At 40.7% G+C, this 1153433-nt stretch overlaps 15 protein-coding genes, 1 long non-coding RNA gene, 3 other non-coding genes and 1 pseudogene across 47 annotated transcripts in view; 7 read left to right on the forward strand and 13 right to left on the reverse strand.

Annotated features, from left to right (window-relative positions):
* The window catches only part of ORC2 (origin recognition complex subunit 2), a 61709-nt gene extending 55488 nt beyond the window's left edge, over positions 1 to 6221 (forward strand). For 2 of the 3 annotated variants that reach the window (XM_058439782.1, XM_058439785.1), the window contains exon 18: positions 5892 to 6221. In XM_058439782.1, the coding sequence (XP_058295765.1) occupies positions 5892 to 6002 (111 nt within the window). In that variant the 3' untranslated portion in view covers positions 6003 to 6221. Of the gene's footprint in view, positions 186 to 5891 lie in introns of those variants that run through there. The other variant, XM_032755002.2, reaches the window with a different exon arrangement.
* Positions 6090 to 22148, reverse strand: NIF3L1 (NGG1 interacting factor 3 like 1). 7 transcript variants are annotated; one of them, XM_032755006.2, is made up of 7 exons: positions 22084 to 22148; positions 19114 to 19575; positions 18077 to 18239; positions 14586 to 14712; positions 12807 to 12945; positions 10563 to 10646; positions 6090 to 6529 (listed from the first exon to the last, which is right to left on the reverse strand). In XM_032755006.2, the coding sequence occupies exons 2-7, from the start codon at positions 19547 to 19549 to the stop codon at positions 6345 to 6347; spliced, it is 1134 nt and encodes a 377-aa protein (XP_032610897.1). In that variant the 5' UTR covers positions 19550 to 19575; positions 22084 to 22148; the 3' UTR covers positions 6090 to 6344. The 7 variants fall into 7 exon arrangements, with proteins under 7 accessions (XP_032610897.1, XP_032610898.1, XP_032610899.1 ...); XM_032755007.2 differs by having other exon boundaries at positions 21825 to 22104; XM_032755008.2 differs by having other exon boundaries at positions 20894 to 22090.
* A 39-nt stretch (positions 22149 to 22187) lies between these two features.
* On the forward strand, positions 22188 to 42457 carry PPIL3 (peptidylprolyl isomerase like 3). 3 transcript variants are annotated; one of them, XM_032755013.2, is made up of 7 exons: positions 22188 to 22231; positions 23788 to 23860; positions 26456 to 26530; positions 30372 to 30465; positions 31317 to 31384; positions 35688 to 35806; positions 41845 to 42363. In XM_032755013.2, exons 2-7 carry the CDS (start codon positions 23858 to 23860, stop codon positions 41969 to 41971), a joined length of 486 nt encoding a protein of 161 aa, XP_032610904.1. In that variant the 5' UTR covers positions 22188 to 22231; positions 23788 to 23857; the 3' UTR covers positions 41972 to 42363. The 3 variants fall into 3 exon arrangements, with proteins under 3 accessions (XP_032610904.1, XP_032610903.1, XP_032610905.1); XM_032755012.2 differs by lacking the exon at positions 22188 to 22231 and adding an exon at positions 22397 to 22518 and having other exon boundaries at positions 23786 to 23860; positions 41845 to 42457; XM_032755014.2 differs by lacking the exon at positions 22188 to 22231 and adding an exon at positions 23018 to 23173 and having other exon boundaries at positions 23786 to 23860.
* Positions 30983 to 31089, forward strand: LOC116809776 (U6 spliceosomal RNA). The gene has a single exon (XR_004369962.1). It is a non-coding gene; the product is annotated as a U6 spliceosomal RNA (small nuclear RNA).
* Positions 42458 to 48999: 6542 nt separating the features above from the next.
* CLK1 (CDC like kinase 1) lies at positions 49000 to 61913 on the forward strand. Its single transcript, XM_032755004.2, has 13 exons — positions 49000 to 49099; positions 51820 to 51980; positions 52374 to 52602; positions 53645 to 53735; positions 54115 to 54181; positions 55766 to 55882; positions 55971 to 56137; positions 56870 to 56964; positions 57048 to 57177; positions 58995 to 59077; positions 59387 to 59466; positions 60154 to 60244; positions 60723 to 61913. The coding sequence occupies exons 2-13, from the start codon at positions 51820 to 51822 to the stop codon at positions 60864 to 60866; spliced, it is 1455 nt and encodes a 484-aa protein (XP_032610895.1). The 5' UTR covers positions 49000 to 49099; the 3' UTR covers positions 60867 to 61913.
* Positions 61914 to 67741: 5828 nt separating this feature from the next.
* On the reverse strand, positions 67742 to 70062 carry LOC116814113 (protein bicaudal D homolog 2-like; annotated as a pseudogene).
* Positions 70063 to 77504: 7442 nt separating this feature from the next.
* Positions 77505 to 77612, reverse strand: LOC116809758 (U6 spliceosomal RNA). The gene has a single exon (XR_004369943.1). It is a non-coding gene; the product is annotated as a U6 spliceosomal RNA (small nuclear RNA).
* A 5858-nt stretch (positions 77613 to 83470) lies between these two features.
* BZW1 (basic leucine zipper and W2 domains 1) lies at positions 83471 to 95978 on the reverse strand. Of its 4 annotated transcripts, XM_032755016.2 has the most exons (13): positions 95795 to 95978; positions 95509 to 95587; positions 94228 to 94301; positions 91997 to 92173; positions 91753 to 91847; positions 91167 to 91232; positions 90315 to 90450; positions 89478 to 89587; positions 89168 to 89338; positions 88664 to 88810; positions 87143 to 87281; positions 85965 to 86087; positions 83471 to 85155 (listed from the first exon to the last, which is right to left on the reverse strand). In XM_032755016.2, the coding sequence occupies exons 3-13, from the start codon at positions 94289 to 94291 to the stop codon at positions 85124 to 85126; spliced, it is 1260 nt and encodes a 419-aa protein (XP_032610907.1). In that variant the 5' UTR covers positions 94292 to 94301; positions 95509 to 95587; positions 95795 to 95978; the 3' UTR covers positions 83471 to 85123. The 4 variants fall into 4 exon arrangements, with proteins under 4 accessions (XP_032610907.1, XP_032610908.1, XP_058295773.1 ...); XM_032755017.2 differs by lacking the exon at positions 95509 to 95587; XM_058439790.1 differs by lacking the exons at positions 95509 to 95587; positions 95795 to 95978 and adding an exon at positions 95010 to 95152.
* Positions 95979 to 113197: 17219 nt separating this feature from the next.
* Positions 113198 to 192641, reverse strand: LOC116810475 (aldehyde oxidase 2-like). Its single transcript, XM_032755015.2, is given in 40 exon segments — positions 113198 to 113303; positions 115846 to 115921; positions 126295 to 126462; positions 129010 to 129198; positions 129311 to 129376; positions 131143 to 131257; positions 133170 to 133222; positions 134030 to 134104; positions 136420 to 136547; position 138488; positions 138556 to 138651; positions 142539 to 142766; positions 144976 to 145167; positions 145345 to 145431; positions 148500 to 148587; positions 150916 to 151049; positions 151775 to 151899; positions 152669 to 152729; positions 152731 to 152766; positions 155931 to 156053; positions 156994 to 157108; positions 158333 to 158500; positions 159523 to 159623; positions 161689 to 161872; positions 163181 to 163232; positions 163235 to 163364; positions 165143 to 165252; positions 166724 to 166817; positions 168762 to 168913; positions 173352 to 173444; positions 175272 to 175414; positions 175777 to 175778; positions 177551 to 177631; positions 179950 to 180039; positions 182323 to 182384; positions 185119 to 185250; positions 186651 to 186754; positions 188037 to 188133; positions 189599 to 189679; positions 192584 to 192641. Coding segments are annotated over 39 exon segments (4068 nt in total). The 3' UTR covers positions 113198 to 113303; positions 115846 to 115867.
* On the reverse strand, positions 131362 to 131528 carry LOC116809981 (U1 spliceosomal RNA). The gene has a single exon (XR_004370134.1). It is a non-coding gene; the product is annotated as a U1 spliceosomal RNA (small nuclear RNA).
* A 13955-nt stretch (positions 192642 to 206596) lies between the features above and the next one.
* On the reverse strand, positions 206597 to 329925 carry LOC116810478 (aldehyde oxidase 4-like). Its single transcript, XM_058427571.1, has 13 exons — positions 329857 to 329925; positions 327037 to 327163; positions 323144 to 323227; positions 321787 to 321848; positions 290802 to 290992; positions 288801 to 288888; positions 275038 to 275112; positions 214183 to 214235; positions 213548 to 213662; positions 213297 to 213362; positions 209915 to 210100; positions 208102 to 208269; positions 206597 to 206686 (listed from the first exon to the last, which is right to left on the reverse strand). Exons 1-13 carry the CDS (start codon positions 329923 to 329925, stop codon positions 206597 to 206599), a joined length of 1374 nt encoding a protein of 457 aa, XP_058283554.1.
* LOC116810477 (anaphase-promoting complex subunit 15) lies at positions 253027 to 253717 on the reverse strand. Its single transcript, XM_032755022.2, has one exon. It carries the CDS (start codon positions 253688 to 253690, stop codon positions 253325 to 253327), a length of 366 nt encoding a protein of 121 aa, XP_032610913.1. The 5' UTR covers positions 253691 to 253717; the 3' UTR covers positions 253027 to 253324.
* Positions 329926 to 337258: 7333 nt separating the features above from the next.
* Positions 337259 to 422418, reverse strand: LOC116810476 (aldehyde oxidase). Its single transcript, XM_032755020.2, has 35 exons — positions 422343 to 422418; positions 415238 to 415295; positions 413086 to 413182; positions 410959 to 411067; positions 408408 to 408534; positions 405845 to 405906; positions 404834 to 404923; positions 403788 to 403868; positions 403045 to 403189; positions 402263 to 402355; positions 398761 to 398912; positions 398477 to 398570; positions 396400 to 396509; positions 395099 to 395283; positions 393936 to 394098; positions 391802 to 391894; positions 386742 to 386911; positions 386315 to 386441; positions 383569 to 383691; positions 380111 to 380207; positions 372726 to 372850; positions 370616 to 370749; positions 369361 to 369448; positions 366450 to 366536; positions 364808 to 364999; positions 357456 to 357683; positions 351722 to 351817; positions 349431 to 349559; positions 348660 to 348734; positions 347089 to 347141; positions 345756 to 345870; positions 342006 to 342071; positions 339939 to 340127; positions 339005 to 339172; positions 337259 to 338116 (listed from the first exon to the last, which is right to left on the reverse strand). Exons 1-35 carry the CDS (start codon positions 422385 to 422387, stop codon positions 338066 to 338068), a joined length of 4017 nt encoding a protein of 1338 aa, XP_032610911.1. The 5' UTR covers positions 422388 to 422418; the 3' UTR covers positions 337259 to 338065.
* Positions 422419 to 429834: 7416 nt separating this feature from the next.
* Positions 429835 to 495643, reverse strand: SGO2 (shugoshin 2). Of its 4 annotated transcripts, none has more exons than XM_032755023.2 (9): positions 487875 to 487982; positions 481063 to 481197; positions 479006 to 479181; positions 478039 to 478116; positions 471495 to 471580; positions 444191 to 444420; positions 440144 to 443056; positions 438586 to 438736; positions 429835 to 430484 (listed from the first exon to the last, which is right to left on the reverse strand). In XM_032755023.2, exons 2-9 carry the CDS (start codon positions 481193 to 481195, stop codon positions 430469 to 430471), a joined length of 3783 nt encoding a protein of 1260 aa, XP_032610914.1. In that variant the 5' UTR covers positions 481196 to 481197; positions 487875 to 487982; the 3' UTR covers positions 429835 to 430468. The 4 variants fall into 4 exon arrangements, with proteins under 4 accessions (XP_032610914.1, XP_058295820.1, XP_058295810.1 ...); XM_058439837.1 differs by lacking the exon at positions 487875 to 487982 and adding an exon at positions 495629 to 495643 and having other exon boundaries at positions 430036 to 430484; XM_058439827.1 differs by lacking the exon at positions 487875 to 487982 and adding an exon at positions 482249 to 482343 and having other exon boundaries at positions 430036 to 430484.
* Positions 495644 to 495791: 148 nt separating this feature from the next.
* KCTD18 (potassium channel tetramerization domain containing 18) lies at positions 495792 to 513584 on the forward strand. 3 transcript variants are annotated; one of them, XM_032755024.2, is made up of 7 exons: positions 495792 to 495899; positions 498805 to 499039; positions 500950 to 501161; positions 503630 to 503823; positions 504871 to 504965; positions 509273 to 509375; positions 511928 to 513584. In XM_032755024.2, the coding sequence occupies exons 2-7, from the start codon at positions 498880 to 498882 to the stop codon at positions 512442 to 512444; spliced, it is 1281 nt and encodes a 426-aa protein (XP_032610915.1). In that variant the 5' UTR covers positions 495792 to 495899; positions 498805 to 498879; the 3' UTR covers positions 512445 to 513584. The 3 variants fall into 3 exon arrangements, with proteins under 3 accessions (XP_032610915.1, XP_032610916.1, XP_058295827.1); XM_032755025.2 differs by having other exon boundaries at positions 495841 to 496281; XM_058439844.1 differs by lacking the exon at positions 495792 to 495899 and having other exon boundaries at positions 498944 to 499039; positions 500950 to 501075; positions 511928 to 513571.
* Positions 513585 to 523696: 10112 nt separating this feature from the next.
* SPATS2L (spermatogenesis associated serine rich 2 like) lies at positions 523697 to 698188 on the reverse strand. 7 transcript variants are annotated; one of them, XM_032755034.2, is made up of 13 exons: positions 698173 to 698188; positions 674907 to 674956; positions 615716 to 615776; positions 592367 to 592475; positions 588335 to 588384; positions 585268 to 585514; positions 563121 to 563327; positions 561661 to 561796; positions 542346 to 542404; positions 534806 to 534915; positions 532185 to 532287; positions 529159 to 529379; positions 523697 to 524591 (listed from the first exon to the last, which is right to left on the reverse strand). In XM_032755034.2, the coding sequence occupies exons 3-13, from the start codon at positions 615752 to 615754 to the stop codon at positions 524196 to 524198; spliced, it is 1677 nt and encodes a 558-aa protein (XP_032610925.1). In that variant the 5' UTR covers positions 615755 to 615776; positions 674907 to 674956; positions 698173 to 698188; the 3' UTR covers positions 523697 to 524195. The 7 variants fall into 7 exon arrangements, with proteins under 7 accessions (XP_032610925.1, XP_032610923.1, XP_032610924.1 ...); XM_032755032.2 differs by lacking the exon at positions 698173 to 698188 and adding an exon at positions 697734 to 697813; XM_032755033.2 differs by lacking the exon at positions 698173 to 698188 and adding an exon at positions 697413 to 697618.
* Positions 524594 to 546542, forward strand: LOC131383621 (uncharacterized). The gene is made up of 3 exons (XR_009213785.1): positions 524594 to 524682; positions 525977 to 526116; positions 545118 to 546542. It is a non-coding gene; the product is annotated as an uncharacterized LOC131383621 (long non-coding RNA).
* A 96479-nt stretch (positions 698189 to 794667) lies between the features above and the next one.
* Positions 794668 to 1068148, forward strand: TYW5 (tRNA-yW synthesizing protein 5). Of its 4 annotated transcripts, none has more exons than XM_058439881.1 (10): positions 794668 to 794707; positions 988896 to 989099; positions 1029245 to 1029402; positions 1052776 to 1052930; positions 1057404 to 1057473; positions 1060960 to 1061004; positions 1062012 to 1062149; positions 1064597 to 1064684; positions 1065044 to 1065160; positions 1067716 to 1068148. In XM_058439881.1, the coding sequence occupies exons 3-10, from the start codon at positions 1029394 to 1029396 to the stop codon at positions 1067970 to 1067972; spliced, it is 879 nt and encodes a 292-aa protein (XP_058295864.1). In that variant the 5' UTR covers positions 794668 to 794707; positions 988896 to 989099; positions 1029245 to 1029393; the 3' UTR covers positions 1067973 to 1068148. The 4 variants fall into 4 exon arrangements, with proteins under 4 accessions (XP_058295864.1, XP_058295863.1, XP_032610929.1 ...); XM_058439880.1 differs by lacking the exon at positions 794668 to 794707 and adding an exon at positions 822754 to 822826; XM_032755038.2 differs by lacking the exons at positions 794668 to 794707; positions 988896 to 989099; positions 1029245 to 1029402 and adding an exon at positions 1045457 to 1045573.
* MAIP1 (matrix AAA peptidase interacting protein 1) lies at positions 1037208 to 1045643 on the reverse strand. 2 transcript variants are annotated; one of them, XM_032755041.2, is made up of 5 exons: positions 1045003 to 1045643; positions 1041887 to 1041958; positions 1041346 to 1041472; positions 1039295 to 1039442; positions 1037208 to 1037510 (listed from the first exon to the last, which is right to left on the reverse strand). In XM_032755041.2, exons 1-5 carry the CDS (start codon positions 1045450 to 1045452, stop codon positions 1037432 to 1037434), a joined length of 876 nt encoding a protein of 291 aa, XP_032610932.1. In that variant the 5' UTR covers positions 1045453 to 1045643; the 3' UTR covers positions 1037208 to 1037431. The 2 variants fall into 2 exon arrangements, with proteins under 2 accessions (XP_032610932.1, XP_032610933.1); XM_032755042.2 differs by lacking the exon at positions 1039295 to 1039442.
* A 5536-nt stretch (positions 1068149 to 1073684) lies between the features above and the next one.
* On the reverse strand, positions 1073685 to 1089320 carry CUNH2orf69 (chromosome unknown C2orf69 homolog). The gene is made up of 2 exons (XM_032755043.2): positions 1088851 to 1089320; positions 1073685 to 1075991 (listed from the first exon to the last, which is right to left on the reverse strand). Exons 1-2 carry the CDS (start codon positions 1089181 to 1089183, stop codon positions 1075167 to 1075169), a joined length of 1158 nt encoding a protein of 385 aa, XP_032610934.1. The 5' UTR covers positions 1089184 to 1089320; the 3' UTR covers positions 1073685 to 1075166.
* Positions 1089321 to 1153433: the final 64113 nt, after the last annotated feature.

Below are 1153433 nucleotides of genomic sequence, written 5' to 3' on the forward strand. Positions count from 1 at the left end.
TTCCTTAAAGTGATGATTTCAAGCCTCCTAAATATTTGCACGAGACTTTTTTCTTAGGAAAGAAAAAAGGCTCACCTTGGCTACTGTTGTCAGCTTACAGTCATCACATACCCCCTGAAATATTTGACACTTGGAAATGAAATTCTTCCTGAAAATATCACTGCAATAAAATATGTACTACATCAGCATTTCTCACTCATTTCTTATCTTGTAAACCTCTTTGATGAAAATATTTCCAAAAATCCTTGGAATTTTTAAATAATTTTTCTTGTGGCATATAATTAAGTAATTTTGGCCAGGCATAATGGCTTATGCCTGTAATCACAACACTTTGGGAGGCCAAGGCAGGAGGATCTCTGGAGCACAGGAGTTTAAGAACAGCCTGGGCAACATAGTGAGACCTTGTCTCTACAAAAAATTTAAAAAATCATCCGGGCATGGTGGCCCATGCCTACAGTCCTAGCTGCTGTGGAGGCTGAGGCAGGAGGATCGCTTGAGCCCAGGGGTTCAAGATTACAGTGAGCTATGACTGTGCCACTGCACTCCAGTCTGGATGCAGAGCAAGACCTTGTCTTCTTTTTTTTTAACACACTTTTTTTAAAAGTAATTTTATGTTAAGTCCATGGGCTTAGTCTTTTTTTTTTTTTTTTTTTTTTTAAGATGGAATTGCACTGTCATCCAGTCTAGAGTGCAGTGGCGTGATCTAAGCTCACAGCAGCCTCCGCCCTCCTGGGTTCAAGTGATTCTCGTGCCTCAGCCTCCTAAGCTGGGACTACAGGCACACGCCACCACGCCTGGCTAGTTTTTGTATTTTTAGCAGAGATGGGGTTTCACCATGTTGGCCAGGCTTCGAATTCCTGACCTCAAGTGATCCTGCCTCGGCCTCCCAAAGTGCTGGGATCAGGGGTGAGCCACTGTGCCTGGCCATGGGCTTAGTCTTAAATATAACCTCTAGTCAAAATGTTTAAACAAATTTGTACATGAATGTGATTTTAAAAAATTTTTTAATAGTACCAAAGGATATTCAGTGAAAGTGAGTTTCCTGCCTACTCCCTGATCCACCCAGTTCTTTAGGCAACCACTGATAGCATTTTCTTAAGTATTCTTCCAGATATCATCTATGCATATGTAAAAGTATCTGTCTTTCTCCTTTTAAAAACACAATTGGTAATATATCATACTTGCTGGTTTGCACCTTGCTTTTTTTGCTTAATATATCTAGTTTATAATGACCTAATGTGCAAATTTTTGCATCTGCCCTAAATATCTACTGGTTTATTTTTATAATTTTTGTGTCTATACTATTTGCAAGCAGTATGTGTCAGTAGACTTTATTATTAATAAATAAAAAGCCAATTTGGATAGAATCACTTTGTAAATCTGTAGTGCTGGTTTTTTACTAAAAATATTTTTAAGTTCTTCAAAAGAAGTTTTATGAGTGCATCTTACAGATCTGGTGAAGATCTTGGCACATTATTGTATGCTGTTTGTTGACTTGTGTCCGCATCGGTGTCCCTGAGGCTCTAGCAGTTATGTCTTGACTGCTAAGGCTCTAATTTCTTCTACTGTGTTAACTTGCTTCTGGCAAGATTGAACAGACCTACTGAAACCTTGAAAGGTTTTCTGGGTATTCTTAATAAAATTGCAAAAAAAAAAAAAAAAAGGCACAGGAGATGTCAAACATTTATTGTTTATAAATTTGTCACAGTGCTGAATTTATTGTGCAAGGACTGCTAAATTAGTTCTCACAGTAGTCCAGAAACTGGACTTTCTTAGCATCATTTGTTATTTTAATACATGATCACTTCACTCATATAAAAGATCAGTGGAAACAGGTGCGGTAGCTCACACCTGTAATCCCAGCATTTTGGGAGGCCAAGGCAGGCCAATCTCTTGAGGCCAAGAGTTCAAGACCAGCCTGGCCAACATGGCGAAACCCTGTCTCTACTAAAAATACAAAAAATTAGCTGGGCATGGTGGCACGCACCATGTAGTCCCAGCTACTCAGAAGGCTTAGGTGGATCGATCATTTGAGCCCAGGAAAGCCGAGGCTGCAGTGAGCTGTGATCATGCCACTGCACTCCAGCCTGGTGGCTAACAGAGTGAGACCCTGTCTCAAAATAAAAGATCAGTTGGTTTGGGGGCTGATAAATAGATTTTGCCTAACTTAAACAAAATAGAAGTTTACTCTTCTTGTTCCAGCTAATTCAAATGTGAAGGCAGTGGCATTGTTCAGAATGCACTTTTTATATTCTATGAAGTCAAATTACTCTTCCAGCATAATCCTGAATAGCCTAAATTTGAACACTTACTACACAAAAGGCAGTAGTTGTGAGGATATGAAGGTGAAATATGAAATGTCTATAAGTGTTTGTTTTTGAGACAGGGTCTCTGTCACCCAGGTTAGAGTGCAGTGGTGCCATCTCAGCTCACTGCAGCCTTGACCTCCTGGGCTCAAGTGATCCACCCACCTCATCCTCCTGAGTAGCTGGTACTACAGGAGGCACGCACCACCACACTTGGCTTTTTTTTTTTTTTCTGTAGAGATGGGGTTTCACCATGTTGCCTAGGCTAGTCTTGAACTCCTGGGCTCAAGTGATCCACCCACCTGGGTCTCCCAAAGTGCTGGGATTAACAGGTGTGAGCCACCTCACCCAGCCTATGAGGTTTTAATAGCATAAGTTATAGCATCCTTAATGTGTTGAATAAGGCAAATTTGAAAAGATTGATGCTATGGAAAATATAACTTTAAGCATGAGTACAATACAAAGCTCATTACTAAATTTTCATACCAATTTTTATATTTATCACTGGCCCCAGGCTTCCCAAGTATTTAGGGTCAACATCTTTACCTTTGCTACCCAAAATGTAGGTCTTAAAATGGCAGCATTTGCCTGGCACAGTGGCTCACGCCTGTAATCCGAGCACTTTGGGAGGCTGATACGGGTGGATCACTTGAGGTCAGGAGTTCTAGACTACCCTGGCCAACAAGGTGAAACCCCATCTCTACTAAAAATACAAAATTAGTTGGGCATTGTGGCGAACGCCTGTAATCCCAGCTATCTGGGAGGCTGAGGCAGAATTGCTTCAACCTGGGAGGCGGAGGTTGTAGTGAGCTGAGATCGTGCCACTGGCACTCTAGCCTGGGTGACAGAGTGAGACTCTGTCTCACAAAAAATAAAAAATAAAAAAATAAGGCCAGGTGTGGTGGCTCACGCCTGTAATCCCAGCACTTAGGGAGGCCAAGGCGGGTGGATCACCTGAGGTCAGGAGTTCGAAACCAGCCTGACCAACATGGAGAAACCCTATCTCCACTAAAAATGCAAAATTACCTGGGCCTGGTGGCACATTCCTGTAATCCCAGCTACTCAGGAGGCTGAGGCATGAAAATCACTTGAACCCGGGAGACGGAGGTTGTGGTGAGCCAAGATCACGCCGTTGCCCTCCAGTCTGGGCAACAAGAGTGAAACTCTGTCTCAAAAAAAAAAAAGGCCAGGCTCAGTGGCTCACGCCTGTAATCCCAGCACTTTGAGAGGCCAAGGCAGGATTCCCTGATCTCAGGAGCTCAAGAGCAGCCTAGGCAGTGTAGCAAAACCTGGTCTTTACAAAAGTAAACATTTTTTTAATTTGAAAAAATTAGTCAGTAGGGGGTGGGTGGTAGCAGGTGCCTGTAGGCCCAGCTACCCAGGAGACTGAGGAGGGAGGGTCACTTGAGCCTAGGAGTTTGAAGCTGCAGTGAGCTATGATCGCACCACTGCACTGCAGCCTAGGTGACAGAGCAAGACCTTGTCTCTAAATAAAAAAGAAAGAAAAGGGAGGGAGAAGATTAGGATTTTGCTTTCGGACTGGTTAAAGGAGGGCGGGAGAACTCAGATTCTTTCCTGAGGCCTGCCCCTGAGGCTTAGCACATCTAAAAGACTGTAACAAGGGCTAGAGAAGTTATAAGCCAGGAACTGTGCAGAAACACGTATATATGTATGTTTTATATATGATAATATATGTATATTTTAACACCCCACATATTAAAAATCCAGATTTCCTTTGCCCCTGAAAGATCAGGAAGACTTGGCCACGCTGGACCTTCATTCTGCCCAGCAGCAGTTGCCTTGGGCTGAACTGTTGCTGCCACCTCCTGGCCAGCTTCACTTCTTTCTTGCACTCGTGTCTGATTTGGATCCTAATCTAGATTGGTATGGAGCACCCTCTAATACATGTGCACAAGAGACTATATAAGGTGTCATGGATGCACAACAAAGGTGGTGATACTATTCCCTACAATCTGCAACCTTACACCCGGAATGTACTGTCCATGTGGGCATCCAAGGCGACCTTGTAAGTCCTACAGGATAGGGAAGATTTTTCATGTGACACCTGTGAGGGAATGTGCATGTCCTTCCTCAGCCTTCAGCTTTCTGGAGTAGACAAGGGATTACTAAACCACTATTTCATGTCAGTATGTGGCCTTATTTATTAAATCAGCAAAACAACACAAAACATGTCATTAGACACTAAGCTTAAAAATGACATTTCAGGCCAGGCATGGTGGCTCACACCTGTAATCCCAGCACTTTGGGAGGCTGAGGTGGGCGGATCCCCTGAGCCCAGGAGTTGGAGACCAGCCTGACCAACATGGTGAAACCTTGTCTCTACTAAAAATACAAAAATTAGCTGGGAATGGTGACGTGTGCCTGTAATCCCAGCTACTTGGAATGTTAAGGCAGGAGAATTGCTTGAACCCGGGAGGCAGAGGTTGCAGGGAGCTGTAATCATGCCACTGCTCTCCAGCCTGGGCAACACAGTGAGACTCCGTCTCCAAAAAAAAAATGACATTTTTAAAAAATGACATTTCTTTTGAGCAGTGTTCCTTTGTATTTTAATAATCCTGTATTTAATATAGATTAAGTAAATATTTAAGTTATAACGGATGTCACATAAAATTTCCTTTAAAGATCGGTAAGAAGATAAAATAGATACTTAAAAGGAAATAAGGGAGTCAAAATACTAGAAAAAAAATCAAACACAAAAGGCGGCAGTAATGGAGAAAACATAAGTGAAAGATGCCGGACACAAAGGACCACATGTTTATGATTCCACTTATAGAAAATATCCAGAATAGACAAATCCATAGAAATAGGATCCAGGGGATGGGAGGAGGGAATTATTACTTAATGGGGGCTTCCCTCTGTGGTGATGAAAAATGCTTTGGAACTGTAGTGGTAACAGTACCACAACACTGTAAATGTACTAAAAGCTACAGAATTATATACTTTAAAATGGTGAATTTTGGAACGGGGGGGCAGGAAAAAAAATGGTGCATTTTATGTTATGTGAATTTTACCACAATAAAAAATAAAAAGAGAAAAAGTTGCTTTACACAAAAGCATGAAGTAAAAATTACATGTGGTATGGTAAAATAGCACAAATCATAAAAGCAATCCAAGAATGCCTAAAATGTAAGGAATATTGCTTTATCCAGATTACCTGAGAATGGCAGTCCTCAGGTGGAGAAAGGTGTATCTGCCCTGCCCAACCAGCAGCAGGCAGGCAGGGGCCTCACAGCCCAGTGCAGGCGCTGTTTAGAAAGGGGCATCCATGTGGATAAAAGGCCCAGATTAAATGGGGCAGGATGATATTTTGAGATATCTGACTTTGTTCTTTCTGCTCTGGAATTTCACTCCCTGGCCCTGCCCCCTGCCTGCGGCAGCCAAGTTCATTGCCAGGAGAGGGAAGTGACAGAGCAGAAATCGGGAACAAAGGACTGTGGAAGAAAAAAAAAAATTACAGGTAAGTCATCTAAAAAGCAATAAAGTAACAGTAATATGAATAATGATTGTGTATATATATTTTCAAAACAACATCCTGATAAATCTCATTCTGATTCTGAAATTTAGGTGAAAGACTGGAATGCAGGCAGAACTAGGAACAGGGACAAACAGACCTTATCACTGCAAAGAGGCTACTACCTAGAAAGAAGTGTTCAAGCCCAAGTTTTTCAAGCATAATGTTAACTAACCAAGGGCAGAGATAACCCAAATGGATCCATCCCATCTACAATTAAACTAAGGACAGAATCACTTGAGCTCCTTCCAAAGAATGTTAAGTAAACAGATTTTATTCAATCTTTCCTAGAGTTTATAATGAATATTTGTTATTTAATATGGTAGTTACATTACAGTTTTACCTTACGAGCGATAGAACATTTGGTGAATAAGATTAACAAACCGGAAATGATGATACCCTCGAAGACACTCTTCTGGAAGCACACCAGTCCCACTGACTCATGTTACAAATTTAAGTTGGCATCCAGCTGATTTGTAGAATGTGTTATCCTGATGTTTCTGCAATTATACCACCTGAAGAGGGTCCCTGTCAGTCTCTGATAGGATAATATTTATCTTATTCTCCAAGTGAGAACCCAGCATATCTCGAAGGTCAGAAAGAAAGCCTCGTTCAGTGTTGCTGTGTTCACAGAGGATGACATTTATTCCTTGGGAAGCAGCATCCAAAATATCATGATGGGACATCTCACCTACCAAAAAGGGAAGAGCAAATTCTTAAATGCTAGATATGGAATCTGTGGAATGAGGAAACACAAAAGCAGAAATACCAAGTGTGTATTCTATATGAAGTGAATGTAATAAAGCAGAACTGTTTTACATATAAATCTAGAAAGTAGTGTACAGTTTTCTTTTATGTCCTCCAACTTAAAAAGAGAGAAAAGTCTGGGCGCAGTGGCTCACGCCTGTAATCCCAGCACTTTGGGAGGCCTAGGCAGGCAGATCACCTGAGCTAAGGAGTTCCAGACTAGCCTGGCCAACATGGTGAAACTTCATCTCTACTAAAGACACAAAAATTAGCTGGGCGTGGTGGCGTGCGCCTGTAATCCCAGCTACTCAGGAGGCTGAGACAGGTGAATCGCTTCAGTCCAGGGCCTGGAGGTTGCAGTGAGCCGAGATTGCACCACTGCACTTCAGCCTGGGTGACAGGGCAAGACTATCTCGAAAATATAAAAATAAAAGCCATCCCATTGAGAATTCCAACTTCTTTTTCCTTAGCAGACCCCAAGGCAATTATGCAATCCAACACATCTGGCCAGAACCAGATCTGTAAACACCCATTCAGTGTTTCCACAGTAAAATGAATGACCACTGCCAAGAAAAATGAGGCCTTCAGAAAATTTGCCTCTTATGTAAGTAATAAATACCTCTGGAGGAAATTATATGTATACTGCCCAGCAGACTTATGCTTTGTAAGCACCAGTATTTCTGTCGTCAACTTAGTCTAATATATAAGGATGAAATGAATTTAAGATTACTTCCAGGTTAAAAACAAAGTATTTTTCTTTGACTTAAGCAAAATCCCTAGAAACTCTGCAGGGAATCTCATCTGTTGTGAAAAGATTTGGGGAAAATTCATATTCTGAATTTTTAATTTATTTATATTTTATTTTTTTAGACGGAGTTTTGCTCTGTCACCCAGGCTGGAGTGCAGTAGCATGATCTCGGCTCACTGCAACCTCTGCCTCCTGGGTTCAAGTGATTCTCCTGCCTCAGCCTCTCGACTAGCTGGAATGACAGGCACCCACCACCATGCCTGGCTAATTTTTGTATTTTTAGTAGAGATGGGGTTTCACCACATTGGCCAGGCTGGTCTCAAACTCCTGGGCTCAAGTGATCTGCCCGCCTCAGCCTCCCAAAGTGCTGGGATTACAGGCGTGAGCCACCATGTCCAGCCTAATATTCTGAATTTTTTAAAATGCAGTTTGTGAATTTGATGACTTCTAATTTAAGAGCAAAACTGCACTGTGTACAATTTGGTTTGTTCTTTACAAAGTACAATTTTAAACTGTATTTAGAGACAGAAGGGCATATAAATTTAAGAAAAAAGGGTTCTCAGGAAAAAATGAGTTTTTTCTCTTTTAATTTTCCCACAAGAAAACATCTATAAATAAAAAAATGAGTTTTCTTAATTCCAGAATTTTTCAGTTCCCCACAATCTTCTCCCCCACTCCTAATAAGTGTCATCTCATTATAAGGAATAGTTTTTATTCAAGCACCTTTTAAAACATCTTAATCTATAATAGTAAAAGTAAAAAGCAAGAAAAAGACACTAAGATGGCCCAGTTGGAAGCCTTGTTTTAGGAAAGGTAAGTCTGGCTGCCTGTACTATGACAAATTCACTGGCTGGAGAAGGCATGAAAGGGGGGAAATCAGTGAAGACCCTGCAATAATAGCTGAAGCCAATGGAAAGAAAAGCTTGGCCCAGGATGGCAGCTTGGGAAAGAATAAGCAAATGGAGAATGAAAAGACAAATGAGAGAACTTAATTTGCAAGGAGCAGGCTCCCCATCTGCTGGTCTTATGGGGTATTACCCTTAACAACCTAATACAATGAGAACACGGCCTCAGGCTCACAGGAAGCGTGATGAAGTTCAGCAGAAGTCCTTTAGGTGGGGCTTCACATCTCTGAAGTTATACTCAAAAGTGATGCCTTACAGTCCAGAGACATCTAATGGTAGCTGGATAATATATTTTCTATTTCTCCCCACAGCCAGATAGGAAGGACAGTTTAACATTTTGGAACTGCTTGAATTTATCTTATGCACATATCATTATACTTTATCATTGTTTTAAAAAACTAGTTTTTAAAAAAGTATGTATAAGGAAACAGATATCCCAAATTGAGAGAGAAGCACAAAACAAAGAGCCTATACTCTTTAAAAATGTCAATGCTATGAAGACAAAGCTGAGGAACTATTCCAGACTGAAGGAGACTAATAACAACTAAATGCAATGTGAGATCACTGGCTGGACATGGATCAGAAAAAGAAATGCTATAAGCTTTTATCAATTGGGAAAATGTGAATATGGACTGTATATCAAGTGTTTTAACAATACTAAATTCCCACGTTTGATAATTGTTCCATGGACTTAGAATGTCTTTGTTCTTAGAAGACTATACACTGAAGTATTGAGAGGTAAAGAAATTGTCATGTCTGCAATTGATTACAAAATGGTCCTGGGGAAATACATCAATATATATATAAAACATATTTTAACTTGTATATGTTATGTATCTATACATGCAAACACAAATGTATATAGACACATATATAATATGTACATAGAGAATGTATAAATATGGCAGAATATAACCATTAGTAACCAAGGTGAAGAGCATATAGGAGTTCAGTGTACTATTGCAACTTTTGCATAGTTCTGAAATTCCTAAGTAAAATGCTAAAATGAATTTTAAAATAGCCAGACACAGCATTGTAAGATATTCATATTGAAATTTCACTTTAATCTGGTAGAAATTTAAGGGCTTATAAAAATCTTTTATCTCCAGAAAATAGAAAATAAGTAATAGTCACATACATGTTTTGTTTTTTTAAATCAATTTATTGGTTTAGAGCAATTCCATCAGGCTTGCTCAGATGCCGCTCCTCGGTACTTCGGGACGTGACAATGCTTTGAGTGCAGCAGCCTTTGTAAGAGAGTGTGCTATATAACAAACTGTGGGTGTGGGAGGCAAGGGAAGCATGGAAGTAGCCAAAGGAATAGCCAGAGGGCTAAGAGCCTAGAGCCTGGTCCTCGAAGTGGGAAAAGTAATTCTTTAACTCATTGTCTCCTAACCCTGAGAAGGAGGACGTAAACAAAGTGGCAACCCCTTAAAATGCCTCCAAATCCTTTGGAGGTGTAAGGTGCCATGTTTGGCCATATTCCTGAGTAGTAACTACATAAAGTAATTCTTTCAATAAAAATTAGCCAGGACCTATTAAGTAGTATCCTCAATGAGAGAGTATAAGGCCCAGCAGCCAGACAATTACTATCCAACAGAAGTGCACATTGGAGGTCAAGGACAAAGTGATAGGGACCCACAAGAGGCAGAAGCAGGACAGTGTCAGAGAAGGCTTCTCAGAGGGGGTGTTCACTTATCACTAGAAGTACAAGGAAAAGGCATTCTAGCCAGAGAAAACAGCATAAGCAAAGGGTACAGGAAAGGGGATGCAATGTTCAGGCTCCACCAGACAGATGAAGGAAATCACTGAAGTCTTTTTAATCAAGACCATCAAATTTGCACTTTGAAAAGTTAATTTCAGGAGAGTATATGGAAGATACCATTACAGGGTTGATGCTGTACTTCAAGTAAGAGATGGTGCCTGTATAGAGATAAGGGGGAAGATTCTGGAAAGATTTGGGAGCTTGAATTGATAGGAATTGATGATTGGCTTTAGGCTGAGTAAGAGGAACCATTTCCTAGCTAAGGTGACAGGGTAGAAAGTATCCCACTGATGTGAAATCTGAGAGGTTTGGGACAGTTTAGGAAGATGTAGGTAAAATAAATGCTGACCATTAATTTTTGAGATAATGTAATAAATTGTTCAATGATTTCATCCCTCCACAAAGAATGCAGTATGTCCCCAGTTCTGTTGTAGTTTCTGTTTAGTTCAGGTTCAGAAAACATTAATTGGGTATCATCTATGTGCCAGGTACTGTCCTAAAATCTGCCATTTTTGATTTTGCAAAAAATAAACCAAGAGAGATCCAAAGTCTGTCCTACCTGTGAGGTAAAGGTCAGCCTCAACACCCTGCAGAACGCTGCTCCCAGAACCAGCACACAGGGCCACGACTTTGACTTGAGACTCTTAAAAACAAAGGAAACAAGAGACCAATACTTTACAATTCCCTTTCATTTTACTATTATAATTTGTACCAAGAATCCTAAACGTAATATAGATTTCACACTCCTGGTCTCATCACCAGTATATGAACTGTTCTTACTGCATTTTAAAAAAACATGTTTTAATATAGGCAAACAGGTCATTCTTTGATATTGCATAGCTAACCCAAGGCACAGTTATTATTCCTTTGTTGTGGTTTTTTCCCCAACAACCTTTGTGAATTGCACAAAATACGGAACGCACAAATTTGCATGTAATCTTTGTGTAGGCGCCATGCTAATCTATATCATCCAATTTTTAGTATATGTGCCGCTGAAGGGGGTACCATTATTCCTTTGGACATGGCTGCACAAACTCACAAACCACTGAATAGTACTAATGGTGCAGCTCTAGGCTGTACTGCAACATTGCTAGGTAAAGTAATCTCACCTGGGTCTTCAGACAATAGTGAGAGGTAGGCAAGTACTATCTCTGTTCTCAGGTGAGGAAGCTAAGGAACTAAAAGGACTGAGAAAGAGGAATGCTACAAATGGATTTGGCACTATTTTTAAATATACTATTTATTCTCAAAAAGCATCCTCTGAAAAGTGAAATAATAGCAACTTTCGAGCTAAAATCCAAGTATTTAGCACTTGGGTTTTTAAAATGAACACTTCTTTAGTGGTCACTCCAGTTCAGCAGCATGGTATCTCAAAGAGGGGGCTTTGAAGTTATTTTGGAAGTCAAATCCCACCTCTGCTATCCATTTTCTTTAGACACTAACTCCCTTGGGTTGTTTGATCTAACTGGACTTTTGGGTAAGTTACTGATATGATTTGGCTCTGTGTCCCCATCCAAATCTCACCTTGAATTGTAATCCCCATAATTCCCACGGGTCAAGGGCGGGACCAGGTGGAGGTAACTGGATCATGGGGGCAGTTCCCCCATGCTGTTCTCGTGATAATGCTTGAGTCTCACGAGATCTGATGGTTTCATAAGCGTCTGGCATTTCTCTTGCTTGCACTCATTCTCTCTCCTGCCACCCTGAGAAGAGGTGCCTTCCACCATGATTGTAAGTTTCCTGTGGCCTCCCCAGCCATGCACAACTGTGAGTCAATTAAACCTCTTTTCTTTATAAATTATCCAGTCTCAGGTATTTCTTCATAGCAGCATGAGAATGAACTAATAAAGTTACTTATCTCTCAGGACCACAACTGTTCACCTATAAAATGGGAGAAATAGTACCAACCATAAAGCTAACAACAGCTAGCACTTTAACTATACTTAATGTGAGCCAATCACTGTGCCATGTCACATGGATTATACTACCACCCTCTGAGTTAGGTTTTATTATTAATGCAGTTTTTACAGATGAGGCTACTGTGACACAGAGGGCATAAACAACTTGTCAAAGACATGCAGCAAACAAGACAGACAAATCCGAAGCCAGATTGTCTAAGCTCAGAATCCACACCTATAACCGCTGTGCCCCACTGCTTTTGCCAGCAGGAGCTCACATACTTAGGACAGACAATCAGTACAGTGCTAGGCTCACTGAAGGTGTTGAACAAATGTCTGTTCACTCTTTTTGTTCTCAAAAGTACCAGGAAAGGCCAGAAGAAAAAACTACAAGACTTAGAAACTGCAATGGATCAGATCACTCAGTAGCACCTCACTAAAAAATATTACCAGTCTTGTAAGTGCAAAATTTATGTTGTAATTGTAGCAATCATGATTCCAGCTCTCTTCCTGACACATGGTAAGACTGCACTTTATGCAACATGACTAACTCTGGAAAACGAGTTGAGCAGAAATTAACATGTTTCCTGGAATTTTAAACTGATGGTTTAAGACCCTGCAAAACTCCCACCCTCTGCAACAGCAACCAGTCTACAATGGTCAGACTTCCTACAATCACCAACTTGAAATGAACACATAGCATGACAGAGAAATAAATCTCATTGATTAAGTCAATGAGATGTATTCCACATCAGAACCCAGCCCACTCTAATCAATAAAGTAAACCAATTATCTCCTATGAGCTGCTAACACATTCTCTATCACATATTAATACAACCAAGAGTTTCAACCTTTGTCCAATGTTAACAGTAGGCATACTGGATAAATGAAGGAGCTATAGTTACCTAAAGTTCTCCCCACCCCAAGGGCTAAGCGAATATGAGATAGTTTTAGGTGTCTTTTTATTCGATCAATCATGGTTGCCAGGGAGACAGATTCATCCAGTGTGCATAACCGTCCCATTCCAGTATGCAGAAGCAAAGGCTGAAGAGAAACAGAAGTTAGAAATGGTGTCCATTGTCAGTCCTAAAACAACAAATGCTAAAATCATCAACATGCACACTGTGAGGTTACTATAGCAAGCTCTAGGCTAAATGTGGGGACACAAGCCTGACAATATCATTCTTCTAGGAGCTCACAGTTTTCTAGGAAGGCAGATGTTTAAATCAATAATCAGGCCAGGCACGATGGCTCACACCTATAATCCTAGCACTTTGGGAGGCTGCGGTGGGTGGATTGTTTGAGCTCAGGAGTTTGAGACCAGCCTGGGCAACATAGTGAGACCTCATCTCCACAAAAAAATCCAAAACTTAGCCAGGCACGGTGGTGTGCGCCTGCAGTCCCAGCTACTTGGGAGACTGAATGGGAGGTGGGCTTGAGCTACCCAGGAGGCAGAGGTTGTGTTGAGCTGAGATTATACCACTGCACTCTAGCCTGGGGACAGAGCCAGACCCTGTCTCAAATAAACAAAATAATAAAACCGTTTAAATACAAGGTAGGTGCTACAGTTGCAGCAGCACAAGGAGTGACAAACTAAATGAGCTGTGACTTGGGAGGCTTGGGGAGTACTTGAAGGAAGGACCTAGGTCTTAGAGAAAACCCTAAAAGAGTTAAAAAGGGGGAAATAAAGAGTTTAAAAGGGGGTGTGTCAAGTGCAGTGTGGCAGGACAGAGGTACGATGAGATGGAGAAAGGCATTCTAAACAGACAGAACATGGACAAAGGTGCCAAAGACTTGAGAGAACACACTGTGGGGGCAGATCCAAAAGAAGACAGCATGGCTACTGTGCAGAGCACGTGCTGTGGAAGGAGAGGAGGCAGGAGGCCCAGGCTGTAGCAGATCATTAAGGGCTTCCAACAGCATGCTAAAGAGCCTGGACTGCCTCCTAGGTGCTCAGTGAGACTACTCTCATCACAGAAAATGAGAATTTCAATTACTGTGGTGGCAGAGCCAATACAGAGGAGAAACACTGTATAGATATGAGGCCAGACTCAGCAGGGCTTGGAGTCAAACAGGAATGTGAAAACTTGGAAACTAAAGTAGATAATGATACTGAAATATGAAATACAAAAAAAAAAAGGGGGGGGGAGTGGCACAGGGATAAAGTATTTGGATATATTGAATTTGAAATACTTGTGGGCTCTGTAAGTGCAAAACATCCAGAAAGTAGTTGAAAATATGGGTTCTTGTCATTTTTTCCCTTAAGAAAGCATTCTAAGCCAAAAAGTAAAGATACGAATCATCATACAAATGGCTATCAACTTAAAGAAGTGAATGACATGGTCCAGGCAGAGGGTGTAAAATAAGGAGAGAGCAAACCTGTAACCAAATCTGTAACCCTCAAGAAGTACCAATATTTTCCTATTCCTGGAATGTCTCCCTTTCTCAATTACTTCCTGGAGAATATTATGCTCTGATTGCCATTTTGTACTTTAGGTAACAGTGAATGGCCTGTTGATCTAATAATTTACAAATGAATTTGCTGAAAAAAAATGCAAAGTAATGATACTTATCAAATTGTACACATCAAATATGTACAATTCTTAGTATATCAGTTATACCTCAATAAAGCTGTTAGAAAATGCGTGCACAGTATTTTAAGATCAAATACAAAATATTATTACCTTCTCCAGTGACAGAATTTCCGTCTTCTGATAAAGTTGTTTGTTCTGGGAAAGAAAATCTACCACCTGAATCAAAGCCTTCTGAGTACAATTCAGACTAATCCGTGTTTGTTCCTCATTACCAGTCCTAGGGGGGAAAAAAATCACTCCATTTAGGACAAATATAGCCAAAATGTATTTTAGATAATCCACAGTTTACAAACCTACTATAATAGATTAGATTTGTGTGGAACTAAGGATTTAACCAACAGAACCCATTTAATCTGAAACTAATCCATTTTCTAGAATAGCATTTCTCTAACTCTACTAGGCATCAGAATCACCTGGAGGATTATTAAAACACAGAATGCTGGGCCTCACCCCTGGAGTTTCTGATTCATTATATCTGGGTGGGGGCCTGAGAGTTTACCTTTCTAACAAGTTCCAGGTGATGCTGATGTTGCTGGTCCAGGGACCTCACTTTGAAACCACTGTTCAAGAACTGTTCTCAATCCCGATTGTGCATCAGAAACTTCCTGGCCAGAGGCAGTGGCTCACATCTGTAATCTCAGCATTTTGGGATGCCAAGGTGGGCGGATCACTTGAGCCCAGGAGTTCGAGACCAGCCTGGGCAACATAACAGGACCCTATCTATTATTTTTTTAATTATTAAAAAATTAAAGTTAAAAAAAAAAAAAAAGAAGGCCAGGCACAGTGGCTCACACCTGTAATCCCAGCACTTTGGGAGGCCGAGGTAGGTGGATTACCTGAGATCAGGAGTTCAAGACCAGCCTAGCCAACATGGCAAAACCCCATCTCCACCAAAAATACAAAAAAAATTAGCCGGGTGTGGTGGGGGGTGCCTGTAGTCCCAGCTACTGGGGAGGCTGAGGCAGGAGAATCACTTGGACCTGGGAGGCGGAGGGTACAGTGAGCCGAGATCACACCACTGCACTCCAACCTGGGCGACAGAGTGAGACTCTCTCAAAAAAAAAAAAAAAATTCCTTCTAGCTTCTTAAAATAACAGCTGCTGGATCCTTCCACAGAACCAGTGAACAGAACATCTACAAATGGGGCTGGGGCAAACTGAATTTTTTTAAAGCCTTAGAGATGATAATTTTAAAACATCATTGAAGTTGAGAATGTCCTGGACAGATTCTCAGGCAAACTCCATTCTAATTACAAGGTCTGAGGTGAATACAAAAATCTGCAATTTTTTTTTTTTTTTTTTTGAGACAGAGTCTTGCTCTGTCGCTCAGGCTGGAGTGCAGTGGTGCGATCTCGGCTCACTGCAAGCTCCGCCTCCTGGGTTCACGCCTTTCTCCTGCCTCAGCCTCCCCAGTAGCTGGGACTACAGGCGCCCGCCACCACACCCGGCTAATTTTTTGTATTTTTAGTAGAGATGGGGTTTCACAGTGTTAGCCAGGATGGTCTCGATCTCCTGCCCTTGTGATCCACCCGCCTCAGCCTCCCAAAGTGCTGGTATTACAGGCATGAGCCACCACGCCTGGCCAAATATCTGCATTTTTAAATAAGCACCTCATTAACAATCACGCAGGGGGCCCTTGGATCACCCTCTAGAGCCTCTCCAAAATTACTGGCATCAAGAAAATTTCACATTTAACCATAAACTCTAAATATAATCATAAAATTCTAGAACTAAAGGACACCTTTAAAGATAATCTGGAAGCATTAATTATAAACTCTGCAATCACCTGTGACATTTTTAAAAAGAAAACCAATGCCTTGTTCCCTATCTAATGGTAAAACTCAGATATTATCTACAATATGGAAAAACTGGAATCGAACTAAAAAGTCCATCAGTAGGAAGAGGAATGCTTAAAGAAACTACCGTTCATCCATAATAAGAAACACTACAAGCAATTAAAAATAATGAGAGGTTAGGCTGGGGGCAGTGGCTCATGCTTGTAATCCCAGCACTCTGGGACGTCAAGGTGGACACATGGCTTGAGCCCAGGAGTTTGACACCAGCCTAGGCAACGAGTCAAAACCCCATCTCTACAAAAGATAGAACAATTAGCCAGGCATGGTGGCAAGTTATACCTATAGTCCCAGCTATTAGGGAGGCTGCGGTGGGAGATAGCTTGAGCCTGTGAGGTCAAGGCTGCAATGGGCTGTGATCATGCCACTGCACTGCAGCCTTGGTGACAAAGTGAGACCTTGTCTCTCAAAAATAAAAAATAAAAAACCAGCTGGGCACGGTGGCTCACGCCTATAATCCCAGCACTTTGGGAGGCTGAGGCAGGTGGATCATGAGGTCAGGAGTTCAAGACCAGCCCGCCCAACATGATGAAACCCCATCTCTATTAAAAATACAAAAACAAAATTAGCCAGGCATGATGGCAGGCACCTGTAGTCCCAGCTACTTGGGAGGCTAAGGCAGAAGAATTGCTTGAATCAGGGAGACGGAGGTTGCAGTGAGTCAAGATCGTGCCACTGTACTCCAGCCTGGGTGACAGACCTAGACTTCGTCTCAAAAATAATAATAGTAATAATAATAAATAAATAAAATAAACCAAAAAAACTCCTATCTCTGCCCTAAATAATGATTGACCTTATAAAGAGGCACTTAATTTATTTTTCCCTTGAAGTGCTTGGCACCTATAGTCCCAGCTAACTGAGAGGCTGAGGTAGGAGGACTGCTTGAGGCCAGCAGTTTAAAGCCACTGCAAACTACGATCATACCACTGCACTCCAGCATGGGAGTCGCTTTTTTTTTTTGAGACCGAGTCTCGCTCTTGTTGCCCAGGCTGGAGTGCAATGGAGCAATCTCGGCTCATTGCAACCTCCGCCTCCCGGGTTCAAGTGATTCTCCTGCCTCAGCCTCCCAAGTAGCTGGGATTACAGGCATGCGCCACCACGCCCAGCTAATTTTGTATTTTTAGTAGAGACGGGCTTTCTCCATGTTGGTCAGGCTGGTCTTGAACTCCTGACATTAGGTGATCCACCAGCCTTGGCCTCCCAAAGTGCTGGGATTACAGGTGTGAGCCACCACACCCAGCCTGGAAGTCTCTTAAAACAAACAAAAAAGGACTATTCAGAAAAGTATTTCCCAGGATGTTAAATAAAAAGACTGATTTATGAAAATATATACTTAAAATGTAAAGATAAATATAAAAAAGAAAGCACTTGGGAATCACTGATTCGCTGGGAACCAATAAAAGCCTTATCACCACATCACTAGGATCTATCTGTATTCTCTAAAGTAAAAACAACTATCTTTCAACATTACCAGGGTTAGAAATACTGTATGTAAAATGCATAGTATAGTCCCCTGTCACAGAAAATACTTAGTAAGTGTTACCGTTTTCATTGTTTTGAAAAAATTCCATAGTTCTCCAGGACCCACAAACAAATGAGGAGTATGCTGCTTTGTAAACCAACTCCAGAGAAAATAATTTGTTTCAAGCCTAAATACCAGGGTTATAGACTTTGTAAAGAAGATGCTTACAAATAAATACACACAAAAAAAGAGAAAAATAAATTGTACCTAGCAGAAAAAGAAGTGACAGAAACATTGTCAATTCCTTTCACTGCAGACATGACTTTGTCCAGGTCTTGGGTGTGGTTAACGTTGAATTCTACTCGGTGGTTTCCCTCTGTAGGGTAGTTGGGAGCTTTGGAAGGATGTATGGGCCTGGAGGTACAAGCTCCTAGAGAAAATATTGTGGGAAAATGGGAGTTTTGGGGGGTGAGAGATTAAAAGTAAGATAAACTATTATAGGCAAAATTTCTAAGAAATGACTTTTTTAAAAGATTCATTCTCATGCTTATATAACATACACACACACATACATATCCTTTAGATATACATCACCAGTCCCCATAATCTAAGGCTTTGGTATGGACATACAAAATCAAATTATTTTCAAAATTATTTTCCAAAAGATTCTTAAATCTCTGAAAAACTTGGACAAGAAAGACTGATTCATACATTTTCAGATAATACACAGAATGGTCTACTGCTTGGTAAATCTAGCCATGTAAACCATCATTCAGGTTGCAAATGCTCATACTTTATTTGACCACATTAATCCAGATATCATCATAAAAGCTTTAGCCCAAAATGAGTAAACTAAAGACTTACTAAAATAAAGCTAAAATCAATCCATCATTCCCTCATTGTGCTAGGCATAAGTAAACATTCACTAAAAACATTCATTAAAACCCTGATGTCTATTTACCTGACTTATCAATCAAGGGTATTCTGGAGAGGCCTGAGCTTTCAATTCAACAAGCATTTTCCAAGTGCCTCGGTGACAGGCATTGTGCCACAAAAGTAAGGAATCATGAAGCTCAGTCCAGTAAGGAAGACTTCTGCTCTCCTTACTCCATAAGAATAAAAAATGTTTCCTTTTTCAAATGCAATTTAACTGCCAAATTTCAGCAATATTATTTTAAAATTATTATATAAAAATGGAATCATGCCCTCCCCAACCCTAAAGCAGTTAAAACTTTACTGGAAAGACATTCTAAAGTTTCAAAGTATTTGCAGAGAAAATATCAAATATGAAAGAGGCTTCTCACCAAGCCCTTTAGCCAACCAGTTGTTGACGCCCTGGGGTGCAGCATCATAGGCTGTGTGAGGAGAGTAGATAGCGACTCTGTTCTCCAGAGCCCGGATCACCAGGCGCTCCTTCCAGGTGTTCCAGGTTATGCGTTTCATGGGTCGGAAGATAGGCGGATGGTAGGAGAGAATGAGGTCTGCCTTCTTTTGCAGCACCTCCTCCATCACTTCCTCAGTCAGGTCATTGGTCAGGAAGAGTGTATTTACAGTATGTGGTGGGCTTGGTTCCACCAGTAATCCAACATTGTCCCAACTCTCAGCAAAGGAGAGAGATGCAAAGTCATTCAAGGAAGAAAGGAGCACCTTCAAATCCATGAAGGAACGGGAAGAATTGCAGATCAGAGAATCTACAAACCGGACTGTCGTGGGGACCGGGCGTATGCAAGATGACAACATACAGAAATCAGGTAAAGTTCAAGTTTCTGAAGTCAAAACAAAGAAAATGGTACACAAGTACACTTTAGGCCTGGATCTTTGAGGCATCAAAGCATATGGGCAAAAGACCTGTCATCACAGAGATCTGGGTTCAAATAGTGGCTCTGCCACTTACCAGCACACTGTAGCTTAGGTAAGCCATTTAACCTCTCCAATCTTGTTTTCTCACCTACGAAACAGAGATACTATAACCCACTTCACAGGCCATCCAGAGGAGCAAATGAATTATGTAACCTAGCAAAGCCTGGTACATAATACACAAACGTCCATCCCGTCTCCTGCCTCGCACACCCTTGTTCTTATTCTCCCTACCCTTGCTTCAACCAACTTCCTCCCTAATCCATTTCTCTAAATATTACCCTTCCTTTTCCCAAGCCCTCTCCAACTTCTTAAATAAAACTTTTCTCGACCTCCCTTTTCAGCATCCTTCCCAAGGCTCCCCACCCCTCAGTATTCTCATAATTCTGTGTGTGCCCATTATGCTAAAGCTACTATGTAATAGGAACTAACTTTAATAAATCTCAGTATCGCTAATATAAGCCAGCACTAAATGCTTACTGCATAGAATGACACTGCCCGCCTCCCCTGACTGCAACAGAATTTGGAGTTGGGGTGGTATATACTGGCATTACAATGTGCTTCACCAAAAAACAGAGTAATGTGGCGGGGCGCCTGTAATCTCAGCACTTTGGGAGGCCGAGGTGGGAGGATCACGAAGTCAAGAGATAAAGACCATCCTGGCCAACATGGTGAAACCCCGTCTCTACTAAAAATACAAAAATTAGCTGGGCGTGCTGACATGCACCTGTAGTCACAGCTACTCGGGAGGCTGAGGCAAGAGAATCGCTTGAACCCGGGAGGCGGAGGTTGCAGTGAGCCACGATCATGCCACAGCACTCTAGTCTGGCGAGGGAGCAACACTCCGTCTCAAAAAAAAAAAAAGTTTAAAATGTCAAGTGCTTTATCAGAATCAAGAATCAAGGAATACATAGGCAGGTCACTCTACAAATGGGCAGGGTCAAGGCAGAAGGGAGAAGCCACTGCCCCTTAAGCAACATTTGCTACACAAAGGCCAGGCTCAGGAGGTGGGAGGGGATAAGGTATAGGGTACTTTTCCCAGACAGCCTGTAAGCCTTCTAAGTATCTACATCCAACAAGGAACTGAAAAGGTTGGCAACAGAGGGAAGGTGGGAGGGCAATGTAAAGGTAGAAAAAAACTGCTGGCTCCAAAATATGCACAATTAGTAAATGTTTAATCAAATAACCACAAAAGATAATGTTGTCAACCCCATTCTTATAACTTACCACTTATAAACACTTTTTGAAGAAAAGCATTTCCTAGTATGCACAATAAGAAAGCATAGCCAATTGTAAATTTGATGAAATATCCATAAGCCAATTATTCCAAAGGCAATTTTTCAACATTTCTATTTAATGAGATGAGGATGCTTATTTAACACATTATTTGAAGTGATACAGGGTCTCCAAAAACCACTCGAGGTCTTGGAAGTTTGTTTTTGTTTTTTTCTTTTTGACACAGGGTTTCACTAGTCACCTAGGCTGGAGTGCAGTGGCGTGATCTCAGCTCACTGCAGCCTCGACTTCCCGAGCTCAAGCAGATCCTCCCACCTCAGCCTCCTGAGCAGCTCGGACTACAGGCACGGAACACCACACCTGGCCAATTTTTGTATTTTTAGTAGAGATGGGGATTCGCCATGTTGCCCAGGCTGGTCTCAAACTCCTGCGTTCAAGTGATCCACCTGCCTCGGCCTCCAAGAGTGCTGGGATTACAGGGGTGAGCCACTGCGTCCGGCCTTGAAAGATCTTCTAATGGTCCTCATAGTACTCTGTTCTCCAGCATTTTCTACATCTGGCAAGCTCGAAAGTGAAACCCTAGTGGGCCACCATGCAGGTTTTGAGTTATTTACTGTTACAGATGAGGAAACTGCGAGGCTACATGGCCACAGTCAACAACGACAACAGAAGGCAACATAGTATGGTGGTTAAGAGCACCGACTCTGAAGCCAGCCTGAATCCGAGAGCCAGAGCTGTGCAACAGCAGGTAAATGACTTAATCCTGTGCAGTTTCCTCCTTAACGGAAATAATGCCCAGGCCACAATATCGCGAGATTTACACGTAAAGCTGGAAACAACTGTCCTAGAGTAAGCACTGTTTACTATTAAGCAGCATCAGTAGGGCCCCTTTGCATCCTGCAAACCGCTCCCTCGACGTTACCTCATCTATGCCTCATTTCAGTGCCACTTCGGGCCTTTTCCAGGACAGTGAAAAACCACGAGACACAGCCAGTAAGTCTGAGTCAGGACCCCGTCCCACTAGTGCGCTGTACTCTGGTGCGGCAGGGCAGTTTTCTGACCCAATCTCCTCTTCTGCTGTCCTCTGCAGCACCAACATAACAATCACAGCCGAAACCAACCGGCACCTACGGCGAAGGTCACAACTACACTCGCGGGTTTTTAAATCGCCCACTACTCACCAGTCCCGGAAACTTCTCTGCGTCACTTCCGGTCCTGCGTCGGCGCTCCAGGTGCTGTGGCAATTGGCTCCCCGTAGCGGGAGAGCTGGGCGGAAGTGGTCTTTTCCGTTTGGCAGCCGAGTGTAAAGCATTGCTTGAAGTTGCCCAGGTAGTTTCGCCTTACACTTCTTGTACCAGTGCAATTATTAGTAGAGCTCCCTTTTACTATCAAATTTCCGGTTGGGGATAAATTGCATTGTCGTTTTGGTTTGAGATAGGAAGATGAGGGGAGGAAGGAGGTGAGGCGGTAGGGGCGTTTTCTCTCTTGGGTCCCGCGCCCAACTTCCGCTGGCCCAAAGAAACTATAATTTTGAACCAACAGACCTCTGCTGGCATCTGCGATTGCATTTTTCCTGTTTTAACAACGGCTGTGCTAAACCAAGTGGTGAAGCCCAAGTATGGAGTAACGTCATTAATTCTTTCATTCACTTATTCGAATGCTTGCTGAGTTCTGTGTTACTACTGGTTTAGTTCTTGGGATACTGCGAGTGAACAGTGGGCGGCGAGGCTGTTGTTGCAATGTCAGAGTAAAAGAAGGACCCTGCACGGTGGCTCACGCCTGTAATCCCAGCACTTCGGGAGGCCGAGGCGGGCGGATCACCTGAAGTCAGGAGTTCGAAACCAGCCTGGCCAACACGGCGAAACCCCGTCTCTACTAAAAATACAAAAATTAGTCGTGCATGGTAGCGCGCGCCTGTAGTCCCACCTACTCGGGAGGCTGAGGCACGACAATCACTTGAACCCGGGACAGTCACTTGAACCCGGGAGGCGGAGGCGGAGGTTGCAGTGAGCCGAGATCGTGCCACACTGCACTCCAGCCTGGCGACAGGGCAAGACTCCATCTCAAAATCAAAAAAAAAAAAAAAAGAGAAGTTCATAGTATATTAGTCATAAGTGCTGTGGTGAAAAAAAAAAAAGAGAAGTTCATAGTATATTAGTGATAAGTTCTGTGGGAGAAGGAAATAGGAATGTTCTAAGGCTGAAGGGCTAAAACAGTTTTATATAGGATTGTCGGGTCAGTTAAACTTGACATTTAAGCAGAAATTTGGAGGTGAGGAAATTAGCCGTAGAGATGTCTGAGTGTAAGAATTCCAGGCAAAAGGGACACCCAATGCCTGGACCCTAAGGGAAGGTATCTGGGTTATTGGGGGACTTGCAAGGAGGCTCTTGAAGAAGAGCAAGCCGGGCAAGTAGGAGATTGGGAGGCTTGAATCGGGTAGGATCTCTCGTCATTACTTCTATAGCTGGGTTTTTATTACCTAGGGGATGCCATTAGAGGATTTTTTTTTTTAATGGAGTCTCGCGCTGTCACCCAAGGCTGGAGTGCAGTGGCCTGATCTCGGCCCACTGCAGCCTCCGCCTCCTGGGTTCAAGTGATTCTCCTGCCACAGCCTCCTGAGTAGCTGGGACTACAGGTGCCCGCCACCACACCCCCGGCTAATTTTTGTGTTGTTAGCAGAGACGGGGTTTCGCCATGTTGGTCAGGCTGGTCTCGAACTCCTGACCTCAAGTGATCCACCTGCCTCGGCCTCCAAAAGTGTTAAGATCATAGGCGTGAGCCACCACGCCCGGCGAGAATTTTTATTTAAAATGTGCAGTAAAGATGAGCGTGTGTGAGTTAAGACAGAAAAATAGCCTAATTCTTTTTTTCTTTTGGGACTAGAGACTTACTTTTGAACTCGCTGTAAGACTCTGAGAAATTACGTAGTCCTTCCTGAAACCACTAAGAGGAAAAATGGTAAGTTTTGAGCAATTTTTATCTAATGTCTTTCATTATAAGTAATTTTTAGAAATTCAGTCAAGGGCAGTAAAAGTGCATGGAAATTGCAGTGGCAAGATGGAGAAATTGTATAACATAGAAGCACTTAATATGGAATAATTCTTTTAAAAAACACAAAATTACTTTAAAATTCTTTAATGTTGTCACTTAAAATGCACAGAACGGTCATGCAGCCTCTGCCCCTGTTCAAGGTTCCTCTGCCTACCTCCCCAGTAGTGATTACAGGGCCTGCCACCAGCCAGTTTTTTCGAGATGGAGTCTCGCTCTTTCACCCAGGCTGGAGTGCAGTGGCACGATCTCTGCTCACTGTAGGCTCCGCCCCCCGGGGTCCACGCCATTCTCCTGCCTCAGCCTCCCGCGTAGCTGGGACTACGGGCACCCGCCACCTCGCCCGGCTAATTTTTTTGTATTTTTAGTGGAGATGGGGTTTCACCGTATTAGCCAGGATGGTCTCGATCTCCTGACCTCGTGATCCGCCCACCTCGGCCTCCCAAAGTGCTGGGATTACAGGCGTGAGCCACCGCGCCCAGCCAATTTTTTGTATTTTTAGTAGAGATGGGGTTTCGCCATGTTGGGCAGGCTGGTCTTGAACTCCTCACCTCAGGTGATCTGCCTGCCTTGGCCTCCCAAAGTGTTGGAATTACAGGCATGAGCCAACACGCCCAGCCAGAATTTACCTTTTATGGAGAAAGGTTGATTACAAGATAGATAGAAATGGAAAGGGAGAGTTGAAGGAGCAGAAGAGAATAGACAGGTCTGACAATTTTAATTGGATTATTTTGCTCTAGATCTAAAGTGGGCAACTAGGCTGGGCACAGTGGCTGACACCTGTGATCCCAGCACTTTGGGAGGCGGAGGTGAGAGGATTGCGTGATCCCAGGAGTTCAACACCAGCTTGGGCAACACAGTGAGGCCCCCGTCTCTGCTTTTAAAAAAACGATTAAATAGGCCGAGCGCGGTGGCTCACGCCTGTAATCCCAGCACTTTGGGAGGCCGAGGCAGGCGGATCACGAGGTCAGGAGATCGAGACCATCCTGGCCAACACAGTGAAACCCCGTCTCTACTAAAAATACAAAAAAAAAAATTAGCCGGGCGTGGTGGTGGGCGCCTGTAGTCCCAGGTACTCGGGAGGCTGAGGCAGGAGAATGGCTTGAACCCGGGAGGCGGAGCTTGCAGTGAGCCGAGATTGCGCCACTGCACTCCAGCCTGGGCGACAGCAAGGCTCCATCTCAAAAAAAAACAAAAAAACAAAAAAACAAAAAAAAAAACGATTAAATAAAGTGGGCAACTAGAACCTGAAGTAGAAAAAGGCAATGAGAATAGTGCCCTGCTTCTCCCACACACATCTTTAACCTGCTCATACTCTCTAACTGCTAGGCCAGGCGCGGTGGCTCACGCCTGTAATCTCAGCACTTTGGGAGGCAGAGGTGGACCAATCACTTGAGGTCAGGAGTTCGAGACCAGCCTGGCCAACATGGTGAAACCCTGTCTCTACTAAAAATACAAAAATTATCTGGGTGTTGTGGCATAAGCCAGTAATCCCAGCTACTTGGGAGGCTGAGGCAGGAGAATTGCTTGAACCCAGGAGGTGGAGATTGTAGTGAGCTGAGATCGCGCCACTGCACTCCAGCGTGGGCGACAGAGCAAGACTCCATCTCGAAAAAAAAAAAGGAGAAATGAAAAAGGAACCCTCCAAATTTGTTTTCTCCCTCTCTGGAATACAGTGTCATAGCAAGGGGTATACAGGTTACAGAAAAACAGGTACAACAAAAACAAAAAGCAAGCAAGAAAGCACTGTGGTTGTCTCTGCACATTTAAGATTTAGAAACACTGAGACTTGTTATATTTTTGTTAGTTGAGAAAGGAATTATTTTTTAACCCTATTTCTCAGAATTAAATTACCTAAGGAAAATGGTGGAAATTGTTTTGAAAAATCATTTTCTCATCATTTTTCTATAAATAAGGATGTTGATGAATTGCCATGTACATCAATAATACATAACAATTGTTTTTATTTTTCTTGATAAAAAATTTCAAAGTTAAAATAATTCTTTCCATCAAAATATTTACTTCCAAAGTTTTATCATGGATACTACTTAACCCTAACATTTATATTCTGGAGTTTTTTCTTTACTGTTGAGATCAATTTTGAGGAAAAAGTACAACTTACCTCTAAAAGCTGCTTTGTGGGCCGGGCGCGGTGGCTCAAGCCTGTAATCCCAGCACTTTGGGAGGTCGAGGCGGGCGGATCACGAGGTCAGGAGATCGAGACACCATCCTGGCTAACACGGTGAAACCCCGTCTCTACTAAAAATACAAAAAAAAAAATTAGCCGGGCGTGTTGGCGGGCGCCTGTAGTCCCAGCTACTCGGGAGGCTGAGGCAGGAGAATGGCGTGAACCTGGGAGGCGGAGCTTGCAGTGAGCCAAAAAAAAAAAAGCTGCTTTGTGGATGGGTCATCTCTGAAGCAGTTTTCTTTTTTTTCAGTTATCATTTGAATATCCCACAGGATAAACAGTGTTTCATTTGTTCTCACATTTTCTCTCCTTTTTAGTCTGTGACACTGCATACAGATGTAGGTGATATTAAAATTGAAGTCTTCTGTGAGAGGACACCCAAAACATGTGAGGTAAGTACCATTATTTACTTATTCAACATCAGTTAATACAAGATAATCACTTTGGAATTGAATAATCTAACCTAAATAACAACAACAAAACTTTCTGTAAAACCATTGTTAGGGAAAACTAACCATCCTAACTTCTGGCCTGATTTCCACTTGTTTGTCCAATGTCAAAGGTGGATCAAAGAGAACGTAGATAATTTTTCGGTAACAATAGAGTAGCCAGTATCTTTTTCTCTTGAACTAATTTTCTTCAGGAAACGTAATCATTAGGACATTATATTACTTTTTTTCTTTCTTTATTTTTTTTACTTATTTTTTTTTTTTTGAGACGGAGTCTCGCTGTGTCCCCGAGGCTGGAGTACAATGGCACGATCTCGGCTCACTGCAACCTCTGCCTCCTGGGTTCAAGCAATTCTTCTGCCTCAGCCTCCCGAGTAAGTGGGATTACAGGTGTGCGCCACCATGCCTGGCTAATTTTTGTATTTTTAGTAGACAGGGTTTCACCATGTTGGCCAGGCTGGTCTCGACCTTCTAACCTCAGGTGATCCATGCACCTCAGCCTCCCAAAGTGCTGGGATTACAGGCATGAGCCACTGCACCTAGCCTTTTTTCTTTTTTTTTAAGACGGAGTCTTGCTCTGTGACCTAGGCTGGAGTGCAGTGGCATGATCTTGGCTCACTGCAACCTCCACCTCTGGGATTCAAACGATTCTCCTGCCTCAGCCTCCCAAGTACCTGGGATTACAGGCACCCACCACCATGCCCAGCTAATTTTTGTATTTTTTTAGTAGAGACGGGGTTTCACCATGTTGACCAGGCTGGTCTCAAACTTCTGACCGCAGGTAATCCACCTGCTTCAGCCTCCCAAAGTGTTGGGATTATAGGCATGAGCCTCTGTGCCCGGCAGGATATTATATTAAAGAATTGTTGTATACTTTTTTTTGTTTTTGTTGCTTTGTTGCCCAGACTGGAGTGCAGTGGTGCAATCACAGTTCATTGCAGCCTCAACCTCCTGGGCTCAAACAATCCTCCCACCTTGGCCTCCCAAGTAGATAGGACTACAGGCGTGTGCCACCATGCCAGGCTAATTTTTTTTAAAATTTTTTATAGAGATGAGATCTCACTATGTTGCCCAACTTGGTCTCGAACTCCTGGTCTCTAGCCATCCTCCCATCTCAGTTTCCTGAAGTGTTGGAATTACAGGCGTGAGCTACCATGTCTGGCCTGTTCTATACATTATTTCGCCTGTATTTATTTATTTATTTGAGACAGAGTTTTGCTCTTGTTGCCCAGGCTGGAGGGCAGTGGCCCAATCTTGGGTCACTGCAACCTCCGCCTCCCAGGTCCAAGGGATTCTCCTGCCTCAGCCTCCCAAGTAGCTGGCACTATAGGCGCCAGCCACCATGCCCAGCTAATTTTGTATTTTTAGTAGAGATGGGGTTTCACCATGTTGATCAGGCTGGTCTTGAACTCCTGACCTCAGGTGATCCACCCGTCTTGGCTGCCCAAAGTGCTGGGATTACAGGCATGAGCCACCGTGCCCGGCCTGTTTCACCTGTTTAAATGACAAGGATGGAAGGAAGAAGAGTCACCTGTATATATTCATTTATTCAACAATTGTTTATGGCTGGGCATGGTGGCTCACATCTATAATTCCAGCACTTTGGGAGGCTAAGGTGAGCTCAGAAGTTCTAGGCCTACCTAGGGAATATAGTGAGACCCCCATCTCTACAAAAAAATACAAAAATTAGCCAGGTGTTAATGGTGTGAGCCTGTTGTCCCAGCTACAAGGGAGGCCAAGGTGGGAGAATTGCTTGAGCCTAGGAGGTCAAGGCTGTAGTGAGCTCTGATCACACTGTTGCACTCCAGCCTAGGTGACAGAGCAAGACCCTGCCTCAAAACAAAACAAAAAACCCATTATTCGTGAAAGGCTATCTTGCCCCAGAGTCTGGAGACACAGTGATGAGCAGCAGACATTCCTTACCCTCATGGAGCCAATATTTTAGTTGTAAAAATAAGCAGGGCAGGAAAATTAAGTAATTATATATATATATTTTTTTTTTTTTTTTTTTTTTTTTTTTAGAGAGTCTAGCTCTGTTGCCCAGGCTGGAGTGCAGTGGCGCGACCTCGGCTCACTGCAAGCTCCTCATCCCGGGTTCATGCCATTCTCCTGCCTCAGCCTCCTGAGTAGCTGGGACTACAGGCGCCTGCCACTGCGCCCGGCTAATTTTTTGTATTTTTAGTAGAGATGGGGTTTCACCGTGTTAGCCAGGATGGTCTCGATCTCCTGACCTCGTGATCCGCCCGTCTCGGCCTCCCAAAGTGCTGGGATTACAGGCGTGAGCCACCGTGCCTGGCCAAGTAATTATATTTTTAAGAAAAAAAATTTTTTTTTTTTTTTTAAGATAGAGATGAGGTCTTACTATGTTGCCCAGGCTGGTCTTGAACTCCTGGACTCAAGTGATCTTCCTGCCTCCCAAAGTGCTGAGATTACAGGTGTGAGCTGCTGTGCCTGGCCTAAAATTAAGTAATTCTAAAAGATGATAATGCCTTGAAAAAAATTAAGTGTTGAGATAGAGAATAATGGGAAAGGAAGAAGGTGAGGGCAGGCGTAGCCAATAAACTAATACTTAAACTAAATACAAAGGTATGAGGGCATCTCCATGGAAAGAGGTATAAAAAGAATATTCCAGGTATTCAGATTCAGAAAAGGTTGTGAAATAAAATTTTAAAAAATTCCAAGGCCAGGCACGTTGGCTCACACCTGTAATTCCAGCACTTTGGGTGGCTGAGGCAGGAGGATCATTTGAGCTCAGGAGTTCAAGACCAGCCTGGGCAACATAAGGAGACACTGTCTCTACAAAAAAAAAAGAACATTCCAGATATAGAAATCTCAGGTACAAAGTCCCCCAGGTAAGAAAAGCTGCCCCTTTTGGATTGTCAGAATGCTGATGGAGTTTAGGTAGTAAGCAACAAGAAAGCAGTTCTTAGTATATGTGATGAGGAGGTAAGCCAGGTACTGCAGGGCTTGTTAGCCTCTGCTGAAGATTTTCTTTTTGTTTTGTTTTGTTTTGAGACGGAGTCTTGCTCTGTCGCCCAGGCTGGAGTGCAGTGGTGCAATCTCGGCTCACTGCAAGCTCCGCCTCCCCGGTTCACGCCATTCTCCTGCCTCAGCCTCTCCGAGTAGCTGGGACTACAGGCGCCCGCCACCACACCCGGCTAATTTTTTGTATTTTTAGCAGAGATGGGGTTTCACAGTGGTCTCGATCTCCTGACCTCGTGACCCGCCCACCTCGGCCTCCCAAAGTGCTGGGATTACAAGCGTGAGCCACTGCGCCCAGCCTTGTTTTGTTTTGTTTTGTTTTGTTTTGTTTTTGAGATGGAGTCTCTGTCACCCAGGCTGGAGTGCAGTGGTGCGATCTCGGCTCACTGCAACCTCCACCTCCCGAGGTCACGCCATTCTCCTGCCTCAGCCTCCAGAGTAGCTGGGACTACAGGTGCCTGCCACCACACCCAGCTAATTTTTTGTATTTTTGGTAGAGATGGGGTTTCACCGTAGCCAGGATGGTCTCGATCTTCTGACCTCGTGATCCACCCACCTCAGCCTCCCAAAGTGCTGGGATTACAGGCATTAGCCACCGTGCCTGGCTGAAGATTTTGTATTTTATTCCAAGAGGAGAAGGAAGCTATTGAAGTGTTGTAGGCAGGGAAATGACATCCAAAGTAATGCCAAAAGTCATAGTTTAAATATGCTGCTATCACGTTTTCAGTAAATATGATTGGTTCTTTGTCTTAACTGGGTTTCTGCTGCATCATTTCTCAATCATTATTTTTACTCCCTTCAGAATTTCTTGGCTCTTTGTGCCAGTAATTACTACAATGGCTGTATATTTCATAGGAATATCAAGGGTTTCATGGTTCAAACAGGAGATCCAACAGGTAAGTTATTCCATTAACTAAGATCTAAGGAACTGAATGTATAGTATGAAAAAGTGGGTAAAAGAAGAGGAATTAAAAACGTGGAGTTTTCATTTTGTTTTGTTTAGTAAGTTCTGTTCTACAAGTGCAGAACATGTAGGTTTGTTACATAGGTATATGTGTGCCATGGTGGTTTGCTGCACCAATCAGCCCGTCATCTAGGTTTTAAGCCCAGCATGCATTAGCTATTCATCCTAATGCTCTCCCTCCCCTTGCCCCCCACCCCCCAACTAGCCCTGCTGTGGTTGTTCCCTCCTTGTGTCCATGTGATCTCATTGTTCAACTCCCACTTATGAGTGAGAATATGCGGTGTTTGGTTTTCTGTTCCTGTGTTAGTTTGCTGAGAATGATGGCTTCCAGCTGCATCCACGTCCCTGCAAAGGACATGATCTCATCCTTTTTATGGCCGCATAGTGTTACATGGTGTAATTTTAAAGCAGAAATTATTAGCACCTACCCCTAAAATGTGAACAATATTGTGCTCACTTTGGCAGCACATATACTAAAATTTGAACAATACAGAGAAGATTAGCGTGGCCCCTGCACAAGGACGAGACACAAATCTGTGAAGCTTTTCATACTTAAATATATATGAACAATATTTATAAGGAGGGTTATTCTTTTTTGTTTTTTGTAGGTCTGTTTTAATCTTCAGGTCTGTAAAGTTAAATTTGGGGAATTAGGAGAGGCCATATCAAATTTTGTCTATATTTAAACAGTCGAACTATAAAGTATTCCTTAAGTTTTGGGAAATGATCTTGTTTTCAATTTTAATTAAACACTTCTTTTGATTTGCTTCACTCGTAATAAAGGAACTGGAAGAGGAGGCAACAGTATCTGGGGCAAGAAGTTTGAGGATGAATACAGTGAATATCTTAAGGTAAATCCTCAGTGCTTTAAAAATCTATTTTCTCATGCCTTGGTTATGCATGGAAGCTTTGATACATGAGTCATAATGACACAAGTTAACATCGTTGCAAAATGAATATACTTTTTTATAGTTTTTGTACATTTGACAAATGATGTCGGGGAGACTTGATAAATGATGGTCCTAGCCTGACATGTGTACTGGAATCCCACCACCATGTGGCTCTTAAGTGAGTTCATCTTTGAATCTAACCTGAAATGTTTAACTGGTAGTGTACCAAAGAGGCTTAATATCTCACCATAAAATTCATGTTGAATGACATGAAACTGGCCTTTTTTGAGAGCGGGGAGGAAAGACTATCAAACTTCCTGGTTGCAATGTTGCCCATTATCAGCGCCCAGCTTTTATCATCTTCTGTTAGATGTTTGAACATCCCTGTATTAATTTGACTTAATACTTGTGGTAGATCGCAACTAGGTTAAAGAGTAGTGCATATAAATAGTCTTTAGCATGGTAAAATTAGGGATTTTTAATTTTCTTTGTTATATTTTTCTGTGTTTTTCAAACCTCTGTGGAGTCATTTTTTTTTTTGTCTAAAATTAAAAACTAGTGCATGCCTAGTTTTAAAAATCAATTCCACTTCCCAGAGATAACTTCAGTTGATGACTTATTATGTGGTCTTTCAAACTTTGTATCTCCATAGAATGATAACTTTATGATTAGTAAAAGAGCAATGAAGTATCCTCAATCAGGGCTGGGTACAGTAATCCCAGCACTTTGAGAAGCCCAGTAAGGAGGATTGCTTGAGGCCAAGAGTTTGAAACCAGCCTGGGCAACATAGTGAGACCCCCATCTCTACAAAAAAATACAAATATTAGCCTGTTGTAGTGGCGTGTGCCTGTAGTCCCAGCAACTCAAGAGGCTGAAGTAGAAGGATTGCTTGAGCCCAGGAGATCAAGGCTGCAGTGAGCCAAGATCATGCACAGAATGAGACCCCACTCAAAAAAAAAAAGTCTACTCAATCAAAATATGCAGTTTAAGTGTATTATTATATTTCCATTACATTAAAATGTACCCACAAAAATTCTGAAAAAAATTCATTGCAGTGTTTATCTCTGGATGATGAGACTAGGAGTAATTTCTTTTCTTTTTGCTTTTTTTAAAACCTTTGTTTAGAGACAGGGTCTTGCTCTGTCCCCCAGGCTGGAGTGCAGTGATGCAGTCTTGGCTCACTGCAGCCTAAATTTTCTGGGCTCAAGTGATCCTTCCACCTCAGCCTCCAGAGTAAGTGGGACTACAGGTGCATGTCACCATGCCTGACTAATGTTTGTATTTTTTGTACAGATGGTGTCTCACTATGTTGCCCAAGCTGGTTCATTTTACTTTTCTGTTGTATTAGTTTTGTTACAGGAGTTGTGGCTGGGAGGTGATAAACTTTTTGAAAAGTCAACTTTTTCCTGAATGAATAAACAATTTTTTAGGTATTAATTATTACATTAATGACTGCTTCCGTATACCAGTTGAAAACCAGAGACTGGCTATGACAGAATCACCTGTGGAACTTTGTTGTTTGTTTTTGAGACTGGGTCTCACTCTGTTGCCTAAGCTGAGTGCAATGGCCTGATCATGGTTCACTGCAGCCTTGACCTGAGCTCAAGCAGTTTCTCCTGCCTCAGCCTCTCAAGTAGCTGGACCACAGGAGTGCACCACCGTGCCCAGCTAATTTTTGATTTTTTGTAGAGACGAGGTCTTGCTCTGTTGCCCAGTCTGGTCTGAAACTCCTGAACTCAGATGATCCTCCTGTCTTGGCCTCCCAAAGTGTTGGGATTATAGGAGTGAGCCACTGCACTTGGCTGGAAGTTTTAAAACTATAACAGATCATGGCCTTGCCCTCCTAAAAATAAAGTCAGTAGGGCTGGTTAGGACTTAGACTGTATTTTAAGGTTCCTAGATGATTCTTTTGCAGGCAGAGTTAAGAACCATTATATAGGCGGGGCGCAGTGGCTCACGCCTGTAATCCCAGCACTTTGGGAGGCCGAGGCAGGTGGATCACGAGGTCAGGAGATCGAGACCATCCTGGCTAACACAGTGAAACCCCGTCTCTACCAAAAAATACAAAAAAGTAGCCGGGTGTGGTGGTGGGTGCCTGTAGTCCCAGCTACTCAGGAGGCTGAGGCAGGAGAATGGCCTGAACCCAGGAGGCAGTGCTTGCAGTGAGCCGAGATGTATATATTATACACCTTATACACCAAGGTTATGGATATGTATTGACTCTTCATATATTCTGGCCCAGGAATTCCATTCCCGAATGTTTACTCAAGAGAAACTTGTAAGTTTGCACCAAGAGACATGTACAGGAGTGTTCTGATGTACTGTTTGTAACAGCAAAAGTCTAGAAACAACCCAAATGTCCACTGATTGTAGATAAATCACTATGTAGATTGTGGATAAATTGTAGTATATTCAGTAGTGAAATATCACATAGTAGTAAAAAAATAGTAATAAACTATGGCTATATGTACATGTATGACCTTAGAAATGTAACGTTACTTGTAGAAAGCATTTCCCAGAAGACTAAAATGTTAAAATGTTACAACGTAATTACATTCATAAGGAAAAGGAAAGAATGTGTTGTTTAGAAATGCGTAAATGTGTTAGGGCTGGGCACAGTGGCTCACTCTTATAATCCCAGCACTTTAGGGGGCCGAGGTGAGAGGAACAAGTACTTGAGGCCAGGAGTTTGAGATCAGCCTGAGCAACATATTGAGCCCTCATCTCTACTAAAAGTTAAAAAATTAGCCAGGTATGGTGGTGTACATCTGTAGTCTCAGCTACTCAGGAGGCCAAGGTGGAAAGATTGCTCGAGCCTAGGAGGTCAAGGCTACAGTGAGCTATGACTGCACCACTGCACTCTAACCTGGGTGACAGAGCAAGACCCTGTCTCTAAAACAAAAAAAAAATGAAAAAATGAAAAAAAAAAAAGTATTAGAATAGTGGTTACCTCTTGTAGAGGCTGAGGTAATAGATGGAGAGGAGCACATAGATATATGTAATTAATTGGTAACGTTTATTTTTTCTTGAGCTCCCATTATTCAATGAATTGGCAAATTTTAACTCTGAAAGCTGGGAAATATGTTAATGGGTGATTATTTTATTAACTTACATTTTTATTAACTATATTTTTGTGTATGTATTAAATATTGTGTATGTATTAAATATATGTGTATGTATTTAATATTACATTTGATCGGTGAACACCTTTTAGGGAGACAAGCATTAATATTTTGATATAGGTGCATCTCTATGACTTACTAGCGTCACCCAATGAATAGCTAAAACTAGAGTAATTGGTGGAGTCGTAGTGTATTACAGGCACCTCCCTGTAACATAGTTCACAGTTATATCTTCATTCTTATCAATAAGGTCCTTTTAATTTCTATACACTGTCTCTTGTAAACAAATACTATCATGATAATAGAGCTAGGTGAGACCTTTCTTAGATCGTTCAGTCCTGGGGTTATAAACTGACTGCCCATGAGTGGAACACCCACAGATGCATTATCTGTGGCCATTAGTTAAAAAAAAAATATTTAATGCCATTAATCAAGAGATAGCCTATTCATTTTGCCAGACTTCATCTCTCTTTAATGTTTACATTCTGCCCAATTGTCAGTTTATCTACCTGACTCTTGTGAGCATCTGAGTTATGAATAGACCCTTAAACTAGTCCAACCTCCCTTGTTTTACAGATAAAGAAACTAGCAAGAGTCCATTGTATGTGAGAAGAGATTGTGGGCATTTTGGTTTTGTTGCCTGCCTGATCGTTTCATTCCAGCACACTATTCCTTAATATAAATGTAAGGATTATTTCTATTATTTGTTGATATTGCAAAAAGTGTCCATGGCTGTATTTCTTCAAAGTGAAAATGAAATTAATTGAGAAATATGATTTGATATATTAACCTTTTACATACAAGTTTTCAAGGATACAGAAAAGGTAGAAACTGAACATTTGGATTACCCCTAATAGAGAGAAGTTGGTTAAATGTTTACTTGCCCCTTAAGTATTGTGAAGGTAAAGAGTGAATGTCTTGGCTGGGTGTGGTGATTCACACCTGTAATCCCAACACTTTGGAGGCTAAGGCAGGAGGATCACTTGAGCCTAGGAGTTAGAGACCAGCCTGAGCAACATAGTAAGACACCCGTCTCAAAATATTTTTAAAAAAGAAAACAAAGGTGTGCCTGTCTTGTTTCAATACTATATTTGGGATGGTTATATAAAAACACAGTTAATACTTTGATGTGTCTTTTTCAGCACAGTGTTAGAGGTGTTGTATCTATGGCTAATAATGGCCCGAACACCAATGGATCTCAGTTCTTCATCACCTATGGCAAACAGCCACATTTGGACATGAAATACACCGTATTTGGGAAGTGAGTATTCTGGTTATGGTTTTCTTTTAGCATTTCAATGCAAGTGGTGCATATGCTTAGCTGTGACAGTAGCATAACTAATATTGAAAAGAGTGACGCTGAGCACAGTGCCTCACACCTGTAATCCCAGCACTTTGGGAGGCCAAGATGGGCAGATTGTCTGAGGTCAGGGGTTCAAGACCAGCCTGGCCAATGTGGCAGAACCCCATCTCTACTAAAAATATATATATATATTTTTTTTTTTTTTGAGACAGAGTCTCGCTCTTTCCCCCAGGCTGGAGTGCAGTGGCGCGATCTCGGCTCACTGCAAGCTCCGCCTCCCGGGTTCACGCCATTCTCCTGCCTCAGCCTCTCCGGGTAGCTGGGACTACAGGCGCCCGCCACCACGCCCGGCTAATTTTTTTGTATTTTTAGTAGGGAGGGGGTTTCACCGTGGTCTCGAGCTCCTGACCTTGTGATCCGCCGGCCTTGGCCTCCCAAAGTGCTGGGATTACAAGCGTGAGCCACCGCGCCCGGCCTCTACTAAAAATATTTAAAAAAATTAGTTGGATGTGGTGGCACACACCTATAGTCCAAGCTACTTAGGAGGCTGAAGCAGGAGAATTACTTGAACCTGGGAGGCGGAAGTTACAGTGAGCCGTGATCATGCCATTGCACTCCAGCCTGGGTGACAGAGTGAGACTCTGCCTCAAAAAAAAAAAAAAAAAGAAAAGAAAAGAAAGAAGAGTGGTGTGAGAGCTAAATGTACCTGCAGTTTAAGTCTATCACTTTGGCCGGGCGCGGTGGCTCACGCCTGTAATCCTAGCACTTTGGGAGGCCAAGGCGGGCAGATCACGAGGTCAGGAGATCGAGATCATCCTGGTTAACACGGTGAAACCCCGTCTCTACTAAAAATACAAAAAATTAGCCGGGCGCGGTGGTGGGCGCCTGTAGTCCCAGCTACTCCGGAGGCTGAGGCAGGAGAATGGCATGAACCCGGGAGGCGGAGCTTGCAGTGAGCCGAGATCACGCCACCGCACAAAAAAAAAAAAAAAAAAAGTCTACCACTTAGCTACCCTGTGACCTTGGGAAAGTTATAATCTCCCTGAGCTTTATTTTCCTTATTTTGTAAAAGAGGCCAATAATTTTTCAATATTGTTATGCAAATTAACATAGTATATCTATTTCCTTTTTCTTTTTCTTTTTCTTTTTTTGAGATGAAAGGCTCTGTCACCAGGCTGGAGTGTGGTGCAGTAGCACAGTCATGGATCATTGCAGCCTCAACCTCCTGGTCTCAAGTGATCCTCTCACCTCAGCCTCCTGAGTAACTGGAACCACAAATGTGTACCATTATGCGCAGCTACTTTAAAAAAAAAAAAAATAACACTCTTTTTTTAGAGACAGGGTCTCACTATGTTGCCCAGGCTGGTCCATTTTCATTAATGATAGCATTTCACAGCAACTAACAGATCTGAAAAATAGTGGCTTAAACAAGATGGACTGGCATGGTGGTTCCATTTTGTTACCAGTGTTCTAGGCACCTCTGTCATAATACTGGCAGCACAGCTCTTATCAAAACTTCTGTGTATCAGGCAGGAAAGAGGAGGAAAGATAAAAGGTGCTTGCCAGCTGATTCACGTTTTTTAATTAACAGAACTTTCCCAGGCCTGTAATCCCAGTGCTTTGGGAGGCTGAGACAGGAGGATCACTTGAGGCCAGGAGTTCAAGATCAGCCTGTGCAACATAGCGAGAACCCGTCTCTATAAAAAAATTTTAAAAATTAGCCAGGTGTGGTGACACACACCTGTAATCCCAACTACTCAGGAGGCTGAGGTAGGAGAATCACTTGAGCCCAGGAGTTCCAGGCTGCATGAGCTGAGATCACACCACTGTACTCCAGCCTGGGCAGCAGAATGATACTCTATCTCTTAAAAAAAAAAAAAAAAAGAAAAGAAAAGCCAGGTGCAGTGGCTCACACCTGTAATCCCAGCACTTTGGGAGGCCAAGGAGGGCAGATCATGAGGTCAGGAGATCAAGACCATCCTGGCCAACATGGTGAAACCCCGTCTCTACTAAAAAATACAAAAATTAGCTGGGTGCGGTGGTGCGTGCCTGTAATCCCAGCTACTCAGGAAGCTGAGGCAGGAGAATGGCTTGAACCCTGGAGGTGGAGATTGCAGTGAGCCAAGATTGCGCCACTGCACTCCAGCCTGGTGACAAAGTGAGACTCCGTCTCAAAAAAAAAACTTTCCCAGAAGACCCAGAACTTAGTAATGTAACCACTCCTTACCTACAATGGAGGGTAGAAAATGTATTTCAGCCACATTGCCACCCTTACTAAAATTAGATTTCTCTGAGTAAGAAGAATGGCTCCTAGGAAGGTGTTTCACAATTTCTGCCAGGGTATCTATTAAAAGTACTATGTCTGGGAGTTGCTTTTATAAATCAGTGGGAAGTCAATTTGTCTGTTCATTCAACAAATAATTATCATGCTTAATAAACCAAGGCACAATTCCAGAGTTTGTTCTATTTAATAGTTTGGATGCCAAATTAGCTTAATTAAAAATAGAGGACTCCCAGCCTAGGTAACATAGTGAAACCCCGTCTCTACAAAAAAATTTAAAAATTATCCAGGTGTGGTGGCTCACACCTATGGTCCCAGCTACTTGGGAGGCTGAAGTGGGAGGATTGCTGGGCTCAGGGCGTCAAGGTTGCAATGAGATCTAGACAGATCTTTTCTTTTTCATTCCATATACATGTATCTAATTTACACATTAATAATAATCAAGGAAAAAAGAAATATTACAACATCTAGTAGTTTTTTTGTGTTTGTAAATAACCCAGTTTCCCTCTTATTTTCTCCCTTAACCCATCACTCAAAATTATTGTTCAGTTATTACCAGGACTCATTTTACTGGATTTGCGACAAAACTGTAGAGTTTAGAACAAAGATTAACCTTAGGTTCATTAATTCCTTGTTTGTCGTATATAGATGCACACACATTTTTCTGGGAAGATGATCCAGTAAATTCCTCTAGTTCTCCAAGGGGTCCGTTTCCCAGATACTCGACTCTACTTAACTGCCTTAGTTCTACCTGCTGGGTTTTTTTAACTTTTTACCTGAGACCTATTTTCTACCTCCTCTGTTTCTCTTACTGACCTAGAAGGTGGGATAGCTTTTAAGACTTATAATTTAAAGACTTAAATGTCTATATTTAGGGGTAAAATAAAAATGTTTTGGTTGAAGTACCCATTCTGTGAAAATGCAAAATAAAATGCAAATCTGTTAATTTTTTTTTTTTTTTTTTTTTTTGAGACAGAGTCTCACTCTCTTGCCCAGGCTGGAGTGCAGTGGCGCCATCTCGGCTCCCTGCAAGCTCCCCCTCCCGGGTTCACGCCATTCTCTTGCCTCAGCCTCGCAAGTAGCTGGGACTACAGGCACCTGCCACCATGCCCGGCTAATTTTTTGTATTTTTAGTAGAGATGGGGTTTCACCGTGTTAGCCAGGATGGTCTCGATCTCCTGACCTCGTGATCCGCCCACCTTGGCCTCCCAACGTGCTGAGATTACAGGCATGAGCCACCGCACCAGGCCTACAAATCTGTTAATTTTTTAAAGTACATACCACTGGTTGAGAATCCCTAATCTGAAAATTCAAAATTAGGAACTTTCTGAACACCAACATGATGCCACAAGTAGAAAATTCCACATCTGACCTCATGTGACGGGTTGCAGTCAAAATGCAGTCAGATGGCCAGGTGCAGCGGCTCACGCTTGTAATCCTAGCACTTTGGGAGGCCAAGGCCGGCAGATCATGAGGTCAGGAGATCGAAAGCCACTCTTTTTTAGCAAATGTTTTAGACTGAAATTTCCAAAACTTGTATTTGAAGAATAGCTCTCAATATATTTTTTCTTGGTGGTAACATGAAGTGGGATTGCTGGAGGCTGAGTTAACTGTCAGTCTTCTCTTCTCCTATTTTTATTACTTCTTGTTGTTATCCAGAAGCAAAAAGTAGAAATGCCATAATTAGGCCAGACGCGGTGGCTCATGCCTATAACTCCAGCACTTTGGGAGGCTGAGGTGGGCAGATCACTTGAGGTCAAGAGTTTGAGACCAGCCTGGCCAACGTGGTGAAATCCCATCTCTACTAAAAACCCAAAAATTAGCTGGGCGTGGGGGCATGTGCCTGTAGTCCCAGCTGCTTGGGAGGCTGATGCAGAATTGCTTGAACCTGGAGGAAGAGGCTACAATGAGTCAAGATAGTGCTACTGCACTCCAACCTGGGGAATGGGAGTGAGACTCCATCTCAAAAAAAAAAAAAAAAAAAGAAATACTATAATTAAACAATTAACTGCCGGGCTTGGTGGCTCATGCCTGAATCCCAACACTTTGGGAGGCCAAGGCGGGCGGATCACCTGAGGTCAGGCCAGACCAGCCTGGCCAACATGCTGAAACCCCATCTCTACTAAAAATACAAAAATTAGCCAGGCGTGGTGGTAGGCTCCTATAATCCCAGCTACTCGGGAGGCTGAGGCAGGAGAATCGCTTGAACCCGGGAGGCGGAGGTTGCAGTGAGCCGAGATCACGCCATTGCACTCCAGCCTGGGGGACCAGAGCGAGACTTCATCTCAAAAAAAAAAAAAAAAAAGTGGCCGGGCGCAGTGGTTCACGCTTGTAATCCCAGCACTTTGGGAGGCTGAGGCGGGCGGATCACAAGGTCAGGAGATCGAGACCACAGTGAAACCCCGTCTCTACTAAAAATACAAAAAATTGGCTGGGCGTGGTGGCAGGCGCCTGTAGTCCCAGCTACCCGGAGAGGCTGAGGCAGGAGAATGGCGTGAACCGGGGAGGCGGAGCTTGCAGTGAGCGGCGATTGCGCCACTGCACTCCAGCCTGGGCGACAGAGCGAGATTCCGTCTCAAAAACAAAAACAAACAAACAAAAAAACAAGTACAAAGTGGAGTGGTCGTCTACTTTAGGATTCTCATTGTAGGGCAATATTGCTAATAGTGTCATCTACATACTTTCTCCATGTATTTCCTGTAGCAAAGAAATCTTTATGACTAGTGTGTTGTAATAATACATATTTGGACTTCATCCCTGGTTTCCAGCATAGTTCTTTTAAAAACTTTGCAATTTCCTGAGTGACAGGAGTGAAAGGAATATTTTATTGTTCATAATAAGCCCCATTCAACCATACCTGAGTTTATGCTAATGAGGTGACTCTTGGTGGGGTTCTAGATAGCTTTCGGTATGGAGGGCTGGTTGCCAGAGGAATCAGTTGTGTATTTTTAGAGGGCTGGAACATTCAGTGACCTCCTATTCTTGACCTCTGGGAAGGAGAGAAGGGCTGGAGATTGAGTTCCAGTCACCAGTGGCCAGTGATTTAATTAATCGTGCCTACCTAATGTGCCCTCCGTAAAAACTCTAAACAGGGTTTGAGAGCTTCCAGGTTGGTGAACACAAGTAGATACTAAGAGGGTAACACACCCCAAGAAGAGCATGGAAGCACTGTGCCCCTCTCTCAGACTTTGCCCTATGCATCTCCTCCATTTGGTGGTTCCTGAATTGTAATATGTTCCTAAATTATTCCTTTATAATAGCCCATAATAATAAATAAAGTGCTTTCCTAAGTTCTATGAGCCATTTTTGAAAATTATTGAACAGAGCTGGGGGGGGCATGAAAAATCCCAAATTATATCATGGTTAGTCAGATAGTACAGATCACAACCGGGACTTGGAACTGGCATCCGAAGTAGTAGGGGCTGTCTTGTGGGATTAACCGGGGTCTCTGTTCACTCCTTGTAGTTAGTGTCACAATTAAATTGTAGGGCCAGGTGTGGGGGCATACCCTTGTAGTCCCAGTGAGACCCTGTCTTTAAAAAAATAAATAAAATTTCGAAAAAATAATTAAGTTGTGGGATACCCAGAGAATTGGAGAACTGGGAAAACCCACACATTTGGTGTTGGAAGTACGAAAGTGTAGAAAAACAGTTTGAAACATGAACATCATGTTTCAATTTAAGGAAATTTTCATGTTATATTGTTTCTCTTTCAGGGTAATAGATGGTCTGGAAACTCTAGATGAGTTGGAGAAGTTGCCAGTAAATGAGAAGACATACCGACCTCTTAATGATGTACACATTAAGGACATAACTATTCATGCCAACCCATTTGCTCAGTAGCTATGACAGACCTGGACAAATAACTTGACAAATTGCTGGAACACACTTACTGTGGTTTACCCGGTTTTAATTATGCCAGAGATTGCATCATCCTTCTGCTTGTTTACAACTATGATCTTCTATGAAATGGTGGTACCAAGGGGTACCCAACAGCTTTTATCCCCATTCTTAGAGCATATTCTTTATTATAACGATTATCCAACATGTTTCTTTAATTTTAATACAAAAAATACATCATTTAATTTTTGTTACATATAAACATTCATTTTTAAATGCTGAGCCTCAAGTGCAGGCATTTTTGAGTGGCCTGATTACATATTCCTACCACAGCAAGTCTGTATCCTGGAAGTGTTATTTTATAATAAAATTAAAAATGTTTTAAAGAATTAAATCATAGGACAAATTAATTAAAATATTGTGTAAAATTACCTTCAGACTGTGTATAAGGTATATATGAAACGTAAATGAACTTCATGTTTAAATTTGGGTCTCATCTCCAAGATATCTTATTATGTATATGCAAGTATTCCAAATCTGAAAACTTGGGTATTCCTGAAACTGATACTAATGGTAAGAGCTCTACCATTAATTATTCACTTTATACAGTTAGAAAGAGGAGGGGCAGGATAAAAAGTTAGTCTGGAAAGGCCAGCCAATCCATTTGCTATTTTCTCTGATTTTTTTTTTCTTTTTGAGACGGAGTCTTGCTCTTTTACCCGGGCTGGAGTGCAGCGGGTCACTGCATCCTCCGCCTCCCAGGTTCAAGCGATTCTCCTGCCTCAGCCTCCCGAGTAGCTGGGACTACAGGTGCACACCACCATGCCCAGCTACTTTTTGTATTTTTTTTTTTTTCACTAGAGACGGGGTTTACAGAGACCATGTTGGCCAGGATGGTCTTGATCTCTTGACCTCATGATCTGCCCACCTCGGCCTCCCAAAGTGCTGGGATTACAGGTGTGATCTTTAGGTTTACAGTAAAGGCTCTAAGAGGTCCTGGAGGCCGAGTGTGGTGGCTGACTCCTATAATCCCAGCATTTTGGGAGGCCAAGATGGGCGGATCACGAGGTCAGGAGATCAAGACCATCCTGGCTAACATGGTGAAACCCTGTCTCTACTAAAGATATAAAAAATTAGCTGGGCATGGTGGCGGGCGCCTGTAGTCCCAGCTACTTGGGAGGCTGAGGCAGGAGAATCACTTGAACCTGGGAGGCAGAGGTTGCAGTGAGCCAAGATCGAGCTATTGCACTCCAGCCTGGGCGACAGTGTGAGACTCCATCTCAAAAAAAAAAAAAAAAAAGATGTCTTGGAATACAGTAAACACTCAACATTTCCCAACTGATTTGCTCATGGACGTTTTTTTTTTTTTGAGACATAGTCTCACTCTTGTCACTCAGGCTGGAGTACAATGGCACAATCTCGTCTCACTGCAACCTCCGCCTCCCAGGCTCAAGTGATTCTCCTGCCTCAGCCTCCTGAGTAGCTGGGATTACAGGCATCTGCCACCATGCCTAGCTATTGTTTTTCTGTGTTTTTAGTAGAGACAGGGTTTCACCATGTTGGCCAGGCTGGTCGCGAGCTCCTGACCTCAGGTGATCTGTCCACCTTGGCCTCCCAAGGTGCTGGGATTACAGGCATGAGCCACCACACCCGGCCTGCTCATGGACATTTTTTAAGGCATATCTTTTTTTAAATTTTAGATTCAGGAGGTACATGTGCAGGTTTGTTACAAGTGTATAATGCATGGTGCTGAGGTTTGGGCTTCTACTGATCCTGTCACCCAGATAGTGAACACAGTGCCCAAAAGGAAGCTTTTCAGCCTTTGCCCCTGCCCCTTCCTCCTCCTTTTTGGAGTCCCCAGTGTCCACTGTTCCCATCTTTTTGTCCATGTGAATCCAAGATTTAGCTCCCATTTATTGTAACTGAATGCAGGCTGGGCTGCACACCACTTGCAAAGTCAATAACAAGGAGGAGATGTAGTAAAAGGAAAGTGACTTTATTCCAGAGATAGCAGTGGGGAAATGGCCAAAGCTAGTGCCTTAAAGAAATCATTTTGAACTTCAGGCTGGGGAGAGGGGCTTAAAAAAGGAACTGAGAATGGGAGGCATGCGGGAGTGGTGCAGGGTTTCAGATCTCTGTGGCTTGCTCTGGTGGCTATCTTGAGTTGTGGTCCACCTGGAGCAGGGGCTGGCATCATCTCAACAATGGCTGGGTTGTTGACTAACCACCTTAAGGTAATCTCTGGAATTTTGCAGCTGGGTCTCCAAGCCTGGTATATGTCACGATTAGCCCTTGATGGGCCAGGCACAGTGGCTCACACCTATAATTGCAGCACTTTGGGAGGCCAAGGTGGGAGGATCACCTGAGCCCAGGAGTTTTAGACTGGCCTGGGCAACATAGTGAGACCTTGAATCTACTAAAAATTGAAAAAAAAAAAATAGCCAGATGTGGTGGCACACACCTGTAGCCCCAGCTACTTAAGAAGGCTGAGGTGGGAGGATTGCTTGAGCTAGGGAAGTAGAGACTGCAGTGATCCATGGTCGTGCCACTGGACTCCAGCCTGAGCAACAGTTAAGACCCTATAGATGAGTGTATAGTGTAAGTTTAACAAGCGTACAGTTAGATAAATGTGCATAGTATAAAGGAGTGTGAGGCGGGAAAGGGAGGGAAACGGTTTTAACAAGACTACATTCTGAAATTAAGAAAGAAAGGGCCAGGCACGGTGGCTCAACGCCTGTAATCCCAGCACTTTGGGAGGCCAAGGCAGGCGGATCATGAGGTCAAGAGATTGAGACCATCCTGGCCAACCTGGTGAAACCCCGTCTCTACTAAAAATACAAAAATTAGCTGGGCGTGGTGGCACGCGCCTGTAGTCCCAGCTACTTGGGAGGCTGAGGCAGGAGAATTGCTTGAACCTGGGAGGCGGAGGTCGCAGTGAGCTGAGATTGCACCACTGCACTCCAGCGTGGAAACAGAGAGACTGTCTCAAAAAAAAAACTTTAAAATGCATTTCAAGGCTAGGATACTTGGTTATATTACAAGTGCGAACATAAGGCATATCTTTGAAAATATTGAAGAGTGGAGCTTTACAGAATATCCATTTGAAAAATGCAATGAACTAGTTAAAGGCACCAGTTTGTGGAGTTCTGGTCTGTGTTTGAATCACAGCTGTGTCCCTTACAGTGTAACTTTAGGCAAGTTAACATCTCCGAGCTTTAGTATTCTCATCCATAAATAATACCTCAGAAGACAATTGTGAGGGTTAAATGTGTGTAAAGCTTTTGGCATGTAGTAATTAAGTGGAAGCTGCTCTCCTAACATTCATGTCCACCACAGGGCTCTCACCTCATCAAGCCATTCATTGGGTTCTACCATTGATTTCATCAAGACCATATTCTGCTCACTGCCTAGATCACAGTGGTTGGATTTGGATGTTCCTAAAACTTATACCAGCCGAGCGCAGTGGCTCACACCTGTAATTCCAGCCCTTTGGGAGGCCAAGGCGGGCAGATCACCTGAGGTTGGGAGTTCGAGACCAGCCTGACCAACATGCAGAAAACCCGTCTCTATTAAAAATACAAAATTAGCTGGGCGTGGTGGCATATGCCTGTAATCCCAGCTACTCAGGAGGCTGAGGCAGGAGAATTGCTTGAACCCGGGAGGCGGAGGTTGCGGTGAGCTGAGATCGTGCCAATGGACTCCAGCCTGGGCGACAAGAGCAAAACTCCGTCTCAAAATGTTTTTGTCTTGGCGTCAGTTCTTGGTTTGTCTCATTTCTTCCAATGGCTGGTCTAATGTTTTGATTCTTTCTTGACTAGTTTGGAGTTAGCTTACTGCTATCCTCTTGTCACCATTTATATCTTCCACTAAACTGAGATGCTTTTTACTAGCAGCGAATCTGTATCTGTACAGATCTGCAGCAACCTCAATTCTTGCCTCCTCAGAAGAAAGAATTCGACTGAGGGGCAGAAGGAGAGAGTGAGGCACGTTTTAGAGCAGGAGTGAAAGTTTATTAAAAAGCTTTAGGGGAGGAATGAAAGGAAGGAAAGTATGCTTGGAAGAGGACCAAGCGGGCGACTTGAAAAATAAGTGTGTGGCTTGAGCTTTTAACTTGGGGGTTTATATACATTGGCATACTTCCAGGGTCTTGCATTACTTCTCCCCGCTCGCCCAACTCCTGAGATCTTATTGGGAAGCTGCTGCTCACCAGTTTCAGGTGTTTTCTATTAGGAGACTGCCGTTCCCTGGTGCCAGCTGTGACCAATTACTACTTCAGCAAGACAGTTAATAACCGCCTGACCATCTCACCTGATGGTTGCCCGACACTCCTAGTGTGTGTTTGGGGGGAGCTATCTCCTGCTTTGTTCATACCTGACTAGGTAACAGTGCCAGTTATACTAGTGACTTTTTTTTTTTTTTGAGACGGAGTCTCACTCTGTCGTCTGGGCTGGAATGCAGTGGTGCAATCTCGGCTGACTGCAACCTCTGTCTCCAGGGTTCAAGCAATTTTTTTTTTTTTTGAGATGGAATCTCACTCTATTGCCCAGGGTGGTGTGCAATGTTGCGATCTTGACTCACTGCAACCTCCGTCTCCCGAGTTCAAGCAATTCTCCTGCCTCAGCCTCCCAAGTAGCTGGAATTACAGGTGAGCACCACCACGCCTTGCTAATTTTTGTATTTTTACTAAAGACAGTTTCAGCATGTTGGCCAGGATGGTCTCAAACTCCTGACCTCATGATCCACCCACCTCGGCCTCCCAAAGTGCTGGGATTACAGGCGTGAGCCACCGCGCCCGGCATACTAATGACTTTACATTTTGTTTCACTTTTAAAATTTTAATCATTTAGGCTTCTAGACTTAGTATTAAGGCCCTTCTTTGGCCAGACCTTGTTTTGCCACTTTTTTTTTTTTTTTGAGACGGAGTCTTGCTCTGTTGCCCAGGCAGGAGTGCAATGGTGGATCTCGGCTCACTGCAACCTCTACCTCCCAGGTTCAAGCAATTCTCCTGCCTCAGCCTCCCAAGTAGCTGGGATTACAGATGCCTGCCACCACACCTAGCTAATTTTTTGTATTTTTAATAGAGACGGGGTTTCACCATCTTGGCCAGGCTGGTCTTGAACTCCTGACCTTGTGATCCACTCGCCTTGGCCTCCCATAGTGCTGGGATTACAGGCGTGAGCCACCGCGTCTGGCCTCCTCCAAGTTTTATTCTAAACTCTGCCACTTTTAATTAGTGGTGCAAATATGTTTTTTTGTTTTTAGGAGTGTTAGTCCAAACTGCACCATTTTGTAAATCCTTGCCCCCCGCCCTGCCCCGTCTCCCCCACCCACTATTTTGCAGACCTTGGTCAAAGTGAAACATTCCACGGGGGTTCGGGCTATGAGAAACATCCTGCCTAACCACCTGACCACAAAACGGACAAAGGCGCAACTAAAGAAACACCCCATCATATTCTGCCGGGAGAAAGTGCAAAGAACACCACATTCCCCGGGCGGCGTGGTGGCTCACGCCTGTAATCCCAGCACTTTGGGAGGCCGAGGCGGGTGAATCACCTGAGGTCAGGAGTTTCTACTAAAAATACAAAAAGTAGCGGGGGGTGGTGGCGCGCACCTGCAGTCCCAGCTACTGGGGAAGCCGAGACAGGAGAATCGCTTGAACTCACGAGGCAGAGGTTACAGTGAGCGGAGATCGCGCCACTGCACTCCAGCCTGGGCCACAGAGCAAGACTCCGTCTCAAAAAAAAAAAAAAAAAAAAAAAACTACCACCACATTCCGTGGGAACAACGGCCAGAACCGCCTCATTATGGGAACATCTTAACATCCTGCAGGGCAGCAAGCCAGCAAGCCATATGGCCCAGGCCCCTCCCGCCCATACCTAAAAGTACCCCACTGGTGGGCACTGGCATTAGGCTGATTCCCTACTTCTGTAGGTCTTAGGCTGGACATAAAGCCCGCATTTGCTGTAGAGCTGCCACTCTGTATCTTTGACTCTGGCCTTCCCTTCAAAACTTATCAAGGAGCTTATTTTTAGAATGTGTGCTCAGTTACAGCCATAGAAGTATCATAGACAGGGAGGTATGCTGGCTGCCCACGTTGGGCCTAATGCAGGCACCATGAGGATCAAGGTGCAGAACATTGATTTCTGTTGGCTCACACTGATCCCATTAGTAATTTGAAGCCATCTGACGCTAGTGGTATATTTTTATTTATTTATTTTTTAGAGACAGGAGTCCCGCTATGCTGCCCAGACTGGTCTCGAAATCCTGGGCTCAAGCGATCTGCTCGCCTCGGCCTCCCAAAGTGCTAGGGTTACAGGCGTGACCCACCGCGCCGTGAAGTATTAGTTTTTTTGTTGTTGTTTGTTTTTTGAGACGGAGTCTTGCTCTGTCGCCCAGGCTGGAGTGCAGTGGCGCGATCTCGGCTCACTGCAAGCTCCGCCTCCCGGGTTCACGCCATTCTCCTGCCTCAGCCTCTCCGAGCAGCTGGGACTACAGGCGCCCGCCACAACGCCCGGCTAATTTTTTGTATTTTTAGTAGAGACGGGGTTTCACCGTGGTCTCGATCTCCTGACCTCGTGATCCGCCCGCCTCGGCCTCCCAAAGTGCTAGGATTACAAGCGTGAGCCACCGCGCCTGGCCGAAGTATTAGTTTTAAAGCAATTGTTATAGTGGTCGCCAACAGGGTACATGCTATTGTGTATACTGATTCCCTCATTTTTCCTTGTTCACAAGTTGTTCCTTGTTCTAGCGCTCAAAAACAATTGTCAGTGAGTGGGGAAAACGCGCCGACGGCTTCCTTTCATCCGCCACAGCCGGCTCTGGTTCCCGCCCTGGCGCCTGAGCCCATGGTGGTCACGCGCGCGCCACGCCCGCCACGCCCGCCCTTTCCGCCTGCTCGCCCCGTGCAAGCCCCGCCCCGCGCATGCCCCGCCCCGCGCATGCCCCGCCCCGTGCATGCCCCGCCCCGCGGCGGAGACGCCCTCGCTGCGTCATCAGTGTTTTCGAGACGAGTCCTGACGCAGCAGCTGTCAGCTCCATTTTGTTGTTGGTGCGCTACGCAGTCAGCTGCGTGATTCCTGTTATTGCGTTACAAGCTTTGTCTCCTTCGACTTGGAGTCTTTCTCCAGGACGGTAAGACGCAGGAGGGAGGGGACTAGGTGACAGGGCCGTTCCTGTGAGCCTCGCGGGCGCCTGGCGATGCCCCCTCTTCCCGCTTGTTTGCTGCCCGCCGTCCCCGGCGCGACGACTGCCTGCTCCCTTCCCTCCCAGGCTGCACAATGGCGGCGCGCCCCTTTTTCCTGCGCGGCCGAGCCCGTCGCCGCCGGATCCGGCCTGCGGGGGTAGTTACGGTGTTTGCTAGGCCGGCCGCCCTTTTGGAGCGTCCGCCCTCTGCTGAGGGAGCGGCGCCGCCTGACGCGGGAGGCTCGGGCGGGCGCCATGTTGTGGACCGCCTCGGCGGAGCTGTAAGATGGCGGTTGGGCGGAGGCCGGCTTCGGCCCTGTGGCCGGAAAGGCGAGGCTCCCTGTTGTGGGTGGGGTTTGCTGGGGTTCCAGAATGTGCGTGAGCCACGCAGCTTTGGGGAAATGTCTGGAGCAAGTGGAGAAAGAGACGGAACCGGTAGGGGTTACAGTTAATGTCTAATCATTAAAGGGTCGGCGTAAACATCGCGAGTGGCTTTGTCCTCAGTGGTGTTAACAAAAACCAGATTTAGGAACCAAGGAAAGAGAAATGCCGAGGTGTATTTGAAGGAGCGTTGTGACAGAAGTCAGGTGACCGGGAATTTTATGCGATGGCGTTTCAGCCCACTCCTCTTGGGTTAGCAGTTGGAGCTTTTTTGTTTTGTTTTCCTTTCTTGGAGTCTCGCTCTGTCGCCCAGGCTAGAGTGTAGTGGCGCGATCTCGAGTCGCTGCAGTCTCCTTCTCCTGGGTTCAAGCGATTCTCCTGACTCAGCCTCCGGAGTAGCTGGGATTACAGGGGCCCGCCACCACGCCGGGCTAATGTTTGTATTTTTAGTAGAGACAGAGTTTCACCATATTAAGCTGGCCTAAAACTGTTGACCTCAGGTGATCCATCCGCCTCGGCCTCCCAAAGTGCTGGGATTACAGGTGTGAGCCACCGCGCCCAGCTTCCTTTTTTTTTTTTTTTTGAGACAAGGTCTCGCCCCTGTCGCCCAGGCAGGAGTGCAAGTGGCGCAATGATGGCTCACTGCAGCCTCGACATCCGGGCTCAGGTGATCTTCCCACCTCAGCCTCCTGAGTAGTTGAGACTACAGGCGCGCCACCAGCCGGTTAATTTTTTATTTTTTATAGAGGCGGGGTCTGGCAATGTTGCCCTGGCTGGTCTCGAATTCCTGGGCTCAAGCAACCCTCCTGCTTCGGCCTCCCAAAGTGCTGGGATTACAGGCATAAGCCACGGCCCCCGACCCAATTGGAGGGCTTTAAAAATTATACTCAGGCCGGTCCAATGGTAGTGCGTTATCAGAACTTAATAGTTACTAGTGTCACGAAAATTAGTATACAACCCCTACCGCTAAATTTGACTGGCGTTAAAAAAAAAAAAAAAAAGAATCGTAGCGGAAGACAGAGTGGTCCCGCCGGTAAGAAAGAACGGCAGTTGATGAAGTAATTTCTATATAATGTCTTTTTCAAGTTGTTAGGTTAGAGATTTTCGATTTTGCTCGAAGCGTTTCTGAAAAGAAGGTGGCTCCTACCATTCCCAGATTGATTGTGTTAACATTGCGTTTAGGATAAACTATGTCGTGTGTGCTTGGGAGTGGTACTGGAAAGACAATGTTTTGTTGTTTTTATATTCTCATGCCACCGTTGCCTTCGTGTGTGATTAAAGTCTTTGGTAGTTTCATTTGTCCGTTTACGGAAATACTCAATAATGATGATTCTGTGTGATGATTCAGCAACTCAAATACAACTCTGGTTACTACGTTTGCAGTAATCAGTAATACGGTGTTGGTGGGGAACATGTATGATTGCATTTGAGTTGGAGACTAGTTTCTGGTACACGTTTAAACGGGGAGAATGACGTGTGTTTCACGTGTCTGTGAAGAGACCACTAAACAGGCTTTGTGTGAGCAACATGGCTGTTTATTTCACCCGGGTGCAGGTGGGCTGAGTCCGAAAAAGTCAGCAAAGGGTGGTGGGATTATCGTTAGTTCTTACAGGTTTTGGGATAGGCGGTGGAGTTAAGAGCAGTGTTTTGGGGGCAGGGGGTGGATCTCACAAAGTACATTCTCAAGGGTGGGAAGAATTACAAAGAACCTTCTTAAGGGTAGGGGAGATTATAAAGAACCTTCCTAAGGGAGGGGGAGATTACAAAGTACATTGATCAGTTAGGTTGGGGCAGAAATAAATCACAGTGGTAGAATGTCATCAGTTAAGGCTATTTTTACTTTTTTTGTGGATCTTCAGTTGCTTCAGGCCATCTGGATGTATACGTGCAGGTCACTGGGGATATGATGGCTTAGCTTGGGCTCAGAGGCCTGACAACCTGGACTTCTATAGTGCTATATTTGTGCAGGGGTAAAATTTACCAAAATTAGTAAATTGTGATTCTTCCCTCTACTTTTCTCATTTTTTTTTTTTTTTTGCATTCTTCCAATAAATCTGGGTATGATATGACTACGGCAGAGTGCCTGTGAATAAAGTTCAAACTGCAGATCAAACTGCTGAATATGGGACAACACAGTCATTGGATTTATCAGTGATTTCAGATTGGGTGACAATGATTCTTGAATTTTGGTTTTAAAACGAGGTCAGGAGGGGACCTTTGTAAATAAGAATTTTAAACAGCTCAGCGTGGGATACAATTTAACTAGGAAAAACTTGCCTTTTATGTAGATGAGACACTCAAAGAGAACTTACTGTCCTGACTGGGATGACAAGGATTGGGATTATGGAAAATGGAGGAGCAGCAGCAGTCATAAAAGAAGGAAGAGATCACATAGCAGTGCCCGGGAGAACAAGCGCTGCAAATACAATCACTCTAAAATGTGTGACAGGTAAGGAGGATACTTAAAATATCTGAATATAACAATACATTACTAGACAAAACTAGTATCACTTAAAATAAGTACCTGATTACTACCATTCCTTTGTGTTTCCAGTGAGAGATTTTTTTTTTTTTTTTTGTATTTTTGGTAGAGACGGGGTTTCTCCATGTTGGTCAGGCCTGTCTTGAATTCCTGACCTCAGGTGATCCACCCGCCTTGGCCTCCCAAAGTACTAGGATTACAGGCGTGAGGCACCGCGCTTGGCCTCCAGTGAGAGATTTTGATGGTTTGTAATGTTTGTAAAATTAAGCTGGTTGTGGGGGAGTCTAGGTGCTGTCTTGAGAGAATGTGAGGATATTTGGTCTTAGCATAAAATATTGAAAATAATTTTTATTTCTCTAGCCATTATTTGGAAAGTAGGTCTATAAATGAGAAAGATTATCATAGTCGACGCTACATTGATGAGTACAGAAATGACTACACTCAAGGATGTGAACCTGGACATCGCCAAAGAGACCATGAAAGCTGGTATCAGAACCATAGTAGCAAGTCTTCTGGTAGAAGTGGAAGAAGTAGTTATAAAAGCAAACACAGGATTCACCACAGTACTTCACATCGTCGTTCACATGGGGTATGAACGTTTTTAAAACATTTTGGAAACTTTATATCCCATGTGGAATAGGGAAACTTGAATTATTGTGTTTGATTATTTGAGAAAGTTTTAAGATGAAATTATCTCAGTTTTAACCTGCAGGATTTTTTGTGTTTGTGCATTGGATAGGAAGTTCCGGAAATAAAGTACACATTTAGTTCTATAATTTAATTATTGGTTGGCTCCTAATTGACATTCCAGTGACATGATGGAGTTAATTGATTTAATTTAGACTAGTTGAAAATGATTACAAAATATTCTAAAATAAACAAAATATTCAAAATATTCTAATTTTTTGTGGTACTTCAAGAAACCTGACTAGTTTTGATCTATTGAAATCACAAAAGTAGAACAGGCATTTTATTTTTGTATAATTTAGGATTAGGTATGCTGCTTTGTTCTAACAAGTCATGTTTTCTAACCCTTCTTTCACTAAACAAACCAGAACAGATTTGAACTGTTTTGGGTTATATATTAGTTTGGAGATCAGCTCAGATGACATTAAAAATGCTGTAGTGTTATTCTTGTATGCCAAATCTTTTTTTCCCCAAAATTAGCACTTTAATTTTATTTACTGTTATAATACTTGTTTTCTTAGATTAGCTAGGAAATCTTAATTTGGCCACCATCTACTTTGACAAGTAAATATTAAATCCTACGATTTTGCAACATTAAATTAGAACACTAGAAACTAAAAAATTATGTTTCAGTGAATGCTACAACTAAGCATTTTTTTTTTTTTAAGAAAAACAATTGTATTATGTTTTGTTGCCTTGCCACTTTGAGTATCTTATCTGAAAATCTGTTCCTTGCCATGTTTTTCTCCTGTTAACATAAACTATGTGCCCTGTGAATTTCTGGGGACTGAATTTGAAATTGCTCCTGCCAACCGTTTGTGGCCTGGCGTGTATCTGAATGCCTGAATATCTCCCCGCTGAATGAATTTCGTATTCTGCCCTGAATTCACTCGGGTATATTGATTGGCTGGATGATCTTGGTGCCGCCCACTTGACGTTTCCAGAAGAGTCACCGAAGGAAAAGAACCAGGAGTGTAGAGGATGATGAGGAGGGTCACCTGATCTGTCAGAGTGGAGACGTACTAAGTGCAAGATGTATAGAATATTTTTCAACACTTATTAACTTTTCAGATAACATAATCTATATATAGATTAAGCTTTCAGGGATTTGGAAATCTTTTTTTTCTTTCTCTTTTTTTTTTTTTTTTGTTTTATTTTTCCATTTCTTTTGGTGGGGGGGATTGTATTTTTGCTTTCTTTAGAAATGTAATGTTATACAGAACTTCCAGAACAGTAATCAAATTAATGAAATTAGACCTAATAATTATGTTTTTTGATGGTGTTGACCAATAAAATACCTAGTGATAAGGAAATTTGTAGCATCAACTAGAATAATCTACATTGATAGCATTTATTGTGATAAGTACATTGTTTCCACTTCTTGATATGACTGAGATTTATTTCTCTCTTTTAGATGAAATTCTTGATACTTTAGGTGAAGGGGCTTTTGGAAAAGTTGTGGAGTGCATCGATCATAAAGCGTAAGTTTCCCATGTTGGGATTACATTTAGGGAAGTTGGCAATATGGGTAATTGATTTAGCTTTAGAAAGTGGTCTGACCATGAGTTAGATACATATCTTTGTACTCTTTTTTACTTGGATGTAAGAAACTTCCAGTTAGAGGTACTTGCCCCTTCATATTTTTTAAACAGCTACTAATAGTATGTATAGTTTCTAATTTTAGGCTGAGAACACACTATATTGTTTTGAAAGTATTGTTTTGTTGTTCAACTGGACACTGTTGTTAGGCCATATTTTTTTCCTCACCATATTAGTGGTTCTCAGCCTTGGTTTTATGTTAAGATCCTCCTCCAGAGATTTGCCTACCCCAGACCTTTTCAGTAGTTACCCAGGAATCTATATTTTTAGAAAGTGCCATAATTCATTCTGATAACATAGCCGGAGATAACTTGGTGTCCCAAGTTTAATTATGTATGTTTATCAAACTACTGACTGAAAATTTTTTTTTTTTTTTTTTTTCTCGAGATGGAGTCTCGCTCTGTCACCCAGGGTGGAGTGCAGTGGCGCAATCTCAGCTCACTGCACCCTCTCACTCCCGGGTTCAGGTGATTCTCCTGCCTCAGCCTCCTGAGTAGCTGGAACTACAGACACGCGCCACCATGCCCAGCTATTTTTTGTATTAGTAGAGACAGAGTTTGACTGTCGGCCAGGCTGGTCTCGAACTCCTGACCTCAGGTGATCTGCCCACCTCAGCCTCCCAAAGTGCTGGGATTACAGGCATGAGTGCCCGGCTCCAGCCATGAAATTTCTTAAGATAGTATAGAATTTTTTCCGTTACCTTTTTTTTTTTTTTTTTTAGTTTCCCTGTTTGTTGTTGTTGTTGTTATTGTTTTTCCTCTTCCTGAATGGCAAAGCATTTTTGAGGAGGCTTCCTACTATTGATTGGTAAGGACATGAGAGCTAGAGCTCATTTTTTGTTTATTTTTCTTTTCCCTGAGATGGAGTCTTTGTCTGTCACCCAGGCTGGAGTGCAGTGGTGCAATCTTGGCTCACTGCAACCTCCACCTTCCGAGTTCAAGTAATTCTCCTGCCTCAGCCTCCCAGGAAGCTGGGATTACAGGCACACACCACTGTGCCTGGCTGATTTTCATATTTTTGGTAGAGATAGGGTTTCACCATGTTGGCCAGGCTGGTCTCAAACCTCTGACCTCAAGTGATTTGCTACCCTCGGCCTCCCAAAGTGCTGGGATTACGGGCATGACAGCCACTGCTCCCGGCCCTAGAGCTCTTTACTCTGTCCCCACTGTATCCTAACTCTTCTGGCAACCTGGACTAAAAGAACATTTGAGATAATGTTTGACAGTGACAGGTACGATATAGGAAGAAGTTGTTTAGCTGAAATACCAAAAAACTCATGTGAGTGGTGGTTTGATGAAAAAAATTTGTGTCATTCAGCATGTAATAGAACCAGAACTGAATACTAAACCATAAATTAAAAAAAAATACAGTGGGTCAGAGTAGAAGTAGTACAGTTTGAAGACAGTAATACCTGGAATTGAGCATCATGTCTGTCATTCTTAAATTTGCATGCATCTTTCTAACAGGGGAGGTAGACACGTAGCAGTAAAAATAGTTAAAAATGTGGATAGATACTGTGAAGCTGCTCGCTCGGAAATACAAGTTCTGGAACACTTGAATACAACAGACCCCAACAGTACTTTGTAAGTATCAGATTAGAATTTGGGAAGTAGTGTCAGGTATATTTAAATTAGGAGCAACTATACTTGGCTATTTTTCATGTGTTTGTAGCCGCTGTGTCCAGATGTTGGAATGGTTTGAGCATCATGGTCACATTTGCATTGTTTTTGAACTACTGGGACTTAGTACTTACGACTTCATTAAAGAAAATGGTTTTCTACCATTTCGACTGGATCATATCAGAAAGATGGCGTATCAGATATGCAAGTCTGTGAATTGTAAGTTCTTGGTGTATCTTCGGTAATTTGCTGGTTTTATTCATTCCACAGAATATATCAAAATGTGCATCCTAAGTGTGTACAATTTTTATTTGATTAAAAATAAAGGGGGAGGAAGAGTAGGTATGAAGAGATTTGATTACAGGCTGTTGATCCAGCAGTGTACATTTCATTTAGTAAGTAGGATACCCATCATATAACAACATACTGTGTTGCAGACTATGATTTAGACTTTTCTGATGCAAAAAAATAGTAACTTCGAATGCTGGGTAAAAATTAAGGCGTGGTATATCTCATAAAAGAAAGCTTCATAAGAGGTAGTGAGTTATAGTTACTGGTGATTTTCTAGCAGACTGGAATGTTGACCATTCTTCTTTGGGAAGGGAATCAGGTTTTTTGTTGGGTTTTTTTGTTTTTTGAGACGGAGTCTCGCTTTGCTGCTGAGGCCGAAGTGCAGTGGCGCAGTCTTCACTCACGGCAAACTCTGCCTCCCCGGTTCAAGTGATTCTCCTACCTCAGCCTCCCAAGTAGCTACAGGCGCACGCCACCACACCTGGCCAATTTTTGTAATTTTAGTAGAGACAGGGTTTTACCATATTGGTCAGGCTGGTCTCGAACTCCTGACCTCAGGTGATTACAGGCGTGAGCCACTGCACCCGGCCTGTTGTGGGGTTTTGTGGTTTGGTTTGGTTTGGTGGTTTCTGATTACAGCAACTTTCTCTTTATTCTCAGTTTTGCACAGTAATAAGTTGACTCACACAGACTTAAAGCCTGAAAACATCTTATTTGTGCAGTCTGACTACACAGAGGCATATAATCCCAAAATAGTAAGTCTTCCAAAATATTCATAAAGTGAATATCTTATGCCTTAATAGCTTATGCCTTCTTAACCATCATTTATGATTTTCAGAAACGTGATGAACGCACCTTAATAAATCCAGATATTAAAGTTGTAGATTTTGGTAGTGCAACATATGATGATGAACATCACAGTACATTGGTATCTACAAGACATTATAGAGCACCTGAAGTTATTTTAGGTGAGTATTAATTGTCCTTTGAGAACCTTTGTATTTCCTTATTGAGACTTAAAATTATTTTACAGTTTTAGGTCTTACTTGTGGGGCTTTATCATTTTCTCTTTAAGGGATTAGTATCATGAAGTGCATTAAGGATTTTAAGCTCTCAATTGTACCAGATAATTAGCTCTGGGAATTTGAGCAAGTGGCTTACCCTTTCTGGAATTGTTTTCACATTTATAATACGTGGTAGGGTTTTTAATGTAATTGTTTAATGCCAGATGGGGCGCGGTGGCTCACATCTGTAATCCCAGCACTTTGGGAGGCCAAGGCGGGCAGACCACATGGTCAGGAAATCGAGACCATCCTGGCTAACATGGTGAAACCCCATCTCTACTAATTGTTTTATTTCGAATAACCAATGGGCAGAAATTGCTTGGAACAGGAGGTGGTAGAATACCAAGTGGCCATGCACCCAGCTGGGGCAAAGACCGGGACCATCTCAGAAAATTGTTTATTCCTATATTTCCAGACAATTAAATATATAATTTATTTTTTTATCTTTTTTTTTCGGAGACTTCTCATCCAGCTGGAAATTGTCAGTCACCGGTGCCTTTCGTTCAAAAATTTCACCTCTGACACCACCACACCTGGTTAATTTTCATATTTTTGGTAGAGATGGGGTTTCACCATGTTGGCAGACTGGTCTCAAACTGCTGACCTGGAGCAATCTGGCTGCCTTGGCTTTGCAAAGTGCTGGGATTACACGCATGAGCCACTGCGCCCGGCCATATATGTTGTATTTAACCTTGGATTAAGTGATTGCTTTAGGATCTTACAGCTCAAACATCACGTTGCATATATATATGTGTGTGTGTGTGTATGTGTGTGTGGACACATACATGTGTATATATACATGTATGTATATACGTGTGTATGTATATACGTGTATGTATATGCGTGTGTGTGTGTATATACATATATAAATATATATATATATTTTTGAGACGGAGTCTCACTCTGTCGCCCAGGCTGGAGTGCAGTGGCGCGATCATGGCTCACTGCAAGCTCTGTCTCCCGGGTTCACGCCATTCTCCTGTCTCAGCCTCCCGAGTAGCTGGAACTACTGACGTGTACCACCACACCCAGCTAATTTTTTGTATTTTTAATAGAGACGGGGTTTCACCGTGGTCTCGATCTCCTGACCTCGTGATCCACCCGCCTCGGCCTCCCAAAGTGCTAGGATTACAGGCGTGAGCCACCGCGCCCGGCCTTTTTTTTTTTTTTTTTTTTTTGACATGGAGTCTCGCTCTGTCACCCAGGCTGGAGTGCGGTGGCGTGATCTCGGCTCACTGCAAGCTCCGCCTCCCGGGTTCATGCCATTCTCTCACCTCAGCCTCCTGAGTAGCTGGGACTAACCAGGTGCCTGCCACCACACCTGGCTAATTTTGTTTCTGTATTTTTAGTAGAGACAGGGTTTCACCATGTAGTCAGGATGGTCTCGATCCCCTGACCTCGTGTTCTACCCGCCTCGGCCTCCCAAAGGGCTGGGATTATGCCTGTGGCGTGAGCCACCGTGCCCAGCCAATTCAGATATATATATATTTTTTAATAGAGATGGGATCTCACTGTGTTGTCCAGGCTGGTCTTGAACTCCTGAGCTCAAGCAGTTCTCCCATCTTGGCCTCCCAAAGTGCTGGGATTACAGGTGTGAGCCACTGTGCCCAGCCTACATTACATATGTTTTTTTAAAAAAGTATTACTGTTAACTAACTTTTTAATTTCCTTAACAAACATTGAGTATTTTTTTTTTCCTTACATTTTGCTTTGCTTTGCAGCCCTAGGGTGGTCCCAACCATGTGATGTCTGGAGTATAGGATGCATTCTTATTGAATACTATCTTGGGTTTACCGTATTTCCAGTAAGTGACAATGATCTATTTCAACCTTGCTTTGCACAAGAAAGGTGCCTGTTTATTTGAATAAATGCTTTTGCTTCCCCCATTATAGACTATTAATTGTAGATAAGCATAAATAAAAACGAAACTGATTCATGTTTCTTTCATAATTGTTTTATTTAAAACCTTTAAGTATATAAGCAATTATCTGTGTCCATGTAGGAAATCATTGGCGAGTGTGTTCTGCAAGCCTTAATGTTTTTTTGCTGTCAGCTTTAACTATGTCTGTTTTGGTGGTCATCTTCCCCAAGTCTGTTTTTATTTTATTTCTAGACACATGATAGTAAGGAGCATTTAGCAATGATGGAAAGGATTCTTGGACCTCTACCAAAACATATGATACAGAAAACCAGGTACGTTTTAACAGTTAGTGACATCCTTAGTATCATTTGATCACATCTGCTGATTAGAACTTAATTTTTTTTTCTTTTTTTTAGGTGGTCTCGAATCTCCCCCTGATCCCCGCCTCGGCCTCCAAAGTGTGGTTACAAGCGAAGCCCCGGCCTTTTTTTTTTTTTTTGCCCAGGCTGGAGTGCAGTGGCGTGACCTCATCTCACTGCAAGCTCCGCCTCCCGGGTTCACGCCATTCTCCTGTCTCAGCCTCTCAAGTAGCTGGGACTACAGGCACTCGCCACCACGCCCAGCTAATTTTTTCGTATTTTTAGTAGAGACGAGGTTTCATCATGTTAGCCAGGATGGTCTTGATCTCCTGACCTTGTGATCCGCCCACCTTGGCCTCCCAAAGTGCTGGGATTACAGGCATGAGCCACCGCGCCCAGCCAGAACTTAATTTTTTTTTTTAATTTTCACTCTGCCAAGTCTCAGGCGCTGATTAGGACTTTATAAATGATGAAGTAAAACTAATATTTTTTCGGTTAAATAGTATACTACCTTGGTGCAAAGCAGGTAACATTTCTATCCCATGGCTGCCATTTAAATCTCTAGAAAAGTGATCTGGGAAAGCATAGTAATTGATACCTTTGCTAGCTGTTTTAAGTTTTCAGAGTCACAAACATGAATGGATATTGACTTATTTTTAGGAAACGTAAGTATTTTCACCACGATCGATTAGACTGGGATGAACACAGTTCTGCCGGCAGATATGTTTCAAGGCGTTGTAAACCTCTGAAGGTAAGCCTTTCAGACATTGCTCAAATAGTCAAAACTTTGAGTTTCTTCTGTTTTGTCTTTTGAGACCGAGCCTCGCTTTGTTGCCCAGGCTGGAGTAGAGTAGCACGATCTTGGCCCAGCTCACTGCAACCTCTGCATCCTGGGCTCAAGCGAGTCTCTGCCTCCCAAGTAGCTGGGATCACAGATGCACGCCACCACGCTTTTTTTTTTTTTTTATTTAAGTAAAGACAAGTTTTACTATGTTGGCCCGGCTGGTCTTGAACTCCTGGCCTCAAGTGATCCACCTGCCTTGGCCTCCCAGAGTGCTGGGATTATAGGCATGAGCGACCGTGCCTGTCCTCTTTTCTGTTTTTATGGTGGTTTTATATATATATATATATATATATATATATATATATATATATATGGTTTACTATACTGTTATATAGTATAGTAAATGGTAGTGGAAAAGGCTGTTGAATGAATTTTTTTCTTCCAGGAATTTATGCTTTCTCAAGATGTTGAACATGAGCGTCTCTTTGACCTCATTCAGAAAATGTTGGAGTATGATCCAGCCAAAAGAATTACTCTCAAAGAAGCCTTAAAGCATCCTTTCTTTGACCTTCTGAAGAAAAGTGTATAGATCTATAATTGGACAGCTCTCTCGAAGAGATCTTATAGACTGTATCAGTCTAATTTTTAAATTTTAAGTTAATTTGTACAGCTTTGTAAATTCCTAACATTTTTATATTGCCATGTTTATTTTGTTTGGGTAATTTGATTCGTTAAGTACATAGCTAAGGTAATGAACATCTTTTTCAGTAATTGTAAAGTGATTTATTTAGAATAAATTTTTTGTGCTTATGAAGTTGATATGTATCTGTACAGTTTGTTCTAAGTACCATTCTTCTTTCTACGTCTATTAAAGAATGGACATAGATTTCTGTTTTTGGAGACTTCCTCAAGTCTTTGGGAAAATTTAGCTTCATTTCCATTTTAGGGATTGTCAAGATTGAGACTTACTGCCCCCTAAGTTAAATGTAATGAAAACAGATTATGGGACACACAAAACTTAAGATTAGCCGAGAAGAGTTCCGTCTTATTCCTACTCAAATTTAGTATTGCGGTTTGTTGTTAATTGTTGCACAGGATCTGAAGTCGTTTGCAGAATCACACTGTGGTGGAGCTTTCATTCCTTTGCAGCCTAGTCTGTGAATTTATCAAGTGTGAGTGTGTGTAATACAGCAAATTTTTGTCTGGTTTCATCTATGTTTGATCCATTTGGGATCCTGAGGCTTAGATCTTTCCACAGTTGTTTTTTGGGTTTGGGGGGCTTTCTTCTCTCTCTCTCTCTTTTCTCTCTCTGTCTCTTTCTTTTTCTCTCAGCGGATTCTTTCTGTCTGTCTCTCTCTCCTTCCTACCTTTCCTTTCTTTCAGAAATTTTTAAATGCTGGCCAGGTGCGATGGCTCACGACTATAATTCTAGCACTTCGGTAGGCTGAGGTGGGCAGATCGTTTGAGGCCAGGAGTTCAAGACCAACATGGTGAAGCCCCATCTCTACTAAAAAAAAAATTAGCCGGGCGTGGTGGCAAGCACCTGTAATGCCAGCTACTTGGGGATGCTGAAGCTCGAGAATAGCGTGAACCCGGGAGGCGGAGTTTGCAGTGAGTCCAGATGGCACCACTGCACTCCAGCCTGGGTAATAGAATGAGACTGTCTCGAAACAAAAAAAAAAATGCAATTAGACCTCAGAGATTGTAAGCAGATGGAGTCTCGCTCTACTGCTCAGGCTGGAGTGCAGTGTCGTGATCACTGTAACATCTGCCTCCCGGATTCAAGCAATTCTTGAGCCTCAGCCTCCTGAGTAGCCAGGATTACAGGTGTCAGCCACCATGACTGGCTGGTTTTTGTGTTTTTTTAGTAGAGACCGGATTTCACCATGTTGGCCAGGCCAGTCTCGAACTCCTGGTCTAAGTGATCCACCCGCTTCGTCTTCCCAGATGCTGGGATTACAAGCCTCAGCCATGGCACCTGGCTTGAATCCTAAATTTTGTGTTATGTAAATTGCCATTGTAAGTGGTGGTGTGGGTAATCATTTGTACCAATGAGAATCAAAAGTACATTAGTTACGTGTATGACTAAAATGTGTTAGATTGGATTGACAAACCAAACCTTAAGGGCCTGTATTTTCTTAGGTTTAAAAGGTAGGCAGTTAGTTCCAGGCTTTGAGGCTTGTTCCTCAGGAATGGTGTCCAGAGCAAATTTGCTGACATCCCATTTGTTAGAGAAGTCACAGCTCCATCCAGAATCATGATACTGCAAGATTGTAGGGCAAAAGAGGTGGAGAATTTGGGCCATCAAGGCAATCAGTTCACCCACCCTACCCCCAATCTATTAACATATAGCAGCCAGAGTAAGCCTATTAAAACTATTTTATCATTCATGTCAAAATCTCCAGTCATTTCATCCAGCAATCTGACTACTGGGTATCTACCCAGAGGAAGTCATTATATGAAAAAGATGTGTACAGCAGCATGATTTGCAATTGCAAAAATACGGAACCAGCCTAAATGCCCATCAACCAATGAGTGGATAAAGAAAATGTGGTATATCAGGCACATGTTCTCAGGACCTGAGGGCTGTGTCACAAAAAAAGGTATGTATACACCAGGGAATGCTACTCAGCCATAAAAAGGAACAAAATATGGTATTCACAGTAACCTGGATGGAGCTGCAGACCATTAATTCTAAGTAAAGTAACTCAGGAATGGAGAACCAAATATTGTATGTTTTCATTTGTAAGTGGGAGCTAAGCTATGAGGACGGAAAGGCATAAGAATAATATAATGGACTTGGGGAAGGGTGGGAGGGAGGTGAGGGATAAAAGACTACACACTGGGTACAGTGTACACTGCTTGAATGACGGGGTGCACCAAAATTTCAGAAATTACCACTAAATAACACCTATGTAACCAAAAACTACCTGTTCCCCCAAAACTATTGAAAGAAAAACAGAAGGGGAAGAAAAATCTTCAATGGCTTCAGATCCTGCTTTTGGGGAGAAAATGGAAAAAAAAAAAATCCTCCGATGACTTCCATGTCAGTTTTACCAAAGCATTTACAGTCACCTTTAAAAAGGTCTACAATATCACCTGTGCCACTCCACTTTCCTGACCACGTGACTACTTTTCCCCCACATGCAGCGCTGTAGCCTCACCAAGTATAGTCCATCCTCTTAGATACCTACATTCCCCTCCCGTCATTCAAGAGTTCATTTATTTCAGTGAAGTATCCTCTGACTGCATTACTTAAAATTGCAATACCTTCCGTTGTCAACTCTACATCCTTTGCTTCCCCCGACCCCTACTTGTAAGAGTTTTTACTGGGGTGGGGTGCAGTGGCTCTTTCCTGTAATTCCAGCGCTTTGGGAGGCCAAGGCAGACTGATTGCTTAAGTCCAGGAGTTCAAGACCAGCCTGGGCAACATGGCGAAACCCCGTCTCTACTAAAACTACAAAAAATACTAGCCAGGCGTGGTGGCGCATGCCTGTAATCCCAGCTACTCGGCAGGCTGAGGCAGGAGAATTGCTTGAACCTAGGTGGTGGAGGTTGCAGTGAGCTGAGATCGTGCCGTTGCACTCCAGCCTGGGCAACGAGCAAAACTCCGTCTCAAAAAAAAAAAAAAGAAAAAAGAAAAATTAGCTGGGTGTGGTGGCATGCACTTCTAGTCTCAGCTACTTGGTGGCGCTGAGGTGGGACGATCGCTTGAGCCTGGGAGGCGGAGGTTGCAGTGAGCTGGGACCATGCTACTGCATTCCAGCCTGGGTGACACAGTGAGACCCCATCTCCAAAAAAAAGTTCACTGCCCAGATGCAGTGGCTCATGCCTGTAATCCCAACACTTTGGGAACCCAAAACATTGCTTGAGCCCAGGAGTTCGAAACCAGATTGGGCAATATAGGAAGATCTTGTCTGCAAAAAGTTAAAAAATAGTCAAGTGTGGTGGCATGCTTCTGTAGTCCCAGCTACTTGGGACTTGAATTCATGGGCTCAAGCAATTCACCTGCGGGTAGTGGCTCACACCTGTAATCTCAATACTTTGGGATGCCAAGGCAGGCAGATTGCTTGAGTCCAGGAGTTCAAGACCTGACTGGGCAACATGGTGAAATCTGGAGTTGGCCTGGAAGCCCATGCACCTCCCTTGTACCTTGCCCTAGGCAGCTCTTCCACCTGGCTGTTCTTGAGTTGTATCCTTTATAATAAGCAGAAGTAAACTGCTTTCCTGAGTCCTGTGAGCTTTTCTACCAAATTACTGAACCCAAAGAGGAAGTCATGGGAACTGCAAACCTCCAATTTATTGCCAGTCAGCTCTCAGCTGTCATTTGTAAATTCTCCCAATACTTTGAAGAGTTGACCCCTTTGGACCGCCCTTTTCCTTTCTCAGGGATCTTAGCCCGTCAAGTCATCACTGCCTTGGTAACTGCTTGGGGTTTTTTAAGTATTTTACATTTTGTCCAGGTTTTCTAGTTATTTTTAGTGAGAGGGTTTGTTGGAATAAGTGATCCTGCCATAGCTAGAAGCAGAATTCCCAGGCATACAATACTGAAGGAAGAAAAGTGAGCATAAAAAGGGTCCCTTGGGCTTTGTTAACAAAGACCAACCAAATCAAAACCAGTCTACAGCCCTACCACCCTGAATGCACCTGAACTCAGAAGCTAAGCAAGCTCAGGCCTGGTTAGTCCTTGGGTGGGATTCCTACCGGGTGCTGTAAGCTTTTGACCCCAGACTCACTCTTGCCGAGTACAGTGACTTGCACCTATAGTCCTAGCTACTCAGGAGGATCGCGTGAGCCCAAGAATTGGAGTCCAGCTTAGGTAACATAGTGGGAACCCATCTCTAAAAACAAAAACTTGGTGGTCTATCCTAAATAGCAAGACTCTGGTTTTTCCTTTTGTATGTCAATTGGCAACTAAGACATTCGTAAATCTACATCCCACCATAAGCTTTATTTTCTTGAATCTTGTGAATCTTCTTCACTCTACTTGCTAGGTTTATAAATTTGGCAAATGCCAACCATGGAATAACTTCCACTACATCGCCTTCATAGAGCATTTTTTTTTCCAAGCTCACCCACCCCCGGCCATAAGCACTTTGGATTTTAGTTTCTAGAAGATTTCTCCTTGTGTGTCTCACATCTCTCTGAAAACCCCTGTGTTCCTTTTTTTTTTTTTCCTCCCTAACTCACCACCTCCCTGGGTCAAACCCCTGTGTTTCTAATCCCTGGACCTTAATTAATGGCATTGTGTAGATTCATACTTATATACATGTTGCCTTAAATTTTTCTTTTCTTGGGAATTTGAAAGTATCCGTAGCTTATATTATTTCTTGAGAACTGATGTTTTCAACGTTGATATTTTGATAATTTTAAAATCAGCCTTCTTTAGGTGTAATTTACATACATTAAGTTTACCCATCTTAAGCGCATGGTACAATATTTTGACAGATGAACATGTAGCCACCACCGCAAATAATATTCAGTTACAACATTTTCTTAGCATATGGCTGATTAAAAAGAAGAAAGAACATCTCCACAATGCCCATACGTTTCCTCACTCCTTTTCCTTTCCTTTCTTTTCTGTTTTCTTTTCTCTTCTTTCTTTCCCTTTTTCTTTCTTTCTTTCTTTCTTTCTTTCTTTCTTTCTTTCTTTCTTTCTTTCTTTCTTTCTTTTCTTTCTTTCTTTCTTTTCTTTCTCTTTCATCTCCTCCCTTTCTTTTTTCCTTCCTTCCTTCCTTCTCTCCCTCCCTCCTTCTCTTTCTTTCTTCCCTTGCTTGAACCCAGGAGGCAGAGGTTGCAGTGAGCTGAGATCGCACCATTGCACTCTAGCCTGGGCAACAAGAGCAAAACTCGGTCTCAAAAAAGAAAAAAGAAAATCCCATTACTTTCTGGTTCTCTCTCTATGCATTTGCACCTGCCCATATGTACACATTGTAAAACTCTGTGAATGAGACTGCTGTAATTATTGTTCTGCCTCCCTTTTTACACTTAACAAATACAAGTATTTGTGTAAAAAGTCTGACAGATTGTATTTTCCAGAAACGTCCACAACAATATCTCCCACTTCACATGCTCTTTGGAACTAGTAACTGCTTCAAATAATGGACTATGGGAGACATCATTCTAGGTCATAAAAGGTCATGCAACTTCCATCTGGTCTTCACAGAACACCTGCTCTCTGGCAACTCCCTGTTGGAGGGCTACCTTTTGGAATCCAGTCACCATGCTGTGAGAAGCCTGTCACACAGAAAGACTACATGTAAGTAACCTTTGGAAAGCCCTGATCTTCAAGTCATCTCAAGTCAGATGCTAATGACTCCAAGCCTCTGTCATTTGAGTTACTTCCCTTATTGAACCACAGAATCTGTGAGCATAATAACATGGTTATTGTTTTGTGCCACTGAACTTTAGCATATAGCAACATATAACTGAAATAAGTTCTTGGGATTGGAACTGCTGAATCAAAAAATATGTTCATCGTGGCCAGGCACGGTGGCTCACACCTATAATCCTAGCACTTTGGGAGACTGAGGTGGATGGAATGCCTGAGCTCAGGAGTTCAAGACCAGCCTGGGCAACATGGTGAAACCCTATTAGCCGGGCGTGGTGGCAGGCGCCTATAGTCCCAGCTCCTTGCGAGGCTGAGGCACGAGAATAGCTTGAACCCAGGAGGCGGAGGCTGCAGTGAGCTGAGATCGTCCCACTATACTCCAGCCTGGGCAACAGAGCAAGAGTCTGTCTCCAAAAAAAAAAAAATTTTTTTTTCATTTATAATTCTGACCCAGTGCCAGTTGCTTCTCATCAATCATTGATTCAAAAATAAATAAGAAATCTGGCTGGGCATGGTGGCTTACATCTGTAATCCCACCTTTGGGAGGCTGAGGTGGGCTGATCACATGAGGTCAGGAATTTGAGACCAGCCTGGCCAACATGGCGAAACCCCGTCTTTACTAAAAATACAACAAATTAGTCAGGCGTGGTGGCACACACCTGTAATTCCAGCTACGCGGGAGGCTGAGACACAAGAATTGCTTGAACCCGGGAGGTGTAAGTTGCAGTGAGCCAAGATTGCACTACTGCACTCCAGCCTGGGTGACAGAGTGAGACTTTGTCTCAAAATAAATAAATAAATAAATAAAGGCTGGGTGCGGTGGCTCACGCCTGTAGTTCCAGCACTTTGGGAGGCCGAGGCAGGTGGATCACCTGAGGTCAAGAGTTCAAGACCAGCCAGTCTCTACTAAAAATACAAAAATTAGAATGGTGTTATTGCACATGCCTGTAATCCCAGCTAGTTGGGAGGCTGAGGCAGGAGAATTGCTTGAACCTGGGAGGTGGAGGTTGCAGTGAGCCAAGACTGCGCCATTGCACTCCATCCTGGGCAGCAGAGTGAGACGCCACCTCGAAATAATAATAAGTAAAATTAAAAATAAAAAATAAATAGAAAATCTGAATAGACCTATAACAAGAAATTGAATTTGTAATACAAAAATTTTGCACAAAGAAAAACTCAGGCCTAGATGCCTTCTCTGGTGAATTCTCTGGTCAAAGCCCTAATCTCCACAGTCTAGAGCTACATGCTACAGAGCACACAGCTCTGCCTAGTGCTGACACCAGACCAACACAGAGGGAGCTGGGCAGGCAGCAACAGGCCCATGAGCATGGACCACAGCATCTGAGACTGTCAGTGCATGAGGAATTAAGGAAGCAAATATAGTATCAAAATACCAAAAGTGCACAGGTTGATCAGATAAAAAAAGAACATTATAATGAAGAGCCCCGTGGTGGGCATTTCTAGAGGGCTTTTCGCAAGCCTGGCAGCCAGGGAAGGATCTTTAGCCTGTACAGAGGCCTTTCCACGCAGCAGCTTTCGACATGCTCAACATTAAAGCTTTTTTTTTACTCTATTGCCCAGGCTGAGTGCAGTGGCATGATGATGACTCACTGCAATCTTGATTTTCAGGGCTCAAGTGATCCTCCCACCTCAGCCTCTCAAAAAGCTGGGACCACAGGACCAAGAAGCCTCCCAAGAAGCATGCCACCATGTCCTGCTACTTTTTTGTAGAGATATGGTCTCAGTCTCGCTATGTTGCCCAGGCTGTTCTCCAACTCCTGAGCTCAAGCCATCCACCTGCCTCGGCCTTACAAAGTGTTGGGATTACAGGCGTGAGCCATCACTCTGGCCAACATTAAAGCTTTTTTTCCCTCCCATTAGAAACTCGGGGAATGGGCCAGGCACGGTGGCTTACACCTATAATGTGGAACACCTGGTTGGTCAGCCCAGTGCCCTTGGCCCTGTCACTGGCGCAGGCGCAGGCATAACATAAGCTTGGGGTGGCCAGCTTGGCCTTGGGGGCAGCTTTGGTGGGGTCACACCAGGTCTGTGTGGTCCAGCTTGAGCAGCTCCAGCCACTGGGTCAGTGCCAGCTTCTGCAGGATGACCATGCGCAGCAGTGAGTTCAGTGCCTTCTCATCCTCTGCAGCTGACAGCTGCTGCTGCATCTCCTCCAGCTGTGATGTACTCATTTCACCTGGTGGCAAACTGGCGCACAGTGAGGAGAAGGTGGCTGCGTCCTCCTCAGAGGTGAGCACCTGGAGCTCATTGCAGAGCTTCATCCTGGTCTTGGTAACCATGGTCTTCTCCTTCTCATACTTGCCCTTCAGCTTGGAGAGGGCCATCTTGGCTGCCTGCTGGCTGGCCTGCAGCACAGTGCGCAGCGTGGTGAGCTGCTCTCACTTGGTGCTGAGCAGCGACTTCAACTTGAGGATCTCTTCCATGAGGGCCTCCTTGAACTTGTCCGTGGTTGAGCCCAGCTCTTGCAAGGTGATGCGCCGCCACAACAGCTCCATTATGTGGTTCACAGCTGCCTGCAGGTGCTTGATCTGGTGGCAGATGATACGAATCAGGTGGTAGATATTCATGGGTTCCCAGCATGGGTCACCCAGGGGCGATGGCAGCGAGGAGCTACATGAAGGGCTGATGTCCCTGGTCTCGCTGTGTGCTTGGCCTGCCTCTGCAGCCAGCAGCGCCTTGGGTAGGAGGAAGGAGGAGTTGCCCGTGGGGCTGGTGCAGCTGGCCCCGCCCTGGCCCTCAGGTAGTAGTCCCCCATGACAGAGCTGGGCCTCCAGTTGTTTCACATGCATATGTGATGGTAGGGGTTGGCCAGCTCCTCACTGAAGATCACCAGCTCATCCTGGGCCACACTCAGGCTGACCCTGCGTCTCACCGGCAATGTTGCTCACTTTCAGCAACTTCTCCAGCTGGGCCAGCGCTGGCAGCTGGCCTTCTCTATCAGGGAGACCTCCGCAGTGAGTGCCTGGACTTTGGCCTTGTATAGGCCCTCTCCTCAGCGTGCTGGGTCTCGCGGGCCTCATGCCTGCTGCGCAGTGCCCTGAGCTGCTCTTGGAGCTCGCCAGCCTTGGCAATGGTACAGCCACATGGTACCTGCAGGCCAGGATCTTGCCCGTTGATTTCCACCTCGTGGTAGTCACCATCCGTGATGTCGCAGTCCCTCTCGTTGTCCTGGGCTATCTGCGACACCTTGCAGGTTCAAAATGGGTTATAAAGCAGTGGAGACAACTTGTAACATCAACAACGCATTTGGCCCAGGAACTGCTAATGAACATACAGTGCAGTAGTGGTTCAAGAAGTTTTTCAAAGGAGATGAGAGTCCTGAACATGAGGAGCATAGTGGCCAGCCATGGAGAGTTAACAACGACCAGTTGAGAGCAATCATCGAAGCTGATCCTCTTACAACTACACGAGAAGTTGCTGAAGAATTCGACATCGACCATTCTTTGGTCACTTGGTATTTGAAGCCAATTGGAAAGGTGAAAAAACTCAGTAAGTGGGTGCCTCATGAGCTGACCACAAATCTAAAAAATCACTGTTTTGAAGTGTTGTCTTTTCTTATTCTACGCAACAACAATGAATCATTTCTCAATTGGATTGTGATGTGTGATTAAAAGTGGATTTTATATGACAACTGGCAACAACCAGCTCAGTGGTTGGACTGACAAGAAGCTCCAAAGCACTTCCTAAAGCCAAACTTGCACCAAAAAAAAAGGTCATGGTCACTGTTTGGTGGTCTACTGCTGGTCTGATCCACTACAGCTTTTTGAATCCCAGCAAAACCATTACATCTGAGAAGAATGCTTAGCAAATCAATGAGTTGCTCTGAGAATGCAATGCCTGCAGTTGGCATTGGTCAACAGAAAGGACGCAATTCTCCATGACAATGCCTCACTGCACGTCTCACCCCACCACTTCAAAATTTGAATGAACTGGGCTACGAAGTTTTGCCTCATCTGCCATATTCACCTGGCCTCTCGCCAACTGACTATCACTTCTGCAAGCATCTCAACAACTTTTTGCAGGGAAAATACTTCCACAACCAGTAGGACACAGAAAATGGTTTCCACGAGTTTGTCAAATACCAAAACATGGATTTTTACACTACGGGAATAAACAAACTTATTTCTCATTGGCAAAATGTGTTGATTGTAATGGTTCCTATTTTGATTAATAAAGATGTATTTGAGCCTAGTTACAATGATTTAAAATTCAGGGTCTAAAACTGCAATTACTTTTGCACCAACTTAATAGAATGAGTTTGGAAATATTCCCTCTGACTTTATTTGTTGGAATAGTTTGAGTAGGATTGGTATTAGTTCTTCTGTAAATGTTTGGTAAAATTCATAAATAAAGCCATTGGGTCCTGGACTTTTCTTTGTAGGGAGACTTTTTTATTATGGCTTTGATCTCATTACTTGTTATTGGTCTGTTCAGATTTTGTATTTCTTCATGGTTCAGTCTTGGTAGGTTGGATGTGTCTAGAAATTTATCCATTTCTTCTAGGTTTTCCAATTTACTGGCATGTAGTTGCTCATGGTAGCCCCTAATCATCCTTTGAATTTCTGCACTATTAATTCTAATTTCTCCTTTTTCATGTCTGATTTTATTTATTTGGATTTTCCTTCTTTTTTCTTAGTCTGGCTAAAGGTTTGTCAATTTTTTTTTTAACTTTCCCAAACAACTTTTGTTTCCATTGATCTTTGGTATTGTTTTCTTCATTTCAATTTCATTTATTTCTGCTCTGGTCTTTATTTTTTTTTCTTCTACTAATTTTGGGTTTGGTTTGGCCTCGCTTTTGTAATCTTTTTTTTTTGTTTGTTTGTTTTGAGAAAGTCTATCACCCAGGCTGGAGTGCAGTGGCACCATCTTGGCTCACTGCAACCTCCACTTCCTAGGCTCAAGTGATCCTCTCACCTCAGCCTCCCAAGGAGCTGGGACAAAAGGCATGTGCCACCACGCTGGGCTCATATTTGTAGTTTTTGTAGAGATAGGGTTTCACCATGTTGGCCAGGCTGGTCTCAAACTACCGGCCTCAAGTGATCTGCCCGTGTCGGCCTCCCAAAGTGCTCGGATTACGGGCATGAACCACTGCACCTAATTCTTTTTTTCTTTTTTTTTTTTTTTTCTGAGACAGAGTCTCACTCTGTCACCCAGGCTGGCATGCAGTGGTGCGATCTCGGCTCACTGCAAGCTCCGCCTCCCGGGTTCACGCTATTCCCCTTCTCAGTCTCCTGAATAGCTGGGACTACAGGCGCCTGCCACCAAGCCCGGCTAATTTTTTGTGTTTTTTAGTAGAGACAGGGCTTCACCGTGTTAGCCAGGATGGTCTTGATCTCTTGACCTCATGATCCACCTGCCTCGGCCTCCCAAAGTGCGGGGATTACAGGCATAAGCCACTGTGCCTGGCCCTTTTTTTTTTTTTCTTTTGAGACGGAGTCTTGCTGTTACCCAGGCTGGAGTACAGTGGCGCAATCATAAGTGACTGCAGCCTCAAACTCCTGAGATCAAGCAATCTTACAGCCTTGTCCTCCTGAGTAGCTGGGACCACAGGTGCATACCACCATACCTGGCTATTTTTTTAAGAAATGGGGTCTTGCTGTGTTGTCCAGTCTGGTCTTGAACTCCTGAGCTCAAGCAATTTTCCCGCCCTAGCTTCCCAAGTACCCGGGATTACAAGAGTGCACCATTTGTCCTAAAGATGGAATTTGTAATAAAAAAGGAAGCAGAAGTTAAAGATTTGGGAAATTCTCAGCCTGGCCAAGTTATAAAAATGAAAAAGTATGTTTAGGAGACAACACCAAGGATATGGCCAAAGCAACCATGTGATAAGAAAATTAGTATGACTTAGAGGAAGCCAGGTGCCATTCATCAAAACAGTGGACGATTGATCCTAGACATTTCAGTGGTCTTCAGGTACCCTGCCTATCACAGGCCCAGAATGCCAGGGCCTTGAGGGCAGAACAATTTCAAATGATGGTTTCCCCAAAGTTGTATGTTGAAATCTTAACTGCCCATCACTAAATTGTGGGGCCTTTTGGGAAGTGATTAAGTCATGAGGATTTCACCCTCATGAATGGGATTAATGCCCTTAGAAGAGTCATAAGTGACCATTTTTGCCACTTCCACTAAGTGAGAACACACAGGAAGTACGTCCATGACAATGGGCTCTCAGCAGAGACTAGATCTGCTGGCTGGCATCTTGATCGTGGAATTCCTAGCCTCCAGAACTGCAAGCAACAAATTTCTGCTGTGTATTAAGTTACTAAGTCTAAGGCATTTCATTATAGCAGCAGGAATGGACTAAGACAGTATCTGTTAGTGACAAATTTAGTTTTTGTTTGTTTGAGTAGGAATGTCTTTATTATTTTCATGTTTGAAATACAGGTTTGCAGGATATAGAATTCTTTTCTTTTTTTTTTTTTTTTTTTTGAGATGGAGTCTTTCTTTGTCACCCAGGCTATAGTGCAGTGGCGGGATCTCGGCTCACTGCAAGCTCCGCCTCCCGGGTTCACGCCATTCTCCTGCCTCAGCCTCCCAAGTAGCTGGGACTACAGGCGCCCGCCACTACGCCTGGCTAATTTTTGTATTTTTTTTTAGTAGAGACGGGGTTTCACTGTGTTAGCCAGGATGGTCTCAATCTCCTGACCTCGTGATCAGCCCGCCTCGGCCTCCCAAAGTGCTGGGATTACAGGCGTGAGCCGCTGCGCTCGGCCTTGCAGGATATAGAATTCTTGTTTGGCATTCTGTTTCTTTCAGCATTTTGAATACATCATCCCATTCATTGCTTTCTGGCCTCCATCATTTCTGATGATAAACCAGCTTTAAATATTATTGAGGATCCCTTGTACATGATGAGTCACTTCTTTATTGCTGCTTTCATGAGTTTCCCTTTGTGTTTGGTTTTTGACTTTTTGATTATAATGGAATATAGGTGTGGACCTCTTTGAATGTATCCTGCTTGAGTTGGTTTATCTTCTTAGGTGTGCACGTTAATGTTTTTCATCAAATTTAGGAAGTTTTAACTATTATTTCTTCTAGTATTCTTTCTGCCCATTTCTCTCTCTCCTTCCGAGACTTCAAATGTGAATGTTTGTATCCTTAATGGTGTTCCACAGGTCTCTGAGACTCTCATCTTTCTTCATTCTTTTATCTTTCTATTCATCAGACTGGATAATCTCAATTGATATAGCTTCTCATTAACCAATTCTCTCTTCTGCCAGCTTAAAATCTGATGTTGAGCCCCTCCAGTGAATTATTTTAGTTATTGCAATTTTCAACCTGGAAATTTCTTTTCTTTTTTTTTTTGAAATAGAATCTCGCTCTTGTCACCCAAGCTGGAGTGCACTGGCGCGATCTTGGCTCATTGCAACCTCTGCGTCCCAGGTTCGATTCTCTTACCTCAGCTTCCTAAGTAACTGAGATTATAGGTGCCTGCCACCATACCTGGCTAATTTTTGTATTTTTAGTAGAGATGGGGTTTTGCCATGTTGGCCAGGCTGGTCTTGAACTCCTGACCTCAGATGATCTGCCCACCTCGGCCTCCCAAAGTGCTGGAATTACAGGCGTGAGCCACCACACCCAGCCTCAACCTGGAAATTTCTATTTGGTTCTTTTTGCAATTTCTCTTTAATGCTTATTCTATGTTTGGTGAAACATCATTATCTTTCTTTCAGTTCTTTAGACTGTTTCTTTTAGTTCTTGGAACACATTTGGAATAGCTGATGTAAAATTTTGTCTGGCTGGGCATGGTTAAATTTTCTGTCAGTTGGTCCTGAGGCTATACAAAATAAGATTGTTTTAGGGCAATCAGATAAGCTCTCTGGTCTTATGAGCACGTCTTGAGTTGAAAGTTTAGAGACCTGAACTTGTTATCTTCATTCCATAGGTGCTCTTGTGTACTTCGCTGCAACCATTCCAAGTCCTTGTAGTCATCATTACTGCAATAATGGCCAAGTGCAGCAGCCACTTGATCCCCCAAAGCACTTACTTCATTAAGTGTGTCATTGATAATTTGATTAATTATGTGGTATTTCACACCATGAATTCCTAGCATGCCACTTCCCACTGGCAAAAAACTCAGCAGTGCATTTAAATTCAAACCAAACCACAAATACCCTCTTTGAGAGTCTTTTTTATGGACCAGTCCTGGTACCAATTCTTTCTAGTCAGGAGACAGGAGAAACCTACTTATAACAAGGAGATCTAATAGAAAGTATTTAAAAACACGTACCGGATAACTGGAAGGGCAAAGAGGGGATACTGACATATTACAGAGGTAGTAACTGCAAGCTGCAGCGACCATCTCTATGGCTGGTGGTGAAAAAGGGAAAGCATTAGGATTATTCAAATTTTAAGCTTGGAGAGAGTCCAAAGATGTGGAATTTAACTTAGGGAGGAGCCCTTTCTTGGCTGATACTGGAGCCTTGAACTCAGAATGAACCTCACAGAGCTGGGAATAGACTTTTTGGTTTCTTTGAGACGGAGTCTCGCTCTGTCACCAGGCTGGAGTGCAGTGGCACGATCTCAGCTCACTGCAACCTCCGCCTCCAGGTTCAAGCAATTCTCCTGCCTCAGCCTCTTGAGTAGCTGGGATTACAGGTGCCCGCCAACATGACTGGCTAATTTTTGTATTTTTAGTAGAGACGGGGTTTCGCCATGTTGGCCAGGCTGCTCTCGATCTCTTGACCTCATGATTAGCCCTCCTCGGCCTCCCAAAGTGCTGGGATTACAGGCATGAGCCACCGTGCCTGGCCAGGAATAGATTTTTCAGAGAGAAATTCTGGCTGACTGGTGCTGGTATTTGAGTGACAATGAGATTGACTGTGGTAGTGTGGACAAACTGCAAACTGGAACCAAGTGCCACTGCCAGGGTGAAGAACCATTGCTGTAGTGACACTGACAGGAAAAAGAAGCAAAAAGGAGCAAGCCCTTCTTCCTCTTTCATCATTCTAGTCTTCCTCTAGAATCCCCTGTAGGAAGTCTAATTGGTAACCAGATGGCATAAGAAATCCAGTCTGCAGAGTTTCAGCCCCAGCATCGCAGAAGACAAAATGGTGTGTTTGAAGCTGAGAGATAATAGCTTAATAATCGATGGCTTAATAATACTTGCTTTTATTCCCTCTATGATGATACATTCAGGTTTTCTCCTTCTTAAGTCTACTTTGGCTGTTTGTTTTGCTATTTTTCTCCATATTTCTAAATGACCATTTAGAATTGAACCCAGCAATCAGTAAAAATAAACAGGTTTTTATATTACCTGAAAAAAGTCTAGGGATGTAGGTTGTCCAGGGATGGAATGCTGAACTTTAATGCCAGGAACTCAGGCTCTATTTTGTTGCACTGCAGTTCTCAGCAAATGATTCTTCATCATGTCTACTTCCCAGCTAGCAGGAAGAGGGAAGGGAAAAGACATACCTCTCCATTTTTTTTTTTTTTTTTTTTTTTTTTTGAGACAGAGTCTTGCTCTGTCTCCAGGCTGGAGCGCAGTGGCACGATCTCGGCTCACTGCAACCTCCAACTCCCTGGTTCAAGTGATTCTCCTGTGTCAGCCTCTTGAGTAGCTGGGATTACAGGCATGTGCCACCATGCTCAGCTAATTTTTGTATTTTTAGTAGAGATGGGTTTTCACCATGTTGGCCTGGATGGTCGCTATCTCCTGACCTCGTGTTCCACCAGCCTTGGCCTCCCAAAGTGCTGAGATTACAGGCGTGAGCCACCATGCCCGGTCTACATGACCTCTCCTTTTAAGGGCACTAGATGTGGCCCATCCCAGTCTATTTTTTTTTTTTTTTTTTGAGACAGAGTCTTGCTCTGTCACCCAGGCTGGAGTGCAATGGCACGATCTTGGCTCACTGTAATCTCTGCCTCCCGGGTTCAAGCGATTCTCCTGCCTCAGCCTCCCGAGTAGCTGGGATTACAGGTGCCAGCCACCCCAGCCACCATGCCCGGCTAATTTTTGTACTTTTAGTTTCGCCATGTTGGCCAGGCTGGTCTCAAACTTCTGACCTCAGGTGATCTACCTGCCTCGGCCTCCCAAAGTGCTGGGCATGAGCCACCATGCCCAGCCTTTTTTTTTAAGAGACAAGGTCTTTCTCTGTCACTCAGGCTGGAGTTCAGTAGTGTGATCATAGCTCACTGCAGCCTTGAATTCCTGGGCTCAAGCAATCCTCCCTCCTCAGCCTCCCAAGTAGCTCACTTGACTTTATTACTTTTTTTGTAGAGATGGGGGTCTCTGTTGCCCAGGCTGGTCTTGAACTCCTGGCTTCAGGCAATTCTTGCCTTGGCCTCCGAAAGTGCTGGGGTTGCACGTGTGAGACACTGTGCCTGGCTTTATTTTAATTTTAATTTTTATTATTTATTTATTTTTTGAGACAATGTTTCGCTTTTGTTGCCCAGGCTGGAGTGCAATGGCGCGATCTCGGCTCACTGCAACCTCCGCCTCCCGGGTTCAAGCGATTCTCCTGCCTCAGCCTCCTGAGTAGCTGAGATTACAGGCATGTGCCACCACGCCCGGCTAATTTTGTGTTTTTAGTAGAGACGGGGTTTCTCCGTATTAGTCAGGCTGGTCTGGAACTCCCGACCTCAGGTGATCCTCCCGCCTCGGCCTCCCAAAGTGCTGGGATTACAGGCATGAGCCACTGCGCCCGACCATTATTTTTATATTTTTTATTAAATTTTTATTATACTTTAAGTTCTAGGGTACATGTGCACTGCATGTTTGTTACATATGTATACATGTGCCATGTTGGTGTGCTGCACCCATTAACTCGTCATTTATGTTGGGTATATCTCCTAATGCTTTCCCTCCCCACTCCCCCCACCCCACAACAGGCCCCAGTGTGTGATGTTCCCCTTCCTGTGTCCAAGTGTTCTCATAAAAATATGGAACGCTTCACGAATTTGCGTGTCATCCTTGTGCAGGGGCCATGCTAATCTTCTCTGTATCGTTCCAATTTTTAGTATATGTGCTGCCGAAGCGAGCACTTTTTTATTATTATTTATATATATTTTTTGAGACACAGTCTCGCCGTCGCCCAGGCTGGAGTGCACTGGTGCGACCTCAGCCCACTGCAAGCTCCGCCTGCCGGGTTCACGCCATTCTCCTGCCTCAGCCTCCCGAGTAGCTGGGACTACAGGCGCCCACTACCACACCTGGCTAATTTTTTTTTTTTGTATTTTTAGTGGAGACAGGGTTTCACCGTGTTAGCCAGGATGGTCTCGATCTCCTGACCTCGTGATCTGCCCGCCTCTGCCTCCCAGAGTGTTGGGATTACAGGCGTGAGCCACTGCGCCTGGCTGTTATTTTTAATACGGTGCTTTTTTACTCTTACCTGTCTGGTATCCCCCAGCCCATTATCACCCTCTCCTCACCTTTTTCCAACTTTTGCAGATGGTGAAACTTCTGTTGTCTGCTGAATTTGTGCAGGGGCACTCACCTGCCAGCACAAGGGGAAGGGATGGCCTAAGACATTCAATAAACTTGTTTTCAGCTCCACCATACACCCACTCTCAGAAGAAACTAGCATCCCTGACTCCCAAGACCTTGCGGAGTTTGGCAGTTCCAATCAACTTTTTTGGGTTGTTGTTAGCAACCTGCGACACCACAGGGGCTTAGCAGAACAGAGAAAGCTAAAAGCAAGCTGGTTGTTGATCATATCTGCTTGCCTTCTTCCAACAACAGTTGGATATTTTTCATCTGCCATTAACTCTTCTCTCTTGTTCTTAGAAGTTGATAATATTTATACTATTACAAAGAATTTTGTGAGATTCACTGAATACTTGACCAGTCACACAAAGCATGATTATCATTCACTACTGGGCTATGAGGATTTCAGCTACTATCTTGCTTCTCCTTTTTTATAGTTGCTAAAGCAGGCATCATAATGATGGCTGCTGGCACTTAAATTACCTTCCACCAGTTCCTATCAAACACAAAAACCTGTATTTAGGGCTGGGCACGGTGGCTCACACTTGTAATCCCAGCCCTTTGGGAGGCTGAGGCGGGTGGATCACCTGAGCTTGGGAGTTCGAGACCAGCCTGAACAACATGGAGAAACCCCGTCTCTACTAAAAATACAAACAAAATTAGCTGAGCGTGGTGGCATACGCCTGTAATCCTAGCTACTTTAAGTAGAACTTCTCAACTGCCCCATGTAGTTGAGACTGTCATTTGATCACTGGCTAAAATGATACCATTTTTCCCCCCCCCCGAGATGGAGTCTCGCTACATTGCCCAGGCTGGAAGGCAGTGGCTATTCTCACATATGATCATAGCTCACTATATCCTCGAACTCCTGGACTCAAGCAATCCTTTATCTCAGCCTCCCCAGTAGCTGAGATTATAGGTGTGTGCCACTGTGCCCAGCAATGATATCATTTAATCAAATTAGATTGCCATTCTCATTTTACAGGTTCAGGAAACAAGATTCAGACGCTAAATTATCTGCCCAGTCACACAGCTAATAGTTGGAGACAGAGCTTTCTCCATTAGACTGTAGGTATGCACTGTTTTGTTCAGATATTAGGGGCTTGCAAACCGTATTTTATAAGCAAGTGCAATTTGTCTTTCATGGTATCCTAATAATTTACAGATTATATCCTTGAGACTGGACTCTCCAATTTGCCAGTCCCTCCCACATCCTTTTGTTTTGCATTCGGCCTACTCTTCCTTTCCTATCTCCTCCTATGGGCTTGAATCTTGGGGTCCAGTGCTGTTCATTACCATAGTCTTAAAGCTCAGGAGAAGGCCTGACAGTGTATGTTTCACATTTGCTGACTGCCAGCTTCTCATCCTGTCTTGGTCACGTCAAGCAATACTAACCACAGGACACAAATAGCTTGCATCTAATCTTGTCTAAGAAAAGCTGCTTCCTAATACTTGGAATTCACCTAACAACAGTTTTCATTCTACAAGCAAACGTCCCTCCTAGTTGTCTTTTTAATAACAGTATTAAGCGTGACACCTACAGTCCCAGCCACTGAGGTGCGAGGATTGCTTGAGCCCAGGAATTTGAGGCTGCACTCAGCTATAATCATGTCAGCCTGGGTGACAGGGCAAGACCATCTCAAAAAACACAAATGGTATTAACTGATGGGCTTTATAATTTCCTTTTTCCTATCTTCACTATTCCCTGGATACTAATCCTGTTAGTAACCAGCTTGTTCAATTACCTGCAGGTTTGGATGTGACAAGCTCTGCCAACTACACAGCACATAGTGATGAAGAGGAAAAGGCAGATGAAGCTGAATAGTTCATGAAAGACCACCTAGGCAAAGACAAAGATTTTAAACTGGTAAACGACATCCAAAGACCACTGTTGCTGTTAAAACATAAGATGCACAAAAGTGGATGCAAAAATCACTTAGTAACCAGATGAGATGCTGGTGGCCTGAATTGCCGTGGCATTTGAGATTACTTTGGAGTTAAAGTGGACAGGACTTGAAGCATTCTGGAGTAGATCACATTCATCTCTTTTGAATTAAACACTGGCATTTTTGGAACATGTACAGTTTGAAGTACATGTGAGCCATACAAATGCAAAAATGAGTCTGGAGAAAAAAACATCTGGAAGCACAGGCCTTTATGTCATATTTAAAACACTGAACAAAATGGGAAAGGTCAAGGACTGAGGCCTTAGTGTACAACCAACTGAACAGTCATTGCTTTTCTCTGTATTAACAAGGAGTCTCATGAAATTTTATTCCATTTCAAGGGTACAGACAAGAAGCAAGTTTCACAGTTAAACACAGAAATAATGCAGCAATAGAATTACTGGCTTGGATGGCTGTATTTGAGGTTGTTCAGAATGCCAAGAGCTAAATGAGTTACCAGCTATCCAGTTTTCTCCATTCTATGTGCCGTGCTGGGCGCCATTACTCCTAACTAGAATGGAAATGAGGTGTATTTACAGAGAAAATATTTTGTTCTTCAAATGCCAGAGACTGTAGAGTATCTTTTTGAAGTCATAGAGGCTTCAGTCTATAAACGAAATCACTTATTTCCAACAGGTTTATCTCTAACTTTTAAGCACAGCCTTCAGGATTTCAGATTAAAAAAAAAAAAAGCTGTAAACTATTTTTGTCCTTAAGAATATTAGCATGAACTAGCTCCTAGCTTGTTTTGCCAAGGTATTTTTAAATGGTTACACTGACTGGAAACAGAACAGCTCAATTATATCTGATTAATGTTGTGGCACCCCAAATGCACTACACAACCACAAACATTCTAATCATACCACAGTTTAACAAGGTATCAGTCCTTCTGGATAAAGATGACAAAACAAGGGATTCTGCAGATTTTAACCACTGTCCCCACTAGGGCACTATAGCAGTTGCCACAAGCAGTTAAGCCTTTAACAACTGAGGTTCTGATTCAAAGTTACTAAAATGACAGTGACTGAGTACATTTAAAAATATCTTAGCCAGGCGTGGTTGGTGGGCCCCTATAATCCTAGCTAGGAGGCTGAGGCAGCGGAATGGCGTGAATCCTCAAGGCGGAGCTTGCAGTGAGCCGAGATTGTGCTACTGCACTCCAGCCTGGGCGACAGAGCGAGACTGTCTCAAAAAAAAAAAAAAAAAAAAATTATATATATATACATATATATCTTCACCCCATCAACTCACTAAGAACCGAGACTACACTCCTAGCATAAAGATGAAAGGATAACAAATACACTGGAAAATAAAAATAATTAGATTTGAAATGATGGTTAATTGCCTATAGTTAAGTTGCGAGAAAAAAGTGAAGAGAAAGGAGTCAGAAAACCTTTCTGATCCAGTTTCATATAATTATGTCTAAGATTGTTCAGATATGAATCCACTTAAAAGTTCTTGGACAAAAGCCAATTATAAACTCATTACTCTGAAGACAAAGGTACTTATCACATCATCCAGATTCCACTTAAATCAAATTAAGCCCACTGAAAACCTTCTTATTCCTGGTATTTTAACCTTTAGGCCTTAGTAGGCTGGGGAATAGAAAAACTTCGTATTGATACTAGAGGACTAATACTGAGCATGAAAAATTATAGCAAGGCAATTTACCAGAATTTGCAAATACCTATTAACCTATTTTACACAGCACCTGTAGACAGCATCTGAGGAATATTTGTACAAAGGTAATTTGGTAATTTAAGTAACACCGTACACTAAAACTTTGGCATCTACATTACGTTTAAAGCCAACCAATAGTTGTCAGTTCCTGCAAGCAGCCTACTTATGAGAGCAGAGATTATCAGTGTTATGCCTACAACTTTAATTCATTCAGCTAGAGGATTTTCACTCATTTTTATAGAAAGAACCCAAATGATTCCACTTAGTAATACATTTACGATCAAGTAAGAATCTGTTAAGACCTTGAAAGACAGCAGGAAACGCTTTGTTGCCTGTGGTGGGGTAAGGTACAAAGCACAAATGGTGAAAGATTGGCTGAAAATGAATTTCATCTACTTTCTATTGACCCTGACAGAAAAAATACTACTTCACAGTATAAACATAAAGACATGCCTGCCAATGCAAAGGTCTATCACTAGGTCTTCTTCCCTTTTAAAAAAGATTAGAGCATGCATTCTCAATGGGGGTCAATCACTACCAAGAAGGATTAAAAAAAAAATTGGTTGGGCGTGGTGGCTCACGCCTGTAATCCCAGCACTTTGGGAGGCCGAGGCGGGCAGACCACCAGGTCAGGAGTTTGAGACCAGCCTGACCAACATGGTGAAACCTCTACTAAAAATACAAAAATTAGCCAGGTGTGGTGGTGGCCGCCTGTAATCCCAGCTACTCAGGAGGCTGAGGCAGGAGACTCGCTTGAACCCAGGAGGCAGAGATTGCAGCGAGCTGAGATCATGCCATTGCACTCCAGCCTGGGCCACAGAGTGAGACTCAGTCTCAAAAAAAAAAAAAAAAAAATTTCACTCTTTTCATGTATAAAGCACAGATACAGTACATATACAGCTAATCTATGGTAATAAAATTTATGGGGGACTATTAGAAAAAAAGTCTAAAAAGGCTGGGGGTATGATAATGGAAAAAAAGCTTTTGAAAAACTGAATTAGAAGTCCAACCTCTTGGTCACATGCACTTCCCCTAACTAAAATTCATTAAGCTATTTCAAAATATCCTGTAGCATTTTTGGTATATGGAGGCTTTTTTTTTTTTTTAAATAAGAATGGAATAAACATCTATATATAGAATGAAATAACATCTATAACTCACAGAGTAAGGCTAAGAAACGTACGACCAGCTCTAAAAACTCATTTAGTTTCCAAGGAGACATCCTTAGAAACTGACAGTTAGAAAAATCAACATTTATCCAATCATAATTAAAAGTACAACTTAACATCTATATTAAGAATTACATACTTGAGGCCATAGGCTGGCACTGGCACCTGAATTCTAAAATCACCACTTAAGATTCAGAATGGAATCTTTTTATATGGAATGGACTCTGCAGTCCTTTTATAAAGCATTCCCTTTCTTTACACTATTACTGTCACAAGTGATATCCACTTACTATAATATTGTACTAAGTAAACACTACTGTGTCATTATGAAGAAACAAACTACGCTCAAAGATTATAATGTAGTTCTGGAAGATGACACACTTTTTCACTATACACAGCATAAAATGGCACACTTTGTATGGAAGAAACATGCATTGAATTGGTTGTAGAAATATTAATGTAGTTTTAGCTACATCAGAATTCTGTGTAGGTGGTTTACAGTTTGGGAGTCTAATTATTACTTAATGGTATACAGATATAGTAAAGACATCTGAACACACAACATACAATACCACGAGGTATTAACATGGAATTAAAAAAAAAAGACTGATGTATAAAGCCTAAGTGTAAGTATGGACTTTATTTTTTTAAAAAAAAGTCTTTTGAGAACTACAAATTACAAAGTAAAAGCAGATCACTACGTAGAAATCTAGTGAATACATTTTGCCTGTGCATGAAAAACTTTATCAAAGTTACTCATTTAACAAATTCACCCCATTCACAACAATCAGTTATAATGTTCTTTTTAAGGTTACTATACCTTTATTTCAAATTATATTACATGTTATTCCCTCAAAATGAACTTTTAAATGACAAACTTTTGGCTCGTAAGAATGGCACCTTCAAAAGGGGCGATTTCCACTCAGTCTCTGGTGGCATTATTCCAGGCTAGTTGCACCAGTTAAAAACCTTCAAATTGTTCACTTTTAAGACAAAGTCTTCCCATAAAAAATGTGGCTACATTTTCCCCCCAATGACTACATACATAGATGGGTAGCAGCAAGAAAAGATGAAAATGAAAAGGCAGCCATTAAAATAAATGGATCAATTGTATACCAAGTATTTGGCTCATGGCAATTAAAAAACGGCAACTAGGGTATGTTAATAGCCAGAGGCTTGAGTCATTACTGAGTATGTTAAGAGAACGAAGCCAGTCCAGTATGACCGAGTAGGAATATATAATTGTCATTGCACTTCATTTGTTATAGCAAATACTCTAAGCCAACAGGAAATCTAAGCTATATCTAGATTCCCAATTAGAACATGCTGACCTTTAAGATTTTCAACAATTTTTACTGGGTTTAGTACATCAGTCATTTTCTTTACTCAAACTCCATTATGAGTTCTTTCCTAACAATCTAAGTGTATTCTGTGCATAAAACACCTTAAACGTTAAGACTTTTTCTAAGGTTCATTTGAAAATGGTTGTATGAAAAGAATACCCATTTGTTTTGCCTGGAAAGATATAAACTAAACGCAGAAGTTTCTCAAGGGGAAAAAGCTCAACTTTCTTCTTCCCACCACCTCTGCCACATTATGATCTCCTAAACTTTTCAAGTCTGTTCTCCATGGCTTCTCTACGGATGAAAACCAGAGACCAAACAATTGAGCTTTAGGACATCTGGAGTTAAAAACGCAAAAAAAAAAAAAAAAAAAAAAAAAAAGTTAACATGCAAGCAATGGTCCACGTACTCAAGATTCATGTTAAATGAATTCGATTATTACATATGGGTTTTTCACTGATGAGCAGGGCTCCGGGCATGCCATATTATCACACAAATCATTGCCTTTTGAGACTTTGGATACTTTTCCAGTTTAATTTGCAAACAGAATTTTTGTAACAAATTATTTTTTAACCAAATCATATCTTGAAAACTGTTTATAGAAAACCCAGGGAATAAAGTGAACTGTTCATTGTGGGAGGCCTTAAATTACATTATTACAGTAGAAAATACAGGAGGTAGAAGATAACTGAAAAGACTAATGCAACATTAGATTCAAATCTATAGCTCCTGTAGCTACTTAAAACATGGTTTTAGAAACTAAACCCAACATTTCCAGCAACCATAGAAACAGTTAAAATAAAATTTGCCATGAAAGCCCTTATATCATGCTTGATACAGGGAGGTAGGAAGATGTAAGAACCAGGACACATGAGACATGACATTTTATCTACAACTCTTGTTTGCTTTACTGAGGGTGTAGTTTCAAAATTCAGTCACCTTCTTCAGCTTCAGATTCAGATTCTAGAAAAGGGGAAAAAAGCAGTCAAACATTATACATCGGAAGGCAAAAGTTCCCATTTATAACTTTGAAGCTTCTTTAAGATAGAGTCTCCCTCTGTCCCACAGGCTGGAATGCAGTGGCACCCTCTTGGCTCACTGCAACCTCTGCCTCCCGGGTTCAAGTGATCCTCCCACTTCAGTTTCCTGAGTAGCTGGGACTACAGGCGCCCACCACCAAAACTGGCTAATTTTTTTATTTTTAGTAGAGACAGGGTTTCCCATGTTGTCCAGGCTGGCCTCCAACTCCTGGCCTCAAGTGACCTGACTGCCTCAGCCTCCCAAAGTGCTAGGATTACAGGCGTGAGCCACCACACCCAGCCTCCATATAACTTTGAAGCTATTAAGGAATTTTATTAATAACCTATTTACATGAGGCAGATATTCAAAAGCATTCACTTGGAAATCCCAACATTTGGCTGGGTGCAGTCACATTTGCAATCCCTGTACTTTGTGAGGCTGAGGCAGGAGGGCTGCTTGAGCCCAGGAGTTCAGGACCAGCGTCGGCAACATAGTGAGACCGTCTCTACATTTTTAATTTAAAAAAAAAGTAAAAAATTTTCCATTTCACTAAGAACATTTACTATTATGGCTGAGCCATAAATATACTATAATAATTAAACTCTAGCTTTCGCCACCTGCCTTGTAAGTTAACAAAAATCTCTACTCCAGGTACAAAGTGGAATCAGAAAGAAGGAAGCATGTGTGAAGATATATTATGGCCATATTAAAATTAGCTTTACCAAACAAACCACACAGAGGAAAATCCTTACCTTCTTCAGCATTTTTGAGCCATTCTACAAACTTTTTCATTTGCTCAAGGAAAACACTCTTCCCCTTCGCAACATGTGCATCTTTATACCACTTCAAAATGGGCTCTTCACTCAGGACTTCAGCTGGAAAGAAAACTCATTGCATTAGGGGAGTTTTAATATACTCTACTGAGAGTTAGAACCACCATCTAATGTGCAAATGCCTGCTTAACAAACTGCTCAAAAGTTAAAAACATCCATGAGAACTGGAGGAGAGAATAACGCACGTGCGCGTATCAACTACACTCAACAGGATCAAGGCTGGTCTGATTAGTGCAGAATTTCAAAGTGTTATGACCAACTGCAATGGATTTTCTCCCAACAGAGATCTTGTCTTTACTAGCCACTTTAGACCAGGTTTCTAAAATTGGGATCAAGAGAAAAGGGAACAATATAACTGAAATTGGGGTTGCTATAGAAGCACTCTGAACTGGTCTTGAAGGACTACGGAAAGTCAACACTGGGTCGGGGAGTAAGATGAACAGAAGCAGGATTCACACAGGCTGAAGACTCTAGAGCTATGACTACACAGCTAACACTGCAGACTGTCTGGAAAAGGGACCTGGGGATTTTTTTTTTTTTAAACAGGGTCTCACTTGTTGCCTAGGCTGCTGGAGTACAGTGGCACAATCATGGTTCACTGCAGCCTTGACCTCCTAGGCTCAAGTGATCCTCCTACCTCAGCCTTCTGAGTTGCTGGGGCCACAGGCTTACGCCACTATTCCCTGCCTAATTTTTTAATTTTTTTGTAGAGATGAGGTCTCCTTATGTAGTCCAGGCCGGTCTTGAACTCCTGGGCTCAAGCGATCCTCCCGCCTCAGGTTCCCACAGTGTTGGGGTCACAAGTATGAGCCACCACACCTAGCTGAACTTTGGGAATGTATACCTGGTTAGAGTATAGGAGGCAAAGTTTGAGGATGTGTAATCATGGCTTTAGATTTCATACTTGTGAATTGGGTTTAGAGATGTTTTAAACAGTATCGGTGCAATAAAAAGCACCCAATTTAATCAGAGGTGACTCATAACTAGAAGTAAAATATTTCAGGGAGCTGAAGTCCAGATAACTCATCATTTGGATCATTTTGTGTTTACAAGGATTTTTATTAAGTGTTATTTACAAAATTCAAAATCTAAATTACCTTTATAAAAAAGCACCACTATTTTCTGGAAGGCTTTCATGAAATGAATGTTGTCATAGCAATACTCCTGAATCTTCAGTAACAGAGTCAGCTCAGACTGACCTTGAGTAGTAAAGGCAGCAAGTAGAGGGCTGTATTGCTTTCAAAGGAACAGAGAAAAGATTTAGTCATTCATTACAAATAACCATCCGTTGCAAAACTCCTACAATACAGACAATACAGAACTCATCTTTTATAATCACTGCAAACTGTAACTTATTTACCAGAAATTTAAAAAATAGGCTGGGCACAGTGGCTCACGTCTGTAATCCCAGCACTTTGGGAGGCCAAGGTGGGTGGATCACTTGAGGTCAGGAGTTCGAGACCAGCCTGGCCAACATGGTAAAACCTCATCTCTACTAAAAATACAAAAATTAGCCAGGCACTACTTGGGAGGCCGAGGAGGCAGAATTGCTTGAACCCAGGAGATGGAGGCTGCAGTGAGCTGAGATCACATCACTGCACTCTAGCCTGGGTGACAGAGTGAGACTATCTCAAAAAAAAAAAAGCAGAAAATCTAAGTAAAATAAACAATACTATACCAAGTAGTCCAAGTAAATGTCAAACAATATTAGTCTTTTAGAGAGGGGAAAAAAATTTCCAATACCCCCTTCAAAAGCAAACATCTAATTACAAGCTTAAGTTCCTTTTCATCATGTTCTTTTTTTTTTGGAGGCAGGATCTCACCCTGTCACCCAGGCTTTGTCTGACAAAGCCATCATAAGCTCACTATAGTCTTGATCTCCAGGGCTCAAGCGATCCTCCGCCTCAGCCTCCTGAGTAGTTGGGACTACAGGCATGCGCCACCATGACTGGCTATTTTTTGTGATTTTTTTTTTTTTTTTCTTTTTTTTGAGACAGAGTCTCGCTGTCGCCCCGGCTGGAGTGCAGTGGCGCGATCTCGGCTCACTGCAGTCTCCGCCCCCCGGGGTTCACGCCATTCTCCTGCCTCAGCCTCCCGAGTAGCTGGGACTACAGGCGCCCGCCATCTCCCCCGGCTAATTTTTTGTATTTTTAGTAGAGACGGGGTTTCACTGTGTTAGCCAGGATGGTCTCGATCTCTTGACCTTGTGATCCGCCCGCCTCGGCCTCCCAAAGTGCTGGGATTACAGGCGTGAGCCACCGCGCTCGGCTATTTTTTGTGATTTTTAGTAGAGATGAGGTCTCACTATGTTGCCCAGGCACGTCTTAAACTGAGCTCAAGCAATCCTCAATCCTCCTGCCCCGGCCTCCCAAAGTGCTGGGTTTACAGGCATGAGCCATTGTGCCTGGCCAGGCCATATTCTTGTTTTTAACCTGTGAACCACAGCCCAATTCAGAGCATTATCATCAATAGTTAATGTTACTATTTGTCTATTTACTGGTGGGCCATCCCCAGGAACCACAGGATGTGATAAATCCTCTTAGAAAAGTATAGTCACAATTCACTTATCACCACGTAAAAGTAGAATAGTTTGTTTTGTCAAGGCATAGTTCTAATACCTTCAAGTGCTTGATGGCTTGCTCTGCTACAAGCTCCTCTTTTTTGTTCCATTCCACAGTGCTCATTACACTTGACCAGACTATTCCAATGACAACTGGTTCTGGGATGTTGTTTTTTTTCATCTCCTCCTTGACATATAAAATTATCTGCAAAAGAATCCAAATTTAGTAACAGAAGTCAGTTTTGATTATGTACATACTTCACACATCAAGTTTAGACCTTTAACAAAAACGTAACAACTCCCTTTCCATGCAACTGGCAACCACATGTGTACTACATATAAAAAGAGACCTTTAGAACTGAAAGGTGCCCTGAGCTCCAGTCTCTTGTATTTCTGGGCCTCAGTCAGGCACTGAAGAAGCATATGCAAAAGAATGAGGCAAAGTTCCAGTATAACATCCTGTTACTATTAATCTCATCCTGGTGAAGTAAGTTCCTCAAATTAGTGAAAATCTCTATGCCAGAAGCTTAGCCATAAAAAGATGGTTTAAACAAAAACTTACATCCTTAAACGGATCACCACGGGACATCTGTTCTTGAAGTTCTTTCTGGAGCTCCTTACGAGCTCCGATGGTTTGCTGATTCCGAACATATTCTGAAAGCTCTTTCAAGCCTGCCTCAGTAAAATACTTTGTGAAGTGTTCAACACTTTGCTTATTGGCAGGAAAGAGTTCCTAAAAGAAGAATTTATCTGGTTAAACTTTCTTTAAATAAGATTAAGAAAAACACTTTCTTTTCACAGTCTTAAAAATGAGAAATTTCTCTCATTTACATCTGTTGGCAAGAATGGGAAGAAAGAAAAAAGTTACCAACCATCAGTCTGTTATCCATGCTGACTTTCCGAAGACTTGCAGCTACTGCATTGATATCTTTTTCATTTATCCATGATTTAAAGAGCTTCACAGCAAAAGCTGCTGAAACTCCTGTAAAAGAAAATAGCTTACTTAACAGAAGTACCTTCCCTGGTTTCAATCACTGTACCCCCTATATCCTTCCCTTCATAGTTGAATCACATGGGATTACTGACTTTCCTCACAAACTTAACCCTGAACTTTCCTGGGCCACAGTTTATCACTTCTCCAATTTCCCTAGTCTACCACTTGCAAATTGTATATTCTTGGCCAAGTTACTTAAAGTGTTTTCCAAAGTATAAATTGAGGGCAACAGTCTCTACATTTGACAAGGCTGTTGTGAGAATTACAGTAAGGCAACTTAAATACTCACTACTGTAAGCAGTTTTTTAAAAAAAGCTTCAAAAAAAATTACTGTAGAGAATAATCTGACAATTGGAGCCAAACAGGGAATTGATTTTCCCTTCCAGCTTGACATTTTCCCCAAACGTCATCTTCTCCAAGTCTCCCAATTGGTATTTATCTCTTCTGGGGTTCCCACAGCATTTCTCATTTTATTTTCATTACATATAACAATATTTTGTCTAAATCTGGGTACCTGTTGTATGCCTAAAGAAAGCCATTAAACCTGGATGCCAAAGGTACTCATTAAATGTCTAGTGAATTAGACTGAACTTATTAAATTTATGGCTGGTTAATAAACGAAGACTTTCACAGAAGTCACATCTATGAACAGTAAACCATGCTCTTATCCACCCCACTCTGAGTCAACTAAAGACCATCCTTTAAGGCTGATTACCTTCTTTAACCAAATTCTCATTATAAAGGCTATTAAGAATGGATGCATTAAGTGTTCCATTAGCCAGAAGAACACCAGTCAACATAGCCAGCTTGTTCCTCTCCGACTCTGAAAAACCCTTTAAGAACAGCAGCAGCTGTAAAAAGTAAAACAGTTAAGGGTTAAAATAGCAACTGCATTACAATAAGAGAAGCAGTAAGGCATGTTATACTGGCTACTGGTTCAATACATGAGCTCTGGGATCTAACCATCCAAGTTTATATCTAAGTTATAATACTCATTAGCTGAATGATCTTGGGCAAGTTACTCAACCTCTGCACCTCACATGTAAAATGTGGATAATAAAAACTTGCCTCACAGGGTTTTTATAAATATTAAGTGAATTAGTATCATTAGAACAGTGCCTGGTGCTTGATAAACATATCAGGTTTTCTGGGCATCTATATGCAATATTGGGCCAGGCGTGTTGGCTCACACCTATAACCCCAGCACTTTGGGAGGCCGAGGGAAGATCACTTGAGGCCAGGAGTTCAAGGCCAGCCTAGCCAACATGGTGAAACCCTGTCTCTACTAAAAATAGAAAATTAGCCGGGCATGGTGGCACATGCTTGTAATCCCAGCTACTCGGGAGGCTGAGGCACGAGAATCGCTTGAACCCGGGAGGCAAAGGCTGCAGTGAGCTGAGACTGAGCCACTGCACTCCCAGCCTGGGACACAGAGTGAGGCTCTGTCTCAAAAAACAATCCAAACAAACAAGCAAAATTACTCCAAATCTGTGGCAGAATTAGGATTTAACATTCCTCTTTCTAACCCTATTTTTTTCTTTTCCACAAAGTACATTATCACTCATACCTTTTTTACTTCATCTTCAAAACCTTTCTCCAGGTATTTGTAGCGCCTGATTAACTTGTTAAAAACCTACGAAGAACATTAAATGAATTCAGTAACTTTATATATTTCTAGAATAGCAAAGCAGTAAACCTTTCACTGGATATAAGTTTACGAGCTGCTTAAACCAGCTTGAGAAGAATTCCTAGTGACACATAACAATGTCCAGGTTAGATGTACTTTAATTCTTTGCTTACAGTAATACAAACATAACTACATATGAAACTTTCCAATGAGCTAATCAGCTCACAACTCAAATAAATAAGAAATCACAATACGAAACTGACTTTTTCAGCTTGACATTTTTCTTAAAAATTGAGTAATTTCAGGACAAATAGGAACAGAAGAGTTAATTTCATTTTTCCCTATTTTGTTCGCCTTAATACACCTGAAGTTTCTAATTCATCCCGTTGCACCAAGAACAGTATCCCTAAAATTTAAAATCAAATTCCTTCAACTTTCTAACCACAACTCTTAAAAGTAGAATATTCCTCAAATATACCACATGGATAGTAGCTAACTGAAAACAATTATGTAAAGTCTCATTTACCTGAGCAAATGCCTGCATGGTTTCTAGATCTTCTTGGGCTGCAAACACGCAGACATCTGTACGCATCATGTCATCTGCCAGTGTACCACCTGGGGCTACAGTTGGATAAAACCAAAATACAACACAACCAAAAAAATCACTCCATTTTAACAAGTTTGCCAAATAGTTCATATTCTAGATTCTCCATAATCTCCATATATTGTACCTTTCTAAATTATTAAGCCCACAAACCGCAGACACTTACCCAGCATTCCACCAGCCACCAGAATGTCAAAGAGTGTTTCTGCATATCGACGGTAATCAAGTTTTGCTCCAGAAGCATCAAGAAACTTAGCTACTGCTTCCAAATCAGTACCGGTTTCAGTTAAGCCTTGGATAATACAGTCTTGAAACTGAGTAGGGTCAAACCTCTCTTTTTCATCTGGGGGGGACAGGGGACCCAAAACATTTAGTTTTAAAAGATTTACCAAAATGCCACAAAACTATCACCTTATGAAGATGTTAAATAAGTTAGATTAAATTCACATACTTTGCACGTTTCCCCTCTGCAAGTGCAAGACAAGATGGCACACTCACAAGAATTGTGCAACTTTTCAAATAATTTCACAAGTGATCTAAATGTGCTAGTGTCTTGTGTTCCTACTGCCATGAGGCAATTTCTACTAGGAACACCCTCCTACTGCCTCTTGGCTTTTCCAAAATTTAGGCCATCCGCTAACAGGTAAATTTTATTCCTTTGGGTTTTGTCCAGACACTGGAGCTATTGATCCTTTTCCTTAAATGTCCATAATATTAAACAAACAAAAAAATTGAACCAATCCTTTGGCATTTATGAAGGTGAGCTTTAGAAAGTACATTTAATGAGCACCCAATATGACAGAAACTATATTAAGCATTTGCTTTAATCCTGTTAACCTTGTGAGGCAGATTTTTTCCCCCCATTATTCAGAAGGAAAACTGAGAGTCAGAGAAATGAAATAATCAAGAGACTATATTGTGTAGTAGTTCAGAGCATGGGCTCTGGAGTTAAACTGCCTGATTCAAATCCTCATCACCATTTAACCATCTGAATTCGAGCAAATAGTCTCATTCGCCATGCCAGAATTCCCTTACTGTAAAATGGGGATAACAATAGTACCTATCCCATAAAGTTGTTGTAAATACTAAATGACATTAATAAAATAGAAAGCTCCCAGACCACAGCCTTGTGCACATACCTGACCTCTACTGAGTTGCTTTCACACACTCCGTAGTAAGGTTTTGCTTTCCCAGTCTAGGCTAGATGACATCTTAATTTTTCACACAGTACTAGGGTGACAAACACCTCTATGTGCCCAGCACTTTCCTGGTATTAGCACTGAAAGTCTTGTGTCTGGCAACTCCCTCAGTCCCAGACAGGGATTGTTGTATACCCTACCCAGTACCCTAACCATCAACAGCCAGGCCATGAATTATCTCTATCTGGAACTAGGGAAGTTACATCTCTCCCTGATGCTAATTAATAATAAGAATGATAAAGCTACTTGCTATTATTTGTATCAAGGTAACATCAGTAACCCACATATTCAAGAGATACACTTTCTCATTTTATTGCCAAACTGTTCTAGTTTACAACTACTGCTCCTTAAGAAAATTTACCAGCTAAATCTAAACGAATCTGCAAAGATTAGAATCAAATCACACTTTGGTCTCCCCACCACTACAAGGGGACAGACAGCCTATGATTAGTGATTTTAAAATTCTACAATATATATCTCAAAATGTCTGCTACTTAAGGTAGAAAAAGAAAAACACAACTTATAACTAGTAGCTGACCCAGTTCTTCATTTCCTCAAAACCACCTGTACAACAAGGTTAATATGCTTTTGACCAAAAACAGTAAAAATATATGAGACTACATCTTATTTAGCTTTATATCACTAGCACAGCTCTTTGCTACAGAATTCAATATTCACCTACGTACACACTAATGCAAAAAAAAATAGTAATATAATTCTAATACTTTTCCTACTAAGTATTTCAAAAGACATTACAATGTGAATCCTGTTCCACAATTAACTTCCATGGGTGAAGTCTGAGTTTTCTCTCACAAAGCTTCACAAAATCTGGGTGACTACATTAGGAGTTCTCCTTTTATAAATTAACATTTTTGCTCATTTAAGTTTGCTTAAATCAGACTGCTTGCTAGTGAAAACAGAGCCCTTATTTTTATTTTTAGAAAGTATTTTACCTTCACACTAAAAAGAAGATTCACTAACCGGCTTAGAGATATATTGATACTAAAAATTAAGGCTTGAGCAGTAAAGCAGTAGAAATATTAAAGGTGTATATGAAATGGCAGTCAACGAGAAATTCAAGTTTCTTTCTGGTGTCTTCGCTTGAGGCTTTAGTACTATGCAAGTGCCTGTCAGAGGAGGCAAGATACACAAGATATTCTGGAGGTTTGAACAGAGACATTAAAACATAAATATTTACCTCTTTTTCTAGTTTTAAAACGCTGGCCTGATAGCGTTGGCTTTTGCTGCTTTTGATTATTCATAAAAGACACCCTAGGAAAGGAAAAATAAAGCCTTAATATCAGTGCCATAATATTAATTTTTAAAACAAAACATCAAACCTTAGTCTAGTCACATATGAATCAAATGGAACACGCACTCTCAGCTTGGCAATTATACCCGGTGCAGGCACAAAGAATTACCTTCGCTTGAATCAAATGTACGTCAAAATCTGCATTTCTCTCTACAAGAAACCCTTCAAATTAGTGCTGTGAACTACACTTTTAAGCGACATTGTAGTGCTACAGTGATCACCCATCATAAACCTAATTGTTCAGTTTCCTCCACATTCCTCTTTACATTCACTTACCTCTTCCACGACCACTAAGCATCGCAGAACGCAAAGAGAGATTACCACCACAGTCAGGAGGCATCCAAAATGTGTATGCCAATTCTAAAACACTGTCAAAAGGTGAACCCCTTCTTCTGACAGGCCTGGTTACGGGCAGCACCATCCTACCCTAGGTCATGCCTGTGACCGCAACAGCGGCCGCCTTGCACCACTCAGGCCTGCAAAACTAACAGCCAGCTCAGTCTCCTTCGCCCATATCCCACAGTCCCAGCCTCCTCCCCGAGAACGTGTCTCCCAATCCACACCCTTCCCATGCCTCCCGCCCGAGCCACAGATCACCCGCTTCCCGCCCAGGACCGCATTGGCCACAGCGGGGCGCCGTAGGGTCCCGCGGCTCCTTCTCCACTGACCCTGTTGCCTGCGGTGGCGGCCGCCGCAACGAGCGGACCACAGGCACTGAGGCGCTTTGCGCTGGGGTCCCAGCCGCTCCGTACATCCGCCCGCCCTCCAGCGAAAGCAGCGGCGGAGGCGGCGGCCGCAGTGGTGGTGGCAGCCCCTCCGCCCCGCCCGCCGGAAGCCCCCACGCGTACATCACACAACAGAGGCCGCGGCGGCTTTGTTAGCCAGGCCGGGCACGACCCAGAGGGAGCCCGCCTCGGCCACTGCCTTCGCTGCCAGCGCCGCGGCGCGCACCCGGACCCCACTTCCCGACCCGGGCCGCCGCCGCCCCTCGGCCTCCCTGCCGAAGCGGCGGCCTTTCAGGCCCTGGATCCGGCCCGGCCTCAAGAGGCGACCTCCGTTCGGGCCCATCCAAGCCGGGCCGCATCCAGCCCGCCGCCTCCCTCTCCCTCTGCCCAGCGTCCACGACCCGCAGCGTCTGCCCAGGGTGAGCGGGGCGCCGCATCTCACCGAATTTAATGCGAAGAGGAAAGAGCCAGAAATCCCCGATGTAGCGGCAACTGCGGCGGTGTCTCCTCTGCGACCGGAACTAACGCCAGGAGGAGGAGGGAGAGGTGCCACCCCCGCCCGGACCGCTCTCATATCGCGAGATTTCTTCCCCTTGCCCCCCCCCCCCCCACCGCGCCCCGCCCTGATCGTGGACTGGCGCTTCCGCCTTTTCTATTCCGCGCGGATTAGGGTGAGGGACCGGGATAGGGGAGGGGAGAGATGTTTCAAGGCTTCTTTATTCCCTTACTGGGTTCCACGTCGCCGGGACACTTGTCCTAGACTAGCTTATTTTTCTTCTCCCGCTGCGTTGTCCGCCCTCTTAACACACGGAGGGGTTGGAAGAGCGGAGCCGGCCCCCGCCGGTCTCGAAGTTGGACGCGTCCTCCGGGAGTTCCTCCCCGCCGGCCCCCTCCTCCAGCACCGGAAGTCGAGGCCCGAGGGCGGGGTGCTTGGGTCGTGCGGGGGCGAAGGCCGGGGGCGGGTATGGGGGCGTGGCTTGGGGAAGGAAGCCACACCTCGCCTCCGCCCTGGCCGGGATGGGCGGAGCTCGCTCCAGCTGTGTCCCCTGCGGGGCGACTTTGCTCTGAGGGGCTGTCTCATTGTTCACTGCCTCCCTTAAGAGCGAAGAGGACACAGGCCGAAGATTGAGAAGGGGAAATTCTGTCCTCCAACCGCTGTCCCCGCGCCCTGCAGCGGTTGTCTCCCGAGTGTGGTGGCTATGGGGGCTTGGAGAGCACCAGAATCCCTTGGAGGACTTGTTATAACAGACTGCTGGGCCCCACCCGTAGTTTCTCATTCTGTAGGCCTGGTGTGGAACCCATGAATGTGCATTTCCAACAAGTTCTCGGTGCTGCTGCTGGTCCACACCTTGAGAACCCCTCAGTTAGAGGCTGTATCATCAGGGAGCTGGGGTACGATCAGATTAGATAGTGCGTGTGAAAAGCACTGTGGACGTGACAAAACTCTGTGCAGATAGAGATGCGCAGCGCCTCTAGGGTGTAGCCCCATGTTTTTATTCACTGTACCGTAGTTTACTTCTCTCCGGTTGCTTCCTCACACTGGCAGGAGGAGAGTGGCTTCTCTTCCCTAAACCTTTTGATAAAATAATTTGTTGACTTCTTTTCCTTAATTAACTATCTGACCTCTACCCCCCCACCCCCCGCAACTTCATGGAAAATTACTTTCTCAGCGTTCGTTCCTGAAATTGTTGCCAAACCCAGTGATTCTTTCATTCTTCACCCTCTTTACCTCCTCTGAGCTTTGAATGTTACCTACCTCTCTCCTTGAATCCTGGCTCCAGCTATCCTGGTTACGTTCTGAATGTGCCTTTGCACGGTATTTGCTGACTCTTCTTTAATGTACTGACACCTTTTCTTTCTGAATACTTTCTTCCATGGCAGTCTCATACATTCTCAAGGATTTAACATTTACTCCACTTAAAAGAGTTCCAAGATCATCTACTGAATCATTAAGCAAATACTTGTTAAATCCAGGCTGTATGCCCTTCCAAGTTGAGGCAACAGCAGTGGGAAGGAGGCAGGAAACTGATCTGTTGGAGGAACTGCAAGAAGCTAGTGTGACTGGGAGGGCTGTGGGGAGCAGAGGGAAGTGGCCAGAGTCAGATCTCTAAGTGTCTAGCCCCATCCTTTCTCCCAAGGCCCCAGTCCACACTATCTGGCATCTTCACTTCATGGCTAATTTAACACTGTCAGTGCTGTCGATTGCTCTTCCCCTAGAACTGTATTTTTCACATCTGAAGTTCTGTTAAAGGACAACGTTTCACAAATAAAAATGATAACTAATATGTCCCTATATGTATCAGGCCCTTTTCTATGCACTTTATGTAGTAACCCCATTTGATCCTGAAAACTACCCTGTAATCTAGACACTATTATTAGTCCCATTTTACAGATGGAAAAGCCGAGGCATCGAGGTCAGGTAACTTGTCTAAGATCATAGAGCTAGTACGTGGAAGAGCTCCAGTTGAACCCAAGCAGTCTGGCTTCACCATTATAATGCACCGCCTTACCGCCAAGATCTTATTTATTTATTCATTCAACAAATATTTATTCGGCTAGAGACCAGTAGAGATAGTGACATGTTAGGCCTATGGCCTCACAGAGCTTATCTTCTATTTTTGCCACGTTTTAAAATTGTATCATCTTTCCCCAGTACCATCTTGATTTAGGCATCTATTACCCCTAACTAAATGGGACTTCTGCAATAACTTCCTAACTGTACTATCCCCTTTCTCAACATTTCCAGAGCACTCTTCTCAACTGCGACCTGAATCATTTCTCTTCACTGTTTAAATGCCTCTGTTTATACTCAGGGATAGCTCTGACCAATGTTTTTCACCTTTACTTCCCATCACATTTGTGGTTCTTTTTTTTTTTTTTGAGACGGAGTCTCGCTCTGTCGCCCAGGCTGGAGTGCAGTGGCGCAATCTCGGCTCACTGCAAGCTCCGCCTCCCGGGTTCACGCCATTCTCCTGCCTCAGCCTCTCCGAGTAGCTGGGACTACAGGCGCCCGCCACCACGCCCGGCTAATTTTTTGTATTTTTAGTAGAGACCGGGTTTCACCGTGGTCTCGATCTCCTGACCTCGTGATCCACCCGCCTCGGCCTCCCAAAGTGCTGGGATTACAAGCGTGAGCCACCGCGCCCGGCCACATTTGTGGTTCTTAACCTGTTATTACCATCATTGTGGGGTATGTAGCAAACGATTTTTGACTAAAAATGATATTAAAGTAAGCAGATTATTTTCTTTAAAATGTAAAGTGGATTAAAGGTTTTCCTGAACTCCTGGCCTCAAATAATCCTCCCACTTTGGCCTCCTGAAGTGTTGGGATTACAGACCACGCCTTGCCACTTATCTTTTCTCTGCTTTTGAGTGCACTCATGGGAATAGGCACCGTGCAGCTAGCAGGGGAAATGTTTGTGAATTGTATTATGGTAGGAAAAGGTTCCAAACAATTGAACTCTATGCTTTGGTCAGACAGGACACATCTTGTCTTGACCTTTCTTGAGATGTCCTTCCCTCATTTTCCACTGTCAAAATCCCACTTATTGTTTCGAGCCTCATCTCAACTACTGCTTTTTTCCCATAGGCCTTAGTCATGGATGTGAACATATTCCTTCTTTGTAATTGGGACTACAGGCATGAGCCACTGAGTCTGCTAAATGTTTTTTTTTTTTTTTTGGTAATGGTGGGGTTTTGCTTTGTTGCCCACTCTGGTCTCAAACGCCTGGCCTTAGGTGAGCCTCCTGCCTCAGCCTCCCAAAGTGCTAAGATTATAGGTGTGAATCACCACGCCTAGCTTTGCCCAGTTTTATGGTGGTTTTGGGAAAAAGGATATGCTGATCTCTTCACTCTGCCATTGCTGTGAATCCCCCTTAGTACTTTTGGATTTAAAAATTTTGAACTACTTAAAAAGGTGCTAAGTGCAACATGTGAATGTGATACTGCTTTTAACTTCATTGATAGAAATGGATACCTAAGTGTTTCTTTTTCAAAAGCAAGTAACAATAGGTTTTTATTCCTAACAACCAGAAGAATGTCAAGGGCCTGTTTTGAAAAGCACATTGTTACCCTTGGAAAATGAGCTGGGGGAAGTGTGTATTCCTATGCTTTGAGTCTTGTAGAAGCTTATAGAACATCCTATGAACCTGACTTAAATATTGTAGCATATGTATATGAAATACTTCTAGATACACACACCTATATATGTATGCATATATTTATGTATGTATGTGTGGCCAGAAGTATTTTCATAGGCTCCACCAAATTTTTACAATGAAAAAGCTTTGAGGTACAATGAGCTTTTAAATAATTTCATTTTAGGTAAAAAATGTGTTAAATATCATTCACTTGCTACATATCTCATAATACCATTTCTTTTACTTCCTCACAGAATTATTTTAATAGTTATAATTATTAGTAATATTTGACATGATCAAGATAAAAATAAGCATTGCTTAGTTACATTAACATTTTAGTAGTATTTGTTAAATAAATACCCTCTTTTAGCAAACACACTCTATTATTTAGATTTTAGTTTTTTGTTTTTTTTTTTTTAAATAGAGACAGGATCTGGTTATGTTGCCCAGACTGACCTCCAACTCATGGGCTTAAGCAATCCTCCCACCTCTGCCTCTCAAAATGTTGGGATTATAGGCGTGAGCCACCACACCTGGCCTCGATTTTTGAATAGGCTGAAATAATTGGGAGGCTTAGGGATTCAAGAAATTTGGCATACATGCATTTTCTGTTTCTCTCTCTCCCCTCTCAACATAAGAATAATGACAGGTTAAGGTGAAAACTCTTTGCTGCTGTAAAGTGCTTATTCAGAATATAGTTTGAAGTGAGTTGCCAATTAAGTGATATTTGGGGTGATTTAAATATGTGCATTCTAAGTTATATAGCATTCAAGACATTCATTAAAACAACGCAAAATAAAAACCAACAAGAGAACAGTGTGACGGCATGTGGTATGTTAGCTATAGGATTGTTTAGAAAAAGCTGTTTATTGCTTATTATTAATAGTTCATATCTCATAGAATATTACTGCAGAACTGAAGATTAAGAAATGTTACTAAGAGGCCGGACGCAGTGGCTCACGCCTGTAATCCCAGCACTTTGGGAGGCCGAGGCAGGCAGATCACGAGGTCAGGAGATCGAGACCATCCTGGCTAACACGGTGAAACCCCGTCTCTACTAAAAAATACAAATTAGCCAGGCGTGGTGGCGGGTGCCTGTAGTCCCAACTACTCGGGAGGCTGAGGCAGGAGAATGGCGTGAACCCAGGAGGCAGAGCTTGCAGTGAGCCGAGATTGTGGCACTGCACTCCAGCCTGGGCGACAGAGCGAGACTCTGTCTCAAGTTATAAGGAACCATCCAAACATCTCTGTGTTGGAAAATTACCTCAATAATAATTTCTGTGGTATATTGACCATTTCTTTGATGTCTTTTTAAAACTACACTTTTGTTTTGGAGTTCGTGTGATGGAATTTTTTTTTTTTTTTTTTGAGACATCTTCGCAGTGGTGTGATCTCCACTCACTGCAACCTCCGCCTCCCGGGTGCAAGTGATTCTCCTGCCTCAGCCTCCCGAGTAGCTAGGATTACAGGTGCGTGCCACCACCCCTGGCTAATTTTTGTATTTTTAGTAGAGACGGGGTTTCACCATGTTGGCCAGGCTGGTCTCAAACTCCTGACCTCAAGTGATCCGCCTGCCTCAGCCTCCCAAAGTGCTGGGATTACAGGTGTGAGCTGCCATGCCCAGCTGATGGAAAGTTTTTATCTAAGATGGAAAAGCAACTAAACTAAATAGAACTTAATCACTGCCTTATTGCTATTATTAGTAGTACTACTGCTATTACTTGGTATGTACTACTATTAGTAGTAATAGAGTGGTCACAGTAGACCTTAAATTTATAGAGTATGTTACTGTTTACAAAATATTTTCACATGCATTTTATAATTCTTCACAGAAACTTTGTGAAAAAGTAAGGCTGCCTTGCTTTCAAAGTAAGCTAACTATAGATAGAATTGATGATTATTAGTCTTCCAGAACAAGGCCATGGACTACCATTAAGTAAACTTAATGTCAATTTATCTGATAAGAAAAAGTGGAACCTTTTTTCTAATGATACATTTCAGGTCCTACTCTTAAAAAGCAGTCTTGGAGGATTTCCCAGATCTTTCTGGGATAAAATTAGTTTTCTTTAAAAAAGCAGTTTCATTTTCCAGAACTTAACCGTATAGATGGCTTTAGCATCAGAGAACATTGTGCAATAAGGCTTGCCCAGCACAGAGATTCTTAGCACTAGGTGACTAGTTATAGTAAGTGCTAAACTGAAATTCTGTGTTAGTTCTCTATACCTGTGCTTTGAATTCAACTCACATTTTTCAATACCTAAATTCCACAAAGAACTTTCAGAACCTAAGCATGTTAGACTTTTCTTGTGTTTCTATAAAGAAATACCTGAGGTCGGGCGTGGTGGCTCACGCCTGTAATCCCAGCACTTTGGGAGGCAAAGGCAGGCGGATCACGAGGTCAGGAGATGGAGACCATCCTGGCTAACACGGTGAAACCCCGTCTCTATTGAAAATACAAAAAATTAGCCAGGCATGGTGGCACGCACCTGTAGTTCCAGCTACTGGGGAGGCTGAGGTAGAAGAATCGCTTGAATCCAGGAGGTAGAGGTTGCAGTGAGCTGAGATCACGCCACTGCACTCCAGCCTGGCCAACAGAGCGAGACTCTGTTTCAGAAAAACAAAGAAGAAGAAGAAGAAATACCTGAGGCTGTGTAATTTATAAAGAAAAGAGGTTTAATTGGCTTATGGTTCTGCAGGCTGTGCCAGTGTGGCCCCAGCATTTGCTTTCGGGTGAGGGCTTTGGGAAATTTACAATCATGGCAGAAAGTGAAGTGGGAGCAGGGACATCACATAGAGTGGGAGCAAGTGTGAGTGAGGTGGGAGATGCCACACACTTTTAAACAACCAGATCTCACGGGAATTCAGAGTGAGAACTTACTTATTACCAAAGGGATGGTGCTAAAGCACTCATGAGGGATCTGCCTCCATGATCCAATCACCTCCCACCAGCCCCCACCTCCAACATTGAGAAATACATTCAACATGAGATTTGGGAGGTGAGAAACCTCCAAACCATATTACCAGGTAAAATGGGCTATAAAATAACATTAAGAACATTGGGGTTTCATGACTTCAGAAATTTTAAGAATTTCTTGCCTAGGAAGACCAATGTACAAGCAACAGATTTAATTGCCTTTGAGAAATGCTTTTGGTGAGAACTCTTTAGGAAAGACTGTGCTTTTCCTTATGTGCCTGGTGTGCTGTAATGGAGGCCCAAAGACAGTCATGGTGCTTGTGACATGAACTGTCCAGTGAGGGACATGGTAATACCATCACGAATGTATTATATAAGGTGCTATTAGAATATGGAAAAGGGAGTGACCAACTCCACAGCGTTGAGAAGGAAGGGGTTCCCAAAAGATTTTGAATAGGAAGCATTTGAAGTAGGTCTTGGCAGAAGAGAAGAGGTTGGTCAGATGGGGAAGAGGGAGGTAGGAGCAGCATGTGGAGCAGGCTGAAATGTAGCTGTCACATTCTAGAGCAGGGAGCCGCTTGCCGTGTGTGGTGTAGGGTGTTTCTGTATCTGTGTATGTGTATGTTGGTACAGGGATGGCAAAGATGAAGAGGGGGTTAGCTTGAGAAGCGCTAAAAGCCCATCCTAAGGAGTTTGGTCTTCACCTATGTTCTGCTTTCTATGTGATAATTCACTTTAAAATGCTTAAGAAATTTAGTGTAAACTATATGATGTATTTAAATATAAGTTAACTTTTTTCTATACCCTAGGTAGCGTCAACTTGCACTCTAGGTGTAGTTAATTAGCATTTGATGAATCCAAATCATGAATCCACACTTCAAAATTGGTTACCTACACATTTCAAGTAATTTTCCAAGAGTCCATTTAAAGGTTTTGTTCCTTGGTATAGTGGATGTTAGAAATAAGATACGTGGTTGGTTAGAACGTTTACACTTGCTCTATGAACTTCACCCGAGGAAGGTGGAGGAATCCAGCAAGCGATGCTGGCAGCAGCCTCCAGGTGTGGATTGCTATTGGTTCTCAGTACTCTCCTCCCAGAAGGGTAGATGATTCTGCTGTCAGGCTGTTGTGTCCACTCAGAGTGAATCTGTCATTTGAGATGTTTGACCTACCTCTAACTTTTAGTGGGGGCTGTGGATATTTATGAAGAGGACCTGCCAATTGCTCTGTTCATCAATTGCCTAATTGCCTGAGATCACTGTGTGACAATCTGGTCAGTAGTGGAGACCATTAGAGATTATCTATATGATACCAGCAGACTGTCAATATTATAGAAAAATTACTCTGGGGAAGGGAAGCATTTGGTGAGCTGGAGGATAAGACCCTGTTGGATTCCATTTCAACTAAGTCAATGTAACCCTCCAACAATCTGCTTTTTGTATACTTGCTTTTCTTTCTCTTCCCTCTATGGATCCTTAAGCTACCCAGATTAGGCCAGGTGCAGTGGCTCACACCTGTAATCCCAGAGCTTTGGGAGGCCAAGGCAGGAGGATCACTTGAGGTCAAGAGTTCAAGACCAGCATGGGCAACATGGTGAGACTCCATCTCTACTAAAAATAAAAAAATCAGCTGGGCATGGTGGTGTGCACCTGTAATCCTAGTTACACAGGAGGCTGAGGCAGAAGGGTTGCTTGAGCCCAGGAGTTTGAGGCTGCAGTGAGCTATGGTGGTGCCAGTGCATTCCAGCCTGGGTGACAAACTAAGACCCTGTTCCAAAAAAACCCCAAAACAAAAAAGTACCCAGATTCTGGCGTTGCCCCTTTGGGTGGTATATCAGGATAGGGTAGGGGTGGGCAGCAGGATGTGGGAATTTTGAAAAAGCTCCTTAAGTGGTTCTCATAGATCTACTCTTGCTTCTTCCAGGGATAGATAATTTAGGACTGGGAAGAAGAGCATTAGGGCCAAGGAGAAGAGGATTGGACTGTGTGTCGGTGTGTGTATGTGTGTGTGTGTGTATTTCCTCAATTTTTATGGATTATGAGCAACTTGTGGAGATTGAAAAATGAGCTCCCAAACTTTGATTTATTTACTTTTTGGATAAAAATATAAATTAACTATTGGTAACAATGGTGTTTCAGAGGCCTTGGGAGGAATATATTTTCATGATACTTATCTGGATAAGCTTGGAGGACATTTACATTCCAACAAGTTCTTGAGCACAAGGAACAAAGAAACCAAAGAAATGGAAAAAAGTCTTAACTAAATCGGTACAGGCTCTGTTCTTGTTATATTTACTAAAAGGAAAAGAAAGTTTATCATTTTTTTTTCAATTTTTTTATTGTGGTAAACATACATAACCTAAACTTTACCATTTTAACCATTTTTAAATGTACAGTTCAGTGTTATTAAATATATCTATAATGTACAACTATCACCACCATCTATCTCTGTAGCTCTTTTCATCTTGCAAAACAAGTTTTATACCCGTTAAACAATAACTCTGATTCTCCTTCCCCACATGCTTGGCAACCACTATTCCATTTTCTGTCTCTCTGATTTTACTACTTTAAGGTTTTCATATAAGTGGAATCATACAGTATTTGTCTTTTTGTGACTGGCTTATTTCATTTAGCAAGGTTCCTCAAGGTTCATCTATGTTGTAGCTTGTGTCAGAATTTCCTTCCTTTGGAAGGCTATTATTTGTATAATATATACCACATTTTCCTTATCCATTCCTTCACTGATGGACACTTGGGTTGCTTCCACGTTTTAGCTATTGTGAAAAATGCTGCTGTGAACATGGGTATATAAATATCTTATTGAGACCTTGCTTTCCATTCTTTTGCCATAAACATAAAAGAGATGGAATTGCTGGCCAGGCACAGTGGCTCATGCCTGTAATCCCAGCACTTTGGGGGGCTGAGGCAGGCAGATCAAGAGGTTAGGAGTTCGAGACCAGCCTGGCCAACATGATGAAATCCTGTTTTTACTAAAAATACAAAAATTAGCCAGGCGTGGTGGCGTGTGCTTGTAATTCCAGGTACTTGGGAGGCTGAGGTAGGAGAATTGCTTGAACCTAGGAGCTGGAGGTTGCAGTGAGCCAAGATTGTGCCATTGCACTCCAGCCTGGGCCACAGAACAAGACTTCATCCCGGGGCAAAAAAAGAAAAAAAGAAAAAAAAAGAAAAAAGAAATGGAGTTGCTGAATCATTGGGCAATTTAATTTTTGATTTTTGAGGAACTACCATACTGTTTTCCACTGCAGCTGTACCATTTTACATTCCCATCAGCAGTACACAAGTGTTCCAATTTCTCCATGTCTTGGCCAACACTTTTTATTTTGTGGTCTTTGTTGTTTGTATGTTTTTAAACTTTTATTTTAGGTTGAGGGGGCCCATGTGCAGGTTTGTTATATAGGTAAACGCATATCATAGGGCTTTGTTGTACAGGTTATTTTGTCATCCGGGTGCTACGCCTAGTACCTAATAGTTATTTTTTCCGATTCTCTCCCTCTTCCAACCCTCCACCCTCAAGTAGGCCCCAGTGTCTATTGTTCCCCTATTTGTGTCCATGAGTTCTCATCATTTAGCTCCCACTTATAAGTGAGAACATGCAGTATTTGGTTTTCTCTTCCTGCATTAGTTTGCTAAGGATAATGGCCTCCAGCTCCCTTCATGTTCCTGCAAAAGACATGATCTTGTTCTTTTTTTATTGCTGCATAGTATTCCATGGTGTATATATACCACAGTTTCTCATTCAGTCTCTCATTGATGGGAATTGTATTAGTCTGTTCTCACACTACTATAAAGAACTACCTGAGATTGGGTAATTTATGAAGAAAAGAGGTTTAATTGACTCACAGTGCTGTAGGCTGTATAATAGGAAGCATGGCTAGGAGGCCACAGGAAATTTACAATCATGGCAGAAGGCAAAGGGGAAGCAAGGCACATCTTACATGGCAGCAGGAGAGAGAGAGCACAAAGGGGGAGGTGCTACACACTTTCAAACAACCAGATCTCATGAGAATTCACTATCAACAGAACAGCAAGAGGGAAATCTACCCCATGATCCAATTACCTCCTACCAGGCCCCTCTTCCAACACGTGGGGATTACAATTTGAGATGAGATGTGGGTGGGGACACAAAGCCAGACCATATCAGGTATTAGGTTGATTCCATGTCTTTGCTATTGTGAATAGTGCTGCAGTGAACATTTGTGTGCATGCATCTTTATGGTGGAATGATTTATATTCCTTTGGGAATGTAATGGGTTTGCTGGGTCAAATGGTAGTTCTGTTTTTAGCTCTTTGAGGAATCACCACACTGCTTTCCACAATGGTTGACTAATTTACACTCCCACCAAGAGTGTGTAAGCATTCCCTTTTTTCTGCAACCTTGCCAGCATCTGTTATTTTTTGAGTTTTTAATAATAGCTATTCTGACTGGTGTGAGATGGTATCTCATTGTGGTTTCGATTTGCATTTCTCTAATCAGTGATATTGAGCTGTTTTTCATATGCTTTTTGGCCACTTGTATGTCTTTTGAAAAGTGTCTATGTCCTTTGCCCACTTTTTAGAGGGGTTGTTTGTATGGAGGTTCATCATTAGTTACATTTAGTCAATAGATTATATGTGTTGTAGAATATGAAATTTATTAGTTTAAATTGTAAATAAACTATATTCATCAGGTTAATCTTTGTATAAATTATGTAGGCTCTTCTTACATACGGAAGAACCTTAGAGTCCTGTGTGTGTTTGTTTTTCCTTTGTTGGCCGCGTGTCAGCATCTAACTTTAAGCATATAAACCAAGGAGGGAGAGTGGGAGAGGGGTGAGGGATGAAAAACTACCTATTAGGTACAATGTACACTGTTTGGGTGATGGGTACACTAAAGTCCCAGACTTCACCACTGTACGATTCATTCATGGAACCAAAAACCACTTGTGACCTTAAAGCTGTACAATATATAGTGACTCCTATACACTATGTAGTGAGCAGATTTCAAAGATACAGTCAATGAGGGAGCAAGTGTAATAAAGCAAGTTCAAAGGAAGATGTGAGAAACCAATATGGAAAAAAACATCAGAATAAGGTTGCAGATTAGGGGAAAAAACCCCAAATAAACAACAAAACAAAACTGGTTAATGTCCTGAGGGCAATAAAACTGAAACCTTGGGGGATTTCTTTCCAACTATACAGCAATTCTTTGTAATTTATCAATGTTTTGCAAGTTAACACCTGTATTATTTCCTATTACAGCTACAACAACTTATCCTAAACCTGTGGCATAAAACAACACGAATTTATTATCTTACAGTTCTGAAGGTCAGAATTCCAAAATGGGTCTCACTGGGCTAAAATCAAGGTGTCGGCAGGGCTGCATTCTACTCGGAGACTCTAGGTGAGAATGTGTTTCATCACCTTTGCCAGCTTCCAGAGACTGCCAGCGTTCCTTGGCTTGTGGCCCCTGACATCTTTAAAGCCAGCTACTCTAATACCAACTCTCCTGCCTCCCTTTTCCACATTTAAGGATTCTTTTTTATTTGAGATGGAGTCTCGCTCTGTTGCCCAGGCTGGAGTGCAGTGGCACAGTCTCAGCTCACTGCAAGCTCCGCCTCCCGGGTTCATGCCATTCTCTTGCCTCAGCCTCCCAAGTAGCTGGGACTACAGGCACCCGCCCCCATTCCCGGCTAATTTTTTGTATTTTTAGTAGAGACGGGGTTTCACCATGTTAGCCAGGATGGTCTCGATCTCCTGACCTCGTGATCTGCCCACCTCGGCCTCCCAAAGTGTTGGGATTACAGGCGTGAGCCACTGCCCCCAGCCACATTTAAGGATTCTTGTGATTACATAGGGCCTATTGAAATAAGCCAGAATAATCTCTTTATTCTAAGGATACCTGATTAGCAAACCTAATTCCATCTGCAATATTCATTTCCCTTTGCCATATAACCTAACGTAGTCACAGGTTCCAGGGATTAGGACATGGATGTCTTTGGCATACTGTCATTCTACATACCACATGATCTAATGTGGTCTGGGCCCCAATAAATGGCAGATATATAAAGTTACATTTCCCTAGAGCAAACCCATCTATATAACTTTCTGGAGTGATGGATACTGGTCTTTTCTGTGCTGTTTAATAGGGTACCCAGTAGCTGCATGTGGTTACTGAATACAGTACTTGAAACGTAGCTAAGGAAACTAGGGCTGAATTTTTTATTTAAATTATTAAAAATTAAATGTACATAGCCACATGTGGCTGGTGGCTACCATATAGACAGGGCAGCCCTAGAGTGTCAAATTACTCTGTAATGGGTTTATTAGACAGTGCTGGAGGATAACATTGACAAGTTATCTGAGTGGGGAGGTTCGCTTGAGGCCAGGAGTTTGAAATCAGCCTGGGCAATATTGGGAGATCCCGTCTCTACAAAACATTAAAAAGTTAGCCAGGCCTGGTGGCACACTCCTGTAGTCCTAGCTACCCTGGAGGCCAAGATGGGATGATTGCTTGAGCCCAGAAGTTTGAGGCTGCAGTGAGCCATGATTGTACTAGGGCACTCCAGCCTGGATGACAGAGTGAGACCCTGTTTCTAAAAGAAAAGAAACGTCTCACAGTATTTTTGTTTCTTTTTGCATTGTTTCCAAGTTTTGGAAAATTTTGCTTAATACATGCAAGTAAAATAAATAGTGGCTCCAGCAGATTTATATCCAAAAAAAGTGAAGCCTGGTTTCTTTGTCAAATAACTGTAGGTTCTTTCTTTTTACCTTCCTTAGATCTCCTGGCTCATGGGTATCTGAGTTACACAGTGTAGGTTTCATCTGTACTTTTGTTGTCATAGAGCACATTCATTGGCTCTTCCTTAATCAAACATATGTAAGTATCAGTTTGAGATAGACTCTGTGGTAAGAGATGAGTAAAACACAATCCCTGCCATCAGTCAGTGGCTCATCTAGAAAGAAAGGATGCACATGCAGACAAATCGATTGTGTGTTATGTAAGAACTAGACACAATAGGGGCATAAAGGAGAGAGGGTCACTTCTACCCCAAAACTACCCATTAGCCTCAGCAAGGTGTATTGGTAGAGTGGGTTGAATAGCGTCTCCCCAAATTCATGTCTACCTGGAACCTCAGAAGCGGCCTTATTTGAAAATAAAGTCTTTGCAAGTATAATTAATTAAGCTAAGATGAGGTCTTACTGGATTAAGGTGGGCCCTAAATCCAATGACTGGTGTTTTTTTTTGTTTGTTTGTTTGTTTTTGTTTGTTTGTTTTTTTTTGAGACAGGCCTCGCTCTTGTCGCCCAGGCTGGAGTGCAATGGCACGATCTCGGCTCACTGCAACCTCCACCTCCCAGGTTCAAGCAATTCTCCTGCCTCAGCCTCCTGAGTACCTGGGACTACAGGTGCCCACCACCACGCCTGGCTAATTTTTGTATTTTTAGTAGAGACAGGGTTTCACCATGTTGGCTAGGCTGGTCTCAAACTTCTGACCTCGTGATCTGCCCACCTCGGCCTCCCAAAGTGCTGAGATTACAGGCATGAGCCACCACGTCCGGCCCAATGACTGGTGTTTTTATGAGAAAGGAGAGGATTTGGATACAGATACACTGGGAAGAAGGCAATGAGATGATGGAGGCAGAGGTTGGGGTGATGCAGCCATAAGGAACAGCAGGAGCTGCCCGAAGAGGCGAGAAAGGATTCTTCCTGAGAACCCATGGCCCTGCCAGCACCTTGACTTTGGACTTCTAGCCTCCAGAACTGTGAGAGAATACATACTGAAGCCACCCAGCTTGTGATAATGTGTTGCAGCAACCCTAGGAAACTGACTACTGGAAAGGTGCCGGGTAGGTCACAGGATTGAGGGCAGAGCTGAAGAACGAGGGCACTTCTGAGGAGCTCAGCAGCAGAAGCTTGTGGACTCACTGTGGCCATCCAGGCGACCTGCTACAGTGGCCCTTTAGCTTGTTAACCTTGCGCAAGAGCCTATCTCTCAGGAGAGACTCTAACCCAGCTTATTTCATTCCTTTCCCAGCAGCTTGTTTGGAACACATGGAGTGGAGGATGGATAATTTCCCAAAGGAAGAGACAGCAGTCAGATAAAAACAACAGGTGACCACTTTACAGATGACAGTAAAGTCCCTTTTGGAAGAATAAACTGTCCTATTGAATGCAACTCTTTTACCCAGTGACAGTGGGTGGTTACAGATGTTGAGAAAGATTATCTTGGCAGTTAAGTGCGGAATGGTTTGGAACAAGACCAATAGCTAGCCAGTAAAATCATCTAAATGTGAAGTTACAGGAGCACAGGGGAGCCTGTCCTGCTGTGGCTCGGCAAAGGAAAGAACACTATTGCTTTGTACTCGGTGACGTCTTAACACTGACTTTCAGGGTTGTGTGGCGGGACTGAGAAAATTCCATTATTTTCTGTCTCCAACTATTTCTGACTAATTTTTTTGACTTCCTTTTGACATCTTACAAATTAGAAAGCTTATCTTTTTGCTATTTGCCTACTCAAATCTATGAGACAGATAAAATGTTAATTTTCACTGTTCTGGGATGGAACTGGAAGCAGTCTGTTTTTCTTTACAAAAGAGAAAACCTACTCAGAGAACTCAGGCTCAGAAGGCAAGAGTACAAACGTCTCCTGTGCTCCAAGGCCCAGGGAGTAAGAAATAGGAGGTTCCATGAAGCCCACGATGAGCATTAGGGGTTATGCTTCCTCACCCTTACAGGCAATCAGGCTGCTGCTGATGTTGGGAAGCTGGTAGAATGGAATTGTTTAGACAGAGAGAAGGGGCACAGCAGGTGTGAAAATAAGGGCAGGAACCAGCTACTTGTCCTGTTGCCCTAGACTTCCTCAAACATTCTGACATTTGGCCATTGTGTCCTGTCCGTTTGTAGGGCCAGCTGAGTAGCTCTGATTTTGCCAAGAGTGGCTGGGCATTCTGGGACAGGTTACGTGCTAGGCTTTCTGGGAAAGCAGAAGTTATACTCTGTGCATGTGTGAGAATTGGATGGATGGGGGTGGTATGTGTCTTAGTTGGTTTGGGCTGTTATAACACAAATACCATAAACTGGGTGGCTTATAAACAGAAATGTTTTGCTCACAGACAGAAATGTTTTGCTCAGAACCCAGTTCTGGAGGCTGAGAAGTCCAAGATCCAGCTGCTAGCAGATTCAGTATTTGATAAGGGCCTCCGCTCTGGTTCACAGATGGTGTCTTCTTGCAGTGTTCTCACATAGTGGAGCAGGTTAACTCGCTCTAGGGGGTCTTTTTTTTATAAGGTCACTAATCCCATTCATGAAGGTGGAGTCCTCATGACCTAAGCAGTTCCCAATGGCCCCACCTCTTAATACCACCACCTTTTAGGTTTAGGTTTGAATGTATGAATTCTGGGGTGACATAAATATTCAGGCCATAGCAGTATGAGAGTAAGTCTTTGCTTTACCTTTTTTTAAAACATTCGAGCCATGTTAATGTATTACTTATTTAAACATTTTAGTCTGTTTCATATTTTAATGATGTTTATTGAGCCCAAAGAACTGGTTTCAAATATATGGCTTCAACTGTATCTTTTTAAAAAAGTGTTTTATTAACATCCATGCCATCCAGATTTTAGTGCATCAACTCACAGAAATAATTTTTATTCAAGCCCCTCTGTTTTTAGTGCTTTGTAGTTTTGAACCATGACAAATGGAAAATAAATGCCCAGTAACCATCCTTAGCTCTGACAAGATTCTAAAAAAAAAAACCAATTATATTTGCCATCATTTAAAATGATACACATGGTAAGACAAACTTCTCACATTCTTATTAGATTAAGGGTTTTATTTTCAAAAGAGCTAAAAAAAAATAAAATATGCTTTCAACTTATTTCACCCCAGCCACTCCCACTAACGTTCTCAGCTCTTAATGTTCCTGTGTCTTGCGTAATTTTTGTCCTGCCCATGACCCTTCTGCTCCTGCCTCCCTTCTCTTTGTGCTCCTGTCCTGCTTTATCCCTTGGGCTCTTGTGGTGTAGGGAAGCCTCTGATGTCTGCAGATGGGCCTGTGGACAGCTATGCCCCAGCCTCTCGTGACAACGTGCCCATGGCTTTAAGGACCTTCAGCCTCCTCCAGGCTGTATTGCATGCCTTATTGCCTACCTTCTCTCACCCATCACCCAGCGTTCTCAGCTCTGCCTCCCCTCCTTCAGCCACTGCAGGGGTCACTGCAGACCATGGCTTAGGGAGTCTGATCGTGTGAAATCTGGCTAGTAGAAAATCAGCTTACCCTTGACTTTCTGGTCAAATAGGGCCTAATTTATATGCTGGTTCCCCTCTCTGAAGGCCTCTAAACTCAGATGAATGTAATTTGGTGGATCCAATATATCTCATTTCTTTTTTTCTTTTGTTTTTCCTTCTCAAAGTTATTGGTAGAGAGGATCTTGCATATTTTAAATCACAACGTAGGGGGTAATTACAATTTATAATTCTTTTGCACTATGTTCTCACTTCAATCTATGGGAAACTGAAATATGCAATATTTATTAAACTCTGATACCAGATTTGATGTTTTTCAACAACAACAACAACACAGAGGGGTTGGGGGCAAGATATTGAAAATGTTTTTATATTGCTTTTTTCCCTCCTCCAAATCCAAAAGAATGTTGATCAGTTGAATAGTAGATATGCATGAAGGAAGTACCACTCCTTTGCTGTCAAATGCACATACACAGACCTATGGTCAATATATGGCAAAACAAAACTTGCAGAACTCTCTTGTGGCTACTGAATCAAATACACCACTGGGAAAATTCATCATATATTTATCTACCAAGAAGTGTCTTTCATTCTATAATCATAACCTGTATTACCAGTCCATCTAGATTGGATGGACACAGAAAGGAAATGTTTGCTTTTACAGCAACATTTACGTGATCTTTTCAGAAACAAATCTTTTCAGAAACAAAAAAAACTAAACTTGCTTACTGTGGTTACAGCAGTGCTTTTCCGGTGGCCTCTAGGCTGGAAAGTCTAAGTGAAATGCTTTGCAAATAATGATTCACTGGGTTAACATAATCAAAGTTGGAAATGTTTCTAAATTTTGTGTCTATTTTTTTCTACAACAGTATAAGAATATCAGTTTGGAACCCAGTTAGGATTAGCAAGCCATCTTTTTACTTGTGAAAAACTGAAACACCTGGAAAAAAAAAGACAAGACAATAATTATGAAACAAAGTGCAAATCTCTCAACTTTATATATAGGGAGAAGAACAATAAATGATTGACAAATGGGTTGATAAGATTTACAGCTATGAATAAGTACATTTGGGTAGTTACTATTCTCCTCTGGCCTCCGTGTCTTCATTTATAAAATAAGCTGGATGACATCGGAAGTTTTTGAATATTTTTAGCAGAGGTTTAAAATGTTATGGGGAACATACTCACATGTATATGTTTTTAGTGTGGTATAAATTTGATTTATAAGATCAATGTTGAACACTTCCTTATAAAGCAAATATATAAGAGCTAATTATGTTACTTTGAAGAATGTAAAAATTTGAAATTGCAGGTAAAGGATGACAGTTACAGACTCAGAATGTAATTTATATCTGCATCTTGTGTTGATTGCATGGCATGGATGATATTCTGACACACAGAAGTAATTATAAATGGTAAAGTGACAAGAGGTTTCTTTGTTTTTTAAATTTGTCTTGCAATTTGAGGATGGTCTTTTAAAAAATTCTTTAATTTTTTATTTTAATTAAAAAAAATAGAGACAGGGTCTTGCTATGTTGCCCAGGCTGGTCTTGAACTCCTGGGCTCAAGTGATCCTCCCATTCTGGCCTCCTGAAGTGCTGGGATTACAGGTATGAGCCACCATGCATAGCAGAGGATGGTCTTTATTTTAACGTCTGTACAGACTGGGCACTTGTAATCCCAGCACTTTGGGAGGCCGAGGCGGTCCAATTACTTGAGGTCAGGAGTTTGAGACCAGGCTGGCCAACATGGCAAAACTCTGTCTCTACAAAAAAATAAGCTGGGTATGGTGGCGCGTGCCTGTAGTCCCAGCTACTTGGGAGGCTGAGACACGAGAATCGCTTGAACCTGGGAGGCGAAGGTTGCAGTGAGCCGAGATTGGACCACTGCACTCTAGCCTGGGTGATAGAGCGAGACCATGTCCCTCCCCCAACCCAAAAAAATAAGGCTGTACAAAAACTTGACAACCCCATTCATTCACTGGTGGTGTCTATTAGTTAAAATTTGGCATTTTATCTGAATGTGTGTGTGTCTTTGTGTGTGTGTAACTATATTGAGTACTATGTGTGAGGCACGATGCCATGTACTTTATATGCCTTGTTTTACATAAGAATTAGAGTGGATTTGCCATCATGTTCACATTTAACTTCAGTACTAAAATACCATGTACTTTATATGCCTTGTTGTACATAAGAATTAGAGTGGATTTGCCATCATGTTCACGTTTAACTTTAATACTTGGAAGGAGAAAGGATAGAAAGAGAATAATTAAAGAGCTTAGATAATTCTGCTGTACATTTGTGTGTGTGTGTGTGTGTGTGTGTGTGTTTCTGAGATAGGGTTTCACTCCATTGCCCAGGCTGGAGTCCAGTGGTACAATTTTGGCTCATTGCAACCTCCATGTCCTGGACTCAAGCAATCCTCCTACCTCAGCCTCCAAGTAGCTGGGACTACAGGCATGTGCCACCATGCCAGGTGGTGTACAGACGGGGTTTCACCATGTTGCTCAGGCTGGTCTTGAACTCTTGAACTCAAGCCATCCACCTGCCTTGGCCTCCCAAAGTGCTGGGATTACAGGCGTGAGCCACCATGCCTGGCTTGTTGGTGTGTGTTAAAATGACTATCTTACAGTAACGTAAGATGTAATTTTAAGTGTTGTTTATTTTGATTTGTGTTGTTGTAAAGGAGAAGCAAATTCTCATCGGTTATTTAGTCTGATTTAGTAAAAACATCAATACAAGTTGTTCTCATATGACAAAGCACAATGGAATTAAATATATATTATATGTGTTAATACTTGTGGGTATTTTTAGACAATTACATTGGAAAATTAGATTTTAATGAAAAAAATTTATTTTATTTTTATCTGAGTTTATGCCATAGTTCTCTCTCTTCCCCAGTGTTTTCAGTTATTGCCCAGTAAGTGTGCAGAAAGTAGAAGTTGAATTTTATAACAAAAAAACCATGTTTCTTTTTATCAGCATATATTTCCCAAGGAGTTTCTGTGGCCACTCTCCAAAGCCTTCAGTGCTCTGTGTGTAGTGTTAAGCAGCAGCACAAAATTGTAGCAGTTGAACTCAATGGATACAAAGAGATAACTCTTCCAAATAGTGCTAGTTAATTATAAATGGAGTAATCAGTGGATTTCAATTTGTTTTTTTGCATTCCAGTTGTGATTCTTAAAAGAATCAGGGAGTAGGCTTTTTAAATATTTTAATCCAGTGTATTTTCATATTTTATTTTAAAATTTAAAAAACTACCATGTTGGTTAAAACACCCTGGCCTTCCTTTGTCAGTTCCCAGAACCATGCATATTTAGTGTTAAAGGACTTAAATATTGGATAAGATATATTGACTTTAAAATGAAGCAAGATTTAAGCACTTGTGCAATTCTTGATTTCCATAGAACAAAGTTGGAAAGCCTGGGTTGGCTGATTTTTTTCCCCACTTTGAACAATTATCTTTTAGCTTGTTGATCTTACCTTTTAGGGAATGATAGCAGTGTTATGCTATAGGGATAGACCAAGGTTTAAATGTCTCAGGGTCATCTCTTGGGATCTAAGAAAGAAAGCAAATTAAACACTTAATATACCATAACACTATTTGTTTCAACAGGAGCATTACATCAAGTCTTTGGGTTTAAACAAATTTTTGGATGAGAGGAGGCTGGATGTTCCTGGCTCCTGGGGCATGGGACTGTGCATTCCCTTCAACTGACAACTGTGAAAAGAAGGTGGGTTTGTGTTGCCCTCTCTGTTATATCTAATGTTGCTAAATAAGAGGGCACTTTAGTTTTTTTTTTTTTTTTTTTTTAGAGACGGAGACTTGCTCTGTCACCCAGGCTGGAGCGCAGTGGCGCGATCTCAGCTCACTGCAACCTCCTCTTCCCAGGTTCAAGTGATTCTCGTGCCTCAGTCTCCTGAGTAGCTGGGATTACAGTTGTGTGCCTCCACGCCTGGCTCATTTTTGTATTTAGTAGTTACAGGGTTTCACCATGTTGGCCAGGTTGGTCTGGAACTCCTGGCCTCAAGTGATCCACCTGCCTTGGCTTCCCACAGTGCTGAGATTACAGGCATGAGCCACTGTGCCTGGCTTAGTAAGAGGGCACTTCGGTGAGTTACCTATCTTCTTTGCTTCCCAGATATGAATCCCAAGGAGAATTACACATCCCATGAATTCATTTGGGAGTAGGGATGTGGCTAGGCTGGGAGGTGTGTACACTGGAGCCCACACACCTGGACTTCTTTACAGCGATGTGATAACAGGCCTGTGTGCACCTTTAGTCAAATGGTTTGTGTGATATTGTGTTCTTGCTGGTCAAACCCAAGCCTCTTTTCACTCTCTTGGGCTACAAGCTCCAAGAATTATTCATCCTTTCTCGTGATCCTCAATGCCTGTCTCCTCTTTGGGGAATTCTTCCCCTTAGGTTCAAGCCCAAAGCAGAACACACATCTCTCCTTTCCCCTGTTACGTTTTTGTTTGAAGGGTTGGCTTTTAGTTACAAATGTGTTAAAAAGCAAAGCAAGCTTTTCCCCGATGATGGAAAGCTATGAAGTTTCCAAAAGGCTTTCTCCCCCCTCCTGATATGTATTTATTTCACAAAAATACAAAAAGAAGTCAAATAATTCACCCATCTTCTGCCATTCAGGACATTTTCCTAAATTCTATTCTTACTTTTTGCCCTCTGTATTGAAATGTAAACAAAGGGTTTACCTTCCCAAAGGGCCTTCCCTATTCTCTTTTTTTTTTTTTATTATACTTTAGGTTTTAGGGTACATGTGCACAATGTGCAGGTTTGTTACATATGTATCCATGTGCCATGTTGATTTCCTGCACCCATTAACTCGTCATTTAGCATTAGGTATATCTCCTAATGCTGTCCCTCCCCCCTCCCCCAACCCCACAACAGTCCCCGGAGTGTGATGTTCCCCTTCCTGTGTCCATGAGTTCTTATTGTTCAATTCCCACCTATGAGTGAGAACATGCAGTGTTTGGTTTTTTGTCCTTGCGATAGTTTACTGAGAATGATGTTTTCCAGTTTCATCCATGTCCCTACAAAGGACATGAACTCATCATTTTTTATGGCTGCATAGTATTCCACGGTGTATATGTGCCACATTTTCTTAATCCAGTCTATCGTTGTTGGACTACAATGAACTCAAACAAATTTACAAGAAAAAAACAAACAACTCCATCAAAAAGTGGGCAAAGGACATGAACAGACACTTCTCAAAAGAAGACATTTATGCAGCCAAAAAACACATGAAGAAATGCTCATCATCACTGGCCATCAGAGAAATGCAAATCAAAACCACAGTGAGATACCATCTCACACCAGTTAGAATGGCCATCATTAAAAAATCAGGAAACAACAGGTGCTGGAGAGGATGTGGAGAAATAGGAACACTTTTACACTGTTGGTGGGACTGTAAACTAGTTCAACCATTGTGGAAGTCAGTGTGGCGATTCCTCAGGGATCTAGAACTAGAAATACCATTTGACCCAGCCATCCCATTACTGGGTATATACCCAAAGGACCATAAATCATGCTGCTATAAAGACACATGCACACGTATGTTTATTGCGGCACTATTCACAATAGCAAAGAGTTGGAACCAACCCAAATGTCCAACAACGATAGACTGGATTAAGAAAATGTGGCACCTATTCTCTTCTTAGCTGTTCCTGTGGGAGCTGCTTGGCTCTCTTCTTTAGAATGAGCCTGTTCTGCAAGGTCTGGGCTGAACACAAGGCAAAATTCCTCAGTTTAGCTGTGGCAGATTTGGGTCTACTCTTCTGCTAAAGTTATGGAATTTTTAGTCTCTGTCTCTCTCTCTCTCTTTTTTTTTTAAAGACAGGGTCCTGCTCTATCACCCAGGCTGGAGTGCAGTGGCACAATCAAGCTCACTGCAGCCTCAAACTCCTGGGCTCAGGCAATCCTCCAACCTTAGCCTCCTGAGTAGCTGGGACTATAGGCATGCGCTACCATGCGTGGCTAATTTTTTTGGGTTTTGGTAGAGACACAAATATACATTCAATAACAGTATCAGAGACTCTCTCTTCAGGAGTAAGAATGGCTACTCTGTGAAATGTCATCAAGCCTTGCAGGGAAATGATTCAGTTCCTGCATCCTGGGACAAATGTATTCAATGTGGAACCAGTTTCACAGCCAATAAAACCTCTTCCAAGACAGCATGAGAGGCTAGAAGAATGTGGTTAAGAATGAGTACATGCCTGTCTGAGTGTGTGCGTGCATGTGTGTCTGTGTGCGTACATGCATGCATGTATGCATGTGTGTCTCATGGGAACAGGTCAATAGGTTGAGCATTCTGAGGAAGACACCGTGGGAGACTCTGTTCTCAGTCTGTCCTGAGCCGTGCAGTCTGCTCTGTGTTCCATCTCAAGGAATCCAGGTGACTGAAGCATGTCCGTGCTGGTCTAAGGCCCTGCCAATTATCTGTAGCTGAGATTATAGCTGAACAGGCTAGAGATTTCATGTTTTCACATGTTGTGGTATATGAGCCCCAAGAAATAGAATACAGTCTTGTAGGGCTGGTAGATGTCTCCCCCAGCTCATAGAAATCCAGGGCTGTGTATAGAGTATGGGGTTGAGCAGGCTTCATCTTGAACGGCTAGTGTTTGGGAGTGAACTGCCTGAGAGGAGTGGGTAAACCAGGCTGCTGGCAGCATGCAAAATGTTCACGTGCCTCTCCTCCTTCAGCAGGGAGGAAGGGCTCCAGATACTGAACTAAACAGGTGGCGCTTTTAATGCTGCCAGTTCTCACTGAGTCTGGGCATCTAGAAATGCAAAAGAAGCAAGGAGGGAAAATGAGACGTGGGGATGTGAGAGACGCAGTGCTGTAAAGGGAGGGGAGTCCGTGGATGGAGACTGTATTAGGGTTTGCGGCGTAGGAAGAAGGTGAAGGCCATTAGAAACTAGCCATTGGTTAATCTCATAGAATAGCAGATTCTATGAAGGACAGGCATGGCCATCTGGAATCGAGGACTGATCTAAGAATGAAGGGCTTTTCCCCACTAGGGTACGATAAGATCATGCGTCAGCCTAACGCAGGACATGAGCCATTTGTTATGATTGCAAGGATTTCTTATGAGTCAGCGTGTTCCAGGCTGCCCCTTCAGAAGTGGGGTAAGCTGAAACCTGCTTATAAACCTGTTTCTAAGCTGAGGTGTCTGATTTTAACTTCCAGGAGATGGAAACTGAAGCGGTTAATTGGCTCTACATGGCCTCCCACTATGGCAGCCCACATGGACCACATTTGGTGATTACTCAATAAATACATTTTGCTGCTGGTGATATTAAGATAACATGATTTTTTAAAAAAGTCTGCCTATTCCACATTCTCCAAGGCAGTATTTTTTCTAATTTTTGAGGGTATGGAACCCTTCATGTCTCTGAATCCTAAAGATTTTTTTTAAATGAAATCACTGTTTCTAAGGAGAAGTCCTCATTTGAAAGTGTTAAATATGTATATCTTTAAAGGAAGTTTACTTTTTTTCCCCTTGTGGAATTTAAGATGACTGTACAAAACACATTTTCCAGGAAATACATATTTTTCTTTCTCCCATCACCGAAAAGGAAATTACATAGAGATGATGTTTCTGGCCACGCCTAGTTGAGCCGGACTGCCCTGCTGGGCTCAGAGGAGAAACCATCACCAGCAACACTGTCCTCACCAGAAATTAACCACCTGAGAAAGAGCCATGCAAAAATGGCAGCCAGCATTAGGTTGTGATTAAGGTTAAACAAACCCAAACATGTTAAAAAAAAAAAAAAACCTTTTGACATAGTAAATGCTCATTCATACAGTATGATATTTTTGGTAATAAACATGCCTTAGGCTTCTTACCAATGCCTGCCTTTTTTTGAAGCTAATTTACCCATGAAAATGAGGCTGCTAGTTAGAAGAGTTGTTGTTTATTCTGGCCTCAGCAGGTCAACTTGATTTAATGTAGAAACACTTTTCAAGCCTGTTGGGAGAGGCATATTTTGAAGCAGGTCATTAACAGTTTATGGGTTTTTGGTGATGACCTTAACGCTAATATTTACAGAGTGACTCATATTTACACAGTATTTTTACATGCATTATTTTATTTAATTCCGAGGGAAAAGTATTGAGTGTTTTACCATCATTTCTGTTTAAGAAATAGATCTAGTCAGGCTGTTATTTACTTTATGGCTATAAGGAGGTTATTAAAAGAGGAGGTCTTGAACTTTTCAATACTCATGCTCTAGTACACAGACATTCTCACTCCCTGAACTTCTTATTCATTAGAACAAATTGTGTTTTGACAAGGGCATTCAAAGGCCCAATACAAAGACTGTTAATATTTATGTTTCTTATTCTTTCTCTCTTTCTATATATACATTTGCATAGTACAGCATTGTGTACCAGTGTGAATCATTATATATTTCAATTAAAAACCATGTTGTAATTTGATCAAACGTATTAAAAATGTAAATTCTGGCTGGCACGGTGGTTCATGCCTGTAATCTCAGCACTTTGGAAAGCCGAGGCAGGTGGATCACGAAGTCAAGAGTTTGAGACATGACCAACATGGTGAAACCCTGTCTCTACTAAAAATACAAAGATTACCTGGGCGTGGTGGCGTGCACCTGTGATCCCAGCTACTCAGGAGGCTGACGCAGGAGAATCGCTTGAATCCTGGAGGCGGAGGTTGCAGTGAGCCGAGATTGCACCACTGCACTCCAGCCTGGGCAACAGAGAGAGACTCTGTCTCAAAAAAAAAAAAGAGTAAATTCTGATATGGGGTCAGATTTGTTCCAAGATGCTTTAGAAATTGGTCTGTGTGAGCAGCCAGGCTATAAGAACTTCAGGAGGCCTGCTGTGGCTTCTAAGGGGATGAATGAATTATAGTCACTAAAGATCTAAAGAAGTAGGTCTGAAGTGTGATAAAGTGTATGATAAAGACTAGGAAAGTTGCTGATTGGAAGAAGGACTATCCAGGTTTCACTCGTTGTTGTGAAAATAAATGGTGTGGCCACAAATTCTATTTTATCTCTCAGCCATGGAGAACAACAATTGTAAGATTTTTCTACCAGAGAGGCAAATCAGACACTTTTCTACCAGAGGGGCAAATCAGACACAGAAGGGCCACTTTTGAGGGCTGCTTAGTCCCAAGCAGCTTTGATTCTTCTGAAGCTGCCACAGGGCCTTTGCATGAGCTGTTCTTGGCCTGGACTGTATCATTGCCAGCTTTATACTTGGTCCCTTGCTTCATTCAGGCTTTGGCTCAAATGTGAACACTCTCAGAGGGAACTTCCCCAAGAAACTATAATCAAATAATCTCTCCATCACATTCTAGCTCCCTTCTCTTCAATTTTCCTTCACAGTATTCAATACTGCTTGCAATTATATTGTGCGTTTGTTTACTTGCTTACTGTCTGGCTTCCCCCACAGAATGTAAGCTCTATGCTGGCAGAGATTGCCTTGCTCACCACTATTTTTTTAGTTCCCCAGCAGTGCCTGGCACATGAAAGGTGCTCAATAAATATGTTAGATGAATGAACAATTGCATGATGAGTAACCAAAGTGGGATCCCATCTATGACCCCTCTGACTTCAAGAAAACAGCGAGGCTAAGTCAGAAAGGTTATATTCTTTGGGATGTATTAGTATACCCCAGGGTCAGCCAAGCACTTATAATTCACAGTCACTGTCTTCCTTCCCTGTTAGACTATAAATGGCTTGAGAGCAGGGACCTTATATTTCTGGGACCTCAAACTATGCAGAAAGGAAGGGATCAAATGAATTTGTTGAATTTGATTAAAGCTGAGTAGGAGTTAACAAGTTGAACAGAAGAAGATGGTTCCAAGGAGAAGGAAGAGCATGGCAGAGGCCCTAAAGCAGGAGTGAGTATCTCTGTCCTTAACATGAGGAATGACAGAAGAAGGCAAGTGTGGCTGGGTGAGGTCATGGGTGGCTGGAGAGGTGGGTGAGGTTGGCCATGCTGGACTCTGAAGGTTTGTAGGCTCAGGAAGGCAAGTTAAGAAGTTTTCTGTCTCCTATGAGCAAAGGGAAGTTTTTTGCCAATGTGTGTGCTGGTGTGGCATGGTCTGCTTTGCCACACCACAAGCTTCTGGCTGCAGGGGGTGTAGGGAGATCAGCCAGGAGGCAGCTTTGATCCAGGATGGAGAGATGGTAGGTAGCTTCAGGGTCACCAGAAACTAAACTCCACCAAGGTGGGGGTCTCTGCTTCATTCACTACTGTAGCCCCAGAATTGTTCTGCAGAACAATGCCTGGCACACATTAGATGCTCAACATCTGTTTGTGGGATGAATGAATAATACAGTGGTTAAGGATGGAGAAAATGGACTGGGTGAAGAAATTGTTGAGGGTGAAAATGAACAGGACATGGTGAAGGACTAACTACTGAGTATGAGGGAGAGAAATGCCAGGATGGCTCCTGGGTTTCTTGTTTATGTTTCTATATGGATAGAGGAGTATCGCCATTTCCTGCAACAGATAATAGTAGAAGAATCTAAATTTTGTGTGTTTCTTGGCCTCTGTTAAACCAAGACTCAGGACTTCCTCCTCTCTGCACTCCTTGGGAGGTCCCAATCAAGGCTGGCCTCTAACCAGCCCCTTCTCTCTGTTGGTGAACAGTTGAGGAGACAGGGTCTGGAGGCTCGAACAAATTAACTGAAGTCTTCTCAAGTATTTGGAGAGGGCTTTCTTTTCACTGTTTCAAATACATGTGAGGTCAGTGCAATGGTTAGGAATATTGTAGGTCACTATAAGTATGAAGGATAAATGATTATGGCCAGGCATGGTGGCTCATGCCTGTAATCCCAGCACTGTGGAAGGCTGAGGTGGGCTGATCATCTGAGGCCAGGAGTTTGAGGCCAGCCTGGCCAACGTGTTGAAGCCCCATCTCTACTAAAAATACCAAAATTAGCTGGGCATGGTGGTACACACCTGTAATCCTAGCTACTCGGGAGGCTGAGGCAGGAAAATCACTTGAACCTGGGAGGTAGAGGGTGCAGTGAGCTGAGATTGCAACACTGCACTCCAGCCTGGGCAACAGAGCAAGACCCTGTCTCCGAAAGAAAAAAAAAGCATAAATGATCATTCTCCATATGGTCTAAGTAGCCTTAATAACAAGGGACTTATTATTGAAAAGTTAAACATTCTGTCCTTCCCTAACCCCTCAAATTTATTCCAGTAGCTATAGACAAAGATTAAGAGTTGTAGGATAAACGAGTTTGGCCAGGTATTTTCTTTTTGTGTTTAAGCAAGTATTTTTTGAGTGATGCTTCATGGGATGCTTTTCCCATGAAATTCCCAATCCAGATTTTTCTGTGACTGAGGCTCAGCAGAGTCATTCCCAATTATACTGTTCAAATCTTTTCAAAAACTTATGTCAGGGATATCCTGATTTTATTAAATGAGTTTACAAATAAGATATATTGTACATATATATAAATTAAAGCATGGTTAAAAGTGTACACACACACACACACACACACACTCACACTCCAAAACATGGTTATAGTTAGTTCTGGTTGGTGGGATTATGGCTGATTTTAACTTCACCTTATACTTTTCAGCATTTTCTAATTTTTCCATAATGGACATGTGTTACTTTTACAAAGACAAAATGCAATGTATGTTATTAAAAGGAGGTCTAAAATAGCAAACATAGGTTATAACATGAAGTGATATTTATAAACCATGTATCTACAAGTATTTTAGAAAATGCTAGATTATTCTAACATTGAGCATTTGATTGATGGGCACAAATTAGTAGATGATTTATATCTGCAAAGATATGTTAGTTTTATCAAGGAACCATCAGACTTGAGAGAAAATATGGTTTCATCATATGGACCAGGTAGCTAAGAAGCTAAGTCCCAAATGGTAAATGAAATCAAAGTGTTTCACTTCTTACCATTGTGTGTGACATAGCTACTTTGCCAGACAACTGGACTATTCAAAACAGCCTGAAATCTTAGACATGAAGGAATTCACTTTTTAGGAGCCAGGCCATTGGAAGAGTGAAAACATTAACCTCAGGCAAGAAAGGAAGATTAGAAGTATATTTTTGTTTGCTGTGTTTTTAGTTTTCTTAATCTGCCCCATTCCAGACAAGGGTATTTATTATTGCAAAATGCGAATGAGAACATTTTTTAAAGGTCAGAAGTGCTTATGCTTTTGGGGTATGAGATGACACCATTCCACAGTGACCATGTCACTAGCAGAGTCAGGAACGGGCAGATGACTGATCTTTAGGCCAAGATCCGCACAGAGGAGTTCCTGGAGTGGGTGGAGGGTGCTGGTTTCCTAGCCCTGCCCATCTGAGGAGGGCATCTGGCCAGAGGCAGGTAATTGTAATCATTGCTGTAGACAATGGAATGAGATGAGGGTCAGATCCGTAGACTGGGAGAAGACTTGGAGGGAAATTACAGGGTGACTGGTATTATTGGAGTATAAGAAATATTGTTGAGTTAGATTCGAAGATGGAAATAGGAAGAGGTTATGTAGGGGAAGGAAATTAATAATTATGACACTTCCTTTTAAGCAATATTTCTATAAGATCTTTTCACTCTATGGTTAGCTATAGAGGTCAGTTAAGTATTTGGGCTTCTTTTAATATAGATTTGAAAATAGAAACTTCCTTTTAAGAAGTAGAGAATCAACTCTTTTCTCTCTGAGAGGCCATATATTATAGTGAAGCCAGGCAGCCTGGGTTTGAATCTTAGCCCCCAAATGCTTAGCCTGGGTTTGAATCTTAGCCTCCAGAGTGTGTGACCTTGGGAAAGTTATTGCACCTATTTCCTTAATAGTAAAATGAAGAAAATACCAGTAGTTACCTGACAGAGTTGCAGTAATGACTAATGTGCATAAAATGTTCAGCGTGGTGCTCAGTCAGGTAATGCTACCTGGTATTACTTAAATTAGGGTGCTTAGGACATTGGCAAAGGCGAGGCTCAATGACCTCTGGAAAGTTGCTTATCTGTAACCTTCAGCAGGTGGGATTTGCCATGTGTGCATCCACATGGATAACCCCCTAGTCCTCCCTCTCCCGGGCTGGGAGGCATTGGTATGAAACAGAAGGAAGGAGAAAGGCAGTAGCTCGCAATGGGATCACCCTACTTCTAAATGACAGGCAGTCTGTGTGTACTCTCTGTGTAGGGAACACAGAAAGTGACATTATCAAATATGGCTATATGACACATGGATTTCTGTGTGTGTGTGTTTGTTTTTGTTGAAGGGCAGGATGGAGTTGGTAGGGTAGAGGGAGGGAATACTTAACCACTGTTTGGAGAAATCAGTCAGTTGCTTTCCATTTAGCTATTAGTTTTTGCAGCATTACATATATATATATATATATATATATATATACTCTTTTTATTTTTATATTTATTTTTTTGAGATGGAGTCTCACTCTTCGTCAGGCTGGAGTGCAGTGGCGTGATCTTGGCTCACTGCAACCTTTGCCTCCTGGGTTCAAGAGATTCTCCTGCCTCAGCCTCCTGAGTAGCTGGGACTACAGGCGCGTGCCACCACGCCTGGCTAATTTTTTGCATTTTTAGTAGAGAGGGGGTTTCACCGAGTTAGCCAGATGGTCTCGATCTCCTGACCTCGTGATCCGCCCACCTCGGCCTCCCAAAGTGCTGGGATTACTTGCGTGAGCCACCGCGCCCGGCTGCAGCATGATATTAATAAATTATCCTACATCAGGGTTGCTAAGATGATCAAATTAACCCTTGGGAAATACTTTTTTAAAAGTTAAAATTACTACATGTATACAAGGTGTATTTGTGTGATTTGCTTTTTTCATTTCATAATTTGATTAGCTAGACACAGATTAGGTTATACATTTACCCAAGAGGTCTAAGAAGCAGGAAATAGACAAATCATCTTTTAGGAAAATAAACAATTCCCTACCATTTCTGTGAATTGATCTGCACAGGCCATTTGAACCTGTTCTGGCATTGCTGGTCTCTGTACCGTGAAGTCCTCAGCTATGTCTCTTTCTCTTCGCACTATGGCCACAGCGTCAGCAATGGCAAAGAACACAGATGACCCCAGGAACATCCCAGACTCCCCAAGGCCCTGTAAGAAGGCACATTGGTTTAAGAAACTTCTATACTACACTACAAGTTTCTAGAGGGTAGGGGCCAGGTCTTGTTCACCATTGTATCCCCAACCCCTGCACGGTGTTTTGTACACAAAATCTTCTCAATAAATGTTTGTTGGCTGACCTACTGACTGAATCAGAAGCTTGAGTCGTCTTAAAAATCCCAGCATAGGCCGGGCTCGGTGGCTCACGCCTGTAATCCTAGCATTTTGGGAGGCTGAGGTTGATGGATCATGAGGTCAAGAGATCAAGACCATCCTGCCCAACATGGCGAAACCCCGTCTCTACTAAAAATACAAAAATTAGCTGGGCCTGGTGGCGCGTGCCTGTAGTCCTAGCTATTTGAGAGGCTGAGGCAGAAGAATTGCTTGAACCTGGAAGTCGGAGGTTGCAGTGAGCCGAGATCATGCCATTGCACTCCAGTTGGGCGACAGAGCAAGATTACATCTCAAAAAAAACAAAAACAAAACCAAAACCAAAAACAAAACAGAAAAAGAAAAAAGTCCCAGCATAATCTGAGTTTCCCAGATCTTGAATCCCATCTGGGTTAAATTTTGTTCCCTAGGAAAGGTATGTATGTGTGTATGTGTGTGTGTATGAGTGTCTTTGTGTGGTAATGGGAAAGTACCCTATTTAGTAAAACACATTCAATGGATTGAACTAGCCAGCTTTATCAGCAGAGAGAAAAATGCCTTTTTAAACTCCAGGGTCAGGATAGGCAGGGTACTCTAGAAGAAAGAGTAGACTTTGATACCAGATGAAAGGTTGTAAACCCATCATCTGCAAGGAACAGGCAGGTATTGTCAATGAATGATGCAGGCAGATGAAAGACAGTAAGAAGCAGTGGAAAGTAAGGTGAGGAAGAGCACCCCCATGTCCTATCTATAAGGGGCAGCTGTTCTTTGGTTGTAGTTAGTTGTTGCCTTTCCAAGAATGCAGCCAAAATTACCAGATCATCCATTTTTTCAAGAGAATTTAGATATCTGTATTTTAATGTAAAATTCCCTGACTTGTAAAAACAGTGTGTAGGCCAAAGAAAAGTACATCTTCAGGCTAGATTTAGCCAGTAGACCACCAATTTGCGACCCTTGAGTTAGTGAGACTGAGTCTGAATCCTGGCCCTTACTCCCCGTGTTTCTCGGGCTAAGTGAGATAATCTCCTCTGTTCCTTTGTCAGTGAAGTGTGGGCAGTGATGCCAACTTTATAGGGTGTTGCAAGGATCAGGAAACGCAAAAGCACCTAGCACAGCTCCCGGTACCTGGTAGCTCTCTGTTGTTTTTACATAGTACCTTCCATGTGGGACCTGCAAACCCATGATTTTCCTAAGTGTCGGCTTGTGAGTTGCTGTCTGCAACTACAAGGACTCAAGGGTCCTTTCTGCCCTGTGTTACTCTTAGTGGCTTAAAAGCTGCTCTCTGTGGGCTCTTAGCCCCCTTTTGCCTTTTCCCCTTAGAGTGATTTCCAGTCCAATGAGAATCCAAAGGCTCTAGTGATTGTCCTTCCTTTCAGGTTTGCCCTGACCTCATCACCATAGGTCTAGAGGAATTTCCTGGCGTTCCTGGGCTGACAGTGGGATCCAGTTTGGACATGATGAAATTTCTACAGATGTAGTTGGATACTTTTTTTTTTTTTGGAGGATGGGTACTAGCAAGACATCTCCCAAAAGATCTTATTTATTGATTACCCAGGCTGGTCTTGAATTCCTGGGCTCAAGCAATCCCCTGCTTCAGCCTCCTAAGTAGCTGGAGCTATAGGTGTGCAGCACCATGGCCAGGAAAGATTTTAAAGTCTTAAGAGGAGTCAAGAAACTTTAACAATACATCTCAAACCTAGATGAAGTTTTTACTCTGAGGGTGTTTTTCACGTAATCTGCATAGAGCAAGGCAAACAAATAATGATCTTTATTTTAATTTGCAGTTTCATTACTTTAGCAATTATTAAGGTTGATGTCTTTGCTTTCTGATGCTATTAACATTTTGAGCCAGATAATTCTCTGTAGTGGGGTTGGGGGCTGCCTTGTACAAAATCACCTTCCCGACTCCCCCCACCCCCAATCGAGAACCACTATTCTAGATGCATTTCTGGGTATGGTGAGGACCCTGAGCCCCTCAGAGGTGAGTGATTTGCCTAAGACCACAGGGAGGGGATAGGGCTGTGGCAGGAACCCAGGTCTTCTGCGACCTCAGTCCAGGGTTCTGTCCATGCTGCCACTGCTAGGATTTCAGTCGCATTGTGCCTCCAATCCTGTTTAATATTGTAGTCTTCAGGGTCTTAAGTAAAAGTGTTATTCTATTAAGAAGTCAAAGCTTTTTGGTGAGTTTTAGAGTTTCCAGTGAAAGAGGAAATTATTAAAATCCTCGGCCCACGATTGCAATGGGTGATTCATCTCCAAATTCTAGCAGTCTATAGTGATTTGTTCTTGATAACAGTTAACATTGACTTACTATTTTGTCCACTTGCTTTCATTTGCCGTGTGCTACCCGATCCATGACACCGTGCAGTGGTAGGTTTGGGTGTTTACCTTAGATGAATAGATGGTTAGTGGGGTTTGTGACGAGGGCAGCAAGGAGACATTGAACTCCTGTGGGACATCAGTGATGGTTGGAATTTTGTACTCACCTGGGCTCTGAGAGTGCAGGACACCTTCTGGGGAATATTTCAGTTCTTCAGTGGTATAAAGCCCCATTCCTTGAATAAAGGAAACTTCAATCTGGAGGGGGACAATTTCAAGCTTTGTGACATTGTGTCATTTTTAGAAGGCCTTTACCTATCTTGAAATGACTCCCAGGAAGGGGCATCCGCCCAGGTGGGCCAGCACCTACCTGCCCAATATCAATGGCCGGATTTAGGCTGCAACATGCATCCATGATGATGTGCGTTCTGATTTTCTGCCCAAAATAAAAATTACCTCGCCAAAAAACTTGAATTAAAAGTATCATTTTCAGGTATACTCAAACGGTCTCCAGTTTTTCCAGAACTCCTGCTGGCTAATTAACACTGCATTGAACCCTGTCAACATTAGAGCTGCTAAGATGCCTGCTGAACTCTTCAAATTGAGTGCCAGGACTGTCCATGACCCTGGAAGATCTTGTACATTCATGGTTTTGACTCCTCTTAAGTGACTCCAAAGTCCATGACATGCTAGTGTGTCTGAGTGAGTCACTTGGTAAATAATTGTTGTGCCTCGTTGTTCATCTGATTCTCAATCTGAATCTGTTGTTGGAATATAATTTATGAGCTCATGTAGTCCTCATGATAATCTGTGGCAGGTGGTACTATTGCCATTTTACTGTGAAAATCCTAGAGCCATACTGGAATGTATGAGTTTGTGGATTTGCAAGATCTTGGAAGGTATTCATGGCAAATGTTGAGAGCACCTTTGATTTGCTAATCTACTTCCTTCTCTGAGAAGCATCACATGAATCTGGCGCTTGTTTTGGCACTGGGCATGGGCCTGCAGGTTATTAAGGAGCCACTAAAAGCCCCTAAGTGCCTGTGGCCTATCTCCGGAGTGTCTCAGGGCTTCCCTTCTGCCCCCATTTCCCGGTGCTTGTTCTGACAAGATCATCGTTCTCTGAGCTCAGTACCTGGGCTCCTACTTTCTATCTAGCCCTTTGGACTTGGCAATTCTCTTTTGACTCAAACCTTGGCCTCTTGGAAAACCTACTCTGGGCATTGGGACCAGCCTTCATCTATCCTCAACCTGGATAGGGAGGGAGATTGGACACACTTCAGAGTGGGCCTTCAGTTTACTTTTACCTTGAAACCTGGTGTGTTTTGCACTGTAAGTGCTGGGCAGTGGAAAGAGATGGCTGTGCACTAACACTGAGTTGATGGATGATTTAGTTCACCAACCACAAATGGCCAGCTGCAACAGGCCTGTCACTAAATTTCTCTGATTTCTCTTTAGTTAAAAGAAGTTTTGCCTCTTTAAGAAATAAACTATTTTAAGGGATCAAAGTGATACTGAAATTATTGAACCTTAAACTGTAAATGTAAACTGAAAGGCACAGAAAAGACCAAATTTTGACTTTTCTAGCATTATAAATTCTGGAAGATCCTCAAGTTTCATATCTTTAGGGATTTATACCAAGGCCCTTGGGTAAAATTGCATCCTTTATAATGCAAGTTGTTAATTTTGGATTAAGTATGATTCCCTGTCTCCAATGGGTGGTTTCTTGGCTGTTCAATTAAATAGAAATTATAACAATTATTTTAATACCTCTCTTCCCCCAAAATCTGTTTCAGTACTACTTTTTGGATAATTGACTTTGGAGAAACAGCACATTGCTATGTGCTTTCAAAATGTTTGCTCAAGACTATTTACTAAGTTAGTTATTCCTTCAGATTAGAAAATGTGTCCTTATAAATAGAAGCTTTTTTTTCGGAGAAATCTTGGAAAGTGATTTTGTTGTCTAAATGAAATAAAAAATTTAATACATTTTAGACTGTCATCAGCAATTCATTTTTGACTACTAGATTGTCTTTTTAAGTGGAAATTCAGGATAAGGCTAGATCTCTGGACCCTCCCATGGAATTGAAAGAATCTTGTTCTTGTTATAAGAGAATTACATAATGGAATTGGGCTATTTACTATATAACACACTTTTATTGTTGTTTTGATTTGCCAAGAGGAAAGTTAGACTTGACTTACCTTGTGAGCACCTGTCAGGCAGTCAATTTCAACCACAGAACAGGCAGCTCCGTAGACATAGTAAGGAAATGGGTCCCCCGACCCCTTCTCCCAGTCCATGAAGGCCTCGTGGCCCCTGAGGGAAGAAATAAAGCCTTTTAGCCTGAGTGGGGGAGAAACAATGTTGATTTATTTTAAAAGTTACCAAAGTTTTATGGTGACGTTTCATTTTATTTTCCCAGGGAGGGTACAAATACAGTCTCCCACTACCATAAATTATGCAGTTGAGTTTCCTACATTTGGAGAAGTCACAGGGGTCAGCATTTCTGGAGTAAAATAGGTAAGATAAGCCTCACTCTAGGAAAACCACCTTCGGAATCATGGTATCTCCCCTGCCAGGTAAGTATAGCATTTCATTTGATTTATATTCATTTCAATTGCCTTTTAAACTCACTTAAAGAGGACATTCCTTGTGCCACAGTTAGGATGTCAAAAAGAGGGAGGAGCCAATAGATTGTTTGGGACCGGACCTCACAGTGTGCCTGTATCTTGACCACAAAGGATTTGAGCTTTAGCCTGCCTGCCCACTGAGAACCTCAGATGAATTTTATCAGTGGTCCCTCTGGGACCACTGTTCCCAAAGGGACCCCATGGATAGTGCTAACCAAACTCACAGGGAGCTGATGGTAATTAAGGGTTGGTAAAAAATGACTGGTAATTCAATGCATTAATTTATAATAGAAGCTGTATTCAGATAGAGGGCTGGTTTGCTCTCTTCTTGGGTAACTGAACTTAGGAATTTAGAACTCATTATGTACAAGGCTCTAGGCTGGGCTGTTATCTCCTTATTTCCTCATTCTTCATGAGGATTTGCTTTACTGTTCTCTGTGTGTGTGTGTGTGTGTGTGTCTATTGTTTGGTGATTTGTTTCATTAGACTGTAAAACTAATGTCACATGCTTTTTGAATTTGACAATGACTGGTGATTATCATCCACCCATTCTCCCTTGTCTAGTAAGGAGCTTCCAAATAGACAGGTTTTATGGTAAAGGGAGGGAGATTTGTTAAATTGAGATGCAAGTCATTTCTAATGATAATATATTTTTACTACTCACAATAAAGAATAGTAAATAATGATTAGATATTGTAAATAATGATTAAATAAATAGTAAATAATGATTATAATGATTAGTTGTCGTAAGTCAAGCATCTAATTTTTTTTTCCCCAATAAGGATGTTTTATTGTTTAATTTTTTTTTTGGACATAACTGAAAGGCCTATGTGAAATCATAGAATTTTGGGCCTAGAAGGGACCTCAGTAATCACATAATAAAAATGTATTTTACAAATGAGGGACCTGCGGCCCAGAGTTGAGGCAGCATAGGTAGTCAAGAAAGTGATCATGTTCTCTGGACGCAGCACCAGCACTGTAGTGACGGCACAATCAACATGAAAGTCTCAGCATTTCCATTGTAATCACACTCATTCAAGCAAAGCTATCTTCGGTAGGGAATTTCCGTTGTAGAGAGCATATCTGTCCTCAGGTAAAATCAAATTATTTTAATAGTGAAAAACACACCTCTGGGTGGAGATTTAAGATACTAATGAGACATGTGATGTATGAACACGCATGTACAGCTACACATGTGCACTCACAAGAGCACTCAGAACGTGCTTACTAGTAACATCTCTTCCCACCTCTTTATGAATAATCATGTAAGACCCCCATAAAGGGAGCATCTGCAATACCAGTTTTTGCTGTCTCACCTTACAGACAGCCTGACCTGAATTCTCTCTCAGGGTGTACTGTCTACTCTGCACCTCATTTTCAAAATATTCTTTTTTTTTGCAATAAATTACTCTGTGCTGCACATCTTTTGCTGTGTGTCTGTTTTTGTTGTTGTTGTTGTTTTTTTTGCTTTGCTGTGTCTTTTGTTTAAATTCTTTTAAACTAAGAAGACAAGAACCAAAGTGTCACAACAGCCATCAACAGTGATTGAGTTACCTCGTATTTTCTCAGCTATGTCAAGATATTATTTTGATGTTTACCTGAAGTATCCAGTGGCTGAGAGACTGATTCTTTGTTCAAATGCAGCTTCTATCTGCAGAATGGGCATATTTAGTTAAAGCGAAACAAATATACCATCTACTAGGTGAAAACAGAAATGTCCAATCTAAAATTGACATCTCATAATTGTTGCTGGTGCTTTGCTACCAATAATAGAACTTATCATCATATTATTTTTCCTTAACTGGCACACTGACAATTTCCTTCTGATTGAGTTTAGAAGTCTGGGTTGAACAAACATAAAATAGAATCCTGCTGCACATCCATGAGATAGGGGCTCAGTGCACAAGGTATTTGGACTTCATTTCTAAATGTTAGAACTTTATAGTAAGCGTGTGTGTAAATGTGAAGTAATTGTTCTAATGAAAAAAGTCATAGGATATTGTAAAGTGGGAGTAAGTTAGTCATCTCCTTTGAGCCATATTCAACAGCAAATGGGCCTTTTAGTTTTCCTCTTAACCTACCCAAAACATCATGCTCGCACGTGTGTGTGTGTATGTGTGTGTGGCTTAGGAAGGCTCATTCTTTTCCTCTTATTTCTTACTTAAGCAGAGTGTATTCTTCATACACTTCTATTTCTCCTTCCAGTGACTGCTGTTTCCTGTGTGCTTTCTCCATACACACCTGGTATACATCCTGGAGTAGCCTTCGCAACCTTTAGAGATCCTGCCTGTTTGCAGAAATCCACTCAACTGGGGAAGAAATAGGGGGCATGCTCTATCACTGTGACACTCAGAGGAACTGTCTCTGTGTGTGATAGCTGTGCACTGCTGTGGTGCTGTCTCAGTACTGGTTTACATTGTTTTCTCGTTTGTAGTAACAAAGGGAGTGGAACACTTACCCAGTCTTCCCATGTACCTTTCGGATGTTTCTTAATGATGGGCTCAAGGCGTTTCAGAAGGATCTGACAAGCATTCTTGAAGTAGTAAAGAATGGAATCCACATTAGAGAAGAGCCCAGTGGTTCTGGTGGTTACGATTTGTGTGAACAAATTTTCATTGATTAGGTCAGCAAGTGCTATGGAGTGCGTGATCCTGAAAAATCGGTAACACAACTCCTGCCCTTGATAACAGTATCAGTTACTGCAGGTTATTTTTTCCCCTTCTTGGCTCACTTCCTGTGAAAATATGGGTTCAGCTGAATTTATACTCTCAGATCCTCTTTCTTAGAATATTCAGGTTCTTAACTTCTCTCTCTCTCTCTCTCTTTTTTGGTTTGTTTTTTTGAGACAGGGTCTCACTCTGTCAACCAGGCTGAAGTGCAGTGGCACCATCTTGGCTCACTGCAACTTTGACATCTGGGCTCAAGCAATCCTCCCACCTCAGTCTCTTGAGTAACTGGGACTCCAGGCACTCACCACCAAGCCTGGCTGATTTTTGTCTTCTTTGTAGAGATGGAGTTTCACCATGTTGACCAGGCTGGTCTTGAACTCCTGAGCTCGAGCCATCTGCCCACTTCAGCCTCCCGAAGTGCTGGGATTACAGGCATGAGCCACTGTGCCTGGACCTTAGCATTTTTTTCCTACTTCTTTTGTATTTTTGTATCTTTTCTTTTTCTTTTTTTTTTTTGAGATGGAGTCTTGCTCTGTCGCCAGGCTGGAGTGCAGTGGCACGATCTCGGCTCATTGCAACCTGGGTTCAAGCGATTCCCCTGTCTCAGCCTTCCAAGTAGCTGGGATTACAGGCACGCACCACCATGCCTGGCTAATTTTTTGTATTTTAGTAGAGACGAGGTTTCACCACGTTGGGCAGGATGGTCTCGATTTCCTGACCTCGTGATCTGCTTGCCTCGACCTCCCAAAGTGCTGGGATTACAGGCGTGAGCCACTGCACCCAGCCATTTCTTTTGTATTTTATGGCTATTAAAATAAATGGAATAAACATCCTATTTTCATTCAAATTTGTGCTTTCCAGTCTGTAACAATGACATGCCAGAATCCCCCTGTGTCTGAGCTCTCCCTCCATCTGTTCATTCGACCACCATCAAACTACTACAATAAAGGCCTTGGCTTTGGGTATGAAATGAGAAAACAATTAAATTTACTTTATAATGGCCCAGATCCAAAAATTTTCTGATCTTTAACAGAAACCTAAAACTTAATACTCTAGAAGATAGATTGACACTTATTTTGGGCTGACAACTCCCATACACTCTGAGCTGTTCCTCTCTTGTGTTTGACCCTACTCCAAATTAGATCTCATGCATTTGAGGTTTCTTACACATTTGTTCCGAGCAAAAAAGAGTCTTTGCTTTTTGAATCCTTAAGAGGTATCACCACAAAATTAGGACTGATTTGAAAGGGGTTCCTGTTGGTGGTATCATTGCGGCATTCTGGGAAAATATGGCTCACCACAATATCCCAGTGGAAAAGCGAACAGTTTGCAACAGAAACATGACAAATAGATATATTTCAAAAGTACATGCAATTGGATATTTGAATTAAGGAATATGAAGTCATGATTCTATTCTGAGATAGTGAAAATTTAGCACTTTTAAAAAATTCAGTTAAAAAAATAAGTACAAAGAAAAGCTGTAAGTACTCGGTAGAATACCACTGAAGACAATGCTTCTATTGCACCCTGTCTCCTTGGCTGGGGTCTGCCTGCCTATCTGCCTGCAAGAACTTGTTTATGCTGGAGGAAACTTGCACAGCTCTGCATTACTTGGTAGCCAAATTTCTTCTTGCTGTGTCTCCTAGGAACAGAGACTAGGCCTGTTCACCAAAATCCATTCTCCCCTTCTTCCATAGCAGCTGGACATATGGTTTCCCACTACACTACATTTCCCAGCCTCCGTTGCAGTTAGACATAGCCCAAAACTGGATCTACTAATGGACTGTGAGTGGAAGTGACTTGCATCACTTCCAGATCTGGCTCAGAGTCTTCCACACCGGCTCCTCCATGCTCATTGGAATGATGACACCCAGGGCGACTTGGCACACCACATGTTGAAGATGGTGGAGCCTCCATCAATTTGGGTGCTCGAATGACCAAACAATGCTCGGGACTGATATGTGTACAAGAAAGGGACTTTTACTGTGTTTGAGCCTTTACATTTTGGGTCTATCATCTCAATCTAGCCTACTCCAAATACACTCTCCCAACATTTTAGTTACCCCAGACCATGTTTAGTGACACAGATGACTTCTCTGAAGTCAACTATTATACTGTATCTAGCCATAAAAACCAGAGATGTGGGAGAGGCACACCAAGGAGAGACAGGAAGACTCACCTGCGCAGCTCTGCCATTGACATCTGCACCGATAGACGCTGCCATAGCAATTGTATTGGGCACAGTTGCTGTGCTCGTTTCACAGATGTGCATATAGGACATGGGTATTTTTAACTCACGGCTGGCCACTTATGAGAAACATAAATATTTTCAAGTCCAGCAAGGACTTTTATGAAGATTTGAATCATTATTTTTCTTAATAAAAATTATTTGTTATTACATCCATGGTACCCTTTTAAGACTAAAATAATGTATTTATAAGCATCAAAACTGCTTTTTTTGTAAGGCCTCATGCTGATTTTTACAGTCTTTTCTTGGTAATATTCCACAGTGGTTCTTTTCAAATTGAGTCCATTTAGAATGTTAAGAATTTCCTTTTTTCTAAGTTTTAGATGTGTAGGAAGTAGGCCAAATTGAGATTTTCAGGCACTTATTTGGTTCAGTGGCAGGAAGAAAAAGAGGGATGGAGGGAGAGAGAGAGAGAGGAAGAGAGAGAGAGAGGGAAAGGGGAGACTGAGATGAGACTGACTCAGAATTTGGTCTGAAATCTTTCGATATCAGTATCAGATGAACTTGGAATGACCCTGAGGACCTTTTTCTTGCTCTTATCCTCCCCTGCTTTTTTCTATTTGTTCTCCCTTGCTTATATTCCTCCGGTATTTGCTGTTCATTTTTTCTGTTTTTTAAAAATAATTTTTAAAAGATTATTATTATCATTTTAGAGATGGGATCTCACTGTGTTGCCCAGGCTGATCTTGAACTCCTGGACTCAAGTGATCCTCCTGCTTCAGCCTCCTGAGTAGCTGGGACTACAGGTGCATGCCACTGCACCTGGCTTCTTTTCTGCTCTTTTCCTTCCAGTTTCTCTAGCAAACCCATGTGGAGATGAAGATATTTAATCAAGAAATGACAAGGAAAGAGATGAAAGAGAAGAAAGGGAAAGGAAAAAACATTATTTTGGCTTCTCTTGTCTTTTTGTGTTTGCAAAAAACATCTTCTCAGGATATCCTGCTCTCAAATGCTAATCTTCTGACTAATGTCATTCAATATGAAGTTTCTCCAGAAAGATGCAAAATGAAAAAAAGGGACGACTTTGTTGTTTCTTGGTGGTGAAAATCCAAAGGGAATTTGTTGGTTCAAATAACCGGGCAGGATAGATGGAGCTAGTGTGAAGTACATGTGTATCTAGGGGCTTTGTGGTCTCATCGGGGTCTCCTCTCAGCCTCTCACATTTGCTTTTCTTTCTATGATGGCCGGTTCCATCCATGGCACAGAATTGCCTGTGGCAGCCCCTGCCCTATAGTATAGTACCTAAACAGCCACAAGGGAAAGATGGCTCCTTTCTCCCAGCATCTACACGTCAATCCCAGGAAAGGCTCTGAGTGGCCTTGCTTGAATCATGTGTCCTTTCCCAGAGTCAGTGGGATTCTGGAACCCTGACTGACCAGAGGCAGGTCTTGTGCCTATATCTGCAGCAGGTGTGGGAGTAAGGATGGGGATGGAGATGAAAGGTACCCAAATTGAGGAGTCTTTCAGAAACATATGGCATGTGAGAGGTACAGTACTTCAAATGAGCTAAGGGGCTGGATGATCAAAAGCTACAGATGTGCACTATAAAAATCTAATACATTTGTCACAAGGTTATTTAAAGAATTATTCTTGTTTTTCTCCTGAGATTATATTCTTACTAATTGGTGTGTATGTATGTGTGTTAAATATCTTATAAAAATTGTAGGATGATGGCAGTTGATGAAATACTTGTCCTTACTTGTCAAAATAAAACATTAGCAACCTAATATTGTTGCCTAAAATGTAAACATTAAAACTACAAAAGCTAAGAAACTCCTGCTCCTGGTTGCCTGCTTGGAGCGCCCACCACAGGGCTCCATGGGTTTCTTAGTGGCGTTTTCACTAATGATCACCCCATCCATGAACCCTGGCCAAGCTCCAGGACTGCCTGCATACACGTGAGATTTCTGCCATCTCAGCCATTCTATTTGATATGTAAGAAGCCTTCCAACTAAATAGTCAAGATCTCAGTGTTTGAATAGGGGGAGTCAACATTTACCCTAATAGATGAATCCTAACTTTCAACAATGTATATAGAGAATAACGGTTTAATTTTATTTATTTTACCTGTAGCATTTTGGTGTGAATACCTTGTCCCAGTTCATTGCCTCCATGTGTGACCAACACAGACCCATCTGTGTAGACATGAACCAGTGCAGCTGCCTAGTAAAAGAATCCGGAAGGCATAGCTCAGTGCAAGTTAGCATTTGGTGAGGTTCAATATAAAACACAAGGTAGTGAAACACCAGTCTTAGGGAGTGGAGGGGGTCAGAGAAGCAAACTTTCCTGGTGGGATGCTGAAGCTTAGTTCTGTTTTGTGCAAAAAGTCACCTGTAAAGAACATTCCTCCTGGTTTTCATAGGAGCCCCTTTGGATACCTCAGGAGTTGAGGGTGTTGGTTCCAGTTGTTTGAAAGTCACTCTCATGCTTAAAATCACTGGCTGACCATTAAGCTAGTTATTTAAATGTTTTAGGTACTTGCACATAGTGTGTACCAAGTGTGCTCAGCTCCAGATACATAAAGATGAACAAGACATGGCTCTTCTTCAAGCTGCTCACAATGTGGTGGAAAGGCAGGCTGGAGATCAAGTCACTGTAGTGTAGGATGATCAGTGAGATAATGAGAGTGGCATAGGGGGCCCTGGGAGACCTGGGAGGACAGGTGCAACTCCTGTGCTGCTCAGGGATGACAAGTGACAACAGAACAGAATCACAGATCGAAGAAGGCTTTGCCATGGGCAAGGTGGGCAAACCCCGCACAGCCTGTAAGGGAAAGCTCGGCTCCTTATTCCACTAGGAGGCCCCGTGGGATCTGGTCTCTTGTACAGTCCCTGTTGCCCCCTGCCTTGCCTCTGATTCTGGCCCCACTGCAGCTCCTTTCTGACCTGTGCTCCTTGCTTCTGTCCGATCTCTTGTCCTGGCCGGCTTCTCCTCCTGTTCCTTACCTGTCTGCTCAGCCTGCAGGGCCACGCCCTGCAGTCTATGTTCTGTTAAAACTTCCTCACTTGGCTGGACATGGCGGCTCATGCCTGTACTCATCCCAGCACTTTGGGAGGCCCAGGAGCGCGGATCACGAGGTCAGGAGTTCGAGACCAGCCTGGCCAAGACGGTGAAACCCCATCTCTATTAAAAATACAAAAATTAGCCAGGCGTGGTGGCGGGTGCCTGTGATCCCAGCTACTTGGGAGGCCGAGGCAGAGAATTGCTTGAACCTGGGAGGCGGAGGTTGCAGTGAGCTGAGATCGCGCCACTGCACCCCAGCCTGGGTGACAGAGCGAGACTCCATCTCAAAAAAACAAAACAAAACAATACAACCCCAAAACTTCCTCACATGTGTCTCATCCCCATCTAGGAAGGATCAGTCACCTCTTTCTTTGTACTTCTCCTTACAGGAATACTGGGTTGAAGACTGTCCCTCCTCTGCCCCCTAAAATTCATGTCTGTCTGAAACCTCAACATGGAACTTTATGTAGTCTTTGTAGATGCAACTACTTAAGATAAAATCATACTGGATTGTGGGGGCCCTAAACTCAATGACTGGTGTCCTTGTAAGAGGGCCATGGAAGATGGAGGCAGCAGCGACTGGAGTTATGTCGCCACAAGCCAGGTAATACCAGGAGCTACCAGAAGCTGGAAAAGCAAGGGAAGATTCTTCCCTGAAGCCTTCAGAGGCAGCACGGCCCTGCTGACCCCTTGAGTTTGAACTTCAGGCCTCCAGAATTGTGAGAGAATAAATTTGTTGTTTTTGAGTCACCCAGTTTGTGGTACTTTGTTAGAGCAGCCACAGGTAAGGAATCCTGGAGGTAAGAGGCTCTTCTCTGAGTCTTGCCATGGAGGGGCACCTGGTCTTAACTCATCTTTGTGTCCCGTAAATACCTCTGAGCAGGTCCTGGCCTTGCGTGGTGGCTCATGCCTGTAATCCCAGCACTTTGGGAGGCCAAGGTGGGTGGATCACCTGGGATCAGGAGTTCGAGACCAGCCTGACCAACATGGTGAAACTCCGACTCTACTAAAAATACAAAAATTAGCCAGGCGTGGTGGCAGGCGCCTGTAATCCCAGCTACTTGGGAGCCTGAGGCAGGAGAATCGCTTGAACCTGGGAGGCGGAGGTTACAGTGAGCAGAAATTGTGCCATTGTACTCCAGCCTCCAGCCTGGGTGACAAGAGCAAAACTCTGTCTTAAAAAAAAAAAAAAATCACAGGGACACTACATCAATGTTTGATAAATTGGACAAAGGGAAAGGTGGTATTTTTTTCCTTCCAGGAGGAGGAGGAATGAAGGCTTCAGCCCATTTGTGTCTCAAGATGCCTAGAGGCCCAGGGTTCACTCAGAGGGGCTTGGGAGCATCGAGGCTTGTAGCTGCTAATAATAGGATTTACTCACCGTGGGCCTTTTGACTCCCACTGAGGACAGAGCTCTCACTGCCAGTTTAGAGGGCAGGTGTTCCAGCTTTGTGAGTCATCAGCTGACCTGGAATAACCAGGTGATTCTAGGGTGCCTCAATTTAGAACTCTGTGGGGCAGCTGGAGAATATTCAAATGGAGACTTAAAGTCATTGCTTGATTTGAAGGTTTTCTTTGTGATGAGGTGAGATGTTGGTTCCCATGGATGATGGTAGAGTGTAGGCTGTGGTTTAGATGCTGTGTGGCCATACAGGTGAAGGGAAATGTGTTATAATAAAAAGTAAATATTTGATCTTTCCCCTGGTTCTTGGTTCAGAGTTCATAAAGCCTTGGAATTTACTGTTTTATTCTGCTAATGAGATGACTCATGAGAAGGGCTTAGGTAGCTTTAGGATGGGGGCTTGGAGGCAGTGCGCATTGGTCTTTCAGTCCTCCTCCCCATCTTCTTGGGAGGGGGGCTAGAGATTGAGTTCAATCATTAATGGCCAATGCTGTAATCAATCATGCCTGTGTAGCGGAACCTCCATAAAAACCAGAAACGATGCAGTCTGGGTGCTCCTGGGTTGGTGAATATGTGGAAGTGCTGGGAGGGTGTGTGCCTGGAGAGGTCAGGGAAGCTCTGCCGCCTTCCCATCCCTTGCCCCAGGCAGCTCTTCCATCTGGCTGTTCCTGAGTCGTATCCTTCATAGTAAACTGGTAATGATCACAAGTAAAGTGCTTTCCTGAGTTCCATGGGTCATTCTAGCAAATTATCAAACCTGAATAGGGGTAGTGAAAACCTCCAAATTAGTAGTCGGCCAGGCAGGAGTGTGAGTAGCTAGGGCCCTCCATTTGAAGGTGGTGTCTGAAATAGGGACGGTCTTGTGGGACTCAGCCGTTGATCTGTGGAGTCTGCACTAACTCTGGTAGTTAGTGTGAGAACAGAATGGTTGGACACCCACTTGGTGTTGGAGTTGGTTTGGCAAGGACAATATTTGGTGTCAGAGAGGAAACCACACAGGCAGCTCTCAAGTTTCTCTGATGTCACAGCCTTTGATTCCATCTAGCTTGCAGACATGACAGTTAACCTTCTTGTGCCTGTTTATAGAAGGGGCATGCTGGGCCTGAACATGTGACCCAGAGGTTCAGGGGGTCTCATCCTACCCAACAGAGGAGGAGGAGCCCTGAGAGGTGTGTTTGAGCTCTCCTGGGAGGGTCTTAGTGATGCTCTGGATGACATCCACAGTGTTCCAGGAACCCAGCTAAGTGCTGCTCTACATTCACTATCTCACTGAGTCCTCATCAATCTTAAGACAGAGTTATTGTTATTATTATTATTGTTATTATCACTGGGAAAGCTGAGGCTCAGAGATGTTGAATAACTTAATGTCACACAGCTAGTCAATACAAAGCCGAGGATTTCTCAGGTCTTCCTGACTTCAGTTGATTAGGGATTTGTTTCCCAAGAAGGAAACAAATACTGCACTGTATTAAAAATGCTTGCAGATGGGGGTGCCACTCTGGACAGTTCTGTACATTTCTCTTGGGTGTTGGCAGGGAGGAGCTCAATGATCTAAGAAATGAGATATTTTTCAAAGTCCACAGAAGCTGATTGGGCCAGGAGTGTGTCTAGCATGAAGGTTATTTATCCTATATACAAGTCTTACCTGATGATAGCTTGTTGCAGCAAAGCCAACTGAAAACTTCATGGGAATAATAGCAATGCCTTTCTTCTTCCAATAATTCTTCTTATTGAACTCTTTGACTTGCATTCTTCTGCTGTGAAAGGAAGACTTGTCCAGACATTCGTCCCAACATCTTATCAGGGTCTCAGGGTTGAATGCTTGTTTGTAGATGGTTTTATCAACTGTTTTGTACATATTTTTCTTTCTAATCTGAAACAGGTGGGAAATTCAGTCAATAGTTATGGTAAGGCAGAAACTGATGGCCAAATGGAGACTTGAAAAGCCTCTCCACTAAAGCACAAGCTGTAGATAAGGGAAGACAGGGTCTGTTTTTTCTTTGAATGGCACATGCTTTTGCAAAAATAGTAGAGGTTTTTTTTTTTTACCTCTTCATCAATGCACCAGTTGGGGTCTCTCCCCACTAGAAGTGGAGGGTAGCAGGTGGAGACTAGTCCACGAAAGGCAGTGGGATGTAGGGGCCTAGGGAGGTAGATTTTTCTTTTCTTTTTATTCTACAAGGTTCAGAGGGTGGAGCAGAGCTGGTAGGCAGTACACTAAGGCAAGGATTCATTGTCATAACTGAAGATTTGTTCTGCCAGGGAGGAATAGCATTGCAAATAATAGCAGATCCCCTCTAAGTCTTTTAATTGCCTTTGGAATATATGGGTAAATCTTTTAAACAGTTTCTTTGGGCCTGGTGTGGTGGCTTACACCTGTAATCCTAGCACTTTGGGAGACCGAGGCAGGAGGATCACTTAAGCTCAGGAGTTCAAGACCAGCCTCGGCAACGTAGTGAGACCTCATCTCTAAAAGAAAGAAAGAAAAAAAAGAAAAATGGTTTATTTGAATAAGGTGTGTTTTATGTTATATGTCCTGGAAACTTGCAACACTTGACAAAGAAGGAGAGCCTGCTGAGCTATGCCTAGAAGTTTTTTTTTAAAAATCATCTCCATTTTATTCTAATCACAGTAAAAGAATTATTATTATTGGCAATGACGTTGGAATAATACTATCCAGTTTATAAAACAAATATTGTAATGAATGTTAAATTACTTGATTCTTGCAGGAATTCTGTGAGGTGAGTCATTTATAGATAAGGAAACTGAACCACACAGAAATTGACGCTCTTGCTCATGCTGTTCTACTTGCCTAGATCACCTTTCCAACATCTGTGCCGATTATTCTTCAAGGCCTATCTCAAGTGCCATCTTCTCCAGAAAGTTATTCCTGGTTCCCCTCTCCCCATGCCAATGTGATGCCTTCCTTCTCTGGTACCCGTGGAACATTGTACGTGACTTCTTTTAGGATAACTACTGCCTTCCTTGTACAAAATATTAGGTGTTCTCTTGTTTGTAGGAAGTACCCCGACAATCACAAACCTGGAATTCCTGTTGAATTTAGGGACAAAGCAGTTCTAGGGACAATACACAGGAGAGTTCTTGCTGGAGTAGGGGGTTTATATTGGGGAAACAGGGGACAGAAATGGAAAAGGTAGGGTGGGCTCTGATTGGAATGTGTGGGGAGCAAAAGCAAGTTATTGACCATGATCTCAATTCCAGAAGCTGCCTCTCTCTAGTCCAGCATACTGTACATCCTGTGCACCTTCTGGTCTATTGTGAAAAATAGTATTTTCAGAGGGTGTTCTTCTGGCAGTATTTCTCAGAAGTTTTCAAGTGCACCAGTAATTCCACTTCTGTAAATTTATCCTAAAGATATACAATAAGGCAAACACATACCTGGGTACATATGTACCAAGATGTTTACTGCAACATCATTTTAATGGCCAAAAATGGCAACAGCCAGAATGTATATTAATAATGGAGTGGCTAAATAAGTTATGGTACGTGCATATTACATAGTACTATTCAGTCATGAAAAAGAATGAAGCAGACCATTCTACTGACATAGAAAGATGGCCATGGCATATTGTCCTGTAGGAGAAGGAAGGGGCAGAGTAATATGTATGCTATGGTCTCATTCTGGTAAATAACCATACATGTGCACATATATGTTATATGTCAATGTTTAGGTATGTGTGTATGAATACAAATGGGTGGCCAAAGATAGAAAAAGGGGTAGAACGATAAACATGGAATTGTTAACAATGATTATCCTTGACCAAGAGGGATGGGGGTGGAAAAAGGGGCATTCCCTTTTTTTGAGTACTTCGGTGTGGTTTGAATTTTAAATAGAGTAATTATTTTGGTATAAATTAAAAAAAAGAGATGTTTGCATAAGTAAGGAAGGAGTAAGACAGGGTGAGGTGAGTTTTTTTAGGTAGCTTTTAATTTACTTTGAACTCTGAGCCAGGGCTAATTCATGTGGTTCTTCTAGTGTGTTTCCTTGGGTCAAAGAAGCTGGGTTTCCCACTGGTCTGGTTCATCAGCAACTTTGGTTATGGCCTTGGTTACAACCTTACCTTTTCTGGTGGAAGGCCACATTTGGCTGCCACAGCTGTGATACAAGATTCTGTTACTAGGGCTCCTTGTGGGAAGCCAAATCCATGAAATGTCGTATTGGATGGTAAATTTGTCATGCATGCACAGCCCTGGAACCTGAGGTTGCGAATTTTACATGCATTTTCCAGCTTTAGTATTAGAAATTCTGTTACCTAAAAAGGGATATTCACATTTATCATCACTTTTGTTTCTTTTCTCTGAAAGTCAAGTACAGAGTCAAACGGCGTGTGGACTTTAGCTACATTAGGAAATAAACTTCATAAAGAGTCATCTAGAAATTTGGCATTCTACTCATGGTCAAGCACGTTGCTGCTTTCTGGTGTACGTACCAGCTCAGAGTCGTCCAGCGTGCATCCTCTGTTAATGTAGCACTCAATGTCTAGAGCTTTGATCCGCCCGTTGTTCATGAATCCTACCTGTCACCAAATGTTGGTTATTTACTGAGATGTTCAAAATTTGCATGCCAATTGTGAGACATAGCCCTCAGTTCCCCCATAGGGCAGGACAGAGGCCAGACTCAGCTCCCTGTTTGCTTTATGGTGTACCATGCCTTGCTTGACTGATGGAGACCTCTTCTGAGCTGAATTTTGCTGAGCTCTTGCCTTCCAACGTGATTTTCTGGCTTCACAGTCAGCATGGAATTCTAAAGACTTTGCTTGTCTCCTGGACTATAATTGCCACCCTCTTCATCCTTATTCTTGGAAGAGTCCCCTTCATTTTTTTACTGACTTTGTTTCTAATTTAGTCTGTGTTTTCCTCCCTGGTGAAAAAGTCTCTGGAATTCTAGAATGTGTTGGAATGAATCACAGTGTATCCTGTTATGGGAAAGCCTCTGAAGCTGAGGTCCTTGAATGGATGCATGGGGACTGCTCTCATTTCACTAGGTGGTGAAGATGTTTGTACGTGCTTACTCGACCTAACAAACCTGAGCTCGTGCTGTTGTTACTGTTTGGGAAGAGCTTAAGGAAGCTTGCATTCTTTCAATGTTGCTACTCCCCTCCACCCACCCAGACCATTTTGTCTATACAGTCCACATTAAAAAGAAAAGAAAAATCCCCACTCCCTACTGCAGTTCTACCAAACGAGGATTGACCCAGGTCCCTTTGCCTTTCTGAAAGCAGGGATAAATACAACTGAAGGATCCACATGACTATATATATATCTATAGGGTTAACATTAGACTTTGACTGAAGTTTACCTTTGACTTTCATGAAGAAAGGACTGCTAAGCAAAATAGTACTATAAATAAGGTAGCAGAATCCTTAAACTATTTCATATAAACTTTTCTTTTTTCTTTTTTTTTTTTTTGAGATGGAGTCTCGCTCTGTCGCCCAGGCTGGAGTGCAGTGGCGCAATCTCGGCTCACTGCAAGCTCCGCCTCCGGGTTCACGCCATTCTCCTGTCTCAGCGTCTCCTAGTAGCTGGGACTACAGGCGCCCGCCACCACGCCGGGCTAATTTTTTTTTTTGTATTTTTAGTAGAGACAGGCTTTCACCATGGTCTCGATCTCCTGACCTCGTGATCCGCCCGCCTCGGCCTCCCAAAATGCTGGGATTACAAGCGTGAGCCACTGTGCCCGGCCTCATATAAACTTTTCAAAAATTTAGAAGAAACTACACATAAACACGTTATCCTAATTTACAAATAGTTCTGAATAACCAAGCAAAACTTTGTTAGCTGTGTCTGAAGGATTATATATATATATATATGAAGTGAAATTGTTTATATATATTATATTGGAATTGAAATTGTTTCTTAAAAAATAAAATAAAACTTGGACTTTTGAGACAGATTCTTGCTCTCTCGCCCAGGCTATAGTGCAGTGGTACAATCTTGGCTCATTGCAACCTCCACCTCCTGGATTCAAGCCATTCTCCTGCCTCAGCCTCCCAAGTAGCTGAGACTACAGGTGCATGCCACCACGCCCAGTTATTTTTTTGTATTTTTAATAGAGATGGGGTTTCACTATGTTGGCCAGGCTGGTCTTGAACTCCTGACCTTAGGGGATCCACCCGCCTCAGCTTCCCAAAGTGCTGGGATTACAGGTGTGAGCCACCACACCCAGCCAAAATAAAAAATGAAACTTGGATTTTTCAAAAAATCTATTTCCCTCTTTTATACTTTATAGTACTATAATTACCAAAATATTAAGTCTAGAATCTTCTTAACAAGTATTAGTACTAAAAGAATTTCATAACTTTGATAAGAGCACAACCATCACCACAACAGCAACTGCTCCAATCTTAGCAGTGTGTCTCTACATTGCTCTTGGTCCTAGAAGACAATAATAGCTGTGACTATTAATATCTGTGCATTTGAAAGCAAATAAACAGTTTAATTGGCCAACTATTAGAGAGGATCTTCCTCTCTAATTATAAAAATTATTAATGCCAATGGAAGAAATAAAATTGTTCTGTGCTGTAGAAAACTGTGGCTTTAGTAATACAGGGAAGATAATCTAAGACAATGACAAAATCAGATAGGAAATCTAACTATGTATATGCTACAAGCAATTCTCACGTAAAGCATGTTTGATACGACTTAGATTACATTAGAATGATCATAACAGCTCAATGACAAATTTGAAAAGTAGTATTGTAAGCTCGAGGCCAGCAAGTATTTTTAAGATGTTTATATTATAGTTACATAAAAATGCAGTAAATGCAGTTTGAAACAATTTTAAATTCACTACTTACTGTATTATTTTTTCCTGCATGCAAAGAGCTTTTGTGACAGTATCATAGCCACTTGGTAAAAACACTTGTAAAAAATGATTTGGCAGTTAAAATGGTCAATGGCCAAATTGTCTCCAAACATTTCTACTGAGAAATATTTGTATAGTCAAGAAGGTTTGGCACAGCAATGTTTGTACCTTCTATCAGGGTTCGTTTGTTTGTTTTTGAGGAACCACTAATGTAAATCCTTATTCCTTCAAGGAGTGTTTTGATCATTATTTGAAATTGTATTTTTATCATTAAACTTCTTCACAACTATTTACTAGAATTATTAAAAGTTCCTCATAAAATGTTATGAATATTCAAATTCACAGCATCCTCATTTAATATTTTAGATGCTAAGTTTGTTTTTAGAATTTAGCAAAATCAAAATGATGGGAAAGAACAAAGCCATTCAGATAAAATCAGATTATTTATTTATTTATGTCTGAGACAGGGTCTCACTCTGTAGCCCAGGCTGGAGTGCAGTGGTGCAATCTTGGCTCACTGTAGCCTCCACCTCCTGGGCTCAAGGGATCCACCCACCTCAGCCTCCCAAGTAGCTGGGAGTACAGGCATGTGGCTCCATACCCAGCTAATTTTTGTATTTTTTTAGAGATAGGGTCTCCCCATGTTGCCCAGGCTGGTTTTGGAACTCCTGGGCTCAAGCGATTTGCCCGCCTTGGCCTCCCAAAGTGGAAGGATTACAGGTGTGAGCCACAGTGCCTGGCCAAAACGAGATATTTTAATAATTCATCTTTAATACTCACTTTATATTTTCCAAATAATGGGTGCCTTCCTCCAGTTATTAATATATCATCTTCACGATCAAGGATGAGATGAATGGGATGACCAGTTCTAAAGAAAATAAATCTTAGGTTCTCCACCCATCCCATCAATCCATCCATCCATCCATCCATCCATCCATCCATCCATCCATCCATTTTCTCACTCACCTATCTACTCATATTTATCCATCCCCTCATTTAACTATCTGCCCACCCATCAGTGTATCTGCCTATTATCCATCCATCAACCATCCATTCTCCCACTCTTTATTCAACCATCCATCCATTCATTTATCCCATATAAATGTATTAATATCATATAATATGCTAGACACTAATGTGAATTAATATATGACCAAATCATCATTGTCTCCGTGGTCTATAACTCAATGGTTGGAGATCTCGTTAAAAGTATTAATGTCACATGCGGTTAAGTTGAATTCTATAGCTTCAAGTTTGACCTTCACCCAGATCCAGACATTTGCATTATCTCTACCACTATTTACAAAAGAGAAAGAATGTGAACAGATAAATGCAAACTTAACAACACTACTGGGAAAACAAGGCCAAACACTCATCCTAGGATGTCTGGGTTAGCGTCTCCATTCTCACCCATGGAGGCTATGCTGGCCAAGTTGGGCTCTCATGCAGGGAGGAGCCTCAGCTTTTCTCCATCTCCAGAGCAGAGGCTTCTAGACTTTGGAATGCTGAAGAATCCTCTGGTGCGCTGGTGAAAATGCATATTCCTGGGCCTTCGTACTAGGATTTCGATTCAGTGGGTCAGGGAGGGGCTTTAGAATGCATTTTTCTCAGTGATGTTGATTCAGGTGTCTTCAGGCAAATATTGAAAATCACTATCCTAGTGCAGGGTTTCCTGGTGTTCCCTAATTGTGAGGACAATCTGGAACATCAAGGAAACACAGTTTCCAGGTCCATCCCCTGCTAATTCTGATTCAGTGGTGCGGGGATGGGGAGGCAAAACTTTCTTTTTTGAGACAGGGTCTTGCTCTGCCACTCAGGCTGGAGTGCAGTGGTATGAACATGGCTCACTGCAGCCTGACCTCCTGGGCTCAAGCAATCCTCCTGCCTTAGCCTCCTGAGTAGCTGGGACCACAGGCACGTGCTACTGTGCTCAGCTATTTTTATTTTATTTTATTTTAAATCTTTGTAGAGACGAGGATTTCACCATGTTTCCCAGGCTCGTCTTGAACTCCTGGGCTCAAGTGATTTTCCTGCCTCAGCCTCCCAAAGTGCTGGGATTATAGGCATGAGCCACCATGCCCAGCTGAGGCAGGAATTTCTATGACATCAGGCAACTCTTACTTACTATTAGGTTTGGGAACATTACTCTGGGGATCATTTAATGCATGGCCCTTGTGTACCAAAGTAGAGTTGTATCTTAAGGCACTGGTTGCCACACTTGGCTGCACAGTGGAACCTCTGGGGAAGTTTTAAAATATACGGATGCCTGGGTCAGTATGGGGCAGCCTAGGCACTGGTATTTAAATGCTGCCCAGATGATTCTAACGTGCAGTCGTGTTTGAGAAGTCTTAAAGCCACAATGCCTGGGGGGAATTCAATGAACTGATTATCTTGTGCTGAATCCCCAGTGGGTGTGAGTGGAGTGGAGTTAATCATGGAAAGAACTGGAGATGGGATTCAGATCCGGCTTTTTCTCGCTTCTCATTGAGGACTGAGACATATGTCTGAGTGTTTCAGGACCTAGCTCTGAACTACAAGAGTTGTCAAATGAAGCAGGACCTGTGAACTTTGCATACCCTTTGGGACTCTGACAGAATACTTAGCCACAGAAAATGAACCATTAACAGAAAAAGCAGCACCAACTAAACACAAATCTGAGGCATGAACAGCAAAGGAGTGAGCCTTCCGCTGAGGTCAGCCTGGGAGCTGTCTTTGAGGATGAGTCACCTGTCCATTGAGCAGACTCTGAGGACGCAGCCCTTCGCAGGTGCAGGGAGGCAGAGGATGAAGAGCCTTTCTTTCCTTACCTCGCCCTGTTCTCAGTCTGAGAGCAGGAAAGAAGAGTCAGGGAGCAGCTTCCCCCTAGCACTCCACTTGGGCAGGGTGACTTGCCCCACCCCTCAACGGCTCACTTTCCCTGAAGCTCAGGAGGTATTCAGCTAATAGTACCACTGCTCCTTTCAATAGCATGTTAGCTATTCAAAGTCCTGTGTACATTTGACTTCTGCAGTAACTCTAAAAGCCTGGGAGGGTAGGTATGATTATTCACATTTTTTAAAGAAACAGGAGGCTGAATTGCCCAAGGAGACACACATGGTTATGACGGCAGCCCAGATGACTGTAAGCCACTGATTTGCTCTCAGCTCTGTGCATTTGATGCCATTCTGTATCCCCAAGTATCCCCAACCATACTTACTTGATAGCACCCACAGCTGCAATCGCCCCGAATACAGCTGGCTTTCCTACCTTCCCTCCAAAACCTCCACCCACTCGTTTTACATGACAGTTGATCCTGTTGATGGGGATGTTTAAGGTAGAGGACACTGTTTTCTTTAAAAGTGAGATAACAAGAAGGTTTATAAGAGTGAAATGGCAAAGAAGCTTTTTGTTTCTTGAAACAACATCGCAGCAGAATTCATTCACGTCTACCATTGGTAAAAAAAATGGAGATAGTCTGAATCTGTCTGGTGGGGCTCTGTTTAGCTTGTAAACACCGTTGGTCTGCACAGAGCAGCCCTTCTAGCAGAAAAATGGTATTTTCCAGAAGGAAAACTGTTAGAGCTTTGGATTCCTGTGAGAAGCTGGGTTCCTAGTCTAAAGTCCCAAGGAGGTGAAAGCCGGCGAACTCCTGACAACCTACCAAGGAGATGATGTGTTTGCAGCTAAACCTAGAGCACTTTGTGACTGGGGAAATGAAAATGTACCATAAAGTGATGTATTGACCCCAAAGGTTAACTGTGATGATTATTTTAGAGAAAAATCAAGTACAGAAATAGTTTAGTGGTGTCATCTCATCACAGAGTTCATCTAAGCATGATGCAAACGAACGTACTCTTGAAACCTAAAGTTACTGTGACTATTTTTTTATTTACTTGAAAAGACCAAAAAAAGAAAAAAAAAGGTTCTGAGGTCTTGGCTGCATTATTGATGTCTGATATCTAATGTTTGGATTCCAGGTTTCTGCAGGTAAAATGGCCAGCAATTGTGAGGCCGTAGGATTGACTGCCATCATGGAATTAGGAAGGTGGGGATGTGGGCGTTATTCTGGACCTCACCTGCACATGGGCTGGGTCCTGTGTGGACACATAAATGTCCAGTTCTTTGTCCTCTGTCTTTGGAATAACAAGCACTCTTTGTGTTTCCGTGTAAAAATGTTCCTGTCCTCCAACATGGACCTCTCCTGTTAAGCATAAACACAGAAGAACTCCTAAGGTGTGTGCTGGTGGGAAGCCACCGTCTTGGAGAATTCAAAAGCCAGTAAGATGTGGACTGGCTGGCCTGGATTTTTTTTTTTTTTTTTCGAGATGGAGTCTCGCTCTGTCACCCATGCTGGAGTGTAGTGGCGTGATGTCAGCTCACTGCAACCTCTGCCCCCCAGGCTCAAGTGATTCTCCTGCCTTAGCCTCCCAAGTAGCTGGGATTACAGCGCCTGCCACCATGCCTGGCTAATTTTTGTATTTTTAGTAGAGATGGGGTTTCACCATGTTGGCCAAGTTGGTCTCGAACCCCTGACCTCAGATGATTCACCTGCCTCGGCCTCCCAAAGTGCTGGGATTACAGGTGTGAGCCACTGTGCCCTGCCTGGCTGGCCTGGATTTATCCTGATGAAAGAACTAGGCATTTGTCCTGTGGCAATCTGTTTCAGAGAGAATAGTTCTGGATCACAAATTAAAAGTGCCAAGTTTTGTTCCTTACTCTGCCCAAACGAAAATCTTAGAGATTTTCTTTTATTTATTCTATTTCTCCCTACCCCCCAACCCCAAAACCACACACACACACACACACACACACACACACACACACACACTTTGAAAGGAAGACGTGTAAGAGAAATTTGGCAAAGCACCAAGACTTTACAGGCTGGACTTTCTGAGGGGGAATCATACACTTTTGATGGTTGCTTCTGAATAGAATCAGGCAGAGTCTATTAAGTATCCCTGGAAGCTCACCTTCAAAAATTTGGTCGACTTTTTCAAAGGCCTCCTCAACGTTTCCTTGTTCAAGTTTTTTTTTCACGGCACAGGAATGATTTGTGTTTTATGGCATCCTAAATGGCAGAAAAAAAAAGCATAAAAGCCAGTCCTTCCGACTTTTCCTTCCACTGGTAGTTTTTTCTTAAAAGCCAGTATGCTCTGGAAAATCACTGTTTCCTGGGACAGATGAAAGGTGTCAAACAAGCAAGGGAGAATTAGAGCAGTAGGCTGGCTGCAGAGATGAGAAGTCCGAGGAAAGGTCTTCTAGATTTGCAGAGAAAAGCAGCAAGAAGGATTAGCGAAACCTTCAGAAGGAAACTACGTTCAGAACCGAGGGCTGGGGACACTATGATGATACCAGATGATGAATACTAATTTCTCATTTAAATGTGACTCTCCAGGGAACATGAGATAAATCAAATGCATGATGGGTGAGGTTCGGGAATCTGCCTTTTTTTTTTTTTTTCTTTTACCTTTTCCTTGAAGAAAAACGCTTGCATTAGACTACTTAGGTAGCTCAGGTACAAGAACCTCTCACTCAGGGATCTGAAAAATACTGAGGCTGTCTTGAGAGGGGAGACACAAGTTATTACACATCTCTGGGGCAGGAAAGCCCAGTACACATTGTATTAGGTTGGTGCAAAAGCAATTGCAGTTTTTGCTATAAAAGTTTGCAATTGCTTTTGCACCAACCTAATAGGAAGTTTGTTCCTTTCTTTGAGTATTTGGCGTCATCTCATAAGGGCTTTTCTAGCTCTTTGTTCTATGTTTTTTTTTCTCCTGACAATAACATGAACGTACTTACAAATAAAGACTGGTTCTGTGGACTGACCTCTGACAGCGGATCCTTGTTTAGCCTTTAGAACCAAGGTATTTTTTCATACTTCTGAATGACACCTGTCTCCTGCCTTCCTAGGCTCTGATGGCCTCAGATGCCATAGCCTTTCTTGCTGCTGATGCTCCTGGGAGCAGCTAATATCGATGGAGAGCTTGCTTTGTGCTAAGCACTGTGCAATAACAGTGTATGTACATGTATCCTTATGTTCATTCTGTTACGATCTCTGTTTCCTAGATGAGGAAACTGGGCTTAGAGAGGTTAAAAGAACTTTCTCAAAGTCACACTGTAAATAAGTGATAAAGGAAGTGTTCAAGTCCAGGCTAAGTTTTTAAAAACATCTTATCTAATGATGAACACTTGATTTTTTCAAAGCAGCAGACAATGAACAATATAGCTGAATTTTTTCATTTTCTGTTATACTAAGATCTCAGAAGCCATCCTGGTACGTGTGAAAGTATGTTTATTGCCATACTGTAAATGTGTCATAAGACAGTAAAATCTCTTTTTTTTTTTTGAGACGGAGTCTTGCTCTTTCACCCAGGCTGGAGTGCAGTGGCGTGATCTCGGCTCACAGCAACTCCGCCTCCTGGGCTCAAGCGGTTCGCCTGCCTCGGCCTCCTAAGAAGCTGGGATTACAGGCATGCATCACCACACCTGGCTAATTTCTGTATTTTTAGTAGAGACGGGGTTTCACCATGTTGGCCAGGCTGATCTCGAACTCCTGACCTCAAGTGATTCACCTGCCTCGGCCTCCCAAGGTGCTGGGATTACAGGCATGAACCACCATGCCCAACCAAGACAGTATACTCTTGTTATAACATAGGCTATATTGGGTGAGTGCTAACCATGTGCCAGGTACTGTTGTAAGTGCTTTACACCTGTTAACTCATTTAATTTTATGACAAACTAATGAGATACGTATCATTACTACCTCCATTTTACAGATGAGGAAACCATGGCACAGAGAGGTTAAATAACTTGCCTAAGGTCACACAGCTAGTCAGTGGTACAGCCACTATTCAAATCTGGCAGCCTGGTTCTAGGACCTGTGTTTGTAACCATGACCCTATGTTGCCTCTGATCTATAAAGTCATATAAATAAATGAATAGATGGATGAAGCACTATTGGTATTATATATATGACAATTTTATTGACTTGTGGAGGATTTTTTTTGCTGACTCTGGACAGTCTTGTTCCGAGGGAACTCTAAATCCCTACCCATTCCGAATTCTAGAATAGTTCATGGGTATGTCCTCTGGGTGCCATTTCCCCCTTGAAGAAAGTGGGGTTAGAAGGGAAATTTGGAAAACCTTTATTAGGATCCTAGTTCAACCCAAGGAAGAGGAACGAGCCAAGAAAAATGGCCTGGATTTCTTGCAAACTTGGCAAATGCGAATTTGGAACAAAGTTGATTTGGTTTAGGAAGATCAAGAAACTTTTTTTTAAAAAAACACTTTAAATATTGAGCAATTTGTACCATTTAGTTACATTTTAAAATGTCCCAATGGTTCACGCTTCACGAAAGCCTCTGGACACATTTGATGTTTTGTCACAAGCACACAAGTAACAAAAAACAAGTAAGCTTTTCTCAAGTCAATGACTCTGAACCTGTCTCTCAATGAATCAGAGCCTGCAAACCCCAGTCCACGCCTGAATTGTCTGTCCTCACTCCGTTATCTTCCCCGAAATACCATTTGAATATCATTATCTAGACTCAGAAACGAGAGTGAAGCTTCTGTGGAATTCCACCGTGAAAGTTCCACTGCATTTGGGCTCCACCTTGAAAACATTACTGTTCCCAGTATGCATCCTCACCTTTCTCCTCAAGTCACAGAGTCTCCCATCTGTAGTGGTTATCTGGCCACCTGGAATAAAATCCACATTTCCCAGCTCCCCTTGCAGTTAGGTGTGGCACGCGACCAGGTTCCAAACACAGAGATGGAGGAAGGCATGTGCAATGTACATGCCTCCTTTTAAGGACTGGGAAGTGTCCTTAAAGGGAGGGGACACACCCTTCTTCATCACCTTATTTTCTCGGCTGTCTGGAATGTGGATGTAACGGCTAGAGTTTCTGTGGCCATTGTGGACCAAATGTGCCCTCCAGGAAGCAATGCATGATGGAGTGATTAGATATAAGAAGGCTGGATCCTAAACACACAGAATGCTGTAGAAGCCCTGGACTGCCCACTTCTAGACTTTTTCAATATGGGAAACTTCTGTCTTCTCCACTCCTTGGAACCAAAGATAATTTCAACTCATACAAGTAATGTTTTCCAAAGAAAGTTGATTTTTCCAGAGCAAAGCAGTGGCAAGAAAAAAAATTAGATCCTTCATTAAGATTTTTACAAAGGTACTTTTAATTCTACAACCTTAGGGAGAGACTGGCCAGCCCTGTTTACCTTGACGGTGAAGATTACAGGTTCCAGATCTTCACAGGTGATCTTTATCTTTTCAGTTGCTCGTTTTGCCTGTACGTCTGTTTCTGCAACCACAGCACAGATGATCTGGCCCACACAGATTACCTGTGGAAAGTACACACATGAAGCAGATACAAAATTCTGGGTGGGAATAGGCTTAGTTCAATCTTAGCAGTGACTGGTGTCTTAGATGTCGCTGTTTAGCAATAGTAACCACATTGGAGTCACATTTGACTACATCTGCTTGGCTAAAAGTTAAAAAAAATATATATTTTTTGAGACAGAGTCTCGTTCTGTTGCCCAGGCTGGAGTGCAGTGGTGCCATCTTGGCTCACTGCAGCCTCTGCCTCCCAGGTTCAAATGATTTTCTTGCCTCATCTTCCTGAGTAGCTGGGATTACAGGTGCATGCCACCACGCCCGGCTAATTTTTGTATTTTTAGTAGAGATGGAGTTTCATCATGTTGGCCAGGCTAGTCTCAAACTCCTGGACTCAACTGATCCATCCACCTCAGCCTCCCAAAGTGCTGGGATTACAGGCGTGAGCCACCATGCTTGGCTAAAAAATATGTTTAATGAAAAAATAATTTAAATAATACAGACAGTTCCATTGGCCATGTAACTCAGTGGACGTAAGGCTCAGAGTGGATGTGAGGTTGGCCGTAACCTGAATCTAGCATGTCTTCTGTCCAGCTTGGTTGACACGTGTAGCCTTCATCATATTTTACAGTTTAAAGATAAACAAAGTTTTTGTATAATGTGGCTCCTGTTGTGGACTGACTTGTGTTCCTAAAAATTCATATGGACTCAAGAGCACACAGCGGCAGAACTAGGACTTGTTGCTTTACTGTATTACATTTCCTTTTACTATGTTATTTCCTGACTCCGGACTAGTAGGGCTGAATAAAGACAGGGTAGAGAGGTGCCAGAAGGCTTGGCGCTTCCACCTCCCAAAGGCAGGAAGAGCTGGGAGCTGGACAGCTGGCAGGAGGGGTACCTTGGTGATTGTCTACACAGAATCATCTAGGAGAGCATGTCCCGACGTACCTTATCTACAGCCAGCAATTTGTCACCTTCAGCACCATTGGTGCCTGGAATGTCTTCAGCTGTTATCACATCAACCACTTTGGGTAGTTCAAGGGCCTTGGACACATGAATTGATCTAAACAAAGAGATATTTAAGAAGTAGAAATCACTCTGGGCAGGGTGGTGGATGCCTGTAACCTCAGCACTTTGGGTGGTCAAGAAGGGAGAGATTGCTTGATGCCAGGAATTTGAGACCAGCCTGGGCAAAATAGCAAGACTCTGTCTCAACAAAAAAATTGTTAAAAATTAGTCAGGTGTGGTGGTGGTGCATGCCTGTAGTCCCAGCTACTCAGGATGCTGAGATGGGAGGATGGCTTGAGCCCAGGAGTTCAAGGCTGCAGTGAGCTATGATGGTGCCTCTGCCCCCAGCCTGGATGACAGAGCCAGACTCTGTCTCTAAATTAAAAAAAGAGGAAGTAGAAATCAGCAAGCTTTGAGGGCCCCAAATTTCAGGGAGGGATAGAACATGGTTGAAAATTGGAATATATGACAACAAATCCAGCTTAGGTTCTGACCAATCAGAACAGAACTGCCAAGGAGTAGGGTCCAAGAGACTCCCGCTGGGCCAGGAGACAACACTTTAGCTGTTGGGGGTTGGGAAGTGGAGAAGGGATAGTGTGGCCTTGGCAAGGGACGTTCTTGAAGGTTGGGACAGGGGCCATTCATTCTTGGGCATGAAGTGGGTATTTCACCACCACCTCAATACCAGCTCTCTATCAGGATTATGCCTTTGAGTCATGTCTGAGGCTGTAGCAGGGAGCTGAGGTTTTGTGAGGTTAGGAGGGAAACAAAGGGCTTGTAACTGTCATTTTGTTTTTTTTTTTTGAGACAGAGTCTTACTTTGCCACCCAGGCTGGAGTGCAGTAGTTCGATCTTGGCTCACTGCAACCTCCACCTCCCGAGCTCAAGTGATTCTCCTGCCTCAGCCTCCTGAGTAGCTGGGATTGCAGGCGTGTGCCACCACGCCGAGCTAATTTTTGTATTTTTAGTAGAGATGGGGTTTCACCATGTTGGCCAGGCTGGTCTTGAACTTCTGACCCCAGGTGATCTGCCTGCCTTGGCCTCCCAAAGTGTTGGGATTACAGGCGTGAGCCACTGAGCCTGGCCAGTGATTTTTATTCTCTCTCCATGATGCTCATTTCTAGATGCTCTCCCTTCCTCCTGGAGCTGGCAACCTTTTCTTTATTCTTTCCATTTTAGGTTCTTTAGGTTCAGGACATGGCAGGAGCATGGATGCATTCCTCTAAGGGGTCCCCAGGTGTGCTTTTAAAAGGCTCTTGAAAGCTCTTCGTTTACTAACATGATTTTTGCATGAGCCCTGCTACTGGTCACCAAAGCCATGAAAAGTTCTTTATCCACCATGTGAATGTCATCACAAAACATGGCTTCCCCAGTGGCATGTTTAAGAGCTGACAGGTGCATGATAGGGCGTCCAACTGGGTCTTGGAGAGGCTGATGAGGATCCACACTCAACAGAGGAAGACAAGAGTTGCCTCAGAAGCTTTTAATTTTCAGAAGTGGCCTGGCCTATCACCAACACTCCTGAGCTGGGATTGAGAAATTGGACAGTCACCCTTGGGTGACAAACACTGGAGCGGGCCAGATGATGAGTGTGACACATTAATGATGCCACTAGAACAGTGAATTGTCATTTCAGTTATATGGCAATAAATGGCGAAGTAGGTGAAGGGGCACCCCAGCTTCTTCTTCTGGCATCTTCTTTTCCCTGGTGGTGCTCTCAGGGGTCTCGCTGTCCTGCCTCCTCACCTTTCCAATGATCAATCTGTCCACAGGTACTGTTGTCATGATGATGGGGCATAAAGTGATACAGTTCCTAAGGTGGGATGCCAAAATCCAAGCCAGAAGCCCAAGTATGGACTTGATTGGGGCCTCTGGCACGGGGTTTGGGGGATGGCAACAGAGTCCCCCCAGATCCAGAATAAGGTGTCCTGGCTGCCCTTGGGAATGGCACAAAAACATCACTAGGCTGTAAGGAGGTGGAGATAGTGTTTATTCTGGAGCTCTTCTCAGGGAAGCTCTGTGTGTGTGTGTGTGTGTGTGTGTGCATGTATGTGGAGGTGGGGTGGGAGAGGGGTTGTGCTATAGCAAGAATGCATAATTTCTAAACTGTCCTGCTAGAAGGGTGAGTTCAGTTACTTGCAGGGCATTTGTTTGCTGACTGGAGATTAAACATTTGCAATCAGAGCTGGGGGCTGAACCTTCCAGCTCGGTTGCTCTTCTGACTAACTATCAAACAAATGCCCAAAGAATATCACTTTGAAGAGACTATAATGATTAGACTGTAGATTAGCTAGATGGTTCAGCCTTGAGCTCATCCAGCAGCAGCTTGGGCCTGACCTCAGATTCCAGCGTCTCCGTGACGCGGACTAAGCAAAGAGCCACCACTAGAACGTCAGACGTGAAACCGCAGCTCTGAAAAGCTTGCTCGTTCAGCACAGCTCGAGTTTGCAGGTTTCAGTTAAATCAAACTCACTGACCTGGTACTTTTGGACTCCCTGGGGTATTGTGACTGGGAAATCTTCGAGAGCACTTAGGAATCGGTCTGAAATTTCAGAATGATGACGGCTGTCCTGAAAGATGATTCAAAACAATAAAAATAAGCTGGTTAGCTACGGTTAAACTGGGCTTTGGTTTACGTGAAACTGACTTGGCTAATGTATCCAGCATAGCGTGCATAACCACGATCCATACTACCTGCCCCGGCTTCATGTTTTATGAATGTTTCTTGTTCCCCTCCTCCCTCCACATAATGAGGACCTGGACTGACTGCTTGGAATCTGATCCTCAAGCCACCCTGAGGAGGGAGAGGCTTGCCAGAGAGCGGGGGCAGAGGCAGGAGGAGAAGCAAGGAAAATGGGCTAGATAAGCCACCCCAGAATAAGCAAGTATCCATTGCACACAAAAGGACTCAAAGCCAGATTGCTTTTCTCAGGAACTCAACTCTCCTGGGAGAGCGGTAGAGGTGGGGAGGCTGCTCTGGGTGTCACTGAAACTTGTCAAGTGTCTTGATTCAGAAATTAAATGGCAGCCAGGATTATCCTGGTGAGTGTGGTTGATGAGGGTCTTCATCTGAGTCTGTGAAAATCAGATACCTTAGAAGAGTGGGCTCTTGGGGTGAGCTGTGGTTGGGGAACAGGGAATACAAGGTAGGGTGAGTTGTAATCATGGTCGGGGAGGGGTGGAGAGAGAGAGAGAAGGAGAGAGAGAAAGAAAGAGGGAGAGAGAGTATGTTTTGCTTTGCTTAGCTTATTCCAAAAGTTTACAATCAGAAAAATCTAGAAAGCTATTTAAACATTAGCATACACACCGGTTTTTGGTGTGTGTGTGTGTGTGTGTGTGTGTGTGTGTGTGTGTGTGTTTTCATATAGGCTCTTGCTCTGTCTCCCAGGCTAGAGTGCAGTGTTACAAACATGGCTCGCTGCGGCCTCGACCTCCCAGGCTTAAGAGATCCTTCCACCTCAGCCTCTAAGTAGCTGAGTCTACAGACATGTGCCACCACGGCCAGCTAATTTTTCTATTTCTTATAAAGGTGGGGTTTCCCGATGTTCCCCAGACTGGTCTCCAACTACTGGGCCCAAGCCTGCCTTGGCCTCCCAAAGTGCTGGGATTACAGGTGTGAGCCACCATGCCTGGGCAGTTTTGGTTGTTCTGAAAAATAAAATTTTATTTTATCTTTTAGAATGATCATAAAATTACAGGAGAGGCAAAATGAATCTCTAGTGCCAGCAAAGTGATTGGTGGTTGCCTGGGCCGGGGCAAGATGGTGACACAAGGGGGCATAGGATACTTTTTGGGATAATGGAAAATTTGAGGTGGTAGCTACACAGATATACACATTTGTCAACGTGCGCTGAATTTAAATAGGTGCATTTTATGATGTGTAAATTACACTTCAATAAAGTTGCTTTTAAAAGAAAAAACTGCACAGTGGCAGCAGGGACACCACAATGTTTCAGTATTCAGGGCACACAGTCAACATTTGCGGATCGCAGACAGTCTGGCGTCATGAGCCTCATGTAGCCCCTCAGGGCTGGATTCCAGGAGGAGGGCCGACTGGGAAATAATAAGGCCTGACTCAGAGCAGGTGACAGGTAACAGCACAGGCTGTGCACAAGACAATTTGCCAAAGTGATGGGAAAGCTGTGAGCTTATGGGTGCAAGGAACACATAAGAGCCAGATGCTATGGGTCAAATTGTGTCTGTTCTAAATATCTGTGTTGAAGTCCCAGCACTCCAGCCCCAGTTCTTCAGAATGTGGCCTTATCCAAATAAGGCAGGGCCTTTACTGCAGAGGTAATCAAGTTAAAATGAGGTACTTAAGACAGGCCCTAATGCCATATGACTGATGTCCTTGTGAGAAGGGGAAATTTGGACACAGATGTACCCACAGAACTTCATGTGAAGACAGAGATCAGGGTGACGCTTCTAGAAGCCAAGGAGTGCCCAAGATTGCCAGCAAACCAGCAGGAGCTAGAGGAGAGGCAGGGAGCAGAGTCCCCGGCACAGCCCTCACAGGGAACCAGGCCTGCTGACGCCTCTAGAACTGTGAGGGAACTTGTTTCTATTGTTCAGGCCAGGCAGGCTGTGCTACTTTGTTTCAGCAGCCCCAGCCAGCAAATACACCAGAGCACCCACACGCACAGAGAATAGCTTCACCAGCTTCTTCAGTTCCTGCAGAACCTCTAGGTAGAATTTGAAGAGGAAGCTGACGACTAGGGTCCTCTTGAATTCCACCCGGCCACCCGGGGCTGAGCCTGGGAGCGAGACTTCATCCAGAAGCAGCCTGCAAGCCCCATCCAGCATCAGCTCATTCCAGCGCCTGGGAGGGTCGAAGGCAGGAAGGAATTGGTTAGAGGGCAGTTTTTAGCATGGCATGATATGGGATAGTGACCTTTTAGAGACCCCAGAGTTTCCTCTGGAAACTCAGAAATCACCTAATCAAGCTGCTTAGGGAAACCAAGGCCTGGGGAGGCTGCATTGAGTGGCCCAAGGGTCATGGCAGGGTGAGAATGGGACCCGTTCTATTGCAACTTGAACATGAACACGTTCCACAGCCAGACATGCTAGAATCAAGTATTAAACAAGCAGAGCAGGCCAGGCATGATGGCTCACACCTGTAATCCCAGCACTTTGGGAGGCTGAGGCAGCTGGATCGTTTGAGCCCAGTAGTTTGAGACCAGACTGAGCAACATGGTGAAACCCCATCTCTACTAAAAACACAAAAATTAGCTGGGTGTGGTGGCGCACACTTGTAATTCCAGCTACTCGGGAGGCTGAGCACGAAAATCACTTGAACCCAGGAGGCGGAGGTTGCAGTGAAGCCGAGATTGCACCACTGCACTCCAGCCTGGGTGCCAGAGTGAGACTTCATCTCAAAAACAACAACAACAAAACAGACCGCTAGGGCCAATTCCATTGTGAACGGAACAGGACTCAGACTTGGAGACTGACTTCACTGAGGAAGAAATAGAGTGCACTTAACGGTGGGAGTGTTAGGTGTCACTTGGACACTGCCCAGGGTGGGTTTGCTAGACTTTTTTTTGAAACACAGTCTTGCTCTGTCACCTAGGTTGGAGTGTAGTGGCATGATCGCTACTCACTGCAGCCTCAACCTCCAGGGCTCAAGTGATCCTCTTGTCTCAGCCTCCTGAGGAGCTGGGACTACAGGTGCATGCCACCATGCCCAGCTAATTAAAAAAAAAAAAAACATATATATATAGTAGAGACGGGGTCTCGTTTTGTTGCCCAAGCTCATTTTGAATTCCTAAGCTCAAGCAATCCTCCTGCCTTGGCCTCCCACATTGCTGGGATTATAGGCATAAGCCATGGCACCAGGATGGCTAGGCTGTTGATCTGTGTAAGAGAACGAGGGCAGATGGGAAAAAATCACCTGCTGGCTGAACTCAGGCCAGGTCATTTTTGTTGTATACCTCCTCCAAAGAGTGGCATCCAATTAATCAAAGTCAAATAAGGTTTAATTCATTTAGCAAAATGACAGAAAGAACAAGCAGTGATTTTCATGTAAGAGTTTCCATCTTCCCAGGGCTTTACTGACGCTTGCCAGAGACAGAGCACTTGTTTTATTTAACAGCAAGCTTCCCCCTCAGGGTACGGGCTCTTGGCTTACCTCCCGAGGAGCTGCTGGCAGGATCTGTGTGCACTGATGGTGGCAGCCCCCACCCTCCATAGGCGATGCTCAGGTCCTCAATGCTGTCTGTGCCTTCTTTGAGAAGGACTCGCATGCCGGCATTCACGTGGGGCAAGGCGTTCTGCTGGCACTGAGCCTGTCGGAAGGCTGACACAAATTCCCACTGTGGAGACAAAAACCATTTGGGGTTATCTGATATGTCAAAACTAAGAACGTGGTTTATGCTTCTTGTTGCCACTAATTAATCATTTAGACACAATCTAACAAGACACCAAAGACAGTTGGCACAATTAGAGGACAACTTGGCTGATTTCTCGTTCAAAGTGAGAACAGCGTCCTCCCCAAGGCCCACTCTCAAGGCCTTGGACACCCTCAAGGAACGGGGACCACCACTCACTCTCCCTCGGAGGCCAGGATGCCTCTGCATGGGATGCTGTGGGAACTCACGCCTGGACACCCGTCCATGTGCTGGCATTGCCAGGGGCCATTCCCTCCAGTCTTCAGACGCCTTTTCCCCATGAGGGTGGAGGAGCCCTCCTAATGCAGGGGCTTTTAAAGGTGATTTGCTAAAAGTACAAAGGAGACCCACCACATTGCTTGGCTTGTAGAAATGATCGCTTTTCCACTTGGCAAAGCACAAAAGGGAGCCGAGCAAAGCTTTCCAACAGTGGCTAGGGAATCTTGTGTCAGGAGGAAGAGTCAAAGGTGATGGCTGCCCCAGCTGACCCCTTGGCGCCATGACCTTTGGTGAGCCGAGGTGGGGTCCACGAAGACGGCCTGTGCCCCTTTGTGCATTTCCATCTGTGCGGCCACCAAGGGTGCACATGTTTGAGTGGGCTTGTTTTTCCTTCTGCTGCCTTTTCATGGATTTAAATGGGAACACATTTCAAAGTTTCCATTCCAAAGGAAAAACTAATGAAGATCACACATGGCTGAAAGCATAACTTACGACTCCCTCCGTAACCAGGCTGCCCCCCGGCTTTTGGTGCTACTAATTAATCACATAGACACAATCTAACAAGACACCTGGCACAGTGAGAGCTGTGCTGGTTGGAATGTAGGCATGGTTGTAGGAGGCAGGGGTGCCCCAAAGGAGCCCCCCACTGTTGATCTCTGCCTGGTCCCTCCCTGCTGCTGGGCTGGTGAGCTGATCTATTGCCTTGGCTGGGGCCGGGGCTGTGCTCCAGGTGGAGATGGCTGTGACTGAGCTGGGAAAGCAGAGACCTTCAGCCAATGGTAACGACCGATGCCCCTGTAGAAGAACACTACTGCTACTGTAGCAGAAGGCCCCGGATGGGGAGTGGGCCATCCTCATCCTGGTGCCCCAGAGTCTTGGCTGTTCCTCTCCGGGACTTTGGGGGCTGAGCTAGGGTGTGTGTGTGTGTGTGCGTGGGTGTGTGTTGCATTGCCTCTCTCTGGGAAGACTATCCTCTTGGATTCAGGTACAGCTTTGGCAGAGGCACAGGGAACAGGCAGTGAGGACAGAAGGTCAACTCCATAGCTGGCTGGGTGGCCACATCAGCCGCAGGGATTCTGAGTTAGCAAACAACTAGAGGCCCTCCTGTGCCCATGAACTATTGGCTAGAGTGGGGTGTGGGACAGCTGAGCCCTAGCCCCCATCTCCTTGTGGGTCAGTTAGAGACACTCCATTTGACAGTCTGAGAGCTTGAACTCGTGGCCATGAGGGGCGTGGTGGTGTGACCACAGGCCCTCAGCAGGCTCCACCCTGCAGCTAGAACAACAGCCCCACATCCACACCCGGAGCTGCCTGCTCTTGGCTGTCGGAGGGCCTTGGTGCTGGCCCAATCTGCAGTTGGACAGGAAACAGGTTTGCAGGGCAGAGTTATTTTCTTTCTATCTGTTTTTAGATTTCTAAAGATGACTGGACTCAGTTATGAAAAAGGAAAAACCACCCTCAAAAGCAACCAGTGGAATTCTGACCTTTTGAGAGTGCGGGATATGCACAGATTCCAAAATTTCCTCTGGCTTAAGGTCTGCACTTGCCAACCCAGCAAGAAAATGTTCATTTAGAGGAATCTGCCGCATACCTTCTGTGGAAGAGAATGATATTTCTGCATAGTCACAACAAGGAGAGCAAGATTATTCTGTTCTTTTAAATGTCAGCAGTGGAGAAGGAAAGGCCAGCTTCCTCTACACAGAGCAAGGCTGAGGTCTGAGTCCGCAGCAAAGTCACAGGGTCCCATCATGGGGTCCCAGGTGGTGGCACCGTCATGACATTACTATTCTCTCATCAGCATATTTGCTATGTGAACTGGGGTCTCTTCTGCCTTGAAGGCTCACTGGGCCTGTGGTTAACTACACAGAACCTGTTCAGTGCTTATGATCACTTGTTAAGCCAACAACTTGAAGCCAACACACGGTTTGTTTGCACTTTTAACTATTCAATTCAGTTCCAGCCACTGACTTTGCCTTTTGTTCTTCCTGCTGTTGTCAGCTCTTGAGACAGGCACTTACACCTTTAAAATGAAGTGAAAAATTCTGAAACCTCCTTCTAGCCCAGTTGTCCCCTCTTGGTGACCACAACTGTGCCCTCTGGCCCACAGGAGTGCAGCGAGGAGATCAAACTACGGCCTGGGGACTGTGACATGCGTTTGATTCCTGGCACAGTGAGCGCTGTGCTGGTTGGAATGTAGGTATGCTTGTGAGGAGGCAGGGTGCCCCAAAGGAGGCTCCCACGGTTGATCTCTGCCTGGCCCCTCCCTGATGCTGGGCCAGTGAGCTGATCTACTGCCTTTGCTGGAGCCGGGGCTGTGCTCTGGGTGGAGATGGCTCTAGCTGAGCTGGGAAAGCAGACCTTCAGCCAATGGTAACGACCAACGCCCCAGCACAGCCTGGCATGTAGTTGCATCCAGTCAAGGGGGTATTAGTATCTGGGGGGCAGCTGGGGGCAGTGTGAGTGTGCTGGGTGCTTGGGGAGATGAAAGGGAGGTTTAGTGGGCAGCCACCCCAAGGGAACGTTTCTCTCAGCTAGCAGTTAAAATCAATCACTGCCTACCCCTTCCCAGGGGCCCACCACGACCTGTGTGGATGTCCACTGTGTGTCCTCACCAGCCTTGTAGCTTCTTACACAGCAACTAGGGGGCAGGGATGCAACTTTGAGGGCACTGTGTGGGGGCCTCGGACTGTGTGTTGGTGGAGGCAGCCCATGATGAGAATGGGGGAGCAGGGAGCAGTCCCTTGGCCCACAGGGAGGGTGTGCACTGCAACCTCGCCCTCAGCTTAGCCTCTGCACGTCACCTCTGGTGTTTACTGGTCAAGCAAGACACGTGGGCGAACATGTGAGCTAACTGAGTGTGTGGTCCCAGGTTGTGTGCGTGTGTGGTGTCAGAAGGAAACACCAGCTGCCTTTTGGATCAGTGCACCTTCCCTCATGAGCTGGGCTCCCCATGGTGAATTGAGAACCAGAGACTTGGGCTCTGACTTAAAGCAATTCCTTAAAAGAATAAATAAAAAAGACAAAAGATCTCTAGGTGCTGTTCAGAGTGTTTGGAGGCAGCTTACCTGCTGAAATCAGATTGAGGGTAGCATTGCCCACAGCAAGAATTGGATTCAGGTCCCAATAGCAATGCCGGCTTATCACATGCCCCCCTAAGGACTAAGGAGAGAGAGTTATAGCTCAGTCATTCTATCTCTCAGCTTCTCTACCCCGAAGCCACCTGCTGATGGTCCTCTTAGTGGCCATGAAAGGGTCAAAGGGAATCTCAGTCAGTTCAGTCTTTCTCTCTTTTGCAGAGGGCGTGAGTTCAGCTTGTCAGGGAGGGCCCGTCCCACTGGCTTCTTTGGATGGGAAGAGGACTCGAGGGTGCCTAGCACTTACCTAACACCAGTGTGTTCCACGCGCTGTCTAACCCCTGACACAACAACCCAGTGAGGTGGGTGTCGTTATCCCTATTTTACAGATGAAGACACTGAAGCACAGAGAAATTATGAAACTTGACCAATATCCCCAGCTAGGAAGGGGCAGGCCTGGGATTCAGATTCAAGCAGGGAGGCTCAGCGGGAGTGAGCCACCCCACTCAGCTCTGGCCACAGTGAAGATGGCCATGGTGTTGGCTACAGAGGTGCCATCTTGCCTTGGTGCGCAGGGTCTCAGCCTCATCTCTTGTGGGCTTCTGAAATGGCCAGACTTCACATGGGCTGTGTCAGTGTTCTGAGGCATCCACACAGTTGGACAGAGAATTGCCTTTTCACTCTTTTTTGGGAGCCCTTACTCAGATCTTACGGAGCCTGTAGCATTTCAGAACTTGGGAGGGAAAGGACTGGCCACTGAACTCAAGATTCTCCTCCCAGCATAGGGAAGGAATCTACGGTGACCTCCTGGTTGCTGCGGTCTGGACTGGAACACAGGTGAGGACAGGGAATCTCCATTCCTTTATGAGCAGCTCCATTTTACATTTTTTTTTTTTGTTTGTTTCCCCTGAGCTGAAATCTGGCTCCCTGGACCCTCATCTGTCAGTTATTCTTCTACTCTCTACTCATATGTAATAACACGTCAGACCTCAGGAGTCTAGACATAGTCCAAGGCGGCTCTCATGTTCCCTTTGCCTGTCCTCCCACCCCTAGTCCTCTTTTTGGGGTGGTTTCCAACCCCTCACTCTCCTGCCACCTTCTCCTCATGAGAGTTCCTGACTGGGGAGAGAACATTTGGAATCACTTGAGAGCTGTTTTAAAGGAAACATGCCCTCCCTGGTTTTCCATATCCCAAAGATTTCTGCTATACAATTGAGGGTATGCAGGGGAAGGAGCATATGTGTTTCAAAAACCTAACTGTCTCTTTTCCTTTCTTTTGAGATCAAAATCAACCAGATCTTCAAGTATGCCTCCCAGATCTGACCTTCTTTCTCCAGCTGTGTTTTGAACAGTCCAGAGTAGAGAAGGCTACCCTCCTTGTTTCAGATACTCTATTTTGTTAATGCAGCCTAAGACTAAACTAAGTTCTTGGACAAGCTTATCATGAAACTAGCAAAACCATAACATCCTTTTCTCACCTGTGATGCTGCTTAGCCACTCTTTTGAGCTTGATTTATAGTTCTTCTTCTTCTTCTTCTTCTCTTTTTTTTTTTTTTTTTTTTTTTTGAGATAAAGTCTTGCTTTGTTGCCCAGACTGGAGTGCAGTGCCATGATCTCCGCTCACTGCAACCTGTACCTCCTGGGTTCAAGCAATCCTCCCACCTCAGCCTCCCGAGTAGCTGGAATTACAGTCGTGCACCACCATGCCCAGCTATTTTTTGTATTTTTAGTAGAGACAGGTTTCACCATATTGGCCAGGCTGGTCTTGAATTCCTGACCTCAAGAGATCCACCCGCCTTGGTCTCCCAAAGTGCTGGGATTACAGGCGTGAGCCACTTCTCCCGGCCTATAGTTGTTTCTTAAATATTTTTATTACATAATGCTTATTAATTTTAAACATTTACTGTGCCTGTTGCTTCAATCTGCTGAGACCTTTTTGCATACTGATTCTGCCAATGCATATCTCAACATTTCAGTGAGGTTCAGAAATAGGTGCGGTGTGCCCAGTGGTTGAAACCAGGGAACATACCGCCATATTCCGGATCTGCTGGCCTGCCAGACTCCTCAGGTGCTTCAGGAGGGCTCGGTACGTCTGTGTTTTCTCCTCTGAGAGCTCAGCTATCCTCTCAGCCAAGATGTCCTGCATCTGGGCCAGGCTGCAGCCAGCACCTATTGTCAGTCCTGGAAAGCAACTTGTTTTTACTGGTGACATAAGAGGAGCAGCTGAATTGTAATCATGGCACCAGGACCTCAGTGTTTGGCCAGTGCAGTGAGTATCCACATTGGCTCACAGAGAATCGCTGGGAACTCAAAATCAGCACAGATGCCCCACTCCCAGACAAATTCAATTACAATCTCTGCTGCTTTTTTTTTTTTTTTTGAGACAGAGTCTTAGTCTATTGCCCAGGTTGGAGTGCAGTGGTGCAATCTTGGCTCACTGCAACCTCCACCTCCCAGGTTCAAGCAATTCTCATGCCTCAGCCTCCCAAGTAGCTGGGATTACAGGCACCTGCCACAGCCCTGGCTAATTTTTTTTTTTTTGATAGAGTTTCGCTCTTGTTGCCCAGACTGGAGTGCAATGGCGTGATCTTGGCTCACCTCAACCTCCGCCTCCCAGGTTCAAGTGATTCTCCTGCCTCAGCCTCCTAAGTAGCTGGGATTAAAGGCATGCACCACTATGTCTGGCTAATTTTGTATTTTTAGTAGAGACGGGGTTTCTCCATATTGGTCAGGCTGATCTTGAACTCCTGACCTCAGGTGATCCTCCCACCTTGGCCTCCCAAAGTGCTGGGATTACAGGTGTGAGCCACCTGCCCGGCCTAATTCTGTATTTTTAATAGAGATGGTGTTTCACCATGTTGGCTAGGCTGGTCTCGAACTCTTGACCTCAAGTGATCTTCCCGCCTAGGCCTCCCAAAGTGCTGAGATTACAGGCGTGAGCCACTGCTCCCAGCCTGGATCTCTGCAGATTTTTAAAAGGCTTCAAGGTGTTTTTACGCAGCCAGAGTGAGATCCCCTGGGCTGGTCCACATTCTTCTTTTGATAGACACAAGGAAATAGAGGCTAGAGAGAAGGAATGACAGCAGAAACTTGCAGGTGGCAGAGCTTACTAGAATTTTCCATGAACTCCTCCTGACTGATTGTGGTGAAGCTATGCAAAGTTGCTTTGTGATTAAGGGGGATAAATCGAATGGTATTAAAATAAGTCAAAGGTCATTCAATTCCCCAGGTCGTTGTCTAAAATCTATAATGCTTGGATTTCAGGTTTTGCACCCGATACTCAAAATCTTCAACAATCAGTTTTGTGAGGGGCACTGGTCAATTCGCCCATGCAAGGAGCTGCCCCAGCCATTTATATTGGGCGTTACTGGGTATGAGGAAGTTGGGGGCTCCTGGGAAGGGTCCAGGGAAGTAATGGGAGAGCATCTAGCAGGATCGAAGTAATGTTATTTGCTAACTGGCAAGGAAACAATTCAAAATTTCAACCAACTTTGGAGCCATAAGTTGTGAGGATTGGCAGGATATTAGCATGAGCTTCAGGGTTTTTCTTCAGTAAGGATGAAAGGGTTCAAATTAGTCTTCAAAAGTGAAGTAGTCACCCAAACCCCCAGGAGATGAGTTAGGCAGCCTTTTAAAATTAATCCTTCACACCCTGGGGTTTGCAGAATGAAACGCTAACGGAGAGTGATTTGACATTACTGGCTGGGCTGGTTCTAATTGCAGTTAGTCTGTTTTCATCAGGTTGGGCTTTGATTTATCTCTTGTTGACTAATTTTTGAGAATATTTCACCCTTCTACATAGCTGTATTTTATCAATATTAAGAATGTACTTGGCATGACACCTCCCCCACCTTGCCAGCATACTCATGCAACACCCCACTGCCTCAGTAATCTCAGCTAATTTAGTTGATGAGGGAACCATGAGCTGCTCCTTGTTATCCTTATGCTAAACAAATCTAAACTATCCCTCCCCGCTGGAATGTCTCAGCCTGGAGTTCTCACCCTGTTTCTGTTTTAGCATCTCCTAAAATGTACTCTGTAACAGGGGATCTAATTTCATCCCAGACCCATCAGTGATGGTCTGTTGCTTCCTTATCACAGATTTCAATGGAGCCTGTTCTTTAACTTCTGGAAGGTCCTGGCCTGCCTTATCTTTGCAGGAGTGCTAGGAAAACCAAGCTTTTTTTTTTTTTTGGTTATACAATTCCTTCTCCCTAAGGAGAAGACCCAGACCCTTATTAGTGGAGGAGAAACCAGAAACAAAAAGACATAATTATTATTAAGGTCAGAAGCATCACATAGACCAGCATCACCACTTCTTATTTGACATAGATGGAAAAGGGCAGTTCAACCCCAGTGGGGATTGAAGTATCCCTGTCTGCTCTATTGCCTGAATCCTCATAAGCGTTCACACACAGTTTGAAGCCAAATAATTCCATTTCCATTGCACACATCACCACCTCACTTCATGCTAGGCACAACACATCTTCTGCCAGGCTATACTGAGAACATTCTACTTACTGTGGTTCTATTCATATTTTATTCCATCTCTGGTCACAAAATCTAGCTTTCTTCCAATGCAAGCGAAAAGAACTTCAACTTTGATTCTCAGAAAGGGCATTTCAGTGGAACTCTATGCTTTTCAGAGTTCATGGGTCTATGGGGTAAACATGCAATGACTTTCTGGAGCACTCACTATACTAAAGATTTTGAGAAAACAAATGTATACTGAGCCAAACATGTAGGTGATATGGTTGAGCATGCAGACCTTAAATGTTTAAGTCAAAATTACAGCTGTGCAAAAATGTATTTCCTGGGTGTGCTGGTGGGGAACACATCTGGCTCCAGTGCATCCCACCCCCGCCAGTGTCCTTCTCTCATCTGGGACTTAGGAAAAGTTCGAGAATCGTGGAAACTTTCCTGCAAGCCACTAGAGGGTACTCATGCTTTAATTTTAAGAGCCCTAAAGGACGGTGCATTGTTTGTTTTAGCTCTTCTTTGCAGAGACCAAACTGAGCAGTCAACTCACATAGCTAATTGGACAGGCTGTGGGGTGGACCTGAGGGGTGGAATGGCAGTAACAAAAAGAGTGTTGGCCAGGCACAGTGGCTCACGCCTGTAATCCCAGCACTTTGGGAGGCTGAGGTAGGAGGATCACCCGAGGTCAGGGGTCCGAGGCCAGCCTGGCCAACATGGTGAAACCCCATGTCTATTAAAAATACAAAAATTAGCTGGGTGTGATGGCAGGCGCCTGTAATCCCAGCTACTTGGGAGGCTGAGACAGGAGAGTCGCGTGAACCCGGGAGGTAGAGGTTGCAGTGAGCTGAGATGGCGCCACTGCACCCCAGCCTGGGCAACAGAGTGAGACTCCATCTCAAAAACAAAAAACAAAAAACAAAACAAAACAAAATAAAAGAGTGCTGAATTGGGAGTGGGAGACCTTGTAACCTCACCTCCAGCCAGACTAGGGACCTTAGGCTAGTCTACTTTCCTTTTGCATCTTGGCTTCCTCATTTGTAAGATGAGAGACTTGGATTATATTGGGAATTAAATTAGGCTCTGAAGGGCCTTCTCAGGGACAGATAAGGGTGGCTCAGAGACAGGGAGGGATGGTGAAAAACCTTTCTCCTCCTTCAAACAGATCAGTTTATTTTCATCTTCTTATTTAATATTTGTGTGAGGACAGGGTTGTGGCGCTAAAGAGAAGTTTGCAGATGCGGCTAAATGATGCCTGGGGTAGGGTTGGGCCAGGGCCTCCTGCCATCACCTCTGCTTAGTTAGACAGGTGGTCTATGTGTCCAGCTGTCCATTCTGCCATTCCCTCTCCCTCTCCTTTCACTTCTGCCCACACCAAGATTTCAGGTAAATCTAAGCACATTCCTGTTTTTCTAAATGGCATTAAGTTTTGCTACCTGAATTGTCCCGAGGCTGAAGCTATGAAACCTTGGTGCTGAGCAAAACCAGGAAGGATCCTTTCCCTTGCAAACAGGTGGGGTCAGGCCAGGGAAGATCCGGCTTGCTGATGTGTGGTGCAATCAAGTTTGGCTGGTGATAATTAGCGGCCTAGAAGGTGGGACTTCTGGATGGCAGTGATGCCACCATGGCGGATCCCCTCTCCTGTCCCCCACTGGCCCTCACTGAGCAACCACAAACACATGGTGACCTACAGTTCAATCTTGACAAAAGCTTTCAGTTCAGTTGCTCTGCCTGTTTCCTACGTTAAGGAAGTCATCATTACACTGCGTCCCATTGCATTCAAGTTCCTGTCCTGCTCATTCATTTTTTTTCTGTTAATTCATTGATCAGCCACTGACTGAGTGCTTATATTGCATGCACAGGACTAGGAGCTCGGGGGATGAAGAAAGGAGTAAAATAAGGTTCGTTTTACTAAAGGGTTTGCCATGCATCTCAAATGCCAAGTCTTGTGTGTTTACTTCCTCCTTTGTGAGTTCCGCCTTGCCTGATATAGTACTCCGCACTACTCATTTAGAAAATGAAGAATAACTGGAAATATACAGGAGAAGACAAACAGATGAGGAGGTTCTGAGTTGTTTGGCAAGTGTTAGTTTAGTGCAGGGATCGCCTTGTTGACATCCTACTGAAAACACCAGGAACTCACCATCACTTGTTTTTGTCAGCATACTCAGCTCAGAGATCCTTGCACGAGAGAGGAGAACTGGATGAAAATGTCCTTGAGATTTCATTGCAGGTCCTGAAGAGTAGATACAGTTAGGAAAGGGACAGTTATTTTAGAGACAATTAGGAAAGAGAAAATGCCTTTTTTCGTGCATTGATATTTTCTTTTCTTCTTTTTTTTTCAAGTGGAGACAGGGTTTTGCCATGTTGGCCAGGCTGGTCTCAAACTCCTGACCTCAGGTGATCTGCCCACCTCGGGCTCCCAAAGTGTTGGGATTACAGGTGTGAGCCACTGCTCCAGGCCTTGAAATTTTCTTACAGGAGAGTCAGATACATTAGAGATTGACAGTAAATGTGTACGGATGTGAAAGCAGTGGTTGTATATCCCTGCCAATTAAATTTATATATGTATGTATCTATTTATGCACTATGTCCATATAAAAATTGGAAATAGGATAAGATGCTTTTTTTTTTTTTTTTTTGAGACAGAGTCTCTGTCGCCCAGGCTGGAGTGCAATGGTGCGATCTTGGCTCACTGCAACCTCTGCCTGCCAGGCTCAAGCGATTCTCCTGCCTCAGCCTCCTGAGTAACTGGGATTACAGGCACATGCCACTGCACCCGGCTAATTTTGTAGTTTTAGTAGAGATGAGGTTTCTCCATGTTGGTCAGGCTGGTCTTGAACTCCTGACTTCAGGTGATCCACCCACCTTGGCCTCCCAAAGTGCTGGGATTACAGATGTGAACCACCATGCCTGGCCAAGATGCTCTTAAAACACTCCTGCATATAGTTACCAGGAGACATATAGAAGAATATTTGTAATGCCAAAATAAGCTGTTCTCCAGCAATATAATGAATGTCAAATTGTTCCATGTTCATATGATGGAAAACAGCGCAGCTACATGCAACAATACGGATGCATCTCAGGTCAAGTATGTTGAACAAAAAGCAAATTGCAGAGGAATAATACCCTGGGATTCTTCTTCTTATTATTGGGAGTGGGAGATGTTGCAACCTGACCAGAGGTCAGGACTCTCCCTCCAGTCCATTTATGTGAAGTTCAGAAATATGCAAAGCTAAACAACATATTGTTTAAGGATTCAAATATATGTGGTAAAATTATAAAAATAAGGAAGAGAATGACCAACACAATATTCAGGCTAATGAGTACCTTTGAGGAGGAAGGGAAGGAAAGGGGATGTGGCTTGAGAGGGCCCACAGTGGTCTTCAAAATTCTTGGTAAAGTTTGTGTTCTTAAAGCGGATGTGGGGGGTAACTGAGTGTGCACTGTATTGTTAATATCCCTATACATATTTTATAAAATTCTTACTATATTCATTCAATATTTAACAAAAACAAAAACGAATAAGACAAAGTAAATGATAAAAAACCCTCTAGGCCGGGCGTGGTGGCTCACGCTTGCAATCCCAGCACTTCGGGAGGCCAAAGTGGGCGGATCACAAGGTCAAGAGATCGAGACCATCCTGGCCAAAATGGTGAAACCCATCTCTACTAAAATTACAAAAATTAGCTGGATGTGGTGGCGTGCACCTGTAGTCCCAGCTACTTCGGAGGCTGAGGCAGGAGATTTGCTTGAACTTGGGAGGTGGAGGTTGCAGTGAGCTGAGATCGCGCCACTGCACTCCAGCCTGGGTGACAAGAGCGAAACTCCATCTCAAATAAATAAATAAATAAATAAATAAACCAAAAAACCCTCTAATACTTTCCTCCCACATCTCTGGGGTCCAGGATATATGCACATCCAACTTTGGAGACCACTGGCTTTATTATAAAGGATGAAGTTTTCATCCCTAAAAAGTAGTTTCTGTAGACTGAGAACAGAGTAAGGGACAGGAAGTTCAGCCCAGCATTAAGGGTGGAATGAGAACTGGGTAATCACTTACCCAGTGAGGTGTTGCCCAGAATGAGAGGGGCTTCAGGGTGTTTCACTTTCAGCTCCAGGAGCTCCTTGAGGGTCCCAGGGGAGATCCAGGTAACTCTCTCTCCATAGAAGGTCAGCGTTTGTTTTTCTGGATTCTCTGCCATCCTTTAAGGGCAAATGACAAGTATGTGTGCACGCGTGTCCTTCTGGCTTATCCAAGGCCCCAGGTGGAGACGTGTTCCTCTACAGAGATGTCAGGGGTTCTGGGATGCATGTGCCCAAAAAAGATAGATACTCACTATACCCGTTGGCTAATGCCTGAATTTTCATAATTGGATGGCTTTCTGGGGACAAGTAACAATATAAGCTGGCACCTGTTATTGGCCATTCAGTGTGGATTAATTTAGCATAATTTAGTCTTATGGCTTTAAAAATCATAATTACACTAATGCTCCTAAATTAATATCTTCAGCCTGGCTTTTTCCTCTGAAATCCAAGCTCATATCTGAATGAGTACTTGATGTTACCTCTTAGATGTGTAATAGGCATCTCAAATTTAATATGTCTCTTGGACTGGCTTAGAGCTATAAAGGTAAAAAATTAATATGTCAAAAACTGAGCTCCTCATATCCAATCCCCTTCCAAGCCCCCAAAGAGAAACCCCCAAAAGGAAAACTCCCCTGTTCCTCCAGAGGTCTTCCCCATCTCTGTAAATGGCCGTTCCATGCTCCCAGCTGTCCAAAGCCCTGGAGTCAGCCTTGACGCCTCTCTCTCTTCCACCCTCACAGCTTATCCATCAGCAAATCTTACTGGCTTTTCTTCCAAAATACATCCCGAGTCTACTCGCTTCTCACTCCTTCCACCCGAGCAGACTGGTGCAGCCACCACCGTCTCTCAGGATGGCGTTAGTCCCCTGACAAGGTTCATGCTCCTTCCTTTCCCCTCTGCAGGCCATTCTCAATAGAGCAGCCAGAATGATCCTGTTACCACTTCAACTGGAGCACGCCCCTCCTCTATCCAGCCTGTTAGCTTCTCAGCCCACACAGAGTAAAAGCCGAGCAGGATGAAGTCCAGCATGGTCTGCCCCTGACAGCTCCCTGGCCTTCCCCTCGCTCACTCTGCCCCAGCCAGGCTGGAACACGCTCTGCCTCTGATCAGGCCTGGTGTTCTCCTGCCCTTGGGGCCTTTGCATTTGCTGTTCCAACGGCCTCGATTGCTCGTCTCCCTCTTCGGCTGGGAGGGCTAGCTCCCTCACTTCCTTCCAGACTTTCTTCAAATGTTATACTCTCAGAGTTTTCTTTGGGTAGGATATCTAAAATTGCAACTCCATGCATCCTATACTTCTCTGCTTTATTTTTTTTTCTCCTTAATACTTCTCAATCACTAACAGATTATATCCTTTCAAAAATTATTTATTTTTTTTTGGGAGGACAGGGCCTCACTCTGCTGCCCAGGCTGGAGTACAGTGGCACGATCTCGGCTCACTGCAGCCTTGACCTCCCAGGCTCAAGCAATCCTCCCACCTCAGCCTCCCAAGTAGCTGGGATGACAGGTGAGTGCCACCACAGCTGGCTAATTTTTTGTAGAGACTGGGTTTCGCCATGTCTGGCTGGTCTCTAACTCTTAGGCCCAGACCATCTGCCTGCCTCGGCCTCCCTGGGATTACAGGCATGAGCCACCGCACCTGGCCACACTATATCTTTTATCTATTATTTTGCTTATTATCTGCCTCTCTCACCAGATTACAAGCTCCTTGAGGGCAGGTGTTTTGTTAGTTTTGTTCCCTGCTGTATATTCAGTACCTAGAACAGCGTCTGGCATGTTGCTGGATGGATAAATACTGGTGGAATGAATAAACAAACACATTAGAACCCCTTCAGAAATAGGTGTTTGATAGAATAGGACTGCTGGATTTCTGCAAAGAAAGATGCTGATGGGAGGAAGGTTGAAAGGTAGAGGCGTCTCCTGGAAGTGTTCCTTGGGGTCAATGTGCTGGAATGGGCCAGAAGACCAAGGAGAAGCTTAGCAGTTCTGTGTCTCCTGGACAGCCACTAGTGACGCATTCCAAATGACAATGATGAGAGTAATGAAGAAATCATTTACAAAATCGCCACAGCGGAGTATTCAGAGAATGTGCCAGGGGTCAGGCAGGGCGTGGCGGGGAGGGAAGCAGTCATCTTCATCTGATTGAACATTTCCACAATTTGACAATTTCACAGGAAGGAAAATGGAGGCTTTATAAAACTGAGTTTATAACCAATGATATTTAAACGAGTACGTAAAATATCCAGCTCATCTTACCAAGAGTTCTGGGGGAAATATGAGCTCCTGGGTTGGGTCCAAGGAATGAAACTCCTCTTTCGCAAATAACTTCGTGCAAGTCTTTATAAAAGGAAGAAACAGATGGCTCTGTCAGCCCAGCTCAATTGGAAACAGCCTTGTAATTCTTTATCGGAATTAGGCAACAGGAACGTAGTGATAACTCTCCTAGTCTCCCTGGACAGGGAAATAGTTCAAACCAAATAATTTAAAATAAGAATCTTGTTTTAAGAGAAATACTGATTTGCCACTAAGGCAACACTAAAGAAAAGAGTATTCTATGAAATACTACAAAGAGTATTCTGGAAAACACCAAGACAGTCTATGAAAAACTATGAGAGGTTAAATAAATTAGGGAAATCCTCTCCATTGTGCCCCCATGCCCACGCATAAACACACATACACACACACACACACACACACACACACTGTGACTTTAATAACATTAGTTAACATTTATTAAGTGCTTGCATTCCAAATGCTTTTACATGTAATTTATTTAATCTTCACAATAATTGAATAAAGAAAGTAAATTATCTCCATTTTGCCCTGTAGGAAACCAAAGCACAGTGAAAAGTTACCCAAACTGTAATCGTGTCTGAATCAGATCTGTTTTAGCTTTGGAAAACACTTCTTGCCAGAAGAACATTCCTGAAGAGGTAAGGAAAACTGGGAGAGAACTGTGGAGCACAGAGGTGGATGTGGGTGTGCTGGAGAAGAGAATATATTGACACGAAAGGTAGACAGATCCGGGTTCACTCACTCTGAGGTCAGCACTCTAACCTTTCCAATGGAAAGGTCCTTAACCTCTCTAAGGATTAAATGAAAATAACCCATATTTTGAAGGGTAATTGTGATAATAGGTAAAATGACCTGATATTTGTCCAACACTTCCCCTCTTTTTCTATCTCTCTGAGGTTTTCCCAGGCTCCAGAAAAAAATAAAAACACTTGTAATTCTTCCTTGATAAGGTTCTCAGTAGGGCCACAGGTTAGGCATTTCAGGACCACATCTGAATGATCTGTTTTTTGCGTTAGCTGGCATTAGAAGCATAGGCAGTGCCTGAGGGCAATAATGTGGTATATATCTAAAACCTAGAAATAAGTTTGTGCTGGGGAATTAAAATATAAAACAAACATAATAAATGAACGCTGAGAAATGAAAAATTTTCTTAAACAGATCCCAGGCCAAGACTTAACGACTACCCAAGTGGGAGATCTTAACACCGCTTAAAGAGAAGGGGGAGCTGTCAGGCAGACACCAGGCCTCACGCGGGTCCAGTCTGGTGGAAGAGAAGGGTCTTCCATGACGCAGCCCATTAAGGCTATGCAATTGCTCTGTGGCCATGCTCACCAAGCAACCTTCTCATTGTAATTTGGCTTCCTAGTGTGTTTTCCTATAGGGAAAGGATCTGTGGCTCAGTGATGGCAAGATCCACTTTATAATTGTGTTTCTCTTCATAAATGAGTATGGGGCTCATTCCAGTTTAAATGTCATGGTCTTTTGAGTTTGGTTAAAGTGAGTCAGGTGGTCCCTAGAGCCCAGTCATTGCCCAAATAGAATTCCCGAGACCACAAAACTGAGAATTGACTTTAGGATATATTGACCCCAGCAAGGCACTGATCCTCTGTGAAGTGGTTGTGAGGGGTGAAGCCCCCTCCCTTGGGCAGCATTCCTCTGTGTCATGGCACACTTTCTTTAGACCCAATTAAGGTGACGGTGGGAGCCAAGAATGGGAAAAAGATATGTGTGAAGGATAGAAACACGCTGGTTTGTCTCTGGTCGCTCTCAGATTTCCTCGCTTACTGGGAGCTGATTCTGTATTTTATCCTGTATTTCAAGTTCTCTAAGTAATATCTTTAAGAATTTGGCAGTGCCGTTTTTTTCCTGGAAAGGAGCGTCTCTCAGGGAACAAAGCCACAGACCGGAATGTTTAAGGCTGGACTTCCTGGCTGGGGGGCCACTGACTCTGTGTGAGTCACTGTGTGACTGTGGACGGCTCCTCAGCCCTCTGGGACTGCAGCGCCTTCTGTCTACAAAGGAGGAGACATGACAGAAGACGGCTCTGCAGGGGCAAGTACAGAATCCACTTCCACCTGAGAATGCGACTCATCCAGAGTGGGCGGAAGTGCTTTGTTTCTGGTCTGAGTGTTTTTGTCTTCCTGTTGTTCCAGCCTTTCTGACTACGAAGGGGAAAATCGGAGTGTGGGCTTTGATCACCACTTTCCGCAGCTCCCAGAGGAAAAGAGCTTTGTTTGCACACGCGCTTCGGACAGCTGTAAGCAGAGAGTGACCATGAAAATAAGCAAGCACAGTTTCAACACTGGGTCTGCATTAAGCAAGACTCACAGTGAGCAGACAAAACAAACAAAAGGACTCACTTCATTTTTCTTGCCAAGTGGGGAAGAGTCATTTTCTCCCCAATCCAAGCAGCATTTTCCCGTGCCTTTCTGTTGACAGCTATTTGACTCCTAAGAAGGTGAAATGCCTTAGATGAAAAACTTTTGAGTAGGTAAATAGGAATGTGCCCTGAAAGGTTGGCAATTTAAATGAGACTTCAGACTTTTTAAGCCACTGTTGGTGGTTTCTTTTGGAACACGGATAATCACAAGGTCTTTCTTCTTTGCTTATTTTTAAGAATAATACATATAAAGTATATACGATACATAATTTGATAGGTAATATACAAAATATATAATATAAAATGATAATATAGAATATAGAGAGGTGTAAAAGAAATCAACTATCATTACCCTATTCCACTGATAATGTTTCACATTTGGGATTGTATTAGTACATTTATATAGTACATAGTATGTGAACATTTTTGTTCATTACACGTACAGCTTTGTGTACATATATGAATTTTTAGGTTAATTCCTAGTGGAAAATTAATTGATAGATGCTTTACAGGGCAATATAATTTATAAGAAGAAAAAAGAAAACAATTTTAGAAACCAGGTCTCCCAGACATTTGGGATGTGGATGGAGCTGTCTGGGGGTGAGCTGACAATGAGTTTTAAAGCAGGTTTCCATTTGCCGGCTCTTCCACTTCCCATTTCTTCCAAACTTACCTCTTGTGTCTTCTTCCTTGAGTAAGTTCTCCTAAGTTCCTAACATAATACTTTCTTCCAGACTCTTCAGTTCTTTGTCTCTACTTAAATGTCTTGAGCTGCCATCTTTCCGATTTTATCCAAGAAGCAAAAACAGCTGGGCCAAGCAAGCAGCACCTGTCTTACTCAAAGCTCTGAGAGCTTCCACGGTGCACCATGAACCAATAACGGAAAAAGCCAGTCATCTCTTGGCCCACTCGATATTAGCCTTGTGTGTTCCCTCTGAGACTGGGTTGCTTCACCCACTAAAGTCCTGTAAGACATGCTGGCTACCAGGTTGGGTGGCTGACCACATTTTGGCCTTTATCCCCAGAGTCTGTGTGCCTGGAAAGGTAGATAATAACATCTGTATCCACAGGCAAAGAGGCTTCCTTTAGCTTTTTTCGTTTGTGTTTCACAAGTGCTTTTTCACTCTACACCAGCCATTTGCTGGGCTTACAAGCTATCTCATTTACTTCTCAGCGTGTTAACTTTGGCTGCCTCAGGTGGCAGTAGACGTCTGGGAAATGCATGCACAGGTGACCTGCCTGGTTCTAGGACACAGGACATACCTCCTGGTCTACTTCTGGGCCCACCTCTACGATTGTGGGCCTCAGCAAACAGTGCAAACAAAGGCCCCCAGCCTGGTGCCTGCTGGCCTTCTCCTCTACCCTGGCTCTGTTCTGTGCTGTGAGGAGCCTGAGCACTGCAGCCTGAAAAGCCAAGCTCAGTCTACTCCCTCCACAAACAGCTGCTCCTTGGCCACCCTCTGACCTAGGGGTGCAGACACTGCTGTTATGATCTGCCCTAGACGGACTCAGATTAGAGGCTTATGTGTGGTCTAACAGTGGGGTCAAGGCCATCCATGGAGAATGACCTAGAAAAGGGGTGAGGTTTCAGGTGGGGAAGTCATCCTGGTGCCATGAACTCCCGAGAATCACTGGAGGAGGACCAGAGAGGGGCCCTCTAAAGTATGGGTCCCCCTTTTTTGGGCCTAAGGCCTGTACTGCCCACATTCATCCTGCCCTCAGCAGAGAACCACCAGATGTGCCTGTCTGGTCTCCCTGTCAAACACTATTCACATGTCAATGGCATCCTCAATGACAGCAGTAACTGTTTATGGAACTCTTACTAAGTGCCAAGCAAGACTTATGTGATTTTCTCAAGAGCCCAGTGAAGAATCCCCATTTTGTAGGGGAAACTCCCTGTGCTCTTGTACTTGGAGGGAATTTTGGGTTGCACTCTATGTATTCAGCTTCTTGTCTGCTCACACCTTCTCAGCTGGTTGGATTCTGGAACTGACCTTGCCTCACCAAAGCAAACTCCAACCCCTTGCATCCTTTGTCCCTTTGGGTTTGCCGATGCCCTCTGACTTGCCTGTCCAGATGCTTTGCTGAACTAGTTACAGAAAATGTCTGGACAACTGGTTGGATACCTGACTTCCCTCTGTGGTTTTGATTGGACAACATCAAAGGTGTCGCAACATTCCCCCAGTCCTCAACAAAAAGCTAAAACTCCAGTGAGTTGGTTGGAGCTAACTCAGTAGGTCTCTTGACAGTCTGTTGAGATGGTCTAAAAAATTTTAATTTCTCTGTTCCTTGCCTTGATCAGCTGTCATTGTCATTCTTGCTGCATAAGGTGTCCCCACAGTCACCTACTCACCATGCAGAAAGTCTTTCCACTCTCAAGTATTGGCCGATACCCAGTGCAGCGGCATAGATTACCTAATCAATCAGAGAAGAAGCATGGTTGTTAGTAGGCTTTGTATTTACTGGCCTCTTTTGTCTTTTGAAAGTTAAATAGATGTAGCTTTTTTTTTTTTTTTTTTAAAGGGGTCTGGCAATGTTTCCCAGGCTGTATTCAAACTCCTGGTCTCCTACCTCAGCCTCCTGAGTAGCTTGGGCTACAGGTGTGCAGCACTGAGCATGGTTCCCAGCTTTTTTAAAAGGATATTTTAACATCTGCCAAGTGGTTTAATGCTTTATTCCTCTACTTGGAATATTATCCTGCCCACTACCTCAATTCCAGTTTTATTCTTTGTCTTAAAGATGATAGCCGAGTTGGCGAGCTCACTTTCTTCATCTATTAATTCATTAATTCGATGTAGGTCTATTGACAACTATATTTCAGATACTAGGTAAGATAGCGGGGATCCTCACAGAGAAAACCTAGGCAGTTTCTAAGGCCATCATGCCTTGGATGGTTTGTCAGTGATGCTCCTCGGTTGCTTTTAGATTATTACATCAGAATCTCCTGGGAGCATTTTTAAAAAATGCAGATTCCTAACCCTGCTCCAATTCTCCTGAATCAGCCATTTAGGGGTGGGCCCAGGAATCTGCATTCCAGAGGTCTGCAGGTAATTCTACTGCATGGACTTTCCATTCTATTGCTGTTTCATGTAATAACATTTGAGAACCTCAGGTTTCCAAAGATGAAGGCCTAGGGGGTGGGAGTGAAAGAGAGTCAGTGTGGAATAGAGTTCATCTGGGAAGGCTTCACAGAGAAGCCTGGGCTTGAAGGATGAGCAAGCTGTGGATTGGTAGAGAGCTGGAGAGAGGCATTCTGGGTTCTCGGAGCAGCAGGCACAGGTGCAAAGGAGATGGGGTTGGGAGGGGACTGGCCTGCATGGAGCCATGGAGAGTAGGAGGAAGCATGAGTTAGGGAGGTCAAGTAGTTGGACTTCTCTGAATGCCTGGTGAAGGAGGTTAGGCTTGGCCATGCTTTAGGCATAAGGAGCTGCTGAGGGATCTCAAATAGGAGAGGGACCTAAGGAGGGTGGGGAAGTCCACCAGCAGCTGGCAGATTAGGGGAGTGTGTCTGTGCTCCCGATCAGCTCTCAACCTAAGAATTTGTGTATTTAACAGATAACTTGTTTAGGGATTATTAACACCTGAAATGGGTGTTTATTGATTCTTCAAAAGGGATATGATTATGGACTCCTCTTCAATAACTTAAACCCATTGCAGATTTTAAATAATTCTTTTTTTTTTTTTTTTTGAGATGGAGTCTTGCTCTGTTGCCCAGGCTGGAGTGCAGTGGTGCGATCTCGGCTCACTGCAACCTCTACCTCCAAGGTTCAAGCAATTCTCCTGCCTCAGCCTCCCAAGTAGTTGGATTACAGGTGCACGCTGCCATGCCCCGCTAATTTTCGTATTTTTAGTAGAGATGGGGTTTCACCATGTTGGCCAGGCTGGTCTTGAACTCCTGACTTCAAGTGATCCGCCCGCCTTGGCCTCCCAAAGTGCTGGGATTACAGGCATGAACCACCGCGCTCGGCCTAAAGGATTCTTTTGGTATGTGAAGGGCCATGTTAGGGGTTGAGTTATGTCCCCCCAAAAGACATGTTCAAGTGCTAAACCCTGGAACCTGTGAATATGAACTTATTTGGAAATAGGGTCTCTGCAGATGTAATCAAGTTAAAATGAAGTGATACTGGGTTAAGGTAGGCCCAATTTGATGACTGGTGTCCTATAAGAACAGGGAAATTGGGACACAGACACACGGGGGAGAAGACCATATGAGGATGGAAACACAGATTGGAGTGACACATCTACAAGCCAAGAAATGTCAAGGAAGGAAATGCCATTGTTAAGCAGCAGAAGCTAGGCAGGGGTGAGGAAGGCAGGGGTGAGGAAGGCAGGGGTGAGGAAGGCAGGGGTGAGGAAGGAAGGGGTGAGGAGGGATCTTCCCAAAGACCCTCCACAGAGAACATGGCCCTGTGGACGCCTTGCTATCAGACTTAAAGCCTCTAGCGCTGGGGGAGAATACATTACTGCTATTTTTTTTTTTTTTTTTTTGAGACGGCACCTTGCTTTGTTGCCCAAGCTGGAGTTCAGTGGCACCATCTCAGCTCACTGCAACCTCCGCCTCCCAGATTCGAGCAATTCTCCTGCCTCAGCTTCCTGAATAGCTGGAATTACAGGCAAGCGTCACCATGCCTGGCTTATTTTTGTTTCCCCATGTTGGCCAGGCTGACGGGTTTCCCCATATTGGCCAGGCTGGTCTCGAACTCCTGATCTCAGGTGATCCGCCTGCCTTGGCCTCCCAAAGTGCTGGGATTACAGGTGTGAGCCACTGCGCCCGGCCCATTTCTGCTATTTTAAGACCAGCAGTTTGTGGTACTGAGTTAGGGCAGCCCTGCAAAATGAATACAGGCCCTTAACAAAGGAAGCCAAATAAGTCACTGGATAGAAAATGGGGTGTTAAGTGGGTGGTGTGGAGTGTACTCATTGTGCTAGTTCTGTGCAGCCCGTTCCAAGCGCATGCTCTGATAAGCAGGGAGCAGCTTGACATTCTCTGCTCCTGGGTGCTGTAGCTACTTTAGAACCAACTGAAGCAGAGGCCTGAGAGGGGCTAGGATGACATTGGGGGTGGTGTGGAGCAGTTTCTGGATCTATCCAGAAACACACTTCCCACCTGGCCCTGGGTGGGTGGTGGGTTTTCTCTGTTTAGACTTACCCCCCAGGGCTTCCATGAGCTGCTCCTCCAAGGGCTGCGGGTGGTTCCTGAGCAGCGCGTACGTGGACATCACTATCCCAGGGGTGCAGAATCCACACTGGGTGCCATGGCTGTTGGCAATCCGCTCCTGGAAAGACACATGAATGGTTTCGGCTGTGCCTTCTCTCTGCCAACAACTCTCACCACACTCCACAGCCTGCAGTTCCCTGGCAATGATAGAACCCACTCCCTTCCCTTTGATCAGACTCTGCCTGTGTTCCTTTCCCTAGGCTGCTCCTGGAGGAAGTGGCTCAGAAGCAATGTTCTATGATAATCATTTTCCAAGGTCAAGTGCTCAAATCCTTCTAATTGGGAATTGGTAGCATGCATCCTTACTATCAGAGTGCAAAGAATCCTCTGGAAATCATAAGTATAAACAGTGTGTGGGAGTTTCAAAAATCGTTTTCTCCAACACCTCCGCATCTTGCACAGCTTAGTTCTATGAGGCTACCTCTTTCTGATTAACTTGGAGACTGTTGATCTCACTTTGCTTTCTTCCTTAAATTCTTCTGTATTGGCACAAAGGGAGCTCTCCTTTCAAAGGTCTGAGATTTTGGTCCATGTCCTGGGTCGCTGCCATTTAAAGTGTCGTCCATGGACTAGCAGTATTGACTCCGCTTACAGGAAATGAGGAACCTGAGGCTCCTGCTTCAAATCTCTTTACTCAGAATCTGCGTCTTTAACAAGCTCCTGGGTGAGTCTTAGGCACATTAAAGTTTGTGTCTAAATCTGGAAGCCCTGTTCTAGATTGCAGAATGTAATGTAATCCTAGGATTTGGGTTTATCAACCTTGCCATGAGCATCCTCTCTGCCCTCCTACTAGACTCTGCTACACTCTGCTGGATCATTTGTCTTTGCTCATCTCCTTGGAGTTCGTTCTCCAATGAGATCATGTAGTTAAACCCAGAGGCCCTCTGGGCTCCCCCTGTCTAGAAAGACTCAGTGTTGGTTAATCCGGTCCTGTGACTCCTAAGCTCCTGTAACAATGTCAGAGGAATCGTTGTGCTCTCTGTCACCACATGCCACATTGCTCTTAAATCCTTACCTCTTTGTTCCAGCTTCAGGTTAAGATTCAGAGAAATAATTGTTCTCATGTTCTGGTGAAGTTTTAGATTCCTCTTACCCCCAATTCTGATTTTACTCCTAAGACCTCTGTGCCACAGGGAATAATTGTAAATTTTATTCTGTTAGCCTCAGAGACATTTTATTCTATGTGAAATATTCTTTGTATGATACCTATTCCAGACCACTAATCAATACTTCAATAATTCTGCTTTTAATTCAAGCAGAAAAAGTGAAAAAAAAAGATTAATCAAATGTGGATGGTGTTTTCAGTTTTCTTTTAAATAACTTTACAAATGTTATTACCCTGGTCGATAGGCATCCAAAGCTTCTACTTACCTGATCACAACCTAGAAGCCTCAGGCAGTATAGCCAGCACAGCATTTGGCAAAAAGATAAAGTTAAGAAGTGAGAAAATTAGGATAGCTGTACAGGGTGAAGCCCGGTTTTGATGCTTCCAACACCTTCCACGGTGGTGACAGCAACTCCATACAGAGAGCAGATGGGCATCAGGCATGCGGTGACGGAGAAGTGTCTTCATATAAGAAACACAAGGAAAATCAAGGGGAGTAACACAGTCCTGCCTCATGGGGAAGTCTGGCACCAGGAAGAACAGAGGAAAACCTCCAAAGCCCATCATTGAGCTGAGGGGATGGGGAACTGGAGAGGTGACAGGGAAAGGAAGAATTTACAGTCCTCTCTGCTGACTCCGTGCTGTCTGTAGTAATAGGGATCCTTAAGGTGAACCTGGGCATTCTGAACTTCAGAAACACTTTCCAAGCCCAAAACAGACCCACCCGGGAGTAATGGGAATGAACTTGGGTGTGGTTCATTGTGTGTGGTTCATTGAAGTGTGGTTGGACTTCAGTAGTATTCATTGGGGCATTGACTTCATAACAAGCAAAAGGTTTTATCCATATGGACACATTTGGGAATTTTTTTGCTTCCTAATTTAAAACTCTTTGGATAAGGTCATTCAACAGTGTTGGATGACCTGTGTTCTGAAGCCATCTCTTGATTTGTTGGGCCAATGGACTTGGGGGAACCCCAACTTCTAGAATCTGGTCCTTAACCAAAAGATGAAATCTTGGCCCAGGTCCTTGCTCTGTAGGGCTGCTCCAGCCCTACTTTAGAAAGGGCATTAGCTGCTGGTGGTGGTGGCTCACACCTGTAATCCCAACATTTTGGGAAGCTGAGCAGGCAGATTGCTTGAGATCAGGAGTTTGAGACCAGCCTGGGCAATATGGTGAAACCCTATCTCTACCAAAAATACAAAAAATGTAGCTGGATGTGGTGGCAGGCATCTGTGATCCCAGCTACTGGGAGGCTGAGGTGTGAGGATCACTTGACCCTGGGAGGCAGAGGTTAGAGTGAGCTGAGATAGCAACACTGCACTTCAGCCTGGATGACAGAGTGAGACTCTGCCTCAAAAAAAAGGGAAAGAAAAAGCATTAGCTTAAGAGCCAGAAAATGTGGGGTTCTAGTCCTTGTTCTATAGCTTACTAGTTGTATGACTTTGAACAAGTCACTTCATCTCTTTGAGCCTCAGTTTCTTCATCTGTAAAATCAATGGATAACCTACATTGGGGTTTCTTAACCTGGGGTGCATAGATGGGCCTTGGGGGATCTCCCTGAAATGGTGTGTGAAATGTAGTTAGTTTATGTGTTACCTGAGTAGATGGCTCACAGCTTTTATTGGATTTTTCAGAGCCATCTAAGATCCGTATACAGCAAGAATCTAAGAACCTTTCTTAAAGTTGTGAGCTAGGAACACCAGCAAGAAACAAAGTGCTGTCCTGGCTTCTGGGCTGGGATACCTTATCCTCCTGGACACGGGGTCATGCTTGGACACCATCACGGTGCAGGCGCCGCAGCCTCCTCTTCCTCAGGCGTACTTGGTTCCTGTGAGACGTACTGGAAGGGGCGCAGTCAAGGAAAAGATGCCAAGGAGAACATTTGCTTTCAGTATAGCTGCCTCCCTAGGAGGTCACTTCTGAGGAAGGTCTTTTGGGGGGTGAGTGCAGGTCTGAGAAGCCATTCACTTGCCTTCAGGTCTTAGTGTGACACTGGGCATATTAACCTCTCCCTGCCTATTTTCTCACAAAGAGGGAGAAGCAATAACTATTTTATCTTCACAGGCTTATTGTAGGCGTCTTGTAGGATAATGGGTGTAAAGCCTTTTGAAAAATCCTATTTTATTATAGGGTATTCTTATATGTCTTCTTCTGAGTTTCAATCATGTAATTGGAAGAGAGGAAGGTTATTTTTAGCAACTCAATTTGTGTTGCATTTGAAAGCAAATTGGTGAATTTTTGGAGGAATTTTCTATCCCTATTTACAGATCCCACCAAGTGTCTCTCTGCTGTGGCTTGGCCCAGGTCCAACCCCAAACCTAGGCTCAGCCCCAGGCCCTTCTCTTTATTCATCCTTCTCCCTAACTGTGGTTTATTTCCATGCAATTTATAGAATTGGAGGTAATTAACTATACTGGCCAGAAAGATTTCAGAATGCCCAACTGTTTACTGCTATTGCTTGTTTTTTTTTTTTTTTTTTAAACCCTAAGGCTTATTCATCAAAATTGAGTCAAAATTTAAAATGCTTATCAGACTGGTGATGTAAACGAAGGGGGCGCTGCACGTGACTGGTGAGCTCAAGCCCCTTAGGAAAGGGCTGGGAACAGTCCTGCTCAGCTCTAAGCAAGACTGTTGCCATGTGGGGATGGCTTTCTCCCCATTTTTCAAGAGAAGCTGAAAAATGTTGATTTTAAAAGATATGAAATTTTCTAATTTCTAAACATCAACAGCCAATTAAAAACCATGGGCTTTTAAACAAAACTTGTCCAGAAGCCGATTTCATCAATTAGTAATTTCTGTCATTTATTTATTTTTGGTTTTCAGAGAACTGAGAGATCCATATTTTAATTTACCAATTAAAATATGTTTGCTATTAAGAGGATCTATATTCCAGAATATGAAATGGCAGGGAAAACCTAGGGTAAGAAGACACATGTAGGGAAAGGAAATCTTTCCCTGTGATACAGGTTCTCACTGAATCTGGGGAATTTGGTTTCGAAAAAGGGCAGGGCAGATGCAACACAAGCCTCTATTACATAACAACCCTGGTGGGGCTCCGGAAAGCCCGTAAGGGAATTATTAGTGCTGAAATAAAGAGCTTAGCTTCTATTTCACTACATTATCAGATATAGGAAACTCTGGGGAAACTTCATCCTCTCCAAAATAGCCTGATTAACCTAATAGCCTTAAAACCATGGCCAAAAGCAAACAGAGAGGAAGAGCCAAGGGGGCTGACTATTTGAATGGAGACATTTGGTTCATTCTCATAATTCTCAGCTGGCCTAAGTGTTAAGGCAAACACAGACACAGCCAGGACTTTGACAAAAGGGTCCAGTTCTTTCGTAGGAAGGTCAGCAGAGTCCCTTCTGGGTCCACATTCCTATTACCTGTGTTGGGAACAGAAGAGAGATGATTACGGGGCTTGAATCTGTGACCCTGTGGAACATCTGTCAAAATCTGTTTGATTTAGGGATTGAGGTATAATAGGCCTGATTTCATCTGCACCTGTTTTTTTAATGCTCTGAGGGCACATGATGTTCACACATGTTAACAGGACAGAAGACTCACAGGGCAAGTGTGGCAACAATGCTGTGATATATGAGTACAGCTGGGACCACTGCTGTGTAAAGATGCCTCTGGGAGCGTATTATTCATATTTGCTCCACTATCTATTTTTGTGGAATCTTCCAATTCAGCCTTGAAATATTTCAAATCTGGGAGGGACTTGGATTGTGTGCATATGTGTGTGTGTGTGTCTGTGTGTATGTGTGTGCATGTGTGCGTGTGTGTGCATTATGTGTTTGTGTGCACATGTGTGTGCATGTGTGCAATGAAGGGTCCTGTAGGGAGGCAAGCTGGGTAGGCAGAGATTCTGGCCCCCCGAGATCCTTCTGGTTGGGAATGCATTTGCCACAGTGGGAGTCTGAAGAGTGGTAGGAAGAGGAGATGGAGAATTGCTGCTGTCCTGGGGAGGCCCTGGAGCCTACCACTCCCCTCAATAGCAGTGGGGCCAGTGGTGAGACTTGATGACCCAGGTGGCCCTGGTGGACACTAGCATCCCCCCTGCCCTTGAAAAGTGGAGGTTTGGCTGGGTGCGGTGGCTCATGCCTGTAATCCCAGCACTTTGGGAGGCTGAGGCAGGTGGATTACTGGAGGCCAGGAGTTCAAGACCAGCCTAACCAACATGGCGAAAACTTGTCTTACTAAACACACACACACACACACACACACACACACACACACACACACACACAAAAAAGAGCCGGACATGGTGGTGCATGTCTGTAATCCCAGCTACTTGGGAGACTGAGGCATGAAAATCACTTGAACCCAGGAGGCGGAGGTTGCAGTGAGCCGAGATTGCACCACTGCACTCTAGCCTGGGAGACAGAGCAAGACTCTGTCTCAAAAACAAAACAAAACAAAACAAAACAAAACAAAACAAAACAAAACAGAAAAGTGGAGGTTTTAGCAACAAGGAGCCTTCTTTGGTGCCTCTTTCCCATTTGCTTATTTTGGGATAGTTCCTTTGACTTTGTCTCAGGGTGTCCTGCAAACACATTTAGCCATTCTGTTGCATTGGAGGAAAGGAAGATACAGTGAACTATCCATGTTAGGGTCTTCCTTTCTCTCTAGAAGTAAGATATAAACTTTTGTAGATCTCAAAGAATTAAAAAAACAAGGAAGATGCATCCAAGCTGGGATGTTAAAATTCAGCTGCTTTCTGGATCTCCAGGGGATCCGAATCAATGGAAGAAGAGGCTATTCTCTGCCTGCCTGTACCCCCACTGCTGGTCCTTTAAACACATGGATTGACAGTGTGGTTGGATGATTTTTTTTTTTTTTTGAGATGAAGTCTCACTCTTGTCCCCTAGGCTGGAGTGTGATGGCATGATCTCAGCTCATTGCAACCTCCATCTCCTGGGTTCAAGCCATTCTCTCACCTCAGCCTCCTGAGTAGCTGGGATTACAGAGGACTGCCACCATGCCCGGCTAATTTTTGTATTTTTAGTAGAGATGGGTTTTCACCATGTTGGCCAGGCTGGTCTCGAACTCCTGACCTCAGGTGATCTGCCCACCTCGGCCTCCCAAAGTGCTGGGATTACAGGCATGAGCCACCGCGCCTGGCCGGATATTTTTGTTGTGTGACTGACTCCCACCCCTACCACACCCTCCTTGCATTTCTTCTAACCCTTGACTTATTCCCTGTTCTGACTGCAGCTACTTCACTCTGGGCTCAAGGCGTAGAGGGGATGTGGAGTGGAAAGTAGAGGAAGGAGCCTCCTCTGGCATTTGAGTCTCCAAAACCTAGGCCAGTGGGTCAGGCAAGTAAGGATACAGACCCTTGAATGACAGTTTTGGAAGAACATATGGCAGTTGCTGGTTATGGAGTCTGCATACAGGAGAGTGGGTCAGAATGGCAATGATGAGAACTTTAAGGCTCCTTTCTTGAACTAAGCTCTGGGGTTGGGGGTAGACAATGACCAAGCCCTGGGGCTGAGTGTCCTTAGGGGAGAGGTGACAAGACCCTAGAAAAGCCGTGTGCCTTAGGAGCTGCAGAATGGTTCATTTGAGAGACAGACAGGGACTCAGGAAGGGAAGGACCTGCAGAGGGCACTAGGGTTAACTAGGGGCCTGCATGAGTGGATGGTCAGGACTGGAGGGAGGATGCTGGGACAACTGGCAATGGAGAGTCCCTGCCCTTGTTATGCAGGCTCCAAAATGGAGCTTAGCTACAACCCAGGGAAAGCAGGGTACTCCAATCTACTGTGAGGACATTTTAGCCAATTCTGTATGATGAGGACTCAACAGAAAAATTAAGTTGATAAACAAACAAAAAAAAAGGTCCCATTTCTTGTCCTCCTAATTTTGAGGATCAAGATGTGTCACCAGATAAAGTGTGTCCATGGATCAGGCCTGGCACCAGGTGCTTTGCAAGGTGGGTTCCTAAGCAAGGAAAGATGCAGCTTTCTTTTCATCTTTACGATAGTCCTAGAAGTGGATTCCAAAGGTGAGGACTCCAAGACTCAGGGAGGGGAAGTGGCGTGCACAACATTATATAGTAAATGGCGAAGCCAGATTCATCCGACACCAAGGCTTTACTGCATCCTCCCCACATTTCCAGGAGCTGAGCTCTGGCTGAGTGGGAAACAGGTCACATTAGGATGGCTTTCTAGTACCTGGCTTCTTGCTCCTGACTACAGGGGCTCAGCCCAAATGGGCCACAAGAGCTCCCCTCCAGCTCGTGGTTTCCTGCTGCCTCCGCAAACCGCGGCAGGAATGCCCATCACTTACCTTCCTCCTATTCATGAAGAAAACCAGCTCGTCTGATCATGATGCGCAAGGCATTGCACCTGTAAATAGGCTCTGCTTTACAAGACAAGGTGGGAATGCAGTTTGCCCCAGCCACAGAATTGAGTGGTGAGGATTTAGGTCTAAGCAACTAGAATCTCTCCCTGTGTAGAAGCAGGTGGCCTGGAGCCTCAGGAGCACAAGAGGTGGAGACTTCCTTGTTTCACAGCTTAAGTCTAGGGCCCCTGTCTAGTCCAGCCTCTTAACTTGAGCCTCACTCTGCCTCCCACCAATCCTGACTTTGAAGCGGACTCAGTACACAGCCCACACCTCTTCATGCTTTTTCTGAAGTTTGAGGGCGTCAGCACGAAAACCATAAACAACAATCTAAGCTTAAGCCTGCTCTGCACACTGCCTCAGCCCTGGGAACAGACCCTGGATGGATTTCACTTTTTTCGAAGACAGAAGTGGGCTTTCTGAGACCTCCCACTTTGCCCAACATTTTTTTTTTTTTCTAATTTTAGCTTCAGAAATGTCTCCTCATAGGAGGTCATATGATCAAATCCAGTCTGTGCCATAATTGAAGTGGAGCTGTGGGGTGCCTTCCTACTTCCTCCCCACCCCCAGAATTGTTCCACTGGAAAATAGTGATCTAGTTAAGGCAACCACTGTACAGATAAATAAACTGAGGCCTAGAGAGGTGAGATTGGTAGCTCAGAGTCACTCAGAAGTAAGTGGCAAAGCAGGAACTAAAACTGAGAAATTTGGCTTGTAACACCTGTAGAGTGTATAAACAGAATCCTTGATTTAAAAAAAAAGAAAACCCACCCAGGTGTGGTGTGGCTCACACCTGTAATCCCAGCACTTTGGGAGGATTGCTTGATCCAAGGGAGACCACCCTGGGCAACGTGGCAAAACCCTGTCTCTACTAAAAAATACAAAAATTAGCCAGGTGTGGTGGCACATGCCTGTAGTCCCAACTGCTCGGGAGGCTGAGGCAGGAGGATGACTTGAGCTTGGGAGGTCGAGGCTGCAGTGAGCTGTGAACACACCACTGTACTCCAGCCTGGGTGAAAGAGTGAGACCCTGTCTCAAAAAATAAAAAAGAAAAATATCATGTTTGTTCTTTATGAACATCTCCAATTAGATATCTGTAGATAAAATCAAGCAGTTCTTATTCTTTCAGCTGAAGTAATGCCTAGTACTTGTCCTCATGTATGGGTGAAGCAAGTAGCTACTTACGTGCCTGGCTTCAGGAGAGCTGGCAAGACCACTCTGTTCCCCAACACTTCCTTGACCAGTTCTTGGAGCCCTGGCACCAACATTAGAGTCAACCTTTTGTCTTCAGATGAGCATTCACTGTGTGGCAGTGTATCTTTCAGGCCAGAATGGCAAACACCTGGCATCCTCTTGCTCTAGCTAATTGAGGACGGTCTTCTCATTTTCCCCTGGTCCTGATGTGGCTTCAGAATCCTTCCTAGAGCTACTCCTCAATGAATAGAGTTGGCAGCTTCCAAATTTCTTGACAATTCTAATGCCTAGGTGCTCAGGCATTCCAGTTTTCATGCACCCGTGGCGATGAGTGTTTACACACATGCCTGTGTGTTGGTTTGAGTATGTATATGGGTGTTTTACGTGTATTAAACAGTTGCCAAATACATCTGCAACAGTCCTGTGAGAGAAGTTAGAGATCATGCTGTGAATTAGGAACGACCTTCAGGTCACACTTTGATGATACCGCTCCTGGTGCTATCAGGAGCTTTTTGACCATGTTACTCCTGTTCAAAACCCCCAAATAGCTCTCTGCTTGGAACATAGGTTTAAACTCCTTAGCCCAGTGTGCCAAGCCTTCCACAACCTGTCCCTGTCTCTGGCCTCTGACTCTCTTGCTCTTAAAAAAAAAAAAAAAACTCACGTGGTGACTCTCACCTGTAATTCCAGCACTTTGGGAGGCCAAAATGGGCGGATCATCTGAGGTTGGGAGTTTAAGACCAGCTTGACCAACATGGAGAAACCCCATCTCTACTAAAAATACAAAAATTAGTCGGACACGGTGGTGCATGCCTGTAATCCCAGCTACTCGGGAGGCTGAGGCAGGAGAATTGCTTGAACCCAGGAGGTGGAGGTTGCGGTGAGCTGAGATCACAGCACTGCACTCCAGCCTGGGCAAAAATGTGAAACTCTGTCTCAAAAAAAAAAAAAAAGAAAAAAATCTCCTGCTCCAGCCAAACTACTCTTCTCATGTCCTTCTTCTGCTTAAACCTGGCATTTCTCAACTTACAACCCTCCAAGGGCCTCCCAGTGCACTGAGTAAACCCCACACGCCTGCCACAAGGGCCTCATGGGAACAAGCACCGCCCCGCTTGGTGAGTGTACCTTCAGCCACACTGGCCTTTTCTCTGCTTCTCCAATATACTAACTTCTTTCACGTCTCAGGCCTTGGGCCATGTTGTTGGCTGGTGTCCTCTTGTTATTTGGGTCTGAGCTCTTCCCTGATCACGTGGTCTGAAGTAGCACTCCCGTCACTATTTTCTTTTTCTTTCTTTTTTGAGACGGGATCTTGCTCTGTTGCCCCAGCTGGAGTGCAGTGGTGCAATCATGGCTCATTGCTGCCTCAATCTCCCAGGCTCAAGTGATCCTTCTGCCCCCAAGTGATCTTCCCACCTCAGCCTCCCAAGTTGCTGGGACAACAGGCATGCACCACCACATCTGGTTAATCTTTCATTTTTTGTAGAGATGGGGCCGTCCCTCTATTTTCTACCACCCTGTTTCATTTTCTCCATAGCACTCATTACTACCTGACACGGACACTTGGTATCTTTTTATTTGCTTTCTCCACTAGAATATGAGCTCTGTGAGGGCACAGATGTTACTTTCAATTCGCCCCTATATCCCGGGGCCTAGAATGGTGCCTACCAGAGAATACTGTTTGTTGAATGACTGGAGAAACTTCTCCCATGACTGCAATGATGAGGACCCTGTCCCTGCCCCATAGTAATTTCACTCCCTTCCTTTTTAGCTACCATCAGAAAGCAGCTCCAAACCTCCCTCCTTGTCTTTCTCTGGAATCCAAAAGCACCTGCAGATCCAACCCATTGCTTCTTTACTTTTTCATTTATTAAACCAGGAACCAAGAAACCTGTCTCGAATGTGCCACTGATTAGTTGATTATCTTTGCAGTGTTTGTGTGTCATGTTCCCAAATAGGCAATTAGCTTCTGGAGTTTCCAATAGCTGGTCGTATCTCCCGCCATGCGCAGCATAAATGGCAACTCATTCATGGGAGGGGCTTGACTGATTACCCAAAGTACTTTAAATGAAGCAGACATTAGCAATTCGTTCATTCTTCATTCATTCAACCGGTAGTAATTGAGCCTCTGCCTTGCACCAGGCACTATGCTAAGTGGTAGAGTATGTCGGAAAACAAGAGCTACAAGTTTTCGTCCTCTGAGGCCCTTAAGGTTTTTTTTTTTTGAGACAGAGTTTCGCTCTTGTTGCCCAGGCTGGAGTGCAATGGCACAATCTTGGCTCACCACAACCTCTGCCTCCCGGGTTCAAGCTCCCGGGATTCTCCTGCCTCAGCCTCCCAAGTAGCTGGGATTACAGGCTTGTGCCACCAAGCCCGGCTAATTTTTGTATTTTCAGTAGAGACAGGGTTTCTCCATGTTGGTCAGGCTGGTCTCAAACACCTGACCTCAGGTGACCCACCTGCCTCGGCCTCCCAAAGTGCTGGGATTACAGGCATGAGCCACTGCGCCTGGATGGCCCTTAAGTTTTAGTAAGACAGTAACATGCGATTAAAGATTTATGCTTGGGACACGCACAGATAAATCAGCTGTTTTTTCAGGGACAGGGATCAGAAAAGGCCTCCCTAAGGAAGGGAAATTTAGGCTTGAAAGATGAGTAGAGTTGATTCTGTGAGGATCGGGGATGAAGGGGGAGGTGGGCAAGCCGGGAAGGGAGCGTGCAGAGACACAGACTTCTTATGGCTGCTTCCATTTAAGGGAGAACAACACAGGGGCTGGGTTTTAAGGGTCCACAATCTGTTCCCCCTCTGACTCTTCCCTTTAAAAGAGGGCCCCTGCTAAACCCAAAAAGCACACGGTTCCCGTTGACAGGAGCATGTGCTGGTAACGACTGTGAGAGCATGAATTACGGTACCTCAAAATATTTATCAGAATAAATCTGTCAATGTCAACATAAAATTCAAGCATGTCAGGTAGAACAGTTTTAGAGTACTAAAGCTGGATTACGGTATTAGATTTGGAAGATATAAAAGTAGTTTGGATTAGGGAACATAATACTTCAATTGCTGGGAAACTGAAAACTGACCGTGAATGGCTATAGAGAAGGGTTTCTAAACTCCTTAGAGCCAGGAAAACCTTTGTTTGAATGACATCTTGTGAAGTGTAAACAAATTAAACAAAAAGTTTACTGCCCTAGCTGAGGGGCCTGGGGTAAAGGCCTGAAGTCTTCTGGCTTTCTTTCCTTCAAGAAACCCCCAGAACTCTCGGGAGCTCAGTTTGAAAACCACCTACTTCAGAGTGAATGAAAGGTTGCCCACAGTAAGGGGGCGTGGATGCAGTCTCTGCCAAGTTTTTCTGACCCTCAATTCTTATTCAGGACAATGGAAGAATGCAACGACTACATTTTTTGTTTCTCCTCCTCTTCTTCTTCTTCCTCTTCTTCTTCTTCTTCTTCTTCTTCTTCTTCTTCTTCTTCTTCTTCTTCTTCTTCTTCTTCTTCTTCTTCTTCTTCTTTTCTTCTTCTTCTTCTTTTCTCCTTCTTCTTCTTCTTCTTCTTCTTCTTCTTCTTCTTCTTCTTCTTCTTCTTCTTCTTTCTTCTTCTTCTTCTTCTCCTTCTCCTTCTCCTTCTCCTTCTCCTTCTCCTTCTCCTTCTTCTTCTTCAGACAGAGTCTCATTCTGTCATCCAGGCTGGAGTGCACTGGCGTGATCTTGGCTCACTGCAACTTCCACCTCCTGGGTTCAAGCGATTGTCGTGCCTCAGCCTCCTGAGTAGCTGGGATTACAGGTGTGCACCACCACACCTGGCTAATTTTAGTATTTTTGGTAGAGACAGGATTTCACCATGTTGGCCAGGCTGGTCTCAAACTCCTGGCCTCAAGTGATCTGCCTGCCTCGACCTCCCGAAGTGCTAGGATTACAGGCGTGAGCCACTGAACCTGGCCTCTTCTTTTCTTCTTTAACGAAAAGGGAAGACTGAATTTATTCACTTTGAAATGCATTTTTTTCTGGTAGGTGAGAGAAATCCCATATATATTGACCCAGGTGCTTGTACGTTTGTTATAAAAAAGGTCTGATGATTTACATCGAAGAATCCCTGGTACTCAGTGAAAGAATTAATATCGGAAATGACACTGCCTTTTCCCAAAAGTCAAACAAACTTTATTTCTGGAAAAAAAAAAACCCAAAAAAGCCCTGTAACACATCCTCTTGCTGATGTAAATGGAAAAGTACCGGCCGCTGCTGTGGTGTCTCTGGGCTACTACCTTCTGTTGTGAGCTCTGAAAACCCAAAGATGGAACACACAGGTAATAGACTGACAGTGGGGGCTTTATAGGACCGTGAGAGCTTGGGCTGATCATTAACTATCTGTGTTCCAGATCTTTTGTTCTCAGCCTTTTTGACTTCAAGCCTCCTTCTCTTTCTCCCCCAGCTCCCGTCTTCCTGCCTCTGCTGAGCCAGGCACAGCTGGACCTAGGGAAAGTTGAGTGCCAGCGAGGCCTTGGGCTCTGTAGGAGAGGGGTTCTTTCCTCCTCAGGCTGGAAGTGGTGGTGCTTAGAGATCAGCACCCCCAAAGTTGTAAATCTGGAGGAGAGCTTGGTCATGGGGGTGGGAGTGGGGCACATGGAGAGAAAGCCATTGGTGTGAATAGGAGGTCAAGACTGCCAGATGGGTGGGCCGAACCCTTCCTGCCCCAGAGGCTCGGCAAGGATTAGTATGAGGAGCAGGAGGGCTGTGAGGCTGAGGAGATTCAACCACTTGCCTCAACAGTGCCCCGGCAGCCTTCCTGCTTCTGCCCTGCCAGGAGAGTGAATTAGGGTCATTTCTATAGCCTTGGCCAGTGCCTCTTAGGGTACTCTATTAACTAAGCTGGAGCCCATTGAGCTGACAAATAAAAAAAATTTAAGGCGGCCTGTTGTGGGTTGAACTTTGTTTCCAATGTGATCTTATTTGGAAACTGGGTCTTTGTAAATGTAATCAAGTTAAGATGAGGTCATACTGGATTAGGGTAGACCTTAAATTTGATGACTAGTGTCCTTACAAGGAGAGGGAGGTTTGGAGACACACGTGGAGGAGACAAGCCTGTGAAGATGCAGGCAGGGGTTGGAGTGATGCGTCTATAAGGCAAGGGACACCAAGGATGGCTGGTAACTACCACACTCGAGGAGAAGGCGAGGAAGTACTCTTTCCTAGACAGCCAGAAGAGCATGACCCCACTGATGCTTTATTTTGGGCATTTAGTCCCCAGAACGGTGACAGAACAACTTTCTGTTGTTTTAAACCAGCCAGTGTGTGCTACGTTGCGAGGGCAGCCCTGGGGAACTAATACAGGCCCAAGGGCATGAGAGAAGATTATTCAAAATAGAATAATCTTCACCCCTAGCAAAAGAGAGCTGTTGGAGGGGACAACTGTCAATTTGAATATTAACAAGAACATTAAACTTCATCTTCCAAAAATACTTTCTGAAGAAAACGTAAACCAACTAATAAACAGTCTGGCAGATGAGGATGCTCATGGTTGAAACCCAAATTAGGGACCTGGAAGACAAAGTGCAGTGAATGTATCTCAACACAGGGCAAAGACGTACAGCAGTAGAACCATGAAGAGCAGGATAAGAGGTCTCTAAATGCAAGAGACCTCATGCATAAATAGGATAGCTGAAGTAGAAAGAGGGATAGATAAAGGAGAAATAATTATTAAACATGAACCATTTTCTCTAAGCTGAAGAGCAATCTGAGTCTACAGATTGGAATGCTCTTCAAGTTCATGGCTGGATTGAAGAGAAAGGACACCCACCTGATATCACCTGATACCACATTTAAACTCCAAGGATAATAGACTCTTACAAGGTACTAGGCTGAAAGATCAAGTTTTCTATGAAGGAGAATCACTTGGCGTGGAGTGCTCATCTGCCACAGTGAACACTAGAGGGCAGTAGACTAGCTCCTGCTGGTTGCGGAGAAGCAACAAGGGCATTGGAGACCCAGCAAGTGGAGCAAACTTCCCGCCCAGGGGAAGACCACCTCATCTCAGGAAAAAAAATCAAACAAAACCCGGCTCAGATAAGAAGGTGAAGGGGAGAGAAAGTCTAAATGGATAAGGGCAGGCTATCTGGGAATGTGTCATATAAATGCTAAAAAGAGTCATATGGCGAGGGAAATTCAATTAACAATCTAGAACGAACACACACACACAACTGCAGCAACTTAAGGCTTGGGGACAGCTGTGGGGAGGAGGAAAAGTAAAAGAGTTACCAAAGTATTAGCTTACTGGGGGAAGGGGTGGAAATACGGGACAGATGGAGCAGGAGGCCAGGAAAGAGTAATTTTTTGCAGGGGAAATATTCGATATCTTGTTTTCAAATAGAGGTGGAGAAATACACAGCTGTCAGAGCAGGTAAATGGAAGTGAACAACTTATGGTTCAGTTGAACTTCCAAAGTAACAAGAGAAGAAATGGAATTGCTCATAGCTTGAGTACACCAGCAAGAAACAAAAAGGAAAAAATGGAAACCACAGTGTAAAACATATAATATACATTATATACATGTAACTTAAATGATATATAATATGTATAAAATAAATATAATGAGTGTGAAGTAAATAATTAAAATTTTTAACCATCATGGGAAATCTAAATGAAATTAATCTTACCACTTAAAAATAATGATTAGCAGATTTAATGATAAGAAATCCTCAAATCTAGGTATCCTGTATACTATTTATAAGAAAATCATTTAAAGTGATAAAAGGGAGGATAAAAATATAGACTGGCCAAAGAGGTAAACACACTAATGTAAACAATAAGACAACTTGTTATGGAATAAAATGGAAAAGATTAAAAATGTCATTGAACAACGAACCAGAAACAAATGGACTTACAGATGAATCTCATGTAATCATTAAGATAATGGCAATATTACTTAAATGCTCCCTAGCATATATAAATGGAAATTCTCCCTAATTTGTTTTATACACATAGTAAAATTTAAATGCCATAACCCAACACAGATAGTAAAAAATTTGCAGAAGAACCTTGTTTATGAATATAGATAGAAAAATTCTAAGTAAAATATTAGTGATTAAAATCCGTCAGTGTGTCAAGGGATAATATATCAAGTAAGGATTATTTCTGGGATACAAGGGTGGTTCATCAGAAATCTATCAAGTAACTTAGTCCATTACATAAAAAAAGGTGGAAAACTGTGATTAAATCAATAGATGCTGTTAAGTTACTTGACAAATTCAGCAGCCATTCCTAAGAAAAACTCTAAAGAAAACAGGAAGAAACTAATGTAATAAAGCTGTTTACAAAAACCAATAACCAATATTATTGTTAAAGTTAAAAAAATTCAATTAAAATAAGAAATTAGATATGGATTCTCTTTCTTGCCATTGTTGTATAAGATTGCCTTGGGCCGGGCGCGGTGGCTCAAGCCTGTAATCCCAGCACTTTGGGAGGCCGAGCCGGGCGGATCACGAGGTCAGGAGATCGAGAACATCCTGGCTAACACGGTGAAACCCCGTCTCTACTAAAAATACAAAAAATTAGCTGGGCGTGTTGGCGGGCGCCTGTAGTCCCAGCTACTCGGGAGGCTGAGGCAGGAGAATGGCGTGAACCGGGGAGGCGGAGCTTGCAGTGAGCCGAGATCGCGCCACTGCACTGTAGCATGGGCGACAGAGAAAGACTCCGTCTCAAACAACAACAAAAAAAGATTGCCTTGGAGGTTGTAATGTAATAGATGTAGTAAAATAATGACAAAGTGAAATAACTGCTGGTAAACATTAATATAAACATTGACAGAGAAGAAAACTTGAACTGATGACTGGATATAATGTAAATATTTAAAAATTAATAGCTTTTGCTACTGTATAAATAAGCACTTAAGAATGGAAGTAGAAAAAATTCCATTCACAGTAGCTCCCAAATGTAGAATACGCAGGAATAAAATTAACCTCCTCCCTCCAAAAGTATAGGATCTACTTATGAAACAAAATCTGCACAAATGGAAAGACTTATAATGTTCTTAGATGCAAAGTTAATAAAAAAAGTGAGTTCAATTAAAATTAATATATAAATTTAATTTATGCATTACAATTTATAAATGTAAATATAAATATATTCACAATTTGAATTAGAATCCCACCTAAGTTTTTAGGGGAAATTGGATAAAATGACTTTTTTTTTAGTGTGAAACCAAATAGCTAACAAGAATGTAAAAAAATAAGGGGAGTGGCCGTGTGCGGTGGCTCATGCCTGTAATCCCAGCGCTTTGGGAGGCCAAGGCAGGCAGATCACGAGGTCAGGAGATTGAGACCATCCTGGATAACAGGGAGAAACCCCGTCACTACTAAAAAGACAAAAAATTAGCCGGGTGTGGTGGCACGTGCCTGTAGTCGCAGCTGCTCGGGAGGCTGAGGCAGGGAAATTGCTTGAACCTGGCAGGTGGAGGTTGTAGTGAGCTGAGATCGCACCACTGCACTCCAGCCTGGGTGACAGGGCGAGACTCTGTCTCAAAAAAAAAAAAAGAACATGCCCTGCAGTCCATATTAATAGGGTATTAGCATAAGGATAGACAACTAGATAATTGGAACTAATGAAAGACTCTAAAAATAAATCACTATATATAGATATGAATTTAGTAAATGACAAAGAGAAAGTGTCTCATAGTATATTCTCTAGCAGGTGAATTAAATGACTGACTTGGTGACCAGAGTTCTTTGACTGTAAGTTTTGGGAAATACTAGATATTAAATAGCTATTAACACTACAATTAACACCTAGGCATTCCTATGACATTTTGGGATAAACTTATGTTTTCTCATACTGTTACTTTACAGATAGATTCAGCTTCTGTCAGCTCAGGGCTCAGGGCTTTAGAACCCTGCAGAAAGTCATCTTCTTGACTATTTCTACATGATCATTTATTTGTGTACATTATATATTTATGTACATTATCATATTTCTACATGATCATTTATTTATTAAGTCAATTTTTTTGACTAGTGTCAATTCCAGATAATGAAACTTAGGTAACAGACTTTTCTTGGAGGTTTTGTTTGTAATTAATAGCAGCATCTGCAGACAGTATGCTGATAAATGAATTTAATCATATGTGTTTGAGGAAGTAAAAAAAACCCTGAAAATATAACATGGAATTTCTGAGGCAAGTGCTGACTTAAAATACAGAAATGTTACACACATGTAAATTGTGTATTTCTTTGAATGTAAAATTATTCTTTTCTATAAAGGTAATCCATCCCATGTATAGCTAAACGTGACTGTTATGTATACCTATGTAAGATTTGCATATTAATAAACTCACAAATCAGAAAGAATAAGTCTGATAGATCTGTGTGGTAGGCCAGGAAGTGAGCCACCCAGATCCCTCATGAGGAAAGACTGGTGCCCATTTGGGAGAGGGGTCAGCACCTGACCTCAGCTGCCAGATCCTTCAGGGGCTGCCTCAGGGCAGACAGCTGCTTCCTGAAGGTCACATCCTTCCCAGGGCAGTCCCATCCGCTGATGGCACATTTCATCCTAGGTAGGGCAACTCTGTGGGGCAGTGTTTGCTCCCAGAAGTCCTTGCTGGTTTATTGATGCCTCTCAGGCTGCATTGCAGTTCAATTTCTGCCTTTGCCCAGCTCTGCTTCTTCAACCTTCCTCTCCCAGGTGTTGATCCCTAAGAAACATCCTACTCTCCAAACTCTGTCTCAGCCTCTGGAGAACTCCACCTATGGTACTCTGTGTTCTAGAGTGTGAAAAATATGGCCAGTTTATATCACTGAAAGTATCAAGTGCAGAGAAATTATTTTTCCTGAAAAGAAACAACATATTTGGTCTACCATTGATGGAGATTTAGGTTGATTCTATGTCTTTGCTATTGCACATAGTGCTGCAATGAACATATGTGTACATGCAAATGTGGTACATATACACAGTAGAATACTGTATAGCCATAAAAAAGAACGAGGTCATGTTCTTTTCAGGAACATTGAGGGAGCTGGAGGCTATTATCCTCAGCAAACTAAGGAAGAATAACTACCAGGAAGAGTAACTCTGATAGATCTGTGTGTGGGCCAGGAAGTGATCCACCGATCTGTGTGATTCACTTCCACTCAAATCCTCCACGAGGAAGGACTTGTGCCCTGCCTGGGAGTGGGGTCAGCACATACCCTCAGCTACCAGTTCCTTCAGGGGCTGCCTCAAGGCAGACAGCCTCTTCCTCAAGGTCATGGCCTTCCCAGGGCAGTTTCATTGGGGCACATTTCAGAAAGGCTGAGATAGAGTTTGGGGAGTAGGATGTTTCTTAGGGATCAACACCTAGGAGAGGAAGATGGGAGAGGCAGAGCTGGTTAAAGGCAGAAATTGAACTGCAGTGTGACCCTGAGAGGAACAGAAAACCAATATGGCATGTTCTCACTTATACACGGGAGCTAAATGATGAGAACACATGGACCCACAGAGGGGAACAACACACGCTGGGGCTACTGAGAGGGTGGAGTGTGGGAGGAGGGAGAGGATCAGAAAAAATAACTATTGGGTACTAGGCTTGGTACCTGGTGACAAAATAATCTGTACAACAAGCCTCCATGATACAAGTTTACCTATATAACCAACCTGCACATGTACCCTGAACTTAAATATTAAAAAAAAAAAAAGTGAGAGAAGCAACATAGATCTCTAAGACCCTGTCCCAGACATTGTTGAAGTTTTCCAAAACCTGAGTGCATGTGAGTGTTGGCAGTTTCAAGATACTCAAAGGAAATCAACTCCATCCCTACTACTATTCACTCAGCTTCATTTTCCCAGTTTTTGTAAGGTGATGCAAAACAGCTCCATCATAAACTTTTGGCTCAGAAGAATTAGGATATCTTTGGCCACCCAGGCACTTTAACCTGACAGGAGAAGCACAGCAAGTGTGGTAACTGCCACACATCATTTCTCTTCTGATAAACTTTTATTAAATCCACAATGAAGCATCAGTAATTATAAGCAGTAACAGGCACTAGCAGTTTTGCCCAGTGTTAATGATCAAAGGCTTTTATCATTAAAAGGGTGCTTGATCATTTACAGAATCTACTGGTTAAAAAGATGGCATCTTATACTTTTGACCCAACTCTCACTGTAATAACATTTTAGAATTGGACACACAATGATAGATATTTATCTAAATTAGTGATATGAATTAAGTGTGTAATAGAACAGACCCTCTAAATTGTCAACCTAATTTTTAAAGGCATTAGGATATTAATCCTATGTTTGAAACCTGCTATTCTTTAACACGTACTATTTTTGTGAATACTTTCCCATCCTAATTCTTCAAATTAATAAAATACTGCTGAAATGATGAGACTTATTTTGTAAAAATGCGATTTCTGTGATATCAGAGGCCTTGCCCTTACAGTCTATGAAGTATAACAATTTTGTAATTAATTTATATTTGTGGTAAATGTGTCTTCCTATTTTACTGTTAGAAAAATATACCAGTGACCCTATTTTTGCTGTTCTGTCTGGCACAGTGAGTTTTTGTGGGTTAGGTTCTGGGCAATCTAGATTATTGAATGAATTCAAACACTTAAAGACTCTCTCTCTCTCTCTCTCCTCTCAGAATAAGAGACATTGAAAAAAACAGAATAAGAGACATGGCTTGTTGAGCCTTTTTCTTTGGAAAGAAGTCTTTCCTTTCTACCACCCGACTTCTCTTCTAACCTGGTCTGACACACATCTAAACTTAAACTTCTGTCACAAAATTGCTATTAATAGATGCAGAGCTTTAATATCTAGCACACAGATCCCTGACAAATGCTTATTTATTTATCTATTTATTTGTGTTTTCAGTACAAAAGTTTATTTTCTTATTTGAGTTTCCAAACCTCACATGAGACTGAACATTGTCTCTGGTATAAGACTGCATTTCTGCAGGAAAATGCAATGTAAAATAGCTAAGAAATAACCAAAAAATAACCCTGAGGATTTTGTGCCCCTTTGATGGCAAAAGGAAGATAGTGCTGATGTCACCTTTTGGACACTAAGCCCGAGCAAGGGACTCAAAAGTGATTTGAGATCATTGTTTTACTCATCATAAACAATGATCCCCTGGCCTCCCAGGTGAGGAAGAAGTTGTACCATGGACGTGGCTCATGGCAGATGAGGACCAGTTGGAGGCTTTGGATGGTTGCTTCCCAAAGCCTCTTCTAAATGGACCATGTGGGAGTGGCAGGAACCCGAGGACTGTGGTGCGTTGGTAGTGCTGGAGATAGTTCTTACCCACTCCCAAGAGCTGACGGCAAGCTTTCAACTTCACATTCAGAGACCTCACATCAGTGGCTTAGAATTGGCCAAGGTAGGGGTATTTATACCATGGAAATGGTCAAATACCATAAATCAGGGATTTTTCCATTACTAGCACACCTTTGGCTTTGGGGGAATCCAATCCTCAGAGTTTTGCGGGTGGACAATTTTACTGAACTTTGGGCAGATTTCTGAAGAACAAAGCATGAATAGTCTCTCTTAAGTTGTTCCAGATTAATAAAAACTCTATCGTGCTTTCAAATCATGCTGATGTAGATTTTCAGGATAATGCAAACGAAAATGAGAATTTTTGAGTTTTTGGTTTTAAGCCTCATTATACCTTTTGGTGAAAATTTGCATCCTAAAATGTAATCATGTAGTGATCTAAACCACAGAGAATACCTAAACGATGCTAAAATTATCATTGACAATTGGGGGCGAACCTGTATTTTGTTCTGATTTGAGACTTTTAAGGTCAATCATATATTCTTTCATTTTGTAGGAAATATAGGCATAAGACACAGATGGACCAAGGTGTAAATGTCGAAGGGTCATCTCTGGGAATCTAAAAAAGATCAAAAGAGGAAAGATAGTTGTTAATAAGACTTTATTATATTAAAAATGCTGTACTTCAGAAGACAAATTATTATTATTATTTTTTGATACGGAATCTCGCTGTTGCCCAGGCTGGAGTGCAGTGGCACGATCTCGACTGACTGCAACCTCCACCTCTTGGGTTTAAGCAATTCTCGTGCCTCAGCAACCTGAGTACCTGGGATTACAGGCATGCACTACCATGCCCAGATAATTTTTGTATTTTTAGTAGAGATGGAGTTTCACCATGATGGCCAGGCTGGCCTCAAACTCCTGGCCTCAAGTGATCCGCCCGCCTCAGCAACCCCAATTGCTGGGATTACAGGCGTGAGCCATCATGCCTGGCCAGAAGACAAATTATGTTTTTGAAAAATGAACAAGTCAATGTCCATTTTATTCATATCAAAATTATATAATTCTCATATTTGTTTCAGTCCTTGAGTCATAAACCTCCTTATCCTCATAAACTTCTGTTTGGTATAAGATGCAACTTACTCAGAAGCCCTGTAATTTCCAAGTAATAAAGTGCAATCTAATTTTAAACCAAAGCCTCACTTAGGGCTAAAGTAAGCAGTTCAATAGAGGACTAGGCTCTAATGCTAGCTCTGGGTATATTTTTAGCCGCTGGAAAATGGAAGTGTACTCTGTGATTACAAGGCATATCAAGGTGTGCTCAGTGACTTGATATTTTCATTTAAGTTATTTTTATTTGTTTGCTTAACAAATACTTTCTGCATGATTGACCAGATCAGATATCTAGTTAATGCAATTTGGTTAGTGAGGTAATCAAAATACCACATCAGCTACATTTTGATAAAATGTTTAAAGAAGCAACCTACCATGTCCATTTGCTGTTAACACCGGCTCAAATAAGTGTGTTTTTCTTTGGGGTCTGAAAGAATCAAATCATAATTTGAAGAGGCTTGCTCACTTTGCAGTTGTTAAGAAGCGCACATGGAGGCCTGGTGCAGTGGCTCATGCCTGTAACCCCAGCACTTTGGGAGGCCGAGGTGGGTGGATCGCGAGGTCAGGAGATCGAGACCAGCCTGACGAAACCCTGTCTCTACTAAAACTACAAAAATTAGCCAGGCGTGGTAGTACACACCCGTAATCCCAGCTACTTGGGAGGCTGAGGCAGGAGAATTGCTTGAACCCGGGAGGCAGAGGTTACAGTGAGCTAAGATCGTGCCACTGCACTCCAGCTTGGGTGACAGAGCAAGACTCCATCTCAAAAAAAAAAGAAGAAAAAGCGCATATGAAGTGGCAGGTGAAGGCAAAGTGAGAATTTTCACTGAAAAAGATGAACCTGCCCTGTAATATTGTCATGGTTGTCAGATCCATAGCAACAACCTGAAAGTCCATGACTACAACAGGGGCCTCCCTTACCACGTTGGTGAACTGATCCACACAGGTCATCCGAATCATCTCAGGGGTTGCCGGGCTACTCAGGACGAAGATCTTGGTGAGCCCCCTCTCTCTGCCGGCAGCAGCCACTGCATTGTATATGGCAAACAACACGGAGGACCCCAAGAACGTTCCAGCCTCACTCAATCCCTGAGAGAAGAAAAGGCTGTCAGGAATGCACGGTTCTTTTAGGACTAATTTGTGTACACAAACACACACACACACACACACACACACACACACACACACACACACACACACATTCTCCTCTGGCTTTATTAGTGTTTCAAAATTGCCAGAATCAAATTCCCCCACATGGTGATTTGGGTGTCCACCTCAGAGTAGCTGGTGAAAATGCAATTTGGTTACCGAGTTAATCAAAATACCACATCAGCTGATGTGAGGGGAGGGGCTACAAACTCCTGTTGCCTTTGGTGCCCTGTAGGATGCTCCAACTCCGGCTCCTAAACATTTGTGTCTAACTCAAGGCCAAAATGAAACAATCACAATCTTTGCAGTTGAACTTGAAAGACAGTGAGGTGGTTGCCTCTTTTCATGTGTGTTAACTTCCCTGGCATAGATTGGATGCTTTCGAGTTACCATTATGATGACATTTTATTTCAAAAGATTCACCAATGCTTTTTTGTACTGATTTTTCTTCCTGCTTTCTTGCAGGTAGTCTGGTCTATGATCTGTGTCCAGGGTCCTGGTGGAGGGATGAGACAAAGGCTGGAAGCAGTTAAAGGCTTCCCCAGGCTTTGGTTGTTGTCAAAATTCCAGGTTTCTCTGAGGCAAATATGGAGGGAAAAAGGGGGCCGGTAGGCAGAGGGGTTCCTCTGAGGCCGGGAGAAGGGGTGACAGTCGAGGGGTCTGGCTCCTTAGCAGAACTGGCAGGGAGACAGCTAGACCCCAAGTGGCAGGATTGTGTGCTGTGTTGGGCCAGCTTAGAAATGCCCATGGCCAAAGTCTGGTGTAGAAGTGGAGGCAGAGCCCATTCAGATAGGAAGTCTTGCCTTCCTAGCAATCGTGAGCTACTCCCAGGAAAGAGGGAATCCTCTGGAAACCTGAGGTTAAAGTTACCACCTGTCTGTCCAGATGAGGGCTCAGACCAGAACATAAGTTGGGGAAGTTGTGTTTTTTCTCACACTTGTATGTGAGAGCCCTTTCTTGCCAAGGTCTTTATGGGCCAGTTGAAGGTCTCTTGACCTTTGTTTGATTTAGATTTGTTTCATGATCTCTAGCAAAATATGAAGATCCGGCTTGGGCTTCTGGAGTCAGTGTCACTCTGCCACAAGCATGCTTTTCTTTTCTTTTTCTCCTTTTGGGATTTGCAGTTCAAAGGACATAGTAAATTCAGGGGATAGTTTCATAATTTCTCGCAAGAGGAAGTTGTTATGGGGTGAGTTGTGTCCTCCTCAAATTCATCTGGTGAAGTCCCAATCCCCAGCATTGCAGAATGGGACTGTATTTGGAGAAGAGGGCTTTACAGAGATGATTAAGTTAAAATGAGGCCATTCAGGCAGGCCCCAATCCAACATGACAGGTGTCCTTATAGGAAGAGGAAATTTGGACACAGACACACACAGAGGGAGGATCATGTGAAGAAGTGGGAAGAAGATGGCTGACTACAAGCCAAGAAAAAAGGCCATGGAGAAAACCAGCTTGCCAACACCTTGGTAGCGGACTTCCAGTCTCCAGAACTGTGAGAAAATAATCTTTGTTGTTTAAACCACCTGGTCTGTGGTATTTTGTTATGGCAGCCACAGCCAACTAACACAGAGGTTTAAGTTCTTACTTTGGATGAGTAGATGGCTATGGGATTTTGGGAACGCACCAAAGTGACATAGAACTCTTCTGGTATCTCAGTGACAGTGGGGATTTTGTAATCATCTGGACTCCGAGAATAAAGCACACCTTCTAGGGAGTACTTCGGTTCTTCTATGGTATAGAATCCCATGCCTTGAATAAATCCTCCCTCAATCTACAGCCAAAAATTTCACAGGTTATAAGAATTTGATATTGGTTGAATAAATATTACAGTGTGAATAAATGTGGAGCTCTGGATCATAATCTGTTCTTTTTTGTTTGTTTGTTTTGTGACGGAGTCTTGCTCTGTTGCCTAGGCTGGAGTGCAGTGACATGATCTCGGCTCACTGCAACCTCCGCCTTCTGGATTCAGGCAATTCTCTTGCCTCAGCCTCCTGAGTAGCTGAGATTACAGGCGCCCGCCACCACACACTGCTAATTTTTGTATTTTTAGTAGAGACGGGGTTTCACCATGTTGGTCAGACTGGTCTCGAACTCCTGACCTTGTAATCTGCCCTCCTTACCCTCCCAAAGGGCTGGGATTACAGACGTGAGCCACCGTGCCCAGCCAATAAGCCATTCTTGAAAGCACTGCAGTGGATTTTGCAACGGGTCCTTTAGAACTGGTGCCTGCCACCTTGCCTGGCCTCATCCTTGGGTACCCCACACTCCAGGTGCCTGACATTGGCTACATTCCTGCTAATTCTCCAAACCCACTAGCTTCTTTCTCATCTCCGAGTCTTGGTAAATGCAGTTTCTCCTGACTGTCTTCACCCCTTCCTACCCCAACTTGTCCACCTGGCACACTCCTATTCCTCCTCCACATTTCAGCTGAAGGATTAGGGCCCCTCTTGCATCTTAAGATCCTTCCAGCACTCCCTGGTTGGATTTAGGAACGGCTTCCTCCAGGCTCGCTGCACCTGGAACACACTCCTGCCCGTGGTGGAGCTTGGAGGGCATTTCATTGTTCACCTCTCACTCTCACTCTCCTCCTCTCTCTCACTAGCTTATGAGCATCTCAGGCCTGGCTTTCTTATATTCTGTTCTTGGCATGGTGCCTGGCACATAGGTTCTCCATAAATGTCTATTGAAGTAGATGAAAAAGAAGTTAACATTGAGGGAATATGAAGTAGAATAAATAGAATTAGGATACTGTAATTCATTATACTATCTGGATTTCTTGACTTTTATTTTCTTTCTTTCTTTCCTTCCTTCTTCTTCTTCTTCTTCTTCTTCTTCTTCTTCTTCTTCTTCTTCTTCTTCTTCTTCTTCTTCTTCTTCTTCTTCTTCTTCTTCCTCTTCCTCTTCCTCTTTTCTTCTTCTTCTTCTTCTTTCTTTCTTCTTTTTTTTGAGAGATGGAGCCTTGTTCTGTCACCCAGGCTGGAGTGCAGTGGTGCGATCTTGGCTCATTGCATCCGCCGCCTCCCAGGTTCAAGTGATTCTCCTGCTCAGCTTCCCAAGTAGCTGAGACTACAGGTGTGTGCCACCACACCCAGCTACTTTTTGTGTTTTTTTAAGTAGAGATGGGGTTTCACTATGTGTTGGCTAGGCTGGTCTCAAACTCCTGACCTCAGGTGATCCACCCACATTGGCCTCCCAAAGTGCTGGGATTATAGGCGTGAGCCACCGCACCCGGCTGACTTTCCTTCATGTTACTAGGGAGAGTAGATCAATGCTAAACAGCGTAGATTGGAAGAAATAATTATATTTATTAAAAGCCATGATGAGCTCTATTTACATACATTTATGCTCCAGGAAAAAGGTTGCTTTTAAAGCGATGTTTTAAAAAAAATTGGAGAGTTAACAAATTGGCGAGTTACAGTTTCCATTTTATTAAAACACAAAATGTAGGAATAAGGTAAGTAAATTTAAATGCTAAATTTGGAAATAACAATGTGTGTCTCTAAAGGAAAAGATCAAAGCCCAAGAGATTCAGCCTAACACACTTCTGGTTTTCTTTCCTTTTCTGATGGGGTAAACGTAGGGTTTTCCTGATCATCTTCCTTTTTGCATTTGCTTAAGCAATAACAAGGCAGGAATTAGCTGGGAGGAGGGGAAAAGAAATGGGCAGAGGAGGTAGGGCCTGGGGCTAGCAGTAGTTCTCTCACTTACAGGCTTAAGAGCAATTTTCGCCTAACAAAATTGTGCTAGGCCATAACAGCCTGGCACAGTTATGATGGAGTACGTCTGGGCCTGGGGTGGGCCCAGGAATTCGTGTTTCCAATAAGCACTACAGGAGCTTCTGTTGCAGTGTCTAAGGGCCATATTTTGAGAAACACTGGGGGACCAATCAAATTGTTCCTTGTAAAGCCCATCAGCCCAGCTAGCAAGGTAAACCAGTCTCTTAGGACCCAGGATGGTGAGAAGTTGCTGGCAGACGAAAGCACCATATGTCAGAGTTTGATGCCAGGCTACTCAAGCGCTCCCAGTTGCTACTCAGGTGCAGACTGTGGACCAGCTGTCTTGGCCTCACCTGGGAGCTGGTTAGCAGGTCTAGGGCAAGCCAATGTGGCTGGTCTGTTGGCCCCACTTTGAGTAACAGGGCTAGAAAAAAGCAAGACTGTGCCAACAGCTGGGAAGGTTTCAACGCCAAGTTTAAAAAGACTTTGGGTGAGTTAATTTTATTTATTTGCAAGACAAAAATCAGAATTAAATTCAGCAAGTGAGGGGAAATTGTGTTTAAACATTTCTTTTTTTCTTAAATTTCTGTAAATTGTGTAGTCTGTTTAAACTCAATATTAATACGAACACTAATGTAACTTTATTATATTGACGTAATGTTCTAATTATGAACATATCAATGCTAATTGAAGAAAAATTAGAAAACACAGATAATCATAAAGCAGAATAAATCATATATATTCCTGCCATGTAGATAAACCATTAACTTTTTCTTGAATTTACTTTCAGTATTTTTTCTACGTGTTGTATGCATGTGCATAGTAGACAGTATGTATTACAGAATACTTGCACTAATATGAACAAGGTTTGGAGCATGGCCGGACGCGGTGGCTCATGCCTGTAATCCCAGCACTTTGGGAGGCCGAGGCAGAAGGACTGCTTGAGGCCAGGAGTTCAAGACCAGCCTGGCCAACATGGTGAGACCCCCGTCTCTACTAAATATACAAAAATTAGCCAGGTGGGGTGGTGGGCATCTGCAATCCTAGCTACTCAGGAAACTGAGGCAGGAAACTGGGAGGCTGAGGTTGCAGTGAGCTGAGTTTGCGCCACTGCACTCCAGCCTGGGTGACAGAGTAAGACTCCAACCCCCCAAAAAGGTTTAGAGCATGTTGGAAAATAGTATTCTGAATGAATAGCTGCGAAATGGGATTGAGCAAAAGTCCCTGTGGGGTGATTCTGGAATCACACACCCGTCCAATATCCAGGGCTGGGTTTTTGCTGAAAGCAGCATCCATGAAGATGTCGGTCCTAAGAAGCTGTGCCAGAGAAAATAGATAATGGAAAATATTACTTATTTAAAAATAAATGTTTACTAAAATTATGTACCTGTCCCTAGTTTTTCATTGGGAGGATCGAGTTTATTGTTATTTACAACGTTAGTTATTCTTTACAGTGTTAGTGTTTACACTGAAGATAGTGTAATGGAAACATCAGTCTTTACCTTATGAGCCCCCGTGGGACAGTCGACTTCAACCTCAGAACAGGCTGCTCCATAAACATAATACGGGTAAGCATTACCCTCCCCCTTCTCCCAGTCCATATTTGTCTGGTAGCCTCTGAGAAGAGAAATCAGGAGTGAGGAGAAGAGGCACTTTTCCCACTCGTGGTTGGATCACCCCACGGTGTGGAATCTTGGAGATGAGCAGAGCAGAAGGGCTGCCCTGCAGGGGCTCCAGGCAGTGTCTGCACCCAGTGGCTGGAGGCCTCCCCACCTTCTCCTGCAAGGACCATTAGGTCAGGGCCACAAGACTCCACCGAAGACCCGAGGAGAAGATCAGCTGGTATTGGACCCCTGCCCTCCAGTGCACAGTTCCTGGCATGGGCCCGGGCATGTATAGACATCTGTGGTGTCCCTCCTGGTGTCCCTCCCGGCTGCTGAACAGCTGCCGCCTCTGGATTGTTCCCAGCCCCTGGTCCTCCCCCAGATCTCCTTCCCCACCCTCCACGACCCCATGACTAAGGGGTTAACACTGAGCACAGCAGAGCTCCAGCACTATCTGGACATCTGTCCAGATTGATGAGTGCGCATCACCCCTGCCCAAGTGTAGTTTAAACCAAAGTAAAAATGCCCTTTACTTGAAATACCCAGTAGCTGAGAGACTGATGGATTCTTCAAAGGCTTTTGCAGTCTGAAAGAGATGATGAGTTACAAAAAATATAAATTTGGGGAAAGTAACGGAAATGCCTTCCATGCTGGGCTTGCCTTCTCTTGTTTGTCCCAAGTTCTGCACCCACACTTCCCTGCAGTGAGACTTAGGCCTGGGTACAAGCTACAGGTCATGCTTTTCAATGGAGGTTCTTAAGGGCAGCTGCTAGCTGTACTCTGGGACTCTCTGTTTTGTAGGGCTGCTGCACAGTGCAAAGTTTATTATTTTTCACACTTTTTGGCTTTTTTTTTTTTTTTTTGAGACAGGGTCTCACTCTCTCACCCAGACTGGAGTGCAGTGGCACAATATCGGCTCACCACAACCTCCACCTCCCAGGATCAAGGGATTCTCCTCCATCAGCCTCCCAAGTAGCTAGGACTACAGTCGCATGCCACTACTGCCTGCCTAATTTTTGTATTTTTAGTAGAGATGGGGTTTCACCATGTTGGCCAGGCTGGTCTCAAATTCCTGACCTCAAATGATCCACCTGCCTCAGCCTCCCAAAGTGCTGGGATGATAGGTGTGAGCTACTGTGACCGGCCACTTTTTGGCTTTTTAAATTAGGGAGAGGGCTAGGCTATATTTAAGTACTTCTATATAGGTATGTACATAGGTATTTTTACCCTGCTTTGTTCCCAAATAATTTGGCTGTCTCAATATATGATTATGTCAGTTTTCCTGCTGGAGTAAACTGTGTAAGAGTGGGGAATAATAATCAAGATGGTAATAATAACTATTATTATTAGAAATTCAATAATCCTTTGATCTTAGGACTACTATTATCTCCATTGTACAGGTAAGAAAACTCCATGACCCTGAGGCTATGGTCTGAATGTTTGTGTTCGCTCAAAATTCTTATGTTGAATCTCAATCTCCCAGGGTGGTGGTATTAAGAGGTGGGGTCTTTGGCAGGTGATTAGGTCAGGAGGGCAGAGCCCTAATGAATGAGATTAGTTAGTGACTTCATAAAAGAGGCCCTAGAAAGCTACCTTGCCCCTTCCATCCTGTGAAAACACAGCGAGAAAGCCTCATCTGTGGACCAGGAAATGGGCCCTCACCACACACTAAATCTGCAGAGGCCTTGATCTTGGACTTCACAGCCTCCAGAACTGTGAGAAATGAATTTCTGTTGTTTATAAGCCACCCAGCCTACAGTACTTTTTTTTTTTTTTTTTTTTTTAACAGCAGCCAAACAGACTCAGATGGGTTAAGTGACTTGCCCCATAGGCTAGTGGTGATGAAACAGGGACAGGAACTCCTGAAATACTATTGTCATTGTGTTACTCCTGGTTTGCAAACAGACAATGACTACATGTTGTTTATCAGCTTTAAGGCTACATTTCTTTTCCTTTCTTTTCTTTTTTCTTTTTTTTTTTTTTTGAGACAGGGTCTCACTGTCGCCCAGGCTGGAGTGCAGTGATGCCATCTTGGCTCACTGCAACCTCCACCTCCCAGGTTCAAGAGATTCTCCAACCTCAGTCTCCTGAGTAGCTGGGACTACAGGTGGGCACCACCACACCCAGCTAATTTTTGTATTTTTTGGTGGAGGCGGGATTTCACCATGTTGGCCAGGCTGGCCTCGAACTGATGTCAAGTGATCCACTTGCCTTGGCCTCCCAAAGTGCTGGGATTACAGGCCTGAGCCACCGTGCCCAGCCAAGGCTAAAGTTCTTAGCCTCAAGCAGTATCTTCTTTCTCTCCAATGCTTCAGTTGCTTCCCTTCCCTTCCCTTCCCTTCCCTTCCCTTCCCTTCCCTTCCCTTCCTCTCTCCCTCTCTGTCTCTCTCTTTCTCTCTTTCTTTCTTTCTGACGGAGTTACACTCCTTTGCCCAGGCTGGAGTGAAGTGGTGCGATCTCGGCTCACTGCAACTTCTGCCCTCAGGGTTCAAGCAATTCTCTCGCCTCAGCCTCCCGAGTAGCTGGGATTACAGGCATGCGCCATCACGCCCAGCTAATTTTTTGTATTTTTAGTAGAGAAGGGGTTTCACCACATTGGCCAGGCTGGTCTTGAACTCCTGACCTCAGGTGATCCACCCACCTTGGCCTTCCAAAGTGCTAGGATTATAGGCGTGAGCCACCGTGCCTGGCCAGGCATCAATTTCTTACTGGAACCTTGGTTAGCTTTCTTTTTCCTACTTCCCTACATTTTATGAGTTGGAATTTTCTACTGACCTTTCTTCAGCCATTCATTTCTATTACTTCCTTTAGGACCTAGCTCAAAACTCCCCTTCTTCAATAAGTCCCCTCTGTCTCTCTTCTTCTCATTCATTAATTCTATTTAATCCAGGTTCCTTTGAAATTTATGCATATAACATATAGGATATATTGAACTTTTAAAATCTTGCTTTTAAATTACACTTTTATTGTTTCTATGTTTCATTTTCTTCAAGAGAGTATTCATTTCTTGAAGTCATGGGCAATATATTATACTTCTTAGGAAAGTGCCAAATTTGGGGCTATAAACAGGATAGATGCTAACAGTTTATATAAGAAAATACCAACAATGGGCATTTAAGCAATTTCAGTGATTAGAAAATTCAATGTGGGCTATTTTAGAAATTATTGAATGAAATAGATTATTTTCTGCAAAGGTTCATTAATATATCAAGGCAATAAAATGAATATATTTTTTTAAACTTACCACACAGAAAGTTTTTCCACTTTCTACAATTGGTTGGTATCCAGCGCAGCGGCACAAATTACCTGATTAAGAAGGGATCACATTTTAATGAATAACATAGGAATATATGGCATATCAGTCCTTAATGTTTTTAGAAAAATAACTATGTTAGTAATTAGATTCTTTTTTATTCCCTAAACCCAGCCAGTTGGTTCTTTGGAACAAATGTTTCCCCTGGAGATGTTCTTCAAAAATGGACCTTGTGGTTACATTTTCTTTCTTAAATACCACAAAGCTTTTTTTTTCCCTTCTCTTATTTCCAGCACAGTGGCATACCTGCCACCCTGTAACATCTCACACTTGCCACCCTGTAACTCGCATATCTGCCACCCCATAACATCTCATGTGTGGCCCTTTATCAAGCCTTTCTCATGTAGTCTCTTCTCCTTCAAGTGTTTTCTTTCTTTTTTCTTTTTCAGACAGAGTTTCACTCTTGTTGCCCAGGCTGGAGTGCAATGGCGCAATCTCGGCTCACTGCAACCTCTGCCTCCTGGGTTCAAGCGATTCTCCTGCCTCAGCCTCCTGGGTAGCTGGGATTACAGGCACGCGCTATCACGTCCAACTAATTTTTTGTATTTTTAGTAGAAATGAGGTTTCACCATGTTAGCTAGGCTGGTCTCAAACTCCTGACCTCAGGTGATCCGCCCGCCTCAGCACCCCAAAGTGCTGGGATTACAGGTGTGAGCCACTGCGCCCAGCTCAAGTGCTTTCTTAGGGGAAGAGGGACTGGAAACATTCTTCAAGACCTCCATTCCCGTTCTCCATGGGGTCTGCTCTAAACCCCAGGCCAGAGCCATAGCATTTACTGTCTGGATCTTTCTGTATACCTAGCATCCCCTATGCTTGAGGAGTAGGGTCATTGATGTGTGTATGTCTCCCTCAGTGGATCTTAAGCTCCTAAAGAAGGTAAAGTTGACTTGGATGTCTTTGAACCTCTCCAGAACAGCACAGTTGGTGTTCAATAACTACCTGGTATTGTTTTAATCAGTCAACAATTCCAACATATGGTGGAAAGGGTGAGGGAAATCAGTCTTTAAAGAAAACTTCATATTTTGCAGCCAGTATGAATGATAATAATGAAGAGGTTTTAATAACATGGGAAAATTCTTATACTATTAAAATTATACATATAATTTAAAATTGTATATATAATGGTCACGAGTAAGTTAAAATAAGCAACAAAACCGATATATAAAAAAAGACTGAAAACACAGACGTATTTGACAGTGGTTGTGTCTTGGTGGCAGAATTATGAATGAGTTTTTCCTTGTCTTTTAATTTTTTGGACATTTAAAATAATATGAGTATATTATTTTTATACCAAAAAGCAAATATAAAATTACATGCAACTACAGATTAAATATTTTGGAAACAATGTGAGGACTGGGCAGGTTTAAACATCTATAAGTAAAGTGTTGTAGAACCTGATGCAGTGAGTCATATGAAACCTGAGTAACAGGTATACTCCTTTCTTTTTGTTATAATGAGAATAATTTAGGAAGAAACTGCATACACAAGAATGCCTGAAGACACCATAATCTATTTCTTCGTTTTGCTAAGAAGAAAAAGTACAGAAGGCTGTGAACTTAGAATTCTTCTTTGGAGTAGAAGGATGGAGCTACAATGCCTAGAATATAACTACATGACACGAACTAGAAGTATTTAAGAGGCAGTGAATACCTCCTTGCTGATAAACTGTAAGCAAACATTAAAGGCTAGTGTGAGCCAGCACTGGGGTGCTTTGTTTTGTTTTTGTTTTTAGCCACATAGTCAGTGTTCAGTCTATAAGTCCTACTAAAGGCCCACCAAAGGAAAGCTAATTGCATACATTACAGAAATTCTTCTGATTCTAAGAAAAAAAATTCAAAAATTCTCTTCTATTCTCTTAGTCTTGAAAAGACTAGATTAAATGAAACAATGATCTGTACCAGCGAATCATTTGAGAAGTTATATGCTTATACTAATTACATTTCTTTGAACTTTATTTTATATTATTCTTTCTCTTAAAATATGAATATGAAGATTATCAGTGAACCTAACCTTTCTAACTCTAGAAAGAGCACAAGTAAATGGATTGTGAAACAAAATATACTCTCCAAGTTCTCTACACCTAGAATGAGGTTATCTACTTCATTCACTTAGCCAAACTTGGCAATACCATCTATTGATAGTTGTAATGTTAATTACAGGCATAGAATCTGGCAGGAAATAATCCATCTCAGTAAGACTGCCTATATATCTCAGGCAAACAAAGAAAAAGTATGTCAAATCATACGATCTCTGCTTTTCAAAGTTCCAAATACCTCATTAATGTGGATTAAATTATTGAGAAAAGATTATCCATTGTTCATATCCATTCAGGTTGCAGTCCAAAGCTTTAATATTACTGAATGAGAAACCAAAAAATTTTGACTAAAGAAATTGTTGAGTAGTAAGGGAAAATATTAAAGAATATTTATATACAAGTTACTATAATATTTAAGTTAAAATTTTGCTTAGTTTTATTCTGCATCTTTTTGTCATAAAATTGAGTTTCTGTCTTGGTCTGTTTATTGAAAGTGACAAAGAGCTTTCCTATAATATTCAGATGTTTGTTTTTACCGCTTTCTTCTAAGAACCAGTGATGAGTTACCTTGGAACTTGGTATGTTTGTTACAGGAGACTACATTTGTTAACATGCTTTTTTTTTTTTCTAGTGGAAAATTATGTTCATTTAATTTTTTTTTTAAACATTGTCTTGCTCTGTTGCCCAGGCTGGAGTGCAGTGGCACAATCTCCACTCACTGCAACCTCTGCCTCCTGGGTTCGAGCGATTCTCCTGCCTCAGCCTCCCGAGTAGCTGGGATTACTAGGTGTCACCACATCGGGCTAATTTTTGTATTTTTAATAGAGACGGGGTTTTGCCATGTTGGCCTGGCTGGTCTCGAACTCCTGATCTCAGGTGATCCTCCCACCTCGGCCTCCCAAAGTGCTGGGGTTACAGGCCTGAGCCACCGTGCCCAGCCCTGTTCATTTAAATTTGATAGCTATTTTGCCACAGGAGATTGAATTGCTCTCTAAGCTTATTTGTGATAACTAATCATTGTCTGTGATCTTCTTGATCTTATTACATAAAATGATCCCAACCAGAACATGAAAATGCAAAGTATCTGAAAGTCTTTCCTCTTTGAAAATTTTGTTTTTTTTTTTTGAGACGGAGTCTCGCTCTGTCGCCAGGCTGGAGTGCTGTAGCGTCATCTTGGCTCACTGCAACCTCCGACTCCCTGGTTCAAGCGATTCTCCTGCCTCAGCTTCCTGAGTAGCTGGGATTACAGGCACACACCACCATGCCTGGCTAATTTTTGTATTTTAGTAGAGACAGAGTTTCACTATGTTGGCCAGGATGGTCTCAATCTCCTGACCTTGCGATCTGCCTGCCTCGGCCTCCCAAAGTGTTGGGATTACAGGCGTGAGCCACTGCGCCCGGCCAGCAAATTAATTTTAGCAAGTAAAGTTAATGAATGATTTTAACAGACTAATTAAAAAACAAACAGCAGGCCAGGTGTGGTGGCTCACGTCTGTAATCCCAAGCACTTTGGGAGGCTGAGGCAGGCAGATCACCTGAGGTCGGGAGTTTGAGACCAGCCTGACCAACATGGAGAAACCCCGTCTCTACTGAAAATACAAAATTAGCTAGGCATGGTGGCACACACCTGTAATCCCAGCTACTCAGGAGACTGAGACAGGAGAATCACTTGAACCCAGGAGGCAGTTGCAGTGAGCCGAGATTGCGCCATTGCACTCCAGCCTGGGCAACAAGAGCAAAACTCCGTCTCAAACAAACAAACAAACAAACAAGCAAACAAACAAAAAAGCCAGTAAAATTCTATTTTTCCACACTATCCAAATTTCCACATTTGGAAAATATTGTGTTAAAAGTATTAGAAGCAGCACATTTCAATGCCTTTGCAGAGTTACAAAGGGCTTTACTAGAGGAAAAAGTTTTGTAAGGAAACCAATATCACCCCAATTTCTGGCATCACTGTTGCTAAGACAAAGTAGAAAGGACTCGTGTCAAGACAGGTACTACGGAGGCCTACTTGTTGGCCAGGTGCCTGGAACCCCAAAGCTGTGCTATGAACTTCTCTCCATGGGCTGGGACATCTTTCTTTAGTTACTTGGGCACTTTCTAACCTGGGCTCTGCCTGCAGAGGGTCAAGAATGCTCACCTCCCAGAGCTTTGGTGATCTGCTCAGGGGTTGGCTCCGGGTGGTTCCTCAGCAGTGTGTAGATGGACATCACCATCCCTGGGCTGCAGAATCCACACTGCGTGCCATGACACTTGGCAAGTCTTTCCTGGGAGACAATGTACATCATTTATGCTTTAGACCTCTTGCTTCTCTGCCTTGAACAACAACAAGCAGTGGAGCTTATATATTTAGCTTTCCAGAAATAACTTCAGGGTAAAAGATGAAAGGTGTATCCTGGAAGAAAAACACTTTTATTTCTTGGAACCATATGCATATTATTTTTGTCCTCAAGAACAGCCTAGTGGCAGGTATTAGTTAAGTCACTTTACTCTCTAGATCCTCATTTCTTTATCTGTGAAATAGGAAGTATAATTTAGGGGAAGAAGTAAAATGCTCTGAAGCCATGTTCATGTGAGTTTTAGTCCTTACTTCAACTCATTCATTGTGTGACCTTGAGTGATTTACTTGACTTTTCTTCATCTTTAAAATTAGGATAATAATGGTGTCTACTTTATAGGATGGTTATAGGAATAAATGAATGAATGTGCACAAATCATTTAATGTCGTCTCTGGCAAGTCATTTTTATACCTTTCTCCATCTATATGATAGAAGTTATTATTAATTAAATGCCATAATCAATATGAATGCTCTGAGAATGGTGAAGTGCTATTTAGCAGCATGCTAGTCACATAGTTAATTTATGCACATATAACTTTATACACTCAAATGCAATGACAGAACATACAAAACAATGAAAAAGGAGAGTGATAAATGACAATGTACTTTGTCTACTCTATACAGAGACCCTATTCCATGAAGATACAGAGGTGAGCCACGGCTCTGGGGGTCCCTCTGTGTGTCAGTCCTATGCCTCTCAGGGTGCTCAGCTGGCCGGCTTGAATGTGATTCAAATGCTTTTAAATAAACATTTTCCAAACAGCATGGCTCCTAAAATGAAACCCAAAGACTTCACCTGTGGCTCAATGGAAAGGATAGCCATTGTTCAAATGTGAGAGGAAAGTATGGCTGTGGTTGGACTTATTGCTAGATGGCAAGTTGTTTCAGATGTGACATGTTAACATGGCTGTAAATATTATTACAACTATTCATTTATTCTCATAACCATCCTCTGAAGAAGATACTATTATTACCCTAATTTTGAAGATGAAGAAAAGTCAAGAAAATCACCCAAGGTCACACAATTAATGAGTTACAGTAAGGACCAAAACTCACATGAACATGGCTTCAGAGTATTTTACTTGTTCCTCTAAATTACACTTTCTAGTTCACAGATAAAGAAACGAGGATTTAGAGAGTAAAATGACTTAATTAATACCTTCTGCTAAGAAAGGAGAGCCCTCATACACTGTCGGTGGGAATCTCAGCACAACCAGTATGGAGAACTGTTTGGAGGTTCTTCAAACAACTAAAAATAGAGCTACCATATGATCCAGCAATCCCACTGCTAGGAATATACCCAAAAGAAAAGAAATCAGTATATCAAAGAAATATCTTCACTCCTATGTTCATTGCAGCACTATTTACAATAGCTGAGGTATGGAATCAATCTATTAATAAGTGTCCACCGACACATAAGTGGTGTTAAATCAAACTAAATCTGGCCTGAGAAACGTCCATACTTCCACATTTGAGTTCTTGTGGAGGAACAGTAACCTAACTTAGCAATAGACAAGACTGAAAACCTGACTTAGAAGTATGCTACTGCAACAGTAGCTGAGTCCCAGCCAATCCCAGCAGCCATGCTTCAACCACTCATACACTGCTGACTGTTCAAACTGTGTTCAAATAAGGCAAAAGCCAAGCTATAACCAACCCAGCTGAATCCAGCTGTTTCTGTACCTCACTTCCTTTGCTGTACATCACTTTCCTTTTTTTGTCTATAAATTTGCTCTGACCACAAGGCATCCCTACAGTCTCTCTAAATCTGCTGTGACTCTGGAGGCTGCCCAATTTGTGAATCATTTATTTTCCTTGCTCAATTAAACTCTGTTTAATTTAATTTGTCTGAAGTTTTCTTTTAACAGTGGAAAAAGAAAATGTTGTACATATACGCAATGGAATATCATTCAGCTGTAAAAAGTAATGAGATCCTGTCATTTGCAAAAACGTGGATGGAACTGGAGTATGTTTTGTTAAGTGAAATAAGCCAGGCACGGAAAGACAAATATCACATGCTTTTGCTCATATGTGGAGCTAAAAAAAAAAATTGAACTCATGGAGATAAAGAGTAGAATGAGGACAAAAAACCAAACACCGCATGTTCTCACTCATAGGTGGGAATTGAACAATGAGAACTCATGGACACAGGAAGGGGAACATCACACTCCGGGGACTATTGTGGGGTGAGGGGAGGGGGGAGGGACAGCATTAGGAGATATACCTAATGCTAAATGACGAGTTAATGGGTGCAGGAAATCAACATGGCACATGGATACATATGTAACAAACCTGCACATTGTGCACATGTACCCTAAAACCTAAAGTATAAAAAAAAAAAAAAAAGAGTAGAATGATGGTTACCAGAGGTTGGGAAGGTTAGTGGAGAGGGGGGTATAAAGAAGGGATAATAGGTCCAAAGTACAGTTAGATAGAAGGAATAAGATCTAGTGTTTGGTAGCACAATAGGGTGACTACGGTTAACAATATTTTATTGTGTATTTCAAAAGCACCAAAAGAGTATGATTAGAATGTTCCTAACACAAATACATGATAAATGTTTGAGGTGATGGATACCATTTACTCTGATTTGATCATTATACATTGTATATGCTTGTATGAAAATATCACATGTACCCCATAAACATGTACAACTTCTATGTATCCATAATAATTTTTTAAAAAGAATTCTAATTTAAAAAATACCTTCTACTGTTAACAAATGCCCATCAAAGGTAAGACATTGTCATCGTAGGAAGCTCTTGAAAGGAGAGCTTTGTGTTCTAACCACAGCCTTCCAAGAGAAGGAATCTCATGGGAAAATATGGCTGTTTATAATTAATTTTTCTATACATTGCCTTTAAAACTCAACCTTTGCAGAAGTTCCTATTCTAGTATATAACAATTACATTACCATTTCTTTTAAAAGTTTTTGAAGTTTTAGTAAACGCTTCATTATTTTAGTTGTGTTTCATTGTAGCATATTGTATGGTTACTTGTCAGACATCTGGAGAGCACCCGGGGAGTATTTGTACACATAACTGGCTTCTCCATTAGAGTTTAGTAATTTTGAAATGGAATGGACAACTAGTATTTTCCATAAACTTCTGATTTGTTATCTCATTTTCTTCTCTTGTCAAACTGGATTGTTCTTTTTTCACTTTAGGGCAAGGATAGGGCTGAGAAAGTCTTGGGTTTAAGATATATTAAAATCAATGAAAGGATCTTGACAAGATCTCTGAAAAGATCCGTAGCTATGAAGCACTGAATCTTACAAAATGAGAATTTAAAAGCACAAAGAGTTCAAAGGTGGTGACCTAAATGGAGTACATTAGACTGCGTGGGATGCCATCAGCTGGTCCAGACTGCGTTCTGCTCTTACCTGCACAGGGTGAATCCTGGTTTTGATGCTTGCCACACCTTCCACGGTGGTGACTGCAGCCCCATACAGAGGGCAGATGGGTGCCAGGCACGCCGTTGCTGGATAACGGCTGTGGTGGAATTAGGTAAAGAGAACACACTGGAATCATGGGGAGTGGGTAACATAGCTCTGGAGTTATTTCAGTCCAGGAGAGTCATGAGACTGTATTTCCCTGAGAATAAGAGCAGGCTAGATAGAAAACCGTAAATTTATGGATGTGCCCAAGAAAAAACTTATGTATGGCTGGTGCAGAATGGCAGAAAGAAATGGAAGAAAAGAATAATGAAGACCTTGTGTAGGACCTTCAAGACACCCTCATTCTCCTTTTTTTTTTTTCTCATTCCAGGGAAAGGAAGCCTTTTATTCACCATAAAAATGATCTATTGACTTAGTAAACCACCGTAGGGTAGCTTGGCCCTGCGATTCTTAACCATGGAAAGCTCTAAAATATTCTGATTGTATCCTAGCCCAATTAAACAGAACTTCTGGTGAGGGATCAATTAATCACTTTTTAAAGCTCTTCAGATGATTCCAACTGAGGAATGGCCAAGTATGAAAGTCACTGTTTTGTGCCTTGCCTTGATCATCTCTCCCATACTGGCACCTGTGTTAATGACATGGCAGATTGGCTAGTCTCCCCGATTCCCATCTCCCTGCTTGGGAATGGAGCACAGGCTTCATTAATTAAATTCAGCTTCTTCATTCCCACTCAGGCAAAGTTCCAGCCTCTTTTCAGGTATGGGAAATTGCCCCTTTCCCAGGGAATGTTTCCTTTCTTTCCAGACCCAGGCTGAGAGTATGAATGCTATTCTTCTGAAGAAAAGATAGAGTGCTGATCGTGGTTTCCCCAGTCCTTTGAATCAACAAAGCTCTTTGGAAGCCACCCAGCCAACTAGCTAGGGACCCTGGAAGAATGCTTAGTGTACAGAATGAGGGTGGGCCCCAGGTACCTCATGCAACAGATACATTTTTGTTTTTCTTGTCCTCCAATTCCCTCCCTGTTAAGGTTTGTTTCCTCTTGATCTCGCCTCTCTCTGCCTTTTCTCTCAATGACTCTTCCCGGGCTCATTGCTGTCCTCAATCTTGCCCTTATGCCTCATGCAGGGAATAGGGGCAAAAGCTCCCTTCACGCCTAGCCTGTGGCCACTCATATCTGCAATCAGTCTCACCTCCATTCAAGGCTCAGAGCGTACAGAACCCTTCCTCCTCCCTTTCCCCCGATCTCTGGATCCCATCTACTCTTGGCGCCACATAGATTTGCCCCATCATCAATGGTCCTCCTACCCTCTTCCCATCTAGGGTTCTCATTTCCCCAAATTACCTTGCCTTTAGAAATAAATTCAAATGTTTTCTATGCTAAAAAAAAATCCAAAAATCTATGTGCCCCTCCAACATTGGCCCAACTTTCTTTCCTTTGTTGGTCGCTTCTTCAAGAGCTGTCTACAGCTTCCTTGCCTTCCAGTCACGTCTACACCTACTGTATCTTGCCTTCCAGCTCCACCATTCAGCTGTCATTGCTCTGGGAGCAATCCAATGTCCCGCGACCACTCCTAGTGTTTCATACTAGTGACCATCTCTATCTTTTTGGAGCTTTCTTCTCTCAGTGTTCCTCCTTAAACTCTGGCTACTCCTTGCTGGTCTCCTTTGTGAGGCCTTCTTTCTTTCTTTCTTTCTTTTTTTGAGACGGAGTCTTGCTCTGTCGCCCAGGCTGGAGTGCAGTGGCGCAATCTCGGCTCACTGCAAGCTCCGCCTCCCGGGTTCACGCCATTCTCCTGCCTCAGCCTCTCCGAGTAGCTGGGACTACAGGCGCCCGCCACCACGCCCGGCTAATTTTTTGTATTTTTAGTGGAGACGGGGTTTCACCATGGTCTCGATCTCCTGACCTCGTGATCCGCCCGCCTCGGCCTCCCAAAGTGCTGGGATTACAAGCTTGAGCCACCGCGCCCGGCCGAGGCCTTCTTTCTTTGCCCATTTTTCTTTTTGTTGTTCTATAGTGTCCTACACTTACATGCTCTCCCACAGTTCCCACTACCTTCCAGGTGGCCTGGGCTGAAAACCTGCTTTTGCCATTACCTGACCCATGAAACCTTGAGCAAGTTAGTTAACTCTCTTTGTCTTAGTTTCCTCTTTTTTTTTTTTTTTTTTAAATGTGAGTGATCATAATGCCTGTCTCAAAGTTGTTTGGGGGTCTAAATATGATACCATATGTGAGCTTCTTTGAACAGTGCCTGGTACACAATAAGCACTCAATACATACTATTTTATTATTGTTACTATTTATAACTTCCAATAAGTTATAGCTCCAGATGAGATCTCTTATCTAAGTAACGGAACTGTCTATCTTGGTGCCTGTTGGACAGTCCCTTGTAGGTGTCCCGTAATTACTCCATAGCTAAATTTACCACTTTCCCCTCCCTGCTCCTCCTCTTCCAAATTCCCTAATTTGTGAATGGCACCATCCAGGCACCTAAGGCAAAAACTTGGGAATCATGCTACACAACTCCTTCATCACCACATTCAATCAGTGAGCAAAACTACATTTTTAGGTCAAGGAGATGCAGACTCAATCACGTAGCATGATTTAAGGTCTCATTCAGCCTTTCCAGGCAAACAACTCTTCTTAGTATATGTTGAATACTTGAATCTTCCACCAGGACTACAGTTGTCTTGGGTCGAGGTTAAGATTTAATCTTCATCTTGGAAATTGCTGCCCATGAAGAGGTAATACAGGGTCAAGATATTCCTGGTAATTTCTTTGTATTAAGCCATTCTTGCCAGATCTTAACCTGAAATCTCCTACTCAGAAGCAAATAAAATATTTTTACAGCAATAGAGAGCAGAGCCTGATAGATGGGCACACAGGATAGATACATTCTGATGGGAAGAACGTCTGTGGAAAGATGTGGAGTTTGGGAAGTTATAGGGAGAGCAGGCCTAGAGGCAGTATGAGTGCATTAGCCACCTGGAGAGAGGAGGGGCAGAAGGCACATTGACAAGAAAAGTGACAGTTCCACACCCTTCCCAGGCATGCCCAGAGTGGGCAGGGGCCGATGCCAACACAAAGGATACTGGATCGTCTTGGTTGTGGGGTTGTATCTCGACACCATCACCGTGCAGGCACCGCAGCCTCCTCCTCCACAGGCATATTTAGTGCCTGTAAGACCGACTCAAAGGAAGGGAGTCAAGGAAAACGGGGCCCCAGACTGCTTTGGTTTCTACATTTTCCCCCGTGCATACTTAAAACAGGCAACATGTTTTCTTGAGTCTTGTACCAAGTTAGCCACGGTTTCTTGCTTAGAGAGATTGTTCAGCTTTTTGCTTATGAATGAGCTCGCTGATGAAAGGTAAGAAGAAATCCTTGCAGGCCTCCCCTGCACAGTCACATAAGTAGGATACAGGAAAACTACATAGAGCCTCATGCCAGTTAGGTTGGGGTTTGTACCCAAATGAGTTGTGAAAAAGCCTGCTGAATTCTGAGTTGTGCACAATGGATTCTGGACCCATGTAACATTATTGCTGTAGAGGTGGTGGGATGTGGTTTGTGTGCAGAACTTAGAAAAATCCCCCCTGTGAGGCTTAACTTTCCCTAGTACTGCAGTGTAATGCTATTATATTTTTATGGGACTAGACATTATTAATTTAATAACCATGGCTCCTGGACCAGTTATGTCAACAATCACTATGTATCTTTTTTCCTGTAAGATGTTTGCATATTTTCACAAAGGGAGAACAAATACCATACATAAATCCCCTGCTTTAGGTTCTATAATATGTACTGGAATTCACTTAAAACCTTCTCTGGGTGAAGTTTAAAAAGGATTTTATTGGTGGAGGTTATAATAGGCTTGGGTAGAGGTTAAGATTAATTTTCATCTTGGAAATCGCTGCCCATGAAGAGATAATACAGTGTCAGGATACTCCTGGTAGCTGCGGCAAAGAGCTGAGAAATTTTCTGCAGCATCCTAGAGGGGCTGCACATCCCTCTCCTCTGTTCTTTTGTCCCCAGCTTGAGCCAGCGATGCCACCCCTGGGTGCTAGACTGCTCTGGCAAGTCCTACTTTCTACCTGCAGTCAGAAGGCTAAAAGTAATGTGGGTCATACCTTAGTTAAAGGGCATATTGAATGGGGTGCAGAATGCAAGGAAATCCTTTATTTCTCCTTTTGGTGTCCCGAAATTTCCAATCAAAGAACCCCGGTGCTATATGGCTCAAAGATGGAGGTCACTTCTCGCTTGGTCAGACCTTCAAACAGTTCTGTGATGCTGTTTTCTCCCCTGGGCCGCCCCCAACAGCTAGTTTGGTGCCCCCTCCCTCCACCCTCAATAGAAGCACCTGACTCAGTTGCTTCTATCTTCTGTTGACTCATCCTAGGTAAGGTTGCTAGATAACATATAGGATGCTCAATGACATTTTAATTTCAGATAAACAATGAATGATATTTAAGTATAAGCATGTCCCTTGCATTCAAATTCAAATCTAACTGGGTGTACTGTATGTTTATATGCTGACTCTGGCAACTCCACTTAGGTCAAATACAACCCAAACATCAGAAATTTGTCTGTTTGTTTTTCTTGTTTTGTTTTGTTTTTGTTTTTGTTCTTGAGATGGAGTCCCACTCTGTCGCCCAGGCTGGAGTGCAGTGGCACAATCTCGGCTCACTGCAACCTCCATCTCCCAGGTTCAAGCAATTCTCCTGCCTCAGCCTCCTTAGTAGCTGGGACTATAGGCATGTGCCACCATGCCCGGCTAAGGTTTTGTATTTTTAGTAGAGACAGGGTTTCGCCATGTTGGTCAGGCTGGTCTCAAACTCCTGGCCTCAAGTGATCCGCCTGACTCAGCCTCCCAAAGAGCAGGGATTATAGGTATGAACCACTGTGCCTGGCTAGAAATGTGTTTCTTGATCCTTTATGTAGGAGAGCTTTCTTAGTGCCCCCAAGATTCACAGCCCCACAGTATGTCTAGAAGTTGTACTGAGACTAAATGGGGCAGCCAGCGTGTGCAGCGGAACCTGGATTTACAATGGAATCTGGTCATTCATCATTTGAGTTCTTGTGTCCCTCTGTGCCAGGCAGGGAATGTGACATCAGGGTCAGACGTGGTCCTTTGTTCAAGGGTCTCATTGCTTATTTCTCCTTCATTTCTTGTCACATCCTCCCATTCCCACCTTCAATTCTTTACATCTGTCAGGATCAACTTCTCCCAGTTTCTCAAAAGCACTCTATTCTTTTGCTTTTGGCCCCTATGCTGCTGACTGGAACACCCTAGACCTTTGGTGTGCCCTGAAAATGCCCACTCGCCCACCCTCTCTTCCTCTGCTCCCCACGCCCAGCTTGCGTGACCTTCCCTGTGCCCACAGCATGGCTCTCCCCACGCTTGCTCTATTTGCCATTGCACTGGCAGCCTCCCTCACTAGACTGAGGGCAGAGGCCGTGTCTGTCCAGCTTTCTTCTGAACACCTGGTGCTTGGTAAAATGTGTTAGCTAAATGAAGTCAGAATTATTTTGAGAACTGCAAGAGACGTCAGGGCTGCAGCAATGGGTCCATGAGGGCAAACATTTAGGGGTGCCTCTGAGACACCCATGTCCCAGTTTTGTCCTAGAGCCAGGATCTCATTACGGTTAAACAACCCTAACATGCTACACCCTCCTTGCCCCATGTAGCTGTGGGCCATTCCCTCTTGGTGGTGCATGATCTGGTTCCACAGATCAGATTGCTTAAAGCCAGGTGAAGAGGTAAGGGATACAGGATTGTGCCCCAGCAGGTTTGGGCAGGGCAAGCCGGGATGGCTGCTGCGGTGACTCAACAGAAGGTTGTGGGACTCCGCAGGTTCCTCTGACCTTGGGAAGGGAGCAGGTGGAATGGTAAGAGGGGGATGGGGATGCTCCCAAACATACTTTGCTCTTTGTGTGGCTGCGTTCCACTCTGGGAATGATGCGTAAGCCAGGGCCCCAAGTAGGCAGGAAATTAAGGTTTTATGTGAGCCTGAAGTTTTTGCAATATGAAGGATCTGCTTTAAGAAAAAAATATAAAATTATGAATATACATTTAGGTACAGGGCTTTGGAAGGGGACACGGGAGTCCTGTGCAAGTAGGTGGGTACTGACTCTGGCAGAAAAGTCTGTGTTTATCCACCAATATTCATTCCTCATATACTAGCCATTCATCAAAACCACCCACTGGAGAAACAAGTTAAAAATAATATCCCTGACCCCAGACCAGAACTATTGACTCTAATCAAAAGTTGGGGGCTGGAAGTGCCAGGTGAGTCTTGTTTGCCCAGAACTACTTATTTATATTAGGCACCAGAAAGAAAGGTAGAAAGGGGGTGCTGGAAAGATGGGGAAATGGGAGGCTGAGGGTTGGTTTTGCCTGAAGCTGGTTCTCGCCACATTTACTTGGGAGTTTGTGAAATTCCAGCTCACTTCCAATACAGATGAATGTCTTCATTTTAGAATGTCTAGAGAAAGCATGGTGAAGAATGTAGTGGATTTGAAATGATATAAAAGTGGCAGAGCTGGCTGACTATTGGTGAGCTGTTGAAGCTGGGTATACGGGAGACAGCAGGAGCAAGGAGGGCGGATTCGGCCTGTCTGGAAAGTGAGTGGATTGGGACATTAGGAGGCAGTCCCCTACAGTGTAGTAAGATGATAGGGTACGAAATGGGACTACAAGGAGTTTTGTCGTGAGAGATGGAGTCTGGAAAGAAAACGAAGCATCAGGTACAAACCATTTCTTAGGTAAGTTTGGCAAGGAAAGAGTAGGGAGCAATGAAGTAGTGTTTTTAGATGTTTATGTTGGGAGACAAAAAGACAGAGAGAGGGGATAATGCTCTCTTGTTCACCACTGGATCCCTAGAGCCTAACACAGAGTATGGCACTTTGTAGGTGCTCAATAAGTATATATTTAACTTATTATTCTGAAAGAATTTTAGTCTCACAGGAAGTTGCAAAAATAGTACCAGCTGTCCTATATACCCATCCTCCAGCTTCCCCCAGCTGATAAAGTCCCACAGAGCTACAGCACAACATCAAAACCAGGAAATTGACACTGCTACAATCCTGATAACTAGATTACAGAACTTATTCAGATTTCACCTCTCATACAGCACTCACGTGTGTATGTGTTGTGTGTAGTTCTACATGATGTTGTCTCCTAGACAGATTCGTATAACCACAACCACTCCCTCCTACTCCTTTATAGTTGTACCCAAACTCCAGAAATTCTTCAGGAAGAAGCATTTACCAAAGGCCTATTGAAGGTCTTGGAGGAGTGGGGAGTCAAGACCAGTGGTGGAGAGCTGGGAGTATATTAGCTACACTTCGGAATTTTGAAATATATTTATAAAAGTTTGTTTTCTCTGATGAGGATTATGAAAGGTTATAGGACCAGTCAGTGAAATGTCTTTGTGGGACACTATTGTCAGTGACATGCACCCCTGAACATTTGGCTGGACAAAAGCTTGGCTAGACATTTTTTATATTAACACCTCTGAATATGAAGCTGTCATCAGGGTGACCTCGGGGCTCAAAGGCCATAAAGCTCTTTCCAAAGTGAGCACACTCATGGTTCACTGGATGATTTTTTTGGGTTTTGTTCAAGTAAAAACTACAACAAATAACACATGAATCTATCACGTTTAGATGCATTCTCTGCACTCCAACTAGACTGTACAAATGGAACACGAGACCGTTTATCTAGACCAAACATAGACAACTTCCTAGATAAGTCTCAGCATGTTCCCTCTTACTGCCCAGTCCGGACAGATTACAGTAAAATAAAAGGATATATCTTTTCCTCACATAGAACAGTAGATTTACTTCAGGATCAGCATTCCTCTCTATCACCTACATTGTGAAATGAGAGCAGAGAGTTTACGAGGATAGTATCAACAAGTTAGGGCAATTCGGTCCATTGTTTTGGAGTCATGTTTTTGATAGATGGTGACTTTACAGCAAAACAACAACAACAACAACAGCAAAAAAACCTTTTGTTAACAAGTGGAAGTAGAATTTTGAAGAAATAGTGGAATATTATTCCAATGTCTCTGAATTTTCTAATATATATAACAATTATAAATTCCAGATTGTTTTTCCTCCTTGGCTTTGGGTCCATTTGTATCTGGACCCAAATGGGAACAGATACACAGAGACACTGAGTTCCTAAAAGGACTCAGATAACTTATGGCCATAGAAAGTCATCAAAAAGGTGAGCCAGAGAGTTCTAAAATACAGGGTTTTGCTTCCCTGCCTCTGCCACTAATTGAGCATGTCCCAGGGAGCCACTCCTGATCCCCCAGTGAGGTGGGAGTGCCAGTGCAGGGGATATGAACTGTGGCTCTGCCCCTCACGTCTTGCTCCAGGCTGCTTATGCCAATGGATTACAGTGGATGCATCTGCCCTCCCTGGCCCTGGAGGAATGCAGGCAGTTCTCGTGTTGGGTATAAGCACAAGAACTTAGGGAGGCGATTACAGAAACTTGTCTGGAAGGGTAGCAACACTGAACCCAGAGAAAGAGGACATCATTCTTTTTATTTTTACCATCTCAGAAAAAGGCAACAAACCACATTATTTCTTCATACAATGCCTTCTATTTCCAAGTTTATTTTCAAATCCTCAGAAGATTTACTCAGCCAGAGATGAGCTCAGCAACCTTCTGCTCTAAATCTTGTGTGTGTAGGGGACTAAGCAGTGGCACCGCAGAAGCAAAAGAAAGCATTATAGTTGTATTTTCTGTCACACCACAATTGTGTGGCAGTGGAAATTATTTCAAGGTTGGAACAAGATGGAGGGTAGGGTTTGATGATAAGCATGCCAGGTCTACTATGCCTTCATCCTGCCCCCATCACACTGGGGGAGCATGGCCTGATGACACTATGCTGTGCTATAAAGACATCCGTTTATCCGATACAACATGCCAGGTATGGAATTACTGCAAATTGTCACTCAGCAATTATTTTTCTGATGTTCCAGTTGGCTTCAGTTCACCCAGGATCACTAACCTCATGCTTTCTTTGTTCTGCCCTTTCTCTTTCATTTTTTTGTGTATTAGTTCATAGGCTTCCTAAAAATGACCATTTTTTGCTATTTGACAGGCAAAATTCCCAATGGTACAATCTTGGCTCACTGCAACCTCTGCCTCCTGGGTTCAAGTGATTCTCCTGCCTCAGCCTCCAGAGTAGCTGGGATTGCTGACTAATTTTTTTTTTTTTTTGTATTTTTAGTAGGGACAGGGTTTCACCATATTGGCCAGGCTGGTTTCAAACTCCTGACCTCAAGTGATCTGCCCACCTCGGCCTCCCAAACTGCTGAAACTACAGGCGTGAGCCACCACGCCCAACCCATTACAACAAATTACTTTCTAAAATAACTTTCTACTTTTATTATTTCTCTAGTTTTTTTCTAATTATCTCAAACAATTAGATATGCATCCTGACTTTAAAGCACCTCAAACTTTCCATTTACTCATTACAGCACCGAGCTGAGAACATCTGGCACAAGCTAAGCATTCACATTGCCACCTCTCCTATTGGCGGGGAAATTGCTGACTTTTGGTATTGCCCAGGCAGGGGGTGCACCGACCTCTAGGTGAGTCGATCAGCCTGTGGGAATTTATTAAGGCAAAACAAAATCATCTGAGAGTTCTTTGCTATTATCATTCTCAATGTCCTATACACCTTCCATGAAAACAGGGCTGGTGAACTCACGTAGAGCTAATATCCAAATAAAGAGGGGATAACAGTTTTTCACAACCGTGCCCTGAGGCTCAGCTGTCAGAAATCACTCCCACTATAACAAATAAAAGAGTTCTTTATGGATTCAAAAGAAAAATTAAAGCAAACACAAGCCCCCACACTTTAATAATTTTGCACCGAAACTTGAACTAACAACCCATGTTCAAATTCATACCACTATATATGACTGGAAAATGACAGAAGAGAAAGATTAAAGAAATAAGAAGTGGCATCACCGTGAAAAAAGCTTGGCTTTCAACCTCGATACGTGAAAATTCATAATAATTATGTCAAAAACTTACCTTTCTTCCATTCACAAAAAAAAAATCAGCTCATCAGAATGGGGAAGGGAAGGCATCATGCCACACACACACACAAAGCTATCACTGGGATAGCTGTTCTTTCAAAGAGCAGATATTTTAGAGTAATTACTTGGACACCTATCAGCCCCAAGGAAGCCCAAACTGACAGTGGCAGCCTGATGTGGGTGGTTTATAGCTTGCACTGCCAGACCAGGAATACCAACCAGGGCTCCCTCTGCCCAGCCCATGAGCACTTTCAGTAGCTCTGGGCAGCACCATTTCTTTCTCTTTCATCATTGAGTCAAACCAGCATCTTCATGTGTTTCCTTTGGAGTCTAAGACCGATTTCCACAGGAGAATGTCTATAAAGCCAAGGACTTGTAAATAAAAGTGACTTTTTTAAATTAAAAAAATAGTTGTTGGAGACAGGGTAAGGTGACAGAAGGTGATTCGAGAGACTAGTTTAGTTTTAGGTAGTCAGTACAGGCATGCACTTGGGCTGAGTTCTAAAGGACAAGCTCACCAAGAGAAGGTATGGTATAAGAGCAGCAAGTACAGCGGCCCCCAGGAAGAAAGGAGCTTGATGTGTCAAGATAGTAGAAAGGAGGTCAGCACAGCTGAGTGTGGGGAGTTGGGGAAGGTGTGGTAACAGAAAGTCAGAGAGATTTTGGTGGCCAGGACAAGGGTCTTGGAGGGATCTAGTGGGAAGGGAAGCTATCAGAGAGTTTTGAATTAGGATGCAACATGATGTTATTTATAGTAGAGCATTCCATTGTACAGAGAATGTACTGTTGCTGGTAGAAGGGCAGTTGCAGGTTAGATCTGAAGCCATTTTTGTGTACCCTGGGCTAGAGGTGATGGTGGCTTGAATGAGGGTACAGGATGGTGGCATCAGAGATGGAGAAAAGGTGAAAGTCTTGGGATAAATTTTGGAGATAGATCCAACTGGACCAGTTGATAGATTAGATGGGAGGGGGTAAAGAAAAGACAGGACTCAAGGTTGAATCCTAGGTTTGTGGCTTGGACAATTGGGTGAAAGTTGGTGCCGTTTGCTGGGATGGGAAGACTGGGGGAATTGAAAGTTCTCTCTTGGACCTTTTTGACTTCCAAGTGCACATGTCAGTTGGATATAGGAATCTGGAGGTCAGGGGAGGGGTCCACACTGGGGATGCCAATTGAAGGGTCACCAGCTTATAGACGATGTAAGCAAACACTCCATGGGAATTGTAAAGTACTAGAAAAAAGTCATGTTCCTATTATGTCAGGATAATTTGAACTATGAGCTGATGTGCTTTCCTCATGCAATTTCTTTTCTCGCTCTGCACGTATCAGTGAGGACAGCCCATACGCCCTGCCTTCAGAGTCAAGCTCTTATTGCAGGAATGCAAAAAACAAAAAAACAAAAAACAAAAATCAACAACAACAAAAAACAAAACCCCCAAAAACAAAAACAAACAAACAAACAAACAAACTGGGTAATGTTCAATGGAGTATTTCAAAACAGACCTTTAAAACTCTTGGCAGAGATGCCAGGAGCAAAGATAGGTAATAGAGCAGACAGGGATGCCTAAGGTCAGTGTCAGTCCCAATGCTATTGTTCTTCCAAGCTTCTATTGTTCTTCCAAGCTGCTACAAGAACTTTGAGTTTCCTCTCAGTTGAGGAGGACTGAGTTTCTGCTGCCAGGTGGATTGGGCTTGAGATACAATCTAAATATATATGTGTGTGTGCACCTGCACGTGTGTGTGTTAACTGTGGGTAGTAGCTAACCTTTATTCAGTACTTAAGTATATGCCAGGCAAAATGTCTCCCTGCATTAGTTTATTTAATCTTCATCACAATCTTTGAGATAGGAATACAATCCCTATTTTACAAATGAGGGATCAGAGGCACCCAGAGATTCAGTCACATGTTTTACACACCTAAGTCTGTGCCCTATGAAAGTCCTATTTGTAATAACACAAAGCTTGTTTCCTCAATCACCTGGTGAGATACCGAATAATTCTGTTTCCCTGGAATAGTCTACCCTAAGAGAGTAATAGTTTCCACTATGTGTGAAACTATTACAGCTTTTAAATGTCAGGGCAATTTATCCATCAAGTTTTCAAAAATTGTAGAGCCTGACCCTAGATACCTTCATCACTAGCTGGGTTGGCTTTGTTTTGCCACTGGCGGGACATGCTTCACAGGAAGACCGAGCACGACCCTCCAGAGATGTGCTGACAGTTCTGAGTCCAGGCTATTTTGACGCCTTTTTCAAGCAGATGGAGCTACAGTGTCTCCCTGGTGAACAGAAATATGTATGTATGGAACACGAACTGCTCTGAAAGATTGACTAGCACAGAGACCCCTGCTGGAGCCCTGCGGCTCTTTGTTCAAGCTTGTAATGATACAGTGATGTCCCGTCACTCCTAGCCTGTGAGAATCAGCAATTATATCTTTAAGTTAGATATTTCTTGAGCTCCTGCATTATCAGCAGGCTTGGATCTGTTTCCCCAAAGATGTAAAACTACAGACTTCTCATTGTCTGGGTGGGGAAGCCTCATCCTCCCTGGAAATGCAGGTCGTGTTGGGAGTTTCATGGCCTTGCAGTGCTGGAGACCTGATCCTGAGGTCATGCTGTTGAGTCTAAAAGCACCAGCTGTTTAAACACGCACTTACCACTTGTCCCTGCGTGACAAATAGAACATCCTCCAGATGGGAATAAGGTTCCCTGAGACAGATTGTTTAAAAGGTACTGCCGTCGTCAAATACTTCCATGCCTTTTGCGTATACTTTGCAATCTGTACTTAATTTTGGTGTTTCTCAATTCTGGTTCATCTGTAAGAAAGGAACCCTCTGTTCTGCCACCAAGAGGCTGGAAAATTCCGTACCCCAGGAGCTTAAAGAAACTTCCACGTGGAGGGCTGGATGACATTGCCCTTCAATCTCCTTCCACCCAGGAACGGGGTCTTCCTGCAGCAGTTCTCCATGAATGTGTCGGACTGAGAAACAGCACTATCCTCTCTAGCACTGCACGCACTCGCCTGTGTTCACTGCCTCTCCTAGCAGCTTCCTGACAAGCTGGTCTCAGCAAAGGGCCTTTCTAGAAGTACATTCTGTGTTGGCATTGTAACAAAATTACTTACTTTTTAAAGGGCTTTTAGCTTTTGCAGTTGTGACAGGGCAAAGACTGACAAGGTAGGCGTGTTCTCAGCCTTCCCTCCTCCCCTCTCTCTACCCCTCAGAGAAGGTATGTTTTCCTCTCTAGACTGTTCTTTGTGTCTTGTTGAAAGCAAGCTGGGGAATGGGTAGAGAGGAAACAAAAGGAAGACAGACATTCTGGGGAAGAGAGTCAGAGAAGTGATACTGGGGTTAGAATTTGGTGGGTTTTGGAGAAAGCCATCGTGGGCTTGAGGGAAGTACGAGGAAAAATCCTTTTCTAGAAGTGTTGTGACAAGTTATACATTAGATTTCAATTAACGTTCAAGAGATACAAAGATTGTGTTAAGACATACTAAATATGGCCTAAGAAGGACTCCTTACTTCTATATTTGAGTCCTTGTGGATGAACTGTAATCTAGCTTAACAGTCAGACAAAATTGAAATCCTAAATAGTATGTACCTGTAAGTACATACTATGCCAATCCCAGCGGCCATACTTCAACCACTCATAGCCTGCTGAATGTTCAAACTGCGTTCAAATAAGGCAAACGCCGAGCTGTAACCAATCCCACTGTTTCTGTACCAAACTTCCAATTCCTGTACGTCACTTTACCTTTTTTGTCTATAAATTTGTTCTGACCACGAGGCACCCGTGGAGTCTCTGTGAATCTGCTGTGATTCTGTGGGCTGCCCAATTCGTCCCAGTCGTTCATTGCTCAATTAAACTCCTTTAAATTTAATTTGGCTGAAGTTTTTATCAGTTGGAAGACATTCACATTATTTTAGGTTACCAGACTGATTCTCTCAGTGCAGCTCGGTACACAGATCTGTGAGGACGCGAATCTGTTGGTACATGAATCTGGCCACCTACGGCCAGAACATTTATTGGGATGCTAGTGTACTTAGAGGGACAACCAGTTATGTTTCCATGGGCAGAGACCCTCTACGAGTAATGGCATGTTTAAATACCCGTCTCCTCCCTGGGGACTCACCTGCCTGATATTCATGGAGTCTGCCCTCTGCAGGGCTGACATATTAACTTTCAGGGCCCACAAAAATGTTTTCCTTTCTTCTAAATTCAGAAGAAAACAATGAATATAAACTAGCCTGGGTAAGATATATATATATATATTTATATATATATAAATTAAATAATAAAATATATACACATATATTACATATGATTATACATATATCATATATATATGTATATATATATATAAAACCAATGCAGTAGTAAAATTTGTGTGTTTTAGCAGACCTACTTAGTATCCATAATATTGTGTTTATGGAGGAAGGGGCCCACAAAGTCAAAAGCACTGAGGACCCAAGAAGGTCACAACCCTACCTCTGTCTTGTCCTTTGGGCCAGATCCTGTGCTGCCTCCGAGGGCAACAGGCCTGACTACAATCGGGGAAAGCTGAACTCAGCAGTGAAATATTTGGAGCGTTGTTTACCAGCAGAAGTCAAAGTCATCAATATTACTTTCAATAATGTTGCTGCAGTGATTTGCTGTCTCCCTAATTCCTCTATTTATTGCTCAACTGTCCTGAATTCAGGGGGCCCCCCCAGCATTCAGCATCACATTCCCAGCTACTTATTTCAGTGGGTCAAACCCACTCATTCTTTTCATAAACTTCATAATGGCTAAATCGCATTCTTGATACTTTTTGATTAAACGAAATTTAATCCAAAAAATGTTTTACTGCTTGAGGAACTTTACTTCAGTGATCTTTTCTGTGGTTTTGGTGCCATTTTGTAGAATGGGGAGTCCCCGCACCAAGACAGACATGACCTTTTCAGGATCTAGTATTAGCAAAGGGGTCTCTGTATTTGGTTGTGTTCACCATGACCTTGACTCTGATGGCCAAGCTGAAAGCCTCCCTGATAGACTTCTCTTTTCCTTTCTAGAACCACAGACTCGTTTTCCGCACTGCAATTGGGATGATCCACTAAAAATATAAACTGGAATATGTCACTTGTGTGCCTAAATCTGTTCCATGACTTACCCTGTGTTTGGGAAAAAATGAAGATGCTAACATTGCCCACACAATCCCTGGGGGTCCAGCTCTTCCCTTACATCCCACAGTGTCCCCACCACCCCAGCTCTCCATCTCACTGAGGATGCTCCAAGTATAGGTCTCTCCCAGTCCCTGGACCACACCCCACAGTTCCCATCTGCAAGCCTCAGTGCGCTGTTCCTGGTATTGTCTGCTGCAGCTCTTCTCCTGGCCAATACCCCCTGATCCTTCAGGGCACGGCATTACTGTTTCTCTCTCAAAGAAGTTGTCTCTGACTCCTAAATCCAAAAGTCCTCTGACATTATCTTCACTGACCCCTTCTTTTTCTTCTACACACTTATCAAATCTTGCAATGACATTTGTGTGATTACTTGTAGAATGTCAGTCTCTCCTATTGGATTGTAAACTCCATGAGGGCAGGGTCCGTCCATGTATGGGTCAACTGTTTCTTCAATGTGGAGCACCAGACTGATTTCACTATGACTTTATAAGGAAAATGAGGATTTTTAAAAAAGAATAAGTAAATCCATAATGTAATGAAGTCTTTTTTATTTTTTATATTTATTTATTTATTTATTTTGAGATGGAGTCTTGCTCTGTCACCTAGGCTGGAGTGCAGTGGCGCAATCTCTGCTCGCTGCAAGCTCTGCCTCCCGGGCTCACGCCATTCTCCTGCCTCAGTCTCCGGAGTAGCTGGGACTACAGGTGCCCGCCACCACGCCCGGAGAATTTTTTGTATTTTTAGTAGAGACGGGGTTTCACCGTGTTAGCCAGGATGGTCTCGATCTCCTGACCTCGTGATCCACCCACCTCGGCCTTCCAAAGTGCTGGGATTACAGGCGTGAGCCACCGCGCCCAGCCTGTAATGAAGTCTTTACAACTAAAGATTTCAGAGTGTTTTGCCCTCAATTTCTTGTTCTTCGTCATTAAAGAACTAATACTAAACCTCAGCATTGTGGCTGAGAGAACAGTCTGCATTCTTCCTGGACTCCCTCTTCTGGGTGGTCCATGTTGTTCAGAGTCCCTGTTGAGTCCCACACTTTATTTCAGGGCTCTTAATGCTCATCACAGACTGGTCTGTGCCGCAGTTTATGCACTTGCTGAAGAAAAAGTCTCCATGTAGGAAATCCCCATCAACTGATTTCTATGGAAGTCTTGGCTTCTCTCCAATTTGCTTTGCAAATTTTTGAGCGGCTGCTTTACTTTCTGACGCAAATGACTGAGTGATGCTGCAGCTCTGTCTAACTTGAGCACCTGTATCCGTGTTCTCTCGGGTAGCTGCTTTCTCTCTGTGGGGCCAGCACTGTCTGTGACTGGGCATTGGTGAGGACGCCTCCATTCTGGAATAACAATAAGAAGAGTTACACTGAGTGCTTACTTTGTACCAGGCACTGTTCTAAACGTGGGTTCATTTAATCTCAAAAAAAAAAAAAAAAAAAAAACTAACAAGGCAGGTAGTATTACAACCCCCACTTAGAGGTCAAAAAATAAACAAAACAAAATCAACACATGGGGAGTTTAAGAAACTTGCCCAAGATCATACTCTAGCCATAGAGTCAGGATTCAAATTCAGGCAGCCTGGCTCCAGTGACCTGGCTGCTAAGTGCTATGTGCCAGGACCACCCTGGAGACTTGTGAATGCCACGACATTTCTGGGCAGCTTAATTAAACGCCCCATTGAAAGAAAGGGCTAATGAGTGGCTCAGGATATGCATCTCCTCCCCTACTCTCCTGGCAAGTGTGGTATTGCAGGTAGATGGTGGGTTTATGGAATTTTCTTCTGGTTCGGAAGTAACTGCTACCTTGGCTATTTACTCTTTCTCAGGTGGGAGTAGCTGCTTTCTGCTCAGCAACAAGGGAACTGGCATACATGCATGGGCTCTAAATAAGTGAGATGTTTAGAAGTTGACTTTTTGTATTTATCATATGACCCAGTAGTGTTCATAATAGGAAGTAAAAAATGAGTGTTGAATGAAGAAAATAATATGAGTGGAACAGTTCCTGGGCTCCTGGCACATTTCAATGTTAAAATCCATTCCTCCTATTTAATAGAAAATAGCAAAATAATTAAATTCACCCAATAAATGAAAAGATTAATATCACAAGAAAAAGATGATATTAAGTCTAACACTTGAGCCATTAGAGAATATCAAGAGTAGATCTAGAAAGACATTTCTTGGCCCTCGCAACCAAGAAGCTGCTGGGTTTTCTCTGAGGATTCTCTTTCATTTCTTCCCATACCCTTGTGTCCCTCCCTCCCCACATCTTTCTGGGCTCCTAACGCTGTCTCATATCACGTGCCCTACTCAACAATCCAACCCTGCTGCAGGGCATGGGGGGGCGTGGGGGAGGCTCAGGCATGGAGGGCTGCAGGCCCTAAGCCCTGCCCCGCGGGGAGGCAGCTAAAGCCCGTGAGAAATCGAGCGCAGCGCCGGTGGGCCGGCACTGCTGGGGGATCCGGCGCACCCTCCGCAGCTGCTGGCCAGGGTGGTAAGCCCCTCACTGCCTGGGGCCGGCGGCACTGGCCGGCCACTCCTAGTGCGGGGCCTGCCAAGCCCACGCCCACCCGGAACTCTAGCTGGCCCGCAAGTGCCGCGCGCAGCCCCGGTTCCTGCCCGTGCCTCTCCCTCCACACCTCCCCGCAGGCTGAGGGAGCCGGCTCCGGCCTCGGCCATCCCAGGAAGGGGCTCCCACAGTGCAGCAGCAGGCTGAAGGGCTCCTCAAGCTAGCCTGAGTGGGCACTGAGGCCGAGGAGGTGCCAAGAGCGAGCGAGGGCTTCGAGGGCTGCCGGCATGCTGTCACCTCTCAGCAGCAGGCATAACAAGTTTATAAAGTTCCAGCTTGAGAGATCCTCAGTTTTCTGCATTTTGTAACTAACAATCATTGGCAGTCTTCTTTTCTCGTGATATACATGTAGAAAGTTAGAGTAGACACACAAAGATCAGAATTTTGCTGAGTTCAACACCGCTTGTCCTTGATAGGAAGGAAGGATTTCAAGAGGAAGGATTTGATCCAGTTTTCCAAGGTCATTTTCTGCTGCAATTGAAAGAGGGTTAGTGTAATCTGACTACTGATTCTTCAAGGTGGTAAGCATATAAATTTGCCAAATAGCTCACTCAGTGTCTTGTGCTAGAAAAATAATTCTAACAATGTGTCAAATTGACTCCATCAGTCCACACCAGTGTACTCACCATCCGGGGTCACCTTTCTGCACCTCAGGCTATTCATTCCAAATTCTTCTTACCGATTTCCTCGCTCCAGCCCCATGCCTTTTTCTCTGCAGAGCATAGCAAACCAATGCTCTGAAAACGAGGACAGCCCTTCTGCAATAGTGAAATACTTGGTCCAGTATTCTCAGTGAGGCCAGACCACTGGTTATATAATCTTCAAACGAACACTGGCACATATTTGTCGTTGCTCAGTTTCCAAGAAGGCAACACCCTATCTTTCCTACACTTGAAAAGCCAGGTATCCACTTCAGTTAAACTCTTTTACCGGCATAGAGCAGGTACTGGATGAGGAAATTGCTTTCCTGAAAGCAGAGTATACATCCGTTTGTACTTGCATTATGTTAAAACACAGATGAATTGGATAATGAGATTACTGTGTGTGTGTGTTTTTTAAGTTTGACTTGCGGGTGAAAGAAACATCAAGTTATTTGAAGCCATTTAGAGTACTTCTCCTTACAGTATGGATTCCTTAAAACTTTCCATCTGCTCCTACTTAGATGCTTTCCAAGAATATGCATCAACTGGAAAAAACAATCAGAATGGCCTACGCATATTTTGTTTAAATTCTCCTCTTTGCCTCGCCCTCTCGCTCCCCGTCACTCATGCCACCACTCATGCTTTGCGTCATCAAGACGTCTGGTGTGCTCTTTACAAGGATTTCCTGCAGGGAGAAGTGGAGTCGCTGCTGCCTTGCGTCGTCGCCCTGGTCCCCTGCGTCCCCGGGAACTGCGAAGTGACCGCGCTGGGGGAGGAGGGGTCAATGTGGCGGCCGCGCCCAACCGCCGAGGCGACCCTGAGTGTCCCGGGGGCGCACGTTGGTGCAACAGGGCCTCCACGTGCCGGGCTGCGCAGACCTGCCCAGGAGCCCCGTCCGGCCCGGCGGTCTCTCCCAGGCTCTGCCTGGGGCGGGCGGCGTGGCGGACGGCCGCGCTCTCTGACTTGATCTGAAAAAGCGAAGCATTCGCGTCCCGCGTGGAAGCGGAGGGTGTCCGCTGAGCCGAGCCTAACGTCCAGGGCAAACCGTAATCCTACGTGGGTCTCGAGGCGCTTCGCGTCCAACGCTTTTGCAGCCTCGGATTTCTTGGCGGGATGCGGAAGCTGGGAACAGGGAGAACCTGGGTCAAAATGGCCAGGAGCTTTGGACCGGTTCAGGGTCAGCTGCGGTTTACCAGGTTCCTGAGCGGTGGCCTCCCAGGCAGGCGGTCTGAGTCTGCGCATTTTTTTCTAAAGGTCACCAAGATGTCCATTACTCATTTCTTGTGCGGTTCGTTTCCTTCCTCCCGTTCAAGAAAGGCCTCCCCCTCCCACCCCGGACATACTTCCTGCGCTCCCTCTGTATGAGGACCGGCCTGGGCGACCTCCTCCCGGGACAGTGACTCGCCCGTCTGCATGTTTAGGACGGTGCCATCATGCCACTGCCCAGCGGAAGACAGGAGTCCATGAGTCTTGCGGGTGTGGCAACCAGCAAGGGAGGGCCGGGAGCCAGGGGAGGGGCTTCCAGTCTCCACCCAGCCCCTGAGAACTTCTGGATTCGGGGGACACATTAACAGAGGCTTACTGGAATTCGGGGTGCCTTCATCCATGTTAGAGTTAGGATGGTGCAGTTTTCAGGCCAGTAGAGGAGAGTTTATTTTCAGTAGGTGTGTACAGGGGGGCAGAGGTGGGGCATAAACTGGGGGAATTTTCAGGGTCTTCAAAATCTGGCTGTCTAAGGGTAACCCCCTTCCCCTTGCAGGGGTCTGGCTCTGTCTGAAGTTGTGCGTGTGTTCGGAGTGTGCCAGGAGCCTCAGGACCCCATCCTGTTTCAAGGCGTTTAGTGTTTCGTGACTCCTACTCCTTTCTCTCAGATCTGCCTTCTCGGTTGGTGTTCCCCATGGAGGCCACCTTGGCCCACTCCTTCCTTTTCTGTTTTTTTCTCTTTCTTTTTGCATTTTTCTCCTCACCTTCTGCATTTGCTTTTCTTCCTTCTTTGCAGTTTCACCCTCCGGTGAGTCTGAACCAATCTCATGGCTCTAATTACTAATTTGCATTCATAACTCATAAATCGGTCTGCACCAGACCTCTTGCCAACCTGCACTAACTGCCTGTTGGATACATCCCTTGGCTGGCTGCCAGGCTATAAATCTAAACTCCTGGTCACCACGTTCCCTTTGAACCAGCTCCTCCTCCTGTGGTGCCTGCTTCTGTTAAGGGCACCACTGTTCTCCCACTCTCCTGAGCACAACCTTAGACTTATCTTTGATCCCTTCCCTGGCCACCCCATCCAGCTGGGGGGCAAGTCCTGTCCCTTGAATCTTTCCATTACCACAAGTATATCCTCTCTCAAGCCTTTGTCAACCTCTTGACTATTAAAGCAGCTTCCCAACTATTCTCTCTCATGCTGATTCATGTTACACAGTCTTCAAGATTAATCTTCCTGATTATATTGCTTCATTGATCAAATTACAATTAAAGACCTGTGCAGTTGACACGGTAAAACTTGTCTTTGATTTATGTAAAGTTAAACTTATGTTTAACTTATGTAAAGAAAGCTTTCACTTATGTTTAAGACCATCTAATATGGTTTGGCTGTGTCCCCCACAAATCTCATCTTGTAGTTCCCATAATCCCCACCTGTCCTGGGAGGGACCCAGTGGGAGGTAATAGAATCATGGGAGCGGTTACCCTCATGCTGTTCTTTTGACAGTGAGTTCTATGAGATCTGATGGCTTTATAAGGGGCTTCCCCCACCCACCCCACCCACCCCTGCCATCCTGCTTCACTTCACACTTCTTGCTATGTGAAGAAGGACATGTTTGCCTCTCCTAGGCCATGATTGTAAGTTTCCTGAGGCCTCTCCAGCCATGCTGAACTGTGAGTCAATTAAACCTCTTTATAAATTACCCAGTCTTGGGTATGTCTTTATTAGCAGCATGAGAACAGACTAATACACCATCTATGATTTGATCCAGGCTAGTTTTCTAATTGTATCTCCAGATTTTCCCCTTCACAGCCTACCCTCCAGCCAAACCAAATTGTCTATATTCTGAGACATACCTGATTCCTTCCTGACCCTCCACACCCTTGCTTCTGTGTTTTCCTCCACCTGGAGTTTCTTTTTCTCTATGTCCACCTGTCTAGATCCTACCCATTAGCTGGATGTCATCTCTTCATCACCATCCGTTGGAGTGCATTTGGGCTGTGCCTGGTACAATACTTTCTACTTGCATTGCTTTCATTATAAGGCCATACATAATTAAACTAAGTTATAAACTCTGTGAGGTAGGATCCCTAATTTATTTTTACCATTCCTTAAGTGCCTGGCCACAACTTTTTAGATGTTCCATTAAAATGTGTTGAATAAGTGTATAAATGATTATGCATCTCAGTCTGTTCTCTGTACCTCTTTTGTCTTTGTTCTTGAAAAGGACCGAGTCTAAGAGTTTCAACCACAAAAAAGCTACCGTCATACAGTTATCAATTTGTTGTCATATATCTTATGTATCTTAGTACAGAACTGTACTAAGTCTTTTCAAATGCATTAAAAATGTATTAGTATTTAATCAGGTGAGGCTGGCACAGGTCTTGTGGCTAAGGGAAGTTACAGCTGACATTAAGTTGGAATAATGGAGTACTGTTTGTAATATCCTTGCCAGACCCCAGACACCTATCCCCTTCTGTGCCTGTGACCCCATCAGAAGTCTTCCTTCACTCATTTCTCCACGATGGTGTTGCAGGCTAAGAAAAACAGAAAACAAACATGATGCTGGGAACACCAAGGACTGGTTGGGGAATAATAACAATAGTCATTATAATAATCATTGTTAACATTTAGCTGTTAGTATGTGCTGGCACTGTGGTAAACACTTATAGACCTAAGCTCATTAAATACAAAGACATGACTAGATAGATCTTTTTGCTATTCTACAGATGTGGAAGCTGAGGCACAGGTAGGTGAAAATCTTGCCTAAGGTCATACATACAGCTATTAAGAGGCAGAGCTGGGATTTGAAGCCTGCCATCTGATTTCAAAGCCACCACATCACTCCAGCCTTTTCAACTGGTCAGGATTTTCTGAGTGCAGAAGCTCAGTGACATATGTAGACAAAATATAACATGATGCCTGCTCTAGAGAAACTTGCAACCCAGGTGGGGCAGAGTCAGGGAACTCTTTGGATGAATAAACAGCTTTCAGTTCTTTGTGCTGCCTCAGCATGCGGTCCCCAGCATTGGGTGCTTTGTGCAGTAATCACCTCTTTTAACAGCTGGCTCTCCACTAGATTTTGGACTCCTTCGGGCAAGGACTTGTGCCATTTACTGTGGTTCTTCCTTGGCCCAGCACAATGCTTTGCACATAGCGGGTGCATAGAATGTACTTATTGAACTGAACCAAACTGACAGGTGTGGTTTTCCAGAAGCCAAATACAATAGCAGAGCAGAAGTGGGATGGTCTGTTGTGCTGGGGACATTAGTGGGGCTCAGGAATGAGGGGATTACTGAGGAATTAATGAGGTTTAGAGCCTTTTCCTTTGCTGTTCTTCCCTTCTCTTCCTCTTTGTTTCCCTTCCCTTCTCTTCCCTTCTTTCTCTTCTCTTCTTTCCTAGCCACTCCCCTCTTTCTTTCTTGGTATTCACTTTTACATGCTGGACCTTGTGAAGGTGTTTTAATCAAATGATTGATTTCCTTTCCTGGTTCCCCACAGCAACTAAATCTCTTCCACCTGACGGTGCCTCTGCCTTTTCCCCTCACGTCACGATGCAAAAGGGATTGTCCACAGCAGCGCTGTCCAACAGAACTACCATGCAAGCCACAGGTGGAAGCCAAGTATAAAACATAAATTTTTTTCTAGTAGCTATGTAAAAACAGTAAAACGTAAAATTAATTTTAGTGATTTATACTTAACCCAATATATCCAAAATATCATTTCAACATCTTATCAATATAAAATTATTACTGAGGTGTTTTTAAATTCTTTGGTAACACATCTTCAAAATGCAATATGTACTTTTCACTTGCAGCACATCTCAATTTGGACTAGGCTCATTTAGAGGGCTCCCGAGCCCCGTGTGGCTCCTGGCTATGACATTGGTTAGCACAGGGCTGGAGCCACAGGCAGGGCTTCCTAACCTTGTCCAGGTCATGCCACTCTTGGGAAGTGATAATATGGTATAGCACACCTGGGGTAAATGGAGACAGCTGATTGGCTGAAGATTGCTGTGCAGCTGGAAGAATCAGTAGTTGGTCTATCTGCAACCTTTTCAGGGCCCAGATGGGAAGGACCATTTCTTAATCCTTTAAAATCCATATTCCCCTTTGATAAATAGAAAAATCCTATAGCTTTCTGTTTGAAAATTCAAAGTAATTTTATTTTCCAAATGAAAACCTTATACTGGTTGGGATCGTGAATTGACTTTTAAATTGACATATGTCCCCTGCCCCCATATGCATTGAGAATTACTGAAGAGAGGAGCAGAGAATTCATAGCCAAGGTGGAGGGACCTCATGTCAGGTCCATAAACCAATCCACACAGGTCATTCAAATCTGCTCCTGTGTGATTGGGCTGTTCATTGTCAAAGTCGGGGCTGGGCCCCTCTCCCTGCAAGCTGCACCCACAGCTTCAGTTATGGTGAAGAACACAGAAGACCCTGCAAACATTCCTGACTCTCCTAGACCCTGGGGATGGAGGAGACAAAATCAAAAGAGCATTTTTTTCACAGTTTTTAAAAAAAAATTTTATTATTTTTTAAATTTTTTATTTCCATAGGTTATTGGGGGAACAGGTGGTGTTTGGTTACATGAGTAAGTTCTTTAAGTGGTGATTTGTAAGATTTTGTTGCACCCATCACCCAAGCAGTATACACTGCACTCAATTTGTAGTCTCTTATCCCTCACCCCCTTCCCACCCTTTCACCCTAAGTCCCCAAAGTCCTTTGTGTCATTCTTATGCCTTTGCATCATCATAGCTTAGCTCTGACAAGTGAGAACATATGCTGTTTGGTTTTCCATTCCTGAATTACCTCACTTAAATTAATAATCTCTGATCTCATCCAGATTGTTGCAAATGCCATTAATTCATTTCTTTTTATGGCTGAGTAGTATTCCATCATGTATATATATACTATAGTTTCTTTTCTTTTTTTCTTTGAGATGGAATCTTGCTCTTGTTGCCCAGGTTGGAGGCAGTGGTGCGATCTCAGCTCACTGCAACCTCCGCCTCCTGGGTTCAAGTGATTCTCCTGCCTCAGCATCCTGAGTAGCTGGGATTACAGAACTCGCCACCAGGCCTGGCTAATTTTTATATTTTTAGTAGAAAAGTACAGGTCTCGCCATGTTGGCCAGGCTGTCTCGAACTCCTGACCTCAGGTGATCCACCCGCCTTGGCCTCCCAAAATGCTGGGATTACAGGCACGAGCCACCGCGCCTGGCCATACCACAGTTTCTTTATCCACTCATTGATTGATGGGCATTTGGGTTGGTTCCACATTTTTACAATTGCGTATTGTGCTGCTATAAACATGCATGTGCAAGTATCTTTTTCAAATAACGACTTATTTTCCTCTGGGTAGATACCCAGTAGTGAAATTGCTGGATCAAATGGTAGTTCTACTTTTAGTTCTTTAAGGAATCTCCACACGCTGTTTTCCATAGTGGTTGTATTAGTTTACATTCCCACCAGTAGTGTAGAAGTGTTCCCTCTTCATGGCATCCATGCCAAAATCCACTGTTTTTTGTTTTTTGTTTTTTTTTTTATTTTTTTGATTGTGGCCATTCTTGCAGGAATAAGGTGGTATTGCATTGTGGTTTTGATTTGCATTTCCCTGATCATAAGTGATATTGAGCATTTTTTTCATATGTTTGTTGGCTATTTGTATATCTTCTTTTGAGAATTGTCTGTTCATGTCCTTAGCCCACTTTTCAATGAGATTTTTTTTTTTCTAATTTGTTTGAGTTCTTTGTAGATTCTGGACATTAGTCCTTTGTCAGATGTATAGATTGTGAAGATTTTCTTCCACTCTGCTGACTATTCCCTTTGAGTGCAAAATCCCTTTAGTTTAATTAAGTCCCAGCTATTTATCTTTGTTTTTATTGCATTTTCTTTTGGGTTTTTCGTCATGAAATCCTTGCCTAAGCCAATGTCTCAAAGGGGTTTTTTTTTTAAATGTTATTTTCTAGAATTTTTATAGTTTCAGGTCTTAGATTTAAGTCCTTGATCCATGTTGATTTTTATATAAGGTGAGAGATGAGGATCCAGTTTCATTCTCCTACATGTGGCTAGCCAATTATCACAGCACCATTTGTTGAATAGGGTGTCGTTTCCCCACTGTATGTTTTTGTTTGTTTTGTCGAAAATCAGTTAGCTGTAAGTATTTGGGTTTATTTCTGGGTTCTCCATTCCATTCTGTTGATCTACTTGCCTATTTTTATACCAGTACCACACTGTTTTTGTAACTATGGCCTTATAGTATTGTTTGAAATCAGGTAAGGTGATGCCTTCAGATTTTTTTTCTTAGTGCTGCTTTGGCTACGCGGGCTCTTTTTTGGTTCCATATGAATTTTAGGATTGTTTTTTCTAGTTCTGTGAAGAATGATGGTGGAATTTTGATGGGAATTGCATTGAATTGTTAGATTGCTTTTGGCAGTATAGTCATTTTCACAATATTGACTCTACCCATCCATGAGCATGGTTGTGTTTCCATTTGTTTGTGTCATTTATGATTTTTCAGCAGTGTTTTGTAATTTTCCTTGTAGAGGTCTTTCACTTCTTAGTTTAGGTATATTTTTAATTATTTTATTTATTTGTAGCTATTGTAAAAGGATTTGAGTTCTTGATTTGATTCTCAGCTTGGTCACTACTGGTGTATAGAGGAGCTACTGATTTGTGTACATTAATTTTGTATCCAGAAACTTTGCCAAATTATTTTATCAGTTCTAGGAGCTTTCTGGAGGAGTCCTTAGAGTTTTCTAGGTAAACAATCATATCAGCAGCAAACAGTGACAGTTTGACTTCCTCTTTACCAATTTGGACCCTTTATTTCTTTCTCTTGTCTGATTGCTCTGGCTAGGCCTTCCAGTACTATGTTGAAGAGGAGTGGTGAGAGTGGGCATCCTTGTCCGGTTCTCAGAGGGAATGCTTTCAACTTTTCCCCATTCAGTATTATGTTTGCTGTGGGTTTGTCATAGATGGCTTTTATTACATTGAGGTATGTCCCTAATATGCTAATTTTGCTAAGAGTTTTAAACATAAATCATTGCTGGATTTTGTGGAATGCTTTTTCTGCATCTGTTGAGATGATCATGTGATTTTTGTTTTAAATTCTGTTTATGCGGTGTATCACATTTATTGACTTGCTTATAGGGAAACTATCCCTGCATCTCTGGTATGAAACCCACTTGATCATGGTGGATTGTGTTTTTGATATGTGTTTGGATTCAGTTAGCTAGTATTTTACTAAGGATTTTAGCATCTATGTTTATCAGGGATATTGGTCTGTGGTTTTCATTTTTGGTTATGTCCTTTCCTGGTTTTGGTATTAGGGTGATTCTGGCTTCATAGAATGATTTAGGGAGGAGTCTCTCTTTATATTGTGAAATAGCGTCAGTAGGATTGGTACCAATTCTTCTTTGAATGTCTGGTAGAATTCTGCTGTGAATCCATCTGGTCCTGGACCTTTTTTTGGTTGGTAATTTTTAAAATTACCATTTCAGTCTTGCTGCTTGTTATTGATCTGTTCAGGATAGCTAATTCTTCCTGGTTTAAGCTAGGAGGGTTGTATCTTTCCAGGAATTTATTCATCTCCTCTAAGTTTTCTAGTTTATGTGTGTAAAAGTGTTCACAGTAGCCTTGAATGATCTTTTATGTTTCTGTGTTGTCAGTTTTAGTATCTCCTGTTTCATTTCTAATTGAGCTTATTTGAATTTTCTCTTTTCATTTCTTGGTTAATCTTGCCAATAGTCTATCAGTTTTATTTATCTTTTCAAAGAAGAAGCTTTTTACTTCATTTATCTTTTGTATTTTTTTGTTTCAGTTTATTTACTTCTGCTCTGATCTTGGCTGTTTCCTTTCTTCTGCTGAGTTTGGGCTTGGTTTGTTCTTGTTTCTCTAGTTCCTTGAGGTGTGACCTTAGATAGTCTGTTTGTGCTCTTTCAGACTTTTTGATGTAGGTGTTTAGGGTTATGAACTTTCCTTTTAGCAGAGCCTTTGCTGTATCCCAGAGGTTTTGATAGGTTGTGTTACTATTGTCCTTCAGTTGGAATAATTTTTAAATTTCCATCTTGATTTCATTTTTGACCCAATAATCATTCAGGAGCAGGTTATTTACTTTCCATGTATTTGCATGGTTTTGAAGATTCCTTTTGGAGTTCATTTCCAGTTTCATTCCACTGTGGTCTGAGAGAGTGCTTGATATAATTTCATTTTCTTAAATTTATTGAGGCCCGTTTTGTGGCCTAACATACGGTCTATCTTGGAGAAAGTTCCATGCACTGAAGAATAGAATATATAGTCTATGGTTATTGGGTAGAATGTTCTGTAAATATCTGTTAAATCCATTTGTTCCAAGGTATAGTTTAAATCCATTGTTTCTTTGTTGACTTTCTGTCTTGATGACCTGTCTAGTGCTATCAGTGGAGTATGGAAGTCCACCACTATTATCGTATTGCTGTCTATCTCATTTCTTAGGTCTATTAGTAATTGTTTTATAATTTGGGAGCTCCAGTGTTAGGTGCATATATATTTATGATTGTGATATTTTCCTGTTGGACAAGGCCTTTTACCATGATATAATGGCCCTCTTTGTTTTTCTTTTTTATTTTTTATTTTTTTATTATTATTATTTTTTTATTTTTTATTTTTTTTTGGGGGGAAAATCACTCCTTTGTCTTTATTAAAGAAACTTAGAAAGAGACCAGACCTGGCAATCAAGGGGTGAGGTACTGGCCAGGAAGGTGGAGTGGGGCTCAGGCCCTGGGGATTTCAAGTGCAGACTGATGGCCTGGGAGGGGCCAAGGAGACCAGATCCTGGCAGCAGCTGAGGAGGTGCCCAAGGGCACTTTCAGGCACTGGGGCCATCAGCTGGTTCTGTGGGCAGGGGTTGGGGGTTGGGATGCAGGGTGGTTTGGGTGGGCCTGGAATCTCCCTGAGGCCACCCTGCCTTGTCTACCTAGATCATCCACTGGTCCTGATCCTGTTCGTTGCCTTCCATGTCCACCTCATTGACCTCTCCATCATCCGGTGACTCATTGTAGTCATTCATCTCGTCCATGTCCTGCATGTCCTCATCATCCTCTGAGTCCTCTTCACTATCCTCATCATCTTCATCATCCTCTTCTTCCTCGTCATCATAGTGCTCTGAGGCTGGCTTGCCAATAGGAACCAGGTTGTTGTCTTTCTCTGCGATGCTTTGGAGCCAGGCCTGATGCTGCTGTTCCTGCTGCTGCAGCTCTGTCTCTTCTACACAGGGTCGATCCAGATTAAACCACAGTGTCTCAGTCACACGAGGGAAGAGTGAGGGGAACAAAGTGGACATGGCTCCTAGACGCGCCGGGAGGCTGCTGCCGGCGGCGACCCCTGTTTTTCTTTAACTGCTGTTGCTTTAAAGTTTGTTTTGTCTGATATAAGAATAGCTACCCCTGCTCACTTTTGGTGTCCATTTGCATGGTACGTCTTTTTCACCCCTTTACCTTAAGTTTATGCGAGTCCTTATGTGTTAGGTGAGTTTCTTGAAGGCAGCAGATGGTCGGTGAATTCTGTGATTCTGTATCTTTTAAGTGGAGCATTCAGGCCATTTACATTCAATGTTATTATTGAGATGTGAGGTACCATTCCATTTGTTGTGCCATTTGTTGCCTGTTGCCTTGTTTTATTTTTTAATTGTATTTTTGTTTTATAGGTCCTGTGAGATTTATGCTTTAAAGAGATTCTGCTTTGATGTGTTTCCAGGATTTGTTTTAAGATTTAGAACTTTTAGCAGTTCTTGTAGTGCTGGCTTGGTAGTGGTGAATTCTCTCAGTATTTGTTTGTCTAAAAAGACTGTATCTTTGCTTCATTTATGATGTTTAGTTTCACTGGATACAAAATCATTGGCTGATAATTGTTTTGTTTGAGGAGGCTGAAGATAGGGCCCCAATCTCTTCTAGCTTGTAGGGTTTCTGCTGAGAAATCTGCTGTTAATCTGTTAAGTTTTCCTTTATAGCTTACCTGGTGCTTTTGCCTCATAGCTCTTAAGATTCTTTCCTTCATCTTAACTTTAGATAACCTGATGACTATGTGCCTAGGTGATGATCTTTCTGTGGTGAATTTCCCAGGTGTTCTTTGAGCTTCTTGTATTTGGATGTCTAGGTCTCTAGCAAGGCTGCCAAAGTTTTCCTTGATTATGTCCCCAAATATGCTTTCCAAACTTTCCAATCTTCTTTGGGAACACCGATTATTCTTAGGTTTGGTCTTATAACATAATCCCTGACTTCTTGGAGACTTTGTTCATATTTTCATATTCTTTTTTCTTTGTCTTTGTTGGATTGGGTTTGTAGCAGGACGAGCTGGGGACAAAACCCCACAGACACCGAGATAGTGAAGGAAGTGGCTTTAATCAGTTGGAAGCATCGGCAGACTAGCGTCTTAAAATCCGAGCTTGTTGAGTGCACAATTTCTGTCCCTTTAAGGGCTCACAACTCTAAAAGTTTTGCATGAAAGGGTCATGATTGATTGAGCAATCTAGGGGGTATATGACAGGGGCTGCATGCACCGGTAATCAGAGTGAAACAGAATAGAACGAGAAGTTTCACAGTGTCCTTCCATACAATGTCTGGAATCTATGGATAACATCGGTTGCTAGGTCATGGGTTGAATTTTAACTATCAGGCTAAGGTCAGGCAGGCCCAGGCCTGGTTTTTGGGTCTGGTGCCTGGCGTCAGGCTGTCTGCCTTTGGTTTTGTTTCCTTGTTTCTTCTTAAAACAGGTACCGAGTATAAAACAATATGCAACGATATGGGGGTCTCCTTCTCTCCTCTCTCAGGTTAATTCGAAAACCTTGTCTTCGAGCTCTGAGGTTCTTTCTTCTGCTTGTTTGATTCTATCGCTGAGACTTTCCAGAGCATTTTGCATTTCTATAAGTGTGTCCATTGTTTCCTGAAGTTTTTAATTGTTTTTAATTTATGCTATTTATTTCATTGAAAATCTCTCCCCTCATTTCTTGTATCTTTTTTTGACTTCCTTATATTGGGCTTCACCTTTCTCTGGTGCCTCCATGATTAGCTTAATAACTAACCATCTGAGTTCTTTTTTCAGGTAAATCAGGGATTTTTTCTTGGTTTGGATCCATTGTTGGTGAGCTAGTATAATTTTTGAGGGGCTTAAAGAACCTTGTTTTGTCAAATTACTAGATTTGGTTTTCTGGTTCATTCTTATTTGTGTAGCCTCTGTCAGAGGGAATGTCCAGGGCTGAAGGCTGTTGTTCGGATTCTTTTGTCCCATGGGATGTTTCCTTGATATAGTACTCTCCCCTTTTTCCTAGGGATGTGACTTCCTGAGATCCAAACTGTAGTGATTGTTATCTCTCTTCTGAATCTAGCCACCCAGCAAGTCTACCAGGCTCCAGGCTGGTACTGAGGGTTGTTTGCACAGAGTCCTGTGATGTGAACCATCTGTGGGTGTCTCAGCCATAGATACCAGCACCTGCTTTGGTGGAAGTGGCAGGCGGATTAAATGGACTCTGTGAGGGTCCTTAGCTTTGGTTGTTTAATGCACTATTTTTGTGCTGGTTGGCCTCCTGCCAGGAGGTGATGCTTTAAAGAGAACATCAGCTGTGGTAGTAAGGGGAGGAACAGGTGGTGGGTGGGGCCCTAGAACTCCCAAGAGTATATGCCCTTTGTCTTCTGCTACCAGGGTGGATAGGGAAGGACCATCATGTGGGGGCAGGGCTAGGCGTGTCTAAGCTTAGATACTCCTTGGATGGGTCTTGCTGCAAGTACTGTGGGGGATGGGGGTGTAGTTCCCAGGTCAATGGAGTTATGTTCCCAGGAGGATTATGGCTGCCTCTACCATGTTGTGCAGGCTGTCAGGGAAGTAGGGGAAAGCCAGCAGTCACAGGACTGACCCAGCTCCCACACAACCCAAAGGGCCAGTCTCACTCCCGCTGTGCCCCATTAATGGCACCGAGTCTGTTTCCTGGCAGTGAGTGAGCAGGGCTGAGGACTCGCCCCAGGCTACCCGCCTCCCAGCTGTGAAAGCAACTAGGGCTGTCATGCCTCCCCAACCTGTGGAGTCTGCACACCCGGTTCACACCCTCCCCCAAGTTCTGAATTGGTTGAAATTGTTACAAAGTTCAGCTGGAGGTTTTCTTCTCCTTTGGCCTTTCCCCAGTGCCTTTGGCAGCCCTCCTCAAGGACCCCTTCACTTGGCTGTTTAAATTGACTCAGCTCCAGGTGAAGTCAGAATCTCCTCCCATGATCTAGATCTTCAGGTTCCCCAGTGATGGTGTGTGTTTTGGGATGGACACTCCCCTTTTCCCACTTCCACAGTTTGGGCACTCACAGTATTTGGGGTGTCTTCTAGGTCCTGCGGGAGCAATGCGCTTTCTTCAGAAGGTCTGTGGGTTCTCTTGGCTTTCCTGATTTATTCCTGCAGTCGCTCTGGAGCAAAAATTAGATGTGAGCCTCCACACACTGCTCTGTCCATCCGAGTGGGAGCTGCAATCTAGTGCTGCCTCCCATCCACCATGATCTTCAACATTCCAAAAGAGAATTTTTAATAAGCATACTCTAGGACACCCAGCCTGTGGGGGAGTCGCGGAGGCAGTGGGCACAATGACCCCTTGCCTGAGCTGATTTAGAAAAGCATCTGAAGCTGTTCCCTCCCTTTCATCCCAGGAGCATCCAGCTTGAGAAAGCCAGAGTAGGGACCTCTATCTTGTTCATTGCTGAATCCTTGGGCCTTTCCCAGCACCAGATTTATGCAGGGGCTCAGCAAATATTTGTTGACTAAATCCACCATTGATAGAACAAACATGTTAGTCCTGGCTTACAGCTTCTCACCTTTTCCAAATCATGCCTACCAGGGGTCATTGTTTTTTTAAGATGATGGCCTTTTCAAATGTTCCTCATGATCGGTTCTAGGGCAGCCCTGAGCTCTGCTGCAGTGCTTGGTTTCTAACTGCCTTGTCCTGCCCTGGAAGAGGGTAGGCCCAGACAGCAATTCAGAAGCTGGCAAACTGGCCAAACAGTGAGAGATTGGCTGAGGCCCGTCATGCACATGGCCAAGGGGACTGTGTGGGTGGGGTGGTGAAGCCAGCTGGAGTTTCAGGTATTACCCACAGCATGAATTGGGCTTTTAAAGGATTAGGAGAGTTCAGAAACATCTTTATTTTTGGCTGATGCTCCTAGTTGGGCCCATGCCCAAGGGTTTACCCAAGGGTTTATCCTCTGTATTTGGAATTTAAAAAATAGCAGGCTTTAAAAAGCTTTGCTCAAATTATAAACAGACTGCTATACTGAGTCAAAGCTTCTACAAGGTACACATGCCCCCTTCCAGACGATTCTGATGTGTCCTCTTAGTAGGGCTGCCTGCCATCAGGGGTCTCTGGGTTAGATGTCCCTGGGGCAAAGTTCAAGCATCGCAGAAGCTGGGCCCTGCACAGCTGTGTCAGGTGAATGCTCGTTCATCCCATCCCCTGTGGAAGGTGCCATCTCACCATCTGCCACTGTTCCACTTGGGTGTGCAGTCTGACTCCTGCACAAGGGCTGCCAGGCAGTGGGATGACATCCAGCCCACATCCTGCTCACCAGACCCTACATGTGAGGGGCACATCCACCTGCAGGAAGGGACCCTTTCTCTAATGTGTCCAGAGACACTCTGTGGGCTACAGCAGCCTTGCAGTGGCGACTAAAACCTACATGACCCTGCCTTGATGGAGTTTAGGTCCAACTAGGAGAAAGATACAATGAGGAAATACACAGACACACAGAGATGTGCTTAGAATTGGAAGAGGGCAATCGAGGAAAAATACCAGGTGCTACCAGGGGAACAACTGTGGGCACCTACATAAGCTGAGGGGTCAGAGCTGGCTTCCTGAAGATGTGACCTTTATGCTGGTGTCCAAGCATGAGAAGGTCCCAGTCAGGCGAGGATGTGGGGGAAATCCCAGGCAGACAGGCAAGGCATGATGGTTAACTTTGTGTGTCAACATGGCTGGGCTATGGTACCCAGTTGTTTGGTCCAACACTAGTCTAGATATTGCTGTAAAGGTATTTTGTAGATGTGGCTAACACTGACAATCAGTTGACTTTAAGAAAAGATTACTCTTGATAATGTGGGTGAGCCTCATCCAATCAGTTGATGGCCCAAGCCCAAACTGAGGTTTCCCAAAGAAGAAGGAATTATTCTGCTTCAAGGTTGCAACATAGGAAACCTGCCTGAGTTTTCAGCCTGCTAGCCTGCCCTACAAATTTTGACTTGTCCGCCATCACAATTGCATGAGCCAATTCCTTCAAATAAATCTCTTTATGTGCATATATATGCAAATGTATATATGTGTAATATATACATATGTATTATAGATGCATAGATGATATGCATACAGACATATGAGTGCATATGTCCCATTGATTCTGTTTCTCTGGAGGACCCTGACTGAACCAGGTGGCATGTGCAAAGGCCTTAAAGAAAGGAATAGCTGAGCCCATTTAAGATGCTGAAGAAGGCCATGTGGCCTGAATGCAGTAATTGTGGCACAAGGAGCCTCAGGAAAGGTCGGCAGGGTCATGCAAGGCTTTGGAAGCCACGTTAAGAACTGTATGTTTTATAGCCACGTTAAGAACTATATGTTTTATCATCAGCTCGAGAAGCCATCAAAGGGTTTTTATTGTTGATTTATACAACTTTCTCCCTACTCATATGCTCTTATGAGCAGTAGCTAACTGCTGCCTTAACTCACATAAGACACCGAAGACATCCCTTACGCAGTGCCTAATGATGACGATTAGCAGGCAGTTGGGGAATTTACTGGGCCCAGGGAGGCTTCAGGTGACATCAGCAGGTGGCTTACTAGTCCACCTAGACTGCTCAGTTGGGTCCCACAGCAGTGACCAAGAGGCAGCACTGTCCTCACCAGAAGTCAACTCTTCTCTGCAGCTGGAGCTACACAGGTTCATACCCCACTCCCCTGCAATTCCCCGCTCCCCCACTTCCTGGCAGGCTCGAGTGCTGGAGGCAGGTGATAGAGATCCTATGGCTGTGATTGTCTTTCACCTGATTTCCAGATGGTGCCACCTATATCTTTCCACATGTGTCACACTACTGAATCCTGTCAATAACCCTGGAGAATGAGGTCCTTGCACTCCGAACTGTCCTGCCCAGGTCAGGTGGCTACTTGTGGTAGAAGTGGGCTCAGGAAGAGGTCTGCCGGCCCCAGCCCATTGCTCTTGTCCTTATACCTCGGCTGCCTGCAGATGACAGCAGGCAGGTGCCAGCCCACCGGGCAGGCATTCCAGGCCTGGATAAGTGGCACTAAGAGAAGAGACATGGTGTCAGCCAGGCCTTTGCAAGGTGGCATTCTTTATAGCTTGAGGTAAAGTCAATTTCTTCACCCAGTCGATTCCTGACGTATCAGAGCTCTAGATTGGATTGGCCCCTAGAAGACTGCTCAAACTCCCCAGAAACTGCCGTGGAAACCAGACCTACTGCATTAATTTACGAGGAGAAACCAGCCAGTGCAGCCAGTGCTGTTCACTCTTCCTGCAGGCACATCTACAGGAAAGTCAAACTGTGACCAAAAGGCCCTGTGGTGGGCTTAAAATTGGGCAGAAATATACAAGTGATATTTTACTTTAGCAGTGGAGAAGTTTGATGAACAATGCTACCACCTTGGCCAAAATTGGGGTGTATCTGTCATGTTTGAGGCTGAATGCTCATTTAACAGGTACTTGATGTAAATATTGAATGAATGAATAAGTGAATGAGTAAACACCTGTCTAGAGTGAGCTTGCTTATTAGTGATAACAAGAGCATAAGTGACATTAGCAGCTAACACTATCAGTTGGCCACGTGTAGGTGCATGGGTCGCATCCCTCAATCTTCACAATTCCATGAGGCAGGCACTGCCATTGTCCGCATTTTAGGTGAGGAAACTGGGACTCAGAGTGGTTAGGCACCTGCCCAAAGTGCCACAACTAGTAAGTGGTAAAGCTGGGATCGGACTTCATTCAGTGACACTCCTGAACCTTAAGCCCTGCACTATTGTGACTGTGTGTCACTTTCCCCTGATGGATGATTGTGTTTGCTGATACATCTGATTTTTCCTGTTTTCCAGGTTACAGGATGGTTTCTCCAGTCTCATTTTCTGCCACTCTGCATTGAGCAATATTATAGGTGTCTACCTGTCCCTATTACTTAGAGCTCCCATATTATTAAATCTTTAGAAGATTTCCCCTGGATGGCATGTACCAATGATACAATTCATGTTTTTATTTTGAGTGCTGGGCTAGGGGAGAAGCAACGAAGGCAGGTAATGAAGCCCAGTCTATCTGCACGTAAGGATGAAGAGTTCAGAGGTGCTGAGAACTCCCAGAAAGAAGAATAAATGCTTCCCAGGATAAAGGGCAATGGCTGTGTGACAAATGGACAATCCCAGCTCTCCAATGAGGTCTCAGACAGTGGTGTATGTTGTGCTGGGTCAAGAGGCTTCCTGTAACCTATGCATGTCTTGGTTGAAAAATGAACACATTAAAAAAGCAAGCCATTGGCCAGGTGTGGTGGCTCATGCCTACAATCTCAGCACTCTGGGAGGCTGAGGTGGGTGGATCGCTTGAGTCCAGGAGTTCGAGACCAGCCTGGCCAATATGGTGAAACCCTGTCTCTATGAAAAATAAAAAAATTAACTGGGCTTGGTGGCACACCCCTGTGGTCCTAGCCACTCAGGAGGCTGAGGTGGGAAGATTGCTTGAATCAGGGAGGCGGAGATTGCAGTGAGTTGTAATTGCGCCAGTGTACTCCAGCCTGGGTGACAGAATAAGAACCTGTCTAAAAAAAAGGCAAGCCATTAAGAGACGAGGTGACACTCTCCCAAGTTACTATCAGCCAGATATATTATCCCAGGATTTCAAAAAGCCACAACGATTGGAAAGGAGATTGCACTACCATGAATACCGTTATTTCTAGGATCTGGAGTAGGTGCCTAGCTGTCACCTTTAAACCCTCTGGAGGAGACAGAGTGCAAGCATTGTGGGTCACCTTCACAGGCCTAAGTAGTATCTGCGGTGGTCCAACCTTGTCAACTGTTTGTAGAATTTCATAGATGTTATCTAGTTATTTTGATGCTATAAAAGTATATTTTGGAAAAATATACCATGACCTATTGATTTTTATTTTGAAGAAATTTGTTTAAAAGAAGAAAAAACTGAAGTGACAACACAAGCCCCCAATTTTTGAGTAGCCCATCCTTTCATGAAACTATTGAAATGAAAAGCCTTATTTTGAACTTGCTCTGGAGTGAATTTAAGTTTGCAATGTTTGTCAGGGCTGAAAAGGAGGACATACATCACTCTATGTTGTTGGGGTGGAGGTTGGGGTAGAATTGGAGGAAGAAGTAATAACTGGGGTTACATTTGACCTGGATATAGGGAATGGACACTTCAGAGCAGTATTTCCCCAACTTTTTTCAACCATGTTCCCCTGTGAGATGTCCATGTTACATTTTTACCAGTCCACTCATGTGTATATGCACACAGACAGCTCCTTAAGAAATAAATACTTTTCCTTACTATGTGTAAAATATTTTGGTATTTTGTATGTCATTATATCCTATTTGAATTAATTAAAAATGGTGTTTGTTGGCCGGGCATGGTGGCTCATGCCTGTAATCCCAGCACTTTGGGAAGCTGAGGCGGGTGGATCAACTGAGGTCAGGAGTTCAAGATCAGCCTGGCCAACATGGTGAAACCCTGTCTCTACTAAAAATACAAAAATTAGCTGGGCGTGGTGGCACACACCTGCAGTCCCGGCTACTCTGGAGGCTGAGGCAGGAGAATCACTTGAATCTGGGAGGCAGAGGTTGCAGTGAGCCGAGATCACACCATTGTACTCCAGCCTGGCCAATAAGAGTGAAACTCTGTCAAAAAAAAAAAAAAAGAAAAGAAAAGAAAATACAATTAAAAAGTTCTACTCCTGGTAGAATCTTTAAAAATACCAAATATTGTCAGTTACAATATGTTTCTTAAAATAAATAAAAAATTAGAAGTTTTTGGCTAAGTAATTATTGCAGAATTCTTGATATGGAATCTACCAGAATTTTTTAAGCTTATAAATATTGAATACTAGTTCATCTCCCCATGAAGTTTAAGTTGCAAATTTTTACCTTAATCAGCCTTAATATTATACAGCCATTTAAAATAACAGTTGTGAAGATGAAGTATGATAGCAGCATATCAAGTGAAAAAAAGCAGGTTATAAAATTATATTCATAGATGAGAATGTATATGTAAAACTATGTAGAAAAGTACTGGAGAAAATATACCACAATTCTCTGTATGGGCATTTTAAAGTAATAACATGGAAGAGTTTTAGAAGACCTAACTTTTATAATGAAAATATGTGGCAGGGTTGTCTTTATCTTCAGGATTAATGAATAGGCTCGATTTATTGAGTATTTACTTTGTGCAAGACACGTTGCTAACACTATATGTAGTATCTCATTGAATCCGCATAAACACCCACTTAAGGTAAGTTTTAATAATTGTTTTCCTATTAGAGCTTTGCTTTTTATATCCTATTGTTTCCTTCCAGTTTATTTGTTGTTTTTTTCCATGAAAATTTGTGGTTGAGAAGCTCTTTCGTTCCCGTCAGAAAAGTCCATTCTCACACTGCTAATAAAGACATATCCAAGACTGGGTAATGTATAGAGGAAAAAGGTTTAATTGACTCGCAGTTCAGCATGGCTGGGGAGGCCTGAGGAGACTTACAATTATGGCACAAAAGGAGGCAAATATGTCATTCTTCATGTGGTGGCGGCCAGGAGAAGTGCAGAGTGAAGCGGGGGTGGGAAAAGCCCCTTACAAAACCATCAACTCTTGTGAGAACTCACTCATTATCATGAGAACAACATGGAGGTAACCACCCCCAGATTCAATTACCTCTCACTGGGTCCCTCCCACGACATGTGGGGATTATGGGAACTACAACTCAAGAGGAGATTTGGGTGGGGACACAACCAAACCATGTCAAAAGATTATGGAAATCTAGGTTGACAATTATTTTATCTTAGCCTTTCGAATATATTACTCCATTGTTTTCTAACATCTGAATTGTCAAAATGGTCTAGTGTCATTCTTTTGTTAGTAATCTATCTTTTGACACTGGTGGCTTTTAAATATTTTGTCTTTTATCTGTCACCTTAACGTGTCCACATGTTGATTTATTTTTATATATCCTCTTCAGCACTTGTTATAGACTTTACATTTTGTATTTCTTTCAGTTCTAGAAAATTCTCAGCTAACATCTTTCTGCTATCCCCTGTATTTTCTACTTCTGAGACTCCTGTTAGACATATGCCAGGGCATTTTGGTTTGTCCTTCATGTCTCTAATTTCTATTTCATATTTTTAATCTCTATATTTCTCTGGGCTATATTCTCAGTGAACTCCTCCACATAATTTTTAAATTCACAAATTCTGTTTTTGACTAGGTCTTGTCTCAAGTTTTTTAAGTTTAATAACAATGTTTTTCATTATCAGGGTGTTTGATTGGTTCTTTTCACATGTACCTATTCTTGATTCATAGTCACCAACTTTTTCATAGTCTCCTGTTTAAAAAAAAAGTACATTTCTTTGAGGATCTTACACATGTTTATCTTAAAATCATTTCAGTTTGCTCTATTCATCCCTTGATAATAAATTATCTTATTTGTTGTATTTCATGGCATTAGGCTTTTTTGTTTTTTTTTGTTTTGTTTTTTTGGCATGCTTTTAAAATTTCAGTCTACAAGCTCATCCTAAGGAGAATTTCTTTTATTATTTCTCCTCTACCACTTAGTGATTTTATGGTTGCTCTCATCTGGTTTCATGATTTAGAATCAGATCCTCTGTCAGCAGCTCTGGGCTCTTTTCCCATGGGGAGATTGCTCTTGGTGGGACCATTTCCTAGTTTCCTGGCAACCATTGTAGCTTTCCTCAGAGTCAGGAACGAACAGTGATGGTTTGGCTCTGTGTCCCCACCCAAATCTCGTGTTGAATTGTGTAATCCCCACATGTTGAAGGATGGTCCTGGTGGGAGGTGATTGGATCATGGGGGTGGACTTCTCCCTTGCTGTTTTTGTGATAGTGAGGGAGTTCTCATCAGACCTAGTTGTTTAAAAGTGTGCGACACTTCCCTCTTTGCTCTCTCTCTTCTGCCACCATGTGAAGATATGCTTGCTTCCTCTGCCTTCAGCTATGATTGTAAGTTTCCTGAGGCTTCCCCAGCCATGCTTCCTGTATAGCCTGCAGAACTGTGAGCTAATTAAACCTCTCGTCTTTAGGAATTACGCAGTCTCAGGTAGTTCTGTATATTAATGTGAGAATGGACTAATACAAAGAGGAAAGCTCAGCCTCAGTCTCTGTTTCTCACAGAGAATAAAGCTCTGTTCTCCATTGTGATGAGGGTGGATTTCAGTCCCTGTTTCCCTGGAAGAGTTGAATTCTTGGCTGCTTTTGCCTGTTTCCCATCCTGAAGTCTGGTGTACCTAAAGCTTCAGTTCCCAATATCTATGAACTCCCACCCTACAGTTGAGGAAACGAAGGCTTAGGGGGTGTATGTTATTTTCCTAAGGTTGCCCATGGCTGATTGACACATGTAGGCCTGTCTGATGCATGCAAAGTGCACATTTCTAACTGCTCAGGTGTGGCAGGCTCTCACCAAGAATACCTCAGGAGCAAGGGCCATGTCATGCTGGACTTCACAGCCTGGGAAAAGGTGTCACCAGTACTCAGTATATGGATGCTGCAGTGATTTGAGCTATAAGGAATTTGGGTCAAGTTCCAAGTTTCCATTAAGACATTGTCTTGCCAGTAGGCTTCATTTACACAAGTCCAGACTTATATGTCCCTGTTTCGAGGCACAGCTGTCATGTGTTTTCCAGGAGGTTTTCAAGTAGCTAAGTCTGTTGCCAGAAGATATAAGAATAAAAGATGTGTGGCTTTCTCTCTGGCTAGGACAGAATAATAAGGATAGTTCACCACACATGGACTAGTGTGTGATAACTTATCTTTATTGTGCTTTAGTATATGTGGATGAACCAAATGCTGATTTGTCATTCGAAGTGGCTTATTTAAAAACCTGCAGCTACTGTGACATAGTGAACAGAGTATGGAATTTAGAGTCTGTTTTTGAGTCTTTGCTACACCATTTACTAACTGTAATTTGATTGGGGGAATTTAACCTCTCTGAGCCTCAGTCTTCTCATCTGTAAAATGGGCATATCAATATTAATACCTAGCTCATGGAGTTGTTATGGAGATCAATGAGGTAATATACTGGAAAAGGTTTCACTAATTGCAAAGGGGTATACAAATGCTAGTGGTATGCAAAAGCAAATCTGTGGTATACAACTATGATAATAACATAATATTGACAGCACTGCAAATTAAGCTGAAATTTTACTAATTCAACAACCGTTTATTGAGCACATATTATGTGCCAGGCACTGGGCCAGGCTCTGGAAAAATAAAACTGAGTGAAATGCAATTCCAATTACCCAAGGTAGAAATGACCATTGCTCTTTCCTTTTTACTTCCCCACCATTCCATCAGCAAGTGCCAACAATTTTCCATCTGAAATAAGTCTGGAGCCTGTCCCCTCCTTTCCATCCCTATTAGTACTCCCCAAGTTCAGGTCCTCATCCTCTCTGGCTTAGATCATTGCAGCACCCTCCCAAAGGGTCTCCCCACCTCCTAGTTCTGCATTAGTCCTGCCTTTTCCTCAAATCCATCCTCTATACAGCCACTAGACTGACCTATCTAAATCCCAGACTCAACCATGACTTCCTTCTACTGAAAACCCTCCATTGGATCCTTACCCCTAAAAGATAGATACCAAATGTGTCAGTGGGTGGGAACATGGCCTCTGTGGTCCCTGACTAACTCCTGGCTTCATCTCCCAGAATCCCTTGCTTTGTGCTTTCTACAAGGTGGCCCCATGTTCGCCAGACACAGTGAGCAGGTGTTGCTGTTTCTCTGGGTAATAACTCCCCCATCTGCCACCTTGCCTGCCTTTTTCTGTGAGTCTGACTCATCTTCTAGATCTCTACTCCAGAAGCTTTCCCCAACCACCTTTCTACCTCTTCCCCCTGCTCAGGTTGCATTAGGAAAATGCTCATGACAGTAGTATTACTGACTCAAATGGTATGCACAATGTGAAGTGTAATACATATTTCGAGAAAGGTTAAACCACTGAAATAAATTATGGCTAACACTGTAACAGACTACTCATTTTTCTACATGTTTGCTGACACCAAAATGATTATTTATTATTTGCCTATGTGATAGACAAAAAAAAAAGTTATGCCTCAGCATTTTTACTAAAAATTTACCATACCAGGGATATGGTATTTGCCACTTACCTTGTGAGTGCCTGTCATATCATCAATTTCAACTTCAGAACAGGTGGCTCGAAAACCACAATGAGATTAGATGTCACCTTCTCCCTTCTCCCAGTCTATGTGAACTTTAGAGCCCCTGATAAGACAAAATAGACTGTGGTTAGATTGTAGGAATGGAAATGGAGCTTCATCTAAGAATCTGGAAATCAGGTAAATTAAATTGGCTTCAAAGAGTTAAAATATGCCACAAACATAGAATGCTATGCTCCTCAATGTTTCACCAAGTACTTAGAGCAGGGGAGACATGAGCCCACCATGAGGAGAATAATCTGCTTCATTTCAACAAAGGAAGATATACTTTTAACTTTAAAAAAGCCTAAAATTTTTAAAAAATCTACTCCACAATATATCTGCAGTTTCAAAAATATTGAGCAGCATTTTAAATGACTACAATTGAGAAAAGAAAGAAAACCCAAAATACTTCTCTTTTTTAAACCATCTTGTTGGTTGGTGGGCTAGTTGCTGTGGTAATGAGGATGTGTTTTTCAGGAAGTGAGGCTAAAATGAATTCAGATGACACAGTTTATGAGACCAAGCACACAGATGGTGGCATTCCTCTTCTCTGACTTATTGCTGAGACATTTGGAAAGCCCAGACTCACATACACTTGTGATACAACTGCATTGTCTTATAAACTATGTTGGGCAGTCATGGAGTTGTTAGGTCCAGATTCTGCTGAAGAAGTGTAATATTTCAATATATCCAGGAGGATTTTGTTGGAAAGTTCAATAAAATATTTTTCAGCTGAGGAGAAAAAGCCTTCTTCAGTGAAGGACTTTCATTCATAATGGGATTCTTTATTTCAACAATAACACAGACACTTAGGGCCTATGATCAACTCTCTCTACTCAACTTTAAAGTGTCATTTCCTTTGTAGTAGTCTTTCCATCTGAGATCAAAGCATTTACAACTGTGCCTTGCAAGAAAAAAACCTGCTAAAGAAGCCCTCTTTTAAAAACCGGTGATTAATAATATAGAACATAACATAATAATGTATAACATAAAATTACTACTTTATTATAACATGTATAACAAAATCACTACTTTATATAACATAAAATGATTACTTTATATATAATAATATGTAACATAAAATTACTACTTTAAGCATTTTATATGGAACATAAAATTACACTTTAAGCGTATTTAAGTGTAGCACTTTGTGCCATTAAGTGTATTTACTCTGTTGTGCAACCATCAGCACCATCCATCTCGAGAACTTTTTCATCTTCCCCAGTTGAAATGCCGTCCCCATTAAACACTAACTTCTCATTCCTCTCCCCTAGCCCCTAGAAACCACCATTCTACTTTCTGTCTCTATGAATTTGGTGCCTCAGATAAATGGAATCACACAATATGTGTCCTTTTGTGACTGGCTTTAATAAGCCTGCTTTTGAAAGCCACTCTTTGAATTTTGAAATCATTCACTTTATCTGGGTTTTGTATCTTTGTGTGTCTGTTCCAATGTGCATGCTTATGTTCTCTCTCTCTGTCTCTCTCTCTCATTTCTCTCCACCCCCACTTCCTCCTCCGTGAAAAAAAATTAAAAATTCAATCTTGAGTCTGAAATACCTTCTTTTGGTCAAGCAAACATTAATGTAGTCGAAAAAGTCTCAGTCCTTTTTCCATTTTATAACAAATGGGCAGATATCCAAACCGTTGTTTTTACAGCATAGAGAAACATTGTGTCATTTAACACAGGGAAAGGTAAACTCTCTGGGGCTAAGTATCTCTTGGTGAGTGCATTTGTGAGGTGGAGTGTCCTAAGGAAGGCCACTGCTCAGGCAGTTCTGTGTCTGGTGCTTGGCTCCAGTCATGCATGTGAACTGCACATATTTAATATATCGACACCATGTTCAACATAAAGCTCACAAATCATGAAATGTGACATTCTCTTTACCACTCTCAAGCCCTTTGCCAATTAGAACATCTTCACAGACATCATCACCACATGATAGTTAGTGGCCAGCTCTGTCAAATTTGCGCTTTTCTGTCAAATTTGTGCTTTTGATTAGTTGCGGTATAAACAATCAGTCTAACTGCTGTTTTGAGCTGCTCTTCGAGGATATCTTTTGGTACCTCTACTGATGTATGAAAAGGTATCGTTTGATGCTGTCATTTGATAAGATCAACTCTCTTTTTAATCTCTTGTCCTATTTGGGGGCACATTTTTACAATAGTAAATCACCCCAATTTTCCCTTTTATGTGATTTTCATCTTCTTACATGATTTTGAAATTAATCCTCACCTTTGAGTAACTTTCTTTTATTTTGTTACTCCTGGTCAAGGTTTTCATTAGTTGCAAAAATCTCAGCAAGTTTTGTTCCTCAAAATTATATAACTTGATCCATCCGGACAAAGTTGCTGATATTAAATAATTGATGCTGGCATTGGGGAAATGACCTGTCATTTCCAACGTGGCCATCTAAGTGAATGAGACTTTCTTCTTTTTCCTATAAACTCTCCATTCTTCTCTTTCTTTCACAAATACTCCAACTCCTTGTCTTCCTACACTGCCATTCACCCTATGATGTTAGTATTTTACACATACGTAGGTGTATATATATTCTATGATGTTAGTGTTATACATGGATACTACAGGTTATAATGTTTTCTGAGTTTGACAACTCCTCTGTTACCATTTTTCTTGTAGTGAAATTGGTTTTGACATACACGTGTTAAAAGTTGCACAGTATTTTTCAGAAGTATCTGTCAGAAAGTGACTATGTTAACACATTAAGCAGAAGAGGAGTTTGTGAAGTCTTGTGAGCTTGGGAGAAAAACAGAAAGAGAGGTAAATGCTGGTAAATGCTGCCAGTGGGCTGGGAACCCCTGCCAAATTTGGGTATTTCCCAGCTCGGCTGACAGTAAGATGGATATGTGAGTTTGGCTTGCAACAACTGCACTAAGGAGTCAGTTTATTGATGTTCCCTTTTGAATTCTATGTTTGTTAGAACTTCTAGTTCTGGTCTGGCTTCCTGTGTAGACCTGCCTGCGGGGGGAATGTGACCGCCATGTAGACCCTGAACATTCTGTTCCCTCTACGGTTGTTATGATTCTGCAACTAAGGAAAGTGAAGAAGTGGGGAGGACTCTGGTGATATTTTGGCTTCACATCTAAGTTGACTTTCAGAGAGAAAGTAAAATGGGCCACAAGTCAACAATGAGTGAATTCCAGAAATAGAATGCTGTGAGGACTTTAAAAAGCAAAGATCAGGAAGCAGTCTCCTACTGATGGTATCTCGGGACGCTTTCTACGGGCCTTTTAGAAATGTTTAAGTTTGGAGAAATACAGCAAAATAAAATAGTGTCCAAAGAAGAATCATAAAAATGATTACATGATGGGGAACCTGTTCTTAGAAACAAAGAGCAAATATTTATGACCAGATTTGGCCAGTGGGAGCACCTTCCATCCACCTCAGTGTCCTTTTGACGTGTCCCCGTTATTCTTTGGATACTTCCTTGAGTTCTGGCACAATTAAATATTCCAGGTTCATTTTTTACTTTCTCTGCCCTAGTCCTGGAATCAGCTGTTAGGATTGGAGCATAAAATAAATAATTGTAGCAAGTAAATAATAATAGTAACAAATTACCACCCATTGAATAAAATAGGAAACCGTAAGTCCATACTTTTGTAAAAAATAAACAGAGGCGGCCGGGCGCGGTGGCTCATGCCTGTAATCCCAGCACTTTGGGAGGCTGAGGGGGGTGGATCGCGAGGTCAGGAGATCGAGACCATCCTGGTTAACACGGTGAAACCCCGTCTCTACTAAAAATACAAAAATTAGCTGGGCGTGGTGGTGCACACCTGTTGTCCCAGCTACTTGGGAGGCTGAGGCAAGAGAATTGCTTGAATCCCGGAGGTGGAGGTTGCAGTGAGCTAAGATTGTGCCGCTGCACTCCAGCCTGGTGACAGAGTGAGAGTCTGTCTCAAAAAATAATAATAATAATAAAAAATAAACAGAAAGTTTAATGAGGAACAATATATTTACATAGTTTCAAAGTATCTCCCCACAGAATATTTATTAACTACAGAAGGAGAAAAACCACCTCATGGTGGAGAGTCCTGGTAGACGCCATCTTAACCAAGTGGGACATGTCGAAGTCATGTGTCACCTGGCAGGATGCCATGAGGGGAACACAGAGTCGCTTTTGTAATATTCTGACAAAAACTCATAATGTCCATCTAACACGACAAAACAATAGACAAACTCAAAATGGGAGACATTGGACAAGATAACCGGCCAAACTCTTCCGAAGTGTCAAAGTCGTGGATGTCAAAGAGAGAGGGGAGACCTGATTCCCGCGCCAGGACACCTCAGAGACAGGACAACTAAATGAAAAGTGAGATTCTATATTGAATATTTTTGCTATAAAATACTTGATTGGGACAATTGGCGAATCTTGAATGGAGTCTGATAATTAGATAGTAGTTGTGAACTGGTGTTAATTTCTGGATTCTGATGAGTATATTGTATAGTGTGTAGGACTAAACTCTTAAGTGTTCAGGGGTGATGGGGCATTAGGTCAGCAATTTACTCTCAAATGATTCAGGGTAAATAAAATTATTTGTACTGTACATGCAACTTTTCTGTAAACTTGTCATTGTTTCAAAAGCTAAAAACGAGTTAAAATTTTTGGGATCAATTCTGGTAAAGAGAAGATTAAGAACTGGCTAAATAATGTTCTTCAGGTATGACAAATGTTTTTATAAGGAAGGTCTTTTTCATCTGCTGAGAAACTTAAGAGATTCATGTTAGACATAAGTATTTAATTCAATTTCACTTATTTCCTAAACAAGCCTTACATGAGTCTATTTATAGAAAGCATTCATATTAGATACAAATACAATAGTCAAATCATTAAAATAAGTGTAAAAGATGAGAGCCAAGAAATGAGACGAAATGAATAGTAAGAGAGTAGGAATTTATACATGATAAAAACTGGCCAGGTGCAGTGGCTCATGCCTGTAATCCTAACATTTTGGGAGGCCAAGGTGGGCAGATTGCCTGAGCTCAGAAGTTCGAGACCAGCCTGGGCAACACGGTGAAACCCTGTCTCTGCTAAAATACAAAATAAATTAAATGGGGGTGGCGGCATGCGCCTGTAGTCCCAGCTACTTGGGAGGCTGAGGCAGGAGGATGGTTTGAACTTGGGAGCCAGAGGTTGCAGTGAGCCACGATCGCACCACTGCACTCCAGCCTTGGCGACAGAGCAAGACTCTGCCTCTACAAACAACAACAACAACAACAACTACCAAAACTAAATGAAGCATACAATTTAACTTTGAGTTTCCTGGTTGCCAAGGCAAAGATATAAAAAGTTCCCAAGTGCTTATTTTACGATAAGCCCTGGCTGGGTCCTAAGTCTAGCCACTGAGCCTCTGTTGCATCTGAGTCTCTTTCTCCCTCACTGTCCATCCCTCGCCATCTGCCATAGCCTCTCAAGCTCACAGTTCTTTGTCTCTGTTGCTGGTGGCTTGGCTTTTTCTGCCAGCTGCTTGTCTCTGGTGGCATTCTATACTTGTGTGCCAGGATAGCTTTCCATTTTTGCCTATTGCTGTGAGGAAATTGCACTTTTCTTAGTAAAAATAAAGTTCAGAACCTCAGGGTTAGGGTGGTCCATATGGCCTTGGCTTTCACCCAAGACTCACTTCTTTTGGGGTCTATGTCTGATCCTACCATTGACACATTGGCCTAATGGGGCACTGTTTCCCTCTTTTTTTCTTATACTGGGCGGAGGACTCTTGGGTTGATTCTCTGTAGACCAACTGATCAGAGTTAGAATGTTCATTTAAGACTTGGATAAATGATAGGAGGAAACAAAAGGACTAGAAAAAGAGACAATTTCATTGATCTTTACAACTCAGCTTACTTCAATTGTTGAACCAATAAATGGGTTCTTCGTGGTTCCTGGTCTACATCCTCATGATGGTTACTATTATTTATACCCACTGGCCAGGGGTGCCTGTGACTTCCATGGTTGACCTGTGAGACCAACAGAATCTGAGCTCCCTCAGTTCTAGTTTCCTAAATTCACATCCTTCCTTTGGGTTACTGACACTAGGCATGGCCTCCCCATTCAAGAAGATCCAACTTACCTTCAGATGTGAGCTTTGTATTTATAGATGCCATCAGGATACCAGACCACCGTCCCAAAAAGCCTAGGAGATGTGCCCATGTATGCTCAATATGGTAAAAGCATGGTTAGTGTCTTGTTGCTTCCAGTGAGATCTCCCTGTTTCTTGTTTGGACAAATGCTCATGTCTGATGGGGTACCTTGCTCAACTTCCCATGCTATTTATATGGGGCTGTTTTGGTCATCCCTGGTTTGACTCACAGCTTTTATAACCAATCCCCCGTTAGACAAGAGAAGAGGGTCACAAGAGGCAGGATATAAGGCAAGATTTCTGGAGAGCAAGAAATATTAGAAAGCCCAAAGTGCTGCATCCTATTAGACACAAGACTGAAAGGCATAAGCACTAAATCCATGCTGGGAAGCACTAAAAGCTTTGCAAAAATCCCTCTATCTTGATCTGTTCTCACTATTCACAGGATCGTTTAATATCAAACCTATAAACCTGTGGCAAGTTTATGTGTACTAAGGCATTGCAGGAAGGAAATTATGGGACTCATCTCAAAATTGTCTGTCTTCCTGTTCTGATAATATAGCATTTCTCTTTCTAACGAAAATCTTTCAATAAAAAATAAAATCAATAATAATAGACTTAATATTAAAAATATAAACAACTGAGCACACCTTTTCAAAGTTCCTTTTCCATTCTAAAAGGGAATAATTTTAGGACAGTATTAGATACCTCTTACCTAAAATATCCAGTGGCAGAGAGACTAATGCTTTGAGCAAAAGCTTCATTAACCTGCAAAAAAGAATATGATGAAAGGAAAAATACACAACTGGACAAAAACAAAACATGGGAAAATACCGTTTTCTAGATGTCATAATTTTCCTTATTGTTGGGAATGTTATTTTCCTGAGTGAACAAGCAGAGTGCCCAAGTGGGTTCTCTGCCCAGGATGATTGCTAAGGATGCCCAGGATGATTGCTAAGTCACTGCCTTGGTGGATCTATTTAAAGAGCAAGGGAAAAAGCGATAAAGGTAAACATCTGTGGTGGAAGTTTAAATTCAGGGTCCCCAAACAAAGTCTAACCAAGGATCTCCATCCTCCTGTCTCCATATATGGGGAACCAGTCTGGGTGGAGCTTCGGCTTGGTTGGAATATGTATATATTTTTAAGTTTCAGAGAAACTAAGAGATAAAGGAGGTAAGTTTAGTAATCCCTCAAGTTACTGCTACCACATCCCATCCATCACCGTGCCCTGAGGGCTTCCCACAAAACTTCAAAATCACCAAGAGACTTTCTACCAGCACTAATGAAATACTCAGGGGCCTTGCAGAATTCCTGCTGCCTCAATCTTTAAAAATCTGGGTCATATTTTAAAATGAAGTCTTTATTCTGAAAGAAGAACAAGAACTGCCACCCAAAGACTATCCAGTTTTCCCCACGAATGTTTGAAATGCAGGTATGGAAAACAGCAAGCACTTGTAGCTTTAACTGAAGATGTTTTTCAAAATGTAATCCAATATAACAGCTTCCCCTGCAAGAATTTCCTTTAAATGTATTGCTTTTTTCTGTGCAAATTTCCAAAAGTGAACTTTAGATGATGTAAGCTCTATCTTCCTTAGTGAATAACAAGACACACACTAAGTGGTATTTAAATATGAACGGCTTTAAGGCTGTTACTGAGCTATTTCTCCAGGTGTGAGTAAATATCCAGATGAACCAGAGATTTCTGTTTCGTAAGATCTGGTTGCAAGGTGAACGACTGATTTATATCTGTCCCTTATGAACTCAGCTTACTAATCTTTAATTTCTGGACCAATATATAAATGCCTTTCTTCCTAGCTCCTAGTCACCTCCTTATGATGGAGATACTATCCATTTTATATCCACCAGCCAGGAGTGCTACTCAAAGCGTGGTTCAGCAGTGCAGGCGTTACCTGGGAGGCTGACAGAAATGCAGACTCTGAGGCCCCACTCAGACCTACAGAATAAGAATCTGCATTTTAACTAATGCCCAGGTGATCTGCCTGCTCACTGATGACTGGGGAGGGGATGCCCTAGGTTGTACAGGACAGGAGGAGGAAGTGGCAGGGATGCAGCATACCCGGGAACAGGTGCTTCCACTCAGTGGCCCCACAGGAGCTCTGCAGTCTTCAGCCACACCTGATACTCACCCACTTCTCCCAGGTGCCACTAGCACTCCATCTGATAATAGGTTCAAGGCATTCCACGAGGCTCTGGCAGGTATTCTGTGGAAAAGGACAGAAGACAGGTAGATAATTAAATGTGGAAACCTTTCAAACTCGACTGTGTTTCTCACCCTGCAACAATCACCATCCATCCTGCATCCTGCAGATACCTTCCATGTGGCTTGTCTCCAACTCTGGACAAGGGGCTGACTCTGGTGTTCCCTGTGGAACCAGTGCCAAGGTGGGGCTTTTTCACCCAGGAGGTTAAAGTGGAGGCTAGAGGGAGGACAGATAGAATGCAAGATCCATTTGCCCAGTTCAACCAAAATGGCTCTGTTTCTATGTGTTTTATGTGTTGAGGTTCCATTTAGGATTTGCTGCATGCTTAGCAAGGCTATGAAAACCCCTGTCCAGGCAGTGACCACAAGAACACAGGCACAGAGAAAGGCAGCGTGGTGTGTAGAGAAATGTGAGTTTTAGAGTCAGACATCCCTGTGATTGAATAGCTCTGCTTCTTCTCAGTATGTGGATGACTTATACTCTCCATGCCATGGGGATCTTGTCTGTGACCTGGAGATACCAGAACCAGGTGACCACACAGCCTACTTTGCCCAGGACAATCCCTGTTTACACTGGTTGTCTTTGTGTTAATGTCAATGGCTCCCTTTGCTCTTCAGAGTATTTTTGTTTGAATTATATGGGCACTAATACCTACTCTGAAAGGTTGTTTTAAATACATTCCTGTGTGGCATAATGATGCTTTATCAACAGTGGACCACATATGTGACAGTGGTTCCACAAGATTATAATGGAGCTGAAAAATTCCTATTGCCTAGTGACATCATAGCTGTCATAGTTGTGGCATAATTACTTTGTTTTTTAATTTAACTTTATTTTTTTGAGACAGGGTCTGGCTCTGTTACCCAGGCTAGAGGTCAGTGGCATGACCTTGGCTCACTGAAACCTCCACCTCCCAGGCTCAGGTGATCTTCCTACCCCAGCCTCTCAAGCAGCTGGAACTACAGGTGTATGCCGCCATGCCTGGCTAACTTTCATATTTTCTTCTGTAGAGACAGGGTTTCCCCTTGTTGCTGAGGCTGGTCTTGAATTCCTGGACTCAAGTGATCAGCCTGCGTCAGCCTCCCAGAGTGCTGGGATTACAGGTGTAAGCTACCACACCAGATCTAAATATTTTTAAAATAAATGTAGTGTAGCCTAAGTGTGCAGTGTTTATAAAGTCTACACTAGTGTACTAGGTTTTCACATCCACTCACTACTTACTGACCCAGCCAGAGCAACTTTTAGTCCTACAAGCTCCGTTCACGGTAAGTGTCTTATACAGGTGTGCCATTTTTTATCTTTTATACCAGATTTTTACTGTACCTTTTCTATGTTTAGATATATTTGGGTACATAAATACTTACCGTTATGTTACCATTGCCTACAGCATTCAGTGTAGTAATATGCTGTGCAGGTTTAGAGCCTAGGAACAATAGGCTAGACCATATAGCCTAAGTATGTAGTAGGCCATACCATCTAGGTTTATGGAAATGTACTCTATGATGTCCCCACAATGGCAAAATCGCCTAAAGATGTGTTTCTGAGATCATATCCCTGTCGTTAAGTGAGGCATGACCCATACAGCCTCGGTATTGTCTTCATTACTTTACTCTAGGGGCAGGTACTCATTAAAGCTTTGTGAGACTTGCTTGGAACCTGGGTCACTGAGTAACCAGCATTGCATGAGTTACTCTTGGCTTTGGTCTTCAAATTCAGCTGACCAAACCAGGGATATCTCCACTTGTCCCCTCTCAAAATGAGATGTTGTTCTTGCCCTTCCCCAGATACCAGGACATTTGTCTCAGTAGGGCTTCTGCCCTCTGTTCTTCCAACAGGGCAGCCTGGGGAGATCTCTGTTCTCAAGTAAGGAGGTCTTGGGTCCCAGTGTGGGTCTGCATTCTAGAGGAGGGACCCCGACCCTATCATGGGTGCCCTTTTCATAGAGTAAGCATGAGGAAGTGGACTTGATTGGGGAATGAACAAGTTGTCTGGCACCAGGAAGTCTGGATTTGGAGTGCAATTGGCACTCAAATATATGTATAATTAATACACAGGAGTTGTCTGGGAATGCTGCCACACCTCACTGAACTTTGGAGCCCATGAAAAGTTACAGCTGCTTCGGTCAGGGGTGAGGAGCCACTGGTTCCCTGGGAAGCTGAGTTTTGTTGAAGCCCCTCCCACTAGAGAAGGGAGGTGAAGCCCTCTTCCCAAGTTCCAGTTGGCTTATTTCCAGGTAATTCAGAATGAGGTCCTAGGGATGCTGTGGGTAATTCTAGTCATTGCATCACAAAGCCCAAAGGTGATATTGTGCAGTCTGGGAGTATTTTATAAAGTCCAATTCTGGCTGATGGCAAAACTGAAACAACCTCTTTCGCCTGTGTCATTTTGGTGTTAATACCTTGTCCCAATTCAGCTCTGCCACGACCAACTAATACAGACCCATCTGTGTAGATATGAACTAGAGCAGCAGCCTGGAAATAAAATTAGAAATCTGTTCTTTCTGCCATCTGTATGGGAATTTTTGACAGTAAGGCAGTCACAAATGAAGTAGCAAAAGCCACAAAATAAAGCTACAGTTTCACTGGTACAGGACCAATGGTTTCATCCAAAGGTGTGTGCCACCTGAGAATAGCAAAGGTGCTGTTCCATGAAATCTGTGAAACAAAGAAAAGCCTGAACGAGTCCCTCACTGTTGAAATGTGGTCATCAGCTGTTGCAGCAGCCTCTCGCCATTTTCAGCGGCATTAACTGGTTAGACTTTGAAGGCCCACCTGCATTATCCTCCTTTCTGAGTCTCTCCTAGTGTAAGGTTGAATTCAATAAGGAGAGTGACTCTCTCTGCGGTTCCAACTCTGCAAAGCAATAGCAAATTGGCCCAAGTTGTTAACAGCTAGTAGAATTTAGAGCTTGTTTTTGTTGGAGCAGACCATCTTTGCCCTTAGTTGTCACTGAGGGAGGAACACTCTGTCCTCGTGAATTCTTTCTCCTTGTTCCTCTGAGCATATTATTCTCAATTGCTTCCGGGGAGTAAAAAACTTGCAAAGAATTATAGAATAAAATACAGCAAAATATAAAAAACAAAATCTCATTTGTCCGTAATCTCATTGCTCTCACACCCTGGGTTATTATAAGAAAAGTCGAATAGTGCTAATATAAGTCCCCAGTCTGTTAAGCAATTCTGAATTTCAAAAACCCTGAGCACCTATTTGGTGGAGAAACTTGTCCTGATCTCATCCAATGAGAGATTCACAGTCTTTAAAAAATCTTACTTGGTTTAAGTAATCATACACTTCACTGCAGAAATATTACCATGCTTGAATGTGGCATGTTGCCCCAGAATCTGCTGAGGACTTTAATAAATAGTATAGAGATCATATGATCTTTTAAAATCAGAAAAATTTAGAATCCCAAAATATATCTGGCCTCAAAGATTTCATAGAGGGAAAAATGAACATTGTGTATACTTAAAAAAATCAAATATTTTAGAAAGGTACAAGATGGAGAATGAAAGCACCCCTGCCCACTGATCTGCCCTGTCCCATCCTAAAAGTAACTGGTCATCAGTTCCTTGTGATTATTTATAAATATGGCATACTTTTGTGATAGAATTTTTTTTTAAAAAGTATAAGAGTAAAAACACCATTCTGCTGTTTTTAAATTTAATAATGAATCTTTGGTATTTTTTTTCTATATCAACATATATAGATCCACCTAATTTGCTTTAATATCTGCACAATATTCCATCATATATGTAACATAATTTATTTAAGAAGTTTCCAAATAAGGAACACTCTGCGCTTTTCCCCCCACTCTTATAAGAATAGCTTCCAAAAATGAAAATCTTTGCATATATATCTTGGCAAAAAATTTCTTGAAAATGACCATCAGATAAATTTCTAGCAGTGATAGTGTGTACAAATCTTTTTTTGGGGGACGTGGGCTGACTAAATGTTCTAAAATTAGGTTTTGGTGATGGTTGCACAACTCTATGAATGGTACACTTTAAATGGGTGCATTTTATGGTATGTGGATAGATTAGATGTCAATAAAGTTGTTTCAAAATTCCTAGCAGTGAAAGTGGTAGGTCTGAGGGCATGTATGGGTCTGAGCAGTGAAAGTGGTAGGTCTGAGGATGTTTATAGTAATTTTTATCATTAGAAAGGTGCACATTCAGCCGTGTCCTCACCAGCAGTCCTGCCTGCCTTCTTGCTGGGGCTTCTATGTCATAGTGGTCCTTGTATGCTTATAGGAATCTCCCTGAGCCAATAAGTTGGAGCTGCTCTCCTGGAGGTGTCTCACCTTGGACAGATAGCATTTTGGGTCTGCACTGCTCCTATTGGCCCAGCCATGAGTATTTGGTGGATGTGACCCAGAGCAAGGGTCTTCCCTTAGCATGTTTTGTAGATCGAGGGATGCAGGGTGTTATTCTACTAATGAGATGAAGCTGGTGCACTCTGTGTGTGAGCACATCTCTTATCCACAGGAGTTACTGCCCTTGGACATGAGGGTGTATGGCCCTGCCTGCAGCAACTAACTGCTCCAGGGCTGAAATGATTCCATCTGTGTTCATGTCACTTCTTTGGATAACATTTAGTTCCTTAATTAGGCACTGCACCACACTTCCTTTTTATCTCCCACGTTGTCTAACACACTTCATAACTTAAAAATACTTTCACGGGTATTATTGTATTAATCCTTATAATTCTGTGATACTTATATCATTCCCAATTTGCATATGAAGAGACTGGGATGAGAACTAGATACTTGTCAGGGTCACACAGCCATTAAATGTACAAAAGTAGGGTGCAAACTCAGACCTTCCATTAATAAATCCCGCTTGCAGCCCCACTGCCTCAGTGATGTCACCAGTCACATAGTAGGTGTCTGGTGACAGTGCGCTGAGTTGACAGGGCTCTGGGTTTTATCTTTCTTGATTCATAGAGGACGACTGAGGTGACTTGAGAAGGAATATGTTAAGTGGAATTTCCAGGGAGGCAGAGAGGTTTTGCACACCAGCCTCACCCTCTACCTCATTACCGCTTCCTCAACACTATTGCTTTTTCATGGAGCTTAATACTTGGTTTCAATGTGCTTATTTACTCATTCACTAGGTGAGGAAGAAAGATAGTAAGTTGGAGATGAGAGGAACATTCTCACACAAAGACATTACATTATTTTATACCAAACCTCTGTATAAGTGTGTGAATGTGAACTTATGATTACATGTACGTCAAGAAAAAAACAGAAGGACATATACCAGACTGTTAACACTGGCTACCTGGTGGCTGGAGGAGGGGAGAAGGGGGGAGGAGGAGGCAACATTCTCTTTCCCCACCAAAAACAAAACAGAACCATTCTCTTTCCCCACCAAAAACAAAACAGAACAAGAAAGAAAACTCTTAAAAAATGTGTCCACAACTAAACGCAGCACAAACAAAATGATCCCAATTGCTCAAAATCATACAGATACGTGAGGTGTAGAAAAGGATGTTGACAAAATATGAATAGTATTGAGAGGCTGAGGCAGGCGGATCACGAGGTCAGGAGATCGAGATCATCCTGGCTAACATGGTGAAACCCCCCCTCTACTAAAAACACAAATAAAATTAGCCGGGCGTGGTGGGGGGGTGCCTGTAGTCCCAACTACTCAGGAGGCTGAGGCAGGAGAATGGTGTGAACCCGGGAGGCAGAGCTTGCAGTGAGCCAAGATCGCGCCACTGCACTCCAGCCTGGACGACAGAGCGAGACTCTGTCTCAAAAAAAAAAAAAAAAGAATAGTGGTTATCTCTGCATGGTGGGCTTCCAGATGATTTTAATTTTTTTCTTTGAACTTTTGGTTTTGTTTACAATTTCTTTGCAATAACAATAAGCATATATTACTTGTATAATCACAAAACAATAAAGCTGTTTTCATTGAGGAAAAATGTTGGCCACTAAAAGTATATTTTAACAATTTTCTTTGAAAGGAGGTGTGCTGAGCAGCCGTCTATGTGCTCAGGCATAAACAAGGCTTGGCGCCCCCTTGTCCAAGCCTGGGTGTTATAGGGCTCCCAGGGTGTCAAGGGTTCCTAAACTGGGAAAACATGGAGATTTAGGCATCACCTCTAGAAATCCCTCATTAAAATACAGATTTTACCAGGTGGGTACAATTTATGAATGTGTGATCTCAGATTCTCTTCCTTCAAGGGCAGAGCAGAGGACGTCTTGAGTAAGTAGAAGCCTCGTCAGGACTCTACCTTTTGAGAAAGGTGGATGAAAATGTTCTGGGGACCAGGTGTGACAAAAGGGCGTATTAGAGCTGGGCAACTTTGGGTGTGTTAAAAAGTATACATATATATTAATTTGAAAAAAAAAGCTAAACTAGTCATTGTCTTCCCTGGCTTAACTTGCTTTCAATCACAATTCTGGGTGTGGTTAATTAAACATTTGAAAGAAATCTCTGTTTAAAAAGTAATGATTATGTTTCCAAGTTAACCAGTGGGAAAATGCTAATAGAGCAGTGGAGTTGCTGAAGTAAATGCATGACCCAGTTTGACCCAGACACATGACCCAGTTTGGGGCAATTTAAGGCACTGGAGCTGCTCCCTCTCCTATAGGGAGGTGTTTGCTAGAAGCATAAGAAGTACCTAGTAGACACGTCTCTTAGGCAAGGAGCCCATGGATGTTCGGTGTAGGAATGTTTAGATAGTTTTACCTTTTTGTTCCGATAATCTTTTCATACAATTCTACAAAACTCAATTCTTGCAAAAAAAAAAATTCTAAAATCCCACTAACGTTACCTTTTTGGGGATTTATCTCTGATTTCAATGACGCTGATTTAAAAACATTCATTTTTAGTGTCTGGCTGTTTCTCCAATACCAAGTGATATATATATATATTTTTGAGTGGGGAGAAATCTACAGACAACAACAATAAATCACGAGCAGAAATGTTGATGTCTTCTCTGTAATTCCACTGTGGTTTTGTAGGAAGGACCAAGCAATCTGAGCTTATTTTTCTAGAAGTTGTAGAGCGATTTCAAGAAAATTACAGAGGAAGACCCAATACCCACAGAAATTGTTTCACCTTCTCATTCATGTAACAATGCATTCACCCATCCATCATCCATCCATCCATCCATCCATCCATCCATCCATCCATCCATCCATCCATCATTCCATCCATCCATCTATCCATCATTCCATCCAAACATTTATGCTAGGAGGAATAAAGAGAGGAATAAAGAAATGGCTAAGACATGGGTGCAGTTTACAGCCTGCAGTGAGGAACCCTAAAGGGAAATCAACAATTTCAACATAGTGCAACTGTACTGAGTTAAGAATCAGGAGTGGACAGTGCAGTGTAGGTATTGGAGGCCAGGGAAGCCTTCCAGAAGTAATGCTTAAGGATCACACAGAAGCACGACAAGAGATGTTAAATGGGATTGTGACTTAAGGCAGTCCTCAAAATGATCTGTACTTTAGAACTGTGGTGTTTTAGATATCAGTTTTCCTTGTGGACTTTCTTTGTTATCAGTAATTCTTCATCAGTTAATAGCACCATAGCTGTTAGAGCAAAAGAAATGAAATTGCTAAGCCAGTAGCAAAACCTCTGGAATTACTAAGTTATTTTCTAAAAATTAGTATCAGTAGATCTTGGTACAAGATCTTACTTTTTTTTTTTTCAGCCTTACAAGCATTTCTGAAAATCACCTGATGATAAAACATCTTTGGATATCCAACTGAGAATTTCATGGGGATAATGACAATTCCTCTTTCCTTCTAATAATTCCACTGGTTAAATGGTTTTACAGCTTTTTTTCCTACTGTAGTATGAAGAATTTTTCATACATTTCTCCAGCATCTTATCAGATCCTTTGGGTCAAATTCTTTTTTTTTTTTTTGGAGACGGAGTCTGGCTCTGTCGCCTAGGCTGGAGTGCAGTGGCTCGATGTCTGCTCACTGCAAGCTCTGCCTCCCGGGTTCACGCCATTCTCCTGCCTCAGCCTCCCGAATAGCTGGGACTACAGGCACCCGCCACCGCGCCCGGCTAATTTTTTTGTATTTTTAGTAGAGACGGGGTTTCACTGTGTTAGCCAGGATGGTCTCGATCTCCTGACCTCGTGATCTGCCCGCCTTGGCCTCCCAAACCTTTGGGTCAAATTCTTGCTTGTGAATTGTCTTATCAACCATTTTGCACACGTTTATCTCTAACCTGGTGGACGAAAATGCCAAACTTCACAACAAGATCCACAGTGAGTCCATAGTAGACACTAGCTGTGGAATATTACCGAATCAGCAGGAAAGAACACTTTGAGAATAAATTAAGCATTTAAGAGACAATGCAACTTTCAGAATTGAAAGACTGTTCTTTTATTTAAAGCCTTTTTTTTTTTTGACGATCATCTCCTGTTACCTTCTCTGGTGGTAAGGTGGCATTTGGCTGCCACAGCTGTCATCCAAGTCTCTGTTACGTATGCGCCATGGGGAAAACCAAATCTTTGGAAGGTTGTATTGCAAGGCAAATTGGTCTTTGGTCTTGCAGGCTTGGCCTCAGAGATGCAGGAAGGAGAAACGCCAGCCCTTCTAAGATGTGTTTCTGTATTCAATTCTCAGCACCACCACAGAGGGGAATCTCATACCTACTTAGGTGACCATCTAATTTTAAATTATATGGATTTTATTTATATATATGAGTATATAATATTTATACTTATATATAAGTAAATATATATACACTTAATTTAAAATGCATATAATTTAAAATTAAGTGTACATATATAATTTATAAATTAAGTAGATATGTCTTTATATAAATGGATAAATAAAATATTTTTCTACAATTTAAACCAATTAATGTTCCATATTTGATTGAAATGGAAACAATTTAATTTTGCTTTTTAAAAAAGTTACTCAACACCCTCAAAATGTTATCGGTATTATGAACACTCAGACCTTTTTTCTTTTTCTGTAGGTTGGAGACATCATTTTCTGTAATATTTCCTGGGATCTTTTCCATTTTTTTTCTTGCATATTTAAACCATGCAAGCTCAAGCAAAGCCCAAAATTTCTGATCATGACTCAACCAAAGTATTTCAGTGTTGGTGGCACAGAGTGACTCTTCCGAATGACTGAGTTTGACTCCAGGTAGAAAAAAGAGTGGAAAGAATAGCTCTGCCAGGTGGGTGCAGCCCTTCCCAACTTTTTGTGCAGTTAAGACAAACAGCTGTTTGCTGGCCCTCAGGACAGCATCTCCTCCTCTGAAGCATTATAATGCATATTTGTTATTAAATTAGACTACATCTGTTTTGAGAATTTTTGAGAATATATCTCATAAAACCATGTGTGGGCGGGTCATAAAAATTCCATCTGTAAATGGAGTGAGCTGTGGATTTCTACCCTGGGGATCATTAGAAAGCAAAGAGAACAGGTGGAGTGTCCCTCTGATAAGATGAGTAGGTAGAGAAAAGATGAATTCTGAAGTTTCTAGAATAGAAAGAAACTTTGCAGGGAAAGCCAAATGGGCCAGTGATGTCTTCATACCTATTGTCAAAGGATTAGACTGTGGGTAAAGGGGCCGTGGGAAGACTCAATATAATTTTGGACATGAGACAGCTGGGCCTGGATAAAGGCCTAGGGTGGGGCCCAGGCTCTGGGCAGGAGAGGAGATTCTGGGAGTGTGTGGGGAAGAGGTTCCCAGGGCATAAGCAGAGGAGAGACTTGCCTGGGACAGGCCCAAACCTCGGCCCTCCTTCCAGATGCCAACTGTGACCTTCCCTGACCCCCACAGGCCTTGCCTAGGGTGAAGGTGTTGGGAGGGAAGAGAGAAAGGGATGATTGAGAACTGCTCTATGGATGTTTTCCGGGGACAATGGGAGGTATTCATCAAGGGGATGCTCTGTAACTAGAGTGTGGCAAATGGAAATTGAGCCTCGGGGACCCTCTGCCACCAAGTGCCTCAAAGCTGAGAGGCAGCAGCTCCCTGGCTACCTCCTAGACAGAGGGGGTGGAGATTGGAAACTATGTGAGTCATCCTTGCTCACAACTTACATGCCATGCAAACTGGGCATAGGACTCTCTGCCACCAAGTGTCTCAAAGCTGAGAGGCAGCAGCTTCCTGGCTACCTCCTAGACAGAGGGGGTGGAGATTGGAAACTATGTGAGTCATCTTGGCTCACAACTTACATGCCATGCAAAGTGAGCATACGTTGGTGGACACAACCTTCTAAAGCTATACTATAAGAAACCAAGCTCACACTTAATTTATTGCCACAAATAACTGGAACCCCAGAAGTTTTTGTAAATCAAGTACCATTTCAGAATCATGTGACATGTAGCCTCCATGGATGTGATATTCAATGTTTGCTGCCTTGATTTTCCCATTGTTCATAAAGCCAATCTGTGAGTGGTAAACAACACTTACTTCTGTGAGTGCGTGAGGTTCAAGTACGACATCCCGGGCACTGGAAGAATGTGAGGCGGAGTCCTTTCCACTCCTCGTAAGCATGTGGCTGCGGAGCCAGACTGCTGGGGTTCAAACTCTGGCTCTCCTACTTACTAGTTGAATGACCCTCGGAAGCCCACTCCACCTTTCTTTTTTTTTTTTTTTTGGAGACAGAGTCTCACTCTGTCATCACCAGGCTGGAGTGCAGTGGTGTGATCTTGGCTCACTGCAACCTCCGCCTCCCTGGTTCAAGTGATTCTCCTGCCTCAGCTTCCTGAGTAGTGGGGACTACAGGCGTGTGCCACCATGCCCAGCTAATTTTTATATTTTTAGTAGAGACGGAGTTTCACCATGTTGGCCACGAAGGTCTCGATCTCTTGACCTCATGATCCGCCCACCTTGGCCTCCCAAAGTGCTGGGATTACAGGCATGAACTACCGCACCTAGCTGCCCACTCCACCTTTCTATGTGTTGGTGTCCCTATGTGTAACAAGGAGGACAAAACTATAACCTAACTCACAGGTTAATGGAGGTCAAGTGGAGGGCTTGTTAAAACCCAAATTGCTGGGCTCCACCTCAGAATCTCTGACTCAGGTCTGTGCCTGAGAATGTGAATGTGCAATTCTAACAAATTCCCGGATGCTGCTGCTGGTCCAGGAACCACACCTGAGAACCGCCGACCTAGCCCAGAGGATTGCTGTCAGCCTCAAAAGAGGATTAACAGAAAGCCACATGCTGTAAGCAATGAAATAGCCCCATTCATGCTAACTACGTATTACTGTTATTGTTGTTGCTTTTATGGTTATTAGTGTGGAAAGCATGGTACATTAGAAGTTTACTCTTCCTAATTAATGGATGAAGGGGTTTTCTCACTGCCGAGGGTTCCCTGACTACCACTGTGCATAGGTCCCCATCTTCTGGACTCAGAGCATCATGTGCCTGGATCCCTCTTTGTGTTAATCATGAGCTACCTTTTCACGATGAACTTGTTGTTTAACTTCCTCCACATGCACATGCTGTCTCTCCAGCAGGACAGATGCCATGTGATAGATCTGTGTCTCCCATAACTCTTAGTATAATGCTTTGTACATTAGGGGCTCAACAAATCCCCATCTTTGGAGTTGGAAGGAATCTAGAGGCCATCTGCTCCAAACTCTTCCAGTGCAGGGTTTCATTTTGGAGCTTATACTTGGGTCTCAAACAACCCCTAGAAATTCAGCTTCAAGAGGTCTGGGTGAGGCTCAGGAGTCTGCATTTTAACCAAGCATCTCCAAGGCTCTGATGCAGGTGTTCTGTGGCCACCCCTACAGAAATACCATCTTGCTCAGTGCTTTTCAAACTGTCCCTTGTGATTCACTAGTAAGATGCGAAAATTCAGTTAGGACCAGCATATTTAAAAGAATAAATAAAAGAGAAGGGAGGAGGAAAGGAGGGGAGAGGAAAGCAGTGCAGAGGAAGTGTCAGTGCCTGACATGTAGCCAAATAAGTGTTGTCCTGTGTAATTTCGTTCCTTTCTCTCTCTCTCTCCCTCTCTCTCCCTCCCTCTCTCTCTCTCTCTCTCTGTGTGTGTGTGTGTGAGTGTATGTGTGGGTGTGTGTGTGTTCATGCACATGTGCTGGGTCCCATCATAAGGTGCATTTTATGGGCCATGGTAAAACAATTTGAAAGCTACCTAGGGCATCCCTTTCTGTTGGCAGGAACAGCATCTGGAAGCCAGGCATTCCAGTGTTGGCCAGCTCTCATGCAATGTGAAATCCCACCTTCCTATTGTATCCTCTTTTCTAGCTGTGCCTCCCGTCAGAGCAGTGAATGGCTCTACTCCCTCTTTCCACAGCTTTTCAGAAATTTGAGGAGGGGCAGCATTCTGGGCAGGAGTGGGGGTCTGGGCTGCCTAATCAAGCATCAGAAAGGTGAAGATGGGGCTGCCGCCAGGGCTTGGTGTCAGGGAGCTCTGGTGTGGCAGCAGGAGCTGTCAAGGACTAAGGGGAGGGAGTGAAATCCAACATCTAGAGAGCCCCAGCCTAGACATGCAGGGAGGGGACAGGGGTGAGATGGGAGGGATGGGGGATTCCATCCTGAGTTGACCAGTCACCGTGTCTTGCATGTTTTAGGCATCCACGTATGCAGTCCTTCCTCCCTGTCAGCTGAGACTGGCCCACACTGCACATGAGCTCTTCTTCAGATCAAACACTCTGAGTTTTAATGACATGGTTCCCAATCCCCTCACTGCTCTGGCTGGCTCAATTGATACTCTCTGGTAGATTCCGTTAAAGGTCTCAAGCACAGATGTTTTATCTGTTGAATGAAAGACCACTCCAAGGAAAGTAGGCTTATTTGACCCTCTTCCTGTTGGACCCTCTGACTCCTTTAGAGTGTGTTGGTTGTTGCACACTTCATTTCAGCATGTATTTTTTGAGCACCTTTTATGTCCAAGATACTAGGAAAATAGAAATGCAAAGAAAGGAACCTTCCCACGTAAGAAACCAGTCATCTGGCAGAGCAGAATGAGATGCACAAGTCTAGAAGGCTGCACCAGGTACCTGGGAGGCAGAGGTGGATAGCACCCGGCACTCGGGAAGTACTCTGTAATTATGGTGCTGACTGAACAAACTCAATTCTATAAGGAGCCAGGGCTGTGCTGGGGAGGTCTCCTAGAGAAGATGATATCTGAGCAGAGATTTGATTCTAATCAAACAGTGGAGTGAGAAATTGTCCATGCTTGTAAGTTAGAGTTGATAAAGCTCTCCATGAGAACAAAAGGTCTCTTATGAACTGAAATCCCTAGGGTTTAGTGCTGGAGCTTTGTGATCCTTATTTTACGTTCTAAGCAGTATGTTCTGCTCCCTTCTAGATTCCAGGTTATATTCCACAGGGCTGAAGCTGCCAGAAGAATCTCCTTCAGCGAAGTGGGAGCTTTCTATAGCTAGACTGAGACTATATAGGATGAATCAAGTTTGAACAAGCATCACTCCAAATCCTTAACATGTCTGTATTCTGGATGCCCCCAGAAATGAGGAGATCTTCAAATGCTGTGGCTTCTGCCCACACTTCTGTCTTGCTTTCAGCCTTTCTTTCACCCTCTATATAAATCTTCCCGTATCTTTTATGGGCAGTGATTTGACAGTCACAAAGTGCAGTACCAAAACTTGATAAAAAAGTACAGCAATCACGTGTGGGTGAGCATAGCGCTCTGCAGATATTTGAAATGGCAAGTTAGTGAATCACTGAATTTGTGCTGCATGTAGCGACTTTCCTATTTGCTCACCTTATATGTTCTGCGTAGTGGGTGCCATCCTCCAGTTATCAACGTGTTGTCCCCATGTTCCCGAATAAAATGGATTGGGCAGCCAGATCTGGGGAGAAAAAAAACCAGGATCACAACTTTAAGTGATTTGAGATCTCAAGTTCAGGTTTGTGGGATGTTTCAGGGACAACTGTGATCCCCTTGACTACACAAGTAAGAGACAGAGTAGAACCACCCAGGAAAGAGCAGGAAGCCATGGATTTCTTGTTTTTTCATAATAAAGCAGGCAGCTAGGAAGCAATCTGTATGTTTAAGGAGCTCCTTTGCTGTTGTTCTGTTTTAGAAGTCAAGATAGAGCATTATTTGTGGTTATTTTTGTGCCTAACCCTCAGTTTCTGAGTGGTCATCTACAGCTCTTCATTGGATTTTCTCTGAGTAATTTGGGAATTTAAAAACCCTCTGGAGTTTTTTGTTTCTGTGATTCCTTCATTATTACCTTTAGTGGCCAGATTTTTCATTTATACAAATGGCAAGAAGATCCTCAGAATGTTACATTCTGTGTTTGTCTGTTCTTACTCTGTTAATAAAGACTACCCAAGGCTGAGTGATTTATAAAGGAAAGAAGTGTAATTGACTCATAGTTCAGCATGGCTGGAAAGGTTTCAGGAAATTTACAATCATGTCAGAAGGGGAAGCAAACACATCCTTCTTCACATGGCAGAAGGAAGGAGAAGTGCAGAGGAAAGTGGGGGAGAGCCCATTATAAAACCATCAGATTTCATGAGAACTCACTCACTTTCATGAGAGCATGAGAGCATCATGGAGGTGACCGCCCCCATGATTCAAATACCTCCCACCAGGTCCCTTCCACAACACATGGGGATTATGGGAACTACAATTCAAGATGAGATTTGGGTGGGGACACAGCCAAACCATATCTTCTTCCTATAAATAAGGCCTATTTATATTTTTTCCCACTAGCTGTCTGCTTGCATTCTTTGCTTATTTTTCTTTTGGCTCTTTCATCTTGATTTCTAGAAAGTCCTTATATACTTAGGAAATTAGCCTCATGGCTGTGGTGTGCCTTGCAAATATTCTTCCCAGTTGATGCTTGTGTTTTGACTGCTTACTATATTTTTTCTTTGTGCGGAAGTGTGCTATTTTATGTAACTTAATTTATTAACTTTTTCTCTTAAGGAATTTTGAGTTTGACTCGTAGAAATACTATTGAGTTCTCCCATGTTTTGTTCCTATGTTTTTGGATTTTACTTTTGACCTTTTAATTTTTAATCCTCTTTATCTGGTTTATCTTGGTGTAGTAGGGTAGTATGTTAAGGTCGAGTTTGATCATTCTTTATGTTTGCTTAGAACCTGACTTCATGTGAGATTCAATTCCACTGTATTTACTTGCGGATAAATTTTTAGTTTCTTTCCTTAGGTGACAGAAGGGTGTCCATGCTACCAATGTAATGCAAGTAATTCCTATCACCGTTCTTCCTCTAGGTAATAATGATATTTCTCTCTTTAGTGGCTCCATCAGGAAAGTGCAAAAAGAATCACTGCACCTAGGAAGCTGGCAAAAAGTGCAGAAAAGCCCAGGGAAAGAGCACATGTTTCATATTTGTTGGAGAGTGAGCAGTCTTTTCCATGTTGAGCAAGAAGACTTGAGGGCCATGAAGGACCAGGGAACTTGGAACCTGGGACAGGAGCTAAGGGAAATACATTTCAAACTTGCAAATGTTAACAGCCACCTAAGAGGCCAGGGTTTGAACTTCCTAAGAATCGAATGTCAAGTTTGGAATTTAGGACTTTCCTGTTGGGAAAACCAGAAGCATTTCAGGTGTATTTAGGGGCAGTGAGCACAATTAGGGATCTCTTGTGGGCTAAGAGGACACATTTCCAGCTAGAAGTATCTGGTGGTAAGAGAAAGGCAGACTGAAACTTACAAGAGAGGATATACCATCTCCATAGCAGCTGGGAAATGCAACAAGATAAAGAGATTCATAAGTACCATGGTAGCACATGCTCTGGAAGTTTCTGGAAAGACTCACTGCCAAATGACCAAAAGACTGAGCAGATGTTGACATTACCTGAATGTTCACAATTATAGTCTCCACGTCTTGGTACACAATCTTCACCGCTTTTGTGGCCTGCTTGGCATGAGCATGTTTGTCAGCAGCCACAGTGCAGAAAATCTGACCCACACAAATCACCTGCAGAAAACACAGACCAATTAACTGCCAGAAGGGAACAAAAATGTGCACCAGTGAAGCCCTTGTCAACCCAGTTGGGACATGCTTTGGGATGATGTGTGTACAGTTGACCTATAGCCTAGAGCGTGGGGCTGGATTTGAATATGGCTCTGCCACTGCAGGCTATGTGGCCTCAGGCAGTTGATTAAAACTATATAAGCCCCAATGTCTTCATCACAAAATTGAGATAACTGTGCCAACTTAATGGGGTTCTTAATTCCCTTAAGTTTGTTCTGAAATAAGGCTTATTGCAAGCAAATAATCTAAGGTCATTAGAAGGACTGCATATGGTCATGTGTATAAAGGCGCCTGGAAAATAGTAACAGGGAATAGCAGCTACCATTATTATTAATATGATATGAGAATGTTAGGTGCTATTATTATAATACTTCACCCTGTGCATATAGTCTTTTTCTTTTTTAAAAAAACTTTTATTTTAGGCTTGAGGGTACATGTGAAGGTTTGTTACATGTGTCATGGGAGTTTGTCACACAGATTATTTCATCACTCAGGTATTAAACCTAGTACCCAATAGTTATCCTTTCTGCTCCTCTCCCTCCTCCCACCCACAGCCCTCAAGTAGAACCTAGTGTTTGTTCTTTCCTTCTTTGTGTTCATAAGCTCTTATCATTTAGCTCCCACTTATAAGTGAGAACATGCAGTATTTGGTTTTCTGTTCTTGTGTTAGTTTGCTAAGGATAATGGCCTCCAGCTCCATCTGTGTTCTCAGAAAAGACATGATCTCATTTTTTTTAAGGCTTGCTTAGTATTCCATGGTGTATATGTACTACATTTTATTTATCTAATCTGTCATTGATGGACATTTAGATTGATTTCATGTCTTTGCTATAGTGGATAGTGCTGCAGTGAACAATCGCATGCATGTGTCTTTATGGTAGAATGATTTCTATCCCTCTGGGTATATGCCAAGCAATGGGATTGCTGAGTTGAATGGTAGTTCTGCTTTTAGCTCTTTGAGGAATTGCCATATTGCCTTCCACAATGGTTGAACTAATTTACACTCCCACCAACAGTGTATAAGTGTTCCCTTTTCTCTGCAACCTGGCCAGCATCTGTTATTTTTTTACTTTTTAATAGTAGCCATTCTGACTGGTATGAGTTTTTTTACTTTTTAATAGTAGTCATTCTGACTGGTATCTCATTGTGGTTTTAATTTGCATTTCTCTAATCAGTGATATTGAGCTTTTTTCATATGCTTGTTGGCCACATGTATGTCTTCTTTTGAAAAGTATCTGTGTATGTCATTTGCCCATTTTTTAAAATGAGGTTGTTTATTTTTCTCTAGTAAATTTGTTTAAGTTCCTTACAGATGCTGGATATTAGACCTTTGTCAGTTGCATAGTTTTCCAATATCTTCTCCCATTTTGTAGGTTGTCTGTTTACTCTGTTGATAATTTCTTTTGCTGTGCAGAAGCTCTTAAGTTTAGTTAGATTCCACTTGTCAATTTTTGCTTTTGTTGTAATTGCTTTTGGTGTTTTTGTTATGAAATCTTTGCCTGTTCCTATGTCCAGGATGGTATTGCCTAGGTTGTCTTCCAGGTTGCCTTTTTATAGTTTTGGGTTTTATATTTAAATCTTTAATCCATCTTGAGTTGATTTTTGTGTATGGTGTGAGGAAGGGGTCCAGTTTTAATCTTCTGCATATGACTAGCCTGTTATCCCAGCACCATTTATTGAAGGGAGTCTTGTCCTCGTTTCTTTTTTTTTTTTTTTTTTCAGTTTTTGTTGAAGATCAGATGATCATAGATATGTGGCCTATTTCTGGGCTCTCTTTTCTGTTCCTTTGGTCTATGTGCCTGTTTTTGTACCAGTACCATGCTGTTTTGGTTACTGTAGCCCTCTAATACAGTTTGAAGCTGGGTAATGTGATGCCTCCAGCTTTGTTCTTTTGGCTTAGGATTGCCTTGGCTATTCAGGCTCTTTTTTGGTTCTATATGAATTTTAAAATAGTTTTTTTTTCTAATTCTGTGAAGAATGTCATTGGTAGTTTGATAAGAATAGCATTGAATCTGTAAATTGCTTTGGGCAGTATAGCCATTTTAATGATATTGATTCTTCCTATCCATAAGCATGAGAAGGTTTTCTATTTGTTTGTGTCTTAACTTCTTTTTGTAATTCTCATTGTAAAGATCTTTCACCTCCCTGGTTAGCTGTTAGGTATTTTATTCTTTTTGTGGCAATCTTAAATGGGATTGCCTTTCTGGCTCTTGGTTTTCCTGTTTTTGGTTTATAGGAATGTTGGTGGTTTTTGTACATTGATTTTGTATCCTGAAACTTTGTTGAAGGTGTTTATCAGCTGAAGGAGCTTTTGGGCCATGACTATGGGGTTTTCTTGATATACAATTATGTCATCTGCAAACAGAGATCGTTTAACTTCTTCTCTTCCTATTTGGATGCCCTTTATTTCTTTCTCTTGCCTGATTGCTTTGGCTAGGACTTCCAATACTATGTTGAATAGAAATGGTGAGAGAGAGCATCCTTGTCTTGTGCCAGTTTTCAAGGGGAAATGCTTCCAGCTTTTGCCCATTTAGTATAATGTTTGCTGTGGGTTTGTCACAGATGGCTCCTATTATTTTGAGGTATATTCCTTCAATACCTAGTTTACTGACAGAGTTTTTAACATGAAGTGGTGTTGAATTTTATCAAAAGCCTTTTCTGAATCTGTTGAGATAATCATGTGGTTTTTGTCTTTAGTTCTGTTTCTGTGATGAATTACATTTATTGATTTGCATATGTTGAACCTACCTTGCATACCAGGGATGAATCCTACTTGATCATGGTGGATTAGCTTTTTGGTGTGCTGCTGGATTCAGTTTGCAAGTATTTTGTTTGTTTGCAAGTATTTTGCAAGGATTTTTGCCTCAATGTTCATCAAGGATATCGGCTTTTCTTGTTTTTTGTTTTTTTTTTTTATTGTTGTTTTGTTTTGTTATGTCTCCATCAGGTTTTGGTATTAAGATAATACTGGCCTCGTAGAATGAGTTGGGGAGGAGTCCCTCCCCTTCAATTTTTTGGAATAGTTTCTGTAAGAATGATACCAGCTCTTCTTTGTACATGTGGTAGAATTAAGCTGTGAATCTATAAGGTCTTGGGCCTTTTCCGGTTGATAGGCTATTTATTTTTGATTCAATGTTGGAGCTCATTATTGGTCTGTTCAGGGAATCAATTTCTTCCTGGTTCAGTCTTGGGAGGGTGTATGTGTTCTGGAACTTACCCATCTCTTCTAGATTTTCCAGTTCGTGTGCATAGAGGTGTTCATAGTAGTTTCTGATGGTTGTTTTTATTTCTGTGGGGTCAGTGGTAATATTCCCTCCATCTTTTCTAATTGTGTTTATTTGAATCTTTTACCTTTTTTCTTTATCAGTCTAGCTAGTGGTCTAGCTTATTAATTTTTTCAAAAAGCCAACTCCTGGATTTGTTGATCTTTTGAATTTTTTTTTCTGTGTCTTGATTTCCTTCAGTTCAGCTCTGATTTTGCTGATTTCTTGTCTTCTGCTAGCTTTGGGCTTTTTCTGATTTGTTCTTGCTTCTCTATTTCTTTCAGTTGTGATGTTAGGTTGTTAATTTGAGATCTTTCTAACTTTTTGATGTGGACATTTAGTGCTATGAATCTCCCTCTTCACACTGCCTGATCTGTGTCCCAGAGATTTCTGGTATGCTGTATGTTTGTTCTCATTGTTTTCAAACAACTTTTTGATTCCTGCCTTAATTTCACTATTTACCCAAAAGTCATTCAGGAGTAGACTGTTGAATTTCCATGTAATTGCACAGTTTTGAGTGATTTTCATAGTCTTGACTTCTACTTTTATTGTGCTGTGGTCCAAGAGCGTTTTTGGTTGATTTTGGCTTTTTAACATTTGTTGAGGATTGTTTTACGTACAATTATGTGGTTGATGTTAGAGTATGTGCTATGTGGCAATGAGAAGAACGTATAATCTTTTGTTTTTGGGTGGAGAATTCTGAAAGGTCTGTCAGATACATTTGGTCCAATGTTGAATTCAGCTCCTGAATATCTTTGTTAATTTTCTCCTCCAGTGATCTGTCTAATACTGTCAGTGGAGTGTTGAAGTCTCCTACTATTACTGTGTGGGAGTCTATGTCTCTTTGTAGGTCTCCAAGAACTTGCTTTATGAATCTGGGTGCTCCTGCGTTAGGTGCATATATATTTAGGATAGTTAGGTCTTCTTGTTGAATTGAACCATTTACCCTTATGTTATTCCCTTCTTTATCCTTTTAATCTTTATTTGTTTGAAATCTGTTTTGTCTGAACTTAGTATTGCAATCTCTGCTTTTTTCTGTTTTCAATTTGCTTGGTAGATTTTCCTCCATCCCTTTATTTTGAGCCTGAGTATCATTATGTGTGAGATGGTGCTGTTGAAGACAGCATACCATTGGGTTATGCTTTTTTATTCAGCTCTCGTGCATATAGTCTTTCTTCTTCACTGCTATTGTCACCAGGAACATCCTGAACTGTTATGACATCAACTACACCAGGCAATGCCAGGGCCTCAGAGGCATCAGTGGAATGGGGGAGAGAAGAAACCCTACAGAGATGCCAAGTGTTGCACAGGATAATGTGGCCCTCTTCTAAGTGAATACACAAACCCTAAGAACCCTGAATATTTCACATGATGCCACCAGGAGTGCATGAAACCATGCTAACACTGTGGAAAGTAGAGGACTTTGGTTTTACTGGATGCAGGTCAAAAAGGGGATTCTTGGGAGGGCATTTTGTTAGTCTCCCCTTCCAGGGAAGGTGTACCCTTGGGTTGTTTAATAAACCAAAGCTCAAATGTGGCACTCTTAGGAGCTCAGGCTCCTCTGAAGATGAACACTCAGAAAAAAAGGTAGAGAGAATCAGCTCTTTGGGATATCACGAGCTAAGGAAGTTGTTCTTACCCCTTTATATTCTGAGATAATAGTGCTCAGCTCCTCAGATACCAGCTCCCTCTCTTGACAGGGGTTTGTCTTTTATCCACTCCCAAGCCTGCAGTTGCCCTTCTGCTTTTTATTTTCTTTTATCAAGATATATGTTGAGATTGCTTTTTTTGTGAAATATTTCAATGTATTGAGTTGGGTTAATTGCTAATAGATAATCCCTTGAGTGCTTTATTATTATTATTGTTATTATTATTTTGAGATAGGATCTCACTCTGTTGCCCATGTTGGAGTGCAGTGGCATGATCTTGGCTCACTGCAGCCTTGACCACTCAGGCTTAAGCGATCCTTCCGCCTCAGCCTCCCACAGACACAAGCCACCACACATGTCTAATTTTTTTTTTTTTTTGTAGTTTTTGTAGAGACAGGGTTTCACTATGTTTCCCAGGCCGGTCTAAAACCCCCTGGGCTCAAGTGATCTGCCTGTCTTGGCTTCCCAAAGCGCTTGGATTATAGGTGTGAGCCACTGCACCTGGCTGGTAGGTATTACCGACCCTCAATCCTGTCCATATTTACTTATATGATTTTAGCATGTGGCTTGGTACCGGTGACCACAGTCAGGAAGAGCTCTTCTGCTAGGGCAGGCATGTCATCACAAAATATAGCCTCCCTCATGGCATGTTTAATATCCAACTGATGCATGATGGGGCATCCCACTGGGGTCTTGGGAAGGGGGCTTCTGGGAATCTACACACTATTTTTAGAAAACAAAGTCAAACACAAAGCAAATCAATCAAGCAGGAGTGTTTATGAGTCAGAAGCATCCACTAAGAAATGGGTGTGCCTTTCCCTGCTCTACATGGTGCAGGCCTTTCCAAACCAGTCTGTGTTCAGCCTAAACTGGAATTTTCTTCCTCGTGGTTGATCTACCTAAAGCTAAAGAGGGTAGGTGTGATGAAGATGAGACAGGGCAGAGACTGGAGCATGACTGAAGATGGATTTCGTGGCAGCTAGTATATGGGGAACTCTGCTTTTCTGAGAAAACCTGAATGTTTTATGAAACAGATCTTACTGAGAGGCCACTTGAGGTAAAACTTTCCCCTATTGGCAAGGGGAAGTCCATGTGCTCTGATTAACACCATCATAAAACTTAGGGGGCTGTGTAGCCAGCCCGTGTGAGATCCCTCTTCAGGCAGGAAGACTGCTGGCCAAGTGTCAGATGGGAAACTGGGAGATGTGAATTATAGCCCTAGTTCTGCCATAAGTAATTTGGGGCAGGAGGTTTTGTTTGCTTGTTTTTAAGCACTTTGGGCATCAGTTGCTGAACCTACAAAATGAAGGTACAAGATTAAATTCATGCTTTTCAACATTTTGAACTTGTAAACTAAGATAAGAGAGTTTTCTACTGATCTGGGACTCTATGACTTTGAAGGTCTGGTGAGGATAATCTTTCTCTCCCTCCATTCAGGCAAATGGCATAACACATGAGTGAAGCTCTTTAAGGGATGTCAGTTCTTATATTCTGTGATGTCGTGTAACCACAGTTACAGTGCCTACTCCTGTCCCTTGAAGATGTCTCCCAGTGATCCTGGGGATGAATACCAGGCAGCTGTCCAAATAATAGGTTTTTTTTTCCTGCCATCTTGTAAACCTTCTTGGACCAACAACCAACCCAGCTACAGCCAGTTGGCGAGAGAACCAGGCTGTCTGGTTTGGAAAATAAATTTTGACACTGCTCTGTCCTCCCTGTCCTGGTAAGTCCTGGGTGTTCAGTGGCGGGTTAGCCTGGGGTCCTGAGGGTCATGTGAATATGGCTATATGTCATACATGCAACTGTAAGTCCTCCTTCCAGCCACCGTGGTCACCTGCAAAGTCCCTTCCCTCACATTTCCCTGAGGCTTCTTGCTTCCCTTTTGTTATATTTTTCCCTTCAGGTCTATCTTTAGTTTTACCTTTTATGACATTTTATCAGCATAAAAACAGCGTTATCAATAGAAAATAAACATCTGAAAAAGGTCTAACTTCACTAATTAAAGTAATATAATTCAAATAATGAGAGATAATTTTTCTCTAATTTAGAGAAATTTGTCAAAGATGAGAGGATATGATAACCAATGTTCATAAGGCTGTGATGAAAGGGCTGCATTCATACCCAGTTGCTGAGAGTGTGGATTGAAACCATCTTCCTAAAGGCCACAGTTTTAAGAACCTAAAAAATAGACAGAAATTCCACTTCTAGGAATGTGTTCTAAGGAAACCATGGGAAATGTGTGCAGATTTATGTTTTAGAATATTTACAAAATATTATTTGTCCCCCAAAATGGGGATTGGTTAAATAAGTTATAGCGCATCCATTTGAATAAAAAACAAACACATATCCATTAAAAATCCTGTTTTGAAAAATCTTTAGTGTCATAGGAAAATGTTTATGATATACTATTATCTGAAAAAAAAGAATGTAGGATTATATATATAATGTGATCTTTATAAAAATGTGTTTTATGTATTCACATATTTATATATACCCTAATAATCCTTAAAATTACAAGGAAGTCTATTAAAATTATAACAGCATGTTAAGAAATATCATCTAAAACTTGGAAAAAAAGACAAGATTCACGGAATGGCCTTTCAATACATTTTGGAACACAGTCCAGCAAGTCCATTCCATGGTTATCTCATTCTCCAAGGGAATGTTACTTTGTTGAACTTATTTACTGTTGATTGGGGGCTAGACTCTGTGAAGCTACATAAGAACATGTAGATTTTTTTTCCAGTAAAGAATCAAATCATTTCTGTCCTGTAGGAAAGGCAACCTCAAAGGTTACAGTTTTATTACCTGTAAGATATTAACCGGTTTTTTACCTAAACTAGCAACCTTCGTCATTGTGCTGGCATGCCTATATGCTCAGTCTCTCAAATTCACTTTCATCCAGTTTTATCATTTTGCTGGTTCCCTCACTGTCGAGTTAAATAAATCTTTGACATTTGCTTACTTAAGATTTGTATGAGAATCAAGTTTTTAATACAGTATTTAAAAAATACTCTGGCAATGGCCATATATAGCTGGTAGGTTTACAGGAGATTTTGATTTTCTTTTTATATTCTTCTGTATTTGTCGAATGTCCATTAAAGGACATGTTTTACTTTTATAAAAAGAAAGCACAAAAATGTCTGTATGTATATACACATGCATTCTATATTGATTTCTCAGGCTGTACTTTCCCTAACTCGATACCCAGTGAAGGGCCAACCTCCCGAAGATGCATAAAGACACCTTTGCCGTTGATCGGGCAGACCCTGAATCCATAGGACACAGAGAGAAAGGTGCTCCCTGAACACTGATCTGGATAAGCATTGCTGGGTCAGTGCAGGGGCGTCCATTTCCCGAGTCAGCGGAGCTGGCCTAAAGCTGAGGACCTCTTAGTGGGAGCTGAGGACACGTGCCTGAAGAGGCAACCCCTTGACTGATGGAAATTGGAGTCTGAGTTCCATGTGGGGGACTGAGAAGCACAGCAAGGTCTGAAATGGGAGACCCAGGGGAGGGCAGAGAGGACCAAAGGAGGAAAGGGGTCTACAGTGTGGCAAAGAGCCTGGACGCAACAGCGGGGGGAGGAGGCCTGCTGTGGCCCCAGTGGCCCCTTGTAGGCAGGAAAGGCAGCTGGCTAGACCTCCTCTGTGTTATTCACTCTGATTTTATCCTTTATCTTCCCCTCCCAACCTCACCTCCTTTCTAACCCCAAAGCCACGCAGCTAATATGGCTAAGATTGCTGGGCGTTTGCTTGGAAATGCAAATGAGAGTTTCTGGTAGTTTCCTAGACCTCCTTTGTCAAGTTTATTGAGGGGAAAGGACTCTCAGTTAAAAGAAAAAAAAAAAGAAGAAAAAAAAAAGAAAATCCAGATTTTGAGCACCGGCTGTTTAAGGCAAACTTCCTGAGGAGCTGCCCAGCTCTGTAACAACCTGGAACAGAGGCGCCATCACAGACTTGGCTCTGACAGCAAGAAGCCTTGCTCGCATGTGGGACGTGCCTGTTCTGGCCTGGAGAGGGGGCTCAGAGACACCACCTCACCACTGCCACCTGATTACTCATTGTCACCAATGAGATGACAAGAACTGATCATGCATTTCCCTTTTGCTGTGCTCTGACACCTCAGAGACCACAGCAGAGAAAAAGCTGCTTTTGTAAAACTGGAACGTGAACTACGTGGAGGCCCCAGAGGAGGTCTCTGCTGCCCTCTGTTGCTGGCTTCTTAGTAACTCTGACCATTTTTAAGAATACAGTATTTGTTTCAGTAACTTTATTATATGAAAAGTATGCTCAGAGGAAAAAATGTGTCAAATTTAATCAGTCCTGGGTACTATCAACATTTTAAATTGTTGCCAATCTAATAGGGGAAAATGGTATCTCATTGCTGTTTTAATTTTCATTTTAAAAATTCTAAGTGAGGCTCAAAATAGTTTATTTTTCCAGTTTCCTGCCAGTGGGTATACTTTGCTTTTTTTTTTTTTATCTTTTTCTTATTGATTTAGAAAAGTTTTTGCTGTAAATATGTTTCTTTTTATACGAATGCCTTTCTCTGTTATATAGTCAAATTTATCAGTCTTTTCTTTATGACTTCTGGCTTTCATGTTCCTTAGGCTACGGACTTTTTTTTAAATGCATGCATATATTTAGTATAGTTTTTAATATTTAAAACTTTAATCAATCTGGAATTTATTTTTATTGTAAAGTGGGAAATAGAAGTACAGTTTTATGTTTCTTTGTTTTTAAAATGGTTTGCAAGTTCTACCAATATTCTTTCTTAAATACTCCATTTTATGGCTTACTTGAAGTGCATTTTTGCTTCTAATGAGACCTGATTTTCTGGCCTATTTCAGGATTTTACATTGTTCTGTTGGGATGTTTGTCTCCTCCTGTATCAGTACCTATAATGTGTAACTACTAGATAATAGTATGCAAATATGTACTAGATAATAGTATGCAAATAATAGAATGTATTTCAATATTATATAGGGCTAGTTTCCCCTCATTACTATTCTTATTATACATTTTTTATCTTTCTAGATAAACTTTAAAATCAAGTTTTCAAAAAACATTGTTGATGTTTTGATGGGAATGTGTTACATTTAATTTATAAATTAAGAGAAAATTGATATTGTTAAATTTTGTGTCCTTGTGGCTAAGGCTTATGTCTTTCCCTTTTTAAATTTGTCTTTTTTTTAAGTTCACCAATATATTTTAAAAGTTCTTTTCATGTAGGCCCTGCACATATTTTCGTTGGTTTTATTCCTAGAGAGTTATTTTTTGGTTGTTACTATAAATGGGAACTGTTATTCCATTGTATTTTCTGATTATTGCTTGAATACAGCATTTCCACAGCTGATCCTTTCCTAAAAGCTGACACTATGACAGCAGTTGGAAATTAAAAAGCAAAGCCATGGCAAAAGACAGTCACAGCTCCACTTGGCTGTTCTGTTCTTTCAGAAAACGTAGTGACCTCATATGAGTACATCCCCTGAGGTAGGGTCAAAAGAAAGTCTATTAGGACACTTAAGAGTTTCTTGAAGATGTCAGGATATCCACCGGGGTTCTGAAGTAAAGATGCTGTCATTATTTTAATATAAATGATCAATTATGAAGATATAGTTGATTGGTATAAAAGCATTTTTAAAATCTACATTACTGCATAGTCTTCAGACTTTTATTTTCATTGCCGTGAGGAAGTCTGTATGAAATAGAGGAGCTCCGTGGTTTTCATCCAACAAGGGACTTCAGAAAAATAACGTGGGCCGGGCACAGTAGCTCACGCCTGTAATCCCAGCACTTTGGGAGGCCGAGGTGGGTGGATCACCTGAGGTCAAGAGTTCACGACCAGCCTGACCAACATGAAAAAAACCCCGTCTCTACTAAAAATACAAAATTAGCCGAGCGTGGTGACGCATGCCTGTAATCCCAGCTACTCCGGAGGCTGAGGCAGGAGAATTGCTTGAACCCAGGAGGTGGAGGTTGCGGTGAGCCGAGATCGTGCCATTGCACTCCAGCCTGGGCAACAAGAGTGAAACTCCGTCTCAAAAACAAAACAAGAGAGAAAGAGGGAAAGAAAGAAAGAGAGAGAGAGAGAAGAAAGAAAGAAAGAAGAAAGAAAGAAAGAAGAAAGAAAGAAAGAAAGAAAGAAAGGGAAAGAAAGAAAAGAAAAGAAAGAAAACATTACAACAGAACTGTGGTAGGGTCAACCCATCGTGCTCCTTTGAGCGTCCCAGCCTGAGAGAGGCTGGAAGCACTGGGAACAAACTCTCTTCCCCTGGGCATCTTGAAGACAAACACATCTTTACCCTCCTCTTTAACTGCTGCAAAGCATCTGAGTAGAATCTGAAGAGGAAACTGATCATGAGAGTTCTTCAATGTTCCACCATCTCTCCAGGGGTGACTCCGGAAGGGTGGTTTCATCTAGAACAGCCTGCAAGCTTCACTTCACATTCCTTCATCTTAGCATCTAGATTTTTAAAAAATCCAACCAACTTAGTACAGTCAGGGATAAACAGGTGTGTAATATTTATCAGAAAATTAATTTAAAAAGTATAAACAAAGTTGATAAAATCTATCTTCTCACATAGGAACATCGTAGCACACAATTGGGCCTGTGTGCACACTGTTTAATTTAAAATATTGCTTTTAATAAATACACTTACTCTAAAATGCTATGATTCTGTAGAGAAGAGACACAGGCCTCACCCTTTGATAACTATGTCAATTGTCATAGTTGACTATTCAAGGGGTTATTATTTTATGCTGTTGTTTTTTTAATAGAAACAATTCATTATGAAGATATAGTTGATTGGTATAAAAGCATTTTTAAAATCAACATTGCTGCATAGTCTTCAGACTTTTATTTTCATTGCCGTGGGGAAGTTTGTATGAATTACAGGAGCTCCATGGTTTTCATCCTATAAGGGACTTCAGAAAAATAGCCTGAAAACAGAACTGGGTAGGGTCAACACACAGTGCTCATTTATTTGGTTTGAGGTGTAAGTTAATAAATCACCTACCTATAAGCTGCTGACAGAATTTATTTGCACCGACTGTAGTAGGGCCACCTCCTCCATATAGACACTGAAGTCCACAATGGTGTTTGTGCCGTCTTTGAAAAGGACTCTCATTCCAGCATTCATAACCACAAGGGCATTTTGCTGATGTGAGGCCTGTCAGAAAGCTGAGGCAAACTCCCGCTGGAATACAACAAGAACAACTTTTTTTTTTCTTCGAGACGGAGTCTCACTCTGTCGCCCACGGTGGAGGCTGGAGTGCAGTGGCATGATCTCGGCTCACTGCAACTTCCGCTCCCGGGTTCAAGCAAATTCTCCTGCCTCAGCCTCCCGAGTAGCTGGGACTACAGGCATGCGCCACCATGCTCAGCTAATTTTTTGTATTTTTAGTAGAGACGGGGTTTCACCATGTTGGCCAGGCTGGTCTCGAACTCCTTACCTCAGGTGATCCGCCTGCCTCGGCCTCCCAAAATGCTGGGATTACAGGTGTGAGCCACCGTGCCTGGCTTTTTGTTTTAATAAATTTCAAACCTACAGAAAAGTCTCAAGGATAGTACAATAAGTAATAATAACCTATATACCCTTCACCTAGATTCACTGATCACCACTGGTTAACATTATGCCACATACACTCACTCTTGCTCTAGCTAACCCTGGCTACCCCCGTCACGTGGTTTTAGCTGAATCACCTAAGAGTTAATTATTGACATCATAACACTTCATCCTTAAATATTGCCTCATGTAACTCCTAAAATACAAGGGCTTTCTCCTACATAACCTCACCATCATTGTAAGGATAATGAGACTTATTAATGAGTATTGAAACAATAGTGTTGTTTAACATACAGTTCATATTTGAATTTTTCCAATTACACAAATACTGCATTTACGATCTCCCCCATGGGAGCAGTGAAGACGTCATCTTCTTAGCTCTCTTGACTCCTTTACTCTAGGAAAGCTCTCCAGCCTTTTTTGTTGTTCATGACGCTGACATTTTTGAGAGTCAGACTAGTTGTTTTGCAGCCTGCCGCTCAATTTGGGTTTATCTGATTCTTTTGTCATAAATTGATTTAGGTTAAACCTAGGGGGTGGCAAGAATGCTCCATGGGTGTTAGGGGACAGGACCTGCTGCTTCGTTTTCTTCAACTTCCACCCCGCCCCCCCTCCTGGCTGCAGACACCCACCTGGAAACTCATGAACGTGTCATAGGCACCATTCTCACAACATCATCTGCCTTCTCATTTGGCAAATGTTTCTGAAGTCCTAGCATTCCTAAAATTAACCAGCACAGACTCTGCATATTGGGTTCTGTTGATCAAGAGCAAGTTATCAGTAGTAAATCTTTGTTTAATTTTATTCTTCTAATTTATTCCACCATGTCTCTAAGTTATAACTGGGGCAGGGGGACACCTAGCAATATTTCCAGCTAATAGTGGCAATCATCACTATGTATCTGTCCTTGGTGCTCATGTGCCACTCGGTAGAGTGTCAATCAATATCGAATTAGTGAATGATAGTGGGGGAAGGTGTCAACAAAATGAGTGTGCTGTTCTTCTCTGTTCTGGCAATGGCCATGGGTTTTCATTTATTGGTTGAACTGATCTGGAGCTGAAGAACTGAGATTCAATAGTAATATCCACGTTTGTTCAAGTTTTCAGTTGGGAAGCAGATATTGCCATTAAACAAAGAGCAAGTCAAAGCCTTATTTTGCCCATCAATGAATACATGAACTGCTCATAGTGGACCAGAATCTTAGTATGATCAGAACTCATTTGGTTCCCTGTATATTTCTCTGCAGTTCTTATTAGTTTGAAGAAAACAATCTGGGGCAGTAAAGCCAAAATAAAATATTTTACAGGCCAGGCACAGTGGCTCATGCTTGTCATCTCAGCACTTTGGGAGGCTGAGGCGGGCGGATCACGAGGTCAGGAGATCAAGACCATCCTGGCTGACGTGGTGAAACCCCGTCTCTACTAAAAATACAAAAAATCAGCCAGGCATGGTGGCACATGCCTGTAGTCCCAGCTGCTTGAGAGTCTGAGGCAGGAGAATTGCTTGAACATGAGAGGTAGAGGTTGCAGTGAACCCAGATCACGTTACTGCACTCCAGCCTGGGCGACAGAGTGAGACTCTGTCTCAAAAAAAAAAAAAAAAAGAAAAGAAAAGAAAAAAAAAGATTTTATAAATTATTCTTTATTCCACAGAGAAGTTGACTCTGAGGCTGATGGTGGGTTTTGGTTATGATTCTGCCACCCATTCACTGTGCAACTTTGTTGAAATAATTAAACATATTTGGGCCCCAGTCTCCTCATCTGTACGATAAGGTTATTGATTTCTTTCAAGTATATGACTTGTCATTCCAGGGATCCTATGTTTTTAGAGATTTTGAAGAAGAAGGATAAGAGAACAATGCAATGTCCTGAAATTCTCTAATGAAGCAGATTGACATCTAATCTGTTATTGTTTGCACCTAGGCATGTATAAAATATTTGCTACAAATTCTACTTTTTATTATGCTGTATTCAATCCAAGATAAAAATAAACCAACAAAAGCAAACAGATGAAAGTGAACATTTTAAACTTTATAATCTCATATCTTTCTAGAGACAGGAATAAAAAACAAACTGGGACTTGTTCTGGTTTAAGGCTTGCATTGGTTGCTCCTGCAAGAAAATGATCATTTAAAGGAATTTGCTGTATTTCTTCCGCTAGGAAGGAAAAAACCAATTTCATTTAAAGATATTATATACTATTGAAACTACTATTATTAAACTTAGGATTTCTTATTCTGAAAGTATATGCTAAAATTAAAATTAAATTTAAAAATAGCCACACATAATGTCGTGACTATCCCAGATTCTGGTTGTATCCAGATGTATCTGGAAGCCTTGTCTTGGGAAAACAGTCTCCTACCTGTGCTAATGGAGCAGAAATCCTCCAGTTTATGGGGAGCATTCTGTCAAGATTACAGTGTGCAACTTACTGGGAAGAATGGTGGGAATCAGTGGGTAAATGTGGTGACAGTGACAGACAGAGGGGTGTGTTGTGGGGAGAGAGATTGTGAGTGATTTTGAAGAGTTGAAATGTCTGGAGAGTGATGGTGATAAAAACGGATGTATTACTCATGAGTTCTAGTGATGAGTAGAGATAATCATCGGCCATAGTGACATTGGCCGATGAAATACAAATGCCAGCAGTAACATCAATAAATGAAACAACCTTAAAGTCCAGTGATTATTTTAAACCCAAATCCTAAAACATAGCCACACGAATAAATGTTACTCTCTTTGAAATGGCCAGCTTGGGAGAGATTATACATTTGTCTCAGTAATACTGTCATGACATTGTGGGAACTCTGGGGGATATTCTTTCAGAGTCTGTAGTCTCGGGGGTGATAAATCTTTATCCTTTGAAGGTGAGTTTGATTTTTGGTAAGAGGTCAAAGACATTCAGAAACCAGTTGGACATGTAAGGCAGTGGGTCAAATTGGCCATCATACTCTTTGGTCAAAAGTCTATTGAAGAAGAGACTGATTTTTTCTCATGTAGTTTGGAAACCAAGAAGTGTTCTGTCTTTTGTTTCACTATGTAGAGTCACTTCCTTAGGCTGGTCCTACTGGAACTTTCCTTTCAAATCCATGTACCTGACAAGGTCTGGATTATTCAATGGGCCCTTGGCACTATGAAGGGTATCTTGTGATTCTCATGAATCCCCTTCAGTGGATTTCACTGTAGTTATACATTTCCTCATAAAAGCTACTTATGAAATTGCAAGATAATAAAAAATACATATGGTGGTCCCTGACCTCAGTTCCTGAGCTCCTACAACCCTGGTAGGTAGGGGCACTAGAAGAATCTTTGGTTTTAACATTTGGTCTTTGATCTCCAGGCCTGACACAGAGCTCCTAAGACCTTTGTAATTTCCTAAGTGATAGGTACATCAGACACAGAGCTTCTAATCCCTTGGAATTTTCTGGGTGACAGCAGCATCTTCTATCCTAATGAGGTGGTGGTTGATGGGCTCCTGGTTAGCCTGAGAATGCGGGCTGGTTGCCAAGGGAATCAACCTCACAGTTAGAGAGTTGGAACTTTCAGCCCACCCCCGGATGGAGAGAGGAGAGAGGCTGAAAGTTGAGTGGCTCACCAAAGACCAATGATGTAATCAATCATGCCTACGAAATGAAGCTTCCATAAAAACCCAAAAGGTCAAGGTTCAGATGAGTGTCTGGATAGCTGAATGCATGGAGGTTCCTGCAGGGTGGCATGCCGAGGGAGGGCATGGAAGCCCCACACCCCTTCCCACATCCCTTCCTCTATACATCTTTTCCATCTGGCTGTTAACCTGTATCCTTTGTAATATCCTTCATAATAAATGGGTAACTGTAGGTAAAGTGTTTCCCTGAGATCTGTGAGTCACTCTAGAACATTAACCAAACCTGAGAAAGGGCTCATGGGAGCCCCCAGTTTCTATTCTATAGGTCACAAGTTGCAGAGGCCTGGATTTGTGATTGGCATCTGAAAAGGAGGGCAGCCTTGTACGGCTGAGCCCTCAACCTGTGGGGCCTGACACTGTCTCCAGGTAGGGAGTGTCAGAATTGAGTTAAATTAAGTTGGTGTCCACTGGAGAACTGCTTGGTGTATGAGGAAAAATCCCACACACATCTGACGTCAGAAGTGTTCTGGGTTGAGTGGTGTGTGAGGGTAGAAAAAAGTATGCTTTTTCCTTCAGAGTACCAAAGTATAAATTTTTAAAAATGTAAATGATCTCTTTAGAACCTAAGCAAACAAGTCCAAGACAAAAAGGAAGCCATAAAGCTGTTAAAATAAAACTGCCTCTAAAATAAAACTCTATGCTTCATTACATTCTAGTCTTGCTTTATAACATTAATCAATTACAAGTGCTTTGTCTCTTGATAGTGACTAGATAAGAAGACAGATTGAGATGGTTTCACACATGCTTCCTGATCACTTAAAGTGTGTCATTTTCATCCACTGTCCTGACAATGTCTGTGCTTCCAATTCTATCCACAGCAAAATGAAAAGTTAGCATGGTATCCAATGATTTAAATGACAGATTCATATTATTCCACAATTCTGCGTTCAATACATTTATAAAACTGACATCAGCACTTCTGAGGGAATTCAGTAGCTCACCTTTTGAAGCAAGGTTGAGTACGCAATTGCCTACACCCAAAACAGGAATGAGATCAGAAGTTGAAATTCTGCTAACAGTTGACTACCTAAGGACTAAAATAAAAATTAATCAGCAACCTCAGGGCTTTTATTATGAACGCTGAATTAAACAGAGAATGACATTACTTTTCAGTCTCAGCAATTAGAATAAAAAGTGCCAGCATAAATGGGAGATTTTCTTGCAAATCTTAAAATGTTTTAGAGGAATCACTAATCCCTTTGTTTATTGACGAAACAGAACTGTGAAGACAAATCGTGAAAATCACTTCCATGCCACCCACTTCTAATTTTTGATTAGGAGAGGACTCCAGTGATTTACATATGAAGAATTTATTTTCCAACTCTGCATGTCTAACTTGCTTGATAATAGGAAATAGTTAAGCAGAGTAACCCCAGGTGCTTTCAGCTGGTCATGGGTGGGTGGGGTTAGTAGAGTGTATCTGGGAAGAAAGGGAGCGAGGGCTGTTTGGGGTGAGATGTGGAGGCGGAGACAGGAGCTGAGCCAGAGAGGGTTTGAAAGAGGAGACTAGGCAGCATCCCTGAGACAGTGACATCTGCAGGGTGGGAAAAGTTGATCTCCCAGCCAAGATATCACCACTAAAACCTACCCATGGCTGCAGTGCAGATTCAAGGAGCACAGAGGTGACAATATAACGAGAGATTCAGATGTAAGAGGGGGCAGAGGAGAGATGGCTTGTGGGCAACATACCCTGACAACCTTTGGTCTGGGGAAGCTGCCTCCTGGGAAAGGCCATTGATGGGGATTTCATCGTTGAAGAATTTACTTTGAGCAACAAATTGCAGCTAGAATGACTGAGATGAACCTCGCTGGTTAAAGGCCCTCCTATAAAGATAGAACTGTTGTAATCAGGCAGCCTAGAATGTGCATGTCACAGGATCCAGAAGAGGCCAGCAGAAACACCAAGCCACAGTAATCAAAGAGGAGGATGCAGACTGGACCACAGAAACAATCCAATGATTCTTTCATACAGAGGCATTGAGGGTTAGCAAGGATAATGCTGCTGCTGTGTTATTTATAGTTGATAATTATATGTATATTTGTAGTCAATATTTTACAGCTATATATCATATATCATAATTGGAATAATATAGAATTACACTGAAAGGTTGAGTTAATTGTGTGGTTCTCATTCATATTTGTTATCAGGTCAATCGTTCTCAATGAACCCATCAGTTATCTCTGTAAGTAACAAGTCGAAGAACCCCTTAGGGAGCTGTTAAAGATAGACATTTCTGGACTGGATAGATTCTCAACAGACAATTGCAGATACGAACCAGGTCATGGGTGGGTGGACCAGGAAGGCAGCACCTCCCCTCTGGCTCCCTATCCTGAAAACTTGGGCATTTAAGTGGCTTATCCACAAGGGTCTGAAATTAGGCAATCTAATGTTTCAATCATGTGAGAAACACCAATGGATACAGCATAAACTGGTAGAAATCATGAATGATACAACCTTTCCTCACTAAACCACCCACACCCAGATAATGGGCGCAGAAAACCTACTGCCACGTTCCTGATCTATTGTCCAGCCAGGGTTCTCAGATGCTTCAAGAGAGCACGATGTGTCTGTGTGTTCTCTGGGACTTGGGGACCGCATCCGCCAGGATGTCCCTCACCTAGGCCAGGCTGAGGCCAGCAACCGGGGTCAGCTCTGAAAGTGAGACACCTTCATTAATATTCCGTAAACCTGGGAAAGAAGAGGGCAAGTGGGAAAGGCCAGAGTAGGCATATAATGCCACCACTGTCTTTCATAAAGGATCCCTTTTTAAATTATTAAATAACACATCTTCACTGTAGACTACCTTGTAAATATAGAAAAGTAAGGAAAAGAGTAAACATGATTCAGAATCCCTGAAAAGCAATCGGAACCATTACAGCCATGCTTTGCACTCCGCCCTAAGGATCAAGAGAGATTTTCCTCATCAGGTGCTGGGTAGCTCCTCTCCCACCATCTCCCCCACTCTCTGCTCCAGCAACAGGCACTGCCTCCAGTCTCCCGCACTCTGTGTGTGCTGTTCCACCCTCTTTACCTGGTAACTCCCCCTTCCTTTCATCTCAGCTGAGAGAAGCCTTCCATAACTGTCCAATAAGTTTGGGTCACCCTATTACCTGCTCCCCTAACATCACATTCCACTCTTTCATAGCATTTGTCACAGTTGCGGTTTTGCATTTCATTTGTTTATTTCATTGATACCTGTCTTCACCATCAGATTATAAGCTTCATGAGAGCCAAGTCCAGGCCTTTTTCTTTAAGTCATTGTATCCTCAGTGCTTAGCACCATGCTTTTCTCCTTGTCTAACTTCACCAAGTCCTTCCCGTCTTTATGGTTGAGCTTGAATTTCATACCTCTTTCACCATACGTCCTTTGGCTCTCTTATCTCTGTCATTTCCCACTAAATTTGTATCTAGTTCCATGTGATTGGCACTGAATCATTCTCTAGTTGAACCATAATCCCAAGTGACACTATAGGTATATGCTAACCTGCCTGCCTGCTTTTCTGCCTCCCTCAATTCATAACACAAATCTGAGCACCTACTGTGGGTCAGGCATGTTCTAGGGGCTGAAAGTACAGACACGTTGTCCACTGTCAGGAAGTCAACATTCTCCTAGGGGAAGACAGTCATAACCAGACAATTGAATACATAAGTTATAATTTCCGACACGATAAGTGCTATGAAGAACCAAAGCTGGGTAATAGGGTGGTTGTGAGAACAGCTGCTTGCAAGCACCCCCTGGTAACTCATCATGGTGATTACAAAGCATCGCCGTACCAGCAGCTGTGGCTCAGGACCCTTGTTATGAAACTGAAAAGCCTCAGCTAATGAATCTCTACCTTGTGAATTACTTTTCTTTACCTTTCCATCCCATTCTGTATCATGAGTTCGAAAAAAAGAAAATATAAGTATATTTTATATTTATAATTGCTTATGTTTACAAGAACACAACGGTTCAATAGGTAATATACAAATGTTTTTGGATTCTGTTTCATCAACAAGTGTGAATTCACTCAGCAGAGGGAGCTCATGCTTTAATTTTGGGAAGTTGGACAGCAAAGGCTCCTGTAAAAAGAACCTGAAGTAGGCTTCGTGGCTCTCATTTTAAATAAGACTTGTTTACGGTACTTCTTGAAGCCGAGACCATTTGCTTAAGGATGGTTTGATTTTCATTTGCATAAACAGATTCGACATTTTGGGACAGAGTTTTCTCCAATAAGGTTCTGTTTTGCTTACCAGATAGACCAACTTAGACCAGGCATCCCAGCTCAGGAATCTAAGGATTCATCTAGAAAGAAGGTAACTGTCCATAAGTTACCTACGTCTCTATGGCTTTTCCTATTACACCGTGAACTCAGAACATACACTTATTTGACCTGTTTTAACATGGCTGTGATTTGGCATTGAAAACTTACAAATAGAGGTTTTTGCCCTTTGAGATTATAAAACAGATATTTACTGAGACTTCAAAGGATGTTCAAAGGATATTTACAACAAGGTGATTTAGGTTCAAAGGCAAAGATTGAAAGAATGAATCAATCTTTCGGATAAAGAGCCAGCACCATGAAGTTGACTCAGCAGTGTTGAAACCACAGGTAAAATCAGCAACACAAACCTACGGGGGGTGTGTGTATGTGTGTGTGTATGTATGTATGTGTGTGTGTGTGTGTGTGTGTGTGTGTGTGTGTGTATAAACTACAATTTTCCAGTTATTCAGAGGACTACAAAATGATGGAAAAGGCTGTTTTAGGTCAAAGTTTTTCTAGCATTAGGTATGCTCTTATCGTGCATTTCTACAAGAAAAAAAGCAACATTTAAAAAAAGCTACTTTTTATTATCAAAGAAATTCGTTTGTAGAAAATACAGGGAAAAGTCTTAAGAGGAGCGTAACACAAGTTATTTTACAAGTTATTTACTAGTTATATATAGGTTTAAAATTAGTGTATGTAGCATTTAAGCGGGTATTTTTGTCTTTTCCTTTCTTAAAAATCCCAGATTTTCCTCAATCAAAATTTAAAGTCACTAAAACTGAGCTAATCCAAAAAAAGTCAATTCTGAACGCATTCCATAGATTGTGGAGAAATATTCCACTAATGATAAAGGCAAATATTTATGTCAAATACACTTATTGCATCACTCTGTAATTATTCCTTTATATAACTACATTTCCCACAATACTATTAGTTCCTAGGGAAGAATTCATGTTTTTTTCAGGGAGATTCATTTACCAGCAGGTAGCCCAGTGCCTGGTGCCTGGTAAAAGCCTAATTAACTATAAAATTAATAAACAAATGCATATTTAAAAATAGTTTTATTCCACCTGTACTTTTCACCAAAAAATGTTGATCTAAAGAATTGAGTCCTAAATTGTGGGGAAAATACCCATGCCTCTCCTTGTTGGGTAGCTTTGAGACAATTGTTAAAATTGGTTCTTCTGAGTTAGATGAAGGGAAAACCGAAGGAATACCTGGCGAAGTACTGTGGCCTGTGAAAACGGTGCTTGCTATTTACCAGGGAATGTGGTAGCTGTTCTCATCTGCTACTGGAGGGAAGAAAAAGGCTAAGTACGCCCTGAATCATGGAGGTAGTTAGAGACAGCTGAAAGACTTCTGGGTGAACAACAAACATTTGTTGAGCCCCAGCTCTGTGTGGAAAATTGAATCTCAACAGAGGATGTACCGTCTTTACCGGGATTTTCTGAATCTAGCAGACATTCTAAAGATCCTGTGTGGTTCAGCATTACAATGTCAAATATGATTTCCTCCAGCCACGTGATCTCATGATTTGCTTAGTGTCAAATAGCCTGAGCTTGCTTTACCAGAACCATCTGCAACATCAGGATCTTGTTACAGTAAATGAGAATGCACGTTCTTTTATGTTAATCACTATAAATAATTCCAAAACCCTTGCAAGATGGACAATAACTGGATGGAAAACTTTTTTGAATTTCATATCAGGCCCTAAAAGACAGAAGGATTATCACTGGTGGGAAATAAGTCAGCTAGATTTCATTTTGCAAATCACACTATGATTCAGAAGTGATAATTACAGATCCTAACAAAGTGAAATAAAACTATTACAACGGTGCCTTGTTTCCCTCCTCAGTAATTTCCCCTGTATTGGAACTGAGTTTGATCCAAGCAGTAAATCATCTGTGGATTTTTTCACTCTAGAACCCAATAAAAGAAACATCCATTTTATTATTTACTGATGTTTTAAAAGAATGGAAATTTTAACCTCAGAAAATTTAATTGCATTCTAGAGTTGGAATGAGAGGCCAGACTGCTCTTTATGAGCCAGATGTATTAATTACATAACGAGTTGGGCACAGGGGGTGAATTGTAATCACCCCGGAATGTATTTTGATTTATGAGTAGATGCTGCAACTTACATCTCCTTTCGCTAATCTATGTTTTCTGTATACAAAGTGAAAATAGGGGCCTCCTGCTTCCCCATGAACTAAGGTTTCCCATCATAAGAGGAGGGTGCTGGGGTACCTAAGTTTCAGCCTCAGAAGATCTTTCTGGGTTCCTGGAGTGATCCAGGTAGTTCTCTCCCCATGGAAAGTCAGAGACCCCAAAAGAAAATGGGGTCTCAAATGGAGACCCCAAAAGAAAATTCTCTGCCATTCTCTGCAGTAGACAAATGCAGACTTAATGCTGATGTCAATGACAAAACACACAGACTTTATTACAGCTCACAAACTGAACAAGAATGAATGAAACCCACCATGGATAACAAAACACATAGAATAGTGGCCTAATTGATTCATAATAGAATCCACTGCTTTGCATATTTATTTTTCCATCTCTTATAGCTTAAAAAGAACAAAATGGATTTTAACTAAATCTTGACTTATAAGAATCCTATGTATCAGTGATGAGATGTCTAATGTCAAATTTCCAACTGAAGAAATAATTATTGACTAAGTTATGAATGAATATAGTGCATTACTAGAGAATTAACTATATGTGCATTTATTGTCAGGCAAGCATGTAGGATTGAAAAACACAGAGTACACCAGGAGACCCAGGTTCTAACCATGGCCTGGCTACTAAGTAGCTAGGTGAGTTTAGGAAAATCCTGGAACCTCTCTAGGCCCGGCTTGCTGAAAATTAGGTATTTGACTAGATGATATAGAAAGTGCTTTTGGCTCTCAGAGGCCATTGAAGTATGGGCCACTGTGGCTCTTCAGCCCCATTGAAGTGTGGAGTAAGGCTAACTATTGCTGAACAGCAGAAATACAGTAAAAACATAGAACATTAGATTAACTAAAGCCGATGGGGACCTTCCTCTCACAGGCCATTATTTTTTCCCAAGCAAGATTGAGGAGTCTCACAGCTACAGTGGAAAACTGGACTTTTCTCAATTAGCAGAAGTAGTTAATGGGCAGAATTTCTTCTAAGTTTTCCTCTTCTCTATTTCTCTAAAACCAATGGCTGTGATAGCTGACAATAAAATGAAATGAACAAGTATAAAATAAATATTTATGAGGGCAATTTGCAAATAGTTGACCATGCTTAACTGGATAGCCTTTTTCTTTTTTTTCTTTTCTCTTCTTTTCTTTTTTAATGAGCTCTGTGCTCCCAGTTTTGATTCCGTACAGGATCATCTATTAAGGTAATATTTTCTAAGTCTAAAATTGTTACTATTCCACAAGGTCTAATTAAATTTGCCACTATTTTTATAGTGCTCAACAAAAAATATGGCATTCAAGGAAAAGCCCTTGACTTCTGATCACTCCTTCACACTTATTACATGAGTAAAACTGAGAACCACTGATCTAGCTTTACAGAAGAAAAAAACAATGAGGCCCAAAGAGGGAAAGTGAACTGGCCAAGGTGACACAAATGGTTAATGTGAACAGGACCATGAACCCAAGGGCACCAGGCTTCTTGGTCGGAGTCCTCTGAAACTGAAATAGTCCCATGCACCTGGAAGAAGAATGGTTTAAATAATTTCTGCAAGTTACTAATGAACAAGGGAACCATTTCTCAAGTAGGAATTGAATTGCTTAATTCATCTGAAATTAACTTTGATGATACCCTTGCAAAAATACTTTATGCAAAATTGTTTTGTTCATTGTGGGAGCCATTGAGAGGGCAGATCTTTTGGTGGAATTTTCCAGTTTCATAGATCATTTCAGTTTGAATGATTTCAACACTGAACAAAAATCATGCTGGAGAGGCTGCTGGAAATTGAGCAATAATTAAAGGCAGATTAGCTACATGAGAATTGCTTTATCATAAGGTTCTGTAAACGTTGCTGTAAGTTATGTGCTTTGCTGGAAAGATGACAGAGAGATGGGAGCCCCTGGGAATGGATTACAACTCTGATTAATGAAATAATGCATGTGTTCCTCTCATCAGGGGAGGCCAACGCTTCTCGAAGTGTAGTCTAGGGATTCCTTGAGATCCCCATAAAATCTCCAGGGGCCCCAAAGTCAAAATTATTTTGTAATGAAAGACATTATTTGCCTTCATCCTTCTCATTCTCCCATGAGTGTACAGTGGAGCTTTACAAAGGGTGCTTAACATGTGTCATCACAACTGGCTGAATGTACAAGCAGATAACAGGATTCCAGCTGCCTTCTTTTAAGCCTGTATCACAGAGATTTACAAAAATGTAAAACAATGCCACTCTTCTCACTGGTTTTCCTATGGAAAAATATAGTTACTCTTCATGAACAATGTTATTTACGCTAATGTGCAATGGGTTTACTCTTGTTACTTTTAAATAAATTAACGAATGAATAAATGTTTAAAATGCTTTTCCAGTTTTAATATCAAATACTACAAATATCAATATTTAAAATCCACATAAACAAGGCTCTTTGGGGTCCTTAATAATTTTAAGGGTGTAAGCAGCCTGAGACAAAAACGTTGAGAATCACTGTGTTAGGCATTGGTGACACAATGGTGAACACAGCACTCAACAGTGCCCTCGTGGAGCTGGCTTGAGTTCACAACCTAGGGAGTAAATAGGCAGTCAACTGGGAATGGAAATAGCCTATAGGGGAAGGACAGAGTTCTGTGGGAGCACAGGGTGATCCTCTTGAATTGGAAGGACTGTTTCAGTGAAAGAAATGAAGAAGGCATTCCTTAATCATTGCTTTAGACTTCATCTCTTCCATCTCTTAAACATTCAGCCCCTGCCTTTTAATTGTATTCTCCCCCATCAACATTAATTTATTTATTTTAATTTAATTTAACTTAATTTTATTTTTTGAGACAAGGTCTGGCTCTATTGCCCAGGCTGGAGTGCAGTGGCACGATCTCGGTTCACTGCAACCTTGACCATCCCAGGCTCCAGAAATCCTCCCATCTCAGCCTCCTGAGTAGCTGGGACTACAGATGTGTGCCACTATGCCAGGCTAATTTATGTACTTTTTGTAGAGATGGGATTTCATCATGTTGCCCAGGCTGGTCTCAAACTCCTGAGCTCTAGTGATCTGTCTGTCTCCGCCTCCCAAAGTGCTGGGATTACAGGTATGAGCCACCGTGCTTGGCTTACCAACAACATTTAAAAGTACACAAGCTCCTTCTACTAATAAAGAAGGCCAAAACCCCAAATTTCATCCTCAGTTCCCCTCCATCTACTGCCCTTTCCATTGCCTTTCCCTCAGCAAAATTTGCAAAGATTTTGCAAAATTCTTTTTGCATCACTGTCTCCATTTCTTTCCTTCTCTATCTTCAACACACTCCTACTGCTTTTGTGGAGGTTAACAGTGACATCTGCATCACTACTTTCAGTTCTCATCCCACTTGGTCTCTCAGCACTTGCTGTATTTGACCAATCTCCTTCTCATTTCTTGAGATGAAGTCTTACTCTGTTGCCCAGGCTGGAGTGCAGTGGCGCAATCTTGGCTCACTGCAACCTCCGCCTCCTGGGTTCAAGTGATTCTCCTGCCTCAGCCTGTAACTCCAGGCAGTTATATTTGATGTCCACTGGGTAAACAGCCTATACCAGTCTTTAAAGTTCCCCCTCCCCTTTAAAATATAACTAGGAATCAAACAAATTTGGATTCTAGAGGGAATTGTATTTCTGCATAATTACTGTACCATCCATAGGAATTTCTTTTTGTTTAAACAACTTTTTGCATATGATTATAAAATTAATGCATGTTCATGTGAAAACATCATGTAGAATTGCTGAAAAATCTACAGAAGGGAATAAAATTACTTCATAATACAACTGTATTATGAAGTAGAGATAACCACTATCAATGTTATGTGTATTTCCGTCCACTCTTTATGATTGCTCTGTATGTATGTGATTATATTATGTTTATATGTTTTTTCTATAAATCTGGTATCAGAGTGCTCAATCTTTAAATTTTTTTCACTTCAAACCATTTTTATTTTCAAATTCTTTAAATATTGCACAAAAGAGATTTTCCAAGATAGTATAAATTCCAATCATATGGTTATGCCGTGAAATACTTGAGCAATCCCCTATTGTTGGACATTTAGTTTATCTCCAATTTTTTTTGTAATTATAAGTAACATTGTGACAAATATCTATGTATATAATAAATATTTGACTTACCTTCAATTACTCCCCTAGAGTAGATTCCTGGTGGTGAAATTACTGGGTCAAAGAATGTATACACAGAAATTTTAAATTCCTTGGACATTTTCTAATTTCTACAGCTTTTGTGAGCCATCTCTTGCCGAAATTGGCTCTAAGGGCAATTCTGAACATCAGTTACCAGGAAAAACTGGCACTCAATAAGCAATTACTATGTGCAGTCACTGTACTTGGAACTTCAAGCACCTCATTTATGTCTATAATTTAGCTTTCCAAACAACTTCCTTGAAATATTATCCCAGTTATACCAAGGAGGAAATTAAACTGGAGCTGGAAAGTTACAGAGCTAGGATTCAAGCTAGGTTCCATCTTGCTAAGGCTGGTGTCACCATGCTGGTGCCATGTTTGAATAATTACTATATCCTGCAGGCCTTGTATGTGGGGTCCTTTTCTCCCAGGTAGACTTGGGTTTGCAGCGATTGGGGGAAAATGGAAGGAAAGGAATAGAAGGACTGAGAGAAAGATAATTGTTTTTAGAACTCCAAAAGCCTCTTGCACCAACACCTCAAGCCCCAATAGTCAGGGGTTCATCATAATAGATCAAAGGGCTGCACGGAGGCCAGACAGTATGTGGTCAGCATGATATTTTATGTTTTACAGACATCATATATTTACACTTTATAGTCATAATCCCATTTTACAGATAAAGAAACAAAGGTTTAAAATAAAGCCAAGGTTTAAAACAAAGGTTTAAAGGTTTCCATGATAGTGGAATCAGAATTTGAGGCTATGCATTCTGATAATGGAGTTCATGGTCATAAAACAGGTAAAAGAGGGCAGAAAAAGAAAGACTTATACTTGCTTTGTTCTCAGGGCCTGCTTTTTTCTTGATCCAAGCAACATTTACTTTCCCCATTCATTTGGCAGCAAAATGAACTCTATAGAAGAAAACAAGAATGGAAAAATCAGAGAATCCTGAAGTCGTAAAATACCACTAGAGGTGATGATGATGATGATGGCGGTGGTGGTGGTGGCGGCAGTGGTGGTGTGCTATGGTTCAGAGACTAGGGAGGAGCAGGAAGCAGGTTGCCTCAGGGAGGACTGAAAACCCTGGTGCCCCTGGTGCCTCCTAAGTTAGAACAATATCCACTGAGTTGCCACCAAGTCACAGAGATTTGGCTCCACTGAAGAATTCTTCCTTCTGCTGAAGCTACGGCCCCTCCGTTTATTTCAGTCTGGGAATCTGGCATCGGTCTTTTCTCCATGCTTATCTGACCCAGTGATCTAGCCAATTAAATAGATTCAAATAATCTTTAAAGCCACAGGGAAACTGGAAATGAAATGCAATCATCCCTCAGTATCTGTGGGGGATTGGTTCCAGGAGCACTCACAGATACCAAAATCTGCAGATGCTCAAGTCTCTTATATAAAATGGAACAGTATTTTCATGTAACCTACACACATCCTCCTGAATACTTTAAATAATCTCTGGATTCCTTTTACTACCTAATACAATGGAAATGCTATGTAAACAGTTGTTATACTGTATTATTTTACTTTTTTTTTTTTTTTGACAGAATCTTACTCTGTTGCCCAGGCTGGAGGGCAGTGGCATGATCACAGCTCGCTGCAACCTCTGCCTCTGGCTGAAGCAATTGTCCCACCTCAACCTCACAAGTAACTGGGACTACAGGTGCATGCCACCATGCCTGGCTATTTTTTTGTAGAGATGGGGTTTCGCCATGTTGCCCAGGCTGCTCTCGAACTCCTGAGCTCAAGTGAACCACTTGCCAAGACCTCCCAGAACACTAGAATTACAGGCGTGAGCCACTGCGCCTGGCCTTGTATTGTTATTGTTTTTTTTTTTTCTTAAATATGTTTGATCTGTGGCTGGTTGAATCCAAGGATGTGGAACCCACAGATAAGAAGGGCTGACTGTATAGGTGATGATGGAAGGTCCCAAATAATTTCAAATAATGAATGAATGAATTGAATTGAATTGAAAAATAATCAAATAAACAAATAGATCTCATTGTAATTTGTCTTACTTCTCCAGCTCAGGTAGATAGTAGTCATAATATTTACAACTGCTATGCAGAATAATAATTATTTGACATCAATTATTCATGTCAATTTTGTTTACATAGCTCTCTAGTCTCCATTCTTTAACCTTTCTTTTAGACGTACAGTCATGTGTTGCTTCAGGATAGGGATATGTTCAGAGAAATGTGTTAGGTGATTTTGTCATTGTGGGATCATAGAGTGTACTTATGCAAACTTACATGGTAGAGCCTACTACACAGCGAGGCTGGATGGTACAGCCTGTTGTTCCTAGGCTGCAAACCTGTACAGCGTGGTACTATCCTGAATACTGTAGGCAATCGTAATGTGACAGTAAGTACTTGTGTATTTAAACATAGAAAAGGCACAGTAAAAATACAGTATTGTAATCTTATGGGACCACCATCATATATGCTGCCTGTCATTGGCCAAAACGTCTTACGGAGCACATAGCTGTATTATTTGCATGTCCCCTTTGTTATCCTCTTTCTCACTTTTCCACATTCTTTTAACAATATAGGAATCTAAACATCTCTGGGTATATAATCTCTGCAGTTTATAATGTATCTTTTCAATAAAAAGTTTGTATTTTTAAAATTAATGATTCCGTATAGTCTTTCTTAGCTACTTCCTATAGGGTTGGGTTTTTTTTTCAGTTAAGTATAATAAAAAAAATTTGGTCTTTGTCCCCAGTTGGTTCTTGGCACGGAGCTTTCAAAACACTTGGAATTTTCTGAGTTACAGGGGTGTCTTTTGTTATTCATGACAAGTCTCTGGATCACATCTGAGTTTATGCTAATGAGACATCTTAGGATAGGGCCCCTACATGGATGGCCTTAGGATGGCTCTGGTGAGCAGAGAGACCAAGTGATTGGAGGGTCTTCCACCCACCTGTCTCTCAGGGAACAGCAGGGATGGAGATAAAGCTCTATACAAACCCTTGAACAAGGAGATTTATGACCTTCTGGGTTGGTGAATGCATCTGCGCGCCAGGAGGCTGGTGCACCTCAACTCCACCGAGACAGCAGCTCCTGCACCCAGGACCCTTCTGGACCTTGCTTTATGTGCCTTTCCTAGTGCTATTCTTCTGTGTCCTTGACAATATCTTTATAATAAACCAGTAAATGTAAGTAAAGTGTTTACCTGAGTTCTGTGAGCCATTCTAGCAAATTACCAAACCCAAGGAGGAGTTCGTGGGAACCTCCAATTTATAGCTGGTAGGTGAGAAATATTGGAGGCCCAGACTTGTGATTGGCATGTGATGTAGGGGATCTTGTGAGACAGCCCTTAACTTGTGGGAGCTGCCACTAACTCCTGGTAGATAGGGTCAGAATTGGATTAAACTGTAGGATACCAACTGGTGTCTGAAGATTGGAGAATTGGTTGGTGTGGAAAAAAAACCCCACACATCTGGTGTCAGAAGTGTTTGTGTGAGAGTGTGGAGAAATTATGTGTTTTTCAGAGCGTGGGATGTGGAGGAAGTGGGCAGAGGAAGGTCTGAATCTAATGCTCTATGATTGCTGTGCATTGCTGAATGGCTACTGATTCCATGCAGCATAAAAGATGAAAATGTTCCTTCTCTCTTCCCCATCTACCATGAGTACTAATCAAAGATGGAAGCACATTCCAAGAGGACATAGGGATTTATTTCACAAAAATGTTTAACTTTGGCTGTGACTCAACAAAAAGTGCTGCTGAAATGACAGTGTGAGAAATAGACTGTTTTCCTATCAACAAAACAAGATGTAAGGAAGATGGCCTAATTCGTTTTCACTTGAAATATGCTATGTTATAAACTTCAGTTTCAAAAAGCCATTGAGGTGCCACCTGTCTGTGTTTCTGAGAAAAATACCTAGTTACCATCACTGAGTTGGGTAAAATGTGAACAATTTTTCTCTAAGACACAATATTGTGCTTTCCTTGGAAACCAATCTTGCATAATGCACATGATGATTTGCGACTTAATATAGAACTGTTGGCTCTGCAGCTATCAGTTGTTTCATACTCACAGGACTGAAACTTTTTCCGCTCTCCATAATTGGTCTCTGTCCAGTACAGCAGCATAAATTACCTGGGAAGAAGGAAATATACAATGTTTTGACCCAAAGACCCCCGACATCTCTGCCCTGACATGTCTCCTTTGTTTATAGGTAGGCCTCACATCACTCCTTCCCCCTAATTATTAAAAATCTCAGTTGTTTTTCAAGACTGAATTAGTGTTATCAGATGGCATTTAGGATTCAGTTCTTGGCAAGGGTGAGGAGAAAGGACAAAGACAGAGGGATTACCACAGTGGGTACAAGTCACATGCTAGAGATGTGTACTCCTTGTGACCAGAGGCACTGACTGCTTTTGTTCCAGATTATCTTTTCAAGGATGCTTGTATAACAAACAGTGTCAGAAGATAAAGACAGTGTCTCCCTGCAGAAGAATAAGCAAGAATGCTTACTGTCTAGTAGAATAAATAATGTCACCTTCTGGGAGGCTTACCACCCATTATGAAAGATTTGAGATCTCTAAGTTCAGGGTTCCTCTCCTGTAATGAAACTCATTGCATGAGTGGGCGTCAGCTGGTCCTCTTCACATTGCCTTGTGGGAATTGGGGATCAGGGAGCTGATGCAATCTACTGCTCTAGCTATGTTGTTGCTGAGAGTAATCAAGTCTTTTGTCTCTGATCCAGGAGCTTTGTGTCTTCTGTTGGCATCCATCAAACTGTGACAGGCTAAGTTGTTAGCTTGTAAGTAGGATAAAATCTCAGGCCTTTTCCAGTTTTTGATAGCAGTGGATGGTATTGAAATATCTTATAATATTGAAAAGACTGACCCTGACACAGATGTAGTATTTCTTAGAAAGATTGAAAAAGCATGTTTGGAAGCACGGCTCCTGGGTCTAATCAGGATGTCATTGTATCATCATTATTTCTGTATCTTTTTAGGCCATCGGTTCTCACACAGGCCCTCAAAGTCATAATTGAATATATACACAACACTTCGCACAACACTTTGTGGGTACATGGACCCCTTAAAGATATGAATCAGACCTGAATCAGAACCCCTGGTCAGGACTGATTCTCCTTAAAGTTAAGGACCACACGCCTACTGCTAATAACACAATAGGCACTCAATTAATATTTATAGAGTGGTGCATGAATACATTAAAGAAAGAAAGAAGTTAGGATACTAAAAATGTACATAGATGAAACTAAAATATGAAACCAAAGAGGACGTTAGTTATATTGGAGAAAAAAGAATAACAATAAAGGAGGTCTCGGTAATTCTCCAGAGAAAATGACAAGAAAAATGGTCTTGGGAAAATAACTAGTTTTGATGAGGTGGTTAAGAACATGAATTCTATGACCAAATTACCAGGGTTCAGCTTCTGACTCTTCCACTTGCCTGTTGTACGACATTGGGCTGTAACTTCACCATTTTGTACTTCAGTTTCTTCATCTACACAATTAGCATATAGTACTTAACAGAGAATAGTGTCTGGTACATGGAAAATACTCAATAAAATTAGCTGTCATTGTGGTGTCTAGATACCAAGCATAGGCTATAGTTGATAAAAGAGGAGGATTTGCAATTTTGGTGCAATGAAGCTACTCATGTCTAATACTCACCACCAACACCTAGAGAGATGAGATTCAATATCGGAATCTGGCAATGAAGAAAGAAGGAAGGGAAGAAAGAAAGAAGGAAAAGGAAGGAAGGAAGGAAGGGAGGGAGGGAAGGAGGGAGGGAGGAAGGAAGGAAAGAAAGGAAGGAAGGAAGGAAAATCAACACAGGAGGCAGGAACTAGATGATCATAAAACATACACTTGCCAGGTTTATTTACTTACTTGTTTAATTTTTTTAACTTTTATTTTGAATTCAGCATACATGTGCAGGTTTGTTACATAGGTAAAGTTGTGTCATGGGGGTTTGTTGTACAGATTATTTCATCACTCACATATTAAGCCCAGTACCCATTAGTTATTTCTTCTGATCCTCTCCCTCCACCCTCCAATAGGCCCCATTGTGTGTTGTTCCCCTCTATGTGTCCATGTGTTCTCATCATTTAGCTTCCACTTATAAGTAAGAACCTGTGGTATTTGCTTTTCTGTTCCTGCATTAGTTTGCTAAGGATAACGGCCTCCAGCTCCATCCATGTTCCTGCAAAGGACATGATCTCCTTCTTTTTTATGGCTGCATAGCTTTCCATGGTGTAAAAATACACACTTTTATTTATAAGTGGAAATCCAGGAAATTTACAGGAAAAAAGGAGGTAGAGATTATTTGGGTAAGAGCTTAAAGAGAAACAAACAGCCAGAAATTTGCCTAAGGCTCTCTTGTTCACACATTCTGGGCCATAATGCTTGCTGAAGATAATTGTCCAGACGTACTATTCCTTTTCTAACTTTTTTTTTTTTTTTGAGACAGAGTATTGCTCTGTCACCCAGGCTGGTGTGCAGTGGTGTGATCTCAGCTCACTGCAACCTCTGCCTCCTGGGTTCAAGTTATTCTCATGCCTCAGCCTTCCAAGTAGCTGGGATTACAGGTGTGCACCGCCATGCCTGGCTCATTTTTGTATTTTTTGTATAGATGGAGTTTCACCATGTTGGCTAGGCTGGTGGTCTTGAATTCCTGATCTCAAGCGATCTGCCTGCCTTGGCCTCCAAAGCCCTGGGATTAGAGGCGTGAGCCACAGTGCCCAGCCTTCTTTGGCTTTTGATATCTGCCTCAGTTTTCAGCAAAATGCTGAAACTTTTCTTCTTGTTTATTGAACCCAGCTTCCTCTTTGACTCTTGGATCTGTTTGAACACCTAGTTTCAAAGCATCTCCTGCAGCCCTAGTGTGGGACTCCTTCATACTTCCATCTCCATCCTACCCATTGAACCAATCTTTAACTCCCAGTGGGGGTTGGACAACACAGTCCATCAGGTCCAATGAAAGGTATGGGTGGGATATCTCTGAAGCAAATTACAAAATTGGAACAGAAGGATACAGCTGGAAAAGGATCCTTCAACCACCCTTCTTAAAAAAGAGGGGCTAGGCCGGGCGCGGTGGCTCACGCTTGTAATCCCAGCACTTTGGGAGGCCGAGGCGGGCGGATCACGAGGTCAGGAGATTGAGACCACGGTGAAACCCCGTCTCTACTAAAAATACAAAAAAATTAGCTAGGCATTGTGGCGGGCGCCTGTAGTCCCAGCTACTCGGAGAGGCTGAGGCAGGAGAATGGCGTGAACCTGGGAGGTGGAGCTTGCAGTGAGCCGAGATTGCGCCACTGCACTCCAGCCTGGGTGACAGAGCGAGACTCTGTCTCAAAAAAAAAAAAAAAAAAGAGGGGCTAAAAAATTCTCTTATGTCTCAAAAGTCAGGGGAATCAATGAGAGGAATGGCTGCCAAGTTAACCACAAACTCTGTGATGTGAAAGTGAAAGAAAGTTGGGGGACAGCATCTTGGGTTTTACTCTACAGGGCTGTGGGCTGTGAAAAGCCAATTTTAGAAGGTACAGAGCAGCAATGGGACCTCTCCCATTGGCCAGAAACTACAAAAAGAGAATATAGCACAAAAGGCATAAGAAGCACTCAGAAATGAAATTTGGAGGATACAAGTGTAAATGAAGAAGAAATAAGAGGGCTATACTCAGATTGGTCTCTGATAGTAAAAACAAAGAAAGAAGATGAACAAATGATGAAAGCCATGGGACAAAACTGGAGATGAAGGGAAACATGTGACACAGAGCAGTGTCAAGAGGCTAAACATCAAATTGAGATAGATTTTGTGGAAGATACTATCAACAAAAAAATGCATCAAACAGAGAACACATACACAGCTCAAAGAAGATGGAATAATGTTAATAGATGTCAGAGGGAAGGCAAAACTCATTCCTATTTTTGCCTCCGTATTTCTCACAAATGAATGCTTGGTGAACCTAAAGCATCAGACAAGCACAGTTAAAAGAGACTTGAAGCCCAAGATATGTGGAGATTTTAAGAGAGCATTTAGCCTCTTTAAATTTGCTCAAGGGATCAGAGTAACAAGATGAATTATGTCCTATGACTGTGAAATAATTTGTAAGTGAGACTGTTAAACCATGGTCGATAAGCTTTTTGAGATATCATGATAAACCAAAGTGGTGCTAGAACACTGGAGACAGGCAACCATTGATCCTGGTTTTCAAAAAGATGGGTTATAAGCGAGGTTGACTTCATTCTCAGGCAATTTTCTGAATCTATTCTGGAATGGATTATTGACAACAGGGCCTAGGAATGATGGCTCCTAAAAGGAGATTGGGTACCTCAAGAACATTAGTCTCATTCCCTTTTAGGATAAAAATTCTAGACTGAGACTCTGATCAATGTCATAGACACAGTGCATGGGGATTCAAGGGGCATTTGACTTACCTGTGGTCCTCTGTGGAAAGGATATAGGAACGTAAATGCATATCACAGAAAGGCCTGTACTTAATTAAATAACAGTTCAATGTTAAGTGTTGATTTTCTCATAGTTCTCTGCTTGGCTTATTCTGTTCAATATTTTAGTCAATAATATATAAAAACAGCAGGCAGTGTTTATCAGATTTGTAAATAGCAGCATAAAAATTTAAAAGTATCTTGACAGGATAGAATGCATATGTGAAATTTAATCAGAATAAAAAAGTCTCTGAAAGGACAAAACAGTGGAAATGTAATTTTTAAAGTCTTAAGGCATTTTAATTACATGCAAGTTTATGAGTCATAGTGTTTTTTCCCAATTCCTAAGAGTCTATGATTTCGTAAGTGTTAATAACACTTCAGTAACCATTGCAGCAACAACCACAACAAATAATAAAAAAAAAAAACCCAAAGGGTCGCTGCTTCTTTTGGCTAGCTCTAAATACATAATTAAAAGATTTTAGAGTCCTAATATTTCCAAATACCATTCCAGTAACATTGCAATTGCATCAAAGACACCCACACAAAGGCTGTTTCAATAAGCATATGCTACCAAACATATATTACATTAAAATTACCAGAAACAACTGATATGGTGCCAAGAATGTAACAGTCATATGGAAAATTGACTTTACTTTCTGGCTGACTGCCTCAGTTTCCCTTCCTGCTAAGTAGGAATGGATAATTCTTGCCCACACTACTCAAGAGGTGTGAATCATAAAGATCAATCAATAAATCTTTGTTGAGCCTTTTGGCCTGATCCCTTGGATGAAAATGCTCTAGCATCTCTGCTCCTCTTGGAAGGACAATACTCTTCCACAGTTGAAGAGGTTAGTGACTTACCACTCAAGATTTCCATTAATTGCTCTATGGAGGGTTCTGGGCGGCTCCTCAGGACAGTGTAGATGGTCATCACCTTTTCCAGGTTGTAGAACCCACATTGGGGTCTGTGGGCTTCAGCAATTCCTTCCTAAAAGCAAAGGACACAAGGCTCCAGGTGAAAAGTTTAGGGGTAAGAGGCTCTCAGAAATGAAACAGAGGCCTCTGATTGGTACAATTACAGGTAGGTCCAGAGCCTGTCAGGTAGCAGCTGGAAGTGCCATGGTTGTTTACATTTCGGATGCCAATGGAGGCTTTCTGGGAAAAAATTCCATTGAGGTAGTTGGGAAAGGAAGTCCTCAGTGTCAGCCTAGTGCATCACTTCAACGGCAGAGTTTAGATTTAACCAAGACCACAGACATAGGGATTACCTACTTTTATTGTGTTCTCTCCTCATTCTGCTCCCACTTGCCCCTCCTCCTGAAAAGAAGTTAAATTGGAGGGGCTTATTTCCAAGGCTTCTCTCCACAAAGAGAGCTCCAGCTTTTCCACTTCACACTTTTTGTTCTGACCTGGGAGGGTAACTGGTGTTTTATTCACTTTAGGGCGTTTTTACTAATGTCTCTTCAGTATATGAGTTTAAAAATCTTATAAAAACTTGGCCCTGGCCGGGTGTGGTGGCTCACGCCTGTAATCCCAGCATTTTGGGAGGCTGAGGCAGTCGGATCACCTGATGTCAGGAGTTTGAGACCAGCCTGGCTAACAGGGCGAAATTCCATCTCTAATAAAAATACAAAAATAAGCTGGGCATGGTTGCACACACCTGTAATCCCAGCTACTCATGAGGCTGAGGCAGGAGAATTGCTTGAACCCGGGAGACGGAGGTTGCAGTGAGCCAAGATCGCACCACTGCACTCCAGCCTGGGCAACAGAGCAAGATTCTGCCTCAAAAGAAAAAAAAAGAAAGCCTTGGCCCTGAGACAAAGACACATCCGTGCCTCTGATGTAGTGAGGGCATTCCTGGGGGCCAAAGAACCAACAGGCTAGTGACCTTCCTCCCCTGTGACCTTTGACTCAGTGATTTGCCAACAACCTTTATGAAACACCAATTCCTTGTGATGGGAGAGGGTATTTTTAGAATAAGACATAATCTTTATATCCAAAGGTTTATAACTTGGTTTGGTGTGGGGTACTCAACATATATTGTCATTTTTTCTTCTTATTTTCTTTATTTTCTGGCTCCTGTATCAACATCTATAGTCTTGACCAAAGACTGTTACACAGCAACATGCCAAATTAAACATTCAGGTCACAAAATTATTCTTTCTGGCTAGAATTATCAGCATGACTATTTACACAGACCAAAGATAGAATATGCATCCTTGTTTTTCTCATTTTATTTTATTATTTTAATTTTTATTTATTTTTAGAGATGAAGTCTTGCTCTGTCACTCAGGCTGGAGTATGGTGACCTGATCATAGCTCACTGCAGCCTCAAACTCTTGGGCTTGTGATCCTCCCATCTCAGCCTCCCCTGTAGCTAGGATTACAGGCACACACCACTATGCCCAGCTGAGTTGTTTATTTTTTTATAGATGGGGCCTTGCTATGTTGCCGAGGCTAGTCTTGAACTCCTCGGCTCAAGCGATCCTCCCACCTCGGCCTCCCAAAGTGCCAGGATTACAGGTGTGCACCATTGTGCCCAATCCTTTTTCTTATTTTATTATAGGAACCATAATAGATGTGAATCATCCCTTTTTTATGTCTCTGTGGCAGGACCCAAAGCATTCCTAGGGAGAAATTCCTCCCTGAGGCAATGAGATGGTCTGAAGTGACAGGCTTGTGGGGGGGGGTCGCTACCTCGTCACCACTTCCTCCACATTTTTATGGAAGTGTAATAAGCCTCAAATAGTAATCAATAAAGCTGCAGAAGGAAAAAGGAAATTAAGAATGGGTAATATTTCTTCTTGTAAAGGAGACAGAGACCTTTACCTGCCATCTGTGTCCTCTAAAACCATAAGCGATCACTCAGACAATGAAAGAAGCTACCTAAACCCATTGTTATCCTCAAATGTGCTCTTACCTGAACTGGGTGAATCCTGGGTTAGGTGTTTCCTACACCTTCTCTGGTGGTGACGGCAGGTCTACAGAAAAAGTAGGCGGGCACCAGGCAAGCGGTGACAGAGAAGTGATTTCAGAGTTTACACAGTAAAGCCAAAAAGAATTGGCACAGTGACAGCAGCAGTGTTAAAAAAGAAAAAGAAAATATGTATTTAGATGATAATAATAGTAATTACTTTGATATGAATATAATTAATTGAGTGAGTGTTAGAGCTGGGCCATGACATAAATGATTTTGAGTGTATAGTATTATGGCTACCTAAAAATAAAGAGTCTACTACTTGGAATTAAGAAAGCCATTTTTCTTTCCAAACTATCTTGTTAAAATTAAAAATCTCAGAAGTTGAAATGGTTTCTGTTTGTTCCTATGCCCATTTCAGTTTGTTGGTTGTGATGGTTGGTCAGATAATTAACACATTACCCTTCAAATAATCTCTAGTGTGATTTTATAAAGAGCCTGGAAGGTGTGAGGAAGAAGTTAAATGAGACCAACTGGAAGGCAAGTCGTTCAATAACTTCACCAGAGTGTAAGCTGTATGAGGGCAGGTAATTATTTGACCAGCCATCACACTGACAAACTGAAATGATGCATGCAGAAGGAAAATGTTCTATAAATGCAAGAGAAATTGCAGTATCCAGAGGTTTTTTTTTTTTTAATTTGCTTTGCTTTCTTAAACAAATAAAAAGATATGATATTTTCTTAGAAAAAAACAGTAAATTTACTTCAGGGTCTGAATTTCTCTCAATGACCTGCACAGAGGAATTGATTATATAGATTGAGTCAGTTTTCATGTGGCCCATTATTTCTGAATAGTAAGAATCATTTAGAATAGGTTGGTTGATCTTATTTGCCTGGCTTGATTAAACATCTCTTTAGCAATTATAGAGTTACATGACGCTGTACTGTATTTGACTTTCTTTTGGCAGGACAAATATTTGGCTTTGTTTCAGAGGATAACCAACAAGAATTTGCATTGTAACACAACCCTGGCTTGAAGAAAATAATAAAAATTTATGAAATATTGGGTAGCTATACACTTTTAAAATTCTTGCATTCACAGTTCAGTAAAAGAATGGAGACTTGAACTAAGGGTTTTAATTCTCATCACCACTTGCAAAACATACTCTTTGTTCTTTGATCAAATTTGAAAAGTTAAGTAAGCAAGACCTTGGCAGCAGTAGACAAATAGCATTCTTTTGGTATCCACAGGAAAACATTCATACAATCCACTAGCACCTCCCTTTAACAAAGAAATTCTAGAAGAGTTGCCATCTCCCTAGTGGAGAAAATATGAAGCAGTAGAAAAAAACCAAACTTTGGGAGAAGTCAGATGAAAGCCAGGGTCCCTCTACTGCTTGTTAATTGAGGGATTTTTGGGAGATTCTTTGGGAGCAGTTGAATGAAAGCCAGGGTCCCTCTAGTGCTTGCTAATTGAGGGATCTTGGGCACGTTACATAACCACTCTGAGCCTCTACTTCTTTTCACAGCCGCATGTGGAGTGTGTGACACGCAGGGCATGTATGCTCGGTTTCAACTTTACCTCTTCCTCTTGGCCAGTGGTACTCAAAACAAGGATATAGGGCTGCACATCAGGCACAGTGTCAAGGAGAGTGAAAAACAAGGAGCACCAATTCTAGTTATAGATGATGCCTTAGCTAAATCTCAAGCACTCGGAGCAAAGTGGGCCCAGACAATTGTTTGGCCCATTCACTTAAATGATTTAAGAATCCCTGCATAAAGGAGAACATGTTAAAATGTCAATGAACTGTGAAGTTTATTCCTGGCTTTCTGGATGACTTCTCTTCCATTCTTGCTAGTCAAAAGTTTTGTAATTATTTGCAAATGATGGGAAGATTTGGGATCCTTAATTTGTGTGTGTGTGTGGTGGCAATGGTGGTGGTGGGATAAGAGTTTAAGGAGGCAGAGCTGCGGGAGGAAGTGGGGAGGAAGAGAGAGATGCAGAAAATCCTAGCAAAGAGAAGTCGGTGCCTGATGGCTTGGATAAATACAGGTGCAATTACAAAATATGGTCTGAAGTTATCAACACAAACGCGTTGCATCTGGTAATACTGACACCTTTACATGCATTACAGAGATTCTCTCTCTTTCTCCATCTCTCTCTCCTTTACTCCTTTTTCCCTTCCTCCTTCTCTCCTCCCCTTCCCCTAAGAACCCTAAGAACTACAGATACACATTGATATAGGTTTGTCACAGTCACACAGCAAATCAGCAACTCACACAAGAGTCACCTGAACCTAGGATCTTCTTGGCAAACATTAATAAAAGATTGCTTCTATCATGGTTTCTTTCTTTATATGAATTTATTAATAATGTAGAAAACTTACTTTTCTTCCATTCACACACAAACAAACCAAGTTCATCTGACGCCTTGGAATGTGACATTATGCCACCATTATTGGCTGAATCTTGTGAAGTTGTATCAAAAGCACCAGTTCCTGTGTCTGCCTGACAGGCTTGCCATGTGCTCCCTGGAAGAGGATGAATAGTGGATGAAGCAGCTCCAGGGGCCATTTGTATCTGCTTCCTGACTGTGTTCCTCCAACCAACTCCTGTCGGTCTATGTTCCCAACCCTTTTGTCTCCCCGCCTTGCTCTGTTACCTCCACTTTCCTCCTCCTTTAAGCCAACCTGGAATTTTAATTGCAATTCAGCCCTTAAACAATGTATATTTCTCCTTGCCGTGGGGACAACCCACTGAAATAAGCTTTCTTCTTCTTCTTTCTTCTTTCTTCTTCTTCTCCTTCTCCTTCTTCTTTCTTCTTCTCCTTCTCCTCTTCTTCTCTCCTTCTTCTTCTTCTTCTTCTTCTTCTTCTTCTTCTTCTTCTTCTTCTTCTTCTTCTTCTTCTTCTTCTTCTTCTTCTTCTTCCTCTTCTTCCTCCTCCTCCTCCTTCTTCTTCTTCTTTCTTCTTTCTTCTTCTTCCACTTCCTCCCCTTCCTCCCCCCCTTCCTCCTCCCCTTCTTCCTCTTCTTCTTCTTCTTTTTTTTTGAGATGTAGTCTCACTCTGTCGCCCACACTGGAATGCAATGGTGTGATCTCGGTTCACTGCAACCTCTGCCTCCCAGGTTCAAGCGATTCTCCTGCCTCAGCCTCCCCAGTAGCTGGGATTACAGGCATGCCACCAGGCCCGACTAATTTTTGTATTTTTAGTAGAGACGGGGTTTCACCATGTTAGCCAGGCTGGTCTCAAACTCCTGGTCTGAAGAGATCTGCCCACCTCGGCCTCCCAAACTGTTGGGATTACAGGCGTGAGCCACCGCACCCAGCCTTAAACCATCTTCTTAAAGCAGCAACAAGAAGCTGCTTTAGTCAGTGACATGGAGCTAAATTGTGCTATATTTGCAAATGAATTACATTCAGGGGAGTTTCTTGATGATAAATGTACTTTTTTTCATAATTTGTTTTTAAATTACAAATAGAAGGCTTATTTAAAAAAAAATAAAAGTATATAAAGCAAAAAGTGAAAATCCTCTATCCCAGTGTTTACTTTGCAGAAGCAACTATTTTCAGATTCCTTTGCATCTGTACAGAATTTTCCCATGCACATATACATAGATACATACATGCATACATTATTTTTGAAAGTTTCTAAAAAGTGAACTCAAACTATTCATGCTATTTTAAAATTTTCTTTTTTTCAAGTTATAGGTTGGTGCAAAAGTAATTGCAGTATTTGCCGTTACTTTCAATGGCAAAAAGTGCAATTACCTTTGCTAATAATTAGGCTCTCCATGCCTCAATTGCTTTCTGTAAAATAGTCAAAATAATAGTATCTCCCTTGGGGTTGTTGTGAAGTAAAGTGCTTAAAACAGTGCCTGGCACATACGAAGGTAAGCTGTCAGTAAATGTTAACTATTTGTATTATTGCCATAAATTATTAAATAGTCATCTGTTGATTTACATTACATTGTTTTTAATTTTTTACTATTATAAATAATGCTGCACTGAAAATCCTTGGACTTCATCTTTGGACATTTGAGCAAGTATTTCTGTTGGACAAATTCCTAGAGTTGGAATTCCTGGGTTGAAGGCTATGCACATTGCTGAATCCAACTAAATCGCCTTCTAAAATGTGTTCCTTAATATAACAAATCACGTACACAGCCTTCTCCAGCTCTGAGCATTACCCCTACTTTCCAGTTTTCCAGGATGTGGGAGAAATGACAGTTCATAGTAGGCATTTATCTTGTTTGGTGAGGTTATCCATCTTGCTACACATTTAGTGAGTATTTGTATTTATTCTTCTCTCCTTTGATTATTTTCTCTTAGTAGGTTTTTTATTTATCTATCTGAAGAATTTTATTATATACAATAGGTACTAACCATCCTCTGTTATAAATGCCGAACTATCCTCTGCCAGTTTGAACCATCCACTGGGGACACAACATCATACAGAGTGCTCATTTTCAAGCATCCTGCATCCTGGAGGAGGGAAACCATCCTCTAGCTAGCATTCCAGCTGTGCCTGCGCGAGGTTGTTCCATTGCTCTGTCAGAACAGCTGTTCCAAGCAGGATAGCGTCTGATGTGACCAGCAGGTTCCACAGTCATGCACTCACTCCCAGGCTGCTGTAAAGCAGATCCCCTTACTTTGCTGTAGATTGGCCCGGTGTGATGTTACATGGGATCTTATGATGATTAATCTAATACTGTGTAAGCCCTTAGATAGTGGTGATGGCTAAGATCTTGCAGGCAGGAAATGCAAACCTTTACCCAGAAAATGTTAAAGTAAATCATTGCCCCTTCCAGAATGGAAAGGGTTCATTGTAGTCAGTTTGCCACCAAATGGCCAGTTGGTCTCCTGGAGGGATGGTGTCAAATTGAGGACCAGCTTTGGTCTGTGTTGGGAGCAGATTGGATGTTCAGAATCAGCATCAGCTACATGGCAAGTGGGAGCCCATGCTGTTGGGTCCGTGCACGGCCTCCATCCCTGACACCATTGGGTGAGCACTGACTGGGGTGATGGATGACAGAGTTGGCTAATGTCACATGGCCATGTCATTTGGTCCACTTAATTGTTTAGCAAATCTTGCGCAGTGGGAGCTTCCTGCTGGGTGTTAGCCTGTGATACAAAAATCTTCACACATCGTGCCCACTTCCATATGCCCATTCATATGCCATCTTGTGCCCAGTCTTGTAATATCAGCTCCCCCCACCCAGGCCCTTGACCAGCTGGCCAAACCGTTTGTTCCATGTATATCCTAACCTTGGATTGTGCCACTCCTGTTTTCCACATAATGTGGATAATCAGTGTGCTCCCCAAAGCCCCGCCCATTGGGAAAATTTCCCCTTGCCACCTCTAAGAGGGGCTATACTGCCAACACTGCATATCTGGATTGTACCCAGGTATGCAGCCAACCCTCTCGTGAACCCAGCTCTGTCTTTTTCCTTCTGCATCAGCTTAAGGACCCCTCCACCCTGCCTAGCAGCTCTAGGTGTGAGTGGAGGGAGAGATGCTGAAGCACTGGCGTGGGTCACTGTGTCTGGGGTACCTGTTCCTGCTGCTGGCTTGTTCCTCCCGCTCCTGCTCCTGCTTGGTTCTGGATGTTCTGCTTCCTTCTTACTGTATAACTTCTGCTTGCTTGATCTTACGACTTGTGTTTTCACAAGATCCTCAAGTTACTTTTGTGCCTGTAACTGCTGAGCAGTACTGGATAGCGGCAGTCAGACCCAAGGAGGGGTAAAAGTGATAGAACCCTCCAGACAGAGGACACAGGCAAAGGCTCCAGAGTGAGAGCTACAACAGGAAACCCAGACGGGAAAAGGGAAGGGATCATGAGCCAACGCTGGAGAGACAGGCTGGGGCTAGATAACCTAGGGTGCAGGTGCCATCTTAGGGATTTGGGACATTGTTCTGCTGAGATGAATAGGAAGCAATTGAAGGGTTTTAGGCAAGAGTGTAACATGATGATTTTGTGTGTACATGTGCATGTGTGCATGCCCATAAATTCATGTGTATCTTTGGCTTCAATGTGAGAATGGTTGGAAGGGAAGCAAAATGAATGCAGGGAAATCAGGAGGAGATTATCGCAATAGTCAGGGGAGAAATGAAGGTGGCTTGGAGTAACGTAGCGGCTATGGAAATAAAGAGAGGGAGAGGCAGATTCAGGAACTGTCTTTGATGTGGGATTGACAGGATTTCATACCTGAATAGATGTGTGTGCAAAGAGAACAAAGCACCTCAGATCATTTCCCGTTTCCGGCCTAGCAACCTGTGGACAGCTGTACAGACAAGGAGATCTGCTTGGGACACATTTGAGGTGCCTTTGAGACATCCAAGTGGCAATGAAAAGCAAGAGTTGGGTTTACAGAGCCAGAGCTTAAGCAAGAGAGTCACCTGCAGCCATGGAAGTAAAGGAGGCCACCCACCAGGGAGAGAGCTTGGGAAAGAGGGCCTGTGGCTCTCTCGAGAATTCCATATTTACAGAGGTGGGCTGGAGGGGGAGGAGTTGGCAAAGCGACAGAAAGGAGGCGTCTACCCTCGACCTTTGCCCTCCAATGACCTGCATCAGCACAGCATCCAGGGCAATCCTTTGCAACAGAAGCAAGTCCACGTCACTTTTCTGCTCTGCAGCCACTTAGATTAAAAGCTCACGTCCTTATAACGGCCCCCAGGTTCTGCATGACTGCCTCCATCCCTGGCTCTGTGCTAGCCACATGGGCCCCACTGCTGCTCCACAAACGGACCAGGCGCACTTGCTTGCAAGAGACTCTGCTCTAATGCCCTGTCTCCCCAGTAATGGTCTTCCTCCAGATACCTGCTTAGCTCACAGCCTCCATTCTCATTTCCTCAGGAGGGCTTACTCTTACCTATTCTAACCGCAACCTGCCACCTGCTCCATCACTCTCCACTGGCCTTAACCTGCTCCACTTCTACTTCTTCCCTTAGCACTCAAGCATCAACCATACTCCTGTAATTTACTTGTTATTATTTAAAAAATTTTTCTGTCTGCCCTTACCAGAATAGGATCTTCTCAAGGACACAGATCTCTGTCTATTTTGTTTGCTGATAAATCCCAAGTGCCTAGTACAGTGCCTGGCACAGAGTAAAATGCTCTGTACATACTTGTGGTATAAATGAGAAAATCTGCTCTTAAGGGGAGAGATCCATGTGACTTCTCTCTGCTATTAACGGAAATGGCATTTTTCCTTGACTATGCCTTGCTATTTAGCCTCCCTTTGAGGCTTCCATGTTTTTGGAAAGCCATTGATTGGGATAGGCTTCTTGATTCTCACAACTTCTCAATCTTTCCCACATTTTCTGTTTCTCTCCACAGATACTTTTTTAAAAACTGAGGTATAATTCACATACCATAAAACTCACCTTTATAAAATTACAATTCAGTGGTTTTTAGTATATTCACATGTTGTAAAATTATCACCACTCATTCTAGAACATTTTTCTCACCCCAAAAAGGAATCTCATACCCATTAGCAGTCTGTGGTCCCAGCAGCCTCTGGCAGCCATTAATCTACTTTGTGTCTGTGAATTTGCCTGTTCTGGACATTTTGTATAGATAGAATCATATAATATGCGGCCTTTTGTGCCTGGCTTCTTTCATTTAGACAATGTTTTCAAGGTTCATCCATGTTGTCACATGTAATAGTGCTTTATTTCTTTATATGGCCAAATAAAACTCTCTTGTGTGGATATACCACATTTTATTAGTTGATGGAAATTTGAGTTGTTTCCACTTCTGGGATACTATGAATAATGCTATGAACAGTTATGTATACATTTTTGGGTGAATATATGTTTTAAATTCTCTTGGGTATATACCTAAGATTATGGTAATTCTATGTTTAACTTCTATGTTAACTATGTTTAACTCCTTGAGGAAATGCTGAACTGTTTTCCACAGTATCTACACCATTCTACACTGCCCCCTGCAATGGATAAGTGTTCCCACTTCTCCCTATCCTAGCCAATACTTAACTGCTGTCCATCATTTTGATTACAACCATCCTAGTGCATATAAAATGGTGGCTCATTGTGGTTTTGATTTGCATTTCCTTAATGACTAATGAGTTTGAGCATATTTTTATATGCTTACTAGCCATTTATATATCTTCTTTGGAGAGATGTCTACTCAAATCCTTTGCCCATTAAACAATTTTATTCATACATAATATTTATGCATGTGACATTTTGTTAGATACATAGAATGTTAAATGATCAAGTCAGAGTAGTTAGGGTAAAAACTAAAAATGGAACTGCCACACCATCCAGGAATTCTTTTGCCTATTTGTAAATTACTTGCCTTTTATTGAGTTGTAAGAGCTCTTCATGTATCTGGTTACAAGACCTTTATCAAACAGATGATTTACAAATATTTTATCCTATTCTGTGGGTTTCCTTTCAATTTCTTGATAGTAACTTTTAAAGCTTTTGGGTTTTCATGAAAACTTTGGTGAAAGTTTGCTATCTTTTCTTTGGTCCCACTTAGATACAGTGTCTATATTCATTCTGACAAGAGGAAGGTGATAGCAGAAAGGGACAAATGAAAAAATGACAACTTCACAGTTCATATTAGTAATGAAATTATTTAGAAAATTGCCTTTCACTATATAGTATAATTTCTGTTGGTGGATACAAGCCAAGTATGAGTCATATGCAAGTCATCACCTATTCCATTTAGCTGGATAGATCGAAGAGACAGAGTAATGGCGAATATCACCCTAGAGGAAACCAATTAGTGTTTATAACATTGAAAATGATTTATAGATTGCTTAAGCATATCTATCAAATCTAAATGGAATACTTTAAATCAGCTCCATAGAAAACCAACACTGTGAGATTATTTCTGAACTGTGGAAACTCTGTCTTTCAGATCTAGCATCTTCCAGAACAGAGATAGGACAGATTGCCATCTGGGAAGAGGCACTCCATTTTCTCCAGAAGTTTGCATTTGATTCAGATAGGTACATTCCAAGGAACATAGGATCCAGGTTCATCTCTCGGAATCTAGAATAAAAACAAATTTGGATGTTCAAACCTGGGAAATGTTTGTGACTTAGGTGAAAAATAGCAGAACATAAAGTAGGTTAAACACCAGCAGAGGGCAACCAGGGCCATGACAGATCAGGGAACAACAGCCTGTGAAGTGCAGAGGAAGCCAGGGGAGGACTGGGGAGCTCCTGGGGTTATCATCTCACGCTTGAAGACCACCCAGTGAAAAGTGGAGTGGGTCTCTGTTTCTCCAGAGTAGAAAAAGCAACATGGCGGGGGCTTAGGGAAAACCATGAAGGATACCACAAAGAGCCAGTGTGAGTGGAGGATGGGAGGGGCTTTCCCTTCAGTCAAAGTCAGGGTGGTAACTGTGAACAGCATGACTTTCTTCCACAATTAAAAACCCTGTCCCTGAAAATATCCAAGGAGGGTAGAGATGTCTGCTCGGCATGGGCGCTGTTGCCAGAGGGGAGGGGTTCCTGCTAGCACACTTTCCTGGTGCCCGTTTGGGGTTGGGGTGGAGGCAGACTGTCAGAGGGGCCTATATTCCTGGCCTGGGTGTCCTAGGTTCAGAACACAGTTTCTGAACTTCTATTCCTGACCAAGATATCCTAGGAAGGGAGCAAAACAGGAGAGGAACATAAAACTAATGGGAATGAACCTTCTTTTGTCAAACAGTATAGAATGGAGCCAAGCAGGGCCAGGCTGATGAAAAAATGCAACCCGAGGGGTACAAGTTCAAGGACCCCTCTGCACATCTGCTCAAATGTCCCCCGGTTTCCCGTCACCTTTTCTGGCAAGAAAAGCCACAGCAGTGTGTTCACGAAAACTTACCAAAAGAACAGAGGCCAAAAATTCAGAATTTTATGATCACTATTTTTTTTTCTACTATGCAGAACGTACCATTTTTGTGAACTTGTCTTCACAGGCCATCCTAATCTTCTCCGGGGTCAGTGGACTATTAAGGCTCAAGGGTCCATGCAGGCCTCTCTCCTGTCGTGCTGCACTCACTGCGTCACGGATAGCGAAAAACACGGAACACCCCAGGAACACCCCCGACTCTCCCAGACCCTTGAAGGGAAGCATGCCAGCTAGATTATACCTCTCTCTATGTATATATGTGCATATTTATAGCATATGTGCATATATAAAAATATTACATACTACATATGTAAAATTTTTTTTTTTTTGAGACAGAGTCTGGCTCTGTTGCCCAAGCATGACACTGGAGTGTAGTGATGCAATCTCAGCTCACTGCAACCTCCGCCTCTCAGGTTTGAGCCATTCTCCTGCCTCAGCCTCCAAGTAGCTGGGATTATAGACATGCACCGCCACACCTGGCTATTTTTTTGTATTTTTAGCAGAGATGGGATTTCACCAGTTTGGCCAGGCTGGTCTCGAACTCTTGGACTCAGGTGATCTGCCCGTCTCGGCCTCCCAAAGTGCTGGGATTACAGGTATGAGCCACTGTGCCTGGCCTATGTAAATTTTTTGTTTCGAAAAGTAATTTAATCTTTTGATCCAATATTCCCATTCTTAGAATTCTAGCCTAGGGAAATGACCTACATACAGAAGATGATTAATAGGCATGAAGATGATTATTGCAAGGTGAAAAATTAGATAGAACCTGATGGCAATAGTAGTTGATGTTAAGTTCTAAGATTTGGAATACTAAAAATTTTTATCATAATGTTAGATTAGAATTAAAGTGTTTAATAAGAGTTTTTCTTCTGCAATCCTGGTAAAAATCCCAAACAGCCAAGAGACGAATGTAGCCCTCCTGTCACCCAACAGGTATCATATAAACATGCATATTTACCCATAGAGCATCACTTACCTTAGATGAATAAAGAGTATTTGAGTTTTGAGAAGGAGGCAACAAAGCAATGTGCAACTCCGTGGGCATGTCACAGATGGCAGGGATTTTATATTGGTCTGGACCACGAGTGTGCAGAATGCCCTGGGGAGAATAATTCAGTTCCTCTATTGTATAAAGTCCCATGCCTTGAATAAATGCACCTTCAATCTGAGGCAAGAACAAAAAAAGAATTTCCACGTATGAGAAAACACAGTCAACACTAAGTAGCATTTCAACTTCATGCTGTTTGCTTGAATTTTAAAATTACAGTTTAAGAGCATTTTCAGTGTGTCTTGGAGCATGTTGCTGAAAGTTTACCTAAAAGCCATTTAAACATCTTGTTCAGCATTAAGTTAAAAGAAGTTCAAAGTCAGCCAGGCGTGGTGGCCAACACCTGTAATCCCAGCACTTTGGGAGGCCGAGGCGGGTGGATCACCTGAGGTTGGGAGTTTGGGTGAGACCAGCCTGACTAACATGGAGAAATCCCGTCTCTACTAAAAATACAAAAAAAATTAGCTGGGTGTGATGGTGCATGCCTATAATTCCAGCTACTTGGGAGGCTGAGGCAGGAGAATTGCTTGAACCTGGGAGGCGGAGGTTGCGGTGAGCCGAGATTGCACCATTGCACTCCAGCCCGGGCAACAAGAGCAAAACTTAGTCTCAATAAATAAATAAATAAATAAATAAATAAATAAATAAATAAATAAAAATCATGAAAAAAAGGAGTTCAAAGACAAAGGACTTGGGTTCTAATTTTGGTTTGGCCATTGAAATGAGTGCTCAGGAAGAGTCTTCACAGAGCCTGGAGCCCAAGCACCCTCTTTTTTTGCTTTTTGCCCATGAGGCAGACAAACCCCCCTGACTGATGTGTCCAGAGACCCCAGGGTGCTAGTGAAAGCTACAATCCCATTGTCTCATCCCACCTCCTTGCCCACGAAGTGGCTAGCCTCACATCTCTGGACTGATTTTAGATCAGTCTTCCAAAAACTTCTGTCCATCCCCACTAAGTGAAGTCTTGTCTCTAAAAGCCCTCCACCCAGCCCTGGCAGTCCCCAGCCCTCTTCTGCTCTCTGACTCCCTCCTCATAGCCCACCCCTCCCACACAGGCCTTCCCCATAGTCATCTGCCCTGGCCTGATCAGCAGCCATGAACAGGCATGCTAAATTCCATGTGTTTCTGTAGGGTGACTTCCTCCACTCTTCTTTCACCCCAAATGTCATTTCTCATTCTTTCCTTGACAACCTGGTTCACACCCACTTCCTCCCTAAGCCTCCTTTGACTTCTCCACACCACAGATTCTTCCCATTCGCCAATAACACAATGTCATGATGGTGGGGGCGGGGGGGTGGGGAGGGAGGTGACACAAGATGGTGCCTTAGATCAGAGGTAATGAGCTGAATTGCCTCCAGGTTCGAGACATGTAAACCCAGTATATGAAGATTCCAGGTGGGTCCTGTGTCATTGGAGAGTGTGGGACTCTAAAAGTATAGCCCACCGACTTCACTCATGGAAATAAGGATCCAGTGTGGGCAAACTTTCTGTTTTCAAGAGAAACTAGATATTTATGACTTTCCAATCTTTTCAACTATTTCAAATTTAAATTTGAAAATGTCTGTGGGTAGAATCCAGCACTACAGGCTGCCTACAAATAGCTACTGCTCTAATGACTTGAGGCTTGTTATCCCAACACGACTTCAAACTCCTCGAAGCTGAAGCCCATCGTGTGGCTAAGGCTCAGCACTGGGCACTAACTCTACTTATGTCCCAGTAGTTTGGAGCTCATCAGTCACCTGTAGGCTTGGTCTTGCCTCATTCAAGCTCCTTAGTCACAGATTGTATGTTTCTTCAAAAACTACCTAAAACACCTTTATTTCCTTCCCCATTTTAAACAGTAAAACATTTGAGCTCTGCAGTTGGTCTGAATAGAGTTGACTAAAGGGTTAGAAAAATAAGATGACGAATAAGCCTGATGGAATGCTCCCCTGCAGACCCCACTGCACTTTTGGCTTTTACAAACAGAAAGTGAGACACATCAGTTACACATACCTGGCCTATGTCAACGGCTGGATTTATACTGCAGCCAACATCCATGACGATGTCTGTTCTGATGTTCTAGTAATAAAAAAAAAGTTAAAATGTTTATTTTAATGAGGATAAATTAGGGAGAAGAAGCTGAGGAACACTTCCTGCTAGGCTGACTTTGGTATAAAGCCTTTCTTTGAGCCATGTCATTTCAAAAGAAGCAACAAAGATTTTATTATATGACAAAGTTTATTATGTAAAACTTTCAAAATTATACAAATAGCCAGCTGAAGCACTTTTTTTCTTAGAAATAATAGGAGAAAAAAAATTTACTTCATTCTGATTCAAGCTGTATGATGCAACAGATTGAGTTTAATTCACCACAACAAATATATGACACAACAAAAGAAAACATCTATGGCCCTCATGATCCTAGTTGCAAAGCTTAATGGCTGGCATACAACCCAACATACAGGTACAACTGGTGGAGGAATGTTTACTGAACCACAGAGTTCAGGATGCATCAACAAAAAAGTCTTTGAATTGTCATCTGCTGTTCTAGACTTTTCATTTTTGGAGCAGAGAAGAGAATAAAGTTGACACTACAACTTGCTACTGATAACCTACAAATGAGGAGAAGTACAGCAGGCCCAGCCAGAGTGTTAGTAACATCTTTGCTTTCCAGCAAGTCTGTACATTTTTTTTTAATGTGATGTAATGGTCTCTGCCATGACTAACAGATTGTACTTATAATTACTAATTGAACAAAAGAAATCCAAGAGTTTCCTTATTTGATCTGGGACTTTCATCTAACATTTGAAAATTAGATAATGATCTGGAATGTTTGACAATAATAAAACTTCAGGAACTCACATTTCTTATTTAAAAACACAGTGAAATGTAAAGTCCTCTTTGACATCAGTCAGCAAGACTGGCCTTCTAGGAGATAAGTGGCCTCAGTTGAAGGTGAAAGGAGGAGCTCTAAAGTCTTCAGTGTTAGTGAAGATTCTGCTTTCAAAGCTGTGGGCTTAGGCTGGTGGGGCTGGCTCATGCCTGTAATCCCAGCACTTTGGGAGGCCGAGGCGGGCAGATCACTTGAGGCCAGGAGTTTGAGACCAGCCTGGCCAACATGGTGAAATGCTGTCTCTACTAAAAATACAAAAATTAGCCAGGGGTGTTGGCATGTGCCTGTAGTCCCAGCTACTCAGGAGGCTGAGGCACGAGAATCACTTGAACCCAGGAGACAGAGGCTGCAGTGAACTGAGATTGTGCCACTGCACTCCAGCCTGGGCAACAGAGCAAGACTCCACCTCAAAACAGAAAAAAACAACCCACAAAGCTGTAGGCTTAGTGCTGTCTGTCGTGTCTTTTGTTAGGAATGGAGAGAGTGGATCTAGGTTGTGGTAAGCTGCCTCAAAGATGGCTCTGGATAATCCTCACCTCCTGGTATTCACATCCATATGTAGTCTCCTCCTATACTCTACCAGGCCAGCCTGTATGACCAATAGGCTATGGCAGAGGTGACAGTTGTCACTCTGAGATTAGGTTATAAAGCTGGGCTTCTGTCTCGGGTACTCTCTCGCTTGCTCATGCTCTCTCTTTTTCTCTTGGGCTGGTCTCTCTGGAGGAAGCCAGTTGTCATGTCCTAAGGACACTCAGGGCCTACAGAGAGGTGTCCACATGACAAAGAATGGAGGCCTCTGGCCAACAGCCAGTGAGAAGCTGAGGCCTCCTGTCAACAACGCTATGATGGAGGGAGGTGGAACAGGATTCTCCTATCCCCATTGAGCCTTGAGATGACTGTTGCGCCAGCCACAGCTTGACTGAAGCCTCATGCAGAATCACCCAGATAAGCCACTCCCGGAGGCCATCCCCTCAGAAGTGGTGTGAGCTAATGAGCATCGACTGTTTTCAGTACTAAGTTTGGGGGTAATTTGTTGTACAGGAACAGATAACTGATATTTAGATGTAGGTTCAAAGTGAGGAAAATTTTGCTGGAATAAGGACAATTCTATCAACAGGAGAATGGCTGAGAAACAGGCCTTTGGGGAAGGCCCCTGGTAGAATGTCACATTCTGGCCCTTTGCCTAGCAGTGACACTAACCTGAGCTGAGATTTAGCTTTTATGAAGGCACCTGATGAGACTATATGGCACATCTCCTAAGATCATTCAAATAAGTTATAGGAACATGCCTTAAAATTTCATACTAGGCTAATTATTACCTTGTTCTTGGATCTTAACAAGGACAAGGCATATATAGGAATATAAGAAAATCCACATGACTAAGTTGTCACCAACTTTTGCTTTGAGGGAGAAGGGATTTAGAAATCAGTTATATGGGCAGGACACAGTAGCTCACGCCTATAATCCCAGCACTTTGGGAGGCCAAGGTGGGCAGATCACCTGAAGGCCAGGAGTTTGAGACCAGCCTGGGCAACATGGTGAAACCATGTCTCTACTAAAAATACAAAAATTAGCTGGGTGTGGTGGCTCAGCCTGTAATCCCAGCTACTTGGGAGGCTGAGGCACGAGAATCACTTAAACCCAGGAGGCAGAGATTGAAGTAAGCCGAGATCAAGCCACTGCACTCCAGCCTGGGTGACAGAGTGAAATTCTGTCTCAAAAACAAACAAACAAACACACACACACACAAACAGAAATCAGTTATATGCAAGAACCCGCTCCCTAGTAGTGTAGGGCTGCTAGTCTAACACAAAAACCATGCTCAAAGTGATCATTGTTTTGCCCTAGTCTGAGGTTACCCTATAGAGATCCAGTCTGAATTAGAACCAGACAGGTCAGATACTTGAAAGGGCAGGTTCAACAAAGGTAACCATAGTTTCAGAGATTAGGTTGACTATTGTTTTAAAAAATACATGCTGGAGACTTATTAAATGAAAACTTAAATCTGATCACAATCCAAGAACGCAGGCATAGAGGATATTTGCAAATATCAAGAACTAGAGCTTGCTTCTAGGTACGTTTTGGAAGAGATTATCACTAAACTGGTAGCTTGGTCACATGACAGTTGTTAGGGTATCACAGTCCCATTTAAAGTATCAGTGATCATTCATTAGTATTGACAGTGACCAGTAAGTGGCTTCTTTTACTCCCAAAGGCTCAGGTACAAGAGGAGAAATTCTATGAGTCTTTGAAGCAAGAGAGACAGAAAGAGGGAGAGAGAGAGTGTGTGTGTGTGCAAGTGTGTGTGTGTGTATCTCTTCAGAGCATCCCTTGAAAGCATAAGGATGCTCTTAAACTATCTAAAAAGCAAGACCAAGCCAGCTCTGTGGCACAAGGGATAGCACATTGGACTTCTAAAAGGCAAGACCTAGCTGAGTAAAAGACATAAAAAAGTGGCCACTACCTGCCCTGGGCTGGCTTGGTGCTTGTTAGCAGATTACAGATGTCTATGAAATCCTTCAAGAATGTCATATCTTGGCATTTCTCATAAGAAGTCAGAATTGCTGGTTGTGCCAGCAGTCTACATGAAATTCCCCTTTAGAGCATGTTTCTTTCTTCAAGTAGTTTCTTTCCTGATTCCATTTAAAAGGGCCAGGGAAATAAAGACAGGCCACCATTGTTTTCCATGGCAGCAACCAGACCACCAAGGCAATTGTGGGGATTCTATTTTCTTCTGATAATCCAGGGAAATCACCCTTAGGCCAAATGCACGGTGCTACCACTTACTCAGCTCTCCTCAGATAGATGGCATCTGTGGAATTTAGGTGCATCCTAAGTGCAACTTGAAGACCTTTCCAACCGGTACTGACCTTATGATCCCCCGTCAGGCAGTCTATTTCAACCTCGGAACAGGCAGCTCCGTAAACGAAGTATTCAAAGGGATGGCCTTCGCCTTTCTCCCAGTTCATGTCTGACTCATAACCTCTGGAGGAAACAGTGAGTGTTGTTAAGTGATCACGTCCCCTAACTGCAGTCCATGATGACTAAACAGACCCATGAGGATTTATGCAAGCCACAGGAATATACCTGTACAATGATATGCCAGCACGTAATGTATGTGTGATAAATGTGTTGAATAAATATTTAGTTTTTTCTTTTAAAACTTGCTTTGTCTGATAAAAACATCTAACTACTCCTGACTGGTGCCTCCTTACTCCTGGAGGTTAGCTTCTTACTTCATGAATGTCCATCTTACTGCTTTTGGCTAATATTGGATCATCAGATTTGGGGAACTCAACCTTCATTTTACACCAAACGCTATTTCAAAGGTGCATGCTTGCCTGCTTTGTCTATCTTTCTGGCTCCAGAATTTGCCCCTCTGTGTGAAGGATCAGGTCCCGTGGCTCCCATTCTTTGTCTCTACTCTGGTCTCTCACCATCAAGCTCCATGGCCTGCTCCATTCCTAACTAATCTTTAAGAACATCAAATAAACATTAATGGTAAAACAGACGCATGGGTCAGCAGCTTGCAGAACTCTCTACCCTCTCTCCTCTGCTGCTCTGCAACCTGGAGGTGGCCATTAAAAATGCTTCCAATGCCTGTTCCTGACAGGCAGTCAGTGCCCATGTCCCACACCAATGGCAAAGTGATCAAACCAGGTAAGGCTGTACATTACCCTGCTCTCAGACAGCTTTCACTCTCCATTAAAATAATTTAATAAATTGTTTTCCAGATTCAGTGAGTTCCTGTTGTTTCACATCTTAATGTAACATGGTTATGGTCCAGTTTTTTTTTGCCAATCCTGAAGGTGTAAAATGGTACCTATCTTATGGGTTTAATTTGCATTCCCCTACCTTTGTTTCTTAAGAGATAGATTGTGTTTTCAACAAAAAGTCAACCACTGCCGAGTATTCCAAGTATGAACCACAGACAGCCTTATAATACCACCCACTATGATTAGAATCATCAGTTCAGCTGAATTTTGTGTGCCTATTTTTCCTAACAGAAGTATTTCTGGATACTAGCAGTTAAATGTCCTTTATAACCACAACCACGGATTAACTAGGAGTTAAATGTTCTTTATAACCATAGGTAAATAGAAGGTAGAAAGTCAACGTTTGCCAAAATTGCAAGGGAACTGAAACTCTTCCTCAAGATATCACTGTTCTTCTCCATAGCATGTGATTGGAGGGAGTATTTACCTGAAGTATCCAACAGCTGAAAGGCTAATGCTTTCATCAAAAGCAGTCTGTGCCTGTGAAGGAAGAGCATAGCATGATGCAACAAGGATGCCCAAAGAAAGAATCACTCAAGACTCCAATTTTAATTTTACCCTGTGTGTTAAATAAAACTATCAGCAATAGTAACTAGGAAGGACCCAGATTAATCCATTCCTTTTGGCATTCTCCATTTCCACAGGCATTCGTGGTTCACAGCTTGTAGCTGTTTGTTCAGCACCTATGATCATAATAAATGCCCGCTGTGGTATGCTACAGGCTGGACTAAAGTCATCAACATATGTTCCACTTAGGAAGAAATTCACTCAGTCATCTGTAGAAAATTTCCAATTAAGATGGGACATTTTAGAAAACAATGGTTGGTTGGCTGCTTAATTTTAATATCAGGTTCCTGCTAGTCTATAGAGTAAGGGTTCATTTTATAATTCATATTTATGGGAACTGTCAATCCTTTCTGGGCACATTTGTGTCAGGTGAGGGGAATAATTTTGCTAAATGGTACCATTTACACCAAAACTCTGCAGTGCAGAGTTGACTACTATGCAAAAAAAATCAGGGTTAGGTCCAAGTCCCTAAGTCTAAGAATGAACGTCAGAAGCACATCAATCATTAGCTAAGAAAGTGGGCTGAATGGCTGCATCTCATGGTGGTGGAGGGCTACTCCCCACGCTGCACCTCTCTCCAGCTTTCTCCAGCCACACTGACTCATCCTTTCTGGGCTCAGGCAGCACGGGGCAGAGGACAGAAACAAATATGCCCAGGAAGTATAGATGGATCCCCTAAATATGAATTATAAAATGAGTCCTTACTCCATGGAATAGCAGAAACCATTTCTAGGTGGGATCCTCAAATGTTATTTCCCCCAGACCTGTATTCGTAAGGTTGCAAAAACTGACATTCTAGAATAGCCAGCATGACACACGCTCCCAGCTTTTACGGATATTTGTTCCACAACATCTGGTAGTTGATAACCTATTACTTTGAAAAGTTTGTTTGTTGATTTTAGAATGTGTCTTCTTTTCCAACTAGATTATAAGCAGATCAAAGTAGGCAGTTGAATATTTCCATTCCATTGAGTACCTATTACTGGATGAACATATACCCACCGGCTTGGTTCCCTATTTCTAAATGAATGCTTATATGATTTTTACTTTTACAGATTGGTGCTACTACTGTTTTTCTATTTTAGGAACAGTAGAACCCAAAGAAGGAGAAAAAGCAGATGTACCGTTATTATCCAGACAACCCCTAGGCTCCATAGGATGAAACACTAATTAATTCTGGATTAAAACAGGAGTTCTGGCAGAAGAACCATCTTTTTCTCTAACAGAAAATTTTCCCAGATGCAAGAGCTCCTCCACCACATTGTGATGGGATTTCCACATGCTAAGAGCCAAAGGGCCTTTTATTGATCATTACTCAATGGTGGTACCTTTGCAAATGCCCGTTCTACAGATTTTAATTAATGCATATTGCTCTTGCTCTCCTCCCACTCCTTTTTTTCTAAAATAAAATACAGAACCATTGATTCTCACCCAGTCTTTCCAAGTTCCTTTAGGATTCTTGCTGATGATGGGTTCGAGGCGTTTTAGAAGAGTTTGACAGGCATCCTAGAGATTATTTTTAAATTAAAATTATGCTCCTAATTTCATGCAAACACCAAATTCAAAACAACACAATATGTACCATTCTGTAGGCTTATCTAAGCGGGAACATGGAAAAATAAGACACCAACCCTGTATGAAGGTGATATGAAAGGTTTCATACGAGTGGGTGCTGTGTGTGTGTGTGTGTGTGTGTGTGTGTGTGTGTGTGTGTGTGAACTGGCCTTGTAAGCCAGGCTAAAAAGTCAGGACTTAATAAAAAACCTCTTGGAAAACCACCAGCCATTGCTTTCAGACATGGCACGGCCACATTTATTTTGTGAGAAAATTCACTCCGGCAGCAGAAAGCTAGAGCAAAAGGCAATGAAGTTGTGGTGGAGAGACAGAAGTCCTGCATCGGCCCTGGGGAGAGGCGGGAGTCTGTCTTAAAGTGATAGTAACATAATATGGAAGCAGAAAGACAGAGACATTTTTTAGTAGACTTGAAAGGACTTGCTGATTAGAAAAATGTCAGGAGTGAGGGAGAAAAAGAGGTGGCATTTCCAGCACAGGAGAACCACTGGGTGCTGTACCACTGACTGAGGCCAAGATGGGGAAGGAGATATGAGTCGGATTAACTCTCAGCATCTTTGGAGCTCCACCCACCCATATATTTGGCCCTGAGGGAGTTAATGATTTGGATGCCACTGCAGTGACTGTTACCTTTACTGCCAACCCGTTGAGATCTGCCACCACAGAACCTCCAGAGATATTTGCATTAGGGACGGTTTCTGTGCTTGTTCCACGCAGGTGGACATTCGACATTGGCATTCTTAATTCACGGCTGACCACCTGGATTTTAAGAGAGAGTTTCCTTTTAAACACTTTTGATTAGTCACAGACCTGTGCACATGCCCACGTGGTAACACATGTGTGATGCCCTCATACTCATGACAGGGACAAGGGAGCAGAACCACAAATTCCTCCAGCCACGAAATGTTTCTCATTTCTAAAAATCCTATAGCTAGTCTGGTGATAGTGTCAGAAAGAGGAGGTAAGGCCCGAGGCCAAGGCAGGAAGAAATGCTTCATTCTTGTTTTTATAATCATGATATTGACATCTTTGAGGCTTCTCCTACAACCACACTCTGCAAAATTCTAGCAGAACCTTATCAATGATAGGAGATGTCTGTCTCCTATCCACATTTCTGGAGTTGCCCCAGGAAAAGAGTGCTTCTTATGAGAAAGGACAATGGCCTTGGAAAAGCAGCGGCACGAACTTGTGGGTCACAGGAGATGGCGCCAGTGCCATGTGCCAACACAAGGACTTAGCTGGCCGCTTTATTCTTTATTTTTAGTGCTAGAGAGCAAAATCATATTGCTAACTTTAGTTGATCCCAAACTCGCCTCTCTCCTGCTAGCAGTATGGCTTGAAAGTGCTTGCCCACAGCTTCTACAAGGACACAGGCATACGGAGCCCTTCCATGAGGTCTGGCTCTCAGATCATCCACACAGAGTGCAATAGGCTTAGAATATCAAAGTCTCTGGTGATCCATTAAGGAAAACACTGAAATCTTACCCTCCAATGGGGAAAGTCAATTCTCAAGTGACTGAGAGAAAATATGTATTTAACATCTTTATACTCAGAAAAATGTAAATGAAAGCAATAATGAGACACTTTCATTCACTTATCAAATTATCTACAAATTTTCAACAACCCATAACATTCACTGTTGGTTAGGGGTGTCATGAGAGGGATACTTTCTGGAAAACAATTTGATAATATGTCTCAAACAATTTAAAATAGTCACACCTGTGACCCAGAAATTCTACTCCCAGAAGTCTATTTTAAGAAACAATCAATGATTTGATCACAGGTTAGTGTACAAAAATATTCACTGAAGTATTCAAACAACTGGGGGATGGTTAAATAAATCACATATATATCCACATACAGCCATGAAAATTCATGATTGTAAAGACGGCTTAATGACAGGAGAAAGTGTTCACGCTATATAAAATGGGTGGAAAAACAGAATACAAAATTAAACAAAAGCCTGTTGGTGAGTTTTTGCAAAAGAAAAAAAGACAAGATGTAAAGACCCCCAAATAATCATTATTCTTTGTGGTGAAACTGTGTAGGGTCTTTGTTTTTTAAAATGTTCTGCTGCTTCCAAATGTTTTATAATCTATAATGTTACTATTATGATTAACAAAAGAGAAACAGTAGCTTAAAATTAATCTAAAATAAGACAGCCAAAAGCAAACAGATGAAGTTTGACTATAAATATCAAAGGTGATTTATATTAGCAATTGTTTGGAGCCCATAATACAAAAAGGGCATGAAATATTCCAAATACATCAGAATTTACACATTATCTTATTGCCCAAGAAAAATTCAAAAAGGACAACTCAACTGTCACTATATCCAAAGGAAAGCAGCAAATAAGCATATAATTTTCTTTAGCAATAAAACAACTTGAGACTCTTCTGCCACATTCTTTTAGGGGTTTAGTTGCAAAATTGGTTTGTTTACCCAGTTTCTGCTAATCATTTAACAGCATAAACTGTCAAAGCTCAAATCTCTTATCCTTTATTTTTTATTTATTTTTACTTTTTGAGACAGGGTCTTGCTCTGCCACCCAGGCTGGAGTACATTAGTGCAATTGGCTCACTGCAGCTTCGACCTCCCAGGCTCAAGCAGTCCTCCCACCTAAGCCTCCCAAGTAGGTGGGAAAACAGGCTCATGCCACCATGCCCTGCAATTTAAAAATCTATATATATATTTTTTTGTAGAGATGGAATCTCCCTATGTTCCCTGGGCTGGTCTCGAACTTCTTCACTTAAGCAATCCTCTCGCCCCAGCCTCCCAAAATGCTGGGATTACAGGCATGAGCCACCTCACCCAGCTTCCTATCCTGTATTTTGTAACAGAAAATATCCATTCATAGTTTTTCTCTCATGAACAGATCTATAAGCATGCACCCAATTCAATCTAGTTATTCATGTTCTTACCTGAACCATTTTAGTGTGGACCCCCTGCCCCATTTCAATTCCACCGTGAGTGACCAGCACAGAGCCATCAAGATAAATGTGAACCAAGGCAGCAGCCTGAGCAGAAAAGATGAAAACTGTTTCTATGATCTTTTTGATATTATCACATATCATGTCAATTAAAACATTTTCCTTGGAAATATTTCCCTCCAAGAATCCCGCACCCCCCCCAGGGTGGAGCAACATTTTAGGTTTCTTTTTAGGGTGGGGAAAACTGGGGCGGGGACTCTTTTAAAATGCAAAGCAAAGTATAGACAGGTAGAGGGAGAGGGTGAATAATTGTGTGCACACATATTCTCATAGTTGTAGGCATGTCACAGAAAAATGAAAACGGAAATCCATTTTCTTATAATCCCATATAAGATGAGATAGACATTAAAGTTTTTTTGCTGCAAAATGACTAAGCTCACCCTAAATCATCTTGGCACAGAACTACAGAGCTTTGGAGTTAGACAAGAACTTGGAAGTAATCTTATCTAACTGTATAGCTCCCCACAAGGATCCAGAAGGAACCAGACTGCTAACAGCATTAAAGGCTCTTATAATCAGAAACATCCAGTCTCTAAGCTAAACATGTTTTTATAATTAACAAGAATGTGCCTTCTTGCATATCTGCCTGTGCTAAACTAGAATATGGGGATATCCCAGAAAATCACAGCAGGAAACAAGGATGGCTTCTTCCCTTTGGCTCTCCAATGTAAGAGCAACATCAGCAGCAATGGTCCTAGAGCAGATGTCCCTCAGCGGTTCCACTGTGGTCCAGGAAAGCCTGCAAGGCAACCTTTACAGCTTTTCAGCAGGGAAGTGCTGACCACATGGGTGTGGTCTGGGTCAGCAAGGTTTCTTAACATCTAAGTTTCTATGCAGAGTGACATAATAATCTAGGATTTATAATGTCAAGGTCTTCAGAAAATTCTGATAATAAGCCAATGTCAACTTAATAAACCAAAAATTTTCCTAAGCCTTAGTTGCTCACTTAGATTATTTGTAAGCAACCCTGGTCATAAGTGAAAGTTGATGGAACTGCATGTTAATCACCAGATAAACCCAAGAAAAAGACAAGATTTCCAGGTCAATTCTCTGCCCATCAGAAGGGCCTTCCAAGCTGCGTGGGGACTGTGGACCACACTTGGAGAACTGTCTCTTTATTTGTATCCAAAGGTTCACATCACCCCTGTGAATGACAACCAGAAACCTCTATCATTCCAAATATGGCAAGTTTGACAGTGAAAATGAACTCCATTTATTTGGTCAGCAGGTGTAAACTAGGGATGTATTGGGCAAATGGGGACGTCAGGATACCCTTTCCCTGAGGACAAAGGCACATATATCCACAGTCCAAAGGAGAACCTTAGACTCTTGAGGAAGGCATGGTAGGCACGATAATGACACCCAAGGACCTTGGGAAGATGCAATAGAGTGTTTTTTACTGTTTATTGACTCGTGACTCCTGGAAACACCATCTTTTGCTCCTGGACATTCATCCTCAAAATAATAAAGGTAAGGAATTGTTTTCCTCTACAGAGAGCCCAGGGCTGGCTGCCTGGGGGCCATGCATCAGATGTCAGGTGATGCCAGCTGCAACAATAGCTCCTAGGCCCCATTCCATGGCACTTCATTGTGCTTTTCCTGAATATGAGCCCCCTAAAAGGAAGGATCACGTCCTAAGGAATCTCTCGGAAGGCAACACAGCAACACACATGCGGTAGGTGCTCAGTAAATGTTTGGTAAGTAAGTGTGCAGTAGCATAGCCATGCAATCTGTTTCTTAATCTTGTAGACTCCATATTTGGCCTTCTTGGCTCTGCAAAGTGTGCATGTAATACATAGTTGGACTTGGCCCATGTGATTAAGCTACAATTATAGTGGATTGTACTTTTCCTACATTGTGCGACCCTGCTGGTGATAGCATTCAGCCTGTATGTCCAAGACAGCATGTCTATCAGATATCACTCAGTCATTTGTTCCATGTGGTGCTGCAATCTCCTTGGGCCATTTAAAATGTCAAATTTGGTTTAGTTAAGTGGCACCACTGTACAGCTCATTGTTAGTGCCACAAAAGATAATTCTGCAAAGCTTCATCTATAAAACAGGCACAACTGGAGAGCTGGAGCACATGGTCCTCCAATATAAGTAGAGGACCTAGTCGGGGAAATTTAAATCTTCAAACAACTACCACTGGTATCAATGAGAAGTTAGCTTCAAACCGGCAGATTCCCCAAATGTTTCAGCCATTCAGACATTTGAGTTCCTACTCTGTGCCAAGTGCCATAGTAAGGCATTGGACACACAGAGGTTAGTTAGGTCCTGTCTGTGCCATTCAGTGTTCACGCTGCAGGAAGTAAGTGTACACTGATACTGCAGGTTCAGCTCCAAACCACAGCAATAAAGCAAATCACACAATTTTCATTGTTTCGCAGTGCATATAAGTGATGTTTATGCTACACTGTACTCTATTAAGTGTACAATAGCATTATGTCTAAAAAGATTGTACACACTTTAGTTTCAAAATACTCTGTTAGAAAATGCTAACAATCATCCGAGCCTTCAGAGAGTCAGAATCTTTTTGCTGGTGGAGGGTCTTGTCTCAATGTTGATGGCTGCTGACTAACCAGGGTGGTGGTTGCTGAAGATTGAGGTAATTGTAACAATTTCTTTTCTGTTTTTTTTTTTTTTTTTTTGAGACAGAGTCTCATTCTGTCACCCAGGCTGGAGTGCAGTGCCTTCCTTACTAAGCTTAATCATTTCTAGCATTTGATTTCAAGTGAGACTTGTGACTCTTTTTTTCACTTGAACACTTAGAGGCCATTGCAGGGTTATTAAATGACCTAATTTCAATATCACTGTGTCTCAGGGAATAGGGAGGCCTGAGGAGAGGGACAGAAATGGGGGAAGAATGCTCCTCTGTTTGTGGAGCAGTCAGAACACACAAAACATTTATTAAGTTCGCTGTCTTATATGGATGTGGTTCATGGTGCTCCAAAACAATTACAACAGTAAAATCAAAGATAACTGATCACAGATCACCATAATTATGAAAAAGGTTGAAACACTGTGAGAATTACCAAAACGTGACAGAGAGACAAAGAGTGAGCACATACTGTTGGAAAAATGGAACCAATAGACTTGCTTGAAGCAAGGTTGCCACAAACTTTCAATTTGTAAAAAATGCAGCATCTAGGAAGTGCAATAAAGCAGAGTGCAGTAAAACAAGTTATGCCTGCATAACACAGGTGGGGCACATTTGACCCCCTCAGCTGCTGGGCAGGGAATACCTCTGCTCAGGGAGGCACTGTGGGACGATGAAGGCAGTGCTGAAGTTGAATCCTTGTTCTGCCATTTATTGGCTGGATGTCCTTGGGCAACAGAGAGAATCCCTATGGGCTTCAGTTTCCCCTTCTATGAAATAGAGAGATTCATACCTATCTGATAGAGATGAGATAGGGAATAATCAAGTGGAGATTATAAATTCCCCAGTCCAGGTCCTTCCATGGAGAAGGCACTCAAATATCATGTCTAGTTTCCTCCTCTATTTAGTTTGTTTCAGAATGGAGTCTCTTAGCATGTGCCTTCCAAGGAGTTTGGTCTCAAACTCCTTCATTCAGCCCTAAGGAAATATTTTCAACTCAGAAGTTGGTCAGTTTCCCAGGTGGCCTTCAAGAATGAATTTGTACCGCTGGCTGTTGCCTAGTTTGTTCTCAGCTGAGCTGAATCCCACTTCAGTTCCTATCAAAAGGTGTTTTGGGGAGACCATGTGGTGCAACTAGAAAACCCAGCTTTCAGAGCCACTCAGGCCTGAGTTCTAGCCCTAGCCCTACCTCTACCAGCTGCAGGACCTTGAGCCAGTTATTTAAACCCTCTAAGCCTAGATTTTTTTTTTATCCCTAAAATGAGGATACAAATCTTCTAGGTTGTCCCAAGATTAAATGAAACACCTAAAAGTACTTACAACATCGTAGTGCTCAGTAATTGTCACTATTATTATTTTTTCTTTTTTGTAGAGATGCGGCCTCACTATGTTGCTCAGGCTGGTTTCAAACTTCTGGCCTCAAGCAATCCTCCTGTCTTGGCCTCCCAAACTGTTGGGATTACAGGCATGAGCCACTGCAACTTGCCATATTTTTTAAATCTATTTTTGAGAAAATTCTGATGAGGAAAATGGGTGAGACCTGGTCTACGGTGGAGACCAGATGAAAAGTAATGGCAGCCATCAAATAGAGGCAGTGCGCCATGTTTACCCACGGCCAAACGTGAGAGGATTTCCAGAGGATCCATGAACAATGGAGGCTGTTTTTCCTGATGATCCTGACTGGTCTGCTCAAGGACAGACGGCCCCAACTGACCTCTTTGGTAGCTGCCAGCTAATCAGTTTACCCCAAAATTCTATACCAAGACTCAATGCTTATAAATCCTTTTCCCAGTGGTAGTTTTCTTCTCTCTTCTTTTGTAATAACCTTGTTTTTGCTTTTATTTCTCAACCACAGTATCTTGACTCTCTCCCACATCTGAGTAAATTGCATGCAGATGACTACATGGCTCTGTGTTATTTTTTGCCATCATAAATAGGCAAGGAATGAGAAGGCTGCAATAAGATCATCATTTGTTATAACACTTCTCTGACCTACCACCTGCCTACAATCAAAGCTGCATGCAAATGTTTTAAGGATGACACCAAAGCTCAACTAGGACAGTTAGGTGAATGGATGGATATGGGATGGAGGAAAGGATCTTCCTACCCACTTTTCCTGGCCTCATCTGATCCCTTAACACACAACATCCACACTAATGCCACTCTCAAAGCTCCTCTACCCTGCCATTTATTCCTATCTTGTGATCGCTCAACACAGCTGCCATGCCTTCTTCGTGGCTCCAACCAAGGAGTGAATTCTGCAAAGAGGAGTGACAATTGTGAGGGTCCTGCCAGCTTATCTGTATATACATGGATGTGCGTATGTAATAAAATAGATAATAGGGGTTCCTGACTGCCATACAATGAGCTAGAATGTTGCAGTCTTTCACCAGCCATTAGGGGTAAGTTTTATTCATTCTTAAGAATAAATGAAGTCAAGAATGAAGAGGTGGAAACCGTAACCAAGCAAGGGGATTTCTTTAATCAATGAAAGAAATTAAACTGCAAGAGCAGATTCCCAGTCCTCCCTTTCACAGTTTTAAAAGGTACAAGGTGAATAAACTTCAAAAATTCTATTTAAAAAGTGATTAATTTTTCTGAATTTAATTTATTCCAACCCACCTAGAAGGAGTGGAGCACTCAAAACCTTGCAGCTCTTCGTTCCTATTTCACGGTCCAGCGACACTGAATTGTGGACACTGGAAGAGGAGTCTTGGAGGTCATCGGTCCCACTCTCCTGCTTTCCACATGAGTAGTCTGAGCCCACAGCAAATGGACTCAGCTGCCATTTGCCAACTCCTGTTGCCAGGGCCAGGAGTAAATCTCAGTCTCCCAATTTCCAGCAAGAATGTTTTTGATCAACAATGGGCATGTGAGCAGAGGAGCTCTGGTCTCCTCTGGAGTAAAGCTAGCTTAATTACTTTGACTTTGGTGGCTTCTGTGAAATTTAACAACTGGGCATTGCAACCATATGGCTAATATGACTTAAGGAGAAGTTTCCTCCACACCTCTTGCTTTGTCAGGGCTGCTTCCGGGCAGCATCCTCATGTGTGTTTGGAGAACTCACCTGACCAGCAGCGCGTGAGCCAAGGCCAACAGGATACTTCAGGGGGACCATTGCCAGTCCTTTCTTCTTCCAATAATTCTCTGCATTGAATTTTTCCACAACAACTTTCCTCAAGGAGTAGGAAGACATGGCCATACATTCTCTCCAACACTGGGTCAGGTTCTTGGCATTGATCTCTTGTTTGTAGGGTGTTTGATCAATTTCCTTGTACATGTTTATCATTCGCACCTAAGAAAGAAAAGGAGATTAAAGCGGGGAGCGGAAACCCAGCAGACACAGGCTCATCCATTCACCATCCTCCTGGTCAAATTCTGCCCATCCTATAAGGTCCAAGCCAAGTTCTACTTAGTCCTTGTGGAAGCCTTTCCTAATGGAAACATTGTCCTCTTCCCCTACTCAGAGCTTCTATCAAACATGCTAGCAATTACTTATGTGCTTTCTATGCTACTCTTGTGCAAGTTTAAAGGCTGGAACCTTTCCCTTATGTTCCAGTATAACTCAACACAGTCCATGTACACTGTAGACTCTTAATTCTAGTTGCATTTGGATATCTGCTGAAAGATCATCTAGGCCACATGATTTGGATTACTCCCATGCTATTTTGCAAGATAAGACTACTCACCTCCAAAACAGGCAAACATGAAAGTTTGTTTAAATATAACAAATATCTAGGATGAAGAACAAATTAAAAGATTCTATCCCAGGATGTCTGAAGCACTGAATAGAATTCTTCCTGTATTCCCAGAATTGGTGACTAAGACCCTAAGCTGAGAATAAAAGGTGCCAAGTATGTCACATTCTCAGCTGAGAAAACTCTTAGCACTTGTGGCCAGCCCCCTCCATAAGCTGACAGAGCCATCACAGACACACTCTCCCCACTCTCCTAAGCAAATTATTAGATCATTGTAAGAGAAACACTAGAAATTAATAAGCCATCCCATTTGGGGGAAAGTGGTATTTTTAAGAGGCTGTTCCCTGCTCTAACTTCCCTGGGGATGAAGGGAAGGATGTAATTCTCCTCCATAGTGCTACCAAATGTGGCAGGACATCAGGAGAGTCTAGTGGGATGGCCAGGAAGGGAGGGGCAAGGCCTCCCACACGTTCAAGAGAAGCAAAGAAAGTGGCTATTGTTGGGTGAAAGCTGGTAGATGAATTGGGACCTGGGGCCTTCTAAAGACTGCTGGGGCATGAGCAGAGAGGTGTGGTCACCAGTGGAATGCTGTGCCAGCCGCCCGCTGAAGGTCCAAGGACTGCCAATTTCTGGAAGAGCTGGCAGAAATGAAGCCATAGACAATGTGCTTGAAAAGTTACATCTGTCCAAAGAGAGGACTGTGATCTTGCTGGGAGAAGTCACAGAGGGAGAAACTGGCTGTTTTCCCTGGTCCTTCTTCTCTTCCTCCTTGCACCAGCATCACAGCAGAAGGCACAGGGGAGGAGAAGGGGCTGAGAGAGAGCTCACCCCATCTCTCCACACTAATTCCACTCCAGGATCTGGGAAGAGGAGCCAGGGAGGGGAAGGTCCTTGTCAATAAACGAAGTTGGGGCTGAGACTGAAGAACCAAAAGGAGAAATTGGATCATCATGGCGGATGGGAGGCAGGACTAGATGGCAGCTCTGGATAGAGCAGCTTGTGGAAGTTCGTCTTGTGAATTTTAGCTCCAGATCAACTGCAAGAACAAAGCAGTAATCCTGAGAGGACCCACAAACCCTCTGAAGTAAGCGGACTACTCCTGCAGGACCCAGGAGATACCCCAAATACTGTGAGTGCCCAGCTGTGGAAGGGGGAAGGGAGATCCTCCTCTCCCGGACACACACCCCCACTGGAGAAGCTGAAGGTCTGTTTGCAGGAGAAGATTCCAACTTTACCTGGAGCTGAGCCAATTTAGAGAGCTGAGCAAAATGCAGGGGTAGAGGAAGCAGCAGAAAGGCCCTAGGAGCTTGCTGTGTCCCCTAGCAGGCCATTCCTGCCTAACAACACAGGGATCCATGGTGGGGGCAGTGGGGGCAGGGGGGCAGACCAGAGGAGTAGGGGGTGAAACTCCACAGGGAGAAAGAAATCTCTAGCTGAACTTTGTAACAATTTGAATGGGGCAGAACTCCTGGTCAGAGTTCGGTGGGTGGGAGGGCACAAATCTGGTGTGCAGACTCCACAGGCTGGGGAAGAACCAAGCCCTTTTCTCTCGCACCTAGGGGTGTAATACAGGGCAAGTTTTCAAGCCCATCACACCCTCTGCCTGGAAACAGACTCAGGGTTGTTGGGGGGTGCACATTGGGAGTGAGACCAACCCTTCAGTTTGTATGGGAGCTGGGTGAGGCCTATGACTGCTGGCTTTCCTCCACTTCCCTAACAACCTGCATGACTCAGCAGAGGCAGCCATAATCCTCCTAGGTACACAACTCCAGTGACCCGAGAATCTCACACCCATCCCCTACAGCAGCCACAGAAAGACCCACCCAAGGAGAGTCTGAGCTCAGACACACCTAGCCCTGTCCCTACCTGATGGTCCTTCCCTACTCACCCTGGTAGTGGAAGACAAACGGCATTTAATCTTGGGAGTTCTAGGGCCCCACCCACCACCAATCCCTCTCCACACTGCTACAGCTGATGCTCTCTGGAAAGCGCCACCTCCTGGTAGGAGGCCAACCAGCACAAAAATAGAGCATAAACCACCAAAGCTAAGGACACTCATGGAGTCCACTGCACCCTCCCTCACCTCCACCAGAACAGGCACTGGTATCCATGGCTGAGAGACCCATAGACGGTTCACATCACAGGACTCTGTGCAGACAACTCTCAGTACCAGCCCAGAGCTGGGTAGACTTGCTGGGTGGCTAGACCCAGAAGAAAGACAACAATCACTGCAGTTCAGCTCACAGGAAGCCACATCCATCGGGAAAGGGAGAGAGTACTACATCAAGGGAACAGTACTACATCAAGGGAACATTCCATGGGACAAAAGAATCTGAACAACAGCCTTCAGCACCAAACTTTCCCTCTGACAGAGCCTACCCAAATGAGATGGAACCAAAAACCAATCCTAGTAACATGACAAAACAAGACTCTTCAACGCCCCCAAAAAATCACACTAGTTCACCAACAATGGATCCAAACCAAGAAGAAATCTCTGACTTACCTGAAAAAGAATTCAGGAGGTTAGTTATTAACTAATCAGGGAGGAACAAGAGAAAGGCAAAGCCCAATTCAAAGAAATTTAAAAAAAGTTACAAGAAGTGAGGGAGAAACATTCAAGGAAATGGATAGCTTAAAGAAAAAACAATAAAAGATTCAGGAAACTTTGGACACACTTTTAGAAATGCAAAATGCTCTGTCTGGAAAGTCTCAGTAATAGAATTGAACAAGTAGAAGAAAGAAATTCAGAGGTCAAAGACAAGGTCTTTGAATTAACCCAATCCAACAAAGACAAGGAGAAAAGAACAGGAAAATATGAACAAAGTCTCCAAGAAGTCTGGGATTATGTTAAACAACCAAACTTAAGAATAATCAGTGTTGCTGAGGAAGAAGACAATTCTAAAAGCTTGGGAAACATCTTCAGGGGGATAATCAAGGAAAACTTCCCCAGCCTTGCTAGAGACCTAGACATCAAATACAAGAAGCACAAAGAACACCTGGAAAATTCATTGCAAAAAGATCTTCATCTAGGCACATTGTCATTAGGTTATCCAAAGTTAAGATGAAGGAAAGAATCTTAAGAGCTGTGAGACAGAAGAACCAGGTAACCTATAAAGGAAAACTTACGTGATTAACAGCAGATTTCTCAGCAGAAACCCTACAAGCTAGAAAGGATTGTTCCCTATCTTCAGCCTCCTCAAACAAAACAATTATCAGCCAAGAATTTTGTATCCAGTGAAACTAAGCATCACATATGAAGGAAAGATACAGTTACTTTCAGACAAACAAATGCTGAGAGAATTCACCATTATCAAGCCACCACTACAAGAACTGCTAAAAGGAGCTCTAAATCTTGAAACAAATCCTGGAAACACATCAAAACCGAACTTCTTTAAAGCATAAATTGCACAGGACCTATAAAACATAAATACATGTTAAAAAGCAAAAACAAAACAAAACAAAGTACACAGGCAACAAAAAGCATGGCAAATGCAATAGTACCTCACATTTCAATACTAACATTGAATATCAATGGTCTAAATTCTCCACTTAAAAGATACAGAACCACAGAATAGATAAGAACTCACCAACCAATTATCTGTTGCCTTCAGAAGACTCACCTAACATATAAGGATTCATATAAACTTAAAGTAAAGAAGTAGAAAAAGGCAATTCATGCAAATGGACACCAAAAGTGAGCAGGAGTAGCTATTTTTATATCAGATGAAACAAATTTTAGAGCAACAGAGTTAAAAGAGACAAAGAGGGACATTATATAATGGTAAAAGGCCTTGTCCAACAGGAAAATATCAGAATCTTAAACATATACACACCTAACACTGGAGCTCCCAAATTTATAAAACAATTACTAATAGACCTAATAAATGAGATAGACAGCAACACAATAGTGGGGAACTTCAATACTCCACTGACAGGACTAGATAGGTCATCAAGACAGAAAGTCAATAAAGAAAAATGGATTTAAACTATACCTTGGAACAAATGGACTAAACAGATATATACAGAACATTTCATCTAACAACTGCAGAATACACATTCTATTCAACAGCACGTGGAACTTTCTCCAAGATAGACCATATGATAGGCCATAAGACAAGCTCAATACATTTAAGAAAACTGAAATTATATCAAGCACTCTCTCAGACCACAGTGGAATAAAACTGGAAATCAGTTCCAAAAGGAACCTTCAGAAACATGCAAATACATGGAAATTAAATAACCTGCTCCTGAATGAGCATTGGGTCAAAAATGAAATCAAATGGAAATTAAAATATTCTTCGAACTGAATGACAATAATGACACAACCTATCAAAATCTCTGGGATACAGCAAAGGCGATGCTAAGAGGAAAGTTCATAGCCCTAAGTGCCTACATCAAAAAGACTGACAGTGCACAGACTGACATTCTAAGGTCACACCTCAAGGAAGTGTGTGCTAGAGCAATCAGATAACAGAAAGAAATAAAGGGCATCCAAACCAGTAAAGAGAAGTCAAACCATCACTGTTTGCTGATGATATAATTGTTTACCTTGAAAACCCTAAGAACTCCTCCACAAAGCTCCTAGAACTGATAAAAGAATTCAGCAAAGTTTCTGGATACAAGACTAATATACACAAATCAGTAGTTCTTCTATACACCAATGGCGACCAAGCAGAGAATCAAATCAAGAACTCAACTCCTTTTACTATAGTTGCAAATAATAATAATAATAATAATACACTTAGGAATATACCTAATCAAGGAGTTGAAAGACCTCTACAAGGAAAACTACAAAACACTGCTAAAAGAATCATAGATGACACAAACAAATGGAAACACATCCCATGCTCAGGGATGGGTAGAATCAACATTGTGAAAATGGCTATACTGCCAAAAGCAATCTACAAATTCAGTGCAATCCCCATCAAAATACCACCATCATTCTTCACAGAATTAGAAAAAACAATTCTAAAGTTCATATGAAACCAAAAAAGAGCCCGCACAGTCAAAGCAAGAGCAAGCAAAGTGAACAAATCTGGAGGCATCACACTACCTGATTTCAAACTATACTATAAGGCCATAGTCACCGAAACAGTGTAGTAGTGGTATAGAAACAGGCACATAGAAACCCGTGGAACAGAATAGAGAACCCAGAAATAAACCCAAATACTTACAGTCAACTGATCTTCGACAAAGCGAACAAAAACATAAAGTGGGGAAATGACATCCTTTTCAACAAATGGTGCTAGGATGGCTAGCCACATGTAATGAGAATGAAACTGGATCCTCATCTCTGACCTTATACAAAAATTAACCAAGATGGATTAAGGACTTAAACCTAAGACCTGAAACTATTAAAATTCTAGAAGATAACATTGGAAAACCCCTTCTAGACATTGGCTTAGGCAAGGATTTCATGACCAAGAACTCAAAAGCAAATGCAATAAAAGCAAAGATAAATAGCTGGGAGCTAATTAAACTAAAGAGCTTTTGCACGGCAAAAGGTACAGTCAGCAGAGTCAACAGATAACCCACAGAGTGGGAGAAAATCTTCACAATCTATACATCTGACAAAGGACTAATATCCAGAATCTACAAGAAACTCAAACAACTCTGTAAGAAAAAAACAAACGATCCCATCAAAAAGTGGGCTAAGGACATGAATAGACAATTCACAAAAGAAGATATACAAATGGCCAACAAAAATATGAAAAAAATGTTCAACATCATTAATGATCAGGGAAATGCAAACTGAAACCACCATGCAATACCACCTTCCTCTCGCAAGAATGGCCATAATCAAACAATCAAAAAACTGTACATGTTGGTGTGGATGCGGTGAACAGGGAACACACTTCTGTGCTGCTGGTGGGAATGTAAACTAGTACAGCCACATGGAAAACAGTGGGGAGATTCCCTAAAGAACTAAAAGTGGAACTACCATTTGATCCAGCAATCCCACTACTGGGTATCTACCCAGAGGAAAAGAAGTTGTTATTCGAAAAAGATACTTGCACATGCATGTTTATAGTAGCACAATTCACAATAACAAAATCTCGGAACCAACCCAAATGCCCACCAATCAATGAGTGGATAAAGAAATTGTGTGTGTATGTATGTGTATGTATATATATATATGTGTGTGTGTGTGTGTGTGTGTGTGTATATATATACACATATGTATATACATACACCCATCAGGTAATGGGTGCACCAAAATCTCACAATTCACCACCAAAGAACTTACTCATGTAACCAAATACTACCTGTACCCCAATAATTTATGGAAATAATAAAAATAAAAGCCAACCTATTAATGTTACAAAAAAAAAAAAAGAACCAAGAGGAGATCAGTTTAGCAACTGAAATGACCAACTTTTTGACAGCTGGCTGAGATGTTCGGGAAGCAGGGAATGAGGGCCTTGATGGAATTGTGGGTAGCAGTTATACCCCCAGTCAATGGAAGCTTCTCATCAGCCAGGGGAGAATGCAGTGCTCACTCCTCGGGATCTTCTGCTTCGGGATTTTGGAGCAGGAGTCTGAGTACGGTGAGGATTGCTGAACTTTGGAGGCTGGGCTCTGCATTAACCAGTTAGCTGGGGGACTTGGCACAAATCATTTGCCCCTCTGGGTCTCAAATTCCTCAACCTGAATGGCCCCCAAAGGCCCTCCCGTCTCTGACATTCCACATGTTTTGTCTGTGAAGCTAGTTTAGTATTACCTTCTCAGGGGATAGTCCACATTTGGCTGCAACTTCTGTGATACAAGATTCGGTGATCAGCCCTGCCTGAGGAAAGCCAAACCCACGAAAAGCCGTGTTGGATGGAAGGTTGGTTCTGCATGCCCAACCCCGGCAGCGGAGGTTGGGAAACTTGTAAGCATTGTCCATTTTCAGAAGTCCCATTTCTACCACCTGGAGAAATCCAGAGTTGATGTGATTAAGGTCTTCTGAACCTGTTTCACCATCCTACGACCTCAGACCAAAACCAGGCCGGAAATGGCAGCTCTCTTTTCATCTAATCTAACATGCTAAAATATTCCCATGCCCCCAATTAAACACATTTTTGCTGTAAAATAATTTTTAAGTATTTGAATAATTTTTCCTTTGAGAGCATTAATTTTATTTTTGTATTTTGGAGTTAATGCATTTTTTAAGATCTCAAATACATACAACTACGTCCATTATCTGATTGATATCTGAACGTATCAAAGGCCCTGAGCACTGGGTTTATAGAATGTAATGAATATAATATCCTGGAAGACAGTGAAAACAGAAAAAAATGTTTTGGCATTGGGTCTAATGTATTTGGTTCTCAATGGGGAGCAATCCTTTCTCTGCTCCTGGGGACATTTGGCAATGTCTGGAGACATTTTTCATTGTTAACATTTTGGTTGAAACTCTTTTTTTGAGACAGTTTCACTTTTGTTGCCCAGGCTGGAGTATAATGGCGCAAACTCGGCTCACTGTAACCTCTGCCTCCGGGGTTCAAGTGATTCTCCTGCCTCAGCCTCCCAAATAGCTGGGATTACAGCTGGGTGTGCCACTGCACCTGGCTAATTTTGTATTTTTAGTAGAAACAGGATTTCACCACGTGGTCAGGCTGGTCTCGAACTCCTGGCCTCAAGTGATCCACCCACCTCAGCCTCCCAAAGTGCTGGGATTACAGGCGTGAGCCACCACGCCCGGCCTGGTTGAAACATTTTTGTTTGGGGTTGGGCTGGACACGGTGGCTCATGCCTGTAATCTCAGCACTTTGGGAGGCTAAGATGGGAGGATTGCTTGAGCCTAGTAGTTTGAGATCAGCTCTGGCAACATACTGAGACCCCATCTCTACAAAATAATAATAAAAAAATTAGCTAGGCATGGCGGCATGTACCTGCAGTCCCAGCTACCTGGGAGGCTGAGGTGGGAGGATCGCTTGAGCCACTGCACTACAGCCTGGGCACAGAGTGAGTCTCTGTCTCAAAAAATAAAAATAAAAAATAAAAAGACTAGAGAGTGGTAATGCCACTGACATCTACTAAGTAGAGGCCAAAGATGGTACAATGAGCAGGATGGTCCCCACCATAAAGAGCTACACACTCCAAAATGTCAATAGGGCCAAAGGTGAGAAAGCTTGGTCTCACGTGTGCATCTGGGAAAAGAGCTCTAAGTATGGGAAGCCAGGGAGTAACACACAGATGCAACTCAGCCAGCATCTCTGGGCTCATACTTTGGGCACCAGGAAGTAACACATGGCTATCCCTGCAAGGATGGTCATTATGCCTTTATAATCAAATATTACTGAACTATTGGACATTTTCTAAGTTAAATCATTTTATGTAACACTCAGGAATGTGAACTTGCTCCTTAAAACACTTACGAATAATGATTCATCCAAGGAGGCGCCTGCATTGCTATAATGCTCCATGTCCAGGGCCAAGATTCTGCCATCATTCATGAATCCAGCCTGGGGAAGAGAACCGACATCGAATGCTGGAACAGGGGCCAAGTCTCTCTAAATTTTGTCATTTGCGAACCCTCCACACATAGGGGAAAAGCATCATGACATTGGATTTGGCAGTGGTTTCTCGGATAATAAATAACTAGCTCTGTGATCTTAGGCAAGCTACGTAACCACTCAGACTATCTGTGAAATGGAAGTAAATAAGGCAACACATAGAAAATTATAGGCAAGTGCCTGAAACATAGCAAGTACTCTAAATATAACTAATATTACTATCGTAAATAGTATTCATATCACCTTTCCTCACACTACTCTCCATCAGAAAACATTATTTTCTCATAGTTTTAGTCACCATTATGACAATGGCTTCTGTCACTGTAATCCAGTCCTTTCAACAAAGTCCTATGGTGGTGAAGGACATTTCTGCTTCAGGGTCCTGTTGTCACTTCTTCCCTCAGCATTTACACAAACAAGCTCTTCATTGTTCTTCCAGATCGGTTCCTCCTTCTAACTTGTCTCTTTCTTTTAAAACCCTCCAAGTCATGTTTGTGGTTTTATTCTTCATTGCATTTTGCCAAGATTTTCACCAATCCTGTTTTATTTTACACTATATTGGCTCTTGGACCCATCTCTTCTACATCTTACTATCATATCTCAGACCCCAATTACTTCATGTCTGAATGCATCAGCTGCTTCCTGCTGGTCTACCAGCTTCCATCCTCTCTCCTCCCCAGACCATCCTGTTAGCCTCCCTGAAGCACCCGTGTTTAATTACGGCACTGAGCCATTCAAAGATCCACTCAGTCTCACTCTTTCTTTTAAGATCAAGTTTAAACTTCCCACTCTGGGACTGTAGGCCCATCTCAGTCAGGTATCACCTAAACCCATCAATCTTGTTTTTTACTACCTTCCAGGAAGTGCTCTGTGTTCTAATTCCCCCTCTCCTCTTACTCTTGCCTCTATCAAACATGCCATGTTTATTATACCTCTGTAGTTTTGCTCTTACTATTCCCACACCTGGCTTGCCTTCTTTCTGCTTTCTGCCTATCCATTCTTTTTTTTTTTTTTTTTTTTTTTTTTTTTTTTTATTCTTTTTTTTTTTTTTTTTGAGATGGAGTCTCACTCTGTCACCCAGGCTGGAGTGCAGTGGCGTGATCTTGGCTCACTGCAACCTCTGACTCCCAGGTTCAAGCAATTCTCCTGCCTCAGTCTCCCAAGTAGCTGGGATTACAGGCGCCTGCCACCACGCCCGGTTAATTTTTTTGTATTTTTAGTAGAGATAGGGTTTCACCATGTTGCCTAGGTTGGTCTCAAACTCCTGAGCTCGGGCAATCCACCCGCCTCAGCCTCCCAAAGTGCTAGGATTACAGGCGTGAGCCACTGCGCCTGGCTTCCATTCTTGAAGACCTATCTTTTACCTTCTCTAAGATGGTGCCTATATATACTCCAACTCATATTCATCTCTACATCTTTTAACCTGAGATTGTTATGTTTTCATAATGACTTCATATATGTCTTATTAAAAAAATCTCCTTCAGGATAAAGTTTACTGTAACAAATATTTCTCAGCTAAGTCAAATTCAAAATACAGTTTAGAGTGAGTGTGATTTGAAATGGAAACACTCATTATCTCCTAAAAAACATGTATTAGATATGCAGTTTTGTGATGGAGACAATGCTATGCATCTAACAAATCCTATTGTCTTTCATTCTGGGCACACAGGAAGATGACAGTTCCCAGCCTCCCTTACAGTTAGGTGACAGAGGTCTTGCCAATGACATCTGGATACAAGTGAGGTCCAAAACTTACAGGTCCGGTGCCTAAAACCTAAAACACCTACCAGGTGACACTCCATGCTCTCTTCTCTCTCTCTTCCCTGTCTGCTGCCCTCGGCAAAAGATCCCCTTGAAGACTCAGAGTTTGTAGGGCAGTGATACCCAATAAAACTTTCTGTGCTGATGGCAATGTTCTGCGTCTGCACTGTCCAGTATGGCAGACACTAACCACATGTGGTTACTGAGCACTTGGAATATAGCTAATACAACTATGGAGCTAACTTTCTCATTGTATTTAATTTGGGTAATTTACATTTAAATAGCCATATGCTCCTAGTGACCACTATATTGGATGATGGAGTCCAAGGGCACAGTGGCACCAATAAATGGAAACAGCTCCAGTCCCCGAATGATTTTAGAAAGCAGAATCCTCCCCTTTCCCCCCTCAATGATTATATTGAGCTGTTACTTGAGCAAGAAATGACATAGTGAAAGTCTAAGAGCTTTTAAGTTGTTTCTTAGAGCAGTTAGCCCACTCTGACAAGTAAAATTTTTCTTATAAAGCAAAAGAATCACTATTTTCTACTATAAATTTTTTTCTATGAATTTCTGGAACCCCATTTTACAAAAATATCCTTGATATATTGAAGAATGAGGTACCCATTTACAAATAATTGCAATTTCACATAACACAACTGTTATGAGAATTATTCTACTTTTACCTCTTTTATATGTGGGAATAAGTATGGTAATCAGATGTACTTCAATGGCATACACACTCACGTTTTCTAGTTATTTGCTCTGTACAGCCAGTACCAGCTAGCACTGTGTTTTATTTCTGAAACTGACATCTTTGAGCTAAGCAGAAAAGCCTCATTGAACCAGCTAGTAATTAAAAGTCAGTGCAACGAATAGAAAGTTAAATAGATGCTCTGTTTGTTGATTTGCTCATTGTTACCCCCAACTAGAGAGTAGCCAAAGGCTGCCCTGTGCACTGATAGGATGTTATATCTACAACATAAATCCTTCCTCCACACCTTCTTGTACTCACTTTGTACTTTCCAAGGTAAGGATGGCGGCCTCCAGTTATTAACATGTCTTCTCCTCGTTCCAGAACACAGCGAACTGCACGGCCATGTCTAAAACAGAAAAAAAGCAAGTGAGGCAAACTCTCTTACCTAGTAGGCATTCTCTGGGGTTTATATAACTCCTAGCAAGAGCCTGAGTAGAGCCTACACGCATCACAGAACAACACAACTATTTCGCATGTGTATCCTCTGCTGATCTTAGGCATACACAGTGGGCTTTCCTCCCGTTAGGTCAGGCAATAATACCAGGCATTTGCAACTTGTGGGACGGAGGCTCTTGGGTGCCAGGGGCTCCAGGGCATTGCTTTGGGGGCATTTTGCATTGTAATAACAACCTTTATTATAGGCAAATGGTCCCAAGGTCTTATTTTAGACGGGCCACAAATGGAAGAATGCAGGTCTAACTACCAAGTGCTCCCTGATAGGAGAGACCTGGAATCAAGGTCTTTTTGCTTCCTGGGATGGAGGAACTGACCCATATTACTCAGCAAACGAATTAAGCCTTCTAGGTGTGCCTTATCCAGAGACAATTTTCCATGAGAATGTTTTGAGATCCTCAAAGGAAAATGGCGATATAAATGAATGTAAGCATAACAAAAGCGAAGTCTCTATTTAAATCAATAAAATATACATATACACACATATACATATATACACATACATATATGTACATATATGTACATGTGTATCTATATGTGTGTATATGGGACCCCATTTTACAAAAATATCTTTGATATATTGATATATTGGGTACATATATACCCCAAAACATCCACATATATGTTTATGTGTATGTATATAAACACATATGTGTGAATATGTATATGTGTGTATGTATATATAGGTACATGGTTCAAAAAGTCATATATATGACCTCTACATATATAGCTCAATCCAACAGGTGCTGAGGACAAGTAACTCCCACCCATTCAGGACCTGTTTTCTGCCCATTTTCTAGGTATTATAATATTTTTTTCCTGTGGCTTTTATTATTTTCAGTAATTGATTCTTATTTTGGTTTCCATAGGACAATATAAGACAAGTAAGTGTAATAAGCTGGCAGCTTGTTTGTGTGTTTGTATAGTATATGTGATACTAAATAATCTTGGCCCAGTTTGTCCCTCATTGATTCTGATGGTGAGAACTTTCAGTGTGACTTCATTTTATTTTTAGCAGATTTTCTCCACTTAACTTGTTTAGCAGAATTTCTCCACTTACTTGTTCGCGGCAAATGCGGTGACAGCTGCAATGATTCCGGTTTTTAACACCTTCCCTCCAAACGCTCCACCAACACGCCTTACATGGCACATGACCTTGTTAGCTGGGAGCTTCAAGGTCAAGGCAACAATGTCCTGTGAACAATAATAGTTCTGATTAATCTGATCCATCTTCAGCAAGGACTTAATTGTGACTGTCATTGCCACATCTATGATCTTAACAAAAAAAAACTGTCCCCTGAAATGGGAGCGTGAGTGTGACAGTCACTAGACGTTTTGATTCTTTAATGTTGCACGTGATACCCATACTGTGTGGTTATGCTAAATAATGGGATGATGTCCAACAACCCTGGCACACAGCCCCAACTGATCTCAGCAATACTTGGCTATAATGACATTGCCAAAACTAATTAGTAGTGTTTTCATTACCAGTGAGATATTTTTGTGCTCATACTTTCTTGTATTTTCCCCATGAAAATCCCTAAAGTATTCTATTCACACTAATCCCTAGGCATACGTTTCTTGAAGCCGTGAGATTTTGCAATCTTCTAAGCCTCACTCAGCATGGGTCTTTCCCCTGCATTCTACTGTCTCTACTGGAAAATAAGCACTTCTCAGCCAGGTGTGGTGGCTCATTCCTGTAATCCCAGCACTTTGGGAGTCCAAGGCAGGTGGATCACCTGAGGTCAGGAGTTCGAGACCAGCCTGGCCAACATGATGAAACCCCATCTCTACCAAAAATACAAAAAGTAGCCGGGCATGGTAGTGCGTGCCTATAATTCCAGCTACTCAGGAGGCTGAAGCAGGAGAATCGCTTGAACCTGAAAGGCAGAGGTTGCAGTGAGCTGAGATTGCACCACTGCACTCCAGCCTGGGTGACTGAGTGAGACTCTGTCTCAAAAAAAAGCACTTCTCACTTCTTGCTTGGATTGCTGCTGAAGTTGACCAGTTCGTCTTTCTTGGATGCAGATTTCACTCTTTTCTGCCATCTTAATGATTAGGGGTCATTTAGTCTTAACAATTGATTCTTACAGATGGGAAGCCTGAGACAGATGAGGTTACGGACCCAATATCCCATAGGGAGTGAAGCGCAAAGCAGGCCTGAAATGGAGTTCCTCTGACCCTCCTTAGGATCCTGCCTTTTACGAGGCCTCATTCTCCATAGTCTCACATTCCTACTTCTCTGCTAAGAGCAGTGGCTCCTTATGACCAGAATCAAGAGCCCCCCCTGCCTCATTTCCCTTACTCTCACCCTGATGCTTAAACCTAGCCTTCCTAAAGCCACCCCTCCATTCCAGCTGGGGCGGTCATTGTGCTATTCCACCTTCCTTCCATGCATGCTGTCTGAGGTACAGGACACAGGCAACAAATGTTTACAGAAGAGGTGAGAAAATAAATGAATGGGTGTCATTTGATCTTGCTGTGGAATTGCCTGGAAGTCACCTCGCTTGTCTTACCATCTAGACAAACCTCACTCTCACTCTGAATCCAAACTTAAGTCTTCTTTGTGGGACTTCCTGGATGATTCCAGCCCTCAGCAAACTCTCCTTTTTCCTAATTTCTCCACCCATGTAAATTTTGCCTTTGCTGATTTAGCACCTGGTTGCATCCTTTTCAATATTGTTTCTTAACTGTTTCATGTGAGTTAGGCACCATAGGCTTTGGAGAGCAGGTCTTCCTCTTTCTTCTCTTGTGTTCTTAACAGTGGTGCCAAGAGCTGAGCAAGAGACCTGCTGATTCCATAACTGGTTTTAAAGCTACAATCCACAAACAAAAGGCTCCCACTTTAATAACACTCTTTTAAAAGTACTGAACTCATATGGCTATTAATACCCAAATCAATATGGCTATTAATACTCAATATTTCTTCAGTCCCTGAAGAAATAATATTTTTTGTTTTGTTTGTTTTGTGTTAGAGACAGGGTCTCACTCTATCTTCCGGGCTGGAGAGCAGTGGTGTGATCATAGCTCACTGAAGCCTTGAGCTCCTGGGTTCAAGCAATACCCCCACCTCAACTTCCCAAATATGCTTTTACCTCTAATTGCTCTTGATGTATTTCACTGACCAGAAATCATTTAGCCATGTCCTTTCCACAATGGCCCCATGTTACCTGTATATATTTGGGAAACTGTGTAGACACATAGACATCCATTTCTTGATCCTCTCCCTTGGGAACAACAAGCATGCTTTGGGTTTCCATATAAAAATGTTCTTGACCTCCCATATGTATTTCACCTGTTACAGGAAAATACATAAAAGTCAAGGAAGCAGTCAGAAGAAACAAGTAGTGTCCCCCAGGTGTTATTCCATTATGCAGAAATTCCACTGACAGCGCTTCTGCTGGGGCAGCAGGCTACACAGTGAAGTATAACAAACAACGTTTAGCTTTCAGTCTACTTGCAGATTTGAAGTAAAGTTCTATAGGAGAATCTTTTGTGTCTGCCAATATCTAGGTCACAGAGTCCTAGGGAAAGGTGTATGACTTTCTAGAGCCAAAAGCAGAGGGGTCTTGATTCAGTAGGTCATAAGGAGCCAGTGCTGTTAGCAGAGAAGTAGGAATGTGAGAATGTGGAGGCTTCCAGCTCTAGGACAAGCAGGAGTAGATGTACTGTTTCCTGTCCCTCTTGTTAAGTACAGATAACAACCCTGAGCATTATTTATAAAACAAACATAAGAAGACTCTGAAAGGTGGAGAGAAGGCAGACCAGCTAGGGACTTCAGGACCTAAGGAAAGACACAGCAGTGAGTTCAGTGGGTTTTGTTGTTGTTTGCCTCAGATATCCCAGACTTTGTTCCAGAGGAGCCAGCAATCTAAAAACTCCAACAGGCAAAGAAATAAAAAAAAAAATCCTCAAGAAAAGCCCACTCTCCCTAGCCAAAGGACCAGAAAAGGGGAAGACTAGAAAGACAAAAAAATTTAGACAATAAGCACTCTACTCCAGGCAAACACCACGGAAAAAAACTGCAGCCCCATCCCTACTGTGAAGGTTGAGTAGGAAATCTATAGTTCCACTCTCATCAGGCTGCAATGAGGTGTCCCAGCCTCTCTATTGGGGTGCTGTCAGTGGATGCCACATGGGGAACCTGGACTTACAACCCCCACCTAGCAGTAACAAGGCATCACCCCCTTCTTCTCCATCAGCAAAAGGTTAAAGTAATCTAGTGAAACAGAATATTCTAATAAAATAGAAGATTCAAATAAGATCTGAAGTCTTATTACATAATATCTAAAATGTCTAGGATACAATCAAATATCATTCATACCAGGAACCAAGAAAATCCCAACTTCAATGAGAAAAGACAATGAACAGATGCCAACACTGAGATGACACAGATGTTGGAATTATCTGACAAGGATTTTAAAACAGCTGTAATAAAAATGCTTTAATAAGCAATTACACAAACACATGAAACAAATGAAAAAATAGAAACCTCAGCAAAGAAATAGAAAGTATAAAAAGAAAAAACAAATAGACATTTTAGAGTTAAGAAATACAGCAAAAATTTAAAAAGTTCAAGGGATGGACTCAGTGACAGAATAGGGAGAACAGAGGAAATGATTAATGTACAAAAATATAGAACAATAGAAATTGGCCAATCTGAAACGCAGAAAAAAATAGACTGGAAAAAAAATGAACAGCACCTCAGGAACCCATTGGCTATAACAAAAGATCTAACGTGTGCCGTTGAAGTAAACTATTTGAAAAATAATGGCTAAAAATGTCCCCAAATTTGCAAAAGACACAAATCTACAGATTCAAGAAGCTGAGTGATCCCAAATAGAATAAATCCAAAGAAATACACTCCAAGATACATTATAGTCAAACTTCAGAAAACTAAGGACAAAAGCACCATGTTGAAAGCTATGAGAAAGAAACACTACTTCCTCTATAGGAGAAAAGTGCTTTCGTGGTGAAACCCTGTCCCTACTAAAAATAGCAAAATTAGCCAGGCATGCTGGTGGGTTCCTGTAATCCCAGCTACTCAGGAGGCTGAGACAGGAGAGTAGCTTGAACCTGGGAGGCAGAGGTTGCAGTGAGCTGATATTGTGCCACTGCACTCCAGCCTGGGAGACAGAGTGAGACTCCATCTCAAAAAAAAGAAAGAAAAATAAAAGCACTTTTAAAGACAGCAGATTTCTCTTCAGGAACAATGGAGGCCAGAAGAAGTGGTAAAAATTTTTCTAGTGTGAAAATACCTGTCAACTCAGAGTTCTATATCCAGCAAAAATATCTTTCAACAATGAAAGGGAAATCAAGACATTTTCAGATGAAGGAAAACTAAGAGTTTGTTTTAAACGGATTTACCCTGAAATAATGGCTGAGGGAAGTTTTTAAAACAGACAGAAAATGATTTTTTTAAATGAAGAAATCTTAAAATATCAGGGAGGAAGAAAGAACAGCAGAAATAATAAAAATACTAGTAAATACAATAGAGTTATTTCTCCTCTTGGGTTTCCTAAATTGTGTCTGAAGCAAAATTATAACATTGCTTCATGTGATTATCAATGTATGTAGAATAAATAAATAGAATTATCAATTATATTATAAAAAGGAGAGGGATGTAAAGGGAGGTAAAGCTTCTACACTTGACTTGAACTTGTAAAATGTTGAAACCAGACTGTGATATTTTATATATGTAAATATTTTATATGTATATAAATTTTATTTTATATATATGTATGTGTATATGTGTGTGTGTAAACTAGAGCTACCACTGAAAAAAATTGTACAAGGAGATATACTAAAAAATACTATAGATTAATCAAAATGAAATTCTAAGCAAATATTCAGGCAACCCACAGGAAGGTGGGGAAAAGAATAAAAAGCAGAGGGAACAAACAGAATACAATTATTACTGGCAGTCATGTTAATGGAAGGCAGAACTTTTAAAAATTAAAAATTTACTCAGTAATAGTGATTTACAAATTGTTTGAGGATTCCCAATGAGATGATTTAAATTGCAATACGGACTTCCTATCTTATCGAAAATCTGAGTTTAAAAAAAGAGCACAGAAAAATGAATAGATTCTGCTTCACTTATAAAAATATAAACATTAAAATTCCACAAGCTCAGATCTTAACTTCAATTTAAGCTTTTATCAAATATTCTAAAGATCCATGTCATTGTCACTGGCTCAAATTCAAGCTTGCAGTATTATGATTCTGCCTATCCACTTAGAATTTATTTTGTTAAGTATTCGTTTTATTTAAAATATATAGAGCTAAAAAAATTAGAGCTGTTCCTGTTTAAATCTGTAAAGAAGGCAAGTTTTAGAAACCTGTTATATTGCACTGCCTACCCCTCAGCCCCCACCCATAGTGCCCCCTCTTCACCTTAGGGTATTGCTCTCAACTCTCTAGGTTGGAAACCAATTTGATCAACTAATCCCTGAGATAAAATGTTATCCCAGTATGGGTTTAGGAGTGATTCCTCCAGGCATATTTACATTTTAATAAGAGGCCCTTAAAGTCCCAAATCTACTAAGATGTGAATGTGTCTATCTGTACCATGCCCAGCAGGATAGGTTGTGGGGAAAATCGTTTCAGTTTCAGGGCTCCCTGGGTCTCTCGCAAATCCTTCTATACAGATTGTTCTCTGTGCTCTCAAGTATAAAGCACATCCCAGCTAACAGAATTTTAATGAGATAAATGAGAAGCAGGATAATGTAGAAGAAAGAATACTAACTTTGGAGTTGGGAAAACTCTTAGATTTGATCCTGGTCAATCAGGTAGCCTCTCTAGCCTCAGCTGGCTCATTTGAAAATGGTAATCTTTAGCATCCTCCGGTGCTATGACACTGGGATTAGATAGAGTTGAAATATATCTTCGCAGCAGATAAGTGCAAACAATAATAGTACTCCCTCCAAGAATGCATTCTAAGACCTGATATAATGCTCCACAAATTTTATCTTTTAAATATTTTTTTTCTTGGAACACCTATCTTCTTTTTTTCCTTTAACTTTTAAGTTCTGGGGTACATGTGCAGGATGTGCAGGTTTGCTTCATAGGTAAACGTATGCCATGGTGGTTTACTGCACAGATGAACCCATCACTTAGGTATTAAACCTAGCATGCATTAGCTATTCTTCCTGATGCTCTCCCTCCCCTTACACCTACTTCTACAGGCCCCAGTGTGGGACACTTATTTTCTTAGAAGACAGATAAAGTGTTGCTATGATAATTAATTCCAATTATCTCACATTGAAATATCATGAGATATTATGAGAAACTCATAATCCAAATGATGATAGCAGATAAAGGAAAAACTAGACTCAAACTCGTGAGTCAAGAGGATGAAAATTGGTTTTCTTTTGCCTTCCCTTGTCTTTCCCTTCCCTTGTCTTTTTCCTTTCCTTTCCTTTCCTTTCCTTTCCTTTCCTTTCCTTTCCTTCCTTCCTTCCTTCCTTCCTTCCTTCCTTCCTTCCATCCTTTTTTTTTTTGACAGTCTCACTGTCGCTCAGGCTGGAGTGCAGTGGCCTGATGTCATCTCACTGCAATCTCCGCCTACCGGGTTCAAGCCATTCTGGTGCCTCAGCCTTCCGAGTAGCTGGGATTACAGGTGTTTGCCACCACACCTGGCTAATTTTTGTATTTTTATTGGAGACAGGGTTTTGCCATATTGCCCAGGCTGGACTCAAACTCCTGGCCTCAAGCTATCTGCCTGCTTCAGCCTCACAAAGTTCTGGGATTACAGGCGTGAGCCACTGTGCCGGCTTCCTTTTTTTTTTTTAAATAGAAGGAGTCTTGCTACGTTGACCAGGCTGGTCTCAGACTCCTGGCCTCAAGCAATCCGCCTGCTTCAGCCTCACAAAGTGCTGGGATTACAGGCATGAGCCACCACGCCCGGCTTCCTTTTTCTTTCTTTTTTTTTTAATAGAAGGTGTCTTGCTACGTCGACCAGGTTGGTCTCAAACTCCTGGCCTCAAATGTCCTGCCTTGGCCTCCCAAAGTGCTGGGATTATAGGCGTGAGCTACTGCAGTTGGCGTTTATACTGAAAAGTAGTATAAATTTCCTTTTTAATATTCCCGTATCATTTTTATACTTATCAGTGGGGTATGCAGCAATAACAAAAATTCAAGTAAGAGGCAGACTAAATCAATCACCTAATTGAATTAGATAATGAAAGAAGATGTCAAGGAAAAATACAACAATGGAATTTTGCACAAATACTCATTATGTCAAGAAATAAACATGAGACAAGGAACCCCCCTAACTATTGATATTTCCAACATGCTCATACCAGGAACGCTCTATGATAGAAATGTACCCTCCTTTTCTCTTCATTCCCATAAATAAAACTCACCTTTCCAGTGTTTTTCACATTTTACTAGCCCTAAGAATTACCTGTAAAACTTGTTAAGACCAATTCCTGGGCTGTTTTGGGTACTCTACAATTCTAAAAAAGGGCACAGGAATCTCTAGGTCTCATAAATATCCTCAGTGATTCCTATAAGGAGAAAATCTTGGAAATACTGGGTTTGATAAATGAACACCTGCCAACGTATCTCACTAATAGACAATATTCTCAGGAGAACAACAAAATCATCTAAATCTAATAATCATTGCTCACAGTTATTGATTTGTTACTATATGCCAAGAACACATGATTATCTCTTATAATCTTTATAATTCACATTTGAAATTGTTTTTACTTTATCCACGTAATATTAAAACAGGGAGACTGAGCCCTGAGAAGTGCCCTGCCAGGTTACACAGCTAATAAGACACAATGCCAAGGAAAACTGGCAGGTGACAGTTCCAGGTGTCTTTCCTACAGCTTTCAGGTAACATTTCCAGTCAGCCCCTGACACACTTCAAGTTTAATGCACCTATAGAGTTGAGACATGATGGGCTTGGAACTTAAGAAGCTGGGCTGACTGGTGACATATTACACAGCTCTGGGTGCACTCAGGATGGGATGTGTCTTAGGACTCTTCCTATTCTTGTGATCAAGGTTGGTGAGAAAAATTAAGAAGATGGGAGTTGTGTTTTTTGTTTGTTTGTTTGTTTGAGATGGAGTCTCCTTCTGTCACCCAGGCTGGAGTGCAGTGGTGCAATCTCGGCTCACTGCAACCTTGCCTCCAGGGTTCAAGCGATTCTCGTGCCTCAGCCTCCTGAGTAGCTGGGATTACAGGCTCCTGCCACCACGCCTGGAATTTTTGTATTTTTAGTAGAGAGGGATTTTCACCATTTTGGCCAGGCTGATCTTGAATTCCTGGCCTCGAGTGATCCACTCACCTCAGCCTCCCAAAGTGCTGGTATTATAGGCATGAGTCACTGTGCCCAGCCCAGAAGATGGGAGTTTTAAACATGCATTAGAGGCCAATGTCCTGGAAATTCACTTAAAGACAGACAATGCCAGATGATTTCTCTGCTCTGAGATGTGGCACAGACTGCTCATACCCACCCAATAGCATGTCTGTAAATCAGAGATCTTGTGAGGCAGGCATTAGTACAGCTTTCACAGCAGCAATGACAGCAGAGTGTGGTGGGGAAAGCATGGGTTATTTAAGACTTATGATGAACCTCTTTTTTCCTCTATACAGGACATTATTGAGACAACTGGTGAAATTTGAATAAGGTGTGTAGATTAATAGCATACGTGTTAATATTCTGATTTTGATAACTATGTTTATGTTAGACAACATCCTGTTTTTAGGAAACAAACGCTGACTATTTAGGAGTAAAGAGACATACATCATGTTTACAATTTACTCTCAAATGTCTCAGAAGTGTGTGTGTGTGTGTGTGTGTGTGTGTGTATAATTGGGGAAGCTGAGTGAAAAATATTTGGGAGTTTCTTTAATGTTTCTGCAACCTTTATGTAAGTTTTAAAATATTTCAAAGCCAAAAGTTAAGGAATTGTACTGGAAAGCTATAATTAACTATTTTCTAAGAGGCAAATTTAATTTTAATTACATACATACATACAGGAAAGAAGTCTGGAAGAAAGAGAAAGGAGAAAGGGAAGGGAAGAGGAAGGGAAGAAAAAGCAGAGAAGGAAGAAAGGAAGAGAGGGAGAATCAGAGAGAGAAAGGATGAAGAAGAAATGTGGGCTTTGGAAATCCTAATAAAGCCTATCAATTCAATGGCCAACTGTGTTATTTAGTAGTTGTTGTGTGACCTTGGTCACACTCCATAATTACTCTGAGCCTCCATTTTCCAGCCTATAAGATTGAGATAATAATACCCTCTTGCAGGGTGGTTGTGAACAGGAAAGGAAATGACGTCTCTAACAACCGGAGCCTTGATGAGGGAAGGGGGGTCAGGACACAGGGGCAGGGTCTTGCCCCTCCTTTTGCCTCCCCATTGGCTCTTGGCCTACCCCAGAGACAGAGGGAAACACATTTGCGAATGAGGTGCCTGTTCTGCCTGTTCCTGAGGAGCAACAATCCCCTAGGCTGCCAGATGATTTCCAAAAGACAAAGGAAGCCTTAAACTGACATGCTTAGAAGGCTTCCAGGGTCGCTTACTCTTCCTTTAGTTTTTTACCTTCAAGAATTTGATCAACCACTTTAAATGCTTCATCAACATTTCCATATTCCAGTTTCCTTTCTGGCTCGAAGAAGGAGTTGTGTTGTATACTTTCCTAGAGAGAGAACAGAAGAGTGAGGCAGCTTGGGCAAGAGACCCTGCCCTAGGGGGGCAGGCACAGCCCACTGCACATCTTCTGAGCAGGGGCTGTTTCGACCTTGACCTTGTGGTTCCGTGCACTTTCACCATGACCCTGGTGAGCCAAGCTAAGACTCCAACTGCAGAGAGACTCCCCGGTGAGGAAATGTAAATGTGCCTACTGAGTCCGAAGAAATAATATGCACAGAAAAAAACTGGCATCTAAGTGATCCCAGAATGAAACTAGTATTTTCCAGGCAGATTATTGTCTTCATACCACAATCCATTTCATGTAGCCAAGGCCATATAGCACAGGGCTTCAGAGCCTGGGCTCTAGACCCAGTCAGCATTGTGCACATTTTTCCCACTTACCAGCTTTGACTGTGGGCCTATCACTTCACCTCTCTTATCATCGTCTGTAAAATGGAAGTAACAGGTGTGCATATAGCTCCAATAGGATCGTGGTTGGTGAAGATAAAATGAAATAAGACGTGAAGAGCTTACACTGCATATAGTAAACACTCAATAATTGCTAGTTGAAGAGACTCTAGTGATTGGGATGATGGCGGCTCTGGCTGCCAGCCCCACGGTCCTTCTTTGTGGGGATGAGCATTTCATTTGCACAGGGCAGTAGAGCACCTGGGACCTCCAGCTCTGGAAGTAAGATTTCAGACAGGCCCTGTCTGGGTGCTGGGTGTACAAATCCATTTATACACTGGCTCCTATTGGCTCTCCCTGGGTGCCCAGTAATGGGGTACAGTGGTGCACCTAACCAGAGATGTAGTTACAATAACATAGGCTGGTTTTTAGCTGTCCCTGAGAATTTATCTTGCAGTAATCCATGTGTCCACTGGCAAATGGGGTGTGCCAGCTCCTGCTGGCATTATCTACTGTGGGTTATTGTCCATCCATGAAATTCCATTCTGTTGGTAGATGGGGATTCTCTTACCTCTGTTTCCTTCTGGCCACCAGTAGGTGTCTAGACAACACCCCTTAGAGGGATGTGCTATTTTGATTCTGCCATTTCCCCCATTCAAAAATTGGGTTGGTTTGTTTATAGCACCGGTGGGGCCCAGGTTCTTTGACAGAGTGTTTGTTGATTGTTTTTGTTACTGACTAGCTATGTAACCTTGGGTAACCCTGTCTTTTAGTTTCCCCATCAGAATGGGGATGAAAATAGTTTTTACCTCATAGGATTGTTGTGAGCATTTAGTAAGTTAATGTGTGAAACTGACCTAGAACCATGTCAACCACATAGTGAGCTCTGTATAGGTCCTAGCTATGGTCATGTTGTTGTTGATGATGATTATTCAGGACAGATTCTGGTAGGGAACACATTTTTTTTCCATTATGGTCATCAGCCGTACCCCTTGATTCAAGAGTTTTGATTGTTTCCCCATTCAATCTACTAAAAACTCAAAAAGCATGTGCCAGATTAAACCTTTGTGATAGTGACAGAGATATATTTGTTTTTGTTCTATTTTGATTGATAACACACTTCCTATTGGAATCCGTTCATGTGCTTTTCTTATTAATCTAAGATTAAAGAGATTCCAGGTTGAAAAAAAAAGCTAGATTTTATAAATCCTATTTTTAAAAGTTTAATCTTTTTCAACTTCACTGGCTGCTTGCTCTTTGAGTAACTTTGAGCCAATTTTCCAAATTTTTCTTAGTCAGGGAAGTGATAAAAGAACTGTAATGTATAGGGAGAGGGGCATATTTCCCTGCTCTAAATTTTGATTAAATTCGCTCTGATCCAGTTGATGATCTTTAGACTTTGAGAGCTTAATCTCTGAACACAATGTGAGGCAACTCTTTCCACAAAGCCAGAGCTTGTATCTGATGCTGGGATTTTCTGGCAGACAATCACAAGTCTGCTGGTTGAAGTGGTGAGGGTGGGGGGAGTGGCATCTATTATAGTTGCTTATTGGGGCTTTTATTTGGCTGGAAGGTAGGGGGAGCGGAGAGTAGATATTTAGCCCCTGATATTGGGCAAAGATTTATAAGCAAAATATTGATGAAGTATTATGTAAATAATTTCTAATAAGTAATTCTAACTCTCCAGCAAAACTTCAGGGGACAGAATATATGAAGCAAGAGCAGCATGCAACATTAAATGAAAAGGGCCTGAGAAAGGAACAGAGTGTTTGAATTTGAAACTGGCCAGGAAAATTTGGGAGGCCTAATCACACTTCAACTCCAATTAGACTTCTACATTTTTGTCTTTTTGACATGATTTTATTTTTATCTTAAAATGTAAGAAAAATTCCCAGAGACAAACTCCATGTTCCTAAGCATCAAGCAGCATGGCAGGAAGCACCCCCAACACCCAGTTCTCCTGGAGACACTGATCGTGCCCAGGTCGTTTCCTCAATTCTGCCTCAGGCCATGCTGGTCACCCAGAGAACGATGTGTTCATTATGCTGTGAAGCTAATATTATGTCCCAGAGCACATGCAGCCTGTATGGACTGAGTCTTATCTATTTACACTGCCTCCCCAGTGTTCATTCTTTTATCATTCAGGAAATTATAAGAACCAATGGAATGCACGCAGGAGAACACCCTATCATTTCATGCAGACGAGTCTTATAGCCTTTATAAAATTTCAACTTCTTTCTAAAAATCAGGTTAGAAAATGCAATTCTCCAGTTTAAGTTGCCAAAATACCTGTAGGCATCATACGACTTATCTCTTGAAAAATCTAAAAATCGTCTCTGACACTCACTTCATGGAACATCCTGTTGGTCCTCACCACGCGCCTGGGTGAAGGTGGGTAAAAAGTCATAGAGTGGATCCACTTTCCTGGACATCACTGGTTCCCATCCAGCATCCCCTCCCCTTCCCCTTTCCAAACAGGGCTCAGATTTGTTTCAGTTTCCTACACTCCACTATATAGCCCACTTACTTCAGAGAAATCTGACCCCAACTCCTACCCCTAGAAGTAACCAACAGCTCCTCCATTCCTCTGCGAGTCATTAATTTGGAGATGGATATGTGACCTAAGTGGCTTAATTAGGCTGGATCTCAGGATTTGTGCTTAGAATGCTGGGGCAATAGGGTTCCTCTTCCTCCTTGAACATGAACAAGGAAGTCCAGGTTGTCCTGGCGGCCATCTGTGTGACCACAGGAATCGAGCCTGTATCGTGGGCAGCACAGAAGAGCGGCAGAAAGAAGCCGTGTCCTTGGGGAAATTGTTAATACTGAGACTGGTTAGAGGTTAATAAAGTCCCCGTGCTTTGGAGGCCACTTTGAGCCACATTTTCCTGTTACAGTAGCCAAAAGCATTTTAACCGATATTTGTTCTGGTTCCCAACTGGCACCACCACAGAACTCATTACCTCGATTGTTAGTATCAGCGGCTCCAAGTCTTGATAGACAATCTTCACTCGCTTAGCAGCTCGCTTTGCCTGAACCTCAGAATCGGCAAGCACGGCACAGACAAGCTGACCCACACAGAACACCTACGACACAGAAAGACCCTTGTTGTCAAGGAGGGCAGGCATCAGGTCCTCTCTTTTATTCATTTTCTTCCTCCCTCCTAGTACTAGATTACAGTAGGGCTAGGGCTAGATACACACAGATGTGACCCCTCCACATCTGTCCATGAGCCTAACCACAGCTGGCCTCCTGACCCTAGGCACTGGGGGAAGTTGAGATCCTTGTGCTGTATCAAAGGAGCAGAAGTGATGCTGTCTTGAGGACAGCAGGCTCGGGCTCCAGGCCAAGCCTATGAGGCTGTGTGAGGGCCAGCCTGTCCCATGGCTTGACGTGTGGCTGTCACACGACAATCAGAGCTGTTCTGAGAGAGGCAGCCTCTGCCTACATGGACAGGGAGGACCAGGAAGTCACAGCTCATCTCAACCAGAGAGAAAAAGGGGGTGACCTGGGAAGGGGAGTCCCCTGTGATAACAAAACCCTGACGGTGAGCACATCTCTCCTCACAAACTGTCTTTTCATGAAAAGATGTCCTAGTCAAGACATGACCAAGCAGACAGCATCCCCTTCCTGGGGGGGGTTGGCAGCTAGGATTATTCACCTGCAGGTGGGGTAGCTGGACTCAGGAGTTCACACATGGACCAGAGCAGAAATTTAGATGGGGAAAAGAAACCTTAAGACTTGAGAAAGGTAAAAACAGTCTGGACTGGAAGAAGTCACCATGATTGCTGAGTTCGCTCTCCTACCTTATGCTGTGATACACAATTTCAATGTAATCACTCATTTTAAAAATCGACTTTGAACTATTATGTCTTTTCCACAATGAACATAAAGTAGTTTTATCATCAGACAAAAAAGGCATTAAAAACATAAAATCTAGCATGAACACAAAAAAAGTTTGTTCGTTGGAGGGGGGCAGTGAAGGAGAGAAAAATGAAACAAGAATGGTAACATGTTGATAACTGTTAAAGCTGGATGATGGATCTGTGGGGTTCACTGTGTAATACTTTCCCATTTTTGTATATGCTTACAATTTCTACAATGAAAAGATTTTTAAAAGCCATTAAGTGCCATAAATGAATGTTTTAAAAAGCATTAAACCAACAAAGGCAATCATTCACAATGGCACTCCGAAGACTCCTGATTTTGCTCCTGTGACCTGGCACATAGATGTGGCCCCTGAGATGCTTATGATCTTCATAAGCATACCTCAAAGAGCAGGTACTATCACGCAGTCAAGATCAGTTTCACTTGTTTAGTAAACATTTATGCAAAGATCTTAAATTCTCACCGTCTCTGCCAGTGCTACACAGCCCTGCTCCGGGGTAGTTTCAACCTTGAGTTCAAACTCAGTCATCAAGCTTTTATTTCTACGGACAATATCTTCAAGGGAGTATCTTCCAGGGAGAGCCAGAGGAAGGGACTGTTTCAAATTATGAAGCCCTTTTGGGTAAACACTGAACTGAGCAGTCTGAATTATACAGAAAACCTGCTGACTGCTGTTCTTGCTGTAGTCAAAGTTTTAATCATTTGTAATTTTCACAAGGCAACAATGTTATCACTATACCTCTACTCATTGACCCTGCAGTGTGTGAAGCAGTGTGTGGAATACACAGATGAATCAGACATGGGTCCTCACTCAAGGAATTTATGCTAGGTGGAGGAAATATATAAGACATCAAAATAAACAAGCTTAACACAAGGTAGAAAGTACATTAAAGGTCACTTCATTTTCTCCTCTAGACTTTAAGCTCCATGAGAGTAGAGATCATACATATCTTGTTCAGCTATGGTGACCAGACATCATAGATGCTCACTTTTAAAAAGCCAATTTAGGCCAGGCGTGGTGGCTCATGCCTGTAATCCCAGCACTTTGGGAGGCCGAGGCGGGCAGATCACCTGAGGTAAGGAGTTCGAGACCAGCCTGGCCAACATGGCAAAAACACTCTCTACTAAAAACACAAAAATTAGCTGGGCATGGTGGTTTGTGCCTGTAAGCCCAGCTACTCAGGAAGCTGAGGCAGGAGAATCGCTTGAACCTGGGAGCTGGATGTTGCAGTGAGCCAAGATCATGCCACTGCACTCCAGACTGGGTGACAAAGAGAAACTCCATTTCAAAAAATAATAATAAAATAAAAAATAAAAAGCCCATTTAACACATGGAAATATCAATGAGTCAGAATAAATTGAGAGAGAGAGAGAGAGATAGAGAGAGACAACAAACAGTACTTCTGGATTGAAGAATGAGAAAAAAGCTTTCATGGTGTAGACACCACTTGAACTTGTAGTTGAGCTTTGACCACACTGAGACTGGGACAATAATAAGGGCTTCTCAGGGAAGGGATTTCCATATAAAAGTTATCATTAATCCATCTTCATTTATCCATTTATACCATTAGCAGCATGCCATCTCATTGTTAGAAAATGTAAAACACCAAATAATCTTTTATATAACTAGTTAATGTCTTTACTTATACAGAAAATGAATATATTTGAATTCATTTAATATTAGAATATACTTTTATAATAAGCATTCTAAGAATACTGGAGTCTTTCATGGTGTGCCAAATTAGATGGTATCTTTAATAAAATATGAAGCACCATTAACTGAGAAAGTTATTTTTCAAATAGAAAGCAAAAATGCAGTACCTTATCTGTCGCCAGAAATTTCTCAGCTTCGGTAAAAAAGCAGAAGGAGTTGACGTCACTAAGATGTTCTGCTGTCATGATGTCCACCACACCGGGCATGCTGAGAGCTTCTGACAGATCAATAGACCTAGGTGATATACACAGCAGAGCTCCTGAGAGCGGCCATAGAAGCTGAGAACATGGTTAATTGGAGAATAAGATATGAGAGAGGTAAGAACTGTCCAACAGTCTCTGCCAGACAATTGGGAAAAAATTCTTGGGACAATGAAATTGTAGTAAATCCTACATTTCGATCCCATTTCACCTCTGGTCTGCATTGCATATCACCAACAAATATCCTATTTCTTCACACCATTACTTTTTACTAATGTGACTTAGATGAAAAGACAATCATTTATGCCCATTGAGTAAGAATTTTATCACTTACACAATCTTAGCATGAGCTCTTGAACTAGTCACAAAAGTCAAGAAAAGTTCCTGGTCCACCGGAGGCATGTCATCACAGTAGATGGCCTCCCCAGTGGCATGTTTCACACCAGACAGATGCATGATGGGGTGGCCAATTGGGTCTTGAGGATGCTGCTTTGGGCCTATATTCTGTTTAATAAATAACCAACATATACTTTTACATTTCTGTAGAGAAAGTAGGAATTATTATTATGCACATTTCCCATAAGAAGGTAGCTATATAATTTAGACTCAAACCAAAATGCTTTTGCATATGAAAAAGCACTACTGGGCTGGGCACAGTGGCTCATGCCTATAATCCCAGCACTTTGGGAGGCTAAGGTGGGCAGATCAGTTGAGGTCAGGAGTTCGAGACCAGCCTGGCCAACATGGTAAAACCCCGTCTCTACTAAACAAACAAACAAACAAACAAACAAACAAACAAAAATAGCCAGGTACGGTGGTGCATGCCTGTAATCCCAGCTACTCGGGAGGCTGAGGCTACAGAATCGCTGGAACCTGGGAGGCGGAGGTTGCAGTGAGCCAAGATTACAGCACTGCACCCTGGCCTGGGAGACAGAGCAAGACTCCATCAGAAAAAAAAAAAAAGTCACTATTAATAACACCAAGACAATAAACCTACTACAGTAATTCAATAAGCCAACTGGTATGTCAATCCATGATGTTGTTCTTATTTTTCACTTTTTTTGAATGTAGACCCCAAACATCTCAAATGGAAATTCCATTTGTTTAACTAAACAAATTTAAATCTTTCTCTTAATACAAAATTATGTCCTCTTGCTAATGCTTATGTATCTCTTTAAATTTTATTATCAAAATGACTTTACTGTTTCTATATAAGCATGACACATATAATATTTTACAGAAGAGTATGATGATATCGTGACTATGTTTGTAGAAAATACTGAGGGTATTACTTCAACCAGAATAGCCTTCTTTTTTTCTATTTTGAGTGAGGAAATATAAGAAATAATTGACAAAACTCTTAACTTAGACAATCCTGATAGAGAATGAAGCCAAAGGGACCTGCAATTGGAGTAATGATCCACTAATGTTGCTCTTTCTTAGAGCCCCATGGAGCAGAATGTCTTGCTGGTGGCTCTGTAAATACCTTAAATGTGTTTCATTAACCAAAGCAGACATTAATCAGCACAATGTCTGCCCTGGTGTTTCAAATATGGGAATTTATGGCTTTCCCAGTTGGGTGTGTATTGTGAAAAGAATTAAAGGTATGAAGAAAGAAGGAGAGCGAGTGAAGAGACAGACATAAGGCCAGGGTGAAAGTTGTGGCTGAGGAGTGGCCTGCTAAGCCCTGGCGGGTACCCCCATCTGTAATTCACTGTGTCAACATTGCACTCGGTACTGGGACTGAGGCCAGACTCCCTGAGGCTTTCTTTGGAAGATTTGGGGGTGAGGGGCATGCAGTCATGTTGGCAAGGTTGAGGTCAGAGAAAAGCTATGGACTCCTCCCCTTCCCATCCTGCAGTTCACAGGATCACCCTGAGCCCTGGATCTTCCTTTGAGATGAGACGTACAATGCCAGGCTACACATCATATGGCAGGAGGGAAGAGAGAACAAGTCGCCAGCACATACTGGTTAAAAATCTTTACTGGGAGAAAAAAGAAGAAACAGGCCTATTTCCAACATAGTGTCCTTTAAGGCATCAGAGCGGGGAGAAAAGCTAAATTCTTTTGTATTTGATTACCAGAATGTGCAGTTTGAGAAAACCTATTCAGCACATATGAACAACAAGTTAGACACTTGAATCCATCTAAAACGGTATTTCATTTCACTCTTCACTGCAGGGTTTCCTGTTTCAAACTCCGCCCTGGTCCAATGAAAGTTCTCCAAGGCTCTTGCTCTATGGACCAACTGAAGAGAAGCTGTCGGGATCCCCCTGATTAACACATTTCCTTTTCATGCAGATGTTTTGCTTTCCTTTCTGAACATTTGGGTTTAATTCATCTAATCCCACAAATGGAGGAGACCTCTGGTTATAATGAGAGCTTTACTTAAGACAGCTGTGAAATGTACAGTTCTCCAGTGCCCTCTGCTGCTCCAGGAACTCGAGAAGAGTGCTCCCCACTCACTACCCAACTACTTAAGGGCCTCAAAAAAACAAAAAACCTCTGGCTGGAGATAGAGATCAGAGATTCTCCAGGCAGGTGGCAGGGCTGGAATATCAGGAGAGAATGGCAGAGTGGCATGTGTTATTTCAGAACATGTTCAACATTGATTGAAAAGAAAAAAACTATATTGCTTTCATAATATAAATGACAAGAAGTAAAATGTCAACCAAATTGTGGCTGACAACTGTGCACAGAAAGTAGTGTAATTTCTACAATTAACTTGGTATAAGACGTGTGTAGGATGCACTTATTCCTATTTTATATAAAATTTATTGTTTTGCTGCAAAATAAACACGGTTGATAAGCATTTATTGTTGTAATTTCATATTTCTTTTACTTAAATGTAAACTTCAATTTTGTAGTTACTATAATACAGTGCACAAAAAACGGAGTATTGACTAAGTTTTTGTTTTTTCATTTTCGGTTATTGTTGAGTCATGCTGACTTTATAAGCTAGAAAGCAGGAGATTATCGAGAAAAATAATTTAGACCTTGGCCCAGGGCTCCATTAAATAAAGGTAGATATTAGGCCACAAATGTAGGGGACTAGAGAAAAGTTTACTTATTGGGGTTCAGGCATGAGCACAGATTGGAGGCAGTCCCAACACTCCAGCTCTATTGAGGTAGCTCACACTGCCCTGTCCTCATGGCAAAGGACTCCCCTCAGTTCTCCTCTTCCCCCTCTGCTTCGAGGAGCTGAGATAGTGATCAAAAGGAAAAACCAACAATGAGGTTCTACCAGGTTGGTTTTTCATATGTTGCAGATGGTAGGAATTGACTTCCTCTGCAAAATATCCCCCAAAGTGCTGAGCTGTGATGCTGCTTGGGCTCTCAACCTGAACCACATTTGAGTGAAAAAAAATCACCCACATCTTCTTTTTAAAACCCTAAGAAGATTTTTCATCCTGAAAAGCAAAATTCCAGGTAATTCATAAGCTCAGACATTAAGGAAAGACATTCATAGGTATCTGTAATGGGTCTGGGAGTTAACTGACATAACACATTTCACTGTAACCAACAAAACACTTCACCACATTGAAAAAAAGTCTTTTGAAACCATGTTGTGTGAGGCCTGCCAAAAAACTGAAGAAAAATTCCAAAAAATGTCTTTGTCCTACAGTCAAAGATATCATACTTTTTTTTTTTTTTTTTTTTTTTTGAGACGGAGTCTTGCTCTGTCGCCCAGGCTGGAGTGCAGTGGCTCGGCTCACTGCAAGCTCCGCCTCCCGGGTTCACGCCATTCTCCTGCCTCAGGCTCCGAGTAGCTGGGACTACAGGCGCCCGCCACCACGCCCGACTAATTTTTTGTATTTTTTTTTTTAGTAGAGACGGGGTTTCACCGTGGTCTCGATCTCCTGACCTCGTGATCCGCCTGCCTCGGCCTCCCAAAGTGCTGGGATTACAAGCGTGAGCCACCGCACCCGGCCCATACTTTTTTTTTTTTGGCAAAAAAAAAAAAAAAATTTTTTTTTGTGATGAATCTACTGGTGAAAGATGCTGTCTTCAATTACCTGCTTCCGCTTAGTATTTGGCTAAAGATACTATGGAAGGAAGAATGTTGTCTCCCCAAACTGGTGATCTTTTGAAGGTGTGTCAAAATGCTTTCAAAGCAAATGAACTGATTTAGGGGAAAAATGCTCTTTGTGAGTGCTGACATTGCTCTAGCAATGCGGATGTTTGTATGTGTGTGTGAAAAACCACAGGCAAAACAAAAACAAAACTCATCTATATGGCAGACACAATGCATCTAAAACTTTGTTTTGCAATCAATGATAAACTCTCATTCAAGATCATGCACTATGTGACGATTTTCCTTTTTCTTTGGATGATTTCAATATCTATTAATTTGTCGTTGTTTCTTTCTGAAGTTTATTCCATTGTCTAAGAAATATTAGGGTATTTATAAGCCAAAGGGTTCAACTATCATATTTGAAAAGAACACCGGGGAGATGGCCGCTGTTTTTAACTTTCAAAATGATCATTTTCAATGGAGTTTCGTGCATTTTAATTTTTCAACATATTGAACCTAAAACCTCAAGGAATACACACCAACATCAATGTTCATTATGACATACTATAAGCTTTTACAACTAAATCCAACAAGAGATTCAGTGAACAAATGCTTTAAAAAGCCTTTTCACGTTCTTGACTTATTAAAACTCTCAAGGTCAAGTTTCCTGATAATAATTTCAAGGGAAAACACACCAAATTGTATCCACTTTACCAACAGGGTGACTTCAGGCAATATTTTTATGATGTGGCAGAAAATTCCATTTGAGAGTTAGGAATCCTGTTTTCTAATAGTCGGCCTTCATTAGGAGAGCTTACGAAAAGCTCTTAGTACTTACGTTTGATTCAACTCTAAAATGTAACTCACAGAAAAATCACTAGGAGAATAGGGACTGAGGGAGTTAAAATATCTTAACATTCAAGCTAAACAAATCAGCAGTTCTTTTTAAAAGCATTATTGAATTTTCATCAACCTCCAGGGGCTGTGTGTTTTCCTCTGAAAATGAAAGCAAAGCAGCCCATGGCCCTGCCTCAGAGCGTGGCTTTATTGGACTCTGATGCCTGCAGTGCCCAGGGCAGAAAACATGTGACAAGGTGGCCAGCTCATGCGTGTCTGTGGTACAAGGCCACAGTGCTAAGCACGTGACCTTTAAGACCCAAATCAACATCCTTCTTTACTATTACCACTGCTAGATTTGTCTTTAATCAAAATTCTTCATTGATTTTGGAATTTTAATTACCCCTAAAGGAGGTTGTGAGTTTACCAGAAGTGGAGGTTGGACTTACAGAGCTTGGGTTTCACGGAGAGACAGTGAGAATGTCCAGGTCAAAGCACTATAGCCCAGAATGTGAATTTTTAAAAACAAAAATAGTACTCACCTGATACTTTAATGTACTGTAGTAATGTTTGGAATGAAGATCTTCTAAAGCACTTTCATACTTGTCTGCAAGGCTAGGATAGTGAACTGGGTCCTGAAAAATAGAACCATTGCAGATATTTTAAATGGTTTGAATGCGCCAGAATGATTTTGGAAGGGAGGCTAGCATGAGTCTTAGCAAGCATCTCTACTCTGAAGTTTCACATGTATTAGGCACTCGCCCTTTTCATAACCCCAGAAATACAAGCAGCTCCCTGACTCAAAGACATATACTCTGGAAGGTGCATACGTACTTCCTCATATTATGAATAGCCAGATGAATACGGTAGGTAACTGGCTTCCACCAGCTCTATGTTTCTTATAATTCTCTCATATACTCTCCTAAATGATATGAGGACTTACAAATGGATCCAACAAGAAGATAGAAGCTAAGTAAATAAAATGGAAAGGAAGAAAATACTTAAGCCAGGAAAACATCAGAGTCAAAGTTTACCATTGCAAATAAGCATAAAGGTGTTCCATGTTGCCCGCCAGCTGTGTAGAAAGGGGGACACAGGCTGCATCCTTACTGCTGCCCCACAGCGGGAAGGGTTCTGGGTTCCCAGCAAGAACATTGCTCAAGACTGAGGAAGTGAGTCATTCGGTTCTTTACACAAGACTGTGAACACTGCACAGCCTAGAGCCAGATGGGGGGAAAGGCTTTCAACAATACACCTGGGGGTTATTTTTTCTAATTTACATAATTTTAATAGAAAATAAAACCAGCTAGGTGCCATGGCTCATGCTTGTAATTCCAGCATTTTGGGAGGCCAAGGCAGGAGGATTGCTTGAGTCCAGGAGTTCAAGACCAGCTTGAGCAACATGGTAAGACGCTGTCTCTACAAAAAAATAAAGAAATTAGCTGGACATGGTGGTGCATGCCTATGGTCTCAGCTATTTGGGAGGCTGAGGTGGAAGGATTGCTTGAGTCCAGGAAGTTGAGGTTGCACTGAGCTATGATATCACACCACTGTATTCCAGCGTGGGTGACAGAGTGAGACCCTGTCTCAAAAAAAAATAAAACCAACAAAAGCTATTATTTTTAAAGAGAGGAGGAGTATAAGACTACAGGGCAAAAGTTTTAAATTATATCACTTGAGTCACCCAGAAATTATATTAGTTTGCTACTAATTGGAAGAGTCTATAATTGGTTACCTGGTGACAATATGTCACTTATCTATGATTTCAAGCTTTCATTCTTAAAAATGTGATACTATCCTTCTGGTTCCTAGTTGCTCTCACCTACACTGAGAAGATACTCTCAAAAGCAAGGATAAGAGAGGACTTTGTGTCTCCTATTTAAAGTGACCATACTAACTTCTATACCACAGGAAGACTCTGCTTGGCTTCTAGTCTATTTTGGTCAGCTGGTTATAACATGGGGTTTGTGAGGCCAATGAGGCTCAAGTCTCCTTTGGGTCTAATGGATTTATTCAGAGAATTTTTTTTTAGTTGTGTCCTCCCCAGCCAACGATCTTGTAGCTTTAATTGTTTGCCCTAAGAGAGACCAGGCAAAAGAATGCATGGATTGTCACTACTATTATTATGACTACTACTACGAATTTCCTCTGAAGCAGGAGGATAATAATACTATTATTATGACTACTACTACGAATTTCCTATGAAGCCCTTTTCCTACAATGACGCATTTCACAATCATCTTGTGCAGTGGCTGCCATCATGGCCACCTTACGGGCTAGGGAAATGAAGTTGAATCTGGAAAAGAACACCAAACACATGAAGTCAACCTCAACATGAAGGTAATATCTCAGGAGGAAGAAATGCCCTACAGAGGGAAAACATACTCAAATCATTAGCAAGTTTTCTGAACATGATCTGGAAAAACTACCAGTCAGAAACAAAATGACTGAGTGGTGTTAAATACAAGCTTGCTCAACTCTTGGCTCTACTTGCAATTCTTCCCTAAACTCATACCCACCCACAGACAGGCTGAGGGATGCTCAGCAAGTGCATGTGTTTCTAATGTGGATTGTCTTTTTTATTCTACAGCTATTTGGTAGGGAGTCATTGCCTCTACTTTGGGTGTCATCATAGCTCCCTGTACTGGGGAAGTTAACGTGTAACCAGTTGTTTACCATCTTTTTCAAAATCTGTGACACTTCCAGATAGAACTTGAAGAGGAAGCTGATGATGAGAGTCCTCTTGAACTCCACCTTCCCACCTGGCGCCGAGCCCAAAAGGGAGACTTCATCCAGAACAAGCCTGCAGGCTGTATCCAGCATCTCTTCGTTCCAGCGCCTGGAAAGTCCAAAGAGAAGACTCCCAGCCTGACAGGGTTTATTACCCCATATCTTCATCTAATGGGTAAGACAAATAGCCACGGTTTAATACAGGAAATAAGGGTACAAGCTCTGGATCAGGCAGCCCGAGTTCAAACTGGCCCACCACTCTCAAGGTGGCTAGCCTGGGTCTCGCCATGTCCTCACCTGTAAAAGGGGAATATTAGTAGAACCCAACTCACAGAATGATCTAGAGAAATAGATGACAACTCATATAAAATCCATACCCCAGGAGTAACTGACCCTCATACCACTAGGACATTTATTGCATGCCAAGATCTGCTTTTAGCACCTTATATGTATTCACTCATTTAATCCTCTCAACTGCCCTGTGAGGTAGGTATGATCACCCATCTTTGACAGATAGGGAACCAAAGTACCAATATAATTAAGTAAGCTGACTGAGACCATGGAGGAGGGTAAACTGAGATTTTTGGCCAGTCTGGCTTTCTCAAGTGTTAAAGATTATGCTTTTAATCACTATGCTTTGTTGTGGCAGCTCATACCAAGTAATGCTCAAGAAATATTAGCTATTAGGATCATCTTTAGATATAGGAAGTCAGGTAAGCAAATGCCTTTAACAATTTATTATAGAACAAACTCACATATTTGGTTTTTCATCATGGCAAATTATTCTCCCAAAATAAATAATACAAATTTGCACTGCTGGGGGAGGGCTTCTCTGTCTGTCTGTCTGTCTCTCTCTCTCTCTCCCTCTCTCACACACACACACACACACACACACACACACACACAGAGTATATAATTCCCACTTCAGAATTCACTAACATCAAGACATATGGAAATAATAACAAAATCTTATTGGAATTCCCAGCCATTAAATAGAAAGGTATGGAACACTTTTCTTCTTGTAATCACATCTCACCACAAAAAGGGCTCCTCTAATACTTGTCCTTAGACTCCAAGTATTAGAGGAGCCCTTACCTCTAATGCCTTACCTTCCAATGAGTTCCTGGCAGGAATTCTTGGCACAGATGGTGGTTGAACCAACGCCTCCATATGAGATGCATAACTCTCTAATAATGCCATCCCCTTCTCCAAAAAAGACTCTCATTCCTGAATTGACTATCGCTAGTGCATTCTCCTGTCGCTGGGCTTGTCGGAAGGCTGACACAAATTCCCACTGAAAGAAACAGTTAAATGGCACATGTAGAAACACTGAGCATCACCTATGCACTGGGCAGTCTGTGTGTGCTGAGCGTCACCTATGCACTGGGCAGTCTGTGTGTGTTGAGTGTCACCTATGCACCAGGTAGTGTGTGTGTGTTGAGCATCACCTACGTGCTGGACAGTAAGTGTATGTTGAGTATCACATTGATATCAGATATGTAGCCCCCAGCATCTCCAAAAAATCAGTCTCTGTTGTTGAGGCCACCCAGTGTGTGGTTCTTTGTTATGGTAGCCCTAGCAAACTAATACATCCCCTGAGGCAGGCTTGATTATTCCCATTTTACAGACGAGGAATCCAAGGTGCAGAAGGATTCAGTAATTAGTTCAGGCCTTGAAACCAGGATTCAAACCTGACTCTATCTCATGCAAAGCCTCATGTTTTTTCCACTAAGTTCTATTGCAAATGTATTTTTAGGCTTTTTTCAAAACCCAAGATATAGGTAAAGGCATACTCTTCATGTCATATTTAGGGAGAAAGGCTTATGGGACAAAAACCTGTTAGAAAGTTACTTTAGAGCTTGAGGTAGGGGGAGAAAGAGCGAGAATGGCAGAGATAAGGCCAGGAGTGGTGGCTCACACCTGCAATCCCAGCACTTTGGGAGGCCAAGGTGGGTGAATCACCTGAGGTCAGGAGTTTCAGACCAGCTTGGCCAACTTGGCGAAACCCCATCTCTACTAAAAATACAAAAATTAGCTGGGAATGGTGGTGTGCACCTGTAATCCCAGCTACTCTGGTGGCTGAGGCAGGAGGATCGCTTGAACCTGGGAGGCAGAGGTTGCAGTGAGCCAAGATCACGCCACTGCACTCCAGTGTGGGCAAAAGAGCGAGACCCGATCTCAAAAAAAAAAAAAAAATCTCCTAATTCGAGGAATGATAGGGGCATGCGTAATACAAGGAAAAGGCAACTATTCACAAGTCTTAAAATAATGACCTCATACCACTTCCTGAAGTTGAGCCTTTATCTTCCCCATAAACACTTAACCCTTTTTCTTATTCCACCATATGCTGGAATAAACAAGCCATAGCATCACAGGTGGAATTGGGAAATTGACAGTGGGATGTTCTCACCTTCCTTGAGTAGGGGATGTTCACTGAGACCAAGATTTCTTGAGGCTTAAGATCTGCATTAGGGCACTTGCTGAGGAACTGCTCGTTTAAAGGAATCTGTCGTTTTCCTTCTGTGGAAAGAAATGACACTTTCCCTGGAATCTGTTTGGTCTATTAAATAAACTTCCAAAACTTGGGAAGTAATTCCACCAAATACCTGAGGAAACTGGTTGTTCAGGGAAACAGGTGCTCTTCCTATGCTTACCAAATCTTTTACCCTATAATGCATCTTGCAATGTTTCTTCCAGTCTAGGCCCCATCTCTTATTGTTTTCCTTGTTTTCTCATCGATAAAAACATTGACCGGGCGCAGTGGTTGACACCTGTAATCCTAGCGTTTTGGGAGGCCAAGGCAGGTGGATCATTTGAGGTCAGGAGTTTGAGACCAGCCTGGCCAACATGGTGAAACCCCTTCTTTGCTAAAAATACAAAAAAAATTAGCTGGGCGTGGTTGTGCACACCTGTAGTCCCAGCTACTCAGAAAGCTGAGGCAGGAAAATCACTTGAACCCAGGAGGGAGAGGTTGCAGTGAGCTGATATCATGCCACTGCACTCCAGCCTGGATGACAAAGTGACACTCCATCTAAAAAAATTTTTTAAAAATAAAAATTAAATTTAAAAAATAGATGAAAAGATCTCACTGAGTAGCCCAGAGTTTCAGGTAGAATAGAACCTTAGCAGTCCTCTTCCTGACAACACAATTCACTTAAAGTTTTACAAGTAGGGAGCAAGTATTAATATCTCTTTTGATATTCTGATCAAGTCAGCCAACAAATATTTATTGTTTATAACCAGGAACCCCACTAGATACAGTCACGAATGAGAAATTATCTTTAATAAATTTGTATACTAGTGAGGTGTTATCTTACTTTTTTATATCTTATTCCAACACCTGAAGGATCTTAGTTCTTTAATCAATATATAAGGAAGAGGAACAGTTTAAAACTATAACAAAATAATGAAAGCTAAGAAGCTTTTGATGTCTATATTCACATCACAAAACCTGTTTCTCATAGTATAACTTTTAAGGGGATGTTACTCAAATTGAAAACCCTGAATGCAAATCTTCCTCTTTAAGATAGTTTTGTGATCAAGCACTGTGGCTCATGCCTGTAATCCCAACACTTTGGGAGGCAGTGGCGGGTGGATCACTCAAGGTCAGGAGTTCGAGACCAGCCTGGCCAACATAGTGAAACCACATCTCTATTAAAAATACAAAAATTAGCTGGGCATGGTGGCATGTGCCTGTAGTCCCAGCTACTCAGAAGGCTGAGGCAGGAGAATCGCTTGAACCCAGGAGGTGGAGGTTGCAGTGAGCTGAGATTGTGCCACTGCACTCCAGACTGGGTGACAGAGCAAGACTCCATTTCAAAAAAAAAAAAAAAAAAAGATAGTTTTGTGGTTTAAATGATATGAAGAGTAAGCATTTAACAATGCAGACAATAGAAAACGAGTCCATATTTTTTAACGAAAAAAAAACCCCACAAATCTACAGAGGACCAATTAGAACTTCCTAATAATTTTCAAGCAAGTTGGAAGAAGCAATAAATTAGATGTTACAGACTTAGTTTTAATAACAAAAATCAAGCAAATAAATACAGAACGAGGCCCAATCATTTTTCACCTGAAAAAGATCTGTATGTTTCCAACAATGATAAATTAAGTATGAGCTCAAAGCACGACATGGGTGCCACAACACTCCTGTACCACCTGGAGAATGTCTTCAACAAAGGGACCCAATAGTTCTCAATAGCATGTAGTTCCCAGCAATAATCAGATCACATCCAGACATTAACCAACACAAACATGTCCAGTGTAGGGTGACCAGTATGAGAAAAAAAAAAAAACAGAAAGACACAGGGGAAGAAAGCCTGTGCTATTAAGACAAGACTCACAAAATTTCTGGTATCCAGAAAAGCAGAGAAATTTATTGATATTATAGGGAAAAGTCATTTTCAAGACGGGACTTCCTGCCTCCCCAGAGAGAAAAAGGGGTAGAGAAACAGCTTAATAATCTCCAAGTAGGGGCTCTCACTTACCTTTTGATAGCAAGTTGAGGGTACAGTTCCCCACAGCCAGGATGGGATTCAGATCTGAATCTGGATGCCTGCTAATGATGTGTCCCCCTAAAGACTTTTTAAAATAATGAATTATTTTCATTTCAGTTATGTAATCATAAAAAAGCAAGTGCTAAAATAAGGATTAAGCAAGGCTTTGGAGAACTATTTTTTCTGTCTGTTCCAAAAGAATGAAAATGTCATGATTCATCAGGGAGAGTCACCCAAGGGATGCATACCAGAGTTTACTGTCATCAGATACATACAGCCATGTTCCTGATCTGGGAACCAGCCAGAGTTCCCAAATGCTTCAGGAGAGCACGGTACATCTGTGTCTTCTCCTCTGGAAGCTTCTGGACTACATCAGCCAAAATGTCCTTCACCTGAGCTAGGCTGAGACCAGCACCAAGGGTGAGTCCTGAAATGAAGTCATTTGTAAATAACACAGTGTGATCACTGCTGACCTGAAAATGTCCATTAGACCAAAGCTACAGACATAGAATCTTTATCCTGGATACATGCTGCCCTGCTTATTGGTGATGGTGGTGATGGGCAGTGATGGTGGTGATGGTGATGAAGGTAATGGTAGTAATGAAGGTGGTGGTGAGGCAATGGTGGTAGGGATAGCAGTAAGGGGGTGGTGTGGTGGTGGTGATGAAGGTGGGGGTAATGGTACAGGCGGTGGCAGTGATGTAAGTGGTGGTGATGGAGGTAATGAAGGCTGAATTCTTTGAACACTCACTCTATCGAGTATTATGTTGAATGCTTTAGATAATCTCCATAAATCTGAACATACCTATGAGATACTAATAGCCCCATTTCACAGATGAAGAAGCTGAGAGTTAAGTAACTTGCCTAAGATCTGACAGCTAATATATGCCATTGTCAAGAGTTAGATTTCAGAGGCTGTACTCCAAACCCACATTTCTATTGTTTCTTATCATTGCCATTAAATCAATTTCCTCTACAGGAGTAGAAAAACCAGTCTGTAAGTTGTTTAATGCATAAACTTGCTACTGTGGTTTCAAAGAGCAAAGACTGTGTTATATTCATCTTTATCTTCTGTCCAGCACTTAGCACTGTATCCTTCATTGAATAGTTGTTACATTTCTCTGATATTGCAGACAGAAGTTCTTCAGTAAAAACTGAACTATTCAGACAATTAGTATTTAGATTAACTTTAGAGAATTCCCTCAGCCTTCCTCCAGAATGTTATCATTCTTTTTTTTTTTTATGCTTTCTGTCCCCGTTTTCTTTTTCTTTTATTTTACTTTAAGTTCTAGGATACATGTGCAGAATGTGCAGGTTTGTTACATAGGTATACATGTGCTATGGTGGTTTGCTGCACCCATCAACCTGTCATCTAGGTTTTAAAGCTTGCATGCATTAGGTATTTGTCCTAATGCTCTCCCTTCCCTTGCTCTCCACCCGCCAACAGGCCCTGGTATGTGTTGTTCCCGTCCCTGTGTCCATGTGTTCTCATTGTTCAACTCCCACTTATGAGTAAGAACATGTGGTGTTTGGTTTTCTGTTCCTGTGTTAGTTTGCTGAGAATGATGGCTTCCAGCTTCATCCATGTCCCTGCAAAGGACATGATCTCATTTTTTTTATGGCTGCGTAGTATTCCATGGCGTGTATCTGCCACAGTTTCTTTATCCAGTCTATCATTGATGTGCATTTGGGTTGGTTCCAAGTTTTTGCTATTGTAAATAGTGCTGCAATATACATAAGTGTGCATGTGTCTTTATAGTGGAATGATTTATAATCCTTTGGGTATATACTCAGTAATGGGATTACTGGGTCAAATGGTATTTCTGGTTCTAGATCCCTGAAGAATCACCACACTGTCTTCCACAATGGTTGAACTAATTTACAACCCTACCAACATTGTAAAAGCATTACTATTTCTCCACAGCCTTGCCAGCATTTATTGTTTCCTGACTTTTTAATAATCACCATTCTGACTGGCATGAGATGGTATCTCAGTGTGGTTTTGATTTGCATTTCCCTAATGATCAGTGATGATGAGCAGCACATCAAAAAGCTTATCCACCATGATCAAGTTGGTTTCATCCCAGGGATGCAAGGCTGGCTCAACATATGCAAATCGATAAATGTAATCCCCCACATAAACAGAACCAGTGACAAAAACCACATGATTATCTCAATAGATGCAGAAAAGGCCTTTGATAAATTCAATATCTCCTCATGTTAAAAACTTTCAATAAACTCGGTATTGATGGACCGTATCTCAAAATAATAAGAGCTATTTGTGACAAACCTATAGCCAATATCATACTGAATGGGCAAAAGCTGAAAGGATTCCCTTTGAAAACTGGCACAAGATAAGGATGCCCTTTCTCACCATTCCTATTCAACGTAGTATTGGAAGTTATGGCCAGTGCAATCAGGTAAGAGAAAGAAATAAAGGTATTCTAATAGGAACAGAGGGAGTCAAATTGCCTCTATTTGCAGATGACATGATTGTATATTTAGAAAACCCCATCATCTCAGCCCAAAAACTCCTTAAGCTGATACGCAAATTCAGCAGTCTCAGGATACAAAATCAATGTGCAAAAATCACAAGCATTCTAATACACCAACAATAGACAAGCAGAGAGCCAAATCATGAATGAACTCCCATTCACAATTGCTACAAAGAGAAGAAAATACCTAGGAATACAATTTACAAGGGATGTTAAGGACCTCTTCAGGAAGAACTACCAACTACTGCTTAAGGAAATAAAAGAGGACACAAACAAATGGAGAAACATCCCATGCTCATGGATAGGAAGAATCAATACTGTGAAAATGGCCATACTGCCCAAAGTAATTTACAGATTCAACGCTATCCCCATCAAGCTACCATTGACTTTCTTCACAGAATTAGACAAAACTACTTTAAATTTCATATGGAACCAAAAAGAGCCTGTATAGCCAAGACAATCCTAAGCAAAAAGAACAAAGCTGGAGGCATCACACTATCTGACATCAAACTATACTGCAAGACTACAGTAACCAAAACAGCATGGTACTGGCACCAAAACAGATATATAGACCAATGGAACAGAACAGAGACCTTAGAAATAAAACCACACATCCACAACCATCTGATCTTTGACAAACCTGACAAAAACAAGCAATGGGGAAAGAATTCCCTATTTAATAAATGGTGCTGGGAAAACTGGCTAGCCATATGCAGAAAACTGAAACTGGACCCCTTCCTTACACCTTTTACAAAAATTAACTCAAGATGGATTAAAGACTTAAATGTAAAACCCAAAACCATAAATACCCTAAAAGAAAACCTAGGCAATACCATTCAGGACATAGGCATGGGCAAAGACTTCATGACTAAAACACTAAAAGCAATTGCAGCAAAAGCCAAAATTGACAAATGGGATCTAATTAAACTAAAGAGTTTATGCATAGCAAAAGAAACTAGCATCAGAGTGAACAGGCAACCTACAGAATGCGAGAAAAATTTTGCAATCTACCCATTGACAAAGGTCTAATATCCAGAATCTGCAAGAAACTTAAATAAATTTACAAGGAAAAAACAACCCCATCAAAAAGTGGGCAAAGGATATGAACAGACACTCCTCAAAAGAAGACATTTATGTGGCCAAAAAATATATCATTCTTATAAGAAGAGAATCTCTGTGTGTATTATAATTAGGAATCATTCTTTTTCTGCTTGTCTGCTGGGCAAGGTAAATAAATTGATTAATGCATCTTAACTAAGAAAACAGGGACTTGAGAACTCACCATTATATGCATGGTTTACAACACTCAGTTCTTCAATTCTATCAGGAGAAATTATAACTGGGTGAAAGACGCCTTTAAATTTCACTTCAGGCCCTAAAGAATCAAAAAAAAAAATCAGTAAGACTAGAATAAAGGAACTAACTGCCTTTTAAATTTGAAATTATTATTAAACTAATATCTTTAAATATCTAAAAATTATGTATCTTTCTATTCATCTGTTTATTGCCAAATCACATACAGAGAGAATGGCTGGATAGATTTTCATCAAACTTGGAAGACTCTGGAATTGTCAACCTTGAAACTTGGGCCATATGGCATACTCAAAATTCTCTCTGGGAAGACTTTAAGCTCCTCAAGCTGAGCATACACTGGATGCAACAGGAAGACCCTGTAGCGGTTGTTTAAGTAAAACATATTATACCTATTGAGACACCCTGAGAGAGGAAACAAAGAGCAATTTGAAATTTGAGGCCCAGATTAGTCCCCAAATGGAAAGACAGGACAGCTGTCACTGGAGCTGCCACTGCTGGTTTGCTATGGAGCAAGCCCCTTCGGTGCAACTCTTGACACTGCTCCAATAAGAGGCAAGAGGAATCTACTTAATAATAGTTGGAAAGTCTCTTGAGCAATGCTCAGGAAGTCTAGCTCAAATGATTAAAAATGCTATTTCAGACTGCTTTTCCTGAAAACACATGTATATGAAGTTTCCTCAGCCCACCCCGGCCCCATCCCAAGCCCTTTTCCTCAGTTTCCCTGTAAGAAATCCCTGGGGTTCTACATACCCACAGAGGTGTTTCCCACGACAACAGGTGCCTGGGGATACTTGAATTTAAATTCCAGCAGTTCCTTCAGGGTCACAGGGGAAAACCACATCATTCTCTCACTGCCAAACACCCTGGTCCTTTGCGACTGTTTCTCAGCCATTATCTATTGAAAAAGCAATAGGGATTCAAGGTACCCAATGATGCCATCTCCACCTGTTTCCACTCAATCATTAGCATTGTAGAAACAGAAGGAGAAAATACATATCTTCTAAAAAATAAAGTACAAAGTGACCTAAAAGTAGAGCTTTACAAGGAATTAGAATTCAGAATAAAAGTAACGATGGTTCTTTACCCCTGGGAACTGCTTGGTCTGTCTCCCTTTGGTGCTCTTGTCTCAAAGAACATCATTTTAATGTTAGCAAATATAGTAACATGCTGAATCTTGTTAAATCATTCTATGGAGGAATAAACTTCAGCAAAAGTGAAAGTAGGAAACATGTCTATACCTACACATACTGTGATTTCACGATTTTATAGATGTTATCTGCTGCTTCTTACAGTCAACTCAGCTGTCCCCCATGGTGACCCCACCCCATTCCTCCTCCTCTTCCGCAGTCCATACTCTTTAGACCTTGAGATAAGGATGACAGAGAGGCCTTACCTACTTGTCAGTCAGCTTTTGAGAGAACCCATAAACAAATACCCCTCCTGATATTTCACCATGAATTCTTCTAGGATGAGCTCAACATTGCTTTACTCACCATTAGCTCAGGAGGAAATATCAGTTCCTGGGTTGGATCCAATGGCAGAAACTCCTCTTCTGCGAAGAGTTTTGGACTTGTCTTAAAAAGAGAATGTATCAGAAATTACTGTTATCGAGCAACTTTAAAATCCTTTGTGGGGCCGGGCGCGGTGGCTCACGCTTGTAATCCCAGCACTTTGGGAGGCCGAGGTGGTCAGATCACGAGGTCAGGAGATCGAGACCACGGTGAAACCCTGTCTCTACTAAAAATACAAAAAATTAGCCAGGCGTGGTGGTGGGTGCCTGTAGTCCCAGCTACTCGGAGAGGCTGAGGCAGGAGAATGGCGTGAACCCGGGAGGCGGAGCTTGCAGTGAGCCAAGATTGCGCCACTGCACTCCAGCCTGGGCGACAGAGCAAGACTCCGTCTCAAAAAAAAAAAAAAAAAAAAAATCCTTTGTGGAATAAGGTCAAAAGATATAGACACATGGTCAGATACAGCAAACCGACAAAAAAGTCCACTGGCCAGCCACAATCCCTGAGCTCCAAACCAAGGGCTCTAACACAAACCTCGTCATCAGCAACTCAGTGCTGATGCCAGTGGGCCTCTGGAGGCCTCAACTCCCTGTACCTTCTCTTTGGAGTCTGGGGACAGTAGAAGAGGAGACAGCAGCAGCAGACACAGCTGGAACAAGAACGGCTCCCTGAACCTCTCCTATCTCTACCTGCTCTACCTGTTCTTTCATTTTCATGACATCTCCACTTTACTTCTGGCCCCTGAAAAATAACTTGAAAAAATGCTTTTAAAAGCTAAGAGACACTAAGGAACCAATGTGTTTTCCCTCCTGTAGATAACAGTATTTAAAGGGGAATAATATCTGGAATGAGGACAAAGTTGCTACGATATAATTTTTTTTTATAGAGAGATGGAGTGAGAATGGGAGAGGGCACATGTTGACATACCTCAAATTAGTCAAGGCTTGGGTAGCCATTTGTTCTTCCTAAGAGTATGTTGGCTCCTGTTCATGTCCTGAGAAAGCCTTATAAAAGCTTTACATTTCACTGACCTTACTTCCTTCCTCAAATTCTGGCAATCCATTGATTCCTTGATCCAAACAGCAAACCCCATTTTCTTTACTTTGACAGCAGCCCGAAGTCTAGTGGACAAAAAACAAATCACTAGGAATTTATTGCTGATTCTACTAAGTAGTAAATAAAGCAGGTGACTACCAGTTGAAACATAATGCTGAATCAATATCGTTAGATGCCATGAAAGAGAGCCATTTGTACTTAAACATATCCAAACCAACATTAATGAAAAACTTGAGCTTATAGGAAATTTTGAACAGCAGTGATTACTAAATAAGTTAAAAGACATAAAGATCTTATAACTAAGCGTGGCACATAGCATTAAATAGTAAATATTAATAATGATTAATTGTTAATATTGTTAGTATTTTAAATATTAATAATAAATATTAACAGGTATTGTTATTGTCATCACTGTTCTTATCTATGACATACTGAATTCATTGTTTAACTTCCAGAGGGTAATCTTATATCCTTCATTTCAACTTTGTTTGTTCATTTATTCATTCAGCAAATATTGAGTAGCTACTCAATGATTATATGGTGACTGGACCCGGAGACATACAGCCTCTACTGTGAAGCAGCCCACAGTCTGGTGAAGACATGGGATAGCAAATGATCAGTTGCACCACATTGTGACCAAAGCTGTGACGGGACATGTGTATGCCCATCACATGTTCTCAGAGGGCTGTAGGAACACCAGGCCAGGGTACCTGACCCAGGCAAAGAGGTCAGGAAAGACCTCTTGGAAGCAATGACACACAGCCAGTGTCAAAATGCTCAGTTGTTCATTATGTGACCACCAAGGCAAGCTCAATGAATGAGGTTAAGTGCCCTGCTCAAGATCAAATAACAAACAGCAGCTAGAAACCTGGAGATAAGAAGTAGCCATGTATTAGTAAGACGGCTGCCCCCTTAATCACTGACAACCCCTACCATTTCGTTTCACTGGGGAAAACATACTCAAACATGTGGTCCTTTCCACTTACTTTACAGAAAGTCTTGCATGCATCAATTATGGGCCTGTATCCAGTGCAACGGCACAGGTTACCTGAAGGAGAAAAACCCAGCTCTGTTAGCCAAGTGACCCAGATAGGGGCACAGTCTACCAAGAGTGTGATGGAAATAAGGACTCTATCATAGAGAAAAGATCTGTTTGACATTTTAGTCCACCTAATCTACAAAGTCAGATCTTTCCAACAGCAACTTGGGATATTTCATAAGAATCCTGAGGCGGATTTTAAAAGCTCAGGTATTTGTACTTTCTCCTGTAAAGTTGTTATGCCTTCTGCTTGTGGCAGGTGCTCAACAACACAATAATTTCAAGCCAAAAACTTGCTCTACACTCACATTCAAGAGCTAAGCCTTATTTTTAAAACAATTTTTTTTTTTGAGACAGGGTTTCATTCTGTTGCCCAGGCTGCAGGTGCAGTGGGGCAGTCTCAGCTGACTGCAACTTCCACCTCCTGGGTTCAAGCAATTCTCCTGCCTCAGCCTCCCGAGTAGCTGGGACTGCAGGTGTGCACCACCAGGTCAGGCTAATTTTTGCATTTTTAGTACAGACAGCGTTTCACCGTGTTGGCCAGGCTGGTCTCAAAATTCCTGACCTCAGATGATCCGCCCACCTCAGCCTCCCAAAATGTTGGGATTACAGGTGGGAGCCACTGTGCTCAGCCAACCTAATTTTTTTTTTAAAGTAAAATCCATTTTATTGAGCTGTTATTGACATACAAAAAGTGTACAACTTGGTAAATTTGGAGATAAGTCTTACACCCATGTAACCATCACCACAGTCAATGTTATAAACATATCTATTACCTCTAAGTTCCCTCCCATTGTTTATTTATTTATTCATTTATTTTGTGATTACTATAACATCTGCCCTTTTAGCAAATGTTTGAGTATACAATACAGTGTTAACTATAAGCATTATGCTATACAGCATCTTTAGGACTTACTCATTTTGCATAATTGAAACTTTTTACCTTTGACTAATACATCTTTGTTTTCCCGTTCCCCAGGCCCTGGTAATCACCATTCTATTCTCTGCTTCTATGAGTTTGACTACTTTAGATTCCTCATCTAAGTGGGATCATGTAGTATTTGTTCTTCTGTGCCTGGCTTCTTTTACTCAGCATAATGTCCTCCAGGTTCATTCGTGTTGTTGTAAATGGCAAGCTATACTCCTTTTTCTAAGGAAAAAAACCCTCATTCTTAACACTGTGACAAAAAAAAAAAAGGACTCTAAGCTTCAGCTGACAGAAAGATCAAAGTTATTATACGGCAGCAAAGGTAGTTATTAAACAGTGAAAGCAGTCGGGAACATGATTTACTTACAATAAATCATTAGGCCAGCATTTCTCTCACAGTGTGGTCCGGTATTCCTCCTCCACCCCTAAATCTGAAGTCTTATTTAAAAAACAGTATTACTGAGTCAAACTCTCTAGGGGTGGGTCCCAGGAATCTTCATTACCCGCAGATTCCCACATATGACCTAAGTACCCTGAAATCTGAGAACCCCTTATCACTTGTTTATATCATAAACAGCCAGGAAATCAAACTCATGATAAGATCTAAAGGAAATCAGGCAGAAGACAGTTTATGAGCGATGTGTCTCCTTTCTACGTCCATTTGTTCTGGTTTTCCCTGGAACATCTTTGCAGAGTAAGTGTACATATGAGCTTTAGGCTCATGTTCTCTAGCAGAGAAATGAGGTCTTTGGGAGGCCTGAGACAAAGACAAATGGAGCCATGGAGAACTTCACCAGAAATAGGACTTGAGAGGATATCACTTAAAAAACTTGTTTAGAATCTGTTGATGAGGATATCCCCCCGCCACATATACACTGAGCTCCTGAACTTGACAAAAACGCTCTAGGGTGGATAGAGAGAGTTCTTTGCAATAAGTATCAAGTATCACCATAAGATCTCAGTCTCTGACTTTATGCTGTATCCATCGCAGCCCCCTGATGCTGAATATGGTCCTGAAAGCACCCACCCACCCAGTAGGGAGAGTGGTGAGGGAGCAGCATGTTGAGATAACAAGACTCTTCCCAAGGGCGGATGAATAACTGGCTTTTTAATGATTATAAAAACAAAAAAGACTTCAGAAATACATCAGCCAAATATAATGTGTGGGTCTGGTTTGAATCCTGATTTGAACAAACCAACTCTTCCACTTATTGGGGGTGTAACTTTGAACAAATCACTCTCCCTAAACTTCAGTTTCTCCATTTATGAAATGGGGATAACAATAGTATCTTATAAATTTTTTGTGAGGATCAAATGAGATAATCTTCAAATAGTATTTAATACAGTGTATGGCACATGAAAGGTATCCAATATTAGCTGTTGTTATCATTATCATCATCATTTAAAAATAAAAGCACGAGGGGAGGCTGAGGCACAAGCATCGCTTGAACCTGGGAGGCCGAGTTTGCAGTGGAGCCAAGATAGCGCCACTGCACTCCAGCCCAAGCAGCAGAGTGAGACTCTGTCTCAAAAAAATAAATAAATAAAAATTAAAAAATAAAAGCATGCACATGTAACCTACCACCAAGGGCATCAGTTAACTGATCCAGAGTGGGCTCTGGGTGGTTCCTGAGCAGCGTGTAGATGGACATCACCATCCCAGGTGTGCAGAAGCCACACTGGGTGCCGTGACACTTGGCGATCCTCTCCTGGAAGCACAGAAAGGTTAGAAATGCAGAATTTTGGGCCCCATCCCAGGCCTAGTGAATTAGAGCCTGCATTCTAGCAAGATCCCCAGGTGATTTGTCTGCATGTTAAGATTGCAGCAGTGGACTGGGCGCAGTGGCTCACGCTTGTAATCCCAGCACTTTGGGAGGCCGAGGCGGGCGGATCACGAGGTCAGGAGATCGAGACCATGGTGAAACCCCGTCTCTACTAAAAATACAAAAAAAATTAGCCGGGCGTGGTGGCGGGCGCCTGTAGTCCCAGCTGCTCGGAGAGGCTGAGGCAGGAGAATGGCGTGAACCCAGGAGGCGGAGCTCGCAGTGAGCCGAGATTGCGCCACTGCACTCCAGCCTGGGCGACAGAGCGAGACTCCGTCTCAAAAAAAAAAAAAAAAAGATTGCAGCAGTGGCCCTGAGAGCCCTTCTCAACCCAGGCGCCTCCCTCCCCAGGGCTGGGTTGTTGTGAGGTTGGGCCTCATCTGCTTTTGAGCTTCACTTAAGGCAGTGGTTACCACTCTTGAGAATCATCAGGAGAGTGTTAAGATTTCAAGCCCCACACAGCACCACAAACCAACTGACAGAGTCTCTGGGAATGGGGCACAGGCATACATCTTTTAAAGATCCCACATGGTTGGTTTCAATGTGCAGTTGTGGTTGTGAATTACTGAGGTAAAGGAAATCCTTCAGAGAAATAAACCAAATTACACTCAAGTTGAGAAGTGAAAAAAAAAATAAATAAATAAAATGCTTTTATTTCTTTTATACCTTTCCCTCCCTCTAGCATTTTTGCTTTGGAGTCTAACTTCTAAGGTTCAAGTAGATTTTGGAAGCTGTCTTCTGGTAACATTGTAACAATGGGAGTTCCAGGTCAATGAGGAAATGAAAGGGGTGTTGTATGCCTGTGTATGACGAGGTCTTATATGGGCATCCAGGCAGAATTCTTTCCCTCTAGTTAATGATATTTCGTAATGATCCAGGCAAAATTCTCTCCCTCTGGGTAATGATCTTTCAAATAAACAGAATCCAAGATTCCTTCAAATCTAGAAAATTTGAACTTGGGTCATTTTCTTTGTTGCTCCTATCTTTTCCTTCTTCTATCTTTTCTCACATTTGATCTTCATTAACTTCAATAAAAATGAGGAAAAATGGCTTTTTTTGTTTTTTGTTTTTGAGACAGTCTCGCTGTGTCGCCAGGCTGGAGTGCAGTAGCACGATCTTGGCTCACTGCAACCTCCACTTCCCGGGTTGAAGTGATTCTCCTGCTTCAGCCTCCCGAGTAGCTTGGGACTACAGGTATGCACCACCATGCCCAGCTGATTTTTGTAGTTTTAGTAGAGACAGGATTTCACCACATTGGCCAGGATGGTCTTGATCTCTTGAGCTCGTGATCCGCCCACCTTGGCCTCCCAAAGTGCTGGGATTATAGGTGTGAGCCACCACGCCTGGCCTAGAAATGACATTCTTATGGGCAATATATACATAAAGACTCAGGTGTCTGAAGATGCCTTTTTACTTGAGTCTAAAACTCTAACAAAGTGCTTCTTTAGGAGAAAAGCCAAAAAACTTATTGACAACTCCTATCATCTGTCTTCTAAACAAGCTCTAAATATAACAAAGCTTTTTGGTAGCTGAAATTTTCACTCAGCCTTAAGATATGTTATTTTCCACTTTATTAAAAAAACCATAAAATTATATCCCTCAATGCACATGGCTCTTCTTTCTCTTTCTTCCTTCATCCTTTCTTTCCTTCCTTCTTCCTTCCCTCCCTTCCTCCTTCCTCTCTCCCTCTTTTTCTCCTTCTCTTTCTTACGACAGGGTCTCACTCTGTCACCCAGGCTGAAGTACAGGGTGCAATCATGGTTTACTGCAGCCTCAACCTCCCAGGCTCAAGTGATTCTCTCACCTCAGCACCCCTGAGTAGCTAGGACTACAGTTGCTCACCACCACACCCAGCTAATTTTTGTACTTTTGTAGAGACATGTTTCACCATGTTGCCTAAGCTGGTCTCAAACTCCTGGGCTCAAGCAATCCACCGGCCTTGACCTCCCAAAGTGTTGGGATTACAGGTGTGAGCCACTGCACCTGGCTCTTGTTTCTTTATGAGTTTGGAAGATGTCAAATACATAGGTCCCATCTAATTAGAACACAGAAAACAAACCCACAAATGTCAGGGCATTCTTAGAGAAGAAAAGGTTTTCTAGCCTTCCCAAAGCATCTTTCCAAGAAGTTAGTCAGAAACACTCATATATCCCAATACGCCAGGCTTTGCTCTTGTTCCCAGCTAGGTTGTATCTGTTGGAGTGGCCAAAGCAGCAGGCCCCAGGCTGCTCCACTCTCTTATTCTCAAGGACTCAATGTCATGAGGTTTCTAAAGCACAGAAAGCCTATAAGGAAGAGGCACATCCTCACCTGAACAGGATGAATTCTGGTGTGGGTGCTTCCTATGCCTTCTACTGTGGTGACGGCAGCACCATACAGAGAACAGATGGGAATCAGACAGGCATTGGCTGGGTGATGCCTTCAGAATGCAAAAGAAAAGCACAAATTACAAATTACATCGCATACAGTGGGAAAGGCGCCAGGCATTCACTGAGCTTCTCCACTATGGCAGGTTTTTGTATAATGTCCCCAGGTTTTACACATACATTTCCTCCTTAGCTCAGGCCCATTTTATAGAAGTGGAATATGAGGATCAGAGTGATTTACTCAGGGTCACAGCCAGAGTGTCTGAGGCAGGATTAAAATTAGGTCTCCTAATTCTAATTCCAGAATGGTGTCCACTTATCAAAAGCTGTCACAACTTTGATGGTTTTTGCTCTTGAATGAGGGGTTGACATTCTCTAGTCACAGGTAACCATGCACCTATGGCAGGCCAGGTCTCCATTAGCAACCAGAGCAGCTAGCCTTCACCAACACCTCACTGTCACGCTGATGAATGCATAAGTTAAACATTAAAGAACTGGAGAAACTGATGCCTTAGTACAAAGGCCAGAATGTAAAAACAAGCCATTAAGAGTCGTAAGAGACTGCCACTCTCATTCTAAACACCAAAGTAAACCATGCGAGGAATATAATCACATTTTCAAAGCTCATCAGATGCTGAGTACACCAAGAAACTTTATGAGCAAAACTTAATAAATAAACTAAACTCTGATGTGACAACCCTTTCATAAGAGAGAAGATACAGTTTCTCTCATCCCTGAGATACAATTATTCTCTTCCTGAAATTGAAGGAGGAAAAGGAACCTGCCTTAAACAGGAGTAAGGAGAAACCAGACCAACTTCCAACAAATTTTGCATGGTTGCATGTGGGCTGATAACAACAGATGGAAATACAAAGCTGGGATGCATTATCTCCAATCTCTTCCCCACCAGAGATCACTGAGTGCCAGGGGTAATTCCCCAAAAATAGGCAGGGAAGGAGAGCTAAAAGAAACTTTCCAAGCATACTGGTCCTTAAACAAAGAAGGCTGGGGGAGAGACAGGAGAACTGAGAGAAACCCTAGGTACTCAGACTTCACAGAGTATAGGGTAGTCGCCACTCCCCAGAGGCTAACGACAGAGCAGCATGGCTGCGACAGATCTCTGAAAGCATGGAAGGTGATATAGGTAAGCAAAAAGAACTGCCTCATGAACTAAAAAGCTGACAGCCAGGCTGTAAAGCAGGGAGGAACCTCTCAGAGATCAGACAGCAGGTAGTTTGGTATGGAACAGAGGCAGATATCTGAAACCTCGCCAGTGCTCAGATCCTTAGCCTCCAAGTGAGATCTGTGAAATTGATGTAAAATGGTCTAACATTAGCATAATTGGAGTCCCAGAAGAACAGAGGGAAGAGTGTGCGGCACAGAGTAAATATTTGAAGAGATAATGCCTCGATAAGTTTCCAGAAGACATCAACACACAGATCCAAGAAACTTGGCAAATGTGAAGAAGGATAAATACCAAACATAAACAGATGTTAAACATAATGGGAAGCCATTGGGGGCTTATAAGTATGCGAGTGACTTGATCTGATGATAATTAAAGCAGGTCACTCTGGCTGATGTATGGAGAATGCACCAGATGGGAGGAAGGAGATAAGTTAGGGGCTGGAAGAGTAATAAATGAATGTGATGATGGCATTATCCTCCACTGCAATTTCAGCCCTGCCTTTTCTCCCCAGATAGGGAGTTAGGGAGCCATTTAACTTTTGACAGGGGATTTTTTTTTCTTAGAGACGAGTCTTGCTATGTTGCCCAGGCTGGACTCAAACTCAAGCAATCCTCCTGACAGCCTCCCAAGTAGCTAGAAATGTGTGCCACTGTGCTTGGCTTTGACGGGGAATTCTTTGACCATATGTTATCCTCATTGATGCTACATTTTTTTTCCCAACACATTCATATTCCTGGGACCATGTCTGCCTTGTTCATCATTGTACCTCCAGTGGCCATTTCTTTTCACATGGTAGGTACTCAATATATATTTACCAAATGAAGGAATATAACAAAGTTCAAAATTATAAAAATTCATCCATATCTGGACTTTGCTGCATGGTACCTTATCCTCTTGGTGATGGGGTTATATCGTGATATCATCACTGTACAGGCACCACAGCCTCCTCCTCCACAGCCATACTTAGTTCCTGTGAGTCGAACTGGAAGAGGTATAGTTAAAGATCATATGTGTTATGTAATTCTGCCACTAGGAGACGGTAACATCACAGACTCTTAAATGTTAGTTAAGTTCAATACATAGTCATCAAATAATGTGTTTATGTCTTAATTACTATTATAGCAACTATAATAATCTTGTAAATTCTTGATTTCCTTTTGTGTGTAATATCTTGTATCCTCCCTTTGAAAACAACTGGACCTCAGGTTGCCAAAAATAGGGCCAAACTGAAAAAAGAAGAGTCTATATATGTAAGGGCTTGAGTATTTGAAGGTATGAACACATTGCACATTTATTCTCATCCTTATCTCTGTCTTTGATGACACAAAGCAAAATATTAAATTATAGATAATTCTTGGAATATTTGTGTCATGTTAGCCATGTTTGTGTATTTCTCTGCCTTTCAGTGGCAAAAACTGCCATCTGTTCCCTAATATCTGTTCTCTCATTACTCCTTAGAAATAGAAACCCTGATTTTTAGCCACACACATGGCTTCCCAGAGTGAAACACAGACTTTTCCAGCCTCCTCTGCGGCTAGGTGGGGTCATTAACAGTGCTGGCTAATAGGATGTAAATATTAGTGTTGTGGTGTATGACTTCCAGGAGAAGAGTGTCCTTAAAAGGAGAGGGGTGCTTCTTTTTTTGTTCATTACTTCTTCCTATCTGCTGGAATTCAGACATGAGGGCTGGGCCTCCATTAGTCATCTCTGATGGTGGGGAGAAAGCTGTGTGCTGAGGAAGGTGCTGCTTGGTTCCTCAACAACGTTGTGACACTGCTTTACCAGCTCTGATCCACCTACCTGTGGGCTTCCTTTATGTGAGTGTGATACCCATCCAAACACGCCTCACAGACCTCCCTTCAACACAGAGGGTAACTGACCAAGGGACCCCGTTGCTGCACTTTAATATTGATTACTCCAGTTTTCATTAAGACCATGCCTCCCATGGACTGCTCTCCACCAATGGCTTAGTGCTATGGAGAGACATGGAGTCCTTGTCAACCATCCCTAGTGGTTCTGAAGAACATGCCTTAGACTGACCAGCAGTCTAGGGCCCTTCCACTCAACCTTATCTCCAGGGTCAGACTTACATGGTGATCAAATGGCTCCCTAAGCCTCCTCTGATTCACTCCCTACTTCCTTTCCCACAGGCATTTCTCCTAATAAAATCCTGGCACATTTAATCTCATTTTTGGTGTCCACATCTTGAAGAACTTGATCTAACACAATGAGAAAGAAAGAAACTCCTACCTTCTACCTTGTTTACCATGAGGTGGAGTTTTCTGTCACTCACAGTGAACCAAACTTTAAATATTATACATAGGTACTGTGGATAATCAGGAAGTCATGTTCATTGTTTTTTTATGTCTAAATATCTTGCATGACTTTCATGAGCATGTTTCAGAAACATACTCATGTGTCTGAAAAATAATTATTGATGCTTTGGAGTTATGTACTCTTTTGGTAATTTTACTCTCTCCAGGGGGAAAAATGTACACACCCCCATTGAAACATAATTTTGCATATAATTCTGTAGTGTCTTTCACTGTCTGGTAGCCCACTGGAGTTCATGCATAGCAAGCTAAAAATCCATTCCTTAGATGGCATTTATTTGGCAAGTTTTTCTAGGATAACATTTTCAGGTTTAGTTCTTCCATTTTTCTTTTACTTTCATTTCAGGTGACTTTTGTGCTCTCTTTTCCTAATGGGCATAATAATTAGTCCTTAAGGACAGAGTATAAATATTGTGAGTCTTAATTCTAAAGGATGCTTAATTAGGTTCTTTTAACATCTATTAAGTTTCCATTACTAGTTTCTCCATTTTATACAGAGACTAGAAGAAAATTGGTTCTTCTGACAGCCACATTTGTGCACTGCCTATAAAATGATAGGACTTTCTCAAATATGAGCATAAAACCATGATAGTAGGGAATATGTCTCAGTGTCTCTAATGTATATTTGAAATATCATTTAATGAGGAAATTGGAGTTATACAAATACACACACACATACACAGTCAAAGTAAAGAAAAGGATACGCTTCTTCCTCAAATAAGGCAACAGCATTGTTTCAGGATCGACATTTTTTTCTATCACCTATACCAAAGGGAAAATAAGAGTTAGTTGAGAGAGCTAATATGAAATTCACATTGGTAGGATCACACTAATTTGAGGGAAATGCATGTTAATTAGCCCTTTTACTCATATTTTCAAGTAGATTTCAGCTTTATGGAACACCTGTGATATGCAAACCACCTCTCTTATGTGTAATCTTGAGCCCCACCACAATTGTGCTCCTGTCCTTGGTCCTGAATTATCGCTGTTCTCTAAGGCAATTGTTGTTTCTGCTAACAGAAACACTACCTCCTGTCCAGTTTTTTCTAGAAAGTTTAAAGCAGGCGAGAGTAAAGACATTAGTAGAACAGTTCAGACTTGGGGGAGGGGTGATGAAATAAGAAAGGAAAGGAGGGAGGGGAATTGCTGGAATAGAATAGCCTCTGAGAAATTGATACAGTTAATTTTTAAAAAGACTTGTTTATCTTGTTCAAATAATTGTGGTTTCCAGTAAAAGATAACCAGCCATGGCCCCAATCAGATAAACAAAGGGGAAGATAAAACATGTATGCTAAGTGATGCAAAACTGTGCAGCAAGGACACACTTAGGCAAGCTCATGGGAGCAGCCTGGCAGCATAGCAGCAGAACAGCATGCTGTTTTTTCTCAAGGATGACATCAAAATGTCATGATTGGTTATGTTTTCCAAAGTGATCATGTTTTCCCTTTTTTCACAAAAAAATTGACATTTCTTTTAGATTCATAGAACACATAGAAGCATGACTTGCTTTGCCATTTCAGAAGCTGAATTCATCTTTCACCATATTATAGTAATTTTCCCTCCTGGGAGGTAGTAGGTGAGGAGTGGACATATGCTTATTCTAGGGCTGCTGCCTCACCCTCAATTCTAACAGACTATATGCTAGGCAAGGTGTGGCATATGCCAATTGCCAAGGTCAGATCTGTGCCCTAGAAGAGTCTGCAATATAGAAAGATTGGTGTGTGTGTGTGTGTGTGTCTGTTTGTGTGTATGTGTGTGTGATAAGAAAATATATGGGGTACCTCTCAGGTATCTTCAACTTAATTGGCTCTCAAATGGAACTCTTTATTTTATTTTCCAAACTTACTTACTCCTTCCCTTCTTTGCCTTAACCTTTTAATGGCCTCAGTATCTGCTAGGTCATCTAAGCTAAAAAACCTGAGCTATTTTCAACTTTTTTTTCCAATCCACCACAATCAGTGTCACCAAGTTCTTCCACTTGGGCTTCCAATGTTACTCTAGACTCCTTTCTCTTCTACTGTCACTACCCATGAGCCCATATCATCTATTGTCTGAACGATTATAAGACCTGCCTGACAGTTCTCCCTGCCTCCACTCTTGGTACCTGCAATATCATCCTCTGCACCACGACCAGAGTGACTGCTGTAAAACTCAAGCCTGATCGTCTCATGTATATGCGTAAATTTAACGTGGCTCCTGGCTGCCAAACTGCCATTCCAGGAATTCCTGAATCATGGAGATGCTTGTTAAAATGAAACCGCTATGGAATCAGGATTTCTGGTAGAGGGAACCAGAAAATGTGCTTTTTAAATGAGTACACTGAGTGGATCTTAGGTGAATTAATAATCAACTATTTGTGGAATACAAGAAGAAATTCGAACTCAGGCCACACGGATGAACTGGACAGTCCAGGGGGTGCACTGGACTTTCACCTTCACTGTATTTGCATGCAAGGTTCCCTCTGTCCTGAAAATCCTTCCTCTCTTCTTGGCAGAATTTTGTATGTCATTCACCACCCTGCTCAAGTGTTCTCTATGGAGAGTGCTGCCACCTAAAATACCCTTCCCCATCTCAAAGTAACCATCCTCCTCTTTGTTCCCATGGCTGATGTCTTCACCTCTTCTTTTATGACACTTTTTATACTGTATCATATTTATTTGTGTGTGTACAAGACTATCTCGATCCTGAAAGAAGCCATCTTCTGCTATTCTTCTTTATGCCAAACACTGAGCTTGGTGGTGGGGATATATCACAGGATGTAATAAGTGTTAATTAATGAAATGAATGACTGGAACATGCTATGTATGATTTGGTATGAGATACCAAGAAGGAAGGAAATAATTTCTCACAGACTTGGGCATCTGAACAGATGAAAAATAAAGAAAAACACAGAAGTTATCGGTGGCAGAAACTGTAGGTTGTCTATCCTGGCATGCATTCTCCTTTCTTTCCTTCCCACTACTTGGAATAGGGATGAAATGGCTAGAACCACAGCAGTTATCTTAGACCATGAGGCAACATGTTAATGGCAGGAGAGAAAAAAGAGAGAAGAAACCTGGGTCTCAGATAACACCATAAAGCTTCTGCCCCAACCTCACAATGTCTGTTCCTAGATATGATGGTAAACAATAGAAGCCCCGTTTTAATGGATAGACAGGGTCTGTGTAGCCTAGTTAGTAAAGAATAGCATTTTAGGCTGAGGAATATTTCTATATTTGAGGAAGGAATTCATGGAAGAAGGTAGTCATGCTTGTTTGGGTATGTGTTCCAGGAAATGTTTCAAGGGATTGGACTCTGGCTCAAAGTCTCACCAGTTTGAAATGTGTTTTTGTTGTTGTTGTTGTTGTTTTGATGTAGTGAGTGTTGTATTTGGAGGAAGTGGGGGCAGAGATCTAGCACGCATCTTGTCCTGGCAGCTCTGGGAATGAAACAGGGAAGTTAGGACTCAGATGGAGGCTAGGAGGTATAGAGGGGATGGGTAACAGTTATTCTGGTTGACTGTGGATTTGAGAGATGTTGCCAGTTCTCAGGTCAGGGTCATTGCATGTACTCAATCTCAGCATAGTCTTGAATCTGAGGGTGGAATCTGCCCCTCTGTATCACTGCCAGCCCTTTTGAGAGAGTCCAAGTTCACACTGTACTTGGTTAAGAAATCACTTTTCTCTGTGTACTGCCAGTGACTAGTGCCTGAGGAGGCCCTGCCAGATCCAAGACAGAGTCAGAAAGAGAAAGGAAGAGAGAGAGAGATGAGAGGGGAGAGAGTAGAAAATAAGGAAGGGGTTGAGGTGCATGTGAAGGGACAAGGCTGAGAGGTAGAAGAGGAGGAGAGAAAGGGGTGTACATTGTGAGATGCAGTTAGCAAAGAACAACAATCTACAGCAGCCTCAGAGGAGAGAAAGAAGCCTCAGGGAACAGCCATGAGGACACATCTTCCTGAGCTTTAGGTTGCTTTTAAAATTCATTTTGCTTGTTACTTCTTTCTGCCTAAGCTGCCTCCACCTTCTCCACTTTTCTCTGAATCATTGCAGCCATTCCAGAAGCCCAGAAATTTCCTCTCTCAGCCTTGTAAACCAAGAACCTTAGAGAATGCTAGCCAATAAACTGCTCTTTCCAGATTCCTACACCAGTACCAAAAGTCTATGCTCATTGTGCAAATAATGCAGGATGACTGCTTCTTAGCATCCTTGACACCTCTAAGCAGGTTCTGGCTCTACTAATGAAACAGGTTATTTTATAGTCCAGATAGTAACAATTGTTTCCACATATCAATTTACAATCTGTTTACTGTATACACGCACCCTGCTAACCACTCTCCATGTAACTTAATCAGCCCCAATTTCAAGGGAAAAGGTTTTGTTATTAGCTCCATTTTGCAAAAAGAGAAAACGGAAACTCAGCGATATTAAGTACCTTGCCTGAGGCCCCAGACCCGCCAGGTGGCAGAGCAGATAGCACAGGATTCAAACCCATCCCCAACTAGTTGCAAGGCCCATACCTTTGATTTCCACACCTCATTGCCTCATGAAATGACATGTTTCATTTCCTGAGTTGAGGTTGTTATGTGGCATCTATGGTAGAACTTATTCATGGGCTCTTCCTCCCTTAAACTCCATGTTAAATGGGTCATCTGTTCTTCTGGGGGCCTTGGTAGAGTGAATAAGATTTCAGAAATCTCTCTGCAACTAGGTCCCTGGCCAACGTGTGCTGTCCTTGCCTCCAGATGTCACTACCTTCTGCCTGAGGACAACTTTTGGTGACCTGAGAAAATTTAGCAAAAAGCAGAATAGAAGCCAATCATGTCACCTATTGTCTCCTAAGTGGCTTCACTTCTAAGCTTCCTTTTCAAAGGTGAGTTTTTAATTCCAGAGATTGTGTTTGACTTCAAAAGCCCTCTTCTAGGGTGGGTTTTCTCTCTTACACCCTTCTCAACAATCCCTTACTCTCTGGAACCAAAAAGTTCATGCTAGACTGGACACGGTGGCTCAAGCCTGTAATCCCAGCACTTTGGGAGGCCGAGTCAGGGAGATCACCTGAGGTCAGGAGTTTGAGACCAGCCTGGCCAACATGGTGAAACCCTGTTGGGGTTTCAAAAATACAAAAATTAGCGTGGTGGTGGGTGCTTATAGTTCCATAGTCCCAACTACTCAGGAGGCTGAAGCATGAGAATTGATTGAACCTGGGAGGCAGAGGTTGCAGTGAGCTGAGATCATGCCACTGCACTCCAGCCTGGGCAACAGAGTGAGACTTGATCTCAAAAAAATAATAAAAAAAAAAAAGCTTATTCTAGTTCTTTCCATGTAAGTAATCAGGCTTGTTTATTAGTACTGAAGCACACACCTAACAGAATTTAGAAGGGAGGAGAAGGAAAGGGAAAAATTAACACAATTTCTTCTAATGGGTAATTGCAAAAACAGAATCAATATCTCCAGATTATACTTTACAAATAACCACAGGACATTTGGCCCATAGACAAAGTGAGTCCATAGATAAGAACTAGCTTATCTAATTTTAAAAATCAATAGAGCACAAATTGTTGTTGGCCATTATGTTAAAAATCCCAATATTTGTTTGGAAGTGGGGGAAGGAGAAGCGAGGAGATGTTAGACTCAAAACCCCTGTTTCTTCATTTAACCCAAACCCTTACCATCACCTATAAAGCCCTAGTAATCTGGCCCCTGCCCATGTTGCCAGCCCCACCAACCTACCTCCTTAGCACACAGAAATCCTCCCACCTCAGGGCTTTTGCACCTGCCATTCCCACTGCCTGGATGCTCTTTCCCCAGATGTTTGCATGGCTTGTTCCTCACTGCATCCCAGTCACTGCTCAAATGCCACCCTTTCAGACAGGCCAAAACATCCATCCCCTCTAAGTATCCTGCACGCTCTCTGTCCCCACACTGTGCTTTATTTTTTATATTAGCACATCTCACTTCCTGACATTACACATTTCCACGTATTTATATGCTTACTATCTCCCCAGCATGATGTAAGCTCCATGCACGCAGGGACTTGTTATTTCTATGCTCTGCTGTATCTCATAAGCCTGGAACACTGCCTGGCATACGGTAAGCCCTTAACAAATAAGTGGATTGAATGCTCATGATCACTCTTTACGAAGTAAGTGGTATTATCCCTTTTTAACAGAGAAACTGGGCCTCTGAGAGGTTAGGTTTTCTCAATCAGAATTAGCATTGGAATTGAAGACTTGTTTGTCTAAACAACAAAGCCAGTGTTGTGTTTACTATACCATTCCATTACACAAAGGAAGAAAAAAATGACATAATGTCAATCATCTCACCCCATTGTCATATTTCACCCTCACAGCAGTCCTGTGAAGGGGTCCTAATGACCCCCATTACAGATCAGGAAAAACAAGCTCATCTTATCCAATGTAGAACCCAGGCAGCAGGGGCAGACAAAGTTTTTGAGGGGCCTGATGTACAATTTGGGGGATCCTCTTTAAGAAACATAATACAAAACCACAAATGAAATTAGGCTCAGAGTCTTAGAACAGGTGTCACAACTAGGGCCTGGTGCTTCACCCTGGTTAGCTTCCAGGGGAGGCAGCTGGTGCCGGTCAGGAAAAGTGTTGTGGCTGCCCTTAGCCAGAAGCAGGAGTCACAGGTGGCTCTGAATGAACCTGCACCAACACGAGCACCAGGGAAATCAGGTGCCACTGCTCTTGCTTGGTTATTAGCTCTGTTTTTGTTGTTTTTAAGAGATAGGATCTCACTCTTTTGCCCAGGCTGGAGTGCAGTGGCGTGATCACAGCTCACTGTAACCTTGAACTCCTAGACTCAAGCAATCCTCCCCCTTCACCCTCCCCAGTAGCTGGGCTGCAGGCACGCACCACCACACCTGTTTTTGTTTTTTTTTTGTAGAGACAGGGTTTCGCCATGTTGCCCAGGCTAAACTCGAACTCCTGGGCTCAAGCAATCCTCCTGCCTCGTTTCTCCCAAAATGCTGATTACAGGCGTGAGCCACAGCTCTCAAGGGAGCTCCTTAACCTTCATGCCTCAGTTTCCTCCTTCAGTGTAATGTCAATGAAACTGGAACATTAAGAGTGAGCAGAGTTGATGCTCACATTGAGGGGGGTGTTTTAAAGGATGCCCACGGGGCTTTGCTGCTCCCAAACATAGGACACTGCCTGGGACTGTCCCTCGGGTTGCACAGAGCGAGCCCAGCTTCTGAGGGGACAGAGCCCGCACCCAGCAGTGGAACCCGTGAGGACCTTGGAGCCCCCAGAGACTGACTTGGGTTCAGCTCTGCCGGGAACTAGCTGTGACTTTGGAAAGTAACGATTTTTTCATCTGAGAAACGATGGGGGTGGTTTGAATGTGTTCGTCTCTACGGTCTTGTCCCGAATCTAAGTTGCTCTCTGCGCTTCCAAACGCACCCCGCGAGCTGAGGCTCAGCCATCTCTGTAGGCTGCTCTCAATGGCGACCTTCCTGTTATCGGCTGGGATTGAAGGAAGATTTGGGAGTGCTAACCCTGATGGGCAAGAATACTTTCTATCTTACTGTTTAGGGAGGGCGTGTGGTTGGTAATCAGCTTGTGAGCCTTGGAAGGAGAGGAAAGGGGAACATGAGGAAGGTGGGGGCCCAAAGATCCAGGACAGTCCCTGAAAACGCAGCCTTTATTTGTCCCAGAGGCGGGGGTGGGAACGCGAAGGCAAAGCCGCGGTTACAGGAGAAAGCCAGTCCGTGCCTGAGTGCCTTAAACGAAAGGATGGGACGAATGGCAGGGGCTCCTCTCTGCCCCGGCCCTGGCCGCAGGTATAGGGGCAGGGGCAGCCCGCGGGCGCTCACCTTGCGGCCGTTCACGTAGAAGAGCAGCTCGGACGCCCGGTCCATTGTGGTGTCCGCGCTGGTTCGAGGGCCCGGAGCGGGAGGCGGCGGTTGTGGGAAGTAGCCGGAACCTGGGACCCGGCGGCACCGACCCGCCGAGTGGGGCGGGGCTTGCTGGAGCCTAAAGTCCAACCCATCCACCCCAACGGAGAAAGCCTTGATTAAGATCCAACGTTCCTGAGCTCTTTGCCAGGAAAACTCTTCCTGGGACACCAGCACGTGTGTGGGCGTCACTAGCGCCCTCTATGTGGGCGAAAATCATCCGGAGAAGATGAAGACGACCCCTTCATCTCCTCGCCAGTGGCGCTTAGCGTCTGTGTCACACCCTCTTGCGTCTTAGCAAATATTGTAAGTCCTGCGACATTGCTTTTGATGGTCTTATGTTATTCCATATTTTAGGTAGTGTTCCAGCTGGATTTAAGTCTGGGAACAGTAGTATCACCCCTCCAACCAGGCCTGCTGTAGTCCTGGACTCTTAAGTGAAAACAATCATATTTATTCCAACTCTGCAGGAGCGGATCTTAGGGAAAACAAATAGGCTTACAACTTGATCTTATAGAAATATAAGGTTGGTGCAAAAGTAATTGCGTTTTTTACCATTACTTCCAGTGGCAAGAACTGCAATTAATTTTGCGCCAACCTAATAATTAGTTTTTTAAATTAATTTAATTTTTATTTAAGTTTTTAAAAAATTTTATTATTATACTTTAAGTTTTAGGGTACATATGCACAATGTGCAGGTTTGTTACATATGTATACATGTACCATGTTGGTGTGCTGCACCCATTAACTCGTCATTTAGCATTAGGTATATCTCCTAATGCTATCCCTCCCCGCTCTCCCCACCCCACAACAGTCCCCGGAGTGCGATGTTCCCCTTCCTGTGTCCATGTGTTCTCATTGTTCAATTCCCACCTATGAGTGAGAACATGTGGTGTTTGGTTTTTTGTCCTTGTGATAGTTTGCTGAGAATGATGGTTTCCAGTTTCATCCATGTCCCTACAAAGGACATGAACTCATCATTTTTTATGGCTGCATAGTATTCCATGGTGTATACCTGCCACATTTTCTTAATCCAGTCTATCGTTGTTGGACATTTGGGTTGGTTCCAAGTCTTTGCTATTGTGAATAGTGCCGCAGTAAACATACATGTGCATGTGTCTTTATACTAGCATGATTTATAATCCTTTGGGTATATACCCAGTAATGGGATGGCTGGGTCAAATGGTATTTCTAGTTCTAGATGCCTGAAGAATCGCCACACTGACTTCCACAATGGTTGAACTAGTTTACAGTCCCACCAACAGTGTAAAAGTGTTCCTATTTCTCCACATCCTCTCCAGCACCTGTTGTTTCCTGACTTTTTAATGATCACCATTCTAACTGGAGTGAGATGGTATCTTATTGTGGTTTTGATTTGCATTTCTCTGATGGCCAGTGATGATGAGCATTTTTTCATGTGTTTTTTGGCTGCATAAATGTCTTCTTTTGAGAAGTGCCTGTTCATATCCTTGGCCCACTTTTTGATGGGGTTGTCTTTTTCTTGTAAATTTGTTTGAGTTCATTGTAGATTCTGGATATTAGCCCTTTGTCAGATGAGTAGGTTGCAAAAATTTTCTCCCATTCTGTAGGTTGCCTGTTCACTCTGATGGTAGTTTCTTTTGCTATGCAGAAGCTCTTTAGTTTAATGAGATCCCATTTGTCAACTTTGGCTTTTGTTGCCATTGCTTTTGGTGTTTTAGACATGAAGTCCTTGCCCATGCCTATGTCCTGAATGGTATTGCCTAGGTTTTCTTATAGAGTTTTTATGGTTTTAGGTCTAATATATATGTCTTTAATCCATCTTGAATTAATTTTTGTGTAAGGTATAAGGAACGGATCCAGTTTCAGCTTTCTACATATGGCTAGCCAGTTTTCCCAGCACCATTTATTAAATAGGGAATCCTTTCCCCATTTCTTGTTTTTGTCAGGTTTGTCAAAGATCAGATGGTTGTAGATATGTGGCATTATTTCTGAGGGCTCTGTTCTGTTCCATTGATCTATATCTCTGTTTTGGTACCAGTACCATGCTCTTCTGGTTATTGTAACCTTGTAGTATAGTTTGAAGTCAGGTAGTGTGATGCCTCTGGCTTTGTTCTTTTGGCTTAGGATTGACTTGGCGATGCGGGCTCTTTTTTGGTCCCATATGAACTTTAGTTTTTTCCAATTCTGTGAAGAAAGTCATTGGTAGCTTGATGGGGATGGCATTGAATCTATAAATTACCTTGGGCAGTATGGCCATTTTCACGATATTGATTCTTCCTACCCATGAGCATGGAATGTTCTTCCATTTGTTTGTATCCTCTTTTATTTCATTGAACAGTGGTTAGTAGTTCTCCTTGAAGAGGTCCTTCACATCCCTTGTAAGTTGGATTCCTAGGTATTTTATTCTCTTTGAAGCAATTGTGAATGGGAGTTCACTCATGATTTGGCTCTCTGTTTGTCTGTGATTGGTGTATAAGAATGCTTGTGATTTTTGTATATTGATTTTGTATCCTGAGACTTTGCTGAAGTTGCTTATCAGCTTAAGGAGATTTTGGGCTGAGACAATGGGGTTTTCTAGATATATAATCATGTCATCTGCAAACAGGGACAATTTGACTTCCTCTTTTCCTAACTGAATACCCTTTATTTCCTTCTCCTGCCTAATTGCCCTGGCCAGAACTTCCAACACTATGTTGAATAGGAGTGGTGAGAGAGGGCATCCCTGTCTTGTGCCAGTTTTCAAAGGGAATGCTTCCAGTTTTTGCCCATTCAATATGATATTGGCTGTGGGTTTGTCATAGATAGCTCTTATTATTTTGACATATGTCCCATCAATACCTAATTTATTGAGAGTTAGCATGAAGGGTTGTTGAATTTTGTCAAAGGCCTTTTCTGCATCTATTGAGATAATCATGTGGTTTTTGTCTTTGGTTCTGTTTACATCCTGGATTACATTTATTGATTTGTGTATGTTGAACCACCCTTGCATCCCAGGGATGAAGCCCACTTGATCATGGTGGATAAGCTTTTTGATGTGCTGCTGGATTCAGTTTGCCAGTATTTTATTGAGGATTTCTGCATCAATGTTCATCAAGGATATTGGTCTGAAATTCTCTTTTTTGGTTGTGTCTCTGCCAGGCTTTGGTATCAGGATGATGCTGGCCTCATAAAATGAGTTAGGGAGGATTCCATCTTTTTCTATTGATTGGAATAGTTTCAGAAGGAATGGTACCAGCTCCTCCTTGTACCTCTGGTAGAATTCAGCTGTGAATCCATCTGGTCCTGGACTTTTTTTGGTTGGTAAGCTATTGATTATTGCCACAGTTTCAGAGCCTCTTATTGGTCTATTCAGAGATTCAACTTCTTCCTGGTTTAGTCTTAGGAGGGTGTATGTGTCCAGAAATTTATCCATTTCTTCTAGATTTTCTAGTTTATTTGCGTAGAGGTGTTTGTAATATTCTCTCATGGTAGTTTGTATTTCTGTGGGATTGGTGGTGATATCCCCTTTATCATTTTTTATTGCATCTATTTGATTCTTCTCTCCTTTCTTCTTTATTAGTCTTGCTAGTGGTCTATCAATTTTGTTGATCTTTTCAAAAAACCAGCTCCTAGATTCATTAATTTTTTGAAGGGTTTCTTGTGTCTCTATTTCTTTCAGTTCTGCTCTGATTTTAATTATTTCTTGCCTTCTGCTAGCTTTTGAATGTGTTTGTTCTTGCTTTTCTAGTTCTTTTAATTGTGATGTTAGGGTGTCAATTTTGGATCTTTCCTGCTTTCTCTTGTGGGCATTTAGTGCTATAAATTTCCCTCTACACACTGCTTTAAATGTGTCCCAGAGATTCCGGTATGTTGTGTCTTTGTTCTCGTTGGTTTCAAAGAACATCTTTATTTCTGCCTTCATTTCATTATGTACCCAGTAGTCATTCAGGAGCAGGTTGTTCAGTTTCCATGTAGTTGAGTGGTTTTGAGTGAGTTTCTTAATCCTGAGTTCTAGTTTGATTGCACTGTGGTCTGAGAGACAGTTTGTTATAATTTCTGTTCTTTTACATTTGCTGAGGAGTGCTTTACTTCCAAGTATGTGGTCAATTTTGGAATAGGTGTGATGTGGTGCTGAAAAAAATGTATATTCTGTTGATTTGGGGTGGAGAGTTCTGTAGATGTCTATTAGGTCCGCTTGGTGCAGAGCTGAGTTCAATTCCTGGGTATCCTTGTTAACTTTCTGTCTCTTGATCTGTTTAATGTTGACAGTGGGGTGTTAAAGTCTCCCATTATTATTGTGTGGGAGTCTAAGTCTCTTTGTAGGTCACTAAGGACTTGCTTTATGAATCTGGGTGCTCCTGTATTGGGTGCATATATATTTAGGATAGTTAGCTCTTCTTGTTGAATTGATCCCTTTACCATTATGTAATGGCCTTCTTTGTCTCTTTTGATCTTTGTTGGTTTAAAGTCTGTTTTATCAGAGACTAGGATTGCAACCCCTGCCTTTTTTTGTTTTCCATTTGCTTAGTAGATCTTCCTCCATCCCTTTATTTTGAGCCTATGTGTGTCTCTGCACATGAGATGGGTTTCCTGAATACAGCCCACTGATGGGTCTTGACTCTTTATCCAATTTGCCAGTCTGTGTCTTTTAACTGGAGCATTTAGCATATTTACATTTAAAGCTAATATTGTTATGTGTGAATTTGGTCCTGTCATTATGATGTTAGCTGATTATTTTACTCGTTAGTTGATGCAGTTTCTTCCCAGCCTTGATGGTCTTTACATTTTGGCATATTTTTGCAGTGGCTGCTACTGGTTGTTTCTTTCCATGTTTAGTGCTTCTTTCAGGAGCTCTTTTAGGGCAGGCCTGGTGGTGACAAAATCTCTCAGCATTTGCTTGTCTGTAAAGTATTTCATTTCTCCTTCACTTATGAAGCTTAGTTTGGCTGGATATGAAAATCTGGATTTGAAAATTCTTTTCTTTAAGAATGTTGAATATTGGCCCCCACTCTCTTCTGGCTTGTAGAGTTTCTGCCAAGAGATCTGCTGTTAGTCTGATGGGCTTCCCTTTGTGGGTAACCCGACCTTTCTCTCTGGCTGCCCTTAACATTTTTTCCTTCATTTCAACTTTGGTGAATCTGACATATATGTGTCTTGGAGTTGCTCTTCTTGAGGAGTATCTTTGTGGCGTTCTCTGTATTTCCTGAATCTGAATGTTGGCCTGCCTTGCTAGATTGGGGAAGTTCTGGATAATATCCTGCAGAGTGTTTTCCAACTTGGTTCCATTCTCCCCGTCACTTTCAGGTACACCAATCAGACGTAGATTTGGTCTTTTCACATAGTCCCATATTTCCTGGAGGCTTTGTTCATTTCTTTTTATTCTTTTCTCTCTAAACTTCCCTTCTCGCTTCATTTCATTCATTTCATCTTCCATCACTGATACCCTTTCTTCCAGTTGATTGCATCGGCTCCTGAGGCTTCTGCATTCTTCACGTAGTTCTCGAGCCTTGGCTTTCAGCTCCATCAGCTCCTTTAAGGACTTCTCTGCATTAGTTATTCTAGTTATCCATTCGTCTAATTTTTTTTCAGAGTTTTTAACTTCTTTGCCATTGGTTTGAATTTCCTCCTGTAGCTCAGAGTAGTTTGTCTGAAGCCTTCTTCTCTCAACTCCTCAAAGTCATTCTCCATCCAGCTTTGTTCCGTTGCTGGTGAGGAGCTGCATTCCTTTGGAGGAGGAGAGGCACTCTGCTTTTTAGAGTTTCCAGTTTTTCTGCTCTGTTTTTTCCCCATCTTTGTGGTTTTATCTACTTTTGGTCTTTGATGATGGTGACGTACAGATGGGTTTTTGGTGTGGATGTCCTTTCTGTTTGTTAGTTTTCCTTCCAACATAAAGGACCCTCAGCTGCAGGTCTGTTGGAGTTTGCTAGAGGCCCACTCCAGACCGTTTGCCTGGGTATCAGCAGCGGTGGCTGCAGAACAGCGGTGGCTCAGATGGAAATGCAGAAATCACCCGTCTTCTACATCGCTCATGCTGGGAGCTGTAGACCAGAGCTGTTCCTATTCGGCCATCTTGGCTCCCGACTAATTACTGGTTTTAAAATGAAGTGCTACCTTTATATAAACTTAAAAATTTTATCACTATTTACAGTTTATCTAGTAACTAACCACAAAGTTTATCTGGTAAATAAGAACAGAGATGTAAAACATCTTGGAAAACTTAAAAAAAAAAAAACAACTTGGAAAATACAGCAAAGCATAAAAATAAAGATCACCTGTAAGCCCACAACTTAGAACTTACCACCATTCACTTTTTTAGTCTATCCTTACTTTTTGAAACATGTACTTTAACACCTTTAAAAACTTAAGTGAGATTAAACTAGTTATTTTCCAGGCTTCTTTTCACTTGCCATACCTTAGAACATTTTCCTATGTTATTTCATTTATGTAAACACAAAAATTTTATTGTGAAATTTTCCAAACTTTGCACATAAAAGAGTGCAACTGGCATCTACCTGCCCTGCATTGAGCTTTAACAATGGTCAACGTTTTGTCATACTCCATTATTTGTAGTATTTAAAGGCCAATCCTGGACATATTTTAGCCCTAAATACTTCAAAAACACATCCTTTTAGTCAGCCACAATGCCATTTCAGTGTCTAAAAAATGTCTTTTACACTTGACTCCTTTGAATCAAACAAGAGCTGTGCAATGTATTTGCATGTGGTCTCATCAGTCTCTTTTGATCTAAAACAGACTTTTTAACACTGTTAACACATTGAAGAAGAAACCAGGTCAGTTGTTCTATTGAAATGAACCAGTTTTTGAATGTGGCTAATTGCTTCTCCCTGGTGTTGTTTTTCTACTCTACTTATTTCCTATGCACTAAATACTAGATCTAAAGCTTTGATTAAATTCAGGTTCAATTTTTTTTGGGGGAGAGGGCAAGAACACTTCATAGGTGGTACCATATAATTAATATTGCAGCACAGCAGGAAGTATATGATGTCTGGTTGTTTCATTCGTAATGATGCTAACATTGATCCGTGGGTTCAGAGGGCTATTCCTTTGTAATGAATTTCTCCATCAACATTTCACCTAATTGTTTTACATCCATTGTTGAGCATTGCCTGAGCAGTAGTTTTAATAGGGGGTTGCAATTTTTCTAATTCTATCATTTCTTCTTCATTCATCAACTGAGATTCTTTGAATAAAACTATTCATCCTTCACTAGAGCTATTGACTAAACCCCTCCAGCACTCTATACCCCTACTGCAGTCTCTCAAAGCATGGTACTAGGACAACCCTCGGACAGACTTACCTGAAGCATCTGATTAAGATGCAGATTTCTGGGCCCACCCCGTTAGTGGTCAGATATTGTCTAAAAAAGTTTTCCATCTAGGTGGAATAGAGTTTGAGTAGTCATTTGAATTCAATAAACTGTGTATTGATCTCAGATATGAACAGGATTTATTACTACTTATTACTGGAAGAGTAAGTGATCAAACCAAGTTATAAAAACCAAATTCAAAAGAGCCTGAAAGGTTAATCTCCTCCTCTGAGTCATCAGATTACATATAATAGAAGTAATACAGAAGCTGACATTCAACGTGTATTTCTGAAAATAGAAGAATGAAGGGAGAGAAAACGGGCCAGGGCAGGAGGTGGCATTTAAACCCTTTTAGATGTCCACATATATTGAATGGCTTAAAAACACACAGCAAAACAAGACAACCTAGTATACAAGATAACCAATGCAAAGGTATGTATTAACACATTTTATTTGGTTAAAAGGTTAATAGCTATTGTTTGGTTAAAGGCTACTAGGTAAAAAGAAGCTTAAATAAACAGAAAGATAAGTTATATGATGACCAAAATGACTCAAAAAGTTTAATGTTACAAAATAGCTATTTTATGCACATATATCTATTAATAAACATTAAGAATGGACAAATCAACACTCCATGAAAGGCCAAACAAAACAAAACCTTTTCATCAAGCATTTCATCTTCTTGATACTGGTTATATTTCTGTTTTGATTCCTTATGCTTTGAAAATTCAGAAAAACCAGAATCCATAAATTCACTTCATCTTCTCATCTTGCTGCAAAGTAGAAAAAAAGGAAGATTAATAACAACCCAAAATTAATGCTTTTGCTGTGAAGCATGGAGAAGAAAATTGTTTCATCATATCAGTAGAAAAGAAGTTTCCTCAAACCATAAGCTTTGTTAAATATTTGAAATACTCTAATTTTTCTTAAATCTTACAGTTCTCACTATCAGAGTATTTCAAATAATTCATTTCAAATATTTAAGAAAAATTAATCAACATAGATTTTATATATTATGTGTTTATTACATAGTTCCTTTTTATTAGAAATTTAGCATATGTTCAAGAACATGTGAAAATATACAATTTAAAAACAAAGTAAGTGCTCATGTTCCTACACCCAGGTTAAGAAACAAAATATTACCACACCTCCAGTGTGCCCCTTTCTGATCACATCCCTCTCCTCCCCCAAAAAGGGACCACTATCCTGAATTGTATTATCACTCCTTTCTTTATAGTTTTGTTTTAAGCACTTGTGTATTGCTCTCCTAAAAAGTATATTGTTTGGTTTTATCTATGTTTGATAGATATCTTTATATCAATGGAATCGTACTGTAGGTGTTTTTCTGTGACTTTTTCCACTCAACATCTTCATTCATTTTCAAGCCTCTCCTTTATTGAAACATTAAACATTTTATATTCTGTGTCTGATTGCTGTTTCTGCTGATACCTTGTTCCCCTGTGTATGTAATGTTTTTCTTTACTATGAGGTAGCCCTTCATTTTCCTTGGAACTTTGGCTGTGCAAAACATGTTGAGGTGTGAGATGGACAACTCCCTACAAAATATTTGCTTCTAATAGACAATAGGGCACTATAGTTCATGCACTAATTATACTAAATCCTCTGCTTAATTTTTTTTTGCCTTCGAAATATTGTGAATTCCAGCTATAATCTGCAATAAAGGCTGTATTTTGGTTATGAATTCTAAGGAAAGATTTTTTTCCTCCTTAACTCAGCACCCAAGTTATTCCCTGGGGCTGAGCAAGCTAGTGGGGAGGTTATTTTTAGTTTGCTCTTCTACTGAGAAAGTAGATCAACTTTATGGAAGATCTATTAGACTCTTTATTTTGGATAAACCCTAGGATTTGTCTTCTGTCCCTAGCCCCATAGGGCTGTGAATGCAATGTTTAGGTTCACCTAGTTAGACAAATATCTTCAGGATAAGGTCAGTTCCCCTCTGAGTTCCTGCTATCATCTGATCTTTGATCTGAGCTTTTCTTACTTTCCTACTAAAAGAAATGTTGGTTAGCTAATAGTCATTAGCTAGGAAATGCGTTCAAGGTATTTTTTTTAGTATTTTACCCAATAATTTTATTTTTTCAGTAAGAGGGTAGATTCCTGCACCTAATACATCATGTTTCAAGATATGGAGTTTAGTTATACTTTACATGCATGTGTGTAAGTGTGGTTTTTAGATGAAACACATAGACATGGTCCCAAATTAAAAAAGGTATACAAGATTAGGTGGAAAGGTCTCTTTCACTCCTTTGTACTCCTCTTCAGAGCCAGTGTGATACCACTGCCTTGGGTAATTAGATAGAGTTTAATTAATCCTTTCAAAAGAAGTACCTATTCTAAATAAAACATAGCAAAATGCTGTGAGGAAATAATGTTCTATTTTAGTTTAGATGTACAGTGCATGCAGATGATTTGCTATACAGCTTAGTTGGTAAAATTTTTAAAAGCCACAACATTCAGTATAAATTCTGAGTGAGGACCATCCAGTTGCCACTTTTTTTTCTTCCTTCTTTTTGGATTGGAAATGGTATGCACTAGGTATATCACAGCTTCTAGTAGCTCCCATGAAAGTACATCCTAATTAAAGCTGCTTGCTATTATGGAATGATCATCATAGGTATTGAGGATAGGAGTGGTAGGAGTTATCAGGAAGGTCACATAAATATGTTTTTAAAGTCTTTATCTCTTAAAGACTTTAAGTCTTTAGTCCAGAGCACTGAACATGACAAATGAGGACATTTTTAATATAATAAAGGCCATAATCCAAAATGAATAAGTAATAATTATGATATTTACATAGCAAAAGGCGGAGCAACCACCTTTCTAAAGCAAAAACTACAAGAGATACATGGAAACACAGGACACAATAGATTTTAATATACCACTCTTAGTATAACCTTAGTACAAAACAGATCACTTATTTACAAAAAATAAGTAAAGAGACAGAAGATCTAAGCAACATAATAAATACAGTAAATCTTATGGATATATATCAAACTTTAGACCTTGATTATGGAGAATACACATTTAAGCACTCACAGCACAGTTATAAATGCTGATCCTATAGTAGGTCACAAAGAAAATATTGGCAATTTCCAATTTCCATAAAGCAGAAATATTACAATAAATAATTCCTGACCAAAATGCAATAAAACAACATTTACAAATAAAAACAAAAAACCAGAAAGTTTCATTTACCTGGAATTTTTAAAACCTCCTAATAACTCCTGAAGAAAAGGAGAAACTTAAAAACGACATTGCAAACACTATGTATCAGAATCAAGATACACTGAAAGCACTGATCAGAGAAAAACTGATTGCAAAAGACACTTTTTAAAAAAAATTTGTTTTTTGTGTTCTATTTACTTATTTTTATTTTTAATTTTTTGAGTCAGGATCTTTCTCTGTGCAGTGGCACAATCATGGCACACTGCAGCCTCGACCTACCAGGACCAAACTATCCTCCCACCTCAGCCTCTCTAGTAGCAGCTGGGACTACAAGCACATGCCAATATGCCTGGCTGATTTTTAAATTTTTTGTAGAGTGAGGGTCTCCCTGTGTTACCCAGCCTGGTCTCGGACTCTTGGGCTCAAGTGATCCTCTCACCTCAGCCACCCAAAGTGTTGGGATTACAGGTGTGAGCCACTGTGCCTGGCCATAAAACACTGTTATCTATATAAATGAAAGAATAAAAACAATAAATTGAAATGAGAAAACAACAACAATAAAGTAAATCAAAGAAAACACAAAGAAGGAAATAATAAATATGAAGCAGAAATCAGTGAAGCAGAGAACAGAAAAACAGATCCAATTAATAAATCAAAGTCCTGATTTTTTGGAAAACTTAATAAATAAACTACCTAATTTGATCAAGAAAAAGAGAAAAAGAACAAACACAAAAAATAATAAGTGACATAGGTAAAATAATTATGGGAAAAAAGATTTAAAATTAATTTACATGTCTAATTCATAAAAGATAATTTGCAGACTTTTACGCAAATAAATTTGAAAACTTAGATGAAATGGATAATTTCCTATGGAAATACAAATAACAAAAATTGACCCCATTACAGCAAAAAAGCTTAAACAGACTAATTTTCACACACAAAAAAAATAGTCAACGTTATTAAGGTACTATCCCACACAAAACAATAGTAGGTCCAGATGGTTTCAGAGGGGGATGCTAACAAACTTACAAAAACCAGAGAGTCCCAATGTTCTAAAATTATATAACATACAAATAATTATAAACATAAATTAAAATGCACTATCAATTATAATGAAATATAAATTATTTCATTAAAGGAACCAAGACAGTGACTTTCTTGATTCCCTTAATATGATACCTAGGCCAGATAAAGACAATTCAAAGGTGGATAACTATAGACTCACATCAGTTATGAATGTTGATATAAAAATTCTAAACAAAATATTTTGGCAAACTCAATTCAACATCACATTATGAAAAACATACTCCATGACCAAGTGAGATTTATTCCAGGAAAGCAAGGTTAGTTCGGTACTAGAAAACTCATCAACAGATGCCATGTTAATACATGTAAGGAAATAAAGTATATTATTATCTTCATAAATGCTGAACAAGCTTTTGACAAAATTCAACAATCATTCATGATAAACACTCAATAGGCATCAAGGGGCATCTTCTTAGTAAATTATGTACATATCTTAATCCTACAGCAAGTATCTTGTTTAATGGAGAGACAAAAATACTTCAACAGAAGTATTTCTACTAAAATCAGGAACAAGGCAAGCATGCCTACTATTCCTGCTACTATTTTAACATTGTACCTAAGTTATTAGCCAATGCTAATATAAAAACAGTAAGAGGCATACAAACGGGGTAATGAAGTAAAACTATCTCTATTTTCAGATGATATCATACTATACCTGGAGAACTCAAGACAATCAGTGAGATAAGAGAATAACAGAGTTCAGAAAGTAGCAAGATACAAACTGACACAGAATTCAACAGCTTTCATATATATGAACAACATTGGGCATCAGTTACATGTCCATATATAATAGCAACAAAGAAAATACTTGTAGACCAGTGGTTTTCAACTCAGGATGATTTTGCCTCCCAGTTGAAATTTTGCAACATATGGAGACATTTTTGGTTGTTATAAATGTGAGGGTGCTACTGACATCTAGTGGATGGAGGTCAGGGATACCGCTAAACATCCTACAATACACAGGACAGCCTCCCATAAAAGAAATATCTAGCCCCAAAGGTCAACAGTGCCAAGGTTATGAAACTGAGCCAGACAAGTCAATACCATCCTAAGATTCATTTGGAACAACAAACATTCGAGAACAGTGAGGGAAACAATGAAAAAGAAAAACCATGAGAGGATACTAGCCCTACCAGGCATTAAAACATACTATAGATCCTCTACAATAAACAAGGAGACCACTGGCAAAGGTGATGAGATGTCTCACTTCCGAGATGACATTTTGTTATATAAGACTCTATCCTGCTAGAGGACTTGCTCTAGAGATTCTCCACAGCTGGCTTTGAATTAAGTGGCCATGCTGTAAAGGAGGCTGTGTGGCAAGAAGCTAAGGACAGCCTCTAGTCAACAAGAAGAAGATGAAGCACTCTGTCCAGAACCACAAGGAAATGAATTCTGCCAACAACCTGTGTGACTTGGAAGCAGATTCTTCCCCAGCACAGCCTCCAGATGAGAACCAGCCCGGACGACACCTTTAGTGCAGCTTTGTCAGACCCTAAGCAGAGCACCCAATTAAGCTGCGTCCAGATTGCTACTTAAGCCACTAGGATTATGAGAATATTGTTATGGAGTAATAGATAACTAACACAACACACTATAAGCAATGAGCATACCTAGTGCTCAGATCTGGGTTTCTAAGCAAAATTCTTTAATTAAGGGAACTAGGCTTCTCAAAGAAGTGCCTGATTCTGGCACTTCTCACTAGGGTGAGCCTGGAACATGCTGTGTGTCAGAAAGTAAGAAAGTGCTCCAAATAGTATGAAGTCATGTCAAAAGGACACGGAAGCCAACCTGAAGGAACTCTTAGTGGTCAAAGTTGGAATAACTTGAGCAAAAAAATAAATATTGATGGTATTGGACTTTCATCTATAGAACAAAAGAGACACCCGTGATCTATGTCTATATCTATATCTATATCTATCTATAGAAAAGACAACTCTTCCTTACAGATGAATTCCAATTACTGTAGAAAGAAAGGGAGAAATCAAAAATCACTGCTAGTAGTACCCACAGTAGTAACTGTTGCAGGCAAAATCCACCAATGGATGCTAAAATTAGTGGGTGAAAGTTTGAGAAATGGAATATATAGACTTAAAGTATCTACCTCCCATGTTCATTAACAATAGAGGAAAAGATTGTGACTTCACAGTTAAAAAACCCAGCAGACACCACCTTAACCAAGGAATCAAGGCTAACATGACTAGTAATGAAACATGTTGACATCATGAAGCCTTGAAATGAGGCAAGAAGGACATATAATTTCTGTGAAATATTTGCCAAAAAAGCACAATTGCATTGCAATCATGAGAAAACATCAGACAAACCCAAACCGAGAGATATTCTACAAAATAAACTGACCAGTAGTCTTCAAAGGTGTCGAAGGCAGAAAAAAAAGAAAAGACTGAGAAACTGTCATAGGTTGGGGGATGCTTAGGAGAAACAACAACTAAATGCAATGTGGGACTCCAGATAGAATTCTGAAACAGAAAGTGACGTTAGTGAAAGTCTATAGTTTGTTAATAGTATTGTACCAATGCTAATTCTTTAGTTTTGATAATTTTACTGTGAGCACATAAGACATTAAAATTGAGGAATGCTGGGAGACGACCATATGGGAAACCTTTGTATTATTTTTACAACTTTATCATAAGTCTAAAATTAGTTCAAAATAAAGTTTAACTTACAACTCATTAAAAGGCAAATGACCCAACTGAAAAATGGGCAAAGGATCTCAACAGGCATTTCTCCAGGAAGATACACAGACGACCAGTAAGCACATGAAAAGACGCTCAACATCATTAGTTATCAGGGGATTGCAAATCAAAACCACCATGCAATATCACTTCATACCCACTAGGACGGCTAGAATCAGTCATAGAAAAACAAGTGTTGGTAAGGATAAGGAGAAATTTTTTAAAATCATCATCATTGGTAAGCATGTAAAATGGTACAGCAGTTTTGGAAACAGCTTGGCAGTTCCTCAAACAATTAAACAGACTCAGCAATTCAACTCTTAGGGATATATCCAAGAAAAAAAAACAATACTTTACACACAAAACCTTGCAAAAGAATGTTCATAGTAGCATATTCATAATAGCCAAAAGATGAAAACAACCCAATTGTCCATCAAAGGACAAATGGATGAACAAAATGTGGTATATCTACACAATGGAATATTATCCAGTCATAAAAATGAATGAAATACTGATACATGCTACAATATGAAAGAAACTTTAAAACATGCTGGGTGAAAGAAGCCAGTTGCAAAGACCACATATTCTATTATTCCATTCATACGAAATGTCTAGAACAGGGAAATCTAGAGAGACAAGAAGTTGATTAGTGGTTGCCTAGAATTGGGAGGATAGGAAAGTGATAACTAAAGGGTACAGGGTTTCTTTTTAAGTAAAGAAATGTTCTAAAATTGACTCTGGTAATGGTTGCACATATTGATGAATATACTAAAAACCAGAATATTGTACACTTTTTTTTTCTTTTTTGAGACAGTTTCACTCTATCACCCAGGTTGGAGTGCAGTGGTATAATCTCAGCTCACTGCAACATCTGTCTCTGGGTTCAAGGTGACTCTCCTGCCTCAGCCTCCCAAGCAGCTGGGACTACAGGCGCGCACCACTATGCCCAGCTACTTTTTGCATTTTTAGTAGAGATGGGGTTTCACCACGTTGGTCAGGCTGGTCTTGAACTCCTGGCCTCATGTGATCCACCTGCCTCAGCCTCCCACAGTGCTGGGATTACAGGTGTGAGCCACCACATCTGGTCTAAATTGTGCAGTTTAAATTGTGTGAATTATATCTCTCAATAGCCGTTTAAAAAAAAAAAAAAGAAAGGCCCCTTGGTCCTTAATTTCACTTTTAATTTTCTTTTACCCTGCCTTATATTACTGCCATCTGCTGGTTATTGTTTTAAAATACCCATGAGAATCATTCTTTTTTGTTAGATGTGATCATTGTTGTCTAGTTTTGCTAAGAACTTTAAATTCTTACTTTTTAGAGAGAGACATATAGAAGTGTTTTAAGAATTAAATGACTCAATATTTGAGACTCTAAAATACAACAAAAAGGATAGATGAAGCAAATACGACAAAGTGTTATAACTGTTGAACCTGAGGAATGGATAAATTGGAGGAGGGCACTATTCTCTTTGTTGGGGTATGTTTGAAATTTACAAAAATAAAGAGAAAGGACTGTTATTCTTTGAGAGTAAAGGACACATAAACCACTTTGACTTCTAGGGAACAAGGTAGGAAATAAACAAATGGGGTAACAAAAATAGCTTGCAAATCACAGGCCACAAATTTTAAAAATTATAAGTGTCAGGTTACAATTTAAAATATGACAGTAGTAGAACGGGGAACTAACCAAAAGTAAATCAATTTAAATACAGACAATCCTCCAACCCCCTAAAAATAGCCTGTCCAAAGGACATATTTCTTCAGATCTTACCCAAATCATACTGTGGTTGTTACATATCAATAATATACATTTTATTGAATTATCAGAAGTGCTCAAATACTAATTCAGGCAGAAAATTTTTTAAGGATATATTTTATAATGGCATACTAAAATCATTTGAAATACTTACTCTCTGAGGTTTGGCTCTTTAAAATGGAAAGGAGTACACCTTCTTCTTCTGCTTGTCTGTTCTGAAGATAGATCTTCTGACTTATTTTCAGATTCAGCAGTGTTATTTGAAACAAAACTGGTATTTGTCAAGTCCTGTAATGGTCTATCGCCTGAAAAGAATATTATTTTTCACAAATATTTTTAAAAGTATATAGAGATACAAATAGATATGAGCTATCTATAGTGGTTTGCAAATCACTGCAGCAAATTTTAAATCTTGATTCAATTTTGAGAGGAAAGAGACTAACATTTGAAACAAACTGTCAAAGTAGCCTGCAACTTTTTTATTCTGAAGTCACATATGGCTCCCAAAAGTTCATCCTAGTTCAACTCTTTTCATGGAAGCACACAAATTACAGTTCATTCAACATATATGCCATTGATCACTCACTCTGTGTAAGGCACCATGAGGAGCACAGAGATAAAAAATGTCTCACCAGTCCTCTAACAAATCCTGCAACTCTAAACCTTTGTAATTCTTTTGCTTCAGTGTGCTTTTACCTGGAATTGACTTACCCCCCAAAACCTTAGGGATCTACACACATATATTGAAATAATAGGCTCCCAGTAAAAATTTTTAATTGGTATAGGAATGTTTAATGATACAAAATTTCTAATGGCAAAAGAATATTTTTAGGATCCACTGTTAAGGAAAAAAAATGAGATAAGTAATGTTATATATAGTATGACTTCAAATATATATTTAAAATTCCATAGATTTGGGTCTGCATGCACATGGCAAATGGACTAAAGTTCTCCCAGGTGATTTTTTCCCCCTCCCTTTTTCTGACTCTCTACTTTTGATTTTTTTGCAATGAGTACTATTTTAATAACTGGGAAAAAAATAAAAAGTAAATACTACAGGTAAAAATCTTACTTATCCTTTAGGGCCTAAAATGCTACCTATTTAAGGATGTGTTTGAAGATTCCTCTAGTCAAAATTACTCCCCATTATATCCCTTAGCATAATACATGTGCTTAAAGAATCGTTTATTCCATTTCACCATGATGTTTGTTACGTACATGGAATCTGAGGAAAGGGGGTTGGTATTGTTTATTTTTCAGTACTCTATAATATCCAGAAGGGTTTGATCACATTACATATATGTTGTTGAATGGGGAAAGAGTCTCACCCTCAAGAAACATGCAACTGTCTTCAGTAAAATAAAAGCCAGTACAATTCATTATTATATACATTTAAAACATTCAGTTTCCTTCAGATGTATGAAAAAGCAAATTATTTCCCTATGGTCTTTATTAGGCAAGTTTGTGGTAAAGGCCAAATCCATTTGTAGTTGTAAATGTCCAAGATACTCTCACTGTTCTTTCCCAAAGTATGAAACTTTCTTTATTCCTTCATGCTATTTCTATGGATCATGTACTCAGTTATATATTGTTTTTAAATTCCATAAAAATACCAGTTAGAAAATACTTCATTGGCTAAGTAAAAAAAAACAAAAAACAAAAAAACAAAACACTTCTAAAACTTTATCATTTCATAATGATTATTAACCTACCTATTCCTGATTTTTGGGTTCTCCGGTTGACTTTAAATTTCATCTCGTTCATCTTCTCATGCTCATCATCACTTACTTGAAAGGCTGGTGAGCACTCCAAGGCAAAGTTTTCTTTTATTATCACATTTTTACTAGAAGAAATGCACAAAGGTTCTAAACCTTCACGAACACTATCAAAGGAAGAATCTTGTATGTTAGGTGAATGTATCTCAGACAAAGATCTAAATGCCTTTGTGTAAAAGTTTGGCTTATTTTTGACCATTTTCTCATTCTCCAAATTGTTTTCCTTATCAGCTTGTTCAGATACAGTAGACTTTCCCTGAACGCTGTCAAGTATTCTTTCCATTACTTCATGGCTCTCTGGAGAAGGATCTATGGAGGTTTTCCTTTTCTTTGACTTAGATGTCATTTTATCTACCTTTTTAACCTGACACTCTCCTTCTTTTATTTCTTCCACAAAAGGGAGATCTCCTTTTTTATTCAAAGTGGTAGTGCTTTGCTTCTGAGTCTTACATAGTTCAACTGGGTTTCCTGGATCAGAATCTGCTTCACTAGTAATATGTTTTAAATCACATTCTAAGGAGATAGATGTCTGTGAAGATTCTGTTAACTGTGAAGCAAGTTTGTTCTTACCTTTTGTCAAAATGTTCTTTGCCTTGCATGATGATTCTTTCTTACGCTTTTTAACTACTTTGTAGGAATCTAAAATTTGATCACAACTTTCCTTTTCATTACTGTTGACTTCCATATAGTGTTCATTGATAATGTCTTGGCATTCAAGTTTTTGTTTAGATTTATTTACTTTAAAATCAAGATCTTTTGTACAGCTTTCTTGGACATGTACATCTTTATCATTATCCTCATATATCTGGTTCATTTCAGAAATTATTTCTGTCTTCCAATTCACTTTATTCCTGAGCTTCTTATTTATTTTTGATTCATTTTGCTCAGCAGATTTCCTATCAGTAACATACTTTTTCAAATCCAATATATTCTTGGTGTCATAATCACATAAATTTCCATTATCTTTGATGAGAAGATCAACTGTTTGAAATTCATTTGTGACTTGTAGATTTTCAGAAATTGTTTCTTTATCCTTTGGGGTCAGAGAGAAGAAGTCATCTTTTTCTAGGTCATGTACACCTTTGTTATCATTCTCATATATTTGGTTGGTTTCAGGAATTATTTCTGACTTTTGATATACATTTGATCTAGGCTTCTTACCTATTTTTGAATCATTTTGACAAGCAGGTTGCATATCATGGACAGGTTTCACCCCCAAAACATTTTGAATCTCAGAATCATACAGGTTTCCACTATCTTTGGTAGAAAGAGCAGGTGTTTCAAACTCACTTGGGTCTTCTAGGTTTCCAGGGATGATTTCCTTATCTTTTTGAGTTAAAAACAGTGAGTGACTTTTAACTGTGTATTCTATACTTTTGTCATTATCTAAATGATTCACTTCAGAAATTATTTCTGTCTTCCGATTTACTTTCTGCCTAAGCTTCTTATTAACTCTTGATTCATTTTGCTGAACTGGGTACATATTGGTGATCTGCTTTTGCAAACCCAACACATTCTGGGTCCTATAGTCACATCGATTTTCATTATCTCCAGTAGAAAGAGCTGGGATTTGAAGCTCTTTGGAAACTTCTATGTTTTCAGAGATAGGTTCTTTATCCTCTTGGGTTTTGAAAAAAAAATTACCTTTTTTTAGGCCATGCACCACATCTTTATCATTATCCTCATACATGTGGTTCATTCCAGAAATTATTTCTGTCTTCCGGTTTACTTTCTTTCTAAGCTTATTAATGTTTGATTCATTTTGCTCAGAGGGTTGAATATCAGTGACATATTTTTTCAAATCCAATATATTGTGGGTCCCATAATCACATAAATTTCCATTATCTTTGGTGGAAAGATTGGCTGTGTGAAATTCATTTGTGACGTCTAGGTTTTCATAAATGGTTACTTTATCCTTTTGGTTTGGGAGTAAGTTATCTTTTTCTGATTTGTGAATCACAAATGTCTGTCTAGAAGCTTTACTTTTATTACAAGTTAGGGAATTCCGACCCTTATCAAATTTACTCTCCTGGTGAAATTTACCTGAACTTTGGGATAAAGAGTATGTTTCCTCTTGCTCATTTGTTATTCTTTTCTCCTTTTTATTACACTGTACATTTTCTCTGTCACCTTGTTCAAAGCCAGTTTGAAGGGTCATTTTCTTCAGTTCATTCACCTGAGCCAGCTGTTCATTACTGAAAATAAAACCGGGATCTTCTGCATCCCTTTTGCCATCCAGGACATCATATCTTTCTGGCCTGTTTTCAATCTTTTCCCCAATATCGACATCTGAACTATTTTTAAACTGTCTCTTTGATCTTTCTCTCTTTTTTTCAGAGCTGGAATCTTTCACTTTTCTGAAAGTTTTCATTCCATGTTCATTTGGTTTTTTATTACTTTTCTTTTTAATGCCTGTTGAAACTGTGACAATTTTGCTGACTTCACTAGCAGTTAAATCCATGTCAGCATCATACATAGTTTTCTGCAATTGAAAGTCATCATTATCCTCAACTTGATTCATGCACTCTGCATTAGGTTCTCTGGCAGACTCAGAAGATAAGCCAGGAAGATCTTGTTTATTTCTTTGCATTTCAGTATCTGTTTCATTAGTATGACCATTTATCTCATCACTGCAATTTAATTCTGGACTTGAAATGTGTTGTTGATCTAAAGCTGTTGCACAGGGAGTGTCTGCAGAAAGATTATTTGATTCCCAAGATGACCCACGCTTCTTCCTTTCAGTCACATTACTAGGAGATGGTTTCTCCCATCTGTGGCCAATAGATTGGGCGTTTCTCATCTCACTTATTAGAGAACTCTTAGAACTTTGGTCTGAGTGGGAATGGCTTTCTATTAAGAAAAGGAAAACAAAACTCAGAAATAAGTAATGAAATAAATAAGTTACTTTAAACAAATTAGATTCGAAATCAAGCTGTTTCACAGATATAATTTCTGACAATGTGTTCGGCTTAGATCCTAACATTACTAAGAATCTATGCTTATAAGAAAATCAGTTAGAAATGATGAGTACTCCTAAATCACATTTTACATTTGTATCTATAGAAAATACATGCTGAGAATTCTGCCTCAGCCCCAACAGTAGGGTGGAGTACAGCCAACAGTACAGCCATTAGCATACATTTCTAGAGTGGAAGGAGGCCAGCAAATGAACCCAAATAATAGTGATAACTCTGAAAAGGATTGCTATCAGCTAAAATTTCTATAAATTATATATACATATATTAATATATGTTTGTATGTGTGTAAATACATACACACATGTTTATATGTATACTGTATACATTATATGTATACCATATATATGTGTGTATATATGTATATATGTGTGTGTATATATTATATACATATACATACATACACACACACACACACACACATTTTCAGAAAGGAAAAACAATTCTAAGCTCTAAATTCAAAATTGTTATAGTTCCATATCCCAGTCTGAAAATCTATGGCAAATCTGTAAGCACCAGACTACACCACAGATTATCATTTAGGAATACTATGTAAATAAAATGTAAATGCCATCTTTTTTCTTGCTCAACCATTACCCAGACTCAAGTTTTTGCTTTACCATTAATTAATTGGTGATGATCTTGAAAGAGTCTCTACACCTATCTAGCCCCCCAATTTTCATATCTACGAAAAAAGAGGGTAAAACTAAGTAAATATATGGTATCTTTCAAATCATAAGCTAAGATATCGAGAAAAGCTCATTAGGTCCATTTATTTCTAAATATTTCTTCCAGAGTAACAGTATTAGGCCACTGTGGATCTGATGTTTGTCAGCATATTTACTTTAAAATTAAATCTATCACCAGCAGTTTTAAATGGCAGAAGTTAGCAAATCTGTAACATAAGAGAGCTAACTTATTAACTGTTATACATAATTGCCCTCAGGAAGAACATCTGATGAATGTAACTAATACAAATACTCAAAATGAATTTTTAAAACAATCTTACCTCTGGGAGGTACATCAACTATAGAAGAAATATGTTCTGAATCATCTAAACCATATACATTTTGATTATTTTCTTTAAGAAATAACACTTCCAAATTATCCTGAGTTGATAAAGGTTGTGTTGTTGATCCTGAAGAGGGAATATCAGGTAATGTCTTTGATTTAATATTGTTGTCACACTGCATTTTCTCTTTATCATCATCTTCATCATCATTTGAAGTTAATGGAACCCTAAAGGCAAGTGGGAAGAAAATGAGAAATTATGTATTTTATAAATTTTCTTTAAATCCATGGACAGTTATTTCTATATTCTATTTAAGATTGAACCACAAATCGACCTGGTACTTTTTCAAGTTCAATGAAGACACTTAAAGGTAGGAAATGAGTAGTTCCTACTAGAACAGAACTTGGAAGGAAACAGGAATGCTTCTTAACCCCTTAGTCACAGTGGCCCCAAAAGAAGATAATTTATATATTCACTTCTTGTGCTATTTGAAGATTACTATTAAGGAAATGAAAAAAGTTCAAATGTACTTACAAATAGCCATGTATAATATTTATACTTTTCATAAAATTAATTCTATGTAATACCCAAAAATCTTCCTTTGGTTTCTAGAAAATATAATTGCATATAAAATTATATGTGAAATAAGTTTGCTATGTTTCCAAAAGGCATCCAAGTACCCTAAAATCATTATTCCTAGAGTAATTAAATCTATGGGAAGAAAACAGACCGAAATCCACAGAAATAATTTGATAAACTGACATATTTGAATTCAAAGAATGAAGAGTAATATCGTCCACAAACAGTAAAGAGCTGTCTTGTATTCCAAGGAAATCACAGATATTTTAAAATAATTTTTAATAAGAAAAATAAAATATTTCTGATAAATATTTACGAGAAATTTAAAGGCAACTACCAGTAGAATAGCTGTTGGGTGGAAATTTCTATACCACTTGAGGAAACAAGTTAACAAAAATAAACAGAGAGGTTCTGCTTCTGGTAATGGCTAAAAGTTACTATCAGACCAACCCTACCTAACATAATGACTATAAATTCTGGACAAAATATTTAAAAAAACAACTACTAGAAGTCAGTGAATGGACAAAAAGCAAGTAGAGAGCTAGCGAAGGGGGTGCCGACACTTGGAAGAAGAGTGAGTTTCCCATTGTTTTACAGCCTCAGCTAGTGCCACATTCAAAAAAAGTTAGAAACCTACAGTCTTATTGGTTCCAGGTTAGAATTCAGGGCAACTATAACAGCTGTAAAGTGATGGGGGGAAATGTCAGATAAGAGAGGTAGAGACGAGAGCCCCAAATTTTGTGTATAAATGCGCACCAAATATCTAGCTGACCTCGGAATCCCATATATATGAGGAAGATTCGAAGCAGCCTATCTAAGGATAAAACAACTAAAATGAGATTTCAGATGTTGCTTATTTTGGGTTCAGACAAGGTTACTGGCTATTAAAATTGAAACATCAAAACTCTTTGGGAGAGCATAACTGAATCTACATTTTCTCCAACAAGGGATACACAATACCCAGGTGCAATCTAATATTATCCAATATATGAAGCAATAGAGAAACATGATTTAAACTCACGTGGAAAAGATAATCAAAAGAGAATGATCCTGATACACAAATGGCCAATAAGTACGTAAAAATATACTTGACATCATTAATTATTAGGGAACTACAAATAAAAACCACGATGCGATACTACGTCATACTCCTAGATGGCTATACTCACAAGAATAGATCATTATTAACAAGTGTTGGTGAGCAGATGGAGAAATCAGTGTCAAAATACCGTGCTGGCGGGAATGTAAAATGGTGCAGAAGCTTGGAAAAACAATTTGACAGTTTCTCCAAAGGTTAAACATGGAGTTACCAGATGACCCAGCAATTCTACTGCTAGGCATATATTCAAGAGAACTGAAAATGTATGTCCACACAAAAATTTGTACATGAATTTTTATTGCAGCATTATTCATAATAGCCAAAAAGTGGAAATAACACAAATGTCCATTGATGAATGGATAAACAAAACATGGTATATCCATACGACAGAATTATTGTCCCTCCATAAAAAGTAATGAAATGCTCATATGTGCTACAATGTGAATGAACCTTGAAAACAATACGCTAAGTGAAAAAAGCCAGACACAAAAGGCCACATATTTTATGATTCCATTCATATGAAATATCCAAAATGGCCAAATCCATTTAGACAGAAAGTAGATTAGCAGTTGTTAGGGGCTAGGGGAGTGGAGAATGGGAAGTGACTGCTATAGATATGAGAGTCCCTTTTAGAGATTGAAATATTTTAGAATTGAACAGGGTGAAGATTCAAAGCTTTGTGAATATACTAAAACCACTGCACTGTATACTTTAAAAGGGTGAATTTCATGTGATAAGAAATTTTATGTTAGGTGAATTATAGATCTGTTTTTAAAAGTAAATACAAGAAAGGAAATAATTTAAAAATAGACACCAATGAAATATAAAACATAAAATTGAGAAAAATAAAATCAATGAAGCCAAAAGCTGAGTTTGTTAAATGAACAATAAAATTGACACACCTCTAGCTAGTTTGATTAAACATACAAATTACAAAAATCAGGAAAGAAAGGTTTTCACTACAGATGCTACAGGCATTAAAAGAATAAGAGAGGTTGCAAGATGACCAAATAGGAACAGCTCCAGTCTATAGCACCTAGCATGAGCGATGCAGAAGACGAGTGATTTCTGCATTTCCAACTGAGGTACCAGGTTCATCTCACTGGGGCTTGTCAGAGAGTTGGTGCAGGACAGTGGGTGCAGCCCACGGAGTGTGAACCCAAGCACTGTGAGGCATTGCCTCACCTGGGAAGTGCAAGGGGTCAGGGAATTCCCTTTCCTAGCCAAGGGAAGCCTTGACACACAGCGCCTGGAAAATCAGGTCACTCCCACCCTAATACTGCGCTTTTCCAACAGTCTTAGCAAATGGCACACCAGGAGATTATATCCCGCGCCTGGCTCAGAGGGTCCCACGCCCACGGAGCTTCGCTCTTGCTAGCACAGCAGTCTGAGATTGAACTGCCAGGCAGCAGCCAGGCTGGGGGAGGGGTGCCGGCCATTGTTGAGGCTTGAGTAGGTAAACAAAGCGGCCAGGAAGCTTGAAGCCCGTGGAGCCCACTGCAGCTCAAGGAGGCCTGCCTGCCTCTGTAGACTCCACCTCTGGGAGAGGGCATAGCTGAACAAAAGGCAGCAGAAACTTCTGCAGACTTAAACGTCCCTGTCTGACAGCTTTGAAGAGAGTAGTGGTTCCCCCAGCCCAGAGTTTGAGATCAGAGAATGGACAGACTACCGCCTCAAGTGGGTCCCTGACCCCTGAGTAGCCTAACTGGGAGACACCTCACAGTAGGGGCCGACTGACACCTCATATGGCCGGGTGCCCCTCTGAGATGAAGCTTCCAGAGGAGCGATCAGACAGCAACATTTGCCATTCTGCAATATTTGCTGTTCTGCAGCCTCCACTGGTGACACCCAGGCAAACAGGGTCTGGAGTGGACCTCCAGCAAACTCCAACAGACTTGCAGCTGAGAGTCCTGACTGTTAGAAGGAAAACTAACAAACAGAAAGGACATCCACACCAAAACTCCATCTGTACGTCACCATCATCAAAGACCAAAGGTAGATAAAACCACAAAGATGGGGAGAAACCAGAGCAGAAAGCTAAAAATTCTAAAAATTAGAGTGCCTCTTCCCCTCCAAAGGAATGCAGCTCCTCGCCAGCAACGGAACAAAGCTGAATGGAGAATGACTTTGACGGGTGGAGAGAAGAAGGCTTTAGACAATCAGTAATAACAAACTTCTCTGAGCTAAAGGAGGATGTTCAAACCCTTCACAAAGAAGCTAAAAATCTTGAAAAATGATTAGACAAATGGCTAACTAGAATAAACAGTGTAGAGAGGACCTTAAATGACCTGATGGAGCTGAAAACCATGACACGAGAACTATGTGATGCATGCACAAGCTTCAGTAGCCGACTTTATCAACTGGAAGAAAGGGTATCAGTGATTAAAGATCAAATGAATGAAATGAAGCAAGAAGAGAAGTTTAGAGAAGAAAGAGTACAAAGAAATGAACAAAGTCTCCAAGAAATATGGGACTATGTGAAAAGACCAAATCTACGTCTGATTGGTGTACCTGAAAGTGATGGGGAGAATGCAACCAAGTTGGAAAACACTGCAGGATATTATCCAGGAGAACTTCCCCAACCTAGCAAGGCAGGCCAACATTCAAATTTAGGAAATACAGAGAATGCCACAAAGATACTCTTTGAGAAGAGCAACTCCAAGGCACATAATTGTCAGATTCACCAAAGTTGAAATGAAGGAAAAAATGTTAAGGGCAGCCAGAGAGAAAGGTTGGGTTACTCACAAAGGGAAGCCCATCAGACTAACAGCAGATCTCTTGGCAGAAACTCTACAAGCCAGAAGAGAGTGGGGGCCAATATTCAACATTCTTAAAGAAAAGAATTTTTCAACCCAGAATTTCATATACAGCCAAACTAAGCTTTATAAGTGAAGGAGAAATGAAATACTTTACAGACAAGCAAATGCTGAGAGATTTTGTCACCACCAAGCTTGCCCTAAAAGAGCTCCTGAAGGAAGCACTAAACATGGAAAGAAACAACCGGTACCAGCCACTGCAAAAACATGCCAAAATGTAAAGACCATCAAGGCTAGGAAGAAACTGCATCAACTAACGAGTAAAATAACCAGCTAACATCATAATGACAGGATCAAATTCACACATAACAATATTAACCTGAAATGTAAATGGGCTAAATGCTCCAGTTAAAAGACACAGACTGGCAAATTGGATAGAGTCAAGACCCATCAGAGTGCTGTATTCAGGAGACCCATCTCACATGCAGAGACACACACAGGCTCAAAATTAAGGGATGGAGAAAGATCTAGCAAGCAAATGGAAAACAAAAAAAGGCAGGGGTTGCAATCCTAGTCTCTGATAAAACAGACTTTAAACCAACAAAGATCAGAAGAGACAAAGAAGGCAATTACATAATGGTAAAGGGATCAATTCAACAAGAAGAGCTAACTATCCTAAATATATATGCATCCAATCAATACAGGAGCACCCAGATTCATAAAGCAAGTCCTTAGTGACCTACAAAGAGACTTAGACTCCCACACAATAATAATGGGAGACTTTAACACCCCACTGTCAACATTAGACAGATCCATGAAACAGAAAATTAACAAAGATATCCAGGAATTGAATTCAGCACTGCACCAAGCAGACCTAATAGACATCTACAGAACTCTCCACTCCAAATCAACAGAATATATATTTTTCTCAGCACCACATCACACTTATTCCAAAATTGACCACATAGTTGGAAGTAAAGCAATCCTCAGCAAATGTAAAAGAACAGAAATTGTAACAAACTGTCTCTCAGACCACAGTGCAATCAAACTAGAACTCAGGATTAAGAAACTCACTCGAAACCACTCAACTACATGGAAACTGAACAACCTGCTCCTGAATGACTACTGGGTACATAATGAAATGAAGGCAGAAATAAAGATGTTCTATGAAACCAATGACAACAAAGGCACAACATACCAGAATCTCTGGGACACATTTAAAGCAGTGTGTAGAGGGAAATTTACAGCACTAAATGCTCACAAGAGAAAGCAGGAAATACCTAAAATTGACACCCTAACATTACAATTAAAAGAACTAGAGAAGCAAGAGCAAACACATTCAAAAGCTAGCAAAAGGCAAGAAATAACTAAGATCAGAGCAGAACTGAAGGAGACAAAGACACAAAAAAACCCTTCAAAAAAAAAATCAATGAATCCAGGAGCTGGTTTTTTTGAAAAGATCAACAAAATTGATAGACCACTAGCAAGATTAATAAAGAAGAAAAGAGAGAAGAATCAAATAGACGCAATAAAAAATGATAAAGAGGATATCACCACCGATCCCACAGAAATACAAACTACCATCAGAGAATACTACAAACACCTCTATGCAAATAAACTAGAAAGTCTAGAAGAAATGGATAAATTTCTGGACACATACACCCTCCCAAGACTAAACCAGGAAGAAGTTGAATCCCTGAATAGACCAATAACAGGCTCTGAAATTGAGGCAATAATTACTAGCCTATCAACCAAAAAAAGTCCAGGACCAGACGGATTCACCGCTGAATTCTACCAGAGGTACAAAGAGGAGTTGGTACCATTCCTTCTGAAACTATTCCAATCAATAGAAAAAGAGGGAATCCTCCCTAACTCATTTTATGAGGCCAGCATCATCCTGATACCAAAGCCTGGCAGAGACACAACAAAAAAAGAAAATTTTAGACCAGTAACCCTGATGAACATCGATGCAAGAATCCTCAATAAAATACTGGCAAACTGAATCCAGCAGCACATCAAAAAGCTTATCCACCATGATCAAGTGGGCTTCATTTCTGGGATGCAAGGCTGGTTCAACATATGCAAATCAATAAATGTAATCCAGGATGTAAACAGAACCAAAGACAAAAACCACATGATTATCTCAATAGATGCAGAAAAGGCCTTTGACAAAATTCAACAGCGCTTCATGCTAAAAGCTCCCAATAAATTAGGTATTGATGGGATGTATCTCAAAATAATAAGAGCCATTTATGACAAACCCACAGCCAATATCATACTGAATGGGCAAAAACTGGAAGCATTCCCTTTGAAAACTGGCATAAGACAGGGATGCCCTCTCTCACCACTCCTATTCAACATAGTGTTGGAAGTTCTGGCCAGGGCAATCAGGCAGGAGAAACAAATGCAGGGTATTCAATTAGGAAAAGACGAAGTCAAATTGTCACTGTTTGCAGATGACATGATTGTATATTTTAAAAACCCCATCGTCTCAGCCCAAAATCTCCTTAAGCTGATAAGCAACGTTAGCAAAGTCTCAGGATACAAAATCAAGGTGCAAAAATCACAAGCATTCCTATACACCAACAACAGACAAACAGAGAGCCAAACCATGAGTGAACTCCCATTCACAATTGCTTCAAAGAGAATAAAATACCTAGGAATCCAACTTACAAGGGATGTGAAGGACCTCATCAAGGAGAACTACAAACCACTGCTCAACGAAATAAAAGAGGACACAAACAAATGGAAGAACATTGCATGCTCATGGGTAGGAAGAATCAATATTGTGAAAATGGCCATACTGCCCAAGGTAATTTATAGATTCAATGCCATCCCCATCAAGCTACCAATGACTTTCTTCATGAAACTGGAAAAACCTACTTTAAAGTTCATATGGAAACAAAAAAGAGCCCGCATTGCCAAGACAATCCTAAGCCAAAAGAACAAAGCCAGAGGCATCAGGCTACCTGACTTCAAACTATACTACAAGGCTACAGTAACCAAAACAGCATGGTACTGGTACCAAAACAGAGATATAGACCAATGGAACAGAACAGAGCCCTCAGAAATAATACCACACATCTACAACCATCTGATCTTTGACAAACCTGACAAAAACAAGCAATGGGGAAAGGATTCCCTATTTAATAAATGGTGCTGGGAAAACTGGCTAGCCATATGTAGAAAGCTGAAACTGGATCCCTTCCTTACACCTTATACAAAAATTAATTCAAGATGGATTAAACACTTAAATGTTAGACCTAAAACCATAAAAACCCTAGAAGAAAACCTAGGCAATACCATTCAGGCCATAGGTATGGGCAAGGACTTCATGACTAAAACACTAAAAGCAATTGCAGCAAAAGCCAAAATGGACAAATGGGATCTCATTAAACTAAAGGGCTTCTGCACAGCAAAGGAAACTACCATCAGAGTGAACAGGCAACCTACAAAATGGGAGAAAATTTTTGCAATCTACTCATCTGACAAAGGGCTAATATCCAGAATCTACAAAGAACTTAAACAAATTTACAAGAAAAAATCAAACAACCCCATCAAAAAGTGGGTGAAAGATAACAGACACTTCTCAAAAGAAGACATTTATGCAGCCAACAGACACATGAAAAAATGCTCATCATCACTGGCCATCAGAGAAATGCAAATCAAAACCACAATGAGATACCATCTCACACCAGTTAGAATGGCCATCATTAAGAAGTCAGGAAACAACAGGTGCTGGAGAGGATGTGGAGAAATAGGAACACTTTTACACTGTTGGTGGGACTGTAAACTAGTTCAACCATTGTGGAAGACAGTGTGGCGATTCCTCAGGGATCTAGAACTAGAAATACCATTTGACCCAGCCATCCCATTACTGGGTATATACCTAAAGGATTATAAATCATGCTGCTATAAAGACACATGCACACATATGTTTACTGCGGCACTATTCACAATAGCAAAGACTTGGAACCAATCCAAATGTATACAACCCAAATGTCCAACAATGATAGAGTGGATTAAGAAAATGTGCACATATACACCATGGAATACTATGCAGCCATAAAACAGGATGAGTTCATGTCCTTTGTAGGGACATAGATGAAGCTGGAAACCATCACTCTCAGCAAACTATTGGAAGGACAGAAAACCAAACACCACATATTCTCACTCACAGGTGGGAACTGAACAATGAGAACACTTGGACACAGGATGGGGAACATCACACACCAGGGCCTGTCGTGGGGTGGGGGAGGGGGGAGGGATAGCATTAGGAAACGTACCTAATGTAAATGACGAGTTAATGGGTGCAGCACACCAACATGGCAGATGTATACATATGTAACAAACCTGCACGTTGTGCACATGTACCCTAGAACTTAAAGTATAATAATAAAAAAAAAGAATAAGAAAAGCATAGTATAAGCAACTTTATACCAATAAACTTTACTGACTAGATGAGATGGGTAATTTTCTTGAAAGACAAACATTTTCTACATTGACTTGAAAAGAAACCAAAAACTTGAAAAGCCCCATATCTATTTTAAAAATTAAATTCATAATTAAAAACTCCAGGCCCGAATTACTTCTCTTGTGAATTCTATTAAACATTAATGAAAAACTACCAATTGTACAAACTCTTTCAAAAATTGAGGAAGACAAATGCTTCTCATCTCATGAGGCCAGCATAACCCTTGTCAAAACCTATCAATGGTTTCTGTAAGAAAATTAAAGACCAACATCCCTTATGAACACAGCACAAAAATTTTAATGAAAATATTAGCAAATCAAACCCAGCAATATATAGAAAGAATAATACATCATAACGAAGTGGAATTTTTTTTTAGGAATGCAAAGTTTGCATTAGAAAATCCACTGAAGTCACTGTATTAATAGAACAAAGGAGAAAAATAATGATTCTCTCTAGAAATGCAAAAAAATCATTTGACAAACTTCAATACAAATTCATTATAAAAACTCAGAAAACCAGAAAAAAGGGAACTTCTTCAGCTTGCAAGAAAGGTGCTAACTTTTCAATAGAAAAAGATAGATGCCTGAAGATGATGAAATGACACCTGATGGACTTATATAGCATTTTAAATATAATAGAATTTGAAAGTAAGGGTATAGAAAAAGATATGTCATGGAAATATTATACCAAACAAAGTAGACTTTAAAGCAGGAACCATTGCTAGAAATCAGAAAAACAAATCAGTCCTAAATGTATGAGTACCTAATAACAGCTTTAAAATACATATAGCAAAAATTGACTAAAAGGAGAAACAGATGAATTCATAATCATAATGGTAGACTTTAATAAACTTCTCTCAATAACTGACAGAATAAACAGACAACAGAAGCAGGAAGGATATGGAAGACTATAATTAACAAACTAGACACAGCTGCCATATATAAAAATACCACGTTCAACAATTGCAAAGTACACATTTTTTTCATGTGCACCCCAAATACTTACCAAATTAGATCAAGCTTTGTCCTAATGAAATTCCCAACATACTTCAAAAATCTAAATTCATTTTAACTATAGTCCCTAATTATAGCAGAATTAAGCTAGACATCAACAAAAAGTAAAAATAAAAATACTCATCAGCTTAGAAATGAAACAATAAGCTTGTAAGTGATCCATAGGGTCAAATAAAAAATCAGAAAAAAAAATCTTGAACTAAATAATGATATAGTATATCAAAAGCTGTGAATCTAGGAGACTGATGATACATGCCTGTAGTCCCAGCTACTCAGGATGCTAAAGCAGGAGGATCATTTGAACCCAGGAGATCAAGTCCAGCTTGGGCAACGGCACATGAGAACTCATCACAAAATAAACAAACAAAAATTGTGGAACACAGCTAAAGCAGTGATTATAGGAAAATAACCTTAAATGCTTATTTTTTTAAAAGAGAGGCTGAAAACTGATAATCTAAACTACCCCAAGAAGCAACTAATAAGAGTAATAATAATAATGAAAAGAAAAGCAAAACAGAAAGAAACAATAAAGAGCAGAATCAATGAAATAGAAAACAAATATACTAAAACAACAACATAGCTCCAAATGAGACCTTCACAAAGACGAATAAAATTGACAGACCTCTAGAGCAAGACTAAGAAAAAAGGTGATGAAACACAAATAACCAATACTGAGAAAGAAGAAGAGAACCTCATTATATACCCAAAACACATTAAGCACATAACTTGATAATATTATGGACAATATTATGCCAGTAATTTTAGATGAAATGGTCAAATTCTTTAAAAAAAATTTTAACAAACCTAAGAAGAAATAAGAAATCTGAATATTCTTATACCTATTAAACAAATGAGATGTTACGCCAGGCGTGTTGGCTCATGCCTGTAATCCCAGCACACTGGGAGGCCGAGGCAGGTAGATCACCTGAGGTCAGGAGTTCGAGACCAGCCTGGCCAACATGGCGAAACCCTGTCTCTAGAAAATATACAAAATTCAGCTGGGCGCGTTGGCGAGGATCTGTAATCCCAGCTACTCAGGAGGCTGAGACAGGAGAACCACTTGAACCCGGAAGGCAGAGGCTGCGGTGAGCCAAGATCGCACCATTGCACTCTAGCCTGGGTTGCAGGAGTGAACCTCCACCTCAAAAAAAAAAAAAAAAAAAAAAGAGATGTTACCAAAACCTTTTCCACAAGAAAACTGCAAGCAGGCCGAGATAACTTCAAAAAACAAAAAAAAAAAAAAAAAAAATCCTACACAAATACTGCCATAAAACAGAAAAAGAGGTGCACTTAATTCATTTACAGTGACCAGCATACTATAAATACAAAAACCTGACAAAATCCCTTACAAGAAACAAAAATTATACATCATTTTCATCAACATACAATGATGTAAAATGATGTAAAAATCTTTTTTTAAAATTAGCAATTACAATTTTGTGGCATATCAAAAGGATACTTTATCAGGAGCAGTTCATTGTAGAAATGCAATTGTGGTTTAACATTCAAAAATCCTTATAATTCATTATATGAATAAAAAATATTTAAAAATTCATAACATTAATAGAAAAAAGAAAAAAATACTATCTACTCAATAGTGACAGAAAAAGCATTTGACAAAGTTCAGTAGCTATTCATGAAAAACTCTCAGCAAACTGAAAGTACAAGGAAACTTTCATAATCTGATTAAGAGAATCTACAAAAACCCAAGGGCAGACATCATATTTAATAACGGGAATACAATATTTAATAATGAGAATACAATATGAATATGAATGCCTGTTCTTACTTCTTTTATTCAATATTTAACAAGTAGCTGGCTGGGCATGGTGGCTCACACCTGTAATCCCAGCATTTTGGGAGGCCAAGGTGGGCAGATCACGAGGTCAAGAGATCGAGACCACCCTGGCCAACATGGTGAAACCCTGTCTCTACTAAAAGTACAAAAATTAGCTGGGCATGATGGTGTGTGCCTGCAGTCCCAGCTACTCAGGAGGCTGAGGCAGGAGAATTGCTTGAACCCAGGAGGCAGAGGTTGCAGTGAGCCGAGATCATGCCATTGCACTCAAGCTTGGTGACAGAGCGAGACTCCATCTCAAAAAAAAAAAAAAGTAGCCAATGCAACAAGGTAAGAAACAATACAAGCCAAAACCTGGAAAAAACAAACAAACAAACAAATAAAAGAAAAGCTATATATTAGGAGGTTGGGGGGGGAATAAAACTATCCTTATTCACAAATAGTAAAATTATATTCACAAACTATTAGAATAGCAAGGTCACTGGAAACAAGGTCCAAACAAGAAACAAATATCCAAAAATTGTATTGTTATATATTAACATCAAGAAGAAAATTAAATTTAAAAAGCAGAGCTTCTCTGCCTATGGGGTAGCCATTTTTTATTCCTTTACTTTCCTAATAAACTTGCTTTTACTTTAAGGATTTGCCTTGAATTCTTTCTTGCATGAGATCCAAGAACCCTCTCTTGGGGTCTGGATCAGGGCGCTTTCCAATAACATCTTCTTGGCAAACCATGAAGGGATGATACTGAGGAGACCCCTGACCCAAAGGAAATAGACTGCAGCATCAACTGGCCAACTTTGGGTAAGTGGTGGGGTGCCCAGGTAAAGGATGGGATTGGGTTAGAGGCCCAACTTAGGGGAGTTAGAGTCTCTTCTAAGACAGAGGGGATTAAAGGCCCCTCTTAATAAAAGGCAAGGATGCTTCACCAAACTTCAGTTTGAGGCCCAACTTATGAGGGTTAGAGTCCCTTCTAAGATGTAGGGGATTAGAGGCCCCCATCAGTAAAGTCCCTCTTGGCTAAGAACAAATTTGGCATATGGGACGTTAACCACTCTTCTCTTTGGATTAATTTCTCTTCCACTCTTTGCAGATGGCTGTGGGTGACAGGATTAGGCATGTACAGGTTCATGGGACATGGGGAGCTTTTTCCTCCCCTAAAGGGGGAAACCTGAGAGCTGATGGGACTGCTGGAAAAGATCCTTTCACAACTGACAAATGGCCACCTGAACTTTTGATTCAGTGTCATTGCAATGAGTAGGTCTTTCTCTGGCTTCCTTGAACTCTTTGCCTGCCCCACTTTGCCACAGGCAATCTCTCTCTCTCTCCCTCTCTGTCTCTCTGTCTCTGTCTCTGTCTCTCTTGGCCAGGAGTTTTTGGAGTTGATATCAGTTAGCTCTAAAAATTGTTTTGAGCAGTTAAAAGCCTTTGCAAGCTCAAAATTGGCTGCTGTAAGGTCCTTCTGGGAAGGGCAATGGAAACTGCCCAATGCTGTAGCTTACTGGCTAAGGCTTTGTCTTTTCACTATGGCAGCTTGGGTTCAATTCCCAGCTTAGGGAATGAGTACTTTCTGGTTGATATCTGTGTGATCTTTATCATTTGTTGATTCTCTTCCTCTCCATGTATGACTTCTGGCTTCCCTTCATGAATCTTCCTTTCTCTGAGCTACCTTTGGAGATTCTAGATCTTATAAAAACTGCTTACCACCTCTTTGAAAACATCATGTACATATGATTAACTTATGGTTAAGTCATAACTTTAGGCTTACTGGTTTCACCTGGGAGGTTACCTTTGGTAAAATTCAAAAGCGAGAAATACTGGCTGTTTGGCCTGGCTAAAATCAGGTAATGAGATTTAAAAGGACTTTTTAAAAGAGCACTATGACTAAAAGTCAGTAGATAATTAAAAGCGGATATTAGACTAAGCACGGTGGCTCATGCCTGTAATCCCAGCACTTTGGGAGGCTGAGGTGGGCAGATCACCTGAGGTCAGGAGTTCGAGACCAGCCTGGCCAACATGATGAAACCCCATCTCTACTAAAAATACAAAAATTAGCCAGGCTTGGTGGCAGGTGCCTGTAATCCCAGCTACTCAGGAGGCTGAGGCAGGAGAATTGCTTGAACCCAGGAGGTGGAGGTTGTAGTGAGCCGAGATTGCACCACTGCACTCCAGCCTGGACGACAAGAGTGAGACTCCATCTCAAAACAAACAAACAAAAAACGTGGATATTCAAGCTCTAATAGCCTGAGACTCCTTGGGGAAGACAGAGGAGGCAACACAGACCCTGTTTTGGGAAAAACCTGTTTTACCTCATGAAACCCCAGGAATTGAAAGTTGATAGATCTCTCTCAAAATCTAAGACTCTATTCTGTTTCGCATTGTGTTATCTGATGTTTTTGACTTTCAGGGGTATCAGAAATTCTTTGCATTATGAGAGAACACTGGGGTGTAATAATTTGGTAGGAAATATGCTTCTGGGGATAGCTAATGGCAGTTATGGCGGGGATACTTGGCTGTTTGCATGTTTGGATCAGAAAAGCATGCTCTTGGCCACCTGGAAGGTATGGAAATGTCCTCACCTCCCACTACCACTGAGAAATAAGACTCCCCTGGGGGATGGACTAATCACAGAATGGGCTGATTGGCTTTGGGTTGCTTTGTAAAAAATGCACAGTAAAATCATTGTACTGTCTTGTTCCGTAGCATTTCTCATTTTTTGGGATCCAGGATCTGGTATAAAAATGGGACCATTAATTTGGGGGAACTTATTTTGCCTTCCAGCTATGCCTGTTTATTAGGCCCTAGAAACTATATGCTTGAAATAGAAACTTATAAACTAGCAAATGAAAAATCTTACAACTACTGGATCTTCTTTTGTTTGTCTGTGTATTTATGTGTGTGGTGCGTGTGATATAAAAGGGCTTTAACTGGCTTAAAAATAATAAGCGCTTAAGTAAAACATTTTGTCAGAAAAGTAAAAAGTGTAATGCATTTTAGTTCATGTGACTTAACTAATCCTTGGGAAAAGATTATAAAAAGTCATGGGAATGTGAATATTTTTTTGCCTCATTGAGAGGGTTAAAGAATTGTTTTAAATTAGATAGGATAAAGCTGAAGATTCGAGCAAGTTGTGGAGGTTTGTGAAAAATTAATCTTGTAAAAACGTTCTGTGTGAGAACATATTAAAGGGGTATTATTCAGTCTTTCCATAAATTGAACATTGGAATAAAAGCATAACAGGTTTTTCTTAGAGCACTGATCTGCTCTTTAAAAAAAAAAAAAATTTGTAAAGGGTTCTAAAAAGTTTGAGAATCTTACCTTAAGGTCAAACTGATTAAGACTGAATACATTTTCGTATAAGGTTTTATTAAGAATTGAGTTTGACATAAATAATGCACTAACGCATGGTGAAATTTGGCTTATTTGGCATAAAAATCTTACAGGAAGCACTGTCGAATATGAAACAGTGTTTGCCTTTCTTTGTGCTTATATAAATGTTACTGGTATGTGTTCCAAAATTATGGAAAATTCCTAACTCTGATATGGCTTAGTGTATGTTATTAATCATTATACCTGTTATGTAAAATTGTTGTATGTCATAGAAGAAACCAAAATTTCCTTGTCAATTGTGGCTTTAATAATGGTTGTCCTAACTAAGACTTTTTGTCACCTACAGACAATTGTCTTGTTTTAATCCTCTTCAAAAGGTAATTTATAATCAGCTATAGGACTTTGACAGGTGCTCTTGAATGCAAGTTTCTAGTAACTTTGGAGATTGTGACATTAGAATAGAGGAAAAAACTTCCAGTACTCATGGGGAGCGGAAATGTTCATGAATATCAAATAGGACAGTATTTAACTGCATGGACTGAACCAATGTAAGTCTGAAGTAATCTTTTTTGGCTTTTTGCTTGAAATGATGATCTTTTGTTTTGTTTTTCAGTGTCAACAAAATTTTTCTTTTGAGCTATTTACAGCTTTTAAAAATTGAATAAAGTATACCCCTGTGAACAAAATTTGGAGCATGTTTGTTTCTCTCTACCTGATTTCTCTAGAATTTGAAAACTAGTTGTGAATATTCTTAATTGATGGCAATATAGTTGTTTGTATAAGTACAATAAGAATCTGTTTTCTTTTGCAACAGGACACAATTGGAAAAACTAGTTATTTTACCAAGGCATTGACTGGAATGGTGTGCTTTCCTTTAAGGAATCAAATTTGACTTAGAGAGCCAATAAAGTCCCACTGGGAAAACTGGCCTCATACCTTGTGTACACAATCCCTGTACAGGTTTCTTGACCTGTGGTAAGTAAATAATGTCATTTTCTGACAGGCCCAGGAGCCCCAAGTTATCTTGGGACCTCAAGAAGAAAGGAATTTACTCAAGTTATAGGTATCAGAGGGTACAAAGCCATGGCTGGACTCAGCTTTAAAAAAGTCTCATCTGAGATTCCTTATGGAACAGTGTTCCAATAAAGCCAATTTAAAAAGAGCTTATGTTTAAAAAAATTATTCTTGCTGCACTTTATACAAATAATCAGGCTAAGTGTAAGACTAAAGCTTATTTTTGCAAACAAATCTGTTCTATTATGATCTGTCTTTAGTAAAAATGTGATACTGGAGAGAAGAAAATTATGTTTCAAGCACTATGATACACCTGTTATTGGAGTCTAGTCTCATCAGTTGTTTTTGAGTTTTTTTTCTGCAATTTAGACTGACTCTGCTTATTCCTGTGAACCCATCAGTGGTCTCTGGCTGTTGCTCAAAAGAAACAACAGGGACAGGTAATGTAGAAATCTCGATCAGTATTCTAATTCTGGGCATGTATTGGAATCAGTTAGTGACTCCCTATTAGCTTGGTTCCAACAATTGCCCAGTTCATGGAAAGCCTTCTTATTTAGTTTACTTGGGATAATTTTACTTATTTTGTTTTACTGTTGTAGAATATATTGCTATTGTACTCCTTGTGTAGGAATGCAGGATGGGCTTCCTTAATGTTTTCTGAAACGGTGCACTTATTAATCTTCCAGGTATCACCTTTTGTCAGAATTCAAGAGTTATGAATGGTCCTCACCATACTGTTGCCTTCTGACTGAGCTCCTCTCTACCCCAATACAAGAGACCCTAACAGTTAGGCAGGAATATCATCACCCCTATTCAGCCTGAAGTAGTTACAGAAGATGAATTTTCGTCCCTCTACAACCCTTAGGATTAAGGGTTCCCTTGTAAAAGGGGGTGGGGGTTGCGGATGTGTCAGAGGTGTTTGAGCCAGAGCAACTCTGTCTTGAACAGGGGATAGGTAAAATAAGGCTGAGACCTTCTGGGCTGCACTCCCAGGAGGTTAAGGCATTCTTAGTCAATGGATGAGACAGGAGGTCAGCAGAAGGTACAGGTCACAAAGACCTTGCTGATAAAACAGCCTGCAGTAAAGAAGCCAGCCAAAACCCACCAAAACCAAGATGGTGACAAAAGTGACCTCCGGTAATCCTCACTGCTCATTATATGCTAATTATAATTTATTAGCATGCTAAAAGACACTCCCACCAGCACCATGACAATTTACAAATGCCATGGTAATGTCAGGAAGTTACCTTATATGGTCTATTACCTTATATGGTCTAAAAGTGGAGAAAACCTCAGTTCCAGGAATTGCCGACCTCTTTCCTAGAAAACTCATGAATAATCCACCCCTTGTTTAGCATATGATCAAGGAATAACTACAAGTAACCTTGGTTGAACAGCCCATGCCACTGCTCTGCTTATGGAGTGCCATTCTTTATTCCTTAACTTTACTAGTAAACTTGCTTTCACTTAAAAAACAAACAAACAAAACCCAGTAACATTCAGAATACCATTTAAGAATATAAAATAAAGCTGAGCACTGTGATACACAACTGTAATCTCAGTTATTCAGGCGGCTGAGGTAGGAGTTTGAATCTAGTCTGGACAACATAGCAAGACCCTATCTCAAAAAATATATTTTAAAAAAGTATCTATATGTAATGAATAGAAATAAATCTGAGAGATGTAATAACTCAATACAAAAAAACTACAAAACATGGAGAGAATATATATTATAGCTAAATAGACTGATATGTCACGTTTATAGATGGAAGAGTCAATTTTATAAAATGTCCATTGTCCCCACACTGAACTACATTCCACATAATCCTGGCCAAAAATTCCAGGTTATGTATGTGTGTATGTAAACTGACAAGCTGATTCTAAAATTCAAGTGTAAATGCAAAGAGCCAAGCTAATGTTGAAGAATAAAAATAAATAAAATGGAGATTCACACTATCAAATAGCAAGACTTAGTATAAAGCTAATAATTAAGACAGTGTGGTATTGACAAAAGGACTCACATAATAGAATAGTGAGTTTAGAAACAGACCCATTCATATCCAGTCTCCTTGATTTACAATACAGATGACACTGCAATGGGGTGGAAAAAGGATGATTGCTTCAATAAATGATACAAGGTCAATAAGATACCTACATGAAAAAAAAAAATTATGACCCTTCCCTCCCATCATACCCAAAATTCTAAGTAGACTGAATATATAAACGTGAATGGGAAAATAATAAAATTTTTAGAAGAGAACACCTTGTGACCTTGCAATCAATAGAAATATTCCTTTTAAAAAATGTATTGAGGTAAAAGATACATATATGACTTACATCTTTACCATTTTTAAGTCTACAGTTCAGTGGTAATGAAAATTCTCTTTCATTCCTCCCTCCCCCTTCCCAGCCTCTGGTAACCACCAATGTATCTTCGTGAGATCCACTTTTTAAGCTCCCACATATGAGTGAGAATATTTGTCTTTCTATGCTTGGTTTATTTCACTTAACACAATGGCCTCAGTTCTGTCCATGTTGCTGCAAATGACAGGATTTTACTGAATAATATGCCATTGTGTATATATCTTCCATATTTTATCCACACATCTGTTGATGGGTGCTTAGGTTGATTCCACATGTTGGCTATTGTGAATAGTGCTGCAGTAAACTTGGGAGTGCAGACAGCTCTTTGATACACTGACTTCCTTTCCTTTTTTTTTTTTTTGGATATGTACTCAGCAGTGGAATTGCTAGATCATATGGAAGTTATATTTTTAGTTCTTTGAAGAATCTCCATGCTGTTCTGCATAGTGGCTATATTAATTTACATTTCTACCAGTATATGATGATTCCCCTCTTTTCTTTTTTTTTTTTTTTTTTTTTGCTACTTAGTTGTTTAAGCTCCCAATATATGCTGGTTATTAATCCTTTCTCCAAGAGACAGTTTGCAAATATTTTCTCACATTATATGTGTTGTCTCTTCACTTTGTTGATTGTTTCCGTTGCTGTGCAGAAGCTTTTTAGCTTGATATAATAATCTTAATTGTCTATTTTTGCTTTGGTTGCCTGTGCTTCTGAGGTCTTACACAAGACATTTTTGCCCAGATCACTCCTGAAGTGTTTCCCCAATGTTTTCTTCTAATAGTTTCATAGTTTTGGATCTTAGATTCAAATCTTTTATCCATTTTGATTTGATTTTTGTGTATGGCGAGAGATAGGAGTCTAGTTTTATTCTTCTGCATATAGTTATCCAGTTTTCCCAGCACCATTTACTGAAGACACTATCCCTTTGTAAGTTTTTGGGACCTTTGTAGAAGATGGGTTGGTTGTAAATGGTGCATTTATATCTAGGTTCTCTGTTCCATTGGTATCTATGTCCATTTTTATGCTAGTACCATGCTGTTTTGGTTACTACAGCTTTGTCATAAATTTTGAAGTCATGTAGTGTGATGCCTCCATCTTTGTTCATTTTGCTCAAGATTGCTTTGGTTACTCAGGGTCTTCTGCGGGTTCATATAAATTTTAGGATTTTTCCCCCTTATTTCTGTGAAGAATGTCATTGGTATTTTGATATGAATTGCACTGAATCTGCAAATTGCTTTGGGTAGTATTTTCATTTTAACAGTATTAATTCTTCCAATCCATGAGCATGGAATATCTTCCCTTTTTTGGTGTCCTGTTTCTTTCATCAGGGTTTTGTCATTTTCCTTCTATAGAACTTTCACTTATTTTGGTTAGATTGATTCCTAGGTATTTCATATTTTTTGTAGCTATGATAAATGGGATTGCTTTCTTGACTTCTTTTTCAGATTATCCACTGTTGGTGTATATAAATGCTACGAATTATGTTGATTTTGCATCCTGCAACTTTACTGAATTCCCTTATGTGTCCTAATAGTTTTCGGTGGAGTCTTTATAAGATCAGGCCATCTGCAAACAAGGCTAATTTGACTTCTTCCTTTCCAATGTGGATGCCCTTTATTTTGTTTTCTTGCTTAGTTGCTCTGGCCAGTACTTCAGGTATTATGTTGAATAGCAGTGAAAGTGGGCATTCTTGTCTTGTTCCAGTCTTCAAAGTACAATGCTAGATGTGGGTTTGTCATAGATGGCCTTTACTACTTTGAGGTATATTCTTTTTATACCCATTTTGATGAGTGTTTTTATCAAAAAGGGATGTTGAATTTTACCAAAAGCTGTATGGCATCTATTGAAATAATCATACAGTTTTTGTTCTTGTTTCTGTTAATGTGGTGAATTACACTGATTGATTTGTGTATGCTGAGCCATCCTTACAACCCTAGCATGAATCCCACTTGATCATGGTAAATGTTCTTTTTAATGTGTTGTTGAATTTGACTTGCTAGTACTTTGTTGAGGATTTTTGCATTTATGTTCATCAGTGATACTGGTTTGTAGTTTTCATTTTTCGTTGTGTCCTTGACTGGTTTTGGTATTAGGGTAATGCTGGCCTTGCAGAGTGAGTTTGGAAGTATTTCCTCCTTTTCAAAGAGTTTTAGTGGGATTCATAATCATTGTTCTTTAAGTTTTTGGTAGAATTCAGCAGTGAATTCATCAAGTCCTGGGCTTTTCTTTTTTTGAGACAGGGTGTTGCTCCATCACCAAAGCTGGAGTGCAGTGGTGTGAACACTGCTCACTGCAGCCTCAACTTCCCAGGCTCAAACAGTCCTCCCACCTTAGCCTCCTGAGTAGCTGGGACCACAGGATTAGCCTGACAGGATTAATCCTCACAGGATTAGGGACCACAGGGTTAGCCTGACAGGACTAATCCTCACAGGATTAGCCACCACACCCAGCTAATTTTTTATTTTGTAGTGACTGGATCTTGTTATATTGCCCAGGATGGTCTCAAACTCCTGGCCTCAAGCAGTCCTCCTGCCTTGGCCTCCCAAAGGGCTGGGATTATAGGTGTGACCCACTGTGCCCAGCCTGGGCCTTTCTTCAATGGGAGAGTTTTTATTATAGCTTCAATCTCATTACTTGTTATTGGTTTGTTGAGGTTTTCTATTTCTTTATGGTTTAATCTTGGTAGGTTATATGTGTCCAAAAATGTATTCATTTCTTCCACATTTTGTGATTTGTTGGTGTATAATTATTCATAATCGTCTCTAATAATTATTTATATTTCTGAGGTCTGAGGTGTTATGTCTCATCTCTTGTTTGATTTTATTTATTATAGTTCTCTCTCTCAGTCTAGCTAAAGGTTTGTCAATGTTGTTTATCTTTTCAAAAAACCAACTTTTCATTTTATCTTCTATACTTTTTTAGTCTCAATTTTATTTATTTCTGCTCTGATCTTTATTATTTCTTCTGCTAACTTGGGATTTGCTTTGTTCTTGCTTTCCTAATTCCTTGACATGTATTTTTACGTTGTTTATTTGAAGTTTTTCTCCTTTTTTGATGTAGGCATTTATTGCTATAAACTTCCCTTTCAGTATTGCTTTTCCCACACCCCACACACTTTGCTATGTTGTATTTCCCTTTTCATTTAGGAAAATTTTTAATTTCCTTCTTACTTGCTTCTTTGACCCATTGGTTGCTTAGGAGCATGTTGTTTAATTTCCATTTGTTTGTGTATTTTCCAAAGTTCCTCTCATTATTGACTTCCAGTTTTCTTCTATTGTGAAGATACTGGATATGATTTATATTTTTTTGAACTTGTACAGACTTGTTTGTGCCTAAGATATGGTCTATTCTGAAAAATCTTCCATGCGTTGATGAAAAGAATGTGTATTCTGCAGCAGTTGGGTGAAATGTTCTGTAGATGTCAGTTAGACCTATTGTATCTAGTGTGCAGTTTATGCTGTTTGTTGATTTTCTGTCTGGATGATCTGTCTATTACTGAGAGTGGGATGTTAAAGCCCCCTACTATTACTGTATTGCAGTCTCTCTCTCCCTTTACATCCATTAATGTTGGCTTTAGATGGAGCTGCAGTGTTGAGTGCATAGATATTTATAATTGTTATATCCTCTGGTTGAATTGACCCCTTAATCATATAGTGACCCTCCTTTACTGCCAGTTTTTACAGTCTTTGTAGTTTATCTTATCTGCTATGAGTACAGCTACTCCTGCTCTTGTTTTCTAGTTGTATGGAATATCTTTTTCCAGCCCTTCTCCACTTTCAGTCTATATGTATCTTTATAGGTAAAGTGGGTTTCTTGAAGGGAGCACATAGGTAGGTCTCATTTATTTATCCATTCAGCTACTCTATGGCTTTTAACTGAAGAACTGAGACAATTTATATAAAAACCCACAAAAGAATTCTATAATTTAACTCCATCCTCCAACATTTTGTCTTTTAGTTGTATCAATTTACATATTTTTATATTATCTATTAACAGGTTGGTATAGTTTTGATAAATTTATCTTTTGGGCTTCATGCTAGAGTTTGAGTGGATTGCACACCATAACTACAGTTAACAAAGGATTCTGGGTTTGTCTGTGTACTTAATTTTACTAGTGGGCTTTATACCTTAAAAAGTTTCCTTTTGCATGGTAGTGTTTTTTACTTTCAGATCGAAGAACTCCCTTCTGCATTTCTCGCAACATGGGTCTTGGTGATAGTGAATTTCCTCAGCTTTTGTTTATCCGTGAAAGACTTTAGCTCTCCTTTAAATTTGCATGACAATTTGTTGGACACAATATTCTTGGGTGTCAGTTTTTTTTTGTTGTTGTTGTTTTGAGTGCTTTGAAAATGTTGTTCTACTCCCTCCTGGCCTGCATGGTTTCTGTGGAGAAGTCTGTTGCCCCATGAATTGGAGCTCCTTTATGTTATTTGCTTCTCATCTCTCATTGCTTTTAGGATCTTCTCTTTGTCTTTGACCTTTGAGAGTTTGATTATTATATGCCTTGGAGTAGTCTTATTTGCATTGAATCTGTTTGGTGTTCTCAGGCCTTCCTTTACCTGGACATGTATATCTTTCTCATGTCTTGAAAAATTTTCTGTTGTTACTTCTTTGAATAAGCTTCCTATGCCTTGCTCATGCTCAGCTCTCTCTTAAACACTAATAATTCTTAGATTTGGTCTTTTGGGGTAATTTTCTGTATCTTGTAGGCACTCTTCAGTCCTTTTCCTTCTATTTATTTTTCTCCTCTGATTGTGTATTTTCAAATAGCCAGCTCACTGATTCTTTCCTCTGCTTGGTTCATTCTGCTATTAAGAACCTCTAAAGAGTTTTACAGTTCAGCAAATGTATTTCTCAGCTCCAAGATTTCTGTTTGACTTTTTTTATTATTTTAATCTCTTTGTTAAATTTCTCTGATAAATTTCTGAGCTGCTTTTCTGTGTTATCTTGGAGACCACTGAGTTTCCTTAAAACTACTATTTAGAATTCTTGGTCCAAGAACTCACAAACTGCCACTTCATCAGTCACTAAATTTCTGCTTTTTGTCCTTTCGGGAAGGTCACGGTTCCTTGTCTGCTGTAGTTTCTTGTGAGTATAAGTCTATGTCTTTGCCTTGAAGGATTATTTATTCCAGTTTTCTTTGTCCAGCCTGTTTTTTACTGAATATATCTGCCTAGCAAATCTTTTTTTTTTTTTTTTTTTTTAGACAGTCTTGCTCTGTCACCCAGGCTGGAGTGCAGTGGCAGGATCTCGGCTCACTGCAAGTTCCGCCTTCTGGGTTCATGTCATTCTCCTGCCTCAGCCTCCTGAATAGCTGGGACTACAGGCACCCGCCACCACGCCTGGCTAATTTTGTGTGTGTGTGTGTTTTTTTTTTTTTTTTTTTTTAGCAAATCTTTACTGCTAGTTTGCTGCCTCCTTTTTGGCTCTAGGTGGTGCCTTCAACCCAGGTTCACCTTGGAGCTAGTAAATGGTTTGACCACTGCCTGTCCCAAAATGGGGGAGGTCCCAAAGGGTTTAGGACAGCAGTATGGGAAGGCTGGCTAGGAGTTCACACCCAGGGGACCTGGGGAATGTACCTCCTACAACCACTCTCATTTGGCGCTTCCTTTGGCTGAGTTACGGAGCAGAGTTTCTGGGCTGGGGATGGTAGTCCAGCCTTGCTTGTTTGTCTCTGCCTGTCCTCAGGGATATTTCTCCCTTCAGGCGGTCATAATGCTACCCGTCAGTTAAGGCAAGGACAGTTCTCCTGACAGGGAACTGAAGAAGGTGGGGAAGCTGGCTGACCATTTCAATTTTGCTTTTTCCAGTATAGAAACTATGAGTTGAGGGGAGATTTTCCACATAGTTTGGGCCTGGCAGAATGGGAGGGAGGGGCATTGCACATGCGGAAGTGCAGTTCTCCTACCATCTGCTCAGAGTTTTTCTACCTCTCTTTGGCCCCAGGAAGTATCTAAGCTAGCTTGAGCTCTGGGCAGTTGATGGTGGTAGATCTTGGCACTGTATATTTTGTTTTGTTTTGTTTTATTGGCACAAGAGAAGCCAGCTTATCTTACACTGCCATTTTAGAACCAGAACCAATAAAGATTTTCTCAAAAGGACACGAAAATTAGTAACTGAAAAGGGGGGTGAGGGAGAAGATACACACCTCCCCACCACAAACAAAGTTGGATTTCATAAAGAGCTACTGGTCATCTAAAGACACCATTAAGAGAGCAAAGGGGCAAGCCACAGAGTAGAAGATACATGAAGAAAATGCCAGGCATGGTGGCTCACACCTGTAATCCCAGCACTTTGCGAGGTTGAGGTGGGCAGATCACTTGAGCTCAGGAGTTTAAGACTAGCCTGGACAACATGGCAAAACCCTGTCTCTACAAAAAGTATAAAAATTAGCTGGGCATGGTGGCATGCACTTGTAGTCCCAGCTACTTGGGGGACTGAGGAGAGAGGATCGCTTGAGCCCAAGAGGTCAAGGCTGTAGTGAGCTGAGATTGCACCACTGCACTCCAGGCTGGGTGACAAAGTGAAACCCTGCCTCACATACAGAAAAATGTATACAAAGAACGCCTTACAAAACATGACAGATAACCCAATAGAAAGTAAACATATGAAAAGATACTTAACTTCTTAATTATCAGGAAAATTAAAAATAAAACCTCAAAATGATACCACTACACATCCCTCAAAATGGCTAAAATGAAAAAGACAGATAACAACAAGAATTATTGAGGATATAGAACAACAGGAATCCTCATATACTGTTAGTAATAATGTAAATTGGTATAACTCCTTTAGAAAACTACTTAGCAGTTTCTCCTGAAGCCAAAGATAGATAGATAGATAGGTAGATAGATAGATAGATAGATAATCTCCCAACTAATTCTACTCCACACTATATGCCTAACAGAATGTGTGCATACCTTCATCAAGAGGCATATATGTGGCAGCCCTATTTGTAATAGATCAAAACTAGAAAACCAAGTCAGGTGCGTTGGCTCATGCTTGTAATCCCAGCACTTTCAGAGGCCGAGGTGGGAGGATTACTGGAGGTCAGGAGTTTGCGACCAGCCTAGCCAACATGGTAAAATCCTGTCCCTACTAAAAATACAAAAATTAGCCAAGCAGAGTGGTGGGTGCCCATAATCCCAACTTGGGAGGCTAAGGCAGGAGGATCACTTGAACCCGGGAGGTGGAGGTTGCAGTGAGCCAAGATCGTGCTACTGCACTCCAGCTTGGGTGACAGAGCAAGACTCTGTCTCAAAAAGCAAACAAACTGGAAAACCAACAAGATGTTGACCATAAGAAGAATGGATACATTGTAGTATAATCATACAATTGAATACTATACAGCAATGAGAACAAATAATTTACAACTACATACAGCAATATGGATGAATCTCACAAATATAATGCTGGGCAAAAGAAGACAGAGACAAACATACATACTGTATAATTTCATTATATGAAGTTCAAAACCATGCAAAATTAATCAATCTATAATTAGAAGTCAGTATAATATTTATCCTTGGGTAGGTGTTGGGTAGTGGGTAGTGACTAGAAAGGGACACAAGGAAGTATCTGAGATGTTGGTAATATTCTGTTTCATGTTCTGGGTATTCATTACACAACAGTGTTCACTTGGTGAAAATCCACCATGTTTGAATATGTATAATATACTTCAAACAAAAGACACACAATACAATTTTTTGGAGGACAAGTTGACACTTGATTTGCATATCTATATGAAACAATACGTGCATAATGACAACATACTTTTGAAAAACTACTATGGATCTAATAAACAACAAAATTTACTATTTTAAAATTACAACAATTAAAATGTACTGGTATGAAATGGTAATAACACACATAATAGGCAAGTCAATGGAACAAACTACAATGAATTGAAAGTGATATAGTAAATATGAGAATTTTTTACTATGGCGCAGATAGCATTTCAATAAATAAGTGCATTTACTTGTGCACTTAAGTAAAAGCATTAAATCTATAAGTTATATATAATAGAAAGAACATTTCTAAAACAGACAACAGGATTTTGGTCAATGCTATCAATTCATTCAATCATTTCACCTCTCTGAGCATCACTGACTGACTTGTAAGATGATAGATTTGAAATAGGGTGCTTTCTATAACTTATAATCAAATTAATAAAAAAGGAGAATTGTGCACAGGAGGAGAAGAGCAAAGACAAAAGTTAATTTTGTTTGTTTTTTTGAGACGGAGTCTCGCTCTGTCGCCCAGGCTGGAGCGCAGTGGAGCAATCTCGGCTCACTGCAAGATCCACCTCCCGAGTTCACACCATTCTCCTGCCTCAGCCTCCCGAGTAGCTAGGACTACAGGTGCCTGCCACCACACCCGGCTAATTTTTTGTATTTTTAGTAGAGACGTGGTTTCACCATGTTAGCCAGGATGGTCTCGATCTCCTGACCTCGTGATCCTCCCACCTCAGCCTCCCAAAGTGCCGGGATTACAGGCATGAGCCACCACGCCCAGCCAGCCGACAAAAATTAATTTTAAAGCTTAGGACAGTACACAGCATAATGAAGGTAGAAACAGTCATCAGATTTATCCAGCAAAAATCAATACGCGGCCAGGAGTGAACTAGATGAAAAGAAAAAAAAGAACTGTAAAGTAGCAAGACATTACAAATAAACCTGGTTGGGGGATTGACCATAAGTTTCCTTGAAGTCCTAGAGAAACAACCTATAGTAAGACACTACAAACTACCTCATTTCTACCTTAGTAGATAACTACAGGTTGATGATCCTGAACATTGTACAATACACACAAACACTAATTGTGTTATATAAAATCTATATACTCTGAACTAGTGTAATTCAAGCCCATATTTACCTTGCAAATGGAAGACGCATCAACTTGCACTGTTTACTAATTCGTTTCTTCTTGCCAGCTGACAGTAGAAAGGAACTCTGATGGAACTATTTTTGAAAAGAATAAAGAAAACAAAGTTTCTAACCTTATTAAATCATGTTAGTTATCACAGTACCAAATTATACAATGACATTAATAGTAAAAGAACAATTCTTGCATTTACCTTTAATAGTTTAATGAGAACAATGTGATAATAAGGTTAAAACACAGTTCATCCTTAATCATGCCAACGAAACATAATCACTGCCAATATTTTGGTATATAACCTCAACATTCTTCTATGTGTAGGAATAAATGCATTACTATACCTACACAAATACTATACACACATGCAATATGTTCATGCTACATATGCATTATGTAATATTTTACTGAATTTTATAATACATCTTTTAAATGGCTCTTTAAAATTCAAAATCTGGGTGATTTTAATATATCTTTTATATATTTATTTATCTATATTTCTAAATTTTCAGATACAAACATATTTTAATTATTAATAAAGACCAGAAAATTAGGCAACACACAACCATGTTTTTTATTACAGAGCTAAGCTGTAATAGAAATACGGGAATGGTGCCAAATTATCAAGCTGATTTTAAAATTCATATGAAAATGCAAAAGACCTAGAATAGCTAAAAAAAAATTTTGAAAAAGAAAAAAGTTAGGAGGGTTACAGTAATTGAGACAGTATAGTATTAGCATAATGATAGACAAATAGATCAATGACATAGAACAGAGAGTCCAGAAATGGATTCACATCTATTTGGTCAATTAATTTTTGACAAAAGCACAAAGGTCAAAATGGGGAACCTAAACTTCCACACTCACTAGGCTATAATAAGACAACTCTCTTCCAAATCAGCAGTACCATCAGAAAAGGCTTGGGACAGCCTAGTGTTAAAGAGTACATCCCCACCCAGCAATGTCAGTGGAGGACATATTTGGATCTCCATCCTGTTTCATATTCTTTTTATGAGATGGTCAGTTGGGTGTAGCCATTAAAAGAAGGCAGAGACTCAGGAAAAAAAATAAAGTTTATTATACTTGCAGGTCCTAGAGACAAGAGGTACAGCAGGCCATGCAGAGCCACACAGAAAAGACACTAGGATGGTCAGGAGGAAGAAGATGGGAATGAGGGGAAGGTTTAGGCCAGAGCCTATTATTGGAGTTTCCATAGGAAAGGCAAGACAGGGCAGGGTGAATAGTCTAGAATTGGCTAGTTTGAATAATTTTGGCAGGCTCTAAGACACAGGAGAGGTAGGTCCCTGGTTGCCTAGTACTTGACCCTGGGACGATCAAAGCAGAGGACCATTGCCTCCTGAGATATAAGGGCCAGACAGGGGAGATATGGCTCTGGATTAGTTAGCTTGCATATCAAAAGTGCTATGGTTTTGAATGTCTCCTCCAAAACTCATGTTGAAAGTGAATTACCATTGTGATGGTATTAAGAGGCAGGACCTTTAAGCGGTAATTAGGTCATGAGGGCTCTGCCCTCATGAATGGATTAATGCTGTTACTGCAGGAGTGGGTTACAGGAGTCTGGTCTCCTTTTCTGTCTTGCATGCTTTCTTGCCCTTCCACCTTCTATCATGGGATGACACATGCCAGATGTCAGCATCATGCTCTTGGACTTCCCACCCTCCAGAACTGTGAACCAAATGAATCTCTGTTCTTTATAAATTACCCAGTCTTTTTAGAGAATGAAATCTCAAATGAAAAAAGAAAAGAAAACAATAAATTACCCTGTATGTGGTATTCTGTTATAGCAGCAGAAAACAGACTAAAACAAAAGACATGCTCCTGGCTGGTCCCTTGCTATCTCTAAAAATTGGCTAGCCCTGAGAAGGGCAGTCTCTCCAGCCAATAATGTTTTAAAGGATGTAAAAACATCATAATACACAGAAAATAAAGTGTCTATATGCTATATATCCCCATTCAGTGATAGGAAGGAGTTCCCCTCCTTCTCCTCTATGGTGGGAATAGAAGTGGTTTAATAAAGAACTAGGATTTTCATCACTCTTCAGTAGCAACAACCTCAGCAGAGGCCATGAAAGTAATGAGGTATGCCCTTCCCTGTTCCAGCCATAGTGGTGTCAGCCTGAACTCCCAGCCCCACTCATCAGTTATGCCCACCACAGTGTTGTCAACAGAGGCTGAATGGGAAGTCTAAACTTCAGTCCCCACTTGGCAGTAGGCAGCACCTCCCCTTACCACCAGTGTAGTGTCAAAGGAGGTCTGCTTAAACACAAGATGGAAATAAGATCCAATGTCTTATAATGCATCTAAAATGTCCAAGATACAATAAAAAATCAATCACTCATCATACCAAAAAATCAGGTAACTCTAAATTTGAATGAGAAAGGACAATAGATACCAACACTGAGATGACACAAATGTTGGAATTATCTGACAAAGATTTTAAAACAAGTATCATAAAAATGCTTCAACAAGCAATTACTAACATGCTTAAAACAAGTGAAAAAATGGAACATCTCAGCAAACAAATAGATACAAAGAGTTGAATGGAGCTCAGAACTGAAAAATGTAATAACCAAATAAAATAAAATAAATTAAATGGGCTCAACAGCAAAACCGAGAAAAAAAGGGGGGAAAAATCTGTGAACTTGGAGATAGAACAATAGCAATTACTCAAACTGAACAAGAGAGAAAAGAGACTGAAAAAAATAACAGAGGGTTAGGGATTTGTGGAATAGCAAAAAAGATAAAACATTCATGTCATCAGAGTCCTAGAAGGAAAGGAGAAAGAGAAAGAGGGCAGGACTGGAAAAGTACTTGGGGACATTATGGCTGAACATTTTTCCAAACTTGATAAAGACATCAACCTACAAATTCAAGAAGCTGAGTGAACCTCAAAAAGATAAACTCGAGGAAATTCATGGCAAAACACATCAAAGTCAAAATTCTCAAAACTAAAGACAATTTAAAAAATTGAAATTATTGAGAGAAAAATGGCATCTTACCTACAGTTAACAATAAAAAAAAGCACTGACTCAAAGAAAAGTAACAATGAACCACAAAAAGGCAAAAGAACTTATTAAAAATAAAAGCAAAAAATGTTTGAAACATCAAACATTAAATTAAATTAGAAAGATGATTCTTTTAAAAGAATAAAATAAAATAGAAAAACCACAACAACCTAAGATAGTGGGGATAAAAAAGACAAATAAAAGCCCAAATACATAAAATTAATCAACTGGGGAAATGCAACACAGACAAAATTAAAAGAATAATGACAGACTACTCTGGTCAACTCTATGAACATCAATTTAAAAACTTGGATGAAACAGATAACTTTCTAAGGAAAAATAATTTAATAAAACTAAACACAAAGAAAGAAAGACATTTTCCTAAGGGGACCAATATCCATAGGATAAATAAAGTCAACAAAAAGCTACTGTCACTCTCATCAGAAAAGTACCAGGTCCAGATGGTTTCACAGAATAATTCTACCAAAGCTTTAAAGAAAAACAATTATAATACTGTATCACTTTTCAAGAACATAGAAAAAGTAAAACATCCAAATTCTTTTTATGAGCTTAGTATATATAACATTTTTATCAATGCCTAAAGACTGTATGTCTTATGCTTTTTTCTATGCATAGAAAAAAAATCTCAGAGTCCTCACTTATAACTAACAATAGAAAAATCCCAAGCAAAACTGGCAAAAAAGAATTCAGCAGCACATTAAAAGAAAAATCACTTCTGAAGTTTATTGCAGAAATGTAAAATTAGGAAAGTTACTAAAATAAATAATCATACTAAGCCACCTAAAAAGACCACATCATCATCATACTAAAAAGATACTTACATTATTTAGCATTATTTGTATTCAAAAAGCTCAAAGAGGGACTGCAGGAAGTATACATACCTTACTTATTTACATATTAAGCAAGCATCATTCTTACTGGGGAAACACTACCTAATATTTTATATGTATTTATTGTATCCTACTATGTTCTAGATGTTGTTCTGGTAAAGACATCCCTGCACTCAAAAAGCTTACATTCTGATGGGATGAACGATAAACAAAATTGTCATACAGTGTTAAGTGTTAAGGAGAAAGATTAAAGAAGAAAAGCAGGATATGAAATGTAGGTGCAGGGGTGGGGAGTGTTTAAATTTATGCAGAGTTGCTAGGGAAGGCTTCACTGTAGTCACTTTTGAGTCAACATTTGAAGGACAGGAACTTGTTGCATGCAGACAGAACATGTACAAAGGCACTACGGTAGCAGCTCACCTCTGTTTGAGGGAGTGGGCAGAGAACTGCACTGAAAAGGTTAAGGAGTGGAAGAAAGAGGAGAGTAGCAAATGAGGTGGAAGAAATAACGAGAGTTTCAGTTTTCAGATCACATCAAGCAATGGATAAGACTCCACTGGAGAGTTTCAAGCAGAGACTAACATTTTAACAGGATCACTCTGGCTGTTATAATAAGAAGAGAATACATAGAGAAACGAGAAAAAGTAAGAAGGCCAAGTTGGGATGCTAATATTAATACAATATGTAAGTAAGAGATAACGGTGCCTTGGACATGGGTGGTGAAAGAGGATTGTGAGAACTGGTAGAATTGTAGACTGATTTTGAAGGCAGAACTAAAATGATTTGCCAAAGGATCAGATATGGGGTGTGAGAAAAAGACAGGAAAAGAGAGTTGTGATTACCTTAGATGAAAATCTCAAAAGGAACTGGTTTGGTGGCAAATGTGAAATTTGAGATGGCTTTTAGACATCCAAACAGATGCCAAGTAGGTAATTAGATATAAATTGTCTGGAGGTCAGAGGAGATGGTCAGGCTGAAGTTACAAACTTGAAAGTCATCAGTGTACAGTAGTAATTAAAACCATAAGATAGAATAAAACTATTTAGGAGGAGTGAATGTAGATAGAAAAGAGAAGTCCAAGAACTGAGTCATAAGGCATTCCCAAAACTTAGGAAAATAAAGAGAAACCAGCAAACAGAATGAAAAGGAATAGCCAGAAAGGTAGGAAGAGACTTAGGAGAGTGTGGTATTCTAAAAGTCATGTGAAGTCAATACAAGAACCAAGAATTATCCATGGGTTTTCACAACATGGACATCAATGGTGACTTTCAGGATTTAGTGGATTGGTGGTGAAAACCCAATTGGAATGGGATCAAGAGAAACTAGAGACAGTGAATAAATCTCTCAAAAAGCTTTGCTGTAAAGGCAAGAAGAGAGCTGAGATCGTGGCTGGGAAGTAGGTGAAATAAGAGGTTTATTTATTTTTTTTTAAGATGAGAGATGATAACATTTTTGCATCCTGATGGGAATAATCCAGAAGGGAAGGAAAAAATTAATGATGCAAGAGGGAAAGGCACTCTACACTAACACAAGCCAACAGCAAAGGACAACCCAAGTGTCCAACAACAGGAGCCTAGTGAGGTAGATTACTAGTCCACTCTGGATCTATCCAAAGCAGCACCAAAAGAGAATGAGGTATCACTCCACATAATCATATGGAGAGATATGTCACATAAAAAGGTATAGAACATCTGGTATAGCATGCTATCTTTTGTGTAAAGAAGTAAGAAAATATTTATTTTGTTTGTTTGTTTTTATATAAAGAAACAGATGAAAGCAATCACCTGCATGAGGTACAAGGAGAAGAGAGAATGGAGAAGAAAGTAGCTGAAGGCGGACAAAAGCATGTGTGAAACTTTATTCTAACTTATAACTAACAATAGAAAAATCCCAAGCAAAACTGGCAAAAAAGAATTCAGCAGCACATTGAATTCACAGCAAAAAAGAATTCAGCTCTGATGTTAGAACAGTACGTCTATATGACCCATCACCTGCCCCACTTAATAACAACTAGAAAGAAAAAGAATGTTAAAGCTTGGTATGCAAAAGTTAGTCTGTTAAATAGTAAGTTCAAGAAGGTAACTACCAAGATTGTATACTGTGCCTTCACCTCCATCTTCCTGCTGTCCAGTTTTCTGCTTCTCCATCTACCTGATGTCCAGTTTTTACTTTTCCTTAATCTAGCTGTTGACCTCAGCCCTCTGAATTCTCCAAAAAGAACCACATGAAAAGCATTGGGGAAATTTAGAATTTGTTTTAGAAAACAGTATAAAGTAGGACCAGCCTCTATTTTTTCCCCAGTTTTTCAATTGTGTCCATCTTTAAAACAAACAAACAAAAAACAAAAACCCCAAAGTCTTTCCTCGCTTAAAATGCTTCCTTTCTACTAATGTCTTTATGTTTCTGAGTCTGTTTAGGAGCCCGTATGTTCCACTAACCTGTCTAATCCTGTTACTTTTAATAAAAACCTAATTTTCATATGACATTTTCAATAACCAATTATACAAAATGATAATATGCTGTTAGCCAGTTAAAACTGGTATTATCATCAGTCCTTTGCACAAAACTTGAAATGTGAATCTCTAACCTTGATGTTATTTAAGTAATCTCAGTGATCCTCAGTAATCTAAAGAATGACACTATTTACATATAAATTCTACTTACCTCAGAAAGACTGCTCATTTCAATTGCAGTTATCAAGTTATTGTTCATGAGAGCTTCTATGTCTATAAGCTTCTTATTCTGCACATGTAAAATGAAGACCCCTTTTAATCAGTTAAGACTTGTAATTTATTATATCAAGCATTTATGAATGCCATCCATGTGAGAAAACTTAAAAAATAATTGATATCACATTGAGCTAAAAATTGAGATCACATTCAGCTAAAATGGTATATTATATAGTACCAAATAGTATTATATAGTCCAAATAGTCATACATATCATACATACATACATGTACACACACACAAATATGTTGAATGCTTTAGAACAATTATAAGTTTTCCTATAAACATTTTTCTATCTTCTCACAATAATATATCACATGGCAAGAGAACAGTCTGTCAGCCACAGGAATTTAACCCATAAGTAGGGTAGGTCCTTTTTCCATTATAAATAAGTTCCACTCATTTTAGATTTAGATCTATAGTTACGGCCTAGCTAATCATTGGCTCTCACTGCCCTGTCTGTGAACAGAGTTGAAATTTGGAAGGAAAAGAAACAACTATAATCCTCATTCTGTTTAGCTTGTAGCCAGGTAAACGCTGAGATTAAAAAAGAATAACAACATTCTGGGAATTCCTTTCCTTTCAAGAACACTGGAAGAATTATGACCATCTTTTAAAAATGTATTAATGTACCAAGCTTTGTTTATGATTAGCAATCGAATGTTGGTCAAGGTATTATACTGGTTTACACAGCACACAAGCACACATTTAGAATGAAGATTTAAAACACATATTTTATTACCCATTAACAGTTTGTCCTGTAACATAGACTTACATAGCATACTGACTTTCAATAATTTTTCACAATTGGAGATTTGAAAAATATTTTTAGAGCTTCTATAATAATGCAGCTAAAAGATTTAAGTTATAATTAGAATTCAAAAACAATATAGCTTACATACCAAGTTATTTAGCTTTAGGCGAAGAAATGTGTTCTCAAAATTCAGTTTCTCTACTTCTTTTTGCAATAGCATCTTTTCAGTTGTAATTCTTCGAGAGTTCTCTTTTTCTCTACTAAGAGCCTGAGCTAATGCCCTGTTGTTGTGCTTTAAAGATATTTTGAAAATAGAAGAATTATCTGTAAAAAGATTTTTAAAATGAGTTAATATTGAACTTATACCTTAGGAAATTTTTATATTCCTTAGTAAAACATTAGACAAAATGCATTTCACAAGTTTTAACTGAAGATTAGAAAAGGGAATAACAATACAGATGTAGTTTTGAGAAAAATAAACCCAGAGTTTAGAGCTGAAGAAATGAAAGCTAGATAAAGATGAAGAATTCAAGAGTTGTGAGGAATGCAGAATACATATAAAAAGGAATAAGATGACTGCAGCACAGACACAGCATTCTACGTAATTAGATCAGTCACAAAAACTAAATCTTGATACTTGCTGCTCTACCTGCTTTCCTACCTTTGACTAGTAGACAGAATGGAGAAACTGATTCTGCAGCTCTAACTGGAAATGTCCCATAGGAACGAGGGTAGCCAATCTGTGAAAATTCTAAAGCCAGCTTCTACAGCTCCAGAACTGAACAAATTACTTACTACTCCCAACGTCCATTTTTAAACTTTGAGTGATAGAGGCATACTTACTCTAATGTTAGACAGATAATCTAAACCCCACAAGACCTTTTACTGCCATCTAAAAGATTCTACCTCTTATTTCTAGGCATCTACTGCAATCTAAACTTGACTCCTCTTTAAAAGTACTATGTAAATATGATTTAAATCACTCCTGAAATGCTTTTCTGTTGGAAGAAAAGAAATTTCATTGTGAATTCCTTGGTAAAGCTTACCTTAAATATAGTATGTTCCCTTAGTACATTTAAAACATCATTATATTTTCATAATTTTAACTTACATGTCACTATTCAATAACATATGCCCCTGAATAAAAGTCCAGTGTATGTGAAATAAGTTTTATAAAATTTAATAACATTTTATAAATACTCAGGGAAAACTTGGGATTCCGCAAAACAGGGTCCAAAACAGTACTTTACCTTTGGCACAGAGAGAGTAGTTTTGGATAACCATCCTTGGCATAGCAAATGGAAACTGACTACAACAAGCTTAGGATTTCCAGAAGATAAAGAGTAATAACATTTTCCTGTTGTACTCCTCAAAGTCAGCATATTCCTTCATAACAGGGGGTGTGGAATAGTCTTGCCAAAGGGAGTAAGCAAGAGCCAGTGTAAGGAGTGGCCCTAGAGACCTGGGTGGGAGTTGCATCATGATTTACAGGCACCCAGGAGGCTGGGTTGTTTTAGAAGGCACACGTGATTGTCCTTCACAGGAGCTATATCAGCAGATAATGTGACTAAAAGGATACCTCCCCAACTCCTGCTAAGATGGGTATGAACATTGAGATAATTTTCAGAAGTAATGAAAATTTATCTTGGGGAGTTTTCCCACCTCCTTTTTTTTTGCCCTTCTGATGCCTTAACTCCAGAATTCATGAAATTCCATTTCCAAAGTGCTCAGTGTCTTCATAAGATTGCCTATATAAAGTCACATATATATATGTACACATACACACACGTATATATATATATACGTGTATATATATGTATATATAAGCACCCAGTGTGAGCCCACCTCCTTCAGGCTATCCATCATCCAGTTGCCACGACATGCCAGAACAACCTGCTACTCTCATTACATCTTTTCCGGAAAAGTCATGTTGGTATTTTTTTTCTGCGCTGTAGAAAGTAGCTGTCTTGGGTCACCACAGCCTCACTGCTGAAAATTCAGCTGTGTCACACTTAGGGTAAATCATCAAAACCACCCAACTAACAGGAGTTGAAGGAGATAGGAAGGATCAAATTTAAAAAGTTATCAGTTAACAAAATAGTCATCTTAGTAATTTTCTGTACTTGATAAAATAAGGTAGCAAATATATAACAATTCTGGGGAAAAGTTAAAAGGTGAGTGTATTTTAAAACTGATGGCACTTACTTAGTATTTTTGTTTTTATTTTTGAAGCAAGAGAAACATTCAACTTAGCAGTCTTTGAAATTCTTTTGTCTTTCACATGTCTCTTAATTCCTGAGGTAAAAAGTGAGCCAGTTTCCATCACTGGGCACTCCATCACTGAAGTGAAAGAAAAAAAAAATCACAGTATTGATTAATAAAAGAAAAAGGATAACTGATAAATACATTTTAAAAAGTAACAATCATGACTTAATATACTTTGTGCATTAAGTATTTACTAAACTTTGTATAAAATCTGAAAGTATGAATGTAATCAAAAGTGGCTTAAGGTATAATCCAAAAAGGTAAATGATTATTTTTTTCATTTAAACCTACATTAATCATCTATGTACCAGGTGCAGGGGACAGATGACAGGATATGGTCTCTGCCTTCATGGAATGCATAGTACAATGTGGGTACAGACAGTGCTTTCATACAATGTAAGAAGTGTAACCTTAGAGATATACATAGAGTTTAAAGGAAGTACAGAGGAGATATACCCAATCCAAGGTAGGGAAAGGGGTTGGAGAAATAGGAAATCTTAAATTTGTCTATTAGATTTATGGCCTATTATAGAAACAGGAAGATAAAGAAATCATTACATTATAGTATTACAAGAGTAATGACTACAATACACAATGCAGAGGAGAAGTGATTAACTGTGCCTGGGCAGAGGAAAAGGATCAGAAATAGCTTCACTGAGAAGGAGCGGCTGATGTTGAGCCATGTAGGACCAACCTCCCCATGCCTCCATTTCCTCCCCAAGCCTCCTTGCCTCCATCTGCAGGGATCTAAAAAAAAAAATACCCTGTCACCTGCACCTGCCTAACCCTCAATACTCAGCCTCCCCACCACTACCTGCCTTGAGTCCACAGGACTCAGCTCACCATGTCAATCCAGGACTCAGCTCACTTTGTCAATCATGGCAAGAATCCCTCAACTCCTGGGTCACGTTCATCCCCCTCACTCGAATCCCCTAAGCTCTACACATTCCTCATCTGGTCCTGTGGTAAGCTGGAAAATGGTCCCCCAAAGTTATTAGATCCCTTTAATTCTAAACCTCATGTGGAAAAAGGGCCTTTGCAGATTTGAATAAGTTGAGGATCTTGTAATGGGGAGATTATCCTGGATTATCCAGGCAGGCCTAAATACTATCACAAGAGTCCTTACAAGAGACAGCAGAGACAGGAGTGATGCAGCCACAGGCCCAGGACTGCCAGCAGCCATCAGGAACTGACAAAGCAAGGAACAGATTCTCCTGAAGAGCCTCCAGAGAGAGTGCAGCTGGGAATATACCTTGAGGTGGGAAAACCAGTGATAACTGAATTTAGACTTCTGGCCTCCAGAACTGTGGGGAAATACATTTCAGTTGTTTTAAGCACCTCATTTATGATAATTTATTACAGCAGCCAAAGGAAATGAATACAGCCTGCCTATCTTACCCTTGCCAGACTCATGAGGTCCTCTAGAACTCACATTCCATCATTAACCAAACCTCTACAACCTCAATCTCTTCTCTAAATGTTCCTTTCATCTTCTTGAACCACCCTCTCCCCTGAGGACACAGATTCTCCTGCAGTCCTGTCAGGCAGAGGCTGTTTTCCCTCCCACACCCCTTCTAGAGGCTACAACACATTCATGCCTGCAGACCATTCATCTTCCCTCCTCCCTAAAAATTCCCATCCTTGAATATACTGTCACTAGACTCTACTACCCCTTTCCCTTCACTGCTGTTTTCAATCCCTGGGTCACTCCTCTTTATGAATTATTTCATATCCTCACTCACTGTTATTCTCTCTCAGAACACTGAAGCAACCTGTGGAGAACTTTCTCAAAGCTTCCATTACAATTACCTACATACCATACTTGTATCTGTGTATCTGTTTTCTCTCCTGTTGTTAGGGATCAACTGTGTTCCTAGATACGGATGCATGCACTGGATCCCATGCCTTCCTGCCTCCTTAAAGACATCACTCCAACAATTCTTTCCCTATATCATCATTTTTTTCCTTTTCCACTGGACCATTCTCATCAATATATAAACACACTGCTCTTTCCTCACCTTAAAAAACCCTCTTTTGTTCCCACTTCATACTCAGACTACCACTCCAATTCTCTGCAGACCTTTACAGCAAATCTCCTTGAAAAAATTGTCTATACTCAGTTTCCAACTTTCTCATAAACCTGCTTCAATCAGGCTTTCACTTGGACTATTCCACCAAAACTGCTTTTTGCCAAGATCTCTGATGACTTCTGTGCTGCTAAATCTAATACTCAATTCTCAGTCTTCATCTAACTTGATCTATCAGCAGCATTTTAATGTGGTTAATTTCTCCTTCCTCAAAAATTGTATTTCCTTGGCTTCCAGAATATCAAACTCCTAGGTTTTTTTCCTGCCTACCTACCTACCTACCTGTTCCTCCTCTGTCTCTTTTACAGGTTCTTCCAACCTCTAACAGGGTCTTTCCTTGAACTTCCTCTTTTTATCTACACTCCCTTCTTTGGTGATTTCATACAGTCTCATCACTTAAAATACCAGCCAGATGCCCAGAACTCCATAATTTATGTCCTCAGTTTGGATCTCTTTCCTGAACTCTGGATTCGTATACCCAACTGTCTACTCCACAATTCCACTTGAATAACTAAAGTAGAGGCATCAAATTTAACTTGCCCAAACCTGCTTCACTCAGAGCATTTTCTATTTCAGTTCATGGTAACTTCATCCTTCCAGTTGCTCAGGCCAAAAATCTCTCTCATATCTCAACTTACCTCCACAATATATTTAGAATCTGACCAATTCTCAGTATGTCCATTGCTGCCAACCTAGTCAGAGGCACTACCATGTCTCACTTTAGTTTCTGCAACAGGCTTTGACTCCCTATTTCCACTGCTGCTGTCCCTATAGTGAATTAATCTATACAATCTAAAACTCTCCCATCATTCCCACTTCTCTCCAAAGTCCTTAGTACATTCTCTCCACTAGCTCTGCACTTCTGTAATTTGAACTCCTCCTCCTCTCCCTCTATTGCATTCCCCTCAGGCCATACTGGCCACCAAGATCTAGCTGTTTGGAGCATAAGCCAGGCATTCTTCAGTCTCAGTTCCTTTATACTGGTTATTCTGCATTTAGAATAAATGCTGTTTAGAAACATCTTCCTCCAGATATACAAATGGCCCATTCACTCTCCTCCATCAAGTCTCTTCAAATGTCACCTTCTCAGTGAGGTCACTTAAAACTGTAGCTCCAGGCCAGGTGCAGTGGCTCATGCCAGCAATCCCAGCACTTTGGGAGGCTGAGGTGGGTGGATCACCTGAGGTCAGGAGTTCAAGACCAGCCTAGCCAACATGGTGAAACCCGTCTCTACTAAAAATACAAAAAAAATTAGCTGGGTGTGGTGGCGGGCGCCTGTAATCCCAGGTACTCAGGAGGCTGAGGGAGGAGAAACACTTGAATCCGGGAGGTGGAGGCTGCAGTGAGCTGAGATCACACCATGGCACTCCAGCCTGGGTGACAGAGTGAGACTCCGTCTCAAAAACAAAAAACAAAACAAAACTGTAGCTCCTTCCCCCAACATCTATCACTATCTAACATACTATAGATTTATTTATTGTCTGTCTTCCCCAACTAGAATTTAAATTCTAGGAGGTCATGGATTTTTATGTTTTATTCACTGATATATTCCCCAGCTCATGGAATAGTGCCTTACAAATGATATCAACACAGTAAATATTTGTTGAATGAATAAGTAAGTCTTAGAAACTAAGAACTTGTCAGGCATCAAGATTAGGAAGGACATTCCAGGAAAAAAGAATGGCATGTGTAAATGCATGAAAATGAAACATTTAAGAAAATACAAGTGGTCCCTTGATGCTGGAATGCTATGAACCGATTTCCCTGCTTCCCTTTAGAGCAAAACTCCTTTAGAGAGTTGTCTATACTTGCTGTCTCCAATTCATCTCCTCCCAGTCTCTCTTGATCCACTACAATGAAATTTCTGCTCTCACCACTACTACATGGAAACTGTTCATTAAGGTCACTGAATTACTATGTTGTTAAATCAAATACTGTGGTCAGGCCCAGTATCTTTTTACTTGATCTGTGAAAAGCATTTAATATCAAGTCATTCCTTCCTTTTGAAATACGCTCTTCACTTGGTTGCAAAATAGCATATTCTTCTGTTTGTTCTGAGGCAGGATTTTCTCCTGCCTCGCTGACCACTTCTCAGTCTCTCTTGCTGGTTATTCTTCATCTCTCTAACCTCTTACCACTGGAGTGCCCCAGATCTCAGTCCTTGGATCTCATCTCTTTTATATTTACATATACTCCCTGGACTATCAGCCAGTATCCTGGCTTTTAAATCTAAATGCTGATAACTCTCAAATTTGTGTTCCCAATCTAGACTTTTCCACTGAACTCCAGATTTATTCATCCAACTGCCTACTACTCATCTCCAACTAGGATTTCTAACATGCATCTCAAAGTTAACGTGTCCTAAACTCCCCCCACCCCAGCCTACTCCACCATGTCCTCCCTAGCTCACTTAATGACAACTCTATCCTTTCAGTTGCTCAGGTCAGAAAGTTCTCTTTCATATCCCACGTCTACTCTATCATCAATTATGCTGGCCCAGCTTTTACAATATATCCACCTGGGCTACTTACCACTATTTCTACTGTTACCACTTTGATCCAAGTTGCCATTCTCTCTCATGTACATTATTTGCTATAGCTAAGTGAATGGTGTCCCTGCTTCCATTTTCTCCCCAACTATCTATTCTTAACCTAGCAACCACAATGATCCTGTTAAAGCTTAAGTAAATTCATGTTACTCTCATGTTAAAAAACTCTCCAGGAGCTTTCCATCTCACTCAATCTTTAAAATGGCCTAGAAAGTACTATACAATTTGACACTTCTCTTCCCCAATTCATCATCAGTGAACCTTTCTAATCCTTTTCATTAATCTTCCTCTTGCTCAATAATCTCTGGCCACACTACCTACCTTGACATGCTCTAAAACAGAAACTTTTATTCCTTTTTCCCTTTGTATCAACTCTTTCTTCAAATGACCACAGGGCTTGCTCACTTCCTTCGAGCATTTGCCAAAATGTCACTTTCTTAGTGAGCCTTCCCAGTCCAAACTACTTAAAAATTGCACACTTACCCCCATTCTCCCCTTCTGTTTTATTTTTCTCCATTAACTTATCAATGTCTAAGATAAAATTAAATAGTTTACTTAACTTATTATCTGTTTTCTCCTACTAAATTGTAAGTTCAATGAGGGCATAAACTTTTGTCAAATTTGTTTGCTTCTGTACCTTAGTACGGAAATGTGCCTGCCACATAGCAGCTGCTGGATAAATATTTGTGGAAGAAGTGACTATGAATGAATGGAAGAACTTTCCAATAGAAAAACTGCTCACTCTTGGAATGGGTCTCCTTTCAAAGTGTTAAGCAGATGTTGGGAGGTGTCAAGCAAATAACGGAAAGATGGTTTTAGAAGAAATTTCTGCAATGGGGAATAAGTTGAACCAGAAACCTTTCAAGATTAAGGCTCAAAGGTTCTTTTAAACGTTTTGCCAGAAAGAAACTTTAAAATCAAAGATCACTATCTATCTCAAAGACAGTAGAACACAGAAACTCCCCACAAACTGTTGCATCTCACACACCTGAAAGGGATCCTAACATAGAAATCTAGTTCCTCTCCCAAAAAATCCAGTCTGGAATATCAAATTTCATTTTACTAATTAGGAAACCACAGCTGGACTGCCCTCCCCAATAAGCTGGTTCTGACACAATTCCTTAATTTAATAAATGACACTGTCAATCGCCTATTCAAATCCTCATGCCAGATATCTGGGAGTGTTCCTTGACATTGCCCTGTAACCCCCTACATCAATGACCTCACCAACGGAAACTTTAGGAGCCAGAACCAGGCATTTGGGGTACTGTTCCAGGGTGATTTACCATCTAGACACTGAGACATTATGATAGTGATTACAACTGTGTTGGAGCTCCAGTTCCAACGTTTCATAGCTATGTGACCTCAACGCCTCTTCGTCTCAATTTCCAGATTAAACCATAAAAAATAAGGGCATCTCCCTGTAGGGGCTAAATGAGCCAATGTATGTACAGTGTCTAGTACGGGACCTGGTATACTGTCAGCACTCAATACCAGCACTCTGTGACACTTGTCCGGCCAGCATCTCGACTATCTCTAAATACGAAATACTCAGTTCCACATCCAATTCTCCTGAATTGGATACCTCATCTAAAAAATCATTGTCCCTATTCTCTACTGAAATCCTACCTGTACATCAAGTAGCTCAAGTTCCAAGTTCCAAGTTCTCCCCAGTCTTCCATCACCCCTTCGCCTTCAGCCAGCCTCTCCAAACGAGAGGGCTCCTTCGAGAACTCTGGCATGCAGTCCCTAACATTCATTCCGCAGACACGTACTGAGCACTCACAATGCCCTAGAAACTGTTCAAGAGAGTAGAGCAGTCCCAGAGACAGAAATATCTTCCCTTAAGTAGCTGACCTAACTGGTGGCTCTCCCCGCTCGCCCTGCCGGACGCTCAAATCTCAGAAACAAGAGGCAGCGACTCAAAGCCAAAACATGACTCCGTCAACGAACCCCTCGGGGCCGGAGAGGGGCCGCCGTCCCGGATCCCGGAGGACAGAGGGCGGAAGACGAGTCGGAGACCGAGGCGGACAGCGCCTAGAGAACCGGCTCTAGAACGACACCGATCCCGACAGGGAGAGGGCGGTCACGTCAAATGCCGCAGGCCACTAACTTACCTCTCTCTCAGCGTGGGGCACCCCCACCCAGCTCCGGGCGCTCGGCGAGCGGCAGCGGCCGCGGCTTGGGTTTAAACGCCACAGCCGTTGGCGGTTGCCCCATCAGCCAATAGGGTCCCGCGAAGATGGCGCAAGGGAGGGCGGTTACTAGGAAGTGAAAGGCGGAAAGGGCGGGACCCCGCTGCGAGGGCAGGAGGGGGCGTGCACAGGCGAGCCGGGGGCAGCACGGTCTGCGTGACTGGGGTCTTCTTTCGCCCCGTGTTGGTGGCGGTCCGCTGTCTCCTCAAGCGTTGATGGAAAAGGAAAGGCTCCTCTGACATTCATTATCAATCACATGTCTGAAAGGCTTGACAGCTACCTCAAGTCTGTTAGAAGGTTTATGTTGTTTACTGGGATACTACCCACCCACATCTTACCATTTCTTCTGCATCCTTGCATTTCCAATTGTGACGCCAGCACCTTTAGTTTTCACTTAAAAGCTCTCCCCAGTTTTCTTTTAACTTTCTGGGGGAAAAGCAGCAATGACATTTCGTTGCAAACCCCGGCTCTCATTAATATTTAGGTCTTGCACTAATGGTCTGTTTTAACTGAATATACAAGAATGACGTTTTCCATTATACGCAACTACATTTTAAAAATGTATTATTCACCTTATATTCCATGTCAATTCGCTTATTTTTCTCAAATTACTTTCGTAATTTTTACAAAGAATTTGGAGAAACTACAAAGAATAAAATTTCCTTTTTGTATGCCATTGGATTGAAAATGAAAATAGTTTGTTAAATCAAGGTTCCAATAATTGATTATACAGTAATGCAGTCAACTTCATATTCTTGTCAATTTTTCGTTCATTCGAAGAGATTTGAGAATTACAGCTTTCCATTTTTACTTTAGAGAATCTAGACAAATGATGCAAAACATGCTTTTGAGTTAAGACCTTTTAGTCTAACATATATCACGATCAGTCTCCAAACAGATCTGGTTACGTGAATCTTGTGTAAGTAGAAAAGTATTTACTGATTGTCCAGCTGCTAAAATTCCAGAAGACAGTAAAATAAAAATTTCAATAACAGTGGTTTAGAAAGTAATATACTGGTTATAGAAATTTATGGTTACCTAGGAGTTATCTAGCACTATATCTTGTTTACCCAGCCTGACACATTAAATGCTCAATGTATGTTATATGTTTTTTTAAATGAACCTTGTAGTGACTGTGCCATTTAATGGTTATTTAATCTTGGCCAAACCACTTAATATCTCTGGGCTTCTGTTTCCTCATTTGTAAAATGGAGTTAATAACAGCATCCCATATATTTTAATGATGGTTTCAATCAATGGGCCCTTTTGTTCAAATACATTAATATTGCTTTCTTCCCAATGGACACATTTTGTAGCTACAGCTTCAAAACCAAAACAAATAGAAAAGGGAGACAGGAAAGTCAGAGGTAGGAGAGATGCTAAAACATTTATCAAGACATGAATACCAAGACCTCTTTGAAAAAAAAAAAGTGCTGGGCGGGCGCGGTGGCTCACGCCTGTAATCCCAGCACTTTGGGAGGCCGAGGTGGGCGGATCACGAGGTCAGGAGATCAAGACCATTCTAGCTAACACAGTGAAACCCCGTCTCTACTAAAAATACAAAAAAATTAGCCTAGCCGGGCGTGGTGGCAGTTATCTGTATATCTGTTTCTATATCTACATATATATGCACATACTAATTATTGGTTCTGTTTATCTGGAAAACCTTGAATAATACATCATCTGTTCATTTCAAAGATTTGATATGGTTTATGAGATTTCAAGTTCAATGGTTTTCTCTTCTGCAGTGAAATACAGTTTGTCAATGGATGGCTTTTGCATGTGTACATGCATGCACATGCATGTGTGTGTAGCTAAAGATTGCATATTTTTAAAGCTTTGAGGCCCGGCGCAGTGGCTCATGCCTGCAATCCCAGCACTTTGGGAGGCCGAGGCGGATGGATTACTTGAGGTCAGGAGTTCGAGACCAGCCTAGCCAACATAGTGAGACCCCATCTCTACTAAAAATACAAAAATTTAGCCAGGCATCGTTGGTGCATGCCTGTAATCCCAGCTACTTGGGAGGTTGAGACAGGAGAATCCCTTGAACACAGGAGGCGGAGGTTCCAGTGAGCTGAGATTGTGCCATTGCACTCCAGCCTGGACAACAAAGCAAGACTTTGTCTCCAAACAAAAAGCTTTGAAACTCATTTACTTGGCACTAAAATTTCTTTTTACTTATTTTCCGCCTCTCTATCTTTTTTACCTTCTGTACCTCCAGAAGCAATGCATTTCATAGACTGTTCCCATGAATCATGTGCACTTTAAGAAAACATATATAGCAAGTGGTTTTATCTCCTAGGAGTCTTTTCCAGTATGTTAGCACATACAATGGACTTTCTCTTTTTTCTGGTTTTCTTAGATCAATCACAGGCCTGTCAACAGCTCTCCTCTTCTCTCTTCTATTCACTTTCTCCAGGCTGCTCTGTGTCTCTGTTTCTCAGAACTGTATCTCTGTGAAAGTTTATGGCAAGATCTTGGGACACAGCTAGTTGAGACTGGATGTTTATTTCCTACTTACAGATGTACTGAAATTTGAACATTCTCTTTTAATTATGCAGGTGGCATGCATTTCCTGCAGTTTTGTTTGATCTTTTTATTGTTCTGTAGTGTGGTTTTCAGAGAATGAATTGGGAAATTTAGATTTATGCAGCTATAGCTGCTATTGCCTGGCTGCTCAGAAATTGTCCTGTCAGTGTTATGTTAGTGGAACTGCACACTCTGCACCAGGCATTGTAAAAAGAAAAATGTCCCAAATCATCTAGCCTTTGTGAACAAAGAAGCAACCAGACCCTTCATTCTCCCATACCTTGTCCTGGGTTTGAAGGAGGAATGTGTTTATGGTTTGGGAATCTTTTCCTGGAGGATAGTTGCAAAGTTATTTGTTTCTCCTTTACCATGACAAGTACCTATCTTTCCCACCTTAAAGAATGCCAGAAAAGGAGGGCAGTCTCAAGTCTAATCAGGTGTGTCACACAGGTTCTGAGTTATATACTGCTTTTTTACCCCCTTCCCTTCAACCTTCTGTGCACCAGAGCTAGGATTGTTCTTTCCTTCCAGGAGAGGTGCAGGAGGGAGTAGTCACCCATGGATTTTCCTGATGCTTCAGTTCCACATAAGACCCTCCCTGCCGTCAGTCCACCATACAATTGAAAGCAGTCAGAAAGTGGGGTTATACCAATGCTATTGAGTTAAATATTTGGCCTTTGCTTGAGCCTTGCATTAATAGACCATTAGGACTTTTCTCATTATGTCTAGACCCTGTGTTCTATAATCACCCCAGCAGTCCCAATTCCCCAAGTTGTCCACTGTTACCTGGGGCCCTCATCCTCATACTTCTGATATGTCCACTATTATAAGCCAATTCCCCACTCTTCCCATTGCTTCCAAACATCTCCACAGAGCCCTTTAAAATTCACTTTTAAATGTTACCATCTCTTCTTTCTTTCTTTTTTTTTTTTTTTTTTTTGGAGTCTTGCTCTGTTGCCCAAGCTGGAGTGCAGTGGTGTGATCTTGGCTCACTGCAACCTCCACCCACTGGGTTCAAGTGATTCTCCTGCCTCAGCCTCCTGGGTAGCTGGGATTATAGGCACCTGACACCACACCTGGCTAAAAATGTTACTATTGCTTAATTTTTTTTTTTTTCTGAAAGTTGTCTGTTTTTAGAGGTCCTGCTTCCACTGTAGACTTCTTGGGTGGAGGCTACTTTTTCTTCCACTCCCCCCATATTCCAGAATCAGGAGGTGGGGCTGGCATTTTGTTTTCTCTCAATAGTGCTTCCAAACACTTTTCCCTTCTTTGTCTTTCTAAGCCCTAGGTAATTTTAACTATATGTATACATCTAGATAGAGGATCTCTCCTTCTTTCCTCAATGCAGTTTTCTACAACTCTTTTGATCATCAATTATTGGTAACATTGGCTTCCGTTTCATCATCTTTCTCTCTATGCCTACTCATTCTTGTTGACTTTGTATTTATTTATGGTGATAACCCATCTTACAACCTATCTTGCCATTTCTTTACAATTTTCACCTCCGCTAACTTCGTTTCCACCCCATCTCAGCCCAGAGCCTTGGCATTACATTCATTGCATGACTTCTGGCATCTTGAATTCAAGTATACTCTCTGACCACTGCCTTCAATTCTTCTAGCTCACTTACTCCAGTATCCCTATTTGAATAATTCCTCAACTCCATTGAGATCCCAAATCCATTAATTTCACTACCTTTTCACTATGCATCACCACATTCATATACTTCCTTCCTTACCCATCTTAGAATCGATGATCCATCACGGTAATCAATCCTTGTGTCATACTACCTGGCTAAATCCCAACTCTGGCCGAGCCCAGGGTTATCTACTTTCTCAGCACCTGTACTGAAGCTGCTGAATGTTGCTGGATAAAAGTCATATAACTGGGATGACTAGCTTGTCATCCATGTTATAATGATTACAGTCTTCAGTGGACACTCATCCCTTCTTAGCAATCCTACCAAGTTTCTATAGAAAGTTTGCTTTTCAGTTCCCAAGATAAATAATTCATACCTTACGCTCCTTCTTCACACCTTTTCCACTCCTCATCTCCTTTACTCTTAGCCTCTGACCTTGCTTTAGACTAAATGGAGAATGCAGAAGCCATTTGGTCAGACTTTTCTCATCTCTCCTCTGTGAAATCTACAACTTACTTGAAGTTAAATCTGTCTTCTGTGTTTTACCTCCTACCCCTACTCTTGTCAAATGAAAATTGCTTAATTTGTGCTTTGGCTCCAACACCCTTTTGCTTTGCCAAGTATTTCATTCCTTCAGTTGTCCCCTCCCTCCCCTTCCTGCCTCACCAATCTCTGCCTATCTACTGAATCATTTCCATCAGCATAACCTGCTGGAACGACTCTCATCCTAAAACTCCTTTTCTTGACTCTTATCCCACCTTCACTACAGCCTCACTTCTCTACTTCTATTTACAATAAAGTCTTCTCTAAAGGGTTACATCCAATCTTCCATCTCCCATTCACTCTCCAGCGCATTTTTGGCTGGTTTGCATCCTCACCACAACATTGAAACTGCTCTTGTCAAGGTCACCTAGAACTCCCACAATACCAAATATGATGGACCTTTGATTTCTCAGTGGCATTTGACATGAATGACACTTTGCTCTCTTGGTTCCTGTAACTCCATATGCTACTGATTCCCCTCCTTCCTCTTGGCTCTTCCTTGTAAGCCTGACTTCTAAATGCTGAAGTCAATGCTTCATGTTGTCTCTTCTCATTTATCTGCCTTTTCTGCAGATGGTTTCATTCACTCTCATAGCTTTAAATGCTTATGCTTTCCAAATATCCACCTTCAACACAGAATTTTACCTCTGAGCTCCAGATTTATTCAATTGCTAATTGATCTCTCTACCTGAATGTCTGAAAAGCATCTGAATCTTAGTAGTCCAAAACACAGCTTCTGATTTCTTTCCTCAAACCTATTCCTCTCCCATAATTCACTGACTCAGTAAACTGACTATTATCCCATTGTTCAAATTAACAATTTAGAGATATGCCCACATTTTTCACTTTCCCTTAAATCCCATATATGGCAGCCATGAAAATGCACTTCTCAGATCTCCAATTGCAGGGAGCATTGTTGACTGATGCTTCAGCTGCTGTCCTTTGAAATTTATCACCAGGCTGCACTGCCCACTGACTGCTCCCAGCCAGCAACTGAGCAGAGGGATTTAAGGCAGGCCTTAATACCTGGGAGACACAGAACTCTTCTGATATGGGGGACTTTGGCTTGAAGGCTTTCCACTGGCTGTGCTGAAACTTTCTCAGAACTGTATCATATGTACAACTTTTCCTACTCTTCCTTTCCTGTTCTCCACAAGGGTTGAAACTGTCTAATGTCTTTCCTAATTCCCCTCAGATGCTTCCCTGTTATTACCTCACAGGTGTTCCCTTCAATAAATCTCTCACATGTCTAATCTGATAATATTGTTTGCTTCTCAGGGGATCCATATTAACACAATGTATTTGATCCACCAACAAATTTTATGTCATGTCTGTCTCCTGAGTACACCTCTTACACCCATCCACTTCTCTTTATTGCCAATACTACTCAAGGAAGAACTATGACATTTCTCCCCTGGATTATTGTAATAGTCATCTACTTCCATCTCACACCTCTCCAATCTATTCTCATCTCAGTAGCTGCAGTGATTTTTTTTTAATAGTAAATCAATTGTGTCACTTCCCTGCTTAAAACCTTTCAATAGCTTCTCATTAGGCTTAGAGTCAAATTAAACTTCTACCATGGCCACACAATACTTTACAGCCTGGGCTCTTGCCTCTCTCTTCAACCTCATCCCATCTAATCTTCCCCTTTGTCCTGATGCCCACCAAGGCTCAGACATACTAGTGGCCTTTCTCTTCCTACAAATTGCTGAGTCCTTTCCTGCCTGAGGGGCTTCCCACTTACTCTCCCTTCTTCCTAAAATACCCTTCCTCCATCTCTGCAGAAGGTGGACTCATTCTCACTCCTAGCCCTCAACTTAAATGTCCACTCATTTCCTCACACGTAGTTATCACTATCTGTCACCACTTTGCTTAGTGTCTGTTTCTCCCACTTGAACAAGGGAAGGCAAACTATGGCCCATGGATCACCATTTGTTTTTGTCTGGCCCATGATCTAAGAATGGCTTTTACATATTTAAGTGTTTGAAAAAGCTGCATTTTTAAAAGAATATTTTATGACACATGAAAATTATGTGAAATTGGAATTTCAGTGTCCATAAAGTTGGAACTAGCAATGCTCATTTGTTCAGGTTTTGCCTATGCCTTCTTTCAGACTACAACTGCTGAGTTGAGTAGTTGGGCATGGCCCACAAAGCCTAAAATATTTACAGAACATGTTTTCTGCATGTTGTACTGGAATGTAAGGTTGAATGCCCATTATTTGTCTCGTCCAGTCCTGTACTCTCAGTGCTTGCTCCACAGCTAGTGCTTAATAATTATAGGTTGAACAAACCTTCCCTCTCTCCTAAGACTGTTAATATCTAAGGGGACAGGTTGACTTACCTCTCTTTGGCTTATTCTCTTCTAAGAGCCAGTCAGGGAAATTTGGAACCAAATATTTTTGATTTTGGGGAAGCACCTTGAAAACAGGACTGTTATATTTTTCTTGAAATATCTAGCACAGTACCTTGCACAAGGTAAGATGCTGCTAGAAACTGGAAGAACTCTTTTAGGGTTATCTTTAACAGGAAATTAATAGTGCATGCAAAGCACTTAGCACAGTGTCAAGTGTACAAAAGTGCTGAATAAATGTTTGCTCTCGCCTCAATTTTCCTTGCTATAATGGGAAATAAATATCACCCTTTATATCACTGTCACACAGACTAAACAAGAATGCTGTGTGTGAAAAAGCTTTGTAAGCTGCAGACACTATCCAGATAGACTTATCCAAGTGCAATATATTAACACACGCTGGCACTGAGCAGCCCTGTTTGGAGGGATGGGCGCTGACCTGGGGGTGAGAACACTTAACATCATAATTCTTGCCACTTATTAAGTGACCTTGGACAATCGCAACTTCTGTGGCTGTTTCTTCTGTTCACCTGTAAAACCAGCCTCTGAACACACAAGACCGTCCCTCGGGGGTTCAGCCCTGGCCTTCTCTACCGTGTGTTTCCCTTACCTCCGGAATGGAAGACCCACCCGACTCCGAGGCGGCCCACTGAGGAAGAGACCAGTCTGGGGGCGTGGCGTGGCGTGGCGCGGCGTGGCGTGCCCGGGGAGTGGCCTCCCTCCCTCCCTGAGCCGCCGCCGCCGCCGTTGCAGAGCCGGGCCGCACGGGGGCGCCGCTGGGGCCGCTCTGCTCCCGAGTTGCCGAGCAGCGGAGAAGGCGTTCACTTCCGCGTCCGCCCCGCTGCGTCCGGCGGCCGCGCCGAGGGTCTGGCGGGCCGCAGGTCAGTCTGGAAGCTGCCGACCCGCCCCACCCCCCCGGTGCGGAAGAGCCGGGCGCGGGATGGGCCGCGGGCCTGGAATGCGGCGGGGTGCCTTGAGGAAGGGCCCGGGCCGCGCTGGTAACGCGCGCGTCCCGGGCTGCAGGCTCGGGCTTCGGGCCGATTTGGGGTCTCTAGGCCGCGGAAGACCGTGGCGGGCCTTTCTGGCTCCCCAGATCCTCCCGGCTCTTCCCGCTTCGTAAGAGGAGTGTGAGCCCCTTGAGCGATGTTTTTCAAAGCGGGGTTCGCGGGCAGATCCCGACCCCTCCTCAGACCTTCTGAGGAACTGTGTGTTGTGGCCGGAGTGTCTTCGTTTTCCCAAGCGTCCCTGATGGTTTTGATGCAGGTGATCATAGGACCGCACTCTGGGGGACATTGTCCCCGAGGGCTGGACACTTTCCACATAGCAGGGAGCCTAACTGGGTGCTTTTGAGGATGGGGCCTGCGGAGTGCCCCCCTGGTGTGGCCTTGGAATGGTGATGTTCCTATCCTTAGGAGAGACTGCCTGGGGTTGGGGTAGGAGGAGTAGCTCTTAAATCCTCAGGATCGGGGTGCTGCTGTGTTATTGTAGCCAAGTCTTGAGATGGACAGATGCTTAGAGAGTGAAAGGGCTGGGTCAGGAGCCATAGGGGTGAAACAGTGCTGGAGGAGCCGATGTGGGGTGAAGCAGGAAGAACTTGGGGTTCGTCCTGCCTGTCTGGATTGGGGCTGGCTCCACAACCTACTAGCAGTCAGCCCTTGTGTGGCCCCTGTACACATCACTCTTTTTTTTACCCCAATGTCCTCATCTGTCAACAGGGACAGTAATTCCCATCCAATAGAGTTTTTGTGTGAATTAAGTAATGTGTGTCAAGTGTCTCTTACAATGGCTAGCACATAATAAGCATTCAGTAAATGGGAGTTATTAAGGGTGACACAGGCCCTGGCTTCCTTGGCCTACAGACCAAAAAGTAGGGATTAAACAAGTGGAGTAAAAAGTGGACAGACACACAAAGTATATTTGTAGAATTGTGCAAGGATTCTAACTTGGGGGGGCAGAAGGATACGTGGGACGGTCATGCAAGAAATTAGGTTTGCTGAGGGCATTGAAGAATAAATAGGATTCCAGGGAGCTAGTAATGAGGCAGAGGGAACAAGTTCCATCCCATGCCTCAGAGGTAGCTCTCACACATGGATCTTTGGAGTGCTGCTCCCGGGACTTCTAGGCAGTGCAAGATGTCACATCCATAAGTGGTTTTGGAAGGCTGGACCTTTGGCCCATAATGGTTTCTGTTGCTGACCGTGTTCTACACACATGGTCTTCCTCAGATTTTAATGGTCTCTTTCCATTTTATTGGAGACTGGCTGGCATCTACAAAACAATCTTACTTGGTCACTGAGTAAAAGTGAATTGACATAGATGTAGTTGAGCCTTTAGGCAGCCATTTTAAGCTTGCTATGAAATGTGTGGATACTGCAGATTCTCAATATTGGGAGTACCTTTTTCATCACAGTATTGTTTTAGGTGGGAAAACACCACATTGTCACCTGTGGTTCTGTGATCTCCAGAATGGATTAAAAAAATCTAACCCTTAAACATTCCCTGGGCCGGGCGCAGTGGCTCATGCCTCTAATCTCAGCACTTTGGGAGTCTGAGGTGGGTGAATCACCTGAGGTCAGGAGTTTGAGACCAGACTGACCAATATGGTGAAACGCCATCTCTACTAAAATTACAAAAATTAGCCAGGCATGATGGTGTGTACCTGTGGTCCCAGCTACTCAGGAGGCTGAGGCAGGAGAATTGCTTGAACCCGGGAGTGAGCCGAGATTGTGCCACTGTACTCCACCCTGGGCTACAGAGCAAGACTCCATCTCAAAAAACAAACAAACAAAAAACTCCAAAAACTTCCCTAAAGCTTCGTCCATTTCACAGTGAAGAAGCTGGATGATTTGGATGTGTAATTTGTAGTTCTAGACTAGTCTGGCTACTGGTCTACATAGAATTCTGATCTCAGGCTGGGTGTGGTGGCTCATGCCTATATACTCAGCACTTTGGGAGGCCAAGACAGGAGGATTGCTTGAGCCCAGGAGTTCAAGACTAGCCTGGGCAACACAGCAAGACCCTGTCTCATGTTTTAAAAATTTTAAAAAATTGAAAGAAGAATTCTAATCTCAGTTGATAAATTATATATTCCTTAGTTACCTAACTTAAGAATTACAGTTATCATTGTTAATAATTCCTGCTCCTTTATTTCCTTACATTCCAGAGTCAATATCAAGTCCCTCAGTAGACACCTTATGGTTAAATTTATATCATTATGCATAATATTTATAATGTATTGAATAGTTACCATGAGCCAGATTCTGCTCTTTTGCTGTTTTATAAGTTCTTTTAATTATTCCTCTTATAGTCCTTTGAGCTGGGCATCATCACTGCCTCCATTTTATAGAAGAGGAAAAAATTTGCCCAAGATCCTAGAGCTGGTGAGGGGAAGAGCCTAGCAGCTCAATTCCATGCTGTCCACTGATCTCTGCAGTTTAGAGGCTCCCTCAGACTTATCATGGTTAAAAAGATATGTGAATACTGAATATCATAAGCAGGGCTCTCCTGTGTTTGTTGTGTGACAGAGAGTGCATTACCATGTTTAAACAGTCATTTCAACAGCAATGATTGGGTTGTTAGTCGTTTATTATCTTTTACAAATCCTCTGAGCCAACATTTTCCAACTTCTTAGCATATCTCGAAATTCTCTTATATTATATAAAATCCTTCAATTCAATAATGCCAGTACTGAGGAATTTATTTTCAGTCATGTTAAAGTATATTTATTATATTAACTATTTAATGTCTTGTTGGAAATGGCAGGGATGACTGTCCTTTGTTTTACAGAAGGAGACCAAGACATCATTGTTTTGAAGTTTCTGAAAGTGTTGGGAGGCAAAAATTCAGGTGCCTGGGGGAGAAATGGAAGGCCACAAGGCAGAAGAAGAGGTGCTAGATGTTCTCCGACTGAACGTGGGTGGCTGTATTTACACAGCCAGGCGGGAGTCCTTGTGCCGCTTCAAGGACTCCATGTTGGCATCTATGTTCAGTGGTCGCTTTCCTCTAAAAACAGATGAGTCAGGTAAATGCCTAAAGTCCGAAAGCATGATCTGAATATTTATTAACACAAGAGTCCAGTTTAAATTCCCTTTGATTTTCCTAATTACAACGAAATGTACTAGATGAATATACAAATTACTGAGATCATTAGGACTCTATGGAGATTCATTAAGTACATGGAGAAATTAAATACTACTTCTGAAAATCTGTGATAATGTTGTTAAAAGTTGACAAAGAAGTAAGAGTTCATAAAGGCTGGTCATAACCTAATTATGGGGATTAACTATATTTTGAAACTTGTTACTTTCATGCAGCTTCGGGTGATGATATTGACGCTGATTAAATATATTTGCTTCTCTCTGTGTTCTTCAAATTAGAAAATGTTTTGTCTGGAGAAAGCAGCTGCCCTTATTGCTAACGGGAGCAGCCATCGTCATTGTAGAATTAGTGTTGGGCTCACCACCTAGCCTAGCTGTGTAGTCTTGCTGTGTGGCCGATGTGCATAGCTGAGAAAAAGTCTGTGCAGTGATACTGTCGGGCTAAGGGGCAGCAGACTGAAAACTGGGTTTCAGAAGAAACTGTAAATCACACAGGTAGGGTTCTGGGGCTGCTCTCTGCTTCCAGTGCTCTGGGACTCACTGAACCTGCTACTGGTTGTAAAGAAAGTTCATCAATACAAATGAAGTTTTTTGCCCTGCGTATGAGCTCCAGACCCACTCTTGGTTCTGTGTTAGAGGAGAACGATTGAGGAGTCTTGAACATGAGGGACTGTTTTACTGTTAATAACCCTGGTGTTAGGAGGTTGCTTTGCTGGTTAAATGGCAGTTGAAAGAATGGGAAAAAAAATCACCAGTGGCTGGTGCCCAGGGCTTGGTATCTACCTGGGCAGAAAGGCTGTTGGGGCAAAGATGGTAAGCAGGGATTGAGTTTTCTTCTCTGCCCCTAAATTTTACCTTCTTAATCCCTTCTTTTGTGAGGAATTACTGACTAGCCTCATGTAGAGGTTTTTCTGTTTTTTTTTTTTTTTTTAATTCTGCTAAATTATCTAAGAAAAATATTTTATTATAAAGTAGTACCAGCATAGCATTTCTTCTTTTTTGAAGTTTGGGTTCTCATAGTACAAAAGGACTAACCCAGTAATTCGAATCATCTGGCATGCCTGGAGCGAGGAACCCCAGATTTGTAGTCTTGCTGATATGCAAACACTGGACATAGTGATGAGCACCCCACATGCTCTCTTTAGTGAGCACCTCCATATACCTGTTCTAGTCCAGCTGAGATAAGGTTAGGGGTAAACTTCTATTTCTACCAGCAGTGTGGGGTGCCCTTAGCTTTTGCAGTGGCCATTGTGGGAATATAGTCATTGCATCCAAAGTTCTAAATGGATCTCGGAATATATTTTCCCATATGGTAGTGAGAACACAAAGGTCCACCATTGACTCATTCAGTTTCTTTGCGTACAAATCAGAAAAGGTTGCCCTTATATCCAGGAAGATTCAGTTCCATCCCAGGGTGCATGGCTTGGTGAGCAGAGTGTGGGTTTGGTTTTAGCCTCTCTTGCCCACTTGGCCTACCGTGGTATATGTAGTACACCAATACAACCAAACATGGCAACCCTGGTGATATATATTTGCATTCAAACTTATGTGCAGTATTATAGAACTACAGGTGATTGTCCCACACAACTCATTCAGATTCTATGTTACAATATCACCTATTTGTAAGCAGAGGGTTGCTGGTACATCATATTTGGTGTTTGAATAACCAAAAGTCTAGCTTAGATTACATAAACCTATTTGAACACTAGATGTTAACTTTCATGTGAGAAAGAAACATTTATAATTATAGAGGTCCTCAAACCTAGTTTGATTTGTTGAAATCTTATTGATCGACAGAATCTCTACAATCATTTTTGAACTGAATGTTTTCTAGGGGCTTGTGTTATTGACCGTGATGGACGTCTGTTTAAATACCTTTTGGATTACCTTCATGGAGAAGTTCAGATTCCCACAGATGAGCAAACCCGCATCGCCCTACAGGAAGAGGCTGATTACTTTGGTATCCCTTATCCATACAGCCTGTCTGACCATTTGGCCAATGAAATGGAGACATATTCTTTAAGGTCAAATATAGAACTTAAAAAGGTCTTGGCATTTTTTTAAGTTTTTGGATATATATATTTATGATGCACAAAGCAATATGTACTATTTTGCATAGCCTGTGTTTTCACATTAACCAAACAAGATAGTTTTTATACATTTTGAAGGCATGTTTCTTTACTACTACTTCTCATTTTTTAAGGCCAAAATTCTTGGAAAGTATATTGCCACTCAAAAGTTGATTGAGTTTGTATTCTTCATTGAAGATTTAACACTTTTTGACGGCTTTTTTATAGAACTCCTGAAATTCTTTTTAAATTAAGAGAAATACTATACTATATTAGGGCATAGTGGTATTATTTTATTTACTAAAGTGATTTTTGAAAAGAATGATCCTGATGAATAATAAAACATCTTATTGATTTAGTAAGTGTAGTAGTTTGTTACTAATTTAAAACATTAGTTTGGCTAATTCACTTTGAGATCAGTAAATCTCTTTAAGATGCTTCTATTTTAAATTGCATTTTAAAGATCTTTATGATTTGAAAATCCTAATTATCTGTTTTTGTCTTATTGAAAGTATTATATGTGTTATTAATTAGCACTTTTGAGCATCTAAGAAAAATATTTTTCTTAGAAAATTGTTAATAGTGAAAACTGATCTGAACTGGTTTGAATTCTTTGATTTGGATGTCAGTGTTTAGGAAGCAAGCTGGCGGGTGGTTGGTTATTAGGAGTGCAGCCTGAAGAGAAAGTTGATTTGGTTCCAGATCCCCTTTAGGAATTTGCATAGTTATATGGGTTCTGCTACTGAAGTTATTCATCAACTATATTTTCAAACAATAGTCTTTCCCTGCTGTTGCCACATCTGCAGAATGAGGCCTGACTAGAAGGTTGGGAGGGTTAATGCTCATCTTCAGAAGTCTCAGCTCTCTAGTGTTTTATTCCTGGTTTTTATTCAAAAAGGACACAGCATGCCCACATTCATGCTGTCAGCCAACACGTTTGTTTCAAGTGCCTGTGACATGTATGGCACTGTACAAGGGGCTGCGTGGGACACCAAGAAATACAACGTGCAGTTCTTTGCCCTTGAAGTTTATAGTATAGTTGGGAATTCTTGTAGATGTATGTGTAAGTAAAATTCCAAACCAATACTGGAGTTAGATAGCAATATTAAATGAAAGTGCAAGACATGGTAGGGCCCCATTTTCATTCACTGAGTCAGCAAATACTAGGCATCTTGTTTGTGTCAGGCGCTATTCCAGACACTTGGGATATGACAGTGAACACAACAAAGTAGCTGTCCAGAGTACTTACAGCAGTAAAGGCTGTTCCTCCCAGGGAAGGCCCTGGCAGCTTCAATGGGTGAAACCCTTCTGCTGTCTGCCCTGGAGCACCGTGTGTTCTCACTGGTGGCACTTCTTTTTTTTTTCTTTTGAGATGGAGTCTTGCTCTTGTTGCCCAGGCTGGAGTGCAACTGCATGACCTCAGCTCACCGCAACCTCTGCCTCCTGGGTTCCAGCGATTCTCCTGCCTCAGCCTCCCAAGTAGCTGGGATTACAGGCATGCACCACCACACCCAGCTAATTTTGTATTTTTAGTAGAGACAGGGTTTCTCCATGTTAGTCAGGCTGGTCTCGAACTCCCAACCTCAGGTGATCCACCCGCCTCAGCCTCCCAAAGGGTTGGGATTACAGGCGTGAACCACTGCACCTGGTCCTGGTGGCACTTCTTACACAGGGTGCTGGTGACTTATTCAATGTCTGTCTTCTGCGTTAGCTATAAACTCTAGGAGGACTGGGACCCTGTCTCACCATTGTTCATCATTATATCTTCAGGACCTTAGAGCTCAGCACAGAGTAGGAACTTAATATTCAAATGAATGAATGAATAGGTGGATAAGTGCCAAATGAGTTCAGGCAGCATATATTGAGTTTAGATATTGAGTTTACATATTCATATCTTTCAGTGTAAAAGAAAAATCAATCTGGTTAGTCCATGATTAGAATTTGGAGCTAAAAATAAGGACCAACCATAGGGTTAGTCAGTAGAAGGTGAATGGAAGATTGTGTCAAATGGGAAAATTTGGGGAAATTACTCTAAAGGGAAAAGAAAAAGGTCTACATTTTAGTTATTATACGAAGATTTCAAAATTAAAAGTGATGTTGGCAGTGGAGGAATGATCTTATAAAGATTATAAAATTAAAAGGGATGTTGGCAGACTAAAGGAGTAAGAAATAAAATGGAATTTCCATGTGGAAAAGGATTCTGTAGATGAAAGGGTGTTGGGTTTTTGGGGGGTATTTTTTGTGATTGTCCTTGCCGCCCCGATTTAATTCAAAAAAATGTATGTTTGATTTTTAAAGGTATAAAGACTTACCTGAAATTTATAATCTTTTTGTTTCCCTTATGATCAACTAGAATTTCAGCTTTTACATGAAAATAATGGAGCATATTTATTTTTATTTTACTCTAGAATTAAATTCAAATTTTATATATACTTTTTGCTTTAGGCTTTAACAGATTTCTGTGATTCATATGGCTTAGTCTGCAATAAACCAACAGTTTGGGTTCTCCACTATCTTAACACATCTGGTGCAAGCTGTGAGAGTAGAATTATAGGTGTATATGCCACAAAAACTGATGGAACAGACGCTATTGATAAGCAGCTGGGAGGAAGAATTCACAGCAAAAGCATTTTTAAAAGGTATGTCCAAATTTAAATGTGAAAAAGAACAAAATAAAGTCCTGGTCTCTCCTAAGAGGTGTTTCTGAATGAAATGTGCTTGACTAGAAAAGACCATTAACACCTCTCAGGAGACAGAGTGAGCCATCATAGCAGTTGAGATAGGCCTGCTTCATGAGGAAATTATAATTAAGATAATTTCCCATACAGTATGGATAAGCTGCAGGCCATCTGCATGATCTAGTGCAGTAGTTCTCAACTGGGAGTCTGCATCAGAATCCCCTCACCGAGAGGCTTAAAAAGAAAAGAAGAGAAAGAAAAAAGAAAAGCCACATGCCTGGTGTCTTCCTAGACCATAGAAGCATTGGCAGAAGAAGTCAGCAGGCCTACTGAGTGACTCAGGGCTGGCCTGCCTTGGTGTCTTCTTCTGAGAAATGACAAAGCACTTCCTGGTCCCTTCCAGCTTTAGAATTTTATGACTTGAACATGTTAAATTCTTAAGAGTTATTACTTAATATTTTTCCTGTAATGTTATTTACATTGGTTAATTCACTTAGCAATTTTTAAAACAATTCTCTGGCAGATGGGATTGGGTCGAATATTAGTGACTAATGCAGGATCACATAAGCTTGCCTTTTGAGATGATTAAATATGTCATCAGTTTCTGAATTCTTTACAGATAGGGATGCTTCTATGTAAGATATGTAAGTGCCTGGCATAATGCTGGTCAAACGTGAATATTTTGTAAGTTCATTGGAGTTTGCTGATTTTTCTAAAAAACTTGATATTAAAGATGTGTTGATTTATCTACATGGTGCATATTGTGGAATTAATAAAATACTCTACTATGATAAAAAGAGATCAAAATATAGGTTAGTATATTATATAATGTGTACATATATATCTATGTAAGCATATGTATACTTAAGGATCACAGAACAACTACTCAGTGCTTACATATTTTTTCCCTTAATTAACAAGCTCTTATTAAATGTATATTAGCTGTATGTATATATACACGTCCATACCTAGGTAGTATATTTTCATTACTTTTTGCAATATTTCTAGAGAGGCGGGAAATAATGTCCAGTACATTTGGAGCTATTATTCAGTAGCAGAGTTGAAGAAAATGATGGATGCCTTTGATGCTTGGGAAGGAAAAGGTACAGTGCAATTCTTTTATTTCATGGAAGCAGGTGGACTTTTTCTAAAAAAAAAAAAATAAGACAAAGTAAGCTCAAATACTGCATTTCTTTTTTTTAGAAAGTATTCTTTTGAGTGTGTCAATGTATTTGTCATCTCATGATAACACTGAGGCAGTTTACTTACAAATCTTTAAATCCCATCAGTTGCTAGATATTATTAATAGTTTATAATTCAGTAACTTTAAGTATGCCTCTGTTAGCTAGGCTTATTTAATTTAATTAAATAAGAGTTCATTTAGTACCTACTGTGCATTGGAAAAATACTTCAAATTTGCATAAAATATGTAATCAAGGAAAGGGAGAGAAAATAATGTTGGGGAAGATGTCCAAAGAGCCCTTATAAAATAATTACAATAATCTTTAAATGTACACTTTGAAAACTATTCATTTTTCTCAAACTACGGAGTGAGAGTTGGTAATAATGATGCTGTTTTATATCCTCGATAAGTAGTTTACATTCAGTATCTCTTCGTCCTAACACAATCCTGTACACTACTTACCATTCCTATTTTATAGATGAGGAAACTGAGTATCAGAAGGGCTTTGACACTTTCGTAAGGATCACAGAAGGTTACATGTTCTGTTCTATGCCTAAGCATTTTTTTTTTAATTAACAACCATGTACTGAGTGTCTGTTAGGTGCAAAGTATGATAACAAGTCCTAAAATTGGATCCAAAGATAAATAAGACATATTCCATCCTCAAATAATCCTAAAAGCTAGTAAAGACTGACTGCCAGTCACATAATAGATAAAACAACTGGGCCTGGTGTCATGCACCTATTGTCCCAGCTACTTGGGAGGCTGAGGCAGGAGGATTGCCTGAGCCCAGGAGTTTCAGGGTGGAGTGAGCTATAATCATACCACTGCACTCCAGCCTGGGTGACAGAGCAAGACATAAAAGGAGAGGAAGAGGCTTTTAAAAACAGCATTGGCTGGGTGCAGTGGCTCATGCCTGTAATCCCAGCACTTTGAGAGGCCGAGGCAGGTGGATCACCTGAGGTCAGTAGTTTGAGACCAGCATGACCAACATGGTGAAACCCCATCTCTACTAAATACAAAAAATTAGCCGGGCATGATGGCACATGCCTGTGATCCCAGCTACTTGAGAGGCTGAGGTGGGGAAATGGCTTCAACCCCGGGAGGCGGGGGTTGCTGTAAGCCAAGATTGTACCATTGTACTCCAGCCTGGGCAACAAAAACGAAACTCTGTCTCAAAACAAAACAAAACAAAACAAAAAACTCTATTAGCTGTTCCTCCTTCAGGTGTCATGCCAGCTCCAGTCCTTCTTCCTTTCCTCAACTTTGCCCCCTCACTTTCCTTCCTTTTTCCTTTCTAGTCATACCCCTCGAGCAGGCAGGATGACATCTTTCAGCTTTCTATTTTATATTTAATTTACTTTGAGACACTTATGCTCAAGTTGGAGAACAAATTCCATGGTGTTCTCTGTGTCTCTGTTTGTGCCTCTGGACTGGCAAGATGTCCAAGAGCCCACTGACTTAGAGAGCTGAAGGAGGGCCGGGCACGGTGACTCACGCCTGTAATCCCAGCACTTTGGGAGGCCGGGGCAGGTGGATCATGAGGTCATGAGATTGAGACCATCCTGGCCAACATGGTGAAACCCTGTCTTTACTAAAAATACAAAAATTAGCTGGGCCTGGTGGCACGCGCCTGTAGTCCCAACTACTCAGGAGGCTGAGGTAGGAGAATCGCTTGAACCCAGGAGGCGGAAGTTGCAGTGAGCTGAGATCGTGCCACTGCACTCTAGCCTGGCCACTGAGTGAGACTCCATCTCAAAAAAAAAAAAGTTGAAGCAGAAAACTGGGGTTGATACCTTTTAAAAAGCATGCAACTGATTTTATCCATTTTGAAAGCACGTAATGAGGCATCATTGTGATTTAACAAAGTTCCGGAAGGCGTGTGAAAATCCATAAGATAGGAAACAGGAGTTAGAGAAAAAACTCTTGGAAAGGAGAAGAGTCATTGTTATTTGTAGATAATGTCTTTTTAGAAAACCCCAAATAATCAACTGAAAATATTGTAAGTGCTGAATTTAGTAGGCTAAACTAGCTGGATACAATATAAGTATACACGGATCAGCAGCTTACCTATGATAAATCAATTAAAAATTATAAGGGAAACTCCCATTCACTATAGCAATAAGCAAAACATAAAATAACTAGGAGTGTCCTCGGGACTGACTACCCAAGAAATGCTTAGGTCTTTTCTGAAGAAAACTGCTAAAATGTATTTATCCATCCATAAAAAAGAAGACACGGAGATAATGGTGAGACATACCATGATCCTGAGTGGGAAATTTGAATGTTATAAAGATGTCAGTTCTTCTCAGATTAAATTATAGGCCTATCAAAATGTCAATGGGACTCTTTTGGAATCTTGAAGAAATGATTCTAAAATTTCTCTGAAAGAATAAATAGGTAAAATAGCCAATAACATTTTGGGGAGTAGAAGTAATTAGGGGGATGAGTCTAGCTCTATTTGATAGTAAAACATGCTATAGACCTATAATAATCAAAAGCCATGTGCCTCTGGTATAAGAATAGAGCAGCGATCAAGGGTAAACACCAGTAAAATTAGTAAAAGTACTATGTGGTAAAAAAGTATTAAATATCAGTATTTTAATAAATAGTTGAGAAATATGCTTGGGAGGAAAAACAAAACTTTAACCTCATTATTTGTCAAAATAGTCTCAGATGGTTTTATGAAAGAAAGAAGGAAATGTAAGCAAATAATTGATTTCTCAATAGGGAAAGAAATTAAAAGCTCAAAAATCATAAAGACAAAGATTAATAAAGTTGGTTGCATAACATTTAAAGTGGAGGGGACATTGATTGCTAAGGGGTATGAGGAAACTTTTTGGGGTGATAGAAGTGGTCTACATCTTGATTATGTGTAGATTTTGGAGTGTGATCAAGCAGTTCCAGAAAGTTGTTTTAAAATGAGGATCATAGAGTTATTTGAGTATCAGATATGTCTATTATTATAATGATTTATATGCCCAGCTTGCTAAATTGTTATTGTTACCAGAACTTTAATAAGAAGACAACAAATCCATTATTGGGACTTAGATTACTCCAAACAATTTTTATTCAACATAATTCTTTGAGCTTTTTTCATGTGTATATATTTATGTTTCTTTTTTTAAAAAAAGTTGAGATGGAAATTCACATAACAGAATTAACTAAAGCATACATTTCATTGGTATTTACTACATTCATAATGTTGTGCAATCATTACCTCTGTCCAGTTCTAAACATTTCATCATCCCAAAAGGAACCCCCTAAGCGGTCACTCCGCACTCCACTGTCTCCCACGGCCCCTGGCAACCAGCAGTCTGCTTTCTGTCTCAATGGATTTACCTACTCTTGATATCTCTACAAATGGAACAATACAATATGTGACCTATTATGTTTGGTGTTTTTCACTTAGCATAATGTTTTCGAGGCTTCAAGAATACATATTTCAGCTTTTAATAAAAAACATAACAGATTTAAAAATTAAAATGAATTTGAATGGCATTTTTGCCTAACTCACTAGCTCAGATTCTTGTTGGAAAAGGTGGTTATCGGGTGGTGATATCTCATATTTGTACAGTGGTTGCCATTTTCAGAGTAGTTCACAAAGTTCCCCTGATTTGATGTCACAGCAACCGAGTGAAGTAGATAGGGCAAGTGTTACAACCCACCCCCTATACAATACTTATACTACTCCGTACGACCAAGACTGGGAATAAAGGTACTTGACAGTTTTTGAGTGCTTAGTCCATGCTAGACCCTGTTCTAAGCACTTTGCATTTATTAACTCACTTAATCATCACAATGGTCCTTCAAGGTACATACTATTATTGTCATCATTTCACAGCTGAGAAAATTCAGGCCTGGAAAAGTAACTTTCCCAAGGTGACATGACTAGTGAGTGAGAGATGGAGATTCAGACCCACACAGGCTTTGCTGGAGCCTGAGCCCTCGCTCTCAGCTGCCCTGAGTATGCATAATAACCTGCTGAATCTTCTCAGCTAATCAGTGGCAAAGCTGGTGGCCAGCTCTTCCTGACCCAGGTCGTGAGCTGCGTTGCTCCCTGGCCCTAGCTCCTTGTGTGAGCGCTTCCTGTTCATGTTGTGCACACCTCCTTTTGCCAAATGGGAGGCATGAACCTCAGACTCTGGCAGGTCTTAGGTGAAACAGTGTTGCTCAGCATTTTGCAGTGGATGGTAGGTGTCTTAATTATCTCTTTTTACCTTCCAGGTGTTAGCTACTGGCGGGTGCCTCATGAGCTGATAGAGTGTTGGACTCTAGAAGAACGGCCTTTACTTGGAAGCCTGCGTCACATGGCTCCAATTCGAAAGAGGTTATCTATGCTGTGTTGATTATTTGTTTTGTTTTTTAATCGCTGACATTTTCACTGTCTTTGTGAAGGGAAAATGAATAATAATTCTTGACCTTACTAAGCTTATTAATCACCTATTTGAATATTCTGTCTTACCATCAAAATATAGATCTTGATAAATATGAAGTTACCAAAACTATGTAAAAAGTGGGAATAATTCTTTGTAACTGCATGTATAACATGTTCTTATTGAAAGAGTGATTCTAAAATTACTAGTGGACACAGTGAGAATGCTGTGGTAAATATTTTTGCCCCACCGAAGTGAAATCCCAGGCTTTATTGGCAATAGTAAAAAAAAAATCTATTTAACTTAATACTTGAAATTTCTTGTGACTTATTCTGAGTTCCTTTCTGTTTCCTATTGCCACAAATAGCACTTTTATTTAATGGTATTTTCCTGTGTTCCATGAAATTATTAGCATTAAATTCACTCCACAGCTGTGTCTTTCACTGTGTTTTAAATACATTTAAAATCACATTTTTTTTTACAGTGTCTGGGTTTTTATTCATGGCCTTCAGATGTTCTGATTTCTTGATCACATGTTCTACAATTTAATTGAATGCCCGTATGGAATTTCAGACTACTTTCTTACATTTGCCCTCTGGGTCTTTCACTGAAATGCAGAGATGCTTATTCAGTTTGTAGTGGTTAACCATCACTTGTCAAAACAGATCTTATTTCTTAAAAGCTATAATTTTATTATCATTTATTTTGCCTTTCGAGCCTACAGTTAGCAAATATATTTTGAGTCAAAAGCAGTGGTTCTCAGTTAGGGGTGATTTTGCCTCCCAGGGGATATTTGACAACGTTTGGCAACACTTTTAGTTGACACACTGTGGGGTGGGAGTTGCTACTGGCCTTTAGAGGGTAGAGGCCAAAGATGCTGCTAAACATCCTACAGTGCACAGGGCAGCCCCCCAGAACAAAGAATTATGTGACCAAAATGGTAATAGTGCCAAGGTTGAGAAACCTCAGTGTGGAGTCTGGTGGCAGATGTAGATGGAAACATAGCAGGCAGAAGTGGTTTACAGAGCCCCTCCTCTGTGTTAGTTATCTTTCCTCTACAAGTTTATGAAGCATTATTTTTGATGCATCAACAGGATAACGATGACGATGACTGAGAAGCACTTGTAAGGACCCAAGGAGCCATCTAGTCACCAGGGAAAATGTTCAGTAGGGATTTAGGGTTGAATATATTACATTTGCATTCTTTGCTACAGATGGCAATTTTCAAATAACCACGTTATTATGATCCCATTTCCAAGAATGGGAGTTCACTAAGTTGTAATCTCCTCTAACGACACACTGATGCTATGCGGACTTGCAAGAGAGCAGAGTGAGAGGATTGCAGTCCCCTTTCATGCTCGGGGTGGTCCTCAGGAAGTGAAGCTGAAGGAGCAGGCAAGGTTTTGACAATGATTGTTTGACAGTTTTAAGGTCATTTAAAAAAATGTTCCCCCGTAGGCTTTTTATAATGAATGGTAAACTCAGTTCTGGAATCTTTGAAGGTTTGTCCATGACTGTTCTAGCAGTCCCCAAAATGGGTTCCAAAGAATGCAAATTTTACTGGCCATCAAAGGTTTCACTATAGAATGATTGGGAAATACAGATATCTTTAGTATGGGCCTTTCATAATCTTTAATATGTTAACATGAATTTTAAAGCTTCAAGAGGAGAAACAGATATGCAGCAGTTTATTAGTTTTGCATTGCTATAAAGGAATATCAGGCTGGGTACTTTATAAAGAAAAGAGGTTTATTTTGACTCATGGTTCTGCAGTCTGTACAAGAAGGTTAGGGCCAGCATATGCTTCTGGTGAGGCCTCAGGAAGCTTACAATCATGGCAGAAGGCGAAGGGAAGCAGATATGTCACATGGTGAGAGACAGCAAGAGATGCCAGGCTTTTCAACAGCCAGCTCCCACGTGAACGAATTGAGCGAGAACTCACTCATTACCATGGGAGAGGGCACAAAGCTATTCATGAGGGATCCTGCCCCGTGACCCAAACACCTCTGTCAGGCTTCACCTCCAACATTGGGGATCACATTTCAACATGAGCTTTGGAGGGGACATGCAGCCAAACTATATCAAACAATATTTCTAATATTTATTTGATTGTGAAATCTTTTTTTTTCTTCACTAAATCTCTTAAAACTGCAGTTCTGGGAAAAACAATTTGTGATATTTCTGGTTATCCTGTAGGTCACATCATGATACTTGGGAACAGGGTGATATATTGTATAATTCTTACGTAACGTGCCAAATTTTAATTTGCTGGTATTAATATTATGTGTGAGTTTACATAATTCATATTCAAATGGAGACCAATCTTTTGTAAACTTGCTTACTGACCTTGGTGGGAGATGAGAGATGAGGTAGGTGCCCATAAACCTCTTGACTCTTTAATTCTTGACCAGAGCCTTTCTGTTAATGCTGAAGGTAAACTTTGGAGATGTTTTCATGAGTTACTAAAACTATACATGTGGAAAATGACACACTTCTGTATTTCTAGGCGACTGATAACGTTCAATGAAGCGGACGAAGGTGTGAACTATAAGACTGGTCCTAAGCCAGTTAGATTTTTGGGCCCTTCCACAAGTACCCAAATTAAAGTCAAGAACTCGGCCTCAGTCACGGTGTCTCCAGCCAGTGCCATCCAGATGTCGGCTGGGGCGACAGCAAGCCGGTTTCAAAGTGGTAGCCGCAGAAAGGCAGCTCAGTGCTCTGCACCTTCCAGAGCCACGGCCCTGGTGGGCACGGGGGCACCTGGGCATCCTCAGGCTTCTCCTGGGGCTGCGAGCACTGAAAATGGAGGCACGCACTTACCTCCAGCTAAGGTGCTACTCTCTGACAAGAAGCCTACACCCCAGCGGGTGATAAAGCTGAAGAGGACTCCACTGTGTGCCACCGCGCCTTCCCTGCCCACCCCCACAGCCACGAGGCAGGCCAACTCCCTCAAGCCACTTCCCGGCGAAGCTGCCTGTGCCTTGGGAGTGCGGACTGAGAACGGGAAGGACAAGGGAAATTGATGAAAGTGGTGGACTTGAAATTTCCCGTTCATCTCCCAAAGCTTTCAACCCATTCGATGCAAAGAAGTGACACTTTCTTAATGCAGTAGAAGGGAAGCTTATGTTTAGGATTCTGTTCCTGGAATTGTGTGAGCTAGGAATGGAGGAGGGGAGACTTTCAGTGGTTAAGGCTCCATTTCTCATTTTCCCAACTTTTAAATGATTATTTGTCTATGGACAGTTTGAATTTCTGGTTTTCAATTTATTTTTAATGATTAATTCGTATTAAGGCAACAAAACAGCACAAAAAATAATCTCTAGAGAGGTCCACTTTGTTGCTGAAGTAAACGTTACTTGTTGCAACCTGAGGATGGGCATGAGGTTGGGCCTTAGGTATTACTGTCTGGCAAAATGGAGGGGGTGATATTAGTGGTTCCCTGTACTATGTCACAGCCAAGAGAGATTAGAAAGAGAAAATGTAGATCAAGATGAGCTGCCTACAAATTACTCTGTCTCCAAAGGCAACATGAAAAGAAATGATGGGGAGGAAAAACACCCATAGACTGAATTGGCACTTTGACTCTCACTTAATTGAACAATTTTCTTTCCTAGATTGGCTTTTCTTACTCTTTTCTGTTAGATTTATTTATAAACACCACAAGAAGATCTCTTGGGATTAGAATTATATAATATGTCTTTGAAGTAAATGGTTAAAATATCCTATTTTAATCTGAATAGTGAAGTTTTGAAAATACTTTGAAAAAGAGAAGTAAAAGTTTAATTTGTTAACTAAAGTTAGTATTTGTTTTTCAGAAATGACCACTGAAGATTCATTCTGATTATACAATATGATTTTTATGCATAAAATTTCCATGTAACTTGAATTTAATATTTTTAAACAGAATATTTTGACTAATCCTCTATTTTTTCATGACTATTCAGTTGTGTGTGTTTATTTGTAAGTGTTATGTTTTGTAATTGGATCACATATTTCTACTTTCAGTGAGAGTATGCCTTCACTATGTTAAAAAAATAAGCTCATAAAACAGGGTACTTTTTATTCAAATGCTTATCATTGTACTTGCATTGCTTTGAAAGAGTAAAGTAAGTATGCTCAAAACATTACATTTTACAAAATAAAATAAAACTTTTCCATAAAAAGTGGTATTTTCTGTGTCTGTACTTTTTAAAGCCGTGGAGCCCTGTAGTAGTTTGAAAACTTATTAGTTTATTTAGGTTATCCGTTTTCACTTACAAAATTGCTTTCTTGTGCAGATAAAGTATGAAATAATTAAATCAATTTTGGATAACTATCCATCCACTAGCAACTTTTTAGATAGGTTGCTTACTTTGCTAGAAAAAGTGATTATTTAATTGAAGATCCATGATGACTGTCCTGTGGAATATATAAAATATTCAGTTACTTTTGAAAATGCTATTATAGAGAATCCACGCATTGTGGAAATCAAAGACCATAGTGAATTTTCAGAACTACCAATCTGGGCATTATTAGTATTGCTTGATTTAGGACATTTTGAGTTGCTGGGCAGGAAACATGTTGACAATTAATCATGGGTGATTCCGTTGACATCCTCCATTTCTTTGCATCAAGTAGTTTAAGGGAAATCCATTTAGCACACTTAGTCTTTGTAAGAGGAGTGACTTTGGATAACTACTGAAGGCCGGGGCAGCTGCAATAGGGAAGGGGAAGATGCACCCTTATGGATATCAGGAGTCAAAGTCAAATTCAACATGCTCGAGTGACATAAACATTACTTGGGTGTGGTTCCCTGGGGGCTAGCTTCACTTTACATGGAAAAACATTTTTCTTAATACCAGACTGTGCAAACCCTAAAAGAGTTGGTAATTCATCATAACCCATTGCTCTTCCTGGAAAAAAAAAATGAAAGCTTTATAAATAGTGATTTGAGAAGTAGGTTTATACAGTTGGATCAGGAGATGCTTAGAAATAATGATAAGTAGGATATTTAAGTATTGTTCATATATTTAAAAAACGGTTAGTGACTATACCCTTTCACATAATCTGTGTTGAAAACAGGTTTGCCCTGATTAAAACTGGTTAGTTGTTTCATGGATAGCCTAAGGCTGGCAGTGGAGACCTAATGAAGGATTTGTTTTGTTAATAATGCCTTATGTTAGAATTTAGGAAGTATTTTCACATATGTGATTTCATTGCTTTTTACATTTCTTTCAAATTTTTCAAATTTTTAATTTTTGTAGTGATAGGGTCTTGCTCTGTCACCCAGGCTAGAATGCAGTGGCACGATCTTGGATTACTGCAGCCTCCAACTCCTGGGCTCAAGCAATCCTCCTTCCTCAGCCTCCGGAGTAACTTGCTGGGACTACAGGCATGCACTCCATACCCGGCTAATTAAAAAATGTTTTTTTGTAAAGATGAGGTCTCACTATGTTGCCCAGGGTGGTCTCAAACTCCTGGCTTCAAGCCATCCTCCCACCTTGGTCTCCCAATGTGTTGAGATTAAAGACAAAATGAGTTTCAGAAAAGTTAAGGCTACACAATAGAGAATGTACACATTTTAGCCCCATTATCTGATTTCTGCAGAACCACACAGCATCACTGAAAAGCTAGAGGGAGGAAGTAAATGTTAAGTGTGATTTTCCTCAATATTTGAAGTTTTTGAGCAGGAAAATATTAGATTATGTGTCTGTCTCCTACTAAACAGGGACTGTCGTTTCTGTCCCTCTAGAGTCTGGTACACAATAGGCCTTTAATAAATTTCTGAACAGTTGAGGGCCACCTCCTGTCTCCAAATTATTTTAGAAAATGTATCTGATAGCAATATTCAGAGGATGTGGAAACTGCTTTTTGACCTTGCAGAGTTTATACTGTCAGGGGAACAAAGGAGGTGCTTTTGAAAGTTCCTTGATATAGTGAATATTGCTGATGACCACAATTACTATTGGTAATGACCATAACAGTTACGTAACTTGTTGAGTTGTTTGAAGTAATTTAGAGATATGCATCACCAGATCCCAGAGAGGTCCGTGGCTGATGCTTCCTGACTTTCCAGAGAGGAAAGCAGAGGTCTGGCCTCCCTGCTCCTAATTCAGTGCATCTCCTGTGCTGATGTAAGTTCTTTTTCATTCACAGACTGAATCCCATTGCCTCCTTAGCAAGTGCTAACATTAAAAAAAAAATTGTCGATTCACTTTCCAGTCCATGGTTAAATACAGTATAATGACTGACCAGCTGTATCTTGACTTTTACAGCATGAATTAACATACAAGCGTGTTTGGCTTTACCTGAGAAATTGTTCATAGAAAACCTTTGATTTAAATGCATTTTGAACGTGCACAAGGCCCGTGGTGGCAAGTTGTTCGGTAAAGGGAAGAATGCTGACATTTATATGAGTATGAGATCACCTTAGATAGGATTCTCTTACATCTGCAGGCCCTTTGAATAGCTTTGATTTGTATTTGGTAGGATGTTGGTTGGAGACTAAATAGAAAGTATGAACTTGGTAAAGCATAGGGAAAGAGCTTCTATTATAGCAAATGAAAAGTATTTTCAAATGACTTACATGTGTGTATTTGAAAGTAACCAGGAACTTTTTAATTATGAAAAATTCTGTCTTTTCCATATGCTGAAACTCCTCCTTGAAAACTATCAACAAGTTGCTGATTCCTCAGTCAGGAAACAGTGAGTGGATGAGTGGTTCTTTGTTGAGGGCGGCAGTTAGTATGCAGGGTTTCAAGCATGTAGGACCCAAAAAAAGAAACCTCATAAATAGCTAACAGGAAAAAAAAATTGCTTTCCAGCTGTTTCCAGAATTTCATATTTCAATTTGTTTGGTGGTGCAGTCTCAGAGCGACCATTTTCACTTATATTCTTGTCAGCCTCATAAGAGATACATGGTTTACATTGTTAGAGAAAAGCTAATTTTTCTTTGTTCACATGTGTTGCCTCAGACAGCCCATACATGTTTTATATTTGCTAGCTAAATGGCTTCTGATGTAGGCTGTGGCTAATACAAATAGAATTTTACAGTAACTGTCAGTATTCTGCCCTGTGTGTTTATTTAGCAGCTTTTCATTTTATCATGTTGTTTCTCATGCTTTTCATTTGCTTCTTCCACCCTAAAACCCTCATTGCCTTAGTAAAATTCTGCTGAGCTCCAGGTATGAAATGGGGGGCCTGGGGCTTAGAAGAGAAACTTGTTTCAAACAGACAGCATGTCATGGAGAGAAAAAGGTAGAATATTTGCTAATGATGGGAAAAGGCAAACTGCCTTCTGCCAAGATTTCTTAAAATTTTGAATAGTTTTGTTTCAATAGCAGCTCTTTCAAGAATCTATTCTCTAATTTCTTGGTGTGGAAGATCTGGGAATTCAGTTTCTATGTATGTGACACTAGTAGTCCAGGGACATCAGAAATTGTACATTTAGACCCAGCTATAGGTCAGTCTGGAGCTGGTCACCAAGTTTGAACCAGCCAAGAACCCAGCATAGCTGGAGGAATCAGGGAAACATGTCCTGGCTCATCTACTCAACTTTTGTCCCCTTTCTCCAAACCCCTGTACCCTCTAGATCAGGGTTTCTCAACAGTGGCTTTATTGACATTTTAGACCAAATAATTCTTTATTGTTAGGATTATACTGTGCATTATAAGATGTTTAGCAGCATCCCTGGCTAGAACTCCTGCCCCAGTCGTGACAATCAAAAACATCTCCAGACCTATCCAAATGTCCCCTGGGGTCGGCGGGGGGGTGCATCAATTATCCCTAGTTGAGAACCATTGCTCTGAGTGACTTAACTTGAGCAGATTAACTGCCTCTCCTAATTGGGGGCTGTGGATCAGCAAGAAAACATCACAGCTGTCAGTCACAGGCAGGAGTAGAGCCATGGGAATTGGGGGGGGGGGAGGGTGATTCAGAAGGAAGGATGTCTCAGGCCTGCTGATTTAAACAATCCATCCTTTAAGCTCCCAATTACATTTCTGGTTTTGGCATAAAATTTGAAATACTTTCGTTTGCTGTTCTGACCAAGCAACTACCTAATAAAAGCTAAGATGTGCTCTTCTAATTGTTTATAAACTTATTTAATACACTAACCCTATTATGCAGGTGGGTATTATTATCATCCCCATTTTACAGATGGACAAACTGAAGCACAGAGGGGTTAGATGAGCTGCCTAACTGCTAGCAGAAGGCAAAGCTAGGATTCACATCCATGTCATCTTACTCCAGAGTCCAGGCCCCTAAGCACAACGCTAGGTCTGCTCTTACAGGAGCTTGTTACGCCCATTCCCAGAGATGAGCTAGATAGGATTAAAGTCTTCTGTTTGCTGCATAGCTATTTATTCTATGGATCAAATACTTCTTTTTTTTTTTTTTTTTTTTGAGACAGTCTCACTCTGTCGCCCAGGCTGGAGTGCAGTGGTGCAATCTTGGCTCACTGCAACCTCTGCCTCCCGGGTTCAAGCGATTCTCCTGCCTCAGCCTCCCAAGTAGCTGGGATTACTGGGGCCCACCACCACACCCAGCTAATTTTTGTATTTTTGGTAGAGACAGGTTTTGCCATGCTGGCCAGGCTGATCTTGAACTCCTGACCTCAGGTGATCCACCCACCTCGTCCTCCCAAAATGCTGGGATTACAGGCATGAGCCACTGCACCTGGCCTGATCAAATATTCTTATAGCGCTTACTAAGGATGTGTTGGTTATCAATTCATTGCCTCTTGCTTCCAAATCCCCTCTTTATTGTGCTGCTTGTGATACTAGAACTGGACCCTGTAAACACTTCTCTCTCACCAGCTGGCATGATGTTAAGCTTTGTCACTGGTGGGACACTGCAGAAGGGCCCTTTTCTTCCGGGTTCAGGGTGCATCCCGGGTCTTGCTGCTGCAGTGCTTGGTCCCAGTGTGGAATACCAGTGGCTTTCACCCTCAGCAAGCACTGCCTTGTGCAGCTTCCTGTTGGGTGGGTCTCCCTGCTGGCTCCACAGACAATTCAACAACACCCCTGTGTGTGGTTTCCAGGTGAGTTTTGCTGGTGTTCCAGCTGGAGTCCCAGCAGGTTTAATGGCACCCCTGCAGGTGTATTCCTGGTGAATCTGAGTGGCTTCCAGCTTGCCAGCCCCAGCCTGCAACACCTCAGCAAGCTGCTCCGCCCTCCAGTGGCCACAGCCGCACCCTCTCCAACAAGGCTGAATGTCAGCCTTGAGGATGGGGGGAAGCTCTTTCAAGCTTATTCCTTTCTTGGGTACTCTGTCTCGCCTCTAGTAGTGACTAGTCCCTGTATCAGCTATTCCTGTTGTCTTCGGAGTTCTTACCCTTTAGTAGCTAATCTCCTGTTACTAGTTATTTCTGTCGATCTATCTTCCCCATATACATTGATGAAGCTTCCCTAGCAAATTACTCTGTGGTTACTGTCTCCTGCCTGGAATCTATATAAAGTGCCAGGCATTATTCCAAATGCTTTGCAAATATTAACTATTCGATCCTCATAACAACTCTGTGAGGTAGCTCCATTTACCTGCCCCATTCACCCATGGAGAAAACCAAGGTAAGGAGATGTTGAGAAATGTACCCAGGTTTACACAGCCAGGAGGTGGTGGAGCTAGTGCTTGAATCCAGACAGGTGGCTTTGAGGGTCGGTTACTTCAGCTGCTCTGCTCTCTCCTCCTGTTTTCTCTAGGATTGTTTTACTGGGTTACTTTGCACAAGCCATTTAGACTCCAGAATTTTCTGGAGATATTGGAGTTGGTCAACTATTCATATCTTCTCTCTCTTTTAATCAGTGTTCATCGAGTGCCTACTATATGTCAGGTGTTGGTAGAGGAGTAATGATGTTATTGGCTGACTTCTTACACAATGATAGTAATTTACAGAAAGTGGGTTCTTTCAAAGGACTAGGAACAATTAAATCAAATTCAATTCTAAGTATCTGAAGTTAAAAACAGGATAGCTGGGCGTGATGGTTCAAGCCTGTAATCTCAGCACTTTGGGAGGCCAAGAATCGCTTGAGCCCAGAAGGTGAAGACCGCAGTGAGCCGTGACACCATCACGAAACTCCATCCTTAGTTAAAAAATAAAAACTTGTCAGGTGGGGTCACACACATCTCTAGTCCCAGCTAAAAGGATACTTTTTTTTCTTTTTTTTGACAGGGAGCACTTTTTACACTGCTATTTTCTGTAGAAGTTCTTTGGCCATTGTCACAGTCATGCTTCTGAACTATTTTTTTTTTTTTTTTCCAGAAGTCTACATAATTTCTCAGACAAATTTGCTTTAGAATATACTCATTATTCTGTAAAAGTTGTTTGTGGCAATTCTTCCTATGAAACTGGAACTTAGTGGCAGCCTCAGAAGCTCCTCTGAGCTGTGGGAAAAAACAGAGTTCTCAGACAAAGGGACTTCTGATAATTAATCATTAATGTGTAAGAACCTTGAGTGATGAGAGCAGCATTGTGTATTTCTCAGATAGACTAGATTCAGACCAGAGTGCCTTTGCCTGTGGGGCTGCTATAATGAGATTAAACACTGGGCTTGGCCAGCTGACCAGCCTCCCAGGACTGGGGACCTGGTTCTTTGAAACTAAGAATAAACACAAAACTTTGTTAGAATTTATTAAAGAAGCAAAAAGATTTTTAAAGTCCTCATAATGGATTGTAAAGAATAGTATTTAAATTATGTTTCAAATTCTTAGCTAAGTAACAAGAGAATCACTGGGACTTCGCAACTCTTCATAATTTTCTCACAAAATCAGAGCAATTGAGATGGCTCAGTACTTTCAAGGAAATGCTGGAACAATGTATTAGGTGAATTGCTCTTTTTCCTTTTTTTTTGGTCTTTTGCTATTTTATAGTTTGCTTAAGAAACTTAAGAACAAGTGACTGGGGCTGGGCGCGGTGGCTAACGCCTGTAATCCCAGCACTTTGGGAGGCCGAGGGGGGGTGGATCACGAGGTCAGGAGATCAAGACCATCCTGGCTATCACGGTTAAACCCTGTATCTACTAAAAATACAAAAAATCAGCCAGGCGTGGTGGCGGGTGCCAGTAGTCCCAGCTACACGGGAGGCTGAGGCAGGAGAATGGCGTGAACCCGGCAGGCGGAGCTTGCAGTGAGCCGAGATCGCGCCACTGCACTCCAGCCTGGGCAACAGAGCGAGACTCCATCTCAAAAAACAAGTACAGCAAAAAAAGGTGCCGTTACATTGGTCATTGGATGCTATTACTGGAATGTCTGTTGAGAAATAAACATTTTACCATCTGTAGACACGTGAGGGCGCTTTAAGCAGGCAGCGTGGGATGCAGCGTGCAAAGGGAGGGAGGGAGAAAGCAAGCTTTGCCAAAGGTAGCCTGAAATTCAGGCATCTCCCTATCTGATTGCGGACCTGTGCCTGCGTGGGGGTGGGGAGCACCGAACTGGTTTAGGAAAAGAACTGCGCAGGCCCTGGATCCCCACTTCTCATGGTGAAATCAAGTTTGAGGTTCAAATCAAGGCTTTCAGAGTCAGAATTTCCAAATCTGTTACTTTGGCAAAAAACTGCTTTTAATCTGGTAACGTTTCCCATTAACCTCATTTGATGTCCTTCCCTAAGAATGTTTAATTAGAATCTCCTTTTCTGATGCCAGCAGAATTGAACTGCTTGCGAACTGAGCTTTAAATTGGACATGTTGTGTTTCTAGTCCTCCGCTGAGGGTGAATTTTGCAGCAATTTGCGTTTAACTTTGTGTCTTGCTGCATTAAGCACTTCTAGAACAGGATCAACAGGACAGAGCTGGAGTATGCAGAGATTCTCAAAAGAAATGTAAATTTGGAATGTAATTGGGAACCCAACAGGGAGATGTGGATTTCACGGATGAAGTCTTGGTGGAAGATCTAAGTGCCACAATGTGAGTCTGAAGTTATTCGATCTTCATAAGTATTAAACTATTTTAACCTCTACTAGGCAAATGTTTAAGAGAATAATCTGTTCTTCTGACTACAGTGCATTAAGTAGAGAGATTAGAGTTTAAAACACTTTAAATGAATGGCAGAATAGCACTCAGTTCTCTAGGATCACACCAATAGTTCCACCAGACAGATGAAGGTATGTAATATAGTGTTTAAGTGGCCTGACATTGGCACTAAAATATTGAAATTACTGTTTCAAAAATGCAAATTAATAAGGGCTTACATGCCCAGGGTCTATAAGAAAGGCAAAAACCAGTCAGGCGAGGTGGCTCATGCCTGTAATTCTAACACTTTGGGAGGCCAAAGCAGGAAGATCACTTGAGCTCAGGAGTTCGAGACCAGCCTGGGCACCACAGTGAGACCTCGTTTCTACTAAAAATTTAAAAAATCAGCTGGGACATTGTGGTGCACACCTGTAGTCCCCACAACTTGGGAGGCTGAGGATGGCTTGAGCCCAGGAGTTCAAGGCTATAGTGAGCCATGATCATGCACTCCAGCCTAGGTGATAGAGCAAGACCTTGTCTCAAAAAAAAAGGGAAAAAATATTGGAAAAAATGTAATCAGGTCTGAGCACTTTTTAGCATTCTTTTGTTTCTTTTCAGTGACATGGGAGTGTTTGCTCTGTGCTCAGGAATGTGTTTGGGCTTTCTTAACCCTGAGGGAGTGAGTCAAGGTCAAGAGTGGTTGGGTTCAACTCTGACAAAGGCAGGTGCACTCCTGACCTGGCAAATTCATTTTTTTCCCTCTTCCAAGAATTACTTGACTCATCTTTAAAGCGGTCACATTTACACTGACATTTTTCAGTGATGAGCAAAATCTTGCTACATAAAAAACTGTGCAAAATCCTTCTGTCTTGTAATATATAAATTCAGAGCCTCAGATGGGGTAAACAGGGCCTACAGTGCCGAACATTCATCTTTCTTATTTGAACGAACAACTCTTCCTTCCTTCCTGGAATGTGACTTAACATTTAGAATTTCTATTAACTCTCTGGGTACACCCAGAGACCTCAGAAAGCTCTCTACAGAGACAGCAAACATCCTTCTGTACTTGGCAAAAGAAGAAACAGATGCTTGCGTGGCTTGCAGGCTCAGCTGCTCAGGGCCGCTCTGTGGAAGAGAACCAGTGAACCTGGGTTGCCAGAAAAAATGTTAATGTTGAGCTGAGAATAAGCATTTGCACTTGTGAGTAGTCAACAAGTATGTAGGACACGTGAGTGCAACGGAAACGGCACCCAAACTGGACTGCCCTGTAGTCAAAGTTAGGGGAACTGGGGTTATTTGGGGTTTGGGCCATTGGGTATCCATTTTCCCTTTCTGAGAAGTACCCCTTCTCCATCTAGCTCAGGAACTCTGGGAAGATGGCCACACTCGGCTCCAGGGGTGGGCTCTAATTAGTCTATGCAAATTAGTTCATCCCATTCACTTCTCTCCCCGCCTTCATGATTGGTTTAAGAGACAGGCCTACCAGCAATGGTATGCAAGACCTTTGCTGGGATTTCTGAGAAAGACACTTGCTCCGTGTAGAAGCTACTAGGATAACTTCTCTCCTCTGGACAGTGTGGAGAATAGACTTGAGTCCTAAGAGCATGGCGGCCCTTTGCCACCATTCTGAATGCAATGTCAACCCAAGGAGGAAAGGAGAGCTAAGATAATCAAGAGATGGGAGCTGGCCGGGTGCGGTGGCTCATGCCTGTAATCCCAGCAGTTTGGGAGGCCAAAGTGGGTGGATCACCTGAGGTCAGGGGTTCAAGACCAGCTTGGACAACATGGTGAAATCCTGTCTCTACTAATAATATAAAAATTAGCCGGGCATGGTGGCACACACCTGTAATCCCAGCTACTCGGAAGGCCGAGGCAGGAGAATGGCTTGAACCCAGGAGGCGGAGGTTGCAGTGAGCTGAGATCATGCCATTGCACTCCACCTGGGTGATAAAGCAAGACTGTCTCAGAAAAAAAAAAAAAAAAAGAGATGGGAGCTGAAATCCGGATCAAATTGGACCAACTGGACTTTTCACTCACTGAACCAATAAATTCTTATTGTTGAAGCTAGGCTCAGCTGAGGTTTGTGGTACTTGCAACCAATGTTTCCAACTGCCCAACTGCCACATGGTGTGTCTAAGACGATCAGGGTGCATATCCATCTATTTGTGTAACCTAATTGAAAGGGCATATATATATATATTTGTTTTTTCCTGAAAGAGTACTTGTCTCAACAGAAACAGTATTTATCGTACAGAGTTCTGTACCACAACCTCTAGTCTCTACAGTTTTTTTGAAAGCACTAAACAGTACATTCAATAACTAGGCGGGTATCAATAAAAGAAACTAGCCAGGTGTCAAATGCAGCATATTTTAATTTGTTTCAAATAAAGCAATATATGTATATATATTTTTTCAGAAAAACACCAGATGTTAAATTCTACAAAAGCGCATGTGTCCTCAGCAGATCATGTTTGTCTGATTCTTAAGAATTCTTTTTTGTAACATTAACTCTCTAAAGACAATCAATGGACTGACACCACTGCTACAACACAGGTTGCTAACTGAGCCTCTGATCTGCAGCCACATCTTGATTTTCCTAACAATGAGTAAATACTGCCTGGCTAAAATGCTGCAAAGTCTTGATGAGAGAAAGCATCAACAGATCAAGCAAAGCCATGAAAATTATGAAGCAAGCTAGAGCTGATTAATAGAATTAGTAAAAATGATTAAGAGAGGATGACACAACCATACAGGATTTGTATATTCTGATTGACACTCTTTTGGCAGCGAACTGGGTCAGCACCTCGGGCAGGGAACCAAAACTGAGTGAAAACTGCTCTTTTTCCTCCTAGCTCAGGCCACCAACGTCACAGCCGGGACTGAGAGAACTGCTGCATCTGTGGAAACTTCTATTCTCGTGGGGCAGAGATTGCACTGTGAAACCCTACCAACACCACCCCGGAAGGGCCTGGCCTCCGAAGTGTCTGCAGCGTGCTGCCTTCGCCGGGGCTTTTCAGAATGGGCTGGGGCCTCGGGGGTCTTCATCCCCAAGGAAGCCTCTTGATTTTTGGCACCGCCTTTGTTTTTGGGCCGGAAGCCGTTGTGCGGCTGTCTTCTGTGTTCGTGGCGGCTGTTGCCCTTTCCCAGTGGCTCGGCTTCATTCCCACTGCCCTGCGACTTGGCAGGCCCATTTAGCCTGTTGTTATGATACTGTGGATTAAATCTCCGTCTTTGGTTAGAAGATCCGTTCTACCAAAAAAGAAAAGAGATAAGTATCAGATGCCAGCAAGCCACTGATGACACCAATAGACATCAGGGAAACCAAATCTCTAAGCCACAGGTAAGCTTTTTTTTTTTTTTTATACACCAGAAGAATCAGAAAACATGAAGATGAGGTCAGGCAGATAAAATTATTAATCTTAAAAGAATAGTGGACTGTTTTATAATGGAACTGCAAGAAAATGATGTTGAAAGAGGTTACAGAAGCGTAAGACAGACAGTTCAAAAACTGGGTCAAATAAAATTCATAAAGATGCTTAAACTATAGCAGAATAAAACAGAAGCCAGGGGCAGAGTAATGATGATCCTCTACTATGGAGATTTCTGAGACATTCTGTAGAGACTGAGAGGGACAGGAGGCACAGAAATTGTACACAGAAAAAGGGCGGGGTCCCTGGCCAAGCCCCACTCTCAAGCCCAAAGTGAGAACTTTACATTCCTCTTTTCCTGCTCAAATGTTGCCTTTTCCAAAACCACCCCTGGCCCACCCCACCCCCCATCCTATACCCATAAAAATCCCAGGCTCCACTGGCACAGAGCAGAGAACAGGAAAAGAGAAGCAGCTGCACGTTGGAGACTGCAGTCTGAATAGGAGAGCAGTAGCTTGACTTTAGCGGGACTGCTTGATGGCAGGACTTCAGGGGAAAAATACGTTCCCACTCCATCCCCATTTTCCAGCTCTCCTTCCTGCGGAGAGCCACTTTCATTGGCAATAAAATCCCCTGCGTTTACTATCCTTCAATTTGTTCATATGACCTGATTTTTCATGGATGCTGGACAAGAGCTCAAGATACAGAAAAGTGTCACACTGACCCTCTGCCTTCATGAAAAAGTAGAAGGTCTATTGAGCTGTTAAATGCTTAAGCCGTCCTTGGACTGCAAAGCTAAAAGAGCACTGTAACGCATGCCCTCTGGGGCTCCAGGGGTCACGGGTACCACCCTAGGCGCTGCTGTGGGACTGCATGGAGTTTTGATCCTGCCGGCACCCAAAAGTGCTTGCTGTAGCTCCTGCACCTGCTCACCTGCATGCTCTCCCTCCCCTGAGGGGTTCAGAGCTTCAGGCTGAGAAAGTGAGGCGCCCCAGTTGCGAGGCCTGCGAAGGGGTCAAGGAAAATTTCCTGTTCAAAACCATGCATAGGAATTCTAATTACGTACGTGAAGAAAACGTAAAATTCTGTAACTTTTCTTCTCTAAAGTAGCTTTTCTAATTTATTTCAAAACAAATATCTTTATAGTTCAGAAATATTATCTTGGACAAATATAGGGATGAAGTGTATCTGGCAGGTCTTGGTGGCATGCAGAAATAAGGTGTATTTTCACAGAGGTAATTCATTGTTTTTCTAAACTTTCTGCAGTTATAAGCAAAGAAATTTTGAAGCCTCTATTAAAAAATCATTCCTTCAACAAATCACTGACCAGGAACGTAAATGGATGAGTAGTAAGGATGCAATGGATTAAGCTCCTGGACAAGGGAAAGATTTCTGAACTCCTCAAGGTCAGTAATAGTCAACACTCATTGAGTGTTTACCATGCACTGAATGGGGTTCCTCACCATGCACTACCTCATTTAACATCAGAATCACCCTTTAAGATAGTTGCTATTATGTGCTTCATTTTATAGATGAGGATAAGGAGTTTCAGGGACTTGCCCAAGGTCTATCTATAGTTGGGAAATGGTGGAGCTATTCCCACTTTATATACTGTCTCCTGACAAGACTCTTAAGTTGTAACATAAACATAAACCTTTTTTGAAAATCAAACCTCTTATGAAAACATGAAATTTTATGAGTTACAAATATATAAGGTTCTTCATTTGTGCACTGTGACTGGATGGTATAGGTTTAGGGCAGACCAACCCCCAATAATTCAGAGCCTAGAACAAGAGTACAAATGTAGGTCCATACATCTGTTAAAGGAAAATAAATCTTGGGGTCCCCAAGTCACTAAGCTGAAGGGAAAAGTCAAGCTGGGAACTGCTTAGGGCAAACCTGGCTCCCATTCTATTCAAAGTCACCCCTCTGCTCACCGAGATAAATGCATATCTGATTGTCTCATTTGGAGAGGCTAATCAGAAACTCAAAAGAATACAACCATCTATCTTTTATCTACCTAAGACCTGGAAGCCCCCTCCTCGCTTCCAGTTGTCCGCCTTTGCCTCCAGTAGAACCACCTTTCCGGACTGAACTGATGTTCACCTTACGCAAATGGATTGATGTCTCATGTCTCCCTAAAATGTACAAAACCAAGCTGTGCCCCACCACCTTGGGCACATGTCATCAGGACCTTCTGAGGCTGTGTCACGGGTGCATGTCTTCAACCTTGGCAAAATAAACTTTCTAAGTTATCTGAGACCTGTCTCAGATTTTCGGGGTTCACACACCATACGTCTGAATACTGTCTTTTCCTATCTCTGGCTCCATCCCACATTGTAAGGGGGCCTTGCACATACGAATGTGGACATTCCAGCCTGCACACCTAAGCATCGCCTCCACTCCCACCCTTCAGGCGGATGGGTGTGCAAACTGGCAGTGTCATTCATCTTCAAGATGATGTATACAGGAAAGTGGTCCAGGCAGTTCCTGTGAGCAGGCTTGCGCCCGGGAAGAGTAACCCAGGATCTCGAGTGCTGACTGGCAAGCATGCTTCAGAACAAAGAGTGTAGATTCCAGTGGCCCTGTCTCCTTGGTCTCTCCGATTCCTTACTCTGTAGAGAGGGCCATGGCTGCGGAAGGGTCAAGAAGGATTACTTGAAAACACAGGGCCCAGTCCAAGGGCCCTTCTTGCCTGGGTCTACAGTGTTCTGACTTAGATATTTGAGTGGATTTCAACTTAAATGAGCCATTACCTAAATTGCTAAACCAGAGAACTGAAAAAGTATCTACATAGATAGTACTTAATCTGGCCTCCTTTGTTTTTAAAGAAATTATGAAAAAGGGAAACTCTTAGACTAAATTTTAGACTTAATTATTAGCATGGTATTTAATAACGAACAGAGAGGCCAGGCATGGTGGCTCATGCCTGTAATCTCAGCACTTTGGGAGGCTGAAGCAGGTGGATCGCTAGAGCCCAGGAATTTGACAGCAACATGACAAAACCCCATCTCTACAAAAATTATACAAAAAAATTTAGTCAGGCGTGGTGGCACGTGCCTGTAGTCCCAGCTACCCTGCAGGCTGAGCCTGGTGGATTGTTTGAGCCCAGGAGGTTGAGGCTGCAGTGGGCCGAGATTGTGCCACAAAAAAAAAAAAAAAAAGAAAAAAAAAAGAAAAAAAAGAAAAAAAACTGTGAAGATATATTTAGACTTACAAGTAAAAACAGATTTGATTATGATCTTTAACTAATGAGATTATAACATGCTCCTTGTCAAAGTGCTATGTTAAAGCTCATGAAGACTTCAGGGCCTGAGAAAACACCTGTCAATATCATTAATAAGAATTCTCAAAGGCTGAGACAGCAAAACCCAACAAGACACCTGTTAGAAAACTAGCATTTTAAAAGACTTACAAAAAAAAAAGAAAAAAGAAAGACTTTTTCTTGGAAATGATAAAAGGTATCTTAGGTATCTTTATAGCATGCCCAACTTCTATATCATCAGATCCTTTTTTTTTTTGAGATGCAGTCTCACTCTGTTGCCTAGGCTTCCCTGCAACCTCCGCCTCCTGGGTTCAAGTGATTCTCCTGCCTCAGCCTCCCAAGTAACTGGGGTTACAGGCACCCGCCACCATGCCTGGCTAAATTTTGTGTTTTTAGTAGAGATGGGGTTTCACCATGTTGGCCAAGCTGGTCTCAAACTCCTGACCTCAAGTGATCTGCCCACCTTGGCCTCCCAAAGTGCTGGGATTACAGGAGTGAGCCATTGCACCCGGCAGATCCCAATTTTTTGTTAATTCTCTAAGGATAAGGGGAAAATCACCTCCAAAAGATACAGTGGAGAAACAGAAGGAGAAGGAAGATTGTTCTTTGGACACTTGTGTCTTTAGACGTCATAGAAGATAAGAATGAAGAATGCCATTTTGAAATGTATTTTCCTTACTGAAATCCCAAGAGAAGAGAAGATTGCACTAACTTTAGCCTTTTATTGATCAGCTAAACATAAGTGGGGATTAAAATATCTTAAAAAACAAATGCCAGATTTCCTCTCATTAGTAGTTTCAGTGGCCAGGTTCTGAGTCTTGTTCCCGAGTCTCTGTGGGTCCCTTCCACATGTGGGCTGGTTTCGGGGCCCCAGGGATGGTGGCAGTCCTAGCCATGAGAAGAGCCGTGTCACTTGGGTGGACTCTGCTCACGTGGTCAAAAGTGTATGCAGGCCACTTCCTCCACGTGGGAAAGCACCTGGGAGGCATGGACGAGAGTGACCAGGGGAGTTCCCAAGAGGCCAGTTGGGCAGTGCTGCTGGGTGGGGAGTGGGTGAGGGCAGGTGGCGGGAGCCTGAGTGTGACCCCAGGAGGCCTAGAATCTAGTAGTTGCTATTTTCTTCCTCTGGAAACAGGGTTTTTTTTTTTTTTCCCCCTGGCACCCTGCACCAGTGTCTGCTTACCTGCTTGTTGGCCGGCATGGCCTGGTGAGAGGGGTCGGTGGTGCTGGGGAGACTGCTCACCATTTTGGGGTTTGCCGCTTTGCCTTCAGAGGGCTTATTGTGAGTGGATGATTTTCGGGAAAAGTTACTCTGTTTCCCAGAGGTTGCTGCGTGTGCATTCAGCAGAGGCAGCAGGGAGCTGCAGGGAGTTCTTGAGGAATAGTTGTTCTTTGGATGTGTAACTGCAATAAGAAAGTGCTCAGTGTTATGAGCTGCACCTCCAACACTGCTGCCTCAGTAACCCATTAGGAAGCGCAAGAAGATGAAGAAACTGGCCAGGAGCTCCACAAAAACATTAAAAAGTTTTCTTTTGAAAGATGTTATTTGAAAGGGCATCTTGGTGCTTAAGAGAACAACCAAATTTCTCTTGTGGGAATCACTGAACTGTGATTACAGCATAATCATCCAAGTTGGGAGACATTTGTAGGAAATAAGACATATCTGACCAACTTAAATATTATTCTTTAGGTCAAGAACCACCAAGGGAAAAGAGATAATGAAACCTCAAGGTTCCCTCTCTGGCCCTGTCTGCAAATGCACTCTGCCTCGTAGAGTCCTCATTACCAAACCTGTTCTCACTTCCCGGATCAGTTCCCTGGACCAACTGGTACTGCAGACACAGAAAGACTGGGAGCTATGCGGACACTCTGGCCTGTCAGATCCACGATGTTCTGAGAACTTGGGAATGGGGTGATGTTGGATGTTAGGAATTCTGTTACTCTGGGTCATGCATATCCCCCAAACACAGGGCCAGGCCCGCCAGCCCCTAAGGCATCTTGTAAATTTCATTGGTGATCCGTTATCACACCTTTAATCAGCCCCGTTTTCGGCAGCCTCACTGCAGATGTGCACCACTTCCAAGGTTACAGGCAAGGCAGGCTGATCAGGCAGACACCCGTCAGAGCTCAGGGCTCAGGGCTCAGGCAGGTCTGCTCAGCGTTTATTATGACCATTCCCGCTGGTTTTGAAAGTGGTGGTTTCTGCTGGGATGATTTCTATGTGATTACACTGAATCGGAACTGGAGGGAATCAATTCAAGGATAAAGCCACGACTTCTCTCTCACAGTTCACCAGAATCTGACTGCCAGCTAGACCTTTCTTTGATGCTTAAAACTGTCACCAATTTTTGAAAGCAATTTTGTCTGCTCCCTTCGTTGGATCAGATTTAAACCCAGGGTTCTGCTAGAGGATTAGGCGGGACCAGTAGGAATCACAATACAGGAGAAATGGAAAGGCCAGGGACGCATCCCCAGTCCCTTCAGTGTATTGGGAAGGTGTGACAGCAAGCTGGGGCTGTCCAAATGTGACCAGGGGATTTCCGTGGCTCCTGTGCTCACCAGATTCAGTTTCATGGGGTCATTATTATCTGCAGATCAGGGTCCACTATTTCCGGTTCAGTACCTGTGGGTTCTCAATGTGCTCTCAACAAAGCTGAGAAGGAAGGGCCTTTGGATGATTACGGTGTCTGTCTTTCAGAATGGACACCTGGAATTTGGTAAGGGACCATTTCCCCCACTAGATGGCACTTGAAGTGCTCAGGAGGAAAGGAGGTGAAGGGGCACCTCTCCATCGCCCCTGAGATCGGTGACAGGGCATCACTCAGCATCACTGTCTTGCTCATTGAGGGCTGAAGTGGAAAGGAGGGTGGGCAGTTCCCTTTTTTAGAGGTAGGGCAAAAGCTGGGGATAGAGAATGGCAAATAGGTAGATTCTTTCATAAGGAAGAGTACGGGGGGAACAATAATTTTTAAAAATGCAGTCAGAAAATCAAATAATTGGCAAGCATGTGTGGATAAGGATGCTCGCAGCAGTGTTATTTAATTAATTAATTAATTTATTTTTTGAGATGGAGTCTCGCTCTGTCACCCAGGCTGGAGTGCAGTGGTGCGATCTCCACTGACTTCAATCTCTACCTCCCAGGTCCAGGTTCAAGTGATTCTCCTGCCTCAGCCTCCCAAGTAGCTGGGCTTACAGGCACCTGCCACCACGCCCAGCTAATTTTTGTATTTTTAGTAGAGATGGGGGTTTTACCATGTTGGCCAGGCTGGCCTTGAACTCCTGGCCTCAGGTGATGAGAGTGTTATTTTAATGGTGAAAAACTGGAGGCAATCTAAATGCAGCAACCAGGAGACCGGTGACATCTATTATATTTAGAGAAATGACTGGTTAAATATATTGATATGAAAAAATGTCTACCATAGATTGTGAAGTGATAAAAGCAAATTGTGTTACTATATATATGCAGTGTAGTATAGTATAGTTAATTATATCATAATAGGATGTGCAGCCAAATCTTAATTTTTCAGCTAACTGCGAGGCTGTGGGTTTCCACGTCATTGACTAGTCCTTTCCTCCTTGCGGCCGTCCTTAAAGCCGCTTCAGTGCTCATTCCCACCTCCCCTTGTGGGTGGGCTGGTGTAGGGGGAAAATATAGCAGCCAATTTTGTTGCACATTAGCTGCTCTAATTAAGGCTTAATAGGGAACAAGACTAAAGCTAATGGCTGAGTGAAGTCTTTCATTATCTGCAGCCTCACTCAGCACAGAGAACCAAGGGCGGAGGCTCAGGGCACTGCTGAGGGGCTCGCACAACAGCTGGGCCCTGCACAACAATAGCTGATTGTTCCCAGACATGTTAGGAAGACTCACTCTCTGCCTAACGAGTTTCTGTAGAACCAGGGCTGTTTGAAATCAGAGAAGCAGTTTAACTGGCAGTGCTTAATAAAAGTTTGCAAAAGGTATAAACTAGTTGACCTGTTCTGCTCCACTTAATAAATCCTGGGGAGTTACTGATGGGCAGTGGCATTTGAAGACTCTAAGTTCAAATCTCGACATTTCTGGTGACTTGTGTCATGAGCTTAGATCATTAAATCTCTTTAGACTTCATGTTAGCCCCCTGGGGGGACTGCACACCTGACATTTCCAATAGCAACTCCAAATAGCACCAAGGTTACTCACACAGAATTACTTGGCAAATATGCAAAACTCACTTTCTCCGCAGAGCATGATTTGGGCCTTCAGCTGTTCGATGTCACAGGAGAACCGGGCAGCTTTCCCGAGCTCCTCGTCATATTTACGCTCGCTGACAAAGTGCTGGAGGAAAGAGATGGAAAGCAGGAACCCCATGATTACAGAAATGACTGAGGCACCCCATGGATGCGTTCACTCTGCTCTTCCAGTGTCCACTGCAGTGCTGACCTGGTGGGGATCTTTCCAGCCCTGTTGCTGGGAGGCTCCACGCTCAGTCTTAGTGCTGACCTGGCTAGGGAATGAGCATCTTCCTGCCTGGGGAATATTTGAGGGGCCTGTGTTTCTCTTGTTTGGGCCTACATGGAATGTGTGTCTGACTCATCTATTTAACCTTTTAGCACCCCTCGCCCTCCTAGTAATTTTCTGAATTGCATTCTGGCAGGGTCTTCTGAGTTTGGCCAAGTGCCTGCTAAGGTATTAACCATCAAGAGAAAACATGTCGCCCTTCCTAGACCCCCATTCCTATTTTAATAGGGAACCGGGATGTCCACAAAGCCTTTAGTGTCTGGAAAATATTATTTTAAATGGCAGAATTTCAAGTGCTGTGAAAAGAAGTGAGAAAGAGATTATTTTTCAATTCATTTAAAATTAAGATCTATGTGTAGAAGACACGGTGAGAAATAACAGAAATAACTGTGACTCAAGTCCCTTCTTGAGTTTACCAGGGAGTTTAGCAATGGCAAGGAAAACAGATACCATTAACTACAATACAAGGTGGAATGTGGTTGGTGCTTTAGGAATATGAAAGAGGAAGAAATTATTTCCTACTGAGGGCAATGGGGAAAGAGTTATGCAAGAGCGAACATTGAAAAAATCATTGAACACTTACAAGGCAATGGGCAAATTCTTACCAGATAATCTCATTTCATCTGATTACAGTATTATGAAGTCAGTACTATTATTACCTCTGTTTTACAGATGGGGGAATTGGGGTTCTAAGAATCTAAGAGAACACATAACTTATCCAAGGTCACAGAAGTAGAAAATTTTGCAGCTGGACTGTTTCACTCCAAACCCTGTGCTACTATTTTATGATGGGTGGCGTTTTGATAGGCAGAAATGAAACTCCGAAGATGAGTTGATTTCAACAGATCAGGAAGCTAGCAATTTTGTATTTCTTACTTGATGTTCTAACAAGCTGGGATCTTTGTAGAGAGAGATGGAAGTTGGAATATATATTGAAGTCCAGTTGCGAATTTCTTTCTGAGGGGAAGGAGATATGCTGGGGAAACCAGATCTGCTTTGGGAGTTTAAGTCTGGTCTTAGTGGAGTACGAGCTGGAGGGAGACAGTGTAGGCAGACAGACTAGTGTGGAGGCCACTGCAATTGGCTGGGTGGGAGGCCGCAAAGGCCAGAGCAGAGAAGGTGAGGAGGGAAAGGCCACTGATGCCCTCAGCACCCTCGGATGAGGTCCTCTTCCCCATGGGGCCCGCTTTCATCCCCAACCAGGAGGGAGGGAGTTGAAAAGTCACTTGCCACTGTCTATCATTGCCAAGCAGTTTTATGCCCCAATTTGCAATCTTACTTTCAAAGCTAGCAGCAGCTGTGTCTTGTAACCACTCTAGTTTCCTGGAAGTGGGTAAGAAGCTGGAAGGCGTGTGTGTGTGTGTGTGTGTGTGTGTGTGTGTGTGTGTGTGTTTAGTATACTGGGTGGAAAAGTGGATAAGGGGAATTTTAAAATTTCTTCCTATTTTGTTGTAAATACTTATACTTGCCTTCCTGGTAACTATTTCCCCTTCTGGTAACTGTACCCTGATGCAGTTTCAAAGATCCATAGTCTTGGTGGGTCTGGCGATCAAGATGTCACACCCTCTCTGGGCCAAATGATGTACATGACCCAAGTGGAGGCCAATCAGAGCCTCTCTCTTAGGGATCCGAGCCAAGTGGGGTGGTACAGGGCTGATGGTCCCATGACAGTCTAGTGATTATTGCTTCTTATTTCACCAGAGCCACCCCGGTTCCTACCTAATTGTTGAGCTGAGCCTTCAGACAGGGCTCTGCTTTGCTCAGCTATACTCACATCCTGTCAAATTCTACTTGTCCTTGAGGTTGGCCAGGGTCAGTTTCTGTTGCTTGTCAATGAAGAAATCTAATAAATACATATTTATGGGTAGTATTCTTAATAAAAATGCAACTAAACTAGAAAAGAATATAAGAAAGAAATCTCTACAGACTGCATGATTTCTAATCTTCACCATTACACTACGTTCATGCTTCGTGTGTGTGTATATACCTGTGGATGTGTTTATATGCATACATATAAATCACACCGTGTGAAAATAATATCCCCCATCCCAGCTATAATTCATGGCCAAGTTACTTTATTTGGGTCCGTCTCTACTGACTGACAAAATAGCCTGTACCTCTCCTTTGGAGTAACACATTCCTTCAAAGCACATTACACTTAAAGACAGTGATTATGTGGGTCTTCCCCCTTCTGTGTTCTCTATTTCCACCCTGTGGAAGAGAGCTGGGTGTAGATGTTAGATCCTCAGAGAGCAGAACTCTGTGGATGCAAAACAAACATAATGGGGATCAGCTCTCTGGCTCAGGGTTCAGGCTGTGATATTTTAGAACTGACCTTAATTTCTGCCCTGAGTTCGGCCAGCTGCATCTCTGCCATCTGACTGGCAAGGTCAGTGAGTCTCTTTAGTTCTTCTGCTTTCTTCTGACGAGCAGTCAGGATTTCCACTGCCAAATAAGGAGGAGTCATATATTAGGGCCAGAGATTGAAACATATTAAATAACCTAATTTCTTGGAATCAGTTCTCACTCCACAGATTGATTGCTTTGTTAGACCATGACTGTGTTTTCTGAGTTGGTCATGGAGGTGGGTTCACCCTCTGTACCTATTACCAACAAACCAGTTCCTCCTGTCCTACTCCACCAATCCCCAAGCCAAACACAGTCCCTTCTGATTCACTGTACACTCCCACTCTACATTTTCTCCATTGGTGTCTGACCTCACTTACAGAATTTAGACTTTTGATATTTGTTACTCCGAACAACGATCTCTGAAAAACAACACTTATTAAAACCCTCTCTGAGTAATACTGCAAAGACAGGAAGTCTACTAAGCAGAAATCATTCTATATGTGCTGCACTATTAAATTTTAACAGCAGCAACCCTCTTGAACTTTAACACATACTCACTTAGGGTGACTAGCTGTGTTATTGGAATCTGACATAAAAATCTAACTTTATTAGTTTTTTTGTGAGCCAAAAATGTCTCTGCTTTTGACACTCTGCAGATATGTTTCCATTCAGCAAAGAAACAGAAGTTCTACCCCAGAGTGTCTTAGGTCTTTCTATAAGTGTCCCCAATGGAAAAATTTCAAGAGTGAGTTAGGCCAGCTAGAACTAGATTCGTGTGAATTTTTTAGCACCTGCACACGTAGACAAGACACTGGGGAGTACTCTGGCTCCAACATTTTCTCACATCTTCAGATGAACTAAAGGTTCAAATAGATGTAGTAGCCTATCGGTTGATTTGTGTCTGTGTGTGTCTGTGTGTGTGTATACACGTGTTTCCCAAAAGATTACGGTGCTCAGAAGCAATCAATACAAACACACAGGATGAGATTTAAATATGAAGCTGGATCTCTCAATAGATAGACTTGTGGCTCTCTAATTCGACTCATATGAATTGCCTTCATTTCTTTGGGATGAGCATTTTGAGTTATAAGAAAAAAGGTGTTCATCTAAGATGACATGCGTGTCGGACTCACATTCTATGCTTGGCTGAACAAGGATCAACTGCTTTATTAGACCAGATTCACAGCACACATGCAGGTCCAAACAATATGATTTCTGATTTTAAGAGTTCTTATTATTCAAAATATCAAAAGATAGTCACTGCAAAAGCCCAAAAAGAAGTACAGAATCCATCAAGAGTTAAGATTCCCTGCAAATCATAAACCATTTTTTAGACAGACTGAAAGTCATTATCTTCTTTTTTTTTGAGATGGAGTCTCGCTCTTTCGTCCAGGCTGGAGTGCCATGGCGTGATCTCGGCTCGCTGCAAGCTCCGCCTCCCCAGTTCACACCATTCTCCTGCCTCAGCCTCCCGAGTAGCTGGGACTACAGGCGCCCACCACCATGCCTGGCTAATTTTTTGTATATTTAGTAGAGACAGGATTTTACCGTGTTAGCCATGATGGTCTTGATCTCCTGACCTTGTGATCTGCCTGCCTCGGCCTCCCAAAGTGCTGGATTACAGGCGTGAGACACTGCGCCCGGCCCCAAGACATCATCTTTTTATGCTGATATCAATGTTGAGATGTTAATAATTAGTCTATAACTCATACAGCTTTATCATCTGCCAAACTATGCTAATCATGCTTTGATTATTTAACTGGGGCTCCCCCTGGCCCCCATTTACAATACCATGTGGCTGGGCAGACAGATCTGTGCCTAATAGTCTTTCTGAATACAGAGGAGCTAGTGAAAAACTTGTCTGGATGATGAGAGTGAAAGGAAGTTTCATCTCAATGTAGACAACATATTGCTGAATGATGTCTCAGGACACCCAGTGGGACCAAAGGTCACAAAAAGGTGGCTCACTATCATTTTCAGCCAGAGTACATATGTCTTGTTTGGTCCACACATTACATTTACAAATTAACTGCCCACATTTAAAAATTAGAAGATTCCATTTGAAAGCTGGCTCTCTAGCATCTCTTAAAGTACTGGAATTTCTGGCCACAGTTGGTCAACATTCCTACATGGTGACAAGGGGCTGAAGCCAAGAAGCCACTGCCCTCTTTAGATGGAGTCGGGTGCCCAGTGTGCCATGGTTTCCCCCTGCCCCATTTGGCCCTATCTGTTTCCTGCGAGCATCTCCAGTCATTCTCGGGACTATGGTGGGAACTGCACTATGTAGTTCTTTGTGTCCATGGCACCTAGTGCCTGCTTGGTACCCAAGGGGTATGCAATATGCCTGCTGAGTGAAGAATTCAATGAATGAATTAATCTATTACTTAAAGGGAATATCTAAAGAAGGATGGAAGTTCCTTTTCTACAGGGGTCACTTAAGACTGTTTAGTATCCATACCTTTGACTGGTTATGTTGTTTGCCATTATAATTCAATATATGGGTGGGACTAACATCTGCAGCATGAGAAAACAATTCAAGTAGGAATATGAAATGAAGTATGTTCTTCTTGCAAACTAAAATTAAAAAAATTAATTCTGTGCCAGGCGCAGTGGCTCACACCTGTTATCTTAGCACTTTGGGAGGCTGAGGCAGGAGGATTGCTTGACTCAGGAGTTCAAGACCTGCCTGGGCAACAAAGCAAGACACTGTCTCATCAAAATAATAATAATAATGATAATAATAATAATAGATCTGAAGGCCCAGACTTGAAAAGCAGCTAGTAAAGGGGTCATTAGGCCCTCAGTGATGACACAGTCCAACAGATCTGACTTTTCTTCATGGATCATTTGTGAGACTTGTGACAATTAGGGGCCATTGTTCTTTTTGATTAAGTAGAACTTGGGCATTCATACCAAACAAAATATTTTATAGAAATAGATATAAATGGGCCCTAAAATAGGAATGCAGGTGCAAGATCACCAATAAATTCTGTTTACACTCATGCCAATGTGCATGGAAACGAATACTTTGCATCAGTTAAGTGTTGAAATGCATTTTACATATAGTCCCATTAACATTTCAAAGCCTTTCATTATGAAAAAAGCCTTAAAACTTGAGATCTAAAGCCAATATTCTTTGGCTGGAGGGGGTGAACGTTTTCACCTCAAAAACATCAATCACACAAACAAAAAACAAAAACAGATCAGATTTTAAGCTTCATTGATCCTGTAATTTGCAATAGAATAATAAGTATGTTTTGGAAGCACCATACTTTCAGAAATCTGTAGAGGAAGACAATTCTGTACAGCTTAAGTTTTCACTGCATTCAAGACTTAATTAATATTATGTATGTATAAACAGTAACTGGTAAGCTGAAATCCACTTTCTCAATAGGATTTATAAACTCCTTCAAGTTTTTGAAACACATCGGAAGCTTGCTCATATTATCTGAACCATAGAAAATCTTAAGGCTTCTCAAAACAATAACCCTCAGCAGAAAATATACTTAAAATCCCAAGGTGGGAGCCAGGGGCCAGGAGCCGGAGAAGTGGCTCTTTAAGCACAAAGATTCTTTGGAATACTTTTTATTCCTTAAAAGTTCTCATGAATTTTGCATTCTACTTCATAATTTGTTTGTGTTACTATGAATTTACAAAGTAATGTTTTCTTCCCGTATCTCTAGTGAACTTGACACCTGTGCTTACCTGGGTATAAGCATGAAGTTTGAGACCCTAGCACTACAACACACCTGGTTTCTTCTTCTGTAAAATCTGTGTAGGAACTGATCACGTCTTGTAGGGGTATTGTGGAAATAAATGGAATAACATATGTGAGGTGTTTCATATAGTATACTCAAAATGCTAACTCTAAATATTATTGATAAAGTGAGATCTCTTCATCTAGAATATACTTCCTCTTTTTTGCAATTAGATGAATGTTCACTAATATTCGTTCCCACAGTCTACAGATACTGATTTATTTACAGTGACTCATTTAACAAATATTTATGAAGTACCTGCAGTCTTCTCAGCACTGGATTAGGTGCCATGAGGGATTTAGGAGCTTCTGTTATAATTGAGGAAATATGATTTATAACGTCTACAGGAAATGTAAAGTGTGAAAAATACTCGAGACCACAGAGAACCAAGTTAAAGATGATGGTTGTAAAGACAGTTCTGTAGTTAGTGGGGAGAAATTCCATGGTTCTTTCTATCTGTGGAGAAGACATAGTGTTGATACAGGCTTGTCATTTGAGAGATGCAACAGAACCCCTGATCTCCATTTTTTGACTGTAATATGAGGGGGTTGGGGTAATTTACTAATAAGAACTCTTCCCTTTTTGCACACATATTGTGTCAGGCTCTGTGCTAAGTGCCTGACATGTATTTTTTCGTTTTATCTTTACAATAACTACTTGAGATGGATATTATTATTGTTGTTGTTATTATTATTTTTAATACAGGGTCTCTCTCTGTTACCCAGGCTGGAGTGTAATGGCATGATCATAGCTTGCTGCAGCCTTAAACTCCTGGGCTCAAGTGATTCTCCCCTCTCACCCTCTAGAATAGCTAGAACTATGGGCACATGCCACCACACGTGGCTAATTTATTTATTTTTTTTATTTTTTTAGAAATGGGGTCTTACTATGTTGCCCAGGCTGGTCTTGAACTCTTGGCCTCAAGCAATCCTCCTGCCTTGGTCTCCCAAAGAGTCTGAGATTATATGTGTGAGCCATCGCCAGGGCCTAAGGAATATTAGACTTTGAGAAGTCAATAACATGGTTCAGGGACACATAGCCAGTTAGAGATGGAGGTTGGACTTGAACTCAGTTCTGCCTACCTCGAAAGCATGCAAATGGGCTTCCCCAGGGCTGAGGTTAGTTCAAAAACCAGGACCTGCTGTACCCATTACTGAAGTTAGGTGAATCCTGTTAACCAATCTGGCAGTTTCAGCTAGCCTGAAAGCTTGGTGAGTGCAGGCTCTACATTTGTCTGCTTGCTGTTTATCCTGGACACAAGGAAGCCCATGTGTTTACTGACTGAGTACGTTTTTAAAATGGGATGCTCTCCAGAGATGCTCCAAATTCCACAGGTCTTGGCATCAAACGCTATCATGTCTCAAGAAGCAAAAATGAGTACATGAAACCCGAGGTCTTTTCTTGACCTCTAAGAAAGTGATGATGTTCTAGTGACTTTCCATTTTGGTTCAAGAGGATCATTTGTGTCTGTGTTGGTTGTTAGCATTTTTATCATTAGGACATGAAACTGAAGTAAGCTATACTTGAGAAGTAGGGAAAATCCCAAGTTGTGTATATAATCTACTTTTACTGAAGATGTCAACAAATTTCATAAGAATAAAATAATTTCACAATCAAAGAGATTGTTTAACTACCTAAATAGTCCATAGCTTCACCCTGGATCACATTAGTTTCATTTAACAAAGCTTGCTGTATTTCAGGATTCTAAAATGTTGCTTACAATTATTTAGATGCCTGACTAAAGGAGGTCTGAAATGAATAACAAAATAATTTAGAAAACTGTGTAACAAAAATAACGATAGCTATTTTCCATAAAATGACACTTGAATTATGGCCTAGGTCCAGACAAGAAAAATAAAACAGAATGAAGAATCTGGTCTGATCTTTCATTCTGGCAAAAGAAAGACATCACATCAAAGGTAAAGGGATTTCACTGAAATCTGGTTAGGGGCACAGACTGCCATTTATCCAATTCATCTTTGGGTAAAGATGAGGAATTTAAAATGCCCAGGAGACAAGGATTGTAAAACTAAATCCCAGTTGAAAAATAGGGTTTTAGGGGCCCCATTAACACAGCAAACTAAATTCAATAATAAGAGAGGGCCTCACACATTCACTTGTGGTTTGATGTTGAATCTGACTAAGTAATCTTGTCTTTGTTGAAATTTCCAACTCATGAGCCTCAGTCTATTTAAGACGGTAATTCTTCTCTACTACTCAAGTAACTTTACCACAGTGGAAAGGTTTAGAAATCAGCATAAAGAAAATAAAACAAGTCAAACCCAGAATGTTAATATTTTATGTTAAATTTAGGATTAAGTTTTGCAATGATCAAGATAATTTGAGCATGTTCATTATTTAAACAGAGAATTTGGTACATTAAACAATCTGATTTGTGATTTTCAATTTAAAATACGGAATTGATTTTCTTTTGCGGTTTTCAGTTGGCAGGTTGGTCAGTGTATTTGACGAAGTTCACAAACAGAACTGGAGTATTTTAAGAAAACTGTTTAGGCCGGGTGTGATGGCTCAAGCTTGTCATCTCAGCACTTTGGGAGGCCAAGGTGGGTGGATCACAAGGTCAGGAGATCGAGACCATCCTGGCTAACATGGTGAAACCCCATCTCTACTAAAAACTCAAAAAATTAGCCAGGCGTGGTGGCAGGCGCCTGTAATCCCAGCTACTCAGGAGGCTGAGGCAGGAGAATAGTGTGAACCTGGGAGGCGGAGCTTGCAGTGAGCAGAGATGGCGCCACTGCACTCCAGCCTGGGTGACAGAGCGAGACTCCGTAAACAAACAAACAAACAAACAAAAAAACTGTTTAGTGTATCTTTAATTTTGAATTATCAATCTTATTTTTTTTTTCTTTTTGAGATGGAGTCTTGCTCTGTCACCTAGGCTGGAGTGCAGTGGCGCAATCTCAGCTCACTGCAAGCTGTGCCTCCCAGGTTCACACCATTCTCCTGCCTCAGCCTCCTGAGTAGCTGGGACTGCAGGTGCCCGCCACTATGCCCGACTAATTTTTTATTTTTGTATTTTTAGTAGAGATGGGGTTTCACCGTGTTAGCCATGATGGTCTCGATCTCCTGACCTCGTGTTCCATTACAGGCGTGAGCCACCGCGCCCGGCCTTGAATCAGTAATCTTATAAGAGTTGCTTAAAAGCTTAGGAACACTTTGCTTGTTAGGTTTGTGAGTTTGCCTTGTCTGACATCTGAAGCCCTTAAGACAAATCAGATATATTAAATTTATATATGTAATTAAAAATGTTGAGGGGAATTTAAGTAATTAAGTTTCAAATGCGACTACTTTTCTAGGAAAATTTAATATGATAAACTTAATTGAACCTAAAAAAGAACTAGTAAAAATGATGATGGGATTTATAAGTTTTAAAGAGTTAAAATTGTCTTAAAATCTAATACTAAATTCGATGTCATTTTAAATCCAATTAACTATAAGTTCTTTATGTGCACAAACATCCCTTTGGACTTTAGAAAACTCAACTGACACCTATTATGTACTGAGTGTCCATCCTGCCATGCACTCACCTGTATGAGGTGAGTGTTGCAACTGTATCCTTTTGCCAGATGATGTAAATGAGGCTTCCAGGGGCTAATAGACATGCCTAAGGTTACAGAGTTCATGAGCCAAAATTTCAGCATAAATTTTAGGACCCTGTTCAGAATCCGGTATCATTGTCAGTCTGACCTATGGATTGCTTCTGATTGGGAAGCTCCTAATCAAAATAACCATGTGTTGTCTACTTACTGGCTTCTTCTTTAACTTTATCCATTTCTGCCATTAATGAAACTTCTTTGTCAATGATGCTGGGGAAAAACAAAAACAAAAGCAAAGAATGCTTAATCAAAGATAAACTTTTAATAAGCACTGAAAGTAAAAGAAAAATTATTTTCATTAAACAAAATACAAAATTACCATAAATATTTCTATGCTACAATGCCAGCAGTACACTCTGCCTCTCCAAAAAATGAGGCAATATGGAAGGGATGTTCCCAAGGATTACATAGTGACATCTGCTGATTAAATCATTGTCAACAAACCTAAAAAAAAAGTCTTTTAGACTTTCAGAATTGTGCTGCTTTGAATTTAAATTTGGGAATATTTTTGTCCTATGCATTCCAAAGTTCCAAAACAATATAATAAGTATTTGAAAAGCTGGCACTTAGGTCCTTAAGAACTGTATTTCCCAGTGTCTCTGTGCTCCACCCTGAGAGATTCTGGCTGGGAGGGAAGGAGATGGCCCAGTTCTGCTGCAGATGGTCCTGGGACCATACTTTGAGAAATGTGGTCTGGGCCAATCCATCCACATGCTCAACAACATGAGTCTCTGCCTTTTTCATTCTCCCGAGTAAGCATTTCAAGGTTCTAATGAACTTTTCCTCGTATTTCATTTATTTTTTGGTTAGTCCTTTGAAAAGATATTACCTGCATAAAGCTAACAATGATCTGTCCCAAAGTTTGCTTCTCTCCTATCCCATCCCAACCCCCAGTTCTCTAGTTCCCCTCCCAGAAGTAATGCATCATGACAAATTCCTTATATGTCCTTTTACAGATTTTTATGCAGGAAGGAGTGAAGAGAGGTTTTAGCAAAAAGGCAGGGAACTGTGCAGGGTGAAGAGCCTGGGGAAAATCCCCAGGGTGGGTGAGCACAGATGTCAGATTCTCTTTATATTTTTAGTTTAGTCATAATATTTAAATATATATCTTTAAAATATAAGGACTTCTGGGGACCACAGTAATTTACTATAGCACCTATAAAACATTCACAATAATTTAATGTTATCAAATATCTACTTAGTATTCACATTTCCCCAACTGTCCCATAAATCTTTTTTTTTTTAACAGTGTGTTAAAACCAGGATCTAAACAAGCCCTGTTCATTCCAATTGGTTGACTGACTCTTACATCTGTTTTAATCCAGAGGTTCCCTCTCATCTGTTTTCCCATCCCCTTTGCAATTTATTTGTTGAAGAAATTAGGTTGTTTATCCTGAGGAGTTGTGCAAAGCCTGAATTTTGCTGATTACATCTCCATGGTGTTATTTAGCCTGTTCTTTTGTATTTCCTATAAATTGTATTAGATGTAGAAATTTGATTAGATTCAGGTTTTATTTTCTTAGGAGGAACACTTGATAAGTGTATTGTGTCATTATGTGTGTGCTGATGGAAGTATACACGATATGAACTACTCCACCTGAAAAAAAATCAGACTGAGTTTAATCAAATTTCTACATCTAAAATGGCAAATTTATAGGAAATACAAAAGACAGCTCTCTTTTTTATGATCTTAGCAGCCAATGATGATCATTGCCTAGATTTATAGGGTTTGCAAAATTGAGATATTCACATTCTATCGCTCCTTCTTCATTTATTTCCTGGAATTCTTCCATAAAGAGAAACTTTATCAATGATTTGGTTATCATGAAGTATAGTTTGCATAGGTCAGGTAGGATGAATGCTTGATTCTCCCCTTTCGTTTTCAAAATGATAGTTGGTTCCTTAGCATCCTTCAAAGGTAATCAGAAGATTTTTTTGCTTGTTTGTATATTTTAATTATACACATTAATTATAAACTCATATTTAATGTGCTTCAAAACACTGTTATCATCTTTATTACTCTTAGATTGTTCCATCACATGGACTTTTTCTTCTCCGTCAGATGTACTTTGGCAATTTAAAGTGTGTTGAAAATTTACTTCCTCTGAAAAATTTTGCAGTATTTGTCAAAGAAAGAAGTGACTTCTGGGATATATCTACAGCAGTTTGGGGGCTCAAGTAGACTGTGCAACCTAAATACTTGAAGAGTAAAGGACTGTGTGCTGAGGAACTCAGCTCTTCCCAACCAGGAAATCCTAGTGGAAAGGACTAATTGCACAGTGCATGGCACGTTCTCCAGAACTGGGCTCTAAGCCTAGTCCCTCAACTGTAGACATCGGCCAGCCCCATGACACACATGGCTTACGGTCACTGGATATGATCACTTTGGTGTAACAAACATATCAAGACGCCTGTCCTTTATCTATTGACGTTACATAGGTATGTCAATGTGTTTTAAATATAGGAAATGCACAATACAAAGAGGTGTACAGTGAGAAGGAACTCTTTATTCCATCTCTGCCCCAACTTACTCAGTTCCCCTCCCTGGAGGTCTCCAATGTGACAAGTTCTTGCGTTTCCAGAGACTGTCTATGTAATCAACCAGCACATATTCAGTAATTGTATGAAATGCCAGGTTGAGTCAATAGGCTTTGTGCTCCTGTGATTATGAGCTTCTCTGCCAAGTTCACAAACATAGCCATGACAGAGGCATCTGTGTGTGTGTGTATGTATGTTTTCATTATTTACAACCTTCTTAGAGAGGGGCACTGCTACCTTACTTTAGGGAAACAAAGACTGTTCGAGACGAGCTGCTGGGGAGATATGGGGAGAATCTACAGATGTGGAGCCAGAAGCCCAAACTATAAATATATGGTTAAGCTACTCTGCTTGAGGACATGTTTTGAATTTTTATCCCTTACAGAAAGGGAAGAGAGAAGAGAGAAAAGTCAGCACGACGACATTCTTTGTGGAAGAGCTGAGAAGGATGTGAGAGGACCTGCCAGGACTCATTGGGGAAATAGTGAAAAGCAGATAGAGTGGAAAGAAAATGACGATGGCAAGAAGAAGAAATTAGGATTCCCTTCCCTGAATCAACTAGAAGCCTCTATAAATAGAGTCCCCAGGTTTGGAGAGCATGCCCAGCACACACTAAGGGAAATACTGCTGCATATGACACAAGACTGGCACGTCCTCAGATGCCCAGTGGAGGGGAGAGGAGCAGACTGCAGGCAAAGCAGAGGCCCTGGAGGCTTGGGAATCCTCCTGCCTGTGTGTGGGGTTGGTGGAATGGTGTGGGCAAGGGCCTTTGCTAATTTATCAGCACAAGACCGTCATAACACTTTTGTTGATCAAATTTGTTAACATAATTTTGTGCCCAGAGAATTTACAAGATGGACATCTGGGGTATAATACACGTCCCCGGGTCTAACACATATTAAACAAAGCTGGGTATTTATATACAATGGTTAGTTCAGACCTTCTGGGCTAGCAACAGGGGGGAAGAGGGTTTACACAATAAATTGTTAATCTGCTTAATGCACACATTTGAGGATGTGAAAGAGCCTGTGAAGTTGGCATCAAACCAGGCTTCCGTTCCTCTGGGCATTTCCATAGAAGATAGTCTGCAAGCATCGTAGTAATTCAAGCTCTGCTATCTATGGGTGGCTGCTTTCAAAACTCATGTGCACAAAGGCAAGCCAGTGATCTCTGCTGACTCAGGACCCAGCTTGGAGCTGATAAACTGATGCAAACCAAGATCAGGGGCCAGCCCGGGGCAGATAAACCCGGCCTGCCCTTGAGAATCTCAATGTGTAGACCTGAGAGTTCCTTGAGTTTTGCTTTCCAGGCAGTAGGCTTGTCAAGGGAAGAATAATGGTGGGAAGTGGATGTGGAGGAAGTAGCAAAGCCAGCCTGTCCTTTGGCAGGCTGTCAGACAGTGAGGAGCCAGCCTCACATCGAGTGAGTGCCAGACTAAAAGAAGGTCAAAGAGGAAAGACCATGCCTAAATCCTTCTAAATGCCCACAAAGCCTGGGGTGTCTGGGTGTGTCACATCCAGTTTTGGGAGTAATTTCATCGGTGCCATTTCCACGTTCTGTGGAATCTTCTTAGAGGTACCAGGACAGAGATAGACACGTGTGGGTAGTCAAGTGCGGCTTGACAACTCTGCAGGCTGGATAAGGACAGGGGGCACTTGGCAAAGCCCTGGTATGGAGTTACCAGATATGGAGGGAGGAGCGAGTCCCTTGGAGAAGAATGACATTAGGGAGTTGATGAGTCACAGAAGAATCACAGACAGTATCATGAACCACATTCCTACTGTGGAAGCTGCAAGGTCACACACTTGCTTTCGAGGTATGCCTCTGCAGACACGTATCAGCCCTCAGTTGCCTCAAAATGTGAGCTGATCACTTTCTGAGTGCAGATGGTGGGCCAGGCACATTAGGTAGAGTGCCAGTGCCTTCCTGGAATGATCTCATCTAAGCTTCCTGACATCCCAGGAGGAGCGAGCCTGGCTTTCTCCTTGCCACAGGGGCTTGAAACAAGCCCCTCCCTCTGCCTTGAAGACAACTCTTCTGCTTAACCTTGCTTCTCTTCATCTAATCAGCTCTGAGTCCTCCTTCAGGTCTTTGCTTAATCGTCACTTCCTTAGAGAGCTCTGACTGAGTTTTTAAAAACTTCTGTTCAATTTCATGGTCTTAGACTATTATGGGTTGCTCAACAAAAATTTCTTGATAGTGATGAATATAAGGGAAGACAACATATTCGTTTTTCTGTGTCATAACCATAATGAAACTTACTAACTAGTACATTGTGGTGCTTGCATATACATCACATTTATGCAAAACTTTATATAATTTTGGTCACTGATGGAATTTAATCATTTGAGACATAAGCTTATGAGTAAAGGTGTCATGATACTCACCAAACACACAAGGTTTGGCTGAGTCAAAACAGGCAGTTTGCAAACTATGGTGGTTTAATTACTGAAATTTGTTCTCCCACCACTGATCATCTGAAATGCTAAGTTCTGAATGTTTTTCGCTTTTCAACAGTGATCCTGAGTACTTGACAGAAATACATAACTCTTTAATTGGCTTTCCACTGGCCACTAAAAGTTTTCTAAATGGTTGGGTAAAGCCCTCTGGAGGGCACCAGTCACATCAAACGTGTTCTACATAAACAGAGCTCCCATAAAATCCACGCGGACCTCACATGTTTCAGATGTGCCCTTTCTCCTGCTAAAAACACATCTTCTCATTTTAGCCAAACTGCCTGGATAGTAAAATTTTATTTTGTTGACATAAAAAAGCTTTTATTATCAAAGCAATAAGGTGTAAGGAGGAGATTACCATGGCAAAGACTTTACCGTTTATTATACAGTTAATCACAGAGATAAAGTGTCATTTTATAAAAATGTTTCCACTGTCTTGATTCCTTTCTATAGAGGACTGACAATAACAATAATGAAAAGAATCAGAAAGCCTCTTTAAATTTGGAGATGGAGGCATTGAGTGACAAAACTGATTCATTTGGAAGCTTGGGTGAGTCATGTCAGGCCCAGTGTTCTTCAAAAATAAAGATGCCACCACAGAGAGGCAGCCACAGGACCATCAATGTGGTTGATGAGCTGGAGAGCAGACCCTGCTGGTAGATACTGAGGAATGAAAGCAGAATTTCAAAGGGGAGGTGAAGAACTCAATCTGTAACAACAGCCAGAGTTAGATGTTAAAGAGTTAAAACCAGGCCACATTCCATCTTCCATGCATTTGCCTCAGGGAGACTAGAGTGAGAGGAATTGTGGGGGACCATCTGATCCCAGACAATTTTGCTGCACAACCTTCTTGTGGGGAAAGTACTTCAGCTGGAGCTTCCTTAACTCATCATCTGCCAAGCCGACAATTGCAGGATGGGAGCATGGGGAGGGAGGCAGGCCCAGCAGGAGGAGCATGCAGTAGAAAGAGAAGGTGGGAACTGCTGGAGAGAAAGGATGCTATGAATGCTAATGAATATTTCAGACTTCCTGGCCTCTACAAAATAGCATAAAGCATGCCAAAGGCTGATAAGCCCTACAGCCAGGCTTCCCTGCATAAAGAATGTCCATTTCTTTCACTAAAAAGAAAAGAGTGGTACAAAAACATCTCTCTCCACTGTGGGCTCTGCTTCTTCTTAATGCAAATGAATAAGAACTGTGACCAACAGTTCTAACATCCCCTGAGAGGGATGTCAGCTGGGCTGATAGCCTAGTAGTGTCCACTGACCACCACGTGGGCCTTGAGCTGGGAAGCTACAGTTGCCCCGTACTAGCTAGCACTTAGCATCTGTGTTCCTTCCCTTAAATTTTGCCCACTAGTTGCAAGGCAGGAAAACTTCCTTTATACATTTAAGGCCTCATGTACTGTTCCCATGAGTACCATTTCTAGTCCAACTCCCCAAGTATTACCAGTAATTACTGGGCCCAGGGCAAAGCTAGTCAGGGGTTTCAGCTCACCAATTTCTCAACTGTTGCAGCTGTCAACAAAGATTCTTCCCTGGCTTGACAGCCACAAATGCAGCAAGACTGTATGGTTCTTTATTCCCAGGGTCAGGAGGCCTGGCAGCCCTAACTGTAAAGGGCACTCACACTCCTGCACACTGCCAATTCCCGGCTCTTCCTTGCTGTTCTGCTCCCCATCCTGTCCTCTCTCCTGTACCCTCTATGCTGGTTACTGGTGTCATCCCTCACCCAGTGTCCATGGCTCCGCTTCCTTCACTTCCCACATGGTTACATCCTCGGAAGTCTACCCCAGAAATGTCTGTCTGTCCCATGCACCTCTCCACTTCCACTGACTCTTATTTAACCCTGAGCACATTACCAAGTCCTTGGCTATTTGTTGTTGTTTATTGTTACACTGCTGGAATTCCCGGGTCTGTCACCTTCCACTCTGTATATATTTGCATTTAGGTTTTATAACAACCTGAATTCTTTTCAAAACTGGAAAATAATAATAGATTTTTTTTTTCGAAATGCAGCACTGGTGACAAATTGGTCCTTCTAAAGATTTATTGGATTTAACAGTGCTATTTGGTAAACATATAAAACCCTGCATACATGTCCACAGCATGTAGACTGGGGTTAGCACACAACCCTTTGAAAGGCTGCCTACTAATCACGCCCATCCGGAAAATACAGTGGGGGTGCCTCAAGCATGAACCACACTCAACATACAAAGCAAAGTCAAAATCCATCTGACTGTCAATGAACATCAATGACTATATATACTCAATTGCCAATCAGGTTGACATTTTATTTCTACTACTTTTATGAGAGTCAATACAATGTGTTAATATTGTTTAGTCTGCGTATTTTATGTTGGAATCACACAATGATTTGAAATCATGGTTAATAAATTGTTCATCATACTCTCTGAGGTGCATTTCTGGAATGAGACACAGATTTAGTATAAGGACTAACTCTCAACATTAATAATATCTTGGAGTTCTTCAAAAAGGACATAATTAATTAAAAAATACACAGGGATTTCTTTTTCTTATTGGATTTTTTTAAATGACAATAGCATAATCCCATAGTATGGAAATCCTATGGGATTTAATGAACAACATTAAATGTTCAACTGAAAAATCTATATTCCTCTGTTTAGAAACTGTATATATGACTTTGATGAACAATAGAAATTTTTATCTTTGCTAATTACTTATTAGTTCAGTTTCTTTTCATGGAGGTCACCATTCAGGGAAAGTAACTTGACTCAAGTATTTCAGTGTCTTTGACTATAAAAATGCTGACTCCTCCACTTCCCCTTTTAAAGTTACATCTGCCAGGCGCAGTGGCTCACGCCTATAATCCCAGCACTTTGGGAGGGCGAGGCAGGCAGATCACCTCAGGTCAGGAGTTCAAGACCAGCCTGGCCAACATGGTGAAACCCCATCTCTACTAAAAAACTGGAAAATATTAGAAAGCAGGAAAAAATGAAACAAATTTCAAAATAAAACAAAATAAAGCAAAATGCCTCTTTGTCTCAAGCACAAAATAGAGCCAACCACTCTGATCACTGTTGTATTTCCTTCCAAAAAAAAAAAAGAAAACTGTGGGGGCAAGCGGAAGGGCATTTATGTAGATGCCATCATGGTTGCTGAACATAAATAACAGGAACAGAAACTGGAAGAAACTGATATAGTACAAGAAGTGCCAGAAATGCTGGCCCACTTTCAACCCAAGGCAGCCAGGCCTAGCCTCCTCTGCTCCTGGCCTCCACACAGGCTCTCATGTGGAAAGGGGAGGGGAGGGACTCTTCTTGTTTTTGGCCTAGAAGGCTCTTCCCCACAATCGCAGATGCTGTTACTGCCCATGGTAAGGCCCTACCCTAGTCCAGGCTTCCAAAGTGGAGCATGAATACAATATTAAATTTTATGTACTCACTTGTTATTCTAAGTAGGCTTTCCTCATCTTTAGTATACAGATTAACAGTAGTACACATGTATAATTTATAAATGAACTTTCTGATTTGAGAGGGATGTGCTTAAAATTCATTTATTGATGGAGTGAGACCATCATCATTAGTTTTATTATTTTTTTTTTTGAGACAGGGTCTGGCTCTGTTGCCCAGGTTGGAGTGCAGCAGTGTGGGTGTGATGCTGGCTCACTGCAAACTCCGCCTCCTGGGCTCAGGTGATCCTTCTACCTCAGCCTGTGGAGTAGCTGGGACCGCAGATCTACACCACCACACCCAGCTAATTTTTGTAATTTTTGGTAGAGACAGGGTTTTTCCATGTTGTCCAGGTTGGTCTCGAACTCCTGGCCTCAAGCAATCCTCCCACCTTGGCCTCCCAAAGTGCTGGAATAACAGGTGTGAGCCACCGTGCCCAGCCGAGACCATCATTATTGATGGAAGGAGGGTACTTCTCCCTGAGCACACTATGTTCTTTCTTGCCTCTAGTTCTTTGTGTTGCTTCTTCTGCATGGAATCTTGTTTCTTCCTTCTCCATCTGGCAAATTTCTAGTCTTCCTTCAAGATCCTGCTCAAAGGTCACCTCTGCAATGGAACCTTTCTTAATGAGCCAGGTAGAGTTGATTTTCCCTTCCCCCAGCTCCATTCCAGCTTGTTTACATCTGCAGCCACTAGTACATGGGCTTTTTTTTAGGAAAAAGACTGTCTTTATCCCTCAGTCTTTCTAGAAGTGCTCCTTCAAGTGTGGTCTGCAGACCACCTACATTTGTACTCACTACACTCATTGAGTGGAAGATTCTTGGGTGCCACCCAACATCCACAGAATCAGAATATCTGGAAATGGGGCCCTGATGCTCCTCGTGCACTCAAATGTTTGAAAAGTAGTGGCTTGACACACATTCATCTATCCATTAAGTGGATGAATGAAGAAAGGGGAAGAGAGAGGTAGAGAAGGCATGGCAAGACAAGAAAGGGGAAGGGGAGGGAGCTGTTTTGGTGGCAACTGTGACATTCAGAAGTGGGTGTCCCTTTGCCTTACCTCTCTCTTCATCAAGTAATAAAAAGTAGAAGTGGTGATGAACTATTCCTATCCCATAGCTGGAATCCACTGCATGCTAAATAAACAGAAATTTGGAAGGGATAACTTATTGCCAGTGTCTTAGTGTAGAGGAAAAGAAATTTCCCAAATGCTACTCTGGAAGAGAATCAACCTTAACTGAACATCTCTTAAGGGCCAGGCTAGTGATTTTCTAGAATGATGTGACAGATACATTACTTACATATGAATTTTCACAAAACCCCTAGAAAGTGATAACAGTACTCCTGCTTTGTAGCTGAGAAGGAGTTAAAAAAACTCAACCAGGTTCAGAGCTAGAATATGTAGAGATGAGATTTAAACCTTATTCTATCTAACTCCACATCCCGTGCCTCCTAATTAAGTGGTTAATAAACCTTGGAAAATGTGTCTTTTATTAGAATATGGCCTGGTAAGAATCAACAGTTTATAGTCACTAGAAGCAGCATGTAGTATACATATAAGGAATTCTATTTTATTGGCTTCATGTACAGCCTTTCTATATGATTTGTTGCTGACTTAGCTGACAAACTGCCCAAAATAACTCCTTAGTCTCACTGTACCAGTCCAAAAAACAGAAATAAGCTCCAAGATGCATTCTGAAATTGTAATTTAGGACTCACTTTTTAGTATTATAATGTATTTTGTATTTATACTAAGATATAAGAACAAATTCATCTTCTTTTTTCTAGTGAAAAAGACTATATTGCATATATATTTTTTAAAAGACCATACTCTAGTATCCTATGGGAATGTGTAGATAGAACAACTTGCTTATTTCCTCTTTATTTTTCTATTTTATGATGAAAACAAACAATTCCTTTTCAGAAGTACATTCTCGGGCTGGTCGATTGGTAAGCTTTCATCTGCTGAAAAGATTCAGAAATCTTTTCCGATTTCAGGCTGAAATTAGAACCAATTTCTTGTCTTCCAGCTCTTATTGCGGGCCTTTATTCTGCAAAGAAGGCTGCAGTGCCAGCAGAGCTGACTGCCAGTGCCAAGTGTGTGACTGACATAACGTATGGAGGTAATCCACACATGTAGCTCAGGAAGGCTATTAATAAGAGGTGCTATTTATGCTGGTTTCCTGGGGACTATACCTAAACTGAAAAGGCCAGTTCAGTACTTTTTGTATTTATCAACCTGCTCTTCCTTCATGTCAACTGATTCACTCAGTCCTTGCAAAGGCCCTGGGGAAACATCTATTGCAGAGGAAAACCTCACTGAGGAAAGAAAATAGGAAAAGAGAAGCTTTCACCTCCAAAGAGTGAGCTACACCTATTTAGAAAGACACATATTCACAAACGAGGCAAGATTTGAAATATACTGCACTACAGGGACTTGCCTTAGTCACAAAGTCATGGGAACCTTGAGTTTCTCCATGTTATATGGGTATTTTCCCTTTTCACAATTTCAGAATAGATCCTGGAGCTTTTTTCGGTTTATTGGACTGGTGCAGAGCGAGGAAAAGGAGTCATTTTGGGCAACTTGTCAGCTAGACAGCAACGGAAACCATACATATGGCTCTCTTGAGGCATAAATATATTTATTAGCCTCTTCCATTATTGTCTCTTGGTGTTCCTTGCAAGTAAATGTCCATCCCTATACTCTCTGTTTCTTTAACTTCTGGCATAATATTGAATATTGGGGGTGGGGAGAAAAAAGTTTAATTTTCTTTCTATGGTGCTTTGTGCAAGTCACAAGCAGGTGAACACTTAGAAAAACTACTTAATGACAAGGAAAGGGATTAGTCAGAAAGTCCGTTTTGTATAGATTTTGATCAATGCAAGGATTGTATTCATTTCCAGAGCAGAAAGAGATAGAGCCCTTTTATTAAATGTCTTTTAAAACAAAACATTAAAAAACACAATTCAAACACTTGATTTTATTAAAAACAAAACCAAAAACACACTGAACTCTTATGATTTTGTTGTTGTTGTTGTTTTGTTTGTTTTTGTTGTTTAGACAGTGTCTTGTTCTGTCACCCAGGCTGGAGTGTGGTGGCATGATCTCAGCTCATTGCGACCTCTGCCTCCCAGGTTCAAGTGATTCTCCTGCCTCAGCTTCCTGAGTAGCTGGGATTGCAGGCATGTGCCACCACACCGGGCTAATTTTTGTATTTTTAGTAGAGACAGGGTTTAGCCATGTTGGCCAGGATGGTCTCGAATTCCTGACCTCAAGAGTTCTACCTGCTTCAGCCTCCCAAAGTGCTGGGATTACAGGTGTGGGCCACCATGCCCACCCATTTGTTTGTTTTTGAGACAGGGTCTTTCTCTGTCGCCCAGCCTGGAGTATAATGGCGTGATCGCGGCTTATCTCACAGCCTCAACCTGGGGACTCAAGATCCTCCCACCTCAGCCTCCTGAGTAGCTGGGACTACAGGACTGTACCACCACATCTGGGTACTTTTAAAATTTTTTGTAGAGATGAGGTCTCCCTATATTGCTCTAGCTGACCAAGCTCTTGATTTTTGTCTTCACTACTTGTTTAATCTAAGGAACTGGCAAAATTTAGTAATTGTTTAACACATTCCTGATAATTAAACAGGGAATTGAAAGCTTTTAAAAATTATTACATAACAATGCTAAGTGGCTGAAAAGGCTCCTAAAGGCAACTTTCCTACTGGTAATCCTATCATAAACATGCCTTGTTGAACGGCACAGAGAAAAGCATCATCTTATTACAGTACAACTACACTATACTACCCCAGATACTCTCAGTGTACACTAGGAGTGTTTACTATCAATATTTCAGCCACACTGCTTTAACAATGGAATCTTTACTCATCCCTCATGCTTATATCAACATCTTCCCTGTGACTGAACTCAAAATCCAAATTTGCTTGTTGTCACAGCATCTATTCTGTGACACAGATCTGATTCTAGGACCTGTTTCGCCTAATACATATTTTTCCCATGCTTACCTGTTAAAGTATATATAATGCCACAATTCCAGTGATCTCCTAATTAAAACAGAGTAATGAAATGGCCAATAAGTATTTGTTCAACCACTACGGCACCGTAAGATATGTAAAAGACCTTCTGTTCATTTGGCTTAAAGAGCATAACGGCTGGCACACCTGGGTATGTCACTGGCATCGGAGTAGTTGGATATATGCCAGGTATGCCAGAAACACCAAGTAATATTGCTGCCTGGCTGAAGTCAAAGAAGAAGAATAACCTCCAAGAAGACATTTAATGGAACAATTCCTTACTGTATTTATCTTTACATGTCTCAGATCTTCATCCTAATCCTGGTTCCCAATGCGATATTTGGTTTTATTGCAAAATGAGAAAAAGACTCAGGTAGAAACAGGATGGCTAATGAAACTGACTGCCTATCATTAGCTACAACCTTCGGTTCTTAATTTTTCCATTTTCTTCTAAGGACTGAGTAGAATTCTATAATGAAAAACAGACGATAAAGCAAAGCCTTCAATTTTCTACACTTCAGTATAATTGTTTTTCTGATCTCAAGGAGACAAAAATGTAATTTGACCTTTAAAATGTGTAGTGAGAGGGTTTACGTTTCAGGCACTATGGAAAAAATATTTCCTGCTGCACTGATATGAAATGAGAAGACAAATATAGTATGTTTCTTTGGGTATGTGATTGGAAAGTCCCTCTTTCATATCTCCAGTGGTGGCTTAGGAGGGCAACTGGGGGCAGACAGATGATCAGGAGTGTTTCAAAGGGAAGAGTCTCCATCCTTCGCTCAAGGAGCTCCAGCAGAACCGAGGTGGCAGGACGAATGAGGCACTCTTCCTCTCATTTTCCTCTCACCCAGGCTTTCCCAGCACTACAGACATTTTGGGCCAGGTAATTCTTTGTTACAGGAGAGGTGGGAGAGACGGTCAGCAGCATCCCTAGCCTCTACCTAATAGATGCCAGCGGCACTCTCTCCCTGTGGCTGTGACAACCAAAAATATTTCCAAATCAATGGTCTCCTGGGGGCAAAATCGTCCCATTGAGAACGACTGCTGTGGCCCTGGACATATCACTCCCTTTGCAAGACTCTCAACCAGCAGTTTTCAACCACAGATGCCAAGAGAATTATCTGTTTTTGGTTCTTATTGAGACAGGGTCTCACTCTGTCACCTAGGCTGGAGTGCAGTGGCATAAACATGGCTCACAGCAGTCTTGAATTCCTGGGCTTAAGCGATCCTCCCACCTCAGCCTCCTGAGTAGCTGGGACCACAGGCACACACCACTATGCCCAGCTAATCAAAAAATTGTAGAGATGGGGTCTCTCCATGTTGTCTAGGCTGGTCTCGAACTCCTGGGCTCAAGCAATCCTCCTGCCTCGACCTTCCAAGGTGTTGGGATTGCAGGCATGAGCCACTGTGCCTGGCCCATTTGTTGTTGTTGTTGTTGTTGTTGTTGTTTTTGAGGGAGTCTCACTGTGTTGCCCAGGCTGGAGTGCAGTGGAGCGATCTGGGCTCACTGCAACCTCCACCTCCCAGGTTCAAGTGGTTCTCCTGCCTCAGCCTTCTGAGTAGCTTGGATTATAGGTGTACGCCACCTTGCTTGGCTAATTTTTTTGTATTTTTAGTGGAGATGGGGTTTCACCATGTTGGCCAGGCTGGTCTTGAACCCCTGACCTCAGGTGATCCACCTGCCTCGGCCTCCCAAAGTGCTGGGATTACAGGCATGAGCCACCATGCCCGGCATGTTGTTTTTAAAAGCCTGGTACAATCAGTATCTCTGGGGGTGGCACTTAGGCAAGGGAGGACTATAAAGCTCTAAGAGTTTTTATTTACAGTGTACACACATATACTTTGGTATGGAAAGAAGTAGATATTAATATATAGGCATCATCTTTTAATGTTAAGTTGTTCACAAAGAGAACACATAAAAAACCCAAAGGACACAGAAAAGCCAGGGTTTATCATTGTTTGGAAAGCCAGGAATCACACGAAAGCAGCTAAAATTTGGAGAATATGGGCAGGGAAAAAAAAAACAACATGGCAAGAATCAGCTCTGAAAAATCTGCAAATGTGACGGTCCTACTTGGACTCAAACTAAAGGGGCTTCAAGGACATATGTTTCAACAATTTAAAATTATCTGGGTATCCAAGGAGAGCAAACTGGGAATATGGGACATACGGTTACATACGTGGTTCTGATGCTCAGCAGTGCCACTGGCAACTTCCCATATGGGAGACCTCAAGATCACATCTAGGAAAAGTGCACAATATTTAAAGTGTCAATGGTGACATCTGGTTTGTATATGGGGCCACCTGTTGACCACATTGATAATCTCTGTGTGATTTTGTTTGGCTATCAATAGGGCTTCAGTAACAGATGAGAAGGATTTGAGGGATGAGAAAGATAAAACTTATTTCAAAATAGCTTTTTCTTCTGTCTAAAAGTCCCGCTTTTATTTTATTGTTAATTATTTTTTGAGGCAGGGTCTCACTCTGTTGCCCAAGCTGGAGTGCAGTGGCACGATCTTGGCTCACCACAGCCTTGACTTCCTAGACTCCAGTGATCCTCCCACCTCTCAGCCTCCCGAGTAGCTGGAACTACAGACGAACCATCACACCTAGCTGATTTTTTTTTTCTTTTTGTAGAGACAGGGTCTCGCTGTGTTGCCCAGATTGGTCTCAAACTCCTGCCTCAGCCTCCCAAAGTGCTAGGATTACAGGTGGGTGCCACCTTGCCCTGCTACATTCTCACTTTTAGAGTTAGTCTTTTGGCTGGGGGAGAGAGTCTCAACAGAGCATTTGTCAGTATGCAAATATGTCACTTTGAGAGGGAGGATACATGGTTATCATAGGGATGAGTTTAGTAGTTACATAAGATAATTGAGTTTCCATAGTTTAAAAAAAAGAGAAAAGGGATATGGAGACACCACTATAAACACCTATCTTGATTGAGGTGAGGAGCCCTGGCTTGTAGGGGGCAGCAGGAGGTTCACCCTGTCTGTTGGGAAGGAGGAAACTCTAAGATGCAGGAAAATTGGCAGAGGAAGGGGAAGTGGGCCAGGGCTCAGGGTTCGGGGAGCTGAGACTCCTGACCTACTTTCAAATTCTGCTTGGGCCAGTCTTGGCATTGCTTCGGGAAAAAAGAAACACAAAGTATAGGAACATTTCTGGCCCACTGGTACAGAATACACGCTTTCACAGATTTCCCTTTCCTCTTGGAAAACAAAGCTGCCTAAAAGGACTGCTCCCTCCAGCCCCCGTTCTCTGCAGCCTCTTTATGCCTCCCCACGCCCAGCACACACGCTACCCCATTGGCTTATTACTGTCTTCCATTTTCTTAGAGTGCTTTTAATTAGATGTTAAATTGACAACAGCACCTAACAGAATTTTTACAGCTCTATTTTGGAATACTTTTCCCCCCAGCATATGGCGGAACTATCAAGTATTATTCTCCTTCCTCAATGTTTTTTTGAATTTAATGTTTTATTGCTCATTTTAAGCCTTCACAATCAACTTGGACACACACACACAGATTTGTGATGAGAAGCTAGACTAGTTTGCATATAAAGCAATTAAATCTGGCAGCTATGATTCCAAAGGATGAATATTTTCCAGTTGTGGTAGGAGGCCAAGCATACAGAAAAGAAACCAGCTGTTTCATGTTAGTTCCTGATGTGACTTTTCACGCAGATGCTCATGTCGCAAAATTTATTCTCTGTTAAGATGCACTGTGAGATGCACTGTGAGAGCACTGTGTCATCTTTATTCCCCTCGCAAATCCCTAATTCTTTCTGGGAAAATGAGAATGCTCTGTTATGGTCATGCAGCCTACGTAACTGTATCCTGCTTAAATGCCAACTTTGATTTTACATTTTAGCTACTTAGTGGTTTTCTTCAATAACTGTACTGAACAAAGTATTCTTCACAGCCCGGTTGGAAGAGAGATCATTTCGTTCATTCTACCTTGATGTGTGCTTGCTTGGTATTGAGGATGTGCAAACAACAGCTTGCTCCCAGCCTCTCAAAATCATCACTCTCATGAATTCCAGCAGTACTTTTCAGGGAATTTAGTCAAGCAGGACTCAGGTCCTTATGCTGGCACTTTTTGGTAGCAAAGTGAATATTTAGAATTTCTGACCTGAGATTCTAGTTCTAAACTACACGAAATGCTTGTTGAGTACTTCGTGGTTGGGATAACTGGGTGGCCCAAAGCAAGGAGAGGAGAAGAGGAACTGGAAATGGAAGGTATACATCTATGTCGCTTGTGCACCATATGCAGTGACATCTCTTTCAGAACTGGCACTCTTTCTGGAAATCTCCAGAGGACTTATCCCATGTCCTCCAAGTCTAGATATGCCTCATGATGTAAACCTGAGGCTACAACTGCATTAAAATGGGTACATTCTAATACACCTACAGTTCACTCAAAGTTTTCTCTAATGCTTAGAATGCAGGATTTCACCATCAATAGGAAAATTTCATTAACAAAAATTTCTAAGCTGCCATCTTCAATTTTGTGACCTGATATTTCAAGAGCACCACAATCCCTAAAATTCATTTTCTTCCTCTTAGAAAACAAGAGGGAGGCTTTATTCAAGTACGTCACCATGTTTGCTGGGCTGCAAGCTCATTTGGAACAGAGGCAAGGTTTTTCTGTTTGGCAGGCATGCATAGTTGATTTTAAAGAGCACTTTGGGTTTATTTTTAAGTTAACACTTATGCAATTATTGTGGGATCATTTTTATTAAGGATTAGATCAGAAAATAAGTGCTGCTGTTTACTCAATTTATAGCAATGGCATACCAAAATGGTTGATCTAAATGTCTTCTTTGGTTTGCAGAAAAAGTGCCATTTTGTTAAGTAGGTGGCTTTTAAACAGCAGTACTACTTGGCAGTGCTCATTCAGAAGTGATTCTTTCCATCAGTTTAAAACACAACATGAATTACAAGCAGAGAAAAAATATACAATTTCCTTGGGTGTTGACTTTCCTGGCCCCACGCTTTCAGCTCTTGAGGAGTAAAACTCTCACAGAATCTGTTATAAATCTCAAGATGTCTCATGACCCATGTGATGTTCATTTTACTAAGAAATAAAATAAAATAAGAAGTACTCAGAGCAGCTGGAGAAGACAGAGGTAATTTGAGGGCATTGCTACACTTTGTCAATTAGTGTATGAGTCACTCAGATGGAAGGTATCACACAGACGGCTCAGAGGAAGAGTTTATTCTAAAAGGCCACACTAAAGAGTAAGACAGAGTGGTCTTCTCTGAACAGCTAACTAATGCCTCTAGACAGGGGTTGACAAACAATGACCCTCATGAGCCAAATCTGGCCCATAGCCTTTTTGATTATCTAGGGCTGCCTTTGAGCAGCAACAGCAGAGCTGGGTAGCTGCATAGAGACCTTAAGGCCATAATGCTTAGGATAGTTACTAGTTGGCCCCATAAAGTCTGCAGACCCTGGCTCTAGAGAACAGCCCTGGAAGCTGGGTGTACTTCTAAGTGTTAAGGTAACTTACCTAAAGATAGATTGGAAAGTTATAAAACTATAAAATAATAGTAATAACAATTTTCATTCGTATAGCATCTTTAATTTCTCTAAGTACTCAAACATATTCTTGGGGTTGCTTTGAACAACTGGTTAGGTTATAATACGATCAAACAGAGAAGACTTTCGTTGACATCCAGATGCCATGACTGGGGTTGGGGGGAGGTAGATGAATCCTCCCCTCAGAGGGCCTCTGAGAGGCTGAATGATAACTGAAGGAGAAAGTTTTCTTTCAAGTTCCTAGTGTCTTCTGCACCCTTAGGATCTTATATGATACATAGCAGATGGTTTAAAATTCATGCATTTTAGATTAGTATTAAGCTTAATTATTAGTTTTACACAACTCCATAGTTTCTGCTTTCAATGTCAAAGCAAGGACCTGGAATAGGAAAAGCATGCAGAAGAAGTGATCAAATTCTAGAATCACGGGAGGCCAATCAGATACAGAGAACATGTTACATGAGCTTGGGCATGGTGGATATGTGCCAGCCTTTGGACTTTCACTATTTCAGATGAGGCCCTCTCTCAGATCATCAGAGGGCTAAGGATTATGTAATCTGGCAGCTGTGAGGGGGTCATCTTTGCTACCATGAAGAGAGATGGTGCGTAAGAAAAAAGCCAAGAATGGACAGAGCTAGGAGACTGTGGGAGACACCAGGAGAGAGGAAGGAGAGAGGGTGAGACAGATCGAGTCGTGATAACATAATGAGGATTTAGAGCCAAATTTGTCTGAAGAAACCTTCTGAAATTTTCATGTATATTAGCCAATAAATTCTCTTTTGTCTTTAACTTCTGTGACTTGATTTCTGCCACTCCAAACTGAAAGAGACCTAACTGATATGCTGAGAACATTTTTCTACTGTTAATAACTAAACCTTTATTAACAGATATATCATTTCAATTGTGGACATGAGCAAATATACAGAGTTCAAACATTTTCCATCAAAATCAGTAGCAAGGAAGGGCAAGGCAGGACCAAAACCATATTGATGCACCATGTTTAAATTCTAGTCTTAAAGATACCCAAGAATGGGATTCTGTCGCTAAGCTTATGTGAGATGTTTCTGAATTTCATTAAGGGAATTCTTCTTATTTTATAATTATAGTGCTGGAAAATATTTTGTTTTCCTAGTAGTATTCATGACATTAGCCTTCCAGGGATTTGTCAAAAATATTATTTTTTGAGGTTTTATTCTTTGTTGAGGTTTTGTTTTACATCATTCATATAGTTTTGGGCCAACTTCAAACTCCAGTGAATTATGTCTATCAGGTTTCTTTTTATTCAAATACTTTATCTTCTTTTTTATTTCCAAGATACATGCTACTGCCTGCAGGGCTTAACAAAATCTGCTGGAGAGTTATTCTGTGATGTTTATGTATTAAATAAACAACGTTTTCCATCTGATACTTTTACCTGTTGGAACAGCTCAAGCATCACAAATTTATAGTTCCTACGTTGAATCACTCACCAGTTGTGTAATTCAGCAAAGGCAGCTTTGATCTTCTTCACGGAACTATCCACTTCTTCCTTGATCATGACGCGATATCTAGTTAGAGAAACGGTGCAGCGTTGCAAATCCTTCACTGATTTCTCAATATTTGGGCCTAAAATTGATGTCAAAAAATATTATTAACTTGAGCATTTTATCCTTTGTTTGTAAGCTAAACAACAAAACAAAGCAATTAACCCACCAAGAAAAAGAGACTCATCTTTTGTCTAGTAAAAGTTCCATCAGGAGAATGTTTGTAACCCAGTGTGGGTGGTTTGTGTGGCACCTGAGGCTGTTATGATTTCACCAGTGGGGTCTCTGGCTGGGCCATCTGGGGTACGCTTGTCTCCTGCGCTCTTTGGAAGGAGGCTGTCATCATTATGTTCTATCACAAACTGCAGTGCCTTAAAATCTGATAAGTCTAAAGACCATTTGTGCTGCTGGCTCTCTCTATAAACACCACTTTGCGTGGTTAAAAGCCAGCAGGGCTTTTGGAAGAGGAAAATGATACAGAGACTGGGAGAGGTACAAATGAGCTAGAGAGAGGATAGGGCATCAGTGCCAGGTACGCTGGCATTGGCACCATTATCCGAAGCCAGGCCTGTAATTAGAGCAGCAGCATTGAAAGCAGCTCTATGGGTGCCCATCTCGCCTGATTTCCTGAAACTGTCACCAGGGTCTACAGATAGTGCATCACAAATAGGCAGATTGTACTTATCACAATCAGGCCACGTTTGGTAGAAGAAAGGAATCCCCCTTAAGAAAAGTGAGAAAGTAGATCAAACCAAAGCCAAGGAAATCAGATACCACTGAGGCTGAATGAAAAGAATAGTATTTAATCTTCTGGGCATCAGAAAGGAAGTGATTTTCATTTTTAATACCAGTTACGTATCAAGGATATCCAAGCTCAGAAAAATCATAAAAATCCAGTGTGTCAAATACAAAACCCTCTTTCAATGTTACATTTTGTGTAAATTCTAACACAGAACTGAATTTACATTGGGAAGACCATATCTGAAGAACATATACCAGCCTCCAGACTCATCTTTGTTCAATGCAAGTCAAGCAATTGTGTATCAGGGAAACATGAGTCCCTTTTAGCAGTTACATTTTTAAAAGAGCTCCTGAATGAGCACTTGCTTTATAAGGTATTAGGATAGAAGGTATTTGTGGTGCAAGTTTATCCATGCCTACAACAAGAAGAATGATCTCAGAGGGGCAGAGAAAGGAGATGTAATTCTATTTAAATATGCAAGACCTTCGATTAAATGGGAGGAATCACATCTGCCTTTCCATCTATGTGGGCTACAGAAAAAAAAATGCAATTTCATGTGCATCTCTCTTCACTAAGCAGCATCTTTTGGAAAGTTCTGTCACTCTGGCACTTTTCTGTATGTGCAAAATATGTCGAATCATTTGTGCAAAAGAAATCACTTTACCTCTTTTCTTTGCCAACTCATCTGGCTTTATTTCAAGATGAGCTGTAGGGGTATTGGACTTAACAGGAGATGTTTTTGCCTTAGGCTTGCTTGGGTTACAAGGCTGCTCAGCTGACCACTGTAGGCCATCTGACCTCTCTGTTGTTCCATGTATAGGTTTGGGGTTCCCATCTAAGGATAGTTTCTGTTGCAGTAGTCTGTTGCCTTCTGTAAGAAAACACCAAATAATGACTGTGAAGTGATAAACTAAAAACACTGATGATAAAGTGATGGAGGATGCCAAGATTTTTGTTTTTGTTTACATGTTGGCAATAATGCCTTTCATTGCAAACAGTCAAGTAACTGTTTTAAAAGAATCCCCAGAAGATTAGAGGGTGTACTAGAAGAGCCTTGTATTTTGAGTAGGAAGACCTGGGCATGTTTTGTCTCTGCTAATTACTTGCAGAGTGACCCTGGCCATCTCTGAGCCCTAGTTTCCTCATCCATAACTATCCAGGAAGGTTATTAAGAGGCTTATAGAAGATGAGCAGTGCCTTTTCCCCCCTGCTATTCCAGTAAAGGCTTATGAGTCTTTTAAGTACAATTTCATATTGAGGCTATAAAAATGTAGCCCTCCTATCTCCAAGTGCTACATTAATGTCTTGTGATATTTCATTCTGAATTAATGAAGGCAGAAGAGTGATTGGAGATAGAGCAAAAATGAAGTGACAACAGATACTATAATCATTGCATCTAATTTATGGAGGGCTTAAATCGGAAAAGATCATCATAATATCTCAACTATATTTAAAATCTAGGGAGTCAGATTCTCTCTGAGGATTTAATAGATGTGGCAATAAATTAGCAGGATGTTGCTTTCGGCATCTTTTAAAGGTAGGTTCCTATTTAGTTATTGCTGGAATGAATTAAATGGCACATTAGTGGCCTGAAAAGGAAATGCACCACCCTTAACATCTTACTTACTACCAGAGAAAGTTTTGGGTGTGAGAAAAGGGAAGCCAGTGTTCTTTTGAAGGCCAGGTTCTTGTAGAAAGCTTGATGAGTGCTGTTTGGATCTGGGAGAACCAAGTTCTGGTATTCCTTATGTCCTGGGTGACCTTGTGGGAATGTCTTCACTTGTCTGACTGACTGGCTTGCACTCAAACAGAACACAGTCATCTTTGTAAAGCCCAGCCTTTTAAGATAGTCACCCTTGCCCTGCTTCTCTCTACTCCCATGGTACCTTGCTTTACTTAAAACCATGGTACCATGGTTTTATGTTTTAACACAAGGCTTCCGTATCTGCCCCTCACCCCTGCCTTGCAGAGGCTGCAACCTTCCCAAGGGCAAACACTGAGTCCAGTTCTGTTTTGAAGCCCTAGTACTTGTGTCTGGCTCAATGGCTTTCTGTAGAATTATGATTCAATTAAAGTACATTCGAAACAATTTCATAGAAAAAAATAAAAAACAATGAATATCTTACCTGACACAGTCACAGAGACTACACTTGAAAAAATACAAAGGAATATGATCTAGGTCCTAGTCAATTTGATTTTAGACATTAGTCCATTCATGATCAATATAATTAGACTTCAGTTGAATCCATCATTCATAACTTACGTATCAAGAAAGCGTAACATACTTTTTATAAGCTGAATGAATATCCTTAAAAATTTACTCACAGTACACAAAATGTTCAGCAAAGGTAGTAAACAAAGTACATAAGTACTGAAAACAGCATTTCCTCCAGTAATAAAACAGATTCAAATGGTAGTATGCAATTTTATCCTTAGTGATATTAAGGCAGAACTTCACTATAAGGCACTGGCTGTCAAACTTCAGTGTGAAATGAGTTTCCCTGGGTACTTATTACACATGCAAGTTCCCGAACATTATTTCTAGAGATTCCAATTCAGCTGTGGGCCCAGGCTTCTCCTCCCCAGGTGATTCTGTTGGAGTGGAGATGGGTGGTACCAGCCACCCTGAGAAACCCTACTGTAAAGATTAAAAAACTAATTTTATGTTGAGTCTATAAACATGTGTTAAAACAATGACACGTCCAAACTGGTTCCAAGTCACTACCTCTCTAAATCCCAGTTGAGAGGCAGTCTGGACGAGATACTATAAATTGAGAATTCTGGGTTAGGCTGTTTTTGCATTGCTGTAAGGGAATACTTGAGCCTGGGTAATTTTTAAAGAAAAGAGGTTTATTTGGTTCATGGTTCTGTACGCTGTACAAGAAGCATGATGCCAACATCTGCTCAGCTTCTGGTGAGGGCCTCAGGAAGCTTACAATCATGGCAGAAGATGACTGCGAGCCAGCATACCACATGGTGAGAATGGGAGCAAGAGAGTGAGGGGAGAGGTGCCACATACTTTTAAACAAGCAGATCTCACATGAAGTAACTGAGCAAGAACTCGCTTATCACCAAGGGGATGGTGTTAAACCATTCATGAGGGATCTGCCCCCATGATCCAATCACCTCCCACTGGGCCTTACCTCTGACATTGGGAATCACATTTCAACATGAGATCTGGAGGGGACAAACATTCAAACCATATCGAATTTAAAACACAGATCTCCGTGTATAGTGTCGTAAAGAGATCATATTCCTAAAAATAAGGGGATTTATACTATAACAATGGAAACAATGACCTTAGAGCAAAGGGAAAAAATTATTGTAATGAAATGCAAAAGAATTTTAAATGGAAGCCAAGTATGCAATGAGCACGGGCTCATTAACCTAGAGCTGAAAACATTTTGTTTGTGTATCAGAGAACTGATATGTGGTCTACTGGTTCGTTTCAACATTCCCCATCAAATATCAATTGAGAAATGTGAGTAGAGATATTTTTTTAGGTCCTCAAAAGCTGTCTCATTACTAGTGAAATCACTGAGCATTAAAATCTTCAAGACCACTTGTACATATTTGCATATATGCATGTATGTATGACATGTATGTATGTCTTGTTCATCATTACTGTATGTGTTTGATATCTTGCAGATACATAATAAATACTGAATGAATGTAACAGCGTTACTTTAGTACAGATCTGTCTTCAAATATAGTAAAACTCTGGGACTCTTGCAGATGAAAACTGGTGGACGGTTATAGAGCTATAACAGAAAGTCACTATATCCAGTGACTTTCCTCTAACATTATAGTCCAGAAATACCATCGGCTCTCCATTTATCTGGAGTCCAGTTGTAAACTTCAACAGGTTGTAGCTCAATGGGGGCTGATTCACACATAAGCCTCCAGTGTCCAGTAAGGTAGCCACTGGCCACATGTGGCTGTTGAACACTGGAAATGTGGCTTGTCCAAATTGAGATGTGCTGTAAGTGTAATATATATGCTGAAATGTGAAGATTCAGTACAAAATAAAAAATTTAAAATATTTCTTTAATAATTTAAAAAAGATTGACTACATGTTGAAATGATATTTTTGATACATTAGGTTAAATAAATTACCCAATCTAATTCACCTGTTTACACTTTTTAACTGTAGCTACCAGAAAATATAAAATTATATACATAATATGTGTTAAATTTCTATTGGATAACACTAATAGGATACTCAAGGAGTGTGAGAGTTTTGATCTTCAGTGTGTAATCACTACTAATTTATATTCTAGAAAAGGATATTTGTTTTAGTGAAGCCTTAAAATATCCTTTACATGAGAAAAGTGGTGACAGGGTGATGTATGTCTTGTTCATCATTACTGTATGTGCTTGGTATCTCGCAGATACATAATAAATACTGAATGAATGAATCAGTGTTACTTCAGTGCTATGCATGCCTACGGCCCTTCCAATTGTAGGGAGCCTCATTTGATATGAGTCTCTGGCTGTGTCTTTATCTAATATTCATCAAATACTTGAACCACAGTAGCTGTATCTTGGAAAGAAAAGTTATCTCTGAAAACACCCCATCTGCCTAGATTTCAATAAAAATTGTATACATTTTAATCCTTGTCCATGTATCTAGAAATGGCTCCTAGAAGTTTGTGTCTTTGAATTTAACTATTACTTGAGCATTCCTTTTATTAAAAACACTTACCAAATCCCAAATTTGTATATATACACAAATGGTATATAATGTCCTGAGTATCACGCTGGTTTCTGATTCAAGGATTCAACAGACACATATGGAGAGTGCACACTGTATCAGCTCTGGTTTATTAATAGGCAATAAATGAGAAATAGACTGACCTTAATAACCAGTATGTAAAATGTGAAAAAAATAATGTAAGAGGATACCAGAGTAAATCTGAATGGACCTTTCCCATTGAATTGTCTTGATACCTCTGTTAAACATTAATTGACTATATGCGTGACTATTTCTGGACTGTATTCTATTCCACCGATCTAGTTGCCAGTTCTCACACCATCATCACACTGTCCTAGTTACTGTAACTGCTTTACTCTTCTTTTTCAAGATTGTTTTGACTATCTTAGGTCCTTAGCATTTTAATATAAATTTAAGAATCAATTTGCCTATTTCAACAAAAAATATGATGAGATTTTCATTGGACTTGTGTTGAATCTATAAAGCAATTTGGGGATAAGCGGTATCTTAACAATACTGAGTCTTTTGACCCTCGACATGAAATACTATGCCATTTATTTAGATTCTAATTTCCTTTAGCATCATTTTATAGTTCTTAGGGTCTTGTGCATCTACAGTCAAATTTATTCCTAGGTATTTTAGAATTTTTATGTTATTGTTTATAGCATTTTTAAAAATTTCAATTCCAAAATGTTGGTTGCTAGAGTTCAGGAATACAAATGCTTTTTAATATATTGAACTTATATCTAGCGACCTGGCTAATTTTCTTATTAGTTCTGGCAGGTTTATTTATTTTTTTTGGTAGATTTCTTAAGATTTTCTTTCTACAAACACAACGATGACAGTGGTAATGAAGTCTAACTTCTTCTTTTCCAATCGTTCCTTACCTTATTTCCTTGTCTTATTAATCCTAGCTACAAAGCAGAATGAGCATCCCTGCATTGTTCTGGGTCTTAGGGAAATTGCATTCAGTATTTTATCAAGTATTACACAGCTGTAGAGTTTCCATACATTTATTAGACTCTAGAAGTTCTCTTGTATTCCTTCTTTGCTGACAGTTTTTGTCAAGTGAATTTTTTATTTTATACACTGAGATGATCATATTATTGTTCTCCTTTATTTTATTAATAATATTATGTTGATTTTTTTAATGTTAAACTGATGTTGAGTTCCTGAAATTATTAACCACACCCACTTGGTCATGGAGTATTATCCTTTTATATATTGTTTACTTCACTTGTTAATGTTTTGTTGAGGATTTTTGCTTCTTTATTCATTAACAATATTGTTCTGTAATTTTCTTTTCTTGTGATGACTTTGTCAGGTTTTGATATGAGTTATGCTGGCCTCATAAAATGAGTTGGGAAGTATTCCTTCTATTTTCTGAAACTGTTTAAGATTGCAATTATATTTATTCCTCAAATGTTCATGGGAATTCACTAAGGAAGTCATCTGGACCTGGAAATTTTAATTATGAATTTCCTTGATAAGCATAGTGTTATTCAGATTTTCTATTTCTTCTTGTGTGTTTTGGTAAGTTGTGTTTTTTAAGAATTTGTCCATTCCACTTAAGTTGTTGGATTTATTGGCATAAAGTTGTTTATAACATCCTGTTGTTAGCTTTTAAATAAATGAAGTAAGGGTTAATTTTATTCCTGATGTTGGAAATTGGTTTATTATATTTTCATTATGATTCAGTTCAAAATTTTTCTCATATCTCTTGTGAAATTTTCTTTTTGGCTAATGGATTGTTTAGAAGATTGATTAATTTTTAAATGTTCAGAGATTTTCTAGTTATCTTATTGCTATTGTGAATTCAATTCTACTGTGTTCAGACACCATACTCTTAAGATGGTGTTTTAAAATTTGAAATTTATTTTATGGTCCAGCAACTGGCTTATTTTAATGTAAATGCCATGTTCTCCTGAAATTGTTGGGTATGTTGTCCTATAAATATCAATTGGCTCAAGTTGGTTGATAGTATTGCTCAAATTGTCTATGTTCTTACTGATTTTTAATCTATATGTTCTATCAGTTACTAATAACATGATATTAAGATCTACAACTGCTGTGGATTTGGATTTGTCACTTTCTTTAGTTCTATATATTGCTGCTTCATGGATCTGGAATCATTAGATGCACATACATTTAGAGGTGTTATATCTTTTTGATCAATCAAACAACATACTACTATGAAATGACCCTTGGATATGAGGCTTGTTGTTTTTCATCAAATTTGGATAAACTGTGTCCATTATTTCTTCATAGCTTCCTCCTTCTCCCTGCCAAATTTCCTCTTTGCTCTCCTTCTGAGACTCCAATTACACCTATGTGATACTGCCTGATACTGTGCCTTAAGTCACTGAGGCTCTGGCTTTGTTTTATTCTTTTACTTTTTTTCTCTCTGTTCAGTTTGTATAGTTTCTTTTGATTTGTCTTTAAGTTCACTCATCCTTTCTTCTTCATCATCTGAACTGTTGCTAAGCACACCTGATGACTTAAATTTTTTTCTTCATCCATTATATCCATCTTTTTTTTTCCATAAAATTCTTAACATATTTTTAATCAGCAATCCTTGTCTGCTAATTCCAACTTCTGTGTTGTCAATGAGTCTGTTTCTAATGACTAATCTTTCTCTTCATTATAGGTCACATTTTCCTCCTCCTTCCCATGTCTAGTAACTTTTTAAAATTGGACACTGACCATTTTGGATGATGCATTGAGAAACTCTAGATCTTCTTCTTTTCCTTTAAAGCGTTTTGACTTTTGTTCTAATAGGTGATTAATGTACTTGCAGATCACTGCCCACTCTCTTCCTCCCTTTTTGCCTTGAGGATAAATGTTAGGCAGCTAAAAGAACAAGTTGGGGTAGTTTTTTCCAATTCTGTGAAGAAAGTCATTGGTAGCTTGATGGGGATGGCATTGAATCTATAAATTACCTTGGGCAGTATGGCCATTTTCACGATATTGATTCTTCCAACCCATGAGCATGGAATGTTCTTCCATTTGTTTGCATCCTCTTTTATTTCATTGAGCAGTGGTTTGTAGTTCTCCTTGAAGAGGTCCTTCACATCCCTTGTAAGTTGGATTCCTAGGTATTTTATTCTCTTTGAAGCAATTGTGAATGGGAGTTCACTCATGATTTGGCTCTCTGTTTGTCTGTGATTGGTGTACAAGAATGCTTGTGATTTTTGTACATTAATTTTGTATCCTGAGACTTTGCTGAAGTTGCTAATCAGCTTAAGGAGATTTTAAAGTTCATATGGAACCAAAAAAGAGCCCGCATCGCCAAGTCAATCCTAAGCCAAAAGAACAAAGCTGGAGGCATCACGCTACCTGACTTTAAACTATACTACAAGGCTACAGTAACCAAAACAGCATGGTACTGGTACCACAACAGAGACATAGATCAATGGAACAGAACAGAGCCCTCAGAAATGACGCCGCATAGCTACAACTATCTGATCTTTGACAAACCTGACAAAAACAAGAAATGGGGAAAGGATTCCCTATTTAATAAATGGTGCTGGGAAAACTGGCTAGCCATATGTAGAAAGCTGAAACTGGATCCCTTCCTTACACCTTATACAAAAATTAATTCAAGATGGATTAAAGACTTATATGTTAGACCTAAAACCATTAAAATCCTACAAGAAAACCTAGGCAATACCATTCAGGACATAGGCGTGGGCAAGGACTTCATGTCTAAAACACCAAAAGCAATGGCAACAAAAGCCAAAATCGACAAATGGGATCTCATTAAACTAAAGAGCTTCTGCACAGCAAAAGAAACTATCATCAGAGTGAACAGGCAACCTACAGAATGGGAGAAAATTTTTGCAACCTACTCATCTGACAAAGGGCTAATATCCAGAATCTACAATGAACTCAAACAAATTTACAAGAAAAAAACAAACAACCCCATCAAAAAGTGGGCAGAGGACATGAACAGACACTTCTCAAAAGAAGACATTTATGCAGCCGAAAAACACATGAAGAAATGCTCATCATCACTGGCCATCAGAGAAATGCAAATCAAAACCACAGTGAGATACCATCTTACACCAGTTAGAATGGCCATCATTAAAAAATCAGGAAACAACAGGTGCTGGAGAGGATGTGGAGAAATAGGAACACTTTTACACTGTTGGTGGGACTGTAAACTAGTTCAACCATTGTGGAAGTCAGTGTGGCGATTCCTCAGGGATCTCGAACTAGAAATACCATTTGACCCAGCCATCCCATTACTGGGTATATACCCAAAGGACTATAAATCATGCTGCTATAAAGACACATGCACACGTATGTTTATTGCAGCACTATTCACAATAGCAAAGAGTTGGAACCAACCCAAATGTCCAACAACGATAGACTGGATTAAGAAAATGTGGCACATATACACCATGGAATACTATGCGCCATAAAAAATGATGAGTTCGTGTCCTTTGTAGGGACATGGATGAAACTGGAAAACATCATTCTCAGTAAACTATCGCAAGGACAAAAAACCAAACACCGCATGTTCTCACTCATAGGTGGGAATTGAACAATGAGAACTCATGGACACAGGAAGGGGAACATCACACTCCGGGGACTGTTGTGGGGTGGGGGGAGGGGGGAGGGACAGCATTAGGAGATACACCTAATGCTAAATGACGAGTTAATGGGTGCAGGAAATCAACATGGCACATGGATACATATGTAACAAACCTGCACATTGTGCACATGTACCCTAAAACCTAAAGTATAATAAAAAAAAAATTATGGAAAAAAAAATAAAAAAAATAAAATAAAATAAAAATAAAAATGGGTGACAAAAAAAAAAAAAGAACAAGTTGGGGGATGGAAGAGATGGTAAGGGGATAGTGGACTGTTCCTTAAAATACCTTTATTTAATTCCTCTGCTTTATACTCCTCTTCTTGAGCTTGTCTTCCATCCGATGTGCTGACTCTGAACCCAGGGCTCCCCCAGTTTCTGCAGGGCAATCATCTTCCTCCCCACCAAAGCTCCTCCCTCTGTATTCTATGCTGCAGCATCTGATTCATCAATAAAGCCCCTTCCATCTACTTCCCTTCTTGTAGAAACTGATAGCCTTTTCTCATTTTTTTCAGTATTGTGGATTTCTACATTTAAAAATTTCTTTACTATAATTTAAGGGAATTTGTTATTAAGTCAATACAAATTCATGCCTTTCTTTCTCTTGAAAAGTTCTTGATATGCTTTGTCAAATTATTTTTCAGTCAAGTTGTACCGTTTACACTCAGCTGCACTGCCTGCAATTGTTCTCACATTTAACTCTTGCCAACAGTGAAAACTATCAACTGGTTACTAAATCTTAGTATCAATTTATATACTTTACTTGTCCTTAATTTATTTTATACAATAAATGAATTGTGCTGGTTGTTTTTGTTAGCAGTGCCAAAGAAAACAAACCCTCCTCTTGGGGGAAATATATAAACTTGGATTCAAAAGTTTTCATTATGTATGTACAGCCATATATGTATTCAAATTTGAAAGTTTCTGAAAAAGATTGTTTTCTCTTTAGTTTTTACTTTTTAGTGAAAGCTTGATATACTTATAAGTAGACTGAAGAAAGAATTCAAATCTAACTTTTTTTTTTTTTTTTTTTTTTTTGAGACGGAGTCTCGCTCTGTCACCCAGGCTGGAGTGCAGTGGCGCAATCTCGGCTCACTGCAAGCTCCGCCTCCCGGGTTCACGCCATTCTCCTGCCTCAGCCTCTCCGAGTAGCTGGGACTACAGGCGCCCGCCACCACGCCCGGCTAATTTTTTGTATTTTTAGTAGAGACGGGGTTTCACCGTGGTCTCGATCTCCTGACCTCGTGATCCGCCCGCCTCGGCCTCCCAAAGTGCTGGGATTACAAGCGTGAGCCACCGCGCCCGGCCTAACTTTAAGAATTCAAATCTAACTGTAAGGAATGTATTAAACATAGAATAGTTCTAAAATAATTATTTTAACCCTTTGAGTTAAGATGGCTTCATTGTCTCCTATACACAGGTAATAGCAGCAAAGCACATCATCTGATCTTGAGTAAGTATTGTAAAGTAGTTGTACTTGGAAGAAATTGATAAAGAAACAAAGCATAACTTTGTTGTTGTAAAATTATGTCGAAAATTGCTAATGTCTATGTTACTTAAAACATGTTACCATTCTTCAAAAAGTACTTATGTGAATGTGATGATGTTTTATGACACTTGATACCTGATAATACAATTGGTAGTTCTTTGGTAATTGATCTTTGTGTTCTTAAATATTTACAAAAGAAGAAATATAAATGGAAAAGAAACTTCTTAAAAAGTTCCATCCCTCTACCAATCAGTTTTAAAAGTAAAAACAATGAGATTAGCACAACCTTTCTGGATAGTAACATATTAATAACTTAAAAACTATTCATACCCTTTGAACCCAGAAATTCTACTTCTAAGAATACATGCTAAGGAAATAATCATGGTTGTTCACACAAATCTATATACAAGAGATGTTCATTATAATATTGTTTATAAAACCAAACAATGGAGGCCGGGTGCAATGGCTCATGCCTGTAATCCCAGCACTTTGGGAAGCCAAGGCAGGCGGATCACCTGAGGTCAGGAGTTCGAGACCAGCCTGGCCAAAATGGCGAAACTCCATCTCTACTAAAAATATAAAAATTGGCTGGAAGTGGTGGCAGGCGCCTGTAATCCCAGCTACTTGGGAAGCTGAGGCACGAGAATCACTTGAACCTGGGAGGCAGAGGTTGCAGTGAGCCGAGATCATGTCACTGCACTCCAGCCTGGGTGACACAGCAGGACTCTGTCTCAAAAAAAAAAAAAAAAAAAAAAAGGAAACAATTCACAAAGACAACAGTTTGGGAACAATTAAAAGAAGTATGGCACATTCATAAAAATACAATGCAGATATTTAAATCACGTTTTTAAAGAACATTTAATGATATGAAGTAATGTTCATAATCTCATGTTAAGTAAAAAACAGAATACAAAGGTTCACAGGCCATTTAATATCATTTAAAAGAAATCTACATATCTGTGCATTTAAAAAATTCTGAAATAAAACTTAACAGTGGTTGTTTCTGGGAGGTAGGATTGTTTCCTTTTTTTCCCTGAAACCTTACTGAATTTTCAAATGTCCTCAATTAGTGTAGTCTTTTTAAACCCAGAAACACAAAATCCATGATTATCTTTAAAAAGCAACATAGCAACTTACAAAAATTTAATTATCTTTAAAAAGCAACATAGCAACTTAAAAAATTTAATTAACCTACACTTCTCCATGTATTTTATCATTAATAATTCAATAGAGATCATGAGAAAGGATTGTGTGAGTGCCCATCTTTGTTCCAGGCCCCAGAAATACAATGGTAATGAAAGACAGATGTGGTCTCTGTCTTCACAGAACTTGCACTTTAATAGGAAGGTGTGTAAATCAAACCACCATACAAACAAATGAAAGAGTGCAACTGTGGTGTTAAGAAAGAAAAGCATATAGTGTTCTGAAATCTGTAAGTGGCATATTTGACCTGGGGATATCAAGAAAGAATTCCCCAAGGGAGTAACACCTAAGCTGAGATCTGAATGATCTCATCTGAAATCACATGAAATAACTAGTTGAAAAGAGTGGGAAATTGTGCTCCAAGCAGTGATTACATTTGTAGGGGAGAGAGCGTTGTGTGCCAGTTATCAAGTTATAGTGTCTCTTGGCTCCAGATCTACTCTTCTTGCCCTACTTTGTGATACTGGAGCTGGACCCTGTAAGCAATTCTCTTTTGCCAGCTAGTAGAATGTTAACTTTTGATGTCAGCAGATGGCAATAAAGTGACCCTGCAAGGCCATAAGAACAGGCGTATATCTCTCTTTGGGGTTCTGGATCTCTATTATTATTAATTATTATTATTCACAGGAACCCAGCAGCCATGCAGAGGAACTCCAACCTACATCCTCATGCCATGTTCCTTTCCCCATCTCCCACCACTGTCAGTGGCTTTGAGCAGCTCCAATCCATCTACACCCTCTGGCAATGGCAGCCTCTTAACAGAAGAGCTCAGTCCATGCCCTTTGACAAGTTTCTTCACCACCACAAGGCTGCACGTTCTTCTGGTAGCCACACACTTTCTTTGATCAGGTCAGAATCTCAGTCTCGGCTTGGGGGCCTCCCCTAGTCCTTAGTTCCTTTATTGTCTCATTTTCTTCCGTATAGATACAGTAACTGCTCTCATGCTAAATGTGGACACCTTATGGTCCTCATTTACCCCTTCTAGTAGTTAGTAACCTCCTACTGTTTTAATTAACAATGCTTTACATTACATTTCTCCTATTCAAATAACCAGTATGGTTCCTATCTCCTGACTTGATCTTGACTGATACACCTGGCCAGTATGAGGGCCCAAACAGAGACCAGCATAGCTAAAGTAGAGGGCAAGAAGGAATGTGCCATGCAAGGAGGGTGGAGTGGGACACAGGGGCCAGACTATGCTGGGCTTGCAGGACAGGGTAAGTCTTCTTGTCTTTATCGTAAGAGGTCAGATTTGTGTTTTGAAAAGACTACAGGATAGAGAATGATTTACAAAGGAACAAGGGTAAGTGCTAGGAGATTAATGAGTGGACTATTGCTGCAGTGCAGGCAAGTGAGGATGGTAGTTTTGGTGGGAAGGCAGGGGAAGAGACTAAGCAATGGATGAATTCTAGAAATACATAGAAATGAAAACCAACAGGAAATGGGGATAGATTGGAAATGGGGAGTGAGAAAGAGGGAGATGTCATGACTGATGACTACATTTCTGGTTTGCACAATCGGATAGGTGGTGCACTCGGGTCAGGAACACTAAAAGAGAGCCACGACTGGGAAGGGAGATGATGAGTTTGTTTTGAGCATGTTGTTGAAGTGCTTTGAAATATCAAAGTGAAAAAGTCAAAGACGAGTCTGGAGTTCAGAGTGTAGCCGGAACTAGGAAGATGAGTTTGTGAGTCATCTTACATAATTAAAGCTAGAGTATGGCTGAAATAATCTAAGGAGAGTGTGTAGCTTTATATGATGAAGGACCTGAGATCAAACAAGCTGTGGGGAGCTTCAGCAATTTAACAGCCAGGTAAAGAAGAATGACCTCCAAAAGGAACAGAGAGGAAGCAGTAAAGACAGAGGGACACAATTAGGAGAGTGTCATGTCATAGAAACCACAGGGAAAGGACAGAGTTGTTAAGGATAGGGTGGTCAACAACACTGAATACTGCTAAAAGGAAAAAATAAAGTAAAGATTAAAAAACGATGGCTAGATTCAATAACATGGAGGCCATTGCTAAACTTACCTATAACAGCTTACCTAAGGCAGTTTATTTGGAGAGATCGGGCTGAAAGCCGTAACAATGAGGTGATGAGTGAGAAGGAAGTGAAGAGTGGAGACAGGGAGTAAAGGTAACTCTCTGAAGATGTTACAGAATAATGGTCTAGTGAGGAAGCCTCAAGAAAACTCCTTTTTTTTTTTTTTTTTTGAGACACGGTCTCGCTGTGTCACCCAGGCTGGAGTGCAATGGTGTGATCATGGCTCACTGCAGCCTCAACCCCCAGCTCAAGTGATCCTCCCACCTTAGCCTCCCAAGCAGCTGGGACTACAGGCATTTGCTACCATGCTCAGCTAATTTTTGTATTTTTTGTAGAGATGGGGTTTGCCATGTTGCCCAAGCTAAGAAAACCATTCCCTCATAATTATTATATACTTTGATTTGTAAGTTTCATCATTCTTCTATCTTTACATGCATGACAGGGTAATTAACAAAAGTTTGGGTAAACAATAACTTTGGAACAGAGACCAAAATAGACAGGTTTATGCAGCAGACACAATGTCAGTTCTGCCTTCTCATAATGCCTTTATCAAATACAGATAGACTTTATTATTTCATTCAAATCCTAAGAAGCTTGATCAGCTCAGAGGGCATAAAGGTGGTAACTTTCTGACTGGAATAACATCTTTAGTTTTATTTACATTCACTGTCTTTACAAGATCTCATATGTCATTAATACCTTAACAGGTTTAATATATAAGTATATTATTATATATAATAATATATGTATATGTATGTAATATATATGTATAACTTGATTTTTTCCACTGTCTTATTTCTCTGCAAAACAGGTTTAATTCTTATTGCATTAAAAAAACTTTTTTAATTTTTAATTTTTGTGGGTACATAGTAGGTTTATATATTTATGGGGTGCTTGAGATATTTTGATATAGGTATACAATGCGTAATAATCATATCAGAGGAAACAGTTTCCATCTTATTGCATTTTAATAGAAACAGTTAAATCTTTGTTCAAAAATCTTAAAAAAATTTTTTGAAAGCCTTTTGATCTTTGTAAGTGGTACATTCCATTTAATTAAGTCCATTTGTAACTGAAATCACCACAACAAGGAGTGGGTGGGAAGTTATAAAGGTATCAGCTATTCAGAGATGAGTAGTTTTGTTTTTGCTGTACAGTTGCAGCAAAAATACTTTTGAATGAGAAAGAGAAGCAAGCCCAGGTGACCGAAAAATACCTGAGGGGTTTTATGTTTCCTGTGCCCTCCTGTCACTACATCCTGTGTCTGTCTCTTTCTGCTTTATCATACATAAAGAAAGGAAGCAGAGCTCTAAGTCACTGCAAATGCAATCTAAGATACCAAGTTACTTGAAGCTGAGGTTGAGACTAACACAACTGTAAATGGGAATTAATACCAAGTATTTAAATGCTAAAACAATAATTAAAGATGAGTGAGAATAGTAATTATGTGCTTTAAAATATAAACTTTATTTTTATTTTTTATTTTTTGAGGCAGTGTCTTGCTCCGTTGCGCAGGCTGAGGTACAGTGGTGTGATCATGGCTTACTGCAGCCTTGACCTCCTGGGCTCAAGTGATCCTCTCACCTCAGCCCCACAAGTAGCTGGGAGTATAGGCATGGGCCACCACACCCTGCTAATTTTTAAGTATTTTTTACAGCCAACTCTCACAATGTTGCCCAGCCTGGTCTTGAACTCCTGGGCTCAAGTGATCCTCCTGCCTTGGCCTCCCAAAGTGCTGGGATTACAGGCATGAGCCACTGTGCCTGACCAAAATATAAACTTCAAAAATGCATGTTCATATGATAGTACTTAACATCAGTTATATATATGTTAACAGAGTATTAGATCTTTAATAACAAAAAATAGTAAAGGCCGAGGTGGGCAGATCATGAGGTCAGGAGATTGAGACCATCCTGGTTAACACAGTGAAACCCCATCTCTACTAAAAATACAAAAAATTAGCCGGGTATGGTGGCATGTGCCTGTAGTCCCAGCTACTTGGGAGGCTGAGGCAGGAGAATTGCTTGAACCCGGGGGACGGAGGTTGCAGTGAGCTGAGACTGCGCCACTGCACTCCAGCCTGGGTAACAGAGTGAGACTCCATCTCAAAAAAAAAAAAAAAAAAAAAAAAGTAAAAACCTATGGTTATAATTCTACAAGGGCTTCAGCTAAGATACTTAATAAAAGTTTAGATAAAACACTGGCTGTTCAGACCACTGTAAGTTGGCATGAGAGAGCCTGAATTGAAGCACTGGGATCTTAGCTTCAATGTCTCCAGACACTTATATCACAGCGAGACCTTCTATGGAATCGCTGCACACACGCACTCCTCAGCTGCCGTTCTACATGCTGCCTTTATAACATTTATTACAATCTAGAATTATGTTGGTAACTCAGTTGAATTGCGGTTTATTATCTACCTCTTCTCCCCATCCCCCCACCCCAAAGAAAGTAAACTCCCCAAGAGCAAAACCTTTGTTGTCTTGTCCGCTTCCTGTAGAATTCCTGACACATGTTGGATGCTTAAAAATATTTACTTAATGGATAAATGAATGATAAGAGAGTTTACCCTGTTCCAGATGCTGAGCTAATCACTTTATATATCTCATTTACTGCTCCCCACAATATTGTAAAGTGGAGGAATGTTCTTTATTTTGCAGATGAGGAAAGTGAGATGCAGAGTGGTTAACCTGTCCAGGGTCACGCACCTCATAAGTGATGAGGCCAAGATTTGAAACCAAACATGTCTAATGCTAAAGCCCTGGTTCTTAGCTGTGATATTGTATTGCTTCCATTTGAGAGCTGGCACTGCTGAAATCCTAGATATACACATTTGACTTTTACTATTAAAGTTCTAAGCTGGCTGCTTTCTTTTTGTTGATCTTTGCTAATCCTCTGTCCAATATAGGGCTTAGAGAAGCAGGGGAGGTAATCTTGAGGCTAGGACCAACAGTAACATAAAAAAATCTGCTTGAACAACCTGTGGGGAACTGCCTACCACATCAATACTGTGAAATGGTGGTGAGGTGTTTTTGTTGTTGTTTGTTACAGGAAGCACAAATGAGGGGGGAGTAACTAACATTCTAAAGGCACAGGACCTCACATTTGGTTCAGTTCACTTGAGGATGAGAAAGCAGCTCTGCGCAGGTGCTGCGCCCAGGCACAGAATCTGCATTGCAAAGGTAAAAACGACAGGGCTGTTCTTGCTTTGTGGTACAGGGCAGGCTGTACAGTCTGGCACATGAAGGTCAGCAAACATGGCATGGAGCCTTCTGTTCCAAGGAACAGGGACTGAAGACTTGGTTTCCCAGGATGCTTTACACGAGGAGGCAACATAAAGGATGGCTGCTGGGTCAGCAAGAGGAGCTCAAGAGAGGGAAAGCCCTGCCCCAGAGTTTATCTCTGGGAAGCCGCTGATGGCCCACAGTTCTGCTCCTTTCCTATTCAATGGGAATTGTGTCCAGTGGGGTAAAGATGAGAGGAATCTGAATTCCTATTCTGGCCTAAGCGGAGACAAGTAAATGCTATACATTTTAGCTTATGAGCCTCAGGAAACATAGGGCAGGAGGAACATTTGGGAAAATTAGACCCTAAGGTCAAAATGTGCTTTAGACATTTAGATAGGGTCTTAGAAAAAAGTCTTATCCTTGGCACTACTTTCAGTAAAATAATTTTATTTGTTTGTTTGTTTTTGTTTTTGAGGTAGGGATTTGCCCTGTACCCCAGGCTAGAGTGCAGTGGCGCAATCATAGCTCACTGCAGCCTCAAACTCCTGAGCTCAAAGGATTTTCCCACCTCACCCTCCCAAGCAGCTGGGACTACAGGTATGAGCCACCGTACCAAGCTAATTTTTCTTTTTTTTTTAAAGAGATAAGAGCTCGCTATGTTGCCCAGGCTGGTCTCAAACTCCTGGCCTCAAGTAATCTTCCCACCTCAGCCTCTGAAAGTGCTGGGATTACAGGTGTGAACCACTGCGCCCGCTCGGCAAAAATAAATCTTGATCTACTCTTTGCCTGATTTTGTATTTGAGCCCAGGATGATTTTGATCGGATTATATAAAAGATCCAATTTGAGCTGTTATTAAAAATTCTGAGATACAGAAAAAAACTACTCTCAGGCTTAAAACATACTCCTAAACTTCTAAACTATCTGCTGACACACAGCATTGTCCCACTTGACAGTGCTATATTTACAGCCTGAAATGATGATGCTTTTGGTGGTGATTTTTCATGTAGGAAGTCACACTAACACCCCTGAGCCACCTGCATATATCTTAAAGCTAACTTTTCCCCTACCAAAAAACGACTCTGTTTAAGACTTTTAAAAAGAGAGATCCTGAATGTCAAGGTGTTATAAAAAGATAAAACAACGCATCCCACATGTTCACGGCCTCCTGCCCAGTGGGGCATTCAGGGCAGGCTTTGTTGAGCTAGTTCCATTATTGGAGGGCTTGATAAATGCTCCACTATAGCAGCCTGGCGATTTCTTTTAGGCTTATGCTGTGAACTCACTCAAGCACAGAATATCATTATGTGGCTTTGTTATTGTGACTTTTTTCTAATTTTTCAATTACATATTTTTTTTAGGAGTTAGGGAACCCATGGTTTTAGCAGTAACTCTCCATTACCTGATAAAATTATACGGATTTGAGTCAGCCTTTTGCGAACTACAGACAGTTCAAGAGGGTTATCCCTCCAGCTTCTCAATCCAGGAGCCTTGGTTTCTTCAGTTATAAAGTGGGGAGCCAGGATTAAAGTTTCACTCTCATCCTTTCTAGTTCCAGCATTCTACTCAAAATGGGGTGCAGAGTGTCTACAGCCTAACACTCATCTGCAGAATACCTGTTAGAGCTCTTGCGATTGCCAGTAGATTGAGCAAGCATTTTAAAGCCATTAGATAGTTTTGGCATCAACTTTCTGATGAACCTTCATAATTTGAAGGTAGGAAAATCTAACTACAATAGTCCTCCCTTATTTACAGTTTCAGTAATCCAAGGTCGACTGCGGTCCAAACATAGCAAACAGAAAATTCCAGAAATAAACAACTCATTAAGTTTTCAGTTTCATACTGTTCTGAGTAACGTGATGAAATCTTGTGCCATCTCACTCTGTCCTACGCAGGATGTGGTCATGCCTTCGTCCAGAGTATCCATGCCATACACGATACCTGCCCACTCGTCACTTTAGTGGCTGTCTTGGTGATCAGAGTGAGTGTCATCGCATCTAATCATGCAGGCATTTTATCATCTCACATCATCACAATAAGGATGTTTATAGTGCAATACAATATTTTGAGAGAGAGAGAGAGAGAGCAAGAAAGAGGCCAGTATATTGCTATAATTGTTCTATTTATTATTGGTTATTTTTAATCTCTTATTGTGCCTAATTTATAAATTAAACTTTAGCATAGTATAGTATAGTACAGGAAAAAAACAGTGTACATGATTTCAGGCATCCACTAGGGGTCCTGGAACCTATCTTCCAAGGAAAAGGGCAGATTACTATAGCTAAAAACTCATTTTAAAATTTACAATCATAACAAGTGGGCTGCTAACGAAGTTAAGGGCCAACAAGGAGAATTTGCTTCCTCTTGCAAGAACATCTACTAACCTTCCATTACCATCATTTCTTCTTCCTCTTTTTTTTTGGAGGGGTCTCACTCTGCTGTCCAGGCTGGAGTGCAGTGGTACGATCACAGTTCACTGCAGCCTCAACATCCTGGGCTCAGGTGATTCTCCCACCTCAGCCTCCCAGGTAGCTGGGAGTACAGGCATGCACCACCAGGCTCAGCTAATTTTTGTATTATTTGTAGAGATGGGGTTTTGCCATGTTGCCCAGGCTGGTCTTGGACTCCTGGGCTCAAACAATCCTCCCGCCTCAGCCTCCCAAAGCGCTGGGATGACAAGTGTGAGTCACCATGCCTGGCTCATTTATTCTTTAACAGAAAAGTTTATTGCACAGACATTTGTAATGAATCAGCAACATTAACAAATAACACTAACACACCTCAATGCCTTCATACTATACTTACAAAACAGAAGGGAGAATGGGATCACTGTGCAAGAAATAATTCTTCACAGAAAGTTTCATGTTAGGGTTTCCAAAAGCCCCCTTGTACCCACTCCCCTGGTGGGTACTTAACTTTCAAGGCAGCTGTCCACTGGGAAGGGAGGCACTTCTATATTGCATTTGCTTTAATGTCATATACTTGATAGAGTTACTGACATTGTTTTACAAAGAAGGTATAAATTATAAGTAAATGAAAAAATATATATGCTAAGCTTTTAGTCTGTGATTGATATCAAAATGGCAACTTGAGTAATTAGATTTTGAAAGTAATTCATGTGAAAGCAATAACAAGTAAAGTTGGGAATCTGCCACTCGATTATTTAATTTCTTTCTCTTGCTGACTATAAATCAAAACAGTCTCAAAATTGTAGGCACAGTGAAAATTGAATTAAAAAAATTCCTGGAGAATTCAGATTCAAAATGAAATAGGTTATTTTTGTTGTTGTCATTGTTTGGTTTTAGGAAACCATCATGAAGTAAGTAAGGATGATATGAGTTTCGGCACTATTAGTGGAGTTGTTAGGAAATGTGTTTCTGGAAGAAAATTTGTGCTTTGTGAGCAATTTAAGAACTTACTAGTGTATTACAGAGTGTGCCAGTTATTTAATGCCTTCTCACTGCCACCCTGATTTGGTACATGTCACCATTTGCTTTTCTGTTTGCACCTCCATCTCTTCTGGTAGTCTGAACTTTTCTTAGGCACAGATGTGTCTTACTCATCTTTGGTTTGTCAGAGGATAGCAGTGTGTCATATACAGCAGGTGTGCAATACCTGAGGGCACTCAGTAAAGTTCTCCTTACTTCTCTCTAACCCTCCAAATCCTTTTTACCACCTCAGTTCTATTGGTCCTTTAATACCCAATGCTCCCAAGAAATCTCCCAGGATCACTCAGTCGGATACTGCACCTCTCTTCCCCAAACCTTAAACTCACCAGTGAACCTATAGCCTTCTCTTCAAGGATATCAGAATGTGATTCCATCAGGGCCTAGACCATATCATATCCTTCTCTGAATCTACTGTGGCATCTAGCACAGTGCTCTGAATATAACGGGAGTTTAAAATGCCACTGATTCTACAAACTCAGGATTTTATAACTAGAAGGACTTTGGGGGTCAACTAGTGTAGTGGTTCTCATCAAAGGATCTACCACCTTTTAGGAGGCATTCTGAAAAACTGAGGGGGCATTTTTAAAAACTAGCAAAATGATTGTGTGTGTGTGTTGGCGGTGGGGTTGGGGGGCAGGATGCTAGATGCCTTGCAATCCTGGGAATGTCCTACACAACAAAGAATTAACCTGTGTCCTGAACTTTCTCATGTTCTCCTGGACATTCATGATTGTTAAAAAATATATATATAATTATGTGAGTCTAGACAGTTTTACTATGGATTTCCAACATTTGCTTGGATTTCCAAGATTCAACTATTGCATAAATTAAAGGAAGATGGTACTTTATGATGTTTAGAACTTGACTGAGAATTTTTGGCCATGTGGAAAACCACATCAGCAGCCATGATATTAGAGCTGACACCCATTACCCTAAATTAGACTGCATTTGTAGCAGGTGCATTCACAGTGATTCCATGTTATATACAAATAAACTTATTGAGCTCTTACTGTACATGTCAAATGTAAAAAAACAGTACCCACAGTATCCAGCTGACTACTGCCTTACTTCATTTAATTGCAAAGTGATTCATTATAAGTGGGTGTAAAAATCTGGCCTCTTTATTGAGCTTTCTATTTTAGTTTTTCCTGAATTTCTTATATTTTTTTAATTGAAATTCTGTTCCTAGATAGGTTATATTATGCATGAATTCTGTTTTAGTTATTCCTGAATTTCTTATATTTTTATTTACTAAAATTCTGTTTCTAGGTAGGTTATATTATGCATGAGTTTTATTTTAGGATTTGTTCTAAAAATGGGGCATTGGGTCAGATAGTATTGAGAAGCACTGATCTAGTAGATTCCAATGCAGTTTCCTTATTTTTCAGAAAGGAAACGGGACCCTAGAGAAGATGATGTGCCCAAAGTCAAACAGTGGATTAGGAAGTGGCCTTTTGAAGATTAATAAATATATAGCTATAGCACAAATAATTAATGTTCCAGATTCTAACACCCTGGAAGATTATGTTCTGTCACATCATATAAAAAATACCAGCAGTTAAAACAATTTGGTCTGCCCTTTCTAAAAGAAAACATTTAATAACATTTCTTTTTGTCATCAATTATTCCTTTAATACCCCAGGTGAATTCTAGCAAAGGTGTCTATATAGAATATTTCTTTAAATTAGAATCTCCATTAAAAATGACCTCTGACTGGCTAAGTGTGGTGGCTCATGTCTGTCATCCCAGCACTTTGGGATGCCAATGCAGGACTGCTTAAGTCCAAGAGTTCAAGGCTGCAGCTGCAGTGAGCGATGACCACACCACTGCACTCTAGCCTTGCACAACAAGACCCAGACTCAAAAAAAAAAAAAAAAGCCTCTGACTTGGTGTAGAGCTAGATTGAGCATTTATTCTCTGCCCTGTTACATTCCCCTTCACCCCCCATCCTGGCTTCAGGAAGGTTGAACTGTACACACTGCAGAAAAACAACCTTCCATTTTCAACAATATCAACAGTAGCCCCAGTGAGCTCCCTTTGTGCTCTTTTCATCTGTGTCTTCCTAAGCAATTTTACTTAAGCATTACTGACCTGTGACCCCACGAAGTGCCTTTGAAGGTTCCTCAAGTATTGAGATCTTTTTCTCACGAGGGATAAGGGCTGGTTTTTCATTAGCAGAATCCGTGGATGAGCTGTCCTTCTCGCAGCCATTCATGGGGCCGTTTTGAATCTGTGGTGGCTGTGGCTGCAGCGGCCCTGCCTCAGGCCTCTCCACCTTGTCTTTAGCATCTTTGTTGCCTTGATGCTGCTTGGACTTGCTTCTTTTTCTTTTATTGTTCTAGAATGAGAAACAAATGAGAAGATAATATTCAATTCAGACTCTTGAAATATAAGGTGAATCTGAGAGATGAAAATAAGATACGTTATCTTTTTTGGTTCCTGGCTCTTCTTATAGACTGGATGAAGAATATTTACATCTTTATTAACCACCCAAGTTAATTTAAGTATCTTCTCTCTTATAGTAAGTTGTATAAACTTTCACCTCATAAACACAATAAAAAAGGTTCCAATAAAAGGAAGAAAAAAACAACAAGGAATGGCTTAAATAGCTGACATTATTTGAGCAACCTGAGGCTCTATAGTAAAATCTTGTGATAACCATCCTGAAAAAACTTGATTTCAGTTATCCTGCCATTGGGGAGTAGCTCTCATCTCAAACTGGTGAATGCTGGGGAGGCAAGGAGGCCACTGAGGTTCCCATCTGCTAGGCAGAAGGAGAGGTAAAGGGGAGGACTACTAGGGAAAAGGCAGGCAACTTCTTGTAAAATGAGAACACAGAAGGTAGGTCCTTAAAGTCCAGGTTGGGTCTCTGAAATAGAAACCAGTCAACCAGGAGATTCCTGGAATTGCTGTCATTATCTAGGAAGTCCCAGGTAGCCACGGGATCCATAATCATCCCCATGATTATTTATTTATTTATTTATTTATTTATTTATTTATTTATTTATTTATTTATTTAACAAGGTCTCACTCTGGCTCTGTCGCCCAGGCTAGAATGCAGTTGCATGATCACAGCTCACTGCAGCTTCAACCTCCTGGGCATAAAGCGATCCTCCCACCTCAGCCTCCTGAGTAGCTGTTACTACAGGCATGCACCACCACATGCAGCTATTTTTAAAAATTTTTTGTAGATACAGGGTCTCCCTATGTTGCTTAGGCTGGTCTCAAACTTCTGGGCTCAAGTGATTCTCCTGCCTCTGCCTCCCAAAGTGCTGATATTACAGGCATGAGCCACTGTGCCCTGCCATCCCATGAATATTTTAGCTGGAGCCGACAACAGCTTCAAGGTAATGCCAAAGTGATATAAGGCCCCCTTTTCCGGTGAGAAAGCCCCTGGACCTCTAGGCTGCTAGCTGAACAGCATTACAAGGCTTCATTTTATTTCCTTTGAAATAAAACCACCCTGCATTTTATACAATTGAAATTGTTTAGACCCCCCAATATCACAAGAGTCTAAAATGCAGAGTTTTATTATATCTCTCTTAAAATGTTCTAATGGTGAATATATAAGAATATCAAGAAAATTAAGAAGATGTTCCTAATTATGTTATATGTTTGACTTGATGTTGCTTTGTACCCAGTTGATATTTAGTGTACTCAACAAGCAGTATGGTACCAGCCCCGGCCAATCGGAACAGACGCTGACCCGTAAGAAAGACCCTGTCCCACCTGCTGAATGAGTGAGTGCCAGCTGAACATCAGCCTGGCTTCGTTCTTCGACACATTTACAAAAGAAGTAAAAAGAAACTGTTTCTTCTTCTCAATTCTCCTCCCTGCTCTCTTTTCCTTTGGAACCACAATCATGCCCCAGTAAGTGCTTTCCTAGGTGAGAGGTGTGTGTCCCAGGTTGAAGGCAAGGCCAGTGGCACTTATTCCCATAAAACACCCACAGCAGCTTCTGGCTCTCAAGCCTCACATCTACTTGGCTGGGAGACCATTTTCCTTTTCAGCCTCCAGGAGGGAGACTCAGTAATGAGTTGGGTCTGCAGCTGCTGTCTGCTCTTTTTTTCACATCAGAAAAATCTAATACCCAAACCACACATTTGAAATTTTTCTATGTAAGTCTAAATACTGCCTTTCAATCACTTGCAAATCATGTTCATCTCACACAGAGGCCTGGGAAGCTATGATTAAAGATAAGCAGAGATTGTCAAAGATGGTGGCATACAAAGGTTAAAAAAAAAAAACCTCATAATTTTCCTATTCTACATGAAACTAGGAGGAGAAAAACGGAAAGGATGATTCCTGTAATTTCAGTAATCTTTGGGTTTTATGAAAGTAATACTGTGTTATTGTTTGTTCAGAACCTGTTTTGCAGGCCTGTGATCTTCCCCCACAGGGAAGGGTAGACTGGCGTACTATATCCTGGGAAAACCGAAACATAAGGCCTTGCTGTGCCATAGCAGGAACGAGTAGAACAGTTACTTTGAAAGGAGTGGCACACTTTTGCTAGTGTGTATGCACAGATGCATCTCACGAGCTCCCAGAAATCCCAGGCCCTTTGTGACTTGACAAGAAAACAAACCAGTTTGAATGGGACACAGTAAAATCCCCTTCCCTTTGTTCTCAAAGAGCAGTATCCCAGTGTTCAAGAAGGCCCCTTACTTACTATGGTTCTAAGGCATTTTCTTTTCTTCTTTTATTAATGATCTACCTTAGAATTCGGCCAAAAAAGCATCTCAGGGCAGCCTTGGACAGATTCTTTCAGGGGGAAAAACATGTGAAAATATATTTAGAGGTTTTCAATTATCTTTAAAATTCTCCTTAATTTTTTTCTTTGTGCTACAGGATATGTTTAGGCAAGTTAATGTTTTGAATCCTTTGAATTCTCCAGCTGGGCTCCCCTTTATACTTAAAAAAGAGAACAACTCTGGGACTTCTTAAGCACACCTGGTTGTTAAAAACATTGAGTAGAAAATAAGGGCATTACTAGTGAGAGTATTTGGCAATTTCCGAGAGTCATGAATTTGGAAGCTTTCTGGGTGTATATATTAACATATTTGAAAGAAGCAAAAAATTGGCAGCCTTGTTAAAATGATAACAACCATGAAGGTTTTGATTGAAGATGTTACCAATTTACAATCAATATTAATCTTACCTTCTTTTTTCCTGTCATATTCCATTCTTTTAGAACTTGAATTGCACTGCCTAGATAAAGACAAAGAATCTTCAACAAATATTCACATCATAAAACACCACACAAAATTCATCTCTGTCGTCCCATCTTGGTAGCAGTTTTTTTTTTTTTTTTGGCTTTTTCATTTGTTTTGATACACCCTATCTTAATAAAAATGCCAGTTTCATTTTTTATTTCCCAGATTTTCATTTAATTCACTGTATGATCTTGGTTTTATCAAAATATTAAGCCTCACTACATGAAGCTTACTTTTTTATCATTATATTGTCTTACGGAAAATGAAATATATCTTGAGAATTTTCCAGCAGCTTTGTTGCCATAGGTAGAATTAAAATTATTCTGTTTGATATATGAATAAAAATACCTATAATCTTCTGAACCAAATATGGGATTCTGAATATTATTAACAATGTGAATCGCAGCTTTCTGTTTGGCCATTCTTTCTCTTTTTCTGTCCCTATTCATATGTTCACATCTTGCAGGGGGATGAGGAAGACATATTACAATGATATTAGTTTCTCTAGAGTTAGCATGGATAGAGATGGGATGTGGTCTACAAGGCTTCTACCTTGAAACCAAGAAAAGTTCATTAAGTGAAAAGTTGGGCCCCAGGTTCTGTCCATCCCATTCACATATATCAGTAGAACTGCACTGACTCAGAGAAGACACCTAATTAAATTATATTCAAATTATATTAAATTATATATAAATTAAATGCCTAATTAAATTACAAGACATTAAAAAAATGTTTTATTGCTGGCCAGCTGCAATCCATGTTTCTGCATAGTCTAACAAAGTTCATTCATTCATTCCAACTGTGCTGAAGGTAGTTTCAATAACAAGTTATTGGTAATGAGGATAGCAGTTGTTTTCAAATAAATAGGCACAGTATTTCTAAAAGAGAGTAGCTCTTTTAAGTGTATTCTTTTAACAATTTTAAGCATTCTCATACAATCTAAATATACTAATAGCTCTCTACAAGGAGTATGTTGGCTAAACAAAGATAAATTTCAGGCTGGTCTTTATAATAAATTTCAAATTAGTAGGGTCCTAATTATTGAGTCTACTGTCACTGTTAGATAAGCATAAGGTCATATGGCTTTGACTAATGTTTAGACAGGCTAATTATTCCTATCTATTTAAAGTTTCCAACTCAACGCCCCTCTTAGACTTGTCTGAGTTGCATGTACTTGAAATAATAAGACTGCACCTAAAAGTAAGGTATAATTCAGACTTTTTATTAACTGGGTTGGTCTTTCTCTAATTTGTCCAGAGAATTAATGTTTCACAGCATTTTCCTTTTGAAGAAATTTAGAAAGTCCCTTTTGTTAGGTTTCTTGGTAAGTCTTGGTTAATAATAATTAGGGCAGTTCTTACTTATAGCTACGCTTCAGTTTTCTAAATAAAACTAAAATTTAAAAATGCTAAATACTGTTCATTTTAATCAGAAAGTGGCGGTGAGTTGCTTACTGCTTTCACAACTGCCATATTCAATTAATCCTCTAATTTTCATGTTTTGATATACCTTCTATTTGTAATTTGGACAATGAGCTTTAGGGACTAATTTTGAAGAAAAAATACCCATATTTACAGAGGATTTTGAAACTGTTATTATTAAATTTTAATTATACTGAAACGGCTTGGAGTTTTTCAGCCACTCAGAGCTCTTTCTGTATGCCTCATAAATGACTCCTAACAAATATTTTTGACTGTCAGTTGTTTGGCTTTTTTTATGGTTTTGGTTTTTTTTTCTTTTTTCTTTTTTTTCTTTTTGGAGACAGGGTCTCGCACTGTTGCCCAGGCTGGACTGCAGTGGTGCAAACATGGCTCACTGTGGCCTCGATTTCCTGGGTCCAATCAATCCTCCTGCCTCAGCCTCCAGAGTAGCTGGGACTACAGGCATGTGTCACCACTCTAGACTAATTAAAACCAAAAAATTGTAGAGACAGTGTCTTGCCATGTTGTCCAGGCTGGTCTCAAACTCCTGGCAATCCTTCTGCCTTGACCTCCCAGAATGCTGGGGTTACAGGCATGAGGAACCTGTCTGGCACCCAGTATTTTTAAATCAAGTTTTCCTACTGCTCCCCAAACAAAATGACTTCTCATGAGGCTTCTCACCAGTCAATGAGCTTCATTAATGAGATCTCAACACTGACAAGGTGAAAATTTCAAGAAGGACAAGCAAGGTGCTCTGTTTAAATACAAACAGATTTGATGACAGTCCATCAGTTACTGTGCATCTGCGCATCTCATCAAGATCACTCTGCAATAAAAACTTTCATGATGAGGAACGTGGGGGCCTCAATCCAAGTGGGGGTAGGGAGGAATGGGGATAATAGCCTTTACCCTTTCCTAAAGCTTTTTTTCCATGCAGGTGATGTTGGCAAGCAAAACCTGAAAAGAGACTGTATCTGATCCAGGATATGATTATTTCCAAATATTTTTTGAGACAAACTGCACCTAATGCTGCAAAGTTAGATTAATATTGCATTCTCTACTATTTGCTTCTTGTGACTAAAAATTATGTATCTCTTAGTATATGAAGCAGGGAAAAACAGTGAGAAAAATTATGCACCATGGATTTGCTTATAGGTCTACCGAATGATAATCATTTGCTAATTCAATTAGGACCCTAAACCTTGACTGCTGATATCAGAACGTGAGCATACTGCTTAGTTCCAAGACCTTGCCCTGAAATGCAATTATACTTTTAGAAACTCAAGAAGGTTATTCTACTCCTAGGAAAATAAGTAAATCAAACTGTCCTTGACAAACTGTAAATAGGATACAACTGAGAAATGTGCTGGCAGGTCTTCCTTGACCTTATTTGACAGATTATGTGTAGCTTGCCCATATTTACAAAATAGAAACTAATGCCAGGACAGAAGACATATGATAACTGAGGACAAGTAAGAGATCTTTGTTCAAAACTGGAACTTGTTTAATTTGATTAGGAGAGGATAATTTCCCCAAAATTTACAGGAAATCCAAAGCATTACATTGTAAATTATAGGATAAACATATTCCTGAGACTTTAGATTTTATAACATCTCTGGCAATGGACTACCTAAACAACAAAATTTTTAAAATAAAGCAAAAAGATTTTAGAGGTAGATAAGATAAACTGATATTCTGATTAATTTGGCAATCTAAAAATCATAAACTAAAGATATTAAAGAATAAACCAGTCCTCTTAGACTACATAAGCATCAGGTTTAAGAATTTCAGTCATAAAGCCAAGTAGGATTATGCTGGTTGGAGAAGTGAGAAGGCTTTCCAGATAAGGACCAAAATACATTATCCTCCATTCATAAGAATGATATCAAATAAAGGACACATTTATTTATTTCTTTATCTATTGAGACAGGGTCTCAGCCTGTCACCTAGGCTGGAGTGCAGTGGTGCAATCTCAGCTCAGTGCAACCTCTGCCTCAGGGGCTCAAGCCATCCTCCCACCTCAGCCTCCAGGAAGCTGGGACTACAGGTGTGCACTACTATGCCTGGCTAATTTATATATTTTTTTTATAGAGACGGGGGTTTCACCATGTTTCCCAGGCTGGTCTTGAACTCCTGGCCTCAAATGATCTGCCCACCTTGGCCTCCCAAAGTGCTGGGACTACAGGCATGAGTCACTGCTGGCCAAGGACACATTTAATATTAAATTATAATGACTGGTAGGCAAGGAAATTAGTAGCACTATAATCAATATCCTTTGAAAACTATCTAGAGTCTTTTTTTCCTTAAATGAGAGATAAAGAACTTCCAAATTCCATTCTTATTGAGTGTGTCTATTTTTTTTTTTTTTTTGAGATGGGGTCTCACTCTGTCACCTAAGCTAGAGTGCAGTAGTGCGATCATGTGAAACCTAGCACATTTCTATGAGACCTAAAGAATGCATAATGAATTGATATTCAGTTCATTTAGGGAAAAAATATGGAATATCTGGAATATTTAGGTCTAACATCTTCAGCTGCAGGGTACAGGTATACCTACCATCCACAAAGGCTTGCACGGCTTTATCCACATTAAAATCAAACTGTTGAAGCACCAGGACTATTTCGTTATTGCTTTTGTTGGGAACAACTGATCTAACTGCATAGATCTGTAAAGGAAAAAAAAAAAGAAATAGAAATGTGAACACTTTAAATATTTTTCATCTATGAAATTGCCCACTGGATAGAATTATAACTATTAGAAAGGCCTTGAAAAGCCAACTAATCTACCTCCTTGTCATCAAGCATACTCAAGGCATTCCAGACCAGTGAAAATTCATCCTGGTAATCACCTTGATACCCACTTTATTTGTGTACACATTTTTACAAAGACCTCCTTGTAGGAGTGTAGGAGCATGTGTGAAAAGCCAACTCTTGTTTTGCAGTCTACCCTCCCCCAAGACTACAGATGCATACAAGATGTGTTCTCAGTGAGGACACAGTCTTTTTCTGTCTCAGGCTTCCTTTCCACTGGCTTAGGGGGTATCTTTAGAAAATGTATAGAAATAGCCTCATGCCTCAGCTTCTCTATCTGCACAGTGGAAACAGTCATCTTGAGGGTCACAGAAGTGTGCTGTGAAATTCCATTAATGTTTAAAGATATGAAAATGTGGAGCACTGTATTTTTGAAATGGTAATCTTAGCTATAGTCCAAAAAATGTTCGAGAACACACTTCTGAAAATCAAACATTGAAAATAGTAAAAGTAAATACATATATCCACTAAGGATTTCAATAAGTTAAAGCTTATATTCAATATTTAATGACATATATGCATTTCTTAGTCAAATTTAGCATACATTCTTTCTTCTTGCCGATTAGAATTAATTGACCTTTATCTCACAGTACTTGCAATAACTACACAATGTTCTATTGATTTTAGTAAAACCTGGTTCACCCAGTTTTCTATCACAGGGATTACTGCAGCTGCTACTGAGAAACACTAGAGTACTGCATGGTGCAAAGGTAAGTGATCATTAAAGCACTGTACAGTCTTCAAATGTTTTCATCAGCAGTTAAATTATGACCAGTGGGTTTTAGAGTTAAATGCAGTTTAGTATAATTGGACTCACGGAATATGGATTAAATGGGTATGGTATGTGTAATGTGATGCTAGTGACCAGAACATTTCATTGAACAAGATAGCCTATTTCCTGATTATGTTAGAAAATAGATCACCTATTCCATACAGATCTGCATGTAAGAGTATTTAGGTTGTAATGAGACAACAGCACAAGCTACTGTCATGTACCCACCCAGCACAAGCCATGGGTGGGGATATGACTTGTAAAGGTGCTGACACTATAGATTAGAAAGCTGGTTTTGAATCTTGACATTTTATAAATGCTAAATATTTGAGTTTTACTGAGGACTCTAATATTATATATAATATATATGTGTATATATATATGTATGTGTGTGAGTCACACACATACAAATTGTTTTCTATTCTCACATTTCATTGTTTTTAGTTTTTCTAGCAACCATTAAAACAAATTAACGTCTTCAAATCTAAGTTCTTTCTCACTTCTGCTCTGTGTCTTCTTTAAAAATCCAATTCTGTGAGTATTTTTCAAACACCTATTATCTGACAAGCAATCAAACTTCCTGGAACTTAGAGACTAGAGGAGGATTTACCCATTGACCAAATGATTGTACAAATATATGCTTATACATTCAATTTAAGTGGTATAAAATCATATGACAGGGAGACTTGACTTATATGACTTTATCCACTGAGACCTGGATGGAGGATGAGTGAGAAGAGATGGGTGGGAGGGGAAGGGGAAAAGCATTTTGGGCATAGGGAACAGCATGAGTGAGGAGCGAGGCATGGATGAGGAGGGAGGAGCTGGATGTGATTAGGGAGGGAGGCAGAGGGTAGGCTTCTAGAGTACAAGAGGAAGCCAGAACTGGGCAGAGACCAGATCGTACAGGGCCTACAGGGCCTACAAGGCTGTGCAAAGGATTCTGATCTTGTGAGCATCCCTCAACTATCCTTCTGATGAGCTGGTTTTTTTGTTTTTTTCTTTGAGAGAGGCTAAGATGGGGAGGAAAAAAAACCACAAAAAATCCCTCCATCCAGTCCAGCAAGGTCATTAACAGAATGTGTTCAACAATACACATTATTTACCTCATTGTTACCAGTGCACTGGAATTATACCTAAAGATTATGTTACGCTTCCAATATAGCTCTTTTAAATAAAATCTAGCATTTATTTCAAGCCACTATGGCTTAGTTCATATTACATAAAATTTCTTAATAATCACCATCATTATTACCACATCAGGCACACCTAAATAATATAATTAATATAATATTAATTATACTAACTACATTATTGTTATATTAGACAAAGGTTTTCAATCCACCTACACAGCTGTGTGAACTGCAAAGACCCAGAATTATGGAATAAACATAAAATAACGGCTCTCTCTGCCTCCAGTCTCTCCCTTGCAAAACACAATGTTGTATTATGTTAAGGCAAAACACAAAATAAACCACTACTTGCGGAGATACTTCCTTTTTAGATGTTTATACTACTCTTGCCTATCCTTCTTTAAAAGAAAAAAATACATGGTAAGATGTGCACAGAAAACATTTTCTATCCTTGTCATTTTGTATATCCTAGCACTGACTGTATCCTTAGAAAATTGTCAATAACTGAGTTTTGATATCAAATCTAACTGAATATCAGATATGATTCCTGGAGGAAGACATTTAATTAGGACAGGTATCCCAAGTTTTACAGAAAAAAGGGAAAAAAATAGTTTCTGCTCATACTTGGATATTACATAGTAATGTTGAATTCTAGTACATTTCTGGGCCAGCCTCTGTTTCTGCTTTAATCACTTGGCTTGGTGAATGTGGAGAGAGCGGCATTGTTTCTCAGCCTGTTATTTATAAATCCACTATGTTTATTTTCCTATGGAAATGTCTTTGAGAAAGATGGAGAAATTGTGTGAACTCACATGTGCACATAAAAATAAAGGAACCTCATTGTGTCACTCCTCATAATTCAGCAGTATCAAAAAGGGTTTAAGCATTTTAATCTAAAAAAAAAAAGCCCTCATTATGAAGAACTTTAAATATAAGGCGTGGACGACCGAGGAAGAGTTACAGTGAGGTTGTGCTGAAAGGCTTGCCTTTGCAGTTGGAAACCAAGCTTCTGAGGACGGATGCTCCCAGAGGAATGGATCAATCAATGCGTGACTAACAGTTGTTTGCATACGGGGAACTCATAAAATTCACGCCCGTAGCGGCTGTTTTGCAGAGGCTGTTTCTGGCGCAGCTTCACACACACAGCCTTCTACTTCATTGCCACAGCCCAGGCTAACACCTAAGCCACTGTTTGAAGCTGCACTTGACTGCCCCGCTAAAGGGCTCTCATGCCATAAACAAAGTGGTCCCACCAGGCGGCCGCTGTTGGGTGACAGTCAAGATGGCTAGTTAGCGGTTCATTTAGCAACTGCTTTACCTTCCCAAAATTATGTTCCCCTATTTTGCTTCTGCTAATTTCACTCTGGTTTGGCAAAGTCAATGTGCTATCTAGAAATAGCATGATGTTTTGATGCCACCTCTTGAGCGTTTTAGTCATGATCCTCTCCTCTCTCTGGGGCTTCCCTATCTGCCTCTGCAGGCTCTGCCCCATGGCGCCTCAGGCCCGCCCTGCTGGCCTTTTGCCTGCACTAACTGGGCAGTGAGGCAGTGTGACTTTCATGGACGTTGTTTGGTTTCAGTTTCCCAAACTAACTTACCTTCTCTGCACCTGAACTGTCTGATTAAGAGCCGTTAACAGATTTCCTCATTCATACTGTGTATCTTTTGAGCCTGTCTGTGATGACCCTTAGAAATTTTTCTTGGCTTCCTGATGAGTCACTTAAACTATGTCTGAGTTTCAAAAGTGGCTCTGACCAAAGTTTTCAATCCACCCACACAGCTGTGTGATCAGCAAAGACCCGGCATTATCAAATAAACATAAAATAACTGCTCTCTCTGCTTCCAGTCTCTCCCCTGCAATTCAGTCACAGGCAGCTGCTCTTCCTGGAGTATATTCATGACCATTTTACCCTTTTCCTTAAGAACTTAAGAATAAAGTTCATTATCTGCAACATGGCATTCAACACCAGCAACAATTGAGCTCCAACTTGCTTTCTAAATGTCTCTGACTTTACCCCTTCACAGACAAGCTCCCCATGCACAGTTTTGAACCCCCCAACCCCAGGCTGAGCTTTTCCAAGATGTGTCTGAATTGCACATTCCAGGTGAAATGCCATATGTTCCATGAAATCCTTCTCCATACTCCCTGCCAGAGATCATCTTTGCCTCAACTCTTGTAGCCCTTGGTCAGCAAGTGTCTTAGCCCCTTTTCCTTTATAGCTCCAGTATTTGTGTATGTGTCGTGTCTCCCAGATGGTAGGCAACGTGAGGGCAGAATCCTCATCTCGGCCATTTTTAGATAATCACCATGCCCATTCACAAGCGACTAATATGGTGCACATAGTAGGTATTTAATACATATTTGCTGAGTGAGAGAATGCCAACTTGTAGCTACACCAGGCGGCTGCTCTGAGTCAAAGGAAGACTCCACCGTTGTGTGTGGACCATCCCAGCACTCTGCATCTACCACTCATGGTAACAGTGGGCAGGTCTCACTTGATTGATGTCACTAAGCATAATATGGGTAGGGAGAATATATATATATTCTTTAAATTTCAATAACAGAGACTGGAGGAATATTTATGAGATTTTTACATTCTTACAATTTTAATTCTGTAGAATAAGGTACTCATGGTATTTTGTGGAGTTTTAAAAATATGAAAAAGCACAGTAACTGCCTGTCTATCCTTCCAAGGCTCAGCTTAGCAGACAGACATTGGTTGAGCCCCCATTAAATGACAGGAGCTGAGGATACAAAGAAAAACCAGATATAGTTCTGCTTTAAGGAGGCACAGTTTAGCAGTGGAGCCAGAAATGTCTACAATAAAAGTAGGTAATAAGTGTTGTACTGTCCTTATGAACAGGGTACTATGGTGCTACAGAGAAGGAATTAAGTTTGCCCGAGTAAGGGTGAGTACTTTATAGAGAGCCAAATGTCATGGAAGGAGCGCTGGAGTTAGACAGACCTATGTTCTAATCTTGGCTCTGCTACATGCTAGCTCTATGACCTTGGGTGAACTACTTAAATTTTTGAAACTTGGTTCTGTAGCTGTAAAATGAGAATATTATCTTCTACAGCCTATGTAAAAATGGAAAGGGATGATGCCTGTAAAGTGTTTCATATAGAATTTGGCATGTATTAGCTACTCAATAGATTTTAAAAAGAAAAAAGTGGGAGCATTTGCATTAAGGGGCCCCTCCAGGTGTGGCTTTGAAGTGGAAAGACCATGTGGCTTGAATGTTGGTCAAGACGTATTTGGGGGAGACTACCCTGTCTACCCTTCTTCTTAGAGATCCTCCTTCCTCCACAGACTTGCTAAGGGGTCAGTGGACCCAAGACTCTGCCCCACTTTTCCCTTCTCTATGATGTAATTGGTACAATGAGGAAGTCTATCTTTAGGGTCATTAACATGGTTTTATCCCCCTCTTCTTCCTTCATTTAATTATTTACTAAATGTCTACTATGATCAGGCACTGCACTAGTGGCTGGATACAGCAGTAACAAAACAGATACAGTCACTGCCAAAACTAGAGAGGGGAACGGATATAAACATAGAAATTAAAATATATCACTGCAACTTGTGCTAAGTGAGTGCTATGAAGGAAGCAATCAGAACACAGTGACAATGAATTACAGTGGTCAGGAAGTAGCCTGGCTAGAAAAGACAAAGTGAGCCAATTAGACCCTCTGCCTTGAAGGTCTGAGCTATTCAACACAAAGGGAGAGAAGCTGGAGTGCAGATGAAGAGAGGCTGGACTTGCAACTGCCTCACTTTCTCTCTTTCCTGCTCCTTTAACTTTTCCTGAAGTCTCATGAGATGCTGCCAGACCTTTATAATAATAACCTTTTTTTTTTTTTTTTTAACTTGTGCTAGTTTGAGAGGGTTTCATTTTCTAGAGCAAGTATGGTGTGCCTGGAGGCAACATTAATAGCCAGGGCTGGAAATAAAAATAACGAAGCTAAATAATTAATCCCGATTGGCAAAGATAAGAAAAGGAAGATTTTAAATATAAGTCCCATTAGAATGTACGTGACAGCTGGGAGAAGAGAGGCCTAAGACCTTTGCTCACACACTTCTTCCAGCACTGACGTTGCCACCATTATTTACTTATGTGACTTCTTGCTCTACTGAGTGACAGGGAGCATATCTTTATATACACAGGGTCTAGAACAATGGGTGGCATTCAGTAGATGATTCATAAATGTTTGTAGAATGGATGACTGACTGAATGAGTAAAAGGAAGCAGGGAGTCTAGTAAGATGGTTACTGACATATTCTAGTTTTATTTATCCATTTTTAAGTGCATCTCTAATTAAGAATTAAGTATTACACACTATTAAAAAGCTTAATGGATTCAAGCCCAAAATGTATGGAGTGCCTCCTGGGTGCCAGGCAGAGCATATGGCTGGCTCTTTCCTTGAGAAGCTTGCAATCTTAGAGGTGAGCTTAACCTTATCCCCTACGATAAGGACAGCAATCAAGCAGCCAGCAATCTCCTCCTCACACCGATGGGAACTGGAGTTATTTATGGGTTTGCCATTCCTGCAACTTTGAAAGGAGTTTTATAATCAGCTTTGGTCACATTTCTCAAATGCTGAGCCATTCAGAGATGCCTTAAAACCAGCTCATCTGTGTATGCTTTGCTTCACTTGCTGGCCACTAATATTATCTACACAGTAATGGAGGTAGTTTTCCTATGAATTTTCTTGGGGAAGAAAATACTCTTTGCAGACCAGTACCTTTGCATCATGGATAATTCCATAATTTAATTGCCTTTTCTAACATCTACTTCCTGCCAGCAAAAAATATGCATGAGGTACTGTCATGTTCTACTTGGCTGACTTTTGGGGAATTAACACCAGGGGTACAAATCAAAACTTTTTTTTTTGGCAGGAAACCAGGAGGAGAAAGAATAATGCAGATTTGAAGATGGAAAAAAAATGCAGTTTTTATAGAATTATGGGAAGTAAAAGTGGAGAAGATCTTAGAGACAGTCTAGTTGTGGCTTCTCAAACTGTAAAATATACTCTGATCACCTGGGGATCTGATTGGGATGAAGATTCTGATTCAGAGGCTTGGGATGGGTCCTGAATTCTACATTTCTAATCAGCTCCCAGCTGATGTAAATGCTGCTTGTCCAGGGATGTGGTGGGCAGAATAATGGCCCCCCAAAGACATCCATGGCCTTATCCCCTGGAACCTGTTAACAGGTTACATGGCAAACTGAATTTGCAGATGGAATTGAGGTTGCTAATTAGCTGACCTTCAAATGGGGAGATCATCCTGGATTATCTCAGTGGGTCCAGTATAATCACAAGGGTCCTTATAATTTGATGGAGATGGAAGAGAGCCAGTGGGAGAGTGATGCAATGAGAGAAAAGCTTGGCCAGCCTCTCCAGGTTTGAAGATGAAAGGGGGCCATGAACCAAGGAATGCAGGCAGCTTCTAACAGCTAGAAAAGGCAAGGAAGAGTATTCTCCCCAGGGCTCCAGAACTGGTACCTTGATTTCAGCCCAGTGAGACCCATTCGGACTTCTGACCTCCAGAACTAGAAGATAATCAATGTGTGTTGTTTTAAGCTGCTGAAGTTGTGGCAGTTTGTTACAGCAGCAACTGGAAATGAATGCAATGGACCACACTTTGAGAAACAAAAGCCTACACTTCTCTTCTTCCCTCCTTATAAGGAGATGTCTTTCCCTATCCCAGCAACTATTACCTTTAAAAAATATATACCTTCCAGATGGCAACTCTCTCCACAAAGGTTTGGGGGAATTCTAGCCGTTCACTCATTCAAGCCACATTTTGTGAGAGAAAGTGAAATGAATCTCACACAATCTTTGCATCCAACGAGCTGACAAAAGAGTAAGGAAAATAAGGCAAAGTCATAAATAACTAGCACATCATTCTGGTAACAACGTCCTCTCTGAATCTTACCTGCTCTCTATTCTTTCTTTCATTAACCCGGACAGGTTCCCCTATCTTTCACCTGGACTCTGTAAAAGGCCTCCTAATGGGATTCTCTGGCTTGGTTTCTCCTCTCTCCAATCTATCTTAAAACAGTCATTGCACAATTAATTTCCCCTGAAGTGCTGAGCGTGTTCGCTGATGGAGGGAAGGAGATGGCAGTGAGAAAAAATTAGAAGAGGGGAAGAGAGGAGATAAATTATGAAACAAGCTTCCACTGGAAATAAGAGAAACATCATCAAAACCCATGTGGAATGGAAGGGAGGTTCTTCTGTTTTTCTAAGAATTCAGAGAAAGGAGAAAAGGAGAAGAAGGTAGAGTGAAGACATAATAAAAATTTCAGATTGTGAAGGGGAAAATTTATGGAAACCATTCCTCTGTGTGAGAGTTTTAGAATTCACTTTGGGGCTTAAAAAGTGGAGAAAGGTTTAGAGCTGCCCTTATGAGAATGAGACAGGAAATGACCTTGATGAATGACAGAATGCTGAGCAGGCCTGTGGGTCCGCGGTGCTGGACTGCACAGATCTGTTACGGTGCCGATTGGCATGGCTTTCCCCAGCAATTCTCAACAAGCCAGAAGCAGGAGCAAAGGAATCATCCATAGTTACAAACTGTAAGAAATGTAGTGGTAGATTTTAGGGCTCAGAAACATAGGGGCTGAGTATCACTAAGGTGGCTGATGAAGGCATCTGTGATCTATGAAGGGGGAGGATGAATTGGAAGACTAGAGACAGGCTAAGGGACAAGAAAGAACAGATGTTAAAGAGAGTTAGAAGATGAGAAAGGTCGATGATAAGGACATGCTCAGAGAAGGGATGTTAGACATTGCCAGTCTGTGGTCCCAGTGCTGCTTGCTGGTGTGTACGTATAACCCCTTTTCTGCAGTGCAGCCCTTTGCTTTTTAAAAAGAACGGAAGTGTTCTCCACAATTCCACCTTTATAGAGTAAACATGCTCTTCTGCAATTTTTCATAAGCTGTGCTTCCTAAATTTTTACTCTGATCAAGCTCTTCTGAGCATATCCTGTTAAAATATGTTGCTATAAGAGAAGCACGTTGCTCCAGAAGTGGTTGGATTAGAGCAGAGGACTGTGAGACCTGCACCTGCCTTGGTTGGGCCCCGTTTATCCATTAAGGGAGTCTAAGGTGGCATCAGCAATTTTAGGAGCCACATTAATTAATCACTAGGTCAAATGCAGGTTACTTGCTACTAACTCTCTTTCCACTGAGTTTGAGACAAGTGTCCCCTGGCCTTTACTTGTGCAATGACTAGAACACAAAGGGAGGATTTTATATTCATCTTTCTTAAATTTCAGTATGTAAGTTCTGACATGTCACTCCAGCCAGCCGTTATGTTTTGGAACCTTGCATTTTGCCCCATCATAAACAGGAATGTTTCAGCCATTCCTTCCAATTTTGTCTCATTTTAGAAATCAGCTGACATCCTCTATATCTTAGATTTGTTATTTGAATTTTGTATAGGCCATGGTCAAGCACAGAGGTCAGAGTATTACCATAAAAATGTCCCTCAAAGTTGAAATTAATCTTTTAATACTTGTTCATTCATTTCTTCAGTCAGTCACAATGTACAGACTCAGAAGCTGGACTGCAGCAGTGACAGATACATTGGGGTTTATAGTCTAGAAAGGCAAATGTTTGATGAATGTTATAGAAAAAGCAGTAAGGATGCTCTGGCATCTATAACAGGGGACCTGTCCTAGTCTAGAGAGTACGGGAAGCCCCCTCCAAGCACTGAAGTTAGCTTAAACTGAGAATGATGGGTTAGTAGCACATAGTTAGGCGAGGGGAATGGGAGGGAAGGTGGAACATTCCAGGAAGAGGGCACAACGTCTGTGAACAGATAGGACTGAGTGACTGGAAGAGCATGCTCAAAGGAATGAAGGTCAAAGATTGCTGGAGCATTAAGTATGAAAAGGAGGGGGACTGTGGGTGACGCTGGAGAAGAAAGGCACGAGGCAAAAGTGGGCAAGGCCCTGGAAGCCTTCTTATAATTTTGAGGCTTATTCTAAGGGCAAGCCATTGAAGGGCTTTACTCAGGAGAGGAACATGATACTTGTATATTAAAGGTCATTCTAGTTTCTTTGTGAATGTGTTGGAGGAGATCAAACGGATGCCTGTTAGGATTCCAAGTGTCCAGGGGAGAGAAAACGGACCAAGATGGGGCAGTGTAGAAAAAGACTCACAAATTTCTTGGGAGGAAGTAATTGATTTGCGTTTAACTAGATGCAGGGAATGGGGAAGATGAAGGCACATGGGTGACTCCTTGGTTTCTGGCTCGATTGTCTATGTGGCTGGTGGGGTCATTTCCTGAGAAGGGACCAGTGGTGGTAGCTTTACTCTTTCAGGAGCCTGTGAGACATCCACATCCAGATATCTAAGAGGCAGCTGAATCTGTAAATCTGGAGCTCCAGACAAGAACTGAGCCAGGGATAGAGATTTTGGCACCATCAGCATCATACTGAGTCTCAACCCTGGCTGCAAACTGGAATTACTCGGTGAATTTTCAAAATATAGCTAAACCTGAGCCCCACTGTCAAATCTGGGACTTGGCATTCCTTTAAAAATAAAAAAAGTTTTCCCAGGGACTCTAATATCCATCCAGAATTGAGAATCGTGAGTGAGAAATCATGAAAGTTATAAATAGGTAAGGGACAGTGGATGAGGCAAAGGAGAGAAGGTGGCACAGGACAGATCTCTTTTTAGGTATTAGTGCTCACCTGTCAACTCATTTACTTGAGTGTACTAACTACACACTCACACCTCTCCATTATTTATATAATATTATAATTTCAAAAATACCAGTTGTAGTTTAGAACAGTTTTACTTTCTGTAAAGCAAAACTCTTCGAGAGGGCACTCTCTCTCTGTAAGAGGGTATCCCAGGTATCCATTGTTGCATAACAAGTTTCCAAAATTTTGTGGCTCAGAACAACAATCTATTTTTCACTATTTCTGTGGCTTAGGAATTAGGGAGGAATTTGGTGGAGTAGTCTGCCTCGGGGTCTCTCATGGCGACGGATGGTGGGGGAGAGGGATGCTGGTGCAGATGGGGCGTGTCTGAGCCTCTTTCTCTTTGTGCAGTCTCAAGGTTTCTCCAAGTGGTCTGTGTTGATGGGCTAGTCTGGGCTTCCTTGAAGCATGGTGGAACAGCCAGACTGTTTACATTGCAGCCCAGAGAGCCACTGCAATATCTAGCCTGGTGAAGAAGTAGCAGTGGCTTTGGAAGTCTTTTCCTTCCTACTACAAGAAGTAGAAGTGGCTTTGGAAGTCTTTTCCTTCCTACTATACTGGTCAACCAGCTACAAAAGTCTGTCCAGTTTTAGGGGAGAGGCAGGCTCCATCTTTTGAAGATACTACTGTTGTTTCTTTGAAAAATACAGTTGGCTTCAAATAGTTAAAGATAATGAAATCAACAACCCAGATTTCTTTTTAGTGATTCTTCGTCTATACTTTGTCAAGTCACTGAACATTTGGGAAAAAAAAGCAAAATTATTTAACAGTTATAATAATACTAAATGAAAATTGATAGTTTATGCTAGATACAACTTCTTTAATTCCTAGAAATGAGCTGATGACTTATAGAGTAAGAGATATTCAAATGGACTTCTCTCCTATCTAAAGAAATAGTAAAATTGGAGACTGATTTGAGTAATAATAAAACTTCAGTCTCCTGCACACAAAAAAAGTAAAATTAAAATGAACTAAGGTGTCTTAAATCTTTAAATTTAGTCCATGATCAACTTTTTATATCAGAATTTTGATTTTTAATCTGACACTGGGAAGTTTAAATATATACATATAACTATCAAATCATTGTGAGCAACAGTCTCTTTGATCTGCATTTAAACAAGCAATGAGCTTAATACATATCTCATTTCACCCATTTAGCTAGCATATATTCAGTATATACCTACATGTTTTCTATAGTTGTTCTTGATTCTTCTCATATTTTCCCAGAACTACCAGTTAGACTTGTACATAATTTTAGGGTACACTGAGTCCTTGAGTCCATTGGAAGTCTGTTTTCAGCCAGCTGGTCATACCTACATGGTATTAGGACTTAGGTAAATATTTTGTATGGCCACTATCATTGATGAATTCTATATTTGAATTTATTACTGAGGACAAAAAAAATGATATCTTCATTCAAGGCATTTTGTTTTTGGTATTTTAATCAGAGTAGAAAACTAAGACATTTTAATCTTCTGCTTCTAACTTAGAATATTCAGTAAAATCTTTCTTCTCATTTTCTTTACAATTTAAAGTCTCCACCTAGGGGGGAAATGGTAATTATTGACATTCACTCTCCCTGAGGAATTTTTTTTCCTGCTCATTCACAGAACTTTTCAGATAAAAAGGTATAAGTTACTATTACCCTTTAATCAATACCAGAATAAAGGAGTTAATTACCTTTTAGTCAATACCAGAATAAGGGAGTTGGGTTAATCTCTAAATTATATTAACCTTGGATATTTCTTCACTGTGGTGTGGAGGAAGCCAATGATTTAAACACCATGGAAACTAGAAGCACACTCTCTCTCTTTGAGGGGAGTTTATTTGTTCACCTACATACCATTTTTTATTTTAACAGGTTTGATCAATTAAAAAAGAGCATGATGATTTGAACACCAGTCAAAATTATCATCTGATTCGCCAGACCATGTTTCCCCAATGATTTTATAAGTTTATTTGTTTGCTTTTCCTCTAAAGGCAGTAAAAAAGAATTAAAACCAGTCAGCATTTGCCAAACTCCTAAAATTACAATTTGAGTCACTAAAAATTTTAAAAACTACAATTGTCCATCGGAAGATGAGTGGATAAAGAAAATGTGGTATATATACACAGTGGAATATTATTTAGCCTTACAAAAGGAAATCCTGCAATGTGCAACAACATGACAACAGTGATGAATCTTGAGGATGCTATGCTAAGTGGAATCAGCCCGGCACAGGACAAATACTATATGACTACCCTCATATGAAGCATGTAAAATAGTCAAACTCATAGAAGCAGGGAGTAGGATGGTGGTTTCCAGGGCCTGGAAGGAGGAGGAAATGGAGAATTGCTGTTCAATGGGTATAAAATTTCAGTTATGCAAGATGAGTAAGCTCTAGAGGCACTGTGCCTGGGGCTAACAATATTGTATTGTGCATTTAAAAACAAAGTAAGAGGGTAAATTTCACGTTAAATGTGCTTAGCATAATGTTTTTAAAAAGAAAGGAAAACATTAAGTTATATAATTGATCCTAAATCATCATTTCAACATATTTTTGATAATTACCTTCAAGGATTGAGAAGCAGAGTTCTGAAGCATCTCTAAGACAAGAGGGCGTCAGAAATCTTATGCCAGTGAACCATACACGGACCTTTAAGATGGTTCAGTCAGGTTCCTTTATTTTATAAGAAACTGACATACTGAGAGGTTATGTGCTAAGTTCAACCTGAGGCATCCAGTTTGTATCAGGACTCAGGTTGGTGCCCATGTTCTCTGATCCGCAGCACAGTCTCCGTTTTGTTCTTTCACGGTGCCAGTGCGTAGGAGGTGGGAAAGACCACAGGCTCATCCAATGATAGAGCTGCAAAGGATTTTGGAGTTCATCTACATGAACTCCCATCGTTTGGCAGATTAAAACATTGAAGCCAAGAGAATAAATACAATGTATACACATTGTACACAAAGGACAGTTTTTTGGTATAATGATGTCCCTTTGTTACTTTATATGTGGTTTGAAACAAAGTATACTTTTAATGGAAAATAAGATTACTGAATCATCATTCACCCTAGAAGCTGAGAAGACTCCCCATACTAGTGGCAGTATGACTTGGTTTGCTAAAGGATGGGAAATTCTAGAGTTTGCATTTTAATTTACTATTTACTTTAGAATGACGGCTCTCAAACTTTTAATTTATTCTTTTCAATAAACATAAAAATCTCAAGCTTTTCTCATATAGTTGAATTTCAAAATAGGTATTCCAATTTCCTTTTTAAATATATATATATATATACACACACATATATATATATACACATATATATACACACATATATATACACATATATATATACACATATATATACACACATATATATATACACATATATATATATATACACACACATATATATATATATATGTATTTTGTTACACTCTGAGGTATTGTGGCAGCTACGGAAATCAACACAGTTGACTGATAGCCTAGCTGCCACTCCTCTGGGTCCCCCAGTGCATTTGCACCCCAGCCACACTTCCCCCAGGAGGCTGCTAGTTAACAGCTGAGGAGGCTGGAGACTAGTGAAAGCTCATTTCTGAACATTCCTCCAGTGGGCAATGCTGGCCTAAACACTCCTCATCAGCCTGCCGAAATTCAATACCGCATTGTCAGTCTGAGACATTCTCTGCTCAATTTTCCTTTCTTCTCCCTCTTCTTTCAAGCTATCAGATTTGCATGGAAGTCTAAAGCCTCTCCCTGCCTGCTCTGGCTGCCTACCCTCTTCCCCGTCTCTTCTAATCCCATCTCATCTTGGCATCTGTCTCTTCGAGGACTCAAAAGAAAACAAACATGTGGGTTTTTTTTTTTCTAATTATACCTATCTTTTCCCCCACTGACATTCTAATACTTGCCCTAGACCCAGGAAGCATGTCCCACTTCCTTCTTCCTCCCCATGAGTTGAGAATTACCATTAGACAATAGTGGCTAAATTATTTAACATTGATTAATTAGCCAATATTTGGGGGGCACAAAGTCTATATTATTATTATATAATAATTAATATATTATTATAGGATAAGTACACAAATAAATCAAAAGTCCACTAGGAGCTTATAATCAAGTTAAGGAGCAATGATTTACAGAGAAAATGTGGTTTTAATAATAATACAAACAATAACAATTTTAAGGTCTGAGTCTATGCATCTATCTGTTTGTCTGTCTACCTGTCTGTCTAATCTATCTGAACAGATTTCCAGTGTACAAGGTTAGGAGAGAAGGAACCATTGTTACAGCCTTCCAACATTGTCATTTTCTTCTCCGTAAAAACTGAATACTTTAATACGAAGGATCATGGTGAGAAATAACTAGAACGTTGGTAAAGTACCTATAAATCCCAAGGGACTGTGAACAGAGGTTACTTTTTCCTGCTGCCAAAGGGTTTCATTTTTGACATGCTCTTGTATTCTTTAGCATTAACCATCTATCTTATATATATACCTCTCAGCCGCAGTGCACAGGGGCTACCAGGAAAGACTGGAAGGAGTGGGGGTGCGGAGGCAGGAGAAGCAGGAGAGAAACACTGTGAATTCCAATCATGTAGCCTGGAAAAAGCAATGCGATGCTAATCCTACAATAGTAAATTTCTTCTTATCCCCTGAAACTGATGCTGACATTTCCATTTATTCATTCAGTTCCTTTAGACTCCTTGTCAAATCTCTTCTAGTTGCCAAGCAACAGTAACAGCAGTTCTGTACATAAGCATTAGGCAACAACTATTGTCAGTGTTTCTCCTTTCTGTTAATGGGAAATTTAATGACCCTTTCCTATGAGAAAATGATGACAAGAACCTGTTCCATGGTGAAATCTGAAAGCTGTGTGGCTTGTGTTCTTGTTTGAATCCAAGGGTTGGACTAAATTGACTTCTACGCTCCTGCAAAATTTTCCCCAAAGCTTCCATGGTTTGCACTTTCGAAACAACTACTTAGCATTAAAACTTGTCTCAAATCCCATGAAGCCAGTTATCTATTAAATGGAGTTAATGTTTTAAAGATGCATAATGATGGATTTCTTCTGTACTCTCTCTAATCAAATGCTTGGATTTTTCTGACCATACTCCACCCCACATAAAGATTTGAACTATACTTCACTACTCTGTAAAATGCAGATCAAGAGAGTTACAAGAAAAAATAATAACATAGTATACATTTATTCAAAAATAATTAAAAATCTGCTCATCCACTGGGGACAGACACCGGGACACACAGACATGAACACTTTCTATCTCCATCATCTGCAGAGACATTGAATATGTCACCTCTCTGGACAAGAGACTTTTCTCCTTTTTCCTATTCCTCGTTTTTTATTTTAATGATTCTATACAATTATTGTTTATAAACCAATTTACCTCTATAACTTTAACAGTTCTAAAAGCTATTCACAGTGAGTGGCGCAGCTCAGCGATGACATTATAGACTGAGCTGTTCCCCATTTCCATATCATCATATTGTCTAGTCTCACTTATTTTTTGTAGGCTCAGAAATAGCTATAAACATTTGAAAAAGTCAAGTCCGCTTTTATGTTCTTTTTCTCATTTGGTCTTTTTACTTTTTCTTTCTAATCTTGGTTCTATGGGAATATATATATATGTGTATATATATATGTGTATATATATATATGTATATATATATGTGTGTATATATATATATTTATTTATATTTATATTTTATATATTTTTTTTTTTTTTTTTTTCAGATCGAGTCTCACTCTTTTGCCCAGGCTGGAGTGAAGTGGCATGCTCTCAGCTCACTGCAACCTCTGCTCCCTGGGTTCAAGAGATTCTCCTGCCTCAGCCTCCCAAGGAGTTGGGATTACAGGTGCCCACCGCCACGCCCAGCTAATTTTTGTATTTTTAGTAGAGACAGGGTTTTGCCATGTTGGCCAGGCCGGTCTCGATCTCCTGACCTCAGGTGATCTGCCTGCCTTGGCCTCCCAAAGTGCAGGTGTGAGCCACCGTGCCTGGCCTCAAACAAAAATGTTAATTAACTAGAGCTCTTTTTCCATTTTTTAATTGTGAAATAAACAGATAAGCTCCCCCAGATTCTTTCTAGTTTATATTGTTAAGAGCTCATAAAGCAGCTCTACATTTATTATTGTACTTGATGACTTTGTGAGGCAGATTTTATTATCATGTCCAATTTACAGATTAGGAAATTGAGGCCCAGAAAAGTTAAGTGGTTTATTTCCGGGTGTTCAATTAATAATCTCTGACTTCTGTCTCCAAACTCCACACTCTTTCCACAGCCTTGCCTTGTTGGAGATCACTTCCCAAGTGTACTGGGTCCTCTAACGTGGCTTAGGGGTCACTGACTGGAATTAGTTATCAGTGAATAATTGGACACTTTGCAACTATTAACCCCATTTACAAAGATCTTCTTTACTTTCCATCACCAAGTTTTACTGCTGAATTGTATTCTATTTAAACTGATTTACGGGAATGCATTAAAAATATCTGACTAAAATTTCTATTTTGTCTATACCAGTTCTAATAATCCTTTCTTATTCACTTAAAATTACATTTAAACATTTATAAATCTAATTTGCCTTGGTACCCACATATTTTACACAGAAATAATCTAACGGTGACTATTAAGCTCTACACTGAAATCATCTACAAATTTCTAGTGTTCAATTTCTTTAAAAATACATTATTTAGAGAAGAAGCTATTAAAAATGAGTACACCCTAAATATAAGATCAGATTAGCCCCAAGATTTTGTTCTGATAGCTCACCTTCACAAAGTGACATTTGGGGAATTTTTTTCTCCCTTTATTTTTTTATTTCATGCAGCGGGATATGACCGGTTACTCAGCAAAGGACCTCATTTGGTATTGTGAAGCCTACCTGAGACCACCTGTATTTGATGATTATGTAAACATACTACTTTGCTGAAGAATCACAGGTGGTCAACATAAGTAACCGAAGTTTCTGTTTTTAGAAGCAATTTAAAATATGCTTTATTTAATAGCAAAAAGAGTACTAAAATGAGATGACATTTCCATTAACCTACATTTCATTTTTCAAGAAGACTTGAGATTTTGCAAAACATCGTAAATGGGAAATGAAGTCTCTAAAGAACTTAACAATTCAAGCAGGCAGGTTCATTCATTCATTATTCATTCATTTATCTAACTCTATCTGGGGGGTCAACTATGTATCAAACCCAAGAATAGTAATGGTAAGACCCACTCTCTGCCTCCAAGAAGCACAGTCTCACATGGGGAGACAGAGCCACAGCTAACAATTACATTCCCTGGAATAACAGCTGCAGTGGAGAATGCAGAGAAGCCCACAGAAGTACAAGGTGAATGACAGAGGAAGGGCGAATCATTCAGGCAGGGTAGGAGAAAGAAGAGAGTTGAGTCCCTGAGGAGGACATCCCAGACAGAGGAAACAGGCTTTGCAAAGGAGGCAGACACATTCAAGGTCAGGGTGGCGACTGAGAGATGCATGGAGATGCAGCAGTGGATAAAGGTGTAAAAGGCGGACAGGGGTCCACTCATGCAGGGGATGTATGTTATGCTGAAGAGACCAGACTCTGATTGCAACCATATTTTCAATTTAAATCCTTATCGTTATAACCCAACAAGGTAGAGATATTTTAAAATGAAACAGTTAAAATGATTGTCAATTTTAAGTTTCAGTTGTCTTGAATATTAAACCTGAAATAATTAGCTACCTGCTTCTTTGGACCAAAAGCTGCATGAAGGCAGGAATCATTTCCCCACCAAAGCACCTACTCCAATTCATCCAATAGAGGACCCACTAGAGACAGCTGATGAACTCATTTGATTCCAACACTTCCTATGAAGTAATTAATTTCCCATAGTGCTTGACTAGATACTGCATCACCAACACTACATAGATGTTTTATCTGATCTCTACAAGTTTGTACTCTAAGACATAACAGTTGTTATTATTCTTAATTTTCAGAATTAAAATGTCATTGCTCTATGTGACAGATTGAGAAACAAACTAATCATAAAAAGGCCATAAAAGCTAATAACTAAAGATAGTAAGTATACTAAAATAAATCAATGTAAAATTATAAACGTTCAGAATTTTCAGTTGTTTATTATGAGTTATTTTATTGAGTTGAGAAATCCATTAACCTTTTGACATGGAAAGACAGAATTCACTAAATAAGTTAGAGAAGCACTACTTCCACTGTCATCACCCTCTTTCAAAATAGTGCCAACATTTTGATAAGTTACGGAAATGCAGTGGGAAAACACTACTGTTAATTGTCAGATGGACATCTGACACTGCTCATGAGGAAGGCGATGACTGTGGCTCTTAAGCCTATGCATGGAGCATTCACACTGAACCTCTGTGATCTGTGTGCTGACAGATCAGCCTATTTTCCCTCATTGGCATGATGCCACCTCTGTTTTGAATAAGACACTCTAATGTTGGCTGCTGTGCCTACCATATTGGTCTGTCCACCAGCCATGCTTTGCAGGGATCAATTGCTATGAGTCTGATTCCTTAAAGTGCCTTTCCTTTCCATGGTCCAACTTTAGGAGCTGTTCTATCTCAATAGATATTAGAAAAGGTGCTGCCGATCCTTGGTCAGCACCATGGTGCCCAACCCAGCTTCTCAAATTGGGGAATACATATTCTCACTTGAATATATGACTGTGAGTTCAGACATTATATGAAGAAGCCATGACATAAAAGGGACATCTTGCTGCTATTTTTTACTCAATGGCCAATAAGTTTGCAAAGATATAGGAAAAAACAAACTCCGCTTCTCCTACTATACTCTCACAATGCAGAATACTTCTGGGGACCTCTGGTCACGCAAATGTGTGGGGGACTTCTATCCACCAAGTAATCCTTCAGCAGTGGATTCTTCAGCAGACATCAGCTGGGTGTTCTCTCACTTAGTTCTCCCAGTGTTAATTCTGACACTGTCTACCTAGAGACAGCATCAGATCCCACAGATTGAGAGCTCAGTTCCACAAGACCACCCCCACTTCAGATGCCAGCACAAGCACAGTTGGCCCTCCAGGTCTACAGGTTCCATATCTGTGAATTCAACCAACCACAGAACCAAAATATTTGGGGAAAAAAAACAGTAAAAAATATCAGGAGCGTACTGAGTACCTATGGCTTTTGGAACATCATAAAATCAAAAAATCTTAAGTCAAACCACCATAAATAAGGGACTGTCTATAATTTGCTAGAGTGGCTCACAGAACTCAGGGAACACATTTACTGGTTTATTACAAAGGATATTATTAAGGTTACTGATGAACACGAGATAGAAGAGATGCATAGGGCAAGGTATGTGGGAAGGGGTTCAAAGCTAACATGCCCTCTCTGGGTTCACCACCCCAAACCTCCATGTATTTAGCTCAGTCCTTTGGGGTTTTTCCAGAGGCTTCATTACATAGGCATGACTGCTTACATCATTGGCCACTGGTGATCAACTTAAACTTCAGCTCCTCTCCCCTCCTGCCAGTTTGGTGGGTAGGACTGAAAATTCCAACCCTCTAATCACCTGGTTGGTTCCCTGGGCAACCAGCCCCTATTGGACGATATCCAAGAGCCCTCAGCCAAAGATCAGCTCATTAGCATACAAAAAGACACTTATCATTTTGAAGATATCAAGGATTTTCGGAACGGTATATATATTTCATAATAAGTATCACAAAGTTACAATGGTTTTATACTGAAATAATGTGTGGAATATATTATTAAATACAATGGATAAAAATTTTGCATCAATTTTTAAGACAACACGTAATAATACTCCAAGGAAATTGTATGTTGTCAGAAGTTAGTTTTGACCATGTGCCCAAAAACTTGGGGTAACACATTAGTTCTTCTGTGTCTTGGGGGCATTTTGATGGAAAACCCTGAGAAGCAGTAACACGTGGAAAGGGTACAGGCTTTATAACCAGACACAGCTGAGTTTGAATCCCTGTTCCTCCACATTTCTTGAGAGTTTGACTTTGACCAAGACATGTCCGACCTCAAGCCTCAGTGTCCTCATCAAATAGAAAGGTTATTTAATATGAAGATTTATAAAATATGTAGCACAGTCGCTAATGGAGCCAGGTGAGATTTTTAAAACATGTAAGATCCAGTCATATTCCAGCTTAAAACCTTCCAACAGCTTCTTTTTGCCCTCTGAATAATGCCCTACATGGCAGTATTATGGATTCCAAACCTTTCAGTACATGGACCTCCTTCGGCAGTCTGGTGAAGCCTTTGGGGTCTTTCTCAAAATAATGTTTTAAAATTCATGAAATAAACTACATGTGATTACAAAGGAAATTACTTATATTGAAATATACTTAGAATATTAATAAAAAATGCTACAGTAATATATGTACTTCTCTATTAACACATCAAATAACATCATATAGTAACAGGGTTCTTTAACTACAGTAAGTTTGAAGTAATGATGAACAAACAACATTTCAGGATATCTGCAACAAATGTAATTGGATATGAAAATATCTGTGATTTTTAATTGTGAAAGTCACAGGTACTGCTGCTCTACTGTGGGTTTTTTGTTTGTTTTTTGAGACGAAGTCTCGCTCTGTCACCCAGCCTGGAGTGCAGTGGCGCAATCTTGGCTCACTGCAACCTCTGCCTCCTGGGTATAAGCAAATCTCCTGCCTCAGCCTCCTGAGTAGCTGGGATTACATGTGTCTGGCACCACACCCAGATAATTTTGTAGTTTTAGTAGAGACAGGGTTTCTCCAGGTTGGTCAGGCCGTCTTGAACTCCCGACCTCAGGTGATCCACCGATCTCAGGTGATCTGCCAGCCTCAGCCTCCCAAAGTGCTGGGATTACAGGTGTGAGCCACCACACCCGGCCCTACTCTGGTTTTTTTTTTTTTTTTTCCTTTGCCTACATTCATGACTGGAGGAAACGGTAAATTTCATTTAGATGTTAGTGAAGATAAAAATGTATTTGTTCTCATCTACATTCATGGACCCATGGATTCTAACCACGATCCCTTGGAGATCCACGGACCTGGATAGAGAGCCAGCATTCTAAGTGGTATTCTTTGACTTCATCTCCCGTCATCAATCACCTTTGTCTACCACACCTGGACCACACTGACCACTTGCTCATCAAACACATTCAACTTAATCCACCTTAGGCATCTGCTTTGCTTTTCTCTCTGTCTGGAATTCTCTGTCCTCAGATCTTTGTATGGTTGTTTCTTTCCCCATCTTTATCTCAATCAAATGTCACCTCCTCCAAAGGGCTTCCCTGACCACCCCACATAGAGCAGCCACCTCCCCTTGCTTCCCCTTCATCACACCGCCCTGCTGTTTTCTCCATAGTCGTTATCACCACCTGGAACAATTTTGTTCATTTAGATATTCTTGTGTTTATTCTCTGCTTCCCTGCCCTAAAATGTGAGCTCCACGGGAGCAGGAACTTCATCTACATGTTCAGGGCCATACCCCAGGCATCTAGAGTGGTGTTTGGGTCTATTACCCCATTGCTAAGTGAAAGAAAAAATAGTAATGGCTTCACAAATGCCACTTCTCTCATCCTTCACTCTGTATTTTTGGTATGGTGAGGATACAAAGAGATGAAAGATAAACTCCTGCCCTCACGTGGTTTACAGTCCAGAGAAGGCTGTGGGGTGATGCTGTGGAAGGTGCACCAGCACTGTGGTGGCTTGGGCTCCTGTCCAGGCTCTCCCATTTGCCTATACAACCACTGGCAAACCAGCGCTAGGGCCTCAGTTCCTATGGCGTCAGACAAATGGGTTGGACAAATTTATCTTCATGGTCTGTGGTTTACGATCCTTAAGAACTAACAGTACAAGGCAGCATATGTGGCAAGTGAGGGATTCTGACCCTCAGTGGAGGACGCAGCATAGACTTGGAAAGAGCTCTGAACTGGAATCAGCCTCCAGCAAATCATGAGAAGTGGGGATTTTCAGAGTCATGAACTCTCAAGGTTGAAAGAAACTTCAAAGGCTGCCCAGCATGACCACCAGGTGATACACTGGATGTCTGTGAGTCCATTTCTGAAGAGGTAATATAATACCCTTGCTCTTAGATGTAACCCAGCCTGGGGTGAAGAGTATGAACTGTGGAATGGCACACTACCTGGGTTCAAATCCCAGCTCTGCTGTTTACCAGCTACGTGAACTTAGCCAAATTACTTAAGTTCTCTGTTTCTCAACTTCCACCTCCATTAAATGGAAATAACAGCAGTCTCTTCTTTATGGGGTTATGGTCAAGAGTAAATGACAAAATGAGTGTCATATGCTTAACATGCTTTCAGTAAACGTTACTTATGATTCTTTCTGCTGAACAGTTTACTGTTGTGGCAAACTTACAACGTATCCCCCAAAACCATTTTCCCTTTCTCCATTGTAACTGAGTTTTTACCTGCTAGGGACTGCATTACCTAGTTTGGAGTTTCTGTGAGCCAACATATAACTTGATCTTACCTTTTCCTTGACATTCACATGAGTATTGAGTTCAGCCATCTTGCCTCTAGTGGAATAGGCCCTATAAAGAAGGAAAAAAGATTAAGCTTTAAAACTGATTTCTCAATGTGTTATTTTTATACTCTCTTCCAACACAGTAAACAACTTCATTCGGTCATAATCATAAATATCATTTTAGAATGTAAAAATACTTTCAAGCTAAGCATCTGACTTAGATATGTTCTAAAAGCATGTTACAGTAACTCCAGAAAACAAAGTAAAATCTTTTATTCATACTGTATTGACATGAAAAATGACAAAGACAGATGGGAATTTATCTAAATTGTGTTTCTTCCTATTATGTAGAAGAAAGGTGGTCAAAAATAGAGAGAAGGGAAATTGTACCTATTTTAACTAAGTATTGTCATCACAATCCTCACTGTCTCAAAGCTTTTATCAGCTTCTAGGTAATCTAACAAACATTTATTGACTATATCTCTCCTATATGTACATAACAATACCAAGCACTACAGGAAAAAAAAAAGGAGAAAACTACCCCAGGTTTATTTTTTTATTTTTATTTTTATTTTTTTTTGAGATGGAGTCTTGCTCTGTCGCCCAGGCTGGAGTGCAGTGACGCAATCTCGGCTCACTGCAAGCTCCGCCTCCCAGGTTCATGCCATTCTCCTGCCTCAGCCTCCGAGTAGCTGGGACTACAGGCGCCTGCCACCACGCCCGGCTAATTTTTTGTATTTTTAGTCGAGACGGGGTTTCACCGTGTTAGCCAGGATGGTCTCGATCTCCTGACCTCATGATCCGCCCGCCTCGGCCTCCCAAAGTGCTGGGATTACAAGCGTGAGCCACCGCACCTGGCCAAAAAAAAGGAGAAAACTACCCCAGGTTTAAACATAAGAATCCACCTCCCAACTTCTTTTCTTGTCTTTTTCTTTTTCAACTTTTCTCTCTATCTGGAATGCTCTAATTTCAGATCTTTGCAGGGTTGTTCCTTTCCTGTAGTCTTTTTTTGGGCGGGCCTGTCTCAAAACCTTTTTTTTGAGCTTGTCTCAAAACAAACCTAAAGGAAAACCTACCTGTTGCCCAGGCTGGAATGCAGTGGCGTGATCGCAGTTCACTGCAGCCTCAATCTCCTCAACTCAAGCGATCCTGCCACCTCAGCCTCCCAAGTAGGTGGAACTGCAGGTATGCACCACCACACTCAGCTAATTTTTGTATTTTTTGTAGAGACAAGGGTCTCACGTTGTTGCCCAGGCTGGTCTCAAACTCCTGGGCTCAAGCGATCCTCCCACTTTGGCCTCCCAAAGCACTGGGCTTATAGGTGTGAGCCACCGTGCCTGTCTTCTGCAGTCTTTATCTTAGCTTGAGTTATCACCTCCTCCAAGAGGGCTTCACTGACCACCATATCTAAAGTTTCCACCTCTCCTGCCTTACTCTCCAACAGAATATAACAGTTTTAAATTTGTTTTTTCACTTACCAACATATCATGAGCAACATTCCAGATCGATACATATGTATCTTCACCGTAATTTTTATTGTCCATAATTTCATAACCTCCATTTTCAAATGGACCCTTAAAACTGCCCATAATCCTTGTTTCTTCAAAATCTTTAGGTTTTCTGTCTTTGGTGTCCAATCTCCTTTGTAAAGTGGCCCCCTCTGAGAAGATCTATGTTCCCAAAATCAAGCTGGTGTGTTTTCTTTTCCCTTATCTGGTCAAAATCTTTCACCATTATAATGGAAGACAGATCTTAAGACTTTAGTAGATTCAATCTTTTTGAAATAGAGAATAGATGACTTAAATGCACAAACAGATTGGTTCAGAAATTAGCAGCCAGTCAGGCCAAGATATCAACATAACCACCTATTTGCATGTTGAATGCTTTTTGTCAATCGAGAACCACTGAAACACTTTCGTATATTCCTTTTCTTTTCTTATAAAGAGTGTACCCACCTCCAGAGTAGACACATACTAGGGATAACTTGCAAAAATTCTCTGATTCTTCCCCACTATTTTCTTTTACACCTACATCTTAAATAAAGCATAAATTCAGATCCATTATCTATTGCCGATTTTAGGATGAAAGCTTGGTAATACGCAACGTTAACTCTATTCCTACTCAAATTATTTTCAACTAGGAATCCAGAGAGACAAATTATCAAATATTAGAAACAGTAACATTTTATTTTTATAAGTTTCCAAATGATACTGCCACTGACACAAGCATTTGGACATGCTAGCAGGAGAGACCCTGCACACTTGCTTCCAGTAAAGCAGCACCTTCCCAAATGCTCCATAAAGTGCCCAATCTATTGCAAACACCCTCCAAATGCTAAGTTCTATATCCCTGGACTTGGCATATAGGAGAATCAGTTGGTGCAAAAGTAATTGCGATTTTTGCCATTGAAAGTAATGGCTAAGGCCTCAAATACTTCTGTACCAACCTAATAGCTGGCAAATAACACTTGAATTTTATTTTCACTTATTCCTGCCCCTGAAAGTTACTCATTTGTAAAGAAGAGGATTCTTTTCTGATTATTTCTAATAGTGAACATGAATGATGTGTGAAGTACAAGAACAAATAATTAGGTGTTTTTGTTTACAAGCCACGGGTGGAAAGTAAAGCCTTTGGTCGTTCATTACAAGCCTGCAAGATGGTCTGCAATCATTATATTGGAAGACTTCTGGATGGCTGATTTTCTTACTCAAATGAAAGTTTAGGCATTATGTAAACATACATTGTATATACATGAATTTTTCAGTGTGTGATAGTATATAAATGTGTGTATGAGAGGGAGATGGAGGGGGAGGAGACAGAGAGGTATACCTAAGAACTATGAAGAACTGAATGGTGACAGCTGAATTTGGTGCCATTAAGAATGAACCTGTGAGCCACAATGACTTTCATTAGACCAGATCAGCTGATTCTTCTGGACACATCTAATTTTGCCATTATGGATATGTGAAATCTAACAGAAAAAGCTTTTGTTTTGTTTTTGCATTTGCGCTTTGATGTCTAGGATTTGGATGTGCAGCATTTTGTAAAGCTGAAACGTTATAATCCTCAGAGGAATCAGGGAGGAATTCCATTGAAGAGAGAAAATTTATGAGATCTGAAGACATGGTGACAATGGATGGTAAGCTATATTCATAAGAAAACACACACACACACACACACACACACTCACACCTCCTTGGCAATTCTTTTTCTCTTTGACCTCAAGTCTAACTCAAGGAAGACTCTTCTTTGGGACTGATGCTAGTAAGATTAATTACAATTTTATTCAAATCATAATTTAATTTTTTTGTGGAAGAAAAATGCTGGCTGTGAGGGTAGAATGGGGCTATTTTAAGTTTCTCAGATGGGAAAATAAGATAAAAATAATTAAAGGGACCCATTCCTTGCCCATTTTACTCTCAATTATTTTTCCCAGGTGGAAGGCTGCCTCTACAGGCTCCATCTTCCAGGTGGGTTCCAATACCCTCTCCACATCACAGTAAAATAAAATCTTACTGTTTCTAATATCACAGCTTTCTGCTAGCTGGTGCATAACAGAGGCAATGGGAAACTAGTTAAAAGGTTTAATTTAAACAGACCATAAATTTGGTTTGCCTTAAAGAATTATAAGTTGGCCGGGTGTGGTGGCTCACGCCTGTGGTCCAGCACTTTGGGAGGCCAAGGTGGGTGGATCACGAGGTCAGGAGATAGAGACCATCCTCGCTAACACGGTGAAACCCCGTCTCTACTAAAAATACAAAAAAATTAGCTGGGCATGGTGGCGGGTGCCTGTAGTCCCAGCTACTCAGGAGGCTGAGGCAGGAAAATGGCATGAACCCAGGAGGCAGAGCTTGCAGTGAGTTGAGATCGCGCCACTGCACTCCAGCCTGGGCGACAGAGCGAGACTCCATCTCGAATAAATAAATAAATAAATAAATAGAATTTATGAACCACAAATATGGTTACCACCAATCACTTCAAACACAAAATTATATTGAACTGATCACTGAGCAAAAATCTTACAGAATATGCATTAACAGTAGCCAGAAAATCTATTAGCTTAGAACAAAGATAAACATTTTTTATGAAAAATAAACCCAAATAATAGAAATTCTGGCAAATATGTTTTATCTCCGTATTTCCAACTGATACAATTCAACAAAGTTTAATATGTATGACAGTCTGTAAAGTTTTAAAAATATATATTTATGTTTCTAATGCAATCACATAAAACATGAAAAGTTCTATCAATGTACTGAACTATCAAATCGCTTTCTGACTTGCTTGTCTCCTTTCTCACTCCTGTTTGATTGTGTAGGCAGTAATAAAGTTTCACTTTTGTTTCTCTGAAACCCATTAATGCTCTTAGGTTTACTTTCCTGTTCTCGGGTATTACATCACTTTGCTTGAACTGGATTTAAGAAACCATAGGAAATATACAAGAAAACATTTTAAGTAATGATTTTAACAATATTTTCAAGGTTATTAATGCAAAATTTCCCATGATTTGCAAAAACATAAAAATCTTACTGCATATTTGGGGCCGTTAATAGGGTATTTCATAAATTATCATAATGTAAGCTGGAGTGGGTAAATGCCAAATGTCATGACGTATAGCTTAGAGAGGGAAAATGACCAAGTTGGTAGAGACTGGATCGACTTGACTTTCTGGCTAATCAACAGACTTAACCAGGGAGCTCTGAAAAACTGAGATTTCTGGGCCCCAAGGTCAGTTGGTGTGGGGAAGTTGTGATGGAAAACAGTGACTCCCAGGTTATTTTCATGCAAAGCCAGATTTGAATGTGGCTAGTCTAAAGTGAAATGTGCTGGAAGGGTTTAGTAGAGGCTGAGTTTCAAAGACTGAGTACAAAAAAAGGAATATAAGCTGTCTCATTAATACTTTTTTATCGATTATATGTTGAAATGATAGCATTTGATAGATTGGATTAAATAAAATACACTATTAAAATTAATTTCATCCACTTCTTTTCACTTTTTTAATGTGACTGCTAGAAAATGTATGATTGCATGTGTGGCTTACGTTATATTTCTACTGGAAAGTACTGTCCTAGAGCAGGGGTTCTTTAAGTGTGGTTCCCAGATGAGTGGCATCAGCATCACCTGGGAACTTGTTAAAGATGCAAATACTCTGCCCCTCACCAGACAGAAAGAGAAGCTCTGGAGGGCAGGGGCAGCACAGCAGTCAGTGCTTAACAAGCCCCGCAGGGTATTCGGACGTGCACTAGCAAAACCGTGAGAACCACTAGTGTCTCCATCCTGGAACATAAAGAAAGAGCCTCTTCCTTAATCCCAAACACTACACACAAGAAACAGATTCTCATGGAAGCCTAGAGAGATAAGCGGAGGATAAGCGGAAGGCCAGTTTCCTACAAATTACGTCGTTAAGGAATAATATTTTCAAAAATACATTACTAATAATAATTAGCACACTTCTGGAGAACTTATAACGTACCAGACACTCTGCTAAGTGCTTGACATACATTTTTTTCATTTTACCATCACAACCCTACGAATAGAAATTAAGATTATCCCCATTTTTACATACGTGGAAACTGAACAACAAAGAGATCTAGTAACTGCTCAAGGTCCCACAGTAAGTGGCAGGGCCAGGACTCAAACCTAAGGCAGTCCAACTCAGCAAGCCCACGGCCATTGGGCTAACAGCACCTCAAAACCATCATAAACAAGTCACGGGGCTCACTGTCTATGAAATGCAGTAAGAACTCCGCCAGGGGAATAAAACCGTTCCGCGGGACCTGCCTTCTCAGGCCAGACAGGCCCACAATATATGCCTTGCGCACGTACAGGATGCACAAACTGCAGCGTGAAACCACTCCACTCACACAGGAATGGGCATAAATGAACTTGTTTTAAAGAAATGGCTACTTGTGGCTGCGTGCGATGGCTCACTCCTGTAATTCCAGCATTTTGAGAGGCCGAGGTGGGTGGATCACCTGAGGTCAGGAGTTCGAGACCAGCCTGATCAGTATGACAAAACCTCGTCTCTACTAAAAATACAAAAATTAGCTGGGTGTGATGGCACGTGCTTGTAGTCCCAGGTACTGGGGAGGGGGATGGGGTGGGGCTGAGACAGGAGAATTGCTTGAACCCGGTAGGTGGGGCAGAAGTTGCAGTGAGCTAAGATCATGTCACTGCACTCCAGCCTGGGTGACAGAGTGAGACTCCATTCACCACAACCCCCACCCCACCAAAAAATGGCTGTTTTCCTGCAGCTTCCTACCTCAGGTGAAGGTGCAAAGAGTTGCAGTTAGTGGGCCCTCAGCCAACAAATTGTTTCTTGCGAGCTGTGATGCTGCCCAGTGGCTCCGTGACATTCTGGGGTCTAAATTAGGCATAACTAACTGAATTACTAACTTAATTACTAAGTTAGAGTAATTAAAGTGTCTGTGTACCTGACTTTGGTATAGCCTAGACAATGCTATTCAAAAATCCTGCATCACTATGATCACGTAGATCCTGAGATATTTTCTCATGGCTGCCTCAGAGGGGAAGAATCAGCACTGATCTTGTGTGTAGGAAGTCAATTATGCCATGTGATTTGAGAAGCAGCAAAAATCTCTCAGGCAAAACAGCATCCAACATTATCTCTGAGTATGAGTGTCTTAAGAGACATATGCATTTCTACTTAGTTGAAGGCATGCTATTACCTCTGGAAGAAGGTGCATTATCACAGATTAATTTGTTTCATTCTCTTACTGCCGTCAATTGGCCCTAGGCAGACAGCACTGCTCTGAGAGGATGGGAAACAGGACAGGTACATTTTGATAGGGAGAGCTGGAAGGACTTCACATTTGTCTATAAAGGGCACCATTCATCCTGATGGGCCACAGCGTGGCACGAGGGCCTCAGGTCTCCAGGTTGGAGGAAATGAACTCTGTGGTCTCTTTTGGCTCTCAGGTACTACAGGTCTGTACAGGCACTGGGAGTTGATGGAAACACTTATAAAAGGTGTGGGTGCTGCCTCCAATGATGTACAGTAGTTGGCTATTTCTCTGTACAGGTCACTTTTAAACCAGAGACTAACCATCCAGTGCCCTAAGCACAATCAGGGGCACTTGCATGCCAGCTGAAGAGGGAAACAGTGTTCCTTCTACAAAACTGAGATTTGGTCTAAATTTAGTACTAGGTATGTTTTCTGTCACGTTCAATTGCCTAATTTCTCTTCCGTTTTGTCCCCTCCTCCTTTTCCCTCCATCCTTTGCTACTCCTTATCTGGCATGGTAATGACTGAGGTCTCTTATATTTCAAGTGTTTTTGCTCTTTGTTTCTGTGGTTTAATTTCCATAGTTTAATAAAAGTTCCTGTTCCTTAGAGGAAAGTCGCTTTAATTATTAGGACTGAGAAACATAAACAATGAAACAGGGTGGTGACTGAAATATGAATTTCATATGAATATACTTAGATCGGCATTTTTTGCTTAATTAGGAGAAAAAAACTCAAGGTTGCATTTTCATTCAAAGACATTTCAATGTACTCAACCCACTGTTAGAACAACTTCACTGAAAAGCATTTTAAGGGCAAATGTCAGAAAAAGTTTTCACATTTAAAAGCTCTGGCTTGGCCTCTTTTGAAAAGCAGGGTTAGCCTTTGGTTTAGAAATGTCACTGCCTACTAAGTTCTTTGTAGGGGGAAGAAAGAAAATTGAATGTTTTATTTAAACAGGTCATTAACAGTCAATACTTATTTGGAAAGGCCTGCTTTCAGAGGCAGATAAAAGCTTCCAATCACTTAGAATATCACTTGAGCAGATCTAGGGCAAGATGTGCTCATGCAAGTTTGAGACCTTCATGGGAGAACATCTTCACTCAACAGCCCCGAGTGCTGAGTGCTTGTATGGCAGGCAGAGTCATCTGCGTGGCGCACACTGTTGTGTATGCTGCACGTACACGGCAGAGGGGAACACAAAACACACTTCATGGCAGTCCCAGCTTTGAATTTTCCATTTTAGTACTGGCAAATGCTCATGAATGAAGATTAACCATTTTTGCATAAAGTGCCAAACCACCTCCTCACAGCAGCAGAATGCAAATGGGCACAAAAGAGCAAAGGACAGCTAAAATAAATGCGGCAGATCTAAGGCAGTGCAAGCACAGGGGGAGGAGGACGCACGGCAGGCTTTATTAGCATTCACCTACGGCATGGTTTTTCTATTTAATTTGAAATTATTTCATTTCATAGGTCTCTGCTGGCTTGAGAATATAAATAAATGCCTTTTTCTAAAAGTGACCCAATGCTGGCTCCTGTAAGGATCTGCTTCTGATTGCTGGGCTTTAAAGCAAACATGTGTTTCCATAGAGATGTGGGCGACCCGGACCTGGTGCAAGTACCCACTTGTATCAGCAACTCAATTATACTCGGTTCTTTTAAGATGCAATGATGTAAGCTCAAGTCTTTAAAATATGCCCATCCTCAGAGACGTCTCAGGAAAGGTGAAGTGGCCAACGTTATGTGAAGCAGAGAAGAGGTTCAGCAGAATAAATGCCACTCTCTCCAAGCACACTGTAATTGGTTCTCTCCCTGCAGATCACACTGCTTTGCTCCCCCATCCCCCCCACCACCCGCTGGCAAATCCCAAATCCCAGAGGGGTTTGGACAAAAGATCAAACATAGTTCTTTATACTCCGGTGCCCCAAGTACTTTACCACAAACTCCCCAATGTTGAAAAAGAAATATCATGTGTTCCCTTTCTTCCTTTCCTTCCGCCATCTCTTTAGCTATGGGCAATTCCTACAGAAAGGGCAACGTTTTTTCTTATAATTTGACAAACATTCATTAAACACCGACAATGCACCAGGGTCTGTGGGGAATGCTGGCAGTGGTTAAAGCTATACTTACTGAACTCTTACCGTATACCCAGCACTGCTCTAAGCACGTTCCATGTATTAACTCCTTTTATTCTCAGAATCGCCCTAAGCAGTGTGTACTTCTATCTTCGTTATCACCATTTTATAGAAAAATAAACATGAGCACAGAGAGGTAAGCTACTCACTAAGTCACAAAGTTATTCAGTACCTGGTTGAGCTAAGATTCGAACTTACATCTCCTGGCTCCAGAGCTCTTGGCCCCAAAGGAGCTTACATATCAATGATGAAGACAGATATGTACACAAAAACACAGAAGAACACCAGGCAAGGAAGTGGGGAAGGAAATGAGATTGAGAACTAAAAGAATTAGAGTTGGAATTCAGCTGGCTCAAGGTTCTGGGCACAGCAAGACTGGGGCTGTGGTCCGTCCAGCTCAAAAGTCCCATCCCAGAGAGTCAGGCGCAAAGGTATTAGAGGCACGCTTGCCATTAGCGGGGCTGGGGATGGGGCTGTATGCTTTTTAAACTTTTAATGGGATCTTTATAAGGACAACACTGCATATTCATGTCCAAAGAAAACATGGATTATGGTTCTGCAATATAACTCTGAACCGGCAAAGAGAATCTCTAACTAAACCTGGCAAACAAAAGCTGTTTATAGCTAACTCTGGGAAGCTGGCTCGGTTGTCATGGAATAAAAATGTGGAAAAGGAACCCATCATCTCTTCACAGCACATTCTGGTTTCAAAAACCTCTGTTCCAACAAACTCACAGTATCCTAGTTCATTGAGTCACAACACTCCTAGTAAACATTTAATAATTTTCTCGAAGTGGCAGAGAAAGTCAGTTTCTTCCTAGTTCCTTGAAATGTCACTGGCACTGGCTGAACAAAAACAGTGTATGACGTACTGCCTTAAACGCACTGGCACTTGGTGGGAAAGAAATACTGGGGAGCGAAGGCAGGGCTTGGACTTCCAGTGGGAGAGTGCCCCCAGGCAGCCAGCCCCCTTTCCCACCCCATTACTGTTTTTCCTACGGCTTCCCAGCAAATGCAACCTCAACTCACTTTTTAAGGTTTCCTCGTGCTCCAAATCAGGGCTGTCAGTCCAGTTTCCAGCGACTGGCTTTCTCAGGAGGCACATAAGCTCTGTTCCCCCACTGGCCACCTTTATCAACTTGCTTTTACTGTGACCAGTAAGTCATCTCAATAGTGACGAATGTGGAGCCAGAAACCAGGGTAGTAGCAGGATCTTGGGCGTGGCTGAGTAATCAGCAGTGGGCTGGTGGCCTTGGCCACCTGGGCAACAGAAAGACTCACCTTCAGAGAGACTGCTTGTTCCCTTTTTGTGAAACTGCCCCGTGTTTTTGCCTTCAGGGTCCTGTTAGTGAATGCCAGCTCTTCATCCTTCTTAGGGAAGGTATAGCTCTAAGACTGAACTTGCAACTGACTGCCCCTGAGGCTGAGAAGGTATAGGCTAGGACTGTAGTCATCATTCCAAAGGTCAGTTTCTGGGCATGATTGTCTGCTAAGGGCTTCTTATCTTCCGGGCGACACCAGGACAGGCGTATCAATCAATTAGTACACATTCTTGCACTGCACCCTGAAACCAGTTCCTGGTTCTACAACTAATTGAAAACATCTGTTAGCTAATTTTGCATTAAATGGAAAATGTACAAAACATGTCCAGGGGTATACATTTTATTAAGGGGCATGTGCTCACACAAGGAAGTGAAGTTCTTGCCTGATGTTTATTCAGTTTAACAGCAAAAAGCCAGGGTGAGAAGCATGTGCTAGAGTACATTTGGGGCAGAGTGGAGAGGGGTTTCCTACCTGTCAGACCTGCTCCATCTACACACACATTAGTCCTATATATGTTATCTGTTCACTGGTTTGAGTTTTAGAAATCTAACACATACATTCTACATGTTCTTAGAAAGGCTCACTTCCCTCTCAGATCAGGCCCCACCATCAGAGCCCATCTAGCTGACCACACACAGGCAGTTGGCCTAGAAAGTTGCTACCACCAGCCCTGTGCCTCTGTCACCAAGCACAGGATCTTGGGCCCTTAAGTAATCTCAAAGAGTAAACACTGCCTATTTTCTGCAATACAGATTCTTCCTTATGTTCTATGACCGAAAACAAGCAATTACGATTCACCAAGATTGAATCCCAGCTCTGCCTCTTACTAGTTTTGGGATTTGGGCAAGTACCTCGATCTAGGCCGTGTTTCCTCATCAGTAAAATGGGGATAATAATAGTAACTACGGCATAGGGTGGTAAGAAGGATGAAATGAGTTCATGTTTGTAAAGTGATTACAACAGTGCCTGGCACACAGCAAGTGCTATAAAAGTGCTATAAAAGAATATAAATAGATGCTCTCATAGCTCATGTGGTAGCTTTCCCACTGTCCTCATTTTACAGGTGAGAATCTAAGGATTATGAGGTTACCAACATGCATCCAGCCAGTAACAGAGCCGGCCCTTGAAACCTGACCTTCTGACCACAAATTGTCCTGGTGTGGCTACACCCGTCCCCTTTCCAACTCACACTGTCACCTGATGGGAGAGGTGGGGTGACTCCAGAGAGCAGAGGGTGGCGGCCCGAGGCTAGGGGCCTGACTGCAGCCCTGCTAAGGAAATATGAACTCTCAGGGCTCTGTCTGTGTCCACAGGGTCATTTGTTTTCCATGCTTTTAAAACAGCTGCACTGGCAGAAGCAAATCCATTACTACAATATCACTTCCGCATAGAATGGATCGGAAACCCATGTCAGGTCACGGTTTCCTGCTTTGTAGCTATCAGATGTGCTCAGTGCTTTCGTGACCAAATTCACAGCTTAAGGTACTTGTCTTCAAAGGACAACAAACAGTCATAACATAGAAAGAGCAAAGTTCAAATAAAGCCTTGGAGCTAATAAGGGAACAATCTAAAAATTACTAAACCTCTTTCCATACATGATTTCAGGTAACTGTATCAACATGAATAAAAGAAAGAATTCATATGATTTTAATTCCTTTTAGTTTATTCTAATGCAGTCACAGAAAATAAAAACTCATTTTGATCATTTATTATATGCTCAGGATTCTAAGGGGTCATATTTACTATCTTAGTGAACTTTCCATTTCTAGCTGTAATACAAAATAGAAATATGTCACCTGAAATATGCTGTAATGGGAAATTAATAAATAGTTTTAAAGTGCTTCAAATATACAAGACTTTAACAGATTTAACACGTTACAAAAAGAATTCCTTCCTTTTAAAAAGACTGCTTCTGATAAATTCCACTTTGCCTTTCTCTCTTCCAAAGTTCCAAATACAATGCCTTTGACAAGCTAAGTCTTCAATGAAGACACATGGAAAGAAAGGAATAAATGTCCTCTCATTTTATTCTTCCTGTCTTGCTTGCAATGAATTTTTAATAATTTTTTTCTCCAGTTTTTAACCCCTCATACTAAGTTATCACTTTAAATGCCACCCTTTTAAAACCAGCATAGTCAGGCTGGGCACAGTCACTCATGCCTGTAATCCCAGCACTTTGGGAGGCTGAGGTGGGTGGATCCCTTGAGTCCAGGAGTTCGAGAGCAGCCTGGGCAACATGGCGAAACCCTGTCTCTACTAAAAGTACTAAAATTAGCCAGGTGTGGTTGCATGTGCCTGTAGTCCCAGCTACTAGGGAAACTGAAGTGGGAGGCTCACTTGAGCCCAGGAGGTCGAGGCTGCAGTGAGCTGTGATCATGCCACTGGCACTCCAGCCTGGGTGACAGAGTGAGACCCTATCTCAAAAAACAAAAAACCCAGCATTGTCCAATATTGTTCTAGCCACATCACTTCACACACCTTCCAATCCACTCTGCTCTTCCAACCAGCACACCTCCAACCTTGCAGTATCTTTTAGTCATTATCAGAGTCAAGGTCTAATCATGAGCACCCAAGCCTTCTATATCATCGTTATTGGGCCCCGTGTATCCCCTCTTTAACCTGGTAACTCGCCTAGCATCTTTTACTGATTTTATTTCTTCTTACTGTAGAGGCTTATACCCAGGATAAAGTCACTAGACTATAGCTCTCTAGTTCCTCTCCATCAAAGACTACACTTTTGTCCAAAAAAGAAAGACTGAAATTAACCTTTTCTATGGAGTATGAAAAAAAATTCATTTTCACCCAATGCTAAACACATTTAACCATTAGCCTTACTCCTATATACCCATGTAACTCCAGCACAGAGAGGGATTTTTATTGCTGTTGGCACCTACATGCACTTTACAGACGCTTCATAAACTATCTCATGGCCTGCCTTGGCCACACTCTTAGTTTGTAGCATAAAAGGCTGGAGTGCAGACACACATCCTCTCTACTTTGCACAGAGCTCTAGCCTGCCCTATGGCTCAACTCACACTGGGGGAAGTTCAGAAAGTACCAGATGCTTCCAATGGTGTACAAGCATTAGCAATACATAGTTTAATCTCTTCCAAATCATTTTTCTAAAGATTGAATGAAACAAAACTTTTTTAATACAGTGGCTCAAATAATGCACAGGCCTCTCAGCTAAATATAATACCATATATTATTTCCCTTTGGAAGACTTTGGTAGTTATTCAATCTACCTAACACCAATTTTGAGGTGTAAATGTATTAGGTTTTGATCACCTGTTTGGTGAAATAGGTCCATCTCTCACAGCTTTGATTCCATTTATACCCATTCTTGGCTGATTCGTAGAGACAAATAATTAGGAATGTCTGTTTTATTTTACTAATGCTAACAATTTCATTATCTAACTGTGGAACATGTCCTTTGAGTGTGCTCCCCCTGGGCCAGACACTACATGTAGAGGGTGTCTGTGTGTGTGTGTGTCCCTGTGAGAACTGAGACCCAATGCCTATTCTTGGTGGGGGTGTATATTGTCACGCACAGGGGGATCAAAACCAAGAGAAATAAGAATGTAACAAAATGGTAAACAAATCATTCTGAAATGACTACAACCATGTACATAAAGTGGCTTCTGGAGGGATGAGATGGCTTTAGTTTATGTGAGCTTAATCAAAGAGGGCTTCAGAGAGGGAGTGCTCTTTTGCACTACTTTGAGGCAATACTGGCAATGATGGGAATGGCACTGCAGGTATGAGGAAGAGCGAAAGTGAAACTTCGCTTGCAGAAACAGTGACTAATGTGTAAAGCCAGAAAGAAAACCTACCTGCTTAGCACACAAAAGTCAATTAATAAATATTTACTGGGAGTCCACGATTTGTCTCTGCTAGATGCAGTGTGTTTGGTTAATTATGATGCAGTATAAATTCAAGATTGGCTCCTGCAGGGAGATAAGATTAGCAGGCAGTAAGCAATGAGATGACATCAGAAGGCAGTATTTGCGAAGGTGTCTATATGGTGTGGTTTACATTTGTTCTGTTCGTAATGCAGCTAGAGGTAATATCCTTGTTTCATTTTTCTTTTAGTAAATGGGAAAGTTCCGTCTCATCCTATCCCAGCCCAATTCTCCCTCCCACCCCACTGTCATTTTTGGTTACATGGTTCTGAATCTAGACCTTATGCATTTTCTCTGTTATTCTTGAAATGCTGAATTGAAAACAGGATCTTTTAAAATAACTGCAAATTGGTGCAAGCTGACTTTCAGTACTTTTAGTTTTGCAAAAATATATGCTTTAATCTGACAAATATTAAAGGGCTCCAAAAAAATAAAATTATATAGGCGAGTTACACTTACCTCTAGGAAAGTAACTCATAAATTACATTTAAGATTCCATTTGGTTTTATTTTTACCTGATTTTACATCCTGTGAGATGACTAATACCAAATATTATATAATTTACCAAACTCAGTCTGGAAAAAGGGATAACCAGACACGGAAAAGACACTCTTGTTTGTTTTACTAAATGCTTCCCTTAAAAACGCGAGGAGGTATTAGAAAGGGAAAATGTCTTCAAAACTTAATCTACATTTGTATCTATTTCTGAATGGCTACCAGCCAGTCTTTAAGTCTTGGTTTCATTTTTTGTTCCAAGCTTTGGAATGATACTTGACTGGACAGAATGAGACCACTCTAGATGCTTCATAGAGAACATAGGTTAAGGATGGAGGAAAGACTCTAATGGTCACAGTATTAGTCAGTTTTGTTCTTTTTTTTTTTTTTTAAGGCAGTCAAATTTAGCACAGAGGGATTATATGCCAACTTTAGTGACACCAATGTCAATAAGTTCTGATAACCCACTACCATCAGACCAACCTAGTCAGTTTTTGAAGAATCCTAAAGCCATGCTGTATGGTGGGGAAAAATTAATTTAGCTTATGACAAAACATTCTCCTTCAAACCTCTGAATAATCAGCCTCTTGCTTTACAAACACTTCTTGTGTCTGACAGCTCTGCCATGCCTTTAGCAATAGCTATCATTTACTGACCACAGTCATTCATTCATTCAGTATTCATTTTAGCACTTAGTAGGCACCTGCTCTGTGCCAGGTACCATCCTAGGTGCTGGGGATACAACAGTGAACAAACCAAACAAAACCCTCTTTAGGCACCACACTGGATGATTCTATTTCACTGAGACCTCACAATATATCTGCATGTAGGTATTATTATCTCCATTTTAGAGACGAGGGAACTAAGGCTTATATGTTAAGGCCTAGGTCCCAGAGCTAGTCAATAGCAAGGCTGGGACTGAAACCTCTCAAACTAACTCTGAAGCTGATCCTTATTCCACTAGTCTGGTGCCATTGTTTTGGTTCAATACAAATTAAGGGAATATGTAGCTTAAAAATTATTTAGAGGGTCCATTCCAGTTGCAACGTCTTAGTATTCACAAAAATTAGAATCGTAGATGTAAAACTGGCTTGGCAAAAATGCCAAAGGGGGAAGGAAATTATCAATGGGAGGAACAACATTTTCTCCGTGCTTTAAATTTTGCTCCCCACTTCCCAGTGAGGATAAACCACCACGGAATACCCTTTCCCGGGCCACCTGCCACATTCTTTCTTACCCATTCCTTAACTTACTATCTCCTTATGTTCCTTTCCCTTTATTCCTGTTACATCTGGTGTCATTAAAGGGCAGGTGAAGCTGTCCTGGGAGGTAGTGAGACTCCTGTCACAGAGTCTGTTCAAGCAGAAGCTGGCTGACCAATGAATGAGGATGATGGAGAGGGAATTCACTTACAGTTTGGGAAGATGGGGGATCTCCGCCTTATAACTCCAGAATTCCAAAGGGAGAAACAATGTTGTTTTTGCAGTCTTTTCCCCTAAGGCATCTAGAGTGGTCTCATTCTGTCTTAGTCATGTGTTGTCTGAAAGCTTGAAGCAAAAATTGAAGCCAAGTCAAGTCCAGCTGATACCTACAAGGCACACTCTCAGAAGTCAATTATTTCCTTTGGGTTTTTATGCCTGGGAGTCTGAGATGGTCATGGAAAGAGCCTTTCTTCCTGCAGGCAGGGCCAGAAATGCCTCAGATCTACGGCTTTGGTAGAAAACACGGTATGACTTACCATTCAAAGCAAAATCTAAAGAAGCTGTTAGATGACACAAACAAATACCTTCTAACAGATTTTGCATGTTTGGGTTGGTTTGTAACTCAACCCAGCTTTCATGAGAAGCATCTCCTGGTCCTAATGTACCCACAATCTGCAAGTTGGTCAAGCTTCAACACTGAACTCAACATCCAGTAACTGTTTACTCTTCTGGAGTCCTGGGACTCTATGTATAAGGGAATTTATCCATTCCTAAATTAATTTGTAGATAAGACATTTTGTCTTGGCAGATCTTGAGAACTTTATTCTTGAGAGTGCACTTATTCCTCACTTGACATAGTCTGGAGTCTTCTCACTCTGAGATACATACTCCTGAGCTATAAGTTAATCCCCCAGTCAACATCCTCATTAAACAGCCATCCAGACCTTGCTCAAACATATTCTACAATGGGGATCCATGCCTCCTAAAAGAGCTTTTTCTGTACAAGTCTACTTGTGACTAAACCCTTAGCTAAGATGGAGTCAACCGCCTTCCATGAATGTGCTAGCTCTGCCTTCAGACACTCTTTAAATCTGGTCACTCTTCCCAAATTCTCAGATTCATATTACGTACGCGTTCCTCTGTCCTAGTACAGAATTGTTCACAGAATCGAAGGATGTCAGAGTTGGGAAGAACTTTATATAATACATTCCTAAATTAATTTGTGGATAAGACATTTTGTCTTGTCAGAACTTGAGAACTTTATTCTTCCCACCCTGAGATACATATATACATATATATACTCAGCGATTTTATTCATTTTCTAATGCAGCCTAAGATCGCACTTTCTTATCACATCACGGTATACACTAATCATAATGAGCCTACAGTCAATTAAAACCCCCAAGATTCCCTCATATAACCTGAGTCCCATTTCCCCAATCTTTACTTTGGCAGTTGATTTTTCTTTTTGAACCTTAAGTGCATGTGTTTATATTTGGCTCAAATTAATTTTATCGTACTAATCTGGCTGATTTCTCAAGCCTATTAAGGTTCTTTTGGGTAGCAAATCTGTAACTTTCCACTTTAGCTGTCCATTTCACTTTGGTCATTCATAAATTGAAGGGTATCATTTATGTCACTTACGCCATTAAGTACACAGTCTGGGCTTGAATCTCAGCTCTGCCACTTAGGAACTGTGTGACCTTGAGGAAATTAAACTCTCTGTGTTGCAGTTTACTCATTCATAAAGTGGAGATAAAAGGTTATCAATATCAACTATATTGAATTATGAAGATTAAATAAACTAATACATATAGAATAATAGAACAGTTTTTGACACATAAGAGTTCAATAAATGTCAGCTATTTCTATTGTTTCATCAAAATAATCACCATTCGTGTCACTGATAAAGAGAGATCTGGAATAGAACAGAGGTCTATACTGGTTACCCTCCGCAATTACACTGACCCATTCTTTGGCACTCTCTGGGTTTGTTATGCAAACCTAGTTGTGAATCCATTGAAACTATTCTGTTATTCAGTTCTTATTTCTCCATTAAATCCATAATGAAACCCTGAGATATTGTGAAAACTGCGTTGATGAAATTCATATACACCATATCTATTACATTCTCTTCACTTTGCATTCCATTTATTCTATTGAACAGGAAAATCACTTAGTCCTGCTTGACTTCTTGGAGCCTAATGATTATCACTTGCTTTTCTGAGTGTTTTCTGTTTTCAGAATAAATTCCAGAATTTTGCTGAGCTTTTATGTTTTCTCTTTTTGTCAATCGCCAAGCTTCTGGGGGCTTTCTCCATTCTCTGCCATTCTCACAGATGACTGACTGCAGCAACAGTCACAGGTGAGCAAGGCCTGTGATGCACTCCGGGCCAGGTGGCCCCAATCCATGACGAGGCACTAAGGGCCTAGCATTACACTGCTGGGGACCTCATTTCCTTCTTACTCACATTTTGTTTTACCCTTACAGGTGAGAAATCAGTATCCTTGATTAAAAGGCAAGAATAAGAAGAGAGGAATAGTACTTTGTTTTTCTCTCATCAGAGATCTTGTCTCTTTCTTATTTTTTTTTTTTACAAAACTAAAACAAATTTATATAATAAAAAGATAAAAATAATATTGCAGTCTTGACAGAAATAACTACGTCATTATTAAAAAATGCACAAAACTCAACATCACTAGGATTCCAGTCTTCCATATCTGGATTATTCTGTCACCATTATTTTCTGTAGGATTGTTTCTTGTCAGCTTTTTATATCTTTGGTTGTTTTTAGGATTTTTTTTATATATTATACTTAATTTATACTTATTATCCAGTACTTAATGCTTATTAAGTATTATTATACTTATTATCCAGCTCACCCTGGATTCCAGGCTTCCTGACACTTTTCTGATGGGATTCTGTCTCTCTCTTTGATATTTGTTCTTGGTTATTGGCCTCTCCTTGCATTCTTTTTAAATGGTCTTTTATGGCCCCTGCCTGGTGGCTCATGCCCATAATCCCAGCACTTTGGGAGGCCAAGATGGGCGGATCACTTAAGGTCAGGAGTTCAAGACCAGCTTGGCCAACATGGTGAAACCCTGTTTCTACTAAAAATACAAAAATTTGTTGGGCATGGTGGTGCAAACCTGTAATCCTAGCTACCTGGGAGGCTGAGGCAGGAGAATTGCCTGAATCTGGGAGGCAGAGGCTGCAGTGAGCTGAGATCGCACCACTGCACTCCAGCCTGGGTGATAGAGACTCCGTCTCAAAATAAATAAATAAATAAATAAAATAAATAAATGTTATTTTATATTATGAGTTAATTTGAACATGCCCTGTGCAGCCATAACTATCTCTCTTCTTTTTTTTTTTTTTTAGAACTATCAAATCTCTAATTCTAATAATTCAAACAGTTATGGACTGTTAGACTTGGAGTGCATGTGTGTGTGTAAGACAGAATGTGTACATTATCTTTGATAATTTGGAAACATAATCATGATTATATTATCAAGATTTCATTGTTGATTCTTTCATTTTATACATATACACACATATTTTATATATGTATATGTAAAACTTACTGGGTATCAGCTATGTGCCAAGTACTGTTTGAGGAGCTTTAGGAGTACCTAGAAAAAGCCCTAATTTGAATGTAGAGGTGGGCTTCTCATCTCTTCAGTCATCTTCTCTTTTAGAGTCTCGGGCTATAGAACTATATCTTCTTCTTCTCTGAAATATTTGGGATTTCCCCCTGAAGTCTGTAATACATGTCTGCTACATCCACCATCTGCTCCTTAGTTAGCACAAAAGCTTAAACATTGTGGTCACAATCCTCCAAGTGCTGGCCCACAGCAGACACTCAACATGTATTTATCAAATAAACTGATAAAGGTTCCTTCTACTTCTATTTTACCAACCAATCTTTTCTTGGTTAAAATTAGGTCCGAAATAGCAGTTTCCTTCATTTCCTTTACTTCCCTAGAGAGAAAATGGCAGTGAGGCAAATTAGTATCTGAGACCCCATTTTCATTTAAACCTGAATAAGACTTCAAGCAGATGCCCAAAGAGCTTAAGTCTCTCATCACTCTTACCACCTCTGTGTCATTTTTGTACATTATAGCAGAACTAAATTATACCAATGCCCAATATGAGTGAATGGTCTAAGTTCATTTAGTCAACTAAACTATGTATTGTCCACCACATGTGAGGAACTCTCCTGGACACTGCATTTTTTTCTTCTTCCTTTTAACTTCACCAAGTATGCATCTTCTTTCGGGTTTTTGGATTCTCACACCTCTGCCTCTCTGAGAAGTTCGGGATTCCTGCTCCACGGAACAACCCACTGAACTATTACAGTGAAAAAGCTCATTTCCCTTCTGTTTCTGCTCTGTTACAAATCCTGCCATTCATCAACTTCTTTTCTTAAGGCAGATTAGTTAAAACCAGGTTTCTCAACCTTTTTATAATGAAAACTTTCTTATTTTCTTATAATGCTGTTTTGAATACCAAATTAAGTATCATGAGACAAAATACTACATTGTTTATAAACTACAACCCTTAACCACTTACCAATTAGGAACCATTTATCTGAATCTGAACATAAATAACATTTTTAAAGAATGTAGCTAAATTTACAATGTGATTCAGTTGATCATCAACATGATTAGTAACTTTTAGGATTTGAACTTTCATTCACACATTCATTTACTCCATATGTAGCATAAAAATTGGAATTCACTTTCAATACTAGGATATGTAAATATGGGCATTCCTTTCCTAACTTTTTCAATCTACTTTTTAGAAAGTAATTTAAGTAATCTATAATCAAATGCAAATGCCGCACTCAAACCACATAGTTTATTTTCCATATGAAATAAAGATATACTTTTATTTTCTTGAAAAGTATAGATTTTCATCTAGGCTTCTGTACCAAGATTTTGAGTCATCAGATCATTTTCATTGACTATGATTTGAGTACAGAATAACTTGTGTTCACAGAAACAACAAATACATTTGTCTTTGCCGTTTCCTGATGTGTTGCTAAAAGACTGTGTTCTGTCCACACGAGGGCATGGCCCTGACCTGGAAGTGGGCTTTGCTGAGTAAGCAGGTCAGAGATCATCATGATTGCAAAATAAGCAAGAAGGCACGAAAGTAATGAAGAAAGAGAGAGTGCGGGAAAAAAACCCAACTTAATGTTAATTAGCCTATAAGCTAAGCTAAACTTAGCCTATAAGCTAAGATAAAAGAAATTCTGTACAGGGCAAGAAAATGTTTAATGAAATACAGACTAAAATTTATTTGTAGTGAGTTTACTTAGAATACTGATGTTTTATCCTCTCAGGTATATCTTTTCAATAATATTAAGACTTTGCAGTAAGGTTAAGAAGTAATTTCTGAAAAGTGTTTAGTCTATTTTTGAGTCTTCAATTAGTGACAGTCACCAGCAAATGTTGAGCAAATTTTGGAAAAATTAATTGCACCTATAGAAACTCTTAGTAAATTACTATTTTGGTTTATTACATACTATATATTAATAAAACATCTAAATGTGTTTAATTTACTAGCAAGAAGTACCTGAGACATGGTAAGATTTTTATTTCTACGGTAATAAGCTTTAGGAATGTAGAAGGCAACATCCTGAAAATCTGTAAGCCTCCAATACAATCTTGCAGTGTGACATGGATTCCTCCATTAGTTAGGAGTTAGCTGAGCAGAAATCACATGTGAGCTATTGCAATTATTTACAATTAATACTGCACATTTTTACTGCTGGGATGTTAGTTTGCATTTTCCTTTTATTTTCATATCAAATATTTCACACAGTCATGGTATTATGCCTATTACCAACTCAAGTCCATGAATAATCATCAATATTTGCAGACTTTTTTCTTATTTGATACTGCTGTTTTTATATGATAGTTTATTTAATTATATTCACTTGAAATTCTTAGTATAACAAAATATTTCATTAACTCTCTCTAGGTAAAAAACAGATGGATACAAGAATGAGAAAGCAGACATAAGCAGAATTTGTTATTTTCTCAGGCTGAAAAGCCTCCTTTTGAGTGCGCCAATCAGTCTAAATGAAGAGGATATTCTATGATAAGTAAACCCTTGGGATCAAGGACAGAAATATCAGCACAAAACAGGTATGAATCTGTTGACTGTTAATGTATGTAAGTGGATGGGGTGAAATAATTAATCCATGTTCAAGTAGTCTAGGCAATCTGCCTAACTTGTACTTTGTAAGATATGATTGTTGATTTATGGTTCTGGGACAGCTAATGAGTTGCATTAGAATCCCAATATGTTCATATTTGAAAAGAACTCCTTAGCATCTCAACAAAATTTCTCTTTTTATAAATGAGGAAACTGAGGCTGTATGGACAGAAGGAACTTGATGAAAGTCACACTGGTAGAAAGTGGCAGGGCCAGGACTTAAACACAGGTCTTCCATTCTTATTCATTGAAGAAAATTGTATTGAGCATCTCCTATGTATATAAGATTGTGCTGAGTCCTAGCTAAAAGAACAGTACATGAAATACAATCTCTGGCCTCAAGAAACTTTGATTTTAGTGAGGGTGACCAGACAAGTGAACAGAAAACAATACAATACAAGCCATTCTAGGGGAAGCACAAAGTTTTATTAGACCACTTTGAGTTGGGGGTGAGATGAAGGCAAACAACAAAAATTAGAAGGGTCAAGGAAAGCTTCCAGGTGGATGTCAGGTTTAAGCTGAGCCCTGAAGTAGCTAGGTGAATGGGGCACAGTGAAGAAGAAAGAAAAAGGAAGAACATGATCCTTAGAAAAGAATAAATACCCTAAGAATAAGGCCATAATGTTTCTGGCTAATCCATTATCCATATTAAAACTTTGTTAGCCTGAGTATGTCACGGTAGAGTCTGATCATCTCTGAGTTCACAGAGAGAGTCCCATGTATAGACTTTGAAGACTGAAAACCAGGCTTTGAAACATGGCCTCAACTGAGAAGTCCTGCGTAGGCAACCAGCCAGTAGCAGCCCCACAGTGGTCATATTGCTGTCCCAGCCAAGCCGGTACAGCTGTAGTCCTCCTTGAGCCCCATGGTCTTTGGCTGTAAACAGGCGTAATGCCATCTATTTGTCTATTTCATAGTGATGTTGTGATGATGCTCCCCTTCCTCAGCAAGAAATGGAAGTAATACGTATTTCACAGTGATTTTGTGAGCATTAAAAGATAACATAAGTACAAAGCGCTACAAAGCCACATAATATTAGCACTTGGGTAGTAGGAATACAATTCTGTTGGTTTCTTGTCCTGTGATAATGCAAAAGCTGTTCCCTGGAAATCTGACTGACCCAGCAAAGATAGAGAAAACCTGTGGCCTTCACTTTATTCACTTACACCAGGATCTACCCAACTGACTTAACTTACCTGAAGGACATAATGAATGTCAGATTGCGAAGATTCTCCTTTTTAGAGAGACTTTCTTATCAATAAAACATAACAAAACAAAACAAAAATAAGAGAACAATACACGGAGTTTATTCTTCCAGCCCAGTCATCCCTGAACTGGAATGCCTCATTCTAGAATGCCTACCCCACCTGGGACTGCCCTGCACTCACCGAGATGACTGGCAACTGGTCCTTCTCTGCTCCCTGCTAGGAACTTCCCTCCCCTACCTCTCTACAGACCCCAACAAGCCTTCAGACATTCCTGCAGTCCAGGCAGAAAGGAGAAAGAAAATACAGGGAGAATTGCTTTGGGGAAGGACCTATGAGTGAGTGGTACCTGGATGGCACTAGAATAAATTTCCCAAAACTTGGCAACAAGTGAAATAAAAACATCTTCTGAGAGTTGATATATAAAATCAATAAATGATGAATCCTAGGAGAGACTTCAAAGTCCCCTTAAAGTGACTGGGCCAGTATAAGACTTGACTGTTGCCACTGACATAAAGAAAGAAGTCCATCGGCAACCTAAACACAGGAACGGGGCACTCAGAGGGAAATCCTGCCTGTCTGAACACTGGCAAGGCTGAGATACATCACTATGTTCCCTATGCTAAGTACTTCTCACAAATCATTTTATTTAGCAATTACAACAAACCGGTGACATAGTTCAGTCTATTCTTACCGAACAGGAGAGGAAACACTGTGTTTCCTAGTGCTGCTGTAACACATTAGCACACATTTAGTGGCTTAAAATAACAAAAATGCATTACCTTACAGTTTTGTAAGTCAGAAGTCTCACAAGGATCCTTTTTGGAAGCTCTAGAGGAGGATGTGTTTCCTTGCCCTTTCTAGATTGTAGAGGCCACCCACCCTCTTTAGCTTATGTCTCCTTCCCCCATCTTCAAAGTCTGCAGCGTCCCATCTCTCTGACCATTATTCTATAGTGGCATCTCCCTCTGACTCTGAGCTCAGCCATAATGTCTGTTTTTTTCACTCTCCAAGAACCAATTTTCACACGCTTGGGGGCAATATCGCCCCTGTTGAGAATTCATGATCTATTCAAACAGGAATACTAATACTGAAGTGAGTGCCTGTTGTTGATCTTCCACCACAACCTCCCAGTTTTCCTTCCTCTGGTATGTGCCAGCCATGCAGGTGGAGACTGATCCAAGGCTTTAAGCTTTGACCACAGAAATTGATGCAGAAAAGGTATACACTAAAGCACTCAGCCAATGAGACTTTTCATTATTATGTTATCTCTACAACAGACAGTAGAAATGCTAACATCTGTATATCAAACAAATGATCAGCTATGACACATATTTTCAATGTCATTTTTAATATCCTCTGTACACTTAAATTAATCCAATTCTTAGGAAGAGCTATGTATTTATTTCTTGTTCCTGGTTAAAATAATGAATGTCCTTGATCTAATTCTGCCATGGTTTTTATTACTTTTCTCAATAACAAAAGCCAGAAACAAAATCTGATTTTGCTTCTAGCTGTTTAAAGAGATAAAAATCAGTGTGACTGTCAAAATCCAGGTTGGTCTTGTCAGGTTGAGAGGAAAACCAGGGCTACAACTGAAGAAGATGAATATGGACACTAACATGAAAAAGTGCTTGGCTAATCAAGTAAACAAATAACACACACAAGTCCCCGATAGAGTATGTATAGCACTCCACTATAATAAGCAAACTGTCTCTTTATGATCATTTTCCTAGCGAGGATGTTGCTAAAATAATGCAGATTTTATAACGAGGTGGTAGTAGTAGTATAGTTAAAAAAAAAAAAAACTTTAAATTTTCATTCATTAGCATTTTAAAAGTTTAATTTTTATCATTATAGGCCTCAAATATACATTACTGCCCCTTTCAGAGACGTGTAGCAACAACTGAGACTAATAGAAGGATCTGGATCGAGGGGCAATGGCAGTACGGCTTCTGTGGCCTAAAATCACAGTGATCACGCATGTGATCTTGGTTTTATACTGAACCTATCTGGCCTGAAAATTGTACCTAGAAAATTTATTTTAATTCAATTGTACAGTAGCAAAATATATTCCTGGGGGTTAAGCTTCAAATTATTTTCCAGCAGGAGGAGAGGTGTATCTCATCATTGAACTGGAGGCCTGAGAGCCACAAAGTTGCAACACCAACCTTCTACTGCAGAGTGAGATTTTCTCCTTTATATCCTTAGGTATTTTTTACTTTGCTTACTAGTCCCCTAGCTGAACTCGGGGTCAAAACATGCTGCTAGGCTGGCGCTACAAAGCCACAGGCAAAGCAAACTGTTGCCCCCAAAATCCATTACTTCCTTCTACCTGGGTGCACAATCGCCCATCTAAAGGTCATAATTTCCATCCTCCCTTGCAATCAAGTATCTTCACATAGCTAAGTCCTGGCCTATGGAATGTGAATGGAAGTAAGATGCAAAACTTCTGAGTTGTACCTCTAGAAGGAAAGGGTGTGCTTTCCACTTCCTTTTGTCCCCTTCTTGCCAGCTGAAGTGTGACAAGAACTTGAAATGGAAGCCATAAAGTAAGGATGACAGGACAACCTGCCAGGAAGACTGTGCAGCTCCCTCATCAGCCTGTATGCCTAGACTGTGACATGAGGGAGAAACAGACTTTTGTGTTTCTAAGCCAGTGTTGTTTGCCTTTATCTCAGCAGCCAAATTGGTAAGAAAACTAGTATTTAATCCAGAAATTTCCTGCACTCTAGCATTCACAACTCTTTTTTTTCAAGACAAGGTCTGTTTCTGTTGTCCAGGCTGGAGTGCAGTGGCTCCATCACAGCTCACTTGCAGCCTCAACTTCCCAGGCTCAAGCAATCCCCTTGCCTCCATCTCCCGAGTAGCTGGGATTACAGGCATGTGCCACCATGCCTGGCTATTTTTTTTTTTTTTATTTTTTGAAGAAATAGGGTCTGGTTATGTTGCCCAGGTTGGTCTTGAACTCCTGGGCTCAAACATCTTCCTGCCTTGGCCTCCCGAAGTGCTGGGATTACAGGCATGAGCCACCACATCTGGCCCTGCATTCACACCTTTGGGTTAAGAAGGTTTCAATATCCTAAAGACTTATGTATAAATGTCCTAATACCCTGAACAAATCATAATGGACAGGTAAAAAACTGATTCTGAATTAACATTATAGTTTTTCTTTTAAGCTGAATACTGGGGATAAATACATAGAAGCACACAGAAACCAGTAAATAATCCTTTGATTTTGTTCCCACAACTAAAGTGGGATGTGAAAAACAAGAGGATGTAGAAAAGTGCATACACAGAAGCAGGTGCATGATGGCAAAGGATTGGCTTATTCAGTTGTAAATCTAGCGGTCAACTTAATATCCCTGTTTCAGACAAAGGATGGCAATGAACTGAGCCTTCTACAATGGAAAGAAAACCATTTTAAACTGCAGCAAGAAAGCCTTAACAATTTGGAGAAATGTATTCTCTTAGCCTGTAGTTAATCATTTTAGTTACTAAGGGAGGTTTTGAAATCTCTTTCCCTGCAGATATTTTTTTAATTGGATAGATTTTAATTTTCTAGAACGTCATGTTAGAATTCTGCCCTAGGAGGGCAAGAAGGAGGGAGTGAGGATGGAGATTATCTCAACAAGGTCCCTCATCCAGGGACCAGGGCTTCCAATCTTTCCTCCTCCCCCCAGTCAATTTCCCTTCTTTCTCCTTTTTCTTCTCTCCCTTTCTCTCATGACATTAAGTTGGTTTGTGCTTACATGAGAAGCAATAAGCTTTCTTTCTCTTTGCTTTATTTCTCATGACCACATGCTTTCACCTATGTCCATTCTATAATGTGCCACAGACTGCAAAATTTAATGGTAGGAACAGTGTGTATGTGTATGTAGGTGTGTGTATCTGTGTAGGGATGTGTGTGTGTGGGGGGTGGGGAATAGTGGGGTGGAGCTAGAAAAGGAGTTTCACAATGGATCCAGAGGCAATTCACAGACACACACACACACACACACACACACACACACACACACACACACACACATAGCCTTGTTCTGTTCTGTTCTATCCTACCATTGGGAAATACACATAGCCTTGTTCTGTTCTGTTCTATCCTACCATTGGGAAATCAGATGATGAACTCTGGTGGGGGCAGGGGGTCGTACAATGGCATCAAGCCTCAGGCCTCAGTACAGATCCATCTTCAAGCACACAATTCTACTCATCCCCTCAATGGGTCATGTGCCATGCTAGTCCTTTTGGTAAAAAAAGAAAGAGTGCTCCTTTTCAGGTAGATACATTTGAAACAACACAAGAGCTTATTACGAGGTGATGAAAGCCAAAATAACAGTAGCTTATTTATTTGGAGGAAATCCCATATTGTGAGGACACTGCTGACCACCTGCCACCTGCTTCCCCTCCCCCAAGGAGGAGTGGCTTATCTCATAGGTTCATTTGAAAGAATAAACAGGGTAACCCCCTTCCACTCCCCACTCTGATAGGATCCTTCTGCCTGCCTGCAAAGAGGGTAACTTCCCACCTGCTCTTGGCCATGTAATAAGCTTTGGGTGCAGGCCTTGCCCCTGGTTGGGGAGGACAGAGGTAGAGAAGGGGATGTAATGTCCCACTCTGCCTGTAACTGGGTCTCCTTACTGCAGGGGCGAAGTATTAGCAAACCATCCTGGCCCTGATCTAAAGCCACATTTTCCAGTGAGCTTTTATCAGAAAGAAAGCTGACATTTTACTCTCCTCTTGCCTGACTGCCCTCTCTCTCAACATTACCTGGCACACTGTAGGAAACTAGTAAACAATTTTTGAAAGAGAGAATAAATGGACTTGGGTGGACCAGTTAGCTGACCTTCTAAAACTCCAGTGAAATTGTTCTGAACTTGAGGCTCTATGTATTTTTTATCACTCACCCCACAGTTATAGTGCTTGCACATGGACCATATATGTTATTTATTTATAAAGGTTAAACATGTGCTTCTGTATTAATATATCACATACTTTATAGAAATACTCTAAAATAGAAATTTGAAAAGATATGGAAAAAGATGTTAATATAAGCTCCAATATATTCTTACACCCCCAAAGGATTATTTTGAGCACTCCACTTTGGAGCCCACTGGTCTAGACTTTCAGTATTGTGGAAGTTCAGAAGAGAAGGACTTAGAAGTCTGGAGTAGTCCAGACAGACTCAGCTGGACTGGAAGGGCCCTGGTTCACAGGCTTGCACTCCTTGCCACATGCTATAAGATGACTTTCCATTTGCAGAAGATGCTCAGTGTATATGTGTTGAAATGAACTGGAAGGAGAAGGTGAGGACTGAGCTAACAGTTGCTGAATGGGCAGGATTTACAGAGCTAGAAGGAAAATGGGAGGGGCATGCCAAGTGAAACTTCTCTGGGAATACTTTATTCCAAGAACAGGCTTATCACAGAAATGGGATAGAAGTTGGCTTTCATCACACTGACTTGAGCGCCAATGTATTGCAGAGTAACAGGAAATAATGTTAGTCATTGGAAGACAGAGAAGAGTGAAAGTGGCAGGTTACCTCGAACAATGAAATAAAGGTAGAGAAATCTGGATTTGATTTGCTGTAGAATGAAATATGGAACCATTCAACATTTTAAAGATACAAACGTCATCATGATATCTATGTTTGGTGAAGATTACTCTGAGGTTAGGGTGCAAACTGGATGGAAAAAAATTGGATTTGGTTAGAGCAGCTCAGAAGAGTCTGTAGTGAGACTGTTAGAGTTTGATTAGAGTGATAAAGGTGGTAATAATGAAACAAGTATGAAACTGAACATCAATTAGAAAGAATATGATCAAGCCTCAGTAAAATATGGAGTAAGAAAGAGAAGAAACCAAATACTCCTAGAAATGATTCCACCATTTAAAAACTAAACAACCCTAATCGATTTCTTGAAGTTTTTTATCCTGATTTGCTACAGTAAGTAACAACAGTGTGAGTTGATATTTCCTTACTCCCATTTAAAAGCTTGGGGCTCAGCCTCTAACCTCAAAGAAAATTTGTGTGTGTGTGTATTTTTTTTTTTTAAGAGTCAGGGTCTCACTCTGTCATGTTGTCCAGGCTGGAGTACAGTGGTATAATCATGGCTCACTGCAACTTTGAACTCCTGGGCTCAAGGGATCCTCCCCTTCAGCCTCCCCAGTAGCTAGGACCACAGGTGTGTACTGCCACGCCTGGCTAATTTTAAATTTTGTTTTTAGATAGAGATGGGGTCTCACTATGTTGCCTGGTCTCAAACACCTGGCCTCAAGTGATCCTCCTGCCTTGACCTCCCAAAGTGCTGGGATCACAGGTACGGCCCATCGCATCCAGCTAAAAAATTTTTAAACATGGAAGATGGACTAAATTTTCAAGAGCCCAAGATATTACTACATTTGCTAGAAGATGCAATTTAGAAATGGCACTCTGCCTTGAAAAAAAAAAAGGAAATACCACCTTTGTGTGTATGTAGTGGACAACTCCTGATTTTCTGCATGTGAGTGAGCAGAGCAATCTGGTCAACCCCAAGATGAAGACCAATATTAAATTCACGTACCTTTGCAGCCAGGTTTTTCCTGTATGTGAACTCCACTGTATTTCTAGCCACAGAATTTAGCTCTAAGATAATTTAGCCAAATGAATACTAAAAGACATGGAATAGTGGTGTAAGTCATGAAAATGCTGGAAGAAAAAGAAGTCCAAGCATTTTCATCAACTAGTGCTAATTCTGTGAGCAGGTTATATGATGTGCCTGCATCTGTACAGTTCATCTTTTGAAACCTGTGTGCTAGATCACTCAATGGCTTATTCTAAAAATGGTCTCCTAAGATGGTAAGAAATGACCAAAAATTACATAAAGCTCACTTTCCAAATAGAGTTATGCAGAAAATAATCTGCCATCTGTCTTTCTGGCTAACTTCACTTCTTTCCTTTTAGGCAGATATTATTTTATCCAGACCACACAGTTTGTTCGTCTAGTTGGTTCACGAAAATTTCAGAACATGACTGTGTAGCAGGAATGTCTGGCAAGTGACAGAACATTAGCTGCTTAACATCAGGCCAGTTTCCTTGTCTTGGTGGTTAAGCAAGTCTCTCCCAGGCTATGTGTGCTTGGGTGCCTTCAGTTATAAATTCAAACTGATGATTTGATGAAATCTTTGATATCTCTCAAAGATTATGTCTCCAGTGCACTTTGAGACGTATTGCTCGTGTACATATACTGATGCTCAAAAATTAAAATTCAGTGCTACTTCATGAGAAACATTATGATAGTCTACTTGAATGCAGATTGATCTAAACCAAGTTACTGTACTTGTCATTTCATGTGAAATGGGAGTAAAGTTTCCCTATTCTTGTTACATAAAAAACAACCTGTGCTTTAAAATTTAGCCAAGGTGTACTGGAATATGGAAAAAGTAATTTGGCCTGGGTTGGCTTTTCATAACCATTTAAACTAAGAAAGGAGGCATTTGATTGTTAAAAAATCAGATAAGTTGTATAGTTACTTTTCCCCCTCTACGTTTTTCAAAAGGCAGAAATCAATGGTCTTTGTAACCACCTACCTGTCTCCAAAGAAAGTGACAGGCTGAGCTGAAAGTTAGAGCCTCCAAACTTCTGCCAATGTGAGGGAGGAAGGCTTTTAATGACACTGTGGGCTTGGCATTATTTCTCAGTGGCCTCACTTAGCCAGCAATGCTAAGGGCTGCTGCAGAGCCTAAAGCATAATTCTACAGACACTGACAATGAAAGGACCTTCAGGAATGTAGTAAACGATTCTACAGAAGCAGTTTAGAAGGGAAAACACATGTCCAAAAAATCTGGCCCCAAATGAGGTGGAATGAACAGAATTCAACATCTGTGAAGAATGTTGGATGATGACATTACAGTTCTCAAGAAAATATTCAGTGAGAACTTCACGCAATTTTAATAAACAAAGTTTATCTAGATCCTTGAAAATAACAATTCCATTGCTATGGTTTGAATGTATCTGTCAAAGTTCATGTGTTGGAAACTTAATCCCCAATGCAACAGTGCTGGGGGGTGATTAGGTCATGACGGCTCTGCCCTCATAAATGATTAATGTCCTTATTGCAGGAGTAGGTTAGTTATCTGGAGAGTGGCTTTGTTGTAAAAGCAAGGTGAGCCCCCTCTTGCTCTCTTGCCAGCCATGAGATGAAGCAGCACAAAGGCCCTCCCTTCACCAGACACTAGTGACATACTTCCTAGCCTCCAGAACCATGAGCCAAATAAACTTCTGTTCACAAATTACACATTCTACAGTATTCTGTTATACAAAATAGGCTAAGGCATCCATGATCCCTAAAGCTTTATTAGTCATTTACCAAGCCATCCCCAGATTTTTATTTCCTATTGAATCTAGTTGATAAGTTACATTGTTCATTTGCATAATTCCATTTCCTCCACTATGTCTTTGATCCAGAGCATGACATCATGTAGTCAGAGAATGCAAAATGTTTCTATATTTTGGGAGGAAAAAAAAGCAATGTTTGTGATAACCCATTTTTTTCCCTCCTTCTAAGCTAAACACTTATAATTCTTAACACATGTTTTTTTTTTGGAACCATTTTTTTACTTCTGGCTTTATGTAAAATGTGAGAATTGTCTATCTCAGAAAATGGCACTAGTTCATCTCTTATTATGTCCCCATTGTATGTTCATTGCCAGTGAGACAATCTGTTTAGCGCCATCATTATTATTACTATAAATAGACCTCTATAATGTGCTTTTATGCATGTTTATCACTTTCAGTTTCAGAACTATGCTATTTAGGCCTTGATCAGAAAGCTTTTGATATGAATAATGAGCCTGACTTTCTGGTCTGAAATTCCAATACACTTTATAGATACACATAATACCCATTTACCAAGAGTGGACTGACTTGTAATTCAAATAAGAAATTCAAAACCACAGGCGTAAATGTACTATTAGTGTTGGGCTTACTTAGACTTGTAAACAGGAATATAATTCATGAATTTCATTAATTAGTCAACCATTACATAGATATTTCTCAGTCAAGTTGTAAAATCTTAACATTCAGGTTTTAAGTGTGTTTTACAGGTACACACGATAATCTTAATCTCTAAAGCCTTGGAAATAAGGAAACAACCTTCTTTATTTTCTTATGAAGTAAGACTCAGTCATCTAACTTGCACCTTCCAGGTGTAAGGATCTTATAAAATAGCAGAATACTGAAGTCAGAGACAGTCTGAAATTATCTGAATTATATTCTGTCTTCTAATTACCTGCAAATGTGTTTGCTTCACTGTTTAAAAAGGCATAGGTGTATGTGTCTGCATAAACATATTTGTATACACAATGGAATACGGAATGGAAGGAGAACTCAATTCAGAACTTCTAGTCCTGCTTTCCGCAACTCAAATGTATCAAGTTCTCCGAGTCCCAGTCTCACCATCTGTAAAGCAGCTGTGAAGAACAATCGTGTGTGGAAACCTTTTGTAAAGAGTGAAACAGAAATCACTAAATGCACATGAGATTTGTGTGTTTGTGTGTGTGGTTGCTATAGCTTGACCCAATTCACAGGAACATGACAATGAATGGGGTTTGTCCTCCTTATGTCTCACAGACATCCAGATTTTTAAAAAGGATACTTGTAAATCCAAATGAATCAAAGTAAATGAAGGTAGAAAGAATCACACCACATTAGAGAAAATACTGAGGAGCCCACCAGGTCCAGCCCAGAGGCTATGTCTGGGGTGAGACTCCCTAACTGTGTCTTTTGCACAGCTTCTCCTTCCATTCCAGAAACCACGATTTTTCCAGAAGGGCCAAGTTTTTCCACAGGCGGTCTCCACAGCAGTGCCGCAGTGGCTCTGGCATTGAGGGGGACAGACAGCAGGCGGGTGAAGGGCAAAGAGGGGAAACAAAAGAGATGTCTGAAAAGGGAGAGATGGAGGAAGGGCGGCCTTTTATGTCTACGGGAAACCTGTTTGTCAAGTTCTTGTAAGTCAGGGATTGTACGTATATCCAACCATACTTTACTACAATTAAAAAAAAAAGTCATTCACAGTTGACATTTCCTAAATGTCATGTATAGATACGAAACACAACCCTGGAAAGATGTCAAAGGTACTGCCTTTGTTGTTAAAATCTGGTTTGTTCAGGCACAGCAAATAAATAACAAACTCATGGACATTTTCTCTTAAATCGAAAAATATTTTCTGATGTATCCCAAAAAGCACTTTTAAAATACATCTACAGACAATTAAAAGCTACTTGTATTTTCTACAAACTATCCCTCCAAATGGGAAGAAAGGAGAGGAATAAGAATCCTTGGCAACAGCTAGCCTCCCGCAATGGTGAGGACTTGAAAGGCACGAGAATGAAGTGGGTAAGTGTAAGTGGAAAGAAAAGGCTGAACTCCATTCTTTTTCTTTTTTTTTGAGATGGATTCTCGCTCTGTCACCCAGGCTGAAGTGCAATGGCACGATCTCAGCTCACTGCAACCTCCACCTCCTGGGTTCAAGCGATTCTCCTGCCTCAGCCTCCTGAGTAGCTGGGATTACAGATACCAGCCACCACGCTCAGCTAATTTTTGTATTTTTAGTAGAGACGGGATTTCACCATGTTACCAGACTGGTCTCAAACTCTTGGCCTCAAGCAGTCCTCCCACCTCGGCCTTCCAAAGTGCTGGGATCACAGGTGTGAGCCACCGTGCCTGGCCTGAACTTGATTCTTTACTAGAGCTGGCTACACTGCCCAAGACCTACGGCTCCACTTCTAGGATCACAGGGTAAAGTTAAAGTCATCTCATTGTATGAGAGCGAGGAACATCAACACCCCTTTCTATTAAGAGCAGAGAGCCTTCACTAAATTCCATGGTCTTGGCTATGCATCTTTCCCTCTTTGGGATAAATGACAGGGTCTGAGCTAATGATTCACATTGTTAAAATTATAGACCGAGGCAAACAATTATTCATGGTTAGTTAAGCTTAAGTTTGCTCCAACATGCCTTCCTGAAGTGATTCCTCTCAAAAACAAACTTACTTGGGAAATGTTTAACTTCATTAAGCCCTCACTGACATCAAGAAGGTATATTTCCAATGGACACCACCATGCAAAATATGGATTGGACAACTTAACTGAAGGCCTACTTTGCTATTTATGGAATGTTCTCTTCTCACTATAAAGAGAGGACCAGAGTTCTGCCAAGAAAATGTAAAAGCTGTAGTTTCCTACAATAGTGGTGCATATTTCTGTTTTAGACCATAGCACAGTACTTGTAGAAGTCATTGCTTCAGTAACAGTTGATTATGTGTTCATTTCTCAAGGACAATGGGTCTGAGTGGCAAATACCTTCAGAATTCTTTTTTTTTAAGGGATAAGCTAAACTAAGATTTCTTTGTGAAATAGGGGACGTGGCAAAACAAAGAGTGGTTAGATTCAAAGTTTGAAAATTTTGGGTATCATAGCTATTGGAGGTAGGGAATGGTAAAGGGTTGGAAGAGGGTGGAAATACCCAGGGACCACATCCATTTGCTCTTCTTGTTTTCTGCTTCAGGGGTAGTGACTTCTTTTGAAAAATGAGAGGTTTATTTTCACAACAGGCAGTGAAGAATAGTTAGGCAGATGTGTGTGGGTTGGTTCTGGCCCTTGACTAGCAGACGGGAATGATACTGCCTTTAAGTTTCACCAAATATATCCGTCAAAACACATACAAGGGACCTCCACTTGGATTGCACAATCAAGATCCCAAATTTCAATGCAGCGATCAAGCTGTTTTAGGAAAGTTTAAATGGAGCCAAATTTCCATTTCCAGAACTGTTCTCAGATGTGGTTAACAGATTACATGGACTTTTTCATCTCTTCTTCTTTGCTCCTCTAGGTTGAAAAGTCTAAAATCAAGGTATTTTTGAAAAATTTTCTGTGTTTTGATCAAGGAAGTACTTGATAGAGGCCAGATGTCATTCTGCTACCAGAGTATCCTTTCTCAGAACCACAGCAAGAATGTTCCCAAACCTTTTAAAGAAAGTACGTGCCATGTACAACATGTAGATGCTGTTGTCAGAGTAGTTCAGACCTTGGGCAGCTAAAATTGGAATGTGGCTTTGAGAACACTAGAAAGTTCACTGTGTGGCTGTGCATGTGTGTCAATGTGGGTGTTCCCCTCCCCTGCTTTCTCATTTTTTCCCCTCATACATGCAGGTTTTTGTGCTGTTAATCCTCTTGGAATGTAGCTCTTATCAGCACCTAGAGGAATTCATTACCCTTTCACCTTTGCTGTTCTCCAGCCCATGAGGCTAAGGAACAAGAGAGCAATTGTCTGCAGAGCTGAACTCTGAATTCAGGTGTGCTGGCACTGAGTTACTGTCTACCTGACTTTTCCTATAATCAAAAGGGAAGGGGAGAAATTAATAATGCTTCCCTCTCCGAGGCAGCAGTAGGAAAAGAGCCTTCAGGAACAGAGGCTAAGGCCCCCTGCCATTAAATCCAGCTATTTTAAAGCTAAGGGTTAAAAAAGAAAAAAAAAAGCAGCAGGTTAGCAGATTCACAAGAGATTCTAAGCTGTGTCTGTGTAACAGAGAAAATGATCAATACAGTGGGGGTGAAAACTAGTTAAGCCAGTTATTTGGGATAATGTTTTAAAGAGAGAGAGAAAATTGTGCTTATCTTTATATATATATATATATATATATATATATATATATATAAAACTTCTGCTGGTTATATAGTAGACTCAAAACCAAAATATTTTGTATTTTATACAGAGCCTGCAAAAACTCATTTTATGGTCTTTAAGTATATGCCCTTTTCTATCACCCTTAAATTGTCAGTTTTGTTCACACAAGAAAATAAACTCAGAATACAAATATAGCACTACCTTTTTTTGGTTGTAAATCATGAGGCATTGCCACACTGTCAGGCATTTACAAAAAGCAAAAGGGAAGACACAAACACCCATCAGTCTCTGGCTCTTTCTTCAAGCACGTAAACTGAGATGTACACTGAAATGGGAAAGTACCCAAGCCAGAAAGGTAGCCAAATAGACTGGAAAAGAGATACAGCAACATTCTTAGAATCCATTAAAAGGCAATAGAAAGCAACCATTAATTGAACAACACTCAACTAGATTGACAAGATAGAACTGAAATGGCACAGGGGGCTTCCACCCTCTTAAAGACCCATGTCAAGGAGCAGGGGATTTATAACCAAAAACCTCAGATATTTCTAGAAACCAACAGGGAAACCTTATACCAAAGACTACATCATTGTTAGCTATGTTTTCACAAGATTGATTTATAGTTGCATCAAAAAAAATCTCAATCTATAACTCCTCGCTACTGAAGGGAGGAGTGAATAAAAAAAATTTTATGCCCCATCCTTCAGTTTAAGGCTATGTAAATCAGTCACCAATTCTGAATATTGTATTAGATGAATCCCTTTGTTAACAATTATGCATGTCAGAACACCAGGAATAATGTAGTATTAACCAAAATACATCAGGTGTTGGAGAAAAGTTACTGACAAGGTAATATATATTTTTTTTAATGGGAAAGTTTAGTTCTTGGCAAAACAAAATATGTGCCATTCATTTAATTTTAATTTCTCAGGATTTTGAAAAGTATCTCAACTTCAAATGTTTTTACTGCAAATACGTTGCTATAGTCACAAAATCTTCTACCATACATTAAGTTTATTCACTTAGCAAAAGCAAACATTATTCCTCTGTATTCCTGGTACTTACACACTTGGAGAAAAGCTTGCTATTGCCGGTTAGTGCATCTAAAAACACAAACACTGAGATGTTTGGCACTCCCTCCCAGCAAGTGCTCAGCTACAGAAAAAATATACAAATGCACTTCTCCCTCAGAGTTCTCACTGCTTTCCACCCATTGATTTCATAGTGGTGCATTTCATTTTCAAAACACTTCCATAAACATGATTGTGAACCATGCTGTGAGGTTAATTTTTGGTGATAACACAAAACCTGAGAATATTTGTTTTTCAGAAGGTTCTTGACAGTGACTGAACATATGGTGTGATCTTTATGGAGGGTAATTCCTCACTTGCTGCACCCATTCTCTGTATTGCTGAAGCCAAGAGCCTCAACACTCCAAAGGAAACAAAAAAAAAAAACCACACTCAGCCCTAGTCAGTCACTATCCACAGATTTTAGGTCTACTTAAAATTTAAATTTAGGCCAGGCATGGTGGCTCATGCCTATAATCCCAGCACTTTGGGAGGCCAAAGTGGGCAGATCACTTCAGGTCAGGAGCCCATGACCAGCCTGGCCAACATGGTGAAACCCCATCTCTACTAAAACAAACAAAAAAACATAGCTGGGCGTGGTGGCACACACCTGTAGTCCCAGCTACTTGGGAGGCTGAGGCATGAGTATCGCTTGAACCTAGGAGGCAGAGGCTGTAGTGAACGATCATGCCACTGCACTCCAGCCTGGGTGACACAGTGAGACTCCATCTCAAAAAATAAAATGAAATCAAAATAAAATTTAAATTTAGAAATTTGTATTAAGAGAGAAAAATTTAAATAATATATTTTTTAAAATGGCTATTAACATGGGGTGGGGGTGGTTAACAGTGTGCTGATATGTTTTCTTCCAAACCTACTTGGATGGTGAGCAAGTAATTTTTAAAAGGTATAAGCCCAAAAGGACAACAAATGAGAAGATGAGACAAAAATGGCTGAGGCATGATACAACCATTCAGAAAGAAGGAAAGCAGACAAGAGTGGGAACTTGATTCAGCAGAGGCCACTGAGACTTAAGGGCCCACAGATAAGAATACAGAGAAGTCAGCCGTCTGGCCACCAAAGAACCCCCGGAAGGCTGAGAGGGGGGACAGACCCACCTCACTCACAGCAGCCACACAACCATCCCTCCCAACCCTGTGGGACATATGTGGTTTCCTCTCTAGAAAACCGAACCCAAGAGGCTGAGACCCCAGGCATTATGGAGGGCAGGCTGAGGGTCCAGGTTGAAAACAAGGGCCTAGGAGGAAGTCTGTCTGGGCACTAACAGTGAGGCCTCCAGCTCTCTCCCATTCAATAGCCTGGGGCAGTGGCTACTCTTAGACCCCCAGGCAGGAGATGTGAATTTCATTCCTGGGTAATAGAGTGACCACAGTGGGAAGACGTTTAGATGTTGACACTTTGGTGGGAGGACAGAGTAAAAGGTGGCTTCCAACAAACTGAATTTGCTGAAAGGAATGAATTCCTGCCCTTCGGTGCTTGGATGAGAATGGCAATTAACAGGAGATCAGAAGGAGAGGGTTAGAGGATAAACAGGGTAGAGTCATTAATTCTCCTGACCTGCGCATTGAGAACCTTGGGTTTCATTCCTGCCTGTGTCTTTGACTCTTTTCCTTTTCTGAGACGAAGTCTTGCTCTGTTGCCCAGGTGGAGTGCAGTGGCGCCATCTCAGCTCACTGCGACCTCCACCTCCTGGGTTCAAGGGATTCTCATGCCTCAGACTTCCGAGTAGCTGAGATTACAGGCATGTGCTATCACACTCAGCTAATTTTTTTGTACTTTTAGTAGAGACGAGGTTTCACCATGTTGGTCAGTCTTGTCTCAAATTCTTGACCTCAATGATCCACCTGCCTCAGCCTCCCAAAGTGCTGGGATTGCAGGTGTGAGCCACCATGCCCGGCCTATGTGTCTTTGACTCTTGATGTAGCCTGTGAGTCATTTCTCCTTTCTAGATTTCAGTTTCCTCATTTGTAAACTGGAGGGTTATGGCCCTAGGGTCCTGCTATTCTGAGATATTAGAATACTCTTTCCAGAAGGTCTAAAATGACAGACGGAATGCTGGTGGTCTCTAACGTGATGCCAACTGCAGGCCTGAGACTTTGCTGACTTCTCAGAGTCCTTCTGCTCCCTCAGCAAGTGGCTGCCATTCTTAGATGTGATGCAATAACACCATTCTTCTTTTTTAAAAAAGGCTGTTTTAAACAAATTTGCACCGAAAGTACAGGACAAGATCCTAAGATAGTAAAAGCACCTAGGATATGTCAATACTGACTCTCCATTTTTCTACACAAGAAAGTAAAAGCATGGTCAGAAAGGAATAGAGCCAACCCAAATTCAACTTCTTCACATGCACACTTCCGTTTTTTTTTTTTTTTTTTTGCTTAATGAAACTCAGGGGAAAAGAGTGAAAAACTCAATAATATTTCTCTTTCTTTTCAAGGGCCAGCTCTGAAATGGAGTAATAGTTAACATTTCCTAACACTTAGTACAGGCCAGAAGCACTGAGCTAGGAGCTTTCCAGGCCTTTTCTCATTAGATTCTCAAGTGTGCCCATCCTACAAAGGAGGGAAGTGAGGCTCCTAGAGCTTAGTGATCTGCTGGTACACATGGAGGTACTAGTGTCAGACCTAGGCCTCTCTGACTGTAGAGCTTGCACTCCATCATTCCACTTCACTGCCTCACCTCCACCAAGCCCCACTGTCCTCAGCTCAGATAGCCAGTCCCTGGCCGCTGCAGGAAGACTTCCCGCAGTCTGCTCTCCAATGATGTGTCCCATGGCTTTAAAGGAATTGACAAGATCAGCCCTTCTGCTGAAAAGTTAGAAGGCATTCTGAAAAATCAATACTGGCTTCTGCAAGAAGCAGCCTTGCCCAAAGCTAATTGAAGGCCATCTGAACATCTTCAGAACTGTGGCCATAATCATCTGTCTCGTTGTTTACCATGTCTCAACATGCATCTGCAGTAAATCACTTCAAAATCACTTTTACATGCTCTCTCATACCAAAGAGAGGACAACAATATTTTTTGTCACTGCCCTATAACTTCCCCATCTAAACTCAGAACACTAGTATTATGGTTACATAATAGACAGCCTGCTGACATTACTATTTTAAAGCACCACTTTTTCAGGGTTTATCACAAGTCGTTTTAAATTTCATTTAGCTGTAACTTGTTATACAACTTTATGTTCAGAAACAATGTCCTCTGCTGTATCAGCAAGCTATGCTGGAAAATACAATTGCTGTGATTTGAAAAAAATTTCTTGGCAAGCTTTTGATTCCACCCTTTTAGCGGGCCATATATGGGGTGATAATGGAAAGAGAAGTTATATGACTTATTGTAAGATATTACTCAGGAAAACTAGAGGATATATATTTTGATAGCTAATCCAGATTAATGGTGCAGCCTTGAGCCTTCAATTTCATTTACTATAAATGAATCTAGTGACTAAATTGTTGTTCACGTAACTTTGCAAATCAAACAATCAGTTTACTAGATTATCAGAGGCTAATAACTCAGAGAAGAAACTGGCAAACTTGGTGGGGTGGACATTTGTAGTATGATCATTCAGTATCCATCCATCCCCACTTCTCCTAGCCCTACTTTGCTTTAGGGGACCCAGTGAAGCTGCCTCCAATCTGAGCCCTGGGGTTGTTACATGACCAGGATGGATCCGTCGGCACATTGTATTCTATGTGTCTCAGTTATGGGTTCAAGGCAGCTCAAAATGGGCAATGAGGGCAAGGACATGCAAACCGGGGGCTTTGTTTAAGCTATTAGGGAACTAGACTTTTTCTTGCTGGGCTCAAATGAAGAGGATGATGAGATTAAAGTTGACTTGACCATCCTGTGACCAGGTGGAGCTCAGAAAGGAGCCAGGAGAAGCAGAGTCAAGACATGCACAGGGCAGTCAACTCCCACTGAAGAGGTTTCCTGGAACTCCCACCTAGTGATCTCTGTGTTGGCTACCCCTCACTGCAAAGGAGGCTAGGAAATGCAGTCTTTTGGCTGGGGACATTATCCCTTTGAGTAAAGTCAGAATGTGTTACTAAGGAAGAGGAAAAGAATGGGTACTGGGTAGGAGATTAGTGACCTCTTTTGTGGCCCACTTGGGTTGTGTTTTCCATGCTCAGCCTAGAAAACAGACAGCTATCTGACATATATAAAGGAAGAATGGCATATTTCAGAGTCTAAATCAGAGACAGAGTTAAAACACACAAGTTTTTGGTTTGTAAAATCTTTCATTATGCAATAACCTGTTATTTTGCAGTAGCTTCATTGAAAATTATTACTCAATTGAAAAATAACGTAACTACAATTAAAAATGCAGGATCTGCAAGCATGTACAGCAGCCCAATTTTGCATATTCAACTTAGATACTGAAAAAATGTTGTTAAAAATCCTAATTTCTTCCTACATTATAGAGAAAAATCAAGCTACATATTTATGAGTCCACTGTCTCCAGGCAAGAATGCTTCAGTTTCAAATTATGCCTTGGACTTCTACAGGTTAGGTTAGAAATGATAACAAATGTAGGAATCTTTGAATTGACATTTAGTTCTCAGGGGATAGCTTTAAAAACTAGAGAATAATGGAAGTAGCTGCTTTTAAGAATTTTTTTCAGTAGTCACAAAGACACATCATACATTAGAGGATATAAAGAATGCCAAAATGAGATTCTCTCTGAAATTATTTAGTGTTTTATGAGAAAAGGAAGATAAACAAAAAAACAATGGTTTATTGGACCAAGAGAAATAAGTGGCAGGGGAGTCACTGAAATGGAGTGTTAACAGACACTCTGCCTTTGGTCTTGAGTTATGAAGGCAACAATAAATGACCTTTATAGATAATAGTCACACAACTTCAGAACCAAGAGGAAGGTTGAAAACAACCACGTTCAGCTCTTTCACTTTCCTGAGGAGAAAACTTGGACCTAAAAAAAACTAGGTCATCTTTCTAATGTTCCCCAAGAAGTTCACAGCAGAGCCAGGATCAAAATATGGGTTTCCTAACTCATGGAGCTATAATACTCTTTCCACTAACGTCCATTCAGAAGTCATGGAATTAGGAAGTCAGTCTGCCAGATGTTACTGTAATTTACCTCTACATTTATTGTGAAGTCATTCTGAAATTATATTTTTAAAGGGAGGAGAAAGTGGTAGTAATACTATGACATCTGCCAAGGGTGATTAACAAGAAAAAATATATGGCATCTTGCCTCACTGAACTAAACCAGGTCCAGGGTTTGTAGACAGACAGGTCTCCTGGATACAAAAGGAAGAGGCTGAGAGGTTGTCAGGGGTTTAACAGCTGGTGGGAATTTTATTTTCTGATGGAAGTGACTTCTTTGTTACAGTTTGCTTCAACTGCTTCCCACCTACAGCTGAAGCTCCCCTGAAACACTGAGCAGCTCTCAGCTATGTAACCCTCACCATAAGCGCTCCGAAAAAGTTAAAAACTAGAGTAATCAACAAGTGATACAAAAACTAGGTCTTTTGAAGGTCTTTCTTCAAAGGAGCAAAAGATCAAGGATAATACTACAGAGTAGGTTAGTTTGAGTGTACTACAAATGATACAATGAGTCCTTAATAATACATGATCATCACTTGGCAGCTAGTAAATAGAAGAAAGGCAGGGAATCCCCACTCAGCAGTTTCTCTGGGTAAACCTAGAAAGTGTAGACCTGGGATTTGGGAGTAGGAAGAAACCCCAGAGCTGGCCTAATAAATTGAGTTCCTTCATTTTGCAGGGCAGTCTAGGAAGAAAGCTAATAATCTCTGCTAAATCAAATGTACTATAGAGTAGTTAGTGTTCTCAAAATCACAGCACACATGTTCAGCTGAAATATGTTTACAAACAAATACAGCCAAAAAGCCTCATATGAAGTCTCTTGGTTATCCAGAGTCAGTCACTTTAATAAGGTTTGACCTAAATATTTTCCTTTTCTCAATTAAAATAACCTTTGTTGCTGGAATAACTGGCTAGCCATACGCAGAAGATCGAAACTGGACCACTTTCTTACACCATATATAAAAATCAACTCAAGATGGATTAGACTTAAATGTGAAACCCAAAACTATAAAAACTCATGAAAGACAACCTAGGCAATCCTCTTATGGACCTGGGGATGGGCAAAGATTTCATGATGAAGATGCCAAAAGCAATCGCAACAAAAGCAAAAACTAACAAATAGGATCTAATTAAACTTGAGAGTTTCTGCACAGCAAAAGAAACCATCAATCAACAGAGCAAACAGACAATCTAAAGAATGGGAGAAAATATTTGCAAACTATGCATCTGACAAAGGTCTAGTATCCAGCATCTCTATGGAACTTAACAAATTTACAAGAGAAAAATAAACAGCCCCATCAAAAAGTAGGCAAAGGATATGAACAGACACTTCTCAAAAGGAGACATACATACATGCCAACAAAAAGCATATGGAAAAAAGCTCAATATCACTGGTTATTAGAGAAATGCAAATCAAAACCACAATGAGATACCATCTCACATCAGTCAGAATGGCTATTATTAAAAAGTAAAAAAATAACAGATCCTGGCAAAGTTGCAGAGAAAAAGAACATGTATACACTGTTGGTGGGAGTGTAAATTAGCTCAACCATTGTGGAAAGCAGTGTGGCAATTCCTCAAAGAGCTAAAAACAGAACTACCATTTGACCCAGCACCCTATTACAGGATATATACTCAAAGGAATATAAATCATTCTACCATAAAGACACATGCACACAAATGTTCATTGCGGCACTACTCACAATAGCAAAAACATGGAATCAACCTAAATGCCCATCAATGACAGACTGGATAAAGACAAAGTGGTACATATACACCATGGAATATAATGCAGCCATAAAAAAGAACAAAATCACATCATTTGTGTAAATGTGGATGGAGCTGGGGGCCATTATCCTTAGCAAACTAACATAGGAACAGAAAACAAAATATTGCGTGTTCTCACTTATAAGTGGGAGCTAAATAATGAGAAGCCATGGACACAAAGAAAGAACAACAGACACTGGGGCCTACTTGAGTGTAGAGGGTGGAAGGAGGGAGAGGATCAGAAAAAATAACTGAGTACTAGGCTTAGTACCTGGGAAGATGACATAATCTGTAAAACAAACCCCCATGACATGAGTTTACCTGTATAACAAACCTGGACATGTACCCTCAAATCTAAAATAAAAATTTAAAAAATAAAAACCTCTATGGATTCTTTCTTGATTATTATGAAAGCAGTATATGTTCAGAGTAGGAAAATTAAAAAACATAGATAAAATAGAAGAATGCCCCAAATCTTACCACCCAGAGAACAACTTTAAAAACTCTTAAATACATTTCCAGAATATTTTCTAAGAATATATACATATATTAGGCAAAATATGATCACATTGCATACTTGGCTTTTGTTAACATTTCATTACCTAACAATGTATCATAAACATCTTTTCATTATCAATATTTATCTACAACAGCATCTACTGTGGCTGAACAGTATTTTATTGTATGACTGTGACATCATATACAGAATATATTTAACTAATCTGTAGTTGAAACAATTTCCTGTTTACCATATTATAAACAATGATGTAATGAACATCTTTGTGGCTAAAACCTTTCCACATATCTTTAATTATTTCCTTAGCGCAAATTCCTAGAAATAAAACAGTAAATATATTTTAAAGGATTAAAAACAAACACAGTGACAAACTGCCCTCTAAAAAGGCATCATATACTTCAATTTACTTGAGTTACTTGCCTATCAAGTGTTATGATCAGCTTAGTACTATATGAAGAGAAACTAAACAGGCACCCTTGGGTTGGTGAAGTATAATAGATGTGCTCGTATCCATAATTCTGATGAATGTTAACTACAGACACCTTAATCAATTAGGTGATTTTATATTATATACTCCGTATTTATATACTTCCAGCCAAGACTGACATACATTCCATTTCGGCTCTTTCTTTGGGACCTGATGCCTTTTCTCCCTCCCCTGTGTTAAGTACTCTTCTTATACACTTACTAACATTCTTAAAAAACATTCTAAATGGTCAGTCCCTGACAATATTATTGTAGTGCTCTGATTACATGCATCAGCTAGAAAATCTCCATCCAAGTTATTCTCTCAATTAGATGCCAGATCAGTTTGAAGTCTGACATTTTAATGAAGTGACAAAAAAATTATATCTGAAGTTTACGCAAAATCCACAGGTACCTTCAAGAGAGAAAGTAGAATGTACTGTCAGACCACACATTTTATTTGAAATTTTTTTATTTATTCATTTATATTCCACCTGATTCCAAAAAGGACTTATAGCAGCTTTTCCTTTTAGACATGTTTTCTAAATTGGACATTTCTGCCTCATTGAGACTGCCAACTTCTTTCCTAACATAAGGATATTCTTCTATCATAACCACATGCTATATTTGGAGACTGAATGGCAAAGATATTGTTCTTATCCAGAAAAGAGGAAAAATATAACTCATTATGATCACAAACTCCGCTTGGAAAAGCCCCCAAACAGGGTGACCCTGGGTATGCAATACCAGTCCCAGAAAACGCCAGGAAAAACACAAATTTCTAGGGTGCATAAAACCTCCAAAGAATCACAAAAAGTGAGGCCTTTGGCTCTCCACTTCCCCCATGGGACTGTAAGGGCTCAGCTCCCCAACATCCTGACTTGTGTGAACATAATGAGAAATGAAGGTACTAGACCCACAGACACAGAGGAGCTGCACAGCAGGGAAGACAGGCCCAGCATCAGACCGAGGAGGAAGGAAGGCTTCACTCCCCTGTAAAGCAGCTGCAAGAGAACAACCAGTCTCCTGTTAAGCTTGTCTTTCTCAGCGTTTTCTTTCCAGGTCCTCTTCCAATACCACCCAGCTGACTCTTCTGCAGTTCTGGTCTCCTGTCCCACATTTTGAAGCACAGCCATTTTAGTCTGCAGCCTTTCTAAATCTTTATCTTTGGCAGCACAAGACATGGTCCCAGGTCCAGTATTACACAGTGAGTGATAGTTAGTGATAAGTCCATAGTATATGGTGAATAGACACTGGAAAGAAAACTTACTTTGCATGATTAAGAAAAAAGGGAGGGAGTGTCAAGTGCTACATTAAAGGGGGATTAGAGTAAAAGGAAAACAATGATATGATTACTTGGCATATTAAAAATGTTATAGTTGGCCGGGCACAGTGGCTCACGCCTGTAATCCCAGCACTTTGGGAGGCCGAGGCGGGCGGATCACAGTCAGGAGATCAAGACCATCCTGGCTAACACGGTGAAACCCCATCTCTACTAAAACTACAAAAAAATAGCCAGGCATGGTGGCAGGTGCCTGTAGTCCCAGCTATTCGGGAGGCTGAGGCAGGAGAATTACTTGAACCCTGGAGGCGGAGGTTGCAGTAAGCTGAGATCCCACCACTGCACTCCAGCCTGGGTGACAGAGCAAGACTCTGTCTTATAAAAAAAAAAATTATAGTTAATTTTGCCTATCCTCTAAATGCTTCTAAATGCCACCATTTTGGAAAGAAAGGATTACTTTCATTGTGAAACCTGAGGTCTTCCTGTGGTTTCAAAACAGCCTTAAAAAAAACACAGTTTTTCATCTGAACCAGCAGTATATCCAAGCAGCAAAGGACAAATTCACCAATAAGACTCATAACAGAAAACATCATATCAACATTTCCCCCAGACTTCAACCTTATGCTTTAGCACATCACAATTAAGTGCATCCTCTCAAGTAATTATTTTGTTTGATCCTCACAATTTAGTAAGGTAAGTGTTACTATTCCCATTTCGGAGATGAGGAATACAGAGGTTCTATGACGCATTTGAGTTATTGAGTTTAGTTCAGTGGTTAAGAACATAGGTGCTGAAGTCACACTGCTTAGGTTCAAATCCAGGCCCTGCCCAGGGTTAATCGTGTGACCTTGAGGAAATTACTGAACTTTACTGTGCCTCCGTGTGTACATCCATAAAACACAGATAAATGATAATACTACCCACCTTGCAGGGCTGTTGTGAGAATTGGTTGGGATAATGCATTAAAGCAGTTTTAGAATTAAGAAGTCGGTCTACCAGTGACACATATGTGCACATACAGAGTAAGCACTTAAGAAATACTAGCAAAGCTGAATTCCCAGAACTAAGTATTTGAGGGCCACAAAAGCTATCCTTATCTTTAACAGTTACATTGCTTCTGTGATTCATAATTTTATCAGCAGAGAAATTAGCTATTTCTCACAAAAGGAAAATACATGATAAAAGAAAACAACGAATTGGATAAAATGGCTCAAAAAGGAAGAGCAAGGGCAAAAGTTCAAGTGTGCCTTCTGAAAAGAACCCCATTTATTTTTGTTTCCAGAAAAATACTATACATGATTTAAGTATTTTCAGTCCTTTTTCAAGCATAATGAAAGGTCAAGCCAAATGGAAGTAATATTTGTGTAACCCATGGTGACTGTCAGGGAGTCTGTTTCCCATGGTCAGGTCCTCAATCCAGACAATGTGGCACTTCTCTGGAGGACCACTCTGAGCAGAAAGGGCTGTGCCTCCCCACAGCCCTCCCCACCTCCCGCTGCACTCCCTCCATGTGAGCACTCTGAAAGAGCAGAGAACAAAGATGCAGCTGGCAACACTAGAGTGCTGTGGAAAAGAGCAATTTCATCCAGGGAAGAGGGCAGTGGACAATCGGCAGAGGAATATTACCAAGACACGCTTTCTTGTTTCTGGTTTCTTGTAGCATTGAGGGCAAAAAAAAAAAAAAGAGGCTGAAGTGAAGAGAATGTGTTGTTGGGGGAACAGGAAGGAACAGAGATATCCAGCAGGACAGAGGATTTGCAGAAAAAACTGCTGGTGGCCAGAATAACTACAAAACACATACCAGCCATAAGAAGACACCAAAGCAGCAAGAGTAAAGGGTGCAGGGCAGAGAAACTGCGAGCACAGCATACTTCAGAGGACCATAACAGAGGCCACCCAATACCAAGGATGAGTGATTGTTCAGACCTTTTCTAGTGCATGGGAGAAACTGGGGAGATGGCCACAGTGGAGCTCTTAGATTGCAGATGTGACGTGGGTTGAGTTTTTTTTCTGTAAATGAGACTTCCAGCTAAAGCATCATGTGAAGAAGGATCACATGGAGGCACAAGTGTCATCTAAAGAGCTGAAAAGTCAACTGCAGTGTGAACGATTCCATCTAAGGAACTTAGGGCACCCCCGACACAAAGGTTGCATGTGAAAAAGGAAATCTCACTCTAAACAGGAACATTCAGCATTTAAACAAAAAATTATGGACTGTCATTCAACCCAGAAGTTCTTCATGCCACAAACGTTAAAAAATAGCAGTAACATAATTACATTTGTATTGCACTTTAAACTTTGTAAAAAATTATAAACATGATCTTCTGGCCCACATGGATTTTTTTTGCTTACCCCAACAAGACATGTTCCTTGTATTATTTCTAAAAGTCCCTAAGAATTGACTTCATGTTATTGCAAGCATGTTTTTAAACCTATAAATACACGTATTGAATTTATCTATGGATACTATACATAAAAAGCAAATGGTGGGTTTTAGGTACTGAATCTATTCTAAAATATCTACTTATTTTCCAGAATGACTAATTAAATATAATTTATGTTAACTAAACCAGGTGTAAACATTTCAATACTCTGCATAGACCATTAAACACATCTCATTAAGAAGTTCCTGTATTTTCAAACCTTCAGACATTCTAAGGGGATACTATAGATGAATAATTATTTTCAAAAGGAATGTATTAAAGGATATCCCTTAAGGGTCTTTAAAAACAGGTCTTAAAAGCATAAACAGGAAGCACGTTATAGGGTTATAAAGAATTGTGGAATAAAAATGATTGTGGCCTACTTCCATAAAGAAGCATAAAAAAAAGAAAAAAAGCTAAAATTACTTCCAGCTTGCTGAGTTAAAATGAACTGTTATTTCATGAGGCAAGTGTCTTATTTACTCTTTGCCCTATATACAATAATAACATGTGTTGTTGCGAGTCAACAGTTCACATTAGCATTTTTTAATTTAGAAAAAAGGGGAAATTGTAAGCCCTAAGGAACAGCTTTCTGACTGACATCGTTTGGCATGCCTGGAGGATGATGTGTACTTTGTACCCAAATCTTTATTAAGTCTTCTGTCCTTGAGATACAAAGATAACACTTCTGACCCACAGTCAGCAGGGCATTGGCGTTGAGGTTCTTTCTCTCTTTCTTTCAGCTTTGATGAGAAATTTGTGCTGATCTACCCTCTTTTGGTCATCTGGTTTCCTATGCGACTGACAGTGCACATTTGGGAGACAGCTGTCTGGCTTTGAGAGAGAAGTGCAAATTGGAGAAGAAGGGAAGTGAAGTGGAGAGGTAACCCCTTGGCCTTGGCACTGGTGCTAACCAACTGATGTGTTAAAAACAAAATTCTATAAAGTAGAAACTGACTTTCTTAGTATGGTAAGAACTCAGCAAAACTATTTTCATTTAGAAAAGCTGTGATAAGATGAATCTTTTCATTGTACATGCTAACTACTGGAGTAAATTAAGCCTTTGGGAAGGTTGTATCAATTCCTTCTATACCACTAGGCTTTCAGGTTGTTCCAGGCTTTGGTTTCTCCAAGCCCTTAGTCTACATCACAGCACTTGCCTTGTTCAGGTTTTTTGCAGCTCTCATCACTCGCTGTAACTATTGGGTTTATTCATTTCATTACATGTTTCTTCATTGTCTGGCCCTCCCACTACAATATAAACTCCATATATTAGAAGATCTCAATCCACTAAAATTAGCTACTGATTCCTTGATTAGAGTTAATCTGGGGCTGGGCACGGTGGCTCACACCTGTAATCCTAATGCTTTGGGAGGCTGAGGTGGGTGGATTGCTTGAGCCCAGGAGTTCAATACCAGCCTGGGCAACATGGTGAAACCCCGTTTCTATAAAAAATACAAAAATTAGCCAGGAGTGGTGGCACACATCTGTATTCCCAGCTACTCTGGAGGCTGAGGTGGGAGGATCACCTGAGCCCAGGAGGCTGAGGCTGCAGTAAGCCATGATTGGATCACTGCACTCCAGCCTGAGCAACAGAGTGAGACCCCGTCTCAAAAAACAACAAAAAAGTTAATTTGTTTCAGAGTATATCTGGTTCAATATATTAATCACCAATATATAGATCACAGAAAAAAATACCTGAATATATATGTTCATTCAACAAATACTAATTGAGTATGTCTTATGTATTAGGCAGTGGACACAGCACAGGAAATACTGGTGAACAAAGCAGAACCTAGACAGCTGGCAGTCTATTATGGGGCTAGCTGAATATCTTATGTAATATCTTGCTAAATCTTTGAGCAGAACATAGAGAAAGAAAAAGAAGAGAGGCCATCAGCTTGTGCATCAAGGAGCAAGCAAGCTTTTAGAGGACAAAGCCACATCTCTCTCACGTTTTAAATTGCATCTCTCTAACTCTCCACTGCTCTAGGTAGGCCACACATGCCTTTCAACTAGCTGTCAGAGCCCTCTTCCAGTTCTCTTTTCAGAACATTTTGCAAACATCTTATAAACAATTTTGCTATCCCAGAAAATGCCCAGGTACCCCTTTGAAAGAAAAGGAAAATTCCGTTGAGATTTTTTTCTCAGTAACAAGGAATGCAATTAGGCCTATACTTGGCACTCTGTCAGTTCCCATAGCCAAGAAATCTCTGGGTTAGGAGAACAAAGCTACCAAGATGCTTTTGCTATTGACTACGGCTGGCCCAGAGTTCAAGGGTTAAAGCCTGAGAATGTTTTACCCCTTTAATTTCCCACATAACTAACTTCCAAATACCAAAGCTTAGAGGACCCAGAATGCAAAATCCTTTCTATTACTTTATTAAAAAATTTTGTATGCTGTGATTTACTGCTAATGCTGGTCTTTCAAAACATTAGTCAGGACACCTACAAACCTTCCTGCAGTGGCTGCCAATAGAAGTTTAACATTTCATAGGTTAGCACTTAAAATCTGACGAATAATAAATCATCCTTGTAAACATTGTGAGGCACTGGGTTGACAACGTATTGAGAGTTGGTTAAAAAGATGAACTATAGATTACATTATAACTCAACACTGTGGAAAACCAAGGCTAAGTAAACTAATGATCGTTATTACCATATCTGTCTCTTCAGCGATCTGCTTTCTCTAAGAAAGACATTTTCTTTTAATAGAAAAAAAATTTCACTAAGTATGAACAATATGAAATTTGGTTGTTTCATATGTACATGTACTTGAAAAACAAGGAATCAACACTCTTCACAGCTTTAAAATGAATGATCCAAAGGGGACAATACACTAACATTTAGAACTTGTCAGGGGCAATACTGAAAGAATCATTTAACTTGTTTTGGGAGTTATTCATCAATTTTTCACACGTATGAACATTTAAATCATTTCCATCCTTGAAATATTATTAGTAATTACTTAAGTTCTGGTAGAACCAATGTTATGTATTGGATACACATTTGGTGTGAGGAACAGCAGTACACATCTGTTTTAGAAATGGCTGTGATACAATCGAATACACTTTAATAGGTTCACAAGAGAAAAAAAAATTAAGATCTTTTAATGGTATGATGAACCTGCCTGTGATATGCAGACTTTTCCACACATTTTAACTATGAGCAGTAAGTAGCCTTTGAACTACATGACAGTAGTATCCAAGTTATTTTCTACTCACATGTTTTGTATGTGTCTTTTTTTATAATTCATATACATGTATTATTGTATTAATATGTTATATACCTTATAAAACATGGAAAAATGATGACAGAATGGGTACAATGTTTGCTAATCATAATATCTCAAGGCAATACGTACAGGATGAAGTTCATGATTAAATGAGGTGAATATAAATCCCTTAGTTTTCCAGATATCATAAAATTTTGGTGGCCAGTTTCTTGCCAGATTTGATTCAGTGGTCCCTGTCATTAACTCATAATGTGGCTGACAAAAAGTTCATGCAAAGCTTTGCCATTCTTTTTTTGCTTGCAATATTAAAATTGTCTTCAACTTATGAGAATTCTTTCCAGAATCTTTTAAAAATTTTGCTAGTTTGTGAGGTTTTGTTAAAACTAAAATATAGAACTCGTAAATCCAGTTAACTAGGCACAATATATTTCACAATATAACCAAGACAGATGGAACAGTGGGGAAGCCACTGGGAAGCCCCTGAGCTGGGCACTCCCATTCTTTGCTCAGGAGACCTCACCTATGCCCAAGGCAATACTTAACCACCCAGATATGTGGACTCAAGGATGGTGCCAATGTCAATACAGTTGCCATCAGTTACCATAATGTTTCATGATAACAAAATGAATGTAAATGCAAGCTCCAATCAATTTCTTTTCCTACCCAAATGAGTCTTCTCAAGTGCTCCCTGGGGTGCATATCCCACTTTGGAGACCACTTTGCCATGCAGTGACACAGTCATTTACTTCTAAAAGCCAGTTATAATCACAGAAATCTCTAGATCTAAAACCAGGTGTGAACACAAGGTGGGAACTAAGCCAGACCAAAGAGATAGTTACTTTGTTTATCTTTTTAACTTTTTAAATTATTACTATAACTCATTAACAGGAAAGTAGATTTAAAAATTCATTTATTTTGCCCACATCACTACCAGCCCCATCAAAGCACACAATATTGCCAGCGCCCTTGGAAGCCCTCCAGGTCCTTTCTCTTTCCTGTCTTAGAGGTAAGCACTATCTTTTTTTTTTTTTTTTTTTTTGAGACAGCGTCTTGCTCTGTCGCCCAGGCTGGAGTGTAGTGGTGCAATCTCGGCTCACTGCAAGCTCTGCCTCCCGGGTTCACACCATTCTCCCGCCTCAGGTAAGCACTATCTTGGTATCTGATTCTTTCAGTAATAAGTTCCTTGCTTTTCTTTATTGTTTCAGCCACTTGAATATACACACCTTGGCAACAGAGTTTAGTTTTGTCTGTTTTTTAATAAGACTGCTATGCTCATGGGTAGGAAGAATCAATATTGTGAAAATGGCCATACTGCCCAAGGTAATTTATAGATTCAATGCCATCCCCATCACGCTACCAATGACTTTCTTCACAGAATTGGAAAAAACTATTTTAAAGTTCATATGGAACCAAAAAAGAGCCGGCATTGCCAAGTCAATCCTAAGCCAAAAGAACAAAGCTGGAGGCATCATGCTACCTGACTTCAAATTATACTACAAGGCTACAGTAACCAAAACAGTATGGTACTGGTAACAAAACAGAGATATAGACCAATGGAACAGAACAGAGCCCTCGGAAATAATGCCACTTATATACAACTATCTGATCTTTGACAAACCTGACAAAAACAAGAAATGGGGAAAGGATTCCCTATTTAATAAATGGTGCTGGGAAAACTGGCTAGCCATAGGTAGAAAGCTGAAATTGGATGCCTTCCTTATACCTTATACAAAAATTAATTCAAGATGGATTAAAGACTTAAATGTTAGACCTAAAACCATAAAAACTCTAGAAGAAAACCTAGGCAATACCATTCAGGACATAGGCATGGGTAAGGACTTCATGACTAAAACACCAAAAGCAATGGCAACAAAAGCCAAAATTGACAAATGGGATCTAATTAAACTAAAGAGCTTCTGCACAGCAAAAGAAACTGCCATCAGAGTGAACAGGCAACCTATAGAATGGGAGAAAATTTTTTCAATCTACTCATCTGACAAAGGGCTAATATCCAGAATCTACAAAGAACTCAAACAAATTTACAAGAAAAAAACAAACAACCCCATCAACAAGTGGGCGAAGGATATGAACAGACACTTCTCAAAAGAAGACATTTATGCAGCCAACAGACACGTGAAAAAATGCTCATCATCACTGGCCATCAGAGAAATGCAAATCAAAACCACAATGAGATACCATCTCACACCAGTTAGAATGGCCATCATTAAAAAGTCAGGAAACAACAGGTGCTGGAGAGGATGTGGAGAAATAGGAACACTTTTACACTGTTGGTGGGACTGTAAACTAGTTCAACCATTGTGGAAGTCAGTGTGGTGATTCCTCAGGGATCTAGAACTAGAAATACCATTTGACCCAGCCATCCCATTACTGGGTATATACCCAAAGGACTCTAAATCATGCTGCTATAAAGACACATGCACATGTATGTTTATTGCGGCACTATTCACAATAGCAAAGACTTGGAACCAACCCAAATGTCCAGCAATGATAGACTGGATTAAGAAAATGTGCACATATACACCATGGAATACTATGTAGCCATAAAAAATGATGAGTTCATGTCCTTTGTAGGGACATGGATGAAGCTAGAATCCATCATTCTCAGCAAACTATCACAAGGACCAAAACCAAACACCGCATGTTCTCACTCATAGGTGGGAATTGAACAATGAGAACACATGGACACAGGAAGGGGAACATCACACACCGGGGCCTGTCATGGGGTTGGGAGAAGGGGGAGGGATAGCATTAGGAGATATACCTAATGTTAAATGATGAGTTAATGGGTGCAGCACACCAACATGGCACATGTATACATATGTAACAAACCTGCATGTTGTGCACATGTACCCTAAAACTTAAAGTATAATAAAAATAAAATAAAATTAAAATTAAAAAATTTTTAAAAAATTTAAAAAAACACTTGTACCCCAAACTCCCAACTTGATCATTACATATTCTACACATGTAACAAACACTCATATGTAACCCATAAATATGTAAAATATCATGTCTCAATAAAATAAAAAAAAAAACAAAAACCTAAAAAAAAAAAAGACTGCTATGTAATCTTGTGTCTTTTCTTTCTCTTCCTCTCTTTTCTTTTTTTTTTTTTTTTGAGACAGGGCCTTGCCCTGTCACCCAGGCTGGAGTGCAGTAGTATGATCTTGGCTCACTGCAGTCTTTCCTTCCTGGGCTCAATTGATCCTCCCACCTCAGCCTCCCGAATAGCTGGGACTACAGGCACACACCACCACACCTACCTAAGGTTGTTTTTTTTTTTTTTTGTATTTGTAGAAAAGAGATTCACCATGTTGCCCAGGCTGGTCTTGAACTCCTAGGCTCAAACAACCCCCCAGCCTTGGCCTCCCAAAGGGCTGGTATTACAGGCATGAGCTACGAAATCCAGGCCATATCTTCTGTCTGTCAATATCATGTCTGTGGGATATATCCATGTTATTGTGTATAGCTCTAGTTCATTCTTTTACTGCTGTATAGTATTCTAGCATATGATTACACCACAATTCATTAATCTATTCTCCTACTGATAGAGAATATTTTACACATCTCTGGATGCATATAAGTATATATTTCTCTAGAATACATAGATACACACATACACACACACAGACACACACAGGCAGTTAACTTAGTTTTTTTTTTTTTTTTCAAAAAAAAAAAAAACTAATAAATTCCAGTAATTCATTCTTTGGGCAATGAATTAAGAAATCATAATTAACTCTTACAAAGCTATGAAGAAAGTTCATTAAATTACTAGATTTATCCTCTCAGTAGACCTTCACTCCTATACATTCACTAAATCTAAGCCATGACAATAAATGCATTTTACTGTATTAAAAAATAGTTTGGGCCAGGCTTGGTGGCTCACACCTGTAATCCCACCACTGTGGGAGACCAAGGTGGGAGGATCGCTTAAGCCCAGCAGTTTGAGACCAGCCTGGGCAACAAAGTGAGACCCCCCCGTCTCTATAAAAAATAAAAAAAATTAGCCAGTTGTGGTGGCATGCACCTGTGGTCCCAGCTACACCAGAGGCTCAGGCAAGAGAACTGTGTTAGCCCAGGAGGTTGAACTTTTAGTGAGCCGTGTTGGCGCCACTGCACTCCAACCCAGGTGACAGAGTGAGACCCTGTCTCTCTAAAAAAAAAAAGCTTGAAAATTTCCAGTAAACTTATTAAAGCTGATTCTTCCAAATCTCTCTTTCCTCTCTGTCTCTCCCTCTCCCTCTCTCTCTCTCTCATACACACACACGTTTTACATATTGTAATAAAATTTTTCCTCTTAATGAGGGCTAATATTGTGCATACCAAGAGAACAAAATGTTCATTCAAATTTTAAAGCAATTTTGCACCAAAAGGATTCCAAGTTCAATACTGATCAAGCCTGGAAAGCCAAAAAACGTTATTTCTGTAGCCAAACTAAGGAGTACAAGCACAAATAATAGAGATTAATTTCAAATTCAGAGTCTCCAGTGTTTTCATTACCATCATAAGTGTTCTCCAAGTGGACTGTAGAAATGGGACATACTTAGATGACAATACTGTGGTATGAGCAAAATCTGCCTCTGGTCTACCACTGTCTTACCAATAACAACAAAATAACTAACATTTTTTATTGTGCCAGGACTTTCCACTTATCAACCTACCTATACTTTACATATATGGGCTTGTTTAATCATCATCAAAACAACCCAGTGAGGTGAATACTCTCATTTGTCCCATTTTACAAGAAGAAACTGAGGCACAGAGAGGGGGACTAACTTGACCAAGGTCCCACTGCTGTTAAGTAGCTGAGTTGTGACTCAAAATCATTCCTCCTGGAGCCTCGGTCTATATTCCCTACACTACCTTGCAAAATGTTGGTTTTGTTGTTACTGTTGGCATTGTTATTGTTATTTTGATAACAACAGAATAGTTCCTTGAGATCAGAGCAAAATGTGTGAATCCTAGGGGGAAAAACATCTATGTACATTTATTTTGATCCATGAGAAATTTGTGAAAATGATTGTAACCAAGCAACTCTCTAATTCTGGGAGAACAAATTAAGAAACGAATTAAGGGATTCAGTGGATACCCAAATTAGTCATTAGAACTTGAAGATCTGGAATTCTGGTCTAAATCCAGCTTTGGCACTTGCATCCAAAATAAACATGACCAGATAAGTATCACAGCTCACAATTAAAATGGATTTATATGGCTTATGTGTCCACATGGGACAGGCCTCTTCCTAATTGAATTCGGACACCTCCTCAGTTATCGTGGGCTTCATTTACCATCTTCCTAGTCTTTCATAACTGCTGGCAATAGGATTATGCTGAGGGGGAAATCATTTTCAATCAGTGATGTCTGCAGTACAAGCATAAAAAGATAAAAGTAAAGCCTTTGAGCTGTAATTAGAAAATTCCTAAAGTGTGCTCATGTGGCATATGGTTTAGACTACTACCAACTGGCAAGACCAGTTACAGAAGGGATGTCTAATGTCACTGTTCTGGGATAAGCAGCCAGTACAAGTAGCGTTCCAACACATGATTAGAGTAATCTTTTGCAGGGTAAAACATTCCTGCTTTCTACCTCTAATATGATTAGTGACAGGCAGCTGGAGGCATCTCATTCTCCTGACAAAAATATGATCAGAATTGTTTTCAATTGGTACATCTTTCCATCAAGCTGTTGCCTTCCAGCAGAATAATCAGAGTTTCTGATTAATTTGGTATACGTTTCAAGAAAACAGGAACTGATTGTGCCCTTGCTTGTCTGATGGGTAGAAGGCTGCCAGGATTTACATAGTAACTCTTCAGCTGCCTAACCAAAGGAAAACTAAGCAGTGTGTGCGCCTGTGCATGCACACATGTGTATGGAGACAGAAAGACAGAAAATCAACAGTTGTTTCTATATTAATTCTCTTTGAACAACTGAAAGTGCTTTCATTGTGATTCAAATATGAGGAAGTAAAATATTCGATTCTATTCATGGAAAACAACCAACTCCCACCAATATTTATGGCTCTTTTCAAAAAGTTACAATCATCTTACCACTAAAGTTTTGCATTTATGGAAAAAGAATCAAGTCTATATCAAACATTAATGGAAATATCCAGGAGGCAATAAGACCTCATTAATTTGGACTATCTCAATTTGGAATTTATGATTATTTAACAGGGTCTGGACCAAGGATGATCTTCCCACAAGGAATATACAGCTTGTTAAGTAAATTAATTTAAATAAGACCATTGGAGGGGTGGGCCAGGCACAGTGGCTCACGCTTATAATCCCAGCACTTTGGGAGGCCGAGGTGGGCGGATCACGAGGTCAGGAGATCGACAGCACGGTGAAACTCCGTCTCTACTAAAAATACAAAAAAATTAGCCGGGGGTAGTGGTGGGCGCCTGTAGTCCAGCTACTCGGAGAGGCTGAGGCAGGAGAATGGTGTGAACCCGGGAGGCGGAGCTTGCAGTGAGCCGAGATTGCGCCACTGCACTCCAGCCTGGGTGACAGAGCAAGACTCCGTCTCAAAAAAAAAAAAAAAGACCATTGGAGGGAAAAATTTTAAAAATGATAATAATAAAAATACTTTCAAGGAAAATATGGACCTAAAACAACATGCTTTCTGTTCAGCAAATACTTTTGATATCCCTACTCAAATACCAATACTGATTAACAATAACAGTTACTGTGTTATTGAATATCAATTTTGTGTAAGTTTGCCTTGCATACATGAGCTTGAAAACATCTCGACAATTCTGCAAGATGGGTATAATTATCCTCATCTTAAAGAAGAGGAAACCAAGGCTCAGAAAAGTAAGTGACATGTGAAGACTGCACGATTATTAGGCAGCAGAGGCAGGATGCAGAGCCAGGCTGTCTGGCTCAGGAGTCTGCGTCCTACTCCCTACTCAATGCTGACTGAGCACTGTCAATTCCAAGTCAGACTTCTACAATCATGGGAGCATGTTCTTCAATAAGAAGGACAATGACAGCAACAGTGGCTATCACTGTGAGGAGGGAAAGCCAGGCAGTCTGGCTCCAGAGCCCACCACTCTTAGCCATAATTCTTTTCTAAATCACAAGAATGTCTTTAAAAGCCCTGTGTTTTTGTTTGTTTGTCTGTTTGTTTTTTGGTACTTCAAAGTATTTCATATGCATGAAACTACTCTAAAGATCCACAGACATGGCAAGGCAGGTGGGGAAGGGGGATGTGGGTGGGGTGGGGCTGACTTACATCCACCAGACCCCACTGCCCTATCAGGAATAACTTCAGTGAACACACTCTAAAAGAGAACTCTGGTGTTGAGCCCTGAGAGGCAGCAGAGGAGGCCAAAGGCTGTGACAAGGCTCCCAGGAGTCAGCTGCAGGTGTAGGGACAGCTGGCCATGGCAGCAGGAGGAGGTCACAGAGAGGGAAGGACCATCTCTACTCACCTGGGAATCCACAGCAATGTTCCTGAAAGCAGCCTGGGTTCTGAAGAGCTCTAGGAAAAATGGAAATTTGGGAAGTCAGGCAGGTCTCAAATTAGTAGCCACACCACCCATTTCCCATCACACTCAAAATCCAAGCACAGGATCTGCAGTCAAGCAGACAGGGAATTCGTCCTCACCCATGACTTAACAGCTATGTGACTCCGGGTAGGTGGAGTAACCTCTCTGTGCCTCAGATTATTCAACTGTAAGATGGGGATAATAATAGAACCTTCCTCACAAAGTTGTTGACTGGATGATATATAACATGTGTAATGCATTTAGCACACTGCCTAGCATATAATAGTGAAATACATCAACAATAGCTAACATTTATTGCCTGCTTAGGAAGTGTCTAGCATTGTCCTAGGGCTTCACATAGGCTAACTCTTCAATACTCTGAGATAGGCCCTGGTATTACTGGCACTTTACAGGTGTTAGAAAATGAGGCACCAGAGAGGTTAAATCACCTGTCTCATAAAAATGTAGCTGGCAATCAAGTTCCAGGGCCTGGACTATTCACCAAAATATCTTGTCCAATTTAATGTTAGCTATTGTTCTTCTTGTTATAATCCTCTCCTCTCCAAAAGATATCCTATAAAGTACACACAATCCCAAAGAACTCACCATTCAACCAGTAACCACTTAGGTGGAAAGATGGGTGCCAAGGTCATAAGTCAACCAATCACTCACTCACTCACTGGGTCACCCAACACTTCACGTATTTCTTAAGAATGCCTATGTCTCTAATGCTCTGCTGAGCACTGTGTGGGGATTCAAATGCTCTGCTAACTGGTCCTACGAGGCTCAGAAGATTGACCTCCACAAAATGACTGGAGAACAACCGCGAGGGAGGCACTGGAAAGAAGGGGACGGGGCCTCAGGACACAAGATGCTGTTCCTGGCTCTGGCACCAACTCTCTGGGTGACCTTCTCCAAGCCAGCTGACCTCTCTGGGCTTCATCTTTAAATAAGAGGATTGACCTAAAGACTTTAAGCCCTGAGATTCTACTTTACAACTGTGACTTTCTTTTGGACTAACTTTTTCTCCCTACCAGTCCAGTTTTGAAAAAATGTATTATAACCCTTCATTTAGTCAACAAACATTGACTGAACACAATGTTAGGCACCATGAATAATGCCAAAGATATAACACAGGACACAGCCTACACTTTGTAATGACTTCCATAAGCATGGTGAATTCTCATCCTATGAAATCTTGGCAACCAGAAGACAAGGGAAGAATGCAGCCCTGAGGACAACTGTACACACTTGGTCTGTCCCAATCTGCACCAGTCTAACATCCAGGATCCACATGCCCCAAGTGTCCAGCAGACTTGGAAGGGCTAGGGTGTCATGATAAACAGATGGGGAGGGTAAGAATGTCTGTGAAAAATAAGGCAGAAACAAGACAACCAATGGGATGCTTGGGTGGAAGTTAGATTTGTTTTCTAAAAGTTAGTAGTGTTGTATGCAACAAACCGAAGTGACAAGAACTCAGCTGGTACTTAATTGACTTTCTTTACTTTAATGAAGTATACCAAAGGCTATTTTGATAGAAATCTTTTGTGTGTGTGTGTGTGTGTGTGTGTCTGCTTCTACGGGAAATATTTACTTCTACACAAATGCAACTGACTTTATATAAAGATCAGCTCATCTCACCTAGATACATTTGCTTTCACAAAAACTCCTTGGAGGGTAATAATTTAGTGAGTGTAATACTTCCATTAAAAAGGAATTGATTTTAAAATATGCTTTTCACACTTTTGACAAAAACAATTTTCTAATTTTCTTTATGCCCCACAAAAGGCAAACGTTGTTGTGTTGACAAAGTAATAAATAACATGAGTTGTCAAATGAGATATTAAACATTTATGGATTAAATTTTTAATAAAGACTTTCAGACATTCTCCAAAATATCCATCAATCTTTGATGTGGAAAGAAGCAGCATTTTGGTAAATTCCATCCGCCACTACAATAGAAGTCAGCACAAGATATTTACGACCCAAGAGAGGGCAATGATAGCTTTTTTTTTTTTGAGACGGAGTCTCGCTCTGTCACCCAGGCTGGAGTGCAGTGGCATGATCTTGGCTCACTGCAACCTCCGCCTCCCAGGTTCAAGTGATCCTCCTGCCTTGGCCTCTCAAGTAGCTGGGATTACAGGTGCACACCACCACACTGGGCTAATTTTGGTATTTTTAATAGAGACGGGGTTTCACGATGTTGGCCAGGGTGGTCTCAAACTCCTGACCTCAAGAGATCTGCCCTCCTCGGCCTCCCAAAGTGGTGGGATTACAGGTGTAAGCCACCACACCTGGCTCAATGATGGCATTTTTAATAGGATGGTTAAATATTTGCAGCATAGGATTTCAGAAGGTACAGGATGGCCAAACAGGGCCGGGCATGGTGATTCACACCTGTAATCCTAGCATTTTGGGAGGCCGAGGCGGGTGGATCACCTGAGGTCAGGAGTTCATGACCAGCCTGGCCAACATGGCGAAACCCCATCTCTACTAAAAAAAAAAAAAAAAAAAAAATTAGCCGGGCATGGTGGTACACACCTGTAATCCCAGCTACTTGGGAGGCTGAGGCAGGAGAATTGCTTGAACCGGGGAGGCAGAGGCTGCAGGTTGCAGTGAGCCGAGATTGTACCACTGCACTCTAGCCTGGATAACAGAGCAAGACTCCACCTCGAAAAAAAAAAAAGAATGGTCAAACATATCATGCATTATTCTGATAGGTTTTCAGGTAGCAGATTATACTGTCTTTACTATGTTTCTACCAAAGTAACCTGTGCATGGGAGTCTATAGAAAAGTTGGTTCCTAAACTGGCTCTGAAAGGGATTCCACAATTATTTTATGCAATGGCAACATTGTTGGAATACATGCATAAACCTCAAAGAGGACAACTTTCCTCAAAGAGGACAACTTTGAGAAACAATGCTCATTTGGATAAATAGCTTTCTTAAGCCTAGAAAGAAAAACGACTGAAATTTCAGTAGTGATAATCCCTAGGGTGAAGGATTATGGGTAATTTTTCTTCTTTTTAATAATTTTCTCTGCTTTCTAAATTTTCTATAGTGAGTATGTACTACTTTAACAATCTGAATTTTTGTTTTCAATCTCAGAATATATTATGGAAAACAGCCTTAAAAAAGTGAGAAGGAGTTGGGCATGGTGGCAAGCCCTTGTAGCTCCAGCTACCTGGGAGGCTGAGGCAAGAAGATAGCTTTAGCCCAGAGTTCAAGGCTATTATGTGCTATGATGGCATCTGTGAAGAGCCCAAGACCCCATCTCTAAAAAAAGTGAAAAGGCTCTGGAATCAGACAAACTTGGGTTCAAACCTCAGACTATACCCTTTCTACCTTGGTGCCCTTTGATAAGTTACTTAGCAGCTGAAGTCTCACGTTTATCCGGAAAATATAAACAACAGCATGTGCCTTGAGCATCATTTTGCCTGTGAGAGGTGAAATATTTTAAGTGCTTAGCACAGAGTAGGAGCCCAATAAATGGTAAGTACTCACCTAGTCAAAGAACACACGGAAGATAAGTGAGGCTTTTCTGATAACACATAGTAAATAAATGTGTTGGTGTTTATAAACTGATGCATCAGACTATTTGTTTATAGAAATACTGAGTTTGTAATAGGTGACTTCCAGAAATCATCAAACAGTTAAAACTTCAGAGAAAGAGTAAGTAGAAATGGGCTTCTACTCCACTCTCTTTCCCATTACAATTATTTGATTATTAGATTCCTAGTCTGGCCAGGGGCAGTAGCTCACACCTGAAATCCCAGCACTTTGGGAGGCTAAGGCAGGCAGATCACTTGAGGCCAGGAATTCAAGACCAGCCTGGCCAACATGATGAAACTCCATCTCTACTAAAAATACAAAAACTAGCCGGGCGTGGTGGTGTGCACCTGTAGTCCCAACTACTGGGGAGGCTGAGGCAGCAGAATTACTTGAAGCCAGGAGGCAGAGGTTGCAATGAGCCAAGATGGCACCACTGCACTCCAGCCTGGGTAACGGAATGAGACTCTGTCTAAAATAATAAATAAATAAAAAGATTCCTACAGTCCAAGACTCTTGGGTTCAGCTGTACCTGCCACTTTGCTCACATGTACCTGCTCAAAAATCCTTTGAACGGGATGGAATTTGGGAGAAGGATTAAAGCAGCTCTATTTGAGGATAGAGAAAGAAACCACAGCTATCACAATAAAAATATTTCCATGTTGTCACTCCTTATATCAAAGAAAACAAAATTAATTATGGAATTGTTTAAATGAGGGGTAAGGTACAAGATTATAGATTCTTTGGCTTTTCTTTTTTTATGATAGCTATGTTGATGTTTTCATCCTTTTCCTCTGAAGGTAGTTCAATCAGGTTTATGATAAAATATATATACTCAACAAAATATGGCTGTTGGGGAGTTGTTGCCCTTGGATATATGTTGCTGTACCTTGACTACAGCAAGAAATATTGATTTAACTGGCTTTAATATCAAGTCAGGTATTTGTTGACACATGGAAATGAAAAATATCAAAACCATGAAAAGCTTAATATGTAGGTCAAATCCCATTTCAGCTCACTCCAAGGGACTCTCCAAAGTCTTCTGCTATATTGAAATTGTGTTCTACTGATACTTGCCTAAGTTGCTGGATAACAGAGATTTTCATTATAATTGAATTTGCCACACAAATGGGTATTAGTATAGATTTTTATGTAGTACAATTTATTGTATAGAAAGTACAACAGAAAAAAATTCATTGTGTCTTCAGTTCTCCCTTCTCTCAACTCTGGAGACACATCTTACTTCTTACCTAAGGCACGCACATTCTTTCCTTTCAAGACCTGATTTCCCTTTGTTCCTCTCATAGTGCCTGGTGCAGAGGAGACACTCAGGAAATAGCTGATGAGCTCAGTGAAAGCTTTGGTACCAAAGCAAAGAAGGGAAATTCAGAATAGTTCCCTGTGTCGAAGGAGAAATAAAATTTAGAAATTGATTCCAAATGAGAATAGCAGGCAGGTTGACCCTCACCACCTGGCATGCTCAGAGAGTCCTGGGACCAGTGGGCCTTGGGTGGGCTCCCTACTGCTAAGCAGTCACAGAGGCTTGTCTAAAATGTCCAGCACTTAGCTCACACACTTACATCCCTCAGGAACTCCACAGAGACATTTCAATCATTAATTGCCTGAAACACCCTCAAGGTCCTACAGTATAGTCCAAGCAAGGGTGGTCAATGAGCAAATCCTTTTGTCCTAAGGGACTAGGATAAAGGGCGATCCACTATGACTGTCTGGGAGGCCATAAAAGCCAAGGAGGTCAGAACATAGCAGCCCAGGATAAGGGAGTCACTGCAGCCCCAGGGTTGGGATTTACTCTCTTGCAGTCAGATCCAGAAGCAGTTTCTGAGCCCTTCACTACATCACCAGAACTGGAGGGAAGAACCAAGAAAGACCTCCAAAAAACTTTGCACGGACACTACCCAGTGTCAAAGTTCCCAAATTCCTGTTCCCTTTCCTGTCCCCTCCAGCACTTGCATTACTTTAATAATAAAAGAGTTGCCTATGATTTTCTGTAATGAGATCTTCTGAAATCTTTTTTCTACCTTACAATCTTTTTCTCTGAGCCTTTCTTATTGAAGGGTAAAATACGCATCAAATACCAGTTTTGTTTCTATCTTAGAACAACATAATAGATCTAAATGCCTATTTCTATAAAGGTCTTTACTGTGATCAAAGGAACCACCTATTGAAGTCAAAAGGCCCCCTTCCCTCATTAGAGGAATATGCCCTGGGTGTGAGCATCCAAACTCTGAGAGACACTAAGCCAGGCACCAGGGGTTTCCAGGGCAGTAACAGGGCCTGTCCCATTATTACTGGATAAAGTCTAAGCAAAGAGTTAGAAGGGTCTGGTGAGGTTAGCCCCAGGAGTTATATATTTCTACATATATCTTACAAATATTCCCATACTTCATTTGAAAATATTTTAAATGGTATATTGGCTCATGCTTGAGGGGGATGACCCATAGCCATTATTAATCACTTAGAAAGAAATCATAAGCAAGCTTTTGGGTGAACCAATGGTTTGCTCAATACATCTGACCCTCCAAATGATCTCTGACTATATAGTAGTCATTATCTCCATTTGAGAGCTGAGGACTCTCAGGGATAGTAAAGTTGTTTGCCCAGGGGTAGACAGCTACCACACAATGGAGCCATGCTGTAAATCCAACCTGCAGATCCCATAGCTAATTCTCTGTTCACAGTTCTAACTATTCACTAGTTGCATAGTAAGCTCAAATTTAACTTGCTAGTACCGACATGCCAAGTTGGTGGTCATGTTCTGTCGAGATTTTGAAGCCTTTTTGGCCTTGGGGCCATAAGTGACATGGTTTCTCCCTTGCAAAAACTAAAATGACTGAAGGGAAACCAGAATAATCCTAAGACAAAAATGAGCAAGCTCAAAGGCTATAAAAATTCGAGATCTCAAAAACCAAAGATAGCTTTCTTGACTAGACAACAGTTGGTTATAAACTCTGCAACAAAGTACCTCTCAGATACGAAATATTACTCCTAGAGTTGGGTTTTTTCGCCCATTTTTACTAAGAATTGAAACCCACAAAATGACAAATCAGGATTACCTTATCAAAAGACAACTTCAATTGCTCCTTTGTTCTAAGAACCTGTGTGTTAGGTACTGACTGGCAATACCTGTACCTTGATCTTCACATTAATTATGCATTTTTCCTACAAAATTGGCTGCCACAGTACACACTGTCAGATTTGAGAGCTGCCAAGAGAAATGTTCCGAATGGCTGACTTTTTAAAGACAACTTGTCAGTTCACCAAATAATTCTTTGGGGGCTTATCCTAGTATACTTTGTCTCTCATATACCTGTACTTATACCTATAGCAATTATTACAGCTCTTTCCTGATGTATCAGCTTACAGCTAAGGCTAAAGAGGTATTTTTTTACATTCAACCCCTGATATACAAGTAATGAAACATACAATTCCTTTGACAGCATCAATTTACTTTGGCTGTTGTTATTGCTTAATTCCTAAACTGACTTACGTGAAATACCCTGATTCCTGGGGAGATAAGTGATTCTGGCTTAGTCCGTACAACTAAAACAAAGAGTTTTATATTATCAACTCAATGAATATTTTCTTCCTTGAGGTTTCCTTTCATCAAATAATCATATCAATGCTTCATTTCCTTTAGTTAACACCTTATTTTAATGAGGCTTGATTCCAAAACATATGAGAATACACACACACTAGAGGTACTATATTAAGTCAAGCATTCCAGCCAAGCATCCTATCTTTCACGTGGCACCAAGTGACATTTTGTAGAAGGCACAATGCTAACTATTCATTCTGTAAGCCTCAAAAAGATAGGCATGAACTACATGCCAGAATGGAAAAAGCGTAAACTTTGAAATCTGACGCTGCCTTCAAACACCATCTCTACCGCCACTATCTCTCTATGACCTTGAGCGAACGACTTACCTCCCCTCAGAGCTTTGTCATCTGAAAAATGGGTGTAACAGACTTATCTCAAAGGGGATGTGAAAGTTAAAGAGAATTTTGTTGTAAAGAACATAGCACATAACCTGGAACATTAATAGACACTAAAGAACTGTCAGTTTTTTTCTGCCTCTCCATAAAACGCGATTAGTAATTCATTTTTAATTTGTTGTCTATTCACAAAACATAATGTAAATGATATTAACTGTGGTGTTCTTTGTGATCACAATAAATTAAAAATTATTTATCCATAGAATAACATTAAAGTACATTCATATACTGAAATTTATGCAGTCATTCTAAATATTTTTCAAATAATATTTTATGACAAAGAAATTTTTACCCTAGAATTTAAGTGAAGAAAGCAGAAAAGAAAACCTGCATAATAAAAATAGTTCACATTTGCTGAGCATATGCTATGGTCCAAGAACCATGCTATGTACTTTATCTGCATTATCTTATTAATTTTTACAATAAACTTACTAGGTATATAGTATTATTATCCCCATTTTATAGAAGTAGAAATTAAGGTTTAGAGAGTTTAAGGAATTCATAGTCACTACATAAGTTGCATAGCCAGGGCTGAAATCTCCAAGTGCCTGATTCCAAAGCCCTTTACCGACTATGTCATGCTGATTCTTCAGTACAAATGTCCTGGGTCCACCAAGAGCTAGTGTAAAACACACAAATATACACATGCACAGACACTCACAACCTCACACAAATGCACATCTGAAAGGGAAACACCAAATGCTAACAGTGACAATCTCTGAGAGGCGGAATTTTAGCTGACTTTTAATTTTTTATCCATTTCAGTAGCTTCCAAATTCAGAGTATGTATTATTTATAACATCATATTTTTTTCAAAAAAGAAAATGCATGAAAGTACTTTGAAAAATATAAAGTATGACACAAATACTAGTATTTTTATGAAGCAATCATTTATTCCTTGATATATTATAGATTTGTGTTTAAGAATACTATTCTTTTAAATTATTTTTTTCTATGTAGTCCAAGGCAGAGAACATGTTTTTAAAAAAACTATTTTGTACATGAGTACAATAAAATATAGCACAGAAAGCACCATATGTGTTACTTGACAGCTATTTGACATTAATATAAGAGTCCAAGAATTTGTGTGGGAGGAAAAATAAACCTCTTTTCAAATAATACAGAATTTTCAGCTTAGTGAAAACACATCCAGTAGTGACACAATGCCATCAGAGCTCTCTCTGTCATGGTCACATTAGTGATACTGTCATGGAGCCATCTACACAGGCTGGCACACTGTTTGGACATGCCTCAGCCTGACGACTCTCTGTCCCAGGAGATGAGAATATCATGATGTGTTGGAGTGACACCTATGGAGTAATTTCCTGTCACCCCACCAACTCTTTTTAAGAGTAATGATTCTGTAAAGAAAATAGAATGATGTATTACATAGCAATTCCTTTGAACCAAACAAGTTCATGAGTTGAAATGATAGGTGAAGTTTGATTTTATTTTACAAAATTATTTTCTCTTAGATACATTAAAAATAAGGGACTTAGATATGCTTTTTCAAGAAATTTTTCAAAAGAAAATGCAATCTAAAAATTACTCTCATGAATTTTATTCTTTATCATAGGGGTTCTACTCAGTGGCAATAAGTAGACCAATAATGATCTCATTACTAAGGCATTTGACTAAGTCTTTCCCTGACTCTATGCTCTTGGATAACAAAGTAAACATAAGTGAAAGACTGTCAAGCTAGTTTAAAAAAAAAAAAATTCACATACTGATGTTAATAATTCTCTTGCAGAATGTCACAGGGCCCTACCTTTGGCCTATCTTGGTCAACATTTTATCAATGACAAAATAACATTTCCAAGTGTGCAATTGATAAATAAGTAAAAGTCTCACATCACTAATATATCGAATTTAAAAATTTTAGAATTCAAAGCTATCTTGATAAAGAAGAAAAATAATTTAACAAAAAGAGACAAAATGTAGAAGGATAAATGTATGTAAAATCCTCTAAGTAGGCACACATGATTCACTGCTCAAGTAAAGAACAAAGGAGACCTGGCTTTGCAGCAGTTGTTAGGAAAAAAGGCTTGGAAGTTTTCTTTAGCTTCGTATATGAACAAACAATGTGCTGCTCCCGATTTACAAGTGAGGCCCACACAATATTTGACTAGATTAATAAAAGAAGAGTGCCCTGATCAAGAGAGTGAATAGCAGCCTGGTGTTTTCTACTGCTCAGAGTACTCAGTCAGGAGTAGGCTGTTGCATTCAAGATGCCTCTTTTTTTTTTTTTTGAGGTGGGGTCTCGCTCTGTCACCTAGGCTGGAGTGCAGTGGCACAATCTTGGCTCACTGCAACCTCCAGCTTTGGGGTTCAAGCGATTTCCTGCCTCAGCCTCCTGAGTAGCTGGGATTACAGGCATACACCACCATGCTCAGCTAGTTTTTGTATTTTTAGTAGAGACGGGATTTTGCCATGTTGGCCAGGCTGGTCTCGAACTCCTGACCTCAAGTGATAGGCCTACCTCGACCTTCGAAGTACTGGGATTACAGCCGTGGGCCATAACATCCGGCCAGATGCCTCATTTTTAAGATGGCATTGATAAAGTAGTGGGTGCCCAGAGGAATTTTAACAGGATGAGAACTATCAGTTAAGAGAACTAGCACTTCTCCTGAAAGGAGAAGACTTCAAGGAGGAGATACAATAGCTATGGTCAAATATTTGAAGAGTGACCACACAGAAGGTGCATATTTATTCTGTGGCATTCAACGGGCGGATGGAAGACCAATAGGGAAGCTGCAGGGAGGCAGGTTTTGGTGCACCACTGGGGAAGAGGTTTTACAAATATCTGTGTCCACCTGTGCTTGATGGAGTATTGGTCCAATCACAAATAACACGAAGTCCAAATCGAAATGGGCTTAGGGTCCAGGAGCACTGCAGACTACTGTCATTAGCATTACTTGGCTTCATAAAATGTTGACCAAACTCCTCGTTCCTGGCTGGTTCAAATGGCAACTGGGATAATGTGGAAAGAATTCCTGCATTTGGTGAGATGTTAGACCACAGTATCCATTTTCCGTTTCCAATGTCTGCTTTCTACACGTCTAATTTCTTATCAGTGAGTTTCACGAAGATACTCCTAGTACATACATGTAAGTAACATCTAAATATGCCTCACCTTAATAAATGAGGGGAAAAATGTAAATTTAAATGCAATCTAGAAGAGTCCAGAAGGTGAAATTCTACAAAAGTTTTCATATTATAAATTAGCATTGCCATGGAAACCTTAGTTGATATCATCCACTGCAACTGAAACAGTTCTTATTCAGGGGGTACCAGAACAATGAATGAGTTTATATATTCAGTGCTACAAACCAGCACTAAATAACATTTTTAATGCCATTATTTCTAATTTTTGAGGAAGTAGATTTACATAGTCTCCTTGAGTGTTCATGATTTTGATATGGCACTAAAATCGAGGGTATGGAATTACAGTGGAGTGATCAATTGCATCAAGAGCTGAGCAAGTCACTGGAAGCTCAGTGCATGTACTGAATCCACCATTCAGATTTCACAGGAGAAATAAACGAGAAAGGAAAAAGACCTGCCAGATCAGGATATTTGCAATCACAGTGACTGGCATAACATCTTCCCCTTTTCCCTTAAAAAAATTATAGGACTGACCACATTCCTACAATAAACACTTGTCGATCAGGGCAGTATGTGAGATCAGACTCTCTGCTGTTTACAGCACTTCAACAAATGGGTTTTCTCAGTTATATACTGGTAATCACTACAATACATGAAAGTCAGCCCACACTGAGAACAATATTGCCTCCAATCAAAATCATTCTTACCTTAGTATACTAAAGCTTTTTCCCTCTTGTAAGCAACAAAGGCTACAATAAAAGAACTTCCCAAACACCCACAGCTAAAGAAAGAACTGCTCCAACAAAATAAGTGTGAAAAATCTGTCCCTGGTGTCCAATTCACATATAAATCTTCTTTTTCAGGATATTTTAGTGGCTTTCTTTATTTGTAATCTATCAGCAAAGAATAGAAATAAAAGTTTATTTTGATGGCAGTGCACCTGACTATTCAGAGATTCAAAAACCTGCTTTGTTAATTGTTATGCTATCCTGGCAGAGGATGTAAACATGCCTTTCTTCCAAGGCTTCATGCTGTACCTATACTCTCAGACGAATATTTTCACAAATGCAAACCATAGGGAGGATGGGACTTAGGCAAAATGTGAAGGCAACTTCCTTCTGGTCCTTTTTCACCCTTGGCTGGGTAAAATCTGGGCCCCTTGCCCCAGATTTCATATCCTCTTCCTGATCAGTCTCAGGGAAAGGTCTATAAAATTATTCAACATAAGGAGAATGAATTGAGATATACTGAGATATGAGGGTAAGTTTGACTTACCACCTCCATAGCATTTGCATTTTAGGCCCTGGTGCCAGGCATTTTATATTTTATCTTATTTAGTCATAACAAAATCATAACAAAATTGTAGGCGTTACTCACTTCGCTTCATACGTGAGAAAACTGGGGTTCAGAAAGATTAAATAACTTGCTCAAATTCATATAGCCAGCAATTGCATGACTCAAAATCAGGTCTTTCAAGTGCCAAAGCCTGTCCTCTTTTTCTTCTAAATCATACTGGTCATAGGAAACTAAATAGAGTTTTTATAACGTAGGCTTTCACATATTGGAGAGCAAAAAAGAGAAACTTGATATTTGAAGTGCCCTTTTCAGCAGTGTGGATTCTGAAACCACAACATAAAGGTGGCCACCTTTCTCATACACACATAAGACCAACCTTCCCACTAGAGACAAAGACATGAATGTACCATAATTTAAGAAAATCAGCCCTATATCTGTCTTCCTTTCTCCTTCCAATTTGTACAAATGGGACTCAGAGACCAGCGGGACAGCAAACTAGCAAGAATGTTTGCTCTCAGGGGTCTGGAACCAGGGAAAAGCCAAGCTCCAGGCAAGTTATTCAATTCTAAATATCTATTAAGTTTCCTGACCCTTGCTGGTAGTTCTCAGTACTAAAGAGGCCTAGAAGGGAGTAGCAGTGGCCCAACTCTAGGGACACTACTGTCCCAAGAAGGCTTGGAGAAACATGACAGGACCCTTACCTAAGACAACTTGGGGTCCCTCCACAAGAACACAAATCCAGGACTTGGGAATGCAAGAGACAAGGTGGAACCCAGTACAAAAGTGAAAACTTGTTTACCCAAGAACAAAACTGAGTTATGGCTACCTGGCTAAACTACCTGGACAAGGCAAACTGCATGGTCGGTCAGCTAAGTCGCTAAGCCTCACATGAAAGGAAGCTGTATTCCCTCTGGAAAGGGCCTAAACTGGTCCTAGATCCTGCAAATGAGGGAGAAATAATCACATCAAGGTAGTCACCACTCCTCTCAGGCTATTTTCTATAATGTAGGACTTTCAAACTTTTGTTTTTAGCACAAGAACCTTTGCCCCTAACAAAATCTTATACAAAATGCCTACTCATGAAGCAAATAAATACAGCTGCCCAGGTTGAAACCAAGAGAGGAAGTTCTTCTCAGAATTTAAGAGTCCAACAGACTACAGCAGGCAAACCACCACTAGAGAAGACACTGAGTCACATTGCCTATCAGATTTCACTGGAATCTAATCCTACTGGACTGTTCTCTTTATAGTCACAGTTTCTTCCCATCACCTCTTCCAGGAGGGTTCCCCTTCCTGATCCAACCTGATAAGATCTGGTTTCCTGTCACAGGTTGGCTTTTCCACCATGAACAACATAAAGCTCTGCATATCTCTCTTTTTTTTTTTTTTTTGAGATGGAGTCTCGCACTGTCTCCCAGGCTGGAGAGCAGTGGCACGATCTCGGCTCACTGCAAGCTCTGCCTCCCGGGTTCACACCATTCTCCTGCCTTAGCCTCCCGAGTAGCTGGGACTACAGGTGCCCACCACCATGACAGGCTCTTTTTTTTTTGGATTTTTAGTAGAGACGGGGTTTCACGGTGTTAGCCAGAAGCTCTGCATATCTCTTAAGGCAACACGTGCTATCTTCCAGGTCTTTCTGACAGCCCATATGCCCTTCCCTCAAAGCCCTTCAGGCCCACTCATCCACAGATTACTGCCCTCAGTGTCTTAAGGCATAACTAACTTCTGTAGAGCCCTTATCAGTTTGGGGCACATCATTTTGTTTGACACACAATGAGTGTATGGTGTGCATATTATTCAGACTCCAGATTCGTTGATTTATTAACTTGTTCAGGATCCTACAGCCAGATAGTAGGGGAGCTGGGATGTAGCCCACTAGGAAGAATCAACGGCAGGATGGGGAATCTCAGAGACCAGCTCTCAGGGTTTCAGCTGGTGACTCACAAGTAGGAGGCTTCCAGGGAATGTGACTCCACTTTCCCTTCCCTTGTTCCTCCTGTCTACCTGAAATCCTTCCTCTACCACACCACGAGAATTCCTGCCTCCCACTTCTGATGATGGCTGGGTGGGCCTACTGAGACAGATGTGCTTTAATAGTGCTTTCCACACTATGACCATTGTACATATAACTCCTGGCTGTAGTGTTCAGAATCTGTCTCTCCAATTCTGAATCTTATCCAAACATTTCATACCTCTGGATTGAAAAAACTGAGCAACTGCTACTTCTCTATGCCAATAGGGCTGACTTAATCATTCAAAAAGCTCATGGGCTTGGCTCATACAGGATGCATCTCCTGGGAATGAGATGTTCCCTAACAATGCTGTCCAATAGAACTATAATATGAGCACGCAGGTGATGTTTAATTTTCTAGTAATCATATTTTATTTTATTTCTTTATGTCATATGTTAACGTCCACTAAGTAATCACATTTTTAAAAATAAAAAGAAATATGTGAAATTAATTTTAGTAATATATTTTGTTTAACCCACTATATGAAAACTATTGCTGTTTCAACATGTAACCAATATTACAATTTGTTAAATGAGAAATTTTACATTTTTTTTATATAGTCTCAAAGCATGGTGTATTTTACACTTACGCACATCTCAACTTGGACTAGCTGTATTTCCAGTGCCCAACAGCCACTGTAGCTAGTGGCTACAGTACTGAACAGCAGGTCTATCATCTCGCCGCTGTTCTCATCCCTCCTATCATTTCTTTCCTTTAGTGGAGATGCTACAGGCAGGGGCAGACAGTGGGGACCAGGATCATTAGAGGAGACTGACACACACCTGAAGGGAAGGCCCAGATCACAAAGAAGCTTTTGTGCCATGCCAGGAGCTTACATTTTAACCTGAAAATGCAGAAACTCTGCTGAAGGATTTTAAGCAGTGGAGAGTTGTAATCAGATTTGCCTTTTAGAAAGGCAGCAGTGTGAGGAACAAATTGGAGACAGGCCAGGCAGAAGCCAGAGAGACCAGTTGCGAGGCTACTGCAATAATCCTCAAGAGAAGGGATGAGGGCCCGAACCACAGCAGTAATGAAGGTTATGATACAGGGAGGAAAGAGCAGATTCAAGAGAGTCTGAAAAGACAGTCTCTATATAAAATGTAGAGGTTGAAGAAGGCAAAGAAGTTGTCCTAGGTTTTAAACTTGGTGAAGCAGGTTTCATTCATTAAGATAGAAAACACAGAAGGAGTATGCTGGATTAAAGTTGGGGAAGTGATGTTTTGAACTTGTTGAGTTAAAGATACTTGGAACACATGCCAGATAAGATTTCACGGCTGGAGATGCAGTTTACAATGGAATCAATGGCATATAGGTGGTAGTAGAAGAAAAGAGAAGATGAGCTGCCACAGGGCAAATGTGAAGAATGAGCAGAGGGCTGAGGGCTGAACTGTAGGGGATGCAAAGGTTTGAGAGGAAGGGAGGACAGCAAAGAGAAGTCCAAATACAGAGCAGCTGGACAAGAAAGAAAATTAGGAGAAATGGATAACTCAGAAAACAGGTGGGCAACATTTCAAGGAGCAGAGAGTGGTCAAGAACACCAAATGTTGTGCAAGTTCAAGAAATGAAAGAGAATCCTAGATAATGGACCACCAACAGAGGTGGTCATTAGGAGAGGACAGGAGTATAGGGGGTTGAAGATGAAAGGAAGGTGGCGAGGTGCAGGATGTGTACGAGGAGCTGTACTTCAAGGAGCTGCCTGTTAAGACCAGGAATAAGATGAAACACACCCAAACCTATAGAGAAGCGACCAAAAGCGTTCATCGTTTTCTGTTTTTATAAAGAATAAGAAAGACTTATGTATGTTTATACGCTGAAAGAAAAGGATCATTGAGACCTTGAAGAAAAGACAATGAAGCAAGGTCCCTGAGGAAGCGAGAGGGATTAGCCTCAGACTGGAATAAGGGAAAGGAAGAAAAGGAGTGGAAAGAGAGCCTGCCATTTATAAGGCACACAGATCACCACTGCAAAACCATTTTTCCTTAATTAGAAATATAAATGTAATATAGTTATCCGTGAAGGCTTTCTCTTTAATAGTACTACTTGTCATGTATAAAATCAAATAAATGCTGAGCATGGGAAGAAGTCACCAGAGCTCCAGATCTGTGGTCTTGGTAGATTACCAAGCCTTTCACACACCTTCAAACTGCTCCTAAATATCACTTCAGGTGATACTCATCACCTGCAGAGCCACAGGGGTTGCTGACAGCTAGTGGCCTCTCTGACTTGTTGGTTTCTGTGCAGACTGATAGGTAAATATTTTCAGTGTCACCATGTGTTACCTCACAGGGTGGTATAAGAAAAAGCAGGGCCTGGGTGTCAGAAACCAGATTCATCTGCCACTTATCAACTCTGCACACTCAATCAAGTTATATAACTTCCCTGAGCTTCAGTTTCCTTGTCTAATAAGGGTATATAATCCTTACCTTCCAAGATTCCTTTGAGGTTTAAATAAAATGATCAATAAGTGATAACTATGATGATGATGATGACTGTATTCACTTTGTTCTGAAATCTCTAGGAACTGGGTGCTGATAATGAATTAGTATTTTGCAACAACTGGCATCTTGATCCCTAAGGTCAATTAAAGAATCAATCCTAGTGTTAGGAAGGAACCTTGAAAATCCATATGGCCACCTAATGTTTGCATCCTTTCTTCATCTCAGTGCATATGCAGTTTCTGCCCACAAACTGCCTGGCCTTTATACCTGCTCTACAAATTACTAGCTACTCAACCTTTCTAGGCTTCAGTTTTGCTCTTCAGTAAAACTGGAGTAATAGGAGCATGTACTTCATAGCACTGTTTTGAGAATAAAGGAGAGAATGCATATAATTAAATAAGATATTGCCTGGTATAGGCGATGCTTATACATGTTCAGTGATGGCAGCCCATCACCTCCTGAAGTAGCACAATCCATAATGGAGCAACTTTCCATCTACTGACCCAAAATCTGTATTCCTCAAACATTCCCTTTGGTCCTAGCTTTACAGACCATGGGAGCAGTTCCACAGAATCAGAATGAGGGTTCTATGCAACAGTGTGTTTACACCTTTACTGAACTGGGCTACGTGCACTGTTCAGTGTCCCACAGATGGCTGGCTGCTTGGGAACACAATCTGGGGTGGACCTCTCATTATTTACATTACTGTGAAAGTGTCAACCTTCAGTGGCATTTCCATAATGCAGGAGGCCTTTCTGAGCATTCTAAGTGAGCTGGATGCTATCCAGGAACACACTGGTTATATCGCTTCCAAGATTTATTTTTTGCTTTGTGTCATAGTCAGTTCAGTACTTGGCACCACACGTAATTACTGCAGGTATCTATATATCCTTTAGGTTCCATTATTGAACACTGCAGCCCACCAATGCTCAGAAGACTCCTAGCTGGGCTCAACTCAGAAGCAGGAGTACTATAAGAGCGCTGATGTAAAGTCAACAAATTGGCCCTGGAATTCACTCACATCACCCTTCCCCCATCCTTATATTCCCAATAACACTGAAATCTTATCCAAATCCTTTCAGTAATCACCTCAAACAACCGTCATTCTAAGAAGATTCCCTCCACTCCCCAACAGAAGAAGATTTTTTTCCCTTCTGAGCTCTGTTAGACCTTTGTTTCTGGGATACGTCTGTTATTTTTTCCTGCTAGGCTATAAACTCCTTCCCAGGAGAAACAGTGCCTTGTACAAAATAAGGCTTACTAAAGAATTAAATTCAGTCCTGAATACAATGGGATGTGGCAGACTCTTTCCTACATCACCTTTCACCCTCAGATGGGTGCCCAGATGTATTTTTTTTTAATTTACAAGGATGCTTTTAAATTAAAAACTTGAGCAGCCCTGCAATAAATACAGTCTGAAATTTTAGAGCCAATTAGCTGAACTTTTATATAACTGATAACTTTAGCCTAATTGTTTGACGTATAAAATACTGGCATAAAGCCTCAATGCTTTTTTTTGCTCAGTACTGGGGCCCATCACTCCACCTTAAAATAACTACAGGCTTCTTAATTCCAACTCACAACTGCCAGACTCCATCATTATCCCAACTCTGGGAAATGCCGAGTCCTCAGAATTCTCACAGTTGATGAATGGAGAAGCTGATTAGAACCACTGAAGAAAAATGGAGAAAAAAAACCTTGACAGACGACTCCTTCAAATGCCTGTCCCTTTTATCCAATGTCAACATGAATTTCTAAGTTAACAAATATTTATTGAGGTCATGACTATATGTCAGGCTGTGAGTTAGGCTCTGAGGACCCAATGGTGAGCAGTTCAGAGTCAATATCAAAGCCCATGATTTTAAAAATATCATCCTTACATTTATTCATTTTAGGGATGTATTTATCAAGTGCTTCTTATGGCCAGGGCCAGTAGACAGAATAAAAGGCACATCAGTGCCCTGAAGGAACTTGCTATCTAGTTGAGAAAGCAAGAATGAAGCACATAACAGCATAAGAAAGGATCTGATGGTCTAGAGGAACAATGCAAACAAAAGGGCAGAAAGAACCAATGAGAGTAACATGATCAGGGCAGGCTGACTTGAACTTGAAGAATGTCGTTAGGTCAGAGAAAAAAAGAAGAGAGACATTCTAAAAGGCAGGGCATGAACAAAAAAGGACGCATGAAAATGAGCATGTCATCTTAGAAGGACAGTGAGATCCAACTAGTAGGAACAGAAGGTTCATGTTGGAAAGAAGTAGAAAATAAAGCTGGTAAGTTAATTTGGGGTGAGACTGAGAGGCTCGGCAATGGGGGAGGCCATGGAAAGTATTTGCACTATGGTGCAATACTAAACAATGCTAAAGTATTGTTCCTGTGAAACAATCCTTGGAGAAGAGTTCTGAGGGAAGAGTTTTAGGAAGGTTGATACAGTGGAAGTGCGTAGAATGGGGAAAACTCAATTGCAGAGAGACCAAGATGTAGACTATAATCATCCTAGAAACGGTGATGGCTGACGGCCTCCTATCTGATCGGGCAGAGTGAAGAACGAAAAGGAAATGCAGGGGTGGCTCAGAGAAATCATTAAAAAAGAAGAGTTAACAGGACTTGATACACAGTTTCACAGAGGCAGTGAGAGAGCGAAGAGTCAGCAATGGTTCCTACATCTCCAGTCCGGGTGATGAAGAGAATGCTAAACGGATCAAGAAAGGAAAGTCTTTTCATCATAAAAGGAACAAGTTTAGAGAGAATACGAAGTTTGTTATCAAGCATGTAGTCTTTAGCTTGACAGCAGGACATCCACCATAAAAAGTCTATTAATTAAGCAAGTAGATAAATAGGAATGGAGTTTGGATCAGTACTGGAAACAAAGATTTGTATGATGCAAGGAAGGATAACATCACATTTAAATTTTTTTATTAGAAAATAAAAACACTAGCTATTAAACAAAAATAATAAAAATTATATAAGTTGTAAAGAGAAATACATCTGCATAAGACTGTTTTTCTCAGCTATGGTACTTAGGGGATCCTGCCCATTACCACAACACTGAAGGAATAAGCTTCTGCAGAAATTCAACATATGGCCTATTTACATAACAAGCATCACAACTCCAAATTAGCCATTTTGATGTGTCAAAGACATAACACCTTCATAGCAACACTACTTCAAAAAAGGGAAGAAAAAAGAAAGGTTTGTTTTTCTTCTATAATTATGTTTACTGGGTTTTTAACTGTTTGTAACACGAAAATCTTATTTTAATTGTGTGATTATACTTTAAGGCAAAACAGTGATGAAATAGATTAGTTGAATGTTGCACAACCATTCAGATATCAATAAACAGACCCAATCACTTAAATCTGTCCATATGAGACATCTACTCTCATGCCGTGTCATGCTTGTAAAATCTCTTCTGTGCACAGAAATTATAACAAACATATGATTTAATTATCACAGTCAAATGACAGTAAAAGTGCTACAGAAGATGGCTAGGAAAGAAGTACTATGAAGCAGTGACTAAGCAGTACCTGTCAAGTGCACATAAAATGCATTCCACTCTTGTCATACAGCGGGACAGGTAGTAGCAGCGTAGATCTTACGAAGAGCAACCTCAACTTTTTCCATCCTATCCAAACTGTAACCAGAAGTTCTTGTCCCGGCTCACTTCAGAAAATGCTGATTAAAACTGTATAAAGTAATAGAATGAAGACCACCTATGCCCTTTCAACACAGAACATTCACGAATATTCACTGTGATTGATAACACAATTCTGATCACAGACTGAGAAACTGACAAAAATTAGGCCCCAAAGTGAGATATTTCTAAAGCTTAACTTCTGATGTAAAAGCTTACCATTTACATGGCAAAACGGGTCCATAACATGCTTCAGATTGGCATGCAATCAAAGACTGCAACGATGTGGCCTAAGTATTTTCTTTCCCTGATCCTTACTGGTGTGGCAGAGCAGCTTCACAAGCCCACAGATACCTCTCTCCACAATGGCCTCAGGAAAATCAGTGCATGCAGAGAAACTATTTACTGAAGACTTTCATTAGGGGGCTCCCTAAAACAAAATGAATACAAAAGGAGTCTTGATCATTTTGCCTGTCTAAATGAGCACATTAAACTAAGTTGATTCTTAGAAAATCATTTAATATTTTCAGGGATTAAAGAAAGAAAATTGCCAATTAATACAGTCTTTTCCCAGATGTTCAGTTTTTACTAACGTCTTTAGCTATTCTCTGCATTCAAGTGACTGTATTTTTATGCAAATTATCTTTTGGGGCTAGTCTCTAGTTTGTGTGTGTGTGTGTGTGTGTGTGTGTGTATTTAAAGCCACACAGATACAGAATTCGACATGTTTTCTGCCACACAGATACAGAATTTGACATGTTTTCTGTTCTGCTGCTCCATACAATAGGTTTTAACACAGCTTGAGCTTATTCCAAAACTCTAATTAGAAACTGCAGTATTTGCCTTGTCCAAATAGAAACCCATTCCCAAAGTTGATTTTTCCCCAGTTAAAATTCAACAAAGAATATCATACGCAGATATTTTTAAACACGACAGTTACTAGATAAAACTGCCCTATCTAACAACACATTGCTTTCTGGTTAAGCAACACAATTTCATAAGGCCTATCAAACACCTTATCCAGACGGCCACTCTATTTTCTGGGTATTGGTTGCATTATTTGAAGTCTTTTTTTTCCGGGGTGAAGAGATTTCTGACTTCCTGTCCTTTTCCCTGCCATATTACATACATCTGCTTAAACTCTGGAAAACAGTACCAATCAAAGTGGTGCTGAATCCTTCCTTTAAGACAAACTAAAACGATGTTAAAAAGGTTACATGATCTTACTATTTCAAGTACTGGTATAAAACCACTTTCTCCGCACAGGTTCTAAAATTTCAGAGTCGTTTGTCTTAAAGCCTGTCGGCTTGTGAGGGGGCTGGTACGTATTTTAATATTTAAATTTCAAAAAATAAGCAAAGACACTGTGTTTGAAGTTCAAGGGTTTTCACTAGTTCTCAAGTTACAAACCCTGTAATACAGTCAAAAGAAAACGTACAGAAAGAATCTTTCACGAAAAGTGTCAGGTCTCCAAAACCCTGACATCTGCTAAAACCAGGATTGCGGGGGGGGGGGGGGGGGGATGAGAAGCTCGTGAAGTTCACAAACACACCAACCCCGCGGGAACACGAAACCTCCACTCGCGAAGACGCGACGCTTCCGCCGCATCCCCGCGCAGGTGAAGACTCGGCCCTCCAGCCCCGCGTGTGCGGCAGCGTGATATTCAGAGTGCGCCGAAGTCCAGCGGGAGTGCCTCCTACGACAGCCCCGTCTCCCGCTCGGGTCCGCCGCCCGCGGACTCCGGGGTCCCCCCGCCCAAATGCGGCGGCGCGACCGCTTCGTCCGGCGGCCAGGGCGCTCGGCGTCTCCTCCGGCCACCCCCGCCTGCCCGCGCAGCGCGGACGCCGACGCATCCCGCTCCCGCTGGGCGCCGGGTTCCCTGGGGCCGCGGCCCCCGCACCCGGCTGGGATCCGAGGGCGGGGTGGTCGCGGCTGACGTGGGCTTTGCGGCTCCGGGCCAAAGAGCGGCTTGGGGGGCGGTGGGTCTCTCTCCGGCTTGGGAGGGGACGGGGGCGCCCGCGCGAGAGGACGGCAGGCGAGGGACGGCGGCCGCGGGCGATTCAGATCCGGGGCGGGCGGGTCCACGTCGGAGCGCGGCGGCCACACGCTCGCCCGGGGAGCGCCACTGTGCGTCTCAGCCGGCGCCTCCTTCCGCTTGCCCGCGCCGGCCGGAGAAAGGAAGAAAGAACGGCGACCTTCGCGTCCGGTCTGCGCCACCAGCCCGCCTCGGCGCCGAGCGCGGGCCACACCCAGCGCCCCGGGAGGCGGTGGAGGCTGGGCGGCCCGGGCTGCGGAACGCTCGGCCCAGCCGAGTCTCTGTCCCGGCCGCGCAGGCCCCGCCGCATCCGCCCGCGCCCTGCATCCCCAGCCGGCCCGGCGTGGAGGGGGTCGCGGGCTTACCTTTGTGTCGAGCGCCGGCCGCTCCGTCCGGGGCCAGAGCCGGGGCCCGGGGGCGCGGTCGCCAGGGGAGGCGCCGCGGCAGTGGCGGCCCCTGCGGCTCGGAGGGCGGGCCGAGCGGGAGCCGCTGCCTGGGCCGCGCGCCGTCCGGAGCTCGCCCCGCGCTGCCGGCGCTTGCAGCGGAGGGCGCAGCCAGCTCGGCCCCCGGACAGGATTCCTTCACTGACACAACTCCGGCTCGGCCGCCCCACGCAGGGACACTCCCGCCCCTCGCAGGCTTCCCCCGCCCGCCGGCCCGCCCGCCTTCCCCTCGGTGTCACTCACCAGGCGCACACACCCCAGCCGGCGCCCCTAGCTCCCGCTCGCACACACAGCGCTGCTCACGCCTCTCTCGGGTTTTGTATCCGCTCACACGCACGTTCTGACACAGATCTCGTCCCTCCACACGCCCTCCCTAGCTCCTTTCCCACCCCACTTTCTAGAAGAATCCCCGTACAGCTTCCGCACTTTGCTTGCTTGCTCCAGACCGACCTCCTCGCCTTTCCCCAAACCTCCACTTCACCGAAACTCCCCGTTATTGAAAGATTTGGTCACAATCTGCACGTGTTGCAAGAGAATCATCTTCTCCTACCCGAGAAAATGAACTTTGCTCCCCCAGCACTGTCTGCAAATACGAGATGTTTTTCCTTTTAGAAGGTAGTAATGCTTTCTGGAGAGGATCCAAGCTCAAAATGTAAACAAAGATAGCCCATTCGAAAATGACCTGAAAAATCAGGCGCGGAAAAAGTGCTGAGGCTCGGGTCGGCCCTTGGAAACCCGACCATCCCGGGGTGTTCCGCCTCCTCCTCTGCGCTGCGCGTCTGCACACTGGGCTCCAAACGTGTGTATAATAACCAAGTTACACATGGGCATCGTGGGCTTCAGCCGTGGGTTTCTGCCTGGGAGTACAGTAGTCGGGAGAGTAAAAGCAGTTTCTCAATCATTATTCATGATGGAAGCATTTTAGATAACACTCCGCTTCCAGAGGCAGTAGAGTGAAATGCAGGCAGCTCTCCAATTCAGTGTGTATGTATGTATGTATGTATGTATGTATGTATGTATGTATGTATGTATTTATTTAGAAGGGTGACTTCTTAGCTTCCTTTTTTTTTTTTTTTTGTTTTGGCAATACCAATAACTGCTTCAGAGTGGCTCCTTGGCTGTCCAGCTCCTTATAAATATCAGACCAGAGTTGGTTATGCCTCTCGAGCTCCAGACTCTAATGGGCCTCCGAGGGCACTGCAGAATCGTACATAATCCGATGTTCAGGAATTCATAATTTGAAATAAAATACAAACACCTTTTGGATAAAGTTCAAATCTGCTAACATAATGTGGCCCTGTTGACAACGCACTGCTGAAATAAAGAGAGGAGCTAAAACGAAAGGAATTCATTTTCTTATGTGACTTGGAGTGGTGGTTCTTGCTACCTTATGATCGCCTTGGATTGGTGTGTGGATCATATAATTTATTTAACAGACATTAGCAAGTGCTTTATAAGTACTAGCTCATTTAATCCTTCGAAGAACCCCATCAGGTAGGTACTATTTTTGTCCTGTTTTACAGATAAACCGAGGGCTGGGCCTATTGGCTCACACCTGTAATCCCAACACTTTCGGAGACCGAGGTGGGCGAATCTCTTGAGCCCTGGAGATCAAGACCAGCCTGGGCAACATAGTGAAACTCCATCTCTCCAAAACAAACAAACAAACAAATAATAATAATTGGCCGGGCATGGTGGTGCACGCCTGTAGTCCCAGCTACTCAGGAGGCTGAGGTGGGAGGATTACCTGAGCCAGGGAGGCTAAGGTTGCAGTGAGCCAGGATCACACCCCTGCGCCCCAGTGTGGGCAACAGAGCCAGAGCCTTTAAAAGAAAAGAAAGAAAGAAACTGAGGCACAGAGAGGTGAAATAAGTTGCCTAAGTTTTTAGCTAGTAAGTGGTAAAGGAAGAATTTGAACCTAGACCGTTGGACCCTGCCTGTGCTACAGAGAGGAAAGCTTGCTTCTAGAAGCCATACTACACATAAAGAACAAACATCCTATTGCTTATTAAATTTAGGTGTAATAAGTAACTTGTAGCCATTTGACTTGAAATTTGATGCACTTCTTAGGTCCTCTGGTTAAATAATTTATGTTTTTGGGAGGTTTCCTCCATAATTAGAATTCCAAAATGAATAATAAACGACACTTTTCCTAGGAAGGGCTTTGGAAATAACATTGAATCCAGTCTTCATTCTTTTCTTCCACCACTTCATAATCTTCCCATGACTCCAAATCTAACTTGCTTAGTGAAGTCTGACAGAAAAAAATGCCTTCAAGAACTGAATATGACCAGAGAGAAGAAAGGGTTTTAAGAAGACCATATACGGCCTTTCTAATCAAAGGCTGCTTCTTAGTAAGTACTGTAGGTAGGAGCTGTAAGAATAAATGCTGTATGTGTTGAGAGCAAAGATGTTAAAGCAGTGAATCAATGAAAAAACAGAGACTAGGCAGGTAAGAGTAGCCATTGTACCACAGACTAGGCTAAAACTAATTCTCTACTGTGAGTGGGGGCCTAGCCCATGAAAAGACAAGTATAGAATAACTTCGAAGAAAACAATTACATGTTTCAAGAGTTAGCTGCGGGGCCCAGCCCCCCCCCCAAAAAAAATAGAGTTTTAAAAGTTTTACAGACATTGAATTTCAAATCAAACTTGAACCTTTTGCTGTTCAAATTAATTTCTTCTGGAAATAATGAAAACTTCTGTTTCTGTTAAAGAGGATTTAATATGCTTATTGAAACATGTAAAAGCTTCTTGCACATCATATAACTAACAAAGCATTATTTTTCTGAGTTAGGCATAAATGATTTTTAAAATATGTATTACATTCCTATTATTATAGGGAGATAGAAAAGTCTGAAGAAATAAAATATGAATAAGATATATGTTGGTGTTTTCACCAGATGGTCAAAGTTTATTTGAAAAATTACATTGTTTAAAATCTTGATCTATGTAATGCTAGTTTGACAGTATTGTTCAAAATGCCTCTCTGCGATTACAATCCAGAGACTGAATAGCATTTTACTATTTTCTAAACTAAATAGAAATGTGAAGATCTTTTCTTAAGCAAACAAAACAAGAACCGTAAGAGCAGATGTTTTCTGAGGGATGAACAAAGTATGTTCGTTTATATTTTTTAACATTTACATGTAGGTATTTTTAATCTGTGCGTACTGCTTTCCTCCACATTGTCACCTACACTCTTTATTCGGGGTGCTTAATTGTAAGCCTGGAGAAACAATGCAATATCCTTCAATAAAGCTAACTCTTTTCTTGCAGTATTGATTTCTGCAAAATGCCGTATTCCCCGCTTGCCACCCCTAGATTGTACCAGGCTCCTGATTCTCTAGGCATGATCGTTCAGAGCAGGGCTTACATTCGTGGATATAGCTCAGATCCTGGAAACCTGTTTTAGGCCATGGTCATTTGTGACTCTATTAGGATTTTGATATCTGAATGAGTAGGGAACAGAGAGGAATTTTAGTTGCTAGACTCCAGATCACTAGGCAATATTCAAACTTATTGGGGAGGGCATCTACCATCTAGGATCTTGGACTTTGTGTGCAGTGACTGAATGGAATCTGAGTTATCTCCCCTAGGAAGGGGATGAATATGTGTTCTGTGTTGGTTAGTGTGCAATCCAGTAGGGCTGTTCACAAATATTCCAGCTCTGCTGCCTTCGAAGCACATAAGATTGCACTTTCCCACGTGACTAAAGTATAGTATAGCCCTGCGAGTTGCTTCAGCCAATGAAAGGTGGCCGGAAGTGATGAGTATCACTTTGAGTCAGAAGTTAAGAGTTGGGACATCAGTCACCACATTCTCTTTTCTTCCTAGTGCTGCAACATCAAGGTGTGTGGTGGTGACTGCTTCATCGGACCGGAGTGAATGACAACAATGAGCAATGCCATCCCTGCTGAGCATTAGTGGACATGTAGTATGATCAAGAAATAAATCTTTGTTGTTCTAAGCAACTGAGATTTGATGGTTGTTTGTTTCTGCAGTGTAATCTAGCCTATTCTGATTAAAAATAGGAAGGAAGAAAGAAACAGATAATTGCAGGGAACACCTTGGCAGAATATGGCTAATTATTCCCTTTCCTCCTCAGCGCACAATAAATTCACATTTCCTAGCTTCCCAAATTGTTAAGTGAAGCCAGGGACTGAATTCTGGCCAGTGGAATGTAGGTGAAAGTGTTGTACTCCCCTTCCAGGCCTCATGCATGGACAGCCTCCCACATGATCTCTCTTCCCCATCTGCCATGTGGAAACTAAGGACCCTGAGACTTCAAAGCAGAAGTCAGGAAACTTTTTCTGTAAAGGGCCAAATAGTAAATATTTTAGGCTTTGTGGATCATATAGTCTCTATCAAAACTGCTCAACTCTGCTGTTTTATGGAAAGCAGCCATAGGCACTATGTAAACAAATAGGCATGGCTATGTTCCAATAATACTTTATTTACAAAAACAGGCAGTGGGCTGTGTGTGGCCTATGGGTTGTAGTTTGCTGACCCCTTATCAAGAGGAGGGTAGAGTTAGGATGGAAGGAGCCTGGGTCTCTGAGTCACCCTGTCACTATTTCTTATAGACACTCACAAACACCTGATATTAAAACATTTAATATAAACATTTAATATACCTGTGTCTGCTTGTTGAACACCTGCAGTTGTTATCTGAACATCCACAATTATCTGAGTAAAAAAAATCCTTCTGTTGAATGAAGCGTGACTAATACAGTCTTAGCTCATATTCCAGAAAAAATTCCAGATGGATTAATAATCTAAACATAAAAAACTGTAAAAGACTAAAAAAAAAAGGAGACTTTTACAATATTTACAATATTTATAATCGAAGGCTGCTTCTTTTTTTTCAGACGGAGTCTCGCTCTGTCACCCAGGCTGGAGTGCAGTGGCGCGATCTCGGCTCACTGCAAGCTCCGCCTCCCGGGTTCCCGCCATTCTCCTGCCTCAGCCTCTGTGAGTAGCTGGGACTACAGGCGCCCGCCACCACGCCCGGCTAATTTTTTGTATTTTTAGTAGAGACCAGGTTTCACCGTGGCCTCGATCTCCTGACCTCGTGATCCGCCCGCCTCGGCCTCCCAAAGTGCTGGGATTACAGGCGTGAGCCACCGCGCCCGGCCCGAAGGCTGCTTCTTAGTAAGTACTGTAGGTAGGAGCTATAAGGGCTCCTTATAAGAGCTTTATAATACTAATTAGAAATATCATGAAAAATTTCAGAAACTATAACAAAAAAATTAAACAGAGAAGACTATAAAAATTTAACATGTCTATCAAGTGAAGGGTACCATAAACAATGTTACCTAAGGGGAGAAAATACATGCAGCATGTATACACAACAGGAAAGGGTTAATATGGGTAATACAGACAACTTCTTGAAATCAATATGAAACAAGAGAAGCAGCAAAATAAGAAAATGGACAAAGAAAATAGACAATTCTCAAAAGAAGGACTATGTGCTAATAAGCATATGAAAACATACCCAACCTCATCAATGATCATAGCATAAATAAAAACAAGATAGCATCTGTTATTTGTCAGATTGGCAAAAATATGTTTTACTATCAGGTGTTTGTGTCTGTAAGAAATAGGAACTTTCATACTTAGCTGACTGGAGTGTGAATTAATAAACATTTTTTGAAAGTAATTTGCAGAACATATAGATATTGAAAATGCATGTATCCTTTAACCACACTTTTCCACTACAAGTGATCTCATCTACAGAAATATTAAGTGTGCAAAAATATATTTACAGATACGTCGATTGTAATTTGTAAGGTCCAAAAAAATTTGGACCACATTCCACGTTTATAAATAGAGGAATGGTTCATCCATTTCTCTATTTGGGCACATCTACACTGCAGAAAAATAAATAGCTATTTAAAAATGAGGGAGCTATGTATGTGTTGACATGGAAGAGTGTCCATGATATATTTTTGAGTGATAAGAGCAAGTCAGAACACTGTGTATGTACAGTATGAGCTCTAAACAGCAAGGGGGCAGGGTGGGGAGAATGGAAATTCCTGTCTCTTGAAGGATACTCACACTGTTGACCCTGGTAACCCTTTGACCCTTAGGGTGATGGTGAAAGGGGTGAAACTTACCCTTTTAACTTTGTGCACTTCCTTATCATTATAAGTTTTTTAAAAAGTAAAAAGATGGAAGGCAACAGAAACTAAAAGAAAAACCCATCGTGGACACTAGCCAATGTCAAGCGGTTGAGGGATGGATAGGCAGAGAAACAAAGACTTGTTGAAGACCTGCCGAGGCAAATCCAAAGGGATGACTCACTCCCTTGGTGTTCTGGTGCAGCAGATCAAGTTGTTAGGACCTGAGACCAGGGCTCAGCTTGGAAATTTTCCAGGAAAGATGAAGACTTGGGGTGAGAAGAGAAAGTATAACCTTGCTGGCCTGAGGGTAAAACATGTTGGAAAGAAGAAACCCAAACAATGCACTTTGGCTGAACTTGTTCAGTCTATACAGGAGCTAAATATTAGGTTATCTTTTCATTGTTTCAGGCATTTTTTATGTTCAAACCTTCTGTCCTCAGAAGAGTTGCCTGAAATGAACATGTACCTAATAGAGGGGTTTTTTCTTTGTTTGTTTGTTTTAAAGGTTTCATGTCACTGTGTATTCTAGGAAGATAATTTTAGGTTCAGATTGTGCCAACAGAAAGGCAAGTGGAACCAGTTGTGTATTCTAAGTGAATAGGCTATCACTCTTTCAGGATACATGCATTTGTTCTCTGATTTGTACAGATGATCCTTGAGCAACATGGATTTGAACTGTGTGGGTCCACTTATATGTGGATTTTTTTCAATAACATTTACATCTAAAGTGCCTGCCTCTTCTGCCTCTTCTTTCACTTCCTCCACCTATTCTGCCTCTGCCACCCCTGACAGCAAGACCAGCCCTGCTCTTCCTCCTCCTCCTCAATCTACTCAATGTGAAGACAGTGAGGATGAAGACCTTTATGATGATCCACTTCCACTTAGTGAATAAAAAATATTTTTTCTCTTATAATAATTTTCTTAATAACATTTTTTCTCTGCCTTTATTGCAAAAATACAGTATATAATACATATAACACAACTAATCTACTGTTTACATTATTAGTAAGACCTACAGTTAATAGTAGGCTATTAATAGTTAAGTTTTTGGGGAGTCAAAAGTTATACCCAGATTTTCGACTGTGTGGGGGTCAACACTTCTAACCCTCACATTGTTCAAGGGTGAACTGTATTAGCATCTTTCATTTGCCAAGAGCAGTTTTTGTCACAAATCTGATTACCAGTGAGATAGAAAATCTTGCCTGTTTATTAACCATTTATTTGAAGTAATGTCATGTTGATCTATTATTTAACACAAAGTTTTATGTTTATTGACTTTAGCTTGTACTCTAAAATTATCTACAATAGTATATATTATTTACCTTATAAGCAAAGGACTACTGATGTTGTTTCTGGATGTCACACTGGGGAGGTTTAATGGGTCTTGTCGTAGACTCAAATTCAGTATTTAAAGAGAAACCTTTGAATTCATCTGGGTCACAGCGTAAGAACAAGCTGCAGGCAGATGCAGGCATGTTTCTGGTTAGTCGTGCTCTGAATGCTTTTGCCCAAATTTTCCCAAATGTGGGATTGGCCTTGCCTAGCATGGTACCTGAAGCATGGGATATGCTTGTGACACTGAGATGGCCTATTCGTTTGCTAGGGATGTTGTAACAAAAACCCACAAACTGAGTGGCTTAAACAATAGGAATATATTGTCTTACAGTTCTGGAGGCTGAAAGTTGTCTCACAGTTCTGGAGGCTGAAAGTACGGGCAGGGTTGGTTGGTTCTGAGAGCTGTGAAGGAAAGGTCTCTCATAGCTTATAGATGCCCATGTTCTCCCTGTGTCTGTTCACATCATCTTCCCTCTACATATGTCTGTCTCTATGTCCAAATTTCCCACATTTCATAGGACATCAGTTATATTGAATTAGGGCCCACCCCAAGGACCTCATTTTAAAGACCCTATCTCCAAATAAGGTCATTCTAAAGTACTGGGGGTTAGAACTCCAAGAGATCTTTTTTGGGATGGCACAATTCAGCCATTAACAGATGGCATAATAATTAATTGTAAAAGTGGGATTACAGCCAGGGCCTCTGACTGACTCCCTAGCATTCTTGATCAGACTATAATACCTCTACATTCCAGGGTCTCTTCACTGCTCCTTTCCCCATGTTCCTATTGATTACTGTGCATTGCTCTATCACAATAATTAGGTAACTGTATATTGGCCTCCTTTATGGGACTTAAGCGCTCCCTGAGCAGGGACTGTGTTCTTTGGTCCTGGTGTCTAGCACAGTGGCTGGCCCAGAAAAAGTGAATGAATGGATAGTGATATAATATGTGTTTTTAAAAAATATTCACGCTGTCATTTGTCTTCCCGATTGCACAACTAAATGTAAGTGAGTCTAGACTCACCCCTGTGACCCAAAATGACGTGCAACTTGAAACTTAAAAAAATACTTATTAAAATACCTATTATATACATTGTGGTGCATGGTAGACAGCAGCTTTTAAACAAGAAGGTGGAATAAGAAAGTCCAAGACAGAGAGAAAGGATCTTTATATTCAGCTTCTTCATAAATGAAGCCAGTTCAGCCAAAGGATATTGTGCTCTACTTACACTAGTAATGAACTTTAGATTTAAAGTCTAATTTTAAAATTACTGTTAGAGAAAGTGAAAATACTTTTGTGGAGATTATTCTGTGGCTAACAAATAGGATTCATGGGGAAGGCCTATGGGAGCTATGTGTTTGTAAAACCTGCAGAAGACAAGTCAGGAGGGCAACTTAATAACAGTTCAAGTGAAAACACAGGGATGTTTATGAGTGAGCTCTTCTGTCTCCGCTGAAGACAGAACAAGAATAGTTTATGCTACCACATGCACGGGTTCAGTTGACTATGAAGTAAGAATTTCCCAGTAGAATATTAAATATCAGGATGGCTTGAATTCCAGTGCAAGCTGTGGTTTTACATCTTTCTACCATTTAAATGAAATCTCCTAAAAGATATTGAGCCAATCTCTTTCACACTTACTAGCCCGAGACCTTGGAAAAGTTACATCATTTCTACCGAGGGTCAGTTTCCTTACTCATAAAATGGGCTTAATGATAAGGTTAGAGGAGATTGCATGTACAGCCTGTAGCGCAGTTCCTGGTACAATGAAACTGCTACAAAAATAATATCGAGGGTGAAAATGAGAGCAAATGTTCATTAATTATTTACTACATGCTAACCACCGTTCTGAGCATTCAATGTGTGTTTTTTTCATTTTAGTTTCACAGTCATCGTGTGAGGTAGATGCTTTTATTTCCATTTTATAGATGAGAAAACTAAGGCACAGAGAGATTAAGTAATTTGCCCCAAATCACAGGGCTAGTAAGTGGCAAAGTTCTAATATGACCCAAGCAGTCTGTCTCCACAGCATGTGCTCTAGTCTATAATGTTAGCAACCGCTACATGGTTTTAAGCAAAGAAATATTAGCTTCTCATTATAATAAAAAATTGGCATAGTCTAGTGGTTCCCAGGCTTTCATAATCCTTTTTATTATTTTTTCTTCCATGAGTTGAAAGATTTTGTTTACTAAAATACTGTAATTATAAGTAATAATTAATTCATTTTTCATTGTTATTAATTGAAGACATATGGAACAGAGGTCGTGATCAATAAGAGGTAATGGCATGATGTGAATTGATACAATTCCTGTCAAAGGCAAAGCATCTTGACATTTTGATTGGCTCATGCAGCTTGATCATTGCACAGCTTGCACCAGCTTTCTGAAATATCTGTAATCATTAATTGGTTGTCTTTCGCCCAATATTAACTTCACAGAAGTTAATATTCTCTGATGAGTCATCTCTGATGTTGATCAATAAATTCCCTCTACTGAAATACCAGAATGTAGGTTTTTCCCCAGCAAATGATTCCTGCATATGATTATATGTGTTCTGAAGGCAGACAGATGGACTACATTAGCCGTTCTCAAATAGCGTGGGCAGCAGTTTTGGAACAGTCTTTTTAGGGTCCAGGATGTATTTTCAAAATATATATTCCATTATGAAATGTTGAATCACTGGCTATAGCTGAGTGTGGAAGGGTTATCTGTAAGCTGGAGGCTAAGGTAGGCTGAAGAGATAAGGATCTGGGATGAGAAGTGTTTGTGTGTGTGTGTGTGTGTGTGCACGCACGCGCATTCAGGGGGCAATGACGGGGAGAAACAAGCAATGGCGTGCTGGTAGACACCGTTTTGGGAAAAAAGAAAGCCCTGATTAATAGTGTTTGCCAATTTCCACGTTGTACATACTCCTACCATGGCTAATTTCAAGCTACCAACAGTTTAACAAGTTATATTTTTATAATTATTTTGTTTTTAACAAACAGCTCTCCCAAGCCAATACAAGCCTGCTCTAACAAAACACTAGAAGTAAACAAACTTGTTTATCATCAGTCTCAGGGTAAAGCCTGGAAATGCTACTAATGAAAATAGGTGTCTGATAGACCAGGTGAAGGAGAAAGTCAAGAAAACATAATTTCAAGAGGACTTTGAAGTGAAGACTTACAGCCAGAAAATGATTCTGAGGCAAGAAGTCTACCAAGAGGAGAAATGTATGAAGGTTGCAATCCAGTTATCAAGTTGAGAATGAAAATCTTAAGTACAGGGTGTATTCTAGAAATCATGACTGAATAGACAAGGGAGGAGAAGAGAGGAAGATGCTGCAGTTCAAGCAGGGTAAGGAGCTCTTGCCCAGGAGTAGATGTGTTTCAACCAGATGAACTGATGACTAATTGTCCTGGCCCCTTTTCCACATTTATCTCTTGTAAAATATGCTCATCTCCTCCTCCCCAGGGGAACTGTAAGCATCTTTGGCAGTACTAGAAAGTACTATTTACCAGGAATTAATAGACAAAGTAATCTGAGCCTGGTGTCAACAGCCTGGAAAGTCAATAAGGAGAAATCAAGCAATTGAACAATTATGTCGATAAATATAGCAATAGAAACATTTGAAGCAGACTATATTTGGAGACCCAGGTGAGTGGTCAGCCGGCAGGCAGATGAAGAGAAGTCTATCAGGAGATATCAAGTCAGAGAGATAAGACAGGACACTGGTTCAGGGAAAGAGGAAGGATATAATGAGAATGGCAAGTTTCTAAGCTGAGTAATTCTCTTAGAGACTGCTAGTTCCCTACCCAAAATCTACTGTTTCCTTTTTACTTAGAACCCTGGTTTTACTTAGAACCCTGGTTTCATTCTGTTAGCACAGCAAAGTTTGGCCATATGACTAATTTTTAGCCAATGAAATACAAGTGTAAGTTTCTAAATGGAAATCTCTGGAAATTTCTGTAAAAAGAAGACAAATGACTGTTTTGTGCCTTTTGCCTGCTTTCCCCCTTTCTCCAGTTTTTTCCTTGGAAGATAACCCTGATGGCTGGAGCTTCAACAGGCAATTTGGGCCAGGAGGCAAGCTTGAAAATGAAAACCAAGGCCAGGAGTGGTGGCTTATACCTGTAATCCCAGTGCTTTGGGAGACTGAGGCAGGAGGATCACTTGAGGCCAGGTTACAAAAAGTTAAATTAGTTGGGTATGGTGTTGTGCACCTCTGGTCCTAGCTACTCAGGAGGCTGAGGCAAGAGGATCGCTTGCAGGAGTTCGAGGCTATAATGAGCTGTGATTGCAGCACTACACTTCAGCCTGGGTGACAGAGTGAGACCCTGACAACAGAGAAAGAAAGAAAGAGGGAGGGAGAGAAAGAAAGGAAAGAATGGGAGGAAGGGAGGGAGGAAGGAAAGAAGGAAGGAAGGGAGGGAGGAAGGGAGGGAGGGAGGGAGGGAGGAAGAGAAAGAGAGAGAAAACAGAAACCAGTGCTAAGGCTGGTGTTCCAGTAAGAACCCATCTTAGTCTCTGACTACTGAGGAGCCATCGAACAGTCTGGGACTATCTATTTTTGGATGCTTTTTATGTGACAGAAAAACTTTTATTTAAACCACTGTTATTTCCTGCTTTGGTTACAAGCAGCCAATTGGAATTCCTGTCTGATGTAGCCAGGTAACAGATCAGGCACTAAGGAATAGGAAGCAGAGAAGGGGATTATGTTTCAAGAATTCTAGTACAAGGCAGGGAAAAAGAAAGAAGCCTAGTTGCTAAGACCAGAACATAAGATGAAAACCAGACTAGCAACACTCCTCAAAGCCTAGTTCACTGAAAGAGAGAGCTACTCAAATCCAAATCCAAAACCTCCCACCAAGCATTCTCTTTTCCCAATAAGCCACAGGCAGAACAGCCATGGCCTACAGAAAGCAGCCAAATGCCTGCAGCTGTGAGCAGGTGTAAGATGGCTGTAAGGGCCATCTCAGGGGAGGGGACCAGGTAGGTCATTATATCAAAGAGCGAATGAGCTGCATCTGCAGCCATGGACATAAAGGAGCAAAGATTTCAGAAATATTTTAGTCTCATTCTCATTGGAAAAATCAATCAGCATCTGGCTGCTAACAAGCCTGGCAATCATACTCTAGGCCCTTCCTGTTCTAGCACTCTAAACTTCCCCCTCCTATCAGGACCAGATTCCTGGGTGCATGAAGATGACAGGAGAGGAAAGAGTGTAAAGAAGTGGAGGTGGTAGACAGGGACCACTCTTTCTGGCAATTTGAAGGGGACAGGTGGAACTGGAAAGGAATAAGGGGCCCAGGGACTTGAGTGAAGGAGAAAAAGGATAATGGAGCGATGACTGCCATACATTTTGATCCAAATTAGGAGACTATGATTGTGTTCACATGGGGGAAAAGAGAGCAGAGAATTGAGAGACAGAAGTCTAGACACATGAACATCATCTTTTCAACGCTGTGGTGTGCTGTAATGTCCTGTCTGAGAAGGAATAATTCAAATATCCAACTGTTTCTTTTCTGCTTCCTTTACAATAACCAATGTGCAAAGCAAGAATATTAGTGTACCAGTGTTTGGCTTCCTCAATGCAATGACACAAAAAGTGCTCTCACCAAGGCCACTGGAGACATAATTGCTAAATTCGATTGACACTGTTCACTCCTTATCTTTTGCGTCCCCCCTGAGTCATTTGACACTGTCCTCCTTTTGAGAACGCTCTACTCCTTGTGCTGCCGCTCTGAGTTCTCATCCAAACTTTCCTCTGATTTCTTTTCAGTCTCAGACTGGCTTATCTTCCCTCTCCTGCCTCTTGAATGTTGGTGTTTCTAGTGTCTGTCCTCAGTTCTTTCCACTTCTCAGTCTAGAATCTATTTCTAGGCATATCTTTCATGCAAGTTATTTCATTAACTCTGTATTCCTGTAACTCCAATTTCTATATTTTCAGATCAAAAATCTGTCCTGAGCTCTAAACTTCTATATCCTAAAGCTACACACACACAGCTCCAGTCCCACAAGTCCAAAATTTGAGCCCTCCAAACTCTGAAAGCCTTTGGAGGTTAGGAGTTACATCTCATATCTTCTTAAAAAATAGCTTCAGTGCATGGGAACATTCAGGAAATATTGTCAAATGACAACATGGCTGGATATTTTCAACAAATATATACTTAAATTTCATTTATTTAATACTTTATAGAGGTATAATTGACTAACAATAAATTGCACATATTTAAAGTGTACAGTTGCATAACTGTTGACATATATATATATGCCTTTTAAACTTTCATCACAGTCAAGATAGGGAACATAGTTATAACCCCTAAAAGTTTTCTCTGTGTCCCTTTGTAATGCCATCCTCATTTACTTCCCTCCCCATCCAGAGACCTCCCCTCACTCAACATTCTGCCAGGTAACCACTGATCTAGTTTCTGTCAGTGTGGATTAATTTCCATTTTATATAATTTTATATAAATGGACTCATTTTATGTATTCTTTTTGGGGAGGGGACTGGCTTCTTTCACTCTGCATGATTATTTTAAGAATTATCCACATTGCTTTAGGTATCAATAGTTCATTCCTTTTTATTGCTAAGTAGTATGCTATTGTAATGGCATACCACAGTTTATTTATTCATTTGCCTGTTGATGAAGACATGTGTTGTTTCCAGTTTTTAGCTATTATAAACAAAGCTGCTGCGAGTATCTGTAGAAAAGTCTTTGTGCGAACATATGCTTTCCCTTTGCTTGGGTAAATTAAGAATGGAAAGACTGGATTATATGGTAGGTATATGTTTAACTTTATAAGAAACTTTGTCCACAGTTGAACTATTTTACATTCACACGGCAGTCTATGAGCGTTTTGTTCCTCTACATCCTCACCGACACTTGATATGGTCAGTCATTTTAATCATTCTAAATAGGTGTAAAGTGGTAACTTATAGAAGCTTTAATTAGCATTTTCCTAGTGACTAATTACTAATTATGCTGAGCATATTTCTATATGCTTAAATGTCATCCGTATTTAACTCTGAATTTGTACGTTAGAGAATCTTCAGGGTTATTCATGAACAATCTTTTCTGTATAAATATCTTCTCTGGTGAAATGTCTGTTCATTTCTTTTGCCCATTTAAAAAATGTGTTATTTTCTTATTACTGAGTTTTGAGAGTTCTTTATATATTCAGAATGCAGGTTTTCTATCAGATATATGATTTATGAATATTTTCTCCCAGTCTGTGGCTTGTGTGTTCATTCTTTAACTGTGTCTTTTGAAGAGCGGAAGTTTTAAATTTTAATGAAATCAAATTTGTTCTTTTCTGGATTGTGCTTTTGGTATCTTATCCAAGAAATCCTTGCCCCAAAGGTCACAAATACTTTCTTCTATGTTTGTTTCCAGATATTTTATAATTTTAGATTTTAGATTTAGGTCTACAATCCATTTTGAGTTATATTTTATATATGGTAGCAGTTATGAAGTTTTTTTTGTATATGGACATTTAATTTGTTGAAACATATATTTTAAAAATTATGAGAAAGTCTCTTCTTGTTGTGAATAGGTGGAAGGCTTTACTTTAAAATTTTTAAAGATTAATATGCCAACAGCCCAAACGAATTGCTTGCCTAATTCTTTTTTGTTTTTGTTTTTGTTTTTTTGAGACGGAGTCTCGCTCTGTTGCCCAGGCTAGAGTGTAGTGGCGCGATCTAGACTCACTGCAAGCTCCGCCTCCCAGGTTCACGCCATTCTCCTGCCTCAGCCTCCCTAGTAGCTGGGACTATAGGTGCCCTGCCACCACGCCTGGCTAATTTTTTTTTTTTTTTTTGTATTTTTAGTAGAGACAGGGTTTCACCCTGTTAGGCAGGATGGTCTCGATCTCCTGACCTCATGATCCGCCCGCCTCGGCCTCCCAGAGTGCTCAGATTACAGGCGTGAGCCACTGCGCCCGGCCACCTAATTCTTAAAAATACATTCTTTACTTATTCTAATTTTGAAGTATCTCGTTAACTTTCTTATTTTTATAGTAGAGGACTAAATCAACACTTTTGCTTTTCTGCTCCATTGGTTTACTGGCTTATCCAATCTGAATTCTATAAGCTTGCTTTGATCCAGATAGCTCCTGGGCCTTCAGTAGGGTTGCGGGAGGAGGAATGGGAGGCAGGGTAGGTATGAACTATGGATGAACGTGCCTAATTGACACCTTAGAATGCTCCTAACTCTGAATTCATACATTAGGGAAAATTCAGGGTTATTTCATGAAGCATATTTTCTGAATAAATTTTGGCCCTAGCAAGAATAGAATACCTTTAACAATACGTGTATATCTGTTCGATTTAGTAGGAAGTTGAAAGAGGATGGCTGATCACAGATCTTTTTAATTTCAATTTATTAAAGAGAGAATTCCTGGATTAGATTTATGTTCCTTCCTTGGAGTGGCCCACCAGAATTTAAACGAAAATGTCTCAGATAACTGGAGTCGTCTGAGAAGTCCTGAAGCCATTCTTAGGCCAGGGATAGCAAACGGACATTCTCAGCCTGCTCAGTTCAGCCCAGGGACAACTTATTATTGGCAGTGGGAAGTATCTACTTGGCAATTTTTTGGGGGAAGATTGTGGGGTCAGGGTCTTGCTCTGTCACTCAGGCTGGAGTGCAGTGGCACAAACACAGTTCATTGCAGCCTGGACCTCCTGGGCTCAAGCAATCCTCCCACCTCAGCCTCTCCAGTACCTGGAACTGTAGGCATGAGCCACCATGCCTAGCTGATTTTCTGTAGAGATGGGGTTTCACCAGGTTACACAGACTGGTCTCAAACTCCTGAACTCAAGCGATCCTCCCACCTCAGCCTCCCAAAATTCTGGGACTACAGGCGTGAGCCACCATGCCCGGCCCACACTTGGCAAAATTTTTAATGAGATACATTTGCCATTAACCTCCCAATTCTCTTTTTCTTCACTTCCTTTTCTGGTGGTTTCTTCTTCATAGGTAGCCAAGCTCTCATGCTTTCACCCTTCCTCAAATCTGCCCAGTAATGATGATTATGTCTGAATGTATCATCTTAACATGTTAGTGGAGGGCCAAGGCTTACTTTCTAATAGTGGAATGCCAGGGCTCAATAAAACAATGCTTGCAGAGGTCTGTTTTTGGGTAGCTATTTAGGCTAAGTACTGGATATATATATGGACATATGTGTTGTCTCTAAGCATCCATTCCCTATCTTGTTCTCTATAGCCTCCAACATCTTTGGGTACCCATGTAGTTTTATAAAAGCTGATCCCATATTTAGCTTCAGGTGTGGAATATTGACAAATTAGCTCTTTCAATGTTCCTAGCCCCTGAGATTGATTCATGGATGGGGAATGTGACCTAAATTGGTTCGATGAGAGTGCATCTCAAGACTAGTTCAGAAACTATCAGAAATTTATCCTCTACTCCTCCAAACAGTGGATTGTAAAATTGTAAGGGCTGAAACTGCTGCCACAAGAGGAGAGCATCTATCTGGAACTTGGAAATGAAGCCAACACTGCAGATGGCAGAAGGGATAGACAGTGAGAAAAGTCCTTGGTGATATCACTGAACTGCCAGGTCAAACTTTGGTGGAATACTTCAAGACCATTCAATTGTGTGATGCAATAAGTTTCCCTTTTTAAAAATGCCTTGTCACTTAACTGAAAGAAACAACTGGGCTTTTTAAGGTTACAAGGAAGTGAGATAGTTTCCGGTCTCCTCAGGTTTATTAGGATATATCAGAAAGTCTCAGCAGGTTTCATGAAAAATTGAAAATTGATTCAAGAAACAGTTGAGGGCCAGGTGCCGTGGCTCATGCCTGTAATCCCAGCACTGTGGGAGGCTGAGGCGGGTGAATCACTTGAAGTCAGGAGTTCAAGACCAGCCAGGCCAACATGGTAAAACCCTATCTCTACTAAAAATACAAAAAATTAGCCAGGCATGGTGGTGCATGCCTGTAGTCGCAGTTACTCAGGAGGCTGAGGCAGAAGAATGGCTTGAAGCCAGGAGGCGGAAGTTCCAGTGAGCTGAGATCATGCTACTGCACTCCAGCCTAGGCAACAGAGCTAGACTCTGTCTCAAGAAAAAAAAAAAAAAAGTTTGAGATTTAGCAAATCTATTTTGTATTAATCTCTTCAGAAGTTAGCATCTAATCTTACTCCAGTGCTCTACTATGTTGGCAATTTAACTACTCTCTTCTCTAAGTGCTACCAGTGAGAGAGTGTCTTACACTCTCTCACATCCAAATTTTAGTTTAGTCAGTCAGTTAAAATTCCAGGGCAACACATGTGCCTGACAATCCCTCTCAAACCTTGTTGGCAAACATAGATATCTGCCTGCTTAATTCCACTTTGGATATTCCTAGGATAAGGAGATCAATGAGAAAAACACATGGTGATGAGGGATAAGGAAGTCCTCAGCAGCAGGCAACGAGTGTGGAAGTCACCCAAGAGCTTTCTCAGAAGGGAGTCTACTAGGTACTGTGTATATATCCTGTCCAAGACAGTATGCTTTCTGGAATCCCTGAACTTACAATGAGAAGCATGAGAGGACTGAGGATCTATGAAGCTGAGTCAACAGGGATCTGAACATGTGTCTATAGGAACTACTGGAATGACCCTGTCGGCAGTTCCTATATAATCATGTAATAAAAATGTTAAAAGGTGATTCTGGCAAATACAACATGAGAATCTAAATGTCAAGGTGATGTGTGTGGGGTCCCTACAGTGTCTCCTGCAATCATATCAACCAACTTCCTTTCCTTTGGCTTCTGGTTGGATTCTGTCAAGAGAGAACCCTGGTGAGAAATGGGAGAGATGGAGGAGAATGCTGTTAGACTGTTTATTTCCCTGGCTCTCTTCCTACTGGATTGCCTCAGGCTGGCTGACGCAACCTTGACCAGATCACATTCTGAAGATCACAACCATGTGTGCTACAAAAGTCTCTCCTTCTAGGTTGAGGTAACCTCTCCTTGCCCTCTGCTCTTACCAGCTCTGTTCTGGCACTATCTCTATTGGTTCTCCTATAACCTGATTACAACTTAATAAACAGTGACCTTCTTTTTGGCCAAGTCTAATTTATCATTTTCCCCAAATCAGTTACTGCTTCTGTGTCCTAAAAAAATGTTGCCATCTCACACCAGTCAGAATGGCTATTATTAAAAAGTCAAAAAATAACAGATGCTGGTGAGGTTGTGGAGAATAAGGAATGCTTATACACTGTTGGTGGGAGTGTAAATTAGTTCAACCATTGTGGAAGACAGTGTGGTGATTTCTGAAAGACCTAAAAACAGAAATACCATTCAACCCAGCAAAGGGATTGTGGGTATATACCCAAAGGAATATAAATCATTCTATTATAAAGACACATGCAAGTGTATGTTCACTGCAGCACTATTCACAATAGCAAAGACATGGAATCAACCCAAACGCCCATCGATGATAGACTGGATAAAGAAAATGTGGTACATATATACCATGGAATACTATGCAGCCATAAAAAACAGTGGGGTAATGTCCTTTGCAGGGACATGGATGGAGCTGGAAGCCATTATCATTAGTAAACTAATGTAGGAACAGAAAACTAAATACTGCATATTCTTACTTAGAAGTGGGAGCTAAATGATGAGAACGCATGGGCACACAGAGTGGAACAACACACTCTAGGGCCTATCAGAGAGTGGAAGGTGGAAGACATAGAGAATCAGGAAAAATAACTAATGGGTATAAGGGTGAAGACCTGGGTGATGAAATAATCTATACGACAAAACCCCATGAGACAAGTTTACCTATGTACCTGCACATGTACCCCTGAGCTTAAAAGTTAAAAAAAAAGATGTTGCTTGTCTCCAAGTCATAAAGCTATTCGCCTAAGTTCTCTTCTAAAAGAGTTATGGTTTTAGATTTATATTTAATTCTCTGTTCATTGCAAATTAATTGTTGTGTACAATGTGAGCTATGGGTCAAAGACTCTTCTCTCCCATATGAATATCCAGTTATTCTAGTGCCATTGAAAAGACTCCTTTCACTTTTAAATTGATTTTATTGATGTGGTTAGATTTATTTCTACCGTTTTGGTATTCTTTTCTGTTTGTCCCCTCTGTTGATTTGTTTATTCTTCTTTTATGCCTTTTTTGGGATCAACTGAATGTATTTTAGAATTCCATTTCAATCTATCCACAGGCTGTTTAGCTATACCTCTTAGCATCATACATTTTATTAATTGCTCCAAGAATGACAATATCTATCCTTAACTTTTTATGGTCCACTTAGAGTTATTACTTACTATTTTGTGTAAAATGTAGAAAGCTCACATTTATAGAGGTTCATTTACCTTATTTGTCCTTTATGCTGTAGTTGCCTTATTTACTGCATCTCCATATATTATAAATCTAAACTGCATGCTTTTTAAAAGTTGGGGAAAAAAGAGGTTTTAATAATTACCCAGCTCTTTACCATTTTCAATGCATTTTATCCCGTAAGTTTCCATCTAGTATCATTTCCCTCCAGCCTAAATAATGTTCTATTTCTTTTAGTACAGGTCTTCTGATGATGAATCTTCTTATTAGTTTCTTTTTGAAAAAAACGTATTTAGTCTTTGTTTCCTCTTTATTCTTGAAGGATATTGTCTCTGGCTATGCTTTTTTTCCTTTCATCACTTTAAATATGTCATTCCAATGCCTTTTGGCCTCCTTTGTTTCAAATAAGGAGTTAATGATAACTCCTATATAATGAGACAAAATATATTTTTTCTCAGGCTGCTTTGAAGATTTTTTCTTTGTTTTTTGTTTTTAGCAGTTTATCATGTGGCAGGCATGATTTTCTTCATATTTATCCCACTTGAGTTTTGCTAATCCTCTTCAATCTATAAATGTATAGATTTAGAAAACTTTTGGTCATTTCTCCAAATATTCTTGTCTTCCCCATTCTTTCTTTACTGTTCTTGTGGGACTCCAATCATAAATGTTTTAGGCATTTTGTTACTGTCTCTCAGGTTGCTGAGTATCTGTCTTTTAATCAATCTTCCTTTCTCTCTTCTCTCTCTCTCTCTCTAGCTCATCTTCCTCCTTTTTCTTTTTTGTAAGGGTTACTCTGTCACCCAGAATGGAGTGCAGTGGCATGATCATGGCTCACTGCAGCTTCCACCTGCCAGGCTCAAGCAATCCTCCCACTTCAGCCTTCTGAGTAGCTGGGACTAAAGGCATGCGCCACCACACCCAGCTAATTTTTGTTTGTTTTCTGTAGGAATAGAGTCTCACCACATTGCCATGGCTGGTCTCGAACTCCTGAGCTCAGGCAGTCGTCCCACCTCAGTCTCCAAAGTGCTGGGATGTGAGCCACCATATGCCCAGCCTGCCTATTCTTTAGATCAGATACTTTCTTTTTTTTTTTTTTTTTTTTTGAGACAGAGTCTCGCTCTGTCACCCAGGCTGGAGTGCAGTGGCACGATCTTGGCTCACTGCAAGCTCCGCCTCCTGGGTTAGATCAGATACTTCTATTAATCTAAAAATTCTCTCTTTCCTCAGTCAAACTTACTATGCTCCATCCAGTGAATTTTTTATTTCAAGAATTTTACCTTTCAGTTTTAGAATTTCTGTTTGCCTTTTTAATAGTTTCTGCTTTTCTGCTGAAATTTCCTATCTTTTAATTCATTTTGATCATATTTTCCTGTATCTCACTGACTGTTGTTTAATAGTTGCCTTAAAACTCTTGTCCTCTTGTTTGCTAATTCTAATGTTTAATCACTTTGGGTTTGGTTCATGTTGATTGGTGTTTCTCTCCAGAATGGGCCATAATTTACTAGTTTTTATGTGTCAGATATCTCAGATTATACCCTAGATATCATGACTATTATGCTGTAGAAATTGAATTGTGTTAAATTCCTCTGAAGAGTGTTTTTCTTTTCTCGTTTGGATTTAGTCAGGCAATTAATTTGGTTAGACTCAAACTTAACACTCTGTTTCTTGAGTGGTAGATCAAATCTCAGTCCAGTTCTTTTATCTTTATCTAAACTTCAGGGGTCAGGCAGAGATGTATATAGTTATTTGGAACTCCATCTCTCTAAATACTTTCTGGGATAATTCTTTTACTTTCTTACAGCTGAATTCCACCACTTTTTGTCTTCTGCTTCTCCAGGGCAGAACAACTGAATTTTCTATCAGAGTTCTAGCTGCTCTGCATGGTGCCAATTGCAGCCAATCCCTGGACTAAAGCCATAAAGGTGGGAAGCTCACTCCATACCACCTTCTTCTTCCTTGTGCTACACCCTTCCAAAATCTGCCTTTTTTTGTTCACTCTCTATGCCTTCAGATTGTCGTGTTATTATTTTTTTCCTAAATTTTGTAGTTGTTATCTATGGTTTAACAGGAGCTTATTCAGCCATTCCTAGAAGCAGAACCTCTTGATTCTATAAATTTTTGGAGTTTGTTCTCTCACAGGACAGGCAATATCTGGATTCCTGCTACAAGAAGTGGGTCACCATGAAATTTACCCACCTAATGATGTTTTGCATATTCTGTGTTGATCCTCATCATTTCCTCTCAAAGCCGTCCAAGTTTTCTGTTACTGCTTAGTAAAGCCATTTCATTCTCCAAGGTGTACTTCCCAGTTTGCATTTTTATGGGCATCCTATTTATGGCTTTAGAGAATGCTGTTCAGTACTTATTGCCTCTGAAATCTCTCAAGGGATGCCATTCCAGTTTGCCCTCTGAGATTTTCATTCTTTCTCTTTTACATTTCTTTTGAGCCCCATTTGCCTTTCAAGGAGTAGTAATGACTAAAACTTAACCCTGTCTTATACTTCCGTATTTACGAGCAGTTAGATTCAGTTGCATATCCCTCTCCATATTGGGTAGATAAGTTTGGCCTCCAGTATATCATTTTTCTCTTCATACTTTTCTAGCCTGACCACTAAGATCACATTTCTCCCAAGAAAACTTTCTCCCTCCAGCTTCATCAGTTGTATTTCTTTATTTTTCTTTTACTCCATTGCTGCTCCTATTCTGCAAGTCAAAAACATATTTTAATATTATATTTTATTTTTGTAAAATAAATACATGTACACATATCAAACCATCAAATATTACTACAAAGTTTTAACAAACACCAGCTGTTCCTTGGCCATCTGTTTCGCTATCCCTATCCCAAAGCCCCTTGCCAGAGGCAATCACTTTGAATTGTTTTACCTGATTTTTCTGGCATTATCCTCCACGTTTTTAAATAACATGATTAGGTTGTTACTGATTCTTTTGCCCTATATGTTCTTCTGGCATGGTCTGGATGCACCCAGAGAAGACCCTAAATTAAGGACTTGAGCAAAATAGCTTATTTAGGTGGGAATCCTTAGAAGTACAGGTAGGGCAATGAGAAGTGAGACAGGGAAGGAGACGAAGCCTGATAAAGACTATGATATCAAGCATTGCCACTGTGGACAATTGAAGCTTGATCCCACTGGTGAACTCTTGGAAATGGGCAGAACATGCCTTGGAATGACCTGTGGGGGGCAAAGAGTTGTGGTAGCTATCCTCCAACTCCTATCAGTCATTTGTTGAGGAATGCTTTCAGAATTCACTACCTGTCAGGGACCTTTAGCTGCTCCGTGTACAGGTCAAGTCGATTACATTGGCTTAGGAAATCCATCAAGTAAAGAGTTGCAGGTGCTTTCAGTTAGAAGCCATTGAGTAGGCATGAATGGCAATGGGCAGTGCCAAGGTGATATGTCAGGGAGCCCTCATGATATATTGTACAACTATATCAATGGGTTCCTTTACCCTTGGCTCTGGCTGGATTCAGCCAATAGGAAGCCCTGATGGGAGAAGAGAGGAATGAAAAAGAGTGGCACTAGGGGATTTATTTTCCTGACTTTCTTCCTGTATGATTGCCCCAGGCTAGCTGTGTCCCTTGATCAACGGTCACTGCTCTGCATTCTGAAGCTCACAGCTCCTCTCAAGGTGACCTTTCTATAGATTCTCTATTTCGAGGCCCTGGTAATCTCTCCCTATCCTCTACTGTCACCAGCTCTGTCCTAGTGTTATCCTTTGTTCTTTTGCTACACTCTGCTCCCATCTTTGTCAATGGTCCCTTTGAAAATATACCCTCCCCAAATTCTTCTGATTGGAGTGTGCCATCTTTTTCTTGTTGAGACCCTGATGGAAGAATGTAGCTTGAAACAGCAACCAAATCGTTCTGAACTAGGTTAGCCACCCAGCTACCACCATAAAACTATGGATTCTCTCCCATGGAGGGCAAACGCCTTCTTGGAAGATGAGGAGAATGTTTATTTCCCCAGGAACTAGCCATATCAAAAGCAGAAAGGACTAAGCTAGAAGCAGTTCAGTTCCTTTCCCCAAATTCACAGATACATTATTCCTTCCTTGGGGAGGAGTAGTGAGGTGGAATGAGGACAGACACTCTTCCCATTACTTTCAAAGAAGTGGATTTTCCCACTCTACAGGCCATGGAGGAAACGCTGGGAGGAGCAGATAATGGCCTCCACAATTTAGTCGAGCTGAGCTTAGGCAAACTTGCTCGCCTGCTGCCCTCACACTGGACTGTGGGTTTGTGTCAGATGCCATAATCTCGCGACAAACTGAAGTGTCTGTGAAGTGGAGATTTAGAGAAGCAGAGATAAATTAGAAAAGTGAATTGCTCATGGTGTGTGACATAGTAAAATAATAAAGATATTCTTATCACAAAAGGGAATGCTTGGCCAGGCGTGGTAGCCCACACCTGTAATCCCAACACTTTGGGTGGCTGAGGCAGAAGGATTGCTTGAGCCCAGAAGTTCGAAACCAGCCTGGGCAATGTAATTAGATCCATATCTACAAAAAAGCAAAAACAAAAATTCAGCTGGGTGTGGTAGCATGTTTCTGTAGTCCAAGCTATTTGGGAGGCTGAGCTGGGAGGATCGCTGGAACCTGGGGGTTGAGGCTGTAGTGAGCTGTGATCACAGCACTGCACTTCAGCCTGGGTGACAGAGCAAGGCCCTGTCTCAAAAAAAAAGAAAAAAAAAAAAGGCAGTGCGGGGGATGCGCAGGGGGTGGGAATGCATGCAATCTCTATTCTTATAACTGCTGGCATTTTTAATTTCTTTTTTTTTTTTTTGGATGTCCTCAGAACTTACAAGCCTATGAACGTGAAAGAGGTTATGTTATTAATAATATTGGGCAAGCTTTATATTCCCACCTGCATTGCCCTGAGATCTTAGCTCCATCCCCCACTGGAATCTCCTTGAAGGTCCCCTCCATCCTGAAGACCCCAGTTGGTGTCTCATGGTGACTCAGTTCTTCTGACCCTGCCTTTGTGAGGGAAACAGTTATTTGCCAGGCACTCAGAGGAAGCATCTTTACACTTCCTTTGCTGCTAGGATCCTCACTGATGCTGCCTTGACACTGTCTCCTGATGCTGCCAGGGTCCTGTTCCACCAGAGTCACTGAGTGCTCTGTGTAGAAATAAGTAGAATGATAGTATGATCTTCTCCCCAACTTTGTGATGCTCTTTGTCTCCTGGATCCCACATAGTACTACATGAACTTCAATTCTTCCCAAAACCCTGACTTCCAAAGCTGATATCAGATTTTCTTTTTAGATACACGTTCTGACCCCAAATCAGCTTGATTAGATGGGCTATAATAACATTCCTGGAGCTGGAAAATCTCCAAAATCTAATGGCCAAATCAATACTATTTCCTCCCCTTCTCTTCCTCTTTTCCTCCCACCCCTAGTCCTGGAACAATATATTTACCACCCAAGGATGCAGTGGACAGTTGTGCAGGTTGTAGACTATGTGAGTAACACCCTCTAGAACTGCACAACTCATAATCATGCCAACTGGCCCTGTTAGTATTAAAGCCATTATTGCTGACCTGCTGGCCTTGTGGCTTTAGCGATCTGTTGTTTTCTTAGGCACTACATTAAATAACTTAAAACATTTTAAATAAGTAAATGATCAACATAACCAGTAGCTCATAACCTGTATTACTCGAAGAGTAGACCTCGGACTGGCAGTAGGAGCATCACCTGAGAACTTGTAAAAATGCAAACTCTGGGTCTCACAGAGACTTCCTAAATCAGAATCTTTGGAGTTTGTGCCTGAAAGTCTGTGGTTTAACAGTCTCTATAGGCGATTCTTCACAGGTTCACGTTAGAAGTACTGGTCTACAATCTACACAATCTCTTGAGTTTGGCTAAGCTAACAGGAGTTGAATGTAGGTGAGATATAACAAAAGTAAATAACAATGTATAATTATAATACATTAACATATGTATTACATATGTATTATATAAATGTAATAATGTGTCGCTGATGCTTCCAATTAAACCTCTTGAAAAAGGGGGCTGACAGGGATTCAAAATCTGTTACTGGGAATGTTCTTACCTTGACCAGCCTCTAACAACCATATCACCTGTAAACAGGGAATAGGGATAATGACAGAGAACTTACTGGGCTGTTGTGCAAATCAAACGAGAAACTAATGTGATGGTTCTATGCTCCCAAATGTTTATAATTGTTATTAATAATATGACTCTTTTAAGTCAATTGAGTACCATTTATTAAATTTCCACTTTAGGGAACTAAAATAGTACAGGGCAACTCCCCAAAATGCTTTTATCCGTGTTTTTCTACTCATGCATAATTGAAGAATGCCTTATTACACTATACCTTCTACAAATTGCCCCTAAAGGCTTGCTTTCTTTTTTTTTTTATTTTAAGGATGGATTTTTAAAATCTTTTGTATTAGTGACTATTCATTGTGAATCAGAATAAAAGACATTTTTGCCCCTCCAGTAATTTATATTTGATAATCACATGCTCGGACAATTTCAGTACACTTTAGAGGTACAAATGGGTCCTTTTAAGTGCTATTATTTTTAAAAATTGCTATTTTTGCTACAGATTCATTAACAATTGAAAACTTGAATTAGAAGTAACCTAAAAATGTCTTACTTTATGTCAATGAAGTCTATTAAATACAAACGAAATTCATTTTTGCAACACTCAATGAAGAACATATCACACCTAATGCAAATCTGTTCTCAGATTTTTTAGAAAATAATCTGAACAAAGAGGAACTAAGTAAAATGTAATTTTAATATCATACTAACATGAGAGAATAGGAGAAATAGAAGGTCAAAATGCTGCACTCATTTTTAGTTAATTAAGGTAAGCCCAGGAGGTTTCATTTTAATTATACACCAGAGGTGATGTCTTCAGGGAGTTCAAATAAATGCTCATTATCAATCTGAACTTAAAGTAGGCTTTGGAAAATATCTGCATAAATTCAGTAAAATCATCACACTTCTGTTAAATCCTCAAAGTTCATTGGTAGTTTTCCTTTGCTTTGCTCTAAGCTTTTTGCCCATAATAAAAGGAGAGACTATATATGACAGGCCCTAGCACACAAGTTGGCACATATATACATAAGAAATGTTAGTTTCCTTTCTTTCCTTGCCCTTTATTTTATTTTATTTTATTTTTTGAGACAGAGTCTTGCTGTCACCCAGGCTGGAGTGCAGTGGCGCGATCTCGGCTCACTGCAGGCTCCGCCCCCTGGGATTCACGCCATTCTCCTGCCTCAGCCTCCCGCGTAGCTGGGACTACAGGTGCCCGCCACCTCGCCTGGCTAATTTTTTGTATTTTTAGTAGAGACGGGGTTTCACTGTGTTAGCCAGGATGGTCTCGATCTCCTGACCTCGTGATCCGCCCGCCTCGGCCTCCCAAAGTGCTGGGATTACAGGTGTGAGCCACCACGCCCGGCCCTTGCCCTTTATTAAACTTAAAGAGACTTATTAAATTTCTGGTCACATATTCATCTAGGATTTTTTTTTAACCATTTTTAAAACAGCAAGTAAATATTCTTGGAAAATGGAATTAAAACTCCAGGGAATATTAGAGCTATTTGAAGACAAAATCTTTCAAGTATTATTATTTCAAGTACTATTAAGTGCTTAAAGTATTGCATAATCACACATATTAATAGTAAACATTTCAACATGAGAAGGGTTTTGTATGTGTTGCTGATGCTTACATTTTTAACTACTATTTTCAGGGATTACAAATTCAGTCATAGAATTTAATTCAAAGGAAAACTAGGAACCTCAGATGATAGATGACCAAGTCAAAAGGAATTCATATTTAAAATAAAAGCAAAAAAATTCTTTAAATGTTTTTAGATCACTGGAAGAAATTCAAAATCAGAAATATATTTTGAAATGAATAATCCTGCAGTAATAGAATTCTCAATATTTTATTTCTTCCAATCAAAATTTGTAGATTTACATATAAAATAGTATGATTCAATTGTATAAATCCACAAGTTAAAATCAATGTTATTACTATGCACGACATTTGTTACATATTAATTACATTGTTTGGAGTGTGTGACGTGTATGTGTGCGTGTGTGTGTACGTGTTCACAACACAAATGGACTAAAGAATGTTTAACTTTTCTAAATTCAGAAATGCAGGGCCAATTTTATCCCCTTCCAACTTGAAATTAGGGGTCTCAAAGATTCCAGACTGGAATACAGGAAATGAAAGTCCCTGCAATGCCCACAGAATAGGTACCAGATGGAGAGCAGGGTTACCCAGTATTTGGGACAAGGCAGCCCAGAAGATTATATCCTAGGAAACAACAGAATGAAAGTAACTGAACCATAAAGTACATGTTGCGGCTCAGTTATGTAGCCAAATGCACAAGAACTGTCTTGCCTTCTCTGTTTAACCATTTAGGGTAGAATCTTAAACAGGGCAAAAAAAGACTTCAGATCAATCTAGTTTGATCTCCTTATTGTACAAATGAGGCTCAGAAAGATTAAGTGACTCATTCATATCACAAAGAGTAAGTGGAAGAACAGGGTCTTGAACTCTAAGTTCTCAGCCGAGTGCTTTCCCCACTATAGCCTAAGGCCTTTCTCCAGCATTAATTACCAGCATCACAAGTGCTGTGTGAAGGCTGAAGTCAAAGCTTGACTCTGACTTTGTGGGTACAATCAGGGAGGGACTCCAGTCTTGCCCAGACCTGCCTTGAAGTTTGGTCCTGCACAAGTGGGAAGCCCTAAGGAATCTCTGGAATGAAAGAACACACACCTTCAAGAGTAATTATGAGGTAGGTGAAGATGCACCCAAAAAGGCAGACTGGAACCACATCATAGGGTCATCTATATCCAGGCTACTAAATCTGGAAGTTATTTGGCATGCCAAGGCACATCCCTCCTGATGCCCGGAACAGTGTAGGTATTAATGTTTGTTATATGAATAATGAGCTGTTGATAGTTTTGAGCTGGTTCTGGGCTGTGTTCTTATCAGACATGTACTTCAGGCTGCTAGATCTTTGACTGAGGCTCAAGGAGCCTGGTGGTTGGGAGAGTAGATGTAATCGCAAGGATGAAAAAGAGTCTACAGTAAGTTCTAAAATTTTAACATATATAAATATACTTTTAATAGCCTTATTGGTGCATAATTAGACTTTTTAATAAAAGGATCGCTCATAGGTGAATCCAACACATTTAAGTTTAAGCGAAAGAAGCCAGACACACAAAACTTGGGTCAGTGCAGCTCTTCTAGCAAGCAGACACCAAGAGATAATTGAAGGCCAAGAGATACCTTACAAAAAATAAGGGAGAGAGGAAGTAGATACAGGCAGGGAGAGCCATCATGCAGCAATACCAGTCAGACACCTATGAAAGGAGAGTGGGGAAGAAGAAGGGAGGAGGAAGGAGGATTAGGTAGGAAGCATCTTAGACTGGAGGACATGTCTGAGAAAGACTTGGCCAAGCTGATGGGGAGCCCTAGAGCAAAGATTGCCCACAGGGGGATCCCATGTTGGCCGGCAATAGCTTGGCTTTGGTGCCTTTACCATGCCCAGTCATTGGCTGGGGGCAGCCTAGGGAGAGTGTGGTTTTGGCAGAATTCTGCAATGGATCCTGACAGTGCAATAGCTAAAGGCCATGGGCTTACTGCACTGTTTGCTGCAGGTTTTCTCCTGAAGAGACATCTGAGTGGCACACATCCATGACAACTGTAACGGTATTTGATTCCATCTTCACGAAGTTAAAAAACAGGCAAGTCAAGATAGTGGTTACCTTTAGGGAGAGGTCATAGCTGGAAGGGGATACAAAAGGGGCTCCTAGGGTACTGATAATGTTCTATCTTTTAATGTGGGTGCTGGCTACACATCAGGTATGTTTGCTTTGTGAAAAATTCATTGAGCTGTAGACTTATGATTGTGCATTTTTCTGTTAGGTAACATTAATGCCAAAAGATAAAAAGATTACTTACCAAGTTCAAAAGAAAATAATATTGAAGAGTTTACTGTAGTAGAAAATATCAAAAAGTTTATTAGAAATTCAAATAATTTACTTTAAATATAATAAAAATATAGACTAAAATGGAACAGTGTGGACCAAGAGAGGTCACAGGGGCAAGGTTGATATATTCTGGCAAGTTTGTAAGGCTTCTTAGTTGGAGGCAAGGGGGGTGGGGGGATTAGAGTAGGGAGAGGGACCTATGAATAGAGGCCAGTGGTGGTGGGTTGAGCTGGGCAAAGGTTACCGTAAAAGAATGATCAGGCAGGGTGTGGAGTCCCAGCAGACAAAACAGCATTAGCAACCAGAAAGCCAAGTTGGACAAGACAACAAAGATGCATTTTGGAATCAACTCTTTGCATGCAAGTATTTAGCATACACCTTGTCAGCTATAGGAGAGAAACATGCCAATATGTAGACTGGGGGCGCCAAGCAGAATTATTTGACCATGAGGTTGGATTTCAGGTCCAAGGCTGATTATCAGGTAAATGGATGAACCTACTGACCCATCAATTCTGTTGGCTTTCTGCTCATCACTGATAAAAGGAACAAACATATAACAAACAAATCAATTATTGACATACATCAGGAAAAGATGACTTTCCTGTAAAAGAGATTAAGCTTTAGCAACGTGGAAAAGGTGGTTCACTTGTGGTATGAAAATATCCATCGGTTATATGTGACTCTGAGTAAAAAATATGACTCAAGAGAAAAGTGAGAGGACTGCAAAATTCATGGAAGGGCTATTTTCAGAAAAGGAAATTTCTAATTGCTTGACTTTAAGTAAATTTTTGATTTTCACTCTAAATTCTTTTTTTTTTCCCATAATTTTTTTTTATTATACTTTAGGGTTTTAGGGTACATGTGCACAATGTGCAGGTTTGTTACATATGTATCCATGTGCCATGTTGATTTCCTGCACCCATTAACTCGTCATTTAGCATTAGGTGTATCTCCAGCTGGAAGGCTGGTCTATTCTGGGAGGTCTGATCTATACTGGGGGGCAAGCTTAGGCTTTCAGACTTGCAAACCAGCAGAGTAAGTAGGGTTTCAAGAAGCATGGCTTTCCCTGCCATCCACATATCATTCCCCATCCTCCTCATCTTGGCAGGTGTTTCTGTGTCTCAGACGGGCCAGCCAAAGCAACTCATCATCATCACGATGAGTGTGAGATCCATGACAAAAATTCACATTCCAAACCCATAAATCCATGAATTGAGGATTCTGGAGGCTTCCTTGTCGCAACACAATAAATTCACACACACTACAGTCTCCTACTCCTATTTACTTGTGATAATGAAGAATACAAATTGTATCACTCTTTGAAGACCTCAGATAATCCCCAAACCTAATTTTAAGTTAAATAGTTTCAACTTCCTGCCTCACTAAACAGCTGTCTTTTCAGTCAATTCTTCTCGCCCTCCCTTTGCAAATCCTAGTGGGGACGAAACAGCATGCACAAATGTGTGTCCTGTTTTTCATATGCTAAAAATTTCATGGCTCAGCTGTACATACATTGTTATATTTCAAATACACCCTGAGTGAGGGGACTTGAGATTTAAAATCATCCCAAGGTAAAGGAAAAAGTCCTTTGATTTTATAGTGTTTGTGTCCAAATTTACCTGCCATATAGTTCTGATTTTTATAAGTCATATTTGCTAAAAGGAAGGTAAAACAGTATTAATAGAAAGATGGGTGAGAAATGCAATTAATTAAGTGCCTACTAAGTGCCAAGTAGTATGTTGGACATGGCCTTGCATACTCAGTGAGAACAAAACATGTTGGACATTTCTGCTTCTCAATAAGCACCTTTGATGCTCAAGATAGGCCTTAAGTTTCTAATGAAAGGCAAGCTCCAATATTTAGTACATAAATATTGGAACAATAAATGTGCAACTGCTTAAGACAAAACAATGAATCACGTTTCATTTCTCTGCCTAAATAAGAGAAGCAGTCCTTTGTCCTGCCTTTGCTTCATGCTCAGCAGATGCTGGCTTCCCCCAAAGATAAAGCGTTCTTTGTGTGCTGTGCCCTCAGCTTCTCTGGGTATAGGATGGCAGCTTCTGTATGCAGATGCTGAAAGATCTTTCTGAGAGTGTTTACATAGTAGTTGTCTCTTGAGCACATGCTTATTTTTAGTGGTAAATTATCAGAGCTTGTGAGGCTGAAACCTCAGCTACTTTTTGCATGTGTTTTAAGTAACCAAATTTCAGACTCAGAAACCATAGACCACATATCACCCATGACAATAGTTTTCAGACCTCACCCTCTCATCGAGCCAGGTAATTGAAATTGATTAATGACTCACCGATTTAACAATGGTCAGTGAGGGTCCACAAAATGCTTATTTTCAGATTATTCATAGTTGAAAGTCAATTTATTAATCACCAAGAAGAATGAGCTAAAATACTGCTCTTCGTGGAGGTAGAAACCTTAGATCAGTGATCTCAAGTCATTGCTCAGCATCTGTAGAGAGCCAGGGCAAAGAAAAAGGGTCAAGTCCTAAGACCTGATGGAAAAACTGCTTAAATTGCTAATAGGGAGGTGAAGACTGCCTTGGATACTTAGAATTCCACAGATGCTGCCCTCAGCAACATCTTTGATACCGCCCGAAAGTGGCAGAGATTGCTCCAAATCCTTCCGGAAAAGACCTGGGAGACACAGTGAACTCATATCCAAGATAGCTGTTTTTATGGGGCACAGCAAATGAAGAGCAGAGGCTCTGCCCTGGGCCCTCTGCTTTGTGCTTTGTCACCTCAGAGATTTAAGGAAGCAGCTTCATTCACTGATGACCAGGAAGGTTTAAGGGCAACACAGATTTTTTTTTTTTTTTAAGTCAGGACTCTTGGTTCTAAGCAACAGAACTCAACCTAACTTTTACCTCTTTTTTCTTTTGCATTTTATTTATTTATTTATTTATTTTTATTTTACTTTAAGTTCTGGGATACAGGTGCTGAACTTGCCAGTTTGTTACACAGGTATACGTGTGCCATGGTGGTTTGCTTTGCTGCACCTATCAACCCGTCATCTAGATTTTAAGCCCTGTGCGCATTAGTTATTTGTTCTCGTGCTCTCCCTCCCCTTCCCCTCCATCCCCCAACAGGCCCCGGTGTGTGATGTTCCCCTCCCTGTGTTCATGTGTTCTCATTGTTCAACTTCCACTTATGAGTGAGAACATGCGATGTTTGGTTTTCTGTTCCTGTGTTAGTTTGCTGAGGATGTTGGTTTCCAGCTTCTTCCATATCCCTGCAAAGGACATGAACTCATTCTTTTTTATGGCTGCATAGTATTCCGTGGGGTATATGTGCCAGCCACATTTTCTTTATTCAGTCTATCATTGATGGACATTTGAATTGGTTGCAAGTCTTTGCTATTGCAAATAGTGCTGCAATAATCAGCTTCTTAAACTCTCAGTCACATGAAACAAAGAGAAAATCTCCCAAATGGATACATAGAAAATGTTTTGCTTGTGTGTGAGTTTGTTTCATGTGACTGAAAGTCTAAGAAATATATCCAAGGATTCAAATGATGTCATCAGAATTCTATGTCTCTTTCCATCTCTGGACCCTGCTTGTCTTTATTCCACCTGCAAGCCCTTTCCACATGGTGGGCAAGTTTCCCATAGTACCTGGTTAGAAATCACAGTGGAAAAAATAGCTGCCTCTACTGTGTTCATACGGCGGTCCCAGAAATGGACTTTGATTGGCTCTACTTGGACCACATGTGCATCTCTAGACCAAGCACTACACCTTCAGGGCCATGATTGAATAACCTGACTCATGTGCCCACTCCTATGGCCAAAGTAGGTGGGGCTGTGTGATAATAGCTCTATGAGAATCTCACCACATATGCAAGGGGTGGGTTCTCAGTGGAAGGGATGGTAATAAACAAAAACAATGCCCAGTATAATATCTAAGTGGTTCATAGAACTCTAGTGATCTTAAAAGTAGATTACCGACTGCTCCTTTTTCCGTCCACACTCTTCTTTGTCATTCAAGGCAGTCCTTGATACACTGTGTATGCACTGGAGATAGGTCCAAATAAGTCATGTACTAACCTACACCTAATAAACGTTAGGTTGTTGCTGCTTTCATTAAGCCAAATTTTTTTTAAATTAACTGAACAATTTATTATTTTAGTTATTTCAGAGCCATGGTTTTGCTATGTGGCCCAAGCTGAACTCAAAGTCTTGGGCTTTTTAAACGATCCTCCCACCTCAGCCTCCCAAGTAGCTGAGATTACAGGCATGGGCCGCTGCACAAGCTAAGCCAAATTCTTCTGTTAGGATAGCGTGCCGTTGAGTGATATTTGGTAGACAAAAATACAGAGGAATATAAGCTTCTTAGGAGGCAGAATTTGGTTTCATGTTTGTTTGTTTCTGCCATAACGATGAACATTCAGTGTCTAGCACATGGAGGGCCTAAATTATTGTTTGTTAAGTAGGCCAACATGTCCTTTGGGGGCTTGGTAAATCCAATAGCTAAAGAATCTACATCTTCTGAGAACGTCTAGTTCTCCCAGACTCTTCCACACCAGAAATCCTTTTTTTTTTTCCTAAAGAATTTCCTTTAGCTAAAGACCTTGGGAAGAGTTTAGGCAGGTAACATACAAGACTGGCAAAGTGTGATGGCTGATGTTTTAGGGTTAGGCCTGATTTTAAAATTTCTAATTTTTAATAAAATTTCCAATTAATTGGGTTACCTCAGTGTGATGGTGAATTTTATGTGTCAACTTCACTGGCCATGGAGTACCCAGTTTAAACATTTCTGGGTGTGTCTGTGAGGGTGTTTCTGGATAAAATTAGCATTTGAATTAGTGGACCCAGTAAAATAGGTTGCCCTCTTCAATGTAGAGGGACATCATCCAATCACAAATGGTGGAGGAAGGAGGAATTTCCCCTTTTTGCTTCTTGCCTTCTTGTTTGAACTGGGACTTTGGTCTTCTCCTGCCCTTGGACTGAGATTTACATCACTGGCTTATTTTGGTTCTCAGGCCTTCAGACTTGGACTGAATTACACTGCTGGCTTTCCTAATAGCATGAGCCAGTTCCTCATAATAAATTTCTCTCCCTTTCTCTCTGAGAGATATATAGATATATGAGAGACTACATATAGTTTCTTTGGAGATCCTTGACTAATATACTCAGGCAAATTATTTAATCTCTTGGATCCTCAGTTTCCCCTGGTAGTATTATCCTTAGTGAAAGGATAATAAAAATATCGACTTCACAGATTGATAGGAAGAACAACTGAAATAAAATTTGAGAAAATTGGCGCATAATAATAGATATTGTTGAGGGAGCAGAGACAGGTACTGATAGGTGGACCAGAAACAAAAGAAACTAAAATTGTAAGGGGTTGAATGGGGAAGTCAAGGGCCCAGAAGACAAAATTTATTTATTTAAGGTTGCCCACTATGATGTATTTGTGCTATTGTGGCTACGAAATCTAAAATCATTGGTAGAGAAGATATATCCATCAATCAATTAATTGCTGCCAATCTTGCACCCCTAGGGCACAGCATCTATGGTTTGGTCACAGTATATTTTTAAAATTCATCTACTGGCATCATAAGAAAATTTCAGGGATAGCTATCAAAATGAAACAACAATCACTCTGAGAGTAGATGCTAAAAAACTAACCGCAGAGTTGAGAACATCTTTGAGGGGGCACACCAGTTAGTGGCATTTGTATTAAGCTCAAAGATACATTCATAAGCTTTACTAGAATATGAAAATTTTAGAGAAATAGCATAGTATTAGACCTTACTTTTATAGTTACTAGAATGTAAAAATTCTCCCTAGAGACACAACCCTCCCCTCCATGGCTTATGCTGAATTAAGTAGTACTATATTTGAGGAAGTTTTACATTTCCCTCAATGCAAATCTATTTTAAGGTCAGCTAAGCTCAACCAAAAATAAAAGCCCAGCGTGGGCCTGCTGCTAATGCTTTATACATTGCATTTATAAAAGAACTGGCTGGCTTATTGCTGTGTATTGATATCTAGTAGAGCTGTTGTTATATGTTGATTATTTCTGTGTTAGCCAATTAGGAATTATGAATGACTATGCCCTGACAACAATTTTTAGCTGTATGTGACAAAGTTGTAAAGGACGGGACTTACAGTTTTGGAAACATTTTGTACTGTGATTTTAGAAAAGAATACAATCTAAAATAACACACAGAAAAATTTAGTTCCACATTAGTCCTCCAGGGATCTGCACATGGTTTTAGGATTGGCCCAGGGTTACTTCCAGCTCAGGTTGTCTCTTTTCATCCCTCCCACAGGTCTGGGAGATTTGTCCCCTCTCTGGTTTCCTCTAGGGAAAAAGGAAAGGCATACTTGAGATAATGGCAGAGAAGTTTTTAAATAATTACAAAAATAATCTTACCATGTACTCCTTTGGCAATTGTCACTGATTGATAATACCTGATGGCTCTGCAACACCTAGACCTCTCACAATCAACATGGCTAAAGCTTGAGTTAATTCTTTTCCTGCCAAACGTGTTGATTCATCCTTGCTTGCTAATCTGTACTGATGGCACCATTTCCACCCTGTCAACCTGACAAGAAACTTGAGTTACCCTTGAGTAGTCCTTGTCCTTTATATCTAATTGACCACCAAGTCCTTCCCCAGGATATATCCAAAAAAGTTTTTAGTTCCATTCTCCCTCTCCATTATCATTGTCATTGTCTGATTCAGACACTATTTTTCCCCTTGACTTTGGCAAGAGTTCCCACTGATTCTCTCCTTCCCTTCCTACAGTCTTCCTTCTTATCTATTATCCATATAATAGATACATTTTTACAAAATGTGATCATTTACTTTCTTGCTTAAAAAAAAAAAAACCCAGTCATCCATGATTTTAGTTAGTAACTCTGGCCCAGACAAAATATTGCCAATATTTAAGTATTCCATCATGCAAAGAATTGACAATCATTATTATTAGATTGGTGCAAAAATAATTGTGGTTTTGGCCATTCCTTTTAGTGGCAACGGCTGCAACTACTTTGCACTAGCCTAATACATTAATATTGCAACAAAATTTCTGGGAAGAGGAAACTTAATGAAGCAAGATCAGCACAAACAATTTATTAGAGCTTGACCTAGGAAACTAATGTATATTATATTGAGAATTTTATCTCAGAACTTTGTCAAGATGACGACTTCTTATAGAGATTTATCAGTCTCTATTTTTACCTCAAAATGGAGACTTAAAATAGTAATTGGTTAAAAGTTAAAGCAGACTATATTTCTTAAAAGATAATGGAGCCATTTTCTAATCAAAATCAACTATTAAAAGTACAATAAAAAGTGACAAAGGTAATAAACTACCACTATTCTCATTTAATTCCAACACACCATATGTACTTCCAACAACAACAACAAGAAAAAGCACATAAACTGACTTAAAGTATTTGGAAGCCTAGAACAAGTTTTTAATTGTAGTAATGCTTTTTCATAATTTTCTAATTGTGGTAGCATAAGATGTTATCCAATATAAACAATTAATAAGCAATTTATTTTTGCCCTATCTTTAAAAAATTTCATTAGCTATACCTAGAAGATTACATGTAAACTACTAGGTAATATGACAACAGTGAATCTGCCACCCCACCAAAGAACCTGAACATTAACTATAATTCCCATAAATCTGTTTACTCCTCCTCTATGTAGCTCCCAATTCTTCTGCAGAGGTAACCCAACCTGAGACAGTTGTTGCTAGGGGTGGTCTGAGAAAAACCAGTGATAAGACGAAGTTTTGATGCTGGGTCACACACCTCCCTGTTGGCAATGGGGCCTTCATCACTATGGTAGGAGGAGTCCATATGGCACCTGTCGCAAAGTGGCAGTCCAGTGGTTAACCTTCTCACCAGAGGTGGATTGGGATGGTGTACTGGAGTAGTGTACTACACTAGCTATCATGACACTGACATGCTAGGCACTTGAGAAATACGTAAATAGAAACCATGAGGGCAATGGGATTAGATGGCTATAGCTAAGAACTGTTGATGCCCTAGGAAGAGGTAAGAAAAAGCTGCAAGTGACTAATGAGCAACTGAAAAGCTAGGATTGAAAAGCAGAGGGCTTCTCTGGCAGCTTATAATGGGGCTCTCTTCTCCTGCAGCAAAAGACAGAGAAAGCTGCAGACCAGGCCCCAGCCCAGGACTTAAGGGACCAAGCTCCAAGAAGGTTAAACTTCAACCAAGACAGGTCTGTTATGCTAACATCAGGTCCTGTTTGGGGAAAAATGGGCCCCACTTTTGGGATGCAGACGTCTTGGTAAATCACCCCTAATATTTCAAGTGCCCAGACTTCTGAACTCTTGCAACCTTCAGAAGTGTCTCACCACCTTCTCCGATGAAGAATTAGCACACTGCTCTTTTTAGAGAAAATTTAGAGGTCTCTCCCCAACATGATGACATGTACCCCCTCAGAACCTGCCCCTACCTTCCCTCCTAACCACTCTGCCTATAGTTAGGTTAAGTCGTAGCATTCATCAGATGAAGAATGTTAGGGGACTCATAGGAAAGAGAGGCATCATGTCCCAGAAGGAGCTACAAGACTTGGAGCATGCTCCCTTAGGAAGGAGGAGATTTTCAAGGAATTTAGATTCTGAGGGAGGTTGACCAGGTGACAAGAGCATAAGCTTGAGTAGGAGAGAATGAATTGATTTGAGATTACTCTCCTGAGCTACAGGATTTAATACCATGGCAGGGAGCTCAGGAGATAGGGCTGGCTTGCTATTAGAGTGGCTTCCAGAAACATAGAAAAAGAGATGATCCACATACAGCTGAAATGCTCAAATTGCCATGACAGATAGTTAAGGAAACAATGAAAAGGCTTGATGAAGCAGGAATGAAGGTTCATCATGGGAATGCCTAGAGGATATACTATCAACAAAGAATTGCTGGTGAGGGGGCACCAGCATCACTAACATGTTCAGTGGTGGCTCTCCTCCGTAGTCTGGAGCTGGAGTAGGAGAGGTCAGTACAGACTGAGGCTTGCGGATAACAATGGATGCTAGGACCCCGACCCCATAGAGGCTCAGTAGACACAATGGTTTGCAATGAGTGGTGAGTGTGGAATGGCAGCCAAGGAAGTCTGCCCTACAGTGAATTATGAAGATGCTTAAGGGAACACAATATTCTTAGATGCAAAATAGGTGGGCAGCTGACAAGACCACTACTTAGCTTGTACTGTCAGAAAAAATCAGAGATAATGACCAGGATACCAAGGGCAGCTGCCTCAATACAAAGTCCCTTGCATTTCCCCAAACCTGTGCCAAACCTAGAGCCTAGAAACTGACAATAAGATCAGGTACTCAAGAGAAACAACTGGGCAACACCATGATGAGTATACGTGGTAATGATTCCCTCAGTGCTTCCCCACAGGAACCTATGGCCATTTACTCAGATAATTATATATATGGGAAAGGGAAAAACCCAAATATTTTGAGAACTATTGGATGGAGGCTGTTTTCATGGCTCATTAGCATCGAACACAGTAGAGCCAGGTAATAAACAAACTCCTGGCTAAAGTTAACTTACAGTGGGCCCCCTGGCCTATAGACTCAACTGCTCCATTGGTCGATTTCTTTGGTTCCAGAATGTACAATAAAATTCCTATACACAGCAGTTGGAATAATCCCCATGTTGGGTCTTTTGCCTGTAGGGAAGGTGAAATGGAGGCCTTAGAAACTGTTCCTCTTCTCAGCCATGACAGTAAATCAAGAACAATAATTCTGGAGGAGTGGTGATAAGACTGGAGGTTAATGCCACCTTTATGGAACTAAAGTGGGGTTGGCAAACTATCTTTGTAAGGGCCAGCTGGTAAATATTTTAGGCTTTGTGGGCTAGATGTCTCTGTTGCAATGACTTTACTCTTGTAGCAGAGAGCAGCCATGAGCAATACATAAACAAATGAGCATGCACGTCCGTGTTCCAAAAAACTTTTATTTATAAAACAGGTCAGCTCATAGCTTGCCAGCCCTAATCTAGAGAATGAATGAGTGGGTGGCAGGGAGATGCCCATCACTTCTTCATTGAAGTCACCAGTCTGGTCCCTGAAGAACCCAGATTCTGGGAGGATAACAGTAGACTACCCCAAAGCCAACCCACTACTATCCCTAATTGCAGCTCCTGTGCCTGTTCTGGCCTCTTTGCTACAGCAGATTAACATGGCCTCAGATACATCGTATGCAGCTGCTAATTTGGTGAATATGTTCTTTCTATTCTGATCAAAAAGAGAATCATAAAGAGTTCACATGCACATGGAATGGGCAGCGATACACTAACATAGTTTTACAGTGTTGCTCCGGGCTATGTTCTTTATGCCCTCCGTCATGACATAGTCTAAAGCAATCTACATTTACAAAACATCACATGGATTCAGTAACTCAATGATACTGTGCTAATCAGGCTGGATGAGTTGGACTGGATGAGCAAGATGCAACTGGAGGCTTCAGTGAAGACACACATGCTGCAGAGGGTAGGAGATAAGCACTGTGAAGATCGAGGGGCCTGCCACATGGGTAAACATTTTGGGATTCCTGTGATCAGGGGTATGCTGAAACCTGCCCTCCAAAATTAAATGAGGAGGGAGATCCGCTGTTATACAATGGGAGCAGAGAGAAATAGGTTGCATCACCCAAGTGATCCACATGGGTGCTTTTGGGCACTCCTTTGCTCATATCTGTTGGCAAGTGGGTAAATTCAGCAACTCCCACCTGAGAAGGACATGGTGACCAAGGGCTCAGATCCTTTATGGATGATCTGGATCACAACAGGACATTAGCCACCAAGACAGCAGAGCTCATAGTTAAGGGTTGGGAAATCCAGAATGGATAGTCTAGGAGGGAGACAATGGGTATCAGTTTCATCCTTATGTCTAGCTGTAGTGGCAGTCGTTTGTCCTGTTAACCATACCAGTTTCCTGCAGAAAGACAAGCACACTATAATCCTGGAAGAGTTGAATGCATATAAAGATATAGATTTGAGTGGTGCAAGGGGTGGACTATGGCAGATATAAAGTTGCCTGCCCAGATACCTCTTCAATAGGGATATTTTTGCAGCAGGTGCTGGGAATCAGCAGATAGTCTCCAACTATGATTGCCTCAAGAACCGAGAGTCACTTGGCCCCAGGTATACCCATTCTGGGTTGGCCCACATCCAGTGACTTATCTTGGTGGGGGTCTAAAGGCCTGATTATTTGGGTCCACTGCAGGACAATCCTGACAGGTTGTATATGCACCAGTGCCCTCTTTGGATTTGGCCTAGGCTCTGTGCCCGCATTGCAGTTGAATTTCTCCCTTTGCCCTTTCATAGGTGTTAATCCCTAATATATATCCTGCCTTACCATCTACTTGCAGACAATCCAACCTGTGACATGCAGTTTCACGATGATGGCATGGATTTCTTTTTGTTTATGATGCTTGGTATTAATTTTTGTTCCTAGATCTGTGGATTCACGGTTTTCATTAATTCTGGAAAATTTTGATAGCTACTATCTCTCTAAATGTTATCTCTTCTCATTTAACTCTGTGCTTTTTCTGGGATTCTTGTGTGATTTATATTATTGCTTCTCTTTCTACTCTCTATATATTTTCCACCTTTTTCTTATTACTTTGTGCTAAAATTTTGGTAATTTTTAAAATAGACTCACACAGTGCACTATTTGTCTCTCCTTTGAACAGTAAACTGATGCTGCAGTCTTTGATTAAGATTTATGTGGCCGGGCGCGGTGGCTCACACTTGTAATCCCAGCACTTTCGGAGGCCGAGGCGGGCGGATCACGAGGTCAGGAGATCGAGACCACGGTGAAACCCCGTCTCTACTAAAAATACAAAAAATTAGCCGGGCGTGGTGGCGGGCACCTGTAGTCCCAGCTACTCGGAGAGGCTGAGGCAGGAGAATGGCGTGAACCTGGGAGGCGGAGCTAGTAGTGAGCCGAGATCGCGCCACTGCACTCCAGCCTGGGTGACAGAGCGAGACTCCGTCTCAAAAAAAAAAAAAAAAAAAAGATTTATGTTACAAAATTTTATATTTTACTTCCAAAGCTTTCAGTTAAAAAAATTAAATTTGTCTATTCATTTCCTCAAAGTATTTTATCAACTGGTTATAGTTGTAATTGAATCCTTTACAATTTTGTACATTTTATACATGGCTGTTCTATATTCTGTATCTAATAGTTCCAATATCTAAGTCTACAAGGGCCCATATCTGTTTTTGGGTTTTTTTTTTGGTTTGATTTTTGTTTTGGTTGTTTCTGCCACCTCTTGAAGTGCCTTGCATTTGTGTGAGTTCATTGATCTTTGATTGTGCATTCATTACTTGATCTTAATTAGTGAGAGATAAATTGAATATTGGAAAAGTTTACCCCAGATATGATTTGATTCTGCTGGTGACCAGTGGGCTCTATACCTGAGAGCCCCTTGGTCTGTTTTCACACTCTTCACATAGCTAAACCACACAGTTTTAATTATAGAGGCTTTATAATATATTTTAATAACTGGTAATACTACCCCTCCCATTGAAGATCTCAGCTAGTGCAGGAAATCTGGAGTTTTTTTCCTCTGCCATAGAGGGCCATGCTATTGCTCAACCAGTCTTAGTTAACTCTCTCCCTTCCAGCTGCCCCAGCTCCTGGCATCTCTTATCTCAGGTGAGTTTTTGGAGCTTAGAGAAGGATCTCTGAACACATCCTCTATCTCTCATGAAAGTAGTCATGTCTCAGAGTGTATCTTCAGTAGGATTTATTGTTTTTCAGTAGGGGAGTTTCTCAGGGCATCTAGTTAGCCATGATAATAGAGATGATTGAGCATGACTATAATGAGAGGAGTTGACATTTGTTGAAAGCTACTTGTGTGCTTTATATAGATTTTCTTCCAAAAATGTTTTATCTTTTTAAGTATGGAAAATTTCAAATACGTGGAAAAGGAAAGAGAATAGTATAATGGGCCTCTATGTACCTATCATCCACCTTCAATAATTTCCAATTTATAGCCACTCTAATTTTATCTATTCTCTCATCTCTTATTATTTTAAAGCAAATTCAAGACAACATAGGATTTCAACCATAAATATTTAAATAACTGTCTCTAAACATTAAATACTGTTTTTTTGAAAACGTAACCACACGAGCAGGATCACACCTAAAAAGTTGAGAATGATTCCTTTATATCATCAAATATATTGAGAATACTAACTGTTATCTGTGATATCAGTTACAAATACTTTTTCCAAATTTATCGTTTGTTTTTATACTCTGCTTATGGGTTATTTTTGTGATGCAAAAGTTTCTTTTTTTATCTTTTATCTTTTTTTTTTTTTGACAGAGTCTCTCTCTGTTGCCCAGGCTGGAGTGCCGTGGTGCAGTCTTGGCTCACTGCAACCTCTGCCTTCTGGGTTTAAGCTATTCTTGTGCCTCAGCCCTGAGTAGCTGGAATTACAGACATGCACAACCACTCTTGGCTAATTTTTGTATTTTTAGTAGAGTCAGGGTTTGCAATGTTGGCCAGGCTGGTTTCAAACTCCTGGCCTCAAGTGATCCACTTGCCTTGGCCTCCCAAAGTGCTGGGATTACAGGCATGAGCCGCTGTGCCTGGCAGAGTTTTTTTTTATTATATATAGTCAAATACATTGTATTAATCCATTCTTGCACTGTTATAAAGAAATACCTGAGACTGAGTAATCTATAAAGAAAAGATGTTTAGCTGCTCATGGTTCTGCAAGTTATACAGAAAGCATGGCAACATCTGCCTTTGGGGAGGCCTCAGGGAACTTACAATCAGGATGTAAGCAAAGCAAGAGTAGGTGACTTGCATGGCAGGAGCAGGAGGAAGGGGTGGTGGTGGTGGTGCTACACATCTTTAAACAATAGATCTCACAAGAACAATAGATCTCACAAGAACTCACTCGCTATCATGACACAATACCTAGGGGGAAATCCACCCCATGATCCAATCACCTCCCACCAGGCCCCACCTCCAACATTGGGGAATTCAATTTGACATGAGATTTGGGTGGGGACACAGATCCAAACCATATCATTCCACATCTCATGATTTTCTCACATTGCAAAATACAATCATCCCTTCTCAACACTCCTCCAAAGTCTTAACTCATTCCAGCATTAACTCAAAGTCCAAAGTCTCATCTGAGACAAGGTTAGTCCCTTCCACCTATAAGCCTGTAAAATAAAAAAACAAGTTAGTTACTCCCAAGATACAATGGGGGTGTATGCATTGAGTAAATATTCCTATTCCAAAAGGGAGAAATGAGCTAAAAGAAAGGGGCTATAGGTCCCATGCAAGTCCAAAACCCAGCAGGTCAGTGATTAAATGTTAAAGATTCAAAATTATTTCCTTTGACTCCATGTCTCACATCCAGGGCACACTGGTGCAAGGGGTGGGCTCCTAAGGCTTTGGACAGCTCTAATCCTGTGGCTTTGCAGGGTTCAGCCCCTACAGCTGCTCTCACAGGCTGGTGTTGAGTACCTGTGGTTTTTCTAGGTGCACAGTGCAAGCTGCTGGTGGATCTACCATTCTGGGGTGTGGAAGATGGTGACTCTCTTCTCATAGGCCTACTAGGCAGTGCCTCAGTGGGGACTCTGTCAGGGGGCTCCAATCCCACATTTCCCCACTGCACTGCCCTAGTAGAGGCTCTCCATGAGGGTTCCACCCCTGCAGCAGGCTTCATATATCCTCTGAAATCTAGCCAGAGGCTCCTAAGCCTCAACTCTTGCATTCTGTGCACTCACAGGCTTAACACCACATGGAACTTGCCAAGGCTTACAGCTAGCACTCTTTGAAGCTATGGCTGAGATGTACCTGGGTCCCTTTGAGACATGGCTAGAGCTGGAGTGACTGGGATGCAGGGAGCAGTGTCCTGAGGCTGCATGTGGCTGTGGGGCCCTGGGCCTGGCCATAAAACCATTCTTCCCTCCTAGGCCTCTCGGCCTGTGATGGGAGGAGCTGTCACAAAGCTGTCTGAAATGCCTTTGAGGCCTTTTCCCCATTGTCTCTGCTGTTAGCATTTGGTTTCCTTTTACTTATGTAAATTTCTGCAGTCATCTTGAATTCCTCCCCCTCAAATAGGCTCTTATTTCCCACCACATGCCTAGCCTGCCAGTTTTCCAAACTTTTACACTCTGCTTCTATTTTAAATATAAGTTCCAATTTCACATCATTTCTTTGCTCACACATATAAGCATAGGTTGTTAGAAGTAGCCAGCCCACATCTTGAACACTTTGCTGCTTAGAAATTTCTTCCACCATATACCCAAAATCATCACTCTCAAGTTCAAAGTTCTGTAGATCCCTAGGGCAGGGACACAATGCAGCCAGGCTGTTTGCTAACACATAACAGAAGTTACCTTTGCTCCAGTTCCCAGGAAGTTCCTCTTTTCCATCTGAGCCCTCCTTAGCCTGGCCTTCATTGTTCATATGACTACCAGAATTTTAGTCATGACCATTTAACCAGTCTCTAGGCAGTTCTAAACTTTCTCTCATTTTCCTATCTTCTTCTGAGCTCTCCACACTCTTCCAACCTTTGCCCGTTATGCAGTTCCAAAGTCGCTTCCACATTTTCAGGTATCTTTATAGCAATGCCTCACTCCTTGTTACTAATTCCCTGTATTAGTATGTTCTAATTTCTAAAGAAATACCTGATACTGGGTAATTTATAAGAAAAGATGTTTAATTGACTCATGGTTCTGCAGGCTGTACAGTAAGCATGGTGGCATCAGCTTCTGGGGAGGCTTCAGAGAACTTACAATCAGGGCATAAGGCAAAGTGGTTAGCAGCACTTCACATGGTCAGAGCAGGAGGAAGACAGAGATGGGAGGAGGTGCTACAAACTTTTAAACAACCAGATCTCATGAGAACCCACTCACTATCATGACACAGTCCCAAAGGGGAAATCTACCTCCATGGTTCATTCACCTTCCATCAAGCCCCATCTCCAACCTTGGCGATTATAGTTCAACATGAGATTTGGACAAAAACACAGATCCCTGTTTGTTTTTACTCTAAACTGGAAAAGATACTAACAGAAGGTATCTCACTGATAACCTCTACATGTAATATCTGGTTGTTCTGTGTATAAGTAACTTTCATTTCACTAGCATAATCTTATTTTATTTGTTTAGAAAAATATCAAATATCAATCCTTTTCCCTCATTGTTCCTAGATATTTGAGTTGTAGTTAGGAAAGTTTTTCCACTCCCAGATTATAATTCACTAATGTTTTCTTCTACTTATTATATGATTTTATTTTTTATGTTTAAGTCTCCTATCTATCTGGAATTTATCCTGGTATGTGGTGTGAGGAATGGTTGCAATTTTACATTAATCCTTGTCATTCTCTGGTTATCCTTTACTATTTTCTAAAACATACATTTTCCCTCACTGATTTGAGATGCCAAGTTTATCAAACTTTAAATTCTTATATGAAACTAATTCTATTTCTACATTTTCTGTTTCTTTCCATTGGTGTGTCATCAATCTCTTCATGTACCAAATCCACACAGTTTTAATTATAGAGGCTTTATAATATATTTTAGTATCTGGTAATACTACCCCTTCCACACATATTTATCCTTTTTTTGAAGTTTTTATTCCTGCTAACCTTGCTTGTGTTTTTTTTAAACATGTAAAGTTTCTAAAAGGGTTTTTCCTGCTATTATTGCTTGTCTTATAAAAGAACTTTAAAATCAAGTTAAGACCCTCATTCTTAATGAATATAGTTTCTACCAAAATAGAATTATCTTGCTTGTTAAGTTATATTTTCTATCTTATTTTCCTACACATATATTGGTACTTCTCAATGCACTACAGGAATATTTTTAGAGCCTATGTATTGAATAATATTGTATCTCTTATTTTGAATAATTTTTAGTATTTATCTGCACTAAACTCAAGAAAATACTAACTGAAACAGAAGGTATCTCACTAATAACATCTACATGTAGTATCTAGTTGTTCTGTGTGCAAGTAACTCTCATTTCACTAGCATGATCATATTTTATTTATTTAAAAATGTATTTCTTATTGTATATATTTAAGGTAGACAACATATTCTGATACACATATAATCAGTGAAATAATTACTATAGTCAAACAAATCCATCACCTTCCATAGTTACCTTTTGTGTGTCTGTGTATTAACAGCACCTAAAATCTACTCTCTTCGCAAACTTTTGGTATATAATACAATATTTGTAACTGTAGTCTTCATGCTGTACATCTATAGACTTATTCATCCTACATAACTGCAAATTTGTACTCTTTGACTTATTTCTCCCAATTTCCTCTCCCTTTCTGCCTCTGGTAACTACCATTTGACTCTGTTTCTATTTATTCAACTGTTTTTAGTCGAAAAAGGTTCTGCATTTGCATGCGATCATATAGTATTTTTCTTTTTGTGTCTGGCTTATTTCACTTAGCATAACATCCTCGGGTTCATCCATGTTGTTACAAGTGTCTCTCTGCTTGTTGGAAACCATGTCCTTTCACAGGGACAGCATGATGCTGGGTACTTAAAGGCTGCTCAGTAAGTATGAATTGGCTTTTGCATGGCAAATACACATTATCATTACATTGCTTATATTTATAGAGCGATTACTGAAAGGGAAGCCCTGTACTAAGTGCTGTGCAAGGTGTAAAGATGAATCATCACAAAGATCAAGGAGCTTACAACATAGTGAAGAAGATAACATGTGTACCTAAATAATTATACCACAAGACCTATAACCAGAAGAGATGTACAATGCATGCCAAGCAATAAAGAGAGAAAGAGAAATTAGTTCTACCTTAGGGACCGGGCAACAAGTTAGCATGCCAACATCTTGTTTGTTTTGAGAATTAATCAACTAAGAATGCACCCATTGAAGAATCAGGGCAGAACTATCGGTTTGTCAAACTGGTTTCCATGAAAAGAAATTAATGCATATTTCCTTGTAAAGCACTTCTTTCCTCCCGTATTTACTTACTGTCTTGTAGATGTGCCCTGGAGAAATGAGTATTTTTGGCTGGTGAGGAGGTAGTGAGTTACTTGTAAGTCATTATTATGAAGAAGCTATTACTCCAGAATGATATTCACTGAGGACTCCAGAATGATATTTACTCCTTGTCTGGATGCAAGGCACATCGCTGCCTGATTGGGCCTGAGAAGAGTGGGTGCACCCTAACGTCGGAGAGGGAGGGTGCAGCTTGGGTACAGTTTCAAACTGAAATGTGTTTCTGGTTGCAAAGCAAAATGAGTTCTAAGAGACAAAGCAAAGCAGAGAAATCGGCTCTCTGGGACTGATACCTGAGCTCACCAACCAGCTAAACACTCCCTTTGTTTCCTTTTTGAGCCACCTCACCATTCCCTTTATTGGACATCCCCAAAAGATTGTTCAGTTCTTAAATCCCTTGTGTGGTGGTAAGAGGTCTGGGAAGTTTCTGGAGGGAAGAAGTGGTTTCTGTGGGTGTGATCTGGTGGACACCCAACTGGAAGCCTCTTTGGAAACCCCAGGAAACCCCCGTGGGCTCTTGCCAGGCCCTCTGCCCTCCTGTTCCCAGTCTACTGCTGACTACACACTTAGCATCCACTCACTTCAACTCCCGAGAAGACTGGCCCTTCAGAAGAGACAGGAAAACATCTGTGAGGGGAATCCCTCAACTCCAGGTATGCCCTTGGCCCAAAAGATGAATTCCTGGTTGGTTCTCAGGCTAACAAGCAGAGATGTGTCTTACGCTGTATTCTATAGAATGAGAATACGGCTTTATTTATAATTTTATAAATCCAGTTGTGATGGTTAATTTTATGTGACAACTTGACTGGGCCATGAGGTGTCCAGAACCCTGATACACCAGCCTTGTGATAATATTGCTTATTGTAATAAAATGTTCAATATGGCACAATTGCTGCAGATACAAATGGTAATCTAATATATTCTCTTACTATATCCTCAGGAGAAGTATAAAGGATGACTTAGCTAAAGTTTAAAAATGTCTATGGTTGTACCTGGAAATAAAGAAGACTCATGAGTACCATATTAATTTCTACTGGCTTATCTTGTACTTTGTATCCTAAGAAACCCCCACTTCCATGCAGAAAACGGAATATTTTGCCTTCCACACCATTGTGGGGATCTGAAAGAGTTTCTAGTTGTGTTGTAGGAATTTTTGGGGGCACATTAGGTAGGCCTCGTTACTAAAATCTTACTAGCGTGATCGTTTGAGTTTTGTCAGTGAAATGTTACCATTCAGACAATGAAGAGGCCATGAAAAAACACCCTGGCCAGAGAGCCTGAATAAACACCTGAACAAACACCACAGCCTCCCATGGTCCAGGGCTGCTCAGTGTATCATCCAAAGAAACTCAGTCTAGCATCCAAAAGCAATCAAAGGGCCATTCACATCTTTAATTGCATTTCTGAAAGAACTTTTATCTTCCAGTGATCCCATGATTTTACTTTGTGATTCAGTTTACAACCTGCAGAAACGTCTTTGAGGGACTCGGTTCCTCACCAGGCGATCCAGAGCTTCTCCCTCTCTTGATGGCTCCTCTTCACTTTCTGATCAGCGCTCTTCTCCAAGTCTCAGCCTTGGTGGCCCTGGTCCTCAGGGCGCCTCCCGACTGCATTTCACCTTTCTGATCTTGTTTTTCTCTTATCCATTTACCCGATTCTGCCTCAGGGAACCTGGAAACTGGGCCGGCAATGAAAGAAGGCCATTGGTAAAGCGGGGGAGAGGGAGAAGTTGAAGGGACAAAAGTGTATATCTTTTTCTAGATGAAATCTTAAAAATACTGATCTTTTATTTCCTCTCACTGTCACACTACGAGGTGGCGCCATGGGTCAGTCTGGAGTAGGAGACATGATAGCTGTTGCCTCAGCACCTGGAGAATATTCCTTCCATCCATGGCTGCCTGCACAGGGCTTCTGGATTGCCCATTGGAAGAAAGCTGGCACATCTCTGAGGCTTTGCTAAGCTTCATCCAAACTCTATGTGGATGCGAATCCTTTTCAATGACTCGACACTTGTACCCCTCATTCCACATACAGATGGTGTTGGGTCTTGACAACCAGAGTGCTGGGATAGAATGGAAAGAAAAGTCTCTGTGCTGGTGCTGAGTTGGACCCTCATTACACACACTATTGGCTCATTTTATCTTCTAGAATAACCCTGTGGGATGGGCAGAACAAGCATGAATATTACTATTCTCATTTTCTAGCCCATCAGACCTGGCATTTCTGTTAAATGTTAGTGAGTGCTGCAGAGCAGTAGGGAGAGTTGTTCAGGCTAATTGTAATTATATTAACTTACCTTAAGCATCCTGGGTATTCTTCCCTCTTTTATATTAAAAAAAGTCCACTTTAAGATATGAAATAAACATGTTGTTTTTTACCACTGAAAATCATGCACCACATCTTTTACAAAGAAAAACACTGAATTTATAAGCATACTTATACTGTAATCATTTTCTGTGATTACTTTTCATTTTTATGCTAATATAACTAGAATTTATGTATTGCATTATTTTTTCATAGTGCATCTATCCTGATAAATACAGAAAAAGGAAAAAACACCCAGAAACATCTCCTGAGAAAGACCATAAATATACGTTTTTATCATCCTTAATAGCAAAGCATTTTATTCTGTCTTCTTTCTCTCTCTGCCTCTCTCTCTGACTTCATCAGAAACAATCTATAATATTTATGGGTATTGCATAGATTTAGAAATAGATTTATTTATAGGATCAAAGTGGGTATCGACCCTAGTTCATCAAAAACAAGGTCATTCTTCAGTTCCTGTGAATCTCCCAAGTCTGCAGCCTCTTCAATTACATGGCCTAACCCTTCCTTGGTCTGTGGGATTTTTGGAGGACCATTATGCTGATTACAAAGCTACTTCTCAGTGAACTGATTGCGCTGAATGGCACAAATTACCTTTGGGCAACCAACAGGTGTATCAGCGAGGCATTCAAATGCACGACCCTTGAAGCCTGAAGAATATATCTGAGGTGAAATAAAAGGGAGGCCTGGCCATAACGGCTCAGATGTCCATATTATGGTCACCAGCCAAATAATGGGGGTCTGTAGATACCCCCTTGTCTTCTGGGGGGCTGGGGGCTGGAGGACAAACTGAGGCAGGTCTGTGTCACGTGGAGGAGGCAGGATTAAACCCACAGTTGCTCAGCATTGTGGTTTTTTCCACTTGAAATCTTTATTTTAATAATCATGTTTTAATTTCTTCTGACCACGAAAAACAAGTTGAGTTGAAATCTGTGGCAGCATCTTGTTTTCTTGCTAGAGGCAAGCAGGAACCCTCCTGTTCTAGGTACAGATATGAAGAACTTCAGAAACTTAGTTTTCCTTCACTTTTCTTTTTTAAGAGGGAATTGGAAGTAGACATAATAGAGAAAAGCTTAAGCATGATGAAGATTTTCTTTTTTTTTTTTCATTTCTTTCTTTTCTTTTTTTTTGAAACAGAGTCTTGCTTTGTCACCTTGGCTAGAGTGCACAGGCACGATCTCTGGTCACTGCAACCTTTGCCTTCTGGGTTCAAGCAATTCTCCTGCTTCAGCCTCCTGAGTAGCTGGGATTATAGACGTGCAGCACCACCTGTAGCTAATTTCTGTATTTTTAGTAGAGACAGGGTTTCATCACATTTGCTAGGCTAGCCTTGAACTCCTAACCTTGGGTGATCCACCCGCCTTGGCCTCCCAAAGTGTTGGGATTACAGGCATGAGCCACTGCACCCAACCCAGGCACTGCGCCTAGCCAAGATTTCTGAAATAAGAACTTGGATTGTGCCATACTTATAAGGCCAGCAGGGCCCTCCCCACCTGTTTTCCAAACACAGATGCCAACCTTCTCTGCATGCCCCAGACCTCACGGCCTGTGTTCACCCTGTAGCTCTGCAGGACGAAAGCCCGAACGGGTCAACTGGTGCTTGACTGCATGCTTTCCAGCACTGCTCACTGGAAGTCACATGAGTTCTCCTCTAGGAGTCCTGTCTTACATTCTACCCTGCGTTCACCCCCATCTAGACCAGGGCTGAGTTCATGACAAAAGCACAGCAGGTGCTGACCACCAAAACCCCTTTTGGTCTCAAAGTGCTTCAGCCTCTAAAATGTGGATCATGTTTTGAAACATTAAGCAATGTGTACATCCTTCCTCTTCCTTGTAAATCATGTTCTTTGATAGCCATTGTAGCTCCAGAGAAGGGAGTGGGTACTGCTTTCAGGAGAGAATGAATGTGACCAGAGTTGCTGGTAGCCCTTAGAATGCCTTTGTGCAAATTTTAAAAAGGGTCTTCTTGCTCTAAGTAGACACAGCCCAGTGCCAGCTCACTCATGGCTGGGTGAGCAGAGGTAGATACCTGCTGTCTCACTTGGGCATTCTTGTGCAGGCCACAGTCTGTACAACTGTACATGGTGGCCCCTTTTGTAAGTGCTAACCCTGGCCAACCTGAGAGAAGAAAAAAGAAAGGTCATCTCTCTGGTCCTCAGTGGCTTGTGGGGAGGAGAACGAGATGGAGGTAAGAGAAGCACGAACTTTGAGTCCTGATATTTCCTTTTCAGAGGGGTGACGTATTTTGTATAAGTTTAGGAGAAAGCTCAAAGACAAGGACATTTATCCCATTCCTGTTTGGGAGGATGCCCCCTTGCAGCAAAACCCTGTACTATCCTCAGTGATGGACAGTGTGGCTGGGCAGAGAGGAATGTTGTGCTAGCATGCCTCTGCTTTTGTGTGGTTGCAGAGCCCCGAATGGCCTGCATGGCTGTGGAGGAATGCATGGGGACTGAGAGTGTAGCTGGGAAACTTGCCAGCGGGTATCACCGCAGTAGGGTCATTGTGACCTGTGGCTAGGAGTACAGAGCCCCATCCAGGGTGGGCATCCAATGGAAGTCATGGCCAATCAGGAGACCCTAATTCCAGGGATAGCCTGGGGATATCCAAGAAGCAGAGGAGTGGGTTCTGCCCTTATTGAGCCCAGGGATCTGACTGCCCATTCACAAGCCCCAGATCTGGCATCTAGTGCCAGCAGAGTGCCCAACAGCCAGAGCCAAGAGACCAGGGAGCAGGCAGATGGACTCGAGCCCATCTCAGAGCTCTCAGAGCTGCCCTTCTCATGCCACTCAGAGGTCACGCAGCCTTCCTTGGTTCTGCAGGATGTCACCTCAGAGAGGAGTAGGAGATCCGAAAGTATGGCATTTGCCTGAAAGAGATTTCTCCAAAGAGACTACTTAAATGATTGCATAAAACTATGTTGATGAGAATTTCATGTTGTCCTCCTTACACAGTGGGACAGAGGCTTACAGCAAAGACTGAATCAGCTTTAGGATATAAAGAAGCTACATTTTTGGGAGGCTGAGGCAGGAGACTCGCTTGAACCCAGGGGGGTGGATGTTGCAGTGAGCCGAGATTTCACTACTGCACTCCAGCCTAGAGCGACACTTCGGAAAAAAAAAAAAAAAAAAAAAAAAAAAAAGAAGCTACGTATTTTTCTGGCCTCTCTTCTTTGTGGAATTGCCCCCCAGCTTCACCCTCATTCCATATCTTCCTGACCAGCCACCCTATGACAAGAGTGGAGGAGGTAAAGCTAACGGTTTTGTGACTTGGCCAAGGCCAAACATCTGGTTGGTGGTGAAGCTTGGACTGGAACCCAGCCCTTTTGTCCAAGTCTATTCTCCAGACTGTCCTTCAAAGGCCATGAACATACTGCCACCAATCTAAGAAGACATTTTTACCCATCTGTCTTCGTCCAGGCTTCCCAGAAGACAACCCTGAGACAAAGTTGTATGTGCAAGTGAAATATGAAGGAATGGCTCTCAGGAGAAACCAATCAGGGAGTGAGAGAAACAGGACAGGGATGGGAGGGAAGCCAGGCAAGGGCATGACTCCAGGGGAAATCCCAGTCAGCCTGAGCACGTGGAGAGCTCAGGAGCATGTATTCTCCCCGGCGACAAATTCTTACAGCTTGATAGTTTTCTCCCCTCCTGTACTCTACCAAGAGTGACTGGGTTTTCCATGTAGATAGAGTTTCATGCATTTCTCTTCTGCCAGCTGAAAATTGCGAACAGAGGTTGTTTACCTCCAGGAAGGCAGCAGGGCTTTCATCCTCAAGCACCATCTGTCAGGTGATAGACCACACTCGGGTGTGGAGTGGGGGCTAAACTCCCAAACACGAACCCAAACCATCTCTAGAAGCCCAAGGGCTGTTCTCTGAAGGTGTGCTGGTGGAAGCTATCAAAATCAAAGCACAGAAGCTGAAGGCTGAGCACAGAGAACCCATAGGAGGGATCTGAGATCTGGGCACATCCCCCAGAACCCCCAACAGTGTCTGCTTTCTCTGTGTTGTTTGAGATTATCAACTATCCTCTTTCTTGGGAAAAACAGTCCTTTAATCTGAGATTATGTTCTTTTGGTATTAAAGTGCTGTCCCTTTTATGAAGAACTGGCAATAGTGGCTAATAAGACTTGGTATTGATCCTATGTCTTACTTAGAAAAAGGAAAGTTGCCAACTTCCTCTTAGTTCCTCAATCTTTTATTTATTTATTTTTTCGACATATTACTTGTCCACAAAACCCAAAAAATCTGGGAACCACCATATCAGTCCTTGTTGCTTCTCCTTTTGATTGGTTTCCAAAGTACTTCCTAACCATTCTCTCTGTGATTTAAAACAAAACAGGCAACTAAAACAATAAAGAGTTTGGAATCCAGCTCAGTAATAATTGTGTAAACACTGCTTTTCCTCCCAGGAGGGCCTCTGTAGTCAACAGCGTGTGCATTTTCCCATGCAACTTGAAGGCAGGGGGGCAAGGGAAAAGCTGACCCAGAAGGAATGTCCCGATCGCCACTCTGGCCTCACTTCTCCATGACTCCTAGGCTAGGAGGCACTGGCTGCAGTGGTAGGTGGGAGGGTATCTCTTCCCCACCTCCTACCCTTCCAAACCCATCAGGAAATACCCAGAAACCACCGGTATGTGAGTGTATGAGAGAGAGAGAGAGTGTGTGTGTGTGTGTGTGTGTGTGTGTGTGTGTGTGTGTGTGTGTAGTGGGTGACTAAATGTTGCATGAGAACTAGAGAGTGGTGAGAAAGGATAGTAGTGATGAGAGTCCAGTTAAATGTGAAAATTAGAAGTTCCTCCATTTATGCCTTGTTCTTGTTCAAAGGAGTAAGTTGCATCAGCTTAATATTCTCCCCAGTGACAAATTCTTACAGCTGACAGTTTTCTCCCCTCCTGTACTTTACCAAGAATGACTGGGTTTTCCATTTGGATAAAGCTTCATGCGTTTCTCATCTGCCAGCTGAAAATTGCAAACAGGAAAATTCTGTTCGTTGAAGCAGTCCCTGGAGCAGAGGGACAGTTTCAGTTGATCAAAATAGTTTATAGTGCCTGATGGTTTTTACTTGAACTGTAAGAATCAAGGATGTATTTGTGTAAAGGAATATCATTGATCATTCTGTTCAATTTTACCCTGTTGACTCTTAAAAAATGTGTGGCCACCAATAAGGTATTCCAATAGTCTCATTTTAATGAGCAATAATCAATATTTATATTTTGATTCCATATGATCTTATAGAAAATTTTATTTAAAATTATGATTTTAACACAATCTTACATCTAAAATATTTATTCAATATCAAATACATACCAGGTGCAGTTTTAGGTGCTGGGGATCCAGCAGTGAGTTAAAGCCATAGTATTGTTGTCAAAGAGTTGAGCTAGCATTTCTTGTGAAATTGCTTTTTAAATAACTTATTTTCATGGGGGCAATCTAATGTTATATGATGTAGAAATTAAATTTTACTAACAAATATTGAATTACTATTATTTTGTTCTTAAAGTCAGAAGGAAAGTCCTACCAAAGCCAGAAAATATCATGTTTTAATACAGGTGTTTAATAGATTTAATCTTCTCTGAAAATAAGTAACATTTAAATAGAAAATAATTCTTGAAGTTCACAAGTTCCTAAATCTGTAAGATTTAAATGGCTTAAGGGCCAGCCAGAGAACCTGGATTTCATCAGGCAGACAACAGCAAGGAAATCATGTGGATGAAAACCCCCGATTTCCTTCCCTGAAAGGGAGAGTGACTTGTCGATTACCTAGATCATTGTCTCAGTTCTCTACCTTTAAAGATTACCTGAGAGATAAGCCAGGATAACATGAACGTATTTAATGTTGTTTAGTTCTCTAAATTTTTTAACAATATAAAGAGATTTACTTTTATTGCATCAGATCACCAAGCCAGGACTTAATCTGTTGAGGTCTTTGGTGCTGAAATCTAGTAAAGCCCCTGAAATGTTTCTTGTCAGAGATTCTGTGCCAGAAACGATCAATAGAGAATGGCAAAGGGAGGCTCATGTAAGTTAATGGCACTTGGAATGTGATAGGTACCTTGCAACATCACACTGATGATGCAGCTCTTCCTTGTTTTTTTTTTTTTTTTTGAGACAGAGTCTTGCTCTGTCACCCAGGCTGGAGTGGAGTGCAGTGGTGCGATCTCGGCTCACTGCAACCTCTGCCTCTGGGGCTCAAGCAATTCTCCTGCCTCAGCTTCCTGAGTAGCTGGGATTACAGGCACGCACCACCATACCTAGCTAATTTTTTTCCTATTTTTAGTAGAGACAGGATTTCACCATATCGGCCAGGCTGGTCTTGCACTCCTGATTTCAAGTGATCCTCTGGCCTCAGCCTCCCAAAGTGCTGGGATTACAGACGTGAGCCACCACGCCCACCCAGCTCTTCCTTCTTAAACATGTATTACTCTACTGTGTTATTTTGCCACATGATGCCAGTAAAGGGCCTTTTCATTAAATTTTGGAGAGAACCAAATTCAGCCAAAAGAGGCCCTTTTAACTAAATAATGGAGTTTTATAAAAATAATAATGCACAGCCAAGCGTGGTGGCTCACACCTGTAATCCCAGCACTTTGGGAGGCTGAGGAGGGAGGATTGCTTGAGTCTGGGAGTTTGTGACCAGCCTGGGCAATGTAGCAAGACTCCATTTCTACAAAAAACAAAAACAAAAACAAAACAAAACAAAACAGCGAAGCATGGTGGTGCGCAACGTAGTCCCAACTACTCAGGAGGCTGAGGTCAGAGCATCACTTGAGCCCGGGAGGTTGAGGCTGCAGTGAGCTGTGATCATGCCACTTGCACTCAGCTGGGTGACAGAGTGAGACGTTGTCTCAAAATAAAATAAAATAACAATAGTAGTAATAATGCTTCTCTAGCTCAAGGACATTTGCTCATGAGTAATTTTAAAAATTAGCTTTATAATTACTTGTGAAGTTTCTTTTTGGGTCCTACAATTTAATTTAATCGTAGCATTTATTGCACATTTTCCATATAGCAGACATTTTCCCAAGTGCTTTACATGCACTATCTCATTTAATCCTCACAAAACCCTGTAATGAGGGTATTCCTGCTTTACAGATGAATTAACTGAGGATTTGGAGAGGTTAAGCAAATTGCCCAAAGTCACATAGGTAGTAAGGGGGAGAGGTAGGTCTTGGAATTGGGTCTCGTTGTGCCCAAAGTCCACGTTGTCAGCTTCACTCTGCTCTCCCACTGCTTGATAACACGCTGATGCCACCAGAAATTAAGTCAGATTCCAGGATTATAGAGCAATTTCTGGTAACTTCGAGGAAATGACGGGAATCTTTCCTAGAGTCGTTTCCCCAAGCTCCTCTCCCATTCCACCCATGTAGCATAATGACGCTATTGTGCCTTAGAGTGAGTTTTTTAGTTGGAAAAACACTCACCTAGCCAGCTGGAACCCACACCTCACAGCTTCCTCGTACAAACACTCGCTATTTATAATATTAATTACCCTGTGCAGTACAATTCTTTTAGAAAAATGCATGATGTGTACTCAAAAAAGCATTTTTTTCACACAGTCTTGTTACTCAAAAATGTTGGCAAGGGATCATAAGAACATCATAAGCCTAGCGTAGAATGTAAGAAAAACAAAAATACAACTGAATTTAAAGAGGGTGTATTCATTCCAGAGATGTTTTTGCTTCTTAATGACCATTCCTCCTTCAAAGTTGAGATGGCTATGTTTCTGACGAGGATGGCGCTATTCTGTCTCCAAATGCTGTTCTTTAGTTAGATGTTCCAAGCAACTCTATAATTTGAAAATAACATCATGAGAAAAGAAAAAAGCACACATACCATTTTAAAGTTTTGCATACCTGTGTATTTAGATGGGTTTTTTTAAGTGTGGAAATTTAAAAGTAAACTTAGAATTTCAAAGACAAGAAGTTTTCAGAATTTAAATATTTTTAAGATAAAATTGAGTTCTGCATTAAGATAGATGTATAAAAAAGAGTTGAATCCTTATTTTTCAACTAACTCAAGATGCAGACTACCTATATATTTATAAACTACTGTTGATATCTTTATTGGTGGTCATCTTCAAATTTCAAAAATATGTAGATTTAGAGAATAATATATTATACAATAATAATTTGCAGGTAAGCATTCACCTATATCAAATGTATTAAGATGTTTCTGGCTGGGCACAGTGGCTCATGCCTATAATGCCAGCACTTTGAGAGGCCGAGGCAGGTGGATCACCTGAGGTCAGGAGTTCAAGACCAGCCTGACTAACATGGTAAAACCCCGTCTCTACTAAAAATTCAAAAATTAGCCAGGTGTAGTGGTGGGTGCCTGTAATCCCAGCTACTCGGGAGGCAGAGGCAGGAGAATCACTTGAACCTGGGAGGTGGAGGTTGCAGTGAGCCAAGATCGCACCACTGCACTGCAGCCTATGTGACACAGTGAGACTCTGTCTCAAAAAAAAAAAAAAAAAAAAAATTTGTTTCCAGCAGATACCTGGAGTGGCAGCCATTTTGCCACCATGAGGCCATAAGCAAATGTGCTAATGGATATAGTTCCTCAATGACATTGATAAGACTGCTCTCTTCTTGTTAAATAAATAATATGTTATTAACAACAACAAAACATACTTGATCTAAAATTTAACCAAATAACATATTGTTTGAAACAAAAAAGAATCCCTAGTCTAATGGCTAATGCTTATAGGTGTGGGTCCAACACTGCTTCAACTACCTGTGACTTTAGGTGTGTCACAGAACCCCTCCTCCAAACCTTATCTATGTCATTTCTAAATAATGAGCTAGGCCCAAATGTGGGTCACAATCCAATAGTAGGTTGAGAAATCAAGTTAGTGCATCAAAACTAGTGATAAAAAATATCAAATTATGGCCAGGTGCAGTGGGTCATGCCTGTAATCCCAGCACTTTGGGAGGCCGAGGCAGGTGGATTACCTGAGGTCAGGAGTTCGAGACCAGCTTGGCCAACATGGTGAAACCCCGTCTCTACTAAAAGTACAAAAATTAGCCAGGCATGGTGGCAAGTGCCTGTAATCCCAGCTACATGGGAGGCTGAGGCAGGAGAATCGCTTGAACATGGGAAGAAGAGGTTGCAGTGAGCCGAGATTGTGCACTGCACCCCATCCTGGGCGACAGAGCTAGACTCTGTCTCAAAAAAGAAGAAAATTACATAAAATGGAATTAAAGAATAGAAAGTATCAGTGCATCATGCTTGAGAGGAAAAAACATTTTATACAATGTTTCAGATACTCACACATGTGTGGTATACTGGGTTGTGATGTAAGATTTATTTCATTCTGTAGGTGTTAGTCAAAAAAGTTCGAGAATTGCTGAGAGAGATAACTTCTAGGTCCCCTTCAGCTGTGATATTCCTTGGGCCTTTTGTGTAAGTGATGCTGTGGCAGAGACTGCCAACAAATTGTCCACCAAAATTAATGATCCCCTTCCATATTATGAAGCCGTGACTTCATAATACGGCTTAGGGCCAGAGACTCTAATTCCTAGTTCCTCTTGCAGGTAGATGGGACCATGTGACGAGTTCTTGCCAGTGGAGTGTAAGCAGAAGTGATACGCATCACTTCCAGGCAGAAATGGTTAAGGAGCAAGTGAGTCTTCTCGCTCTCTTCTTCTCTTGCTATTGCCTCCATGCAGACAAACTTATTGACCTTGGGAACTCTGTGTTGGAGATGGTGATGCCAGAAGATGGAACTAGCCTGGTGCTTCAGACGCTGCTTGGAGAACAGCCTCTGCCCTTCAGGAACACCTATTTTGGTGTTCATATGAGCAAGATGTAAACTTCTCTTGTATTTGTGCCATTATACATATTGGAGGGTCTGCTTGTCATTTCAGTGAGTGATTTGAATCCAGAAAACACCCAACAGCTGGAGAGAGAGCACTGGAGGCTGTGCTTCATGCAGGGCCTGGACGGCAAGCAGGCAATACTGCATTCTGTTAGAGTTCCTGTATGCTTGTCCTGCATGTTAAAGAGGTAACAGAACATATGTTCGGTAGTCTTGCCTTCTGATAATCCTCTTGACCAAAACTTTCAGGATAGGCAGAAAATCCCTCTACTGCAGTGATAGTCTCTTAACCGCAACTAGGAAAATGATTAGAAAAATTAAAAAGTATTTCATAACCTGGAGGAAATTATAGTAGGTATAATTCTAAAATATCTTACTCCATTTCTGTTTGTGAAAGTAATATTTTGTGTTTCTCTGAGTCTAAATAGTTTACAAAGACCCTTTTTTTAAAAAAAAATTTAGACAGAGTCTTACTCTGTCATCCAGGCTAGAGTGCAGTGGGTACCATCTTGGCTGTCTGCAACCTCCACCTCCCAGGTTCAAGCGATTTTCCTGCCTCAACTTCCTGAGTAGCTGGGATTACAGGCATCCACCACCATGCCCAGCTAACTTTTGTATTTTTAGTAGAGACGGGGGTTTCACCATGTTGGCCAGGCTGGTCTTGAACTCTTGACCTCAGGTGATCTGCCTGCCTTGGCCTCCCAAAGGGCTGGGATTACAGGGTGTGAGTGAGCCACTGCGCCCAGCCTACAAAGTACTTCTATATGTAACATACATTACTTGACCCTACAAATAATTTTGGCGATAGGAAAGCAGGAAGTTATTGTCCCCTTCTCACAGATGAAAAAATACAGGCTTTGTGGAATTTAGTAACTTAAAGTTTATACCAGGAGTAGCAGAGCCAGTCCTTGAATTGCACAACTTTAAAGCCCAAGTCTGTTTCTCCTCTGAGCTTGTTAGGTCTGGGTTTTGTTTGCTGCTGTATTTTCAGCACCAGCCTGAAATGTAAAAAGATCTAATAAATGAAGATCTCTTACTGCTTCTCCTGGTTTTGGCTCAGGACCCCACTGTCTTTGCTACAGGAAAATGCCTACTTTTTTTTTTTCTTTTTTTTCTCATCCAGTGTTGAAGCAGTAACAGTGGACTTCAGCTTTGAGTCAATTAAGGTGATGTTAGAAAGTGGAAAACGGAGTGGTTCACATTCTGCTGATTAAAGAGTATTTTTTGGATTTAATGAGATTTAAAACATTTTGCAACATTTTCCAGGGAATTCAAAACTCCGTTGGAATTATAAGAATTATGAAACTTATTTTGAGCAGCATAATGACAATACGGCACCGTTAAGCATTAAATGAAATAAAAATATCCACAACCATTTTTGCCTGTCTAAATATAGGAGAGTATCTGAAAAACAAAAGAGACCAAAATGCACCCAGATTTTCAGGAAAAGAAAGTCCTTATCAATGAAGCATCAAATCCTAAGTAGATGAGTGGGCTCTGTTTTCCTTTTTTTTTGTAGTCTTGGTTATGTTTATAGACATGGTTGCTGAAGAAAAACAGAAAAGTTTTTGATCTTACCAGTTAAAAGAACTTCTCTAGAAGTTACAAAAAGATTAAATACTGGGCCCCACGTAACTATTTCAAAAATGGTATTTTTGTAGCTATGTATATAAATACATTTCCAAAGCAGAGGTCTCTGTAGGAAATTTTGGACCAATGTTTCCATTATTAAATATGTCTATGAGCTAAAAAGTTTCCTAGATCCAAACCTGCCTGTCTAGTTATTTTTGGACACAGTGGAGTCTCAAGCTTGGAGGGAAACTGTCTGCAGTGTTCGGTTGGATCTCAAAGCACCCACAGCACAACTGAGAGGCAGCCTCTTCTGACGAGTCTGTTGCTGGCACAGCATGGCTTTGTCTCAGGGCATGTATTGTGGGGGGAAAACCCAAATACTCACTGGATCCATTCTTGTGAGCATAATCTGGGGCTTGTCTGAAAATTTAATAGCTAGAAAGGGAGGTAACCCAGTTAACTGCCACAGGGAGGGTCTAGGGGGTCTGAAAAGGGTGGCCAAAAGCTCAGAGCTTCTTGCAAATGTTTTTATAACTGGGACATCTCTCTTCAACTGGTTCATAAAGAAAAATGCCTTTCATTGTAGAGCTAATCTAGTTTGGTGATCAGCCTAATGCATGTAAGAACCAAACGCTCTGCTATTTGCAGATTAGCTCAACTGATGAAGTATTCTAAAATCACTTATTTTGTGTGTATGCTAAAAGTTTCTTCCAAATATTAGGGAGGGAGAACATTCTTTGATTTAATGACTTCAGTGTCCACATCATTCCCATGTTGGAGACTGTGGGTCCATGTGGGCTGGGCATCCTCTAAGAGATAGAATCTGGAATTAATTAGAAAGAAATTACCACCCCAATAAACATATGTTAAAATTATCTTAACGTTCAATAATTAAAGAGGTAGGAAATACCACTACTCTGAAACTCTCTTATAAGTGCCGATAAAAGAGTCAAGCTTCTGGTTGTGTGCATACATAATACAGCTCCCAGCACAATGCACTGTTTAATGAAAATTCCTGGCTGGAGAGCTGACTCCATTAGGAAAGGTTCACATCAGACAGAAGTGTTTACCAGGGCACGTTACGTGTTCATTGCAATGATTAGAGGAAAATGGTTTTATAGCCATGGAATTGCTGCAGGGGAAAAAAAGCTAACATTAGCCTCTTCCTCTGCACAAGGCTTTATATTCTATAAATGTGAAGAGACAAAGAAATGTCTATTAGTAATTCTTTTTGGGGAGAGAAAAACATATTCTACTATCATAAGGATTCTGAACATAAAAGAATTACGATGGAAGCAATCCATGATGGATGCAATGCACAGACTTGTTGATTATTCATTCATTAAAAACAATTATGGAATACCTTCTAGGCCAAAGGCACCCTGTGAAGGGATAGAAGGATATAAAAATAAATGTCAAAATTCCTGCCCTTAAAGAATTTACAGGCCAGGCATGGTGGCTCTCGACTGTAATCTCAGCACTTTGGGAGGTTGAGGTGGGCAGATTGCTTGAGGCCAGGAGTTTGAGACCAGCCTGAGCAACACAGTGAGAACCCTGTCTCTACAAAGAAATGAAAAAAAAAAAAAAAAAGCTGGGCTTGCTGGTGCACAGCTGTGGTCCCAGCTACTCAGGAGACTGAGGTGGGAGGATAACTTGAGCCCAAGAGGTTGGGGCTGCTGTGAGCCATGATTGTACCACGACTCCAGCCTGGGCAACAGAATGAGACCATGTCCCCCCCCCCCAAAAAAATAATCTACTGTGTAGAAATACAGAAAGTGAAACAGTAGGACCACAAATACCTATAAAATCAGGTACCATGAGAGAAGAGATGTTAGTTATAGCAGAGCAACAATAGGGGATGAATAATTCTGGCAATGAGAGAGGCTTTAAGAAGGAGGTAACATCTGAGCTGGGCTTGGCAGGATAAGTCGGATTTCAGGAGGGGAATTGCAGGAGGGAGCAAGGCATTCCCTGCAGAGGAAACATGGAGCAAAAGCATTGCTAGGGGAAGGTGCAGGGTGTGTTTTGGGAACAGTGGGCAACATGACACGATAGGAATCTCCTGTGCTTGGGGAGGTGCAGTGGGACATAGGCCTGGCAGGGAAAAGGGACAATTATAAAATCCCTTTGCAAGTATTTTATAAATTCAGGGTGTTCCTATTTCCTGTACAGAAATAGCATTTTTCACCTTAAACACCAGCTGAATTGAGGACGTAATCGGTGGTTTTAAGTCCAATTATATTTAACTCTGTTGAAGGTAAGGACTATGGATTTTGATATTACTTTTGACGGGGAATGCATAATAAGGCCTTTGATGGAAGTTAAAACAATGGCATAAAGTACAGTGGTCTTTCCCTCAGCTAGGAAACAAGAAAGAGATGACAAAAAATGAGAAATGAGCCAATTAGATTACGCAAAAACATCATGCTTGCAGAGAAACAGAAAAAACTCAGGCTTTAGGATTGTACTTCAAAGCCTAATTTACTTTCCCTTTTAACCAGTTTTCTTATTTCCTTAGGATTTCCTCTAAACTATTTAGTAATTAGATTACTCTAAGGAAAAAGAAAAAATTAAGAAATTATCTTAACGACTAATTTTAGGAAGGAATTTGAAGGGTAGATTCTATTTAGAAGTTATTATTTCTGTTATCTCAGTTCTTCACTGGAGGAAAATGATTCTTGTGTTTCTCCCTCCCTCCCAGAAGATGATTCTAGAGATTGCATTCTACTCCTGATAAGTTAAGTTAGTAAACACAGATGCAACCAAGTGCAGTCTAAGTGAAAGAAGAGATGAGAAATTACCTGGTATTTTTAAGAGGTATAAACAAATCTCTTAAATTAAAAGAGTTAGTTTCAAATTATATATATGTATATCTATATTTTATAATATATATTTCAAATTATATACAAATATATATTTCATATGTATATTATTAAATATCTGAGGAAGCAACCTCAGATCCATTGGTTCAAACCTTTACATGAGACTCAAATCATTTAAAAATTACTTTCCTAAATTACTTTCCTTTTCTATCAAAACAAAACACTTGATAGCAAAACAGCACTTATCATACTGGTACTATCTTACTGGTTTTGTGTGTTTTCTGTCTTGTCCAACCAGAAAGAAAGGCACTTAAGGGCAGGGACCATATCTTTTTTGTTCACAAGCGTACATCTTTGCATTTAGCACAATGCTTGGAAAATCACCATCATGATGATGATTATCTTCATCATGCAACTAACACTTATTGAGCAGTAAACTTCCTATATGTGCTTTGCATGTATTACCTCATTCAATATTACACGAAGGTTATTGATATATGTTTGTTGAATATAAATGGACTTCTTTTGAAGAAACGGAGTATAATGCTGACAAGTTATCCAAATGGTGTACTAAAGGTTTAATCGTACTAAAGATTTTTGCTTATGGCAGAAAAATTGGAGATCTTGGAGAGACATTAGATGGGAAAGAAGTACCAGAAAAAAAGAAAAGGGTAGTGATGGTTAGGGTCACACATTTTACCTGTCTTCTTCACTTATTCTTCCTTTTCAAATGGCCTAATTATTTATTTTCCTCGTTATGTAAGCATACATACTCAATGCAAACCTTCAGAAAAGTTTTCTATTCTGGAAGCATTTCACTTATGCATAAGCATCTTTTTCCCACTTTGCAGAAAAATATTGCTTAGTGACATATCACCATCCAAGTAACAGAGATGTAGACCCTTAGTAGCAACTCAATAAATGCACTGATGATTAATTTAAAGCTGCTGCCCAGAGGGCACTGATTTTCCATGAGCCAAATTTCAAATCAATGTATTACATTTCTTTCTTATGAATGACATCGCCTAAAAATGAAAGGGCAAATAAAAAGTTAGCAAACTCCTTCCTGGCATGTATTGATCCTCAAATATTGAGGCATATATTAGAATCAACTGAGTTCATTGCAATGGAAAATTAATATGCCCAACTAGCTCAAAAGCACAAGCATTTTACAATTTCTGAGTGGTTTAAAAATATGTACACATTTTTTAATGTGTATAGGTTGATAGGTGCAGCAAACCACCATGGTACATGTATACCTATGTAACAAACCTGCATGCTCTGTACATGTATCCCAGAACTTAAAGTAAAACTTAAAAAAATATATGTACACTTTTTAAAAGTCTCATTAAGTATGTAACACCAGCAAACTGATGTTTAGAGACCATTACCTAATCTCATCTCTGCCATTCCTGATTGTTGGAGGTGATGATGTGCATATGGTGTTTGAACTTCAGAAAAGCACACAGCTTTTGAATGGCAGTGACACAGCCTTAGCAGGGAGTGTGCCTTGTAAAGCTCTCTCCATCTGAATCAGCCTGCCTAAGTGGTTTCCTGCAGTCCACAAAATGCATTCACATGTGGTGTCTACATCAGATAATGTTGTATCTTGTGGCTTCTATGAGGTCTGGAAGTAGTGAACAACATAGGAAAGTGAGAAGTCATTCAAATGCTGGAAGGAAGATGGCAAAGATAAAGCTGCAAACAGCGTCACTGGGAAACAAAGATTGAGGTCTGTACAGGGTGAAGTTTTAGGAGTGCCTGTTAAAGTCTGGAGTCTCAGGGCATCCTAGTGACTTTGCTTTCTCCTGCCCTTTTTGTCTCCTCTTTACCTTTCCAGAAAGAAGTTCATGATGGGAACATTTTACCATGGCTACTATCTCACCTGTAGTTTGAGTGCTATCCTCCAAGAATTAGCCTTCCCTCTTTGCTAAGGAACAATCAGAGCCAATGCACTGTGGCCACAGCCTTATGAAACTCGGAAAAGATGCTGATGCCTGAGGTGCAAAACACACTTTCATGTACAGTGTCTTCTTTTCTTCCTATAACAATCTTACAAAAGTATTAGGGATGAAATTATTCTTTCTTGACCAATACCTTGTCAGTAAATGTTGGATTCCAAGCTCACTATTCTAGTAACGGGAATCTTGTACCTCTGTTGTTCCCTCCACAGTGCCTCGTATTATGCTTAGCACATCAATAAACATGTTTATCATTAATTGCAAGTAAATTCCTTGGAAGGAATTACCTTGCCTCCTCCTCTTGAATAAAAATGGAAAAAGATCTTCAGTATAGGTACTGTTTTATTAGTCTCTTCTAAGGAACCAGAAGGTCCTTAAACTTTAATGGATAGAGTTTAACAAAGGTTCAAAGCTTTAATGGATAGAGTTTAACAAAGGTTCTCTTTGAAGAGGTGTGAATAGGGAACTGGAACCAACGGGGGAGGATGAGATGCCTAGGATGCATTAGGAAGCCATGGCCACCCTCAACCCTGAAGGGGAAGGCGAGCGATCTTACTGGAACCCAGTGCAAACCAAACAGAATCCTTGAAAGTGGAACCTTCTGAGAAAAGCCAAGGATACAAAGCAACCTAGAGGAATCTAGGAGAAGGCAACCATTGCCCAAACCTTTGGCCTAGTGGAGGGCAGGAAGGTCAGGGAATAAGTACTCCAGCTTCTCTCTCCTCCTTCTCCTTCATCTTCTACTAATGCCTCTGATTGGCCAAACCCAAGTAAAGTCAAGGAGGTTGAGAGTGAAGCAGTCCATAGATGTCTGCCTCCCAAGACTCAGAGTGGTGAAGAGATGGTGGAGAGTAGGTCTGGAGAGGCAAACAGAGTATTAACACAGGAAATTAATCAATACTTGGTGACTGGAATTTTTCTTTGTTCCCCGCTTCTTTATACTAACTTTATACATCAAGATTTACCATAGAGCCATAGATTTTCCTCCTTCTGTTTTTTTGTTTGTTTGAGACAGGGTCTCACTCTGTCACTCAGGCTAGAGTGCTGTGGCATAAACATGGCTCACTGCAGCCTCAACCTCCTGGGCTCAAGTGATCTTCCCACCTCAGCCTCCCGAGTAGCTGGGAGTACAGGTGCCACACACTTCGCTATTTTTAAAATTTTCTGTAGAAACAGGGCCTCCCTATGTTGTCCAGGCTGGTCTTAAACTTCTGGGCTCAACCGATCTGCCCTCCTCAGCCTCCCAAAGTTCTGGGATTACAGATGTGAGCCACTGCCCCCAGCCCCTTCTGTTCTTTATAATGGAAATGGCTATTACTTTAGTGTTTGTCTTTAAGAAACACAATTTCTCATGAAGTAATATGTATGTGTATACACACACATAAAATTTAAAAAGGCATAACGCATATTTTTTTTCATTTGCCCAATAGAACTAGTTTAATGAATAAGCTAGGATTTGTGGAGTCATATCATGAAGTAGCTTTGTTTTTCTCACACCACAATATTTCAGAACTGCTCTATCTGCTCTCTTTTCTCTATCATGCAAAGATATCTAAGGCAAACCACATCATTTTTTCTCTAGCCAGATTTGTACATTAAAATATTGTCATTCTCATGTATTAAGAAGTCCAGCTTAACCTAGGTCAACATTTCCAATCTGTCATGCAATTTAAAGCTTTGCTCCTGGCCTGCATAGTTTCACCTGACCCATGCTTGAACACTTGCAGAGGGAAAATGAGGAGAGAGAGAGCCCTCTTTTCTCTTCTTATTCCTTGTTTTCTGGCTCTGTGTTCTAAGTGATGGTTTCTCTCATGGAGCACCTTTGTGGGTTCTGTGATTCTTTGGTGACCCCCTTCTCTTAGATTCTCCCACTTCACCCTCCCCTGGTTATTTGTGGCTCACCCCTCAGTTCCATTACGTCTCCCATGGAGTTGTGCAGTGCAGCAGCTCAGTAGCTCCTGCTTCTGGTAGGATGCTTCTCACAGATTCCAGGATGAGGGATGACTTTTCTGGTAGCTCTCTCTGCTTACAGCCCTCACTATGGACTTGTCTAAGTCAAAGTCAGTTATGGGTCTGTGCCCTTCAAACTTCACAGACCCACATCAAGCTCCCTGAGAGATATTCCTAAACCAGCCTTTGAAGGTGGCTGGGAAAAGCATAGCACTCCAACAAATCTCTCCAAAGAAATTTCTCCCAACCTCTCATCCTTACCCTTCCTTAGTATGGAGAGAATGGAGATAGAAGAAGGGCCTAGAAGTCATGCGCAGATGTTTTTGACCCTTCGTGAGAACCTATAAGCACTTAAAAGCTATTGTTCTCAGTCTTAATGCACAGACTGGAAAAGTTTCATTTAGACTCCCGTTACGGCTTCCGTATTGTAAAAATAGTAAAAACTAAATTTTATAACCTCACCTGCACAGGAAAGTTATCATTCTAAGTATTCTACTCCAGTCTTTTTGGTAGAACTGTGTTACATAGTTGTAAACTCACTACTGTGATCTTCTTCCTTGTTTTATTTGATAGTTGGTTACTAGCAGTTTTCCTATTTCTATATTGCTTATTTAATAATTTAACAAAATAAATTGAATGCCAATTTTGCATAGACACTACACAGCACCAATAATATGGTAGTGAAGAAAACAGACAATTATAGGTCACATTCCAAATGGGCTGTTAGGCATTAAAGGAATAATCACAAAGAAAGCATGAGTTATATGATCACTTAACATGTATAACTCATATTTCATTAGGTGGATATGCCATATTTTACTCAACTATTTCCCTGTGGTTTCATATTCTGAGTAATATCATAATCATGCAAATCTCATTTTCCATATTCCGAATTATTTCATTAGGCTAGATTCCAACAAAAGACAATTAGACACAGTGCATTTTTAATTAGCTTGAGTTGAAATACTTGTGTTTTGAGAATTCTTATACAATTTCACAATATCCACATAAAGCACTTAAAATAAGTTGCCCATATGGTAATCACTCAATACACTTTAGATATTATTACTATCACTACTAGCCTTTGCAATAGAGCTATCCTTGGATGTTGTGACATCAGATTTAGGAGTCACAGGATGTTAAAGGGATGCAGCACTTTTATGAAGAAAATGTATTACATACTTCCTTAAAAATAGTTTCCCATGAAAACAAAGCAAAAACCACAGAAAATAGAGGTAGAATTAAATATTTCAAGTTTCTTTGTTTCCTTAGACTTCTAGACTAGTGCCTTTTTCCTGGACTACTCTAATTTCTCTTTGCTACAGAGCTAGGCTGATAGCAGTCTAGAAGTTAAAGACAAGAATCAGAAAATTCAGTTCCTCAGTTCATGATCACATCATCATCCAAATTTCTACCAGTTGCTTCTAGCTCATCTACTACTTCTTTATGTAGTTTATGAGAGAAGTTTTTGTAAAGCACAAAAAATAAAAACATGCTTGTCATTAGAAACTATCATATGTTATATAATATTGTTACTACATTATTATATAACATATTACAATATAATATAAAAACGTGTCTGTCCCTAGAAATAATATACATATTTTCATATATAACTCATTCATGCTTGTTTCAACTCATCGATTATTAACCAAACAACCTAGAAAATAAACAAATAGAGCAAAATGCATTAAAAAGTCAAGGTGGGCTGGGTGTGGTGGCTCACGCCTGTAATCCCAGCACTTTGGGAGGCTGAGGTGAGTGGATCACCTGAGGTCAGGAGTTCGAGACCAGCCTGGCCAACATGGTGAAACCCTGTCTCTGCTAAAAATACAAAATTAGCTGGGCTTGGTGGCACATGCCTATAATCTCAGCTACTTGGGAGGCTGAGACAGGAGAATTACCTGAGCCCAGGAGGCGGAGGTTGCAGTGAGCCAAGATTGCACCACTGCACTCCAGCCTGGGCAATAGAACTAGACATAGTCTTAAAAACAAACAAACAAAAAAACACAAAAAAATGAACAACAACAACAACAACAAAAAGTCAAGGAGAACTTAACAAAAATTATAATGTAAGATTTCAATATATCTCTCTCAAAATTGGAACCATCTAGGACAAAACCTTCAGATTTCACTCATACTTTTTCTTCTTCCCAGAATGGCTTTATCCTACAACACCAGTGGGAATCATGTTCACCCCTTAAATGTTATTTTAGGGTCATTTTCTTTAGGAAACTTTTCGTTCCACCCTTTCTCCAGATAGAAATTTACCATTCATCCCATTTGGACTCCAGTGAATTCCTTATATACATGTGTCTAACACAGATCTGAAAGCTTTTCTCACGCTTATTGGTGAAGGGTCTATCTCCTCTACGAAGCTGTAAATTCCTTGAGAACTTTCACTGAGACATTATTTTGTTTGAATAATCAAGCTGTTTCTACCCTCACCCTGAACTTCACTGAATTTCTTCTCTTGAACCCTGATCCTTCTCCAGTCAAGCCACTAAACATGGGCCCACCATGCCCGAGGGGCCATAATGATGGCAACATTTTGTCTTTTAGTTTGAAAAAGATAAAGCTGAGGTTCAGGGAGGAAGATAAAGAGATATTCCTGCCCCTTCTTTTATATTAAGAAATATTTCTCCAAGCCATGCCAGGGGTGTAGAGCTATGAGTTGGAAGGAAAGTTAGAGGACTGATTGTTGAAGGGTCTCGCCAAAGTTTCCCTGAGAAAGCACTCCTGCACTACTTAGCTAAATTCTCATAAGAGGACCGTGGAATTCTCAGGTAAGTTTGGGGTTCTGTGAGCATGGGATAAAGGAAAGGGTTCCCACATTTTTCCAACTTCCTAGAATTTTCCCTGCACATGTCAGAATGGGGTTTGTGTTAATCAGCTTTTGCTGTGGCAACAATCAACCCCACAATTTCAATGACTTATGGCAATGAACATTTATTTCTTGACCACAGTCCTGTGGGTCATGTGGGTCTGTTAAATGTGTCTTTTCATCCCAGACTAGAACTGATGAAATATTTCTTATTTAGCCCAAGAGGTCAGGCCAAAACACTCAATTGCTTTTAGAGCTTCTGCTTAAAGTGACAAATGCCACGTCTGTTCACATCTCATTAAACAAAGCATGTCACATGGCCAAACCAAAAGGCAATGAGGCAGGGATGCATATTCCTCCCACCATTAGGGATGACAAGTCACATGACAATGGGTGGGGAATATAATCCTGTTACATGGGGAGGAATTGCTCAATTGGGAAAAATAATTCAATCTACCACAGTGCAGTACCAATGTAGGGATGTTCATCATGGGATGCTGGCTGAGAGGCTTGTGGCTGCCCCTGAAAGGCACAAGAGAGCTTCTTTTTTTTTTTGTAAGTCAATTTGCTTTCTTAATATTAAAGACACAGATTGTCCCATTTCTTTTTTTCTGTTTCATTTTTTGTTTTTTACATCATAATTGCTTTTTTTTTTAATTATACTTTAAGTTCTAGGGTACATGTGCACAACATGCAGGTTTGTTATATATGTATACATGTGCCATGTTGGTGTGCTGCACCCATTAACTAGTCATTTACATTAGGTATTTCTCCTGATGCTATCCCTCCCCACTCCCCCCATCCAACAACAGGCCCTGGTGTGTGATGTTCCCCGCCCTGTATCCAAGTGTTCTCATTGTTCAATTCCTACCTATGAGTGAGAAAATGCAGTATTTGGTTTTCTGTCCTTGCGATAGTTTGCTCAGAATGATGGTTTCTAGCTTCATCCATGTCCCCACAAAGGACATGAACTCATCCTTTTTTATGGCTGCAGAGTATTCCACGGTGTATGTGTGCCACATTTTCTTAATCCAACATTTGGGTTGGTTCCAAGTCTTTGCTATTGTGAATAGTCCCACAATAAACATACGTGTGCATGTGTCTTTATAGTAGAATGATTTATAATCCTTTGGGTATATACCCAGGAATGGAATCACTGGGTCAAATGGTATTTCTAGTTCTAGATCCTTGAGGAATTGCCACACTGTCTTCCACAATGGCTGAACTAGTTTACACTCCCACCAACAGTGTAAAAACATTCCTATTTCTCCACGTCCTCTCCAGCACCTATTGTTTCCTGACTTTTTAATGATCGCCATTCTAACTGGTGTGAGATGATATGTCATTGTGGTTTTGATTTGCATTTCTCTGATAACCAGTGATGAGCTTTTTTTCATGTGTCTGTTGGCTGCATAAATGTCTTCTTTTGAGAAGTGTCTGTTCATATCCTTTGCCCACTTTTTGATCGGGTTGTTTGATTTTTTTCTTGTAAATTTGTTCAAGTTCTTTGTAGATTCTGGTTATTAGTCCTTTGTCAGATGGGTAGATTGCAAAAATTTTCTCCCATTCTGTAGGTTGCCTGTTCACTCTGATGGTAGTTTCTTTTGCTGTGCAGAAGCTCTTGAGTTTAATTAGATCCCATTTGTCTATTTTGGCTTTTGTTACCATTGCTTTTGGTGTTTTAGTCATGAAGTCCTTGCTCACGTCTTTGTCCTGAATGGTATTGCCTAGGTTTTCTTCTAGGGTTTTTATGGTTTTAGGTCTAACATTTAAGTCTTTAATCCATCTTGAATTAATTTTTGTATAAGGTGTAAGAAAGGGATCCAGTTTCAGCTTTCTACATATGGCTAGCCAGTTTTCCCAGCACCATTTATTAAATAGGGGATCCTTCCCCCCCGTTTCCACAAAACAGCTTCTTAGAGCTCCGCTGCCCCAGGAGGGCCACACAGATGGCTGACAGTAGACTTGCACACCTGGATAAGGAGGACACAGTGTGCATGAACTGAAGACAAGACTTGTTTCACTAAAACCAACATGAAGGAGTGGCCATGCCCAAGAACTCAGCAATTGATTAGACACCTTAGCAGGTGCCAGCATAAGGCAGAGGGGAGCTGCCAATCAGACCCCTCTCTATTTTCCCCCCACCACTGCTATGTTAGCCCCTGGGGAACTCAGCCCCCAGTACCTGGAGAATGGAAAGAGGAAAAGAGAAAATCTGCAAAAGGACCCTGAAACAACCAATTTTATCTGGAATGATTAAATTATGGATTACACCATTAGACAGACAGAAGCTGATTTCAGTTATTGAAAAACAAATTGCATTTGTGCTCATCTGAGTTAATGAATTGAAAATATCCTGCGTCACATGTGTTTATATCCCTCAGTCGTGGCACATGCCTGGCAGGTAGTAGGTGTTCAAGAAATGTTTATTTGAATGAAGGAAGAAATAATGTTTGGATAGTTAAGATAGAAAATTTTTTATTTGTTATTGGAATTTGGGTAAATCATTTATCTTTTTCAGACTTTAAAGATTAGCTTTTGTTTTCTTTCTTCCTTTCTTCTCTAAAGAGGATGGTTTTTGAGACACTTGTGTTCATCTAGATGTTTGATGTGATTAAGATGTGGTTATTTTGAAAATAATGCATGTAAAAGAGAGCCCAAACATGAATGTCTATTTCTTTAGTGCAAGCCAGGTCTGTTGATGGCTGCCTGAGATGGGTTCTCAAGACTCATTCATTGTTAGTTGGGACAGAGACTTAATATCTTGGAACCCACTGAAATAGAAATGGCAAAAAGATGTTCCATCTATCTTCAAAGACTTGACTATACATATGTGCAAACACAGAAACAGTCACTGATCGTTGAAGTTGGGCTAACAATTTTAATTCCCTGATAACTAATGAAGTTGAGCATCATTTTGTGCATTTACTGGCCATTTGGATATCTTCCTTTGTGAAGTGTCTATCAATTCATTGGCCAATTTTTTTTACCGAGTTTTCTGTTTTCCGTCTTATTGATTTGTAGGAATTTTTAAAAAATGTTCTGTGTTCAAATCCTTTGTGTTAATATTTTCTCCCACCCTGTGGGTGTAGATTCTCTTTCTGTTAAGTGTATCTTTTTATAAACAGAAGTTGTAAATCTTAACATAATTTAATTTATTCATCTTTCTTTTATGATCAGCACTATTTTCATGTCCTGTTTAAGAAATTTGGCCTACTCTAAGGTACACTCCTTGGAAAGTTACTTTTCAAGCACTTAATTTTTTACACTGGTTCTGTTGCCACCTTTTTTCCTTCTTGGACTCTTGCAGCACAAGAAGGGTTCCTCTGTTACACATCTGGTTTCGTATCTGGGAATCTTTGTGTACTTTAAACATCATCATCATCAAATATTGAATTCCTGCGTGAAGAGCATTGCATAAGAGCAACACCTGAGTTTAACTTTTGAGTGTGTGAAAAAGAGGTCTTTGAAAAAAACCTGAGTTCTTAGCAATTCTCTTTCCTCCAAGTTTGTGGAGATTTTTATGTGCTTTCATAATTTACTGTCCATCCAGAGTGCCTATCCAAATCCAAATCCAAATCCAGTCCCACAAGACCACACTCAGCTGAAGCCATGTTTTCCTTAAGGTAACAGAGGAAGCAAAACTGTGGAAGGATACTAACTTCAACGCCCTAAAACTAGGCTCCAGGCCAATCTCTGAGTGCACCTTTCCTTGTAATCATCCAAAAAAGTAATGATTTTTAAAAATTGTCAAAAATCAATAGCAACACTGAATTAGGTATTCCATAAAATTCTACCTGATGTAAACTCTGTGTGAAGGGCTTAAAGTGTCACTCCTCCTTCTCCTTCATGGTCTTAGATGTAAGCTTCAGCTCAGTTGTTTTACAATTGAGAGGAGGTACTATGACCACTGGTTTCCAGGACGAATCTTTATGGGGGACAATAATAAAGTATGTCTCTTGTGAGACTTTTCCAGAGTTTCATTTTGTTCCAACAATTTGACAAAATGTTTTTTTTTTCCTTTTCAAGAGGATAAGGCCATTATTTTAGCATCATTTCGAAGCTGCTATAAGGTTAATGAACATATTTTATGCCTTATGCCTAACTTCATTTTCTCTACAATGTAGAAACCATTAGGAAACAAGAGTATAAAGAGTAATAGCACTAGCATTAGGCATGAGAAGAACTGCAAATCAAGAAAAGTCTGCATGCAAGGCTTTTACTGTCTCATTTTGGTCTGTTACTGTCGGAGCCAAACAGTAGTTCCACAAATAGTATTTATAGTCCAAGTGTGCTAAATAGCCATAACAATGAAATATGCCTACTTAAAACAAAACAAAACAAAAATAAACAAAACTAATGCCTTCTGTTTATACAACATCCTGTTTTAAAATAAATTTCTGTTCATTGAGTTCTAGGAATAAGAAACCAGATTCTGTTTTCAGATTTAGCATGCTTCTCTGTCAATCAATTACGCATCCAATGCACATTGAGTGTCTAGTTTGTGCCAGGAGTTGTGCTCAGTGCTGAGAATACTAAGATGAATACACCAGGGTCTCTGACTTTCAGGATTTTATCATGGGAGACAGATAAGGAAACTGACAATTCCATTACATGGTGCTAACTGCTATGGAGAGGAAGCATGGGGTGTAAGTACTACAAAAATTCAACGGGACATTCAGAGAAGACTTCTCAAAGGAGGTGATATATGAGCCAACAGCTGATGGATGAGCTGGAGTCTGCTAGTTGGAGATGAGGGTGATCTGGGAAAAGGAGGTGCATGGAAAGAGCCATATATAAACAGTACTGCACTTCAAATAATGGCAAAGAAGAGTCCTTGCGGGGAACAGTGGGAGGGAAACTGGAAGGTTAGGCGAGGAAAAAGTCATTAGCTGTGTTGAGCTTCTAAAAACAAAGTGATGAGTGTCAAATGCTGCAAAGAAGAAGAAGACAGAAAAATACTATTGAATTTGGCAGCACTAAGATAATTGGAGATTATATCAAGATGATTTCAGTTGGGCGATGGATAAGGATGATGGATTGCGGTAGGTAGAAGCCAAGGAGAAGTTCAGAGACTGTTAGTCTTTTTCTTAAGAACCTTGATTGGAGGATGAGGAAGCAAAGGCAAGTTTGATTGGCTTGTGGTGGTGGGTTTTATTTTTCTTTTCACTTTATATTTTAATAGAATTTTAGACATCAGAAAACTTCCAATAGTGCAAATAATTTCTATACTCATATTTTATTACATTCTCCATATTTGCTTTACTTCTCTCTTTCTCTTTCTCTTTTGGTCACAGTAATTTTTTCTGAACTGGTTAGTAGTAAGTCACAGATATTATGCTGTTTTAACACCTCATACTTCAGTGTATTTCCTAAAAAGCAATAATATTCTTTTATATAACTGCAACATAAGGACCAAATCAGGAAATTAATATTGAGACAATACGATTACCTCGTTAACAGATCTTACTGAGATTTTGCCAGTTGTTTCATTAATGTCCTACATTGCACAAGAACACTCCAGACATGTGTGTTGCATTCAAGTGTCATGTCGCTTTAGTCTTCTTTAGTCTGGAACCAGCCTTTCTTCATACATCATGAAGTATTCGCATTTTTAAAGAGAAAAGGATTCTCTTTTGTAGGATGTCTCTTTATTTGGATTAGTCTGATGTTTCCTCATGATTAGATTCTGGTAATGCTTTTATGGTAGGAGCAGTATATAAGGAATGTTATGTCTTTCATAGTGCATCATATCGGGGACACCTGGTGTTGATTTATCTCAGCACTGGTCAATTGATCATTTGGTCAGGGTGGTATTTGCCAGGTTTCTCTACTATAAACTTACTGTTTTTCTCTTTGTAATTAATATGAATCTCGTGGGAAGATACCTTGAGACTATGTAAATGTCCTGTTTCTCCTCAAAATTTCGCCCCCAGCTATAAAATTTATTGATAATTCTTGCCTAAATCAATTATTATTATATTGATTACCAAATGGTAATTTTCTAAATTCATCCTCCCTTCTACATTTATTGATTGGCTTCATAATATAAGGAAAAGCTTCCCATTCTCCTCCACTACTCTAATTATTTATTCATTCATATCACTGTGAACCTTGGATTCTTTTTTTTTTTTCAGATGGAGTTTCACTCTTGTCAGCCAGGTTGGAGTGCAATGTGCAGTCTCAGCTCACTGCAACCTCCGTCTCCAGGGTTCAGGTGATTCTCTGCCTCAGCCTCCCGAGTAGCTGGAACTACAGGCACCCACCACTATGCCCAGCTAATTTGTTTTTTGTATTTTTAGTAGAGACAGAGTTTCACCATGTTGGCAAAAAGGAGGTGCATGGAAAGAGCCATACATAAACAGTACTGCATTTCAAATAATGGCAAAGAAGAGTCCTTTAGGGGAACGGTTGAGGCCAAGCTGGTCTCAAACTCCTGACCTCGGGTGATCCTCCTGCCTCGGCCTCCCAAAGTGCTGGGATTACAGGCGTGAGCCACTGTGCCCAACTGAACCCTGGATTCTTATTTATTCGAAGGTTAAAGTCTTTGAGATACCAAGGCAGGAGGATCACTTGAGGTCAAGAATACAAGACCAGCCTAGCCAACAGAGCAGAACCCTATCTCTACTGAAAAAAAAAAAAATTAACTGAGCATGGTGGTGCACATCTGTAATCCTAGCTACTCAGGAGGCTGAGGCAGGAGGATCACTTGAGCCCAGGAGTTCGAGGTTGCAGTGAGCTATGATTTTGCCACTCTGTCACCCTGGGTGACAGAGCAAAAGCCTGTCCCTAAAAAAAAAAAAATAGTTAAAATCTTTTGTAGTTTGAAAAGATACCTGAGCACATTTATAGGCATAGAAGAGTCAAGGGAGATATAGAAGAGAGTGTATGATTGATGCAGTAAAGCGACTAACATGCTTTTACTCTGCAACCCTGTTAAACTCCATCTGGGCTAGGTGTTGAGCATGCAAAGAGGAGCAAAATAGGGCCACATCCCAGAGGGAGTTCGTACTGGAAGAGAGGGCTAGGGAGGGGCAGCCCATTGGGAAAAGGGCCGGAACCATTTGCAAATGTGACTTGTAAGCATCGTAGATATGAAAGTAGGGCTGTGAGTGGCACTTGGAGGAGAATGATTATTTTTAGTCAGTTGGCGAAGACCTCTCCAAAGAAATGACCTTTGTGTTGAATCTCAGTAGATTAGTTGGATGGAAGCGAGGGAAAGAATAATAAAGAAGAGTGGGAAAGACATTCCAGACAGAAATTATACCCATGGAAATGTAGAAATAGCTTGTTAATTTTCCCTGGAAATTTGGAGAAATAAAGGGCTCTCTGTGAGTTGAGAATCAACACCAAAGGCTGCAAGGATTTGTAATCCCTGAAGGTTTAGGCAGCATTGGCTCCATCTGGAGATCAAGGGTCTGAGGGTGTGAAGACTTTGGTTCAGAACAGACCTTTATTTCTAAAGGAAATCCCTCCTGGACCAAACCCCAGAAAAAGACGCCCTACCTCCCACCTTGGTTACCACAATCTTCAAAATGAACTCTATGCTCACTTTAAGGAGTTAGTGGCTAGATCTGAGTAGGCTTATTCAGGGAATCTCATGGGAATCTGGACTTTCCCTCTAAACATTTGCTCTTGATTCCTGAAAATGTACTCACAGGCAATTTGCTTGAGGAGAAAATAAATCTGACTGCAATGTTAATTATGTATCTTTATTTATTTTATCCACACTAACAATAATAAAATGTAAACCAGAATGCAAAAAGTTCAGTTTATTTCAAATTTTACCTTAATTCCAAAGATGCAGAGATATTGTACATTAGTGAAGCTTTCAATAGATTAATGTTTTATACCTAAAAAAAGCTTCAGTGGGAGTTTTTTGCTTGTATGTCTTTGTTTTTAAAGAATGAAAAGGCAGATTAATGTGAATTTAAATACCTGGAAGGAAAAAAAAGAAGAAGAAGAAATGCATCTGTTGTTCCATTATCCAGTACATATAATACTCCCAAAGAAATTTAAACTTAAAGACTCTGAATCTTTGATTTCATTTTAGCAAATGCTGTCTAACTGCAAATGTAGGTCACATAGTTTTGGCATCCTGTGTGGGTTTCCAGCTGTCTGCTGAACACAGAAAACAGAAGAATACGTGTTCCATTGCCCAACACACTTGAGAATGAATTTCATATTAAAGCCTGAAGTTATTCACTTATTGAAATTTATGTTTCTTCAACATTCCCACTTCAGCTTTTTCCTTCTCTTTGAGGTCAGGATTTTTAAGTGGTTAAGAGGATACAGCATTTTCTCCCTTTCTTTCCATCAGTGGACTTCAGTTTACAAATAAACTCAATCTTGGTAAAGATTAAATGAAATTAATCTGGTTATGATAACAAAAACTGGCTTGTTATAATTCTGATTATTCCCAATGCAAATAAACAGAAAGTAACATACCAATGGCTTCATTGAGCTTTTGGAGACAGGAGGACAAGTAAGATAGGGCCATGGCCCCCTGCAGCCTGTGAGCTGGATACTCATGGATACTGAAAAAATAGGGCAATTAATGGTAAATGTCGTGAGTGGGATAACAAATGTCACAGAAAGCCAAAGGAGGGCACAATGAGGGGCAAGGGAGAAAGAAAAAGAAATGTGTGAGGCTCTGAACCCATGTGGTCATCCCACCAAATGGGTAGAGCTAAAGGGCTCCCATTTTGCCACCAAACAATCTGTGACCCTCTGACAAATCCAGTTAAATAAAATTCCACAAATATCTATTGAGCTTTTGGTGTCAAGAACAAAAGTCAGCTAGAATTAGCTTAAGTTAAAAGTGGACAATTGTTATAGTAAGAATCAAAGGAGTCTCCTAGAATCCAAGTGCAGGAGCACATCCTGACTTCTAGAAGAGTTGAGCCAAGAAGCTGGAAAGTCATCAAAGTCTCTCTCCACATCTTGTCCAGCTTCTCTCACTCCACAGAGAGACTTTAGCACTTCTACAGTCCTTGTGGCACAATATGGCTGCCCATATCTCTCAAGGAGACATGCTGCCTTAGAGCTTTTCTTCCATTTCTCAGAAGAGAGACTCTCTCTAAGTCAGCTAGGAGAAAGGTGTCTATCACACATCCAGTCCACCACGGCCAAAGGCAACCATATTGAAAAACACGATGGTGGTGGTGATGGGAGGGGGTGTGGGGCAGTGATAGCTCCCAAAGAAGGGGGAATCAATCAGTGTGAGCTGTGCCATGCCCAAAATGTGTCTCAAACACTGACCATGTGTACACCATAGTGCTTCAGGGTCTCTCTGCCCTCATGAGGAAGAGGAGGACGGTGAGGTAAGACTGGTTTAGAATGATCACTATGAAGGAAGACATCACATCAGGGAGTTGAATGGGCTGGAGGAATCTAAGGAGTGGGAGACTCTAGTGATGGAAGGATCAGGAAAGGCCTCATGTAGAGGACATTGGAGATGGGCCTTGACAGTGGGTTGGTTGCAGAGGTAGAGATGTACATAACAGAAGGGATAGGGACAAGAAAGGGCTGGACACAGCCAGCAGAGAGAACCCTGAGAACAGAGAGGCTTGGAGGCAAGAAGACCATGCTCTGAGAAAGTGAGCGGGAGCCCCCAGTATCAATTAAGATTAGATTTGGCTGTATGTGATAAAATGAAACAAAAGAATGGACAACAAAATAATCGTGGCTTAAGCAAGAAAGAGGTTTATCTTTCTCTCACTTACAGGAGTCCAGAGGTTGGGAGTTCAGGGTTGGTAGGATAACACTGTGATCATCGAGAAACCAGGCTCTTTCTCTCATTCTGTGCTGCCATCCCCAATACTTGGCTTCTACTTTATAGTCCAGGAGGGCAGCCCAAGGTCCAGCATCATATGTGCATTCTGCCCCGCCATAAGGAAGAAGACATGTAAAAGTGGATATCCCCTACCACTTAAGGATACTCCCCACAAGATGCACACAACATTTTTGTTTACTTCCTATTTGCCAGAACTTTGTCAAACAGACATGCTTAACTGCAAGGCAAACTGGGAAATACAGTGGTCCTGTGCCCATATAACAGTCAACAGTGCTATTTCTAAGGAATAAGAGAAGAATAAATATTGTGATACAAGCCATCTCTTTCACTCTCACTTTGCCAAAAATGTAGGTCCCATATAAGGGATGAGGCGAGAAAATTAGGTTAGGATCCCTTGAATGTAAGGCCAATGAAGTTGTCTAATTTGGTTGGCTGTGGGCAACCATCAGGTGTTTTGGAGCAGGCAAGTGACATGATCCGAGTTATACTTTAAGGAGATTGCTACTGAAATGATTATAAGACAAGTCAGTAACTATTGAGTGCCATTTGAAAGTTAAAGGCTGTTCAGGGTCTGTAGGATGTGCTAGAGGTGGGAGAGCCTCTAGGGGGATGGGAGCAGAGAATAGCAAGGAGACTATACTAGTCGAGTCTAGAAAAAGAATTAATAGGATCTAAATTGGGCCTGCAGCAATGAGAAGATGGGGTGGTGAGCAAGAAGGAGAGGAAAAAGGAAATTCCAGTTTTGAGCCTTAGAGATTGGGGACTGTTGGTGTTATTAATAGAAACAAGGAAGTCAGAGGAGGAGTAGGTGGTTGTGCAAAAAGGGAAGACCATCGGTTTGGCACCAGGTCCTGTGGTTTGGGCACCCAAGCAAGGAGGTCCAGTAGGATGACTGGAAAATGAGGGGATTTAACCAACAATCTCCAGGACGACTTTTCACAATTCTAGGATTATTTGGCGTTACATTACTTGCACTTTAACAGCAGTGTGTGGCTCAGGACTTATGATACCACCGATTCATGTCCTGTGCTTGCAACTCTCTGAGAAGCTGAGAAGGCAATAAACCTCCATCACTCTTTAGTATTGAAGTTTCAGATTATTCAAGGCACTCTGGGCACATTTAGCATGGGTAAGTAAGACTTGGGTGTACTGATACTGCTATATTTCTAGAAAAATGTCAATAAACCTGCAAATGTAATTTTGAAGCTAGGTTTTAAGTGGAGAGATTGGATGTCGAGGTGAACACTAAAGGCTATTCAGAGAAATTCTCACTTCAGGGTTTCATAATTTGTTTATAAATCAACTATTCATTCATTTAATAAATATTTATTGAGCACTGCTATGATGTACTAAATACAGGTTTCATAAGAGTGGTAAGGCAGACATGGTCCCTGCCTTTACGGAACTTATATCTAGACCAGGGGCTGGCAAACTTCAGCCCCTGGGCCAAACCTGGCCTGCTGCCTGTTTTCATTCCTCCTGTGAGCTAAGAATGGTTTTTACATTTGTAAACAGTATAAAAAAGAATCAAAGGAAGAGTGGTGCTTTGTGACACATGCAAATTATAAGAAATCCAAATTTTAGTGTTCATAAAAAGCATTTTATTTTGCACAGCCACACCCATTCACTCACATATTGTCCCTGCTTGGTTTCATGCTACAATGGCAGAGTTGAGTAAGTACGACCGAGACTGCATGGATTGCAAGCCCCAAAACATTTATTATTTGGCCCTGTACATAAAGTATGCCAACCCCTCGTCTTGATAGAAGTAATCAAACAAATGACCACACAGATAAATATATGTTTAAGCCAAGCGGGTGGGTTTTACTATTGTCTGGTCCTACTCAAGCATCTTTTCTCCCTACCACCCTCCCATCTAAATATCAAGGCCTGTGGTAAGTAGTCTCCAAAAGGTGGCTCCCAGTGAATTGTGCTTCCTAGGATTTAGTCATCTCTTCACTTTAAATCTGGCTAACCTGCGACTTGCTGGTTACCAACAGTTACGGTGGAGGTTACCCTGTGTGGTGTGGCTTCTACACTAGGTCAGAAGAAGCCTTGTTCTTCATGGTAAGCAGTTTTATATCATATTTAGTGTAGATGCTTTAGACAATAAAAGGGAATATGTTTTGAATTTCTGATTTATATATAGTTTATATACTAATGAATATTAGCATCAGATTGTCGACTATTTTAAGTACCACCCAGGTCCATTGCTGCTGTCTTCCAGGGCTCCCTGGTGCTGGCCAAGGATGGCGCTTGGCAGTCCTGATGCTGACTCCACTTTTCTTCTCTACTTGGTCCCCAAGACCTTCTCTCAGGTTACAGCATCATCTCTGCTTTCCATCCCTACTCCCCCTCAACCTGCCCTTTTAATTCTCACAAGCCTCTATTGGAAATTGAAGGACTGAGCATTAAATGTTTCTTGCTTTTGTCATTCCCTCTATAAAAATTATACTTGTCCTTGAGTAAATGGATGCATCTGATTTGGGGAAAGGTCATGTATAAGTTGTGGAAGAAAAAAAAAACCCGAAGTGAATATTTCAAGTTATTACTGCACAACACTAAGACTTGTGATAAGTGCTACCAAGGAAAAGTACAGGACATTATGAAAGAGTAAAGTGTGATTTACAAGGATGATGGATTGGGAAATCAGGACCTGCCCCTGAAAAAGTGACCTTTAAGCTCAGGTCTAAAGGATGAGAAGAAATTAGGCAAAGACCAGGATGAGATTTAAGGAAGTAAAAGCCCATTTAAAGGCCCTGAGGCACATTAGAAAAGATCGGAAAGAAAGCCAGGAAGTTTGAGTAAAGATGGCAAATGGGACACATGCACCACTTGGTTTTCTTCTGAAATTCCACTAAAGTCATGATAAAGACAGACCCCAGGATGACAGCTGCTCATCAGACGTAGAAGTCTGGGCAAGGGAGATTTAAGAAGATAAAAATTGTCGTGCACTTAATTGTTTGAGAGTATGGAGGAGACGTGTACACACCTGCAGGAGAGTTTAAGGTTAACTTAGTGATAAGAAAATCAAGCCAGTGGGGGAGAAAAGGACAATTATTAACTTTTGGGCAAAAAAGTTATTCAGGAAGAGAAGAGTAACTTTTGATACTACATGGCTCAGCTGTAAAAATGTTTGGTTAGTCAAAATAGTGCAAACACAGGGTATTGGTCAAACCTCAGTGATCAGGTGACTATATGGAGACACAGGCACTTGGAAGGGGTTGTTAGGGGAGAACATGGGAAAGCAACTCAGGAGGATGCATTATTATCTTCCACAGTAAGGACTCAACAGGAGAAGCTTAAAAATGAAAGTGGCCTTCAAAACATGGTATTTAGAGATGTGTGGGCAAAATCCCAAAGAATCAGCTGACTAGCTGCAAGTGGTAGCCTTTGGGGAGACAGAAGCAAGGGGATGACATTTCCTCAGATGGGGGCATAACGAAGTTTGCAGAATCTTTTGACTTTTTTCTGTAAGTGCATTATAACTTAAATTAAAAATAAAAACCATGCAGTGGCAGGGCTATCAGGAGAGAGAGGGGGTGGGGTCTGAAGCAGGGAGGTGGAATCTTATCAGCCATAGTGAGGATTTTAAGGGCAATAGGAAGCAGGTGAAGGAAGGAGTTTTTCAAAGGGGAATTGTAGGACCAGATTTATATTTTAGAAGGATGACTCTTGCTGTGGTGTGCAGAACACATAGAGGAGGCCAGAGTGGCCCTGGGAGACCTGATGGGGAGCCATTGCCCTCACATTGAGAGTAGCTTGAAGGAGGGTGGGTGGGAGAGGGGTGGCCATGAAGATGCAGAGAAGTGGAAAAATTCAGGATTACTTTGAAAGTAGAACTATTTCATGAGTAACTATGAAGAAGAATAAGAAGAGGAAGGGGAGATTTTTCCTTTATGAATAACCGCTGTAAAGCAACTTCAGAATTGCAGATAATAACTCTAAACTTATTCCATAGGAAAACCATTCAGATTAATGTTGAATGCAACGTTGCAAATTGGCAAAGATATTCATTTCAGGCTGAGTGCCTTTGGAAAATATGCGGGCTAGCCTCTTCGTGGTCTTGCATCCAACAATCCTATTTTCTTCAATTAAGCGGCTATTTCAAAGACTTGTCATCTGTTTACCATTAATACATATTAATACAGCCACCCATGGATCCATGGCAAAAACCAGCTAGGAAGCCTACGTTATACTTGTACAATTTCAGATGCTTTTTCATATGCGTACATTTCAATTTCAAAGCATTTTTAGAATGAAGTAACACAGTAAAAATAAAATGACAGTAAATTTAACTCTGCTAAAAAAAAGTATCAAACCTTATATTACTTAAAAATCAATGTTCTTTTTCTGGCTTTTGCTTTACTCATATGTTTAAAGCGAAGAGCTTAGTCGTCATCCTACCTCCCAACCCCCACACGCACAGTATTATTTACTTTCAGGCCATCTGGCAGTTTTTCCTCGCCATGATTTAAAATTTTCCTAATGTTTGCTAACAAAATTTGGGTGTTATTTTCTTTCTATAATAGTCCTTTTCATTTCCCCTAGGAGAAGAAGAGACTGAGATGTTCTGATAAAAGTTTAATTTAAAAAGAAAAAAAAAAGGTGAGTGAAATAATTCCCTTTAACCTCAGTCCTCTTTACACAAAGGCACCTTGATTCTGTGACCCAGTAACTTGATTTGCTGACTCATGAAACAGGCAAACATGTCACAAGAACAAACAATAGTTTGTGTGTCTGGGATTTAAACCCAAAACCCACAAGTGATCAGAATTAGATGGAATGGAGTTTGCTCATTCTTACTAATCCCTTTTTGTCTAATTTTCTTTGCATCCATATCTGGAGCAGTTTCAAAATATTGACAGGAGTAGGGTAGGCAGACAGAGTGGAAAGAACCTCCTGGTGTTTTGTAGCAGACAATTTTTCCTCCTCCAGGGCCAAAAACTATTTGTTTGGCTCATTGTAACCCTTTTCTCATCAAACCTCCTGACTAATGTAAGTAAGATCTGTGTACTTCAGCATTCAGGTTTAACAGATATTAATATTTTCCCATGTTTGGTCCACATCCTTTATATTAGGAAATAAAATGTCACAGATACCGCTGAAGCCCACTTTGTCTCCCTCCATGATTCCATTTTTCTTTTTTTTCCAGAGGTAATCACTATCCTAAGGCTTAGTGTACCTTTCTTATCCATGTTTTACACTTTTACTATATGCATATATATTCATCAATAATATGTACTATAGCCTGGTTTAAAGCCTTCCATAAATTGATTTATGCTCTACATTTCATTTTGCAACTTCCTTTCTTTTGTATCAACATTCTGTTCTGCAGGTTTATACATGTTGATGCAGGTAGCCCTAGTTTATCCATTTTCACTGTAACACAGTGCTCTGATAGATGAAACCCCCCACCACAATCTATCTATCCATTCTCTGTTTTGATGAACACTTAGGTTCTCTCCATTTATCTTATTACAAACAATCCTGCAGTGAAGGTGGTAGATTGCATTAATGGCCTCAATTCTTCACTGCTCCCTGTATCCATATCCTTTGCCGTGTGACTTTGTGGTTCCTCCTGCTAGAGTATGTTTTCCTGCCCCTTGACTTTGAGTTTGGCCATGTGACTTGCTTTGGCCAATGAAACGTTAGCAGGCATGAAGTAACCAAAGGCTGGAGCAGTGCCTATATGATTGTGTTCGTGCTCTTGAGTCTCTGACATTGTCATGGGCAGAACATGCTTGGGCTACTCTCTAGGCCCAGGAGGAGGATGAGATACATGGATTAGAGCAGGGCTGCCTGGCTGATTTCAGCCTGTATCAGCTGATTGCCAGGTGCATGTGAACTAGCCCAGCTGAGCTCAGGAGAGCCACTTGGATCAGCTAACCTCTAGCCAACCTACAGATGCCCAAGCTCAATAAATGTTTCCTCTTGAATGCCGTTGAAATGTATTAGTTGTTTGTTATAAAACAGTAAACATTTTTTGTAAGTGAAAGAAAAGTTCTGATTTCTGCCTACAAATGGAATTGCTGAGTTACAACAGATACGAATTTTCATTTCCTCTAGATATTTATAAATTCCTCTCCAAGCAATTGAACTAATTTATACTTCCACCAGTGGTATATCCCATTTTTCTATATTCTTATAGACAGTTGTGATTTTGTGTATTTATTTCTCATTTCTCGCTGCATTTCCCTATTTTCTTGTGAGGTTTACACTTACATTTGAGACTATTCTTCAGCCATGCCCGCTTGGGTTTGACGTGTAAGTAAAGAAGCCATCTTGGAAATGAATTCTCCAGCCCCAGCTGTTCTGGCCATCAGCCATTTAAGTCACTCCTAATCATTCAAGTTGTCCCAGCTGGGGCCCCAGACACTGGAGAAGAAGAACCATCTCATTGCCGTTTCTGAATTCCTGAGCTAGAGAATCTATGGGCATAATAAAATGTTTGTTGCTTTATACCACTAAGCTTTGGGGTGGCTTGTTATGCAGCAGTATATAAAAGAAACACTGGCTCATCATTTCACCTGGTATGCAACCCTTTTAGCCCCAACGTAGTGCAAAGGTTGGCCTCCAGCTGCCTCTGCCTGCTTGCGTACCTGGAGCTCAGCAGGCCTGCAGCTTCACTCCTGGCTCACTGCTTTCAATTATGACTTCATTTTCATCCAAGACAAGTTTTGGTTTTGTTTTTGAACTCTCTATTTTAAATAGTTTTTTCATACATATCACTCATTGCTGTGTGCCTGGAGTAGAGGTGGCAGGTCTCAAACCAATCTTACAACACCACTATCTTGCCTGGTTTGCATTTTTAGCATAAGATGTCATCAAGCTTGTGGCCAATTCAGGCCCCTGGATCACATTTATACTTCATTCGTTCATTTATTATAAATGTTAATTAGCACATACTATGTGCAAGCACTTTTCCAGACACACTATAGGATACCAAGAAGAGTTGGACTTGTCCCAGGCTCTCAAACAGCTTACAGTCTGGTAGAGAGGATAAGGTGAATGCAAAGAACTGTAATAGCACATAGAGTCATAAACTGCAGTATAAGTGCAATGACGGAGATACAGAAAAAGTACTGTGACATGAAGAAGACAAATAGACCAATGTAAACCAAGTCGGCAGTGGCCCAAGAATCAAACTGGGCTATCTGCTTCGATGTGTCTGTGAGACATTGGAGAGCTGAGCTGGAGCTGAACTCAGAGAACTGCAGGACCAGTCATGGGTTTACCTCCACTGTGCTTGTTACCACTGCCCAGATGGTCCTGAAATTGCTACCTCTGGTCTGGACTCCACGAAAGTCTCTTTCTCTCACATCTTTCCTGCCTCTGGTCAAAGTATCCACCATTCTCCTAGACATGTGGATGTGAACTCAGAGTTGCCTTTCATGCTTCCTCTTATTTTCTCTTCTGTCTCTAGCATCTTATCAACTGTTCTCTTCAATCATCTCTTCAGTGCATTTATCTACTCATCCCATAACCACCACCCTAATGCAGGTCTTTACCAGCTCATGCATGTATTACTGCCCAGTGTATATTTGGCATCTCTAATTCTAGGCTTTCACATTTCCCATTCCTTGGGCCAGATTCTTCTCCTTCAATGCCCCATTTATTATGTTCCCTGCCAGCTTCAAAACCTTCAAAAACTTCCCCATTTTGCACTGTATCTCAAGTAAACTCCTTAGACGGACCTAAAGGACTTGCCTAAACCAGCCACACTCTCATCAGGGCATGCAAGTTTCTTGGTAATACTGGGACTATCTCCTCTTTGTCCTGAGCATTTATTCTCATATTCACAGCATTTTTCCATGCTTCCCAATGTCTGGAAGGTCCTTGCTTGTTATTGATATTTTTAAGGCCCTTTTCCTCAAGAGTTTCTGTTATAAAATATTTTCTTGTCCTTTAAAACTTTGACATAAAAACTGCTGAAAGAACCGAGGGTGCTGTCATGCAAGGAAATGTTGAAGAATGGTCCGAACAGAAGAGAACAGCATAGTGGTTAGGTAGAGTCCATAAGAGCCCATGGAAGGAGGTTGGGCAGATGCTATTGTCCTCCTTTCCTAGGTCAATTGAGGCTCAGGGAATCTGATTATTTATGGTCACAAAGCTATTCAACGTCTAAACAAGGCCTAAGCCCTACATATCCCTCTGAACCCAGAAAGGGTTCCACGCCATAGCAGAGTTAGACACTGTGTATATAGTCAATTGATAGAAGTCTCCTGAAGATAGATGTCTGTTCAAAATAAGAAACAACCTTCTAACAATTAAAGTTATGTAAGAGCAGAATGAGTAACCTTATTTTAAAAATGAGTTTTGCGTATATTAGAAGCAAAGGTGGGATAATGGAAAGAGTTTTTATGTTTGGAAAGGAGAAGATACAACCTTTAAGATCCTTTTGAAGGATAAAGTTCTGTGATTGCCAGCTTGTTTGTAAATGCTGCATTTACCTGAGAGTAAAAGCTCAATAAAAGTGGGGAAGGGAAGGAAGAGGGATGTGAGGGAACTAATGTTTATTTAATAAGTATTATAGGTGACATCCTAAGGGATTTACATTTTTATTTAATCCTTACAGCAACCCAGTGGAATAGGTTTTTATTATCACCATTCTAAATGCACACACAAAAAAATCAAGATTACGAGAGGCTAATAAATTTGCCCAAGACAACAAAACTGATAAGTGAATAAAATGGAATTCAAGCCAAATAGAGGGAGGAAGGCGAATGAAGTCAAGTATTTATTTCCCCAGCTCCCTACATGTGGGGTCTCCAAGGCTGACTGCTTGTCTGAACCATAAGGGTCAGGTACCCTCTCCAAGGGTCATTTTCTTTTTACCACATCATGTTGAACCCGGTGGAACTTGAACAAAAAAAGCTTATTATTTGATTGCCTAATAAGGAATCAAATGAATAGACAGAGAACAAAAGAAAAATGAGAATCAAGCCAATGTATTGGCAGGTCAGAATTTTATTGCTTTTGACAAAAGTTTGCTGTGTGACTTATAGAGCAAGAGTAGATGCCAAGGGATATTTAACATAACACTTAAAATTCAATGAGAACAAACTATAATCATAGGAGCTATTTAGAATCATTATCCTAAAGATATTTCTGACCAAACATGGAGGGATCTAAAGTAGCTTTATTTCTAAGTGCAATGTAACTTGAGCCTGCAGTAGGTAACATGTATCTGCTTTAAAGAGCCAGCAACTCACCTTTTCTGCTATCATTGAGGACTAGATAGTTCTTAAATTACTTTCAAGAAACTCTGGTTTGAGTACAGATATGTGGAGCAAATTAAGAGATAATGTCAAACATCTGCTCTTCAAGTATCTCCACTTATTTATGTTCACCTGTCTTGAGACATCCAACGGCATCTGCCTTCAGCCCCGGCGATGGCTGCTTTGGATGTGGAGCGCTGGAGATGTGTGCGTGCTGGGTGGTTTGGTCTACCATGATGACTTTTCCACATGGAAAATACGGTATCCTAAATAATCAGCCTGAGGGACGTGGTGTTTTGATTGACAATCCACTCAAATAAGCTGATGTATTATTGAAAAAAAAATAGCCTGTGTAAGATATGAAATAATTTTGTATTTTAAAAACAATGCTTATGATTCTCTGGCTGGATACCATCAGCTGATGGTTCTCATAGGAAACCCAAGCTGGGGGGAGTTTTATGATGGTCATATGAGGGTGAGAGCTCCTGGAGCAGGGCAGAATTTCTGCCAGTGTTATGGTATTGGAGCAGAAAGAAAGGTGGCCAATGTAAAAACTTTGCAAGTAAAATGTTCTTTATGGTTTTTAAGTTTGAATACCATGTATCATTCCAGGTTCAAGCCCTTGTTACATAAAGTCTATAAGCAGCTTTGGATGAATTTTAGCACAGAATCGATTATATGGTTAGCTTTAAACAAACTAGCATTTTAGTGCTGACTGAGGGATTTTAGATTTTACTCTTTAGTGTAGGCTCCTAGGAAAGTGTGTGTGTGTGTGTGTGTGTTAAACCCTAGATTTTTAAATTCCTAACAGTGAATATTTAAATATCCTTCATTCTCTGTCTGATAGTAAATACCAGACTGGTTTTCTAAATGATCACTTTGGCTTGTGACTTTTGAAACAGTCATGAGTTTAGAAAGCAGTCAATCAGGGTCTATGAAATTAAAATAGGCCATATAGTCAGCAGACAGAACAATAAAGAATCTTTGAAATCTAATTGAGGAAGGGAAACAATTGGCTCAAAGACATCCAAATTACATCATCAAGCTAGAAATCAAGTCTGGGGACTAAGGATATAGTAGATGCCAAGTGTCTTCTGTTAACCGCTGCAGACCCTCTCTCCATTCCCTTTCTGCCATAATCTGTGCCTTGGGAGTCAGACCTGCACTGAACATGCTAACAGGCTCCTTTGACCCCTGGCTTCCATTTGGTTTAGGTTAATGGGAAGTACTAGAAGAACCTGGAGGAAGAAGGTATTTATTTCACTGGCTCCTTCCCTGTGGGTTCTCTGAAAGCAAATGGAAGGGCTCCGCTCCTGTCAGGAGGCCCTCCCCACACATCCCGCCCTGTCTCACTTTCCCCTCTTCCTTGCCCCTTAAGGCGTAGGGGTGGTGAGATCCCTGGATCCTAGCCTGGGTGCTGGGCAGTGCACTACTCCTGTTACTACTGCTACTATTGCTACTATTGTTAATAGCCCAATTATTAAACTCTTCTCAAATTATCTTCTTTTTTAATTTTAGTATGTCTTCTGCTTTCTGCATAGCTTTAACCCTTCAACCATAAAAATAAACAGAAAGAAAGAAAGGAAAGAGGAAAGGAGCAAGGGGGGGAAAGGAAGAGAGAAGAAAAAAGTATGAGACCAGAACTGTGTGCTTTGTGGTGTCTCTGCGAAGTTACTAAATCAGAGTAAGAGACATCTGTTAAAGTGAGTCCCTTGGGCAATTCCTGAGGGCAGAGTCAGAGGCTATGGGTAAGCCACTGAGGGAGCATCATGGTATTTCAGGGGTGCCTTCATACTTGATTGCACTAAATAACAGAGAGGTAAACATTGGTCACTTGATAACTGTCCTCCTCTGAGACTAGCTTGTTCTGGCGGTGGATGCTATTGGATTCTTCACAAGCTCTGTACTCATTCAATATGTGTTTGTAACACATCTTGAAGCTTTATTGGGCAAGAGGTGCCCGGGTTTGTTTTTTGCCTTTTAATTATTTAGACAATAGTTTTTTTCTTTTCTGGCTAAATTGAGTGTTCAGGATTTGAACTCAAAAGGGTAGAGACTCACTTAATAATTCTGAAGGCAATACATGCTTCTGGAAGGTCTTGCCTAAGGGAAAAGATCTTTTTGTTTCCTTCTTGTTTGAATAGAAGAGGTAAATTCAATGTATCCATTAAAACATAGATAAATCCAAGGGAAAAATACAGTTAATAAGCTATCTACTTGGGTGTCAAATTATAGTAATAACATATTTCATAGGTGTATTTCTGGCAAACATTTCACAGGCAATTTATAGAATGATTTAGGCTATAGGTAATCAGGTCTTTAAAGGATTCAAGAAATTATTTAGGGTCCATTTGGTGCAGAGACTTGGACCAGGCAAAAGGGACCCAGTGTTGATCAAGATAGACAAAATTCCCGCTCTCAAAGGGCTTACAGGCTGGCAGACACATAGATGGCTGAGAAAAATCCATTGCTCCCACATGAGATTTATAGTGACTAGCAGACACTTTTATTATATTTCAGCCTCAAGTTCGACAAGCCTTATAGGATTCATCAAATACAGATTTTTTTCATCATTCATCTATGTGAGTGGCTTCAACTTTTTTTTCTTGCTTTCTGAACTTTATATTTTTGCCATTAAGTACTTTCATCTTTGAAATGGTTACTGTATCAAAAACAACTTCGCAGAAACCCAGCTGTACAGTGCACATGAAATACTTGTTACACCTCTCAGGACTGCAAGTTTAGGGCACAGGGATGGTTACTCCCTTTTTTCCTGGATGAATGCTTGGTTTGTGAATAGTTTCCAATTACAATACCAGGCAGCCAAGTATCCAGGAAGGACAATAACTTTCCAGGTTTGCAATGAACAAGATGCGCCCCAAGCAATATCTGGTAGGAATCATCCTGCATTGCTTTCTTCTATTATCTTTCTCTGACCTGAGAGGCATTCTGCTTCGCCTTCAAAAGGACTTTTACGAGCCAGATGTTCAACCCATATTGTATTTTGTGACTTTGGAAGGAAATCTGAGCACCTGGACAAGTGCTAGGGGGAGTGAAATGTTTAAAGAATGGTAAGAAAACGCCCAACTCACACAGTCCATTATAAGCACGAGGCACCAGAGTGTGATGAGTCCTTCCATTGTTAGATCAAACAAAGCAGCAACAACTTCCTTTGTTTTTATCACTGATAAGATAGTTCTATATAGCTGCAGATTTTTAAAAGATCACAAAGAAACTAGTTTATGAAAAGCGCTATATTATGTGCAATATCTGTGATTTTAAAAACGCAAGATTTCATTATCTTAAAGGCACTGAAAATGTGTCCGTTCTGAAAATTCATCTAATTTAGGAGTGAATCACTGTCTAGATTAAGTCCTAGAGTTGGTCTGCACAGTTCAATCTGACTGTTCTGTAAATACAGCTAAACGCAATGGTCTCCATCAGCTGGAAGATAAAATTTTAAGCAGACAAAGTGTTTTGTCCATTCTACATTTCTCTTTTCTTTCCCCTTCATGTCCTATTCCCTGTAACTCTTTCTATCCATTAAAAGTCGAGTTCAGGAAAAATCTTTCAGACTGAAATGTACGTGACTGGGTAGTTAAGAGCTCTCATAGAGTGCGTGCACTTCCACTGGATGCAAAGAAGTCAATCTCCAGTAGGGATTTAGGGTGTCAAGGAGTAAAGGGAGGAGATGGGGGCAGTGGTCCTTCCTGACTGTCTTGCTGCCTCACCAGTATGATAGATGCGGTGCCAACCAGCACCACTCATGTGAATGGGTGGTGGTGACAATGGGGTAAGGTGGGTGCTGCTGCCAGTGTCATATACGCTAGTTTTTAAAGAAGAATGCTTCCAGGTCTGCCTGGGATGGAATACCAAGTCTTATAGCTCACATACGTATTTTAGAAGAAAGAAAAATGGAGTTGAAAACATCCCAACTTTGCTTCCTATATCTTGGCTACCTCCGCGTGTGTATATATCACAATGCAGCAAGTCTGGCTCATTTGTTTCTCCCATTGAGTAGAAAGGAATGTCTGTCCCTGGATGTCAGAGAAGGAGATGCCAAGAGACAAAAGATGGAGACAGATCACATATAGTTATGAACATGGGCTCTAGAGACAGACTGCATGGGTTCAAATCTTGACTCTTCAGGTTTGTGACTTTGGGCAAGTTAGTTAACTTTTCTGTGCTTTAGCTTCATAACCTATAAAATGAAGAAAATACTAGTACTGGCCTCATATGTGTGTTGAGAATTATTTATATGAAGTGCTTAGAATATTGCCTAGGACATAGGAAGTGTTGTGTATTAATAATAATTTTTAAATGATTATAATGTTGTTCTTAATGGGGACCTCTGAGATTCCAGAGCCCACTATTTTAACTGCTCTTTCTCTAGGACCCGTACCCCCAGCCCCAGTCTCCCTTGGCTGTATTCTCCTGGCAATACTCCAGTGCAATACTCCAGAGCTACTCCAGTAGCTCATAATTTGAGCTACTGAGTGAATTCTGCTAAAGAAAACATCACAGTGCAGCAGATTTGTGTCACCACACATTTGTGAGCACCAGTTTCAACAGGGCTCCTAACACCACCAGAAATTCTGTTTCTCTGCCTCATTCTCCATAAAAACTAGTATTTCATTTTTTTTTTCCTTTTAGAAGAAGCCAATTTTATCAAACATTTCAAATAAATTTGTGTTGTGGTTAAATTCCAAGGTCAAGTCAATAATACAGAGTGACTTAGAGAAAATATTCTAGACTAGAATTCATGATTTCTTTAAGTGATCAAAAGTTGATGTGTTAAACAAAAAATAGCTAAATATAATTATATGTAGGCTGGGCACAGTGGCTCAGGTCTGTAGTCCCAGCATTTCGAGAGGCCGAGGTGGATAGTTAGCTTGAGTCCAGGAGTTTGAAACCAGCCTGGGCAACATGGAAAATCCCTGTCTCTACAAATCATACAAAAGTTAGTTGGGCATTGTGGTGTGCACCTGTAGTCCCAGCTACTCAGGAGGCTGAGGCAGGAAGATCACCTGAGCCCAGGAGGTCGAGGCTGCAGTGAGCTGTGATTGCAACACTGTACTCCAGCCTGGGTATTGGAGTGAGACCCTGTCTCAAAAAAAAAAAGAATAAATAAATAAATATGATTATATGCAAATTACATACATGCTTATACTATAATCCATTGTGGCCAAGCAATAATAGGCTTCAAAGGTTTAACAAAAATTAGTAGCTGGAGATTGAAATTGCCAATGAAGAACTAGTATTTCCAGCCTTGCCTGGTCCCTTCCAGTCTTTAGTTTCCCATCTTCTTCCCTTATTCTCAGTGGATAATCTTGCTTCCCACCTCATAAGAAAAGAGATGTGAGAATGGAATTATAATTATGCTGCTTCCAAATCCACAAACGCCTGTTCTCCCTTTAGAATGCTAGGAAGGATCCCCTTCTCTCCCACTTCTGCGGGGATCCCTCCATCGGTTATTCTCCTTCTTTCTTACACTTTCAGTATGTCCTTCTCCAGTGCTTTCTTTTCCCATCTGCATCTAGGTTTCACTGAAACCTCCACTTCTCGGGTTCAAGCAATTCTCTTGCCTCAGCCTCCCAAGTAGCTGGGATTACAGGTGCCTACCACCATGCCCAGGTAATTTTTGTATTTTTAGTAGAAATAGGGTTTCACCATGTTGGCCAGGCTCGTCTTGAACTCCCTGACCTCAGGTGACCCACCCACTTTGGCCTCTCAAAGTGTCAGGATTACAGGTGTGAGCGACTGCACCTGGCCTGTTTATTTTTTTAAAATTCTTTTTTCTTTGTCCTTGATGGATTGAGTTAATTCAAAAGCCTTGTCTTCAAGCTTGAAAGTTCTTTCTTCTGCTTGTTGGATTCTATCACTGAGATTTTCCAGTGCATTTTGCATTTCTCTAAGTGTGTCCTTGATTTCCAGAAGTTGCGAAGTTTTTTTATTTATGCTATCTACTTGACTGAAGGTTTTTCATTTCATATCCTGTACCATGTTTTTGATTTCAAGTTGTACTTCACCTTTCCCTGGTGCCTCCTTGATTAGCTTAATAATTGACCTTTTGAATTATTTTTCTGGCAATTCAGAGATTTTGACTTGGTTTAGGTCCATTGCTGGTGAGCTGGTGTGATCTTTTGGGGGTGTTAAAGAACCTTGTTTTGTCATATTACCAGAATTATTTCTCCAATTCCTTCTCATTTAGGTAGACTATGTCAGAGGGAAGATCTGGGACCCAAGGGCTGCTGTTCAGATTCTTTAGTTCCACAGAGTACTCCCTTGATGTGGTGTTCTCCTCCTTCTCCTAGGGATGGGGCTTCCTGAGAGCCGAACTGCTGTGATTGGTTTTGCTCTTCTGGGTCTGGCCGCCACCAGAGCTACCGGGCTCCTGGCTGGTACTGGTGAGTGTCTGCAAAGAGTCCTGTGGTGTGATCCATCTTCAGCTCTTTCAGCTGTGGATACCAGCACTTGCTCCAGTGGAGGAAGCAGGGAAGTGAAGTGGGCTCTGTGAGGGTCTTTGGTTGTATGTTTTTTCAGTGCACTGGTTTTGTGTTGGTTGGCCTCTAGCCAGGAGGTGGCGCTTTCAAGAGTGCATCAACTGTGGTACTACAGGCAGGAAGCAAAGTTGCCCTAGGGTGGCCTGGTTACATATTCAGGTTTCTCAGGCGGTGGGCAGGACCATAGAGCTCCCAAGAGATTATGTCCTTTGTCTTCGACAACAAGGGTGGGTAGAGAAAGACCACCAGGCTGGGGCAGGGATACATGTGTCTGAGCTCAGACTCTCCTTGGGTGGGGCATGCTGCAGCTGCTGTAGGGGCTGGGGGCGTGGTTCCCAGGCCAATGGAGTTTTGTTCCCAGGAGGATTATGGCTGCCTCTGCTGAGTCACACAGGTTGCCAGGGAAGTGGGGTAAAGCTGGCAGTCACCGGCCTCACCCTGCTGCCACACAGCCTGTAGTCCTAAGGGCTGGTCTCACTCCCACTGTGCTCCTCCAACTGCATCGAGTCGAGGCAGCCAGTGACCAGGGCTGAGAACTTGCCCCAGACCATGAGCCTCCCTGCTGAGAAAGCAGGCAGACTCACAGCTTTTTGGCATCTGGGGAGCTGCAGAGGTGATCCAATTCCTTCAAAGGGTCTGTGGATTCTCTTGGCTTTCCAGGTATGTTGCTGTGGTAGTTCCTGGAGCAAAAGTTCACAATCTGAGTCTCCACATGATGCTCTGTCTGTTCAAGAGGGAGCTGCAAGGTAGTCCTGCCTCCTATCTGCCATCTTAATCTTGTACCATATTTTCTTTATCCATTCATCTACTTACAGACCTTTAGGTTGGTTTCATATCTTGGCTATTGTGAACAATGCTGCAATGTTCACAGGAGTGCAGAGTCCTTTGACATATTAATTTCAGTTCCTTTGGGTATATATCCAAAAGAGGGATTACTGCATTGCATGGTAGTTCTGTTTTTAGTTTTCTGAGGAACCTCCATACTGCTTACCAAAGTGGCTGTACCAATTTACATTCCCATCAACAGTGTATAAGTGTTCCCTTTTTGTGCTTCCTTTTCAATACTTACCTCGAGCTTTTTGGTAAAAGCCACTCGAAAAGCTGTGATGTCTCATTGTGGTTTTAACTTGCATTTCCCTAATGATTAGTGGTGCCGAGAATTTTTCATATACCTATTACCATTTGTATGTCTTCTTTTGAAAATGGTCAGTCAGGTCCTTTAGCCAATTTTCAACAGGCTTATTTATTTTCTTGCTGTTGAGTTGTTTGGGTTCCTTGTATATTTTATGTATTAACTTCTTATTAGATATATGGTTTGTAAATATTTTCCCTCATTCTGTGGGTTGTCTCTTCAATCTTTTAATTGTTCCCTTTGCTGTGCGGGAACTTGTTAGCTTGATGCCATCAATTTGTCTACTTTTACTTTTGTTCCCTGTGCATTTGGAATCCTATCCAAAAAATCATTGCCCGGACCAATGTAGTGGAGCTTTCCCCCTGGGTTTTCTTCTGGAAGTTTTAAAGTTTCAGGTCTTAGATTTAAGTCTTTAATCCATATTGAGCTGACTTTTGTATATGGTGTAAGGTTCTAATATCAAGATAAAGGTCTAATATCATTCTTCTGTATGTGGATATCTAGTTTTCCAACAACATTTATTGAAGATATTTTCCTTGCCACATTGTGTTTTCTTGGCACTTTTGTCAAAAATCAGGCTGGGCGTGCCGGCTCACACCTGCAGTCTCAGCACTTTGGGAGGCCAAGGCTAGCGGATCACCTGAGGTCCAGGAGTTCGAGACCAGCCTGGCCAACATGGTGAAAACCAGTCTTTACTAAAAATACAAAATTAGCCAGGCATGGTGGTGAATGCCTATAATCCCAGCTAATTGGGAGGTGGAGGTCGCAGTGAACTGAAATCATGCCACTGTACTCCAGCCTGGGTGACAAGAGTGAAACTGTCAAAAAAAAAAAAAAAAAAAAGCCAAAAGAAAAAAAAATTGACTGTAAATTTGTGGGTTTATTTCTGGGCTTTCTATCCTGATCGATGTGTCTGTTCTTATACAGTTTCATGCTGTTTTGATTATAATCCCTTTATAGGATATTTTGAAATCAAGGAATGTAATGCCTCCAGCTTTGTTCTTTTTGCTCAAGGTTATTTTGGCTATTTGGCATCTCACAATCAAACTTTTAAAAGAATTGTCTACATTTGCTGTTACCATTTCTACACCAAAGATAAGAATATGCATTATCCTTGAACCTCCAGGCTACTGAAAATTATCTTGCCCAAATTCTTGTTGAGAAATCTTAAGCACATTTTTCAGTTGTTGCTTTGCTCTATTTTTTCAAAAATGTTTTTCTCTTTTCTTCTAGCTACACGGTTATCTGATTTTTCTTTTATATCTTTGACTGCTGCTTCTCACACATCATTAGAATCTTTCCTTTTCTACTCATTCCTTAAATATTAGTAGTCCTAAGAAATCTTTTCTTGGCAGTCTGATATTCTTCCTCTAAACTCCTAGACAATGTCCTCTACTTTCAGCTATATGCCGATGGCACCAAAAGCTAAATCTCTAATGCAACCCTCCTCCTAAGTTCATTGCTCATATAGCAATTGCCTGTTACATGTCTCTACTTGGATGTCTTTCTGGCGCCATAAATTTAGCATATCAAGGCAAAACAAATGAACATTTCCCCTAAACAACTACACACACACACACACACACACACACACACACACACACACAGAGTACCAGAGTTGACTTTCTCAGGGAATGGAACCATCATTCACCCAGTGCCCAAACCAGAACCCTGGGGATGTTATCTTTAAATCCTCCATCTCCTTTGTTCTCTACTTCGTATCAATTACCTTTGATCTTTCTTCCATCTCCAAAATGTCTCTACAATCCATTCCCTTGATTCACTTCTTTCTGTTCTACCTGGTCTTTATTTCTCGCCTGAATTACAGACACTGCTTCACACTTGGTCTCCCATTTTATGTTCTGTATGCTAACCTTTGATCATCTTTAAATATTACAACCTCCTTGAGTCTCTTGCTTAAAATCCGTGACGAATTTTCCATTGCCTCTAGGGTTAGGACAAAAAGGCTTTGCTTGGGGTTTTCCAGGCTCTGGCCCCTGCCAGTGTCTCCAGCCTCCTCTCACCACTTCCCCTTGAGCTCTGCCCTGTAGGCATAAGAACTTCCTTGGGCTTTGCAGACACAGCTTGCCATGCTCATATGTGGCCTTCCCAGGTGCTGTTCCTTCTGCTTTGAACACTGTCTTTAGCCTATGAATTTTTTTCTGGCATATTTTTTAATCTTTCAGGTGTCTAACCACTAGACTAAAAGTTTTTTTGAGTATAGGGACCATTCCCCTCCTCTGCTACCCACATCTGCACCACTTTTAGCATAATGCCTGACATGTAGGAGGTACTCATGTTGAAAAAGAAATGGATAAACAATGTAAGAATTGTGGGAATTCATCTTTTCAATTGTCTCTGATATCTCAGATCTTATCAGGAGTCCCATCCATGCCTCTATCCCCATCTCAAAATTCAACTTCTCTACCCATTTCCTATGACTTCCCATACTTTTTATTTTATCTTTTTATTTCTTATAGCCCAGAGACTGCAAACAACTGGTCTATGGAACAAATACAGCAGGTGAATTTTGTTTCACCTACATAATATTTTAAATTTTGAATTAGTTGCCAACATTGAAAATGCAGGAGGTTTTCACTTTTCACAGAAGTAGGACAAAAATTCTAAACTTTATATAGAACCACAAAAGATCCTGAATAGCTAAAGCAATCTTAAGCAAAAAGAACAAAGCTGAAGACATCACACTACCTGGCTTCAAAATTTACTACAAAGTTATAGTAACCAAAGCAGCATTCTTCTGTCATAAAGCAGACAGACACACAGACCAATTGAACTGAATATAGAACCCAGATATAAACCCAACCATTCATAGCCAACTCATCTTCGGTAAAGACACCCAGAACATACAATGGGAAAAAGATAGCCTTTTCACTAAATGATGCTGGATGAGGCCGGGCAAGGTGGCTCATGCATGTAATCCCAGCATTTTGGGAGGCTGAGGCAGGTGGATTACCTGAGGTCAGGAGTTAGAGACCAGCCTGGCCAACATGGTGAAACTTCATCTCTGCTAAAAATACAAAAATTAGCCAGACATGGTGGTGCACACCTGTAATCCCAACTACCTGGGAGGCTGAGACAGGAAAATAGCTTGAAGCTGGGAGGCGGAGGTTGCAGTGAGCCGAGATCGCACCACTGCACTCCAGCCTGGGCAACAGAGTGAGAATCTGTGTCAAAAAAAAAAAAAAAAAAAGAAAAATATTTTTAAAGATTCAGGAGGTTTTTTACATAAAAATCCAGCTTCTCTTGAACAAATAAGAAAAAAAAATCAAAGATCTCACTACACTTACCAGCATTCCATAAGCAGTTGGAGTTGAGTAAAAGACAGGTAGTTTCCAGTTTACCTTGTCACACCAGACACACTTCATCACTAGATTTCTTTGTAGTGCTTGCTGCACCTGTAGGCATCTAATTTGCAACACCTGGTACAGATTTGCTCCTCAACCGTCGATTCATCAGGCAGTAAATTCAATCTAAGAAACATTTGTGGAGCTCCCAAACATGCATAGAATTGCATAGCATTTCTGTGCTGGCTCCCAGACAATGGGGTCAATATTGATATCATCATGCTGCCCAGTGTGGATCCTCTGCTGTTTATGTGCATTGCCTGCTGTAGGGCAGGAGTGAGCTCAGAGATGTGCTTCACAGGTGTCTCCTCCATGGACTACAGACATAGCAACAGAGACCCTAGCTACAGCACTTAAATGTCCAGCTTCCATAAGCGTCCCACAGCCATCCCACCATCCAGACCATCAGCCCCTCCTGGGTCCTGCACATAAGTAATTTACATCTCTGCCTCTTCTGAGAACCTCCAAACCACCATTCTCTTTCAGTGTGTGGGAAGCTGCTGCCTGGACTTGAGCCAGACACTCAATTTAACCCAAGACACCAGCCCTGGTTCCTCCAGTGCTGGCATAATCTGGGTGGCCAGGAACAAAGGAAGGGAAATCCAAACCTTTCAGAGACATAATCCTGGCATCCTGCTAGTATACATTTTACTCCTCCCTGGTTAACTCATTGTAGCAAAACAGTAACAAAATAAGATGCCAGTCAGCACTTTTCTCAACTCTCATCATGTTACACTGATTATTTCAGTTTCTTTGTATTATCTTCCTCAGTGGTCTTCGAGTTTCCCGAGGATGAGCCATCTTTTACTCATGATATCTACCCCCAGTACCTAGCATAGGTTCTTCCATATTTGCTAAGTAAATATTACTTTAATAAATGAATACATTGTAGGTCAATGTTCTGATGTTCTGAGTCTCTTACAAGTAAGTGGTTAAGACTTAGGAGAACACAAACCCTAACGCAGCTATTTTCAAAGACCCCTTTTCAAGAATAGTACAACACTGTAGAAATCCGAGGAACTCCAGAGACAGGCAGTTCAATTTATTCTGTTCAACGTAAATCCCCCTTCCAACTTACTAGTGATAACTGGAGATGACATTTCTGAGTAATCATTTCTTTTTCAGTGAGTCAGGGCCGGGATAGTTTCAAAGCTATAATCCTTACTTGGCTACACTGATTTCTGTCATTAAAGATTATCCTTGAAATAGTGAATGAATGCACATTTCTTACCCTGGGGCTAAAATGCATCTGAAAGTCCAGCCATTCTTTGTTTGCTGTGGATGAAAGTTCACATTTCTCTGTAACACAAGTTACATGAACAGGTAAATTAAAACAAAGTTTGCACTGTGATTTTCCATTAATCACGATTATCAATTCATGAATTCCTGATAAGCCTGTTTGGTTAAATCTGATCTTTCACCTCCATGTTTAGAAGTTGAATTAAGGATAATTGCATGCATTATACCACTTGTGACAGTATTTGAGCTGATTAGCTTGTAGAGACTGATTAGGTGAAGGCTATAGTCATATAAAAGTGAGCATTATAATAGGCTATGTAGATGAGCTTGTAGTGATATCGTATATGACATGAAACTGAAAGAACAGATTTTTATTCAAATTAGAGACTCTCTTAATTGTACTCCACAAGCGTCACGGTACATGACAGTCACTGAATGACTATGTAAATTTAGCCCCACATTTTTATCAACTACTCATCATGGCTTTCCTTCTCTCTGCTGAAGAAAAAGAAAAAGCATAAATAGAAAGTCCTGGCAGGTGGGATAAAAATGCAAAACAAAGAACACAGCACAAAACACACTAAAGTGTGAGTCCCCACAACATGACACGCACTGTAGCATTTCATTCCATCTATTGCCAAGCCTTATGAGACACTATTTATTTTGATAAAGGTCTTAGAGAGACTCCAGACTGTCCCACAATACATAAAGACTCTTGCCTCATCCTCACACCTCCTATTCCCATGCGCTTTCCTTCTTAGTATCTTTCGATTCTGTGGTGATATCTTGCTTGGCTTCGGTGCTCCAGTTTGCTTTATGTTTTTCCTGTTGACCTGTTTATCATTGATAATTTAATCATAGTTGCTGCTCGCAGCCTCCAGGTTTGTGTATCCTGCTTCGTTTCTGCGTGTGGCAATTACCTGATATAATCTGGGCTTCTAATATTCCTGGAGAGCATAATGCATCAGCAATAGCTATTTTGAAAAGTAATAACATAAACAGGAATGTTTCCTACCCCCACCTTTTCTAGACAAGACTTCCATTTAGTGGAATATTTTAAAATATCCCATCTTTAGCAGACAAGATAAAGCAAAATGTGATATTCTGGTGTGATGGTGACAGAGGACTCTTGAATTATCTCAATCTAGCCAATTCAGGGCATTTAGAGAGGTTGTTGTAGGAAATGTGATTTTCTTGGAGAAGCATTGTGAAGAGAACTTACAGAAAAATAAATAAATAAATAACTCAAAACAAAAAACCACCAAATTTTATAGAAAGGTGGCCTAATAAAAACATAAATTCAGCTTTCTTTTTTGATCCCAGATACTTATTATTGAGTTGTTTTTTCTAAGAACATACGTTTTCTGACTTGTATCTTTTCTTGTACAACTTAATTGAAAACATTCTAAATATATGCAGCTTAATAGAAACATTTGGTGGGCAGGTCAAAAAGCTTGGTTATCATATGACTTTCCTACATATTTGATCTTTCTACAGGAATCATCTATGGGCTGGGGATATAGACTAGGTCAAGAGGAGTTTAATTTTAGTTTAACTTGACCTTTGGTTTAGCCTGTATTATAGAAGGACTTCCAGTTCAATATGATGCCCTCATCTCCCCTGACAACCGCCTTCCCATTTATGAAATGACAATGAAATTTACCATGTGTGTTAGGCAGAATAATGCCCCCCTCAAGATATGTATGCAGTAATCCCAGGACCTGCAGATGTGTTACTTTACATGACAAAGGAGGCTTTGCAGATGTGATTAAGAGTATGGATCTGGAGATGAGGAGATTATTGGGGTGAGCCCAATCTAATCACGAGTTCCTAAAGGCAGATAACGTTTCCAAATGGCATAAAGAGATGAGATGGAATAAGAGGAAGAATTCAAAGCATGAGAGGGACTCCACCTGCCAGTTGCTGGCTTTAAAGATGGAAGAAAGGGGCCGTGAGCCCAGGAATGTGGCAGCCTCCAGAGTGGCCCTTGGCTAGGAGCTCACAAATAAACGAGGACTTCAGTCCTACAATTGCAATGAACTGAGTTCTGCCCATAACACCAATAAGCAAAGAAGTAGATTCTTCCCCACAGCCTCCAGAAAGCAAAGCAGCATATTGACACTGTGAGTTTTAGCCCAATGAAACTCATACAGGTCTTCTGACCTACAGAGCTATAAGATAATACATTTGTGTTGTTTAAACTACTAAATTGGAATTACTTATTGCAGCGGCAGTAAGAAACTAACACAGTATGTAATGGGCAGATAGCATCACTATAGGGGATTAGGAAGGTGTCAGTCTTTTGTTTTCTTCCCTAAACTCTTTGCCAGATATAGAGTATTCTGGGGTTGCCCACTCAGCTACCCCTACCTTTATGAGGAGAGTTCTGGGTCAGCTCCATCTTTTGAAACTTTGTGAGGTGGAATGAAATAAGAGAAGAGGGAAAAAGGAGAGTTAGAACAGACCAAAGCCTCAGAGGAGGCTCTTGCACAAAGCTGTTAATGAAGAGAAGTACTAAATTCCCTATGGGGCTGAGTAGGCTAAGGGTCGGCAAGTGCTCAGGGAGCTGTATGGAAATGTGGAAGTAGGAGAGGCTGGCTAGAGAGTGGCAGGACCCAAATCTAATGGGCTGAAAGGAGTTGGTGTGGAGGGAGGGGAGATAGGAGAGAAGGAGAGGGAAGAGGGCCCAGGAGATACAGAATTTTTAAGAGTTGTTAAGGATTCTGTGTTCATATTCCACAACTATATTTTTCAGAGATATAGGCAAAGATTGGATTTTTTTTTATTTAGACTATGCTTCTTCAAAAACAATTCCATTCTGGACTGAGCCAAGGGTCTATGATGAACACCTGATAAGGACAAGAGAAACAACTGAACTGAAAATGAATTAAATATTCAGACAAAAGAAAATATGTAAAATCTAGATCAAACTGGCACTTTCTTGTCATTTTTCTCAAGAGTCTATGTATAGATTTAGATAGATTGGTAGGTGGATAGGATAACTGAGACTAACTACTTTATAATAAGGTTCTTTTTCTATGCCAGTAGCTAAGTCTCCCTGGACAGAACACTTTTATTTCACTAACTAAACCTCCAGCTTAAACTGATGTTTGCTCAACATTAAATAGGATTATAGTTAGACCTAGGTTCAAATTATAGCTCCCCCTGTTACTAACTATCTGACATTAAGGATAAAATTACCCAATCTTTCTGGGTTCCAGTTTGCTCACCTCTGAAATGGGGGTAATAACATTCGTCTTTCAATGTCATTGTGCGAATTAGATACACTGTCTAAAAAGTGTCTTGCAGAGTCCTTGGTACATGGTAAACATTTAATAAAAAGCAGCTAGTGTTATGATCAGGAGCCTGGAGGATATTATTGTCATAATTTAATCCGAGATATGAAAGAGGACAAGTGGATGACAGTTGGTAAAACTTAGTAGCAATTTTCCTTGGAATTGTTGACATAAATAAATGCATGAGTCCTTGACTATACATTTTCCAACAACTTCAATTAATTGTGGTTTCATTTCTGAAACTCTGTCTTCAACTCCAGGACTTGCACAAGTGAAAAACACTTAGCATCAAATTTAGAGTTAAAAAAAAAGCAATATAGAATCCAAGTGTTTGCTCCTCAGCATGTTATAATTATAACTAACCCCACGCCCTTACTTGTGATCAAACTTTCTTTCCTTGATTCCCCTTTATGAGAATGTAGATTAAAGCTCAGGCTGCAACACAGACCTTGGCCAAAATTGGGAAGCGTTAAAAATTGATATTTGTCAGTTTTCCCTTTAGTGTGATAGTCAATTAAATCTCCAAGGCCAGTCTTCAAGCTGTTGTCTAATGCTTGGGGTGTCTGCCGCTACCGCTGCACTCTGCCCCGTCTCTCCTCCTTTCAGAGTCCAGGAAATTCTTCTGTTGAAGTCCATTTCTTTTGAATATTGGTGAACAGACACCATCTATTCTTGTTTTAGTTGCTTTCCCTAGTTCACTGCATAGATGACATATTAGTTAGCTGTAACCTACCTTCTACTAACAACTTCAAAATCTCAAGGGCTTACAACTAAAATAACTGTCTTCATGTTCACCAGTCTGCAAGTAGACTGAAGTACAGTTTTTATGGGCTGGGAGGGTTTTTTTTTAGGCTGCAGGTCTGTTGGGCTTAGCTGCAGGCTGTCGGCTAACTCCATGTCTGCTCCCAATGTATTTCATTCTCCTTGGACTCGTGACCACCCAGGGAATGTCCTCATGGTGAAGGATTGGTGTGCAAGCCAAACCACAAAAGCACGTTTCAAGTCTCTGCTCACAACATTTACTAGCATTCCATTTACCAAGTCAAGTCACATGGTCAAGCCCAACATCAGTGGCATAAGGAAGAATGCAAAGTTACATGGCAAAAGGCATGGGAGTATAAGGTGAAACCACGGGGAATTGCTGATATTTGGCCGTTTTTACTTAATCAAAAATGGAAATTTTATATAGCCTGACCTTATATTCCTATTACCCAAGGAAATGAAGAACTAGATAATCTTCATTTAATCCAATCTACCACAGATGGCTTCCATTTAACACACTGACTTTTACAACCAATATATTAATTTTTTAAATGTTAAAACCTTAATATCTTTGATTGGATTATAATATACCTACCTGTGACTTTGTGGACTGTCTTTTTAAAAAATATACAATTTAGTAGTTGTTAGTATGTTCATGTAGTTATGCAATCATCACCAAATCTAATTTCAGAACAATTTTATCATTCCAAAAAGAAACCTGTACCTGTTAGCGGTCATTATGTGTTTCCCATCCCCCTAGTCCCTGGAAACCAATCATCTTTTTTGGTCTCTAAGCACTTGCCTGTTCTGGACATTTCATACAAATAAAATCATACAATATGACATTTTGTGACAGGTTTCTTTCACTTAGCATAAGGCTTCCAGGTTCATTTATGTTATAGCACGATCAGTACTTCCAATCCTTTTTATGGTCAAATAATAGCCCATTGTATGCATATACCACATGGTTTTTTTTTTTTTTTTTACCATTTGATAGATGTTTGTGTTGATTCCACTTTTTTGGCTATTATGAATAATGCTGCCATAAACATGTGTGTACATGTTTTTGTGGGTACATATGTTTTCAATTCTCTTGAACATATACATAGTGGAATTTCTGGGTTGTGTGGTAATTCTATGTTTGGCATCTTGAGGAGGTGCCAAACTCTTTTCCAAAGTGGCTGCAGCATTTTACAATCCCACCTGCTATGTATGAGTTTTCCAATTTCTCCACATCCTTACCAACACGTGTTATTGTCTGTCTTTTTAATTCAGCCAACCTAATGGGTGTGAAGTGGTTGTGTCTCATGGTGGTTTTAACTCACATTTCCCTAATGACTAACGACTTAGAGCTTTTTTTCTTGTGGTTATTGGCCATTTGTATATCTTCTTTGGAGAAATGTCTATTCAAGTCCTTTGCCTATTTTTTAACTGGTTGTCTTTTTGTTGGTGAGTTAAGAACTGGATACTAGATTTTTATTGGATATATGATTTGCAAATATTTTCACCCATTCTATGGGTTTTCTTTTGACTTTCTTGATAGAGTCCTTTAATGCAAAAATGTTTTTAATTGTGATGAAGTTCAATTCATATACTTTTTTGTTGCTCTTTCTGCCTGTGCTTTTGTTGTCATATCTAAGAAACCATTGCCTAACCAAGGTCATGAAGGTTTCTACCCCTCTTTTTCCTAAGAGTTTTAGCTTTAGCTCTTACGTTTAGGTCTATGATTCACTTCGAGTTAATTTTTGTATATGATGCAAGGTATGGTTTCAACTTCATTCTTTGCATGTGGATATCCAGTTGTCCACAGGCCATTTGTTGAAAAGACTATTCTTTTCCACATTGAATTGTCTTGGCATGCTTGTTGAAAATCAATTGACTATAAATGTAAGAATTTATTTCTGAATTCTCAGTTCTATTGCATTGACCTATGTGCTTACTGTTATGCCAATGTCACACTATATTGTTTATTGCAACTTTATTGTAGTTATTTTTTTGGGATAGGATCTTGCTCTGTTGCCCGGGCTGGAGTGCTGTGGTGTGATTACAGCTCACTACAGCCTTGACCTCCCAAGCTGAAACAATCCTCCTGTCTCAGCCTCTCAAGTAGCTGGGACTACAGGCATGAGCAACCATGCTCAGCTACTTTATTTTTAGCTTTTTTTTGTAGAGATGGGGTAACACTATGTTACCCAGGCTGGTCTTAAACTCCTGAGCTCAAGTGATCCTCCTGCCTCAGCCTCCCAAAGTGCTGGGATTACAAGGGTGAGTCACTATACCTGGGCTATAGTAAGTTTCGAAATAAGGAAGTGCAAGCCTTCCAACTTTGTTTTTCCCTTTCAAGGTTGCTTTGGCTATTCTGTGTCCTTTTCATTTCCATATTAATTTTAGAATCAACTTGTCAGTTTCTGCCAAAAAAAAAAAAAGCCAGACTTGGATTTTGATAGAGATTGTGTTGAATCTAAAGATCAGTTTGGAGCATACTGCCATTTTAAGAATATTATGCTTTCTGATCCATGAACATGGGATGTAGTTCTAAATATTTAGGTCTTGTTTCGTAGTTCTCAGAGTATAAGCATTGCAGTACTTTTCTTAAGTTTATTTCTAAACATTTTATTCTTTTTGATGCTATTATAAGTGGAATTGTTTTCTTAATTGCATTTTTGGCATGTTCATTGCTACTTGAAGAAATATAACCAATTTTTCTGTATTGATTTTGTACTGTGCAATCTTGCTGAACTCATTTATTAGCTCCAATAGTTTTTTAATACAAATTAATTAGGATTTTCTACATATAAGATTCTATGTGAATACAGATATCTTTATGTTTTCCTTTCTAATGTGGATGGTTTTTTATTTCTTCTTCTGACTAAACGGTCCTGGATAGAACCTTCAGTGCAATGTTAAATAGAAGTGGCAAGAGTAACCTTCCTTGTCTTGTTCTTATGGAGAACATTTTTCATGTTTCAGACTAAATATTGGTTTTTATGGATGTCCTTTATCACATTGTGAAAGTCCTCCCTATTTCTATGTTGTTGAGTGTTTTGATCATAAAGCGCTGTTTTTAATCTCTTTGTGCTTATTTCACATACCTCCACAATGAGGAATCAATGTTAGGGTTTAGTTCTTGATGAAAGAAAGACCTTGTTCCCTTTAATCTCAATACTTAAGAGTATATTCCTTGACCCAACAACAGCTTTTATATTTATTGTAACTAATATACTCAGTTCTAAAATATACCCATTAATCCTTATTTGTTTAACTTTTAGAAAACATTCAGGTTAAGATGAATGCACACAGATTAAAAATTTCAATGACTGCAAGGCAGCCGGCTTAGAGCAATCTGTGTTAATAATTTTTTCCATCAAAATCTTCTGACCTGAAACAAATGTGCAACTCTATAATTTTCCCATTTTAATTAACTTTAAAAAACTAATACCAACTGAAGAAATTTTAAATGAGTTCATTAGTCCAAATATGCATGTTTTTCTCTTAACAATCGAACTAAGAAGCATTTAAAAAGAAAATTCCTAAAAAGCTTTAAAAACAACCCCAAAATCCATATACTTTGCATTTTATGTTTTGTCTGAGTCTGTACTTATTAAATAAGCAAAAAATATAAATCTAATATACTTCACCCTATCCTCTTTTGTCTTGTAGTTCAGCATCTCTTTTCCAGTTTACTTGGGTTTTCTTGTTTTTCTCTTGGCCCAAGTAAGTATTTCATAGATATAATTTGTCTCCAAACCCTTAATCCAAAATGACAGCAAATATACCTTCTGCAATTGAGGAAATAAACATAAAATAAGTAGTACATACCTTATTGCAGTCTTTTTTAACTTTGTGGGTCATAAAATATTTTTAAAAACTGATGCTTACTGTGGGTCCTCTCCCGAGAAAAATGCACACGTGCATAGATAAATAAAATTCTGTATACAATTTTAGGAAGTCCTCATACGTGCACAGAGAATATGAAAAAAATTCAATATATGTTTGAGCCTATATGTACATTTAATTAAGCAAGTATACTAGGAAAATTCCAAAGACATAGGAATTACAAGTATTTTTTCACATTTTGCCTGTCATTTTTGTGTCCAGTTTAGACTCTTGTGTTCCAGACTATCACACTGGACATCTCTGATGTTTCAAATGCTTCAGTCATTTGCAGACAAATACTAGAAATGTTCCTGCCTCATGGTGCAGCAGACAACTGGTTAATGCTCTGTGGACTGGAAAGAAAAAGAGCAATACAGAGAAACAATATTTCATTTTGCCTAGGATCTCTTTTTTATTGAATTCCTTGCCCCTTTGTTCCCTTCTTTCCTGGCTAAGAGCTTCCTGTATTGTCTCGAGGATGGGAAAACACAAGTTGGGGGAAGGAGGAGGCTAATTTTTCAGTGAGACTCTTCAATGCCAATGACATGACAGATGGATTTGGAGGTTCACACAATCACTTTTTCTTTAATCATGCTGGCTACCACATGGTGCAGACACACAATTGAAAATGAAGGCTCATCCAGGAGAGATGTTTTAAAGTACGTTACCTATGCATAAACTATGTACAGACAGTTTACAGAGCATGGAGCAGCCTCGCATTCCAGGTATAGAGCCCTGCTCTGAAATGCTGCAGTGTGCATGTGTGTGTGAGTGAGCATGCACGTGCACACACACACACACCCTCCTAGTTGAGCAATCGTCTTATAAAGATCCTCTCTGAAAGAAAACACATTTTATCTGAAGTGCCACAAAGAGAAGAAGATTCATGCCATCCATCAATCTCTAGTAACTGGCATTCAGCTCACAGATAGACTCCCCTCTTTTAATTTTTAAATCACCATATCAATCAAAGCACTGTATTGTTCTCAGTCTCATTTCAGCTGCTCTGAGTAGATCCTATCTCCTTGTCTCCTACTTGCTTCTTGGAGTTTCTCCTATTGTCTGTGTCTTATAGAAGGCATTCATGGGCTTCCGAGACACATGGTTAAAAAAAAGGTATTCATTTTTCTCTAGTTAATAAATACACGAGTTTTCTTAGGAAACTGTTTGCGTTGGCTCAGTGAGGTTCAGGCTATCAATTTCCAACTTTGAGTCATTGTGACATGAGAGCGAGGCACTGGCAGTGAACCTATGGCTGAGGAAGAGAGTTCAAGTCGAAGCTGCAACAAACAAATCCTAGAGGCGATTCCTTTAGCCCTGGTGCCTGGTGTTTTCAGAGAATGCCCTGGGAAATAAAACTTTATAGTGGCTTTGCCTTCATAAATCCTGGAGGAAATTAAAAGGAAGAATACTTAACTTTTAGTAAACCATCTTCGCCCCACTTCTGATCCCAGGCGATCCACTTTCTGTGCTGTTCATTTCAGAGTTTTCCAGGGTTGAGCTGCAGAGCTCTAGTATCAGTTTATCTTAAAGAAAAACAAGGTGGCAGAGTATAACTATTCTCTTTCATGACATCAGACGGTAAACCCTACACTACTGGCAGAATGGAACATTGTTTCTAATGGTAAAATGTTAGAGTACTGTAATTATCTATCTGACAGTTATGAGGACAAAGAGGAAAAGTTAGTGGTTCTTTCGTGTTTCATCTAAAACTGTTTCATTTGAAGCAATATTTTGATCATATTTTATGAGCTGCATTGTCCTTTTTTTTTTTTTTTTTGAGACGGAGTCTCGCTCTGTCGCCCAGGCTGGAGTGCAGTGGCGCAATCTTGGCTCACTGCAAGCTCCGCCTCCCAGGTTCATGCCATTCTCCTGCCTCAGCCTCTCCGAGTAGCTGGGACTACAGGCGCCCGCCACTACGCCCGGCTAAATTTTTTGTATTTTTAGTAGAGACGGGGTTTCACCGTGGTCTCGATCTCCTGACTTCGTGATCCGCCCGCCTCGGCCTCCCAAAGTGTTGGGATTACAAGCGTGAGCCACCGCTCCTGGCTTTTTTTTTTTTTTTTTTTTTTTTTGAGATGGAGTCTCGCTCGGTCGCCAGGCTGGAGTGCAGTGGCACGATCTCATCTCACTGCAACCTCCACCTCCTGGGTTCAAGTGATTCTCATGCGTCAGTCTCCTGAGTAGCTGGGATTACAGGTATGTGCCACCATACCAATCTAATTATTGTATTTTTAGTGGAGACGGGGTTTTACCATGTTGGCCAGGATGGTCTTGATCTCCTGACCTCATGATCCACCCGCCTCAGCCTCCCAAAGTGCTGGGATTACAGGTGTGAGTCACCCCGCTCGGCCACATTGTCCTTTCTAACAGAGAAACCAGACATCTACTCAATAGTAAAATTCTTGCCATATTTAGGAAATCAAGAGACAGGCAGAGGAAGTGGGCAGTGCCAAGCAGAGCAGGGCTGAAATATTGGATACAGTGTTGGGAACTTCCAAGCTCTCCCACAACACCCGAAACGGTTCTCTAGTAACCCGAATCCATCAACCTGCCTCTTTGGTTGTGTCAAACTCACTCTCAAGAAGCACCATAGAGGAAGGATAATATCTATTATTTAGAAATTACATTTAGCAAAAATCCATGTGTATTATCACATCTCATTTTCCTTTAAACAATGCAGAAAAATACGGAAAATAATTTGGCATCTATTATACTTAAAAGCTTATTTAAATTTATTTATATTAATTGAATATGTTTTGAGATTCTACCAGGACATTGTAGGCAGATGCTAAAGAGGATGCAATGGCTAAAAAAATGTAATTCCTGCTTTCAGGGAACTTAAGATCTTGTTTATAATTTAAATAATATTTGTAACCAAGTCATTTGCAAGTCCTTTATTTGCATATGCAAATTAAGAAGTGAAAAAATTCGAATGGCAATTTGAAGATAGGTGATTACATCTTGAAATACATCTTAGGATTCATCACGTTCAACTGTACTTTGATACAAGAACCATGACAACTTGTTACAGAAATGTGCTGCTGTCATGCTATCTAGTCATTTTCTCTCTGTTCACTGTCCAAACTTCCAACTGTAAAAAGGTTGACTTGTAAACAAATGGTTGCAGTAAACTTTCAGACAGGCAACGATTATTCCTTCAGATCTTATCTTATCTGGTATTCTTGTCACTTGGTGTATATAGCGTGTATCCCGCAGCTTGCATTACACATTTCGCTCTAGGCATAATTGATATACATACTTGACTATTAAATGAAAAAATGCTAACATGTCACATCACCACTTTCTTACTGGAATGAATAGTTTCTTACATTGTGTAGCTACTGGCTAACTGCACATGGCTACAGGAAAAGACTTCCCTCCCAAGGACCTCATCATCCATTTGTCCTTAAATCTTGATTGCATTTGTTCTAATCTTATGCTCTTAGTTCCTGGCTTAAGAGAAAGGCCTTAGAAATGTTTTTAATTTTTTTCTCCCACTCTTTTTAACACTCAGCCTTGGTGCTTCTGTAATTCAACACTGGTAGTTGTGTTGGGTTCACAGAGACAAGCCTATACCAAGGAGAGAACTCCAGCAACAGGAAATAAGACTTCCCCAGCATCCCCTGTCCCCTGAGGGTTTGGTAACATTACCAGGGGATGACATGCTGACTACTTCAAAAAACATATATCAAGCACCTACTTCAATGCCTATTGTTCTTCAGATTTCTATGCACTTTGTCCCATTTAATTCTTATTTCAATCCAAGGATGTAGATATTCTAATATCCCCAATTTATAGATGGAGATGAGGAAACTGAGTTTCAGAGAAGTTAGATGTCTTGACCATATTGACGCTTAAATCTTGGTCTTCAGAGCCAGTTCCTTTTTAATATAACTCAACTTTCTCCCTCATTTGTAACCTAAGAATAAAGTTGAGCCTGAAATGAGAAAATCAGTCAACTACATGCCACATTTTAAGCTATAATAGAAAGTGAGGCAGGGTCATACTTTTCTAAGTTTTCTAAACAATGTAAAAAAAACCCTCATTTATTTCAGCCTGAACATTGTAATATAACATTTCAGCATTTTCCATTAAAAACAAGAAATTAACACATATCCAAGTAAACTAAAGAAAACTGTAAGTGTTCATGTTTCAGAAATGTCATTGGATGTGTTAGCAGAGAGGATTGTTACTCTCTATGTATTGCTTGTGTGGATAAAATGGATGGTTTTACATTTCTAACCAGTGTTTTCAAGCCCTTGTATAGGCACTTCATGATCGCTGCTTCACTGGGCATCTTGGTTGTACCCTCCAACAATCCAGGAAACTAGCACATATATGTTTCTCAGTGGACACACCACCAGCTTTCTAGGCCTCAGAGCCCCTGGTTTCTCGATGTGTTTTCACATCATGTACAGACATGTCCTTGGCTTCAAGATTCCAAAAGGGGCTTCCTCTAGGTAACACTTCAAGTCTCTTCCCTGTGCCCCTTCTTACTTCTGCACATGAGAGGAGGGCTTGATATGGGATCAATTGGATTTGCAAGAAATTAACATCATTTGGTCTACGCTTTGTGAATGCTTTGTGAATCAAAGCTCTTAAAATGCTGCAAACACGAAAGGCTCCCTTGTTTCTTTTCTCTCTGCCATGAAGCAATTTTGAATGAATGGTTCGCTCTGGAGACTCAAACTCTTCCTATGGAAGAGAGTATTTGAAAGCCCAACTTAGCTACCAAATTAAAGTCGTGTTCTCCAATTGATTTTAACTGCGATGAAACTAACATTTTAATCCTTATGTTCTTGCTCTTGTATCTCAGCTCTCAGTTGACTGAAAGATGTTATTTGTTGTCTCCCAAACTCAATAGGAACAAATATTTCAACCCTTATACCTGCCAATGCCAACCATCAACAACCTGGAACACCTGGAAGGCCGAAAACAGTACTTAATATTTTCACGGGTTATTTGCTGCTAAGTCCCATAGGGAAATCTACACTAGATGAAGAAGGTCTTGGTAGACCTACCATTGTTTATCCATATTTAGCCATTCATTTAATTTATGTTATCATCTACAGAGTGAGCACTGTGCAAAGTGATAAGGATACAAAGATGGTTAGGACATGCCGCTTGCCCTGAGGAATTTGCATAATGGTAGAGAAGACAGGCAGATAGGCCAGAGGTGACACAGCAATTTGATCAGTGACATAACACAGTATATTTAGTGACAACAGAAGCACAAAGCAGGGACTGCTAACTCAGATCCTGTGGTGAGGGGATGGGACTGGGACTACCAGACCTAGTCCCAGTCTGGTAGTCCCAGTACTAGGTCTGGTAGTCCCAGTTCCATCCCCTCACTGCAGAATATCCAGTAATGGAGGATTCATGAATTAAGTCTTGAGGATTAGAAATAATTGGACAAAAAGAGAAGCTGGAGGAAGGATGTTCCAGGAAAGGAGTAAAGGATGTGCTCAGGAAAATGCTTAGAATGCAACAAGCCTGAGAGGAGAAAGCCTGGGGGATCTTGATGAGGTTGAAGAGCAGATGCAGGGGACATATTCCTTTGTATCATATCTAGTGTGGAAAGGAGAGAGTATTTTCCAGCAAATCTCACTATCCCTGCCCTTGCCTCAACTGTGTCCTGGGGAATGGGATGTGCTTATAAGCTGAAGCTGAGATCACAAGGACAGAACTCCACCAAAGCACATTCATTGAGAGTGGGGTGGCTGGTCCCCAGAGGGGAGGTGAAGGTGCAGTTGCTGGTTGATTAGATGCAGGATAGCAGAGAGGACACATGTTCATTGGAGACGGATGAATTTCTACAAGGCCCCAATAGCTGGGAGATGGTCAGAGTCAATCTGGCAGGAAATTTCTAGGTGTGAATCCCAGCTTTGTTACAGACTCACAGACCTCTCTTTGCATCAGTTTCCTCTTCTGTAACATGGAGATAATAAAGCATTCTTTCAGAGTTGCAATGAGGTAATATATGTAAGCCTAATACCAGGCACACAAGAGGCATTTATTTGGTGGAAGTTGTTATTATGACCTATTTTTAGTGCTATCTGGCTGCTTTTTTTCTTTTTTGGTGTTTTTCCCATTCTGCGACCTTTCACTCATTTGTAAGCAAAGGTTTTAGAACCGTGTTTCAGTGATCTTCTGTTGTGTAACAACCACCACAGAATTTAGTGACATAAACTCACAGTGATTTATGACTTCTCACCTTTCTGTGCCTTAACAGGGTTCAGCTGCATGGTTCTTATGCTGATCTCCTTTGGGGTCTCTCATGCCACTTGTAGTCTGATGGCAGGAGCTGGAACATCTAAGGTGGCCTTAAGTCTGGCTCCTGTGTGGGATAGCCAGAAGGATGGACTCAGATGGGACACTGGCATGGATAGGCCTCTCCTCCTCAAATCATCTTGGGATCTCTTCCTGTTCACTTAGCTTCTCCATGTGGTCTGTCCAGATTTCTTGGTGGATAAGATCATCTAAAAGTATAAAAGCAGAAGCTAAACTTTCTTAAAGCATATGTGCAGAACTAGCACAGCATCATTTCTGCCACATTCTACAGGTAAAGCACCCAGACTCAAGGTGAGAAGACCACACAAGGGCATGAGGACTTGTGTTATGGGATTTTTGGGGTGTCGATTTTCTGGCTGGAAACCTCTGTGGCTAGTGGTGCCTTTGCCCAAGTTCTTGTCCTGCATCCAGGAAGAATGAGGTACACAGACTAGTAAAGGGTGAACAAGATGAAGAGGAGCTTTATTAAGTGTTATGACAGCTCAGAGGAGACCAGCAGTGGGTGGCTCCCCTCTGTAGGCAGGTCGTCCCATCAAGTATCAAGCTCTCACCAGAGAGGATGCCCTGGAGAGGGTTGTTCCTCTTTGCAGCTGGTAGTACCGACATCTCTGCAGGTCTCTGGAGCTCTTAGCAGAGAGAGTAATTCCACTCTGCAGCTGGTTTTCCCATTGTCTCTGTTCTCTCCATCCTCTGCTTGCTCTGGCTGAGCTGGGGGCTTTTATGGACCTCAGAGGGAAGGAAATTGTGCCCATTGGTCCATGGGCAGCCATGGGAGGGCTGGAAAAGGCACCACAAGTCCCAACTCTGGTCTGTGGGACCGGCAGCCCAGTCCCCAGCCTTCAGGCCCTTTTTGGCCTGAAGGTGGGACCTTACTGGGACTGTCCCCTTCTGCCCAAGAATCTGTCTGCCTCCTGCTGCCGTTCGTGGAAACCAGGCTTGGCCCTGACTTCTCCCAGATTGGAAGGAGTGCCAACAGCAGAGAGAAGGAGGAGGAGGAGCAGGCACTTCCGAGCCTGCAAGGGCAAGAGGGCCTTCCCTGGGCCCCCAGGAGTACAAGGATGCCTGAGTCTGCAGCTGCATTTTGGGTGGGGCTCTTGCCTGCTCAGTGGAGTGGGAGCCTGAGTGTACAACCCCTGTTTGGGCAGCTGCAGTGGCACGTGAGGAGCTCCCCAAGAGCACAGGGAGGCTTGGATCCACAGTGGTGGTTTGGGAAGCTGCAGCCCCACCCTGGAGTAGGGGTATCCCGCCTGCTCCATAGAGCAGGAGGTCTGGGTCTACAGCTACAATTTGGGCAACTGCAGCAGCACCCAGGGAGCTCCTGCCCCATCTTGGAAGGGGGAAAGGGCAGGGCTCTTGCTTGTCCCGGCTCCCACCAGCTCCACTGAGCGTGCAGTCCCAGTGTGCTTCCTGGCTGCAGCTAGCATGATGGTAGCGGCAGGCCGTCTGGAGCGGCCGCTGCCATCACTGGGAGGCGTCGTTCAATGGGGCTCTCCTTTGGAGATGAGCTGCTTCGTAGACTTCAATTTGTGTATACTACTGGTCTACAATCCCTTCTTCAAAACTCTTAGATATTTTTCATAATTCAGATGTTTTTAGACATTAGAGAGTTCATATAATACATATACTGCATATGATATGCCCATCAGTTAGAAGCAGCATCCCATAACCAAGCACATTAATATTTCTGTAATAAATGTATTTAATACAAATATGTTATTTATAATTTATGAAGTAGAATAATTGCAGATTAGAATAGCCTCATATACAGTCAGATCAAGTTTTGGTGTTTTCGAGATTTTCGAGTTTTAAATTATGGGTAAAACATTATGGAGCTGTATTTTGAATCAAAATAACCTCTTAAAGTTAAATTTCTCCTATCTTGAGCCTATAGCTGGTGTCAGCTCAGGTCCTCTGGGAGGCAGACACCGAAATAATCAGAAGTGTGAGTGATTTGGGAGGAGGGAAATGACTGTGAAAGGGGAGGGAAAATAGGAGCAGGCAGGGAAGGGCTTTAGGTCATGTGGTAGGTCTGATGCCTGTGAAAGGGGATAAGGAAGGAGGCAGGATGGAGTAGGGAGAGCCTCTGCTGCAGTGCGATGCTGAGAAAGTCCAGCCAGCCCCATCCGGAGCTCCATGCAGAGCCAGGCTGTCCTGCTGGAGGAGTACCATGTTTGGCAGAAATGACCAGACCCGAGTACCCCTGCTGTTCTCAGTCACTGGCTGGAGTAGCCTGGGAAGAGGCACTGCCCTGAGGCCAGAAACTCACCGCACAAAGTTTTCTCATGAAAGGAGGCCTGAGCTCATGCCTCAGTGGTTGCCTTGCCTTCAGCCCTCAGCCCACAGACTTCCTCTGGTCCTACATTTGTAGTTAACACAGTATGTTTCAGGAATGTGTCCTCTGTGTAACTGGGTGGGGTCGGGGGGGTTCGATCCTATGTCAGGACTGTCTAATCTATCACCTGCACCATGTTGCAAAAAAAAAAAAAAAGATATCTCTGAGGGACGACTCAGAGGCCTAGAAGGACTGAGGCAGGCAGGGAGACTATGCTGTGCTTGGCAAACGTGGGGAGGGTGACTTTTAGTTGGGTGAATCTTCTCTATGGTATTTAGGATCCTGTCCCGTCTCTCCCTCCCTCAGCAAACCTCTGACCCACATGTAGCTGTGGAATGGGCTACACCTGGACACTAAATGATGGCCCCTCTGACCCTCCCAACAGAACTTAGCTCATGACATTCACCTCCATGGTCCCTTTTGTCGCTCTCAGTGAATTCAGAAGACCAGCAGCTTAAGGCTTAAATGAAGTGCATCCAGGAGCCCAGTGGGCAAATGTCCCAAATCCCCAGTTAATGACAGAACTAGGGCTGTCTCCCATCCCAGATCTTTCCATGACCCCCTTCTTCCCCTTCCCTCTCCATATTAGGAATTTTGTTCCAGGTGAAATTTGCTTCTACCCTAGGGCTAAGGTGCTAATGGCAGAATTGTTATTTTAGCAGTATCTGGAAAGTCCAAAGGTAACAATTAAAATCACATCTCTCTTATATAATTATTCAAAGGCTCCTTTATAAATGTGCCAGTCTTCCTGCCAGATTAGAAGTCCTGGGGAGTCTTCCAACAGCTTCTTGGCCACTGAGCGTTCTGCAGGCTCTTAATGTATTCTGGTGAGCTCCACATTCTCTCAATAAGCAGACTATCTTTGCAGATGTTTATGAAGTCTCCCAACATGGCCACAAAGCATGGGGCCAGGTGTTGCGAAGGGTGCAGAAGAGGTATCAAAAATTACTCTCACCAAAGCTCTGACCAGTTTTTCTAAAGTGTAAGCAGATAACTATCCTCTAGGAGTGATCAGCCATGTAGAGTGGACAAACTTGCTGAAGACTGAGTGTGCTTTTGTAGGTTTAATGTGATAATCCGGTAAAACATACAATCCAGTAAAACATAAAGTTAATCTCACACATGCAGTGGTGTACATAACAGTTCTCATACTACATGGTGATTAGGCATCAATGAAAGCAGTTCCCATAAATGCCCATAATTAGACCTGGAATTCCACCATGGGTGAAGGAAAATGGATAGAGAATCTAGGAAATGCTATTGCATGTGTAATATATTATGGAGTTTTTAATTTTTTTTTTTTGAGATGAAATTTTGCTCTATTGCCCAGGCTGGAATGCAATGGGGCGATCTCGGCTCATTGCAACATCCACCTCCCGAGTTCAAGTGATTCTCCTGCCTCAGCTTCCCAAGTAGCTGGGATTACAGGTGCCCACCACAATGCCCGGCTAATTTTTGTATTTTTTTTTCTTTTAGTAGAGACCAGGTTACACCGTGTTGGTCAGGCTGGTCTTGAGCTCCTGACCTCAGATGATCCATTCGCCTCGGCCCCGCAAAGTGCTGGGATTACAGACGTGAGCCACCGTGCCTGGCCTTGGAGTTTTTCTTAAAGAAAAATTCCCCTTGGCTAGCAATTCTGATGTTCATTTTGTGACAGAGTTCCGAGTACATCTGAGTGTGTGATTTTTTTTTTCTCCTTCCAGCTGCTTCTCTAGGATTATTAAAAAAAGCAGGAAGGGGGTGACTTGCAATAAGTTTCCTTGGCATCTGAGGACGAAATTCTGCTATTACAATAGAAGGATTTTTACCATGGCTAAGAAAAAAATATTTTGAATATGGAAGAAAGTGCCTAAAGTGAGTATTCTTTTTAAACAGTTGAGTTGTGTTTCTAGTTTGTATCTTTGGTTAATCTTCCAAGAGTCTCCGATCAGGGCCAGCACTGATTAGGATCTTGGTCCTGTGAGCATCTTGGTTCATTTGGCTGTACTCATGGCCCCACAGTGGGAAGACCAAGTTCTCTTTTTCTATTCTTCTGCAACTGGGGCTCAACATCCATTTAAGAGACGTTCATTGAGTACCTATCCTATGCCAAGTGCAGGCTGGGTGCTGGAGTTCAGGATGAATCAAGCAAGGTCCCTGTTCTCAAGTATCTTCCACCCTAGTGGAGTAGCAAACCATGCAAACAGATGGCTATGAGGAGGTAGTGAAGATTGCCATGGAGGTATGAATGCTGCAGAGGCTCAGGGCAGAGAGGCAAGGCCTAGGCAAAGAAGGCAAGCCTGAGATGGGTCTTAGAGACTGTGTCAGAGTTTTCAATACAGAGTAGGATAGAAGGACCTTTCAGATTGAGAGGAGCATGATCACATGGAGGCTGCTCAGGAGATGATGAGAAGCTGACCTGGGGGAAGTGGCAGGAGGTGAAGCTGGGCAGCAGCCATGTTGGGAAGAGCTCAGGATACCATGCAAAAGGGTTTGGACTGCCTGCCGTGGGCCACAGGCAGCAGCAGGGTGTGAGTCCCTGCCAGTGACCCGGGCTGAGTTCCCTGGATTGGTCCCAAGTACTCAGATCTTGGAACAGCCTTTTCTGTGGGAGCCTTGCAAGAATCCAGCTGCTCCTGGCTCTTCCCTCTCTTCTCTCCACCTGTTCCTCACCCAGACCTCTGTAGCCAGCTGGAAGGGATGGGGAAATCAGTGCAAACAACCCTCGATGCCAGCACCTCATCCTCCACACTCCCAGTTCCCAGGCAAGAACCTCCAGCAGCTGCCACCGCTTCCCAGGGGAGCCCAGACAGTTGTCTTTTTTGGCATATGGTGCAGGGAGCTGGTGGAGACTTGCCATTTTTTCCCACTCAGGCTTTTCTGACTCACTGGCTTCCTAGAAAAAACTCAAGTAGACTTAGGCACTGACTTTGAGGAAGTTCGAGCTCAAAATCAGGAGAGATGCTCCAGCTTAGCAAGAGAACTCTTCTTGCCACCTGCGCCCCACATGCTTGGGATTCTTTGTAGAATAGTCAAAGCCCTCCACAGTCAAAGATGAAAGCTGGACCCCACAGAAGCCTGGTGAACCATCACACAATCCAAATGAGTTTTAGTCTCACCACGCCATTTCCTTTCCTTTAATGTGAAGGAAGAATTAGAATTTTAAAAGCACAAGGCAATAAAGTCAAAAGGAAGAGAAAATTGCCAATATATGCCAGGCACTGTGCTAGTAAGTTGTATACATTATAAAAACTAATTCTCACTGCAAGCCCAGTAAGATGGATATTATAATCTTCAGTTTATGAAAGAAGAAATTAATGCTTGGACAATGTAGATAACTTGTCCAAGTGAGGCTTAGGATTCCACAGTTGTCTACCTGGATGATCCTAGGGGAGAGAAGGAGAGGCTGGGGTCATTGGAGACCAACTTCACTGGTTTTGCTTTGTGTAGGCAGTGAAAGATGGGTTGCCCCAGGAGCTTGGGGAGTACTTGTGCCCTAGCCTAGAGGAGTTTATATTCTAGTTGGGTATAAAATATTAGGAACAAATGACTCCTGGCATTTAGTTAGGTACAAAACTGTCAAAGAGTAACCATAGAACCTTAGAACTAGAGGATGTGTCTTACAAATTATCTTAACCAATTCCTATTTTACCAATGGGGAAACTGAGGCCAAAGGAATGGAAGCACTTGCCAAGGTTAGCTCATTTGCAGAAGAGTGGGTCAAGAGCCTCAGTTTTTAATTACCAGCTGAGTGAAATCTTCACTTCCTCTCAACAGATAATCTCCTCATTGTACCATGCAGTTTTTGTGTGATCTTTCTGCTTCCTTCATGAAAGCTTCCTTCATGGCACACCCAGGCCTGGCTGGGGTGCCTTGTGGAAGGGATGTGTGGGTCTTGGGTGCCGTGGCAAGGTCAGGGGAGGGGAAAAAAACAGGAGCAAGGAACAATAGCTGTATTTTTTTCGTAAACTTTAGTTCCAGCCATGAAAAGTACAAAAAGTAAATGCCCTCCAAAAACAGTAGTAACTCTCATTTGGCAAGTATTTAAAACTACCAAAATAATTTTGATGTCCAATGAGGGTCAATTAAGAGGATTTTTGCCTATATTTGTAAAACTTTTAAGACCTAATCACTCAATTGGGGCATTAGAAGGGAATTGTGGGATATACACTGAAACCATTCCGTATGTCATTGAATTTGATATTCACATAAGTTATTTATAATCGTGGAGCAGGTGAAGTTGTTTTCCTTGATGCCAATTGTCTCATGTTGTTTTCCTCTACCTCTGGGGAAATTTCTCAGAACAAGATATAAAACTCACTCATTCTGAAGTGTAAATAGCTAACGATGCTTAAAGTAATATTTCTCCTAGGAGTATTTTCATTGTAACATTTTAAGTCGGATAAATGAAGCTTTGTTGGAGAAACAGCAGGCTTTATTTCAAGGTAGAAGAGAAACTCCTAAGGGTAAACAGAACATTCTTAGGCTTCTGAAATCACACTCTATAAGTTCTTCTTTAGTTTTTCAGCTAGAGGAGTCCTTTCTGCTTTTAAAAATAATAGATATGGAAGCAACCAAGATGTCCTTCAGTAAGTGACTGGATAAACTGTGGTACATCCAGACAATGAAATATTATTCAGCACTAAAAAGAGATGAGCTATCAAACTATGAAAAAATATGGAAGAAATTTAAATGCAGATTACTAAGTGAAAGAAGCCAATCTGAAAAGCCAAGCTACAGTATCATTCCAACTATATGATATTCTGGAAAAGGCAAAACTATAGATCAATAAAAAGATAGTGGTCACCAGGGATTGGGGTGGGGGAGCTGTGTGGAGGGGCACAGAGAACTTTTAGGTCAGAGAAACTACTCTGAATGATGCTGCAATGGATAAATACATGTCAGCATAAATCTATCCAAGCCCATAGAATATACAAGGCCAAGAACCAAACCTAATGCAAACTATAGACTTTGAATGATTGATATAGTTTGGATATCTGTCCCCACCCAACTCTTTTATTGAAATGTAATCCCCAATGTTGGAGGTTGGGCCTGGTGTGAGATGACAGGATCATGTGGGTGGATTGCTCATGAATGGTTTAGCACTGTTTCTGGAATTGGTGGGTTCTTGGTCTCACTGACTTCAACAATGAAGCCGCAGACCCTCGTGGGGGGTGTTACAGTTCTTAAATGCGGCGTGTTCAGAGTTTGTTTCTTCTGATGTTTGGAGTTTCTTCCTTCTGGTGGGTTCGTGGTCTCACTGGCTCAGGAGTGAAGCTGCATACCTTTGCGGTGAGTGTTACAGCTCTTAAGGCGGCACGTCTGGAGTTGTTCGTTCCTCCAGGTGGGTTCTTAGTCTACACTGGCTTCAGGAGTGAAGCTGCAGACTTTCGTGGTGAGTGTTACAGCTCATAAAACAGCGTGGACCCAAAGAGTGAGCATCAGCAAAATTTATTGAAATGAGCAAAAGAACTAAGCTTCCACAGTATGGACTGGGACCCCAGTGGGTTGCCACTGCTGGCTTAGGCAGCCTGCTTTTATTCCCTTATCTGGCCCCACCCACATCCTGCTGATTGGTCCATTTTACAGAGAGCTGATTGGTGGGTTTACAATCCCTGAGCTAGACACAGAAGTTCTCCATGTTCCCACTAGATTAGCTAGATACAGAGGGCCGATTGGGGCATCCACAAACCCTGAGCTAGACACAGGGTGCTGATTGGTCTGTTTACAAACCTTAAGCTAGATACAGAATGCTGATTGGTGTATTTACAATCCCTTAGCTAGACATAAAGATACTCCGAGTCCCCACCAGACTTAGGAGACCAGCTGGCTTCACCCCGTGGATCCTGCACCGGGGTCACAGGTGGAGCTGCCTGCCAGTCCCACGCTGTGCGTCCCGCCACTCCTCAGCCCTTGGGCGGTGGATAGGACTGGGCGCCCGTGGAGCAGGGAGTGGCGCTCCTTGGGGAGGCTCGAGCTGCGCAGGAGCCCACAGCGGGCGGCGGGGGGGTCTCAGGCATGGAGGGCTGCAGGTCCTGAGCCCTGCCCTGCGGGGAGGCAGCTGAGGCCCGGCGAGAAATCGAGCACCGCAGCTGTTGGCCGAGGTGCTAAGCTCCTCACTGCCCGGGGCTTACGGGCCGGCCGGCCGGCTGCTCGGAGTGCGGGGCCCGCAGAGTCCACGCCCACCCGGAACTCGCGCTGGCCCGCAAGCGCCGCGCGCAGTCCCGGTTTCCGCCCGCGCCTCTCCCTCCACACCTCCCCGGAAGCTGAGGGAGCTGGCTCCGGCCTTAGCCAGCCCAGAAAGGGGCTCCCACAGTGCAGCGGCGGGCTGAAGGACTCTTCAAGCGCGGCTAGAATGGGCGCCGACGCCGAGGAGGCACCGAGAGAGAGAGAGAGAGAGAGAGAGAAAGAAAGAGAGAGAGACAGACCGAGACCAGGGCTGCCAGGGCAGCCAGAACGCTGTCACCTCTCAGCACCATCCCCCATCATACTGTCCTCACCATAGTAAGTGAATTCTCCTGAAGTCTTTCTTTAAAAGTGTGTAGCTCCTCCCCCTCACTGTCTTGCTCCTGCTTTCACCGTGTGATATGCAAGCTCCTGCTTTGCCTTCTGCCGTGATTGTAAGCTTTCAGATCTTCCTGTACAGCCTGCAGAACTGTGAGCCAGTGAAACCTCTTTTATTTATAAATTACCCAATCTCAGATATTTCTTTATAGCAATGCAAGAACGGCCCAATACAGTGATGATGTGTCAATGTAGGCTTATCAGTTGTAACAAATGTGCCACTCTGGTGGGGGATGTGGATAATGAGGGAGCCTATGCATGTGTGGGGGAAGAGGGGACATGGGACATCTTTGTACTTTCCTCTCAATTTTGCTATGAACCTAAAGCTGCTCTAAGAAATTGTTTTTTAAAAATAGCTATCAATTAGTTAATATAAATCACATGTCTAGAATTTACCTAATTCTATGAGTGAATAATAATAGTGGATTAAACATATTGAACGTTTACTAAGCACCGCCATTTAAATAAGTAATTTGCATCTGAAACTAATTTCATCTTCAAGCTCCTCTCCTAGGTAGGTATTATTATTACCATATTAATTTTGTGGATAAAGGAGTCAAGTGTATAAAGGCCAAGTAAGTTGCCAAGAAAGATTTTAGTGTGCCTACTTCACAGCTGAGAACACTGAGCTTAAAGAGAAATAGAAGCTCTTAACTACTCTTCGTTTCCTTCCCCTATATTCTCTAACTCTAGTTAACACAGAAAACTGTGTTTGCTTCTGTTTTTTGTTTTGAGATTCTGCTTTCTATGTGATGTTTAGTAACAGGCTAAGTTATTACATCTGAAGTGAATAGAAAGAAGTCCAATTTGGCTCATGTTCCAAAACAAAATTGATAAGGGCAGATTCTATGCGGGTCATTTATGGACGTATGCGACTACATTGTTTTCTGAATGGACATTGAAACCATGATGATTATGATCTTTTGAAAAATTCATGGTTGAAACAGATCTAACTTAATTATGAGATGTGCCTTATGAGGTTATGTGTGCAAATCATCAAGGAAAAGAAAGAACAGGTCACAGAATTCGTATCCGTGCAAGCATATGGATCAGTGTCTAAACACATACACACACATACACCGAGAGAGAGAGAGACCCACACATCTGGCTTGATTCACAAAGAATCAGGAAATTCAGTTGAAACACAAACCATTTTTATTTGTGTACTGTCTGGAGAAATATCATGGAATGTTATGGAAACAAAACCCCAAGCAGGGCCATAGGGCGGCTCAATTAAGAGCCAAATAAGTAGCAGTGCCCAACCCCTGTGTAGGTAATTAAGACCCAGGGTCCGAATCCTCTGCCATCCCCATGTCTTCCCTTTTCATTTAGAACAAGTAACTGGGATAGGAAGATGACAGAGATTCAGACTGCACTCTTGTTATGACAGAGACAATAAGTTTTTGTACAATGTCCAAAAAGAAATGGAAAAGATTTTTTTTTTATTGTGGTTATGGGCTAGACCCTTGACTTTTTATTTAGATGAATCACACATGTGGTTTTCTCTATGGGTACAGAGTGTTTAGAACACTCTGGAAAACCAGTTTTAACAAGATTTCAGTGTAGCTACATTATCCTGCACATAGTAGGCACTCAATAATATTTATGGAATCATTTATTTGACAAGAAAATAATTCTTTAACAAATATATGTTGAGTTTTTAACATATGCCAGGGACTTTACTAGGCTCATGGGACACAACAACAACAAAGAGAGCACTCTTTTCTCTGATGAAGACTGTTCTGCTAAACAGGACATAAACAAATATGTAAAATATGTAATGTGTCAAAAGGTGATAAGTGCTCTGGTAGGCTGAATAATGGGCCCCAAAGATGTCCACTTCCTAATCCCTGAGCCTATAAATGTGTTCCCTTATTTGCCACAAGAGACTTTACAGATGTAACTAAGTTAAGAATTTTGAGGTGGAGAGTTTACCTGGATTATCCAGGTGGGCCCAACATAATCTAAAGGGTCCTTATAAGAAGGAGAGGTGATGATGGAAGCAGAAGTAAGAGTGATGTGAGCCCACCAGCCAAGGGATGCAGGAAGCCAATGAAGCTGGGAAAGGCTGGAATCAAATTCTTCCCTATGGTCCCCAGAAGAGATGCAGCCCTGTTTACACCTTGATTTTAGCCTAGTGAAATGGATTTCAGATTTCGAACTTACAGAACTGTAAGGAAATAAATTTGTGTTGTTGGAAGCCACTAAGTTTGTGATAATTTGTTACAGCAGCAACAGGAGACTAATACAAATGCTCTGGGGGAAATAAAGGAAAGGGAGTAGAGGGTGTTGAGGTGGAAGAGGCTGAGGGCTGAGAGTGGTCGCAATTTAAAATAGAGTGGGGAAGGTGTGCCAGATTGTAATGTCTAAAGATGGCTACCATGATATCGCCCATCCCACATGCTTTCCTCACAGTGTGACTTTGAAACTTCTCCCATTAGATGGTGGGTTGTGGGAGGAGTGGGGTTCTCTGTTCCTCTCCTTCCATCTGGGTGAGGTTATGGCTCTGGTGAAAGAGATACTGTGTCACTTCGGAGGCTGGGTCATAAAAGGTGGTACAGCATCTGCCTGGTGCTCTTTGAGATATACTCTTGGGACTCAGCCACCATGCAGCCAGGAAGCCCACAGAGCTATGGAGAGGCCACATATAGGTGTTCTGGTTGAGGTATCCACTGACACAATTGCTAGACTTGTGAGTGAGTCAGTTTTCAACTCCCAGCTATGATGTCACCCTCAGCTGTTCTCACTGTGCCCTTGCTGAGTTCCTAACCCACAGAATCCTTGAACATATAAGAATGATTGTTTTTTTAACAGGTGAATTTTGAGGACATTTGTTATGGCACAAAAGTAACTGGAATAGAAGGCCATATTGAGAGGGTGACATTTGAGCAAAACCCTAAAGGTAGTAAGGGAGCCATCACAATGTCTAGTGAAAGATTATTGAAGGTAGGAGGAAATGTAACTGCAAAAGCCCTAATGGGAAGGAAGGCCTTGTGTACCTGGTATGAAACAGGAACAGTTAGGGGGCTGTTGCAGAAATATAGATTGTGTAGGGGCTTGTAGACCATGGGAAGAATTTGGGCTTTTCCTCTAAGTAAAATTGGAAAGTTCTGAGTAGGGTAGGGGATGATTTGACTCAGATTTATGAAACATCAATCCAACTGCTACATTCAGAATGGACTGTAGTGGGGCAAGGGTGGGAGCATGGAGACCAAGAAGGAGGTTATTTTTCTAATCAAAGAGAGAAACTTGGACTAGGATGGTAACAATATAAATGGTAAAACATTTGGGAATATTTTGAAATAGAGTCAACAGGTACTTAGGATATGTATTTTTAAGATCGAGATATTGTGATAGATTGGATATTTGTGAGAGAAAGAGAATGACTATAAAATTGGCTTAAACAACTGAAAGAATAGACTTGCCACTTCTGAGATAGAGGACTGCTAATGGACAGACTCAGAGAAAATCACAAGTTCAGTTTTGGGCATAATAAGCTTGAGATGCCCATTAGATATCTAAGAGCAGGCTGTTGGATGCACAAGTTTGACACTCAAGAAGGTGTATAGGCCGGAGACATACATTTATACAATAGGACTCAGCTTTGAGATTGGTTGAGATCACCAAGGACATGATTGAAGAAAGAGAGGAGTTTCAAGCACTCTGATGTTTAAAGGTCAGGGTGATGAAAGGAGCAAGCAGCAGAGACTGAAACATTATATAGCCCAAAAGGTAGGAGGAAGGCCAGGAAGGTGTGGTTTCCTGGAAGGCTATTAAGGACAGTATTTCAAGGAGGAGGGAGTGACCAGCAATGTCAAGTGATGAGGTTAAGCAAGGTGAGAACTGAGAAGTGGCCATTGTCTTTAGCAATGTTGGAGTCACAAGTATCCTTCATAAACCCAATCTCATTGGTTGTGGTGGTAGAGAATGAATGAATTAATGTTAATCAGATTTCATGAGGGTATTTTTTCTTTGAAAGAATATGGGACATTTTCCTGTTACAGCACAAGACAAAGGACAGGAAAGTATGCTGAGATGTCCAAAGCATTAGCTGGAGTACATTCAGATGTTGTTAAGCTCAGTGCTCTGGACACAATGTTACTGGAAGGGTTCAGAGCTTCCAGGGCTGGACTGTGGTGAAAATTATAAAGTCCTAAGCAAGCATAAGGCATATCCTTTGTTTGTTGCCAATTAAATATATCTCAAACTTCCTTCCAAGATGGAGATAATTCACTTCCTGGTTAGAAATGCAGCCTCTGAATTCGTCTGTCTATATGTGAATCTTGATTCTAACCATTAGCCGAGTGTGTGGCTTATTTAAATCTCAAATTCCTCATCTGTAAAATGAGGCTAATAATGGTATACACCACATAGGATGATGTAAGGGTTGGATTATATTTATCATGAACAGTGTCTGATGTGTGGTAAACTTTCAATGACTGTTAGCTCTTATTACTATTAATTACATAAAATGGGGGGAGAAGAGAAGTCTTTTGTTTTGGCTCAAGGTAAATCAGTGCTACACAAATAAATATTTAATAAGCTGATCTTCATAAGGGTAACTTTGTTTAGCTGGTTTAGCTGTAATGAGGATTGTCTGTAGTTGCAAGAGTTTATAGTCTCAGGTAACTCCACGCATCCATCATTATGTTAGAATCAAACCAGTAAAGAGGGGTTACCATTTTTAACCTGTTTTATTGTCAGGATCAAAACACACAATAAAAGAACTTTATAAACTTTATAAAGTATTATGAGGTTGTAAGTCTGTGTTGGTTTATGACCATGACATTGCAACTTTGATGTGGACCCTCTGGAGTCCAACTGTCCCAGGCTTTGACCTGCCCTCCCTACTGCCCTCCCCCAAAACCTACCACTAATACACATGCACACTTAGAGTGGGCTATTTTGGTGCTGGGAATTCATACATGATCACACTCCAAAAGGAGCAGATGAAAAATGCTTGAGAAGGCTAAAAAGGAACACTCAGAACTGAAAAACCATTCCTTAAAAATCTCAAAAGTCTGAGTTATTGTCAAATTTGGTATCCCTAACATGTCCATGTGATGTGATTTGGGCCTATATGAAAGTATATGTTGCCCTAATGAAATAATGAAAAGGGAATGATAAATGCAGCAAATAGGGAATCCTAACTCAACTTCCACACATGGAAACAATTGTCTAAATTATGGCAAAACGTAGCGATTACACACCGGCCTCATTATTTACTTGAGAACAAAATCATAGAACACAGGAAAATCATCCTCATGTGCAAGTTTTGCTGCTCACTTTTCTAAATTACTATGTGCATGCTATAGTATTTGGATTAAAAGCCCTCCTCCCACCCCACAAAAAATCAGGTCCTTAACACCAAAGTAAAGCACAAGACTATTATCTCAGTGATTCAAATAAATTCTTTGAATTCTTGCCTTAGTATCTTTGCCTTTTACAGAAAAACCTTCTGTGGTTGACAGAAAAAAAATATGAATGAATATGAAAGATGAATCTAAAAAGCATCTACCAGCTTGGCAGGAGACTGGCGGAAACCCCAGTATCCCAGTCCTTGCTGCCATATGTGCAAAGAAACTTGGGAAACGTTCTTCTCTAAGCCTTTGTTACTCAAAGTGTAGGTAATGGACCCTGGACCGGAAGCACCAGCATCACCTGGAGGCCTGCTAGAAATGCTTAACTTCAGGTCCTACCCCAGGCCTTCTGAGTCGGAATCTGCATTTTAACAACATCTCTGGGTAATTCATATGCATACTGAAGTTTGAGAAGCAATTTCTAAGAAACTCTCAGCAGTTCAGGTGAAGGGGAGCTTCCAAACTGCTTGTTCAGCTTAGTGTGAGCCTGCATTTTTAAAACTCATCTTAGATCCATGCAGGTGACTGACAGCATTGAGGACAAGTGTACAATGAGCCTCATACCATTATGCATAAATGTTCCTCCTTACCCATTAAAAAGGTTCAAAAGATACTGTGCTGCAGATATTCCACATAATGACCTTCCAAATTTCTTGGCACCAATCATCTTCTAAGAGACTCTGGTGCCACACATATTAAATTAAACCTCCTCTCTTTGCAAACTGTCAGTTCTCTGCTACTGACTTTTAAGCTATGCCCCATAAATGAGGTTATTGGAGAAAATATATCAGGTATAACATAGACAAACTATAGACAGATGCTTAAGGAAATAAGAACATTAAGGTACCTTCGAGAAACTGGCCTAATTATCAACTGTGGTATAGTTTCTGAGTCATTGAAATTCTGTTTTTCATATGTTCTGATAGTGTAGGGGAGAAAAACAGAAATCTGCTTTAAGATGTGATTCACAAACACACAGCTGTTGCCTTAACTATAGGGTCATGCACATATTTTCCTTGTCTTTCAGGTGTTTTCTGAGGATGCATTAAGTAGAATTTCAACGAGTTGGAGAGCTCTATCCAATGTATAAATTAAACTTAAAGCTTCTCAAAGCAAATTCAAGCCAAATTGCCCTCCTCTGCTTATTTGAGGCAGTTACTAAGGAAGCAATGGAAATTACACTTTTTAAGCCAGACTCTTATAAATCAGGTGTTTCCACACTTCTTGAAGTGACAATAGAAAGCCAGTTGGAAAACATAATAGCAAAAGACACTGCTCCCAAACTGTCGGCAGACTTTAGAGGGAGTATAATGTTTGACAGGAAAGATTGTGTGTGAACATTATTCATTGCACCAAGAACCACCCAAAGGCATCTTCCGAGCAAAGATTAATGAAAGAGAATTCTCAGGAAGTAACATAATACAGAATCTCTTCCTCTTCTCCACCCACTTCTCCTTTGGGGAGATCCAGATTTAGTTTGGGATAAAATTTAGAATTCTGAAGGTGTGATGAAAGGCAAGTTGTAGTCTACAAGGCTATTACAGCATGAGGGTCTCACCTCTGGACATATGGTATGGCACTGCTTAACCCAATTCAGGTATCCCTTAGGAGACTGAGAAGACTGCATTGATGAGGAGCTAGATATTCAGTGTCCCGTCCACACGGAAAACCAATACCCCAACTTTAGTGGGATTAATGATGTTCATTTTGATTTTAGTTTGTTGTTCTGCTGGTGCCACTCTGAATTCATCCAATTTTTAAACGTCAGACCCACCTTCTTGACACTCTTATTAATATTCTTTGCCTGTCAGAATTGATCATGGGCTCTTTGAAGAGTCAGTGCAGAGTTATTCCTTAAGATAAAAACATAGAAGAAAGACTGATTTCATTTGTCAGTCTACACTTTCAAGCAGCTGAGATTTTCCTTTGAAATGTGGAACTTTAAAAATCTTTCTAAGTTCTGTGGCTGAGGAATCATGTCCCTAGGCATTCTAGAAACTCACCTCCTTGAAAAAGTGGGCTGGTGATCTAAGAATGGGAGGCTCCAAGTTTTCAGAACTGAATGCTCCCTGACTGCCAGCTAAATAGTGAGGGTCATTTTCCAGTCAACAATGAAGATTATAAACTCACAGATACTTTTTAGATTTGAAGTGTACATTTACTGTGATACAGCCTAAAGAAGGCTTCCATTGGAAGTATGTTAACTACTCACACTTTGTACTTGGTGATTCTCAATTTTGTTGAGCATTAGGATTCCATTTTAAAGTATTTTTAGAAAAGATTTTTTATGTGGAAATAATTTTAAACTTACAGAAAATTTGCAAGAATGAGAAGAAAATAACTATACTTGTCATCTGGATTCGTTTATCGTGAACATTTTATCTCATTTACTTTATCATTTAGGTCCTCCTTCACTCTCTTTCCCAATATAATATTTTTATGAACCATTTAAAGATGTTACATACATCATGACCTTAGTCGTTAAATGTTTCAGTGTACATTTCCTAAGAATGGGGGATATTCTTATGTAAAACCACTGATACAGTGATATATTGATACAATGCTTTTTAGTTAATCTATATCCATACTTAATGGACCTAGCAATGCCTTTTGTAGCACATTTCTCCCTTCTAGTATAGAATCCAGGTTAGGCTAAGGTATTGCATTTAGTCGTCATCTCTCCTTTAACTTGGAACATTTTTACAGCCTTTCTTAGTATTGTATAATATTAACATTTTTGGAGAATATAGTCCCCACCCCATTTTTAATAGAATGTTCCATATTTTTAGTTTCGCTGTTTGCATTCATGATTAGATTCAGGTTTTGCATTGTTGGCTTGACTGGAGCACTACATAGATGATGTTGTGTCAGTCAGGATTTCTCTGTCAAAGTAAAAAGATAATTTGCTAGCTATCATGTGATCTGAATTTTTCTTTTATTTATTTAATTCATAGACAGTACTTCAAGCAGTTCATGGTGCACTGATATCAATACCAGGAGAGAACTCTAAATCCTGTCTACTGCACCTTGAGCTGTGCCAATTTTATGACTTGAGTGAGTCCAGTGAGATAGAACACTTGCATGCAGGTTAAGCGAAGCAACTTTATTGTCTATGGATAGGCAGTGAGGGACAGTAGAAGCCTAGGATTCATGGTGAGCCAGTCCCTTGAGGCTCAGAAAAGCAGTGCAGGGCAGCTGGAATCTCATCTGCATGTGCACTACTTGGACCACAGCAGAGGAATGTGGAAGAGCAGCCAGCCTTGGGTTTTATACCCCAGGGTGATTAGACTTGCTGGGCTCAAGTGTTGTAGGACATCCTGTTCTAGAAGGGACAGAAACAGAGCCCAAGCTCTTCCAGCCAATTAGTCCTTATCTCAGGATGTTGCATTCCCTGTACATTCTACAGTTATTCTTGAGAACAAGTGAGAAAGGGGAAGGTTTGAGGCCACCCAGAGAGCTGTCCTGCAAGTGTTTAGTGTGCCAGTAGATATGTGACTACTTTGAAAATTCCATGTGTTAGTGGCCCATTGAATGCTGTGTTTTCTGCATTTAATCTTGCTTTTTTGTTTTTTTTTTTTTTTTTTTTGAGAAGTCTCACCCTGTTGCCAGGTTGGAGTGCAGTGGCAGAATCTTGGCTGTCTGCAACCTCCACCTCCTGAGTTCAACTGATTCTCTTGCCTCAGCCTCCCGAGTATCTGGGATTACAGATGTGTGCCACCACGCCTGGCTAATTTTTGTATTTTTAGTGGAGATGGGGTTTTACCATGTTGTCCAGGCTGTTCTCAAACTCCTGGCCTCAAGTGATCCACCTGTTTCAGCCTCCCAAAGCGCTGGAATTACAGGCGTGAGCTGCTGGTGCCTGGCCCTGCATTTAATCTTGTTATTAATTCAGAAAATGAGAAAGGAATATGTTCAGATGTTATCTTTGTTCCTTATGTTGACTTTTTAGAAGGTAGATGCAGGAAATGTTTATTTGAAGAATGCCTTTGTATATTTTGTAACCAATAACACTATCCATTATATTTCTCAAAGCCCCCCTTAGTAAAATCCAGTGATACTTATTTCTAGTATAGCTCGCTTCTATAAAATAACTTAAAGATTTCCTTTTATTGAATAATTAGGAAGTGAAGGTTTCAATGAGATTTTTCTTTCCTCTTGGTTTTCAGAAAGTTTGGGGGCAGAGTTATATGCTTAATTATTCTAATTCAACTAGAATATATGTAATCTTTCTAGTGTTTTCTGAATTTAAAAACTTTTATGTTAAATCGCTCTGCCATATTTCAATATCATAAGACTCATGGCTTGGAAGGCAGAGTGTGGGTTGGATTTCAGTCTTACTTGTGCGTCTCCTCTGACACCTTTTTGTAGACACAATGAAGCTGTAGCCCTGGCCAGTATCCCCATCTCCTGTTTTTTATTTAGAGAAAGGGTCTCATTCTGTTGTCCAAGCTGGGGTGCAGTGGTGTGATCATAGCTCATTGCAGCCTTGAACTCCTGGGCTCAAGTGAGCCTCCAGCCTCAGCCTCCCAGGCAACAAGAAGTACAGGCTTGAGCTATGACACCTGGCTAGTTTTTAAAACTTTTATAGAGATGGGGATCTCACTATGTTGCCCGGGCTGGCCTTGAACACCTGGCTTCAAGTGATCCTCCTGCCTCTGCCTCCTAAAAGGGTGGGGTTACCAGTGTGAGCCACAGTGCCCAGCCTCAATTCTCCTTTTAATCTCTGGGGCCATTTGCCATATTGTATATCTTCAGTCTTAGGGCAAGTCCTGGTATTGGTCTACACAAGGCACTTGCTGGCCCATTTGCTGGCCCCTTTCCAACCATTGGGCCAGAGATGTGGATTTAGGTTGGCCTGATGATCTTTAAATGTCACTCATTTCCCAGCAGGTGAACTGTCACCTTTACACTGTCAGGGACAGGTGCTCTTGGGTCTTTTGTCCCTGCCTGCTTCACCTTTGGTTGCCTCCTGTTCCCTTGGTTAATTCACATAAACTTACACGCACACACGCATATTATGTGCACAATGCTTTTCGTTTTCTTTTTTTGAGACAGATTCTCGCTCTGTTGCCCCGACTGGAGTACAGTAGCGCAATCTCAGCTCCCGGGTTCAAGCAATTCTCCTGTCTCAGCCTCCTGAGTAGCTGGGATTAAAGGTGTCTGCCACCACACCCAGCTAATTTTTTTAGTTTTAGTAGAGAGGGGTTTTCGCCACGTTGGCCAAGCTGGTCTCAAACTCCTGACCTCAGGTGGTCCACCTGCATTGGCCTTGCAAAGTGCTGGGATTACAGGCATGAGCCACCGTGCCCAGCCGGGTTATGAATAGTGCTTTCACAATGCTTTTCATGGATGAGTACCATTTGTGTTTTATTCTCTTTATTTCCTCCTTTCTCTTTCCTAGAAGAGGTCACAGCCTTTGTACTTCTTGCTTCAGAGTTATTTGAAGAGCTGAAAGCAGAAACTGCTTGAAACAACTTCTCTTTCTGGCTTTCCTGAAAGTCTGAGAAAACTAAGCAAGTGTGTCCCCTGACAAGGAAGAGACTGGAGAAGAATAGGCCAAAGACTGTCAGAGAGAGGGTGAACATTCTATAAAGCGGGGCAAGGTCCACAGTCTCTCTTGTTCCCCTCTGGGAGGTAGCAGGGTTTTTGTTTTGTTTTGTTTTGTTTTTTTAAGGGAAATGCCCTCTGTGCCTAGGGAGACTGACCCCAGGCACTGGAGGCCCAGAACCTGTAGTTTTGCACCCAAATATGGCATAGAAGGAACATGCCCTTGGATAGGTTTTGTTTTTACATTTTATTAAAAAATTATCATATAAAAACCTTTTTAATAAAAAAATTATTTTATAGTAAAAACCGTTTTCTTTTGTACAGATCTATAAATTTTAACGTAGATTAATGTATCCTAGAGATTCATGTAATCAAGATACAGAACAGTTCCATCGCCCTCTCAAAGCCCCCTTTTGCCTCTTTACAGTCACAGCCTGCCCCCACCCGTAACCCCTGGAAACCATTGATTCGTTTTCCATCACTATAGTTCTGTCTTACAGAGAATATCAAATAAATGGAATAATACAGTGTGTATCCTTTTGAGACTGACTCCTCTCACTTAGCATGTCTTTGAGATTCATCCATGTTGTGTGCATCACTAGCTATTTCTTTTTATGGCTGAGTAGTATTCCATAGTATGGATGCACCACAGTCTGTTTATCCCTTCCCCCTTTGAAGGGCATTTGGGTTGTTTCCAGCTTTTGAGGAGCACACATAAAGTTGCTATAAACATTCATCCACAGATTTTGGTGTGAACATAAGATTTTATTTCGTGGTTATTATCCAGGATTAGAATTTCTGATCATATGCCCTCCTGTTTAACTTTATAAAAAATTGCCACACTTTTCCAGAGCTGCTGCACCATTTTATGTTTCCACCAGCAACGTATGAGGGTTCCAGTTGTTCTGCAGCCTCAACCGCACTTGGTGTCATCAGTAATTTCCTATTATTGCCATTGTAATAGGCGTGTAGTGTTATCTCTTAGTGGTTATAATTTGTATTTCCTTAATAAAGCCCCTGGATTTAAGGACTCATGTGGTCTCTGACAGTGAATTTATTAGTAGTTGCTAGTGTGGGGCAGATATGGGGATGGCCTCACAGATATTTTGTTGTAATGATTCTGAGGGTGGGGAGTGAAGAAAAAGGTCTGCTAATAAGCAAGAATTAAATTCTCTACAATGGGGTCAGTGGATGGGGTTTCTAAGTCAGATTTAAATAAAATAAAATAAAATAATATGACAGCTCTTGCAAGCCCAATTGTAATGAAAAGTCATGCCCATTTCATGTGCCTTAGGATATTTCAAATCTTTGTAGTCATAACTTAGTACACTCTACCTTGTGGTACGTCATATGCTTGATTGCATTTGTATCACTTGATTATGAAAACCTTAGTGAAGTATTTTAAAAGGATTGCTCAGAGAATTGCCAACACAAGTATGTACCAGAATTCTGGCTGGACATGCAATATTTCTGTGGATTTAGCACAACGGAGAAAAACTGCAAACTAAGTATAATAAAAACGGTGAGCATATAGGCCCTAGTGTTGGTTTGTCAGTGTTGAAATAATTAAAGAAGGCTACCCGTCAATACCTAACTGATACAGACAACCCAGCCTCAAAGGTGCTAGAATTAAGAAATGGTCAAATGTGAGTATTTTAATAAGTAAGCCAAATGTCTGTCTTCTCCTGGCCCCTAACCATTAATGTTCTCTAACACTATACTTTCAAGTATTCATTCTCTACATTCTCTTCTTTGGGGCTCTATGAACCTCCATTATGGGAACATCTGCTGTTTCATGATTCAGAAGCCTCTTATTGTGTAAGGAAGAATGTGTCCGGTCTTTGTCCCAGGTTCCTGGCACAGAGCTTCTAAAACCCTTGGAATTTTCCAAGTGGTAGAACTGTCTTTGTTATTCATGAATCCCCTGGATCCCACCTGAGTTTATGCTAATGAGATGACTCAAAGTGAGCCCCTAGGTAGCTTCAGGATGGGGACTAGTCATTGGAAAGACCAGCCAGCCATGTGATGAGAGGATTGGAATGTTGAGCCAGTTCAACCTCTGAGAAGAGGAGAGCCAGAGATTGAGTTACATCCTTGGCCAGTGATTTAATCACTTATGCCTATGTAATGCTATACCAATTAAAAAAACAACTCTGGACACTGAAGCTCAGCGGAGCTTCCTGATTGGTGAATACATTTTCATTTTATCTTATTTTATTTTATTTTATTTTTGAGACAAGGTCTCACTGTTGCTCAGGCTAGAATGAAATGGTGCCTTCATAGCTCACTGCAGCCTCAAACTCTTGGGCGCAAGGCATCCTCCCACCTCAGCCTCCCACATAGCTAGGACTACGGGCTTGAGTCACTATGCTCCAGGCCATGATTGGTGAACACACTGATATCTCAGGAGAGTGATACATCCTGATTCCATGAGGAGCGGACATAGAAGCTCCGTGTTTAGGACCCTCCCAGACCTCTCCCTATATGTTTCTTAATTTGGCTAGTCTGATTTATATATTTTAAATAAAACTGTTACAATACGTAGCTAGTCAGGAAGACATAAGCAGGGCAGGAGAGCCCTCCACCGGCCCCTGATCCAGGAATGTCAGGTGACCATCAGGTGATGGTCAGGCAGTTAACTGTCTCTCTAAAATAATAATAGGTCACAGCCAGCACCAGGGAAAGGCAGTTTCCTAATAGATAGAAACACCTGAAACTGATCATCAGCTTCCCAATAAGATCTCAGGAGGTGGGCAAGTGGGCTCACATATGCCTACTAAGAGTCAAAATGGTGGAGTTTAACTGGTATATGACCTTCCGGGGCCATTCCACCAGAAAAGGGAATGCCTTAGGTGAGCATGCATACAACTCCAGTAAACACACTGCACGTGCTCACCTCCCAAATGCTATCAGGCCACTGTGCATGCACACAACCCACTCCAAGGGAAGAATCAGTAGAGAAGGGATGCAAGACCCTGGAGGTATGCCAACATATAAAACCCCAAGCCAAAAGGTCAAACTTCATACTTGACCTCCAAGTTTCCCCATTGGCACTCTTCCAAGTGTACTTTACTTTCTTTTCATTCTTACACTAAAGCTTTTTAATAAACGTCCACTCCTGCTGTAAAACTTGCCTCAGTCTCTTCTTCTGCCTTATGCCCCTCAGTTGAATTATTTCTTCCGAGGAGTCAAGAATTGAGGTTGCTGCAGACCCGTGGGGATTCACCACCAGTAACAAAACCATAATTGTAAGTGCAGTGCTTTCCTGAATTCTGTGAGTCATTTTAGTGAGTTGTTGAGCCAAAGCAGTGCTATGAGACTCCTCTGGAGTTGTAGGTTGGTCAGAAGTGTGGGTGGCCTGGGGACTCCACTTGTGGCTGGCTCCATCTGAAATGGAGACAATCTTGTAGAGGACTGAGTCCCTAACTTGTGGGGTCTACACTAACTCTGTGTGCTTAGTGCCAGAACTGATTGCAGTATACCCATTTGGGCTAAAACAGAATATGCGATGAGTCGGTGGGCAGGAACTGTGGGCAGAACTGTCGCTATTGCTCCAGACCCCACCTCTCATGTCCCTCCTCCCCTGCCACAGTAGACACAGGCAGGCTGTCAGCACAGAATTCTGCAATCCACTGAAGACCTGGGCCAGATGGTGTTTGCCTGGTGTTCTAATAAGAGAAAAAAGCCCCCGCTACTTCTCTGGTCCTTCAGGGAAATGTAAATGTGACACCCCTCTATTTTTTCTCTTTCCATGGCCCCTTATTTCAGACACAGGGGAGGGCTTCCTCTGTAAGGCTGGTGATATGCTCCTTCTACAGCAGAAATATGCTGTGGCTTTTTTCTTAGTCTTTTGGCCTTCAGAAGAAAGAGTGCTGAATGCCAGTGTCTTCAAGTGGATGCTTGTGAGGCTCTTCAGAAAGAGCAAGAATGGATCCATAGAGCCACTTGGCCTCAGGATTCTCCTTTGGTCCATCTGTATTCACCAGGGACATTCTAGTGTTGTGGCTTTTAAAGGGTGAGTTCACTAACCCTGCATTCTCTCCTCCGTGTCTCCATTGGTGCTTCCCCTTGCCCTTGGGCAGTTTTTCCAGGCAGTGTGACACAAACACTACATTCCTTACGAGAAGGAGGTGGGGTGATCAATGAAAACTCCCTGATAAGTTACATGTACTCTGAGCAGTGCTGTCAGGCTTAAAGGTCACATATTTCTTCAGTATGAAAATCACAGAGCACAGTGGAAACCTCATGCATAAGCAAAGCTTCTCATTGCATTCAAAAGTAATTTAAATGGCTGAGAGCTTATCTCTGTGATAAAGCCTGCACCTTTTTATGTATGTTAAAGCTAAGAAAGTGCTTAAAATCTTCTCTGGCATTTGCCTTGCAGAGCTCTTGTGGGAGTAATGGGCCATGACATGCTTGGAGCTCCTAGAAGGAAAAGTGTGATGCAAGTGTAAATGTATTATTATTGCCATTAGGAATGGTGATCTGGGGGGAAGATTAAATGCTAAAGATAAAAATCACCGAAATCTCTGAGAAATGCAAAACTGGGCCCATGAAGTTCCATACTTCAATTAAATTAAATGACCACATAATGCTACATTCTAATCCTGTGAGCATAAATTAACATAAAAACAAAATGACAGAAAATTGCCAGCATCAGCAGGAAATAGAGGGGCCATTAGTCATCTCTGAAGCCCCCTCTCATTATTATTCAGTGCCTAGGAAAACTTGACAACTGCAAAGTGCTTAGCAGTCATTTGTTGGTAAATGTGCTTCCTCAAAGCTGGTTCTCTCCCAGGCCCTCCGTCTAGCCATTGGCCCAGATTTTCCTCTTAATGCGTGGCCGGAACTGGGGCACTGGTCTTCATGGCCTGTTCCCTTAAGCAGCTGCCAATACTCCCCAGTGCTTTGGGTTCTCTAGGATTCTGCAGAGCTCTAGTAATTAGCTGATGCTTGATTGATAAAGGGGCCAGTCCTGATTCATGCCTGTTCCACTGCCACCTGGTTCCTAGTACGAGGTGACAGAGGATTAACCCTATGGTTCCTGGTGCCAGACTTGTATAGGAGCAATTTTTGCTTTGTCTATAAACTTTCCTAGAAGGAACTCTAGAACTAGAGCATTCTGGCAGTTTCTTGAGTCCTGTGATCAGTGTGAATAGATATGTTTTGGATTTCATGTTGTGCTGTGCTCTGTCCTCTCATATAGCTTCCTAAAAGGAAACCTTAGGTCTCCCATAAGACACTTTTAGTAATGTTGAAAGAAAACAATAAGTGAACTTTTTTTTTTTCCGGAAGTATGGGTTGTGACCATTGCAGAGTAAGGTGTTATGTTGATTTTCAAACCAGCATTTAGCTATATAGCAGGAGTTGGGCCTTGACCCAATATTGTGTCCAATTACAGGAGTTCAGAAGTGTCCTAGCATGTCTCATGAGCCACCAGGGCAGTCCTGAGCAATACCTATTTTCAAGAGGAGCTGAGCTGCTTCCTGAAAGTAATTCATCCTACAGAGGAAGAAACCAGGCTCTAGACCTGATGCACAGAGCCTCAGCCAGAGAAGCGAGCTGATTTTGAATATGGCATGGTGCTGTCTTTCTACTCTTTCCTGAGCATACACCCAGTGCCTCATGCTGGTGCCAGTAACATTGATTCCCAAGCAGCACTACTTTGGAGCCCTTCTTTTTTCTTTTTTTTTTGAGATGGAGTCTCACTCTGTTGCCAAGGTTGGAGTGCAGTGGCGCAATCTCGGCTCACTGCAACCTCCACCCCTCCAGGTTTAAGCAGTTCTCTTCCTCAGCCTCCGCAGTAGCTGGGATTACAGGCATGTGCCACCATGCCCAGCTAATTTTTTATATTTTTAGTAGAGACAGGGTTTCACGATTGTGGCCAGGCTGGTCTTGAACTCCTGACCTCGTGATCCACCCACCTAGGAGCCCTTCTAATGGAAACAATACTTAATGGAGAGAGACACCCCAACACCACTCTGCATCAACTGCTGTGGAGCTTGGTACCTTCAGGGCTTTGGTGCATTGGCTGATGACAATGGAGGAGGAACCCTGCAAAATGAAGCTGCTTTCTATGCACATATGAGATAACCCTGGAGACACACAGAAATGTTCAATAAGCGTATTTTAGGAGACTAGAGAGCTGTATGAACAGGTGTGTAAAAGTCAGTAAATCTTGATTATTTTGTATCCGTAGGCTGGCGGGGCTTGAGGAATCTGGAGTTCACAGATGCATAGTTCGTATGCCAAATTTTACCTATGAATTATTTTAATAAATAATTATTCAGTGCCTAGTATGTCTGGCATTATGCTAAGTCCTGAATTTATAGGTCTCTAAATCTAGTGGTAATGAAGAGGTATCAATAAGTAACTTCAATGATGATGATGAGGAAGAAGACTGATGACAACTGTCATTTGTTGAGTATTATATGCATGCATTGTGCTACGTAATTTACATATATTATTACTAATCTTTGCTACAGCCATACAAGATAGTGCTTAATAAGTCCATTTTAAAGGAAGAAAATTGAGACACAGACATGTCATATGGTTGGTAGATGTCAGAGATGAAATTCAAATATAGATTTGTATGACCACAATCTGACGTCTATTACATGATAGACTACTAAACAATGGAATAAGAGGGAAAAGAGAAATTAATGTGACTCTTAACTACCGAGAACTGAACATCTGGTTTCAGATAAGCGCTTTCAGTGCTTGATCATACAAAATGTGATAGCAGTGACTTGGACTTTTTACATATATATGTATACCATATAGTAGTCCCTCATCATTTTACCAGAGAGACAAGAAGGAGAATACTAAAAGTATCAGAATATTGACCTTTTCCTAGCACCTTGAAGGAGCAGCTTGTTCCAAAGTGATGGCGATTGAGAAATGCCTGTGACATCATCTTGTTCTCTTAGGATCCAATGGGAGTCCCCGATGACTCAGCCACAGCTAGCACAGAGAATACGGCACGTTCACTCCCCATTCACCCGATTTACTTTCTCCAATAAAAACCAAATGTGTTTATTATTTATAGGAACACCCTCCATCCAAAAAAAAAAAAAAAAGAATTGTCTGAATTTGTCTGAATAAAAGGATGCTCCAAGTTGTGAAGTCTCCTGGCGATTTTTGTGTTTTTAAGATCACCAAGATTAATATGAAAACCCTTTGGAAAGATTTCAGGAGTAAAGAGAAACTGAAAGTTAAAGTGTGAGAAGTGAATTAAAGTTCAACCTGGAAGGAAGACATAACATCTTTGACAAGATAATATAAGCCAATAGGAAAATGACTCAATTTATACGTAACCTTTCAGGAACACGTTTATTTTAGCACGTGAAGCACACCTGTGCGTGCAGACTAGCACTGACTCAATTTTGTCAGAAGAATATAGTGTTCTTTTACTAATAGGAGCTACTTCATTATTTCCACAAAGATAAACGCCGTCGATGACCCAAAAGTAAGATGTATAGATGGTCCACTTAAGATTTGAGAATTGTGAGGAAAATATGCCATCACCCTAAATAAGCTACTCAGTGACATCTAATCCTGAAGAAAGACAAGATGTTTCCTGACACTTGTTTATTGCTACAATGATACACTGGCATGAAGTATGCCTTCAAATTATTTGCTTTCCAAGAAACAGAAACCTATCCCTCTAATGCTATTACCATAATAGTCTAGACAAATACATGCAATTTCATGTCATTTTGTCTAGGCATATCAGCTGGATTTTATGCTGTCATTTCTCCCAGGCGAAGCTGATATCATTACCATATGACTACAGCCAGCAAACAGTTCTGCTGTTATCTCATATCCTCATAGAATCTTTTCCCCCAAATGTCAATTTCATTCAAATGCATTCCATATGAACAACATTCAAAGGAACAGTTCTCTAATTCTGCCACCCACCCATTCTCCCTTCCAAAAATCAGCCTTACAAGAGAAATTCGGGGTTTTTCTGGCAAGAACTTAAAGATATCCAATTTAAGTGCTTAATTCTAGGATGTCGAGTGGAGCAGAGCACTAGCTGTGAAAGACAGACACGTGTTTTTATTGTAGGCCCCACTCTGCTACACTGTTCACACTTGATTATGCATCATACCTAAAATTCTATTTCTCAGCATAACTAGTCCCCAACAAAAGCTCAGTGAGGGATCCATTCCTTTCTCCTCAACATGTACCCTTGTCTCATATTAATTTTAATGTAACTTACGTGATAGTAACTATTCATAAATTCAAAAGATAACCACTGCCACTTTTGGAGCTTTTCCATTTCAAAACATTAATTTCATACCAAGTATGATTATTTGGGCAAGAGAAAAAAATATTTCTTTCTATAACTTTCCTCTTATACAAGCAAGAATGTACTGTATTATAAGTATAATTTCAATCATTTTGAAGCCCAGCTGCCTCCACAGATTACTTTTCATACGCGTATCTATGAAGTGACATGATCGGCTTACTTAAATACTTCTTGTCTTAGTTTTTTAGGGCTGCTACAACAAAATACCATAGACTGGGTGGCTTATCAACAACACAAACAATTCTCGCAGTTCTGGAAGCTGGAAGTCCAAGATCAGGGTGCTAGCATGATCACTGGTGCAGACCTTCTTCTGGATTGCAGACTGCCAACATCTTGTATCCCCATGTGGCAGAAAGAAGGAGAACTAGCTCCCCGGCATCTTCTTATAAGGGCATTAATCCCTTTCAAGAGGGTTCCACCCTCATGGCCTAATCACTTCTCAAAGGCCCTACCTCCAAATACCATCACATTGGATTAGATTTCAACATACCAGTGTGTGGGGAATGAGGGGGGCACATAACACTTCTCTAGTGAGCAGAGGCACCCAGGGAACCCAATGTCTTACAGGGCTGTTAAGCTCCACCTGGTCAATCTATTAGACTGTAAGGTCAACGAAGGCACAAAGCTAGTCTGTCTCATCTACCACTAGTTAGTAGACCCTCTGGGAAGGCCCTGCCTGTCTGCCCCCAAATCCATTCTCTGCTCTGTGTGTGTGTGTGTGTGTGTGTGTAGGAAGGGTCTGAGGTGGGTGCAGAGAAATGAGGGGGTTCTCTCTCTCGTTTTCTGCCAGCCCAGGGCAGCATCCTTTGTGGAGACTGCATCTCCTCCGTGGCTCCAGTTCCATCAGACAGGCCCCACTGCAGTTCTGGCTTCCCCAGGGCCTCTTTCCTGAATTCCAGCAACACTCCCTCCTCCTACTGTGCTGGAGTTCTAGGAGTGCTAATTTCTTCCTGTTGCTATTTTCTGGGATGCCTCACCATCCTGTTTGGCTACAGCCCCTCTATCACCTGTATCACTGATTCCTGGTAATTAAATTACCCTGTTCTGTTTTCCGAGTTGGACCTTCAAAAACTTTTTGTTGAATAAATGAACCTCATAGGAGTTTCTGTTGCTGGGCACTATAACTGGGGTGACCCTGCAGCTCTCAGAGGACCAGCTCACTGCTGCTCACCCCCAGGCTTTTCTGTGTTCTCAGAGTGTGGCCCCAGACCAGCAGCAGCACATGGGGCTGTAATCCCAGCATCATCCGGAAATTTGTTAGAAATGTAAAAATGGAAATCTTCAGACCCTACACCAGACATTCAGAATCAGAAACTCCGGAACAATCTGAGTTTTTAAGCTCCCCATGGGATTGTGATACAAGCTAAGTTTGAGCACTACTGCCCTACAGGCCGTGGTACCTCACCCCAGGACTGGAGAATCCTTAGCCCCAGACCTATCAGTGCACTTGCAGGAGGGTTAAATGTTCTGTAAGTGAGACCATCCCAACTTCTAAGCTACATCAATTAATAAGATAAGGAAAACGCTACATCATATTGATGAAACTCAGTAAGAATTCTTTGCTAACTCCATTTAATTCTTCCCAATGATCAGTTGAATGTCAATTGAACAGCTTTTCATTTTAACCTGAAATTACCGTTTTCAGACAGGCTAATTTAGCAAGGTTGACAATATTCAGACTTTAAGAACCTTCACCTAGTTTAATATACATTCCACGTCCTAAATTTATTATTAAAAGTGGAAATGGTAGAGTTGTTTTCCATAGTGATATCATAAATAATAAACAGAAAGATGGTTTGAAAATTATCTAGGACAGCTGTGTAGAAGTTTTAATATTAATGGCACTTATTGTATCCCATTCAAGGTGCCAGGCACTGTGCTTTCTCTCTTTTTCATACCTATATTCTTACCTGTGTTATGTAATTTATCCCTCACAACAAAACTAGGAGGTAGCCAGTTGTATTCCTGTTTTACAGATGAGGAAATGGAGATTTAGAGAAGTTAAGTGGTAACCTGAAGTCACAGAGCTTAGGATATAGTGTGGGAATCCTCTCTACTACACTGCTTGAATGTTCATTTATTCACCAGGATCTAGGATGTGCTATGCTTTCTGATGGGTGCTGGGGATAACAGTAACCTAGACAGATACAGTCTCTTACCCTCCCTTCTTCCCCATGAAGTCTTTAGTAAGGGGTATACATAGACACAAAACAAGTTAGCAAACACATAAATGCAATTATTGTGAGTGCAGTGGCCACCATGGAGGAAGCAAGCATGGGGTTGAGATATAGCCAATGGGAAGAGTAACCCACCCCAGATAGATGGGCAGGAAAGGTTTCCATGAGGAGGACAGATGCAAGCTGATGGCAGAATGAGCAGTAGCCAGCCATGCAGAGCAAAGGGAAGATCAGCAGGAAGAGAGGAACATGTGCGAGGAGCTGTAAAGAGAGAAAGAGCTTGGGGCATTGGAAATACGGAAAAGAGGCCAGCTAAGCTGGGAGGTCAGGAAGAGAGGGCGAGAGTGAGACAGAGGATCAGGGAATGATGTGAGAAACAAACACACAGAGCCTGATGACAAGTCCAGGTACAGAGATTGAGTTGTTTTTCCAGTGCAATGAGTATTCATTTTACACAGGGTGTGGCAGCTTGTGTGCGTTTTAAGAAGCTCTTTCTTGCTGTCTGTGGAGCATGGAGTAGATGGGGATGACACAGGAAGCAGAGCAATCATTTGGAAGCTTATGCCGAGACCAGCTCAGTCGGGGAGACCCTAACCCAGTGGCGCTAAGGGAATTAAAGACACACACAAATATAGAGGTGTGAAGTGGGAAATCAGGGGTCTCACAGCCTTCAGAGCTGAGAGCCTGGAACAGAGATTTACCCACATATTTATTAACAGCAAACCAGTCATTAGCATTGTTTCTATAGATATTAAATTAACTAAAAGTATCCCTTATGGGAAACTAAGGGATGGGCCGAATTAAAGGAATAGGTTGGGCTAGTTAACAGCAGCAGGAACATGCCCTTAAGACACAGATCGCTCATGCTATTGTTTGTGGCTGTAGAATGCCTTTAAGTGGTTTTCCACCCTGGGTGGGCCAGGTATTCCTTACCTTCATTCCCATAAACCCACAACCTTCCAGCTTGGGCATTAGGGCCATTATGAACATGTTACAGTGCTGCACAGATTTTGTTTATGGCCAGTTTTGGGGCCAGTTTATGGCCAGATTTTGGGGGGCTTACTCCCAACAGGTTATTATAAGACAAAAGATGACAGTGACTCAGTCTAGGGAGATGGCTGTGGAGGTGTAGATAAATGGATGAAATTGGAATTTGAATTCGAGAAGAGCCAACAAAATTTCCTGATAAATTATTCATGGAAGGTAGGTAAAATGATGACTTTGAGGTGTTTTTATTTAGCAACTTTATTGAGGTATAATTTATACCACAAAATTCACCTATTATATATATGCAGTTCAAAAGTTTTTAGTAAATTTATAGAGTTGTGCAACCATCCCCACAGTCCAGTTTTGGAACATTTCCATCATCGGAGAAAGCTCCCTCAGGCCCTTTTGTGGTCAATCTCTACCCCCATCTCCAGCCAAGGCAACAAGTTTTCTACTTTCCCTTTGTAGATTTACCTTTGTGGAAATTTTATGTACATGAAATCATGCAATATGAAGTCTTGTGCCTGGCTTTTATCACTTAACATAATGTTTTTAGAGGTTATACATGTTGTTGCATGTATTTAAGTAGTTTGTTGCCTTTTTTGATGAATAATATTCATTGTTATGAATATAACACATTTTGTTTTTTCTTTCACCAGTTGATGAATACTTGGATTGTTTCTAATTTGCGGTTACTAATACTACTACTACTAGACATAATTTGGTTCCCTTTATCTTCATAGCAATGAAATTATATCACAATCTTAAATCAATATTCAGCATTTACATTACTATAAATTATAACTATCCATATTAAGCAGGATTTATCTTCTTATTCAACTTTCTGGTTCCTCCGAGTTAACAATTGCCTTGACTTTTAGATCTATTTGTCACTAAGTGCTTCCCAAACTCTCTAAAGAGGAACTGTAAACCTCCATTAGCTTGTTTAGAGATACTGCTCTTGGAATCTTTTATCCTCCTGTCCTGATCTTAACTGGTTACTCTCTAAGCCTGCTGCACAGTTGTTGTCCTGGGACTTAGCCCTTTCTCTCCTGTGCTGGATTGTAATTGCTGGATCCCATGATTTCCTTCATTATGGTGAAGCCAATAGTTTTTTGAGAAAGAGTGAATGAGAGATAAAACTTTGTAAGCTTGCATATGTGAAAATGTCTCTGTTCTGACTTTATGATTTCCTGATTTGTAGTTTAGCTGGATATAGAATTCTAAGTTGGAAATATTTTTATTTATCAGAATTTCAAGTCCATTGTTTTCACTGCCTTCTCACTTCGGTGTTGCTCTTCATTATGGGACAGGCACAATACATTTCCTATTGCAAGTATTATCATGATACAACATATGCTCTAAAACCAGGAGATTCTTCTTGAAACTTTTTGTTTGGATTTATCAAAACTTGCCTGATATGGAGAACACATCTATGCACAGTTTGGGATTTAGGCACCAGAGCTCAGGATGGTCAAGGGTGAAGGGTAAAGAATGGCTGGAATGGCATTCAAGGAGAGAAAAATACAGAAATGTTAGGGATTGTCCAGTGTAAATAGTTTCATTAGACAGAACTTTTCACATGCTATAATCGACAAGTTACTCTCTTTGCACTTGTAACACTGGCCCAATCTAGAGCTGCCTTGTATATCAGCCTAAAGGGCCCATCAACCCAGAAAAACCTATTACAAATCTTATGTCCATTCAAATGAAAGAACATAGAAATAAACTTTCACTGTACAGAAAGAAAGGTAATTCTGAATGTTCTCATTTCAATTAGATCACAGCGCTTGCTCCACGGGAAACGGGGAATCTTTTAGAGATGTAACAAGCTAGGGGAGATTTTGGTGAAGAATTTCCTTAGTCACAGCAGGAGAATGCAGAAGCCTATACTGGCCTATTTGGAGGCATTATTAGACAGCTGCTTCTTATTCCATAGCGCAACACAATGCTCTCTTTGCCATGAATTTCATGGGGCTTTAGGAAAAATCCTACAGCAATTACAGTCTGTGCACAGGAGGTTACCGTGACATGCTCCCTCTCACATGCAGACCCCGGAGTTCCAGCCCTGGGGTTCTCTAATTTTGATACACCAAATCACTGTTATTAGGTAAATGAGTAGCAGCCATGGTAATCAGACCTTAATTAAAACAAAGTGTATAAAGCTAGCTAACATGCACCACCACCCTAATTTTGGTTCATTGCATAAAACTGATTTATCTCAGGATCATTCACTTACCATAATCATTTCCTGTTTTGAGATGAAATTTTCATTCAGAGAAAGTTAAAATGATGTTTTCTCTCTTACACCATCTAGTAGTCAATATCACAGTCTGATGATATTTCCAGAAACAAGCATTCACCAAAGGAAAATATTTTACATGTTTCCAGAAATGTCTTAACGGCGTTTTTCAGGTACTGCCCATTAATACCTCTGAGCCTATTCTACACAATCCTGAGAACAGAGGGCCGAGTATAGTATCACTACTATTGCTACAATTTTTGCCCTAGAGTTCAGAGCTTCTGGTAGACAGAATGTATGCTATTGTTCCAGTATGAAGAAAAAAATATGTAAGTGCCTCAAGACCCAATTTCAACAAATTCCAATTCTCACTTTCCAAAGTGAAAGAAAACATCTCTATTGATTTCTGACATAAACAACTGGATCAAAAGAGCTTACTGATTTTTTGTTCAAAGTCCTCCTCCTCTCTCTCTCTTTTATGAGTATGTCCTCCTTTGCTTTACTTGTCTGTGACTGGCTTGTTATAGAAGGAACTCACACATACATCTTTTGTTCTGAGTGAATTTTTCCTCTATAGAATTTTTGGGCTATAAAGAACTGCAATGGAGTGATGTGTGGGTGCTGTCTGAACCAGCAATGGCATCATCCAGATGTTCTCAGGAATTCTCAGCCCTGGGTGCTGACTTGGTGGCCAGAGCCTTGGTGTGGGCTCACTGCTTCTATTATTGATGGGCTGGATACTGTCATCAGTGATGGTGCAGCTGGCTACCTCTTGACTAAGTACAGGAAAAACTGTGGGAACTAAATAGTAGTATTTTGCCATTTCACAGTGGATATAGCATTCTGGGAATTCATATTGGTTGTATTTTCACAAAGTCTTAGTTGTTTTCTAAGTTTTCTTATTTATGTACTCACTCATTTTTTAAATTAAGATATAATTCACATATGAAAAAATCTACTCTTTTATGGTGTAAAATTCTGTGATTTTGAGTTCTTCACAAAGTTTAACCATCACAGGTATCTAATCCGGAATATTTTCATCATTCCAATAAGAAGCCCATACCCATTGACAGTCATTCCCCATCCCTCCACCTCCAGATTCCTGGTAACCATTTGTCTACTTTCTGTCTCTGTGGATTTGCCTATTCTGCACATTTCTTATAAGTGGAATTAAACAATATGTGACCTTTTGCATCTGGCTTCTTTCACATACCATAATGTTTTCAAGGCTCATCCGTGTTGTACCATGCATCAGTACTTCACTTATTTTTGTGGTTGAATAACATTTAATTGTATGGATATACCAGATTTTCTATTTATTTATCAGTTAATAGTTGAGTTGTTTTCACTTTTCAGCTATTGTGAATAATGTTGCTATGAATATTCACATACAAGTTTTGGATGGTTATCTTTTCAGTTTTCTTAGGAGTGGAGTTGTTTGATCACATAGCAATTCCATATTTAACTTTTTGAGGAAATATTAAACTATTTTCCACAATGGCTGCACCATTTTACATTCCTGCTCAGCAGTGTCCTCTAATTTCTTTACATCCTTGCCAGCACCTGTTTTTGTCTGTCTTTTTGATTGTAGCCATTCTAGCAAATGTGAGATGGTATTTCGTTATGGTTTCTATTTGCATTTCTCTAAGAACTATTGAACTTGAGTATCTTTTCATGTGCCCATTGGCCATTTGTGTATCTTTTTTGGAGCAATGCCTATTCATGTCTTTTTTCCATTTTTATTTGGCTTATTTGTCTTATTGCTAAGTTGTAGGAATTCTTTGGGTATTCTAGATATGTAAATATGTTTTAGGTACCTTATCAGATAAATGACTTGCAACTATTTTTTTGTTCATTTTGTATGTTTCTTTTTCACTTTCTTATAATGTCCGTTGAAACACAAAAGTTTCAAATTTTGATGAAGTTCAATTTATTTATATTTTCATTTGTTGCTTGTGCCATTCATTTATTTTTACAAACTTTTTTCAGTCCCTACAATGATCCAAAATACAAAGATGAATTAAGACACCATTTCTGCCTACAAGTCAATCAGAGTCCTGCATAAAAAAAATGTGAATAGATGCAATGCAGAGTCTCATTCCTAGATAGACCCATCACCTGCTTCATCCAGGTCTTTGCTGAAATGTCACCCCTTCTGAGAGATCCTTATCAACTAGCTGATCTAAAAAGCACTCGCTGCTGTCACTATCTTCTGATCCCGCTCTTTATGGCTTTGTTACTTCCTGGCTTTATCGCTCTCCCACCTGAGTGTGAGTTCCACAGAGACAGGAACTTTGTGTATCATTACTGCTGAATCCCAAACATCTACAACAGCATTTGGCACCTGGTAGATGCCCAATAAATATTGATAAAAATAATAGTTGTTATATCACAGATATTGATAAGATTTGGGTCTGTGTCCCTGCCCAAATCTCACGTCAAATTGTAATCTCCAGTGTTGGAGGTGGGGCCTGGTGGGAAGTGGATTGGATCATGGGGATGGATTTCCACTTTGGTGCTCTTCTCATGATACTGAGTTATTGTGAGATCTGGTTGTTTAAAAGTGTGTAGCACCATCCCCTGCCTTCTTCCTGCTTTGGCTATGTGAAGACATGCCTGCTTCTCCTTCACCTTCTGCCATGATTTTAAGTTTCTTGAGGCCTCTCTAGCCATGTTTCCTGTACAGCCTGCAGAACTGTGAGCCAATTAAACATCTTTTCTTTATAAAGTACCCAGTCTCAGGTATTCGTTTATAGCAATGCAAAAACAGACTAATACAGAAAATTGGTACTTGGGAGTGGGGCATTGTTATAAAGATACCTGCAAATATGGAAGCAGCTTTGGAATTGAGTAACAGGCAGAGGTTGGAAGAGTGTGGAGTGCTCAGAAGAAGATAGGAAGATGAAGGAAAGTTTGGAACTTCTTAGAGACTTGTTGAATGGTTATGACCAAAATGCTGATAGTGGTATGGACAGTGAAGTCCAGGCTGAGGTGGTCTCAGATGGAAATGAGAAACTTATTGGGAACTGGAATAAGGGTCACTTTTGTTATCAGTTAGCAAGGAGCTTGGCTAGAATGTGCCCCTGCCCTAGGGATCTGTGGAACTTTGAACTTGAGAGTGATGATTTAGGGTATCTGGCAGAAGAAATTTCTAAGCAGCAAAGCGTTCAAGTTATGGCCTGGCTGCTTCTAGCATCCTGTGCTCATATTTGTGAGCAAATAAATAATGTAAAACTGGAACTTATATTTAAAAGGAAAGCAGAGTGTAAAAATGTGGAAAAGTTGCAGCCTGGCCACATAGTAGAAAAGAAAAACCCATTTTCGGGGGAGGAATTCAAGCAGGGTGCAGAAATTTGCATAACTAAAGGGAAGGCAAATGTTGATAGCCAAGACAATGGGAGAAACATCTTAAAGATATTTCAGAGACCTTTGCAGCAGCCTCCACCCCAAATCACAGGCCTAGAGGCTTAAGAGGGAAGGATGATTTCATGTGCCAGGCCCAGGGCCCTCACTGCTCTATGCAGCCTCAGAACATGGTGCCCTACATCCTGGCCACTCTAGCTCCAGCCATGGCTAAAAGGGGCCAAGGTACAGCTTGGGCTGCAGCTTCAGAGGGTGCAAACCATAAGCCTTGGAGGCTTCCACATGTTGTTAAGCCTGCAAGTGCACACAGTGCAAGAGTTGAGGCTTGGGAGCCCCCACCTAGACTTCAGAAGATGTTTCCAGGAAAAGCCTGGATGTCCAGGCAGAAGTCTGTTGCAGAGGCAGAGCCCTCATGGAGAACCTCTACTAAGGTAGTGTGGAGGGAAAATGTAAGGTTGGAACTCCTACACAGAGCCCCCACTGCAGTACTGCCTAGTGAAGCTGTGAGAAGAGAGTGACTATCCTCCAGACCCCAGAATGGTAGATCCACTGATAGCTTGCACCATGCACCTTGAAGAGCTATAGGCACTCAACGTCAGCCCATGAGACCAGCTGCTGGGGCTGAGCCCTGCAGTGCCACAGAGGCAGAGCTGCCCAAGGCCTTGGGAGCCCACCCATTGCATCAGTGTGCCCTGGATGTGAGACATGGAATCAAAGGAGATTATTTTAGAGCTTTAAGATTTAATGACTGCCCTGCTGGGTTTTGAACTCACACAGGGCCTGTCACCCCTTTATTTTGGCCAATTTTCTCTTGGCAGACAGCCAAGAAATATAAAAGGGTATCTATCCAGTGTCTATACCCCCATTATATCTTGGAAGTAACTAACTTGTTTTTTATTTTACAGGCTCATAGGCAGAAGGGACTTGCCTTGTCTCAGATGTGACTTTGGACTTTTGAGTTAATGTTGGAATTAGTTAAGACTTTGGGATACTGTTGGGAAAGCATGATTGTATTTTGAAATGTGAGAAGGACGTGAGATTTGAGAGAGCCAAGGAGCAGAATGATATGGTTTGGGTCTGTGTCCCTGCCCAAATCTCATGTCAAATTGTAATCCCCATATTGAGGTGGGGCCTGGTGGGAGTTGATTGGATCTTGGGGGCAGAGTTCCCCTTTGGTGGTGTTCTCATGGTAGTGAGTGAGCTATCATGAGATCTGCTTGTTTAAAAGTGCGTAGCACCTTCCCCACCCACCTCCTGCTCTGGCCATATGAAGATTATTATATCATAATTCAGTACCTGCTTCCCCTTTGCCTTCCACTATGATTGTAACTTTCCTGAGACCTCCCCAGCCATGCTTCCTTTACAGCCTGTGAAACTGTGAGCCAATTAAACCTCTTTTCTTTATAAATTACCCAGTCTTAGGTATTTCTTTATAGTAGCGTGAGAATGGACTAATACAGATACAGAGATGAATCAATTACACTGAAGAAAGGATAAAGAAAGCCCTCTAAAAATGGGGAGACATAAGCAGAGTCTTGAAAAATAAGTTGGTGATAGGAATGTGGTGGATGAAACAAACTAGGAGAGAATTCCAGCAGAGGAGAGACATGAGCAAAGTTCCATAGGCCTCTTACTAGAACGTAGGAATTGACTGAAGAGCCCACTTCGGTGTCAGCATCATGTTCAGGGGCACTTTAGGGAAGTGGAGTGAGGGAGAAGAAAGGGCAGGGTCATCAGAAGTCCTGGTGTCTGATCTTAACTTTGGCCCTAATTTATTATTAGCTTTGAACAAGACCCTGTAAACTCCGGGCCTTGGGTTCAACCATAAAATGAAATGGCTTATCTTTAAAGTAGCCTCAAACACCAGGGGTCTAGAATTCTATTTCAAAAAGGAGATCAACTTTTAATATCTTTAAGGCAAACAGCAATTTATTCCATTTCCTCCTTTGTTTATAAAATTAAATATAATTTACATGCAGTTATGAAACACAAATGTCAAGTATATGGTCAGTGAATTTTTATGTATGTGTGTACCCTTGTACTAGCCTCTCAGATTAAAATGTAGAATATTTCCTTCACCCTAGAAAGTTCCCTCATGCCCCTTCCCATGAATAGCTCCCCAGAAGTAAACCACTATTCCAATTCCTACTTCTATAAACACAGATTAGCTTTGTCAGTTCTTGAAATTCATTTAAACGAACCCATCCAGTATGTACTATGCCTAAATTTTTTTTCTCAACATAATGTCTGTGAGATTCCTTTCTGTTGTTGCATGTATTGGTAATTTTATTACATGATTATATCATGTTTCAGTTATCCATTCTACTATTGAAGAACACTTTGATGTTTAGGGTTTTTTAGCTATTATGAATAATACATGTCTCTTGGCAGACATATTCACACACTTTTCCTTGGGTTTGCATCTAGGAGTGGAATTGCTGAATCAATAGGGTAGACATATGTTTAGCTTTAGTAGATATTGCCAAATATTTACCAAAGTGGTTCTACTAATTTACATTTCCACAAGTAATATAGGAGAGTTCCAATTGTTCCACATCCTATTCAACAATTGTTATGGTTAGTCTTTTTAAATTTTACTAATTCTGGAGTATGTGTTATGGTATTCTGTTGTAGTTTTGATTTGTAATTCTCTGATACAAATTATATTGATCTTTTCTTATGCTCATTGGTTATTTGGACATTCTTTTGTGAGGAGTGACAAGAAATGCCTATTAAAGTCTTTTTCCTATTTTAAATTGAGTTTTTTTAATTATGGATTTGTAGAAGCCTTTATATATTATTAGTATGATTATTATTATTATCATCATCAGTTTTTGAGACAGAATCTCACTCTGTCACCCAGGTGTGATCTTGGCTCACTGCAGCCTCCGCCTCCTGAGTTCAAGTGATTCTACTGCCTCAGCCTCCTGAGTAGCTGGGACTACAGGCATGCACCACCATGCCCAGCTAATTTTTATATTTTTAGTAGAGACGGGGTTTTACCATGTTCGCCATGCTGATCTCAAACTCCTGACCTCATGTGATCCGCCCACCTTGGTCTCCCAAAGTTCTGGGATTACAGGCATGAGCCACTGTGCTAGGCCTATGTATTCTTGATGTTAGGTCTTTGTTTTATATATAAATTTATATTAATTATATATAATTGTATGCATATACATATATAATTGCAATTAATTATATATAATTGTACACATATTAATTATATGTAATTGTATGCATAATTATATATAATTGTATGCATAATGGTATGTAGATATGTATGAAATTGGTATGTAGATATGCATATAATTGTATGAATATATATAAAATAACACGTATAATTATTATATATTTATTCTTATAGATATTACAAATATCACCTGTCAGTCTGAGCCTTGACTATTTGTTAATGATTATGAATAGGACTGAAACCCAATTTATCATTTAAAAAAAAATCGTTAGTGCTTTTTATGTTCTGTTTGAGAAATCTTTGCCTGTCCCAAGTTCATGAAGCTATCCCTCCTGTTTTCTTCTAAAAGTGTGATTATTTTAGTTTTCACATTTAGGCTTATGGTCCATCCTGAACTAGTTTCAGTGCACAGTGTGAGATAAAAGTCAAAGTTCACTTTTTTCCATATGGGTATCCAGTTTCTCCAGCACCATTTGTTCAAATGACCACTTTTTCTTCACTGAATTGCAGTGTTGCCTTTGTCATCAATCAAGTGATTGTACTCGTGAGGGTTCATTTTTGTTCCATTGGTCTATTTGTCTATCTTTGCACTAATACCACCATGTGTTAATTACTGTAGCTTTAGAATAAGTCTTGAAATCTGGGAGTGTTGTTTTTCAACATTTTCTTCTTCAAATTTTCTTGTCTCCTCCCTTCTCTTTGCATTTCCATATACCTTTCAGAATCAGCTTGTCAATTTACACACACGTACAGGTGCACACATAAACGTGACAGGATTTTGATTGTGATTGCATTGAATCTATAGATCAGTTTGAGAAGAACTGGCATCTTAACAGTCTTGAGTTGTCCAAACCTTACATTTGGAATATGTCTCTGTTTATTTAAGGCTTCTTTAGTTTTATCTTCTCAGTGTATGATAGTTTTTAGCAACAATTAAAAAAAAAACAAAAAATGCAATTTATGATAGCATCAGAAAATCAAATACCTGTAGTTTACTGTGAGTCATCTCAGCAGCTGCTGCTTTTCCAACACACTTCTGTTTTGGGAGGATTTGTGGATTTTACTTGCCAGTACATGATGTATAGATATGTGAATTTTGATGATTTTATTGATAAACATTAAATTTGATTCATATTTATTTGCTCTTCCTCAGGGGAATTGACACTATGTGTAAATGTATTTGAAAGCTACATGTCTTTTTAGAAAAATCTAAAGAGGATAAGGAAATAATGAAATTGTTGCTCTGCTTATAATTTTTTTCTACTACAATTTTTAAACTTTCCCTCTGAGCCTTCTTACTCTTCTACATAGTGACTTTAATATTGACAGACATCTGAGTTATTGTTATTTATTATTATTCACTCATTACTTATTATCATGTTTTTAATAAATATTATTTCTCAAAACACTCTTACCATTATTATTCTACTCAATTTTTAAGACAATCTTGTGAATATAACAGAGCAAATCTACCTCTACTTTACAGAAGATAAAATTGAGGGCAGAGATTAAATACTTGTCCAAGTATGTCCAGCTGATTAGTGAAATATCTAGAACTCATAGCCAGTTCTCCTGGTAGGAGTAGTGTTATTACTGCTTCTAGCAACAGTGGTTTTTTTTTTGTTGTTGTTGTTCCTAAAATACAGCAGAGAGTGGAAGGATAATTGCCTCAATACTATGCTTCATTTTTAAATCCGTGGCCTAATTTGGTAATGACTACACAAGTACAGAAAATTAGATCTTGAAAAGAAGATATGCTGTTATGAAGGAGTCCAGTTTCTTCCAGTTGGTATAAATTAATGAGATAAAACTACTTTGAAACTACTTTAAGTTACAGTGGAAGTAGAGTAACTTTGAAATTCCTTTTTATGCTTATTTTGAAGTGAAACAAAAATCCATTGCTGACAAAGCCCAAGAGAAATTGGTACACTCACACCCAGCAGCCAGCATGGCTCATTGCTGTTGTCTTCATGGGATGTAGCTTGGCAATAGGAACCAAAAGAAGCATAAAGGCATTTATACCTTTTAGTTCAACTATCTCACCCCAGAGAATTTATCCTGAAGATATGATTCAGTTGATATTGATTTTTAAAAGTCAAAACAGAATTCTTTATGAAAATATTCTATCTACAATAGCTGGATGTCAACAAATGTGTATTCAGATTCACAGAATAATAAATGTATAGACTCGAATGCCTTCCTTCTGTAGACTTCAAAAATGATCAATCTTTCTATAACCGACACTGGCTTTACTTCCTAAGCTCACAGTTGAGTGGTGAAATAGGGCTTCCCCTGTCTGGTACTCTTGAGCTATCACATAAAGATGGGGCTTTAGTAGCTCAAGGTGGCTGGGAAGCTTGCTGTGTAGACATACTGCTTCTCCTCTTCACAGATCAAAAATATTTAATCTGCTACTTCCTCTAGTCTACCACCCTCTCTGCCCAAATTATAAGTAACACCAAAGGAATTAACTAGACTATATAAAACTAGCATTCCAAATCCAAATCTATAAAGCAACAGCAAATATCACCACAGCAGTGGCTCTTGTACATTGTATGTTGTTTATTCTTCCATTGTATGATTTCCAGCCAGGTTTCTAGTGTCCCAGCCTGCAGTGAGAGACAGAAAAACCTTGATGTTTTGGCCAGAGCCTATTGAGAACCCACTAACTAAACAGCCTGTGCAGCTGACCGTGAACTTTCAGCACCACAGGGAAAAAGGAAAAAAGAATTATTTCAAGGCCTTTCCCTAGGACAGGTTTGGCTTGACTTATAGAAATGTCTTCCAGGAAAGAAAATAGCATTAATGAGTAAGTTAGAAAAAAACAGAGCTGATTCAAGTCTCACATATTTTCCTACATTGGATTAGGGGCACCACGTTAGTATTTTCCTCCTGGATCTATAAGCCAAGTACACGTCCATGAATTTAAACAAATACTTAGATTTCCGTAACTTCTCAGGACTGGAAAAATGGGTGCAAACAGCTTGGGGAGGAGACATCCCTTGCTTTCAGGTTCTTTATTACTGACAGGCATGTTTTTGTGATTGTTCACTCTTGAGGTTGTATTGGAAGTTTTCACTTCCAAGGCCTGCTAGTATTTCTCAGCTGTCTACCTCCCTTTTTCAATCCCACTCTTGGAATTTAGTCTTACTGGGAGGAGTAAGAAAAGAAAAACATAACTCTGTGCTGAGCTCATTTTACCGTATGTGACATTATAGCTAGGAGTCAGGGAGCTTTTGAAAGACTCAACCTGTATTCTGTTGGCCTACAGAATATGTCAGAAAGAGCCAGAGGTTAGAGACCCAAACACCACAGTTTCTAATCCTTAATCAATCATTTTTTTGCTCTCTGGAGTAACCAGTTTCATTCCAATTCAAGATGACTATTAGGGGGCACAATTGTTCCTTATACTTGAAGAGAAGCCCATCATTTCCCAAGAGCTTAATAACCACACCATGGCAGTATGCCTTTCAAAGTATTATATGACCCTTCTTAAAGCATTTGCCTCCATTTCTGAGTTAATGAAAGATATCTGAAAAGAATTTTTCTCAGGCTAACAAGAAATAGGTAAGTGTTTAGTCTTTGTGTTTTACTCCTTTCTGTAGACATAGGATGTTCTTGGTACATTCTGAGCCCCATGTTTAACTACATGTTACTTGTAGTTTGTGGATGATCTAGGAGGAAAAAAAGAGACAGTTTTAAAGAATTGTTCTGCATCAATTAGGCTTTGAATAGAAAGCAAAAGGAGGAAAAGGAATTCAGCACTTTGGAACACATCTTATTTGCTGTAGACTTATGAGGCAATAGGATCGTACCGTTTGCTCAGGGAACCAAGAAAAATCTAGAAGCCATTTAAATGGGAACTTGTACTGGTGCACTTTTTCATCATCATGGCTTAAATGTCCGCAAAGAGCCGAGCACTGAACAGAACATATAAAGCATGTCATCTCTGTCTTCAAACACAAAGAGAGCCAGCTTCACAGAGAGCTGCAAAGAATGTGTGCATAGTTCATGTAAAATATGCACTCAAAGTGGTAGTCTCAGGAAATGGTGTGCGTGTGTGTGGAGGGGTTACATACGTGTTTGTGGAGGTGGAAAGTAAGGGAACAGGGGCAGCTTAAATGTTAGAGACTAAAACTGCCTCCACAAGGTTGTCAAGAATTGCATGCAAGGTTCTGGACAGAAATGTAGACATAACTAAGCACTAACCAGGCTGCACTTCGGCCTGCTTCCTTATTGTTAGAAGTCATATATCAGTAGATACTGACCATTTTTATCTCCACTGTTCCTATAGATAGGATTTCTGACATGAAAAGCTAAGACTATTTAAGAATTGATTTGCAGCCAGACATGGCAGCTTATGCCTATAATCCCAACACTTTGGGAGGCTGAGGTGGGAAGACCGCTTGAGCCAGAAGTTTGAGACCAGCCTGGGTAACATAGTAAGACCCCATCCCTATAAAAACTTTTTTAAAAAAATAGCTAGGCATGGTGGCATGCATCTGTAGTCCTAGCTACTTGAGAGGCTGAGGGAGGAGGATTGCTGGAGCTGGAGAGATTGAGACTGCAGTGAGCTATGATTACACCACTGCACTCTAGCCTGGGTGACAGAGCGAGACCCCTGTGTCCAAAAATATATAGAGAGAGAGAGAGAGAGAAAGAGAGACAGACAGAATCTCTGATGTTAGAACCGTACAGCTTTTATTTGAGTATTGCTCAAGATGTTTTTCAGACCCTGAATTCCAGCAACCAGTTTGAAGCCCCCCCGCAGAGGAACGGAATTAGCATGAGAATACAGCTTCTTCATCTCTCTGTCCCATGACTTCACCCTGCACTCTTTGATTAATCAATGATCTCCACACTTTGGCCCACTCCAAAACTCTTAAAAACCCTAACTTCAAATTCCTCAGGGAGATTGATTTGAGGTTTTCTCCCGTCTTTTAATTCAGTGACCCTATGATTAAACCTCTTTCTCTTCTGCAGCCCGAAGTCTTGGCATATTGACCTGCTGTGTGCGTCAGGCCATGAATCTATTGTGGTTACGAGACAATGTCAAAAATCATTCACTCCTTTGGTTGAGCCAGTGTTCATCTACCTGGGATAGATTTTAGGAAAAGGAAGAGCATGGAAAACAAGAGTAAGAAAATGCCACAGCTGAAAAGAATATTAGCACAGTCACCAGATGTTGCAAATTGTCAAATCATTCACAGAATGAGACCTGTATTTATGTTGTCTGTGCTTAACACCTTTAGAATCTGAATGCTTTTAGGTTGGGAAGAACTCTCAAGTTTATGAAAGCTTCCGAGCCTTTCTATTCTCTTAAACCTGGCATACTTCATGTGTATTCCTTGCCTTATCTCTGACGGCCTTGAGTTTGTGTGATATTGTGATATAATAAAAGATATATATTTTGTCTTTGTCACCAGTTCCTGTCACAGAGCTCTTAAAATCTTTATAATTTCCTGAGTAATAGGGGTAAGTGGAGCATCTTTTGTTATTCATAATGAGCCTATTTCAACCACACCTGAGTTTATGCTAATGAGGTGACTCTTGGTAGGCCCTGAGATAGCTTCAGGATGGGGTATGGTTGCCAGAGGAATAAGCCATGTGATTAGAGGGTTGGAACATTTAGCCCCACACCCCAACCTCCTGGGAGGGGAGAGGGGCTGGAGATTGAGTTCAGTCATCAATAGCCAATGATTTAATCAACCATGCCAATGTATTGGAACCTCCATAAAGCCCCCAAATGAAGGGGTATGGGGAGCTTCTGGGTCAGTGAACACATAGAGGTGCTAGGAGAGTGGTGGGCCTGGAGAGGGCCTAAATGCTCCACGCCCCTCCCCTATACCATGGCCTATGCGGCTCTTCCACCTGGCTGTTCTTGAGTTTTATCTTTCATAATAAATTGGTAACAATAAGTGAAGTGTCTTCCTGAGTTCTGTGGGCCATTCTAGCAAATTATCAAATTTGAGAAGGGAGTCATGAGATTTATAGCAGAAATTGTCTTTGCAAAAATTACAACAGTGAGAGAAATTTAACCTAACTGACTCTATCTTGATTCTAAACTCACAAGCTAACTGCCTTTGTTAACTTTAAAAAAAAGTTGATAACAGTCCCTTCCTACAACTAACCCACTCCTTGCCTGGGGACAAAGACCACCTTTTTAGGACTAATGAAAGCTCAAAAGATTGGGATTATGCAACGGGCTTGAATTCTGCTAAGATAACATTACTATTGTCAAAACCTAAGATTGGTCTTTGAAATATTTTTCAGACTTTTGCATTCTGGTAACCAACTGACCCCAGGACCCATGACTCATACTAAGAAACTAATTCAGCTGGTCCTATGACCCCATCTAGGAACTGACTCAGTGCAAGAAGACAGCTTCAACTCTATGATTTCATTTCTGACCCAACCAATCAGCATTCCTCACTCCCTAGCCCCCTGCCCACCAAACTATCTTTGAAAAACCACAGCCTCTGAATATTTGGAGAGGATGACTTGAATAATTACTCCCATCCTTTCTCTTGGCTAGCCCTCTGATTATTAAATCCTTTCTTTGCTGCAATACTGCTGTCTCAGTGAATTGGTTTTATCTGTGCAGCTAGCAAGATGAACCCGTTGGGTAATAACATAGAGAGTCAGTCAGAAGTACAGGAGGCTGGGGACTTACCATTGGTGTCTGAAGTGGGGGCAGACTTATGGGCCTGAGTCCTTACCTTGTGGGGTCTGCACTAATTCTGGATAGTGTCTGAACTGAACTGGATTGTAGGACATCTAGTTGGCTTCTGGAGGGTTGGAGAACTGGTTGTTGGTGTGGAAAAACACTGACACATTTAGTGTCAGAGTTGTAAATGAAAACAGCAGTTAGTGACCCCAAAAGATCTCCATATTTCAATGAGGAGATAAAGGCCTGCGGGAGTTGAGAGTCAATCTTTCCAACACCATATAGCTAGTTGTAGCAGTTAGTGGTAGAACCTATATTCCCTAATTCCTAGCTCAAAGAACAACAGCCGCTGTTCATTTTTTTTCTAGACAATATTCTAAATCCTATCTGTGTATTATTTTAATTCTTAGAATAACCTTAGGAGGCAAGTCCTGATTATTATCTCCATTTTATGGGCAGGGATACGGAAACTTAGAGAAGTGAAAGAAGTTGCCTAAGGTCACTCCGTGATGAAACCTGTTGGAAAAATGCTCATGTTTCCTAAACAAGGTGTTTTGTTGCAGACATTGGGTGGCTTTATTCCTGTTTTTTGGAGGATTGTTTTGAAGAGGCCAGATTCAGCAAAATAGCAGCTTTTCTGCTCATGTGGAAAACTAGGTGGAAGAGTTGCTCAAATTGAAAAATTCAGTAAAGCTGCTATCTTTGTTCAAATTGACTTTGAGAACTGTATAATGCTCCAAATCTGCCTGATATTTTAAGTAGATCATAAACTTAAATGGATATATTTACTAGAATTTGAAAAATTATCCTTTAAATTTATTATTATAGATCCTTTAAATCTGTTATTATGATTATTTTAATTGTAATTAAAAACTCTAGTTTGATTTTTACATCTTGAGGTGGCTTGGGACATTTACTTTACCATTGGGTTTGCCATATTCTCATTTCTTTTTCTTCAGTGACAGCCTAGGCTGATTTTAGATTTTAAATAGAGAGAAGTGATGGAATAATTTCTGGAATATTTTTAAAAAGGGCTTTGTTGAATTTGTAACTCAGATGAATATATAAATGGCCCTCACTTTATATAATAGATGAATCCTAAGAGGCTGTAATTACATCTTTTTCAGGGGGGCACTGAACCAAATTTCACAATGTTAGTATGAGAGCCATGAGAAAGATTGGGATCAGTGAATACTTTTGTAAAACAAAGAATCATTTTGAAATACCAATAGTCACCCACCAACACATCTATTTCACCAGTAACAATTTTTAGCACAGTACATTTTTCTTAAAAAAAAAATCACACCACAAAGAAGTTTTTAAACATTAAAATTTTTCCTAGACAACGCTATAATATACAACCAAAACATCCTAAATCTTGATATTAGTGTGTAATATTTATAGTAACTGAAGCAGCAAAAGAAATGTACATTTGGGATTGGTTTCCCTGGACTGATAGATAATAGTGAAGAAGTATTGATTTTTCACTTGTCCATTTCTTTTTCATTCCTCACCACATGCTTCAAAGAGGTCAGCTCTGAGCCACTTACTCTTTCACACCAAAAATTAGATCTTTGAAACACAGGAGAATCTTTCACTTTCTCCCCTTTTCTCTGAGATAAAACAATGAAGGGCTAAAACCTTTGGCAAGTCATAGAATCCTTTGTTTCTTCCATGCTTTGTGAAATGAAGAAAGTATGTATAGTTCATAGCAGAGAAAGCAAGCTCTGCAGAGATAGTTAGACTCTACTGAAAAGTTAAGGAGATCAGAATTTGATATGAATACTATGTTCTTGTCACGTAGTGCTTTGACATGTGGTTAACACAACTTCCTCCATAGCATCTCTGGGCTTTCAATGGCCCTCTCAAATGTACAGAGCCACTTAAACTTGGGGTGTGGGTTGTGGACGCTACACTTTGGTGATATGTGGGGCTTGTAGGATGGCCTATTGAAGTAGATTCAGAATTGGGGGCCTGCATTCTCGTCCAAGCTGAGTGACCCTGAATGACTCATTTGTGGCTCCAATTTTCCATGAATATTAACAATACCTGCTCTACCCATGTCTGGAGGCTCTTTGAGGCATCAAATGAGAAAACACATGAAATGGCTTTCAGCAATACAGACAATACAGCAGAAGAAGTGAAAAATGTGAGTAAATGGTATTGGGCCCCATGGTTGGGCTACCTCAGATGCTGGAAATCTGAGTGCAAAGGTTGAGAATTTCCTCCTGGCCACAGTCCCCAGAGCCTTGCACTCCCACAGCAGAGTGAGAGGACACAAAAACAGCAATGGGGTTCCCAGGAGAAGGGAAGGGAGCTGTGAAGGCAAAAGTGATAGGGCAGGAGGCTGTCTCTGCCATTCTTTCTCCTTCCTTAGCTAGTCTTCAAGGAGAAAGACCTCACTTAATACTTAGAATTGGAGGATGAGAGAATGAGTCATTCTTCACGTGGACACAACCATTTCTCCCAAACGTCTTTTGGCCATGGCATTCTTGCTGTAGCCCCAAATTAATCAGGGCTACCAAGTATACATATTAATCTTCTCTCCCCTCTTTCTTTCCTTTCTTCTTTGCCTCTTTTTTAAAAAATAGCAACAACAACAAATCATTCTTTGTATTGATTAGTTTGTTTTTTAAGAAATTCTTTTTAAATATTTGTGGGACACGTGATATTCTGATACAAGTACAGAGTGTGTAATGATCAAGTCAAGATAACTGGGGCATCTGTCACCTCAAGCATTTATCATTCCTTTGTGTTTGGAATATTCCAGTTCCACTCTTTTAGTTACTTTGAAATACATAATAAATTATTGTTAACTGTAGTTGCCCTATTGTGCTACTCAACACTAGATCTTATTCCTTCTCTCTAACTGTATTTTTATACCTATTAACCATCTCCCTGTTTTCCCCTGATTATTCTTCCCAGAGTCTAGTAACCATTATTCTACTCTCTGTCTCCATGAGTTGCAACTGCCTCTTTCTTTGTCATATCTGATTCTAATGTTTTCTTCCTTATTTAAGATTTTTATTGTGCAATATAAAGTGCATTGAGAAAAAGAAAACTCTCCCTTAAACCAGCTAAGTGGATATACTACTGCTACACCCCAGGACTCCCAATCTGCCCTTTCCAAAGCACAGGCCCCTTTTCTCCCCTAGAAGTAAACTTATCCTATCCTTTATCATAATATTATTTTAAAAAATGTATTCCCCACTTCTATTATGCATCCCTAAAGAGTAAAGTTTAATTTCCCCTGTTTTTCAATTTTATGTAAATGGACTATTACTGTATGTATTTTGTGTCTTTTTCCTCCTCGACATTAAGCTTGTGGTCTCTAATCCTATTGTTGTATGTGGTTACTGCTGATTTATTTTATTACCATATAGTAGTCATTGTATGACTATACCACAATGCACATATCTGTCCTACTATTAAAGGACATTTGAGTTGTTTTCTGGCTCTGAATATTAAAAACAATGTTGTGATGAATGGACCAGAATTGCTGGGTCATAGGAGATTATGTCAAAACTGTTTTACAAAGTGGTTGTACCAGTTTATATTCTCACCACACATGACATACAGAAGATTCTATAAAACCACTTTCTTGACAATACTTGGTATGGTCAGACTTAAAAATTGTTGCCGAGGTATTAACTGTAGAATGATATGTCACAGTGGTTTTAATTTGCATTTTGTGATTTCTGGCTCATTGTATTAAATAGTAACTATCCCAAACCTTTTCAGCCTTATCACTCTCCAGTCCTCTTCTCAATTCCTGGGTTCCAGCCTGCTTACAGCCCCCATGCTGCCTGGGCCTGTGTACATACAGCTCCCTGTCTCTGTCTCCCTCCTGTCTGGCTCACTTCCTCTCTGTCAGGTCTGCCCTCAGATGTTGTGATTTGGCCCTTCCAACCCCCACATGTGTCCCCACAGCATGACTGTTGACCCCCATCACGTTGTACTGCAATTGCCAGCTGGTCCAGCTTTATTTCACACTAGGCTGTGAGGTCTCTGAGGGAGGGGTCATACCTCATTCTTCATTTATCTCCAACTCATAGCATATGACCCAGCTCACAGTGGGTGCTGAATAAATATTTGTATAATGTCACAACTTGAATGACCCATTAAAGTAATGACACATTAAATTCTAAGTGGAGCTGGGTTCCAACTGAAATGAAAATGTGCTGTAAATGGTTGAATTGAAGAACCTAACCTGTGTATAACTTTTTATGACAGTATGGCCCTGCTAAACTATTAGTGACTTTAAGTCTCCCTTCATATTGACTTTCGAGCTGGAAAGGAACCTAGAGATTGTATGATATACCTGTTCCTTGTCATTTTACACATAAGGAACTAGAGGACCAGAGAGGTTGACATGACTGTGGTTACACAGAGGGGTAGAGCTGAGATTCCCACTCTCATCCCCTAAGTACATCTCTTTCCTCTAATTAGAAATGGCTTGTTGTCAGTTATGGGAAAAATGGTTTTGAATCTTAAATAATATAGTGTACATGCAAAGGAATTCATAAGGTATTGCAAACTTTTAATATCTGGATGTGACTACTAATGATAAGCTATGTGAGAACAGGAACCACAAATTGTAAGGCTTTAAACACCCTCTGAAGTATCCGGGTTCGCTATGAACAGACATGGTTGTTGCAAAATCATTTGTCTGAAGGGCTGGGCTGTGAGCTCTAGACCAGGCTGCAATAGCTCCTGAAAGTGGCTCTTGGGTCACTGGGCCATTATTAAGGTTTCTGTCCATCTCCAGAGTACACTGCTGCCACTACTGGCTGCTGGAGTGAGGTGTGGTGGCCTGGGGAGGAGCCGTCCTAAGCCCCCCTGACTATGGTGGCCCCTGAGCTGGGGCTTCCTGCTATAACTCTGCCTTGCAGGTGACCTCATTCCTCACTCAGAACACACACAAAAAAATTGTGATGATGTGAAAAGAAAAATGCACCTCAGTTGGACAGTGGGATCAGGGGTGGGTGACTCAGAATGATGCCTGTCAGCTCCTATGACAAGTTCATTCTTGTCATTCAATTAGGGAGATTTCAAGCAGAAAGAAGGAGTTTTCTAAATTATTAACTGAAAACTCAAGCACAGCTGAGCCCCTCAAACATGTTCCTTTACAGTCTTATTGAAATTCATATTTCTTTCCAATGAGATATTGTCCAGCCATCTTTAACCCCAGGGAAAATGACTGAACAAGAATCTTAGGGGGAAGCCGACTTAGAAAATGCCAGGGGGTCTTTAGTTGTAGTAGAATATTATATTATGAGTGCATTGAAACAGTGCAATAATCAAGATGTGGCTTTGGTTACCTGCTGGCACTTTGACATTAGACAGACTATTCTGCTAATTACTTCAATTGAGCACTGCCTACTTGACTTTTTGACTTCCCTGACTTAGAATGTTTGAGATGGAGTGTTTTCCCTTCTAGTATCTGCCTGTTTCCTACAGCAAGCGGAGAAAGACACCGTAACCCAGAAACAATGCAAGGAGATATACTTTTTGCCCTGAGGGCAACAAAAAATTGGTGTGGATATAGTATTCTTTTTTTTAAACAAACCATTATACTGTTTCATCCTTTGATTCAAGGCATTCTTGTTCTTGGAGATGGTCAGTAAAAACTAACAAGTATCACATCAATGTAGTAATAATATAATATTATATATAATAGAATGGATACATAATTGTTAATGAAAAGATTTTTTTTTTTTTTTTTTTTTTTTTTTTTTTGTGTCGCCCAGGCTGGAGTGCAGTGGTGCAATCTTGGCTCACTGCAAGCTCTGCCTCCCAGGTTCACGCCGTTTTCCTGCCTCAGCCTCCCGAGTAGCTGGGACTACAGGCGCCCACCACCAAGCCCAGCTAATTTTTTGTATTTTTAGTAGAGACGGGGTTTCACCATGTTAGCCAGGATGGTCTCAATCTCTTGACCTCGTGATCCACCTGCCTCGGCCTCCCAAAGTGCTGGGATTACAGGCGTGAGCCGCCGTGCCCGGCTGAAAAGAGTTTTTAAGTAATTCCACCTCCTAGTTTGCATTTTGTTCAGGGCTTTAGCGTTTTATATTAAATCCAAATGATTGGGTTCCTCTCTACCTTCCTTGGATACCGCTTCTTGTGACTTAATGGGAACACCACACCATGTAGTCATTGGCATGACAGCCTTTGCCAATATTATCCAATCGTTCTTTCTAAGAGAGTAAATATACAGCAGAAGAACTGAGGTCTTTTGTTTTTTCATTTTAGGGCACCCTTTTGATATTACTGTTACACTGAAACCCTTCCTCCTCTCCCGACCTGACCCTCGATGCTCAGTCTTGGTTTTCAGCATGCATATCCCTCTGCAAACCAGTTGGAATTTGGCCTGGAAAAAAGACATATGGGCCTGCATGAGGTTATAAAACCTGGCTTGGAAATCCGCAGCTTCTTATAAAAACACTATTTTTTTAAAAACAAATGTACCATTTTAAGGAAGATGGTTACCAAGCAACCTGATTTAAATTATTATGAGAGACGGAGGAAATTCTTCCATTAGGTCTGTTTTTACTTAGGTCAAAAAGTTTTTTTGCCTGTCTTGGTTTGAATCTGTTTTTCTGTCTTTCTTTTTAAAACACATGATCCTGTGTGGCCAGCTAAATATTGGATACTAGACTAGGAGGGTCCTGTGAACACAAATGGAGAATTATCCTACACACCAAGCCCTTAAGAAGCTAAGGCAGAGAATCTTAGGGCTCTTTGGGGCTGTAACAGAAACCCACTCAAACTGCTGAATTGCAAAGAGGGAATTTAATAAGAGTGTAGAAATCTAAGGCTGGGAATGCATTTGAGCCTCATGGGGCTGAGCCCAGATCTTGAGGGATAGGAGAAACCAGGGCAGCCCTGTTCTCAGGCTTCATATTTCTCTCTACTCAATTGCTTCATCATTCATTCTTTGTGAATTAGCTGTTCTGATTCCCCATGAATGTGATGAAAAAAGCCACCCAAGCTGTCTGTAGTGAATTCTTATAATTTTATGTTGCCTCAGCATCCATTTTGAATATGTTTACCCTTCTTATACCAGAAGCAGGGCTTGGTCACCCTTGACACAGCTTCTAGTTCTCCACCACATCCAAATGGCTTAAGCGGGTGGCCAGAGACAAGAACTTAGAGGCATCTCTCCTGCCTAGAAGCCTGGGCTCCTTGTTTTTCTGCTGCTTCCTTAAAAAGACCTTACAGGCATTTGCATGCAAACTTAAGACTCTCCTCACCCTATTATTCCCTTACATACATTGCTCATTGTTCTGTGCTTCCCTCTCTCTGCCTGACTTTTTATTCCTGTCTCACAGGACCTTGGGGACCAAGGACTGCCCTCCCAACTCATTATACCCTACCTTCCCAGGATCAGCACATACAAATCCTTGACCTTATTTCCTATTGTGGTGGTGGAGTGAATTGTTGCCTTCCGTCTGAAGAACCAGGGGCTGTCCCTGGCCAGTTTCCTCAAGGCTCTGGGCTAAACACAAGGTCAGGCTCCCAGGGTCAGAGAGAGGGTCAGGCAGGCATAAAATGGACACAGCTCAGGTAAGAGCCATGAGGGAGCCTTGCCAGTATAAACAAGTTTTCCATGTGAGGGACTCCCTGGTTGCAGGTCAGACAACTAGGCATTAGGTCATCTGCCAGGTAAAAGAAGCATCCTACAAAGGCATACTATAAACACTGACATCCCATTAGGGCAGAGTTGCTAGCTGCTCTGGTACTGAAACCCCAATTTAGCTGGGGGCTCTTAAAATACCCTTTAAATATCTTTTAAAAAATTATTGTGGCCAGACGCAGTGGCTCACGTCTGTAATCCTAACACTTGGGGAGGCTGAGGCAGAGGATTGCTTGAACCCAGGAGTTCAAGACCAGCCTGGGCAACATAGCCATCTGCCATCTCTGTTGGAAAAAAAGGAAAAATATTAAAATTCTTCGTGATTAAAAAAATAGCATAGCTCTTCCCTGCCACCATGTAAGACATGCTTTTGCTTCTCCTTTGCCTTCTGCCATGATTGTGAGACTTCCCCAGCCATGTGGAACTGTAAGTCAATTAAACCTCTTTCCTTTATAAATTACCCAGTCTTGGGTATGTCTTTATTAGCAGCATGAGAATAGACTAATATAGTAAGTTGGTACTGGGTAGTGGGGTACTGCTGTAAAAATACCTGAAAATGTGGAAGTAACTTTGGAACTGGGTAACAGGCAGAGGTTGGAACAGTTTAGAGGACTCAGAAGAAGACAGGAAAATGTGGGAAAGTTTAGAACTTCCTAGAGACTTGGAGGGCTCAGAAGACAGGAGGATGTGGGGAAGTTTGGAACTTGCTAGAGACTTACTGAATGGCTTTGACCAAAATGCTGATAGTGATTCAACAATAAAGTCCAGGCTAAGGTGGTTTCAGATGGAGATGAGGAAGTTGTTGGGAACTGGAGTAAAGGTCACTCTTGCTATGCAAAGAGACTGGTGGCATTTATCCCTGCTCTAGAGATCTGTGGAACTTTGAACTTAAGAGAGATGATTTAGGGTGTCTGGCAGAAGAAATTTCTAAACAACAAAGCGTTCAAGAGGAAGCAGAGCATAAAAGTTTGAAAAATTTGCAGCCTGATGATGCAGTAGAAAAGGAAAACCCATTTCCTGGGGAGAAATTCAAGCTGGCAGCAGAAATCTGTGTAAGTAATGAGGAGCCAAATGCTAATTTCCAAGACAATGGTGACAATGTCTCCAGGGCATGTTAGAGATCTTCAAGGCAGCCCCTCCTATGATAGGCCCAGAAGCCTAGGTGGGAAAAATGGTTTCCTGGGCTGGGTCCAGGACCCGCCTGCTGTGTGCAGCCTTGGGAATTGATGCCCTGAATCCCAGCTGCTTCAGCTCCAGCTCCAGCTGTGGCTAAAAGGGGCTAAGGTACAGCTTAGGCCATGGCTTTAGAGGGTGCAAGCCCCAAGCCTTGGCAATTTCCACGTGGTGTTGAGCCTGCAGGTGCACAGAAATCAAGAATTGAGTTTGGGCTTGATACGCAAATGCCAGCCATTAGAAACTGGGTCCACCCAAACATGGTGATTCCCACTGCATCTTGCCCTTGCCTGACATGTGCCTGGCAACATGGCCACCCCCACATATCCCCATGTGTGTAGAACATAATGGCACCCTGCATTTGCATATTAAAAGGCTAGGGTGGGAGGGCCAGCTTTTTTGTGGGCTTTGTGAATGACACGCCTGGTCAAACCAATCCCCTGAGCCCTGTGTAAATCAGACACCACCTCCTGCAGCCTCTACATATACCAGGCTGGTTTCCGCCCCACTTGGGGTTTCCTGTTTTGGCTTTGGAGCGCCCCTCCCTCAGTCTCTGTATGGGGGAGCCTATTCCTTCTGTCTTCTCTTTTCTTTCTTGCCTGTTAAACTCTCTGCTCCTTAAAACCACAAAAAAAGAAAAAAAAAAGAATTGAGGTTTGGGAACCTCTGCCTAGATTTCAGAGTATGTATGAAAACACCTAGATGTCCAGGCAGAAGTCTTCTGGATAGGCCTAAGGGAGGAGACCACCCCTCATATTGTCTTATGCTCAATTTCTGCCTCCAAAGAAAGAAGAAGTAAAAACTAAAAGACAGAAGTGGAATCCACAGGCAGATAGCCCAGCACCATGCCCTGGGCCTGGTAGTTAAAAATCAACCCCTGACCTAACTGCTTGTGTTATCTATAGATTCCAGACATTGTATGGAAAAGCATTGTGAAAAGCCCTGTCCTGTTCGGTTCCGTTCTGATTACCAGTGCATGCAGCCCTCAGTCACATACCCCCTGCTTGCTCAATCAATCACGACCCTCTCACGTGGACCGCCTTAGAGTTGTCAGCCCTTTAAAGGGACAGGAATTGCTCATTCAGGGAGCTCGGTTTTTGTAGACGTGAGTCTGCCAATGCTCCCAGCTGAATAAAGCCCTTTACTTTTACAACTCGGTGTCTGAGGGGTTCTTGTCTGCGGCTCATTCTGCTACAGGCTGAGCTCTCATAGAGAACTGCTACAAGAGCAGTGCGGAAGGGAAATGTGGAGTCAGAACCCCCACACAGAGCCCTCACTGGGACACTGCCTAGTGGAGCTGTGAGAAATCCTCCAGACCCCAGAATGGCAGATCCAGCAACAGCTTGCACAGTGCACCTGGACAAGCTGCAGACACTCAACACCAGCCCATGAAAGCAGCCAGGAGGAAGGCCATACCCTGTAAAGCCATAGGGATGGAAATGCTGAGGGCCGTGGATGCCCACATCTTCCATCAGCATGAACTGGATGTGAGACATGGAGTCAAAGGAGGTCATTTTGGAGCTTTAAAGTTTAATGACTGCCGTATTGGATTTTGGACTTGCATGGGGCCCTGTAGCTCCTTTGTTTTGGCCAATTTCTCCCATTTGGAGTGGGTGTATGTACCCAATTCCTGTACTCCCATTGTATCTTGGAAGTAACTAACTTACTTTTGATTTTACAGGCTCATAGGTGGAAGGAAATTGCCTTGTCTCAGATGAGACTGGACTGTGGACTTTTGAGCTAATGCTGCAATGAGTTAAGACTTTGGGGGACTGTTGGGAAGGCATGATTGGTTTTGAAATGTGAGAACATGAGATTTGGGAGGAGCTGGGGTGGAATGATGTGGTTTGGCTGTGTCCCCACCCAAATCTCACCTTTAATTGTAATAATCCCCATGTGTCAAGAGCAAGGTTAGGTGGAGATAACTGAATCATGGGGTGGTTTCCCCCATACTGTTCTTGTGGTAGTGAATAAGTCTCATGAGATCTGATGGTTTTATAAATGGGAGATCCCCTGCACAAGTCCTCTTGCCTGCCAACATGTAAGACATGCCTTTGCTTCTCCTTTGCCTTCCACCATGATTTTGAGGCCTCCTCAGCCATGTGGATCTGTGAGTCAATGAAACCTCTTTCCTTTATAAATTAAAAAAATATATACACAGCATAAAATTATCATTTTAGTATCTACAATTTAGAGGCATTAAATACATTCACAGTATTGTACAACTATCACCATTATCTAGTTCCAGAACTTTGTTTTCACCCAAATCAGAAACCCTATAACTATTAAATAAGTCACTCCCCTTTCCCATCTCCCCTCAGCCCCTGGTAACCAGAAATCTACTTTTTGTCTCTACGGATTTGTGTAGTTTGGATATTTTATGTAAATAGTACCATATAATGTGTTGCCTTTTGTGTCTGACTTCTTTCACTTAGCATAATGTTTTTGATGTTCATCCATATTATAGTGTGTATCAGCACTTTATTCCACTTTATGGCTGAATAATTTTCCGTCTCGTGGGTATAACATATTTTATTTTTCCTTTGATGGAGGAAAGGAAATGGAGGACATTTGGGTTGGTTATACTTTTTGGCTATTATAAATAATGTTGCTATGAATATTCATGTACATGTTTTTATTTAAACACCTGTTTTCAATTCTTTTGGGTATGTATCAAGGAGTAGAATTGCAGGATCGTATAGTAATTCTATGTTTAACTTGTTGAGGAACTACAAAATTGTTTTCCAGTAGTGCACCATTTTACATTGCCATTGGCAACATAAGAGGGTATTAATTTATCTAGCATTTTTATAACAATTATTATTTTCCTTTTTTTATGGCCATTCTAGTGATTGTGAAGTAGTGTCTTATTGTGTGTTTTTTTTTAATTATACTTTAGGTTTTAGGGTACATGTGCACAATGTGCAGGTTTGTTACATATGTATCCATGTGCCATGTTGGTTTGCTGCACCCATTAACTCATCATTTAGCATTAGGTATATCTCCTAATGCTGTCCCTCCCTCCTCCCCCCACCCCACAACAGTCCCTGGATTGTGATGTTCCCCTTCCTGTGTCCATGAGTTCTCATTGTTAAATTCCCACCTATGAGTGAGAACATGCGGTGTTTGGCTTTTTGTCCTTGCGATAGTTTACTGAGAATGATGTTTTCCAGTTTCATCCATGTCCCTACAAAGGACATGAACTCATCATTTTTTATGGCTGCATAGTATTCCATGGTGTATATGTGCCACATTTTCTTAATCCAGTCTATCGTTGTTGGACATTTGGGTTGGTTCCAAGTCTTTGCTATTGTGAATAGTGCCACAATAAACATACGTGTGCATGTGTCTTTATAGCAGCATGATTTATAGTCCTTTGGGTATATATCTAGTAATGGGATGGCTGGGTCAAATGGTATTTCTAGTTCTAGATCCCTGAGGAATCGCCACACTGACTTCCACAATGGTTGAAGTAGTTTACAGTCCCACCAACAGTGTAAAAGTGTTCCTATTTCTCCACATCCTCTCCAGCATCTGTTGTTTCCTGACTTTTTAATGATTGCCATTCTGACTGGTGTGAGATGGTATCTCATTGTGGTTTTGATTTGCATTTCTCTGATGGCCAGTGATGATGAGCATTTTTTCATGTGTTTTTTGGCTGCATAAATGTCTTCTTTTGAGAAGTGTCTGTTCATGTCCTTCGCCCACTTTTTGATGGGGTTGTTTGTTTTTTTCTTGTAAATTTGCTTGAGTTCATTGTAGATTCTGGATATTAGCCCTTTGTCAGATGAGTAGGTTGCAAAAATTTTCTCCCATTCTGTAGGTTGCCTGTTCACTCTGATGGTAGTTTCTTTTGCTGTGCAGAAGCTCTTGAGTTTAATTAGATCCCATTTGTCAATTTTGGCTTTTGTTGCCATTGCTTTTGGGGTTTTAGACATGAAGTCCTTGCCCTTGCCTGTGTCCTGAATGGTATTGCCTAGGTTTTCTTCTAGGGTTTTTATGGTTTTAGGTCTAACATGTAAGTCTTTAATCCATCTTGGATTAATTTTTGTATAAGATATAAGGAAGGGATCCAGTTTCAGCTTTCTACATATGGCTAGCCAGTTTTCCCAGCACCATTTATTAAATAGGGAATCCTTTCCCCATTGCTTGTTTTTGTCAGGTTTGTCAAAGTTCAGATAGTTGTAGATATGCGGCATCATTTCTGAGGGCTCTGTTCTGTACCATTGATCTATGTCTCTGTTTTGGTACCAGTACCATGCTGTTTTGGTTACTGTAGCCTTGTAGTATAGTTTGAAGTCAGGTAGCGTGATGCCTCTAGCTTTGTTCTTTTGGCTTAGGAGTGACTTGGCGATGCGGGCTCTTTTTTGGTTCCATATGAACTTTAAAGTAGTTTTTTCGAATTCTGTGAAGAGAGTCATTGGTAGCTTGATGGGGATGGCATTGAATCTATAAATTACCTTGGGCAGTATGGCCATTTTCACGATACTGATTCTTCCAACCCATGAGCATGGAATGTTCTTCCATTTGTTTGTATCCTCTTTTATTTCATTGAGCAGTGGTTTGTAGTTATCCTTGAAGAGGTCCTTCACATCCCTTGTAAGTTGGCTTTCTAGGTATTTTATTCTCTTTGAAGCAATTGTGAATGGGAGTTCACTCATGTTTTGGCTCTCTGTTTGTCTGTGATTGGTGTACAAGAATGCTTGTGATTTTTATACATTGATTTTGTATCCTGAGACTTTGCTGAAGTTGCTAATCAGCTTAAGGAGATTTTCGGCTGAGACAGTGGGGTTTTCTAGATATACAATCATGTCATCTGCCAACAGGGACAATTGGACTTCTTCTTTTGCTAATTGAATGCCCTTTATTTCCTTCTCCTGCCTAATTGCCCTGGCCAGAACTTCCAGCACTATGTTGAATAGGAGTGGTGAGAGAGGGCATCCCTGTCTTGTGCCAGTTTTCAAAGGGAATGCTTCCAGTTTTTGCCCATTCAGTATGATATTGGCTGTGGGTTTGTCATAGATAGCTCTTATTATTTTGAGATACGTCCCATCAATACCTAATTTATTGAGAGTTTTTAGCATGAAGTGTTGTTGAATTTTGTCAAAGGCCTTTTCTGCATCTATTGAGATAATCGTGGTTTTTGTCTTTGGTTCTGTTTATATGCTGGATTACATTTATTGATTTGCGTATGTTGAACCAGCCTTGCATCCCAGGGATGAAGCCCACTTGATCATGGTGTATAAGCTTTTTGATGTGCTGCTGGATTCGGTTTGCCAGTATTTTATTGAGGATTTTTGCATCAATGTTCATCAAGGATATTGGTCTGAAATTCTCTTTTTTGGTTGTGTTTCTGCCAGGCTTTGGTATCAGGATGATGCTGGCCTCATAAAATGTGTTAGGGAGGATTCCTTCTTTTTCTGTTGATTGGAATAGTTTCAGAAGGAATGGTACCACTTCCTCCTTGTACCTCTGGTAGAATTCAGCTGTGAATCCATCAGGTCCTGGACTCTTTTTGGTTGGTAAGCTATTGATTATTGCCACAATTTCAACGCCTGTTATTGGTCTATTCAGAGATTCAACTTCTTCTTGGTTTAGTCTTGGGAGGGTGTATTTGTCGAGGAATTTATCCATTTCTTCTAGATTTTCTAGTTTATTTGCGTAGAGGTGTTTGTAGTATTCTCTGATGGTAGATTGTATTTCTGTGGGATCGGTGGTGATATCACCTTTTTCATTTTTTATTGCATCTATTTGATTCTTCTCTCTTTTCTTCTTTATTAGTCTTGCTAGCAGTCTATCAATTTTGTTGATGTTTTCAAAAAAACAGCTCCTGGATTCATTAATTTTTTGAAGGGTTTTTTGTGTCTCTATTTCCTTCAGTTCTGCTCTGATTTTAGTTATTTCTTGCCTTCTGCTAGCTTTTGAATGTGTTTGCTCTTGCTTTTCTAGTTCTTTTAATTGTGATGTTAGGGTGTCAATTTTGGATCTTTCCTGCTTTCTCTTGTGGGTATTTAGTGCTATAAATTTCCCTCTACACACTGCTTTGAATGTGTCCCAGAGATTCTGGTATGTTGTGTCTTTGTTCTCGTTGGTTTCAAAGAACATCTTTATTTCTGCCTTCATTTCATTATGTACCCAGTAGTCATTCAGGGGCAGGTTATTGTGGTTTTGATTTGCATTTCCCTGTTGACTAATGATGTTGAGCCTCTTTTCATGTACTTTGTATATCTTTGGGGAAATACCTAGTCAAATCCTTTGTTAATTTCTTACTTGAATTGTTTGTCTGTTGTTGTTGAGTTGTAGTAGTTCTTTGTATATTCTGCATACTGGGCCCTTATAAGATATATGGCTTGAAGCTATTTGCTTTCATACTGTGGGTTGTCTTTTCAGTCTTGATAGTGTCTTTTGATTCTAAATACCTTTTAAGTTTGAGAACCAACAGAAACTCATTTGCTTTTCTAGGTCCCAATTCTGATTGTGAAAGAGAAAACTGGCATTGCCTAACTGGAGGCAGATGTCCAGTCATGGCCAAGTTATCTATGGTCAAGAGTATGGGATTATGCAGCACAAATAAGGCTTCTGGGCCCACCTCTGCTGGTGGCAGAGCTGATTCTCAGAGAATGGACCAACACCTACAGGAGAAAGTATGATGGCAAGGAACCATGCATGGTTCAGGGTTTTAGCGAATGAAAAGGGTTGTTCATGGTAGAGGTAAGAAAAGGTAATACAGGATTTCAAAGAAAAGACGCTTGACTTTCAACTGAAGGATCAAGAAAAATTTCCCTGGAGTTGGCATCTAACTGGCTGACATGGATTGAAAAGATTTGTTCATACCAGGATAGAAAGAAGGGTATCAGTCCAGACAGGAGGCAAGGCAGGATTCAAGGTGCAAGTGGAAGCCACATTTGCTGGAGGCTCAGATTTAAGAGTGTACTTGAGAGACAGGATAATTGAAACCGTGAGCGTTAGTGATTTTGCAGAGAGGAAACAGAATCAAAAAATGGAATGAGGCCACACAAGACAAGTCTCAGTGAGGTGTGAAAAGATTTGAATAAAAATGAGAGATGGAATCATGCAGAATGCCTACTTTTCAAGTTCAACTTTTCCACTATGGCCATGGGGTCTTTCTTCTTATATTTACTTTTGTTTATGTCTTTTCTGCCTGGAAACTCTTCTTAGACTTATCAAGCTCTGTGTTCTCTCTTCTCTCTGAGCTCATAGAATGCCTTTCCTTAAGATTCATGTGGTCATTAGCCTTGTATTACTAATGCAACTCTTCATGTTATTACTCATTCTTCCATGTTGATTCTTTTATTCTTGACTCCTTATCTAGAAGATGAGTTCTTAAGGGGTTAAATGACATCTGTGTTCTCCGACATAGTGTTTTTCATAAAATAATGCTCAATAATATTTTTTGATGTGTTGTGAATACAAAATTCTAATAAATATTGGAATAACTTCATAATTCCTTATAAGTAGGCTTCTTTAAGCTTTTTTGTTCTGTACTATTAATTTTGTTTCTTTTTTTTTGAGACAGAGTCTCGCTTTGTTGCCCAGCCTAGAGTGCAGTGGCACAATCTCAGCTCACTGCTGCCTCTGCCTCCCAGGTTCAAGTGATTCTCCCACCTCTGCCTCCTGAGTAGCTGGAATTACAGGCACGTGCCATCATGCCCAGCTAATTTTTGTATTTTTAGTAGAAACTGGACTTCACCACACTGGCCAGGCTGGTCTCAAACTCCTGACCTCAAGTGATCCATCTGCCTTTGCCTCCTAAAGTTCTGGGATTACAGGTGTGAGCCACCATGCCTAGCTAATTTTGTCTCTTTATGTCTTACATGAAACAGTTCTTCTGTCGACATAGATGGGGTCAAGTTATCTATGGCATAATCTTTTCTACAAGCCCGTTCATTCATTACCATTAATGATTTTTCTCCTAAGATTATGAAGAGACTAGAGAGATATGACAAAAAGTGTCAATGCTTTCTCAAAAAGAAAACAGCATTTTCAATCTGAAAGATCATTAGCAATACAATGATTGAAAGTAAAACTTGAAACTTGAGATAATGTATCATTACTGCTCTGAGGGGTCTAAGATAACAAATTTAAAAATTTGTCTAAAATAATTGCAGGAGTAAGATTCTTATTATCTGCTTTTATGAGAAAAACAAAGGAAATTGCTATTCTTCTTGAGGTAGATATAATTTGTGTGTATCTGGAAATTAATGATATTAGAAGATATAATTGCAGAATGTCTTAATTTCATCACGTAATTATCTTCTTCCAGCAATATAATATATTAGCACAGTAAAAAATTTAATCTGTGAAGTTCAACATAGTCAAAAGATTTACCAAGGTTGTTTTTCCCTTATGAGAAGGTGAACAATCAAAGACAGCAAAATACAAAGATGCTCTTGTTACAAAGCCAAAAACTCAAGCAAACAAAAATCTATCATAAAAATGTCAAAAAGCTTACTGTTTTGCTTCAGCATTTCTCTCTCTTAGTCGTTTACCATTTATATGGTCATTTGGGTTCAGTTGTTAAACTCCTAGAGAAATTATGAGACAAGCAAAAGACAGGAAATAGTGACAAAAAAAGAATTATGCCGAAGTTTTTTATGTCACCTGAAGTGGTTATTCCTAATGGTAAACCTGTTCAGGAATAGTGAGTTATTCTGGTCTTCTATTTCCTCTATTTTGGGATGGATGCTAGATAGCATTTCCTAAGGCATCGCATGCATCATAAATGCTGGGGAGGCTCTTAGGCCTCCAAGATGACACTGTTGAAAATGGACATTTCAAGGTTCAGAGATAGTTTACTAGAAAAAGCAGGGGGTAAAGAGTCCAAAGATCTAAGTTACACTTTGAGTTCTTTTACTAAATAACCGTGTAGCATGGGAAATTCAGTAAACTTCATTGAATATCTGTCTCCTTACCTTTGAAATGAGGGAGGCATGTTACATCAAGGATGGTGTTCTGCGTGAACAGTTCTTGCAAACCTTCTCCCAAAGGCCAAGGAAGCTGAGAGGCCGAAGAAAGAGACTGACAAATTCAGTTTCTCAGAAAGAAACATTTTACAGGAATTTATAAACAGAAACCATGTCTTGGGCAGGCACGAGGTGAGATGGTGGATCCCTGCACTTTTACCCACCAGACCCAAGGCTTATATACCATAGGGAATTTGCTTAAGGACAAGGTTTATGGTAAGTGTGTGTTTATGATAAAATCAAGATTGTTTTGACTTAAAGGCAGAATTTACAGTAATTACATGAAAATAGAACTCTTAGAGGCATTCCCAGAACTGGGGTTAATCAGAAGTCAACATGGCAGGTTAGCATCCAAGATGGAGTTGCTTTAGCCTCCTCAGATGGCAAGTAAGTTTCATCTCAAATGCCAACCTTTTGACATGTAGTAGCTTTCTGGAGCACTGTGTTGAGAAGGATTCTGAAGCTGTTTCTGGCTCACTGGAAAAGCCTTGTGCTTGGTCAGCAACATTGGCCATTAAGCATAGGGGATGCAGAATGGCTACCTCCCTGCTATGAGCTCGTCAGTTCTGAGACTCTATGACTGGAAGACGTGCCTGAAAAGACCTACTTTATGTCTGCAAAGGCTTGTTTGTTACTCACAGGTCTGTAGTTTAAAGGACTTGCATGTAGTTTTGTGACCTCCAGGTCTGCCCAACATCTTATTTTCTTTTCTGATTATGAGGCTGAGGTGTTGGCTGCTGCTGTTTGCTGGAAGCCTACAGTGGCAGCACCTCATGGGAACATATGCTTGCTCCAGGGTGTTTTCAATGTAATCCTTCTGCCTGACTTTTATTAGTAATTTAATTCAACAAATATTCTGTGTGCTAGGCAGTCTGCTAATAGGCTGTGGTTGCCCTGCAGCTGTTTGGGTATCCATCCTCCACAAACCTACTGCCCACAGCTGTAGCAGTGGTTCTGGGGCTGAGAGGTGAAGGACTCTTCAGGGCAGTTTACGAGTCATTGGTTTGGCCATTTCTTTTGTTAGTGAGGAACTAAGGGTCAGTCAAGGCCACTCTCTGGGAAGGGGGCAGGGATTAAAAGGCATGCAATAAAGAATCTAACAGAGCTCAAGTCAAAATTTAAAAGCAGGCTGGACTTCTCAGAGTCTAGAATTTAAAGGATGACAAAGTCCTCAGATTCTTTTGCCCACAGTTCTCAGTGCCTTTCCTTGCCCCAGATCTGTGTTGGTGAATAAGCCAGCCAAACAGAGCCACCCTGACTTTTATCCTGAGACGAGTTGGTCAGCAGTGATTTTGTTAGCTGCGGTGAATCTGTAGTGGTCTGCAGCAACTTGATTCTTGCCTCCTTGGAGGAAAAAATTCAGCAGAGAGGCATAAGGCAGAGTGAGAGGACAAGGCAAGTTTTAGAGCATGAGTAAGAGTTTATTAAAAAGGTTTAGAGGGTCCATTCCAAGATGGCCAAATAGGAACAGCTCCAGTCTGCAGCTTCCAGTGTGATCGACACAGAAGATGGGTGATTTCTGCATTTCCAACTGAGCCTCTACTGGTGATATCCAGGCAAACAGGGTCTGGCATGGACCTCCAGCAAACTCCAACAGACCTGCAGCTGAAGGACCTGACTGTTAGAAAGAAAACTAAGAAACAGAAAGGAATATCATCAACATCAACAAAAAGGACATCCACAACAAAACCCCATCTGTAGGTCACCATCATCAAAGACCAAAGGTAGATAAAACCACAAAGATGGAGAGAAATCAGAGCAGAAAAGCTGAAAATTCTAAAAACTGAGTGCCTCTTCTCCTCTAAAGGATCACAGCTCCTCGCCAGCAATGGAACAAAGCTGGACGGAGAATGACTTTGATAAATTGACAGAAGTAGGCTTCAGAAAGTCGGTAATAACAAATTTCCCTGAGCTAAAGGAGGATGTTCGAACCCATTGCAAGGAAGCTGAAAACCTTGAAAAAAGATTAGACCAATGGCTAACTAGAATAAACAGTGTAGAGAAGACCTTAAATGACCTGATGGAGCTGAAAACCATGGCACGAGAACTGCGTGATACATGCACAAGCTTCAGTAGCTGATTCGATCAAGTGGAAGAAAGGGTATCAGTGATTGAAGATCGAATGAATGAAATGAAGCGAGAAGAGAAGTTTAGAGAAAAAAGAGTAAAAAGAAACAAACAAAGCCTCCAAGAAATATGGGACTATGTGAAAAGACCAAATCTATGCTTGATTGGTGTACCTGAAAGTGACGGGGAGAATGGAACCAAGCTGGAAAACACTCTTCAGAATATTATCTAGGAGAATTTCCCCAATCTAGCACAGCAGGCCAACATTCAAATTCAGGGAATACAGAGAACACCACAAAGATACTCCTCGAGAAGAGCAACCCCAAGACACATAATTGTCAGATTCACCAAGGTTGAAATGAAGGAAAAATGTCAAGGGCAGCAAGAGAGAAAGATCGGATCACCCACAAAGGGAAGCCCATCAGACTAATAACGGATCTCTTGGCAGAAACTCTACAAGCCAGAAGAGAGTGGGGGCCAATATTCAACATTCTTAAAGAAAAGAATTTTCAACTCAGAATTTCATATCCAACCAAACTAAGCTTCATAAGTGAAGGAGAAATAAAATCCTTTACAGACAAGCAAATGCTGAGAGATTTTGTCACTACCAGGCCTGCCTTACAAGAGCTTCTGAAGGAAGCACTAAACATGGAAAGGAACAACTGGTATCAGCCACTGCAAAAACATGCCAAATTGTAAAGACCATCGATGCTAGGAAGAAACTGCGTCAGCTAACAGGCAAAATAACCAGCTAACATCATCATGACAGGATCAATTTCACACATAACAATATTAACCTTAAATGTAAATAGGCTAAACACCCCCGTTAAGACACAGACTGGCAAATTGGATAAAGAGTCAAGACCCATCAGTGTGCTGTATTTGGGAGACCCATCTCATGTGCAGAGACACACATAGCCTCAAAATAAAGGGATGGAGGAAGATCTACCAAGCAAATGGAAAGCAAAAAAAGCAGGTGTTGCAATCCTAGTCTCTTATAAAATAGATTTTAAACCAACAAAGATCCAAAGAGACAAAGAAGGCTATTACATAATGGTAAAGGGATCGATTCAACAAGAAAACGATCCTAAATTTAAATGCACCCAATACAGGAGCACCCAGATTCATAAAGCAAATCCTTAGAGACCTACAAACAGACTTAGACTCCCACACAATAATAATGGGAGACTTTAACACCCCACTGTCAATATTAGTGAGATCAATGAGACAGAAGGTTAACAGGTATCCAGGACTTGAACTCAGCTCTGCACCAGACAGACCTAATAAACATCTACAGAACTCTCCACCACAAATCAACAGAATATACATTCTTCTCAGCACCACACCATACTTATTCCAAAACTGACCACACAGTTGGAAGCAAAGCACTCCTCAGCAAACGTAAAAGAACAGAAATCACAACAAACTGTCTCCCAGACCACAGTGCAATCAAATTAGAACTCAGGATTAAGAAACTCACTCAAAACTGCACAACTACATGGAAACTGAACAACCTGCTTCTGAATGACTACTGGGTAAATAACGAAATGAAGGCAGAAATAAAGATGTTCTTTGAAACCAATGAGAACAAAGACACAATGTACCAGAATCTCTGGGACACATTCAAAGCAGTGTGTAGAGGGAAATTTATAGCACTAAATGCCCACAAGAGAAAGCAGGAAAGATCTAAAATTGACACCCTAACATCACAATTAAAAAAACTAGAGAAGCAAGAGCAAACACATTCAAAAGCTAGCAGAAGGCAAGAAATAACTAAGATGAGAGCAGAACTGAAGGAGATAGAGACACAAAAAACCCTTCAAAAAATCAATGAATCCAGGAGCTGGTTTTTCAAAATGATCAAGAAAATTGATGGACTGCTAGCAAGACTAATAGAAAAGAGAGAAGAATCAAATAGACACAATAAAAAATGATAAAGGGAATATCACCACCAATCCCACAGAAATACAAATTACCATCAGAGAATACTATAAACACCTCTATGCAAATAAACTAGAAAATCTAGAAGAAATGGATAAATTCCTGGACACATACACGCTTCCAAGACTAATCCAGGAAGAAGTTGAATCTCTGAATAGACCAATAACAGGCTCTGAAATTGAGGCAGTAATTAATAGCCTACCAACCAAAAAAAGTCCAGGACCAGATGGATTCACAGCTGAATTCTACCAGAGGTACAAAGAGGAGCTGGTACCATTCCTTCTGAAACTACTCCAATCAACAGAAAAAGAGGGAATCCTCCCTAACTCATTTTATGAGGCCAGCATCATCTTGATACCAAAGCCTGGCAGAGACACAACAAAAAAAGAGAATTTTAGACTAATATCCCTGATGAATATCAATGCGAAAATCCTCAATAAAATACTGGCAAACCAAATCCAGCAGCACATCAAAAAGCTTATCCAAGAAGATCAAGTTGGCTTCATCCCTGGGATGCAAGGCTGGTTCAACATACACAAATCAATAAACGTAATCCATCACATAAACAGAACCAAAGACAAAAACCACACGATTATCTCAATAGATACAGAAAAGGCCTTCAACAAAATTCAACAGCCCTTCTTGCTAAAAACTCTTGCTAAACTAAGTATTGATGGAACGTATCTCAAAATGATAAGAGCCATTTATGACAAACATACAGTTTGTATGTATCGTACATACACAGCCAGTATCATACTGAATGGGCAAAAACCGGAAGCATTCCTTTTGAAAACTGGCACAAGACAGGGATGCCCTCTCTTACCACTCCTATTCAACATAGTGTTGGAAGTTCTGGCCAGCACAATCAGGCAGGAGAAAGAAAGAAATGGTATCACTTAGGAAAAGAGGAAGTCAGATTGTCCCTGTGTGCAGATGACATGATTGTATATTCAGAAAACCCCATCATCTCAGCCCAAAATCTCCTTAAGCTGATAAGCAACTTCAGCAAAGTCTCAGGATACAAAATCAATGTGCAAAAATCACAAGCATTCCTATACACCATTAACAGACAAACAGAGAGCCAAATCGTGAGTGAACTCCCATTAACAATTGCTACAAAGAGAATAAAATACCTAGGAATCCAACTTACAAGGGATGTGAAGGACCTCTTCAAGGGGAACTACAAACCACTGCTCAACTAAATAAAAGAGGACACAAACAAATGGAAGAACATTCCATGCTCATGGATAGAATCAATATCATGAAAATGGCCATACTGCCCAAGGTAATTTATAGATTCAATGCCGTCCCCATCAAGCTACCAATGACTTTCTTCACAGAATTGGGAAAAACTACTTTAAAGTTCATATGGAACCAAAAAAGAGCCCGCATTGCCAAGGCAATCCTAAGCAAAAAGAACAAAGCTAGAGGCATCACGCTACCGTAACCAAAACAGCATGGTACTGGTACCAAAACAGAGATATAGACCAATGGAACAGAAGAAAGTCCTCAGAAATAACACCACACATCTACAACCATTGGATGTTTGACAAACCTGACAAAAACAAGAAATGGGGAAAGGATTCCCTATTTAATAAATGGTGCTGGGAAAACTGGCTAGCCATATGTAGAAAGCTGAAACTGGATCCCTTCCTTACACTTTCTACAAAAATTAATTCAAGATGGATTAAAGACTTAAATGTTAGACCTAATACCATAAAAACCCTAGAAGAAAATGTAGGCAATACCATTCAGGACACAGGCATGGGCAAGGACTTCATGACTAAAACACCAAAAGCAATGGCAACAAAAGCCAAAATTGACAAATGGGATCTAATTAAACTCAAGAGCTTCTGCACAGCAAAAGAAACTACCATCAGAGTGAATAGGCAACCTATAGAATGGGAGAAAATTTTTGCAGTCTACCTGTCTGACAAAGGGCTAATATCCACAATCTACAAGGAACTTAAACGAATTTACAAGAAAAAATCAAACAACCCCATCAAAAAGTGGGCAAAGGATATGAACAGACACTTTTCAAAAGAAGACATTTATGCAGCCAACAGACACATGAAAAAATGCTTATCATCACTGGTCATCAGAGAAATGCAAATCAAAACCACAATGAGATACCATCTCACACCAGTTAGAATGGCGATAATTAAAAAGTCAGGAAACAACAGATGCTAGAGAGGATGTGGAGAAATAGGAAAGCTTTTACACTGTTGGTGGCAGTGTAAACTAACTAGTTCAACCATTGTGGAAGACAGTGTGGCAATTCCTCAAGGATCTAGAACTAGAAATACCATTTGACCCAGCCATCCCATTACTGGGTATATACCCAAAGGATTATAAATCATGCTGCTATAAAGACACATGCACACCTATGTTTATTGTGGCACTATTCACAATAGCAAAGACTTGGAACCAACCTAAATATCCATCAGTGATAGACTGGATTAAGAAAATGTGGCACATATACATGATGGAATACTATGCAGCCATAAAAAAGGATGAGTTCATGTCCTTTGTAGCGACATGGATGAAGCTGGAAACCATCATTCTGAGCAAACTATTCCCAGGACAGAAAACCAAACACTGCATGTTCTCACTCATAGGTAGGACTTGAACAATGGGAACACTTGGACACAGGGTGGGGAACATCACACACTGGGGCCTGTCGTGGGGTCAGGGGATGGGGGAGGGATAGCATTAGGAGAAATACCTAATGTAAATTATGAGTTAATAGGTGCAGCAAACCAACATGGCACATGTATACATATGTAGCAAACCACACATTGTGCACATGTACCCTAGAACTTAAAGTATTTAAAAAAAAGTTTTGGAGCAGGAACAAAAGGAAATAAAGTACACTTGGAAGAAGGCCAGTCGTGTGACTTGAGAGATGCAAGTGCCCCGTCTGACCCTTGATTTGGAGTTTTATCATTGGCATGCTTCCAGGGTTTGCATCTCTCCTCCCTTGATTTTTCCTTGGGGCGGGCTCTTTGCATGTGCAGTGGCCTGCAAGCACTTGGAAGGGGCCGCAGGCAGTGGTGTGTTTACTGAAGTTGTGTGTATGCTCGTTTGAGGCATTTTTCCCTTAACAATCAAGTATTCCTAGAGGAAGGTCATAAAACAGTTAAACTCTTCCATTTTGCCTCTTAGTGCACATGCGTGACTGCTCACCCAACTCCTGAGATCTTATTGGGAAGATGCTGATCACCAGCCTTAGGTGTTTTCTGTCTTCTAGGAGACAGCCTTTCCCTAGCACCAGCTGCAATGAATTATCATTTTAGAGAGACAGTTTGATAACCACCTGACCATCACCTGATGGTTGTATGACGTTCGTGGAGGGGAAGCCCTATCCTGCCCTACTCATGTCTGCCTAGCTATCTTCTCTAACAATATCGGACTTAGAAGAGAGCAACTCGACCCTCCCAACACATTTCTCTCTGCACTCTGGAAAGGGCATAGCATCGTTTTCTCAGTTTCTGAAGCTGTCTTGCAGTTTCAATGGCCCTGGAAAATACCCTTTGTCCATGGTCAAGGTGAGAAGGTTGCTTGCATCATTGACATCCTGGACTTCTTGCCTTTTGCAAGGAGGAACCAACCCTCATACAGTCAGAAGCCTGCATACAGCCTAATGTCTATCCTCACATTTATGGGGGTTCCTAGGACTTCAGGTCCCTGGAAACCCATCTCTTGCTCCTGACCTGGTTCTTGCTGTCCCATGTGATGTGACTGAATCAGACTCTGGCCAGCTGGAAGGAGAGAGAAGGACTTAAGATGCTGCTGCTGTGGGGGACATGTGAGGTAGACCGGCCTGCCTGAAGAGTGACAGTAAAATTTTGAAGGAAGAAACAGGTTTTGAGGGATTTTTAAAGAAAAACTACTAAATTTGATGATTGATAACATCTATGCAGTGGGCTGGGCTTGCAGGGAGGGTGATGAGACATGGTGAGGCCAGAGTGGTCAAGTGACTGAATATTGTTGAGAGTGGGAAGTGAACAGGGCAGGAGACCAGAACTGAGGCTGAGAGTGCAGCTAAAATGATAAAGACAGGCCAGGCACAGTGGCTTACACCTGTAATAGCACTCTGGGAGGCCAAGGTGGGAGAATTGTTTGAGTCCAGTAATTCAAGACCAGCCTGGGCAGTATAGTGAGACCCCATCTCTACAAAAAATTTAAAAATTAGCCAGGCATGGTGACACACGCCAATGTTCCTAGCTACTCAGGAGGCTGAGTCGGGAGGATTGCTTGAGCCTGGGAAGGGGAGGTTGCAGTGAGCCAAGAATGCAGCACTGCACTCCTGCTTGGGTGACAGAGCAAGACCCTGTCTTAAAAAAAAAAAAAAAAAAAGACAAAGACTTGATTTGCTATTTTTTTAACCAGATACACACATAGGTGATATTTAATGGGATTGCATTATTGTTATTATGAAGAAAGCTTTTTGCAAAGTCAGGTGGCTCATGCCTATAGTCGCAACATTTTGGGAGGCCAAGGTGAGAGGATTGCTTGAGGGGAGGAATTTGAGACCAGCCTGAACAACACAGCAAGACCCCATCTCTACAAAAAAGTAAATTAAAAAATTAGCCAGACGTGGTGGCACACATCTGTAGTTCCAGCTACTTGGAAGACTGAGGCAGGAGGATTGCTGGAACCCAGGAGTTGGAGGCTGAAGTGAGCCATGATTGCACCATTGTACTCTAGCCTGGTTGACAGTGTGAGACCCCATCTCTAAATAAATAAATAAATAAATTTAAAGCTTTTTATTTGAAAGTCAATTGTTAGCACATCGAAACATGCTCTCTCATCAAGACGACAGTAGAAAATTTCCCAGGCTAGTCCACAAAAGCCTGTTTAAAATCATAAAGATGGAAGAGAGCTTAGAGATTATCACGAACAGTACACTAAGACAGAAAGCATAGTAATTTAGAAACAGATTCTGAAATCAAATCACATTTACTAGCTAGGTAACCTTGTATCTTATTCAATCTCACTGGGCCTCATTCTCCTTATATATAAAACAGAACAATATCAACCTCACAGACTTGTCATGAGGATTACATGAGATGATGCTGGGTAATGTGTAAAAGCTGAACTGCTTCTTGCTGCCATCACCACACCATGTTATGTTAAAGAAATCTGGGTCTTGCATGAGAAAGTAATTGAGGCTTTGCTGGGTCACCCCGAGGGCTGAGAGCTAAGGGTTTTGATGCATTAGTATTTCTATACCTCTAGAAAACCCTAGGGTTGAGACTGTGAATGTACACATGCCACTATTTTGTCCCCATCGTGTGTAAAAAGATCAGCATAGGATCTGGAACAAGATGAATGCTCAACCAGGAGGTTTATTGGTCTGACCTCTTCTTTTTGCATATTCAGAAACTGAGGCACAGAGAAGTGAAATGACTAGGCCTAAGGCCCCAGCTAGACTGTGGCAGGATGGAAACTAGAAATCAGCCATCCTGAGTTCATAGTCAAGATTTCTTCCTACTGTATCAAGTTGCTTATCACAAAGGAGCTCAAAGATCAGTGAGCTCAACCTCCCCACCATTTGTGGGTAGATGACTGTGGGAAATTGCTCCAGCTCTAACTGAAAATGCCAGAAGATATCAAGTCCCAGCCCAGAGACAAAGGAACAAGGCTTCTAGATGGAGCAACTTTTAGAGGGCATGGGGTGGAGTAGTACCAGGGGGAGGTAGGGGCCTCTGGCAATATTGACTGGCAGAAGGTTTGGTGGATGGTAGTTCTGGGAGACAGCTAAAAAGTGGCATGTCTGTAGTGCCCTTTGTGATGGGGGCATTGGTTAGGGCAGGGAGGAGGTTCCTATAGCAGTAGCAACAGAGGTTTGGTGGCAGATGTGGGGGAGGGGTTGACCAGGCTGCCCATTGTCATCTCTGTGGATAGGCTGTTCTGAAGTAAGATTTTAATATGTAGGGAACTACAATAGAGTTTACTGTGAAAAAGAACATGATACCTCAGTTAGTCTCTATTATTGGGGCATTCTGTTACAAAATGAGGAGGGATCACATATTTAGTGAGTATATACTACGTGACAGACATTGTACTAGGCACTGGACACACATATTCACCGTGTCTCACAAACCAGTTAGAATGGAAGATGTCACTGAGACTCAGGAGAGTCCAGTGGCCAAGAACAAGAAAACAGTGGGTGGCAGAGTCAAGTCCAGTGAGACCAGGCTCCGTCTGACGAAAGCCCAGCTCCTCCCACTGCTCTGTGCAGGTTCACAGATAACTAAGCCCCTGCTAATTTATTAGACCCTCCTTCTGAAATTTTGAAATTCATTAGTCTAATTTTCTGCCATACAGAAGTGAACATACTTGCCTTCTTTTTCAATATATCCTCTCTTATAGAATAACAAGTCCTATTGGCTGTGGGTCTCAGTGGGGGAGAAGTTTATAACACAGGTATTTCAGCAACTGTGTAGCATTGGAGATTTTTCCTTTGGAGAGGCGCCACATCTTTTTGAGTGATGAGATGGTAAGGTGTAGTTTGAAAAAAACAGGAATTTTTACTCTTCCCTTTTTTCTCTAGTATCAACTGCCCTCACCAGTGAAAACCAGCTGCCTGGAACCTTCACTGCCTTCCTCCCCACAAAAAGCTACCAGTTATCATTCATTCAATCAAATGTCAATTCAAAGGTTTACTATACCCTTACGAGAGATGATAAGTATCAAAAAAGTTTTAAAAATGAGCATTTCTTTTGAGCCAATATTTTATTTCTATGATTTTTACTAGGAAATAGTCATAAATTTACTTATAAGGACCGTCAGTTGCAATATAGAACTTTTAAAAACTTAAGTTAAAAAGTATCAGACCAGGTGCAGTGGCTCACGCCTATAATCCCAGCACTTTGGGAGGCCGAGGCAGGTGGATCACCTGAGGCCAGGAGTTTGAAACCAGCCTGACCAACATGATGAAACTCCATCTCTAGTAAAAATACAAAAAATTACCTGGGCATGCTGGTACGTGCCTATAATCCCAACTACTTGGGAGGGTGAGGCATGAGAATTGTTTGAACCTGGGAGACAGAGGTTGCAGTGAGCCAAGATTGCTCCACTGCACTCCAGCCTGGGAGATAGATCGAGACTCTGTCTCAAAAAATGTATATATCAATAAAATATACCATATAATATATAGTATTTTTAAATAAAAATAGCAGATAACTAATTTATATATATGTATATACAGTTGACCCTTGAACAACACTGGGGTTAGAGGAACCAGCCGTCATACAGTCAAAACCCTGTGTATAACCTTTGACTCCCGCTATATGTAACTATTAACCGCCTACTCTTGACCAGAAGCCTTACTGATAACATAAAGTCGATTAATACATATTTGTATGTTATATGTATTAAATACTGTATTCTTACAATAAAATAAGCTGGAGAAAAGAGAACGTGCTTAAGAAAATCATAGGGAGGAGAAAACATATTTAGTATTCACTAAGTGGAAGTGAGTCATCATAAAAGCCTTCATCCTCATTGTCTTCACATTGAGTAGGCTGTGGAGAAGGAGGACGAGAAGGGTTGGTCTTGCTGTCTCAGGGGTGGCAGAGGCAGAAGAGGTGGAAGAGGTGGAAGGGGAGGCAGGAAAGGCAGGCATACTTGATGTAACTGTTACTGAAAAATCTCAGCATATAAGTGGACCCTCACAATTAAAACCTGTGTTGTTCCAGGGTCAACAGTAATTTTAATTTAATAGATTTTTTTTTAGACCAATTTTAGGTTCACAGCAAAATTGAGCAGAAAGTACAGAGATTTCCCTTATATCTCTTGCTCTCCAACTTACAGCCTCCACCACTATCAACATCCCACACAGCAGTGGTACATTTCTTACAACACAGGAACCTACATTGATGCACAATTATCAACCCAAATCCATAGCTTACATTAGGATGCACTTTTAGCATTATACATTCTATGGATTTGACAAATGTATATCCTGTGTATCGTCAGAAATGTTAGAACCAGAGCGACTCCATCTTGAATAGGGGCTGGGTAGAATGAGGATGAGACCTGCTGAGCTTCATTCCCAGAAGGTTAGGCATTCTTAGTCACCGGATAAGACAGGAGGTTGGCAGGACTAGTTTCACAAGATACAGGTCACAAAGGCCCTGCTGATAATATGCTAAAGAAGCTGGCAAAGCCCACCAGAACCAAGATGGCAACTAAAGCAAACTCTAGTTGTCCTCATTGTTCATTATAACCCATTAGCATGCTAAAGTCACTCCCGTCAGCACCATTGACAGTTTAATGCTACGGCAACGTCAGAAGTTATCCTATATGGTCTAAAAAGGGGAGGAACCCCTCAGTTCTGGGAACTCCCTACCCCTTTCCTGGAAAACTGAGGAATAATCCATCCCTTGTTTAGCATTTAATTAGGAAATAACGATAAGTATATTCAGCCCATGTTGCTGCTCTATGGAGTAGCCATTCTTTTCATTCTTTTCATTCTTTTATTCTTTCTTCTTCTTCTTCTTCTTCTTCTTCTTCTTCTTCTTCTTCTTCTCTTCTCTTTCTCTTCTTTCTTCTTCTTGTTCTCTTCTCTTCTTCTTCTTCCTTCCTTCTCTCTTCTCTTCTTGCTCTTCTTCTTCTTCCTTTTTTTGAGACAGAGTCTCACTCTGTTGCCCAGGCTGGAGTGCAGTAGCGCAATCTTGGCTCACTGCAACCTCCACCTCCCAGATTCAAGCGATTCTCCTGCCTCAGCCTCCCTAGTAGCTGAGATTACAGGCATCTACCACTGTGCCCGGCTAATTTTTGTATTTTTAGTAGAGACGGGGTTTCACCATATTGGCCAGGCTGGTCTGAAACTGCTGACCTCAGGTGATCTGCCCACCTCGGCCTCCCAAAGTGCTGGGATTACAGGTGTAAGCCATTGTGCCCGGCCCCTTTACCTTCTTAATAAATTTGCTTTCACTTTACTCTGTGGACTCATCCTAAATTCTTTCTTGCATAAAATCTAAGAACGCTCTCTTCGGGTCTGGATCAGGACCCCTTTCTGGTAGCAAATCCACCATTGCAAAACAATATATTTTTAAAATAGGAAAATATATGTTAAATGTTAATATTTGTATTTGGATGATGAAATTACAGAATAATAGACATGACATTCTCACTGTATTTCTCACTATCGGTATACTTTACTTCATAATAAAACAATAGTTTTCAAACATCTCTGCTTAGGTAGGGGAACTGAAAGCTAATGGGAAATCTCGCCTTGACTGTTACTGGTAGGCAAAAGAAAGTGAGTCCAGCTAAAGAATTAGAAGCAGTTAGTTAGAAGGATAATTGATATTTTGAGGGGATAGCATATTTTTGCTGCCCTATCCTCTGTCTTCTAGTAGAAGAAGAAATAGAAGAAGGCTTAGAGAGAGAGAATGCACTAGTACTACATGTGAATCTTTTAATAGAAAAAAGATGTGATTATCCACACCAGTAGTTTGTGATAATCTGTTTATATCTTAATGGAGCGAATTGCCCCAGAAACCTTTCAGGTGTAAAAGAAAATGCAGTTATTCTTCAACTTTTGAAAATTCTAACTGTTGCAACACTTGGACTTATCTGCATTATTTTTAGTATTCTTAGAGTCATTTCCTACTTGCTAGTCTGCCTTTGCTACAAGATCACATAAGAGATCACCTCATGGGGGTACTGTCTGCTGTCCAATACTAGCATTTTAACTATATTTGCCCTTTGTCTACTTAGCAGTGATTGTGGTTTTGCTGGCATAGTTTACCAATTTTGCACTTATTATTTTTTTAAAATGAGAGAAAATATAGGCATAAAAGGGTTGATATAATAAAACCAGATCTGTATTCTATGTAATATAATTGAAATAAAGATAGAGGTTTATAATCAAAATCTGTAACCTTATTTGAAAATTCATTTGACAAATCATTCAACTCAGCAATCATAGGTAAAGGAAAAGAATAAAATTAAAGAATGTGTATAAACAATGCAGTGAGACAAGCAAAGCTATTAATGGCATAAGAATTAGAAAGGTTGAGGTAAAACTATTTGTTGACCATGTGATTCTCTCTAGAAAACTCAAAAGAGTCAATGGAAAAACTATTACAAACAATAAAAGAATTTAGTAAAGTAACAAATTATGAAAACCAACAATCATAAATTGATAACCTTCGTATATATAAACAACAAGTTAGAGGATATAATGAGAGAGAGGATTCCATTTTGCAATAGCAAAGGAAAATAAAACAAAAACAATGATAAGCATAGATAACAAGAAATATCCAAACCACACATAAGAAAAACTATAAAATTTTTCTATGGATCAAAATATAGACATAAGCAAATAGAAAAACATATCATGGTTTTGGACAGGAAGATTCAACATCAGAAAATAAGTTTTTCTTTAATTTATAAATTCAATACAGTTCACATAAAAGTACTGATACCATGAGTATTTTTTGTCTGGAGCTGCTTCCAGTTGATTATAATGTACATTTGGAATAAGAAGAAAGAACAGCCAGAAAAACATTCAGAATGAAAGGCCGTGATGGGGGAGGGGTATCCCTACTAAATATAATACATGCATAACATTACAATAGATTGGAATGATCCTGTGCTTAACATTGTGAGGTGGTGGCTCATGAGTAGACAGGCACATCAGTGAACAGATAGAAAACCCAATAATAGACTCAAATACATATAAAAATTAGTATATGACAAAAAACATGTAAAATTGGTGAGAACAAGATAAAATTTTAAATAAGAGGAGTTGTGATAACTAAATTGAAAAAGGTAAAATTGGATCAATTTTTCACACTGAAGCTAGAATAAATTCCAAATGGGTCAGAGATTTGTCTAAACAATAAAACCGTAAAAGTACTAGAATAAAACATGCATAAATGCTTTTATAGCTTGGAAATGGAGAAAACTCTTCCTGAGTATGGTTTGAAAACCAGCATCAACAAGGGGAAAACACTAATAAATTTGATTACATATAGATAAAATGTAAAAATACTTTGCATGACAAAGTAAAATAACTAATAAAAAATCCACTAAAAACATACATCACAAGCAAAGTCAATGACAAATGATAAATCTGGAAAAACATTAGCAGTTTATATCACAAAAGTGGTTGGCACAAGTTGCAGTAAGCTGAGATTGTGCCACTGCACTCCAGCCTGGGTGACAGTGTGAGTGAGACCCTGTCTGAAAAAAAAAAAAAAAAAAAAGTTTGAAAAGCTCCAATATAGAGGAAGCCCTCAATAGCATATCTGCCTCAGTCATGACCATAACAACTTTAATTTGAATATATATATATATGTTTTTAAAAAGAAAAAAATTATTTAAAGCTATTTAAAGCATAGTATTTTGATAGTGGAGGGATATATCTTATGGTCAAAAAATACTGCAAAGTAATCATCACATCCTTAATAATAACATTGTTATGGTTGTTTTGAAATATACACAAACTTATACTTTGGTTTCTTTTTTAAATTCACCCACAAAAATGTCACATACAATGTTACAGGTAAGTTTTGTTAGATATTCAAAGAACAGATAATTCTAATCTTACATAAGATCTAAAAAGAAGAAAATTGAGAAATGCTCTCCCCTTTTATGCTAGACAGTATAATGGCCTCGCAAAGATATCTACATCCTAATTCCTGGAACCTGTGAATATCTGCCTTAGCAAAAGGACTTCACAGATATAATTAAGTTATCCTGGGTAATATCCAGGATAATTATCCTGAATTATTTAGGTGGATCCAGTGTAATCATACATGTCTTTCTAAGTGAAGGGAAAGTAGGAGAGTCAGAGAGAAGGGGATGTGACCACAGAAACAGAGCTCTGAGTCCTGCGATTGCTGTGTGGAAGGGGACCATGAGCCAAGGAATGCAGACAGCATCTAGAAGATAAAAAAGGCAACAAAAACAGATTCTCTCTCAGAGCCTCTGGAATGAACACAGCACTGATGACACCTTAATCTCAGCCAGTGAAATTAATTTTGTGCTTCTGACTATGAGAACTACAAGATAATTAATCTGTGTTGCTTTAAGGCACTAAGTTTGTGGTAAATTACTACAGAAGCAGTAGGAAACTAACACATTCCCTGTATCTTATAAAATACCAGCATAGCACTATTCACAATGGCCAAGACATGGAATCAACTGTGTACATCAACAGATGAATGGATAAAGAAAATGTGGTATATTTGACTCAGCAATCCTATTAATGGGTATATAGCCAAAAGAAAACAAATCATTCTGCCAAAAAGACACATGCACTCACATGTTCATCACAGCTCTGTTAATCATAGCAAAGACATGGAATCAACCTAGGTGCCCATCAACAGTGGACTGGATAAAGAAAATATGGTGTATGTATACCATGAAATACTTCACAGCCATTAAAAAGAATGAAATCATGTCATTTGCAGCAACATGGATGCAGCTGGAGGCCATTATCCTAAGCTAACTGGCGCAGGAAAAGAAAACCAAATACTGCATATTCCCACTTATAAATGAGAGCTAAACATTGGGTACTCGTGCACATAAAGATGGCAACAGTAGAAATTGGGGACTACTAGAAGGGGGAGCAAGGGTTGAAAAACTAACAGTTGGGGCCGGGTGCGGTGGCTCACGCCTGTAATCCCAGCACTTTGGGAGGCCGAGGTGGGCGGATCACGAGGTCAGGAGATTGAGACCATCCTGGCTAACACAGTGAAACCCCGTCTCTGCTAAAAATACAAAAAATTAGCCGGGTGAGGTGGCGGGCACCTGTAGTCCCAGCTACTCGGAAGGCTGAGGCAGGAGAATGGCGTGAACCCCGGGGGGCGGAGCCTGCAGTGAGCCAAGATCGCGCCATTGCACTCAAGCCTGGGCGACAGCAAGACTCTGTCTCAAAAAAAAAAAAAAAAAAAAAGAAAAACTAACAGTTGGGTACTATGCACAGTACCTGGGTAGTGGGATCATTCGTGCCCAATACCTTAGCATCACGCAATATACCTAGGGGAAAAAAAAAAAACCTACACATGTAACCTATAAATCTAAAATAAAAGTTGGAAAAAAGAAAATATGGTGTATATATATATATACAACAGAATACTATTCATCCATAAAAAAGAATGAAATCCTGTCATTTGTGACAACATGGATGAGCCTGGAGAACATTATGTAAGTGAAATAAGCCAGGGACAGAAAGACAAATACCAAATGTTCTCACTTGTATGTGGAAACTAAAAAAATCAATATCATAGAAGTAGAGATTAGAATAGTGGTTACTAGAGGCTGGGAATGGTTGGGGGTTGCAGAAAAAGTGGGTTACTCAGAGGTTGGTTAACAGACACAAAATTACAGGTAGATAGAAGGAATAAGTTCTAGTGCTGTATAGCATTGCAGAGGGAACCATAATTTACAACAATTTATTGTTGAATGTTCCCAACATAAAGAAATGATAAATGCTTGAGGTGATAGATATGCTAATTATCCTGATTCAATAATTATATATTGTATACATGTATAAAAATATCACATTGTGTGCCATAGTATGTACAACTATTATGTGTCAATTAAAAGTAGTAATAAAAGCAAAAAAAAAGAGATTAGTGTAATTTTGATACCAAAATAAAAAACAGCATGAGAAAGAAAATAGATAAGCTGATTTCATTCTTAATTAAGTATGTGAACACCCTAAATAAAACATGGGCAAAACAATGCTAGCAAGTATTTTTTTTAATCATTATCAGGTTGGGTTTATCCCGGGCATATGAGGACATTTTATCATTAGAAAAGTTATTAAACAAAGTTATTAAAGTAATTGAAGTAATTTATCACCATAACAAATTGAAGAAAGGTCACAAGATAACCTTTATAGGTAAAAAAGAATGCATTCAATAAAATTTAAAACACATTTATGATTAAAAACTAAAAACTCTTAAGCCGTGATGGAATAATTAGCATCAGATTAGCTCTTTCATTTCAAACAACTATAAAACAGAGTGAATATATTAATTACTGTTTTCAGATGTTGGACAAAAGTGACAAATGACTGTGATCCCTGAGAAAAGAGAATGAAATTAGGCGAGCCCTACAATCACCTGCCTGAAGGCACCTTGCGGATCGTGGCATAGGTAGAGTGAGCTCGAACAGAGTATGGCAGTCTTGCTGAATTGGAGAGACAGATATTGGAGTTCAGGACCCTTGGAGTAGCTGGAATTTACAGAGCAGAATGCCAAAAAGGAGGGAGCTACAGCAAAAGAGAGGCCTAAATATTTACTTAGAGGATTCTCTGAGTTTTTGGCAAATATTAAGCTGCACATATGCAGAGACTCTACAAGCCTGAGCAAAAAAGAATGACCAGGGAAGGAATACTAGTGGAGCTACTAGTGAGCTGAACAGTGGAGCTCACAAAGGCCAGGAGGCATTTGAGTTCCAACTAGACAGAGTGACAAGGCTTCACTGAACCCATAGGGCATTTGGTAGAGGCGCCCAAAGGAGCACAACTGACCCTAGCATAAAGGCTACACTATACTCATCCTAACAAAACTTAAAGACAATTCCTAAAAATAATCAAGTGGATTCATAAGAAACTAAATGCCCCCACAAAAACTCAACACTCTAAAAAAGACAACCGTACTTAATAATGTAACATTCAAAATGTCCAGTATCTAATAAAATTAGTAAACATGTGAAAAACAAGAAAATGGTACCCTTAAGCAGGAGGAAATTCAGTTGACAGAAACAGACCCAGAAGTCATAGGATGATAGGAGTAATAGAAAAAGACTGTATAAATGGTTCAAGTATTTGAAGAAAAACATAAACATATTGAAGGAACAAATAGGAAGTCTCCATAGAGAAGGGGAAACTATTTTAAAAGGAAAAAAGATTCCATTACAACTTGGCAAAGAAAACAAAAAATAGAGAAGAAAAAAATTAAAAAAGACTTGTTACAAATTATGAAGCTGAAAGAGAAAATAGCCAAACCAAAATATTGATTGGACAGGACTATTAGCAGATGAAATAGTGCTGAAAAAAAATCAGACTTAAAGACAAGCAGTGGAATCTATCCAAACTGAAGCCCAGAAAGAAAAACAAAGGGCTTATGGGAATAAACCAAGCTTCATGTCATATGGAACAATATTAGATAGAGAAAAGAGACAAATTGGAGCAGGAAAAATGTGAAAGAAAATTAGGAAAATATTTTGAACTGAAAATAAAAAGACAGCATATGAGACTTTGTAGGTTGTAGGTATAATAATGTTAAGAGGAAAATCTATAGCTCATGTTCTTATTTGAAAAAGACTAATATTTAAAAATAATGATCCAAGTTACCAACTTAAAAAGCTAAAAAAGAAAAGCAAATTAAACCCAGTATCATTAGAAGAAATGAATTCCTAAAGTTAAGAGAAAAGAAATATAAAATAAAAAGCTGACAAACAATAGAGAGAAATCAAAAAGCGAAAAAGTTCAATCAGGACATGGTGGCTCATGCCTGCAAACCCAGTGCTTTGGGAGGCTGAGGTAGGAGGATTGCTTGAGCCCAGGAATTCAAGACAAGCCTAGGCAATGTAGTGAGACCACATCTCTACAAAAATAAACATAAAAGTTGATTCATTGAAAGATAATAAAAATAAAGAAATTCATAGGCTAAAAGAAAAACCCAACAAATAACCAATATCAAGAATAAAAGAGGAATAATTACTATCCATATCATCTACATTAAAATGACAATAAGGAAATATTATGAAACATTTTGTGCCAACAAATTTGGCAACTTATATAACATAGAAAATTTCTTGAAAAACAGTAATTACTGAAATGGACACAAGAAGAAATAGAATATTTGGGTAGCCCTATATCCATTAGATTTAATATGTAATTAAAATACAGTAACAAATTTATATTAAATTAATATATTAAAAGCAAAGCAAATGCATGCTAGACCCAGATTGCTTCACTGTTGAATTTTATCAAACATTAAGATACAAATAATAATTTTACATTTTTATAATATAGAGAGGAAGAAACAATTTCAACTTACTTCATGGGGCTAGCATAACTCTGATACCAAAACCAGAAAAAGACATTAAAATAAACTACAATATTTCTCATAAATATTAATTCAAATTTCCCCATGAAAATATTAACAAATTTAATTCTGCAATATATGCAAAGGGTAATACTGCATGACCAAATTGGCTTTATGCCAGGAATTCATGGGTGGTTTAACATTCTAAAATTAATTAATGTAAATCATCAAATTAATATAATCATGTTAATAAAAATAGAGAAAACATTTTTAAAAATTCAACCTCCATTCCTGATTTAAAAAGAAAAAAAAACTGAGAAAACTAGAATCAAAAGAGAATTTCCTTATCCTGATGGAAGACATCTACAAAGAACTACAGCTAACATTATACTCTTCGCTAAAAAATTGAACACATTTTTCCTAAGGAGAACAAGGAAAGAATAGGCAATATCATTACTTTTATTCAACATTGTATTCCTGTTCCTAGTCAGTGCAATAAAACAAAACAAGCAAATGAAAAGGAATACGTATGGGAAGTAAACAGTAAAACTGGTTTTTATTTGTAGACAACATAATTGTATAGGTAGAAAATCTTAGGGTCGATGAAATAATAATTAGAACTAATAAGTGAATTTAGTAGGATTGTAGCGTATTTGTTGTCTATTGTTGCATAACATTACCTCAAAAAGTAACAAAACAACAGACATTTATTATATCATGATTCCTAGGGATCACAAATCCAGGTGATGTTTAGCTGACTGCCTCTACCCCAGGTTCTCTCACAAGGCTGCAATAAAAGTGTCAACTGGGGCTACAGACTCATCTGAAGGCATGGTAAAGGAGGGTTCTCTTACTCATGTGGTTGTTGGCAGGATTCAGTTCCTGATGGCTGTTGGACTGAAGGCCTTAATTTTTCACTGCACTGTGTTTGAAGACTTCCCTCAATTTCTTGCCATATGGTCCTTCTCCACTGGACATATCCCAACATGTCAGTTGACATCCATCAGAGCAAGCAAGCAAATGAAAGCAAGTTAGTGTTAGCAGAAGTCAGTATTTTTGTAACCTAACATGAAGTGATATCGCATCTCTTTTTCCATTTTCTGTTTGTTAGAAGAAAGTCACTATGTCTAGCCCACACACAAGGGAAGGGGATTATACAAGGATATGAATATCAAAAGAAGGGATTGGGCCAGGTGTGGTGGCTCATGCCTGTAATCCCAGCACTTTGGGAGGCCGAGGCGGGCAGATCACAAGGTCAGGAGTTCAAGACTAGCCTGGCCATCATGGTGAAACCCTGTCCCTACTAAAAATACAAAAATTAGCTGGGCGTGGTGGCAGGCGCCTGTAATCCCAGGTACTCGGGAGGCTGAGGCAGGAGAGTTGCTTGAAACCTGAAGGCAGAGGTTGTAGTGAACCAAGATCGTGCCACTGCACTCCAGCCTGGGCAACAAGAGCGAAACTCTGTCTCAAAAAAAAAAAAAGAGAAGGGATCACTGGAGGCCATCAAAAGCTGTCTACTACATGCAAGATGTGTGGTCACTATATAAAAAACTATTGCATTTCTATAATTCAGCAACAAAAAAATGAAAAATTAAATTTTAAAAATAGCATTTAAAATATTATCAGAAATACAATACAGTGAAAAAAACATTTTATGAAATATATGTAAGACCTCTATAATGAAAACTATAAACCGGTACTGAAATAAATGAAAGGAGACATAAACAGATGGAGAAATATACCATATTCATGCATTGGAAAACTCTATACTGTTATGATGTCTGTTTTTTGCCAAGTTAATCTGTAGGTTTAATGCACTTTATCTAAGTTGATCTGTGGATTTAATGCTATAGCAATCAACATCCCAGCAGGATTTTTGTAGAACTTGTAAATGGATTCAAATTTATATGGAAATGCAAAGGACCTAGAATAGCCAAAGCAATCTTGAAAAAGCAAAACAAAAGTGGAAGACTTAAACTATCTAATTTGGAGATTAAACACAAGTTCTAGTAATTAAGATAGTTTAGTATTGTTGAAAAGGTAGACAAAGAGATTAGTGGAAACAAAGAGACCAGAAGTAAACCTACACTTATATGACTAGTTGATTTTGACCAAGGTGACAAAGCACCTAAACATCTCTAGGAAAGAAATATCTTTTCAACAAATGAAAAAGAATAACTGGATGTATGGAAGAAAAAAATTGACATACTTCACATTCACAAAAAAATTAATTTGAGATGGATCATATAACCTAAACATTATGGCTGAAACTTTGGTGTTTCTGGACAAATACATAAAAGAACATATGTACGAATTTGAAATAGGCAAAGATTACTTAGACAGAACCCCTAGAAACTACTGATGCACACAACACTGATAAAATAGAGTGAATGAAAGTATTCCACATTTCAAAAGACATTGTTAAAAAGTAAATAGGCAAGCTATATACTGGGATAAAAGATTCCCAATATATGTTATCTATATACACACACTACAGTTCCTACAACTCAATAATAAAAAGGCAAATAACCTAGGCTGGGCCCAGTGTCTCATGCCTGTAATCCCAGCACTTTGGGAGGCTGAGACGGGTGGATCACGAGGTCAGAAGATTGAGACTATCCTGGCTAACACGGTGAAACCCCCTCTCTACTAGAAATACAAAAAATTAGCTGGGCATGGTGGCATGTGCCTGTAGTTCCAGCTACTCGGGAGGCTGAGGCGGGAGAATTGCTTGAACCTGGGAGGTGGAGGTTGCAGTGAGCTGAGATGGTGCCACTGCACTCCAGCCTGGGCGACAGAGTGAGACTTCATCTCAAAAAAAAAAAAAAAAAAAAAAAAAAAGGCAAGCAACCTATTTTTTCAAAGTGGGCAAAAGATCTAACAGACATTTCACAAGGAAGATATACAAGTGGCCAAGAAGCAAAGGAAAAATGCACAACATCATAAATCATCAGGGAAATTCAGATTGAAACAAGGAGATATCAGTACACACCCACTAGAATGGCTAACATTAAAAAGACTGACCACACCAAATATCAGTAAGAATATGGAGCAACTAGGTGGGAGCTTAAAATATTACAACCAATTTAGAAATCTATCCGGAAGTTTCCTACAAAGTTAAACATAAATTTATGATTCTGAAAGTCTACTTCTAGATATGTATTGGCCTTTTTGAGTAGTCGTCAGAACCCATGTCCATTATATTTATTACAGGAACACTTTAGAAGAAAATATTTCTAATGAATATAACGGACATGGGTTATTAGGCAGAATACACGAAGAACTCTTATAAATTAATTTTAAAAGACAGCTCAATAGAAAAAAGGTAAAAATTGTGACCAAGCAGTGTTCAGAAGAGCGTACTTAAAAGACTCTTCTACCTAACTGGTAATCAAGAAAATGCAAATTAAAAACAAGATGACAAAATTATAAAAGTCTAACAATACCTAGTTTTGCAAATAATGTAGAAAAATGGAAATTCATCTGCCGGAAGAGTGTGAATTAGTACAACCTCTTTGGAGAATAATTTGGTGATATGTGATATGCTTAAAGATAAACACACCCTTTGATCCAGCAATTCTACACCTGCAAATACCCTTCAGAAAAAAAAAAAAAAATGCATGTGTGCACAGGAACCATGGACAGGAATGTTAGTAACAACAATGTTTGTAATAGGAAAACATTCTGGAGGCCCCTAAGTGTTCATCGACATTAAAATGGGTGATTCTGTATGTTCACACTGGGGTGTAATAATCTGCAATGAAATGAATGAGTGAGAACTACCTGCAGCAATGTGGATTAGTCTCATATATATAACATTAAGAGGAAAAGAGCAAGTTGCAGAAGAATATATACTGTATGATTATGGCATCATGATGATGCTGAAATGGTAATGTGTTTTGTTTAAGGATGGATAAATAGGCGAATAGGAAGAAAGGAAGGAAGGAAGGAATTGGGTAGCACAGCATACTAGTAGCACAGACTCAGGATCCAGACTTCTATATTTGTATTCCAGCTCTGTAATTTGCTAACTGTGTGACTTTAGGCAAGTTGCTTAACTTCTCTGTGTCATAGTTTTGTCCTTTGCTAAACAAGGATAACTGTACTCTCCAACTCACTGGGTTATTAGAAGGATTGGTTATTATAAGGATTTTTAGTATTTGGCAAATGACATAGAACAGCACCTGTCAGAATGCCTGTATCTGTCAAATAAATGCAAGCAATAAACACTGAATTCTGGAGAGTGGTCACTGGTGTGGGAGGAAAAAGGAATATTGGGGGCTTCCACTAAATTTCAAATATCTTATTTCTTAAGCTGGATGGTGGACACACAGATGTTTTTATATTATTCTTTTTGATGGGTCAAAATATTTGAAAATTTAAAAAGGGATGCATAAACTTTTTCAAATAAATTGTCAAACTTGTTGGAGGAAAAGTTATAATTAAAGATTGATATTGTAGTATCTTTCAGAAATCTGGTGTATTAGTCCACTCTCATGCTACTAATAAAGACATACCCAGGATTGGGTAATTTGTAAAGGAAAGAAGCTTAATTGACTCACAGTTCCACAGAGCTGGGGAGGCCTCAGGAAACTTACAATCATGGCAGAAGTGGAAGCAAAACATGTCCTTCTTCACATGGTGGCAGCAAGGAGAAGTGCAGAGTGAAGAGGGGAAACAGCCCCTATCAAACCATCAGACCTCGTGAGAACTCACTCACTATCACGAGAACAGCATGGAGGCAACTGCTTCCATGATTCAATTACCTCCCACCGAGTCCCTCCCACAACACATGGGGATTATGGGAACTACAATTCAGCATGAGATCTGGGTGGGAGCACAGCCAAACCATGTCATCTGGGAAGAGAAGCTCCCTTAAAATATATTAGTCTAGTTTTTGCACCTTCAATTTTGGTAACATTTTCTGGAATATGTTGTACATAAAGTAGGAAGCTGCTTATACCTGGCCCAAACTTGGAAGCATCCCTAAACCTAGGGTACAAAGCACTAGCCTTGGAATCAGAAAACCGAAATTCTGTCCGTGCTTCTGCTGTTGATTTATTTTGAGTCCCTGTGCCAGTCTATCTCCAATGACATCCTCGTGTTTCATTTTATCTATCTTTAGGATGGATGTGTTGTCTTCCACCTCTTTTAAAAGGCAGGAATGGAACCATCTTTCCTTATCTTCAGCACAGAAGGGAGTTAGAGTTTCCTTTCCCACCCTCCCCGACTGCCTTTCACTAACTAGCAAAGATGTTTATTTTATTTTAATGAAGTCTGTGAAAAATGATTCATGCTTGAAAGCAGCCTTTTCCCTTTACTTAATGACAGCTTCAGCTTCTGAAAGTAAGCTAAAATGTAGAAAAAAAAATCCCATGTGGCTTTCAGAATGTACAGATGAGCATATGTGCTGTGCTTTCAAAATTTTCTTTGTTAGTGGATCTATTGTACACATAAGCAAGAGCAGTCTAGACCTTCAGAAGGCAGAATCGCAAGAAAAGCCATCTTCTAATTTCCCAATTGTTTGTTTCCCAATTGTTCACTTTAGGGAAGACGGCGACATTATAGCGGTGACAGCCAGTCACTTCGATATGCGTGTACTGTTGCATTTCGGAGAAAACACATGCAGTTGTTTTCTCCCTGCTGTGTCTGATTTCAGACTCCCAAACTATCATTCATTTAAAAATAAAACAAACAAAAAACCTGCTTACCCCTTTCCATGTCGATAGGAATTATATACTGGTAATAAGAGGGCCTGGCTTTTAAGCCTATTTATTTGAAAAAATAAGAATGGGTGCCCAGCCCAGCTGATGTGCTAATAACATCTACTCAAGCTTTTTCCTCTTATTGTATAGAAGATGAAAGCATTTGGCTTGAAGCGTTGTTCTGGCTCATCTCCTTCTGTGCATTCCCTCCCTCTTTCTCTGATTCCTTGCAGTTGGCATAGGGGGCCCTTGATGCATCTCTGGTTGACTGGGGGTCTTGAGCTTCCAACTAAACAGAGGTGCAATAAAGCTCAGAGCTTATTTTGTCAAGCATGGTTGCTTTCTTTTTAAGCCCACATATGCTAGAAGGGGAATTTAATCCTTGCATTTCTGATTTGTTTACACTAAAGAGTTGTGTTGTGAGAGAGATATGATGTCTGTGAGACTGTTTGAACATTTTAATAAAGCTTTGCGAAAAACATTTTCTCTGAAAACAGGAAACCAGATTTTGCCATGTGTAAATAAATATAAAATACCAATGGGCTCAAAGCTTCCAACCTGAAGGTTCTGAATGGAGCCCATGCTTAAACAATTAATGTGATTTTTATATTTATCTTGGAATGAGTGTAAAGTCTCCCGATATGAACATTATTTCTCCTTTTGCACATGATTATTACATCTCTGCGTTAACGTTGGTTCCACACAGAAACAGTGCTACATCAGGCAATTCCCAGGATTCATTCATTCTTCAAACATGCATTGAGCAGCTATAAGTGACTATTGGACACAGTGATACAAACATGAAGAAGATTCAGTTTTATGTTCAAGGAACCCATGGCCCATGGTCTGGTTCAGAAAACTGACTTATAAACAGATTATGATGATACAAGTTAATAAGTGCAATTGTAGCCATGTGTTACAGATATTGCAGGAGCCTGGAAATTAGGCATTTGAATCAGCCAGAATAGTCAGGGAAGGCTTCCTATACCTTAAAAGATGAGAAAGATTTGCCATTCTAAGTGAGGGAATGGGCTCTTTGGCAGGAAATGTCTGTGTATGTGTGTGTGTGTGTGTGTGTGTGTGTGCTCGTGTGTTCATGCATGTACTCATGCATGTGTTATGGAGATAAGGAGGAGGAATGATTAAAAAATCAAGCAGTTCAGCATGGCTAGAAAATATGTGTAGGGCAGATGAGCCCAAAAGGTAAATGGGAATCAAACCAGGTTGGTTAGCATGGAGAGATTCTATTCTGGGGTGATGAATAATGTTTGCTTTTTAGATTGATCACTCTGGCAGGTTCATGGGTGAGGAACTGGGGAGGGCTGGAAACCACTGGAGTCACATTGAAGCTCTTCTTATTCTTCAGGGTCACTTCAATCTCTGTTCTTATATAAACAAATCACCAAAAGTCTGTGGTGTATCCAAAAGTAAGGTAATCAAACAAAACCCAAACCCTCCAGAAGACACAGGCTGGCAGGAGACTCTCTGGGCCAGAAGTAATAGCTGCTTAGGCCCACCCTGACTCTTCCCTAAATCCTCACTGGTCTTCCTACCTGCTCCCACCCCATTTCCAAGTCCACCTTTAAAATTTGGATCCAAATGGGAAAAAGATTCTTCATTTTTGTATTTGCTTTCAGCATAGCTGAGACGGGCAGTAATTTTCAGAAGGACATTCATTTTTAAAAACACCACCGAAGAAAGCACAAGTGGAAAACAATGAAGAAAATACAGAAAGCTGTCAAACAATTGTGCTTACAATATACAGATTTTGTGTCCTATGATAACCAATGGTCCTGCCAGACCCAAGGGGTATATTCTGCTGTGCTCTCCCAGAAATCATTTCTTAAGCTCTTTGCTCACCCGTTCTCTTTCCTACCTTTTGGGATTCCAGGCTCACAGATGTGGGAAAAACAGTGCACAGTCAATATTGCAGATGGGCCATGAGCAGGTGGGCAGCAGAGCTTCTAGCTCTCTAGGGGGTCAACATTTTTGGAAGACACACTCTGTCCCAGGGACACTTCCTGGCTTCCTGTGGGGATACTGGCTCTGGGGTAAAGACCCTGAGTGGAGTGAATAGGAGCATGGTATGAGTCTTTTCCAGAGGCTGGAACATAAAATCCAGTGTTTCAGATATGTCTCCTGCATGAGCCTCCCCTCCACCCTCCCTATCCCCACCCACATTCAGACCTTTTATTACCTCTTGTGCAAACAATTGCCTTGGTCTTGTCCACAAATGCTGCAGTATTTTCTTTTCCAAAGCTTATCTCTGACCTTATGATCTCTCTCCTATTGTCTACCAGATGAATTGAGAACTTTTCTATCTGGTGATTAATGCCAGTCAAACTCCCCAGCCAAATCTCCCCTGCACACAACCTATGTGTAGGTCAAACCACAATAACAAGATATGCTGATTCCTAGACACGCCCCTGTCTTTATTCACATGGGTCCTTCTACGGGGAATGCCCTATTTTGCCAATCCAATGGGCTGAAAATCCAAACTATTCTTAAAAATCCGTCTCTGAGCCACTGATTTGGTGAACTCTTCATCTTCCTTTTGACATTTATTTTACTCCGACTTATTTCGGAGGAGATACATATATATTTAATAATTCTCATTTACCACATTCTGTTTCCTATACCAAATTAAAGAGTCATGGAAGACAGGAATAAAGTATCTTACAGATAAGTGTAGAGGTCAAAGAAGAGACTATGAAAATTGCTAGCCTGAGGATTAGCACATTGTAACCACTTCAGAAATGTCACCAAGGTTTGGAGCAATGATTCTAGGGTCAGATAGAACTAGATTTGAACCCTGACTCCACCATTGGCTAGCTTGGTGACTCTGAGAATTATTTAATCTCATGGAGCCTCAGTTTTCTCTTCTGTAAAAAAAAGTTACCTAGCTTGCTTTCTTCCTCAAGGTGGTGTCAGAATAAATTCGATAATCGATTAAATTATATCATAGGCATAAACATGCTTTGTCCCGTGCATAGCTCTTAGCAATCTCTTAATAAACTTGTGCTATCATTATGGGGCCTAGAACAGTGCTTTGTATGACAAAGAAAAACAAAGACATAGGAAAAGGTTGTTAACATAAATTTGGAGTGGAGGCTTCATGCCTCAGATGCAACTACCTCCCACAATATGTGAATCTGGATTCTAGTCAGGGGTCTCAATTCTTCTGCCCATTCTCTTCTTTAAGAGGAGCATCTCCTATTCCCGCCTTTGCTCTCTGTGACTTTGCCCTGGCTAGATCCCTACTGATGCACCCTGCTGGGGCTGGGAGTTGGCCAATTTAAAGGCACCATGCTAAAAGCCCCTCCGCTGATATGCCTCCTGTGGATTTCTGTGGAGTGTGAGATAGGAGAGTATTCCATTTTTCTGACTCCTCTGAGTTTCCACCATTTCTAAGACAACACTAGAGGAGCTATGCTTAGGTACTCTGCATGTGAGGATGTTTGTGCACGTAGCTATATTAAATTGATTAGGGCTGAAATGAAAGTCTGGACAACAGTGCTAATACTAATAAGGGCAAGAAAAGGCTGTTTCTATTGTCATTCTGACAGGATCTATGTAATGCAAGGCAACCAGGAGGACTCCAGAAAGTGCCCTGTCCAGCTGTTTTGTAGGCTGGCCCTGATTTCTGTTCCTCATACACTGGATGCACGTTGCCTGTGGATATTAACCAGCCATCCAATTGATGGTCTCAGTTTTCATCTCTGTTCTGGGGCGAGAGCACGCAATGCATTGCAGGAAGCCGATCAATTATTTGCAAGCAGGATATGCGATACCATCTCCAGCACTCCAACCACAGCTGAAATCCAATTCCCTCAGCTGGCTTGGATTTGGAGGGGAAATGAAAGTCACATTTTGGAAAAGTGGGATTGATTCTGCATGTTACAACTGATGCTTATGCAAAAACCAGCTGTGGAGACGTCCTCCCATGATCAATCTCCAATTATCAATTTCAAGGAGTGATAGTTGAACCACTGGTCTAGTACGTTTTCAGTAAGTTTAAGTAAATTTTGATGACTCGCATAGGGCCTCAGTTTTCTTATCTGGTAGTAGATATAATCACATACCTGTGGTGCTGTTTTAAAGATTAAATTAGATAGTAGATGCAGAAGCAAATTACCATGAAGCTACTGATGCTTAAGCCCCTCATTTGCATGTGTCCCTTTCAAGACCTTGTGCCTAACTTTATACTCATAATGTTCTATCCTTTTTCTTAAAGAGGGTCCAGAATCGTATAAGCTTCAAACCCCACAAGCCCGGGTCTGTTCCAAAGTAGGTGCTCAGATGGCAGGAAACAGCTGACACATCAGCAGGCTGGGAGACATGGAAGGAAGGTGGGAATGTCTCTGGGGATTGGAAACTTTATTAAGCATTTTCTAATTGCCAGAGCACTTGTCCTTCAACTAATTGCCAGGGCTTGAGAGGGATCTGAGCAGAATATCCTCCAAATATGTGAGTTGATCATGGCTTAAGCTGTTAACTCACTAGTGGGACCTGTGTCACGACTGAAAACAGTTCCTAAGGGTATTTACCACTCATGGTGGGATTTCAGGCTTGGCAACTGGCGCATGGGAGATATGGTCTTGGGCATGTCTCTGGGTAGCAGGCATCTGGGTAGCAGCCTGCCTGGACGGCCTCAGCTCTAGTTTTACAGAGTCTCTGTGAGACCTGGAAGAGACCCAGTGTGGCCCATAGTAAGGGATGCAGTGCACTTCAACCGACAGGCTCCGCTCGGACAGTTTCTTCAGGCAGACACATGGGGTATCATTTTCAGCTCCTACCTCTTCCCTCTTTCCGCTTCTTTCCTTCCCCCATCCCCTCATCCTTCTTAGCCTCCTGCTTTCTTCCTCTACTTTCTCTCCTCCATTTCATGAATCGTGATACAAATTTCAATCCAAGATAAAAATGTACTTTATTTCACCCTTTTGGTTGTGATTAAGTTCTGTCCACAGTGAGGACATTGCTGTTTCCATGGTAACCAGTATACTCTAAAGCCAAGGAAGATGACAGTGTAGAAAAGTATAAAGAAGCCAAAGAGGTTTGCTACAGTTGCTTTTCATCCACCACAGAGGAAACAGAATTTTCGAATCCAGGGGCTGGAGAGGAATTTAAGAGCTCACTAAATCATATGCCCACCTCCATTAGAGCTGTAGTGAAACAACTGTGGAGATAAGCAAATGTCCTTCATTTAAAGCTGCCCAGAACACACTTCACGATCTTCTTTGAAAAGGCATTCAACTGTTATTTTTTTAATGGCAATTATTCAGCATCTGATTCAAGCAATTCCTGTGTGCCTGAGACCACTCCTCTGGCCCAGTCAGAACCCCCAGGAGAGGTTGCATATAATGCTAATGATAACTCTCCCAGGGCAGAGGCCTAGCCTCGTTCACCTTCTTATCCCCAAAAGCCATTGTGCTCAGGCTTTGCTGTCTTTATTCCACTAAGCATGCTGTTGAAGTACCCAGGATCCACAAAAATAAAAGAAAAAAAGTATCTTTTTAAAAAATGTTCTCTAAGAAGAGCATTTATAATTCCAGGCCCCTTGTTACTATTATAGACAACATTTATACTTGTTTTAAGCATATAAAATATTGTAGAGGTACCATTGGGAGTGAATATTAATGCTGTGGCTTTAACAGGAAGACAGAATGAGTCTCTGGTAGTTGACAATGGATGCGGGAATCAAGGGAGAGTTCAAGATGTCATCCCTGTGGCCTGATAGCACTTAGTACATCTCGGAGCCCTTGATGCTTGTTCACAAGCAATGAAGAGGAGCTGGTGGTCAGGATACACTTAGGGTAATCATTCAGATGATAAGGAAAAGGGAAAAGCATTCTGTTTCTAAACTGTGCAGAGACCTTCCTGTATACAGCTACTGAGCTGTGAGCATAGGATGCTAAGGGGAAAGTTATTGTCAGGGAAGATCCTGTCCTGGTTAGTAGTATTTTTCCCAACCTTAAAACTTCAGCTTATGATGGACTTTATTTTATTTTATGTTTTGAGACAGGATCTTGCTCTGTTGCCCAAGCTACAGTGCAGTGGTGCGATCTCAGCTCACTGCAACCTCTGCCTCCTGGGCTCGAAGTTAGCCTCTCACCTCAGCCTACCGAATAGATGGAACTACAGGTGTGCCACTATGCCTGGTTAATTTTTGTATTTTTTGTACATACAGGGTCTCACTATGTTGCCCAGGCTGGTCTTGAACTCCTAGGCTCAAGCAATCCACCTTCCTTGACCTCCCAAAGTACTGGGATTACAGGTATAAGCCTCTGTGCCCAGCCATAATGGACTTTAGGGCTCTGGTTCTCCTGGGCCAAGATTGTACTCAGCAGCACCAAGGCAGCTGAGCATGTTTGTGGCCTCAGAGCTGTCCTGCCTTAGTTTGACTCCTGGCTTGCCACTTGCTAGCTGGGTTGTCTTGGGCAATGGAAGCACCCTGAGCTTCAATTTCTTTTATTCAAAATGTGGTGATGCTATCTACCTCGAATCTGAGATTAGTGGAGTAAAAGCATGTCAGCCATGAAGTGTGTGGCCTGACATATAGCAAATGGAAACTGCTTGATAAATAGTAGCCACTTTGCTGTCCTTATAAAGGTCTTCGAGGAAGTAGACTCAGCCTCCTTGCTTATAGCTTCTATTGCTTAAACTAGGGGCAAGGCCCTTTCATAAACACCCTTCTCGTACATACATGCGTCTTGTTCTTGCTCTTTTTGATTTCTAGAGGTTGCAAACTACCAGCAAGGCACCAACAAAGCCTGGGCAAGTTCAACTTGAATTGAGTCTCCATTGGTGGGGATGTGTTTCATTATCCTTCTGGTGCCCTCTGATAAGGCTTAGACTGTTTCCTGCTCCTTTTCTTAATCAAGACAGAAGACAGCGGACAGTTGGGATGGAAAGAAAACTGGGACAGATACTGCCTGTGCTGCCTCTTCCCCTTTCTTCCTGCCTTGAATGTTGGCATGATGTCCAGAGCAGAAACCCGGATAGTGTTGTGACTCTCAACCAATGTCAGCAGCCTCTAGTTCCAGAATCTTTATTGGAGAGGAAAAACTCCACTATTAGTTGAGTTTTCTTGCAGCCCAAACATTTCTAACAGAGAAGCCATCCTGACTCTTGCCTTTATCATGAGTGATTCCTATCTACACATGGATTTTCCAATCATTAACCTGCCTTTTTCTTACCGAGGGCAGCAACCTTAGATTCGCAGTCCCCTCTGGACTGTGTACCATGACATCCTCCTAACTTTCCCCTGCCCTCAATCTCTCCCCAAATTATGATCTATAATTCTTAGAGACTTACATTTCTAAAAGAAAATAAGATCATGTGCCTCATAACGTAATACCATCAGTGCTTCTCCACCGTCCGCAGTCTAAAGCCCAGATTCCCAAACAGACCACATTAAGCCTTGCGTAATCTTGGTCCTTCCCTCCTCTCCAGCCTCCTCCTTTGCAGAGCCCCTCCCTACACCCCAGCCACACAGAACCTACTTACGGTTTCCCTGGTGTGTCATATGCTTCGCATCCGGTCCATCTGCTCACCTCCGCCCAGCCGCTTGATTGCCCGTTTCCTCCCTCCCATCCCATCTGGCCCAGTGAATCCCAAAGTCGTCTTTCAAAGCTTAGTTTAAAGAGACTTCTATGAAGCTCCTCAAGCCCTTCTCTGTGTAGGACCCCCAATCCTCTCGCTAGACTTCGTCTACACTCTGCATATGTGTGCTGATAGCGCCTATTCATTGGTGCCCTGTTTATTGACATCTTCCTACTAGAGTGTGAGCTCTTGGAGGATGCAGACCAAGTCTTATTCATCTTTGTAAGCCCTGTGCCAATTACATTGCTTGGTACATAGCAAGAACTGAACTGAATAAATGTCTTTGCTGAATGAAATATTAAATAATTTAAAAATCCCCAAAGCCCAAATCCAGTCCATATAATGAGATGCAAGCATCAAATCCTGTGAGGATGGTAGCAGGTCTATTCTCTGGGGATAGAAGAAAGGAGAATGGGGAACCTGCTGTCCTAGAAGGGCAGGGGCTTTATCACCATCTTCAAGGGACTCTAAGGAGTGTCCTGAGAATCAGAATATTGAGCAAAATCTTGGAGATTAAAGTCAAACATATTCCCCCAGCTGCAAAAGTAAGAGACAGGGCTGCTCTAAGACTATGTGGGCAATCCAGGTAAATATTTTTTGTGAGACCCTTGTCTATATAAACATTTTGATTATAATAATATATTACGAAGCTCACAGGCCCACGTGAGGCTTCATAATTTAGTGAGGAGAATTTTGAATAGTGGATAGAGAAGAGGTAGTTACATATTTCTTCACAGTCCCATGAGTGCACATGAAGATTCTTCGTGGCGTCCTGACACTACATTTCCCATTTAAGTCCACAAGCCATCTTGTTATTTTCTTTCTTGTCAAATGTGCTGGTCTTGGCTAATTTTTTTTTACATCTATCTCCACAAGTAAAAGGTGGCAATGTTGTTATTACTCACAAAGAAGCAATTTGCATTGAAATGATACATATCTTTTGCCTCTGCAGTTCTCCAACTCCAATTATTTAGTGTCGGTCACAGTGTTACTCATGACATGCACCATGCAACCCGCAGCCCATGAATACTTGCTCCAGTGGCTCTCTCAAAGGTTGTTACTATGCTTCGTTGATGGTGATCAAAAATCACATGTATACAATAATTCATTTTCTGGTGATGTAAAATTTTCCTTTTGGAATTTTATAGCATAGGCGTAAGACAATATTTCTCTTTACACCACAATCAGTGAATTTCTAGACTGTGGTCTGTCTCAGTATTGCCTGCAGGCCTATACACCAGCACCACAGGGGCAGAGAGGCAGAGGGCCTCTAGGCTGAGCAGGCAAAGCAATCCTAGTCCTTGGAGAGATGTTAGTCCCTCTTTAGGACTGGTCCTAACAAGGAGTAAGAGTAAGATGACATCATATTGATTGGAAGCAAGAGAGCGCATCAGTTGGAAGGGGCTGTTGGAGTTATGAAGCAACAGTCTCAAAAGCTCTTGGAGCACAAGAGCAGTCACCCTTTGGGACCAGCCCAAAAGATGGCACATAGCCTGTGAAGAGGGTAGGGAGATTGTGTGGGACATACAGGGTGAAGGATGTTTGTACCACCTTCCCGTGCTTGGATACTGTAGACCTGGTACCATAATCAGAACACAAATGGGTGAGAGCCAACAAAGGCCAACAAATGCAATTCAAGCTCCAGGGTGGGACAATCCAGAGCTCAGATCCCTGACCTTATCTTATGTCCAGCATCAGTGAGAGTCACCCCAAATCCATATATCAGCACCATTCTGGTGGCCCAATCTTGCATGATCCTATGAAGGAAATACCTTACAGACTAGTGACTCTCGTCTGCTGGCCAGATGGCCATTCAAGACCCTACTGGCCTTGGGCTGGGACAAATCCATAGACAGGAATCATGAAACTCCTCAGGGCATCTGCTCCATCCCACCACTATGGGGAAAAATGGAGATGGTGGCCACAGGGTTCCATCTGGCCTCATGGTTCTCCATTCAGGTGGTACTACCCATCCCAGCCAGTTTCATGCACCTGTGTAGGACCTACTTGGAAGAAGGTGCATGAAAGTACATGGCGCTCTGAGGCTTGGGGCAGAGTATGCTACTTTCCTGGGTCAAAGTATGACACTGGCCAGTGGCAGGGCAGCTCCAACAATCCTAAGGAAGAATGAGACAAACCCTTGTCCCCTTCACAGAAATGTAGTTAGAGCTTCTGTGCATAAATTTCTAGGGTCTTACCTAGAAAAGATAGAAGGGGACAAGGTATGTTCCTTTGTAACTCCTATTTGGGAGAATAATGGATTTTAAAGAAACTAAATCCACTACTCAGGGCAGTAGTACTAAACATAACAGACTGGATGGAACCCCCCTGCCACAAAGCCACCCAATAAACCCCATCACAAAGCCCTATAGTTTTAAGAAAAGAGATGTGATTTCTTTCAAAGACTTTTGAGTTTTGGTTTCTCTACTAAGTCACATTGGAAATCAGTGAGCAATGAACTAAGCATTCAATAGAGCTTAGGGAAATGCAAGAGACACATAAAGAAAAATCAGTGAGACAACAGGCAGGGGACACAAAGACTCCATTCTGGGTTGGACCTTCTGAGAGAGCAGCAGGCCACTTTCCCAGTGATCCAACACTGCTCTGGGAGACGGATTGAGCAGTAATGGTGGACCAGACCCGTGAACACCTGTCTGGAGTCCTATCTTCAGGGGAATGTTCTCAATCTACTGGGTTATAGTTGTCCAAATCTGATCCCACCTATTTCTGTAAAGTAGATGCAAAACATTGCATGCCTCCAGACACAGGATTTGCCTTCCAGATAACATTTCAATGATAAATGGAAACCATTAGGCACAGTGACAAATGACAGTCAAAATCAAGCAGCACCCTCTGGACTTACCATTTTGATTACAGTGATTCTTTGCTAACATTTGGACTCCATTCTTGAAACAGATGTGGATGTCAAGCTGGAGGGTTTGTAATATCTCCTAGAAAATAGATAAATTTGTAGAAAAAAAAAGAAAAGACTGATGCTAAATATTTTTAAAGCACTGAAAAAAAAAAACGCCCTGAAACACTGATTTGATGATATTTAAAACTTTTTCCAGGAAAGTATCCTTATCTTGGCTCTTCTTCAATTGTTCAGGAAGCATTGGTATAAAAACATGTCTCCTGAGAGATAGTTTGCCACAAGATTTATTCCCAAAAGACTATCCTTTTTTAACATTCTTTAGCCTGCCTCTATTGACTTAAAATGTAATGTGTTTGAACTTGCTTTAGCTTTGTTTCCTTTTTAAAAGACTCAGCAAATTGCCCTTGTCACCTCACCACCTCACCAGCTGGCTTCTTTTTTTTTTTTTTTTTTTGGAGACGGAGTCTCGCTCTGTCACCCAGGCTGGAGTGCGGTGGTGTGATCTCGGCTCACTGCAAGCTCCGCCTCCTGGGTTCACGCCATTCTCCTGCCTCAGCCTCCTGAGTAGCTGGGACTACAGGTGCCCGCCACCACGCCCGGCTAATTTTTTTGTATTTTTTAGTAGAGAAGGGGTTTCACCGTGTTAGCCAGGATGGTCTCGATCTCCTGAACTCGTGATCTGCCTGCCTCAGCCTCCCAAAGTGCTGGGATTACAGGTGTGAGCCAACGTGCCTGGCCCCAGCTGGCTTTTTCTAATGCTTTTGGAGGGTGGCGGGGATAGAGGTGTTGCTCTTCCAGGTCCATGCAGTATTAAAAGAGTGGAACAAATACAATTTCCTCTTTATGTACTAACTTAATCATTCCATAGACCTGTCTACAAACTCTATGAGAGTTGTATGCTTTCATTTCCAGGATATTGAACTGAGCAAGCATAATATAAAAATGTGAAGCTTTAAAAATGTTAGTATAGAAATATGAAATGGAATTACCTAAAAACTATGGTTAGTAAAGGATATATGTATCCTGACTGATTCACTGCTAACACGTATAATGCCTTTCTGAGATGTAAGAAAAGGTTCCCTTCTTCATTTGGAGACATATTCAGACTGGTGCCAAGCCCCCCATCGGTTGTATCTTGGGCAACACAATTGTACATGGAGACCCTGAACCTGACCATTGTCTCTGGCCTCCCCTGTGCAGCTGGCTCCAGCCCTGCTTCGACTCTTTCTAAATGCTGCTGCTTGCCAACCTCACTGCGAATGCAGGGGTGGTGTCTTATTCTCCATTATCTCTCTGGAACCTGACACAGAGGAGACGCTCAACAAATAGTTGTTGGTTGAATGAACAAATAAATTAAAAACTACTAATTGCAATTTTAAAAAATTGAAAGAGAAGGCTATGGAAGATATATTACTGGCTGTCCAGAACATTTTGCATCATGTCCAAATACTAGAAAACTTTTTTTATTCTTGGGATCAATTACTGTACATGACAATTCACTGCTAAATACTGAAATGGTCAAACTTAGAAAAGGGCATAAAGCAACCTTGATGGCAGTGGCAGACAGTTAGTGTTCATTTCTAAGGATTTGGAGTGGGGAAGTCCAGAAATCAAGGAGACCAAGACAGGAAATCTGCTTTGCTGATTTTCTTCTTCTCATCTTATGAGTGATTAGTATTATGCTTTGATAGAGGGTAATTTAGGCTTGGCAGCAATCAGTTTCTGAGCACCATTACACTAACACTTTCACAGAAAAAAAGTTCTAGGAACTTGCTCTTTAAAATACTCAAAAGTCAGTTGAAGTCTACATGGATAAAGCAAGTCTAGTTGGTATCATCTTTTCCTTCCTTTTCTAATTCTGTCCCCAAAAGCGAGCATCCTGAGATGTTAAGAACAGAGAACTTGGAATGGGCACTGACAAATAGGCTGTAAACAGGAGCTGGTAGAAAGATAAATCAGATGGCCTAGAGATTCTTGCATTTCTTATTTCTATGACAACATCTAGTAGCCTGTTCCTATTTGTAAAAAAAGGCAGTTTTAGTTTTGTTGGAAGAGCAGCAAATGCTGTCCATTTCAACCAGTGGGAGTCCAGCTTGAGTCTATTCTAGCAACACTCTGCCTCTGAGACCAGCTGAGGCGTTTACTGCCAACCCAGGACTGGAAGCAGCCCTGATGGCTGGCCACTTAAGCTAAAAACCTCACAGAATACTTCTCTATGAACAAAATGGCAATCCGGTTTAGATGGAGTAAAGTGCTATTAAACACTTAGAGCCATCAAAACCAAAACATGCAGTTCCTTCACAGATTGTCCACAATTTCACTTTCTGAAACTAAAGATTCATGTTCATTCAACTTATGGATTCAACATGCAATGTGTTGAAATAGTGACTTTAGAAAAGCAATCGTGAAAGAACCAGATTTTTTTTTTAAATGTCAGCCTATTTCCCCTTGAGAGGCAGAAGGTGCATTTCTCTTCTTTAAACCGGACACATGTTAAACTAGGTTCCTGAAAGAATGAAATATCATTAACAAGATTTACCCAAGAGCTACCCAAATAGAAAAACGATGTGTGCAATGATTTGTTTCGCAGGAACGAGGCTGACTCAAACATCTGTTAGGCCTTCCTTGACTCCTTTTCCCTTCTCCAATGGTTAATGACATCTGAAGCGCTTAAGCTTTGCACATTCCTTCACTAATTATATTCCCGCAAAGCTGTCTCATGAATCAGGTGCTTTGTGGAGCAGGAACACAGGCCCAGCTTTTGTGTCGCTGCTGCCTGCTGAAGTATAAGTAGGAGCTAAATGTACACTTGGCCTGCTCAGGAGTCTTTCAAAAGGTTTTTAAGTGTCGCATTTTTCCCAGAGATCTTCCTTTGCATTTTACTACCTGTTCTGTCCAAACGAGATTGACAAAAATAAAGAAATGAGGAGTTAAGTTGCATAGATAAAGTTTCAAGCACCCAAGTCCTAATTTTTGCAAGGACAGGGTTATTTGACCCAAGTGGAAATCAAGGGAAAGGGAACTGCTTTCTCCCAAAAAGAAGTTCTTTTTTTATTCGTTATTTCATTCTTCATTCTTTCATTCATTCATGAAATAAGGATGCATTGAGTGCTCCCTGCATGTTCCTCGCTGTGCTGGGCCCTACCTATATTGAGACTCAGCCCCTGCTCAAAACCAGAGTGAACTGTGGGATCCTTCTATCACCAAGAGGTGATATGGTCATTGAGGCAGCAAAGGGGCTGTGGACAGAAGTTTCCAACTGATGGACAACTTGGTCTAGAATTACAATGTATAGAGACCCTGGGGTCTGGATCTGCCTCAACTGAGAGTGATTATTAAGTGTATAGTACGTATTGTAGAGATAATGCCAAAAGCCACCTCCAGTTAAATGCCTGTTATGCACCCAGCACAGTGCTAAGCACTTTACATGCATACTCTGAATCTTCGTAACAACTCTTCAAGATAGCGACATTCTCTCATTGTGCAGTTCAGGAAAATGATGCTTAGAGAGATTGAATATCCAAGGTCATAGGTTCAGGTCATTTTAAAACCCTTTCTGTTTTTGTTTTTCTTTTTTTTCATCACCATGATTGAAGGTAGGGTCATGGACAACCACAGATACAATACAACACAAAGCAAAGCTCTCTATGATGACTGGGCAATACAGGGTAAAAGAGTTCAGAGAAAGGAGAGCTTGTCCCAGCAGCCAAGGAAGTCTTCACAGTGGAGATTCGATAAGAGGGAATCAAAACAAATTCTTGATCAGGTAGACAGGAGCAGGAGGAGAACCATGAAATCATTTTAATTGGGGAATACTTGATACACAGGGACACAAAGGCATAAATGAGCAGCAGCTGTTTCAAACTTCCTCTGCTCTCCTCAAACCCCATCTCTTCCAGGCTCTCTCTTTCACAGGGAAAACAAACAATATCAACCTGCAGATGCAGAAGCTTCTAAACATACACCTCTCCTGGCATCTCCTCCCTCCTCATCCTCTTTCCCTCCTATTACTGTGCAGGTAGTCTCTATCTCATTAAGGCAAATGCTCTCACCTGTGTCCTAGATCCAGCAAGTATGTGGCAGTCCTCAGGTGTGGCCACACATTAATGACTAAAGACCTAGATGTAGTAGTAGAGGTAGTTTCCCAACCTCATTGCTAAGCAGAACCACCTTCAAGTCCTTGAGTACTGCATATGCCTTCATGCTCCTGGGGATTTGCTAAAGCTTTTCCCTTCTGCCTTTTGTCCACCTTGTCGATTCTAACTAATCTCTCAAAACTTAGCTCAATGAGCACAATATAGGTTAGCATTAAGGAGGCCCAAAAGAATAATAGCTAAGGTATATGAGTTTATTTAGTTTTATGTAAAAGGAGTCAAGAGGCTGTATAATGGGCACCATGATCGTTAGGAACTCAGATTCCTTATGTTTTCCTGCTTTGCTATCCTTAGTCCTTGGATCCTATTCTCAAGCTCACCTATCATCCAATATGGCTGCTGGAGCTACAGCTATCCCACCCACATTCTAGGCAGGAAGGAAGAAGAAAGGAAAGGAAAAAGAGTTCTGTCTGTTTCTCCCTGTAAGGAGCCTTCATGGAAAACTCATCAAAATGCCCATTTACCTCTCACTAGTCAAAACGTAGTCATATGTTCATTAGGCTGAAAAATATAATCTCTCAGCTGAGCATATTGCCACACTGAATAAAAATTGCCATCATGTTAATAAGGAAAAGAGTAAATATTAAATACACGACTAACAGTCTTTGCCTAACTACCACCTCTTCTTATAAACCTTTCTGGGTCATTTTCGTCTTTCAGTCCTTTCAGCAATTAGGCAAGCTCCCTCTGTGTTTCTGTTGCATCCCAGGCATACATAGTGCTCCGTAGGAATACATACTGCATCATGTTGTCATCATCTGGTTTGCTTACTTCTCTTCTCCCGTGGCTATAGGCTCTTTGATGCATGTGCCATCTTTATCATACATGAATTTCCTACAACAGGGTCTGGGGAATTGGTCCCTAAATAATTGGTCATATTAAATGCATCTCTGAGCATCTCCTGGGTCTGGGTTTTCCACTCGTCTCCCTTTTTTGGAACATTGATATTTTCAGAGAGAAAACACTGAAAATATTTGGAAGGTTATTCCAAAGTACTACAAGTTACCACTGTGCTTGGTGCCAGTTTTAGAGGAAGGAGCACATGGCTTTGAAAGCAAACCAAAAATAGTATCGAAATGCTGATTTCAATTTCCACTCAAATGGGTCATCTCTTCAGTATCTATTACTAGGGAACGGCCCAGAATGTGATGGGTGGCAAGGACGTTTTGACTAGGCTGCCACAATTTTAAAAGGCCAGATACATGAATTTGAACCAATCTCCTTTTAAAATGCACTTCCGATTTTGACAAATGCAGAGTATTGGGGGTGGGGGTAGGGAGGGAATGAGATGGCTGCTAAGAACAAGATGGAAACATGGTCACATAGCTCAATTGAAGTCACATTTTAATTATAAGTCTGGCTATGTCTTTTTGTGGGAACAGGAAATAAAGAGAGAACATTTTAAATGAAATATTGAAGGCCAGCATGTAAGAAAATCATAATAATGTGACATAAAACCTTTAAGAATTGAGGCATAAGATGCCATCTAATACCACAGCATTGTTGGTGACTTCTTCCCCTTCCTTGTTCTTTATGTCGTTTCTCTCAAGTCTTTTTATTTCTTAATTAACCATTTTCATTGTCGTCAAGCTCACTCAAGTCCTTAAAACTTTAATTTGGATACAGCAATAACCTCCTACATAATCTGCTACCTTCACCTTTTTCACCCTTCACCTTTGCCCGTCTGTCCTTCCCATCCACCCCATAATTCCCAGTGTCTCGTATCAATCTTTAGCTCCTTATCCTTCTATGAATGAAAGTTTCCTCAATTCAACTGCATTTTATGTTACATCTTACGCTTCTTTGCATTGCCCCTGGGCCTAGTCCAGACCTCTGCTCACCATATGGGCTATTTGCGTACTGGCTGACTCAGGGCTGATGTATCCATCAGGCACAGCAGACGCAGATTTATAGCCCACAACATTTCTAGGGGCCCATGAAAATGGTTTTATTTTCATCTCTTTTAAAATCAGGAGAAACTATTGAATTGAATAATAGTGAATATATAAGAATAAAACCACCCTGGATTAAATTCATCTCTATACCAATGCAGTCATAGAATACAATTTTTAATATTTTTTTAATGAAGAATGGGATCCATGAAAGTAAAGATGCCTAAGGCCCCCAAAAGTCATGTTGCTACCCAGACTAACTTTTTAAAACCTAAGTCAATAAAAGTAAAAGTATGTGCAAAAAAAAAAAAAATGATTTTTTGGTACTTATTTTTAATGTGTATTCTCCTTGAAAACTCTCCATTTCTCAGCTTTTCATACTGGCCTAATGCAGATCACTAGTCCGGAAAGTGCGAAGGCTTCTTCCTGGATTTGATAAATCGATGTAAATTGAATCTGACATGTTACTGTGTTATTTCGTTCACACAATTGCCTCTTTGATGGCTCAGTAAAAGGTGGAAGAGAGAAACTTCTCATGATATCTGTAAAATATACACCACGTTCAGTCTGTTATGTTAAAACACATAAAGTTCCCTTTCCAGTTTCTCAAACTAATTTCTGTGTGTCCCGGCCAAATGGAATGTGTTTTAGTCAGCTCTTGGGTAAACACAGAAACGTAATCTTTCCCTTCTTAACGCAGAGCCTGCTTCACACACTACATCTGTGTGTGCAATGTTTATTTAAGCATACAAGGATTAGGACTTAAAACTGATTTGAAAGCACTGGTGAGTGTTTTTCTTAAGATATCTAAGTCTAATTATTTGAGAATTTATAATATTTTAAATCTGCACAGATAATTTTTCCTTCCAGATAATTTATATTAACTTGGGTTTGAAATGAAGGAAATAATAATCGTGCTTTCTTTTCTCTCTCTGTCTTTCTCTTTTAGGTTGGGCACAAGATGTTCTCTGAACAGCTGACATTATCTTGCAATTAGGATTTTCATTTCTTTTTATCTAAACATAATTATCATTAACCCAAATAAAATTCAGGAGATGAGTTGACCTTTTTCTTTGCACTATAAATTATAATCAATGCCATCAATTGCTGTTTTATTCCATTAGTTAATTTGTTTTTCTGTTAGAATGTCACATGCCCCTTTCTAACATTATAGCCAACTTATGTAATTTTAAGCTATTTATGCAGTTACTTAAGTGGTCAGTTTTCTATCTTCACAAACTCTCTGTGATTTACTTTTCAATCCTTTAAGTTTTCCTTCCCATGATCCTAGAATTACAGCATGAGAATGATTTTGAAATGTCACCTGGCCTAGTCCTGTGCTTCTAGATGGTAAATGCCCCACAAATACTGATCTGGAATGAAGGGATGACCCTTCTCTTTCTCAAGGTCGGCGGTCCCGATTGGGTTTCTTGGTTTAACTGCCCAGATCATCAGGAAATTCTCCCTTATGCTCAGCCAAGAATCTCTTCTGCCCTCCATGGATTTCCTTTCATTTTGTTCTCCACAGACATGGAGAATAACTCCTCAGTATCTTCCTGAAACAAACTCTTCTTGAGTTGGAAGGTCCAAGTGAAGGCAAGCTTGAGTGGACTTCCTCTTCCCTGGGCAGACCTCTCTTCCTACTAAGACCTGTTTTCTCCCCTTAGAAAATGATTCGGTGGAAAATCCACCCAATGGACTTTATTCAGCCGTGAAAATAAAAGAAATACTGATACATGCCACAGCATAGATGAACCGCAAAAATATTATGCTAAGTTAAAGAAGCCAAACACAAAAAGCCACATATTGTGTGAGTCTATTTATATGAACTATCTGGAAGAGGCAAATCCATAGAGACAGAAAGCAGTATAGTGGTTGCCAGAGACTGAGGGGATGGGGAGTTGGGAAGTGACTGCTTAATGGGCATGGGTTTCCTTTCGGGGGTGATACATATGTTCTAGAATTAGATCATGGTGATGGTTGCATAACATTGTGAATTTACTAAGTGCCCTTGAATTGTACAGTATAGTGAATTTTATTATGTATATTTTACTACACACACACACAAATGCTAAAATGGCTCTCTGAAACTCCTCCATATTTGTGTGCAATTCCTTTTAAGGGTGGTGTCTAAGAAAACAAACTTTTTAAAGTCCTAACTGGAGAGTACAAATAAAAAGATTACATTTCAGCTGGCCAGAGATAGAGGTCAATGGGTAGAAGACATGACCAAGAGTAAGGCACTGGATTTCATTCTTTCAAATTTTGTTTAGCACCTACTATGTGGTAAGTTCTGTGCTATGGGCTGGAGATGTAGCTGCAAGGGCATTTCAGATACGGCCCCAGTCCCTACGAAGCTTGAAGTCAAGCTAGTTTTTTTCATGATTTTATGAGAGCGGAGACTGAATTGATTCTTTCATCTTCATTTGACAAACAAAAGGGGGGATAATAATACCTCATTATATTTACCTTTCTAATCCACAGAGATTGGAAAGACTCAATGAGAAATGCATGTGAACATAGTTTGTATTGTATAAAGCAATATACGAAATATTAAGCAATAATATTATCATAATTTAATGTTGACTTTTAAAAAATAATAGCCCTGCATTTTCAATCAGTTAAGAAACTGGTGTGTTGTCTCTTTATAAAATTTATTGGTGGGAGGGTGGAGCAGGCTTCCTATTACAAATGTCGTATGTGTTCATTGGAGGAAATTTAACAAACCTAGAAAAGCATATTTTAATCAAATGTTATCTTCCCCCCCAGATATAGCCACTGTTAACATTTTAGTATATGTTCTTCAGCAATGATAATCATTGGGTTAAGAGCAAGGACACTACTAGAGACAGGTTCTGTCATTTCCTAATTATTTACCTTGGGAAATGCATCTCACAACTTTAAGTCTCAATTCCTTATCTGTAAAGTGGAGGAAATAACAATAGCTAACTCCTAATTATGAGGATTAGATAAGGAACTCAATGGATATTACTCAGCAAAGTGCTTACTAATACGCACTATTAATAGAATACATATATTATATACACAAATACTAATATACATAATGTATACATGCACAGTATATACATAACATATATATTATATACATAATATACATGCATGCTAATTAAATACATATATACTATGTACTTAGTATATACATACTAGCAGTATACATAACATATACATACATACTGATTAAATATCTACATGCTAATTATATACATACATTTATCATAAGTATGTCACACACACACACACACACACACACGGTATAAAATTTTGTTCTTATTAGTGAGGCAGCAATAAACACATCTATCTCAATCAGTGCCTTAGCTCATTAACTACTTAAATGAGCCTCCCAAGTGTATTATAATGAAACTTAATTGAAATAAAAATGTTCAACCTCTTCAAAGAGTAGACTTCATAATCTATGTACAGACGTTTCTGATTTTTGTGCTATTTATCATTCTTCTTTGCCTTGTAGTAGGGTGAAACAACTAGTATTAATATTTTGACAGATGGCCCCTGGGTTCCTCTGGGAGAGAACTATTTTTGTGGAATAGAACTCTTTGCTACACATAGAAGATGACCTCTTGAGGGCTGGATATGAAAGGACAGTGAAACAAACTGAACAAACCTCACAAGAATAATCAGAGTCGGGGGAGGTGGATAGCGGGCAGGCAGAAGGGAGGAGCCAAGAAGAAAAGATAGCAGGGTAGGTAGAAAGAAGGAGAAAGGGGACAGGAATAAAACAGTGTTCTGGGTTCTGATGAGTTTGAGAATGAAAAATTTCCTGAAGCAAGCTCACCAAGTGGCACTTTTTTTTTTTTTTTTTTTACTTTTTTTTTTCTCTTTTTTTGAGACAGTGTCTCACTCACTCTGTCTCCCAGGCCAGAGTGCAGTGGTGTGATCTCGGCTCACTGCAACCTCTGCCTCATGGGTTCAAGTGATTCTCATGCCCCAGCCTTCTGAGTAGCTAGGCCTACAGGTGTGTACCACCACACCCGGCTAATTTTTGTATTTTTAGTAGAGACGGTTTCACCATGTTGGCCAGGCTGGTCTCCAACTCCTGACCTCAGGTGATCCACCCACCTCAGCCTCCCGAAGTGCTGTAGTTACAGGCATGAGCCACCTCGCCCAGCCTAGCAAGGGGCACTTAAGAACACAAATTCCTCATCCTCCAAGTTAATGTGTGTGTTGCTGAAATGTGTGCATCATCCATTTCTCTATAAGTTCTGTGCTCATAAACAACTTAGTTGAACAGATTTGGGGCACATCAAGGAAAGGGACTGAGTTCTACATCTTGGCTGGTATCTAGCAAAGAAAATAATATATCCATGGAAAATGAGATGAAAGATTAAGATTTTTTAATTTTATTTTTAATTTTTACATAGTAATTGTACATATATGGGAAACAGTGATATTTCGGCACATGTATACAATATACATGTATACAGCGTGTAATGATCAAATCAGGGTAATTAGCTCATCCATCACCTCAAACTTTTATCATTTGTTGGTTGGAAACATTCAAAATCCTCTCTTCTAGCTATTTGAAATATGTAATAGATTATTGTTACCTATAAGTCACTCTTCAGGGCTAGAGAGCATTAAAACTTATTCCTTCTATGTAGCTGTAATTTTGTGTCCATTAGTCACAAATTTTTGTGACTCCACTTTTCTCAGGCTCTAGTCACCACAATTCTCCTCTTTACTTCTATGAGCTCAACATTTTTAACTCCTGTATATGAGTAAGAACATGTAATATTTGAGATTAAGATTTTATTAGGAGCAGAAACTTAAGAGCCAAACTAACCATGAGACTATGAGCTCTTCCAGTAGCATGAATAGTGTCCCTCAAAAATTCATGTCCACCCAGAACCTCAGAATGTGACCTTATTGGGAAACAGGGTATTTTGTAGATATAATTAGGGATCTCAAGAAGAAATCATCCTAAATTTAGGATGATGTCCTAATTCTAGCAGCTGTTCTCCTTATAAAAAGAGAAGAAAACAAAGAGACACAGACAGAAGAAGGCCCTGCATAGATGGAGACAGAAAGTGGAGTTATGCCATTACAAATCAAGTGGCTTGGCCATCAGAAGCTGGAGAGGTAAGGAAGGACTCTTCCCTGAAGCCTTCAGAGGGACCATGGCCCTGCTGACACCTTGAATTCAGACTTCCAGCCTCCAGAACTGTTGGACTATAAATTACTATTGTTTTAAGACACTCGGTTTGTTGAAACTTTGTTACTGCAGCCATAGAAAACTAATACAGCTCCTGAAAAGTTGCCAGAATCTTAAGGTGGGCATCAAACTTTCCATAGGGCAGACAACCCAAAGAAGAAGCTGAACTCCTTTAATTTTCAAAGGATAAAATTTCATTCTCTTTAATTTTCATCCTTCAAAGGATGAGGTGACCTCAGCTGTCATCTAGATTACTTTATATAGAGACAGAAGCAGAATCTTCTTTTAACTAAAAACCTTACTATGATCTTTCCAATCACCTCCCTGACCAAACTGAAATTCCCTGATCAAACAGGCTTCTTTGTTTGTTTGTGTCCCATCACCTACAGTACATATGCGGCCTTCCTGTCCAGCTTCAATTTTTGATAGTCCAATTATTCATTTTGATACGGTTTGGCTGTGACCCTGCCCAAATCTCATCTTGAATTGTAGCTCCCATAATCCCCATGTGTCCTGAGAGGGGATTAATGATGGGAGGTAATTAAATCATAGGGGTGATTTCCCCCATGCTAGTCTCGTGACAGTGAGTAAGCTATCATGAGATATGATAGTTTTATATGGGGCTTCCCCCTTCACTCAGCTCTCATTCTTCTCCTTCCTGCTGCCATGTGAAGAAGGACTTGTTTACTTCCCCTTCTGCCATGATTGTAAGTTTCCTGAGGCCTCCCCAGTCCTGTGGAACTTTGAGTCAATTAAACCTCTTTCCTTTATAATTTACCGAGTCTCAGGCAGTTCTTTATAGCAGCATGAGAACAAACTAATACCCACCTCTTATATTTTAAGCTTTAAATTAATAAAGTAGTATCAAATTCTGAAAATGTCATATTGTTTGCACCTCCATGCCTTTGATCGTACTGTGCACTCCTTACTCACCATGAGTCAAGTCTACCTGGTAAATGCCTACTCACTCCTACTCTTCAAATGCATCTTTGGGAGGCTTTACTCCTCCAGTCAAACATCTCCATCTACCACAATGTGAGATATATATATATATATATATATATCTCCAAATCAAGTATTTTATTTGCTTATTCTTATAACTGTTTTCTGTCTTCTCAGGGAATATTCTTGAGGTCGTGGAATATGGCTTTTCATCCTTGTAGCCCAATGCTAGCACAGTGCCATCGTGCTAGGCTGGTTTTATGTAGTGGCAAGTAGACTAGAATTGAAGTCATAAAACCCAGTTTGAATCCAGGCATCTCCATGATCATCTATGTGGTTGTGGTGGATATTGGTAATGAAGTTAGTCCTGTTTTCCCTACTAGAAAAATCCCAATTTTATTAAAGCGTGTGATGAGATGGAAGAGATTCTTCCATCTCAAGGAAAGTGGTCCCAGCCACTACCCAGGGGTGGAAATTATAACTCACCTCTAGACAGTGAGAAGTAAGAGGAAGTCTACGGGGTTACCAGAAGAGAGATATCTCTTCCATGATGAGAGGAAGATGTGAAGAAAAGCCCTCTGGGCTGAACTTCCTCTGAGTGGGTGTATGGAGATGCAGTAGCCTTCTCACATCCTTAAGAGGAAAGTCAAAACAATCAAGAGCCATGTACCTTGAGCCATGATTTGAAAACTGACTTGACTGTGTAGCCACCGAGCCAACACCAGCAATGCCCTCCACCCAATTTTATGTTATTTGAGGGAAATTAACTCATATTTGTTAAAGTTTCTGTTACCCAAGAGAAGCTAACAAACTTGAAGCTAAATTCACTTTTGTCTAATATGGTAACTTTGAATAACTTAAGTCATTAACCTCTCTGAACTTCCTTATTTTATAGAAATGTGGCTAATAATCCCTTCCTACCACCTTTGGTCATTATAAGGTTCAAATTTAAAAATATTCAAAACCTCAAAGTAATGCATGCATTTAACAATGAGAGATTACATTTATTGTATATTCCATGGGTATTCTCCTAAGAGCTTTCCTCTTATTTTATTTAATCCTTACAATAATCTCTCAGGTGTTATATGGAAGAAATCTTTACCCAACCCAAACACACAAAGATTTTCTCCTATGTTTTCTGCTAAAAGTTGTATACTTTTCAGTTTTACATTTACATATGTGATTCATTTTCAGGTAAGTTTTGTATATGGTGCAAGTTATGTATCAAAGTTCATATTTTTGCATATGGATATCCAATTGTTCCAGTACCTTGTTGAATAGACCATCCTTTCTTCACCCTTGTTAAAAAGGGTAGGAAAAAACACACATTTTCTCCATACTGACACATTTCTTGGAATATAATAGTCTTTATATGTATGGGTCTATTTAAGGGGTCTTTTCTGTTCCATTGATCTATTATCTTTACCACCCATCTTGCTCACTATAGATTTATAGTAAGTCTTGAAGCCAGGAAGTGTAAGTACTTTAACTTTATTCTTTTTTTTTTACAAAGTTGTTTTAGTTATTCTAGTATATTTGCATGAATTTTAGAAATAGCTTATCAATTTATACAAAAAATTCTGTCGGGATTTTTTAGCAGGATTGTATTGAATCTATAGATAAACTTGGAAAGAATTAATATCTTAACAATATTGATGCTTCCCATTCATGAACATGGTATATAGCTTCATTTATGTAGGTCTTCTTTGGTTTTTCTCAGAAATGTTTTATAGTTTTCAGTTTATAGATATTGTACATCTTTTGTGAGATTTACCCGTAAGTCATATTTTAATGCTTATATAATTGATAATTTAAAAAATTTTAATTTCCCATTGTTCACTGCTAGTATTTACAAACACAATTAATTTTATATATTGACTTTATATCCTGAAACTTATTAGTTCTGGTACCAATTTTTGTAGATTCTTTGAGATTTTATTTGAAGATGATCATAGTCACCTGTGAATTAGGATAACTTTAGTTCTTTTTCTCTTCCAAAATACATGTCTTCTATTCCTTTTTCTCACTTGATTGCCCTGGCTAGAACCTTCAGTACAATGTTGAGGAGAAGTGAGAATGAACATCCTTGCCTTGTTCCTAGTATGGGGGCAAAACATTCAGTTTTTCACCATTAAGTGTGATATCAGCCACATAATTTCTTTCCGATTTCCTCTATTTCTAGTTTTTATTATGAATGGATGTTGGATTTCATCAGATACTTTTTCTGCATCTATTGAAATGATCATGTGACTGTTCTTCTTTAGTCTATTAATATGCTAAAAATACATTGAATAATTGTCAACTATTAAATTTGCAGTCCTCATCTAAACCCCACTTGGCATGATATTTTTGTTTTGTATTGTTGAATTGAAATTGTTAAAATATTATTAAGAATTTTTTCATCTATGTTCATGAGGGATTTGGCCTATTTTTTTTTTTTAGATGGAGTTTCACTCTTGTTGCCCAGGCTGGAGTGCAATGGCACAATCTCAGCTCATTGCAACCTCTGCCTCCCGAGTTCAAGCGATTTTCCTGCCTCAGCCTCTTGAGTAGCTAGGATTACAAGGGCCTGCCACCATGCCTGGCTAATTTTTTGTATTTATAGTAGAGATGAGGTTTCACCATGTTGGGCAGGGCAGTCTTGAACTCCTGACCTCAAATGATCCACCCGCCTCAGCCTCCCAAATTGTTGGGATTACAGATGTGAGCCACCATGCCCGGCCAGTTTTCTTTTTTTAATAATATCTTTGCCTATCTTTTGTATCATAATTCTGGCCTCATAGTGGGAGAAGGAAATTATCCCTCCTCCTTTAGTTTTCTGGAATATTTTGTGTGGAATTGGTATTATTTTTTCCTTAAATGTTTAGTAGAATTTGCCAACAAAGCCATCTGGGCTTGAAGTCTTCTTTATGATGATTCAAATTTATTAAAATTGTATTTCTTTAATAGATATAAGGTAATTTTGTTATTTGTGTCTTCTCTCTTATTTTCTGTATTGGTCTAGTTAAACATTTATCAATGTTATTGATATTTTCAAAGAACAGGTTTTTTTCCTGTTTGATCTTTGTTATTTTCTTCTGTTTGCTATTTCATTGATTTCTGTTCTGATATTTATAATTTCCTCTCTTCTAATACTTTTTACTTGTTCATTACTTCTACTACAGACTTTCTTATGCTACTTATATTTTTGTCTCCTCTTGTTTTTCCAGTTTCTTAACATGGAAACCAAGGTCACTGATTTGAGACCTTCTTTTCTTTAATATAAGCAATTAGCACTATAAATTTCCCTCTAAGTACTGCTTTCACTGCCCCCACAAATTTTGATATGCTGTGTTTTTATCATTCAGCGCAAAATACATTATAATTTTCCTTTTTATTTATTCTTTGACCTCCTAAGTTTTTTTTAGAGATGTGTTACTTAGTATTCAAATACTTGGGTTTTTTTCCAGCGTACTTTCTGTTATTGATCTCAAATTTAATTTCACTGTAATCAGAGAACATAATTTAAGTCCTTTAAATCTACTGAGATGTATTTTATAATTCAGAATGCCTGTCTTACTAAATGTTCTGTGTGTACGTGAAGAGAATGTATATTCTGCTGTGGTGGCATGTTCTATACATATCAATTCAGTCAGGTTGGCTAGGCACAGTGCTTCATGCCTATTATCCCAGCACTTTGGGAGACCAATGCAGGAGGATCACTTGAGCCCGGGAGTTTGAAACTAACCTGGGTAACATAGTGGGAGCCAGTCTCCACAAAAAATTAAAAAGCTAGGTGGGCATGGTGGTGCATGCCTGTAGTCTCAGCTATTTGGGAGGCTGAAGTGGGAAAACCACTTGAACCTGAGAGGTTGAAGCTGCAGTGAGCCATGATCATGCCACTGTACTCCACTCTGGGTAACGAAATCTCAAAAAAAAAAAAAAATTAGGTTAGGTTGGTTGATAGTATTGTTCAAGCCTTTTATAACTTTACTATTTTCTAACTATTCTATCAATTATTGATAAAGGGGTGTTGAATTCTTCTAGTATAATTGTGATATATCTGGTTCTATATGTTTTTGCTTCATATATTTTGAAGCTCTGTTATGGGTGCACAAACATTTAGGATTATTATGTCTTCTTGGTGAATTGACTCCTTCATCATTACGAAACGATCACATTTTTCCCTGGTTATATTTTTGCTCTGAAATCTACTTTATTTATTACTAATAGAGCCACTCCAGCTGTCTTTCATTATTGTTAACCTGATACATCTTTTTCCACATTTTTACTTTTTTTTTTTTTTTTTTGAGATGGAGTCTTGCTATCGCCCAGGCTGGAGTGCAGTGGCGCGATCTCGGCTCACTGCAGGCTCTGCCCCTTGGGGTTCACGCCATTCTCCTGCCTCAGCCTCCCGAGTAGCTGGGACTATTTATGTCTTTATAGAGTATGTTTCTTGTAGGCAGCACATAGTTGAGTCTTACTTTTATATTCAGTTGGAATATCCCTGTTTTTTAATTGGAGTGTTTATTAGTTGTCAATTGCTCTTAAACATAGTGTATTAAAACAGCAAATATTTATTGTCTCACCGTTTCCGTGGGTCAAGAATGCAGGTGCAACTTGGATGGATACCTTGGTGTTGGGGTTTCTGATGTGGAATGAAATTTATAATTCTTATAATGCAATCAAGTTTACTAACTGGGAATGTTTACTAACAGTGGAAATGGCAAGATACTCTAACACCCTTAGAAAGCTGCAGTGTGAACATGTAACCTTGACTCAGTCAATTAGATTCACCCACTGGATCTTTTACTTGGGACAGTAAAAATTTCTGTTTTGGTGGAACAGGCAGCAACCATATCCATTATTCAAAGGCAGCAGTGCCATGGGGACAGCAGTGACATCCAGAGTTCAGGGCTGCTGCACCAGTTGGTGAAGATTGGTACCAGCAGTGGTCTCCTCTCCCTGGACTGAGTCTATGGCATGATTTTGGCTGTGATTCTTGCTAGCTATCCTCCCATTGTTTCTTACTAACACAGTGAGCTGTTGTTTTTCTCTATTTTTGTAATGTTCCCTGTCTTTATCCTTAACATCACATCTGGTTGTTTAAGTTCTTTCATAATAAGGATTCTTTGGTTCCAAGCACCAAAATTTATTCTGGTTTATCAAGCAGAAAAAAATATATACATTACAAAGATATTAGTTGCATACAGAATTGAAGGAAAGTCTGTAAACCCAGGCTGGGAAGGGAACAGCATTCAGGGTAGTTCTGGAGAACTAGATAGCAGAAACCAATCTATGGCCCCTAATTAGATACTAACTCATCAGGGTTCCAGCCCTGAAAGGGGTCAGTGCCAACTATTTTCTTTTCCTCTCAATTAACTCAAAATTGGTCTAGCCTTGCTCACTGGCCTGCCCTTTGACTAGAGGAGAGAAGCATGCCTTGATTAATGGCCCCACCAAGGGCCCACAAAGTGGGGAGACATAATTCACTAAAAGGACAGCATGGTGCTGCTGTCTAAAAAGGCAGGGGGAGAATAGAGATTCAAGATTAAAAAAAACACACGCACACATTTTAAACCATACTAATACAATAAATGATTAAATGTACAGATACAATGTTTTAAATAAATATATAATCCCTGATATCTGTTATTTTGTTTTTAAAGTTCAGACTCTCAGAGACAAGTCAATGTTCATTCTGGTTAAGAAAAAAAGTTGTAGAATGACCTTCTTAACAAGATAAATGGGCTCTTAAAGGGTGAACCATGAGTCTTTCTATCTATGGCCCAAGAGGGACAAAAGTCAATGCTTCAGGTACCTGGAATCACTGCAAGACAATAGACATCCCTGATTGTTTTACAAGAGTATGGCACACTCTGAAGTGTGGGTCAGAGAGGAGAATGCAGCAGGCAGGTAAGTATCACACGTTTATTTTTCTGTTTGCAATCTCAGGTAGGTTAGCAGAAATTAAATTTTGCAGTAACTTACCTAAGGCTATTAAGGGATCATTAGGTTTTCAAGGATTCAGTAAATTTTTTTAAAGCACTTTGGTTCCATTTGGGAGGAAAAAGTAGCATGGGAATATTTTGATCACAGTTCTGGAACATGAAATCTGATTTAATACCCAAAGGTCACTGCACTGTTTTATTGTAGAGAACATTTCACTCCATGTTAAGAAGAAGTTACAGGGTAAAAGGAACTGCAATTGAGGTGGCTCTGTATTGTTGTGGTCTGCTATTTAGACTGTCTGTCCTCCATTACGTTGTTTGTACTGTACTAAAGAGTTCTGGAATGAAACTGCATGACAGCTGTTTCCCCTGAGACTGCTCTGGAAATAAGATATACATCTCATGTGTCTCTCCCAGCAAAAAAGCATTTGAAATAAATAAATATTCCATCTGTTGCCATCCATCTGAATTTTCTAATCTCTTCTGCTTTCTCTGTGTTGGTCCCACATTGTGTACTTGGTGTCAGGTGGCTGAAGGGGTGTCAGAGTGTCCTGGCAGCGCTCTGACATTGTAGACTTTTCAAATCTTCTTTGTTGGATGTTATGGCAATGCATCGTTTTTGTGTACTGCTTTGAACGAACCTGTGAAAGCTGTTGTCTGAAGGAAGTTACCAGTCCAGGATTTGGAGAGAAAGCTTCTGGGAGGAAGTTAAAACATTTAAGTTGGATCATATAGGACAGGCAGGGTTCTCTGGGAAAAGTGAGGGCAATGGGGGTGGAAAAGAGGAGGACTCTGTAAATAGGGGTTCAGCTTGTGCTTGGGACTGGCAATGAGAGGCCTCTTCTGAAATCTTCAACGGCTCAGTGTGTGTGTGAATGTGTGTGTATGTGAGTGTATGCATCTGTATGAAGGTGTGTTAGTGTGTGTGTATGTATGAATGTGTGTCTGCATGAATGTATGCATGTGACTGTGTTTTTGTGTGTGTATGTGTGAGTTTATGTGTGAATGTATATGTGTACGTATATGCACTTGTGTATTGTGTGGTTATGCGTGAATGTATGTATGTGTATATATTAGTGTGTGTGAGCATGTTTGTATGAATGTGTGTGTGAATAGTATGTGTGTGAGTAGTGTGTATGTGAGTGTGTGGATGTAAATACATGTTTGGGATTGTGTTTAGGGTCATGGAGGCTGGCAAAATATGAGGCTAAAAAGGTAAGGCAGACCTTATCTGGATCTTACACGGTGGTGTCTGTGGTTTTAGTTCTTTGCCCATAGAATAAAACCTTTTCCACCCACCAACACCCCTACCCAGTGGACAAATGAGGCATTGGAACTGGCTTCAAATAGCAACCTTTTTAGGCATCACTTTCAGGCATATCTTGCCAGTACTTGTTTTAAAATCAGACTTTAAAATCAGGTTGCCTTGTTTTAAAATCAGACCAGCCCACTCATTCATTTTGAAGCTCAAAACTTTGAGCTTCCTTGCTCCTCAGAGCAATAGTTGTGTGCTCCTTCTCTTTGTGACAGTGTGTTCCAGCCCCTGTGGGTCTCACTTAGTGGAATTCTGCCCCTTTGGTTAAAGAACTGACTATACTATGGAACTGTAGTAGGTTGACTTCTATATGCTCTAATTTACTGAATATTTTTGTATTCTATATATAATGTGTCTGCTTTTAATTTATAGAATAATCATATATATACATATCTTAATTTATAGAGCTTATCTATCTATCTACCTATCTATCTATCTATCTATCTATCTATCTATCTATCTATCATCTATGTCCATCTCCAAATGACAACAACAAAAACTCACAATAAGTTGTCTTGTACTTACACAAAATCTTTGATTAAATTTTTGGCAGGTCAGTGGTGCTTAGAAACAAAAAGGTTTTTCCACACCTGCTACAGATGCTGTTACTGATTGCCTTGCTCATAAGGAGAGTTATGTTCCTTTCCTTTCATTTGCCTTATTGGGTTGCAAAAGCAATCTGCAACATTTTCCTGAAGCAAAAGGGCAAGACTTCAAGGGATGCATGGCAGTTCTAACTACAGCCTGGTTCCATTTTATGCCCCTGTCTTTGTTTTCCCCTTTTGTTCTTCACATATTTCTAATTTATGCTATCTTGTTATTTTACGTACCCTTGTAACACCCCTGAAATCCTTTCTGAGACAAGGTAGAGTATAAATTTTAACCAACAAATTGTGTGAAAAAATATGAAATAAACCATGTGCCACATATTTAAGAACAACATACTGTTTTTCAGCATTATGAGATATTTTCACTGATTTTATAGTTAAGGGCTTGAGGCTGAGAAAGGGGGCACACTACCAGGTCCCTGGGATGCCATTCTTGTATTTCCATCACAGTCTTCTATGTAGATGATTTTCCTTTAGAATTAGGAAAAATGTCTGCAAACGTCCCAAAGTAAATATCATAGAAAGAAAAGTCTGTCCTTCACGCCATTCCAACTCCTTAGGGAATCAATGCTTTGCAGTCAATTCCAACCCCAGACAAGAAGGGGGGCCAACATGATGCTAAGACCTCCAAGGAGAGCAAGACCCCAGTTCTGTTGTGGTGGGCAGCCGCCAGGCAGCCAATGGACCCCTCAGTCTGGGCTGCTTCTCTGTTTACCACCAGGTGACAGGAGGAAAATAATCTCCTTGCCCTCCTGTCAAGCAGGTTCAGAGAGGGACAGAAAGAGGGGGAGTTTGAGGTCGGCTCTCTGAGCCTGGGAGATGAAGCAGTCTCTTACAGGGCTGCAGGGTGGCCAGGGAGCAGCCATTAGGAGATGGGTGTTCATTCAGATTATGAGATAGGGCAGAGCTTAGGGGATGAGGCTGTAATGTAATCATCAAAATATTGCTGTTGTGAGACAGGCTGGTTTGAAAAATTACAGGGCAATTAGGAAAAGGGTTCTATTCCTTCCTAAGGATTAAGACCAGTGCTTCTAAATGTAAACACTCTTTTGTTTTTAAAGGCAAAAATGTTATCTTGGAAAGGAAAAAATACATTTCTAGATCTTAGGTTGAAAAACACTGATTTCTATTGTACTTTGTCTAAAAACCAATGTGTGTCCTTGGGAGAGGAGTATGTATATATGCATGTGTATGTGTGTGTGTGGTGCAGTGTATGAATGTGTGTGGTGTATGTGTGTGTATCTGGATGTGTGTGTGGTGTGTGTGTGTGTGTGTGTGTGCGTGTGCACGTGCATGCTTGTGCATCCTACCACAACTGATTCCCTCGTTGGCAGTAATTTCTTCTCAATCAGAAGTAGCAGTAGTGATGCCTCTCACTCACAGGCTCCACAAAGGCAGTCACAGAGGATACCCTAGCACGTGCAGATGACTACCCCTCCCAAGCCCTGGCTCCATCCAGAAGTGAGGTGAGCCAGCAATGAGACAGGACCATCCGCTGGGCAGGACTGATAAGCAAGTGGAGGGCTCCAAAGCCAAGAGCAGCCTGTATGTTATTGGAGAAAGAGTTGGCCTTAAAAGAGAGAAGAAAACTGACGTTGGAGCTGCAGAAACACATCTCCTTTTAGGTACAAAGCAAGCAAAGCAAAGACAGTGTGTCTGGGCATTTGGGGAGGCAGGTCTGCCTCTTGGTCAACAGGTGGGAAGACATTTTGGCCTTCACTCTGATGACAGAAAAGAGGGGTAGGGTTCCAAACTAAGGTGTTTCTGCTCTTTCTGCTCTATTTCTATGTTGCTCTTCTACAAAGTGTGCCCTAGACAGTCATGATAAATAGAGCTATTCAAAGTGGATTTTTTATAGAAAATATAAAAGAAAATTAGGTATATCAACATTCCATTCAATGACATAGCCTGAAGATAAAAACCTGTTGAAAAAAATTATCTCCTAAAAAAGTTACATCTAAAAAACATAAAACAGTAGTGTACACTAATGTACTTAGAAACCACCTAGGCATCTTATCAAGACAACTGATTGGGTAGGTTTGGGCTGGGGCCTGAGAGTCTGCATTGCTAATGAACTCCTAGCTGATGTCAGTGTTGCTGGTCTATGGACCACACACTTTGAAGAGCATAATTTTAGTATGTTTTCCAGTCTCAGGTTTTTAAAAAACTTCGCTCTTCAAATTGATTATCTAGTGGATTCAGAGTACATACCTTCTTCAGAAGTCTTTATGTTTCTCTGTTGTTGTAGAATGTTCTTTATTTTGTATTTGCAATTATTAATAATATAATATCCAGCATGAATTAAGTACTTAGCACATGCCAGGGACTGTCTTAAGTACTTTATTTGTATTAGCTAATTTAATCCTCACAACTTTATGAGGAAGCTATTATTATCCCTGTTTTACAGATAGGAAAACGGAAACTGAAAGTATATTTCTTGTTCAGAGCTACATGTACAGTTTTATTATATAGGTAAATTGCATGTCACAGGGGTCTGGTGTACAGATTATTTTATCACTCAAATAATAAGCATAATACCTGATAGGAAGTTTTTCAATCCTCTCCTTCTCCTCACTCTCCACCTTCAAGTAGGTCCTGGTGTCTGTTCCCAATCTTTAGCTCCCACTTATTAGTAAGAATTTGTGGTATTTGATTTTCTGTTCCTGGGTTGTCTTGCTGGGGATAATGGCTAAAAAGGATGTGATTTTGTTCTTTTTATGGCTATTTAGTATTCCATGCTGTATGTGTACCACATTTTCTTTATCCAGTCTACTCTTGATGGGCATTTAAGTTGGTTCCATGTCTTTGCTACAGTGACTATTGCTGTGATGAACATACGTATGCATATGTCTTTATGGTAAAACAATTTATATTCCTTTTGATATATCTCCAATAATGGGATTGCTGGGTCAAATGGTAATTCTGTTTTAAGTTATTTGAGAAATCACCACACTGCTTTCCACAACAGCTGAACTAATTTACATTCCCACCAGCAGTGTATAAGCATTCCTTTTTCTAGGCAACCTCACCAACACCTGTTATTTTTTGACTTTTTAATAATAGCCATTCTGATTGTTGTGAGATGGTATCTTATTGTGGTTTTGATTTGCATTTCTCTAATGATCCATGATGCTGAACATTTTTTCATGTGCTTATTGGTCACGTGTATGTCTTCTTTTGAAAAGCATCTGTTCATGTCCTTTGCCCACTTTTTAATGGGGTTATTTGTTTTTTGCTTGTTACTTTGTTTAAGCTATTTTTAAATTCTGGATATTAGAATCTATAAGAATGTAGATGCTTAGAATCAGATGCATAGTTTGCAAACATTCTCTCCCATTCTATGCCTTGTCTGTTTACTTTGTTGATAGTTTCTTTTGCTGTGCAGAAGCTCTTTAGTTTAATTAGGTCCCATTTGTCAATTTTTATTTTTGTTGAAATTGCTTTTGGCATCTTCATCATGAAATGTTTGCCAGGGTCTATGTCCAGAAGAGTATTTCTTAGGTTATCTTCCAGAGTCTTTATAGTTTTAAGTTTTACATTTAAGTCTTTAATCCATCATGAATAGATTTTTGTATATAGTGTAAGGAAGGGGTCAATCCTTTGCATATGGGTAGCCAGTTACCCCAGCACCATTTATTGAATAGGAAGTCCTTTCCCCATTGCTTGTTTTTGTCAACTTTGTCAAAGATCAGATGGTTGTAGATGTGTGGCATTATTTCTGGACCCTCTAATGTGCTCCATTGGTCTATGTGCCTGGTTTTGCACCAGTTTCATGTTTCGGTTACTGTAGCCTTTAGTGTAGTTTGAAGTCGGGTAACATGATGCCTCCAGCTTTATTCTTTTTGTTTAGGATACCCTTGGCTATTCAGGCTCTTTTTTGGTTCCATATGAATTTTAAAATAGATTTTTCTAATTCTGAAAAGAATGTCATTGGTAGTTTGATATGAATAACATTGAATCTGTACATTGCATTGGCAGTATGGCTATTTTAACAATATTGAATCTTCCTATCCATGAGCATGGAATATTTTTCCATGTGTTTGTGTCATCTCTGATTTCTTTAAGCAGTGTTTTGTATTCTCATTATAAATATCTTTCACCTTCCTGGCTAGCTGTTTTCCTAGGTATTTTATTCTTTTTGTGGCTATTATGAATGGGATTGTGTTATTGATTTGGCTCTCAGTTTGGATGTTGTTGGTGTATAGGAATGCTACTAATTTTTGTACATTGATTTTATATCTTGAGACTTTCCTGAGGTTGTTTATCTGATCAATGAGCTTTTGGGTAGAGGCTATAGGATTTTCTAGGTATAGAATTATAGCATCTATAAACAGGGATAGTTTGACCTCCTCTCTTCCTATTTTGGATGTCTTTTATTTCTTTCTCTTGCCTTGTTGCTCTGGCTAGGACTTCCAGTACTATGCTGAATAGGAGTTCTCAAGGGGAATGCTTCCAGCTTTTGCCTGTTCAGTATAATACTGGCTGTGAGTCTGTCATTAGATGACTCTTATTATTTTGAAGTATGTTCCTTTGATGTCTAGTTTTTTGATGGTTTTAACATAAAGGGATGTTGACTTTTATTGAAAGCCTTTTCTGCATCTATTGAGATGATTATGTGATTTTTTGTTTTTAGTTCTGTTTACGTGATGAATCGCATTTATCGATTTGCATATATTGAACCAACCTTGCATCTCAGGGATAAAGCCTGCCTGATCATGGTGGATTAGCTTTTTGATGTGCTGCTGCATTCAGTTTCCTAGTATTTTGTTGATTGCATCTATGTTCATTAAAGATACTGGTCTGAAATTTTCTTTTTTTTTTTTTTGAGATGGAGTCTCACTCTGTCACCCAGGCTGGAGTGCAGTGGCACGATCTCAGCTCACTGCAAGCTCTGCCTCCCGGGTTCACGCCATTCTCCTGCCTCAGCCTCTCTGAGTAGCTGGGACTACAGGCGCCTGCCACCACGCCCGGCTAATTTTTTTGTATTTCTAGTAGAGACGGGGTTTCACCGTGGTCTTGATCTCCTGACCTCGTGATCCGCCCGCCTCGGCCTCCCAAAGTGCTGGGATTACAAGCGTGAGCCACCGCGCCTGGCCTGAAATTTTCTTTTTTATTGTCATTGTGTCTCTGCCAGATTTTGGCATCAGAATGATGTTGGCCTCATAGAAGGCCCTAGGGAGGAGTCCTTCCTCCTCAATATTTTGGAATAGTTTTAGTATGAGTGGTACCAGCTCTTCTTTATACATCTGGTAGAATTCAGCTCTGAATCTGTTGGGTCCTGGGCTTTTTCTTGTTGGTAGGCTTTTTATTACTGATTTAATTTTGGAACTCATTATTGGTCTGTTCAGGCATTCAATTTCTTTCTGGTTCAGTCTTGGGTGGTTGTATTTTCCCAGAATTTATCCATTTCTTCTGGGTTTTCTAGCTTGTGTGCATAGAGGTGTTTGCAGTAGTCTCTGAGGGGTTTTGTATTGCTGTGGGGTCAGTGGTGACATCCCCTTTGTTATTTCCAAATATGTTTATTTGGATCTTCTCTTTTTTCTTTATTAGCCTAGCTAGCGGTTTATCTATATATAATGCTAATTCTTTTCAAAAACCCAATTCCTGGATTTGTTGATCTTTTTTTTTTTTTTTTTGCATCTCAATTTCCTTGAGTTCAGCTCTGATTTTGGTTGTTTCTTGTCTTCTATGAGCTTTGGGGTTGGTGGGCTCTTATTTCTCTAGTTCCTTTAGGTGTGCTGTTAGGTTGTTAATTTGAGATCTTTCTAACTTTTTGATGTGGGTGTTTAATGTTATAAACTTCCCTCTTAACACTGCTGTAGCTGTGTCCCAGAGATTCTGGTATGTTGTAACTTTATTCTCATTAGTTAAAAAAAATTTCTTTTCTTGATTTCTGCCTTAATTTCATTGTTTACCCAAAGTTCATTCAAGAGTAGGTTGTTTAATTTCCATGTAATTTTATGGTTTTGAGCAATTTTCTGAGAATTGATTTCTATTTTTATTGTGTTGTGGTCTGACAGGGGTTTTTTTGAATTTGCTGAGGATTGTTTTATGTCCTACTGTGTAGTCGATTTTAGAGTATGTGCCATGTGCAAATGAGGAAAATGTATATTCTGCTGTTTCGGGGTAGAGAGTTCTGTAGATGTCTATTAGGTATACTTGGTCAAGTGTCAAGTTCAGGTCCTGAATATCTTTTTTAGATTTCTGCCTCAATAATCTGTCTAATACTGTCAGTGACGGTGCTGAAGTCTGCCAGCATTATTGTGTCCCTTCATAAATCCCTTGGATAATACCAGCATTAGCCAAGTCCCTTCATAGATGTCAAAGAACTTGCTTTATGAATCTGGGTGCTCCTGTGTTGGGGACATATATATTTAGGATAGTTAGGTCTTCTTGTTTAATTGAACCTTTTACCATTATCTAATTCCCTTCTTTGTCTTTTTTGATCTTTGTTGATTTAAAATCTGTTTTGTCTGAAATTAGAATAGTAACGCCTACTTTTTTCTCTTTTCCATTTGCTTGGTAGATTTTTCTCCATTTCTTTATTTTGAGGCTATGAGTGTCATTGCATGTGAGAAAGGTCTCTTGAAGAGAGCGTACTATTGGGTCTTGCTTCTTTATCCAACTTGACACTCTATGCCTTTTAAGTGGAGAATTTAGCCCATTTACATTCAAGGCTAGTATTGATATGTGTGGATTTGATCCTATCATCATGTTATTAGCTGCTTATTATGAAGACTTGTTTGTGTGGTTGCTTTGTAGTGTCAATGGTCTATGTAGTTAAGTATGTTTTTGCAGTGGCCAGTAACAGTCTTTCCTTTCCATATTTAGCATTCCCTTCAGGACCTATTGTAAGGCAGGTCTGCTGGTAACAAACTCCCTTAGCATATGCTTGTCTGAAAAGGATCTTATTTCTTGTTTGCTTATGAAGCTTAGTTTGGCTGGATATGAGATTCTTGGTTGGAATTTCTTTCCTTTAAGAATGCTGAATATAGGCCCTTAATCTCTTCTGGCTTGTAGGGTTTCTACTGAAAGGTTTGCTGTTAGCTTGATGGGGTTCCCTTTGTAGATGAACTGTCCCTTCTCTCCAGCTGCCTTTAACGTTTTTTCATTTGTTTTGACTTTGGATAATCTGATGACTGTGTGTCTTGGGGATGGTCTTCTTAGGCAGTATCTTGCAGGGGTTCTCTACATTTCTTGAATTTGAATGTCAGCCTCTCTAATGAGTTTGGGGGAATTTTGAATGATATCCTGAGGTATCTTTTCCAAGTTGCTTGCTTTCTCCCTCTCTATTTCAGAGATACCAATGAGTTGTACATTTTGTCTCTTTACATAATCCCATGTCTCGGAGGCTTTGTTCATTCTTTTTTATTCTTTTTTTCTTTATTTTTGTCTTATTGAGTTAGTTCAGAGATCCAATCTTTGAACTCTGAGATTCTTTCCTCAGCTTGGTCTATTCTGTCATTAATACTTGTGATTGTATTATGAGATTCTTGTAGTGTTTTTTCCAGCTCTATCAGATCAGTTTGGGTCTTCTTATGATGGTCAATTTGCCTTGTGACTCCTGTATCATCATATTGTAAGCCTTAGATTACTTGGATGGGGTTTTGACTTTCTTCTGAAACTCAATGATCTTTGTTCCTATCCATATTCTGAATTATATTTATCATTTCAGCCATTTCATCCTGGTTAAGAATGCTTGCTGGGGAATTGGTATGTTCCTTTGGAGGAAAGAAGCCACTCTGTTTTTTTTGAGTCGCCAGAGTTCTTGCACTGATTCTTTCTCATCTGTGTGGGCTGATGTTCCTTTAACTGTGGAATAATTTGAGAATCATCAGTTGGCTTCTTTTCGGGATGTTTTCAGAGAGCTGCGGCTTTGTGCGGGGTCTTTATCTGCAGCTGAATTATTGTCCTTAGTTTCACAGGGGAGTATGTTAGCAAAGTATTTTTGGTGTTGAAGTTTGAGCTGTAATCTCGTAAATGGCACTTATGTGTAATGGCTAATAGGTAGTCTCTTGCCCAGCCATGTGTCTTCTCTGTATTTCCTCACAATTGCAGCCACACTTCCTCTCAGTGGTCTGAAAGTGTGAGCTTTCCCACTGGAATGCTGGCTGCAGATCTTGGCTTGGCAGTGCCAGGCTGCACACCGCTGCCCTGCAGTGAACTCAGGCTTTATGTTCCCTCCCAAGCTTGGAAGCATCAGGGGAAGAGACCTTGGCAGTGGATATGGCAGAGGGCTTTTCACTTGTCTCTTCACCCCAGAGATATGCAGAGCTGCTGCCAATCAGTGTGATATTCCTGGGGGCTGGGGAGTCTGTTGTGGGCCCAAGCTGGGGACTCTGCCTGTTAACAGGCAGAGGATGTGGGGGACTCATGGGGAAGACAGACTAGCCTCTTCTCCTTAGAAAGGCTGTGGCTTGCTGGAGGTGTGAGTAAAGCATTTAGGGTCTTTGTTCCTTCCCCAGTTTGAGGGCAGCAAGGGCAGTACCACTGCAGCAGCAGTGGCAGAGGGGCTTTCAGTTGCCTCTGGGAACTCCACCTCAATGGAGAATGCTGAATATAGGCCCCTGATCTCTTCTAGCGTGTAGGGTTTCTGTTGAAAGGTTTGCTGTTAGCTTGATGGGGTTCCCTTTGTAGATGAACTATCCCCTCTCTCTAGATGCCTTTAACATTTTTTCCTTGGTGTTGACTTTGGATAATTTGATGACTGTGTGTCTTGGGGATGATCTTCTTGTTCAGTATGCTACTGGGAGTGTTCAGCCAGTGGATGGGGTGGCTGCACTGCTGGCAGGGGCTGGGGGCCCCACCACTTAGTGAAGAGCAGGAGGTCAAGCGCTCAGAAGGAGTAGAGACAAGGCTCCTCTCCATATGGAGACTGTGGTATGCCTGAAGCACGAGTAAATCCCTCAGGCCCTTTGTTCCCTCCGTAGCCCAAGGGCATTAAGAGTGGTACCACTGCAGCTGCAATGGCAGAGGGGCTGTGGGTTCTCTCTGGGATTTTCTCCCCAAGGAAAGGCAGAGCCACCACCAACTGAAGTATTCAGGTGGAGGCAGGGTGATTGTGCTGAAGTCCCAGGTCTAGAGGCACTGCCCAGTGAGGAGTGGTGGGGGCGGGGACCTGTGTGGAAAACACTCTGGCTCCTTTTCTGTAAGGCAGCTGCACTGTGCTGGGGGCACATGTTAGTTCCTAATCAGTGTGCTCCCTCCCTAGACCGAAGGCAACAGGAGCGAGGGATGAGGGATGAGGGATGCCAAGCAACAAAAATGTTGGCCTATGTGCTCCCTCCGGGAGCTCCCTCCCAGGGAAGTGCAGAGCCACTACCCGAGAGCCCAGGCTGTGAGTGCCTGGTGTCTCAGGTCGGGAGGCCCTGCTCAGTGAGGAGTATCGGGGGTGGGAACCCACCTGAAAAATAGTCTGGCCGCTTTCCTGCAAGTCTGCTGCCCTCTTCTGGGGGTCCACGTTGCCCCTAATCACTGTGCTCCCTCCCTGGCCCAAGGGCAACAGGAGTGAGGGCGGCAAAGCAGCAAAAATGGCGGCCTGCCTGCTCCCTCCAGGAGCTCCATGCCAGGGAAGTGCAGAGCTACTCCTGGCCCGACAGCCCAGGCGGGGCTGGGGTGGCTGCACTAGGTTCCTAGGCCAGTGGGCCCCACCGAGCAAGGTGCAGCACAGATGAGGCCCGCAGACCATCTGCTGCTCAGCCCCATGGATTTGGTCCCTGTCCTGGGGGCATGCAAGGCAGCCTGGCCTCCCCCATTGCTAGAGATGCAGTCACTGGTGCTAGGATGCCTGGGGATTCAAGGCTGCCAGAACTCTGCATGTGTCTGAGCAAGTGGCTGTGCCCAAACTCCGCGGAGCTCTCTGTGTCAGTGCAGTGGAGGCTCTGTGCCACTCCCAGGTGGGTGGTTGTCCTCTCTTGCTCCTCTCCATTCTCTATGGGTTGAGTTGTTTCCTTTATGAATCCCAAAGTGTCCACCTGGATGGTCCAGTTGGAGAGAGTGATGTTCCCTTGCCACTCCTTCTTCTCTCCATGAGAGTGGTGCTCCCATAAAGTGAGCCTTATTTTAATCTGCATTTACAATTCAAACATGACAGGTAAGTCTATTGATAATCATTTTGAAAATAAAATCTAGAACTTTTCTCCTACTGAGACAGTCTATTAAGCCATAATTATCTCTATTTTGGAGGTTAAGTACCAACAACTTTGACTGACTGAACCAGATAATTTAGGAAAAGTATCTAACCATATTTCAGCCCACACATTTATGGGATAAGCCATAAAGTTTCTAAATGATCTCCTATTGTCACTCTTTCTTGGTAGGGAAAAAGAATGCAGATTCAAGAGATATTTTCCAGCATTAAGCTCACGTATCTAGTGTTTATATGTTGGGTGAAACCAGCCCTGCCATTCAGACTACAACAATGCAACCAAAAATTAGTGGATAAACCAAAAGCATACACTCATCAGCTCCACTGAGAGAGAACAACCACCTCTCAAACAGCCTAACCTGGGAAGTTTGTCCAAAGGGTGGTTCTATGTGAGACAAGGTAAAGGATCCCTATCAAGTCTTTTCTTTGGGGACTGTAAATACTAATTATGAAGTGAAGTTAGGTCTCATAATGCCAGGCAGCATTATGTGGTATATTTTTCCATTTTGGAAGGTCTAGGACAAGGAGTATTATGGCTGGCTAAAAAAGATCATATTCCCTTGCATCCTTATCATGAATCCTCATTACTGAGAGTAACTGAGTCAAACTAATACTCTGTACTAACAGGATTAGTTGGGTTATATTCTGTCCCTCGCTTCCTGCTACCCTTTGGACTCAAGTAAACTAGAATAACATACTATTCAATTAATATAATTCTGTTTGGAATTGCTTCATGCACTAAATTTCCCCTATATTTGTGCAAGATAAGTGGGTATTTTCTCCTATTAATGTGCTAAATTTGGTGGAAAATGTAAGGTGTTTAAAAGGTCGCTTAGCCTCTCAGTGATGTAGCCAGAAAAATGTGAAAGACAATGTTTTTAATTGCCCAGAAATACATTCTGGCTCTGGCAACTTAATTCAGAAAAGTCCTCTAATGATTATGAAACAATAGTACCCATTGCAATACATCAGCTTAATAAAGACGATACGAAGGAAAGACAATTTACAATTTCCAGATCTTTTCTAATTCAATGTCTACAAGCTTCTAAAAGTCTCTAATAGGGTCTCTATAGGACAAACTATTAAGTGCATTTTTTGTTTGGTTGGTTTTTTTTTCTGGTTCCCTGAGGGAAAACACTATCATCCCTTTGTCGTCATTAAAGGATATAAGGTCACTGGGTAGCTTCATATTTGCAATAAAATGAAGTTATTATGTTAAATGATTTAAGCATAGTAATATAAATCTAGGTTTTATTTTTTAACAACTCCGTCATGACTGTCTTGTTTTTTAAGCTATGACCTCCTCCTTTTCTTTTTGTTCATTCTTTCTGAGTTAAAGGTAGATCCAGCTAGGAAGTGTTTGTCATTGCCTGGTTACTAGTCAGCAAGATCACCAAGATGCAGGCTTAAAGTTACCTAAAAGACCAACGTTCAAGTGCCTTTATGTAGATAGATTTTCAACATTGACATTGACTACGTCATGCTAATCAGAAGCTCTGATAGGCAATTATATAAACTTTGATGAATTTTTAAAGGGGCAGGAGGAAGTCATGAATGTTTACTTAAGTGAAACTTAATAGACAAAAATCTCTTTGAACGTGGTATTCAGGAAAGGCAATAGTTTTTTAAGGTCTCTGTAGGTAGAAAACAATAAATAAACACCAATGACTGAAAATTACTCAGATAAAGCAAATACAAGTTCTTTTAAAACATATATTTTAAAAAAGAAAGAAGGAAACTGAGAGGAGAAAAGAAGGCCAGGGAAAGAAAAGCTGAAAATGAGATAATAATGGAAACAATTAAAGGATGGGGAGGAAAATTAAAATGTGGGAAGACTATAATAAAATGTGGGAAGGGTCAAGCATGTCACCTTCTCTTCCAAATTGCCTTTGTAGAGATGAGTCCTTACTTTGACATCTTTATCTGAAACCTCTTTATAGTTGGGAAGGCCTGTGTTAATCAGCACAGAATCAGATGCTGCTCAATTCTTTATCATTGGATTTTGAAGTCATAATGAAAAGAGTACAACCCTGAACATGTAAAGTCTAACTGGAAACCAGCAGACGTGATAATAATCCTTACCTCAACTGCAGAAAATAAAGGATTCTTGATGCCATGTGCCCCTGCTGCCCCACTTTGATTTTATGGAATAGCAGAGCAATGTAACAATGCAAAAATCCTTCGGTTACTTTAGAAGAACCACAAAGATGGGTTCACATATGGATTATGGACTTTATCATGCAGTTTCGCTTTGCCAGATTTGGATATGATTTTCCTATATAGATGGATCTGTTTTGCTTAGATAATGAACTATCATTTTTTCACTCCAAAGCTTTGAAAAACATTTATGTTAGCCTCTCCTCTTCACACATGATCATGATAAAGAATATAAGTGATCATGTTTAGTGCTTTATAGTCAATGTCTCAAGTTTAGCCAAATAATTGTCATTCAGTCATCCATTCATTCAGCAAATATTTATTAAATGCCTGCAATCTGCCAGCTGCCGTCTTAGGAAGCAGTGATTCACTCATTAACAAGACAGACAAGGTCTCTGACTATGAAATGTTTGCTACACAGAAAACCAATGAGATTAATTGTCTTTTTACTCTGATCCAGAACTAACTGATTTACTCTCACAGTTAACCACAAAGCATTTTCACTTTTTGCAAAGTTTTAAAAACTCTTAAATAAGAAGGACTGGTAGGTGAGGAGAAATCATCATGGGATAGGGCTCAAAAAAAGATACCATGATCCTATGGGCCAACTGCAGCTAGGAGCATAATTCCTTTCATGCAAGACCGTATGGCTTTCAACATGGGCACTTCGCTAATCGAAATTTCAAAGAACACAGAAGACCATTTAATAGGATTATAACTAAACCTGTTATAGATTAAATTCTCTGGCTGTCTGACACCATAGTAACTAGCCCAGATTTATATTTACAAAGAAGAGGTGAGAAAAATTCCTTCCTGATAGGAACAAGAGAGCAGGATAGGAACAAGAGAGCAGAATATCCTACCTCTTCCCTTGCCTCAAAAATAAATAAATAAAATTAAACTAAAAAGGGAGAGGAACATATGCCAGGAAACAGAAACCCCACCTCCAGTTTACTGTTGGCAAAGTTCAAATGCACCAGGGAAGCTCACCAAGCAATTTCCCCTGGTGCCCTCTGAAGCAAAACCCCACTGGCTGTTGTTTCCAAAGGCTCGCGGCCAAGATCTTAACATTTCTCCCTGAACAGCAGGAACAATAAATATCTGTCTCTTGGTAACACAAATGGTTAAGCATTGACAGAATTTGATATAGAAAGTACTAAAAGCCCTCCTCTGGCTTGTAACCACTAATCTTACTGTACCTTCAGAGATTGAGGATGGCAGCTACTGACAATGGCAGCCCACCAGCAGCAAAATTATGTGAAGAGAAAAAATTACAAACTTGTATTTCCACCCTAAAATAGGTGGTATTGGGAGGAAATATAGATCAACTAAAATGAGAGCAAGTAAGCCATATTCTTTTAAAACATGATGGGTGATACCTTTACATAGACATGTGTGCACCCCCAAGCTAACTAACGTTCAGATGAAGCTGTCATTCTAACATCAGTACAAGAGACAAAGATGTTTGTAAATAGAAAACTAAGTAAGGGTTTAAGCAAACAGCTTTTCCAGACACCTATGAAAAGTGTTCAAACTTATTTCTGTATTGACTGTTACCATCTGGGAGGATATTCTGTAGCTTTCCAAATGGTTTTCTAATAAGGTCAAGTCCATTTTCAGGGCTTAAGACAGACTGTCTGCTAGAGGGTTGGAGAGAAGAAGTCTTAAGAGTCAATTCAGTTTTAGCTAAGATTGCTGATTCATTCCAGATGGTTTATATTCGCACAGGTTCAGTAGCTGATTCTCATTTGCAGCATTTTTGAATTTGATTTAATACTCCTTATTAGGCAGTTCTTTGAAGTTTACTTATTTACTACTAAATTGATTTCCATGAGCTAGTGCTATAGAGAATAGATTTTTAAATACAGTAGAACCACCATCAAAATGCAAGATGGCAACTTGTGTTTAGGCTGTCTGTGCTAGGGAGAGTGGGACGAACTATGCTTTGCCATTGTCACAGGGACATGACTTGACAAGATCTGTCACATCCGAGGGCTTTGTCACAGCTTTATATGTTGGTGCATACACAGCTTTGCAAACACATCTCCCATTGTACAACAAATATTTACCACATTTGACATGTAATTTTTATAATAGACATTCACATTTATTATTTATAGACATGAGATACATGCTCACACTTATTTAATTTGCCTTTATCATAATTTCAACAGGATAGACACTAAAATAGTTTGTGTATTCTAGAAAGTGTTTCTCAAATCCACTGCTCTGCATGTGTCCTAAGAAATTGCTGCTGCTGCTTCCTTCAAACATCTATTAACAGCATAGGCTCTGATCACTGAAAAATGCTGGTTCTGTCAGTAACTAACTTTTCTAAGTCTCTGTTTCATTACCTGTAAATGAGGATAATCATAGTCTACCTATAGAGTTGTTATAACAATTAAATGAGATAATGCATGTAAAGTGCTTTGTATAATGCCTCAGAAAAAAAATAAGGCTTAATATGTGCTAGATGTTACTGTTACCATATTTTCATGAAATCTGCCAGTGATTGCAAATGCACCATTATTGAATATACCGCCATGAAAAGAAAAGATAAAACAAACTATTGCCAGTTCAACTATGCAACTATGATGTAAGACTTTTGCTTTCTCATTAACTAGAATTTTTATTTTTATATTCATTGAGAAGCTTGTTTAGATGGAAACATAGATTTTTATTATATAGCACTCATGCATGTATAAAAATGCAGGTAAAAAATTGATTAATATATTTCAAAACTTCTTTACATTCAAAGTCTGACTCCCTTAATCGTTTTTTGACTCATAATTGCCGATGGCTGTTTTTCCACACACCATTCTCTAGGCATCAAGAATGCTGGTAATGTGGGATCATCTTTTAAGCCACTGACATACTTTCTGCAAGTTTTCATGCTGATGCTTCCCAAATCTTACCAAATGATAAGGAGAAAAGGTTTCCATTTGACATCAGGGTAAGATAGTTCTATTCTCAAATGATCATTGAATCATTCATTCATTGAAACATCAAGGAACTACCTTTGTTTGTCACACCTTTAATAATAATAATAATAATAATACAGTTGACATATGCACAGCAATGACACCAAAAAGTAGTATATTAGAATTGACTAAATACAGAATGTTCACTCTTACTTTTCCCCCTCACATGAGTAAGATTGTACATATCAGTGTCTGCAGCCCAAATGAAATAGAAAGTTGGGCATTTTGCTATAGAATCTATGTATTGATTCCAACAGTGCCCGTGGAAATCCAACATTTATGTGTCATTCATTTACCATTTATTGAAATGTATCTATTCTACAGACACATTTTAGACAAAATATACGAATTTAAAGAGATAAGTTTGGTCACTGAGACAAAGTGGACGACCCAGCCCTTGGTTAGTGAGGGAAAGCAAACCTGTAAGCAAACACTGAAGACAATGAACTAAGGTGCCGTAAGTGATGCGCATGTAAGGTATCTTGGCCACACAAAGGAGACCTCTGTGGATTATTCTTGGGCCTGAGGTGGAGAAGTAGATATGAGTGCTTCAGGCAACAAAGGAGGAAAGGGTATTGCAGGAAAAGGATGCATTTCTCAAAGGAATGCTTTTTGAAAATTGAAAAAAATTCTGATTTTTTCAATTTTATTTTAAACCTGCTTGTGTTCCTTGCACTGATAAGATTAAAATCAGTCATTTCTCTTTTTTCTGCTTGAAACTACCTATTTATAAATTTTTTCTGCTTTCTATGGCACTTCTGGGCTTGTAGGGACTTTTTTACTTCATGGATATTAATCCATTATGAATTATGTATTTTACGAACACATTCTTCCATTCTGTCACTTGTCCTTTAATTTTGTTAATAGCAACTTTTATATTCCAACAGCTTTAAGTATTTTCCCAGTCAAATCTGTTGATATTTTTCTTTATGGTTTCTGGGTTTTAGATTTACTTATGAAGGCCTTTCCTACCCTAAGATTATCTTCTAAAACTTATTGTATATTCTAAGTTTTTTTAATAGAATTATTTAGTATGGTACCTGTCGCCTAATTTTTAAACTTTATTTTTAGTTTATTGTAAATTGATAATTTATGATTGTATATATTTATGGGAAACAAAGCGATATTATGATTTATTGATATAATGAGGAATAATCAAGTAAAGCTAATTCACATATCCATCACCTGAAATACTTACCATTTTTTAATGAGAACATTTGATATTTACTCTCTTAGAAATTTGGAAATGTAGAGTATACTATTAACTATATTCACCAAGCCATGCAATAGATCTCAAAAAAAAAAAAAACTACCCCACTTATTCTTCCTGTCTGAGGCTTATATACCCTTTGACTAGCATCTCTCCAATCCCCCTAGCCCCCAGCCCTGGCAACCACCATTCTACTCTGCTTCTATCAGTTTGTTTTAGATTCCACTTATATGTGAAAACATGCAGTATTTGTCTTTCTGTCTGGCTTATTTCACTTAGCATAATGGTCCCCAATTCCACTCATGTTGTCACAAAAGACAGAATTCCCTTCTTTTGTTAAGGCTGAATAGTATTCCATTGTATGTATATGCACTGTATTTTCTTTCTCTATTCATCTGCTGATGAACACAAGTTGATTCCACAACTTGGCTATTGTAAATAGCGCTGCAATGGAAGTGGGGGTGCGTATCGATTTTAAACTGATTTCAGATCTTTGGGGGAAATACCCAGAAGTGGGATTGCTGGATTATATGGTAATTCTACTTTTTGCTTTTTGAGAAACCTCCATACTGTTTTCCATAATGGCTGTACTAATTTATACTCCTATCAACAGTGTACGAAGGTTCCCCTTTCTCCACATCCTCATGAACACGTATCTTTCATCTTTTTGATAATAGCCCTTCTGGCAGGAATGAAATAAAATCTCATTGTGATTTTAATTTGCATTTCCCTAATGATTAGTGATGTTGATGAACTTTTTTTCATGTATCTGTTGGCCATTTCTAGGTCTTCTTTTGAAAAATATTTGTTCGGCCTGATATGATCTGGCTCTGTGTCCCCACCCAAATTTGAATTGTAAATTCTTGAATTGTAATCCCTACATGTTGAGGGAGGGGCCTGGTGGGAGGTGATTGAATCATAAATCAGACTTATCCTTGCTGTTCTTGTGATAGTGAGTGAGTTCTCATGAGATCTGGTTGTTTGAAAGTGTGTGGCACTTCTCCCTTCGCTCTCTGTCTCTCTCTCCTGCTCTGCCAAAGTAAGATGTGCTTGCTTCCTTCTTGCCTTCCACCAGGATTGTAAGTTTCCTGAGGCCTCACAGTTATGCTTCCTGTTAAGCCTGCAGAACTGTGAGTCAATTAAACCTCTTTTCTTCATAAACTACCCAGCCTCAGGTAGTTCTTTATAGCAGTGTGAAACGAACTAATACAGAAAATTGGTACTGGGAGTAGAGCACTGCTAAAAAGATACCTGAAAATGTGGAAGCAACTTTAGAACTGGGTAATGGGCAGAGGTTGGAACAGTTTGCAGGGCTTAGAAGACAAGAAGATGTGGGCAAGTTTGGAACTTATAGGAAGTTGTTAAATGTTTTTGACCAATATGCTGATAGTGATATGGATAATGAAGTCCAGGCTGAAGTGGTCTCAGATAGAAATGAGGAACTTATTGGGAACTGGAGCAAGGTCACTCTTGCTATGCTTTAGCAAAGAGACTGGTGGCATTTTGCCCCTGCCCTAGAGATCTGTGGAACTTTGAACTTCAGAGAGATGATTTAGGGTGTCTGGCAGAAAGAAGTTTTAAGCAGCAAAGCATTCAAGAAATAGCCTGACTGCTGCTAACAGCATACAGTCCTATATGTTCACAAAGAGAAGGTCTGAAGTTGGAACTTACATTTAAAAGGAAAACAGAGCATCAAAGTTTTGCAAATTTGCAGCCTGACCATGCAGTAAAGAAAAGCCCAATTTCTGGGAAGAAATTCAAGCCAGCTGCAGAAATTTGCATAAGTAACAAGGAAGTGAATGTTAATAGCCAAGACAATGGGGAAAATGTCTCCAGGCCATTTCAGAGATCTTCAAGGCAACCCCTCTCATCACAGGCCTGAAGGCCTAGAAGGGAAAAATGGTGACCCAGGGCCTCACTGCTTTGTGCAGATTTGGGATATGGTACCCTGCATACCAGCCACTCCAGCTCCAGCCACAGCTAAAAGGGGCCAAGGTACAGCTCAAGCCATGGCTTCAGAGGGTGCAAGCCCTAAGCCTTGGTGGCTTTCACATGATGTTGGGTCTATGGATGTTTTGAAGGCAAGAATTGAGGTTTTGGAACCTCCACCTAGATTTCAGAGGTTGTATGAAAATGCCTGGATGTCCAGGCAGAAGTCTGCTGGAGCCCTCATGGAGAACCCCCTACTAGGGCAGTGTGGATGGGGAAATGTGATTTTGGAGGTCCCACACAGAGTCCCCACTGGGGCACTGCCTAGTGCAACTGTGAGAAGAGGGCCACCATCCTCCAAACCCCAGAACAGTAGATGCATCTACAGCCACAGGCACTCAACACTAGCCTATGAAGGCAGTTGCAGGGGCTGTACCCTGCAGAGCCACAGGGGCAGAGCTGCCTAAGGCCATGGGAGCCACCCCTTGCATCAGCATGCCCTGGATGTGAGACATGGAGTCAAGGGAGATTATTTTTAAGCTTTAAGATGTAATGATTGCCCTGCTGGGTTTTGGACTTGCATGGGGCCTGTAGCTTTTTCATTTTGGCCAATTTATCCCTTTTGGAATGGGAGCATTTACCCAATGCCTGTACCCCCATTGTATCTTGTAACTAACTTGTTTTTTGTTTTACAGGCTCATAGGCAGAAGGGACTTAACCTTATCTCAGATGAGACTTTAAACTGTAGACTTTTGAGTTAATGCTGGAATGAGTTAAGACTTTGGGAGACTGTCTGGGGACTGTTGGGAAGGCATGATTCATTTTGAAATGTGGGAAGAACTTGAGATTTGGGAGGGGACAGGGGCAGAATAAGATAGTTTAGCCCTGTGTCTCCACCTAAATCTCATCGCAAATTGTAATCCACATATATTGTGGGAGGGGCCTGGTGGAAGGTGACTGAATCATGGGGGTGGACTTCCCCTTTGCTGTTCTCATGATAGTGAGTGAATTCTCTTGAGATCTGGTTGTTTGGCACTTCCCCCTTCGATCTGTCTCTCTTTCCTGCTCTGCCATGGTAAGATATGCTTGCTTCCCCTTCACCTTCTTCCATGATTGTAAGTTTCCCAAGGCCTCACAGTCATGCTTCTTGTTAAGCCTGTGGAATTGTGAGTCAATTAAACCTCTTTATAAAGTACCCACTCTCAGGTAGTTCTTCATAACAGTGTGAAAACAAACTAATGCACAGCTTCCTTGCCCATTTCTTAATTAGGTTTTTGTTTTCTTGCTGCTGAGTTGTCTCTGAGTTCCTTATATATTTTGGATATTAACTGTTTATCAGATGTGTGGATTGAAAATATTTTCTCCTAACCATAGGTGGTTGCTTCACACTGTTAATTATTTGCTTTGCTGTGTAGAAGCTTCTTAGTTTGATGAAATCTCATATGTTTATTTTTGGCTTTTGCTGCCTGTACTTTTAAGGTGAAATCCAAAAAATCATTGACCAGACCAATATTGTGACATTTTCCCCCTATATTTTCTCCTATTTGTTTTGTAGTTTCTAGTCTTAAGTGCAAGGTAATTCATTTTGAGTTGGTTTTTGTATATAGTGTGAGGCAAGGGTCCAATTTCATTTTTCTGCATGTGGATATCCAGTTTCTTTCAACACCACTTATTGAAAAGACTATCCTTTCCCATTGTGTATTCATGGCACCTTTGTCAAAAATCAATTGATTTCAGCCTGTGTAGGCATATGAAAATTTTTTTAGAAAATCAATTGGCTGTACATGCATGGGTTCATTTCTGGGATCTCTACTCTATTCCGTTAGTCAATATGTTTATTTTATGCCAGTACCATATTACTTTATTTACTATAGCTTTTAGTCTAGTTTAAAATATGGTAGTGTGATACCTTCAGCTTATTCTTCTTGCTTATGATTGCCTTGGCGATTCATGGGTTTTTGTAGTTTCATAAGAATTCTGGAATTGCTTTTTCTATTTCTGTGAAAAATGACATTGGAATTTTGATAGGGATTGCATTGAATCTGTAGCTTGCTTTGGGTAGTGTGGATGTTTTAACAATATTTATTCTTCTAATCTGTGAACACAGAGTATCTTTCCATTTGTTTACATCTTCTTCCATCAATTTTTATTCAGTATCCAAGGCTTTCACCTCCTTGGTTAAATTTATTCTTAAGTATTTTATTGTTTTTTGTAGCCATTGTAAATGGAATTAAAGACTCTTTTTTACATTAAAGTCTATAGTCAAAATTTATTTTTGGATACTACGTGAGGTTGATATAATTTTCTCCCTAAATGCAAATTGAATTTAGATTTTCTGTCAGCTTTTACCAGACTGTTATTAACTTAGACAAGTATAAGCAGGCAAATTTCAATGATCTGTGCCAACAAAGAAAAGTAGTGTCACAAATAAAATCAGACTATTCTTTTAGTTTTAAGTGTCAGAAACCTGCACCAAAATAACTGGTAAAAGAAGAATTTTTTTAGCTCCCATACAGGGCAAAAAGGGAGAGATGAATCTATGCTTGGAAATAGGTGGATTTGGGGATGTGAAAGTCATAAGGACCAAGTCTTTCACTTGTTTCTGCTTCTCTTTTTATGTTTTTTTTTCCTCCAACTGAAGACAAATTTTCTTTCTCTCATATGGTAAGAGAAATGGGCTCAGAGTATTCCAGGCATACATCCTCCCAGTTTAGTAACTAGGGAGGAAAACATGTTCCCCATCTCATCTAATAAAAAGAAAATCTCAGGAAAGGAGAGTAATTATACTGCCCTTTAGTCATTGGTTCATTCTCAGGCAATGACTCACCCATTTCTGGACTGATCTCTGTAGTCAGGAAGATAGAGTTTCTATGACTGACCAAGCTGGGTCATGTTCTCAGCCCAGTCACCAAAGAAGCAGGGTCTGGTAGAAGAAATCAGATGATCACAGACATAACTGCCAAGAGAATGACTAAGAGACAATCAATCCTTCCACTCTGTGATTTGCTACAATCAATAATCATAAAAGCAATATAAGCATTTACATTTCCCTATTGACCACATTTGATTTTTAGACATAAAAGTTGTCTTTCTCATTTTTTATTATTTTAAGAACATATTAAATTAATTTTCATAACCTCAATAATAATTGATTCAAAACCTGGGTTTTAGCCATATGAGCTAAGACAAGTTGTTTAACTTCTTGTTTATGACTTTTCATCTGTAAAATGAAGGCCTTTGATTGTATGATCTAAGGAACTGGAAAGAAGACAATCCAAAAACAGAGAAAAAGAAGGCTGGGATTCAATGTTTGCCATAAATGACTTTTAAATCTGCCAGTGGATAGTAGGGGTAGACTGTGCTCACGGCATCAAGCCCCTGTCTCCTGCGTACTCTCCCTAATCCACCATGTTACTTAAGAAAAAGATAAAGCCCAGAACCAGAATTCCCTCTATATGAGTCAGGAGCTCTTTCAGGATCAAGTAACAGAAATCAAAGTCAGATTGGATTAATGGGGCAAAAGGAATTTACCAGTTCCTATAACTGTAAAGGGGTGCACACTGCACTAGAGGAAAAGCTTCAGGAACCAGGATCTCAGAAACTCTAACTGGGGACTCAAAGCTACAGAGAACTGTGTCTATTTTGTTCACTGCTATCTCAGCTTCTCTTTGCTTTTTTGGTCTCAGGATTTTATAACAAGGAGTGTGGCTGCCACAAACCTCATGTTAGAAACCACAGCCCCTTATTTCCACCCCAAGAACTGACTGGCCCTGGTTGGGTTGTATGATGTGGACCAGTCTCTATTAGAATGAGAATTGGTCACATATTTAGTCCTGTGGCCAGGGAGATGGTATCTGTTAGCCAAAAAAAAAAGGAAGTAGATGAGGAATAGGGTTGCCAGACTTAATAAATAAAAATACATCGTACATTTAACCTGGCAACCCTAGGTAGGACAGCTTTCTACACAGGCAAACTTAATAACCATCACAGTTTCTACATTGTTTCTGCAAGAACTTGCCTGTGGGTTATTCACCATTTTGCTCGTATAGTGGGCAGATTCATGAGCAGACAGACAATGACTGTCATCATGGGAATTTGGCTTAGCATTAAAGGTGGGGAGTATTTGCTAAGTCTTTTTTAATCCTCCTCGAAAAATTCCTTCTTAGCTTTTCTTAAAGCTACATGCCTCTTCCATAAGCTTATGGGATTTGAGAGTTTGAAGCATCTTAGTGGCTGTAAAGTTTGGATTCTATTAGTCACAGAATCAGAAGCTGGCAGGAGACCTGGAGGTCCTGTCCAATCTTCTCATGTAATTTGTAACTTTGGAGTGCAGGGGGTAAACTGCCCAAGAATTTTATGCATGGCCATTTCTAGGTGACAGTCCTTAAGGACAATAGGTGTTACTGGAACATAAGAGGGAGGAGAGGAAAGAAATAAGGTTGGGGGGAGCAGTACCAAAGAGCTTTGACTAGTGGGGAGCCAGCAGAGGTCTTCAGTGGAAGAGTAAACATGATGAGGCTGAGTTTTAGACAAATCACTGTGGTGGTAATTTGGGAGGAGAAACCGTGAGAAACGGGACTAGAGGGAAGGAGTTTGATGGTAAAGTAGTGGCATTGGTCCCACTGAAGGGCGTTGAGGGCTTCAGTTGGAATAGTGGAGGTACGGCAGGAAGGAATGGAGGGAAAAAAAGATTCATTTCAATAGTTTAGAGTGATAAGTGAGCAAGAATTGGTGACTGATACTATCCATGTTTAACTTCACTCCTGCTTTTAGCCTTAACCAGTGACATATCATCAGTTTCTCCCACTTTTCAAGGACCTAGAGACAGGATACACATCAATTTTTTAAAGGCCATATTCAAGTATTTGCTGAAGATATTGCAAGATTGGCAAGTTCATCATGTTCTCACCATTTTAATGATATTTTCCAGTGAAAGTACTTCTCATACATCTGTCCTCTTAATGTTTATTTTTACTGTGGGAGTTATGTATGCAAGGATCATTCTACCATGGTGTCAGTTTAAGTGATTTTTAGAAACAATAAAACTATCCAAATTCATTACTTTAGATTATATGATTCCTACTTTCACTGTATCTCAAGCATGATGAGGTGGGGAAAGTACTGGATCAAATGTTAGCTGACATGTGCCTGGCTTGCATCTCATTTCCAAGGGTCAGCTGAATGACCACAGACACCAGACAGAACCTCAGATTCCCCACCTGCAAAATGAGGGAGCATGCGCCAACTGATCTTTCAGGAGTCTTCCAAATCTATTATCATCAGATTCATTGGCCAGGAAAATTATAATTGAGATCATGAAAAAATGGTGACCTTTCACTGAATGTGACCTCTTGTGAAGTAAGCAGCAATCTCAAATGCAGGTTAAAATCCCAGGCTTTGGAATCTAGCAGACTTGCATTTGAATCCTGGTCCTGTCATTTTGCATCTTCCTCCCTAAGCTTTGGTCTTCACCAAAGAAAAGAAATACCTACTTCATAGTGTCATTGTGAGGTAGGTATCTCCCCATGCATGGGGAGCTTTCTACCCAGGGCTGAGCAGCTAATAAATACTCCATATGTGCGAGCTTGCACTGCTGTTGAGAGCATGGGAGCATAGCTAACATGCTGCATCATAAACTGGGTCAACGCAGAACTAAAAAAATTGTCCTAATCATTCATTCATTTGTATATTCATTAAATTATTCATTCAATACAAACTACATTTGCCCAGTAAATATTTGCGTGGGCATACAAATAGGCATGGCCTCTGGCTACAGACTTCCATCAGACATTTTTTATATTCTCACTTTCTGGCTTCCCCTAAAGTGCTGGGGTTGCAAGAATGAGGAACATTTCAGAATGATTATCATTATGCTATCTTTAAAAGTAACAAGCCCCTGGTTTTAATTAATCTTGGTCCCTGACTTTTTTCATGAAAAGAAAAGTCAGTGAGCTCATGCTGTGGTGTCTCTTTCCAGAGCCGATGTGGTTAGTCGTTCTCATGTGAAACTGCCAAAGGCAGACTGGGTTACTGTCCTATGGAACATCTGCACAGTGTTTATCATTTTGGCATTTGAGAACTATGTAAATATGTGCAGACCCGTGACAACCTCAGGATTTTGTTTCCAAATGTGCCATCAATGAATAACGGCCCAAATGAGCAAAATCATCTGGGCAACAATTTGGGTGGAGAGTAAGGCTGGGAATTGCAATGTGCTTCCAAGTGCTCTGGGGGTAAAAATCCTTTCCTATCATTGCATAACAATAAAGTCTTTGGGAGCACAATAACGTGTAGAATGGCTTTAGAATCAGACAACTTGCATTTGTTTTGGAAGCACATATTTAAATCTGGCCTAGGATCATTACTGACAGAAGCAACTTTCTTGATTAAGTCAGTCCCATGAAGGAACAAACATCTTTATTACAGAGCACCTTCTCCTACTAATTTTCACCTTAGCAGCAAAGGCCAAGTTCCCTCAGCTGAGCCACAGCTCTCAACTCAGAACTCAGTGCCTCCATCTCAGCCGCTGGTAAGTGAAGATAAATTCAACTCGTGCTGCCTCTGTTAGTGCCGGAGTGGTTCTGTCTCTTTTCACATAACTCAATCTTTTGTCTTCAACTGGTATCTTAGAGATGTGCAAAGGCACTAAGGCGATTATTTTTGACTGTCTCCTAGAACTCGAGAAACTCCTTTGTAGAAGGTTGAAACCATGCCTGGTCATTTAGTCTGACTAGACTTAAAAAGGCATCAAATACAAATAAATTCTGGGAAATAAATCAACTTTAGGCCTTTTTTTTTTCACTGCTGAAGGCTTAAAATAATTCCCAAAAAGGCTAATTACGTCTTTCTTTGCTCAGTAGTTGGGCTTAATAATAAACACCAAACATATGGCAGAGATTGGGCTGCAGAATCCAACATGGCCTTCTGTTCAGTAGCAAGGGAAGGTCTTAAAGGAAATTACATACAGAAAGCTTGTACGTATTAAACATTGTAGTACCCATTATTGCTGGAAACAATAACTGCTAACCTGGCTTCTAAAAATTTCTTTCAATTCACTAGTAATCAAAGAAGTGTAATGTGAAATATAAGTTGAGCATCCCTAATCTGAAAATCCAAAATTCGATATGCTCCACAATCGAAAGCTTTTTGAGTGCTGGCAGAACACCACAAGTGGAAAATTTCACACCTGACCTCATGTGGTAGGTCCCAGAAAACGCTGTCAAAACTTGGTTTCATGCACAAAATTATTTAAAATATTGTACAAAATTATGCTCAGGCTCTGTGTACAAGGTGTATATGAAACACAAATGAATTTCATATGTAGACTTGGGTTCCATCCCCAAGATACCTCATTATGTATATGTAAATATTCCAAAATCCAAAACAATCCAAAATCCGGAATGTTTCCGGTTCTAAGCATTTCAGATAAAAGATACTCAACCTGTACACTAATAATCTATTTTTCTTTTCTGTTATTTTGTTGTGTTTTTTGAGACTGGGTCTTGCTCTTTCGTCCAGGCTGGAGTGCGGTGGTGTGATCATAGCTCACTGCAGCCTTGAATTCTTGGGCTCAGGCGACTCCCCCACCTCAGCCTCCCATGTAGCTAGGACTACAGGCACACACCACCATGCCTACCTAATAATAATAATAATAAAACTTTTGTAGAGATGAGGTCTCCCTATGTTGCTATGTTGCCCAGGCTGTTTTGAACTCCTGGCCTCAAGGGATCCTCCTGACTTGGTCTCCCAAAAGACAGAGATTATAGGCAGGACTCACCTCTGAACCCAGGCACTAAGGCTCCCAAGCACACCCACCCATTCCCAGACTCTATTTTTCAACTATCAGATTAATAGTGATTTTTAAATAATGATAATACTGGGGATAATTTGATAAAATAAGTGTATTTATACCTTATGTTGAGAGTCTAAATTTGGACAATCTTTCTGAACAGCAATTTTAAAACAAATGGTAAAAAGGCTACAAGTATTTACTCAGATGTTTTGATCCAGTCACTTTATTCCTAGAAATCTGTCTGAAGGAAATAGTATAAACCATAGACAGAATGTTAATTGTAACATTATTTATAATACCAAAATATGCAATGAGAGAATGATTTTTTAAACTATATACATCTACCATATTCTGTGGTACATTATGCAGCCATTAAAAATTATGTTGACAAATATTTTCAAACGCACAGGGGAAGTGAAAATAGGATACAGAACAATGGATACACCATGACTTTGACTGTGTAAAATAATGTATCACACACATATTGGAGATAAAAAGATATTACTTTTAAAACTGCAGCAGTCAACCAGGTGTGGTGGCTCATGCCTGTAATAACAGCACTTTTGAAGGCCAAGGCCAGAGAATTGCGTGAGCCCAGGAGTTTGAGACCAACCTGGGCAACATAACAAGACCCCTTTTCTACAAAAAAATTTAAAAATTAGCCAAGTGTGGGAGCATGTGCCTGTGGTCACAGCTACTTGGGAGGCTGAGATGGGAGGTTGTTTGAGCGCACGAGTTCAAGGTGCAGTGAGCTGTGTTCATACCAATGCACTCCAGCCTGAGTGACAGAGCAAGACCTTGTCTCAAACACACACACACACACACACGCACACACACACACACACACCAGCAGCAGTTTCTGTATTCCAAGGAAAAAGTGGAAACTTGTGTGTCTTAGGGGTTTGGGAGAGAGAAAATGCCTAGACAGCTGGCGCGCACACGCGCACACACACACACACACACACACACACACACACACACACACACACCAGCGGCAGTTTATGTATTCCAGGGAAAAAGTGGAAACTTGTGTGTCTTAGGGGCTTGGGGGAGGAGAAAATACCTAGGCAGCTGGCCTTGGGGAAGCTCTGAAGTAGCAGAATAATCCAAAGCCAATTGTCAAAAGTATTCTATTGAATATTACTGAAGTCAACCTGTATTGGGGGCAGTGTCAACCTCTGCAAGCTCCTCCATGCATTCACATCACAGTATTTATGGAGCCCTCATTATGGGCCAAAGCACTGGGCCAGGAGAAGGGAGACTGTAACAAGCAACATAGACACACTTCCTGCCTTCACAGAGCTTACAGTCTGACTCAGATGTCATCATCATGCTGTCTACTGATACTGTTTCCTTGGTAGTAGCAACCAGTCAAGATTTCAGAAAAGAGATGTCCAGTAAGATATGTGTGGCTGATGAACACCAGACACAGCAATGTCAGATACCCAGCTGTAGTTTCCTTTCCCACACTGAAATTCCCTCGTGTGACCCTCAAGACATTTAAGGCCTGTTAAACAGGGCCGGGCACAGTAGCTCATACCTGTAATCCCAGCACTTTGGAAGGCTGAGGCGGGAGAATTGCTTGAGCCCAGAAGTTTGAGACCAGCCTAGACAACATAGTGAGACCCTGTCTCTAAAAAAATTAAAAAATTAGCCGGACATGGTGGCTTGCACCTGTGTTCTCAGCTGCTTGGGAAGCTGAGGTGGGAGGATCACTTGAGCCCAGGAGTTTGAGATTACCATGAGCTATGATCTTCCACTGCATTGCAGCCTGGGTGACAGAGTGAGAACCTGTCTCTAAAGTAAAATAAAACAAGTTTGTTAAACAGGACTGCCTGTGCTAGCTGGGCTATGGGGAATAATAGGAGGGCAAGTCCCCATACTCTTCAGCAGAGCAGGTATAAGGAAGCAGCAGGACCCTGGAGAAGACCCTCAAGAGGTGCTGAGTCAGAGACAGGGCAGTCCAGAGCAAGGGGGAGGACAGGAGCCAGGATGGGCTGGTGCAATGTGTAGCCTTACCCCAAGGACTCTCAGAAATAGATAAGGGACTGGCCCTCCTTTATTCACCATGAGTGGAGTACACGTCATTATTGTTGTTAACATTAAAGGAAAAGCTGGAAAACATATGAAGGATCTCTAGAGCACACAGAAAGGGAAAGAGATAGCTATAAAATCATGGAAAGAAATATACCAAATATGCCCAGGGGTAAGTGGGTCCTAGGTGGATTCATTCTTTCATCATTTTACATATATTATTATCACATGCATGAAATGTCATTTCAAATGCACCTGCTCTCACCACACTCGTGTCACACATGGATTTTTCTCCTACTCTGTGTCTTCCTTCTTCTTTCTCATTGTTTCTTCTTTTACTTCCCTTCCTTCCTTTCCTCCTTTCCCTGCTTGCTCTCATCTCAGGTCTTGTCATTCAGCTGCAGGTATAGCAACCTCTTTCTGTCTTGACCTATCTTTGGGGTTAAAATAATAACATTGATCTTGCACTGTTGTAATCATTTCATGTGTATCAACTCCTTGAATCTATACAACAACCCTACTTGGTAGTAAAGTCACTATCCCCATTTAGCAAATTAGGAAAGTGAAATCCAGAGATGTTAACCAACCTACCTGGACACACTGGTAAAAAGCAGGACTGAGCTCTGAACCTGGACACTGAGGCTCCCAAGCACACCCACCCAAGCCACCTCGCTGCACGGCTCTGGGAAAGCATAGAGGCCATTAACTACAACTCCTGCCCCAAGACTGCTCAGCATCTCAGCTTTTATATGAAATTGAGGGCACAATGGCTGGGTCCTGAGCCCAGTTATTTCACAAGTGGTGCGACACAAATACAGCTTAGTGCCTTAGAGTCCTATCAGGTAGCCATCACGCCACACTCTCATGGACAGAAAGGCAGGTCACAGGATTTCATACTTAGCCATGTGATCCTGGATATGCTCCTAAAGCTTTCTGAGCCTTGTTTTTCAATCTACAAAACGGGTATCCAATCGCTACCTCATTAGACAGTATTGTATATTCTTACCACAATACCTAGCACATAATAAGTTCTTAATAGCGGTAGCTATTTTTCCCACCAATCATTGGCAAACTGCTTGTTAGAACGTTCGTTTGTCCTTATGTAGCTTATGCTCTAAATGGTACACACTAGGGGCTCAGCAAACTACAGCCCACAGGTTAAATTTGGTTGACTGTTTTTGTAAATAAAGTTTTGTTGAAACACAACCATACACATTTGTTTACATATTTATTATCTTTTCATGTTATAATAGCAGAATTGGCTAGTTACAACAGAAAGCATTTTCTTTAGGTCTGCAAAGCTTAAAATATTTATTCTTTGGTTCTTTACTGAAAAAGTTGGTCAACTCCTGCTATAGACAGATGTACTTACTAGATGAAGTATCAAAACAAATACACAATCCAGTAGTTTGTCAGATTTTAGATAGATACTTCTGTTTGCTATTTTATTTTATTGGGAGCTAAAGTGGGAAGGTTTATTTTCCAGGCAAACACAGTAAACACCTAACATAGAAATAAAAAAGTCATAATCTTTTAAAAAATCGCAAATACACAAAGTCATTTGGCAAGATGTAAAATAGTTTTCAAATTCCCCACATCATTTGTCCTTTCATGTGTCATTTCAGCTCTGCTACTGAAGGCTTCTTTCCTAGGCACTGATACTCTTCATATATGGTTCAACTCTTTTGTTCATATGTTTAGGGTATCATCTGCCTTGCCCTGAGATGAATCAAAATGAAACATTACAGGGGCTAGAATGGTGGAAGTTATGGCTTCCAGAATGAAACAGCAGCCTAGTGATCTATAGAGTGTCTCCAAAGGATATTAAATTAATCAGCCAAGGATTATTGTGTATTTTCCGGAACATCTGTGGGCTCTTTCTTTAGGGTGTTTTGAATGGGGTTTCTATTATGAGATTGTGGCAGGGAGAGCACTGTTATTGTCATACAGATGGCATGTGGAGAGAGACTCCGGATGGGCAACAGGGACTCAGCATTCAGAAATACAGTGGATCCTCTGGGAATATGAATACATGCTGGCTCAGAGAAGGGCTCTCTGCTTTGTTTAGAGAAGGCTTAAGTTGGTAGGATTGGAAAATTTGTTTTCCCTAGTGTGCTCTCTCAGAATCGAATAGCAGTGAAAAATCCTGGAAGGAAAAAATGAGATTTCTCTTCAGAAAGATAATTGACGAGGAGGGGGGTAGACCAGAAATTGATGGCAATTGTACATAGTTACTAAGAAAGGGAGAGATTCCTCCCAAATTGAAGTTCACATGGGGCAACAAAGATCACAGATCCTAACCAACCAGGGACTTGGGGGAATGCAGTTTGGAGGCAAAAGAAATGACTATGGAGAAGTGGAAACAATTTAGTTTAATGTAAAAAACTGTCGTGTCTCTGGTATCCATCAAATTACTTGTGACAAAAATTACTTTTCAAGGAGGGTACTTAACTAGAAAGGCATAATCTCAGAATTTGATTCGACAATACTGCACATAGAAACAGCAGCGAATGCTATCACTGGAGTCGGAGAAAGAACAGGGAGTTTGGATGGAGACAGACCTGAATGTGAATGCTCAGATCTACCACTCACCATTATAGAAGCTCAAACAAATTGGCCGGGCGCGGTGGCTCACACTTGTAATCCCAGCACTTTGGGAGGCCGAGGCGGGCGGATCACGAGGTCAGGAGATCGAGACCATTCTGGCTAACACGGTGAAACCCGTCTCTACTAAAAATACAAAAAATTAGCCAGACGTGGTCGTGGGCGCCTATAGTCCCAGCTACTCGGGAGGCTGAGGCAGGAGAATGCCGTGAACCCGGGAGGCGGAGCTTGCAGTGAGCTGAGATGTTGCTACTGCACTCCAGCCTGGGTGACAGAGCAAGACTCTGTCTCAAAAAAATAAATAAAATAAATAAATAAATAAATAACTTCCCCCTCCCCCAAAAAACCTCCCTCTCCTCACTTTCTGCATCAGCCAGGCCTTATAGTCTACTCTGTTGAGAAAATGGCAACCCTTAGACATGACCTCATGCTGTCTGGGTCTCCCTCCAGCTTCAAGCTTATCTATGTCCACACCTTTGCCTGCCTGTGTTCTTCCAGATGGAGTGCCCCTCCTCTTGCTCTCTTCAAGGCCACCTGTGTTCCTTGACCTTCTTTCCTGCCACCTCCTCTCGAATTCCTGGCTCTCCAATCTCTTCCCCACTACTCCACTCCCCATTAACATTGAACAAATATTCCCCATCTCTCCCCTAAAATTTCCTGACCCTGCATTTACCTCCTAATTCCAGAGAAACTTTTCTGAATATTCTCTGGATGTTGTCTTAATTTCAATAATCTATTATTTTTAATATATTTCCAGGTTATTCACTGTATTTTTGTATTTATGCTATAAAGTCTTAAAAATTAGGGAGTAGTGTGTGTTCAGTTCCCAGTTCTACCACTTACTGGCTGGGTAAACATTAACACCTACTTTTCCTCCTGTGTCTGTTGGTTTCCTTGTCTGTACATTTGAGATAATAGTACCTACTTTGACTTCAGGACTGAGAAAATACAGACCAGTGAATAGTCACTATAAACTCAACCAATATATTGCACACACACACAAAAAAAAGAGAGAGAGCGAGAGACAGAAAACTATTTCTGGTGTATATATTTGTGTAGGAAGATACTTTTTGGAGATTGCATTTAAAAAATACAATAAACTTTCTCCCTTTGTTGACGTGATTTGACTTTTTCCTTGTGAATTCATTCTCTCCCTTCCTCTCCTCTTGAAACCACTTCTTCTTGGATAGGCATATTTTTAATAAAGCTAGTTCTCCACCAGGGTAAGGAAAGGAGGTAGGTTGGGCCTGTTAAAATGATCTGAGGTCTCACATTCTTTCTCAATTTCATTACCAGAAGTTCTAAGGTGCGGCACGGTGGCTTATATCTCTAATCTTGGCACTTTGGGAGGCCTAGCTAGGAGGATCACTAGTGGCCAGGAGCTTGAGACCAGCCTAGGCAACATAGCAAGACTCCCAAGTCTGTAAAAAATAAAAATTTTAAAATTTTAAATTAAAAAAGAAAAGAAATTCTAATTCAGTAAATCCAGAGTGAGCCCTGAGGAATTTGTGATTTGAAAAGATTCTTTAGGTGATTCAAATATTTACTTTTTTCATGTCACTCTGACTCCCAAATGAAAATCTGTGTTTGAACGTAAGCAGGTACTTAAGGCCAGGTCTGGAATCATTCACAAGACTCCTGGCGCCACAGCCACAGGCCTCTTCACTTGTATTAGCTGTGTGCCTCAGGGAAACTAGATGCATCGATGACAGCCTGACTCCATCAGGCGCCTTCTAGTCTTTTTTTTTTTTTTTTTTTTTATTATTATACTTTAGGTTTTAGGGTACATGTGCACAATGTGCAGGTTTGTTACATATGTATCCATGTGCCACGTTGGTGTGCTGCACCCATTAACTCGTCATTTAGCGTTAGGTATATCTCCTAACGCTGTCCCTCCCGCCTCCCCCCACCCCACAACAGTCCCCGGAGTGTGATGTTCCACTTCCTGTGTCCATGAGTTCTCATTGTTCAATTCCCACCTATGAGTGAGAACATGCGGTGTTTGGTTTTTTGTCCTTGCGATAGTTTACTGAGAATGATGCTTTCCAGTTTCATCCGTGTCCCTACAAAGGACATGAACTCATCATTTTTTATGGCTGCATAGTATTCCATGGTGTATATGTGCCACATTTTCTTAATCCAGTCTATCGTTGTTCTAAGGAGTCAACACAGTGTTTTTGGCTGGGTCAGGTGTGAAATTGGAAACATTCTTTGAGAGATCCTGTTCAGATTTCTATGTTAATTCAGTGTTCTCATGTCTAATTTCCCACTCTGATGCAATTATACATATGTAATCCATGTTGGCAGGTTCTGACCCTCAGATTCCAGCAAAATCTCCACCATGTATTTCTAAGAGTTCTTAGAGAGGACTCATTAGTGATTCTGATATTTTAATTCTCTCTATCTGCCCCATCTTCCCTCTCCTGGGTGCTGCCATGTTCACCAAACTCCCCTGAACCTGTTGGGCCTGCTGAGGTTTCCCCAGGACGCTCTAGTCTCTGTCCCCTTGCTGGGTGCCTGAGCTGAACACCACAACCACTTTGGCTATACCACCAGCCCAACAGGCTTTTCTGTCCCCACCCCTTGCCCCTAACCTAGCAAATCTCAGGCTTCTAGTGTTGATTCAAGGGGACCCTGACTGCCAGGCTGCTGTTGGGAAGTGGGAGAAAATGTCTCTCTCCCTTTTTTCGTGTGAGACACTTTTAAAGGAACTGATCAATGTGACCTTATTAATCTACATACAATATATTAGAAATCATTTTTCAGTAGTGAAATTAGTGGTATTCGAGATGTGTGCTTGGCTAGATTTTGATGAGGATATTTGAAATACATTCTCAGCCATTTCTGGAGTATGGATTGAAGATTAGGGAATTTCAAATGTTAAGCTACTAATATACTACACTGTAAATACAAGTTAAAATTAACTTAAGTACACATATATCACATTGTTCATTCTGAACTGTTTCAAAGTAAAATCCCACATAGACGATACAGCAAGCTCAGACATATTTCTAGTAGAGACCTGGATGAGAAGATAAATTCAATAGATAAACACTAACCAGAATTGCCCTTTGCGTCCATATTTAAGAATTAGTGGCCGGGCGCGGTGGCTCACGCTTGTAATCCCAGCACTTTGGGAGGCCGAGGCGGGCAGATCACGAGGTCAGGAGATCGAGACCACGGTGAAACCCCGTCTCTACTAAAAAATACAAAAAATTAGCCGGGCGCGGTGGCAGGCGCCTGTAGTCCCAGCTACTCGGAGAGGCTAAGGCAGGAGAATGGCGTGAACCGGGGAGGCGGAGCTTGCAGTGAGCCGAGATTGCGCCACTGCACTCCAGCCTGGGCGACAGAGCGAGACTCCGTCTCAAAAAAAAAAAGAAAAGAATTAGTAACTTGGCATGGTGGCTTATGCCTGTAATCCTAGCACTTTGGGAGGCTGAGGGAGGTGGATAACTTGAGGCCAGGAGTTCGAGACCAGCCTGGCAAACATGGTGAAACCCCATCTCTACTAAAAATACAAAAATTAGCCAGGCATGGTGGCACATCCCTGTAACCTCAGCTACTCAGGAGGCTGAGGCGCAAGAATGGCTTAAACTTGGGAGGCAGAGGTTGCAGTGAGCCAAGATCATGCCACTGTACTCCAGCCTGGGTGACAGAGTGAGACTCTGTCTTAATAATAATAATAATAATAATAATTAGTAAGTTGGTCTAGAGTATAGAGCCTGACTCTTTCTTCTAAAATGAATTTGTTTTCTCTCAGGAATGTCCTTAGACTCATTTAACTGGACTCTGGGTGGTCCATTCAACATCTTCCCAGATAGACCCAGACCCAGCATTCCATCTACATGTAGCCCTTGAAATTTTGCTACTGTGCTACTCCTTTCTTTTCAGTCAGATTTCTTTTCACTCAATAATTGGACTGACCCCTTCTCTTTCTCTTTTAAGAGCTGTTGATCACATTTGGAGTTCAATGGCACTACTGTTTTGCTTTACTGTTGGAAGTTGGGAGAGACTAATTACTCATTCCTCCTTATTTATCAGTTCCAACCAATTTATAAATAGACTCAAGGAGTCAAGTTAGGAACAAACTGCAGTACTGGCAAAGTTGATTTGGGTAGCGTGCAGAGATACTCTACCTTTCACTCCAGGTTGAACTTACCCACCAGTGAGATTAAAAAGCTGGAAAAACGTAGACCTTCTCAGCAGCTGAAAATCTAAGGCAACTATAAAATATCAGGCTGTATAGAGCCGTTCCATCTGAAGTCAAGCAAGTCCAAGAGAAGAAAAACAAGTGAGGCATTTAGCACAAGCCGTTGGCACATTAGACCCATCCAGTAGTGACCCAATGAACATCTGCTTCTCACCAATATCCTACTTCAGAATGTTGAAGTATGACCAAGGGGATATGAGGAGTAGGGTCCCCCTCTCTATGTACTCTAGATCAAATACTCTAGAGCATGTTCATGACCTCCCTTTCTTCCATACCCACTGTCCTTGGCTCAAGGACAAAATCGAGTTTTCAAGAAGACCTAAGGGGTCTTCTGTTCTAAAGGAATAGAAATTTCAGGAGCAGCAATATGGAATTAAACTCCTTCTTTTTGGTTCTCTCCATCTTTCTTTCTTCCTAGGCAGCTAGAGGGTATTTGGGGTTAAGTAAGGGGCTCCTGCTTGAGAAGTTCTTCTCTTTTCTTGAAGGTGTAATAGACAATAGGGTGGGGCCCAGGAGAAAAAGGGCCTGGAGCTAGCCTTCAGGCCTGCCTATCTGGACCTTAAGTTAATGGGGGTAAACAAAGTCTGTAAATTTTCCATGTCTGTCCACTCCACCAGGATTAGAAATTAAAGAGACTTGGACCTAAAACATAAGTGAATATTTAAAAGTTAGCATTTGCCAGTAATAATAACTTAGACTGACATGCCTACAGAACCACGTGGAAGCACCCCAGGTAGCCATTCAGAGTAGGAGGAGCCCAGTCATCAACCTGCTTTTCTTGGAGACCAGCATTTGACCACAGATGAGCCTTGTCTAAAGCACATGCATAAGTTTCCAAATATATCCAGCATTAGCACGAACCCCAACTGTATTATCATAGGATGATGACTTGTTCTTCAGCCAAGATTGTGGGCCATTTTCATCTCTGCACACTCATGTAAAAACAATGGGGTTTGGACACATGTTTGACTGCTCCTAATACAAATACTGGCCACTATTTTGGAAACCTGACAGTTGCTTTTCAGATTCTTTTCTAGTGGCTTAATGTTACAGTCTTAGAGAAACTTATTAAGGAATGATTACCTCATTTGAGTCTTTAATCGTCTTCAACCTCTTTTTATAGATATTAACTAGCAACTCCCTCATAGAACTATCATAATATGATTATGTTCCTTAAGTCCAACAGCTGTCCTTTACCATTGAGAAAACTGAGGCCTAGAGCGTTGGCGCATTACCTTCTTAAAGATCTCAATTGACTTATCTGATTTATTTCAAATTTCCCCAAACTATGAAGTTTGGTTCTATTGTGACATTGTTATCTTTGAGTCTACACAAATTTTCATTTTGGATGTGTGAAATTCTACCTATTAGTCACTTCTTTTGAAAGGTGGAGAGTAGAAAGAAAGGGAGAAGAAGCAAACTATTGCTGATTATAAAGTGAGTCTTGCTTAATAAAATCCATATTCTGGCTTGATAAACTTTCCGCTAAAAGTCCTAATTAGCAACAGATGGTTTTGAGGTTCAGGAGACAAATTTACTTTCCAAATTCCCATTAGAAATTAGTTGGAATCCTTGATTTTTATCTTTTTCTTTTGCTTGTTTGAATTTCTAACTTTTCCATAGAGAACATGAATTACATGAATAACTTAAACTGTTGTATAAAAGCTACTAATACTGTGAACAAGTTCAAATATATGAAAATGTTAACCCCATAAGAGGACTGTCTCTATAGAAGAGATGCCCCACACTGAATCCGAATACAGCCTTAGAATTATTTTTTAAAGTTCTATCATTTGTAGAACTATCATACTGCAGTTATATACTATATACATATAGCATTAAAGCTAGGTCTGTTGGGCTAATATGGCAGTGTGAATTCATCTTTGAAAACTCACTCTACTCCAAACAAATGCAATGGTACAATAATGGATAAAATACAGAAACATACAAAAAGAGTACCAAGAAATTCAACTGGCCTGAAAGGTGATATTAGTATCTTATCATGGAAGATACTAATCTGGCCATGGCCTAGTCATGGAAGAATTTTTGTTTTACTATCTGTATTTTTTTAATTAATGTTTTTAATTTGAGATAATTATAAATTCATATGCAATTGTAATAAATAATACAGAGAGATCTTGTGTAGTCCTTATGCAGTTTCCCACAATAAAATACCTTGCGTAACTATAGTGCAATGTCACAACCAGGCAATTGGCATTGATAGAATCCACCGATCTTATTCATGTCATGAGTTTTACATGCACTGATCTGTGTATGTATTTAATTTTGTGCAACTTTATATTGCATGCATAGGTTCACAGACAAGCTACAGAAAAGATCCATGCCCTTAAGGATTCCCTGTGCTGCTGCTCTTTTTTTTTTTTTTTTTTTTAAGGCGGAGTCTCACTCGGTCGCCCAGGCTGGAGTGCAGTGGCACGATCTCAGCTCACTGCAAGCTCCGCCTTGCGGGTTGACGCCATTCTCCTGCCTCAGCCTCCCGAGAAGCTGGGACTACGGGCGCCCGCCACCACACCCAGCTAATTTTTTGTATTTTTAGTAGAGACAGGGTTTCGCCATGTTAGCCAGGATGGTCTCGATCTCCCGACCTTGTGATCTGCCCACCTCGGCCTCCCAAAGTGCTGGGATTATAGGCGTGAGCCACCGCGCCCGGCCTGCTGCTGCTCTTTTATAACCATAACTCCTGCCTGCGTCCTCTATCCCTATTCTCTGGCAACCACTGATCTGTTCTCCATCTCTAAAATTTGGTCACTTCAAGACTGTTAAAAAAATAGAAGAATCATACAGTATGTAAACTTCTGGGGTTAGCTTTTTAAACTCAGCACAATTCACTTGAGGTCCATCCAAGTTGCATGGATCAATTTCTCTTTATTGCTGAGTAGTATTTCGTGGTATGGATATACCACAGTGTATTCACTCACTCACTAAAGAATATCTGAGTTGCTTCTAGTGTTTGGCTATTACTAATAAGCTGCTATGTACATCTGTGTACATGTTTTCTGTGGATGTAAGTTTTGTTTCTCTGGGATAAATGCCCAGGTTTTTTTTAATCTCCAAAAATAAAAGCATAATAAGATGAAATCATGTACGTCATACGGTTTTCACATCTGGCCTGTGAGTCTGGCTCAAACAAATGTACTCACGCTAGAGATGAAGAAACTGGAATTGTCAAAATGATTTGCCAGAGTTATTCTGAATGTAAACTTAAAGCTGGAATTCTTTCTCAGTGAAAGCTTTGTTTATTCTTTAAGGCAGCCCCTTTAGAAGGGAAAGTCGCTTTGTACCTTGAAACATAATATCTGCTACCTCTGAGGTCTACCCAGATGTTTGGCATCCAGGATTTTTCATGTTAGTTTAGGTACTTATGTCTAAAATAGCCAAATTCTGCACACGTTTAAACGTCTGTGATTCTGAAAATTGATCCCTATGTCTATTCTTTTAATGAAGAGAGCAGTTTGGTGACCACGGACAATCAGGAATGCATTAGCACCAACAGGGGAAGAGCAGGAAGTCTGTAACCCTCTCAGCTGAAGCTAACTAGCAGCCAGAAATTCTTTCTCCCCATAAGCTGGAAAACAGCTGTCCCAGAAAATTGTTGCTCCAAAGGAGGAATTACTTACACTCTTTTTTTTAATGGAAGAGATCATGGCCTGGCCAAATGCAAGGCCATGTCAAGCGTCTGTTCATTCACAAAGGGCAAACTGAATATCCTCAACATCCAACTGGCAATCGCTTGAAAAAACAAAACCGGAAACCAAGAACCAACAAACCCTAAGCTTCATTGTAGCCTTTTTTGACTTTCATTTTATTCAAACAGATCACTGACTGTTTATATTTTAGCAATGTTTATCCATGGAAGAGGAGATGAAAAGACTTAACGACTTAAACCTAGGACGAACAAAACTTAAAAACCAAAAAACTCTAAATCCATCAATCCCAAAATGTGTATTTCAAAAGATAGGGAGCCAGCCTAATTTAACAATATGCTAAACAGGTAAAATATTTCACCTTAGAATTTAACTCCTCAGCAGTGAAACATGGAGCTTCTCCACTGTGTCTGGAAAAGACAACGCTTTGGTTCTATTGTAAGAGCTGTGAATATAGCCCAGGGCAGGCAGGGATCCAAATGACCTGAATATGCCACTTCCTACAACTAATTCAGAGGAAATGAATCTTCTACCTTTCGGATACTGGGCTGACTTTACATATGAATCGAATTGATCAAGGCCAATGAGATGGGATTTCACGTAAGTAATAAAAACAATAATGGCAATAACAACTAACATTTATTGAGAGCAGCATTTATAAACACCAGCAGTGGGCTAGAAGTTTCATGGAGATCATTTCCCTGACTCTTCATGATAATCCTATAAGGTGGGTGTTATTATATCTACTATTTTATAGATAAGAAAACTGATTCTTAGAGAGGAGAAGTATAATAACTTGACTAAGATCTTGTAGCTGTTAAGTGATGGATCCAGGACTCTAATTGTAAAGTCCAAGTTCTAAACTATGTGCTCAGCCTTCACTCAGAAATTGCACCATTAGAAAGCCATTTCTCCAGCCTAGGAAACATGGCAAAACCCCATCTCTACAAAAAATACAAAAAATAGCAGGGCATGGTGGCACATGCCTATGGTCCCAGCTACTTGGGGGGCTGAGGTGGGAGGATCCACAAAGAAGGCAATTTTCCTGGAATAAGACATGGTCCCTTGTTAAATGCCATCCACCTTTGGAAGGGATTACGTGGTATCATGTTCTCAGTCATCAACTCCAGTGTCAATGAGTTCTTCAGGCCCTTTATCACTTGATAAGAAACTGAGAGGAAGTGTTTCTACAGGAATCAGAGGAGACTGCACATAGGAAGTCTAAAGGGGACAGTGAGGTTGTAGAGAAGCTACAAGAAGGCTATAACCAGAGTCCATATGACTGCTGACATGCCTGCCTCAAGAGATTTAGAGCAAGCCCACTTTTATCCTTCCATCTGTAGAAGGCATTCTCTCCCACATAGCACTGGCCCTACTCACTGTCCCATTCTTTTATGCGGTAATTAACTTCACTGCTACTTCTAGGAGATAAGAATGTACATCCCTTGGAGACTCCCAGATGCTTTCGTCTACTTCTGTGGGTCTCACGCTCCACATGGATCCAGCCTTCTTGTCTCTTTCTATATCCAGTAACTCTTGATGAGGAAGAAACCCATTTACAAATTTTTTTTCTGAGACAGGGTCTTGCTCTTTCACCCAGGCTGAAGTGCAGTGGCATGATCACAGTTCACTGCAACCTCAACCTCCCAGGCCAAAAGGACTTATAAATTAAAAGGATGGATAGGGTGGAGATGAACACAAACTGAGGCACTTTAAGCACCAGACTCTGGACCAGGGCTTGATATCCATGATGATCTCATTAAATATTCACAGCAGCTCTCCCAGGGAGTTGTGATATCCCCATTTTGCAGGAGAGTACACCAACATCCAGTACCTCCTCACAGTTTGAAAGCTTAGTAAGAGACCAATCCAGGATTCAAACACATGTCCCCAGACTCCAATATCCATTTCCCAGCCCTAAAAGACAGAGTAAATGGGCTACAAAATAAATAGAACAGAACCTCTTATTGAAATTAAAACAATATTCAAAGGTGAGCAAAAAGGGAGCTGATGCTTCTTATGTATCTTAGCCATCAAATGTAAAAGAAGGTTGAGTTGGCCTTTATGAGAGGGGAAAAGTAGTGAAAGTGATGGGCCACAGAAATCAGTTAACTAAATTCCTTTACAGCCCCTCACTTATTTGGTGAATGGCACGTGCTGCTCACGATAAACAGAAAAATGGCTTGGATTTCTCATCCTCAAATTCTTACCTGAGAGATGGTAACATTCTAAATAAAGGTACATTTCTTATTACAATCTGAGTTTGAGCCCCAAAGCCCAACATAATCTCCTGGTGAGGTGGGGTGTGCCATTGTGAGCCCTGGTTCCCATGTGGCTTCTAAGAGCAGCCAAGCAGGAGATAATCCTGGGCCTTCTCATCACCCTGATACTCGTGGGGCACTCTCAGTCTCTGTTGAGAGTAAGACCTTTTAGCTTTTTCATCTCCTAGAGGAGCTTTTGCTCCAGTCCCTAGCATTATTTCCTAGAAAAGGGATGTGGCCAAGTTGTGTCCTTGGCTTTCATACACAAGTACATTCCCCTTGGCCTAAGGGAGAAAGCCTTGAGCTCCTCTTGTGATAGGTGCTTTGATCATGTCCAATTCACCCCATTGGTGAAGGAGGTATTTCGGGACACTGGACACCACACAGATAAGATTGACAGCAGTTTATTCGTCACTTATACTGATAGTCTGGGAGAGGACATTGCGCAACACACAGGGCCACACAGGGACTGCACTTGGGACCAAGGTGAACAACTAGGGGCCGTGGGAGGCAAGCTTGGCAGTATCAAGAGGGTGACATGCCCCTTGGTTCCTGTGGGAAAATGCGATTGGCCTCTTTGAATGATTCCACATGCTGGCAGGGACTGAAGCTTGCTCCTTGGGGATAAATAGGAACTGCGCTTGGTCCCCATGATAAGAAGGGTTATTGGCTAGGGAACCTTTTCCACACTAGCAGAGTGGGGAGGGGAACTTGTGTTAGGCCATCTGAGGCCTGTCCTGTTTTCTTCAGATGTCAAAGCAAGCATGCTATGGGACCTTAGTTCTAGTCCTTGTACCATTGTAGTACATGTCACTAAAGGATCAAACAAAAATAGAGAAGGAACTCTACAAGTTTTGATTTGTATATGCCCCGTTCCTTCAATGTACATGCTCTAGAGGTAAAGAAGCATGCGAGTCCCTCCCCTTTTACATTCCTTCATGAAGCCTTTGATAATACCGAGTCCTTTTTGATGGAATACCACAATAACCAGTGACTTAATAAATATTATTGTTTGAGGAAGCCAATCTTTATTTGAGTAGCTATTTCCAGCCAAATTCTTTATTAATTTATCAAATATTTATAGAAAATCTAAACAGACCATTTGTATAGGAGCTGTATCTGTCAGAGTTCTTTGGTTGCAGGCCACAGAAACTGAGTCTGGTTGACTTTAACAAAAAAAGGGAACTTACTGGACTGGATTTCAGTAGCTCAGAAAACTGGATAAAAAAAAAAGAATTTAAAGAACCCAGGTTCAGAAAGGACAATAATCAGGACAGCTCTGACTAGGATCTTGGTAGCAGAAACTGACGAATACTCTATTGAGGGCAGCATGCGAGAAATGAATTAACTCTAATCCTTCTTTTAGTTGGCCTAGCGTTCCAACTGCAGGAGGAGTCTGACTGGCATGGCTGGAGTCTTGGCCCAGGGAAGGAGGACATGTTGATCGAAAATACAACCAAATCTGCAGTAGACAGCAGATGGTTGTTCAAAGGAAAACCAAATGACTATTTACCCAAAGAAAGAGGAAGGGATTCTAGGCAGGCAAAAACAAAAACAAAAACAGGCATACATTTCTAGAGCTGTGTCATTATCTTATATGAATTGGAAAATCAATGATTATTAAAACAGGTAAATCATATTTTAACCCACTCTCTTGGTTGTGCTTTCTACAGTGTGTATTTGTGTACTTTTTTACTTGTTTCATTAAAATAAAATATGTTCAGTGCCTCAATACCTGGTTGTAAGGTAGATTTGTTGTGGATTTAACCCTCAGACAGGCCAATCTGCCTTTAAGCCTTATCTCTTACTCTAACCATGTATCTTACAAAAATATATCTTTTTTCACAAAGAAGTAGAGCTATGAATGGATCAGCAAAAAATATTTTAAGTGATTTTAAAATTATTTAATGAAAGCATTTTATGTAGGTACTGCCCTGCTAGACTCATGGGCAGCAAAAAGATAGATGCACACCACAAAAAGTACAACTTCCCACACCTAAGTTTCTAATGAACATGTGCACACGCAAGCAATTAAATGACAGTTCAATAAGAAATATGTAACCCAGATGTCAGTGGAAACTCTACATTCTTTTCCTTCCCAATATTTACGTCCTGAAGAGTCCCAGAAGTTCCCATACTCAATGTCATTTTGAATCTTAGTTTCTGTTGCCGCTGAAGTCTTATTTTCACTTTTATTTTTGCCCCACAATTGTTGCCTTTTCTCTGTTCCATATGAAACCAGAAATACCCCCACTAAAAAAAAGGGGCGTGTTGAGTACAGCAAACTCCACTCAAACACTGGTGAGAAGAAGGGTACCCACATCAAAGAAGAACTAACAGGTAAAAAGTGTTTGATTTCTATATTTTTAAAAGTCTTTTAACTATTTCCAGCAATTCAGGCCACAGCATCCTGTCATGTATTTCAGCCCTCTCCTTTTTTCACTGCTTATCAGTAATCTGTCCCATGTTACTATGCAAAGCAGTCTAGGTTTCCTCAATGCAGCTGCAGCCCTCCCTTGGTAGAACCAAACACTAGCTGTTGGACAATTGATCACCTACTTCCTCATCAGTCTCTGCAAGAGAACTGGATCAGAATATTTTTTCCCAGGGGTATTAATCCTGCCACCCATACTTAGGGGCTTCAAGGGGGGCAGAAATGGCTATAGTTAACCTACGTTTTAAATAAGAGTTTGCCCTCTGTCACGACTGCTCTGAGTGGGCCCATGAAGGAGGGAAGGTTGTGGGTCTCAATGGTGTGGAAGAGTTTTTAGGGAAGGACTCACTTGAACTCATGACTGTGACTTAAAAATGCAGGGATCAAATTGAAACTGAAAACTTCAGACTAAAATCTTGTAACCAAATATATACATATTGGTGTGTATATATATATATATGTATATATATGTGTGTGTGTATATATATATATAGGTATATATAGGTGTATTTATATATAGGTGTATATATATAGGTATATATATAGGTGTATATATATATACACACACACACACACATATATTTCTCTCACTTTCTTTTCCAAATCCCATCAAAATATCATAAGTAATATCAAAATAAGAACAAACCTATTGCACTACTGAAAACCAAGAGGGCATCTTCTGGCAAGTAAAAAATTTCTGGAATATATAAAGCAAATGGCATATCTCCCCGAAGCTGAAGAACCTGCAACCCATGTAGTTGGACAGAAAAAAAGAAAAAAAAGAGAGAGAGAGAAAATTAAAGATTAAAAGGAAGAAAAGAAGGAAGGAAGAAAGTTAGTTTTCCAGAAGAACTTTGAAATCCTGAAATCAACAGTAGTTGGAATTAAAAGAAGGAGCTGAAAATGGGGTGACAGGCTGGGTGAATAATTAAAGACCTGTGGAACAGCTGCATGAGTTCCCTGCTCTCAGAATTGCTGGTTCTGTTGTTTGCCTGCAGGATACAGTTTTCCATTTGTGAAATAATTTTTAAACCCTGATACAGAGTATTCCCTGGATGGTTGTTGGGACCAGAAAAGCAGGGCACTCCCTAGGTAATATATGATCACTACGAGATTCGCAATGAAAAAACAGGTGATAACTATTGGTTCTACATCTTTCTCTCTGCTTCCTTTATCAACTGCCAAAAGAAAGCTTGCTATACTCTAAACCTGTCACTGCCAGAGAAGCAGAGATTTTTCACTTGGGCTGAGGAAATGGACCCTAGCTACCAATCCAGGTCATTACATACCATTGATAGACGTGAATATACAACAAAGAATCACCAATCATCTGAAGAAAAAGAATAGCATAAAAGAGAGGGAACAAACCAAAAGAGTAGAAGAACTAATTCCTGAAGAAACAGAGTTAGTAGAAAAAAACAAAAGAGAGTTAAGACCATGCCATATCCTAAAGAAGAGCAGATGTGTGTGAAAAAGAATCTATCAGGACCTTGGAAATTAAAAACATGATCACCAAAATAAATAACAGATGGCTCAAATAACAGAATTTACATAACAGAAAGTAGAGTTAGTAAATTAAAATATGTGGCCAAGGAAATCTCCTAGGGTATAGTAAAAAATAATGAGATGAAAATAAGTACAAAGTTGAGAGATGGGAAAGACAGATGCAGGAGATCCAACATTCATCTAATTGGAGTTCTAAAAAGGGAGAACATCAGGAGGAAATTATCAAATAAGTAATTATGTAGGCATATGAAAAAGTGTTCAGCATCACTAATCATTAGGGAAATGCAAATCAAAATCACAATGAGAAAAAATCACCATTTTACATACATTAAGATGGTTATTACAAAAAAAAAACCCCAAAACAGAAAATAACAAGTGTTGGCAAGGATGTGGAGAAATTGGAATACTTGGGCATTGCTATGGGGATGTAAAATAATGCAGCCACTGTGGAACACAGTATGGTGCTTCCTCAAATAATTGAATGTAGAATTATCATATGACCCAGTGATTCTAACTCTAGCTATATACCAAAAAGAATTAAAAGCAAGGACTCAGATTTTTGTGTACTGATATTCATAGAGCATTATTCACAGTAGCCAAAAGGTGGAAACACCCAATGTCTATGAATGGATGAAAGGATAAACAAAATGTGGTATAACCATAAAATGGAATATTATTCAGCATTAAAAATGAAAGAAATTCTGATACATGCTATAACATGGATGAACTTTGAAAACATGCTTAAGTGAAATATGCCAGATATGAAAGGACAAATATCATATGATTCTACTTATATGAGATACTTAGAGTAGTCAAATTCATAGAGACAGAAAGTAGAACAGTGGTTATCAGGAGCTGGGGGAAATGAGTTATTGTTTAATGGTTATAGTTTCAGCTTGAGTTGAAAAATTTCTGAAGATGAATGGTCATAATGGTTATGTCACAATGTGAACATACTTAATGCCACTGGGTTATATACTTAAAAATAGTTAAATGGCAAATTTTATGTTTGTATATTTTACCACAATCAAAAACCCTTAAAGCAAAGCAAAACATATTACAGTATTGCTTTTGCATTTAAATAAATTAGACATTTTTATAAAGAAAGAACTATGGAAAGTTTCACTGAGCTGGAGTCTTCACATGGAACGAACTCATTGAGTGATGAGCAGAAGTAACAGTAAAAGAAATAAGCCTAGACACATCATGACGAATTTTCTGAACTCTAAAATTAAAGAGAGAATCCTAAAAACCACAGACCAGAAAAAAGATTACTTTTTTTAGTAATCTTTATTGCTACGGACTAAATATTTGTGTACCCCCAAAATTTGTATGTTGAAATCCTACCCCCCAAGGTGATGGTAATAGGAGATGGGGCCTTTGGGTGGCAATTAGGTCATGAGGGCTGAGCCCACTTGAATGGGACTAGTGCTTTTATTAAATTCCAGAGAGCTCCCTTACCCCTTCTACCATGTGAGGACACAGCAAGAACCAGAAAGCATCAGACCCTGATATGGTTTGGCTGTGTCCACACCCAGATCTCATCTTGAATTACCATGTGTTGTGGGAGGGACCTGGTGGGAGGTAACTGAATCACGGCGGCAAGTCTTTCCTGTGCTGTTCTCATGACAGTGAATAAGTCTCACCAGATCTGATAGTTGTAAAAAGAGGAGTTCCCCTGCACAAGCTTTCTTCCTTTGCCTGCTGCCATCCATGTAAGATGTGACTTGCTAGTCCTTGCTTTCCACCATGATTGTGAGACTTCCCCAGCCATGTGGAACTGTAAGTCCAATTAGACCTCTTTCTTTTGTAAATTGCCCAGTCTTGGGTATGTCTTTATCAGCAGCATGAAAACTAACTAATACAGTAAATTGGTACCAGTAGAGTGGGGTACCTGAAAATGTGGAAGCAGCTTCGGAACTGGGTAACAAACAGAGGTTGGAACAATTTGGAAGGCTCAGAAGAAGACAGGAAAATGTGGGAAAGTTTGAAACTCCCAGAGATGTGTTGAATGGCTTTGACCAAAATGCTGATAATGATATGGACAATGAAAAGCAGGCTGATGTGGTCTCAGATGGAGATGAGGAACTTGTTGGGAACTGGAGCAAAGGTGACTCTTATGTTTTAGCAAAGAGACTGGTGGCATTTTGCCCCTGCCCTAGAGATTTGTGGAACTTCGAACTTCAGAAAGACAATTTAAGGTATCTGGTGGAAGCAATTTCTACACAGCAAAGCATTCAAGAGGTGACTTGGGTGCTGTTAAAGGCATTCATTTTTAAAAGGAATACAGGGCATAAAAGTTTGGAAAATTTGCAGCCTGACAATGCAGTAGAAAAGAAAATCCCATTTTCTGAGGAGAAATTCAAGCTGGCTGCAGAAATTTGCATAAGTAATGAGGAAGCAAATGTTAATCCCCAAGACAATGGGGAAAGTGTCTCCAGGGCATGTCAGAGGCCTTGACAGCAGCCCCTCTCATCACAGGCTCAAAGGCCTAGGAAGAAAAAGTGGTTTTCTGGGCCAGACCCAAGATTCCCATGCTGTTTGCAGCCTAGGGACTTGATACCTGCATCCCAGCTGCTCCAGCTGTGACTAAAAGGGGCCAAGGTACAGCTCAGGCCATGGCTTCAGAGGGTGCAATCCCCAAGCCTTGGCGTCTTCCAAGTGGTGTTGAGGCTGCAAGTGCACAGAAGTCAAGAATTGAGGTTTGGAAACCTCTACCTAGATTTCAGAGGTTTTGAAATGTGAGGACATGAGATTCGGGAGGGGCCAGGGGCAGAATGATATGGTTTGGCTGTGTCCCCACCCAAATCTCATCTTGAATTCCCACATGTTGTAAGAGGGACCTGGGGGGAGGTAGTTGAATCACAGAGGCAAGTCTTTGCCATGCTGTTCTCCTGATAGTGAATAAGTCTTGCCAGATCTGATGGTTTTAAAAAGAGGAGTTCAGGCTGGGTATGGCGGCTCATGCCTGTAATCCCAGCACTTTGGGAGGCCAAGGGCAGGAGAATTGCTTAAAACCAGGAGGCGGGAGGTTGCATGACCAAATCACACCACTGCACTCACCTGGCAAAGACAAAGGTTCTGTCTCAAGAGGAGTTCCCCTTCATTCACGAGCTCTCTCTCTTTGCCTGCTGCCATCCATGTAAGATGTGACTTGCTTCTCCTTGCCTTCCACCATGATTGTGAGGCTTCCCCAGCCACGTGGAACCGTAAGTCCAATTAAACCTCTTTCTTTTGTAAATTGCCCAGTCTTGGTTAAGTCTTATCTGTAGCATGAAAACAAACTAATACAGACCCCAAATTTGCTGGCACCTTGATCTTGGACTTCCAGCCTCCAGAAATGTGAGAAATAAATTTCTGTTGTTTATAAGCACCCAGTCTACTGCATTTGTTATAGCAGCCCAAAATAACTAAGACATCTACCAAAGAGAAAAAAAGCATATTGGCATCTTATTTATAACATATGACACTAGAAAACAATGGAGTGATGTCTTCTAAATTCTGAAGGAAATTATTTTGAGCCTAGAATTCCTGCTTCAGCAAAACTGGTATTCATGTGTGTGGAGGGGAAGGCAATTTTTGAACACATAAGATCTCAGTTTACAACTTATGAATTCTTTCTAAATCAATTATTGAAAGCTATAGTAAACTGAGAAATTGGTTTTAAAAAAGAAGTGTAATTCAAGGAAAAAATAGATACTAATAGGAATTTTAATTAAAATTAAATAATTATTGATAATATGGCTATATGACTATAATTTCTTAAAAAGATAAGTGTACCATAAAATATTTCATAATAATTAGAACTTAAAATTCAAAGCAATTTCAACGAAACTGGGAAAAGAGAAAGGGAAAGTAAGTGAGAGGGTTTTCCCTTATTCTGGGGGGAGTGAGATTTTAAATACAGATTAAATATCAATTCTGAGAAAAATGTAAGTTTAAATATATTTATTAAAAACCTAACAATAACTACTGGAACGGTAAAAATAAGATTTATAACTTTCAAATACCATATGAAAACAGAAAACCTTATCATCAAAAGAGAAGAACAACTACCCAAAACAACACAAAACAGAAAACAAGCAAAACCAAACCAAGACAAAAAGCCTTACAAAGAGAAGACACAAAATGAGAAAGCAAAAATAAGATTGATTGATATAACAAATACAGCACTTTCAAGTCCTAGGGACTGTTCAAAGTGCTTTACAAATATTAGCTGATTTAATCAAACATACAATTACCTCAGTAAATGTGAATAGGTTAAATTCCTCAATTAAGAAAACCAGATTCTGATGTCTTAAGTTGTGTTAAAACAAGACAAGAGAGAAAACAAGAGAAATAATATCTTTAAACAAAATGACAAAGTTTGTTAAAAAGCCAGGAAAATTACACCAAAATAAAACAAAACAAAGTAGCAGGGATGGCAATATTACTACTGAACAAACTAAAATTCAAATCGAACAGGATTAAATGGAATTTTAAAAAATTACATATGTAAATATATGTCACTATAATATATGCCATTATATTTCATATTTTTAAAATATAAAAATTTATAATTTTTTAATTTTTTAAATACAAAATATAATAATAAATCTGTAAATTTGTAAAAAGCTTTAAGAGTACTAACCTATGAGCCTCAGGATAATATCAAACATGTTAATTCAAAACTATCAGAAATGTCAGGATTTGAATTGATTCATGGGGTTGCAAAGGGAAGGAGACATTTTTGGCAAAAAGAAATTACCCTACCTGGTCAGCGAGGCCACTAGTGAGGTCACTTTGACTAAAACTGAGGGTCTGTGGAGGAGGCTAAGGAAGAAATAAGATTAGAAAGGTGGAGCAGGTATAGATTTTACTTCCAGGAAAGGTGATGAGGATCAAGAGAGAGATGTGATTACAGGTGTCCTTTAGAAAGGTAAATCAGGGCCAGGCACAGTGGCTCACGCCTGTAATCCCAGCATTTGGCTGAGGCGGGTGGATCACGAGGTCAGGAGTTCAAGACCAGTCTGACCAAGATGGTGAAACCCGGTCTCTACTAAAAATACAAAAATTAGCCTTGCGTGGGGGTGGGTGCCTGCAATCCCAGCTACTAGGAAGGCTGAGGCAGAGAATTGCTTGGACCCAGGAGGCGGAGGTTGCAGTGAGCTGAGATCACACCACTGCACTCCAGCCTGGGCGACAAATTAAGACTTCATCTCAAAGTGAGACTCACTTCACAAAGTGAGACTTCATCTCAAAAAAAAAGAAAAGAAAAGAAAAGAAAGATAAATCAGGCAGCAGCATGCAAAACTGGCTGGAGAAGAAATGGAGTATTGGCAACACAGGCAGAAGTACATATTCACTATTAGTAAATCAGTAGTACATTTCCACATTACCCTTATGCTCTTAGTCTATCAGAAAGAAGTATTTGGAAGTTGAGTTCAATAATATGAAAGTCTTCTGAAAATTGAGATGCTTTAAATATGTATTATTAATATTAATTATTCTCATTCTATAGTATTATATTTAAATGCTTAGTCTCTAAATCATGATCATAAATTGGTATCTATAATCCTTATCCTGTAGGTAATTGAAAGCTTTGAAGAAGTTGATCAAAGTGAATTCTTTCACCAAAGATCTAAGAATAGCCAGAAGATGTTCAATTACAGACGCAGTCCAGGCATATCTGCTCTTCCTCCCCTTTCTCTCTTTGCACTGTATCCCGCTCTACCTTATACAGAGAGTTAGGATATGGAAATTTTGGAAGGGTCCTATTATCTACAAGGACATAGCCTCCTATGGGAGAATCTGTCTTTTTCAGGATATGAAATCAGTTTTATAATTTTAAGGAAATTTTTGATACCTACATTTTTAAGGAAATGTAATTCTTGACTCTGCTGTAGGCCGTGCGCAGGAGCAGGCCCACAGAGAACGGAGTTTCCTGGTTTTAGGAACTGTCGTTTAGTAATGCAGTCTCCCAATCACCCGCATCAATGAAGGGGAGCCAAAATGGAGATAATCCCAATGGTAGATCATCCAAAAACACATGGCTCTTTAGTTTGGGAGTACATTCAATTACTTTTTCTTGCAGCTAGGTCTTTCTAAATCTGTATTCTCTGGTTAATGCTAAAGTAATTTGCTATCCCTGACCACACACTAATTTATAATGGGAAGAATGGCCCAGGTGGGCTGGTTGGCAATGGTGCATCAGCCTGAGATTAACCATTTGCCACAGATAATTACAAATGAGTAATTCAGAGCCAGATAATTGAGAATTCTTATATACTACATATTTTGTCTCAGGAGGCCAACTGTAAAATTCCTGTGATTTCTATGATTCTATGTGCATGTGTGTGTGTGAGAGAGAAAGAGAGAAATTAAGAAGAATTTATGATAATTTTATGGTAATCCTTTAGCACTAAAAGAGAATTACTAAGGCCTTGCTTTTAGGAATTGAAGTAACTTATCTTTAGCTGCTTTCTAACTTTGAAAATGTGAGGATTTTGATTTTTTTTAAAAAAAAATTCGGCCATAATCTTTAAGTAAATGACTTTAGTGTCACATACCAGAAAGGGAACATATAAAGATGAGGCTTATCATTTCTCAACTAGTTTCATCAAGAATTATAATTTTCAATGGGTAAACTTTGAGAGAAACTATACTATTAATCATTAAACTCAAGAGTTTTATCAAAGCCTCAAACATTATCACTGGCAACAAAAGACTGAATATAAACATAGTTAATTATCTCTCTGGCTTTACCAAATACCATTCTGAGGTACTGAAGACACCTATTAAGATAGACATAATTATTATTGACGGATATGATTTATTTATATATTTTCTATAATACCTATAAAATAAATAAATTAGAGGAAATCATAATCAAAATGTGTATTAAAATAACATTGTCAATAGCTATTGAATATTTGGCAATAGCAGTCAATAAATTAATTACAAGCTTGTCAAAATTTTGTATTGGAGATGATTGTCCTTTACCCAACTATCATTTCCTTGATGCCCACACCCTTTCTTAGAGAGCATACCTGGCACTGCCTGGAAAGAGCACTAGAACACTGTGTCCTTGCCTATCTGAGAGTGTGAGCCCATCACACTGAAGCTGAGCCTATCACATTCTCTCTCCTGGTTTTGGATGTGCGGACTAGAAACACCATTTGTAATCAGAGGTGGGAGCTGCTGTTTTAGGAGCACTGGTAATGGGAATTTTTCCAAAGACAAAAGAATGAAACAGGTGCAGCAGAGACAAGGAACCAGGGGCTAGAGGGACAGGAAGAAGAAGAAAGTGAGAGTAAAAGAATTTTGCTGATAACCTTCTGCCTCTATAAAATGTTTTAGTTCTTGCTAAAACTGGACACCTTGAGATGCTGTATCCTTACAATAAACTTCTCTGTAATTAGCCCAGCTTAAGTGGATTTCTTCTGGCAACTATGCATATGAAACTGCTCAACCACTATGTTAATTTTCAAGACTTCTAAAGATGGCAACAACTTACATTTCCCTGCCAGAATTTTGGAGAGAGGCAAGCAAATCTGACATCAGAAATGTAGTTGTCTCACTTTTGGTTTAAATCCTGAATCAGTTTAGGGAAGCAGTGGGTGAAGATTATTTTTAAACAGCCTACAGTCAACTTATCCTACTCAAAAGTATGACCAAAACACTGAGAAGGCAGAAGAGATAAAGAATTTTTATTTTCTGATAAGTAGTGGTTATTTTGACATAAAATAATTATTATATGAAAGTCCTTTGAACCATTGTGACTTGGATTGACAATTCGAGAAAGAGAGAGAGTGAGAGAGAGAATAGAGTGAGTGTACATGTGGCCTACTCCATGAAAGAGAAATTGGCAGATTCTTGAATCAACTACCTATTCTATTTCTATGATTATGTATTGGTTTAAAAAAAACTCCTTCTTAGTAAAGGCAAGTGTTGACTAAGCTATGTGTGTCACAATAAAAGCCATACACATTCTTTTTGGCCTGTTAAAACAAGGTTTAAGGAAAATGAGGAATAGTTCAAGCCAAGAACATCTGAGCAAATAATCAAATAAGAAAAACAATTAAAAGTTTGGGATGATATTAATAAACTGAGAAAAAAACACTGAGATAAGAATCTTGGGGGGAAATAGAAAGCACAGTAAAAAAATAAATGGGGCAAGAGTTAAGATGTGAAAAGACTGAGAAGAACTTCATTCTTACAGTAACATAAGAAAAGTCATAATATAAAATTATACTTACCTATGAGACAATAGGAAAGTGGTAGACAAAAGAAACCTTGACAAACTAATTTTTAATAGAGCAAAACCTTTCATGGGTGAGCAGAAAGTGACAACATCCTCTAGGGTAAGTTCTGTGTCTAGATATAGGCAGGCAGATGAGAAGACATGCCATAAACTTGATAAGTGTATCAGGTAAGAAGAGGCCAGCTGATCTATTGGCAATGGTGAAGGAAGGCAGGATGGACTGAGGTATGGAAGACCCCTTAAATGCAGCATTTTTTCTTGGCATAATAATTCTCCCCATTCTTTTCTTCCACAATTTGTTGAGAAAATCTGGGCATGCTGTATTAGATAACAAGAACTGGGGTAAATAGTTTGTTAATTTTAGAATTTATGGTAATCTAGCTAGAAATTAGACTTTTTAATGTTTGCTGTAGCTATAGATGCCAGAAGCTTCAAGTTCCTCTGGCATCTTTGTTTTTGTCCCCCTTCTTGACTTTCGGCTTCCCTAGGTATTCCTCCTCAAAAAGAGTTGTGTTGTACAGCTCTTTCAGCTATAATCCACTGTTATAATACTGGAGCCCTGCTGGTGTGGTGATAAGCCATGGCAGATAAGAAGCATTCTATACTCTTCTAATTAAATCTCTATGTTTTATTGGGCCTGTGTATTTTACAAGTTTTTCTCCAGTGGTAAAGACCTTTTTCCCTCTCTTGCCTCTCCTCCTATCCCTGACCACTCCAATCCCAATCTATTTTCTTAAAGCCTTGACACTTGTTGACTATGTCTTTCCTCCTTACATGAGACAGGAAGACTGGAGGGAGCTTCAGTGGGAAGAATGTCCTTCCCCCAATTGGGATAAAGTTCTGAAAGATTCTTTCCCCATGGAGCATAGGCCATTGTTAGGAAGAGGTCTCTGGGTATAGTTCCCATTGGGATATTTCTGGGTATATTTCTCACTCTTCCTCTTCTCTTCCAGAGCTACCAGGGGATCTTCCTTCGCTCTTCACTGTGAGAACCTGCTGAGGTCCCTGAAAATACAGTCTGTGAAAGTGTAGGGGCCACCTACTACTGTGATTCCCAGGAGTTTCTCATTCAAGTCCATACTCAGCCTCCAACAATTTATGAAAATTACTGTGTAAAGGTTCTGTCTACTTTATGGCTTGAGTGCCTTCTGCTTCAGGTAAGAAGCTCTTGGCTATGTTTCTCTGGATAAACCTGTCTCCCCAGATTTTGGGGAGAAGCTTTGCCCTATAACCTCAGTTCTCTGATGTGTCCAATAAGAGTCATTGATTTTCAGTTTTCCAGCTTCTTCTTGTTGTAAGGATGAGAGTGATGACTCAGGCTGCTAACACGTCAGAACTAAAACTGGAAATCACATTTATATATTTTCATCCAACAACTACAAAGTACACTTTCATTTCTAGTACACATGGAAGATAGACCATGGCAGTACATTTAAAGGATTGAAATAATACAGAGTATTTTCTATGATCAAAATAGAATTAAGTTAGAAATCAATAATAAAAATTGATACATGAAAAATCTACAGTATTTGGAAACTAACACTAACTTCTGAATAACCCATAAGTCAAAGGAGAATCAAAGGGAAATGAGAAAATGTTCAAACTAAATTAAAATGACACTACAAAATATCAAAATGCATGGAATAAAACAAAAGTAGGGCTAAGGGAGTGTATTAGTTAACTACTATTGTATGATAACTTTGCCAAAAATATAGTTATTTAAAACAATATATAGTTATTATCTCACAGTTTCTGTGGGTCAGCAGTCTGGGCATGACACAGCTGGCCTCTGCTCCAGGGTGTCACAAAGCAGCAATTAAGGTGTTAGCCATGGCTGCTGTCTCAGCTAAAGACTTGACTGGAGAAGAATTTACTTCCAAACTCATGCAGTTTTTAGCAGGATTCAGTTCCTTCCCATAAAGAAAACTCAAGGCCCAGATGGTTTAACTGGTAAATTATATCTTTAAAGGGGAAATAATGCCAATCTTACGTAAGTTCTTTCAGAAAATAGATGAGAAAACAATACTTCCCAACTTTGTTGTGAAGCCAGAATAACCCTAAAACCAAAATTGGCAAGTACATTACAAGAAAAGAAGTAACAGACCATTTTCCCTAATTACTACAGATGGAGAAGTAAGTTTTAACAAAATTTTAACAATATAACTCTAGCAATGTGCACATAGGGTAATACAGCACAACCAAGTGGGGTTTATCCGAGGGATTCAAGGTCACTTTAATGTAAAAATGTGACTCGTTGTGAGGTGTGGTGGTTCATGCCTGTACTCCCAGCACTTTTGGAGGCCAAGGCAGGAGGGTTGCTTGAGCCCAGGAGTTTGAGATCAGCTTGGGCAACATAGGGAGACCCTATCTCTACAAATAATTTAAAAATTAGCTGAGCATGGTGGCACACACCTGTAGTCTCAGCTACTCAGGAGGCTGAGGCAGGAGGAACACTTGAGCCCAGGAGTTCAAGGCTGCAGTGAGCCGTGATCTCACTACTGCACTCCAGCCTGGGCGACAGACCAAGACTCTGTCTCAAAAAAAAAAAAAATAAAATAAAATAGTTCATCACATTAACAGAATAAAGGAGAATCATCATGTAACCTTCTTCATAGATATCGAGCAATAATTTAACAAAATTCAACTCTTTTGTAGTAAAATCGCTCAGGAAATATAAATAGAAGGAAACTTTAATAACCTGACATGAAAACTCTATGGCTACAAAAGACTTAATAGTGAAGTTTTGGATACTATCCTACTAAGTTCAGAAATAACAAAAAACAGTTTGTTCTTATCACTTGCATTCAGCATTGTACTGGAAGTCCCAGCCAATACTACAACATGGCAAGAGAATAAAATAAAATGCATAAATATTGGGAATGAGTAAGTAAAACTCTTTATTCACAAATGATATGATTATGTACATAGAAAATGCAAAAGAATCTACAAAACTCTGCTAGGTCTCACAAGTGAAGTCAACAACAAACAATTGGAAGATAACGTTTTTTAAATGATGGATAGTAGCATCAAGAAACATAAAATACCTAGGAATAAATTTAATGACAGATATACATGTTTGCTAGACTGACGACTATAAAACATTGATGAGAGAAAGAAAATCTAAATAAACGGAGAGCCATACCATTTTCACAGATTGAAAGATTCAATATTGTGAAGATATCAGTTATCCCTTGTAATAGTTTCTTATGGTTGTTTAACAATTTACCAAAAGTTTAGTCGGTTGAAATAATACAAACTCCTTATTTTATAGCTCGGGAGATCAAGGAGTCAGATGTGGGTCTCATTGGGCTAACATAAAGGTGTCAAGACTCTTTTCCTTCTGGAGGCTCTGGGGAAGAATCCATTTCCTTGTCTTTTCCATCTTCTAGAGGCCACCCACTCTCCTTGGCTCATGGCCTCTTCCTCCGTTTTGAAACATCAACAACAGCATTTCAAGTTTTTTTTGTATTGCATCATTCTGACCTCTTTTTCTGCACCCCTTTTCCATAGCTAAGGACTGCTGTGATCACATTGGCCCCATCCAGATAAGCCAGGATAGCCTCCCTATTTTAAGGTTAATTGGATGGCAAACTTAACTACATCTGCAACCTTAATTTCCCTTTGCCACATAGCCTAACTTATTTACAAGTTCCAAGGATTAGAATATGAACGTCTTTGGCAGGGGGTGAGGGGAAGGGAAAAATTATTCTGCCTGCCATTTTCCTCAAATGATCTGTAAATTCAATACAATTCCAACAAAATACTGGCATACCCTTTTGTAGAAATTGACATGCTGATACTAAAATGTATAATGAATACTAAACAACTTAGAACACTTGACCCTTGTGCAACATGAGGGTTAGGGGCACCAACCCCCATGCACTTAAAAATTTGCATATAACTTTTGACTTTCCAAAAATTTAACTACTAACTGGAAGCCTTAATGATAACAGTCAATTAACACTTATTTTGTTTGTTATATGTACTATAACAAACTGTATTCTTATAATAAAGTAAGCTAGAGAAAAAATGCTATTAAAATCATAAGGAAGAGGTAATACATTTACAGTACACCTGGTATTTATTGATACTGTAAGTTTGCATTGTCTGTTTACAAGATCGATTGTCTGTCTGAAATAGTGGGTGACCATAGCTGCAGACCTCCATCTGTGGTACATATCAAGCAATTCGACTTTTTCTTGTAGTGTCATAATTTTTCTCTGCTTCTTGGGAGTGCTTCCAGCATCACTAGTGGCACTTTGTATGGGTCCCATGGTGTTACTCAAGGTCTATGCTGTTTCACTAAACTCACTGAAAAGTATGCAAGAACTGAGAGAAATCACTTTCCACTGCAATATGCAATATACTGAAGAGACAAACTGCTCATGTGGAGATGATTAGCATCACATGGCATTTTAAGCAGATACTTGCAACATTTGAGCTCATGGAAATAGCAACAGGAGGTAGCTATGAAATTATGACAGTAGTACAATATGTACAACAGTGAATTTTATGTAGTTGTGATTCAGTACTGCATCTTTACATTTGTGTACATTTCTCAGGACTGTGAGTGGCACCATCTATGATCTGTAAATGCTTATATGCATACGTTTTGATAAATTCTAACTCTATAAAAGATCTATGTATATTTTATGGTACTAAAGGATAAAATAGGTTAGTATCTATGTATGTTTTATGCATTCATGACATATCTAACTTTTTCTTAATTTGGGGGGTATTTCTAGGCTACGCGGTTCTTCTGTAAGTTTTTTCAAATTGTCACAAATCTCAAAAAAAATTTCAATATATTTATTGAAAAAAAATTCATGTTTAGGTGTACCTGTGCACCTAAATCCATGTTGTTCAAGCACCAAAGGTACTTAAACAATCTTGAAAAGGGTAACCAAATCTGGCAGGCATTCACTACCTGATTGGAATATTGTCAATAAAGCCACAGTGATTAAGAAAATGTAATACTGGTATCAGAATAGACTAATAGATCAATAACAAATGGTGCTGGAACATTTGGATATCCATATGGGAAAAAGAAGGACCATGATGAATACCTTACATTCCCAAAAATTAACTCAAGATGGATTACACACTTAAACTTAAAAGTTATACTATAAAGTCCCTAGAAGAAGACACAGGAAAATATCTTTGTGACCTTGTGATAGGCAAAGTTGTCTTAAAATATGAAAAGACCTAATTCTAAAGAAAAAAAATTGATAAACTAATAAACTGGATACAATTTTTAAATTCTGCTTATCAAAAGACACTATAAAGAAAATGAAATCTGAATAGTAAACTTGGAGAAAATATTTGCAGTACATGTATCTAACCATCATGAGTGCATGTTGCATCACCAAGACCCCTCTCTGAGACTAGAGGATTGTGCAATGAGCTGCTTAGAAAATTGTTGGCTGACAGTTCTCAGTTGACAACCCTCTTCAAGAATTGCTTAGGCTGAAGATGTCACACCCCCTTTTGGGGGTAGTCCGCCTCTAATATCCTATTGACTCAGGAGTGGAAATGTTTGGTCCTGCACTGCAACTTAGGAAAATTCTGAAGGCCCACCAGGTTCAGAATTTCATGTTGTGACTACACAGATGGCCAATTTCTCCCTTTAATGATCTTCCTTTTTCCTACAGATGTTGATCCCAAGAGCACTCCCTAATACTTCTCATACATTTGCCTCTCCATCTGCTTCCTATGAAACCCATTCTGAGAAGCATTGACAAAAGACTTGTGTCCCTGATAGATAAATTACTCCTACAAATCAATAATTTTAAAGTAAAACAACCAAAGTTTTAAAAATGGGCAAAATACTTAAATAAATACTTCACAATAAGGGATATACAAATGGTTAATAAACTTATGAAAAGATTGTCAAGATAATTAATCATCAAGGAAATGCAAATCAAAACTACAATGAGAATACCCACACACCCATTAGAATAACTGAAAAATAAAAGTATTAACAATACCAAGTGTGGGAGATAACATGGAGCAACTGGATCTTTCATACATGGCTAATGGAGTTGTGAATTGATGTAATCACTTTGGAAAACTACTTGAATGTTTTACAATGTTCACGATATACCTACCTCATAATCCAGCAATTCCACACTTAGATATTTACCTACAAGAAATGAAAACATATATCCATGAAAAGATTTAAACAAGAATGTTCATTACTGCTTCATTTATTAATTTAAAAATAACCAAATTAACCATCAACAAAAGGATAGATAAAGAAGTTGTGGCATTTTCATACAATGGAATACCACATAGCAATAAAAAGAAGGAACTACTGATAGATGCAACAACATGAATGAATCTCAAAAACACTCTGTTAAGTGAAAGACGCTAGACTCCCCAGAATGACATACTGTGTGTTCAGTAACAGGCGAAATTAACATATGAAGATAGAAATCAGAGCAGTGATTGCCTGAAGAGGAGGGGCTATAGACCTTGAAGAGAACTTTCCAGGGTAAGAATTTTCTAGGGTGATGGCAATGTTCTATAACTTAATTGGAATATTGATTTACAGGGTCATATATTTGTCAAAATTCATCAAACTGTACACTTGAGATCTGTGCAGTTTACTGTGAGAGGGAAGATATTATTTGACAAAAAAATGTAGAGAGAAAACTGCTAATAAAGCATCAGTAAGACAGGAGAATAGTGGTGGGAGACGTTTAGAGAAACATGCTCTGTTTCTTGGCCAGTTCCAAGGCTCCTAACATATCTGCTTTCCCTGGAGAGCCTGATAATAGATACTTGCTATGAAATTCAAGCACACATGAAAATTCAGAACATGTTCATCTTTATCAACGGTAATAGTTTTGAGGGCAAAACATGCAGTCAAGTGTAGTGCTGCACTTAGAAGTGCCTACCCAGCCACAAAATGCAGGGTTAAAGCCCAGCTCTGCCTCCGTTTATGAGATCCAGACAAGTTAGTTATCCTCTCAGCTGTAAAATGGGGATAATGATAATAATTGCATCCACTTAGTGGGGCCACCTTGAGGATTAAATGACTTAACACATGCAAGCCTCCTAAAAAGTGTTTGCCATATAATAAGTGCTTGATAACTGTTAATATCGTATGAATTCTAAAGTTCATCCTCCTGCATGGATTTGCTATTGTGCAAGTTTAAAGATATCAAGCAGAAAAGGATATATAGATCTTTGAAAACTTGAATCTGCTTGTATATTTCTCTGAAAATGTCACTGGCACCGCTGTGGCAACCCAGCAGTGATGGTTTCTATTCAGGGAAGAGGTTGTTCTGAATTCAATAAGGATTTTTGCAGAGAATCAAGAGGCTGTGGGTTCTGGTCAAGGTTTCACTGTAGCGTCTACCAAAGTGGGGTGGTAAAGGACCTATTGTGGCTAAAATCATTTCTTCCCACACCAATGGTTACAAAGTTAAACAGCTACAGTTAACCGGCAGTAGCTGCAACTGTGGCTGCTTGCTTTCTTCAAATTATGTAAACTACAACCAGCCAGAATACTAGTGAAATATTGAATAGTACATTTGCTTTTATTGGTTTATCCTTTATTCAATTAAAGTCTGTGAACATCTTCATTTCACTTCAGATTTTAGCAAAGATATCCATTAATTAGACCTCAAAATAACTACATTTCTACAAACTAAATTGAGTTAGCCAGCTTATATTACCAGCAATAGTTTTTTAGTCTGAAATAAATATATGGTACCATCCCAAAAATCTGATGTAGCTTTCTTGAAAAAATTTGAATTTCCTAGTAGTATACAGCAATCCAGAGATGTTACTTACTGATATAGAGCTGCTGTATACTGTATCTTATTGAATCAGAATTATTTCTCAGTTGGTTATTGGATGCATAAATCCAACCAAAATTATCACCTATCAACCTGAAAACATTAAACTTACAAAGCCAAATGGATCATCTGGCAAATCATAAATATGGCCATGGCATCCGAGTACACACCAGCACTCTGTTGTCTTGAGTCTAGACTTGGAGGAAACGTTAACTCTTTCAGGAAGCCAGTAGAGTAGGACAGCTGCATTCTCCTAGAAACAACTCCATATAATTAGGTTTAGGAAGCCAAACTGCCCTTCACATCTGAAAAGGCACCCTTCCAAGCAGTACATGGCAAAAAGTCTCCTTCAGTTTTCCTGTCCTCTCTCCCCAGGAGCCAGTGACCTCCAGAACTGTAGACAAAGCAGCTTTTGCTGCATTTAAAACAAACAGATAGCACAGGAAGGTGACCCAGTGTGATCAAGAGAATATTAGGCAGTTCTCACTGATCATAAGAATGTAAAGTTGAACCCTCATTAATATGCTGTTCCTGATTTCCTCTTGAGAGAAAGTTGAATTTGGGGTTACCAGAAGGCAGAGCCATTTCAGGGTGAAGCAAAGTGGGCTTTTGTTTCATTTTGTTTTTGTTTTAGAGTGGCTTGTTGAGTCCTCTATCATTCCTCTCCTCTCTATGCCCTATTGTGATTTTCTTTGTCCTGTACATACACTTACATAGAGAGTAACCAAACATCTTACTTATTTCTAGACACTTCTTTCAAATATGTTATTTCCCCCATAAGCATACTCATATCTATCAGATCATGTTTCCTACTTTTTAATTTGAAAACCAAGGTCACCAAGATGCCCATGATGAAAACACTGCCCCATTCTATACTGAGTGTCTGTCTTCATTCCCTTATCATTAAGCGTGGCAGACGTTTTGCTACATTGGTATTCTCTGCCATTGTCTGCATGTTAGTTAACATTCTTTTGGTTCCAAGTGTTAGAAACAGTCTGGCTAAGTTAAGTTAAAAAGGTAACTTATTGAAAGGACGCAGAGGCAGCTCCCAAATCTGGGGATGAGGGGAACAGCCAAGACTGCTGACTGAAACCTCAGCAGCAGGAATCTGTGGACTTTCTCTCTAGAGTGCTGCCTTTGATGTGCTTCAGCTCAGAGTAATCCCATCTCTGTGAGTCTTGGTTCAAAATTCCAAATTGGAGATTCCAGAGAGAATCTCATTTGCTCAGCTCAGAACAGGTGTTCACCGCTGTGTCAATCGGCTAGGGACAGAGGTGAAAGCCCCTCAGTAAGATATGGCTGCTGAGGATCTCTCCTTTGCCTGTCTGGGGCAGGTCCCCTTCAAGCAAAGTGACACCAACAGGCATTTAAGCTCAGGAACCTCTCTTTGTATATTGCTTTGAATAGAACCATGCCTCGAAGCATTTCTTTAATACTTTACCATAATACTTCCAACAATGGTTAGGGGTATTGTCTCTTCATCCCAAAAGAAAGGCATGTTTTTAAGTCTAAATATTCCCATGGCTTTGAAAACATCATTTGGCTCATCTCGAAGTGGTAGAGAGAGTGCTGGGCTAACAATGGGTTACAATAGACCTACTGAGCATGCCTGACCAAGTTTTGAAAAAGAAAACTTCCATAATCAGGTAAGATACATCCACCTACCAAAAGACATAATTTAGGGTGGAAGAAAGAAGGGCTCTTTTAAAATGCCAACCGGTTAGTTTATGGCCTCTATCAGTGCTGCAGTGATGGAAAAGGAAGGTGTCAAAAAAGTAAAATAGCTGATTTACTATCTACAAAAGATTAACAGCTTGCTAGGCCTGGGTGAGTATGGAAGTAGAGGCGAGTGAACTGTTCCCGTTGGAGACACACTGCTGAAAAGAGGCTGGGTGAGCAGATTGACCAGCTTCTTTTTGTTGTGAGGAAAAAGTTGCCATCCATCATGATTGAACTCTTCATTCTAGGGAAGTGTTTGGAAATCCAGATTGTTTAAGGTTCATTTCACAAACTGAGATAAACAAATTATTCTGGGACTAAATAATAAGCAAATTTCTACTTTCTGTCTAAATGAGGGATATCACTGACCATCCGTCTCCTTTGAGGATTTATTCAAGTCGCCCTTTTTGGAGTAGGTGACACCAACATGCCCAGGAGGCTATAGTTTGGTAAAGGCAAGCCTCAGTAGAGTTGATACGGCCAAACTGTGGGTCAAACCAAGGAAACAAGATGTTGGCCAGGACTGGAGGCAAGCCAGTTTCAGAGCCAGAGTTACCTTTTCTGGGCTATCTGTCCGAATGCTGGGAGAGGCCATCTGGGAATTGCAGCTTCTTCTGGTTGGAAGCAAGAGGTTGAGAATCGGCATCTGGGACAAGACCACTGTTCAACCCTCCCAACCAAGCCTAAGCCCAGAGCTGGAGCATGAGGCACTGAGCATAGGACAGTGTTTCCATATGTTCGGAACCCAAGGCCGTTGACTGGAATAATCTGAGGAAGTCATAAATACGTAGATAAATTCTAGCACATGTCAAAATAGAAACTAATAAGCAAATGTTTTTCTAAAGTCATGAAGAAGAAAATCACATTCTTTATTAGTGTGCTGTCAAAACCTGTCAGTCTCATCTGGTTTCTAAGCATATAAGATACAGAATCTATTTTCCGATATCGAATCCATCTTTCTTTTACCAATGACCCTGGGCATGAGTTCACGTAATGGATTAGCCTTGCTCACGTTTAACCTGCACTCCTCAGGCCTCTGAAAAATATTCTATCCTGATAAGCTTGTATTAGGGTAGTGCTTCTAAACCCTATCAGACCTAATGTCCCCTTTTAGAGCACATATTATATAATACCTTCTTTATTATCTTGAGATTAAAATCACAGATGATATATCTTACCTTCAAACATAATGTTTTAAAAATCCATATAATGCCATAACTGTAATTTAAATAAGAAATAAAAGGAACATAATGTATAATAAAATAACATCTATCAATATGGAGAAGCTCAGACATGACTTCATTAGAAGACAGAATGAAGAAGTCAGATGTTTGTGCCTCTATGTAGAGCTACTATGATTACAACAGCTAAAAATGCCAACAGACAGAGGTGCAGTGTTGGCAGCTCAAGTGCCCCAAGCAATATCATTGCCAGTGATACAATTTTCTGAAGTGGCTAACAACTCTTGGTTAAGTTCCCAACAAAGCAAAGTATAATCTTCCCTCCACTCACATGGTAGTTGCACTCATGGAAAATTCAGTATATATTTAAACTGTACCCCAAATAGTCTGTGTTTATATAAAAATTGAGTTAGGCTTTAAGCTTAGATAATTGCAAACAGGTTTTTCACCTACATTGCTGTCTTCTGGGACATCTAAAAGTCATGGCAATCATGCATCAGTTATTCACTGTGCAAGATCATCCAGCACATTGCAGTACATAGAGAATCCTTGACACTTACCTAATGGCAATTACAGCCCTCAAACACTGTGAAAATCAAAATGTCTCCCCCATATTTCCAAGTGGCCCTTAAGGGAAGGTATATCCCTGAGAGCTACTGTATTAGGGCATCTTACTACAACTCAAAATATAAGCATCATTTAATTAGCCCTTTTTTCAGTATGAAGATACTATATTGTTGAAAACCAAAGTCATGCACCAACCTATACAGGCCAAACCTACCAGGTTGTAATCAAAAGCTCAGGATGGAAAGTGTTCACACATTTTAGGTTGCCTCATCCACTGTAGAGTTTACAAACATGGTATCAAATCCTAATCTGCCCTATACCTGTAACCTTCTAGAATACTATGTGTCTGCAGAATAAACATTTAATATTAACTATCTGTGACTTATGTATAATCTAAGTGTTAAGCCCTTTTCTAATGTATCTTATATTTTGTCACAGGAACTCATATAAGACAATGGACTGTGAACTACTCCCAGGCAGTAGAACCATATCCTAATCAAGAACATTTGCTGCCTCCTGGCAAGGGGGGTCTTGGCAACATGTACCTAGTTAAATTTCAGAATTGCTATGACCCAGTGACTTCTCTTTGCCTCCTCTCTATAAATGAGAGTGTTGGTTTAGCTCATCCTTTCCCTGTATCATATTGAAGGAAGGTATTTATAAGTAGGGAGAGGGGATGGCGATAACTTGTCTTTTTAGTTTATAGGTTTCCAGATCAAGAGGAGTTGCTCTTGAAGAGTGAAACCTCATCTGCAGTTGGACCTGATTTGGAGAATGAAATCATGGCCGTCAAGTCTGCTGCCATAATAAGATGCGATTTTTGATGGACCTGAAAAGACTATAGTAGATTTGCAAGGGGAAAAAGAAAAGAAAAGAAAAGCCACAATTTCTTTGAATTTCCTCCCATTGCCATTTGGTCCTGTGATCTGCATTTGTCAATCGGACATTAGCAAATGTGATGCAAAGAGACATTTGAAAGACATGCACATTGGGGTTCAGAATTGTTGCTTGGAAACTATGGAAGCAAGCTTGAACTAGCCTCTTAGAGGAAAAGAAGATGTGGAAGCAGGCCATGGCCACCCATCCTGCCCACAAGCGGACTGCAACCACATGAGTAAGCCTGGGTCAGACCAGCAGAACTGCCCATATGAGTACAGCCCAAAGGGCCAACTTACAGAATCATGAGCCAATCAATGATTGTTTTAATCAATATGTTTTGGGGATTTGTTTGTTACCCAGCATAAATTAACTGCTACCGTAACTCTACAGCACTTTAGGGATAGGAACCTCAGCACCATGAACAGTCAGAGGGAACTTCCTGGTGAGTCCTACAAAGACTTCATTATCTGATTCACTGGAGATACCAAAGATACCAGCTTATGAGAAGGAACACTGGCGACTCTGATTACTGACTTATTTTATACATCCAACATTCGCACGTAAGTTTCCAGTCTTGCTAAGTTATCAGTTTATGAAACTGCCTGAGAAAAAAGTAACTGCATGGTCCACTACACCTACCTGACATTTTTAGGCAGTTTCTCTCACTTTAATTTTACCTTTGGCTTATGAAATCTTATATAATGGATCAGTTGTGCTCCATAAAAGCCTTGGAATTTTATCAAATTGCATGTTGTTAGTTGACCCCTGTGCATCTCTCTCCATTATCCTGGCCCACTGCAAGGAACGTGCGATTAAATGTCATTAACCAACCAGAACTAAAGAAGCTTCATAAATAGACGTGCTAACCTTTGACCAAATGCAGTTCATAAACTCTTTCAGGAAAGAAATGCTGGAGATTTCTTATAGCATTTCTGTTTCTGAGTTAAATTGGGACTATGTGCAGTGGAAAGGGTACTAAACTCGGAGTTAAAAGGCCTAGCTTCTTGTTTAGATCCTTCCTTCTCTTTACTGGGAGATCTTGGAGTTATTTAACCTCACTAAGCCTTGGTTTTCTCATCTGCTAATGGAAATGATGAAGGCTTCCCTGCGTACCCTCACAGGGTAGATGTGATGAATACATAAAGTAAATCCTTTGTTTGTACATGTCAGCATCAGGTGCTGACTGGCCCACAGAGACCTTGCTTTTAAATATTTTTAATGATACTATTTCACCTATACACAGTACTGTAGGAGGAAAGTCATAGTGGCAGTGCTTACTGGAGAGAAGAGAACCCAGTCTGAAATGCTGTCAATGCAAAGCCCTCCAGTTCTTGGTGCTGACTGTTAAGAAGGGGCCTGGACCCTCCTGGTGTCTGGCCTCTGACCATGCTGTGGAAGGCCTTTCTAGCATGCGTGGCATTGACTCATTAGATCAGGACTGAAATCCCCATTGCTACGTCTGCAAGACGCACCTCTGCCAGAACGATCCCTGTGCTTCTTGCATACACACCCCTAACATTTGTGGGAGCCAGAGGACAAATGAAAATCCATATGCCTGATATCTAAATATTTAAAAGGATCAAGGAATCTAAAAGAGCACTTAAATAAAATATATTATATCCTCATATCTTGACAAATACACTTCACACTGACCTTGAAGGCTAGTTTTGAATTTAGAACTCCTCAGACTTCTCAGAGTCCCTTTCCAGGATATGGCAGGCCTTTCTTTTCCATCCCGCAGTATGAGGGCCTTGAGATCTCACGTGTGGACACCCCTGTCTCCATGTCCAAGCTCCATCCACACTCCCAACAAGTGTCTGTTGTTTTGGCCACTGATCAGATTGAGGAGTACATTGAGGGAGCCTGGTCCACATTCAGAAGGACAGACCTGTGCAGAGGCTCATGCAAGCCCCGGAAATTGGCTCAGGACCATTTGGGCAGAGACTGGAATTCCAGGGTCTTGGCTACTGGGGCATGGTCTGGAAGGGGAGGCGTCCAGTGGCCAGGTTCCCTTGGTCCTGCAGATTCCTCAGCTGTTACTGGAAACCCTGAGGTCTCTAGTTTTCAGGTCCACTACTCCTCTCTGTCCAACTTCAAAAGCAAGCCATGACCTGAGAAGAGAATGGGCTGGCAACCAAGGGTGACATTAAAAGATATTTTTAACCAGCATGGCATGAGGACCATCCAATCATCCAACCATTATACCTGCAAAAATAGACATGGATGATGAGAAATTGCTATGGCCATAGTTCTACTTAGAACTGGCATTGCTCTATATCTGACATTTATCATTGGCCTTCTCCCTCTCCCTGCTACCTTGGCAAGATCCACACAACTGATATTCTGCCTCGGTTGACTTCCTGGGCTGGAACCCTTTCCTCATCCTTAATGTCTTTGACTGGGCAGGCTCTCATACTCTTCCAAGTTCTTCCCATCTCCTTTCCCCAGGATGCTAAATCAAGAAGACGATCTTAATGCATAGTGTCATTACCTGCCTATGATAAAACTGCTGCCTGGATCCCACTGCTACCCCTTACCCACTAGCAGGGGGACCATGGAATGCTGGGGTTATTCCTCCCCTTCACCCTATGGGCACTGGACAGCTGTTGAGCCATACAGATTGAGTTCGACAAGATGCAAACACAGAGCAATAGGGAACAAGGGTGTGGCTTAAGCAGGATCCTGTACTTCTGGTATCTGCCCTATTTCCAGCCTTGCTGATCCCTGGCTTCAGGTTCTGTGACCAGAGGCTCTTCTTCATCCCATGCCTCCAGCCTGGAATTTCTGCATCTGGCATCTCCTGCTCCACTCTCTTTCCACCCCAGTTGTCTCACCTGGTTTGCTCTTTCCACTCTTCACTTCTAGCAGAAGCTCTTTCCTGACTTCCTTTTGGCCTGTGCTCCAGCACTGTCTCTCTCGGAGTACCTGGCTAGTCATCTCCCATCCCAAGCTTAGCTGGCATTCCTGATACCCTCCATGGGGCAAACAGGCCCTTTTGTCCCAGGAAGTGTCACATAGACACCGTGGCCCTGGGTAGAAGTACAAACAGAGGCCCACATACCATATGTCTAAATATTTTAAAGTTATACATTAAGCCAACTAACTCTTAAATAAAACATGTCCTATTCTCCTACTTTGACAAATATACCTTCACGGTGTCCTTGAGGTCCAGATGGAAATTTTAATTTCTGGGACTCCTCAGAGTTTTATGCCAGAACATAGAGACAGTGAGAACCAGCCCCCAGTCTTTGGCCCCACCCTGCTGCATAACTTCCTTTTCTTTCTGACCTGGCTTTGCCCCACATGGTGAGGGGCCTTGCAAGGACAAGTGTGCACTTCTCAGCCTTCACAGCCAAATTCCACCCACATTCCCTGAAGAGAGCTGCTCCTGGCCCACCCTGTCCTCAGAGTGACCAGCCCTAGAAGTGGGCCTGAGGCTATCAGGACAGGGAATTCTGGGGTCTTGGGTACCTGGAATATGGTCTGAAAAGGAGGATGTGGGCTTTGGGGTGGGGATGCTCCTTCAAGCTTCAGGCCCAGGGCAGGAGCTCCTTTTTCCCTGGCCTAAGGGCTGTTCTGAGAGAGAGAATGAAGAAATTTGGGTTTAGATGAGTCAAGTTGGAGGAGCTGGTGAGAAACCTGTGTGGAGATGTCCTGCAGGCCTTTGGACATGTCCATGTAAAGTCTGACCAAAGAACTACACACAGTAGAAACCTGAACATCACTGAGCTGGAGAAATGGGATTGTGTGGGCTTTCCCACACCAGCTGATGATGGTATAGAGTTGTTTAAAGGCAGCACAGCTTCTCAGTGCCCGAAATCACTGGTCCTCACAATGCAAAGGTTGTTGCCTCTCCCTGTCTTGGTAAGGATGTTTTAGTGAGACATGTGGCTTTCCAGGGGTCATTAGGGACACGTGGAGGTGCGTAAGATAGAGGTATATAAGATAGATTAGAGTTGACAGTGAGTGCCAAAAGATATAAATGGCTTATAGTAGCAGTTCAGGCCGCAATCATGGTGCTGTAATCTCTAAGGATCCAGGCTCCCTGTATCTGAATAGTATTTTCCATCTATTCTGAATAATAATTTCCACCTCACTGTTCAAGGTAGTTGCTGAAGCTCCAGTCATCACTTCCACATTCCAGCCAGTGGGAAAGAAGAGCGAAGTATACACCTCTCCCTTGTTAAAAGAAAAACTTTAGCCAAATTAAATTTAAAAGAATTTATTTGAGCAAAGAACAGTTCCTGAATTGGGCAGACTCCTGAGCCAGAGTAGGCTCAGAGACTCCAGTGCAGTGCAGCCACATGGTGGGAGAAGATTCATGGACAGAAAAAGGAAAGTGATTTACAGAAAATAGAAGTACAGAAACAGCCAGATTGGTTACAGCTCAGAGTTTGCCTTATTTGAACATGGTTTGAACAGCTGGCCACCTTTGATTGGCCAAAACTTGGTGATTGGCACAAGAGTAGGTTACATTCTGTTTACAACTTCGTTTAGATTACAGTTCACGATGTACAGAGAAACTTTTAGGCTGAACTTAAAATATGTAAGGAGGCACCTTTAGGCTAACCTTGATTTAATACCTCCTAAGGCTATTTCTCAGAAATTTTACATGGCAGTTCTACTTTCATCTCATTGTCTAGAACTTAGATACATGTCCACATCCAACTGGAAGAGGCTGGGAAATATGGAGTTTATTTCAGCCAAGAGAATCCGCCCCCCACATTCCTAGCTAAAAATTAGGGTTTCTATTACTAAAGAAGTAGATAATGGGAACTTAGGGACAATTACCTGGCTTTGCCACAGGTTGGAAGAGCAGAGATGCCAGGAAGAATTGCCTTAGCAACATGCTGTTGCGCTTCTGATGCTCTGAAATCCTTGGTGGTATGGTCATCTTTAGGTCCTGGTCCTTCCACTGCTATTAGGAGGGTGTGGTTGAAGCCTGCCAGCTCCCCTAGACCTATTTCTTTTTGGGTAAAGCCTGGAACAGCAGGCTACTATCTAGATGCTGGGTGAGAGTCACGTCTTAATTTGTCCTTGCACAGCTCATCAAAGGCTATTTCTCTCTTTGAATAAGCTGTAGCTGTAGCCGTTATTATGCCCGGAAAGGCTGTGAAGTTTCCACGGATCAGCAGTTTTGGTAGTTGACTCTGCCTGATCAGATGTAGAGCAAATCATAAACTATTCAACATGTAAACACTGGAGGATGTGCTCTGCATGGATAATGCACATGAAGTTTGGCTTGGCTCAGTGGCTCCTGTGAGGGCTTTAACCCAGCCCAGCTGGGTGGAAGTGTGGTTTTAAAGCCTCTCAGCCTAATATGGCAAAGTTGGGGAGGGAGAGGACGTTGAAATGATGGGGGAAAGCAGACAAATAAGGAGAAAGGGGTCTGTTTTTCATAGAGGAGTCTTCCCTGTGAGATTCTGTTCTCTTCCTTCCTGAAGCCCCTCAAACTCAAAGACTTCTGTGGAGCCCATTGAGGAAAGTCTTTGGAATGCTGTCACACAACAGTTAGGGAAGAAAAGATGGCATTATGAATTCCTTGAAAAGGCAGCAAAGCCATCACTCCAGCCAAATCCTAGCACTAATTTGCCTCACCCACTATTTTACCAGAAGAACTTTCTAGTTGATCTGTCTTTTTTTAATTATTATTATACTTTAAGTTTTAGGGTACATGTGCACAATGTGCAGGTTTGTTACATATGTATGTGCCATGTTGGTGTGCTGCACCCATTAACTCATCATTTAGCATTAGGTATATCTCCTCATGCTATCCCTCTGCCCCCCCACCCCACAACAGTCTCCAGAGTGTGATGTTCCCCTTCCTGTGTCCGTGTGTTCTCATTGTTCAATTCCCACCTATGAGTGAGAACATGTGGTGTTTGGTTTTTTGTCCTTGTGATAGTTTGCTGAGAATGATGGTTTCCAGTTTCATCCATGTCCCTACAAAGGACATGAACTCATCATTTTTTATGGCTGCATAGTATTCCATGGTGTATCTGTGCCACATTTTCTTAATCCAGTCTATCCTTGTTGGATATTTGGATTGGTTCCAAGTCTTTGCTATTGTGAATAGTGCCGCAATAAACATACATCTGCATGTGTCTTTATAGCAGCATGATTTATAGTCCTTTGGGTATATACCCAGTAATGGGATGGCTGGGTCAAATGGTATTTCTAGTTCTAGATCCCTGAGGAATCGCCACACTGACTTCCACAATGGTTGAACTAGTTTACAGTCCCACCAACAGTGTAAAAGTGTTCCTATTTCTCCACATCCTCTCCAGCACCTGTTGTTTTCTGACTTTTTAATGATGGCCATTCTAACTGGTGTGAGATGGTATCTCATTGTGGTTTTGATTTGCATTTCTCTGATGGCCAGTGATGATGAGCATTTTTTCATGTGTTTTTTGGCTGCATAAATGTCTTCTTTTGAGAAGTGTCTGTTGATCTGTCTTTTTGGCCTGTTACCACTCGCCAGAGGCCCAGGAAGGGAGAACACCATTCTGGCCAATCCGTGGGATTTGGAGTCAGGTAGATCCAGGCTAAAATTCTGTGTCTGCTATTTACTAGTTATGTAGTTTTAAACACATTTAATTTCTGAGCCTCAATTTGCCTACCTGTAAAATTAAAGGGGGAGAAAACTACCTCACAGGATTGCTATGAGGTTTAAGTAAGATCATATGCATAAAATCCTAGTTCAGTTCCGGCCCTTCAGGCACACAAGCTATAATTTCCTTCCATCTCCTCTGCTGGGAACACTGAATCACAAGTAGGACATGCCATTAAAACCTTATATCTAAGAATCCTTGTGCACCCCCAGTCCCCTTCTCTACTTTCCCTTCTCTTGCTGTTCCTGACTCTCTGGTAGAACCCTACCCTTATCTAATTCTGTTCTCAGCAGTTACAGGATGTCCTTTAACAGCTGACTGACCCTCGTCAATTTCCCCCTTCCCCAGAGAGACTTATGGAGGAAGTCTTTAATTTCTCTTACCACAAAAAATTGCTTGCTAGCTAAATGATACCTTAGCCCAGACGACCTGGGCTTGGCCAGTCCAGGGTGTCAGTCTATATCCATAGTTGTAGATGCATGCCATCCTTGAGCCTCATTGTCCTCTGAGCCTGAGGGCCCTCTGGACCACTCCATGAAAGTCTAAACTACTGAATTGAAAATGACCAAAATCTTCTCCTGGATCAGAACAGGATGGGGGAATTAAACAGAGAGACCTGAACTTTCCTTCTTCGCTGTGGCTTCTGTTTACAGCTCAAACCCTCTCATTCCCTTCTCATCAGTCTCTTGGCCAGTAACATCAGCAGGGACAGAGCAGCCTGGCCATGCCGAGTTCGGTTAACATTGGAAGCCTTGCAGTGGCAGAAAGAAATCTTGCTTCCTCAGTAAGACAAATGTGGTAAGGCCTACATCTGCCTATCTTCTTCTTCCTCCCACCAGAGCAGGAGGTGCCCCTAAAGGCAACTCTGCTTGGGCTCAAGTCTCAGTCCTTCATGCTGTCTCCCTAGTTATACCTTCTCCTTTTTCATTGCTTCCCTCTGGACTGAATCATTCCCGACATCATATGCAAACATACTTTATTATTTCCCATTTAGGAAAACACCAAAACAAAAATAAAGACCCTCTCCTGACCCCACATTACCCTCCAGCCACTATCCCATTTCTCAAAACCTCTTAGAAGGATTGTGAGTACACTGTCTCCACCTTCTCACTCCTGTTCATTCCACAGCACAATCCAATCCAGCTTGCATTCCCTTTGCTCTGCTGAAACTGTTCTAGTCAAGACCTCCAACCATCTCCATACTGACAATCCAGGGAATTCTTTCTGTCTTCATATTGCTTGACATGGCACTGGCTCTCAGTGAAATTGGCTACCCTGTCCTTCTTTCAACCTTTCCCTCTCATAGCTTCCATGGCTTCACTGTCTCCTGGTTTTCTTCCCACTCACTATTACCCTCTCTCCAGCTCCTTTGACAGCCGACCCACTTCTATCCAGCCCCTAAAAACTGGAGCTGCTCATTGTTCAGCTCAGAGCCTTATTTTCTTCTTTTTCACACTCATTCAGGGGCCAAATATGTCTCATCCATTCTCATGGGTTTAGAAATCTTAGAATATTATGTATATGTTGATTATTTCTCAATTCATAAGTAATCCTCAAACTCCTGAGATTCAGACTCATCTGCCACTACAATTCTCCACTGGATGGCTCACAGGTATTTTCAAATGGCCAAAATGGAACTTTTGATGTCCTTGAGCCATGTTTCTTCCTCACTCTTCCTCAACCAAGGAAAAGGCATCCCAGTTCTACCCAGTTAGTTGCTCAAGCCAATAATCCCTGATGAATGCAAGTGCCACCGGGAAGATCTTTGTCAGTATTCACTGTTGATATATCCCCAACAACTAGAACAGCGACCAACACACAGCAGGCACTCAATATTTATTTGTTGAACAGATGATTCCCTTAATTTTCGTCAAGTCCCACATCTATTCCATCAGCGAGTCTGATTGTACACTGCCAGCTACCCACACTCTTCATCTCCGTGGCTGTCATGCTGATCATCTCACCTGAATGTCTGAAATAGCCTTTCTTTTTGTCTTGTTGCTTCGACTCTTGCTCTTTGCCAACCAGTTCTGTTTACAGCATCGTTTTAAGCAAATGAATGACACCAGATGATGTCATTGGTTTGCTTAAAATTCTTTAGTCTTCCCATTGGGCTTAAAAGGACATCCAAACTTCATTTCTTGGCCTTCGCAGCCTTTACTGGCCATGGTCTAACCCTTAAACCTCATCTCATGACCCTTCCCAACCTTCTCATGAAGTTTTAGTCTTTAATCATTGGCCTTCCCTGTATTCCAGAGATTTTCCAGTCTCTTTCTGCCTCAAGGCCTTTGTGCCTGCTGTGGCTTCTGCCCGGAGTGTTTTTCCCTTTGCTTGCTGTGTGGAGGATTCTTTCTGAGTCTTTAGGCCTTAAGAGTCACTTCCTCAAGAGACCTCAGTGACTACTCTAGCTAAAATGACCCACCTTGGTATTTTTTATTACATCACCCCATTTTTAATATTGCATAAAATCTATCATTATTCTGACCATTTATGTATTTAAATGTTTATCATCTCTCCCCATTTTTCTCCCTACTCCCTCCTCACTAATGTAAACTCCATGAAGTCAGGGACTGTGGCCGTCTTGTTTGCCATCATATCTTGCTAGGTCTGGTATGTAGAAATGGCTCTATACTTATTGAATAATGAATGAATGGCTCAAATGTTCTCCGCATATGAAGTAGCATGTGGATTCTTGAGATGTCTGGGCCTACCTTCACAGTCATTTGAATGTTAAGCAACTCCAATTATCAGCAGAGGTACCCATTCTTTGCTATTTACATATAGTTGAGAAGAACTCCCTTTCCTGCAAAAGTGCAATACACTCCTCAGGATGTTTGTGAATGCCTGGTTTCTTAAATTCTCATGAGCACTTGTGGTTTTAATTTGCTGACCCTGTAAATTTTCAATTTCATTCACATCTCATCTCATGCAGCTGTTCTTAGCTTTCTGCTCCAACATGACCCAGATGAGTCTTTCTCTTTTTTACTGGCCCCAGATACCACCGATCAGACATTTGAGTATAGACCAGTCTTTCTTCAAGTGTTGGAGCATTGGTGGGGACAAAGAGGCAGCCAGGGGCCATAGTGTCTATAGCAAAACACTAGGAAATAAACAACTTTAAATTTTAATATTAAATATCTTAACAGTTGTTTTGGGCTGGGCTCAGTGGCTCACACCTGTAATCCCAACACTTTGGGAGGCCAAGGCAGGGGGATCACTTGACGCTGGAATTTGAAACCAGCCTGGGCAACAAAGTGAGACCCCATCTCTACAAAAAATTTTTTAAGAAATGAACTGGGCATGGTGTCATGCACCTGTGGTCCCAGCTACTTGGGAGGCTGAAGCAGGAGGATCTCTGGAGCCCAGGAGTTTGAGGCTGCAGTGAGCTATGATCACAACACTGCACTCCAGCCTGGGTGACAGTGGGAGACCCTGTGTCAAAAAAAAAAAAAAAAAAATTTAGTTACCACCCCCACTGCCCTCCCACTGGTAACTTTTTGCTGGTGACATTTCTCAGCCCCTCTTCTCCTTTTCACTTGCTCTTCATTATTTCTTTTGGAGAGCAGTTTAATTCTCTGTTCCTGTTCTTTCAAATGAGAGGGGATGATAAGATGGGAACAGGGAATAAGAGAAGAAAAGGAATATTCGCCTTTCAAATAACAAGGCAATCTACTCCTAGAGAAATAGTCCAGTCCCTTAGAAACAGAGCAGCTTCAGGCTGTTGTGATTTTAAAGAGCACTTTTTTAAACTCCACTTTACCAGCACATTCTATGCCCCAAGTGAGGGAAGTATATTTATTGCTATACGTTGCTATAAGTTCCTACGTTAAGAGTCACACACATACACACACACAGATGCACAATCGTGTTGCTTAATGATGGGGATAGGATCTGAGGAATGTGTTGGTAGGTGATCTTGTCATCATGTGGACATCATAGAGTGTACATATGCAACCCTAGATGATATAGCCTACTACACACCTGGGCTATATGGGACGACAGCCTATTGCTCCTAAGCCACACACCTGTACAGCATGTTACTGTACTGAATACTGCAGGCAGTTGTAGCACAATGGTGAGTATTTGTGTATCTAAACCTATCTAAACAGAAAAGGTATGTTAAAACAGTATTAGAATCCTATGGGACCGCCATCATATCTGTGGTCCATCTGAAATGACTGAAAGGTCATTATGCAGCACACGACTGTGTGTATGTATGTGTGTGTGTGTTTATGTGTGTCTGTGTGTATGTGTATGTCTATATGTGTGTGTAATTTTTGTTGTTTTCCAAAAAAGCTCCTGTATAGGCTAGAACCTAGTGAACCCAATTCTCAGTCAGTCATAGAGTCTGAGTAAAAATTCTTGATTGGGTCTGCCAGCCTCCCCACCCTCACCCCTTCATGCTGAGACCTCTTACACCTTGACTCAGGTAGACCAAGTAAAAAGCCTAGTAGGGTGAGCTGGGGAAAGGATTTAAAGACACCAACACATGTTCCAGTTAAGATCAGCCACAGAAGGTAAGAACATTTTTGTTTGGATTTAACGTATGGAATACCAATAAGAATGGTCTGACTTGATTTCCAAAGAACAACTTTGAGCACCTAGAAAACCTCATACATCTTAGAAGCAATAAAGACAATAATAAAACGACTATGCTACTCTGGTGAAAGAGATTGAAACCACTCTCTCTAGATAAAAACATTTGGGAAAGTCATGTTTAGGTTACCCAAGGGCCATAATAGCTGACTCCCCAGGGCTCAGAGCAAAGTATTCTCTCGGACTCCAAGATTCTCTTTTGCTCTAAGTAGAAGTTGATATGTTCCAGACCTTTCAGGCCAAAAAAACTTGGTCTCTGAATACCGATGAATTTATGCTTTAGAGAGAGCTCTGACCCATGCCAGCTTGCTTAAATTATGGAGAATGGAGTATAAATGGAAGCACCTAGCAGTCCCCAGCACCTAACTTAATGCCTGTTGTTAACAAACACAAAATAAATGAATAAATGAATTAAATATACACTGGCTGGCTAGACTCTTTCTTTTCTGGTCCAAAGAAGTAGGTATAAGTAAATTAAGAAGGTAGCAAGGATTAATAGCAAATTTGGGCTCTGCACATGCAAACTCAGCCATTCAGATGCACAATCCTAAGGAAACAGAGTTGAAAATATAGCTGTGTTCTCAAAAGATAATCTTCGATCATGCGCTGGACCCAGAGAAGAGATATCAGGGATCTGAGGATATAGATGTATTCTTACTACATTTAAGTACATCTAGAATTTGGTGGAGTACAAGGAGTTCTCAACTTTGGTGCTACTGAAATTTTGGGCTAAATTATATTTTTGTTTTGAGAGACTGTCATGTGCATTGTAGAGTGTTTAACAGCATCTCTGGCCTCTTCCTACTAAATGCCAGTAGCACCCCTCCCCCAGCTGTAAACAACCAAAAATGTCTCCAGAAATTGCCAAATTTCCCCTGGGGGCAAAATAGTCCCAGTTGAGAACCACTGGTCCATGTTCAGATGGATCGTATGATCTGAGAAGTCTTAGGTGCCACAAAAGAAAGAAAGAAAGAAAACTACATTGGTGATAGGTTGCTTTATATTCCTGGCATGAGGACTAGCACAAAGTATTCAAAGGCCAGAATGTGTAATCAATCTAGCTTTAGCTTCAGAAATAGACAAAAGATCTACAGGATGAAGCCTGAAGCTCACTAGAGATTTCCAAAAGAAGAAGGAGGTGAATTAAATATGATTAGATAAAATAATTCATGCAACTGTGACAGGATTTAATTATGGGTGACTGCAGTCTATGAATGTGAATCAAAAAAGTGCCAAAGGCACATCGCGCAATGATGACTGAAATGATGCTCATCATAAATGACTGGCTCGTAAACTAGGGCTTGCTGGATGGAGCATGTGGACCAAGCTGCATCTGGTAGCAGCCTTAATCAATAGGCAAGTCTAAGTAAGCAGTTCAGGAGTTGCTAAACTGATGGTATCACTGGCCCATGGCACTGGGATGAGAGTGCTTTATAAATCATCTTGACACCCATCCAAGCACTAGAAAACCAAAACTGAGGTTTCGGATCTTAGGTTTAGAAGAATGTGGCAAGTGCTTAGATAAATGGAGTAAAGAGAAATGATAGGGATGAGACAGAAGTGGAACGTGCTCTGCCCATGTGGAATAAACTCCAACATTGTATTGCCAACATGCAAATTTAGTGAAGGAGTCAAAACAGTTAAGGAAATCAGCCTAGAAGGATATTGGAGTGGAAAAATGATTACAATACACAGCCCTCCCAAGGAAAACAGGAAACACACTGCACTGGGGAAATAGCACAAAACCTTTCTCAGACAATCTTACATGCAAGTGGAAACTTGAAAGGAGACACAGAGCCACACACTCTCACACAAACACTCGGTAACTACATAACAGCTGTCTGATGCAGAGCATGGTTTGTGAATATGTCTTTGAAATTATCAGCAGCAACAGCTGAAGAAGACAGACGCTACGAAGGCTTCTTCTCTGTTAAGAGAGACTTTTAGAAAAGATCTGGGAGACCACAGACCTCATGATTTCAACAGCAGGGGGAAAGTGTTTTGAAGCTGTAAGCCACAGCTTGAACTTAAGAATCCTTAAGAAAGTTATGTTTAATGACAAAGAAATCAGCACAAATTTTCCTTGGTGAAACTGTCCTGCAAACCTGTGAGGTTAAACTGCAAAAGAAAACATTAATGGATGAAGCAGCATATCCAAATAATTTAAACACCCTTCCGGAAAGCATTTGACACCATTTTTCATAAAAAACCTAATCTGCAAAAATATATTCTGGCATTTACAAGGCAAGCTATTTTAACCACAGTGAGAAAAAGAATCCCCCAAACCAATTTTGAGATAGGCTATCGTATTACAGTCAATACTGTGGCCTGGCAGGAAGAACACTGAAGCTCATTTGAAATACTGTGTGCAGCTCTGATAAGGACATAAATATGGAGAAGTTGGAGCAGAGAGCAACCAAGTGATAAAGAGACTCAAAGGAGACATACTTTACATTAGCACATATCTTGCAAAATCAGCAACTGCACAGCACTTGGTCAGCAAAGAAGGGGATTTATGAGAGAATTTCATTGAGATGTTAAGAAAAAATCTGAAGGGATTACAAATGATAAAGCAACAGGGCTGCTTGACTTTGAACGTAAAATCAGGGTCTGCAAATTCAGGTGAATTGAGAAAAGGTTTTTAATGTTTTTTGTTTGTTTGTTGAGGAAGAGCTTGGAGTTGTTGACATGGGGAAAGGAGCCTTGAGCGGTGCTGAATGGGAAAGAGGGACAGCGGAGTAATTGTCAGAACTGTGGAAAGGTTAAAGTAAGAAGAAAATAAATGTTATAGCATCTTTGACATGGCAGCATAGAATCGTCCCACCTTAAACTGGAGAAATAGATGCTTTCCTTCACAATCCACCTTTGAGTTTTACAGAGAGAGATGTTGCTCTTCTTGGGTCCAGCTCATACTGGTTTTGCGTAATTCTGATCTGATGCAGAAAGTAACTTGTTTCATTGTGATGGAAAATCTAGATCCCATAGATCAACTTCTTAATGCTCTTTCTGGCTTTTCTCTTCCATTATTTCAAGTCCAAGCCACTGTTCAAGGTTCAGTTCAAATTCCATCTCCTCTGTGACATCTTTGCTGATCTCCCCAGTGGAAGTGAACTCTTCCAGCATGTACACCTTTCATATTCATTTGACACTTTTTAACTGCCAGGGAGAGGCCCCCAACTAGATTATAAGAAATTTAAGGGCAGGGACAATATCTTATTTGTTTGTATGTTTTCCCTTCATACTTCTCACTGCACTTTTTGGTAAGGGGCTCAGAAATGAGTTAGGACTTGGTTAGTAAAGGACATAGAAGCATCTTATTACTTACTAATAAGCATGCTTATTTTTAGCTCCTTACACCTTATTATCCTAGGTCTTGGTTTTCAAAGACAGCCAGGCAGTGAGGATCTGTGTGATAATAATAATGGCTACCATTTACTGTGCACCTACTGTGTACCTAGCATCAGTTATATCAAGAGAGAGAAAAAAAAAAACAAGAATTGCAGGGAAAACATGCCCTTTTGAGTGGTGAAAAGAAGCAAGAATGAGAGCTGAGATCCAATCTAAGATGTGAAAATGGAAGAAATCGGTTTTCTTAGAAAAGAGAAAAATATTTTGAAGTGCTAATGTATAGTTACGTTTATTTTAAATTACTTCATTATGTTTGTATTATGTGATCATACTCTACCATATATGTGTGTGTATATATATATGTGTGTGTATATATATGTGTGTGTGTATATATACATATATATCCATGTAAATGTATTTTTTAAAGTTCTAGAAGGACAGACACCTGCTGATAGCTGTGGTTTCCTCTAGGGAGTGGAGTAACTAAGTGATAGATACTTGAAGGAGACATAACTTACATGATTGCATTCAGTGTGCAGCGAGAAAAGAGGGTGATATTATTGAGGACTTTCTATTGTATTATTTTTATAAATGCATATTCATGTGTATACCAGTAAGAAGAAATACACCACTTCGATTATTTTACCAGTGAGAATTAGAATTCAGTATAAAGAATTTTTAGTTGGGGCTTAAAGAATTGACAAGGCAAAAAAAGGGGCCACTGAAATGTAACAGAAATAATAACTGCAGAAAGTAGTCACCACCTCGGGCTGGGGAACAAAGGGAGAAGGTTGGGCTTGTTAGGATCTCAGAGGACAGATTCTGATCTCTGATAAGCGGGTGTCCGCAGAGGCTGGGAAAACTGCACACTGGAATCAACTGCCTTTGCTGGGGTGAAGGGCTATGGCTGGGAAACCCTAACAGGAACAGGAAGCAACTAGTTCTTTCTCTTCCTTCCACCATGCTGTCTCCCCTTGGCGCCCTCTAATGGAGACAAATGGCTGAGCTTCCTTCTAAATCCCACGGGCAAGTGTGTGGCTCATTGATGAACCTCTCAATTAAGCTGTGCTGCAAACTCTACCGATCTAGGTGGATGACATTAACAATTCAGCTCTATCATAGTCACAGGAGTCAGTAGTAGCCCTAAAGAAGTTAGAAATGAACCCGGCGCTTATGTATATAACTAGGTACATTGGTTTGGTAGAGAATACACACAAGACCCCAATTTTTTTTTATTCTATTTGTGGCCCTCTCCACAATTAGATTAACTGGACAATTCTATAGAGACCACATAATGTCTTTCAAAATAACCATAGTAAGAATTAATTCCAGTATAGCACTTAACGACGTGCCAGACACTAAGTGTTTTATATAGGTTAACTAATTTAATCCTTGTGACAACTCTACAAGGAGCAGGACTGTTAAGTAACTCATCCAAGGTCACTAATAGTAAGGGGCAGTCTGGGAAGTGAGCTTGACCATCTGATATAGAGATTGTCTCTTTATTACCAAGCTTTGCTGCCTCTCACTTACATTGGGCTTATCATATGCCAGGTATGGCTCTACTCCCTTAAAATATAGAGCAATCCTCTAAGGTAAGAACTGTCATCCCCATTTTACAGATGAGGAAAACAAAGCCTGAAGGGCTATGAAACCCTCTGGCCTCCATTTCTCTGGCTGTCAAGTAAGGAGGCTGGACCAGCAGAAGTAAAAAGCTGGTTCTGTAAGACACTAGGAAAGAGCCCAAGTGTCCTGGCTCAAACACAACTAGAAAGAAAGACTCCCTTTATGTCTTTATAGACCCCCTGACCTCAGAGGACTGATAATAAAACAGTCTTGTATATGACTACTAAAATTGCCAACTCAACAGAGGTTTTTATTCCCCGCTGTCTATTCTCCTGCCAGGAATTAGATGGGAAATAAAAGAAAGGGAATTAACAGCTTTAAAAAAAATCATTTAGGAAAATCTGTTTCTTGCTGTTGGCAAGTAGCTCTCTGGTCATAGCCGCATCTGAGTATATTCAGACTCCCTTAACATTAAACGGGAGTGTGGGGGTGAGGGATAACACACCCTTTTTATTGCTTTGCTTTTTCCCATTTTTATTTTCTGCTTGACTTTAATAGTTTCGGTATAACACCAGCCTTTGAAATGGGTTAGTATTGTCACAGTGGAAAGGCCCAGAGCCCAGGGAAGCTCAAGACCTTGCCTGAGGACACCCACCTGGTGAGAACTGAGCTGGGATTTGAACTTGTGATGAGTTTTACCTAAAGTGACAGTAACAGGACTGCCAAGACTAAAATTGATCTTGTGTTAAAAATTCTGTTTTTTAAATAAAAACTTTCCTATCACTGTGTAAGCTTATAACTCTTGACAAGCCAAGGATAGGAACATTGTTAAACTGCCAGCCCCTCAGCCAAGTGAGCTGACATCATTGCATCCCTGACAGACTCATCATAGCAAGTCACAGGCCATCCACGCACCATGCTGATGCCATTTGAGGTCCATAGGTGTTTAACATCCCCAGGACCTACACACCACGTAAGGGAACGGGCATGTGGAATATGGCAGTATCTGCAAGAGCCACAGGAATGGAGTGATTTTATAAGGATGGACACCTGTTTTCTTCGAAATGTTCCTGTGCGGGGGCGGGGAGAAAAAGTCCTCCTGGGCAAAAGCAAGTCCTCTCTGTTCTCCACCAACAGATAACTTTACCACACTTTTATAGTGCCATTTTGGGTTTATAAAAATGTTCCTAATATAATCTGCTGGGAAATTGATGGCTTATGGTAATGACAAGAAGCCTGCCTCAGAGAATGATCTTAATTCATCATTTTGAACATCTGTAGAACCCCCTAAAGTAGCCTGGAGAGGAATGAAAGTGAAGGGAGGAGAGCAAACCTTCCCAGGGAATGGGACTTGTATGATGCAGATTCCTGCTAATTTACTCTAAGAGTTGTTAAGCAGAAACGGGGGAGAGCTGCTCCTGTTTCAACCCTTTTTCAGATAAGCCAGAAGGTCTTAGAGAATTCTACACTCCTCTACAGCACAGCTACCAAGGGTATTATTCAGTACCCCCTCAAACTTGAATATGAATTACTTTAATCAACAAAGTCAACAGTTAATTGAATCCAACACTGTTGAAGGGAGATTGGAAGGAGATGGGGTTACTTAGATCAGGGTTCCAATCCCACAGCCCTCACTGGATATGAAAATCTTTGCAGGTATTACACATTTTGTCTGGGTTTCTTCATTGAACAAACAGGGGTAATAATGCCCATCTTATTGGCTGATGAAACTATTAGCCATGATGCTTGGCAGTGTGCAATTTACAACATCTGGATAAAATTTTAGTGTATTCAGAATTATGTTGACTGACTAAATTTTAGCGCATCCAGGAGGCATGGCTATTAGTTTCCTATGGATGTCTTAACAAAGTACCACAAACGTAAAACAATAAAAGTTCTTTAAAGCAACAGGAACTTTTTCTGTCATAGTTCTGGAGGCCGGAAGTCTGAAATCAAAGTATCAGCATGGCCGTGTTCCCCCTAAAGGATCTAAGGAAGAATCCTTCTTTGTCTGTTACAAGGAGGCTCCAGGCACTCCTTGGCTTATGGGTGCTTAACTCCAATCTCTACCTCTGTCTTCACATGGTCTTCTCTCTGTGTCTCTGTGCTCTATCCTCTTCTTAAAACATCATCAGTCATTGGATTTAGGGGCCACCCTACTCCACAATGATTTCTTCTTGATCCTTAAGTAATTACTTCTGCAAAGGCCCAAATGAGGCCAAATTCTGAGTTTCCAGGTGAACATGAATCTTGGCAGACACCATCAACCCACAAGAGCTGATTAAGGGGGTTAAATGAGAGGTTGCAGTTGAAGTGCCACACATATTACCTGCACATTAGGGATTTTTAATAAAGGGAGTAGCTTTTGTTTTGTTATTATTGCTGCTGCAGGGATCATGATTGTTTTTCCATGGAATGGAAGGAAAAGGTTGGATTTGGTAGTGGAAAGGCAGGCCTGAGGAGTAGATGAGGAGGGAGCAGCATACAGACCCAGTGGAGAGAAAGGAGGAGCCTGAGAAAGTGGGCAAGAAAGGGCTAAGGGGACAGTCCTTGCCTGGGCTTGCCTGGCTCCTGTGCCCTCAGATGCCAAGGCCTGGATAAGCAAGCAGGGTTGGTCAGGAAACCTGGACACCTCACCCTGGCGCAGTCTGGCACAGTCTGGTCCTGTCCCCATAGTGTGGTCCCACTTCCCTAAGAGAAAAGAAATAGGAATATGCAGAAAGAAACTATGTGTAAGTTTCCAATTCTTCCTCTCTGTCTATGGGTATTTCAGAGTTTTTCTTAAGGGAGTGGGAGAAGAGTAGATTCTAGAAGGAACACTCAGAATGCTAGACCTTCTTGCTGAAAAGCAGTGAATCTCAGTGCTGAGCCTGGACAGAAACTCCTAGGCTTTCAGAAGATTCTCAAGCCCTGGAAGTCAATCAAGCATAACAAAAATGTAAAAGCAGCTGGAAACGCTGGGCCTCTCCTTCCCAAGGCCAGGATGACAGGTGTCCTGGATGTGCTAAAATTTAGTCAGTCAACATAATTCTGAATACACCAAAAGTCTATCCTGATTTTGTAAATTGCACACTGCCAAGCATCATGGCTAATAGCTTTTTAAAGTTGTTTATTTTTTTGATTTCAGTAGGTTAGAGGGAAACAAGGAGTATTTGGTTCCATGAATAAATTCTTTAGTGGTGATTTCTGAGATTTTGGTGCACCCATCATCCCAGCAGTGTACACTGTATCCAGTGTGTAGTCTTTTATTCTTCACCATCCCTCATCCTTTCCCCAGAGTCACCAAAGTCCAAGGTATCATTCTTACACCTTTGAGTTCTCATAGCTTAGCTCCCACATATGAGTGAGAACATACGATGTTTGGTTTTCCATTCCTGAGTTACTTCACTTAGAATATTAGTCTTCAGTTCCGTCCAGGTTGCAGCAAATGCCATTATTTCATTCCTTTTTATGGCTGAATAGTATTCCATCGTATATATATATGTGTCTTTATTTACTCATTGATTGATGGGCACTTGGGCTGGTTCCATATTTTGCAATTGCAAATTGTACTGCTGTAAACGTGTGTGCAAGTATCTTTTTATATAATGACTTATTTTCCTCTGGGTAGATACCTAGTAGTGGCATTGCTGAATTAAACGGTAGATCTACTTTTAGTTCTTTACAGAATCTCCACACTGTTTTCCATGGTGGTTGTACTAGTTTACAATCCCACCAACAGTGTAAAACTGTTCCCTTTTCACCACATCCACGCTAACATCTATTATTTTTTAATTATGGCCATTCTTGCAAAAGTAAAGTGGTATCGCATTGTAGTTTTGATTTACATTTCCCTGATAATTAGTGATGTTGAGCATTTTTCCATATGCTTGCTGGCCATTTGTATATCTTCTTTTGAGAATTGTCTATTTATGTCTTTATCCTACTTTTTGATGGGATTGTTTGGTTTTTTTCTTGCTGATTTGTTTGAATTATTTGTAGATTCTGGATACTAGTCCTTTGTCGGATATATAGATTGTGAATATTTTATCCCATTCTATGGGTTGTCTGTGAACTCTGCTGATTATTTATTTTGCTGTGCGGAAGGTTTTTTGCTTAATTAAGTTCCATTTATCTTTGTTTTTGTTACATTTGCTTTTGGGCTCTTGGTCGTGAAGTCTTTGCCTAAGCCAAAGTCTACGAGGGGTTAGTAGTTTTAATATAAGTGTGGGACATGTTTATGTCACTGGAAAAGATGGAAGGGCAAGAATTGAGTCATGACTAAAATTATTGAGCACAAAGATTCTCTTTAAGACTGACTTCTTTTCTCCAGAAACCATCCTATTGGCCTCTCAGCCAGGTGTTTTTTTTTTTGTTTGTTTGTTTTGTTTTTGTACCATGAGCCCTTTTGCCAGTCTGGGGAAATTCATGGGCTCCTTCTCAAAATAATGTCTTAAACTTAATAAAACTAAATACATAAGATTACAAGGCAAACCAATGATATCAAAAGACGGTTATTAAAGTATCAACAACAAAAACAGCAAATTTGTGATATAATTCTGTACGTGCTTTTTTATTAATACATTAAATGACAAGATCCAGCAGTAGTCATGAGATGTAAATGGTATTTCAAGATATCTGCAACAACCGTAGTGGAATCTGTAAATATCTGTAATTTGTTGCCTATATTCATAATTGAAGAAAATGCTAAATTTCGGTTGGAGCTTAGCGAAAATAAACATATAGCGTTTTTCCCATCCAAGTTCACAGAATTTTATCCATGGAGATTTGTGTGCACTAAATTTAGAACCCCTGCTCTAAGCAAACTTCAAAGGCAACCAGTTTTTCGTGGGGCTCTACCAGCTAGCCTGAGCACCAACACAGTTATGTTTGCAAAGGACGCCCCCTGCAGGCCAAAAGGCTTGGGCTATCCACCCGAAAATTCATTTAATTTGCCGTGTTAGAAAACAATAGGTCAGGCAATTAATTCACTGGCTCACATCAAGAAATGGAGAAAGGAAGGCTACTTGTCAGCGAGGCCCAGGGGCATCTAATCAGCATAGATTTAAAAGCCCCTTTTGGCTTAACCGGAAAGTGCTGATGACTTGTGCTGTTGGTTATTGGCACAGGAGAACAAGATGCTAACCCGGCAGGCTATTGCTAAGGGGGCTGCTTCCCCTGCTTCTGGTCAACAGCAGGGCGACTGCAGATTGATGAAAGGTTAGATTTCCCAATGCGCTGTCTGACCAAGGTCTTTAGGATCTGCTTTCAGTGTTTGGAGCTTGGAGCCAAGAGGAAAGGAAGGAGAGAGGAAATGAATTCAGAACTTACTGTGTGCCAGAAACTTGCTACTTTCGCTTAGGCTATTGCACTGAGTTCCTAAAGCAACTCTATATGGAATTTATTATTGTTGTTACTACTATTTACAGAGGTAACTGAGGCTGAGAGAGGAAAGTCGTCACTTGCCCATGGTCACTCTGAATAAACAGCTGTGTGGGTTTGAATGGGTAGGGAGCCCATTTGCTGTCCAGTCTCTGCCACCAGGGGCACGGCAGTAAGAATCCCACGGCACTGCCCACTCCTGTTAGCATAGAGTTCTGGAGGCTGGTTTGAATTCTGGACTTCCCCCACTTACTAATGGTGTGAACTTAAGCAAGTAATCATGTGCCTCAGTTTCCCAATCTGTAAAATGAGGATAATAATAGTAAAGACTAAATGTTTACTATCACTTTACTAAAATTACTATTACCTTATTAAATAGTAAAGACTAAATGTTAAGCCTGTAGAACAGTGCTCAATACCTGTAGGCATTCAACAAATGATAGCTATTACTACTCTAAGACAATGTTGTCTCCCGACAAACAAAGCAGCTACACAGCAGCTAACAGCCTAAACCAGTACCTCTCAACCACATGCAATTTTGTCTCCCAGGGAACTTTGACAGTATCTGGAGACATTTTGGTTGTCACCACTAAAAAGGCATCTAATGAATAGAGGCCAGGGATATTGTTAAACATCCTAGAATGCACAGCATAGCCCCCTGCAATGAAGGTTTGAGTGGTCCCAAATGTCAGTTATCTAAGACAGAGGAAGCCTGCCCAAAACTGAACACCAGTGAAGCAGACACTGTTTTGCCAGACATAAGGAGGTGCTAAATTGAAACTCTAATTGGGGAGAGGGTGCAGACAATAAAAAATAAAAAATGAAATATTAGATGATAATAAATGCTTTAGTAAAAATAAAACAGGGTGGCAGGAGAGAGTAATGGATGTGGTTGCTTTGGATGGAATGGTCAGGAAAGTCTTCTTAGAGGAGGTGGCATTTAAACTATAACTTGACCGTCAGAAAGCGATCAGCCATTGAAGATGTGAGCAAAGAGCACAGCTGGCAGAGGGAGCAGTCCCTGCAAAAGTGTCAAGGGAAGGGCAACTTTGATATGACCGAGGAACAGAAAGAATGAGAAATTAGAGTAGTGGGAGGGAGGGAGAGAGTCAAAGAAAATTCCAATAAGGCCTCAAAGAATGGCTTCCTCTGGACGAGGCTACTTCTTGGTGTATTCCATCAGGAAAAAAATGTCTCAAAGTAATTGACTATAACTAAAATATGTGATTTTTTTAATGTGGTATAATTTTACATTGGTTTTAAAGTTGTTTACTTTTTGTTTTTGTTTTGCTTTAAGGAGTAATAACAAGAAGTCTCTTTCCCAGCACTGAGTTAGTTAATATAGTCAATTATTGATTTGCCTAATTCTGGTTTGAGATAAAACCACATTGTGTCTTTCTTTTCTCTGGAGTATAGGGGATTATTCAGATGTGGTATCATAAGAAAGGAGACAGAGCAGTTTCATTTTGCACTGTTGAAGCATTTCAGCTGCCCTGAGTCAGATGTAAGATTGCAATGCACATGTTGAAAACCAAAAACGCCAGGATGGGGGTGGTGGGAAGGGCAGGCAGGGTGTTCTCTTAAACCCATACACTTTGTCCATAGCTACTTTGCACTTAAAAAGTCAGAGGCTAGGGGATGAGTCATAAAACGAAATGACCATCTAATTCTTGCACTAGTCTTGGTGAATTTCTTTACATGAAGGTAAAAAGTATCACAGGATTCTTTGCCTACATCTCATCTAAGATATTACTAGTGAGAGAGTAGAATAGTAGTCACAGGATAACCCTGCCTACATCTCACATAAAAGTGAGCCAGAGTTGCAATTTATTAAGCAAGTAAATTTTGATAGAATGTCCAATAAACTGATAGGTTTATAATAGGGAAGGAAGCGGGGAGGAGGTTACTTTTGAAGATGGGATAAACTGTATCCAAGGTCCTCTAGGCAGGAACCTGTATGTGGTATAAACAACACGATGTGAGGGTCAGAGATCTGGACGTATCATTTGGAGCAACCCTTCAATGGCTCTAAAATCAAAAAGTTTTCTCTGGGTGCTCTACTTCATTTAAGTTTTTTAAATTAGCTGGGAACAGACACATAGAGCAGTGAAACAGAATAGAGAACCCAGAGGTGCATCCACACATCTACAATGAGCTCATTTTTTGACAAAGGTGCCACGAACATACATTGAAGGAATGACAATTTCTTCAATAAATGGTGCTGGGAAAGCAGATACCCATATGCAAAAGAGTGAAACCAGACCCCTATTTCTCGCCACATACAAAAACCAAATCAAAATCAACTAAAGACTTAAACCCAAGACCTCAAACTATGAAACTACTTCCATAAAACATTGGGGAAGTTCTCCAGGATATTGGTCTGGGCAAAGATTTCTTATGTAATACCCCACAAGCACAGGCAACCAAAGCAAACATGGACAAATGGGATCACTTCAAGTTAAATAACTTCTGCACAGCAAAGGATACAATCAACAAAGCAAAGAGCAACCCACAGAATGGGAGAAAATGTTTGCAAACTACCTATCTAACAAGGAATTAATAACCAGAATATATTATATAAGGAGACCAAACAACTCTATAGGAAAAAAAAACTAATAATCTGATTAAAACTGGGCAAAAGACCTGAATAGACATTTCTCAAAAGAAGACACACGAATGGCCAACAGGCATATGAAAAGGTGCTCAACATCATTAATCATCAGAGAAATGCAAATCAAAACTACAATTAGATACCATCTCACCCCAGTTAAAATAGCGTTTATCCAAAAGTCAGGCAATAACAAATGCTAGCAAGGATGTGGAGAAAAGAGATCCCTTATACACTGTTGGTGGGACTGTATATTAGTACAACCACTATGGAGAACAGTTTGGAAGTTTTTCAAAAAACTAAAAATCCTACCATAGGATCCAGCTATCCCACCCACAGGTATATACCCAAAAGAAAGGAAATCAGTATATCAATAGAGATATCTGCACTCCCATATTTATTGCAGCACTATTCACAATAGCCAAGATTTGGAAGCAACCTGTATCCACCAGCAGATGAATAGATAAAGAAAATGTGGCACATATATACAATGGAGTACTATTCAGCCATAAAAAAGAATGAGATCCCGTCATTTGTAACAATGTAGATGGAACTAGAGGTCATTATGTTAAGTGAAATAAGCCAGGCACAGAGAGGTAAGTCTTGCATGTTCTAACTTATTTGTGGGAGCTAAAAATTAAAATAATTGAACTCATGGAGATAGAGAGTAGAAGGATGGTTACCAGAGTCTATGAAGGGGGAGATAGTAAAGTGGGGATATGATAGGAAAGTGGGGATGGTTGGTGGGTACAAAAAAAATAGTTAGAACGAATGAATAAAATCTGGTATTTGCTAGCACAACAAAATGACTAAAGTAAAAAATAATTTAATTGTACTTTTTGAAAAAACTAAAAGAGTATAATTGGATTATTTGTAACACAAAGGATAAATGCTTGAGATGATTGATACCTCATTTACCCTGATGTGATTATTATGCATTGCATGCCTGTGTCAAAGTGTCTCATGTAATCCATATATTCACCTGCTGTGTACCCACAAAAATTAAAAATAAATTAAAAACTTTATTTAAGAATTAGCTTAGCAAGGCCAGGCATGTTGGCTCACACCTGTAATCCCAGCATTTTGGGAGGCCAAGGTGGGCGGATTGCTTCAGTCCAGGAGTTACAGATTAGCCTGGGCAAAATGGTGAAATCCCATCTCTACAAAACAAACCAAAATGCAAACAATTAGCCAGGTGTGGTGGTGTGTGCCTGTAGTCCAGCTATTCAGGAGGCTGAGGTGGGAGGATCACCTGAGCCTGGGAGATCGAGGTTGGTGAGCTGTGATTGCACCACTGTACTCCAGCCTTGGTGACAGAGTGAGACCCTATCTCAAAGAAAAAAAAATTAGCTAGGCAATATTTAGGGCTAGTTCCAGACCGCAGTTAGAAGTCACCATGGTCTGTCAGTGAAGCTGGGGAAAGCAAGTCTGTCAGCTATTTGGCAGGGTCTGTGTGGCTTCATGACTCAAGTAACCCAATTATAGGGCAAATTGCTAGAAGCCTACAACCAATATTCATTCTCCCCCTCCTCCTCAGTTTTAGGACCTCTAGTTTTACTTGAGGCAACAAAGTGTACCCAGCTAAACAACTATATTTCTCAGCCTCACCTTCCCAATTACATGTGACCATATGACTAATTCCTGGCTGATGAAATTAAGTGGAAATGTTTTTTGTGCCTTCTGGGAAAGCATCTTAAAAGACAGCTGATGTATATACCCCTTGCCTGTTCTTTTCTTTCCTCCGTTCTGCTCCATGGAATATGGATATGAGAGCTGGAGCTCTATCAGCCATTTTTTAATATAAGGACACATATCATGCCCTAAAGAAGATAGTTGTGACTAGAAGGAGCCTAGATCCCTGAGGACTTTGTGGAGTTGGCATACAAGCCCCAAAGCATCATATCTCTGAATCTGTTAGTGTAAGAGGAAACAACTACTTCTATATTATTTAAGCCATAATATTTAAAAGTTTTTGTTTCATGCAATTATTTAATAGAAGTAATCCTAAACAGTATGACAATTATTTGCATAATCTGCCCACATTGTGAAATTAAAATGGCCAATATCAAGTACTCCTATAAGGTCTTATTTTATGTAAGTTTCTTAAAATTTATTTTGAGATAATGAACAATTTATAATATTGACATGACCAATTTTGTTGTTGTTGTTGTTTTCGAAACAAGGTCTCACTGTGTTGCCCAGACTACTGCTAACCTCAAACTCCCACACTCAAGCAATCCTCCTGCCTCAGCCTTCAGAGTAGCTGGGATTACAGGTGTAAGCCACTGCTTCCTCCTAGGTGACCCCATTAATCTAATGAGTGTGTTAGTACACCTTGGCAGATCTCATCAAATGGAGATAATGGAATTCAACGGCTCTATAGCCTTTCTCACTTAAACTAGTTTAGACATCTGCAATCATTGTTACACTAAACGAGTGATTCTCATTTTCAGACCCCCATAGCAGAGTAGTCAATAATGCTCAGTTAATAATGTATAACTAAAACACCTGGAAAGTCTCTCTCTTGATCTCTGTGATGTAATACTGTGTGTTTTTTTCTGCTTGTGGTAATCATTATTGCATCTCACCAAATACTTCTTACCCTCTGCCTTCCAGGAACATGGCAGAATTGTACTTCCTGGGTCCCTATGGTTGAGTGAAACCATGTTCTGGTGAAATAATTGTATCACTTCCAGGTTCACCCTTCAGAGTTGTCTTTTCCATTTGCTATCATAGCCGGTAGTGGCTTCCCATCAGCCTGTGTCCAGGGAAGAAGATGAGCTAGCACTGAGCAGAGTTCCCAGGTGTCTCTTACTGAACATACAGTATGAACAAGAAACAAACCTTTTTGTTTTGTTTTGTTTTGTTTTGTTTCAATCCACTGAGATTGAGAAGCTGTTTATTAATGCAGCATAATCTACATTATCCTGACTGATACACCACACAATCTTCCCAGGATGGGCATAATTACAGAGGCACTGAATGATATAATCTGTGGTTCCAGCAGGCGTATGGGTAAAATTTCCCTCCAATTTGACCCATGCAATTAACCACTTTTACATCAACAAATTATATTTATAAAATATTTTTGTGGAGCAATTTCCTAAAACACATCTATGTAGAAAAATCTGTCAATAAGCAAAGCAATCTTCCCCTTCCTTAGCGGCTTCATACCCTACCAAACTTACAGCTAATCCTGGCATTTAGATTCCACATACGGTTAGCTCCATCGTGTGGAATTTAGAAAGAATGACATTTGTTTCACGACCATGAAAGTGAGGTCAAACATCCAATAAAACCATATACTCCTTGAGAGGGGTACTGTACATGATTTTAAAAATCACATCCAGCTTGCTAGGGTATCAAATCAAAAGCAAGAGGGAAAAAGTTCCTGCCATGTGAACCAGGAAGTTCAACAGAAGTGAGGCTCACTCTTATTTATCCAGTCAACTAATGGTTACTGAGCTCCACTTTGTATGAGATATTGTTTCAGGGCCTGGGGATTCAGTAGTGAACAAGATAGGTAAAGTTCTTGCCTTAGTTCCAAAGACAATGGGAGAAATAAACACATCCTACAATGTCTGATTGTGATAAGTGCTATAAGCCAAAATAAATCAGGGTTAGGGCATAGAGAGTGATGGGGAAAGAATTATTTTAAATAAGGTTGACAGAAATAAAGGCAAACAATCCACATTTAGCTTTCCCACAATTATTGTAGGTAAATGATCCAAAATCTCAAACATGTATAAACATTCTCTTACAGACATAAAACGAGAAAACACCTCAAAATGCTCAAATCTTGGTTTTCAAATTCATCGCCCCAAAAAAAAAAAAAAAAAAGACTCCTTAGAGAAATGGCTGATTCCAGCTCTGAGGCAGGAAATGGACAAGAAGATCCTGAAATGTATTGTTACATTGGAAAACACAGGCGCACTCAAAGACTAACAACAGAGTCATGTTCATCTTTAATCTGTCGCACAGACAGATTACAAGGACTCCTGCTGGCAAAACTGGGGCATATTTAGGCATCAACAAGAATAATAACTATAATTGATACTACATTGGATGAATAAAAATCCATGAGTTTAGGCTGGGTGTGGTGGCTCATGTCTGTAATACCAGCACTTTGGAAGGCTGAGGTGGAAAGATCATTTGAACACAGGGGTTCAAGGCTGCAGTGAGTATGATCCTGCCACTGCACTCCAGCCTAGGTGACAGAATGAGACTTCATCTAAAAAATGAAAGAATGCATGAGTTTCTAGTGATATTTAAGAAAAATGAAGGGATAGGGCTCTGTTGTATCAAAGAATGCCAATAGCAGGTATTATAGAATTAAAGAATAATCATTCGGCAAATTATAAGGTAACACTGGTTCATATAAGGATCATCTTCTGTATTAATTTCTTGTTGCTTATGTAACAAACTACCACAATGTAGTGGCTTAAAACAACATAGATTTATTATTTTGCAGTTCTGGAGATCAGATGTCTAAAATGGGTCAGTGTGGCTGCGTTCCTTCTAGAGGCTCTGGGGAGAATCTGTTTCTTGCCATTTCTTGCCTCTAGATGCTGTCCACATTCTGTGGCTGTCATGGCCCCTCATAGTTCCAACCTCTGCTTCCATCATCACGTGTCCTCTCTGACTCCAACCCGCCTGCCTCTCTCTTATAAGGACATCTGTGATAACATTGGGTCCACCTACATAATCCAGCATAACCTCCCATCACAAAATCCTGAATTTAATCATACCTGCAAAGTCTTATTTTGCCAACTAACCCCTGGAACACATGTTCACGTGTTCCAGGGGTTAGTATGTGGGCATCTTGTGAGCAGAATATTTACCAGGTATCAAAGTATCATCTCACTGATTACTTATTAACTATAAAGGGAAAAAAATGACTTTTACAACTAAGGGTTCTCATAATCACCACTCTAAACAATGGGACAATAAGAACTTAGGTACTGCCTGATGTTATATAATATGAGGTCCACAAATCACTTATATAGTCTTGCCAAAAATGTTTCACCTGAATCTAATCAACCCTTTCGCCCTAACTTCAAGCTTACAGAAATGATGCCATAGAAAAACAAGCACATTCAAGATATGGGACATGCTGTGTCTACCATTCTAGACTTCTCCAAATTGCAGTGCCATAAACGAGGATGGGGATATTCTAAATTTTGAAAAAAGTACTAAAGAGACATAACCAAATGCAACAGGTAAACCTTGACTGGATCTTGAATTAAAAAGTCATTTTAAAGACAATTGGTGAAATTTTAAATTTAAATATTAGCTGATACTATGGAATTATTGCTAATGTACATGTGGTTATATAGGATAGTGTCCTTATCCTTTGGAAACACATATTGAAATATTTAGGGTTGAAATATTAATACATGATGTCTGAAACTTACTTTCAAATGCTTTTAATAAAAATATTTGGTCAAACACTATTCTAGATGTTTCTGTGAAAGTAGTTTTTGATGAGATTAACATTTAAACCACTATACGAATGTTAAATTTCTCTATATAATATATGTTTCCATAGATATCTATGTTTTTCTCTCTCTCCATAGATATGAGATAGATAAATATAAGTTTTGTTTCTCTGGGGAACTCTAATACAATACCCTTCTTTCAACTTTTCAGTATGTTTGAAATTTTTTCTAATGAAAAGTTAGGGAAAAAATTAAATTCAGATAATTTTTTAAAAATATTCAGGAGTTTTTAAAAACGTTTTCCTGATCTAGTCAATGCTGACATTCAGGAGTTAAGTGCGTTATTTTGTAGCTCATAGCTATTCTTCTAGGAGAGAAAATTAGTCTTTATGGAGAATAGTCTGAGGAGCCTAGCTAACTAAAAATAAGCATCACCTGTTAGTTTGCAAATATTTTTGAGAATTTATTGTCTTAGTGGCTATGCTCAGTCCTGGGAAAAGAATGGTAAGCCACCCAGAAGTAGTCCTTTCTAACTTCTTCCTGTGTCACTGTGTGTCCCATAATTGGCAAGCCAAGTTCATTTGGGTCAAAGTAGAACACATCTAACTAGTTCTTGATTTTAAGAGAATCTACAGGTTTTCTGATCAGGGAACCTGTATTGATGATACAGCCACTTCAGTGAAAGCCAACAGTGACAGCTTCATATTTCAAAAGTCAGACAACTCCAGTGAACATGATATAAACTCTTTTCTTCCTCTGTAACCAACACAGAACACATTTAGAAAGCTTATTTAAAAACATGTCAAGTTCTCAGAGGGAGAAGAAGAATGGTTACCAGAGGCTGGGAAGGGAAATGGAGGTGGGGTGGGGGAGTGGGGATGGGGATGGTTAATGAGTACAAAAAAAATAGTTGGAAAGAATTAATAAGACTTACTATTTGATAGCACAACAGGGTGACTATAGTCAATAATAACTTAATTTTACATTTTAAATAACAAAAAGCACATGATTGGATTGTTTGTAACACAAAGAATAAATGCTTGAGGGGATGGGTACCCCATTCTCCATGATGTGATTATTACACATTGCATGCTTATTTCAAAACGTCCCATGTACGTGCACCCCATAAATACATAAACCTACTATGTACCCACAAAAATTAAAAATAAAAAAATTAAAAAATAAGAAAATAAGTTCTGCTTTAGCCATAGTAAACATTTATCCTGATGCCTTAAACACTAGACAACTCAACAGATTACATGAAACTACTGTGCTCAAACATTGGACAGTAGGAAGCACAGTATTTTTATCTATGAAAGAAGAGAAACAAACAAGGCAGATCCTATGATAATCCAAATTTCTGTGTGGGCCACTTTCTAGACCACCCAGCCGAGGAAAAAAATCCACAGCAGAACATGATAAACTTGCTGAACTGAGGAGACAGACATGGAAGGCCATGGAGTCTAAAGAGGCCAGAGCTGTAAGGCAAATGTTCAGACACGAGCAAGCTATGCAGAACAGAACTTCAGAACTTTGTATAGTAATTTCCTTGAGTTTTTAGTGAACTCTAAGCTATGAACACAAAGGGTGAGACTCTATAAAGTCAAGCAAAGAGTGACTGGAAGCTGTGAAGTGAACAGTTGCCAGAGAGCCTATAGTGCTGGGAATTCATTTGAGTTCCCTAAGCCAGCATGGAGAGTGCTGTCCTGTTTGATAACTCAGGACATCCAGTAGAGACCCCATAAATTACTCCATACAAATGGGGCTACACTCCTGGTAGAGTAAAAACTAGTCTAGATAAACCCTAACAAAGCTTAACAATAGCCTCAAAAAAATCAGCCTGAACCCCAAATGACCTAACTGGCTACCTAAGAGAACACAGTTCAACATTCTTCTCAAGGCAAATAACACCCAATGATACCCAGATATTCAATGACAGAAAATACATAAATTCAGTGTCCAATCAAAAATTACTAGACCAGGGCAGGCCTGGTGGCTCACACCTGTAATCCCAGCACTTTGGGAGGCCAAGGCAGGAGGATTGCTCGGTCCAAGAGTTCAAGACCAGTCTGGGCAAAATAGTGAGACCTTATCCCTAGTTATTTTATTTTCTAAAAATTACTAGACCAGCCAAAAGCAGGAAAATGTGGCCTATAACCAAAAGAAAAATCAGTTACTAGAAAGAGATTTTAAAGAAAGACAACTTTAAAACAACTGTTGGGCCAGGCAGAGTGACTCACACCTGTAATCCCCGCACTTTGGGAGGCAGAGGCAGGCAGATCACTTTAGCTAGAAGTTTGAGGCCAGCCTGGGCAATATAACGAGACCCCATCTCTCCAAAATCTACAATAATTAGCTGGACATGGTGGCATGCACCTTAGTCCCAGCTACTTGGGAGGCTGAGGTAGGAGGATCACTCGAGCCTGGGAAGCAGAGGTTGCAGTGAGCCAAGATCACACCACTGCACTCCAGCCTAGGCAACAGAATGAAACCCTGTCTCAAAACAAACAAACAAAAAGCTGTTATAACTATGCCCAGCAAGTTAAAGGAAAACATGAACATACAGAAGCTATGAGAAAGAGTCAAATGGAACATGTAGACATGAAAACTAACACATCTGAAATAAAGCTGACATAATTCCACTCCCACCTTTCACTAACACAACACAGTCTTCCTCAAAAATCCCTGTAAGATCAATGGTTTGCTCTGCTTGACAAGACTCCTCCCTTACTTAGGTAATAAATCAATTCAAATTTGGGGTTTTATATTGATTTTGAGTGGTGGTCTCATATTTTGACAATTATGAGGTTCCACCAAGGTTATTTTGATGACTCTAACTTAAAAATAAATAAAGGTGTGCTCACCAGGTCCCTTTGTGTCCAGATTTCATTTATCCTTTGGATTTGTTCCAAGTATTTTTGTCTCAATATTGATCTGTACTCTGACTCTCAGTGAGCATGTATTGTTGAGTTTATTTTGTTAAATGAGGATTCCTATCAAAATAGTTCTTTGTAGATGGCATTGTCAATATTTTGGCCATTAATTTCATTATTCTTCAAGCGTGTGCTTGTTTTGCTTTAGTACAAAGTCTTGGCTCAGGACTTTTTTTTTCCTGTTTCTTTGTCTTTCATAGTCATTTTATTTCTTGGATATATAAGGGGGTTCTACATAGGGAATGAACAAAGGAATAAGTCCATTCAGCCTCCAATTCAATCCAAGTTGAGTCCAAGGACTATGAATTAGAGGTCCAGTAGACAATGACAAATTCATGATCAAACTTTGCCTTTTGTCCCCTAAACACCTTCATAGGGACACTTCCTCTTTTATCAATTAATGAAAGGCCATTTTGTTTAGTCCATATGCCAGGGTAAAAAATTGTCATGTCATTCATTGCATAGTCCCTTCTTAGCCCCAGTTGGTAGGTAACCCGAGATGCTATTCTTTAGCATATATTTTTGTTTGACTATAATGGCTTCTTTCTTGTTTGTCATGAATTTTTCTAAATTAAAGTCCTAACTTCTTACTGGCAGAACTACTTTTTATATGAATTCTCACTAAAATACTAACTCACGTGCTCACCCTAGTACAGCAAAAATATTTTTAACTCAAAGTAGCAATGATTATCTTGGGGGACATTCTGATAGTCAAAATTAATACATTTAAGCAGAGCTCTAGAAAAATGAGGAAAACTAATAATATTCACAATTCAGTAGTCAACTTCTTTGGTGTGTCGAGACCTCAAAACAAACAATTGATGAGAAGATAGTCTCTTTCAAAGACTCTCTAATTTCCTATCATTCAAGCCTTTTGAAACTATGCTCCATATATAAATGATATAAAATTCTCATCACTCAGTCATATTCTTTCAATTCCTTCTACTTCTGGCCTCCTAAATGTCTAAATGTGATACCCTTGCCTCAGGACTTTTCTCAGATAAGGTCATTGTATAGTATCTCCTTAGACTTGCTAGAACAGAAAGCAGGATCAATAGAAGCTGAATTTAAACCTTGGTCTAGAGCATCAGTAGGACTAACACAAATTCGCTGCAGAATTTGGAATTTTGTTAGATACACATTATTTTGGACTATTTAATTTATATAGCTTGCTTAATTGCTAGTCTCTCAAAAGGGAAAAATGGTTAAAAGCAGCAGGATGGGAAACACCACGAGGAGATTTTCATCACTTAGCTGTGTATAAGTGAAGAAAATGGCTTTAAGAGGGAAAATAGATGTATATATAGTACACTATATAGGGACGTGCAGTTTTTCCTTTATGGATATGAACAGATTCAACATTGTAAGCAAAGTGAAGACGAATTAATACAAGACTTTAAAGATGGATTTCAGGAAAGTTTCAGTTTGAGTAGACAGTTGGAATAGCCCCAATATATGAAATGAAGGGAACCTTATCTGTCATTGTAATGGGCTGAGACTCAAAACAGGGTTCTTAAATAGCAATTGTACAATGGAATGGAAAATTGCCAGTTTAGGAGAGTTCCAACATGTAGCTGAACATTTTCAATGAGCTTTAAAAAGGAAACTAGCTGAAAATTAAACCAAACTTATCACCCTTCAGATAAAGTAACTGGCTCCAAGTTAAAAATAATACCAGAAGTCCTCTGTTCTTTAAAAATAAAGAGCCTACGGCTAGGAACACCTGTAGATGTTGTAAGCAGAAAAGCCAGTGAAGGAAACAATGAGCTATATTTTGAACAAAATATGAAAGAAACAAAAAGATAGTTATCCAAGATTTGTCCAATTATGCTGCTCTAAGAGAAAACTCAGCACCCAGCAATTTTCCGTCATTCCTCTAAAGTCCCAAGGGGAATTGTCTATCAATACAGATGGACAACAATGCAGCTTCTTTGTTACTAAACATGCCGCCTATCCATCATTAATTCTATTTCTGTAGAATATCAGATTGCTCAGAAAAACATTTTAAAGTTGAAGAGCCGGAGGAAAGATGAATTGACCTGTAATACAAGTTCAGAAGAGGGGAAAGGGAGAGTTTTGTCTTAAAGTGAAAATGTTTAGTTGTGCAATAATGTGAAAGAAAATACTAACAAGCAAACTTGAGGGTGTATATAAATTTTGGAAGGCTTGATGAAAAGTGGACTTTACTTGCCTTGTTTTACTAAAGCAATTCAGAAGTGAGAATTTCTATCAGTCCTAAATCTTTTAACCAGACTCAATATTTAAATGTTACTTTGGGACTACTATGAGAACATTCCTTTCTTCTTTGTGACATAAGTCCTATCTTACATGGAATTTCCAGATAAAGCAGAAGGGTTATTTTTAAGGGTCCCTAAAATTTTCCCTCATATATACACTTACTAACTGGTCTATGCATTGGCAAACTTTCACTATATAAAATTCAAGAAATAACTACAGAATTATCTATGGTCCACAGATGAGGTCAGAATATTTGCAGTAAAGGCCATAAGAATCCATTGACTCTTTCAAGGTTATCACAAAAGTTGTCATATAGGTGTGTGAAAAGATAAAGCTCTTCTCCTCTAGGGGCCATAACTCAACAGCATGAAAATTGTCAAAGCGCCATTGCGTGTTCTCCTTGTTTCAAAGATATTGTAGTCTCAGCTAATTTTGTTAAAACCTTTTCAGATCATCCATCCCAATCTGTGAACTGCCTTTTAATTATCTTACTGATGTCTTTCAAAAAGTTTTAATAAATTCCAAGTTACACATTTTTTTCTTTCATGGTTCATGCATTCTATATCCTAAGAAAATCTTTGCTAATCCCAAGACAGCAAATGTCTTCTATTTGGTTTTTTTTTCTAGAATTTCTAGGTTTAGCTTTTGTTTAGGTCTGTCATCCATTTTAAAATCTAAATTTTGCACTAAAATTATGTATGTGATGTAAAAGTTGAGGTTCATTTCTCATATGAATATATACTTATTCCATTTGTTGAAAAGATGCTTTTCCTCTTTGCTTTGGTGCCTTTTTTCTTTTCTTTTTAGACAGGGTCTCACCCTTTTGCCCAGACTGGAGTACAATCACAGCTCAGTGCAGCCTCAACCTCCCCAGGCTCAGGTGATCCTCCCATCTCAATCTCCCAAGTACGTGGGACTACAGGCACACACCACCACACACAGCTAATTGTGCCTTTGTCAAAAATCAATTGTCCATATATGCATGGGTCCATTTTTGAACTCTATTCTGTCCATTGGTCCTTAACATTTCTTATAAAACATGTCCATTGGCAATAAATTCTCTCATCTTTTCTCTGAGTCTTCTCACTTTTTGAAGATTTTTGCTGAATATCAAATTCTAGGTAAACAGGTTATTTTTTCAGCACTTTTGGCATGCTAAGGTCTCTAACTTGCTGTTTAAGAAAAATAGGTAGTTATTCTTATCTTGGCTTCTCTGCATGAATATACCTTTTTTTTTCCCCTCTAGCTGCTTTTACAACTTTCTCTGGTTTTCAACAATTTCATTATGATGTACCTTGATCAGATTTTTTTCTCTGTGTTACCTCGTTTGTTGAATTTCTTGTGGTCTGTGGGCTTATAGTTTTCATCAACTAGGACACTTTTCAGCCATTATTTCTTAACATACTGTTTTTGTTTCCACTACTCCAACTTCTAGGACACAAAATACAAGTATATTAGAATAGCTGATATTATCCAATAGGTGGCTAAGACACTGTCCTATTTTTTTTTCTCTATTTGTATTTTAGCATGCTTTTAAATTCACTGATTTTCAGTTCTGTAGAGACCAATCTGCTATAATTTCATCTGTTCCTTCCTACCAAGCTAGTGACCAAAGTGGCCAAATAGCAGCAGTGATTAAAAAATAAATAAGTCTTACACATACTTAAAGGTATAAGGCCAGGCACAGTGGCTCACGCCTGTAATCCCAGCACTTTGGGAGGCCCAGACGGGCGGAATGCCTGAGGTCAGGAGTTCGAGACCAGCCTGGCTAACATGGTGAAACCCCGTCTCTACTAAAAATAGAAAAAAAAATTAGCTGGGCATGGTGGTGCACACCTGTAGTCCCAGCTACAAGGGAGGCTGAGGCAGGAGAATCGTTTCAACCCAGGAGGTGGAGGTTGCAGTGAACTGAGATCATACGACTATACCCCAGCCTGGGCGACGGAGGGAGACTCGGTCAAAAAAAAAAAAAAAAAGTATAAATGTATTACCCACAAATATTTAAGGACTATCAATTTATAAATATGTAAGTAGGCTGGGTGCAGTGGCTCATGCCTATAATCCTAGCTCTTTGGGAGGCCGAGGCAGAACCACTTGAGTTCAGGACCAGCAGGGCAACATAGCAAAATCTCTATAAAAATTTTTTAAAATTAGCCAGCCATGCTGGTGGATGCCTGTAGTCCCAGCTACTCTGAAGGCTGAGGCAGGGGGATCGCTCAAGCCCAGGAGCTCGAGGTTACAGTGAACTATGATCATGCCACTGGGCTTCATCCAGGGAGACAGAGCAAGACTCTGTTTCTCAAACAATTTAAAAAATACATAAAGAAATGTGTAAGTAGTTTTTCTAATACCTTCATTATGTCTATAAAATTATGTGTAGCATTGGAAATGTTATTGAATAAGACACCAACAACCTGCTATTGTATTTTTTTAATTTTGACTTCTTTTAAAGAAGGTGATAACAATCTGTGGAAAATGCTTTTACTGTATCATGCCAATATACTGCAAGGAGTATTTCAAAATAATATAAAAGTAATTCACAGACTTAGATTAAGTGAAGATCAAATGACCCCAAAATTTTTCTTCCTTAGTTTTTCACAGCAACTGCTAAAGTCCATAAGCTGATTTTTCCAAGAAAATTATTCTAATAATTTTGAGTGTTCAATCCGTGCAATGGTCCAGTCAGGCTTTACTCCTTGTGTGAACTCCCTCTGAAACCTAGGAAAGACATTGCAAATAATGTAAATCTTACATCAGTCCAAGTATGTGTTAGATAACTATGTAATTTGCAAGTGTATATTTACAAGAATTTTTGGCAACAAGCTAATGGTTAATATTAAATCAAAATCAAAACCAAAAAAAGTTTAACCTACCCATTCAATCACAATAAATATACCCACAGAATTGAAGTACATTCTCAAGTAATGTGAGTATTTTTAATGAACTAATCTATATTCAACATCTGCCACCCCCTAAGAGAAACTTGGATATTATTCTGTTTAAATACTAGCTATAACACATGCCTAATATGAGGACAGATAAACTGGACTCTGGTGATGCAAACAGCACTTTAAATACATAACCTAGGATACAGGAAAAAAGCTATTTTTCAAATAGCACTGTTACCAATTTAGGAATAAATAGTGGAATTTAGTTTACATACATTAAATCAATCTTGAAAATAACAATATTTATGAGGTACCCATAGTTTCAGTAAGAAACATCAGGAAAGATAAAGTTTAGTATTGACGACAGTGCTCTTTAAAAATGATTTCTTAACAGACAATTCAGTAGATTTAAATTAAGTATTTAAATATATAGAATATTTTGGGTAATTACAAATAAAGCAAAATTAAAAAAACACATTTCTTTCAAGAAGAGCAAAAAAAAAAAAATGAGGATATAATTCTCTTTTACCTTAGTAAAACAGAATACATTTTATTTCTTAGGTCATTTTTGGGGTTTGTTATTTTGAAGCAGATTTGTGTAACTCTGGCAACATAATCATTTTTTTAAATAAATGTTAAATTATATCTTCACTGACTTGCTCCAGCAGTTCACTGTTCTAGATTTTATTTGCATAAAAATACAATATAATGTCTCTTTTACATAACTTGCTAACTTCCTACTATACAGTATGTCCTTAAGGGCAGTATCCCTTCAACTTTGTATCTGAACCTCTACCAGAGCATGTGGGCACACAGATGATCAACAGATGTCTAGTGAATCAATGGTTCGTGTACCAATTATGGCAGATTTTATTTTCCAAAAATGGCCACAACCATATCTCCCCTCCCATGTGCTCTTCTGCTATGTGGCCTTGCTGTTTTTTGCCCCAAAAAGTGAGGGAGTCTTTCTACACCCTTTAAACTATACAGATCCTTTGACTGCTTTGACAAGTAGACTATGGCAGAACTGATGTTCTAATTCTGGGCATAGCCCTTTACTGGTTTAGCAGCTTCCATTTTCTGCCTCCTAGAATTCAACCACTATGTGAAAGATATGACTAGTCTGAAACTACCACAAGTCCAAGACACAAATAGTGGCCCTGGAGAATGCAGAGTCATGCAGAAGCCAAGGAGTACCAAGGTGCCACACATGTGAGTTAAGAAGTCACTGTGGAAATGAATCCTCCAGCTCCTGCCACCCATGTTGATGCCAGGTGAAGCAGAGAAAACCCCCCTAACTGAGCCTATCCAAAATTTCTCAGCAGTGAAATAGCAGGCAAAATCAATGGCTGTTTGAAGCCAATGAATTTGGGGGTAGTTTGTTAAGCAGCAATAGACAGCTAAAACATCATTTAATTAAATTCAGCAATATTACCTCTTTCTAATTTCTTAACTCTCCTGTTTCATATCCAGTGTGTCTTTCTGACCTTTTCTCTTCATAAATAACTTGTCAAATTTCAATTCTTTTCTTCCTAAAGATCTCTTAGTTTTCATACCTTCAAACTACCTTCCATTTTCTGAAGAAAGGAAACAATGAAATCTCATTACACTTACTCATAGCTTGCACTAAGAAGTTGTTTAGTTTCCACATTCTGATTCCCCAACTTAACCTGGAATACACTGGCTCCTCTTAAAGTTTCACTGGGGATGTTGGCACTGGTTAGATACCAAAAGCACATCAGGATGTTAACAAACTTCCTTCCTTAGAGAAAAAACATATACACACACATACGAATACAAATCAAAATAATCTATCATCCATATATACAAAATGAAATCAGAAATTGGCAGCAGTTATACAGTTGTTACAGGTCAAATTTTGTGCTTATTCTGATGTAAATTAAAATACTTGTGTTGATACTATTTTATTTTTAGAAAATTGTCTTAGGGTTTATGGCACACTTGCCCTCTTCTCTGTATCTCAGTAATAAAGCTACTACTTAACTGAGCACGTACTTTACTGAGTATACTACATGGATTATTTTCAATTAGTGGCATTTTCTTTTTCTTTCTCTTTTTTTGACACAGAGTCTCACTCTGTCACCCGGGCTGGGGTGCAGTGGCGCAGTATCAGCTCACTGCAACCCCCGCCTCCCAGGCTCAAGTGATCCTCCCACCTCAGCCTCCTGAGTAGCTGGGACCACAGGCACGCACCACCATGCCCGGCTATTTTTTCATATTTTCAGTAGAGACTGGGTCTTACCATGTTGCCCAGGCTGGTCTTGAACTCTGGAGCTCAAGTGATCCACCTGCCTCAGCCTCCCAAAGTGCTGGGATTACAAGTGTGAGCCACTGCATCTGGCCAGGCATTTTCTAAGATTATAATAATCTCCTGACAGATATCTGTTGTCAAACCAAAAATGAGGAGAAAAAAAATATTTTTTGCTGCTCGGTAACTATCTTACTTCAACTGCCAGAAAGAGTAAAGGCTTCCTATTCTACCCCTAAATCACCTTGCTGTGCCTGGTGATTCCGACAAACTCCTGATGTAAAAATTAGTTCGTGACCATGATGCTGAGATGCAATTTGAAATATTAGGGAAGAAGAAAATATTTATCACTAAAAATATCTTTACAAATGTTTCAAAATAATGTGTGCATGAAAAATTTTATCATCACTAAGAGTCTTTTTCTTCCACCTTGGGAAGTGTATAAGCAGAGGCTACATTTCCTGTGTGGCTGGCACATAATACACATGCAAATAGAGTCATCCCTCGAAATCCATGGAGGATTGGTTCCAGGACCCCCCTGTGGATACCAAAATCCACAGATGCTCAAGTCCTTTATATAAAATGGTGCAGCATTTGCATAACACACATCCTCCAGCATTCTTTAAATCATCTCTAGATTATTTATAATACCTAACACAATGTAAATGCTAATGTAAATAGTTGTTATACTGTATTACTGAGGAATAATGACAAGAAAAAAACTGTACATGTTCAAGTACAGATGCAACTATGTTTTTTTAATATTTTTTACCCTAAATTGGTTAAATCTATGGATGTGAAACCTCCAGATACAGAGGGCCAACTTTGTATGTATCAGGAACAAACAGTGAATTATCAGGAATGCTATAGGGAAAATGTATGCCTCAGACAAGGAGAACCAGATAACCACTAAATTTCCTCCCAACTTTTTTCATTATTCTCAAATAGATCCAATTTGGGAGTTCTGCAGTTAATCTTTTCAAATCGTCTTTAGCTGACAATATCTAATTTGATTTTCTTTTACCCCTCATTCCTTCCATATAAGGTGCAGCTTAAAAATACTCAATTGTTTCCTTCAAATTAGGAAATCTGAAACATAAATATTTTCTATTTGAGATGTGGGAGCCGCTCAAACTATTTTCATCAATGTAAGTGATGATGTTCTCTACTGTGAATAAAATAGTAGCAGAAAAAAGTTCTAGATAGAAAGGCTTAAGAAATGATGACCATATCTCAACTCTTTCAGAAGTAGGTTTTTAAAGAATGGATATAACATTTTCTTTGAAGTTCTAGAAATACTTGTCCTGACAAAACTCTACTATTTTGTGATTATCCATTTGTTTAGCTTATCTGGACAATTATGGATCATTTCAAGTTGACTATGCTCTGGCATTACCTTTCTCATCATAGTAAATGGAGATGTCTCCTGTTGATGTAAATACAATTTCATCTATGTTAGCAGCAAGGGCATTTTTATGGTTGTCAGGTAGTGAAGTAACCTTTTCTTTCAATGCATGTAGCACCTAAGTTTGAAAAAAGCAAGCCATTAGTTCACCGATACAATTTTTGAAACCTTTCAAAAAGTGATCTTTATCATGGAATACATTTTTCCAAACCTATTTTTAAATTTACTACCGTATTTACTCATCCTCAAAAGCAAGGCTGAAATGTATCTCATTATTCAACTAGGTAATTCCTAACAGAACATTCTATATAAGAGCAATTGAAAGACATCATGATTACTTCATTATGCCTTAAGTAGCAGGAGTTATTCCATGCTTTTATATGACCCAAAGTACCCATAAGAACAGATACGCAGACTCTACTTTGGATGCTGGCACACACGCTATTTTTAAGCATAAATAAGGAAAATGTGCATCATTCTATTGCAAGAGAATAGCATTTATTTTTAAAGCAAAATGTAAAATATACTTTACCTCTTTGGCCACAAGTTCTTCCAACAAATCAAATTTACACTGTGACAGCAACTTGGATACATGAGCAAAAGCCTTGAAAAAAAAATTAAGGGAAATGTGGGGATTATTATTTCAAAATACCATGCCATGTTCATATTTAAATGGCTAAGTGTAATAAACACTATTTTATGGTAATAGTGATAAACAACATCAAATACTAATTTATCAAGGCATGACTCTTGGTTGACTTTTCGTATATGGCCTTCCCACATATATAGTAGTAAGTGACTTGACCTTTAATTCTGGATCCACTCTCAGGACCGGGAAATGATAGTGTGTGGTGTACAATCTAGATGTCTCAATAAAAATCCTCCTTTATATTTCTTTTTTAAATGATGAAGTAAACAATCATTTGGCAGTTATATGACCTACCTCTTAATCATGCATAGATAGCAGTTGGAAAGGAGAACAGTCAAGACTGCATTGGGAGTCTGGAAATCTGGGCTGTAGTCTGAATCTCAGTATGGGAGATAATGTAGGTTTGGGAAAGTGGGAGAAAAGGTCATTAGTTTATATGGTCTAAAACAGTAGATCCTAACTTTGAAGTATGAAATTCCATTTTCAAGGAGGGAAAAACCCAACTGCAATTCTCCTCATTGCTAGCAATGAGAAAGCAAATTGTGAATTAAGCTCCTACCTGTCTTCAGGGAACTTTCAATCTACTTGGGAAAAGGACATGTAGACTGACAAGTTTAAGAATTTTGACAGGGATAGTAACAGAATGACTTGGGAGCATACAGAAGAGCCTTCTAACCCAATCTGGGAGGATCAGAGAGGGCTTCCTAAAGGAAGAAACATCTAAGCTGAAACCTGAAATAAGCTGAAATCTAGGCTGCCAGAGGATGCACAGGCATGTCAGATATGGCATGTCAGATAATACTGCCTAACTGTTATAGGATGAATTGTGCTCTCCTTCCCCCAAAATTTATGTTGAAGCTGTAACCCCCAGAACCTTGGAATGTGACTATATTTGGAGATAAAGCCTTAAAGAGATGATTAAGTTAAATGAGACCATCAGGGTGGGCCAAAATCCAATCTGACTGGCATCCTTATGAGAGGAGCAAATGTGGAGTAACAGCCACCAGGAGCATGCATGCACAGGGAGGACCATGCAAGGACACAGCAAGAAGACGGCCATCTGTAAGCTGAGAGAGGCCTCAGGGGAAAACAACCCCTCTGACACCTTGATACTGAAACGCTGGTTGTTTGCTTTATATAAGCAACAATGCATACAGACTGGCTGATGAATGGGGTGGAAATACTGCTTAATAACAAGGAAGGAGGTGAAAATAGCTAACAGCTGGAGGACCACTAGGACTGGAGTGACTCCAAAAATGCTGCATGCTCCTCTGTGTGTTCAGAGGAAACAAGTACTGAGGCCTGATGCCTGCCAATGGTGGGGAGATGATTTCTATTCCTTACTGCAACATAAATGAACTGGTACCATCATATGTGTTATGAGGTGGACAAGCTCATATATCATCAGTGGGCATTGTAAAGAACAGTAGGATCAATACAACTTACCACTGCATGGACAAAAGATTTTGAGAACTGACAAGAGCAGAGGTTTATCCCTTAATTATAATGCTGAGTTAAGCATCTTAATTAAGCTTGTTCTTTGACTTTTTTAATATAAATATATATAGTAGTCAAGAGTTGACTCAGAGAAGCAGGCAGCAGGAGTTAATACTGACACTTATTACACAAAGTTGAAAACATTTGATTTACAACTGATAGGTCTCATAAATACAAATGGCCATGATTATGGAAAGAATCTGAAATAAATTTGGAGTAAAATATCAATACCAGTATACAACCAATACAGTAAAATGATTACACCAATGGCATGGTTTTAAGGCATATGGAGGTATGAAGTGGGAAATAAACTTTATGACTTCTATTGTGGTTTTTTTGTTTTTGTTTTTTGAGACGGAGTCTCGCTCTGTCACCTAGGCTGGAGTGCAGTGGCACAATCTTGGCTCACTGCAACCTCCACCTCCCGGGTTCATGCAATTCTCCTGCCTCAGCCTCCAGAGTAGCTGGGACTACAGGGGCTCGCCATGGCTAATTTTTGTATTTTTAGAAGAGGCACTGTTTCACCATATTGGCCATGCTGGTCTCGAACTCCTGACCTTGTGATCCACCCGCCTCGGCCTCCCAAAGTGCTGGGATTACAGGCGTGAGCCACCGTGCCTGGCCGACTTCTATTGTTGTCGATAGTTCTGCAATGTTTGGGAACGATACAATCCGTAAAGGAGTCGAAAAAAAAAAAAAGAAAAAAGCATGTACCCACAAAATATCCAAATAATCTCAGGACCCAAGTGACCATATGTCACAAGGGTAAGGCAAGGTATAATCAGCCATTCAGAAACAGGTATGTAACTAACAAAGTCAGAGATAAGAATCTCTAAAGGCTAATGTTTTCTGTGTGCTGGGTGCTGTGCACTTAGCCACCAGGCAGTCTCAGCAAATCCTTTGAAAGGGTAAAACTGCTCATCTCCAGTTTAATCTTTACGGAGTATGGGATGGTGTATTGGTCGGCTCTGTCAAATAGCTGGCAGGAAGTTCTGCTCTTCTACCCAAGGTGACATTACAGCACTTTGGAAATGTTATCTCATTTATTCTTCAATCTTACCCATTTATTAATGTATTCAACAAACATTCATGGAGTGCCTGCTATGTGCCAGGCATTGTCTTGCCCACTTTGTAGATTTGAAAATTATGTTCAGACAAGATGAGACCATATAGCTTTTTCTTTCTATTTTTTGAGACAGGGCCTGGCTCTGTATCCCAGGCTGGAGTGCAATGGCACGATCACAGCTCACTACAACGTCCAACTCCTGGGTTCAAGCGATCCTCCCCTTCAGCCTCCCAAGTAGCTGAGACTACAGGCGTGTACCACCATTCCCGGCCCAGAAGCTTACTTTAAGTCAAGCAATGGCTGGAAGGCTCTATGTCTGGGCCACTAATCACGTTTGATCACTTGTATCCCAGTGAAGAAAACACTGCTAAGCACTTCTGCGAGCAATAGTTGAACTCATTAGAAACGGATAGGTCAATCAGGGAAATAAACAAACCTGCTTCGCTCCCTCGGAGAACTCTGCGATGCTGAACTCTTTGTCGAAATAGGCCCAGATAAGGAAGGCCTTAATTCGAGTCCTAACCCAGTTGATGGGGTTGGAGAATCCCAGGACGATCATCTTGGTTTTCTGGTGCTGCTGGGGCTTCTCCTCCGTGCTGTAGCTGCGCTGAGGGCAGGCAGGGAAAGAAGCGAAGGCTGCGGGGAGTCCCGGGCTGCTGAGCACTGGCCGCCGGGAGCCCTGGGCAGGTAGCGCCGAGGCCGCCAAGGCCCTAGCGCTTCGGGGAAATAACGCCGCTCCCGAGCCGAGGCGACAGCGGCAGAGGTAGCAAAGTCTGGCGGACGGCAGCCTCACCTCGGCCACAGCGGGAGTCCGGAGTCGGACGGCCCCGCAGGGCAGCGACCGAGAGTGCAGGAACTGGGGTAGCAGACGAGCGGCCAGCGCCATTTTTATGACCCTTCACCCCGGTGCCTGCCGGTGCTGTATGGAAAGGAAGTCGGTGGGAAACCGCCTCAGCGGTGTGGAAGAAAGACTGCAGAGCAAAGTGGACCTGTTGCTGCAGCCTCTGGTGAGTCGGCCCCGTCCCCGCTCTCCAGCACGCAGCCCAGGCCGAGGCCCTTCGGCAACCCGCCCCGCGCTCGGACCCAGCCATTCTGGAGTCTGACGGCCTCGGGGACCTTTTCTCTGTCGCTCGTGTTTCCGGGAGGATGGCGCTGAGGAACGCTTTTAGAACCGAAGTTCCGAGGACCTGGAAGAGGGCAGGCGTGAGCAACCATGGCCGGGCAGCACCTCCCGGTACCCCGGCTGGAGGGCGTTTCTCGGGAGCAGTTCATGCAGCACCTCTACCCCCAGGTGAGGCCCTCTCGCAGGGCAGAACCCCGAGAAACCAGCGGGAGACGCATCTTTACCATTCGGACGGCTGGGAACTGGTTTTTAGGTACCCAGGGTGTGGGAAAGAGGCGCAGGAAGGCAGCAGATGACTGGTTGGCTCTTAGGCCAAGGGAAAGGTGCACGGGGGGCGCCGACTGGCTCCTCTATTGAAATTTCCGGAGAAAGCCCCATGTTTCTGGGGAGCAAGATGATGGCGGAGAGCTGAGTGCGAGAGGTATTTTGCCTAAACTCTTTTACTCCGCATCTGTCAGTCTGCTCCGAATTAATGAATTTGAAGGCACAACTTTTCACTCCACTGAGCCAAAAAGGAAAGCAATGGGATTCCCCCGGAAAACTCCTACTTGTCTTGAATTCTAACTTACTTAGGTTCTAGTTCCGACGTTGGAGTCTTTTATACCTGTAGTTAGAACCTTAGGTCTTTAAAAGAAAACTCGTAGAGAAATATTGGGGAAACAAAAAGTGCTTTTACTTGCAGTGCTTTACAAAGGAGTCCAGACCTAAGAAAAACAGAAGGTATTAAAAGGAAAAAGTCCACAGGATTACAGTAAGTCAGTTTATGGTAGGAAAAATACCCAGCAATTTTCTTACCTGATATTTACACTTATAAGGGTGGTCATAGAACTATAGTTCTGGGGCCGGGCGCGGTGGCTCACGCCTGTAATCCCAGCATTTTGGGAGGCCGAGGCGGGCGGATCACCGGAGGTCAGGAGTTCAAGACCAGCCAGTAGAAATCCCATCTCTACTAAAAATACAAAATTAGCCGGGCGTGGTGGTGGCCCATACCTGTAATCCCAGCTACTCGGGAGGCTGAGGCAGGAGAATCGCTTGAACCCGGGAGGCGGAGGTTGCAGTGAGCCGAGATCGCGCCACTGCACTCCAGCCTGGGCAACAAGAGCTAAACTCTGTCTCAAACAAACAAACAAAACTACAGTTCTGAGTGTTACAAAAGTCGGATGGGCTGGGCGCCGTGGTTCATGCCGGTAATCCTAACATTTTGGGAGGCCCAGGTCGGTGGATCACTTGAGGCCAGGAGTTCAAGACCAGCCTGGCCAATATGGTGAAACCCCGTCTGTACAAAAAATACAAAAATTAGCCAGGCGTGGTGGCACACGCCTGTATTCCCAGCTACTCTGGAGGCTGAGGTCGGAGGATCTGCTTGAGCCCGGGAGGTCGAGGCTGCAGTGATCCATGATCCTGCTACTGCTCCAGCATGGGCGAGAGGGTGAGACCCTAGCTTAAAAAAAAAAAACAAAAAAACAAAAAAAAAAACGTCGGGGGTAGGGGTATGCGGGAGGAATGAAGTTTTTCTTTTGATAGCAACCTACGGGAGAGGATTCAAGCCTTTATTAGTTTGGAGACTTGTACTAGATGGGTTGTTCTTGCTCTCCCTGTCCTTAGACGCCCCCCATCTCAGAATGTGCTACACATAAGTTGCCTAAAGGGCAGTGTTGTGAAGATTAGGGTATGTGGAAGTGCTTTGTAAGATGCAGAGCAAAAGGTATTTTGTAATTCCTTCAGGCATGACATACAGCACAAAGCATCATTACATTTTAAAAAGTCAAAAATTACAAACAACTTTCTCTGGCCATAGGGCAGTAAAACTAGAAATTAATAACAAAATTGGAAAAAAAGACCTTTCTATCTGGAAACACTAAAAAGTATGAGGGGGCATAGTCCTATGAGTTTTTTGTTAAGCATTTTCTAATAATTCCATAATTAACACTATATTATACAGGTACATGAATAGATAGACCAAGGGAATAGAATAGAAAGTGCAGAAATATCTATTCTTATGGAAATTTAGTGTATAATAAGCATGACATTTCAAAAATCAATAGGGCAAAAAATGACTTTTTAAAAAATAGACTTTTTTCGAGGCTTTTTAGGTTCACAGCATAATTGACCAAAGGTACAGAGATTTCTCATGTCCTTTCTGCCCTGACACATGGATAGCCTCCTCCATGATCAACATCCCCTCATTAGAGTGGTATATTTGTTACAATTGATAAACCTACATTGGCACATCATTTTCTTTTTCTTTTTGAAATGGAGTTTTGCTCTTATCGCCCAGGCTGGAGTACAGTGGCATGATCTCGGCTTACTGTAACCTCTGCCTTCAGGGTTCAAGCGATTCTTCTGCCTCAGCCTCCTGAGTAGCCAGGACTACAGGCACCCGCCCCCATGCCCGGCTAATTTTTGTATTTTTTAGTAGAGGCAGGGTTTCGCCATGTTGGCCAGGCTGGTCTCAAACTCCTGACCTCAGGTGATCCGCCCATCTCAGCCTCCCAAAGTGCTGGGATTACAGGCATGAGCCACCGTGCCCAGCCTGGCACATCATTTTCACCCAAAATTCATAGTTTATATTAGGGTATACTATTGATATTGTACGTTCTATGGGTTTGGGCAAATTTATAATGAAATGAATCCATTATGGTATTATACAGAGGAGTTTCACTTAGAAAATGATAAAATTCGGTTTATATCTCACACTATACACAAGAATAAACTCCAAGTGGATCAGAAAAATGTAAAGAAATGAAACTACACAAGTTGTGAGTACACTCGGCAATACAAAAAAAAATGAAGCTGCACAAGTGCTAGAAGAAAATATGGGTAAATTCCCCTATAATCTAGGTCTATGGAAGGCATTTCTAGCTATGACTCAAAACTCAGGTGTAATATTAGATTAAAATTTGACTACATGAAACATTTGTATGTCAGAAACACTGTAAACAAATTTGAAAGACAAAGTGGGAGAAAATATTTGCAACATTTATCTCATATAAAGGACAGTAAAAGCCCTTGTATGGAAAGAACTTTTAAAAGGGGGTAAAAGGCTGAAAATCTGGTAGAAAAATGAGCAAACAATTGAGGGGGGAAAAAACCAACATTAAAATGGCCTTTAAACTAGGAAGTTTAAGTTTACTCATAAGAGAAATAAAGCTACACTGAGATACAACTTCTTACATATCATATTGGCAAAAATTTAAAAAGCTCTGGTAATACTCTCTTGGTGAGGTCCTGAAGAAACTGGCACACTCAAATTTTATACCAAATGGTACAAATCTTTTGGCATATCTAACTATGTTTACTTTATGACCCAGTAATTCCTCATTTAGGAATTTATTCTGGAGATATACCTCCAAAAATGTGTAAATATTTACGTAGTGTTACTGTACTTGCAAATTATTGGAAATAACCTAAATGCTTATGCAGGCGAGAATAATTGAATAAATTATGGCCCATTTACACTGAGGTATACTAAGATGTAAAAAAGAATAAAAGCGATATCTGAACTGATAAGTGGTGATTTCTAGCATATATTTATGGTTTTTTTTGTTTGTTTGTTTTTTGAGACGGAGTCTTGCTCTGTCGCCCAGGCTGGAGTGCAGTGGCTTGATCTCGACTCATTGCAAGCTCCGCCTCCCGGGTTCACGCCATTCTCCTGCCTCAGCCTCCTGAGTAGCTGGTACTACAGGTGCCCACCACCACGCCCGGCTAATTTTTTTGTATTTTTAGTAGAGACGGGGTTTCACTGTGTTAGCCAGGATGGTCTCGATCTCCTGACTTTGTGATCTGCCCACCTCGGCCTCCCAAAGTGCGGGGATTACAGGTGTGAGCCACTGCGCCCAGCCATATATTTATGAATTTTTTAAAAAGCACATAACAAAAGAAAATATGTAGTAAGCTACTATTTATGTAAAAAACAAAGGGAAGAGATAATGAAATATATGTTTTTGATCACTTCACAAAAAAGAAAGGAATAAGCCAAAAATTAACGAGATCGGTTATGCATAGAGGATGTGTGAGTATGAAATGGAAGAATGTGAATGGGGTGACTTTTGTATAGTTTTGATTTGGGGAATCACGTTAATGTTTTACATTCTAAAGTCATAATAATAAAATCAACAAGGATGAAAAATTATTTTTTAAAAGGCCCTAATATGGAATATAAAAAGTAACACATGAACCTGTTGAAGTGGGAGAGGGAGAAGTTACCCAAGTCACTTTTTTTAAACACAATACTTTAATTATATGTCCTCAATCTAAGACACACAGAACTGAAAACAAACTGAATACTAGTTAGTACAGTAAGTCCTCATTTAACGTTCTCAGTAGGTTCTTGGAAGCTGCAACTTTAAGGGAAATTACCTATAATGCAACCAGTTTTACCACAGGCTAATTGATGTAAACAAGAGTTAAGTTCCAGTGGCATATTTCTGGTCACAAAAACATCACCAAACTTGTAAATAAAGACCCAAAACATTTCTAATCTTAAACATTGAAATAAACGTGAGCTACATGTACATTTAAGAAGGATTAATAAAAGTAAATAATTACTCAATTTTTGGTGAATTGTTATGTGACAGTGGTCATAGTAGTGGTGGGTTAAATCAAGGAATAAATGTCTACAAATGGAAAATTGTAAGGCGCACCTCCTACCACTGAACAGTTCAAAACAAGTGTGGCAGGTTTGCTGATTGCTTTCATACCCCCTTGTTTATTGTGCACTTGTATGATTATCATATGCTTTACAAATTTTTGTTTTACATACTTCGTATTCACTCCTTTCTTCATTTTCCAACCTGCTTATTTCAGTTCAGGGTCACAGGTGGCCAGAGTCTATCCTGGCAGCTCAGGGCACAAGGTAGGAACCAACCCTGGACAAGATACCATCCCGTCTCAGGGCACGCGCGTGTGCACGCACACACACACATACACACACACCCCCACATGCACTCACTCATACTGGGACCATTTAGACATGCCAGTGAACCTAATGTGCACATCTTGGGGTTGTGGGAGGAAACCACAGTACCCGGGGAAGACCCACAGAGATGTGAGGAGAATGCAAAAACTCTACTCAGACAGGGGCCCTGGCTGGGAATTTTTTTTTCTGATCTGTGTTATAACTTTATTTGAGGACTTATTTTAGACATGTTTTTTACAGTGGTGTGACCTAACAGTGGCAAAAGCAAATTCTGTGAATTCTTCACTTCCTGTGAATTCTGGGATTTTGCAAGTGATTAAACATTGAGGATAATGGGAACTAGGTTTCCCACTGCTGAAAATGGGAGTTACAAATTCAGTAGATTATAATGAACCTTGAAATGTTTACGGTTCATACGTACACTTGTTAGGTATATGTGTGTGTGCATGTATTATATATATGGACATATATGGAGAGAGAGCTGAATAGAATAGGTATATGCATATATGGGGTGTACGTGTATATATATTTGTGGAATATACATAGACCCTCACATATATCCTAACTCTGTCCACTGAGAAGAAACCAGAACTACTTTAAGAAATGATGGATCACAGGGCTGGGCAGAAAAAGTATAAAAGATGTCAGGTTCTGTTATTTTGCCATAATGCAAGGAAGTGCCCCAGTTAAAAAGTCACAAGAAGCATCTTGAAGGGGCTCACTGGCTAAATCTGGGATAATTTGGGTATCAAAATTATACCACTAGATTATTGCCCAGTAAATAAAATAATTCAATGGAGAATTTAGAGCTCATTTCGATATTAGGATGCCAACTAATAAATGTAGAAGAAATGATGGAGTTTAGAAAAATCCCTGTTTTTTGCACTCATCATAGCAAAACATCGTGTGCTTCCTGATGTGGCATGCTGAGAAGGCAACACCATTCCTTTTGTGGTGCATTCCTTCTCCGAAATGTGTAACTTGAGTCTAATTATGAAGAAACTTCAGATAAACCCAAATTGAAGGGTTTTCTACAAAATAGCTGGCCTATACTCTTCCAAAATGTCAAGGTCGTAGAAGATAAAGAGGCTGATGATTAAACATTTCAGATTAAAAGAGACATAGCAATTGAATGCAGTGTGACATCTCAGATTGAATTCTGGGTTAGGAAAAAATAACGCTAAAGGAAATCATTGGGACAATTAGCAAAATTTGAGTATGGACTGTAGATTAGATAATAGTATTGTGTCATTGTTTTGTTTTTTGTTTTTTTGTGTGTGATGGAGTTTCACTCTGTCGCCCAGGCTGGAGTACAATGGCGCGATCTCAGCTCACTGCAACCTCCGCCTCCCAGGTTCAAGCAATTCTTCCACCTCAGCCTCCTGAGTAGCTGGGATTACAGACATGCACCACACTTCAAATTTTCTTTTTCTTATTTTTTTTAATTTTTAGTAGAGATGGGGTTTCACCATGTTGCCCAAGCTGGTCTCAAACTCCTGACCTCAAGTGATCCACCCTCGGCCTCCCAAAGTGTTGGGATTACAGGCGTGAGCCACTGCGCCCAGCCTACGTCAATGTTAAATGTAATTTTGGTAATTATTCTGTGGTTATATAAGAGAATGTCTTTGTTCTCAGAAAATATACTTAAGTTTTTAGAGATAAGGACCATGGTGTCAGCAATTTAACCTTGAGATGGTTCCAAAAAATTAAATTATGCTTAATTTAATTTCAATTAATAATAATATGTTCTCTTGACAGTAAGAACAAATCATAAAGCAAATGTGCAAAATGTTAACAGTTGGTGAATTGGGGTAAAGCGTTTACGGAAATTCTTTGTAGTGTTCTTAAAACTTTTTTATAAGTTTGAAATGACATCGAAATTAAAAGTTACAAAAATATTTGACTATAAAGTACAAATTTTAGTCATTATATATTGATGGTCTTGCAGTTTTGTTTTGTTTTTCTAATCTTAAAATTTTGTTCTAGATATTTTCACATGGCCCCTCTTCTTGTTTTAGTGACAGCATGAACTGTCAAAAGCTTTGAGTTCAAGCATCTTGGGAGCAAGAGTCAGATCTTACTTGTTTTTTTCTCCCTGTTGCCAAATACAGCTCTTGATGTGTTGTTGGTTTTCATGAATTTTGTTGTATTTCTTTCCCCACTTACAGAGAAAACCTCTTGTGTTGGAAGGGATTGATTTGGGGCCATGTACAAGCAAATGGACAGTGGATTACCTAAGCCAAGTTGGAGGGAAGAAAGAAGTAAAGATTCATGTTGCTGCAGTTGCACAGATGGACTTCATTAGTAAGAACTTTGTATATAGGTATTTTCTTCTGAGGTTTACTCTGGGGATACAAATAACTTTTTAAAAACTTTTAAAATATTTTTGCATTATTATACAAAGACCATATGGCATTTCATCTTTTGGCTGGTTTGATGTAATCATGGAATAGCTTACTGATTTTTAAAGAGTGGTTTTTAAAAGACAAGAGTTCTGAGTTTACATAATTATACAATGACAATTTGTTTTTTTATTTTTTATTTTTTTTGAGACAGAGTTTTACTGGGCCACCCAGGCTGGAGTGCAGGTGCGTGATTTTGGCTCACTGCAACCTCTGCCTCCTGGGTTCAAGTGATAACTCCTGCCTCAGCCTCCCGAGTAGCTGGGATTACAGGCACGTGCCACTATGCCTAGCTAACTTTTGTATTTTTAGGAGAGACAAGGTTTCACCATGTTGGCCGGGCTGGTCTCAAACTCTTGGCCTCAAGTCATCCACCTGCCTCAGCTTCCCAAAGTGCTGGGATTACAGACATGAGCCACCATGCCTGGCCAACAATTTTTTAAATACGGTATATACCCAATACCTTCTGGAGTCATGGAAGGAAGATAAAATTTCTGTAACTAGGGTTAGATTTCATATGAAGTTGGATGTGCCATACTCATTCAATGCTTGATTAATTAGTTGATCCTATCACATTAGTAACTGTTATCTAGAATAGGAAATTCTAAAAGGCTCATGTTTTCTTTTTCTGTCCTCTCCAGAAAACCAGGACAAGCTATGTTTGGTATAATCTTTCATCATCTTAGATAACTTTTAAAAATCATACTTAATTTTCCCTTTTGATAAAATAGTCTTAAATACCTTTAATTTCTCCCATGATTGTTATTTTATGCTGTGGAACTTCTTAAAAGTAAACAAGAAATAGTCAAAAGCTGCTGATTGTCTAAAGATGAAAGTTTTAAATGCTGTCATCTTGCAGATTTCATTTGCTATTTATTCCCATGAGTTTCATTTAAATTGTTAAATTAAAAACAAACAGCTTTCAAACTCTGAGCATGTGAAGTTCTCAGCAAATTCATTCTATTGAAAAACCATGTAGTTCACAAGACTTCAATTTAGAGATGAGTTAAACAGAGCTTCTAATGTCCACAGCCATTCCTTTCTCATTAGAGTTTTCCAAGTTCAAATAGCAGCTGCCAAAGCATTGCTCAGTTTTTAATCCTTTGAATATTCACCATAATGGTTTTAGTTATTAATAGTCCATGAATTGAATTTAATTGCCTTAAGTTTTTCCAAGTGTAGGAACTTTTCATTTTTTATCAAATTAAAAATGCCAGAATGATGAGTGTTTTTCAGCTGGCAGTTAATGATGTTTATTTTCCAGGGAGTCCAATGCCATAACAAATGAGTACTGAAACTTCATCTTGAATTGCCTTGATGTTTTGTCATGTCTTTTTAAACTTTTCAAAACTTGTTTTTGAAGCACATACATTATGTAATAGTTCCTATCGCGGCTTCCTCCAAGCCTTTCACTAGAGCTACTAAAAAGTTGCAAGATTATTTTTTTTAGTGCAACAAAAAAAAATAGGTTTAGTCATTTTTAGCATTTACCAGGCAGTAGGAAAGAAGGAATGCATCCAGGCCAAAGAGAGACTAGAAAGTAAGAAACCCTGCACACACATATATATTATTATTATCACTTCAAATTGAGGTTGCTTTTATGCTTTATCAAACATTGGAAGATTGATACATTAACAGGTATGAACTTTTACTTCTTTCTTCTTGGTAGCGCTCATTGTTCAGAGTCAGGAGAGTCTGGACAAAAGAACCTTGTGTGATGAAAGGATATTGTTGGCATTCTTCTGATCATAGATTTTTTTTTAAAGTCTCATCATGTAAGATTTGCCACATCTTCCTGTCACATCCTGTAATTCCTGTCATCATCTTGCTCTTGTTTATTGTACTCTCATCAGTTCCGATCTTGATTTTATAAAGCAGCCTTTTCCAAATGGGGAACAAGACAGTGAAGGGCTTTTTTCTTCTTTTTTAAAATGTTGATGACTACTTGCATGCTTGCAAAAGGGTACATTATCATTGTTGTTAACCCCACCATCTGTCCTTTACTGAGCACTTATTATATATCAGCTACTATGCCAAGCGGTCTAGGTTATATTACTCATTTAAACTTCAGAACAATCTGTGAGGTAGATATTTTTAATAATAATTTCACAGATGAGGAAAGAGAGGTTTAAAAATATTAAGTAACTTCTCCAGGATCACATAGCTTGAAGTGATGGAACCCAAGGTGTTTACTCTAATTTCCCTGACTCCACGGAGCCCATGATTAAGCCTTCTTTGACATTACCCTCCTTACTGGTGCTGCCAGTCCAGACAAATGGCACTTTAATAACCAATGCCCTTGTTTTTGAAACATGGATAGGATAGATTTTTAAAAAGCCAAAGAACTTCCCAATATACATACCTAATTTCTCCCCCATCTGGGCTTAGTAGAAGCTATGACAGATACCATCACCTAGGAGAGTAGGTTGCTGGTGGCACCCCAGTTCTGCTTATCTGGGCTGAGCTACTCTGTCTGCTCTTTCAGGGTCACTGTTCTGTTCTGTTTTTCTAAAGGTCTTGAAACACTTTTGTGTTCTCCCTAGTAAGAAAGCTAAGCCTAGTTAAATGCAGCAATTACAGTTGTAGCTATGGTCCAGATAAACTTCCCCACTGGCCCAGACTCTTCGAAGATGCTTTGAAGAATGAAAGCAAGAAGGAATGAAGGGTATATGGTGAGGTCAGAGATGGGAAACATTGAGTAGGAGAATGCCAAGTAAATTTGTTGATAGTAGTTAGTAAGACACTATTTATAGTCAAAGAAATAGTACTCTGCATTGGTCTGAGTAGATGGCAGACCCCTCTTTTCTCTCCTGCAGTGCTCACTCTACATAATTACCAGCAGTGGCCTCAAGTTCAGATTGACATACAGAGCACCCACCAATCCATAACCTGGCTTCAGATTCCCTTAGCTTTTTGCAGGAGGATATAAGGCAGGAAATGGAATTCTAGCAGGATAGTATCAGTGGAGTCTTTATACAAATCCAGGGACTATTTTTTGACTCACCAAGTTACAGCTTAGTTGTAAGGGAATGAGACAATGGAGGTAGTATAGAAACACCTGAGTTTAGGTAAGACATATGGTCCATAGAAGCCGGTTGCTTGAAACATCCCATGACCTTAGCTTCTGCATTCCTCCAAGGGCCATACTCAGGAGAGTTACACTACACACAGGAAAGCCAAATCATCTGCTTCTGAACAAGTATTTGTAGTCCACTTACAGGCCACCTAGTGCAAACATAATTCATCTATTGGGTTATTTTTACGATAAACAGTGTTACCTGATATCACAACTGACATTCCACATTTATCTTTTTTTTTATTCAACATAATTTATGGGTTCACACCATGTTTGTGTTTACCCGGTATATTTCTGGGAAAACAGTGCAAGGAGAAAGTAAGCTGGCCCAAGGTCATCTTCTCATAGAGAAGGAGAAAGTATGTAACCTTTTCTTTCGACTTCCTCAGTACAGAGTTCAAGTGGGAAGATACTTAGTAGTAAGACTGAAAAGATTACAGCTGTTAATCAGAAGTTTGGAGGCAGGAGTGTAGTGAGGGTAGCAGAGGAGAGGATTTTGACCTAGAGGCTTTTGAGGACTTCATTGTCTTGTTACCTATACTGTATCACCTTCATTTATAGAGCAGTACTTTTGATTCTAGAGAGTAAAGGAATAGATGCAATCTGGAGTAAGAATATCCGTCTAGCTCAAGAGTGTGATGTAAAGGAAACAAATTTTGCTTCCACAGTGTTCAGCCCTGTTCATCAGGATGGAAGGAGACAGGCATTTGGGCAGACATTTTGAAAAATAAAAATTGGTCACTTCACTGGAATTCTCCTTGAGCTATTCCTCAGAAGCCTTAAAATGATAGAGGGTGGTGCAGCAGGGTGAGAGCAGTGTTACTGGCTTCTGTGTTCTGTGCTATGCCAAAAGGCAGGAATATGGGGGGCAGTTATCTTCATGGGACCATTTGTGTACTGTCTCTTCCAAAGTAGCACTAGTAGTTTGCCCCACTCTTCACAAGATTTGTTTTGCCATGACACTTAAAAACAGGTAGCAATCAGAACCTGAAAGTCTGTGTATTTACAAAGGTAATCAGATACCATAGAAGCATTTTTCTATCATAACGGAATAGAATATTGACATAGAAGGATCCATCTGTATCATAGATTTTGAAATCTTTAATTCCAAAATTTCAGACAACTTAGATCAAGTAAACATACTGCTCAATGAGTTTTGAAAAGTTAGAATTTCACATAATAGGTTATAATAAAAATTACAGATATTATAAAACAGGAGATTATATGCAACTCCAACAAGTCTTTATGTATAGTGATTAGATTCTTACTAGTTGATCTGTTATTATTAAGTGCAAGGATTCTTTTGTGTTTATTTCAGAACTTTACCTTTTGACCAGTTGGTCCAGAGGGCAGCTGAAGAGAAGCATAAAGAATTCTTTGTTTCAGAGGTAATTGCTTTTAACATTTTTAAAAGAAGGCATTAATATCTATATACTAAATGGATTTTCTTATGAAAGAATAGTAGATACACAAGAGCAATAGACGTCTCTGATAGACATTCGTAAGATTTGGTTGGATGCACCATAGACTGTAGCTCTGCTATTTATTAGCTCTCAAACTTTGGCCAAATTATTTTTCTGTACTTCAATACACTCGTCTGTGAAATGGGGGTGATAATAGTACCTATTCTATAAAGTGTTTGTGAGGATTAACTAAATAAAATCAGTAAAATACTTAGCAGTGTGCCTGATGTATAGAAATTACTCATTAAATGTTAGCTATTAATGTTATGTCCTTTTAAAATGCTTTGGTCTGATATGCCAACTTCAAATGCTAATGGAAAACTTCATTTTCATATCTATTGACTATTAGACTGTTTCTGTATTCTTGTTATTATCAATGTGATTTCTATTGTGTATATTTGCTGTAATATTTGTTCAGGATTAATTGCGGAAGAATTCTACTTAATTATAGTCTAGCTTTCAATAATTCAATTTAAATACCTTGAGATAAGGCATCAAGGCCTTGTATATAAATATGTTTTTAAAAATTTCCTGTGTTGGCCGGGTGCAGTGGCTCACGCCTGTAATCCCAGCACTTTGGGTGACCGAGGCAGGTGGATCACCTGAGATCGGGAGTTCGAGACCAGCCTGACCAACATGGAGAAATCCTGTCTCTACTAAAAATACAAAATTATCTGGGCATGGTGGCGCATGCCTGTAATCCCAGCTACTCAGGAGGCTGAGGCAGGCAAATCGCTTGAACACAGGTAGCAGAGGTTGCGGTGAGCTAGATCGTGCCATTGCACTCCAGCCTGGGCAACTAGAGCATAACTGTCAAAAAAAAAAATTCACTGTGTTATTCAAAAGCACATTTTAAAAATGAATTGCTTTTTAAGCTTTGAATGAAGCTGTTTTCTGCATTTGAGCCAGCTGGGCTGGAGAGTTTGGTTCTAAAAGGTGTTGCATTTTTACAGTCCTCTTGTCAGGTAATAGTTATACTAGATTACCTCCACAATCCCCACAAACTCTGTAGGTCTGTGATGCTGTAGTATAACCAAAATGTCTTTTTATATTGAGTCCATTAGCTGCACCTGAGAACTGTTTTATAACTTTATAGCCATGCTTTGAACATGTATATTCAGTTGCCCTTTGGTACTTTCCTGTCTAAGGGTAATCAGTGGTATATATTTAAATAACCATGAAATGTGAAGTAAAAGAAATAGACACATGGTAAAAGATTAAAGTCTAAAAATCATGGAAACTATGTAAACAAGATCAACATGAACTGTCAGTTTGGTCCTCTAGGAAGCAGATGCTGAGATGGAATTAGGAGTGCAAAAGGCTGGCCGGGTGCGGTGGCTCACGCCTGTAATCCCAGCACATTGGGAGGCTGAGGCAGGAGAATGGCGTGAACCCAGGAGGCGGAGCTTGCAGTGAGCCAAGATTGCGCCACTGCACTCCAGCCTGGGCTACAGAGCAAGAAAAAAAAGAAAAGAAAAGAAAAAAAAGGAGTGCAAAAGTCTTGTTAAATAGGAGAAATACCTGTGAATGGAAAGGGGAGGAAGCAGGATCGGATAGGGGAAGCCATGAGATATAGATACAGATCTGACAGTCTCTGCCAACTCATCCTGGAACTCCTGAGCAGACTGCTTATGAGAAAAGTCCTGCATTGGGTGGCAGTGTCTAGATCTTTTACCAGCTTAAGTCACTGGTTGGGACTACCCTATGAAGAGCATGACCTAGGTGCCAATCCTGAGGTGGGCCTGAAGAAGTTAACAGCTGGTAGCTCTAAGCTAATCACACTCCTTACAATTAAACAGTGAGTTCGTTCTTGTAGGAATTTCTGAGCAGTGCACTTCTGTGTCTGGTGCATTAATTTTATTTTTTAAATCTTGAAATGTTAGAACTAGTAGAAAACCCTTAGAATTTCGAAGAACATATTTTGAAACTTATTAGCCAGTAATTTACAGAATCTATGTGATGTGGTGCTAGCTAAAAATAGAAAAACACTGAGAGTTCAGTTAAAACCTCAATCATCAATTTATGTCTTAAGGTAAATATTATTATCTTTTGAAGTTTATAATTCTCAGTATTGGGTGAAAGAGGCAGAATTCTGAGTTTGGATTGCCCAAGTGCTTGACTTGGTATATCTCACTTCTCTAACAGTGAATGTTTTATAATTCAAACAGTTCTCTATTTAGGTACTTGGTGAAGGATAAATAATAATTTTTGGCCTCGCACAGTGGCTTATGCTTATAATCCCAGCACTCTGGGAGTCCAACGCAGGAGGATCACTTGAGTCCAGGAGTTCAAGACCAACTTGGACAACATAGCGAGTCTCCTTCTCTACAAATAGTAAAAATAATTAGCTGAACATCCCAGCTACTCGGGAGGCTGAGGCAGGAGGATTGCTTGAGACCAGGAGGTTGAGGCTGCAGTGGGCATGATTGCATCATTGTACTCCAGCCTGGGTGACAGAATGAGACCCTGTCTCAAAACAATTAATTAATTTAAAAAATTTAGGTAATGATTTTTTTAAATGATCAGTTTAAGTTTACTACAATGAAATTATATTTTTCTAATTCATACATGAGCTGAATCTTAAGCATTTGGCTTGAGAATTTATAGGCAGGGATAGGCTTAGCTTGATAAAATGCAGTGTTCTCAAGTTTAAAAAAATATATTATTAAAAGCATAAGGTATTTATCTGTTACTATACATTTGTATTATATTTACTGAGTATTAAGACACTTAAAATAAGAGTCTCAATAATTTGGAATATAAAGACTAAATCATTATAGCTTTAGAGATGGTATGTATATGTTGCCTTTAGAATTTATTTTACTTATTGTTTTATGGATCCAGTCACTATCATGAGCAACATATTAAAGACATTTCTTCATATGGCCACCAGAGAGCATTAGTAGAAAGGGTAAGAGAACTGAACTTTTTTTTTTCTTTTTTGAACAGGTCTTGCTCTGTCACCCAAGCTGGAGTGTAGTGTCACGATCATAGCTCACTGCAGCCTCAGCCTCCCAAGTAGCTGGGACTACAGGCATGCACCACCTTGCCCAGCTAATTTTGTGTAGATGGTGTCTCACTCTGTTGCCCAGGCTGGTCTTGAGCTCTTGAACTTAAGCAATCTTCCTGCCCTGGCCTCCCAGAGTGCTAGGATTACAGTTGTGACCCACCATGCCCAGCGATAATTGAACTTTTCAGAAAACTACTTAACTGGATCTGATTTTAAGACTTGTTTCCTAACTTCCTAATATTTTTGAAGTGAAGGTGTTTTATTTTTTCCGTAGTTCTCAGTACATAATTCTTTTTTTACTTTTAATTATTATGAATACATGATAGCTATACAAATCCTAGTATTTTTATATTTAAAAAAGTAAAATATTGCTGATGTTATTTTTCTTTGGGATGTTTAAGGATGAGAAATACTACTTACGGTCACTTGGAGAAGACCCTAGAAAGGTAAGAATTCTAAATGTAAAACAATTCCCTAAAATCTAAATGGATGTATATATGTTAACTGACAACACTGTAATTTTTATACTTACTGCCTGACATATTCCCTGTTCTATCCTTTTCCATTCTTTTCTCAGTGATTTGTGCCCCTGAATAAGAAGTAAGATGATTAAAAATTGATTACTTAGTATTCAGGTAGGCCTGTAGAATCTTAGTGTTTATAGTCATCTAATCTCTATACAATAAGAAATCTCTTCTACTGTATATTTTGTAGGTGGCAACTCAGTTAACAAAATATTAATTTGAAATAATTATTAGAATCCTGAATAGTTCATTGTATAAGTTTTGACATGTATTCAGAGTCAAATTAGTGTGGCTGCCATATTAAGGAGTAGTCCCTAAAATGATCAAATAAGATTATTTTTTCTATTTATGTCACCATTTAGTTGTTTACCCTCTATTTTAGTCCCCTCCCTCAGTAGAATTCACAGGTTTTATATAGGTGATAACTAGTAATGTTAGTTCAAGGTGTTGACTCCTGAATATTAGAGTGGATGACAATTGTGTAATTCTTGCTTAAAGTAGAAAGAATCTTTCTATTAATGAAGCATATTGAGCTTAACAGTAGTGATACTATTAAATCTGCAGTCTTGTTACACAGCCTGGTATTTCTTCATTTGAAAGATCATGTATCGGCCAGGCAAGGTGGCCCCACGCCTGTAATCCCAGCACTTTGGGAGGCTGAGGTGGGTGGATCACCTGAGGTCAGGAGTTCGAGACCAGCCTGGCCAACACGGGAAATCCCGTCTCCACTAAAAGTACAAAAATTAGCTGGGCATGGTGGGAGGTGCCTATAATCTCAACTACTTGGGGGAGAGAGAGAGAGAGAGATCATGTATTGGCACATGGTCACATCATAGTATTTTAAAGCAGTGAACAAAGTTTTGCCCCAGTCTTCCTTAATATCATAGGGTCTAATCTAATTTTTTCTTTTTATGTTTCTGTAAATGCAGGATGTTGCAGATATCAGAAAGCAGTTTCCTTTGTTGAAAGGAGATATTAAGTTTCCAGAATTCTTCAAAGAGGAACAATTCTTCTCCAGTGTTTTTCGAATTAGTTCACCAGGATTACAACTATGGACTCATTATGATGTATGCTACATAAATGAGAAATTTAAAGCTACAATAGATCTTTAGTGTTATAGATTTAAAAGTCACAGTTTCAACTTCCTATAGGTTGCCCTAAATATCTGTGTAATTTGCTGGAACATGACTTTTGAAAATAGGTGCTGTGCATAGCAGTGATACAGGAATGAATTATTTTGCTAATGGCAAAGCCTAGTTGGTTCCTCACATTTGTATTTCCCTGTGGTCCTGTTCTTGATTCATCATCATATATATACCAAGTTTTGTGAAATGATTTTTTTTTCCATGTGAAAAATGGCCACCAGATAATGGGGGAAATTGTATTGGAAAAAGTGATAAGCCTTTAGTATGAGGAGGTATAAATGACACACATGACTCTGGCTACCCAGAGATCCATAACTCTCTGGGTCATGCAGAGTTATGTTATTCAGGAAAAAGGCCAAAGCTTGTTGAGTCATTACCAATTGTAAGAATTTGGGGATATCTGAAGATCTTAGGATATATATGCCTTGAGAATATCAAATATCTGCTGTATTTGTAGGGCAGCAAAAATGTGTACAATATTGATCTTGATCTGCTGGGCGCGGTGGCTCACACCTGTAATCCCAGCACTTTGGGAGGCCGAGGTGGGCGGATCATGAGGTCAGGAGATCGAGACCATCCTGTCTAACACGGTGAAACCCCGTCTCTACTAAAAATACAAAAAATTAGCTGGGCATGGTGGTGGGTGCCTGTAGTCCCAGCTACTCGGGAGGCTTAGGTAGGAGAATGGCGTGAATCCAAGAGGCGGAGCTTGCAGTGAGCCGAGATCGCACCATTGCACTCCAGCCTGGGTGACAGAGCGAAACTCTGTCTCAAAAAAAAAAAAAAAAAAAAAAAAAAATTGATCTTCATTATTTATGGTGTTATTTTGTTCCTTACATTTATGTACACATCTATAAGCATTTTAAAAACATTAAAAATACTAATGTGGTATATGGTTTGGTGTTGGGAAGTAGAGAAACTTAAGGAAGGTAAAGGAATATCTAACAAGTTTCCAAAGAAAAAAAAATTTTTAAGTTCTAAATCACAGTATAACGTTTTATACATGTGTTTTATAATTCAGTTGAGACCCTCTTGGGAGGATTTTACCATACTCAGTAAATCTGTAATTATGAAATAGACATAAACTCTTAGCATATTTTACAGTTTTATATGAATAACATGGTGAGAAAATCATGTGGTAATACATTTTAACTATATTCTATGATGATGATGATGATGATGATGATTGTTGTTGTTTTTTGAGACAGAGTCTTGCTCTTTCACCCAGGCTGGAGTGCAGTGGCACTATCCTGGCTCACTGCAACCAGTCTCTCCCAGGTTCAAATGATTCTCATATCTCAGCTACCCGGATAGCTAGGATTACAGGCATGCACAACCATACCCGGCTAATTTTTTTTTTTTTTTTTAGTATACATGGGGTTTTGCGATGTTGGCCAGGCTGGTCTCAAACTCCTGGCTTCAAGTGATCCGCCCACCTTGACTTCCCAAATTACTAGGATTACAGTCGTGAGCCACCGTGCCCGGCCTCTATGATTATGTTTTAAATTTTGAGTAGTATCCCCTTTACTTTGAATTATAATAGAATGTAGTATATAAAGCTTTTATTATAAAATTAAGTCAGAGGAACGCTAGTTTGAATTGTATAGTTATGGTTTACGTAAGTAAAGGGTTAGTACTAAAAGGAAGAATGCTTAGGTAGAAGTAAAAAATCATGAATATATCTTGCTTAGTGTTTATCTTAAATCCTTAGCTGAGAATTATGTGGCTCTGCCTTTAACATTTTTTCACAATCTATACCAAGATAGTATACCATTACATTCATGGGAAAAGATTGCTCCAATAATAAATATACATTAAGAAAATCTGTCATAAATCACCATACTGTTTGCAGAAAAGAAAATCTGTGAGATTATATTCCTGTAGAAATAATTTGAAAATCAAGATACCGATAATGAAATTATGGTTGAACGTATATTAAGAGTGTTGCAGCGGTTGCAGCAGTACCTTCTATTTTCCTAGCATCTGATTTTTCTAAGTGCATTTACTCTGTTGTCTAATTTTGGGCTTATAGCATTCCTTAACAGATAGTAAATATTAACTAAGGGGAGCCTTAAATAGGCCTAACTATGCTAACTGTCAGTTAATGGTGAGGCAAAGGCAAATAGTTTTCTGACTCCACATTTTCTAATTTGCCAAGTCTTCCCGTTTTAGGGCAGTACTGCAGAAATGTCTTGAAGGCCCAGTTGTATATGGAATACAAATGTTTTTATTGTTAGGTAACTGTAAGAGTCTTAAGTAAGTCAAGTCTCATTAAAGGATCGGGTTTGCAGTTAAAGTTTAGAATGCCATTGGTTCTATGTATTTGAATTTTAGATAATGATTACCCATAAGCTTTTATTGGTCTTCAGGTAATGGATAATTTGTTAATACAAGTGACAGGAAAAAAGCGTGTTGTACTCTTCAGTCCTCGAGATGCCCAGTATTTATATTTAAAAGGTATGGGATTTTTTTTAAGTTTATATTTCAAAAGTCTATTCAGTTACTCTTTTTGAGAAATCTCTTGATTCTTATAGGAAAAGAACACTTCAGGACTTAATCCTAATTGTATTTGTGTATATATGTAATAACAGGTTCAAATATGAAATTATCTTAATTATATTACATGGGTATCAGTCATCAGAATTAAAGAGTGAGTCATTGAAAATTGTCTTAGGTGTCAGTAGCATAGTAATTCTCACAGTGTGGGTACAGTAAGTAACTGGATAGAAAAGAATTTTCAAATTTATATTTGTGATTACTTTTTTTAAAATGCTAACTTTGCTGAATCTATATTATCCCTTTTTGGAACTTTTTAGGTACTAAATCAGAAGTACTGAATATAGATAACCCAGACTTGGCTAAATATCCACTTTTTTCCAAGGCTAGAAGATATGAATGTTCCCTTGAAGCTGGTGATGTATTATTCATTCCTGGTAAGATTTCTAGACCTCACTAATGTGCTATTTATAAAATGTGTACTCTGTCACTCATCCTTCATGTGATTTTTTTTTTTTTAGTACAAATATATATTTGTTATATGTATCCGGTCCTATACAAGATAATTTTTCGACAAAACTCTGTGTGTGTGTGTGTGTGTGTGTGTGTGTGTGTGTGTGTGTGTGTTTAAAGCAGGCCTAGGCAAACTTACTATAAGTTAACAGTCCTTGCACTTTTGGCCTATAAGTTAACAGGTTAACTTGAACTTTGGGAGGCCACGGTGGGAGGCTTGCTTGAGGCCAAAAGTGCAAGACCAGCATGGGCAACATAGCGAGACCCTGTCTTGACAAAAATAAATAAATAAATTTAGTCAGGCATGGTGGTGTGCATCTGTAAGTCCCAGCTGCTCGGGAGGCTGAGGCAGAAGGATCTCTTGGGCCCAAGAGGTTGAGGTTGAGGAGGCTGATGCCATGGCATCATGGAATCACTGTACTCCACCCTGAGCAACAGAGTAAGACCCTGTCTCTAAATAAACAGTCTTGCTTTCAAGGGCAACCTATAAAAATAATATTATACTCTAAACTATTTTACTAAGTGACATCAAGTAAGACATTTTTTATAGCTTTTATTTATTTATTTTTTATTATTTTCCAAGTGAGACACTTTATATCTGGGAAAAGGTTATACTGGTTGGTTTTTAAAATTATTTTTTAAAAATAATATTATACTCTATTTTATTAAATGATATCAAGTAAGACACTTTATATCTGGGAAAAGATTATACTGATTGGTTTTGTAAATTATTTTATTTTAAAAATATTTCTGTATTTTAGAACTGTGTCACTTAAATATTTACCAAAAAAAAAAATGATAAGTATCTTTCAAGGCCAAAACAGATGAAAGATTTCATTAAATATTAAAATGTTATAACCTCAACACCTGTAGTATCATTTGTGTACATTATTTTTCTATACAGTCTGGATTTGTGTCACTTAATTTCTTTGTTCAATTAATAGGCATTAGTTTGAAAGTCCATAAAGTTCAACACAGCAAGGTAATTAACATCTGTAATTAATACTTAAAAGTGAACTCTTGAAGATTATAAAAATCATAATTAAAATTAAAGGGATATATTAACAAATTCTATTTATAGTTGTAGTTCCATATTTAAATTAATATATTAAGAATCATTAATACTTTTCACTGATAAAAATAAGTAAATATTAATAAAGATAGACATTTGATGACTTCTTTTGGGACTAGATTATAAATTCCTTGAAGACAACTGTTTTGTTCATCTTTTTCTTCCTCAAAAGGGCCAGATATAATGGCTTTCATATAATTGACCATTTATAAAAATTTGACTTTTTATTCTTATTTTCATTGAAAGCAACCAACGTATTAGTCTTCAAATCCATTGCCATCTTTTAAATTTACACTTTTGGTTTTTGTATCTTGGGAACATGATTAAGGTCTATGTAGTTTTCCCTTATTCTTCATACAATTGTTTTAAGAAGAAAAAAATAGAAATACTGAACATTTGCATATATTTTTAAACAAAAGCAAAATTCCTATCTTTGGGTTTAAATTCAACTGAATGGTTAGCATTTTCTTCCTATTATATTGAATAAGGGGAAAAAAAGATTCTGAAAGAAAGTGTAGTTAAGATTAAAACCATGTTTGAAAATTAGTTTTCCAAATCAAAATATGTTAAGCTTTTGTTTTTCCTTAAACACTCTTAGAATAAGTTTCTAAAATTTAAATCTCCCTTTCACAGGATTAAAAGGGTTTTTCCTGTGATTAGTGTTCCATCTTTGTCATATTGTGGTATTGCTTTAGTATTCCTCTAGCACCTATATTCTGAAAATGTTTAGATTCAATTGAAAATAAAGTAAATTTCCCAATAAAAGGAAAAAAATTAATTAGGTATATAATAAAGTTTACTCATCATTTCCACCACCAAAATATTTGCTGTAGTTTTGTATACTATTTATAAAGGAGCTGAAAGAAATATGATTATAATTGCATTCAAAATATAAAATGAGGAGGCTATAATGAATACGAATTTAAGCAAGTTAGAAAACCAAATTGCAGCTCGAACAGGAAGTCTTTAGGGACAAAAGTATTATAATGAATCAGAAAAGGTCAAAGATACTCCTCAAGTAATTGAAATGTTCTGTGTACCAAAAAATAAACATTTTGATGTGGTTGTATGACTCAGGAAGCATAAACAAGTAACACAAAACACAGCCCTAGATTAGAGAACTGCAAAACAAAAACATCTTTATTATGTCTTTCAAGTTTAAAGGAAAAATTGCTATTTCTAAAGGTTTTAAAAGTAAGGGTTGTGCTATTGACACTTTAAATTTGTTGGCAATTCATAAAAGTTAAAATGATTCTGTTAAAAGCCTGGAGTGTGCTAACGAAGGGATCTGGTTACAAGAATTATTTCTTGCATTGGCTATATGCAATTCGTGATATTTCACTGACATTTTGGGTTTTTTTTTAACTGTAGGTTTTATTTTTAACTTGTTTTTTAAACTTTCTCCAGCTTTATGGTTCCATAATGTAATTTCTGAAGAGTTTGGAGTGGGAGTGAATATCTTTTGGAAGCACCTTCCATCTGAATGCTATGATAAAACAGATACCTATGGAAACAAAGATCCTACAGCAGCATCAAGAGCTGCACAAATTCTGGACAGAGCCTTGAAAACACTGGCCGAATTACCAGAGGAATATAGGGACTTCTATGCACGACGAATGGTCCTACACATTCAAGACAAAGCCTACAGCAAGAACTCTGAGTAAATAATGAAGTGAATGCAATGCACATCAACACTTCAGTAAGGGATAATGATATAAATTAAAGATTTTGTTAAAATAGTAAAGATACATCAGATTTACAGATTATGTGAGTACGAAGGGGTGTTTGTGTGGATTCTACTTGATACAGATTGTTATAATTAAAGAATGCTGTGCTGGGACCACTCTTTAACATTCAGATGCTGACCGCTAAAAGTCCAACTTAAAATGACTTAAAAACAGGAAGAAAATATATTGAATCACAATCCATGAAATCTATTGACAGAATGGGCTGCAGTGTTTCTGATCCAGTGATTCAGTAATGTCATCAAGAACCTTGGGAGCCCGCCTCCACACCCCACCCCCTTTTCAACCACAACATTGGCATCATCCTAAGGCTGGCTACCCTCGTGGTCATGGGATGATTGCCAGTAGCAGTTGGAGCCTTGTGCATCTTCATTTACATGCAGCGGAAGAGTCAGGCTGGATTCTAGGGGCCCCGTCCTAATATGAGAAAGCTTTCCCAGAATTCACTTTCCATATCCTTAGGTCTCATTGCTCTAAAGTAACTTAGACCTGTCCACCCCTGAGCCAGTCACTAGCAAAGGTTCTAGAATAACCTTTAGGGCACTCAGGTCCACTGGAGCTGAGAGTATAAGTGGAGGCCACATGAGGGATATATGGGGACAGAAAGGATAGTTTTTTTTAAATCATGGTTCTGATAGGAAAAACATGAGCAACCCACAATATCTATTACATTTGCCTAGAAGCAGAATTTTTGAGGAACTTTAAAAAATGTACAGATACCTAGGTCCCAACTTTGTAGACTGATTCAAGAGTGTTTGGGATTTGGTATAGGAACTTAATAGACCTCACAGGGTGTTTTGATGCATAATCAGAGCTGAGATCAACTGAAGTTGATGATAGTGACTTGGATTATTAGTTTTGTGATTAGTCCAAAACAAATGTTTAATCTGATCTTGACTTTTCTTGCCACCCAGCATGTCAGGTCTGTCCTTTTTTTTTTGGTTTTTGAATGTTAGAAAATAAATGTTTTAATTTATACCTATGTCTAAACCTTAGGCTAGTTAAAGATTTCCCAACTTTTTTTCCCACCTATCCCTTTTTTAAAAGAAAAATTACTTAAAAGAATGAATAAATGAGATCCTAAAAGTGTTGTCATTGAAGACAGTGAGCCATTGTGTGTGGATCTCTGCTTTTCTTTGTTTTGTACCTAGTAATTATATTGCAGTGTCATTGAAGACCAGATAATCTTCACGGAACATAAATGTGTTCATCTAAAGCAATCTCTTAGTACATCAATTTGGTGCATTTTAATTAGAGAAAATCATTTTCTTTATTGAAGAGAATCCATCCACTCATGTCCTATAAGTTATTGTAAATAAGGAAAAGCATATATAACATTCTGAATTTCCTAGGTATCTTTGGAAACAGGTAAGTTACTCAGGTGAATAAAGGTGAAAAGTCTTGTCAGAAAAGGGATGATTATATTAGCCAAATTTAATTACCAGATTTTGATCTTCATTAAGCAAAGCAAAGAACTTCTTTACTGATTCCTTGTCCTTCAGTAAGGAAAAAGACAAAACTCTCCTTAGTTTACATAATATTTATGGTCAGTTTTTAATAAATCTTGTTTTTTTTCTTAACCAGCAAGAGAATTGATACAAAGTATAAATCCAGAGTCATGTAGAAAACTTAGAAGTATTAATAAAACAGATTACAGTTTGTGCACTGAATATTCATCTTAATTGATTGTTTAATGGAGAAGCAAACTGGATGACGTTAGACAAAATAACGTTTATCTATGAAGCTTATTTTCCTCATCTTTAAAACAGAACTACAAAAATGCAGAGAGAAAGTTCAAGGGCAGGCACATAGTTGATAACTGGTGCTAGTTCTTCGATTTAATTATATTCCTTCTTTGCTGAGAGATTTGAGGTAGCTCCTGTTGCAGTATTAATTTATAATATTTAAAAAGTTAGAGAACTTTCCTTTGGGATGTTTTAAAATTATTTCCCTGGTCATAATTAATATTAGGGTCTGTTTATTTCAAATACAAAATATTTTAATCTTTTTTTCCTACTGGGTTAAGACCAAATAAGATGTTTGTTTTTATTATACAGTGTATGTTAGTTGCAACTTCTCAGGAATTCTGAATCTTAGAACTTTTTTATTGAAAGAGATCTTAGAAGCCATCTAACCAACCCAGATTGCTTAATGATTGTCTGGGTTCACATAGCTATGGGTGATAGAAACTGGGATTAGTTGTGACCAGTAATTCTCCATTCTTTCTCCCTAATGTGCAGCACATCTCCAGTACTTCTGAATAGATTACACAGCTTTTCTTTGGCTAGTATGGGGGCTTGACCTGATGCAAAAAGGAATTTTTTTCCTCTGCCAACAAAATTTCTCACTGCACTACTGGCTACACAGACAAGATTCAAAATAAAAGTAATGGTGGGTCAGGTGCAGTGGCTCATGCCTGTAATGCCAGCACTTTGGGAGGCCGAGGTGGGCAGATCACGAGGTCAGGAGATCAAGACCATCCTGGCCAACATGGTAAAACCCCATCTCTACTAAAAATATAAAAATTAAATGTTACGTGAAAAACATATTTGAAACTGTACTTCCATTTGTGTAAAACAAGGTATGTGGTGTGTGAACATCTTATTTGCATATGCATATAATTATCTCCAAGAATGCAGGAGAAACCAGTGATAGTTATGCCTCCAAGAAGAGGTTCAACTAGGTGGACCGATTGGAATCTGCAGTTTTGTATTATTTGGACTTCTGTTCACATTATCCTTTCAAAATACATTTTAAAAATACTATACGCACCAAGGTGGGTGGATCATCTGAACTCAGGAGTTCAAGACCAGCCTGGGCAACACGGCGAAACCTTGTCTCTACCAAAATGAGAAAAATTTAGCTGGCTGTGGTGGTGTGCGCCTGTAGTCCCAGCTACTCAGGAGGCTAAGATAGGACGATCACTTGAGCCTGGGAGGTGCAGGTTGCAGCTGGAATTGTGCCACTGTACTCCAGCTTGGGTGACAGAGTGAGACCCTGTCTCAAAAAAAAAAAAAAAAAAAAAAAGTATTATATGCAGAGCTGGGAGTGGTGGTCCGCACCTGTAGCCCCAGCATCTTGGGAGGCTGAGGGCAGGAGGAGTGCTTGACGCCAGGAGTTCAAGTTCAGCCTGGGCAACATGGGGAGACCTATTTCAAAAAAAACTAAACAGAGTGTAGTTATAGCATTTCATAACATTATTTGTCTTGGTATTTGAATACATTCGAATTCTATTTGTCCTGTAATTAATTTCTAACTCACTTTGATAAAATATCAAAACAAAGGAAACAAAGTCAACAAAACTTAATTTGTATCCTTCATCCTTTTGAACAGCAGCTATGTGAACATTTGGAAAGAACCTTAGTAAGGCGGCTTTTCTATCACCTATAAAAAGTTGCCAACAGACATCAAAGGAGTTGACAAAAAAAAAAAAAAAAAAAATGCAGGAAGCTGGAAGGCAGGCCTGGATGGAATTGGAACTGTGCTGCTGTGACTTCTTTCCCCAGTGCTAAAAAATAGATGTAGTCAGGAGGAACTAACATAGATTGGCAGTCACCCACACATCTCTGGTGTTACCTTAGTCTTGTTTCAAGCATACAAGCCACAAGTTTTTGGGTGTCTTAAATATACCTAAGTTGTAGTCTCTATGAATTTTTTTATTATACTTTAAGTTCTTGGGTACATGTGCACAACGTGCAGGTTTGTTACGTATGTATACATGTGCCATGTTGGTGTGCTGCACCCGTTAACTCATCATTTACATTAGGTATATCTCCTAATGCTATCCCTCCCCCAACCCCACGACAGGTCCCTGTGTGTGATGTAGTCTCTAAGTTCCATTAAACAGGATACTAAAATGACCTTTTTTGGTGACTCTGCCTGTCTCTACCACTAACTGGCTTAAAAGCTGCTGGGTCTCTTCCTTTGTAAAGAGCAACATGAGTTTACAGATGAGGTCTGTCTATATCTTCTCTTATGTTTGTTTCTCTTAAAGAACTTCAAGTGAAATAAAACAAAATAGCTCTTTTATGAATACTACCTTTTGTTTTGTATTTTACCTCATAAGCGTTAATGTATTAAACATTTCTATACCAACATGCTGGGACTTTGTATTGTCTGTCCTATATCCTCATTGCCTAGACCCTCCTTGACCTTGGTGGTTACTTAGTACATGAATGAAATGAAAAATAGATTACACCATACCCTAACCAAGTCTTGTAAGAAGCTAAAGAACTGCCGATCCCTGAGATGATCAGCACAGAAAGGAGAAAAGGATGAACTTGTTAGAGGTTTTGTTCTCTATGAAATCCAATAAAAGAAGTGGATATACTGCAAATTTTTATGGAGCAATTTTAAAGGGAGAAGATATGTATTTGTACAAAAAAGGTTCAAAGTTGCTCATTTGGAAAGACATGGAGGATAATGAAAAGATGTACAGTAAGTCCTCACTTAATGTGCATAGGTTCTTAGAAACTTTGACTTTAAACAAAAGGACAAACAGCAGGTCCTCAACGTTTTGTTCGTTGTCATCTAGTTAAAACAATGATGAGAAAAAAATTGGTTTTGTTATATCGGTTTGCTTCAAGTCCCAGTTTCCAAGAACCTACTGATATGTTAAGTAAGGACTTACTATATACAAACCCAACTTAGCAGGGTGGAGAAATGGCTTCCTTTTAAATAATCTGAAGTTTTAACAATGCTAATAATATAAAGCACATCCAAACAAACTTCTGTGGATGATCAATTTTAATACAATTATACATACATTCATGCTGTGGTGGTAACAACTTTCACATTATTTGTAGGACGACTATTCCCAACTCATGACAAAGGCACAATCCAAAAGTATAAATTAACATTACAATAAGTTTTAAACAAATGTGGACAAAGGACCAATCTGAAGTATTAAACAGAAAACATCTGAATATGGATCAACTTGAATATATTTTCATTCCAGAAAATATTTTTTCCTTTCAACACTGTCTCATTTTGCTATGATGGCAGTTTTAGGTGCCTGGTGAGTTACTCTTAATATCCATTCAACATGTAACAATTATAATTAAGCATTCACATACTGGATAGACAACCTAGACTTTTAAATATGTCTGATTTTTAAAAATTATTTTATTTTTAAATGAATTCTTCTGCTAAATGTCTTACTTTTCCATTTCAGTTAATCATGTGAAAATAAATGCATTTTCTTCCCCTTATAGAATTCAGTAACTCAGCTATTTTACTTTAGATACATGTGAATTTAACCAAGGATTATTAAACAAATAGAAAAAAAGCCATCCAATCATAGTGCTTAAAGGCAATGTAATATGTAAAATGTTAAAATCAGGCTGATTTATTTCCTTGATGGGAATTTTTGGTCTCAAAAGAAACAGGAGGTATTTAAAGAAACTGAAGCAACATAATACTACTTTGTCTTTAAAAAAAAAAAAAGCCATTTAGAGATGCTATTCTGCAGTTTATAAAATTAAGGGTTAAAACACCAAAAAGAGATGTTATTTTTAAACATTTGTTAAGAATCCTTTCTCATGAGTCTCTGAATATTTGGAATGTATTTATAGAGTCATTAAAATATAATTCTGGGAAGAAACCAAGAAATTAACATTTTTATTCTATATGGCTTTATAAATCTAGGTCTTCTGGGTCATTAAGGTATTAAGCTTCAGTGTCTTTTTTTTTTTTTTTTTTTTTAGTCCTAAAGCAGCATGTTACTTCCCTGCTATTTCATGACCTGCAAAAGCTAATTATTAATAAACAACAAACTGCTCACCTTTTATTGTAATCACCCAATTACAATGTCAATGTTGGTTGACATTCATTAGATCTGGATTTCTCAAAGTGTATTTATCTAGGTCAAGAAAAACGGGCAGAAGGAAACTTCACCCAAATTATGTAGCAGTGTTAAGCAAATTCAGTTTTTGAGCCAAAATTAAATCATTTGTGTCTTCAAACTTTCCCTTGTAACTTTTCTTATAGCGATGTAATTTTGCATTTTGGCCAAAGAGAGCTATTTTCTTTTGGCAGACAAAATCATGCTTCTGGAGAAACACTGACTTAGATCTATGGAATCTGTTTCCTTTTTAATAGAGCTCTAACAAATAGAGCATTATATATTTATTTTATCCAAGTTGATCCTTTCAAAAAGACTGATATAATGAAAAATTTGAAATTTGCTCTGTAGTACATTTTTATCCAATATACATAAATATGCTCAATTTAAAGCAATTTTCCAAAACAACTGGTTTTTGGACAAGATTCAAGAAACCCCAGAATGTCTTATCCAAAATAATAAAACACTGACAAAAATTAAACAATAGTGCTTAAGTGTAATTTTGTTTTGTTTTAGAGATGAAGTCTCACTATGTTGCCCAGGTTGGAGTGCAGTAGCTAGTCACAAACAATCATGGTGAACCACAACCTGGGATCAAGCAATCCTCCTGCCTTAGCCTCCTGAGTAGCTGGAACTAAAGGCACGTGCCACCACACCTGGCTATGTTTTTAAAAACCACCTTTACACTATTGTACACTTTTGGACATCTGGAAACAAATATATGTTGACTCTCATGAGAAAAGTACTTGGTGACACATTAAAGAATAAGTCAAGGAGTTTACAAAAACACAAGAGGCAGGGTGCAGTTATTCCAAAATGATAGAAAACAGCATTGTACCTTTGCTTTTGTTTGAAGAGAAATGAAAATATTTCCACTCAAAAATAGCTAATTACTGTTAAAATGTCACCAAATTAGTTTAAAACATTACTCAGAAAATCAGTTACATCCAACAGTAACAATTTTAGTTACCTTTTATAAGAACAATGTTGTAACTTTCATTTTAAGGGTCTTATATCTCCTCAGGATTATTACAAACCACCTTGTTAGATTTCAAATTAACTAATTCTAACTCAATCCAAATTAATAACTGCTCACATTCACAAGCAAAAAATACTATTGCACATTACACTCACATTTTAGGAATGTGTGCTTCCCCCCATACCCCAAAACTGACAATGCAGCTATGAATTACATCCCATTATCTGAATTTATAACACTCAAAAGTGCTTATGTTCTTCCACTGAACAAGTTCATTAATATACCTGTAATCTCAAAATACTTCATGAACCCTGAAGTGATTCTCTATGGAAGGAGCTTCCTTTGTAAAATGAATTTGGCTAGTCACCTGCATACCAAAATCCCCAAGTATCTGAACAAATTTCTTGTGCTCCTTTCCAATCCAAGATCTCATTGGATCACGTACTTGGTAAGGTGTTACATGAGTGTGAACGATAATCCCTGTTTGTGCAAATTCTTTCAAGACTTCTGGATAAGTAACCCAAGTATTGCTTCCTCCAGAATGACCACCATCCAGCCAATACATTGTTCTTATGCTTTTGATAAAAGCATCTATGTTCTTGTCTTTCTTGGCTTCTTTCAATTCAAAAAGCAACTGATTCAAAACAACACAACCTTTACTGAATCCAATCAAAGTAAAAGATGCATCATTTAGTGATGGTGGATAAAAACTCATGGCAGACTCATCAGATTTTTCACAGGTCCTCACTTTTTCTCCCTGGCAACCATTCGTAGTATGAGAAGAACTGGATCTACAGTTAGATGCTATGGAGTCCTTATTCCAAACATTCAAACTTTTCTTTGATAAACTATTCTGACTTAAATTAAAAGCATTAACTAATAACATATAAAGGTGCTTAAAAGCTCCAAAGTCAGTATTGTGTTCTGGGGCACCAAACATGTTACTTTTCACAAAATTGTCATAGCAGCTGAATTTGTGCAAATGCATTCGGGAACATTTTATCACCCAAATATAACTATTGGGGAACCGGTGGGCTAAAATGGTAGCAACATTTTCTAGACTCCAGTTTTCCCACTGATAATTCTCAGGATGACGAGTCATAATTTCATGGTAATTCTGAAAGGTAAGAAAGATGAAATAAGTATTAAATACATATTTATATAAAATGATTTCCACAAAATAGTTTCCATTTTTATTGTGGAGAAAGGATATTACAATGACCTATGGTTAATGTACACTAGAAATGAAAACTATAAATTCGTCATTACTTTCTAGTAATAAGATTTTTGAACCAATTACTTCTTCATTTTAAGCCTGAAATCTATCAAGAGACAAGGAAACAAGTTATACCTACATGAAACAGTAAAAAGTTTTTAAAAATTTAATTTTGAAGGGTCATAGGTATGTTTAACAAATTTTATTTAGTATATACATATAATCAATTTTCCTAACACATCAACTGAAAATATAAATTTGGTTCACTAGATAGACTTTTTGACCAACATAGAATCTTAAAATACTTCCCTAAGTTGCCATTCTATACCCCTCCCTCTTTGGATTTCTCTAGCAACCTGAACACGATGTTCAATTTCAAATTTAGTATTATACACAAAGCTGCAATAAACATTATAGAAAACTCTTTGTACACATCTGTGATTATATCCTTAAATTCCTAGATATGGAAAAACTGGGTCAAAGAATATTTGTAATTTAAGTCTGGATTTCTACTCTTGCCTATTCATATCCTTTGCCCCCCATTCCCCATTTTTTGTGTGAGACAGGATCTCACTCTGTCGTCCAGGCTGGAGTGCAGTGGCATGATTATGGCTCACTGCAGCCTTGAGCTATCAGGCTCAAGCAATCCTCCCTCCTCAGCCTCCGGAGTAGCTGGGACCACAGGTGCATATCATCACATGTGGCTAACATTTTTATTCTTTGTAGAGAGGTCTCACTTTGTTGCACAGGCTGGTCTCAAACTCCTGGGCTAAACCATCCTCCTACCTCATTCTCCCAAAGTATTGGTATTACAGGCATGAGCCACCATACCCAGCCTCCTTTATCCTTTTGTATTTACACCTTATTTATAAGCATTCTATATACACTAACCATAACTTTTTGTTTAGGTCCTAGGATGTGCATATAAATTGTTTTCCTTTTAATTTTACTCATACTGACTTCTTTTTTTAAAGGGGAGGTGATTCATTCAAATGTATTCATTTGTTCTATAAAATTTACTGGATACCTACCAGTTGGGCAGGGAACAAAACAGACTAACCCCTTGTTCACATGGAGCTCACATTCTACTGCAGAGATACACAATAAACAACTCCATAAGTAAATAGAGCAGCACTGTCCAACAGAAATAAAACATGAGCCACATTTAAAATTTTCAAGCCCCAGATTTTAAAAAGTAAAAAGTTAACAGGTGAAACTAATTTTAATCATTTCTTTTTTGAGCTAAATATATCCAAAATACCACAATCTCAACATGTAACCAATATTAAAAATTACTGGAGGATTCTTAACATTCTTTTTTCCTTCCTAAGTCTTTGAAATCCAGCGTGTATTTTGTACTTATAGTACATCTCAATTTGGATGCTAAATTTTCATCAGAAATACTTGATCTGAATTTGATCTCATAAAATTTACAGCTGAAAAAGTAAACTCACATACCCAACTTGTTCCAAATATACTTGAAAGTTTTCCATTAACTGAACTGAAACGGATTTTCCATCCGTTTTTTTAATATACATTTAAATTAACCAAAATTAACTACAGTTAAAAGTTTAGTTCCTCTATTAAATTTAGTTCCTCAAGTAGACTAACAACATTTTAAGTAATCAATAGCCACAAGTGATTAGTGACTACGATATTGGACAGTTCAAAACATACTAGACTTACAGCTTGGAAACATTTCAAAAAATATATATATTAGATGGTGGTAAGTAAAACGGAACATAATAAGTAAAGCAGGAGAAAAGGAATACAAGGTGGAAAATTATTACTTAACACAGAATGGTAAGGAAAGGCTTCTCCAATAAAGTGATAGTTTGAAAGGACCTGAAGGAACTCAGAGAGTGAACCACGTGGGTATTTCAGGCAGAAGGAACTGCAACGGCAAAACGCCCTGAGGTGGGGAGCCTGCTGGACATAACCTAGACACAGCAATGAGGTCACTGTGGCTCCAGAGGAGTCAACAATAGCAAATGTGGTCACAAAGGAGGGCAGAGAGATGGTTTGGGGAAGAGGAGAGGTGCTGATCAGGCTTTTTAAGACATTACAAAGACTTTGGCTTTTGCTCTGAAAAGATCTGGAGCCAAGGGCTGATATATGCTTTGAAAATATTACTCTGGCTCCTAATAATGAAGGGGCAATAGCTGATGCAAGGAGACCATTAAAAGGCTACTGAAATATAATCCTGATAAAAGAAGGTGGCTTGAACCAGAGTAGTAGAAGTGGTCAGGTCCTGAATTTATTTTGGAGGTAGAGTCAACAGGATTTGCAAATGGATTGGATATAGAAGGTGAGAGAAAAATAAGATAAATGGTGTGAGTTTTCCTTATTTCTAATGGTGATATACAGTATCTATCAGTTCTAAATACACCCTCCTTTTGACCTAGTAATTCTTTGAGAAATTTATCTCATTGATATACTTACATATATGCATAAATATATATGTATAAGGATATTTATTTCTGCTTCAAAAGAATGAGGCAGCTCTATGAGTACTCCTATGGGTTGTAAAATAAGGGCTAAAAAATCCAGTACACTATGCAACCATATGTATTTTTTAAAAAAGCCTGAGGCTGGGGGCAGTGGTTCACACCTATAATCTCAGCACTTTGGAGGCAGAGGCAGGCAAACTGCTTGAGTTTGGGACCAGCATGAGCAACATGTGAAATCCCGTCTCTACAAAAAAAAAAAAAAAAGAAAAAAGAAAAATTGGCAGGGTGTGGTGGTGTGCCCCTGTAGTCCCAGCTACTCAGGAGGCTGAAGTGGGAAGACGGCTTGAGCCCAGGAGGTGGAGGTTGCTGTGAGCTGAGATTTTGCCACTGCACTGCAGCCTTGACAATAGTCAGACCTTGCCTCAAAAAAAAAAAAAAAAAAAAAAAAAAGAATAAGGAAAAAAACACGTAAGTATAGAATGTCTCTGGAAGCATATATATATATATATATATAAAAATAACAGTGGCAGCCTTGGGGAAGGGAAATGGGCAACTGGAGGGAATGGGGTGAAAATTACTTTTCAATGTAAAACCGTAAATAATCTGAACTTTTAGCAATACGCACATTTTCTCTATTTAAAAATTAAAACTAGTAAATACTACAAAAATTCTATATACAAAGGTATAGGTAAGATAGAAAAAATCATATAACCACCAATTAAAAAAAATCATTAAAATTCTGATGTCTAGCAGTCCAGTTTTCTCTAGCATACACATATACAAGTATGTATACAAGGAAGCATTCTTCTCCCCCAACAAGCAATAAGCTTATACATAGTTTTCACTTAAAAATATAAGCATGGTTCCAAATCAATACAGATTTGCATCATAATTGTTAGACATCTAAGGTTAATACCAATTTACACTTTCACTGGAAACATAAAAGAGTGCTTATTTTCCCACATCTTTACCCATCCTTAATGCTAATGGCTCTTGGCATCAATTTTTTAAAATCCTTGCTACTATGATAAAATGATCTTATTTTTTATTTAATTTGCATGTTTTGATTTCCAATCAGGTTAAACATTGTTAACTGGTGGTTTTCATTTTTCTTTGGTTTTCTGTTCATGTCCTATGATAATTTTCCCACTATGATGTTCAATTCCTTCCTAACTTATATTTCACTAATATTAGTAGTTTGCCATATATGTTAAAAATACTAATTCCCAGGCCGGGCGCAGTGGCTCATGCCTGTAATCCCAGCACTTTGGGAAGCCGAAGCAGGCGGATCACGAGGTCAGGAGATGGAGACCTTCCTGGCCAACACGGTGAAACCCCGTCTCTACTAAAAATACAAAAATTAGCCAGGCATGGTGGCACGTTCCTGTAGTCATAGCTACTCGGGAGGCTGAGGCAGAAGAATCGCTTGAACCCGGGAGGTGGAGGTTGCAGTGAGCCAAGACCGCGCCACTGCACTCCATCCTGGGTAACACAGCAAGACTCCATCTCAAAAAAAAAAAAGAAAAAAAAAAAATACTAATTCCTAGAAGGCCATCATTTGACTTTTTTTTTTGTTTTTTGAGAGGGAGTCTCACACTCTGTCCCCCAGGCTGGAGTGCAGTGGCAAGATCTCGGCTCACTGCAACCTCCGCCTCCTGGGTTCATGCCATTCTCCTGCTTCAGCCTCCTGAGTAGCTGGGACTACAGGTGCGCGCCACCATGCCTGGCGAATTTTTTGTATTTTTAGTAGAGATGGAGTTTCACCATGTTAGCCAGGATGGTCTTGATCTCCTGACCTCGTGATCCACCCGCCTCAGCCTCCCAAAGTGCTGGGATTACAGGCATGTGCCACCGCGCCCGACCCATCATTTGACTTTTTATGGATTCTGCTATTGCTTCCTGCACAATTATTTTATAATTAATGATATATACAATTATCATGAAATCATAGGCGCTGACATCTCGAAGGGCTCATCTAAATCCTTTTTATAGTTAAGGAACCTGAGGTCCTAGAAACTACAGTTATTTATATATTTATTTAGTTAATGAGCCAAAATGAACCTAGATTTTATGACTCTCAGTTTAGTCCTACCACATAGAAGGTGCTCTAAATCTAGAAACATGATATTTTCCTTGATTAGCCCCAGGTTCCACGATTAGAGGAAGGAGAATGCTTATTCTAAGGAACTGTATGCAGTAAAATGTAAAGATGGAATCATTACTGTGTGTCAAAGCCCACATCCGAGAACAATGGAAACACACTTTCATATTCTAAAAAGAGGCACCAGACACCCCTCTAGGAGTTACTAAGAGGTAGCCCAAACTGGTTCTGCAACTGACGCTGTTACCCATAGCCAATCTACAGAAAAGGTTACAGACTAAGGAAAGAGAGAGATTTCTTTCAAGAGAGTTTTCATCCTAGTTGGGAATGCAATGCACTACTATCCCCATAAGAGGTAAGGGGTGAAAGGCCATGCTTCTCATCCCCAGTGAGGCAGGCCACAAGAGAATCTCTGGAGAGTTTAAAGAATGCTTACTACTCCAGTTAGATGCTTGCTGACCTGCAGAAACTCAGAGACCCACTCCAAACTGCTATTGAAGGAAGGAACAAAGGATTTTTAGGAAATCTTGACATGTGTCTCCAAGAGTTTGTAGACAAATGATAGATTCACACTAAGTGTTCTGCCCTTAGAGCAGAGCGAACTTCTGCTATGGTTTCAATGTGTCCGCCAAAGGTCATGTTTTGGAAACTTAATCCCTAAAGCAACTATGATTAGAGGTGGGATCTTTAAGAGGTGATTAGGTCACAAGGGCTCTGCCCACATGAATGGATTAATGGTTCTTGATAAAAGGATGAATTTGGCCTCTCCTTCCCCTCCCCCACTCCCTATCTCTTGCCCTTCTGCCTTCCACCATGAGATGACAGGGCAAGAAGGCCCTCACCAGATGTAGGCCCCTCCTAACCTCCAGAATCATGAGCTAAATAAATTTCTGTTTATTATAGACATAAAGTGCACATCTGAAGTAAGCAGGCTAGAATGACCAGAACAGGGTCCAGCCTAAGAGAGCTGCCTGATAAAGCACAGGAAGCTCCAAGGTACATGACCAGGAGACACCACTTAGGGCATGATCATCTATAGATCCTAAACTTTAGGAAAGCAAAACTTTTAAAGAGTTAAAACTGGAAATGACTCAAATGTTTATGAACTGCTGAATGGACAAACAAAGTATATATCCATACATAGAATACTACTCTGTAAATAAAACGAACAGACTACTGGCTGGGCACAGTGGCTCACGCCTGCAATCCCAGCTCTTTGGGAGGCCAAGGCAGGAGGATCACTTAACCCCCGGAGTTTGAGACCAGCCTAGGCAACATAATGAGACCCTCGTTTCTACGAAAAATTTTAAAAATTAGCCAGGTGTGATGGTGCATGCCTGTAGTCCCAGCTACTTGGGAGGCTAAGGTAGGAGAATCGCTTGAGCCTGGGAGGTTGAGGCTGCAGTGAGCCATGATCACACCACTGCATTTCAGCCTAGGTGACAGAGCAAGACCCTGTCGCAAAAAAAAAAGAAAAATGAAAAAAACTACGGATACAGGTAACAATATGGATGAATTTCAAAAGTATTAAATAGTGAAACAGGTCACACACAAAAGACTACATACTATATGACAAATTAACAAAATTCTAGAAAAAGCAAAAACCACAGTGAAAGAAAGCAGGTTAGTGGTTGGGAAAAGAAAACTGACCATAAAGGAGCACAGAGGTACTTTTTAGGATAATGGAGATACTCTACAACATGATTTTGGTGGTTACATAATTCCAACACTTGTCAAAATTCACAAAATTATACTCTTACTTAAAATACAAGGGCTGGGCACAGTGGCTCACACCTGTAATCCCAGCACTTTGGGAGGCCCAGGCGGGCAGATCACTTGAGGTCAGGAGTTCGAGACCAGCCTGACCAACATGGTGAAACCCCATCTCTACTAAAAATACAAAAATTAGCCAGGCGTGGTGGCACACACCTGTAATCCCAGCTACTCAGGAGGCTGAGGCACAAGAATTGCTTGAACCCGGGAGATGGAGGTTGCAGTGAGCCGAGATTGCACCACTGCACTTCAGCCTGGGCAACAGAGCAAGACTCCGTCTGAAAATATAATGATAATAAATAAATTAAAACATAATAAAATAAAGGGGATACATATAATTATATACCCAAGGCTTTAAAAAGATAACTCAAAATGGAAAGCACTTACTTTAAAAAAATCTTGATCACCCTTCAAAATCATTATTGCTAGATGAGAAAAACATAGGTACCTAAAGAAATACAAAATACTATGGATATATGGTTTGGTTGTGTCCTCACCAAAATCTCATCTTGAATTGTAGTTCCCATAATCCCCACATGGGAGAGACCCGATGGAAGGTAACTGAATCATGGGGCGGTTACCCTCATGCTGTTCTGGTGACAGTGAGTTCTTACAAGATGGTTTTATAAGGGGCTCATCCCCCTCTTTGCTGTTATTCTCTTTCCTACCACCATATGAATAAGGGTATGTTTGCTTCCCCTTCCACCATGACTGTAATTTTTCAGAGGCATCCCCAGCCCTGTGGAACTGTGAGCCAATTAAACCTCTTTGCTTTATAAATTACCTAGTCTTGGGTATGTCTTTATTAGCAGCATGAGAATGGACTAATACAGTAAATTGGTACTGCAGAGAGTGGGGTGCTGCTATAAGGATACCCAAAAATGTGGAAGTGACTTTGGAGCTGGGTAACAGGCAGAGGTTGGAACAGTCTGTAGGGCTCAGAAGAAAACAGGAAAATGTGGGAAAGTTTGGAACTTCCTAGAGACTTGTTGAATGGCTTTGACCAAAATGCTGATAGTGATTTGGATAATGAAGTCTAGGCTGCAGTGGTCTCAGACAGAGATAATAAACTTCTTAGAACTGAAGCAAAGGTCACTCTTGTTATGGTTTAGCAAAGACACTGGCAGCATTCTGCCCCTGCCCCAGAGATCTGTGGAACTTTGACCTTGAGAGGGATGGTTTGAAATTGGAACTTATATTTAAATGGGAAGTAGCACATAAAAGTTTGGAAAATTTGCAGCCTGACACTGCTATAAAAAAGAAAAACCCATTTTCTGAGAATTTCAAGCAGGCTGCAGAAACTTGCATAAGTAATGAGGAGCCAAATGTTCATCACCAAGACAATGGGAAAAATGTCTCCAGGGCATGTCACAGATCTTCAGGGCAGCCCCTACCATCACAGGCCCAGAGGCCTAAGAGGAAAAAATGGTTTTGTGGGCTGGGCTCAGGCCCCTGCTGCTTTGTGCAGTCTGCCCTGTGTCCCAGCCATGGCTAAAATGGGCCAACGGATAGCTCGGGCTGTTGCTTCAGCGTGTGCAAGCCCAAGCCTTGGCAGCTTACATGTGATGTTGGGCCTGTGGGTGCGCAAAAGTCAGGAATTGAGGTTGCAGAACCGCTGCCTAGATTTCAGAGGATGTATGAAAACACCTGGATGTCCAGGCAGAAGTTTGCTGCTAGGGCAGTATGGAAAAGAAATATGGGGCTCTACATTTCCCTACTGGGGCACTGCCTGGTGGAGCTGTGAGAAAAGGGCCACCATCAACCAGCCCCCAGAATAGTAGATAAACCAACAGCTTGCACTGTGTGCCTGGAAAAGCTGCAGACACTCAACAACAGCCATGAAGGCAGCCTGGAGGGGGCCTGTACCCTGCAAAGTGGAGCTGCCCAAGGCCATGGGAGCCCACCTCTTGCATCAGTGTGACCTAGATATGAGACATGGAGTTAAAGATCATTTTGGAACTTTAAGGTTTAATGACTCTCCTATTGGATTTCGGACTTGCATGGGGCCTGTAGCCCCTTTGTTTTGGTCCATTTCTCCCATCTGGAATGGCTATATTTACTCAATGCCTGTATCCCCATTGTATCTAGGAAGTAACTAACTTGCTTTTGATTTTACAGGTTCACAGGTGGAAGGGACTTGCCTTGTCTCAGATGAAACTTTGGACTTAGACTTTTGAGTTAATGCTACAATGAGTTAAGACTTTGGGGAACTGTTGGAAGGGCATGGTTATGTTTTGAAATGTAAGGACATGAAATTTGGGAGGGGCTAGGGGTGGAATGATACAGTTTGGCTGTGTCCCCACCCAAATCTCATCTTGAATTGTAGTTCCCATAATCCCCATGTGTTGTGAGAGGGACTCAGTGGGAGGTAACTGAATCATGGGGGAGGTTACCCTCACGCTGTTCTCCTAATACTCAGTGAGTTCTCATGAGATGGTTTTATAAGGGGCTTCTCCACCTTCGGTCTCATTCTTCTCCTTCCTCTTGCCATGTGAAGAAGGACGCATTTGCTTCCCCTTCTGCCTTGATTGTAAGTCTCCTGAAGCCTCCCAGCCCTGTGGAACTGATTCAATTAAACCTCTTTCCTTTACAAATTACCCAGCCTCTGGTATGTCTTTATTAGCAGCGTGAGAATGGACTAATATACATGGCCTTAGCTTTCTTGTAATTCAAATGATAAAGGACTAGTATAGAATTTTAAAAAAGGACATACAACAAAACATCACTGCAAAAGGAACATCAAAGAAGTTAATAGGAATTAAGAGGACTTAAAATCATATGAAAAACCAGTTCCAATTAACAAACACCAAATAATGAAACAGTATCAAGATAGGCAAAGCTTCAGGCCAGGTGCGGTGGCTCACATCTATAATCCCAGCACTTTGGGAGGCTGAGGTGGGAGGATCACCTGAGGTCAGGAGTTTGAGACCAGCCTGGTCAACATGGTGAAACCCCATCTCTACTAAAAATACAAAAAAAAGAAAAATTAGCCAGGCGTGGTGGCACGCTCCTGTAGTCCCAGCTACTCAGGAGGCTGACGCAGGAGAATCGCTTGAGCATGGGAGGTGGAGGTTGCAGTAAGCTAAGATCACGCCACTGCACTCCAGCCTAGGCAACAGAGAAAGAGTCCATCTCAAGGAAAAAAAAAAAAAAGATAGGCAAAGCTTCTAATACTATCTTGCAAAATTCTGTTTAGCCCTATTCTGTTCAATATTTATTCAAATTAAGGATAAAGCTAAAACAAGAATGCTCAGCAAGGTGTGGTGGCTCATACTTGTAATCCCAACACTTTAAGAGGCTGAGGCAAGAGGATCACTTGAACACAGGAGTGGGCAACATAGTGAGACCCTGTCTCTGTAAAAAATAGTAATAAAATAAATAAAATAGAATGTCTATAGGCATTCTAAAAGGATCAACAAAATAAAAAGATGGGCTGTATTTAGCAGCAAAAATTTCTTAAGGATAAATATTAGGCTCAAAAGAATCAAGTACAAAAATACAGATGAAGAAATTAGCCTAATAGCATTTTATATAATAGCCAACACATTTCAAGTACTTCATGCATTGTTCAAAGCAACTCAAAAATACTCATTTATACAAGTCATCTACTGCACACCTACAACATGCCACTCTCAAGCATCACAGATTATATCAGTAAACAGACATGAGCTTATATTTTAGTGGCAGAAGGCAAACAAAACTCAAAACGAAAAGTAACTAGTATAGTAAATGCAATGGGTAAAAATAAAGAAGAAAAGTTGATAGGAAGCCTATATATACCATGATTATTAAACAGGATGGTCACAAAAGGCCTCAGAGAGGCAGAGTCTTGAGCAGACCTAGAAGAGGTGAGGTAATAAACCTACAAGTCATCTACTTGGAAGGCTGTTCCAGGCAGTATACACAAAGCTTTTTAGGTATAGTGTGCCTGACATGTTTCAGCAACACCAAGAAAGCTAGAGAGGCTGGAGAAGAGTAAACAGAAAAAGGAGACCAAGTCAGATAGTTAACAGGGTGGGAAAAGATAGAAATAATGAAAAGCCTTGCAGGGCAGGACATTAACAGGAAGGACTCTGGCTCTTACTCTGAGTGACATGGGAAGTGATCGCACAGTTTTGAGCAGACATGGAATGATTTGACTTACATTTTTCAATGGTTATTCTGATTACTTTAGATACACTGAAAAGGTAAAGTCAGTAGATCTGATGATATGAGGTATGAAAGACAGTTCTAATGGATGACTTCAAGATTTCTATCTTGAGCAACTGAGAAGGTAAAGTTTCCATTAATGACATGAGGAAGACTGCATAGGGGTAAAGATCCAAAGATTTTAGGTTTAGGATATCTATTAAATATCCAAAAGGAAATAATCATGCATATAATTGGTTGGCCTAAAGTTTGGGGAGTATGTGTAGGCTAGATACATAAATGTTGAGGGGTGTCAGTGTACAGGTAGTGAGTAACGCTATGAGACTGAAGGGAGTGAACACAGACAGAGGAAACGTGGAAGGACAGACGACTAGGATACTCCAATAATTTTTAAAGTCACCAGAGAGATGAGAAGGGACCAGAACTTATTTAGTATCCACACATTTAATCTCCATTGACACCTTATAAACTATTATTCTTATTTTATAGTTGAAGTAGCTGAAACACAGAGAGATGTTAACAATTGTCCAGGGACTTTATATCTAAAAAGTTCTAAATCAGTGTTCAAACCCAGGCAATCTGGCCTCAAACTGTATGTAAGACTTTTTAGACTTCCTCTGAAGACTTGTACTATATATCCTGGCTGGCACACATTAAAAACACTTTAGGAGGTGCTCAATAAATGTTATCATTATCATCATCATCATTATTTTAGGAATGCATGCAGTAATTGTTCCACAAAACTATTCTGGCAGTCATAGTCAGAAATGTCACATGTTATTTTCCCAATCTGAGCCACAAGGGCACCAAGTAAGTAAGTGACTTTTTTTTCTCTTAAATCTAAGTACTAGTTGTTTTTTTTTCTTTATTCTCTTTTTTTTCCCACTTTTTATTAGCAGTCAACTAAACCAGTCAATTATTTTGAAGGCAAAAGAAAATACTATATATATATATATATATATATACACACACACACACACACACATATATATACACACACATATATATATATATATAAATCATTATTTGACTCAGAGCACAAAGTTTCTAAGTATGTCATTTTAAGGCATCAATTTTGAAAATAAACTAATGTAGTTTCATAGTATAAGAAACACATCTAGGCCGGGCGCGGTGGCTCACACCTATAATCCCAGCACTTTCAGAGGCCAAGGTGGGCAGATCACTTGAAGTTAGAAGTTCGAGACCAGCCTGGCCAACATGGTGAAACCCCATCTCTACTAAAAATACAAAAATTAGCCCAGTGTGGTGGCACACGCCTGTAATCCCAGCTACTTGGGAGGCTGAGGCACGAGAATCACTTGAGCCCGGGAGGTGGAGGTTGCAGTGAGGCGAGACTGCGCCACTGCACTCCAGCCTGGGCAACAGAGCAAGACTCTGTCTCAAAAAAACAAAAAAGAGAAACATACCTAGCTATATTCTAGCTTTACCTGTCTAGAACTTTCTATCATGATGGATTATTTCCTATGATAATGCTATATATCTGTGCTGTCCAATACAGCACACACATCTGTAGCTACTGAGCACTTGAAATGCAGCTAATATGACTAACTGGATTTTTAGTTTTATTTAATTTTAATTAATTCAGATAGCCATATATGGCTAATGGCTACCATATTAGATAATGCAACTTTAATTAAGACCCAGTTTTCAGGGCAACATAACCATGGATATTTGCCTGCAGCTATAAAATAATAAACATAACATGCAAAAGCAAAAGTACGAAATGAGGTGAGCATCAAAACATTGACATGCTTATTAATTATTGTCCCTTTTCTTCCACCCATCCCCACTCTGTTTTAGGGTTACTGGGTGTCATACCTTTGTAATGTTTGGTTGGTTGGTTTTTAATTACTGCCACCGTTTTCTAAACACTACGTGCTAACTTAATTTGAAAGCCATCGCTCGTCCCCTGCCCAACACACACACACGGTCCTTTGAGAAATCAAATTATAGAATGAATATACAAGATGCGTCTCACTCCCTGTCTCAAATTCCGCCTCTTGGAAGCCTGGACCGACAGCTGGCTCTTTCGAGATCGTAGCCCTCGTCGGACACCTTCCCCCTGGGGTTCTATGGACAAAGGGCGCCAAGGGCGTGGAAGGCACGGTTTTGGATTTCGTGGAGTAACGGAAGAGCCACCCTCGGTGAATGTGTGGGTGTGTTCAGGCAAGGAAAGGAACCAGGCAGCAGCCACGAGGGAAGAATCAGTGACCGCGTACGTATACACGAGAGGGGGGAACAGATACCCAGGCAGGCCCCCAGTTACCTGCACATCCCCAGGGAAATAAAGGACGTGATGCTGTGGCGGCGGCTGCGGCTCCTCCTTCGCTGGGTCCCCGGGGAGGTCCTGCCGCTCCAGTCCCTCCCCGGCCGCCGCCAACAGGAGCAATTCGTTGCTGCGCTGCGGATCGGCTCCAGGCACGGTGGACAGCTGCAGGCACTGACGGCGGCGCACCTCGGCCGAGAGGGAGCATCGCGCGCCGCCGCTGCCGCCCGGGTTCATGGTTCTGGCCTGAGAGCAGGACAAGGCGTTTCCGATTCCGAGCTGCGGCAGCAGGAGCAGCAACGGCGGCGACCGCAGGAGCCTGAACCCCCACATGGGTCGCCGCCGCGAGAGCAGTTCGGAGGTGGAGGGTGGCGGAGGGGTTCCTGAGGGAGGGACTTCAGCAAGCGGCTCCACGGTCGGCGGCCGCGGCCCGGCCGAGAGCCGGCGCTGAGGCGACGACGTCAGAGGCCGACGTCCGCGCGCAGCGTGCGTAAGGAAAGGAAGGGAGGGGTGTGCGCGAAATCGGGCTTGGGATCCCAGAGAAGACGGTGGGCGTGGCTTGAGGAAGGGCGTTTGTGATTGGTGGGTTCTGCCGCGGCCGGGATGTTCGAACAGAAGTCTGGGGAAGAGCCGGCGAAGAGCAAAGAGATGAACAGAGTACTCCCAACTAGAGCAAGCGGCAGTTGTGGCGCATGCGCAGCAGCAGGGGCGGCCGCAGGTCGCCGTTCAATAATACGTAATGTACAGACTTTTGAGTATACCAAGCTCCCTGTTTCTGTAGGTTCACCTGAGATTTATCTGGTCTTTCGGGCCTTAAAAAGGAGACAGTCCCAAAGACGTGAGTAATTCTGACCTGTAGAGGATTCCATGGGGAGTCTTCTATATGCCCCGAAGGAAGGGAATCTCTCTCCTCGTACCTTGAGTTTCCTGAGTACAATTATGATAGATATACGAAGATCTCTATGCTCATGGGGAATTTGTGGTTAGATATGAAGCTGTTTATCTCTGGGAACAGGGTACATGGTCTAGGACAGGAAAAAACGGGGCGAGGCAGTACGCGTTACTTGGTGTTTTGCTATTTGGACGTTTTCAAAAACTAAACAGTGTAGGAAAGCCATGTGTGTCCAGCAACTATCTGTGGCCAGTTGAGTAGGAATAAGATTTGGCGAAATGTATGCTCAGGCCTGTACTCCTAGCACTGTGGGAGGCCGAGGCGGAGGATCACTTGAGTCCGGCAGTTTGAAACCAGCCTGGGCAACATAGGGAGGCCTTGTCTCTACTAAATTTTTTTTTTTTAATTAGCCGGGCGTGGTGGTGCATGCCTATAGTCTAAGCTACTGGGAGGGATGAGGTGGGAGATTGGATCGCTTGAGCCCAGGAGTTGTATGCTGCAATGAGTTGTGATCCCACCACTGCACTCCAGCCTGGGCAACAGAAGCAGACCCTGTCTCAAAAAATAAACCAAAGACAAACAAAACAGGGAAATGTGTGCGAGCGAGGATGAGATCCAAGTACTTCTGAGACAAAGCACTGTAAAGAGAATAATTAATGAAAATTACAATAACTACAGCCAACATTTGTTGAGGGTTTACTATAGGCCAGAAATCTAAGCACTTTATATATAATTATTCGGAGTTTATATATGTGTATTTAAGCACACATACTGTTTTCTTTGGTCTACATATGCAAATATTAACAAATGGCTTGGAGTAGGAACATAAATGAGCAAATGATAAAATATGATTTTTATATATATATAGACTTAGTGACTTAGTATGCTAACCTACTCTGGTCTAAATTGTTGCATTCCATCTGACATCAAAATATTGTTATCAAAAATTATTCAATTAATTGCTAAGGAAATCTGCTTTCTAAAATAACTGGTTAAAAACAAGTGGAGGTTAATTATACAATAATTAGTATATAATGACATTTAGGCAACTTGACGTCACTCTGTTTTGCCAATTGCATACATGTTACTTTCCATTGTTAGATAGAGGATTGCTGAAATGTTATCTAAAAGTCCAAACATGTACATGAATTGCAAATGCAGCTTTTGATTTGTGGTCTTGTTTTTAGCTTGACCTTATAATGAAATCTATTTTTACTTTTATTTTTATTTTTTTAAGACAAGGTCTTACTTTGTCACCCAGGCTGGAGTGCAGTGGCACAATCTCGGCTCACTGCAATCTCTGCCCCCCAGATTCAAGCGATTCATTTGCCTCAGCCTCCCTAGTAGCTGAGATCACAGGCATGTGCCACCACGCCTGGCTAATTTTTGTATTTTTTTAGTAGAGACAGGGTTTCTCCATGTTGACCATGCTGGTTGCGAACTCCTTACTTCAGGTGATCTACCCGCCTCGGCCTCCCAAAGTGCTGGGATTACAGGCAGGAGCCATTAATTAGCAGAGATGGGGTTTCACCATGTTGGCCAGGCTGGTCTCGAACTCCTGACCTCAAGTGATCCTTGTTCCTCAGCCTCCCAAAGTGCTGAGATTACAGGTGTGAGCCACTGTGCCCAGTCTTTTTTGTCTTGTCTATTTTTTCCCCCCATCTCCTGCCTTCCTGTATCCGCCGAGCCTTAATGAAATCTATTCTTATCGAAGAGAATGGAGAATGTGTTTTAGAAGGAAAATTATAGCAAATATTAAATGCTACAAAGTTGTCTCAGTATCGCTAAGATAATTAAGGTCTTTGAGAAATACAAGCAAGGATTTAAAGAGTAAAGAAACAGACTAAAGTAAGCACAAATGTTTCCTTACAGTCAAGGGATTTGTACAGCCCTATAGGAGACACCTCCAGAGAAAGTAACAGCTCTCAATTGATTAGCTGAGGTGTATGTCATTTATGGCAAGTCATTGCCACTGCAATTCCTTCTCACAGGTCCCCTTGATATTACTGTAATATCTGTTTTCTGTCTCCATCCCCTCTGTCTTCTTCTAGGAGACCAATTTTGTAAATCACTACTTTTCTAACAACACTGGCACGGATGGCCCAGCATTCTCCCTTTTCTCAGAGCTGGTTTTCCATCCCGGAAAGAGGTCTTACATATACAAAGTTACTCTAATCAGTTGTGTGAGTTTTCTCTTCTTTAACTGATAGGGTTCTGCACAGGGATTATATTAATGCTTATAGTGTCCAAGAGGCTATAGCTCACCTCTGGACTCTTGAGAGTTCTCAAGGGATCCTGTTGAGCTCTCAGACCTTTTTAATGCTATTCAATATAATAGAAAAGTTGCAAAATTGGAAGGAATCTGAGAAAGGCTAATTTACAACGGAAAGGACAGCAATAAAAGGCACGAACTCCAATATCTACAGGGGCCAGGTCTATATTATAAATAGTAAAATTGGCCACAAGTAAACAATAGGGAATGTAAACACTGGCAAACTAGAGAGATGTCAGATTTGAAGAAGGCAGTCACTGTTCACTGCTAGCCAGTTGTAAAATGAAGGCAACATTTTGCCAAACCTTCAAACTTGTTAAGAGATTTCTCAACACAAATCAAATACAGATTTTTATGTTTCATTTGCCAACTTGTAAATGTTGACAACTAATTAAATTTGCTTGTAAAACACCGTATTAAATTAAATGCACACATAGGCCATATTTGGCCTATGGGCCACAAATGTGCAACTTCTCTACTAAAAGGTGAAATGGGCGGATACAGGAAGGCAGGAGATGGGGGGAAAAATAGACAAGACAAAGAAGACCGCGCACAGTGGCTCACACCTGTAATCTCAGCACTTTGGGAGGCTGAGGCAGAAGGATCACTTGAGGTCAGGAGTTCGAGACCAGCCTGGCCAACATGGTGAAACCCCATCTCTACTAAAAATACAAAAATTAGCCAGACATGGTGGTGGGCACCTGTAATCCCAGCTACTCGGGAGGCTGAGGCAGGAGAATCTCTTGAACCCGGGAGGCGGAGGTTGCAGTGGGCTCAAATTGCGCCACTGCACTCCATCCTGGGCAACACAGTGAGAGTCTGCCTTTTAAAAAAAGGGGGGGGGGGAGGGGCAGCAAAAGCCCTTAAATGTGGCTTTCTGTGAGCAATTGAGAGGGAGGGAAAAGAATGGAGAAATGATTTTAAGAAGTTCTCTGAGATATTAATTGGATCCCATTTGATGTTCTTTTTTTTTTTGAGACAGAGTCTCGCTGTCGCCCAGGCTGGAGTGCAGTGGCGCGATCTCGGCTCACTGCAGGCTCCGCCTCCCGGGTTCACGCCATTCTCCTGCCTCGGCCTCCCGAGTAGCTGGGACTACAGGCGCCCGCCATCTCGCCCGGCTAATTTTTTGTATTTTTAGTAGAGACGAGGTTTCACTGTGTTAGCCAGGATGGTCTCGATCTCCTGACCTCGTGATCCGCCCGCCTCGGCCTCCCAAAGTGCTGGGATTACAGGCGTGAGCCACCGCACCCGGCTGATGTTCTTTAAGAGATTGAAAAGTTTTGGTTTTAAAAAATTATTCGTGGTTTTGAACAGGTATTTTTTTGTGTTTTAATAAGCTTGTTTGCCAAAACTGGGCCTTGAGAGAAACAGGCTTCATATGAGGTATGCCACTCTAGCATGTAATTTGGCCCCCAAAATGCTTGATAAAATAAAAATTAGAGAATAGAGCCATTTGGGGATTTGAAAGCTTATTCTTTGGCTAGTTTCACCAGCTAAGCAACACCATGTACACTGTTCCTGTAGTATATAATTTATGAGACACCTACTTTCTCAAAATGCAAATCACTACATGTCAAGACCTTATAGATTATCTTTACCACTCAATGAATCCTCAAATGCAATAATTAGCTAAAAATACTTGCATATATTGTACTTTACTCAATGTTAAAGGGTACAAAAAATTGAACCAATTCAAAATACAGCAAATCCTTAACAAAATATTAACAAGCTGATATAGTTTGGCTCTGTGTCCACACCTAAATCTCATCTCAAATTGTAATCCCCACATGTCAAGGGAAGGAGGTGATTGGATCACAGGGGCGGGTTCCCCCATGGTGTTCTTGTTATAGTGAGTGAGTTCTCACGAAATCTGATGGTTTTATGAGTGTTTGACAGTTCTTCCTTCACACACTTCTCTCACTTCTGCTGCCTTGTGAAGCGGGTGGCTGCTTCCCCTTCTGCCATGATTATAAGTTTCCTGAGCCCTCTGCAGCCATGCAGAACTATGAGTCAATTAAACCTCTTTCCTTTATAAATTACCCAGTCTTGGGTATTTATTTATAGCAGTGCGAGAATGGACTAATACACAAGCCAAATCCAGCAACATGTGAAAAGAATTATACATCATAAAAATGTGGGATTATCCCAGGAATGCAAAGTTTGTTTTTAGTCTCTGAAAATCTATTAACATTATATACCATATCAATAGAATAAAAAACAAAAATGACATAATCATCTTAATAGGCACAGAAAAAGCATTTGACAAAATCTAACACTCATGATTAAAAACACTCAACAAACTAAGAGTTGAAGGGAACCTCCTCAGCCTAATAAAGGGCATTATGAAAAACCCAACTAACATACTTAATGATAAATGACTGAATGTGTTCCCCTTCAGAATAGGAAAAAAATAAAGATGTTTACTCTTGCTACTTCTAATCAATATCATCCTGGAAGTTCTAGCCAAGGCAATTAGGCAAGAAAAAGAAATAAAAGCTGTGTGGATTGGGAAGGAAGAAGTAAAGCCATGCAGATGACATGATCTTGAATATAGAAAATCCTAAGGAATCCACTAAAAAATTATTATAAATAATAAACAGTTTCAGCAGGATACAAAATCAATACAACAATCATGTTTGTATATGCTAGCAATAAAAATACAACAATTCCATTTACATTAGCATCAAAAGATACTTAGGAATAAATTTAAACAAATGCAAAATTATATAGTAAAAGTTACAAAACATTATTCAAAGAAATTTGAAAAGACTTCCCATATTAAATGGGAGGAAATGGAAAGATCTCCCATATTCATGGATCAGAAGACTTATTGTTAAGATGACAATTCTTTTCAAATTGATTTACAGATTCAATGCCATTTGTATCACAATTCCAGCTGCCTCTTTTGCAAAAATGTTTAAGCTGATCCTAAGATGTATATGGAAATGCAAGGGCCGCAGAATAGCCAAAACAATCTTGAAAAAAGTGATCAAAGTTGGAGGGCTCACATTTCCCCATTTCAGTACTTACTACAGAGCTACAATAATCAAGACAGTGCATATTGGTATGAGGATAGGCATGTAAAACAGTAAAATAGGATTGAAAGTCTAGAAATAGACCTTAAATTTATGGTCAAATGTTTTTCAACAAAAGTGCCAAGATAATTCAATAGGAAAAAAAAGCCTTTTAACAAGTGGTACAGGGTCAAATGGATAGACACATGCAAAGAAAGTAGTTGGATCCCTTCTTTGAAGCATTCAAAACTCAAAAAAGGGTGTAGAACTAAATATATGAGCTAAAACTATAAAATTTTTAGAAGAAAAAAGTAGAAGTAAACCTTCATGACTTTAGCCAAAGCCTTCTCATATATGGCGCCAAAAGCACAAGATTAAAAAAAAAAAAAAAAGAGGCAAATCGGACTTTTATCTAATTAGAAAAAGTTTAGTGCTTCAAAGAACACCAGTAGAAAATGAAAAGACAGGGAAACGCAGAATGAGAGAAAATATTTGGAAATAACATATTGGTTGTGTTAGTCCATTTTATATTGCTGTAAAGGAATACCAGAGATTGAGTAATTTATAAACAAAGGAGGAAGTTTATTTGGCTCACAGTTCTGCAGGCTATAAAAGAAGCATGGCACCATCATCTGCTTTTGGTGAGGCCTCAGGAAGATTTTACTCATGGCAGAAGAGAAAAGGAGCTGGCATGTCACATGGCAAGAGAGGTAGCAAGAGAGAAGGGAAGAGGTGCTAGGCTCTTTTTAAGAACCAGATCTCATGTGAGCCTACAACCACTGATTACCATAGGGAGGGCACCAAGCCATTGGCTAGAGATTTGCCCCCATGACCCAAACACCTTCCATTAGGTCCCCCCTCCAGCATCGGGGAACACATCTCAACATGTGATTTGGAGGGGACAAACATCCAAACTATACCATTGGTTGAAGGATTTATATCCAAAGTATAAAAACCATTCTTACTACTCAGTAATAAAAAGACAACCCAGTTTTTTAAATGGGTAAAGGATCTGAATAGACATTTCACAGAAGATATACAAGTAAACAATAAGCACATGAGAAGATGCTCAACACCATTAGCCACTAGGGAAATGCAAATCAAAACCATAAGAGATACCTTATACGTTATATCTACCAGGATGGTCATAGTAAAAAGACAGATAATAAAAAATGTCAACAAAAGTTGGGTATTCATGCATTGCTCATAAGAATGGTGTAGTGGCTTTAGAAAACAGTTTGATAGTTTTCAAAATGTTAAGTGTAGATTTATCATGTGACCCAGCAATTCTACTCTTTGGTATATATTCAACAGAAATGAAAACATATAACCACACAGCAACTTGTTCATAAATGTTTATAGCAGTACTATTTATAATAGCCAAAAAGTAAAAACAACACAAATATGTATTAACTGATAAATGAATAAAAAATGTATATTCATACAATATATTGATATTATTGAATAATAAAATATTAATCAATAATAACAGAAAGGAATTAGGCCGGGCACAGTGGCTCATGCCTGTAATACCAACACTTTGGGAGGCTGAGGCAGGAGGATTGCTTGAGCCCAGGAGTTCAAGACTAGCCTGGGCAACATAGTGAGACACTGCCTCTATTTTTTTTAAGTAATTAAATACTGATCCAAGCTACAACATGGATGAACTATGAAAACATGCTAAGTGAAAGAAGCTAGTCACAAAAGACTACATATTGTATAAGTCCATTTATATAAGTGCTCTAAAAATTGAGTATCTATAGATTCGGAAGTTAGATTAGTGATTACATAGGGATGGGGAGAAAAGGAACTAATTAAAACCTGGTCATTAAGTCCACTCAAAGGGAGAAGAATTAGCCCCTACGTTTTGAAGAGGCTCTACCTCTTGAGGGGAGGAGTATCAAAACTCTTGTAGACATATTTTAAAACAACCATACCCAAGCTCACTCTAGACCCATCAGAATTCAGAGAACTTTGAATTTAAGCACAAGGTGAATAAAAAGAAATAAGGTATGGCCATTCACAGTGGCTCACGCCTGTAATCCCAGCACTTTGGGAGGCCGAGGTGGGTGGATCACAAGGTCAGGAGTTCGAGACCAGCCTGACCAACATGGTGAAACCCCATGTCTCTACTAAAAATACAAAAAAAAATTAGCCGGGTGTGGTGGCGTGCTCCTGTAATCCCAGCTACTTGGGAGGCTGAGGCAGGAGAATCGCTTGAACCCAGGAGGCAGAGGTTGCAGTGAGCTGAGATCACGCCATTGCACTCCAGTCTGGGCAACAAGAGAGAGACTCTGTCTCAAAAAAAAAAAGAAAGAAAGAAGGTAGACGTAGCTAAGACTAGATTATTGTCAAGTCCAACAGAGCTTAAAGGTTAAAAAAAAAGATTGTTTGAGACTAAACATAACCTTTATCTTGAAAAACCTGGGGAGCCACTGAATAATTTTAAATAGAGAAACTCATTATCAGATCTGCACTTTAGAAAGATCACTGTTACAGCAGTATGGAGAAGAAATTGAGGGAGGCAGAAATGTAGTCAAGGGAAGCCAGTTGGACAGCTACTTCAGTACTCCATATATGTCTGTTATCTATTGTCACAATAATGCTGTATATTTAACAAACCAATCTCAAATTCAGTGGCATAAAACAATAGTACTTATCATTGCTCATGAACCTATTAGTCAGCTGGGCAGTTCTGCTGATCTGGCCCAGTATCAACTGATCTTGGCTAATCCCTTTATTCAGCTGACAGAATGGCTAGGGGCCGGCTTATTTATTATAGCTTCACTTGCATGTCTGGTGACTGGCTAGCTATTAGCTAAGGCAACAAAGGTAACTAGACTATGTATCACTTAATATCCAGAAGAGCAGTCTGGGCTTATTTTCTTGATGGCAGTGCCTAGGAGAATGAGCAACAGTGAAGCCAAGACTTAGAACTTGCATGTTATCCAGCTGCTGCAGTCTATTAACCAGAGCAAGAAATAAGGCCAGCTCAATTCACAGAGTGAAGAAATAGATTCCACCTCTTAATGGGAGAAACTGCAAAGTCACATTGCATAGGACATAGATACAGAAAAGGTTGAAGAATTGTAGCCATTTTTATAATTTACCACAGTCCACTCTCTGGTCACAATTATTCACATCCCTCCTCATGATCCCTCTTCCTACTCCAAAATATGGTATCATGGCATTTGAGAAAACAGCAGAAGCAGGAAGGTCACTCTTATCTTCTCCCTCATTTTTCTTTCCTGGAGCAGCCATAAAACTTAATTTCCTGACCTTCTCATGAAGTAGATCATATGACTCTCTTGTCAGAGGTTCCTTTCCAATTTTCGGAGGAAAGGAACATCCTTGTCTCTGAAGGCACAGGGTCACAAAGAAGGATCTGAACAAACAAGCCTTGCTAAGTTCCCCCCAGTTTATTACCGTTAGGTCACACCACCTTTGTCCATACTTCTCAGCTATCCACTTCTTCATCAAACATAGCATAAAAATATACAAACTTCCCTGTTTATTTGAGTCTACATTTCTGAAAGCTCCTGTGTCATGTTAAACTTATATTAAAGAAATTTGTATGCTTTTCTCCTATTAATCTTTCTTTTGTTATAGGGGCCTCAGCCATGAATCTGGTGATTGATGAGAAAATAAATCTCTTTTCCCATACACTCACATACAAATACATTCACTCCTACTCCAAGACACCCTAATTCTCATCCAATCATGGTTTCATACTTCAGAATTTCATGTTCTGTATCAGGTACCAATGTGGCAGCACCTCCTGATATGCACATCTATAAAGTGAAAAAGGTTACCTGTCCCTCATACACTCAATATTTAGTGGTGAAATAAGGAGTGGAAAATCACATAAATACTTCCATTCAAAAAGAGAAAAGTTAGCACACTTCAGTCCTTGGTTCTGAGTAGTTTTGAAATTCCTCTAGACACATGTTATCAGATCCCTCTATTCCTGGGAAAGGGAATATTCCTTGATTGGGGCCCAGCTTAGGTCTCTGGGAGTGGCTCTGTATTCCATTGTGTCCTGTGAGTTTGGGCTCTAGATTCTGAGCAATATATTATGAGACACCTTTTCTTCTCCATTGTCCTTTGGATACATCTTAAGTAGCTCATGTTGGCAGCTGACTAACTTTCTTAACCTGCTTTCTGCCAATGGCAAATTAGGGATCCAGAGGTCTTTTTGCATGTTCGAATACTCTCAGTCCTTTTAAGGGCATGCTAATAGCTTTTTTACCTATAAAATTTACTTTAAAATTGTGTGTGTTTCCTATGTATTTGATTATAGTCTGTGTCATGCTCCAAAGCTCACAACCATAATTGTTTTTTTTGGTTTTGGGTTTTTTTTTGAGACAGGGTCTCACTTTTTTGCCAAGGCTGGAGTGCAGTGGCACAATCATGGCTTACTGCAGCTTTGACCTGTGAGGCTCAAGCAATCCTCCCACTTCAGCCTCCCAAATAGCTAGGACCACAGGCATGCACCATGCTCAGCTAAATTTTTTAAATTTTTTTGTAGAGACAGAGTCTCCCTCTGTTGCCCGGGCTGGTCTCAAACTCCTGGGCTCAAGCGACCCTCCCGGTTTAGCCTCCCAATGTGCTGGGATTATAGGCATGAGCCACTGTGCCCAGCCTCCATAATTGTTTTTAAGACATGCCTCTCACCAGACATGGTTGTGTGTGCCTATAGTCCCAGCTGCTCTGGATGCTAAGGCAGGAGGATCACTTGAGTTCAAGAGTTCTGGGCTGTAATGTGCTATGTCAATTTTGTGTCTGCACTAACTTCAGCATCAATATGGTAACCTCCAAGGAGCAGAGGACCACCAGGTTGCCTAAGGAGGAGTAAACCAATCCAGGTCAGAAACAGCAGGTCACAACTCTGGTGCTGATCGGTAACAGGACTGCACCTGTGAATAGCAGCTACATTCCAGCTTGGGCAACATAGTGAGATCCCATCTCTTAAACAAATAATAATAATAAAGCATGCCTCTCTATATAGAGATTTTTACTTTGGGAAAAGGTTTCTGTGAGACCATGACCCTAAAATTCCAAAACCCCTTTGCTCTGCTGATAAGGTCTAATAGTTATACTTTAGTTCTTTCAAAGACCTGTATGAAGGGTCTTATATTTATACCCTTGATCATATCTGTGGCTACCAGGCTATATTTTAATTGGAGAGACTGGAGATAGAACATTTTATTTTCCAACATAAGAAGTCCTGGGCCCTTTATACTCCCTTTATATTTGGTTTGACTACTGGCCATTTTTAACTCTTGTCTCTTTCTTTCTGTATCTTTTCATACACAACTAGGAGCTGATACCATCAGCATTCTTACTGAAGAACTCCTTAGTGAAATAGAGAAGTTCATAAAATGCTTGTGAGAAGATGGAATAAATAGGAATTTCTGTATTCCTCCTGATAAGTACAACTAAAAACCCTGGACATTATTTATAAAACAAACTGAAGACTCTGAAAGGTAGAAAGGAGAAAGCAGACCACCTAGGGACCTCAGGACTCAAGGAACAAAATGGTGGTGATACCTTGGGTATTCTTTTTGCATCATATATTGCAGAATTGGAGCTGAAGAAGCCAGCAACTCAGAAATGCCACTAGGCATAGACCAAAAACAGAAAGAAAAAGAAAATCCTCAAAAAGAGCTTGTAAGCCAGGCGCAGTGGCTCACTCCTATAATCCCAGCACTTTGGGATGCTGAGGCAGGCAGATTGCTTGAGCTCAGGAGTTCAAGACCAGCCTGGGCAACATTGTGAAATCACGTCTCTACCAAAAAAATTAAAAAATTAGTCGGGCATGGTGGCACACATCTGTGGTCCCAGCTACTCAGCTACTCGGGAGGCTGAGGTGGGCCTGGGGGGCAGAGGTAGCAGTGAGCTGAGATCGTGCCACTGCACTCTAGCCTGGGTGACAGAGTGAAACTCCATCTAAAAAGGGACGAGGAAGGCCAGAAGCATTGGCTCACACCTGTAATCCCAGCATTTTGGGAGGTTGAGGCAGGGGGATTTACATTAGGGCTCACTGTTTGTATTAGGTTGGTGCCATTAAAATGGCAAAGACCGCAATTACTTTTGCACCATCTAATATTTATATTCTATGGATTTTGACAAATGTGTACTGCCATGAATCCACCATTACAGTATCATACTGAATAGTTTCACTACCCTAAATATCCCCTGTGTTCCACCTAGTCATTGCTCCCCTGGAGACCTCTAATCTTTTCACTGTCTCCATAGTTTACTTTCTCCAGGATGGCACGCAGATAGAATTAGGTAGTAGCCATCCTTTTCAGATTGGCTTCTTTCACTTAGCAATATGCATTTAGGTTTCCTTCATACCTTTTTGGCATGACAGCTCATTTTTTTATTGCTGAATAATATTCCATTGAATTTATGAATCAGAGTTAATGTATTCTTTCACTTATTGGAGGATATCTTGGTTGCCTCCAAGTTTTCAGCAATTATGAATAAAGCTGTTATAAACATTTGTGTGCAGGCTTTTTTTTGGACATAAGTTTTTAGGTCGTCTGGGTAAATACCAAAAAAATGCAACTGCTGGATTGAATGGTAAAAGTATGTTTAGTTTTCTAAAAAACTCAAACTATCTTCCAAAGTGGCTATACCATTTTGCATTCTCACCATCATTAAATGAAAGATTCTGTTGCTCTACATCCTTACCAACATTTGGTGTTGTGAATGTTTTGGATTTGGGCCATTCTAATAGGTGTGTGATAATAACTCATTGTTTCATTTTGTAATTCCCTGACGATGTATAATGTTGAGTGTCTTTTTATTTGCTTATTTCCATGTGAATATTTTCTTTGGTGAGGTGTCTGCTTAGATCTTTGGTTTATTTGTTAATTGGGCTGTTTGTTTTCTCACTGCTTAGCTTTTAAGAGTTCTTTAATCATTTTGGATATCAGACCTTTGTCAGATATATGTTTTGCAAATTTTTTTTCTGATCTGTAGCTTGTCTTCTCTCTCTCTATCTCTATCTCTATCTCTCTCTGTCTCTATGACTAGGTCTCACTTTGTTGCCCAGGCTGGTCTTGAACTGGGCCCAAGCAATCCTCCCACCTCAGCCCTCCAAAGTGCTGGTACAGGCGTGAGCCACTATGCTCAGCCTTTTTATTCTCTTAACAGTGAATTTCACAAAGCAGAAGTTTTCATTTTAAGAAGTCCAACTATCAGTGTTTTCTTTTATGGATTGTGCTTTAAGTATTGTATCCAAAAAGATATCACCAAACCCAAGGTCACCTAGATTTTTCCCTGTTTTCTACTGGAACTTTTATAGCTTTTCATTTTACATTTAGATCTGTGATACATTTTGAGTTAGTTTTTATGAAAGATGTAAAATTTGTGTCTATGTTTATTTTTTATTTTGCATGTGGATGGACGGTTGTTTCAGCACCATTTCTTGAACTATCTTTTTTCCATTGTACTACCCTTGCTCCTTTGTCAAAGATTAGTTGACTATATTTGAGTGGATCTATTTCTGGGCTTTCTATTCTGTTTCATTGATCTAGTCAGTAGTCTTTTAATAATTTCCCTTATTTGCTTATGGTCATTTGAGTTTAATATCAGTTGCAGCAGAAATATCACTGATTAATTCAAACACCTTGCTAATCTCTTTACATAAATTTAATCACAAAGTTATTTTGAAATAAATGAAGAAAATCAGACTTTGCAAAGTTAAGTAACACGTTCAAGATCATACCACTAATAAGTGACAGAACCAGCACTTAAAGCCCAGTCTCTCTGCCTGTCTATACCATACTTCCTATCAAAGATGACCTTGTTATTTCTTAATGGGACTAGCATAGTTGCTCTAATATTTTGTCTTCTGCTAATAACTGCCTTTAATGACACTGTAGTTGCTTTCTAAATTGTATACTTCCTCCTTAGCCAGCATTTAAAGCCTAACCTCCTTCTCTAGCTTTTTCCAATACTCTGTTACATGCTCAGTGGGGCTACACTATCATCTTGTATTATACCCTCAGTTTTACTATGTCAGTACTGTTACCTAACGTATTCCTTAGGTATTGCCTCTCCAAGTATTAAAATACTTTTTGTCAGACTCATCCCAATTGCCATCTTCTCCCTCAAACTTTCTCAATTCTATACCCCCATCCTACCCTAAAACCAGAATTGAGCGTCCCTTCCTGAAAATAATACATAATTTCATTTTAACTTCTTTTGTGGCACAACTTACGCCTTATGTTATAGTAATATGAAATTGATTTGTCCTTACTACTACATTGTCACCTCCTCAACACATATACTATGTAAAACCTGGCATGTATTTTTAAAAAAATTTGAGTAGATAATATTTATACCAAAAACTGTGCTAAGTGCAAGGGTTGCAAAGATGATAGACAGTCACTGCTTTAATGAAAGTTAACCATCTAATAGGAAAAGTCAGACCAGAAAGCAATTAGTTTTCTATAATTTAAGTTTAATATGGAGGTAAACCTCTAGTACTGTGGGACAGATCATAAAGTACAGAGCATGTAATACAATTTGAGTTTGGGAAAGAGGGAAGACTTACCAGAGGAGAATGAATTGGAATTAGGCAGCTGAATCAACAACATATGCAGTAGCACAAAGATCTAAGAGGGCATTACACATTTGGAGTGCAAGTAGTGGAATACTATAGTGCTTGAGTTAAAGAATGGCGAAGGATGAAGCTGAAGATAGAAGGAGGTGTCATATATTTAAGAAATGTCTCAGTTCTGCAGAGGAGTTTGCATTGTTATCCTGAAGGACATAAAAGTCAAGGTTTTAAGCAAGGAAATTTCATGATCTTGTTCTTGCTTAGATGGTTGTTCTAACAGCTTTGTGGATAATAGATTGCAATTAACTGGGAATAATAACAGGAAGTAAGACCAAGTAGCAAGATGCTATAGTAGTCTAGGTTAAATAGTATTAGGCCAAGAAGAGGGGACATATATGACAGATATTTAGGAGTAGAATCTATAAGACTTAGTGACTTCTTGTATATGAAAAAGAGGAATCAAATATAATATGCAAATTATGATTTGTGTGATTATCAAAGTCTGTGCTAGTAGTTAAGGGAAAACAATAGGAAGAGCATATTCAGGACACAAGTGTTTAGTTTTAAATTTTTTCATCATGAAAAACTTCAAACACAAAAGTAGAGAGAATGGTATAATAACTTTCTCTTATACCCATCATCCCAGGTTCAACACTTTTAAGGCATTAGTCACATTTGCCTCACTTGCTTCATTTTTTTCTTTTTATTCTTTTGTTAGTTTTTCTCTCTTTAGAATTTTAAAGCAATCAAAGACATCGTGTCTTATATCCTCTGTATACTTCAAGGTCAGTTGTTCTATTAAATGTTCTATAGTAAGAAAGTTCTATATATTCCATTGAATTTCTGTAACATATTGAAATACGGCCTTTTTAAAGGCGTAATTGTTAATTATATGTGTCAAATTGAGAGGGCCACAGGATGCCCAGCTACTTGTTTAAATATTATTCTGGATGTGCCTGTGAGGGTGTTTTGGGATGAGATTAACATTTGTATTGGTACACTGAGTAAAACAGATTGCCCTTTTTCATGTGGGTGGGGCTCATCAAATCGATAGAAGGCCTGATTAGAACAACAAGCTGAGTAAGGGAGAATTTGCTTTCTCTGCCTTTGTCTTTGAGCTGGGACATCCTGCCTTTGGACTTGTACTGGAACTCAGACCACTGGCAATACTGGTTTTCAGATCTCCAGACTTAGACTGGAACTATACCATCAGATCTCCTGGGTCTGAAGTTTGTCGATTACAGATCTTGGAATTTCTTAATCTCCATAATTGTGAATTTTCTCAGCCTTATAAATACCTCAGTGACTCAGAAGGCTGAGGCAGGATAATTGCTTCAGGCCAGGAGTTGGAGACCAGCCTGAGCAACATACATAGCAATACTTCGTCTCTGCAAAAAAGTCAAGTAATTAGCTGGGCATGGTGGAACATGCCTGTCATCCTAGATACTCAGGAGGCTGAGGCAGTTAGATCTCTTGAGCCCAGGAGTTTGAGGCTGCAGTGAGCTATGGTTGAGCCACTGCACTCCCCTCTGGGAGACAGTGAAACCCCGTCTCCAATACATAAGTAGATAAAATATCACTTTGTGTCTCTGTCTCACCCTTTCTGTTTCTGTGTGTGTGTGTGTGTTTGTGTGTAGATATAAATGTACCCTATTGGTTCTGTTTCTCTGAAGAATCCTCACTAATACTACAAAAGTTTTCTGTTTTTTGTTAATTTATTAATTAGTAAGCAGTCATTTTTGTGCAATATGCCACATATATTTCTGCCTTCCCTTTAATACCTTTTTGTGTGTATGCAATATAGTTTTTCAATTTCTGTAACACTAGGCTCCACTATATGTACAGTACAAGTCAGTTAATCTTTCCAAATCACAGATTTACATTTCAAAAAATATGTATAAGAAATACATAAGAATGACAATAATTTTCTTTACGTAAATGACAGGGACACCTGGAAACTGAAGGTAAATTTAATATCATTAGTTTTCCAGTCTCACTAAAAAATTGATCCAGCTTTGCCCTATTTTTTTTAATTTTTAAAAATTATTATTATGTTTGTAGAGATAGGATCTTGTTATGTTGCCCAGACTGGTTTTATTTTATTTTATTTTATTTATTTATTTATTTTTTTTTTATTATTATACTTTAGGTTTTAGGGTATATGTGCACAATGTGCAGGTTTGTTACATATGTATACATGTGCCATGTTGGTTTGCTGCACCCATTAACTCGTCATTTATCATTAGGTATATCTCCTAATGCTGTCCCTCCCCCGTCCCCCCACCCCACAACAGTCCCCAGAGTGTGATGTTCCCCTTCCTGTGTCCATGAGTCCTCATTGTTCAATTTCTACCTATGAGTGAGAACATGCGGTGTTTGGTTTTTTGTCCTTGCGATGGTTTACTGAGAGTGATGTTTTCCAGTTTCATCCATGTCCCTACAAAGGACATAAACTCATCATTTTTTATGGCTGCATAGTATTCCATGGTGTATATGTGCCACATTTTCTTTATCCAGTCTATCGTTGTTGGATATTTGGGTTGGTTCCAAGTCTTTGCTATTGTGAATAGTGCCACAATAAACATACGTGTGCATGTGTCTTTATAGCAGCATGATTTATAGTCCTTTGGGTATATACCCAGTAATGGGATGGCTGGGTCAAATGGTATTTCTAGTTCTAGATCCCTGAGGAATCGCCACACTGACTTCCACAATGGTTGAACTAGTTTACAGTCCCACCAACAGTGTAAAAGTGTTCCTATTTCTCCACATCCTCTCCAGCACCTGTTGTTTCCTGACTTTTTAATGAAGGCCATTCTAACTGGAGTGAGATGGTATCTCATTGTGGTTTTGATTTGCATTTCTCTGATGGCCAGTGATGATGAGCATTTTTTCATGTGTTTTTTGGCTGCATAAATGTCTTCTTATGAGATGTGTCTGTTCATGTCCTTTGCCCACTTTTTGATGGGGTTGTTTGTTTTTTTCTTGTAAATTTGTTTGAGTTCATTGTAGATTCTGGATATTAGACCTTTGTCAGATGAGTAGGTTACGAAAATTTTCTCCCATTTTGTAGGTTGCCTGTTCACTCTGATGGTAGTTTCTTTTGCTGTGCAGAAGCTCTTTAGTTTAATTAGATCCCATTTGTCAATTTTGGCTTTTGTTGCCATTGCTTTTGGTGTTTTAGACATGAAGTCCTTGCCCATGCCTATGTCCTGAATGGTATTGCCTAGGTTTTCTTCTAGGGTTTTTATGGTTTTAGGTCTAACATGTAAGTCTTTAATCCATCTTGAATTAATTTTTGTATAAGGTGTAAGGAAGGCATCCAGTTGCAGCTTTCTACATATGGCTAGCCAGTTATCCCAGCACCATTTATTAAATAGGGAATCCTTTCCCCATTTCTTGTTTTTGTCAGGTTTGTCAAAGATCAGATAGTTGTAGATATGTGGCATTATTTCTGAGGGCTCTGTTCTGTTCCATTGATCTATGTTTCTGTTGTGGTACCAGTACCATGCTGTTTTGGTTACTGTAGCCTGGTAGTATAGCTTGAAGTCAGGTAGTGTGATGCCTCCAGCTTTGTTCTTTTGGCTTAGGATTGACTTGGCGATGCGGGCTCTCTTTGGTTCCATATGAACTTTAAAGTAGTTTTTTCCAATTCTGTGAAGAAAGTCATTGGTAGCTTGATGGGAATGGCATTGAATCTATAAATTACCTTGGGCAGTATGGCCATTTTCACAATATTGATTCTTCCAACCCATGAGCATGGAATGTTCTTCCATTTGTTTGTGTCCTCTTTTATTTCATTGAGCAGTGGTTTGTAGTTCTCCTTGAAGAGGTCCTTCACATCCCTTGTAAGTTGGATTCCTAGGTATTTTATTCTCTTTGAAGCAATTGTGAATGGGAGTTCACTCATGATTTGGCTCTCTGTTTGTCTGTGATTGGTGTACAAGAATGCTTGTGATTTTTGTACATTGATTTCGTATCCTGAGACTTTGCTGAAGTTGCTAATCAGCTTAAGGAGATTATGGGCTGAGACAATGGGGTTTTCTAGATATATAATCATGTCATCTGCAAACAGGGACAATGTGACTTCCTCTTTTCCTAATTGAATACCCTTTATTTCCTTCTCCTGCCTGATTGCCCTGGCCAGAACTTCCAGCACTATGTTGAATAGAAGTGGTGAGAGAGGGCATCCCTCTCTTGTGCCCAGACTGGTTTTGAACTTCTGGGCTCAAGCGATCCTCCCACCTCAGCCTCCCAAAGTGCTGGGATTACAGGTGTCAGCCACCGTGCCCAGCCAAGGTTCCCTATTTATGAATGAATTCAACATATAATTTGGTGGTGGTGCAAATTAATGTTTCAAGATCTCAAACTCTCTAAACCTATTAATCTAAATAGTTACTTTCTCTTGCCAGTTTAAAGAGGTGCCCTTTCCTCTTCTACTGTATAAATTACCAAGACCCATCTTTCTCCTCATCTGCAACAGCCATCTTGCCAAGAGAGCCTCTACTGCCCAAGGAGCTCTCCCAGAAGGTTCTGTCATATTACCAGAGGGTCTGATGCTACTAGAAGATAAACAGCCCCTTCTCACACTGCCAAAATTGGGAGAGCTGTGCTTCCAAAATGAAAATTGGAATTCATTTATTCTTAGAAACAATGTTAAAAAATAGGTACTTAGTACATCATGTATTAAATGGCTTCTTTATGGTCTACTCTAGGAAAATAAGACTGTTTATGGCACTTTTATTACAAGTTCTAAACAAACTTCTCTTTGGAAAAATCTTGAAAATTAACTTGAGGGCTTCATATATGTACTGGTTACCAAGGAGTGGGGAACAGTTCACCTCAGCAAGAAGGAATATTTTATTGCTGACATTGTTTAGAATTGATATCACATGATTATCATTGAAAAGCAGATCTATTTTTAGTCTGTTTTACTATTGTTTTTCAATTTTCTCCTACATAAGGCATCTTTGTTTGCCTGCTCCCAAGAGCTGATGGTTTTACTCTCCCTGCGGCCCCACTACTTCGCACACCACTGCTTATATGTGCATTAGAAGCTGGGAAGTGGAAATTAGAGTTCTGTTGTAAAAAAATAAAATAGGCCAGGCGTGGTGGCCCACGCCTGTAATCCCAGCACTTTGGGAGGACGAGGCGGGTGGATCACGAGGTCAGGAGACCGAGACTATCCTGGCTAACACAGTGAAACCCTGTCTCTACTAAAAATACAAGAAATTAGCTGGGCATAGTGGCAGGCACCTATAGTCCCAGCTACTCAGGAGGCTGAGGCAGGAGAATGGCGTGAACCCAGGAGGCAGAGCTTGCAGTGAGCCAAGACTGCACCACTGCACTCCAGCCTGGGCAACAGAGCGAGACTCTGTCTCAAAAAAATAAATAAATAAATAAATAAATAAAAAATAAAATAAAATAAAATAAAATGAAGAATTTGGAAGGATAAAAGCCTGGCATGAATCTGTGTTCTCCATTTTACCAACAAGACGATTCAGGGCTAGTAACATCCTTTCTGAGCCCCAGCTTTCCCTTCACTAAAATAGAGTTAAATATCTATTTTTGTGAGCATTAAGTAATGTGATTTAAAGCATCTGACACTTAGCATATATTCTTAACTAAAATTGATTTTCTCCTGTAGTAAACATTTTCATATTTTCTGGTAGCTCAGGATGTTTTGAATGTATTTGCTATGTTTAGGGAATTTCCAATCTTAATATAAGTGGTGCTTCCCCAAGGTAAGCTCTGAAAATTTTTCCAGACTCTCAAAGCTAGGGCCAGCACACCTGCAGAAGACTGATTTGGAAGTTAACAGCTTGAGAAAGGAAAGATTCTGCTTTGAAAACAATTTGCTGATAAAGGCATATGACATTTGGGATGGCAGTGCTTGCAAGGCCACAACTAGTGCAGTAGTGGCCTTGCTGGGCAGTGGGAGTGGCAGCAGTTACATTTAGTCTTTGGTAGGGCAATAATAAGTTGTGGCAGTGACTTTGTCATTGGACCAGTTTTATGGGATAGTTTTAAGCATTGTTCCTGGAAGCCTAATTCCATGCCTGTTCCTCTAGCCTCCCATTGATTCTCTGAGTCCTCCCATCTCCTTTTAACAAATTCTTTTCTACTCACTCAGCCAGAATTAGCTTCTGTTACTTACAACTGTGAGCTCTGACTGAAAACATATTTCTTCCTTTGAAGAACTGTTACCTGTAACAGGCTAAGAAGAATATTAAGGTAGAGGCAGTAATGATATAATTTATAATCACTGTAAACAAAGGTGCATAATGCTGGAAAACAAACTCTAGAAAAGTTTAGTGAACTATTATTGAGCAGAAATTGAAGAATGTATCTTTTTAAGGAAATTATACATAATATGGGGATATTTTTGCCAAGTTTCTCTATTACTGTTGGAAATAATTGGATACCTTAGACTTTTTTTGTCCTCCAAAAGAAATTATCTTAAATCCAGTTTATACAAATACAAATGTATACAAATTTTCAATCCCTGGATATTGTTTCTTTTGTTTCTGGGTTTTGTTTTTTTTTTTTTAAATACACCCTCTCTTCTCTGTCACCCAGGCTGGAGTGCAGTGGTGCAATCTCAGCTCACTGCAACTTCCACCTCTCGGGTTCAAGCAATCCTCGTGCCTCAGGCTCCTGAGTAGCTGAGATTACAGGAATGCACCACCACTCCCAGCTAATTTTTGTATTTTTAGTAGAGATGGGGTTTCACCATGTGGGCCAAGCTGATCTTGAACTCCTGGCCTCAAGTGATCCGCCTATGTCAGCCCCCAAAAGTGCTGGGATTACAGACATGAGCCACTGTGGCGGTGGGCCAATATTGATTCTTTATAGCAGTCCCAAGTGAGTTTATCAAGTCAAAGCCAGAATCAAAATGAATCAGGCATTATATAGCATATTAAATTTCTAGAGCTCAATTCAGCTCCCCTAATCTCTTAGTAGCAACAAGCAGAGTGGCAGCTCTCTCTCATTGCAGTGGGGAAATAATAAAGCAAGAGTAAAACTGCTGTTGCAAAATGAAGCACATCACCACATTTCCATCTAATGCGTTATACTTCATGAGTCTCCCAGGAGCCAGAAAAACACAACAAAGTCTTTAAAAGTGAATCCAGATGTCGGCCATCACCATAGCAGTGCTTTAATTATCAAAAAACAAAGAAATAACTCCTTAGGTACGTTCTAAGCAGGTGTTTGTTCACAGAAAACAGAATAGCTGAAGAAACAGCTGTGGCATTATATCTGCTTCAAGACTAGGGAAGAAAGTTACAACCTAAATGACAGAGAGACTGCCCAGGGACAGCATAGAAAAATCACAATTATTAGAATTTTGCAAGTATTAACCTATATGACATAATGACTGATTAATATTAATTACTCCATTTTACAGATGGGAAAACTAAGTGCCTTGTATTATAGTCATGCCTCATTCAAAACCTGTCAGTCTTTGACAAGTTCACTACATGATGAATTTATTTTACAAGATCCTTTATGCATATCATATAGCATGGGCTTGTTTTTAATATATATATATTTTTTTAACAGAAATAATTTTCATTTTATGAAAATTAGAAAATAAAAATTAGCAAAAAGGAAACCTTTAAACCATCTCTAATAACTGCTAACTTTTTAGTTGAGAGGATTTTACATCTGGATCTATGATTAGGCTTCACAGGATCTCTGAACCCCTGAACTAACTAAAAAATGACAGTATGTTTTTTCCTGGGGTTAGACTCTATATACCTTTCATCAGGTTCTCAAGGGTCTATCATAAAAATTAATAACTCTCCATTCTCTAGATTATATATGTTTGACTAGAAGACCAAAGATTCATTACAGCTTATTAGTTGCAGCTTGAGAAGGAAGGTGGCCTTTGTCTAAATGTTAAATGGGCCCAAATAAATAGTAATCTCTAAAATTTGGCTTAGCTTTTGTACAGCAATCTTTCAAAATTACTGAATATTAGGAAAATATTTCCTTTCTTCTTTAAGATTTGTACATTTTGTTTCTGTGCATGTTTTGTATGTGCAATCTCACAATTACCTGATGGACAAGAAGAATAAACAGATGCTTTTACATCTCGCATTGGCGGGAAGACCTGGCACAAATGAAGTATCTATAAGGAGCAGCAGAGTCAAGGTGGTGATCCTGTGGATAAATAACTGAAACCTGATATACTTGACAGCAGAAAATATAAAGCAAATTGAAAATGAGAGAGTGTGGAGATAAATAAGGAAATGAAAGAACTGATGAAGTCACTTGGATTAAAAAACCTGGGAGTAAGGGCTTTGTTTATGATTGAACTTAAGAGAGAATTGAGGGACCACCTACCTTTGATGTTAATGAGAAAGTAAAGAGGAAGCATATTTAGAGATACCCTTTGGTGAAAAACACAGAGATGGATGTGTCATTTGATGCATCACATTATTTATTCAACAAACTCTTAGTGAGAACTTATTGTGTATGAAAGACTATGAACTGAAACATATATAAGAAATAACTTTTGGCCCAAGGAAATGATAGTATAATTGAGGAAACAAATACAAATCCCTTCTGCAAAGTAGCAGAGACACAGATGAGGAATTGTAATGTTTGTGAAATCAAAGTGGTGGGAGTAGTCAAAAAAGTGTTTACAGAATGGTATTCAACATGGGCCTTAAGGCAGAAATCAGATTGGTTGTTACCTGGAAAACAAGGAGAGAAAGGACAAGGCAGGAGAAGAGAACAAGTACAAAGGCATGTGGGGGTAGGAAGGCATGGCATGGGTAGAAAATGCCAGGTAAATTGACATTGTGGGAAAATAACGAGTTTAGTGTGTGTGGGCATAGCAAATAATGACTCTGGTTTCTGCAAAACCCCAGGGGAAAGAAAATGAGATCCTGAACTATGGCAGTAACAGAGGGGAAAGGGAAAAGAAGATTAACTAGAGAAATATTTAGAAACTAAGAATCTCAGGATTTAGTACTTCTTGGGGAAGCCATCGTGAATGCTGGCTCCAAAGCTGCATTATCAACAAACAAAAATATTGATACCTTAAAGTTAAAGTCCCACCCTCCTTTTAGAGACTATAAGACATAGTTCTATCTTGTCTCACATCTCTACCTCTGTTAATCTCCATTTGGGCCAAGCATCCTCAACATGCCTATTCTCATATTCCTCCAATTACAACCTCCAGGGTCTTCATGTTGCAGAACTCACGGAGTTGGATTCTATGTGAATTGTAAATCGGGTACAAGGTGCATAATGCCCTATTTACCTTTTCCTTAGCTTCCGAATTCTTTTCATCATGATCTCCAAAATGCCACCCGGCATGTCTAACTCTGCGATCAACAAAACACCCTATGACCTCAACCTCTTTCCTGAGGCTCCTTGCATTAATGGAAATTGCCCTGAGCTCTGATGTCCTTGCTTCTCTTGCAGCCCTCCCACGTTGAAGCTGTTTTTTCCTTCACCTTTTTTTTAAGTATTTTGAAATTTATTTTCATGCCTTTAACACCTTATGAATTTGTGTGAATCATTCAAGATTACATCTGCCTTCCTTTCAAACTAGCTATGAGATATTTGATTCTCCTTGACAAACTGTTCATTCTACACAACTGGCAATCTCCACAGTTCATTCTTGCAATTGGGTTGATTCCAACCTCCTCAGAAAAGGGTATCAATGGAATAAGGGTTTTTAATTTTTAACTTTTTATTCTTTTCTTTTGAGACAGAGTCTCACTCTGTCACCCAGACTGGAGTGCAATGGCGTGATCTCAGCTTACTGCAACCTCCACCTCCCAGGTTCAAGTGATTCTCCTGCCTCAGCCTCCCAAGTAGCTGGGATTACAGGCACCCACCACTACACCCAGCTAATTTTTGTATTTTTAGTAGAGATGGGGTTTCACCATGTTGGCCAGGCTGGTCTTGAACTCCTGACCTCAGGTGATCCACATGCCTCAGCCTCCCAAAGTGCTGGGATTACAGGTGTGAGCCAACACTCCTGGCCCAATTCTTTATTTTTTATTATACTTTAAGTTCTGGGATACATGTGCAGAATGTGCAGGTTTGTTACCTAGATATACACATACCATGGTGGTTTGCTGCACCCATCAACCCGTCATCTACAGTAGCTATTTCTCCTAATGCTATCCCTCCCCTAGTCCCCCAACCCCCAACAGGCCCTGGTGTGTGATGGTCCCCTCCGTGTCCATGTGTTCTCATTGTTCAACTCCCACTTATGAGTGAGAACATGCAGCGTTTGGTTTTCTATTCCTGTGTCAGTTTGTGAGAATGATGGTTTCCAGCTTCATCCATGTCCTTGCAAAGGACATGAACTCTTCCTTTGTTATGGCTGCATAGTATTCCATGGTGTATACGTGCCACATTTTCTTTATTCAGTCTATCATCGATGGGCATTTGCCAAGTCTTTGCTATTGTGAACAGTGCTGCAATAAACATATGTGTACATGTGTCATAGTAGAATGATTTATAATCCTTTGGGTATATACCCAGTAATGGGATTGCTGGGTCAAATGGAATTTCTGATTCTAGATCCTTGAGGAATCGCCACACTGTCTTCCACAATGGTTGAACTAATTTACACTCCCACCAACAGTGTAAAAGCATTCCTATTTCTCCACATTCTCTTCAGCATTTGCTGTTTCCTGACTTTTTAATGATCGTCATTCTAACTGGCATAGATGGTATCTCATTGTGGTTTTGATTTGCATTTCTCTAATGACCAGTGATGATGAGCTTTCTTTCATATGTTTGTTGGCCACATAAATGTTTTCTTTTGACAAATGTCTGTTCATATCCTTTGCCCACTTTTTAATGGGTTTTTTTCTTGTAAATTTGTTTAAGTTCCTGGTAGATTCTGGATATTAGCCCTTTGTCAGGTAGACACATTGCAAAAATTTTCCGACGTTCTGTAGGTTGCCTGTTCACTCTGATGATAGTTTCTTTTGCTGTGCAGAAGCTCTTTAGTTTAATTAGATCCCATTTGTCAGTTTTGGCTTTTGTTGCCATTGCTTTTGGTGTTTTAGCCATGAAGTCTTTGCCCATGCTTATGTCCTGAATGGTGTTGCCTAGGTTTTCTTCTAGGATTTTTATGATTTTGGCTTTTACCTTTAAGTCTTTAACTCATCTTAAGTTAATTTTTGTATAAGGTGTAAGGAAGGGGTCCAGTTTCAATTTTCTGCATCTGGCTAGCCAGTTTTCCCAACACCATTTATTACATAGGGAATCCTTTTCCTATTGTTTGTTTTTGTCAGATTTGTCAAAGATCAGATGGTTGTAAATGTATAGCATTATTTCTGAGGCCTCTGTTCTGTTCCATTGGTCTATATATCTGTTTTGGTACCAGTACCATGCTGTTTTGGTTACTGTAGCCTTGTAGCATAGTTTGAAGTCAGATAGCATGATGCCTCCAGCTTTGTTCTTTTTGCTTAGGATTTTCTTGGCTATACAGGCTCTTCTTTGGTTCCACGTGAAATTTAAAGTAGTTTTTTCCAATTCAGTGAAGAAAGTCAATGGTAGCTTGATGGAGATAGCATTGAATCTATAAATTACTTTGGGCAGTACGACCATTTTCATGATATTGATTCTTCCTATCCACGAGCATGGAATGTTTTTCCATTTGTTTGTGCCCTCTCTTATTTCCTTGAGCAGTGGTTTGTAGTTCTCCTTGAAGAGGTCCTTCACATCCCTTGTAAGTTAGATTCCTAGGTATTTTATTCTCTTTGTAGCAATTGTGAATGGGAGTTCATTCATGATTTGGCTCTCTATTATTTGTGTGTAGGAATGCTTGTGATTGATTTTTGCACATTGATTTTGTATCCTGAGATCTTACTGAAGTTGCTGATCAGCTTAAGGAGATTTTGGGCTGTGATGATGGGGCTTTCTAAATATACAATCATGTCATCTGCAAACAGAGATAATTTGACTTCCTCTCTTCCTATTTGAATAAGCTTTATTTCTTTCTCTTGTCTGATTTCCCTGGCAAGAATTTCCAATACTATGTTGAATAGGAGTGATGAGAGAAGGCATCCTTGTCTTGTGCTGGTTTTCAAAGGGAATGCTTCCAGCTTTTGCCCATTCAGTATGATATTGGCTGTGGGTTTGTCATAAATAGCTCTTATTATTTTGACATACGTTCCATCAATACCTAGTTTATTGAGAGTTTTTAGTATGAAGGGGCGTTGAATTTTGTTGAAGGCCTTTTCTGCATCTATTGAGATAATCATGTGGTTTTTGTCATTGGTTCTGTTTATGTGATGGTTTACTTTTACTAATTTGTGTATGTTGAACTAGCCTTGCATCCCAGAGATGAAGCCAACTTGATTGTGGTGGATAAGCTTTTTGATGTGCGTCTGGATTTGGTATTTTATTAATTGCCAGTATTTTATTAATGATTTTCGCATCGATGTTCATCAGGGTTATTGGCCTGAAATTTCTTTTTGTTGTTGTATCTCTGCCAGGTTTTGGTATCAGGATGATGCTGGCCTCAAAAAATGAGTTAGGGAGGAGTCCCTCTTTTTCTATTGTTTGGAATAGTTTCAGAAGGAATGGTACCAGCTCCTCTTTGTACCTCTGGTAGAATTCAGCTGTGAATCTGTCTGGTCCTGGGCTTTTTTTGGTTGGTAGGCTATTAATTACTGCCTCAATTTCAGAACTTGTTATTGTTCTATTCAGGGATTCAACTTCTTCCTGGTTTAGTCTTGGGAGGGTGTATGTGTCCAGGACTTTATCCATTTCTTCTAGATTTTATAGTTTATTTGCATAGAGGTGTTTATTGTATTCTCTAATGGTAGTTTGTATTTCTGTGGGATTGGTGGTGATATCCCCTTTATCATTTGTTATTGTGCCTATTTTATTCTTCTCTCTTTTCTTTTTTATTAGTCTTGCCAGCGGTCTACCTATTTTGTTAATCTTTTCAAAAAACCAGCTCCTGGATTCATTAATTTTTTGAAGGGATTTTCCATGTCTCTATCTCCTTCGGTTCTGCTCTGATCTTAGTTATTTATTGTCTTCTGCTAGCTTTTGAATTTGTTTGCTCTTGCTTCTCTAGTTTTTTTAATTGTGATGTTAGGGTGTCGATTTTGGATCTTTCCTGCTTTCTCCTGTGGGCATTTAGTCCTATAAATTTCCCTCTAAATATTGCTTTAGCTGTGTCCCAGAGATTCTGGTATGCTGTGCCTTTGTTCTCACTGGTTTCAAAGAACTTATTTATTTCTGCTTTAATTTCGTTATTTACCCAGTAGTCATTCAGGAGCAGGTTCTTCAGTTTCCATGTAGTTGTGTGGTTTTGAGTGAATTTCTTAATCCTGAGTTCTAATGTGATTGCACTGTGGTCTGAGAAACTATTTGTTATGATTTCTGTTCTTTTGCATTTGCTAACGAGTGTTTTACTTCCAATTATGTGGTCAATTTTAGAATAAGTGCAAAGTGATGCTGAGAAGAATGTATATTCTATTGATTTGGAGTGGAGAGTTCTGTAGATGTCTATTAGGTCTGCTTGGTGCAGAGCTGAGTTCAAGTCCTGAATATCCTTGTTAATTTTCTGTCTCGTTGATCTGTCTAATATTGACAGTGGGGTGTTAACGTCTCCCATGATTATTGCATGGGAGTCTAAGTCTTTTTGTAGGTCTCCAAGAACTTGCTTTATGAATCTGGGTGCTCCTGTATTGAGTGCATATATATTTAGGATAGTTAGCTCTTCTTGTTGCATTGATCCCTTTACCATTATGTAATGGCCTTCTTTGTCTTTTTTGATGTTTGTTGGTTTAAGTCTGTTTTATCAGAAACTAGGATTGCAACCCATTTTTTTGTTTGTTTGTTTTTTGCTTTCCACTTGCTTGGTAAATATTCCTGCATCCCTTTATTTTGAGCCTATGTGTGTCTTTGCACATGAGATACGTCTCCTGAATACAGCACAACGATGGGTCTTGATTCTTTATCCAATTTGCCAGTCTATGTCTTTTAATTGGGGCATTTAGCCCATTTATATTTAAGGTTAATATTGTTATGTGTGAATTTGATCCTGTCATTATGATGCTAGCTGGTTATTTTGCCCATTAATTCATGCAGTTTCTTCATAGTGTCGATGGTCTTTACAATTTGGTATGTTTTTGCAGTGGCTGGTACCGGTTGTTCCTTTCCATATTTAGTGCTTCATTCAGGAGCTCTTGTAAGGCAGGCCTGGTGGTGACAGATTCCCTCAGCATTTGTTTGTCTGTAAAGGATTTTATTCCTCCTTCGCCTATGAAACTTAGTTTGGCTGGATATGAAATTCTGGGTTGAAAATTCTAAGAATGTTGAATATTGGCCCCCACTCTCTTCTGGCTTGTAGAGTTTGTGCAGAGACATCTGCTGTTGGATGATGGGCTTCAGCCCTTTGTGGGTAACTTGACCTTTCTCTCTGGCTGTGCTTAACATTTTTTCCTTCATTTCCACCTTGGTGAATCTGACAATTATGTGTCTTGGGGTTGCTCTTCTCAAGGAATATCTTTGTGGTGTTCTTTGTATTTCCTGAATTGAATTTGGCCTGTCTTGCTAGGTTGGGAAAGTTCTCCTGGATAATATCCTAAGGAGTGTTTTCCAACTTGGTTCCATTCTTCCCCTCACTTTCAGATACACCAGTCAAACGTAGGTTTGGTCTTTTCACATAGTCCCATATTTCTCGGAGGTTTTGTTCATTCTTTTTCATTCTTTTTTCTCTGATCCTGTCTTCACGCTTTATTTCATTAATTGATCTTCAATCTCTGATATCCTTTCTTCCACTTGACCAATTCAGCTATCAATATTTGTGTATGCTTCACGAAGTTCTTATGCTGTGTTTTTCAGATCCATCAGGTCATTATGTTCTTCTCTAAACTGGTTGTTCTAGTTAGCAATTCTTCTAACCATTTTTCAAGGTTCTTAGCTTCCTTGCATTGGGTTAGACATGCTCCTTTAGCTCAGAGGAGTTTGTTTCACCTGTTTTTTCTCTACCCCTGAGTATCTTAGGGCTAAGAGTTGGAATAGATGTCTTTGTGTCCCATTGTTGCTTTCAAACCATTTTACTGCCACCTTCCTATAGGTTATCTCTTTCCTCAAAATTCATTCCCTCTTCTTGCCCCCTTATTGCTAATAATTAATGTCCTCCCTGCCCTTTCATCCACTGAAAATTTTAGCTTTTGGTTCATAGTTCACGTTTCACCTCCTTCTGCTTAAAATTTTTTCCTTGCAGATAACCCATTCTACACCTGCTTTCTCAGTTCCTTGATCTCACCTCCAACACCTTTTCTTGCATTTCACTCTGGGCACACTCCCATAGCCATTTCCCAAATTTATCAGAACTGAAGTCTGCACTATCTCTGAAATCTTGGCTGAAATATTCGACCTTTTGACTAATATCCTTTTATCTTTTGTGCTTTTTTTTCTGTAGAACTCCTATAGCCACAATTTGTTGATTTAATGCAGACTCTCAATACTTTAACCCACTGATTTTCATTATCAATCAACCTCTTCTTTATTCTACCTTCCTATTTGACTAGCTTAAATTCTATGGGTGATTATTATGACTCTTTTGTTAATACCTAGCTTTACTTCTTTATTCATTCCGCTTGGAGAAGTAGAGAAACTTGTCTGATTGGAAAATTTGGGAAGAATATACTGGGCATGCTTAGCTCAATTCATTCCTTTTACCTATTCTCTGCAGGTGGGTAATAAACTCATAAATTTCTCTGTAATCCTCTGACCTTGTGCCAAGATGGGAAGAGGCCTGCCCTGGTGCAGTGCTGCACTGTGGGTGGGTGAATGTGCTAATTCTGGGGTTTGGTATTAGGAAACTCTTTTGCCCACACATGTAAAGTATATTCATTAATATATCAACTTAATAAAAGTGATAATTTGACTTCTTTTATCTCATTTATTTGTCTCCTTTCTCAGGTGTTCAGAACTCTAGTAGGGAAGATTTTGGTTAATTTGGTTTCCTCAAAGTCCTCAAATTCATATCTCCCTTCTCTCTCCTCTATATTGTTAATATAAACATGAGCAGTATGGTAGGAATTATTCTGCACTTTATTCTTTTCGCTTAATTATATACCTTAGAATTCTTTCCCTATCATCACAGACAAATTTATTTGTTTCTTTTAATAGATACATAGTATTTCAATATGTAGTAGTACCCCAAAAATGTATTATTTATTGAGACAGTATTGCTATTGATGAACATTTTGGTTTTCTGTCATTTGATAATACAAAGTACTACAACTGAAATTACTATATATACATTTTCTGTGTGCATGAGAGGAGAGGTTTTTCTGTGTGCACTTTAGGAGAGGTTTCACACTAAATTCGTAATTATAAACTTCAATTGAGACACTCAACATGACCTGGAAATATTATTTTATTTACCAAGTAAGTGCAGTTTTCCACTTTGAGTCAATTATTTTATACCTTCCTTCCCACTCACCTGATGACAATATTTTATATTTAATTTGAGGGAATTCATCAGACAGGAGCACTCTCATCTTCCCACTATCAAAATTTGTAAACTTAACTATGTATGCCATCTTTTCTTTCCTTCCCTAGCAATGAAGGATATGTTCCTTCTCCCACCATTTGTGTTCTGGATCCTACTTCCACTTTCCTCAAGCCCTTCATCTTTTCAGTTACGCCTTCCCTGTCCTGTATCACCACTCTTTCCCATCCACATTTAAAAAGAATGTTTTTTAAAGCCTTTCACTATTTGTTATACTCTAGCTACCACCATTTCTATGAATCCTTTCACAGTAAAACTTCTGGAAAATTAGTTTTATTTCTCACTTCTTATCAATTCTTCAACTCAGTCCTGACTGGTTACTATACTCATCACTTCACTGGCACTTCTCTTATTAGAGGCATCAACGATGTACACGCTGTCAGATGTAAAAGATATGTCTCTGTCTTCATTTAGCCCAGCTTCTTAGCACCTTTTAAAATACTTAAAGACTTTTTCCTTGAACACTCTTCTTGGCTGTCTTCAGAGAAATTGCGGAAACCATAGTCTCTTGGTTTCTCAACTACTTCACTACCTGTTCCTTCTCAGTCTGTTCAACTTTCTTTACCTTTTCTCTAAATACTGAAGTAAATTACAGTTCACTTCTAGGCTCACTCTTCTTCGTACATTTTTTATACATTTTCTTCCTAAGGAATCTCATTAATTACCAGTGTTCTTTTTTTTTTTTTTTTTTTTTTTTGAGACAGGATCTGTCTGTGTTGCCCAGGCTGGAGTGCAGTGGTACAATCATAGCTCATGGCAGCCTCCCCCTTCCCAGGTCTCAGGTAATTGTCCTGCCTTAGCCTCCCAAGTAGCTGGGACCACAAGCACACACCACCACACCTGGCTACTTTTTGTATTTTTTATAGAGATGGGGTTTCATCATGTTGCCCAGGCTAGTCTCAAACTCCTGGATTCAAGCCATCTGCCCACCTCAGCTGCCCAAAGTGCTGAGATTACAGGTGTGAGCCACTGTGCCCAGCTTTATTACCAGTGCTTTTAATTCCCATCTATAGGCTGATAAATCCAAAATTTATATCTCCAACTCAGAATATCTTTTTTTTTTTTGAGACAGAGTCTCACTCTGTTTTCCAGGCCGAATGCGGTGGCATGATCATAGCTCATTGCAGCCTGAAACTCCTGGGCTTAAGTGATCTTCCCACCTTAGCCTCCTGAGTACCAAGGGCTACAGGTTCATGTCCAGCTAATTTTTGTATTTTTGTTTTTAAATAAAGACAGGGTGTTGCTACAGATGTTGCCCAGGCTGGTCTTGAACTCCTGGCCTCAAGTGGTCCTCCCACCTAAGCCCAAAGCACTGGGATTACAGGTGTGAGTCACCATGCCCAGCCGAGAACTTTTCTTTTCACATATTTTGTTATTTAGGTAGAGTTGTATCATACAAGCATTTAATTTACATGCTGACTTTGAACGCTCTTCCTAATGTAAGATTTAAATTTTAACTGACATATCCACTTAGGTGTCTCACAGACACTCAATATGTCCAAAATGGATATCTTTGTTTTCCCTTAAACCTGTCCCTCATATCTTCAAACTTCCTTGTCTCAGTCAACCAATCCAGCATCCTCCCAAATTCTGATTACTTAACCCATAAATCTTGGTGCGATATGTACTTAAAATAAAATCCACACTTCTTACCATGACCTAAACATTGTATGACCTATGTGTTATCCATATTTCCAATGTCATCTCTTTCCATTTTCCCTTTTGCCCATAGTGTTTCAGCCGTACTGGTCTTCGATTGCCTAGAACAACCCACCTCTGCAGCTTTAGGGCTTTTGCCTTTCTCTGCCTGATTCACTCTTCTGCTCTTTTTTGGCTAGGTCCTTATTTTTTCAGGTCTCAATTTGCACCTGTCTAAAGTCTTTCCTGACTTTTCTATTTAAGGTAGGTTATCCTCTTCCCACTACGATATTCTTATCTCAGCTTTTTGTGGAGTTTAACTTGAATGTATTGATCCAAAACTCAAAGAAGAAGGCATGTACTAATTAGGGAAGAATGCACATGGGCATAGGTAAATTTAGGGAACAGATGGTGTATTTGTCTGTTCTCACACTGTCAATAAAGACATACCCAAGACTGGGTAATTTATAAAGGAAAGAGGTTTAATTGATTCACAGTTCCACATGGCTGGGGATGACTCATAATCATGGCTGAAGGTGAATGAGAAGCAAAGTCACGTCTTACATGGCAGCAGGCAAGAGAGCCTGTGCAGGGGAACTCCCCTTTACAAAACCATCATATCTCATGCGAACTATCACAAGAACAGCATGGGAAAGACCCACCCCCATGATTCAACTACCTCCCACAGGGTCCCTCCAACAGAATGTGGGAATTATGGGAGCTACAATTCAAGATGAGATTTGGGTGGGGACACAGCAAACCACATCAGATAGACAAGATATTGAGTTTCCTGCAAAGAAGGAAACAGGGCTATCAATTGAGAGTAAGGGCCTTGAGAATGATAGAACTTTGTAATAGCTACTTGGGGTGAGAGGTAGGGTGAGGTAGGGCATTTTCACCAAATAATTGGCAGAGTATTGAGTAAGAATTGGCAGAGTATTAAGGCTCCAGCTGAGACCAGTGTGAATTTTTTCCACAAGCTCAGATGTGCAAAAAATATCACGTTGTTTTTTTAAAGGCAATTTAAAATTAATTCTAAACCTCAAGTTAATGGGGGTGGAGGGTAATCCATTCTCAGTCATTATTGGGACTCCCAGAGTTGTCTGAAAGCCACAGGTATTGTGGAGCCCCCTTTTGACATCCAGATATAAATTATCAGCTCATAATGCTTACTACTGAAATAACCATTGCTACCAACCCTTGACCAGCCCTTTAGATCCAGTAACTGCTGCCTGCTTGGGGAATAGAAATATGTTTCTAGTTAGTAGTTCCTGTGCCTCTAGTCCAGCTTCCCTACATATCCTCTGATGTCTTACCACATCTCTGGTGCTAACATTCTGGGATCTGACAACTTCTGACCTTTCCCAACAAAAGATGTAATATCATGATTATAACTGTGCCTGGAGAAGCAGATAAAAAGAAAAATTTAAATAGTGTTCTAAGCCAGATTGGAGAGAGTGGTGGAGCATATAATTAATAATTCACTAAGAGATGAGCTGCAAGCTAGTGGGAAGTACAGAATCCTATTTTGCCAAATCAGGTAATTAAGTTTTGAAAACATTTACTGTAAAACTTTAGAAAATGTGAAATTTAAAATATGTTAGCAACACATTTCCTGGGAAACTAAATTCTAGAGGATCAGCTTGAGTATAGTCTCAGCAGTTGACACAGCAAGCAGAGCTCAGCTGCAGTGGATTAAGGATGGCTGCAAATTCTTTGACATTCCTCCCACGAAGAAATGGGGTCTAATTCCTTAATCCTTTAATCTAGACTGGATTTAGTGACTTGCTTCATCAATGGAATACACTGAAATAACATTTTGGAGTTTCTGAGACTATCATAAAAAGCTGAAGGGCTTCTATTGGGCTTCCTGAAATGCTCCCTTTTGGATCCCTGAGCAGCCATACGAGTTTAACTACTCTGCAGGAGAGAGTATGTGAAAAGGAACCTACCTAAGCCCAGCCTCCTTGTCGTCCACATGAAGACACCAGACAAATGCGTTACACTGTTTTGGACTCCCCAACACAACCCAGCCACCAGCTGAATGCCACCAAATTACCTTCTAGTTAAAGCCTTATGGAGCAAACGAATCACCTATTCAATATCTGCTTGAATTTCTGACTCAAAATACATCAGGCATAAAATGATGGTTTTTTTTAAGCCACTAAGTGTTGGGGGAGTTTATTGTAAAGCAATAGATAATTTTGAAAATAAATAGAACAAGCTGAAGTCCCAATAAGAACTCCATGGTTTCATTTATTTCTTTGATAGAATGGTCTTGGAAGTAACATCTAATTTTGACTGAGGTATCATTTCTAACCAGTGATCTATAAAGCAGTTTGGGATCTCTAGCCTGCCCATGATCATATACATATATATATACACACATACACACACACATAAACATATATAACATATATATAAACATATATATGTGTGTATATGCCCCATAGTTAGTTAAGTCAGTTTACAATGATGAAGTAAATCAAATTCATAATAATAATGGTTAGGTTTAGTGATAAATTTTGTAATTACTGCTGTTATATTTGTGGATTATTTTTTCTTTTTTTTGAGACAGGTTCTTGCTTTGTCACCCAGGCTGGAGTGCAGTGGTACAATCATGACTTATTGCAGCCTCAACCTCCCAGGCTCAAAAGATCCTCCTGCCTCAGCCTCCCAAGTAGCTGGCATTAGAGGCATGTACCAACACACCCAGCTAATCTTGTATTTTTTGTAGAGACAGAGTCTCACTATGTCGCCCAGGCCCGTCTCAAACTTCTAAACTCAAGTGGTCCTCCAACCTTGGGCTCCCAAAGTGCTCAGATTACAGGCATGAGCAAACACCCCCAGCCTGTTATTTTAAGTATTTAAAAAGTTAAAGAGGATTTGATCTATTAGCTTGTGGCTTAAATTAGGAGACTTTAAGACAATTTGATGCTAGACTTAAGATTTTAATTTGAAATATGTAAGATAATTAAATGTTTAAATAGTGCTTGAATGTTTAAGATAGCCCTGATTGAACACATGAATGAGTTTCATTCATTAGACTAACAATAGTTATAAATCTTAGATTTTGCCTATTGAAACAAGTCTGCCTTGTTAGTTGTTTGAAGTGGCTCGGATAAACATATATCTTAAATTTGTCAATATAGTTTACAATGGTTAAGATAATTTTCTTGTAAGTGGGGGATTAACTGTTTAAGGAATTTTAATATTGAACTTATAAATTAACTGAACATTAATCAAGAATAACTGAAAGGATTTTTATCCTCCAGCAGATTGGTAATGATGAAAAAGTTGGGGAAGATGAAGACCATGTTGCTTGAGGGAATGTAAAGCAGTAGAATCGTTTCAAACACTATTTGGCATTTCTTACAACCCAGTGATTCTACTCCTAGATATTTACCCTAAAAAGATTCCTACATGTATACACTAAGAGATATGTCCAAGAATGTTCACAGTAGCCTTGTTTGCAATAGCAAGACAAAACAAAACAAAAACTGAAAATAACCCAAATGTCTATTCACAGGAGCATGGTCATATAAATTGCCATTTATTCAAATTATGGAATACTATAAAGCAGTGGAAAACAAGTTAACTATAACCAGATGGAATAACTTTGGTGAGTCTTGGAAATATAATGTTGAGTAAAAAAAGCAAATTACAAACAAATGTAAAACATGACACCATGTAAGTTTGAAAGCAGACAACTGAACAATGTGGTTTAGGAATACACACATACATTCGTGGACAAAGCTATTATAGATAGATCTAAGCACATTCTACCAAGAAAAACTATTATGGAAAGCAAGGGAACTGTAAATATGAAAATAAAAAAGGTAGTTATTTTTGGAAGGAGTGGCAGAGGAAGAGAATGTAATCAGGAGGGGCTCAAAGGACCTGAAAGGCAATGTTCCTTTTCTTAAGCTGGGTTGTGGCTACATGGATGTTTATTATTATTATTTTTTGGTTTTTCTTGAGACAGAGTCTCGCTCTGTCACCCATGCTGGAGTGCAGTGGTACGATCACAGCTCACTGCAGCCTTGACCTCCCAGGCTCACGTGATCTTCCCACCTCCACCTCACAGGTAGCTGGGACTACAAGCCCTTGCCACCACACCCAGTTCATTTGTTTATTTTTTGTAAGGACAGGCTCTTTCTGTGTTCTCAAGTTGGTGTTGAACTCCTGGACTCAAGCAATCCTCCTGCCTTGGGCTCTCAAGGTGTTGGAATTACAAGCATGAGCCACCACACCCAGCAACTGTATTATTCTTTAAATCATATATGTATACAGTTTTATAGGGCCAGGCCCATGGCTTATGCCTGTAATCCCAGCACTTTGGGAGGCCAAGGCAGGTGGATCACCTGGGGTCAGGAGTTCGAGACCAGCTTGGCCAACATGGTGAAACCCCACCTCTACTAAAAATACAAAACATAAGCCAGGTGTGGTGGCAGGCACCTGTAATCCCAGCTACTTGGGAGGCTGAGGCAGGAGAATCGCTTGAACCCAGGAGGCGGAGGTTGCAGTGAGCCACGATCACACCATTGCACTCCAGCCTGGGCAGCATGAGTGAAACTCCATCTCAAAAATATATATATATATGTATATAATTTTATATGTGTCATTTTATATATGTGTATACACACATACATACACATATATTTTTCTGTAGTATTGTAACCAAGCAGCTTAGCTTCCAACTATGTTTTAAAACTTTTTTTCTTTCTTCCTTTCTCCTCAGTCTCATGATGTAGCTTTGAGACAAACTACAATTGTTTATTTCTTCCTCTTGAAATATAGCCTCAGAATATGCTGTGAACCTCCACTGCCTTCCCTTTCCCACTTTATGCTCCTATGCCTTATGCATATTTATTTACCCAAATGCTTGTTAACACACACCATGCTCACTTATCTGGTCATATCTTTCTTTAGAAGCTTCAGGGGCTGGATCCTGACATGAACCAGACACCTCCAGAATTCTATCCCAAGCAAAAGATTACTTCAAGGCCAGAACTCACTCCCTGCTGGAGACTGACTATAAGATCCACTGAGATTGATTTGTAACCTGATTGGGCCCACAGTGATGCTAGCCCCTTCACCAGATGGAACAATAATTCCAGACAAGCCATCAGAGCAGGCCACACCACTTGACACCTTCTTGCCCCCTTGCGTCTCCTGCGTTCCAGACCCGTCTCTTTAAAATCCCCGTGTTCCCTCCATAAACTGGACAGTGTCAATTGTTGGAAAGAATTCTGGCACTCTTTTCCTTGTTAGCATGGATAAAAAGATTCACCCTCTTTTTATCACACCTCACTCTTGTTATTTTGGCTTCTTTCTGCAAGTGGTGAGCAACCAGGCCCCCTTTGCTAGTTACAGTATGAACTATTTTATTTTTTTAATCCACAATAAAATAAAATACATTCATTAGATTTCAAAGTGGTGTTTAATGGTTTAAGGAAAACTAGTTTTACATTTGCAACTTGAATATATTAGATATTATTAAAAGCACCACAATTGTTAAGTACTGCAGTACCTTTTCATCTTTGAAAGCCCTTTAGAACATTTGAAAACTCCACTGGCATAGTTGATACCTTTCTTTCTGGCTGTCTTTTCCCCTTCCCCATTGGGGTCACCTACCATAATATTGATAGGGTCAAGAGGCAGGGAAATTCTTAGCAGAAAAGGGTGGGTACCTGGTGAGGGCCCCACTCTCAAGCCTGGAACCTGGCCCAAAGTATGAACATGCATTCCTGTTTTCCTGCTCAAATGTTGCCTTTTCCAAAACCACCTATGGCCTGCCCCAACCCCATCCTGTGCCCATAAAAACCCCAGTCTCCACCAGCAGAGAGCAGAGAAGAGGAGAAGCAGCTGGACATCAGAGACTGCAGTTTGATGTTGGAGAAAAGCAGCTTGACTTCAGAGGGACAGCTTGACAGCATGGATTCAGAGAGGAGAAGATCACCTCCCTGCTCCGTCCCCTTTCCAGCTCCCCTTCCCACTGAGAGCCACTTACACAGGCAATAAAATCCTCTGCATTCACCACCCTTCAATTCATGCATGCAACCTGATTTTTTTCCAGATGCTGAACATGAGCTCAGGTACCATGGGTGCAGATGCAAAAGGCTGTCACGCTGACCCTGTGCCCTCGCTGGCAGAAAGCAGCTGCCTCATGCAAAAACGCAGAGGGCCACTGAGCTGTTAACACTTAAGCCATCTGCAGATGGCAAAGGTAAAAGAGAGCTGACTGTAACACTCCTGGGGTTTCAGGGGTCACCAGTTCCCATTGCCTGGATGCTGCTTTAGGAACCACACGGAGTTTTGCTCCTGCTGGTACCCAAAAGCACTCACCCCAGCTCCTGCACCCACTCACCTGTGTGCTCCCTCCTTTGAGGGGTTGAGCACAACCCCTCGCATTTTGAGTAAGTGGAGTTTGCCCCTGTGAACACCAAAGTGGCTGGCTAAATCCAGAGCCCATACTCCAGTTCCTGCCTGTAAAGGGATCAGGGAAAATTTCCTGCTTCAATATCTTAGATAAATTTTGGCTTTTACAAAAGATAGAAAGAGCTTGTTGAATATAAGTGACTTTTGCTTTTAAACTAAACAGCTATACAACTCTCCTGACGAAGGGAATACACAGCATGGCTTCTTGCTTGAAATGTGGGGGGAGAGAAAACGGAGAAATATAGGGAGGACAGGCACAAACTGATAAATTAACTTTCTATAGATGTTTTATACTTTTGTAATTTTTCCACAGTCAATTTTTTTTCAGAATTTTTAGCGTTTATGTAATCTCTTTCTATCAGCATATAGTAAATAACACATTCTTTAAAAAACCCCATATCCTGTCTTAATAGCAGTCATAGCCAGAAGATTTTCTTCTCTCACAATTTTTTTTTTTTAATTTGTTTAAAATTGGTCTATTCCTGAAAGTCAGTCTTTCATCCTGGCATCTGAGTCCATGAAAAAGCCTTAAGTCATCCCTAGTGACTTTATAATCAAATTCCCTTCAACCAAATCCTTGTGTGGGCATTTGCTGACTTAAAAATTTCCCAACTGTGAATTGCCCTTTAGGTTCTGGGTTCTGTGCTCTTCCCTTCAGAAATTGTTTCGTGTCTTTCCTTCAGCAGAATTTTCTTTTCTCATGGATCTTAAGGGAATAATTAGGCATGATATAAATTCCAGAACCTCTTTACCGTTCTTTTCCTGCATTTGACATTCAATTTTCCTCTATTTATTCATTCATTGTGTCCCTGTACCTTTTGCTTTTTGACTTTTCATTTTGACTCCTTTTGTCTGTGTGTAATGTTCATTCCCTGATTCCCAAAGTAAACACATGATATTTAATATAATATTTGGTTGCTTTTCTGCCCCCACATTTCTGCTGCATCTTTGTTTTGCTTGTCTCCAGCCCTTTTCAGTTTGTTTGTTCATACCTTTCTCATCTCAAACATAATTTATCCCTTTTACCAAACATTTTCTCTTGGTGTTACTCCTTTTTAAGCTTTGACTCTCTTTTTCTTGGTCACGGCTTACAAAAGTTTCACCTGGGACAAAAGCGATAGATTTGCTCTCTGAATTCTTATTTGGTATTTTATGATAAGGAAGAATTAGTTATTATCCACATTTTACAGATGCCTAAAGAAGATATAGAAAGGAGAATATTAACATCGTGCCTTAAACCATATGTTAAATCCTTTTTTTTTTGAGACGTAGTCTCGCTCCGTCGCCCAGGCTGGAGTGCAGTGGCGTGAACTCGGCTCGCTGCAAGCTCCACCTCCCGGGTTCACGTCATTCTCCTGCCTCAGCCTCCCGAGGAGCTGGGACTACAGGCGCCTGCCATCACGCCCAGCTAATTTTTTTTGTATTTTTTAGTAGTGACGTGGTTTCACCGTGTTAGCCAGGATGGACTCGATCTCCTGACCTCATGATCTGCCCACCTCGGCCTCCCAAAGTGCTGAGATTACAGGCGTGAGCCACCGCGGCCGGCCTGTTAAATCTTTTATAAAGGCAAACTAGAGCAGAGAACTCCTACCCCCACATCTGTTACAACCTGGTGCCCCATCACCTGGGTCCAGGGACCATCTTCATTAAAAGTTGTCCTTTGTGCCTTTCTACTCCAAACTCACAGATTTACAGATTTAAGAGATGGGGCCCTGGAATCTCTATTTTTAAAATAATTTCCAGGGTTATTCTTAGGCACAGTAAAGTTAAAAAAAAATTAAGCCACTAATCTAGCTCTGCCTCCTAAGATAGCTGAGGAACTGATCCTTTCTGTGCATATACGATGTGTCTAATATTGTGCTCCATTTTATTCTTACATATGCATATTATAGCTAGTCAGGAACAAAATGACTTTAAACACTTGCCCCCAGGCATGGGTGTAGGAGCATGACTGAAGTTCTATACTCATAGTTGTTTATTTTTTGAGACGGAGTTTCACTCCTGTTGCCCAGGCTGGAGTGCGGTGGCACGATCTTGGCTCACAGCAGCCTCCATCTCCCGGGTTCCAGTGATTCTCCTGCTTCAGCCTCCCAAGTAGCTGAGATTACGGGCACCCACCACCACACCGGCTAAATTTTTTTTTTTTTTTTTTTTTGTATTTTTAGTAGAGACAGGGTTTCACCATGTTGGCCAGGTTGGCCTCTAACTCCTGACCTCAGGTGATCTGCCTGCCTTGGCCTCCCAGTGTGCTGGGATTACAGGTGTGAGCCACCATGCCCAACCTCACAAGGGGTTTTTAAGGAAAAAAAACCTCCTAAATTGTTTAACAAGAATTTACATTAAAATAACATAAGCTATTGATTGGCTATACATTATCCTGGTATTACAAATTCCAGGAGCAGAAACGTAAAGATAATGGGTGAGGCAGCTAGTCAGGAACACAATGACTTGAAACAAATGCCCTCAGGCATGGGTTTGGGAATGGGGATTGGAATGACTGAACTCCCATTCTTCTCTCTGGGCCTGATAAATTGTGCATTCCTGACATAGCTTAGACTGCTCTGAACTATTTTTCTTTTTCTCAGTACATTCATTGCAATAAAAAATATAAATATTGCAGGAGCACAGGGATCTTTATCCCAAAATATGGCACCCTGGTATGATGAGTATTTTGAATTAAAGTGCCTTAGAAATCAACAGACTCTGGAAGAGACTTTTCTCCTATCTACATGAAGACCAGAGGGACTCACTAAGGAGAACAATTGTTTTTTCTTTCTCTCCCCATGATTTCTTATTGCCAAAAAGACGACCAAGAATGTAACCACACCTGAACACATTTTTTCATAATACCTGTCTCTCAAGTTAATCTCTACTCCTAGATCATTCATTCTCCCTAATAATCAGTTATCATCCCTCAACAGAATTTCCTATATTCCCCATCTTCCCTCTGTCCTTTAAAATAAAGCTATATAAGTATCTGGGTTCCACTGGAATATGGGGTTATTACTCTGTGGTTCTCCTCCATGTGAACATTAATAAATTTGTAGGCCTTTTCTCCAATCAATCTGCCTTTTGTCAGTTTATTTTTAAGCAAATCTTTTAAGGTCAAAGAAGTGTTCCCTTTGCCCCTACAGGATTACAGAAAACATTTTGTGTTTCAGTGGAAAACTGCATTGTCTCTAGCATGCCCTTCTGGGTTACTATTGGATTCTAGCCTCATTCATTGTCATTGAGTTGTTTTGCAGCTCTCTGTAGACTGTTATTTATAGGTTTGTAGATCTGTCCTCTCTGCTAGTGACCATGGCTGAAATTTTAAAATTGAAAACTGACTTAAAACTTACCAGTTCATGTCAAAGTGCTGTTCTCTTCCCAGTGGGCACAAATTATTGATTTGAAATGAAAGTAGACAAACAAAAAGACTAACAAACCAGATATTCTGTCACCTCTCACCCAACAGAGACAAGATCTCCACAAACATTTTGTTTACAGAGATCACCAAATAATCTGACAATAAAACCAAATTTCCAATGGGAAATAATTTATTGGCCATATAGAAACCAAAACTAAAGTCACCCTAGAGCAAAATTTAAATGAGAAAAACAGAATCTGTTAAAGCCTAATGGGTTCTTCTTGCCCAGTGCACAGGTAAAGCCAATACACTGAGACAGTGGTGTTGCAGCAGAGAAAGAGTTTAATTATCACAAGGCAGCCAAACAAAAGAATGGGAGATAATTTTCAAGTTTGCCTCTGAGAATTTGTGGGCTACGGTTTTTCAAGGATGGTTTGGCAGGCAGGGGGCTAGAGAATGGGGAATGCTGAATTGTTGGGTTGGGGATGAAGTTGCAGGAGTGTAAAAACTGTCTTGTTGTGCTGAGTCAGTTCCTGGGTGGGAGTCACAAAACCAGTTGAGTCAGTTTATTGGTATGGGTTATCGATCTGGGTGGCACCAGTTGGTCCATCACAGTGTAAGATCTGAAAAATGCCTCAAACACCAATCTTAGGTTTTATCTTAGTGATGTTATCCATAGGAATAATTGGGGAAGTTACAAATCTTGTGACCTCCAGCTACATGACTCCTGAGCAGTAAGCAGTTATGAAAAGACAAATTATGAAACAATGCCTTGTTAGAGTAAAACTCTACATACATCTTAACAGATGAAACAATGCCTGGTTGGAGTTTAACTATGCCTACATCCTAATAGAATTCAGGCCTCTACCATAATTCTAACCTTCTGGCTAATTTTAGTTTTACAAAGGCAGTTTTGGTCCCCAAGCAAGGAGGGCGTTACTTTCTTTTTTATTATTATTATTATTTTTATTTTTTTTTTTTTCAGGTAGAGACAGGGTCTTGCCATGTAGCCCAGGCTGGTCTCAAATTCCTGGGCTCAAGGGAACCTCCCACCTCAGCCTCCCAAAGTGCTGGGATTACAGGTGTGAGACACTATGCCCAGCCAAAAGGGTTAGTCTTGGTAAAAGACTGTTACCACCTTTGTTTTAAAGTTAAACTGTAAACTGAATTCTTCCCATAGTTAGCTTGGCCTATGCCCCAAAATGATCAAGGACAGTTAGCTTGTGAGCTTGGAAGCAAGATGGAGTCAGCTATGTTAGATATCTCTGTCATAATTTTTGCAAGACCTCATCTCTTTAAAAAAATAAAATCTCTATAAGGAGCTCTATTCTGACTGGCTTATAGAAATAACTAAGTTCTTATATAAATTGAATATTCCTGAAATTCCAGAAAATAAAGAAATTGAACTTCTAATACTTTTAGTATGCTAGATTTAAGGAGTATTTTTTACTGCAACTAACAAGGAAATGTTTTAAGAAGTCAAATTTGGCTGGGCTCAGTGGCTCACACCCGTAATCCCAGCACTTTGGGAGGCCGAGGCAGGCGGATCATGAGGTCAAGAGATGGAGACCATCCTGGCCAACATGGTGAAACCCCATCTCTTCTAAAAATATAAAAATTAGCTGGGCGTGGTGGTGCGTGCCGGTAATCTCAGCTACTCAAAAGGCTGAGACAGGAGAATTGCTTGAACCCAGGAGGCGGAGGTTGTGGTGAGCCGAGATTGTGCCACTGCACTCCAGCCTGGCTAACGAGCGAAACGCCGTCTCAAAAAAAAAAAAAAAAAAAAAACAACCAAGTCAAAGTCACGTAATTTAGGTAAGTCTTTACTAAGCAAGGCTAGTTTAACATTTTTGGTTTAATAAAAAAACAGCTATCTTCTATGATTTATCAGTGTTAAGTACAATATAAGCATCAATTTTTATTCCACTTGGGTGTATTCTTTCTAAACTTGTACAGGTTTACTGATCAAATAAGCTAGCACTACTTCTACTTATTATTTAAAGTTATAAAAAATGTATATGTATTTAACCAAATTGACTCATTGCTCTAACAAAATTTTATTTTAGCAGTGATTATGTTTCATAGTATGTCAACTTAGAGATAATTTCCAAGATCTATTGATAACTTAAAACCTTAGGCTGATGTTAAATTGAATTAATTAATGGCTATTCGTTGAATGCCTAGATAACGTGTAAGATTGAATACTATAACATTGATTATTAAGTATCTATTTTTTTACTTGTTAATTGTTTATTTATCAAGAGAGAAATTATTTCTTAGCCCACATAGTCATGTTTCATAGTTCAGGAACACAAGTCAGTGACAAACTTCTAGGTAATTTAACTCAAAGAAATTCTTCATATTCCAGAATTATTTTGTATTATAAAAGATACCAGCCTTCCTCATCTCCTTAAAATCTTTCATGGAATCATAATTTTTGTAGAAATCTGCACATGTTTCCTTTCTTGGTTCAACCACAGCAAACTTATAGACAGCCACAACCCCCAGGAATACAATGCTCCAACAATATGAAATTGCAGATGTTTGACCAGAAGGTCACACATCTGAGGTTTCATCAAAGCACTGACAAGCCATGGCAGTTATTGTCCTTGATAAGTACATCAGCCTCAAAACCAGTATCCTTCCTGGCTGATAGAGAAATGAACAGCACCTACTAAGCATATTTTTAAGATTGTGCTTTTACTTCTTATTTTTACATGCCACAGAAAGACAAACTTGGGGTTTCTTACTGTGTTCATTTTTGCCACTTTGAAAATTTGTATAAAGTATGGCTGTAGAAAGTTGTGTTAAACGTTTTCATGAACTCTGCAGGACTGCAAGGATGCTGGTGTGTAACATGGTTGTCCACCTCTTTTCCCTCCCACTCCCCAATTTTCTATGAAAATAGAAATTACGGCCGGGCGTGGTGGCTCACATCTGTAATCCCAGCACTTTGAGAGGCCGAGGCGGGCGGTTCACGAGGTCAGGAGATCGAGACCAGCCTGACGAACACGGTGAAACCCCGTCTCTACTAAAAATACAAAAAATTAGCCGGGCGTGGTGTCGGGCGCCTGTAGTCCCAGTTACTAGGGAGGCTGAGGCAGGAGAATGGCGTGAACCAGGGTGGCGGAGCTTGCAGTGAGCCGAGACTGCGCCACTGTACTCCAGCCTGGGTAACAAGAGCGAAACTCCGTCTCAAAAAAAAAAAAAAAAAGAAAAAAGAAAAAGAAAGTAGAAATTACTGAGGTTAAAAATTATAATTAATGTATATAAATGAGACAGTACCTCGGAGCAATAGTTTCAGAGAAATACAGTTGACCCTTGAACAGCGTGGGGGTTAAGGATACTGACCCACCTCTCAGTAGAAAATCCACATATAAATAAATAAAACATAAATATATTTTAGAGACAGAGTCTCACCTTGTCACCAAGGCTGGAGTGCAGTGGCACGATCATGGCTCACTGAAACCTTCACCTCCCAGGCTCAAAATCTCCTCCTGCCTTAGCCTTCTGAGTAGCTGAGGCGCCACCGCGCCCAGCTACTCTTTGTAGAGAAGGGGTTTTTACCATGTTGCTCAGGCTGGTCTCGAACTCCAGGGCTCAAGTGATCTGCCTGCCTCGGCTTCCCAAAGTGCCAGGATTACAGGCATGAGCCACTGTGCCTTGCCTGTTCTAATTCAAAATTTAAAAAAAGCAAAAATTTTTTAAATTTAAAATAAACTAAAGAAGATGAAAAGGACATAGGTCCATTACTAAAATAATTATTTCTGGTTCCATGGTAACATTTTAGAGACAGCTTTGCTATGTCAAAAATAAAATTAGAGCTTTACAGGATGAATAATACATTGAGACAACAGAGGGACTTTTTTTTCAACATTTCCAACCAGGTCTCTGACTCTATTGCAGCAAGTTAAATGTCCCATGTCTGTATAAAGTACTCCAGCAGATTTAGGATTGGAATGCAAAAATTACATTGTAATACTAAATAAAACTGGGGCTAATGTGAGGAAATATGAACTCTTGGAGGAAGTTCAAGCATCAACGAAAGTAGTCATGGAATTGCAGTTTGTTATTATAATAGATACTTAGAAAAAAAAGTCTTCTGAAGAATGAAGGTGAAAAATCCTACATTCCCTATTCTAAAAGTTGAACTACTGTACCTAGTTCTGTTGTGACAGAATGTATTCCCAGGTTTTAAATGTTTTCTCCTTCTTTTCCTTCTCAGAGGGACAGCATCACAAGTGTAGGAGCTGCTGTTGTCTTTAATCTGTTTCCCTGATATGTTTAGGGGGTGGGGGAAGTAAAGAAGGGTTAGATTTGGGAACCCAAAGAGACAATGAAGAATCACACAGGGTTTTGTTAAAAAAAAAAAGAGGAAAATTTAGTGTTTCATAACTAGATAACCAGTTTTAAAGTGTTCCTCTCTTTCTTGTCACTACATTTTAATGTAAGATGCATTGAACAGACCTAAACAGGAAATTGAGTGGTGTAATTTAGTGAAATAAATGCAGGATTAAACTGCTGCATACAGAAAAAACTACTACCTACATTTTCCTAAATGTTCAGGTTTCTAAAATTATATAGGTATAACTTTAATTTTATGAACTTCATAAGTTGGATTTCTTGCCTTTTTTATTTCACATAAATTCACCAGGGAATCTAGAGGCAGTCTCTGAAGCTGTTAGGGCTACTGCAAACCACCTCACAAAGATTCCATTTAAAAATCTTCCCTAGAGGACAAATTTAGTGAAAGTTCAGTTTATAATTTGCCTCCTGAATAATGCCAGAAGACCAAACTGACCCTGTCTGAAGTCGATCCTTTAACTCAGTGATTTCTCACCTGAGCTTTGGACCATTTAATAGTGCTTTAAATACTTTAGCAAGGCATTCATACACTGCATTTCTAATCAGAGAAACATACAACAAGATCTGTCCTCAAGCTGTTTTACTTTGCCTTATAATGGTCTCCACTTCCTTTCATGCAGCATTATCTTGATGAATTGCTGTTTTTAAAGATCACCTTTTACCTGGAAAGCGTGCAATAGATCAGGCATGATGAAGGTTTGTGTGGAGGCTGAGACTTTGGTCAAATTTTGTATGACCCCATTGCCTGCTGTATTAATATACCATGCTATTCCTGAATTTACTCTTTGTTTCTAGTTTGTATACTGTACATTTTAGCAAATTTGACTGGGTGGATTCTTCCAACAATAAAGCATATTCAGTAGCTAAACTAGGACTAAAAATCATACAAGATTATCATACTCCAAAAAAATATGTAGAGTACTGAAACTGTTGAAAGAAAGAAGAAAGAGGAAGGAAGGAAGGAAGGAAGAGAGGGAGGGAGGGAGGGAGGGACGGAAGAGTTCTATAAGTCAGGTCACATTCCTTGAATTCAAATGTTAATTATTCCCAATGACAATTACTGTGGTAATTGATTTATAGAGGTGTGTTAGAATTTGAATCACCTACATTTATCCCTAGAAATCTAGCAATAGTTTAAAGAAAACTTACATGGTAATTTGTCTGTACTTATTGCACTTGGAGGAACACTTAAGAAACACTATACATAAAAACAAAGCAGGCACATCACTGTGGAGTATAAGTTCCTTAGAGTGACAATAACAATTAGTATGAAAAGAGCAGAGTTGGCTCCACTGAGGACTACCATTTCTTTAAAAGCAAAGGAGCAATTTAGAGGAAAGCTATCAAAATTAGTCACCATATCAGTGAGTTGATTGTTAAATAATGTCCTAAACTGACTTTGAAATAACACATGGGTATAGCAATGTTACTATGTAGGGCAAATGGTAAAGAAACATCTTCTGAATTTATTTTAATTTACCTTACCTTTTCTTTTTTTGTCAAGTTTTTTATTTTTTTCATCAAGAAGTCAAGAAAGCACCTGTCCCTCTGTTAATTTTTTTACAGTATTAGATTTGTACCTCTATTAAAGGATTTCAAAACTGCTTTGTAATTATCGAGAACAGATCTCAAGTTCTCATTTAAAAATAAAGTTAATGTCATGCCCAAAGTCATGGAGAAATTTAGAAGTGGTGTTTAAAATAGAAATTTAGACTACTGACTTGAAATCCCATGCTCTGACCACGAGACCACACGCCTGCCCAAAGATACTTAAAATTTTTACTGAGCTATTCTTCTTTGTAATTAGATGCAGTGATTAGAGTGTCTTTTGCATTACTCTGCATTTTTCTTTTAAGTCAGGGTTGTAAGCCACATAGGGCACTGTCCTTTATAAAACTAAACAAGGGATTTTCAGTTTTGCAATACAATCTCCTGATATTTGTTTATAGGTTTCACACATCAAAAACAATGAAATCTGTAATTTTTCAAATTACAATTCTCTCATTCTCTAAGTTATGTGCCTATGAGAATTTGCAAATCTTTTGAAGAGAATGTAATCTTTATGCTTACAAAATGTAGGCTTTCATATTTGGGTGCAGTTACAAATCAAGGCCTTTTTTCCCCATAATAATCAGTTTCTCAAAGTTGTGGGTTTTCCTCATTTGAAAATAAATTAATGGGAATTTTAAGTTATAATTCATCCAGCTATCCAATCTTTTGAATCTTCAAAATTAGAAACCATTTATATTCTCAGTTCCCAAAGGAGAAATGAGAGAAAGTGCTTTATATCAGAGCATGTAAATTACAATTTTTTTTGATTGGGGAAATAAAAATAAATAGTTAAACTAGTTACATTTAAATTAAAAAAGAAAGCTTTTATGTGTCTGATCATTGTTTTATGTTTTTTCATTACAGGTATGTACTGTGTGACTTAAATATTGAGTTTATTTTTATCAAGTACCTGTCAAGAAAGAAAGTCAATTCTGAAACAGCAAAAGCTCAAAGTTCTACAGATGGCTTTCAAAGGGATTTGAATTAGACAACATTTGATGTTGCAAAAAACAATGATATCTTTTATAGCTCTAAACATCAGTTTTTAAATTAGAGATTGATCTATAAAGGAGCTAAGTTTGCATGATCATTATTCATTTTAAGATAATAATATATGATAGGTACTAAATTATATAGTAGTTTTGTGTAGAGATTTATACATATTTTCTGATTGCCATCATCACCTCATCTAATTATTTAGAAATTTCATTTTCAGAACCTTGGATTTTGGACATAGAGCTTTAAAAAAATTGTACTTTATTTTGAGATGAAAATGTAGTCATTCACATTTTCCCAGACCTGCGTGGAGCAATCTGCAGGGTGGGGGTGAGATTTGGGAGTAGAGGGGAGGTGGTAACAGACACACACAAAACTTGTTAATTGCTATACAAGAAGCGTGTGCTTTAAAAACGACAATAACAATCAAAAACCAGTTTATCATTGTTTTACATATTTATTTAGTTCACTACTATGGGCTTTTTGTTGGGGTTTCCCAGAGGGAAATTAAAGTAGAATCAGGAACACTACCCACATACAAAGGGGGAGTCTTCCAAGTAGTAAGCCCCTGCCTCTTGATCTCAACTCTAGCAAACACACTGGAAGGCAGGCCTTTTGTCTAATTTGCTCAACACCGTACCTCTAGCATCTAGAGCAAGAAATGAAGGAATGGATGAATAATAAAGAATAATGATTCCTTTGGATACCTTTTAAATCATGTTACCAGGTTAACATTAATATTCATAGGTAGACAAAGTGTTGCCACGGATCAGTGAGTGACGTAGGAAGTCTACACGTGGAAGGTATAATACTTGAGAGAACAAAGTCATGGCTGGGGAAATGGCTCTCTGACAGTGACCACTTGGGTAATCTGAACTTTTCCAAAATGGACATGTCATGGAAATAACAGTGCTCTATTCACTTCAGAAACCTCCCCTTGAATGTATGCGTGAAATATGATAGCTGGGCTTCCTTTAAAATTATACTTTGAAGCGCAGGGTAGAGAGGACAGGAAAATCAGATGAATTAGAGATGAAATAAAATTGGCTTTGTGTTAATAATTGTTGAGATTAGGCATGTGGGATTCACTTTGGTGTCTGAAATTTTCTATAATAAAAAGTCAACAACCATACACATCTCCACTTAAGAGCCTGACATAATAAACATTTACACTGCTTAATGTGTAAATATAGTCTAATCTTAGCACTTCTTACATAGATTAAGAAAATTTAAAAAAATGTTTTTCTTCATGACAAAAAAAATTGCTTTCAGCTCTAGATGCAACAAATCATGATAGAAATTAGTACTAGGCTGGGTGCTGTGCCTCATGCCTGAAATCCTAGCACTTTGGGAGGCCAAGGTGGGTGCACTGCTTGGAGCCTAGGAGTTCAAGACCAAGCTGGGCAACATGGCAAAAACCTGTTTCTACAAGAAATACACACACACACACACACGCACACACACACACAATTAGCCAGGCATGGTGGCAGGCACCTGTAGTCCCAGCTACTCAGGTGGCTGAGGTGGGAGGACCTGAGCCCAGGAGGTTGAGGCTGCAGTGAGCTGTGATCACCACTGTACTCCAGCCTGGGAGACAGAGTGAGATCCTGTCTCAAAGAAAACCTCCAAAAACCAAAACCAAACAAACAAACAAAAAACCCACAAACAACAACAACAACAACAAACGAAACTGATGTCATTATACATCATTAATATCAGGTTTTTAAATGATCTTGGGGGAAACTAAGGAGCTATGCATATTACTTATCTTTATGCAAAGTCTGCATGATTCTCAGCACATTTTTGTACTCACTTGGACAAGGGCTGAGTAAGTCAAGGAAAGTTATTGAAAAAGAGACCAAACCACCATGTATCTCAGTAATTCACCTACTGCCAACCATTTGCCAAAAAGACTTAAGTGCGGTCCTCTTGTCAGGTGGTAGAATTTATCATTTCATAATGTTTTTGTGTGATTCTCATTGCTTGATCACAAGTCAGATTTATTTATCATCTAAAATTAATCTTGGATCCTGGCTTAACAACTTTTAATGATTTTCTAGTTCTCTTAAAGTCTTGTTCCTTAACACGGGATTGTGTATTTTCCTGCCTCTTTTTTAGGACTCCTTTAGCTTGATGATTTGTGACCTCATAAATAAATACTAGCTAAATGAATATTAGATAATTAGTGTAAAATGAGTTTGACTTTGAATTGTCAATTATCTTTAGGCACAATCATTAGTGCGGTGATGCATTCAAATAACAGTTGATCAAACAGAGTAAAGGAGGTGATTTTTCTAGTCCAATCCCCACACTTTCCCACTCAAATGATAACTTCAAGATTGATTTGTGAATGTTTGGCATGAAAGCTTAAAAAAGAGCTACATATTATAGGGTCCTAAAGGCCAGGAATTATTTCTCTGTACCTTTTTCATTTTCTCACAACACTTAATAGTTCTGTAGCATAGCAGGCCTCAATGCCTTTCTCTGTAATAACTACCATCACTACCACGAGACATTCTGATATGAAAATACACAGTTCTCACCTTTAATAGTGTAAATCTGAAATTTTAAAAGCTAAGTTGTTATTGAATTAAGAAAATATAAAATGACATCAATACTAAGGCCAAAAAAACCTTTAATAGAGAAGGTCAAAATTAAGTGAGCTGTTTACTTAAAATTATACTTTCACTCATATTCATACAGTATATTTTGTCGAACCCAGCTGATCCTCCACCCCAAATCTATCTACTTACAAAAAGAGGGGTTTATGATTCAAATGCTATAGAAGGAGGAAATCTAATTTTGACCTTGAGTCAAATTGATGCCAAAGGGAGTTTATGGTTTTCTCTACTTTATAAGCTGTAATTGCAAATACAGTTTCCTTCATCTAAAAAACCATTCCACCCTGAAATTTTCAAACAAAAATAGTCTTCAGAAACATTGGCAAAAGACATCTTCAAAGGAAACTAACTAGTTTGAATTAAAAGGAAAGGGAGGAGAGAGATGGTGGATTTTTTTTTTTTTTTGATGGTGGATATTTTTAAAGGGATTATGTTTTCAATATTTTGGGCACAAGATGTCTAATTCCTATTTTTTAAAGCATTTCTCATTTAAAATTTAAAGTAGATTAGTAACTTAAATGTGCTTAATTTGTAAATAAGGTAAAAATAGCAAAAATGTGTATAAGATAACTTTAAGGGAAAAACAGTAATATAAAATCCTTTCTCTAAATATTAAGGAGAAACAAAGTTATCAGTAAATGCCATGAAATACTGAAACATAAGGGTTCATATCATATAATTAATACAAATGTAGTAATGATATGAAATTTGGTGACCAAAAGTATTTTTGACTATTTTTATCAGAATATTTGATATCATAACTTCATAATAACTTTAATTTCAACAAATAAATTATGTTACTTGTCCCAATCCTGTTTATTATGATGTATGTATAGGTTAAACTTAAAATCCTAACTAACTTTGAGATTAACTGACTAATCACCTTTGCTGCAACTGTTGGCTAACATTCAACATAAGACATATTAGGTTTCCAATTTTACAAAGTTAGTATAATATTTCAGTAGGTGAGAGGTTAGGGTAGTGCATTCAGTGGAAATGTCATTGTTATTATAATATTTCAGTAGGTGAGAGGTTAGGGTAGTGCATTCAGTGGAAATGTCATTGCTTCTTACTCCTCATCACAGCATGTTCCAAACGTTAATTTTCTCACTCCTTGTAAATACATAACTCTTTTCTTTGCATTGCATATATATATATATATATATACACACACACACACAGTTTTTTTTTTTTGAAGTACTCACGCTAACCTACTTTTGATTCCAGGGATTATTGAACATGGACTTTCATCACGAAAACCATGTTTGACTGAGGTAGCACAAGGGAACACACTGAATTAGTCTCAATATATTTTGAGTTTACCTTTGAATTAAATATATCAAATGCAGAAATGGAAACTGGAGACATCTGAATCTTTGAGGTATCTCAGATATTGGACTGAAAGTTCATTTGTCTTTTAAATGGCCATCCTAATGTTAAGTTCAGAGGTTCTTATTCATTTCTAGAAGGAAAAATTAAATACATCTTTTAAAAGGAGCTGAAAAAAAATTCAGAGAAGCATAAAATCTTCCGAGAAATGACTCTGTGTCAGGACAGGCTAAAACAATAGGCTTAGAATGGTAAAGCCACTTTCTGAAGTGATAGCCCCAAAAAATCCTGCCAAAAGTAAATTGAGTAACCAAGCCAAAATAAACCAAACTCAAAACAAAAACAATCAGAAAACAAAAGTAATGTTTCAGAATTGTTGAAGTTATAACAGCCATTGTGAATATCCAATAAGACGATATAACATGAAGTGAGATCGAAAGTTATTTTGATTGTGGAACCCTTAACAGGATGAACATTCTGCAGGCTCTCTTCAGGAAAAGATAAAAGATGTATGATTACAGTCTGTAAAATATGTAAGATATAAAAGTTTCAGAGACTTAGAAGCTGATTTTAGAAAAGTAAGATTAGGTGAATATTCTCTGAAATTTGAAGAAAATATTCACAAGTAAAATGGAAGTCTTTCTGATGTGGTATATGTTGAAAATAAATGGTATTAAGAAAAGTTTAAAAACTTAAAGGGTACTTCTACCTTTGATCACTAGGAGGGAAAGTTAGAGATGGTTTTGTTAAGTCCTCAAATGTGCAGGGTGACACTACTCAAATCATTCCCTAGGGCCACTTGCAGAAAGAGAATGTTAAAGTTGGGCTAGGCTCCTACCCAGCAGAACAATTCATAGAATCTTAATCTGTTAAGCTGGAAAGGACATTAAAGAACACCCAGTCCAGCCCCCTCATTTGACAGATATGGGAACTGAGATGCAGAGGGGCTGAGTCATTTGTCTAATGTTATGCACTTGGTGACAGGCTGGAATAGAAATATGGTTTCTTAATCCCTGGTCTGAAGTTTTTTCCACTATGGAATATTGACTAATCAGGGGCATCTCTATGCTTACTCAAAGCCAAAAACTATGTTATTCATAACATGGATTGCCTTCTTACAGAGGTAAGTGGGTTAAATAGAGCCAAATGCCATTACAACTACTGTGATTATTCGAGCTGGCTGACTTGATCTACCTGCTGGGGATCTGTCTTCAACCACAAAGACCTGCAAAGGAGTCCACTGTCCTGTAACGTAATATTGTTACTTTGGGGTCAAAACAATTATGTGAAAGTTCTTGCAAGAAAAGTTTTCTTTTAGACACCCTTGTATTCTTACCATTTCCCTAAGTAATGATACCTTATCTTAGAGAAAAATGGAGCTTAGATACCCAAATACACTGGGCTGAACCCAGTTGGCCATTCTTGATGTTTCCATGTGGAGAGATGAGGAGATAATCAAGGAATAGAATCTTCTAGTATATGGCTATGCTTAGTTTATGTCATGAAGAAGAGAAGGAGATTGTCTATCAGGATGGAAAATAACAAATGAGAATTTTAATCAAACATTTTGCCTATAAAATTGGACTGTAATTATTGATATATCCGTTAATAGGAATGCTTTTTTCCATACAGTAATCCCATGCAGGCTACTCGTATTGTCCTTAGCATTTAATGCTCCTGGTATTTTGTGATAAATATTTACTTTCAAGTTAGAAAGAAAAAACTCACATATTTAAAAAAAGAGGAAGGTACTTCAAATCCATTATGTTTACATCATTTTCTTTCTATTTAATTCTTCTTTTTGGTTTAGAATAGGTGTATATCGAATACATTTTTAGGCCAAATTCCTAATGGCTAAGTATTGGATCAACATTTTTTGGAGGCTGATGCTAGATACCATCATAGAATGAACTCCTTAGATATAATACGAAATATGAACTGTAACTGCAATTATACTTATATAATAAAAACTTAGTAATCAGATTTTAAAAGTTTGACGTCATTGTACAGGAATGAATATTCATATTATTGTCAATCTATATCCCTGTTTCTCAATTTAACAGCTTAAAGATTCTTATTTGTTTTCTGTGTAAACTTACCAGCTTTCACAATCTTCCCTAATTTTGCAACACTGCTCTTCCAATACTTACAGCACATAAGGAAATTTTAATTCTAAGTTATATCTGTACATTCAAAATGAATATTCAAATATTAAACGGTACATTAGGATGAGCTTTCTTGTTGGCACATCCCTTCTTTGCTGATTGTGCATGATAGTAACCTACAAAAGACACAATGATGATGACAATGATGTAGGTTTGTGGCTATTTGACTTTCCAAAGGCCGAAGAGGAAGCTGTAGTTGAAACCAAACAGTAAATCTTGGCCAAATATAAAAATTGAAGTCAAACTTCACTACGTCTCTAATTCAGAGTCTGGTAGAACATTTCAATAAGCACAACTTATTTTTTCTTCATAGTTTATTCTTTTCATCCTATTCTGAAGAAAATAGCTAGATATTTTAAACTGAAATCCATGAATTCCTCTGAGATCCACAAGATGGTGCTATAAAGTGGCATTTAGAAAATTTTGACAAACCGTATGACTTCTAGGAGCAAATACTTATTAGGCACGGTCAAATAATTATCATTTAACAATATCAGCTACAGATAAATTGTATTTTTAAAAGGCAATAGTAAACTAAGTTCGTTAAAATAAAGGAAGTATACCTTTACTCTTAATGTTGTTTTTAAATATTCTGTCTCATAAATTATATTTTTGTTGACTCTTTTTAATCTCAGGTTTTAAGAATATTTTGTGAGAAGGTTAAGAATTGAATTTGGATCTCAACAAGGCTAAATCATATTAGAGAAAGTACTGGACTGAATTGGAGACCAATCCCTGCTCTCCACCTGAATTGCTGTAACCAGTCTTCTTTCCATCTCTTCCAGTGGATCTCAACCAAGGGCAACTTTGCCTGTGGCAGGTCTTTGGCAATGTCTGAAGACATTTTTGGTTTTCCCAGCTGTGTGGGTGGGGGTGGAGGGAGCTGCTACTGGCATCTAGTGGGTAGAGGCCAGGGATGCTGCTAAGTGTCCTATAGTGCACAGGACAGCCCCCCACAACAAAGAATTATACTGCCCAAAATATAACAGTGCCAAGGTTGAGAAATTGACCTATTCATTCACTTCCTTGTTGTTGGTTTGTTTATTCATTAATTTGTCCACACATTCATTCACTGACGCATGTACTTACCCACCATCAGTCCATGAATTCATTCCTTCAACACATTTTTCACAATGTGCCTACCATGATTCAAGACTGGACTAACGGCTGTAATGGCTCGTGCCTGCAACCACAGAACTTGGGAGGGCAAGGCAAGAGGATTTCTTGAGGCCAGGAGTTTGAGATCAGTCTGGGCAACACAGTGAGACTGTGTCTCTAACAAAATTTTTAAAATTAGCTGGGTGTGGTGGCATAAGACTGTAGTCCCAGCTACTTAGGTGGCTGAGGAGGGAGGATTCCTTGAGCCAAGAAGGACAAGGCTGCAGTGAGCCATAATCATACCACTGTACTTCATCCTGAGCAGGAGCAACCCTGTATCTAAAAAAAAAAAAAAAGATACAAAGATAAAGACTATCCTGTTTCTATTTAATCTGACAGGAGAGAGAGATGCTTATGAAATAATCTAAACAATAATATGATGTGATTAGTGTTTCATTTCTAAGTGTAAGATGTTCTAGGAACAAAGAAATTATTTAATGAATCCTAGGAAAGAGGATAGAATTCAGGAAGTCTTCACAGAGATGGGGGTTGTTTATTGGATGGGTGGGTGAGGCCATGGAATGAAATTTTGAGCAAAGCACAAGCAAAGCCAGAGACATATAATAGTTTAAAGTGTTTAGTGAGCATGTACTCTCAGGGTATGAAATTAGAATGAGGATGGTTGGGAAAAGGAATGGAGAAAATGCTTAAACAATTGAGCAGGGCCACTCTGGGAAGGGCCCTGGACTTCATCCTCCGGGTATGTAAAGTTTAAAATAGGATCAGGGACAGTGGCTCATGCCTGTAATCCCAACACTTTGGGAGGCTGAGGCAGGTGGATCACTTGAGGCCAGGAATTTGAGACCAGTCTGACCAACATGGTGAAACCCATTGCTACTAAAAATACAAAAATTAGCTCGGTGTGGTGGTGCAAGCCCATAATCCCAGCTACTCCGGAGGCTGAGGCACGAGAATCCCTTGAGCCTGGAGGCAGTGTTTGCAAGGAGGCGAGGTTGCAGTGAGCAGAGATTCTTCCACTGCACTCCATCCTGGGCAACAGAGCGAGACTCTGTCTCAAAAATAAATAAATAAATAAATAAATAAATAAAACAGAAGAGTGATATTAGACATGTAATAATTACCCTCTTTAGGCCTGGGTTTCATACCCTTAATGTGAGAAACATGTCAGGTTTCCTCTAGCTTTTAAACCATGTTTTATAATTAGACAGACAATCCATTAGATATATTACATACTGTATACTATCAGATTTATATTACAACTTTCAATAAAATCACATCTATAAAGAACATTTTTTAATATATAAAAACTGTGTTGTCACAGACATTTACTTTCATTATGATGAGCAAAATATTATATATTCCCATTAAAATGTTTGGTGTTTGTTTTAAGGCTGGACATACTTGAGTAGATCAAGTTATTCTGCAGAATACAGTCTTCCAGGCCAGGCACTGTGGCTCACGCCTGTAATCCCAGGACTTTGGGAGGCCGAGGTGGGAGGATCATGAGCTCAAGAGATCAAGACCGTCCTGGCCAACATGGTGAAACCCTGTCTTTACTAAAAATACAAAAATTTGCTGGGCGTGGTGGTGTGCACCTGTAGTCCCAGCTACTTGGGAGGCTGAGGCAGGAGAAGCACTTGAACAAGGGAGGTGGAGGTTGCAGTGAGCCAAGATCGCGCCACTGCACTCCAGCCTGGCAGCAGAGTGAGACTCTGTCTCAAAAAAGAAAAAGAAAAAAACAAAGAATACAGTCTTCCAGTTGGTTTATTATTACGTCAATAACTAATTGAGGTTGCACCCAGAATAAATTTAAAAAAAATTTTCCCCTCCAACTTCTCTACTCTTGTACTTTTATCAATACATTTTAGACAGTCTAATTAGATACAACTAGTTTAACAAGTTTTGTAGCTTGAAAAGTTACTTCAAAAGTATTAGTGTTTTATAGAAATAAAACTGTAGCGAGCCCTTTGTGTCTTACATTAATAAATAAAGAAAACCTGATATGAAAAGTTGTGTGAATTTTATTTGAGTAAAATCAGTAGCAATAAAATGAATATTTGATATAATTTGATTCTAATTTACAAAATGTGTTTTCATTATATATTTTTGATTATATGTTTTTATATTTGTAATTTAAATTTGGCTTTAAAATATGGGTGGCTGAAGCCACTGCTGCAGACAGTTCTGTAATCATTCAGAACTTAAGGTCGCAGAAGAGATCAAATGGAGTAACATGAGATATAAGTAAAAAAAAAAAGGTGAGGGTGCGGAAAACAAAAATGGCCCCCATATCTACAGAAAATACAGAAAACCCAGAAATCTCCTATAAGGAACACGTCCATCCTTTTGTCCAAAATAGAGAAATGAAAATACTGATGTTTAAAGTCACAGAGGTATTGGGAAGGGCAGGGCTGTATTACAGTCTTCAGAACTGGTTAATGATACAGTAACTGAGCCACTTTCATTCTTGCCTGTTGTTTGAACTGTAATTACCTGCCCTATTTGATTGCATCTTTTGGAATCCTCCTTCCTCCTTACCCCAAATCTTGATCGTTATGGTTTCTATACCACATTTCCTCCAGTATTAATTCAAGTCTTTGATGGAACATTTCAGATTTGAATATTCATTCATATTTATTTCCTCTGCAGAAATTAAGACCCATCCAATAATTTACAAAGTAATGTGGATTTTCCACAGCACTTGCTTTTTTTAGACAGGGTCTCGCTCCTGGGCTCAAACTATCCTCCCACCTCACCTCCCGAGCAGCTGGGACTACAGGTGAGTGCGACCATGTCTGGCTAATTTTTGGATTTTTTTTTTTTTTTTTTTTTTGTAGAGATGTGGGGGGGTCTCCGTATGTTGCCCAGGCTGGTCTTGAACTCCTGAGCTCCAGCAATTCACCCGCCTTGGCCACCCAAAGTGCTGGGGTTATAGGCGTGAGTCACCGTGCCCAGCAGCACTGGCGTTTTGAGACCACATCATAGATCTCTTCAATTGAGAGGGTTAATTTTCAAAAGATAAGAACATTGTATGATGTTATAAAAAAGGGGTTCAAGCCCAAGAAAAGTGTTTGAACTAGTTTGTGGTTTTGAAGGGACCTTAGGGTTCAGGCACAGGCTGTGGAAGAAGCAGATACAGGGCGGGTGGGGGGTGAAAAGTGCAGAACGGTGGGACACCCAACTCTCCACCCCAACCCCCTGCTTCCATCAGCCACTCTGCTTTCGTCTCTATTGTCTTATTTCAGGTGAGGTGTAATTTTTTTTGAGACAGGGTCTCACTCTTCCAGGCTGGAGTGCAGTGGCGTGATCACAGCTCACTGCAATCTTGACCTCCTGGCCTCAAGCTATCCTCCTGCCTCAGCCTCTCCAAAGCTCTGAGGTTACAGATGTAAGCCACTGCACCAGGTGGAGGCAGGATTTGAACAAAGGGTTATGAGGAGATGCCAGATGATCTCTAAGGTCCCGTCTGCCCTGTAGGGGCAGGGAATTTTTGTTTTCAAATATTTGACATGAGCATAGACCTTTAAGCTAAAAGAGTTGAATAATAACTGAGAGACACAGGATAGGATAAAGAAAACATGTAGGCTGGGCACGGTGGCTCATTCCTGTAATCATAGCACTTTGGGAGGCTGAGGCAGGCCGACTGCTTGAGTTCTGGAGTTCGAGACCAGCCTGGGCATCATAGCAAAACCCCGTGTCTACAAAAAATACAAATTAGCAAGGTGTGGGAGCACATGCCTGTAGCCCCAGCTATTAGCCAGGTGTGGTGGCACCTGCCTGTAGCCTCAGCTACTCAGGAGGCCTAGGTGGGAGAATCACCTGAGCCTGGGAAGTAGAGGCTGCAGTGACCCATGATCAACTACTGCATTCTGTCCTGGGCAAGAGTGAGAGTCTGTCTCAAAACAAAAATAAACACAAAATACCATGTTGAAAAAAAGGCACCAAAATAAAATTTAAAAAAAAGAAAAAGCACCAACAAATTAATCTTTTCCCCTTCTTCCTAAGAAATCAAACATTTTCTATTTAAATGTAATGAAAAGGTACATTCAAAAAAGTTAAATTCCTTCCAACACTGAGATATACAGTAAAAACCAAACAAACTAGCAGGAAAACCTCAGTTTGGGTGTCCTGCAGAGACAGGGCTTGGAGATCTACCCAAAAGCAGGAGAACTGGTTCTCTCCACAAGGAGCTCCTTTTCAAAAACAAGGGATGCCTCTGAACACCCACCTGAATTAGGACGTGGCAAACACGACATGCAGCTTTTTGTTCTGGGTCTCTGATTTCTGTGCATATAGGACCTTCCCCTCTTGGTGTCGGTAAGAGTTGCCATTCATTTGCATATACATAGGGACATTAAACAACAACAGCCCTATGAAAGTGTGGAGAGCATGACTGGCCATTGCTGGACTGACACAAGATGTTGGCAGTTACCATTCACTGGTTGGCATTTTTAAGTAAATATTTATTGATAAAACATCATAAAACAACAAAAATTCATGTTACTTAGGGGAAAAATGTGTCTAAGCATTCCAAGCATTTTTTGAATGTAATGATACATTTTGTGAATTTTAGTAGCTTTGGAAATAACCTTAATGTTGTCCCAAAAGTTAAAACAAATTTTCAGCAGAAATTCAAAGTCTGTTTTAGGAATTGTTTTTCATCTGCAATATAACTAAGAGTTATGAAAAAACAGCTTTGGAGAGAGGCTCTAGGAAACACTTCATTTCATCTGCATTATGCCCAGGTTCCTTAATAAAGGAAAGCACAACTGAATGACCACATGGAAGTTATAAAAAGGCAAAGAATGAATTAAGGGGCAGGTGGATCAGTGACTTTTAACTTTTGGCTAGTTGCATGAGATACTCCAGCTGTGAATGCATAGCAAGTGATTCCATTTCAAGCTAATAACTATGCTTACATTTTAGCCTACTGGTCTTTCTTGAAAGAGACATTGGCAGACTAAAGAGAAAGAACCCAATCCATATTGCGTAAAGGGAAAGTGATTTGAAAAATATTAAGGTGAAAAATAAATTGTTAATTTTCAAAATTCTATGGTTCCCCACACCCCTCCTTCATCCAGACAAAAATGGCTAGTGATCATTTTATGTAATTAATACACAGGTGTCTGGGGAATGGAGGTGTTTCTGTTAGTTGCTGTCACTTTTTTCTGGACATCAAGCTCCTTTTCTTTGCTTAAATTAATAGCACAGCTTCTGTCGCTCCAAACTAATAATGGCAGCAGTGAAACCTATTTGCTATTTTAGAAAAATGACTAGTAGAACACATATTTCATAATATCACATGATAAAACAATTTAAAATTCACAGGTAATTAAAAACACTTCGCTGTCCTATAGTGACAACTAAGATCACTTAAAGAAATCCCTCATTTATCAGACTACATTTATATGAAAGGAGAAATAAAATCTTTTCATGTTCCATGAGGGAAGAAGATAGAATGAAGTCTGACATAGTGCAAAAATGTGATTAAAGTGAAACAAGTTGCAGTAAGAATTAGACGTCTGTCTTTCTAAGGATAATTCTCTACTCATGTTTTCCTGAACATAAACAAATGCTACACCAAAAAAAAAAACCATAATATAGATAGTATTAATCAGGAGGTTCTTTAAAAACATTTCAAAATTCTGCTGCACAATAGGAAACCTAATTTTCATACTCTGAAATGTATCAGGTACATAAAGTTGATTCTTTTCCTTGTTCCAATAAGGTTTTGCCTTCTTTTTCTTTTCCTTTTTATTTTTTTTTCAGACGGAGTCTCGTTCTGTTGCCCAGGCTGGAGTGCAGTGGTGCAATCTCAGCTCACTGCAAAGCTCCGCCTCCTGGGTTCATGCCATTCTCCTGCCTCAGCCTCCTGAGTAGCTGGGACTACAGGTGCCCGCCACCAAACCTGGGTAGTTTTTTGTATTTTTAGTAGAGACGGGGTTTCACTGTGTTAGCCAGGATGGTCTCGATCTCCTAACCTTGTGATCTGCTCGCCTCGGCCTCCCAAAATGCTGGGATTACAGGCATGAGCCACCGCGTCCGGCTCTTTTTTTTTTTTAAGACAGAGTCTTGCTCTGTCACCCAGGCTGGAGGGCAGTGGCACGATCTTGGCTTACTGCACCCTCCACCTCCCAGGTTCAAGTGATTCTCGTGCCTCAGGCTCCTGAGTAGCTAGGATCACAGGCATGCAGCACCACACCTGGCCAAGTTTTGTATTTTTAGTAGAGACAGGGTTTCACCATGGTGGCCAGGCTGGTCTCAAACTCCTGATCTCAAGTGATCTGCCTGCCTTGGCCTCCTTAAAGTGCTGGGATTACAGGTGTGAGCCACTGCGCCTGGCTTGCCTTCTTTTGAAATAAATTGGCTGTCTCCTATCTATGGAAGTCTAGAAACTCTTGAACAGAGTATGAATTATATGTCTCCACTGGCCTGGAAATTTCTACCCTTGACATTGTTGGTTTTGTTGCCCATTTTGGGGGGCAGAAGAGAGGATGCAGGCAGGGTGGAGTGGCACAGTTTCCTCTCAGGCCTACAATCAGAAACAGGTTGGCACAAAAGGACAATCCCAGGGCCAGGATCAGGGTGAGGTCAGTGAGGCTGAGTCGAGAAGCAAGTGCAGGGTTGGATCCTGTCTTTACTTAAGATTTTGATATTTTGTTCACCACATTTCTTTTCTGCATTAATTTTTATTTTAAAAAATGTCGCATCCCTGAGTTTTTTGGCACCTACTTACATTTTGTGCCCAGGGTGAATGCCTCACTGACCTCACCCTCATCCTGGCCCTGCTCAACCAACACCTGGGCTGTGGGCTCAGGTAGATCTGTGAGGCCACAGCGAGCACAGCCTCTCCCTTTTACCCTCTTCAGCTCAGATGGGTCAGGAAAGTCTCCTATAAGAACTAAGTTCTCCCTGCTTGCAAAAACGAAAACAAAGGGTAAAGAAAAGTGTCCTCTTTGTCTAACAGGAAGCCAACGGGAGTGTTACAGAATAGCAGTTGTCGTAGATAGAACTGACCCATGGGAGTTTCAGCTGATCTCTATTCCAGAGCTTATATCTTTCTGGACAGGAACCATAATGAGCAAAAGAACTAATGCCCACAAGGTGAATTTAGCAGAAGAAACAAGGAGTCAGAATAGTACATTAATTCAAAAAGTAGGAAGACTCCCTCCAAAGAATGCTAAGTTAAATAAAAATGAGAGACTTGAGATGCACACACAAATGTGACATAAAGCTCTTTTATGTAGTGAAATGGGCAGGATTACGTGCAGTACACCTAAAGTAACCGATGGTAACTTTCCATTCTTGAAGAGAACAAAATAATACTTTCAATCGTATCGCTAAACTTCTCATGGGACAGGTTGGTATGTGTCTCCTTGTATTTTCCAAAAATACATGCTTATCATCCTCAAGCAGGGGCCAGATGCTGCCCCCCACAAAGAACACTGGGGCCCTGCTTTCTCTCCATTTGGGTTTGAAGTGAGTAGAGTGGAGAAAGGGATGCTTTCAGAAATGTTATCTTACTTAATGCCCCCATAGCCTGTAGCTCTGTAAGGAACAGTCTCACAGGGAGAAAGAGAGGATTAGGAGCTGTGGGGGAAAAAGCTTTCCTTCTGGCAGTTTCTACAGATAGAACCATGAAGCCCCCAGGTGTCACACTGTTTTCTCTGGAGGAATATGATAAGACTAGATGTAATGTTATTACACTGTCTCATTTAGCAAGTAGTATCA

This window comes from Hylobates moloch, unplaced genomic scaffold, assembly GCF_009828535.3.
Source record: "Hylobates moloch isolate HMO894 unplaced genomic scaffold, HMol_V3 SCAFFOLD_1, whole genome shotgun sequence".
In the NCBI taxonomy this organism is placed as follows: domain Eukaryota; kingdom Metazoa; phylum Chordata; class Mammalia; order Primates; family Hylobatidae; genus Hylobates; species Hylobates moloch.

What these genes read in the sequence shown, in the direction of transcription:
- LOC116810476 (XM_032755020.2), bottom strand. Translation starts at nt 422,387, where the DNA reads ATGGACCGGGCGTCCGAGCTGCTCTTCTACGTGAACGGCCGCAAG. An exon ending in CCTCAACTTGCTATCAAAAG is followed by an intron (nt 396,510 to 398,476) that starts GTAAGTGAGAGC and finishes TTCTTTCCACAG; the next exon opens with AAGGAAAACGACAGATTCCT. An exon ending in GCTCACGCGCTGCTGGTCAG is followed by an intron (nt 351,818 to 357,455) that starts GTGAGTTCTCCA and finishes TTTTCTGCTCAG; the next exon opens with GCTGCTGCCTTGGTTCACAT.
- BZW1 (XM_058439790.1), bottom strand. Translation starts at nt 95,095, where the DNA reads ATGTACGGAGCGGCTGGGACCCCAGCGCAAAGCGCCTCAGTGCCTGTG. An exon ending in TTTTAAAACTAGAAAAAGAG is followed by an intron (nt 92,174 to 94,227) that starts GTAAATATTTAT and finishes TGTCCCCCCCAG; the next exon opens with ATGAAAAAGAGAGGTTTGAC. An exon ending in CCATGCAGGCATTTGCTCAG is followed by an intron (nt 91,233 to 91,752) that starts GTAAATGAGACT and finishes TGTTCTTCGTAG; the next exon opens with GTTTTTAACAAGTTAATCAG.
- SPATS2L (XM_032755031.2), bottom strand. An exon ending in ATGTGAATGTCAAGGAAAAG is followed by an intron (nt 592,476 to 615,715) that starts GTAAGATCAAGT and finishes TTTCCTTTACAG; the next exon opens with ATCTATGCAGTTAGATCAGT. An exon ending in TAAAGTTAAAGAAGAAGCCA is followed by an intron (nt 534,916 to 542,345) that starts GTAAGTAGACAA and finishes CTTATTTGGCAG; the next exon opens with TGGAAATCCTGACTGCTCGT.
- NIF3L1 (XM_032755006.2), bottom strand. Translation starts at nt 19,549, where the DNA reads ATGTTGTCATCTTGCATACGCCCGGTCCCCACGACAGTCCGGTTTGTA. An exon ending in CTGGTTGGCTAAAGGGCTTG is followed by an intron (nt 18,240 to 19,113) that starts GTGAGAAGCCTC and finishes TATTTTCTCTAG; the next exon opens with GAGCTTGTACCTCCAGGCCC. An exon ending in TGGGGTGGGGAGAACTTTAG is followed by an intron (nt 10,647 to 12,806) that starts GTAACTATAGCT and finishes TTTGTTTTTAAG; the next exon opens with AGTCTCAAGTCAAAGTCGTG.
- PPIL3 (XM_032755013.2), top strand. An exon ending in GGACACCCAAAACATGTGAG is followed by an intron (nt 26,531 to 30,371) that starts GTAAGTACCATT and finishes TACTCCCTTCAG; the next exon opens with AATTTCTTGGCTCTTTGTGC. An exon ending in AATACAGTGAATATCTTAAG is followed by an intron (nt 31,385 to 35,687) that starts GTAAATCCTCAG and finishes TGTCTTTTTCAG; the next exon opens with CACAGTGTTAGAGGTGTTGT.
- LOC116810478 (XM_058427571.1), bottom strand. Translation starts at nt 329,925, where the DNA reads ATGAAAACTGACTCAATCTATATAATCAATTCCTCTGTGCAGGTCATT. An exon ending in AGAGAAATTCAGACCCTGAA is followed by an intron (nt 327,164 to 329,856) that starts GTAAATTTACTG and finishes CTTTGCTTTTAG; the next exon opens with GAAGGAATTGCTGAAGCCCA. An exon ending in GCGGAAAAAGTTTCAGTCCT is followed by an intron (nt 290,993 to 321,786) that starts GTGAGTATGAAA and finishes TGTTTTCTGCAG; the next exon opens with GTGATTTGTGTGGGTCAGAT.
- KCTD18 (XM_032755024.2), top strand. Translation starts at nt 498,880, where the DNA reads ATGGAAGGCCACAAGGCAGAAGAAGAGGTGCTAGATGTTCTCCGACTG. An exon ending in AGCAAAAGCATTTTTAAAAG is followed by an intron (nt 503,824 to 504,870) that starts GTATGTCCAAAT and finishes CAATATTTCTAG; the next exon opens with AGAGGCGGGAAATAATGTCC. An exon ending in ATGGCTCCAATTCGAAAGAG is followed by an intron (nt 509,376 to 511,927) that starts GTTATCTATGCT and finishes CTGTATTTCTAG; the next exon opens with GCGACTGATAACGTTCAATG.
- CLK1 (XM_032755004.2), top strand. Translation starts at nt 51,820, where the DNA reads ATGAGACACTCAAAGAGAACTTACTGTCCTGACTGGGATGACAAGGAT. An exon ending in CACTCTAAAATGTGTGACAG is followed by an intron (nt 51,981 to 52,373) that starts GTAAGGAGGATA and finishes TTATTTCTCTAG; the next exon opens with CCATTATTTGGAAAGTAGGT. An exon ending in GATATGCAAGTCTGTGAATT is followed by an intron (nt 56,138 to 56,869) that starts GTAAGTTCTTGG and finishes CTTTATTCTCAG; the next exon opens with TTTTGCACAGTAATAAGTTG.
- TYW5 (XM_032755038.2), top strand. Translation starts at nt 1,045,457, where the DNA reads ATGACCCTTCACCCCGGTGCCTGCCGGTGCTGTATGGAAAGGAAGTCG. An exon ending in TTGGAGAAGACCCTAGAAAG is followed by an intron (nt 1,061,005 to 1,062,011) that starts GTAAGAATTCTA and finishes CTGTAAATGCAG; the next exon opens with GATGTTGCAGATATCAGAAA. An exon ending in TGATGTATTATTCATTCCTG is followed by an intron (nt 1,065,161 to 1,067,715) that starts GTAAGATTTCTA and finishes AACTTTCTCCAG; the next exon opens with CTTTATGGTTCCATAATGTA.
- CUNH2orf69 (XM_032755043.2), bottom strand. Translation starts at nt 1,089,183, where the DNA reads ATGTGGGGGTTCAGGCTCCTGCGGTCGCCGCCGTTGCTGCTCCTGCTG. An exon ending in ATTTCCCTGGGGATGTGCAG is followed by an intron (nt 1,075,992 to 1,088,850) that starts GTAACTGGGGGC and finishes CTTACCTTTCAG; the next exon opens with AATTACCATGAAATTATGAC.
- MAIP1 (XM_032755041.2), bottom strand. Translation starts at nt 1,045,452, where the DNA reads ATGGCGCTGGCCGCTCGTCTGCTACCCCAGTTCCTGCACTCTCGGTCG. An exon ending in TCTCCGAGGGAGCGAAGCAG is followed by an intron (nt 1,041,959 to 1,045,002) that starts GTTTGTTTATTT and finishes TTTTTTTTCAAG; the next exon opens with GCTTTTGCTCATGTATCCAA. An exon ending in CATTTACTATGATGAGAAAG is followed by an intron (nt 1,039,443 to 1,041,345) that starts GTAATGCCAGAG and finishes TTTTTCTCTAAG; the next exon opens with GAAGGAAGTTTGTTAACATC.
- SGO2 (XM_032755023.2), bottom strand. Translation starts at nt 481,195, where the DNA reads ATGGAGTGCCCAGTGATGGAAACTGGCTCACTTTTTACCTCAGGAATT. An exon ending in AATAAAAACAAAAATACTAA is followed by an intron (nt 479,182 to 481,062) that starts GTAAGTGCCATC and finishes ATCTTTTTACAG; the next exon opens with ATAATTCTTCTATTTTCAAA. An exon ending in AACCCAAAAATCAGGAATAG is followed by an intron (nt 438,737 to 440,143) that starts GTAGGTTAATAA and finishes TATTCTTTTCAG; the next exon opens with GCGATAGACCATTACAGGAC.
- LOC116810477 (XM_032755022.2), bottom strand. Translation starts at nt 253,690, where the DNA reads ATGTCCACTTTGTTCCCCTCACTCTTCCCTCGTGTGACTGAGACACTG.